Source organism: Emydura macquarii, unplaced genomic scaffold (assembly GCF_026122565.2).
Source record: "Emydura macquarii macquarii isolate MOO-44397 ecotype Brisbane River unplaced genomic scaffold, CSIRO-AGI_Emac_v2 contig_2768, whole genome shotgun sequence".
In the NCBI taxonomy this organism is placed as follows: Eukaryota; Metazoa; Chordata; order Testudines; family Chelidae; genus Emydura; species Emydura macquarii.
Window position 1 is genome coordinate 22702949 of NW_027132905.1, and position 985736 is coordinate 23688684.

At 39.1% G+C, this 985736-nt stretch overlaps 2 protein-coding genes and 1 long non-coding RNA gene across 3 annotated transcripts; all 3 read left to right on the top strand.

Moving 5' to 3' along the window:
- Positions 1-88884: 88884 nt before the first annotated feature.
- TENM2 (teneurin transmembrane protein 2) lies at positions 88885-811726 on the top strand. The gene is made up of 31 exons (XM_067566613.1): positions 88885-89389; positions 109067-109368; positions 171393-171668; positions 392695-392778; positions 522362-522571; positions 579966-580200; positions 600974-601212; positions 650198-650320; positions 662581-662786; positions 671425-671620; positions 674883-674984; positions 686445-686639; positions 693081-693281; positions 695340-695525; positions 734655-734801; positions 755183-755393; positions 761639-761758; positions 763437-763698; positions 764476-764743; positions 766141-766284; positions 769430-769679; positions 773713-773733; positions 778136-778368; positions 779837-779991; positions 780517-781391; positions 788793-788968; positions 790891-791126; positions 798640-798936; positions 801276-802890; positions 806269-806399; positions 809819-811726. Exons 2-31 carry the CDS (start codon positions 109143-109145, stop codon positions 810578-810580), a joined length of 8382 nt encoding a protein of 2793 aa, XP_067422714.1. The 5' UTR covers positions 88885-89389; positions 109067-109142; the 3' UTR covers positions 810581-811726.
- Positions 811727-817780: 6054 nt separating this feature from the next.
- Positions 817781-826266, top strand: LOC137165753 (uncharacterized). Its single transcript, XR_010923482.1, has 3 exons — positions 817781-817910; positions 824724-824818; positions 826121-826266. It is a non-coding gene; the product is annotated as an uncharacterized lncRNA (long non-coding RNA).
- A 24143-nt stretch (positions 826267-850409) lies between these two features.
- On the top strand, positions 850410-980809 carry WWC1 (WW and C2 domain containing 1). The gene is made up of 23 exons (XM_067566620.1): positions 850410-851064; positions 913497-913606; positions 926844-927047; positions 929118-929194; positions 929848-929927; positions 933575-933704; positions 934203-934349; positions 936830-936903; positions 942335-942577; positions 947975-948064; positions 950711-951243; positions 959265-959373; positions 961638-961718; positions 962818-962904; positions 963901-964093; positions 965584-965736; positions 966043-966143; positions 967082-967232; positions 969280-969444; positions 972190-972282; positions 973338-973568; positions 977953-978074; positions 978635-980809. The coding sequence occupies exons 1-23, from the start codon at positions 850946-850948 to the stop codon at positions 978699-978701; spliced, it is 3360 nt and encodes a 1119-aa protein (XP_067422721.1). The 5' UTR covers positions 850410-850945; the 3' UTR covers positions 978702-980809.
- The last annotated feature ends 4927 nt before the right edge of the window (positions 980810-985736 follow it).

The following is a 985736-nucleotide window of genomic DNA, read 5'->3' on the forward strand; positions in this document are numbered from 1 at the left end:
ACTGCTCTTGCAACACTATTTTGTGTTAAGAGGTAACAACACTATCTTTCCTCTAAATTAATGTATTTAGGACCCAATTGTGATCTCACTTGGTGTAACTCTGTAGAAGCCTGTGAAAATACACTGTTGTGAAAATACATTGCTATGGGAGAGAAATCACAGTCAGGATCATATCCATGCAAAACCTTTATTTTTTATATATATATCCCAGGCTGACTCTTAAAATTAATTGTAGTATTTTAACAAAATTATAATAAAAATATTTATCCATATAATATACTATAATATATAATATAATAAATATAATATATATAAATATAAATATAATATATAATATACTTTGTAGAATTCATTGTATTCCCAGCATAGTGAAGAGCCTGAAAAAAGTACTTTTCATCCACCAAAGGAAATACGTTTGACAACATGCATTTGTCTACAAAATGCAATGCAATATCTGATGAAATATGCTTTGTCAATAAAATAAATTGCCAAACAAAATCTAATCCTTCTTCAAAATGCATTTAGCCTACAGACTGAAATAAGCTACTTCCACAAAGTGCATTTTGTTCTTTGACTTATTTTGATTTGCTGTCTATCAAAATCTGTAGATAAAATGGTTTTTGTCAGACACTGTATATCAACGTTATTTTATTGTATATAGATAAAATACATTTAATTTGAAGGGGAGTCAGCATTTGATAGCATACCTTAGAGTAGCATTGGTTTAACTGAAGTGATAAAACGATAGATATAACTTGTTTGTGGTGAGAGAGGCTCTAATCTTGTAATTGTGCTTGTAATTCAACTCTACAAGCATTTTTTTTTCTTAAGGCCCTGATCCTTCATACACTTACCTGCTTAACTTTACTACCATGAGTAGCTCATAGTCCTATTCATAGCAGGAAAGTTAAACATGTGCATACATGTTTGCAGGACTGGAGCTAGAGTGTTCATACTTAGCCATGAACCATTCACTAATGAGAATCCCATACCAAAACAAAACAAAACAAAAAACTAGCGCAGTTAATGATGCCCACATTTATATTTTAGTTCTTTAGTAAGTCCTGTCCTTATTCAAACAATAATCTTAGTGAAGCCTACAGGAATTGTTCCTAAGTAAAGCCTGCAGGATTGAACCCTATGTGATGAATAGCTACTCAATTTTTAACTAATTGCAGATCTTTACACTATTTTAATTGTACTAGTGGATGTAATAAATCTCTCTCTGTTTAATGAAGCAGGACCTTATTGACAAGAAGTACAGCTGTAACTGCTTTTCATTATTTTAAATACATGAAGGGGACTAGGTCTTTACAAAGCTAATAATAAATGAACAATTTTTCTTTGAGAGTATGATGCCAAAAAAACTAACACCCGACCCAGGTGGGTAGGCCCCCAGAAAGCTTCAAATTGAGTAGCTTAGTATGCATTAAAGTTTGCATTGCCTTGTCTACACCAGAGTTTTTAGAAAATATTAGCTAACACATTCTAATAGCACAACTTTGAATCCTACTGAAGACAAACCCTAAAAAGTGTACAGCACTTCTGACTTCTAAGGTGTAGTACCCTTTAGCCGACATGTGGTACCTTCAGATTTTTCATTGGGCTAACTAAAAGCAAAGAAGATAAGCTGTTGAGAAACCATCTTTTCATCAGCCTGGAAGGAGCCAAGCAAGCCAGGGCTTCAGTGTTGATGAGGAAGCTGGTTGATATAGGCTTCACAATTTGGAAATACAGAAGCCAAAGGAGAACTGTGCAGGAAAATATAAAGAAAGTGGATTGGAGTCTTTCACTTAAAGATTTCTGCCTACAGTGCAGAAGGCTGTATCCATCAGAGGAGGTTCACTGTTTTATTGCCAAGGGGCATACTTTTACTTCGTCCCTCCTATCACCAGATGTTGTTTTACCAATTACCAATTATCATGGTAAGAATGAAATGTAGTTAAGGGTGGAAACCCAGTGTAGGTAATTAGCATATATGATAATGAGAGAGAGATAATTAGGTGAAGGTTGTTTATGGAAGCGTATAAGTAGTCACCACTTAGACAAAGGGGGGCGTTCCATCAACACCTGACTCCGCGGGAGGTGCTGCCGGTTGGACCAGAGGATCCGCTGACTCCCTGGCGGGGCCCCTGAAGAAAGCTGTTCCTGTATACATCCTTCTGAGTGACTGCTTAGCTCTCCAGGCTTAGTGAGTATGATATATTGTAGTTAATTTTAGGCTTTGTATCTAACTAGTATATTTATAGAAAACCTTGCACATTATACCTTATTGATCTACAAATCGGGCTTACTGTGTCTCACTGGTATTCACGCTGATCACAAAGTGTCCAGAATCAATGCCATGTACTTCCACATTAGCATTGTTTGGATGAAACAAACCTACCTGAATTAAATGATTATTATGTCTGGTTGACCAGATGTTTTTACTTGAACTTGGAGGATATTATTTCTTTGATCCTTTTCTCTTTTCACTGTCATGTTCTGAGTTGACAAGGTAATCATACATTGTAAAATGCATGTTAGGTTGGGACATTAGAATGACTGACAAGAAACTTGCTTCGCTTGGCAATGCACAGGCTAATCCATATACGACATACAATTTTTGGCAAAAACTTCATTATTGTTTCTAAAAATGAGAGATGAGCCCAAGTACCTGAAAATAACTCAGGTAAGCAGGAAATGGGTTACATTTAGTCTGCACGTTCATGAATATCAAGGTTGCACCCTCTTTTCTTCACCTGATTTAACACAGTAAATCTGTTTTGAGAGCTCAATGTGTAGATTAATAGCTCTTATACCAGAAGCTGTGTATAAAACTTCTGATTATATTTTTGGATTGTGATGTATTAAATGTTATATTATGTAATGTTGTGAAGGACAGCTAGTAAAGTACCAATAAAAAGATTGGCAAACAATTCTTGCACCTGGGGATGCTGTGTACCTAATAACTTTTTGTTTTGTTTTGCTCTTTGTTCAGCAAGAGTTGTGCAGTATAAATCTAAAAATTACAAATTTATTAAAAGGTCTCTTGAATGTTGATCCTGTGAGGGCTCCCAACTGTCATTTCCAGTGAAAATATTTCATTGAGGATAATTTAAATGTGTATCTATATCATTTTCAGTCATAGATTTATTGTAAATAGTCTAATTACTTCTAGGATAAGGCCCAGTCCTACAAGTACTTTTCAGGATTTGATTTGTCCTTGCAAAAACATCAAATTGTAGCCTGATCAGGGAAATCTTGGGTTATATGCCATCTACATGCTGCCTGCATAGGTTAGCTGTATTTAAGGGCAAGTCTGAATACTGTAGCTGAACTTTCAGAAATAGTTTTTAGTCATGAATCAGCATTGTGGTGGGCAAACAGCTGTTCATATGATTCCTCCAACACAAACACATGACTAATACAATGACATTTAAATCTGTCAGAGAGAGTGAAAAGATCAAGTTACAATGTGGCAGTACAGAGGGAAATACTGCCTCACTAAATCTCTTCACCATTCGCCTGAAGATGTTCCAAAATTTTGAACTAGAAGGAACAAGCATTAAGGCAATGTGTGTCCACTCAGATTTGCAAATACCAAGCCAGGAAGACCTGGAAGCTATGGCCAAAAATCTGAATATGAAAAATAAGGAAGTATCATGAAAAATAAAGGCTAAAGATGAATATGCATATGACCAATGTTATTATATAGTATGTTAATTTAAAAAACTGATGGGAAAATAAACATAGAAGAAATGAAATACGTAGAAAATTCTAAAGAATATGTCTACTTAAGCTACTTGACTGTGCTGTTCCAGTGCAAGATAAAGAACAACAGAGAACAATTAAAACTGAATGAAATATTTTTGCAGGAGTGAGCAACTTAATGACAAGTTAAAATTAATCCCTTCTCTGTTTAAGATAACTTCCTACATCCCACGAATTGAATTTTAATGGAGGAACTACATGTTTACATAAAACATCAAACCCAGAATTCATAAAGCCAAGAATTCAGCAAACCATCCTCACTCAGCAAAGCACTTAAACATATACTTAAGCCCCATTTGCTTTAATGCAGTTCACTTAAAGCTAAGCATGTGTTCAAATGGTTTGATGAATAGGGATGCACTTACGTACATGCTTAAGTACTTTGCTGTATTGGGGCCAAGATCTGTTTTTGTATCTTTGCATGCACATATTTTGTCTCTACAAGTCAGGGACAGATTTTAAAAATTGACCCATAATAAAGATAACTTTTCACTGGTTAGATTACAACTAGAAGTCACAATATATACCTTTTACAGATTGAATAGCCAATTCAATGTTTAGCACTAGGCTGTGGGAAAATACTAATACATAGAGTTTAGGGGTTTTTTAAAGTTATTTTGGGGGCATTTTTTGTTGGTGAGATATGGAAGTAGCAAGGTTTCCTCATTTCTGGTGTAAGTATATTTTTAAACACGTATTATTTCCTTTATAGTTTATATATTGTATTTCTGGAAACTGTAATATAAATATCTCTTTTAAAAACTGGTTATACTGTGTGTTCATGAAAAACATAAAATGAACCCAGGGTAAACTTTGTGGCAGTATATAGAAGCTGATATTGTTTGGATGAAGAGCTGGTGGAGAGAAAGTGTAATTTTAGGTAATTCTCCATAGAACTCAGACAACATTTTTCGAAGGCTATGCTACATATTAGCACTGGGTCACAAAGAAATGAAAAACTAGCCATGTCTTCCTCAACATACTATATATTTAGATTTGGCAGATCTCAGATAGATAGATAGATAGATAGATACGTTGAGCAAAAATTTAAATTTAAATTTTTAACATCATGTTAAATTGAAACTCTGTCTTAAGCATTTTTTTCAGTTTTCTTTAATTTAAATTTTACAGTTTATGGAAATTATGGGAAGTTTTCAGATAATAGGGAGGGTCAAATAACGATTTAATTGAAGTAGACATTGAGATTTAAAAAGTTAAAGCTTTAAACCGTTAAAACACAAATTGTCAATCATACGTCACAATATATAAAGTAAATATCTTTAAATCAAACTCTAGTAAATCCTCAAACAGCACTTTTCTTACTTTGCCTATCTTGTACATTTCAATTATTACAATGGAAATATTTTTGTTGTGTTGTGTGTGTAGGACGAAATCAACGTTTACAGACATTTACCGATAAAAATCTAATCCTTCTAAGCCTTAATATTTTTATCAAAGAAAAGTATTTAGCTTTGATTCATTCTAAGAATTTGAAGAGTAATAATAATTTAAAAATAAAAAGGACATAGCTTTTGAATGTAACCCTTGAAAACTCTAATTTTAGTCATTTATTGAGATGTTTTAATCTCCTTTTCCAAGCATTATTTTTATAGTTATACATCACCATTTAGTCATATAATTACTTTATAAAGCAGAATAAATAAGCATGTTTATTTAGAAATAATCATAACATAGGACAGCTGCAGAACCTTCGCTGTGTGCTCCAGACTGCTGAAGTACTGGTTATGATCCCCACAAGAGCCATGGACTCATGACCAAAGCCCTCCCTTCGACATAGCACTGTCTACATGAGGGTTATACCTACATACGTTTGTAGTATAGACCAGGACTTAGATATTTTCCTTTAAAGGAATGAAGTAGCCTGCTTCTCAGTGACAGCTAGTTATCGATCCCTGATGTACTAACTAAGCTATAACATTCAAAATTGCCAGTCCCAAAGGGTGCTGCTCAGTGTATGAGGAATAGGGCCACTCTGTGCCCTTGAATCTTGGCCCTGACCAGGAAGTTGTGTGCCTAGCTAGTCTGTTCCCAGCAAATCCAGATCCCCATCTGCTAAGAGCATGCTGCCAACACTAGCACAGGCCCAGTATATTTTGTCTACCAGGTGAACCAGGAGTTTGCATTTGTTTTCAAGGTTTAAGACCATTTTTGTTCTTTGTTTTCAGTTCAAATGTACCTTTTTCTTTCCCTTTGCAATTCAGGCTTTGTACATCCTTGTGCCTTTGCAATTGGTCGTAATCTAAAAAGCCTATTTTAAGATGCAGTAAGCCAGTTTAATGCAGCTCAGATTCTGACGAGCACTAGAATAAATGGAGCTAGACATTCTGTTTTGGCTATATGCCTCTAGTGCCCAAATACAGTAACAAATGCCTGCAAATAAATCAATTTAAAGGGCAGAGTTCTTCTTTTGATTTTTCTTGATAGGGAATTGTTATAATTAAACACAATTTTGATGTTGTTTCATAATCTTTAGTGCAATATATATGCTGAACAAGTGCACCTTAAATTCTTCTGTATTATATTGTTTGAAAAATCCATTTAAATCTAAAAAAAAAGAGAAAAAATAAAGGAAGTTCTATTTATAGTCAAAGCTGGTAACTACATCTCTCATGGCTAAATTAAACCTTTTGAATTTATTCTTTACTACATGCTAAAGTCAGGGATGTTTGGCAAACAGACACTAAGTGGAATGCTATTTGTTGAACTAGCATTCAGAATTAGCAAAAAATACGACTTTTTTTTTTAAAAAGTCATGATTTTTCAAATAATGTTTTTGTAAGAATGAATTTTGTAAGATAAAGGTAAGAGCCTAATAAAATCACAAGACAAAGTCATAGACCTGCCTGAACCCTGCAATTAGCTCCAGGCAGATCTCTGCAGACTTCAGTGGGGTCCTGTATGGATGCAGGGGTCCGCCCATGCAGAGCCAATGGCAGGATCAGAACCGTAGTTTGGAATCGCACTGTGTATACATTTTCATACAGTTCTCAATGTACCTTAGACCTGAGCTAGAGTGCTTTTGCTATTCCAATATTGGAGACATCTGTCAGTTGTACATGTGTCGTTTGATACACTCTTTACTATACACGCTGTATCACCTAGCACACCATACTGCCCCACCAAAATATGTATGTGTTTTGAATAGAGATGGGAGAGAGATCACTTAACACATATTTCATTTGTAGCTTACATTAGAAATTGAATCCAGTTCTCCACTGGTGAAAGCCTAGTATGTTAATCCACTGCTCTCTTTCATCATAGTTTCATTCTGAACACAAGAATCACACACCATAAGTTTGGTAGATGCATAATATATGCTGTCTAAACTTCACTCTCTTTACATATTTTACATATGCATTCTTCTTTAATTCGTACAATCTTTTATATTGCTCCATTACTATTATATTTTTCATACAGCTATAACATTTATCTTACCATCTTATTTTTAGTTTATAGATAAAAAGAGTGAGGCTATCACAGGGAGCCCTGAAGAGCTATATCAGACATTCATAATGTAGCCCCAATCAAGGTGAATTTCACCTGGTTGCAGATTCAGTCACAAACGCTAAACATATAGGTTTATTATGGAAAGAGCTGCCAAGATCAACATTCCTGGTCTGAGCATAAAGCAAACTCAGGTGGATTTTGAATTAAACTTTCTCTCTCTCTTTCTCTCTCCACCTTCTTTGGTAAGTTCTGTCTATCTTTGTTCTTATATCATACTCCTCACCATAAAATTTGAGTGCCTGTATTCCAGAGATTCATTTGTGTTAAAGCCATGAAAAACTCATATATCTTTTTGTTTCTTTTATATAAATATTCTTAGTGTAAAAACTGAGGGAGAGGGGGAGAAAACGTATAATATATATATATGCCAACCAAATACTCCTCAACATTTTCTAGAGGGAATCAGCAGTTCTTTACAAGGGTAACCATTGCTTAACCATAAAAATAATTTTTTTAAAAAAACAAGCCTTTGTGTGAAGGAAAGTCATAATAAGCATTCATTTAATTAGTTTTGCAAAAGAAGAAAATTATAGGAAAAAAGAGTTGAAGCTATAAAAACATTATGGTTTTAAATTAAGTTCTCAATGAGAATTAGGCTGTTGATAAATTGAACAAAAGCAACTGTCTGTTGAGGATTCAAAAAGCAATTTGTATGCAGTTTATCAGTTTATTAAATAGCTTTAGTACAAACACCATTGTGTTTTTTACCCAACATATTTTGAAAGGAGAATTATTAATGCATTTTGAATTCAGTAATTTGAGAACCCTTTAGCTAGAAGTCAATACATCATCACCTGGAAAAGGGACTTCATACTGTCCATTCATTTTCTGACAATGGAAGTGTCACTTATAAAACCATTAAAACATAACCTTAAAATTAACACGATGAACCTACAAGGAATAATTAAGCAGATAGAAAACAAATGAACTTGTAAAAGGAAAGCACTTAGAATGCAAGCTTCAAAAATACCTGCTAATGAATAACTATTTTAATGAGCATGTATGATCCCTGAGTAGATCGCGTTGACTAATATTAACATAATGTAGTTGTTGGATGCTGATGGCAAATAAGCATGGTTCACATTTTAAAGCTCTGTTGAAAGAAAGACTGAGTGCAGGTCCAGCTTCAATGCTTTTGCTTTCCTTTTCATAGTGGGAGATGCTAAACCTGAGTGTATTGGAAATGTCATGTAATCTTTCCACCATAGGTCCCTGGGAACACCGTCTTTGGGGACGCCATCTGTTGGTCTGTGTGATGGATTCAGTAGCCATTGTGCAACCAGGCCACAGCCACTGCCACAGAGTGTGTGGGCAGGTTATCAGAAGATCTGTCTTTCCACCCAGGTTTAGGCCCAAGATGGCTTGCTAGTCTTGCCCTATTGTTTTCTCTATGGTCTAGTGCAGATACCTACTATGAAGCTCTGCCATGCTGTATACATGGGATGCAGAGTCCGTCTGCAGAATCTTAATAGACGTATGCATATGATCTTTGACATAGAGTGTAACTATGTCTTTCTTCATGCCTAATTTATGTCTGTCAGTGATATCAGATGAATCACTGATGTAAAAATCTAGAAAATCCCCATGTCAATGAGTTAAAAAGGGACATTTGCATCTGCCCTGTTGGGTCAAAGTTAATTGCACTGTATGATCCAAAATCTTGAAGAGAGAAAAAAATAAAAGTCATTTGCGTGACCTAGTGAATTGATGTGATCCTTCAGGAAGGAATGAGTTTTCTTAACTGATATGGAGTTATTGGGGTCATTGTGGATAATTCTCTGAAAACATCTACTCAGTGTGCAGTGGCAGTCAAAAAAGCTAACAGAATGTTAGGAACCATTAGGAAAGGGATAGATGGTAAGACAGTAAATATCATAATGCCAGTACATAAATCCATGATGTGCCCTCACCTTAAATACTGTGTGCAGTTCTGGTTGCCTCATCTCAAAAACGGATATTTTAGAAATGGAAAAGTTACAGAGAAGGGCTACAAAAATGATTAAGTTAACAGCTTCCATATGAGTAGAGATTAAAAAGACTGGGCCTTTTCAGCTTGGAAAAGAGACAACTGAGGAGAGTAATATAACAGAAGTCTACTAAAATCAGGAATGGTGTAGAGAAAGTGAATAAAGAAGTGTTAATTACCCCTTCGCATAACATAAGGAGCAGGGGGTCACCCAACAAAATTAATAGGCAACAGGTTTAAAACAAACAAAAGGAAGTACTTTGTCACACAATGGAAGTCAAGCTGTGGAACTCTTTGCTAGGGGATGTTATGAAGTCCAAAAGTATACTGGATTAAAAAAATAATTAGATACGTTCATGGAGAATAGGTCCACCAATGGCTATTAGCCAAGATAGTCAGGGATGCAATCCCATGCGCTAAGTGTCCTGACGCCTCTGACTGCCAGATACTGGGACTGGACAAGAGGGGATGGATCAGTAAATAATTGCCCTGTTCTGTCATTCCCTTTGAAGCTTCTGGCATTGGCCACTGTTGGAAGACAGAACACTGGGCTTGCTGGACCACTGGTCTGACCTAGTATGGCTATTCTTATGTTCTTTGAGTGCTTGCTCATGTCCATTCTGATTTAGGTGTATGTGGGCCAGGGAGGAGTTAGCTGTTCACATAAACGTCAAGAAGCTCAGGGCCAGCCAGCAGGCCTGCAAGGTGTTTCTGCCGCACCGTCCAACAAGGTGATGCGGGTCCTTACGGTCAATGTACTATATCAACAAGCAAGGGGGAGCCAGATCTTCAGCACTATGTTGGGAAGCCATACATTTCTGGGACTTCTGTGTGGAGCACAACACCCTCCACGAAGTGGTCCAACTGCCAGGGCTGAAGAATATCCTAGCAGATCATTTGAAAAGGTCCTTTTGCTCTCACCACGAGTGGTCACTCCATCAGGAGGTGGCCAACGGCATCTTCCAAAGGTGGGGAGCTCCCCTGGTGGACCTGATTGCTACCAGGGAAAAGAGGAAACATGCCCTCTTCTGCTCTATCCTGGGGTCAGAGGATGGCTCCCTGACGGATGCTTTCCTCCTATCATGGTCGAAGTGTCTCCTGTACGCGTTTTCCCTAATGCCATTCGTGCATACAGTTCTGGTGAAAGTCAAGAGGGACAAAGCATTCTGATAGCCTAGAGTGGCGTCACCAGCACTGGTTCAGGATGCTGTTGGATCTCTCAGTGGCTTGTCCTTGGTCTCTGCTGCTGCATCCAGACCTCATTTCCCAGAACATGGGTCGGTTAGTTCACCTGGACCTGGAGCTGATGGGGTGGCTGCCGCATGAGTGAACAGGGAAGAGCACCACTGTTCGACCCAGGTCCAGAGAGCACTGTTAGAAAGTAGGAAGCCTTCCACCAGGGTGTCTTACCTAGCAAAATGGAAGCACTTCGCCTGCTGGGCAGCCTGTCAGAATGTATCGCTGACAAAGTCTCCTATACAGGGGATCCTGAACTATTTGCTTCATTTAAAGCAAGAATGCTTAGCCTTTTCATCGGTAAAAGTTTACCTGGCAGCAATATCGGCATTTCACCCCACCGATACAGGGCAGATTAGTTTTTTCCCCATGAAATGACAACTAGATTCCTTAAAGGGCTAGAAAGGCTCTTCCCTCAGATTAGGGAGCTAGTTCCCCAGTGGCATCTGAACCTCCTGTCTCAGCTCACTAGTCTGCCTTTTGAACCATTGGCCTCCTGCTCGCTCATGCACTTGTCCTGGAAGGTGGCTTTTCTAGTAGCAGTCACTTCTGCACACAGAGTGTCGGCGATTAAGGCCCTGACCTTGGAGCTGCCTTATACGGTGTTCTTTAAGGAAAAGGTCCAGCTCCGCCCTCATCCTGCATTCCTTCCAAAGTTCATTTCCCACTTTCATGTTAATCAGGACACCTTCCTGCCAGTATTCTGTCCTAAGCCTCACATCTCTAGCGAAGAGAGGCGCCTGTACTCGCTCAATCTAAGGAGGGCTCTATCCTTCTACATCGATAGGACAAGATCATTCCTCCACTCCACACAGTTCGTAATAGCGATTGCTGAGAGAATGAAGGGCAAACCGGTCTCCTCACAGCAAATATCATCCTGGATTGCAGCCTGCATTCGCGTCTGTTATGAACAAGCTGGAGTCATGTCTCCAGCGTCCCTGTCAGCCCATTCCACATGGGCCCAGGCATCTTCAGCAGCTTTCCTGGCACATGTGCCTATTCAGGATATTTGTCGGGTCGCTACATGGATGTCCATACATACCTTCACGTCCCACTATGCCATCATGCAGCAAGCTCGGGATGATGCGGGGTTTGGCAGAGTAGTACTGCAATCTTCATGAATTCCTGCCCACCTCCAGAGACACAGCTAAGTCAGAATGGACAGGAGCAAGCACTCGAAGAAGAAAGAATGGTTACTTACCTCGTAACTGTTGTACTTCAAGATGTGTTGCCCATGTCTATTCCACAACCCACCCTCCGTTCCCTCTATTGGAGTTCCAGCAAGAAAGAACTGGAAGGAAGGGGGGCTGGCAGCCCCTATACATGAGCGCATACGTGCACCGCTGCAGAGGTTGCTAGCGCTGGCCCTATGGGTACCACTAGGGGAAAACTTCCAACACCAGTGCATGTGGCGCCCACAGACACCTAAATCAGAATGGATATGAGCAACATATCCCAAAGAACAACAGTTACGAGGTAAGTAACCATTCTCTCTTGTAACAGTAGAAACAATTTTTGTTTAATAAAAAATACAGTTGTGGAAACAAAATATTTAATAACTTAATAACAGGTGGCAAATTTGAAATACTAACTGACCTGATTTAAGCAGTCATTGATCTGATTAATTGAGCAAGGAATAACCATGTTAATTTGAAATTGAAAAGGGACTAGGTAGTTGATGTGGTTAAACAGCCTCTAATAGTTATATAATAGTAAAAGTTCGAGCTAGCTATTAGGTGGTTAGTGGTATTTTAATATACTCAATTGAATTTCTTTCTCATTTAAACACAGTTTTTTTAAAAAAAGGTATGGTTTTATTCAACTTTGGTATATAGTTTTTAGAGAAATGAGCATTTCCCATATTATTTAGTTATGGGAGAGAGTGTGTTTATGGGTGTTGTGGCCTGGAAGCTTGTTATGTTGAACAAATGTGATTTGGAATCACTGACAGACAATAAGTGAGAGGCAATAAAAGGCACCATTTTTTCAGTCAATTTTCAGACTATGACCACTATCTCCTATGTGTGCAGTGGAAGAAAATTAGAGGAAAAACTGATGAAACTATAAAAATATGGCATTGCATATTGCGTGCATTAATTGCATGCCCAACTGATATTATTATCAGGATGATACCTATAGAATTAATCTGTTAATTATTTTAAACTCACTCTAAATTAACATGCTGTTACCTCCAAAATTTCTTTGGAGAAAATTAAGTATCTATTTTGTCTCACTTAAAATATGCCACAAAGAAGATATGTTGGATTTACAAATAATTAAATCAGGAATTTGACATATACTAACATTGTCAGTATTTCCCTTCCAGTCTTAGGCCAGTTCTACCATAGAGCCTGCTGCAACATTAGAGCCCTGTTGGTAGTTAAAGAAGAAAAAAAAATTGTTAACGTTACCCAATTAGGTATATTTCTCTCTCTACCATTTTACAGGGTTTGGTAGAATGTAAGGCACACTTTTGCTTGCAGTTACTTCTGTACAGTACTTTTGATTACAGTATGTTTAACTGTGTGTAATTACAAGAAGAATTTGGACCTGAGGATGAGATGTTCAAAAGTACCTAAGGCAGTTAGGGTCCCTACTTCCATTGAAAAATCCCTCATGCATTTTCAAAAATGCTACTGTGGATGCCTAATTAAAGGCAACATTATCCCACAAAATGTGAATTTAAGCAAAATTCAGAGTAAAGTATGATTTTTTTCTCTCTAATATAAATTATCAGTAATCTCTTCTGAATAAGCAAAAGATATTCTTCACATACAGAAGCCTAAAATAATACCATGTGGTAAATTCCCATGAATGAAGACATTTGTTAATTGACTGTAAAAGCTACCTAAATTTAAGGTAATAAATTATGACGCTAAGTAAATGTGAAGATCACCACGCCTAAGTAATTAACATGGCTTCTAATTAATATATTGATGACTGTCCAGCTGCTGGAGATACAAAGTCTAAGAATGTTTATTAAATGAGTGGGTCATGGATCAAAATGTAAGATTTTGGTAATTTAGTTTAATGCTTCAACAAAACACAAGATTTCAATTTCGTGCATCTGAAGTTATTGAATTTAGGAGACTAGTGTGCATTCCTGATAAAAAATGTGAATTGCTATAAATGCTGAGATCTTCTACATAACTTCACTAATGAACTTAAGGTAAGTCAGAAGAGAAAGCTTGTTATCAAAATGAAAAAGAACTACAGTCCTTATTAAGTCCATCCTGATTCTCTTTGGGCATAGAGCAATATTTGTTTATCTCTTGATGTAAACCATACCATCTTGCTAACTTTAATGCACAGAGCCACTGATATTAAGCTATTAACAGAAGTTAGTGTATTTTCAGTGACACTGGTGTATACTAGTGTTTCTTTAAAGTATGAGCATCCAGTTTCACATCACAGATCTTGATGCTACAGATATCATGATGTAGTAATAAACTGGCTAGAAAATTCACCTAATCCATATGCTAGGCTACAGAGATTGAGTTGAAAAAAATTGGTCTTTATTATTAATTTAAAATCTTCTAACACAGTTCAAATAGTTTTTGACATAATTGACAAGAGAAGATTATGAAGTGAAGGGTAATTTTCCCTCTAAAGATAGAGAAAAAGGGTGAGAGCAAAGTACCTTTTTCTGCATTGTAAGTATGCTGTAACCCACATTTTCAGACTGTCTTTATCACTTTAACTACTCAACACCGAGCTAAAGTTAAACAGAAATTGAAAATATACTTATACACATGGTGAACCAATTTTGTCTATGAGCAGTCAGTCAACATTCCCCTGCACTGTACTTTCTCATAATCCTTGCTTTTGGAGTTGAACGTTTTGAGTGTTTCATCAAGAGTTACTATACTGGGGTTTAATATAATTAAGAATCAAGACACAGTGATATTACAGAATGAAACAATAGCACACAGCATGAGAGTGGAGTATGTTTAAAAGTATTTAAGCTCTAACCTTATGTTCATGCCAATAAGAATAAATAACATGGAGATAGTATATCTAACTATTAGTGTCTGAGGTTTAGAAAATTAATTCATAGTCACAAAAATAATTTCTGAGGGCACAGAATGTTATTGAAGATTTTCCATTAATCAGATGAGAATATAATTTGAGATGGTCCTTTCATTTTTTCAAATTTATTTTACATTGAAATATATTTGCAAGGTTTATCCTAGAGATTACTGCTATATTGAGAAGGACTCTGACCTTACAAACACTCCCTATCCCGCAAGACTTATCCATATACTGTAAGGACCCCACTGTACTAGGTGCTATACAAATACAGAACAAAAAGACAGCCTATGCCCCCAGGAGCTTACAACTGAAGTTGTCCCAGTTAAATCAATGGGAATAATCACAATACATAATGAAAAGCATATGTGGAAGTCTTTGTGAAATTGGGACCTTAAGTATGTGCTCATATCAGTAAAATTCACACATGCTTAAGTGTTCACAGGAGAAGGGCCCAACCTGTAAAAATCAAAAGTGCTGCTATAAACTGAACAGCAATTGTTACACTATTCCATGTATACTAATTTCAATATAAATACTCAAATAAAAAAAAGGACATCAAAAAATTGGAAGACAGTGGAACTACTCAAGTAAGAAAACTTATTCACATGTTCAAATATTTTCAGGTTTAGAGCCATAGGACATTAAATGAAAAAAAAAGATGATAAATATATTTCAGAGTGACATTAAACTGTTCTATAGTAATTTGTTATGTCAATTATTCTGTGTATCAAGCATTTGTTCAGATATAATGACATCCCTTGAACCAATCATTTGCTATTGCCAGTGGCATTTAGCTCATGTTGGCATTCTGCGGAGCCATCAGATGAGATCAGATGATTCACTATTTTCATCAAGTGGATTAATCTGTGACATGCAAAAAAAACCCAACTTGCACATTTCTCAAAGCTGTTTTCTAAAAGTGAGAGTCCATTTTCATAGCAGGATTTTCCACTAAGTAAGTGACCTTGATATCCATAAACTCCCTCTTCAATCATTCCGGATGCATAGCTCTCAGGAATGTTGTAGAGAGAGGATAGAAAGACAGTACAATCATAATGCCATACCTATGGGCACACCAATCTTCTGGGAACATCTGGTTTCTGATTTAATTATGGGGTAGATCTCCTATGGAAATTTGAACTTCTGGAACTAGATGCCAGATAAGTGGGATCCCATGTAAATCAATTGCTATCTCCCAGAGCTGCAACATGATTATTAGAAGGTAGAGCATTTATTCCAGAAATAAATCAATGAACTCAGTGTCATTTTCTGTTTGGAAGCAGCAGACCCACTAGACCACCTGAAAATAATAATAAGTATTGTTTTTGTTATGCACCAGCACTATGCTCATCTTTTTTGAGATACTGGGATAAATTCTGGCCCTATTGAAGTCAATGGCAAAACTGTCATTGACTTCAGAGGAGCTGTAATTTCACCCTGTTAACTATGCCTTCCAGAGAAATCTTTGGCTCCTTATTATCAGCCTGTTAGTTTGGGGATGTAATGTGGTGGTTTTGTTTGTTTTGGGGTTTGTTTGTTTTTTGTAACTTTTGATATTAGTATAAATTTGCTTTGCTGTATTTTTCTATATATTTCTATGCTGGTGTCTCTCTCAAAAAGAAAGGCTTTATTCTTGTTTCTTCATGCATTGTTGATTTCCCTGGAATTCTGATTTATATCGGTGTACATTAGAGAAAAATCAGGCTCCCGATATTTTTGGCTTGATGATAATAAGATGGGCATTGACTAAATAGTTGCTTATAGCAGATTTTGAGTACTTTAAGTTTTAATCACAGAGCTGAAATATGATGAGTTCCTGACATTTTGAAAAGATATTAGAACAAACTGTCAGCTGATTAGTTTTCATGTAAAAGAGAAATGTATAATGTACTTGTGCAACTGAAGCAAACTCGTCAAGTGCTACATGTACAGACTGTGCCGAGAAGATTATGCTGCACTCTTTAAATTACTATTCCTTCAAGTCCCCCAGAACAGCCAGGGAACTCCAGAAGGGATTGTATATTTCACAGGCCATTGGGACAGAGAAAGAAAGAAAGAATGACCCTATAGTCTAGTGATTAGTGCACTCCTTTGGGAGGGGGGATTCCTGGGTTCCAGGTTCTGCTTCAATTAGTATTTAATTATTTATACAAAATGGAACTGCTTCAACAGGAGAGAGAGATAGCCCTGACTCAGACTAGGAAAAAGCTTGGTTGTTAGGGCACTGACTTGTGAAGAGGGACACCTGGATTTAAATCCTCGCTTGGGAGCATGGATTGAAAGCTAGTCTCCCACATCCCAGGCAAATGTGCTAACTGACCATTAAGCTAATGGTAGTAAGCATGGCAGTGCCCCCACCTCTTCTGGTTTTGTGCATGAGACCCAGTTGAGAATCTAACCCCAAAAATCAAATATTTCATTTAAATAATGTCTAAATTATGTTTTGATGTTTCCATTTTTTTCTTTTTTCCTTTTGATCAAAACAGTTAGCTGAAATGAACCCAAATTCCCAACTCTCCCTTTTTTGGAGAAAAAAGTTTTGGTCAAAAATTTTTGCCCAGTGCTAGTTAATACAATTTTTCAAAACCTCCCCCATTCATATAGCGGCAGCAAGGGGGAACTAGTCCCTTAACTAGTTCAACACAGTGAATTATGAGATTGTTTAAATGTTAATATTGTTATGCCCAAACAGCATTTCTTTTTTTTCTTTTTAAAATATTTTTAATGAGGGGAAATATAAAAAAGAAGCCTACAAAAATGTGCACAGTTACATTCCAAAAGACTAAACAAATGCAAACTATGTTCGACAGTGCAAAGCATTTGGCAATGCAACTGACAGTATAGATCCTATAAATTGTGTATTATACAAGAAGTGCAACATCAAATTGGCTATGCTAGTAATCTTGTATGGTTTATGCTATATGTTTAACAATATAAATTAAAATGTATCAGCAAAAATGTGGAAATATTATATAAGTGTATATAGCAAAATTAATGTTACTGCTGGTAGGTTTTTCATTTCTTTGTCATTTTGGGCTGCCATAATAGGAATTCTATTACAATATGTTTGACAGCCTATCTGAGCAGGTGTAATGCTTTTGCCCTCTCTGAACAAGCTCTTGGGTAGAGGGTCAATATCAGGCCCAAAGTATTTATTGTTGAACTTATTGATCTGGGATCTGATTCAGGAAGGTACTTAAATGTATGCTTAACATTAAGCATACACTTAAGTCCCATTGATTTAGTGTGTTTTCCTGAACAGTGCTGCTTTTCCTAAATTGGAGCTCTGTTGTAGGAAGTGCTTAACTTTGGCATTTCTTGATTTATAAATAAATAAGATATGCAGCTTTGATCAAGAATCAATGTAACTGATTGAATAATTTGTGAGTTTGTGAGGATAGATGTGAATCATTTGACTGATGGCTCTTCTAACCAATAAATGTATTTTATATCATTACCATATTAGTACCATTCTATTCTTATATTAGTTATATTATTTAAGATCTGTCAGTCTGATAATTTCCATTATGTAGTTAAACTTCTGGCTAACAGTGTAGTAGCCTCCAAGTGGATAGTTTCAAAGCAACAGTGTTGTAAGCAAGCAGAATGTAAAGAATACATAATAACAAAACCACAAAATGTCACCGTTTCAGCCACTCAGTCAAGGGACACTGTCAACCTGATTTAAAAAAATTGACAGTGCACCATTACATGGAATATCTTTTGTGTGTATGTTTTGTTTTGATTTCTTAATTTTTTAAAAACAATGGTTTTTCTGTTCTTAGTTGGTATTTATAAGTCTGTTCCCCAGGATTCTATAAAGCAGCTATGAAATTGACTCTGTATAAATGGAGAAATCCTGACCCCATTGAAGTCAATGGGAGTTCTCCAACTGTCTTCAATGGAACCAGGATTACACCCAAAGTGTTATCAAATGCACAAGAGAGAGGAATTGGGGGTTGGCAAGGAGATAGAGAAACATACATTTTTCGTGTTCACATTTTTCATTTATTGTCATTTTAGGCCCCAATCTGGGATTGACATCTCAATGCAGGATAATGTATGTTATTCCCATACTAGCTATTAAGCACTCAAGGCCCATTGATTTAAGTACATCCTTAAATATTGTGCTGAATAGAGTTTGGCATAAACATGTTCTAAACATGTAGCGTGTGGGAAAGCATCAGGGCCTATAGTAGAAGCAAATTTTAAAGGCAGAAATGTAATTTTCAAGTTCCTGATTTTCCTTTAAAATATATATGAGAGAGAAATATATATTTCTCGCAAATTGAGCAAACTCACTGGTAAATGCTGTCATATTTAGATTAATTTAATGAAACACCACCCATTTTGTGACACCATGGGAGTGTGGTTAGGAGGTAGAGAATATCTTCATATTTTGTCTGCCTAGCTTGACAAGCACAGTAGCTGCTGCTCCCAGACTGCTTGTGTCGGTTTGCAAGAGGGAGGTTGTAAACCTCACATTGAAACACACACAACAAAACATGTACTGTCAAAAACTAAAAAAGTGGTGTTGATGCTTTAGACAGCAGCTTGCACTTAAATACTGCGCTAGTCTGAGCTAGTGTTTAGCGGACTGCTTAGTTTATTCCTCTCAGTCTTGCTTTTGTACAACAGAGCAAATAATCCCAGTTGTCTTGTTTTGGTTTTTAATATCAGATGTATTTCTGATTTTTCTTGAATCGAGATTTCAACAATCATTGCTGCTAATCCTTCTCACTGGAGTATTGGGAGATGAAGGCTGGAGAAATCATTTTCACATTGAAGAGAGCGGGTTTGCTTATTCTCCCTGGCAGTTGGCAAGTTCCCCTGTAAGGACCTTGGATCACCTGCCTAAGCAGATCTTGCTCCTATGGTTTAATGAGAGTTTGGTATGTTAGCACAGCAGCATTTGGTCCTGCTCTGAGAGAACCTCTGAGATTTAGCACCAAGGATAGTTCTGCTTCTTAAACTGCACTTCAGATGGATCAAAGAAGAGGCTGAATGTTATACACCTCAGCAGTTATCCCCTTTTTGTTAAGCTGCTAGGAATCTAGATCATGGTACTATATTGGGGTCATTTCTGATTTACACCTCTGTAAATGAGAGGAGAATCTATCCCAGTGTGTTCTAACCAGCCAAACATAGGTTGTCAAGCTGTAAAGATGTCTCAGGTCCATAGGAAACTGTTAAGGCATTCTGTTGCTTTCAGTGCCTCTTTATAGAACCAGGTGCTCATGCTTCAATTCACAGGTCTGGCAGGCTGTCTTATAAAATAAAACAAGATTTGATGTAGTTCTGACTTTGAAAGTGTCTAAGTCGTCCATATCCTGATGAGTTCCATGAGCAACAGCTAGAGGGTTTACTACATTGTCTACTATTCAGAGTGGAAAAAGCAATCCATTTCAAATGAATGCATTTTTCTCATGAGGGCCTTCCAGATGCCATAATAAATTAACAAGGCACTCTTTGAACAGTCCATGTTCACCACCATCCTCATGTTGTTGTCAGTCAAGGTACTGGCTACAGGGGATTCTTTCCTCAGCAAGACATTTTTCAGGAGTGTAATCTAGGAAATTAGCAGACCACTGGTGACACAAGTTCAACCACTATATAAATGAATTCAGTGGTCTCACTTCATTGTTTAGCATAAGATGACTGGCCCCTGAAAATCTCTGACGTTCTTGGTCTGAGTCTAAAATATAGAGGAACTGAAAGAAATTGGGAATCATTTTGCACTGTCAGTTAGGACCCTATCTGCCCATCAAGGACTTGTATAATCTCTAGTCTTCCGTTCTTTGTGTGCCTGTTGTCAGGCCTCATTGTTCTTCTTTCATTATTTAGAGTCATATGACCAGAGCTTTGGGTTGTGTAAAGAGAACTATGCAGATTTACACCACCTGAGGCTCTGGCCCTTCCATATTAGATTTGAAAATTGATACTTCTGAGTTTACTGCAATTGCTAAGAAAAGAGGTTGCATTTAAACAACATTAGAAGATCTTGGTATTGTCTGGATGGAGAACTTTTCTGCAATTTTATTGCTAATGAGTTTTTTTATGTTTAGGTAGTTCTGATTAACATAGATATTAGAGAAGAATAACAATCTAATTGAGTAATAGTCTGTGATATCCCGAGCAGATTTTTCACTCTAAGAGGTTAACAGACCTCTGTGTATTGAAAGATATATGCTATTCCACTACGGGCTTCCAAGACTTTGAATCCAGCAGAATCTGAAATTAGAGAATTTTGACCTACTTTAATGAATGTCTTCTGGTCAGGAAAAGCTGTTTTCCTACAATAAATAGGTGAAAGTCAGTAGGTCTCAAACTGCTCCTCCATTGCAGGTCTGGAACCTCTACTTCCTAGAGCGGAAGACTGTTGGGAAAAAGCAGCTATTGATTTTAGTGTATACTCTCCCTAAAGTCTTCGACCCTCTAATTGGGAAAATTGCATTCTATCACATGTACTCTCATGCAAATATTTCAGAAAGCTTATTACCAGAGAAAAGAGTCTGCTAAATAACATATTTCTCCTTGACGTTGGAAAGGGGTGAGGCAACATATAAAAATGCTACGGAGAGCAGAAAGGAGAGGAGACTTCACAAAATCCTAAATAGGGAGAGGGGACTGAGAGATACAGTAAAAACCTTGGGTAATGGCTAATGAGCAATACAGAATACAATCAGTCTTTCTTCCTGCTATTTTATCTTTTATGTGCATTGTATCTTAACCTGTTGAAAGAAAGAAACCCTTATATCTGCTATTGCTACAGACTCGTAGAGCATTTAAATACCAAAAAAAAAAAAAAAGGGGGAGGGGAGGGGGGAACCAATCACCTTCAATTTATAAAACTGAAGGATTAGCCTCCATGAATTAATTGGAAATATGGCTATAATTTGTTGTCAATTTTAGTATTGCTGTTATGACATCACTCATATTGCCATTATGACATCACAAGTAGTGGCAGAATCATTGTTTATTGAGATAAATATTAGTGTCAGTTTTGCTGGTGTGTTTTCTGTCTTATAGGTTTAAATCACATCAAAATCATAATTTATGTATGTATCTACATATACACATACGCAGACAGAACTTTAGCTATGATGCCATTCAAGTTCAGATCAACATATTCTATTTTATTAAAGAGATGTGTTTGTCCCTTCCCTTTTTTATTTAAATTACTTTTGAAAGAGGCATCCTGTTTAAAGATTACATCTCTAAAGGAACATATGGTACCATTTTGGATTCATTTCCTAATCTTCTAAAGGAAATGAAGTATCCAAGCTTACTCATTAAGAAATAAATTAATTCATCATTTTTATATTCATCATCAATCACCACTCACTTGTGTCCAGTTTTCAGTTAAGATTCTCTTAACAAAAACTTTTTCTTCCTTTATTGAAAGGACGGGTGATGAATTTCTAGGGGGTTTCAGGTTTTGATGGTAGCTGAACTTGCCCAGCTTCCAGAGATCAAAATTCTGCTTGGATTTGACATAGGCGGGGTTGCAGGGGCAGAATTCCATGCAGGATGTCCTGTTTTGGCAGTATTAGGTATAACTGAACTATACTGCAGTGCAGATGCATGAGATAAAAATAAGAAAATGTACTTATTTTTCAAGGTGCATATTTACATAATTAGGAGAAAAAACATTTCACTTAGAATTTTCACTAATCCCCATGACTGGCTGTAAAGGTTACAATTAATTAAACGTAAGCTGAATTTTTGAATATCACATACTTTTCATTTATATAAACATTATGGCTAAGTTTTTTTTCTGAGCATCACTCTCAGTAGATATAACTACTTTACTTAGGAGCCTGCTAAACAATAATAAAGAAAATAAAACGTGTGTTTTGTCAGACAACGTACAGGCTTGTTTTCTGACTTTTTAAAGGATTTGGACTAATATGTACTCTGTAAAAGGATTGACTAATATGTTGGTGTCCATTTAAGATTTCGGTTAAGAATAAAATGAAAATGTTTTGCCCAGCCTGCCACTTGTCTCTAGATTCCTATAACATGAAGATGTTCACAGTCTGCCATCACGCTGTTAAAATGATGCATAAGCTTACCATCATTCTCAAATGATGGAGTATTATTGCAGCTTCTTAAAAGTTGGGCACTGAGATAATTTGGCTGGTGTTGGAGAAAGAATATACCATAACCCCTATGGTTCAACTTTCATTGAATAAAGATGGCATGCTGCTGTTTTTTGTTCTCCTTGTGTATGGAAGAGCAATTAATGTGTCAAAAAAGAAAAATCACGAAATTTTCTGACTCTTTTCTTCAGCAAAAATTGTAAATCTACATTGAATCTGATTTTAAAGTTATTGTACAGCACTACTGCAGGGTAATATATCCAAAACATGAGATGCAGTCTGTATCTCACACACTTTATTAAAAAGTATCATTATCTTTCTAAGAGTGTTATAACGACTAACACTGTGACTATAGTACTTCTTTATGTATATTAAATAAACAACCAGTCTTTTAGCACATTTACTCATGATATAACAAGTACATACTGTATATGCTGCAGAAATATTTTTGTAAAATGTTTTTAATGTAAAGATCAAGTAAATGTAGTTTTGGTGGGAATGTTGCAAATATTTGTTTTATTCAATATAACAAACTATAACAATAGGAGCTTACAGTGGCAGAAAGGAAGGAGGATTTAGAGATATTTGTTTCATTTTATGCCTATATTTGTTTTGTATCTGAGTATTGGGGGAATTCTAGAGGACAGGATGGCATTACAAGCTACTGAGAATGTTATCATCTCTATGTATTGGGTCGTTTTAAAAGTGCTTATATGCCATAGAGATAAGATCACTATAAATGCTTATAAATGCACTATAAATGCACTATAAATGGAAGATATACGAGATTATAGGCATAACTGTAGAGCTAGGAAAAACACTTAATTTGTTTAAAAAACTGTGCAAAGCAAAAATACAAATATTTTTGGTAAAAAATTGCAAAAAAGCCAAAATAAAACAAAATGAACTTGTATTCCCTGCAAAGTGAGAGGTACCGGTGGCTTCGATAATAATACGGTACAATACTTATAATACTTAGCTTTTATAATGCAGTTTTTCTATAGAAGTGGAATTTAAACTAACCATTCTTCCAGATACTTACAGACAGTTGAAAAATATCCCCATTGCATGTGATGTGGATACTGCACAATCCCTTAGGGTAACACTCTGAATTTCCTTCCCTGCACCCAACCAGCTTTATAGGATTGACCTGCTCCTTAGGGACACCAGAAGAGATTGGGATTTTTTGGTGGGTGTAAGATAGAGACTACTCAAACAACCAGGAGCAACCTCTCCCTTGTAAATAATTCTACTTTTTTTGTGTTAATGTATATATAGTACAGGTATAGTAGTATACTGCTTACTAGAGATAAGCAGACAAGATTTTGCTTTTTATTTCAGTACATTTGTTCGTGTCTGACAGATCCGTAGTAATATGTTATGCACAGATTTTTATTTTAGGTATGTACTGTACACTATATTATTTTCCCTACAAGATATCCAGTGTACCAGGGTGCTGGTATTTTGGCTACTCTATTTGCCCAGTATTAGATTCTCCTGAGTAAATGAACCCACTAGCATTCTGATGAGTTTTTGCAAGATGAACTACTTCTGCTTGGGCTTCCAGTACACATAGGAAGATATCTCCATTTGACCTTATGGGGGTGCTATTGTGGAAGTCTAAAGGCACGCCAGACACCGAATTCAGTGGTAGAGCTTCCATCACAATATAGACTAGAATACAGGACTTGGTTAGTTTTACAGGACATGCTGGAGATGCCACTGTAGCTCAGCACAGTGTATTTAGGCAGATGATTCTGATGCTGTAATTTTTTTCTGTCTCAAATGCGGCTGTGTCCCACGGCTCTAAGGTTATACCACCAGTGCACCTTTTCAAGAGGTCGGTCGAGGGTCAAATTCTGGATACCAATGTGCAAAGACTAACACAATGCATTTCAGTGATAAAAATATGCTGTAGAATGCAACGTGCTATCATTATATGTATTGCGCAAAAGTCCTGCGACAAAAAAACATACAGGAGATTTAGAACAAAAGCTGGTGTTATAAACTTGTACTTGAAAACTGTTAGTGGGTCTGTAAGCTGGGGGAGCCCAATTCATTTCTTCTCAGATGCCACATTCACTGTAGTGTCAAAAAGTGACTTGTCCTGGGATTTGGCTTTATTAACAAGGGGGTAATATTTGCATTTGACTGGACTTTGCTCCCACTGAAATCAATAGTAAAACTCCCCCCCAACAAGAGTATTTGAAAAAATACCATCACATCAGCTCTAGTCTAAATCATCACAGGCTTGGCTGCTTGTGGGGTTCATATTCTAACTGAAGCTTTTTCTATGGCTTGGCTACTGCTAGAGTGCCTTTCCCAAGCATCTAGACTAGGATAGCTCCACTTTCCCACGTTGACAGTGGAGTCTAATGAGCCATGTGTGTACCAGTGAATCATTGGGAATTATTTTACATCTCCCTGTAGGATTCCAGCATGCACTAACGTGGGGAACCAGAAGAAATCTGCTGTCTTGTTACAGTGAGATGCAGTAGGTTGTGTAAACTAAAGAGTTTTATTCTTTCTGTTGGCTGTAGTAAACATCCCTCATGTTACAAGCATTTTAAGATTTGATTCCTTACTGTTATGTGTTTTCAAAGTGTTGTCAATTGTAGGAATTAGTAACGATTTCATTTCAAACCAGAAATTTACCCTTTTGTTCCTTTTTTGGTGGTGGTGGTGGAGGCAGGAGGGAGAATCACAATAAACACCTTCCTGAAAGTGCCTAGCTCTATGGAAAGAAATCTCTATAGTAGAGTATATCCATTTTATATAATTTGTCTAGTAAAGTCTCTTCTTGCCACCTCAGTGTCTACACTTTGCAAGAGATAACCTGCCGTGAGCATAAATCATGGGAAAGCAGATTCGTTAGGATTTTCTAATGAGTGCATATTGCTAGTTTACATGTATGTTTTCAACTATGGCAATAATTTCTCCAGTTTATGTTTCTGACAATGATTTGGAAACTGTGACAAACTCACTCTAACATAAAATCAATACCAAGCAGCTTTCTGTATTGTGAAATACAAGGGCAAGGTTTCTTTGTGCTCTAAATGAGAATGAACAATGATTTGCTTCTTTATGTGGATGCTTGTGTTTATATTTTCTAGACCAGACTCAACTTGCCAATATCAATATGTTAACTGAAAGTTAAGTGATAATGGATGAAGAGCAAGGATATTTGTATGGGAGCACAATTTCTGCAGAAGATTAGTGCATTAGTAGTCCATTCTGTGAGATCTGAACTTAGTTAGACCAATTCACAGATCAAACACTTAGTTATATACTGCATTATTATTATTGTACATGAGTACAATATGTGATGTAAAATTGATAATTACATGTATTTATAATCTTATGCTTTATAGCGAGGTTGTATTAGGTCACAAACTGCAACTCTAAAATGTTTTCCATGTTTTAAAATGTGTGTGCAAAGCATTGAGCATATCCCATTTAGGGGAGCAAATACCCTAAAGTTCATGTGCAAACTGGGGTTTGTATACCTTAGTTGTGTGCCCACATTTTTGAAAACGTGTTCCTGCATTAAAACACAATTTCACGGCACATTACGAGCTCAAATGGAGGTATCATTTCACCTCAACCATTTTTTGTATTTGTAGGTATTTTGTATTTTATTCCTATTATTCTCAATTATAACTGTAGAAACCCCACCTTGAAAAATGATTTGTTACCCATACATGTTTAAAAAGTGTTTATTTAGTGCACTGTCAGTAGGTATATAAATCCAAATTGCATATGTTGGAAGTTGTGATATTTCCATTTAATTTATTGGTTAAGGGGGGCTGCCTTAGTGACATGCACAAAACAGTCCATCTTCATGACCATGGTTTATATTGCATTGTCACTGGACACACAAGATAAATATATCTCTTTGTACTGAATGAACATGTTTGTGTATAGCAAGTACTATATATTTAATTCAACTTCTGGTTTTAATATGTGTCCTGCACATTAGGGCTCACCCTTGATATTGCTTGAGTGCTGTTCCCACATCCATTAGTTCTGCTTAAAGTGAATTGAATATCACTGAAAATTCCCATAGAAATGCCATAGATTTGTACCTATTAAGGAATGCAGAGTATCTTTCTCTTACACTAGCCTCCGAAAGAACATCAGGCAGTGTAATCATGCTAGATAGCAATTACTTTACTTTCTTGTAGTGCTAATTTAAATTGTAACAGCCCTCTCTGTGCCAAAATTACATACAGTTCTAATCATTAAGGGGGGAGGGAGGGGGGAGAACTTGCCCCTGCCTCTGGAGCACAGAGTTCCCCACTGTGCACACAATTAGGGGTTATTATGGGATACCATGTTGACTGCCCTGTGATCCAAGGCTTCACAGATCCTCCTCCACTTCCTCGTCAAGAGTGCATTATGGCTGTTAGTACAGAGCTTTTGTACAGTCCTTCCTTGTCCTCAGTACCCAACCTACATATTCTGGCCTTGCAAAGAAAAGGATTTACTTCTCAATTCTTAGGTGAGTAACGATTTGTGGGAACAGATGCCCTGAAAAGCTGTTTCCAGTTTTGCCTCCCTGGATCTTTCTGCTTATTGGACCTTTCTGCAGAGTTTTTCATGCTTCTTTGCCTCTGCTCTCTAGAGGGCAAACCAGCTCAGAGCCTCAGATGCTGAGCTGTGTTCTGAACACAGGCAGCTCTTGCTGGGGAAAAAAAAAAAGTCATGAGCTTAATGAAAAGGGAAGAGAAAATCTTCTCATGCCTATGAACCATTGGTGGCTGTCGGTCAGAATTTTAGGTGGGGCACTGTAACTGCATATCTGCATAATTGAGGATGAAATTCACCCCTTCCTGCACAAAAACTGAGAAAACAGGCTTTGGAAGAGGAATACGACAGGAATCATGGGATTGTGGTTCATCTTCCCCACTTGTCTGTAGTGCAAAAAAGGGTAATTTAAAATTCTTGGACACCAAGACATTTTATTTTATAAAAAATTACTGAAAATATTTCTTCACAGTGCTGTAGCTGTGTGGTCCCCTCACTATAAGAGAGACAAGGTAGACGAGATAATATCTTTTATTAGACCAACTTACATTGGTGTAAAGGACAAACTTTCTAACTTCACACAGCCCTGAAGAAGAACTCTTTGAAGCTGAAAAGCTTGACCCTTCCCCTACCAAAAGTTGGTTAAAAAAAAAAAGTTGGTTAAAAAAAAACAATTACCTCACTTATCTTGTCTCTCTCTAATAATATTTAGTTCAGAGAAAGAAGAAATAGTAAGCCGGCTCTTACTCTGTTTCTCTTACTGCCACATTAGGGAAAACCAAAATCAAAAGATGGAATTACTGATACAGACTATTCCTGAGACTATCTTAAAGATGTGACTCCCATTATTTTAGGCACAGAGGTTCTTTTTATACTTTAGGGAGCTCCATGATTAAAACCAAGCAAAATAATCAATTATTCTCCATGCTGTTGTATTATTAAAGAAAAGAAAAGAAAACATACAAAATAATGCTAATGAGAGAACACAAATGATAAACTTGTTACTTCCATTACTATATCTTCTGTATGCCTCTTTTGGGAGAGCTTTTTAGCAGTGATAACATCTTGGAGAGTGTACCGTCTCTGGGGGCATTCTTTGGTCAATAAGTTAAGACCAAAGTATATTGTTTCCCAAATGTATGTGAGTGCAGCTTAGTATCTCATAGATACTTAAACTGTTTAAAATTGAACAAAAGAATTTGTTTAAGAGTGTGTTCTGCTGGTTACCGTTAATAACCAGACCTTTTATAATTGGACAAAGCAATCAATCTTAAGCAAATCTTATGAAATTGAAGAAAATACTTAAATTAGTTATTAGAATAAGCCATCTGCGTCACTGCCCTGAACTGTCTTGAGACTGGCAGTAACAAATATTAAGGACCTTAAATCCAGTTACATCTCACTGTTTATCACCGCTGAGTTCCAATCTCCTCTCCAGAAATACATGGTCTAACCATTTGGAGATGAACAGGAGAAACTCTTGTAACTTAAGATACTAACAGTGTTTCCATATCCCAGTAAAATCATTACAAGAGTTTTATATCTAATACTTCTGCATTGTTTTGGTTAACTTTCTCTCACCAGTACATTTTGAAGACTTGGAGAGGTTTTCCTTATGTTTGTTTCTTCTAGTCTTCTCTGTTCTTCTTAGCTGTCTATAATAGCTTATTTGGAGGCGTGGTCAGGATGAGTTGTGGAGCACTTGTGGTGTAAGCAGAGTAGTACTGTGTGTCTGAGGGGTGCTCTCCTCAGACTTTTTCATACCCTTCTCCTTCCCATTTTCATTAAATTATTGGAAAAAACACCTCTTCCAGACTTGTTTAGATTCAGAGATGCTTGCTGCCACCCTATCATAGGCGCAGTATCTTCAAGGGTTGTCCTTAGCAGCATCTTCATCCTATGAAAATGTAGTGTGTTTGTGCAAATATGTATTCAGGTTGTAATTCTTTCTTGACAATTATATTTCCTTTGTTTTTGTGGTGGGAGAGTCTCAGAACATCTTTACATTTAGAGATTTACCTCTTTCTTTTTATTTTGGTCCTTTTTCTGAGATATCCCTTCCATTTTATTGAGTTCAACAGGAAATGAAATTCTGTTTTCAATAAAATCCAAACACTCCAGTCTTTTATAGTTAAAAACTAGCATTTTTAAGTTTGAGTTGAAATTTAAGATGGTTGAGTTCTCAAAACAGCCTTTTAAAAATTAAATAATTGTTAGAATGGCTTTAACTTAAATAGTTATTAAATAAGCTGTTGATTCTTCATAACAATTTTTGGAAAAAAATTATTTTTCTTGTCTTCCTGAGTTAGGTGAGGGATTTGCTTGAGCATTGCTTGAGCATTGTCAGTATTTAGTTAATTCCCCATTAATATAAATATTCTATGCTTAAATGGCTTTTTACATTAGTAATTAGCATTGCAAGGTCATAAGATTCCATGTTGGTACATAAAACATTTTACCATTTACATAGCAGTGATATTAGAAATTATATTAGGAACTCTTTATTAATTGCTCTGATAACATCACCATACATTCCTTTTCACAATCAGGTTGTTTCCTAATAATGTGAATGTTTTACATGGTTTGTTTTCTTAAGAAAAGGATTACATTTGTACCAAACTCGGATCTTATACAAGTGGAAGGTATTCTGGTCTAGAGAAGACACTTTTTTGGTTTGTCTCTTGACCCAAGAATTTGAGTTAGAATTTGTTGTCTGTTACAGCAACCATACTTCTATGGAACAAATTTCAATAACAATACATCTTTTAAACATAGCATGAAAGAAAATATAAAGTTAAAACAAGGTAAATTTTAAAATGCAGCTTTTCTGTTTGTATAACAATCTTAGGGGTGATAAACAGGTTTTATGGCTAAACAGGAGTAATCTTCATGACATTTGCTTGTCTCCAAGATGACAGAAGCAGAAACTTTCTGGAATTTCTTTACTTAGCTTGAGCATTTTGTAATATAACTAGCTAAACATATTCTCCAACATCCAGATCATAACATTCTTGTAGCTATATCTTAATATTTAATAAAGATGCAGATAAATTTGTAATAATTGAATACAAAAATTAATATTTTTATTAATATCACTTTTGCATCAATATTGAAGTCTCTCCTTCACATGTAATTAAGTCACAAGGCTAAGATAAATTTCTTCTGTGAATATGATTTCCGCTATGAGCTAGCGTTGCAGCACTTCTCTGCTCTCCTTATGAGTATTGGACCTGTGTAGTTGGAGATCCTGTGGCACTACCTCCCACAGGTATGCTCTGCCCATTGACCCCTATTCTCCTTTTCCCCTCACCATGAAGTTTAAATACTGCAGAGGGCCATAGTCAGGACCTCAGCACTGGAGTAAATTTCACCTCAACTAAGGGCTCTGCCTTTACAACTCTTGTTTATGGTTGCTAGACTGAAGTCCTCTTGCTGCTTTTGGAGCTCTTTAACAAGCTTCAGTTGTTACATACCTTCTAGTCATATCTAAGATATGAGCAAGAGAGTTAATTCTCTGCTTCCTCCTGGTGATAGGCTATATCTAATCATAGCATATAAACAAAGTAGAGAATTAGGTGTTGTGATGTAAAAGGTTTTTTGGCACTCTGTTAGGATGATCTTCATTACTCAATCATGACTTTGCCACTGGTGAATAATACACCCCTCCTAAATGTATACTGGTTAATACTTTTATGCTACATGACACTATCATGTGTGTGTAATGTTATGACTTGAATTCATGTAAGTGTGATGATTTGTAATCTTCCAGCATTTTGAGTTAATGGAACTGTTTTGTACTGTGATAGTTTAAGTCTGTTACAGTAGGAAAAAACATACAGTAACCCCAGTGGCTCAATTTACCATGTACAAAAGAATGTCCTTTATACTGCTATTATTCCTTCTGTGGTTGGATTGCAACGGGCCTTGCTTTGCAGATGAGAGATACTATGTGGGTCACAGGTAGAGTAAGTCAAAGTGAAACAAGGCTAGTTTGTTTATCGATAACAAAAGCAATCAAAGTTGCTATAGACAGTTTACATCTAATCAGCTAATAATTTTTTAGATATGCGGTATCCAATTTTCTGCTTTTATTATAGAATGAAAATGTGCAAAGAATTTACACAACTAACTGAAGATAAGATGATGGAAACAATATTTGGAAATATTTAGCATAGTTCGCTAACCGTGAACTCTCGTCCCTTCTGGACTTTGAATCTATGAATCCCAATATCCCATTATGGTCAAAAGAACCTGCACATCAAGTCTTATCCTCCATATACAATCCCAAAACAAGACTATGCCCTCATCCACTACCCATCTCCTATTAGGCAGAAAGCCCAATTTTCCTCATCTGTGCTACAGAAAGTAAATTCCATGATTCCTTTACTCATCACGCCACTGGTGAGTAGTGAATCCACCTTCCACATAAAGACCACATTTACGCATTTAGCCCATCCACTGTGAATAGATCTTGAATGCCCTGGTCGTAACACCATATTACAAACTATTACTTATTTATCAAGGAAATGTGCCCCATTTCATACATATACATGTAAGACTGCAGAAATGTTGATGCTATTTTTAACCTTCCTTTGGTGTTCAATTCCTTACTTTTATGTTAGGGCAGGATGGGCAACGTGCAGGATGGATTTTGCTCCAAGCAGTGTGATGTCTAAAGGGGATAGGGGCATATTTGTAATTGATGTATCCACAGAAGTTTTAGACACTAACTAAATTTCAAGTTAGGGTACATTTTTTTAATGGTTTGTGATTCAAAAACACTTTGACCAACTCTGCAGTAAAAGTTCCCCTTCACTTTAAGAACATATCCGATAATTTTCAAGTCAAACCTATTTTCCAGGCTAAAGGTATTGGGAACTAAAAATTCAGCCTATATGGAGCTATAACAGTTTTATAATAATTCAGATTACTGTAAATGCTGTGGGGTTCATGAAAAGAAAAGACCAATCTTCTCTCTTTCAGTCTTCCCATTCCTGCCCAGTATTGAGGTGAAACTATATCTCCTATATATCTTTTCCTAAAATGCAAAATTCAACCCCAAAACTCAAGCCATATTTGCTGAAAAGTTTTCACAGTCTTGAAAATCATGGTGAGGTTCAACTGAATTAATTGCTTCTGCATGGGTATCAGGGAAGGATTTAGAAACTAGAAATGGACTTGAATCCAAAACTCAGTCTGAACACTCCAAAATTTTGGAAGTATTTGATAACGAACTTGAATGCAGGGTAAATTTTGCAAGTGGCCACTAGAGTAGTTGTATTTTATTCTATTCTATTCATCACCCTCATCACTGTAGCATTTGAGCATTTTCCAGTAATGATTTAGGGCTCATCAACATGGAGCAGCAGTATGCACTAATGGGCTGTGATTTCTAAAGGGCACTAAGGTGTTGTGCGCTAATTGGTCCGTGTGGACCCTGTTGGTGCTCATTAAAAGTTCCTAGTATGTTAAAGCACACAAGGGAACTTTTAATGGGCACAAGCAAGGTACAGATCAATTTATGCACAACATGTTAGTGTGCTTTAACACCCCCCCCCCCAGTGCACATTTCCTCATTGTGTACATGAGCCGTAAGTGATTTGATTAATACCTGTCATGTGTTATCCTTTTTTCTCTCTCTCTCTCTCTCTCTCTTTCCTCTCACTGGAGGGGAATAGTGTGTGCAATACAGTGTTTTGATAGGACTTTTTTTTTTAAGTATTCATATTGCTATGTGCATATATTAGAGAAGGCCTGTTGAAGAAGTGTGCCTTGTACTTGGAGCAAATTAAGATGGTTAAGTTCTGCACAGTTCTCCTGTGAAGTAGCTGAACCCTCTCCAATTTATCAACATTCTTCTTGAATTGTGGACTCCAGAACTGGACATAGTATTCCAGCAGTGGTTGCACCAGTGCCAAATACAGAGGTAAAAATACATATCTCCTACTACTCAGGATTCCCCTCTTTATGTATTCACTGAGTGCTTTAGCTCTTTTGGTCAAAGTGTTGCACTGGGAACTCATATTCACTGATTATCCACGGCACCATCCAAATCTTTTTTAGAGTCAATATTTCCCATGATAGAATCCCCATATTGTAAGTACTCTAAGTATATTCTTTGTTCCTAGATATATACATTTACATTTAGCCATATTAAAACACATATTGCTTGCTTGTGCCCAGCTTATCAAGTGATCCAGATTGATCTGTACAATGACCTGTCCCCTTCATTATTTACCACTTTCCCAATCTGTGTCATCTGCAAACTTTATCAGCAATGATTTTGTTTTCTTCCAGGTCATGAATAAAAATGTTAATTAGCATAGAGGCAAGAACAAATCCCTGCAGGAACCCACTAAAAAAAAACAACAACAAAAAACCCCTGAACAATGATGATTCCCCATTTACAATTACATTTTGAGATCTATGCAGTGTAGTTGTAGCTGGGTTTATCCCAGGATATTAGAGAGACAAGGCTGGTGAAGTAATATCTTTTTATTGGAACAACTTCTGTCGGTATGAAAGACAAGCTCTTCTTCAGTTCTGTATATCTCAAAACCTTGACCCTCTCACCAAGAAAAGTTGGTAAAAGATTGAGACCTGTCATTTAGCCAGCTCCTACATTTAATGTGCGCCATGTTAATTTTATATTGTTCTCGATCTTTAATCAAAAGGTCTCAAGTGCCTCACAGAACTCTATTACATCAACACTAGTACTTTTATCAACCAAACTTAAAAATAAAGATATCAAATTAGCTTGAGAGGATCTATTTTCCATAAACCCATGTTGATTGATATTAATTATATTACTTTCCTTAAATTCTTTATCAATCGAGTTCTGTATCAGCCACTCCATTATCTTGCTTGGGATTGATGTCAGACTGACAGGCCTATGATTACAGGGTCATCCCATTTATGCTTTTTAGAAATTGGCACAATATTAGTTTTCTTCCAGTCTTCTAAACTTCCCCAGTGTTCCAAGACTTATTGAAAATCAACATGGACAGTCCAGTCAGTTCTTCAGCCAGCTGTTTAAAAATTCTTGGATGCAAGTTATCCAGACTGCTGATTTTAAAATGTCTAATTTTAGTGCCTGCTGTGTAACATCCTCCTGAGATACTACTGGAATGGAAAGAGTGTTATCATATGATATGATTATATCATCTGTTTTGTCCCAAACATAGAACATAAATATTTATTGAACACTCTGATATTTCTGCATTATTATTGATGTCCATGTAGTATCTACCACTTCCATCTTGTAATGGACCAATACCATTGTTAGGATTCTTTTTGTTACTAATATACTTTAAAAATTCCTTTATATTGTCCTTAACTCATCTAGCGAAGAAGTCTCCGTGTGTCCCTTTGCTTCACTTATTAATTTTCTACAGTTCCAAGCTTCTGAATTATATTTATTATGATCAACTTCTCCTTTCTTCTATTTGTAATATTTTTTTAATAGTTGCCTTCACTTCCTCTCTAAACCAGGTAGTTTTTTACTAATATGGCCTTCTTCCTTGATTGTTGCTTTTTTGGACATTTAGTAAAGTGTTCTTAAACAATTCCCAATTATCATTCACAGTATTGATTAAATTCTTCCTCTCAGCTGATATGGCTCATCATTATTTTAATCTTTGTGAAACTGGCCCTTTTAAAACAAGAAGTATATATCTCATTAGTCTGCAATTTTTGTTGTTGGCATATTATAAATGTGAACAAAACGTTACCATTATTTTGTAGTTCTGTGGTCAGTTCCTGTTTATCTATCAAGATGAGGTCTGATATAGAATTCTCTCATGTTGGATGCAACACTTTGAGTTAGAAAATTGTCATCTATAATATTTACAAATTGCATGAATATTTTAACTCTGGCAGCATGAGACCTGCAGCATATATCACTCAGATTCATTTTCCTCCACATTATAGATAGGTGTAGAAGGAGCCAGTCATCCTGTTCCCGTGTGTGATGTGGTGGTCTGTAGAAAAAAACAGGTAATACCCTATCTTGTGCTTTATCTGTTAGGATGTTGATCCATGAGCATTCACGAGATCTGGATTTTGTTCCCTGCTTTGCCACAGACTTCCTGTATGGTCTGTAGAATGGAGATAATAATGCTTCCCATGCTCACAGATCTGGCAGTGACAGGCATAACAACTTCCAAATAAAAAAAATAGTTATTCATTATGGAGGTATTTTTTAAAAAAACTAGAAATATTTACACAAACATCTCTGGTTTTAAATTTTATATGCAGTTTATCATCTGCAAAGCTCCATTTGCATCGATGGTGCTGAATACATTATTTAATAACCGGTGTAATTTCATATGTTCATGGCATAAATCCATAAACAAGGGAAATTATAGCAAAGACAATCAAAGCATCCCAAACAAACCCAAACCCCCACCAAACAGATTCTGACTCTGAAACTTCTATTTTTCACATGGCAAGAGACTTAAGGTTAGACTTAACTTTGAATTTCTGCAGCTTCTGTTACTAGTGTAAAGGGGATGCTATTCTTGATTTGGGCAGAATTTTGATCTACTTCCTTTTTTGTATAACTCTCCTCAAAGACCATGCAATTCTTTATATATATTTTTTACCGATGGGAACAAATGTTGCAATGTTCTTTTTTCCCCCCTATTATAAAAAAGATCAATGCCACCAGCCTAACATTTATGAGCAATCCTATTATAGCAAACCACTGTTCGCATATGATTCAGGGAAACTATTTGGTAAAGAAATAGATTTAAGTTTCAAGCTTCCAACGAATTACTGCAAAGAGTAGAGAAAAATATTATTTTAAAAATAAGTATAAGTATCATGATATTATCCTTTTAACTTAATTTAGACATACCTTTGTATATTTAATAACTATATGTTTAATTTCAATTAACTTCTTACAAGTAGCCTACAAAAAGTAGACATGAGGATCAGAATTGTCCTCACTGTATGTTTGTCTATTCACATTAATTCTACATACCTTCCACCGCTGGCTTTTTTGGACAAAATAAATGACATTTAGGCACATGGCAGCAGTGGTCTTTCAAGAGGGCACGGTTTATGCAGAAGATAGTTCAAGAAGGTACACATTATATTATGAAGATGAAATTCTAAGGGATGAAATGTACATGTGTTCTCTTCCCGGCATTCACTGAAATCTGGAAAAGATCCTTCATTACACCCTTGTCCTCCTCTGAGAGCCCAACACTTCTTCTGGAGCTGCCCTTTCCCACAAGAGCATCTCTCTATCACACACATTCTGCTTCTTCAGGTCCCCAAAGGGAAATATGGTGGATAGACTGAGTTTTTCCTCTCCTACTCTTGCCGCTTTCAGACTCTTCCTTCTCCTTTGTACAACACTCCACGTGACTCTCCTTTCTGTAGCGATGTTGCTCACCAGCTATGTGAATTCCTTACTGCTTACTTGAAGTCTTCATTTGGCTGCTTGTGACATCACAGTTATGGAGACGGCTATGATATTAGAGTAGCAATTTTTCCTTCTATGGAAGAATATACTACAATAGCAGATTAACTCCTAAACAAATCATGAAACCCACCCATACAGCTGTGCTAATATATACTGTAGTACTATTAGGTTCTATCAAGTCCATGGAACTTATGTCTTTATAATCCACAGGGTACATTCAGTTGAAATGAAAATATACATTCAGACTTTTATTAACTATTGCATAAATAAGAGTTTTAATACAGATAAGAAGGAAATTACACATTGTTTTCTTTTTTTATGACCATGCCTTCTTCCTCAAGTAAGAGAAATAACTACAAAATGGTTACAGTATTCTTAAGGAGCCTATTTTAACCCACTTCTGCAAGGACATTTAGAGTCAGGGCTGGAAATCTGGACTGACATTCTCGTTTTAATCTAAACCATTGTGTCTGATGGAGGGTTTTGTGTGTGTATGTGTGTGTACAATAGCATAAGCCAATGCCAGAGTGTCAGCATGGATTTTTGTCCTGGCTTTTATGTATTTAAGGATTGAAGACAGACCATTAATGTTACTTTAATATAGTGTTTTGTGGCTGAATTTTCTGTTACAGATGCAGGTTGAAATAAGTTGAATTTAAAATGAATAGATATTACTGAGCACTCAGAGAATTCTTCTTTCACGCTGTGCTTAAAAGAAGAATGCCTTTAAATAAGGCATTCATTAGCTGATAGTTAATTTGGGACAAAATACTGCACTTAATGTTTAGTAAATGCAAATTAGAGTGTCTCATGCTGATCAGATTCCTTTTTTTTTTGCTCATAAATTTTAACCATTGCTCTAGCTGTGGCATTTTTGATACCAACTAATTAGGTTCATTCTGTGTAGATGGACAGCTAAAGTGACTCAGCAGGGCAGAGTTAAATTAGCTCCGTCCATCCGTGCTACACTTGTTAGTAAGTCATGAATATCCTGATATTGGCTTCTTATTAGTTGGTACATTGCAATATTTTCTTTAGATAACATGTGAATCATGAGCTAAAAATCTCTACAAGGTTTTTAGACACCTTGAAGGTGATTATGCTCATGCATGAAAATATTCTGTGACCTAGCACTTTGCCCAAAAATGTTCTAATACATAGATATCAGCTCATTAAAGTATCTTGGAAATGTATAACAGTCTTTTCTCTTTTGAATATGATTTCTTCACAAACATTTGCTCATGTGATAAACTGTAATGTCATTAATTTTCCTCATAAGAAATGTAGAAGTTGTTTTAATTCTTGAATTAGGTGATTTGTCAGTGTGGTTTAAATTGCATCTACAAGTAAAAAAATGTATTTTGCATAAATATTATTTTGATGCAAATAATTTTTTCCCAGTTGCTACATGTGATGGACTTGCAGCACCAGTCCAGTGCTGGATTGGCACCTCCTGCTGGTGGTCTGGGGAATAACTCAAGCAGATACCCACGTCCACGGGTGTGCTCCTTCACACTTCCTCGGGGTTCACCAGTAGACTTTCCCGCCGTCGTCAGGACCCACTGCATCTTCTTTCTGACCTGGCCCTCTGGCCAAGCCACAATACATGTCCCCCCCTTCTGGGGGATTCTGCAGTCCTCGTTCTGCCACTTACTTCAGTAGCTGCTGCAGTCTACCACTACTCGAACAGCAGTCTGGGGAAGGTGGGGAGGGACCCGGGCTTACCCACTACTCTGGGTCCCAGCTCAGGGACCCCATATATGGCCAGCTTTCACTGCCTCTCCCCCAACACCTTGATAGACTTCACTGGGTCACTTCCCTGCAGCCCCAGGACTTCTTCCGCCCTTGTATCAGGGCATCTACTCTGCTGATCTCCAGCAGTCAGCCACTGCTCTGTCCTGGGTACTGACCTCCTTCCACCTTCAGGGCAGCCAGCCTTTCCTCCCTGAATTCCTGGGAGTTACTGCCTCTGCTCTGCTTGCAACTCCCTTTTATATAAGGCCCCTGGGTCCTGATTGGTTATCCCGCTGTCCCTTCCCATTGCCTGCTTCTCCCTGACTCTCTTAACTCCTTCCTGGTGGGTGCCACACAACAGAATAAATATGTGCACCATCTCACAGCTGTGGAGTATGTAATATGTATCATGAGTGTAAACACCTGATGTTATTTTTTTCAGTATCTGCATAACATCCTTCTTTTTGGAACCAGAAGAGGTACAAATATAGAAGTACTGCTAACCTATATTTTTATATGTGCTTAGGCTCTAGAAAGCTAGAAGAAGAAAAGTGTGTATTAGGAACATTGCTGAATATCCGCATCTCAAAGGCAACTTAAACATCACTCTTTTACATTATGCACAGACATAGATGACTGAAATAATGTTCTTACAAAGTGCTGGAGGCCTGTAACATGTTCTTTGTACCTACTATGTTATCAGATCCCTCTCTAAGGCTTTGTCTACACTACAGAAATTTGTCGACATAAGATATGTCAATATTCAACCACCGGGGGCTGATGTCCACACTGCTCTCCTTGGGTCGATGGAGTGTGTCCTCACCAGGACCACTTCCACCCACCCCTTACAAGTATGACAGCCCCTCCACCGCTCTTAGGGGACAGAGTGTCTACACTGACACTGTGTCCCCCTAGCTCTGCGAACAGGGGCCCTATGCCTCTCCTGTAGGTGGTTTTATTTTGTCAACAAAACAGGGCTGTGTAGTGTAGTGTAGACAAGGCCTATTTTAACAGCATCTACTGGGAGCATCTACTGGGAGCATCTAAGACACTCATCATCTAGGTATTTAATGAAGAAAGCTTGGAAGTGCAAAAGTGTAATAATACTGAAACCACTCCAAAAAAAGTATTATTGCACCTGTACCTTTTCTAAGTGTAATTGAATAGTCATGTCATTTTCTCAACAGTCCAAAGATGAAGGAACAACATCAATTTGCCTGTGTATCACTTAATTTTTTTAATGTGATGAAAGCTTTATAGCGAGGAAGATATGTCACTATATCAGGAAGTAAGAAATTGGTTATGAGCCTCTCTAACAACAATAGGATTTTGTTCACTTTGGCCACACCCTACTCACTTAGTCATGATTCCCACTGAGGATAGTAGGAGTTTTGTGTGAATTAGGTGAGAATTAGACCTCAGTGTGTTACCCATGATCAATGCTCATATTCAGTGCTGCTGATGAAATCATGATACACAAAGGGTTCTCCCTTTGTTCCTGTAATGTGAACACTCCAATTTTTCAGAGATGATTCAAGCAGAGTTCCCATATTATACTTATGCCCTTTCATAAATGAGGTTTAACTGGAGGAAATGAGTTGGAAAGCAACAGCATACTTTACCAGTTTTATATGTGCAAGCTATGATTTTTTTAAAAGGATGTTTTTTTTAAAAGGATTTGTTTTCTTAAAATATAATTTATCAAACCAACTTAAATATAAATAGACTTGGAAGGATTAAATTTTTATCAGTAATTGTCAATTTCACCATACACAGACAAACTGACAAAAATATTTCAATGAATGATAATTGAAATTTTCAGATAGGCTAAGTAAGAAAATGCTGCTTTAGAATTTAGAGTTTGATTTAAGGATATTTACTTTGTATATTTGATATGTGATGTTGTCAGATTCTGTTTTAGAGGTTATAACTATTGACGTGTGACTCCTGACCTGATTTTAGGGAAGGTTGATATTCAAGATTAAACTATATATCATGTTCAAAGGCATGCTAAAATGCTTTAAGATTGTAAAATGGAAGCCATTACATCCATAATGCAAGTAGGGAAACATAAAATATTAATCAATATTTGAGATCAACTTTGCAATAAGTTTAGGTCTGGTTAAGTTTGTTAGTTTACATGTTGTTAGTTTAAGTAGCAGGTAGTTAACATGAGTGTTTGACCAAAGGTCAGAAGAGAGAGAAATAAGGATCTTGTGATAAACAAACAAACGGCAAAAGACAAAACAAAGGGTCTCGAGGGGATTTTGGTATATGTGTAACCATGAAATTAACAGCATTAATGTGTTGAACATGTTGGGAAATGGATTGATGTGAATATTTTATGTCACCAATTAGAACTCCAATTATGGTTTTCCAGAAAGCTACACATAGACGGGGGCCAAAGGACAATCTAAATATAGTCACCAGATGTGTGGGTATATGGAAAGGGGTACAAAAATAAGGTGCATGTTCATCCTGGTTTGGGCACATGTGGGTGACAGGATGACGGAGGCCTGGATCATCACTGAATGCTTTTGATGTTCTCCACTTATTTGCCCTTCCATTTTCTTGTCCGATAATTCTGAAGGTCTCCATAAAGTTGTGAGTATGCACTATGCAGTGGATTGTTTTGCTATACTTATATTACTTCTACTATTTCTATTTTTTAGTACTTAAACAAAATCCTGTCTGTAGTGTGATTCACCGTATGTAGCCACCTGCGTAAAAGAACCTGTTATTAATGACATGTGCAAGTTTGCACTCTAAATTAATCAAAAGCTACATGAAGCTTTAATTTTTTTGAATCTCAGTGTCTACTATCATTAAATAATGATAGTCTGACACACACACCCCCCGCCCCCCCACACCCCCCGTGCCCTGGCATTCTTTGTAATTTCCCATAACTGTGAAAAATGTGATTGATAAAAAAGTTTTAAATGCTTAAACTCATAATTTTGTTCAACTGAAAGTTTAACTAGAAAAAGATGCTTTAAAATATTGAATTCTGCCAAGCCTAAATACAATATACAATTCAAAATTAAGTGAATTGAAAATCATCAGAAAAGTAAACATTATAAACAAGCAAGGTAACATATTTACATAAGAAACTATATCAAATTTAGGGTCACATATGGATCCCAGACATTCTTAAATGTCTCTGGGTGAGCTATGAGTTAGTTTGTAATATTTTCTGAAATCAAAACTTGCTCTAGTTTGAATGCTAGCTGATATTCATAAAATAGAAATTTCCATTTACAACTTTGAAATTTAGGACTTTTTGTGTTTGCTTGAAAATGGAGCCATTTTTTGAATGACAGTTTTAAAAAGTGTAATTTTGTGGGGGATATTTTTTCAAAATTTTGCATATTCAGAAATGCTAAAATCCTTAACTTTCTGAGATTTGATAATTTTTTTAACTTATTTTGCACAACTCTAGATATTCCTTTAAACACATTCATTCCTTTAAACCTTATTTACATGGAAGGGACTGATTAATTTGTCCATTATCCCAGTATAAAATCAGTGTCATGCTACTGATAATGATTCTTCATTAAGTTTTCTTTGATATCTGTGTGGAATAAAATGGTAGTTTTCTCTGTTCTCTCTTACACATACACATACACACGTGTGTGTATAAGTACTGGTAAAATATTTCAAAAATACAGATGCAGTTACCTGTATGACATTATGCAGCTGTTCATCTTTCACTGGTTGAAAAACTCGATCTACAGCATGTGCTGAGCAGGGGAGTTGGAAAAGTATCCGTTCGAGAGCGTGAACAGCAGAGTGAAGAAACACTTGGTCCAGTTTCAACTGTCATTGGTTTGGATATTAAATACCTGAGCTGCATTTTTGGGGGTCCTGAAATAATTAGATTATCTGTGCAGAGGGTCCTTATGAGGATTGAATATTTTAACTCCTTTCCATCTTGATGTTTTAATGCCATTTTAATAATAAATAAACTTGGTTGGCTGGAGATGCCAGAGATGATTGTTATGACCAGCAGCATGTTTGAACCTTGATTTTTTTTTTTAAATATACATCGTACATGTCTGCTAAAGTTAATGAAGGAAAAGTAAAGCCTTGCTGCTTATCATTTTAATACAGTTTTGAGTTTCCCAAGAGAGAATTTTGTCTCAAGGTGATTCTTTTTTTTTTGGTTGTACTTAAGTTGTCTGAATGATAAATAGTGCCCTAGGTAAGTTGCAGGCTGTGTATATTCGGGAAAGTAATATTGCATTTGAAAGTTTTCTGATAAAGTAGAATCCAATTTTGCTTCAAAAAGCTATGATGAATGTTAACCACTTTTTTGCTGAAATTTCATTGAGACCTCTTGTGTTTATTAGGATTGAGAAGTTACTTTTTTGAAAAAAATTAAGTGGTTATGGGCTGAAGCAAGATTCTTTCATTATTACTATTTCCAAATAAGGGTAAAATTGATTCTTAATAATTATTTCTGAAACAAATATGTTCTACATTACTAACTATAAAAAACTGAAGATAAACTTTATCATGTAGTTATCAACCTAACCAGATGTATTTTACAATGCAAGCAGCTCCAATCATATGATTTTGCACTTGTAAAACAGAAGGGCAGAATTCTCTACTGACTTGTGCCCAGTGCAACCCAGTGGTTCATTGGATGTGAAATAAATGAATTTGGCTTATAAACTTTAATAGTATGCCATTTAATAGTATGCCGTGTTGGTCCCCGGATATTAGAGAGACAAGGTGGATGAAGTAATATATTTTATTGAATCAATTTCTATTGGTGAGAGAGACAAGCTTTTAGCTTTACATAGCTCTTCTTCAGGTCTGGGAAAGGTACTCCCACTGTCACAGCAAAATGCAAGGTGGAACAGATTGTTTAGCATAAGTAATTAAAGGACGATTCAAGGTAGAGTGGCCCGTTAACACCTCTGCAGTCATAGGACAAAAAGAGGGAGTTAGTGGGTTACTGATTGTTGTAATAAGCCATAAACCGAGTGTTTCTGTTCAGTCCATGATTTTAGTGTCTAGCAGAATAATGAATTTAAGCTCTCAAATTCATCTTTTGAAAGTGTGCAGATTTTCTTTGAGGATGAGGACTGATAGGTCACATATAGAATGATCACTTTGTGGAAAGTGTTCACCCACAGGTGATGAGGTGTTTTTTGTCTTTTATCATTTTTCCTGGCTGAATTCGTTCAAGAGCACAGTGATTGTCTGGTTTCACCCACATAGTTGTTATTGGGGCATTTAGTGCACTGGATGAGGTACACCACATATTGTGATAGGCATGTGTAGCATCCATGGATCTGGAAAGGTTTGTTGTGGGGGGTGTTGATCATTGTAGCCGTGGAGATAACTCTGCAGGTTTTGCATCTGTTTTTCTGTCAGAGTCTGGTGTCACTTTGAGTTGATGTGTCCTGGTCTGTAGGGAACTTGCTTCTGATGATGAGCTTGGAGAGGTTGGGGGATTGTTTGAAGACCAGAAATGGGAGTTCAGGAAAGATTCCTTTCAGGATGGGGTCCCTATTAAGTATGCTTTGTAGTTGTTTGATACCCCATATGTGTTCCAGTATGGGGTGGCAGGTGACAATGATAGGCATGTGGTTGGAGGGGGTTTTATTTCTGTATTGAAGCATGTTCTGTAAGGGTGTTTGGGTGGCCCATTCCATGATGTGATCTACTTCTCTGGTGCAATGTTTTTGTTTGGTGAAGGAGGTGTAAAGTGTTTTAAGGCATATATCCCAGACTTTCTCTTCAGAGATATTCTGTGGTATCTGAGTGCCTGCCTGTAGATAACAGATGTCTTAGTATGTTTGGGATGGTTACTGGATCTGTGTAGATAGATGTGGTGATCCAAGGGTATAGGGTTTTCTGGAGGGTTCCATTGTTGAAGCTGATGATGGTTGTCCAATAAGTTGACTAGTGGGAGAGGGAGTTTAATGGATGAGTGGTGATGGAAATCTGAGTGAGTTTAAGCCATCTGTCCAGAGAATGAAAATATCATCGATGTATCTCAGGTGTATTGTTGGTTTTGTGGTGCATATGTCCAGAAATTCTTAATCAAGAAGGCCTGTGAAGAGATTGGTATATTGAGGAGCCATCCTAATACTGCTCGCTGTTCCCATGGTTTGGACAAAATATTTTTTGTTGAATGTAAAATTGTTATGGGTGAGGATGAAATAGATGAGTTTGGTCATGTCTTTGGGGTAGATATCTGAGGGTTGATCATTGTCCTGTAAATATTTTAGGTAGGCAACTGTGCTGTCATTGTGGGGGATGTTGGTGTATAGGGAAGTGACATCTTTGAAGAGTGATGTTTTAAGGAAGGTTGTTAATATTGTGGAGTTTGTGTAGGAAGCCGACCCTTTGTTTCATGAGTGGTTTGAGAGTGATTTCTATGAGTCCAATATTCCTTCAGTAAGAGTGCCATGGGTTCCAGTGTGCATCTTGGAGAACATGTAGACAATCGCTAGGGTGGCTTTGTGGGGAATGAGTTTGTAGACTTGCTCTTGGAGTTGTTTGGGGAAGGATTTGATGATATCTTTAAATTCCTGGGTAAATTGTAGTATGGAGTCTTCTTTGAGTCCTTTATAGTAGGTGGTGTCAGAGAATGGTCGGGGGTCTCATCACAGTTGAGGATTACACTGGCACCCCTTTGTCTACTGGTTTGATCACTGGTGATTAGATTTCAGGGACTGTATGGCTGTTCTCTCAGCAGTGGAGAGATTATGGTGAATGTGATTTTCATTAAGGATTACACTGTCAATTTTTTTCCTGAAGCAATCAATGTAATGATCAAGAGTATGGTTTTTGTCTGCTAAGTGGTCCCAAGTCAAATATGCCTTTTTTCTTATGATTTCTGGTGGGGATGTGGTAATTGTGAGTGGTGTCATCACTGTTGTGAAAGAATTCTTTGAGGCAGAGATGGAGAAAGAATTCCTTTAGTTCTCCACATGTTAGTTTGGTATCAGATTCTGTGGTGAGGCAGAAGTTCAGTTCCTTAAAGAGTACAGATACTTCAGTTCCAGTGACGGGTAGTCTTGATAAATTGATGATGTTCAGGTGTTGTGTAGTGTCCATGTAGTGGATACTGGTGCCAAATACAGTGAGAGAACGTGCTTCAGGACAGAAATAACACCCCCTCTGACCACACACTGGAACCCATACAGGGTATCATCAAAACTACACAACAGGCTAGAAAGATTAAAAAAAGAATACTGACAGTATCCATTACATCACAAAGTAATTTAGACAAACATGGAAGAAGAGAAATCTAAAAGTATTTACTGCTGGGGTAAGGTAGACAAAAATAACCATCATGGCCTATGTTATTGAGTTTAATAAAGTGATGCAATATGTATAATTAATAACATTTAAAACTTCAGATTTAATTATACTTGTTTATCCTGAGTGTTTCACCCACTCATTATTCCATTTCATTATATTCATTTCATTAATCAATCTAACCTTCCAAGATCTTCCTTTCATAGTAAATATTTATAGTACAGACACCTGGTAACCAATTTTAAAGGATTGCCGAGTGCAAAAACAAATAAATAGACTGTTTTTATGATGTCTCTCATCTTTGTTTCTGGGATGACATAAAGAGACATTCATGTAGTTTGGCAGAAGCACTATGTACTGTGAAGTGGAAGGAATTTAGGTTTGGAAAAGTCTTTGGTTCAGTTTGCAACTGAATGAGTATTGTGATCACCACTGGTTCTGGAGAGTAGTTGAATTTGTTCTTTCCCAGGCAAATGTTGAGGGTTAATTCAAAATCCCATTGAAGTCAATGTAAAGACTTCTCTTCATGTCAATGGGTTTTGGACCAGGTCGTGAGCACTATAGGGGGGTGGCTCAAATGAGCAATGAGGTGTTCAACTCTCACTGACTTCCTGTGAGAGTTGGGCACCTGCTTGCCAGTTGTGCCTTTGCATATTTCCCACTCTGTTTTTTGTCTACAAAGGATGGTGTTTGGTTTAGAGTGTGAGAGGAAGAAATAATGATGTGAAGAATGGAGGTCCCCTCTGCTCATTCTTCACTGTACGTACATGAAACTGCAGATCAGACCATGCAACAAATGCCATCAGTGGCTACATCTAACTGTGGGGATCAATAAGGAATTCTATTTTAAAATTACAGTTTGGGATATTATCTGTAACATGAGAAAATGTGGCTAGCATATCCACAAGATAGGTCCCTTTGAGAAGTAAGGCTGCCTAGGAGCACTGTGAAAGTTGCTTTTTCCAGACAAGAAGGGACAGTTTGAAGATTCATACACTATTAAGATTCATGGCCTCTCAATGGAGAACATTGTTGTGTTTCTAACAGTCAGGACAGTAAGCTTAGTCAGTATCTGATAACTTTGCATATTGACTTGATGGCTCTCTTTGTAGGGAATAGTGATTTTAAGATCCTCTTAACAAAAATGAAATGAAAAAATAAATGATAATTTAGATGTAAAAATTAATAATTCTTGAGAATCGCCCTACAAAATAGATATTGTGCAGATTTTAAATTGCACTTATGGATTTCACTTTACTTATTTGGCATATGTAATCCCGTCAAGCCAAGCCACAGCATTTTTTCGATGATGTTCAAGGCCTCCAGGAAGCTGAGTCATTTTGCAGTCCTCAACAATATATGTCATGGTTTGTGGCTGCCCACATCAACATAGTGGACTGTCTCTAAAATGCCACCGAAATTCCATTTCATTAAAAATTCCATGTCTGGTACAAAACCAGTTCAGAAGACTCGATTGCCTTTGCATAAATCAAACCCGGATAGACATTGAGTGGTGTCCGAGACAAGATAATTATGTGTCACTTTCTCTGCAGACTAGGAAGCTCACCATGCACCCTCTACCATAAATCCCTCACCCAGTAAACTTTTCCACAATGTGTGCCATGAGGGAAGATGACTATGTGGTGGATTAAACAAGTCTTTAATTAACGGTAGATGTGGCAGATCACGCAGTTTCGTTATGAGCTTTGCTACGCTTTTCTCTCTATTGACCTGGGTGGAGCAATATTGCAGAGGACCAGTAACCATGGTAAAGGAATAGATTTAAGTGTTCCTGAAATAATACGTATGGTAGAATTTAGATTTACATCGAACATCTCTGTGTGAGAGGAGCGAGCCCATACTGGAGCTCAGTACTCTGCTGCTGAATATCAGAGAGCCAAGGCTGAAGTGCATAATGTTTGGGCATTGGCACCCCATGTTGTTGTGATCAGTTTTCCGAGCAGGTTATTACGTTTTGACCTTAGTCGCTGTCTTTGTAAGATGGTCACGATATGTGAGAGTTCTACCCAATGTGACGCCTAAATAAACTGGGTATGAATTATGCTTTATTCACTGACCATTGAGAAGTATATTCAATTCTGCCAACCTGTGCATGATGTAAATGGAAGACACTTGACACAGTCTTACTTCCACTTAGTATCAGGCGTCACCAACGACAATAATGAACCATAGCTGCCATATCTGCATTCCGAACACCCTCAGCTATGTCAAAAGAGTGTGACTGAGTGCAGAGGCATATGTCGTCTGCATAAACAAATTTGTGAGGCCCAGTATATGGTAGATCATTCAAATATAAATTGAATATTGTTGGAGATAACACTGATCCTTGCAGGAGGCCATTCTTCTGGTACCTCCAAGCACTTGTTTTATCACCAATATGCACATGGAAATGGCTTTCACTGTAGTAGTTAGTTAAAACTGAATACCATCTTCTGGGGATAATCTATTATTCGTTTTCCTTAAACTCATCACCCCATCCATTTGCAACTTGTCAATCTATCCAAAGAGCAACTTTGCTCATTTTAACTTCTTCAAAGCTTTCTATGAGCATAGCAATTTTTGATACCATAATGTTGGCATCCGTTTGTGGAATCTGCTATAAGAGGCCAAAGGGAAGAAAATAATCCTGTTTTATGGGAGGGGGCTCACAATTCTGAAGTCACATCTGGTGTCAGTAGGTCACTGCTATGAAAAATTTGGTAGAGATGTCCAGAGGCTGCTTTGATTATAGACTACTGTGATTTAGTATCTTGCAAATAAAGCATAGTTGGGAGAGCAGCTGAACACAGAACTAAAGGGAGCAAAATGATCCAAAAAAGGATTTGACAAATAAGTGAACTAACATGTTTAGTGTTAAGCTATTTAATGGACACATGCTATGAACCCTGGCCCAGTGCAATTAAATGTTGATGAGAGTTTCCTTGTTGTGGGTAAAGGGACAGTTTGGGTAAAAACTAATGCTCCAGATCCTCCATATTTACTTTTGCATATGGCACCATAGCCCTGCCAACAGTCTTGAAGCAAAACTAGTAAATTTTTATTTTGCATTGTGTTGCATTATTATACATTAACATATATGTTGCATGCATTTGCATACACAGAGAGAGAAAGACAAAAGTAGGAAAGGAAACACAGACAAACCAGGTGATGGGGGAGACAGAGAGGGAGTAGGAGAGAGCAAAAGGGAGAAAGGGTCATGAAGGTGCCTTTCTTCTCTGTTTGCAGGAACAACAGCTCTGTCAAACATACACCCCAACTCCCAAATTCAGTAGTATTCTGGCCTCTGCAACCACAATAGATCAGTTCGCATTCTCTACTCTGTTTTCACTCAGACAATTGGAGTTTTGTCTCCAACTCCCCCCAATACCTTCACTCTCTGTTCCCACCTTGTAGGGCGGAGAAGATTATTGTAACGCGAGAACAGCATAGGTGACAAGACAAGGCCCTAAGAGCAAGAGTAGGCCTTATGAGCAAGAGTAGGCCTCCCGAGGTAGGCTAGGCCTCATGACCTAGACATAACCTCGGGATGAAAGCAGAAGTAGGCTGACTGCAGAACCAGTTTAAACCAGCTAAGGGCTAGCTAAGCAGTAAACAAGTAACCGCAGCTTGTAGTGGATTGGTCCCTAGCTAACTTGCCAATAGGAAAGAAAATCATAAGTGTTAAGAACCAATCCCCAAGTGGATTGAGATGTAGCCAATGAACTTATTGCTAGAATTGCGGAAAGGGGTATATTGGGACCCCCCAGGTGCTGCCCTGCCACGAAGCTCTCTCTAGATCAATGGAGGAACTACATCTGCAGTCACAATTTCACATTTTTTCCATCACTCCAATATTTTATACTCTCCCCCCCAAATTACAGTCTATTATAATTTTTATATTAGTAAAATGATATAATTTTAATTTATTATAAAAATATCCTAATGCATTACTATTCATATATAATGCTCTGAGCCAAGGATTGAGTTCTGCTTCTGACTTAGGCCCAGATCCTGCAAACACCTATGCATGTGCTTAACTTTCTATCATGAATAGTCCCTTTGAAAAGTAAACTTATGCATGTGCGTAAGTGTTTGCAAGATCGGGGCCTTGCTATGTATCATTAGGCAAATCACTTAAGTTCTCGGCACCTCAAATTTACCGAAATGAAAATGAGTATAATACTTAGCTGCCCTCCAGGAGTGTTATGAGACTTAATTAATGTTTGTAAAGCACTTTGAGATACTCAGATGAAAGCTGCTATAGATGTGCAAAGGACTGTTATTATTAGATCATTCAATTACAAGAGCTGTAGAATAAACTGAGATACTTTTTAATAAAACTAAAATGATATCAATGCACAAGTTATTAAAAGGAGGGAGGGAGAAATAACTATAATAGATTAGTATTGTCCATGATGTGGCAAATGAACTACTTGATAGTATAGTCTCAATGGGTGTGTAACTCCTATTAACCTTACTGAGAGTTATGTATCCGTATCAAGGGGATAAAGGGGAAAAGTCTTTACGGTCATTCAGCTCTAAAAGCTATAATCTTTCCTAGCATGCTTAAAATGTCAGGGACATATGAATTTAATTATGTAATCTGTCTGGTCTGTCTGTCTGTCCCTGCTCAATTTGGTAAATAATATGAGCACTATTAAACAATTGTCCCTAGCCCAGAACTAAGCACATTAATGCTGTATAATATAATTTGATGATAAACGAGAAATCTATGCATGTATTTTAAATACATATTACTCTCCTGCTGCACTGATTATGTTACCCCCTTCTTTATATCCCTGCTCTGTCAGCCCCTTACCTTCTGCCTTGAGTTTAAGGTTCTTGTCTCCACCCTCAATGCTATGCACAACCTTGCTCCTAACATTTCTTCTCTAGTTTTCTGTTATTCCTCCTGTTGCTGACTTTGTTCCAGCCTCCCTTGTGTGTTCTGCCTACTCTGGTGTCTGTGACTTCATCCATGCTACCCCTTGCACCTGAAGCAGTTTTCTTCTCTTTGTGCGCCAAAATATCTCCGGTCTTTCTTCAAATCCCTCCTCACTACACAAGTAGGTACTCAACCCTTCCCCCCTTGAAGTTGGGCATTATTCTGCAAAACCTTTCATCAGTGCAGTCTACAAGATTTCTGTATCACCCCAAACTTGCACTGGCACATGTTTTACTAACTGCATCTGTCGGCAGTTTTGTCTGTGCTGAAACATGAAAACTTCATCCTTACATATGTATGCATCAAACACTGTTGTCACTCAGTAAACAATAAGTAATAATACATAAACCTTTTCTTCTTTGCAACCTCATTGCTAATATTAAAGTCACAATTTTATTGCATCTACCATGTGTGATGAAACCAGGGCTTGTGTTCCAGGGGCTTATAAGCACATATTTGTCTGAGCGATTTAAACTATGTATCTTAAGAGAGACATATTTTCTTTAGCTTCTATAAAAAGAAGCAACTGAAGAACAAGAAAAGAGAGAGGATTTTTCACACCTCTCCTCATCTTGTTAGTCCATTACTATGTTTTAGCCCACTCTCCCAGTGGGAAAGTACGGAGTGATAGCACATACAATAGTTCAGCCAGACTGTCCTGCAGACAGTCACTATCACAAAGGGTAATACTGGTTTATTGATCCCTTCTATAATGTCTCCCACAGTTGTGTTAAGCCTGTGGCAAGTACAACCTTTACAAAACATGATTAGGAGAAATGTCTTACCATTTAAGTTGAATACTGACTTTAAAAATTGAATAAAAGGATGTTTCTTAGGCATGGCACATTGTTGGCCTTTTAGTATACACATGATAAAAAATGGAAGAGAACCAAAGAGTGGAATATCATATCAATTTTAATAATTAGTCCAAAGCCTATGGGCGTATGTAATATTATTGACTCCGTTTTATGCAATAGCATAGTATTTCTGTTCCTTTTTACCTTTGGACAATCAACTGCTGTCCTTCAGCATTCCCCCTCACCATAATTCTGTGCTTGCCTTGTCCTCCATCTCTTTGACAGAGACAGTTGCTTGTGCTGTAGATGTTTAGCAGAGGTTCAGTAAGAATTAAAGAGAGACTAATAAAGTGATTTTCCCGGATGTACCTACTGTGGCACATTTACTTATCTGTTTAATAAAGAATCCCACTGCTGAAGGGTTTTAAAGATTATTTGTTTAGAATGTCACAGGAACATATCTGTAGGATAGGGGTTCCAATCCTTCCAAAGATTCTATGAAAGAAATGGTCAGGTTAGGAGTCCAGTTTATTGCTTGCACAATTTTTACTTGTATTTATTAAGGAAACCCCTTGCTGAGATGTACGTTTATTTCTGTAACAAATGCATTCTTCTTTATCATGCATGTTTTAAGGGCTTCGTATTGCAAAGTGCTGAGAACTCTGTCCTTCTGTGCTTTACTGCCATTCTCAGCACCTTGAAGACTGAGCTGTAAAGGAGGAGAGCAAGACAGAGAAAAGGGCAGAGATGCAACTTGAAGGTTGATAGTGGTTATTCCTGTCATTAGTTCCCCATCTCTCTTTCACCCAATGCTTTCAAGCAGCACGCTACTTTAAGCCTTTGTTGTGATGCATAGACTCTGTTCTGGCTCTCACCTGTGTGCTGTGTTTAGGCCTTCATACCTCTGGAGAGAGCTGCAGAATTTGGCTTAAGCCTCTTTGGCTTGGCTTTTCAAAGGAGCCTAAGGAAGTTAGGTTTCCAATTTCCACTGTCTTGACTGTATTTGGGTGCCTAATTCTCTTAATCCTCTTTTAAAATCCCACTGTATATCCCATTGCACCTTTGTCTTTCTCTTTTTTTTATTATTAATATAATAATACCTCCATCCTCAAATCTCAAAGTACTTCACAAGCATTAATAAACTGAACTTCTCTGTGCAGGAGGGAAGTAACACCAGATAGGAAAATTAGGGCACATAAAAGTGAAGTGACTTCCCCAAGGTTTCATGGGAAATATGTAGCAGACTCAGGAATGCAACACTGATCTCTTGATACAGGCTTTCAGTATCTCACCCTTCTATAAATGCTTTGTTCAGGTTGAATATTCAAGATTAAATGGGACAGGGCAATTGGTAACTAGAGATAGCTGAAGCAGAAAAGATCTGTGGAGAAATAGTATTTTAAAGATCCCCTCTGGTTTGCCTTTGAGGATATTTCAGTCTTATGCAATTCTGCATATAAGGATAGTATAATGAATAACTTGAGCAAACATTAAAAATCCCATGTATCAAATTTTAGATGTAATGAAAATAGTGAAGTACATTGGTTTTATAGCAGTGAGTACTGAACAAATTGTTTACTTAGGTAACTCTTCAATAGAACAGCTAGGACTGTAGACTGATAATTGACTGACACTGAAGTGTGACTTAACATATTGTATTCCGTTTATTTCATATGCTATAGATTTATATTTGAATATCTTTCAAGACTGAGGAAATCATAAGAAAATCACTGAGGGCAGTGGGAGGAATGTAATTGTATTTTTCCCATTACTTTGACAATGGATAGATTTAAAAGGTCTTTGGTATGTTCATTTCACATGAATGAAATGTGCAGTGCTTAGGAAATATATCTGTTATGAAGGATTATCTGATAACTATTTATTACTATGATGATGTATTATTATTAAACATTTATATAGCACCATAATTTTATGACAGTTTACTTCAAAAAAAAAAAAATCACCCCTCTCTTAAAAAATTTATAATGTAAATTAGACACACACAGAACTTGAAGGTAAAGGACAAAGAAAGCGGATGAGGAAAGGAGGGGGAAGAGTTAAAGCGATAACAAAAATAAGTCATTAAGTAATAATCAAATCCTATAAATTCTAATATATTTAATTAGGCACCAAGGTTGGGCAAGAAAGAATTGGCTAAAAGTAGAAAGGCACATCGTAGAATCATTGGTATAGACAGTGACAAGAGACACAATGGGAACAGATCAAATTAACCAGGGTTGAGCATTGAGAAAAAAGGAAGGACTTATGGGTGGACACCTGGGTAACACAAATTGGGAGGATGGAGCAGAATCCACTGAAGATAACCCTGAACAAGTTATCAGCTAGGTAAGAGGAGAACCAGGAAATCACAGTCATGAAACTCAAGAAAAAAAGGATTTTAAGTAGTGAGTAATTGATGGTGCCACAGGCCTGCATATGAAGAAGAGACTTGGAAGGACAAAGGAAATTAAAAGAGCTCAGCAAACTATTCATAATAAATACTTTATTGCATACATTTAGTTTTATAATTCTGTCCATGAATTATCCACGCATGTTTTGATTTTTTTTTTAATGAACGTATTTATAATTGTTTGCTGAACAGCTAAAAGATAAAAAATTCAGCCTGTGGATAGGTCACCTAAATAATATGGCATTTCTGCTTTCTAATTGGATAAAACTTTTTAAAAAGGAGTACAGTGAATGGCTAATATTGATGTTTGCACACAAATACCCTTGTTTGTTTGTGAATATGGGTACTCGTGAAGAGCAGCCATTCCACAAACATTTCCACAAACAAACTAATTTTCACCAACATTCGTGAATAATGATTAAAACAGAAAAAATAATTGGTCAAAGCTGATCTGAATTCAAACATCTGTTTGTGAATGCTGCTTTACACTACTCTCTGAGTGGCTTTTGTGTGAGTAGTGTCAATAGGCTGGGTGGAAAGTAGACTGGAAGGGATAAAGGTGAGGAGTTGGAAAGGAAGACAAGGCACTAGCAGAAAGTAGCCTGATTAAGGAACCTGGAGACAAATGTGGATTGGGATATGGTGATAAACACAGAAACACACAAGAATATAAATTAGTGGTTTGGCATTTTGACTTTTGTAAAAATAATTATCAGTTGTTATCTCTTTAAACTTTTGTATCTACACAAAAAATTACTGAAGAATATGAAAAAAATCTTCATATTGTAGCATGCATAGATCATTGTTATTTAGTGGTAACTGAAAGTCAGGACTCACATTCTGTTCTTGGCTCTGTTAGTGATGTCCTGTGTGATCATGGACAATTCACTTCATGTGCTTGTGCCTTATTTTAGCCATCTGTAAAATAAGTAAAATGCATTGCTTTCAAAGTTATGAGGCTTAATGTACTATTTATAAAACTGCTTTGAGATCTTTGGAAGAAGGAGCACGCCTTAAAAATGTGACTTGAACAAAAGCCCGTAAATGGAAAAGTACACCACTTTGTTAAAAATAAAATAGACCCCAACATAGGTTCACAGCGGTGTAAATCAATGATAGGGTTTCAGATTTAGGGACTAAATTGTGGCTGCCCTTGTTTGGGTGCTGTTGGTGGAAGCCAGGAGTGGAGGTGCACATTTAGAGCACTTGTGCAACAAGCAGCAACTGTTAGAGCTGAAATATGCCAATAGGGAGAGAAAAGGACATTACTTTTTTTTTTTTTAAGTTAACACTCCTTTTACTGGAAAAATATTCATCTGTGGCCGTGAAAGGCTTATTATCTATTTAAAAGTCTGTACCAAGTGTAAAAATGGGTGTTCTGGTGTCTCAGGTGTATCAAATGTTATTTCTTTAACTTGTATTATGTAAAAAAGACTCAGTCCTGTATTATTTGTTAAGTATGAAGTTATTACTTTTTGCAGCTAAATTATTTGTGGAGGAGAACAAGAAATATCTCACTAAGGCAGGCCATTCTATATGTATGTACTATACTTCTAAGTACACCTGGTATAGCAATGATAGTAATCCTTTTAAAAAAATTCTGAAAAGATGATTCTGCTTATAAATAGTAAAGTATTTCAAATTTTCTATAGTTGTTAGATTTTACCATATAGATTTCACTGTGTGCGTGTGCGTGTGTGAGAGAAAGAGAGAGAAAGCAAGAGAGAGAGAGAGAAAGAGAGTGATAAGGATTGGTAAATAAACTTTGGATAAAATAATTTACATATACTTAATAAAATTAATCCTAAAATTGTCAGTCTTCTTTTGAGATTTGAAAAAAGTTTATTCCTTTAAAAGTTATATATTATCACTTTTGTCCAGCTCTGTGATTTCTGGTTCTGTTCAGGTTCTGCTAAAATGCTATAAAAAAGGTTGTTGTCAGTCTAAATCGAAGCAAGAAATACTGGAAATCTCATTAGCCTGTCTATCAGATGACATCTAAAACTGAGGTCCTGACCACTCGTGGTCATTAAAGATCCCATGGCACTCTTCACAGGAATAGGGGTGTTAAATGTAGAGTCTTGGCCATATTCCAACTTGTGTAATTAGATTCTGCCTAAATTTCTCTTGCAGTTTAATTCTTCCCTTCTTATCCTTAGCTATTGTGTAGTATTGCTGTGTGCTGTGAAACAATTGCTCCTTTGTACCCCAAGGGTGCCTTCTCTTCATTGGTAGGAAATGTGATTTTCTATATATGTTAGCTATAACTATGATATAAAATAATAAAGTAATAAAACAAGTATATGTAATAGTTCTAGCAGCAAATATATCAATACAGTTTTAACATATAACTTATTTTTTACAATGAAAAAACACAAGTACACTGCTGTAGTTTGTTGCTGATACTACATTCAGTACCATATATTTTATACCCAGAGTTCAGTCCTGACCCAAATAGACAGGCTGGGATGAGGTAGATCCTTCTTGCTAGGCCCAGGGAGTGGCTGTAGAACCACTCTGCTTAAAATAATCCAATGTTATGGTTGGAGCAGGGTCTGCAGGCCTTTATGGGTCACACACTTATGGGAAGATCCACCTAACAGCAGATCCTCCCAACCCCTGCTCTGCTTGCCAAAACGGGCCTCACATCCTTTGTGAGGCCTCCCATTCCTAACATCCAGCATCATGCTTTAGCATGTGCAGATCCTCTGTATCCACAAAGGCTGGATCTGGATTTGCCAATTAGGGTATTTTCTCTATATATACCATGGCCAGTATGTGATCTGGGCCAAATTCTGTCTAATTCTGTTGTTCCCTTTGCATTTAAGGGGACTGCAAAAGTGGAAGAGAGCCAGACTACACCTAACCCAACATGTTGTGGAGGAATGATGGTATAGCAAGAGAGCCTTCATGTTCTGGCTATTGATGGCTGCCAACATCCCCATAGATTAGAGGAGACCCGAGGCTGCTGTAACTAATGGGAGGGGAAGCAGAGTGATGAACCAGTCAGCCCAGAGTAAGAAGGCCATCGATTTGGCCCAAGGTCACCTCTTTCCTTTCCTGCCCTCAAATTCTGCATCAAGGACAGCTGGCTGTACCTGAGAACCAGCTGCAAATTCTCAAACTGCTCAATGTGGACGGTCTCCAGTTATTTATTTTCTAAAATATAGTGGTAATTTGTTATCAATAATCTATTTTGCACTTAAATATCACATTTCATCTTGGTATCTAAAAAGGCATTGCCAGCATTAATTTATTAAGTTGTCTATTTACTTATTAATCCATTCTAATACTTTCTTCATATTAAAAGATATAATGACTACTATTCTGTTGTCCCTCAAGGGCCAAAAGAAAAAGAGAATGGTGATCTCAACCAGGTCCCATTTATGTACATCAAAAAATCAGTGCACAGTTGGGAAACACTGGAAAGCAGACTCTACTCAATGAAGGCCTATGAGTAGATATTGCCTGTCAGGACTGAGGTACTTTGGGCAAACTGTGTGAGAGGACAGATTACCTTGGAAAATTATTATAGTCCGTATAAACCACATGCATTCAAGAAAAGTGCTACATAATTTCAAATATTTGAAAACATGACCAGCATGCACGTTTAAGCTTCTCTGCAGGTAGCTCTGATATGCACACTTGACATTTAATTACGTGAGATTTTTTTTGATAGTTATTCCTCTGCTATCTTGTGAAAACGCTAAGTCATCATATTTTTCATACACTGCCCACTTCCACGTCCTTTTGAACATCCTAGCTCCATACAAGTACTTTTCAGTTTAGACTTTAGTTCGGTGCCCTCAGTATTATGCACACTCAACTTGCTATACAGTGCAGCACTTTTAACATTTTCAGTAGGAATTATACTTCTTACACCTTTTCTCAAAGGAGACATGCTTCTGGAATGCTTTGATATCTAGTCTCTGAATATGCTGTTGAACCAGGTGAGGAGGGGAAGGAAGTAATATCATTATAATCCAAATAGATAACTCTCTATTGACTATTATTATTTGTTATTATTTTATTTATTTATTTATTATCTGTATTGCAGTAGCTTCTATGGGCCCAGTCTGTTCTTTTCTGTATGCAGGCAGGATTTTCTGCATATCCTCCCCTCCTGGAAGAGATGTGCTTACATAAGAAGACACAGTTAATAAATAATGCATAAATAATTGTTTCTTTAATATGTTATTGATCCTTCATGTCCCATTGTACCTTAGTACAACAGGGCCTAGATAAAATGGAATCAGTCATATTTTGAGTTCAACATAAGTGTGAAAGGATTTATAATCAATACATTTAATAAATTATGGTATGTCCCCCAAATATCTGTTCAGCTGTCAAATGTACTCTATTAGGTTTCTATGTTTCAATGTATCTTATAAAGGTTTTGTTGACTGTTTTTACCATCTGGCCAGCATCAAGACTATTGAATGAAAAACTGCTAGAGAACATTTTTATACAACAACCATATACACAGTATGTAAAACTACAAACACAGGCCATGGCCCTGCAAACCCTTATACGTGCTTAGGCTTATTTAGCATGAGCAGTCCCAGTAAAATCAATGGGACTACTGACAATAGTAGAATTAAGCCTGTGCATAAGGGTCTTACATGCCCCTCTTCTGGCTTCCCTGCTGATAGGTGGCATTAGTTAACCAAGTGCTTTGGCTTCTTTGAAGCTTTGCAAGCCTCATCAGGGGACCAGAGTTAAGCCTTCCCTGTCTGTTTGCTATTTGCATGTGCCTTGTATGTTTTGCCTGTGTTTCATCTGCATGCTGATATGCAACTTCTTTGACCAATATTTTATTCTTACTAACACCTCCCTCTCCACTCCTAAGTCAAAATGACAGTGGCAACCTAGTGTATATATGCCAGTTTTCTTGACTTTGAATTCATTTTCCTGTAGTCATATTTCCTTATTTCATCCAGGAAAAAGGGCAAATAATAGCCCCAGAGATAGTAATGTTCAATTTGCTGCTTTTTCCTGGGCATTAGTTAGTACACTTGGCAGTCCTGAGTTCAAATCCCGGCTTAGTAAACAAGCAAAAATTAATTTAATGCTCGCATCCTAGTTCCCATCACATAAACACCTGACAGTTTGGTACATATCCGCAGACACAGTGACAAATTACTACAGTCCTCAGTCAGCCAAAACTCCCACTGAGTGCAGTGAGAATTTTGGTTTTGTGGAGTAGTACAGAATCTACATAGTTAGGGATTAGCTGGGTTTTGCAGGTCAGGCTGTAATAGATCTTTATGGGGAATCAAAATATCTCCTACAGTCAAGCCAATGTCATTACTTCTTTGTTTTCATGAGCATTAAACCTGATCCAAAATTAAATAAAAACAGATTCTCCCTATCCTTTCTTCATGTATAGCTCACAGTGAAATCATGGGAGAAGCAGATTTAATATAGAGTTTGGGAAGCTGTCCAGAAGTAAAGTAAAGCAAAGCCTTCTCTTGCTGCAATGCAGGATCGTTTAGGGCAAAACTATGGTAGTGTCTTCATTAGTGCCAAAGCTTTTCAAGAGGCATTAATGATTTTCCTCAGTTTTTCAGTTCTGAACCTGAGACACATCAGAAAGGAAAGTGATCTAGCCCTACTTTGAGCAAGCCTAGACTACACACTGGTAAAAATGTTGGCATTTCATCCATTGCTACCATAACTGAAGGTCCATCAATGAAGATAAAAAAAGAAGGTGGAGTTTAAAAGAAGAGAAAGAGAGCGAGAAAGGTGTTTTATGTAGACAATGTTTTTCTTAATCTAAGTGAAATCTCAAGGGGATTTCCATGTTTTTCATTTGAAATTTCTTCTTGGTATATCACAAAAGCATGATCTGCACCAGGCTGGGATCACTTTCCCCTCCTCAGATCTATAAATAAATCACTGATCTTCACAGGCTACCACTTTTGAATTGTGCATGCACTTAAGAACAGGTAAGTATATTTGGTTGCTTAAAGCCAGCTGTATTCTCGATGAGAAATATCTCCAAAATATAGTAGTATTGAAAGATTTTTCCCAGTTTTTCTTTGGGTATGGACATACCATGCAAAACTCATAAAGAAGATGAGAGGCAACTGTTCTATATACAGTAAAGGAAATAATTTCCAGTGTAACATGATAGAAAGAAAATGTCTTCCTTATTCATTGTAGCATTTCTTAATTAGATTCCTAAGCCTACAAACACTTGCTGTTATGTGTGCACTTAATTTTAAGTATGAGTAGTCCTAGTAATGTGAATGGGACTATTCATGTACTTAAAGTTATGCACATGTGAAAATGCTGTCAGAATCATAGCATAACGCAGAAAAAGATAGTTTGTTACAAAAAAGCAGATTGAATGGGTTGAGTTATTGTAACATACCCAAGTGAATCTAAGTCCTATCCCTTTAAGAGAGAACCTGAAGCCGGAGACAAGCTGTGTTTCCTTCTCTGGTACGTATCATGGGAGTGCATAGTTAACAAGACCAGCAACTGGATTGGAGAGAGTGTTATCCCAGACTTGGAGTTTCTATAGTCACAAAAGGAAACATAAGAAGCAGTATAGAGCAGTTGAGAGAGCTCTGTGAAATTTGGTCTTCTGACTTTGGAAGCATGGCTTCTGTGTTGAGTCTTTGTCATTTATTGCTAGCCTGAATTTTGGGTCTTTCATAAACAGGACCTGATGTATTGAAATAAGATACGTCAGTAGGACTGTAAGAAAGTTGTTATATTTTTTATATAACTGTGGCCACAGTTTGAAGAAAACTTTTTATAGATGTAATTTTTGAGACTTTGATTTTTAATTGGGTTGAGTAACATAAAAATATGTTTTGTTACAAACAAGACAGAAAAGATGTTATTTAAGTATTCTAGAAGGCAGGTATTAGCTGATTATTCAGTAATCTTGAATCTGTAAGAACTTGGCTCCAATCTTCCCTTCATCAGAATCACTCTCTTGTGTTAACTTATTCACTCTGGCTTTAAGAACCTTGTCAAATGAACTTGGTGGTCTCTGCTGAGTCCCTAATGTACTTTACACTGGATCACAGACCAAATTCACCAAATTCAGACACCAAATTCAGCATAATTGGCAGTCAGCTAACTCAAAGTAGTTAAGTCCAAAGCAGACTGAAAGAGTTACAAAGAGATCTCACAAAACTGAGTGACTGGGCAACAAAATGGCAGATGAAATTCAGTGTTGATAAATGCAAAGTAATGCACATTGGAAAACATAATCCCAACTATACATAAAAAATGATGGGATCTAAATTAGCTGTTACCACCCAAGAAAGAGATCTTGTAGTCATTGTAGATAGTTCTTTGAAAACATCCACTCAATGTGCAGCAGCAGTCAAAAAGAAAAAAGAGAAAAAAAATAAAAATAAAAAAGCTAGCAGATTGTTGGGAATCATTAGGAAAGGGATAGATAATAAGACAGAAAATATTGTACTGCCTCTTTATTAAAAGGAAGTATTTCTTCACACAACACACAGACAACCTGTGGAACTCATTGTCAGAGGATGTTGTGAAGGCCAAGACTATAACAGGATTAATAAAAGAACTAGATAATATCATAGGTGATAAGTCTATCAATTATAGGCGGGTATTGCTGTTCATCAGAAGCTGGGAGTGGGCGACGGGATGGATCCCTTGATGATTACCTGTTCAGTTCATTCCTTCTGAAGCACCTGGCATTGGACAGTGTTGGAAGATAGAATACTGGGCTAGAAAGGACCATTGGTCTTACTTAATATGGCTGTTCTTATGTCAGTGCTCAAATAGGCCTGTGGTTAAATAGGTATAGAGACTGAAATAACCTCTCGCCTACTATTAGCAGGTAGTCTCACTAGGCCAATGTTGGTCTGTGCTGTTTAGCAATGTCTGAATTTCTTTGCAGCACTCAATGTATGTAGCCCATGACTGAGGAAGATGTACTCTTAATAATTGTACTCTTAATAATTTACCTTTCAAAATATTAGTCACTTAGACAGTAAAAACTAAACAACAAAAACCCTTGTCTGAGACGTTAATTTATTTTAGTCAATGAGTACTTAAATTCCTGTAAACCCTTAACTTTTAATTTTATTATTCTGTTTCTCCATGCTATGCTTTAAGGTATTTGATACTGTGATTCTAACAGAATACAATACTAAATTTTTGCTTCAAAAGTCTGATTGTGGAGGTGAGTAACCTCAAATGCATTGAACACTTTATTACCCATATTCTATGCTGCCAATTGATGAAGACACTGCACAGCACTCTGAGGAACTGTTGATGGGATTCTGTCTAGGCCTTAAAGTGCTTTGCATTAAAAAATAACAAAAATATTTAGTACACATAATGCTTTTCAATTTTTAGATCTCACTGTGCCTTACAAAAGTAGGTAGTATTTGTTATTCATTGACATTGGTGTGGACAGGTCTTTATTCCCACAAATGGTAAAGTAATGCTGTTCTTTGTACATACATCTGGTTTTTATATTGATATTTGCCCTTGAATAAGTCCAATCACTTTCAGAAGTCCACTAATTAACCATAAGCAATACCATGGAACTTATGTTAACAATCAAACACTGCAATGGCCAAAATGCACAACTCATGAAAAGCAGTCAGCTGAAAAATGTATGTCCAAAATCTCTAAACATTTTCAGAAAACAAATACATTTCCAGAAAATAAAATGGGTTTGCACATAGAATAAAAGGCTGAAATCACATATTACTATAGTTCTCACTGAATGCTTTCTTCTTAACTCAAACATAGGACAAGAATATCCATTCTGTAATATCATTTTCTTCTGGCGTTTTAGAGTAGGAAAAGTTTAAAATGGTTTTGAACATGATGGCACTGAACAGCGTTTTGGAGTGTTTTTACTAGCTTTAGTCTTGAGTCTATTGTGGGGGAGGAGTAGGTTTTATTGTTCCACTTTCCCTCACACACACTGTCCTCTACTTTCCACATAAATAAACGTAATAGAGCGGAAATTCATTCTTCTGTAGAGAGCCTGTGCAACACTTAGTACCACTAAAGTCTTGTGGATTTAAGTTGTGCATAGGACTTTTGCTGGCCCTCTGCAGAAGGTAAACTTCACACTCTGCTAATTAAGATTGCAAATATAACCTTCTTCATTTTAAACAAACTTGCACTGGTATAATTTAATTGATTTAAAATTGATCTAGTTACATCTACTATAGATGCACAGAGACTGGTTTAAATGTGTCTCTGGCATTGGTCCAATGTAACCTAATGAAGTTTCATTATCCGACTACAAGTTTTCATCAACCATAATCTTGCTCCAACACACCTAACCACTCTATTCCTCAGGTTGTCAAGCCCTTATCATTAGACACCCAAAACTTAAGTCTGCCATGTTGAGTATGTGATTTCAATAGTTTGTTTTCTTCATGTGTGAGATAACCTACACCAACCCTTCCAACTACTACTACTATCAGAATGGGTGCAGATCCGAAGCAGATCCGGTATCTTTGGCATACAGCTCTCATGTTGGAAAGCCTCCCCATGAATTTGACAGTGAGTCTTTAATAGATGATTGGTGTTGGTCAACTTGCAGTTAAATGTGCAGAACCCAACTTGAGCAGGCAGAAGTACAAGAGATGTCATGGATGCATCTTCACCCCTCAGGTTATGCTAGGACAAACACCAGGCCATGTGAGGGAAAGGAACGGTAGGGAGGAATGGACAAGAGCTAGTAAATGCTGTTTGAGGGAGTTGCTGTGAGGAGGACTACACATTTATAGGCTATGGAGGAGAAATATAACCTCAACTCAGGGTGTGCATAAATAGAATGGAGTAAAAGCATATTCACTTTAACTGGAGTGTTGGGGCACTGGACATGAACAAGATATGTTGGGATTTCTGGGCTGTAATGGGATTGTGAAAAATCAAGGTTGTCATCTCCGGACCATATAGGAAGAGTAATAAATGAGAAGCTATATTTATTAGACCATAAGGGTGAGTGGATAATTAAGCATGCAGGGACTGTAATGACCATAATATAAATGTGGTAAGTTAACAAGGTCTGTCACTCATAGGCAGAGATTGGGCAGAGATATAAAGGCAGTGCTTACTGGCTCATTGCAAGTTGCAGGAGTTTCCAATATTTAAGAGTTTCTGAAGACTGTAAAGTTCTATTGGCAATGGGCCCTTTTTACTGAGTACCTCTTGCAAATTTTGCAATTCCATCAACTCCTACTGAATTTATTGGGAGTTAAAGTGCTCAGGTTTCACAGAAGCAGGTCTATTGTGCTTTAAAAAAGGCAACATTGGCCTGATCCAAACCTCCTGAAATTAATGGAAAGGCACTGGAACCAACAAACAAAGCTGAAAACAGGGAAATTTCAGTGAGCATTAGGGAAAGTGGGTGAGTTGTGTGTCTTTTTGTTTTGTTTTGTTTTGGTTGTTTTTTGGTTTTTTTTCATCTCAGTTTGCAGGAGCTGGTACTGGGTGGTGTACTGAGATCAGCTGATCCTAATTAGGGGGCAGGGCTTCCCTAATTAGGGGCTCTATAAAGGCAGCCACTCAATCAGGCAGCGGAACAGAAGCCAGCAAACAGCTGAAAACGGGAGTTTGAGTGGAAGTTTGGGGAGGGTGTGTGTGTGTGTGTGTGTGTGTGTGTGTGTGTGTGTGAGAGAGAGAGAGAGAGAGAGAGAGAGATATCTGGTATTGTTGGGGTGCTCGTTGGGGGTTGTTTTGGTGGGTTTTTTGTTTTTGTGTCTCACTGACAGGAAATAGGCGGAAAGGCTATGACAGATACAGAGGCGGTAATAGTAGTCACCCAAGCAATGGAAGAGACAATGAAGATGACTGCATGTGGAAGCTGCAGGATGTGCATGATCCTGGAGGGAGTACCTCAAAAGTGCTTTGTTTGTATGAAGTACCACCTCATAGAGCATGATGGAAGAGAAGATTCGAGGGTTGGAGATGCAGGTGGAAACTTTGGTTGAATTTAGAAGTGGGTTCGAGCAGATGATGGAGCAAAGGAATGGGGAGGCTGAAGGGAAAAACCCAGACCTGCAGATGGAAGCCCAACGAACTGTGAGGGAAAAATGCTGGGTGAGAAAAGTGGCCCGTGGAAGCATGTGTCTGCAAGAACCTGACAGAGGAAAAGACGGGCTAGCAAAGGAGAAATAGAGCTCAGAAACAGGTTTACAGGGTTGGCAAATGAAGAAGGGGCAGAGCAGGTGGTTGCTGAAGATGGGAGGGCAAGGAAGAAGTGAAGAGCAGCTAGTCCTATACAAAGAATGGATGAGCCAATGGAGATACCACCAAATAAGAGCACCAGGAGGATACAGGAACGGTTGCAGAGGATTGCAAAGGAGAATACTAGATGAGATGACTTGCAGCCAGAAAGAAGAGGTGATAGGCTGGAGAATCACACCATTACCAGGAAAAGGCAGGTCTACGTGATTGGGGACTCCCTGCTGAGAAGAACAGACAGGCCAGTAACCAGAACTGATCCAGAGAACAGAAGGGTGTGCTGTCTGCCGGGTGCTAAAATATGGGATGTGGACCTGAGGCTGAAGAGTATCCTAATGGGAGCAGGAAAGAGTCCACTGATTGTCTTTTATGTGGGTACAAATGATATAGCTAGATTCTTGCTGGAATATATCAAAGGAGACTATGTCAGGCTGGGGAAGACTCTTAAGGAAATTGAGGCTCAGGTGATCTTCAGTGGGATTCTGCCTACAGTGACAAGATTCTGATGATCAACAGATGACTTATGCAGTGGTGCTATAAGGAGGACTTTGGGATGTATGGTCACTGGGAGGTATTCATGAACAGAGGACTGTTCTCTTGGGATGGATTTCACCTGTGTAGGGAGTGAAATGCACTTCTAGGATGAAGGTTGGTACAACTGATTAAGAGAGCTTTAAACTAGGGAGTTGGGGGAGATGGTTGGGAGATGCCCAGGTAATCTCCACGTCTGATTTTAGCATTGAGAGAGAGGAAAATGAAGTAAAAAAGGACACAGCAGTGGGAAGCAGAATGGACAATAAGAGGAAGGGTAGGGTTGATACCAGTCTAACAGGCAATATTAACAGTAGAATGATTGTGCCAAATCAGGTAAGGAACGTGAGCAAAGCCAAACAGCAAAAATTAAGATGTTTGCATACCAATGCGAGGGGCCTGAGTAACATAATGGAGGAACTAGAGCTAATGGTTGAGGAAGTGAAACCAGATATTATAGGGATAACAGAGACATGGTGGAATAGTAGTCACGATTGATGTTCAAGTATTGAAGGCTATGTGATGTTTAGGAAAGACAGATATAAAGGCAAAGGTGGTGGAGTAGCCCTGTATATCAATGATGAGATAGAGTGTAAAGAAATTAGAAGTGATGGAATTGATAAGACAGAGTCTGTCTGGGTAAAAATCACATTGGGAAAGAAAACTACTAGAGTTTCCCCTGGAATAGTGCTTGGGGTGTGCTACAGACCACCGGGATCTGATTTGGACATACATAGAGACCTCTTTAAGGCTTTTAATGAAGTAAATACTACTGGGAAGTGTGTGATTATGGGACACTTTAACTTCCCAGATATAGACTGAAGGACAAGTGCTACCAGTAATAATAGGGCCCAGATTTTCCTGGATGTGATAGCTGACGGATTCCTTCACCAAATAGTTAATGAATGAGGATATGGAGTTAGAAATTACCACATCCAAGGTAGAAGCCAAACTTGTACAGCTTAATGGGACTAAATCAGGGGGCCGGATAATCTCCATCCAAGAATATTAAAGGAACTAGCACATGAAATTGCAAGCCCATTAGCAAGGATTTTTAATGAATCTGTAAACTCAGGGCCTGTACTGTATGATTGGAGAATTGCTAACATAGTTCCTAGTTTTAAGAAAGGGGAAAAAAATGATCCAGGTAACTACAGGCCTGTTAGTTTGACCTCAGTAGTATGCAAGGTCTTGGAAAAAATTTTGAAAGAGAAAGTAGTTAAGAACATCGAGGTTAAGGGTAATTGGGATAAAATACAACATGGCTTTACAAAAGGTAGATCATGCCAGACCAACCTGATCTCCTTATTTGAGAAGATATCAGATTATTTAGACAAAGGGAAAGTAGCAGATCTAATTTACCTAGATTTCAGTAGGGCATTTAATATAGTTCTACCTGGGGAATTATTAGTTACATTGGAAAAGATGGGGATTAATATGAAAATTGAAAGGTGGATAAGGAAGTGGTTAAAGGGGAGACTACAACAGGTCAATGTGAAAGGTGAATTGTAAGGCTGGAGTGAAGTTACTAGTGGAATTCCTCAGGGATCAGTCTTGGGACCAATCTTATTTAACCATTTTATTACTGATCTGGGCACAAAAAGTGGGAATGTGCTAATAAAGTTTGCGGATGACACAAAGTTGGACGGTATTGCCAATACAGAGAAGGATCAGGATATCATACAGGAAGATCTGGATGACCTTGTAAACTGGAGTAATACAAATAGGATTAAATAAATTTAATAGTGGAAAGTGCAAGGTCATGCATCAGTTGGAAGTGACAGAGGAGGAGACGGACCTGGGCGTATTGGTTGATCACAGGATGACTATGAGCCTCCAATGTGAGGTGGCCATAAAAAAAGCTAATGCGGTCCTTGGATGCATAAGATAAGGTATTTCCAGATAGGGAGGTGTTAGTACCATTATAGAAGGCGCTGGTGAGACCTCATCTGGAATACTGTGTGCAGGTCTGGTCCCCCCATATTTGAGAAAGATGAATTCAAACTGGAACAGGTGCAGAGAAGAGCATGGGGCACGGCTCACTTGTTGGTGGATTCTCTATACCTTAAAGTGTTTAAACTGTGTTTTGAGGACTTTAATAAATCAGTCATAGGTCAGGCGTCTATTATAGGAGTGGATGGGTGAGGTTCTATGACCTGGGTTGTTCAGGAGGTCAGATTAGATTATCATATTGGTTCCTTCTGATCTTAGAGTCTACGTGTCTATGAGTGTGGAATATCAAGAATGACTAACAGTTTCGTTTCTCACTTCAGCAAGATTTGTATTTAAATGCTGGTGCAAATTTCAACCTGTGTGGGATATTTTGGTGGAGCTCAAAATTTAACTAAAGCATCAAATCTTTTTCTTTTTTCCTCACAAATTTGTCTAATGTGGGTAAAAATATCTCTGTGTGCTAGTTTTAATTCATTCTATTTGATTCTCATTAAGCTTATTCAGTCCTATTGTTTATTTAATTTCAGTCCTATTTTTTTATTTGTAAATGAAGTACAAAAAGAGCAATTTAAAAAAGAAGTAAGAAAACAATACTTTTCACAGAACCTCATAATATTTAATGCACAATTCTTATTCTACTAATAAAAGTAATTTGTCCTTTGAGCAGAGACTACAGATAATACATTTTATATATAAAGAACTACTTCCCCTACTCTTTCCTCAAATGAAACTGGGAGTGGTCACAATTGGATTTATAATGGAAACTAATAATCTTTATCTTAAATTCTGGAATCACTACATAATAAACCAAGTATAACTTCCTTTCAAAAAAGGTCACAACAGTAAAAATTAAAATTCAATAGCTAATGCAAAATAAAGTCAACTACTGCTAATATTGTGCTGCTTTAATGTACTGTTGGATTTTGTGTTTCCTTCTCATTGTCAACATCCCTATGAAATAAAAATAAATGTTTCAGAAACTTTTAATTAGTCCTTTCTCTATATCATACTGCACGATATAAAAGCTGAATTTAGAATATTTTCCTTGAGCTGTGAATTTTAATCTGTATGATCCCATGGCAAATTTAACACAGATGACCCTTATTCAATTCTTATACTCTCTCTCCTCTCCCTCCCCCCCAAATAATCAAAGCTATAATCGTGAACTATTGGGACAACAGGGATTTTCTGTTTTGTATTTCTACACAAGATAATTCAATGCTCAGCAGAGAAATTTAGTTCTCAGTCCTTCTCCTCTTTCCATTTTGCTCAAGTATAAAATGGCACTGGTTTTTAAAGAAGCTGATTTACTGCCCCCTTGGACTGAGGCACATTGCCTAATTCTTGTAGAAGGAAAGGGAGGTGTTAATGGTTCAAGGAAGAAAACGATGATTGCTGGCGTTGGGTTGATATCAGGTGTAGCAAAGAAGAACTCATGGTTAGAGGAAAGGTTGGACAGGATAGTGCTGGCAAAACCCATAACCATTAAGTGATTGCCAGATCTTGAGACATATTTGTTTGCTAGAGTCTCTCTGTACTTCCAGTGACTTTATCTCCTTGTAACATGGCTACTTGTTTAAAAGGGATTAACTGTAAATGAGGTGAGATGAAGCAAACAGAAAATGTAAGCAATATCACTCAGCATCATTGCTGTCTTACAAACTGCATTGTCACACCCACTCTGAATTCCAAAAGAAAGAGATTCTTAGAAACCTTGCAGTCCCAGCTGGCTCATTGATCATATGCCATTGGTCTTTGTAGCTGAATTGCTTTTCCCTCAGGGAAACAATGTCTCCAGGTGTGCTAATAATAAAATTAATAGCTTAGAGAAACTGCTTGCTGCAGCAGCAATGGCTGTAGAATGAGAGGATCGATTGCAGTGTTTAACTGTCCTAATTCCATAGTGTATACCCTACTCAGCCACCGGTGAGCTACGTTCTGTCTCACAGTTAATCAATACAACTCTGATTTAAAACAAAGAACCAGTTTCAGGATTAGAAGTCTTTCTGAATAAAAAGATGTAGGGTAAAACTGTCAAAACCCTTCAACTAGCAACTTAACATCGGGGCTAGGAATGCTGAAGTACTATGATTTGAAAGGAAGTAAGTACTGAGTATACTCTCTTCCTCTTTTAAACAATATTAATGAAATAACTGTAGATGCTAATTTTGTAAAATACACCTGAATCCATTGGGTCCTATATTACTTAGAGCAGCAGGAGCGTAAAATATTCATGTAATTTAGCTTATGTGGACAGTACATCTGAACCTCTAGTCCGCTTACTACCATATCTGGAACACTATCCCAAAGTCTCAACTTCACCTACCCACAGCAAAGTGCACCCCACATTCTCATACTAGATCCAGAAAAGGAGTGAGTTAAAAGACTGCTTTCTGTTGTCTTACTTGCCTGTGTAAGGGAGACTGGGTCTGACAGCAAGTGTTTGAAAGCTGAGTAGAAGCCCTACCCTGTGATAGCCCCCATCACTGTAACAGCCAAATATTTTAAAATATATAAAAATTTAAAAATATTTTCCTTCCTTCCTTAGCTCTTTAAGATAAATGTCTTGATGAGTTTGTAGTTATTTTTGTCAGTTTGCTTGTTTATGTTTGTGAGTGGGTGTGTTGTTTGTGTGTACGTGAATAATTTACTGAGGGAATTGCATTGAATTAGTCAAATCCAGTCTTTCAACCAGGAATATAAAAAATAACTACTGAACAGTTGACTCAGTCCATGTGCACTCACCATCCTATCCAGACTATTATTAAGGTAATCTGAGGCCCTGATATGCCATGACATGAACCATCTGGTGGCTCCATCCCTATGATCATACCCTCACTTCATGGCCCCATCCTGCCACACTTGGACTGGTAATGGCAAGGGAACCTCTCCACTCCCAGAGCGGTAAGGGGTCAACAGCAGCGTCTCCCTTCAAGGGAGGAGTGATGTCAGGGTGGTCTTACTGCACTTAAACCACCAGCCAAGCTGTATCTTGTTAGGTGAGTGGGGAAAGCTGTTGACTTCTACTGAGGTGGTGGTGTGACCCTCCAGAGCAGTGAGTCTTGCAGTTGGTGCTGTCTTGAGAGGAATAATGCAGTGCACACTTCTCATGTCAATTGCTTCAGGTTGTCTATGGACTCAGGCAGACCTCTCTGCACTGGTTATTGTGGAGAACGTGAGTGATGTTTGTATAATTTTGGTGTATTATGCTTGACATTATTCTGTCAATTCCATGTAGTCAGGCAGCTCCTTTTGTTTTTCTTAGCTATTTCATAAAAATCTATTTCCAGGACATGCAACTCTAGGAATTAAGTGAAATGCTCTCTAAGGCCGTGATCCAGTAAAGCACTTAAGCATATGACTAGTCCCACTGACTTCAGCTTGTGGTTAAACATGCATTCAAGTCTTTGCTGGGTAAGGGCCTAGATAGTTGTTTGAAGAATGAATATCACTTTTTGATCATCCTATTGGGGTGCCTAATTCTAAGAATTTCAGTGGACTTTTCTTTCTGATTTTTCAGACAGTTCTTCCAAGATTTCTACAGCCCATCACACATACACACACATACACACCCATTGAACGTGTTTATTCCTTGGTCATATGTATTTTAAAATGTAGTGTGTACACATATACTTAATTGATAAAGCTAATAAAATGAGTCTGAGCTCCAGAAATATTTTCCTGTTAATGAGCAAATGCTGAGATGAAGGTGAGACTCATTTTAGAAGTGCGGGTTGATATATGGACAGTACAGAAGTATCATTCATGGTACTAGTATTGTAATAATTTTTTTTTAAAGGGAAAATGAAATGGGTTATTTTTAAAAAAAAAGTTAAACTGTGCAGAGTGTTACTTTCATATGAAGAAGAGTGCCAGTGACTGAATAATAGAAGCAGCAGACATTTAGTTCTTGTTAATATTACATTTACTAGATTAAAACAATGAATTTTTATGAAATGGACTGGAGTAAAAGTCATTTCAATTAAGACACTGTCACTTCATGTAATGGATGTTAGTGCAGCACAGAATAGTAGTAGAAAACTGACTTTATTAAAAGATCTAATATATTGATAAGATCAAAGACTGTTTATGTCAGACATAGAGAAACAAACAATTATAAAAAAAACCTACTATTCCTGATTTTTATTGAATTAACAGCTGGCTAGAAGTATCTGCTAAACCGTTTTTTACTGTTTGAATACTCAAAAACACACACCTTTTTGGGGAATATTTGTCAACTGCCCAGACAGTTGATTTGCTGTCAGAATTTTAAGTCTTGGTTTTGAAAAATGGTAGAGGTATTTCATATGAAGTGATGAGTGAAATTCCTATAGTAAGTGCTGATGACATTCAGCTCCGTACAGTAATAAACCCTTAATTTAATATGTAATGTGTGTATTTTACTATTTTTTCCTCTGACAAACATTCTGTTATGTACAGGTGCAACAAACCCCCATCATGTACTATTAGCAAGGTTTGAGCCTTGAACCTTCAGCATGGACTTCAGCTACTTGAGCTATAAGACTACAGCCTGGTCTATACTTACTGGCAAATTCGGCGGCCATTGATGAGCTTATGTATCTTACGTCGACTTCCTAAAGTCCGCTCTGCGCGCCGTCTCCACTACACTGCACCGACAGGAAATGTGTTCCCGTCGACACAGTGTTATTTTTTTTCCGTGTGTGGATTTATTACGTCGATTTCTAGATCGATTGAGCGAGTTTGCACTTCTGCTTAATCGATCCGGATGAATCGATCTGACAGCGGTGAATTTGCTGCCATCCATGTAGACATACCCTAAGTATGTAAGTATTAGTTGGCATCAGGGGATGGCTGTTATCCCAGCATGGGGCTGGACTTCTGGCATCATGTACTAGGCTCAGGATGTGTTTGTAATGAGTCTGGTTCCCCTCTTTTATCCCTTTCCTCCCACCACTAGAAAGTTGGGGTGTTCCTGATCTAAATGGTGATCCTAGAAGTATTGGGACCAGTGTGTGTGGACTCAGGGCAAATGGGTTGTATGCTCACTGCCTAGTCTGACCCTGCAGTCTCTTCTCCCCCACCACTCTCCTAGCTGCTATGGTTTCTTCAACAGCTCCCCAGTGCAGTGTCTTTTGCTATGGTGATGGTGTGGGCCCAGCTTTGGAATGTTCATGTTTGGTTATTATTTTGATGTGATGCCATTTTTTTTCCCCTGAAGAATACATGCAAGAAAAGGGAAGTGGAAATTTAATACTTTATAGCTCAGTAATGGAATTTCATGGGGTGGGGGAAGAAGATGCTTTTGTAGTCTGTCTCCATGATGAATTTCAAAGTTCTGAGGTGTTGAGGCTTCTTTTATATTGAAAATGTTTGTTAGGCAACTTAAATATAAAGGTTACTACAAGCTCTTGCTAATATAATACACCAATATAACTTTCACAAATGAAAGTAGGATCTTGATTTGCTATTGGATCAAGCATTAGTTCCATTGATCCTAGTGCAGCCACTCTGCCATTGAAACATAGCCTTCATTTGTTATACTGAAGGAATAAGAGTTTTTGTGGAAAAGAGGCAAACAGTTTTCCTTCTCTTATTTGGCAGATGACTCTAATAATAATGACCTCAGCATGAGCTATTCTAGTGAATCTTCAAGCCATCATCTTTCAAGAAATTCTCGCTGCCTTAGTTGATAGTATCTAATTAACATCATATATACTTTTCAGATAGTCATAAGATTTTTCTCATATCCATATAAAATTTAGGTATTGTGATTTCTCCAAAAACACAGTCAACATAGCTAAGCATCTGTGGGGCTTATTATCTACTGACTCAGCCTAGGAGAGGTAGTATTACCTGAATTAGTGTGAAACTTCACAAGCCTTGTGTAGTAGTGTTTCCTTTAGTGACACTACCCAATCAGTGCCCTGTTTAGTCTCATTTGACCAACTGTGTCCTTACTTCAGTGAAGTTCCATGGGTGGTAAATTTGGACCATTGTTATATGCTAAACCTGGTCTTTGACTTCTTTTGTCATCTCTCTTTCAAGTATAGACCACTACATCCTTGAAACTGCTGTTAATCCTTTTCCTGTTTGCTGTAGTTTCCACAAGAAGTGTGAGAACACACAGGTGGTATTTTGTTTTCTGTCCCTCCCCCAGCCTTGTATTCCACAGGTTTTAAAGCTTGCCCCTGTTTTTCTCCTGTGGCTAAACCTTAATCAGTTGATAATGTAGCTTTTGTCCTTCAAACATAAAAGGTATGCACTGATAAATTGTATAGTCAATTGCTTGACCACCCTTTGGTTCATTATGAAATATATTCAAGAGGCCAAATAACCAAAGTCAGTCATGTTTAAGGCTCTAAGCCAATAATAGAACCTGTGTCTGGAAAGCTGTCTCATGCAGCAATATTACACTCTCCTTACTCAGAAGGTGTGCTCCCACAATTACACACTTCTGCTAGTATTATGTATATGATGATTTTACAAGTTACTCATCTCTTCACATATCACTAAAATCCAGCCCATCAGTTTGTCCTACTTCCCTAACTTGTTATGTTCCTTCCTTAGCTTTTGTTTTAGATACTAGCATTCCATGGTACTGATCCATGAAGGTACTTCCCTAGCTTGTATTAAAATATAGAATGAATGTATCTTGATTCTTGACAAGTTTCCTATCTGATTGTGTGAAATGGTTTATGGGATACTTAGCATAAGTAACCAGGATTATGGTATAGGCCGTATCACTGTTACATTATTTTTGCTTAATGAATACTGATATACATGGTGCAATATGCAAGATGCTAGCCTGTATATATTAGTCAACATGTTGTAATGCATGCAGTTTTTATAGAAAAATTTTCACAAACATGGATGCTTAACGAATGCAGAACCAAACTGCTAAATGCTGCTACAGCAAGCTACAAAAGAAAATGTTGTGGCATTCCAATAACAGAAGATACTATCTCAAATGCCTCTATCCAATAAATGTTACTATTCATTTACATTAAATCAATATTTAACATAAAAAAGATAGGACTAGTATTTCAGTGCACAGGTCTTCATCAGAGTCCAGAACGTCCATTACCTTGAAAAGGAAAACCCCTCATTTATGCAAGAGCTTTAGTTCACGAACAGGAATTAAATCCCCTCACAAACATTAATACCAGCTGCTATCAATCACTTTCTCTTGTGAATTGCTTTATTCAAAGTGTGAGTATTACCAAATAATCAGGAAATTAAAAATCATAGCTTTTTAAAAACACCAAACATAGTCACACTGGCATGGTGTCATTGTTAGCAGGAACCTAACCCTTTTACTACAAAGCGCAGGAGGATTTAGGGTCTTCAGATTGATCATGCATTCAGTGGGTGTGGCCCAAAAGGCTGCTAAAAGGAAAAAAAAAATCTCTTCTTTTCAGCAGTGTAAAACCAGAGTAACTCCATTACATTCAGTAGATTTGCTACCTTATGTAATGGAAAGCAGAATATAGTCTTTAAAATCTTTCTAAGATTGCTTTGGACAGCTGTATTCAAATGAAGGGATACTTTGTCCTTTGTGTCAGGATGAACTCCACTTAGCTCATTGCCACTTGATGAGGAGAGAGGGAAACCTTTGGTGGAAGAGATTTTCACTGTTGCAGTTTGGTTTACCATGTATTTTTTCAGCAGGGGTACAAAACCATTATTCCAGGCAGTACAGGACTGACTCCACTCCTCTGCAGATGCAACCTTTGTTAATAAAGCATTGTGTTTGTTCCTGAGTAGTAATCCTCCTTTCCTATTCTCTCCCTAAAGGGAATGCCAGGCAGATTTTAAAAGTTCCAGACTAGTGATTCAGAGTTGCAGAAATTAGCATTTTTATCTGTAAATACAGCATTGGCATCTCTTATACAACAGACTAATATACCCTCACCATTCTAATACTTCTGTTTTTGTTATTACAGATAGATTGGGAGTTCTTATTGTTTGTGTTTCTGGTGTTACCACTGACACAGTTTGTTTTACCACACTGTAGTGTAGGAGCTTGAACTGGTTGATGATGTTTGTATTTAAGGCTCTGCCTTTGCTATTATTCTCTATTCCTGTCTGGTATGGAAGCTTCTTCTGAGGACTTCGGGAGACACAAAGCAGGATGTAGCATGCCTAGCACTGAAATGTGATGCATTTTGAAAGGTGCTCTTGTCTAATAAAAAATGATTCATAGGAGAAAATATTTTTGGGAACGCTAAGTGTTTGTAAACTAAGGTTGTGTGGGCACAAAGCTGAACATTATTACTGTATTTCACTGTCCTATGGACATACAGAAACTGAGGAATGGATGTTCAGCTGTGGCTGGGAAGCACTTTGTTCTGCAGAATGGGTGTTGTAAAGGTGTGGTGTACTTTGTTCTCCTCTAATCTTAAGGCTGCTGTACCAGGCCAGTACCCCCAGTAAAGGTTATCTGCACTGTTTGCTAATGGCTCCAAGAGACCCTTACAGCATCCAAGGATCAGCTGGGAGTAAATGAATCTTGGCTACATCCTCTTGCTGTGCCCCACAAGTAGCCAGCAAGGGAATGGTGCAAGAGTCACCATGGCCTGGATGCACAAAGGGAGTTATGTGTTGTGATGGAGCTTCACAGTGCCTAACTTTTGGATGCCTAGAAAATCACTGCAATTCACAAAGCTTGTGTTAGAAGCCCAGGCTCCCAGTACAATGAATAGGGGGAGAGAGAGAGATACTTTAGATTGCGATTCACAAAAACTAGCATGCTAGGCAGGGAGCTACCTAAGCTAGCCAATGGGAGAAGCTGATGAGAGAGGCGTGTGCTAAGCCCCACCCCGCTCAGAGGTATCAAAGTCCAGGCTGCAGGTAGATGTCAATCTTTGCTTGTGGTTCTCAACTGTGACCGTCTCCTGGAGTTAGGCACCTGTCCTGCCACCTTGGGGGTGGGGGCAAGGATCTCCCTCAAAATTTTAGTCCAGTGCTTAGAGCACTTGTTGGAGCAGGGGGAATGGATCCTGGGTCACCCATATCCTGGGCAACTGTTCTAACCACCAGGCTTTAGAGTTATTCTCATCTTTGTGGTCATGTTCTCTCTCTCTGGCTCAAGTGACTCTATAATTACTTATCCAGAGTGCAACAGTTGAGACTGAGGGAGTCCCATGTGAGAATATCCCAAAGCCCAATGGTTAGAGCACTCAGCTGAGAGATGGCAGATCCCTCTCTGCTTATGCAGGAGAAGGCTGTTGAATGGGGAACTTGAACCAGAGGTCTCCCATATCCCAGGAGAGTAAACCTAGTGGTTAGGACAAAGTTATGAAGGAGGTTGCCCTCCTCCTCCTCCTCCCACTGCTGGTGGCTGCTTTGTGCAAAATCAGCTGAGGGGCTTGATCCAGTAGGCATGCTCAGAGGGCGTCTTCTTGATTGGGCCCCACATGCAACTTAGGTGCCGAACGCCTATCGTACATGGCAGTACATCATTCACTTTTTGTGTGTATGTGCAACAAATCATACCAGTTACTCATGGCTAAGTAACTGGTATGATTACTTACCATAAGTGAATAATTATGATTACTTCCTCAGGTTTGTGAACTGCTCTGTAGCTTAGGCAGGAGATAGGTGTCTGTCTAGATGCCGAGAGGGAGGCAGCAGTGTGCATATTTAGAGGCAGAAACACAGGGGCTTAGGGAACTCTTACTGCAGACACTTTTAGGTGCCAAATGAGTTTAGATCAATGGTTCCCAACCTTTTTGGCTCGAGGGCCACAGATATCTTTTTTATAACCCTGAAGGGCCACCAGTCCCTGCCAGCAGCCCCCCCGCTGCAGCCAGATGGAAGGAGTTCAGCAAAGAGACAGACTCCTTGCTGATCTGCCCTCCCACTGGCTCAGCAGGGAAACCGCACGCATCCTGTAGCCCTGTGCTCTCCACCTGGGTCCCTAGGCAGTGGTTTCCTTCTGCAGCCACGGTGCTCTCCTCCCTCTGGCTCCAGCAGGGACCCCAGTGCCTATGGACTTAGGCGAAGCACTTTGCCGTGCTCCCTGCTACAGCCAGGGGGAGGGGAGCACTGATCTCCCATCCCCTTGTCTGCAGCAAGGAGTCTTTTAGTCCCACAGCAACATGCTCTGCCTGGGTCCTTAGGCAGCAGCTCCCTTGTGCAGTCAGCAGGAGGGGAGCCACGGGCCACTTTGAAAGCCCCTGCGGGCCACTTTTGGCCCCCGGGCCACAGGTTGGGTACCACTGGTTTAGATTCTTACAGGATTAGGTTAGAGTTTTGTGAATTGTGAGTCTTGTGGCACCTAAAACTGAGACTTAGGTGCCTAACTCTTCTTGTGCATCCAAGCCTGTTACCAGAGGATTCCACTACATAGGAATGATCCTGCAGGTGCTAGATCTGTTGGTGCAAAGCAGCCATGAATTCATCAGAATGGCAAAAGCACACCTCAGAACTGGGGGCAAAGATTGCAAAATGGAAGCTGTACGCTAGTGAGGATCTTGACATATTTTATGGCCAGAGTTTCACCCCTTGCTGATTTATTACTTAGCCATGAGTAACTGGTATGATTTGTTGTGCACACACAACAAAAAGTGAATCGTGTACTGCCATGTAAAATAAGAATATCTTGCATGAGAACAGGCAAGTGATATCTCCTCTTTAAATGACCAGCTTGAGGCTAGAGAGGGTATTGTTTGTAGTGTTGGGTACCTTGTTTGAACTGTAAATATATTTGATAAACTGTAGAAAATCAAAAGGGTAAAAAAAAGTGTTAAAAGGGCTTAGTTATGATTTATGAAGCAAGATTAGGGAAATTTAATGTACAGAGGACAGAAAAGAAAACCAAGGGGTGGGGAGGTCTGTTGGTCTGCAAATGCTTGAGAGGTGATAACTTCAGTGAATAGTGAGAAATGGACATGTATTCATTGCATCTGAAGCTGAATGTGAAGATGATGGAAAGGCTTCAGCTGGTAAGAATGTGGCTGCCGTCCTTCTCCATGGTTAGGCACCCTAAAATAGATGGATTATTGGAAGTGGTTGTGAACAGTAAAATGCACAGTGATGGCATGAAATTTAGAGAGGAAAATTTAAACTCACTAACAGAGCACTGAAACAACCCTTCTCCCTGCAAAAAATATCAGGAAGGTCAATTAGATAAGAGAATAATTTGCTAAGGGAGGTGAATGAGATAATAACATTGGAAGAGGTCTAGGAGACAAAGAACACATAGAGGACAATCCTCCTCTAGTATGGGCTATGTGTCTGCTCAACTACAATTATAAATGCTGTGATTCTGAGGCCTGCTATTTAATTGAAATGCTCTTTTTTTGTTTGTTGAGTTTGCAAACTGTAGGTCTCAGCTGATACGCTATAATTCAATAAATGTTTGTGGATCGTTAGTACAATCTGAGGGGGAGAGGTGTGATTTATACAGATGTCCAATGTTTCTCAGGTCCCTTTTATAGTGTTTGTTTTACAACGAAAACAAATGTTACTCTATGTGCTAGAATGATCATATTAAATGTTCTTCTCTACCATCATTTGTGGGTTTTTGAAAGGATGCGGGGTTGAGGGGGGGTCTCTTACAGGGCAATATAATATGTAAATAATACTATTTCCACAAATAAATCGAATATGCTATTGCATATTATTGTAATTTGCAATTCTGCCAAAGTGGTTAGCAAGCAGTATGGAATAGGTAAAAACCTAGTATACAGTTTTTCATCTTAGTGACAATATTCTGTCATTGACATTTTTCTGGATGGTTGGGGAATGGACAATGTGACCAACCTGTTAAGCCTTTTCCTTCTTTAATTTTTATGGTTCTGTGAACTACACACATTATCTTTCTAGGCTATTTAGGGCTGTGACAAGTAAACCACGTTCTGAAAATGCTTGACAAGAAATATGTGGTGTTGGTTGTCTAATCTCATTTGCCCACTTGTACCTGATACCTGTACCTAATTTAGATAATTTTTGTGTCATCCATGTAGTCTTTTACAATGTTTTTTATAACTTTTTAAATTGAATCAAACCTTGATTTAGAAATGTTATTTTAATAAATAAATCACACACTCTTTAAAACTCTGCTTCTTTCAAACAATTTATTTCTGAGAAATGTGGGATAGCCACGTCAGAACATATACAGTTTACAGAACAGAAGAATAAGGGCATGATCTTGCAGGACCCAAGCAGCCACTTCTCTCTGTGACCTCAGTGGTGGTTTTCCCCCCCTTCAGTATGTAGGGAAATAGGCCCTACGTTGAACTGAACATGTACCTTTTTCCACTGCTTCTTGTACTATTTTGCATGCAGAAAATCTAATTTTTGAAACATCTATTTAAGTAATATAGTTCTCAAGAGTTTCAAATTAAAGAAAATATGATATCTGACTGTATGTTGTTTAAATCATTACTTGGAATGTACAAGATGCTTGTTTTGAAAAGTGCCTGGAATGAATCAGAGGAGAAATCTTTTGAGTTTTAATTGCACAGTACTGCCACCTAGCATCAATTCACAAATGTGTGTACATGGCTGTAAATTTCCAGTTAGGTTGCTCTTGAATTTAGATTATATTTTTCCGTGGTACCTGGTTATGATTCTTATAGCATTTTCCCCCATGAAAAGACATAAAACATCTCTCATACAAAGTAAATTGGTTGTTTACCTGAAAAACCTTCCAATAGAAGACAGGGGAAACAGAAGCAATAAGGGAAAATCTCTTATCAGATACACTGAATAGATTCAAAAACAACGAGAGTTCTGTGGCACTTTAAAGACTAACACATTTAATTTCAGCAGTCTTTAAAGTGCCACAGAACTCTCGTTGTTTTTGCTGTATACAGACTAACACGACTACCCCTCTGGAACTCTTCTGAATAGATTCAGATGACAGATATGCATATTCATGTGTTCCAGGCATGTCTTGGAAGCTGCTTTAGTAACAACTTCTTAGTATTTTAGTATAATAAACTATATAATATACATAGCTTTTAAAAAATTAATACAAGCACAAAGTGGCAAATGGAAGATCCCACTTTTCTTTTTATTGTAGAAATCCTTCATTGACACATTACCATGCAATTCTTCTGTAGTAAATAATGAACATTTTAACTGTCGTCAGGAAATGACTGATCCCCTGTCTGACAGCAACTAAAACTTTGTCACATTCACAAATCATAAAATTAAAGGCATTTTGTGCTGACATGCAAGAAAATAAGTAAAAGGGTCTAATTACATACATGTTTTTAAATCATGTATTTTGAGTCAAGCACAATCTGAAATATTCCATTATATTACTCTGTAGTGAGTTAATGTAAAACAAACACTTCCTGTGTATCTGTATCTTTTAGTATTCTCTTCCCTTTTATTTGACCCTTTTTAACATGAAGTACAAAAAATAATTCAATAATATTCAAGAAGCAGGAAACCCTACATTTAGATTGATGCTTTATATAATGGGCCCTTTATGAGGTGTAATACCAAATGTTAATCAATAGACATGTCAGCATAGCTTCCAATACAACTTTGTAGAGTTTTTAAAAATTAATCCTTATTAAAAATATTGACTTACTGGGGTTGCAACTGGTACAATTTTTCATCCTAATTAGGAGGTTAGGCTCCACTGCTTAGACTGCAGATAATAATGTAATGATTGTTGTCTTAAAACATACAAATCAATGTGATCTACTATCAAATTGTGCAAAGTGTCACAAGTATGGAATTTAAAAACACTTTGCTAAATAGTGTTTCTTTTTATTCTTCTTAACAGATTCAAGCAGAGCTACTTGAGAGAATGTCTCAAAAAATAAAGCAAATATCAAGTGGTGCTCTGGTAGTTAAGGCCACATCTCACTGTAAATGCCATTTTCAAATATTTTAGAAGCAAAACAGAATTATTTTAATTATTTTAGTCTTTATAAAGCAAATAACTTGCTATGAATTCTTTTGTGACATTACCAATCTTTGTAGTTAGCACTGTGTTCTGCTTTCTGCTTATTTAGTTTATCTAAAAGGATTTAGGAAGTTTAATATAAATATAATGTAATGCACGTATGTATAGTTTGGGGTTCTTCTGCTGGTTGAGAGGGAATTAATCTGGCAAATTTTGGTGTGTTGAGTAGAGTCATATCTCACTTTATCTTCTGGTAACCTAGCATGGTTATGTCATATGACAAAAATCTAGTAATTTATTTAAGTGAGAGGTTACTTATAGTGAGTTATGATTTTTGAAGATGTGATTTATATCAACATTTCAATCTCAGTCTCAATCTGGTGCAAATCTAGAGTAACTCCCTTGACTTCCATGTTTTCAGGAGATGGAAGACTGAGTTGCTCCAGGTACACACTGATGCAATTGGGATTAAAACTGTTCTGTTTTTGAGGGTTTTTTTCATGAGGTACTTACTGTAGACAATTCCCAAACAACAGCCCTCTCCCAGCATCTCAAAATAAAAATCCCTTTTGTTAAAAAGTGTGTTAAAGATGAAAGTATGTTCATATGGACTCCCCCAAAACACCAAACAAACCAAAACCATTTATTACTTCAGTGTTTTCTTGTTTATTTTTATCTGGTAATGAGCAGTTAAGGAATCCAACAAGTTTCTTACTGCTGTATAATCCATTGTTACTCACTGTATAATAGCTTGCCTGATTTACACTGCCTGTCCAAATTTAACTTAGCCGTCATGTTCTGTAGTAAAAATGTACTGTTGTATTTATATCACTGATTTTTATGTCTTGCTTGTTTAATGGTTAGTGAAGACTTTTGAAAGGAAAGTATGGTACATTAAGCTAGAGCCTGATCTATAGGTCATTCACAGAGCTGGGTTAAGGAATGCTATCGCAAGTTTGCTAGCACGTTAAGGGGAGTTCGGTGAGCCTCACCTGTGATGGATTAGCTACTCCCATTTCTACCCAGTTGGGGATCAGATGGCTTGGGTCAGTTATCTGACCCACTGGCGAAGGCGTCAGGTGACTTCCTTAGAGCTTCAGGAGGGAAGGTTGTCTCCTGTGACTGGCCTTTAATATAGAGGATTCCAGAAGAGGAGGAGGGAGATGGCAGGCATTGGGAAGGCCCAAACCCAGGAAGGCAGGCAGCCTAGAGGCAGACCTGGAATAAGTATCCAGCCTGTGGAGAACTAGACTGGGGGGAAAGAAACTTGTAGTGTCAGCAGGTCTGGCAGGAGTTGGCCCACCAAGGAGAAAGCCTGGAGGATCAGCACTCTGTGAGAGAGCACTACCGAAGGGTAACCCAGGATGGATAGAAGATTCTCTTGTTTTATGTTTTCTTTGGAAGTACTGTTGGTTTATCAGTGCCCTGTCTGGAGGTGCAGAAGGAAATGGCAGGTCCCAAGCTGGGTTCTGCAGAAGCTATCCCTGCCATAGATGTGTAGAATAAACAGGAAGAATGCTCCCCAAGTGTGTCTATAACCAGCAACACTGGTTATGGGAGCTCTGTTACCTAGGGCATGTCTACACTAAACCTTAAGTCACCGCAGTAATTACTGCAGTGGTTCATGTCCATGATGCCCTTCTTCTGTCAGTGTGTGCATTCTTACTAGGAGCACGTCCACCGAGTCAAGAGGGGCAGTGTGGGGGCCTGAGAGCCCGGGCTCTCAGCTCCCCACCGGGAGTCCAGTTGCTGCCCTCTTCCCCCCCACCGGGCTCTTGGCTCCCTGCTTCCTGCTGGGCAGCTGCCATGCTCCTGGTGGCAAGTTGGAAGCCCCAGTGTGGAGCGGGGAGCTGAGAGCCTGGGGGGAGCAGGAATCTGGGTGCCTCGGTGCAGCACCTGGGTCCCTGGTGAGCAGCAGCCTGGCTGGGAGTGAGGAGCCAGGGGGCAGTTGGCTTTGGCAGCAGGCGTAAGAGGCTTGGGGAGACTAAGCCTCCCCAAACAGCCACCGTTGAAAGCTCCTGCTCTGCCTCTCTGCCCCACCCCCAAGAGGCGCAAGTGGCAGGTAGTGTGCACCTCAGGGGAGGGGGCTGAGTGGGGCCTGAGGCAGAGCATGGGCAGGGCCTCAGGGAAGGATGCAGAGCAGGGGGCGGGTCAGGAGTCACATGTTGTCCATGGCAGCCAATCTCTAGCTGGAGCCCCCACCCACCCGGCTTTCTTGTCAATGTCATGGCTCTAGCATGGAGCCGTACACACTACAGTGTATACACTGACATAATTAGGTCCAGATAGCAGCTTATGTCAACCTACTGCTGCAGTGTAGACCAAGCCTAACTCCATTATGCGGAACATTTGTGGTAGATTCTGCTGTAGGGGTCCCTGCCTTAGGGATTTCTGTTTGGCCGGGGGTGTCGTATAAAGGTCTTAAGTCTTTGGAACAGGGTCAAAGAGTCAGAGCCTGAATTTGGTGAGCTTCCACTGCCAGTGAAAGACTATTCTTTTCTGACTGAAAGTTGTTTAGTTTTGGCTATGTTGGGTTTGTTCTGTTAGGTGTTTCTGACCTAGCTATTTTATGAAGGGTGGCACATTTTCTGCTTTTAATATAACAACTGCTAGGTATTTGCATGACAGGAGCTATATAAGACACTAAATACAATGATTGTTGTGTGAAAAGAGAACAGTGTTTAGAGGTATTTTTTATGGTACTTTTCCTTACTTCACATTTCTGAGGACTGCCAGCTACTGATGATGATAGAGAAAATCAGGTAGCAGCAGAATAGGCAAGATCAGGAGTAAATCAATTTTTTCCTTGTCTAGTGCCGCATAGAATTAGCAGCTGCCCATTTTTATTTATCATTTCTGAATACTCTAACCACTTCCTGGAGTGTGACCAGTTGTGGGTAGTTTGCCAACTTATACATTGCTGATTCTAAGAGATCACCCTACCCATTCCTGTATCTTAAACATCTTCAGGTGTGCGAGATGAAAAAGCCCTCTTGGCAGCAGCAACTCAAGATTGGATTAAATTGTGAGGTGTGTGTTTCTTTCTTGAGCGTACGCATTTTCTGAGGGGCTCCCTCTCCAGTGAAGAATATTCTTGGTGGGACTTTGCAGGGTCCACTTCTAGAATTTCAAATGTACATTTAAAGCAAGAGCTGATACAGTTTGTATGTATGGTGTGGTGGTGGCTAGCATAATGTGAGCTCCAGATGTGAGACTGCATAGTGTTCTTATTTTATTATACACTTTTTCTATCATATACTCAGTCCACTAATGAAGCACTTCTGTGTAATGAGTGAGTGGATTTTAAAGGTTAATGCAAAATACTGTAACAAAAATCAGATAGATCTTGCACCAATAACTTAGCCTAGATATGTGGTTGTTTTTGGGTTTTTGTTTTTTGTTTTTTTGTCAGTTAAGAGGAAGAAAGTTTATCTTCACTCCATATCCACTCTCTTGATAGAACAGCATAAACAGTGAAAATGCTAACTACCGCCATGCTTGGTGTCAATATATTTTTCACATATCTCAGTAGGTGCAGATCATTACTGAACTCAGTGGAGCTGGGCTGAGTTACACCAGCTGAGAATATGGTAGATTCGCATTGTCTGTATTTACATTTTGGTTCTGAACACCTTAAATATAATATTGTATTACTCTTGTATTGTTAAACTGAAGTCTCTTCTGTAGCGGACAGGAAGCTGTCAAGAGGAAATTCAAGATTTACAGCACTTTTCAAAAAGAGGAAGGCATCCTCCCCATCATTACTTGTATTATAAAACATGTGATGTGCTATGCTGTGTGCTGCTATTGCAGGATGTATAGACAGCTGCTTGACTTGACTCCAAAGTCACTAGACTGCTAGTACTGACTCATGAGTTTGTAATTCTTGAAGGTACCTGGGATACGAAAGGTGCTCCATTAAAAGAAATCCACTTGTATCGGCAGAATACCAACAGTCAGTCTTTTTAGATAATATTAACATTCTGTACAAATAGATACCAAGGAAATGTGTGACTATAACAATTAAGATTACATTAGTGCACACATGCTGCTTTTTGCCTAATCCACCATGCTGTCAAATTCAACACTACACATGGAAACAAAACAAAAAATGGTTTGTACATCAATGTTTGAATAAGGAAAAATATTTTCCTTCTGTTGTCTCTTTAAAAACAATTAGGCATTAGCTTTGTCAAATACTAAATTAGGAATGAATTCAACTTAAAATATGTGAACCATACAGCCTTTGAAATTTGCCTGAAAAGACTCATTATAAAACTAATGCTGTGAAAAAGCACTCCCTTTCAAACAGGGTAAAGCACCTGAATACTTTTCATAAATGGCTGCACATCATTTGAAAGCATTCTAATAATTCTTCAAAACCTTTCAAAGTATCTTTCAGATAGTAAATTTAATATTCAGCACATCTGCAGTCCTACAAGACTTTCAATAATACTTAAATTGGTTAACTATACTTCCTTTACATCTATTTTAATGCTTTTATTGATTAGAGACAGATAAACTCTATTGTGCATGAAATTTTTTTCCCCCTGGACAAAGGGAAATTGAGTCTGTGCAAAAGAATTTAGCTTGAGTGAGAATAAGTCTCTAAACCTCACCTCTTTAACGCATGTTCATCAATTTGTGAGCTTCAAACTAACTAGCTAACACACCTACAAATGCATTTTGGATTCCAAGATAATAATATAAATATTATTAAATGGTATTGCAGATCCTATAGGTGGACTATGTATTATATTAAAATTATCAATGTATTAGTCCATGGAAAAATATAGTGACTAAAATTTCTTCAGAGGTTGCTGGTAAGTGGAGGTGGTAGCACCATCTGTTAAGATTGCCTAACACTTTCTCTTAGAAGACCCTAGTTTTGGTTGCATAAACTTTAATTATTTGGACTGAAACTTCCTTTGCTGGGTGTCTGCCTCAGTCTGAACTGTTATGGAAAAACTTCAGCCAAAATGGCTCAGCCATTTCAAAGAACCAGGATGGGGGAAATATTTGTTTTTCAGTATTTAATAAAAGAAATTCTGACCTTTTCTTTGGAGAGCCCTAGGGTAAGGATGTGCTTTTTGCCATTACTGTGAAAATTCACCCAAATTATAAGCCTTTGAAAAAACAGAGTTCACAGGCTCTGTAGAGACTTACTAGAGTTGAACAGCTAAACTCTCTGAAGATTCTGTCCTGGCTGAACATGCTCAAGCCTCTCATTACTCTGAGTGTTGACCAGACTGTACATGCATTGTCCCAGAGCACGAATGAGAAATGCTCATCCCCTCAGAGCTGTGACTGGACTGCGTATGTGTGATTCCCACAGAGCGACTGAGTACACTCCAGCATAGGCCTAAAGGTGCAAAGCCACACTTTCCCTGTAATGGCTGATCCAAGCTGCTTTGGCCAGAGTGGGACCAGGTACTGGAAATGAGAATAAGGAGCCTGTCTGCTGTTCTCTGTGACACCTCCACTGGCACCTGGACAGATAGAGGAGACAGATGTCTGAGTCAAATGCAGAGAAGACACAAGGTGGACATAGAATGTTGCAGGATAGGGTGGAGGAGTAGATTTTGGCAAGGAGCCTGAGGGTGGAGATATGGACAGGAGGCTGGTAAGATGGGACTAGGAACCAGGGTGGGACTGGGAATAGCTGAGTAAGGAGACTAGGTCTGGGAGTCAGGAATGGTAATGGGGAAGTGGGGAGGAGGAGACTGATGATGGATGTGGTGGGACTGAGAGTGGATGAGGAACCAGAGGAGTGCTAATAACTGGCAGGGCAGGAGACTGGGGATGGGAGGAGAGAATCTGATAAGGAATTAGACTGTGGAGATTGGGACTGGTTGGTCAAAGAGACCAGGACAAGAAGTCAAGGGGAGCCCAGTGCACTAAGATTGGGTGGGTAGCCTGGAGTGGGAGTCTGGGACTGGTAGCTGGTGGCACAGGAACATAAGGCTGGTGATTGGAACCTTTGTGGGGAGAGAAACAGATCATAGGGTTGGGAAAGGAACTGTAACTAGCCAGCCAAGGAGACTGGGATGGGGAATTCAGGGGTGAGGACAAGGACACATGCTTGCTAGGTGAGGAGAATGGGACTGGGATGAGGAGCTAGTGATGGGGTAGACACAGAACTGGTACAGGGACCAGTTGAAGGGGATGGGGCAGAAAAAGTCAAGCTTAGGGGAAAAGAGCAAAAGAGTCTCTGTTCGCTAGAGCACACTGCCCTCCAGCGCCTGGAATAGAACCCAAGATTCCTGAGTCTCACCATTCCTCTGCTGTCAGTGGATATCTGTGAACCCACTGGCAAAGTGTTCCATCCACATAGAGGATAACAGCCTACTACTGCCTATCAGTTACCCCATTAGCTCAAGTGGCGGAGGTTTTTGTTGGTTCTAAAAAGTTTCAACTGCTACGTAAAGAAATTTCTGTATTTTCAGTTAGGCTTTTTTTTAAAAAAAACCTGGAAATTACACATGCACGCGCACACAAAAATGGCATTACTGGAACATTATTAAGGTTGTAAAGTCAAGAACTCAAAAGTTAGGAAATATCAGAATCGAGGTTGCCTGTGTAACCTCCAACTTGGCTCTCTTGAGCATATGCATTATGCTACCATCTTCAGTTACATGATCACATTGCTCTAGGGATGATAAGGGTTTTGTATTGAAAGAGGAAGTTGTCTGGTCTTCCTTCCTGTTTTGTTGCAGTAGTTGGAAGATGTGTAATGAATGAGCCAAGGGATTTTAGGCAGAGACAGGACATTCTTAAAGTTAAGGCAGTGAAATGCCTCCCTCGAGAATTGGATTCTATCCTTGCCTTTGTCACAGAGTTCCTGTGTGATGCTAGGGAAGTAATTTAAACCAAGTTTTCCAATTATGTTTCCTCATCTTCTGGGTGCCTAACTTGAAACCCTGGGGTCTGATTTATACAAGTGCTTAGACATCAGAGCTGCAACTGAAGTCAGTAAGAGCTGTATGTTGATGACTGTATATAAAATGCTATATAATGCTAAGTACTTGGAAAAATCAGGACCAAGGTGTATCAAGGTGTATCAAATTTAGGCACCCAGAATTGGTGGATGTTTTTTAACCTTAATCTGTGTCTCAGTTCCTTATCTGTAAAACAGGGATAGCAATACCCACTCATCTCGTGGGAGTTATGAAAATAATGAATTAATGTTTATGATGGCCTCAGGTATGATAGAGATGAGTGCCATAGAAAAGCCCATGAGGATAGTAATAATTCTGTCTCCAGAGCAGGGTTTGAATAATGTGCAGTAAAGAAGGCCTGGGGCCACACATGGAGCAATGAGAAGAAAACAAAATATTGAATAGCTGTTCATTAAGTGAACACTGTGGATTCTGTGCACTAAAGAAAAAAAGATATGTGGTCATATAATTACAGACTAGATCATAATGTAAACTAACAGTTTGGCTTGACCTCTGGGCTGAAGAGCCTAGAGCTAAGCCCCTGCTAATTACAGGATGGGCCCCATCTGAGAAGAATCAGGTGATTCCTGTAGAGACTGGAGAGAGCAATAAGGTTGTTGCAGGGCCCTGTGTCAGCAGTGGAAAAGCTCAGAGCAGTAAAGGAAGCTGTAGGGAAGAGACTGAGGAAAGAAGAAAAGCTTTTGGGATACGGAGGCCTGAGAGAGAGCTTGCCTAACCAGGAAGTGACTGGGAGACCTAGATGTGGGAAGGTGCTGCAGTTTTCCCTGGGCAAGGATAAAGAAGCAAACCTAGCTGATCAGTGCTAGAACACAGTAGATGGTGGTATTGGTCTCCCCTACTGGCCCCAAGAAAGGGAATGTACAAACCCATTGTAAGGGCTGTCAAGCCAGTAAGGGGGCAGCAGGCTGAGCTGAAGACCTGCTGAGGAAGAGCCCCAGAGAGGGCAGAATGATTTTTTGTGTCAGTTAAAGCTGTTTTGGGGGCCTTAGTTTGGGACAATTGAGAGCCCAGAAGGGCTAGACTAAAGATCCCAGAGGGTTGAGTTACCAGGCAGAGAAACTGCCACAGCACTGGAGCAACTGTCTGCAGGGGGTCACCAACACACTGAGAGAGATGCGATGCCATGGGCCATAGAGAGGTGCCTAGTGGTGAGTGAACTTGGTTACACATACACACAAGGGGACCAAATTAAAGTTGCACAGGCAACCTTAATTTTAGAACTTCTTAATTTTTTGAGTGCTTGACTTTGCTACTTTAATGTTCTCGTATTTTTTTTTTTTTTTACAATGTACAATATATAAAAATATACAGTAAAACTTCACTAATTTGCACTTATAACTGAGATCCCCTTTGGGAATAACTGAATTTTGCACACCTAAGCTAACAAGTAACTGTACTAACTACTAATAAGACTGTTGTTTATTGAGATAATTATAATTTACTTCTTGCAGTGCTCCAACCGAAATGTATAGACCCCTTTTTGGTGCAAAAGTGGGTTTCCAAAAAGTGGGTTCGGAGAACTATGGAAGTTGAGACATTTGAAAGCTGTTAGGCAAAAGTGTCTCAAAAGAATATACTTGGAGCCTGATAGAATTGAGTCATGATTGGACTGTAAATGGAGAAAGAAGTCAAGCACTCAGAATTTTTTTTCTGCAAAATAAAATGTATACATAATTTAATCTGACCTCCTTGGTTTTTTCTTCTTCCCCTTTCCTTTTCTTATTTCTATCTCTTCAATCATTCAGTGTTTATTTTCATCTTAATTTTTCTCTTCTTTGCTTGCCAATCCAGAACAATTTCTCAGACTTCCTACATTCTTTCCTTGATTATTGACCTGCTATTTAATTATTATAACAGGGCTCTATTAGTGACCCACTATAGTTTAGTTTCTATGTATAACCTTCTTAAATACCTTTAGTATATTCTTAAATACTTTTTTATTACTGTGTGTATTTGCAAATACGGTATTGTATATTTTGTTGCAAGAAACATGAAGTTTTACTAATATAAAACTTTACTGCTTTTCTGTTAAATTTTTGAGAATTGGGAATAAACAATTACAAACTTTTTGGTGCAAATGATAAAATAATTTAGCAAACTAAGGATTAGCCTGTTTCTACAGTATTAGTGAAATGTATTATCAACAGATTCATCTGATTGTTAGCATGCTTTGGAAGTGTGGATGATTCAAATATAAAAAAGCATTTTCATTCTTTTTATTTTTAAAAACCAATTAACTGATAACTCTTAAATTCCATGTCAAATTACCACTTTAAAATCAATCCCATTTGTAGTATTTGGCTGACCACATCCCTTGGTGAAGCACTGCTTTATTGGAACTAATCCAGGTTCGAAAAGATTAAGTCATGGAACTTGGAACATTGGTTTTCCTTTATTCTTGTCACACACAATTCCATTTTTAAAAAGAGCCTTTCCTAGTTCTGAGGTCTTTGCTATTATGGTACTTTCTAACAGTCATATATTTATTCTGTGCTGAATAAGAAACTCCTGCATGTTTTCAACAAAGAAACGAGGACAAAAGGTGTTTTTATCCCAGTCAATACAAAACAGATGCAAAAGTTTTCATGTTCTGGTTGGAATTTCAGAAAGTTAATACCTTAGTAGACCTGGTTGAAAATTTTCCAACAGAAACATGGATTTTATTAAATCTCAATATTTAGTAGGAGCATATCAACTTAGTCAAAATTTTCAGCAGGAAATTATCAAAATGTTTTGTTTCAATTTTGATTGTACTGTAACAAAAACAAAAGAAAATGTTTCAACCTTAGCAAAATATTTTGTTTTGATAAGGTTGTGTAGAATCTTTTCTAAATGAAATATTTCAGAATTGATTTATAGTAAATTTAGATTCTGTTTCTGATTCAGGAGATTTTTTTTTTTTTTAATTTCCTACACAGTAGTCATTCCATTTACCAACCAGCTCTATAGCTTAGAGTACAATTCTCTATCTAGCTAAACATGTTAATCAAAGGATTAAATATTGTGTTCCAAGACTATGATGGGGCTAAGAAAGCCTTTGGAATATTCGACTGTCTGAAATAACTTAGTGCCTCTCAGACATAAAAGCTGAAGGTGGTTTCAGTAAGTAGGGGGAGTCAATATGTGTGTATCTACCACACCCAAATTGTAGACAGAAAGCTCTTATGTAAGAGATGTAGTTGTGCATAGTTGTGGCTACTTTGAATAATCTTTTTTCTTGTGCTTTTTCAAATTTTGTTTGGTATGCTTGATAAATTTTAATAATAAAAAATTGAAAGCTACCCCACAATAGTAGTAACTAAAAGTTATCCCTCTCCGGTTGCTTTTTGGTGTTGTCCGTCCATATTGCTGCATCTGCAGCCTTGGTCAGTGCTCTTACAAGAGACCTAGGGTGGCTGTGCTGAAATCAGTGGGAATCTTTCCATTAACTTCAATGGGACCAGGATTTAACCCCTTGTATTGAATGGACTATAGAGGCAGAACTATTCTAACCCCCTAGAAATGGCAGAAGGCCAGAGTTAAGGCATGAAGGAGGATCAGTGCAAGGAAACCTCTATTGCCTTTATCTATGCCGAACCAGATCTGTGGCTAAAAACAGGGCATTGGTCTCCAGAGCAATTAGTATGTTGCCTTTCACGTGCACTAATTCTGTTTGAAAATACAAGGATTCTTTTTCTTTAACAAAATGTGGGAGACCTACAGAGACTACTATACAATAATAGCACAGAAGCAAACTTGTATATCTCAATTAATGAAAAATATGTTGAACAGAATAGACGGGGTGGAGAACATTTTGTTAACAAGATTAAAATGTTCTGTTTTCCCCTGTCCTTAAGTACTGAAATAAAAAAATAAAAAAGGACAAGCGCTAATCCAGACTCATGTCTACTTGATACTATTTTTATTCGGAGGCAGGAAAAAGAAGTGTAAGCCAAAATTAAAAATTACTTAGAATAAATTCCCTTTGTATTCACAATGCACTGACTTGGAGATTTCCTTCAAACCTTGGCTAAAACTTTTTTTTTAATAACCAAATTCTGAGTGTTTTCTTAAAGCCACCTCTAAAAGTAATTACTAATAGGAACTTTCTACAATCCTTATTAAGTATTTACTCAGGACTTTGGACAGCCTTGGTCAGTTGTTGTGAATTTTGATTGTTTACTATGAGCTTAGTTAGAGCCACCTTGCTCAGTCATTGTGATTGTATCACCCTTTTAGCTTTCTTGTCAACAGACAGAAATTTAGCATTGAATGTCCTCTTGATAAAGGCTAGAAGTCTCTGTTTTGTACATTTGCTTGAATTAAAAGCATTAGCCATAGTTCATTTAATTACATAACCATCAGAACAAGATTTTCATTTCAGTAATAGATTCCCAGATTGATTGTTAATACATGACATGCTAGATATGTTTTTACTCTTGAATGTGGTTTAATGTTTTAGTTTATTATCTTTCTGTCTCTGAGCAAAATTCTAGTACAAGAACAAAATTCTCATTGACTTCAGTTGTATACGCATATTTGAGGGAACAGCTTTGCCCTTTGATGTAAATTATGTGATGTAGAAACAATGCACACTTTAACTCAATAAATTCAGGTATACTCTCTTTTCTGCCATGTATTATTCTGTGGTGTTGGCAAAATATTCAAAGTTTCCATTAACAAGCTATGAGGATTCAAATATTCTGTGTGGGGGGATGATCCCTAATTTTTAGGTAATTGTTTATGCACTGGCTTGGGCTCCACACACATGAAACTGGTGCTTGATATGTCATGGTTTAACAAATTCTAACACACACAGTATCTAGAATACCTAGATTGTGTAGGATTTTTGTGTTCCTCAAGTCTCTTTATCATCCCGATGAGATGTGGTCTGAAGACCTAAATGTTTAATGATGTTAAAATGTTGGTGGGTTCCTGGAAGCCTTTCCTTCTTCCTGTTGTCATTATTTCTGACTTTCCTGGATTGAATTCTAGCCAACAGCTCTTCAACATTTTTTCCCCTACCCTCTTCAACCACTGAGACGTCTTTGTCATTTCAGAGGGTTCATCAGTAGAGAAGGCAATGTATACTCTGGGTTATCCTGGAATCCCCATTTGTTGCACAGCCTGTCTCTAGGCCATCCCATTTCTGGTTTGAAGAGGGTGAAAGTGGTAGGCTTTGTGGGACATCCCATTATATGGATCTGCGGGGTGGGGGAAGAGTAGGTGTCCAGTACAGCTTGTCTGAAGTGCCTAACTAGTGCTGCTTCAGTTATTCTTGCTAGATTTTATATTTGTGCCATTATCACTATGATCAATGTGTTTATGGCTGTCGATCTCTCATAATTAAAGCAAAGATGTTCTGTCTTGTCTACAACCAAGACAAAGTCATCCAGCAGTGCAGCACATCTATGTACTATGTCCTGTTCAGATACCTGATTGTAAGGGATCTAGCAGACAAATGGCTCTGAAGCATGCATGGCACCACTATGTTCTCAGTGACTTTGCCAAGAATAGGTAGCTTGGAAGTTAGATATTTTCAAGATTATGGTGTCATGTGTAGAGGCTGTTCAATGCTGGTTGGACTGTTGCATTCTTTCGGGTGATGCAACTGCTTTTGGAAGAAGCATCAGTGATTTTTCCCCCTTTTTATTCTGATTAGTCAAGTCTCATTTTCACAGGTGATTTAGACACTTGGGATCCTAAATTCCATTGATTTTTTTTCAATAAGACTTTGCTCCTAAGTCACACTTAGATGCTTTTGAAAACTTAAGTCACAGTGATCTAGTTTGTGACTACCTGAATGAGTACTACGTCAATCAGCACATTACCACTAAGACCTTGTGGCAGTGTGGGCTCACTATTGATGCAGAGACCTACTGGGGCACCATCACTTCCTGACCCGTATATCTATATTCCTATGGCCCTCCACCAAGATATGATATTAAGTCCTACAATTTCCTAAAGAAATTGGAGTTCCAGCCCTGCCTTGGCTGATGTTTCACTGTATTACTGCATCACATACCAAAACCACTTATCAGTCTAGAACCAAAAGAGAACCTATCAAATTGGGAATGGAACAACAATACTACTATATCATGCATTCATGTGCATCCTGTTTCATTAACTTTACCTAGTAAATAATAAAATTAAACAAATCCCTGGATAACAAGGCCTCAAAAAATGAAAAGACAAAAAAAACAACACTTGTCTGCCTTTCTGCAAAACCTAGCTAATCACAACTTCTGCTATTCCTGACTGAATTCAAGTTAATGAAAGCCATTGAAACAAAGAGGAAACAAGCAGCAAGTTGAGCCTTGTTCCCATTAGGAAGCTTCCTACAAGTTGAAAATGTTTTATGGAATTAAGAGAAATACAACTCACGCAAGCATTACTTTTTATATATTAATTAAACTAGATAAAAATCAAAACTTATCTGTATTCCTTTGAACAGTTCATTAGACAAACATACACAAACCTTTTAACAAAACTAATAATTTGGGTAACTATATGGAAACTTAGCTGGTGAAGTATACAATAAGATAACATAGAATACATTTATCATAGGAGAATCAGAAAAATAATAGATAGTTAAAGATTGGAATTGGTAGGAAATAAAAGTTGCATCATACAGCAAACTCACTGACTTGGTGACTGTGTCATGTGGATGTATAACCATATCCTTGTGTACCCCCTAAAAACTTAGGGAGTGATGTGATTAGCGCAGCTTCTATGACTTTTAAAAAATATCTGTCAATACAGTAAGAGGAAAAAGCAAATGAGATTTAAGCTATGAATCTGTTGAGACCCGATTTTATATGGTGCTTGAAAAATGCCCACAAAGTCTGCAAATAAGGAAAAAACCAAAAAACACAATAACACTGAGTATTGGTTTCATCAGAAAATAGTACATGTGGTTAATGAATGCATCCCGTGTTTGCAATGGAGCAGTCCAAACTTGAACTTCATTGTGATATATTTACTAACTGTAAGTTAGTAAAACGTTTGTGTCTATTTCTCTAAAAAGACCAAGAGCTACACATGTATGAAGTGCAAGCTGGCTTCCTTTCTAGAAGAGAATGTGAAGGGGCTTGAGCAGCAATTCAGAGACCTGAGGAAATCCAATTTATATGAACATGAAAGAAGACACTGGAGACCTATCAGGTTGAGAGAACAGATAGGATAATTAAGGAAGGTGGGATAAGGCGATTAGGAAAAATAGTGGAAAGACCATAGGGTAAATGTCTGAGGAGCCATTTAACCTAGTGACCAGGTGATATGTCTAAACTCTTTCTAAGAGAAACAGTCCAAGAAAGGCCAAAGCTGAACCATAGTCTACCTAGTGATCACGAATCAATACCTAAAATAGGGTTACCAGAGAGGAAGAAGAGGCAAGTGACTACATAGTGCAGAATCTGGTCCAAAAAATTTGTAACACAGAAAAAGAAAATAGGCATATTATGCTGATTTCTGGGTTCCATTGCAAAGGATACAATAATAAAGGAAAAGGACATCCTGAGGCACACAGGGAAATTTGCACTTATGGTAGTGCTGGTGACAGGGATGGGGGAAAGACCCCTGCAGAGGGCAATTTGATACAATTAAGAATAGCATCAGAGATGTGGGCAGAGAGGTGAACATTTGATTGACACAAGTGATGTTGCAGGTCCTTCTGGTATCAAATTAAATTAGAGGAAGTATTAAGATATTGGTGATCAGCTTGCCAATGAGGTGACAATGTAAAGATAAGAGTTTAGGAGTCATAAGGCCAAATTTGCTGTTTAAGTGGAGCTGTGCCAACTTACACCAGCAGAAAATTTTGACTCAGAAATACCTTCTCTGGTGAGCTATTGTGTCTGAGCTGGGCACAATGTCTGCAGGAGGGCTGTGAGGCAGTCCACATATCCATGGCAGTTGCTATGTCTTTTTAAAAGATGATGTGAATCCCTCTAAGACCTGCACAAAGAAGCGGGGCTTTAAACAGCTTGTAAAGAGCCCTGTTTTGTTTGCTTTGCTTTGTTTTTCATTTCTTCTCTTTTCTTCCCTTGTGGTGCCCTAAGCTTCTCTGTAACTGCTCTGTTCACTTGACCTCAGTTGAACTTCTTCACATTCCTGAGCTCTGTCTGGTTGGTTTCATCTCACATAGCTCTGAGTTTCACAGAAAGCTTATGACCTTTTATCTGGTTTCATTCAGTTTCAGAGATATTAGATAGATCTTTCACCCACAGCCACAGACATTTTAAACCTAGCAATTCATTCATGGTGGGTGAACTCTTACAGTAACTGACTTTCCTCCCCCCATGAATACCTACAAGCACAAGAGGAGTGCTCAAAATCACAAGCTGCAGCAGACCTATGAAAAAGATCAAAGTGTAAGTGGTAGGGTCTACAAAGCTGCTTGACACAATCATAGTTTGATCATGCTACTGGTGAACAATCAATGTTTGATTCTGCTACTTGCACTTCTGAGCCTTCCTTAGCTAGTGAGGCTATTGACTGGTGTTTGTCAGGTTGGTTGGGTGCTGGTGTCTTTGATTCTGGCACAGAGCTTGCATGGTTGGGTCCTGGAGTCTGTGATTCTGGGACAGAAAGTTGTACTAGCATCCAATGGGTGGCTGTTACAGACATGGGCACTGAAAGCAGTTCAGTTATTGAAAGAATGGGGCAGAATTTTTCCTTTGCTAGGGCAGATCTGTCTTCTTGGCCAAAAATGATGCATTACCTGCTTTTTGTAGAAATGGTCCCATAATTAATTTAGAACAAGACTTTTCGCTTAGCAAATACAAAGAAAGGCTAATATTAAAATTGTGGTTCTTGATCAGAATTCCTAATGGGGGAATTATGCAAGCAGCCTTGTCCGATGTACAGGCTGACTTTTGCCTTCTTATTCTGTTTCACTTGAATGCTGATGTGACCGTGCCCTGCCGTGCCTGTGGGAAATGTCAGGATTGGAGGAGGCAGGTTAAAAGGGAGAAACCCAGCTCAGTTGGTGACTGACTGGCAAGGAGAGTAGATCTGTAGTTCTTAGCTCTTGGAGCAAGGACTGACTAAAGGTGATCCTTCCTTGAAGGAAAGGAGGACTTGTTGTGGATCTATTTGTGATTAGACTAATCTTTGATATTAGCTTGCGAACCTAGTTGGGGCCCATTGTGTTACAGCGGCCCTCTGAGAGCTTCTGTAGTTGTGCCCCCTCTGTGGGAGATCTCATCTGTAGTTACTTCATTTGTGTTATATTGATGAACTGTGGAAGGGGCAGATTATCCAGTGCTCAACCCAATTAAGAGCAGACTGATGCACTGAAATAACCAGATGCTGTAGAGCAGAGGCCTGGTGAGTGTTGGGACCTAGCTCAGAGCCTAGGGGCATCCTGGCACTGGAATCCCGGTGAGTTGTACAACTGACAAAAATATGCAGACTTGCTATGAGATTCAGAAGGACATTTGGCACAATATTTTTTTTCATCTCTTGGATATTTTGTTGTACTTGGGTGAGAGGTGACTAGCTTTGAGATGTTCCTTTGAGAAATTAGATAGTCCTCATAATGGTAACTTTTTAGGTTTATTTTAATTGCTTGTAAGGTATGCTGTGTTGAGATCATATGGAAGCTATTTATTCTGGAATTGCAAAGGTGATGTACTTATCAAACCAAATTCAAAATTAATTTATCACAGGATCAAGAACATACAGCAGACTATTTTCCACAAGGTTAAGAAAGCTAACTACTTTTCTGTTATGTTTGATTGCATTCCAGGTCTTTTCTAAATGGAACAGATGCCTCAGGTGTTAAGGTTGAGACTTTGAAAGATGGAATGAAGGTCACTGAGAGTTTTGTGGATTTCAGTGAAATTCACACCAAAAGGGGCAAGGTATTATGGACATTATTTTAGAGAAGCTGAAAAAAGATGGTTTTGGTATGGTTGCTAGCTCTGTTGTCATTGCAGGGAACAAAGCTAACATGGCTGCAACATACAGAGTTGTTCAAAACCTAATTTAGCAGGTTAATCGGTATGCATCTTTCATTCTAGGAGCTACCCACTCTCTGAATCTCAATGGAGAAACTCCTGCCATGGTAGTTCCCCATTTTCTTCTGTTTTTTGGAATTGTCTGTCTACTAGTAGTTGGGATGTGTTTGAAAAAAAGTATTAGCATTACGTTAAAATGGCAAAGCATACAACAAAATGGTCAGCAAGGATAGAGTCAATCGATCTTCTACAAAATCAAGTTGAGAGTGTTCTTGACTCTGTGGAAGAGATCAAGGCACCACACAATCTTAAATTGGAAACTGATAGCCTGCAAATGAACACTTCTTCTGGGTTTGTTGCATTGAGGAAACTGCTGCTTCAGAGGCTGAAATGTTAGGAATATCCACACAGTTCAAAGAAAAATGTTCTTGAAGGATGAAAGTAGTGCCAGATGAACTTCCAAAGGATGAAACATCATCCAAAACCCCCACCACCTGCCCAAAAACAGGTTTTGAGTGCACGGTTTTCACCCCATCTTAGACACACTATTAACACAATTGGATGACAGGATGCCTAAATATGATGGAGTTAGAAAAACGTTTGCTTTTTTGGTGGGTGAGAAATTGAAAAGTCTCAGCAGCAGACCTAAAACACATGCTTGAAATTTAGCAAGCAGCTATCCTGAGGATTTATCCTCAGGATTTTGGGAATGAGATTGAGCTCTCTGCCAGTTTTTGCAAGCAAACTTTTAAGGGAGACTTGGAAAAAAGGCACCCATTGATCTCCTTAGCTACATTCACAGGAGATCTTTAGATGCAAGTTTCCCTCAGACAGAAACAGCACTACATTTTTGTTGTTGCCGTTGCCTTTCTGTAACTATGGCTGCTAATGAGAGGAGTTTCAGCAAGCTAAAATTAATCCTGGGATTGAAAGGATGGGCTCCACTAATCTGGGTGCAGAGGGGACTCATGCCAGAGAGACAGGGTTTATATAACTTGCCCTGCATGCACAGGGGTCAATGGTTTACCTGATCCCCATTGGCCAGTCTATCAGCTCAGGCCACACGTTCCTCTTTTCTTCCTCAGCAGGGTGGAGTATCCTCAAAGGAGCCAGTATCCCTTTTTCCTGCTTGTCAAGTCAAAAACCCTTTCACGCCTTTGAGTTTCAGGGAGTTAATTTGCTGTTGATTTCAATGGGACCAGGATTACACACACAGCCCACTCCCAAAAAAAGGCTATACCAAATTCTGAAATGAATGGTAATAGTTAAGGGATTTGGTAGGTAAGCCAGTTTACAGTTAAAAAAATTAATGGTGCAAACTGTTAAATATATTTTTCAGTCTTAATACAGAATATTTCAATCAAAATGGTCATACGTATAGAATGAAAAACTGTTTGTTGTCCACATGCCCATAGGGAAAGAGCATAAATGAATGCTGTGCTTCAGGCCTGCTACTGTAAAGACACAAAATCCTCAGTGGAAACTGAAGAATGTGTCTGAACTGATATACGTGAAATTGGAATGCTGCAGTGATTGTTGAAAAGGTGGACTCCTGGGTATTTTGGGTTATATTTTCCCTTCATTCATTGTCTGCTGTTCTTTAGATTTATGATGGTGCCATCATGACACATGCTGCTGGGTTGTTATTTTCTTTTGGTTTTTAGTTTTTAAGAATTGTTTCGAAGTCAGCGCTATGAAATGACATGTTTGGAAAGTAGGAGCTTGTGATAGTGTCTTAGGAGCTTTGATTGCTGCTTTTGTTAACTGTGTTTCTTCTGCCTTTAGGGTCTCTTTCCTCTAGAATTCTGTTTCTGGATTTTTCCCATTCCCTGGTGGTGCTTATCATGAAAATGAAGTGACACAGTACACTTTTTTTTTTAACTGGTGTACTTGTGTGTTGCATGGTGTGCAAACAGATCAGCCACTTGCTGTGTCGTCTTTATGGCTATATGATAACAGTATCAGTTATGTTTGCTGCCACCTGCACCCTGTCTGCATGGAGTAATTGACACTGAGTCATTCTCTTCTTTTCCCATTGAATGTTTCTCCCCTGTTAGTACTGGAGAAACTTGCCATTTTACAAATGCCATCTTTTTACACTGCACATTAAATTTATTCTCAGTAACCTTTTATCATGGCTTCATTGTATAAACTTATTTTCCAGGCCTAATCTGTTATATTTGTATTACTGTAGATCTTTTTCAATGTTAATAATAATAGAAAAATCTTAAAATCATAAAAGATTTAGTGATAGACTCTTAATCAATTTTAATGTTGGAAAAAGATCTGCAATGGGTAGAAAGCATAATAGAATTCAGTATTAGAATAAGAAACATATTTTAGATTTTTGTTTAATTTTTAACCTGGTAGGTGAGATGTAAACAAATCTGGTGTTGCTGTGTGGTATTTCTTTAAATAAAATGTCTTCTCCCTTTCTGTGCAATACACATTTTGTCCCATTATTAGGGTGACCAGAATCAAAACTGAACTTCATATGCCTACTAGGGCTTATATTAAAAATATACAGCTATAAGCTTCACCAATTCCATTATCACTGAAAAGCTTTAAATCCTACATGTGGAACCCTGAAAATCCATAGATATCTGCAGATATCCTCATCCACATATCCGTGGACCATTTTGTGGATTGCGGATGGATGCGGATCCAAATTTTATGTTTAAAGCATTGCAAATCCACAGATAGCTGCTTTAAATCTGCAGATATCCACAACCGCGGATGCAGGTATCCGCGCATCATTTTTGGGATCACTGATTGGATGCAGATACAAATTTTGTGTCTGCACAGGGGTCTACTTACAAGGTTGGAATAGTAGAATAGAAAGTATATGTGGATTTGCACTTTGCAAATGTAGTTCTTGCAGGTTAAAAGTTTGTCTTTTTCAGTTTCTTAATTCTGGGTTTCCTGTTGCAAAAGGAAACATCTCTATGACATCTCTAACACTTAAGCAGAATAGTTCAAAGAATGCAATTGTTAGCACTGTTTCTAAGTGTTATTTAGGTTACCATCTAATGGGCATGTATTTAGAGGAAAATCACAGAACCCTGAACTCAGTTCTTGACAAGCTTGCCAAGTGACACAATCTTTGTAGTGTAAGATCCATCTTACTTGTTGCTTTCGAACTCTGAGGTGAAACGGAGACACTTTGTGGGGTCAACCCAAGGGTCTAGAATCCAAGTGTCTTTTGTATTAGAATCTAATGGCTTGAAGGCCAGTCTGGAGCTGCGAGCCATATAGGAAAGTTGGGCATGGTGAATCTGTTGGAATCCAAGCTGGAAACCACATCAAAAAGGGTCCTTGTTGCTTTTCCTTCTCTCAAATGGTAGAGGAGAACAAGGAGCTCTTGATGAGCCAGAATAGACGTTACATACCTTAGTTGATCTTCCTTTACAAGGGATTCAGTGGTTAGAGTTTGAAAATGTCCTTAACTGCTGCAAGCAATGATGCCTTGTGTCTGTTTCCTGTTCTTCTGACCAACCCAGGGTCAAGTATGGTGTAGGAACTTAATATGATGGAGGAGATATAGATACGGACATATGATGATGATGGTTTGTCATTGCTGATGAATTTTCCAGGCTATTGCCTGGGGAAGCAGGAAGGGTGTTTTGCATCTCCTATGCAATAGCTCACCATACTTACAGCTCTTGCAGGCCCTTAAGCACAAGGGTTGCTTGGGGCTACTGCCTGTTTGGGTACTAACATATAAAGAAGACTGAGATGGGGAGTAAAGAGGCTGATGGCCTTACTCATGGCTGCCAAGTTCTCTGCACTGGAGGAATGCACATGCAGCAGCTTTTCCCTTTAACTTCTTGTCAGACCACCTTGAACCTTTAGAACAAGGGATCCCAGTAGGAAATTCTGTTGTTTTTGATAAAGTTTGTGTGTATAAACAGCAGAGTACTCAGAGTAATGTGGCTAATGGTTTATATATTCTAAAGGAATTTTTTGTGCAGCATTTTCATTGTTTTCAAAGCCAAGTTGAGTAGGCTCCATTTATTTTTGTAAGTGGGTATTTTATTCTTTATTCTACTGAAATCTAAGGATTCCTTATCAGTATTTTTATTGCAATATTTTATTCTGATAAATTTGTGGTATTAAATAGTATCTGATAAATCCCTGCCCCAAAGAATATAGTCTAAGCTGGAAAAGGCAAACAAAAACAAAACCCAGCATGGCCATTCTGTTAATTAAGGGTTTGGACAACTTGAGGAGGAACATGAGGTAGGAAGCATTGCTGGGAGAGATGTTGGTTTAAAGGAAGTACTTAAGAGGAAAGAGAGAGAAAAATGTTATTCTCCCTAAATTATGTCCAATGAGCACACACAAGTGTAATAGGCAGCCTCAATTGTAGCATTTGGTTAAAATTTTAAGACATAGTAACTTCCCTTAGCGCTTTGTATGCTAATTACATTAGGTGAGTTTTGACATGTTGTAGCTGACAGTGTCTTCAATGAAGATCTGATGTTGCATTATAACCCTCTACTGGAATATGCCAATGAGCCCTTACAATCTGGACCATTGGAATAGCTGGCTCTTCATAGATTCTTCTTCTGGCAAAAAAAAGTTTCACTAAAACGTAAGTGAGTGGTGCTTGCAGTTGGAATGAAGTATATGCACTTTTATTTTCTCTCTCTTGCTCTTTTTTTTTTTTTCTTTTGTGCCTCTGTGCTCTGCTGGTAGAGCATTCATTAGTTGCATGAATAAAGGCACATTAACAAGAGCAAAGAAAATAGAAAGCAAGTAGCAAAATTCAAGGAGGCCATGTTGTATCTGGACTAGCAGAAGAGAATTGCGATGAGGGAAACCTGGAAGAGAGTAGGCTATATTAGTCCAAAAGAGGGTCAGTTAAAGCATGGACATGGATGGTTTTAGAAATGGGAATAAGGAGGAAAAAGTTATTTTGATATTAAAGGGGTTGATGCAACTATTGACTTGTGCATATGCCACTTGGTAATGTGCATTGTTGCACACAGGCACTAGGTATAAGTGCAAAAATGTACAGTGTGTTGGAGCATCAGGCATGGTGTGTTTGCAAGTTGGCCAAGCTGACTTTAATGTTGGAAATGTTTTTTAAAAATTTGGACTACATATCATTTGTAAAATATAAACTACTCTAAAAAATGTGACCCTGGGAGATGTGATGGTTGCACTACCCTCAGTCCTTACAGTGAGGGAACATTCTCCCTGACATCCTTAGCAAATGGTAGATACACTGCAATCCCTGAGTCCTCTGAGCATCGACCTGGAATGCCCAGCCCCTTATCCACCGGACACTCACAAAATTACCAGACCTCTATTCCCAAAGGAACAGTATACCGCTGCTTACTAGTTATATTGTAAACCCCAGCTCACACCTAGACACAAAGCACGTAAATATGTTTACAGTAAAAACAAGAAATAAGTTGATTTAATAAAACAGTGATTCAAATGATAGCAAACAGAAATACTGGAGACAAAGGTTACATCCAAAATAAAACCTGTGTGCATTCTATAGCCTAAACTTAATTAATAAGATCCCTCTTGTCTAATATGGTACTGCTTTACTCAAAGTCCTTCCCACGGTGCTTTTCAACCAGGATAGTTGAGACCACCCTCTTCCCCTCCACCTTCAACCACTTCATGAAAGCAAGACCTCTGGCAACTTTTCTCCCCAAATGAAGCATGCCTTGACATCTTTATGCATCTCTAGATATGTTAAACCAATACTTAGTTTATTCATCTGTAAAACGGTGTATTCACCTCACTATTCACCTGCTAATTTCTTCCCTTAAAGTCTCCACAATGTCTTCATTTAGCATTAGACTCCATGTGCAAATTGACTTCCATGGTAGGAAACACACTATACATTGATTAACCAGGGAGATAAGTGTCTGTTCTGGTGGATTCAGTCTCAAGGCACACTACCTCTGGGTGACCTGCTTTTAAATATAAAGTCTTACGTACATACATTAGAAGTTGTTCTTATCTCCTTCCATATTATCTGTATGTACATTTCACACAGATTATGAGGATCAGACTTTCAGTATAACATTACATGACACTCTTTAGTGAACTAGAATGTAAATATCAGACCCAAGGGATCCCTATAACCCTTAGGAACCCCTGTGCCCACTGCCATTTGTCATCAAGAGGTCCTTAGGTCACAGCTGGTATAGAGTGCAGGCAGTGGGGAGGGTTAAGGAGGGAATATAAATTCACTTTGGAGAGACTGGATCCAATTCTGTTGTAATTGCAGAGTAGTTCCATTCACTTGAATAGAGTTACTCTGGATTTACCTTGAGGTGAGTTTAGAGTCTGGTCCATGGAGCCTGAGCTGGTGGCAGGGCATTCAAGAGCTGTCTGAGAGACAGTGGGTGATATGAGACTGGGCAGAGGAAACATGTCCTGTGGGAACTGACTTCATAGAAAAGGTAGCTGAAACCATGGGATAGAGTGTCTGAGAGAACATGGAAGGGGATGAAACGGAGTTCAAAGGAGAGGGTGGGGCTTTGAAAGGTGAAGAGTTGAACAGGCATTGAAGGAACTGAAGTGCTAGTGAAAGTACATTCAGCAAGGTAGCATGATAGCTAGGAGAGCACAGAACTGTAGAAACCAGGGGTGAAATCTTGGTTCCATTGAAACAAAGGGTAAAACTCTCACTGACACAACTTGAGCCAGGATTTCACCTCAGGAACTGAAAGAAAACAATTAAATAAAGAAGAGTTCTGTTATTTATTGCACAGGCATTATGAGCCATCTGACTTTTATAGATGTTGGTTAATTTGACGAAGATCTTAATACAAAAATTAGACAATTGTTTCTTGATTCAAAAGTATTCTCTAATGATGACACAATTATACAAAAGTGTTAAAGCATGCTTAACTGTATTGGTTAATCATGCAATGATGGTTCTTTCTATCTTCATTATCAGCACCATAGCAGTCAATGTTTCTTTTTATGCAGGAAAAGTTTTTATATTCTTAAGGAAAATTTTAGGAAACTTCATGTTTTAGAATGACCAGCTTGCATTTGATCTTTAAATCCTTTTCATGGATTTATTTATTTACAGAAATTCAAATATTAAATTAAATTAATGGTTAGTTTGTTTGTATTGTGTTATGTAAATTTTCCTCCTTTTTATCATGCTACATAAAGTGATCAAAGTGTATAGATAACTATTGAGAACAGATGACTGAGAGTCAGAACCTCTGGGTTCAATTCCCAGGTATGTCACTGACTCATTTTGTAACCTTTGAGCAAGACACTTACCACTCTGCTTTAGCTGATTCATCTGTAAAATTAGGATAATACATACCTACTTCACAGGCCTATTTTAAGGCTTAATTTATATTTTATAAATAATTTTGAGTTCCTCAGATGAAAGACGACATGTAAGTGTAAGCTTCTACTGCTAAGTGCATCATCCTTCCCTCCCCCAAGTAAACAAGAAGTAAACTACTCTGAGGAGGAAAATGTGTTTTTGGCTCTCCCCCCCTTTCCCCCCCCCCCCCCCCAAAAAAAAAACAACAACAAAAAAACACAAAATGTCATAGACCTGAGAAATTTTTAGAAATACAAAGACCTGTCCCACGTGTCATTTTTTTTTCTGTTCCCCACATCTTCCGTTCCCTTCATACCTTTTATCTTTCTGTTCCCCAAAAACAAATCTAGGTTTGATGGGGAAACAAATCTCGGCATGACTACAGCCCATTTATATTAGTTTTGCTTGATAACATTGTGTAGGTTTGTCAGCCTTTATAACAAATAAGGTAGTTGGTTTGAATTCCTATGGTGCACATACCATAAATTTAATTATCAGAGTTAGTTAATACTGATTTTTCTCTTTAGTAGCACGCACCAAAAAATCACAAACGTGGAAAAATACAAAATCTCTCCTTTCCTCCCCACCCTTTTACCAAACATCCATGCTGTTGTGGGGAAAGTGGAAAAGCTATGCACTACTCAAGCCAATTTGGTAGTGAAGATAAATTCCTTTCCCATCCTAAAAAAGGCAACTAAAACCCACAGCATATCCAAAAGCTTTGTGTTGCCTCACTCTATTTAAGGGGTGAGTGGGTGATTGAATTGAGATGTGGAAGAATACAGGGTGCAGCTCAACCCCTGCCCATGCAAGGATACCCTTGTTCATTGAAACTTACTCCCTGTTATAGTGGAGAAGGCAATATACCACTTAAATGTATTAACTGAAAAATTTAGAGGCTGAAGTCATTGTGACTCTTTTGTTCAGATTTTGCTTCTCTAGTTAGCATACTAGCTAGTTTTTCACTTCATTATGCTCAGGGAATCAATTTCTTTTGGTAGTAAAACATGACCATATCAAGTTATTTATGTACCTGTTTCTCGTAAGTAGGTTTTAAGACAAAGTTGTTGGAGTTAACACTTTCCAAACTTTAATGTTTCCTTTTTTGCTTAACTTTCAACTTTTCATGGTAGTGACCTCCAGAACCATTACCACCCCCAGTCATACAAAAACAGGTAATTGAAAAACACTGCATCCCATATGGATGGTAGAGTGTATCTCTCATCATTTCCTATTATTTCCATATCCTTAGGACACCTACCTAAAACACTAAGTAACATTTTGTGTAAGAACATTTTCAGTAAGTCTTCTCTGTCTGAGAGAGCCTAAAGTTCATGAAAAAACTACCGTATCTCAGTTGCAGCACAGGGAATATTTATAAATATGTTTATAAACTGTAGTAATCAGAGAAAATATGTATTTTTTGCAAACAATTGAAACCAGATCAGAGAACTTAATGTGTATTAGAACCAGCAAAATGAGAAAACAAATTAGTCCCTCTGAACCTATAGTAGAAAAACCTTAATGTGTAACTGGTTTTCTTATGTGCTCATTGGGCTGAATGCATTCAGAAGGCACACTATCTCAATACCCTACATCTGTGGTTAAAATTGTGATACACTGATAGTGCATTTGATTTAGTTATAGTGTGTGGGGATGAATGAAGATCCTCAATCCTGCAAATACTTACATCTTAAATTAAAATTTGGAAAACGTGGTTAGACACATTGAAGTCAGAGGCTGCTCATGTGTTTAAAATTAAGCAAGTGTGTAAATGGCTTCAAGTTTGAGGACTTGCATAATGAAACTTAATGCTGCCAAGTTTTTAAAAATTCAAGATATGCAAAAGTGCACTTAGCTACACAAATAGTGCAGAGAAACAAGACAACTGTAGAACATTTTGAGTCATCTGTTTGTTGAATTTTGCAGTCTAACTTGATGCACTAACTCTAGTCCAGGTAACAGCAGTACTTAAGAAAAAAGCAGTGAGGAGGGGAATGTTTATTGGTTTTATCTATAATGTATTGTATTTATAAACAAGAAAAATATGTGGGGGGAAGAACAAGCGTGATTTTATATTTTTCAGAGCTCACAGATTGCAAAATACATGTAGGCGTCTTTTCACAGCTGGCTCTCCTGGTTACCTAACTTCCTCGTTCTGAGAACAAAATATAGAAAAGAAAACAACAAAAGTAGTATAAATGTTAGTATCTGAATGCTAGAAAGAAATTTATCTGGTTCACCAGTTCCACTGGCCAATCACATCTATTCTGTGGTGGTGATCTTATTTCAAAGTAAAGACCCAAGCTTGCAAACATGTATGCCCATACATGACCTTGGTCACATGAGTAATCACAGACTTCATTGGGCCACTGCTCATGAGTAAAGTTGTATACTTGTTTAAATGTTTACAGGATAGTGGCCTAAATCAAAAATGCAGATGGGATGTCAGTGATTAACAAATTAGCTGCTCAAGAAGTGGGACAATCAGAAAAGTGAATAGTTAAAGCTCATAGTGTTAGTTAATTACACAATGGTTTGAAAACAAGTTTTCTGTGATCTGGTAACATAAAGTGAAGGCATCCACTTCTACAAATGATGGAAAAAAGCCACATGAGCCTTTGTTAAATAAGAAAGTGTGGAATATAACAAAATTAATTCCTTTGGATAACTCAGGAGGTACAATTAGTAGACATTGGTCGGTACGTATTTTACAGCTGTATCAAGCATGGTCCGTTTTGGTAAAGTGTGCATGTATATAATATATATAAATGAATAAAATTGAATAGTGCTTCTGGGCATCCAAGGCAAATTGTTTTAGGATCAAGCAGTTGAACAATTTCAAATGAATTCCAAAAAGCCTTTTTTTCCATATGTGGTGTAAATACAGATCTGCTCAATTGCAAGGATAGATTGAGAAATTCTTCAGGTTTTTTTGTTTTTTTTTTAAAGGGATGGATGGGGGACATGGTAGGGAGGGTGGATGGGGTGTATTGATAATGAAGACACTTTTCATTATTCCTTTCTAGACCTTGCTGCGACTCATGTGGTCACGAAATATAACTTGTACCATTGTAGTTCATTAATGTTGAATATTAATGCCTCATGTCTGTAACTATCTTTGCATGTTTCAATCTTAATTGTGTATTTCACATGACACTCTCCAGATTTCAGGCCCTCCTGCGGCAAAAGGAAATAATTAGTTGTTTTGAGTCTGTTTTTCTTTGTACTGTTTCGTAGCAAGTGCTAATATCAGACTGTCAGAGTTTGTGTTATCAAAGTGCATTTCGAAATCAAAAGATTACAGTAGTTTTTATCAATTTTTAAACTCTTCAATAAAAACCTAGTTTAAATGAAATATAAATCATACAGCTGAATCAATTTCCTTTTTTTCTTTCCGCCATTGAAGTCAATTTATTTAAGTTTATAAGGAATTTAGTGTCAAGGTCTTATTTTCCATCAAGTTTGCCCACTTTGTGTTTCTGAAGAAAAGTGAAGAAAAGTAAAATGTCACAGCATCTTATATCCCCAGTTCTCACTCTTTATTATCTTTGATGTTTTTTTAGGTGGTAGAGTGACTAGCCCCAAGATTAAAGATAAACTATTCTGAAAACGTTGATTTTTTCTACCTGATTCAGAATAATGGATATAAAAGACCGAAGACACCGCTCTCTAACAAGAGGTCGGTGTGGGAAGGAATGCCGCTATACAAGTTCTTCATTGGACAGCGAGGACTGCCGAGTACCAACTCAGAAGTCCTATAGCTCAAGTGAGACATTGAAGGCCTATGATCATGACACTAGAATGCACTACGGAAATCGAGTTTCTGACCTAGTTCACAGAGAGTCAGATGAATTTCCAAGACAAGGTATGTGTAAAGCACAAATATTTTTTGGTCCCAATAAGCCATGATACAATAACCTCTGTCAGTAACGCATATGCCTCACGTCAGTGGCATTAGAAATGGTTGTGCAATGGAGAAAGGATGGTGTTTGTCATTTTACCTTTTTAAAGCAGGAACAGGGTTGCATTTTCAATTACGAAATTCATTCTCTTCCATTGTCACGTTAAATGTGACCATTTAGGCTTCCGATCCTGTCAGAAGTCACTTTCTGTAAGTGAAGCTAACTTGCATTACTGTTTTAACATATATTTTAAATAGAGAGGCACTAGTGACTCCTAACCAGCTGTCATATTTGTCATATATTGGCAAATATGATACCCTTACAATATGTCATCTGTATTGCTTTTATGTATAATAGTGACATTTTCACTTTGAAAAGTTCCAGAGGGGTAGCCGTGTTAGTCTGTATACAGCAAAAACAAAGAGAGTCCTGTAGCACCTTAAAGACTAACAAATTTCTGCAGGCATATGTTTTCGTGGGCTGCAACCCATCTGACGAAGTGGGTTGCAGCCCATGAAAGCTTATGCCTGCATAAAGTTGTTAGTCTTTAAGGTGCTACAGGACTCTTGCTATTTTCACTTTGCTTTTGTTTCTTTGATAGATTAGCTGTATTGCTAAAATAAGTAAAACATTGTGATTAGCATACGGTAATTACTAATCTGGTACCTTGGAATTTCTGCCCTGTTTCTAAATTGTATAATAGAAATGGGATGCTGTTTTTTCTGGCTTCATTTTGTCACTGCAGTGGCTTACACTTTATTTCATAATACAAATAGCAGGAAAAAACAGATAATTAATAATTGGCTATAATATATTAACAACTCACTGAGATTCTAAAACTCATATTAAATTTCAACTTTCAACCATTCACTTTGCATTAATGTGTAAGCAATTTGAATGATCTACCCCAATATAAAATTGCCTGTTTCAGATCTCTATCTCTGTTTCATTCAATAGAATCTAATCTAAACTTCTATAAGAAGTACCTTAAAAATATTTTGCTTCCAGTTCCTCACTGGACATGTTTTTGCTTTTATCTTGTCTTTCTATTTTGTGAGTTTTCTTAGTAAAGTGAAACACAGCATAATTCTGTGTGTATTGTGGTGAGAGGGAGAGACACATATAAATATTGCTTCAGATAAATAGTCTTCTGCTTAACTTCACCAAATATTAGATTGTCACTTGCCCCACAATTGCATCTAGGGGAGTTAAAAGTAACTCAGTTGCATATTAAGAATTAGATGTGGTTTATATTGCATAACTTTTGAGTGGATTTATGCACCTTTAGGTCATTAATATGTCCCCTCTACTAACAAATTTACCTCCTCCTTGGGGGAGTAAGAAAAGTATCATGCTAACATAGGAGTCCTCTAAGTCTTAGGCGTCTATAAGAGTGGATGACCTATCTCCTTAATAACATAAGATTATTCTCTACAGCACATTCTTTGTGTTCTTCTGATATTCAGCATAAACTTTCTCTTTCCTAATTTTATCTCATGCATTTAGCTGTTAACATCTTGTACCACTCTACATTTTCTCATCCTCCATGGCCTTTACACATGTCACATACCTGAAAACAGTTACTACATCCACATTTTCATCCTGTTAGAAAATCTGTTCTATCTAGCTTTTTTTAATCTCTCCTCAAAAGTCACTCTTTAAGGTTCCCTTATTTCTGTTGCTCGTCTCTGGTCTTCCTTCAATTTGTTAGTATTTTTCTGGGAACGTGATGACCAAAATGAAATGCATGTCAGAGTCTGTTGCACTTGAGTCATGTGAAGAGGAATTATTGCCTTCCTGATGTGCAATGGGAAACCTCTGCTTATGCAACCCTAAAGTGCACTGGTCTTTTATTCTTCTATACACACTCCCTCCCTCCCACCTACTCACATTTAAGTTATTGTCTATATTGTCAAACCTACATTTCTATTTTTATTTTTTACTTTTCAGGTTTCTTCATCCCAGTGAATAACTGTTTCAGATTGTGTACCCCAAGCCTTTCCAAATGTACCAATTTACATCCTTCAAAGTAACAGTTAGAGTTTGGTCCATGTTTGTAACTTTCTCTCCCTCCCTCCCATTCCCCCTTGCATTGTTAGCATTTGCAGCCCCTCTCTTTTTAATATCATTTCATGAATTTCATGAATACGCTGTCTGCTTCCAATTTGAGTTCATTAATGAAGATAGAAAATTTCCATGGTACTGCTCCAATCTAAAGGCCAAATTCTATCATCCTTACTCACATGTTGTAGTACCTTATTCTCCAAGTAGTTTTATAGGACTTCTCAAGGAGTGAGGTACTGCTTTTATATTAAGGTGGCACATTCTGTCCCTAAAGCAATCAATCCTCTTTGTTGTTGTATGGTAGGCTATAATTATTGCAACAAATATATTTATTAAATCCCACATGAGTTTGATGCTTGTGGTTTAAGAGTTGGTCTAGAAATTTAGTTCTCATCCTCCTTCAGACCTGGTGATCTTCTGTGGTGATTTTTCCTTTTTGTTCATCATTCCTTGTATACTTACCTGAAGAATTTCACCACCACACTCTTTTGTGATGGACTTCAGCTTGCTATTGCAGTAAGTGATCTTGATCTATAGCACTCTCCATCTTTCTGATCATGTGTATGTACAAACAATAGTTTTATATTATGATAATATATGTTTTAATATTCAGTTTTAGAATCATCCTGCCAAATATCAGTTTTGACCATTAGATCATGATCTCCATTAAGTAGTCTTGCATCTAATTATTTTGCTTGCATCCCATGCACCTTGCCTTAACTTCAGTATTCTAATACTGTTCTTATTCCACTTAAGATCCATTTTCAGTTCTCTTCCCCAGTCTCTGAAGTGATTCATGTTCACATCTAGTTTTCCTTTGCTTGTGTCTTAATTCCTATATGAATTATATTCTGTGGATAATCCCTATCATGTAGGCAATCCAGGCCACCCTCGTTAGTCTGTTTTGTCCTGACATATGGGAAGCAATATATTGTTTTTAGGATTATCTAGGACAGTGTTTCTCAATTGGTGTTCCGCGGAACCCTGAAAAATTGAAATCGCGCCACCGAAAGCTGCTGACAGCGCGCGCCGCCGAAAAGGGGAAGATGTCCCGGATTTTTCAGCGGAGGGTATCGCATAGCCCTGCAGAAGTTAAAAAGGGTTCCGCAGCCAAATTTAATTGAGAAACACTGATCTAGGCCAACACTTTCCAGCTCAACTGCCTCATGATGATGTTCCTGATTAGTATTTGATGTTTATGGTGGTTCCTTTTCACTCTTTTAGTCTTGGTTGGGCAACTGTCCATCTTTGCTGTATTCTAAATTTGTTCATCCTCTGATCTTCAAAAGGGAAGAGTGCCAATAGTGACAAGTAGAAAGGCTCCTTCCTTTCTTGCTGTTTTGCTACGAAATCAGTGAAGTTAGTGCATAGGTGTGACAGAGTAAACTGTCACATGGGTGGAAAGAGAAAACAAAGTCTTTTTAAAAGCAGCTGTGGGTACTGGTCAACCGCTGGAAACAAGGGGTTGGGCCAGCAGGCTCGAAGCAGCCATTAATCCTCTTGGGCTGCTGGAAGTGGGAGTGGTTTGGTACCTATATAATAATAATCTCATATTAGTAGATCTCCAAACATGTCACAATCTCTAATGTATGTAACCTCACAACACACTTGTGAGGTAGGGAAGTGCTATTATCCCAACTTTACAGATGGGAAACTGAGGCACAGAGACTAACTGACTTAAGGCCACACAGGAAGTTTGTGGTGGAACAGGGAATTGAACCCAGGTCTGCAAAATCTGAAGCCTAGGGCCCACTGGACCATCCTTCAGACCTAAACCATTCCTTGTGTGGCAGGAAGAATGCTAAACCCAAAGAAGGGTGTGCTACTAATGGAGTGTTGTGGGCACAGTTCCACAGAGGGGCACCCCAAATTATGATGCTAAATCAGTGTCAAGGAAGACACAATACCTTGGAAAAGCAGATACTGAATTTGGGAGTTTTTTGGAGCGGAGGCTGGAGTCTGCCTCCCTCTAAAGGCTTTGGACATCCCAAAAAGGAAAAAAGATTCTGAACACATTCTGGTGGCACAAAGTGTGACATTAGCAGACGAGGTGCCAGTTCTTGTCAAGACAGTAGGCGTCAGCTGAGCACTGACAGATTCCTAGCTGGAACCCAAACCATCTCACCTATATGTTAGTATTGTTCAAGATAGGTATTACACTTAAAAGAATGTGTTTAGTGTTTAGACTCTATGGAATGCTTGTAAATTGCTGCCTGCATTTATTTCACTTGTAATGTCTGTATGCCATCCTATAAGGTGATACGTTAGTTTTGCTTTATAACTGTAAAAATGCTTGCTCTAAATCTGTGAACCCAGTCAGGAGGAATGGTCCACGGCCCCTCAAGATGGACTATCAAAACTAAATGAGCCATTGTGAAATATCACGATACATAGACTTGGTTAATGGCCCCCTCACACAACATGAAAGTGTTATGTGCAAAAAACTCATCCCCACAGCTTGAATTCTGGAAGAAGGAAATATAAATAGCTGACATGAAATTTTTTCATCTCTTTTGCTGTTTGGAGTCTCTCACAGGACTGGAGCCAGGAAACAGAAGCAGAGATCCCCAGGGTCAACCTGGCTTAGCCCTAAAAGACATTCAGTGCTGACAGATTCCCACAACTGTCACGTTTTGGAACCACAGACTGTAGCTTATATATGTTGCCTCCTTTAATCTGTAAATAACTCTTTCCTAGTTTATAAATCCTTAGTTTACTATAGGATTCGCTGCAAGCATCTTTGGTATGAGATCTGAGGTATAAATTGACCTGGGGTAAGTGACTGGTCTCTTGGAACTGGAAGCAACCTGAATCTGTTGTGATCTTTGTGGTTTACTGTCACTAAATCCACAGAACATGGAGAAGTTATGGGACTAAAACTAAATGGATGTAGATGGTAAAATAAATGCTGATATGTGTTTTAAAATGCTGCTACATCTTCTGTAGCTCCCATGTTTCACCACCATCCAATTCTGTGGTGATCTGGTCATCCTCATCCATCAGGCAGTAACCTGGTGACTTGTTTGATAGGTATATAAAATAAGCTTTGTCCTTTTGGGATGAATGGATAGATATAATGTTTTTCATATTTAAAAGTTAGGTATCCATCTGTGTAAGGTCTATTACTTACTCACTGACGCTTACACACACACTGAGTGCATATGAAAGGGAGAATAGGCATAGTCTAACAATTAGCACACCATGTGTTTTCAGTATCTGCAATAACTGTGTGTGAATTAAATGCTGTGCAGTTCCAAATGTAGTCATGAAAATGTAAAGAAAAAGTATTTGCACATGCAGTTTCCAGCTGCAGATGTCTAGAAATTTATATATCCTAATTTATTCAAAGTTCGAGTGGGTGTTTTGATGGGATTTAAAGATTTAAATTTTGTAGGAAATAAACACGTGTTTCAAATGAATAGTCCTAAAAGTAATTTTTCTTTTAGCTACTGTAGGAATAGTTTGAATGATTTTTGCCTTTAAACAGCTTCAGATATTTTCCCCAATATTTTCTTCCTTCTGCCAGTAAACCCCTGTGCAGTGTGACTTGTTGACATCCATTTGTTTGATTAACCATGATATTGAGACTACATAAAGCTGCTGTTTAAGATGAGATCTTAGATGATACTTGTTTTTAACAATTGCAGTAAAATCTGTCAAGTACAAGACTGAGTTGTGCCATTTTCATTTTTGATCTGTGAAGGCTTGACATTAAAATTCTTGATATAAAAGTTATACTCAGACCTGGAAAGCTTAAAATTAGACTTTCAAGCTTTGGTTTGGTGTTCTGGTGTGTGTGTGTCGCATTGTGTTTCTGCTCTGCATGTCTGTGTCATTATTTTGTGAGCAGACAGGTCTTCGAAAGTTATAAATGCCTCTCTGAGTTAGTTGAGGTGAAGGCGCATGGATAGAAAAGGGGAATAGTGATGGGATACTGAACTTCTTACCTTTGTTGCCAGTTTAAAACAGAATTGATAATGACTGAAAATCATGACAGTCTGACAGCTAGTTCGGATCCTTCTGTGTAATGAGTTTTATGGTTTGTCCAGTTCCTAGCAAACATACCGACCAACCAAAAAAAAAAAAAAAAAAAAAAAAAAAATCCTCTGTCATAGTTGTCCCTTTTCAGCAGACTGGTGGTGTTGGTGTTGAAATGTGAAAAATGAGATGTTAGCCTATGTATGCCACCGTGCTGCAGTACTATTACATTTAGAAGGGATTCTGACTTAGGCATTCAGTCATAATCCTGTAGATCCTTCATCCCATAGGCTCCTCAGTCAAGTGCATACACCAGATATCTGAACGTGCAGTTCCTCTCGTACTGAGCAGGATTATTATCAACAGCACTTCATCAGGAGGGTAAAACTAACTTGTCTCGGAACAGTCTAAGCCCAGCTCATGTTCTATATTAGTGAATGAACAATCCAATGCTCGATGAATTCTGCATCACAAGGATAGCAAGAGCCCACATCAAAGGATCAAAAAGCGTCATCACTATGAATGCTTAGCTACCACAAACCAGTTATCCCTGTGGTAATTTTTCTGACACCCATTCTCACCATTTTGTTTATTTTAATGGGTTTTTTTTTTTAAACAGAGACACCCTATGCAGGTGTTGAATTACATGTGCATTTCTATCTTTATTGTCCAGTCAGTCTGGAAAATTCAGTCCTTCAGTTTATTGGGGGAAAAAGATTCTATCATTACAGGTTGTATAAAAGGTGAAGAGCCTTTTTAAATGTTCCATGTTAAAATTAATAGAAATTTCTTTTTATTCTGTCAAACCTTTGACACATCTCTGCAGAAAGTAGAAAACAGTAGTTCTAACACCTTTTGATTAGTGGATTACCTTAAAACCTGCTGATATGGTGTGGACTTATCTAGATGCTATGCATTTTGCTTCCAAAGAGATTCACTTATAAAACTTTTTTTGAGAGAACATTTTTCGTCCAACTTCCTGTCCTGACACAACACAAGAAAGGTAGATTAGCAATGAAGACTTTGGGTGGGGGTGAGGGAATTAGTCATGGTCTTGGTTTTGTTTTTAAAATCATGCTGTAAAGTCCCTTTGAAATAAAGATTTTATTTATGTACACTTTTGTAACCAATATATATTTAAAAGATGCTTTGTGACTTTAGAACTCTGCTTAGTTGACAGAGAACTTGAACTGGCTGGTTGCAACAGCCCAAGTAAAGTTGGGAAGGTCTAAATGCAGGCAGTGAACATTCTGTTGCACCCTGCAGAAAATAGCTGGGTTCAGATGGAGCCATAGTCATCTCTCCATGTATGAGGTAGTATTATCAGAGGAGATGTTGCATTTTAAGTTTCCATGTTTTAGGTTTAAATTTTAATTTTCAGCTCTAGCAGTTCATCTAGAGTCATCCTTGAGGAAAAGTGTGCAGAAATTGAACGGATGCACAATTCTTGAGTTCTTCACTTGACATTCTTATCTCACAAGTTCTGTCTTTCTGCCTGAGCCAAGTCTCAGGCTTTCAGCCATCAGAGAAAGTTGTTACTCGGTATTAGTATTGCACTGACTGCTTTCTCATCCACTCAACCTCAAGTCAGACCTAGTTCAGCAGTAAATCTCTGCTGGGAATGATCAGAACAAATAGTGTGCTTGAAGATATGAAAAATAAGTGGAACAAACATAAGCTTATTTAACAATGCCCAACAGCCTTTTATAATACTTGGAATATCTTGCCAAAGTGGACAATGAAATGTATTTCATTGCATTTCCTTTCAGATGGAGATAAAATATCAGTGGAGAAGAACAAGTCAGAACATTTGTACATGTCCTCTAATTATTTTTTATTCTTTTTTTTTTTTTTGCACAAACGTGTTTGGCTGGTAGCTTGTTGTAATTGACATTGATGTCCAATAGGAACATTATTATGACATTAAGCAAGTACTTTACAATGACCATAGCACATGATAATTTTATAATAAATTTGTCCCTTTTTACGTTTTTCTATTTTAGTGCTTGCTTTCACTCTCTCTGGGTAAATGGAGTCCTCGAGATTATGTATAATACAGGGGAAATTTTAAAATATTCTGGTTACAAAGGGGAATAAGATACCCAACTCCGATTCACTTTCAAGTTATGTTAATATTCTAAAATAATCCTCAGTCTTTGGGTGCTTGATTGCTTCATGTATATGTGTATATGTTAGACAAGTTCTCTCAAAAAAAGTGACAAAAGAAATCTATGAGAACAATAATTATATAGGGAACTACATGGGGCACAGAGTTAATGCACCTAAGCTTTCATCGCTTCAGACATGGGATGAACTCTTGTTTCAATAAAAAGTGAATGTTAGTTTACTGTTCTCATTCTCATTCGCCTGCTTGCACATCACAAAATTGCCACCCAATAACTGTTCAGTGGGGCCAGATTGTGACAGCCTTCTTTACATAAGATAAAAAGTGTCATGGTTACAAGATTAGCTGTAGCTCTGCCCCTGTCCTGTTCTGTCTGACAGCACTCACCTCAGATCTTGGGATTCTTACCATTTATCTAGCTCATGATTGTTCCACTCTTAGACTAGGACTGGACTACCTGTTCCTTTGTTTCTTCCCTTCAGGACCCATGGCTCATGGTCATCACCAACAGGCTTCTTAAAACACATTGTTTTTATTTAGCAGTTGGATTCAAGCTTTTTAAAGAGAATAATTTTAAAACCGCAAATAGTAGGTGCATGTTTAGTCTCATCAGGACTTAAGCTTTACTCCAAGCTAAGTTTAGTGGGCTTCCTTCTTGGGTTAGAGGAAGATATAAACCAACTGACTTGTTGTTTGAAAGCCAAGAAGCTCCTGGGACACAGTCTGATCTCAATTTCTCTCCAGGAGTCTGCCTCTCCTCTTCCAGAGAGAACTTTCATAGCCATTTCATAGCCTTCCCTTGAGCATGTCTGGACCCATTTATCATATTGCTCAATGGTGTTTCTGTTAGAGCCTAGGTGTAAAGTTGTCTTTTTTCCTCAGTTTTCCCAATTAGCCAGAGGATCCAGTAGGACCACCACCTGCTGCTCCATTGTTTGGGTAGTTGGACCTATTCAGTCTTAATGGTTGGCAGTTACTGGTCTGTGTGCTGTCTCCTCCTGTAAATGAGGGTATTGAAGCTGTATACTCCCTTCAGATTGTGTAGGAATATGTCTACAGGGGGACACTCAGGATACTTAAGGTAAATCAACTAATGGGCTGAAATCAATGCATATAAGTTTAAAGCCTATTAAACAGCATGTGGTTGCTCTCCAGGAATGAAGTGGCTTTAGTTTGCTGTAACTTCCTCTTTCTTGGAGGAGTGTGTATCAGCAAGTGCCCCCACATTCAGTCTCATTGATATGAATGGGTGAATTACTACTTACTGGAATGAAGAGACCAAAATCTGGCCCTAAGAGAAGATTGTGTCACAATGTAGTTAGAAAAAATGCTAATCTAGGAGGAATGGAGAACTAAAGATTGAATGGAGAGATCACAAAATAAAACTAAGCAACCAAGAATGGGAGGGTTCGAATTCCTCACAATATTCTTTAATAGATGAAAAATAGAATCACTAAATATAATGAAAAATATCTGGACTGTTGTGTTTTATTATAATCAGGCTTGGAAGGATTTTTTTTTTTATTGGTAAGTGTTGGTAATTATTGGCTTCACCCTTGCCACCCTCCCGCTCCTCACCACCACCACCAATGAAGAAAATATTCCCTTTGATGATGATGGAAATTTACAGATAGGCAATGTAAAAAAAATGCTGGTTGAGAACTCATTAATCAAAAATCCAACAATTTGTTACAAATGGGCTAGTAAATAAATAGTAAACAGGTAAGATTTGTTGCTTTAGAATATTCACTTGATGTTGACAATTTGTGTTTTAAGTTTATAAAGTTTTAGCTTTCTGAATCTTAATGTCAGCTATCATTAAATAAATCTCACACCCATAATTTCTCACTATTGTGAAAATTTAAATCTAAAAAATGCTTAACATATGAACATCAATATTATTTGTTCAAATTATTTTTAAAAAATCAAATTGTCAGAACTAATTATTAGTTTCCCTGCAGTACAATACTGTATATTCAATGAAATGGTGCATTAAGACCTAATACTGCGAACCTTTATTACCAGGCCCAGTGCTTGCTGTCTTGTGTGGTCCCATCGACTTCCCAATGGATGCACTCTAGCTATTGCTGGGCTTAGTGTGTGCAAGTGCCAGTAGATGTGGTCTGTTTATCACATGCAAGAAATCATCCTCTTAATTTTTAAAAATTATTTTAATAAGAGCCAGAATGTGCCATCCTTTATACCAGTGAGAACTCACTCCCCATTTCAGCATGGCACTTAAATACTTGGCTAACTTCAGACACGAGTAGTCTCATTGAATTCCGTGGGACTGCTTACATGCCTGAACATTCCTGGTCACATGTCTGGGTTCCTTACTGAATCAGGGCTTCACAGAAGTAGCCCATTGACTCCAGTACTACTGTGAGTGAATCCTTATCAGTGTGGGGTAAGGATTGCATCCCCCAGCCTTTTGTGATAAGTGTAGTAAGATTGTGAGTTGGTGCGTAGGGGTATGTGCCACTTTAGTTCATTGGAACCTTTGTGCTTCACAGAACACTTCTGCCTCAGACATACACTGTCATTACATTTGTACTGTGAAATAAGGAATAATATAAAATATGTAGTGAGTTAGAACAGTTAATTTCAAATTCCTTTTTTTAAGGCATCTGCATGCATTTAATAGCAAAGCTGGGACATAGAAGTTGGTTTGTTTTCATGAAATAAAAATTTTCTAACAATGCAAAGATACTAACAATAGATTGTGGAAGTTACTAATGTGATTTTAAAAATGTTTTTCACAGCCTTTTTTTCCCTGGAATATATCATCTGTATTAGTTGATATTTTACCATCTTCTTGAACAAGATACTTTATATTCTTGCTTTCTGGTATATTCTATTGATACGATTAATTGAGCTATGTAAGGGGATCATCTGAGCATAATAAAAAAAGAGAATCTACCTTGGGGAAATTAAATACACTTAGAAAATTAAAATTCAACTTCCAACCAGGCTTCTTTTAGTAACACTTCTAGCTTTAGTCAAGTGACCCTTAGAATTGTAACACTAAATTCAGATGATAATGGAGTCACACTAAGATTGCAGGTATTCATATTTGAATCATATTAGCGTAGGAGATTCTCCACATCCCCCTACCCATTCATTATAAGAATGGCTTCTTGAACAGGGAGTGGGAAAATCTCTTTTATGCTACGTGCGCACACACATACGGCTTTCTCTTGAGAAGCAGATGTCATAGAAATCATAGTAGTGGCTCGTTTCAATAGTTCTGAGTAGCTTTTAATATAAAGCAATGGTTATTAATCTTTTCCTCATTCTATTTAATATAAACTGTTTTCCTCTTGTGATCTTTCAAAATATCTTTGTATTCTGTAATTGTTTCCTTACATTGATTACCAGCTACACATGTTAAATTATATCCATAAGTCCTAGTGCTTGGCATTTGGTACAACTGTAAAAGGAGGAAAGGATTTAAATCAGTCAGCAGGCATAGGATGCAACATGTGATTGATCAGTTAAGTTTCAGCAACATTGATCTTCTTGGACAAGATAGTAAAAATGAAAATGGAATTAAGTGAAGTACCACAGTCAAATTAACTATACGTTGAAAATTGATGGCTTTGACAGAGGACCAGATTTGTAATTATACAGCAGGACTAAACGTATTAAAGACTGACTGACTCTAATACGTATTTGTAGCAAAAACACTAGCCTACTTAGTAATAAAGTATAATGGTCACTGTTAAAGTCAGCATTTACCCACAGCTCACATACCAGCATCTGAGGTAATTAAATTATTTACCACTGCAAGTATGCAGATGTAGGTAGATGCTGATTTCATAATGGGGCTCAGTTCATTCAGAAATCCTGCTTTCTGATTATTACAAGAATGAAACTTCAGTTGTTTCAATACATCAGAAATTCTTTATTGGCTCAGTTGTCTGCCATGTAATTAAAAACAAAAACAACCCAATGTAATGTTTCAAAAAGTCACCACAGACTGAACAGATTTTTCATGCTTTGCTTTGCGATGGTGTGTACTTGAATAAATTCTTTGATGCTTGACATTGATTTACAGTCTTTAGGAGCCATATTTGGGAGGGGGCAACGCACACCAAAAAACAGAACAAAACATGGTTTCTTCTTTAAAAAGAACTTATGAAAAACTCTCTCTCAGAAAATCTCCTCCTATTATTTAAATGTCCCTATACATTTTAGTGTGTTTGACTCATTTAAATGTTCCTCTGTTTGAATCAAGCCCCTGAAGTCCAGTTCACAAACGTGGACCTGTTTAGTCAAACAAATAGACTGTTTTGGTTGCTATGTGGAGGAACATCTTGGTTCATTGGTGCTGGGTTTCTTTTAGATATTCTTTGATTTATCTTTAAAATAAACGGGATTCAGAGTGGGCCAAAAGGGACCATTAGTTAATTTAATCTGAATTACAGGCTGTTACACTTCACCCAGTTACCTCTATATTGAGCCCAACAGCTTGTTTGGCTAAAGCTTATATTCCAGAAAGGCATCCAGTCTTGATTTGAAAATATCAAGAGATGGAGAATCCACCACTTGGCTTGGTAGTTATTCCTACAATGTAATCACCCTCACTTTTAGGAATTTGTGCCTTATTTCCCATTTGAATTTTTCTGGCATTAGTTTCTAGCCATTTATTCCTGTGATGCCTTTTTCTACTAGATTAAAGAGCCTTTTAGTGCCTGGTATTTTCTCCCTGTGAAGGTATTTACACACTATAATCAAGTCACATTTCAGTCTTATTTTTGAAAAGTCAAACAAATTGAGCGTTGCAAGTCTCTCTGCAAGTCATTTTGTCTAACCCACAAATCATTTGTGCCTCTTTTCTGCACCCTGTCTAATTTTAAACATCCTCTTTAAAATGTGGACACCAAAACTGTATGCAGTATTTTAGTATCAGTCTCACCAATGCTGTATGCAAAGGTAAAATCACCTACCTACTTCTGCTCACTACTCCCCTGTTTATAAATCTGAGTATCACATTAGCTCTTTTTGCATTGCGCTTAGAGACGATGTTAAATTACTTGCCCACTATGACCCTTAAATCCTTGTCAGTCTAGATTACTGAAACAGAGAAAAGAGCATCCAGATATTTAAATCTATGGCTACTCTTTCTTTACAAGTACTTAGCTGGAAGTGTCTTAGAATGAATACTAAAGTACATATCTGTGAATGTAGACCATATTGGAAACAGAGATTTACTGTCCCAAAGTGTAATGCTTACTCAGCCATCTGATGAGATTTGAGCACTAAACAGTTTGAGAGAGATGCATAAAGCTGTTTTATTACAAGATGCTGTTATGAATTATAGCAGCTTTCCTTATGGTATACTGCTGTTGCCAAACAAGTTACATGAATATAAGCAGCTTTATTTGTAATTTTTTTTTGCTTCCATTTCCTTAGAATATTTGAGTTATGGCTTCTTGTGATTCCAACTCATCCTCAAGTGGCAATCCTTATATATTGCTGTATTCAAAGTCAAAATGTGTCTTTTAAAGTATTTGGAGAAAAGCTTCTTTGGGGTATACAGTGTTTGTTAAATGGGGTACGGAGTCGGTCTCTAGTGTTTTTGTATTTATCTGATGTTGTTTTGTTGAGATGACTGCTGGAAACAACCAGCATTTTTAGTCTCAAGTAGGAATATGCTTTGAGCTGTAGCTTTCCCCATTCCTGTTCAGTAAAATAATAAAGGAAATAATGGATTTTGGTTGAGAAGAGTTGGATTTCTGGCACTCAGACAAAAGGAGGGTGAGTGGAATACACACACAAGGAAATGTTATGCAAATAAGTGTAGTTACGGACTGAAACTTTGTGGCTAGAGTCCAAGCATGGATTAAAATTCTCTTCAAAGCCTTTGTGTAGAATTGATTCTTCCTGGATGTTACAAAGTGAATCTGAACATCTGAATAATTATAGTTGGTATTAACAATACTGACCATCATGCCTTGTGGTCATGGTTGTCCTGTCTCAGGGCTGTGTGATGGTGGTCTGCTACACTATTTAATACAGCGTGTTTTGGGGGATACAGTTTGATGGAAACATATTACATAAAATAGATTAATGGAAAAGAGCTATTAGATCACTCACACCATCCCCTTTCTAATGAAGGGTTATTCCCTGAAGCATGCTTTGACCAATGTCATTTTAAGTCTCGAGCATGAGGGCTTCTGTCCCTTTTCATGACTGATTATTCTAGAGAATAACAAATCACTGTCAGGATGATTTGACTGATATTCAGACTAATTTTTTTCCTTTTTAAAAATGGGTTTTTATCCTATTATCCTACTGGTAGTGAACACCACAGTTATCAAATCATTCCCCTTTCTTGGCATTTAATACCCTTTAATTACATGTACATCTTTATCATAGCCCCCTTTAGTTGTTACTTAACCCAATGTAGCTCTCTGACTCTTCCCTCCTCTCCCCTCCTCCCCCCCCCCCCCCAAAAAAAATCCTGGTCACTGTGGACCCCTGATAATTTGCATTGCTATCTCTGCACTCCTTCCAGTTTATCAATACAGGTTTTAATATGTGGTACCTAGAACTGATTCCAGTGTTCTAGGCGTGATGAGATTGCCCATTGGCCAAACTCAGCAATTTTAGTTAGCCTTGTCAAATTCAAAGTTTGTCTAATTTTCTCTCCATCATCACTGCAGGTCTCTTTCAGCATACCCTATGAAAAACATTGAAGAACACTCAACCAGAGTTTTTGGCTGGCAATCAGTTAGCTATGGGCTGATTGAAATTTTGACATGTAAATTAGTGAACACAGCTGATTCAATTGCTCAGCTTTCACACATACATGCTCTGCTACACTAGTAGAATCACTTGAAGACTTAAGACTTAGAGGAAGTATTCACAGTACATTTTTGTGTTTTGGACTAAATGTGCTTAGGCAGAAGGTGGTACTATGTCTAGCAATAAAATTTGATATTAATTTGATACGGTCACAAACTTCATCCCCTAAAGCAAATAGCCAACACTGTGGCATGCTGGCCTAACAGTGTATGTTGCCTTTTTGCATTGCTTTCTGCTAAAATATTTTTACAGTTGCATTTTAAAGCGACAAATATGAATTAAAGTTGAATAGACAACATAAAATATATATGCAGTAGGAGATGACCATTATCAGCAGCACCTACAAAGTGATGCAAAGAGGATAAAAGACAAACAAAGCAAAATATTGATAGATATCATAAAATGTTTTTTTGTAACAGTTTCTAGATGTGTTGCAAACTTTCCACCTAAACATAAGGTTTCTCTAGGGAATGAACTACAATATGTGAAGAAGAACTGAAATGATGTTGAATCCCTAAGGGAAACCTTCATGTTAAGTGAAAATTAATCTCAGCATGTTCCAAAGTTTTACTGCACAAATGTGTAAAAAGGTTGGGATCAAGACTTTCTCCACTATTAAGTAATTTTTGTAAATACCTGTTTACTTTTAGTAACACCAGTCAGGTGGCTTGGTATCAAAGGGAAGCTGCTATTAGCCTGGGGGGATATATAGCTATAATTTAGCACATAAACACTTACTGAAGTTTATCCATTTGTTTTCACACTGATTTCCATGTATTCAAGAGAATCAGCAATTTCTCCGGTGTGTGGCATGCACAATTAAATGTGTGCTTTCATAAATAGCCTTATTGCTAAATTCTTGTGTGCTTAAAAAAACCCCAAACCCTTGCAAGTGCATTCATTATCACTGAGATGTGCTTGAAGCTCTGAATTCATTAAGTAGAATGTTAATAAAATGGGGACTGCTATATCACAATTATAATACTGTGTCTCCCAAAGTTAATGAAGAGTTATAATTTTCTAGACAACAAATTAAAAGGAGGTTAAAATGGTTGGTAAGACTGCCTACAGATTTAGCAGCATTCTAATTAAAAGAAAGGGCATTAAAGCGAATTAAAATCTTGAATTTTGAAGGATTAAAAATATGCTTAATATGTGATTTTTACCATAGCCAGGAGCCGGAGATTGTATATGGCCAGTAAGAATGCAATATATTGTACTGAAAAGTGAAGGATTTTAGCCTAACATAACATAGAAAAATCAAATGTTATTCTCTCACAAATGCCACTGAAATCTTTGCTGATAGAGTGGGATACACTTTCAGAATTGCATAGGACTTCAGTTGCAAGTCTCATTGCTGAATGCAATGCAAGTTTCATTGCTAAAATCCCAAATTGAAAATCTACCTCTTCCACTAAGGCTGCTTAAACGAGTTGCTGTGCTAGGTCTGCTGATGCAGAGTAGTACTGAAAGCTCCATTACAGTGCCTGGCTGTGCTGCAAGAACTGCAACAAAAGCAACATACTTTACAACAGTGTTATGCACATCTGATTGTACTGATCCTTTTCCACAAAGACCACTCCTCCAACAACTATTTTCTTTTTATCCACAATATTCACTGTTTAGAATTAGCCCGTGAAAAAAGTATTGACTTCATTGCTTTTATGACGATTTTCCACTCCAGCTGCTGTTCTGTGGCAGTCTGTAATGTGGTTCTTCTCATGTTCTGGCATTCCACTGAAATTTTAATGGATAATGTGAGGTACATGATACATTTAGAAGTACTGGAGCTTCATTTTTCTACACATGTAGTTGGCAAATGAAGTTTAAGAACCGTGGCACCTTAAATGACATCAAGGGAAAGGCTGAGAAGGCAGCAACATAGAACTTTCAAAAGCTTCTGAGTCAAACATTAAAAACATTTAAACTGCAATCTTATATCTCTTCATGTAGTCAGAATAATGTCTGTGGAACTGAATGCATTTGCAATAAACAGCTTTTGTGGTTATCAAACACCTTAGATTAGCTTCTCTTAAAACCTGTTTATTGCCTCATGTATTCCTCCATTGAACATAATGCCTGACTGTCCCCCTCCCTCATCTGTTGTATAACATAACAATTTGATACCTTTATCTATGTGTATCCACACCAAAGAATGTTGTTTCATACAGCTTTCATTGTAGATACCGCTGACTACATTCTGCCCACTAAGTCATTCGTCACCTCATGTAGGTAGAGACACAGAACAATTCAAAATAAAATGAAATAGCTGGTAATTGATATTTCAGTGTGGATTTCCTGTTCATTTACCGGTTTAGTTTTTGTTTGTTTGCTTATTAGTGTTTCTATGGTGCTCATAATCATAATATGATGGAGCTGTATAATTTTCTTTCTGCTTTTCCTTTCATTGCTGAGTGAATATGATCCGGGTAGAGAAATAAATATAAATGAACAGTATGCAAGCCTGCTCCTTTATCATATATCTGTGACTTTAAAAATCCAAACTTTTGAAAGTGAAACATAAAGTGCAGAAGTCTGTTCCTACATCTGTGAATAGAAACAAGCAGAAATTAAGAGCATGACTTGTTGGAACACACAATCAAGAATGCCTCTTTCACAGGATGACTATAGCAGATGTAGTAACATAAAATTTACAAGTGGCTATTATTCAGTAGAGTTGACTTTAAACTATGTTCTCTGAAACATCACTGTCTTAAGTCATATCCTACAGTGGCATGATGGATTCTGGTGTGTGTCACCGGACTTGAATAGGTAGAGATGTGCTCTGATTGTGTTACATTAGAGAAGTCAGAAATTGTACATTTCAAAATTGATTTTTCTTTAGATATGTGATGTGTAGTGATACTCAAATGTACAGCATTGTGAATTGTGAGCAATTCAGTTCTACCCTTGCCTGTCTATTTCCTCACCCCGCCAAATGTTCAAATTTGAAAGAGACTTTTTAGATGAAAATTTTTCATGCTTACTTGGAGGGTAAAGCTTTTTTTTTTTTTTTTTTTTTTCCTTTTTCGGGGTTTTTTTTTTTTTTGGGGGGGGGGGGGGAAAGCTCAGATCATCCAATTTCAGTTGTAACTGAGTTTTTTCAAGTATGAAGAAAAGATACAGACAATCACATGACTCATATTTTTCTCTGAAATTTGGATTTTAAAGCACTTAAGCAAACATAGATTGAGACAAAGCTACATCACATTTTACTCATATGACACAGGATAGCTTTATGCAACTTCTAAAATGCATGGCAAATTAAAAGATTATTAGTTTATCATTGGAAGAATGAACCTTATGCTACCACTAGGGTGACCAGATAGCAAGTGTGAAAAATTGAGACGGAGTGGGAGGTAATAGGTGCGTATGTAAGAAAAAGCCCTAAATACTGGGACTGTCCCTATAAAATTGAGACATCTGGTCACCTTAGCTGCCACAGACCAAAGGAAATTAGGTAAAATAGTGAATGTGAACATGTTTAGTTATATAAATCAAAATAGTGAACCTAAATCCCTCTGGGAAAGATTTTCATAGGCAGAAAGGAGAGCTAAGCTTTCAGCTACTGTAGAAAGTCTGTAGCATTTTAAAGACTAACTAATTTAATTTCAGCAGGCATAAGCTTTCGTGAGCCTCAGCTCACTTCCTCAGATGCAGTAGGTAGAAATGATACAGCAAATAGATAACATATAGGAGGCATCATATACATATACAAGCGCATAGAGAACAATGGGGTAGGTGGATAAAAACCAGGTACTTGAGGTCTAATGACAACCATTGAGTAGGAGGTGAGAATGGGTGATCAAAGCAATTTACCTCTTGTAATGAGAGAGCCATTCCAAATCTCTGTTTAAACCCAGTTTAAATGTGTCAAGTTTGCAGATAATTTCTAACTCAGCAGTTTCTCTTTGAAGTCTGTTTTTGGAGTTTTTTTTGGAGAAGTACAGCAACCTTCAGGTCAGCGACAGATCTCTATGCGCTTGTGCATGTATATGATGCCTCCTATATGTTACCTATTTGCTGTATCATTTCTACCTACTGCATCTGAGGAAGTGAGCTGAGGCTCACGAAAGCTTATGCCTGCTGAAATTAAATGTGTTAGTCTTTAAAATGCCACAGAACTCTCGTTGTTTTTGCTGTATATAGACTAACACGGCTACCCCTCTGGAACTCTTCTATAGAAAGTCTGTGGGAGTTCGGGCCTAATTCCCTTCTGTGCCTTCAAAAATTTCCACCTTATATATTTTCTATCCAGATTAAATACAAGGATGTAACATATTGTGGGATATACTCATATCATATACCTGAGAACACAAGTTGTTCACAAATAGCAGCAAAGTCTGAATTCATCCCATTATTTAGGGATAATGAGCTGTTTAAAATAAATCCTATCTTCATGAACTAATTTTCTCCATTGTTTGCTCCTTCTGGGTGAAATTGACTCTTGTACACAGGGCATGTACCAGGCTTTGCACCACTTCAGCTATCAAAATAAAGCTTCTGATGGTGTGTAGGCCTCATGCTGGCCGTCAGCATGGGGTTTCCCCTTTTTGTGGCAGTCCATGAAAAGGTATTTTACTGTTCTCGGTGAGTCCAGGCAGTGTTTCCGGTTTAATTCTCTACCAAGGTCTACATGCAAAAACAGAGGAGAGGAAGTCTTAGCACTGTGGGCAACTAAATCAGCAAGTAGAGCTTTATAACCTACAAAGGCAAGCTGTGTCTCCTGACTGAATTTCCTGGCATCCTTAATCCACCTTAAATCTTGAGGACTTCTGGTTGTAAATTACAATGTGCAACATACACTGTAATGTAAATCAGGAGAGAGAGGGCTCTTGTAGAAAGTGGCTTCTTTTGTGACTGTCAAGGAGTCTGTGGTGGTTGAATTTATATATTCTTACTAAAAGCTGTAGGTATTTTTGGATTTGCAGGTGCAGCTAGTGGTCTTTTCTCTCTCTTTGATACCAAATAGATTCTTTGCAAAATATTTTGCTTTCCTCTTCTCTCACATTTCTCCCTGCAAATTACAAAACACACTCATACTGTCTCTCTTTTCTCATGTGCATGCAAATTGTACAGAATTAAGTACTCTGAAATTCAGCTATGTGACATTCCAGAAACGTTTACTATTGAAAGCTAAATGGAATTGTAACCCTTCTGCCAGACAGAGTTGGCAGCAGCAAGGGCTGGGTTCTATATCTAGGGGTCCCTGTCAATGATACAACACCAAAGTGGCTCGAGCCCCCACCCAGTCAACTGGGAAATCACACACTATCCCCTGGGTGCCCCAAAGGGCAATACTTCCCCTCTTGTAAGCACAGAGTCTGAGTGTAGAAAGTAAACCTTTTAATAACAGAAGGGAAGTAACACAGCATTGGTTTGGGAAAAAGTGCAAACAGAATTCATGAACTCAATGAGCCAAACCCACCCCAGAGTACTGGGGCGTGTCCTTCACCTCTCCCTTCTTGCTTTCCCCTGTACTGATCATCGTAGGTGCAATGTCCACCTCTCAGTTGGGGCTCAGCCAGTCCCCCTCTGCAAGCTCCTGCCGGACACAGGCTTACCCAGGCCTCCTCCGCTGCTGCCTCCGGCCCTCAACCAAGTCCCTGCTGCTGGCTGTCACCATCTGCTGGTCCCTTCCATCTACAGATATTAACGGATCCTGGTATCTGCAGGTGCTGACCGCTCCTGGCTCCCATCTGCTGATGCCAACAGATCCCACTGTTTCAGGTGCTGCCCATTACTAGCACCTCTCTGGTGGTTGTCAGTCAAGGTTTCCCACTCTCTCTAGTGACTCAGCTCTTAGTGAATTTCAGCTCATGGGAAAACCTTCTGCTGACACAGAAGCAATGACCCTGCTTTTAACAAACAAAAGACTCCAAGAGGAATCATTAATTCTAACATTTAACAGTGGGAGGAAATCATCAACCCCTGCCTGAGGGTAGCCTTTGACAGAACTAGTGAAATCTTAATAGGAGATTTTTTACCCTTTCCTCTCCTTGCAATGCTGAAACATCCGTCCGCCACCCTTTTTGGGCTCTATTTGGGTGAGAGTGAATTTTTTATCAGCACAGGCTAAACACAGATCTGATGCCATTTGTTCATACAATTGAAGGACAACATTTCATTACCCCTGCAGTTAACACAAGAGTGACTTGTAACACAGTACCAGGCACATTGACCATTTCCCATCATGCTCAACACCTAGTGTGCTTATGCAATATGATGAGTACTTAATTGTACTCATGCAAATACAAAGTCCATGCAAATAACTTGCCCCCCTTTCAGCTGCTGAGCCGGGAGAGTGCCACTCAGACCTTGCTTACAGAATGTCAGTACCTTTTTGCACAGATATCACTAAAAGGGCAGGTTAAATTGATGGGAGAGCTGAGGATCAGCAAGGAAGCCAGCCACCAATGGAAGAAGAAGGCAAGAGAGGTGAGTCAGAGGTGCTCCTGAGGGGAGAGGCAGTGGGGAAGACAGCAGCCGCCACCTGAGGTTTGATTACACGGAATAGAGGAGGCAAGAGGGAAGGCATTGGCAGGAGGGCAGGGAATTGGCACCTATTAGGAGAGTACCAGGGAAGCCACCAGTAGAAGAGGGAGAACTGGAGAGAAGGCTCCAATGGCAGAGGCTAGTTAGTTAAAACCAGTGATTGGTGCATTGGGAGGACAGGTCTGTAAGGTCTGTGGAGTTGGCTGATCGGGAAAATGAGGGTTTAGGTTTTGTTGCCCTTATGGTAAGAAATAATATTGAAAATAGGGGAAATACAAAGCATGCAGCTTTGTTACCCCCGAAATGGGGAAGTTAATGCAGCCTAGATAAAAGGCTGAATTTCTCAGCCCAAATGCTTTTCTGTAGGAGGTAAGAGGAGTTAACTTTATAAGTTTTCTTTTGTTTTTTTCTGTATGCCTCCAACCTGACAATGCAGGCAGAGCTACATTTAATTGTATGCGGTGCATGCCCTTCTCATCTTACATAGTACTTCCTGCAGGGAAGGATGTGCTCCAGTGTCTGGATTCAGTACAGTTCTGATTTGATGTGTGTTAAACGTTGTATTGTATCAGAAAACAAGATACTGGAAAAATAAACAGTGACATTTTCTTTTTGTATAACACATCTGTTTTTCAGAGTTTTCACCTCTTTCCCTGTTGGGAAAGTTGGGGGGGGGGGTATCCATGGATTCTTTAGGTTTGTTTTTAGGGCTCTCTTAAGATGTTTTCATGCCCACAGTGGGCTCCTGACATTGAGTCTTGCACCTCCTCCAGAAGGGGAGGGCTTTGGAGGTGAGGAGGAGAAGAAAGGATATGTGGGTGTCATCAGCCAAATATTGAATGACTTGATAAACCTGCCCTGAGTAGTGAACACGGTGATAAATGGTGTGCATGGCAGCTGTGATACATAGCAATGTTCCTAGGCATAAGCAAAATCCTGCTAACACCACTGGTACGCAACAGTGCTCAGTACAGACCCAAAAGTAAACAAAAGTCAATAAATAGCTTTTGCCTCAGTGGCAGCTCTAGGGAAAGCAGCAAAGTAAAAATGGTGACAAATAGACAAGTGTGTGTTTGTTTAAGCAAAAGGCTACTGTAAACAGTAAAAGTAATTCTAGGAGAGAGAAAAGTAACTGATTGGCACAATTATTTTGTCTGTCTATGGATCAGCACTTCGGATGGCTTTGAAATATTCCTGTTAACTCGTGCTTGAGGTTTTGCAGGGGTGAGAGTTGGGACAAGCAGTTCAGTTACAGTCTACCTGAAAAACTTGCTTATTTGATACATTTGTGGCCTAACCAAACTGAGTGTTGTTCTCCCGAAAGGGCCCTTGGATCCTCTTCAGCTATGTGACTGGGTAACTCAATATAGAACTGTGGTTCCCAGCCTGTGGCCCAGGGGCTAAAAGTGGCCCGTGGGAGCTTTCAAAGTGGTCTGCCGCTCCTCTCCCACTGGCTGCAGAAGGGAGCTGTTGCTAAAGGACCCAGGTAGAATGCATTGCTGTGGTGCTAAAAGACCGGTGCAGGCTCCTTGCTGCAGCCCAGGGGATGGGAGATCAGGTGGAGTACATGGGGCTACAGGATGTGTGTGGTTTCCCTGCTGCAGCCAGAGGGACAGGAGATCAGCGAGGAGGCAGCCTCCTTGCTGAACTCCTCCTGTCTGGCTGCAGTAAGGGTATGGCAGGAGGGCTGTTGGCAGATACTGGTGGCCCTTCAGGGTTGTAACAATGATATCTGTGGCCCTTGAGCCAAAAAGGTTGGGAGCCACTGGCAGAGACCATGGGTGTGTGTGTCAGTCCCTGTGAGTAAATTAGACCGTGCGCCCTTGTGTCAGAGCAGGTGGGCCCAATTGAATCAATTAAAGGAGGCAGGGCAACACCTGTGGCTGTAAAAGTCTGTCAGAGGGTAAGATGAGGAAGAGTGAGTGGGAAAGGCTGTGCTTGGGGAAAGGCACCACCAAGAAGTGGAGCTGACCTTTGTGGTGGGGCCTTGGAGTAAGTCTCCAGGAAGGTTGTCCAGGACCTGCTGTTCCACAACAGTAACAGAGTTGGCAGAGAGCGGGGCTGGTTGAATAAGGATTGGTTGACACAGGTGAGCTGAAGAACTGTTTGTCTGGGTTTTTTTTTTCTCCTTAAGTTTGGATGGTAAACCTATTTAAAGGAAACTGGGCAGGGTAGTATATGCTTTGAAAGCTGGGGAGAAGCCCTGCTTTGTGATTGACTTTATAATGGCCCAGACTATCTCTCTTTTTAAACATAGCAGCTTCATTTTGTGTGCATGTTCACTATAACCCTGACTGAAAGACTATCCAGTGCTTAAAGTTAGGTGCATATTTAAGTACCTTGCTGAGTCAGGGCCTATAACTAGATTTGCAGTGCAATTAAGTAATTTGGGGACTTTATTCTACTTAACCATAATCAAAGGTTTGTCTACAGTATATATCTGGGTTCACTCTGCAATTCTTGTTTGAAAAATACTTCCTCCTAATGATTTTGTTATTGGTATGGGAATCACTGTTCTGATACCTTTGAATACGTTATCCATTTTATTGGTGTTCTGTTATATTATGGAAACTAACATGACTCTGTCTAATTTGTAACATTGCACTTCCTCTGGTGCTTGATGTTCTGATGTGACACACAAACATTGAGACCATATTAAATTAAATTAAATCCCCTGTTTAGAATGATGATTTCATTTTTAATAGATACAGAAAACTTAGATAGTATTTGCCTCTAAATTATAACAATTATGTGATAGGTCTAATCTTGGTTATAAAATGCTTGATACTGTCATTTTTAAAACAATGTGACTTGTGGCATAATTTTATCCTGTACATCTTTCTTGCTTTCAGGAAGCAAGTACTTAGGTGCTTTTTTGACAATAAGCAATTTTGTATTTATGAAGCAACAAAATTCATGTTCTGTGCATTGGGGAGGGGCAGGAAAGCTATATGAAAACAATGATTTAGTAGTCACTTTAGTATCCAGTAGCAAATGCAGAGCAACTGAAATAAATAAATATATATTTGGAGTGTGTGTCTCTAAATGACAAAGAGCTGGATAGACATTTATTGAATTGGTATGCATGTACATTTGTTATGAAAGAAGTAAAATAATGGAGAAATTGGAAAGCAAAATGTTCTCAGCGACTTATCAAAGAGCTAAAATGATATGAAAAATAACTTCAAGTACATTTGCTTCACCTTTTATGTAGCAAAGCATGATATAAAACATGAGGTGACAAGCAACACATTTTATATTCAATACTGAGAAAATCAAGAAGATAGTTACAGTAATTCAACACATTTACCAAAAGACAGCAAAAGCAAAGATTAGGTGTGTCAATGGGAATGTTCTGATAGCACAGTTTTCTTTAAACAAATACAAACTGGCTTTTTTTCAGCCTTACTTTAACCCTCCTAGTTGTAAGTACATTATTATGTCTCCACTTACATTTTTTCCCTCCATTCCCTATTTGCAAAGTGAGTTGCCAAAGGCCACAAAGGAAAGGAAAAAGGATTTCAATGAAAAATAAATTTTTGTTAATTTTTTTATGCTCCTTTGCACCTTAAAAAAACACCTTCAAATGAGGGAACCTGTTGTCCTGCAGAGAAAAGATAGCTAAGAAGAGTTAATTCAGTTTCTCATTCACCTACTATGATAATGGACTGGAGTGTTGATACTGGATGTTAGCGATTAGTATGAATACCAATGAGACATGGTATGCCCGATTTGCAAATTAATAAGGTTTAATATACAAGGATTTTTATAGATCTATTAGCTGAATACAAAGCCTAAAATTAACTACAATATATTATACTCACTAAGCCTGGAGAGCTAAATGGTTACTTAAAAGGTTGTGTACAAAAACAGCTTTTTTTAGGGGCCCAACCAGAGAGTTAGTGGATTTTTTGGTTCAACCGGCAGCACCTTCCGTGGAGTCAGGTGTTGATGGAGCGTGCCCCTTTGTTTAAGTGGTAACTTTTTATACCCTTTTGTAAACAGATTTTACCTGATTAGCATATATGAGAAGTAAAAAGGTAATTACCTACATGGGTTTTTACCCTTGACTACATTTTATTTTTACCATGGTAATTGGGGTTGTTAAAATAACATTTGGTGATAGGAGGGGCGGTGTAAAAATATGCCCCTTGGCAGTGAAAAAATGGACCCCCAGATGTTTAAGGATAACTTGTTTTTATTACCGTTATTTATGTGCAGCTGCAAGCATACATGTTGTGTATTTTATTTTGTTATGTTCCATGGTATGCAGAAACTGAGACATTTGCAGGGTTACTTAGTAGTCCTGTTTGTTTGTGCCAACCAGAAGATGTTATGTTACAGGGGTTAGAATAGCCAAGCAAGCAACTAAAGCTATGCTAGCCTGTAGGACAGTGGTCAGGTAACTCAAATTGCACTGGACCTCCAACATGGAGTAGTGTTTTTTTGTGATATTTAAAAAGGCAAAGGATGCTATTTAACAGTGTTAATGTAAACTTACTTTGCCTTGTTCTGTACATACTTACATTTTGAACATAAACTATATGAACCTGAGTTAAAGAGAAATTGTTTTTCACCCTTCCTCATTGTCATTTAAATATCCACCCTTAATGACATTCTTTGTTTTAGTGTCTTGTTCAACTGAAAGCTGTCACTTGCTTCTTCCAAATGACATGCTATTTGAGTTGCTACTTAAAATAGACATGCATGAGCATGTGCACACAGAAAATAATTCCAGAAAAGGCAGATAAATCAGAAAAGAATTGCATTACAGTATTTTTATACAGTTTTGCCAAAAATATTATCTTGTCGTTTCTCTTCTTTGGAATCAAAGGACTTGAGAATCAACAATTTTTTCATTTTGAAGTATTAATGGTGTCTGGCAAAAACTGGAGAAGCTATCTAAGATTCCCATACCATCTCTCAGTTTATTCCACTGTTCCTGAGCAGCATAATTTTTGCATTGACTTTGCATATAGAATACACTATTTTTCTTTTTTAAATATTTTTTAATTTTGAAATTTTACTTGAATTTTAGAGAAGTAGCTAGATCACACCTCTCTTGAAATACGACAGCCTGGTTTTCTGTGCTGCTATGCTTCAGTTCTAATTCCATTTTGGCCAGTATTCAGTCACAAAAGATTTCTGGCTTTGTTTCCTCTATCTATAGCATAGAGGTTAATAATTGTTTCTTGCACAGAGTAATGTAATGGTTAATTAAGGCTTGCAAAGCTCTCCGAAGATGAAATGTACTACAGCAACTGCTAAGTATTATAATTATCAAGGCTGTCAGAGAAAGAACTTAAACTAATTCATCTGCATTTAAACAGACCATACAAATTTACAAAAATAGACTGTCCAGTACATTATTCAAGGTTGTAACCCTTAATTTACAGTGACAAGTGGGTTTATCTTTTGTCCTGATGCTAAAATCATTAGGGTAAATGGTGTTACCCTAAAGGTAATCAGTATGACAGACAGCAGAGTATAGAGGAGATGGATACTTCTGAACACAGGTACATCCAAATTTCTATCACTTAGGAGTAAATATCATGTTTAGACAGTCACTTTTTAATGTTATGATTCTATACAGAATTAAGTGTCTGTTTCTGGCACAGTAGATGATTTGTTCTGTTTATAATAGGCCACGTCAAGGTAAACACGAAGAAACGGAATAGGTTATTATTAAAGAGCAGCAGTAAATAAACAGGGTCATTAAAGAAATTGATTAGAGTATCTAGTTAAATGCAATCAGATGATTTTGTAAGTAATTGATTATAGTTGTAGATTAGCATTTTAAAAATATTACCCTGGGAAATTATCAGATTACTTGTCAAGCTAAATCATATTGTGACTTGCTTTCAACTCCGTTCCTGATTTTGCAATCTTTTTGTTCCAGTTTGAAGCATGTCTTGATACTTGGTTACGTCAATAGTCTGACTTCCGTTTACACATATGATCCAAAAGGAATTCGTAATCTGTACTCGTTTAGAGCCCAATCCTGAATCACTTTTTTTGTTCTTACTGAGTAAAGAATATTCCCTTTGAAAACAGCTAACAGGTTCATGGCTGTTATATTGTTACTCCCCTTTTCAATCTGTCTGGTTTAAGCAAACTTTGGGGTCCTGCGGGTTGTTTTCATTGTGAGGAGAAATTGATTATAGTTATTTGATGCAATCCTGTTTTATTTACGAAGAATGTGCAAAATCCTGTTTTACAGGAGGAAGCAAACAAGGAGAGGTTCCTTGTTCACAGTTGAAGCTTCTTTCAGCTAGCACTTGATACAAAAGTGGTCTCTAGGCTTCTTTTCCAGGTCCTGCTTTTTTTTTCAGGCTGTAAACTTGTCTTACTACTCATTCACTGTGTCCTGTTTTTCTCCTGCCTCTCTCTCATACCCCTCAACTAAACCAATACCCATTCCCACTGATGTCCTTTCACCTACATAATTCCTCAGAGGCCTTGTATGTGCCTCTGTTTTGGGAAGTGATGTTCCTGTGTATTGGTTCGATGCCTGATAATATAAAGGAGCTTAATAACTTCATACAGCTAACTTAAAGGCAGTGGTTACACCCCCAGTTTCAATGAGATTTAACCCACACCATAACAGGTTTAGTCAGAATGGATGCAGGTAGCATCTGGCTTATTGAGAGAAGGAGGTGGAAATAGTTAGAATGGCCAAGAAACATGCCACAGGAAGCAGAGGAGTGTTTGAATCAGAGATGATATGGAGCTAGAAAGAAATGTGAAGCCCCTGCTGCCCTGAAAATGATGGTGTGGATGTTGGAGGGGGAAGCTCTTGACTTGATTTCTTTATTTAAAAAAAAAAAAAAAAAATCCTCAGGGCGGGCTCAGGGACACCATTTGCCTGCATGGGATGTTGTGATGATGGATGTAAAACCTACTTAGCCTTGCAGTCCTTAGTGGTTGCCATTGGCTACAGAAACTTGAACTGGGCAAATAACTGATTATATAATTTTTGAGAAGTCAAAAGGATCACTTTGGATTGGATGTTTTGTTTTGACAAAAGTGGCCATTCTGACCATTTTAAGTAAAAATAAAATGAAATTTTAAACCAAGTTGCTTCAGACCAAAAAATGGAAACACCTGGTTTTTGAAAACGTGGAAACAAAATGTTTTGATTAATTTGAGGGGGGAGGGGGGAATCTTTTGGTGCTCTGGGGTTTTCTTTTTTTAAAAAAAATGAACAATTAGATGAAATTGACATGAATTCATAAAAAATTTTGGTGTTGCCAAATCTGCTACTTTTGCCAAAAAGTTCTAGCCAAAAATTTCCCCAGTTCTATTAGAAGCAACATTGCCTTTGGAGTAAGAGGGAAGCAAAAAAGATGGAGGCTAAAGCAGTTAAAGAATGTAGAGTCTACCTTATTCCTGAGTTCCCTTTCTCTTATGGTTTAAATCAGACCCTTCATGTTTTTGAAGATAGATATGTTGCTGGTAATTATTTTGTTACCTGATGCCCTGGCTTAATGGTCTGAGATCGTTAAGTAGCTTATCTACTTTTTCTTATTCCACAATTGTAGTTAATTACTGCTGTTTAGGGCTGTCTGATGGTACAGGACTGTTGCTGTCCTAGAGGCTAACGTGATGTAGCATTTTGCTGAATTATTTTTTTGTGTGCAATATGTTTTAAAAAAATTCCTTTCATAACTGCATGTATTGCCCAGTCAGCAGTTATTACATTTGCACAACTATATTTTTTTTCAGTAACTGTTAAAACTTTGTTAAAAATATATATATATATATATATATATATATATATATATATATATATATATATATATATATATATATATATATATATATTTCTTAAATGTCTTCTGTGCAGAGATATGTTGTAGTCCCAAAAGTGAATTGAATGTTACTCAGCTGTTTTTAAAATATTCCACTAGCACAATAGCTGTTTGGAAACAAGGGAAGCTCTGACCTCTGCATGTGCCGGTGTTGCAGCTAGAATGTTCTGCCTTCATTTGTAGTATAGCATGGTTAAGATAATATTTACACAGATAAATAGGATTAAAATCCAAGAACTTTTAGAAGTTGCTTTTGATTGTTTATGTATATATACGTTAGAAAGCAGAGTCCTAGTAAAGTGCTGGATTTCATCCTTGTAGGTACAATGCACAGTTCATGACTGCATTTTTTTTTTTTTTTTTTGCACCAAGCTCCCTCTGTAATAGCAAAGGGCTGAGAAGGAAAACTAACTATGAACAAGCCTCAGCTGGCCATACTTAGAAAATGGACTGGAACAACGAAATTGACATTTCCAGCAAAGCTACTGACAGGAGTTGGTTCTGGGCCTCCAATGACAGGCAGCGGGTTTTCTGTAGTTTCTTCTTCCAGCTTATTCATCTCCCTGCTCCCCTTACCTTCCTTCTCCCTCTGTTTGTCCCAGAGGGCAAGGGTGCTACTGCCTTGAGAGAAGAATGGGGAGTCACTGAGTGACACTGCAGAGCGGAATGCAAGGGAATGTGTGGCATGAGTACACAGAGGGAACAGGGATCGAGAAGGGGGAGCAGACTGGGGCATGGAAGGAGGCATACCTTCAGTGGATCTGCACAAGTGTTACTGGGTGAAAAATTTGGCCCAGCAAATGTAATTTACTCTGTCTGCACTGCCCCACAGTTTGGACTTTGGGTGATAGGAACAGTGAGTAGTATGTGCTGTGCTGTAACTCCCTCCTGTAGTCCCTCAACAGGACTACATTAATGCAAACTAAGAACCTTTTAGTTTGCATCAGTAGTGCCACATGGGAGAGTTACAGCACATCACTGTTATGCACTGCTGTTCTCACCCCCATAGTCCAAACTGTGGAGCAGTTCAGGCATAGCCTTAGTTAACCATTCTGTTGCTGATACAAAAGGCATAATAGAACCCAACCCCGTTCTCCAAGTGTTGCATCTCCATTGCTGACAAGAACAAAAGTAAAACTTATCTACTGACCTCTGTGACAGAGACATGACTCTGCGTTCCCACAGACACACGGCCGATGTATTGTGTATGAATTTACTATTATATCACAGTGACCTTTCCGAGTAGAATCACAACTTGTGGCAGGTAACTGGCATTGTTTTACAAACAATACAGCGTTTAAGTAGCATTCTTTATCACTTTCACTGCTTATTTGACAGCAACCTGAAAAGCTTTTCTTTCCTGACTTAATTTTACTCATAAAACAAATGTAGTTAGCTTACATTTACATTCAAGTTAGTTTTAATGGAGTAAAGCCAACATAAAATTGTGTAATTTGATTATGTTGGCAGAGAAAGAACCTAAGCTCATTCTGGAAAAGACGATTAAAATCCTAAATTTCATAATGGGAGAGCTCTGTGAGGACAAATGAAGCTTGAATGGTAAACATTTAACAAGAGGGACTCCCCTACCTTCCTACCCTCACAGTAGATTTAATAAGCTAATGAATGTGTTAGTAGTGAACCTGCTTTCTTGAAATCTGCAGGTTCTGTTATCCCACAGAAATGTCAATCTGTGAGTTGAGGATTTAGTCATCCCATGGGTGTCTGCAGAATTCTCTGAATCTAATGTTTCATTCTTACTAAAGTGTATGTTCTGGTTGCCAAAAGCCATGATGCTCTAATTGATGCATTGTTTTACCTATTTAAAATAAGTAGCCATACTGACTTTAACTATATCTTGAAACAGAGAGGTGGAATTTTGCCCATTCATTTTTAGAGTCCTTTTAACATTTCTTTAACACGAGTAGGAGATATTACAGTATTTAAGGATAACTTGGTGCACACATTCTGGCCTTTTCTCTTTCTGAACATCTTTCTCTCCTCCATATTTTTTCCATATTGAAATGTGTCACTAGATTCCCACACACAAAAAAGAATGCTTTTCATACTGTTAATCAAAGCATACACCATCACTCACTAGTCCCTATAATTTTTTTTCTATCCATGTTGTGTTTTTTGGAAGACATCTGTATAAGTTTGAAGAGTCAGTCCATGAAACAAAGAAAAATTTTGTGTCAGATGTTTGGCAAGGAAAACTCAGTGACTGATGAAGGCTGTGACAGGGGTATTGGGCGGAAGCTTTTAAATACAGACCCCTTAGCCCATCAGTTTATTCATGTAGTGGACCCTGAGAGTCCAATCCACAGAAGCCCATTCTCCTCATCGAATACAACTTCAGCACTGGGTCTTTAGTGCAAGGATTAGTCCGGTAGTGAATGTGAAAGGTTTAGCAAAGCCATTAAGGCAAAAGTCCGCCAATGTCAGGGACTATTAATACATTTGGTTATGAACATGTTGTTAATAATAATAATTGAAGAATGCTTTCATATAGAGCCTTTCAATCTGAAGGATCTCAGTGCTTCGTGCATAGTGAAATACAAATTGTAAAGAGGATCACATCTTCCAACACTGAAATTTAGTCACCTCTTTTGGTGGAGGGATTTGTGGCCCTTATTGAACATTTTACAGAGGCACACAACCAACCACTTTAGGACAGTAAGGTAAAGAATTGTGTTGTCCAGATGTATAGAGAGGTGCTGGAGCGAGTGTTTTGCACATATGTGATGTTTCATAGAACGAGAATACTGGTACATCTGTTTTCAAATACTTTTCTGCTTCTTTATTTACATAATCCTGATTTTTTTTTTTTGGACTCATTTTTGTGACCAGACTTGTCCAATTAAATTGTTAGTTGCCCATAACTCTGGCTACTAAAATGCCAGTATTGTTAACTGTTTCACTGCTTGCTCATTATCAAACTAGACGCCTCCAGCTTACATGATTATCTAAAGCCACTTGCTGGCAAGAATTCTCCACACAGATAAGACTGCACATTTTGGATAGGTGACATGTTTATTATATTCTTTCTGTTTTCATATAATTGTGATGGCACTAGGTAGCTTAAACCAAAAATGGGGATGGGGAAGGTAGAAATGTTCACATTGTCATCAGCTAAGTAGTCTAGGACTCTCTCAATGCAGTTTGCCAGATCCTGAATGGTGTTACGGCTTTTTCTATACAACTTGGTGAGGCTGAAGGCAGTTCAGTTTGATAAAACCAGTAAATATAGTTTGAATGATTCTCTTGTGTTACAGTGATATCTGCAGTTAAAATGTAAGAGCAGGATTAGATAAAATTGAAATAAAAACTTCCTTTGCGCTCAGATCACAGGGGAGTGGATTTATTGCCCCCAATTATGTCCAACTACCTAAAGCATTAATTAACACAATCTCTGGTTAAAGAATTTGGCAAGACCAGATCAAAACTTATTTTTTTTAACTTGCCTGATAAAGTTGTGAATAAAAGGGCTGTCAATGTTATATTCTGAATACCAGACAATGACAACATCTGCATTGACTTGTTTTCACCACAAAGCTGTTTTTATTTGCATCTGGGGATGGCAAGATGCACTACATCTCCCAGATGTGAAGGTACAAGATAGTATTTCCCCACTCAGAAGCATTTTCAATTTATTTGGGGGAACTTCAATATTCTGAAAATTAGTCTGAGAATTGAAGCAAGCATTTCTCCTTCTGCTGTTGGGAAACGTGTTAGAATCATAGAATCATAGAATATTAGAGTTGGAAGGGACCTCAGGAGGTCATCTAGTCCAACCCCCTGCTCAAAGCAGGACTAACCTCAGCTATATCATCCCAACCAGGGCTTTGTCAAGCCTCAGCTTAAAAACCTGTAAGGATGGAGATTCCACCACCTCCCTAGGTAACCCATTCCAATGCTTCACCACCCTCCTAGTAAAAAACTTTTTCCAATGTCCAACCTAACCTCCCCCTGCAACTTGAGACCGTTGCTCCTTGTTCTGTCATCTGCCACCACCGAGAACAGCCTAGCCCCATCCTCCCTAGAACCCCCTTTCAGGTAGTTAAAAGCCGCTATCAAATCCCCCCTCACTCTTCTCTTTTGCAGACTAAACAAGCCCAGTTCCCTCAGCCTCTCCTCATAAGTCCTGTGCTCCAGCCCCCTAATCATTTTGGTTGCCCTCCGCTGCACTCTCTCCAAATTGTCCACATCTTTTTTGTAGTGGGGGGCCCAAAACTGGACACAGTATTCTAAATGCGGCCTCACCAATGCCGAATAGAGGGGAATAATCACTTCCCGTGACCTGCTGGCAATGCCCCTCCTAATGCAGCCCAATATTCCATTAGCCTTCTTGACAATTTGCTGACTCATATCCAGCTTTTTATCCACCGTTACCCCCAGGTCCTTTTCTGCAGAGCTGCTGCCCAGCTCGTCGGTCCCCAGTCTATAGCTGTGCATGGGATTCTTCCTTCCTAAGTGGAGGACTCTGCACTTGTCCTTGTTGAACCTCATTAGATTTCTTTTGGCCCAATCCTCCAGTTTGTTTAGGTCACTCTGTATCCTATCCCTACCTTGCAGTGTATCTACCACTCCCCCCAGCTTAGTGTCGTCCGCAAACTTGCTGAGGGTGCAATCTACCCCATCCTCCAGATCATTAATAAAGATGTTGAACAAAACCGGCCCCAGGACCGACCCCTTGTGATACATTGATCTTTTAGGCACTGTTAAATATTAGGTAACTCTCCAAACAATAACATTTTGCCTGATGCATATTTATCCTCTAGCATTTGTGTTACTGTGTTCTTATTTTCTTTGTTTTAAATGGTGATTATTTTAAAAAACAAAATCTGTTCTGTGAACTAGTTTAGATTGATTTCTTTTTACGTAATTGAGAAAGACCTATATTTTAGAAATAAAAAACAAGGATTCTAGATTTGCTTTTTTTATTTGATTGATAGGCCTTTTTGGTTTAAGACCATAAATGAAGACAACAATATTCAAGTGAAAATGTAAGGGAATTATGAGAAACCTAGAACATAATTCACCAAATTTGTATGCAAGGTAGATACTGGGATTAATCCTTCCAGCTCTTTGATTTTAAAAAAGAAAAACAATTGTTTTACAGATATTCCAGCAGCATGTTGCCCTTAGTTACAGTACTGACTCAAAGGGAGCAGCATTACCTACAGTACCTTAATCATCAAGGGCCAGATCCTGAAAGATGTGGATTCATTGGGTCCGTCAGAAAAAGAATGAGTGGCTCTATAGCCCAGTGGTTAGGATGCTCACCTGGGGAAGATAGAAAGCCTGGGTTCTAGTGACTACTTGAGTATTTATACAAAATGGAGTAGCTTCAACAGGACAGACTGAGACAGTCTTCCCAGCATAGCAGATAGCCTGGGACATTAGGCTGTTCACCTGAGGCAGGGGGAGACTTGGGCTTGTGTCCCTGATGTAGAGCCAGGTGATATTTTTAAATACTGTTTTTCACCAAAAAAAAAAAAAGGATTTTTCAGGGTCCAAAACTATTCACTGAAGACCTGAATTTGGTAATATTTTCAGTTGGGGGAGGAAATGAGTTTTTATGTTTTGTGCTAACCATTTTGGAATGTGTCATTTCAACTCTTATGTTTCAAAAGAGTGTTTTGATTTTCAAATTTGACAAACAGAAAAAAAAGTGGAAAAAAACCCCAGCTGAAATGGCTAAATCAACACACAACAGGGGTAGTGGAGGACTGAATTTAATTGTCTGAATGTTTCAGTCCACTCAAAATGAACCAACCCAAAAAAAAAAAAAATTCAAGTCAACTCAAAATGTTCTGATGTATCCTGAAAGAAAAGGAGGGGGAGGGAGGGGAGAAATTAAAATCAGGGTTTTTTTTAATTTGACCCCAAAAATTCAAAATTAGTTTCAAGTCTAATGTAACCAGATTTTCAGTGGGGCCCCTGAGCTAAAATATTCATTTTGTTCAGTTCAACTGAAGTTGCCACTCTGAGTGTATGAAGTTCAGCTAAATGTATTCATGTTTTGAATTGCTTAGAATATTTAAGTAGATACACAAGAAAACATTTAGTACTACCAAAATATCAGCCTTCTGCACTAAATTCAGGCTATCACAACTGCTTTTGAAAGGATTACATGGAAGTGAACTTTGTGAAATGAAACTTTAAATGAAAATATATAAAATACTTGCATAATTTTTGTCTGTAGAAAACATTAGCCTAGCCATCGCTTAGTATAAAATCAAGTATAGGAATCCAGAATTAACATGATTTGGTTTTTTTGAAAGTGCTGAAGAGATCACAAAGTACAGAGGCATTTTAGAAGGAATTGCAATTAATGGTATTTTATCTGACAAGCTAAGCCTTTTGTTATGGCCAATACCTAATATAATATAAGGGTGTAATAACATGTAACTTGTAACATTGTAATTATACAATGATGTAATAACTTGGCATTGACCATATTGGAGAAAAAGATGGCCTTTGCTAAATTAGCAATATTAACTATTATCACAGACCTCTTTAGAGATGTGTGCAGAAGGAGGATTTCTTCTATGTCTAACCATGGCTTTGTTTTCCTTGGTGATTATTACTCTGCACAATAGATGGCACAAGTCTGTGGTGTGGCCATGTGAGAGATTATAGAATTTATAAGGTTTCTTTGGCTGCTGTCTCAGTTTAACTGAGAGGTGGGTATTCTCTTCCTTGTTGTACGTTAATCCTTTTCCTCCCTCAAGATTTGCAGTAAATAACCATCATACTGATGATGATGAAGAACATAGTTTAACTTGTCTGTATCTAAGTATTTCTGTGAGCTTCCTTGTTGACATCCATACTTATGAACTGTAGTATTTTTTTCGGTAGTCTCATACATACATTTTTAATGTAATAAATCAAAATGTGCATTTGGAGAAAAATATTTTTATGCAGATAATTAACTCTTGGCACCATAAATTAAAGCTATTCAAATATTGCACTATTTGGGTGGAGGGGAACCATTATTAAGTGCTAAAAAAAGTTCTAGTTTATTACAGACAAGTAGGTAGCTTGACTGACTAATTCCTGTGGCTGTAAATCACTATACTCTGAGTAAGCTGCATTCTTAGATGTGAAGGTGTTCATTGTGATGATCTTTGTAAATAAAAGTCAATATTTCTGTGGAGAATAAATAACATTGTTATGCTATTTATGCAACTACTGACATCATGTGACCCCAAACTAAGCCCCAAAACAATTACAAGATTTCAGTGGCATTGTGCCTGCTTTATACCAGACTGAATTTGGCCTACAGTGCTGTGGCTGCAAAACTACAATACCAACGTAATCAGAGTGCCTTGCATAGAGAGGTGACCTAGCAGCAAAGACTGTATGGAGGTAATCTGGTAGTTGGTATGTTTTCAGTGTGCAGCAGGGAAGAGGAAATAGAGGATAAACAAGTATCACTCCATGCTATGAAAAGTGTCAGCTGTTAAAGCAACACACATTAAATGTAAAGACATAATTAGTGTCACTGCCAATTTAAAAATCCTACTGCTAATTTTTTAAAACCTGCTATTTTTACAAGTAGTCCTTAAATTGACTATGTGGAGCAGGATCAATCATAGTAAATCTGTTTTTTAAGGTGGTTTATTTTTGTGCATTTGAGAACACTTTGTTTCTGCTACATGATAGGCAGTGTGTGGATATTTCCCAAAGCAAAAGAGTGAGAAATTTAAATTGTAAAAATATATGATGTGATTGTAAGACCTCAAAAATGGCAAGGGACTCCGAAGGAGGAGTCGTATGTGAAATTAGTCTATAGCTTAACTTTTAAAAACTGAATATATCTTGTGGGTTGTGTAGGGCCTTTAAGGCAAGTACAAGAAATTTAAATTTTATATTTTGTGCGAAGGGGAGCCATTGGAAACATTCAAAGAAGGGGAATATTTGGTCAAGTCGATGGATCAAAAGGATACTTTTATCAGCGTATTATGGACAATGTGATGGGTGTTTGAAGGAGACGTTATTCAGCGGAACTGAGGCATTCTTGAAGAATACTGACAGAAAGAAACAGTTAAAGAAGAGGGCAGTGGCTTTTACCAGATTTGTCTTTCAGAAGCCATGTCTTAATTATTAAATAATTGCATGAATGTTTTGGAGCCTCCATGGATACTCCTAACTAGAGGTTCCAAGTGTTTAATTGAATTTCTTTAGGGAGAGTGTTAATCATTCACTTAAGCTATATATTTATATTAGTCAGTGAAGGAAGGAAGTCAAAGGGCTAATAGATGTAGTGAGCAAAGCACTTGCTTTTCAGCTGCGGGCCATGCACAGACTGATGATCTCTGAGGAGCCCTTATCCTGTAGACAGCTTGTTTTCAATATACATACTCCAGTGACTGAGGGAGCCATGGATATGACTGACAGCTGTTCTTTTTGGACCCAGACAGAATAGGCGATACTATTGTCACCCTTTTTATCACAGTATTTTATATCTGGTGGATTAAATAGCTCAGGAAGGAGGTAAAATATTTTTGGCGCAACTTGTGTTACTAGAAAAGTTCTTATTTTCTAATGTAGTTTTCAGTGGGAAATGTTTTTAATTATAGGAGTCTCTTTTCTTGAATCTGTTATTGCTACATAAACTGTTCAATGCCTAACTAATTTCATACGATTTTTTTTTCCTGAATGCTGCTTTAGTTCATGGGTCCACATGTGTATATCCCTTGCTGGCAGTTGTACATATGTGTGAATCGTGGGCACCTTCAAAGATGATTTTGGCAAGTCTGTGATTAGATCAGGTAGTTGGAATGTTCTGTCTATTTTTGAATAGTTGGCAGTCAACATTTTGGAGTCATAAGTCCTGGAAATACTAATTTAGGCTGTAATATCTCTTGTACATAAAACTGACTTTTAACAAGGATGTGTGCAGTTTTGCATGTCCAAAAGATTTGATTAAAGTGGGCAAGACATGATTGTACCCACAAAAATATGTGCATATAAATCTCTAGTTGTGTGCACACTTTGGGCTTTGTACACAAATCTTAAAAAAAAAACAAAAAAAAAAACAAACAGATTTTTACTTTAATTGATATGGAAAGGACAGTCCCTGGTACTCTGGGTGCGTTTACACTTGGGGGTGGAGGGGAAGGGAGAGGGAAACCACGGCAGATTAGTCTCAGAGCCCAGATCAACAGAATTGGGCTGGCACTTAACGGGGCAGAAAATAGCAGTTTAAACATTCCGGCACAGGCTGGCTGGAGCCCAGGCTCTGAGTCCCGTTCACAGAATCATAGAAGATTAGGGTTGGCAGAGACCTCAGGAGGTCATCTAGTCCAACCCCTGCTCAAAGTAGGATCAACTCCAACTAAATCATCCCACCCAGGGCTTTGTCAAGCCACACCTTAAAAATCTCTAAGGATGAAGATTCCATTACTTCCCTAGGTAACCCATTCCAGTGCTTCACCACCCTCCTAGTGAGAGAGTTTTTTCCTAATATCCAACATAGACCTCCCCCCTGCAACTTGAGACCATTGCTCCTAGTTCTGTCATCTACTACCACTAAGAACAGCCTAGCTTCATCCTCCCTGGAACCTCCTTTCAGGTAGTTAAAGGCTGCTATCCAATTCCTCCCCTCCCCCCCACATTCTTCTGAAGACTAAACAAGCCTATTTCCCTCAGCCTCTTCTCATAAATCATGTGCTCCAGCCCCCTAATCATTTTAGTTGCCCTTCACTGGACTCTCTCCAATTTGTCCACGTCTTTTCTGTATAGGGGAGCCCAAAACTACACACAATACTCCAAATATGGCGTCACCAATGCCGAATAGAGGAGAATAATCACTTCCCTCAGGCTGCTGGCAATGCTCCTACTAATGCAGCCCAATATGCCATTAGCCTTACATCGTTGACTCTCATCCAGTTTCTGGTCCACTGTACCCCAAAGTCCTTTTCTGCAGAGTTACTGCCTAGTCAGTCGGTCCCCAGTCTGTAGCAGTGCATGGGATTCTCCCATCCTAAATGCAGGACTCTGCACTTGTCATTGTTGAACTTCATCAGATTTTTTTTTTTTTTTTTGGCCCAATCCTCCAATTTGTCTAGATCACTCTGTATCTGATCCCTACCCTCCTGCATATCTACCACAGCCCCCAGCTTAGTGTCATCTGCAAACTTGTTGAGGATGCAATTCACCCCATCCTCATTAATGAAGTTGTTGAACAAAACCGGCCACAGCACCTACCCCTGGGGCACTGTGTGTTACCAGCTGCCAACTAGACATCGAGCTGTTGATCACTACCCTTTGAGCCTGATGATCTAGCCAGATTTCTATCCATCTTATAGTCCATTCATCCAACCCATACTTCTTTATACTTCCATACTTCATTCCCATTGCTGACATTCAGAGCCTGATCTCCAGCCAGTCCAAGTGGGAACATCCACTATACTTATCATAAAGCAAATCAGACCTGAGATCTGAGAGACACTACCATATTTTTTTCGTTTTTTGTTTTCTTATGCAGACACGCCATCTCCCTCCTCATCAGTAGCAAGGTTGGAGAATGACTGTAGGCAGTTATTTTGTTGAAGCCGTGTTGGTCCCAGGATATTAGACAATGTGGGTGAGGTAATATCTTTTATTGAACCAACTTCTGTTAGTGAGAGAGAGACAAACTTTTGAGCTTACACAGAGCTCTTAGGTAGTTTGGTATTTCAAGACATGCCCAATTTGCACAGTACTAACTGTGATTGATTTATTCATGTTTTGAAGTACAGTAAGACATGATTAGAAGATCCATGGTAAATTGTAACATTTTGCAAAGTAAATATCCTCCACAACAGAGAAGGAAGAGTGCTCCCAAAATGTAATTTAATGTATTTTGACACTTGTAGTTTTTCAGACTTTATAGTAGACTAATGTGATGGCATGTTCCTCAGGGCAAGAATCAAGCTTCTACGGATGCATACTGTTGGTCTGTCAGAAACAGTAAATAATAAAGTGCTGTACAACATTTTTTTAAATGAAATCTTAGTAATATTAGACCTTGCTAGAAGACTGTTAAATTTTTAACTTGTCAGGGGAGAGAGGAGAATTTTGTATTTGTTAGTTTAAAAAGCATGCAGATTATTGAATTGTGGTTTTAGTAATTTTCTATTATACTTCTAATTCTGTCAACTGCCTGCTTACTCCCTGCCCTTTGACTTAGATATGTTTGCATTTTTTTTTCATTTCTACTCTTTCCTTCTTTGCGTTATTTCACTGTTTATATTTCTCACAATTTAACAGAAACGTGAGAGTGAAGTCTGTTTCCTTTTAAAAAAAGGAAACCTGTATACAAAATGATCTGCAAGCATTCTGAGCACTTAAATGAAGCTAAGCTTTTCAAAAAAAGGCCTTTTAAAATTATATCAACTGTGGTTCTGTTTTGACAGCTGTAGTAGCATGAGCATCAAAAAATTAAAATGAAATTGTGAACCATAAATATTTGGCCCAGCTTGTGAAGCTTACACTCAACAGCATTTGGGTCCATCTCTCTATTTTTGTCGGCTATAATGTAACTTTTGAATGCCACATAAACATTCCCTAAAATTTTCAAATTGATGGAAGGCATCAGTGACCAGAACCCTATTGAATTTGGGGAAAATCAGAAAACAAAAAAGGAGGGTCTATGGGGGACAGATGGAGCCTCTTACGCCTACTCTGTTAACAGAGACACAGGTTCAAACCCCTCTGCAGTTGTCTATAGATCAAATAACTGGTTGATGGAACCCAGTAGCACATTTTTGTATAATGACACCTGTGCTCATTCTCCTGATAGGAGTTAAATCATTCAGGTATCAACATGTTCATTTCTCAGATAGAAAGAAGAACAATGAGTGGGGCATTGGGGGAGAGCAGAGGGAGGAGGAAGAATGGGTACTGGGGCAGAGATTGTGGGAACCCTGGTATGGGCAGATGGGGAAGGGGGCACGCAGAGTCACTAGTATGGTAGGGATGCTGTGGATGGGGGGAGAGAGGGATGAAGGCAGACAGAGTGCCTGGTACAGAAATGGGAATCAAGGGAGAAGAGGGTTCATGGAAGGAGAATAGGAATAGGGTGCGCACACAGCTGCTGGTGTGGGGATTAGAATGAGGAGAGACTGGTATGGGTGGATACAGATCCCCTGATGGGTTGAGCTTTGGTGGTGCCAGATCTAGACAAAATGTGCAACCTTCTACTATATTAAATAGACCATAGTCATTGATAATGTCGTATGAATGCAAATAAGCATATGTAAATTTAATATGCACAATGTGTCAGTTTTAAATATCAAAATAAACATGTTTTTGGTTTAGTTTCAGAAAATGCCTGTTGTAAAAATCAGACTCTACATGTCCCACTGCATCAATCCACTTTTGCACCAGTGTAACTACATTTAAATCATTACATTGAATGGAGTTATACCAGTGTAAAACCAATATAGCAGTGGTGAATCAGGACTGTAAATGTTTGTGGTGTGAGGGCTGTGAACGGGTTAGGCATCTTGGTACCTTTCTGTGCTATCAAACACTATCCTTGGTTAACAGCAGTACCTCAAAGGACATTTTAGAATCTCAGGGATACTGAACAGTGGGTTTTGTGGTGATATTCTCAATGCCACTGTCAAACTGGATATCCTACTTGTAGTGATGATGTAACATAGACTTGTAGATTTTGGTTATGTCTATGCTGTCTTGTGGATCATAAACCCTCAGTTTGCAAAGAGGCCCCGTGAGTGGGCAGACCCCTGCACTCGTGAAGCCTTACTGAAGTCAGTGTGCCGGCCTCTCTCTGGTTATGGGAATCTGCCAGCGTGGTGATTGTGGGTTTATTTGCAGGATCAAGACCTAACTTATGTCAACGATAAACATGTAGAACATATACAATAGAGTAATTTTCTGAACCTTGCCATTTGCCTCCTTTAAAAGTTGCAAATAATATTGCCTGCACATGAATATGCTATCAGTCTTTGATATATGACACATGTCAAAGTAGGTATTAATACAAAAATAAGAAATGTATAGTGTTCAACTTTTTTATAGCTGTCTGTCAGAAAGTTCCGAGGTGCAGTTCTTTAAAGTCTCTTTCTCCAGAGGAAAAGGGGATAAGGCAGTGTGTCCCTGGACAGGATCTATGACTCATTATGTCAATCAAACCACACTTCAGAGGGGAATAAAGAGATTTGTATCTCAAAGCTGTGCATAACGACTTCTCAGCTTTTCATTTCATATTTATGAGCGGTTTACTTTGAAGTGTTTATCAGGCAATACGCAGAAACATGAGAGAGCATTGCCTGAAACCATGTTCAAGTGTCTAATCTGTTAAATGCTTGCTGAGCAGGCTAGTTCATCAGTGCATGCAATGCAAAAAAGGGGGGAAAAAAATAAACTGTTTTGAGCTTTTGAAGCAGAATCTTTATATTAACAATATAAAAAGGATTAATAATGCCAAGCGTTTGAAATAATTGTAACATATCAAAATTACAAAAGTTGTCTGTGTACTGTATTAAATTGATAGTTCCTTGCTTAAACAGAAGCTAGACACAATTTAAAACTAAACTGGCCCATATAATAATTCCTTCCACACCAAAGATCTCAGTTTACAGTGACCATAGGATTCTGATTACCTAGTCTAGAAGGCTGAGGGCAATCCTAAGGGTAGAATTCTCCAGTTTTTTGGATGGAGGGGCAATTTCTGGCAGCTTATCAAAGTATAGCAGTAGCATTGGTCTTAAAAGGAGAAAAATGTTCCACAATATTACCCACTGGCACTGTTCTATGCATGCAGTGAAACTACAAGAAGGGAAGCAGGATTAAATGGGGAAGAAGCCATAATATTAAGTATGGTCAGGTGTTGCCTGCGTATGTGTTCTCCGACTGTGTATGCTGTCCCAGCTCTGCGCAGATAGCCAATACAGCAAATCATGATTGGATTATCTGAGACCAGAGATCTGTTTCAGTAATGAAGGCACCAGGCCACGTTTACTGTCGACGAAGCATGGTAAAAAAACACCCTATACGTGCTACAAGTACACTTAATACATGTATGCCGTGACAATGGACTGGTTCAGTAAACGGCAGGACTTTCCGTTCCTCACTTGGCCAGACAAAGATGCTTCCTCTGAGACAGTGTTTTATACACTGATTTAAAAAAAAGCAACTTGTTTGTATTTTTTTTCTTTATATTTTGTAGTTGCCACTCTCTGACATGGTAAGATACCACCCCTTTACCTTTGTACAGCATAGTTCGATCAAAACATCTCTATCCATCAGATTGTTATCCTGACCTTATTTTTAAGAGGGGTCAGTATGCCCTAATTATCTTTGGAGTAAGCTTGTACCATTCCTGGAATTGGGATATTCTGCTATCACTTATGTGGAATGTGCTTGTGCCTAACACTTCTTTGGAATGTGTGTGTTTGTCAGTTTGTGAGTCTGCTTGTATTCACAGCCTGACTCTTGCTAACTTTGATTTATAACAGCAGGGCTTCACTGCTACTTGAACTCAGGCTTCATTCCTGGCCTGTTATACTAGATCTCATGTCTCAGGCTCTCACTTTCTACTATGTTAGGTAAGACAGAAATGGAGCTGCCACCACTTCTCAGTTTTCCAATGTGTTCAGTGAGTGGGATAGGATGGTAGATGTAGACAATGTTTGTCATTGTAGTTCAGTGTACTCAGTGGATTATTCTCTCTCCCCTCTCCTCTGAGCTCTGCTTTTATTTATTTACATAGCTATCTCATGTGTGTGCGCACGTGAGATATTCAATTGATGTTTTTAGATAAATAGATGTTTAAGATCTATTTATCTATGCCACATCATGTACTGAGGCCATGTAAACTTTCACATTCCCCTATTTAAAAAAATAAATGAATAAAAGTGAAGCTTTCACCTTTTCAAAAATAATTCTAAATATTTTTATTAATCTGTTGTCTTTTTATTGACCCTCAATGTAATCAGTTCTGTGCCAAATACAAAATGCAGGTACTCTGCTGCCAAGAGTGTTTCTCTTTTGCTATTCTATTTAGAGAGAGAGGGCTTCATGATATATGATGACATTTCAAAAGGATCTTTTAATTCTGGATGACTTGATTTTTAGGGTGTTCCATTTAGGACTTTGGAGGATCCAATCCAAAGTGTCTCAAGCACCCAAAAATTCAAAAGTCAGTGGGAACTGTGTGCACTCAGTACTTCTAATAGCTAGACTCTAGCTGTCAGTTTGGAAACACAATATCAGAAACCCCTTCTGGAAATTTGGTCTTAGTTCTGTTTTCTTCATCTGCTAGTATGCTTGTTACATTTATGCTTACCCTCTCCCAAATCCCTTAAAAGTATCTCTAATAAATTAATTTACACCAAAAGGTGATTTATAAGAGACCCCTGTAGGGGAACTTGACACAAGAATAATTTGTCGTCAGCTCTGCCCATCAACCTCCTTGAAGCCTAATCTAACTCCTGAAGAGAGAGCAAAGGAGATAACACATCATCAAGAAACCTCTTACAGCCAATCTGAAATTTAAACAAAAGATGCTGTTCTTGTACTGGAGATACATGGTATGCAAGTCGTGAGGGAACCTAATGGACTCAGGTGCTAAAAAGCCAGCAGAGAAGCAACTTTGAGCTAATAGTCAAATCCTGCCTCTTTCCAGAGTAGAATATGAAGCAAAGGGGAACTACTATCATTTCCAAGAGTGTGCAATGGCTGAGAGACAATGGAGAAGCATGTGGAAGTAGCTTCACAGCCCTGTTGCCTGCCAAAGCGTATACAACAGGAAGAAGGAACTGAAGGCAGAGCAGCTGCTATAATAAATGATTCATTGGGCAATCCCTCAAACTTAGGTGAGATGGGGGAGAAATACAGATGCAGCCTGGGCCATAGAGCCTGGGGCAGAATGTGAAGGGAGTGGATTTTTTTTCTACCTGGCCCTTCCAAAGTTTTCCTGTGTCAATCCTGTTGTTGCATAGGGAACCATGATATGGGGCTGAAACTGCAATAGGGTTATAAAATATCTTGGGGTATCTGTTTAATTTACTATGGAAAGAGCAGAGCAGGACAGGGCAACATACGAGAGATGATCCTTTTGAGAAGAGCTGTAAGATTTCAAAAGTGGAAACTAGCATGAGGATCAGTGAATAATTTAATTTAACATTCCCTCTGCTAAACCCTAATAATTCTGTAATTAGAGTCTATGAAGTAATAAAATTAATACCATCCAGGAATACTTGACCTTTATCAGTGAAACACGAATTTATCATTTCACCTGATCTGCAAGATACTTATAAAACAATTTAAACAACTTAAAAAGTATGATGAAGTGCACAGTAAAAATAGCTGCATAGTGGCACTTTTGAAACCAAGCAGTTTTTGGTCTCTACCCATTTGTAGCATTTTCTAACAGTAGTTTCTTACTAAGAATTTATACATAGGGTTTAGGCTATCCCAGTACAAAGAATGAAGAGTGGAAAGCAATTAGAAGACAAATTGGCTTTTATTGTAACTAGTTATAGGGTCGAAATGATTTATCTTGGAATGACTAGTACTGTAGATCTTACAAAAAGGGGAAAAGGTATAGTAGAAGTGACAAGCAGAAAAAGTAACATCGTATGTGTTTAATGCTCAAGGAGGTAAATCTAGTGGTTCATTATATTTTTCAGGTGTTTAGTATTGTGGACATGGAAAGCAGAACTTCTGGATGGAAAGAACAACAAAAAGGCTCACAATTGCTGGTGTTGTGCAGCCCAGGCTTGGCGTGTTTACCTTTCTGATCTAGTAACCGTGCTAAATCAAACAGAGGGTGTTTTGTAATAATTAAGTGTCCTCTGTAAAGAACATGTCTCTCTTGGGACCTTTGGATCCCAATATAGAAACTCTACCACTTGAGCTAAAGGAGAATGTTCGATAGAATTGTAGCAGTGATTATATCCTTCCAGTCATAGAGGGTGAGACTAGTAATGAAATTGTTAAGATGTAAGTCCAAAGTCCGTGATGTGGCTGACAAAATCCAGGAAGCACGACTTGGTTGGTTTGGTTGCATAAAGAGGATGAAAGAAGGGGACCTAGTGAAGATAGTGTAGCAGGAAATGGTAAGAGGAAATGGTAATAGGAAAGAGACCCCAAGGAAAACTGAGGAAGCAATGAGTGGATAGCATCAAAGAAGATGGTGAGAAACTAGACCTTGTGCTGTCTTGGCCTGACAAAGGTGGCGGATGCTTGCATGATCACCTGACCCTAATTGATGGGGTAAGGGGATGGGGATAGAAAAGACCATTACAAGTAAACTGTTAAAGTAGGTCACCAGCTCATTCCTCTGAGGTAAAGAGAAGTTGGCCTCTCACCCATTTTATTATGTGAGTTGTGTACAACCTCCTTTCTGAGATGCTAATAAAATAGGGAGGGTTAATTTTGCAGAGGTGGAGGAAATAGTGGTACTCTCATAGACTCTGTCCAGCTGAGATGCCAAAATGTGACATCTCTCATAGTAGATTGATCAGACAATCAAAATCTGATTATGCAGGCTTTGCTGGGCTTCTCAGACTTGGCTTCCCCCTCAGTGAAGCTCTCAGTTAACCTTCGGGAAACTGGATTAAAGCAGTGGACACAAGGCCCTGACTCTCTCAATCCTGTGATGTCAGCTAAGCTTTGAATAAAAATAAAATTATTTCTAGCTTTCATGGTTGTGAAGAGAAGCATTAAAATGTGAGCCAAATACAGCTGGCATTAGCTCCTGGATATACCCCAAGGCTCTGCTCGGTCCTCTAGCTTTTTGGCTGCACAGTGCAGACTGGGAATAAGTGGTGATATCTCCTAAGCACTACATCCTCATGACACTAGAATGACACCACTCTTTGTAGACTCTGTACACTTTGATCAGCAGTGAATCAGTTAATAGTCCAATATTTCAAGTATCTTTATTGCAGAATGGTGCTAGGATCCCAGTAAGATAAATGGGGCGGTTCTCTTCTCTGAGCTATTGTTTGGGGTTCCGTGCAGATGTAAGCAGGCCTCACTGAATCAATTTACATTCATTTTTAAGTTTTCAAGTTTTTTTTTTTGTTTGTTTGGTTTTTTTTCCCCTGCAGCCATGGTGCTGGAGACAAAAGCTGGTTAGAAAATTGAAACAGTTAAAGCGAGAAATTTCAAACAATGCTTAATCTGAAATAGTTTTAGTTTAAAATAATGCTGTTTTTCTGTAAGAAATTTCTAACAATTGAATTGAAAATTTTCATTTCTAATTGATGTTCTGAAATATGAGTATTTTTGTTTTTCATCTTGACTTAAAATGTTTGGTTTGGAGGTTTTTATTTTGGGGGGGTCTTTACCTTTTTAAATTATATTTTAAGTCTAAACAAACTTTGGTTTGGCAATTCTGATTTCCCTCCCACAGGACATATCATTTTTCCACACACAAAAATGCAGTTTTTGACGCCCATATTTTATTCAAGGGAAATATTACTACATACAAAATTTCAACTAGCTATGTTGGAACCTTTAATTTTCATTTCAGGTAGATTCTGGAGAACAAAATGGTAGACGCAAAAAGACTTGGCATGCTCCAGTCCAAGATGAAAGAAGGCAATGTTCATTTAAGAGCTGGGGGGGGGGGGGGGGGGCGAAGTGACACCAAAACTTGAAGGAAAGCAAAGTTATAACAGTAAGGAACTGGGAAGCAAACTGAAATTTAAACTAAAAGCCTAAAGAACTGGTCATAATAACAAAGTAGTGCTTCTATTCAGGGGTGGAACAGAAAGATGACAATAGTACATGCCTGTGAGCCTCATAGCCAAATTACAACAGGATAAAGTGAAAAATCCAGCTCATTCTTACACAGTGAATTTTGTAACGGAACAAAAGGGAAGTGAGAGCACCAGTGGCATCTGCTTTTTGTGTGTTGAAAATGTTACTGGAGGGAAGCAGAAAAGGCAGCCATGAAAAGGGTTTGCATTTCTTCTTTCCTAAATGCTACAGAAAGCTGATAACAGTGATGTGTTCCTAACAAGGCCAATCTCACTGGCAGATCCATACTGCATTTTCCTATCAAATAGCTCCTATTCTGTGCATTTAAAAAAAAAAAACCTGTATGCTCTGTTTTTTGCGTTTATGGTTGCATATTCATTCTACAAATGATAGTCATTGGCACATATAAAGAAAAACCCTATAATAAGAGTGTATATTCCATCTGCAGGAAAATTTAGGACCAAAAATAATTGTCTGAGTTGGTGCCAACTCCTCCATTTATAATAGCACAATAGAGAATGGCCATGAAAGTAACTAATTATCTTACTAGGTTTGAAAATGAAAAGATGAAAGCAGCTTATAATATCAAGTAAATAAAGACATTTCCTGATTTCTTTGTTATGAATGAAAACAAAAAATATTGCTGCCATCTATTTGGCAATAAGTACATTATCTAATAGCAGTGAATCAGTCTCCCTTGATGTCTGATCTGGATTTCTTCTTCAGGGTTCTAGTGATCAAATATATATTTTTAAAACTAAATTACCATTTTATCACACTTTGCTGGGAAGTTTCAGGAGCTAAGAGAATACCTTTTTCCCTTTCATCTGCAGCTGCTTATAGGAGAGCTTAAACTTTTGGGAAACTCTTGTTTCCATTTCAGGTGGATGCATCTATCACTGTTCAAAGTGATTTGAGTTAGTCGTTCAGTAAATGCTTTTAGCAGCGTTGGAAATTTTGAGTTGGAGACTGGCACCTCTGGCATTGCCTATTATGAACAACATCACTCAGAACATGTACAGAACAGTACTGGGTTCAGCAGTGGCACAAGACTTTTATTCTGTTGTATAGGATACATTTTATGGTGCTACTTTTTCTAGTTGACATGTTTACTGTAGAGAAGCTCCTTATGACTAAACAGCTGGCAGCTGCTAAAACCTCTTTACATGTGCCTGGGGACCTTTGTAAAATATTGAGCATCAATGTTCTGAACATGTGAAGTACAAAAGAAAACACGTAAGGAATCCTCTAATGGTAGCATTTGCAGGTATTCAATGATTTTAAAACCATTTTATAATTGGACCTTACAGCACCATGGCAGATCTGGGAATAAACATTATCATTCCTAACACCCCAGTCCTATTCTTTAACCACTACACCAATGTTTTGCTTCCTTTACATGCTTTATTTGAGGATTAGATTGGATTTTAGTTCTCTAGTTGGCTACAGTTTGGATGGTGTGCCTGGATTATGCTTGGGGAATGGAACATTACTGGAAATTACTAAAGGAACATCACTTGCTATGTGTTTTCATGCGTGAATGTTTCTCAGCTTCGTATGCTAGCAAAATTTGGGGGTTCAAGTTTTGTCTTGACTTGTACCCCATATATGCCTGTTGGAGTGGGTGGAGATAGAATCTGCTCTAATTTATAGTCTAGTTCCAGCTGCCTCACTGACGGTCGTTGCAGAGTCAAGTTAAATCCTTCCTCCAACTGAACTCATGCAACCGCATTGACTTAATTTTGGTTGAGTTGCTACAAGTGTAACTGAGGATAGAATTTAGGCTAGTAATTTTTTCCCCCAAAGAGTAAAGTTTATGGGCTGCTTTCAGCCTTTATTGTGAGAAAGTTAAACCAGAAAATGTTGCAGCTAACAGTCAATGCCATACAATAACCCACTTGTTTATCTTCGTTCTTGAATGAATACATCTTGTCATGAATGATTGGTGCAACTAATTTCAGAGTGGCAGAAATGCATATACTATTGGAGCTGCTCCTAAATCCTGCTTGTACAGAAAAACTGATGGTTGTAGTTTTTCATCTGAAAATACTTCTCGTGTATTGTTGCCACTTTCACAACTAGTGCAGAAAATAGGATTTAGAATTGTCAGGTTACTGGTCATATCCAACATCTCTCCAGGCATTCAGCCGTCATACTTAACAGCAGCGTTTCTCTTCCCCTTCTCCCAGGAAGCCAACATTGTAATTCAAAATTCTGAATCAAATGCATGTATGTGTTGTGCACAGTCAGTGCACAAAACGAGGGAAATACGGCCTTGATTTTAATATATCATCGTAAAATGTCACTGTAACAGGTAGATAAACAGTTATTTGGTTCATTAAAGGTAGACAGATATCAACTTATTGGCACAGAGTTACTGGCAGGCAGAAGTTAGCCCTTTTTGTAGTTTGTATGCTGCTGGTAGTTAAGGTTGCCTGACACTTCACATTTTAAGACTTTGTTCTTCTTTGAGTGATGGTTCCTGTTGCATTCCAGTGAGGATTATGCATGCACACCATGTGCCTGGAGTTGGAGAACTTTGAAAGTAGTGCCCGTTACTTGGCACATGCACCCTGACTTGCCTTGTGCCTCCATCTGTGGTGATAAAGGGCGGGGGTGAATCGACCACGTCCCCAGGTCCTTCTCATGGCTGCACTGTCCAGGTTGGAACTTTGTGTCCTTGTCTGACACGGTTCTAAAAAATCATAATTGTAGATAGTTTTAAGTTTTATCTAGTTTTTTTCCGTAGTTGAGTAGTTAGTAGTTTTAACACTAGTTTTAAAGTAACTTGGGTTTTTTTCCCTCTAATCCTCCACCTGCATCCTAGGTGAGAACTGGATTATGCCCAGGACTCTGGGTTTCAAACTCTGCCTCTCCTACACATGATCCTTTTTAGTCAGTGGTGACTGTCAACACTGCCACTCCTGCCTGGGAGAAGCTCACATTGCAGTTAAGTGGAGCATTTGCCAGTCCTTCCCCAGCTAGACCTGAGAAGGCTAAGCACTTTGTCTCCACAAGTATCTCATGGAGATAGCTATGACACTGCACTCAGACGCAGCCCAGGGACTCCACCCCACATCCGAATTGGCCTGATTCAGCAAGAAGTGCGCCTCCCACTACTATATTTGACTCTGGTGCCGGCAGAACCACACCCGTTGACCTCATGGAGGAGCCTACTGGGAAGGTTAGGAAACACTCCCATAAGCATGGGGCTAAGTCTTCCTCTAAGTCCAAGAGAGTAGATGGTCAGTCCACCAGATTGGCTAAGGAGACGGAGCATGAGGAAAAAGTCCCAGAAATTATGGGATCCAACAGTTTTGAGCAATGAACCTCTAGTGATGAACTTCTGTCACTGGCACCCCACAAGACACGAGACTCCCTCATACCAGGGAAGTCCTCAGTGCCGATACTGATGACTGGGAAGGGAAGAGTGACCCTTGCACCAGGAAGAGCTGGACTCGTGGCTGAACCCCAAGAGGTCTTCGTCTTACAAGACCCAGAGTTGCTTCCTCCATTGGGCCCCTCTGCTTCCAGGAAAATCATGGGATGTGACTAGGATACGGAGTCTCTCACCCAGCTTACAAGTCCTGTGTTCAGTTCCATTGGCTCCAATGGTACTGCTGTTAGAGTTGGAGTCCGCCTTGTCCTCTTTCGAAGAATCGGAATCGGGAGAAGGATCACCTCTACCATGCTACTTCTATGTGCACATCTCCATGATGTTGCATTCTTGTAAGATGTTACCCACTCATCTGTCTTGGAACCACTGGTACCGCATGCCAGAGGGAGCCCCACAACCTCCTTGCTTCACTGGAGTCAGAATCAACATCGAGAAATCAATCCTTAACCCACGTAGTTGTTGGACTTGATCAGGGCTACCATAAGCACTATGATGGCACAGGCATACCTGTCCACAGACAGATTTCACATTGTGAACAACCCTCATTTATCAGCCAGGGCTTGTCTGTCTCTTCTTGGCCACATGGTTTTGTGCATCTTTGCAACCCTTTTTTCAAGATTTCACCTTAACTGCCTTCAGTCATGGCTCCAGTCTATGTACTCACTGAGCTGTTGTTCTATGGATCTCAGGCTGACGGTACCGGCCAGGGTAACATTCATCCCTCCAGTGGAGGACAGATCCACATCATGTATGCATGGGAGTTCCCTTGCTTTCTTCCTCCCCAAACAAAAGTATTCTCACTGATGCATCCCTGATAGACTGGGGAGTCCATATGGATGACTGTATGACACCAGGTACATGAACACTTAGAGAATCCATGATTCACATAACTATCCTGGAACTTCAAGAAGTACAAAAGGCTTGGGAATCATTTCTCCCACTCTCATCATGTCCTGATCATGTCAGACAATTTCACCAGTGTTTTCTGTATCAACAAATTGAGAGAGTGAGGTCCTCCACTCTACACACAAGTGGTCAACATCTGAAAGTGTGCATCAAACGTCAAATCACCCTATCTTCCAGGGATGCAGAACATCTCATGGACTTGCTCAGCAAGCACTTAACCAGAAGTGCGCTTATAACTGCGGATGACACCAAGTTGGGAGGTATTGCCAAACACTAGGAGGACTGGACTATCTTACAAGAAGATATTGAAAACTGCAGTCAGAGAAATGGGATGAAATTTAAAAATGCAAAGTGCAAGCTCATGTCCTTAGGGCCTAACAAGAATTTTTGCTGTAAGCTGGGGAAGTGGCAAATGAGGCGAAAGACCTAGGTGTATTGGTTGATCACAGGATGACTGAGTTACCAGTGTGGTGCAGCTGTGAAAAAGGCCAATGCAGTCCTAGGATGCATGAGGAGAGGTATTCTCCAGTAGAGAGACGGAAGTGTTAGTATCATTATACAAGGCACAGGTGAGACCTCCTCTGGAATACTGTTTGAGATTCTGATCTCCCGTGTTTAAGAAAGATGAATTCAAACTGGAAGAGGTGCAGAGAAGGACTAGTAGAGTGATCCAAGGAATGGAAAACTTACCTTTTGTGAGAGAGACTCAAAGAGCTTGGCTTGTTTAGCCTAACCAAAGGCTAAGGGGTGATATGATTGCTCTCTATAAATACATCAGAGGGATAAATACCAGGGAAGGAGAGGAGTCATTTAAGTTAAGTGCCAATGTGGACACAAGAACAAATGGATATAAACTGGTCATAAGGAAGTTTAGACTTAATTAGGTGATGATTTCTAACCATCAGAGGAGTAAAGTTCTGGAACAGCCTTCCAAGAGGAGCAGTGAGGGGGCAAACAACTATCTGGCTTCAAGACTCAGCTTGATAAATGTATGGAGGGAATAGTATGATGAGACTACAATGGCACAGCCAAGCTGTGACTGCTAGAAGCAAATATCTCCAATATCTGATTGGCAGAAACCCTGGGGAGTTTTCGTCTTCCTGTGCAGAATAGGGTGTGGGTCACTTGCAGGTTTAAACTAGTGTAAATGGTGGATTCTCTGTAACTTGGTCTTTAAATCATGATTTGAGAACTTCAGCAACGCAGCCAGTGGTTATCGGTCTGTTTCAGGAGTGGGTGGGTGAAGCTCTGTGCCCTGCAATGTGCAGGAGATCTGATGAGAGGATCATGAATGGTCCCTTCTGACCTTAAAGTCTGAGTTCCCCAACTGTAAAAGGGTGATAACACAACACCTCACCTCACTGGTGTAAAAATTGATTGATGTTTTGAAGCATTCAGTTGATATAGCGATGAGCCCCATGAGGAAATTAGTGATTTTGTATTCAGTGCATGGTTTGAATGGTGTGTGGTAAATAAGACTGGGACCACACGTTGAATGAGGATAAAAAAGAAATACTGAATACTACCCATTAACTGAATGAGGCAGGTGTCTTGTGGAAAAAAATAGTGTATGATCATGTCATTAAAGCCATAAATGGATATTCACAAGAGGGCTGAATCAAGGTTGCATGGGAAACCTTAAGTCAGGCATTTCTGAAATTTTGGGTGCGTGACTTTGCAAACGTAACATACTTCTTTTTAATGTTATATACTACGAATGTCAACAGACTAGTTATTAACCCCCACCCCAAAAAATATTCATATCCGTCATATTAGACTTGGAGGACTCTGAGCTAGCAGTGAGGAACAGGAGGATTATGAAGAAGAAAAACAGAAGGATTTTGTTGTGACTAATCAGATGCTAGAAAACATTTCAAGTTCAAAACGATGATTTTTTTTTTAATCACTTACGGCTTTTCTGTAAAGTTCCCTTTTGCTGGTTCTGTCCAGTTTCATTCAGTAAACTTTCTTAGGTTAACTGATGATCTTTTTAATTTAAAAGTTTATTACCTAGAAAACAGCATGTTCTTAACCCTCATAAAATTCCAACTTGACTGTTTATCGTCTACAAACACTTTTTATTATTATGCCACTTCTTCGTGTGCTTTTGAGGTGGCTGCACTTTATTGATGGATGTGCTGATTCCTGCAGTGTTCCTATAGAGTTTATTATGCTCAGCTAGTAAAGTCTGTAAACCACCTTATTATCTATTTGGATGAAAGGTGCTTTTTAGATGTAAGATCATTATCTTTAAGCACTTAAAGTTTTATACATTGGTTTAATTATGAAATGTTTGGCTTTGTGAGCATGCAGTAGCTAGAACCTAAAAACACTTTTAAGTGCAGAAAATAGGCAATCTGCTGACCTTTTTGCTCTGTGGTTAACCGAGAGACATAGCTACGCAGTAGAGGTCCACCTATTCATCCCTGCTATATTTCTGTATGTTACCTCCTTCAAAACCAGTTAGCATTAGAATCAGCTGTAGATCTTTCCCACTTGGAGGGTCTGCTCTTCAAATAGATCTGTTCCCTGGTGTGTTAAGGAATTTGGCCACGTGCGATTCTGCACTACAAGTACATGACACCTTTTTTTTATATTAGTACACTAGCTTTTTTTTATGGCAGCAAAAGAATATGTGGGGAGTTGACATTTTTTAAAATAGATGGATGAACAGAAGAAATGTTTAGCCCTGAACTTGGTATAGTGTAACACAGACCATTGAATTTCACCTTCTAATTCTTGCCTCGAGCTCAATAATTTATGGTTGAATGAGAGCATATTCTTTAATAGCGTGCTATATTTTGAATGGGTGTGGGCTTTTTTTTTTTTTCTTTCTGTTTTGAGTTTGTTTTTTAATGGGAGATTTCTACCCACTGTGACATCAACCATGTTAAATGGGAAAATTTTCCAGGCATATGTATTTTAATTTAATCATGCAAACACCATTAATCTCAGTCAGGTGGTTAAATTCCTTGCAGATAACAAGACAGACATTTTCTGTGTTCAGATTGAAACAATAGAAATGCAAGGTGATGTGTAAGTGCAAAGAATATAATATGAGAAGTAAGTATTAAAGGAATTTTTTTGACAATCTTAATTTGGATAAAACAATAGGAAAATAACAAATTCAGGAGAACAATAATCAGAGGCTTGTATCTTCAAACAACTGAGCAAATATCTTCAGTTTTGGAGTCTGAATCTAAAGTGCACGATTAGAGCCCATATCTAAAGCTGGGATGTGGAATGGCATGTAAACTGCATTGAAATATATAAAATATTAGGAGATTAAAAAGATTGGTATTGTTACCTTAAAAATGAATAAAAGTGGGTATGATTGACATGTATAAAATAATGAATGGTAGCGAAGTTTCTGCCAGAAGTGTCTCTTCTCCCTGTTCCATAACAAAAGAAATGGAGACTTTTAGTTAAATTAAAAGTTGTCAAATTCAAAACATTTTTTCACAGAACATAACACTTAAACTGAAGAATTTGCCATTGCCACAGGAAGTCATTGAGGCCAAGAATTTAGTAAGATTTAGAAAGAGATTGGACACTTAAATGGATATCAAGAATATTCAAAGTTGTTGTAATTAATAATTTTGTTAGGGGTATATAAACCTCGAGCTTCAAGGCCTAATCCAATCTCTAATTGTTAGAGATCAGGATCAGACCTAACTAGTGTGGGGGTTTGTTGGGGAGGCAGATTACCACACATCTACCTGTTGCTGTGTTCATACACCTTCCTCTGAGGCATCTTGCGTTGGCCACTGTCAGAGAGAGGATATTGAATTAGGAGGACCTTGAGTCTGGTCCAGTATGGCAATTCCTGTGTTCCTATAATGTGCTATTAACCAACCCAAACCTCTATCTACACATCAGGTGACAATACTACAGCTTTGTTTTCCAATCTTTGTATGCTGAGATAGTGACTAGAATTGTGCTTCATTCATTTAATCACGTCCTTTGGGAGTATTTACGTAGCCACGTAAGTTATGTAGTAGTTCACTGTAGTAAAAGTCAGTTTGAAAAATGTATTAGTATATAATAAATTGAAATAAAAATTGAGCTATGCTAGAAAACTGCTTTTGTACTCTACTGGGAAACTACATAGTGCACTTTCATCATGTACTTGATGATCCAGTATCTCTTGATATTGTGAATTTAAGATCACTTTTACTTTTTCTTGGCAGGTTATCTGTACCTTAACGAAACATACAGAATTAACTGCCTAAGTTTAATTAAAATCACAATTGAAGATGTCTTGCTGGTTAATATCTCCTATAATATTCCAAAGACTTCTAATTCCTAGATAATTTTTTTATTGCTGATGGGTTGCTTTCATCGCAACATGTTACTTTTAAAGAACCAAAGCTCTTAATTCCACTCATTTGATGAAAGTGGTGTTTGTTTCGTTGAAGTTTTTGCCTGTAGTCTGAAAGCAGAGTAAGAATGGATTCTGAATTACATTTTGGTGCTGTGGATTCCAACTCACACAGTATTTTATACTCACCTCCAAGTTTGCAAGTAAAGCTTCACTATAATATAGTTTATTCTTTGGAACTGATGTACAGTACTAGTTGAATACACTAAGTAGCACTACAATAATCCAACCATCTGTTTTACTACTAAAAGTATTAAATTATTATTAGTGAATTTCAGCTCACAGGGTCAGTTTCCCTCCTTCTCTGTGGTGCAAAACAATGCGGACTGAACTCTTTCCCCTTTGTTCTCACAAGGTCTCTGAGCTGGCAGAAGACACCAAGCAGCAGATACCAGTCTGCTCCCCTTGCCTGGATGTTCTACGAGTTGCAATTTTATTTTTTTTTCTCTTTCTCAGGCTCTAAAGGAGCCTTTTGGAGGGCTCTTCCTGAGAAATACTGAATTGGATCATCTGGCCATAATGACTCAGCAGCTTCCCAGGTCATGTCATTTACACAGCCTACGCAGTCTGGCCCACTTTGCTGCAGAGTGGAGATTGTGGGTATTTTGCACCACTTTGCCTCTACTTCTGGCAAACTATTTGCCATCATGGTCCCACGTGCTATAGGAGTCTGCTGAGTTGTCAGCACCAGTGAATTGGGTACTTGTGATTTATTCTTGACATACACATTTGACCTGCAAAATAAATACTGGATTCTTTCAATTTGCAATTTTTAAAGTTGCATCCAAACATTTGAGTATAATAATGACTTTTATTCCATGCAGGGGGAAAAGGTAGTTTATTAATATCACTGGAACCCTAGTGCACAATTATAGTTGGACAAATAATATATTCATGAACATGATCACTATATTGTTAGAGAAGATGGGGATTTCTTTAGTTTCAAGGTATGCTGGAATATAGTACAGGTATGTGAAATTAAAGAATGCTACACAGAAGATAGGGTAAATAGGAGGACTCATACCTTTCTTAAAATCCAAAAACCATGAAACTGAATGGCAACATGTAAGACTGATAACTGGAAACATTTGTATACAATGCATAATTAAACTGTGAAACTGACTTCCATAAAATATCACCAAGTTCAAAAGCTTAGCAGGATTAAAGGACTAGACATTTCTGCTGATGAGAACTTAATTATATTAGATGGTATTTAAAACAAACCTAAAGGACATACGTGTTTTTAAGGATTCAAACCAACCACTAACTGAAGAAGGAAGAAATTTCCCCTATTCTGTAACTATGCACTGTAACTATAGAGTTTCTTGCACCTTTCTATGAAACACCTGGTACTAACTTCTATTGGAGACAAGATCCTTGCCTTAGAAGGACCAGTGGTCTGGCTAAATTCCTACATCCTACTCACAATTTGCTTTGTTTGTATAGTTAGGCTATTATCTCTGGAAGCCACGTGTATTTTATCATACTCCCTCTTAACAGAAGCCAAAACAGCTGAAAAAGCGAGGTCTGGTTCTATTACCTCTCTCCAACCCACTTCCATTTATCTCAAAGAAAACAACATGAACAGTCATATTAAGTTCACTGTTTGCATCAAATTTTATAGTTTGTTTTTGATGTCAATACCGAATGTTCATTGGAGTGTAAACATCTGGGCATTTAAAGGCTATTAAAATCTACAGAGTAGTATTAAAATACTTTACTGTGCATATAAAAGCTTAATTAAGCTAATATATTCATAATAGGTTTGTGTTCATACATACTTATGTTACAAACAACCAATCTTTTTTTAAAAGCATATCTCCACTTTCATTGTAGTTGGGATGAGTAATAATTTTAGCATCACTTCAAGCTGGGGTATGTTTCATATATTTTTCAATATGTCTTGATCTTGTGTTGTGCCATTCAAAATGCACTAAACTTGTAGGATGCAGCTCACATTTTGTATGAGGCACTTCTTTAGTTCAATGTGGAATGTTTTATATCCGATCTAAGTTTCAGATCAGCTTGAATCCAGAATAGCAAAGGCAAAACTTAAATCTGACGAACTCTATTAAACTCTATGGATGTGCACAATTTGCAGGTGATCACCAAAATTCATGGGATAATGATCAACTCAGATGACCTACCATGTGAACAGTTACCAGAATTTAATTATGAAACTAAAGGGAATTAAGGATCTTTCTTAAAGAATCACTGCCAAATTAGAGATGACATAAAGCTTTGCTTTGAATTTTGAGGCCAGGGCCATGAATCACAGTACATTTCTTTCAAAATCTGGGTATTTTCTTTTTCATATGCTCAGAACTTAAAGTAGCAGAGTTTCACATGATTTGGGGTTTCTGTTGCAAAAGGTTGGCACATCTTAAGTGTCATATTCTCAACACGCATATCACAACACCCTCTAATTATTTTACCAGGCAATGAATTCAGACAGAGTAGATGCCTAACTAAAAACATTTGGGTTAATTTGCCTTAATTAAGTCTTGAGGGAAAAAAGGTGACTGTTTGTATGTTTTTTTTCTTTTTATCTTATTTTTAAACATTACAGAGAACTAATTTGCTCCCTTAGAAATGTCCCCTCTACATTTTTATTTCTCTAACTCACTGCCTCTGTATTGTAATGTGTCTTGTAGCAGAGGAAGGATGCAATCTGTTAATGGTATTGGGTGTATTGGCTAAAATAGGGTATTTCAGGAGCATGTCCAGTGTCTGCTGGTCAAGCAAACAGCTTAGGGCAAGTCACTCTGTAGCGTAATGTCTACAAAGTCGCTGCTGTCAGATCGACCTTTCTGGATCGATTGAGCGGTCAGTGAAGACCTACTCAATCAATCCAGAAGTCAATGCTGTAAAACCACCCCCTCAAGTGGCATAGCGCTGTGTCAACGGGAACGCAGTTCCCGTCAGTGCAGTGCAGTGAAGACACCACACATAAGGGAAGCACAGCAGTCAACAGGAGTTACGCAAGCTACTCCGCATAGCTTGCGTAACTCCCATCGACTGCCACCAAATCGCCAGGTAAGTTTAGACCAGGGCGAAGTCAACCTAAGTTAGGCAGACTTAGAACCACAGCAATAATTAAACTGCTTCTGCATGTCCACACTATGTTCCTTGTGTTGGTGGTATGTGTCCTCACCAAGAGCACTTGCACCAGTTTAACTGTCAGTGTAGGACCGTTTCTGAAAGGCAGCAACAGTCTGTCTGTGATGAGACTGCATCGACCTAACAACATCTACTTAAGTGCTACACCTTTTATGCTGGTGGAGTTCAGTTGCTGTAGTGGGTGAATTACATTGATGGGAGCTGTATTTTAGTGTGAACACTTAATTAGGTCAATGTATGCTGCCTTATGTCGACCTAACAGTAGTGTAGACCAGGGCATAAGCCTTCTGAAAGAGAAATCATACACTCTTCCTCTAACTGGTGGGTTTGGTGATCATAGGTTAAGTAAAATATAGCTTCCTTTTGTATAGCATTTTTCGTACAAACCAGATCTCAAAATACTTCTATGCAGTTAAATCAGTGATATTCAGACTGCAGGTCGTGAGTCGCAAGTGGCTCTTTCATGTGTCTCCTGTGGCTCTTTGCAGCACATGATATTAAAACACTGTGTTATTTAATTATTAACCAATCGGTGCTTTTACTATGTTATTAACCAATTTAAGTTATCAATTTGTGCTAAGTTATTAACTTATTTGCTGTGTGAATAATATTTATATAAACTAAAAATTTCCCCTATCATATTGTTTAAATATGAATATTACTATGGTAAATGAAACAATGAATTCACAGTTGGGTAATGTCGATTGCTAATTTGGGTCCTGAACCACTAAGGTCTGAGTATCGCTGAGTTAAATGATCTTGTGGGATTGGAAAAATTCATGTAGAGGGATAAACTAGATATTTTTAATATATGATCAGTCTTGATTAATCTGGGTGAATGGAATTGTTACTTTTTGTTTTTAAACTGGTTAATGAAGTGCATTTATTAAAACTTGTACAACAGTTTTCTGTGTTATAATCTCTTGCGTATCTTGATTTGATATACATGTACGAAAAAGGAGAAACAATAGACTGTTTACATAGGCTATAAAAACATCTTTGTGGAAGCACAGACCTCCAACTCAGTTGCACTGTGAACGATATGAATTAAATAGTCAACAGCTGTATTTTCAGTCACATGTCTTTGTTCTTCATTTCTAGTCTGGCATGGGGAACTGAAATCACCCATGCTTTTCAAAACCAGCGGAGCCAGCGAGACCAATGAATGTTTTCTTACATTTTTTTAAAGTACCTTCTCCATTCTTGTATGAAAAGATACATGGTTAGAGATGAGCCAGCAAGTTTGTACTTAGTACCTTTGGGAAAATGCAATGTGTTCTAAATGTGTCACCTATCAACTTACTGAGTCACATTATGAGCCACCATGTCTTGACATGAGTCCTAGAAGGTTTGCCTTCAGATATCATGCTGAAACCCCATCAGTGCATTTTTGATAGAATAACATAATTCATAAAATTTCTGTTGGGGGCAAAATTATGAATGGAGAAAACCCAATGATAGTGGTGATGAGACCCATCTATTTCAAGTGACGGGACCCAAAATATCTGACCTACCCACGTAACAAAGCTGTGCAATTTTTTATGGTATTACATACAGTTTTTCACTATTCTGGGTGAGTCTGCACTCTGATTTTTTGCACTAAATTACATTAAATCTTTCACATTTTCAGTTAAAAATTAACGTTTGAATTTTAAAGCTATTTCTGTCTGGAAGTGATGGTCCTCTTTCTTGCTCTGAAATGGGTTGCTTTTGTCTCCCTTACAAGTGATAAAAATGACTTTTATGTAGCAGTGGTTTTGGTGAAATAGCTCCTAACAAAGGCCCCAATCCTGCAAGTACTGTCTGTTTAATGTGAAGCATGTGAAGTGAATAGGACTGTTTATGTGCATGATACTAATCACCTACCCAAGTGTTTACAGACTTGAGACCAAATGTGGTGCAGGAAAGAATGCCTCAGATTTTGAGGAGTTTTATCTTTTGTTTTGTGTATTTCACATCTTTCTGCTACATGCTGTATGCCTCTGATGAGCCTTTCCGTGCCCTTACAAATCTGTCCACCATATACGATTCATTATGAAGGCATGGTATTCACCATATCTGAGTAATAAAATGGTTTGTTTATTTATTTTAAATATTTTAATTTTGAACTTAAAATAAATCTCCTACCTTTTGACTTATTATTTTTGTTTCTTTACTGTCCCTCCTAGGAACTAACTTCACCCTTGCAGAACTAGGAATCTGTGAGCCCTCTCCCCATAGAAGTGGCTACTGCTCAGACATAGGAATACTTCATCAAGGCTATTCCTTGAGTACCGGGTCTGATGCTGAATCAGATACAGAGGGTGGAATGTCTCCGGAGCATGCTATAAGGCTGTGGGGAAGAGGGATAAAATCCAGGCGCAGTTCCGGTCTGTCAAGTCGTGAAAACTCAGCCCTTACACTGACTGACTCTGATAATGAAAATAAGTCAGATGAGGAAAACGGTAGGCCTGTTTCTTGAATATATGTTTTAATGTCCATCTCTAGGAATATATGGTATTAGTTTTTATATCTTAATGAGTCTCTTAAAAGAAAAATTCGTTCTTTTCCTTGTCCACTTGCCTTTTAAAAAAAAAAATTACCAGAAATGACAGGGTTAACTATTTAGTATTATATAATGTAGTATATATTATAAATAAAACATTCTGTTTATTGGCAAGTAAGAGCGCCATTCAATAACTGCATAGCAAAGAAGATGATCTGAAAAACCATCACCTGTATCTAGAAATATATTCTATTTGTTTGTAGGTATTTGCAGGGTTTTTTCTCCTGAAGATATTTTCAGAATACCACCTTATTTTACACTTTAATTTCCAGACAGCAATGCTTCATGTCCATTTTGAAGATGAAACTTGGAGCAGGTTGTGGAATTTAATAATGACAAGTATGAAGAAACATGTCAAAAAAAACTTTTTTTCATATATGTAATTTTACCTACAGTGTGAAATAAGGTTAATAGTTTTCACCTTCTAAAACCACATTAACTCTCACAGGCAGTAGTGTAGACTTGACTGTTTTTCAAACTTTCATGAGAACATCTGGAACGCTTTATCTGAATCTAAGGTTTCTAATCATTCAATGGTAAGTACATGCAAAGTTTCATAATGCAAATGTATGTATCAAAGTGACTCAAAAAGATATATACATATCTATGTTTAGTATAGATTCTTACCTGTTTAATTAAAAAACATAAAAAGATAAGTTACGTAATGCACAGTCCATGTTGAATAAAATACATAGGCAATGATTTGTTACGAACAATAACTACATTAAGCTAACTGCTGCTTGAAATGTTTACAGATTAGTAAAAAAAATTCATATAAAACAATTTAAAACTTATTTCTCAGCATTCTGTACCTAGTTTTTTTAAAAATAAAAATGCATAGCTATTGAAGATGACTTGCTGTGGCTAGCAATGCAATGCCTGCCTCCAATAATTCTCCATACTGAGATGTGGATACGGCAGTAGAGAGTAAGTTGAAGTTACTCTAAAAGACCAAACACAATCAAGTTTAATTTTGAAATTTTGGGACGATAAACAGGAACTGCAAGAATAGCGTTCCATTGTGGCGTCAATAGAAACATTCAAGGCAACTGCTTGATGTCAGCTACTGCAATTGACTCCCTGCTATGTTATCAGGGGATTTTAAATTGTAGTGTTTCAGCACCTTCAGGGGGTTTATCTGAAAAGTATTTTTATTTTAAGCTTTCTTCCAGGCAAAACTGAAATTCATTCTCCTTCCCCCACATCCCCTATTTCAACAGTGGCAGTATGTTAGGACTTGTAATGTAAGCAATTGAATATTAAAGAAGATGAACAAAAAACAAGTGAAACTTCTCATAATGTTAGAAATATCACCAGGTTAGACTTACAGTCACATTTAGCTCTCAATAGATACATACAACTCTCACTGATTTCAGTGGAAATAGCAGGCATGTGTCTGAGGGCAAAAGTTAGCCCATAATCTTTGTATTTCCAGAAACATTGTAGCATGTATTTCTTAATCAAAGCACAGGAGAAGGGTGTTGTGTATTTAATAGTAATGGCAGATACCAGGAAAGCAAACAACTCTTGTGTTAAAAAATAGATGTATGTAAAAATACTTTGATTCCCTCTACTCTTTGGTAAACTGATTTGCTTTGAACTGTCATGCATAAAATGTATTCTCTTAATGGCCTGACCCAGAGTCAGTTGAAGACAATGAAAAGTTCCCATTGACTTCAGTAGGCTTTGGATAAGTCCCCAATAATTGTTTCAAATGAATGAATTGTGACTAAGGAGGTTCTCTTTCTAGTACCATTAAGCTCAGTGTTTGGGTTTGAGGCTACCCCTGTTGAGGTCAATGGCAGTTTTTATATTGACTATAGTGGAAGCAACATATTGGGTTTTTGCTTGTGAACACTTTTTTTTACCCTGGAAGTTACCTATATATATATTTATACATATAATGCATTTCAAAAAGGTAATTTTTCAAACTATGATGTTCACCAAAACAGGAAACACACTACAAAATGAAGTGCAAGACTAAGTACATTAGATTCACTTTTGAATGTACAGTACTAGCATTTTATTTAGTAAGGCTTTATAATAAATGTTTCTGTAAGGTTGTAAAATGTTCAGAGATGTGGAATGACTATTATACAAGCAGAGGTGTTAACTTCAGTAAATTTCATAGTCTCACACTCTGACAAAATCCTGTTTAGCTCAAAGAAATCAGTTCCTTTTCACACCACTGATTTTATGAAGTTTGGGGATGTATTATCATATAGATTGACGGTTGCCCCACTGGGGTTCAGCACCACTGCATGGACATTTACAAAGCCATCATTAATTTTTTTCACTTGTGCCCAGCAATAGTTTCCTACATAATAAACACTGTGTCCTTCAGAACCAAATCGATAACTTGTTAGGTATGCCTCTCTTGAAGAGGAAATAACAAGAATCTATACTTTAAGAGAAATGCATCCTCCAGTACAGTTTTAGATTTGCAGGAGTCATAGGCATAAAACAAGACATTTCTTGGTATGGAATTTTACACTTTGCCCCTAACCACATTAGTTGAACTCATGATGCATAGATTTCATTGAGTTTATTTACCCTTTTTCCTGACACGATTCAGCCGCTTTATTGCAATACACTGTTACAACTCTAAAAATGTGACGTTTTTGATACTCTGATGCTAATCACAAATTCTATCATTTCACTCCAAAATAATAAACTGTCAATTTTCTTTTAGTATTAAATCAATGTTGTTACTTCTCAGTACATTTCCAAGTAGTACAGAGGAAGCTTAATTGCTATGAGTCACACTAGTATTACTATTTTCAACACTTTTGCTAATTCAAATTCGTTAACAAGGTTTAGGACTACTTTATTTTTTTCATTTTTAGAGTTGGAATGATTGAATGTTATCTTAAATTGGAATTGTGTGAGCCTTGAATTATTTCAATTCATCAATATGCATTTCAAACTTGATGATAATTTAATGTAAATTCATTTAAATTCACTGATTTACTTAAGCTGAAATTCTTTCCTGACAAAACAGGATATTGAAGATCCAATGGGAAAAGAAATACTTTCATTTCTGCAGTTCTGATAAATACATTATCAGATACATTTCAATACATTGTCCTAGAATTTAGTTTAACGTCTTGACATGTAACTTACAATGCTATCTGTATCTGGTGTGATCCCTTTTAAGAGAGGGCATTGAACTTGAATGTATGTTTTTGCCCTTACATATTTACAAGCCATGGTCAACTGGATTCTGAGCTTCTGTTTACCTGAATCACTACAGGGATTCATCCAAAAATGTACAGCAGATATTTATAAGGAAGTTGAATTTGTCTTTCACAGGGTGTGTCTTATTCTAGATAGGTAAAGAGAGTCAGGTTTTGGGACCCACAAGTTGTGGGGTATATACACTAATTTATCATAGGGCTTTCTATTCTCTTGGTGCTCTGCTAGTTGTATCTTATCTACAGTGGGCACTGTTTAAAAAGTTAAATGTTTGCTGGCCGTGACCTCACCATTGGGTGATACTATTATCTCACATAATCCTGGATGGTTCGTGATGGTAAATGGCGGTATTTAATAGTAAGCCAGGTAAAAAAAGAGATTACCAAGAAGGGTGGGTGTTAATACAGGGATTTTGTTAATTGAGAAAGGTGAGTTTGAAGTGATGCTGTCTCCCCAAGAATAACATGGTGCTCAAATCCCAACCTATGCCCCTAGGAATTTGGTTAGGAGCAGATTCTGCCACTCTTACTGATGCTTAGTCACAATTTACTTGCTACGGTACAACTCAGCATGAATAAAAGGGTAGAATCTTCCCCTTGAAGCATATGGGTCAGATCCTCAGCTGGTATAATCAGTGTCACTCCACTGAAATCCTCTTGACATCAGTGATGCTAGTTTATACCAGCCGAAGATCTTGCTGATTTGACCCTACAATAGTGTTATGGAATTAGGCCTTTGCTCACATAAGGCCTCAGTGGGACTACTCACATGAGTTCAAGTTGCATATTCATAGCCTTACATTCTTTACATTTCATGAAAACAAAAGGCTGACTTTAGAAGTAGATTGGCTTGTAATGAAAAATAATTTAAAGCAATTTAAACTAAAAGGATCACTATCATTTGCTTGGTATATGAATATTGTAAATTGATGAATAGATCCTAAATAAACTTATAATTACCTTCTCCATCTCTTCTAAAAGTTGTTATAATTATGGCTTCTTTTTAAAAAGACGGATGACGTTTTGAAGCTGTGATCAGGCAGAGGGTAGAGGACTCTACAAAGTCACCAAACAAATGTAAGGCTGGGCTAAAACACTGAATTGCATTTGTCGGTGTGGCAGCTTATTTCTCCTGCCTTGCAGCTGTCCAATTGTGGTTCTTATCCCAGCAAGGAATTTCTGGAATAGAACAGTGCTTTGACCAGCTCCTTTACACCCAGGGCTCTAAGGGAAGAGGGGGTGGAATTTGCTACCTCTACTCTATGCCCTATGGACATATTTCCACAAAGGGGGAGTCTTCAGCTGGCTGGTTATGGCAGTGTTGTTATGATTCATTTGTATCACTGAAGCAACGTAAATTGTGTTCTATTGAGATTCTTATAGATTGCCCAGCTCTGGTATTTAGAAGCTAGGCTGTGACCCGTCATGATTACTGATTGTGTTATGGAATGTTTTATCGGTAAGCTAATGAAGAAATTAGAGGTAGGGAGCAATAGGTTTGAGAACATGGAATAACTCAAGGATTCAAACTTCAGTGTTTTGAGATAAAATGAATCTAGTCAATTAACTGCTACAACAAAATTATAGTAAGCAAAGTGGGTGAGGAAAAAGGAATTAACTAACTATCATGGTCTGTCTGCTAAGGGGTATTTTGAACCAAGTAATATTTTGTAAGGATTTTTGTCTGAGTATCAAGAAGATAGTTATTAAAAGGAAGATCAGCTGGCACTGTGAAATCAAGTCACTATTGTCTTTGGGGATGGAGTTAGAACAACCCTGTCAAAGGTATGGACTAGGAGTGCTATGCAGCCTACCGTTGGGACCACTCAGCAATCCTTCTCTCTTACTGGGATTCAGTTTATAAAATTACTAGATATCTAGTGTTGGCTGTCGTGAAGGCAACTAGACAAAACCCGCATTTAGGTGATTAAAGGGGAGAGTTAGAGACCTGAGTATTAGTATATCAAAGAAAACTTAGGCCATAATAATGAAAAATAGAAACAGGCGACAGCATGTAGATTCAAGATGCAGACTAGTAGTGCATCAATGAAAACGCTGAAAGGAACAAATATAGTGGATTTACCCAGGAGGAAAGCTTTCAGACTGGTATGAATTTAAACCAGGTTAAACGCTAATATTTTAAGGAGAGTAACCAGCTACAACATAAAAGAAGATAGCTGGATGATGCTTCCTATTGTTCTTGTGGCTTATTTCTCCCCCTCCCTCCCCCCCCCCCCCCCCAGGACTTTAGGATGATGCATCTATATCAGCAATCCTTGAGTTAGGTTGACCACATTTGGTTTTCGCTGCCACTCTTCTATATCTGCACCTTAGTTGCAGGTATCTGATAGTATTAGTGGGAAGAGCAGGACATACCAGAAAATGGTAATTTTTCATTAGTACATTGTTTTAAATGTATTGAAAGTATCTCCTGTAACATAATTGAAGATTTTGACATTGTAGTTGTTTAGCAGTCAGTTTTCTTCTCAGTTTACATTTATATGTCAGAAGTTAAAGAAATCAGTCTTGTGGGCAGAGGAGACCTCTCAGGACTCAAGTTACATTATTGAGGTAAAGAGTCAGACCATAAAATTGACAGATAAAATGTTACCTAAGTTGCAGTGGTCCTCTATTCTATATATTGAGGAATAGGGAAGAACAAGGGGGTGGGGAATAAACCTATATCAAATTTCAATAGAACAAGGAAATAATTCAAGGTTATACGGCGTTTAATCTGTGCCTAAATTTTAAATACATCTTCTATGAGGTTGATCACTAAAAATAATTACTGTATAGCTAAACAAGGACCTGCAGAGAGTAACTGTGAAAATCAGCCCATCATGACAATAAAAACCAGATTATAAGCTGGGCTACATTTTACAGGGTATGGGTTCAGAGGCTGCAGTCAAGAGACCCTGACAAAGTTCCGATGTGTCACATAGAATTCTTGCCAGTGTCTCTGAATCTGACACAATTGAGTGACAACTTTGCCACCTATTTAGAGTGCAATGTGGAGTATGAGACCATAGCTCTGACCTCTCCCAAACCCTTTAGGAATTGTATTTCCCACTCTAATGGAGGGTGACTTCTGCACAAGATCACGCACAAAATTTACATCCTTGTGGGACCAATTGTTCACTGGTTGGGAGAATCCCAAAGAGTGAACAGTTTTCAGGAACAACATCCATCAACACTAAACATACATAAACCCTTAGGATGTAGGAATGCATCAGCACATGTGGACCTACGTTTTTTTTCCTCTTCCCTTTCCCTTCATATTTTTTAAATTATAGTGTTTAAAAGTTTGGATTTTTCTTTTTCTTTCATAAACAAAAAATTACATTTATATCACTTACTGTAACATCACTATCTAAGCCTAGTAAAATGCAAGACAGATTTGGTAACAGCAATCACATTTTTGTTTTGTACTTCTGAGCGTTTATTACACAAGAACATTAGAGAGAAAATAATTTTTTAAAATCCCTTGTGTCCTTTTAAAATTCTTATAAAAGAACTCACAGTAGTAAATACTATAGCTAAGCACGTAATGCCACTATCATGTATATTCTAAATCTGTAAAGAAATTCAGCAAGGTAGCCTAAGTAGATGCTGACCTTATTTATTTATTTATTTATTTATTTTTGTTGCTGTCTCAATCAAAAATAGAATGAGTTTTACACAACACCGTAATTTGGCATTTTCCCAAGGTACCATGGAATCAGACCTCAATTTATGCTGCAAAAACAAAGATAAAATGTAATCACATGGGGAAAAGTTAGAGATAGAATGGGTCAGGATTTAGAGATGAGATGTTTAAATGATGTGTAACAACTGAGATGTTTAACTTGTTTCGTTTCTTATTTTCACTATCTTAATGTTTGGTATGTTGCTCAATATTTATTGCTTTCTCCTTGCATTTTTGTTCAACTTTGCAATTTCATAAGTTGCATGTAGAAGGCTATAGTGAAAGTGTGGCTTTTACTCTGTAAAAATGATTTTTGAGATTCCATGTTTGTGTCTGAATGGTTTGCCCACTTCGCAATTAAAGTTTTTCTCTTAACAGGCATCCCCACAAACTCTAAGATCTGAAAGTCAATTAGAATTCTCTTGGTGTTCATCAATAGTAAAGATTCTGCAACTGGAACCTAGTTAAGAATTCTGTATTGGATATACATTTGTGACTAGGACCACTGCAGATGCTGGAAAGTGAACTGGATTCTTAAGTACTAACAAAAGGAAAAAAAGTAAGGGCTGAGATGGATACTTTACTTAGTAAAGTGAGCAGATCTAAATGGGAATATACAAAGGGAGCAGATCTGTGAAGTAAGTGTGTACAATTTTTACATACGCACTTTTCTCATCATGGGTTCATTTTAAACAGGGATGAACTAGAAGAAAGATAATCTACATTTTTGCATCCAGTATGCAAGGCGCAACAAGAAAGATGTACATTTATTGTAAGATTTAAAGTGTAATATTGATTTGAATAGTGAGAAGAGTGTAAAACCAACACAAACAAACCTTGAAGTATCTGATTGACGTATAGGGCAATCCATATATGCCAAGGCAGAGAGCCTGCAGAGCTAGGCCCAGATCTTTCCTTTCGGTAGAACAGCTCGACTCCCCTTCCCACACAGAAAGAGAGAGGTTGCTGGAGAGCAATGGGAAGAGGTACCGTGGTACTAGATCTGCTTAGAACTGCGAGAGGCCATCCCAGAATGATTGGCACAGATTCACAAAATGGAGGCCAATACATAACACACAGAAGAGACATTTTTTTAAAAGATAATGCAAGAAGTGTTGATTGGTATGGGCATGGAAATACTTTAGGAAGGCTTATGAAATACTTCTTACATGACAAACTTAAAAGTTCGTCAAGTATGGTATCAAAGCTCAGCTGCTTAAGTGGATCCAATTTTGATTTGATCTCAAAATCTGAGGGCACTTCTGAGAGGAAGTAGTTTGGGAATGAGGGAATTGACTAGCAGAGGTGACTTAAGGATTTCATACTGATCAACTCCAGTTTTGTTCAGGTAAATGGCACATGCAGCTCAATGCAGAGAAAGGCCAGATAATGAAGTTAGGGACAAAAAATGATGTGATATACCAATAATGATCATAAGTTTTAAAACACTGAGCACGGAAAGAATATGACATACTGGTGTATAAAAACTAAAACAGTTTTCACCAGTTTAACAGATACCCGGTAACACGCTGATTCAGACCAGTGCTGAACAAATACAAGTGGTGGTAAATATTCAAGCATGTCAAAGGAGCTAGGTAGATGACATCTGGAATATTGTGCTCAGTTATACATAGAAAAGGAATGTTATGCATGGAGCAGTAGCAACACCTACATTTATGTTGCCTAAGACTTTACTATTATAACTCCCTCTAGGTCAATTGCTTATAACTAGAACACAATGTATTCTCTGTATCTGTTAGGAGTCTGAAATGAGCACAGTTCACAGTTGTCAGAGCTATTGTTTCAATCAGATCCCTGAAGACTCTGCAATTTATGGTATTTTCCCAAGATGCCATGGAATTCACCATTTTGCTATTGTCAGGATTGCCACATCCTCCCCCTACTCCCCACCATCTGCCTTCAGCCACCTCTTGCTCTGCAAATTTCTACACAAGAAGGAGCCATAACTGTATTTTTTGCATGGGGCAGAGCAGTGAGACTAAAGGATATTTCATGGCGCTAGAATAAATGTAAGATTGCCATGAAATGTAGAGTGTTCTGCTATAGAATTTAGGAGTTGCTACCATGAAATTTGCTCCCTTTTGGGTACTTCTACACTGCGATAAAAGGCCCATGGCACAGCTACGGCTGGCTGGGGTCAGCTGATGCAGGCTTGGCTTGTGAGGCTATAAAATTGCAGTTTTGATGTTGGGGCTTAGGCTGGAGCCTGGGCTCTGGGACCCTCCCCGCCTCACGCGGGAGGATCTGTTTATTAAAGTGTACCTTTTGTGTCCTAGAGTAAAACAAAAAATAAAATACCCTTAGTTATAGATTCATCAAACATTTTAACTGTTTGTGCTGATGTTTTTCCACGCTTGGCTCTCTGCCTTAGATTTTATTAGTTGTGATTTTTTTTCTGGATCGGGTTTGTAACAAATAATTCAAAACTGAGTGTCATGCTTGAATGACCTTTGATAAACCATTGGCTTTGCAATGAATTAGCATGTTTGTTAGTAATTTGAAAAACAAAAGCCACTACAATAGAACCTCACTAATGATCACTTCCACTATCCATCACTGCTATACTTTTTCTCCTTAAACTTTACAGTTTCACCCCACTTCTTGTCTTAGATTTGATAGTGAAGGGAAGTGATAATGAGATGCCATATCATTAATAGGATGATAATTTTACAAGATGTAACAAACGTATTCCACACTATGAGGTATTATAAATGAAAGTAAACTTTGTCAAAATATTTTCTAAAATTTCATATTTCATTATGACTGCATATAATTTTGCAGTTATGTGAAAGGAGGGAGGTTATTGAAGGTAAAACCACGGTGCTAGGAGCTATAGCTCTGAAGGGAGTGTGTGTGAGAGAATGAGAGCAATTATTAGATTTAGTAAAGTAGACTCAGATGATATGGTAGGTCAACAAAATAAACAAGCAACAATACTTCTGCTCAAAGTGAAGTTAAATTTGAATAATGCCTTTGTATATTTTGTACAACAAGTGTGTATCTGATAAGGTTAATCTAGTTTGGCAATGAATGTATTGTAAGTGGGCTCAATGATTTAAAACAAAAACTTGGATAGGTTTGGATGTTCATATTGTTTTAATTAAACTTATCACAGTTAAAGCGTGTGTGTGTGTGTGTGTGTGTGTGTGTGTGTGTGTGTAAAACTGAAGCAAACATCACAAGAATGTATTATGCATTATATTTGTTTATACTTTCTCCTTCCACAGAAATATGTAAGACTTGTCCCAAAATTTCCTCTAATTCTCTTAAAGCCAGATTGACATCTTTGCTCATGTAGAGTTGCACTTTCCACTGTCTGCCATCTTCTTGATTACAATGATTTAGATATTTCATTAATTAAATAATTGAGTCAATTTGAATATTATGTCTTTTCCAGTCATTCATTTATGCAACTAAATCTAAGTCTTATAAACTCTAGGTATGCAATATGTATGTATAGATAATATAAATACTTGTGTGTACTACTATTTCTAAGTATTTTACACAGTGTATTTCATTGTTACTTAGCTCAATGTCCATTTTTAATTGTCAACTTGCTTAAGAACATCTATTTTGATATAATTAAATACATGGAATATTACAAATAGCATTCCAGCTTCTGCTCAGAAGTAAATCAGAAAATGCATAATTTTGCATTTTTTTTTCTTGGTACTACATTTTTGTATTTAGTTTATTGGAATAAATATCTCCCTGCAAAAATAAGATTCTAAACTCACTGGGTTTTTGTTAAAAATCAGTAATTTTAAATATTTTGCATTAATCTACTCAGTAAATGCAGCTTGTTTTTGCTAAGAAGAAACCTAATTCAGGAATCAAAATTCTCTCTTGATGGTTCTGATCCTCTTACAGAGGTCATTGGAAAAAGGTCAGCCTCAAAAGGATTCAAGTCTTTCCTGTCAGTCCAAACCCAAATGTTTGTTATGGGCAGCTGTTCCTCCACCTCCAAAACCCTCACTTAATGAGTCTCTCAATGCTCCGTTCTCTCACCCATATTATTCAACATCTATATGAAGCAGTTGGTAGAGATGGTGACACACTATGGGCTAAAATGGCAACATTAGGTAAACATCCAGCTCTATATATAATTTGTCAATTGTATAAACACCTGTCTTCTCTTTATCCAATATCGGCATCTGGATAAAGAATATGAGACAAAAATGGAACACTATTTATGTACTTGGTGTGTGCTGTCCAGTCAAGCCATGCCACAGCATTCTTATCAGCATTGTTCAAGGCATGAAGATCTCCAGGAAGTTGAGTAATTTTGCCATTCTCAGCGATGTCGTGTTTTGTGGCTGTCCACAATGGAACACTGATCAGGCACAAAGACCTTAAGATGAGACAGAGATGATGCTGGAAGGAAGCTGGAAACACTTTGAAGAACTTGCCTTTAATATAAAACCACCCACTACTGAAAGCATGTTAAAGTAGTCTGCATTCTTAGGATCATTTTAGGGCTCATCAGTACTTCTGGAGACCAAATATACATGGTGGCAAAAAATGTTCACTACTATCTATGAATGGGAGGAGACCTGCGCTCCATATTTTTGGACCTAGGTACAGTGATCAGCTCATTAGTGACCTTTAAGCTTGAATGTTGCATCTCATTATATTGTTTCAGCAGGTATCACTAGTTGGTGCCGTTTCATGTTGTCTTCCAAGTTCTTTTTCTTAGTGTGCAAACAGTTTTGTGTTGGAAAGACGTGCTGTGGTATTGTTAGCATTATGCAAGGTTCTGTGTAGAGGGAGTGGTCTTTGGATACTGACCTGTAATGTGGGTGTCACCTTCAATTTAGACCTCTCTCTAGGTCCTCACATCCAGGCTCTGTTTATCTTGCATATTCTTTTTGCATAACATCTCTGAGATATGGCCTTTCCTGACCATGCACACAGCCAAAACTTTCATCCAGGTTCTCATCATCTAGCGTACTGCAACAACCTTTCTCTGGCCTTGACAAACGCGATCTTGTCACACTTGTGTCCATTCAGAATGCAGCTGCAAAAATCTTTTCCTAGCTTGTTGCTTTGACCACGTCACACCGCTCTTCTCATCTCACTACCAACTCCTTATTCGGTCATATCAGAATAACTACTTCTCTTTTTCAAGGCCATTCATGGCCTATGCAAGCATAGGGTATCATCTCTCTGATAAGAGGAGTTCAGGCAGAATTGCTTTTTAGGAACTGGTTGTTGGTTTGAGCAGAGATTACTGTGAGGGGTTTGCCTACATGCTGTTTGAATACCTGTGTTCCAAGACTTGTGAATATGTACAAATAAAACAAGTTACAGTGAGAATATACCCACACTGTTACTGATTTCTTCTCCATTAGGAAGTGGATCTTCAAGGCCCCAGACATCTTAGTGTTCAGCATGGATATCAGAACATTTCTTCTGATTCTCATGTCCCAATATTTTAGGTTACATCGACACTTGAGCAGGGAATCACACCCCTAGTTTCATGGAGACATACTTGTGTTAGTTCTCATTGAGCTAACATGGTAAATATAGTAGTGGACCCTGTGGGTATGTACAAAGGGTGGCTAGCCTTTGCCATTGCTCACCACTTCCCCTGCTACTGTGGCTACACTATTATTTCTAAGGTGCTAGATCAGATGATAGCTAATCCAAGTATGTCTACACAAGCTGGGAATCTCACCTCTAGTTCCAAGTGTAGGTATAGCCGATAACGAAGTGACAGAAAAATCTACTCGTATACAAAATACAGTACTCTAGTGAAAGTTGCCACAAACACACAACCACCATGTTCCACTGGTTCCTCACTGGATACCGAGTCCAGCTCAAGGTCTCTCTCCTTATATTCAGACCTTCATAGGATTGGCTGTAAGCTCTAACATATTGCCTATGTCTTCATGACCTTCCACAGCGGCATTCCACCAAAATGGTCAAACTTTTGATCAATGCTTAGGGGGTGGACTCATGAGTGCAGGAGACAGAACGCTTGAAAAAGCAGGACTTAGGTTATGGGACTTGTTCCAGCAATATACACTTACAATCAGACCTTCCCACATTCAGACTAAATGCAGAACTCATTCCTTTGATAAACTTCTTCCCTCTATAAATTTTTTACACACAATACATCCACTTAGACAAGCAAACAAAACATGAACTATTCAAGCTCTATTTCTCCTATAGGAAGGAAGATAAAATACATGGGAGGCATTCCAATACTATAGCACTGAGGGTCATGCAGGTACCTAGATAGCTGAACCAAAAATCATACCACAGATCAGAAATTGGCTGTTTATTTTTCTTTTTTTTAATTGTAGGTAACTGAGAAAATCTGACTTTTTTAAAGAATGCAATAGAACAATCCTTTTAGTTTCTTAGAGTAAGATTCTTGATCCTTAGCTCATCTTTACAATGGGAAACCTCCCATTTAAGTTCGTGGGAGTTTCCTGAGTGGAGACCAACTGTGATGACAAGAAAATGTAAGGTCTGTTCCTGTTTAGTTTTTCAAAATAAAAACATAATTTCAAGGCAGAAGGGCCAAATCTTGTTTACTTCAGGAGGCCTGTTTGCATGAGTAGTATGAGTGGGCTATGCACCAACAAATGTCCATGCCAAAAATCTAGAAAAAATCCACTGAATTGTGTTTTATGTAACCAACGTTTGTCCATAAAGATTCTAATATTGAAGGCTTTACTTAGGTAGAGCTCAAAGGGATTTGGCAAAGATACAAAGGTTCATTTAGCAAAAGTGAGAACAACAATATCAGGATCAAAAGGACAGGTAGAAGAAAGGTAAGAAAAGAAGAGGGAATTGTGATTAAATGGCTGTGTGAAGTTGTCTTGTTGCCCCTTTCTTCTTTAAATAAGTAAACCTTGACATGATTAGAAGTCAAAATTCTAGTCTTTGAAGTCCTCCTTCAAGAAGTATATTTTGAAGAGGGAATTGAAAGAGGAGTTGTCAGAGGCAGGAAGGACTTGCTCAAAGAGAGGGTTGCAAGAGGAATGAGTGAAAGGTACAAAGAGAAAGGTAAGCCATTGTTTTCCTTATCACCATCATTCTGGCACCTCCCAAGGACTACATCTTTCTCCTATTGCCCCAAGGTTGATGCCAGTATGTTTGATGCATATTCAGTAAGGGATTTTCCTCTTTTCCTTATTTGTATTTCCTCACCTTACTGATGTTATATTTGCCATTCTGTTTTCTTATTTGTTTCACATTTTGCAATTACGATTAATTCCAAACCCATTATTAATATGTGAGAGTAGTGCAGATAAATCATTTCAACATGCAGTGTCTTGTATTTTTTAACAGATAATTTAATCCCCCATCATACCCATCTGAATCCCATGGGTTTTCACACTGCATGGCTGAGGCACGCTGCCATGGCTTCACTATTCTTTATACTAGTGCTGGTTCTTATAGAGCTAAGGCAAGTATGTGTATGTGAGTTGGGAGTTGCACCCCTAACTCATTGTCTGTATTTAGCCAAAGTTCCTTTTGAGTCTTGACCAACCTAAATAACTTTGCCCGCTCTCGCTGTTCATCCCCTTTTCCACATAATAAATATTTTGTACACACATCCTAATACATTACTTTGAGTGAAGCACTGTTAATTTTTTTGCATTGTTTAAAACTGATTATTTATTCCCACTCTGTTTTTTCATCTTAACTAGTCTTTTATTGATGGCAGTATTTGACCTCTCCCCATGTGACTTAATTTCCTTAATAGCCCTCTACATGTTTTAGTGTAGTCATATACTCTGCTCAGTGTTGAATTTCCAGGGAGTCCAGACTGCCTTCTGCTCATTCTCTCTGGGGCTTTTCTCAGTTAGCCAGTGAGTATCCATTCTTGAGCTCTATATATACTCATATGTATCCTTTTTAATTTCTCCATTTCACGAAACCTCATGAATTTCTTGGACAGCTTTTTATAGTATTATTTTCACAACTCATCTCCAGTTTTATTTTATTAATTTGAAATAATTGGTTTTTTTTCCCCAAATATTCCATTAAAGTGAGGTGGCTTATGAAATACTCCTTCTATTGACATCATAACTGATTGAGGGGCTCTAGTATGATTCCAATTACATTTTGTATTTGACAATTTAGGGGGGAGGGAAGAGAAATTAATAGGAGACCTATATAAAATTGCTAGACACCTGGCTTAAAGTCACAGCTGTCAGGGAATTCAGAATCAAGACAATAGCTTCTTCTATCCCGAGCTCATGCTCTTCTGCCTCAAGATGGCAGGAGAACATGGAATGCATAATCACTGCTGTAGGGTAACTTTTTTTTTTTCTTGATGGTTTTTCTGCTGTAACCTTTTGGGCACCAAACCCCCGCCCCATTAATACTAATAAAATACCTACAGACAGCGACACAAGTTGGAGGCAGATTGAGAAGCCTTCACTCTGAACAATGTGTTCTCTGTGGGTTTAGGTCAAGCCACTGATGGTTTATTTTCTAATAGTTCTTCTGAGTATTTCATTTTTATTGTTTTCTTCCTTTGCTGAAGAAATAAGGCTATTTGCCAATCCTTGACCACGGAGAACTTCTTTTTTTTTCCCCTATATTTTTTACTTATTTTGTTTGACACAATGCAATACCTCAAATTCCAAAGCTGAATGTAATTCTCGATAATCTCTTCATTGCTGTTTGACACTGAAGTGATGGCTCAAGCATGCTTTTTTCCATACTGGAACACTGCAACATGAAGACAAAATGATATGTTTGCCCTTTACCATACTTTCTATTGGTGGTAAAAATGGAGACATTTTCAGCTTACACAAATAAGTCTAAAGAAATCAGTATTAATTACATTATTCCACTGTGTGCTAATATATTTGCTTTTGGCTCAAAGAATACTTCTAAATACTTGAATTGCTTCAGATCAATAGGTGGCAAATTTTGACAGTTTCAAATGATTTTTCATGTTTGCTGTTTGTTAATCTCCTTGTGGTGTGTGTATATGTAATCATGTTTTTTTAGCATGAAAATTGTTTCTTGACAAACAAACTTTTCAAACCTTTTTAAAATGTGATTTGAAGTTCCTAAAGTCTTGCTTAAGCTCTGCTGTTGATGTCTCAGAGGAGTAAAACATACGTGGCAACTCCTCCAAAAAGATTCTCTCAAAAGAATGTATTAAAGATGAAATACAAGGATTTTTAGATCAAAAGGATAATGATTCTTTAAAATCTTTACTATGTGATAAATTATTCTGAAGGTATTATGAAGATGTACAAACTTGCACAAGGGAATAGCAAAGAAAGTTGGTAGTGACTTTGAAATTATTATAGACATGGAGCTAAAGACATACTATATTTTTATAAGTTTATTATATCCAATAAACTAGAACTCTATAAATATGCACTTTAGACCTTTTTTGCTTGTCAGTCTGATGAAAAATATATAGATCGCATTTTGGGAGTCTTTCTATAGCTTAAAATATTTTGTTTTATCAGGAGATTAACATAACTGATATGACATAAAAGTAATCAGAAGTAAGAATGGAGATCAGAGGATGATAATACTGTAGTGACTTTCTTCAGAGGACAAATATTGTCCTTTAATGTCACTCAAATCTTGATATATGGTATAAACGAAGTTCCAAGCAAGGTGGTTAAAATTATATAACCATGCTGTAGTTAGCCTTTAGAAAAACAATATCAGCCAAGATGACTCTAAAAATGAAGCTAACCTAGTAACAGATGTCGTCATGGTATTAAGTGATATATTTCTAACAGTAGTTTTAACAACAACTCAATAATTTGACCATATTCTGCTGTTTGATGTAAGCACACAACTCCTGCTGAGTTCTATGGCAACCAGGCACTTGTAACCAAGGTCCATAATGTCTAATTTTATTATAATTTCCACCTCTTATTTTTATCTGAGCTGTATCTTTAACTCACCATGCTTAAAATGCATTTCTGGATGCAACATATCATTTACATTACTCAGTTATTTATTTTTATATCTTTTCTCACATTTACAGTAATGATTAGATATTTTGGAGGTTTTTTTGCAAGATGTTGTGTGTGAAACTATTTATTTCCAGGCATTATTTCTTTAAGCATATTTGTTATAGTGAACTATAAAATGGCAGGTCTTTCTGCTCACAGGTACAATTGTGACCACATGAGAGAATCAGGAAAATAATCAATGTTGTAGCAAATGTTTCCTACACTTACATACGTTACCCAAGTGTCTTGTAAAGAAGTTGTGCACGCAGTGCAGCTCTGTATTTAGTTTTAATCTCCCACTCCCTTGCCACACACAGTGATTATGGAAAAATGTTCTTACTCCACCTGTTTGTAGTTATTCCTTAATGAAAGCATAATTTAGTTAGCTGATTGTCCAAATGAAGCTTGTCTACCCACTAGGCTTTCATTATAGTACTGTAATAAGAAGCTCTGTGGAAATTGCATTGCTGTCCATTTTGGTCTGAGTCTAAATTTGCATATAGTCAAATAGTACAGCTAAATTCAAAGTAGAGCTACCTAATTCTGTGAATGAGAATGGGATTTTCAGTTACCGCATGCTAAAATAAGGATAATCATGCCTCAGGCTGCAAAAGGATTGTTGTGTGGGAGGAGAAGCATAGCACAATTGGGCACCAAGTACTACCTGCTGCCATAGTCAGGATACTGGATGTGATAGATCAGTGATCTGATCCAGTTAGTCCTAGAAATGAAGTGTGTAACCTCCACTTTCGTACTCTTTTCCTATGGCCATCTGAGTATTTCAAATTTTCTAATAAGGAAGAGGTGGCACACCAATACATGTTATTTTGTTTGATTACTGACTTGCGGTTGACATTTGAGAGACATTTACATCTGTACTATCAATGAAATGTAATCCCTGACCCATCTTACAAAGCCCAAGTGAAACTCTATCCACACCCCAAACTGCGAACTTTATTTGAGTCATCTTTGCTGCTGATCTGCAGTTGCTACCGAGAAAAACTGTGCTAGAATGGTGCTGCTATCCCTATGTGGAAATTGGTGTCATCTGATTAGGGTACTGTTGGGTATATGACCATCTTTTACACAGCCTGTCACCAGCCCCCTCTGCACTGGTTTTCCATGGCTGTGTCTTTGTATGAAATTCACCCTTAAAGAGTACTCGGGGTGTAATATTATCAGCTGTTAGATAAAGCTGTTTTAATAGTCAGTTATTAGCAAGGAGAGTGGGGTATAATCCTGGCCCCATTGAAATCAGTTGGCATTTTGCCATTGACTCCAAATGAGCCGGGATTTCACCCTATGTGGAACGTTCAACAAGATATTTTTTTCTTGGAAAAGTTATGTAACTTTTTCATAATAAATATTCTAAAGAAAGATACAAAGACACACATGCCTACAACCCAGTTGAAAGAGCACAGAATAGAAGTAAAGCGAAACCTGTCTTAACCGATCAGCCTCTGCAGAAACAAATAGCAGGAAAGAAGAGAATTTGAATTGTAAGCTAAATACCAGCTTTGTGAGGAAGGCTTATAAAACAGATGTTACATAATTAAGTTGTAGTCTATATCATAGCTTGAAAACGTAGAACTAACTGTTTCCCTTAAGTAATTATAAAAAAAAGTTGTTGGCACCACTGGACTGCACCGATTCTGACTGTGTAAACTCTGCATAAAGCAGCCACATGATAAAGTTTTGAAAATCAGGCAAAATGTGTAATTGTGTTCAGTTTTTTAAACAATTGGCCTGATATTAAAAATAAAAACCTTGACTCTGCAGGAGCAAAGAAGTTTAATTTAACACACATACTCCTTGTTTGTTTTGTTTTATTTATATACATATATACATATGTCTATTTAAAGGGTGCTACTGAGAAACATGTAGTAATGATTAAAATTGTCAAGGTAATCTATCCACAACAATTGCCACAATCCCTGGGCACCCGTGTATAAGTAATGTCTTTAAAAAGCATTCCAAATGGTAATAGTTGCTGTAGTATCTACACCGGAATGTGCAGTCCTAACTTGCATATCTAGTCCTATTGAAGTTAAGGGATCTAGTTGCATGAGCAACTAATCACCAACATGAGGAATGATTGCACAACTTGGCCCTTTATAAATAAATTCTTTCTTACATTGTTGTGCTCTAGAGACACTTGATTTCAGTTAGTTTCTGAAGTTCCATGGATTAAAATGACAAATGCTGTTTTTCTGCATGATGCTTTTTATTATGACATCATTCAAAAGTGAAGTTCTGTAAGTGACTTGTGATAGTACTGAACTAAGGTCTTTTTAGGAAAGATTGATTCAATTAAGTAGGTTCATTTCAGTTGCTATTACTTTGTGATGCCATAATGTACTTGAGAAGCAGTCCTTAGTTGTTAATGGCAAGATCATTTAGTACATTGATGATGTGCTGCTCAAGTACTCGTTCATATTGTGTATCAGGAAGCAAAGGGTATTGACTAATCCATGGGTAGTGTGTTTGACTAAAAATAAATTTCAATGTCATCCACACACTATTTATTAATTCATAATAGGTGATGTAACCTAATATGACGCCTTATAGTCACTAGAGGTCAAATTATTGCCCCAGTAAAAATTGGTTATATGGCCTAGAGCCATATAAGATGTAGAGGATGAGATCTGGTTTGTCTGTCTCTTTATCCACGCGTTGTCTTGTCATAATCCCAGACTATAAAGTTTCTAGGGCAAGTGAATAACTTTGTTCTGCTCATTTATATGGTGACTAGCGCAATGAGGCCATGAACCCTAATTGAAGTCTCTAGCTGCATCTGCAATATAAAATTTATTTAATATTATAAATAACCAACAATGTTCTCCACCTGAATCAGGGCCAGGATATGGAAAAACTGCATAGCCACTCTGTGGCTGCTATTTCTGCCTTTGTGCCCAGACCTCGACCCTCGGCTCCTCAGGGAGTGGTGGATCGGTGGCTGAGAGGTGATGAGTGGGCCGCTCAGAACAAGTCCAGCAGGCATTCTTCCTGACCTCTCGCCAGTGTAGGCGATCCGGGAAATACTTGCCACAGACAAAACTCCAGGACCTGACTGACTGTGCCCTCCCTGAAGGCACACCTAGCAGCCATATCAGCCTTCCATCAGTCGCTGGAAGTGGGATTCCCGACCCACAAGTCCCCGCCCCCGAAACCCACGGCATTATGCCCTCTACTGTGGCCTTCCTGGGGGTATTTACCTCAGCAAGGAAGGTCTCCAGGATCAGTACCTGATGCTCTTCGAGATGTGTTGCTCATGTCCATTCCACAATCCACCCCCTGCCGCCAGAGTTGGCGGAAAGAAGGGACTGAAGGGGCGTAGGGCCGGCAGTGCCTCATATACCGTGGCATGCACGCAGAACTCCAGGGGGCGCTGGAGTCAGCCCTATGGGATCTGCTAAGGGGAAAAAAGTGCCAGTAGCCATGCACGGAGGTGTACACGCACCTTGTTTTTCCAGCCAGACCTTATCCTGCAATTTGTATGAGAGAAATTCAGATTTGTCTACTTGCAATGCTTATACCTCTCACATCAATCTGTTTAAAATGTAACTAAATATAAAAGGCTGCCATTTGAATAAGATTGTGTCACCTGGCCTGCTTAAGGAAGATGCAAAAATTAATTGCCCCTGTTTTATAAGTGGTACTGTTCTTCCAGGCCACATCAAATGTTATCTGGGAGTGTGTGTGGACAATTCTTCAACACACTAATGAACAGTTCCAGGATAGGATGTCAGATCTGATAAATCAATGTATTAGAAATATTAGACCTAATCTTGATTAGTAAAATAGTAATCAAAGTCTTCAACTCCCTTTTCATTTGTGGAGACAGATGGCATATCTGTTCAACGGCAAATATCCAAAAAAACAAACAAAAAAAAAAAAACCCACCATCCTATCTTTCAAAATGTGGCAGTCAGAATAATCTTGGAAAGAAACTATTAAACCTAATAAGCCATATGTTCAGTGAATTTACTATTTTTTTTCTGAGATGTAGACATAAAATTCACCTTTCTGTCCTTTTGCAATAATTTAATAATTCCCTTATTGTCTGCTATACAAAGCATTTAACAATGCTCCAGATATGTAATATATTATCCAAATACAGCAACCAGTTTCTATATAGCCAAAATTTAAATGTATTTAGGTGAACAGTCTATAATTTACCATAGTTCCTCTCTGTGGAGTTCATGCGTTTGAAGAGCAGATCGACTGGCAGCTTCCTTGGTATACATAAAACAGATCTAAAATTATTTCAAATAGAAACTCTCTGAGGAATGTATCTCCTTTCCCATTCTGTTGTACTGATGTTGCAGATGTACCAAACTGTTCAGCAGGATTATAAATGCATTAGTGAAACACTAATGTATTCTTCAACAAATATAGCGAGTGCAGGAGGTTTTCTATACCCATCTTGCACTTACTCATTTTATTTAATTCATGTAATTGGCATGCTGTTCTGCTTTTATAACTTGTTAAAATGAGATGTGAAAATGGTTGGAGTTAATGGCTGCTGGAAAAACCATTCCCAGGGTAGGTAGGCAGGACAGCTATTGCATTGCTTGCTTAAAACATAAAACTTTCCCAGTGAACAGCTGTGATTTGAAGTGTGTGTGTATGAGAGAGAGAGAGAGAGAGTAGTTCATTTGTGTATATAGAAAAGCAGGTCTGTTGTTTGTAGATATACAGAATTCTCCTGGTGTAAAAGAACAATTCTAGATCCAGAAACTGCAAACTTTCCCTAATGTTTTCATAATACAAAGTGCAACACAAGCAGAGCCTCTTCTTCTGCTGATATAAATATTCAGTTCACCTTGCTAGCTAGGGTGCCACACTGAGTCCAGATAATGAGAGGCCGGGGAGATCCTCAAAGGTTGGGGTGGTGCTACAGGTGCTGCTCTGCCTTCCTCTTCTCCGTCCCTGCAGCATGTGGTGATGGGGGAAGGGTGCTCCTTCTTTCTTGTTCCTCGCCTCGGTGGGAAGGTAAGCTGTCCCGCCTGAGATGCCTACTCTAACTGCCATTGGACAGTGGAGCCATGAAGGACTGGCTGATTGGCTTACGCCAGCTGGGGCAGGTGGAAAAGAGTGGTTTCTGCTGACTCCCACTATTGGGAAATAGCCTTTGGCAACTCGCCACAATATGCACAAGAGCTCAAATCTGTTACAGCCACACCCTTCCCCATCCTATCTAATGAGCTAGATCTCTTACAATGCCAGGGGCTAGGCTGATCACAAAGCTTGGTCTCGAGTCTGAAAAGGATTTTTTTTTTTCCCATATGGCAAAATTGGCAAACCACTGTGGGTTTTCTCTACTTTCATCCGGTGTCTTGGATCCAGTTTTGGGTGTTAAATTACATTGTTGTTACTTTGGTGGGTTTAAAAGAGCCTCGTGTGGTTCATATAACCGCATGGCCTGTTTGGGTATGGACCCAGGGCATGATGTTGCCCACTGTTTTACATCTTTCTCACAGCATATGACTCTCTGAACTTCATTTCTACTACCTCTGGAGTGGAGGAGGGGAGCATGTTGGGACTCTGGCTCCCAGCCCAGGCCCCTGAGCAGGCATGAGAGCGTAGATGGAGCATTGCCCTCATATCTGCCCTGAGATTTTGTAGAACCTGAGGCCAAGGATGAAATCCGCACTGGAACAGCCTTGCTGGGTAGTTGGGGGAAGTGGAGAATGGTCCCTTTTGGTAAAGAGTTTCAATAAAATTGCAGCTTATGCATTTAATCATACCCTGGTGGACGTATATCACTGTATCTGCATCAAATAACTATTTAGTTGGGCTGTATCCTTTGGATGTGAAAATTGTTACAGTCCTTGTTATACTATTGTTGTAGGGTTTAGTTAGCATAAGAATTAGCTTAGTCTATGAGAACCTCTTGGGAAATGTACTTTAGCAGTAAAGTCCTTTTTTAAATTTTCAGATAATGTTATGGATCCCTACTTCACTTGTATATATTTGTGCAAATGGAAAGAGATTTTAGTACAATTACTGTATAGCATATTTTGCAACTCCCTTCCCTTTTTTCATTTCCCTTTATTTCTAGATGTATCCTATTTGCCATTGTCACAGTGTAAACTTACACCAAGAATGAGACTAATGCTAACCGTGCTCAGTTAACTACAAAACATACATGTGAATGAGTATTTCCTTCACATATTTTTGCTTAAATACTGCCAACACTTCAGTTAATGCCAGGGAGTCATATGGAGATTTTCTCTTTTGGGGCCGGTGACGGGGGGTGGGAAAGAAATCATTCTCTTTTGTATCGTTACCCACTTTAAATATATTAAAACCTTCAATTATAGTTTGTGTACAATTAATTCTTTTTAGCTATGGTTTTACAGTATCCTAGGTTTGCCTTTCATTGCTATTGAGTGTGCATCACGCTTGATAGCTTTTATTTGTTAAGAAAAAGTAGCTCGCGCACACAACCCTTTTTGAATGGATTTGTCTTATGTTATATGCAGGTGAATCCTGCTTCCAAAAGCAACTTACTCTTTTTATCCCAAGTATCAGGTGATGTATAAATGCTGGTGATAGTCTACTTGAGGAACTGCAGAAAATGAAATCCAATAAAACTATTTTATTCATTTGAAAATGTATAAGAACAGATACAGTCTTCTGGGAGTTTCATAATTGCCAGTGCACCTGTCCCTTCCCCTGGGCCTTCTAACAACACTTGTATCAGGAGAGGGATGTGGTGTATTATATCCTATTAGGTTTTATTATATATATACACACACACAATATACCTAGTTTAGACTCCTTACTTTAATAAGGCAACTTAAATAAGTCACCACATTTCTGTTTTGATACCTTCTAATACATTCAAACTAGGACTGTGCAAACCATTGTCATACAAACAAAGATGCTAGCGAAAATGTCAGCCCAAAATTCTAAGCCAAGTTGGTGCAAACTATGAGTGAGCCTTGCCAAACTAAAGCCACTGATCTGGATTCGACTAAGTCTTGCAAAACATTATGGATGTGTTTTGCTCAGCCCTAATTTAAGTGATTTTTGCCAGTATATGAGCTTCCTTTTCATTTATGGTTTGGCAAACTAGGTGTCCCTGATTATCTTGTATAATCTTGGGGTTATACTCTTGTTCAAAGTTTGGTCATGGTGTTTTGTTTTGTTTTTGTTTTTGTTTTTGTTTTTAAATGTCTATTGGGCATAACATATATGATGGAGATGTAGGTATAACATCAGATCTTCAAAACATAGGGCTAAATGACCTCACTGACAGAGTAAGCTACATGCTACTACATGGGGTCCTGAATCTGGCTTGTGGCCTCCATATATTTTTGTGCCTGCAGCTTTGTGCATCCAGTCAGTTGCATGAACACTTTTGTAGACACTTTGTGCATGCCATGCAGTTTATAGAATTTACGTGTGCAAATTCCTTTTTTCTGTATTTATTTTATCATTTCTGCATGCATATGAGTCGCACATGAACAAATATAGGCTATGATGTGAAAATGCACACTCAATTAGTGTTTAAAAATGTAATTTCCTATGTTCTAATTTTCTTAAGGCATCCTATTGTCATCTATGAACGTCTGCAGTTTTTCAACTGAGTTGTTACTGTGAAAGGCTCTTGGTGTACCTCATCGGCAGTTAAACTTGTATTGTCTTTGCTAAAGGTTGACCTTCATTGCTTAGTTCAATCATATCTATAGGCACACCGGCCTAATCCAACTATAATGTTGTCTTTCTACCTATACTCAGATATCCTCTTGCTATATCATTCTGCCCTCTTTGGGTGGAATAGAAATGAACTTGGGTACTTTTTTATTTTTATTTGGTAGCAGTATATTTTCTCTTTAATCTTTATTTCTAGAAAAATCACTTCTGTTCTAATCCCCAGTTTGCTCTGCTGCCTCTAGATGATGCATGATCATTCTCTTGGTAGTCCAAGTCACAGTTTGCTTCTGGCTAAGGTTCAGATCAGGACTGACTAATCATAGTCTGTGAAAGAGATGCATCCTACCATATTTGACTCAATAACATTTTTTTCTGTCTCCAGAGTAGGAACTGTATCATACTATCTGTCTGTAATGCCCATTTAGTATTGCTGGTGCCAGAAATCAGTTAATGCATCTGTATAGATGGTAGCTGGAAAGTAGACTAAGAAATACCTTATTTATTTTAGTCATCTTTGAGTCCTAGGCTGTACCCGAAAATCCAAGTGAAGAGGAAATCTGGAAGAGATTGTGAAAGATATAGTTTAAAATGATCGAAAGGACCTAAGTCACATTTGAAAATGGGGCTGAGGAGCTTGCCTCATTCAAAGTTGAGGGCCTAACTAATTTAGTCACTTCTGAAAAATTTATCCTTGATCTATTCAGCTATAAAAGAAAATAGTTCAATCTTCCTCCCATACAATCAGTGGATTTCAGTGTGTGCACAGCAATTTTTGTAAAGGAGTTCCTAAATGTTTTTCCTCTTGAATTTACTTCAAGTATTGTTAATTTAATCCCTGCGGTTTGAATCCCTGTCATATATAATGTGCCATCTGAGTCCTTCACCAGTTGCAAACATTTAAGAAGTATCTTCTTTATTACACGATGAATTCTTAAACCACAGTGACATAAAGTCCATTTGTGATGCCGCATACCATCATTTTGCCATTTCATAAATGGCTTTTTCTATCTTTAACTAGTATCGGACACTTGAGTACTAAGAGGTCTCAAGCTATCTGAGGCAAAGTGAGCCAAACACACAGTCTACTAAGGACCATTGCATCAACCAGAGTCACCGCAGTTGATGACTTTGCACTAGGTGTGTAGTGAAGTTCACTAATCTGTCCCAATAATCCACATATTTCTGAGGAGGGCCTCTGCTGGTGACACCAGGTAGGGTCAAGGTGTATACTACTTTGTGGATCAATGAAGAGTTTGAGAGCACGGGGCGCGGGTTGGCTTTGTCCATCCTAGGGACATGACTGAAGAGCAGGCAGCACAGCTTTTTAATATAGTGAGCTAATTGAAGGAAAGCCAGAACTTTGCAAGATTGACATTTTGCACAATGTGAAACACTTTATGCTCAGGATTTGGCACTAAGAGAACATATGGAGCACCTCTAGCTTCTCCCAGTCTGCTGGGAGGGTCCATGTGTCTGACGCGTATAGCAATACAGGTAGTACATAGGTCTGATAGATTCCTGAGGCAAAGGGAGACATTAAAGGGTTGGGGGTTTTTTGTGTGTGACCATGATGTCCCTCATTATGCCTGCTGAATCAAAGCATTTCATGATAAAATTCCTTTTTGGCCAACCTAGAACCTCCTGAAACATTCTGCTAGGTCTGTCAGTTTAGTTAGTTCAAGACTTTTCTCACCCTTTTGGGAAGATTGTGTACTCTTTGATGTGTCACTGAACTAAATAAGGTAAAGCTATGAGCCATGATGAAATATGCCAAAGAAAGAAACCATAAAGAGAGAAAATCCACTATGGAGAATGTGGTTTGGTATTTTTTCTAATAAGTAGCCACTTCAGTACAGTGGGAAAATGTTGTTTGAGATGTCAAAGGAAATGCTTCTTTAATAAAGTGAGCAAAAATCATCACATTGCTGTGTTTATTAATGTTTGCTTTTCTGCAGCATTAAATTAAAGATGGTGTTTGGAAGAAAAATGAAAGCTCCTGAATATTTTTTTTTTTTTTTAGATTAAAGTCACCTGTGTAAATAGTTTTCTAATGCTTACTACCTTCTACTTGTGCACTATAGGTTTCATTTAAGTATCTTGAAAGAGTAAACAAAATGTGGAATAAAGTTTGTCTAATTAAGATACTATTCCTAGCAAATCCCAGGAAAAGGCTCAGTCTTGCCTTCTACATATCAACATAAATCTTGTAGACAAAAATATCTACAATTCAGCATGTGATTTCTGGGACATGGGGTAATGCCTGCTTCACATGTTAGAAGGACAATCAAATGCATTAGACACATTCTAATGTAAAATCTGCCATTTGAATTATGTCAAACTTTTTTTTTTTCTTTTTTTCCCCCTGCAAATCAGTTTGCTTTGGAAAATTCTCAGTTGAACTTTCTGCAGCTGCCGCACAGAAACAGAAAACTTTGTGGATTTGTTACTGCCACATCTCCTGGAATTTATCTGAATATGCTGTAGTTTTCACTTCCACAAATGTCAAATTTAATCATCAGATTTACCCCTCTCCAAACTGGACAGTACAAATAAAGCTAGAACCTTATGCCTTATATATGGAATTGGCATGACTTACTGCAAGTCTGAGTATAAAATCATAAAACTTTCAGGACGTGGTTAATATATAACCATCAAAATCACAGAGTGCAATTCTAAATTTATGAGGCTGAACTTAACACTGAATATCAAATAAGAATCACATTGATTTCTGTAGTGGATGACTTAAAAACACATTAGGTGGCATAACTGCAAGACACTACATTGATTTAAGCATAAAATGCATAGCACTCATTACTTTACCACCTAATGTTTCTCAATAATGACCAAAGCTATTGTATGTTGGTGAAAGGAAATTACTTGTTTTGTTATATTATAGTGCTCCAGGAGATACCTTGCTTTTAGAATAACTACGCATGATTCTGAATTATGTTTAGTAGCAAATGACATTGGACACCTTAAGATTTGTGTACAGTGATTTCTTAAGATAACCATGTAATACATTTTTAGGAAGATGTATTTAGTCCACCTGAGCAACATACCCCCAGGTCAGGGTAGCCCTTAAGCATGTACTTAAGATCCATTGTAGTGCTATGGCACTTAAGCATATGCTAAATCTTAAGCACATGCTTTCCTGAATCAGAGCCATAGGACAGGTATATAAATCTGTATTATGGTTGGATAGCTAGTTTTTGTCATTAATGGAGTGTTCTCACAGAGCTAATTAATGTAGAATGCAAACATTTACATTTGGTATTAGTGTGTTAGGCACAACTCAGCAAAGTATCTTAGCGTGTACTTAAATCTCTGTGACTTCAATTCATCTTGGTAAGCAATAATTACATGTAAGATATAGATATTATGGGCCTGATTTAAGAGCTGATGACCTCTTCTTGGACAATGCTGAATGCCTTCCCTCCTATTAACTTTAACTATCTCTGCTTTAGCTCAGCATCTTTCAGGATAAGACCCATTTGACCTTGCTGCTGTGCTCGCTGAAGTCAATGGGAGCAGGATCTGCCCCTCTATTTGCCTAGTGTAAAGCTTCACTGTGTTCTACTTTTATTATCAATGTGGGGGGGGGGGGGCAGAACGTTGTGGTCCTTTCACTTCCATTTTGCATTAATTTTTGGTTTACTCGTATTAAGTTAATGTATTAGTCTTTGTGACATGCAAAATGGACTGAGATGTTAGAGAATAATGTTTTCTAATTATCATTGACATTTGCAGAGAAGATTAAAATTTAATAAAATTAATTGTCCATATTTGAATGGCTCACTTTGCAGTTAATCACACATCTCTAGTTACCACTACAGATCTTTTTTCTTTTCATGCAGTGTTCTTTCCTTGAACTGCAACTACAATAATCAAGATAACTAAATATTTATAAATATATTTTAATTAACATAATGCAAATAGAATGACACTTAGTGTGAAATAGTGCATTATTTTAAAATAAAATAATTGCATGGGAAGTCTATCTTAAAATTTTACAATAATGTTGACTGTTTTAAAGGTAAAATTCCCAACTTACCAGGAAAATATAACTTTCGGAGGTTACATTTAATGGCAAGTAGAGAATACATTGCTTTCACTGCTGTGCATCTCTAGTAATATAATTTGAAGTGCTGGGGCCCCTTGCATCCATTTCTGAATCTATTATTAGTTGATTAAATTAACTGGCTGGATCAGTACAGTGAGAAGAGACGCAGTAATGATATTACAGAATTAGTATGCTATGATGAATTGTCAAGAAAAGTAACTGTGACAGCCCTGTGGCCATATGCACTTAGCCATGCAATTTATAGTCATTTGAAAAGCCAAGGACTTTTCAGTTTTGGTTAGGAAATTTGTTCTTGCTTTTGACAGAAGTTGAGGGATATGTGTGTACTGAACAAGAGGGGGGTTACCAGTGCCAGTATGAAAAGTAATCAAAAGCTTCTCTTCAACTGCTAGCATCTGGGTGATTTGCAGTGAACAAGTCATAGAGAAGGATGCCTTTTATTGTTGCTCTGCCAATTCCTTTAAATAGATTTATATGATAGTTCAGTTCCTTTACAGTTGCAGAAGATAATGTTACTTTGGGTAAGATAAAAGTAAATGCAATCTTGTATCACAATTTTTCCTATTTATGGAGGACTGTAAATCCTGATGTAGTATATACAATGCTTTTTTAGCAGGGCTGCAAATATAGCTGGCTTTTTCGTTGTTTTTGGTACATCTGAGCTGCTTAATTACAACTAGCTTAAGCTACTTAAAATGTATTACTTTTCCTTCATGCAAATACTGGTGAGTAAAATAAACTGATTGTCAAATGGCTTCAAAAAGCTTGTGCTTATGGTAGCTACTGTGCATGCAAAAACGGACTCAGGACCACCTAAGTAGTTAGTACACACTTTTCACCTTGGCCTGTTAATTTGCTGAACATTATGGAAGCTAAATTTAAGACCTTGCTATTAGAACACTTACCTTGTTGTGGAGAGGCCCTGTGTGTACTCCTTTCTGAGCATTTAAACCAATACTTTCTTCAGGCATGTTTTCGAATAAGCAGAATATGAATACAAAAAATAGTAAGTCCTATATTTTATTCTCTTTCAGAAAGCCTGTCTATACTGACATTAACCTAAATCTGTTATACACAGGGCTAAGATTCCGTATGGGACTTCTTAGAATGGAATTTGGTTTCTAGTATTAATTTTGTTTAAATGCATTAAAAATTCTGGAGAGTGTAGTCAAATTATGGTTTTCTCTGTTGTAACTGAGTATTTGGAAAATGTTTTTTGCTATATTGTATGACTGCCCACAATAATACTTCTGCACGTCACAGATAAAGAATAACACATGGCTCCTGCCCTAAGAGCTTACAATCTAATATGTGCTATTTGGTTTTCCGGGGGCATAACACACCTCTCCTCTCCCCTCCCACCCCCCGCCCACAGACTCCTATAGCCACTCCAAACTCCTACACACCAAATCATCCTGGTTCCACCCTTTGCCCCAAAAGAGTTTATGGTTAAAATACTCTGTTGTGTGGATAATGCTTTACTTACTTGTTCATCATTAATTTTGACATACATTTATGCAGTAGGAGCAAATTCTGGTTCTTTTGAAGCCAACAACAAACTCTGTGACTTAAATGGTGCCAGGGTCTATCATTATTTAAGGATAGTGAATTTAATTAATTTTTCTTATAAACAGATGTAAACAATTTTGTTCCACTTGTCTTTAAAAACTTGTAGACTTGTATCTCCATGATAGTTGGTCATTAGAGGGGCTGTCGGTGAGTGGCCTTCTCTTGGGTGTCCCCTCTTCAGGACAGCCTTGCCAATGTCCCTTCACCTCAGTTTCCCCTCTTGGTTCCTCAGTAAATTCAAAGAAGACTTTTACGAGCCCAATAGCAGCCCCCTTATAGTCTGTTCATTAACTTAAAGTAGAGACATAAACACATGTTCCCCACCACCACAGCTTTAAGCTGGACACAGCCCCCCAGTAGGTCCCCTGCTCTCAGGGTATTTCCTGTGCAAGTCTTTCTCATTCTCTGCACACTTCACAGCTTCCAGAGTCCAGAAATATCTTACTCCATCCCAAATTTCCTTCTGCCTTTTATAGGGGGAACAGCTGATTTCTCCAGGTGTGCCTCCTCAGTAATCAGGTTTGGCTGGGCCCAGGCCTTAGCTTACAAAGGGGCAACCCACACTGTGGCTTACAGAGCTGTTGTGTTTGTGAAGGCATTTCACTTTTTATTTATTTGAATTCTTACCTGATTCACCTAATACCAATGCAGTCCTTAATTGTCACAAAAGTGTGAGGCTTCTAAACGAATCCCTGAACTTAATAAAAACAGCTGCAAAATATCCCCATGGTTGAAAAGACCTGAAGCAAGGCCCAGTTTGAGGAATTGGGTTTCTCTACTCAAAGGACCTTTGTGTCTGTTTCCATTCTAAAGTTTAACCAGAGACCTACCCAGGTTTTGCAAGATGGGGAAATGGGGTGTGGGGGGTGCATGGTGGGTCATTGGTAGTGTGTTGGAAAGTGAGCCCCGCCCTGCACTCACTCAGCAGTGCTGGTTCTTGTCTTGCAGGGCTGGGCCTGGCTCTTCACTCTGGGCATTGCAACCTTGCATGTGGGGTCGCAGTGCCATTCAGGTCTGGCCCAACCACCCGTCCAGCATGACAGAGGGGCAGCCAGGCCAGACTTGTGAGAGTGGCATAGTGACACAGTGCACTGAGTTGCAACTCCCAGAACGGGGAAGCGGATCTAGCCCCATGGGTCAAAAGACCATCCCCCCACACACACCAGAAGGCTGCTGGGGGGATGGTCAGCCTCCATTAGCTCCAACACTGGATTTAACTTTATTCATTCCCCAGTTTTATGTCTCTTCCCATTCTAATGCCTGGATTTAGGGTCAAGAATTTTCTCTGTATGTCTGTTTGGTGACGGAACATCCCAATTGGATCATCCAACCATTAAAATTGTCAACAATGATCCTCTGCCATATCCTGTAGAGAGTAACTGTATGTGCATGTTTGGGTTATTTTGTCCCCTTATTTTAGGCTTTCCTTTATTTTTTTCAGTGAAGTTATTTTTTAAATGAAACCAATTGTCCATTTATTTCTTTCAAACAATAAGGTCCGGATATTCAGCATAGTCTTTGCACCTGGAATGTTGTGGGCAATATGTTGCACCTGCAGCTATTGGTAGCACATGTAAGTTGCCCTCAAAAATGCTGCTTGAACTTCTGAATTGCACCCACTAATCACCAGGAGCACAAAATTGCACTTATTTGTGACCATAAATTGTGAGTACTTTTTTAAATGGTCCATACCAGAGTCTACAAAAAAAATTTAAAATGTATATAACGAACATGAGCATAGAATTTCTTGTGAAACCGAATGGTTCTTTTGATCGGAGTAAATCAGTTTAAATAAAAGCACCTTTGCATTACTGTATTTCATTATTACCTGAGGGAAGGCTTCTACTGAGGTGTCTGTCAAAATCTGCCCTTGCATAAGAGAAGCAAAATTTTTATTGATTTCCGTGGAGGTTGAGTGCAGGCCAAAACTTACCCTCAATGTGTAAAAAATAAATAAAAATGAAGAGACATTTGAGACTGTTATAGTTTTTGGAGCTATACCACTTTATTTCACAGTACATTATGATTTGGACTTCCATTCTGAGACGCACTACAGTTGTGTGCGTTGGAGAGGTTAAATGTAATCCCTGATCTGAGTTGTGCAGTACTTAAGAAGATAACCATTTAAGGTCTTGCTCATAGGTTCATATACAAAAATACACTGTCCCTTTTACCGTCTATAGTCAGGCTTTTGAAGATTTTTGTTTGACAGTTGCTTTATAGAGATTCGGGGAGCTCACTGTAAGATAGTGAATTAAAGATTTTTTTTCCCAAGAGGTAGACATTTAATAATACTTAAAATGCATAAGTAAGGGCTAGGGGTATAGAAAGTTGCAATTTTATAATTGTGTATCTTAGCCATATCAAATATGCAATATATCTTTTTCACCTGGAGAAATGCTGTTGCACTCCCTAGTATCTTAAATCCCTTCTAGGTTCATATGCTAAATACCACTCAGAAGTGATAGTATATCAAAATGACTTGGGAAGATGATGCACCAAACATTTTCACATCTTTATTCTCTATCTTGAGTCTAAAGAACACTCTACATTCAGCAGGGCAAAGATAGTTGGACTGAAGAAGAATCTACCTGTGATACCAGTGGAAATGAATGCCTTTGATGTCCATTCACTGTAGAGAAACACAGTAAGCAGCTAAATGCCTTAATGTGTTCTTGCCACTGAAAAATCTAAAAGCTTCCATGTGCATCATGAAGCTTGTGCAGTAAGGTTTTCCCCATCAGCAAAGGAAAATGAATGCCTTTCAGCTTTAAAGTTTAAATGCCTTGCTCAGCAGGGAGTCTAGAGAGATTTGTTCAACTGAAATGAGCTTATAATAAGGCTTTCATCCAAAGATAAGTAAGGACAACATCCAGTAGCTCTATACTCCCTTACTAGAAAACACAAATAGGTTTCTCTGTTATGTAGCTGTTATTCTCTCTTATTTGGTATGTTGCAATTCATGCTAGTTAGTTGTTTCCCATTTTACATTGTAGAAAAGCAGCATTTTAATTGTTTTTATTTAGAAAGATTGAGAAATTGAATTGGCAGTAGTCTATTTAAGATTCATTATTGATTTATTTTACAAAACTGAGCGTCGTACTATTTACAATATTTGTAATAGAAAGAAATAATTTTTATATAATTTAATAGTCCTGTACAGGCATGTCATACCCTAGCTAAATCCTCCGACTCTCTGCCATATATTCTATTTATTTTTTGCTTAAGTTGTTTTGACCAGCAGTTTTTAAAATCAGGTTGTTCTAGGTATAATTTGACTAGAGAGTTTGTCCATTCTGTTTTGTGTGTGGTGTTTGTCACAGGGTTTTCAATATTCCTAATGAGCTGTTAACAAGCTGTCAATTATAGTGCTCATGCAAATTAGTGGAATAGACACTGTGGGATTGATGTACCTAGACTTAAAATATGCTATCTCAAAATACTGTGAACTAAATCATTCCGATTTTAATCACTGTCCTTGCAACATTTTCTCCTTTTTGTTTATAAAGCATTCATCTTGATTGTTTCCTTTAAATTATGTTAACAGTACTTAAATATCAATTAGCCCAGGTCACAGGTTGTGTTAAATTCAAGGGATCAAAACCCTAATCGATGACTGTTAGATATACAGAAGGTTTACATAAGTCTAATTTGTTTTTCCTTTAAATATTATCCTCATTATTTTTTTTGGTCTGATTTTGCATCCCTTTGTGTTTCCCTCCCCTTCCTTTAGATTTCCTTCTCACATCTCCCTTTTCATCATGAATTTTTCTACCTTATTTTTTATCACCTTTTTCTTCTAGGCTCTCTTTATTAAATTTTCCTCCAGGGTGGCAAATCAGATATAAATCTCATGTGGATGGGTTTTTTTAGTAGTTGTCAGGAATGAAGCATAATAGCTCAGGCTTCTTCTGATCCTAGACGTAGTTCCCACAGGACCATGCCTCAATCATCATTTCTTTCAAATTCTAATGGTTCTCTATCAAAATATCAGCATAGGTTTGTTGTCCATCTGCCCGCTCTCACCTCTCCGTATTCATTGTCTTGTAGTACTTATCCAACGTCATTGCATCCCCAATGCACAGTTCTGGCTATGGGGACGTAGGCCATTTTTACCCCACCAGTCTCATTAAAGTTTCAAATGTCTCCCTTTTGTGCTTACCACTGCAATTATTCCCCCTCTTCATGTGGTATGGAGAAAATAGAACAAAGTAGCAGTTGCTTGACTTTGGTGTTTGACTGAAAGGGAAATTACTAATGAAATACCAATACCTAAAAGCTGACTGATGTTCAGCAGGGTTTGTATTCAGTAAAAATATCTGGGTGATTCTGAGAGAAGTCATCTAGCAGAAAAGCTTATTTTTGCATGAATTTTTTAAAAAAGGGAACAGCTGTGTAAATTTGTGAACTTAGGGTGAGATGAATTTAAAATGAGTGGACTTAACCAAAAAAACCAAACAACAACAACAAAAAACCACAAAAACCACAGTTAAAGGCAGGGGAGTTATTTCAGATTTATAACAGTAAGGAGAATTTGGTCCCTACAGGCTTGTTCCCACTCCAATAGCAAGCACAACAAGAGAAGAATATGCCTCTTTGTGGCTTGAATAAATAAAACCTAAATAAAGGAAACTATGAAATATCCAATTAGCTGTGTTTTAGTTTATAAATGTTTTATTGAGCAATCTAGTCTCCTTTGTGTTCTTACTGCAAGTCATCTAGGGTTGTTGCTTTTTGTTGTCTTGTTTGTTTTTTAAAAAGACAGTTGCTCTTCTGGGTTTGTCTCCCTTATGCATTGTCTCTCTCACACAGTTCCCAACTCTGCCAATCTTACTCGTGTTCAGTACTACTAATCTACAAACAGTTCCATTGTCTTCAGTGGCCTTCTTGCAGAATAAGATACTACTGCAGGCTGAGTAAAAGTGACAGACTCAGGCCTATGGTTAGCCGTTTGTTTGACTCAAGCATATCAACAGTCAGTAACAAGTGGATCATAATAATCATGCTGAGCGTCACCTTACCTTTCCAGCACTTTATTTAGCTCTTGCAGTTAAAACATTTTATGGCTTCAGTCCTGATAGTACTTATGCACATGCTTAACTTTCACTTCACTGGGTTATCTTTTGAAGTAAATTAAATTACTCGGGCAAGGACTGGATCTTGCTCTATTAAAATCAATAGGAGTTTTCTTGTTGACGTGAATAGGAGTAGGATTGATCCCTAAGTAAAGATGACCAAATCAGGGCTTAACTTTACATAAAGCTCAGTGGCATCATTTTCGTGGGATGTTTGTTAAGCTCATCATTTGCTAAGAGCCGTTGGATATTTTCAGACTTCTAGTGATGAGCGAGCAAACCTATCAGCTGTTTGCCTCACAGAGCACATGTGGCTATAGGAGCTTGATTGCTAATGTTTGTATGGGGCTGAAGAGTTTGCTGCAATTCTATTTTTCTGGAATGACATAGTTATGCAGTAAGCTATTTAATTGGATAGATAAATGATTAGCTCAAAAATTATCTTCACAACAAAAAGCCCCCACCAGTCACATAAATAGCTTGTCCTTTAGAGATCCTAGAATAAAAGACGTAAGGACAGATGTCTTCCAGTTGTAATTTTCCAGCTGGAACCCTGCAAGAAACATGATAGTTGAGAGAGAACATCATACTGTCAGGATGTGTTCAAATTTACATTTTTTAAATAGTCAACAACAACTGGCTGTAGCATCTGGCATTACTGTACATTTTTAGAGTTGTTAATTCTTCCAAGTTTGGTAGTATTTAATCAGTTCTTTTAGTAAGGCTTTTTTATTCTTTTTATAACTTTCTTAGAATGAATTTTTTTCCCCTCAAAATATATTTTTATATTTCCTTTCCTTTAAAACAAAACAAAAACCAGATCTGCTTAACCTTTAAAAGACAAATTAAGTTGAAGTTACTTTATCCACTTATTGGGAACTGGGTGCTGAGCTGTCTGGACAGAAAAAAGGTAGATGTTTGTAAGGTTACCAGTGAATTAAAGTATATTTTTTTCTTTTGAATAGATGCTTATTCTCCTTAGGTGTATGCACATCTAGAGCACTGGAGCTGGGGAACTTTGCCTAGCAGGACCTGTAGGAGCAGCACTCAACCCCAGTGTCCTTAGCTCTTCCCCTAGCTATATAAGGGCAGTGCCACCCCAGCCACTTTAGTTCCTTCTCACCACCTGTGACTAGAGTCAAAGCTCTGTGTGGTGTTTTCACCTCATGCTTCAGCCTGATTTCTGAGTATTTGTTCTTGTATATAGTAGTACCTTAGGTTATGTTTAGTGTTAATATAGTAATAGAGTAGTTGGCTGCCCTGTGTTATGCCCTCACCAGGGTTCAAGTATTATTTGTCATGGAAGCAGGGTGGATTCCCAACAGTGATCCCCATATGAAGTGCTTATTGTGTCTGTGTGAAGGACACATTAAAGACTGGTGCTACATCTGCAACTGGCTTACATATACAACTCAGGTGGTGAGACACTTGTGGCTGAAGCAGCATCTTCTTTAGCAGGCCATGAGGACAGCTTCGGCACAGAGGCCCTCATCTGATCGGTGGTCATTCCTATATTGGACATTTGAAGGGCTGCCACTTGGGCCTCTGTGCATACTTTTACAAACCACCAGGCCATTATTGCTGCATCCAATAAGATGCAAACCTTGGGAAGGCAATCCTGCAGTGCTGTTTTAAACAGACTGAGTCCCACTTTCTATCAGTACTGCTTTTGAATCACCTAAATAGATACCCAGCTGCATCTACTTGAAGAAAAATATCAGTTACTTCCCTGTAATTGTTGTTTTTCAAGAGGTAATGCAGATGTGTGTTCCACGACCCACCCTCCATCCCCTCTTCATTGGAGTCTGTACTTCTGATGTTCCGATTGAAGGAACTTAAGGTGTCGGAGCAGCATCTTCCTTATATGGCTAGGGAAAAGAGTGGAGATAGGGCCACGGTGTGTGAGCACCCCCACCCCCATGACTACTACTAGGCACTTCACTTGCAGCATACTGTGCATACACGCACCTAAGTAGAATACAAATCTGCATCACATCTTGAACAATAGGTAGGTAACTGTTTTCTACTCTTTTGTTGGCTTTAAAACTCCTTGGTGCCTAAAATACTAAGTGCTGAGTGTTTGATGCAACAAATGACTTTTAAGCAATTAATTCTAATTATGTAATAATACCCTCTTTGTGTGCTTCAGTTATGTCCTCAGTTTACCTTTTGCACTGCCTTGCCCCAGTTGAAGTTCAGTTTACCATCATTCTCTGTTGCTATATGTTATGTGGTAAGGCATTCAATCCCCAACTGCTTGACAACTGAATATGCGACATTTATTTACATTATATGTAGGGAAGAACGGGGGGGTGGGAAGTTATTTCAGTGTTGAACTCCCCATCCATGTGCAGAGCAGACACTGCATATAGGGGCTGTGTCTGCTTGGGGTATTCCAACCCATCCCTCAAATAGATGCAACCAGCAGACAAAGGTAGGGATGGTGAATGATAGCTCCTTATTCTCCTCTCCCCTGGCTCTAAATCCATTGTCTTCAGTAGAAATGCTCCTGATTTTTACTAGTCCTACTTAACCTTACTTAACTTTACCCAGCAGGCCCTTGGTTCACTTCCCTCCATTAGCCGTGCTTCTATAGGAGGCCCAGCAGCAATCATTCCAAGAGTCCTCTTAGGTATGTGTACAATACCTAGTATACTCGATCCATGACTGAGCAGGGTCTCAGACATGGGATCTGATCACTCTGTTGTAAATCAGAAATAACTCCAAATGAATGAGCTACATTGCTGTAAAAGCAATGCAAGTATAATCAAAATTAGGCCCTTAGAGAGTGTCTCACAAGTAGTAAGTATCAAGAATCTAATTTTCATGGTAGACAAAACAAATGCTTCAATAATAATTTGCTAATTTCTCTCTTTAATTTTACAAAATGCACTTAATTTTATGTTTTCTAAAAACAGGTTAACTTGACTACATTGTGTGTGTACATTGTTCACTTCACAGTCACAGAGTAAATCAGCTGTGCTAAACGTACTCATTAGTGTTCAATTTACTTCTCCATCTCTTTGATGGAACCATGCAAATGGTAGGGGCATATACTTTGTTTTGATTCCTTAGTGGAAAATTGTATTCACGTAAGTGAGCATGCACTGAACAGCAATAAATCATTATTTCTCAGATGACCAATATCAGCAGGAATCTTATATACTTGACTGCTGGAGTTTATTTCAAAATTCATTGAATAATTATTGGTGTTGCTTTTCATATTCATAAGAATATTTTCTCCTTCTGATTCTGTTAACTTTTAAATGCTGTTTCTGCCTCCTCCGCCCCATGTTCCCAATAGGTCTAATTTAAAAAAATGAAGAAAGGGAAAAAAATCAAATTAAATTATGGCATAGCTTTAGATAATGTGCTATGTAGTTTATCAAAAGTCTGATTTGGGATATTTTAATAACTTCTTGTTCTTGCCAAAATCCTAATATCTATTGCAGTATTAATGTTCTGCAACATTGCAAAGTTTCTTATAATAAATAAGGGCATTTTCAGTTTTTAAATTATCAGGGTGAACTGCAAGTGGATCAGAATAAACTAGCTTCATTTTACTAATGTACAAAGGGTAAAGACTATAGATTTTTTTTTAACAGGAATTTGGTATTTGAAGGTTATGTGAAATTCTTTTGGTTACTACATAAATGGCAGTGTACCACTGCATTTAGGAGGGTCACAGTTGATTTTCAATATGTAATACAGTAATGCACCAGTACTGTAAACCTTAATTCCCACAAGTATTCCATAGCCTTGCCACGTGAGTTGTCATATTGAAGTCAATGGGATTATTTACATAAAAAGAAATTCTTAGATGAGTAAATTAATAGACATTAAGGTCTGCCCTGTAACAGGTGGAATGAGAAAATAAGATGATTAGACAGTTGTCAGAGTCAAAAGGAAAACTGTTTTTGGAACTTTAAAATAAATCTGATTTATCCGTTATTTAAATCTGTTACACCTTTGCCTGCCAGAACACTACCATAATTTACTGTTTCATTTCTCAAAGGATTAATTGAATTTTTTTATAATAAAACACTAAAGAAATTCTGTATAATAATGAGCCATCAATTTGTTAAAATAAGAGATAGAAAATCCATTAACAGCAGGTAACTTATGTAGTTGGCCACCAAAGTGAATTTATGAGGTATTGATCGGCTCCCAAGTCAATTTTAATACAGACTAAATATTGTGGCTCGATTCCAAATACGCTGCCAGCTTTTCTTCATATAGAAACTTTGCTAATTGGTTCAATTAATTTTAGAAGTTTAAAGCACAAAACGATATCAGTGGTGAGAAGAGGTGGTCTGTCTCTAAAGACTTCAGGTACTTGGTTGTGAGTGATGTTTCATCTGAGCCCATAATTGATGCTTTCTAAACACAGACATCAGTTCTGCTAAGATTTCTACTTCCAAAAGCTTTAACACTCAGAGTTCAATTTTTTAAAGTTAATTTTCCACTGGAAATATATTTCTCGTATCAATGTTAAATCTCATCAAAATAAACAAAAGTGCTGATCAATATCTCATACATTCACTTTGGTGTTTCAACTTTCACAGTACACTTCAGCAAAGTGAAATGTATGGAAAAGAATAAGATTTTAAAGTGAGTACCATAAGATGAAATGTTCCGTGACCCAGTTTATCATGTATTAGTGTCACCTGATAAAATACAGAATTGAAATACAGTAGTTCAGAAATGTTGGTTCCTTGATTCCATTAGCATTAACCCATCTATAATTCTCTGTATTCCCATAAACACTAATCCACATGTAACTAGCTTGTTAAAATGCAAACACTTCATTTCTTTATTCAGATGGTCCGTTGAGTTTTTAAATATAATTTCTTAATGATTGTTTATAAATGATTTCAGTTAATGAACCAGAAACTTACTTTGACATTGCACTTCAAACTTCAGAAAAAAAGGATAAAAAGTCAAAAAGTAGGAATGAATTTCCATTTCATATTGCAAGATTGGAAAATTTAGTTTTCCCTTCAGGAATATAAAAGGCCTTATCTTGAGCTGCTACCTAATAAGAGCATATTTGTATCACCATTAACACGTTTTGACATCTAATAGTTGAAAAACTGTTAGAAACCATCTTTAACTACAAATCATGAGCTAGATTCAGATGGGATTTACACCAGCTTCTGGAAGGAGGAAACCCTGGTGCGTGATCCTGGGATAGCAAAGTTGCTAGAGTAAAAGTGGGAGAGTGTAAAAAAACTGCTGCATCTTCCTGTCCAGGGCAGGTGGCAGAATACATGTCAGCAGCCTTAGCTGGCAGGAATACTATGAAATTTCAACAGGGAATTAAGATTGCTACCCCAGAACAGAAATCCATTGGGAGCAGAGGACAGTGTTGTCAGTCTTCTTGCCTTTGGGGTTAATCCTCACCCTGGAGTTATGGGGTCTTGCTGGCAGAGAGAGGTGTACTTGAAGCTTTGCCATTGACTTCAATGGGGCCAAATTTTTACCCAATAAATCAAATACAATCTGGGCTAATTTGTAATCCAGGTTTTGTTTTAATGAATAAAATGCTAGGGTAAATCCATAATTAACTTAAATTTTTTTAGAAAACTTATGAAGAGTTTGTTCTTTAAGGTTTTTTTTTTTTTTTTTGAAGGTGTGCCGTTTATTGAAAAATAAATCTTAATTTAATACATTGTCTTGGCTGCATTGTATTTCATCAGAGAATCCAGAAGCCTGTTTGTTTTAACTATAAAGAACTGCACAGTTGTCATCTGTAAAAGCAAGATTTGTTACGGATTTTTTAAGGTAGTTTTACGTTTTTTAAAAATAGTCATTGAAGTGTATTGTTCCTGTGCTGTGAACTGTATCACAGGGTTTTCTCTTTGAAGAGCTCTGTGGAAGCTTGAAAGCTTCTCTCTTACCAACAAAAGTTGGTCCAGTAAAAAATATTACCGCACCTAGCTTGTCTCTCCAATATTTTGGGTGGATATTTACATATATTACTGGTCCAAAGGGAATGACAACACTTGCATTTAAACCCCAGGGATCATGTTAACAGTCTCTCTATAGCAGCTCGGATCGCAAGGTGCTTTTCATTAGTCGAGAGGTAGTTGACGGTTTTGATAGCGGTCAGTACATTTTCTTCCTTTTTTCGTCTTTCTTCTTCCTCTCACCTGTTTAGGGCAGGGGTGATAGTGACTTAAAATTTGTGCAGGTGCAGTTTTGAACACCTTGTTCTCCTCACCGGTAGCCCTTGACACAAGAACTTTGCTCTTCGATTACCTCAATATCTGCCACTACCTGAGTGGATAATCATTATCAACATTAGCTTGTTGAACTTGCTAAAAAGTTAAGTGAGGTGGCTAACTGTTCGCAGTTACAAGATCCTGATAAATGTCAGGTTTAATGCTCCATTGTGATGAACAGTAGTGTTTTTGCACTTTTCAGAGCTATTATTTCAGGTTAACTGCAGAATCAGGGAGGTGTTCCTGAACTCAGTTAAAATGTGGAAGGTTATACTTGCAACCAAAAGGTTTAAGACATTTTTTTTTTTTTTTTTTGAAGCTTAACTTTTGGAGGACAGTTGTGCAGCAAGCATGCTGACGTGCATGGGTTCCATCTACAGTACATTGTAGAAACTTATATCTATTTAATTTTTATTAGGTATAATTAAGATGCTTGTGATTCAAACAGCAATAATTCATGGTTTATATGAAAGCATATTACTTGATGGCATAGAAGTATTTCAATTCTTTTTCATTTAATCCTGACATGACACTTAGAAACATGCATTGGAAACAGTTGTGAGCTCAAAGGGTAGTGGATATTCCAGCATATTGCAGTGCTCTCTGAACACAGCCAACCTTCCCTCGCTAGTTACTTCCCCTGGTAGTACCTTCAAGTTATTAAATCTGGGGGGAGGGAAGGAGGGAGAGAGGAAGGTTTGAAGGAGAGGGGAAATGTATATTTATATACCCTTCTACTATATACATGTGTATAAATATTCAGATAAATGTTCTGAGTGCAGTGTCTGTTTCCCTTCACATCCAGGCTTTCTGTGTACAGGGGTGAATTGAGAGCCTGCCTGGGTGTTCAGATTTGTGGCACTTTTGGCAATAACTTTGGCAGCATTTCTTTGTGCTCCCGTTTCTTGATTCTAGCTTCTTTTGTCCAGGCTGCGGCCCAAACCTTCTGGGTCTGCTCGATCTACACTCTTTGGTGGGATGCAGCACGCTATGGGTAGGTCAGGCTAAAAGATTAGCAGTTCTGCAATGTAAGCTTCTCAGCTCAGCATGTCTGGCTGCTGCTTCGCTCTCTTCACTACTCCTGGTGTGTCTGCTAGTGCTTTGTTGAAGCTGCAGCCATTAGCAGTGCTGGCAGTGTGAGGGAAAGCTCAGGTTTTGCAGTTTAGTGTTCAAATAGATTATCATTTCATCTGTTTGATCTTTTCAGCAAGGTGGGCCCCAGAGTAGTTCTGGGCAGCAGGAATTAGTGGAGTTTTTTCCCATTTCTGTGCTCACATGGAAGCAGAGATATCGTTCTGGATTCATATTCACATAACCCTCTAATGAGTGTACAAGTCTCCCTATATCCCTGATCTGCAGAGGATCCAAGTTCTTAAAGATCCATGGACAGAGGCTTGGCTCTTCAGCTCAAACTTTAGCAGCTCAGGTTTGTTAGCTTTGGAGATCCCTGGTACAATCCCCAATGTGTCAGCCAAGATGACGATCATCTCAAAAAGATAAGCCATTATTGATAGTTGGGACATTGCTGGTCAGTCTTAAGTACTACCTAGTTTTGGGGGGGAAATGGTTAAAACCTTTTTATCTACACATGACGAACATTAAGTTGAGAACTTGAATTACATTTGCATGATTATGCAATACAATATGTAACACGTATTATTCACTGAGGTTGTAAAACCATGCTAAGAATTATATCTACAGATACTAGTTTGACTATTAGTACCAGAAATCATGATAAGCTGCCTGGTTACAGATTTTTCATTGTTTTTACATCTCAGAAATAAATTATATGCACAAAGCTTCCATCAATATGATGTGGATGTCTTGATAGTGCATTTTTATTAGGTAATTTCTATTTATTAATAAAAATTTGCCTTTCTGTGTTAGTAGTCATGACTTACACAAACCTTAAAATGCTTCTCGGATGGCAGTGGGAGAACCCCATTTTAATAACCAGGTTGTCTTTTAATTATATTCATATTTGAAATGTATTTGAAAGTACTTTAGTAATTTCTAAACTGCCTAAATCCAATATTTAAAAGTAAACTAGGCACTTAGGCTCCTAAATTTAATTGAAAGTCAATGAAAGTTAGATGTCTAAATGCTTCAGCCACTCTTTAAATTGAGACTTTGACTCCAAAGTCACTTAGATGCTTTCAAAAATTTCCCTCTTAGTCCCTCATCACTTCAACATGTGCAAATAGGGATAATACTTGCCTACCTCATAGGGTGTTGTCGGGATAAATCAGCTGGTTTGGGTTGCCCCTTCTCACAGAAAAACCCTGTGGAAGGGAAGTCTCTGGGAAATCTTGCTGAGAATCAGCTTAGCGATTCCTAGCTCCTCATTCTGTGAGAGCAGTTGTCTACTTTCCACACAGAATAGGCAGAAGGGTACATCTTTAAACTTCATGGATCATGGTGTCAAGGGCAACTACATATGTCTTGTGCTGCTTCTCTTCCCATCTTTCTGGCAGTATAACTCAGGCTGCATTATCTCTTCTACCTGAGCTCTGCTGGGTCAGAGAATGGCTAATGTGTGCACCATCCCATCACTTCATTTTCGTCTTTCCCACTGAAAGTCTCTTCTCCAGATCAGCACAGAGAGGAGGTTGATATAGATCATGCTATTTTGAAAGTGGTCAAGTACTCCAGTGATGAGTTTCGTAGAAAAGTCTCTATGTTTATGAAAGCGAATAATCAAGACCCTTTGAAATAGGAAATCCCTGTTCCCATATTAGTCTTGAAGCTTTTAGAAGTGGCTGAATTATGGTTTGTAGATTCTCTTCCCCTTCCCCCCCAATGTTTAGCTTAATGGTGGAAAATTTGTCTTCTGACTATGTGAAACATCCATCATTTTATTTCTGTAACTAAACTAATTAAATCCAAAAAGTGTTGTTTTAAATAATATTTTAAACATTAGCCTGTTCCTCTCAATGTAAATGTTTAATAATATTTTATATTTCCTGAGTTCATTACTGGTGTTACACTGCTAATTATGTCAGGTATTATCAGAAGGTTCAATTTTTACTTAATGATCAACCTTATGTTTTAGCAAGTTTTCATTGTATTTGGTGAGCCACATTCTGTCCCTGATTTACATTCTGTGTGACTACATTGATTTCTGCAGCACGATGTATATTTAATGTATAGGAATATGATTGCAAATAATACTGTAGAACTTTTAAAGGACTCTAAATTATAAGGGGTATGTGTACATTTTTATTTTACATATTCCAACCACTGAGTTTGGAATGGGATTTGACTTGGACAAAATACAGTGGCTAGACTAGATTGCCTGAAAAATGTAATATTCTGTTGTATTAAAGCTCAGTTTGCACTGAGATATGATAATATATTCACACCTTTCTCTAGAACCATTTCAACCTGGTTCTCCATGCTAGTTTATAACAGGAGTAAGGTCTGCTTACCTACCTTACCTCACCCTGTCTAAGACTAGAACACAATCCTTTAAACAATTTTATAACATAGTTGACTTATTTAGGTTAGACCATATAGTCCACCTAGGCCCTTCCTATGGGAAAACCTGTCAGGCTGGGGGCAGGAGGAAAACTCTTCCAATATCCCCTGACAATGTCTCCTACTCACTCATCCATCAGGGATGTTCTTCCCCCACATGTCCACAAGAAGCAAGTGATTCAATCCCAAACATACACCATGCCCAGAGACAGCTACTTGGAAATATGACTGCCTTGGAGCTACACTGCCAGAGACTACCTAAGTTTGCATTTGTCTCCCAGCCATCCAGAAAGGAGAGCAGGGAAAGGTTTTACATCATGGAGGGGGCTCCCCAAGGAAAGTATCATGGCCTTGGTTTGTTCTGTCTCTACCATGCTTCCTTGTGAGGTTATCTCTCTTGATCCTAATCACGACCATCTAGGCCGGTATATTCAGGGCTGACATGGAAACCTTTTCCATGTTCCCTTGCCTTGATAGCCATTCTGTACATGGCCTACACTCTTTGCAGGGTTTAATTGTTACCAAAGGGCTTAGCTCTGGCTCTCCATCCTTAGGTGAATTTCACTCCCAACTTCTATTGCTGAGAGAGACAAGCTTTCAAGCTACATGGAGCTCTTCCCCAGGTCTGGGAAAGGTACTTGGAGTGTCGCAAATAAATACAACATCAAACATTAGCTTTCCAAGACCTGAGGAAGAGCTCTGTCAACCGAACACCTTGTGAAACTGGAAGTAAGCAATCCGGCAGAGGGGAAGGAGGGAAGCAAATACTGTGTTTGTAATGCAAGGGCGGCACGCAGAGCAGAAACAGCCCAGGGTCTGTGCTGTTCCTGTAAGCCAAGGGTGCTGTTTCACCACCTTCCACCCCACCCCACTGGAAGATGGAAGCTGTTTTCATCGGCCCCTTGCCGCCCCACCCCCCCACCTCTGGAGCCCAGAAAAGAAAGCTCGCTGCTGCTGCTGCAAGGAACTGAAGATTGCAGCCAAAGCCTGGCCTGGAGCTAGAGTGGGAGTCAGTTGTGCTTCGGAGGAGTTTTAAAAGGCCACAGCCTGTGCACTGATGCAGCCCAAGCTTTGCCTGTGGATCCTGGATCCTGCCAGCACCTCGGGGAGGGAGGGGCACTGGCAGAGGGCTGACACCAACCCCCTGCCAAGTGCTGCTTCTGGAGCGTGGCAAGCAGTGCAATGAGCAGAGCAAGCCCTGGGGAGAGATGGCTGAGGGCTGGGGCTTGTAGTCCCAAGGTTATGGGGCAGGCCATCCCAGTTCAGCTCAAGGCAAGGAACAGGAATAGGGCAGGGAGCTGCTTGCAAACCAGACAGTGCTGCCAGGTGCCACCTTTGCAGAGATCTCTCCCAGCTTCAGCTGGAAGATACTGACTGCAGGGTACTGTACCATAATGTTATGAACATTTCAGAGTTCTGAACAACCTCCATTCCTGAAGTGTTTGTATCTTTGAGGTTCTATTTTGGTGATAAATTGCACGTGACTGTGCCTCTTTCTCTTAAACCTTTAAGAGATAGGATACCCAAAAAGATTGATTGATTGATGGGAAAGCTGTTTATTCTCTCATACCATCAAGCAGGTGTTTCCAGCAGAGGAGTGGAAAAAGTATTCTGGGTATGACCAGTACTATGATTGATTTATGGAATGAGACCTGGGGGCCTGGACTGAGCAGATTGGCTGCCAGTGGCAGCAATACCAGAGTAGTTATTGCCAGGTATAGTAGAGGAAATGGAGAAAAATGAGTGGGATAAAAATTTCTTTCCTAGTCTCTGCTTATCAACGTGAAACATCTGTTTCAGCTACCCTGGCTCTCACTGACAGTCAAAATTATTGATATGGTGGAATGTTGCTGCTTATGCAACACAATGAAACTGTGCCTTCCTGAGCTGCATTGTAATAATTCATTACAGTATTCATATGATGTAGCATACATTGCAGGTAAAATGTAAATGATCCCAGTGCACTTTGATGAGCATCACGTACAGAAATTTGCATCAGTACAATTAATTTTTGTATGTTTTAGATGTTGTGTTGCTAAGTTACAGAGGGAAATTGCTCATAGTGAGGAAACACAAGGTTCTAATTGTTTTCTCCAAGTTTTCTTAAATGCTATTCTTTTATGATACAGCATAACTTTTATTTAATGTAAATAAAATGGATACTTTTTAAAGTGTCCATCTCCATTTTCTGTTTTCATACGTTATGTAAGTACTTATAGCTATAAATAACAAAACAAATATGCTTAGTTCAGCATTTTTATCAAGGGAAATTTGATTAGGGATGTACAGAAGTTGATGTTGTCAGCCCCCTCACATGAGAGATAGGGAACAATACATCTATCTCCCTGTAAGAATTATATCCACTTACTAAATAAACTAGTTGCATAGAAGTAGATGGACAATATCTGATTTTAATAATATCACTTCACAAGGTAAGGTGCTTAACTTTTTCCCCTAAGAATTCCCAGTGCACTCATAGATCGAACACTGAATTAGAAAGACAAGTGCTTATGTTTCACAGGCTGCTCAAAGTGCTAGCATTAGTCAAAAGGGAAAAACCTGAACTAAAATTCAGGCAGTAGCAATCGGCTAATTCTTTCCCAAAATCTGCCATGACTCTCATGAAACTTGCTGGGGTTTTGAATCTTGCATTGTATTTTTCTTGTCTTTGTTTTTATTGCAGAAGTAGTTTATTTTGTTAAGGATGCTAGTCCCAGCTCTGTTATAATTTAATATCAAGTATGGGGGAGGGGGGGGGGGGGGCGGAGAAATAGAGTAATTCCTTCAAAAATATTTTGCTAAAGGAAATTTTCTTCTGCTGTTAGATCTATTTTTAATAGTAAAAACTTAGCAGTGCTGCTTGTGAGATTGTCTACTTTTTCAGATGACAGAAAGATAAATACCAACACCACCCTCACAATATTTAAGTGTAGTAGCAAATACGTTAATTGGGTTAAAGGTTTTTGACTGTATGCAACTGAAAACTTATAGGGCTTGACCTTGAATCCAGTAAAGTCCATAAAAAACATCAATGGAGCAGGATCAAACCTTTAGAGATTGTTTGCACTGGAAAGTCTTATTCCTTCATATTTGATAGGTCTGAGATGATATGGACATGACAATATCATGTCAGTGATTGAGCAAAACTCACTTAAGTCAATGAGGATTTTTGATTAAAAGCCAGTGGTACAATAAAAATCCCTCATGAAGGTGTTAAATATGTTGATGCTTAACTTTAGGCGAATTATGATCACTTATCTCCTCATTACAATGATTGAAGTTCACATGTCTTGTGCTATTGCTTTAGCCTTTTGGCAGACTCAAAAATATAGCAGTGTCTTTAGTTTACATTGTGAAGGTTACCTTCAGAAGGAAAAGACCTAGCAACTTTTTTTCTAAATGACATAAAATAATAAAACACAAGGTAAAGTCTGTGGGAAATCCATCACCTTAAAGTGTGTTGCAGTAGCACTATTCTTCTTTCCGAGGGAGGGAGGGAGGGAGAGAGAGAGAGAGAGAGAGAGAGAGAGAGTGTGTGTGTGTGTGTGTGTGTGTGTGTAAAATACTTTTCTGTTCTTTTGCGGTGGAAATTAGCAGATACTTAATGCTTCAGTAAAGACACCCCCCCCCCCATTGCCTGCCCATGCTTCAAGACTATCTTGCGTAATTTTAAATTATTTGTGTTTATTATTTATTTGTTTATTATGGCACTTACTTTGTGCTGAAATGGAAGCTCTCCTTTGTGCCAAAAGTTATCACTTGGAAAATAAGGATTTTTATTTTAGGATTAAATTAATTTGTATCTGTTCTATTTCTATTTTTATTCAAGCAAAATTTAACATTGTAGTTTTTCTCTTACTATCATGCTAGCTTGCTTTCACCATTTAGATTTTCTTTTTTTCCAATGTGCCACAGCATATATTGCCATACATTATATTGTATTTATACAGCAAAGGATGACTAATCACTGAGTGTGTAACATTTTGCAATTTTTAAACCTTTTATGGAACTGAGAAATTGTTATAATTATATGTATTTTAAATATTTGAAGAAACATGGCATGTGAATTTAGAAGTGTTTAAACATACACACAATATGCAGGACTGGATTCAGAATCAATTTGTGGCATTTTTATTTGTCATACTTAGTTATCTGTTGCTCCCTAGGAGGAATAAGAACCTGTATGCCCAAAAAATATTTAAGGGAAGACCTCTTGACCCCAAGTATGTTATAGAATCAGTACATGGTTAGTACATGAGATTACTCAGTCAAGGACAGTAAGGAACACACCACACACACCACATGGTTTCAGTTACAGCTTTATATGACTAGACAGCATGGTGCCAGAAAGCAACGATTGAAACAACTGAAATAATTCTCTTCTTCACAGTTCAGATACCTGAACCTCTGCTTTGTTTCCTTATTAATGCTTATTTTATTTGCTCACAGCCCAGACTTTGGAACTAGGAAGTTTGTATTTAAACATACAGAACATTTTGCTTTACGGAATGCTCTGGTGTAACCTAGTAATATCATTTCACTTAAGTCCTTTATTTAGATTATTTATTCAAAAGGTTGAGACATTTAAAACAACAGTTTCATTGTCAAAGCTGTTTTAAGGGATGCAGAAGTTCAGGGTCCAAATTTAGGTCCCAGTGCAGCAAAGCATCCCTATGGAGAACAGCACTTAAGCATGTCCTTAACTTTAAGCAAGTGACTTATTGTGACTTAATTAAGTCACAGCACTTAAGTCACAATTAATATTGTGACTTAAGTGACTTAAACATATGCTTTAGTGCTGTCCTGACATGTATCATGCCCACTTGTGAATTATGTAGGGGAGCAAGCAGATACAGGATTGTGGTATCTTAAAAAGGTTAAATGGCTAGACCCAATCAGTGAGTGCGTAGGCTGCTATTAACCAGCATTTAGCCATGCCGAAAATTAGGTGAGCACGTTGCTCTTTTGAGAAGTAATAATAAGTAACCATCACATCAGTGAGTGACAATCATCTGGATCCTAGGATTCACCCTGGCCTGATGATTAAGGCTGCAAGTCTGATCCCGTGACTTCCAGAGACCTCTGTGAAATTATGCTCTTCAGCTTCCACACCTTGCCCTGGTGCAGCAGTGCTGAAGCTGTCAGCTTCTGGGGGCTGTAGGGACTTGGGAGCTCTCAGCCACCACAGGCAGCGAGAGTCCCAGAGCTCTCAGCAGGGGAGCTCCCAGCTGCCGCTGCTGGCAGCATGTTCCCCAGCTGCCATCCATCAGTTGTGGCAGGGGTTCCATGAGTCCCCAGCTGCCCCAGGTGGTGGGACCCCACAGTCCAGGAGACCCTCCAACCTCAGCTGGTGGACACGGCAGCTTCCAACCATGGGCAGGGGTGATCCCCATAGCCCCAAGCCACCAAAAGGGAGCTCAGAGCCCCAGTGCTGGGTGTCCGGGCTGGTGGGTATTGCTGGACCCTCCACCTCCCACAATGGGGCTAGGGTTCTTATTCCCCCCACCTCGGGCTTCAGTAATGCCTTCAGCCTCTTCTCCTCTCATTATTTTTAGAAAAAGTCATGGACAGGTCACGGGCTTCCATGAATGTTTGTGCATTGCCGACCTGTCCATGAATTTTACTGAAACAATAACCGTGACAAAATCTTAGCCTTACTGATGATCACGGATCTGCCCACCAGCATGTGCACCAGTTCTACCCCTTTGAGGTCAATGGAAGCTTTGCCATTGACTTAAATGAGAGCAAGAGTAGACTGATTGCATGGTGTCTGACCTTAACTGTTGTAAGTTCTGATGTTTTCAGTTACTGAAGGAGAAGCCCAGAGTTAATAAATCTCTGCAATCACTGTAGCCTGTAGTCTTCTGTCCAGACACATCCCAACCTTCATGTGGTAGGAGAACCAGAGCAACTGCATGACAGCTGACTTCTGGACCTGTCCTATGCCGTGTGTGTGCAGCTAATGCCAACTATCTATCTCAGGAGGCAGGAGCTCCATCAAAGGACATCATGACATGCAGGCAATGAAGATCCTTTAAGCAGGCCTCTGGCATCATGTCTTTCCTGTCATTGTGCAGAGGAACCACCATAGTGCTGTGCTGTTGTGGATCCAGTACCTGCAGAGCAGGAAGAGGATTTGGGTTGTGCTGCCAAAGCCTTTTTTTTTTAGTTTTGCAACTCAGCTTCAGAGGAAACAGTCTTCTTCCAAATATCTTAAAGCTGTCTTGCTCACACAGACTACTTATTCAAAAGCACAATATCCATACCCTTATATTTGTCTTTAATTGAACCAATGAATAATTGTCATCCTTCATCTCACGTTAAGTGAAGTCTATTCCTAGCAAAAAGGCAGAGAGATTTTTAAAACCCTGAACATTTCATAGTAGTGTTCAATAGGCATGCAATATAAGAAGAACCTGATGTCTTACACAAGATTTAGGGTTATAATTTATCTTAACTTTATTTAGAAATGAAAATATTAAATGTTCCCTTTTACCCTTATGCAACAATTAATAGTATGAAGACCACAACAACCAGAATTTAACAACATTTTTGTTAATGGTTCAAGCACTCAGGGAACCACAGAAATTAAAGGAACACAATCAACTTGAGATTTAGGCAGTACGCTTAAATTATTTTTAACTTTTTTTTTTTATTACCACACCTGTATCTGAAGGCCCCTGCCATGAACTATGGTTTTATAATCACACTTTCATGTATGCGTGCGTATGAGAGAGACACACACGTATATCCACAGTTGCTGAATAAGGACACTCAACAGGGTAAAGTGACTAATTACCTTACATAAAGGAAGTGAAGTGAAGTTTGACTCCTCACAAAGTGCTATCAAATGCACAAAGTAAGCAGACAAAGAAAAAAAGGCGTGGAGGGAATCTAATATGTTCAGTTTTTCAGTTTGCAATATGCTGGAGTTATTTTTCTGCAATAACTCACAATGGGAACAGTGGGGTGGTCAGTATATTTTGAAAATGAAGTTATTTAGGACCCTAACTTCAGGTTCCTGTAGTACATAATCTTGGCCTTACTTCATGTAATGCTCTTAATTTCCACTATCAGTTAAATGAAATGCCCCAATATTTGCTTGTCTACCTTTACTGTGTGTCTTTTCTACCAGTTTGCTTTACCTTTTTCTAGTAAATAAGCAGTATTGATGATCTTAGTATTCAATAATATGTTTAAAAAAAATTAGATTGCAGTTTATTAAAGTTACTTTGCCAGTCATTTTGAATTGTTCCTATTTAATTGCCACTCCTATAAATTACTGCGTCATTAGGGTACTTTAGTCACTTTATTGGAATGACATTGACTAAGGAAATTATGTATAGAAAATAAAAACAACAAGGAACCATTATCTATTCTTGGGGTGCCAGAAAGCTAATATAGTAGGCTGCCAAGGATGATCCTATTTCCTCTATTATCATAATCTGTTTTTTTTTGTTGTTCAAATAATCTGTGAAGCAGTCCTCAAAATCAAATCATTCAGTTTATCATTTAGAATAATGTGACTTTTAATATGAAAACTAATATATCAATATATATTTATATGAAATAAAAGCTTTTTAAGATTCTATCTATACATTGATAGATTACTAACGTTTTTCATACTGAAATTCACACTATAATAAATATCAATTATTGCAATTTAGTACATGCTGGTAAAAGTCACCCTTGATTACAGCAGTATTGTTTAGATCTCTTCTACCGTCATTTTAACAATTTGGTAAAATTCATTAAATCCACTTGTTCGCTAATATCTTTACTGTTTAAGGGTGAAATTTTCAGAGAGACAAATGTTTCAGTGCTAGCTGGTTACTGAACTGCCTGTTGTGCCTTTGAATATCTAAATGTGTCATTGGGGATAGCAACATTTAAAATGAAACTTCTTCACACAGCGTCCAGTTTCTTTCAAACAAACCTCATTGTAGATATTGGTAAATTCAGTGTTGTTGTTTTTAAAGTTATTACTGTATAAGTGGGAGTTCAATGTTTGGGAACACAGCTTCTAGTATCAATTGGGCTGGCAGCAATTCCAAGTGTCTGTCACTTTCCTCCTTCCTTTTTCATCATCTGCCAAGACATGTGGCTTTTAGGTGTTGTGGTCACCTTGCTGTTTCGTAGATAACTTGGTCAGTTTTCATTCACTCCTATAATGGAATCAGTAATACCTTTCTGTGGTCACTCAATATGTTCCCAAATATTTATAGCATCCAATTTGGTAACCGTATGTCAATGTCTGTAAACTGCCATTTATATATTTTTCTTCTTTGGCAAGTTATGACACTTGTGCCATATCTAAGCAACCTAGCATACAGTATTTGCTATTTCTTTACTAGCCTTTATTAGCCAGTGCATTTCCTTACTTCACATATAGCTGCTCCTTTGTTGTTGCGAGAAATTGTATCTCTTAAGTTAAAATAAAATGTTGCTAGCACTCAAATAACAGAGTGATGACTGTGTTAGAAATGTCGGGGTACATATAGATAAGTGTTTGGAGATGCAGCCCACTACAGGACTTTTCTATGCCTTAACACTATCTAACGTTATTTCATTTCTTCTAAATCAGACTTTAAATTTATTACCTACATAAATATGGATTCCCCTCTTTAATCTTACTTTTCTTTTATAAAACTGAGCATAACCCGAAATATATACATTTCTTTTTATTTTTTTGTTATCCAATTTTAAATTATCATAATTCTTTGTGGTTGGTTGAGTTCAAGCCATACCATCCACTCATCAGATTTAGGCAGCCTGTTCCTCATATTAGTACGTATGAGTTTGAAATGTCTTAACTTCGATTTGATACATAATTTCTTGTCCCAAAATGTGGGCCCAGGTTGAGTTCTTTATCTCTTCTTGGAAAGTTTAAATTGGAATTCAGGATCAGCCTGCTCTTCTTCAATCTACTATGTTATCTTTAAAACATGTAGTTTAACTGTGTGGTTCTTTTATCTCTGGAATATTGGCTTGATTCCTACCTAAGGTCAAAGTGAAATTTAGTAGAGTGATCTCTTCTTGGATCTTGACCTTGGGATCTTTGTGCAATCTGATCGCCTACTGAAGTCCCCTTGAACTTCAGCATCAGATCTTTAATACCTAGTGTATGTTTATACCCTTCTAAAATAACCTTCCCTTCACAGTATTTGTCAAAGTCAGCAAACTTTACTGAATGAAGGAACAATACTGAAATAGCAAGGGTGTTCCTGGGTAGGTCTGAGGTACAATGGAGAACCAGTCTCATTGTCTCTTGGTGCTACAGACCCAGTTCTGCCTCTCATTTATACAAATCTGCTTTCCCCATGTAAATGCAGATGGAATTGAGCCCTTTGGCTGGTTTTCCTTGTGATAATTTTATCCCTTCGCTTTCATGAAGCGACTCCACTTACAATTTTTTCCATATTTAAAAAAAAAGTAGTTCTCAATTTTATCTTTAACTTGGGGAAAAAAATCTGTGATACTTCCAACGAGTTTCTAAAGCAGTTAAACCATTAGTTTAATTTCTACTAGAAATTTCAAATTAAGATTAAATGGATTCATCACTAGTGTCCTAAAACAAAAGAGAAGAAAATAAGAGAAATAAGCCTTTGTTCTAAGTGAGAGAGAATACTTAATCACACATCAGCAAAGAATTTAAAAACAAAAAACAAAAAACACAGCAGTACATGAAAGTATTCCCTTTTTTCCTTTACTGGACAAATTAATTGCCAGCAATGGCAAAACTACAAAGCCCTGTTTTTTATTTAAAAAGAACAAACAACAACAACAAAAACCACTAATATAACTCAGCTAAAATGCAGCACCAAGATCTGCTGGCAACTGACAATGGTTCACAGGTCTTAATTCAGATCACTTTAAGAATATGAAAATACTTTCCACTAAAACAAATGTGTGAGATGATTCTGCCTACATGCCTTCTCCAGCTGTGCTAGTGGGGAAGTATCTGTATAAATACCCAAGTGACTCTAGATTTGGGTTCTTCCCCATAATCTAAATGAAGGTGATTTCTCTCCCATCTTTCCCCATTCCTCCATGGAAAAATTGGAGACCTCATCTTTGTTAAAACAGGACAGACTCTCAGGGAAACAATGGCATTTTTCTTTCCTGACAAAGCTTATGATGTAGCAGTATTAAATAGTAAAAAAAAGACAACATGCAGGTACAGAATATGAAATGCACTGTGCACAGGAGACTTGAATAACTGACTTGAATAACTTGAATGACTTGAATAACTGAAACCCGGCCAAACTGAGGAGCATTTAAATCTCCTTTGTTTCCCCTTTTGGTATTAATTAAGGATGCATTAAAAAAGTATCAAAGAATAATATATTGATTGTACATTATGTTCACGGATTTTGTCTGATCCTAGGCTTGTGCACAAATGTGGAAAGACCACACAAGGAGCAAGTTACTACAAGGTTGGGAGGGAGGAGGCAGGTTCATAATCCAATTCCACATCTGCATTAGCCTAAAGAAGGCAGCAACAAGTTGTGCTATCCTACGGAATGTGTGTTCCTCCTGCAAGCTGGGTTGTTCCAGTGTGCCATGGCAAGGAGCGGGTTGGTTAAACCTTTTGTGATAGGCTAACTTTAAGGAGATAACGCGCAGTTGAATGGCTTGAATCAATTCCATAGTACGAATACACTCAGTGAGGGACAGCTTGCAAAACACAATCTGGCAGAGATTGTTTTACACTGTTGTCCCTTTACAATACTCAGGCAAAATAAAGGGGCAATGAATGTTGTCTGAAGTGACCCCCATGGAAAAATCTTTAGTGTAGGGTTCTCTGGCAAATGTAGAGCTGACATATAATGACTGTACACCTCCCCCTCCACACACACACTTTACAGGCTCTCAGAATAGAGAAAATAGTGGATGAGAAGGCATGGCTAGAGCACTGTGCTTTGGCTAGTCCATGCTGGTATCATGGGGGACAGCATTACAAACCAGCACATCTTCAGTAATTCTGGAGCTGGCCAAGAATTAGGGAGGTGCAAAGTGGAACAGAACACACACAATCTGGGCAGCTGTCCCTATTACTTTCTGGTTATATTGGATGTAAATACTTGGGCCAAAGTTTCTGCTGGCATAACTCCATTGACTGAGAATCTCTCCTAGAAGAAAATTTAGCCCTTTATTTTGTACATAATTTAAAGGTAAAACAAAAGATCTATTGAAGAAATGTAAGCATGAAAAGGTCTCAAGTTATCTTAGGCTGGAATTTTGGATGCTAGAGTTTTGTTTAAAAACACAGGAAATAGGAGTTCATCTTTTGGTAACGCTCTCTGGCACTTTCTGTGGATTGAATGCCCGTATCCAACATGTTACTGATACTTTTAACACTATGGTAAGGCAGATTTTTACTGTCTATTACAACAGACTCTCAGTTCATCAAATTGTAATAGATCAGCAACATAACTGGATGGCTAAAATTGTGTGCCAAGATAGCTCATCTGTGATGGGAGCTTAATTGTCCTGAACCACCTCAACTTTGGACGATAGTAGTGTATTAAAATGAATAAACATTGCAAAATTGAGTTCTGTATTTTCTTCACAAGCTGGATGAGCCACAGGGATACAGAACGGTGGCTTCTTTACTGCTGCTGCCCTGTTTCATCTTTGTTTACTGAGCGACACTTACAAGCATTAGAAGATGAGCAGTTGTGTTTCTTTGTAGCGGTAGTGGTTTGTAGCGGTTATATAGATCCAAAATACGTATCATACATCTTGATTTTCAATATCTGCCTTTGCCATCTAGTCAAGGCAGTTTTGAGTTTGACTGGTCAAGGGTGGTGAGTATTAATTGATGAGCCAGAAATTGAAGGCTAATGATTAATAGTAAAATTTCCAAAAGCCCCTAACTAGATTAGAAACCTAAATTCTGTTGAAAATTGTTGTTTAGCTCCTAAATCACTTAAGTGCTCTTGGAAACTTTACCCTAATTCCATAAATCTTCATTCTCTTGCAGTATCTCATTAAACTATAGTAGAGAGGAGACCAAAATAAAATGTCCAACACCCTTGACCATTTTGGTGGTGCCAGAAATCTGTGCATGTGGATCTGGATCTGAATTTTATAACTGTCTCCTGTTCAGTTTAAACATCCATCAAAAGCCTCTTAAATGCTGAGCAAGTTTTAATGTAATAATTAAAATAAATCAATCAGTAGAATCAAAATTTTGACTCAGTGGTTCAGGAACCAGCCAAAACAAAATAAAATAAAGGGGAAAAACATAATGGGAAATCTGGTGAAAACAGGTTCTTACAAATGGCGGAGGAAGTAGTCTTGTGAGATGTATGTTAACTCTTACATGTTATTAGTTCTAATTTTTCAGTTCTTTGTTTTGTTGGTACTGGGAGATTCAGTCTTTAGTAAGGGCATTTACTTTAGCCATGTACTTCAGTGTTAGGTGCACAACATGGAAAGGAGGCAAAATCTACCCTTCCTCCTGGCCCCAGAATGAAGGCTCCCCTCCCCTCAGCCACTGTTCCAGTTTATGGGGTGAACTAGCCCCCTCAGCTCTCTGCACCATTTATACAGCATGTTTGGGTCATTCTGTATATTCATTGTACTCTCACAGATTAGCTCCTCTCCAATGCTGTCCTCTGCACTGGCCTAGCAAGCATCAGTATGCCAGACCTTCAATACAGCAGCTTGTTGGGACTGGATTTCCCCCTGTGTTAGTTCATTTCTTTTCACTCAAAGGAAGGAATTAAGAGGGGATTACATTGTTTTGCCATGTTTAGTTTGTTAGGTGTGGAGAAAACATTCTCTAGCATGGGAAATGATTAATTTTCTAATAGATTTGTTGCTTTGATATTTGACCTTGTCTCATAGAGTTGCTCCACATGCCAGACAGTCACAAATTTCAACAGGCATCCCATGTTTGGAATATTTGCAGGATCAGGGCCACTCCTTGCACTATAATAAAGTTTTAAAATACTATTTTAATTCTCTGATGTGAATACACTCAGTGAGGACAGTTTGCAAAACACAACCTGGCACAGATTGTTTTACACTGTTTTCCCTTTACAACACTCAGGCAGCATAAAGGGGCCGTGGATGGTGAAGTGGCCCCTATTCCTACACTATGATACTCTGTCTACTTCTATCTTCCTCCTGCTGTATTTGAAAATGTTTCAGCTTGTAATAGTTTTGGTACATGCCGGGTTCCTGCCACAGCCAGGGGATGTACAGCAGCACATCAGCCATTCTGTCAGTTATTTATCTGCCGTATGGCAGTGACATCTCTGACACACTGGGGGGGTGGGGGTGAATTAGTATCAGAGAAGTGAGGGCAGAGAATCCCTTTTAAAAATGTGATTTAAAATGACAGATGACCATTTCTATTTGTTGGTAAGCACTGCAGCAGCATGACACCCAGTGGTGATGTGACGCACCATGCAGCTGCAGCATGAGGCTTTGCCTATGATGTGAGCATGGGGATCCGTATAGAGGAGACTGGAGAAATAAACATTAGGAGGCTCTGTCTGTTTCTTTCACAGCTCCACCCAAAGCTTGCATACCAAGCACCAGTGGAGTGAAAGTCCCCAAATTCCTGCAGATGGCTCCTGAGTAGAAGTGCCACTGAAGGAAGGAAGTCTAGGAGTAGGAGTCTAGCTGCAGTAGCTTAGGAGTGTGGAGGAAGGGATAAGGAGAGGATGATGATGGAGTTGATGGGTGGCTTGAGTCAGGGCAGCGCTTAATTTGTGCCAGGGCTTGCTATGGCTGAGCACCTCTGGGCTTGGCAGTTCCACTGGCACCTGCTGAATCAGTAATGAACGTTTAAAAAAAAATTGCTTGAGCCCTGGCATCATTTTCATTACCAATTAAGCACTGAGTCAGGAAATATGATAGGGTGGGTTTCTGGGAGAGCTAATTGTGGGGGAGGGATACTGGCATGTCTAGGTAACTAAGATACTATATGCAGTGCATGTGTTCTGTGTTCCTCAGGCGTCAGGCTGGTGCAGTAGGTGTGAAAGGTGCTGTCACTGAGATTGACTTAAATTATGTGATGCAATATTTTGGTGCTTTGTTTTTTTAATTGATATTTAAATGTGTTTGGTTTAATTTTCTCCCATCTCCCGGGCACAGGGATGCCTTGTGGGCAAAGGCATCTCAATCGGGTTAGATGTAAATGTACAGTATAACTACCAGGAACTCAAACCCTCTCACACTATTGTCACTGTAGCAAGCTTGCTAGGTGTTCTCATGGTCACAGCGATTCAAATAATTTGTATCTTCTGAATACCCCTGTTTGGTAGAAATACACGAGCCCTATTTTACAACAGACTAAGGTACTGGGTAGATGAGGTGACTTGAACAAGGTCACAGAAGAAGCCTCTTAATTCCCAATCCAGTGCCTGGTCCATTAGACCATCCTTCCTATGCTTAGCTTGGCCCAGCACTCTGTTTGGCGGAGACAGTTCCAATCTGAATCTTTTCTTTTTTTCTTTTTTTTTTTTTTTAATGTTTTAAGCAGCAACATGAAGCATAGTAGTTATTTACAGCTCGAGATAAAGAGTTAAAGGGCTTGAGGTGTATAACAGGAAATCTTATCTGAGATCAAAATTTGACTACATAAAGATGATGGTTAGGAACAGAGTATTAAATGTTTGTCATTGTAACTCAAAGACCTACTGTTTGGTGGATTGACTCTACTCTCTAATGTCAAGAGTTCAAGCTCAACTGCGAATTGAAACGCCTGCAAAGATTACGGTGAATTTCATCATCTTGGTTGCACTGGCATGGGAGCCATTCCACTCTATTACAAAGAGGGATGCTTTTGGTGCAGGAAGAACTGTAATTTGTCATTTTCACACTACATACCAGATCACATTGCTGACTCAGGAGCAAGTATTAGCCGTAAGAAACTTGCTGCTATTCCATGTAGCCCTTTCCATAAGGGTTTACAAGAAGACACTCACAATAAAGATATATCACAAAAGTGGACACAAATTGGAGGAAAACTGCTGTTTTTTGTGCAATGTGCTTTTTTTTTTTTTAAGCTAGAGATTTTTCTTTCTGGCTTTAATAAATTACCTTCATGTTGTTTTAAACACAAGGGGCCATGTTCATCCCTTATGTAACTCCAGTGTCTTCAGTGGAGTTAAATGATGAATAATTTGGTCGGATATTTCTTGTAGGAAATGAGGAATTCTTCTTTCAAATGAAGTATATAAAAGCTAACATTTGCTGAAATGTAATGATTCATTTGAATGGCCAGTTTTCATAGAAAGTATTTTTTATTTTATTTTTACTAAGATCACATAGTGATTAATAGTTTAATCCAGCCTGCAGTTATAGTACATCCTAATTCTGCATTATACATTCACTAATGTCCCGGAGCTGCAAGTTTTAAAATTGGACTCATTCTCATTTTCTGGCCGGGGTGGGGAAATGTAAATTATTCACCTCCAATGAGGAGGCCACAACATTTATAAATGTATTCTAAGGAAATTGAGGAAAAGCTCTTTCCCTTTACAACAGTCTTGAAAGCATTAATTTACATGGCAATTTCAGTATAGGGAGATGACAGCCAATAGGTAATTCAGGCCAAGGATTGATGTACACTTTCACCTTTCAAATTCTTTTTATTAGAATTAGCAGGCAGCCCATTTCTCTCAAAGTAAATTCTCCTAAAATATCCATAACTCTCCCTTTGTTGTAAATGTGCTAGTCAAAATTAATTTAGATAATCAGCGGGGATGCTCTGTGTGTCTGAGAATAACGTCATCCTCTAAAATTCTCCAGTATGGTCATTTTATAATACTAATGCTATGCCCACCTTGCTGTTTTTTAAAAGTGCATCTATTGCCCTAGCTGTAGGTCAGATGATAAACCACATTTTCAGAAAATACAAGAACTTCCAATGGTACCTGATATGTATTTTTGTATGTGTATATGTATAAGTGACATCACCTATTTGCAATAAATTCTAGGTTCCAAAGAAATGAACTGCAACCTTGAGCTCTCAAATATTGTTTATGGTGGTTAAAAACTAGATATTTTTAGTGAGTTAGTTGACTTTAATGGGCTACAGAAATACTGAAGAACATCTAATTAAGAGCATGACCATTTGGTCTGATGATTCTTATGGGTCCTGTGAGTTTGCACCATCATAAGGTCAGAAGTGAAAATCAGGTAGTGATTCTGGTTCTTTTTGATATGCACTTTTTGACTAGAAGTTTCAGAATGTATGGTGGAAAAAGGAGAAAAGTAGCACTCCTAGCTGCTGTAGGTTTCATGAAAATTGCCATTTTAAAACTTTTTTTGAAAGACTCCGCTTAGAAATTTACTTTTTGATTTAGAGATCCTGAGTCAATAGGTTTCTGAGCAGCATATCAGAAGATTTACTTTTCAGAACATAGGACATTATCCTTATAGAACATCCATCTTTCCTGGCCAGCTATCATAATGGCACTAATTTGTTGATTTTTTTTGGTATCCTCCCTCCCTATCCTGGCTCAAGAGTATGGTGATGCCTGTATGAAGTACAAACTGAGAATTCAAAATAACTATTTGGGAACTGGCTTTTTATTTCTATATTTGTGTATCAACCTATCAGTCCAGCTATTTTAACTCTAGTTTCTGGAGGTATCCAGAACCTTTGAATTATTTACATTCATGCTTTTCTGATGTGGTAAAAGCAATGCTGGCTTTTAAGACCTTCTAAGTAAGATGTATTAAACAGTATCTTCCTCCACATTACAAGTTACATTCAGGTTGTTGATTTAGATAAAATAATAAATAGTATGCCTGCTGTTTGGATAATAAACAGTGGGTATAATAGTATGTACACAAACAATTGATCTAAAGACAAATAAGATATTGCACCCCGTTCACCACTGTTACTCAGGTGCGCAGCTAGAGTGTCCCTTACTTGTAGTTTGTATTCAGCCCTGATTTAAAGAGGGAAGAACTCCTGTTGAAGTCAATAACCCAAATTCTGCTCTGTTATGCCAGTGTAAATCAAATCCTGATTTATACCTGTGTATCTGAAACTAAAATTTGGCCCGATGCTTTTAGGAGTGTTAGGTATGGTCTGGGCAAATATTACAACAGAGGGGCAAGCTTCTTTTAAGTTGCTTTTCCTGTTTCCATGCAAAGTGTAATTTCAACTGGTTTTTCACATCTGATGAAAATCAAATAAGAGAAACAGTGCAAGTTATTCTCTTTTGCCACACACACACACCTATTTTCTGACCAACTTACATCAACATGTACCTTAAACAACTTAATATAAGTACTGAATTGTACTGGAAGTGGATTCTGAACTCTGACCTATGTAAAGTTTGATTTATGCCATTGATTGTAATCGTTATGCTGGTGTAAATGAGAACAGAACTTGGTCAGTTTATTTTAGATCATATTTAGCATCAGATGTAACTGTAGAACTGTCCAAACCCATGCAGAGCAGCTAGTTACATAATAACTGTTTCTGGAACAAAACAGTTCACAAGGTAAGAACAACTATGGCTTTCTCCTTAGATGGTTAATATTTTAAATACCTGCATATGCAGCTTTTTGTCAGCCAACATAGCTGTTCTGTCTCAGCCTTGTGTGTTGAGGATGACATGTTTCATGAAATCTGTGGCTAAGGTGAAGATATTGTGACTGTCTCTTAACCTTCTTTTGTCAGTTTGCTGCACAGATGACTTTGTATTTATCATAGGGTTATTAGGGTATCCTCTACCCTCTGATAGAGTGCAGAATGGGTTTCCTTCTCAGTATAAGATACTTTCTGTGTTTCCTAAAATATATATATACTACTGTGATCCTAAAAAATGTCATGCTATCCCAAAATATCAAATAGCTCAAAAGAAAATATATAAAGCAGAACGTTTCCTTTGTTCCAGCAAAGACAATTGGAAAACATATTGAATTAAAATTTTTTAATACATCTATAACTATTTATGTAGTTATGAATGTACAAAAAGCTTCATAATAGTTTAAAATTTTCTTTCTTACTATAAAATTAAATGAGGTGCTCAAAAGATTTTCTTTTGGAATGTTTGCCCTTTTAACAATGTGGTATATTTAATATAGAATAGACAGTTTTCACCAAACATAGCTAAAACAAATATAAAAGAAAGCTAGTGTTGCTTTGTAGATAATCTCAACTTATTCACCCATTTATTGCTTGGATACCAAATTAATGACATTAGATGTATGTATTCCCATTGCTTGTGGCATCTTGTGGGTTATTTGGTTTAAAGTAATTATGGTTCAGCATAGATTTATGTTCCAGCCAGAGATATGAATATTATTGAGCCCTATGGTATATAAATGATTTTCAGAAGGGAAGAATTTTTGAAGGCATCAGTGTATTAAGTTAAAATTTTGAATTAATAGGAACGTCAAAGATAGATCATTTGAGTCACAGAAGGACCTCAGCAGAACTGCTGTTTAAAGTCTTTCATTGTTGACCTCCAGGATTGTAACAAACTTTTAAATAATTTCCAAGGGCACTTCAGCTGTTCTGTCAATTAAACTGCCACACAAGCCCTTTTTCTGTTGGCCTGTAGCCATTATTTAATACGGTCATTAAAATGTAGTTTTAGGAAATAGTAGTATGTGCTATATACAGGTTTTTCATTAAACTCCCATTTTCCTTCCACCTCCCCCTTCTACCCCAAAAGGCAGAACAATAATAGAGATGTAGAATGCTACTCAAAGGGTACACTGATGTACATGTTGAGAGGAACACTTTGAGAGTGTATACATCGCTGGTATCTTACAAGCCTATTCATTTTCACAATTCAAGATATTTAAGCTGCATAGGTCAGGGGTAGCCAAAGTGCAGACATGTGCCAAATGAAACCCATGCTGTTTGGTATATTAAATATTTATAAAAAAAATCTCCCTTTTACACTTGGAGATGCAGCCTGCAGAGATTACAGTTAAATGTTTAGTCATAATTTAAGAAGTTGACTCCAGAGATTCTAACTACTTGAGCTATATACCCTATGTATAAAATGGGGGATACTGATGGAACCACTAAACTCTATTAAAACAGGATGAACTTTTGCAGTGCAGTACTGCAGCTTAGAGAGAGCATTCTCTAGTGCCACAGTGCTAGAAGTACTAGAAATGAATAGATAGAGCAAAAGATTTGATTTCTGTTCCTGGCTTTTCAATTGACTTGTTCTTTAACCTTGCGCAGGTTATTTAACCTCTTCCTCATTTTCTGCGTTTGTAGAAGGGGATAATAACAATACTTCCCAATCTCCCAACGGTGATTTTAGGCTATAATTTTTTTGTTTCTGCAGTGCTTTGTTATCTTTCAATGGAAACCACTATCAATTTGCAAGGTATTATTACTGTGTGTTTACTCAAGATTTGCACAGTTTATTGCTTATGTAGGCTGAGCTGAGAGGTAGTGAGAGGGGTGAGGACACATTCTGTATCCCAGAACCTGTGGCAGTTTTACAGGATTCTGCCACTAAAGGTAAATTTGATTAAATCAAGTAATCTAAGATGTTCCTTTGCTTCATTGTTTTATCAGTTTCATAACAGTTTACCCATGACAGTGTGGTGCTGCAGAAGAAACTGAGCAACAGCATTGTGACATCAGAAGTAACGCTGTCCAGTAAACATAACCCTGACCTTGAATCCTAACCCTGCTGCCTATCTTGGTAAACTCTTCCATTGCAAATGCCCATTTGGTGTTACAGGCAGAGGAATCTCTCTGCACCAAATGGACAGTTTTTAGATTAATTAAAAGAGGGTCTTTTTGACTGGGAAAAGCTAAATGATTTTCCCTAAGACAGGCATGGTGCGGAGGGAACCACAGTACGAATCACCAGCCTCATTCCTACTCAGCCATTATAGCTCCTGATATGAAGCAGCACCCATAGACAAATAGATCTGCCATTGGTTTGGATGTTAGGCCTCACTTTACTCAGCCAATTACCTTGATCTGAGTGGAGCCCAATCTGGTAATGTTAATCATAGCACATGACTCTGTTTGAATAACATGTGTGGCACAAATCCAAGATACAGTTTTTTAGAACTGATTATTTAGCTCTTCATCTTATATGAGAACTCTAGAATTGACTAGCAGTAAGACTTCAGTCTCAACTGCTGGCAATATTTAGCTGTCTGTACTGAGACAAAATGTATAAAACATAATGTTCTGCTTTAAAAAAATCATGCAGCACTCCTCTTGGTTTCACTTGGAAATCCCTGTCTGTGTCTGAAAATTCAACTGAGGCCCCAATATCCAGCGACAAAATTATCCTCAATTGTTTTTTCTTCCTGAAGGTCTGAGAGCCATGGCTGTTTCCATGTGACCATTCCTTTGGGACTATGAAATTCATCTCCTCTGTGGAACTGGCAGAGAATTTCTCCCATAAAACCTATACAATTCTCAAACTGCTCAGGGCCCTGTGCACCTTCCCTGCTTTGTTGATAGGAGCCAGGCCTCAGGGACTTCCCCACTGGCCCCTGCCCTCACCTCATGGGTGGCTTCATAGCTTGGAGGGAGTGATGGAATATTATCATGATGACAAGGTCAGTGTTATCTCTTACTGTGAATTCTCCCAGGAGCTGATGGGATGTCCTTGAAAGGGCTTTTTCCTTCTCTTTCCCTTCTTCCCCTCTTTTCACCCGTCAAGCCAAATTCATGAGTTCACATGCATGGTCTCCTCTTCATGTGGAGGAGGGAGAGAGAAATGCAATTAACAAAGTCTTTGTTATTTGTTTCTTAATGGCTCATTTGGTTTGAATGGGCATTCTTGGTGGGCAAATCCTGACATCTTCTGTTGGAAGCTACCATTTTACATAATATTTCTTTCAGTTTTGACTTACACAATTAGAGGATTACAATGCAAACACTTAATATCACTTTATAACACGGGGCACAGATGTCATAGGTGAGATTAATACAGACAGCACCCTACACACATTTCATAAAGTCTGAACACATTTTTATAACTCTAATACCTATCTTAACAATACTAATGCACAGGTGAGCCAGACTAGTCTCCAGCTATGTATTTGTTGGTGTTCACTTGAGACCTAGGAGTCTTCGCATGAGCTGGTACCTGGTTACCAGCATCACACTGAGGTTATGGCTACACTGACGGAGGCAAAGTCTCCGCTGTCAGATCGATTTCTCTGGATCGACTGGGCGGTCAGTGGAGACCCGCTCAGTCGATCCAGAAATAGACGTACTAAGACCACCTTCACAAGTGGCATGGCGCTGCATCAATGGGAATGTGGTTCACATCAGCACAGTGCAGTGAAGATGGTGCATTGAAGAAGAGCAGAAAAGTCAACTGGAGTTACGCACATTTTTTGCGTAGTTTGCGTAACTCCTGTGGACTGCTGCCGAATCTCGGCGGTAAGTGTAGACAGGGTCTTAGATAACCCAGATCTGAATTCCCTTCACTCACAGAAGTAGAGGGGGGCAATCTGACACACCATCTTGAATTTACAATAGAGGCTTTTCATCAAATAGGAATTCAACAAACTTGAACAAAATGTGAAGCTGAGTACAAAAGAATAGCTCAAACATGTAGGGACAATCAGAACGACTAAGGCACAAAATGAGTTGCACCTAGCAATGGACATAAAAGGCAATAGGAAGAGGTTATGTAAATAGCTCCAGAATAAGGGAAAAATTAAGGAAAGTGTAGGCCCTTTACTTAGTGGGGAAGGAGAGTTAATAATGGATAACATCAAGAAGTCTGAGGTGTTTAATGCGTATTTTGCTTCAGTCTTCACTAAAATATTAATTTTGATGATGTTTCACACAATATTTACAACAAGGGGGAAGGAACAGAAGCCAGAATAGAATAAAGAACATTTAGATAAGTTAAATGTATTCAAGTTGGCAGGGCCTGATGAAATTGAGCATAAAATAATTAAGGAACTAATTCTTAGCAATTATCTTCGATAACTCCTGGAGGACAGGTGAGGTTCCAAAGGACTGGAGAAGGGCCAACATAGTACCTTTCTTTTAAAAGGGGAGCGAAGAGGACCCAAGGAATTATTAGTCCACTCAGCCTAACATCAATAACTGGAAAGATACTGGAACAAATTATTAAACAATCAGTTTGTAAGCACCTACAGGATAATAGGATGATAAATAATAGCCAACGTGGATTTGTCAAGGAAAAAATCATGCCAAACCAATCTAACTTCCTTCTTTGGCAGGTTTATTGGCCTAGTTGATGGAGGAAAGTAGTAAACATGATTTGTCTTGTTTTTAGTTAAGCTCTTGACACATTCCCACAAGACATTCTCATTAGTAAACAAGGGAAATGTGGTCTGGATGACATTACTTTAAGGTGGGTGCAAAACTGGTTTAAAGACTGTACTTAGAGTAGTTATTAATGGTTTGCTGTCAAGCTAGGAGGATGTATCTCTGGGGATCTATCCTGGGTTGAGTATTAGGCTATGTTCAGACTGACAGCGGCAAAATTGCCGCCACCAGATCTATCTTTCTTGATCGATTGAGCAGTCAGGGAGACCTGCTCAATTGATCAGGAAGTCAACTGAATAAGTCCACCCCCTCAAGTAGCGTAGTGCTGAGCCGATGGGAACGCTGTTCCTGTTGGCTCAGCACAGTGAGAACAGCACGCAGAAGGGAAACAGAGCAGTCGACGTCAGTTACACAAACTACTCTGCGTAGTTTGCGCAACTCCCGTCGACTGTCGCCTAATCATGCGGTAAGTGTGAACCAGCCATTAGTCAATGTTTTCATTAATGATTTAGATAATGGGGGAGAGTGTGCTTTAAAAATTTTCAGATAACACTAACCTGCGAGGGGGATTGCAAGTACTGAGGAAGACAGTGTTAGAATTCAACAGGACCTGGACAAATTGGAAGATTGGTCAGAAATCAACAAGATGAAATTCAATAAAGATAAGTGCAAAGTACTACAGTTAGGAATAAAAAAAATCAAATCTACAATTATGAATTTGGGAATAACTACCTAGGCAGTAATATTGCAGAAAAGGATTTGGGGGTTATAGTGGGTCACAAATTGAATATGGACCTACATTGTGATGCAGTTGCAAAAAAGCTCATATCATTCTGGGGTGTATTCAAAAGTGTGTTGTATCTAAGGCATGGGAATTAACTGTTCACCTTTACTCAATACTGGTGAGGCCTGAGCTGTAGTGTTGTGTCCAATTTGAGGTGCCACACTTTAGGGAAGATGTGTGGAAACTGGAGAGCATCCAGACCAGAGGAGAACAACGAAAATGATAAAAGTTTAGCAAACCTGACATGAGGAAATGTTAAAAACAAACTGGTATATTTTTATTCTTGAGAAAACAAGACTTATCAAGAGGCTTGATAACAGTCCTTAACGTATCTGATCAATTGTTCTCCAAATCCACTGAAGGTAGGACAGAAAGTAATGGGTTTTTTCTACAACAAGGGAGATTTAGATTACATGTTAGGAAAATCTTTTTGACTATAAGGATAGTTAAGCACTGGACTAGATTATCAATGACGGTTGTGGAATCTCGGTCATTGGAGGTTTTTAAGAATAGGATAGACAAATACCTGTCAGGAATGGTCTAGGTGTACTTGGTCCTGCCTCAATGCAGGGGGATGGACTAGCTGACCTTTTGGGATGCCTTCCAGCCGTACATTTCTGTAATTTTATAATTAGGAGGAGATCTGTTAGTGCAGGATCTGCATCTCTTAGTAAGATGCAGGCCAGAGTATTGGTGACAATATGTTTAACCCCACTTCATCACTGTGTTTTCACTACCTTATGGATACTCTAAGGTGTTTGTTTATATGAGTTGATAGTTCTATGGTAATTTACAGTTGGCCGTAACAATAGGTGACATAATGAAAGATAAAATGAACTAATTGGCTGCAAAGCTCTGTTTGGATATTGCAGCAGTTTTGATAACAGATTCAACTGTATCCATTTTCTCCTCTGCATTGCTTAGTGGCAGTCAATCTAATTTCTAATCCAGTAATTCAGCTTTTGTAACGCAAGTGGCCTTTGGTGGCCTGATGCTGGACCCATTCATGTCAACTGCAAAATTCTCCTTGTGTCCCTGGTGCAAGATCAGTTCCTAGGTGAGGCTTCTCCCAGGATACCAAGGTCAGTTGAAACAGATGAGGCCTTTCCACACCTTTGAAAAGTGGACACAGCTGTCCCCTTCTCCAACACCATCACTTTGCTAATAGTTAACTTCTGCAATTTAGCCATTCTCTCCTCCCTCCCAACCGCAAACAGTAGTTGGGTTAGCCATTTGAAAACTCCTGCTGACTTCACTGGTTCACAATTAGGCAATTAGGAGAGTTATTAAAAAGGAACATAGCAACAAATAGCTCCATTTATTAAATATAAGGAATTGTTTGTGCAGTCTGTAAATCTAGAGTACTCTAGCCTGCCACACAGTAAGTCAGCATGAGGACCATGTTACCGCACACTAAAAGTTGTATACTTCACTTTGATCTGCTTTTTCAAAGCCATGGACATGCCATGTGGAACATGGAGCTAACTGAGTAATACTAGAATCTGTCTTTATGGCCACAGACTTCCTCTGCTCCTCCTCCCTGAGGTTTGACTATTCATCCACTATCATTTGTAAAATATCCCTCTGTCCTTCCAAACAGATACGTAGCATAAATAACACTTAATTAGAACCATACTTATTTTCCTGTATTGAGATTAAATAAATGTATTTAAGGTCTGCATTTGAGCATTCTCAATTAAATTGTTCTTTGAGGTACTCTATTGAGTGTGTTTAAACCTCTACAACAGATTAAAATAAAAGTATGTTCACTTTATTTTAAACTGATATTGGCCTGATGGAAAGAGACCCAACAACCAGGGAATTAGTTCTACCATTACATAAAAAATGCACACTTATCTGTGTAATTAGATTTTAATAAACCCTTTTTGATAGTTACTTTAAAATATATATTTTTAATGCAGAAGTGGCACTGTGTGAGGACAATTCTTGAAAAACTGTTCTTAGGAAAAAACTGTTTCCTAAGTAAAGATAAAATTAATGTTATAAATCAGTTTTCTGAATTTGACACATACATGTAACATATTAGACAGAACACTGGAAGCTGGTTCTATTAAATTAGGACTGCTTGTGTTAATTCAAGGAAAATTTTTTAAATTGCAATCATAGTTGAATCTGGAGCACAGCTTATTAAGTGCTTCTTAGGCTTATAATGGTATACGTTACATTGAATGAATCATTTACCGTTCGCAAATCTTTCTTTTTGATTGTAATCCTAATTGCTGACGAGATTTATTTTGTATCATTACTTTTTATGATTTCCAAATTTGTTAAAGTTGATTAGGTGCATTTTTAATTGCTTGTATTATATAAAAATATAGAGCCCAGTGGAGGAATGATCATAATATATGAAGTTTTAGAGAGGTGTTCACTGAGATAATTTCTTCTGAGTAAGGTGCCATGTGCATGTCATGAAAGCTTGGGGCTTCATTCTATTGTAATTTCTGTGGTTTGTTGGTAAATTAATTAGTCACAATCCTGATCCCAAACCTCTGACAGGATAGAGATCTGTAAGGATGAAATCCTGGCTCCATCGATTGGAATTGTCTTGCCTGCATTTCACTCATAGTATGTAGAGATGAGCCAAGGTTAGCAAAATCAGGCCCCTAAAAGACTTTGTTTTTTGCATGTATAGGGCTAGATCCTCAGATAGGGAAGTCAAAGGAGCTATTCTGATTTACATGACCTGAGAATTTGGCCCATATAGTGTGCATATCTATGTATGCACTATTCCTTGTTTTTCTCTAGTCCAAGTGAGTCAGTTTGAATAAATTACCTCTTTTGGTAAATAAACAGTCTTAAAATGTCCACTATAAATTTTATGCTTGATCGTCAAGCTTCAAATTCAGCACTATTGGATATTATTTATGTTGGTAATTACTAAATATGGAGAGCAGAGTCTGGATTTGGCACCAAGACTGACATTTGAGCTTACTACTATAATGAGACTTTAATAAACCAGTAATAGGCAGCTTTGCAAAATAAAATGAGCCATGATTACAAACACATGAATCAGTTCCCTGGATCTTAAATACTTAAATTGTATTAATCTGTATTGATAAAAATAATTGCATATTTTATGTGGTCCAAATGTAATTATAGATCAAGATAATTCTTCTTAATATGGCAACGCAGCCTTTGAAATTTTAAATGGTGTTTGCAGATATTGCTTTGAGATGTTCAGAAACATTATGAATTTTGTAGTTGGGATTTCAGGAAAGCTAGAAATAGAAGTTCTGTTTGTTTATTTATTTTATTATTAATTTACTGTGCCTCTACCCCATTCTCCCTCCTCCCTACGTCAATCCTTGTCTTCATTTATTCTGTATTTCTGTACTTGACTGGTATATTTGGTACCATCAGGTTCTAGCTTTTATGGCTTGAAGAGTCTCATTGCATTAGTGGGAGGCAGGAGGGGAATAGGCCTATATTAAAGCAAAATTAAAAGCTCAATCCTGCAAATACTTATGTGTCTGTTTAACTTTAAGCAAGTTGAATAGTCCCATTGACTTGAATGTTAAATTTGTGCATAAGAATTTGCAGAAGAGGACCTATAGATGCAGACTCTAGGCCCTGATCCTGCAATATGATGTGAGTGGTCATAGCCTTTGTGGAAGCTCTCTAAAATCAGTGGTGTGGGGGTTCACTGCACGCATGACCTTGCAGGAACAGGGCCTTACATAGACACTAGGAAGGTAATTAGTAGGGAATATTATCAGATCCATATCACTCATCCTCAGTATGCTCCTTTGTTTGTTATTGGCTAATTTCTATTACAAGCTGTTTTTTAATGGTATTTTCTCACTATTTTTTATAATGTATAAGGAAGGGCTAAAAGTGTATTTTGTTTGTTTCCCCGGTGTTTTTTTTGAGAGTTGTCATGCATGTCAAGCTTGGTCTGTCTTGTTTTATTTGTCTGTCTATTTTTGGGTTGGTTTTGGTTTTTTCCTGGAGGACCACTGGAAGATCATGAGCTCTTAACACCTTAATTCTTGAAGGAGTGAGGTTTATGAAATGCAGTCCATAACGTTACTTGTTCATTGTAGTTAAAAAGGTGTGACCAAAACAAACAACAAACCAACCACCCTAGACAGTTTAACTAAAAATCCCTACGCTTCTCAGTTGCTCAACTTTTCCTCTCCTGGTTTCTATGATTTCATCATTTCACTAATTCTCTGGTCATTACAGTTTACCAGCCTAGTCAAGACCTGAAGTTCTATTCTAAACAACAAGTAGGGGGAAATAACACTTTGTTTATGTGGGGTTGAGGAGTGGGAAGCTTTTCAGGTCTTTATAGCTCATGAAAAGACAAGGGGACATGGGGAGACCACAGGCCATTTGTTTTTCTTTTCAGGTCTTCTTTAAACATACTCTTCATACAAACTGACACAAACAAAAATGTCTGTGCGTCTCTCTCTCTTATATGCATCGTATATATGAACTGTGACAGTGAGTTTATATTTTAACATGAAGATTTTTGTTTTGTTATGTTTTCTGGTCGAATGTATTTTATATGCATAAAAATAAATTCATAAGTACAATACCTGAAAAAATTGAAACAATAAATCTCCCATTAAAAATACTCCCAATTATGTTTTTGATTACAAGATAAGCCACATGTTTCATTGGAATGGAGTTGCTGTGCATAACAGCACCATTAAGATATCTTTATTTTCAAAGGTAAAGATAAATGGTGTAACAAAAACACTGATCTTTAATGTGACCAAGCGTAATATATTGTTAATGTTTCTGTAAACTCAATGTGTATCCAATTTTCCTTCTAACAGCTTGACACGGTTCTCCTTCTATGGTACATAAATGGAGAGATATGGATTGTGGAAGAAAAACTTATGAAAAGAGACATTATAGTGGTCAGTTTGAGACAACATTACAGTAACCATAAGTATCCAGTTCTGCTGCAGTCTCAAACAGTTTTGTCGTTGTTGTTAATGCCTCAGAGTAAGGCCATTTTCACCTGCCAACATATAGCTATTACTTCGGTGGTTGGACTAACTAGCAAACTCTAGTGCGCTGAACCTGATATCGTGGGTTAGTGATGTAAGCAGTGCCTGTAAACTGACCACTTAATGGCAAGATCTACATATTTTAATGAGGATGAGAATATAGAAAACTATATACTGATGGCTGTGGTCATAAATAAACCTCATGTTGCTATTTTTCCCTTGAAGACTGTGCATTGTTTCTCCTCATTAACATATGATAGCTGGAATAGGTTTCATATCACTGGAATAGGTTTCACCATCCACCATTCCCCCTTGGCTTGACATTTTCAGGGTTCAGATGAAGCACTAATAATCTTTCTGTGCTGTGCTCACTCTAATGATGTCCATTCAATAAATGAATGTGAGCATCACCACCATGGTAAATAGAATAACAGACTCGTATCTAATTACAAAAAAGCTGTTACAGCAATGAATAGTTAGTGTTTAAAATAAAATCATCTTGGTTCCAAATAGTTACTTTGATTTCCTGGTTGTTGGGTTTTTTTGTTTTTGTTTGACCATCCATCCCTTTCTGTCTCTGTTGGCTTTAGCAAGATTGGACCAGTGAAGTCACTTATGTGATGCCTTATTCTCAGGTTGAATTAATCTGTTCCTCCACAACATGAGAGCAATAGCAAAGTTACTTGAGAGTCTTATCCCACACTGCTTATGAGCATGCTGCAAATGTCTGAGCACACAAATAGCTGTGGCAGACTAACTTTTGATAAACAGCATTTTATCAAATACTCCAGATATTAATCCGCCATTAAGGTAAGGCACATAAAGCAAAATATGATTCTCCCCCCCCTTCCGCCTCAGGAGTTCTTAAATAAATGACTTACGAGGGTAGCGGAAAGAGAGCACAAGCATTTTTACTTTGCAGCTAAACTTTAGAAGACCATAAAACATGAAGAGCGCTCCAGATGTTAAATTAGAAATACTCACTGATGGTTGCACCATTGCAACTTTCTCATTTAGCATAACACTCACATGGGCCTGATCCTTAGCGATCCTGGGCACTTTCAAACCTATTAAAGACCATGGCAGATGCAGGTGCTCAGAACCTTTCAGATACAGGTGTATCCGGGGCTGGATATAAAAAGGCTAAGTTAGTCCTGTTTGACAAGGAGCTTCCTCAGCTCCCATTATGCTTAACAGGAGTTGAAAAAGTTTTCAATGTTACTGTATTGGGCTCCTGCTCATCTTACCCTAGCCCAATCCTGCTGCTGTTGAGGCCATTGGGAGTTTTTGCAATTGGCTTCAGCACAAGCGAAAATGAACTCTTGGAGAGAATAGTTAATTATAGGGTTTGCAACTCTTGCACATCTTATGATTTCTTGTCATTTTTTAGCAGTTGCCTGAAACTTCACCAATAGCTACTATCGAGTTCAGGGATTTCTGGCTGGGCTGATTTTGAAGCTGTTGGCAGTCCTAGAATCTGAGCCAAATGTGCAGAGAATTTGGAATTAACCATGCACTCAGGAAAGAAGATAGTAATATGAAGACATCCCACCCAGGGGAGCCCCAGGCATGAAACAGTGGAGCCTGAGCTAGGGGACACCAACCAACAGTGGCACCTCAAACCCCTTTTCTTACTGCTGCACAAAGGGAGTTAAACACATAAGGAGGGTATAGAGCAAGAAAGTCCCCTGTCTTAAGAGAAGAAACTCTCTCTGGCCCCAGCTATGCTGCCCTCCCGGATGCTAAGGTTATAAGGAAGTACCTCTTCACCAATGTCTAGACATACCCTGAATCCAGCAGGCCAGCCATTATTCTCCCTTTAATTTGCTCAGATACAATGCATGCCGTAGGAGCCCCCAACATATGGCAAGACCAGCTCTCGCCCCATTATTATTCTTTCAAGAGACAAAGTTTATTTATGTGACTCTGTTCCATCACCTTACATCTCATGTTTGCAGGAGAGACGACAGGACAGGCTGGTGACTACTCCTTATAATCTGGATAAGTTTGTTGTTTGGCCATGGCCTTAGTGAGCCTGCATAGCTCCCCGAAATGAGACAGAATTTTATTATGCCCTTATTTCCCTATAAGCCGTAAGAGAGTGAGTCCAACAACTTCCACTTACTAAATAGAACTAAAAAAACCCAAAACCTCTGCACCTTCCTGAGGTTTGGCTTTATTAACAAAAAACAGATCAATGCTAAGAACTCAGTTCAGCTCTCACCTTCTCAGGTTTAGCCTCTCAGAGGGATTTTGTGTCTCGGCTGTTCACCCCACGTTCTAGAGAGGCAGCCCCAACTTCTTTGTCTGTGTAAATAAACGAGTAGTCACTGGTAACTATCGTTTTGAGCATATGTAAGGACAGCAGGATAACCATAGTACATCGCTATGCAATTGGACTACTCTGTGGTACTTCAGCTTATGCAGATGGGTAGTATCAGATAGAAATTGTTTTATCAGTCAGTGGAGTGATAGTCTCTTTCAGCAACACAGTTGTCTACATCTTCTTGCTGGTTATGACAGCAACTTCTATTAATATTTAAACGTTAGTACAGTAATTGTTTAAGCAAAGCCAATAGTTGATTTTTTTAGAAATCAAGTAAAAACTCTTTTAGATAATATTTGTAAAGGTTAAAAGCATTTTTATCTAGCCCATCTTTAAATAGTGAAAAACATAGCAATGAAAAAAGGCTTCCTGAAATTTGTTTTACAGTAGCATGTGCTCACCTAAAAAAAAAGCACTACAATTTATTAATCTATCTCTGCTGCCAAACTGGTTGCTTTATTCAACAATAAATTGAATACAAAAGTTCCTCCAAGGCAGGAAGAGAGAATACCAACCTCTGAAAGTGTGGCAGCTTAATTGACATTTGGTGGTAGCCTGAGGCAGAAGTTAATTTGTACCCTGATGGGTTATATATACACACACACACATATACACACTTTATAAAAAGTATGCAGCTTATATTACAGATAAATTAAAACTAATTCACATTGTAGTTTTCAGGTATACATTTATTGCAGGACATAAATGTATTTCATTTTTTGAACGATTTCATCACAATTAATAAAATGTCAGCTTTCTAGAAACAATATGTTTTCAGTTAGTTACATGTTGTTTTGAAACATTATTTGTATTATATGCACGAAATGAAAATGTAACAGTTGGTAAAAGGTTTGTGATATACATTCAGATATGAAGCAGAATTAAGGGCCTGATCCTATAAACCTTTGTTCTTGCAGCTGTCCAACTGACTTTAGTGATGCTACTACTGTGAATAATGACTTACAGTAAGAGCTTGCAGGACAGAATTTTAGGAAGGCTATAAGCGTTAGTTATAAACACTTAGAAACTGATGGATATGCTTTACTTGTGCTTTCAAATATATAACTATGTTGCTTCTCTAATGATGGCTAGTACATAACACTTAAAACCAGTTCCATAGAAAATAAATTTGAGGTCAGGAGGTAAACAGATTTGTCACCTCAACACAAGGCAAAAAAGCAATCTCTTAAAATAAGTGTTTACGTCTTCAGTTGATGTAAACCAGCACAAATCCATTGAAGTAAATGAATAAAAGCCTTGCCTCATGGTAGTTGCTGGCAAAACTCCCATTGACTTCAGCAGAGCAAGGATTCACCCAATAGATAGATAAATTGGCATAGAGCTGGCCCTCTTTGTCTCATAACCATAACATCCCATCATGTGTAATAATTCAGGTGTTTCTTATTTAGGCCTATTTGTTGTTGGTATCTACATGGTATCTACAGGAACTGCAGAAATTATATTAACATTCATGACTGTTTCAGAAAAAAACTTCCCAATTTGTTATTGCATGGACACATTCTGCCTATTGGACCTCATTCATGTAGGCAGAATCAACCCAGATGGGCACTAGGCTCTGTAATTCAAAAACCTGAGTACCTTCCCAAAAGTATACTTAACTATGAATAATTGTGATGTTAATGGGGAAAAAACTCCTTCAAATACACAAACTCACTTTAACACATGTACATATATAGATGGCAAGCAAGAAAATATTGAGTCTCCCTCAGACTTAGTGACCTCAGATAAATGCTGCATGGTCTTTTGTTGTATAACTGTGGAATTTCATAAATATGATACAAAATGGAAGTGGTTGGACACCTTAGCTAAATACTTTTATGATGGCATTGACCTCATTTGTGAGGGGAAGTGGATAGGAGAGTAGTGTTGATTAATATTAGAAATCATCAACTATTTTAAGGTGCTCTAAATCGGTAATATTATGAAATCACCACATAGGTGTGGGGGTGGGGGGGGTGAGGTTGTTTTGTTTTTGGTAATATTTAAACTGAGATAGCCACATGATTAACTTAGTATAAGTCTTTATACTGGATCCAATCCTGCTTTCATTAAAACAAAGGCAAATCTCACAATAATTCAGTGGGAGCAAGCCTGAGCCCATAACATTTACCCTAATGCTACTAATTATTTGGTGACCAACGCTTGTTCAACAGAAAGGGCTGATTTCCAGCTAACTGTTTACAAGTAAGATCACTGTAAGTTAAGCATTCTCCTAACTTCTTCTTAGTAACAATATTGGCTTCAGTGCTGTCCTGAGAACTGCAGGGGCAGACCCCTCCACTCACCTGGCACCCACTAATGCCAGTGGGGCTGTACATGGTTCCAAGTGCAGGATCCGGGCTTATGGTAAGAAATATTGAGCAGTAACACTTTTTTTTTTTTTTTTTTTTTTTTTTTTTTTAAGTATTTAGCTAAAAGTTACCCTGTAGCTCTTTATGTATCCTTCAGACTCTCTGAATATCAATAGAGTGAATCAACCTGCTAAAATTGGCTATTATAATTTTCCCAAAAAATGCTGAAGAAAACTTCCAGAAAGGTAGCTGTGTTAGTCTGTATACAGCAAAAATAACGGGAGTCCTGTAGCACCATAAAGACTAACAAATTTCTGCGGGCATAAGCTTTCATGGGCTGCAACTCACTTCGTCAGATGCATGAAGTGGAAACCACAGAGAGGAAGAGTGTGAGTATGAGTGTGTGTACGTACACTCTCACCCTTGGATGTATATATATACCTCCTATCTGTGGTTTCCACTTCATGCATCTGACGAAGTGGGTTGCAGCCCATGAAAGCTTATGCCCGCAGAAAGTTGTTAGTCTTTAAGGTTCTACAGGACTCTCTCTCATTGTTTTTGCTGAAGAAAACTGTTTTTCTGGGGTGGTTGACAGCAGAGTTCATAGGCTGCACGTTGATAACTCGAGCTGTTGGATACTCTTTATGTTAAAAACACTCAGTTTTTTTATCCTTTTCTAAATATAAATAGGACAGGGCAGTGTGTGTAAATTATTCTGTTGGTTTAATGTCCTGAGTGCCGTTTATCAAGAAAATGTGTCAGCAGCACATGGTTACACATATGAGAAATGTGGAGAACAACTTGTAGGAAACCGCATGCAGGTAATCTGCAAAACACTTCCACGCTGCCAGTTTTGTACTGCTAAAATTAAACTTATGGATAATTTACCTCCTATTCATCTCATGAATAAATTGCACATAAAATCAGAGGCAGAGGGAATATAACAAATCTTGCTGTTGACCATGCAAATCTGATTGTGAAAATTTCTCATATATCTAACAGTGTTGTTAACAGGTCATGATTATTAACAGACTAAAGAGTCATGTTGCATTGTTTCTTCAATACAGATATTTAATTTATTTTATAAGAGTTAACAATATGATATATTATATTTGACATGTTATAACAAACTCAAAATTAATTTTTGAAAAAAGCGTTCTGGGTTTTATTAGTCTCAATGAAACCTCCTATAGATATGGATAAAGATGCATTTGTCAAGTTCAGAACTAATTCTGTATTTAATTCCAATCACGGGTGTTATCTATCTGTATTATCTTTAATGCACAGATTAGGGTTTGCGCACAGTTGCTATTTAAAGGAACATTATCAGAGTAAAATTATATATTTAAAAATACTTATCTATATTACAAATAACATTTATCAGACTTTAAGTAATTTTAAAAATGTGTTGAACTGTTTAAGCTATTGGTTTACTTTTTGCATTCTGTCCGCTTTGATGAGTGTAGGCAGGTTATTTCATACATTTATAGTTTGGAATTTTCCAGGTGCCTAAGGGAGTTAGGCACCGAACTCCCTTATGTGCTTTTGAGAATCCCAACTATAGGAATTTTCTTTTTAATTTCATAATCAGCTACTCATGGATTGTTGCAATGCTGCATTGTTTGGATTGCAAACACTGCAAGGAAATGCTTATTTCTTTCAAAATTACTTATGTGGATCTTGTAAAACTTTATTTTTTACAAAGCCTCATGGACTTCTGGGAACCACAAGAAGTCAGTGAGGAAGCTGCTCAGGTTCCCCAGCCAAGCACCATTTCCCATACTTAGCCCTGGTCTGCTCTTAAAAATGTAGATCAACATGGCTACTTCATTTGAAATTTTCACACTCCAGAGCTTCATAGTAAAGCCATCTTATATCCAGGTGTAGCTGTGGCTACTACTGCTTGGGAAGGTAGATTAGCTTCATCAACAGAATGCCCCCTTCCTTCAGTGTAAGAAGTATCTACCTAGGTGCGGCAACTGTGCTACTGTAGCACCTGAAGTGTAGACATGCCCTTAGTGGAGGAGGCTCTAGGAGCCTGAGACATGGGGATGAAGTTGAAAAGCAGCAAACCCACAGGCATTTTCGCCTCCCACTGCAGCATTAGGAGGAGAAGCAGTGAGCTGCACAGAGGGGATCTGCTATCCTAATAGTAGATAAATGGATCCCTTATTTTCTGAAAACCTGAGGCTAGTGATTCCAGCCACACATCAGGATTATAAAGGGGCTTTTCTGTTACCTCTTTTCTGTAACTTTGGTAGCCTTAATTGCTGACTGGTCTTCTCGTGTGTGAGAGCCTCATTGCACGTCCATTGATCTGGATCCTTTCTTTCCCTGCAGCACTGTCACAGCTGTCTTACTTAAGGTCAGCATCTTATAAGGTTCCATGAACCATTTTCTTAAAGCTGTCAGCCAAGTTAGTACACCTGCACATTACCCACCCACTCACGCACTTAATGCCAAACTGTCAAAAATCATGGGGAGCTTTAAAAAAGCAAAAAAAGGATATTGTGACTCCTGCTGTAAAACATGTATAATAAAATAACCTTAATCATTAGTTTCCACAAATAATTATACTGTTAATGAAGCAGAGCCCCCTCCCCCCCCAAGAAAAAGTTTATATAACTGGAAAAAAGGCCTTCAGTTTTAAGAAAGAGTATTTAAAAACATATAGGGGGAAAAAAAGGCAAAAATCATATTCTTTTAAAAATAATGCGCAAGACAAATCCATCTTTGTGCAGTTATAATGATCCCTTCTGTTTTATTAAATTACTTAAAATGTATTTCTTTGTCTGTCTGTTAGGTGTTTCTAAGACACTTAACATCTAGATGTCTAAAACCTATTCAATGAATTTAACTAATACATAGATTTTAAGTGATGGATTTTTTTCCAAATATTTATATTTGTTTACATTTTGCATTTTACTCAGCCTGGATAGTAATGTTAGGCTTGTCAGTTTTATGTATTTGTTTTTTTTCCCCTAGTCTCCCATTTTTATTTTCATGTACTATCACAAAGATACTATGTGGGAAGGAAGGAAATATTTTTCAAAACTCATTGCACTTACTGTAAATAAAACAAAAACACACACTTCACAAACCTTCCAAACACAATTCTTCCTAATAAGCTTAGTTTTCTAAATAGAACCCCTCCACGCCAAAAAACCAGAGATCTTAAGTTTTAGATAAAACTGTCCTGTTTTTAATAATGTGGACCAAATTTTTTCCTCATAAAAATTCTTCTGGACACTAATTGATTTATATGTAAAAGTACAGATAGTGGAATTCTAAGGGACTATGTCTCTCTCAGATCCAATTTGTTTCTGTTCAGACAATCTACACACACCTGAGTTATTAAACTAGACTGTTGGGATTAATCCACATCATAAAGCCTACTTTGTCTGGCTGTATTATAACACCCATCTTCACATCTGAGGGTTGGACAAAGTTTCAGAATCTCCGTAGAGCCTTTTAAGCAGGGGTGTGAACATAATTAAATTTAGAACTGGTCAAAAAAATTGGATGCAACAGTTAAGTATGAGGAAATGCTGTTTCATCAAAACTAAAATGTGTAAATTTCAACAATTTTAAACTGAAAAGTTTTGAAATATGAAATTGAAATGAAGTATCTTACTTTGACTCTCATTTCTTTTTTGTTTTTGTTTTATTATTGTAATATTAATTGTATTTGTGTTATAATATTTTATATTGTTTCCATATTATCAAAAAAAATTGATAAGTTCATTTAGATGGTTCTGAATCAAAAACTTGCAGAATATCCATTCAATTACTCATCTCAGTACAGGATGAAAACAAATTTTGAAATGTCAGAATTTCTCTGGGACAGAAATTCAGTTTTCCAACCAGCTCCAGTGAAAATTCCATTTGGTCCCATCTACACAGACAAGAGTAACCTGCATAACGAGGTACTGTCACTGTAGTAAACACTTCCCTGACATATTCAGTGTTGATTGGCCCTAAATGTGTACCATTTCTTTATTTTTTTAACCTCTCAAAGCTTATAATGATTCAACAATTATTTCTTTATTCATACATACTGTACTTCTAAGTTAATGATAACGAATGTGTGGGGTACAAATGAAAATTGTTAATAATGAAAAGGTTTGTATATTTTTCGCTGCAGGGGGAAGCCCAGTAGTTTTAAAAAAATCCAATTATGTTATTCCTGTGGCTGCCAACTATAACTCTGTTATGAGTAGGAGCAGCTGAGCCCATATAAGTCTGCTGGTTATAAAATATAACTGATAAATTTGTGTGAGAAAAACATTCGTATGGTTGTAGATTATACTGAGGCTAATGACCATAAAGTTTCTATTACAAAAGAGTTCAGAGTGCCAAGCTATAATGAGCAGCAGTTGGATTGTATTACACAATAGTTAGAGGAAGGGATTTGTCCGTGCTAAATCTTATGCAACTGCTTCTAAGATGTAGTTGTAGTCCCTCTCTAAATGATAATAGTACATACTTGTTAAGGAAGCACTTAGCATTTTAATAAGAAACATAAGACCAGGATTAAGTTTTATTCCGCTCCTAGAGTAATGCTTTTCCAAAATCAAGTCAAATGTAAGTAGCTGGCTGAAACACTGGTCAAATTAATAAATCATGACTACAGTCATTAAAACTGAGTGTCTCTTGATTTTTATAGAGACTTGAAGATTATGTAAAGGATTATGTAACCAGTATTCTCCCCCCTCCCCACACACACACAGGGTAAGGAGGATTACTAATTCATTGTACATGAGGAAATCAGCTTTGTTCCTAAATAAGTAGTGACTCTCCCCCCCACTAATACAAGTGCAATATGTTTTAAAATAGCTATAGACAATGTCTTCCTTTTGTCATAGAATATTAGAAATCAAATTAGGGACAACACGATTTATCCTGTGTTCTTACTGGATTTCCTCTTGTCTAATCCTTGAAATACTGGTTTGATATTTGCTCAGGAATCAATCCTGCATGGCACACAGCACCAGCGGTGAGGTGCTGAGTTAAGGGTGCTCATCCCTTGCGCCATCATTCCATTTCTCACCATTGCGCTGAAAATCAGTATATTTACCTCGTGCCAGATAAACACTAGCTATATCCAGCAAGTTAAGTCTGTACTATAGTTGTATTTCTTCCTTTCAGCCACTTACGATTTGCATGCAGTTAGACATTCAACATATCCTTAATTATAGATGGATCATAGTCATCTGAAACCCAACATCACTCGAACTGTAATCCTCCTCTGTCAGCATCAGTTGATGGCAGCCCCCCACTATAGATCTTTTTTTCCAGTGGCACTTATTTTAAAATGCAAACTTAGTTCCCAGTTTCCTAGTTTTAAAACTATAGCTATCATTTTCTAGGGTATGATGTGTAATCTAAGGTCAACATATAAATCCAGAAAGAATCCTTAGATAGCAATTCAATCTTGAGGTTCTACTCCTATTCATTAATTGCTTGAGGTGCAATGTCATGGTTTATGATGTTAGCACCAGCTCTTGATTGAGTTACATTCTTGTATTCAATTAAGGACCATGTATTATTGTACATGCTAACACTGCAAACCACAGATGCCTGCCATCTGTGGTTCCATTCCCTTCCCCCACCTCCCAAAATGAAACAATTCAGGTTGATGCTAGGAAGCAGATAAAAATAAAACAACAAACCAATTGAGGCTCTAATAAGGATTGCATCCCTCAACATGCAGATTTGAAGTTATCTGGGTTCTTAATAATGATATGAGTTTCCAGTGCATTAATAATGAGGGCCAATGATTATCTGAAAAAAAAACCCAGAATGGTTTTATAATGGTTTAATAAATAATTCATTATTAAATAAAAAAGCCAAAGATTTCCTTTCCAAATGTAGGTGAATGCTTTACTAATAACATCTGCATATGCAATGTATGCTAAAGGAGTAAAGCATGTCTCGTAATGAAAGGAGTTACCCCACAGTATGGGCCTAATTCATCATTGCCCAGTACCTTATGCAGTCATATACACAACGGTAAAGTGGATGTAAAATGCTACCATTCAGATCTGGTAACATTGTACATTTCCTTTGTACTGATATCAGTGCTTACACAAGGTTCAGGACAACACTGAATGGGCAAACCCTGTGTTTGCCAATACATTTAGTAAGGCCTGGTCTACACTGGTGGCTTAATTCGAATTAAAGTCCCTTAATTTGAATTAATTACTCACGCGTCTACACTTGTGCATTGTTAATTTGAATTAAGGAGCCTTTAAAATCTAATTAATAAAACCACCTCTGCAAGTGGATTAGCACCTGAAGCGCATCAGTTAATTCACATTAGTGTGAGTGTGGACGCAATGGGACTTAATTCGAATTAATTGGCCTCCAGACTGTATCCCATGATGCCCCATTTCAGTACCTTCCCCCAAAGCAGCCCTGGGAAGATTTAAATCTTCATTTACTGTGGTGAATGGGTTTAAAATCCAAGCTGCGATCACCCCCCCCCTTTGCAGTTTGTCTCTTTAAGGGTTTGAAAGATTTCACCACCCTCTCCCCGCCCTCTCCCCGCAGTTTGTCCCTTTGAAAGTTTAGCCCTTTAAATGCGTTTTAACTGCCAGCAGTGAGAGGAAAGTATTTGCTACATTGTTTCAGTGGCCAACCATGGAAATTGATACTTTCTTAAGAGTTTATTCACAGTGCTACATGTGGATACATTATATCATGCTTTCCATCAGTGAAATGGAAACATTTGTATCACTGTATTAATATACTAACTGACTCCGTTGTTATTTATCTTACATTCTACAGACCCGTAGAATCAAAATCAAAGGCAAGCAATATACAGGGGATGGTGGGAGGAGCATTAAAGGCAAACAGCATACAGTTCTAAAGTAATCCAGGATAAACTGCGATGTATTTGTCACGGTCAAAATGAGAGCATAGTTCAGCTGGCTCCATGTACCTGCAGCAATGGCGATCGGAGGAGTAAAAAAACAGCATGAAAATCCTTTTCCTGTTTGTTTGGGGGTGGGGGAAGAGGGTGGGGGAAGCAGCGCTGCATCCTGGGATGATGACACTCGTCACAACAGCCTCTATGGTTAGTTGCACTGTGGGATAGCTTCCTACATTGCACTGCTTTCTAATTTGAATTAAGGCTGGCTAGTGTGGACGCAAGAAACCAGCACAAACACTGTAGTGTGGACAGTCTGCAGCGCTTTCTATAAATCGCTTTCTGTAATTCGAATTAAGCTAATTCGAATTAGTGCTGCAGTGTAGACATAACCTAAGAAAATCAGGCAAAAACAAATGAACTAGTCCATAAAAATGGCCATAGAACATCAGACCCATGGTCCTTCTAGCCCAGTATCCTGTCTTCTGACAGTGGCAAGTGCCAGGTGCTTCAGAGGGAATGAACAGAACAGTCAATCATCAAGTGATCCATTCCCTGTTGTTCACTCCCAGCTTCTAGCAATCGGAGGCTAAGGACAGCCAGAGCATGTGGCTGCCTCCTTGACCACTTGGCTAATAGCCATTGATGGACCTATCCTCCATAAACTTATCTAGTTCTTTTTATCAAGGTTTACATTTAACGAAGGGGGGGGGGTGAAGGGGCAGAAAATATTGCATTGGTACTATGAATCTGCCAAATTATCATTGTGAGAGACACTTTAACTTTTTGGATTGCCTTTTGAGATTGGTCTTGATTTCTCTGCCTTAATGTTGTGATAATTAAATGACACTTCATAATTGTTTTTTAATTGTATGTATCTGACTGAATAATTATATTAATGGAGACAAAATCAACATAAACCTTTTGATTTCAATAATATTTTATTCAATGTAGGATTGTGTTTTATTTACATTCAGTAACATACATAATTTTGTAAGTATTACACTGAACATTTCAGAACAAAAACGACAATTCTGTAGCACTTTAAAGACTAACAAATTTAATTTCAGCAGGCATAAGCTTTCGTGGACTTCAGCCCACTTCCTCAGATGCAGTTGGTAGAAATAATACAGCAAATATTGGCAACATATATAGGAGGCAACATATACATATCCATATTTCAGAACAGCACATCTTGAAGCAGCTTAAGAATGCTACCAGTTTGCATCATTTGGCATATTATCCTCAACTACTCATTGTTGCTGGAAATTGAACAAGGGCTTGGCAAAGTAGAACTGTGAATTTGGTTTTGCATTTATTTTTCCAGCTTTTTTGCTTGCTTGCTTGCTTATTTTTTAAAGGAGGAAAAAAAAATACTCTGAGTAATCCTTATCTCAGGAAGCCTCAACTGAGCTGTCTTTGTAACTGAAACTCCCTGAACTGCACACATCCAGAGTTTTTCTCTGCTTCTAGTTTAAGGTCACCATAAAAAGATGAATAGAAATATTCCAATTTCCTGCACAAAATTCCACCTTTAAATGCTCATAATGTAAAAATACTGAACCATTTTTCTTCAAAAATGAATACTTATTCCCTTTCCTCCTTGAAGGTCACAAAACAAGTTGTGAAGTTCACCAGCCTTTTGGGGATTATACTCTCACAAAAAGGGAAACCAGGACACAAGGGGAAGGTTTATTTGCAGATTTTAATAATTGCACAGCTAAAGAGTAGCTAAAATACTTTTGCTTCAACTTCTCCTGTCTGCCACAAAGAAACACCCTACAATGGAATCTAGAACCCACTCTTTGAAATAGTCAGTACTATAAAGTGTCTTCCAAATTAAAAAAAAAAAAAAAAAAAAAAAAGTTTACTACTGGCATTTAACCATTTTTGTGATCATGTGTCCTTAGGGGACACTTTTTTTTTTTTTTAAATCTTCAAGATAGGGCAGAAGATGGTGTGACACCTCTATACATCTCTGGTGACTTTTTGGGCTTGATTCAAAGCCCATTGATGCTGATGGGAATTTTTTAAAGGACTTTGGCTCAAGCCATTTAAATTCTGACTTTGTACAGAATGTAGCATAATGGCATACCAATCTTGACTAGGGTCTTTGGATGCTGCTCTTGTAATATGAAAAATAAATGAGTAATAATAATACTTAATTTTTCCCCCATTGATCTTAAAGCACTCTGGAAAGATGGGTAATCATCATTCCCCCCCCCCCCATCTCATAACTGGGAAACAGAGGCAAAGGGAGTCTTAGTAATTCAGTGTAATACAGACATTAGTGGCAGCAAGGGAAATAAAACCCTAGTCAAGTAGTAGCTGTTTTTAATTGTCTCTGTCTTGTCCATCCATGGATAATCTTTTTAACCTATGATATGAATGAATCTGATGAATTATGGACATGGAGTGAGCTCTGCCCTATTCTATTCTATCAATTACAGTTACCTGTGGTTCCAGGTGCTCCTGTATCATATTAATGAACAACACACTTTTATCTGAAAGTCATGACCTCTAAATTTCTAGTGGGCTAATGCTGGATGCCAGCTGTGTAACCTTCACTGGTATCTTTTTTGTGTTTCTGTTTTCCTGTTAGAGATGCTTTCAAGATCTTCTCTGGCGCACATCATATAGTTATCTTTCTTAATTTTTACTTTTATTCTGGACTCTGTATTCCTGTCACTTGCAAATAGTGGTGCATGAAATACTTGTCAAATAGTGAGCTGGGGCATAATTTCATCTGACACTACGTAATGTGTTTGGTTGGCTCTCCCCTCCCACCTGAAGAGAATAAGATTGTAGTGAGTAAGGATACAGTGACATGAGGCTTATTCTGTCTGTTCCCCACCAAAAAAATGCTTTCTTCCCGCTGTGGAACATTACACTTCCCTCCACAAGGCACAGAATCCCTAAAGGGAGGCAGAAAAAGGACAGTGAAACCCCAAAAATTAAACACAAGAGCCCCCTACACAAAGTATAGATAGCAGTTCTCCCTTTTGAGTACCTGGCCTCCTTATATAGTCCGCCCCACTAGCTATCTTCCATTGCATTTCCCAACTGCTCCCTAGCTCCTGTACAGAACCGTCCTCTGAAGCAGAAGGCAGAGCAACGATTAATTATTTTAAATCTCACCACCATGCCTCTTATTAAATGTCATTGCTTTCACCATTTGTCACATTACAGTAGTTGGCCCGTGAAGACTCTCATCAATGAGGACTGCAATAGCTTAGTCAGTGTGTGTCCTAGATATCTCTTCTGCATTTTATATGATCATCATACACATTTCATTGCAAATTCCATAGTGACAGGCTTAAGGATCACTATCCAAAATGCTGATTAACACACTGTTTGAAATTGAATCAATTACAAATTGTGTAAGTGTCAACTGTATGTTTTGTTTTCTGCTGACACTGAGTTTATGAAAAAAGTGCATTGGAAGCACTTTCAGAGTATCCTATGCTAATGTTAATTACATTTTTACCTGTTTGGGGGTGAGGAAACAGAATCACAATGGACATTTGTGAGCTAACCTTAATATCCCTTTTTTTAGGATATGAAATGATTTGCTTACCACGGGCATTGGAAATGGAGGGTGAGGGGGTGGGGGAATGTCCTGGTAACATTTCTAGTGTTGAATGATGACAGTGATCCTGTTAAGTGTTCTTGGATCTGATGCTTTGAGGGGTTATAGCTGAGATATAATCAGAAGGGCACAGCAATGGGCAGAGGAGGTGAAAGTAGAGTGGCAAAGAGGAAGGTGAAGAATGCAAAAGGGTGGTGGGGAGAGAAGAATGACAAGGGAGATTGTGCAGGAGGGAAGGTAGGAGAAGGGAGAGAAAGCAGAAGAGAGGACAGGTCAAAACACTATGAAGGAAAGATGAACCCCATCAGCAACAGTCAGGTTGCACCCAGAAAACTAAGTCAGGTCTCAGTAAGAGATGTGGGTGGGAGCACGCAGTGATAGCAGAGATCGTTTAACTACAATCATACATCACGTTGGTTCAAACTTGCTGCTTCATCTCAGCTACTCAAAAATATAAAAGTTGTTGATCACATATTGAAATCTATTTGTATTTCTTTACTCCAGCTTTGAAAACACACATTACTTATGCTACTTATGTTTGGAATAAAAATGTTCATTTACCAGAGAGGCCGTTTTTATAAGAACATAGGTTCCTGTATATAATTAGGACAGTTAGTTGACAAAGTTGCTTATACTGCACTAGACTTAGATATCTGGAAATTGGAATGATATTTTGACTGGTTTATTGCTGTTATCTTAGTATATACTGTGTCTTGGTCCAAGTCATAAAACCTTAATAAAATAGTACAATACTGGAAGGCTAAAGATTGGAAAAGCAGGTCTGTTTCAGGACAGAGTTGAGACACGGCAGCAGGGCGATAACTTTTTGTTTCTGTGGTTTCAGTTTAAATTTGTAGGGGTTTTTTTTTCCCCCTTTTTCTTTACTCTTATGACCTTCACAATAGTGAATACTATAGATAAGGTCATGTTGGGACTTTCATTATAACCTCTTGTTTTCACTGACTTGTAGCTTTCTGATCTCCTTTGGGACAGAAACTTTCCTTCCTTGATGTCAATAGAAAAGTGGATTTTGGGAGGTAGGAAAAATCTTTCAAACTTTCTGTAAATATTGCAGAGGGAAAATGCACTGTTAAAAACATTTTAAGACTCCCAAATTCATCCATAATTATTTAAAAAAAAAAAAAAAGACTGGGGAAGAAGTCTTCCAGACTCTGCATGAAAATAAGCAATGCTTAATGAGGAGCAGGCCATTGGTTTATGAAGCTGTAACTAATTGAAGAAATGACTTTTGAATGTATTCTGTAGTACATGAATGAATGAGCATGCCCTGTGCATGAAGATGTTTGTTACTTATTGATATTTAAAAGTTGCTAAATTAATCTTATTTAGATTACTGTACACCGCCAAACATTATTACAATAATTTATTACATACTATAACTTGAGGGGTTTATTTTGTTTTAATGTAAAACTTTCAAGAGCAATATATTGCCTGTAGATTTCTCTTCCTATTCATTGTTGCTGTGACTAATTCATCATGGCTGTTTAGATATGCAAAATCTATAATACTTCACAATATTGATTTTGCTCTTTTTGTTTCCTACATCTGAAGCTTGATTTAAAACTGTACTGTGAAAAATTATATGTATCGTGTAGAGAAAAAAATTGCTTCAACCTGTTTGAGACAAATGGTGACCCATAGCTTAGCCAGCATAACAGAGGATTGTAGACATACATACATTTTGACAACTTTGCAAAAAATACATTCTGTCTTAATTAAATCCAGGTTTGGCTTTTTCTTTCTGTTAGATTTTGGTGAGAGAGAATATCCTTCGGGTCCTTTTCCTCCTTTATTTATATGTACAGAGTTAAACTGTCCTTTCAGGGATGTCTGCTCTCATCTGGGAGTGAGTTTCCCAGCCTGGGTCGGCAGATTTGTGTTTATGGGGCTCATGTTAGTGCTCTAAAAATAGCCGTGTAGACCTGCAGCTGGAACTCTGAGTCATTTCTGGTTTGCATACGTAGGACTAGATTTGCAACCTCCTTGTGATGGAGCCTGCTCAGTCCCAAAGAAGTAAATAGGTCTATTGCTTTTGAGAAACTTTTTGTTAATATGGGTATGGGTTGCTCATATTAAGCAGCATTAAGTAAGCATCTATATTTTGTATAAATTGGAGAGCTGATTTAAAAAAAAATCATTTTGCAGTATTGTTATAGTGTAGCAGGTTGCTGGTTTGAAGTTAATTTTTGTAACTATTTTTAGTAAATAAGTCAGTAATCAAATAACAGATTTGTGATGCAGATTTCATCTGCTATAACATAACGCCATACAAGCATTTTCTTGAATACATGGCTAGTTGATGGTGACCAGTCCCATTATAATGTAAGTATGGGTGTGTGAAAAGAAGGTAAGTTCTTTAAAAGCAAGTTTTGCTTCACTGAATTCTTGTTCAATTTCTAGGAGCCAAAAGAGATTGGGTTTAACTCATACACAAACCACGCGAAGTGTTTCTCTTTTAAAAAGATTTCAAGATTTTATTTTCATATGTTTCTAATTAATGTGCTGAAAATGATGCATGCTCCTGAATCTAAATTAAATAAAATCTGAATTAAATTGTTTATGTTGGTTTGAATCTCCAGATAATTATTCAATCAGCAGACATATGTCTCTTTCTAACCTTAAAATTGTAATTCAATTATTAATACACATTATTAAAACAAAACAAGTTGCTAGAGGCATTTCAAAATTTATAATTGGATCTTTTTTAAAAGGGCTCAAGTGAAAGAATTCAGAACTGTGCTCTACTAAATTCATTTTAATTTAGTGAATCCTGATACTGTTTCGAGTAGATAAATTGTTTCACATTTCTGAAAAAGTTTATAATACCATGAGGAGAACAACTTGACCTAACTTTACTATTGTGCAGTATCGCTTTTTGGGGGCATGATTTTAACTTTGCCCAAGACCAAAAGTAAGGGGCAGCACCCCAGGAACAGATCAAGGAAGGAATGGTGACTTGAAGAGTCACAATTCCTGATCTGGTTTCCATGTCCTCATGAGAAGTAATCTGCCAGTAGCTGATTAATCTCCTTTATGCCCGCTCTGCTTTGTTGGCTGATGGGCTGAGTGGGAAGCCAGAGCCAAGGCTTCACCCCTACTTCCTGCTCAGCTACACAGGTGGAATTAGCAGCCTCAGACTGTTTTCATCCAGCACTTTACCAGTGATGTGGGGCAGCCACACAGCAGGGTGATGGGACACCTTGCATGCTATTACTGCCTTGCACAGCCACATTGTGTAAGTCACAATTTTGCCCTTGGAATTTTGAGCCGCATTCACCAAACACTTAAGCATATGTTTAACTTTAATCATCTGTGTGATACCATTGACTTAATGGTAGATTTCATGTGAATTGTTAGGTGCATACAAGTTTGCTAAATCTGTGTCTTAGTCTTTATTCATAGATTTTTCTTGGTTAATTAAAACATCAAAGGTAATGGAGGAAAAACGTTTCACTGTTGGGAAAACTAGTATGTGATCATGTAATGGAAGATGAGCATAGTGCATATGCACAGGGGGCAGAATTGAGGGTCCCCGAGCAACCTTGACTCTGGAATTTCCTAACTTTTGAGTGTTTGAATTTGTAACCTTAATGTCCTTTTCATGTAATTTGTGTGTAACATAGTCACATAATGTTTTACTGTTATCTGAAATCCATGACCATTTCCAATCTAACCATTGTTAGGTTTGATGAATCTGGGTTGACATCCATATAAATCAGTCTGGCTTGCTGTACTATTTCTACAAAAAGTAAGTTTTGGTTGTAATGGCTTGTTTGGTCAACCAACCCTATCCAGATCATGAAAGTCCTATGTCATCGCCTGGGAGGAACAGAGTATCTGTGGTTCCACCCTAATCCATTTGTCTTCCAGTGCTAACAAGCTTGGACTGCTCAGAATTGAAATCAGAGTTTTTCTTCTCCTACACAGACTTGCCCAGAGAGGTTAAGAGCGCTCCTCTTTTGAAATCGGTGTCCCTTCTAGATACAGTTGGTTCATGGTATCTTATTCAAGAGTGAATAAAGGGAGGAATGGTGATGCTGTACTCCTCCCCATGTCTCTAAAGTGCTTTTGAATTAAAAGAATATATCTGTCTCTGTATCCCAAGCTATATCATTTCCTTGGGTGGGAGGAAATTGGCAATTCACTCAAACTTCTAAATGAAAATGTTTTCTGAACAGTTCCTCTGAAAAATATAGAACTATGACTTTGGATTGGTGGAATGGCGTCACTTACATTGTTTGTAATTAAGGAACTAAGGATCTACTCGGGCAATACAATTCTAGGTAAGCATAAGTAATATTCAAATACTTTTGTTAGTATCAGCTTTAATGACAGCTGATTTTCTTCAGACCTGCCAAACAATGCTATAGACTGCAGAGACTATTATGGGGTACAGGAAAATAAAAATGAGTCAAAGAACCAAAATGTTTTATCATGAATATAATGCAAAAGTGAAACACAGCAATATCACAGTTACTGGAGTTACCATAAAATTGTAGATCGCTAAATGCCACTGGTGACAGTAGAGTTGTTAGGGCTGCTTATCTGCTTTCATAAGTGTGAAGTTGGCGATATAACTGGAAAATTATAACATGCCACTTCTAAAGATAAGATTGTAAGCTCTTAGGGGCAGAGACTGTCTCACTATGTGTTTGTACAGCCCAAGTACAGTACAGCCCCAAGCCAGTTGGGGCTTCCAGGTTTTAGAGCCAAAATTTTCAAAAGTGTGTGTGTCAAAACTGTGCCCAGCTTCAGGTTCTCATTTTTCTTGAAAATTGGACCCCTCATTTAGGTGCCTAAGGATGAGCTCAAGAGCCCAAATTTAAGCATCCATTTTTGAAAATCTTGGTCCAAAGTAATACAATATCCCACTATCTAGGTTTGCAAGTACAGCTCTATGTACAAAGAAAGGACAGTAGAGGTGGTGATTTTAGTTATCTGTGTAAATTAAACTATGTGCTAGAGTCCTGTGTGTGGAACTCATTATTTTAACTTTGGTTATGAGTGTAAAATGCAGGCCAATTAAGTTATAAAACTTGTCTCGATGGATGCACTTGCAGACTTCAGGAAAACATCCGGGATAACATAGTGCTGTATATGTACAGGACCGTAGCTCAATTATCCTTTACTGCTTATCATCCAGAGCATGCTATTGTATTGAATACTATGGGAAAATATTATCATTTCACAGGGTATACTAATATGATGCAAAGAACTATCTGTTAAGAACTGTACTAGCCATTTCCTTTCCAAAAAGTTCATCTGCTTTTTATTTTCTCATGTCTTGTTATAAATCTAAGCATCATGGCTTCCAGTCCTCCTTTGGTCCAAAACTGTTATCATTTTGAAATATTTTCTAGCTCTTTTCAGGCTTCAGATTGGCCAAGATGTATTCCTTTGTAGCTAAGAAATAGTCTTTCTGACCTGGAGCCATATCACCTTGGGCTGTGATCTCATAAGTTAGTTAGCATTTGTCCTGGTCATTATTTAGGTTTTGCTCTGATAGTCCTGATCGAAGTGCTGCAGGAAGTGATGTGGTTGTTACGCAATAGATTGCCACTCTTGCCTTGGAGTCAGTATTGAACCAATGGGCCATCTTGGTTTTATGGTGCATTATGCAACTGAGGGGATGTGCGTGTTTTGGATTACACTTAAAGCAGGAAGCATGGCCATTAGGGATCCCATAGCACATGTTCATGCATATTCTCTCTCTCTCATGCTTTCAAAATCTGCTTTTAATTTCAATTTCAGTTGGCTGAGGAATTTTTCTGTCCTAAATTGCTGCTGTGCCCATCTCATCACCATTCACATCAGAGGTGGCTGAATTACTGAGATGGGTGAGGTGATTACTACATGCACTTCTGGATAAAACATGCTTGTTAATGTTATTGTCATTACTAGCTGGTTAGCCTGTGGGTGTCACTTTCTCAACAGCACGAGAGTCTTTGAAACTCCAAGATGTGCTTGGACACGTAGGTCAGTATCTTGAAAAGGAATAATATATTGACAAAATACTGGTATGTGTGTCGCACTGACTAACATATATTTTGTGTTCCATGCACACCACACACTTTCTTTCCCTACCTTTGCTGACACTAAATTTTTAGCTCTTCAGTGTTATCTTTGTCATTCAGGTTGGTGGTGCATTATTACAGAAACATTAACTGGTTTCTTAAATAAATCTGTCTCTTGCTCTCCTCCTCACTTACTGTCCCTCTCCATCCCAATACATGCACAAAACTTGCTTACGGTTGTAAACTTTTTTGAACTAGTCTAGTACCTCTCTCAAAAGTCAGATGCTGACAGGATCTGGGCACAAGTAGGGATCTGTCTGCACAGCGTTGCTTATGGGAACAGGGTCTTGATTCGTATATAACAACCACCTTTTAGCCTCAATCTTTGTGCAAACTTCCTGTTATAAGTGGGAGAGCTGCTGTTGATCAAGGAAAGTAGCAGATGACTTAATTTCTGCAGTCCTGGGGCCCATTGACCATAATTAAAAATGTAATTTAGCCTTCTCCCCTGAATAAGTTTGACACATCCAACATATGCTCTGTGAATGATTGTTTTCTGTAGTGATGTGTTAATTTGGCTTCAGTTACTTTGGGAGATAAATAACGCAAAATATAACAAATATCCAATATTTGCATTAATAAAAGTGATTTGGATGCTTAAGATACAGCAAGTATTATTTTTATGTTTTCAGATTGCAAACCTTCAAATCTTGTTTTTTTTAATAAGCAATTTACCAAGGGCTGATGAATTTTTGGAATTGTCCCCATCATCCAAAATATTTATTTATTTTATTTTTAGCAGTTTTCTTTTAAAATATGCACCCAAGATCTGGGCAGATTTACAAATACGATACACCTCATTTAAAACCGTATTCAGTCCCATCTCTAATGCACATTTTAAGGAATGAAATTCTTCTCTGTGGATTTTTCATTTAAGGTGGAGCTGGATAAATTATATGGGTGAAATCAGTGGTTCCTAGAAATGATGGAAGATTTTATAGGGCTTAATAACCTTGCATAGCTCGCTTTTACAGTTACATATTTAAGAAAACCTTCTAAGGTGACTAATCTTTTTGTAAGTGTTCTGCACATTTATGGCATTGTAGGAATAATAATAGTCCTTGTGAGAACAAATACAGGCTATCATTTGAAATAAGCCAGTTGCTAAAAAGATTGACAGTGTATTTTTTTAATCTTTGGAGACACAGCACAGTGTTACGTTTGAGTTTTAAGATCTTGTGGTACGAACTTGAGTCACCTAAAAAAACAAGATTTCAGCAAGGTTCCAAACAAACAAGGCCCTGATCCTGCAACGCTTACATATGATCTGAACTTCACTCTAGTGAGTAGTCCCATTGATTGAAGCCTTGCTCAAACCTTATTCATTATGGGCTTTGGCTCTGCCAATTACTCATAAATTTTAAGTTCAGAAAGGACCATTATGATCATCTAGTCTGACCTCCTGCACAACACAGGTCACAGAACCTCACCAACCCACTCCTGTAATAGACCCCCAATCTATGACTGAGTTATTGAAGTCCTCAAATAATGGTTTAAAGACTTCAAGGTAGAGAGAATCCACCAGCAAGTGACCTATGCCCCATGCTGCAGAGGAAGGCGAAAAACCCCTTGCACTTTCCACTGTTAAATTTCATCCTATTTCTATTACTCCAGTTTACAGGGTCATCCAGATCTTCTTGTATGATGTCCTGGTCCTTCTCTGTATTAGCAATACCTCCCAACTTTGTCATCCACAAACTTTATTAGCACATTCCCACTTTTTGTGCCAAGGTCAGTAATCAAAAGGTTAAATAAGATGGGTCCCAAGACCAATCCCTGAGGAATTCCAGTAGTATCCTCCCTCCAGCCTGACAGTTCACCTTCCAGTATTACCAATTGTAGTTTCCCCTTTAACCAGTTCCTTATCCACCTTTCATTTTTCATATTAATCCCCATCTCTCCAATTTAACTAATAATTCCTCATGTGGAACCATATCAAATGCTTTACTCAAATCTAGGTAAATTAAATCCACTGCATTTCCTTTGTCCAAAAAATCTGTTACCTTCTCAGTGAAGGAGATCAGGTTGGTCTGGCACAATCTACCTTTGTAAAACCATGCTGAGCACTCTGTTCCTGATCCAGCAAAGCACTTAAGTGTGTTCTGAACTTCAAGCACCTGTCTACTTTATTTGAAGTCAGTGTGATTATGAGCTTGCTTAATGTTATGTACACGCTTAGGGGTTTTGCTGGATATGGGCTGGCATGTTCAGTGCAGGGTCAACCCTTATTATGGTGAAAAATAAAATAAAATCCTAGACAATCTATACATTTGTCCCTGTGCAGGATATATAGGGGTCATTCTAAGAGTTGTCCAAATCATTTTTTGAATTAACAGAAATCTTCACCTTTCCAAGCCTGTAGAGCCATTCAAAAATTGACTGTGAACTTTCATAATTTAACTTATGGACACTTTATATCAATAATTACCTACCTATTTTGCTCATTTTGCCCTGGTATAATAAAAGCTGCCCAACTAACTTTCAATTAAAAATGGCAAATTCACAAACATATTCCTACACCCATTCCGCAAATGCATGCACCCGGTTCCCCCTGGTTTTTGTATATTTAGCTGCAAATGAAAAGTTGTAGCAACCATCTGATATTTAGGGAAAGTAAAGATCATCTGGATTTAGTTAAAATTTATTGGAAGGCTGTGGTGCTGATCCTACTATAACAATTATAGGAACTGCTTGGTTTGCTTTTTTGTTCTTTCTTAAATTATTTGATGAAGCTGGGCCTACAAAGTTGTGCATTTTAATGAAGTTGTTTTGAGTACAGGTGCTGTAGACTTCTATGTGGCTTTCTTAGCTGCCAAAGAAAGAACTTGAAGTTGCTGTTAGATATACAACATGCAGCACTTCATGTGTTTGTAAAGCCAGTTTCTACTCAAGAGCCAATTTTCCAAGGCAGGTGATAGTCGAGATAGGCCTTTACTATTAGTCTGTGCTCCATTACTCCGGTATTTATAGGCTGCTGAATAAAGATGATTTCTAGCTTTACACTTCTTGGGCCAGTTTCTCCACTTCTTTACATCAGTTTTACCCTATATGACTTCAGTGGAGTCATACCAGTATAAAACTGAAGTAAGAATGGAGAATCAGGCCTCACATATGTTTTGCAAACTGAGCAATTTCCTGTAATTTCCTGTCTTTCAGTGATCTTTTTTGTGGATATCTTTTTAAAAGGACTGAAATATAATGGAGTCAGTCTTCACTTTCTTACTGTCTGTCTCCTTTGTCCCTGACTACGAGGCAGGTATATCCTAACATACACTCTGAAGATGCCGAACTTTCACCTGCTCAGATGAGACTATATGTAGTTACGTGGCATCTATGTGGGATGCTTTCACGTCAAGCTGTTGCCTCATGAAGGATTTATTACACTTACAAAATATGTCCAGGCAACACATCACTAATTCATGGAGCTTCCATCTTCACTTTTGTGTAGAGTAGGGACATGTGGGAAATATCATTTGTGCTGCTGAAATGGCGCTCAGGAATAAAAAATGCAGAGATCCAAGAGGCTATATTACAACTGTTTCTTATTATACCATTTTTGATAAGGGAATCCTCTGGTAATTATTAGTGTTTCTCAAAAAAAAAAAAAAAAAAAAATTGCAGAGCTGCCTTTGGTGTTGAGATAATTCATTTACCTCCTAGCTTCTGATTTTACAGATGAATCCTGGCCCTGCAGGGCTGTTTAGTGCAGCAGTGCCTGGAGCTGAGGGGTTTGGATGCCTTCTCAGCTGCAACCTTTCCTAAGGCTGTCAGTGATTTTTTTTTTAATCGCAATTTATGGCAGTCAGGATACTGAAGGATAAAAAGACTGGAATCCAGAGAGGAATTTCCACACCACCAGGTAGTTCTGTACCTTGATCTTATGAAGTGAGCACAGATTTCCTCACTGGACTTTGCTTCCATGTAACAGAATCGGAAGTTTTAGAGTCAGTAATGTCAATGGGAGCATGACCAAGCCCTTGGCTCTTAGGGATGAGATGCTCTGTCCCATTCAAGAATTAAGCTTGTGTAGCCAGGCAGCTGCTTTGAATCAGTCTCAGAGCAACTGGAAGGTACTGGCTCCCTTATTCTACCATAGGTTAACATAGCAGGGCAACAATTATGGTCATGCTGCTGCTTTCTCACTCCCTGATTGGCTCTTTCAATCCAGACTCTGGCCTTTCCTTGGTCTCCACAACTCCAGCGAATAGACACACTATGCACAGATGAAAGACAGCTATGTGGATGACAGATAACTTCAGTAGGACCCGGATCTAAAGTAGGCTAATGAAGGTCTAATACTATTTTTGCGAGACTTGCAGTGGAGAAACCAATGCTTGAAATCAGGCTTGTAGTTGTGATTTTTTTTTTAAATCATTATCTTAGATATTATTGAGGCGGGAAAAGACCCAAACATTCCTTTGGGATAGTTAGGCAGTTTTCTTTATTTACTTGACTGAAATAAGTCTTTGAAGCAATTGATTTATAGAAATAGGCATTAATGGGATATCCCCAAAAGATTGCTTTTTGTGGAAAAATCAAAGGTATATAAGGACTTTTTTTTATTAATCTTTTACGTTTTATGGAAAATTTTATGAAAGAAAATGGAAATGCTGTAACAAGATTATTTCCTTGCAGTTCTGTACACTGCTAACTAAGTATAGAATTGGCTCCGAGTATAATCACTATTAAGCCTCAAACCTTTTGATTTTAAAGCACCATTCCACTGGGCATTGTCGCTTAATTTTGAAAACTGAACACTAAACAACACTTAAAATATCTAAAGGGTTAACTGGTTGTTAGGTATTTACAACATGAGAGCGATAACTTCTGCACAGCAATTAGAAGGGGCTATTGTTCTTCAACAGTCAATGTACGCACTTAGGTTTTATTCACTGACATTTCTTTGGCAAACTCCTACCTACTCTCTGTAGGCAAGTGATTAGTGTGCAACAGTTATAATAGTTACTTAAAAATACAATGTAACTATCTAAGACACACTAATGCTGAAACTTCAGAATGTTTACGTACTCTGGGCCTGATCCTGCACTATTGGGAATCTGTTTTCATTGAATTAAATTAGAGCAGGATCAGGCCCTTTTGAGAGGACATATTTTAATTACTCCTGTATCGTGCCAAATGTATCTGCCTGCTTTTATAAGGAAGTCATCGTCCTGTCTCCCCCTCCCCCTGGGTGATTCATCTTGCAGAAAAAAACAAAAAAACCCAGGCACTCTCAGAATAGAGTGTGTGTGTGTGTGTGTGTGTGTGTGTGTGTGTGTGTGTGTGTGTGTGTGTGTGTGTGTGTGTGTGTGTGTGTGTGTGTGTGTGTGTGTGTGTGTGTGTGTGTAAAACAATAGTGTTAAAATCAAACTGTGAACATTTCTTAATGGCAGTGATCACACACTTGAATAGATTACTGTAGAAACAAACAGAAGATCATGGACTTTGAAAGAAAGTGGAGTTAGGTTTAACAGGTTTAAAAGTGAGATCTTTATTCTTGGAAAAAATAACTAGTAAAGTCTCAATCCATATAAATCCATTTTCTTGGGATAGAAAACCATTGCCAAAATGAAGCTTACAGTCCAGGGGGAACCTGGAGAATTTGTTGAATTACTGCTAGTCTTAAAATAAATTAGGAAAAGATACTTGGTACTCGGGGATTTTTTCTTCTTCTCAGTGATCTCTGTCCTCTGATCTAATGTACAGTATCCAGGAAAAATATCTAAGAACCTCTTAAGATAACTTCCAATGGATATCCAACTGGAATACTGTTGTTTCTTGAATCCACCTCATTGACTATTTAGGGTATTCTTTAACAAACTTCTATTCAGTATATTTTTTTCATCTGACTGTAAAGTGCCTCAAGTGTCGATTTTGTGTTGAAAATATCAAATCATGAAGTACTTAAAAAAACAAAAAAACCCTGATTAATGACTCTATTCTACAAAGTGCTGGTTGACTCCTTTTGATTTGCTGTGTGAGATCCTCAGCTTGCATTGTCTCCAGTTGATTTAAAGGGAAATGGAGGGTGCCAAACACCTCTCTAGAAGAGCTCTGCAATTTGCAGGAGAGGGCAAAAAACCAGAAATTTGAAGTGCATGGGAGTTTTCTTTGGATCATTCATGAACAATTCATACAGTTTTCATTTGGAATGCAGTAAGTGTGTTCAAGTCACAAGCATAAGTCATGTGATTTGATTAGAATGTGACTGAGAAATGTGCGGTTATGGTAAATTCTGTGTGTGTTATCCCTATTTTTTGTCCTTTTAAAAAAAGAAGAAGAAAAAATATGCAACTAAGTCTATAATCACGACTTCATTTCCTACAGGTATATTCTGAACCTTTTAATAAATAGGCACGCTCAGTGGTGGAACAGATCCTCAGCTGGCATAGATCAGTTTAGCTCCATTGTAGTCTTTGAAATTGCTCCGTATATTTTAAGCATAGATCCTTACCTTGTTTACTAGTAGCACTTACAGGTTATTAAAACTAAAAGAATGTTAATAATCCACTTTTCTGTTTTTCATTTTGTTGGTTTTCTTTTTGTACTTTTTACAGCTTGGAAATCAATTTTACTTTGTTGGTAGCTGGTTTCAATTTCAGAGTCTTCATGCTGTGATGATGAGGTTGTAAACACTTCAGGGGACTGGTTTAATTGTTTAAAAACAATTAATTGGAGAAAAGAATAATCATGGAAACATTTCTGTTAAGTCCTAAAATCTTGTTTTACACAATCTTAATTTAGAGCTAAATTTGAGTTGACATTGTCCTTTTAGCAGCTTAGACTCAAGCAGAACATCAAACTCCAAAGGGAAAACTAAACCCAAAGAAAACAGTAAAACTAAGAGACAAAAATATACAGCTTGAAGGTGGGATACCTATTGAAAGGTAGTCTTCTGATGTAACCTTCTTTTTAAAAAAATAGACTTTTATTTCATGGTTTGTTTTTAAAAAACAAAACAAAAAACAATCCCCGTGCTATGTTTTATAAGCTGTACTGTCAAGAGTTTGTTGTGAATAAGACTAGCTATCCGTCTGTAACTGCTGGAAGAAATTACAGAGATTCAAGGAAGCTGAAGCCATCTCTTCTTATCCATAGTGCAAATAGAGCAAGGGCAATGGCGGAGTAAGCTTCCACACAGCTTCCTACCAGATAGGGTGACCACATGTACCTGCACACTTAGACCGTTTTGATTTTTCAAAACCTGTCCCAGCATCCTGGCTTCATAAGGCTATTTGGTTTTGCTCTTTTTGCGAAAATCTGCAGACTGGCCACCTGAAGAAGGCACTGGTCAGCTGAACTGGGTAAAATGGGTAGCAGACTGGCTGAATGCATATTTCCCTCAAGGATCTCTCCTCATAAGGTAGGATCTCTCTTTTCCCCGCTCCTTTTCTTCTCCCTAGTAGGAATGTAGGACTGGAGGAGACCTCCTGAATCAAGTCCAGTTCCCTGACAGGCAACTCTGTCATATAATCCCACTCATAAATTAATCAAGCCCCATTTTAAAGATAGTGAGGTGGTTTGCTCCTATTACTCCTATTTGTAGCTGTTCTGAAACCTCTCTTTCCTCTGATGGTTGGAACTCTTTTTGAATTTCCAGACCAAATGTATTCACAGCCAGTTTATACCCATTGTTATTTGTGCCAGCATTGTCCTTTTTCTTAAATATCTCTCTTCCCTTGCTAGTATTTATTCTCCTGATCCATTTACAGAAAGAGATCCTATCCCTCTCAGCCTCTATTTTGTTAGGCTAAGCCAAACTCTTTTAGTCTCCCCTCATAAGAGAGGCTCTGAGTTCCCCTGATCATCCTAGTAGCCCTTCTTTGTACCTGTTCCAGTTTAAATGTCTCTTTCTTGAACAAGAGTTACCAGAATTGTACAGAGCAGAGGTATCAAATTTTTGTGGTCCCCGCTATCTAAGTGCCACCAGCCCAAGTGCCCCAGCCCCCGGAGTGCTGCTGGCCCAACCTGGCCCACCCCTGGAGCACCACCAGCCCCTGGTACAGAGTATTCCAGCTGAGGTTTTACCAGTGCCTTGTACAGTGACATTCCTTTCTCTACTCTCTTTCCTCTCTCTACTGGAAACACCTCACCTGATGAATCCAAGGTTCACATTTGCCTTTTTCATGGCCACATAACATGGGTGGCCCAAGTCATCCAGTGATCAACTAATTCACCCAAGTCTTCCTCTTTCTGTGTCATTTCCAACTGACGAATATCAGAGAGATACTGAAAACTTTCTATGTACCTGGATTAGAACTAATAGATCTTGTTTGATCTGCCTGCCAAGGAAAGTCAGCAGAATAATTCTGCTTCTCTGTGCAAGATTCTAGGGCCTGACAACCTGTTACAATCTTGTGTCTTTAATTTCAGTCTAAACAAAATCACCATGTGTGACTTATTTAAAAAAAAAAAAATATATATATATATATATATATATATATATATATTTTAATAGTACCAGGTGACACACATTCCTATTTTAATGTTGTTCATGAAGTTTTAAGTTTTGGGAGTTATGATGAGCAGATTTTCTTTTCCCTTAATGCTGTGTCATCTCTTCACTAATTACCTCTCAAAGACAGAAGGCCAAATACATGTTGTCTCTAAAAGCAAGTTACAGAAACCCTCACTTATAAGTAACAAGTAATTTCTATGCTCACTTTTTAAAGTTTAAAAAATAAACAACATATGTCTGAGAGTGTGTGGGAAGTAAAAAATGGGAACACTTAACTTGTATGTTAATCAAAGCACACAATAGATATTTGCAGAAACAGTGCATTAATATTGATAGCGTATGCTTGTCTTGTAGAGAGCAAATAACCTTTGATAAATTGTGTAATTAATTAACAATCTAATAAAAGAAATTATTAAAATAGTCAATATAGATAAGGAGGAGTTGTTTTTAATTATAGGATAATATGTATGTTACACAGATGGATTTAGATACAGTAATCGTATCAGATGCAGTAGTCTCACTATAGTAAAGGTCTTTTAAAAACCAAGGTTTATACAGATGCTTAACTTTAGTCCATTGAAGAAATCGAGACTAATCAATTGCTTACAATTAACTATCCATGTCAATCTTTGTAGGATCAATGACTAAGCTACATCCTTAAGCACTGATTCTGCAAACATTTATGCACATGTGTAAATTTACTCAATCCCTTTGTAAACTCCTGTAAATAAAGATATGTAATGGTATGTTTGAAGGATCATGGCCTAGATTTCCATTTCAAGCTCAGTTTCTCTCTCAGACACACCATATTCTTTTTTAAATGTGGAATTATATTTGTTTTTTATGGAAATTTTGCTGAGAATAAGAAACCTTTTTGAGAGATGCTTACTTTTTAAAAAGATTCTTTTTTTAACGAATTCTAATTTAAAATGGCCGTGCTCAGAACTTTCAAAAACTGAGTCTTCACTGAAATTTAATACACAGAAGTGATTTGGATGGTTATATAGCCAGATTTTTTGGTGTGATGAGGCTGTTTTACATTGCAGAATTAGCATGTCTGGCTTTTGGCCGGGGGATCACTGCAGCATATGGGGATCTTATTGGGTGAATGTACAGCCTCCTACACCATCTGCTACTGATATGGGGAAGTTGGAGGAAAGTGGCTTGACCAGGATGCTTCTCCACTGTGCTCATCTGTTTTAACCCCTAATTTAGACCATAATTTAGGCTGCTCTAACATACTCCAGAGAAAGGCTGTGCACAGAATAACACAAGGATTAAGGGAGAGCAAAGGTGAGTTTTTTATGTCTCCTTTTATCCAACCCAACCCAACCCCTAAGATGTGCTGCATTCTTAATTTTTGCTGAGGATCTTGTCCTTAATGTTTAGCATGCCTATATCTATTACAGACCATACCATAATCCATTTTGGTAGTGGTGGTATGATACCTTGTTTAATGACTTCCTATGTCACATTCCCTTGGTGTATACGGATGAGGATTTTTGAATTGTTACTTGCATTTGTCTCTTTTTAAGACTACTTTCAGTGTTTTAGCATCATGTTCAAAAGGCTAGTCAGACTACTGTGCTAGCAGCTTCATTAAAATTCTGTTCTACACATCATCTGACTCACACTTTATAATCTATCAGAACACCTGTTTTCTTTACAATGGCCACAAGGCAGTTCAAAACACTGTGGTATTTAGCATTTAATAATGAGCACCAGATATGTATTTTTGACACTTCAAATTTTCTTTAGAAAAGTGCATGGGAAAAAAGCCAAGTTTGAATGAATTATCTAACCCCTCACTCCCCCCCCTCCATCTTCATTATGTGTATTTTAACAAAACTTTAAAATTCTATAACCAAATAAGAAATCCTCCACTGCCTTAGTCAGTGGACACCACCCTCCTCAGCTGGGGTGGCATCTACACAGCAATCACTCTAAAGGTCATTACACACACTAATAGCCATTTAAAAAGATTTTAGGCAGGAATTAATGGAGATTTGTATCTACATTTAAATAAGAGTTCTTCACAAGCAGTTCATTGTATCACTTTCCCTATGAGGAAGCTTAGAAGCTTTACTATGTTAACATCTGTCTCTTCATTGTTCCATTACTTAAATCAATGGTGGGCACTGCAAACAATTTTTATTTTAGTTGCAGGCTTTCTAAATTGCAGTATTTAGTCTAACGTTAGCCATTTGATACAGAAACAGTTTGAGGGATCAGCATGGGGTGAAATTATGATCTCAAAGGGGTGAAAGTCTGTCTCCATATTATGTAAGCAAAGAAACATTTCCTAGTGGATATGAAATGCTATGGCTTTAGTGCCCTAATAGAGGACATACTGCAAGTTGATTATTGTAATCCTACAGTGTTATCTCATCAGTGAGTGGATTAAGGAAGTTCTTTCTGCTGAGGGGTCTGAATAAACATTTTCATTTACTCCCTGCTGTGTCACTGACAAATAGAGGTGTTATCTAGGAACATTTTAAAGCATGATGTAAACAAAACTATAATAGTATAGTAGCCTTTTCTCTTGACTTTATACTGTCATGAAAATATACATTGAATCAAACTTCATGCAAGTGTATAACCACAAAGAAAAAACATCCACCATTTTACCTGGAGAGGAATATAAGTTTCTTCATGGTATGGTAGATCAAGTTGTTTCAGTAGAATTCAGATTGAGCTGCAGTATGTTGTATATCATTCAGCTGTTTAAGGGGGAAATCTTTTTCAGTATAGTCTGTCCAGGAAACCAGGAGCTTTAGGGAATACCTTAGAGAAGTATGATGAAATAGAGAACCTCATGGTGGGGGAAAATCTATTTTAATGGGCAATGTGTTGGAAAATGTAGTGTGAGGTTTTTTGTTTTTTGTTTTAAAAAGGATTCCTCAATTTAAGAAAAGTAGAGTGATTTTAGTTGCCTCCCTAGCACATTTGTCAAGGGGACCTTTAGAAAACATCTTCAAGTATACTTTTTTTTTCCTGTGAAAATTTATTTCTTGTGAAATGTATTGCCAGGGAGAAGCCTCCTTCCCTGAAATAAGTGATTGCAGTGCACATTTTATTACAAAACTTTTCCATGTAGTGAGCCTGCAGTTGAGTGGACGTGGGCAGAACAGGTATGGCAGCTAATTCAAAGGAGAGGAGAGCCACCATATCATCAAAGTAAAAAGACTTGAAGGTGCTACTGCAAAAAGTTCCTGAGTTTATAAAGTATTGTCAGGTCTATCCCGGTGTTGTAGTTACTCAGTAATATGCTGTAGGGATTACACAAATGGATAAACAATCCAGCTCCATGACAGCAGACCTGTGAGCCTTCATTAATTTTCAGAACTGATTTCTTTCCCTTATAGGATGAATTCCTAAAGGTTATTTAAAAAAAAGAAAAAGTGGATGGGGGTGGGTTCATTGCTAGAGAATTACTCGTGGAAAAACATGGTAAAGGTGCAAAGATACAGTAGGCTACTTTAAATATGCAGCTATTTCTCTGTCACTGTATATATACACTTGTTTGCAAAACATATGAAGAAAAATAATGGCTGGATATTATAATGCTGTGAATGCCGTATGAGGTGCAATAGTACAGGCCAAATTCTGCTCTCTGATACAAAAAGGAAACTGGTGAACTGGCATAGCTGACAATGGAAGAAGATAGCTCTGTATCTAAAGACAAATTTTTTGCATGAGTATGTACCTTCATGTAGGGGCAGATCCTCCCATCACCACCTACCTTGGGTATGTAGGACCCTATGAGTTCTACTACAGTTCTTCTGGGTAAGGCGGAAGCAGGATCTAGATTTACTGATTATGTCTCACGCTGGAGTGCAGGGGTGCAAGAACCTTTCCTCCCCCATGTTCTCAGCACACCATCGGGTTACTCAGATTGTGCTCTGGGCACTTGATTTATCCCTATAGTTCCAAGGAGATATGAATGGAGTCAGAGGATCACAGCAAAATAAGTTTCTCAAGCAGCCATGACAAAATAGATTAAAATATAGACAGAATTGAATAAAACATGAAACATTTGTATAAAAGTGAACGCGAAACAGAATAAAGCGCATAAAACACTAGACCAGTGGTTCTCAACCTATTTACCATTGTGGACTGCATCCAGTACTACCTGTACGGCCCTGAAGATGTCACATGAACCGCCACTGTGTGCTGATTGGGCTGCAGGTTGAGAACCACTGCACTAGACACAAACCATATTAAAAACCATTTGAACATGGCTTGTCACATGACAGATTTCATTATATTGATCATTTGACAAAAACAAGGAAGCCGCTCTAGAGCCTAAATGTAGCAGTAATACCAAGGTCAATGTGCCAGCCCGGTACAGAAAAGACTGCTTAGGTTGCTGTAGCTCTCGGGACCTCACACAGAAATGTTGCTGGATAGGAGGCGAGGCCCAGTGGTGACTGGCAGGAAGATTTGTTTTATAACTTGAATATCTGATGCAAAAATTAGAACCGCACCCATGCTGATCTAGCTGCCAACATTGTCTTCTCAATTCCCATCTGAGCAATGCTTTTGGAGCGCTTGTATTGGCAAAAAACAAACCTTGTCAATATCTCTCTGAGAGATTTATGCAGAGGGAAATAAAAGTGTGATTTGGACACCTGATGCCTGAGTCTTCTGTATGAAGTATGACGCTTGGCAATGGAGACAGTGCTGAGCTCTGCACACCTGCCAGTTCTCACTCATTTGGAGAGAGTGTCATTTTTTCGCTTTTAGTTGTACGCAAATATCTAGCTTGTAGCTCTTGAAGTGATGAGAGAATTTTAGGCAATGATATGCTTTTGCAAAGGTTTTTCTGTTTTAACAGGGCTTTTTAGAAATGTTTTGCTTCTCCCTCCTCATTTTCACTGTTAGCCTTTCAAAATTACATATATATATATATATATATATATATATATATATATATATATATATATATATTGTATATATATATATATATATATATATATATATATATATAATTTAAATATATTGTACACTACTCATTTTACCACCATCTCCTTCAGAAGCACTGCAGGTGGGAATCTTCTAAGACATATTTACAGCTATAGGTGAAATTCAGACCCAGGTATGGTCCCTGCATAAGGCCTTATCTGTCACTGAAGCTGTGTGTTAAAGGGCCAAATTTTGATAACACAGATGTCAGTGGAAGTTTTGCTGTTGACATCAGTGGATCATTATTTGGTCATCTGGTCATTATTTTTATTAATCATAGCCCCACTCAGACCACGATTAATAGCAATATGACTGATCTGTATATTTTTCCATAGTTCTTGCAGATAAGGAAACTTATAAATACATAGTGTATATTTGGTTTTGTTTTGGGGTTTTTGTAATGTTCATGAAACTTGTAAGTGAGGTTTGAGGTTAATGTTGTTTGGGTAATGAATATAAACACATTATGGGAAAAAATATTAGTTTAAAATTACTCAAGGGCCTTTAAAATTGCTAAAGCTCTCCAAACTTCTGTCTCATAAATTCTATTTGTAAGCTAACAAATCAAGATCACCCAGAATAAAACAGACAAACATTGTCTTCGTACGGGTAGGGTGCACTCTACTTCAATGATCACAGGTGCTAGAATAGCCCCTTTGAGGGCATTTGCATCTGGTATTGTCGGCAGGAATTCCAGGCCCCAGGGCAGAATGTCCCTACCCCCACTGTCCTGCCCCCAGTCCACTCCAGGCCCCACCCCTGCTGCACCGCAGGCCAGGCCTCCTTCACCGCTTGGCCCGCTTGCTGTCACATCCCTCCTCCCCCGCCTCATCGCATGGCCCTCCTCTCTTCTACACTCCCTTTTCCTCCAGGCAACAAGCAACAGTTGGGGGGCTGAGCGGGGAGGAGGAGGGACGTGGCACCACGTGGGGTGGGCACTGGGGTAGAGTAGGAGTGGATTGTGGGTGGGTGCCACGGGTGGAAGAGGCAGGATGGGGAGCTAGCGTCACTGACGGAAAGCTTTCACCCCACTACCCATGGCCTGATCCCCTTTTAAAATCACCTGACCCCCAGGCAAATTGCCCACCGTGCATCCTCTCCACCTCCCTGCCATCAGTGGGCCTGCGTATTGTTAAGAGCAGCCAGAATGCTGCTCTGCACTCAGGGATCAGCAAAGGTGATTTTTCTTCTTGAGCTCTGCTGGATGCCAGATGGATGGTTCCACAGAACTGGCCCAGTATCTCGGTTCCAATGCGTGGGTCAGTCAGTACAATATCTCTTTAAACAAGAGCTTGCTGTTGTAATGGCAGGGATTTGCAAACCTGTTAATTCTTCCTAAATAGAGCATTAAAAAAATCCAGCTGAACTGAGCTTTGTGTGTACTGTGCTTAGTTGCTTTTGTGAGCATCAGAAAGATTTGCCTTTTAGGGTCAATTTCGGCATTAAAGAAATACCCACTAGTGGTGATAGCAGCTACAACACTTGACAGATTTAGCTTCAATGCAATATCACAGAAAGTTCAAAGAAGAACATGATTATGTAATAACCAACCAGATGGTCAAGACAGAAATTTTGGGGTTCCAGATTGTTGTCATGGGAATTACAATACCGAGTCAGGCCAGTGGTCCAACTAACCAAGCACTCTGTTTCTACTAGCAGTTGATTCATAGAAAGGTTTAACAAACCTTGTTAAAGAATTTGTTTCCACACCCTACAAAAGGGGGAAATTTCTTCTTGACGCCAGGCACTTAGTGATTGGCTTATGCCCTAGAGCATAAAGATGTATATTATAAACAATAAAAATTGCAAGTAATATAATCCCTGTTGGTTCCCATTATCCTATCAATGTCTAATGCATTTTTGACGTCTAAGATTTGGCCTCTGCTATTTTGTAAAAATAGTTCCATTGGTTAAATATGGAGCATATTAAAACTTTTTTCAGTTGTCTTTCAATTTAGTTGAATGTCTCCTATTTCTGATATTATTAGAATGGGTAAATAGGAGCTTACGATTAACTGTCTCTGTATCTGTCTTCAAACCTCTATCATATCCACTCTAATTCAGGAAATATTATACTCTATTGTTGCCTGCATCTACATTATTCTTGAAGAGGGAACTATTGAATAGATTATGCATGGAATTTTTTCATGTTATATTATATACATACACACATGATAAAGATCAGAACCAACTAAAGCATGTATTTGCAATAACTTGAAAAGGTAAAATACAATGAAACAATTGACCTATGAAGGCTCAGTGAATTTTATGTGTGCCAAATCTGTGTGTTTAACAAAATGATTGAGTTACCTGAAAAGAATATCTATTATCTAAATAATCACATTAACATTATTTTAGTTAATAATTTTATGCTTCAAACAGTTCTTTTTACTTTATCCAGTCTAAACTATACATATGTAGTTTGGTTCTTTTTTCCTCATTTTGATTAGAATACTTTTCATAATAGAATCTTCATTAAACATTCACACTAACACAATAAGTTAGGACATTCTAACAGATCAATAGAATTAAGCTAATTGATATTTAGATTCAGAAATAGCCTTTGGTGTGATGGTAACGCACAAGTTTCATTCCCTGAGCAAGGATCTAAATTAGTATATCTGAGACAGACACTGCAAAATAGTCAGTATCCTGAACTCCCACTTAATTCACAGGGCATTCAGCATCTTCCAGGGAAAGGATGGTCTAGTAGCAAGATTATTTTCTCTTAGTCATCATAATTTACATCCTTTTTTTTTCTTCCCTCCCCTAGCTTTCTTTTCAATATTTCACGCATCAGTAAACCTTTCTGTAATTTAGGTTTTTATTAGGGCCTTTTCCTGCCATGTCACATGTATTTCAGCTGTATCCTGTGATTAAATACAGAAATAAGTACATTTTTCTTGGATAGAAACCCATTCAGTAGTGTGATACAAATCTCCTACAGCCAATTTCAAATTCACATGCAGGATGAAATTGAAATTAGTGGATAAAGTCATAGCTCTCTTTAGTTATCCCATTAGTGGGCACAAGTTACTGCAGCCATAGATTCCCTAAAAGCTCTCAAGTAGATTGCTCCTTCCAGGAGTTAAAATAATCAGAATATGGGAGGCTTGTACAATGCATTTGGAGAATGCTCTATGATCGCTTAACTTCACATCACACGTCTTGTAGCTCAACACACACAAGACCCATGGATTAGCACTTATAGGTATCCGCTCTGTGGGTTTTGGTGATGACATTAAGGCACAACAGCTTCGCCAGACCATTCCTCCATTGGCTATCTTTTTTTCCCAAATATGTCCAAAGCCAAATGGTAATTTGACCCACAAGGAGGTCCATCCAAGCAGAGTATTTGGCCCATCCACTTCAGATTAATATTATCTAAGACACCTCCTGCTCTCCCATTCCTCCCTCCATTGATCAAGTAAGAGTCTATGCAAATGGATCCTTTGCAGGATTGGGGCTTTGTGAGACAACTCTTAGGTATTCTGAAATTGCACAAGAGACAAGAGGCTATTTTATAAAACATTGTGGTTTTTCTGCCAAGAAACATTTAGGGTAGCATCTAAATGGGATTGGGTGTTTAGGCCTTCAGCCAAGATATATGAAGAATGTGAGACTATATGAATCCAAGTTCATTAAATACTTTTAATAACTCCTTATAATGTGTTCTCCATTATTCTTTGATAACTGCATGAAACCAGTCTTCTGACAAATTCCTCTTTTTTCCATTTTTTTTATTTAGATAAAAAAACTTCAATAATTAAACTTTGCCAATGAATGTCAAATCCCAGTTAGTGAGAGAGAATGTAGAAAGAATCTTGTATAACACAATGTAATACTGTTTCCTTATAATAGAAAGTGTTTCGTTATCTCAAACAATACTTAGGCCTTAACTTTTTTTCCACACATTTAAATGAGTCTTATCCATAGTCCAAACCCTGGTTTAAAATTAGGGTTTTTTTTATTTTCCTTTAAGTAAAATCAATATCTCCCTGGACAGATGAGTTTTGAATGAAAGATAGTCCTATCTTATGTTTCAGGTAATGGTATTCCGCTAGGAAGTGACAAACATCACAGAAAGCAATGATCAATTAAGAGGAAAAATTTAGTCATTAGACAGACCTCACCCTAATCATACGGATGATGGCTCAGAGAGTCTTATCAGGGTTCCATTTTAGTTAGTAGAGTTTTATTCTTAAGTCATACAGCAGAGGTTGATTAGCACCACATTAGTGATGTAATAAAAAGTGTTTGAGTTTGTGGACAGAAGAGGAATTGAAGTTAAATTAATGAAAATTAGAGGGTTTTTTAGATACTACTGAAATCTTTAACAGGTTTTGAAAGAGAGCGAGCCCACAAGAATATAAAGATTCCATATAATATTCCATATCTCATTCTCATAGGATTGGTATGAATTTTCCTATTAAGAAAACAAAACAGAACTTATTGCCTGAACTGTGTTCCAAAAATAGATACATAAAAATAAGGAAAGTTCCCTAGATATGTAAGTTAAAATTGGCCTTAGTGCAGTGCACCTTAGCCATCCCCAGTAGACATTTGTGTTATGGACTGCATCAAAAGAGTCGTCGCTGGCATTCTGTTGAAGGTAAAGTCTGTGCAAATTCTAGTAATGAACCTGTGATCACTCCTTTTAAGACCATAATTTATTTCTGTGCCAAACAGTAGCACACTCAAACTGCACACTTGCTTAACTCCTCTTCTCATTGAATCAGATGCATAATGTACATCTGAACTTTCAATACTGTGGCAAAACTTTCATAAAAATGCTGGTACAGGTCTATTTGTTCAATGCTTATGTAATACTTTATTTTTGTGGAGATGTGCCCTGTGGTTCTCTACTGTTTGGGTAAGTGACATCTTTACAGCAAGATTACTCCCTTTTATAGGAAAAGAGCTGCTTGGTTTAATTTCAAGTAGTGGTGAACTAGCTTATATGACTATTGGGTGACTCCCCCAAACGAGAACACTATTGTGATTGCACTTCATAAATTGAAGTAATATTATATGAAATAGCCCTATCTGAGGCCTACAAGCTAACCTAACTGCATTAGCCCTTCCCTTTAAATGGAGAAAGCTACACAGAGTAGAGGATTCAGATGAAATAACAGAAGACAAATAGTAGGACCAAACTAGATGATGGGAAGTATAAAGTAAACAGACAAGTTATTCCTTAAACAGGATTTTGCTTCTGCTTTGCAATAAGTGATGAAAAATCAATAAGTTATAATTCAATAAGCAGTGCATCTGTAGTTCAGAATATAGACAACTAAAAGATGTGGGGCAAAAGTTCAAGATTTATGTGACAAATGTGTGCTAGATTTTATGCCTGTCTTTGCATGAGCAACTAACTGGACATGCAGCTGTACAGATAATTAAGCAATTCTTGTCAGCAAAGCTAGTAATAATGGGAACAAACTATATGTGTGAACAGTTCTGTGTCTTTTATATAATTGACCATGTAAGTAGATGAAATTAGGGCTGATTTTTCTTGGGAGGGTTCTGTTTTGTTTTCTTACAGCCTTATTTAGCAATGAGCTATACCATTTTGCTGAATTCTCCCAGGATAGTATGAAGAGCAGCTCCACAGTGGTATCCTAGAGTTAAAAGCCAGTATTGTATGTGATCTGTGTGCTGTGGCCACTGGCCATGAAACAGATCTGTTTAATGTGATTCTCTTCTGGATTCTACTCCTGCAATTTCTTTATAAATTTTGTGTCATTTTAAATAGCATGCAATCAAGATACCACATCATCTCCCGGTTACATGGCATCAGCTTGTACTTTTCTGAGCAAAGCAACTCGTCATTTGCAGAGGGTACACTCTGTTTAAACTAGAGGTGATGTGATGTTTGGATAACATACAGCCTGAACAGTTGTGGTAAAGAGTAGCTACATGTCTAACAGCAGCATAGTCAACAAGACACATGGATGAAAACAACCTATTGGCAGCTTTAGTTCATGTCTAAATATTAGGATGTCCAGAATATTAGGAGGTACAGATCACATTTAAGTGCCCAGAATATCCTTTGGGGTAAGAACATTTCTCTGAAGCCATCACCTGTGTCATCTTTAGTCTTGATGGGAATATGATTTGAGATGTCTTTGAATAGTGCCAGAATTCATATTTAATTCATAATGTAATGTTAACTCAGTAAAACAGGTAAGAAGAAATCACCTTAATTAAAAAGAAAACTTCTAAGAATAGAAGTAAATAAAAAAATAGAGCACTATAGTAAAGTGCTTTCAAATAATGAATTGTTAATTAACTAGTATTAATAAATACATGATGCTTTTAAATTTCAGACTATTTAAATTGATTTGCCCAAGCAAATTATAAGGTAGCAAACTCACACCTGTCTGCAGGATTGATTGGTGATGTCTTGTTTTGGTTTGAATTCCCCTTGACTCATTTATTTACCTGTTGGTAATTAGAAGTTTTGTTTGTTTTAATAAGTGAATGGGTCATATCTGGTAGGTTTTAACTGTCTAGATGTTTTGTTTGTATTTTGCAGAACAGAACTTCAGGATGTTTTGGAATTTAAACAATAATTTCTGATAGCTGAGGAATTCTGATCTCACTTATGCAGATGTAAGTCAGGAGTAATGCCACTGAAGTGAATGCAGTTTCCTCCGTATGAAACAAGCACAAGTGAGATCAGAATCTGGCTATGAATAACTGTAAATAGTTTCTTGATGTTTTACTCCTGGGGTTTGGATAGAGACCTCAAACCAAACCTGAAGTATGAACTATAATGGCACAGGATAAATTGGTGCAGATGACCTTATTCTCATATCAAATGTATGAAAAACTGAAAGCACATTGAATTGGTAGAAAATACTGTATCAATTTCAGTTTACAGAGAGCCCTCTGGGACTAATAAACTGTCGGACTTAAAGCTGAAATGAAGAAGCCTTATTGAAAAAGCATGGAACAATATTGTAACTTTGCTTCCCGTATAGTCTCTCTCCTAAGTCTGTTTTGTTTGGGTTCTTCGAACTTTCCCTTTATTATTGTTTTAATCATCTTAATCAGCATTATTATAATCACAAAACATCATACTCAGAAAACAATAATCTAGTCATTGTTTCAATGTCACCTTTGTCATCTCAAGTTTAGCTATCATTTGAAATTCATTTGAATATCAGTCCTGTGATTAAATATAATTTGTGATTATCACCAGCATTCACAGGTGAGTAGTTTAAAATATAAGACCTAAATACTGCTGTATGATATTAGTTCTTTCCTCTTAAGTTATTCATATCTGTCCTCTTAATACAAATGTTCTTTGAAAAATATTCTTGGATCCAAATATTATAATTTTGATAATGAAATCTTACGGGATGATCACTAAATGATTTTTATGAACGATTAGTAATTTGGAGTCATTTTGTATGCGTCACCAACAGTAGACCAATTCTTTATAGTCATAGCTTTTTTCCCCCCTCAAAAATCAGATACATTTTGTGTGAGTGAGTAATGATTTTCAAAATATACCTTTATAACACCTCAAAAACCTTTAGAATTTACCATCCTAGGCAAATATCTGCCATTTTCTGTATTTGTGAAAAAACATTACTATATCTCTTATATTCTCTGCTACTTACATTTAAAACAAGATAAACTTAACAAGCTTGTTCAGAAATTGAAAGGATGATTCATGACTGGTTTTGCATTCTTCATTTCAGAGGAATAAAAGATAAACTGAGTTAAAAAATGGGACTAGTTAATGCAGCAAAAGTGATGCATGGAATGTGACATCTCTTAACATTGAGGGAAAACACTTCTTTTCATTGAATGCTTGCACTAAATGCAAAATATTGACACATCCCTATTATACTAAACAAAAGGATTCGTTCAGAAAGATAATCTTATAGAATGGGGAGTATCATGTGATCTTATTAATATTTATGAAATATGATAACATAGTGCCTGTGTCCCAGTTCTCCTTTACTATCTTTATAGACCCTATTCATTTCAGCTTCAAAATGTTTTTCATTTCACACATCAGACACTAATTAGCAAATATCTAATTAGTGTTAGAAGATTAATTGCTCATGGGAGATGTTGAAGCTTTGAGCTTTCATGCATGCAAAAATAGTGCTACTTTAGGTGCATTTGTTAAGGTACAGTAACTTTAAATGATATAACTTTTATTTTTATCTGAAATTGTGTAAACTACTATAAGTAAAATTCAGCTCAAATAAATGGGGAAGAAAGCTGCATTTACAAAGGGAGAAAGGCAAGATCTAGACACTGTAAAAGAATGGCTAAAATATTTAAAATCTATCAAGAAGCTGGTAAGATTTCAGGGGCAGGATGGGATTTAATGTTAACAGTATTTGTTTTGACTTATTCTGGTGACAAATTGTTTGCAATATTCCTATTTAAAATGTACTATATGAACTATCATATCTTTTACATAACTCTACCTTTTTTAAATCCACTGAAAATGTCCTACACAGTTAATGATGGAGCAACTTAAGTACTATGGAATTGACATGTTTTCAAGTACAGTGTGTTAAAGTTTTATAGTTCAAGTACATCATGTTGGCAATGTATTAATCTTGACAATTCATTATGTTTCTTTTTAATAAGAGGGACATTAAATATTATATAAACAAACTCTACTTTGTTAATAGTGTTGTGACAGAGAAGATCAGTGGATATAAGAGGAAATCTGCTTGATGCCCAATAAAAAGCTTGTTTGAGCAAAACAACTACTAACTACAAAGAACTCTTGTTAAAACAGTTGAATTAAAAAGTTTCATGTTTCAGTACTTTGCTTCATGGTTTATGGCAACATTAATCAGTTCACCCTTGAGCAATATCAACCAGAACCTAATTTTGAAAGTACATTTATTTTAGGTGTGCTGTACCTGTGAAAATAATTTTAAAGCTGAAACAATCATACAGTATAATACCTAAATCTACAGGCAGTCATGCAAAAATGCTTGAGGACAGCAGTATGGAACCATTTTAACATTATAAAGTTTGAGAAATATTCCAAAAGTAAAATGCCTGTAAGACATTAAATGCTAAATTACTTCATATTTTAAGCATATATGCCATTTAAATTTTTTTAATAATAAACAACACTGTAGGACTCATTTAGTTAAAGAGACAGTGTAAGGTCAATTTAGGTCCAAAATGTAGGTTGTGCAGAAAAAAGCAACCTGACACCAAAAGATACATTTCCGTGTGAGTGGAACCAGTTAATTTTAAAGGTATAACTTTCCTTTGCAGCATTTCAATCCCAAATGTTTCACTGTTCTGCTTAGGTATGCAAACCCACATTTTCAAGCTACCTAGAACCTGATTCTAAATAAAAGGGAAATTGACTGATCTATTTTCTTTGTCCAGGATGAATGAAATATAGAATGTAAATAAATAGCACGGAGAAAAGTACATATTTCACATTCAGGAACCCAAATTGGCCTATGAGTTTCCAATTGTGTCTTGTTTATCAGTAAACCCAGTGTTTATTAATATATTGACAAAATGTGTCATAGAACCGGATAAGCAGTTATGAAGTGCCTGCTTACTTATGGCCTTGTCTTCCAAACACTACTCACCAGAGTGCTTATTACCAGAAGTACTTCCATCAAAACCACTGGGAGTACTCACGATAGTGATTGCAGAATCCAGTCCTTGGAATACCCTTCTGCTTCAGTAATGATTAACAACTCCCTGCTCTCTGGACTACTGCATATTCTTCAGGTATGGGTCACTGGACACACCTGAAATCTTTAGATGCAAGAATGAAAATGCTAATGCAATACATGGTTGCATAATGAAGATGGTTTGGGGACCATTAATATATAAATAGATAAATTCCGTTTTCCAGCCATAGCTTCAAAAATATAGGAAGGGACATACAGAAGATGAAGATTTGTGAGCTGGATCTTTATTATTATTATTATTATTATTATATTGACAAAAAGTGGTCAAGAGAAGCATACATGCTTAGTTTAAAAGAAAAAATGTTGACAACAATAATATAGGAAAGAGTAACCAAGAGCTTTTCAACAACGTTACACCAAATTTTGCTGCTTTCTGTTATCAAAAATAGAACCACAAAATCATAGATTCTGAGGCCAGAAATGACCATTGTGATTGTCTATTCTGTACAACACAGAACATAGAACTTCCCCCAAAATAATTTTCTAAAGGAAATCTGGATTATGTACTATAGAAGCACTAACCATATACTTTATGAGCGTGTGCCACCTGAGTTTTAAGAAAATGTTCATTCAGGAATTGATACGCAATGATTGTGTTGCTTTGCAGTTCCCTTCAATATATATCCCATTGTCATAAAAATTAAGCTGCTGTTTGATTGTTCTAGTGTGAGGAGATTGATATATTAAAAAATCGGAGAGCAGGGGTAATACGTTACCTAGAAATTTAGAAGAATTTCAATATCCTGAGTAGACAATCTCTACAGAGTTTGGTTTTGTTTTTCTTTAAACATTGATATTCCCTCTATTTGTGTATATCTTAAATCCCCTCCGTCCCTACCATTTTGTCAGAGCAGGAGGTGTTATGGCAAGATTTTTTTTTCTGTTCAAGGGTGCAGCTTTAGAGTTGGAATAAGGATCAGCTGATATCAGTATTCTGTAGTATCGTCTCTTTCTTCTTTCCTCAAAGGCTGAGCTAATCTCTCTGTCAACTTGAGTGTCCTAATTTATAACTCAACACCTTTAGGCTATATTTATGCCCCCTTCCTAGTAATTGACATGTCAATGAGAATGCAAGAGCAACCCCCCATGGGTAATGGGGATACTGAGACATTGCTGTTGTTTTTCCTTTCAGAGAATCTCTAACAATGTGTTGAATTTAACCACTGCGGTATGCCAGCTCTTAGGTGCAGTGTCACTCCTAGTGGCAAGCCCACTTTTTTGGTAGACCAACATCTAGAGATGTGTGGCTAATAAGGGTATATGCTATTCTGTACCCATTATGTTATATACAGTATTCTGCAGACTAACAAAGCAAACCTAAAACGATTGGTGAGTTTGGTCAATCTTTATGCTACTGAACCATGGTGCTATCTCTAATAATAATAATAATAATAATAATAATATAATGGACAAGTATAATAAAATAACTAAGGTAGTAAAATTTTGTAACTTTTCCCATCTAATCATTTTTATGAAATTGAATATATGGGGCCAGATTTTTAAATACCAGCTTATGGCAGGCATTTGCAGGTGCCTCATATATCAGCTGTGCATGCACATGGCCAGTTAGACGTAACTTATGTTCAAGCTCATCATTCAGAGATGTGTATGATACAACTGTGACAAGAGAAGTAAAATTCCAAAGTGCATCCTGAGTATCCCATGATGATTTTATTAGCAAATGAGATGTTTTAGCCATGGGGAAGATCCATCCAGCTCAGTTGTGTCCCCTTGTTCTTTGTCAATTTGATTCTCACTATCCTGCAATATGAAAAGGAAAAACAAACAAATATTTGGTCTGTCTCTGGTATAGTCCTGTCATATATTTTATATATAATACCCTTTAGGTAAAATAGTTTGACGTGAGCTATCTATTTACTCGGTTTCCTACTTGTTAGCTTATGCCTCCTACTTCTTGAACCTTCCTCCAGTCTAAAAAATGATCCCACAGAAACTCATAGATTTTTAGTTTTCAAAATCTTTTAGGTCACCTCAGGGTATTTCTTTTCCAGGGAGAAATAGCCTAACTTCTGTAACTTTACTTCTTAACTTAGATTCTTGTGACAATTGTATCTATCTGAGTAAAATGGAGTTATTGAGAGTTTTCCCAGGGTATCTAAGTATTTATTGTATATCACCACATGAAAAAAAAAATATATATATGGAGTTCTTGGAGACCAGACCAATTTTATTTTGTTCTCCAGAGGTTCCCATGTTATCATTAAAGCTTCTTAACCATATTCTTTCAAAAAAACAAATACAGGACATTTTGTTTCAAATACCTGAAAAATAAAGCTCTGAATTAGGTAATTGAAAAGGCCTAACCACTGGTTAATGTTTTTTAAAAAGACTATTTATTAAATACGGGGTGAGAAGAAATTTAAAAAACAAAAACAAAAATATGTTAAGTAAAACTGGGTGAATTTGGTAAACGGTTTTGGGGCGTTTTTCTCATATCTGATCCCCATAATGTTGCTCTGTCAAGAAGTTTTGGGAGACTGAATGTTGTTCACAGAAAAGTATTTTTTGTTAAAAAGAACGTGCACTTGTGAAAACTCAGGTTGTTCACTTGTGCAGGTTATAAAAGCCTGCAGCCATGTGTTATTTATACAAACACCTACATCATTGGAGCAAATCAAGCCTAGCAGATTCTACACTTCACAAAAATTGTGTCCCACAACATCCCTGTGGAATAGATAAATATTATTGGCCCCCATTTTATAGCTGGGGAAACTGAGATTTGGTGACTTGCTCATTTCACACTGCATATAAAAATCAGTACCAGATTTAGAAGCCAGGTCTCCTGAATGTTAGATCCTTGACTAAACCTCTAATCTGTAGTTTCCCTAAGGCAAGTAATTTAATCTTTGTCCCATTTAATGGGAGTAATACATTTGCCAGAGATATTGAAAATATACAAGATGTCCACAGCCACATGTAGGGATCCAAGCAGATATAACTAACCACATTCTACAGATGTAGGGCCTATTTCTCCACTGCATTAAACTGGTTTTATGTAGTGTAACTTCACTGAAGTCAGTGGAGTTACACCATCTAAAACTGGCATAACAAAGTGGAGAACCTTGGAGTGTGTGTGTGTGTCTGTGTGAGCATGCACACACCCTATCATTTACCAGCTAATAGTAATGCCACTCCTCTGTGCAATCACTATGTTGCCAGCATCAAAATCTCTTTATAATAGCTCAAACATTGATGATATATCCAGACTATGAAAAATGCTATATAAAACTAGGGACCAATGTCAAAATTATCAAAAACATGAGCCAAAAATTAGACTCCTAAATCTGTATTTAGCTGCCTACAAATGGGATTTCCAAAAGTGATTTAGGAGCATAAGTCCCACTGATTTTTAGTGGGACCACTTGTGTGAAGGGTTGTACATTCTAGTCTCATATTCTGTTCCATTCCATGCTATACTTTACATACCTGAGTGCTAAATATCATCAAATTGCAGTAGTTTTAAGATATTAAGTTATAATAAAATTGATATGTTGGGAAACAGTGTGCCTCTCAAAATAATGTAGGTGTTCTGTTCTTATTTGATGTGTAAAATTGTGTAAGGATAGAAGTATATAAACTCAAACAGTTATTAAAAGAATTGCAGATAAACTGGTCTTTTTTTAATAGAAAGGTCACCTAAACAGATGTCAGTTGCATTATCTCTAAATGCATTTATTTGCTCTGCCAGAACTATAACCAGGTGTTAGCATCTTCCCACAGTAAAGTTCAGATATTTTTCTTTGAATGAAAGTTGGAAGTTTGTGAAAGGTGTTTCTGTGTGGAATTCATAGGATTTCATGTTGTAATGGAGCAGGAAGACTGGCCAGAAATTGCCTGTTTCAGGGTGATGATGCAAAATTTGACATCTGTTAAATTAACATCTACCTAACATTTTTGCCTTTCAGTCAAATGCATTAAAAAAATTTAAATCTTTTTTAGCTGTCAAAACAATCTGTCTCAAGATATTTATTTTTTGTATAATAGGTTACTTAGGAAAAGCAGCATATGGTTCAGTGAACTGCACCTACACTATAGCTTTAGTTCAGATCTGTACTGCCTGCAAACTACCGGAAAATATTCAAACTGTATGATGATTTTTATTTTAAAATAAACTAAATGCAGCCAGACATTTTCTTTGACCTCTGGATCTCTGTTTTTAATCTGTTATACAATTTATTATTCCTCTTGGTGAGACTCCTAGGTGTACAGTGCTTTCTGCCTTTTTAAACTCTTAATTTTTTGCCTAATAAAAATAAGGCCTGGTCTACACTAGAAAATTAAGTTGGCTTAACTCTCTCTCTCAGGTGTGAAAAATCCACACCCCTGAGTGACATAGTTAAGCTGACCTAAGCCCTGGTGTAGACAGCACTAGGTCAGTGGAAGAATTCTTCCATCAACCTCTCACCTCTGGGGGAAGTGGATTACCTAAACAGATGAGAGAATTCTGAAGTACAACAATGGTGCAGCGGTGTCACTGCATTTCCAGCGTAGACATGCCATAAAATAACAATATAAATACTCCATTATACCGCGTCATATGTTCTGACTAGCCATCCACTCATCTCAACTGAAAGCAATCTGAAATTAGTTTCTTTTTAGTTTATTCTGTGGTCATTCATTCCTTTTGCTCACAGAGAGAATATAATAAAAAAATCCTAATAATGACCAAAACAAAGTCTTCAAAGCAGTACGGGCTTACAAGTGGAGGTCTGACTATTTATCAAAAATGTCATCTCATTCCGGTGAAACAGTGTGTGTAGCTTTGTGGCATGTTCCATTGAACACTTTTTTTTAACATAGCCATTTCAATGGTGGCCTGATCCCTACTCAGAAAAACTAACTCTAATTCCACAGGTGGTTTTGCCTGAGTAACAACTGAAGGTGAAAACATGTCCCCACTGAAATGAATGCGACTTTTGCCATTGAATTCAATAGGGCCCAGATGTCATGCAGAGTGAAGATTCTAGGGTTAGTTCTTGAACGTGCTTGCTTTTCTGAGCTAACACTAAAATTGACATACTAAAACTGCAGTCTGAACTGTTTTGAGGAATGAATTTATTGAATACGTATGTTCTTTGTGCTCTCGGTTCTTGATTTATATGCACTTTGGGGAAAAAAAAAAAAAAGGAGGGGGAGCTGTTCTTTGGGGGAGGGTTAGACTCGTAGCACATAAGAAGCATGTGTGAATGTGAGATATCCTGCTCTGGGAATAGCTTGTAGCTTTCTAGGCTGGTGAAGATTGGAAGTACTGAGGATATGATACACTTCACCTCTGGGGAGACAAGAAAAGTGTCACCCGCAACACTGCAGCCCTTCAAGGAGCATCCCTTATTTGCTCATTCACAGAGATGCTTCGGTTTAGATTCAAAGCAGGGAGAGCAATATATAAAACTTTGCAATAAATCACTGTATTTCATTAGCTATTAGTAGAAATTTCTGAAGTGCCCCAAAAGGATTTCTAGGCCTGCATATCAGTGTGATATTTTCAGAGAGACACAGCATTTGAACATGGACAACATATGGGGACATATGCTGTATGGAAGTGTTCACTTACATGTCAGTTATCATAGATTTGTCATGTAACTTTAATAGTTTTAATGTCCTCAATATTTTTAAATGTATCTTGTTTTACAGTGCAACCAGCTTTTAAATGATATTTCTCATCTCAGTATTTGCCTGTTATTTAAAAATTAGCAGTTGCTTAATTGGCTTTTTTAAAATTGTATTTATTTGCTTTTCTAACATGTATCCCAAGAATCCCAAATATGCTACAGAAACTGTTTTACAGATCTTTGAGAGAATTAAAAAAAATGTTGCTTCTTGTATTCCTTCTGCTAGTAAAACCTCAGTTACAGTGATATAATCTGTACAGGTCTCAGAGGAAGAGAGAAATTAAAACTAATAGACCACAACCTCTTCTTTTTAAAATCAGTGTAGCTGCATTGATTTCAGTGGAGCTATGTGATTTATACCTGTTGATGATTTTGGCCCAAAAAATGTACGACACCACAGGCAAAATCCACAAAGGATCAGCGGTGCAACACCTAACTTTGTGTTGCCTGCCACCTAGTGGAATCTACAGCTCCAAGTTAGGCAGCCAGGCTAGCCATAAAATGCCTGGGGAGGGTTAGGCGCCTGAGAATAAGATTCACAAAAACAAATAAACTGAGCAGACAATGGCCTAAATTAGCCAGTAGGAAATGTCGTGGAGGGATATGGCCTAAACCCTATTCCTCAAAGGGAATTAGGCATCTAAATCTGTGTCAAAGGGAGGCACCTGTCTCCATCTGGAATTTGCAGTCCTGGAAGTAGTTACCTAAGCCCTTTCTTACAAAAAGTGATGATGGTGACCACCTTCCCCCTGCTAAACTTTAGGCCAGTGCTTAGAACATTCGCCCAGGATGTGGGAGACTAATGTTCACTTCCCCTTTTCTCTGATGTAGAGGAGGGGTTTGAACACAGACCTCAGAAGACTCCAACTATTGGACTCTGGGATATTCTGCGATGGCTTTCTCTCAATCTCTCCTGTTGAAACAGTTCCACTTGTTTAAATAATTAAATATTCATTGGGCTGGAGAAAGAGAGAGTGAGACTGACTGTTATAGCCCAGTGCTTAGGGCACTCAGTTGAGATGTGGGAGACCCAAGATCAAAGGTCTGTACCAATGACCATTTAATTACTTATGAAGTAGAATGTCCTCAGCAGGAGAGATTGAGAAAACAAGTGGTCAGGGCATTCTGTGGAGATGTGGGTTCAATTCCCTGCTTTACCTCAGGCAAAGGTCGGAATTGAACACAGGTCTCTCACATTCTCGGTGAGTGCTCTAACTGTGAGCCTAAAGGTTATAAGGAGGGCAACAGGTTCTGCTCCTCCTGAGTTTAATGCAAGACCCAGCCTTTCAGGTGGCCTCTGATAATGCCTACTGGATCAGGTGTGAGAGGCAAGGGAATGCCTATTTTGAGGATCCCACGGGGGCTTAGATGAAAGCGAAGTGCTCAGGCATCAGGAATCCGGTGGCTGTGTACATGTCCAATGGCAGATTTTCAAGTGCCTAAGGGACTTTATCAGTGGAAACTTAGATATTATACTGGTGATGTCTGATATCTTAAGCTCATCCAATGCTAGAGGCAAATACTGTCTTTACCATTGTGAAGCTGGGAATCTCTCCTTCCCAATATAATAAAATTCCTGTTTCTTGTCTTTCAGGGCTAAGAGATATTTGACTTTTAAAGCCTTGGCATTTTTAGGTATAGAAGACCTGTCACTGGGCAGAAATGAAACTTGCTTTGCAAGAAATGAAACTTGCTCCAGACAGCAATGGTGTTGGCCAAAATACCATTTAAGCTTTAGTACAGTTTCAACGGTATTTCAGGATCCCCCCCCCTTAAACATAACTGTATGTATTTTCACTTTTCTCAGCATCATTTCATAAAAGCAAATTTATGAAGTGGTAAACCATCCAGATTAATAAAAAAGAGAATATCAATGTGCTTAGTTAAAATGTGATGGAACCCATAGTCACATCCTTCCCATGTTGTAATGCTCCATGGCCCAACTCTCATTTTGTGCTGGTGTAAACTGACTGAAATAGTCAGTCCTACTGTACAGTTAGATCATAGGGAGACCATGAGAGTGTAGGGGTGCTATTCAGCTAGGGTAAAAACAATGCTGATACAAAACCCACTGTTTAAGGAGCAGAGATACTCATGCGTAGGGCAAAGATTTAAAGAAAAATCTGAAGAGGAAGAAACCAATAAACTGATATAAGATGTTGTTACTTTAAAAAGTACTTCCCCATTTTCTTCCCTTCCACCTCTTCCAATCCATCTTTCACTGTTCTGAGGAGGCAGATGCTCATGGGTATTGTGAGCTGAGCGCAGGAAGGTCCTTTCAAATAATTATTGTGTGGTTTTGTTCCCAGCGTCTCCTCTTTCAGCTTCCCTGTGAAGTGTCATGTCAATGTCTAACTCTGCCAGCATATTCATATATCTGAAATAAAACCCTACTCCAGTGTGGTCAGAGCTTTACCTACTGAGTGGGCAGGCTAGTGAATATGGCATTAATAATAAAATCAGATTGGGACAAGTGCACACAGTTGATTTATTTTTGTGATTTTTTTTAATTAGTAAGTTAAGTGACAAGTTAGCCAAATAATAATTAGTAACTTCAAAGTTCTGTGCAAATGTTACCTAATAAAATTTCACAATTAAGCTATGTCAATTAGGCTATGTCATAGCTGCTAAGATGTCGATAAGTATCATATCACAATTTTACAGATGGAGAAAATCAAGCACGTAGCACTTAACTGACTTCCCCAAATTCCTACAGTGAATCAGAGAGAGAATTAGAACTCAGAAACTCTTGCCTCCCAGTTGTGGGTTTGGTCAGCGAGAATAGATTGCCTCCTAACAACTAAATGCAGCTGGCATGAATGAAAATACTTAAAAAAAACAAAAACAAAAAACAAAAAAACAAATACATCACACTGAATTTTGAGACCCCAGCTTTCAATGTTGGTCTCTGGTTTTGTTGATACAGTTTTGTATCTGCAAACTATTGAACCTATATTTTTGCATGGAAAAATAAATTGTGTGCTCAAATAGTAGTAGTAAAGACATCTAGCCACCTCTTTCTGCCCACAAATTAACTTACAAAATCAAAACATTTACTGGAAAATGAGAAGCTGGGTTAAAGCCTAGTTGAAAATCAGATCCCAAAATGTCAGAGAAATTTAGTTCATGTTTGCTTGGGATCATACCACTATACAAAATGTTATTTTTGTGTATAACTCTGCTGTGTGCATGGTCATTAACACGGGGGTTATGTAGTCTGATTTATTTAAATTCTCAGGAAGATATCCCATCTATACATTATAATTGTTGCTTTTTTGTTTTGGGTTCTGAACAATAGTAGAGGTAGATGCAACCTCTCTTCCACTGAATGATTGTTTGATGAGGGAGTCGATAGCATCTGTCACCTGAAAGCACAGACTGAAGAGATGAAGTCAAGTCAGGGCTCTCTCATTCCCATCATCCCAAGAGGCAGCTCTTACTGCCCAGAATAATTAATCCCTCCCTGGCATGATTAAGTTCCAGTGTATCACTGCATGAGCAAACAGAGCAGACTCAGAAATTACAGTCAGAGACTACTACATAAGCATAAATGTACAGTATCTTTATAATCTGGAAGATGCCCACAATATTGTGTTCTGCAATGTGCGTACAACGGAAAAATATGAAAGACTTGATTGAAGAAATGTCTGAGAATAAATTTAAATTAAGGAAATTAGTTGAGATAGGACTCCAGTAATTGCATAAAAGTCTGACATTTAGTGAAGATATTGAAGGGGCTCCTTGTGATCAAATTGTGACAGCACGAGTGACTCAAACAATGATCTTGTATGTTTGCATGCTGTTCTTGGGAGTCAGGAACAAAGAATCTGTACAAATGTCCTTTATTGTTGAGGCTCCTAGACGTTTTTCCTTTTCGTCTGTTTCAAGAGTAGAAGACGTACAACCAATCAGATAGCAAGACAATTAGATTTCAATGAGAGATTTGATTTTCACTGTTTAATTTATTTAATTTGAAGCTTTCAGTTCTGATTGGCTTTGAGTCAGATATAAAATAAATTCCAATTCTGTGTTCAACAATGATAAATTGAAGTCAGTATAATCCCAAATATTTTAAATTAGTATTCTAAAAGAGGGGGAAAAAAAGAGAGAAACGTGATTTGTTGGTTTTGTTTAAAAGTATTTAATTTCTTTTATTCCAACATGTTTGCCATTTTGCAATATACTGTACAATCCTATTTGTGAACACATTGCTCCCTGCAGTCAGGTTGTGTAAATTTTTCTTTTTCTGCATGAGCAGAGCTCACAATCTATAAGTGATTCTTGAAGAAAAAGAACCTGTCTGTTAAGGCTTCTTGCAGTGTTATGCTGCTGACTGTAGCTACTGGATTACAGTTAGTGTTGGCCTTTGGCATCTCTTTTTGATCACTGAGCCTTGCTGAGTTCTCCCAGTTTTCCGTGCACATCAGGGAAACAATGGGTATCCAGATGATCTTCCTGCTCTCTCTTTTCTGGAGCTCTCTCTCAGTTCAGACATTGTCAATTTCTGGTTTACATCAAAGGGGCATCTTGTCAGTCAAACTGTGTTCCATAACTTTTTGGATCATGCTTCAATAGGCCTATAATATGGGCTCCGACCCGGCCTGGTCATTGTGGCCCTTCCTCCGGCCCAGGCTCTGAGGAAGACCACTGAACCATCCAAAAAGGGGAAAGTTAGCGTCCGTATAAGTCACAGTCCGGGCCCTTAGGCAGGGTGGACTGCCAGGTAGTCTGTCGCCCCAGCCCTGGGCAGGGCAGGGCGGGCAAGCAAGCGGTCTGTCGCCCTGGGCGGGGCGGGGCGGGCAGGTAGTCTGTCGCCCTGGGCGGGGCGGGGCGGGCAGGTAGTCTGTCGCCCTGGGCGGGGCGGGGCGGGCAGGCAGTCTGTCGCCCCGGCCCCGGGCGGGGCGGGATGGGGCCGGGCGGGCGGTCTGTCGGCCCGGGGTGGGGTGGGGCGGGGCCGGGCGGGCGGTCTGTCGGCCCAGGGTGGGGTGGGGCGGGGCCGGGCGGGCGGTCTGTCGGCCCAGGGTGGGGCGGGATGGGGCGGGGCCAGGCGGGTGAGCAAGCGATCAGGAGAGCAGGATACCATAATTCACTCCTAGGATGGCGAAGACAAGGGTTAGGGGAGGGGGACGCAGACCCACCCGACTCCACTGCATCCCAGCCCAGGGCCCTAGCAGTGGCAAAAGGCGTTGCCACTGAGTCGGCAGGGCTCCCGCCAGAACATGCCGATGAGACTTGCCCCTGTCTCAGCCACAGCTATGGCTGTCTCTGGGCCACTTCCTCCCCATAACCCCAGGTACCTGTGTCTGCCGGGTCCTCAGGGTCGCTGGGGTACACGGCCCGGGGTAGACCTCGCCAGTCCCTCCTCATCCACAGGCAGCAAGGCCGGGAGCACCTCGGTGAAGGGCAGCTCCTCCAGGTCACAGGGCTCGGGGGATGGCTTGGCCTCAGGCAGCTCCTCCAGGTCCTGTCCCGTCTCTGGGGGCTCAGAATCAGGCAGCTCTTCCAGGTCGAGTCCGGCTTCAGGGTGGAACTCCAAGCCCTCAGGCTCAGGGGACTTGCTCCAGTCACTGAGGTCCAGGGGCCTGGCCCAGTCCTGGGGGCCAATAGGCCTAGGCCAGTCCAAGGGGGCCGGCGACCCTATCCAACCCTTAGGGTTGGGTTGTTTGGGCTGTCCCCAGGTCCTAGGCTTCGGGAGGCGCTCACTTGGGACAGCAGCCCAGCGAAGTTCAGGTCTTGGCTGCAGCCGGCAAAATGGCACATCTGACTCCGGCGGCAGCCTGTCCCTGACTGAGCTGTGGGGCCTGCTCTTTATACTCCCAGCCCTGTCACCGGATTGGTCGGCCGGCGGGGCCTATCACTAGCCGGCTCCCCGGTTGCCGGGCAGACTGGGATGCTGGCCCTTTCAGTGTCTGCTCTGGTCATTATGGCCCTTCCTTGGGCCCAGGCTCTGAAGAAGGCCACTGCACCTTCCTACAAGGCCATATATCACATTTACCATCCTTAACTTGGAGTAGAATGAAATATTGGCTAGCCTGTCATCTGAGGAGCTCACCATGCTATTTGCTCCTTCATGGCAGGACCAATGACTATATTTGTTGTTGCTATGAACAATAGATTGCTGTTAGAAATCTTGGCCTTTAATTTGGTATAGAGAATAGAGGGACAACTCATTATGCAGAACTTGTATAGTACTGTACTCCAATTTCTTTCTTAGAGCTGTGTGAAACTGGTGTCTCAACAAATTTCATTTTAAAGGCCTCACTCTCTAGTTCAGTATGGTCTTTGGGGAAGGGAAACTCACCCTCTTATCGTCCAATGCAGCAGGCAGCATCACCGAGTCACTTCCACACTCTCTTGCGGTTGGTACTGGCTCACAGAAGGGAGGTGAGGTAGGGGGGGACATAATTTCCAATCAGATCCTGCAGCCAAAAACAGATGTTGCAGAATAATTTGTGGTATACTGCAAATCCACTTTTGTATGACCTGAAAAAGTGCACAGCCATTAGTGAAGACATGTTCCCAACCCCTTTCTTCCTTAATGTTTATTACAGCCCCAGATTTCTGATACTATCTTAGCATAACTAAATAAGTGAAAATGTTCTTTGCTGTTCTTATGTCTGCAGTTTTAATTTTGAGATCTACTGGATTAGAAATTGGGAATCTTATTTCATCCCTCATATATCCTTTCTTTGTTTTGTTTTGTTTTGTATTGTCTAGTCAGACCTAGCAGCAACATCCAATCACTTGAATTTCATAGAGTCTGCAGGAAGCAGAATGTTAACAGAGATCCTGAGTGTAACTTGGAGGGGCTATAAAACACCTTTGCAACAGCTCCAGGATATTTAGAAGGAAGCGAGATATCCAGTTCCTGATGTAAGTGAGAGCAACCGTTAGTTTCTAGTGGTCACAGTGGGCCATTGTGGCAGCTGGGGATCACCTGGGTGTAAGAGAGCTCTGGCCCACTCTTCCCTTTATCTGGCCAGGCCAGACCCACTATGCTAATACTTTGGAGATGGTGGCATAAGAGCCGACACCATTTGAACATTTCCTTAGATAGGGCAAGTCCTCTAGTGTCCAGAAAAAGAGGCTTTTAGGAAACTTTGCAGAACAAGGATGGTGCAAAACTGCTCTAATGTAGCTGAGAAGCAGACTGATTCCCCACCCCTGTTTATAGTTTAGTGGATATGATTTTTGGAGAGTCAGTCTCTCTCTCTCTCTCTTTCTTTCAGAATTTGATCTAAATTATTTTAGAGTAAGGTATGTATGTACCATACTCAATCTGCATTGAAGGAGTTTGAGACAATAGCTCTAAACACCAAGGGAAGTGTTAAATTCTGTGCAGTATCTGTGGTTCTACTGCTAAAATTAAAAAGTTGAGGATTGTATTATGCTTTATTCCTACTGTGAACAGAATTAAGTAGACACCAATTTACACCTCATTGTTAAGAGTAGCTGCTTTTTCCAAAAGTGAGATCACATTTACATCTTTTGTAATTAAGCCAAAGGAGGAAAAAATAATTTTTTTCTTCACTGTAAATCATGAAGCAAATATTTAATGTTAAATGAGTTCAGATGCGAAAACATACATCACTTCTGAGAGAGGGGAAAAAAAAACAAAATTTGATTCTATCTTCTACTGCACTGGAACATTAGTCATTTCTGTTTCCATGAAAGGTTTTGTTTCACAAAGTAGAACGACTGACTAATTGATACTGTGTGGAGGGGAGTGAAGGGGAGAAGAGGACTTTCAGAGGTTGGAATTTCAGTTTCATTTGGCCTGAATAGCCCATATCAGCAATTTACAAATTGTTCCACTGCACTACAGTAGGCCACTCAGGACCTAAACCTTCAAACCCTTATTCACATGAGGAAGATCCACGGATTTCAGAGACTGCTTGTGTGAGTAAGCACTGTTAAGTGAATAAATGTTCACAAGATAGGCCCTCAGTCTCCTGACCTTTTATGTACGTGTCACCCAGCCTCTTTTTATATCCTATTTAAATTCACTTGTAAACTTTTTTGTGGCAGAGGATTGAGTTTTATTATGCATCTCTATCGCACTTTTCAAAAAAGGGCTCCAATCCTAATTGGGGGCCTCTATCTAGTTGCTGCTGTAATACAAATAATGAATAATAGTGACAATAACATATTCCTACATATTATTAGATACTCTAAGTAATGTAGTGCTGATTTAGCCATCAAAGACTGACCATTCTAGTAACTAGAACAAGCTTTCCATTTTACCCCATCAATGTTCTTCTGTTGCTAGGGCAGAAAAGGTAGATCAGCCTCTGTTTGTTCAGGTCCCTATTCTGCAAGATTTCTAACATTATGAACATGAGCAATCCCATTAAAGTCAATAGTGCTTCAAGTCATGTGCATAAATTTAAATACATACTTAAATATGTATCATACTTAAATTGAAAGTATCATAAGTACATTAAGAATGTATCCTATTTAAATTGAATCTGGGCCTTAATCCTTGGCTTCTCCATATAGACTAGCAACTGGGTGTTGTTCTATTATATTTAACATGAACACCTGTCCACTAGAAAACACAAAACCCATTTTGTGTAAACATCATGTGGTCTGTCCCAGGTGTGTTTAGGTCTTTACTTTCTAGGTTAGAATGGAACTTGTGACTTAAAGGTGAAAGCATCTATCCTGATTTGAATTCCCGGAACTATCCTTCCTCCTTGCCTTTTATATGCTTAGAAATTTTTTATGTCATTTTTCTGTGCTTTACATGTCAGCACATGTTGGAAATAGCACAGTAGTCCACCCTCATTGCTCTTTAAGTAAAGAAGCCTCTGAGTAAACAAGCCTAAGAAAATGTCTTTTTAGTGCATACCAGAACATGTAACATAACTTAGGCCCTGGAAAATAAACAAACATTCTGAAATGAGGGTATTTTTGTGAGAATTAGATAAAACCATCATGGGCAGCGCTTTTTATTTAATTTACTGCTTTGTATGATTTATTATATTTTTCCCCATGCGCATACATCAACTGATCATTTGCTCCACAAATACATTAAAATCCAAAGGGAAGCTGGGACAGTCAGCACAGGGCAGTACAATATAATGAATAAAAGAGGAACAACAGAATACATAGATGTTAAGCTCAAATAGGCTAGTGACTTAAACACTCATGTTACTTTGGATTCATATATCTATTTCTCTTGGTATTAAAAAAAAATCATAGTTACAGTAGCATCATGTCACATGGCTTTTCTTTATTACTGTAAGCCAACTCCTGCATCCTTTACTCATGTAAGTCATCCTGTTTGTCAATGGTACAAATCACATAAGTAAGGATTGCAAGCTCAGGCCTTTACACAGCATATTTCTTTAAACAGGAGTAAGATTTAGATTGTGGAGCCGAACCTGCTCCCGCTGAGTCAGCTCCTCATACTCACATTATGAAGCAGAATTGGGCACTTCATCTGTTTTTACATTAGTTTTACTTTTATTTATTTTTATATTTTAAAAATGACAAAAACTAAAATCAAGAAGATGGAATTCATGGGAAGAAGAAAATATGGAGTTTATATGATTGGGAAAACTCTTTTCTTTCAGCAAGAAAGGGATCTTAAATGACATGCATTTGGTGTAGCACACTAAGACAATCACTTCCCAGATTAAATATTTGTTGTAACTCTGCCATATTATATACAGTGTAGTTAATATCTCTTCCTAGCAGCTTCCAGAGGTTTTTAGATATTCAGCATCTGAAATTGCACTGTTTTATCCCAGATTTCACAAATAACAGTCAGATTATTATAAAAGAGAGCACACTCATAAGTAAGGTTTTGAATTGCTTCTCTGATTGTTATAGGAAAGTGTGTCAGAAAATGGCAACTGCTGCAGCAAACTGGTTTGCAAAAATATTTGAACTAAAATCAGTAACGCTGAATTTCTTTGCTTATGAATGTCAGAATTTGTGTTTATTATAAAACTTCTGAGCTGATGCCTCCAAATTTACATTGGTGATTATTCTGAATGTTTTCTAGCAAATAGTTCACCAATGCCTGTATCCAACTGAATGTAAATAATAGCATATGCTTTGTCATCAAGTTTCAGTGGAGCCAAATCCCTCTATTCCATAGAGGAAAATCAATATTTGAAGAAGCAACACCTTTTTTTTTGATTTGATGTTGTTGTGTATCTAATTTTACACATCATGGGCTATTTCATGAGTAAACATGCTTAAAAAGTCATTTCTTACTTTTGTGATCTTAACTAGTTGTATTTCATGGCTGCAGAGCAAAAAAGCTTAACCAAACTATACTGTGCAAATAAACTTTTTTTATTTTGATTTGTTGAATCAACTTTAATGTTATAATTCTCCACTCAGTTACAAACTGTTACAAAATGTTAAACTTATTTTTTCCCCTCTTGAAATAGTCTTTCAAAAAGCACAAACAAAAATGTGCAATGGAAGATGAACATTTTGTACCACAAGCGAACTTAGGAAAAGCTTTTTTTCCCTCTTTTTATGAGCTTCTATAGTTTACCAAATATATGGTATATAGGCTAATTCTACATACATCTTTATTTTGCATTTCTGATGATCTTCCAAAGAACTCCAGTATTATCTCATAGTTGACATGTCATCAGAGACCTTAGATATGTATGAATGGCTTTAGGGCCCAGTCATGGAAAGCTCTGAGTGCCCTCAATTCCCATGAGCAGCACTTCACAGGCCCGAGTTCTAATGTAGTACTTTACATTTACTTGTGAATTATTCATTTTTTTTTCTTGGTACTATGCAATATATATCTTTCCCATATGGCAGAGATCAAGATAAAAAGGATGCCTTACTATGGATGTGTCAGGTCTCCTCAGTAGAATTATAGCTACCTGCTCTTTGGGGCCCAAACCCATGAACAAACTTAATCCGAATGCTGCCAAAGCAGAGGGCTGCCCTACTTCAGGCTTCTGGTTCAGGCCTATTATGAATATAGTGCCAAGTAGCATGTGCAAACTTCCCCAAAATTCCATGCACAAGGCAGGCATTGAATGTCTTGTAGTTTTGGGCACACATTGTCCTCACCGTTAAAAATGTTGACAATATTGCATTAGATAACAATTTATATGCCAGATATTCCCAGTAAAGCCCATTAATTTAAGAAGTAAGTGTTAATGTTTTAATGGTGACTGTTCTACACGCACACATTTTGGCTGTTCCATAAAGGCCTGATTCAAACCATTGAGGTCAGTGGAATCTTTCCGTTGACTTCAGTGGGCTTTGGATCAGGCCCTGAATGAATAGAAGAGATGCACAGAACTAGACTCCTATTTTAAAAAAAAAAAAAAAAAAAAAAAAATCTTGTGTGTTTAAATGAGGTTAATCAACATTTAACTTCAGCTTCTAACTCTACATTGAAGGGTTAATAAGAATACAAGAACTTTTTCAGTGGCATGTGGGGAACTGCAGTAATCAGAGAAGGGAGTACATTAATGGTATGTCTACACAGCAATTAAAAACTCACAGTTGGCCTATGCTAGGTCACTCAGGCTCGTGGGCCTAGGGGTAAGGGGTTGTTTAATTACAGTGCACACTTTTGGGCTTGTGCTGGAGCTTGGGCTCTAAAAACCCAGCTGCGGCTTTTGCACAGCAGTGTAGACATACCCATAATGGCTACTCTTCCGTACTTCAATTTTTCATACTTTCCTTTGTCTGATACTTCACCATAGCTCTTACGTTGCTATATGTTGCTCAGGAAGATGTAAATAAATGGTTCAAATTTGCTTATTAATTGCAAATTATAAATAAAGCTGCAATCTTTGGGCCAAATGCAGGTCCTTAGCATTTTTATCTTGGACACATACATTCAGTTATGCTGCAAAGGCCGTGTAAATCTGGGCCTGTATTCAGTCTAGCTGCCTTTCCACACATTGCCACTCTCCTTCCCCGGCTAGGGTGTAATAATATGCTGCACAAAACATGAAGCATCTGACCCAGGAGCCTGCTCCTGGTCACTGCACTTTCCTTAAGATCAGTGGATACTGAAATTCCCAGGTGTGGGGGAAGTTAGGAGTGAAATGCCCAAGTTGCACTCCACAGTACTTCTCTCATGCTTGTTTTTTAAGGCATGAACCTATGCACAGCCTGAGGCTTGACTAGGGCCCAAAAGTTTGCCATCAGTGGCTGTATGGGCGCATTAGCTTTACTGCTGTTTATCAATTCCAGCTTACGTACTGCCACATTGCATCAACACTACACTTAAATCATAATACATTGTCCTGATACCTTATATGCTAGGCAGTACTGGAAGTGCATTTTTCCCAGAAAATCATTCAGCGGCACTAAAACAGTGAAGCTGTAGTAACTGGGAGAAGATGTGGGTGAATGCGAGTGATGTTAATGCTAGTAAATCTTCCTTTACTCCTGGGAAATTAAATGTTTTGTGAGCCTAAAGCCCCCCATGGTTCAAGTAAGTTTGAGGTTGCAAATCACAGCATCAGCCCTTACTTGTTGACTGTTGAAATCCTAGAATTGGAGCAAAGAAGGAGGATGTCTGGATTTGCTAAAACAGTAGAGAGGTAAGGAAGCGGGAGGTCTTCCTCTTACTGTTAAACTTGACTTATAATTGGCTTTGCTAAGGTAAAGCTCAGAGAAAGCTTTGATTAGCTGCTTTCCCTAGAGCTAAGAAAACTTCTACAAGACTTGTGCTAGAAATCAGTTATTTACATCTCCATGTAAAATGTCAGTACTAGTAAATTTTGCTCTGCAATAGTTATTCTAATGTGGTATGGGGTGATTTCTGTATGGTACTGATTCATAATGGTTGAGAGAGTTTTTAACTAGAAGCACATTTAAGAAAGATAAAATAAACCTTTTGCATTATTGCTACTCTAAATATGTAGCCTGTCATAAACCTGTTGGGCTAATTTCAACTTGCCTTCCTTACGAGAATAGTCTACTTGCATAGTCAAAGCTTCCAGGATTTGACCCTTTCAGCAGTGTTGGAGTGACAGTGTCAAGCAACCTGATCATATACTTTGGAAAAGGCTCTGGTTTGGCAAGATACTTAAGCATGTGCCTAACTCTAAGCATGTGAGTAGCTCCATTGACTTCACATGCTTGAAGTTAAGCACATACTTGTTTAAGTATCTGGCTGAATTTGGACCCAAGAGATTTGTGAATGAAGTGTGAATGGGTAATAAAGCCCCTACAGGGGTGACAGGAGTATTTTCTCCTGGGAATGAATATAGATAGATAGATATATGACTCCTGCAAAACGCTCATTCTGATCTCAGGATAAAAGTCTTTGCTGACAGGGACAAGGTCTCTCTCATATCCTGGCAACCAATATGCTACAACACTGCAAACTTCCCTGACTGGGTCAGTTTATTAACATAACAGTGGGGTCTGGGGAGACCAAAAGTAAAAGTGGGAAATAAATATCATGGGCAGGGATATCTCTTTCCCTCATGTTCTTCATTTCAAACATATATGAGAGAGATTAGTGTGTGTTGGTGCCTTTAGACTGAGAGCCTTTCTGATAAGGACCTAGTTATTTTCTGGTACAGTTTACAGTACCCATGTACATTTATGATCCTCCTCCTTTCCCAGCAGTCTTTTTCCTTTTCTCGTTCTTTTTCCTTCCTCTCCCCTTCTTCCTTCTCACATCCCCATACATCACCTTAGTCATTCACGATCTCAGCTCCAGCCACCTTCTCATCAACTCACCAAAGCCACTCACTCCTGCAAGCTTCCCCCCACAGCAGTACAATCAGTCACTTATCCATAACATGCACAAATACTCCCAAAGCCTCTTGCCCATGTGTAGCTTGCAGCGGAGGTGGTGGGGGGTGGGGCGTTGATGCTAGGGAAGGAGCCACTCCTTAGGACAGAAAGGGAAACCAAGAAAGTACCAGGAAGCCAGAAGAGCAACCATGTATTAGATAAATTCCCTCCAATAGAGCAGAGAGAAATGTTTCTTGTAGGATACCCGAGGGAGCACAAATGTGCTGGGTAGGGCTAAGCTCACAGGCATAGAGCCAGGAAGAGACGTTAACAGAACTGCCCTGCAGGCCATGTGCATATTTTCTGGCCCACAGTGAACATGATCCTGTGTGCTGTAGTTGCAGATAGAGGTTGGTAACTGTTCAAGGGACAGTGGAATGAATGTATCTTCATTCTCTTTCTATTTTAGGTACCTGAATGCCAAGTTCTAGCATTCAAAAACAGACTGATCCACAAATCATGGGATAGTTAAAAATAACAAACTTGGAGTCTCTATCCTGTGAGTTTTTGAACCATTAGAGTTCATGTTTTCAACCTTTCCTTTGCAACTGAGGGGGCTAGAAACTTTATTATTATTACATCTGAGATTCTCATTGAGTGAGGACTCCAGGGGCTAGGGCTGTAAGAAAAACACCAAAAATTGTAAAACTCTCAATGAAATCATGAAATTGGTCAACACTGGATATTTAACTGGCTCTATCACCATGGCATCTGAGCCCCTCAGAAACATTTAATGATTTCATCTGCATCACTCCCTCAGTGGGGCCAAGAAGTAATTTATAGATGGGGAAGCTGAAGTGTGGTGAGACTAAGGGCCAGATTTTTAAAGAAATTTAGGTAATTTAAGTCCCATTGAAATCAATTGTATTTAGGCACCTAAATACCATGAAAATCTGTCTTTATGTGATTAGCCCAAGGTCACGCAAAAGTCGGTTGCATAGCTGGGAACTGGACCCAGATATCCTGAATCCCAGTCCATTGGCCCCACTCTTCCTATTCTCAGTGGAGGCAGAGGTAGCAAAGCAGCTGCAGCAGGGACAGGAATTGTTTACTTTTCCTTTGCCTCCTCAATCCTGCCTCCCTATGTAACAACATGGTCCTCCTATGACCTACTGTCCACTCTGTATGCAGGGAACATGACCACTGGCCAGTTGACCAGTTGCCCACCAGCTCCATTTGGTCCTGTCCTTAGGTTGAAAAAGGTGTAAATGAAGTATATCAAGTAAGAGGATCTAACAATATGTTTAAAAGGATATTACAACCCCATACTACATGAAATCTAATCCTACTTTATATGAGAATGTAGCTGATGAACTTCTTCTAATTAGAAGGAAAGTTCATAATCAAATCTGAAATGATAAATTTTAATTCCCTAGTCATTTCTTCAAGTGCTTGCTCATGTCCATTCCAATTAGTTGTGCATGCTGTGTGCAAAGTTGCAGGAAGGCTTTTCCCCCAGTGGTACCAGTAGGGTCGACTCTGGAGCCCCCTAGAGTCGTGCCTTCATAGTGCCCCATATAGGGTTCTGCTGACCCTCTGCCTTCTCAGTTCTTCTTTGAGTGCTTGCTCATGTCGATTCCAAGTAGGTGCGCGCGTGCCGTGTGCACAGCCCACCAGAAATTTTTTCCCTCAGAATACCCATAGAGTCAGCTGTGAAGCCCCCTGGAGTCGCACCTCCATGGCGCTCTATATAGAGCTCTGCCGACCCAACCCTCCTCAGTTCCTTCTTATTCCCCATGATGGTCACTGTAATAACTGGTTTCTCTTGCTCTGCAAGTGATTCCCCCTTGATTGTTCTTTTCTGTTACATACCTGTAAATAGTTAAAGTAGATAAGAATTAGTTGTTGTTAGTATAGATTAGGATAATACTCCCGATTGTTCCCGTTTTTTCTGACCTGGGGTCAGGGTATGCCTAGCTTCAAGCCATGCAGGTCCTGCAAGAAGCCAATGCCCAAAGACAATCCACACTCCTCCTGCCTTAAGTGCCTGGGAGAGTCACACCAGCAGGAGCATTGTAAAATTTATTGGAGCTTCCGTCCAAGGACCCAGAAGGAGAGGCGCCAAAGACTGAAATTCTTACTGACGGAAGAGGCTCTTTGACCTATGGACGCTTTGGTGGAGCTAGGTCCCAGCACATCTGCCTCAGTGCAGAATGCTCCGGTGTTGGTGAGAGAGGTACCACATAGAAAGGACTCTGCTAAGGAGCTGCGGCACCGCCATACTTCCCTGGCACCGAAGGCCCTGGCACGTGGGGCACAGCAGCACCGATCCCATTCCCCAGAGCCGCACAGGAAAAAAAGGTTGGATGGGGGTGCTCATCAAGATCGTCCATAAGGGATGTGAGCAAAGCGTGACCTTCACCAGGCCACTTAAGCTCCGACCCACAAAGCATGGCACCATTGACTCTGGCTCCGGGAAGGGGTTCATTGAATCTGGCACCTGCGATGTTGCCACAGGGAGATATGGGAGGAAGATCTGCAACTCCACTCCACTCCCCTCCTCTCCCAAAACTTTTTAGGCAGCAAGGGAGCTTATCGAAGAAACAGCCCCATCAGCCCACCCTCAGCGAGAGCACGTGCAAGCCCCAGCACTGAAGAAGACCTCAGTACCATCCAAGAGCAAACCAGTACTGATGGCCAGGTTCCATTCCCCTCGGCACTGCTCCCATCACCATCCGGCACCATGCCGCCGTAGTCTCCGTGTACTGAGAAGCTCTCCTCGGACTCTGAAGTAGTCCATTCTATCCAGGAGAAGTCAGTACCGGAGCAAGCAGAGAGAGGGTGGCCCCCCTTAAACGCAGTGGCCACCCCAATGGCAGATGTCACCACAGTGGCCATTCTGGACCCTGGGGGCATACCACCAGGTTTAAGGGTCCCAGTTGGATGGGTCATATTCCTTTACATTGGAATCCAGACCCCGACCTTCCCACTTGGCGAGCGGCCCACCAGACACAGGAGACATCTCAGACTCAGGTACCAAGCTGGATGAGCCTTGGGAACCCAGGACTGTGGAGAACGAGGTGGCACCACGTAACCTGGCCAGCGCCAAGAAGCAGGAATCTACAGTGCTCGTTAGTGTCCTCTTCCTCGTCCCCTGGTGAGGCGGTAGCGGGAGCTACTTTGGCTTCCATACCGGATGACAGTAGGGCACATCAGGAGCTACTGCGCAGGGTATCTCAGAATATGGGCTTCCAAGTGGAGGTAATGGTGGAGGGGACTGAATATTGTAGACATACTAGCCCCGGATGGCCCTTCCAGGACCATCCTCCCACTAATAACTATTTGAGAGACCACAAAGACCTTGTGGCAGACCCCTGCCTCTCTACCCCCACCACAAAGAAAGTAGAGAGGAAATACTTTCTGCCATCTAAGGGGCATGAGCATTTTTGTACCCACCGTACACCAGGGTCATTGGTGGTGGCCGCCAACAAAAGAGAGAGGCAAAGACAACAGAGGCCCTCACTGAAGGCCAAGGATGCTAAAAAGCTGGAGCTCTTCAGGTGTAAGGTGTACTCCACTGAGGGGCTCCAACTTCGGATTGCAAATCAACAAATGATCCTAAGTAAATATGCCTACAACTCCTGGTCATCAATGGACAAACTTAAAAACTCAGTACAATCAGACTCCAAGTCTGAGTTTGAGGCAATGGTCAAAGAGGGGAAGGCAGTCTCAAAGACTCTGCTCCAGTCTGCTTTGGATGCAGTGGTTGCACTATGTCGTCCAGGTTGGCCATGAGGAGAAGCTCTTGGCTACAGGCCTCGGGCCTCCCGCAGGAAGTCCAAACAACTATACAGGACCTTCCATTCGAGGGACTGGTTTATTCTTGTCCCAGATGGACTCTAAGCTTCAGAGCCTAAGGGGCTTGAGAGCCATTTAAAAATCCTAGGGGTTGCATACACCAGTAACTCAAAGGAAGCCATTTAAGCCACAGTCCATGCCCCATTTCTACCAACCAGGACTGGAGCTGTAGAAGGGGTAGAAACAACAGGAGGAATACCCCTCATTCCTCTAGCCAGAAAAAGGGCCAATCATGGCAGTCCTCAGGGCTAAAGAAAATCTTTTGAGGGTGCACCCAAGGATGGCACACCAGTTCTGGGCTCAGATCCAACAACCCTTTGTTTCCGAACCGTTTATCTCATTTTTACCGTGAGTAGTCCCAGATCACATTGGATCACTGGGTCTTGCATACGGTGAAATTGGAATAATCGCTCCAGTTTTCTTTCCCACCTCCTTCCCACCCCCCTGCATCCCGTTCCTCTTCAGAGACCCCTCATGAGCATCTGCTTCTTCAAGCGGTGCAGTCACTTCTAAGAATAGGGGCAATGGAAGAGGTCCCTCACGATCTGAAGGGAAAGTGGTTTTATTCCCATTAATTTCTAAACCTAAAGGCCAAAAGAGGGCTTCGTCCGATTCTCAGCCTGTGAAATCTCGAGATTCATGAAGAAAGTGAGGTTCCACATGGTCTCCCTGGCCTCCATCATTCCCTCACTGGGATACTGGTATGCCGACCTCAACTCGAAAGAGATGTACTTTTCATGTAGCAATTGTGCTTAGCTTAGATACAGGAGATTTCTCCGTTTTGTAGTCAATCAGATGCATCTACAGTTCACGGTCCTGTCCTTTGATCAATTGGCAGTACCCCGGGTGTTCACCAAATGCCTATTGGTGGTCACGGCCTTCTTGAGGAGACAGAGGATTCAGGTGTTTCCCTACGTCAACGATTGGCTGGTCAAGAGATGCACCAGGGCGCAGGTAGAGGCGCACCTCATCATGATAAGGGTCACCTTCGACAGGCTTGATCTTATGATCAATGAGCAAGTGTCAACGCTTCTCCCCAGACAGAAGATAGAGTTCATTGGAGCAGTGCTGGACACCGGATAGGCCAGAGTGTCCCTTCCTGAAGCTTGGTTCCTGGCCCTGCAAGGCATGATACAGGACTTAAAGCGGTATCCTCACACCACAGCTCGGAACTGCTTAAAACTGCTGGGTCATATGGCAGAGTGCACTTATGTGATCCAGCACACGAAGCGATGCCTGAGGCTACTGCAGGCCTGGTTAGCCACAGTGTATCGTCCAGCCCACGACACTACAGACAAGGTAGTGTCTCCTCCTCCTGAGGTCTTAGTATCCCTGTACTGGTGGTTCGAGCCTCAACCGGTGTGTGAGCCACACTTCCCTTCCTGTCACCCCATCAGACATGGGCAGGGGAACCCATCTAGGGGATCTCAAGTCACAGGGCCTATGGACCTAGTCAGAACTGCTGCTGCATTTCAATGTGAGAGAGCTAAGGGCTGTACGTCTGGCATGCCAAGCCTTTCAGGGCCATCTAAGGGACAAGGTGGTGTCAGTCTTAACAGACAATAAGACAGTGATGTTTTATATAAATGAACAGAGTGGAGCTTGCTTCTCTCCTCTGTGACAGGAAGCCCTCAGTCTGTGGGAATTCTGCTTCGCTTGTTTGATTTACCTTGTAGCATCATACCTATCCGGGTGCCAGAATACATTGGTAAACAACCTCAGCAGGTCCTTCCTCACTCACGAGTGGTCGATTCGCTTGGACTTGTTAAGCAGTGTTTTCCAGCGGTGGGGCATTCCCCCGATGGATCTATTGACCACAATGCTCAACAAGAAGTGCAGGAAGTTTTGCTCCTTACAGAATCACAGCCCAGGATCCATCGCAGATGCCTTTCTCATTCTGTGGACGGACCAGCTGTTCTATGCCTCTCCCCCGACCCCTCTCATCCACATGGTACTGGTGAAGATCCAGCAGGAGAGAGCCGCGGTAATTCTAATAGCCCTGGCTTTGCCCCATCAGCACTGGTTCATGATGCTGCTCGATCTTTCTGTGGAAACACCGATCACTCTGCCTCTTCTCCTGGACCTAATCACCCAGGATCACGGCACTCTGTGGCATCCCAACCTCAAGTCGCTACACCTCACGGCATGGAACCTCCATGGTTGAACTCTATGGAACTAGAGTGTTCAGAGAAGGTCAAGGAGTTCCTCCTTGGCAGTAGGAAACCTTCCACTAGGGCTACCTATCTAGCAAAGTGGAAATGGTTTTCTGTTTGGGCAGCAGAAAAGGGTATCCTACCTCTGAGGGCGTCAATCCTGTCAATCTTGGACTATTTGCTTCACCTAAAGCAACAAGGCTTATCAGGATAATCAATTAAGGTCCATTTGGCACCCATTTCGGCGTTCCACTCTGGGGTGTCGGGGCGCTCGGATTTCACTAACCCCTCGGTTACGCAATTCCTGAAAGGGTTGGACAGACTGTACCCACGAACACACTCTCCAGTGGCCCAGTGGGACCTCCGTCTTGTCCTCTCAAGGTTAATGGGCCCTCCATTTGAACCCTTTGTGTCCTGCTTGCTTCTCTCCTTGTCCTGGAGGGTGGCCTTTCTTGTCACCATAACATCAGCCAGGAGGGTATCCGAGCTCAAAGCACTGACTTTGGAGCCTCCCTACATAGTTTTCTTCAAGGATAAGGACCAGCTTCACTCTCATCCAGCTTTTCTCCCAAAGATGGTCTCATTTCCATGCGAATCAGGACATTTTCCTCCTGGTTTTCTTCCCGAAACTGCATGCTAATAGTAGGGAGTTGCACTCACTAGATGTCAGAAGGGCTTTAGCCTTCTACATTGGAGGACCAAACCATTCAGGAAAACAACACAGCTGTTGGTCATGGTAGCTAACAGAATGAAGGGGCGGCCAGTTTCATCTCAATGAATCTTGTCTTGGATCACAGGAGTGTTACAACCTGGCGAAGGTGCCCACACTGACAATAACGGCTCATTGTATGAGAGCTCAAGCATCTTCTGCAGCATTCCTGGCACAGGTGCCGAGTCAGGACATTTGTAAGGTGGCAACGTGGTCCTTCATTCACACCTTCACAGCACACTATGCTATTATTCAGTAGGCCAGGAATGATGCCACTTTTGGCAGAGCAGTTCTGCGGTCTGCGGGAGTTTGAGTTCCAACCCCTCCTCTTGTGGTATGGCTTGGGAGTCACCTACTTGGAATGGATATGAGCAAGACATCTCGAAGAACTACAGTTATGGAAGGTTAGTAACCATTTCTTCCGTCTTACCACCTGTGACGGTCAGCTGGAATCTGTTGCCTGTTGTTCTGCAAGGGTCCTTTCCTCCCAGTGTTATCCACTTTGCTTCCTGTGTAAGTAGTTAGAAGAGTGTTAATCATTAGTTAAATAATTTAGGTTTAAAATAGAATAGTTATAATAGGCAGGACCTCTTAAGGGATCATTCATTCCCCTCCAGGGGCTGGGGCATGTCTCGATGCCCTGGATTCAAAGGGTGCGCGGCATGTAAAAAGTCCAGGCCCAAGAATGACCCGTGCTCTACATGTCTCAAGTGTCTTGGTGAGGCACACGAGAGGGATCGCTGCAAAAATTGCAGAGACTTTTGTCCATGAACAATGAAGGACAGGAGTCAAAAATTAAAGTTCCTCCTAATGGAGGCAGCTCTTCATCCATCTCCGAGCCCGTTGGAACTGAGGCACAGCACATCCACCTCGGTCAGAAGCACACCAGCTTCCGTTCGTGATTCGGTGCTGACGAAGGACTCTTGGCACTGACAGGGATCTCCTGCACTGAAGGTCACCCAGAGTGCATGGCACTGCTCTCATTCCCCTGTCCCCAGAAAGAAGCAAAAGATGATAGATCGGTTGCTCGCCCACATCTAGACCATCAGGGCATAAGAGTGCTAATGGAGAGTGACCTGTGCTGGGCCACTCAGGCACTGACTGCTCCCATGGTCACAGCACTGTCAAATCTGGTCCCAGAGAGGGGCACATTGAGTCTGGTGCTGACGAGCTCCCCACCCAGGGAGTTGGAGGAGGAGGACTTATATCTGCCTTCCACCCCAGAGACTTTTGTAGGGGCCAGGGAGCTCATTGAGAGCACGTTGTGGCAGCTGCTGCAGACTCGTGAAAGGCCACTGGTGGTAGAAGCCCCAGTACCAGGAAAGCGGATGGAACCATCGAAAGGGAAGCCAGCGATGTCCCATCAACCATTGCCTCGACACTGATTGCCAGAACCGAGGGGGGCACCGCACCACCACGCTCCCCTAGGAGTGAGCGCTCTGGATCCAACTCTGAGGCGGAGCCCTACGCTTCGCACAGAAGCTGGCACCGGGACAGAGGAAGGTATCAGAGCCAGGAGATGGCTCATCCCTTCTCCATGCCATGGTCCCCATAATGGAAGGCCCTGACTCAGTGACCCTTCTGGACCCCATGGACCATTCACCAAGCCTATGGGCCCCATTCTGGATAGTCTCTGTCTCTGGCGTCAGGGAGCAGGTACGATCAGAATAGGTTGGAGACTTTCTCAACCTGATGCGGATACCAGCACCAAGCATGACCTTGAGCCTGGACACAGCACCAATCATGGTACCGGTACCGAGCCTGAGGCCGCTGGCGCCAACATGGAGCTAAACACCCGGCACCATGAGATCCCTTAGGTGGCAAGGGACAGGAACCATCCCAATAAAGGAATCGTCCTCATCACCGGATAAGGTGGTTGCTGGTGCTTCTCCAACACTGGCAATGGCAGACAGCAGGGCCCACCAGGACCTCCTTCGTAGAATTGCCCGAAACTTGGGGCTCCAGGTTGAAGAAATCTCTGAAGGCAGCAGAGTGGACCTGATGACGGATATTCTGTCACCATCAGAACCAGCCAGGGTTGCTTTGCCCCTAATAAAAACAATTGACAAAAACATGAAAGCATTGTGACAAACCCCTGCTTCGATTCCCCCAATTGCCAAGAAAGTCAAGTGGAAGTACTTTGTTCTCTCAAAAAACTGAGTACCTCTACTCTCATCCCCCTCCTGGGTCTCTGGTAATCATGGCAGCAAATGAAAGGGAGAGACACGGGATCCAAGGGCACTACACCCTACAGTTGCATTTGAACCAGGACACTTTTCTTCCAGATTTTTACCCCAAACCGCATGCTAGTGGCCATGAACAAAGGCTCCATTCCCTGGATGTTAGGATGGTGTTAGCTTTCTATATTGAAAGAACGAAACCATTTAGGAAGACGTTTCAACTTTTTGCGGCAGTGGCAGATAGAATGAAGGGCTTTCCGGTCTCCTCCCAAAGGATCTCGTCATGGATCACGTCAAGCATCAAGGCCTGTTATGATCTGGTAATGTGCCTGCCCCGGCATTGGCAGCCCACTCCACAGGGGCCCAGATGGCCTCAACAGCTTTCTTAGCCTAAGTCCTGATTCAGGACATCTGTAAGGCAGCAACGTGGTCATCCATCCACACCTTTGTGGTGCACTATGCCATTACTCATCAAGCCAGAGATGATGCAGCAATTGGTAGAGCCGTTCTGCAATCAGTGTTCTGTTGAACTCTGACCCTGCTGCCTATGGGACTGCTTGCAAGTCACCTAATTGGAATCAACATGCGCAAGCACTTGAAGAAGAAAAGACAGTTACTAACCTTCTGTAACTTCTGTTCTTTGAGATATGTTGCTCATGTCCATTCCAAGACCCACCTACCTACCCCTCTGTTGAAATCTGCCAGCAAGAAGGAACTGAGTAAGCAGAGGGTCAGCAGAGGCCTACATATAGCACCATGAAGGTGCTACTCCAAGGGGCTCCAGAGCCGACCCTATGAGTACCATTTGGGGAAAAAATCTTCTGGTAACTGTGCATGAGGCACACACACACCTAATTGTAATGGACATGAACAACACATCTCAATGAACAACAGTTACAGGACGTTATTTACCTTCATTTCCAAATTCTAAACCTGATCTAATGTCTCACTGATTTGTTTGACATTCAGTCCTAGATCCCATTCACTCCTGTCGCACCACCTTCTAACTTCATGTAAAAATAATAGTGTGAATGGGGGGGGGAAATATCTGTAATACCTGCTGTTTGACACACAAGTTCAGCAGTGCTAATTTTTTTTTGTTACTGTGTAAAACTCAATTATCAACTTTGTTTTTTTTTTCATTCTTTTGTTTACCAATGATTGTTTGTCAGCTGTTATAAGTAGAGTTCCATCTGCCAGTTCAACTATTTACAATATAGTTTTAGAAATTAGCAACTCACGTTTGTTGTCTGACCAAATGAATATGTGAACTAAATTGAACATAATGCATCCTTGGAAGAAGAAAAAAATCACAGGTATACTGCACATGCCAATCAGGCAAAAACAGGCACACATTGTGATTATCTCAGTTTTCAAACCTGGAAGAGACAAGAATGTGTTGCTAAATGAGAGAGGCAGTATGTCATGCTCAGTGAGATAAAAACAGAAGCTGCCAGACACTTTGGCTTTATTCTGAGAATCCTTTGCTTGAAAACTCCCAGTCTTTTCTTTATGCTTATTCTCCTCATATTCTCATTCTCTCTCTTGCGCTCTCTCTCTCTCTCTGTCTCATTGCTTTCTCATTCTGTCTCTTATTGTTCTCTCTTTTCCTGTCTTTGATGCACATACGTTGTCACATTTCATTGACTCTCCCCCTTCTCTGTTCTTACACTCACGCCTAGTGGTGCTTTAGCCAGAGCTTGCAGCCTCTCAGGCGAGTTTTAGTCATGTGTGAAGCTCAGTTTGATCGAGCGCTCCTTTTCTGCCTTTTCACTCTTGCAAAAGATTAAAAGGTGGCATCACATCGCTCCCCTGCTCCTTCTCGCAGGAGGGACTTAAAAGGGACAACAAAAACTAATCACTTTCAATAAGCATTTTCTTGCAAAAAAAAAAAAAAAAAAAAAGGGGGGGGGGGAGAGGGGGGCTTAGCTGTGCAATTTGAGACTGGTGGTGAGGATTGGGAAGGCTAGAGATGCTTCATACTGCTAACAAGGGAAGGAAGCCTTCAACTGAGGCAGGTAAGAAGTGTCTGAATCTGAGTGTTTTACGGAGTGGCTTAGTCAAATCGGTAGATTTTCATCATTTTGTAACTGAGGAAAGCATCTGCAGCAAAGAGCAGCAGGGATCTTGTATCAGCTTCCTTCCATTCAAGATACAAAGTACCTTTAATAATTGTGATGAATTGGAACATGCTGTAAATTCAATTTCAAATGGATTTGTATAGAAGCTGCATTTACACTGAATGTTTGTTTGTCCTATTTTATTTCAACGCACGGGAGAATAGAATAGAAAATGCAGCTTTTGTGCAAGCAGGACTTTGTATAAGGCTGAATTTGGTGCTTAAGGAAATCTCAATGTGCTGTTCAGTGTCTAATTCCAGCTCTTAGTCTTCCAACCTTGCAGGTACCTGACGTTCTGCAATTTGTTTCTAACAACTGAACACACAATTCATTATAATTATTTACCATTTGAGGTTTAGAATAAAATCTAGAGTGGAGTTTGTCACAGTGATAGTGATTTGTTTGCCTGACATTTCATCAGAAAAAAAAGCTATACTCCTTTATACGTATTGTAAAACCTAGAGCATGCTTATGTTCTGTTAATAGAGATTAAGTACCATCCTGAATGAAATATGGAACTAAAACTCATAAATTGTACTCGTGTTTAGTAAAGCAATCACCAAATTAGAATGATGAATTTATGTCAATTGTCAAACGGAGTTAACTCTGGAAGTGCTGTTCACAAGTGCACCTGGATTACTACAAAGGGCTTTCCGTATAACAACTATTGAGGTGAGCTAATTATTAGTCAAAAGGTCTGAACTTTGGGCTGTGCATCTGAAATAAAATTATAAATCTTCATGTCCCTAATTTTCAGAAACATGCCTTATGTTGCATCAATAATGTGGAGGTCGAAAGGGATTTAAAGACAAAAAGTAATTTCACAATTAAATTAAATTATGTAAAAATAGAAATATATATGTTGCCTTAAGCTTTCTCTATTCACAACGACTAAAATGTTTAGCTATTGGGGTCTTTGTTTCAAGTCCTCATTATTTTTTTGGAATCCTGTACTCCTGCATTTTATAATCATTGTCAGTGTGTGTGAACTAAGACTTTTGAATAGGAGGTATAGAATTCTATCAACAGCAGGAATGTTCTTTTTTTCTTCATGGTAATGCAAAGATTCCATGAACCTCTTTTGACAGTCAGACCTTTATTAGTTATTTAAAAAAATAAACAAACCGCATATAATGGTCAGGGCTACCTGTTTGTAAAAGTATAGTAGTAAATTAAATTACCACTGAAAAGAGAGGTATAAAAAGATAACTCTAAGTTTCTGTGGAGAAAACATTATTTGACAGCTAGATTGTAGAACTATTGACCTGTAAATAGGCAAAATGCAGAAGAAAATGAATACATTTGGTAGACAAATATTTGTCTTTTTACAAGTTTGCACTAATGCTCTGATACACGGGTCCCCATCACCACATATTTTGTAATAATCAGCGGTAACACTTTGTGCGTACGTTCACATAGCTGATTTTACAAAATAGGCAGCGACAAGCCACTATGTATCTATGAGTGAGATCGAACCCCCAGGGAAGTCTAGTCTCCCTCTTATCAATGTACAGGGATTCACATGCATTATTGCCTTTACCTTTAATGGGAATTATCTATGCAAATCACCCCATATCTGAAGGCATGCACTGGACCCCATATCATATGGTAGGAAAACTCCAAATGAGGCAAAAAACCCAAAAACTTTCTTAGGGAATTGTCAGGGATATTCCTTGACTCTCACACACAATTTTATTTAATTTAATGTAGTTTAAAACTTAGGGCCAAGACCATCGCAGTATTTTTCCCCCAAAATTTTCATTTATGTTCTTTCAACTAAAGCTATTTTCAGACTTCAAACCTGCATAACCTCATGTGTGCTTCAACCTCTGCTGTGCTTATTATTTCTAAATTAAAAGGAAGGAGAATAGTTTTTGTATCTCAAACTTGAAAGAATCTGACTATTCCATATGTAGCCTTTTAAAAGGATGCTTTCATGCTGTCTTAATGATGTTAATAATATAAATGCTAAACTTTGATAATAGGTGAGTTTTTCATATCATTTAGTCAGTTATAACATATCTTTATGAAATGGGAGATCTGGGAGGTCAAAGGCTTGGTGCATCTCTGGCAGCTTAAGCATAGGGTATAGTTGTAGTAAATCTGTTTTTAAAACTGAATTGCAGGTCATTTATCTCTCATTTTGGCAGATGCTAACTCTGCCCTGCTAAACGTTAACTGCGTGATTAATATAAATAGCAGCATTTTATTGATGGTCCAGTAGATGTTGCTGGAGAGCAAAGAAAAGATCATTTTATAGAGAAAAAGAAATGCAGTGGGATTCAAAAAGCAAAGAAAAAAATCTTAAAACAATACTGACACTGTTTATGCAGGTTACTGATTGATTAATTATAGGAGATCATTACATTAGTACATCATTCTATAGGGTGATATTAAAACTGAAGATACACAGTGAAATTATTACAGTATTCTTACATATATGATAGGTCTGTTTGCTATTTAATATAAAAAATTGAATTAACTGTATGTTGATATTTAGAATGCAAATTTTCTTAGAGAAAGAACTGAAAAAGCATACTCTTAAGAGTAATGATCAAACACATTATAAAAATTTGCACCACTTGCTAATATGTAATGAAATATTAAGAAATTAAAAGCATGCAATCGCTAAACTAATTTCAATGCACTGAGGCTGATTTCCTACTGAATATTAACTGCTTAACAGAACAACATTTAAAACAATCATAAGGTTTTAATGGCTTGCTAGTATAGGTCTATCATTCTATAAATCTGAAAAATAATACCATTGCCCTCAGAATAAAAAAGGTAACTAAAAAGAGAAATTAAGAGCAAGTTTTCCATAGCAAAAGACAATGTATAGAGTAAAATAAGTAGAAATAGGATAGGTGATAGCAAATTTGAGCACTGAAAGCTGTTGTGCCGTATGCTGAAACTACTATGTTAGTAATCACTGTGATAAAACGACCAAGCAGTCCCAGAGGAGCAGTGGATTCTAGTATACAGACATTAACTGATGCAATTTCAGGCAACCACTGACCTCTATCTGTGGGAATATTTATTTTTGGATATGATCATCAACTAATAGATTTCAAATTCAAAACAGTAATGCATTTTTAAAACCTAGGATAGATTTTTGTGTACTGCAAAAATCTTTTTGCCCGGGTAATAGTAGAGAGTTGCCATACACTTATACTATGTTGTATATCAGTCACTACCTTAGCCGAAAAGATTTATTTGGGGTGGGGTTGGAGGGGTAGAGACTTTGGGAGAGATCCCTTAGTTTTAACATCACTAATATGTTGTATTTAATACCAAATGTATTGTAGGGTGGTTTGTTTTAATACCCAGTCATTTTCTGTGTGCACTGAAGGAACTGTGCATCTAAGATAGGCCTGTGCAAAAGTGCATAGTATTTTAAAATGTGTGCCACTATATCTATGAATGCCACAAGAGTGGGTGGCCAACTCAGTTGTCATGTACTTGTTTTTGTTTTGTTTCAAATATATCAGTTCTTGAAATGGTACATAATTCATTTTAAATGACCATAATGTGTCATCAGTTAAGACAATTCTCTGTTGAAAACAATAGGGAATTCTACTCAAAAGCTGATGACATACCATAGCTCTAAGGAATAAACTTTCTTCTTATTTATATTTTTTCTGTGTTCTCAAACTCCATAAGAAAAAAAATCAATCCATTCCACAATTCTTGATTTGTAGGAAGCTGATCGACTTTAGTAAAGAATTATTTAGATTTTCATAGAGGTTTATGGCAAAAATAACATTACTCTATTAGTGGGATTCTATTTCTGAATACACTATAAAGAATTTAAAACAGTTCCCGTGTAGAAATAATTATGGATGCCATTAAAGAGTCCAGTGCCACACCTGTCAACAGTAGTCGATGCCTAGTCTGTGTGATTGTGCAGTTGTATGATACACACACACAAAAATCTAAATGTATAACACATAAATTACAGCAAATTGTAACTACTTGACATGTACGAAGACTAACCCATGTAACTTGAGAGCAGGATGAAAAAAGAAAGTTTCCTTTCCTGCACATGTTAAATTAATTCTTTCCATTTACTTGTCCAATTCTTTCCTCTGCTCACTATTGTTGTACCTTCAAAGATGGGGTCCCGCTTTTGGCAGTCATAGTTGACAACTATCAAACATTACAGCTATCACTCATCATACATGATTGCTTTCGTGGAAGCAAAATAGTAGTACTTTAGGTACGGGGAGTATTATTATGATTATGGTTTAATTCAGTTACAGTTAAATTTGGGGGTATTTATCTTTCTGTGTTTATTTGGAACAAGCTGGTTATCCATAGCTCTAATGCACACTGGAAATGTGATACTATATACAGTGCACAGAGTATTTGGGAAGCTTGGACTGAATGCTTCTATGTAACTCATACCATTCTTTCATTTGATATACTGACAAAAATCATGACTTAAATACATAAGGTAAATAACAAAAATAGAAACTAGGTTTTGAACATGAGGTTCTCTTTAGGAATTATTAGTAAAGGAAAAATGTATAGATAGAGATCTCACTTTCTCAAGATTTATATTGGGGTAACTCCACAGAATGGAGTTAGGTCTAATTCTGGCCATTGTATAAAATACATTGTAGTTACAGGGGTTTTTTATTTTTATCCTCTATGTATAATTTGTGAAGAGCTGCAAGGTCATAAAGTTCCATTTCTATTTTCAGCTTGTACTGTACTTATTAAAACTCTTACTCGAACTGCAGCTCACAACTGTTCCCAGATCATGTAAAATTTACATCAGATATTATGATGTGCAGTATGATGTAAAATTCTGTAATCACCTAATGCAAAGTAACGTTAGAAATCAAAACCTATGGTAGATCACTTTTTCTGATTGTTCACACCAAAATATCTCTCTGCTTTTCTGATACTGTGGGATAAGGTGATATGAGAGGAACCTATGAATGGCATTTTTTTGTGGCATACTACCAGTATTGGAAACAAATGTACTAAAAATGTACCCATTAATAATACTGTAGAATTTCATCTACATGCCTTAACACTGTATATTCTGCGAGGCAAAATGTGTTCCTAACAGGATGAACTTATAATCATATATTTATTTGTGATACCATTTTGATTATTTATATATGACAAACCTGTATTATCAGCTTTTTATTAATGCACCCTTTTGGTGTTAGCATAGGCATGCCGGAAAAGCAGTAATTCTTGCAGCCCGCCCCCCCCCTCCCACCCCCCCCAACCACCTTCCCCTTTATTATTGGATTAATGTCTATTTAGAATTGGTTTTGTTTGATAAAATTTAGCTCTTTACTTTAACCCTTTCTCTTTGATCTAGATGTCAAGCTCAGAATAGGCTTTTATACAAATTCTGTCTAAGCGGCACAAAGAGGCAAGCAAGCTACCACAAGATATTACCATTTCTAAAAAGTGTTGACTCCAAGTTGTGGGTGGTATTCCCCCCGTGCATTCAACAATGATCCAGTAAAGTAAGGATAATTAGAACTTTACCTTCATCATGAAATGAGCAGGTTTTCACGCTTAGCAATATTAGTGTTTTATAATGAGTCACTTAAATAGCTAACTCCCCTACATAAGGCTGAATATGAAACTATCAGTGTATATTGGGGAGGAGGCAGGTGAGGGGAAATAGGCCTAAATATATTGGGTAAAAGATTTTACACATATAGTAAATACATACAAGAAATAGTCATTCTAAACTCAATACAAAGTGGGCTAAGTAACTCATGTAGTGTGTGTGTATGTTTACACAGATTTATTATAGCATGTAGCGATAGCTAGATCTAGCACTAAAATGCACAAATATAAATGAATAGATATGTGTGTACACACACACACGGTTAGTAGAATGGGCAAATAAATGTTCAGCTCTCTGAGACCCAGAGACACACTGTATCAGTTGTCACCACCGAGAAAAGATAAATATTCTGTTAATGAAATTTTGAAGTGAAATAATTAGTCACAGTTAACAAAGAGCCAAATGAAAGAGAATCATGTCTGTCTTGTTGAAGAAATTAGTTTAATCTATTTATTTTAGGCAAATTCCTGATAAACGTTCATTTTTGTGGTGAGAACCTTGACAGAAACCAAAGCTATAATTATTGTATAATACACTGTAATGAACTATCTCCTTGCCACCTTTTTCTGAGAGAGTTTTTAGAATGACTGGAATAAAAATCAAAATAGTCTTTTGTGACATGTCTGTTGAGTACTAAGCAAAACAGGAGCACAAGGCAGACAATATAATTTCTTTTCATATTTATCCATTCATCCTCACCCATTCTTCACAAATTAATTGTTTTACCTTGTTCACCTTCTGCTAAAATTGAGTACTCTAAGTGACACAAATCTATGTTGGTTTCAGGGTGGATGGAACTGTCGTTAATATTTTCATTTTTTTCAGGAAAAAAATCCTGTTTTGACACTCTCTCTACTTTCAAAAGCTTTTTTTAACCAGTTACGATGGTTGGTTTGGTTTCATTATGTTAAGTTAAATTTCCTCTGAGAAGATTAGCAATATAGTAGTTAACACACAAGGCTTTCATCTCTGAAGGAGTTGGTTCAAATTCTAATTTGTGTCACAAGTGGAAATTTTGTCCATACCTTAAAAACATCATACAGTTCAACACAATTGTAATTCCTGGCCCAAAAGAGGTCAAGGAGTGGAATGGCTAACGGGTGGCAGTTCAAGTTTGAGTTACATTGATATGGAGCTGCAGGAGAGCTTTTGCATTCAAATTCAAAGAGGAGAAAGTAGGGTTTACAGAAGTTCTGTTTGGATGCTGACTTTAGCAATGCAAAAAAAAATTACTTTTTTCAACTGAAATTCAGCTCAGCAGAGAAAGTATATGATGCTCTGACAAGAAGGAGTAAACGTTTAAATGAAGTTTACTGAGGCTGGAAGACATAACAGTGCCATGCATTGTATTTCTATTCTGTCCAGAGGAATACCGTAGCACACCTTCTCATTAGGGAGTTGTGTTCTTATTAAGCAGCCCCACCTAGGAACAAAGGATGACTAAAGGCTAAGTTAATTATAAGAAAATGGGGAGAATTAGTTTTGTGGAATTTGGTGGCATTCTATTAGTATAGCAACAATTTAGACATCATATACTTGATGCATAAGGTGAACCTTATGCATGACCATCTGCTGGGCATTTTTGCCCCATATACCATTTATGTTGCTCAGTATTTAAGTGATCAGTTTTCAGTGCTGTTGGCTCAAAACTTCATGCTGTATTCTGTCAGACAAAGAAGCTCTTTGCATATGTAGCTACTTTTGCTACAATGGTATTGTATTTTCTTTTAATATTTTTGGGGGAAAATAGAGTTTTCTCAAGTTCTACAGTGGTTGAATTTTGAAAGTAAACTTAATCAATACCTTCTTGCATTTAGCTTGCACTGTGCTTTACTCAAAAGAGTGCTGTTTTCATAGATATTTCCTCCACCACTACCAAAGAGTCTTTTACGAGTTTTTGTTACTTTACAGAATAAATAGTGAAACTATTCAGGATACATCAGTAACATGGAAACATACAATTAAATATGAATTGATAACAGTGCTATAAAATAGTGCCTTGCATTCCTACATACGGAAATTTCCCAGCATAATTATGGGTGTAATTATACCATTATAATTATATGTGGATGCTCCCCGTAACAGCAACAGCTTAGGAGCAACATAGAGAATGAGCACTGATACGTTGCTTGTAACAAGTGTCTTCTGCAATAATTATTATTATACTACTTAATTGGGGGGTTGGGAACCCCAAGTTTGAGAGGAATGGAGTAGGGGAACCCTGGGTTTGGCGGGGAAGCCTCCAGTTGTCAAAACTGCTGAGTAAACCCAACTGCCAGGGACAGGCTGAGGATGCTCCTGCTGGCAGCTTCATGCCCCACCTTGGCGGGGTATGGATGTCTGGGGAAGGCACTGTGCACAGCCTGCAGTGGGGGAGCGGCCTCCTAGCACAGACTGTGGAAACGGGAGGGGGACAGGTCAGTGCCCTGGGGAGGACGGTCCCCGGACCCCTTCACTGCAAAACAGCACATTCGCACTCTGCTGCTGGCAACTAAGATTGAGGGGACAGCTCAGTGCACTGGAGGGGGATGTAACATGGTAATGTCACAAATGTTGCTCTTATGTGGCGGCTTTACCCGAGTGGACAATTCACAGTAGGGAAAGTGTTCCCAGGGCAAATGTTGCTTGTAAGCGGCGATTTCTCTTACAAGTGCAAACAAGTGTCTACTGTATTAGTTATGTTTGTAAATTTGGGCAAACCTTTAGAAGTAATTCACTGCTTTTTTCCTCTCCCTCTCCCCACCCCCTTTTAGTTTGTCATCCTTCTGGTGACACTTGAGACCTTTTTGCTATGCTGTGGGATGTTGTGATGGTTAAAAATGTAACTGGATTTAAAAAAACTAGATAAATTCATGGAGGATACATCATCAGTGGCTATTAGCCAAGATGGTTCGAGATCCAACCCCATGTTTTGGGCAACGCTAAACCTCTGACTTCCAGAAGCTGGGAAGGGAAGACAGGGATGGATCACTCCTGAATTGCCCTGTTCTGTACTCTCTCCCTGGAGTTCTGGTACTGGCCACTGTCAGAGACAGGATACTGGGCTATATGGATCTTTGGTCTGACCCAGTATGGCAACTCTTGTGTTCCTATTCTCATTAAAGTGCATGAGAGTTCTCCATGTACATCTCATGATAGAATCTGGACCAGATCAACTAAATATACTGAATATCGATAACATTTGCACATACACACAATCCCACAGAAGAAGGTTGGGGAACCTGTATGGATGGCAAAGGTGGCTAAATAGACTATTCTCTGATCCCCATTGCATAGCTGTTTCAATCCCCTTGCTTGATTGTCATCTCTGCTCTTTTTATCCCTGAGGGAAGCTGAGAGCTGTGGTAACAAGTGCTTTGTATGGCATGTGTTGCCCTTTCTATGCAGTTGAGCTTGCAAACAAGCTTTCACTGAGAGTCACTGCTTCCATGGGTATTAGTAACTCCTCCTCAGGGTGTCTTCGAGAGATTGGTCAGAGAGTTGGCAGGTTCCCAGCACCTGTGTGAGATGAGGACAGGGGCCAGATCTCAGTCCTGTGCCAGAAATCCTGGCCAAACTCCTTTCCTACTTCACACAGCCACTGATCCTAAGAGAAGGGTTCAGTGGACAGTTAACGCTTTGACACCTGTGTGTCTTGGGAGTCCTACACTCCCTTTCTAGGTTGTTTTAAGTATGAAGAAAAGAATATGGCTCAAATGCAGAATTTGATACACAGATACAACTCCCATTATGAAATTCAACAGGAGCCACTCCCATGCACATATGAGGCCAGAACTGGAGCCTAAGGGCTGGGTCTTACACTCAGATGTGAGCAGGTAGAGCCTTATTAATTTAAGTAACATTGTTATCTTGTACTGGCAAATGTTTCGATAAACCATGTCAAGTAGCAATATCCACTAATCAAGCATAGGATTGTTTCCCTTTGGGTGGTACATGTTGAAGGATGTTTTTAATCTCAAATATATATTTTTGCTTGCTTAGAGTTGACATGGATTTATTATATGCATATGAGTAGCCAGCCGACAAATGATTGTAATTTAACTTCCGTAGGCTGCATTTTTGTTTTAGATTTAGGCATACACAGCTCTTATTGACTTCACTGAGAATTATGGAGGGCAGAATTTAACCCCAAATATCTCAGACTGGCTTTAATAAAATCATCAGTTTTCAGTGGGTTAACTGTAATTTTTAATTTCACTATTTAAATTGTATCAGGAGAAATATTTAGTAATGAAGAGAGGTTTGTGCTCCTATCTGTATATAGAGTATACACATGTAAATCCAACATTATCTGTGCCATCATGTCTTCCATTGAGATAAGGATAGTTTGTTACAGTATTTCTAGTTAAAAAGAGAAGTGGTATATTTAGAAAATAGACAAAAGTACTTGTTTTCTGAAAAAATATCAACTCACTCACAGAATTATATCCATATTGCAGTATCCAAAATACTCTGAAATGACTCTAATAACCAATATCACTATAAAATTATATTATTTCAATTAAATGATTTCATTCTCTCTGACTCTCTATCACATACTCTCTCTCTCTCACTCACACACACACACACACACATATTAACACCCCATTCCTCACTATTGATTTGAATACATTTTGCAATCCTGATTATGGTTGTGGATTTGTTAATGTAAAATTGGTAATTTTGGGACTTTGAAGTGGGATGCAGCATCTTCAGCAAGAGCTTATTAAACTGTAAAATATGGATTGCCTTTACCCTAATGGCCTCTGAATCCTATTACCATCCCATTAGAGAGTGTGGGATTTTAGTAATTCTGTTGTTGTTTCCAGTGGGCAGTGACTATAATGGGGAAGGGCAGGGGTTAATGCAATTCATCTCTTTTAATACTTGTAACTCTGAGTCCCTTATCACTCCGTGTGGTTTCATTAGGTTTCTTTTTTTTTAAATGCCAAGAGAGTTTCTTTAAGCACCTCAACAAAAAAAAACAAACAAAAAAAAACACCCACAACAACAACTTGAGATTTTCTTAGTTAGCTCCATTTTGTAAACAGAATAGAAATGAAGAAGTTGGTATGTAAACATGTTGCGAAATAGGCTGCAGTCTAGAAGGGCTTTCAATTACTGTCATTATGCCAAGAGCTGTATTAAAATACCTCTTCAGTCAAGATCATTATTATTTATTTAGATTGCATTGGCACCCATACTGTACAAATCAGTTTCCAGATACATAGGAAGGCATCATCCCTGCCCCAAAGAGCTTAACAGTCTGAAAGAGAAAAAACCAACAAAGGGTGGGGGAAAGGGGTACAGCACATTTTATTTAGGTCTATCTGTCTTTTTTACATAAACTCTACCTGCAAATGCCCTCCTACCTTGCACTTATTAGCTAACTAATTTCTTATAGGCTTCACAGCAGAAGCACACCTTGAGGAGGAATTTGTTTGAGGATGCATTAACTCAGGAAGAGGATGCTGTGTGTAGAGGCCCTTTGCATTTTCCAGTAGAGGATGAGATAAACATACAGATTGCAACAATTGCATAGGAAGCTGGTATAATATTTCCACGTGTTTTATGGAGATTCTTTGAGAATAGATTTCCAGATGCCAGAGGGGATTGCTTCTAATGTTAGAACAGAATCAAAATTGGGACATTTCAAGCTGACGATGTTAGATCACTTAAAAGAGAGGGCTGTCAATGCAACTTCCAATATGCACTTTATCTGATACTGATGTGCATGTCAGTCAGAGTTGGCATTAGAAGTTTTATTCATGAAAAATATTTCTAGGTTGTATAAGTTTTTTCTTTTAAAAAAAAAAAATAATGATAATAATACAAACAGTCGAGATTATTTTGCAAAATAAATTCGTTTCCCATAGAGAAGCACTGAAAGGTGTAACATTTTCCTTAATTGGAAGAAAGAAAGTATTACAAAGGTTGGAAAGTTCATAATTTGGTTTTTCTCAAATGTAGTAATGGATCAAAATATTTGGGTTTGGTGCACCACAGTGTCACCTGAAGCTACAACTGCTCCTTCTGCTGTGATTAACTAAACTCTTATGCCCAAATGGTAAAAATTGGTGAGAGAGAATTGGAAAAAACGCAATTGGTGATGCTCATAGGGCTTGTTGGTCACGTATTACTATATAATTATATATTCACATGTCTGATCACAAAATATGCAAAGGCAAAACAGGGTAATTCTAAATTTAACACTTCAGCTTCAGAGCACTCTGCAAACATTAACTACTTAAACCTTACAACACCTCTGTGTGAAGGGATCCTCCATAAGCTGTTCCTCTGTGGCCATGTCCACTGCTGTCAGGCATTGTACATAGGTAGGTGTTTGCCACGCAAGTGGCAGTCTGGGCATTGAGATCTAGGGATCCCCCACCACCAGCTGCTACCGATACCATTTGGCTTTGTGAGGAAAGGAACTCAAGGGCTCCCCCTTCCCTGTAGAAGGAATCTGGAGCTCCCCTCTTCCTCATTTCCTTCCAGGCTACTATTCCAGGGCTGGGGAAAAGGGACTCAAGGACTTCTCCTTCCACATGTGCTGCGGATCTGGTAAGGGAGGAGCTCTAGAACTTTTGCTCTAGAATTTCTCTCTCCCCCCTCTGTTTCTCCTTCTCACTCTCATACATGGAAAATGAGGGAGATGGTGTTTAGGAGGGAAAGAGGAAGTGTGGGAGTCAGAGATAGAAAGGTGGAGACTAAGTGGTGTAGAGGTGGTGATAGTGAATGAGAAAGGAGAGAGGGTGAGCAGAGAGAGCAGAAAGAGAAGGAATGATTGAGTGAAAAGGTAGACAGCATGAGACGGGATAGGGTAAGGAGGAAAAGAAATATGAACTGGGGAGTCTGCACACATGGGTTTTAAAACTTGCACTTGGGAAAGTCACTTAGTTCAACATGTAGAAAAAGAGTAATATTGCCTTCAGGGTAGGTAAATTACATTTGCCTTCCTTTTCAAATATAAAAAAGAAGCCTAAGTGACTTACCAGAGGTTACATGTTGAGTAACTGTTGTAGCCAAGGCCACCTGGCAAACCAGTCCTCTGCTTAGACCACTCCTTCCTTCCAGTTATCACTTATTTACATGTATTGTGGAAGTGACCCTATGAATTAAGGACCCCATTGTGCTAAGGGTTGTGCAAACACATAGAAAGATGTGGTCTCTGTACTGAAGAGTTTGCAAGCTAATTGTAAGTCTCTCTTGATAAAGTTGTTAGCTAATTATTATAAGCTGCTTTTTTGGCATAACCAGCTGATATGAGACTGTCGTGAAAAAAGCTGACTCCTGTAACTCTGTCCCCTTAAATTGCTTGATAGCCACTTGGTTTCAATCACCAGCATCTAGATAACTATGTTAGAGTAAGATAAAGAGTATGTTGTGTTAGTTTGAATTTCATACTAATTGGAAGAGATTACTTGATGTCAGATATCAATATTGTTTCTTAGCTCAAATGTCACAGTTGCATCATTTTGCTTTATGTCTTAGGAGAGCAATTAGTAAAACTAAACTCTAGTAAAAATACTAATACCACTACTTTATTAATATGGATATTTTTCAAAGCTGATGGAAATCAATAAGCACAGTTCAGCAATGATCTTTCATTTTTATCTTGAGAAATAATAAGGAAATGAATATAACAATAGCCTGGCTTTCCTCAAAACATTATGTCAATGAAGGTGAGTATGCATGGCATCCATCACAAGGTAATTACATGTAGTTTGATCCTGTGTTATGCAGGAGGTGCAGAGTGTTGTGCATATAAATGCAAGTGACCAGCAGGAGAGTGAGAGCAACGGAACGTGACCCCGCAGAGAGACGGCACTTTTAAAGTGCTTAATGATTTATTAATGGCAGCCAATTTGAGTACTCTCAGTATTACTCTTTGGACTTTTCAGCAACATTTCACATGGATAACACTGCTCTAGTCCTGGTTAACGGAATGGGTCAAGCTATTGCATTCTCAATGGTCAGTGATGAATTGATTCAAATCAGATATGGTTTTATTTTCCTATCATGCAGGACCCCTATTCTTCAGCATCTGTCTCAGGCCCCGCTGGATATTGTTAGATTTTGCAGATGACACACTTATTTGGTTTCTTTCTTTCTTTCTTCACCATGACTTCCTGTCTGCATCAGGTCAAGATATGGATGTCATTGTTTTATGAAAATAAATCCAAATTATAGTTATTCTGCTGAGTCAGGCTCTGTGTAATTTCTTTTGTATAATGCTTGTTATACTATGCTTGAGTGTTGAGAGTCTTCGTGTTGCACTGACGTGATTTATTGCTAAATAAGCATCTTGGGATTGCTAATAGGTGCCTTTTTATCACTCCAAAATATAGCTGGACTAAGACCTCTGCTAACGATGTGTAAATTTTGGTAGAAGCCTTTATTATTTCATGGCATAGACTAGCATAGACTATCCTAGATTAGCAACTCTACATTTTTCGACTTCTAAACTGTACTATTATAGGATGTAGAATATACAGAATGCAGCTGCTCATATTCTGACAGGCATTCACTTGTCGCAGAATATTTAAAACCCTCTCTCTTCAAATCCTGTGCTGGATGGTTATGAATTGTGCCATGATCCATGATTTTAAATTTTTATTACTTTTGCTGGATAAAATTCAGCTCCATGCAGAGGCGCCTGTCAGGTCCTGTGCACCACATTAGCCTATTTTGAGGGTTGCGGTAGTAGAGAATTTCACCCTCACTGTATAAAATATAATATATTTAATAATTGTGCACCAACATATTAGTCATCTTTTCTTACCATGTCTGTAGTTGCCTCTAGTCATGAGGTCTGGATTGGGTAATCATTTTGTGTCTTAATTATAACCTTGATCCTTGTTGTAATGGGAGTAAGAACTTTGTTAGAACTATGCTCCTTAGTTGTGAAACTGGCCATCTATTAAAATACAGAGAACTCAGTCTATTGTAGCATTTGAGTTTACAGTTAGTTTTTATTAGTAAGCTCTTTGGAGCAGGGATCATCTTATCGTTGTTTGTTTGTACAGTACCTTGCACAATGAAGTCCTGCCCCATGACTGCATCTTCTAGGCACTACTGAAATACAAATTATATATAGTGGATTGGCAAGCAGACCTTGTGCATGAACTTCCAAAATTAAACCACTATCAAAATCAAATCATTTCAACATTTGCCATGTTTCAGAAAGAAGAAAAAAAAAATCTCTGATTCCAAAGAGCCACATTTCCCATTGATGAACCTCCGACCCGTACCCGAAATGTAATTATAAGAAATCTGAAATTAATAAACCACATATTTTCATTTTAATCTATAAAACAAAAATGTATAATTACAAAAATGTAATACTTAGAGAAACACTCAAGGGAGGTGGAAGTAACTAAACACGGAGGTGAAGAATTATATAGTCTGGATGGAATCTGTTATACAGATTTCAAGATTGGGTGGTCTCCCTTGAGCTGGCAGTTTAAGAATAACATTCCAGGCTGGTTCCCAGTGTGTAGTAAAGTAACATGGTCTCATTTCAGAACCTGAAGGTCTTAGTTTCATCTTAGTAACTGATGTTATGAATTAAGGAACCAGTCTTGTTTCCATTTAAATCAATGGCAAAATTCCCATTGACTTTGACTGAAGCAAAATTGGGCCCTAAATGGAAATAAAAGTAACTGTTAAGTCCAAAGAAGAATACAGGCCTTCCAGAATACACAGTTTTGAATACCAAAGAGTTATTTTATAGAGTTGTCACTAATCTTCTCTGTATATTTCTATTATTTAGCAGTAAATGATTCCAGTTTGGAAAATATGCACTATTGTGCAGTTCTGACTGGAACCTAAAATGTATGCACAATACATACAAGGGCTATGAAGTGCAGCCTCATTTACTTATAAAGATTAGATTACGCCCTTGTGTGTCTTGGTGGAACAAGGGAATTAAAGTGGGATTTCTTGCTCAGTCTGCTCGAATCGTGGGCCCAAATCTTGGGTAGAGCACAACCTCTGTTCTCTGGCTATCCCTTCCTGCGAACTACTAAAGGGTAAAGAGTGGTGAAGCCTTGGCATGAGGGGAGAAGTAACCTACAGCTCTTTCAAAGGCTGCCATTACTTACTTTCTTGAGAGTTGGGAGTCTCATTTCCTCTCAGTGCTGCTCTTGTCCGGCACAGTTACATGCCTTCCTTATGAAGGATTGAGTCTGAAGGCTCAATACACCCCAAAATGAATTAGTGTGGTACTGCAACATTGTGATTTTCATTGTTAATGCTGGGAAATCATAGGTGAAAAAATCCCAAACAGTCAACTTGAGAGACAAGGTAGGTGAGATAATATCTTTTATTAGACCAACTTTTGTTGATGAGAGAGACAAGTTTTCAAGCTTACACAAAGCTCTTCTTCAGGTCTGGGAACTTACTGATGGCATAGAAAATAAAATACTTGAAAGTTTTGTTTCATGAACAAATGATCAGAGAATTCACATATTTCTTAACATCAAACACAGCCATCACCGAATGCTGTAGATGAGAAAATTATTCCAAAACAAACACTAAGAGCCAAGCCCTTGAGATGCAGAACACCTTAAACTCCTATTGATGGTTTTGGGAATTGAGAGTGTTCATCACTTTGCAGGATCAGGCGCTTATTGTGTACATTAAAAGGAAAAAATCATTGCCATGCTTTTCATCATTCATATGTTCTTTGCTCCTGATATTGTCCGTGCTGGTGTCCAAATGTAAACATCCTTATTATAGTAGTTTACAAACTATAGTCTGTTAATTGCAACTTACCTTAGCGATATGATTGGACCTTTCAGATAATCAAGATGCTTTCTATTGTTTCACCATGTCATTCTCTATCTCTGCTTTTCTGCATCAAATACCAATACCTCATAATTCATTACAGGAGTTATAGAATTGCTGCCTTTACAACATGATTTACTTTCTAAATGTATCCCCCAAGTGCACTTTGTTATATTTTTTGCTTAAGTGTTCTCATTAGCGCACATAAACAGTGAGCCCTTTTTGACCTCTCCAGTGTTTATTGGTGTTTCTTCAGACACTGTGAATTCATTTAATGCTGTAGAATGCAGCTTCTTTTCTGCAAAATAGGCATACTGTCTGGGCAGTCCTGACACTGCATTTCAAACTTATACTAAATTGGCCAGAGATTTTGCACAAATTCTTTGTTGTGCACAGATATTAGTTTAAATCTAGACCTGTCTGGAGGACAACAATCCCATTTTGCAGCACCTGTGGAGAGTTTTTTACATTTGTTTTTGTTCCACATTGGAATAAAAACAACACCTTTCAAACATTTTGGTGAAAATGTAATTGTGCTGAAGTGTCCGTTTTGTATTGAAATCCAAGCTACCCAATTTGAAAAAGGGTGTGTGTGAGAGATCTATAGCCTGATGGTTAGGGCATTGGTACACTTAGGTTCAACTGTCTGCTTCAAAACTGAGTTTTTCATCCCAGATCTCTGAATCTGGCACAGCAGGGACTTGAATCTGGATATCCCATATCCCAGCCATAATTATGAGATTACAGGTAGGCTTGGCAGAATTCAATTTTTATTTTTGTATAATTTTATGGATAATATTGATATTTCTTTTTGAGATTTTAAAATTTTTGTCAAATAAATTTTCACAGTTGTGGGAAATTATGGGGAATCAGATAATTATTTAATGACAGTAGATGTTGAGATAGTAAAAGTTAAAGTATGATAACTATTAAAACACAAATGCCCTACATCACATATCAAAATATACACAGTAAATAACCTTAAATCAAACTCAAGTAAGTTCTGAAGCAGCATTTTTCTTATGTTGTCTATCTGTAAATTTCTATCATCATCCGTGGAAGTATTTTTTCATCACTCTGGGTGTCTACAGTAAAATCAATGTTTAGGAACATTTACTTCTAAAAATCTAGTCTTCCCAAGCCTAACTATAGAGTGTGAAGCAGAGTCTTTCTCCTTCTCCCTCTGCCCCCTTCTCTCGCAAAACAACATTCCTGACAAAAACTCTGTTAGAACCAATATTTCTCCGCAAAATGTTGTAATGAAATTTCATTCAGCTGAAAATGTTCCAACTAGCTCTATTTAAATCCTCAGCGAGAAGTGACAGCGTACGTTTATGTAAATAATCTACAAAATGACGGTGTGTGGATGTGTAAGAGAGGGGGAAGCAAAAGCAACCAAGGGCCCAGTTTCACAAGATGCAAATTGAGGGGTTCAGCATTTTTAGTTCCCATTGAACTCTAGTTATTGAGAGTGCTTAGCTCCTTACCAGGTTCAATCTCTTGCCTTGAATATTTTAATAGTGCAATTTGCAGTACAGTATTTTAATTTCTCATTGATGTTTAAGGAAAACATCTTTTGATACACAGTATAGAACTAGCTTTTCTTGTCTGTTGGTATTTGGAGTATCTATATTATTTTTCTTAATCCTTTTTCCTCCACACATGGCCTACCACAGAAGTCTTTAAAATACTGTGGATGATATAACAAGGTCAAAAATGTAACCTACAGTTCTAGAGGAAAGGCTGGGGATTTTTTGGAAAATATATCCTAAGTACTTTGTATCTTGATCTATATGGTTAACATATTCACAGACAAGTATTTTCAGTAGTTCCTCTTAGTGTACAGTACCACTTAGCTCTGTATTATACCTGGCACGCGAGCTCTCTCTCTCTCTCTCTCTCACTCAGGTGGCAGGAAGGGGCATAAAAATTCTCCTTTCTTGTGCAGCCTGCATTCAAAATCAGGCATAGTTACAATGAATAAGGATTCGATTTGGTCACAGAGATCATGGATTCTGTGACTACTTTGGCTCCAGCTTCAGCCCCGTGCATGGCAGGGCTCGAGCTTCCATGGTTTATTGTTTGTTATTTATTGCCTGCGTCCTAAAAATACCTGTGACAAAATCTTAGACTTAACAATGAGCAAAGGGACTGCTCCCTCTTATTTCTTCACAGGTATGCAGCACCCCAAAGGGGACGAGGAGGAGATTAGGCCAATGGGGCTTCCCAAGAAAGGATGTAGTTGCATGCCCAGGAGTGCTGAGAATGTTTCCTGATGCTTCCCTGAGGCATTCTGGTTCTGCACCTCCTCTAGTGTTGGCCCACGCTTTACAGGTGTGATTGACCCCTTAGCATTCAGTTGTTTCAACTTGATGGTTTTATTTTGTAGATCCTTTTCATCTTAATGTGGCGGTACTGCAGCTGTTTCTCCAGTCCCTAGGGTGGAGTAATTTCCCCTATGGGTCTATGCTACATACCTATGCCATAGCTCTATATTATGGGAAAGAACATATTTCATCTCTCCAATCCACCTATCCTGTGTTGGCAACTCACCCAATTTTTTGTGAGTTTTGCAATATTTGGAGGTTTTTTTTGTTTGTTTTTTTTTAAAAGCCCTAGGTATTTGAAGTCAAGTGATTACAATCTAATCACAGCTTTCACTGAAAAATAAAACTAAGTTTCTGGCCCTCATGGTTGTGGAGAATAGCTTGAACCATATGACTCAAGAGTAGCCTAGAAACTCAGAAACCAGAAGTCAACTAAAAAAGAACTCAATATTTTTTTTAATCTCCTTATTTTTTCTGAGGCTGATGTATGATTTTTTGAATAGTTGGGCTTAGCAGTACTACTACACACACACTTTACCATTTTAGACCCTGGCTTTTTGTGGGTGATATGAATTTCATCCTGGAACAGGAGATTGGTATAATGTTTTAATAGTGTCTATTAAGAAAGGCATATGATCCTAAGATTTGTCTATTTAGCATCTATAATATATAGTTAGTCAACATAAGGGGTGTGTGTGTGTGTGTGTGTGTGTGTGTGTGTGTGTGTGTGTGTGTGTGTGTGTAAAAGAGAGAGTTCTTGCTTTCTTACATGAGCTCAATTTTCTCCTGTGCTAGTGTCTCCTGAGATCCGTAAAGAGTCACTGCCAGGATAATGCTGGCACCATTTTCTTATTGCCATGGTGATTTTCAGCTCTCCTGAATACCCAAGGGAGGGACTATGATATTTTGAAAGCAACTAGAAATTTGGTAATTAAAAAGACTGGAATGAATAATCTTTCTAAATTTTGCCACTGTGGGTAAATATAGATAACAAACTATGTCTAAATAGGAACGTCATAATTGTTCATTATTTGGTTAGTACAGACTAGTTGTAAGCTGGAATGAACAATGAAAGTTGTGAACCAAACTGTGCCTGGCCCACAACGATGTGATAGGAGCCACAGAATCCTCCTGCCCTTTCTGTTCCTCCGTAGGGGGGCCAGTCACCGTTCATAGCCGTTGGGCTCAAGGTCTTCAGGACTAGGTACCCCAAGAAGGCTAGGGAGCAGAAGTGGCTGGCTTCAGAGGGAACCGCATGTTGCCCCCTCTTTTGGGAACTGAGTAGTAACTACTCTGCTACTTCCCTTCCTGTGCATACCGAGGTGTGGAGAGAAGCACATTCCAGGGAGCTCCCTATGAGAGGTAGTGCTAAAAAGTCATTAATCCTGCTTTGTGTATATACGTGTTATTTATGGAATTTTAATATCATGCTTGACCAAGGACATCTGAATTTTTCAGTGCTTAGATAATGGTGTAGATTATGGCTCAGATCTTGTGTTTTGTCTGCCTTACCCACACCTGCCATTACATCTACTGTATCAGGAAGCGGTTACAGCACCCTGATTCCATGTCCAGCACCAGCTGCAGACACAGGTTTGCCCACCTCAGGGACCATTTTGATGTGCTCTGGCCTCTCCCCTCACTCCCCCTTCTTGTTCTAGAAACCGCTCCCACATCCTATATATTATGTGCACTCTGATCTCCCAGGACAAGTGCAAAGAGTGTAGAGTGGAGCCTTCAATCTGCTCTACTAATAGCATAATGTTCTTTATATATTGTTACCAGTATGTATTGTATATTAATTATCCGTGTTTGAATTCCCTGTGATTTTAGGTTGCATTCAGGCTAAATTTAAGGCTGCAGGCATAGTGCATGTGCATTGTGCTTGTTTGTTCTGTTATTACATGCCTTTGCATTAATAGTATGTCTACCCTGCAGTTGCTGGGTCTGATTAAAGCTCAAATGAACTTATTCAAGCTAGCTTAAATTTAGCTAGCTCAGATACCAGAACGAGTGAAGCCAGAGCAGCATGAGCTTCAGCAGGAGCTATACAAGCCCACCTGGAACCTGAGTAGTCAGTAGCTAGCCTGCACTGAAACCTATGCTGTATCGTCACTGCCCTTAGGTAGCTAGATTTCTGTGGGCACACCCAGGGCTGAATATCTGGCCATTGCTTTTTAAAATGCAAAGCAATTGTTATGGAGGGCAGGTATAAGAAAAAAGGAAAGCAGTAAATGATGCTCTGTTTAAAAGTGCTTTTACCTACGCTTTAATCAACTCGCACACTCTAATCACATAAATAAGAATGCTCATTTATGCCTATTAATAACTAAGAATTACAGAACTGTATTGGATGCAAAATATGACTCTCAGGCCAAATGCTAAAGTCCTTACTCAGAAAAAACTGCTGTTGAACTACTGGATTTGACTCATGGAAGAGTCAGGAATATGTGTGCTGAGAAACAGAGCTTTGCAGGTTGCACTGTCTGTACTGCTGTTGCAAAACCGTTGGGCCTTTTATATTGATAGGCACTTCTGCAGTGTTAGAACTGTGTAAGGAAAATTAAACCTCAGTAAGTCATAAAAATATAATTAAAATAAACTGAAAATATTCACTGAATAAGGTAAAAATTAGAAGGAGGAAAATATCCAGCACGGAATTTTAAGAAAAAAGAAACTGTCTGAAAGAACTCTGCCAATTTTAGCTTCCATAAGCATGGTAAAGCCTTGTAGAAGGAAATAATAAATGTGTGCTAATGCACCCAAGAAGCATACCTATACCTGTCTGTACTTGCAGGGAAAGGATTGTGTAAAGCTGGTCTCCACTTGTGATGATCTGGTACTCTCTCTTGAATCTCTGAAGCAGGAGAAAGGCATACTTGTTTATTAGGAGCTTTACAAACAAATGCAGATTTCCAGTGTCTAAATGGACATTTTAAAATGGATTTTTCTCAAGCCACCTGGCACCCTGTATTTCAGTTTTTAAAAAATGTAATTTGATCGCAGTGTCATGCATTGCTCCTATTCCCGAAATACAATTATAAGATTATATGTGCACAAAAATGGATGCATTTTATCTCATTTTACACAGGAAAGTGAAATAATACTTGGAAGAGTCATTTGGTATGCACTGCGAAGGGACGAGTGAAACAATTATTGTTTTGGAGAGTAGAAGTGTTTCAAATACTTATCAGCATTTTACTTTTAAGAATATTACTGATATGACTAACCCTAAAAAATAGGAATAGTTTCAGCTTTCATCATCTTCCCCCACACCCCCATACCGAAGCTTGGTTTTTGCTGAGCTCAAGTCTCCAACAGCTGGTGGTAGTCTTGCATGACATTGATACAGTGGGGTCCTCTTGACCATGCAAGCTTAGTTTACACGCACTATACTATTTTAACCATTTAATTCCTCCACTGCATACTTTTAATAGGGAATCTTTCCACATGTGCCACTTCTCATTGTATTTACCAGGGTAGTTGATTTTAAAGATATTGGGGCAAATATTAACGGGCACAACACTAACTCCTGCAGAAGGGAGCTATATCCTGAGAATGGTCAGACATGGTAGGGGATATAGAAGACTACTCAAATTCTTCATTTTGGGACCTGTAGAGGTTCATCCACAGCCCTCTTTAAATCTTACCCCATTCCCCCCAGTTTACCTGAAGTTACTGCAGCCACGGTGGGTTGGAGAGGAGACAGATTTTCAGATTGGGCCTTAAAACAAATATTTGTTTGGTGGCAGAGGGGTGCAGGTATACTATACTGGATCCCCTGGCCCTGATTATCAATAGGGTAGGTGTCTTCAGGTATACTGGGGCCTCATTGTTCCCAACTAACAGTTAAACATTTCAGAACTGCCAGCCACTTGCAGTGCTGGGGAAACTGGGACTCAGCTACCTTGTTGTTTCTCTGGCTGTCAGTCAATGGGGAGAAACTGCCCTCCAAGCTGCGATGATGGGGAGCATTGTTTTTCATACTTTTATGTAGTGCTTTTCATCTGTAGCCCTCAAAATGCTTAACAATGTTAGATAGTTATCAATATCTCCATTTTGCAGATGGGCAAACTGAAACTCAGTGACTTTCAGACTGGCCCAAGGCTTCATAGCAAATCAATGGTGGAGCTGGGAGGTGTCCTGATTCCTTTTGGACCACCCTGCCTGACACCACTGCCATATATGTTAGCAGGGGATGGAATCTTGGACTCCATCTTGCGGGGCAGGGGGTAAGTAAATTTAGAGAGCCACTCACCGGCCATGGTTAGGGACAGGATTCACTCCCTCTTCCATGGGCATAGAGCCATGCTGTCACAAACATCTCTGGTCATGCCCTTTGAGCATGTGACTCAGGATTTGCCTAATAGTAATTATTGTACTTTGCCATGTGGGACGTGTTTGTTTTTCATTAAGCTGATTTAGTCTTTTAAGAAATATGGTTGTATCTGAAGATAATAGCTTTCAGTGAAATTCACCATTTAAAAAAATTGTTGTTGTTTGACTGAAAGTGGGTAGTTAGAGGATTTTATGATCAAGTCAAGCCCTGTAATTTTTTTTAAGAAACACAGTACAAGATATAAATATATTTACCATTCCTTGCAGCCGAGAGAACTGCTATGTACTTGGCTATGAACCAAGATTAAAATAAATAAATATTACCCTCTATCTATACAGATATTTTTAGCTTACCTCTGCTTCTTTTCTATATTATTGCAGCTCAACGTGAGACGAGACCTGCAAATAACCTAAATTAGACTGTAGCATTTATATCTTGTTAGGTTTCCTGCTTCAGAAAATATGCAGGAAAATGATTATATGTGGTATTCATCTAGGGGCTGATGAGTTTGTTATAATTATGAAGGTAGACATAATGAGATGAAAACATCTCTTTCTTTAGACTCTCTAAGGAATTCCTAGTCTCTATGCTGCCATGTTGGGTTAACTATTTTCTGCCCAAGTGAATCTCAGTAAAATGATTCTTCAGCTTTCACTTCTAATGTCTTTGAGGGTCTGTTGTGCCATTGGTGTGTAGGGCATTGACTGGCAAAACTCTTATTACTATTTATGGGAGGTAACGGCCTAAAGCTCACACACACGTAGATGGACAATTAAGACTCCCTTCTCATGTTATTTATTAAGTCTATGTTCAGTGCAATTATCTTCTTACCGTTACTTAGCATGCTGATTTTTTTCTTTTTATCTTTAATTCTTCTTTAGGATTTCCTGTTTCCCTCTGACATGTGGTTTATCCCTGAATTGGACTGAAGCATAAATATAATATAAAGTGCATATTCTTGAGTTTTTATCTTGCATAGAATATATACTATTAGTTGTTCTTATTGTTCTATTTTTAAATACATTTTAAAAGTAAATTTTTGTAGGTGCTAAGAGGTCTGAGTCCATTTTCTAATTCCTAAACTGCTTTCTAATATTTAGTGAGCAGTTTAAAGCATTTGCCAGGAAAACTCTGATGTATATAGAAGTTCAATTTATCATTTCCTGTGCAGCGAATAGTTTTAGCAAGGAATCCATAAGAGCATGACTATGAATCTTGAATATTTGATAAGGAATATTGAAACAATGTCCTTGATCTCAGTGCATGGCTAGATTATGAATCAGCCTTTGATTTTTTTGGTTTGGAGGCTAACCTTTTATAAAACCACTCTCTCATTAATTGCTTCTCAATTAATAACATTATTAATTTTTTTGTTATTGTGCACAACAATGCATCTTAAACTAGCTTTAGCAGTGCACTGTAGTTTAAAATACCAAATCATTTACTTTAATGTGTTTTACATTCAGATCTGGGGTTTTTTTGCTTTCTCATTTCTATAGGCATCTGTGTGATTCCGTATGTACATATATAATTGTGTGTGTGTGTGTCTGTATTGTGTAATTCTGTATACATCTATCTCTATATATCTCTATTTATATATAATGTGTGTATATACTCATATCATCATATCTTCATAAAACACCTGTGAAGTGAAGTGGTGGTGGTATCCTCATTTTCCAGATGGGAAACTAAGGCAGAGAATGACGAAGGCCAAAATTGCCAAAAGCGTTCATTAGTTTTGGGTGCCCAACTGGAAACGCTGAATTTTTCAGAGTACTTAGCATTTTATAGCACTTGTATATGTTCAAAGGACAGCTTTCCTTTACATTAGCTGCAGTTTTGAGTGCTCAGCACATCTTTAAATCAGGCCCCAGAGATCTTGAGTTAGGCACCCAGAAAATGAGGAAAACATAGACAGCTACCTTTGAATATTTTAAGGGACTTGTCCAGCATCATATAGAAAGCCTGCCTCAGCAGAGGGTGGTGCGCTTGAGGACTTCTTGAGATCCCTTCCAGCCCTACATGTCTCTGATTTAGTGATTCTACAGCTCTGTGGCAGAGTCAGGGATAAAATCCAGTTCTCCGTGGTGCTGTTCAGCTGCCATAACCATGAGAACCTCCTTTCTCTTCCTGGAGTCTCCTGCCTTGTTCACCATGTACCTTTCAACTGGGACCCTACGTTTAAGAGTCTCATTCACTACAGAGCCCTGATTCATTCCCAGAGCTCCATCCATCCCCTACACTGAATGAGGCAGGGGTCCTGAGGAGAAATAGTATGTGATCATGTAACTTAAAAACTGCATGACATTGCAAATACACAAGGGAATCAAATTAAGGTAGTGACCTAATTTGAGAGTTCTTGATTTTGCAATCTTAATGTTATTTTAATGTGATTTCTTTATATGTTGTTTCCCATTTGGTTTAAAAAAAAAAAAAAAAAAAAACCTGAAAAAGAAAACCAAAAATTCCATCTTCAAGAACCATATTAACCTTCATATAGGTCAGCAGCAGAGTCAGAACCTTTAGATCCACAGCACAAACTTCTACCACTTGAGCTAATGGTGTAACTGGTAGTAATAGTACGCTGTTATTTTCTGTGTGGTCTAGCCACTAGAGGGGGAAATGACCAACTTTACTGTGGCTTCATTCCCTTTTGTTTCTGTCCCACCAGACTGTCCCTGTTCCTCTCCTTCTATCCTCCTCTACTCCTGTTTTCCTCCCTCTCTAAGTATGCCCTTTGGCCTTCATCCTTGTTCTCCCTTTTCCTGTCCCTGCTGCCTTATCCCCACTCTGCTCATCATTGCTCTGTATTCCAGTGAAGTAGCTTTCTCCTTTTCCGTGCTGTCAGGGCTCAGCAGGGAGAGCATTGAGAGCACTGGAGAAACAGGCTTTCTGTGCTTTGTTCCAGTGCCTGCTGCCACAGTCACCAGCAGTTGGGAAGAGCAATTGCAGGTAAACTTTGTTTGACATGGAGCTCGGTGATGGTGAAGCATTTTCTCAGTGGAGACAGAAAATTTGGAGACTTTTGTTGCCAGCCTGTACTAAGCCTCTACTGCGCATGTGCAAACCGTCATTTTCAGAGGTTTATAATTTGACCAGTTTGGAGTTGCTTTTCACAGGGACAGCAAGAGGCCCCTCTTTGACTCTAGGGTGACTCTTCCTTTCCCAATGTCAAGCCTCTGCTTCAAAGCATCCAGGCTTTAGCGTTGTAAGAAGTGAACATTGGCAAATCAGCATATTTTCCCCTAACCTCATTCTTAGATGTGACTGAGCCAGTTTCGCTGAAACTTACCAAAAAGCTTCAGCCTGAGACAGTCAGACAGCATACAAAATGTCATGGAGTAATTGCAGTTTGGAAAAGTTATAAGCAACTTACAACGGGGTTTTACAGTGGAACTTGTTAGGGAAACCTAATTATATACGTATCCCTACCACTTCTGCCTACACATAATAAAGCCAAAACATAGAATGGAGCCGCATTTGATACAGAGTGTGTCCCCCTTTTTAGAGTAAAGCGAGAACAATGATTGACAGTGCAGTTGAACAGGCAAAATTAAAGCAGCAAATATCTAAGGAGCTGCTAACCCAATGTCTTGGTGGTTTAATGCATTGCCACATGGGACAACAGGATTTTGGACTGGCCTTGAGATTCTTGCTCGATGGACTAGAGGCATTTGGAAATGTCATAACTATTAATGATAGTAAGACATAGTCAGCATGTAATTATTTTATTATTTATCTATGTATTTATTGAATTTTTAAAATATAGCAGTAGATTCCCATCCTATGTCCTGAATCTGTCTTCCACAAGTTAAAACACACAGTAATACTGTACAAAGGAAGTATCCATAAATATAACTACACAACCCACAGCCCTCTTACTCTGCTATACCTTGAGAAACCTGAGATAAAAGATGGTTTTGCACAGTCTGGAGATAAGTCTGGGCTTTGGCGGATCAAGGAAATGTGAGGAGTGATTTCCAAAACTGGAGCCCCCTCACAGAGAACACCCTTCCAACCTCCCCTTTCTTTTATATGGAGGGGACTCTTATTTCAGAACCTCTGATTATCTAAGTATGATGGTAAGTTGGAGAGAGAGAGAAGTGATAGTTCTGCTTCAGCCCATTGTGACATAAGCTTCCAAGGTAGATTCCTACTCACCGAATAAGTGCGTGCTTGAAACTGGGATAATGAACTTGTAATGGCAGAAAAAGTAATCTAAAGGTTCAGCCACACCTCATAGCTATGAGTGTGGAATGTGGCTATGACTGTGGAGGCAGACTCCCCAAATGGTACAAAGAAGGGGGATACCAGCTCTATTGTCTTCCATGGCAACTTGAGGAATTGTGCTAGTACAAAAGGCAATGTCTGAGACACACTGTTAGAGTACTGTACCCCCTGTACTTAATGTGTTATAGTCTCCTCCACTGCCTCCGAAGAATTGGACCAGAATGCATATGGGAAAATTTCTGCTAATGCGGAGGTTTATTAATTATATCCTCCCACTCGTTTCTCTCAGGGATCACAAGAACTTGAATTCTGGCTGTTCCCAGCACAGGAGTACAAAGGTTAGGAAGTGCTTCTAGTGTACTTATGCAGGACCAGCCGAAGTCTGACTAAGGGTAGAGGGAGCCAAGAACCAAGTACAGTAGAACCTCAGAGTTACGAACACCTGGTTGTGTATACTCTTGAAATGTTCGTAACTCTGAACAAAACGTTATGGTTCTTTCAAAAGTTTACAACTGAACATTAACTACAGATTTCAAACACTACTATGAAGAAGAAAAATGCTACTTTCCCTTTATTTTTTTATTAATTTATGTTTAACACAGTACTGTATTGTATTTGCTTTTTTTTCCTCTGTGGCTGCCTGATTGTGTACTTCTGGTTCCAAATAAGGTGAGTGGTTGATTGGTCAGTTCATAACTCTGAGGTTCTATTGTAGTATGGGAAAGATTAGTGTGATTTGATTGTGTTGCTTTGTGAGATTATTGCAACATTTTGCTCTTGGTATCGGAACCTTCTCTGTCTTGAGTGATACCTACTTTACTGAAAAAGGAGGAAGCCTGTAAACGCTGAAGATCTAATCCAACTGTCCTGTGTGAATGTTTGATCTGAATTCTATTCTGTCTTGTGTATCATCAACAAAATTGTCAGCTAAGTCCTGATTGTAGAACCTTTATTATCAGTGTTGATTTAAAAGGCAGGAATAACACAATTTGCTTATCTGATCCCAGGTCAATTTTGCAATGCTGGCAGTTAGAAAATGCATCTGACTTGTAAATGGGACCGTACTTGCTCTGGAAATCATTAAGGGAGAATAAACATGTTGTGTTTATGCAATTGTTTGTGCTGTTACTTCTCTGACTCTAACTCTACTTTAAAGACACTTTTGGTCTGTTGCAAATGCTTTAATTGCTGATGGCCAGATTTGTATAGGTATTTAGGTGCCTAAAAATGCAGATGGGTTCCTAGTGGGATTTTCAAAAGCACCTAGGTGCCTGTCTTCCACTGATGTGTCCAGTTCCAACAGTGGTCAATGGAAATTGGGCAAAGGGAGGAAGAATCTATGCTTAAAAACCTCAGGTCCCTTTCTATAAAAAGTCTTGTCAATATCCTCTTGAAATAGAAGCCATCCCTAAATACAATAATCATACATCATTCTCTTTGTTTCCTTGTTTTTAGAGTCCCAAATAATTATTTGAAATTACAGAATCATATATAGTTAGGTTTCTCACTTTCAGCTTTTCATCGTCATTACATGCTAACTCTCCCTGGAGGATTTTATTATGTGTGCTGGTTATGGTGTCTGCTGGGAGCTGAGGACTAAAGGGGATTCAAGTCTTTGGAGTCTGTAAATGATTTCTAATTGAGGACTGTGTTGGTAAGCCTAACAAGTAGGGATTTTCATGGGCTTACATTTCTTGAACTCTGTGTTTGTAATTGCTGAATTTGGTGGCTATTCTGTAACACGCTTGGAACCAGGATTTGTTGGTAATCATTTTGTGATGTGACATTGAGAATAGATCACTGTAATTTTTAATAGCACTTTTAATGATTTTCTTAAATTAAAGTAACTCAAAAAATAACACACAGCAACATAAAATAATGATGGTGAGGGGTTAAAGACTAGTATCCTGATTTCCAAAGGGTCTGAGGACTTGCAGCTCATGTTAACTTCAGCTGGACTTGTTGAGAGCTCAGCACTCTTGATGAAACAGACTGCAGATTTGGCTAATTCTTAGCTGTATGCTTCTGAGGAGCGTGTACCATACAAGGGTCAGCCAGGAACGGACATTTAGAACAGCCTGGGTATAATTAAGGAGACTGGTCCATCCTCAGATTCACCTATTTATACAGGAACAGGAAGCTGAGCAGGGGACTAAAAGACATGCAGCTTGTAATGAATTGTGAGTGCTGTTCCTCCCACCTTCCCCCTCACACCCCGTGCTCCAGAAGGCTAACCTTACCAGTCTCAGGGTATTTGCTTGAGGACTTTGAGTTAAGGAGTTTGTTAACAGCAGCTCCTGAAGCAAGGATCTCTTGAACTGTTGTTTCAAGTGTTCCTTCTCTGAGACTGTATTAAAAGGGACATACTTATTTTTTATTAGTTTGTGTCTTTTGGTTCCCCTGGCCCACTGGTGACCCCACTGGTGAAAAAGTAAGAGGGCCTCATCTGCAGTGCCAACCCTGGCCACAAGGGGAGCACTGGGCTTGTACACTCTTTTACACTGCTAAGCATTAATAAAGGCTTTTTTTTTTCTTTTAGGGGAAATGGCAGCTTATGCCGTGGATTTTAATGGTTCTGCCCATGTAGTTTAATGTTTGTTTCAACCTGCATTTGGTTTTTTTGTTTGTTTTTAATTTAACATACTCCCCCTCAGAAGTTTCAAACAAGGGAAGTTTCCCAGAAACTCACAATGTAAGAAGTGTAAAAACTAGGCCATGCAGAGCACCAATAAACATGAAAATTTCATTGGAGAGCCCTCCTACCCCTGACAAAGTGACCTTGGTTGGAGGAAAGATGACAGAGTGCTTTCCTGGCTGTGCCTGACAGCAGTGCGATCGCAGCACATTTGACAAATCGCTCACATTAAATCGGGGGGCACTTTCGGCAGCATTGGCGTCCCTATCCATCAGTCCTGATTACTACACAAACGTCAGCCATGGCACAGAGCACATTTGTCAGAGGGAGTAAAAAGCAGTTGTTAGTAAGAGCACTACCTGTCATACTAATGGACTAAAGCTTGTTGCTTTGTGACTTGCAGGAGCCAGCAGATTTGCAAATAAAGAAAACATAATTTTTATGGCTTGGCTAGTGTTTCCTGAATATGCTGTTCCTGTTTCAAAGAACACTGGGACAGAGTCAGTTAAACAGGGAGAATTGTGCACCTAAGCTTTTGAGCAAGAAAACTGTGAATCTGCTGGAGCTCCTTCTCTGCCAGAAACTTATTCCAGGTATTGTACTGTGTGGTATGTTAATTGCAGTAGAAGGAATCATATCTATATTGTTAAAACTCCTTGAAGTGGCTCCCGCACATTCCCAAACTACCCGCTGATCTATATTAGAAACTCATTCAGAAGATGTAATTTTTTTAAAAAAATAAGTATTGATAACCGATGTCTTCAGACATAAGTCTGATTGATCCTTGACATTGCATCTTTCAAACAGGATATCTTCCATTCATACCTGTAGAAGGGTTGGTCACTTCCCAGCACCCCTTTGGAGTAGCCTTGCAAGTGGCTCCTCAGCTCAGTTTCCCTCTTGAGTCCCCAGTAACTCCATGGAAGCATATCCTCAAGTCCATCAACATAATTCCTTAACCAAACAGTGTAAAAGTCCCAAAGCATAGTCCATATCACCCTAGTGCAAATAGTCCTTACAAATTACAGCTTCATTCTCCCCATCTCAGTGTCTTCTGCCTTCTGGGGGCAAGTGCTGCAGTTCAACTGTTCTGCCACTTCCCCAATGGCAATGGGAGGACCCAGCCTGACCCACCACTCAGAGTCCCAGCAGAGGGACCCTGTTGATGGCAACCATGTGCTACATTCCCTTCAGTTCCTCAGTACCTTTCCTTGGGCCACATCCCTGCAGCCCCAGCACCTTCTTTGCCCTTACCTCAGGGCCTCAACCTGCCAATCTGAGCAGCCAGTCACAAGCTCACTCTAGCTCCCTCAGTCCCTGTTAGCAGCACTGTTCTGTCCAGATGCTAGCTGCTTTCTCCTGTGTGCCGGGTACCCAGTCCTTTCTCCTTGAGCTCCAGGGAGTAACTGATCCTGCTCTGCCCTGCAGTTCTTCTTATATGGGCCTGCCTGGCCCTGATTGGCTGCTCCTCTCAGCCCCTCTCTGATTGGCTGCCTCCTGTGCAGCCTCCCTGAAGCTCGATTAACCCCGTAGAGGCCAACACTCCATCACACAAACACCCTCATGTTGCTCCGACACTTTATGTACTATTTTTATGAGTAACCCCTGAAATTAGGTTAACTAAAGGAGATTGTGTGTTTTGTGCATGTTCAGTCAGTTTCATTGTTTTTGTCTTTCAGTTGGTTTACTGTTTTGCTGTGTAGTTGATTTACTCTACTTCTCTCTGGGGGTCTGTCACATACAAACAAGGGAGAAGAAAACATTTTTTAACAATAGGAGAAATTTGGATGTAAAAAAAATCAAATCCAAACACCCAACAATTGGCAAGTTAATAAAGTGCAGATGTGAAACTTGACACAATATTTAACTTACTTTTTTGAAGCCGCCTAGATATAAAGCTGATGGTGGCCCTTTAAATACTTGTAATCAAATAGAGACAAGACCAGTAGCATTGATGTAGGCAACATTTCTATGATGGGAATGAGAATTTTGCATGATTAGGAACTGCAGCTTTTGGCCAATAAACATTTTAAATGCAAAAGGAAATTTTCAGGCCTTCAGATGCAATTGTGAGATGTAAGCACCTCAGTTCAGTGAGTTCATAATGATTATTTCCAATACTTTTATTTATTTATTTATTTATTTATTTGCAGCCACATCCAGTATGTGTTGGGGGCTTTCTAAACACTTGAGAAGGATGATTCATGCTCTAAGGAGCTATTGGTCTAAGGACAAACAGGTAGATAGGTCAGAGGAAGGGGATCAGCCATAGACAATTTATATACAGTACATGTTTATATAATGTGGCAGATAGCCGAGTACACCCTAGTGGGCCTCACGCTTCCATTGCTTGTAGTGGGTCAGGGCGTCTCCAGTCACTCCAGTTTCCCCGAGGAGGGGGTAGGGACCCGGGCCCACCCACTTCTCCGGGTCCCAGCCCAGGGGCCCTATGAGAAGCAGCTATATGCTGCTGGCACCGTGTTCCCAGCTGCAAACTCTCTTCCCCTGGGCTAATTTTCCCCCTCCTTCTGGCTTCTTGAGCCTGGTACCTTCCTCCAGCCTGCTCTTCCGCAGAATCTCTGCACTCTGGTCTGTTCCTCCTCACAATCAGTACTCCTACGCACGGCACGGCACGGCACGGCACGGCACGGCACGGCACGGCACGGCACTCCTGCTCCTCCCAGCTCGTGCCCTGTCTGTTTGGGTCAGAGGGTTTTTATGGAGCACCTGGCTGGTCCCTAATTAGCCCCAGCTGCTCCTAATTGCCCCCTAACGACTCTCAGCTAAACTGCAGGGAACAGAGCCCGGAGCATTCTGAGGCTTACATATCTCCCTTCAATCACTTTTCTAGAGCCTTCTGCCTTCGCTATATCACAATAATATAATTAATTTCAAGATCTGATGGGCTCCCTCAAGTTCAAGTCTTTTTCTAAATAACACTGCTGTAGGTCGCTACATCACGTTCTACAAAATATGTCTTGCTGTATTCCACATATTATATAGAATATTTGCATTTTAGTAAATTATTATGCTCAGTTTTATGTTCTTGTTTTAAAACTAGGCTTACTTTTTTCTCCACATTTTTCTAGTTAGGCAAAGTCCTTGCATGTCAAACGTGCTTTGAAGAATACATTTTAAAGTAATTCAGAGGCAAGAGCATTTTGCAGTGAATTTAATGCTAGTGAAAGGACAAAGATATGTGGAGGCTCAAGTCCTCTGTTTGTGACAGAATATATACAGTATGAGCAGAATTCTGTGCGCTTTGCTCTTACCTGATAGGACTGCCTCTAGGGATTAGAGAGCCATTCAGTCCTTTACATATGTAGGCTCAGATTACTATTAATGGAGAAGGTTTTAGTGATGAGGACACTAGTCTACTAGGAAGTGGACTGAGGTTAAACCATTTATAAATTCCAAAAAAATAAAATTGATGTTCATCTTACACCAGTATCAAGTTTCTGCCTTTAGTAAATGGTGTTATCATGGAATCAGAAACTTGTACTTAACTGAGGTAGTATTATTATATTACTCTTTTTACAATGTAAACATACATTTTGATTAGGTTTAGAGTACTCGGATCCAAAGAATGTTAAGAAGACCCATTACAAAGAAATATACAAAAATCTTCTGCATGTGCTACAATTTGAGTTGGATTTTATTCTCTCTTATTAGCTGTTTACATAAACTATCAGTCCAAAGAAGAAATTATATATGCATAGCACAGCTCTTCTGGCAGTGCCCATGAAAATTCTAAACTAACAACTTCATCTTGTTTCCATGTGAAAATACATTTTCAACATCATAAAGATTTTTATTGTAACAATATTTCAACTGTAGGGCACGCAGTTTTCATGAATAATATTTTTGGGGAGGGGAGGGATTAGCAGCTCTCAACTATGTAATTTCACCATCTACTTCGAAAGATAGAGATAAGAAGGTGGCCAAACCACAATAAAAGCCTGCTGCAAAAATTTAATACATAGTAATTGGCTTTTGTAATACAGAATTTATTTACGAATGACGCTAACGAAGCCACAGTGCGTCGTAAAGAACTTTGTTCATGATAAGTGATACTAATTTTATTTTCTGCAGATAATCATTATTTATTCTATTTTTGTCACTGGAAAACACACTAAATGTTACATTCAGTGGTAAATATTTTAGTCTGATTTCTATTGAAGCAAGTTAAGAACAAGTATAGACACTTCATGGCAATTCAGAATCTTTTGAAAATGTCTGTGTTGGTGATGGAGGAACAAGAAAGATATTCTGCCATGTTTATGAAACATGATGCAATGATCATTTTTCTTCACAGGCTGTGTGGCATCATTTTATAGCTAAATACTTAACTTCCAAAAATAATAAGAATTATAAACTCCTGAGTAGATTATGCCTAACTAGGGCTCATTGTTTCGGTTTACTTGATAATGCCCATTGCCTTCACCATAGCAAACCCCATTTTTTCCTCAAAAGGGTGTGATTAATTTTTAAAAAGTATTTATTGAAAACAACAAAAACTTCATTTTAGCTTGAAAATGGGGAGCATATAATGGAAAATTGTTCATTTTGCAAAGAGCAAATAAATTTATATAATTTGATTAAGAACCATTAGTGGTTATTACTAAGCTTTGTGTGTTTCTTTGCCCATTTTGGTTTCCATCATTCTTACTTTCAGGGGGAGTTCCACCTCAGTGCAGAGGCCTTACTTATCATTTAAATCCCATCTTAATGGGATAATCCCTCAAGCCAAACTCCCTTTGACATTAATGAGAGTTTGGTTTGAGTGAGAACTGCAGAATTTAGTCCATAACTGGTACATAGATACAGAGACAACACACAATTGTTGATAATAGAGGTTTAACCAATTTAAAGGTTCTGGTGGTCAGTAGTGGGGTGCAGGGCAGGGTATATTAAATCCTGGCAGAAATCGGGGGGGCATGTGAATCCACGTGCACCCCCCCCAAGTGTCCCCTTTGCATAGGTGCTTTCATGGGACCCCAGCACTCAGATGAATTTTATCTTTAATGAATCACCATGATCAGTAGAATTATGTACCTTATTGGTGAAATTCACTGCATTCAGAAGATCCTACATGACTCTATGGGTCCTGATCCAAGGCCAATTGAAATCAATATAAGTACTCCTATTGACTTTGTTGAGCTTTCGATTGGGCCCATAGTTCAGACATGCCTATGCAAAGCCCTGTGAACCACTTAAAGCTTCATATTTAATGTCTTGACCGATTCAGGCCATGTGCATTGGGATTGAATGTCACCCTTACTATACAGAACCTAGTATCAATTCCTGATATTCCATAATAAATGGGGAAAAGAGCTTTCATTCTTTTTCAGATATTTTTAAAGTATTCCAAAGTGTGTCAGGGTACGTACACACTGATGGCGGCAAATTTGCCGCCGTCAGATCGATCTATACAAATTGATTGATCTGCAGTGAAAACCCGCTTAATCGATCCAGAAGTCAATTCAATTAAACCACCTCCTCAAAAGGCATGGCGCTGCGTCAACGGGAACACATTTCCCGTCAGCGCAGCACAGTGGAGGCGGCGCACTAAAGGGAAGTTAAGAAGTCAACAGGAGTTATGCAAGCTACTCCGCATAGCTTGCGTAACTCCCGTCGACTGCCATCAAATTTCCCAGTAAGTATGTAATAAGCCTCAGTGTGCTGTGCTTACTGCCAAGATGAACAGTGGAGATTATCTTGAAACATTTGTTTTTTAAAAAAAGAGAGAGCAAGAGAGAGAGAGAAAAAAGAGGTAACATACCAAAAAGAAATGCTTTTCGGTTATTAGTAAATATGTGAGGGAGAGGGATGTACCAGCCACTATATTGCTTTCTTTATTTATAAGATCCTTGCTGTTTTCAGAGGTGTCAGCATGATGCTTTTCATAGCCTTAATTAGATTAAGAATGGATTAGAGGAACCAAATCTATTATTAAAAAGGCAATTCCACTACGTGCTGCAAAATCTAACCCCAGTTTTGTTTTTAATTACTCAGATTCCATTGAACCAAAATATCATAAGCATAACTTATAGCTGTGAATATATGGCACTAATTCTCAAACGAACACCAAAATAAATAAAAGGATCCCATTAAATTATGTTTTTTATCAGCGAGAAGTGATCACTTGGTTTCAGTGACTCAAACCATCCTAGATGAGAGATCCTCCAGATATATATTAATTGCATTACTACTTCCATGTCTGGGGTGCGTAAAGATGTAGATTTCTCATATGAGCAAAATAGAAGTAGGATATGCTGAATACAAGCTCTCCTTCCATTATCATGGCATTATTGTTCTGCATGCATCTGTATCCTCTGCTATGTCTCTCCTTCTCTCTGTGCACCTTTATCAGTATAAAGTGATGGTGTGTGATCAGTTGAGACTGCATTTATATCAGCTAATATAATAGATGATGTTGAGTTAACCAAATGAGGGCATCATTATCTGAAATTTCATTTGTACGGGGTTTTTTTTTTTTTGTTTTGTTTTTTTGGGGGGGAAAGCGTGGGGGTTGTTGAGGTTTGCATGCAACAAAGTATGACCTAGGTATTACCTTAGCTCCCCACAACAACAATCTTATTTCATGCCACTGTGTATTAGAACACAATGGCATGAACATCATATATAGGGAAATATAGTCTGAGAAATAGAGGATAAGAATGAGGCCTATTTGTGCTAGGATTTCTAGACTCGGGTTTTATTTCTATAAGAATGCCTTCATTCCCATGATACTACTGTGGACCATGGCCCCATTAGGTCTCGCAAATTAACAAAAGATGGGACTGGTCAATAGGTCGTTGGAAGACTTCTAAGAAAAAGAAACCATGGTGCTGGAAGGAATAGTGATGAAGTCTACTCTCTGGGTACTCTTATCTGTATAATGTATAATCATTTGCACATGGCACTGGATAAGGGGTGACCTGTGCCATACCGTTTGCCCAGATGTGCTTACCGTCTAAAGACATGTAAAAGCAATACAATATGAAACAAAAATATCAGTCACAGGACGGTGTAAGGCTGTTATATTGGAAATGCTTTGTGAAAAAGCTGGGGAGTTGAGAACGTCTTTGAATGAGGCACAGGAGGGATTTGGCACACAATCCAGCAAAATAAGAGAAATTCTGTCTTAACTCTATCAGAACACTCCCAGCTCAATCCTGAAGTACTTTGTCTTCTTATTATAGCATGTTCTTTTGAGAGGCTTCTCCTCGCACACATCTTCTGTGCACTATCACTTGGACATTTCAGCCCACTTTTGCAAGTGTTTTATGCATTGACCTCTATATTGGTGTTCCCCACATGGAACACATGCAAGATCAGGTGCCATATTTTGGCTTGGTTTTATGTATGTAAATGATTTGTGCACACAGATTCCATCATAGGCACACCAAGTGTGCCAAAATTAAACACACACAGTTGCATTTGCACAAAGGCCACAGTTGGAGAATTTGGCTGTAGCTGATCTTGCTCTCTGATCAACACATCTGCTTTTGTATTTTTACACAGATTTTCTATTTATATTAAAATTTCTGGGAGACAGTAAGCTATTGAACTTGTCAGATTTTACTACCAGAAGATCAATATTTTATAAAGGACAAGAATTTGTTCAACACTCCGTGTTCTGAATGAGCATTATTAGAGTCTTTAAAAATTGCCCACCACTGTTTTGCACATGACAAACTGTTTCCTTCAAAAGGTTTTTTGTTTGTTCTGGTACATTCAATTGTCTTTTACCCGCTACCATAGTCATCTTCTTATAACAAGCTTCTTCAGAATAGCACAGTAATAGACTATATATAAGCCTCACCTTGTTTTTAGGTCTTGATGAAACAATACTTTTCGCTTATTTGAAGAAGTTCATATTATGTTACAAAATCTCCAAGGAAAACCTATTGAAGCTGATTGAGCTGCATATTCATGAGAGATTCTTGCTGACAGCCGCACATTGTAAACTATTTTATATACTGGATCTTAATAAGACTACATTAGTGTATCATATTTTACAACATTCCATAATTTATCTTTATTATTATAAGCAAGCTAGGTGAAATTGGGAAATTAATAATGTTTATATTTTTGTCCTATTTCAATTATCTGATGTAATGATTGTGAAAGATTTTTTTTATTCAACAAAAGAGGGCAATTCAATTTTTCTCTATATAAATTGTTAAAAATAATAAGGTATCTTGATAAAACACAAACCATAGTTCATGCTGCTCTTGTATTTCTGTTCATGCCCTAAAGTACAGTATGTTAAAAATTGGGGGGAGAAAGGGAAGATTTCCAGACATGACAGTTGTTTAAAGTAATGTTTGCAGTGATGGAAATGACAGCTGCTCCCCGGGGAGGAAAAAACAGCCGTATAATCATTCTGTTCTGTGTATATACAAATCCAAAAAACTGGAGGGAAGCACACTTGAGTTGGGATTTTGTCACTTTGTTTGTTTTTGGATTTTTTCTTGTATTTGTTTCTCTCTCTTCTTTGTTTCTTTTGAAACTGTTGCTGACTTCCCTACACGCATAGCCTGACAGTGATTGTGTCTTTTCTTGGGTTTACTATTGTGCTTTTTAATGAAGGCTTATGGAAATTATTTTTCTTTTTCTTTTTTTAAGGAAGGAGAATTAACCAGAAGGATTCTAGGCAAATGCAAATTTTAAAAATTCACTTGAATTATAGTCCCTAAAATGCACGGATTTATTTTTTATTTTTTTAAAAAACTTTCACCAAAAGTGGAATGCTTATTGTTGTGATTGAGCACTGCCAATTACTATATCCTCAACATTTGTCCTTATTGAAAAGGCCCACAGAGATGAAACCCATTTTAAAAGAAACCTACAAAATGTACTAGAGAATTATAATCCCGCTAAGGAATTGTATAGGTTAGTTTAAAAAAAAATTAGAAAGGTTGCCCTTCCCTGTTAAATTCTATGGACTTTTCTGTAAGATCCGCTTGTTTCAAGTCAGTAATAATTGGAGGGAATCTATCCCCAGATTCTAAATATCTTTATGTTAACTCTTCTGCCCATTTTTGTGTGTGTTTTGTTTTTTTGAGAGGCACTATTTATTTTTTGCTTTGCTGCTGCCACAGGTACCACTGGTTAGTAGAGAAAAAATAAGTTACCTAACATATATTTGTTCCGTTATGCCAATAGCATTGAGGACATTTTCAGTGACTCTGGGAGATGAACATGGAAGTAACAAGCACAAACCAGACCATGTTAACAGTAAAGGGGCAAATAAAAAAAAATGGAGGGCACCCTTCTGTCTGAATATTTTTTCTACTATTCCAAATAACCCGTCTGATTTACATATCAGAAGAAGATTGAAGGCTTTCTCCTCTTTTTGTTTGTCCATTTGGCAGCACTCTCTCAATTTCTGTATTTATTTTGTTAGTCATTTTCCCTTTGTGGTGGTGGGAGACTTCTACATAACCAGAGGCAAGAAGAAAACATTTTTAAAATTGGAAAAATGTGATTGTAAAACCGCAAGTGTTAGATGGGTTAGATGTGGTACCTGAAAGCTCCAGTGAAGAGACCAAAGGCAAAGGAACAATGTCCTGGGGTGAAATCTTGGCCCCACTGAACTCAATGGCAAATTCCCATCGCCTTCTGTGGGTCAGGATTTCAACCCTGATGTTTTGTATGTTTGGCTAGTTTCTACCTGATGTGACCTTTACAGATAATTACTAGGCGCTTTGAAAGAAGCCTGTGCTGCTGGCTACTCCCATATTAATCCCTATTGGGCAAATTTCCCCCCCCCCCCACTCAATGGGCATGGTGAACCTTGGCGGCAGTGGAACTAAGTGCAGTTCTGTTGTGTGGGATGCAGAAGAAGGGGAGAGACAGGATTTGGGGACATAGCCAGAGGGGGTACTCACCCTGTGCGCTGTCATACTGTAGAGATTTGAAAGTGGGGTAAGCTGCTGAATCAGCTGCCTAATATATTCACAGGCCATATGCAAAGGGAGGGTAAGCTCCACAGAAGCCAGTAAGGTGAAGTAGCAGCCACACAGTGGCTTCACTGCAACTCTGTAGCCACTTTAACTCTGCAGGGGAGGATTCTTCCCGGCCGTATGGTATTCCCACTTCACACGCCAAATCCTCAGGCTGTACTTGAGTAAAGATTTGAGTCAATATCTACTTTAATAAGGAAACCTATGTTACTTTGGACAGATTGTCCATAATGTTTTCCGCCATAAGCTCACTGCTTGCTAAGATGTTTCCCTACAGATGTCTGCTTTAGAGAATGCTGACCCAGAAATGCATTGTTCATGCTTTACAGGTAATAGCAAATTTCATTCTGAATAGAGAAGTCCCAGTTGAATGAAAGGCTTCACATACAATTGGATGAGCTTAACAATGACCTACAGGGCCACAAAAGTGAAATGTCTCAATAGATTTTTATTTCACAAATTTGGAACTCAGTAAATATAACACGGACAATATTTAAAATATCTTCCTGTGAAATTGGTTGCAACTTGCTACTTACTTTTGTTCATTTGTACAAAATTTGTACATTTTTACTTTTGTTCATTTTTACTTTTGTTCATTTGTACAAAATTTGCTAAATCTAATAAAGAAATAAAATAAGGGAATGAAATAAGTCAATGCAATTACCTTAATAAATGAGCCTTATTAAAACTGAATAATTAAAAAAAGATGAAAAATTGTGACCAATAAATTAGTACCATCTCAATATCTTGTTCTTTAAAAATCTTTGTGGAAAGCTCTGGTTCCTTTAATGATTAGATTTTTTTCCTTCTTTTATTTATAAATGATCAGTTTAGATGATACAATATTATGATGCCAGAATTTAATATAATCATCTCATAGTCAAACCTGGGCCATTGTGGGGTGTGGGGAAACTGGCTGCCAACTAGGGATGACCTGATTGAGGTTTCAGAGTGGGGCTTGCAGACCTGATGCTGACTCAGCTGAGACAAGAGCTGGTAAAGTGATGTATTCAGTCGGTCCTTAGAGATAGGGTACTGGCAGTGCAGTTTACAGATCCCCTCCTAGTTAATCTGAAGAATAGCCGTGACATTGACTCCAGAGGGAGTTGTTTGGCAGACTTCCCTGTTAGAGGGGAAAGGTGCTGTAATTAGTGCCAATGGAACATGCGGGAAATGCAGTGGAAAAGGCTGAATTTTATTAAATTAAATTAAATGTTTTCATCAATAGCTAAACAGCTAACAACATGTAACTGTATGAATTAATTATCAAAAACATTTGTGCTTCTGCACTGTACAATCTGAGTAAATGCAGTTCATGACAGAACACAGCTAGTTTGGTGATACATATATAGATTTGCTATGAAATACAGGTAAATAGACTGAAGAGTGCCATTTCTGTCCTGTTCATTTTAGCTTCCTATCAATTCCTTTTCCATTTTACAGGAAACAGAGTAAATAAATGCACTGTTAGTTCCTAGAGGGCTGTTTGTCATTTAAAGACTTGTACTGTTGTTAATAATTACATATATTAGTTTCTTACAAATATAATGGACAGTTAGATTTTTTTTTCCTTTTAGAGCAGTGGTTTTCAACCTTTTTTTCATTTGAGAACCCCTAACAAAATTTCAAATGGAAATGCGGACCCCCAGAATTCCACAGACCACAGGTTGAAAACGACTTCTTCAGACACAAACAGTAGTGCTTATAGATGTTCATCAATGGCATTCCCCTGACAGAAATCCTAAAACTATAATAATGCTAATTAACGAGGATTTACAAAACATTGGAGTTTAAACCAAATGAATTAAATGAATTTCCTACAGTTTGTCTTCTGCTTAAGACACTGCCCAGGCTGGCATAGTATAAAAATTAAGTTAGCACTGTAACATAATATCTTAGAAATTTGGGACCCCACCAAAGCTTTCTGTTCATGATGTCCAGTACACATGTACTGTGCTTAGTATATGTGCTTTTTTATTCCTAATTTTTACATACAACGTCAATTTTGTTAAAGCAACGGCTGCACTGCAGACAATGCATTTCAGGGTGATTATTGCACTTTCTGTGGCTTATAACACTACTGAAGGCATGCTGTGATCACCTGTAAATTCACTGCTTGTCTTGTTATATCTTGCTGCTTCTGAGTAGGTATCCAGACTAATAATAGACTGACAGAATATAAAAAATTGTTATTCTGAGCAAGTTGTGTTTTTTATATTTTACTTTTAAAACTTCATTCGTGCGTTTTAAAAAAAGGTAGTAGCCAGGGTATTTTTTGTGTTGTTTCAATGACTAAAACACACGTGAACCCAATAATTTTCTGTTTTAGATGAGCTCTGATTCAAATCTCATTTTGGCCTTAAAAGCTTGAAGTTTAAAATTTAGGTGCTTGTCCCATTTTTTAACTTATAGTAGCAAAAACTGGAAGGTCATTCTCGTGTTTTAGAAAAAAAATTCACCTTTTGCAAGGAGAAGGAAGCTGAGTGAAAATAGATTCTAGACTTTTAGAAAGTTTGAGAGAGCAGATACATTGTTTAGCTCACTGAAACTATACATGGTGCTAAAGATACCAGTTATCATCTCTTTGTTCTGGCCCCTTTTCTGTACGAAAGAAAGCCAGCCCTGAAACAGTTTTCTCTGCTGCCATGTGCGTGACTTTGCTTCCATTCCCAGTCCTAATATCTTTCTACTATATCTAGCAGGAATTAAATGCATTTCTGACGTGTGCGTCAAGTGTACATCACTGAGCGAGAAAGGTGATTTGCATCTGCCAAAAAATCACCCCTATATCAAAATGAGCAACAAAGTTTTTATCCTTCATAGGAAGTGCTTCCCAAATCTGCCATTGCCTGAATCACTCAGATTGTGACTGTAACCAGGGTAGGGTTAATTCGAAAATGAATATGATAAAGTACTTGGGGTATTTTATGGTTTGTATCAACTAGATTGTGCAAAATCTCTGCAGTTTTGCCACAGTGATACTGTGAATAAAGGAAACATTTCATAAGTGGAAAAGCAACAGGCTATAACATATGTTGTTAGATTAGAGATTAACAGTAAGGTTAGTCACTATATTATTGTTAGTTTATGCAGGGCCCAAGGACAATAAATGGCTAGACCTTGGGGACTATGAGATTTGACCTATATTCTCCCCCCTCATTGCTTATTTTTGTGCTAGGAATTGGACCATTTCTCAGGCAATCCATCATCAGTGCCCAAGTACAAGTACATCAGTCCCATGCTACAACTGTATATTTGAATTTGAGACGGAAGTCACAACCAGGCCCACTGTCACATTCCTACGTTACTAGCATAAGCTTAACTCCTACAATTTGTGACAAATAAGATAGAGAATCCTCTCTGCATGTACTTTCAGATCTGTAGGGAATCAGAAATGCCTTCTGAAAGATTGCATTCCCCTTCCATTGGTGGAGGGGCCAATCAACAATTAACAGAATTAAACAGAACCAGTTGTAACACATCCATATTTCTGCCCTGCTATCCCTGGGTCAGGATCCTTCTGTTGGCTTCTCTAACTTCTTCTCTACCATGTATCTTTTTCCATCTTCAAATTTTTATTTTAAAACACATTTCTCCCACAAACCCATTATACATTTTTTCCTCCATATTGTCTAGTACGTGAACTATGGACCCATACATATACTAGAGGAAAATGTCTTTGTAAGTGCCACATACATCAGAGAAGTGCTTTAATCTGTTTTTAATTTGTACAGAGCCAAAGAATAAAGGAATTATGTAAAACATTCTGCACAAATTATTCCAAAATGTAAGCATTCATGACCAAAAAATTATCTAAAAATAGTTCCTCTAATGTTCTGAACACATAAAAATCAACATACTTTTATTTTTGTTTTTTAATGGCAACTAACCTTTAATTTGCCAAATAGGCACTTTAAACTCTGAGAAATCAAACTTTACTTGAATACAGGAAATATTGTGTTACCAAAATGGTTTGTTTTTTTTTCTTTTCCTGCTCATGTAAATTACCCAGCATTTATACATGGACAGAATAGCTTTCAAGCAAAGGAATACGATCTGGAAAATGTAAAATTAAAAGGGAAATAGTACTTGCTGAGAGCAAGGCCAGTTCCAGCAACTGTCACGGGCGGAAAGAAGGAACTGAGGGGGCGTAGGGCTGACAGCGCCTCATATACCGCTGCATCTGCGCGGGACGCCAAGGGGCACCGGAGCTGGCCCTATGGGATCTGCTAAGGGGAAAAAAGTTCCGGGTAATCTTGCACAGCGCGTGCACACATCTATAGTGGAATAGACATGAGCAACACATCTCGAAGAACATCAGTTACTGGTAAGTAACCTTGTGTTTTTTTAGATCTGATGTGAGTTTAGGCCTGATCCAACAAAGCACTTGAACACATGCTTAACTTTAAACATGTGAGTATTCCTTTTGATTTTGATGGGACCAGACATGCTTAAAATTAATCATGTGCTAAATGATTTGCTGAATCAGGACCTTGCAGAAGAGGAAATATCTTTACTGATATCTAAATACTACCAGTGATTCTAGTAAAATAAATATGTATGTGGTACATATTAATTTTCACATTTATTGCTGCATTCTCCACATTTAAAAACAAGTGGGGGTGGTAGAGCAGGAGGGGAATCTGAACAAGTAAAACATAATAAAGGGAAAGAAGGATCTCACCTTAACTGACAATTCCTGTTACATATTTCAGTCCCAATAATTAAAAGCTCACATACTATGAATATTATAATTTATAGGTAGATATTTAATTTTGCATAATATTTACTTGATATAGAAGATAATTATCCAGTAGGATAATCTATAGGATATAGCGATACAAGTAAAGAATGAAAATATCATGTTTAGTCCATTGTGTCAATTACATTGTGGTATTAAGGCCTTGGCATAAACTGGCATAGACTCTCACTTTGTAATGAGCTTTGCATGTGACAGTGCTCTCTACATGGGCTCAGTGATCTGCCTGCAGAGAGCTTATTGCAAGATGGTAGGAGTACAGTCCTAACCGAAACTTATATATCCCACATAAGCTGTATTCTTTTGAAAATACTTTTGAATCCAAGTGTAGCAATAGAAATCGTTACTATGCAAATACAGTTTAGGCTGTCAGATGGTATTCCCATTACATACTGCATAAATTTATTAATATTTGCTATTATGTCTAATCAGAAGAATCTGCAGCAGTCGTGATCGTATAGAATATTTGCAATGGAAATTTAAAGTGCTGATTTGTAGCCTTACACTCATTATTGGCAATGTGTTCAGATATATTTTTTAAATCCCTTCAATGTGAAAGTTTCTGAATTAAGTTCCTAATATAGTTTTTAAAAGTCCAACAGCTGTGAGTAATTATGATACAAGAATATCAATCCATGTGCAAACAGATTTATACAGCAAGCTCCAGTCCTCTTTCTAATCCTCTGCTGCAATAATTGAATACAGTCTAATGGACTTGTTCCATGTTGTTTTTCCCCTTAATTATTATTTGGAGTTACCCACATTTACAATGATTAGTAATGGCCTTAAAGTATCAATGGCAAGAATAGTATTTGGGAGAGTTTAGTGGGCATATTATTCCATTTGCTCATATACTAATTAAACTTAAATGATAAAGATAAGTAAGAGAATGGGGTTTGTAATAAACCCGAGTTTGCAAAGGTTAATCTCATGCTCAAAATGTAGAGTTTCATAGCTTTGTATTTTTTGTATGCTAAATTGGCCCTCCTGTAAGTGCGCTAGAAAGTTGGATTGTGGGGGAGAGTCAGCGTGAGGATGTTTCCTCACCTTATACGTGTTGTCCAGGTTCATGGGTAGTCACTGCTGCTATACTCTGGAGAATTCTCTCCTCGTACACCTAGCAGACACAAATGCCAAATGAGTCAAAAGGGAGGAGGGGGTCATGGCCTCAGCCCTCACTCCGCACTGACCAGCATTACTAACGGGTTGCACAGGAAAGGAGAGCACAGGGTATTATCCTAAAGGATGGCAGGTCTGGCCCTCTCCTACCCCCTCCACCTCCAAAAACAACTTTCTGAAGCACATCCCCCCTGGAGCTTCCCTTGAGGTGGAGGCAGCTCTGTACCATTCCCCGTGCACCACTTTGTATCATTTACACCCTGTGCCCTATACACTGAGGCATTTCAATATCTGCCTGTACTTACGCTCTGACTTCAAATCAAAAATAGGGAGAGCACAATGGCCTGCAGTGAATCGAGGGATGATTGGTTTATCCACTGTGGTTACTAGCACGGAGCCTGAGAGTGTTTCCATAACAATGGTTGTCAGGGCATAACTAATTGTGAAAAGGTGATCTTTCAGTTACCATGTTCCTCCTTTCAGCTCTTTCATAAGGAATTTGTCTGAAAACTGCAGAAGAGAAAAGAGCACTTCTCTGCCTAAAACATATGTTTGCTGTTTTGCTTCCCCAGTATTTTTAGTGTCAATAATCATACAACAGAAATGCTTATCCTCTTAAATAGTAAGCAGTGGGGTGGGGTAGTAGCAGCACTTTTGCCATAATGTTTTGGTAACTCAATCTCAAATGATAAAATCTAAAAGCTTTGTAATTGATGATGATACAGCAATGACCAAAAATTGTACCGACCTGCATAAATCATTTAGGTACGAAGCAGTTTAACTCAGTATGACATAGGAACATAACTTGCCAAGCCTCCTGAATTTTATAATCACTGCCTCATTCCTTAGAGCTCAGTTGTCGTCCGTCATTGGGAAGGGGGAAGAACAGGATCGTCTACCACACAGAAGCTATATAGGATGAAAATTGACTAAGAGGATATAAATGTAATTAGGGAACCACATTTTCATGACTAGTGAAATTAGCACCCGTTTATACACGTTATACACTTGAACCCTTGTTGACATCCTGAGGATGGGAAAATGTATCCGCTAATCAAAACATGTAATTATATCCTATGAAGCTGAAGTAACACAGTGAATCCTTGCACATCGTGGTGTTAATGAACAGGGAAACTCATTTACCCAATCACCTCAAATTGTCCTTTCATGCTTTATCCCGGCCTTCCAAATGAAGAGAGATCACGAGGATGCTGAAGTGGTTAAACGTTTAATCTACAGAAAGACAGACATTGGATGGACTGTCAGTATTGACATCACTTGAAAAGAAGATGCTGTCTGTGGAGGAAGAAATCCTGAATGTAGAATAGACAAAGTAAGACAGGCTAAGTATCATCTCATTGGAGAAGTAAGATTGCTGGTCACATTTAAGCAATTGACAGCTTTTAATATCCCAATGGTATGAGCTGTAGTCTAGTAGTTATCCTTGGAAGCCATGTCTGAAGGTTTGTTTGTTTTTTTAAATAAAAGAAGCGTGCCTGATTTAAGAAAAAATAGAAATGTAAATGGATTGGACATACAGAGTTCAATAAGGGGAAATTATAGCTGAGTAATATATTTAATAATACTTGTAAGCTCAATGATGTGATAAAGGACTAATCTTCCTAGCATGATTTGATTTTGCCCTTTGTGTTCTAAAATACTGAACAGCACCTGGTGGGTGTGCTTGCAATAGAGAGAGGAGTAACTGTGATACAGAAGAACAGTTGATTCAGCCTGCAAGTAGCAAAACAAATGTCATTGTTTATCAATGAATTGCAGTGCCACTGTAATAGTGAATAAGCATAAACAGGTGGCAGTTTTTGGCTAGAGAAGCAGTTTTCACAGATAGAAACACATGGGGGGAGATGGGGCAAAAGGTTGTGCACAACAGCTTGCTCATGATTAAATTGTGTGTGGTGGGGGCAAGTAGTCTGGAACAGAAATTAACTCACTTGATATTAGTATGGTATTATAACTCTCCCAATTTTCAGTCCTCTTTTTTTCTCTCTCTCTCTCTATTTCACATCAGATCACTCTAAGATCAGGCTGGTGGTGATGATTACGATCCAGGTAGAAAACAAATGAACACTTCTGCTGTAGGACAGGTTTAATCCAGCTTCAGAGTGGAGCTTTGCCATCACCATATCTCATACAATTACTAGCAGTGAATTCTCTTTTTAAGTTCTCCCTTTATCTTCTTTTTCTTTTTAATTTAATCAACTAAACCAAAATATTGAGGTTACGACACCTCTGCTTCACCCTCTTTGCTCGCTTGCCCCCCTTTTAGCTGTGATATTTGATGCAGTTGAGGAGGGTTGTTGTTTTTTTTAGCCAAGATAATTAAAATTAAAAAGGGAGAAACATGGTGTACATAATATATTTATAAATTGAGGTCCTCCGAAGAACGTGGTGGTATAAAAATGCATTAAGTAAAGTAATGCAGTTAAATTAACATTTTTAGTAGTAAGATGATTCTTAGAACACTGGAAATGAGCAGAAGATTCATTACTTTTAATATTTGAAGGTAAATTAATTCAGTATCTCATAGTTTTGTTGATTTCATTTTCCTTCATATTCTAATTTCATGTCAGTGAGATTGCAGTAATATTTACATATTGTCTTTGCTGCATGCAATATAGTTACTGTCTTAAATTTCCCACCTGGATCCATTTAATCTCATAATAGTTTTTTGGATGTAGACTGTGGAACATCATAAATGTTCAGGGAAAAGTGTACCACTGTGGGCTTTGGAAATTACATTAAAAACATCCTGTATATGTTTTAAATAAAAATGAGGCTGTGTAAAGAATATTAACTAAACAAATTAAACTGCTATAGTAATATGCAATTTACATTGAATCCCTACATCTGTCTAGATGCACAGGCACTTGAATTTTCTGCTTGTTCTTCTTATTTATAAATAAAACTATGCTAAGTGCTCTCTTGTGCATAGACAAAATTCTGCTTCCTGTGGCAGGGTTCCGAATTCTGGGTTCAGGCTACAAGTTGTCATAAAATAGACAATCAGAAAGCGAACCACTTGGCACAACTGTTGTGTTTCCAATCCGGGTTCTTTCAAATTTTTCTTGGCCCTAGCTCTCCGCTCCATGAATTATAGTGGCGGGAAAGGATTAGGAATCATGTTTTCAGGCAAAAGTTTAAAATTGGGAGGTGCTCCAAACATTTTAGCATGTGCTCAAAGGATCTGCTTCTGGCCCTGTGCACACTCCTCCTTTGACTACTTAAACACCTATAGTCTGAGACTGAGGCTGTGCAGAAATCATGTAGGTCAGCCAAAATGCATGTGCAAATTAACACACAGTTTTGATGAAAAGTACTGGAATGTGGCTCTTTGGCTGTAGAATTTCCAGAATCATCAGAGATCATCGAATCATACATCAGTTGCTGTCCTGGGTTGAATAAATAAGACCAGATTCAGGTTTTGAGTCCCATGAGTACAGTGAGACTTGTGTCTAGCACTTACCTTTCTTTCATTTATTTTATTTTTTTATTATTATTTTGCCTCAGGAGAGCATCTGCACAGCAAATGATGTCTTTGCTGTGGGAATCAGGGATTAAAAGAAAATAGAAAATGAATCTTTTAATAACTCTTTTGCATTCTGCAGAGGCTGTCCAGTAAATAACTGTTTCACAGGGCTTTATCAGTGTCATCATGCAGAAAGAAAGGTCATAAAGTTAAACTTTGATATCTTTGTTTTTGAAAAGGTTACTGTAGCAGATGCATTTTTCCTTCTTGCACCATCCAGAGTAATAGGTTTCACCTTGTAGCTATACCTTTCTCTGAGAGGTATGTATTATTATCCTTGGGTATTATTTCCTGATGATATCTATGTACTGGGTCATTATCCAGAGGCTAGCTTGTTTCTGAAAGATATGATTAAATGTGTGGAGGTTTAAAAAAAAAAGTTTCAAGGGCTGGTTGTGGAGTAAGTAGAACAAACTGGATGATTCTAAAAGAGCAGAGACCTTTATAATAACATATTTTATTATTTATTATTTTTACTTTATTATATTATTTGTATTTTAATGAGGCTGTTCTTTTCAACTATTGAAAAACTACAAGAGTCCTGTAGCACTTTAAAGACTAACACATTTAATTTCTGCAGGCATAAGCTTTCGTGGGCTGTAACCCACGTCGTCAGATGTAAGGAATATTGATGGAATATAAGGACTATTCCTTACATCTGACGACGTGGGTTACAGCCCACGAAAGCTTATGCCTGCAGAAATTAAATGTGTTAGTCTTTAAAGTGCTACAGGACTCTCGTTGTTTTTGCTGTATACAGACTAACACGGCTACCCTTCTGAAACTATATTGAAGTTGATTTAAACACTCCCACTTCAAATTCCATGTCTCCCAACCATGTTTGCAAAGAGGGGAAAGGGTGTATGTAAGTTTATAAACCAATAAAAAGCAAGAATATAGACAGAGTTGAAGTCAAACCTCTTTCCCTATGGTGCCCCAAAATATTGCTGGCATTGCAGCAAGTGTACAATGTAAAATCAGCTCCTTTTCAAAGATGTTTGCAATAATTGTATAGAGCCACTACTTAAACATGTTTATGGGTTAGTATGAACATTACCCAGTGGTGGTAGTAATAAACAACAGTAGAAACAATTGTCCAGAGAAGCATGGCATACAGACTTTGGAAAATTAAAAATCCAATGGAAAAAAAATCCAATGGAGATATATCATAGACAACGATTCAACATGTGCTTCTTTGCAACAATCGTGATTAATATATGATATGCAAATCTAGCCATTTGATTGTATCAGAAAACCCACAAATCCAGGAGGATGCACAGAATCACCAACACTACTTCACCTCTGCTCCAAAATCATTACTACTATCTCTTTTTTGTAGCTCACTGCCTGCCCCCTCCCTCCTTTACCCTCAGCAGAACTTGGAATCTACGGCAAGTTATTTGAAAGTCTGTTTGATGTCAGTCTCTAGTGGCTAGCTGTGTGCGACTGTTCACTCACTGAAGTCAGATGGATGACTGTCCAGAAAAGAGCGGGGGGGCGGAGGGGGGCACACATCACAGGCTTTGATCTCTCCTGACTCCCCGTGGAATTCTTCCACCTTTTCATGTTGGGGATCAGTTAATTATTAGATGAAATTGGTTTGGGGACCAGAAATCATTTTGAAGACTCAGTTCTCATGCTGATGCTATATGTCCTTTGATCTGTGGAACTACAGCTTTAAAAGACAGCAATACATAGCATATCCTGTAAGTGGGTGATCCTTACTTGCAGAAGTGAATTAGAACAGTTGCAGGCTTCCCTAACTATGAATAGCCCTATTTTTAACTTAATTGTGAAAATTTGCTCCCTCCCTATTATTACAAGTTTCATTGTTACTAGATAGCAGCCTTGTAAAATGTATGAACTGTAAACATCTTACATCCTACAACCCAGATTCAGTATTAGTGTCCCTTTTTAACATGGCCCTCTAGCTTGGTTTCCAGTTTCACTAAACTTGTTGGTATTTCTCATGTAACATGGATTATTCTTGGTTCCCCAAAACCATTTTCAGTGAAGATGGAAATTTATTCCATCTTTCCTCCCAATGTTACAGATGCATTTAAACCCTAGTAGTAAAAATCATTGGTTTAACTTTCTGGCAGTGTTTGAATCATAGTATTCCAAGAAAGGGTTCATGTACTAGACATGATGATGCTGTTTTTCTCATTTCATTTTTTGTCTTTAAACAAAGCATCTGCCACCAGGCTGACGTAAGTGTAGTTCATAACATTTAACCAATGCAAAGCTTCCATAAGAGGTCATGTATGCCTTTTAATTTTATCTCATGGCACATTTTAATGTTAACCGGAGAGCTAGTGGATTCAAATAATATTATATAATATTTTATACATTAAGAATGCTCTCCATCCCAGAGTGGTTTACAATCTCCAGTGCAGTAGCCCAACAGACAGCTGATGCCCAGCAGGCTGAGCAGCTGTCCAAAGAAGTGAAATATTGGCCAAGAACATTTAAGGCAAAACTTTACTCTTCCCGAAAATGGTGCAATGGTATCTTTAGGGTCCACACAGAGCAAAGATGACCTCATTTTGTAAGGTCTTATGTAAAAGATTCAAACAAGGGGATCAGTTTCTTTATCTTAGAAGGGCTGAGTCAATTATATTGGGATTTTAACCTGATGTTCCAGGTAGTTCATTTGATGTTTTGCCCCTGGGCACTCCTCTCTAGAATATATAAGAGGAATGTGAATGGACATGGCACAAGGCAGTGCAATCTGTTTATTTTCTCCACTGCTTACGTATCTTACATCTAATCTTTACGGGTAGTTGTTGGAGGATTAATTATATGCCATATAGACTATATAGGGGACTGGCAGGCTAATTTTATAGTTTAGGAAGCTTTTCAGTTTGAAAACTAGCAGTGGAGATGACGCATAGTTGTACAAAGTAGCTAAACTTATGGTGTATTTTGGGAAAAAACAGATAATGTAGTTATAGCCTATAGTGATGATAATACTCTTTCCATTCCATTAGTATCTCATGAAGATGTGAAAGAGTAGCTATTGAAGTTAAACAGTTTTAAACCAACAGGTCCAGATAATTTACATCCAAGAGTTTTAAAAGAGATGGATAAGGAGCTTGCTGAACTGTTAAGGTTGTGTTGTCAATAAATCTTGGAACACTGGGAAAACTCCAGAAGACTAGAAGAAAGCCAATGTTGTGCCAATATTTTTAAAAATTTAAATCGAATGGCCTAGGCCTGTCAGTCTGACATCAATCCCTGGCAAGTTAATGGAGCCGCTGATATGGGAATTGATTGATACATAATTGAAGAAGTGTAATATAATTGTTACCAATCAACATGGATTTATGGAAAATAGATCCTCATGGACGTAACCTGCTGTCTCTTTTTTTCATGAGATTACAAATTTAGTTCATAAAGGTAATAGTGTTGATGTAATATAGTTAGACATCTGTAGGGTGTTTGACTTGGTACCACATGATATTTTGATTTAAAAAACGACAATAATATAAAAATTAACATAGCATACACTAAATGGATTAAAAACTGGCTAACTAATGGGTATTGAAATGCAGTTATTAATTGCGAATTATCAACAAGTGGGTATGCTGCTAAAGAAGTTGGTTTGTGACCCTACAGTATTTAACAATTTTTTCAACCACCTGGAAGAAAACATAAAATCATCGCTGATAAAATTTTCAAAAGACAAAAAGTTGGAGGAAGTGGTAAATAATGAAGAGGACATTGATACAGGGCAAGCTGGATTGCTTGTTAAGCTGGGCACAAGCAAACAGTATTTGTTTTAATATGTCTAATTGTAACGGAGTACATCTAGGAATAAAAAATATAGGCCGTACTTACAGGATGGGGGACTCTGGGAAGGGAAGCACTGACTTTGAAAAGATATGATAGTCATGGTAGATAATCAACTGAATATGAGCTTCTAGTGTAAGGCTGTGGCCGAAAGGACTAATGCGATCCTTGAATGCACAAACGTTTGGCACTGGTGCAACCACTGCTGGAATCCTGTACCCAGTTATGGTGCCCACGATTCAAGAAGCATGTGGATAAATTGGAAAGGGTTCAGAAAAGAGGCAGAAGAATCATTAAAGGATTAGAAAACATGTCGTATAGTGATAGATTCAAGTGATAATTGAATAAGAGATGGTTAAGGAGTGACTTGAGTAGACTCTGTAAGTACCATAATGGGGAACAAATACTTGGAAATGGGCTTTTCAAACTAGAAGAAGAAGGTATAACATGAACCAGTACCTGGAAGTTTAAAATAGACAAATTCAGACTGGAAACGAGGCACAAATTTTTAACAGTGAGGGTAATTAATCATTGGAATAATTTGCCAAGGGTCCTGGTTCTTCATCACTGGCAATTTTTAAATCAAGACTGGATTTTTTTCTAAAATATTTGCTTTGGGAATTATTTTGGGAAAATCTATGGGGGGCACAGGAGGACACACTAGATGATTACAATGATCCCTTCTGGCCTTGGAAACTATGAATCTATTAGTCAATTGTAAAAGATTGAATGTGGAGATGGGGAATTGCGGCTCTTAAGGATTCCTTGAACTTTTGTCAGTCACTGTAACAATTAGAGAATGAAGCTATCAGGTAACTCAAAAGAAACTCCTAAGCCTTCCTTAATATAATAAAAAATGCCAATCAGTGAGGATATATACATTGTTCTCACCTCTACATTTCTGAGCCTTCCTCCTTCGGCAAAATAAATTCTGTTCTTTCCTCAGACTTTACATTTAGTACTTCTTTCTACCATTCATTATGTGGAATTTAACATTTAATCAGGTTTGAGGAAGCTGTGGAGTATCACAGGTCTTATCTACAACATAGATTTTATTGTTTGCACTATTATTGTACCTATGTTGGTCCCAGGATATTAGAGACCCTCCGTGTCTCTCTAGGTTTTATTGTCAACCCTAACATTGACTCATTGTGTGACCTTGGGTTGCAATGTGTGCTTCAGTTTCCCCTTTATAGAATGGATATATAAGCATTTTCTCCAGAGTGGTGTAACCCTAAAAATGAATTTTGGGACATTGCTATAATAACCTGCCTATTACCACTTTAATCTGTTCTTCCCGAAGTAAAACATTTCCTGGATTGTTAAGTTAACACTAAAGGACATAGATAAAAACTTCCGATAAAGTAATTGACACAGGTAGTATTCTTTTCAAAACAAAGTATCTTTTTATTGATGTAACTAATAATCCCTACTACAATATGATTTAAAAATCCTAAACAAGGCACAAAATCCCTGAGACACATTCCCTTATTGCCAGTTAAGGAGCACTTAAATTACAATAGCATATAGTTTAAATGATTCTAAGTGAAGCAATTTCTTGCAAGTGACCAGTTTGCAACAAATTGCCGGCAGCAGATCTTAAAGAGCTTTAAAGTTTACATAGATACATTGCAATTAATAACAGAATTTTATGCATTCTTAATGCACACGCACGTACACGCACACACACACTATATCCTATCCTATCCTTCTACTAAACTGTAATTAAAAAAATATTAAGCTTACTCTATAAGTCTATTGATGTTTGTTTCCTTTAAAAAAAACACTGCTGCTGCTGATCAGTCAGCTCCACTCCAGTTTTCTTCTCTCTCTCTCTCTCTCTCTCTCTGCAGTAGCTTCTGTTTGGTCATGTTTCCGCTTTTTTCGGGCGCCATTTCCGCTTGTTTTTTCCATGGGACACGGCAACTCTTCTCTTTGTGGCTCTCCCTAAACGCCTCTCTCTTTCTCAGATGCAGACTCTGGACTCCGAAACTGTTGTTCGCAGCTGGTCTTTTATGCTACAACTCTCTCTTTATATACCTTGCTATTCTTAGAAGCGATTACCTCACTAGCACATGCTCAGCCTTAACTGTTACCTCATGCTCAGTGGCCTCTAATTTTGCACATGTTCACCGTTGTCATTTACTTCAAAGCTGTGATTCTGCCAAATCCCACACACACATACTTGGCTGTTTGCCAGGGAACCATTTTAGAAAACCTAGGTTTTCGCTGAGCATGCTCAGAGTCCGCAGTGTCTAAGTGGAGTGATTTTTGTTTATTCAGAATAGAGATCAGAAACAATGTAGATACGGGAGAATTTTCTCTAGAAATGGCAGTATTATCAGCCTTAAGTAATGAATGTTGGAAAAGTGCTTAGAGATAACCACACTGGATCAGGGAGATGTACCAGGGGGATGTAGGCTTTATGGCACCATTATGCAAGTTGCTTTCAGTTGCACGTAGATGTCCTCAGTCCCAAAGGATTCCAGCAGCTAGGATAGCTGAGCTCTGGCCTTCTTTCCCCTAGCCATGTTTCCTATTCTGGGCTGTTATTAGTGACATATAGCTAGTTATGTCAGCTGTAGAACACCTCAGGATGGATTCCCTTTATGGTGGGAGGAAGCTCAAGATATATGGTTAAGTTGGCTTTGCGGCCTTTTTGAGGTACTGCATTAAAGGATCCATAGCAGTGGATAATATATGGCCAAGTGTCTTATAAACCTGAACAGTATTATCAGTAATAATTGTTATAAACATGAATAATATATTTAATAAATATTTTATATTTTGTTTAAATGGCAACCTAAATTAAACAATAAAATGATTGCCAGTACCACACCTGGCACTTGAAATTGGAAGGAAGTGAAAACTTCAGGCTAACATTGGAAGTAAAATTTAGGATGCCTCTGCCGAGGTTCACAAAAACATAATTAGGATTCACCATGGAATGCTTAGGGTTCTGAGTAAATAAATATTAACAGTAGACTTTATTTAAACTGTGTAGTAAAAAGAGAGCCCCACAAACCATAATGGCAGACAATGGTAATGGCACATGAAATTTCCACTAAGAGAGACTTATGTTAGCCACAGATTCTGCAGCAATCAGCAAAACTGAACACCAGAGACAACACAAAAAGGAGGTAGAGGGTGAGGTTGTCCACAGACGCATGAGCATTCTGAACATATTTCATGCTGCTAGTAGCTGCAGGAGGGTGACTTAGTCTTTTGAAAAAAATGCATTGATATACATACAAATAAAGATTAGGAACAAGGGGAAGAGTGATCCTGCAAAGCTAATAAAATAGAACTAAACACAAATTGGAAATAAACTAGTTTGTCTCTGTTCAGTATATAGGCCCTTCTAAGGCTAGTTAAAATGATTCTTGTCATTTCTATCCTTTGTTTTCATTGCTTTGATTTCAATATCCTTCATGGATATTAAATAACTCAATATCTAGGTAGGTCTTTGTAGCGAGGTATCTTGGTAGCCCAGATGTTAGTTTTACTCTAGTATTCCCAGTGGTAAAGTTGCCTCCAATTTGGTTTGTATTATTAATAAAAGATGTTAAATAAATAAATAATGGAAGCAATTAAAGTAATGAAAATAAATGCTAAACAACAGAACTGGCTTAAATATCTTAACTTCATTAGGTATGAGTCTTAAAAAAATGCTAAGCAGATGTTCTACCTGTTTTGCTAGGCAGTGCAATTGAAATCTCAGTCATTTGATTCAGTTGCTTGTATGGACAAGCGTTGGTTCGTATTGATAATAGTGAGCATCACAGTAGCCCTCCACCACGACATTTACTTAAGACTTTCAAACTTCAGCAAACAAGTCACATGCATGTAACTCAAAGCACAATCTGTATTATTTTCCAAGTGTGAAATGCTTGACACACAGCTCACCATTTCAATGAAGAACACGTTATTTGGTGTGAAGAATACTGATTATTTAAAACTCTTTAAGCATATTTACAACTCTGTACCTATTCTAATCATGTCCCACTCTAACCAGTACACTGGCATAGCTAGAGTAGTCAGTGTATTTTGAAATTCTGGGCTGCACTTTAAGGATATGCCTACAGTGCGGTTGAAGATATTGTTGCAGTTCAGGTAGGCATATCTGTGCCAGCTTGAATCTAACAACTGTGTCTAAAAATAGCAGTGAAGATGTGACAGCAGAGACTTCAGTGGGGGCTGTACAAACGCACCTGGACTCTTGAGTACACGCTTGTGTTGCTAGCCGCACTGAGTTTTGTGGCACCATTTCTTCACTCCTATTTTTCGTTAAGCTAAGTAGATTCAAACTTGAGCTGCAGTCACACCTTCAGTTGAAGTGTAGATACCCTAAGAGGTTTGACACACAACTTGCAGCCTGTGGGGGGTTATAGTGGCCTTAAGCTACCTTTTGTATTCTCCCAATTCTGGGATGTTCTGGGCCCAAGGGGCCTCCAGCATAATTTAAACAGCCCTGGGGCAGCCAGTCCCCACCTGCTTATGGGCACCCAAAATCTGTACAGTGGTACATGCTGTGGCTCCTGTCCTGGCTCTCTTCTCTCTCACCTACAAGGGCTTGCACATAGGTCCTCGTAAGACAGTGAGGCTTGTCTTCCTCAGTTCCTGTATCTGTGAAATCTTCCCCTGGTCAAATCCAGGGCTTTTAGAGCGTCTTTATGTCATTTTAGTCCTTTTTTTATCTGTCGTAAAGGGGCTGGAGCAGGGGTGAGAATCTCACCCTATGTGCTTAGAAGTGGTATGATGATTGTTTGGTTATCAAACATGCTGAGCACACTCATCTCCTATTAACTTTTGTGGGAGCTGAGATTGTTCATGTCATAGTTTTTTCCCCATTCCTTATGTGTTACAGGTGGGATTTTCAAAGCACTCATCACTGTACGAAATCTGCTCTTTTTAAATCAGCAGGAGCTGAGTTAAGTCATCACTGAATACTTTTGAAAATCCCACCCATGCTGTACAATGGACCATATGTGAGTCTACATGGAAAAAAAATCATATTTTTTGACAAATAGGAAGATCTGAAGGTTGGATATGTATACCATTGTCTCACTTCCTCATGCACATGGCACTCTTCATGAATCAGAGGGGTTGGCACCTCTCTGCCCATATGCTCCAGAATTTGGCAGATATTTGCAGGTTCTTTCAGGGAATGTAGTTAGTATCAGAGACATGTTCAGTGAAGTCGATAGAACCTGAATTAAGTCAATGCTAAATGTTTTTGAAAATCCCAATCGATTTGTTTTTGTTATTGCCTTACTGTGGCCATGACTACTCCCAATTTTGCCACTACCAGTTGTTGTTTATGAAAACTGTGCAGAAAATGACGCCTGGCACAGATGTTTTCTGTTGCTGGGATTGGGATGGAAATTTTTTATCGTGCACAGATGGATGTGCACCACCTCTCCTCTTTTGTAGTATACACATGTACATTTTCAAAGCCAAAACTTGGTCTTGAATGTTTATTGTTGTGAGGGATTTGGTGATTCTGTGCAATAACCCTGTCTTCTGGCATGGAATTGGAAGGCTTATTATCCTTCCACTAGAGGCTATTTCAGGATAAGTTGACAGCCTGCACTGTATCTTTTTATTCAATCACTTCTATACACTGAGCGCCAGTAGTATTTTCACAATAGCACTTATGATAAGGGAAAAGTGAACATGAATGGGCTGCTGAGAATTTATTGATACTTCTGGTTCTGTTGATCAAGAGCCCTGCCAGCACAGGGGCTCTACCTGGCCTGTTTAGTGAACAGTCAGTGTCCCTCCACATCCTTTCTGAGCTAGCCAGAGCATTTTTTCTCCTCAGAGATAAAATGAGAGTTGGTGACTTAAGGATGGAATAAACAGGAGCTAAGATGGCTTGTCAGTGTTGAGCTTTGTCCTGACAGTTGCTGCAGCAGAATGCATTTAATAAACTGTGATTGACAAAATACTTGAAAGCTACAGCTTGAAGTTGAAATCAAGGTGTAAGGGAAAGTAAATAGTATAACATTAGAATAGCCTTATAGTACAGAGAGCTGTCTTGAATCACATATCTGTTTTTAAATTGGAAAAACTTGTAACAGTGGGAAAACCTAGATGGTCCTAGTACAGTTATCATTAAGACCATTACTGTGATTGAGCCTCCACCTTAGGGACTTTGTGCAATATTTTGTTGCTTTATCAGATTTAATATAGGAATTAATTAATTATTAAAGAGAGAATCGGAAATCCAGATCCAAATTCTGAAGTTTTGTCGATTAATTCCTAATATTAATACAATCCTTATCAATGTATCTCATTATAATAGGTTAATTCTTATCAACCATATCATCTGAGTTGCAAAACTTTCTCACTTCATCTTTCTTCTATCTCTACAGCATCCATCTCTCTCTCATACATCACATTATCTGGTCATAAGCGTCACTTAAACTCCAGCAGTTAAATTATAATCTTATAATAAATTCTTAGGCTATTTGACTTGGCACTTTACCCACTCATCATCATTTTCTATTGGGCTATGTCAAATTAGAAAAGAGATGGCAGCTCAGTCGTACAGTCTGGGAGAAGTGTCAGTGCCACTTGCATGGTGAAATAGGTCTGAGTGAGCTGATAGGTGTGTTAAATAGCTGGTTGGAAGGAGGCCTGTCCTTGTTGCTGATGGGAGTGTGGGAATAAGGGGGATAGCAGGCAGGCTACATTAAATAATTAGGAAAGGTGTTTGATAAGTTAGTAAGTTTTAAACCTCAGCCCAGTTTTCCCAGTTTTTAATCATAATTTAAATGCAGTGGCCTGAATTTTCAAAAGTGACTAGACTTTTATGTTCCCAACCTGAGACACCTTAAAGGTGCCTAATTTTCAGAAGGTGGATGCTCAGAAGTTTCTGAAAAGTTTCTTTTAAAGTCTCAACTTTGGCAGCCAAAAATAGAGGTACTCAAAGACAATTTTGAAAATTTAGGCCCATATTTTTTCCTTAATTGTGTTTAGAGAAGATATACAGTATTTACTATTCCACAAGCATGTGGGAATATATTACAATATTTTTATATAAATCCTGTGGTGATTTTCAGAGCATTTCTGTTCAAATTTGGTTGCTAAAATAACACCCACAGAATGCTGCTATAGTGTTTCCGACTGTAGAATGCTGTGACAGTAAGCAGATAGCAAATAGTCTGTTATGCTTTATAGATAGCAATCATCATACTGCAGTACCAGTTGATGCATCTGTTGGTGTTCATTCTATTTCACATTTGCATTTAAATTCCTGTGGAACAAAGATAAGATAAAGAGGAAAACAAATGATGCTTATTTGTTGTTCTATTGAACTCTGATTATAAGTATAACTTTGAGAGGGAGCGCCTCAGAGAAAAAAATCCTATGCATTCTTTACAAAACATCATATGCCCATTCAGTCATTAACAGTCTTCAAAATCCCTGAGGCTTTAGTGAAGACATAAATCAACAAGGAATAACCAAAATACACGTAACCCATGGTGAAAAAACACCCACAATATGGTTGTCGATATTTTTAGTTCACAAGGAATACATTATAGTATATTCTGCACCATACATGTATTACTGATACATGTAGAAAATATTGTCTGAATTTATTTACTTCATAATTATTACTCCTTTTTCATCTATTGTTGTTGTAGTTCTAATGTGTTTTCTCTGTAACAATGCACAGCATGAACTTGTAGTACATTTACATGTATCTGTCTTACATCCAAGGTAATTCTTCTGGCCGTTATAAACTACCTGGTTTGTGGGAAGCCTGGGAACAGTTCTTAGGGTTAGATCCTATCCACCAACAGATGTGTATGCTCTGTAAAATCTGTGATTGTGAGTGCACGTCTGTGTGTAACCAAGTGCAGCAACTGCCCTAAAAATAAAATGCCTACATGTTGCTGCATGCACACCATTTATAGGAGAGCTAGAGTGAACCATTGTTGTGAAAGAGTCCAGCCCTATAGTTGCTCATCCCTCTGCTCCCAGTCCTTGCTTCAAAGACATATTAACACATAATTGCTAACAACTTTTATTAATGAGGAAGGGTGTTCTTGGAAGAGCTGAGTCAGTTACTGGTTCCTGTCATATAAATGCTGTAGCTGGAGAGACAGAAAGCATGGCTCTTATTAAAGTCAGTGAGATTTATGTGTGCCCCCAAGAGGAAGGATGGTCTTAGTGGTTAAGGCACTAGCCAAGGATTTGGGAGATCGGGTTTCAAATCCAGACTACCTGTGTAATGTCAAGCAAGTTATTTCACTTCCCTGTCTCTGTTCCTCATCTGTAAAATGGGGATAATAGCATGGCAGGAGTGTTGTGAGAAAAAAATTAAATATGTGACATGCCCAAATATTATGAGAGTCATACAAGTACCTAAGATAGAGGGCAGGATTTAGCTCTTAAATTTTACCAAACCTAAATAAAGATGCATATTTTTGGTGGTTTTTGTTGTTGTTGTTTTTTTTTTTTTAAAGTATTGCATTTTCACTGTCATTTAGAATAGCCAGCCATTAAAGAGAGAATTAACTTCTTAGAATCTGATTCTTCCACCTTTTATTACTTGGGCATTGGTTTTTCATAACTGTGAATGTTGTATCTTTTTTTAATCCAAGATTGCATGTTTTATCAACTCCATGAGTCACAGACTAGAAACTGTAATCTAAATTCATAGATTTTAGTTGAGATGGGAAGAGTGATGGCTGAGTGGGTGGATAAGTAACAGCAGGTGTAGGGTGGGGAGAGATGATGACAATATCACAGATCTCACAAATTTTCAAAAAATCATGTTTTAATTAAAATACGCCATGAGTCATCTGTGAATTTTTTCCAAAATTTTTTGTGACAGACCCAGCAACTTATTCATTGTTTAATAAGTTACCTAAACAATTTTAAAATGAACATTAATTCTTGACTGGGAACAGTGTCACACCCTCAGAATTAGAAAGGAGATACTGAGTCATCTTGATGCACGTTAACATTTCGATAGCAGTCCTTTGTGGGGGGTTTAATGTAATTGTTTGTTAATAAAGCATCAATCTGAAAATGACCAAATCCTACAAAGGGGCAGAATGGAACTGCCTGAGCTGGTGACAGTAATAGAAAGGCCACAGGGTAATACATAATTTACGGGGAATATGAGCCTGTCAAATAGCAAGATTGCTATTAGAGAGAACCAGACAAAAGCTTTATCCAGTAATTTTGAAAGTTGAATGCCATTCAGAGTTTCAACATTTGCCCTTTTGCATTGTTTGTGGTACCTTAGTACCAAGTGTTACCACCGGCATATCAACAGTTACCAACCGTTAGTGCATGATTATGGTATTTTCTGTTGCAAATGCAGGAGGAAACAATCACCTCTCACATAACATTAGTTGGCAACATTTAATGGCTATCACTGTATTGAAGAAGTGAATGTTGAGTTTCATATGGCACCTACTGTACATATCAAATGCTTCCTTATCTCAGCACTGATAAGAGAAGTGTCTGGACATTTCATCGTGTGAGCCTGTATCTCTGAAACACGTAAGTCCACTTTTTGTGCAATTCAGATTGCAACTTTCCAGCAAACAGACAGTAAATGTAGGCTTTCAGGATCTCTGCAGGTCACTCTCATTTATTTTTTTTGTCCCTTTTTTTGGGAAAAAAAAAGTGGTATAATGGTTATAGCACTAGTAATACTGCATGTCTTGGCTGGAGAACAATCTCTCCATTTTTTCCATGAATGCCTCAGCGTTTATGTTGGGGCTGTCACAATGCTCCATTTTTGCTGACATTATCTCTTAAATTAAAACGAATGCTATCTGATCAAGAATTGCTAACATCGCTTTATTCCTATACTCACAAAGGAAGAAGCAGAATGGTACTTGGCAGATAATTTCCACTTCAGTGCCTGCTGATACCTCCTGCTTGAAATGCTCGGTAGTTCCAGCGGGATAAAGCTGGATCTATTGGTAGAAAATGGACAGTTCCCATCATTTCAGGTGGAAAATGTGTGTTTATTTTAAAGGAATCTTTCCTCCTTGTGTGTAGTGCAGTGTATTGCTTTCCATTTGTGAGTCTGTATAACTGGGTCATAAGAGGCTTAATACACTAAAACACTAGTCTACACTAATGCCAGGTCAGTATACTGGCTTGCTTCCCCTGACGCCTGTGTTTTGAGTCTGCACTATGGTAAGCTAAAACTGAAGTTGGTATGTGCTCTTAGTTTAATAAAGAGTGGACAATGATGATATTGTAACCTACATATAAGTTGGCACAGTTTTTCAATTTTTGATCACTTAGATTTCAGGGCTGTATTAAAAGGCACTGGGGAGGCACTGACTGAAGTCATCCTACACATGAAGGTAGCTTTGGAGGCATTGCATGATCCAGCGGTGCCAACAGTTGTTAGCACATAGTCACCTTTTCTTCTTGCAAAAACCTAACATCTTTGGTGTTTTGGTAACATCTTGGCTGACCCATCCCTATTCTGTACTCTCCAGATGTATAGGTGTGGAATATTACATGTATCCCAAATGAGGAAAAATGTAGATTCCTCTTCACCATGTCAGTCCAGCTCGTACTACTTCAGCCTTTTCAGCATATTCATTTAAATGTTGATAATGGTCATGGATAACTTCACTGAATTGCATCAGTGATCACATACGGTACTTACTGTAGATAATTCACTTCTAAATTTTGAGTTTGCAGATTTCCTGGGCACCTTTTTACTGCTTTTGGTAAGCTCTGTTAATGTTGATTCATCCTCTGCAGTTGGGGAGGGACATTTTGCACAGATTTTGTTTAGCAACTGGTTTAGATGAAGCAGTACAAAACTCCACTGTGGACTATTCATTTCTGCAGTCTGTGCTTCACTGATTTAAATCCTCCCCATTAACCTAACAATTAAGATATTGCTCTCTGCAGGTATAAGGGCATGTCTTGGAGCACTACTTGATGTAAAAGCATCAGTCTGATTACTATTTTAAATGGCATTTGTACAGATCGTGGGCTAACCATAAAGAAGAGTTTAGGATCAGGGATTCTGTAGCAGGGATATTAAAGAACATGCCAGTGCCCTAAGATTAGCTGTAGCTCCTACTTCAAACTCCAGTTTCTCTCTTTTAAACCTAAGTATAATTCTGTTGCCTGTAACAAAGCTGCTATTTATTTGTTTTAAGGCTGAAATGATGAAGTCTTAATACTGAACCAGTGCCAATAGTAGTGAATGGTTTGATTTCCCACTACTGTGAAATTAACTGTGGGAGTGGATCTGGGGAAGAGGAAGAATATGCAAGGTTTCCCTTGTTGTTTCCTCCAAATTCTTCTAGTGGTAGAGGGTTAAGGTCATCTCCCCTTCCTCTCTAGGAAGTATGAATAGGTCTGGTCCCACACCCTACAGTATCGGGGAGTTATTTCCTAGAAGCACAGTGTATCTGCAGAGCCCAGTTCCATTGGAACCATGCTACCAGGACCAATTGCTGCCCCAGACCCTTGTTAATGGGGGGTGTCACATTCTGGGGTGCAGTCCAGACTAGTGAGGGGTTGTGTCATTGCCTGCTTTGCAACCTTGGGTGCTAAACAATGTTTTGCTGTTGTAACTCTGAACCAGGGCTGGTCACAAACAGCCTAACAGTATGCAGGTACACCCTGAATGTCTGTGTATAACTAAAGTCCTGCCCAGCAGCTCTGATCCTAGCAGCCAATCAGCAACACTCCAATCACATTCTGGTTTCCACCAGTCTTGGTGACTATTTGCAGGGTGGCCCCAACACATCTCCAGTCCCAAGTTTTCCCCAAAACGTGCATTCGGCACTGTCCAGTCATCTCCTGGACAATTTGGATATTAGAGGTCCATTACCCCTGTAACAGGTCAATATTCAACAGTTTTGCTACTTTAACTGGAGTCACCAAAGAGATCAGTTTAAACACAACATTGGATTAGTTTTGATTGTGGTTAAATAAACTTGTTTTATTTAGTAAAGAGTGATTTTTAAGTTAGTACCAATATAAGGCATTAGAGTCAGAAATGCTTACAGGAGAAATAAAGATAAACCACATTCTAGTAGCTAAAACTGAACTAAGTAGACTTGGTTCAAGGTAAAGTCCTTATCACAGGTTCCTAGCAACATTTCTGACCAAATTCTCAGGCGAAGATTTCCCCCAAAATGAAAGGGCTGATTCCTTTGTTGTCTTAGGTGAAAGATAGGGAGAGATTCCTGGGGGTGTTTTTATCCCCTCACTTTTATAGTCCAATCACCCTTTGAAGTTGATTCATGTGAGGATTACCCCTCACAGCAAAGTTCATTCAAACAGCGAAAAAAGGAGACATGAAGTCTGTTGGTGAAGATGTCTCCATGCTCTTTCTTCTCCCCTGTGTATGCTGAAATGCGGCTTTGCCTTGTCTCCTGCCATTTCCCTCTCTTGCTGTCTCAAGGAGCCTATTTTCCATTTATATGTAAATTGAGGTAAACACAGGTTCCTTTTGCCTAGTCAGGGCTGTGTGGGTTTGAACATGTGCTAAGAACATCATACAGGAAGAATTCATAACTTTACATATAATGTTGCTACACATTTCACCATGATATTATTGATCAGCAAGTTATTAGTTTTCAAATGATACCATATAAGGCCTATTTTGTACAAAGATTATTACAATAGTGTGTAGGGTGTTGTTAGGGCACGCGAGACTTTGTGACGCGAAATCAGTATAGTTTGAGAAGAGCAAGGCCCTGAAAGCAATGCTAAGCCAGCAGCCAGAAAGGCAAGAGTTAAGACCTCTCAGGAGCAGAACCCAGACCCTGCCCTCTGCCCGACCTTAGGCCAGAGGAGGAAGTGCCTTGGGGTCTGGAGCATCCTGAGACGACCACAGACATTTGTTAATGCTTGATAAGCTAAAAGGTTCCTATTTTAGTAATAATAAAGAGGAAGTAAGGCTATGGCTAGGTTCTTTTTGAAGTAAACAACTAACGTCACCTTATTCCAGAAGGTCCCTAGCTAACTACCAATAAACTAATAGCAACTAAGTGTTAAGGCCCAATCCCTACTGGGATTGAGATATACGTCATGTATTACTGGGTAAGGCTTGCTGCAAGGTGAGGGGGGAAAAGGGGTATATCAGTCCCCCGAGAGCCTCCCCAAGTTGAGACTCTCCGTGGATCCGAGGAAGCGCTAGCGGATGCCTCGGTCAAGGCGGTTCCCGTACGCCACCCGCTTATCAGAACGAAGTATGGGTCTCCATCGTTCTTGCAGTGGTAAGCGTCCCTGCACACGTTTAGATAAGGCTAGCTCTCTTACATCGATGGGCCCCCAGGAGTATATTGCTGTAGGTATCCTCTTGGCAGGTCTCTTCCTTGCTTAAGGTTCACTTCTCTGTTCACTAATTGCAGCTGCTGCTGCGGTTGCTCAGCTCATGATAATAATAAGTCCTGTGCGTATAAGTTGCTACTTTATATCCTTGTGGTTAATTGTACTTTCATTGTACTTTCCACCTTAAGACTTGTGCCAGAGCTTCAGTTCCTGTATGGTAAAGGACTCCCGCTCCTGTCTTTCTTATAATATCTCATGTAATAAATAAGCACTTTTGACATCCTTTTGCCAGTGTGCTCCATCCCGCCACCGAGATAAAAATACCGAACACTACAGGTGTGAATACAGGTGTGCTCTCAGTCACAGGGGAGAATCCACCAGAATGTTAATATGGCCTCAAGTGGAGGGATGGTGGCCATGGAAGTTTCTCACTCCTCCTTTCACACAGGAATGGCCAGATCTGTTCTAGGAGAGTCCCTTCTTGTGACTATCTAGGGCAGCGGTTCTCAACCTTTTTTTCCTGAGTACCACTCGGGTCAGTTACAGTCAGGTCAAGTACCACTTGACCTGACTGTACCTGACCTGAGTACCACTCGGGGGAAAATGGGGGGGGGGGGACACTTTCGGCGGCGGTGGGGTTACATGGGGGGAACAATGTCCTCCGACGAAACCCTGCCGCCGTTTGCCACTTTTCGGCAGCCGGGTTTCGCGGGGGGGAGTGGGGAAGCTTTCGGTGGCGGATTCGGCAGCGCGGTATGGCTCGCATACCACCCAGCCTTCTTCGAAGTACCACCGGTGGTACACGTACCACCGGTTGAGAACCGCTGATCTAGGGGCATGATCAGTCCCAAAGTCTTTCCTTTGATGTGGCCAACATCAGTGCTGGATGGGGAGATATTTATGGATATAGCAAGGCTATTCCCTCAGTGTATGTCTTCGTTCAGAGTTTACTTAGGTGTTGCCCCTAACTCCCTTCTCTTCCACACAAAAAACCCATTTACCCAAGTTTGAGTCCTTGGTAGTAGCACGTAGCACGTCTCTATTGATTTCAGTGAGCTGCCAGTTACTTGAACTAACACTAGTGTTTCCTTGGGTGTTTTTCATAATTGCATGAATATTCTGGAAAGTGTCTTAAAATACTGAATTGTGGATTTATTTATTTTAAAAGAAAAAAGTGGGTTGTGTGGATAGCAGAAAAGAAGAGGATGCAATTCTGAGTTCTCTTTGGGACAGTAATGCTATTTGTGACTTACTAGAACAATACACAAATAAATATGAAGAAGCAAGCTTTTTTTAGTTTAATTGGCTTGGTGGATATAGTTCAGAGAAGCAGAAAAGTGAATAACTACAACTCTGGCTCCAAGGACAAAAAAAGATCAAACAACGTATCATAAAAAATATGTAAAATCAAGAATAATAGAATATAACAGCAGAATAGGTAATTCTATCACTTTAAGACAAAAAGAACAATTGCATAGGCCTTTTTGGCATAAAATCAGATTAGATCAAGTGACGTTTTCATAAAAAGCATCATATTTTGATGTTTTTGTGATTTTTTTCTACCTGTAACTGTCGGATTTTCTATCTGTAACCGTCCGATTTTCCTCTAATTTCTTTATAGACACCAATTGCGTATAGAGAGCATATGATTGCTCTAGTTAAAAGTACGAAACATTTAATTTGTATTTAATATTTTTTATCCTAAACATTCAGGCAGGATAAGACAAGGAAGTGACAGAAACAAGAAAACAACATAGAGATGGGCCCGAAGCAAAAACCCACATCCAAACTGCCTTCTTCTTTAGAGAAGTTTTGATCCAGAATCTGAATATTGTAATTTGGACCCATCTCTGCAAAAATATAAGTGATCAACAATAAAAACCAACCAAATCAAACACTGATGAAAATCCAACATTGAGCTAAGAGGAAGAGAAGGGAAAGTATAAAGATGAAAGAGTAGGGGACCAAAGCCCTTAGTGACACAAGCTGAAAGATGTTGAAAGAAAGGTTATGATTCCAGGCTATCCTGAGAAGATAAGTAAAGAAGAAAAGGAGTGCAGAGTCAGAAGCAGCCACACATGCCAGGGTGAGGAAGGAAAGGCAGTGATCCATGGTGATGAAAGCAACTAAAGTGAAAAGGATACGAATAGGCATAAGACTTTTGGAGTTAGCCGCGAGCACCGCATTAGTAACTATAGTGAGGGCTGTTTTGGCAAAGGGAGCAGAAGTGAGGTCAGGCCCATAGCTAGGAAGAGGTGTTAGAGAACACACTTCCATGCAGGCATCAGCACACTCTGCACCTGGCTGGGGCATGAGCTGGGACCACACTGTTGAGCAGCAGCTCTGTCTCTGACCTGCACCCAACCGTTCAGCAGTGCCTCCATGAGCTACTGGCCACCTTGCAAGTGGGTGAGGAGGGAGGTATAAAGGGAAGGAGAAAAGCCATTGTAGCTACTTCCTGCTTGCTTCCTACAGGGCAGTGAGATCGCAGGCAGGCTGTAAGATAAGTGTATCATTGACTCCACCTGGGCCCAATTAGAAAGGGGACTGCCCAGCACAGGTCTGGTCCCCTCTCACCAGTCAGCCAAAGAGCAGTCACAATGGTGGCTGAGAATGGGAGGTTCTGGGCAGACTCCTTGGGGAAAAAAACATACACATTACAGATAAACTGTAATAGAGGTGTGGAAAGAATGAGATCCATATTCTGGAGATGGTGGGAGAGAGGAGAAGTGGCATAGGATCAATTTGCTCAGTATGCAGGAGGATGCAGAGGCTAGACTGGAGCTAGGATAATTGATTGGAGACAGGAGACTAAAAGGAAATTTTAGGCAACAAAAAGCCAACAGAGTCTGTAAGTTTGTGTTAATTATTTAAGCAAAGGGTTGGTAGAAAACTATTGTGGAAATTCAGATTTGCAAGCTTGGAACCTTTTAATAGCTGAGGTGATAGGGACTCAGGAAACCTGGTTGGGAGCTCTTGGGACTTATATTTAGCGCTTGCTGACAGAAACTTGATTTGGGAGTATAGGATACAATCTCTAGCTCCAGCAGGCCTACTGTAGGAACAAGTAGTGTTGTGGAAGTGAATCTTCAGGGGAGAAAGGAATGAGGACAAGGTGGCTTGGCAAACTGTTACTAGAAAGTAATGTATGTGGAGGGTGTTGACATGGTGTCTAAGATCTTTGTGAATAACAGGACGATATAAAAAGAGGCATAGCAAGTTCATGTGTGGTGTATTTTACTTAGACCAGGGATGAGGCATGTGGGATAGGGATTAAAATGAAGCACAATGACTTATGGGTTTACTTACAAAAGATTTTTTTTTTATAAGACTGGTGGTTGTAGGTCATAGTCTATTCTACCCTTCCTGAAAATTGCAAAATCCATTACTGTCCCTTTGAGATTTTTTTTTATAAAAGACTGTATTAAATCTGAATAAAAGCTTAATAAGTAGATTAGTTAGAACAATAGTCCTCATGAGAATGTTTGATTCTGAGTGTAGCTGCTAGAGATAACCCTAAATGCAATTAGGTTTAACTCCCTGTGAGTGTCAAAGAAAGGTAATACCCACAGAGACTTCCCAACAGATGACGTTATTTTTAAAAAGTGTCTTAACACTTAAATTATTCTTTCCTGTGGGCATCAGCAACAAAACCTTTGTTAAGAATTGTTGGAGAAACAGAGCTTTGGATAACACATAGTGGAAAATTATTTTTGAAAAATTTGTTTTCAATGTTTCACATCAAAAAGATGGATGACTCTGCTTCTGTGTGGAAACAGTTTGTTGTCCACATCTGTAGTCTTTGTAATTGTAAGGATCAAAACTCCCAAGGTGGCCAGAGATAAAGACAAAGAGAAAATAAGATTTCACTAAACATATACAAGTTTATAAAGGGCAATGTGATCCAATGTTAATGATTTTTTCTCTACTTATATCTGAAATAAAAGCAAAAGCTTTTATTAAACTAAAAATCCCAGACATTAAACTTCACAAATCCAGTCCCTATTATAGTATATCACGTAGCAGACACTGTTAGACTACAGACCACTAAGATTGCTTAATTTTATTATCTGTACTATGGTGCCTGTGTCAGAACTACTGCATTGTAGATTTTGGTCCCTTTCACAGCAGCAAAGTTGTACAACTACTCCATTAAACAGTCCTGGGATTGGGGTGTGTGTGTGTGTATATGTGTACCTGTACATCCAGCATATGAGGAAATTAGATACATGTGATTTATCAAGAATTTTTTACTTTCCCACCTGTCCTCCATCCCCCAAATCCCACCCCCAAACAAATCAACTTGTCAGAGATGGGCATGATATTAAGTCCTGGGCGAGTGACAAGCCTAAGGTTTATTATCTTGCAGCACATTAGACTAGAAATGGCAGCCTTTTTCACTGGAAAGGGGAGACTCATGACTTTTCAGTGAGCCAACATGCACTGGTGTTTTGTCTGTCTGTATATAATAGTTTCTTAGGCCTCTTCTGACTACTCCAGTTCACTGTACAGCAAACATATATGAAATTAAACTTCGAACTGAGGTATTAATTCTGCCATGCTGATTCTCGGCCAAGAAAATTAAAAGTACAGGATCACTAAAAACAGAAAAAAAAATACACAAATATAATTAATTCTTTAAAAAGTCTGATATAAATAGGACACAGTGCCACTGGATATTTGTCTTTAGTGTGTACTTTCGATTGTCTAGATAGCCTAATGAATGCAAAGGGGGATGCCCCCACTTACATATTGCTGAGCAGTAAAAGTATGTATAGCATATCATTTGCCATCATTTTGTATATTTTATATGTATTTATAGTCATGTCTAGATTACAGAAACTACAGAACATCATGTGGGTTTACTAAACAAACCTATTTGAAATTTTTTTCCCCCCTATATTTTAATATTGCATCTTTTGGGAAATCATTAGTACCACTGAAAAGAACAAAGCTGCTATAAATTATTGGTTGTTTACCTGTTCTGTGACTGCTAAAAATCAGCTAACAGTATTAATGTTCAATAAGGACGCCGCTTTCTAGATTTCTAAATGTCTTCTTAGCTTGACTACATATTTCTTGGTATTATTCATAGCTTTTTACTTGCAATGGAGTGCTCTTGAAAAATCTACAATATTTTTCTCCCTGCTTCAAAATCAAAAGTCAATCTCATCAAAGATAAAGCTGAACTGATTAGACCTGGGCCAGAGTACCTGAAAATGACTTATTTTGCATCACTGTCACTAGGAGTTCAATTTTTACAGCACATCATACTCAACTGCATGTACATGGTGCAACAAGGGCACTTAGTGGCCAGTTTGCTAAATCACACATGCTTGTTTTTTGCTGTGTATTTCTAAAGATATGTCATGTTCTCTGGAACATTTTTCCACCCAAAACAGTCATTACTCTAAGTCGAGAGAGATTTTATTCTTTCAATCAAGCAGCAGATGTTTCAGGTTAGAAATGCACACCAAGTAAAACAGATCTTCCTCTACTGTTCCTAGAGGTATAACACATTTCTTCCAATGCCTTCAGTACAAGTGAAATACTGCTTTGTTTCGGTATAATGGCTTTGTTCAGTTATCAAACCCAATCACTGTATTTTCCTTTTCCTTTTCTTCCATTGCATAAGTGACAATGAGAAGCAGGATGGACACGTTTCCAGTGCTGATCCTGAAACTAGTGGGTGCAGGATTGTGCACTAAGAGTCTCCAAAAAACAGACCCTAAATGAATTACCAGGCTTTTGGCTTCTTCTGAACTCATGTTCTGAAACTCATGTAACTACTTCAAAATTGAGTTTTATTTCACTTTACTTTTTGTTGATTAATCACTTACCAAAACTTAGTCATAATAGTAATTGTTGTTGTTAAATCCTCTGACAACTTCTTCCAGGACTTATACATTTCTTGGGAAGACTATAATTGTTTTTATAATGTATACATTATTTTAATTCAATTTAGATTTGAGTTAGGTATACACAGTCAAATGAAAGGTTTTTGATCAGTTTCATTCTAACTGATCCATGAGCCAAAGCTGAACATTTTCTTTTCTCTTTTCCCCTCTTTAATAGAGATTCTTTTTCTGAAAATGACTAGCATAGAAACTTTTGGAGAGGCTTTAGAAACCAATTTCTCAGACCATTCAGCTAAAATACATTGCTAGAAATTGATAAACTGTGATATTTGAAATACTTTATATTTTTTTATTCTGAATCACTGGACTGCATCTAGTTCAAATTCAACAGCATGAGCCTGATTACACTGATTCTGAATTTAAATCTATTTTTGTCTCTCCAGTAAACATGTAAAAATACTCTTATCTATAACAGTGGACAGTGTTTCTTGGTGACATACATTAGAAAATGGACCATGAGTAAAAAGTTGAAATTGTGTTTCAAATAGATATAATATGTAATTTATATTATGATGCTATAGGTCATTTAGTAAAACTATTTTTCTCATGATCGTAAATGTCTCCAATATACATGTATGAATCTCACTGACTTCAGGGGAAATTGTGTGCATGTATCCAGAGGCAGACATTGCTCCAATGGGTATTCACTTAAAGTTTCAGTAAATTTAGGGGCCCATTTGGAGAGATGCTAACCTCTGTCCACTTCCACTCATGACAGTGGGAGTTGAGGGTATTCAGCACTTGCAGAAATGGGTCCTTAGCAGGGGTTACAAGTGTTATACATACCTAAGCCTCCTTACATCTGGTTTATCATGTAGTATAAATTTATGAATCCTTGTATAATTTCAATATGAATAGCATTCTATTTTGTTTTTAAAAAGATGTATTTACTGATGGTTTGAGGAGCAGATCATTCTGTGATCTTGCCCAGTTGTGTTACGTCAATAATGTATGGGGGAATATTAGGGAAAAGAAAGACCTGCCTCTAAAATGTATTTATTTTATTTTATTTAGATTTTCACACACACCTTTCTGAGACATTGAAAGACAGACAGACAGGCTGGCAGCAGCTGGCTGAGACAAAGAACTCTCTCATACGTAAGGTTTTTGTCTTGCTTAACCCATATTCCCTATAAACTAGCTAGTTTGTTTTCTGCAGTGATTAGCCTAGCTATGTTTACATTGTACTTATCAGCTATTTTATTTGTGTTTTCTACTATGCAGTAACAAAACCTGGGTTTTATTCAGATAACTACAGTCTGTGTTGGGGTGTTAACGGACTCTTAAATTGGGGTATTTGTTATTGGGACTCTTCAGAGAGCAGTGGATTGTGAACAAGCTGCAATTTCTCTGAGCCAACAGTGCTTCCAGAGAGCTGGCATAATCCAGCCATGGGCATAAGGATTACTGAACAACATGAGGGATGCCAGATCTGGTTACACACAGACCTAAGGAAAGGCACCTTAATATCTATACCAGTAGTTTATTTACAAAGGTGGTTGCATATATTTTAGCTCGTTAGTGAAAGTTTGCATGTAGTTTATACTGCTTCAGAGATTTTGCAGTCGGCTTTTTAATGAGAGATTTTGTGATAGCTCAGTTCATCTCCTGCCTTGATGGAATTTTTTGATCTAAAACAGTTTCAAATCCAGACTGTAGCTCTGAGTGCAAAACTATGGCTTTTTATCTTAGATATCTCATACAATACGATCAGAATTTTTGTAAAGAGCTACCTCAGTGACAGAAGAGTTTTGTTAAAGAATTACTGTATCATTCCTCCCTACCCCAACAGCAAAATAGATAAAATCACTTGGCAAAAGGGAGGATGTGAAAAAATCATGTGGCATTCTTCTTTTATTAAGAGAAAACTTTAATAGTTGTTTAAACAGATGAAGATCCAAGTGCTTCTTGGTATGATTTTCTATCTAAATAAAGATTCAATATCCCCTTCCTCCTGATATCTCTTAAATACAAAGCATCGTTTTCATTCATCGGATATGTCCAGTTGCATTAACCTTAGATCGTAGTCAATATGTTCTATTGTGCCCTTACTAATTTCCCAGGAGCCACTTCTGATAAGGCCTTATGCCCTCAAGGCTGCAATTTCTGTTTTTTGTTTGAGTGGCTGTTCAGATGAAAGATGCTTCCTATTACACTACTCCACTTTCCTTGTCTTACAGCCATCACCTTCTTTGTGATGTGTATTCAGTTAGGCCTTTATTCAGCAAAACATTTAAGCACGTTCCCAAGTGCATTACTGAATCAGGGCCCTAAAAGGAAATAATATCTTCAATTCTGATCTTTAAACATTTGATAGTGTTTTTCTTCTTTTTGTTTTCTTCAGCATTCGTTTGATTACTACTGGAGTCCTGCAAACCACTTCATATATGGTTAAGGTTTGCTATGCTGGCAGATCCGGAAAGAATACTAGACTGAGCTAGAACTCCAGGGGAGGGCCCGGTTTTATTTTGCCCATTTAGGGCCAGATCATGTCAAAGGCTGAATACCACTGAGTCCTACCAATTGCTGAGTGATTTCAACCTTCTTTGTAGTCAGTGGGAGTTGAGGGTGCTCCACAAATCTTGGGACACTTACAGCATCTGATAGGATCGGGCCCTTAGAAATCAGTCCAGGTTTTCAATGAAAGAGAATTTGTTAGCCACAGGAATTACATTCCCAAGATAGAGGTCTATGATATAGAAATCCGGCCAATCGAGTAGCTAGTAGCTGCTAAAAAAAGAAAAATTATATAAAGATTAGAAATGATCTGCTGTATTTCTCTACATTTCGGAAGTACCTATGACCATAGTATCTTGGCTAGTGAGCCAGCTACCAATGAAATCAATGGAGTTACACCAGCGATGAGTGTGGTTGAAATAGTATTATCACTGAATCACTCCAGTAATAATAGCAATATCTGAGTGTGTCCTCCAGAATCCCTTGATGCCTATCTTCAGGGCTCACTGCAAGACCTTTCTCTCTGGGTCACTTAATCTGTGAACACTGTCTTCTTCCTATCCTTTCCTTTTTGAATTATATCATGTTTTGTTGCCTATTTATTTTGTCTTTCCCTAAGAATCAGATCACACATCCCACTGAAAATAGTTAGATTTGTATATTATTTTATATTGTACAGCATCGCATTCATTCAATGATGTAGAAATTAATGAAATGGTATCTAATGGTAAATAGTAATATTAAATATATCGGCTGTTTTTACAGCAGTTTTAATTCTTATTTATGGTTCTGCTGTAACCATATAATTATATAATGTAATTATAAAAATGTAAACACAGCAAAGTAGTGGAAAGAAAGTAATACTCTTTTGGGACTTTTCAGCATATGGAATCATTTCTACACATAGGGTTTGATCTAGCTTTGTAGAAGAATGTACTGCATATCGTGTACTGTAATTGTTACAAGAAAAGACACAGTGAGCTTATACATACATATGTTGTCATTGTTAACAGTGCTAGCTTAATTTGTTTTAAAAAGAATAGAGATATAGATGGGTCTTGGTCCTAATTCCTTCTTGGAATTATAAATATAACAATGTCATGCGGTCCTTAACATCCCTCTGATGCTCCTAAAAATAGACAGGTGGCACCAACCTTGGTTTAAAGTCTTATCTGGATGAGGATACATCCATATAGTGCTGTAACCCGCTTAATGCACATGTTATGTTAGCACTGCAGGAGCCTTTGTTTTTGCATGAGTAGAGTCCTCATCTTTTCATTTCAGAGGTGCCCAGTTCACACTTGTGCTTGTCAAGTATGTTGATTGCTTTCAATATACTGACCAAATGTGAGATACTCTGATACATTCACTATGTGCCAAGGAGCAAGATGTCCTCCCTGTTCACCAAAACGTTCAGCAAGGGATAATGAGAGGAAGGGCAGCTAACTGCTGAGCCTAGGTACTATCACGATAGACACTTTGGAAATGCAGACAGAAAGACATCATTCGTCTGTCTTTCAGATGCGAGTGCAGTAGCATGTTTTGGACAAAACAGCCATGTTCATACTGAGCTTTATTTTATAAGATTTTAAGCACCCTTAGCTGTCAGAGTGCTTCATGGTCCATGCTCAGAATCTGGCAGGACTGCGCCCATGAAGATTAGCCAGAGTTTTTCACAATGTCTGCCAATCAAATAACAGTTTGCTTTTAAAACAAACTCACCGAGTCTTCTTTCTTGAGAATCATGGTGGTGGCTGTTTGTGCTCTTACTCCACACATGTGGCCACCAGTGTGTGGAACTTGCTCCCTGTGGACAACCTGTTTCAGCTCATCCCATCCCATTTTTAAAGAAACTAAAGAAGGCACTTCTTTTTTTAGAAGGATTGTCCACTCCTTCAATAGGACTATCCTTTCTAATGATACTTCATTGCGTTAGAATTTTAGTCCTTTTATTTTTAATTTATTCTGTTTTGTGCTGTTTTATTTAGTGTTTTGTTATATTTTAGTTATGCTTTGGTACTAAGCACCTTGACCATCTTTATTATTACATTTTTATAGTCTTAAAATGTCAGGCAGGCACTCAGATCTGATATGTGTTTGCAGGGTTATAAAACTAGCAAAACAGATTTTATTCTCCCAAGACTTCCTTCTGTTTATCTAAAGGCCAGTGGCACAGTATGGCCAAAACCATGACTTGTCTATTGGGATGATGTGCAATTTATATTTATACATTTTGAATATGGCGAAGTTGGTTAAAGCTCTCTTCAGTGTTTGAATCATGTAACCCAAGCTCTCACAATATCAGGTTAAGTTTTAGATAAGCATTATGTTCTTGATTAATTTCTCAATTGTTAGGCCAGTGCTCCTTTTCCCCCCCTCCCCCACAGAAATTCCACAAGAAAAAGAGGATACATATGGTTTTAGGGTAAAAGAACACATAGAGGTAGCCACTTAGGCCCAGTCATGCATTCAGATCTGTGCATGCTGACCCCCTACACTGATGCAGAGCCCCATTGACTTCAGTGGGACTCTGTACCAACGTAAGAGTCTAGTCATGTGGCTGAGATTACAGGATCAAGGCATTGTTGCATAATCAAACCATCAGCAAACTATCCTTATTTAACAAAACAGTTAATTATATGCTAACTTCTTGATTTGTTTTGATAAATTATAGTATTTGAATTTTAAGTGCTCTTTTGCTCTCCCTTAAAAAGCTTTCTTTAGTTTTCTGTAATGTAAAGATTATCAACAAGAATACACCAAAAGTTACAACAACCTTTAATGACCCAGCAAGTCAGCCCCTTCTGCTCTCACTTCCCTCTCTGCATAGGATCTCGCTGACTTTGGGCTGATCCACAGTGAACAGTTACATCGGCATAGCTTTGTCTCTCAGGGGTGTGAAAAATCCAACCCCCTCTCCAAGCAACGTAATGAAAACTGACCTAATTCCTGATGTAGATAGTATGAGGTCAATGGAAAAATTCTTCCATCAACCTAGCCTACTGCCTCTTGGGGAGGTAGATTAACTGCAGCAGTAAGAGAACCCCTCCTATCACACAGTAAAATGTCTACTTTGAAGCTGCGCTGCTATACCATTTTAAGTGTAGACATTGCCTCAGTCAAAAGAAAAAGTTGAAAAGATCGGGTGTGGCCTTTATTTACCATTCTCTCAGGCCTCATCACTGATGGAGAAGTTTCTCATGGGCTCTCCTCCCTCAACCCCTAATTCTTCTTCCATCATCCCATCCCATCTCCGATCTCTCTCTGCTCCCACTCTCATCTACTATCTTATCCTCAACCCCTTTCTCCCTCCTCAAGGTCCTCCTCCTCACAATACAAGTTGGTTTTAGCCTTTCGCATCCAAAACACAAAACACCACCCTTGACCACATCTGCTTCCCTATTTACAAGTCTGTTTCTCTTCAATTCATCTCTAAGGTCTTTGAATGTGCTATCTGCAGCTATTGTCTGGAGTTCCTCTCCTTCAGTTGCATTCTAGATTCTTTCCTGTTTGACTTCTGTCTCTTGCACTCCTCTGTGATGACTCACACCAAAAAATCTAATGACCTCTTCCTGGCTGAAGTTCAGAAATATCCCCATCTTTCTTGATTTGTTGGCTGCCATCGACCATGTTTTTCTCACAGTCTTGTGCTCCTTTCTCTTTTCTGTTTCTATCGTCTCCTGATTCTCCTCCAAGTTCTTTAATCACTCCTGCAATGCTTTGTTTAGAGAATCCTTTCTGTGTGTGTCCCCTACAGCTCAGGTTTGGCCCTCTCCTTTTCTCCTTCGCACCCTACACTCTGTCTGGGTAATCTCATTCACAGATACAAATTCAACTATCGTTTCCGTGTGGCTAACTCACAGATCCACCTCCAATCCTTTCTCCTTCTGTCCAAACTAAAATCCCAGCCTGTCTTTCTGATATCTCCTTGTGGTCAAAACAGAACTCTTAATCTTCCCCCAAGCTCTTCCCCAATCCCTTTTGCTAGGTGGCTGTGACCACTATTTTTCATGCTGGCCAGTGTAATCTCAGTGTTTACTTCTGCCACCTTGTCTAGCTTCAGCAAACCTCTACCGAGCTTGTGCAAACTGTGCACTATTATACAATCTTTAATTACATGATCTCATACTATTTTTTCCTCAGTGTCCTCCTCCCCCACCTGCTTCAGTTCACAGGATGGACTTGATCTCTGAATGAATCTGGGTTGTGTAGTGAAAAAGATGGTTGTGTGTAAGACCTTTGCTTCATTTTTTCAGAAATTAGGAGGTGTGTGGAGAGTGAGGTGGAAGAGAAAGGATGGTCCTTTGGTTAAGGCACTTGAATGCTGCCCTGGAGAACTGGAGCCTATGTCTGCATCTGCCACAGAGGGTATGTCTACACTGCAATTAGAAACCTATGACTGGCCTGTGCCAGCTGACTTGGGCTCATGGGGCTCGGGCTAAGGAACTGTTGAATTGTGGTATAGATGTTCATGTTTGGGCTACAGCCCAGGCCCTGTGGGGTGGGAGAGTCTCAGAGCTTGGGTTGCAGCCTGAGCTCAAATGTTTACACTGCAATTAAACAACCCCTTAGCCTGAGCCCCGTGAGCCTGATTCAGCTGATGCAAACTAGCTGTGAGTTTTTAATTGCAATGTAGACATACCCAGAGTTTCTGTGTGATGCTAAGCAAATCACTTAAATTAGACATTGTGGAGGTGGTCACTAATTGTTTCCTCATTTTCTGAGTGCCTGACTTGAGTCCTGGGGTCTGATTTGCACTCATAGCTGAAACTGAAGTCAATGAGAGCTGTGCTTTGAACATATGAAGTGCTATGTAATGCTACGTCTCAATATTCGTCTCGCTAATCCTAAATTAGTGGATGCTTTTGACTTTAATCTTGCTGTGCCTCAGTACCCAATTTACAAAATGGGGGATACTAATACCCTCTCACCCCACAGGGATGTTGTGAAAATAAATTTATTAACATTTCTGAACCGCTCAGAGACCAAAGTGATGAATGCCAGAGAAAAGCCCACAAGGATATTAATAATTTTGTCTTCAGAGCAGGACTTGAGTAGTGTGGAGTAAATAAGGTCTGAGGCATTTTTCAGTGAGGCAAAAGCAAAATATTGAATAGCTGGCCATTTAACTGAGCACCATCTTGTTCTGGGTACTGAATGTGGCCGGGGTCCATTGGACAAAACAGTATGTGATCATGTAACTGAAGATTGTAGGAAAATACATGTGCTCCAGGGGGACACGTTAAGGTTACACAGAATTATAGCATTTCCTAAAGTGCGAGCAGTTAACTATGCAACATTCATGTTTTTGTAACATGATTTTTGTGTGTGTAATACACACTCTGTATACTGCAAATATATAACGCAAGACAATGGAATGGACTCCAGAGTGTCTGTGATGTTCTGTAGCATCCTTCTAGGGCTGATAGGTTATTTTAATAGCGATGGTTAATTGAGTATGTATGTGATATATATAACTTCCCCAACAAGTTTTCTTCAATAAATATCTGTAGACTCAGTTGTAGTCTCTGATTTACCAATTAAAATTAATGTACTTAAACTAGTTTCAGTGTAATTACTTTTTGAATTGTTAATAAATAGGTCCCAGGATATACTTTCTTTTTTTCTGAGGGGGAAAAAAATAAAAGGATGGATTTTGTATGTTATTTTTGTATTCTATAACGAGGGACATAAACTACAAAATGGGGATACTGTATGTTGGGATCTGGGGAGTTGGTATGGATCTCTAATCTCTCTAGCATGAACTTTAAAATAACACTCATTTTCAGTAATCTTCAGACACAAATATGTTCCATTATTGTTATTGGAAATTATATTTACATACACTGGACACAATTCATTCCTGTTGTGACTCCATTGAAGTCTCTCTTCCACTGATGTCAATGGAGTTACACCAGGGATGAATTTGATCCACTCTATTTCACTGTGGATTTGAAGTGTTTCACTTGCATTGTCCTAGTACAGGTTTTTAAAAAATGGAAACTCTCTTATAAAAAAGATAAGCAAAAATGTGTTTATGTCCTGGGGTTTTCATATTGATTTCTATAGTAGCCAGCTTCAGATTTAACAATTACTTTTCTCACAACATGCTGTTTTGCCCAGAAATCATTCACTAGAGCATGTAAACTGCATAGCAAAATCTATATGCTTAAAAAAAAATAATTGTGAGAATGGAGGAAATTCTGGAAAACAAAATCCTTACAGATTGGGTACTAGAAACAAACAAATTGATGACAGTATCAGGCAGTGTAAATCCCAGGGGCAGACTTAATTTTTGTTACGGAATTTGTATCTTCAAAACGCCACATTCAAGCTAACAAATTTGCAAACTTTGTTTGAAAAACAAAACAGATTGCATGTTGCAAGACCAAGTTGCTGGCAAAATATTCTGTCGTGTCAGATTTATACAAACTCATCTCCTGTGTATTGCACCATGTCCTAGAAAACTGGAAACCATGAAAAGAAGTGCTCATATTTTAAGGAACTTAGTGACAGCTGATTTAAAAAAAAAAAAAAAAAAAAAAAGGCATTTTCTGTGGCACTTTTTACATAAAGCTTCCACCTTAAAGAAACTGATTTGATGGAATAGGTGGTAATTTTTAACACAAGCAGTGACAAAATAAACACCATCTGTTAGTGTTGACTTATTCCACAGTATTCTCATGCTGGGTGATTTTATTTCACTTTTTTTCAGAAATAGTTAATGACACATCTGGTATGCAGTGAAGGTGCATTTGGGGTTATTAAATGTGGACGTACGTTTAGAACAGAGTGTTTGCAGAACAGTTTTTTCAAGACATTAAGGGAAATGCTAAGCTACCAAAAGAGAGAGTTTTTTAAAAATTTCCCGTTAAATTTCCTTCTTATTATATAGCATGTGGTATGCAAACAAAGAATAAATTAAATGTTCACAGTTGATCAGGTCCTCCCCTCTTCCCCTTCTCTGTGTCCCACATTTGATGATACAATCTTATCATTGATCTTTAGAGTTGACCTCTGTGCCTGTCATTCATATGGTAAGCAATAGGATTTTTCAGGATGTATGAAGATGGCTTGTCTTTGCAGCTAAAACATCTTTTCTGTAATATAATGAAATAGTAAGCTAAACATTGTAAGGAATTCTATAGATAAATATATTCTCTGAGAAACAGAATGAAATGTACTGATCTCTCAGGCAGAAAACATTACCCTTTACTTCTGTAATCCTTGAGTTACGGTGCAGGGACTTAGTAAAACTACAGTGCTGGGACCAACCTACTTCAGAGGAAAGGCATACGTCAGAAAGGGCTACTGATAAGACAGCAAGCCACCAACTGAAGAGGGGGACAGAGATTACGGCCTTATTCAGAGAGCTTTCTTGCTGAAACTGTCTTAAAATAATGGGATGCACATTAATGACTAAATTATAGTAGAATATCTGTGGAGTTATTTAATATCCACATAATAGAGAATGAATTAATCATGATTAATACTGATGAATACCAAACACATTCATGATGTCTAATCTCTTACTTTAAATAATTATTTTGAACCTTAAAGATTTATTAAAAACAAACTAGCTTTTTTCATATGTGTTCCACCAATGAATTGTTGGGAGCTCATGTGAGCTCCTCATTTACAGAACCTGCCTTTGAGTCCTGTGAGGGAGAATCTTACCTTCCATATGGCGTGAGGTAAATCTTTAGCCCCTTTACTTCTGAAGATCCCCTAGTAAACTATGTACCAGAGTTGAAAGAAATATGCAATTAGGCTCTACTTCTGCATCAGAATCTACTGGGGGGAGGGTCCTACAGATTTCTTCCCTCCTTTCCAATAAAATACGCTCATACTCTCACATCCTACCTTTACATGTTTACTAGTTGCTTTGGGGTGTATCCTAAGTATCATCTCACTGAACCTTCCACAAGTTTTCAGGCCAGCTTTTTGCAGTAGTATGATGGTCATGGCCAGAAATCAGGTTTCATATGGGAAAACATTACTTTACACAATGTTCCACAATGCTGAAGTAAACTCTGCTTGTTAACATTTCCAGTGTGCTCTGAGTGCACCTGCTATTGCTATGACAATAGTAGCTAATGCAATAGGAGCTATCTTCTTGTTTCGCACACCATTGCCTCTAGTTGAACATAGAAAATCCACCACATGGTCTTACAACCTCACCTTCTCTGTACCACAGATTGATTTAGCATTGTGCTGGAAGGTGAGGTGGCAGAGTCAAGCTACTGCTGAACTTCATCCTGCCACTTCCCATTAGTGTCTGCCTGCCTGTCGAGAATCTGAAGAGCTGGTACTGGGAGGCAGGTTGGACTCAGCCCACTCACCAGCCTGGGAGGATGAATTCCTCTATTCTGGAAACCTTGTCATTGGAGGTTTTAAAGAACAGATTATATAGACACCTGTTAAGGATGGTCTAGTATACTTAATCCTGCCTCAGTGCAATGGGTGGACTAGATAACATCTTGAGATCCTTTCCAACCCTATGATTATATGTTTTTTCAAATTAGCTACCTGCCCACCTCAAAACCAAATAAGATCCATTATCCAGTTGACCATCAAGCCCAGCAGCCCAACCTCAACACAGCCAAACGCCACAGGATGACTTTCCTGACACCACTATGGCCAGCAAAGGTGGCAGGACCAACCCTCCACCCACCTGCTGCTGCTGTGAGGAATGGCTGCTTGGTAAGGAAGCCAACTAGAGTAGCATCAATATGATATTGAGAAGGAAGCAGTGGGCAAGTGGCATACTGGGCCAGAATATGAAGGATGGGAATTGATATTGCTTTGGGGCAGGGGGCAGTTAACAAACAGTGAAAAAATAATGTTTTACCTAGAGAATGTTGTATGGAATATAGATGGAGAATATTTGAGGGTCTCCATTTTAAAATGATCTGTTTCTTTGGATGGAGAAGGGGTGGCCTTCAAGCTTCTTCTAATCTCCTCCCACTCCCTCCACTTTTACTTAGTGCCTGGAAATCATGGAGATGGGTGATATGCCTTGGCTAGGTAAATGAATGTTTCCTCCTCCTCAAAATCATATTGCAGAATTGGGGCCTTGGATTGCAAGAACCTCAGACCAGAGGCCGTGGGTTTTTTTCCTTTGTTTTTGTGGCACCCGTATGAGCATTCAGTATACTAATACTACCGGCACCAGTGATAATGGTTCTCTAACATGGCAGAGCCTGCAGAAAAAAAGGGTTCTCGCAAAAGTGGTGCTACTGTGTATGGAAATACACAGGGAGTTGGTGTAAAATAAAATCACATCTATTAAGTATGATAGGAAGGTGGTAAAGTCCATTTATTATGGAGGGCAATATTTCATTGTAAATTGCTCTTTAAATCAGGTAATTTGATTATCTATTATATAACTTGTTTGCCCAAGTGTTGTGGGCAAGCAAAGTCTAATTCATGATGTCGTATCCTTCATTAACTAAGGTCTGGTAGCAGCGTTTGCTGAAAACTAGAAAGAGTTAGTTTCTCTCTCCCTTCTCTTTTTCTGGTAAAAGAACTTTTGAAATTCAAAATTTTGACAAGCTCCCCTTGATGTTGAATATGTCTTATGAAAGGGTTAGTTGCTTTTCATCTGTTGTGTGCAGAAACTATTGTAAATCAGATGAAATTCTGGGATTTATACTAAGGGGAATATTCCCTTTTTGATTTGCACATACAGCTCCCATGACTAATGAATATCAGGCCCTTGATGATCCTTCAAGGTGCTGAGCTACCAGGAGAACTGAAAGAACTTCACAAGATCAGGCCTTTCTGGAGTTTCTAGAAATAATTTTATATGAGACTGATTTTCAGTAAAAGATTTTTAGGTTTTTCTCAGAGAGCAGAAGTAAATGAATTGATGGACTGGAGACTGTACAAGCAGGAACGGATAAAGAATGACCGTGAATAACTCTGATGATTTTGTATCCTGACATCAGGCAGCACTGGAAGATTCCTTAATGTTGAACTTCAGTATTAAGCCCAAGTAATATAATCACTGGTTATCAAACAAAACTCTTTCTTTTCCTCAGGGGCAAACTACTTTCCAGAGTGACTCTCTCTGCCCTCTGAGTGAGCACAACTCTCATCCCATCTGCAAATCTGAGTCTGCCAAGATAGGCCCAGGATCAAATGTTGTCTATGACAACAAGAGGATGGAGATTATCTACTATGTTTTCACAACAGAAGACTATTTAAGGGAACATGTGGAAAGATGCTATCTGTTGCAAGTGCACAACAGAAGTGAGTTATAGTCTTTCTTCCAGGCCTTTACAAAGGGCCTGTGTAGGGCCATTTGATGGCTAGCGTTGCAGAGACATAAAGAACCTTCCCTCTCAGCTCCTGTATCTTTGTGCAGGAGCCACCCACAATCCCAGTCCTTACCCAGTGAAGGCAGGTGTTGGTTCCATTGCTGCAGTTCCTCAGAGACCAAGGTGTGGCATCCAGTGTTGCTGACCTAGTTCAGAGAAGGGTAAGCACTATGTCTTTTCAAAAAGTGTGGCAGTCCCCACTGAGGCACAAGCTGCCCCATGGAGACTCTGGCAGTCAGCCAGAATACCTCCTGAGAGTCTGGGTGACGTAGAGTACCCCTTCCTGCATTCCTTGAATACAATCTTTGGTTTAACAGCTGCAATATAGCAATAGTGCACAATGTAGATAACAGGAAACCATTTAGAGACTGTAAAGTGAATGGGGGCATCCACTATGCTACTCTGTATATTTAAAATTTAGACTCCGGAGGCACAGAGAATTAATTATGATACCAGTCATCTAGCAGAATAATATGAATTTGGACATCTTTAGTGCATTCCCAAATGTTGTGTGTGTCTCAGAAAAAAAGAATGAATTGATAATGAGGCTTGGTAATGGGGTTCTACAGGAGATATACCCAAATATCTTTGTAGTTGAACAGACTTTAATAAATCCAAATAACTTGGGTATCCATATTTGTGTTTTGCTTTTCATGGGCTTTTGCACTTTTGAGAGGAAAATTAAAGTCAGAACTGATTTTCGCAGGGTACTTTTATTCTCCTGTAACTGAAAATAACCTGAACTCACGTTAATTCAGTCTCACAAATTACTTCCTGAGGCATTAAAAAATTCATGGAAAACAAACTCTAATGTAAATAAATAAAAATGCAAGCCATCACCCACAACCCTAGTTAATATTAAGCCATTAACAGCTGTTCTTGTATTTATCCAAAATGATTCTCTTTCCTTTTCTTTCTAAATTTAGTCACGAGTGTCTATTCATGTGAAACAATATAAACAGAAAACCAGATAGAAAGAGGGCTATACTTCAGAATTTTTTTTTTTTAAAGTATAGGTCGCAAACATTTTCATACATATATATAAAAACCTCATATCTATCAGTCTAAGCAGTTATGCCAAACTTATTACCACAGAGTCTTAAGTACCTGGTTTCCCTTTATCTCCCCTTGCACCTTCTGTAGAAATGAATCACTCCATTCAATTTAATAGATTGTTAGTAGGTGAAGTGTAAGCTAAACCATACGTCCAAGTGCTGATGAGTAGACAAATACCTTTCCATTTGGAGTTGCAGAGGCCGCAGTGATGTTTTCTGTGCATTATGGCCTAAACCAAAGCCTGTCGGAAATCAGTTGAAGACTTTCCATTGACTTCTACAGATACTGGTTCAAGTTCCTAATTGGTAGGAGCAATACTGGTAGAATTGGTAAAAGCTTTTAAAAATAAAATCACTGTACCTTTAGCTTTGTTTGGGTTTTTAATGTCTTTATCCAATTTGGTTAGTGATGTTGTAAAAATACGGACTAAAGTTGGAGAAGAGCATAGGTCTGCTTATATAATATATTGATGGTTTCATCAAGTGCTCTTAACATGTCTTAGTTACTCAGGTAAGAAAAACATCCCAACAGTTCAGATTGACTAGGCTCACTAGATTTCTATCTTAACAGACCAAAGCATATTTTAAACAACCATTGGTGTGAAGATGAACCTCAATGTTGAGTTCATGTCCTTTAGCAATGAGCATGATATGCTGCTTTGCATAAGTTTAATAGTTGTATCAGATACCTTTTTGATTTGGCCTAGCCTGTATAAACAGTGAATTTATGAATTATCAAAACCACTCTAAAAGATAGCCTCATGTATTATGTGTATTATCATTTTTATGTTAGTTTGAAAGACTTTTCAAATTGTTCTGCATGAAATTAGGATAGAGGATCATTTATTTATTCATATCCATTATGTACCTTCTGAAACTTGAATAAGAGGATAGAAAAGAGAGAGGAACTAAGATTTTTGTCATAGTGTGCTTTATATTTGCTGTGGTGGGGTGATTATCTCCCCTAGCTTGGATTTGATCATATCTGCTAGTGGGAAATAAAAAAGAACAGAGTTTGTCAAATCATCCTAGCACCAGGAACTTTTTTTTGTAGATTTTTGCTACCTTTCCAGAATACAATTGTTCTGAGATTTGTCTTTTGCTTTGACAATCAGTTGGAAATACATTATGAACCACGTGGTCTGCAACAAACTTGACTTAAGTTTTGTGGCAAGATCTCCTGATTTCTGTGGCATTGCCAAGACAAATGAAGCAGTATTCATTACATTTTAATTTTTTTTTTAAATATGAAAAACAAATAAGAAAATAAATAAATTGGTGCAATACTTTCATTAAATTATTCGTCTTGGCAATAAGTTCTTTTCAAATGTCAGTTGTGGAGTATTTCTTTCCCAATTTATTTCTTCTGTTCCTACATTTAAAATTTTTGCATCATTTGCTGGTGCTGCCTGTCCATAGAGGCTTCTTGAAGCATATTGGTTTGAATTACTAAAGAAGGAAATGTGTATGTTTTTCCACTCTGACAAATACCCCTTTAAAAATATAATTGAAAAGATGGTAGCTCATTATTGGTTTTGTGCTGAGCTTATCTTCCTACAGGGGTGGTACTCAGCACCTCATAGGATTAGACTCTGCATTTGGATTCTGAAATTATACTTGTACCAGGACACATGTGAAAATTAAAATATCAGATCTTGCTGGGGAACAGAAATGGATGCTGGTCCCTGAGGCCAGCATTGTATAGCTGCAATGGGATCTGAGGACTGACCAGCACTGCTTCCCAGTTGGCTTGATAGCACTGACCAAACTGTGGTGTGTCCTCATTACAAAGTGCCTATCTTGGGCATTAGGACTAGCATGTTGACAACAATTCAAGTCCTTCTCCCTTTCAACAACAGACAGGACTTATTGCCTTAGGTGTTGCCTTGTTAAATTTAATTCAGTAGAGCTCCAGCCCTTTGGGCATACTTCTGTAGAAAATTATGGCTGTCTCATTGGCTCTTGCTCTTAGCAATGGATATGTTTGCTTCTTTACTTCCTTTCACATGTCTGGGTTACAGTGACAATGCTAGTGACAACACATGTAGGCTTTTTGCGAATTATGTATGTAATGTCTAACGAAAATCTTTTCCTTCACCTAAAAGTGTTTAGTTTTTGTTTCTGACCGTGTGTTTATTGGGTAGATTTGCATTCAAGGCATATTTTTCAGCATGACTTACGTTGAGAGTTTATGCAAACCATCTCCTAAATTACAGATGAAAACCAAGAATAGACCCATCATGATCCTTTAGTAAAGACCAGGAGATAAGTTTCTGCTAACAGAGAGGCAGAATTTTTCTATTTGTTTGTAGCCAAGAAATGGTATCTGAAGCACAAGGACAATGGATTCAGTTGGATTTAGCTGAGTCTAAGAAAGATAGATGGGACTGACGTGTATTGATTTTTTTTTTAGTCAGTTTTATGATACACATTATTGACATTGCTGTTGAGATGGTTTGAAGTTGGTAAAACTCAATGTCAGGAAACCGTATGCTGTCTCTCACATCCACAATGCACAAAGAGGCAAGATTGCTGCTGAAAGATTATTTCTCTTTCTAAATCAGGGATATGGAAAGTGGTGAAAAATGTAACATCACTTAAAATGAAATATTAAAAGGGTATTTGTTAATTCTGCTTTTTTTTAGAAGTATGCTTTTAAATCTGTGGTCCTGTAACAGACTAGTGGGAATCAGATTGCCTCAACACTGAATATTGCTTAATGGCAAAGAGAAGCACGCATTTGTTCAGGTGTATATAGTAAATATGTGGAGCTCAGAGCTAACAACTTCAACATAAAAATAAAGAAAGAAAAATATAAGTAATTGAGGAAGCTTGGAGAAAAAGAACATATATTTTGTTTTGTTATACTGCGTATATATACAAATGCTATTTATTCCACCTTTCATTGTGGCTGTTTTACACCATTGAAAGGGTTTTATATACAGCTACATGCTAACCTATGAAAAGTTTTATTCACACTTAGGGTTTTGAATTGACTGACCAATCAGGAAAGGGAAATAATTCTCCCACTGGAAGCAGTCTTGGGTATTCTTTGTCTGATTGGTTGTGGAGATTTTTATTTTGAATTTTGGGTGGGGAGATTTTCACTTTTGTGGAGCTTTTACTGGGAATCAGTTGTCGGGATCAGGTTGGTCTGGGGTTCAAATGGGTTTGGATTGGACCTATGATCTATATCCTGGGATCGCTGGGCTTTGCTATAGCTCAACCCTTCCTGCCATAATCATTCTGCCGTGATTTATCTTTTCTGCTAAAATAACTGGTAGTAATATAAACTGCCATATGATTTATTGAGGTTTCCAACAAACTATTCACAGATATCTTCAGAAAACACTTTTTTTTTTGTTAGCTAATCCATGTATTTAGAACTTCTTATAAGGATTCATATTTATTTTAATATTTATTTTAATAGCTACACATTACTTCTACCAAAGGTGAAAAAAGCTGCTTCTTTCCCCTGTGTCAAATTAAGATGAAAAGATCTATTTTTAAAATACTCTCTTGTCTTTAAATGTTAAACAAATTAAGTGGGCATGATACTTATGCGAGCTGGTGTTTTTTTCATTTCACCCTGGAAAATTCCAAATCTAATGCATCTGCTTAATGTTAAGACAAGTCAGTATAGTAATTTAGTAAATATTGCATAAAACAGCACAGAAGCAGTTGTAGTTTGTATATGCAGTATGAATCCAGACTTCAGTAAATTAGAACCACATTTTTCAGTGTTCTTCCTGGTAGGAGTTCAGCATGAAAAAAACTATTTACTTGCCATAAATGACACTATATTTCTTTCAACAAACATCTCTGCAAGTTCTTATATGTTTCCTTTATTAAATGATAACATCATTTCTAGCTTCAGATTTTCGTGTGTTCCTGCTGGAGGCATCTGATTGTAGAGATCAAGTTTGAGCCTTTGCTAGAGCAGAGAATTTCTCTTCCTTGGTAATTCTTGTATTCATAGGGAGAGAACAGTGACTTTTAAAATTATTATTTTAGTGGATATTTTAAAATCAAAGCACAGTGTTTCCATTCTTCAGACAAAGTGCCAGTCTTGTATTTTCAGCAGATTACACTAACCTAACAGAAAGTTATACCATGTTACATTCTCCTTTCAGATTCTCTCTTTCCCTCTTTAAAAAATGTTGCAGTGTATTTTTTTAAGTGTTTGTGAAAGCTGCTGGATTGACAGCCCTAGAAAACAAAACCTTGCATTAAGTCACTGAGCAGATGCACCATGGGCAGCAGTGCAAGCTTCCATGCTCTTCCCTGCCAATGGGGCACGGGTCACTTGCTGGTAGATTCTCTGTAACTTCAAGTCTTTAAACCATGATTTAAGGAGTTGAATAATTCAGTCATAGGTTAGAAGTTTATTACAGGAGTAGGTGGGTGAGGTTCAGTGGCCTGCATTGTGCAGGAGTTCGGACTAGATGACCATATTGGTCCCTTCTGACCTTGCAGTCTGAGTTTTTTGGAGGAGCTACTTCTGTGAGTGAGCTGATTACTAAATCTCCATGTCCATTCATTTCTGTGATCTATGCTGAGATTACCAATAAGGGTGCTAATTAGACCTACTGTGGTGGTGGTTTTGCATTGTGGACACTTGACTCCACTTATTACCAAGAGACATCAATATTTTTCACACAAGCCAACAAAGTGCTGACAGATGATTACAGCTTTTGGTCACCATCAACCAGCTAGATTTGAACTGGTGAGCTAGACATGAAAGTCTTTGGCATATCTTGACCAGCCCTCCAAACCACTAAATCCTGTTATTTTTAAGAGTTGTTGTTAATAATCTGTGTACATGATTGTCATGATAAATAAATTTATCTCTATTTAAAGAACATTGTAGAGGTCACATTATAACGCTCTTCAAATGTACACACACGCATGCACGGTTATGTTCCAAAATTTAAGGCATGGACGAATTGGAATTTATAATTAATCAAAAGTATTTCCATGCCAACTATTACAGAAATAAACACAAACCATATTCTTTTCCTAGCTATTGACATAGAGAGATTAAGTGATGAAGGTAAGTTAACCAGATCACTGTGTAAAAGTCCATGATCATTTTTTTTCACACACTATAATTGTTGCTACGTTGTAGAACACAGATACATTATGATGAGGCTAAACCTTGTAAAACCTTGTATAGAAGAAAGCATTTTTTTAAAGGTAGGGTGTGCATTCATTAGGTAATATACACATTCATTTCAGGTGCATTACATATTATACCTTCAACTCATCAAAAAAGATCATAGAATTGAAAAACATGCTCCCACGCCATTTCTGTCTCCTTTGTGGAAGTGGCTTCTATGGGGGAAGAGTGGGAATAGGCTTTCTTAAATTAATTCTTTAGATTGCCTTAATTTGGACCACCCTCTATTGATATCCTCTGCCGCACTTTCAGGACTGTTCGAGCCCATCCCCTGAGCTGTCTGATTGTTGCACTGGAGATGTTTTTGCTTCAAAGGCCATTGTCAAAGCTGGTCAGCTCTGTGTAGGGAACGGAAGATTTTGAAATTGAGGAATCTCTTCTACACAGACTGTCAGCACTAACATGCTGCTCCCCCACCTCCTATACTCTAATTAGTTTAAAACTGTGTTAAAATGGTGAGATCTGGATTGCAAAAAAAAATCCCCCAAAACATTTCTTACAAGGAATATAGGATTTGCAATGCCATATCAGATCACTGGCTCACCTAGTTCCAACACATTCAGCTGCTGAGTCACATAGATTTTAAAATACCCAGGATACTCAGAGGCAATTTCTAGACCTCTGTTTCAATGTTCTTCTAATTATGATTCCTGAAGGCAATATTTCTGAGAGTTACATTGCATCACAACTGAATTTCCATTCAGAAGTTTCATCTTGTGCTGCACAGGTGATCACTCTCCTAATACGCACTTCAGTATTTGTTTTTTCTGCTAAACTGTAGCCTGAATTTGCAATACTTACCTGAGTAGTCCTTTCTTGGGTAAGCTGTCCCTTTGAATCTAGTTGATCTACTTATTGAAGTAAAAGTTCCTGGAGTGTTCCTCATAATTAAGGGATTTTCAAAGGAGTCTAATGGAATTAGGCACTCAATTTCCAATGACTCTTTCAGATACCTTTTGAAAATTCTAGTCTCTGTTATATTTAATTTTTGACTATAACTGGATCTTGATAGTTTCTGAAATGTATCTTTCTTTTTCCTTTCACCTCAAATATTATTACATAGTTTCAACTGCTCATTTACAATAGGTTAATGTCAGTTGGGATTAGTGTTAGTCCTAGTCATATATTTTTATTGTTAATTATTTACATAATTTTAAGATTATAGCCTTTCGCCAGGTAGACAAGTGGAATGCAGAATGGGTTCAACCTCTGGAAAATCATGCTGTGTGTTTAGTTTATGTTTTTAATAAATAAAGTGAGTGCAAAACCGCTCAAAAATAAATAATTGAAAAATAAAAATAAGGCTCTGCTCTTCACAAGTGCTGTCTACATGAGTGATTATTAAGTGGCCTTGTTTAGGAGCAGTGAAAACACAGGGTTCTGAGGGAAGCTATTATTCTGTATATAACCAAAAGGTCTGAAAAAGATGTTCTATTTGTTTTCCATGTTTTAAATCCTCTGAGATTAGCTGTTTTCTTGAGTTAATCTGTATAAATCTGTCATCATTAAATCATTGGAACATTCAGGAGTGCCCTACTCAGTATATAAGGGATCTCCCAATAGGATAATACTGGTCAGACCAACTTGCTGCTTCTCTTGACTTAACAGCCTCCCTGTGTCTGCCATAAATTTATCCTGTTTAGGTTTAAACTCCACAAATTATCGGTTAAAAGCAGACTGGAAATGTGTTAAACCACCCTGAAATTACATGTATAGCTAAGATTATGTGGCTTGTACAAGATCATAAACATCATAGATGTTAGTTTTCTCTTTCCTACAGTTCACAGAACTTTTATTTGAATTGTACAAACCTCCAACACCACAGCTAATCCAGTTAACTCTTAAAATGTGCTGCTTTAAATATAATTTTCACAGATAATTTATGTAATTTGCGCATTCTTAAATTATACATTGGTAACTTAATAAAAATGAGGCTTGGATGAAACATTTCCTTGATGCCTCAGATCTTTGTTATACCTTGTATGCACCTGCTTATTGAGTGTAGCACAAAATCCTGTAAACTTCTATCTTTATACAGGTGAAATTTCTGTTGATTTCACAATTTGGCCTTGTGGAACTACATGATAGGCAAATCTCCAAAATGATGAGTTCACTTCACAGAGTATCAGACTATTGGACACTCACCTGACATTATCCAAAATTCTTTGGTCTATAAAATTGGACTGAAAATCCAGAACAAATTATTGCAAGATTTCTTGAGCTTTCTATTCTTATTTACTGTCAGGCTTTGTCTACACATAAAAGTTACACTAGTTTAATAAAACTAGTTTTTTTTTAACTGATTTAATTAAACTGCTGCAGACCTGGGTTTTAGCTAAATTACAGACACTTTTATATATAAGACAAGTCTGTAACAGTCTGTAACAGTGAATATTGTTTACCTTTTGCAGTTCTGCTGGCAAGCAGAACAAGGCAATGCAGAACCACGTAGTTAATGATACTTTTCTGAACATCACTATGGCTGAAATTGGTGGAGGTTTAGAGAGGTTTAGCTGAACCAGTTTTCCCATCTGTGTACTTTTTTCTATTTTCCCCATTGCCTTAATTAGACTTTCTGATTTTTGGGGATTTTTTTAAAAATAACTTGGCAGATATATGTAATTCTGTGTATGTTTAGATTTATGTACAGTGAGGCAAATAATATGCATTCAGGTGGTTGATGTGTGTGTATTTATATTATATAGAAAAATAGATATATAAATACACACGTCACGCACCTCAATGTATATGTGAATATATATGTATATACAATAAGTGAAATCTTGTGTCATTGAAGTCAAAGATAAAACTCCCATTCCTCCAGTGGGGGGCCAGGATTTCACCTAATGTAAACATGAGGAAAAGGATAGCGTGTATAGTATATTGCATGAATAATTGAATGCAAGGCAATAAAGGTTGAAGACAAGCCAATAATTCAGACAAAGGGTATTGACCTGACAACAGAGATTCCTAGCACAGCAAAAAGCCTCTGAAAAGAGTTGCCCAGTTTATTATTGTTTAATATATACAAAATTATTTCTGTAAGTCTTTAACTCCCTAGGTTCTTTAAATCTAAAACCCATTATGAAGTTGAAGGAGAATAACCAATATATGTTTATGCAACTGAAGGATTAAAGGTCATGTGATGACAGAAGACACAGCTTACTAAAAAGCGAAATTTATTAGGAAATAATAATTTGTGTTTAATATAATAAATCCTTGCTTAATAGCTTCTTAGTCACTTAATTTTCTGAGATATCGCATATAGCCAATCTCTTCATCCTACTTAATGTGATGTATAGGACTTTAATAGCCTTATGCTCTGATATTAGTGTCCATCAATCACCCATTAACAACAATTCTATCTATTCCTTCTGTTACGTTCCCAGGAAAGCCACATTGTAATAGCTATGTAATATATAATGAATTTCCAACTTTTACTTTGGAAAAGGCTATTTTGACCTGATTTCAAGTGCACTATGGAGAGCTAATTAATGGATCACTTCTGCCACTGTTATTCCCATTGAATAGTACATAGTCTACAAGTGGTGCCTGTGTTCACTATTGAAATTCGTGAAACTACTTAGTAGTGTAAGAGTGGCAGAATGAATTTCTCTGTATATCCAAATATATGCTTGACTGTATAATAGTGTGATTTTTGTAAAAATGATGTATATTGTGCCTTCTTATGATCATCATGTGCATAAGAAAACAGTGTATTTTTCTGTTGGTATAAGGTGAGCTAGAAAAAAAAAATACATTTTAAATAGGTTCCATACTGTACACTTCATAAAACTGAATTAACCCTTTATATAACTAGCTGATATATTCACTGTCACCTGTTCAAGTGTGAAATCACGTAATTATTTTACCTAGTCAAAAGCACATGCAAGATGCTCAGTGAATGTTTCTTTCCCAAGCACCACACATTGAACATCTATTATGGATGTATGTATGATAGTGAAATGAAATGATTTCATTTTAAAGGAGGTTTCCTAAGAGAGATCTAATGCCATAAACCTCATCTGGATAACACAAGTTGCTGAGATTCAGGATGGAATCTCTCCCATTTCACCTTGCATCTTTATATTCCCATGTGTCATTTTACAGTCCATGTGCCTCTTTTAGTGAAGCTCAGCTGTGTAATTTCTACCTTCCTCCAGGCAGTGATTCTTACAAGCAGACAATTACTGGTGTCAGCAAACATGTGGCTATGGTTCACTGCATGATTAGCTCTTAATATTTTGTTAAAGGAATAATTTGAATCCATCAGTATGATTGGAGATAAATCATTTTTCAAGCGTATCACACTACATTGTCTGAGATTAAAGAGATGCAGAAATATGTCCTTTCTAACTGTTAATTTTTAATAGAAGAAACATGGTTAAAATTTAGTAGTAGTTTTATTAGGATATAAAACCAAATTCTGCTGTTACTATGGTATAAATCCAGAGTAATGTCACAGATGTAAGAGAGGTGGAATTTGACACAAGTAATCTTTGAATGGCCAAGACTTTACACTTTTGTGCTCTGATCCTGCAAAGAATTTATATGTGTGATTTTAAGCACGTAATCCTTTAAACTGTAATTGCTCATGCTTAATTGTTTCCAGAATCAGGGCCTTAGACTGCTGGATTGTCATTTGATTTTTGTATTTTAGACTACAGTCCTGCAAAACACACTTGAGTAGCTTTACATGTGTGCATAGTTGCGTTCAACTAATAGGGATTACTTGTGTGCGTAAGTATTTGCAGGAACAGGGCCTTAGTTTCGGATAGAATTTCTGAATTTTCACTGTTGATCTTGAAAATAAAACTTTGGTTCTATAAAGTTTTATTTTCTAAAATGTGTGTTCTTAAAGCAATGAGAGAATTTTCTTGCATTGACAATCAGATGCTTCAGACAACTGAAGTTAGCATGTTTGGAACTCAAGAGATACATAAGATTTCTTTCCTGCCTTAGAGCTTAACTGAATAATCATTGTAACATTAAATACACATGAGATTTTATTTTTTGTGACTAATTTAAAACAGGTGCATTAATCATTTTTATATTGGCAAGCCTTTTAATTGTTGAGGTTTTTTTTGTGTTTTTTTTTAATAATAATGTTAGAGACCCAAACTTTGATTTCTGCTTCCTCTTGCTTAGTTCCTTCCTTGCAGTGGTAAAGAATGTTCAGTATTATTCTTAGAGTAGGGTTGACTTTCTGTACTTATAGAAAACAGACTGAATAAAATGTGTTGTAGTAGAAAGAGAGCCTAAGACATGACGCCCTGCTGATATAAAGCAAAGTCAGGCTGTGAGCAAAAGTCAGGCCCTATTACAAAACATGCCTACTTGCAAATTCACGAACCTGGCAAGAACAGGGCTGGTATTGCAAAACCACAAACATTCCTAAGAAGTGCTAGGCACAGGACACTCACATAAATGCATTCCAGAAGGGTAGTAACAGAACATCCCAATATGAAGTATGGTATAAACACACTCCCCGGAGATGATACAAAGACATACTGACCCCTCTTAAAGATAAGGTCAGGATGATGAATAGAGATGTTTTGATTGAACCAACAGGTACAAAGTAGGGGGTGGTAACTAACCACGTCAGAGGGGCAATGTGTAACTTGTTTGTATCAGTGTATAAATGGGGTCAAAAGGGAGTGTCTTTGGCCTGGCCTACAGGGAATGTAGAGTCCTGTCATTCACTGAGCTGGTCCATTGTCACGGGCATACCTGTATTAAGTGTATTTGTATCATGTATAGGGCACTAATACCATGCTTTGTCGATAATAAACCTGGCTGAGTGCCTTCGCTATTGAATCGAATCCATGGTCATTTTGGGCAGTTTGATTGAACTTGGCAGTACTGGCTACCTGGCCAGAGCCAGCGCATTACATAGAAAGGACACACACATGCAGCTAACTGACAATGTGTAAATGCCAAAGAGGATATAATACTTCTCAGGCAACTGATGACCAAATATGAAATGTTCCTAATCAGAAAGTGAAAGGAATTTCCAACACAGAGAATTCTACTAAACTTGATGTCAGCATTCTATGCTCTAGATCAGACATCTAGCCATCCACAGGCTAATCATGTTGTAGAAATGATGGATTTTCCATCATTTTTGTTCAATAATTAAACTTCAGAGACTTGCTGGGAGTTTTGGGGTTTTTTTTGTTACAACTTTATCAAAATTGCTAGCATCCCTTGGTCCACCCAGGTATAGGAGGTCAGGTTCCTGCCCTGTAGTTCTTGAATGCATTTCATGCCTTTCTGTTTGACTTGAGGAAGAGTTCTGTGAAGCTCAAAAGCTTGCCCCTTCCACTAAGAGAAGTTGATCCAATAAAATATATCATCTCACCCATCTTCTCTTTTTTTTATATCATTGCTATATTTATTCTAGTATGCACATTGTTACAGATTTCCCCATTGTACCTTCTTTGCTTGAGTGTATATCTATAATTATAGCTCTGTTTTCTTTCCAACTTTTGGACTGTTTTGTGTTGGAATGTGATGGAATTCTTGTAATTATTAAAAGAATAAATCTTCCAAGACCAATAGCATGAATAGTAGTTTGAGCCCCATGTTGCTAATTTAATTAAATTAATTTTAATTTTGCAATATAACCCACAGTATACACCTGATATGAGGACTGCCAGCCTAAATGATATGCATATCATCAACAATGTAATAATATGCATATCATATCGTATCATATATGATCAACAATGTAATACGTAGATTTTCACATTCTCTAGGTTTATGCCAGGCTTATACTTTCCATAATAAAGTAATATTTTGATAAGATAAACAGGATGATATTAAGTGAAATTGATATGAATATCTAATGTGTTTGTTCTGTGTTCCTTATATATAGTTAGAATTCAGCTGGAAGTTTTAAAAGCATTAATTTCCCTTGACAGATGTGAATTGAAATACTAAACTATGAAAAATCTGCAATGCAGTTACATGAGGCAGATTAGAGACAGATTGGCAAACATATTTCTCTCGCATTTTTACCCAACCAACCCAGACTGCCCATGCAGCTAAATCTTTCAGTCAATGGAAGTTTCCCCTGTATAAGGATAGAAGAATTTGGCCTTGGTTATGTCTTCCAGCACACAAAGGCCCTGATTCAGGAAAACCCTTAAGCATGTAGCTGATGTTAAGTATTTGCTTAAATATCCCTTTCTAACTAGGATGCTTTCCAGAGTCAGGGCCAGAGGGTGTTAAAGGGTAGAGATGATATCATTTGAGCCTAAGCCATTGGGGCATGTTTTTATTTTGTACTTCTGCTATTTAATACCTCCAGTGAATTGACATCAATAATTAAGATGGACAATTATCTTTATCTTTTCAAGTAAAGTGTTACACCCTTAATGTAGTAATGTGGCAGTAGTTAGTAATTACCTAGATGTTTTGTAATTACCTAGATTTTTTTTTTTATTCATTACCCAGATTTTTGTTAAAGCAAGTTAATGCATTCCTTTTATTACCAAGATCAGCCTTATCTGTGAATCTTGACCTAAACACTCCTGTAAACTCCTTGTTACAGGCTTGGCAATGGCTTGCTAACAGTCAAAATGAACTTTCTTCGCCCTAGGCTCAACCATGTTTAAATTAGAATCTGTTGAGTTAATTTCTTTGAATTGGCTATTGTCAGTAGTTATCTGCATGAAAAAATCTTTCATAGGTTAATATATATGTTTTATTGGAAAACAAACAAACACAAAACACCCAGCTGTATAAATGTGAACCGTCTGTCTTTTGGAAAACATTTAAATTTAAAAGTGAAGCTTCTAATCTTTCAAAATTACAGCTTGAAATGTCAGTAATGAATCCATTAATATCTGGAAATAGCTATTTAAATATCCTATTTTAGTCCCATCGCTGTTCACTTGTACTTTGCTGTGTCCAATCCTAAATCAAAGTGTGTGTTAGTTCTACTGTTTCTAGTCAATCTGCCTTGCTTTGACTCATAACCTCAGATTTATATAAAAAACCCATCTGTATATTATATGGTCCATTCATCTACACTGTGTCCTGGTGGCCCACTGAAAATCATTAGCATCAACTTCATCTCATATCCATTTAAGTCTTTGGGTGAAATTCTGATTCCACAAATATTCCAGTGAGTTCCGGGGGACAGGATTTCATCTTTTGTGCCTGAATCTGCTTTCAGTTACACTGGAGTAAATCATGAGTAACTCCTTTCAAGTCAACAGAGGTTACCCAGGTATGAAATTCCTGTTAGTGAAATCAGAATCAGGATCTTCATAGTAAAGGAAATATACTACTTTTACATTTTTAGCTAAAACCAGGCAGTTGTGCCATATGCCACATATAGACAGCTAATGCAGGGAGTATGAGAAATACTGATAGGACCTTATTCACTGAAGTAGTTATACAAAACTTTGTGGTATCAATTTTGTATTGCTTTTGGGTAAATAACTGAATGTTAAGCTTCTTTGTTCATTAAAACATCACTATCAAATTGTATAATTCAATAGAAACTTTCTAACTCTAATGACTTTCAGAACCTTTGGAATTATTGAAATTTGCAAGTTAGCAAATAAGTGAACAACCAGTAAAAAACAAGGCTAATGCATGGCAAAAGGTACTTTGTTCATTTGGTTTGTTAATTATAGTTTAGTTTTAATTATGTGTGAAAATATTGTGTAATACTTTAGAACATGTTCTGTAGCTCATTATTACAATGTTATTTATGAAAATAAGATTGCTACCTACAGCATTTGCTATTAAATTTTTGCAGAGAAGTAGGGTAAAACCATCACACATGCTGGATGCAGATTTCAAAGTTTGCAATCTAATGTAGTGCAAATCATCAAGGTTCTTAGGTACACGAATTGACATACTGGAATGTGTGAAATGTAAGGATTGGATCCTGGCACACACCTGTACTTATGGAGCTTTCAAGGAAGTCAGTGGGAGTTTCATGCTCACTTAAAGCTTACAGAGTTTGGAACCTGAGTCAGATTCTGCCTGGTCCTTGTGTGGTAGCTCAGTATGAGGGAGGGTTTAAAGATTAGGCAGGTGTGCATGAGAACCAGGCAGGGTTGCAACCACTGTGCTCTGGGGAGCGCAAGGATTTCTCCCTTTCTCCTCACCTGGATTTGGCCAGTGTCCCAGAGAAGACAGATCCAGGAATCTGTCCCTTTCCACACAGCAAGCAGAGCTGTCTATCTGCATTGGGGAGGTAAGCTGCCCAGTACAAAAGATACTAAAAGCATGCACCCTCTGCACATTCTGGAGCTCCAGAAGTCTTATTTTGCCCCCTGGTGTTCTCACTGCACCAGTTCAGCTTCACGCTGCCCCTTACTATGAGCTATGCACCCCAGTGCCACAGTCTATCCCTTAATGAGTAAAATCTTGTAAACTGGCCACATTATTAAAAGATATACAAGTAAAATGGCCTTTGAAGACTAATGAAATTGAGACAGCCTGAATACTGCAAATGCCAATTAGAGAGATAATTTTGAATAATACTTAAATTATCATTTGACTAAATTACATAGCTAAGTGGAAAGATAGGGAGAGACAATCAAGTGATGTAAAGCCATATTTTAAGCAAGGGTGGAGCCAATTTTGTTTCCAACATATCAGGGGTAGAGAAAAATTGATATGCTGCTGTTCTGTTTGGTGCCTCCTGGAACTGAAATTGCTGAGAGGCATCTATTCAGTTTCTGCAGTCCTTTGGTCTCCAGAATATGGTTCTGTTGTTGGAAGAATAGGATACACAGAAGAGTTAAATTAAGGGTCATACCAAGTCAACTACAGTGGTCAATAAAATAAAAAGATTAGAAGAGGGAAAAATATATGTCTGTCAACTCAAGGATAGCAAGAGCCCTGGTTTGGAGTGTGAAATGCCTATAAAAAGTAATTCGCTCTAGGTTTTCTATAAAGTTTAATCTGTTTTGGTGGACAGCCTAACTAATTTATGTTCATTAAACAAACCACTTTCATATCCACTTTCTGAGCAGTTTTGTACAAGACCTGTAACAGATGACAATTTATTATTTAATATTTGTAAGAAGTGTGAAGATCTTGATGGTGCATTGCATAGTGAAAAGGTATGGTGCCTACCTCACCAGAGTGGATCACCAGAAGAAAGGACTTTGGGGGAGATAAGAGACAAGGGAACTAGACAGCAAAGGTCCATTGTGACAATCCCCTGTGGCGTGTGCCATATTGGATCGTATGTTCCTAAATACTTCGCTACTTTGGGGCAGGGAGGATGGAAACACAGTAACTGAAGCCATTTTTCTAACTATTAATACTTAGCCTTCAGCTATATGGCCGCCATTGCCATCGACCTGCAGGTTCATCCTCCATGGGTGACAAAGACACTGCTGCTGCCCAGTCTTCACCAGAGTCTCATTCGCTGACTGTTTCAGGGTCCATGACAGGTCCTCATGGCTACTGTAACAGCTAAGGGGAAAAAGCCCCACCAGACTTCACCCTGTCAAGCAATCCCCTGCTTTGGTCATTGCCCACTCCCCACGAGCTATGATGTGAGGTTGGACTTTTGGGGAGTAAAGCACAGTATATGGCGTATTTGTTCCTAGGTCTTATCTTTTATATAAGTATATTTGTAAATTATGTTTGTTTAACGATAATTAATTAGATAGTAGTTGTATGAGCAGTTGTGAGGAAGGTTGGATTATGAGCAGGAATATGAAGAATGAGAGGGAGTTTGTGTGTCATGCAGGATCAGAGTGGACTTTCTAGATGTAGAGGTCAGTTTGGGAGAAGGGAACAAGAGGTATGGAGTGTGATGCAGAAGTGGTGGAACACAGGGATTCAACGGGTGAATGGTGGGAGACCAGGAAGCAGATGTTGGTGGGGCAGAACTGTGCTGAACCTTGAAAGCAAGGACAAGGAGCTTGAAAGTCTCACAGAAGGCCATGGGCTGTAAAGGAAGTTGAAGGTCATAGTGATGGGCAAGTCTAACCTACCTTTTAGCAGTTGTTAGAACAAAAGTTCCTTGATGATTTATTGTGGCAAGTGTAGCTTTTTAACTTCTCCAGTGATATAAAGCAAGTGTGAACAGCCTCCTTGGGAAAGAGGACAATGGAGCTGGGATATGGGAGCTCATTGAGGGCAACTCTAGAGATGACCAGCTCATGGGACGAATGTTTGTTGTGCTATTCTGTTTTGAATTACCAAGAAAACCAATTAGATTGGAATTTGTGAGGGTGAGGCATCATGACATCCTATGTATTTGTACAGCACTTAGCACAATGGGGACATAATCTTGATTTAGAACTGTGGGTTCTACCACATTACAAAAACAATAATAATAATTCATAATAAACACTAGGAAAGGCATGAGTTTGGACATTGATCCAGGGTGTGCATGATCTGTTGAGAATAGGATGGGGACTCAGTCTTTTCATAGCAAGGAAGATGAATTTGGCAGTGACATTTTAGATAGACTGGAGGGAATAAGTTAAATGTTAGGAATGTCAGAAAAAAGGAGGTTACAGTAGTCTGGGCTAGAGATAATGGAGGTATGGATAAGGGGTTTGGCACTAAGGATGGAAAAGATGGGATGGATTTTGAATGCTACAAAGGAAGAAAGAAGAGGATTTAGCCACAGCTTGAATATGATTAGTAAAAGGAGAGAGGAGTCAAGGATCGTACTTGACTTGTTTATAATATTAATGTTTGTGCCATTCTCATTGGATAATACTATAGCAATATACTCTTGAAATATCTTGTATTTGCTGAATAGATCTTTGTTGGAAAGGGGGAAATTTTTGATATCTTGCATGATTTGATCTGGGCAGATTGAATAGGCCTGAAGGAAACCTTTAATGGCAATTAATATCAAGGACACAATTGTGAGTGAATTTCTAGCTTTTAAAATTAAGAGAGAGAGGTGTTGAATCACTAGACTTGAAAATTGAAAGAGAACATTGAAGCTACCCCAGTCAGGCTTCGTGTAGTTTGAGATGTGTAATTGTAGGGTTCTACAGTTATATGAATTTGACAACGAGTGCCTTTAGTCCTTTTCTTATGAAGATCAGTGCATTTGCGGGGCTATTGGGGAAGGGAATCCTTTTCAAAAGGTTTCTTGTTGGTGATGTGTAAACAAAAGAAAAGGGATGTTCCTGAGGTGCTTCTGAGTTTGAGTCTGGGGAACAAAATTCACTGTATTGAACTCTGTTACAACTGTTAGAGATGGCTCAGTATAAATGCCTATTAAACAAAGACACTTATTAGTACCATGAAAATGTGGTAACCTTAATCAGCCTAATACCCAAAAGAGTGCAAGCTCTTTGTCACAAGAATTAATTAAAGTAGAAGTGTTTAAAAAAACAAACAAACAAACAAAAAAAACCAGTTTAAATAATACCCAGTTTTCACTTGTGTACACTCAAAATTGACTTGCTCTTGGTAGGTGCAGACATCTGCAAAAAAGTGGAACAGTTGCACAAACCCTAAAATGGGCATGTACAAAAGAATTAACATTTGCAGCCACAAAACCCTTGGCCCCCAAGTGTTTTTCCATTGTGAATGCTAGCACTTGCATGTGCATGTGCATGTTAGGCTATTGAAGGGCTCTTGGTGGAGTAATAAATGATGAAGAGGACAGGTCACTGATTTAGAGCAATCTGAATCCCTTGGTAAACTAGGCACAAGCAAACCATATGCATTTTAATATGGCTAAATGTAAATGTATACATCTAGGAACAAAGAATGTAGGCCATACTTACAGGCTGGGGGATTTTATCCTGGGAAGCAGTAACTCTGAAAAAGAATTGGGGAGTCGTGATCAGATAATCAGTGGAATGTGAGTTCCCATTGTGACACTGTGGCCAAAAGGGCTAATATAATCCTGGGGTATATAAACAGGGATATCTCATTTGGCACTATTTGCAACCACTGCTGGAATACTGTGTCCAGTTCTGGTGCCTGCAATTCAGGAAGGATGTTGTTAAATTGAAGAGGGTTCAGAGGACAGCCCTAAGAATGATTAAAAGATTAGAAAACATGCCTTATAGTGAGAGACTCAAAGAGCTCAATCTATTTAGTTTACCCAAAAAAAAAAAAAAAAAAGTTAAGGGGTGACTTAATTACAGGGTATAAATTCCTACATGGGGAACATATATTTAATAATGGGCTCTTCTAGCAGCAAAAGGTGTAACACGATCCAATGGTTGAAAGTTGAAATCAAACTGGAAATAAGGGGCAAATGTTTAATGGTGACAGTAATTAACCCTTGGAACAATTTTCTAAGGTTTGCAGTGATTCTGAATCAGTGACCATTTTTAAATCACGATCAGGTGATTTTTTTTTTAAATATATGCTCTAGGAATGATTTTGGGGACGTTCTATGGCCTTTGTTATACAGAAAGTCAGACTAGATGATCACTATGGTCCCTTTTGGCTTTGGAATCTCTGAGTGTTAGCATATGAACAGTGTTTGTTCTTCCAAAATGCAGATGCAACTGAAGACAAAGAACTATAAATCTGAATGAAAGCATCAGTCCTGATTTCCTGGGTGACCATGTTAAGTAGCAGATGATATAATTAATCTAAAGTAAATATATACAATATAAAATGCAGATGTGTACACTAAGCATTAAATATACTCAAGCATATGTTTCAACATAATGTCCTCATAAACTGGAGTATTTATCTAAAAGGAGTCCAATATACCCTGAGCACTGGATTCCAATCAATCAATTAAGGGACCCAACAACTACAGGACTGGGGTGAAAACTAATCAAAGGCTAACATAACTATATTGATTTTAAAGCAGCTCACACGTTACTCCCAAAGGACAATTCTAGGTTTTTACTTCTGCAGTACATACACTGCCCTTGTTGCTTTTTGCTCAATGTGGAAGCAAAGCATATTTGGCAGTGAGGTTTTAGTGGATGGACTTATCATTAGTAGAGCCCTGCGTGGATACAAAATTTGTGTCCGCATCCCATCCACAAATATGGTCCGCCAATATAAAGTGGATATCTGCAGATTTTCAAGGGTGTAGTCATTAGGATGAAATCTGCCTTTCCTGTGTGGTGCTTCCCCACATAGTTCATATGTAGTTTTTTTGTTGTTCCAGAAGCCTCTGAAGCGTATAATATTTAGTTCCCATGAGTCTGAATGATCTGCCTGAGCTCATGTTTTAGCAAGTTGTTTTGTCCTGCAACTGGGTCAGGATTTGTCTGTCTTTGACAGAATGGACAAACTGTCCACAGATTTTATATGCTACCGATGTATATTTAAGTAACTGAGTTGTCACTCAGAAACGTGTTGATGAGCAAGCTTAAGAAGCCCACAAGGCTCTAAATAACATCCATTATTGTCGTGTACTATAATTACTCCATTATTTGATACAATTATTCTGACTCAGAGACTAGGGAGTAACCCCCTTGCTAAAGAAGTGGTGGGAGATAGCGCATGTTGATACTGGACACTTATTGATCAGTACAAATACCAGTGAGACACTGTATGCCCGATTTGCAGATCAGCAAGATTTAATGTGCAAGGTTTTCTATAGATATACCAGTTGAATACAAAACCTAAAATTAACTACAATATATCATACTCACTTAGCCTGAAGAGCTAAGCAGTCACTCAGAAGGCTGTATACAGGAACTGCTTTCTTCAGGGTCCCCGCCAGGGAGTCAGTGGGCTCTTGTCGGACCGGCAGCACTTCCCGTGGAGTCAAGTGTTGATGGAGCACGCCCCATTGTCTAAGTAGTGACTTCTTATACCCTTCCATAAACAACTTTCTACTCATTATCATATATACTAATTACCTACATTGGGTTTTCACCCTTAACTACATTCCATTCTCACCATGATAATTGGGGTCATCAAAACAACATCTGGTGATAGGAGGGGCGGTGTAAAAATATGCCCCTTGGCAATGAAATGGTGTACCCCCTGATATTCAAGGATAACTTGTTGTTCCCATCACCGTTATTTATGTGCAGCTGCAAGCATACATGTTGTGTATTTTGTCTTATGTGCTGTGGTATGCAGAAACTGAGACAGCTGCAAGGTTACTCAGTAGTTCTATTCATCTCTGCCAACTGGAAGATGTCATGCTATAGGGGTCAGAATAGCCAAGCAAGCAATTGAAGGTATGCTAGGCCTGTAGGACAGTGGTCAGGAAACTCAAATTGTACTGGGCCTCCAACAGCACATAGTGTGGTTTTACTCAAAAAGCTGTATGTTTGTACAGTTGATATTAGGAGTGTTCATTCTTCTTTAGCTATTCTCTTTCTGCAAATCCCCCGTTCTTATTTACTAAGTACAAAGAGGTAATTACTTCCCCAGTATTTTAAGTGTGTGTGTGTGGGGGGGTCCCCTCTGCATGGAACCTCCTCATTCTATATTGAGGGAGCAGTTCAGATACTTCTGTAGGACCATTCCTATTTGCCTCAGCCCCATTTTGAGTTTGGAGATCCAAAGCTGCCACCACCACCCCACACACATCAGCAGAAAAGCTGGCAGAACATAGATGCAATCTGATATTGTATTAACTGTTCTGTGATCTCCTCCTTCATCTGAGGTCTTCATGCAAGGAAGCATGGGCGTGGATCCTAAAGGCAGGAGTGACTAAAGGAAGTCCTGGTAGCATATCTCCAATGGAGCCACACTGTCATGGAGCCACAGGGAGGGCAGGGGAACCCTAGAATCTGTGTAAAGTAACAGAACCTTTGTCCTGGACTTCTGTGAATCTTTTGGAATCTGTAGGGACCTTGAGGAAAAAACATGCCCGTTTAGCGACATTCAGGTTGGGTAGACCCTGATTCTTGCAGCTGGAGCCTTTTCCCCTAGGAGAAGGCCATCTGATGGCAGGGCTCTTTTTTTTTTCATTGGGATAAATGCCAATGTTGTGGATTACTGTGTGCCTAGCAGACTGGATAGAAACTAATATTAGCTTTGCATTTTAGCCAGGACTCTTTTGAGTGGTTGCCAAGCATTATTAAGGTAGATATAAATTTCTCAGAGATGTGCTTAAAAGGAGGGGAATAAACACAGAGTCAAGCTTTATTAGCTCTCAAAACCAATACTTGACAGTTGGAGACCTCTTTGAAAGAGAAGTTTTAGAACTTTATTTTAAGCCATGGAAACTGTAAACAATGTTTTAAACAAAAAAGTGTCTCATTAAAATGTGCTTATCATAATGTATGCTGTTTGTGCCATGACATAAGAAGACTTCATATGTGCTTAATCAAAAATAGCAGTTTCCTAATTTCATTTCTGGAGTGGGAAGATCATTTATTCTGTAGATGCCAAGTTTTTACTGTTTTCAGAAGTTTGATTATAGTCAGCATCTTGATAACCTCCAACAGTGTAATTTATTTTTAACAGAATAAATCTCAATTGTGCCTCAGGACCTAAAGTTGAACGAGCCTTTGGCCATTCAAGAGATTTTTGATGTCATAACTAATAAACCCAAGAGCTCATTGGCCATACAGAATTTTCTCATATTTCTACAGACACATGGATCCTTTGATACTACCTGTCTGTCTGTATCTATCTGCAAAAGAGCTTTGTGTAGCTCAAAAGATATTCTCATCCTACTTATCTCTGTAATATCTGTCTATCTAATCCACAGCATATTTTACAATTTGTGCACATTTCTGACATTGCCATTGCTGGTCTCCTGAAAAAGAACAGGGATCTTTTTGCATGATGGACACAAACCAAACTAAACTTTGAATTAGAATTACTGCCTAAAACCTTGTAGTTAACTAGGAAAGGTTCTGTGCACCTTAGTTTCTAGTGATCAAACTGTTGATTTGATACCATGTGTGAACTTCCTTCATGGGCATTCAGTCATTACTGTTCATAATTGTTGAGCATTGTATGCCAGACTTAAGACTTCATACACTTTTGATGCTGAGAGGATTTTAGCAGAATTAAAGGATGTTGCTGATTAAGGTTTTGCTTGGATTTGGCCTCAGATGAACTTTTTTCAAATGAATGCAGGTTTCATGCAGTAGATTCAATTTTTCTCTTCTTTCCCCTAAAGTTATGGATGACTTTAACTAAACAGCTGCAGCCCCCAGTTTTCAGGGGTCACAAAACAAGTACCCAGTCCCCCTTAAATTTTGCTCTGGCCATTAATAAGTTCTTGATAAATGTATTTTGCCATTCAATGTAGGTAATAGCAGGATGGAGTACTGCACGGATCCATACATTTTGCAGTTGTCTAGGAATGCGAATGGCATACATTGTAATCTGTAATGTGATAAATGACTTTGCCAGTATGATTGTGCTTTGTTAACTTTTTTCAGACAGAAAACATTTCTGTCCTAAAAAAATGTTCTCTTGTGAGTGCTACCCATTATTTAAACTTTTACATTATTCTGTGTAAATGCAAGATTTACATTTAGATTCCAGTACATACTTCTAAGAACAGGTATCAAAGGCAAACAAAATATCACAGAATATACAGCAGTTCGCAAGAGCACTTAAAATATAGAAGAGACAGCTCTTTATTTTTAAATTTGAATTTTCCAGGTATTTTTATGCTAGAATGTCAACAATTTTTAATACCTATTTCACATTATTTTTCCTTTGATGTGTCTATTGCTGTTACTGCTTTATGTCTTGACTGGGAGAGTCAGGAAAACTAGAGGATTTCTCATTAATGACATGTGGTGACACTTTACTTTATTGTTCACTGATGACTTTCTGACAGAGATAGATGGCATGCTTGGAGTTTCCAAGAAAATGTGATTCCATCATTGAACGGGGGATCTTTGAAACAATGTTTGTGATTTACAAACAGGTTATGGATGTGCCAAATCTGGCAAACAGTGTCATTTACTGTAAAATGTAGAGCACCGGCAATGGAGTCACTTGATTGTTGTTATGCTGAAATCTGTTTTCTCAAGGTTACAGTTGAGCATACGTTTTAGAGCCCCAGAAATATTCTTGATTAAACATAGCAATGCATGTGGTATACATTTTATTAACAATACAGAGTTAGTGAATACTAACTGTTTAAATCTGTATGTTTGATAGGTTGACACAATATTAAATGCAAAAATTGAGTAAACATTCTGGTTAGTTTCACTTACACCACTTGAAGTTTTTAAACAAAGGGGGAAAGATTGTGTACAAGAAACATCTTTTAAAAATAATGTTCTTCCTGTTCCAATAACATAGAATGAACTTCCTTTATAGTGGGCCAAAGTGCTCAGCAACAAGTGTCACTGAGTTGTGTGCACTCTGGAAAACATGTTTCCTCCGATTCTAATATTCTTATCACAAGCATAGACCCTCAGTCTAATGAGCTCTCTCTTCCATATGAAACTTTAAATCCAGTTCAAGAATCCCAGATACAATCCTCTGGCAGGCACTTCACCATTGCACTGCTGCTGGATATTCCAAGTATGCCCAGTTTCCAGTAGGGCAGAAGACACCCACAGTGCTGCAGAATGTACCACAGATGGTTTTACATTCCAACATCACGCAGAATTCAGATTTAGGAAGGTGAATCAAAAATACAATCTCATTCAAATAAAAAATGCTAAAGTTGCACAATTCTGAGGAAAAAAATATTTCCTTTAAACTCAGACATTAGCTTGTAGGAGCATGTCAGCTGGTGTTCTGTGTTTTCATAGATTCATAGACTTTAAGGCCAGAAGGCACCATTATGATCATCTAGTTTATCCTTCTACATAATGCAGGCCATATAATTTCAGCCAGTAGTTCCTTCATCAAGTCCATATTTTGTGCTTGAGTGTAGAAACTTTGTTTTAGAAAGATATCTAGTGTTTTAGGATTCTTACTGAGACTGTAAGATGGCCATTTTTCTTCTATCTGTTTTATCATTTTCACTATTATGTCAGTTTACTTTCCTAAATCAAATTGCTCTTAAAAGCTCCATCTAATCTGGGCTCCCTCCTGGAAAGATTTATACATATGCTTAATTTTGAGCACATGAATCATCCCCAATGGCTTCTATGACACTACTCGCATGCTTCAAGATAAGCACTGCGTAAGCGTTGGCAGGATCAAGACTAAGGTGTCAGCTGTAGTTTCCAAAGATTGTATTATTGAGAATGGTCTCTCAGGAAGTCCTGGATGTTAGAGCTGTAGTGGGGGGTCAGGATATCGCCCACGGAAACTACTTATAACCTATCAAATTTCTGCAGACATAAGCTTTCGTGGGCTATAACCCACTTCGTCGGATGCATGAAATAGAAATCAGATAGAAGGTATATAGATACATCCAAGGGTAAGAAGCAACAATGAGGAGGGTAGGTGTAAACAAAGTCCATTCAGTTAGAGTAGATGAGACCTATTCACAACCATTGATTAGAAGGTGAGAATGTGTGAACCGTGACAATTACTTCTTGTGTCAAGTTTGCATCTGAACCTGGTAGCTGAATTTTTTGACTTTGTCCTGACCCACAACTACTTCAGTTTTGGAGGCAATCTATACCTTTGAGTCAGTGGCACAGGTATGGGCACCCGCATGGCTCCACAGTATGCCAACATTGTTATGGCTGACCTAGAACACCGCTTCCTCAAAACTCGTCCCCAAGCACCTCTTTTTTACCTACACTACATTGATGACATTTTCATCATCTGGACCCACGGGAAAGAGTCCCTCGAAGAATTCCACCAGGATTTCAATAATTTCCACCCCACCATCAACCTCAGCCTGGACCAGTCCACACAAGAAATCCACTTCCTCAACACTACAGTACAAATAAAGGATGGTCACATTAATACCACCCTATACTGAAAACCAACTGACCGCAATATATATCTTCATGCCTTCAGCTTCCATCCTGGATACATTACACAATCCATTGTCTACAACCAAGCCCTAAGATACAACTGATTTGCTCCGATCCCTCAGACAGAGACAAACACCTACAGGATCTCCATAAAACATTCTTAAAACTATAATACCCACCTGGAGAGGTGAAGAAACAAATTGACAGAGCGAGACAGGTACCCAGAAGTCACCTACTACAGGACAGACCCAACAAAGAAAACAACAGAACACCACTGGCCATCACCTACAGCCCCCAGCTAAAATCTCTCCAACACATCATTAAGGATCTACAACCTATCCTAGCAGATGATCCCTCACTCGCTCAAGCCATGGAAGGCAGGCCTATCCTTGCTTACAGACAGCCCCCCAACCTGAAGCAAATACTCACCAGCAACCGTACACCATACAACAAGAACACTAACCCAGGAACCTATCCCTGCAACAAACCCCGTTGCCAACTCTGCCCGCACATCGACTCTAGTGACACCATCACAGGTCCTAACCACATAGCTACACCATCAGGAGCTCATTCATCTGCACATCTACTAATGTAATATATGCCATCATGTGCCAGCAATGCCCCTCCGCCATGTACATTGGCCAAACCGGACTGTCACTACGCAAAAGAATAAATGGACACAAATCAGACATAAAAAATGGTAACATCCATAAACCAGTCGGAGAGCACTTCAGTCTCCCAGGACACTCTGTAGCTGACTTGAAAGTTGCCATACTTCTACAAAAAAACTTCAAAAACAGACTTCAGCGAGAAACTGCAGAGATGGAACTCATATGCAAACTTGACAAAATCAAACTTGGTCTGAAGAGGGACTTGGAATGGTTATCTCATTACAAGAAATAATTGTCACTGTTCACACATTCTCACCTTCTAATCAATGGTTGTGAATAGCCCTCCTCTAACTGAATGGACTTTGTTTACACCTACCCTCCCCACTGTTGTTTCTTACCCTTGGGTGTGTATATATACCTCCTATCTGATTTCTGTTTCATGCATCTGACGAAGTGGGTTGCAGCCCACGAAAGCTTATGCCTGCAGAAACTTGTTAGTCTTTAAATTGCTACAGGACTCTCGTTGCTTTTGCTGTATACAGACTAACACAGCTACCCCTCTGGTACTTATAACCTCTTCATCTTTTCATCATAATGTTCTGTGTCAGCCCTATAGAGGTAACTAGGTATTAAAATAATATAAATTAGTCTACAATGAATAAACTAGGGAGTAAAATAATATCAATTATTCTATAATTAATAAACCATATATCTAAAAATTGAAACTGTGCCTCCGTAAGTGCCTCTGACTCAATTGACTGACCTTCCTTCACACTGCATGCATTCAGTGGATGTGCAGAGTATACACTGTGGAATGTCAGCAACAGCAATCTTTCACCAACCTAGCAGATAAAACATAGTTATTTCGGCAGCTAAAGCCCCTTTTCCTTGAGTTTCAGTCTGTGGTAGAAAACATGCTGTGCTTCTAGATTTCACATAAAACTGTCTTTTGCTCCAGTTAACAAGTTTCCTCATCTTTTTGAGTTCTAGTTTCATAGCTGAGATGTTTGTAAGAGAATGTAACAAGAGTATTTATTTTATATTTTCAACTGTGTTTTTCAGTCAACTAACAACGTATAACTAGTAACATTTTATGACTATGTATATCCTGTCTTAATCAGGTCCTGAAAAAATGCTGATATTTTAAGTTACTGGAGTTTTAATGTCAGTGTAAGTTTGTTTTATAAATGCTAGTGAATAGAATATACTATCATAATTAATGAAGCAAAAAGTTTTAGAATTTTTTATTAGTGATATGTCAAGAATGAAACGTGCCTGTTTGTCAGTTACATACACAAACCAAAACAATACTTGACTCTGTTTTACAAATGTTCTTCACAATTACATGTCCTAGCTTTTTTTGCCTAGAAGCTCTGTGACTCAGTTATGATAATTCACATGGCTCTTCCTTTATATTTTCATTATTGGATCTTTTCATTTACACAGTCACACTAGGTCAACATAACCCAATGCAGTAAAACCAGACGCGATGGCAATTACTTATTTACCTTTTCAGTTTGGATAGTGAATTCTTCAGCATTGCAGTGGAAGGCATAGGGGCATGCCCATAACTCCTTTCTTGGCAAGAGAAAAATTTGATTGCAGGATTTTAATGGGAGATCTAACCAAAATTAGATACATCCAGGCAAAGTGCTCTGTGAAAGGCAGTATCTGAGCCAGATTGAGAAGCAATCAAAAGGCAGCCATTAATCATTGTTAAGCATCTTCTCATGCTCAGTGGGCCATCTCCTAGAAAGTGGAGAATGAAACTGTCTTACCAGCCTCCATGGTGTGAATAGGTAATTGGTGAAAATTGCTTTTTTTTTTTTTTTTTAAACATTCTCTATTCTCTTTAATTGCATAGGAATTTGATTGTACAATTTTTAAACAGAAGCATCGTAACTGACTTGAAAATACTCAGTTCCCTTATTTTGTTGCACAGTACATTTCATGCCGATGAAGGTGGGACTGCACATGAATCAAACTGTTGATCTGGCTTCGGTGAACTTTTAGTTAAATAAACCTGAAGCCTTTTAGAAGGCAGGCATACTTGCCCTATATCAGGGGAGGTATGCCTGGGCATGCAAGCTGACCAACATGCAGGGACTTGATAAACAGGGTCTGGAGACAGCTAAGAAGAGTTGGTATTTGGTCAAAAGGAAGGCTGCCAATCTGACCAGAGGGGATCAGAGACGGGATTGCTTTCAAGTAAAGTAATTATTCACCTAAGCTAAGAATGTATGATTTAGTTTTGTTTATGAGAAACACAAACCTAGATATGTTAAGCAACCTATGTCATTGTTTTAATTTCATTCTCTCTATTTTTACAACATTTTGTTTAGTTAAGATTATGGCTGTCTTGGTAATTTCACACTGACATCCCCAACGGGAAGTGAGTTTTCTGTAACCTCTAAGGAGTGGTGCTGAAGGATAAGGAGCTTATGAAACCTAAAACCCCATTCAATCTCAGTCAAGGGGCCTGGACAGAGAGAGCCTCTCCCAGTGAGTTGTGATGCCATCAGGCTGCAGTAAGCAAATGCATTTGGGAGAACTCAAATGACCGAGGAAGAGATAAGAGTTGCAGGGGATATAGGTTACAAGATAACAGTAATTCATACAAGATCAGGACAGTTTTCTACTCTAATAGCAAAACTCCTTTGGGTCTAAATTATTGGGTCAGTTATTTATCCCATAAATATAAACCAAAACAATCAGGCTCGATCATGCATCCTCCCATGTAAAATCATGGGACTAGATCTGTGTGGGCTTCTATGTCCTGACATGCATATTGCTGACCAGAGTCATTAATAGTTAATTTAAAAAAATACTCTGGGCAAGATTTTCTGATCCACCAAGGTTGCTTTTCTCTTTTCTAGGGATAGAAAACAGCCTTAATCCTTTCCCATGCATAGACAAAACTCCAGTGATGTAGAGCCAACATAGCATTTCTTAGGCCACTCCCACTTCTGAACCCTGGCATAGAGTTGTGTGTCATGGGGAAAGAGGGTTGGCTGGGCATGCCTTCACCAGGGTGATTCCTGGCTGCCAGAACAACTTCTTGGAGCCATAGGAATCTAGACATAAGGTAGAGCATGAGGATGGGTCTGTGACTGTCGGGAGTCCAGTCAGGGGGGCCACAAATTAGTTGTAAAGGTGCCTCTCCTGATTTTGTGGCACCGAAAGTGTTGTGCTTTACTAAATTTTGGAGAGCAGACCAGAGTCATCAATAAGGGGACTGATCTCTGTCTAATTACACCTGTGCAAAGTGTGTGAGCTACTTAGAGAATGTTACATCCACTTTGCATAGATGTAAATGCTGCCCAAGGTTCAAGATAGTGGGAAACCAGCCCTTTGAAGTCCTAAAGCTGAAACCCATGGGCTGCGTTATCATTATCTGCCACTGAAGGATGTTCATAACAATCCATAATTCTATAGTGCAATGTATGCTACAAAGCATTGACACAAATAAGTGAGTTGAGGATGGTGTGTCAACAAAGTTCGGTGATTTTTTTATCATTGCCTTAATATTAATTAATTGTGTTGTTGCAGCAGTTTCTGCATTCAGCCTCTTGTTTCTTTGGTATCATATTATTAGATATTGTCTAGGTGTTTAAGAAACCTATTTTGTCAGGACACAGGATTTTGTTCTTAAACTTTTCATTGGTTCACAGACAAAAAGCGCACAATTCATTTACCACCAAAAAGCACAGAGTGGATGCATTTTTTTTCTTAAAATAATGAGCATGAGTTGACTTAATGGGAAACAGTAACAACAAAAGTTTAAAAGTCCTGTAATTGTTGCCTTATAGTACTTCAGTGGCAGTTCCAATACACCAGCTAATGTACGATATTTCACCGCAGGATGCCTGATCAAAACAGCTTTAAAAAAACATTAATCTCTTACAATTTGATGTAGACAAAATGAGGACAGGAGAAATGAGGGAAAAAGCGATCTAGGCATGTTGACTGGCATGGATAGATTGGGTGCATGGGGCAGGAGGGAAAGCGTGTTCAGAAATAAAACATGTTGGATTCAGAACATTGTCTCTAATGCAATAGTTAAAGCAGCTATTCAAAAGAACACAAAGCTGAGATAGGGAAAAATGAAAGAAGCTTTTTCATAATGTTTGAAAATCTTCCCATTAAGTGAACACAATATGCAACAGCAAACATATGGATCAGTCTCATTAATAAGAGAGAAAATTGTTTGAAATAAACCTCAAAGAGGAAGAAGAGAGCTTGCTTTTTACTGTGGGAAATGACTACACTCGTGTTGTCAAGACAAAAGAGTAATGGAGTTAAATTAGAGCAACTATCAGCTTGATAGGTTTAAGCAGAGATAGAGCTACAGTACAACAGCCAAACTCTTTCTGGTGTGAAAAAATAAATTAGCAGATCTGTTAAGTAACCTGGATTTAAATAATGATCTATTATCCCTATTTTTCAACAATAGGAAGCACTTTCCGGTTTTGGTGTATGTGATGGGAATCAGAGAAAAGTTGAGGTGATGCTGATTTTGCAGGTACAGCATATAGTACAGCATTCTGAAAACAAGTTGTCCAAATAAGCTATGATGTTCTTTTTATTCAAAACATGAATGCCCTCAAATTGTAACTACATTGGTTACCTACACCCTTGTCTATCCTTTGGCACGGATTCATCAGGGTATTTAAGTGCATGCCTAATTTTAAGCACATGAGTAGGCAGTGGGACTACTTAAATGCTTATTGATGGGCAAATTCTTAAGTACCTTGATGCATCAGGGTCTCTAGAATGATCTTATTTAAAAAAACATTAGACAATAGAAATGGGGAAAAGATTTATCTAGCTCATCCTCCTCCACTGGTTGTTCTCTAAAGTATATTTTCTAGTGCTTTGGGCCCTGGTCCAACAAAGCACTTACTGCTGTGCTTAACTTTAAGCACACGAGCAGTCCCATTGAAGCCCAGGCAAGAATCATGCTGAATTTCTGCTCTTAAAAAACAAAACAAAACTCTAACTGCTAGAGCCTTCATAATAAAGAGTGACTTACTGGATTTATTCAGCAGCAAACTGAGACAGATCAAATATCTTGAAAGTGGCAATCATTCATATAAAATCCTATCCGCGTTTTGGGATGGAAAAAATGTAATAATCTTAAGCACATGGGCAATTTTCCTCCTTTGTTTCCTTTTTAAAGAAGTCAGCAGACATTTTTATTTTTAGGGTAGATTGTGATATTTTATATGGTTTGCTCTGACTATTAATAGCATTGACTACCCTACGTGTTCATTTTCAGGAAGCCTAAGAGATCAAGGGCGTGTGGCACTCAGGTGCACTTTTTATCTCACTTCTTGTGACACTGTGTAGGAAATGCAAATGCTTATCTCTCTCTTTAAATAGCCTCTCTGACATAAAGCAGGAAACAGTCAACAGCCTTTTTACAAATTGGCATCTAAATTTCTCCTGATGCTAATGCTGTACTAATTGGTTACCTGGATGCTAGTCATTAATTTAAAATAAAGTAAATAAAATAAATAAATAAAATAAAGATGATAAAATGAAAATAATATAACAAAAAGGGTTCTATTTAATTTATCAAGGACAATTAACTGCTACCTAGCTTCTGCCTGCCCCAGCTACACTGATCTGAATGCTACTATGTTATTGTATGGCTTCAGTATGCAGGGACCAGGGAATTCCACAACAGTTCAGCCAAGGAATATGCCATTTATGCAAAAGGTCAGACCCTTCCTTTTTTCCCAGTTGCAGGAATTCCTGGTTGTGTGGCAACTTTATTATTCATTTTGCAGTAGGCTACCGTTTCGTGTTCTCTGGTTGCCTGTCCCTTCGCCAGGAGGGTGAGTTCTGTTGTTTTCTGTAGGTGTGCCCCATAGCAAGATAGTTTTGATGCCTGAGCCATAAGAAAGTTTCCCAGGCAGGTGAACTTCTGTCTTGCCCAGTTAGCATTGAATCCTACAAATTGACATACCCCACTTTATGAAGGTAAAATGTGATCAGACTGGACTTGCCATGAAGTATCTATTCACCCTCCATAGCACTTGTGAACTGTCTGGTACTCTTAGATAAGTGTGTTCTTTTCTGCCCTCATTTCTTTCAGCGGTATATAATGAAGTCATTTGATCAGTTTTTCTCCCTTGAATTTTTTTCACAATTGTATTCTAATGTGTCTTAATTTGTGTTGTCACATAGGACATACCAAATTTATGAATAGATTTTAATATGATCTCCCATGACACCATCCTCATTCTAATTTACTTTGATATTTAAGAGTTTAAAGCACTAAGAATGGCACCATTGTTTTTACCTTGACAACTTTATCACAAAACTAAGGAAATGCCTAGAAAAAGCCTTAAAGACATTCAAATTTGTGTCTTTTCCTCCTTAGTTGATTCTACAGTGTTTTAATAAGATGTGGCTATCTTCTTTGAAAAAATACTGTTCAGCTAGAGATATTGTAATTTTTTCTGAGAAGGAGGCAAAAATAAACTGCCACCAAACAAAAAGTCATATTTCATCATCAGAAATTTCTGGTGAAGATTTTAAAAAATGACTAGTGGTTTGGGATACCTCCATTGTTAACCTGCTGAGCATTCATCTACTCTTGGAAAATCAAGACTCTTTAAGGATTTCACATTGGGCAGCAAAAAAAGAAAAGGAAAAAATCACAAGTCACTTTTGAAACTATAAGCATCTCTTAAATGGCTATGATACCTTAGTTGTGAAGTGATACATTTCAAAAGCACTAGAAAACTGGTCACAGTCTTTGCAGTATTGTACCAATGGGTATCACAGTGACAATGTTGTTGTACTCCAGTAGTATTGGAATATGTAAATTTGGTCAAACTGACTGTATGCACTTTAATTGATTTTTTCCAGTTGTGACTCAACCATCAGTGTGATATCCCCTACCTGATTTGAAATCAAACAGTAAGAGTAGGGAAGGATGAAATCCATGTTTTCAAAGCACCTTAGGTTAATAGAAACATTCAGCATGCAAGTGAAGCTAATTAAGAGAAATGTTGTCAGAAGCTAACCTACATTACAGGTGCACTTTGTTTATCTTACTTTTCATCTGATCTGCCCCTGTAACAGGTAGGTGAAACTAAAATGCTGCTGCTTCAGGTGCAAAGCATGAGACATAAATTTTGACAGTGTAGGATGGATGCCTATAAAGGAAAAAAAAGGAGATAGTGTTGATCTTAAGATCCAATGGGCTGCATTGTCCTGATTCTAGTGCAGATGCCCGGGAAAGAAGGTGTTAGGAGACCTCTCTTACCCTGCACAAATGCCGGGGACAATCATAGTCACTCTGGCAATTGACAGACGGTCTGGTGTCTGTCAATTATTTGTATTTTGTCAGAAGGAAAAATTGCTGAGTGGTTTTTTTTAAAAACAGTAAATCCATAATATCTCTGTGAGCAACTAAAGTAAGAACAAGATATATCCACCGTGAAGGGGTAATCTTAACACCTGTAGCCAAGAGCAATTGACAGAAAATCAAAGGTTAATCACATTGACTTGTGAGGGGTGTCTAGGGAGGTGGAAATCAAAATGGAATGTGGAGTGCTGCACTTGGAGACAGAAAAGTGAAGGAAAGGAACCTCTTAGGTCATATCTTCACTGCAGAGTTAACTCAGGTGATTGGCACCTAGGTCTTGAGCACCAAGTTAGCCTCCTTCCAGTATGAGCAGCCACACTGCAGAGTCGTACCTGCGTTACTGGGTCTGAACTAGTGCCGCACTCACCTGTGTTTGCTGTTAGGACTTCTCGGTGCACATCCCATAGTTCTTAGTGTTGCAATAAGCTGAATAGCTCTATGATTCTTTCCCAGTGAATTGTGTGAGAACTTATCTGTCCTTCTGGGAACACTTAAGGAATTGTGAGGAGGTATTTAAGGACCTTCAACACTTGAGTAATTTAACCTAAGTCCTCACTGCAAAGTGCGTGAGTTACCTGACTGAGTGAAAGCAGCACCTGAGCTCTAATCTCCGCACCTCTATCTGGGCCAGGTAGCCCTCGGTTTAAAGCTTGGGTGAGAAGGTTTTGTGTGTGGAAGGGGCTGGGGCAACACCTGCTGAGATAACTCTGAAGTGAAGACATTCTCCCTCCCTCCCCCCACTGAGGCATTGATTGTTGCATGGGAGAAAAATACTGTCACATTAGCACCACAGAGGATTCCCAGTCAAACACTCTTGTGGAAATTTTTTAATTTTAATACCTCACCCTGATATAACAATACCTCTAACACTTAAGACTTGATAAGTAGGTCAGGTAAGGGATATGGGGAGAGACTGTCAGGCTGACAAGGGAATGGCCAAAGGGGGACTTGATTTCTAAAGGAAGAAAAGTTTCTCAAAGTACTGGAGACTCAGCAAACACTAGTAAGAGATGTTATGAAAAGAAACATTTGATTTGCAGGGCCCATTTTAAAAGGTGCAGTGGACAATGCGTGCTCTCCCCATGTATCCTTGAGGTTGTACCCTAAAGGAGATTAGAACAAATTTGAACCATGTCCTCCCTCTACCTTCTCCTGTAGAGTGTGCGAGGCATGTGTATAAAAGAGTCAATAATCCAAGATAAATGGTAATTTAAAGTTGTCCAAAAATAGTGAGATAAGGGAGCAACCTCATAATTGTCATCCAACTTTCTGCCTCTGGAAACTGGTTTGTGCGGTGCTCACTAACAAAGCAACCGTTTAAATGTGCAATTAGCAAGAGGTCATGTGAAGTATTCCCTTTTAAAGAGTTACTTTACATTGGGGTTATTTGATACTTATAATTTTGGTCTGTGAAAGGAAAGGAAAATCATTCCATCAAGTGATACAATTCTTTGGGAAGATTTAGAACCACTAGAAATGTTTTTCTTAATGTGGCGTCATTGTAATCCATTGTACAGTATATGGCAACTTTTAGGAATGTGACCTTGTTGTAGCCAGTAACACCAGATGAGAAAGCATCAGGCATAGCTCATGTGTTATGAATAGCATAGCATTTTGCATGTGCCACGGCATACTGTAAGACCTGAACTGGTAATTCATGTACAAATACATCACATACTGCTTCCTATCATATGTAATGTACAAGCATCCCTTCTAAAGCCACAGAGAAGGATCTCTCATGCATAAGTGCTTCTAGATTAAACCACCTCTGTCAAGCAGAATGATGATTGGAAAGGAGAGCAAATGTTGGAGAAAGAGTTCATCTTTCTTTTTCTTTCTTTCTTTTTTTTAAAAAAAGGACAGCAATGAAAATAATCAAGAATGCTAGGAAACTAGCTTAGTATTGTTCTTCAACAGTACGCGCCTTATGATCAGATTTTAGCAAATTTCTTTAAAATTGCACTCACAAAATTGGAGTGCATTTGTTTTGCTTAGTCAAACAGATGCCTTTTCAAATGCTGTTGATGCAGTTTGAGCAGACAGACGTGCTGAAAATTTGCCATAACATGTCAGTCTCCTTAGCCATATATTTTACATTTTTTTTAAATTTAACCCTAAAATGGGGAGGGAGTGGGACTCAGGAAAAGGCTCCTAACTTTCTGGAGCTACAGCCAAGGTGATTCTTCCCCCTCTATAGGAGCAGCTTCCCAGGCTGGATGCCAAGGAAAATTATACCTGTTCTAAGAAACTTAGTTTCTATAATGATCCTCTGCAGGTAGAATTCACAAGCATTCTAATAATCTGTCCTATATTTTACCTAAAAGACACAGATGTTCTGTGGCTGAGATGGAAGTGCCTTCCCCTTTTGGAATTCTACTTCTGTATATAGTGCAGTATATTACCAAGGAGCATTTGATTATTCCTTAGAAATCTTTTTCAAAAAGAACTTGTAGTAATTTATTTTTATGAATCACATTGCTAATTCATAATTTTTAATTAACATGAGTGACCTATTATTCTCATTGTGGATACCATTAATATTGAGATGTATTGTACAGTTAATGAGAAATTTGATCTTTCAAATTCCTGTTTGAAATATCTATAAATTAGATGTGTAAATCAATAAATATACATATTGGCAGTAAATTATGTCTTACCCTGGGGCATACCGCAGAGCTTTACCTTTCAGTGGGCCATTTTCAATACAATCTCTTTCCAACTTTCCCACTATGGCAGACCACGTGCCCCTGGTAATGTAGCTTTGCTGAGCTTGCATGGCTTTCCATTCTATCTAGTCTCTGCTGCACCCATCACTGTATTAGTATAGCCGGGCTTAGTTGATGCTGAATTTATTTCACCTACTGTCCAGAGCCATTTCAGAGGTCTAAGAAATATTAACACAATGTTCTCTGTGGTAACACAAGAATAGAATACCAGGTTGTAGCAAATATCAGAGCCTTGCAGTTTCCCATTGGAAGAGAAATCAGTGATGTAGAGGCATGGTGTTTTCTCTCTGTAACTTGGTTATTTACACTCTATCCACTTGTCCTTGAACAGAGGACACAAACAACATGCTGACAAAACTCTTTTTCCTAAGCAACAGTGTCTTGTCCCCACAAAACAACTCTGCACCAAGAATTAACTCTGGGTGGACGGAATAAGGTAGTGTTTTCAATAGACACCTGCATATCCCAAAAAGAACCTAACTACAATAACTAACTACAATAATTAATTAACAATAATTAATTAATTACAATAATTAACTACAATACTGCATTTCTTCAAAGAATGTACACTGTTCACACACTAAGAAAAAGAACTTATAAGACTGTGTGTTAAAATATCATCTAGTGACTGGTGCTATAACCATTCTCAGGGTGCTAACCTGGCTGCCTGGTCAATCTCAATAGCAATCCCCTGTTTTTTCCCTAATAGAATTCAGGTATCTCACTCCCATCTCTTCCCCCTTCTTTGTATAAATGGACTATGTCTAGATTCATCCATCTTGGGCAGTTTCTGCTTCCATAACCTTTCCTGTTCCTCACTGATTTATAGCTCCAATCCAGCATAGCTGCTAACCTACTGGGTACCTGAACCACCTATAAGCCCCTTCACATATGTCAAACCTTCCCACCCCTTTTGTGACCTCTGATCTGATCAGATTTTCCAGTTGCCAAATTATTCTTTCTTCCTTCCCTTATGAAAATAATATTGAAAGGTTTCTTCACTTATCACTTCAAAGATCTGATCCCCATAAGCCTTAGCAGTTATGAAAAGTTCTGGCTGATAATGGTGACATCCCTTGTGTAACTGAAAGAAGGAGTGAAAGAGAATAATACTTTACGGCTTGAAAGTTTTGTGGAATTCCCTCAACTCATCAAGTGTGAGGCAGACTAGGGGTGAAGAAATATAGAGGGTTAAAATTTAATCAAGACAGACCAAGCTGATGTCTCCATCATACTCTGTCCTTTCAGCATTTAACAATTCTGTTGTGAAAGATATTTGAACATTTTATAGCATCCATCAACTGAAATGTACCAGTTGATTTCAGAATCAGTTCTCAGAAACGACTTACATCTATTTCAATCAAAACACAGGTGATTTCATAGGTAATGTATACTTTTTTAAATCAAGCATTATAAAAATGGAGATTTGAAAGCAGCAATAAAACACACATTTAAATATATATATTTTTAAGCACTTGTCAAAAAAATGTTAACCTGGTGAGATGTGGAAATGTCAGACACATTACATGTGCAGGACGTGCAGTTGGCATTTTGCTGTCAGCAGGGGAGTTCTTCTACAACTAATTCCTCAGGAACCACATGCTGAGTTTGTCTGCAGGGAGGGAAAAGAAGGTGGGGGTATGAAAGCAGATATTGTTTATATGATGGGGGGAAGGTTTCTTCCTTTCTGCAGAAGACCTCAGTTGTGTCCGGCAGAGTGCCGATGATTTTCTAGAATTTAGAGTTTGGAGAGACAGAGACTAAAATGCATGCTTTACTGCAGGAGTGAGACAAACTGTACTGCTCATTAGCATTGCAGGCACAATTGAGTGAATAGCAGTCTGCTTCTCCTGCAAGTTTTATGTATTTAAAAATTGCTGTCTGCTGCTTTATAATGTCTGATGTACTTGGATCTGGTGAGACTCTCTTTTATTAGGTTTTCTTTCCAAATATGAAAAAAGAGAAAGAAGAAAGAAAAAAAACACCACCTTGGTAGCCTGCTTTAACCTGTGATTGCTTTCTTTTTTTTTTGGTGAGGCTTTTTGCCAGGGTATGACAAATGATTGTTAAACTGTTTGGTATAATGTTAGCTTTTAAAATGATCTTCCAATGTCTGTAGTGTACAGTGTCCATCAGTTCTACTCACATCAGCATAATTATTAATTCTAGTAATGGATATGTAACTGTGAAAAGCACTCCCAAGAAATGGCTGCAAAATAATACTATAAACCATAAATAACTGTTCACCCTAGATAATGTCATGTAAAATCAATTCACTGACTAATGTGCAAACTTCATCTGTTATGTAGATGATATTTAAGGTTAGTTCATTCACCTCTATTTGGCTCATTTTTTCTCCTGAGACCACCTTGCATTGGATATGAATACACCATCAATGAGAATGAGTTATAGGTTTTAGCCTCTTGTTAGACCCTAATATTAAAGCATTTTAAGAAAAAATTATATTGGGGGTGGGGAGAGGAGCAAGTGATTAATTCTGTGAACCTGACTTTTTTTAGAACGCTGCTCCCTTTTTAATCTTACTGTTGTGATGGGATACAATGCATCCTGCAGTGCAATGCATTCAACAGTTCCATGTTACCTTACAGCAGTACAGAATGTTCTTGTCCAGTCCACTCCTTATTCCCCCATCCCTAAGCTTTTGGGTGAATATACTGCTCTGCGCCTCCTTTTCTATCCAATGAGGCATACCAGGCTGGTATAAGTCAGGAGGTCTGGTGCATGCATTTTAAAGAATGCCTCCAATTCTGCCCTTTTGAACTATCCTGTGCTCTATGCAATGGTTGTACAGGGCTAACAGTATAAGAGTGAAAACCCACACTGTTTTTCCCAATGTTCTCTTGTGTCCATTCTTTATTATGCCCAGATAGAGCCAGGACTTTGCCCTATTAATTGCTGTAGTAATTAAGTTCAGCTTGTTGTTCTGACTCCACTCATGACAAGACAAAAATGGCATAACACCCATGACCTTTTAGTTCCTCCAAAATGTAAGTATTTAGAATGTTTCCCTCTCATTGTTCCTTTACAAAAAGGTCACAAACTGGTTTCACAGTCCTTTGCAACGGAATCTCTTTCCATAATCATTTTTCTAAATATCAGAGAAATGTGGGGTTTCTTTGTTTTTGTTTTTCAGTAACTGAAGCTCTGATCCTGCAAACCCAAAAGCTTCATTCAGGTAAAATCAAGCTTGGGCTTTACTCATGTAAAATCACTGTCTTAAATTAGGCTTATTTTGTTGCTCTTTTGATCAGGAAATCAACAATTGATGTTCGGTCACTGGTTAGTCACTGTTTCCCTCTTAACATCATGGGCTTGCATGAAGGTAGTCATCTTTCCTTCTCACCCACACCTCCACCCCTGTTCCCTGTGGGGCCTCAGAGTTTGGGCTCCAGTCCGAGCCGGCTACTGCCATGGTGCGGGTCTTTCACTTCAGTGTAGATATACCCTTAGGCACTTTTGAAAATGTTGCCTTAAGTTTATCAAACATAGGCTGTTCCCTGAACCAAGCAATATTGCATCACATAATCTTTTACATGTATAAAGCCAACCAATTTTAGATAGTGTAGTGTAGTGCACAGGGGACCTAGCTCTGCCGCTGACCTTCTGTGAGCAAGACATCTCACCTTTCTGTTGCCCCCATTTCTCCATCTGTAAAATTAAGATAATATTATTGCTCCTTCGAGTCTTTATCTGTGTGGATTGCACTTATGCACATGCAACTCATGAATGTGAGATTGGAGTCTTGACCAGCATCATCCATTGGGGCCATACCTATTACAGCATGTCCTCATGCCTTCCCATCCACCAAGCACACATAGACAGAGCAGCCCTGATCCTCCACATCAAGTTTGACACCAGCTGGAAGGATGGCGCTAAAGCTTGGTAACACCTCCACCATGTTGAGGCAGGGAAGATCTGAGCTGCGCTTGAAGAGAGACTTACAGAACTAATCCTCTTCACTGGGATAGGATGGATAACTCCGATGGCCCTTCCTCTACCAGGAACAAACAATGATCTGACAGATTACCTCAGCAAACACTACTCAGCCAGTCATGAGTGGTCACTGAAGGGCTCTGTTCTCTATATTCCATAAATGAGTGTCTCTTGTGATAGATATGTTTGCTGCAACAAAATCCTGCTCTTTTGCCCCAGAGCAGGATACCAGCCTGAAGTCTTTCCAGGATGCTTTCATCATCCCCTAGTCTCAAGATTTACAGACCTACTACATCTGGCCACATAGTTGACCCTCTCCCCAGTCTCCAGGCTTCCTTTCCCAGAATTGAAGACATATTTTCCACTTAGGCCCCTTATCTCTACACCTAAATCCTTGGATGTTGGCTGGCTGAGCACAACAGAAAGGAGATGTTTCAAAGAAGCCCAAGAGATGATGATGCAGAGTAGGAAACCCTCTAAAAATCCATCTCCAGATCAAAGTGGAAGAGATTTTCCATCTGGGCTTCACCACAAGGTCTGGACTCATTGCAGGCTTCAGTTCCTAGGATTCTGGATTACATCTTCCAGCTCAAATTATCGGCCCTCACCCACAGTTGTTCATTTAGCTGCCATTTGAGCGTGCCCCTCTCCTGTGCAAACAAATACAGTGTTCTGTCATCCCACTCTATCAAAATTGCTAAAAGAACTGGTTCATGCTGATTTCCCCTGTCCTGGGACCTTAATGTCATTCTTATGGAATGTTCCCCTCCCCTTTCTGTTGTGATCACTTCACCACCTCACACTCAAAACTTCATTCCTGGCAGCTTTCACCTCAGCAAGAGACTTAGGAAGATTCAAACACTAATGACAGACTTCCTCTTATCCTGTCATTTGCTGGGTTAAATTGGTGTGAGACCCCACCCTGAGTTTCTCACCAAGGTGGTGACTGATTTTCATTTAAACCAAAGCATCAACCTTCCCATTTTCTTCCCCAAACCAAACACAAACCCAAGAAAAACCTAGCTTCATACTCCAGATGTTTTTTTTTATTGAGCCCTTTTTTATTGAGACAGGACAGTGCCATTCAAGAAAACATCCTACTTCTTTGTGGCATTAGGGAGGAGCTGTGAAAGTACAGGTCATCTTTTCCTAGAGATTATTCAAGTGGATTACTCAGTGCATTATAATTTGCTATCAGCTTGCAGAGATGCCCCTTCCCTTCACAATCAGGGCCCACCAAACTACATCCCAGACAACATCTTCAACATTGCGAAGAAATATTCCTTTATCAGAAAGTTGCAGAGCCACCACCTGGAGCTCAGACCAGACCAAGCATGAGAGGACACAGAGTTAGGTGTGGCCCCAACTTACAAAAAGGACAAAAAAAAAAAAGTGCTGGACAAAAAGGTTCTGATCTTGTACACAAGGAGGCACATGTGCACCACAAGTGAGATCCTACAAGTAAGAAGCCCTACATAACTAAGGATTATTATTGATTGATTGATTGATTTCTGGCAGATCTCACGTGTAGTGACTCTCAGAAATAAGATTATGAAAAGGACAGAAATTCACGCAGGATCGGTCAAGTCTTTAGTATACAAATTAAATACCACTACAGCTGTGATCCTACATTGTGATTCATGCTGGCAGACCACTGTGCCCAGGCATATCCCTACTGAGATCCCTATCCAGATCACAGTGTGGGATTGGAACCTAAATTCAGTCTCAGAGGTGTCATCATGAGTTGGTGTTAATTGAATCACTAATTAATATGCATGGAACAGGAAAAATGGCTGGATGGCCTCTCCTTCGTTCTAGTTTGGGTAACATTTTGTTAAGAGATACATCAACAGCTTACCACTTGGAACTCCTAGGTAATGAAATAACACGTGATTTTTACAAACAATTTTAGTATCTGCATAAACCAGTATCTCTACAGACTTGCGAAGCAAAAAAATCAAGTTGCAATGGACTGAATGGATTAAAGGAATGACATACTGTGACATTTCGCTTTTTCAAGGAAAAGTAGCATTTTTCCTTCTCTTATAAAAGGAAATGAATATTTCTGGTGAGCATTTCTCTATTTCAATATTCTATAAAATATGTCAGTTTGTAATATTAGATACATAAGAGCCAGATTTTCTACAAACAGAAATTCAGTAGTTATCAGTAGGCCTTTGCACTAAAGTTCAAAAGTAGACGAGGAAAGATGTGGGAGTAATCTAGATTTATTCATATTTTAAAAATGGAAAACATTAACTACAAGTTAATTGTTCTTAATGAATCTGGCCCATTTTGTCATGTGATGTTTGAGTCATATTTTATTTTTCTGTAAAGTTTAAAATGCAATATTAGCAATTGTTGTTTGCTTATTTTATTACTTATTTTATTATGTGATAAAGTGATATTACCTGGCATAGTACATTGTATTGCATAATACAGTGAATTTTTTTTAATGTGGATAGATGCCATGTTGACTGAATAAAATACTTACATTGACTAATTAATAGATACCATTGGATGTGAAAAATGCCAGCATATAACTCAGAGATAATCTTCCCTTTTGAAAAAAACTTTTTTTCTTACATTATTTATTTATTTAGATTGCTAGCCCTGAAGAATGAAGCTCTCTCTTTGTCTGTAGAAATTCACTAAGGTCCTCCATTCAATGCCCATTGAATTCAGGGGGTATTAGATCAGATCTTAACGGGTAGTGGCACCGCAAGTTTCCCAAAACACTGTCCCACCAGCATGTCTGCCATGTTATGAAGAAACTTTTCAAGTGCAAGAGAATAGTTTGTTATCCATTGCCCAGTCATTCCACGTCCTCTTTGATGTAATAACCAACAAAAATGCGCCGCCTTACTATCTATAGGGATTGGGTTTTGTGGATTTAGCTACTTGTGTTAGAAACTTGATTGAGACTACCAACCCACTTCTCAGTGGCCTCTGATCAACAATCAGATGTTAACTATTTCTTGCCATATTTTATATCACTAACAATTCTTAGTATAAACCATTTTTTCTATTATATATGAATTTTAAAGGGCATAAAATCGTATCTGGAGAGTGAAAGATATATTAAATAGAATTTATTTTTAAGGTCAGTATTGAGCAGTAGCCATTTTTTATTTTATTTTATTTTTTTTAATTGTAATCACTTTTGTGTAATTTTATTTTGTGTTATATTTTTCATCAAGAAACTGAGTACAACGGTAACCAATGTGAATGCTGAGCAGGGGAATTAACAGCTGTAGTGCCTCAACGTGCTTGGGGCTAGCCTGAGGATTTTACTGTTCTTCAGAACTGTAGTTTGATTCCCATGTTGCCCATTGGGTTGGGAAATCAAAGCCACTGTGACCATCTAATTTCTGGATTCAAAAGAAAAAAACTATTCTTTGGTATCCTGAAGGGAAGTAGAAAAATGGTTGGTTTTGAGATTCTATGGACAATTGCAACAAGCTCACCAGGTCCCTTTAATTTTTTTTTTTTTGGGGGGGAAGGGGGCAGGGGTGTTGAAGTTTACTTTAGGAAGCTTACTAGTTGTTATCACACAAAGATGCTTAGAGGTTTTGTTAGATAGGGAAGACAGAATAGAGAATAAGTGGGAATGTATGTTACTGATATGTACACAGTGATCCTTTTGTGGCTGGATTTTATTGCACTGAAAGGCAGTGTCATTTTTTTTAGCAGCTGACATTCAATTGGTAGGCAAGGTAGAAGTGGAGGATGCACCATCTTGTGGACAGGGAGGCATGGGAGGTACATTTTGCCTCAGATAACTGGTGTAGTAGGTAACCACAAAGAAAACATGTACATTTGTTTGTCTGTCTTGTATTGATCTCCATTTATCAATAATATTCTGACGTGCTGGGCTCAGTTCTTGTGTGGTGCTTTTTATGGATGTGCTGTCACAAGTTATTCAATCTATTATAAAGTAGCATCTGCATTCAGTTTTCACTTTGACCTAGTTTTAAAGCATCCAACTAAAGATGCTTCATTAAGTTTACATTGAGGTTGCAGGGCAATCAAAATTCCGCTACAGTTTTACTACTCATAATTCAGCATGAAACCATTTTAAAGCCACTGCCATTCTGTTTAAAGAACTACTGTCACACCCTGGCAACTTTATAAAATCAGATATTTCATCAAAACTCAATTGAACTGTCATGCAAGTTTTCCTTTATTTCTTTTCCATTGTAGCTAATTATCAAGGTATGTTGCTTATAAAGAGAAGTTCTCTTTTCTTCTTAGTATGTTCTCCTGCCAGGTCTTTTCAGTAACATTACAGTCCAGAGTTTGTGGCATCACTTAATTACTCCTGTGGGAACTCTGTGCCAAAAAATTAAAAATTCTGCACACAATATTAGAAAATTCTGCAAAATTTTGTATATTTTATTTGTCAAAATAACACTATGTAATCATGCCAATTTCAAATATTTTGGTAATTAATTTTGAAATTATGTCTGTAACAATACAGACAACAACAAAAAGATTGCTCCAGGTATAGAAAGTTCAAGAAACTCCTATGACAACCAAGTTCCTGTTTCTCTACCTCTCCCCCCAAAGCCCAGCCATGATGTGCCCCCAGCCCAGACACCTGCCACCTTCCCACAGAGCCCAACTTCAGGGCACTTCTCCAGCTCAGACACTCATCATCCCCCTTCCCTCCCGCCCCCCTCCCGTGGGGGCCAGGGATCCAGAGGGAGAAACAGCCTGATGTTGGGTCCCTGGCTTGTATGGAGTGTCCTGCATACCACCTCTTTCCTTCAGGGCAGTGCCTCCAACTCCAGGAACTCTCCAGCTCCGTCCCCCTTTCCCTGGAGTGTCCTTTATTGGGGAGCTGTGCTCTGCTGGGTCCAGCAGTGCCTAGGGGCAGCCAGCAACTCTGCAATGCCAATTCTGCAGAGAAAAAAGGAAATTCTGTGCAGAACATTAATTCTGCATTATGCAGTGGTGCAGAATTCCCCCAGGAGTACTTAATGAATAAGGTCTGGAGCAGAGGGCTAATTAGAAATATTAAGGATATCCCAAAAACCCTCTACAACTGTTTAAACCAGTGAAATGTAGCCATAGGTGGAGAGTAGCAAATAACACAGTACATTGGACAACAATGGAGAGAGGGAAATCTTTACTAGGGACATTGAGGGAAAAACCTTCTCATATGAAGAAGTGTCATGGGTCATTTAATATCTGAACAGAGCCTCATCTGGACCACCTTCCTGGAGCTCACTCTAACTGCTTCAGAAGAATGAAGGGCTGAGTCAACCTTAATGGGTTTTTTGAAGATGTGGTTCAATAGTATTCTAATTATTTTAATCCTGATTTTCAGACCATCAATCCACTTCACTAATGACACTGGAGTGGAGTGAATTCACTGAATTGGTGTGCAAGGAAGAGAGGTCAAATTAGCAAAGAGAGAACATCCATTACATTACATTCAGACTCTGGTGGTCAGTTATAGTTGGAAAGGGGTGAAAAGTAACCATTTTTGAGGTTTTGGGGTAAAATACTGACGTTTATAACATTTTCCCCTGTGTAGCACTTGAACCCTAATCATTTACTTCTTGATTCTTCTATGTACAATTGCCTCCAGACGTTGATCAGAGTTGCATCCTGGTGAGCAAGCCCCACTATATCGACAATATTACTGCTTCTTTGTTCCCTCATTAGCTTTGTGCTTTTGAAACCACAAATTGTACCACTGAACCCACCAGATGATCAGTAAATGTCAAGTAGATCCAAATGCGGTTGCCAGCAGAGCTACTGAAATGCTGCAGTCTGAACATGATTTTTAATTGGGTGTTGTGAGGTTGGAATATATGAGAGAAACTGGATGAGCTATGACTGGAACATCAGAGTCAAAGAACAAGAATTTCAGCCTCTTGGCTCCCACTTCTTCATGTACAAAATAGTGCATGTATGTACTTGTACTTTACCTTCGGTGAGTGCAAATATCTGCATATGCTAGCACTTATACACCTGCAAATCCATTGGGTCCAGCTGGTAGCTGGGAAAGAAACTGCCTGAAAATCTAGTTTAAATGAAGAAATGGGTGATGTTACAACATATCACTTTGAAATGCCTGATTTTTGTAACAAAGCAGACAGATGGGGGCAAGAAGAGGAGTTGGCATTCGCTGTTCTTAATATAGTCCATCCCATGAATTAATGATAAATGACTTCTGGCTTTTCCTGGACTCATTTCAGAACCTAATATTTTTTCCCTTGCTGCCCTAATATTCCCTCTCTCTTAAATTTTTCTGTTTACTTTATTTAAGCTTTCCCCAGGCTCACAAACTTGTTGATCTTGGGAAGCTTTAATTTAAAGAGAGGAGATTTCCCCCCTGTTCTCACACCTCTGTTTTGTACACTTTGATGAGTTGCTGGCAAAGAAAATACTGTTAATCTCAGTTTTCTTACTAGAAAGGCAGTCCAATCAGTTGAGGTCAGATATAGGCAGAATGCAGCTCTCTCAATATTGCACTGTACTTCTTGTAACTCTAATTTATCAGACTAGGTACACTTAGACATGGACTGTCAGAGACAGACAGAATAAAATTCCAAAACCAGGCATGCTCATGTGTAAAATAATTTAGAGTATTTTCTAATCTGAGATGCATATGCCACCTGATTACTTATGCATTTGCATTGCTGGTTCTCAGTGGCATTGATATGTAAGTTGTATACTTTTAAGAAGTAAGCTGCTTGGAATTTTTTTTCTTGGCTATATGAGTATTTTTTCAGTGGTACAAGAAACAATGTTTACAAATGTACTATTTGTGTGATTCTTTACATCTAAATGGAGTAATTCTTAATTGTAAAAGGACATTTGGAAACTGGAGCTGTGAGGACTGAGTTTGACTAGTTTTAGCCATATTCAGTCTATTACCTACACACTGGGATAAGCATTGCCAGAATCCATATTTATGATCTCTAGATAAATGTTCATTCTGTTTGTGTCACTGGGGAGCTCAGTCAAGCCTACTGTGTGTGGCACTTTTTCCCCCCTATAACTGATAGATAGGCACATGCAAATAGGTATGCAGATGAACTCCTCAATGAATGTTTCTAGTGAGGTCTATCTGGTGCAGACATAGAATGATAGCACTTTGGGAGATAAATTAATCCAAAGCCTGGGGTGAACATCTTGGCACTTTCATACTAAGTCATGTTGGATGCTCAACATCGAAAGAAGATGAAAGGAGTTGGTTTTATATTTGCACTTTCAGCAGCACCGCCTCTGCGTATAGCCTAGTGAGCAGTTGGAATGTTTCTTCAGCCCTACTAGTTATTCAAATGGCTTCATTGTGGCTGGGATGCAACTGTGCTTTTTAGTAACAGCCCAAAATGAGAAGTCATTTGGAGGAAAAAGCGTAATATCTTAAAATATGCAAAGAGCATGCTGACTTTCACTGTCAGTAGGAATGTTTCTGAGAAAAACTCACATTTTGTAAACTATTGGAACCTGTTTCATTGTGAATATGCAATGCTGGTGTCCTACCTAGATGACTCTGAGACTTCCATTTTTCTTTGTATCAATAAACATTACAGGCCTAAAAAAGAAAGGGAATTTCAAATTCAATGCTGCCACCTCTAATATTAAAAAATGTGAGACTCTAAAATCATTTAAAAAATAATGAAGTGGTTTCTTTTTGTCTACCTTTCTTGTTTTTGAGCCTTGAGAGTACACTTTTCCCTTCAAACTTCCCCTGCAACTGGGAGGACTAGAAACTTTATCTCTGTCTGTCAGTCTAATGCTAAAGTTCTTAAGTAATCATTTCTGTCCCCAGGAACTAGGGCTTTAAGTAAGATATCTAATGCTGTATTGTGAGACTCTCAATGAAATCACAGTTGCTGGCTATGCTGACAGTACAAAAGTCTTGTAAAAGACCTTGTATACTGTGGGCCAAATTCCACAATGACATAAATGAGGTATGATGTATCCCTATTATCGGGGTGTCAGTTGTTCATGCTACTGCTGGACATGCTAATAGCATTACTAAGATTTTGTGCAGTCAATACTAAAAACATGATTACAAAGTCAACTTTTGCTGAACATATAGGCCCCGATCCTGCAAGCATTAATACTCATGTCTAAGTCCATGCATGGTGGTAGTCCGATAAACTCAATAGGGCTACCCATTTGAGTGTTTGCCTTAGGTGTTTGTGTTACATATGGAATTCTTAGCTATTTTTCTTGTTTTTTATATATCTCTATATCTGTATAGGTATAGAAATATATATGGTTCCTAAGAACTCTAGTACTAGTACAGTTAAAAGGTTACTGGAGTTAGTTTATTGGAAATACTTGACTCTGACCAAATAATACATATGTGAGTGAGCAGACTATTAAACAACAAAAAGATTTAGCTTCCAGTTATATATATGTGTGTTATTTTTGTTCATAAAGTCTGGTTTTATGTCTAATGGTTAATGTTCAGCTTAATCGCCCTTATTAATATTTAATTCATAATTTCATATGTGCATTTTGATTGTCCATTTACATGTGGTTTTTTTTTATTTTGTGGCTTATCCCATCTTGCTCATGTGCTTTAGGTTAAGATTTGTTTTGTTTTTGGGGGAGAGGGATTGCGGGATGTTAGCTTGACTATATTTATTAAATATCCCTTTATCTTTGCTGTGGTAGGTAATTTTCACTGAGCATTACATGTCTCCTGCATGTGTGCACATTCGCACACCCAACCCCCTTAATTTTGGAAGATTCTATTAGACATAAAATGAGTGAACTGGTTATTTAGGTACACATACTATGGGCACAGTTAAAAAGATCTCTTCTGCCTTTTTCCTTTAGGTAAGATTTTTTTCTACTTCTAATGGTCAATCCCCTCTAAAATCAGACCTACCCATAAATGTTTTTTACACTGCGCTTGTGTCTGTGACTGTTTGGATTCAGTCTGAGAATGCCATGCTGAATGACTTTGGAGTACAACAATCTGTTCATGTGCCTGCATGCATACATCCACATTTTTACGAGTGCAAAAACCTATCGATTACAAATCCATTGTCATTGGATTAGGTTTACTAACATTACCAATACAATGCAACCCTTTTTACTCAAAGTCCTATCTTACATATTGATAGAAAATACCATATAGTAGAGGAGGCTGATACTTAGGAAAATATTATGGAAAGTAGTTTCTGCACATATAGCACTTGATATTTAAAGTCAAATACAGTAAGTTAGCTGTTTAAAAGTGCATTCATGTGGGTGTATATATGTAGACAAACACATGCACTTTTAAGCGACCAATTTATTGGATTTTCATCTGTATATAATAGTAATATACTATATACAATATAATTTAATAATGCAAAAGTTGATGTTGCATTTGGTCATATTCTATCCTCAATTTCACTGGTGAAAGTGAAGTCACAAGAGATCAGAATCTGGCCCATGGTACCTAGTCTTAGAAAGTTCTGGGTGGCAAAAGGGTTTTACAAGTGTGCTGCTGCTAGTTTTGAAAGCAGTGGAAATATGCATGGATGTATTAGGACCTGGATGATTTGCATCCCAGTTGTTGTTATACACTCAGCTAATTTAGAGAAATACTTAATACCCTAGTCTTACAATGGGATCTTCGTGCATAGGCCGTACCCAATATGGAGTCCCATAGAAATCATCATAACTCTGCTCAAGGATAAGGACCATCCATACCCCTTAACAAGACTCAGGCGTTAAGTAACTAGCCATGCGATTTGTTGACTCTTTTGGAATCAATATACAAGTGATTGCTTGTTGGACTGCAGAGTTGGACTCACAAATTAATTGGTATGGAGGGCAAGGATGGGGGAACTTAATGAAATCTGTCAGGTTTCCTCCGAAAGTAAAAATACTATTTGAAATGAAAAGCAAACAATCCCACTTGTCCTCCAAGTATTGAACAACTAGCACTTTTGACTCATCCTGCTGTATTCTGTCTCGTTTTTAGGAAATGACCACTGTAGCAGCCCTAGACATATCGCTGACATTTGAAACGATCATTTATTTAAATGAGAGAGTTTATTTTTGTGTCTATTTGAACTGAGGGGAAGAAACTGCACCAGATTTACATAGAGCCACAAAGGCTCAGGTCATATAGTAGATCGTTTTTGCCCATATCCACCCTTATAGCTCTGTTAATGTTAGTTTGCCACTTTCGTAAAATCAAGCCCTAAGCATGTACAAGTGTGTGGAAGGGCACATGTGTGTGCTTGCATATCTTTCTCTCATTCCAATTCTCTATTTTCAGTCATGTTTTGTCCTAGAATTACACAAAATAAATCACATTTTAGGTTCAGTTTTATATATAACTCAAAAGTTCTATAACCAATTTGAGCCATAATTTATTTAAAAAATAATAATAATAATAATAAAAAAGTATAATTATTGTGTCATTTTGTCTGGGAACATGCATGCCAGCTGTCGACCTGCTGCCAATTAAAATGTCCCCAGAACCGTAAAAGACCTCAATACCAGGGTCTATATCAGAAACACAGACAGCACTGCATGCAGCTGCTCTGAAGCTTTTTGGAATTCTAAAGTTATATGACTTGGCACCACATTCCGAAAGTCCAAAGAAGCAGTTTAAAAATGAAATTGTATTATATTCAGAAACTGTTTCAGTGTGTTTAAAAGTTGAAAATAATCCTCCCTAGTTCAATAAAAAAGAAATATCACTGCTTTATAAACCCACTTCAGTCATTCTCTTTTTTTTAACTTTCCCTTTGAAGCTAAACACTTGATGGATTAGCCCAGTGCTAAAGAAAATGCCCTCTTTTATGTGTGAAAGCTTGGTAATTGCTGCAGAAAGATGCTTAGTGGCTCATAATATACATATAATCAGATTAGTTTGGAATCCTACCTCAGCTGAGAATGTAGGAGTAATCCAATTCGTGGCTGTTTACCTTGGCTTTTTCTGATGATTTTACCCTTTCTGCTTCCCTCAAAGGGTGCCAGGAACAAGGCCACATCAACATCTTAGTAAACAGGGCAGGTAATTGTTTAGTCATACAGTAAAGGAATAGGTTTAAGCCTCTAAGGAGGACATTTTTGAAACTATTAAAACTAATCTTGTTGTTTTCTGGATATGCCACTTACAACTGTAAGGCCTGGTTGTGGAGTTAAACTCTCAAGTCAGATACAATTCCATAGTGACAAATCCTCTCCCAGAGCTTTGAGCACATGGCTGTCTCTGATCCCTTAATTGATTCCACCATGTAGGACTTTTAACACCTCTCTTCAAGGGGGCAAATATCATGCAGTTAAATTGTGCAAAATTGGAATAAATTAAACTCAGATTAAACTGGCAAAAGTTTCAAAACACTCTGTATGTAACCTGGAAGCTTTGGGAAAGACCAAACACCTGGGTCTTGAGGTCTGTGATTAAAGCCCTTTTCTTCTTCTCTGACCTTTTATAGAACTTATTCCTTTATGGTAATAGCTAATTATGAGATGGGAGGCAGCAGAAATGTCAGTCAAAAAGTTTTAAAAGTGTACTACTTCATTCTCCTTCTGAACCAGAAATTCCTTTATATTCAAGGCAATTGAACATTCTTTCCCCTCTGGTCACTCATTCTCTCCTCTTGTCCATGCATGACTTTTTTCAGGAAATCTCCCATTACTGCACTGCTACCACTGAAGCCTCACTTATTATAGCAAAATGGGAGGGTTAGTATATTCAGATTGCTAGTGTTTTTACCACTGCTAATGTTTGTTCAGAGCCAGATCCAAGGGCTAGGCAAAAATTGGCCTTTAATATATTAGCCTATTCTTTAATTCAGATACCTGATTACACCCAAAGGCATGTCAGTTTTTAAGTATGCTTATTAATATAGTTTTCTTTAAAGATTCACTTTGTCTTTATTGTCAGACAGATGTAGATCTAGCTTTATTAACTGTATGTATCAGAACTGATGCACAGTGGCGGTTGAAGCTTATAACAAATGGATATTCCCTCTTGGTATCCCAAGGGTTATAATTCAAATCATAGCTGCTCCTCTTGTTTAGTGGTGATGCTTGGAAGTTGAATTTTCTTCTATTACCTGCCATTGTTCGTATTTCTTTGGATAAAACATTTACTAAGAATCAGACCAACTGTCTGCAGTTCTTGGTACTTAAAAGTTAATAATGGTCTTGATATAGATTGCCGCTGTATCAGACCAATACAGGTGTACACAATAGCAAGACTTGCAATGGATGGCCTAATAACAAGGTAAATTAACAGAAGTATTTTCCTTGTTCTATATGTTACACGTCTTTTTAAAGTGCTGACAGGTCTTTTATTTTGAAATCATATTTAACTATAAACTATAAAGGATTGTAATATTTCCCTCCCAAAGATAAGATCGAAACTATTTTTAACTGTTACAAGGTACTTGGAAGTGCAAAAACTGCTTTACAAATCCTGGAATTAAAATACCTTGGTAAAAATATCCTGCATTGTTTTAATGCTCATCAGGAGATGACTATAAGGATAAAGGGGATCATTATTTCAATATACACCATATGGTGGCAAGTAGAAGTCAAAAGAGACTTAAAATGATCTTCACAATGCATTGTGGTTTTTCTTTTTTGTGTATTCTGTGAACTGAGAATTCTGCTATTGAAATGTGGTTAGCCCTTTTTGACAATTTTTAACCTGCATAAATTAGATTTTTAACTATGTAGAAATAGATGTTCTGCCTACTTGGAGTATATCTTTAAGATCCTAGTACTTCAAAAACCAAAACAAAAAACACTAAAAGTATATTGGATGCAAACATTTTCTGTATCCAACCTAGCAAAATTTAGTTCAAAGTATCCTGGGGTAATGCTAAATTAGAGTGGGGTTTTGGAGTCAGGGCAGAAGAAGTGGTGTTAATCTTTTCTCTTTTATCGGAGTGGAAAATGAGGATGTGAGGGCATTTTCTGACACACAGGAAGAAAGAGTAAATGGTATCAACTTCATAGATATTTGGTTAGGATACTTTATGCAGAATCCCTCCCCTCCACCATAAGTAAGACTTGTGTCGGTTTTTAGTCTGATGGAATTTACTATGTCTGACAGATTTTTTTTTTTTTGAGTAGTCAAATATTTTTTTCTTTTCTTACTGCGGGGTAAATTAGGTCTCAGAAACAGTGATGTGTATTATAGTCTATACCAGCTCCAGAAGCTGAAAGCATTTTTTTAATGAAGCCTGTGAGATGGAGTGATCTGCTTGATAATAAAGCTTAGCTTTAATGCCAGCTCCATGCTGTTACAGCATATTACTAAACAGCAAGAAATGTGGCACAGATGTTGTGGCAGCCATATTTTACACCCTCCAAAAGGTCATGTCGCTTGTTATTACATTCAGAATCAATATTAAGTGAGTGTTCCAAATTTCAACTGTCAGTTGAATTTATTGCTGCAAACCAAGGCTGAAGGGTTTTCGACTGTGATTCAAGCAAGCTAACAAATTACTAATATAGAGGCATGCTTAGTAGAAACAGGTGACCCACATATCAGAAGAAAAGGGCAATTTCAAATATCTGCAAGACAAATGTTGTAATGGTCAATAATAGGAAAGATTCACAAATAGACCAAATAGTTCATAAAAATAAGCAATAATTTCCTTAAAAATGTCCAGTATCTATAAAATTTTCAACTTTTCAGATCGTCCTATCTGTTTGACACATGCAGAAATAATTTTCAAGTTCAGATTTTTAGCCTGTGTACGAAAGTCCTGCTTTCTGATAATGGATTTTTATGACTAGAATGGCGACACAAGAGAGCTTAATGATGCCAAGAAAGGAAATACACAAACTCACCAGTTGATAGGGTAGTTTTATGATTAATGTTCTGGATGTTGTGATTGTATTGACTTTTGTAACTTCCAAGAGCAAAGATAAATTGCGATATGAAAATAGCCAGTTTCCTTTTAAATTGAAGCAATGTGTGCTGAAAACTACTGCCATTGTATGCAAAATCACCCAAATCCGTTTTCTCCAGATCATATTGTTTATCTCTGTGTTTTAACCTTTACTACAACTAGACTGGTCTCAATTAAAAACTTTCCAGTTTTACCCGAGTCAGCCTGACCTGCAGTTTTCCCTAGGTATTCTGTATTTATACTGATTTTTTTTTTTCTTTTTAGGATTAAGAATGTCTTTTTTTTTAGCAGTTCAGGAAAAAAAAAACAGCAAAAGACGGCGTTTGATTGGCGTTTTTTATTGTTTTTTTTGCTTTTGGGTGGTACCAGAGTAACTTTCATAATTTCAAAGAGGGAATAGCCATGGGCTGCTTCTGTTACTCTCAGAGCCATGAGTATCAAGGCAATTTCTGCCTTGAGCATTGATTATTTTTTTCAAAGCCAATTTCAAAGTTCGATCAGTTCGTTCTACTGCTCCTGAACTTTGAGGATGGTATGGTATATGCCATCTTTATTTTATGCCTAAGGCTTCACAGGTGTATTTCAAAATCTCACCAATAAAGTGAGGACCATTATCACTATCAATCTCCTTTGGGAGCCCCCATCTGGAGAAGATGAGATCTATCAGTATCTTAGCTGTGGTACGAGCAGTGTTGTTTCGAGTGGGAAAGGCCTCGACCCATTTGGTAAACGGATCAATAATCACTAAACAGTAATGATGGCCTATTTTACTGGTGGGTAACTCAATATAATCCATCTGGAGGCGACTCCAGGGTTTTATCATCTGTCCTGGTGACCTATTAAGCTATGGTGGCCACCAAGGAGGGGAATGTTGGAGTCCCAGTACAATTTGAGTTGCTTGAGCACTGTCCTACAGGCCTAGCATAGCTTCAGTTGCTTGCTTGGCTATTCTGACCCCGGTAGCGTGACATCTTCCAGTTGGCAGAGATGAATAGGACTACTGAGTAACCTTGCAGATGTCTCAGTTTCTGCATACCACGGCACATCATAAAAAACGGAGTTTGATTGGAATTTTTGTTGGTTTGTTTGCTTTTGGTGGGTACCAGGATAACTTTATTCAGGCAATTGACATGTTTTTAAGTGTAGCCAGTGTATTTCACAGTTTGTCCTTTTTTGCCCCACCATCTTGCCCTTTCCCCCTTACTTTTGGGACCATTTACTTTTGTTTACAGGCTCCTTCTTAATAATCAAAATGCCTTGGTAGCAACTAGTTTCTTAAAATTTTATTCTTTTAAAGAAATGCTGGGTTCCAAGCGGGTTCCCAATAAGTCTTCGGACTATGTTGAGGCCTGTTATAAAGAAGACAATTACCAATTGTTCTCCATGTTCACTGAAGTAGGAGAAGTAGTAATGGGCTTAATCTGCAGCAAGGGAGATTTAGGTTAGATATTAAGAAAAACTTTCTAACTCAAAGGGTAGTTAAACTCTGGAATAGGCTTCCAAGGGAGGTTGTGGAATCCCCATCACTGGAGATTTTTAAGGACAGGTTGGACAAACACCTGTCAGGGACGGTTTAGGTTTACTTGATCTTGCCTCAGCACAGGGGGCTGGATTTCATGACCTCTTGAGGTCCCTTCCAGCCCTACGTTTTTATGATTCTGCGATTCCCTCATGTAGTTGTGAAGGAATTCCATGCTCTTTAAACTGACTGGAGAGAGATTATTTCAGCCAAGCTGTTCATTTATATCATTTCTTCATATTGTTTAAGTCCCAGCATTCTTCATCCTGTTTAACGTAAGTGCCATATACTGGAGTTTATGACACTTGAAGTTAAAAATGTAAAAACAAAAATACTCGGGAGTAGTCAAACAAAAATTAGAGCAATTAAAGAGACAAAAAATCCCTACTGTTGCCTTTTGGGTGCTTTTATGATCTTTTCATGAAGGAATTAGTAACTATCAGTTTCCTACATCTCAGTTTAGAGTATCTTCCTCTCCTATGCACTAATGTCAAAAGAAAAGCAAATGCTTTTTATGAGGAGGCTGCTTTTAACCAAGAAGTAAGCAGAAGTGATGGAACTTAGCCACTGTCCCATTCAAGACAACATTGAACATTGTGCTGTGTTTTTTAGCTAAAGCAGACACCTCTAGTCGAACTAAAATATAGAAAAGTATTTTTTCTAAAGAATAGGGAAAAGACCCACTAGGCTCAAGTTGTTCCATTTTTTGTACATTAGAGAGGCTAGAGTCTGACATGAATGAGGACACAACTAGGAAAGGAGAAGATGACAAGGCCTGTTCAATAAAATGTATAGGAGCAGCCACTAGATAAAAGGATGTGATAGTCAATTGGCCACTATCGTACACAGCAGTCTTGGGCAAGCACAAATTGTGTGTGTATGAAATAGATTACAAAGCTTATGAAACCATATGTTAATTGAATTCAGCCTCATTCAACTACATGACTCATTATTGGAAAATAGAGGTAGGCTCCATCTCTCCTAGTGCAAAAGGCATAATTTTCTACTGTATTTTCTGAAATATCTTTTCCCTTGTACTCAGTGCTATGGCCATTCATAGTCTTTTCCATTGTTCTGTGACCACTGTAACTGTTTCAGGTTTCAGTGGTCCTCTAAGATTACAAATCAACAAGAGATCAACCACTTGTATACAACTGGGGGGCTTTCAGGAACAGTGTAAAAATCAGGCATATTAATATTTTCTGGGACAGTGTAAAAATCAGCATATCCTGAAATAATCTGTAATATAATATCAAATATCATAATGGAAAAGAACATGACAACATTATCCTTAAACAGATCAGTGCTCTGTGTAGGAGAAGCTTAACTTGACACTTCAGTTTATATCTGTAGGGGAAATTTTCTTTTTGATGAAACAGAATGAGCAAGTACTGTCCATACACGACTTCTATCCTTTGACTGTTATACAGCACTATGGTCTGATGTCAGTGGAGACAGCACCTGTGCAAGTCTCCAAAACTCCAAGAATAGCAAGGTGAATATGTCATCCTGCCCTTTTTCCGTGTCCTCTGCACCAGTTATTTTTATGGTTCTGCCTTTGGTTTCATGGCAGCCAGAAGTTGACACATTAAAATTTGGAAATGGAAAAAGTCTATCCTTTCTTCTGCCAGTGTTGGACTTAGGTAGTAGAAGCAGATTTCAATCCATAACCTCAAGAAAGTGGGCCCAGCATTCTTCCCTGCACCACTCTGCCCCCAAAATCAGTGGGGCTACTAACATGAGCAAGGCGAGCAGGACTGGGACCTAAAAGATCAAGTGGTAGTAGTAATAATATGTAACATAGAAATCATATCATTGGAACAAATTCTGCTCTGCAATATACCCCCTGGACCTCAATAGTGGCATGGGGTGTACGATATGGCGGAATTTGTCACATTGTATTTTGAGTAGGTCAGTAGTAACTGTTTATAAATAAATTCAAAGGTTAGACTCTGATAACGTAAATTCAGTTAAAAAGACCATTACATTAAAAAAAAAGTTCTTTAATCCCAATAAAGCAATCAAACTTGGAGTAAACACTAGAACAACTTCTATCATTTGTGTATGTGCATGCACTGCATAAAAATTAATACACAGGAAACCAATCCATGTCTGGAGAAAGCTACAACATCTTTTTGTACAGGATGGCTCTGTGGGGTGAATTACATTCTTTAAACAGAAATTATTTTGCTTGATGTGAAACCTTAAGTACTATTGATAATAAATGTAGAGAGAGAGAATTTTTATGTAGAAACATAGAAGAGTGGGCACAATAGACCAAATACGCCTCCAAAGGAGTATTTGCATAAGTTTTTAACCATGTATTATTTACCTGATTGACCATAATGGATCCTTAGGACCCATAAAAGTTGTTATGTAAATCCCCCCCCCCCCCCCCCCCACTAATTTACTGCTTTAAAACTATGAGAGGCTCAGGACCAGATTTTCACACCGGATTACAATCCCTTTGCACCATTCAGGTGCTATACAAAGGTATTAATCCAGCTGCAAATATTCGAACAAGAATTCCCTTGACATAGGGAAACTCCCTGCTGGTGCATCTGTGCCTCACCCAGGCCATTGTTCCTCTGCCCAGTATGTCCTGGGGTAAGGGAGCGTGTTGGAGGTGAGAGATGGGGGGAGGGGTGGACCTCCGTTCTGCTACTCCATTGTCCAGTGATGGAGGGTCTATTAAGGATTCTGTGTCAGTAGCACAGTTTATATCCACCTAGCAGCAGCTCTACGTTGTGTTAGGGCAGGGGCTGCTCCTCAGAATTAGGGAACCAGAACTGGGTCCTGGATGCTAATCCCTCTTTCCTATGTGGTGCAGATCATTGGTGCAGGAGACAATCTCGCCATTTCTCTACCCCTATGGAACTACACCTTGCAAATTTTTATATCAAAACAGAATTAAGTAAAAAGATGGATTTGGTTTTGGTTGGTTTAAATGCTTTTAAATCTAGATTCTGTATACCAAATTCCTGCCCACAGAAAATGTTCTGAAAATGATTTGTTCAGTGGTTATTCTTATCTCTTGAGAGAATGAGTTTCCAAATCTAAGATAAGCTCTTTTAAAAGTTCTGTCTCAGAGGCCATGGGCCTTCTCCTTTTGTCAACAATTTCATTGTTCTGGTAGATTGTCATGGGAAGTAATAGTTACTCAGGTGATTTGTCATGTACCTGGGGCCAATTCCATGGACAATTTTGAATGATCAGGGCTGAGACCTTGAACTAGAATTATATTCATTGTGGAGCCACGACAGAGAGCACAGTGAAGGGCTGACGTGCTCATAGCAACCTGTATTGCTAAGCTGTGTTTGTAGCACTTACGGCTTTCTCTGGAGCATGTAGCTTTATTCTTAGATCAGTTATGTTCTCCGGTTTTCTTCCTCCTCCTCCTCCTCATTTTTTTCTGGATTTTAAAAAATATATATTCTGGGCTTTTGTCTGTTTTCACTCTTTTAATCACTTTCTGTCCCAGAAATAAGCTCTTTCTGGTGTATTGTGCCATGGTGATTGTAGACACCAGCCCAGAGTCAGTCAGTAGTTGCCTGCACATGGTGGCCATTTAGCTGAGTTGCAAGGAGGTTTACTCCTTAGCCTACCCGGAGGCTGAAGGAGATTGCATGTGGATCTGTGCCTACATACATAGGAAAGGCCAAGTGTAGTTAGTGTTTAGGGCATTCCACTAGGAGGAATTGTCGGGAACAGGGAAGAGGTAACTTGTAGTAAGCCTGGAGAGTGTATCTTTGAAAATTATATATGCTCAGCCAGCCTGTTGCTAATTTCGTTAGTTCTGCTGTCTTGTGGCTCCTTCACAGGGCCAGAATCTGGAGTTGTATATAAAATTTGGGACAAAAACAATCTGTTTTGTAAAGCCAGTCATTACTTTGAGGCAAGCTTTGTTTTTAGTAAACTATTTCTGTTTCTGCTTTGTCCCTCTGAAAAACTCCCTTGTCCAATGTATTTCAGTAGACTTTGAATGTGTCTCCCTGTTTTTAATCTCCAAATGTCCTTAATTAGAGCGGGCCTGTAGATAAACAGAGGACTCCAGAGTGGTCTATTTGAAGCTTTTTCGTGCACTAAATTCAAATATTTGTTTTAAAAGAAAAATATTGTAGTGTTAAGTCCTGAAAACACTGAGTTTGCAATGGAAGCATTTACAGACACACACTTCTGTTCCTAAATGTTACTTAAGGCATATATATCTATTTAATTTTTATTCACATATTTAACTGTCCTTTGTGTAAAAGAGCAGTTGGTGCTGGAAGTAATACAACGATCAACCTCTTTGAAGACAAATTCACACTAATATGCTTTGATGTACACATGACTATCTAAGGAAAAACCAAGGATGTAGCTATCCAATAGAAAGGTATAACCACGTTGGCCACTCAGCTGTAGATCTAAAGGTATTTATACTGTTATATTCAATATGATCACTGACCAATGGGTGAAGTTAGATAGGGAAATCTGATAGCGTGACAGTAAAAAGAATTTTTCTAAGATGGAAGTGAAGAAACTGCTACCCTCCTTAAGAAATGTTTGTTCCCGAAAAAATAAATAAATTATATGCCATAGCATATGCCTGCTTACACAGAAGGAGTTTATTTCCCCAAGTAATGTTACTATGCAAATACAGTCCAAAATTCCTTCCATTCCCAGATTACATTAGGGGCTCGTAGAAGCATGTACAATATTTTCCAAGTTAGAAGTAATATGAGCATCCACTTACCCATTATACATTATAGCTGCAAGCAGGCAGATAGGTCTCAAATCTTAATTGCCCTGAAATCATTTGGTGCTGTTCCAGAGAGAAGGGGGTCTTTGTCAGTATGCGTACATCATTGTAGCTAAAATATTTCTATTTCAAGTTACCTGGTATATTTCAGATTCAACATCAGAAGATTCAATTTTCTTTGAAGATGGTGAATTAACTCTTCTTTGAGTGCTTGCTCATGTCCGTTCCATGGAAGGTGTGTGCACGCTGCATGCACAGTTTGCCAGAGATTTCTCCCATAGTGATATCCGTAGGGCCAGCTCTAGTGCCCTCTGGAACTGTGCACGTATGCGCCAGTATAAGGGGCACTGCTGGTCCTGCACACTCTCAGTTCCTTCTTAACGGCCATGATGGTTGCTGGAATGACCCCTTTTTGCTCTGGCAAGGCTTCCTTCCCAGTGGTTTTTTGGACTCTTCTTGGTTCGTATTATGTATATAGTTAATGTATTTTGTTCCTGTTGTCAAGGGACTTCTCACCCCAGGGGACAGACATGCCCCAGTCCCTGGGCTTCAAACGCTGTGCCTCCTGTGACAAACATGCCTGTGAGTGACCTACGTGCCAATTGCTTGAAGTGCTTGGTGGAATCTCAAATAAAGGACAAATCTGCTGGGACTTAAAACCCAGCTCGAAAAAGGACCGAGACATCAGACTAAAGGCTATCCTCATGGAAGCCACCCTCAGACCTGTCTCAGAGCCAAGTCACTCCGAGTCTACGCTGAGTGTGTCAGCATCAGTGTGAAGCACGTCACTGGCATTGAGTTGTTCTCGGCACCATTCTTCATCTTCAGTGCTTATAAAGAAACACAAAAAGCAGCGCATTGATAGAGGGCGTTTGCTGGCACAGAAGAGAGACAAGCAGGGAGAGGGAGTCAGACCATGTCGGCACTGTCAACTCTGCCAAGGGCATTGAGTCTGATGTGGGACCCTCTGTCAACACTGGGAAGCCACAGTACTACCAGCGGTCTGGCGGTCTCATTGATGCCAGAGGCCTTCCAGGTGGCTAGAGACTGTCTTTCTCTGCCAATCTCCCCAATCCCAACGGGGCATCTGGCACCCATGGCCTCTAGGAGCAGGGAGCACCGAGCACCTTTCTGGCACCAGGGCCCTAGGCACCTTCCAGTGGCAAGCCCCGCCTGACTTCGGCATCCCGATCCTTGGCATGCTACCGGTTCCTGGAATCCTGGCACTGTATGAAGGCAGACGCAGGTGCCACTTTACCATGGTTGCTAGGAGAGTAATTCTCCTCAGAATCTGAAGAGGAATCATGTGCCACCAAAAGGCCACCAGAGGTACCCAGCCTATGTGTGGTTTCTAGGCTGGCCAGGACCTCCCTCGCACTGCTCCTTTTCGGTGAGACGGGGTACTGCCCCCTCCCACTCAGCTCTTAGTACTGACCCCAGTACTGAAGTCCAGGAGATGCCTCCAGGGGACATAGTCGAGGTGGAGGAAGAGAAAGGAGTTCCTCTTCTGGTGCAAGCCGCCTCCTCGTCCTTCCTAAAGGAGGACTAAGCCCTTTTGCAAGTCCACACAGCAATTCGTAGCAATAGCTGAAAGAATGAAAGGGCTACCAGTGTCATCCCAAAGAATCTCATCCTGGATAACCACCTGTATCAGGACTTGCTATAAGCATCATGCCTCAGGGCATCATGACTGCTCATTCCACAAAAACCCAAACTTCATCAGCTGCATATCTTGCACAGATACCAATCCAGGATATCTGCAGAGCTGCAGCCTGGTCATCAGTCCATACCTTCGCATCCCACCATGCCATCACTCAATGGGTCCAGGATGAGGCCAGTTTCAGGAGAGCAGTGTTGCAATCAGCATGTCCATGAACTCTGTGCCCACCTCTGAGAGCACTGCTTAAGAGTCATCTAACGTGGAATGGACCTAAGCAAGCACATGAAGAAGAAAAAATGGCTACTAACCTTTCATAACTATTGTTCTTCAAGATGTGTTGCTCATGTCCATTTCATGGCCCACCGTCCTACCCCTCAATCAGAGTTACCAGCAAGAAGGAACTGAGAGGCTGCAGGGCCCCCTGTGCCCCTTGTAATGGTGCATATGCGCATGGCTCCAGAGGGCATTAGAGCCGGCCCTATGGAAACCACTAAAGGAAAGCTGTTTTCAGATCAAATTTGAACCAAAACTACTTTTTTTGTCCATTCTTTATACGAAAATGTGATATCTCTAAAGTTTCACAATTTCTGTTTTGGGTCTAAAGAAAGAGATCTAAGATTAAGTCTGATAGCCCACTAATGATAATTTTTAATTATTAAAACCTTGTTTTAAAGAGACTTGCATCTCACGTGCTGTGTACAGAGAGCACCCTTAAAAAAGAGGCGGGATGGTGCCCTGGTTATGGCACTAATTTAAGGCTTGGAAAATTCAAGACCCTGCTCCACCACAGACTCCTTTTGTGACCTTGGACAAGTCACTTAGTCTCTGTGTGCCTCACTTTCCCATTTGCAAAATAAGAATAATAGAACTGTCATAGTTCACAGTGGTGTTGTGAGGATACACATGTTAAAGATTTTAAGGCACTCAGTTACTATGAAAATGGAAGCCGTATGAGCACCTAAAATAAATAGATTAAAAATTAAAAGATTGCCAGTTTTGTGTTAGAAAAATAGATATGATTCTTTCTGTATTTGCAGTATTGCCTAAATTTCCCTTTGTTTAGCATAGGCAACACCTAAAAATAGTGCAACTACTGGGAACACAATGGTAAAGAATTGAGATTGAATTATTTAGCTCTTAAAACAGATTCTGAAGTGTGATCACTGTACTACTCACTCCTCCAAAATGAGTGGTAATTTAAGGAAAATGTCATTATATGATTTCACATCACACAGTTGCTGATTTGTACCCATTAACTCTGTCTATATAACCATCTTGGTTATGGCTCATTTTGCAGTTTATCTTGAGTTCTCTGTCAATTTTTTTGTAACTAGCATTATTTTTTCACACCCACAGCCTTTTGCACATACTCCCAATAGTTAATAAACACATCCTGCAGCCATTATGTGCTCCTTAGGGCAGAAGGTAGCGTTGAAATCTTAAACTCAGATAATCTGGTATTTAATTTCAGTTGCATTCCAATTCAATTTGTCATTGGTACAGTACCACTTGCTGCACAGTACGTTTTGCTCAAGGCTACTACTGTCTGTTTGTTTTTCAGGGTCGCCAGTACATAGAGATAAGTGTCTTTTCCTTTCAAGTTGCTGTCTTTCTATAATTATTATATTACCTCCAGTTTGAAACATTCATATCCTAAACCTCCCTAACTAATGAGATCCCTTATAACCAGTTTACGTGTAATGGATACCTGAAACTGAGAGATTAAGTGTCTTGGGTGAGAAAAACCACTTTGTAGAAAAGAGCCACTCATCACTTTGTTGCCTCTTGAATTTGCAAGGTAGATATTAATGGATTTTAGTCTACCTTTGTTTTAGACCCAGCTAATTAGTTTGTCATGAGAAGCTACAATAAAATCTGAGTCAAGTGCAGATCACAATATTATTGATTTATTGGGGAAAAGGACTTTATTAGGAAATTAATACTCATTTTTATACAGGCATGGGAAATGTTAATTAAGGATTAAATTAATAAATTGTAAAGCCAGAAGGAACTACTATGATCAGATACTAGTTTGAGCTCCTGCAAAGTGTGGCACAGAAACTCAGTAAATTCTGCAGCAGACACTTATTATGATGGTTATTGCATAGATACCAGTTAACTATTGTAGATGTATTTGTGGAGGTGTAATAATTTCAGGACTAATGCTGGCATGTCATAGCCAGGATTGGGCCTGATATGCATTTGAAACAGAATATTGTGGATCCCAGAATTCAAACCTCAGGATACAGCAATCACACCATGGCGCTGTTTGGGGAAAAAAATATGTGCAGCAGCCAGAAGAAGTATGGGGAGACAGATGAGCAAAGTGGGGTGGAATGGTACTGAAACTGAATGTGGTCTGTGTTGCCCAAGTAAATGTGGGTCCAGTGGCCAAAAAAATCTATAGATCCTACTGAAAAGAAGCAGCACCTTTACACCATATCATTAATTGCAGTGCTAGTCTTTGGTAGGACTGTGTTTGGCCAAAAGCAGGTTTTGGATAAAAGGAATGCTGTGTCTGTTCCCAGGGCTGTGTGGTTTTACAGTGCTGCAGATTTTGTTTTTCAGCACCTCATGCCTGCTTTTTGTCCAGAAGTAGGATTAACTATTACAGTCTCTGGTGGTTGGTTTTCTATAATTATTTTTAATCATAAACTGTCATTTTGTGATATGCTACATCTGAGTAACCCTTATGGCTGCCTACAGACACACACTATAGTCATCAGTGACAATACAACCCAGGATCTTTAACCCTATCATTTAGCATTTCTGATAGGGATTTGTGCTTTCTCCAGGTTCAAACTCAGAAGACTGGTATCTGTATGCATAGAGCTATGGATTTGCTGAAACAGCACAGCTCTTCTTAGTTTGGGGTGATGGGAGGCTGCACTTATCTCACTTGGAAGTGCTAGTGCCTGCAGACCCCATGAGTCTCAGTTTGATTCAGTGATGTGCTATATAGAGCATCTCCACCAGCCAGTTATTGAAGAGGCAGTGGGAGAAGGACAGACATTTGCTGGCTGGTTTGCAATTAAGTATACAATATATGTTTTGTGATACGTTTGATTGGGTGCATGTTTGAATGCCACTGTTTTGCATTATATAGGTTTTCACTATGTGAAAACTTTCAACCCAGACTTAAATGATGTTTAATCTGGGCAAGATCCTGAATTATGGAACGGTGCCTGATCGAATGGACTTCACAGTGAGGAAAATGCACTGAAGCATAAGGAGAGGCTGGGTTGACAGAATGAATTCTTAGTCCAAACAAGTACTTCCAGGCCTTCTAATTCATTCTTCTATAGACAATCAACAGCCAGCGATTGTAGGATATGGGGAGAGGAGTAGAGGGCAAAACTGGCCTCTTCCCCTAATAGGCTTAATCCACAAGGATTTTCACTGTATACAAACACACTGACCACAATCTCTTTGTATCTGCGTGGCAGTGTGGGAAAGCACTGCAGAAGACTTTTTGCTCTGTTGTGTGCAAGAGGTTATGGACTTGTGTGGACATTCTGCTACCTGGTGAACTGCTGTGGTGGCAGTGCAGCATTTCCACTGCCTCGTCTGAGTGCTCAATCCTGTTTTAACTTTGAGAGCGCTCTTGTACCATGAATCATACTTTGAGCTAAGCTCTCTGCCTGCATTCTGTTGTTCTGTCAGTAAGCTAGTAGCAAAGTATTTCATTGCAAAGTCTGTGGGTTCCTTTGTGCCCCTGTGTGAAGTGATTGTTCACCACTATACAGTTGCAAGCTGGAGAGTATTAATGGCAGACTCCTACTCGTTAAAACGTGTCGTATCACTCCTCTGCCGAGCACATACAGAAGAGACCAAATTCCAGAGCTACCTTAAGAATTTGATTTCCTCAGCTTGTGAAGGGCAAGTGATCCCTGGATTTGGCTTGTTTGTTTCCACTGTGTAAATTGAAGGTGTGCTACTCTTGTGACACCCCTTACTTGCTGATCCAATAATGTGGGTTTGATGGCAGCTGTGGAGATTAGCATCCACCCAGGCTTTTTGCCAAGGGAAGTAAGCTATTAGAGCATAGACATTTGGGAAGAGAGAGGGAGAAGTGGAAAAAAGGATGTCAGTGAACGTAGCCAAGAAAGAGGGAGGTGAGTCCCACTCCGATTCCTGAGACACAGCAGCTAAAGAATAAAAATTAGTGTGACTATTTCTTCATATCTTTATATCATTTCTTTATATCTTTAAAGTATTACGCTTAACAGGTGTCAAGACCGAAATAGCTGCCAGCTTCAAATGCCATTTCTTATCAATTCCTTCACCTTAAAAGGAACTGAGCGCCAAGCCTATATCATACCAGTCCTCCTGACTCTTGTTTTCACCTCTTTTCCCTTGAGTTGTATTATATTATTTATTCATTATGTATACAGTGCATACGAATGCATAGTGCTTTACAGACAAGTAAATCAATGGCCAGTCCCTATCCTGGGGCTCTTGCAAACTATATGAGAGACAATTCAGCAAGCGATAAGAGACAAAGGGTAGAGGAGAGGTGAGAGTTATAACAATGGAAGACCATGAGCATCTTACAAGTACATATTGGATGCATCTATTTTTAATCTAATGAAGAAATACTTGGGGATAGTGTTTGGAAATAAGGTTGTGGTGGAACTTGCCAACGGAGGCTAAGCACAGAAGGTATGGTATGTGAAGGAGAATGATGCTGCCTGACACAGGTAGGAGCCAGATTATCCCTGACTCTTAAACTGGGGGGGGAGGGGGGGCAGGGGAGGCTCTTCTGCAGGTGAATGGGGTAGGGGAAAGGGATAAAGGAAATGTTCCCTTCCTTTTAATTGCAAAGAATGCAGAGACTGCTACCTCAGGAGCATGTTCTTGGTAGTGGCATGAGAAAAGTTATTGTGGTGTTTGTGGGAGTATAAGATGAGAAGCAGAGAGGGAAACTCAACTGCCAATGCATGCAGCAGCATAAGTGACACAGTAGCATTTGGAAAGCATCCTCATGTTTGCAAATGCTTGAGGTCCATGGAAAGAATTAGTACTCCATTCTAGGCATGTATTAATTCATTATTGAGTGCAGTAGCTGTTTTACAAATTATTGTCCCAAACCAGCAGTTTCTAAGGAGGAATAATTTCTGTTGAATTTATTGGGACTGCAGATTCTTGAATCTGCAAGATTTACATGTGCATATCTGAGATCAGAGTGGATCTCATATTGGCGACCTTTTTATTTAGCTGGATATTTGGAAAGTTCAGTCCAAATGCCGTTGATGGAATAGATATATTTTCAGATCTTCTGTTTTAATTTTATGAAAGATAATTTCCACTGATTGCTTTCATAGTCTCAGGAAAAGTTCCTAAATGTGTGAACCAAATGCCTCTGAGTTTCAGAAGTGGAGAAATGGAAAGTGGAGGTTGTTAAGAATCTGAATCTGTTTCTGTACCATGATTGGTAACAATAACTTCTTAATCAAAGGATGTAATGATAATAACAAGAGTTCCCTGCCATCTTCCAAAACTAGTCCACAGGAATATTAAAATTGTTGACAGTCACTGCTCTTTAGCCCATTATTGAGTTTGTGGATCTGGAAACAAAGCTATTGTAATGGTTCATGTTTTCAGGGCTTTGTGAGAAAAGCTGGGCATAACTGTCCATTTACAATAACAATAAGTTCAAATAGAATTTTCTCAGTACTGAACTGAAAATCCACCCCAAAACATTTCAGATATAGCTCCATCCTGATTTGATAAATGCTGTCAGAAATAAATACTGTTTTTAGTGGAATCAGACAGAGAAATCAAACTTCGGGAGTTCAAATTTTTGCCTTCGGTAATGGGATACTCATCATTTTTAGAGTGATTTTTATTTATTGCAACTTGACAAGTCTGGTAATTCTCTTTTACAAGTCTAGAAATAACCAACTGGTGGTGGTTTTCTTCCTTTGGCAAATAATCCCTACACGTAGTTGCACTAACTCCAGAGGGATCAATATGAAAGATAAAGGACTAACTAACTGTACAGAGGGGTTAATGAAACCAGCTACATACAAAGTGCTGAAAACTGCATGAAGTAAACAAACTGATTTTTTTCTTTCTCTCTTTCCATTATAGTTATTTTAAGTGTTACTTGTAACAAGGTAGTACAAAAAATCAGAGAGGAGAGTGACTGTAAGTGGGTGGTGTCCCTTTTTGAGTACAGCTGAGATGCACACTTGTTTTCTCCACTAACTAAAACATTTAGAACCTAGTTAACAAGTCTGCAGATGATGCATGAGGGAAAATAAAATCCACTACACTCTGTCATAGCTACATTTGGTGCTGCAGGGCTAACAGGAGAGGGGAAAACAGTAAAAACTTTTTTTTGGTCACTGAAGTAAGCAGTTGCAACTGAGACCCCTAGAAGGAGCAGGTCTTTTGAGTAAAGGAACATTTAACATGCTAATTTCTGACCATAACCATACTTCAGTGTGGAAATAGGTAAATCTGTTTAGTTCCTTCTTTTTAATTCTTCTGCTGCTGTATGGTTCTGTAGATGGTAGACTTTGAATGTCTGTGATGAAAATAGGACGTGTCAAACAGCTAATAGCGAAAAGGTTGAACTTTGCTGGTTAAAACCATCTAATCCAAACGCAAACATGTTTCTCGGCTTTTCTTTGCATAACAGGAGGGGTGGGGAGACTTCTACTCTTTTTTTTGTGTGTGTTTTTGACACTAATGGCACTTGAACAATATGACAGCTCCTACAGGATACACTGAAATCATTGCCTTAAAAGGGACTTTCTTACCAGGGAATACTTTCCCATAGAAATCCATTTACCTTTCACATGTTTCTAATAATTTTCCTTGCCTTTTATGCTAATTGTTGAATAGACTTATTATTCAAGACAGGATATTCTCTGTCACAGCTTATCTGCTTCTCCTTAAAATAGAAATATGTGCTGTTATATTTCTAAAAAGCGGCTGCAACAAAACTGCATCACAGAAATAAATCCAGCTTCTCAAAATCAGGTTCATTGTGTCTGAGCTGTACTGTCTTCTAGATTATGCTTGGTACTGGGAGCATGTCTTTCTCTGTTTTTACAGCATGGGTCACAGTAGTGTTTAATATATAATAATTCTGCATGCAAGTCTAATGCTGAATTTGAGACGTCATGGAAAAAGGACTCTGTTTGCACTGAATAATCAAACAAAAGATGATAGCTGGGGGAAAACTAATGTTATAGGTATCCTATAAATACCTAAGGTAGATGGACAGAGAGAGATCTGCAATAATATCAGAGGAAAACACATTTCTTTTGGGATTAATGTTCTTATTTCCTATCTTTTTTCTAATGTAAAAATCCTTTCCTTTTAAAGCAAATAAAGTCATATGACAGAAGACAACGATAAAAGAATAAAGGTGGTTCTGATGCGTGATTAGAGCAGAAGACTAGGAAGTAATGACTTGTCAGGTCCTGTTGTTCATTGTGCTACTGAGTTGCTATATGACTTTGGGCAAATCCCTTAACCTCTCTGTTTTCCCAGCTACAAAATTAGGATAATAAAACATACCTACCCACAAATCATAAAGACACCAGCATTTAAGAACGTTTAATGAGGGGCACTTTGGAATGAGAAATGCAATAGAGTAGATGCATGTTTTACCTGAACAGAAGAGAAACATTTTTTCCCTTTAAAAGGGCAATTTTTCTTCCTAGAGACAGCTGGCAAATTGTGAGGTTTAATCAATATTGTAAAGCAATTTGAATTCCTCAAATAGTAATTCCAAATTAGAACATTTAAAAAATTGTGTTCATAAACACATGTAAACATTTTATTCATTTATATGTTTTAAATATATATGTAATATAGGCCAATTCTGGATTTACTCCATTGTCTTCAAAAGCATAGCTCCAGGGATAAATATGGCTTGCCTGTGTAGCCACCTTGTATAATATAAATGGTGTGAGTATTAAATAGTTATAAGATTGTGTGTCTGTGTGCATTATTTATTTTTAATTTGATAAAATATCTAAAAATAACCTTTAAATTTTCAAAGCATTTAACCTGGTTCTATTGAGCACACTTTAGTTTCTATCAAAAGATCAGGATCTTCATCTCTGAATACTGGAATTACAAATTAAATATAGTTAGCCAGATAACATGGATGCTCCAGACAAAATAGATACTTCATAATTGAGTTCCTAAAGCATTCATTAGCTTCCACCTGCCTGCTTCATAGCACAAATCTTATAATATAAGACGTCAAAATCTGTAGGTGTTTTTAGGTCAAGGAGACTCTGGTTCTTTTCCCTGTGCTATACTTCCATGTGACAGTTTAGTGACAAGACGAAGGATACCAGGGAAAAAAAGATGATAATGCAATGTGACAGCAAGTGAGGATGATATGTACCAAAAAGAACAACAGAAAGGTTTTTAGGATAATGCACTGTCTGGAAAAGAACTGCTGACTTTTTTTTTTTTAAAGATCTATTCCACTGAGAGTTACTGTACTAAGCTAGGCATACTGCAGCCCTTCCGCCTCCCCCCTCCCCCCCCCCCAAAAAAAAAAGAAAAAGGTGAGGTAATGTGTCCCACAAGACGTCTTACAGTGGTTTCTTAAAGGATTGTCTTTAACTACTTCAGTACAGATTCTTCCTTTCCCTCTGTTCCTTACAATTTTGTGTTCCAGGCAACAGAAATTCTATCATGTTCTTGTCCTGTGTTTGGTAGCATTTCTATTACTGTGCCTTGGGCTAGCAGGCTACTGTGCCTTTGCTGTGTGGTCTTTAGGGTGTGCAGTCCTTTCCTTTGGACAGCTGCCTCAGGGTATGTCTACACTACTGGGGCTGCATGGATTGATGCAGTGGAGTCGATTGAGCGGGCTGTGGAGACCTGCGCAATCGATCCCGGAAGTGCTCTCCAGTAGACGCCATTAATCCAGCCCATCGAAAGGAAAGAGGCTGCGTCGACTAGAGGGTGTCTCCTGTCGATGTGGAGATGCCACGGTACAGTAAGTCAACGGCAGTGTAGACCAGGCCTCAGTCTAGACCCCTCTACTTTAGGCTATGTTTTGACAGCACTACACTTTCAGAATTCTTTTCTAATTTGAACCTTGTTGGCCTGTAGGACTCTCCCCCACAACGCTCCACCAAACCCAATTCCCTTCCCAGTCCCCCCTTGTTTGTTTTTCTTAGGCCTGGTCCTACACTGCCCCTGGAGTAGATGTAGCTTGTGTATCTCTCTTTGACTTACTTACACTGCCGTACCATGGTTCTCCACTGCACTGCGTCAACAGGAGACTCCCTCCAGTTGTTGTTTTTATTTATCCTATTTCTTTCTGGAGATATTTCTCTCTCTCTCTCTCTCTGTGTGTGTGTGTGTGTGTGTGTGTGTGTGTAAAATGGGTTCTATTACAATTTGTCAGTAAATATCCTATAGTTTATTTATGACCATTGTGAGAAGTACCGAACATGCATTGTGTTATTCATGAACTTCCTCTTCTTTAGCATGAAGATGGATAATTGCATATTGCATGCACTTGACCCAAAAAAGAGATTCTTCTTTTCCTTATCCGTATTTTACTTTTGAATTGCCAGACTATTCTTCATTTCATGTATTAACATGCAAACGCATGACCTACAAATCTTCCTTTCTGAATTATGCTCTCCTTATGCTTTCTGACTCATGAAAAAGAAAGCAGTTTAGTGGGGAAATGTTAAAGCATTCATGCAGTTCTTCAGGTTTTTTTTCACCGAAGAGGCAAAAAAGAAGGAAATGAATGCACAAACAACATTCTTTCCTGCTGGTGCAGTAGTGAAGTACTACCTGAGAGGGCAGAATTAGGAATCACCCAGGCAATTATGTTTAATGAATTTGTAATAGCCTGAGTATATTGCATAGTTAATACACTTGGTCTCCTGGGACAAGGGTGCTGCTTCTGCTCTCAGGCATTTATACCAACTAGTTATGCCTTAAGAAATAAGCTGACCATGAAAGGGTCAGAAAGATATTTTTCATTGTTTACAGAATTGCACAGTTGGCTAGGTGTCTTTTTTTTTTTTTTTTTTTTTTTTTTTTGCCTTTTTTGCCAAAAGGCAAAAATTGGTCACTGATCAGTCTACTAATAGGCTTGGACGAATGATATTTTTATTGGTCAATGTCTGTACATGTCAATTTCACTGAACACAGAAACTGACGGAAAAAATATTTCCATTGATGATGATCAAAATTTATAGAAAAGTAAAGTAAGAATAAACATCAATATTATCTGTCAAAATTATAAAAAATAAAAGTTGAATTCTGCCAAGCCTATCTATTAGTCACTGTTAGAATTAGGTAGATGAGGTGTTGCAGTGAGAGGAAGGAGTACCGGAGAGTATAGGATTTCATAGAAATATCACAAATTATGACAAACCTTGGCAATAGCTGTTCCTCTGAAACATACGTATATGGCCTGCATCTTTAAAGATCTCTTTGCATGTGAAATGTGCTGCCACATATATGTGCTGTGGTTGAATTTATAAAATATGCTGCAGTGCCTGTGGTGTGTTTGGAGGTGAGGATTGGACAGTAAGGAGCAACTTGATCCCTCTTCCCTCTAGTTGGATGCAGTTTTGCTGCCCAAGTAGGGAGGATTAATGTGGGTGAATGATAGAATGGATACGTACTCCTTAGGGGCATGGAGAGCTACTCCCTGTGTGGAATTTGCAGAGTGGGAGGAGGTAGGGCTGGAAACCAGTTGCTGCGTGCATCCTCCTGTCTTCCCTGCCCTTTCCTCAGTGAGGCAAATGGCCTTTGGAGGCTACTGCCACCATTTGGTTTCCTCTTCCCCTCTGGTATTGGCATGACTGTGCAGGACTAGGTGCTGGGGAAATATACATGGCTGTTGAAGTAAATCAGATTAATTTTGTATTGTTTGAAACATTTCACAGAACAAATCCATTCACAGGTATCCATTTTTGTGTTAAATTTGTGTGTGAGCGATAGAGAGAGACAGTAAATAAAGCCCTCCCATGCTAACAATATCAATAGTGAAGATATCCCTGCTTTTACTCTTTTGGCTTTCTTCTGGGGGAAAACAAAAAATATAGAGGATGAAATTGTACTGATGGAACTCCAGAGTGGGCATCGTATATCAAAGGAGAGAGGAAAAGTTTCACATTTATTAATTTTGTGCACGCCTAGAAGAAAAATGTGAAAAGTGATAATGAATTAGAATAACAAATACCATCCAGTATTTAAAAATGACTAATCATCACTTGGGCAGCAAGTAAAACAAAATTATGTTGCAATTTGATTTCACTGAATATTTTAGAACAGTTCATTTTTCTTGTTTCAACTGGAAAAATGTTTGGTGGATGATGTCAAAGTCTCTGTTTGGACTTGGGATGAAACAGCTTATAAAAATGAAAAATATTGCTTCATGATAGCCAATAGTTCGGATATATGAGGTGAGTGTGCAGATTCCGCTGTTTATGTTTCTGCCTCAAATATTTGTAATTTATTTGGTGTATTTGTTGTGATTCTGATTTTTAGACATGCTGAAAGACCACAACTACAATAGGAATTAGTGGGGCATACTGTACATGTTTTCAGCATTTCTGAAAATCAGGACCCTAGTCTTCTCGTGATATGTCACTGTCTGGCTAGTGGAAGTGCCATGAGAAGACTATATCTCATGTTTTATCAGTCCTTCTAATGGTTATCTAAGGTAAAAAAGAGTCCAGTGAAAAACACTACTATTGAGAGATGCAAATTCATACAGGTTTACTCAAATGCTCTTCAAGTGTTCTTGAAGAACCCACATGCTCAGATTCAAGTTCTAGTGCCTTGACTTAAAAAAGGGAAATGTTCCTAGAGAGTAGGACACTTCTGAGGAGAAAAGTACCTGAATGCTTTTCTGTTGAAAGTTGAGACTTTACTGAAATACCCCTGGAGTGAGAAATTCCACAATTAGAAAATGAAAGCTTGATTGTACTACTGTAAGCACAGACATTGCATTGGCCTGTTGGAAGCCATCCATGTAGAATATGACTATGATTTTCAATTGAAGATAGTTGTCATTGAAGATGAAATATGTTTAAAAAAAAAGAAAAGAAAAGAAAAGAATGCCTCCCCCCCCCCACCAAAAAAACCCCATGGTTGTTCAAGGCATTAGCAGCCTATTAAATCTCTTTGTTGTCTTAAGGGGGGAGGAGAAATGCTATTTTTAAAATTAGGCTTAGTTTATGTTCTGGATCTTAGCATGTTGCATACTGCAGGGAAATTTTGAGATGAGAATTATTACTTCAGTCAAGATATTGCCCTATATTTAGACTTTGAAGGATTAGATTTTTATCAGTAAATATGGTAAACATTGATTCCACCATACACATATAAACAGACCAAAAACAATGTCCATCAATAGCAATTAAAATTTACAGATAAGAAACATTTTTCTTATTTTCCTTCAGAACTTGTTTGATTTAAGGATATTCACTATGTATATTTTGACATGTGATGTTAACACTAACAATTATAAAGCTTTAACCTTTTCAATCCCAACATCTACTGTCACTAAATAATTGTCTACCCCTCCCCCCATTGTCTGACCCTTCCCGGAGTTTCCCACAACTGTAAAAATGTAAAATTGATTTTAAAAAAATCAAAAAGGTTAAAACTCATATTTTTGTGCAACTGTGAAAAATTTAAATGCAAGAAATTGAAAAAAAATGCTTTAAAATATACATTGATCTGTCAAAATTATGAAAAAATTGAATTCTGCCAAGCCTAACCTCCATTAGTCTGCAGAACAGGATCACTATATCTAAGCTTTGCCATACTGTCTAAAAGACCACATAGATCCCTGTGTGGAAGGGCCAGAAAATTGAGTTGAAACTCCTAGAACTTCCTCAGATCATTTGGTCAGGGAGACAGGATTTGCTTCCCACAGAACATGCAATGGCAAAATCCTTTTCCTGTTGATTTTAGGGAGCTAAACAGATCAGGGATATTTGTCCATCTGATATTCCCCAAGCCACTCCACCTCACATCCAACTCACTTATTTGCAGCATGGCTTTCTCCTAAATCATGCAGCCATGCCATCTGACCACTGCTGGTCCAAAATCCCTATCTCTTAAGAGTGTGGGAAAGTTCATTTTGCAGAGTGAGAAAAAGCAGAAGTTTAATGTTTAGAAGAGTCACCGTTAGCTTGCACAAGGTTTGAAGAGAGATGGTGTAATGTAGAGCCCACGCTATGTCTTCTACCAACCTACTATTGACCACCTCAGGGATGACATCTTTCCATAGGATTAGGTACTGTGCTATAGAATATTGGCCCATAACTGGTTTAATCCTTAACTTCTGTCTCTCTTGAAATAATACAAATGCACCTTAATATTAAGGTCATAAAACTCCACCAAGGGTATGACAAGAAATAATCATTTTAGTTTGCAACAAGGATTAGATTAGATTCTATATTAGGGAAAACTTTCTAGCTACAAGGATTAAGCATTAGAAAGGGTTACTTAGGGAGGCTGTGGGATCCCTGTTGTTGGAGGATTTTAAGAACAGGTTAGACAAACACCTGTCAGGGATGGTCTAGGTATTCTTGGTCCAACTCTTCATTTCTGTGATTAAATAGTTAACACTGTACCAGTCGCGTTTATTAGTAGACTCCAGATGTTTGAAACGTTTCAGTTAGTAGCACAAGCACAAGCTCCAAACCTTTTGAGATTTGGCCATCATTAATAACAGCTAGAGAGAGGTATGAACTGAAATGTCAAAAACAGAGAAACCTGACCCTCGTATGATTTTGGCTGCCAATTATCTCTCTAATAACCCAAACCAAAATCCACAAATTTAACTCCCTGAACTTTAGATAAGTACTGATCCAAATCTGAACTTTACTGTTTAAGCTTTTCTATAATAATAGCCATTTGCAAGCTTAAAAGTGAGATATGCCTCCTTACTGCATTATTTCCTTCCATGGCATATGCGTTTGGCTGTTGACATTGATTTATTTAAAACAAAAATACACTGAAGCATTTGTTCAAAAAATGAAAACACAGAGAATTATATGGACTTCAGTGGCTTATGGAACAAAAGGGTATGGTCATACTTTTGGTTTACTAACCTGTGTAATGTACTCTTTAACTATTTAAACCAGTGGAAACATCTACAAAGGAAGAGAATTATGATGATGCCCATGTCTTTAGAAACCTTGAATTAATAAGACAAGTTTAAGTATTATGAAGAAGTATCCAGTTTGAATACATCTGGCTGGACTGGAGGTCGATATAAACTGATTTAACACTCCCATGGCTTGTTTCAGAATGTTCTGGGTCTTACATAAAACACAGCATGGTTCCTGTGGGGGTGGATTTTACTTCGGTCTTTCTGAAAGGCTGGTGAGGAACCAAAAGGAGGCTTTCTTAGGTATCATAGTGTATTACTTTCCATTTTAATATTTGGGAAGACCAAGGTGTTCTTGAGAGATTTGCACTTAACTGGGTCTTAACAATTCCTTATGGAAATGTCCCATAGAATTTAATAGGGATTAAACCAATAGGGCTATATAGAAATATAGTACTATTTTATGGAAGTCTGAAGCCTATGTTGTTAATAGAGAATGGTGAAATTTCTATTGGATTTCTGCACAATATTATAGCAGGGATATTTTTGTCTATTAAGTATTACAGAATAGTTCAAACATTCTGTAGAAAGGGTCATAATTTTCTTTTAATTGTCATAGGACTTCTCCATACTGGATGATTTACTGCTACATCATGTTCAACATGCATCAGCTCTGTCAATAGAAGCTGAGTTCACTCAGTACCCTGCAGGAGGTTGCCCAGCATTTCATACGATTGGTCCCTATGTCATATTTTGGGTTTATATGATGTAGCCTATTGCATCAGACATTTGATGTGATGCAGTGTATCTGGCTCTATGCATTATAATGAACATATCAGAGGGAATGCAACACAACTTAAAAAGCCTGGCTACTTTTAAATGAACTTTTATCTAATTAGTTTGCTTCTAAAAATAATTGCTGCTCGTCTGCATCTATTTTTCAGTCTCTAATCATATGTCTATGAAAAATCTTTACAGGAGAACTATTGTGTGTGTTATTCACTCTAGAAATTTTGACACTAATTTTTAAAGAAATCAGTACCAACTACACATATTGGGCTGCATCAGTAGTGAATTGGGCCACAGGCCTTCCAATAGCCAAAGTCTGATGATTTTACAAATCCTTTTTGAATTTTGATTAGCCCACTAGAATGTTTCCCTTGTCAGACCCAACTTTCCTGCCTTATATTCTTCTATTAAATATTTTTTGACTGCACAACAATGCTCAAAAATGAGGGGGGAAAATAAGAATTCACAAAAAATTTTGAGTGGGTCATAGGACTATTGATTGGGACAAGCAGTTGATTGAATGACAGGCATTTGATGGGTTAAAATGGCTGGTCTCAAGTTTAGTAATTATACCTCAGGGAGGGGCACTATGTCCCTCCACCCAGCTATCACATACCTGGCATTTTATTGCTTCCAGCCTGGGTTTACAGGGCTTTGACCATGAACCAATTATGGACTTAGTTCAATTGTGAAACCTCTTCACTCAGCGCCCCCACACACACATACAGAAGGGGGGTGAAGTGACAGAGGCCACAAGACTGGGTGGCGGGAACCTCAGTCCAGAAAGGCTTCAACCTCTCCCCATGAGCTCAAGGGTCAAATGCACAGTCCCAGGTCTTGTTTAACTCTGGGAACTGGCCTTTTTAGTCTTTAATGAATGCTGGCCACTGGGAGCACCAGCAATTAGCATGGACACACCCCAAACCCACCAGGCATTGTATCTATCTTCTGCCCGAACCAATCCCGAATGTCACAGAACCAAATGTCAGCCCCAGCATTGGACGGATGTATTCTGTCCTCCCTAAAGAGCTTGGGGCCATTGTATCAGATGTAGCTATGTGTTATCACTGGCTGGCTTCCTCCCGCACTCCCACTGCCCAAAAATATTATCCTGGCTTACCAGATTAAAAAATAGTTTACATTTTTTCTTGCCCTTTCAATATGGGTTGGCTCAATGGCCCCCTGCCAGACTTGTCTGACAAGCGTCTCCATCCAAACCAGTTGAGTGTGAGAATTGCATAAACCCACTTAAATCTTTAAATTTAATCCAATGCAGTCTCCAAGATCATTTCCACCCATGTGAATAATCAGGACATCAGAGTGGCTGTAGCTTAGCCATCAAAGAGTCTGCCATATGATCAAAGGCAAATGGCTTTAGCCTTGAAGCTGCTGTTGTGCTGCCTGGCCAATGTCCAGCCACACTTGCTTAATCAACCCATTGTCCCCTCTGAATTCTATCCCTCGTGCAGGCCCTGAGATCACTTAAGGTGACCTAAGGTGGGTGCGTGTTGCTCGCCAATGAGTGCAGATGAAGTATGAGCTGATCCTGTGGTATGCATCTCTTGCTGAACCACTGAATGTGTACTGCTTTAGGCTTGAAGCCCAGCTGTAATCTACCTGCCAACTTGGCAGCCTTTTTGTTGGTCCTGATGTGCTATAGAGTGCCCACAAATCCAAACATCAGCTATGCTTTGGATACCCCTGAAATCAGAAACAAACAGGGTTAATTACATTTATTGCTAGTCCCAGCAACTTTACCCCTGGGATGAATGTGTCTTATAGCACTTCAATTTCTAGTGCCTATGGCATGAACATTCTGAGAGTCAAAATCTTCTCATGCTCCCAATGTGGCTACCCCAATCCCAAAGAATGTGTACCAAACTTAACCAGATTTATACTACAACAGGCCAAAGCATCTTTTATGACCACAGCAAACTGATGTCTTATCAGGAATCTGCCATCCCATGTATAAACAATGGGCCATCTTCTGTTTCCCTGTGACTAGGAAAGCTCTGACTGCCCTTAAGGGGCACACGTGTTCATCTGTATATTCCTGTAACACTGTGGAGATCCCATTCCAGTCTAGGTTAGAGTACCTTAAGTGCAGTGATACTGCACTGGGTGATAACCAATGTCTGATGATTCAAATGCCCACATGGATATCTTTATGAGTGCCTGGTGCACCAGCTCACTTATGGTGAAAGTGCCAAAAGGCCATAACAAATGCTGCTTTAGATAAAATGGACCCCCCCCCCCCCAATCCAAAAACTGTGTCTCCTGGATAGAGTGTTTAATAACTCTGTAAGAATTTCTATGGTTACGAGGTGCCTGTTGCCCTTCTGTGCCTGTTTCTTCTGGACCATCTCTCCAAGAGCTTCGGTACAATGAAACCTCTACATGGGTATGGGAAGTCTACTAGCTTGCACCTAAAGGACAGGCTAGCTAGTTGACCTGTACAGCAGAGGGAGATAACCCACAGTACATCAGTGACTCTGTATATCTCATCACTTGGTGCCTAAGGATGGGCCACAGATGCTGGAGCTCTTCTCAAGCTCTACATTCTGTGAACTCAGTAAAAGGCTTTGAACATTCTTTGTCAGCTGCATTCTTGACTAGCCCTGTGGTTGTCAGAAGCCAATACTCAACAGCTGGTGCGGCATCACTTCTGGATCTCTGTTGGGAAACAGGACGGATTCCGGGAATCTCTTCTCCTGAAATCAAGACGGCGCAACAGCAATGCCATTGTCTACTCCTGAACGTGTACTACACAAAAAAGAATGTTAAACAATTGAATGTTGAACAAGAGGCAGTTCAATACAAAAGCCCCACTAGCCTCATTACCCAAGCAGATTTGGGTCAACTGTCTATTCATTAGGTGAACCATGGCCTAATTGTCACACCAGAAATTAATCTTTTTATTCCTGAATTGTCCTCTCCAAATAGTGACTGCCACCAATATTGGAAAAAATTCAGGATAGGTAATGTCCTTTGCAGTACCTTGAGCCAGCTAGTCCTCTGGCCACCTCTGAGCATACCACTCCTCGCGATAGTATACCCCCAAACTTGTTCCCCTTGAGGGGTTACATTACACATGAAGCTCTGTCCTCAGTATCCAGGCTGAATTCCCACTTGTAACTATATTAAATGGCTCAAGAATGTTCTCCCATATCTCTTAATCTTCCTTTATTGCTCTGTCACTCTGACAAAAGGGTGAGGTTTGTGCACCTTCAAGGTTGCAGCCACCAGACAGGCACACAATGCCCTTCCCAGAGCCACCACCCCATATGCAATGTTTAAGTACCTCGTGACTCCCCGTTGCTGTTTGTATACTGTTTTAGTATCTTTGACTGCTGTAATTGTGCCCTAACAGTGTCTAATTTCTCTGAGAGAGAATATCCTGAAATGTGTCCAGTGTAATTCCCAAGTACATTAGCTTGTTTGCAGGCCTTCTGTTTTTCCAGTGGTGAGGGGGATCCCGAGATGCTCAACAAGTATTGGAACGCCCTCAGTACATATGCACAATTGTCGACCCTAATTTCTCTGCAAATTGGAGGTCACCGAAATAGTGCATTGCATGGTGCAGACCCCTCTCTCTTTCAGTTGCCCACTCCAACCTGGTGCTGAATCTCTCAAAACCTGTACAAAACACTGAGCAGCTGATTGGCATGGAGCTACTACTGGCAGAGTGCACTGAGATATGCAGCCAGCTCCTTCCCCTACTGTGAGCCACTGGCAAACTCTGCCTCTGGAACCAGGGGTATCAACTGGACTACTGGCAGGCTGAGAGAGAGATCAGACCAGGAAATGCTCAGACCCTCCTTATCCTTCAGTTCAACCTTAGGTTGAGATCCTCAGTTTCCCCAGATTCAAACTCCAAGTCTTACCCATGTGCTCCCTGTAAAAGGGATTCGGGGCCCCATCCAGAGGGGATATGTCCCTCCAACTCACCATCAGCAGCAAGGTGAATGGTCCCAGCTGAGGTCTTGGTTCCTGTCCACTGAGTTCTACCCATCCTAGTCTGCTCCTCAGTATGGGAATTGGGGTGGGTGTGTGTGTGGGGGGGTGTCTCCTCCAGCTCATCACCTCAGCATTGTTGCCTTGCCAATGGTCTTTGTACACTTCTTAGTTCTTGGGAGACTGAGAATCTCTCTCCCTATGGGACAGCAGTCCTAGGTCAATGATTCCCTGGTAAAGCTGTGTAAAGGAATCCACCATGCTTAATGCATCCCTCAGGGTTGGGACTCTCCAGGGTATGAGAGGGGACACCCTGTGGCCCTCCTTTCCACCACAGCACTGACCCTTGCTGTAGCTACTGAGGGATGGGCTAGTCAGCAGCCACACCTACCACCTACTCCAAATGCCCATATGTGTTATTCCAGCAGCTATGGGCTTCCCCCACTCCTGATGCTGGCCCCACAGTGGCTCCACCACCACGTGGGCCCCAGCACTCTCCTCCATGAGCCAAGGGCGTTTGGGAAAGGAGACCCAGAATCTCACACTTGGAGCATCCCACCATATCAATAGCAGCCCCATATGTTCCTCTTGTTCCTGTGACAAAGGGGGATGCAGAGGCACCATTGGCAATCCTGGCAGCAGGTCCTAGAGAGCCAGATGGTCCCGTGGCAGCAGTGGTAGCCCAGTGTAGCCCTCATTCCCACTAGAACAACATCCTGATCAGTCTTCACAGTTTGCACCCTGGTTTCAATTTTTGGTGGCTCTGGAAACAAGCTGCATCAACCCCCAGCCCAGTGGGGTTCCTGCTTCTTGAGTTGGCTTTGCCACCAGGTTGGGGAATGGATGCAACCGCCGCAGCAGGACAGAGACCCCTCTGCTGGTGTGCACTGCCACAAGTGGAGGTGGGGGGAGGAAGGGACTAGAACTCCTACCTTCCCTCTGGGCACTGCACCTCCTGGGTGTAAAAACCACTTCAAGTCTGCCTTGTCCCAGCATCCTGATGCTGAGAACCTAAAATCATCCATGTGCTGGTTTAGTTACCTTGCTTCTCCTGGCGTTGCCTCCATGTTTTCTTGCTCCAGGCATGGCTGAACAGCAACTGCTTCCTTACAGCGAACCATAAGAGTAGGAGTCTTTAGAAATGCCCTGTCTTAGCTTAAAATGGGAAGGAGGATGGGGAGTGGCACGCAGCAGACAATCAGCTGGCCCCATCTCCCTTTGCCCAGCCAATGGCTAAGCAGAGACCCAGTGGGCAGCTCCCCGACCTGCCACTCGTGGTGTTTTGGACTCCTCTTATTCCCTGCTGTCCTACCAAAGGACCTCCCCAGCTAGAGACAGTAATAGGACATTTGCACTTTCAAAACAAAATGGCAAAGAACTCTCATTTCTAATGTTTTCCATTTTGTTCCACATGCTTTGCATATCTTTACTCTCCAGTAGCTTTCCTTTGTCTCTTCTAACCTCCCACTGGCCCAGGAGTGCTGGGCATGCCACTTCAGAAGAGGTTAAATGCTGTTTGTAGCACCCTACCTACCATAAGGAAGTAAGTAGAGAGTAATCCAAAGCACTCCCTTTCCCTCCAAACCTGAGTACTCTGCTTTCGCAAGCACTCCCAGTCCTTACTGACCCAGGCATTGAAACTGATAACTAAGGGTTTGTTTACACAGGAAAATTGACTGGTATAGCTAGAGTGGAATAATTATACCATTACATTCCAGAATAAAACCATTCTTAATCTCGAATAGAGTAATCGCAGAGGGGAGTTATACTGGCATAGAGCTATAGCTATACTGGTCAACTTCCCATGTGGACAAGCCCTAAATTCACCTCTCTCTCTCTCTCTCTCTCTCTGATTTATAAAACTCAGGTCCTGTTTGTATGGAGGAAACTGGTATCCGTTGTGATGACCACTTTATTGCTAATTATTGCTAAGGACCTTTTACGTGCGTTTGAATCAGAGAGAAAGAGAGAGAGAAATAAATGGGAAGTTTTAGCTGTGCACATGAGGTTGTTGGGATGTTTGTGTGTGCATTCCAAAGCCCAAATCTGGTGTAAACGGTACCCCATGTTTTGTGTGAGCTTGCAATGGAATGTTGATTTAGAAAAAGTCAAACTTCCAAGTGAAACTGAAACTACCCACACAGGTTTTAAAACATGTTTATCAAGCAGTTCCTTTAAAATTGCAACACATTAGACATGTTCTCTTTTGTATAGAAGGGAAAATAATAGAGAAATAGCTTAAAGAGACCCACCTTGTTTGGCTAGTTCAGGTTTCCAACAAGACCATGAGAGTGACGTTCACATAACCTGGAAGGCTGTGGGGAAGAATGAGTTAATTTATTCCTGTATGCATGTCCCATAAGGAAAAGGACTGATCTATCAAGGCCCTAAAAGCCTGGATAAGCATGGAGATGTTACTAACAAGATATGACTAGCCTCTTCACAACAAAGATAAAAGCGTCTCTCTGGCCTTTTAGAGATTCCTGCCTTAATGGTGCTAGCAGAATGTGCTTTATTGTGCAGCAAACCCCCAAATGATATCCTCTAGGAGAAGCTCGTTTAAAGGATCATCTGAAATAGCCAGGAGGAGGGCCACAAGTGAGACAATTCACTCCTGGACAAGGTAGCAAATGGATCTATTTATATATAGCCTTACAGTCATGCCACCCCAGTGATATAATTTAACTGTGAATGGCATGTGCAAGATCGCAGATTAAACATTCAATGAAGCACAGCTACAGAAAGATTCAAGGATTGTACTTTTTTTTTTTTTCCCCCTCTAAGAGTGAGCTCCAGGCATTCCTTAAGAAACATAGCAATTATTATGCTTACACTTCGGTGATTTATAGAAGCATCTGGAGGAACACTTAATTCCTCTTTTGATTAAGTTTCATAAGGAATTTTGGGCCTACAGAAGGAGTTTAAAGTGGGATCTTTTTAATCTGCCTCACAGACATGTAACGGCAACGTGGTAAGTCTAAGAGAGTCATGTTAACTAACTATAAAAGGGGTGTATGTGTATAAACTATTGTACATTATTTAAAATATAATTTACAAATCAATATTTTACTAATAATGTACTAACAAATTTAAGAATAACAAGATCGTCTATGTGGAATAAGGGCCTGATTCTTATTTCTCACTAGCTGTATAGTGATGTAACGGCACTGACTTCATTTGATATACTCCTAATTTACAATAGTTAAGTGCAATCAAAATTGAGCCCCAGGAGTTCAAAGTGGAGCTCAGTAACTGTCTGCAGGTATAAGCTTAAAGTACGTGTGGCCTTTGTGTATATTTCTTTAAAGAGACTATTGTGTGAACTAGAAGAGAAGTCTGACATGCACAAGGTAACATCAAGAATAGTAAAGAGAGAACATTTCAAGATGTTTTAATCAGCAGGATCTGCATATTTATTTCGTGCACTCTCTTCGTATCAGTTCCACCCTATGAAAATATTACCACATATTAAAAATAATTTTTTTTAAAGTGTTGATCCCAAAGATGATAAATGTCAAAATATTTCTTGAGGTATTAGGAGACTTATAAAATGATGTATATGCTAGGCTATTGTGACTTTCTGGTATCTTTCTATCCCCCAGGTTTAACATAACTCATCATCTGATTGTCACGTTTACACTATTTAGTTTTAAAAAGACAGTTTTATCCAACTAAGATATTTGTTTTTGTTTGTTTTTAATAATACTTTATGTTCCTTTGTGAAGTGCTTTAAGATCCTCAGCTTATAGGTGCTATAGAAGTGAAAAGTTCTGCTATATGTTTTAGCCTGTAGAAAATAATTCCCCTAAATTTGTTTATGTACAATATTCTGAAACCACATGGCAACATTTTTATAGTAACAAAAGAGCATGATGCTCTGACTGAATGGAACTAAGTTTTCCTAACAGAAGAAGTGACCTGGAGGAATTTGAAGAGGTGATAGAAAGACATAGTTGTTGCCTGGCAAAGTCACCGCTTCATGTTTAATTTAACAAAACATTAAACATTTCATGTTTAATTTAATGAAACAGTAGAACATTAGGATTTATAACCTTAATGACACCATGTCAGTAATACAAACTATTAGCTGCATGCATGTGTACAAGATGTGGATATGTGGAAATTATCACCAAAACTGCCTTTATTTCTATCATTGCAGAAAAAACAGAGAGCAACTAAAGCAACAACAAGAACAACACATTAGGCATGCACTACTAGTCTAGCTAATTTTAGGGGTGCTATTAGCAGGCATTTAGGCAAATCTATTAACATTTAGCATCAGCATAAATGCAATTGCATTCCTACTTTTCATGTTTCTGATAAAATAAGCATGGCTGTTCAAGGGAAAAAAGGACGTTGGGACCATTTGTTAGGTGTTAAAATATAAATAGAAAAAAGTTTAGAGCACCTCAAATCGAGAGAAACTCTATTCCAAAATTTCATTTAATAAGGTGGCTAAATTCTTTGAAGAATGTTATTGATCAAGTGAGATGCTGACAGTTACAGTGTATCATCACATCTTATTTGAATCCTGAAGTCATGTTGGGTTGATGGGTATTTCTTTGCCTTTGGCACAGTATGAAAAATAGTCTCTTTTTTAATGCTGATAAACAAACATTGTGGTTTTTGTGTGTGTTCATTTGACACTTGCAACACTAGCTTCCTTCTCTTCCAATATGTAAATTACAACTTTAAAATGTAATGAATAACATTAGCAAATAACTGAATCACCATAATTTTTTTTTAAATGGCAATGTTTTTTAGAAAGGATATTTATAAAATTATTACATTATTTTTGAGAATACTGTGTTACTGCATGACTTGAAATAATACATTATTGTGGAATAATATTTGTAACAAAGAAGAGAATTCTGGTTTTTCTTTTTTGTATGGAACATATAGGATTTTCCAAAGCAGGGGAGACCAAAGGGCCATCTACAACAATTAAGTATCCTGTCACTGTGACAGGGCTAATGCCAAATGCTTCAGCAGAAGTAATAAAATATCCCTAATGAACTCATGTGGCAGTACTGTCCCATAAGTGGGAAAATTCTTCCTGACAGTCTGATGCTTTTTTGTGGCCTGACCCAAAATCTATTGGAGTCAATGGAAAGACCCCCATCAACTTCAGAGTTGGAACAAAATTTTTGGGAAAAAAAATGAAAAAATTATTCTTATTGTCAAAAATGTTCAAAAAGTCAAAAAATATTGACCAGCACTACTTTTTAGGCTTTGATCAGGTCCCTGAAGTAGGAGCCTGGATAGTTCTCATAGCTGATATAACTTCAGATGCTTCCGAATCTTTTTTTTAATTATTAAGCAATATTTCTAATAGAAGTTCTTTGACCGTGAATTCCACAAGTTAGAATGTGCTTAAAAAGGTGTTTCCTTTGATTCATTTGACATGTCATTTAATTTAACTGCAGTGTTCTTGAAGGAAAGCGCAAATGGGGTGCCCATTTAACCCTCTATGTGTCATTCATTATTATACACATCTCTTATCTTTTCTTACTCTCCTCCCCACTAACTAAAAATTACCCAAATTTTGTTAAACTCTCCTTATTAGGAAGCCTCCGTCTTCCCAGTGTCACTGATAATGTTTATTGTCTTTTCAGGACCTTTTGTATTTCAGTTGTTTTATCTCTTTCCTTCTGGAGTATCACCTTTGAGGTGATCAAAACTGAACACTGTATTTGTACTGATGACATACCACCATTTTATATAGCAACATTATAGTATAATTTCACTGCTTAGATACCAGTTTGATAACCACCTCATAAATACCTCTGATAGGTAAAATAGAGTGTAATATTTCCCATCACAATTTTTATAGTGTGTGTGTGTTTGTATATATATATATTATATACCATATATTATTCCTGATATTCTTATCATATATAACAATTACCATTATATTAATCACATATGATAGCCAAATATCTTCATATTTTTATCACCACTGAACATTGGGCCAGAAAACCTCCATTTAGCTATCCACAATGAGAGGAGGTTTTCTGAGAGTTTACAACTGATTCATAACTAATAGGGGTGCAATGAGTGTTTGAAGTATTTTTTCAAGGCACTTTACATTTTACTTGTATATGATAGATTTCAATCTGCGACCATGCTGGCCTAGTTTTGCTGTGTCCTTTTGAAATTCCTCACAATCCCCTCTAGCCTTGGAAATAAAAATGTTCAGGATTTCTGCCTACCTCATTAACCACCCTCTCCTTCTGTACTGAGCAGTATTGGTCCTTGAACTGATTGCTGGAAAAGCCCACCAGTGACTTCTGTCTATGTTGAGAGCTGGCTACTTCCACCCCCCCATCCTCCCCGACACACACACACACACTGTTTATTTCCTATGTCTTAATCTGTGTTTAATTGATAAAGAAATTATAGGTCTGATTCTGGTGTGTTATCTTGGTGTAAATCAGGAATATCTCAATTGAAGTCAGTGGAGTTATAGCAGCATAAGTCCCAAATGAGTGAGATTAAAAACCCTCTACTGCTCTCTCCATTTTTACCAATTTTCCTTAATAAATTTTTTTTTCATGGTAGACATTTGGAAAGTATAAATTTTATTATTGTAGAAAGCCAGTAGCTCAGGGAGATTGTTGTGGCTAGGGATGGGGACTTCCTGAAATGCAGATGAGAAGCATCTCCATGCCAAAGGTATGTGAGTGCAGGAGAGAGAGAGAGGCAAAGGTTCACTGCTTGGAGACATGGACAGCTGTAGCCCTTCAAATAGTGGATCTCAAATTGAATATGAGTCAACAGCGTGATGTAGTTTAAAAAAAAAAAGCCTGTATAATTCTGTAGTATATTGACAGGAGTGTCATATGTAAGGCATAGGAGGTAATTGTCCCACTCTACTTGGCAGTCATGAGGCCTCAGCTGAGGAACTATGTCCTGTTGTGGGTGCCATATTTTAAGAAAGATATGAAGAAATTGGAGACAGTCCAGAGCAGAGCAACAAAAATGATAGAAGGTTTAGAAAACCTGAGCTACACCAACAGGTTAAAAAAAAAAATGGGCATGTTTAATCCTGAGAAAAGAAGAATGGGGCAGAGATGGTGGACACCTGAAAACAGTCTTCAAGTATGTTAAGGACTATTATAAAGAAGACTGTGATCAATTGTTTTGCATGTACACTGAAGAAAGAACAAAAAGTAATGGGCTTACTCTGTAGCAAGGGAAATTTAGGTTACATATTAGAAAACACTTTTAAATTATAAGGATAGTTAAGCAGTGGAACAGGCTTCCAAGGGAGGTTGTGAAATCCCCATCATTAGACGTTTTAAAGAACAGATTAGACAAACACCTGTCAGAGATGGTCTAGGTATACTTGGTCCTGCCTCAGCACAGGGAGCTAGACTAGATGACCTTTTGAGATCTCTTACAGCCCTACATTTCTATGATTCTTTTAATTTGGTGGAAACTTGGGAAGAAAGTTGGGCAGCTGGGAGGAAGAAGTGGAGAACAAAAAGGATGGCTGGTTGAGGGTGGCAAAAAATGAAAGAAATTGAAGGGGATTGACTTTCCTTTGCTGCCATTCTCTCACCTGAGAATCCTGCAGCTATGTTGTTTGTTTCTGGGTTTCTAAGCTTTAATCGTGTTTAAAAACTTTCTCTTCCATTACCAAGCTAACGTAAAGCTCACAGATTTAAGATTCCTATAATCATCTCCAGCACAATTGTGGTTTATTACAGCTTAATATCTCAAGTTATTTCATCAGCTTGTTAATATGTATTTGTTTCTGAGGTACTTTTCCTTTACAATCTGAAAGAGCAGCCACAAGCAAGCGGAAAGCAAAAGGGGTTTTGTGGGCTTGGGACTTAAAATTTTGTTACACTAGTGCATGTTTTCTGTTTAACATTTATAGATTTAAACAACTACTTAAGACAAAGCATTTTAGAATATTTTCTTCCTTCACTTGTCTGCTGAGACTTGAGTTCAGGATTCTGAATTTCCCCTCTAGCAGCAGCTGATGACTTAACAAGCACTGTAGGGAAAGCAAAATTTTCCTCTGCTCTGTCATCAACTACCACAGGGAAAATACAAATACCTGAATTCAAGCCCCTAGTAAGTAAATTTATCTCTGCATCTGTGTTTTGTTATGGTTTTTGGACCTTATTTTTGTTTTAAAATTTTCTGCTCACCTTTAACAAATCGCATGCAGGCGTTTATATACTTAATGACAGACTGTAAATGAAATTGGAAGCTCTATTACTACATCGACATAATCCTCATGGTGAACACTCTCAACTCCTATTGAAGGCAGCAGGACTTGAAGTGCTCAGTACTTTGCAGAAATATGCTATATGTGCTGAAAGACCCGATGAGTTATCACAATAGAGGTATTGAGTGCATGATGACCTTGAAAATCACCATATATTTTTCTTCAGGGTCCATAGACATTTTCCAGTCTAGGGCTGACTTGCTTCCAAGACATTGTGATGCTCGGTATGGACCATGCTGGTAATGTCACAGATACCACAAAAGTTGAAAAACATGCCGAAGTGTGGTGCTTAGGCAATTGATAGATTTTTTTTTTTTTTTAATTTTTAAGTCCCTGGGCGAAGACTTATTTTAAACACCTATGAAAAATACCCTTTATAATGAGAACTCTTGACACATGTCCATCTTTCCTTATACCACTGAATCTTTACAACCAATAGAATTGTTGCATGTAAACTATCTGTAGAGGTAGGACAGTGTTTGACTGAGTTACCTCTAATGTCACAATGATCCTGCTTTCATTACTTGAGCCTATCTGTAGCCTTTGTAATCATAAGAATTGCATAAAACAAATATTAATAATGTAGCTTCATTACAGTCTAATTTCTTTGAATATAGCCTGCATAAGATTTCAATTAATTTTAATAGTCTGAAAAGTTTGAAGTGTCTGCATAACTCTGTTTAGATAATTTGGGACCAAGAAAAGACTGATATTTTAAAGACCCAGTTTTTAATTAATTGTAGCTCATAAACCAATTAACAGATTTACTTGTAAGTTCTCAGAGAATGCATTTTGTACTCAGAGTAAGTTTGAGGAGGCTGCACTGTATTCTTCAGATGTAACAAATAATAATTTAAGTGCAAAATCCAGTTCAACTGTAACTATGGAGTAGTGTCCAGTCTCTCCATAATAATAATTAATAACAAAAACACTTCTTCTCTGGCACACTAATCAAGTCCATGCTAGAGCCAAGTTTTATAGTTCCTGCAATGTAATCAGCATAATACATACCAGCACATCACATCGGAGTGGGGCCAGGACCCATGGCAGGCTTAGATATGTGTCCTGGAAGGAAAAATTAGATTTTTAGGTAACAATATGCTGAAAGCTCCTCTTAGCTTGACTAATAGGGTCATTCAGCACATAGTGCTGAAGTGGATGGAATTTTCATAATTTCATTTGCAACTCACCTTTCAAATGATGGGCAAAGCAATCAAATGGCAACATATCAATTTAAATTCACTCCAGACATGTATCATTGTCCATGGTAGCAGATCATTTTGAGTGTTATAAACCTCTAAGTGTGATTGCACTGGTACTTAATGTACAGCTGAGTGGCTGATCAGTGACCTTTTAATTTGAGATGGGCCAAACAGCGTTGGAATACTTCAGTTGCTTCCAAACATTACAATTGGGAGAATAGCAGCTACTGGAAACTTTCTGAACATTATTGGGGTGATCATATTTGTGACTCTCTGGTTGTAGCACTTTCTAACGTGTTATTTCAAGGTCAGGAGCAATCTTAGGAGTAGGTACATTAAACAGCTGCTTTGGGATCCATGTTTAAGGCTTGCTGCCAAGAACGGAAAACACCTATAGGAGGTTATCTTATATGTACAGATACACACATGTTCACTTTCTCACTGGGCAGACAGGGACTTTGTATTTCTGATACATGCCAGAATCCTAGGCAGCAAGTCACATGCTAGGAAGCGCTGATGTATCTTAGACAAAATACTTCAGGGTGCATCTATGAGTGGTGCTATACAGAGTGTACAGTATCAACATAAGTAGGGGACTTAACTGACTGGCAAAGACCAAAAAGGGAGTTGATAGCTAATGCATGAACCGTACTCTTTATTCATCTCTGGGGTTCCAGTGCAACTGTAGCTATCCCCGTTGCCAACACTCAGGTCCTGATTTTGTATTTGAACTTAACAACTCTATTTGGCTTTGGTTAAGATTGTGAATTTTCCCCATGTTAAAAAGTTACTGTGTTTTAAAAAATATTGCTGCATTTTCTCCAGATCCATGTTGGGTCTGCACAGTGTGAAAGCCTTGTAGGAATAAAATAAATCTGGAATTGACTCTTAGTACATTCATAAATTTGTATTGCTTTCTTCTTATTCTATCTTCATTTAAAACCTGATTTGTGTTCGTTCCTCAGTCATGTACCCTTTAACATTAAGTATAACATCATGTTAATAATGAGGAACACTTTTCTGCTAACTGATCTCTGACCTAGCTGCTGTATTAAGCAAATGGAAGTGGCAAAAGATAAATATGCACGAATAACTTGTATTAATACCAATTTTTCTGAGACAGAGAATGTTATGGATAATATAAGCATTTGCAATTGTTTTAATAAGCTCTGTAGAAAGAATCCAGCAGTTCTAGCAGTTGGTGATTAGTTTTAGGTTTTAGACTGCTCTCAGGGGGAATTGTTATTCTAACAAAATTTTAATCAACTGTTTCAGTGACAATATTGAATTTTAAAAGTTAGTAGTTACTAGTTACAGCTTGACTTCGTTAGAATACAGGAAAATCAGTCATTCTGTGGTGATTAACATCTATTCAGAGCTCAGAATGCATTATGGGTTTGAAATTATCATAGGAATTAATGCAATCTTTTTAAAGGGCTTAAAATATGGTAATAGATACAGCATACTAGCACCTGCAGCTCAAGGTACCAAAGTTATTAAAGATGGATATAATTATATTTATTATTGCAGGGATCTAGATGAAGAAAAAAAACCAAAATGTAATGAGCATGAATAAGAGAGGGACTCTTTATTTAAAGCCTATTAGTTAAAGAAACCTTTTCTGATATATGAGAAATATACTGTGGTTCCTGATATGTTTTAATGTTCTGTATGGTCTGTTGCATGCACAGCACCTCCAAGGACCCTGATGGGAGTGAGACATATTTTGAATGACCATATGGCTCTATTGAATGGTCCTTAAACTCAGGCAACTGGATACTGATCTTTCTTGCACTGGTTTTACACTGGTGCAACTCAACTGACTTCAGTGGTGCTACTCCTGATTTATACTTGAGTGATTGAGAGCAGAGTTAGGGTTATGCTTTTTAATTGTCAATAGCCTTATGGTAACTGTTCTATTTTCTGGCATTTTGAAAGGAATAGTCACCTGCAGATTAATTTGCCAATAATCCAAGATGTTGGAAGTATTAGAAAAGCTATTTATCAGTCGTTTGCCGTCCCATGACAATGAATGGTAACTTCTAGATGTGCTGAGCTCTGTCGTATGAGAAGAGATAAAAGACAAAAGAGATAGGAGAGTTTCAATAGTTCTTGAGAGGTAAGACATAGCTACAGTGATTAGTCTAAAAATGCATTTGAGTGCTTTGCTGAATCAGGGCCTGTATGTACACACAATGTGCTTTGGAGGTATAATGGAGCAAATACCTACAAATCTTCTGTATAAACCAAAGGGAACATATTGCAGGAACTGACCAATATGGTGGAGACAGGTGACATCAGAAAGTGACAAAGTGAAATGAACACAACTGACTCGTCTTACTACTTTGCTGAATCAGGCTATGGTGCTGGACAGATAAGTAACTGATCTACTGTAGGCAATTAATCCCTACCTAACTTTAAGATTGTGAGCTGATTCGTTGACCTCAGTATGACTACTCACAAACTTAAAAGTTAGGCATGTGCATAAATACCTTGTTGAATGGATAGTTGAACTGCTGGCAAAGATTTCCAGTTTGGAGATGGCAGAAAGTAACAGAAAGTGCATGTGTTACATTTGTACAGAAAACTCTTCTCTTTTTGCAGACTAAACAAGCCCAGTTCCCTCAGCCTCTCCTCATAAGTCCTGTGCTCCAGCCCCGTAATCATTTTTGTTGCCCTCCGCTGCACTCTCTCCAAATTGTCCACATCTTTTTTGTAGTGGGGGGCCCAAAACTGGACACAGTATTCTAAATGCGGCCTCACCAATGCAGAGTAGAGATGGCAGAAAGTAACAGAAAGTGCATGTGTTACATTTGTACAGAAAAAGCTGAGTTTCAAATTATGGCCAAATGAATTTTTGCCATCATTACAACATTAGTGGGCACATTCTGTCCCCCAGTTATGTGTGCACAGCACTCACTGAAGTTAATGGGAGTTGTGTCGGAGGGAAGAATTTGGCCTTAATTTTCCATTTTTGTAAGCAAAACAGTGACTATTGCCAATTGTGCAGAAAAATGTGAAGTAATGTAAAAAATCATAGCTAGTTCATGCATTAATTAATTTTTTTTGTCCATCCAGTACAGGAAATAAGAGTCCCGTGGAATAAAAGATCATCATTTGTCAGTCCTTTTGCTTCAATTTTCTGAACAGTTCTTTCAGCACTAAATGCTTTTAAACATCTGTCAGTATCATATAGTCTTAATGGAATAGAAAAACAAGTTTTTACTGCATGGGAACAAGTTTAGCAGCTATACTAAGCAGTTAAAACTACTATTTAGTCCATATGTAGATTTCCCAACTATAAAAGGTGGGGTTGATTCAGTCTGAACCTCAAGAATAAGGATCATTTTAAATTAAAGGGAAAATGGAGTGAGAGAGAGAGAGAGAGAAAAAGAGAGAGAGAGAGGGCGTTGGGGAACAGCTAAGCATCCCACAGCAGAAGCAAGTCAATAAACAGTGTAATTACTAATTCATTCAGGAACAAAAATAATGGCTTTCTAAAGTGAAACGACCAAATCCAATAACTAACAGTTTGTCAGGGCAATAATAATGGTATTTGTATCTCTTTTAATTGGCTTTAACCTTTCCCTTCATGTGCGAACTATTAAAAAATTAAAGAGGGAAGTATTTAGAGAGACAGACTTACGTCAGTGCATGGCTCACTCTCTTTTAATGAGGTCAAAGTAATAAAGAGTCTGAGCAGATCCAGCAGCCTGGTTGATGAATGGCTGTCTTCCACTGCAGGTACAGAATATTGTATTTGACTTTTTGCTGCTGCTGTTTGTGTATAAAGACATCGGTTTCTACCCATAGGGAAAAGATCTCTTGAGTCATGTGTGTACACACAAACATGGATGGATTCCACTTGCATAGTACAGCAAGGTTTTAAGGCATTAAGGAAAATAACATCTCCTTAAGATGTAATTGGTAAAATCATGTGTGGTAAGTGCAGTACTGTATCTGGCAAACTGACTCAATCACATGCAGCAGTGCTCTGACCAGAATTTATCTGCTGATATAGCATTCTCCTAATGAAGTGCCAGACACGTTGGATAGAAAAGTAGCAACTTTATTTAAACCACTAATACCGAAGGTCAGGTGGAAGGTAGTCCTTGCCAATTTTTCTTTCCCAGGTGTCTCAGTTATTTGGGCACCTAACAAAGAGTCCTGACTTTCTGGCATGGCTGAAAACATTATTATGCCACCGTCTCCTTTGCACACAATTTGCTGTTAGGGTTGCCCACATGGTATTTCAAAAATAAGGAATAGTTTTCTTAGCACCCCCACCCCACCCCATCTTCTGATTATTATTGTTATTATTTTCTTATTAATTAATAAGCAGCACTCATCTACATTCAGCAACGGTATTTCTTGCTGCTTTTTTGCAGCACTCAGCAATTCCCAGTTTTGTTCTATAGACATAAAGAAAAAAGTGACGTCCCTTGTAATAAGGGACTGTTGGCAACCCAGTGCAGCTCACCCAAACTGCTAATGTAGGAGAGGCATGATCTTCCGCTTAAGCCAAGCCAGTCACCCCCTGCCTTCCTTTTGCTGGGGCTGGTGATCACTCAGCAGAACATGCTCTGCCTCTTACCTCCTACTGCAATGTGTTAAAAGTTAATGCTAACATATATTCGTATTTGGGTGGAGTGGGGGATAAATTTACCTTGAGAGATCTGGAGAGTTGCTTGTACACTCTAGCTGCATTGTGTTGGCTCTAAAGTTGCTGCCTGTATCAGAATATTGTACCCTAATCATCCTCTGTCATAGGGTGTAGGGGGAAGCTAAGACATATTAAGGCAGATAAGGAGGGCAAATAACTAAAACATACAGACCTGTGGCCTTAAAATTCCACCTATCCTGCAGGTAATTTGCACTGAATAGCACTGAATTCCTTTAATATAGGCAACCCCTTCCTTTGGGACAGGTGGAATTTTATAGCTTAAGATTTGTAAATGAAAGAAAGATCTTTATTAGCACTTGATCCCATTTTAATTCTCATTTTACCATTCTTCAAGTCCATTTTCTTCCACTGAAAAATATCATAAGTTAAAATCTGAAGCTGGACAAACAAGAGTCCCCTGGCTCACATCACATGTGCAATGCAATTTATACAGTAAGCTGCATTGTCTAAGAATAGAATTGTAAGGACATGCATGAATGCTGACTATAGTCCTGAGGGAAATGGAAGCTGCATAAGAAAAGGAGTAAGCCTTTTCTAGAAAGTTAGGATGAAAATCAACATTAAAGGGCCTGTCAGATAACATTCCCATGTAGTCACCTTCAATTTACTAAAAATATCTTCACAATAAATTCTCTAGAGAAAATTATTTTAAAAATTAATGATGTAAGTGCTGCTTCTGTGGGAGACCGTTATATTGTTTGTACGTAAGTTTTATTAACAATTCACAATTAGGTATTTTTATGATACTTTTAAGATAGTGAATTATGATGACTGAAAATACCCTCCAGCTTAATTGAGAACCATTATGTCTAGTAATTGCCACTGATTTCTGCAAACAGTCATTTTTCTCTGGCCTATTAACATAATTTGAATTTTTAATTGCACTTCATAATTGTCTTTTGGAGTTAACAAACAAGCCCATTTGCTTAAGTGTTTAAGAACAAAACCCCCAAATGGACTGGATAGTGATGTAGTATTATTATTAACAGACCTTGTTAGAACACTTCAGTATGTCAGTTTTTGATGGGGGCATGACTTCGGATTTTCCACTCATCACGTCATTAATTATAGGTAATGCTGCATCTTGCTGAAGATTTGTGTGGCTATTTGCTATTTTTCCTGTGTTTTCATTTAGTTCTTGGTATCTACATTGAAATGATCCCTTGTGCAGTTACAGGGAATCAGCACTCCAACCTTGTACGTTTAAGGTGTTGTATCCATTAAATATATGCAAGAGTTCCAGAGGGGTAGCCATGTTAGTCTGTATACAGCAAAAACAACAAGAGTTCCGTGGCACTTTAAAGTGCCACAGAACTTTCAATATATACAGTTACCTTAATCAAGAAGAATCTTGACCCAAACGTAGGTTGTAATCTCCTGGAGGCAAGGACCGTCTTTATGTTTTGTGTTTTTCTACAGCACCTAGCACAATGGGGCCTTGGTCCATGACTAGGTCTCTTAGGTGCTATGGTAATGCAAATAATAACTTGCAATTATTATAATTTGTGCATTAAAGACCCTTTCACAATATGCTTTGGGGTTTCTACTGACTAGACCAGAAAGCTCCCAGAGAGTTGTTTTAAAATTAGGTATTGTTTTCATTCTTATTTTTCACTTCTCCTTCTGATACCACATTATCATCCAGGGTCAAAGGGGCCCATTCCCATTTGAGACGTTATTGCAAAAGCCTGGGGCCCGAATGCCACAAACCTCACATCCACAAACAGCCTTCCTTCACCACCTCCTGTCTCATTAAGGCTTTAGATGATCTTCACTTCACTGCAAATCGAGAAATATTTTGCTTAGCATGTGCATTCCATCTGAACATTCTCCTATTCCTTAACAGCATATTAAAAGCATAAAAGAGACTGGACAGTGCCAGGAAGATGATTTCAAGTGGTGGTCTTGCAAGCTTTCTGATTGGGCAGGCAGCAATAAACATCAATTCAAATTCCTTGAGTGAAATTCTGGCCCCATTGTACCAATGGCAAAACTCTCATTGACTTCAACGAGATTAAGATTTCATCGCTAAAATTTAAATATTTTTCTCTTCTCATTAGGCATCATCTTTGTGTACGCTGATATGGTCTGTACCACAATTATTATTTCTACGACAATTATTATTTTGATCTGTTTAGGAAATCCTTGCTTTACCAGATACAAACAACTCAAGATAGTAGCTGCTAAGAGATGGATCCTGAAATTCCCATTCTGACATGAATAGTCATATATGTATTTGTTTATTTACTTATATCTTACACATAAAGGTACCAGTCCTGGGCTCTTGGCACATTTACTATCAATTAAAAATACAGTTATATCAAAGGAAATGAAGAAAGTTTGAGCCAGTGGCTACTGCTTATCCCAAAACGCAGAAAACAATAACCCAAGTCAAACCAACCCAATTTATTCATGTGATAAGCTTCCTCAAAATCAATGAAACTACTCGTGCATGTAAGGACTACTGAGTTGCATAAGGGTTTGCCAGTTCTGAAATACTAAACATTTAAGATAGGTGAAAGGGTATTTTCCCTTGGCCTATTTTTAGTGTGAAAAATGTACATCAGTGCTTTGTCAGTGTTTTTATTTAATAGCTGGGATGTAGTGAGGTGACAGCAGCTTGAAAATCCTAGTTTCTGAATCAGGGATCCTATCAAATTCTCCATAGTCTTCAAAATGAAAACTCAAAGCACTATTTAAGTATCTTTAGAAAAATGTCGTGGCAGTGATCTTTACAGTATTAGCTATCGGCAAGATGTGTTAGTGGGAGGAAAGGCATTTGAGGCATTTTTCTGGATTGGAAATGTCAGTACTGTTTATATAAACGCTTTTAACCAGGTTCATGCTTCTTCATAACTTTTCAGAAGTTAGGCAGGGGATCATGCTACTGCTGTAAACTAATTCATACAGTGAAGTTGCTATTGCTTAATGCAATTTTGTGCCTGTAAGCAAGGCATATATTACACAAATGGCAGCAGTTAGCAATCTTTTCTGACACATTTATCCTTTCAGACTGAAACTCACTGTTTTATTACTGTTATTTTTTCCCATCACATCATCACATACCGACTGTCATTTAAAACTCAAAGAAATCACGTTGACAGAGAAATTTCCTATTTCTGTCACCCTTCTGTATACAACTTGTTTTGAACTAGCTTCTATTACTTGAAAATTTAGACTGAGGGCCTTCAGGTAATCTTCTCAATTAGTCTCTGGGGCTTTAGAGAGGCAGGAAAGTGCAGTTCTCTTAACAGTGGTTGAAATTATAGGTTCAGGCTAAAATTAAGATACAGGCTTTAACCAATCTGGCAAAAAAAAATTGATATATATATAGAGAAATCCTGGACCTGTTGGATTATTATATGGCTGCTAAAATATGTGATGGACTTTTGGAAGATAATTGTGTGATTTTCCTTTTTGGGAATTAAGGTAATAACTATTCCTTTTATCCATCTGGCAGGTGATGCGTCAGTCTCTGTATGTTTGCCTCTCTATATATCTTTCCTCTCCATCTTCCCATCCTCATCTGCATTCCCAATAAACTCCAAAACATTCTGTTCAATCTATGTAGAAACTTGAATGGGAAGTCATGGGAAGAGCAAAAATGTCTGAATTTTTTGCCCTAAGCCAATTGTTTATTCAGTGCATTCAGCTATCAAATAATTTCACTGAGATTTATTGTTTCCCTCTGTGAATTTCTACTTTATAGATTTATGATTTAAAAGGGTGCATGATAGTGAATTGGTGTATTGGTCATTAAAATTTTGTTAGTGATGAAAAGGAAGGAATATTCACTATGAGAAAACAATAATTAGTTTACAAAGAGCTGATGCTTATTTGATTTGTTGTATTGGTGTTTTAATTGGAGAAAACACTATTTAATCATTTAAATATTTAGCAGACATAGGTCACAGCTGCAAACTTAGGATCTGGGTCTAAACTTTCCAAAAGTTTGAGGTATTAAGATAGAAGATTTTAGTTCAGCTTGTTATGCACATAGAGGTCAGCCACAAAGTTTTTGGATTGGAATATTCTCAAAATTTTCTGGGCCTCAAAATGCAGGTGTCTCACACGAGGAAACCAAATTAATATAAAAGGTCTTAAAACCTTAGTGTTCTTTTCTCCCCTTGTTGCATAAATGTCACATAAAGCTGATTCTTCATGCTTTTATATGGGACAGAGAGGGAGCTTCTTCAAGAATAGGAAAGAAAATAATTACCTGAATTCTTTTGTCTGTATGTAAACTTAAGTTAGGTATCAAGAATTGTTATATCCAGTTTTATGATTTTTTTAAAATTATTATTATTTCATTAAGCTACCATCTAGGTGGCTTTAAATAAACAAATAGCTTCTTTGTACTTAAGTAAGTCTGCCTAACGGACTAGCTATACTACTGGTTGCCTTGCAAAGAATGTTTTTCTGTTACCTGAATCTAGTTGAAGATTCTTAAAAATGACGTAATACAAAGTAGTGGTATTCATGTCAGTCCCAGGATATTAGAAAGACAAGGTGTGTGAGGTGATATCTGTTATTGTACCATCTTCTGTTGTTGAGACAGTCAACCTTTAGAGTGCGCTGTGTTGCTCAAAAGCTTGTCTCTCTCATCAGTAGAAGTTCGTCCAGTAAAAGATATTACCTCTCCCACCTTGTCTATGTAATACAAAGTGGAACAAAGGTCTCCATTCTCATGAGTAATGATTAATTTGATGTAGCAATATCTAACTTTACAGTGCTGTAACTTGAAAACAAGAAGCCAAAGAAAGCAAGACTTAAGGTACCATATTTATATATAATTTACCGTAAGGTACTTTTACATCACTCTGGCAGTATGAAGGAGCCTTAAATTGGGGATAATCAACTATAGAATCGCTTTTTTTTTTTTAATGTTTTTGGGACCACAGTTTTCCTTAGGATCCCCCATTTCCCTTCAGCCTACAGTCTCTCCTTTCAGAACCCATGTACTGCGTCCTTTATCCAAAGGGAAATGGAAGGTAACCTTTCTGAGGTTATCCCTGCTGCCTTAGATTGGTCAGAAGAGTTGCTACAAGGTAATGTACGTACTATGTGACAAGACTCTATATTGGATGTCTTTATATGACATGAAGTATACTTTGTATATTTTTGCAGGCAGCATTTGATTCTATTACTTTTGCATGTTTGGCAGGCTTTTTACTGTATGCATTGTTAGAGAGAAAATATGAGGTTTTACATATATGAGAAAATGAGCAGAGTTCCCATGGTCATGTAATTGTTCAAGGCATTAAATATAGGCAATTATGTGATATCTACATGGGACTTCAACTTTTTAATAAAATCATGTTTTTCATTTTTACACTAGCTGTAAATTGGTAACAGGTGGATAAATCAATAATAATTTTTCTCATTCTCAAACCATTTTTATGTCTCTAACATACCAAACTACTGCACCATTTTTCTTATGCCTAAAAAACCCTTACATGTTCGGAAATAATAGAGAAGAAAAAAATAGTTTATGGGCAACAACCTCAGTAACTGAGAAAATGCCTGGCTTTTTATTTCTTTATAATAACAAATGTTTACAGAAGTTTCTATTGTATATTGAGGTTCAGTGTTTCCATATAAAAATAATGTTTACAGTATCATAGAGTTTCATTCTGACCACATTTTCTATGGTTGCCATTGTAAGCAGTTATGGTATTTATTGACGGCACAATTTTTAAAAAGTGGAATTAAGACCGGATATATTGCTGATGTGTCGATTAACTTTGCCTTTGCATGTAATGGAACTAATAACCAATGGGACTTCAGCATGCGCCTAAATTGATCATGTTCTTATAACCTCTCCCAAGTAAGAATACTTTTCTGAATTGAGGCCTTAGGCCCTAATCTTGTAAACATTTACTCATGTGCTTACTTTTATTACCATGAGTAGTTCCACTGACTCTTATATGATTACTCACCTTGGTAAAGATAAGCACGCATATAAGCATTTGCACGATCTGGGTCCTGTTGGGCAGTATCGAGTCAAAGTGAATGACAGGAAGGTTACTCACTAATGCTTAAGTCTGAAAGGCATCTTTACCCTTACCTTTTTTTAAAAAGGCACAATTTACAAAGAAAAAGTGCAAGCAGTGAGCCTGAATGAAATGATCCTAACTACACTCTTTTCCCACAGAATTCAACAAAAGTTGAGTGTTCAGCATCTCACAAGTTTTGATTCCACGGGTAAAACTGTGGCCCTACTGAAGTTAATTGCAAAACTGCCACATTTAAATGAGTGTTCAGAAGATCTGGTGTTCACATACCCAAGTTACTGGCAAAGAATCTAATAATTAACTGTAAGATAGTGATATCAACTAACAGAAGTAAAGAGACATAAAGTGAAGGCTGATGCTGTCCCTGACTTGCACACGGCAGACTGACGAAGCTCCTCATTCTGACTGTGTGGCTTCCATTTGTATGACGTTCATGAGAAGTGACGTGTTCATGTGGCCACCTGAATAACTTTATTTCATTTCAACCAAATTTTTCATATGTTGAGAGAGAGATAGAGTGTAATGTTTGGAGATAAACATTGGGATATGTAACATGGGAATAGATAATCAAGGCACCCGTAACTTTCTGAAACTCTAAAAGTTTCTACTTTGATTCAAAACTTCATATACATATAAATAAGAAAAACTAAAGGTTGTTTGAAACAAAAAGAAGCGTTTAAAGTTCTGAAATTTGATTTTTCAGGGGTGCGGGCACAGTATCAGAGTAGACACAGACTGAGCTAGCCAATATTGGAACTACAGACTTGGACCTCACTGGAGGTTTTCAAAAGGTGGCTGGATAGCCATCTGTCATGGATGGTTTAGACACAACACATTTAGCGCTTAATTTGTGCCAGGGCTAAGCCCCGGCACCTCTAGGATTAGCAGTTCATAACTCCTGCACCTCTGGGCTTGCCACATCAGTTATGAAAGTAAAAAAATTACTTGAGCTCCAGAACCTAATTACTTGAGCTCTGGCACCTTTTTCATTACAAATTAAACACTGAACAAATTCCTGCATTTTGGCAGGGGGTTAGACTAGGTGACCTTTGCAGTCCCTTCTTACCCTATGAGTCTATGATTCTACTTCCATAGCCCTAAGAGGTTTGCAGGGTGCTGGACTAAGCCCAGCCACGCCTCCTCTTGTCCTTGATCTGCCTCTTCATTTCTCCAATTCACAATCGAATGTACCCTGTGTTGTGTGGCACAGAAGAACCCGCTTCTGGTGCTCTTCATCTGCTTTCTACATATAGTATAACTGGTGCTAATGGGCTAAAAGGCAGCAGTGAACCCTGGCCTTCTTTTCCAAGTGCGTGAAGAACATAAGAACAGCCACACTGGGTCAGACCAGTGGTCAGTTTAGCTCACTATTTTGTCTCGGACAAAGTCCGCAGATGCTTCCCTCCACCCCACTTCCTCCCTATGACTGCAGGGGTCTTAACGGGCCACTTCACCTTGAATGGTCCTTTGAAATATGTGTTAACTACTTACGCTAAACAATCTGTTCCACCTTGTATTTTGCAGTGACACTCTGAGTTAGGGCATGGCTACACTAGAGAGTTTACATCGGCGCAGCTACATTGATGCAGCTGTGCTGCTGTAAGCTTTCTAATGTAGCTGCTGTAAGCCAGCGGAAGAGTGCTGTCCAATCAGCTTAACTACTGCAGCCCCTGTGAGTGGCAGAAGCTATGTCCACAGTGTCACTCATATCAGTGTTACTTATGTCACTCAGGGGGTTGATTTATTCGACATCCCTGAGCGATATGAGTTATTCAGACACAAGCTGTAGTGTAGAAATAGCTTTCGTTTCCTAGACTTCAAGAAGAGCTCTGTGTAAACTCGAAAGCTTGTCTCTCTCACCAACAGAAGTTGTCCAATAAAAATATTACCTCACTCACCTTGCCCTCCTTTTCCAGATCATTCATGAACATGTTGAACAACACGGATCCCAGTACAAGTCCTTGGAGGACCCCCCAATTTACCCCTCTCTATTGTGAAAATAGACCATTTATTCCTACCCTTTGTTTTCTATTTTTAACCGAGTACCAATCTATGAGAGTACCTTCCCTCTTATCTCATGACTGTTTTGTTTGCTTAAGAATCTTTGGTGAAGGACCTTGTCACAGGCTTTCTGAAAGTCCAAGAACACTGTATCAACTTGATCACCCTTGTCCATATGCTTCTTGACTCCCTCAAAGAATTCTAACAGATTGATGAGGCATGATTTCCCTTTACAAAAGACGTGTTGACTCTTCCTCAACATATCGTGCTTATCTGTGTTTGATAATTTTGATGAATATATGTGATCTCCTTTCATATTGCAGCTTGCACTTGTGTAGAAAAATTGAATTTAACATATATAGATAGAAAAACAGGGATCTTTAGTAATTTTGTTGGGTGGAGTGTGTTAGTTGAATGCAGACTACTCTTTATTGTGAATTGCAAGGGGAAGTGGTACTGAGTCAGCACCCTTTTCTACCTCAATGAGTAGATAATCTCAAATGTGTAGAAGGGTGTATTTTGGGGCTATGGGATATTGGGATTGGGGTTTGTATTTTGTTTTTGGACTGGGGATCAGAGAGGGAAATGTTGGTACATCTTTTTCCCAAATATTTTTAGCTAAAATAGCTGAATTCTTTGTATTTTTTTGTGTGACACATGAGCATATAACTCACTCCTGAAGCTGTGTATCACATCCAGATAGATAGATAGAATCTTAATGGAAACTTAACTCAAATAAACTATATTGAATGTATCAGGTACACAGTTTTGGGCATGCTCAGTTTTCTTCTGCCCTATCTCAAATTAAGGATAAGAAACAGTCTCATACTTTTAAGCATACGTTTTTCTGTTAGACATCTGTGTTGACTGATTGAATTTTTGACAATGAAAATGTGTACAGTTATACTCAATCCACTTTCACAGACTGGTTTTCTTCCTTAAGTCTTTGGGTGGGTTTAGTTATGACTTATAACTCGAGCATGGCATTTTGGGAGACACTGAAAAAGTAGTATAAATGTAAATGTAAAAAGATACAGCTCATTCTGTCTTTGAAATTGTTGGTGTGAAAAGAACTCAACAGTGTTTTATTTAAACAAGGTCTGCTTCAACCTTGATTGACTTGCAGTAAATTGCCTGGTATGAGAGGCAAAAGGAAGTGGATAGAAAAATGGCAATCAGCACCAAATGTTTCACATATTGATTGACAAGCACCAGAGATGTGCTAGAGTAAGATAAATTGGCCAACAGGGCCCATCTTGACAGCTTCTGAGATGGGAAAATTGTTCCTGTTAATTTGCTGCTGGGACCTTGTCATTTATTGGGATATACATTTGAGTGTCTTCTAATTGTGTAAACAAAGTTTAGATTCCTATGTAGCATATTTCAACTTCAGTTTGGTAATTTTTTTGTCTGCACCTTTTCGAGCTGTATTCTGTAAATGGCTTTAAGACTAGGGAGAAGGGAGTAACTACCAGTCATTTAAAGAGGCAGTTTTGTCTGAAACATGGTGCATTACTCTGTCATTATGGACTGAACCTTAAGGCCAGTTTGACTTCAGTGGGGGTTTTGCTTGAGTGAAAAGTGCAGAACAGGCCCCAAAATCAGGTTCATAGGACAGTCACTTGCATCCAGTTTTTTACTACTTCATCCTAGCAAATTTAATCATTACTATAATGAAAAGATTTCTTACCTTTTTAACACATCTCATTTTGTACTTGCAAATGCCTTTTAATAAGGTTACAGGTTTTTTTTATTTATGCAGGGTAAAACTCCTTTTTCTATAAAGAAGTCTTTTCATCTCTGCAATTTCTTTTCATTAAAAGGACATTTTATCTTTTTAATTTCCTGTACTGCTCTTCCAATGTCCCCATTAATTATAGTGGCACCTACTAGTGCTGAGATAGTTAATGGTCTGACAGCCTTTACATTGGAATCTTCCATTTAGAAGGGTTTTACTTGGTCTATAAAGTTTTGATGTAATGGGAAACTTGACATAAATATTCTCAGCTCAAGAGTGAAAGTTTGTTAGTTTCTTCTTGTCTTAATCCATCAGATTCCATTTTTAATTTATAGCATGTCCAAAGAGAGTGGATGCTTTTTTACATTGTTTTATCTTTAATCCTCAAACTCTCAAGTCAACATTGGCTTTAAAAAGAATGAAATGTTACAGACCATTAGACCATATTGGGAACTGGACAGAGTTTTATTTATTTTGCATTTACATTGGTCATTTGTGGCTAGACCCTGGCTTTGTTCAAACCCTGTGTATGGGGTAGTACATAGGTGTGCTATCCCAGAAGCAGCATAGTGAAGGAATTGGGTATTCTGCTCTCTCTGCAGACATAGCGCCAGATTTTTAAAGGTATTTAGGTGCTTAAAGGTACAGATTGATTCCTAGTAGGATTTTCAGAAGCACCTAAAATTAATTTCAATGGGAGTTAGGCACCTTGGCACTTCTGAAAATCCTACTAAGCACCCATCTACATCTTTAAGCACCTAAACACTTTTGAAAAATTCTGGTCCTTAGGTTTGTATTCCTTGCATATGCCAAAATTTCACTGAAGTAAATATGGACTGTATAAGGAATGCAAGATTTAGCCTTATGAAGGAAGAGAACAGATTAAACAAATATGTGAATACAAAGAGTAATGAAACTTTAGCTCCATGGTGTTTAAATATGGTAGCAGTTGCTACAAAGTGGGTGCTCTTAGCATACAGTATGAAACAATGGTCTGAGCTGAAGAACTGATTTTCAGCCTTTGTTTTGTGAATTTCTTAATAATAAATATCTAGTAGCATCTTTTATGCTGAACAATCCCAGTACTATTAACAAACTGTCTATATAATCATTTCTCTAAATTACAACCATATTTAGGGTGTATTGCAACAGTTTAACATATTTAACATGTACACAGCAGCAATTTAGGACAGGAAGCAAATGACAATACTCAAATTGCAGAAGTACCTAAAAAGGGCTGAATTTAATAATTTAAGTCCACTCAGCCAGAATACCCTGTGGCAGTATGTTGTGCTATTTATTTGCTTTTTGTAGTACTACAACATGAACTATATCTCTGGATTATAAAGCTAGTAATTGATCTGTTTAGATACTCCAGTCTTCTTGGTTACTTTAAGCAACATATTTCTCTGGATCTAGTGATCAAAATTAACCACAAGTGACTGTCTTTATCGAAAGGTCACAAAGTGTTAACACCAAGTCTGCACTACATTAGTTAGAAACTTCAAATTAGTTCTGTCTGTGACTTTGACAGAGTTTGCTAAATAATTGCAGTTCGGAGTTTTCTCATGTTCATTCAAGAAGGTGTGATAATCTCCACCTACCACTGACTTCGGGCATATGAATCACTAATTGTTCTTCTGCTCCCAGAAGATGGGTTTCTCTATAATACAGATACCAAAAGCAGTAAAAGCATAGCCAATGGAGGTTGTCATTCCTCAGCTTGAACATTATGTTGATGTATGTCAAAGCTTTCTGTGGATTGTTTATCAATAACTGGCATTTTTGTAAAATAGGGTTGGGGGAACAGGGGAGATTCTAATTATGGAAACCAGTTTTGTTTCCGGTTGTAGTCTAAACTCAGTTATGGCCTGGGTTGAAAATCAACTGGTGTACTTGTATGTACATTTACAAGATATATGGTAACTACATATCTGAGGTCCGAATGTAACCTCTTCACTGGAAGATTTCTCTAGCATGAAAATTTCAACGCATATTAGCTGATATAGGTTCACAAATAGAGAAGTTAAATTTATTTCTTCCCAACTTTTAAATTACAATCGTTTTGAAATCACACAAAGTTTGAAATTCAGTCCAAGAAAGGTCCCAAGCAAGTCTCTGGGGTGAATTTCTCCCAAATTATGTCCTGATTTTTAGGACTTTGATTTTATCCATAGCAATGGTAGAAGAAGCTCTGAGACAATGCCTTATATAGTTCAACTAGAATGATATATGAATAGCTTGCTAAAGCCTTATTTTATAGTGATCATGTTAACACTAGTTTACTTGATTTACGTACAAGTGGATTTGTCCATTTCCTCTTATTTTGATGATTGGCTAAATCAAAAGTACAGTAAATACACAGCTAAAAATTTGACTTTAGTGAATGATGAAAAAATCACTGGAACAAATTATTGTTTTCCAGCTATGAAGATATCATTAAGCATATGCCAAGTAATCAGCTTGCAAGTATAATAGGTTCATGAAGGAAAGGAGTTTTCTAATCTTATTCAGTGATGTTTTTCCCAAGACAGCAACAGCTTTTATAAAATGAGGGTTATATCTTCTCATTATAGAATCTAATCTCCCCAAAAGACATTCAACAGCTGCAAAACCCTAGCATCTTTTAGTTGTAAATTGTTTTTATTATTTATCCTCATTTAACTAAAAAAGAAAGGGCCATCAGATGATTTAACAAGACAAGAATTTAGTGACTTCAGCTTTTGACAGCAGCAGATAATTTCCTGAAATCTCTTTTGGATCAGTTTTTAGTATGAATCTCTGGTTCTCTTTAGTGTCCAAATTGTGCAAGTTTCACATAGGCCGTATGTGGATTGTGTAGGAAATGGAGAGTTTAATACTGGTTATTAAAATTCATCATCTCTCTTTAGCACACATGTGGATTGTGATATTTGACTTTCCTGTGCATTTTGAAAAAAGTTGTAAGAAAGTGTTCACTTTCCAGATAGTGGTAGATACTTTTCCACACAGATTTTACTAATAATAGTACTCTGTACTGATAAGGTGATTTTCATGTTCATAGCACTTCACAAACGTTATCATCTCAAGTAAATATTTCTATGCCTATTTTACAGATGGTAGAGAAGTTAATTCAGATTGCACAAGATCACAGAATGTGACAGCAGTCTAGCCAGGAATAGAACTCAGGACTCAGGCTGGGTCTAAGCCACTGAGCCACTTCTGTGCACTTTTCACTCTCCCTCTGAAAAAGGTCGAAGGTCTTAAAAAATACATTACATTGTATATTGTAAATGTTTTGCTTTTTTAAAAAGGAAAACATGCTCAATATTGAAATATTTTACTATTTAATTTCTAATTCTCTCAGTCTTATTTTACTTAGTTTTTCTTTAGTCCTTAAAAATGAATGACTTTTGTTTGGTGGTTGTTAGATAATTCAATGGTTCATTTGGGGAGAACTCTGTACAGAGTTTCTCCTTCACTGCAGGCAAAGTCTGTGTAGGATAATGAGCAATGCATACCCAGTTAAACTTCTTTTGTTATTTTCATGAATATTATCTTAACTTCTCTTTTACCTGTTCCTTGCCATTTGAAATGACAGATTCCTCTTTTTATTAGTTTCAGGCCTGAGGTCCTGCAAACTTAGATATTAAATTAATCTTTGGCCTTAAGAGGAAGTAGCATGACTCCAGCAGAATTGCAAATGAGAATTATCTATTTTTATTAAAACCTCTACAAAAATCCACATCCTTAACAACACTGTGTTCTATACAGTTTATAAATTGGGCAAATGTCAGACCTTTGTTGATATGATAATTGTCTAGGACCCTGTTTGACTAAAGAAATGTATATGTATTATGCTAATAATGGGCAAATTTCAGAACCAAGCAAAAAAAAATCTAAGTTACATTAAACCATATCATGTTCTAAATTATCTTGGCGAAAGATTTCCAGAAGGGGAAGTCGAAACTGTGGATGATACTCTGCCACTCTACTCATTCTGGGAAGTTTCTTATTACAAAAGTAATCCCGTTGATTTTAGTGGGACAATTAGAAGCGTAAGCACTACTCAGTGTGAGACTGGCTGAATTGGATCTTATATACACGACGTGTGTGTATGTGTGTGTGTAATTCCAGTTCAAAAAAGCAAATGATGGTTGCTCACAAAAGACACTGTATTGTACTTTCTTGTACATGACTTCATGTTTTTGCATTATCTTGACTCCATTCACTTTATAGCGATGATTGATGCTTATTTTGCATTACATAAGCAATGAAAAGGCTAATCCCCAGGGCATGTTGTTTCCTTTGTGTTGTAAATCAGGTATCCGGTCAGTTTATTTTAGAATTTAGTGGTTGACTTATTAATAATGAGGCTTACTAAAGCCATAGTAATGACTTATTTCTACTCGTTCATTGCTATTATAAATCAATTTGAATATTTTTTAATTCTCTCTAATTCTTTATTTTTGGCCACCAATGTAAGTATTAGGTTTTTACTTCTCCTCACACAATCACCTTCCAACTACGACTTCCTAGTGGGACACGGTGACCCAACCACTATTTCACCCCGCCCTGACTAGCCTTTAGGAATTTAGGACCACATTTAAAAGGGATTCAGTCGTTGGCCGAGAGGAACAACGTCTCACCCTTAGGCAGCCTGCTGCCCTGTGGAATTTTCAGACCTCAGGTGGCGCCATGCTGCCTAGGCACCTTTTAAAGTGCCTGGTGATAGTTAAAAGCCTAAGAAAGGGATTTTCAGAAGCTGACCAAATGATTGGGGAATCACCTAAGTTACCCAGGAGTGAAATGAAGAGGAGAGGGGCAAGGAAAGGAGAGAGAGGTTTACACATTTAAGTGGCTGACTCAGTGCACCTGGCTGATGTGCCAGAGGTAGGTGCCTCTCTCCACTGGGGATCCTCAGATGTGAACCCTCTCCAGGAATTAGGCACCTAAGCCAGGTCAGCTGCTTAAGTAGTTTTTGCCCTAGCATCCAAACTCTCTCTCTCTCTCTCTCTCTCCCCCTCTTGCTCATGCTTAATCCCTCTCTCACACTCATCCTACGTTTCTCTGTGCCCCTAGCTGTCTTTGTGCAGATGCAGTGCTGCCCCTCCACCTATCGATAGCCTACATCTGACCTTCCTGCTGCAGGGCTGACAAGTGTCAGGGCTTAGGGGTGATCAGATCATGCCTCCAGAATTGGGCCTTTCTGGCAGGATTGGCATCCCCCTGTGGGATGTGACAGCAGTGTTTAGGCTGCTTTGAAAATGCTGACCACCAGAAACTTAGAGGACTTAAGTGGGGGGGGGGGTGTTAGGCAGTGCCTGAGCTGCAGCTTTGAAAATGTCAGTTGGGTGTATGTGGTGGATTTAAGTGTGTATGTGTCTGTTTAGGCACCTAAAGCCCTTTAAAAACCTGCCGCTAGGGACATCAATAGATCTGGAATCTGGATAGGAATGTGTTCCACACCAGACTCTCTCCTCTTATGAAGACCTTATTTCTCCTTTCCTGTGCACAATGGTTACACTTAAAATGTTTCCCTTAGTTTGACTATTTTTGCCAGTATGCTGCTTTGAGAGGTGGGAGAGTTAGAAACATTTTAAGTAACTTTCCTCTGTCATACCTCTCAGATGCCCCTTGCTTTAGACCCTGCTTTACTATTGTCTCCTCTCTCTTATTTTCTAAATTGTTTGCATTATTAACAGTTGCATCATAAAATTTAAGTGATAAGAAATGTCACTGATGCTAATGACATGGATCTCAAATCATCACTTCAAATTTTCTTCCCTATTTTTCTTGTGTACCTCATTTTGGACATTTGTCTAGTCTTGGCAGGTTGAGGAATATGTGACAAAGAGGGCTTAATGGAGTTCTCTTTAGAGGTAAATTATTGTCACTGCTGACAAACCAACAGCTCACTGTTGAGCAGTGTCTCACCTTTCTCTTAGGAACTGAAAAGACAGGCTATTCAGCTCTGGGAGTAAATGAGAAGATGAGGATTCAAACCCAGGCGCTCTTATGTGTGAGAGCATTTATTCCCCGGATTTCCAAGCTGGCCTCTTTTGAGTACATATAAACTGCAAATGCTGGTTCAGTTATAAAAATGGAGGCTAGTGTTACTATACCAGAAAGCAGACTATTATTTTTTTCTGGTTAACCATTGTAATTTCATCATTCATGTTCTTTGTGCCAATTTTGACAGTACATATTTAATTTATTGAATCTTACTTTTCTTGAGAGTACACAGCCTGAAAGTCGCCAACCATAGACAAATCCTGCTTTTCACAAGTATTTGAAACATGGCTTATTCTTGCAAAACAGCTACTCGGTGAAAGAATGGTGGAGAGTCTGCTGAATGTACTGTACCTCAGGAAACTTTCACATTTATCTGCTGCCTGCACAACGGATATTGCTGTGCACTGCAAAAACGTTTCTTATGTTATCTAATTGTTTCCTGACACATTTAGCAACATTTCACACTTTTTAAAGTGACATTAACATTGCTGACAGTGTAGGTGTTTCAATTAGGCTGGCTTTGAATTGGAGCCAGAATGCATAGCGTGTCCCCTAACCATGCTCATAGAAGAAAAAAACACATGATTCACAAGAATGAGGACCTTTCCAATACTTTCATGTAGGTTCCTATTAATTGTGCCAACTCCATGTGTATTTTCTCAGGAAAGAATGGGGGTGAACTTACTTTGTTATCTAAGTCACCTCTAGTTGCAGGCCAACATTGTCCAACACAGATGCCCTCCGTACTACTACATGATGTCTAGCGTTCTCCTTCCATACTACTACTTGATAAACACTTGTATGCAGTAGTTGCCAATAAGAGATTGGCACTGATTGTTTGAAAGTAATTTATATTAGAATAGTATCATATGTGGTTACAAAGTATAGGGAGTATCTGTATTGCCATGGAAATACATGTTACATTCAATCAGTGAATGTCAACATGTGAATGGCCACTGCTATATTCAACGGTCTTTGTTGTTATAGTGTCAATTATAATGGAAGTACCTCCTCTCCTTTCCTCTCTGAAAACATTGTACTCTCCCTTGGAGTACCTTTTTAGCTGTCTGCGTTTACACTTGTGTTTCCCATGTGGTATTATCTAATTGACCATTTAAGAAATACTGATGTGAAAATTTCCCCTCTTATTGTCCCTCCTGTAGAGTAAAATCTGTGTAGTTTCATTTTGACCTACATATAAGAAAAGCAAATCATGTATATTTGTGCCCTGGTCCTCAGGAACAGACCCATTCAACAAAGAAATAGCTGGATTCAGTAAAAAACCATGCATTTGGTTGTATTTATGTATTATATAATATATACATTATGTGGACCATCCATGTTTATCCTGTATATGGAAAACATAGCATTCTAGATAAGTACAAATTAGGTGAATCATAACCTCTCGATTATGAAGATTATCAGTTATATAAAGCTACTGGAAATCTCATTTTCCTTATAAACGCCCTCAGCTATGGCATGCTAATTTCTGGATGTCTTTTGAAGTGTAGTTTTTCAGAGAAGATATGCTGTTTAACTACATGAAATCTTTGTAATATGTTGAAGATACATGAACAGGTGCAGCAAAAAACCTGTGAAACCAGCTCATTTGTTAACCCCATGAATGAGATTCTTCAAATGGGAAAAGCCCAAGAATGCAAAGTTATAAATAAAATGAGTTTATCACTCTGTGTTTATCACCTTTTAGGATTTAATAATAGTCTTTCTAAAAGAATTTTTTATACAAATACATAATTTATGATTCATTGTTTGTGGAATGGCAAATAGCCTCTGTTAATAGCAAAATTACAATTGACTTCAAATACAGCTGAATTGATCCCTTGGCCATCTTTAGAGCACTGTACTCTCGCTTGCTTTGTCTGTCTCTTGTGTGTGTTGAATAAACTGGTCTCTGTCTCTGTAGTAAATATAATAATTTTACATGGCACAAAAATATGAATATATTTGGCCAATTTACTGGGATTGCACCACAGATGAATGGGCCCATTACTTCTATTTCAAGAAAATGCTCTAACAAATAAATTGTAATCATCATGCCCTTTGACTGCCTCACTTAAATTCTGCCCACTAATCTATTTACCCTGGTACATATTCTAATTTGCCATCCCAGTGCTGCTTCATACAGCTGCCTTTTTTTAATTAAACAACCTGCCCCTAAATAAAATAAATCCTTCTCACCAATATGGAACTTCATGTAAAACAGTTTGATATCACCTACCTGTTTTGAGCTTCAAATGAAAATTTATTATATGAATTATATTTTTTCCTCTCTCCTTCTAAGGTCTGGCTTTCTAGGAGGAGGACTTTAAAAAAAAAAAAAAAAAAAAGTCCCAATATATTTGTTAAAAGCTCTCTAAAACATTCATAAAATATTTTTCTGTAACATATGTTTCATATACAAAGTTCATGATGAGTGTGTTGTAATATAAAGATTTAATTGGCATTCAATTAAGTTGACCCACGTAAATTTGTGGCATTCCCACTACTGAGTAAATTTGGTCACTGATACCAACAAAACATAAACACACACACTTACACCCTCACGCCCCCCAAAATAACCTTTGGTAAAATACAAGACTATATTCCCATATGGTACAGCATATGCAGATTTTGAAAATATGAGAAGTCTTCCCTCTTCCTTTCATCTCACATGTAGTGTTGAAACAGAGCCAGAATGTGTGAGAATTCGTTGCACACATTATATACAGTGTCACATTCCTGTCTGAGGTGTGTCAAATCTCAAACCAGCTGCTTGTTTACAACGGAATGTTGCAGAAAAATAATTAGAAGCCCATTTTGTTCACTCATTTTCCTGGAAAGTTTAGGATTCATGCTATATTTCATATTAATAGTTCATGAACTAGATGATGATGATGAGAATAATAATAATTTATAATAAAAGTTGAATCTTGTTATCAGTATTAAAATTATTTCCTGGATCAGGTTAGTGAAAAGGCCTACGGCTAGCAAGTTGGTGACTGGTCATTGCTGTAAAGTCAAGTTCTTTTCATGTTAACTGTGTTCATGTTTATACCCACACGACATGCTAAAGATGAAAGCAAATCACATCACAGTTTTGTATGTGTTATATTTATGAAAGAAACACAAATATGCATATAGAAACATATATGCGCTGTTAGAGCAATGTTACATTGTCATTACCTCATCTTCTGTAACTTCCAGAACTCTTTTCATAGAGAAATGCAATGTCTAATGGTTTGATAATGCTAATCCTCGTTTAGACACTGATTCAGTATTTGTCCTTAAGCACGTCACGTAATTTTTCTTTCTCAGTTTCCCCACCTATAAAAAGGGGTAATATTGACTGCCTACCTCCCAGGACTATTGTGAAGATCAATTAATTATGCAATGTTTGTAAAGAGTTATGAATGCAAAAGTTTTAAATACTGTTACATGGAAATTCATGTTTCTGGATCCATAAGAATGGGTCGGAGTCAGCTGTTAATAACCGCCATTACTTTGTCTTTGTAAGCAGAATTTTTATTTCTTTCTGATTCTCTTTTTAATTGATGTGCAGTGTATTGTTTTCTATTCACTCGTGTCTCCTTCCACCCTTTAGGGTCTGTCTTGCGCAGTTAGACTGTAAACTCTTTGGGGCAGCAACACTTTCACCATATATGTTTGTACAGTGCATAGCTCACTGGGTGTTCCAGTCTCAGTTGGGGCCTGCGGCACTCTTATAATACAAATAATATAATAATTATATTAATACACACCTTCTATAATGTAAGGTTTCTCTCTGCTCACCTCATGTAATTTATGCAGAAAAGCAGCAGTCATTTCATATGCATAAAGTTCCTTCTGCAATTTGGTGTGCACCACTGGGAGTTTACCTAGGTATTTACTGTACAGTAAATAAAGCTGGGGGATCATGATGCAAAACTGAATACATATGGTAAAAAAAAACCAACCCAAGTGCTCAAATTGTACATTTTCTTCACTGCTGTATTTTTAGAAATGTTAAAAACAAGGGTTAACACAGTTTTCTTGTCTCCTTAATGTTTGTGGCTAGCACATATGCGGCAGATCTTCCTATGCCTCACTGACCTTTGCAGCATCACAGAGGTTGCATTTCCACATGGATAAACTGTTCTTGAACAATTTCTCCAACTCACCAGATACACATACCATTTTTATTCCTTCCAAAATCAGGCGTGCAGGTCTTCTCGTCCTCTCCCACCCCCACTTTCAAACAGACATAGTCATTATGGACAATGCAAAGAATTTTCTGTCACCCATCTGTCGGTGTTTGGACGAGTAGACCAAGGCAAGACCTTGGGCATATGGATCCTGCGGTCAGAGCAGGGAGTGGCACAAGGAGTGAGGCAGCATTGCCCCATGCACCTGGTTTCAGCCAGCTGCATGTTGTGATGGGCTGAGCTGCCTCACTTGTGGGAGTCAAGTGTTGAAGAAAAGTGTCCATTGATGATTGTTGGGCTCGGAAGGAGATTCTGTACCTGGAAGATGGGACTGGGAAGAATTGAGACTGAAGGGGTGTGAAGTTGTGGTGGACCAAACCCACATTCAGCCTTCACTCATCCCTACAAATTTGAGTTGCCCATTATGTGTATCTCATAGTATTCCAGGGCAGACAAACAGAAAGGGCTCTATCTGCATTCACATAGTGGAGTGAGGTTTGTGTGGGGTTCCCTTATGATACTCCTCTGTCTCATAAATCCTAGTTATGGCTCTTTTCTCACAGTACTATAATTTCATTGAAGGGAATGAAGTTATTCACATTGATTATCCTTATCACTGTCTTATGTCTCCAGTAGTATTGATGGGCACCTATAGCAAAAACATACTAAGAGACAACCTCAGGCTGGATATATTCTGTGCTACAGTCATACATCTCTTGTCCCATGACTCCAATAAGCTCCCATGTTCGGCCATTGGAGGCAGTTATCTGTTACAAAATTCTGCATGTGCTTTTTTACTTGTGCTGATGCCTGCTATGATGGTCATAAATGGATCATGCTATGTCCATATTTGAAATTTCCATTCATTCCTACCTTTGGTTAAAACCTGTTGTGAGGACAATACATGGCTACATATGATTGCCACAACTGGATATTATCCTCTGTTACAGGGTTCTGCAAGAAATCTGTACTTCTAATTCATCATTTCCGCAGTGTAGGATCCTACAGAACAGAAAAATAGAAAGAAAGTATAAATGTCATCACTGTATTTTAGACATTATATGCAGTCCTGCTCCCATTGAAGTCAGTGGCCAAGTTCCCATTGACTTCCATGATATCAGGCCCTTTATTTGTGTTTGCTTCCAATGCTTACCGTCTAGCATGTTTCCTAGTTAGTTTCAGGAAAAAATATATGAGTAACCTAATAAAACATGCAAATTGCTTAGCAAATACAGAAAAATTTACTATACAGGAAATGTTGTAGACAGAACATCCAAAGTAACTAAACATCCTAATTACTTGTGAAATTGGGGGCTTCAGAGAGTGTACGCATCAAGAAATGTAAACAGAAAAATTACAAAGAATTTTGTTCCGATATATCATGTTTAAATTGCACTGGCATTTTGACTATGCTGCAGTTGTATTGACCATAGCCCATAGTAGTTCCTCGGAAAATGTTACTTCTAGGAATGATATTGCAGGAACTGGGAATATATACCCCTGGTCATTCCAGGATTTAGCTGCCTCTGTATGGAAGAACTATCATTCATCTCTGCTTTCTTCAGAGGTTCTGTAGGATCTGTATTTTTTCCCTTTTAGTGTGGATCCTATCCCAGTATACATGCAGCTAGAAAGGATGGCAGAAGAATGGTTAATTTTGTATTGGATGGATTGCTTTCCTATTCTCTAATGGTGGGAAGTGGGTCTGATCATTCTAAATGGCCAAGCTGGAAGTTACACGGGGTGGGGGTGGGGGAAGGTGTAAACAGTGATTATCTTCATGTAGCCTTGTGGCCACTAAGGCCCAAACCCCACTCGAGCACTTAAACACATACTTTTAAACATATGATTAGTCCCACTGGCCTGTTGATGTAAATGGAAAGACTCCCATTAACTTTAATTGGTCTTTGGATCAAACCCTAAGAGCTTTGCTGGACTGGGCCCAAGTGATCTGAGATACAGAACAGGAGAAACATAAGTACTCTGCTGAACTGAGAGTTAAGCATATGCTTAATTTTAAGCATGTGCCTAATCCCACTGTGAAAGCAACCTGAGGAGAGAGCATTACGTTGATGTAAGAGCTGGTTACTGACCTGCATTGTAATCCTGGGAATATGTTTTCTGTGGGGGTTTTTTCTGTAATGAGTTATAAAGTAATCAAGGGGTTGTTTTTTAATGAAAATTCTTTGAATCAAATGCTGAGATTGTTGTGACTAGGGTATGCAGAGGAGCTCAGAACTTTCAGGATTTGGGTCTTTGGGTTGCTTATTTGTCGACATTTCTGCAGGATAGAAATGGGACTAACCTGGCCTTTTTTCCCCACTTTTGTTTAGCTGTATCTCATTCATCCAGCATCAGCTCATCTACCCCAGTTACAGGCTGAGGCTGTGGAGACATTCCTGGAATGACTTCACAACGTAGCTGAACATTCTGAATATGATACAAAAGGGGCGAGTTGTTACCAGTGGTCAATAGGTATTTTGATTCTGCCCCAACTGTAATCATATGTACTAATAGCCAGTTTCGGTGTAACTATTTTTTGGCATATTTTTTCATTACACTCATTGCTGACCTTTGACCCCTCTGTCCTCTTTCCCAGGTCGTCCCATTCCACCTACATCCTCGTCTAGCCTTCTCCCATCTGCTCAGCTGCCCAGTTCCCATAATCCTCCACCAGTTAGCTGCCAGATGCCATTGCTAGACAGCAATACCTCCCATCAAATCATGGACACCAACCCTGATGAGGAATTCTCTCCCAATTCATATCTGCTAAGAGCATGCTCAGGGCCACAACAGGCTTCCGGCAGCGGTAAGGAAATTGCAAACATATGGAATGTGATTATGACCTTTTTTGTGTCATGTTTGCAAGTGCAAGTTTCCATCATGCAAAATGATGACTCCTAAATATGAAAATGAAGAAGAAATAGCAATCTTTCCTAATTTATTGCACTTAAGTTTTTTGGGGGAAATACTTTGCATCGTATTTATTCTTCCTTCATTTCACTGTTGAGTATTTCTTTTATATTAAGAGTTATTTAAGGAATGTAAAAACTGTTAATGCATCCATGTTGTTGAGAGAATGAATTACTCAGCTAGATGGTATGCCTTGAAGCTGTCTCTTGCAGGAGGGACATGTCTATAAGGTACTGTACACAATGGTAGTGGTTTGCTCTTTTATAGATTAATGCTGTATCTAAAACAAGTCCTGAGGCTATGTACCAGAAAGTGTGTCCTGGACCTATTGTTGTGTTTGTACTCTTGTTTCAGTATTATATCCAATCCTAGCTTGTCAGTCTATATTTAACTAAAGTATTCATGTTTTCAGAAAACTAATTTATATCTGGGAAACATTTCAGGACACAGTTTTCAAAAGAGGCTTCTGATTTTGTGTTGCCTCAATATGCGGGTACCCATCTTGGGCCATTAAGGCCCATTTTCAGAAATGCTGAGCACGCATGACTCTATCTATGAACGCTCAATCCTTTCGGAAAATGAGGCTCAAGATGTCTCAGGATAAAGGACACAAAATCACAGGCTATTTTTGGAAATATTAGGCTCGCATGTCTTCACTTATTTTTTGTATTAGTTTATTTTGTCAAGGAAATGCATCCAGTTGAAATGGACTGTATTCAGATACGTGTGTGTAATTCCTATTAACTTAAGTGGGAGCTATCAAAAGACAGAGTATGACCCTTAGTCTCTTGGCTAGGAAAGGTTTCAAATATGCTTTATAAAAATGCATTTGACCCTCCTAATTCTGCTTAATGATGCTATTCTGAACTTCTGTTTTGGCAGGTTATTTGCATACTGTTGTAGTTAATGTACATTTAAAATCCTTAACTAATAAAAATGTTATACTTACAACTTTATGGCCTTGACATTTAACCACAATGAACATATTGATCTGCAGTTGTGATATATACAATTAAAGGAATAGTGTGTAATCTGCAACAGTTGCGTTTGACAGAAAAGTAAAAGATGCAGTTACTGATCACTCATAACTTCTGCCCAGGCCCTCTGTTCTTTATAATGATGTCTGGCTGCTGGACACTAGAGATGCTGTGTGGCATGGATCTTTTGGTTTTTATGCATGTGCACAGTCAAATTTAATTGTAAAGTTTGCTAACCAAGATATATTAGTGTTAAATCAGATTACAACACATCAGTGCTCCCAAAAAAGTCATCTACTGGATGTAGTCATAGGTGGGAACCCAAACGTTTCAGACTAGAGAATGGAAAATCTGGCACTAAAAATCATCTGCAGGTTTAACAGAATGAATCTTTATATTTCATTTTAAATTATAATTTATCATTTCAAGTTTTTTGTGTCTTGGAACCTTGGGGTGGCCTGGGTCACATGTTGTGTTGCTCTCAGGTTGTGGGGCTGATACTATGTACCTTTACAGTATACTCAAAATGTTTTGAGTTGCTTTTTAAAGGTTTATGTGGCTTGGCATTTTGGCTCTGTGTCCCTCCATAACAATTTTCAAGCATGCTCCATTTTCTCCTTTAATGATGTATCGGGTATCTCAAGAGGAGGGCTTGTTATGTTTCATTTCTAATTTTGAAGGTACCCACGAACAGGCTACTACCTCATTCTGATCACAGATGTATGCAAGAATCTTTGAACGGCACTTTGCAGTTGGAGGCTCTTCAGATGTTGCCAGCTGCCTTAAGTAACTAAATAAGTATTCAAGGTATTTCTTTTGGTGTGCAAGGGAATACTGAAGATACTAATGTTTATCTTAAATAGACAAGGTGACGCTTAAGAACATACGAGCTTTACTTAAGTGCTAAGTGTGATAATTATAATAACAAAGCTGCTTTCTACCTGCAAGACTTTCAAAGTATCTTATGTCTAGACAGAGATGATCCTGAGCTGTAAAATTCAGACCTGGATCATAATCTGATTTTTTTAATGCTATGAAAATTAAGGTGGTTGGATTCAAGGGTTCAGTTCAACACATCATAGAGATGGGAGATGGATTAAAAAATTGGCTCTAGATCTGGGTTAGGATTCTAAACCCCTAGAAAGTTCAGAAAGTTTTGGGTCTAGGGCTTAGGTTCATGCCCCCCATCTCTGGCTTTTAATAAATTAATGACAAGGATATCTGTGATGCAAACATGTAAAGTAAACATAGAAGACCATATAAAATGTGAAGAATGTTCATGTTGATCCCATTATTTAATGAGGGTGTTCCTGTTTGGCTATGGTATACTCATCTTTGCCTGAACCCCTACAATTACAGGGTAACTCCTAAATGGGTTTAAGGTGAGACTTCCTGGATGTGAGGTGATAGTCATCCACATGTACTGACCTGTGCCCTTCACAATCGCCTTTCTTGATATATTAGGAAAACACATATGCTTTAAAAAAATTACCTAATCTAATCTTCCATCAAATGAGCAATCCATTGTTGATATTATGAAGGCCTTTAATCTACAATAAATCTTTATTAGAACTCATCAGAGCTTCTAGTTTGAGAGAAATGTGATTATGGCACTCTTAAAATGACATTACATCATTGGGGTGATTGGTTTATCATTTGGAGAAGCGACATCAATCATAACTAGCATAACCACACAGTAAATGAATTCAACCTTTCTACTGTGGAACAATGACACTATAATTGCTCAAAATCAGGCTTAAAATGAAATCAGAAAATGCACTTTCTTCAAATATGATGTTAACTTAATGGAATATATTATTAAAAATCATGTTTGAGGAAATTCTATGTAATTAAAAATATGTGGAAATGTATTCCTTTTTTCTCTCATTAGAACCTGATTTCAGTTGCACAACCATTTTATATGCAACAGAGATTATGCTGTGTTTAATTGAACTCTCATAATTTGTTTTTCTACTTTTATTTCTTAATGTAATATGCTGCAGAATTATATACTAAGGAGGACAAGAGGCTGTTGAAATATGGTACACCTGCTGATAATATTTCTTAGAAACACACAATATTATAGAGGAAAATGGCACCAAAAATATGTAGCATTTTATACATGTAAAGATACTGGAGGGCAGAATATTTCCATAAGAGGTCAGTTTTGTTGCTACACTATCTAGAATGTTTTCTTACATTCTAGTTAACATGGAAAACAGGCTCATTTTCTTTTGTTGTATATACACAGGATGTGGTTTGTTTGTTTTTTGTGGTTGGTGAAGAATGACACTTACCTAATGAAAATATTATTTTGATGTGTGCATTCAAAAATTGACAATTCTGGTCATCTATCCACAATCTGTACGTTTCATAGATAAACAGGATAGATTTTAAGTTATTGACACTCATTTTTTCCTGTCCATTTAAGATTTATTGCTATTTGAGCATCTACCCCAGAAACACAAGAAAAGTTTGTGTTTTATGTTTTCAGTACAACTAACAAAGCCATTAATAAAATCTATTTTCTTCTGAAATGAGTACCCTCTTGCATGACAAATTTTGTTTCAGTGGATACTTTAATTAGAGTCTTATTTAAGATCCAGCCCTATACTTTCATTTTGAATCCTCCGAGTCCTATAGATCATATGAAAGCGAATGCAATGTTAATTTTTTTCATCTGTGTAAAGTATTTTGAATTTGAGAGTAAGGTAAGCTAGACATTTTAACAAGCTCTGAGATCAGATTCTGTTCCCCATTTGCTCTGAGCTGTTTTCCATTGGATTACAGGATTCTAAATGAAAGCAGAATTTGGCTCAGTTTTTCATTGTTAATGTATCTTTTGACATGGATGAATTAATATGAGGCACTTGGTCCAATATAACAGTATACATTCACAGAGCATTTTGGACGTTGCCTAGAAGAAAGAATTTTGATTTTTCATATGTGCCAGTGTGCGTGTGGTAAGGAGAAATGTTTATGGAATGTGTAATTGTTGTTGAGTATGTTAACATACATTATTTAACTCACTGGTTTTGACCTTACTCTGAGTGTCTTGTTTCTGTGTTAAACTCAAAATAAATAGTAACAAACATCTTATTAACATGACCCAAGTTTGATAAGCTCACACATGTGGAATGTGAAACAGATACTATAATTCTGTGTGAACGCCTAGTTAAAAGGATCTCTTGTGTCCTCAGCAAGGTACTAAGAGGTACTACAAAATACAGCAGGGCTGCATATTTAGGGATTTGGGTTCAAATCCTCATAAACTACATTTTACTGCAGTCTCTTCCACCAAGTACAAAGCATTGTTCTGAAGGAACTCGGGACTTTTATTATTACACCAGCCCTGTAGGTCTTACTCCAGATTCTCTTCTAGGAATGTTCAAAGCAGTCTGTTTTCTGACCCTCTACAGTCCAGGGTTACATAAACAGATGCCTCCAGTATCCAGTGGTATGATTTAGAACCTTATGGAAGAAGTCATTTAAAAAAAAAAAAGAATCCCACAGAAAAATAATGAAGTCTCCCACAGATCGTGAAGTATCGCCCCCCACTGAATGGGAAAATGGTTTCTGTATCTGCCAGCTTACATAGGAAAAAATAAAGTAGCAAAATCCTGAATTCTTAGCTTGCTTTTTTCCACAAAGGATTGACTTCAAGTTATTTAAAAGACTAAATAAAAGGGTTTGGGTACTCAGTAGGTAGCACCTTCATCTTTTTGCCAGAAGGACATCGGTTTAAACTGTAGATAAGAAACCTAGGCATGCATATCCATCCCAGCATGGGATTTCAGTGGCTGCTGGATTGCTAGCGGAACTATTCTTCTGTATTAAACTGGACTCAGTACTGATGGTATTAAAGATCCCCTGGCACTTTTTAAACTCTAATGCATTGGTCAGTTTTTAAAAGAAAAAATATATAATCTATTTGGAAACAAACAGTGGCGCTTGAAAGTTATGGACCCAATCCAGCATAAAATCCTTACTGTCAGCCAGCTTCACAACTCATGGAAAGGATGTAAATCTTGGAGCTGTAAAAGGTCTACATACATCATTTGACACTGAGACTGGCCTTCCACAAAACCTACCTATTAGCCTAGCTCTGTGGTGGCATCTTTCAGTACCACACCCAGGCAGCGTCATGCCTGCTTCACCCCACTAGTGTCACAGGACTCCTCACTGATGACTAGCCAAACTAGCGTGATATAGTTCCACTCTAATTCAAAGTAACTTTCTTGTGAGGCCTATAGAGGGAGACACTGGGCCTCAGAACCCATCCTCAAGAAGAGTTTACTCTTCCTGAGAGCTCTGGAGGGTCTTCTCCAGTTCATGGTTGTGTTGCCTTTCATCTCTGTTCTTGTTTTTCTTTTTCCTTTTAATTTGGTCCTTCTTGAGCTCTCTTCCTGGCCACTGGAGTGGAGCAGTCAGCCCTGGAAGGATAGCTGTGGCCATGAACCCCTTCATGCTTCTGCAGCTAACTGCAGAATGTATGGATTAAAAGGTCAATGACTTTTGTTCTTAAAATCTGGGTAGTGCGGAAGGCTTCATTTTAGGCATCACTAATACAATGCCTAAGATAAATCAGCAACTAGCTTAGTCAGCTAAGGCTCCATGCAGGCAGAGAGAGATATGTCTTTTCCATGCATTTCATGCACAGTCCCATATTATATATTAGTAAAAATACCTTGAGCATTGCATGCTCTTGGGATTTCAAATTGAAATATCACAGGCAAGCATTTTCTGTCAGTATTTTACAGCAGTGCAAGGAGGGAATTGAAGACTGAATATTTTAATTTCTATTTTCAAATTAAAAAATGCTCATTTCCTCTTAATTTGTGGTCCCAAAACTACAAGTTTGTTTTTGTTTTGTTTCCTTTCCCACTGGTGCCTGCTCTGTGCTGTGCCAGAAGTAATAAAGAGCAAAACTAACTTGAAGAATTGTGCACTGAATGTTTATATGGAGAGAGTGAACCAAAAAGCATTTCCTTCTCAGGAAATAGTTGACATTATAGAGGGGATGGTATCCAGTGTTCATGTTTTCTTTCTTTAGGGAAGATGAGATGGGGTAGAAACTTAAACTTATTACATTTTTAGCTGTATATGTTTAGAAAACTGTAGGTGCTATCTAGGAGAACTCATGACCTAATGACTTTCCATGCATATTGTTGAGCTGGATTTATATATTTATCAGGTATATCCTCAAAAGGGAATTTTCTGTACTTTAGTTGTAATTTTTCTTTACTTTCCCATCTCTTTAATTCAGGGGCACTATCTAACTCCCCTGCTGCATTTCTTGAGCACTGGGGAGGTTTTTTTTCCATTTTAAAATGGTATTAGATTGGCATTAGAACTGGAGGAGCTGCACAGGGTATGTTTCTGCATTGAAATTTGAAAGTTGTTTTTTCCCCCTTTAGAATTGGCTCCTTTTTGCTGCAACTATTGCTGATACTGTTGCTGCTGCTGCTAATCTGTGTAAAATCAGTTGAGGATGCCAGCAGATCTCTGAATTTCAGCCATTAGACTTGAATCCAGACATTAGGTATTGCAGAAACAATATAGTTATTAATTATGAACTCCACAGCGAAGGAAATGGTTGAACAAGTCACAAAAGGAAGGTGGTAAGGTAACAAAAACAGCTATATTACATTTAAGAAAGAAACATAAAATTGACAAATAGGTCTTGATGATGTTACTTTCTATATTTTAACCAAACTCTGTTTTTGAGAGTTATAAAGACTTTCAAGGGTTTCTTGTTTGTGTTTTTAAATCTTTGTTTGTTTTTTTCATACTTCTAAACATTCTAGATTGGCACCTTTGGAAAACTGCAACCTCTCTTTAGCACTGGAAAAAGGTCAGCAAAGACCGTGGCAGTGGCAGCTTTCCAAGCTCATCCTTTCCATTATTGCCACACCCCTGTTTTCTAATGCGAGGCTAATAAGTGACAAAATAGTTTAGTCTCAATGGTCATTTGAGCCCTGTCAATTTTATGCTGAGAGTGCCAGTTAATGCCAATTGCAATTTTGTCCTCTTCCAACTGGTTTGAGACTACTAACTAATTTTACTTATTTGAAGCTTCAGTTAAGTACCAGGTAATTGAGATAGTCCAGCAATTGCATTGTGCAACTGTGTCAGGATATGAGTAGTGTTAATAAATGGTTAATCAGTTGTTATACATAGTTATAGAGTTAAATATGTTAATAGGCTTCTTATAACCATCTATAATACCTTTCTTTTTATGTGCTTATAAACATCTGCATCACATAGTACTCATATCTGTATAACATGCATATAAACTCTAAACATTTTATATATGTACCTTTACATAAAGTATGATCATTACATGTGTATAATTTCAGGTGTCTGCACTGCGGCACTTTGAGTAGGAAACTATGTACACTGGTGATCCTGAAGCAGTTAGGAAATGATTATAAGTTAAATTAACGTTTTCTGCTAGAGTTCTTTTTTATTAGAAAACTATTATTATTTCTAAGAAGGTATCTTGGAGTTGAACCAATTCTATCAGTTGAATGCTCAACCATGGGAACCCAACAATAAAATACAGAGATGATCAGTCAGTACTGTTTTCTGTTACTCTCTGGAGCGAATCTTTACATTAGATTTTAAAACTAAGATGACATTCTTTTTCTTTCTCTTTTTTAATGTCTCAGCAAAAAAATCACAGCTCCTTTTACAAACAGACAATTCATACTCCTGCTCTCATGCAATTGTCACAGAGAAAGCTGAGGATGTGAATGTTTGTATAAGTTGTGAATTATTGGCTTCAGCAAATACCTATTTTTCAAATAGGTTGAAGTGAAAGTGGAGGAAAAAATCCTATTTCTTTGTGCCAGCTCCCCAACTATTTCCACAATGCATTCCGTGGCATTCACACTCAGCTGAAATTGCATTTCAGTCTGTTCCATTTGATTGGATTCCATGTTTTCTTCCAGTCTGTAGTAATGGTACACTCAGTCCCAGTTCCTTAGCTTCTTTTTATTTCAGTGGCCTTTTCCGTCTACCTAGGACATCTTGCATTCAGCTCCCTCCACTCCCCTCTCCAAGCAAAGGATATTGTTTTACATGTTGCTTTCTCTTTCTGCTGCAATAGCTGTCTTTTTCTGTTTCATGAATTGTTATGAGATACCATGTTGCTATAACAGCACAGTGATCTTTACTAGCTGAGCTCTTCTCCCATTTTTTAACCAGTTCTTCTTATGCTCATGTCAGATCTAGCAATTTGGTAAATCAATAAATACACAGACCTAAAAAGGGGCAATGCCTATTTAAAATATTATGACGACTTTCCAATGAATTGTGATGGTGGTGGTTGTAACTTGTACTTACATCTCTTGTATCTGGAAAATGATTAGAATGAAAAACTTGAGGAATCAAGTGGTAAAATAATTCATAAATGAAAAAGGAAGTTGTATTATTTAGAGCAGGCTTTGAACGTGATGCCTCTGTTTTTCGTGTCGAAATTGCCAGAACAGTTTCTGCCTCCAGAAGTGCGTGATCTCTCCTCTAGATACATTGCAGCAAATTCTGGTTACTGTGAACTCTTAGGCAGTGAAACTTTGTAATAAACAGAGGGAAAGTTTCCAGTTGTTGCAGCACACTGTGGGTTGCCAAGATTTGGGCTGCTTTTTGGCGGACACCCTGCTGCCTAAGAGGGCTCTCTTGGGGGTATGTCTACATTGCACGCTACTTACGGCGGCATGTAGAGTAATACAAAACACACGCCTACCATGGGTCTAAATTGCAGTGAGATGGTGAAGCACTGCTTAGGCAAGTAGAGTGAAGATGCCTGAACCCTAGAGTATATACCCTAATGGCTCTCTACATGCCCAAGCAGTGCCTCCCCCATCTAAACTCCTATTTTTAGCAGTGTAGTGTCTCATTGCCAGTGTCTTTCCCTGCTGTAAAGAGGTGTTGTGAAGTGCCCAGATACTATGGTGATAGAGCCATATAAGCACCAGATTCCCATTCCCCTGTTCCTTTTCACAAACCACTCCTCAGTCATGGACGCATTTCTTAATGCTAAACTGATACAAAACTGGAATTCCCAGCTGTCATCTTATGTGACTTGGGACTGGTGGGAGGTTTGGGCTGAGATAATGTAGTGCACTGAATGAGTTAACTTATTAGTTCATGGTTTTGGTTGCTATATAAGTAAAGATGGGTGACAACTTTTGGTAAATTAATATTTTTCAGGTCACCAAAACTATTAATGAATTGGGATTGAATTTTGCAAAAAGTTTCAGCCAAAAATAAAAAATCTTCCACAAAAGTCTTAAACAGTTCATTTTGGCCATTTCAAAATAAAATGTTTCAACTTTTCAAAACAAAACACCTTTTCAAAATGAAATTTAGCTTTTTTTTAAAAAAGGGGGGGCACCTGAAAATGACCTCCCCCTCAAATGAATTCTCCCAAAAAAAGGTTTTGGTGAATTCTTTTTTATTTTTACATTTTGGTGAGAAAAAGCAAAAATAAAATAAAAAAGTCAGTTTTGGTTTGAACCAAAACATTTTTTTCCTGATTTTTTTGGTTCAGGCCCCAATTATTCGCTCAGCTCTGTATATAAGTGGTAAATATTGGTTACTGTTATCACTACATAGATCAATATTACTGAAGTCAGTGGGAGTTTTGGGGCATATCGCATCAACCATGGGGCAGGCCCTTAGTTAATGCACATTATTGCTATGATCAACAAAATGCAGGACTTTCTGCCTAGCAAAGCACAATTAATGCTTTTGCATGGTTATTCTTTATCCCCACAGACAACAAAAATATTGAGAAATGGGATTTCTCTTGCAGAACCAAATTGCATATTTTGGATTGGAAGATGCACATCTGAAATAGGTGTAAATGTAAAAGGTGTAAAAATTGCCAAATGGCATAACACAGTTTAATTTGATATGGAACACATCAGAAATTTAATGCCTATTCAAATGTATACAAAAGCTGCCATTTAAGTAGGGAGAGAAAGTTGGATACCAAATGCACAGGCCACCCTACATTTACTACTATTACCATGTATTATTTGCATTTAGATTTTGTTAAGTGTGTGTGTCTATCCACTTCCCTGGGTATGTACATAATTAGTATGAATCACAAAAAATCGGTTTAACTGCTCAGTACGTTTTGAGACAGCTGACTTAAAGGAGAAAGGCTCTATGGTTATGTCTACACTGCTGGTGGCACAGCTGGCAGTACAGGATGGATTTTTGTGGGTTCAGTTGAGCAGCAGCTAAAGACTTGCTCAATCAAACCCGGAAGCTGAGTCCATAAATTCACCCCAGCAAATAGCGTAGCGCTGCGTCAACAGGAGGGCATTTCCCATTGGCGCAACACAGTGGAGACGCCGCAGTAGGTAGACATTAGGTAGTTAATGGGAGATACACAAGTTACTGTACGTAGCTTGCATATCTCCCATCGACTGCTGCCAAAATCCACAGCTAGTGAAGACCAGGCCTACGTTCTATTAGATATTTTGAGATTCATCCAGAGGTTCACAAGCATGTAAGATTTATTCCCACATTTCTATTACCAACTACACACCTTTTATTTTTCTCCACCATTTTTTCTTTTCTTATTTTTTCTTTATTGTTGACAGAGCTGGGAAGATTTTACTCTTTATTCTTGAATTCCTCTGAGATCATGCCAAACAAATAAATGCATTAGAGAATCTTGTTCCACATTCCTGCTTTTTGGGAACAATTTCCATCAATAGCCCATTGTCAGAGCAACTGGTAGCACTTCACACTCCTTTTCCGCAGTGGTTCTATTTTGGGATTGTTAATTAATGAGACCTAGACCCCCAACTGTTCAGCCAATGCTGCTGGGTAACATGGAAGTTAAACTACTCTGTCATATTTAGTTAAGATGACAGAAACATTCATTTTTAACACTTGTACATATTTTTCAGGGAATTTAGTGCTCGTGATGCTGGATTAACAGCTCTGGAGACCGAAGTGTTCTTCTTTATCTATGGAATAGGTGCAGGATGGGCAGATGCATTTCAAGTTTCCCCAACTTGCCCTGCAAGAGCACCTTAATGCTGATCTGGAGGGATTGTGTCTAAGGATTAAGGATGTCTCTGGTTTCAAATTAGTTTCTTGGACAATTCTTTGGACTCCCTGACCTCTATTCAGCCAAACATTTAAGTACATGCTCAAGTCCATCCTTGCAAATCACTTAAGCACATGGTTAATTTTAAGGACATCCTTAAATCCCACTGAAGCCAAAATTAAGATCTTATTGAAACCATTGGGACTTACAAACATGCCAGAAGTTGTGTATGTGCCCAAGTGCTTGGCTGAATTGGTGACTATAAGTCTACACTGTGAAAATGGGTGTCAGATGTAATGGTATGTTTTTGGATATGGGCATATGAAATTTGGACTGACACCAACTCATTTAAAGTAGCCCATCGGAGATTCATGACTTTGAGCCTCTGCAAACTTGGACAATGCTGTGTTTTGTCAAGTGTTTCTTTTCATTTTATCAGCATAAACACTAATTGGGAATGTGGCTTTTTATGGGGAAAATACCAGATGTTAATTACTTTTACATCTGCAGTCTGGGGATCTTAATATTTAGATATTCTTTAGTTAATCCTTGTGTTAGGTTTTTCTGATTTAGGATCAAACAAATTCCTGATTGACATTGAAAACTACGCCATAGCACACATTTTTTCTTTTAATAAATGTCTGCAGACATTTCATCTGACAAAGAAATTATGAGACTTTATTGTTCCTATTTCCCATAGAGTCCTCCACTGGCAGTTTTAGGAGAGCATATCTAAATAGTTATCTCAAACACCTAGATTTTGGAGGGTGTGTGGAAGGACTGCTTTATAGAAACTAACTCACCTCAGACCTCACAGCACTTTCTTTAAGCATAATGCTTATCAAAGATCAGAACAAAAAATGTTAGGGCTTTTCTTTTTGTAGTTTTACCAGCGCCATACCCTAGTGGCATTAATCCTCTATTTGAACAATTCTTAGGCTTCTGTTCAATTTATTTAACCTTTTTATAAAAATTATGGCTTTTCAGACCTATTTTAACCAGAGATTTAAAAAACTTTGTGGTTCTCAGAAGCAGCAATTTTCATATTTAAAATAAAACAAGGTTCCCATAGATCCCGTGCTTTTGTAATGGTAGTTGTATCTCCAGCAGACTTTTTAGGTTCAGTAAGTTCAAAAGGCCATGTATTTTGAGTGAGGGGATCTCAAGAGGAAATATATACATTTTTCCATAAGCTTCTTTGTTTCAACTTCAGCTATGACACTCATTAATTAACTAGAGTCCCAAAAAATTTTTTAGCAGCTTGATAGAGTGGTTCGCCATTGCAGGAAGGCGGCATACACATAATACTGTGTGTATACATACACAACATACACAAACCTAAGCAAAAGTAGTTTTTAAGACTATGATAGAAATGAATGGAATAGAATAAAAGATCTCCAAAATGATGGCTGAACTCTTCACTAATATTCAGCCTTGATGTATGCGGGTGCAACTCCTTTGAAGCCAAGATCAAATTTGCCCCTCTCTTCTTTCATAAAGTAACTCTTTTGCGGTAGGTATTGCCTTTTATTCAGTATGCTACAGAAGATATCAATATATATTGATCAAGCAAGGCCCCTGTGATATAAATGCAAAATTATAAATGCTGAATATTATGTTTGTAACTGGATTGGCTCATGTCCTGAGTATTTGTGGAGGGAGTAATGTTAATGGTGCTGATTTTGTACAGCTGTAAATCCAAGTCCTAAAATTACTTCAGCACACACATTACATGGATTTGTGCCCTGTTTGCGTATAAAATAAAATAGATGAGTTATTGTCTTTCTGAGCTAGTAATTTGTCACTTGAGTGCACCAGACTGGTGAATATGCTGAAGTTATTCCAATAAAACAAATGTATAGGTACCTACAATACTAATGTAACAAAGTACATTTTGTTCTGTATGTGATGAATCTTCTTTCATTATGTGGACCAGCTGTTGAGAAAGTGAGAATAATCTCACTGCTCCCAGCTCTTTTATGCCAATGTGCCCTGAATTTGGGCTATTAAGCTTCGAAGATTTAATTTACATTTCTTAGTAATGTTTATTTGTTTCAGCTGGGGATGAGAGAATGCAAGAAATCTCTTGGTTCTAATTAGTACATTTCAGTAATTGGAAAACCGGGATTTGGGGGCTGACTCAAAATTATGTTCCTGATTAGAGTTGGGTGAAATTTTTTGGCCAAAAACTTTTTTGGTGAAAAATGCAGATTTGGCGACACTGACACATTTCATGAATTTATGTTGGCTTTGCTGAATTGTTCATGTTGGGGGGACCAAAACAAAAAACCCCAAAGTCCAAATAAATCAAAACATTTAATTTTGATGTTTATGAAATGTTTCAATTTTTTGTTTGAAATACATTTTTATTTTGAAATATCCTTCAAACATATTAACAAAAGAATTAAAGTTTAAAAAAAAAAAAAAAAAAGCTTGACATTTAATTTTATGTAGAAAGAAATGTTACACTTAACTGATTTATTTTAAAAAAATTAAATTCTCAGAAAATTTTGAAAAATTACATTTTTGGTTTGGTAGCAATCTATTTTGGGGGATGGTGTGTGTGTGTGGGGGGGGGGGGCGGGGGAGGTTTGCCAATGAACGAAAAGGTCCATTGTTCATGATAATGAAGACAGAGGGGCCTTATCTTTTACTTTTAAAATTAATGGAAAATTTTACCACTGACCTCCACAATAGCATTTCTGGCAAAAGTACTAATAGCATGGGGAGATAAAATGTTCTTGGAGGGGTTAGTTGGGAGTTTGGGAATAAAGCATAGACTGCTGTCTGTGTTCAGGGCATGAGGCCGGAGTTCTAAGGTGTGTCGGTTGGAATTTCCCTTTCCTCTCAGCATGGAGGGACTTCTCACAGTTGTAGTTCCAGGCCAGCTGAGACTGGGAAGGGGGCAAAATATTTAAACACTTCCTTTTCCTCAGTTCAAGAAGAGATTCACAGGAAGCTGGAAGGGCTGCAAACCCTCTGCTCAGTGAAGGGGACGGGAAAATGAAAAGAGACTTTGATTAGTTTGATTGACAGACTAATTTTGATTTTGGAGAAAGGTTTGTGCAGCAGACCTCTCTGAGAAGATGATGTGCCAACTTCAGAAGTCAGAGGCAGGGAAAATCTTCAGGTTGGTGTAGACATTGAAGCAGAGCTTCTGGGAAAGAGTAGTTCTGTCTCCAGAATTTCTGGAAGAAAAAGGCCTGATTGAGTAGCTTTTTGTTTGTCTTTTCAGAAGAGTTCTGGGGACTTCACCTTCAGTTTCCCTGCCACAAAGTTTAAACAAAAAAGCCCCTTTAAAATCTGAGTACATAATCAGCCCATTAGCAATGTCATGCCCTAGAAGGATTCCCTTTATATTATGGACCAAGATTTCAGAGCAGGCAAAGTAGAGAGAGCCCCCAAAGAAACCATGCTAAATTTTACCAAATTCCCAGTGGTAAACTCCCAGTTCCGGAGACTTAAATCTGATTTAGTCTTGTTAGTTTGGAACCATCTCTGATTATGAAGATTTCCAGCTAGAAAGGATATATCTGGAATAGCTGACTGGACTTAATACCTAGTCTTGGCATAATAATGCGAGACTAATGATAGTAATACTTTTCATTCAAGGATCTCAAAGCACTTTATAGACATTGATTGTTGAAGCCTCACACCACCCCTATGCAGTAATATGCATTGATAAACTCATCTTACAATTTGGAAAATTGAAGTCATGCCATAAAAGAGTCAGAGGTGGGAATATAACTGCATTTTTGATTCTTTGTCCCCTGCTTTAACTACTGGACTGCATTCATTCTTAGAGTCCTCAGGCATAAGAAATAACATTCCAGAGCAAAACAAGCCCCGTGGCCCATCTGTGACCTTCTGCTTACCTGAGCTTTTACACTGAGACTTCACTGAGATTTTATACGTTATATCCAGTGGGTCAGGGGCAGGGACGGTGCTGTAAAAATTCCATTCCCTTTAGGTAGTGCATTACTTTATTGATTGAAATGGTCAGCCCTTGGAAAAAAATAAATGACCTGGGTTATGGATTTAGTTGTCTATCCCTTGTTTTCCCCTTTGATAGAGGTGAATTTTTTGTCTGAAAAGCTCTTTGATGTTACATAAATGTTTAAAGTTTTCCACTTCAAAGCAGCATTAGAACAAATGTGATTAAAAGGGGAAAGGTTATTACATAAGTGCCTACAGAAAGGCATCTTTCACCTTTCTGTGAAGCATCCAGTGCTGACCACTGCCAGAGAAAGGATATTGGGCTGGATGAGCCACTGGTCTTATCCATTATGGCAATTCCTGTGTTCCTATGGAAATTGATACTTTTGCTTTCGACACAAAGATACACATGCAATTTGCAAAACTTTAATACGCTCTTCATCCTTCCATTAGCCTTCTGAAAACTGCTGAAAGCGTAAATCACTTTTACTTGAAAAATATGATCACAATATGTGAATGTTGCTAAATAATCATAACATTAATCATTATACCAATTTACACTAATGAGCATGCTTAGAAGCTGAAACAAAGAAGCCTTACAGCGAAATGTTCCATGTGTAAACATGGAAAAACCTGTAACATTAGCTTCCCTTCCCTAACAGGCTTCAAAAAATTAAAGACATTGACACATTTTCCCTAGTTGTTCTTTATTAATATATGTTGTTTGACTAAGGGCTTTCTGTTGGCTCTATTAGTCATCTTATTTTATCTTGTTTGTTGCCCCATTTATTAAGCTCCAGGTAGCTATTTCCATGCTTTCATTTTGTTCTTAAAATCTCATTTGTGTCGTTAACTGAATCTGTGGCACGGCTTTAGTACCTTTTTCTAATGCAGAGTCTCTCCTTCTTTTCCAGTTAAGTAATGCATAGCCAAAAAAAGACTAGGAAGCCTGCTATATAATTTAGTTTTCACCGCTAAAGCAATTCTAGATAGAAAGGAAGCAGTAGCATATATGCTTTACATGTCATTCATGCTTATGTTTAGTTGGCATGTGATCTTGATGTAAACCTAACAATTCTGGCTGGAATGCTCATCTAAGAGGCAGATCCTCAGCTAGTGTAAATTTCCATACTCTATTTAAGTCAATGAATCTATGCCAATTTTAGGATCTACTCCAAAGAATTTAGAAATAAAGATGTGTGAACGAGTGGATGGGGAGGCGGGGAAGAGAGAGAGAGAGAACATGTGTTTGAGAAGGGTTCCAAAGTCAAGGACGTATCCAAAAGGGCTGGTGCAGAGCCCAAGAAGATTAAGTATGGTTGGAATTACTGAAATTACAGTTCCAATACAGGACACTTTTTATATTTGTCTTTTAAGAGGTCTTGGATCCCTAGAGCTAATAGGTGCTCTTTTTCTACTTGGTATAAATCTAAATGAATAATAAAGCAGATGGGGATGCAAGGCTGTCATAAAGAGGGCTAGGAGAAACCAGGCTAGGGCCAGGAGTGCCGAGAAAGCAATGAGGAAAAGATTCTGAATTCAGAATCAAACTCCAGGTTTCAGGTCTTTCACGTTTGTTTCTCCCTGCTACAACAGACCCTTTTTCATGAGATGATTGTGAAACTTGATATTGCTGCAATGTAAGTCATCGGTAAAAAACATGTGATGTTAACAAGAACGAGCTATTAAAAGAAATGAAATGCTCCTGTTTAATACAATTTTAAAGGTAGGCTGCTTTTTTGGTAAGTAGATGTCTGAACTCCAAAATGGTCAGAGGTGCTCACTACTGTAGTGCATAAATGAGCAAAATAACTTTTTCAGTTGTTGTTGAGCAAAGCCAGTAAGTCATTGTGTACTTGAGCTAGGTATTGCTTTGTTAATCTATTCACCACAAATTTGCATACTCTGAATAGTGCACAGTTTATACTATCAGCAACCAAAATAGCATTCCAAGCTATGGAACAAATACTGCACACAGTCCTCACAAAAAAGATGACCTTTCCTAAAGTAAATCAAAATACAAGTGGATGTGCTAAATTAACTTGAAGTATTTCATTTAAAACCACAAAAGCAAAGGGTTTCAGAATTAAGGCTACCTTGTCTGCCCTTGACTATCCTCACTGTGCTTAATTACTTCAGTACCTAATATGTGACGCACTGATGGCATGTGTATGTTTCACATCTTCTGTGATCTGTTACAGCATCTCTTAAGAGACTGCAGTACCACAACTCCTACCTTTTAGTGGAAACTCTAATCCTCACAGAGAACAGTGTAATTAGCATATGTCAGTGCTGCATGCTAAATACTTCAATATCTTAGAAAAGTATATTGATGAATTGATGAGCACTGTACGTATGCAATGGACAGATGTCTGATAGAAACGTTATGCTTTCAACCTAGCATTGTTGACTTTGGGAATCTCCAGAAATTTGCAGCCCTTCATTTTTTTTTAATGTGATAATTAAATTAATTGAATGCAATTTTTATACATCTCAGCCATCATGTAAATGGGTGAAACTTCAAAAAGAATTAACAATATTTTTTCTCTTTAATGTTTGTTTTAAATGTTGTGCTACATACTGCACTCTCTAAGGACGATTGTCTTCAAAACACATTCACTGATGAAGATAACTAAGTAATTTAAATGACATTAAGACATGTTTGGGGTCCCTTTAAAAGTTATTTTATTCCCCATTATTATGGCTCTTTGTTTGTAGAATAGACCCAAAATTTTGTAATGGGTGTAAGTTAAAAAACCTTTTCACCGTAGACATTTATCTTTTTTCTCAGGGTAAAATAATTGGGCCTGTATTTTGAAACCACCAATTACCTTATTAATAACCAGGTTGTTTAATTACTTCATGGTTATTATGGTGGCAGTGATCAATTACCTTAATATTTTATTAATAATAGTCTTCAGTGGTCCTGGCTATATTCAGTCTGGATATAAAGGTTAAGAGCGACCTGGAATGTGAGGAACATACATATTGAAGTTGGCAAGATGCGTGACTATGCCAGACTCAAAGGGAAAACAAAATGTTAAGCTTCTGTCTTCTGTTGCTGGTGGACGAGGACTGAACCATCTTTTATTCCTTGCCATGTTGAGGATGGAGTTATTTATAATGTCTTTTGGAGGAAAGCAGGTTCATGTTAAAGGGTTAAATTCCCTGTTATTACTGTATGTTTTGGATGAGCCAAACAGTAATGCTGTGAATTACCACATAGGCAATCCTATTTGATTCCCTACTCAGGTCTATCATCCCCTGGACTAGTGAGTGTATTATAGAGACAGGAAGCATTGTACTTCTATGGTTTGCAAGAATGTCCTTCTGTTGCTAATTCAGCAATTCACTGGCCAATTAAAGTGAGAGACTGACAGGCTTAGAAGAGAGTTGGCTGGGAAGATGGAACTTGTAATGTGAAGTGAAAAACAGAGTTCCTCAAAAAGGGAGATAGATAAATATGTTTTCCAACAAATGCCTCTTGTAGTTTGTGGTTTTGTTACTCTGCTAGGTTTTGTAAGGGAAAGTTCTTTTCCTAGTAGAATTCATGCTATCTGAATTAGAAACCATTTAGGATGTGGTCCACCAACTAAATGCAGGTGCAGGAAGATAAGATTTATTACCTTGGTTTTGAATAGAAAAACAATTCTTAACTTTCTATGAATGATGCTAAATACCTTGGGAGGGAGAGATAGTCTTACCTAAAGGAAATAGAATTTAAAATTTTTAAATGTCATGATTTTTTAAAGTAAAACAACTTGGCAACTGCTGGAAGAGAGGTGGATATGGAGACGTTAATTTCACACATGCCAATATTCAGAAATGCTCAGCAACCATAATCAGAGTCAATTTTCAAAGGAGCTCAGCTTATAACAAAGTAAATGCCCAGAGCTTCAAATGAACTCAGTATGTTGGGTTCCTGGTACTTTTGAAAAATTGGTGTTTGTTTACTGAGTGCTGAATGCTTTTGAAAATCTGGCACCACAGTGCCCAGTCCTGTGAGACTGCCCTTATCTCATTGAAATCATATCTGGGACAGTTTTAGAATAGTTCTGCCTCTGTCCTATATAGACTCAGACTTTAAGGTCAGAAGGGACCATCATAATCATCTAGTCTGATCTCCTGCACGTTGCAGGCCACATGACCTCTCCCACCCACTCCTGTAATAGACCCATAACCTCTGAGTTACTGAAGTCCTCAAAAAAATGATTTAAAGACTTCAAGTTACAGAGAATCTGCCATGTAAACTAGTTTAAACATGCAAGTGACCCATGCCCCATGCTGCAGAGGAAGGTGAAAAAACCCATGGTCTCTCCAATCTAACCTGGGGTAAAATTCCTTCACAATGCCCAATATGGCAATCGATTAGATCCTGAGCATTTGGGCAATACTGTTACTATAGACTGTTACTGTTGTTATATACCGTTTTCCTGTCTGCAATTGTGGAAATAATTGGGTCAGAAAAACTTGTTCCTAGTGTTGTCACGAGAGGAATAATATGCTTTGTGATACATGTTCCACTTCTATCCACAATCAGGAAATGGAAGTAACCTCTTCCACACTTTGGCAATGACTATTTGAAAGTCATTAGGCTAGCAATTGGGGTGGTGAAGAGAAAAAGAGAGAGAGAAAAAGCGCTCATTGTTGGCTTAACTCTACTCCCAGTGAAGTTAATAAAAGTCTTACTACTGATTACCATGGAATCTTAGCCCTGGCCTACACTTACCTGGCAATTCAGTGGCAGTCGACAGGAATTACGCAAAGTAGCTTGTTTAACTCGCATCAACTGCTGTGCTTCCCTTCTGCGCAGCATCTTCACTGCACTGCGCCACTCGAGGGGGTGGTTTACCAGTGTCGACTTCTGGATCGATTGAGCGGGTCGTCACTGACCGCTCAATCAATCCAGATAGGTTGATCTGACGGTGGCAACTTTGCCGCTGTCAGTGTAGACATACCCTTAGTTAGGCGAACACTCAGCTGTTTGAAAATCCCATCCAAAAACTCTAAACACATTGATATATACTTATGGTTATCACAATTGGTACAGGACTAACAAAATCCTTAGCTACTGCTATTATTATCTGGCCAGTCCGTCTATGCTAGAGATTCATCTCTGATACCTCAAGAATGTGTTATAGTTTTTCACTGTGCACATTTGTGAATTATTGTCATTGCATTACCAAACTTATGAGTGGCTTAAGTATAAAGATAGTCTTTATAATCCAGGAATGAACTTCACATTTTTAAAATTAGACATATTGATCCTTTCCTAGGAAGCTTCTGCCAATGTCATTTATTAGCTGGCTGAGCATATGAAACGCTTACAAGAAGTACAATATCAGGGTTGTTAAGCTTCCTTTTTTCAACATTTTATGACTGAAAAGAGAGACAGTACTGCCTATCGCTTATAGATGAGAGCCCATAGAGTGGAACTTCACTGAGCAGGAAGGCCAACCTGTTTGATGACCAAAAATCAGTGAATGTAGTTTAGGGTAGTCGGGACCATTTGTAATGCATTTGTGTTCATTACTTAAATATTTTTATAGGAGCATTCCATGTGTAAAATCCGCATGAGCAGAAACTAAATTCAATGAGGTTCTAATGATACATCTTTAAATTTGGCACTACTAATGAGTGGGCGTGGGTGTGTATGTGGGTTCTAGATATACTATATTCCTATATATAGTGTGTATATCTATTATAGAGATACTATATATGTTATTTGTAGGAAAAGAAAAACAAAAATGGAAAAATAATTAAGATAAATTCTTAAAAATAGAAAAACTCTGGATATCTGTAGTTGAGGAATTCTTTTGGACAAAAGCAAGGAAAAGAGCATTATCTGTAATTAGAAATAATAATGTGTAATTGGTTCATTTGCCATATTTCTACAGTTCTGATTTAGCTGAACAATGTGATCATTATGCCACCAGTTTTCAATAGAGGTGTCACAATGAAAAATAATTGCAATATTCCATAATATTAACTGCACCCTAATTGCAAAAGTTTTGAAATATAATTACCATGAAAGCTAATGCGACAGGGAACATTAAGCATAATTAGTGTATTAAAAAAAAGGAAAAACTGTTAGAAGCTTGTTATTGTCTCGTAAGGTAGCTTCAAATTAGCTGGATGTAGAGCACTTTCATCTAGCTTTTCTATAATTTTCATTATTAGCACAGACTGTAATAAATTTATTTGACATAGCCCACACCTGCCAACCCTGCAGGAGAGAGCTTCTAATGTGCGTAGGTCCCAAGCTTTCCCATAGAATTTTCCAGGAGGCAGCAGTGAGTAAGGTTATTTTTAAAAAATAAACTCAGTTGCACAACACACTGCTCAGAATTAATGCTAACTGTGTGTAAGTAATTCCATAGAAAGCCAAAACACATAAAAATCCTATTGTGAACTGCTCTAAGCAATCAAATGAGTGAAGCTTTCAGAAGACTCATAGGACACAGGCATATTCTCTCCAATTCACCACTGTGTATCATGAAAAATTAGTTAGTGCACGAACTATCCAGGGTTCTCACAAGTACAGTAGCCTGTTTTCTGTTGTGTGTGACAATTCACATACCAGTTCATCCCTGGTGTGAGTAGGTGCAAATGGTGTTTCACTCACTCTTTGCAAAGGGTGCTTGTAGTTCCATGTGTTAGAGACCAGGATCCAAGTCATTAATAGTTCTGAAAGTACTTGTAAGGTCACCTTTTGTGTATGTATGGTCCTCACATATTCAAGTCTTTGGACTCTGCTTATCTCTAAATGACCATCTTTTCAGTAGGAAGTAGCAACTTCTTGCAAATACTCTTCTCTCTGATCTTCATTTCATATATCCAGTTCAACACATCATTTAAACTGTGTTCTCTACATAGGTAAACAATGTTTGGGAGGGGGGGAGGAAGGTTGTATGTGGGAAAACAACTGGAATAAATTATTTGGCTCTATTTTTGTTAAATCAGAATAAATCTCGAGAAACTTCATTGACTTAAATATTATTAGAAGTAATATTTTCAGAATGTGACTAAATCTAAATTGAGCTCTCTAGTCATTTAGAACAAAAAATGCCTAGACTGTCTAGTTGCAGTTACTCCAGATTTGCAGTGATGTCATTGAGAATAGAATTATGCTCTTTACATTGCCTGAGAATTTAAGATAGGTCAAGTTGGTAAGTTTCAACCCAAATTTTCCTATTGAAAGTCCCTCCCATTTTTATTAATATATGCCTAAACTTAAGCTTTGAGGCTATCAGCAAAAGACTGTGGTGCTTTTTGTGCTTACTCGCTGTGAGATCTTCATTCTACTGAATGTACTTCAATCAGTAAAGAGAAAGGGGTCATACACATTGGTGATTAGTCTTCATTTAAATCATGTTTATGATTCCACAACTTTTCATAGAATTTCCTTCTTTTTTTAACACCAGAATTAAACCCATTTTAATTGTCAGTGCAGAACAGAGTTTGATTTTGCAAAGGTAATGAAACAAAAGTATTAAATCAAAGGAAATGTTAAAGTATGGAAATATAAGAGACGTTTTTGCATTGTGCCCTGTCAAAGGAGGTGAAGTCAGCCTTTTGAAAGGGGAATAGAATGAATATCACAACCTGTTCTTGCTTTCAAAAGGTTAACTGGTTCATATATTCTGCATAATGTAACCACTTTTATTAAATTTCCATTCTCTAAGAGATCTGGTGGGTTTTACAAATAGTGTAATGTTGTCGAGGTAGAAATCCTCTTACATCATTTTTGTGGGTTTGATAACAGATTACATTCTTTTTAATATTTGCATGTGTTTTTTATTCATGTTTTCAAATTCTTCAGTAAATTGAAGCATGGACAGCCATATCCTATAGAACTTTTTTATGTACTTCCATTAAACTTATATTATCTCATTGAATCACCTTAATTTAGAAAACAATGCTATATAAAAGCCATCAAATTAAATTTAGGTAATATTGAAGAGTCACATTCTGCTTTTAGTTACATTAGCACAACCCCTTTGAAGCCGGTTGGATTGCTTATATATAAATAGAAAAGACTTACAATCATATTTTTAGCAACAATTTAATTTTTTTAAGCATGCTTTGCAGTAGCCTGATTTAAAACCAATAAATGATCACAAAACATTTGAAGCTAAAACTCCTGAAGATTATACTGACTTATTGCAGATGTTACCCAAAGTGCATTAACATTAACTATAGTAAGTATGTATTGATGGGGCCCCTCTGGGACCAAATTTGGTGGAAACTTTAGTTTATTGTATCATCATAAATTACCCTTCATTCCCATCCCACAACCTACATATAAACACACACAGCTAAGACTCATAGTTGAATATACAGATAGGGTGTGTCTGCACTTCAAATAAAAGGTGTACTTGAGCTCAAGTTAGCTAACACTTCATTATCTGTGAAGATATGGCAACTCTTCTTTTAACTCTGGCTAACAGCTTGAATTAAAGCCTATAGGAGAACCTGTGACTTTTCTCCAGGTGAACTGTTTCAGAACCTTCTCCTCCTTCCCACATGTGCTAGGAAATCAGAGAGCTTGTATCCTGTGTCAGCAGCTCATCTGCCTGGGCCTTAGTTGCTATGCTGTCCTCCAGGCAGCCATTGTACCATCCTACGCTGCAGGCTACACAACTCTGGCTCTAGTCTCCGGTTCCGGCTACTCGTTCTGCTTACCCTACCCACAGCAGCCTAGCTCCACAAAACAAAGCAGGGAGCATGTACTATAATAATCCAATTACCTCCTCCTTGTGGAGAGCAAGAGGCAGTTTCAAAAAGGCCCTAGCAGGGTTGGGAGGCAGGAAACAAAATTAAGGGTGCCTGACTGCAGGAAAATGAAAAATTCTGCATTAAAATTGCTGATTTTCATGAGATCTTGGAAAAATGCCAAATTTCACAGCTGCAAAATCCACACCGCTCTGATTAAGATAAATGAAGGCCGGATGGCAGTTCACACCTCTCAGAGCTATCATTTCAGGCACTTTACAAACTTACTGTGTGACCAGGAACAAGTCACGAAGAGTTTTTTTTCTATGTGGGAAAAGTGACCAACGTATCTATAGCATAATAAGATTTAGTGCTGTAGCTAGTCCAGAATAGCTCACCATGTGGGGTACTTTGTTCTGGAATAAAAGAAACTCAGAAACGAGAATCTTTATTCTGGAATAGGGTTTCCCCGTGAGCTATTTCTCTATGGCTATGCGTAGACAAGCCCTCAGGCTCAGATTTTTTAAAAGTTTGTCCTACTTTTGAGCAGGGAGCTCAGTTGATGTATGCCCAAGTTACAACAGCTTCTGTCTGATTTTCGGAAGCACTGAGTTTTTAGGGCTCAACGTGGCCTTCATTCGGAGCTGTTAGTGACCAGCACTTGTGAAAATCAGCCCCAAGGTGGCTCAGGTTGGTCACCCCAAAACCAAGTCACTCAGCATCAGTGACCACACTTTAAAATGTGGAGCTTCACCTCTCTGTGATTCTGTTTGCCCACTTAGAAAATGGGTATAAATAATATCAATCTCTCAGAGGACTTACGAGCCTGCATTAATTAATGTCTATAAAGATATCTGGAGATCCTCTGATAAAAATGATATGCAAATGCACATCATGGTTAATTATTATCATTTAGTTAAAACAAATGAGTCCCATTGAAGTGAATTGGAGTCATGTGCATCTAAATCACAGTATAACCACTGGAAAGTTTGCCTTTCATTATGAATGTCATTTAATTAAATATACCAGCATGCAAGTACAATCTAGGCCCATCCAATCATAGAAACATAGGTCTGGAAGGGACCTCAAGAGGTCATCTAGTCCTTTCCCTTTCTCTCCCCATAACCCTCACGCTAAGGGAGGATTACATATACCTAGATCAATCCTGACAGATGTTTGTATAACGTGTTCTTAAAAATGTCCAATGGAGGGATTCCTGAAGAGAGGCGTTCTAGCCCCAGGGTGGTAAATGGGCTGGATCTAGCTCTTGTCCAGTGAAGTCAATGGGAGTTGTCCTGTTTGTTTCAATGGGCTTTGGATTGACCCTAATTTAACTGCACATGGCATAAAGGCAATTCCAGTCATATGTTAGTGTGTGTGCTTTATATGAAAAACAAAAGGTGATATGTAATTCCTGTAAGAGTATTCATCCTGTAGATATTATGCATTCTAACTCTCCAACATCTGGTTTTCTAATATTAAGTAGGCATTCATCTGCAGAATGAAACCTCCTTTAATCTTAAATGAATTATATGTTTAGGATATGAATTTATAATAGGTTACTGAAAAATGAGTAAAACTATAGAAGTATGCTTTCATTTGTAGATGCTGGAACCTGTCATTATGGCTGGATTTTTGTTGAACCCCTGTTAAATGCCTCAAGGGCCATGTAATGTATGAGAACATATGCTTTAGTTATAGAAACGCAGAAAGAAATATTCATGCATCAAATCCTATTGTTAAGTGCTCTGATTGTAAACTTCTTATAAGAAAATTGCATTTCTTTTCTTAAAAGGTAGCCGTTTTTAGATTAAAGATACATGGAAGTTATTTCTGGTGGCTGGACACACCTTTATTTTATATTCATGCATTGCTTTAATTGAAGTATAATAATTCAGGAATTAATGCTTAATAGAGATGTCAAAATCAAATAATTCTTTATCTGAACTACATATATGTACTCTTAAAACTACCCACTTGTTGCAATATTCTGACCCAACTGTAGAACCATCTTTATTCTGTTTTTCCTTACTCCTCTAAGGTTTGATCCTCAGCCCATTGAAGTCCATAGAAAGACTCCCATTTACTTCAGTGGGCTTTGGTTCAAGCTCATAACCACCACATGAGGTCATGCAAAACTGTCCTCGGTTGTCTCACTACCACTTCAAACATACTATGACTATTGTTTCAGCCATTTGACACCCGCTCGCCTAGTACCTTTCTGCCTGCAGATGAGTTCTGCTTCTTATTTGTGCTTTTGCTCTTTAAGGCTAAAGTGAATAATCTTTGTTTCCTCTTTCTTTTGCTCTCCAGACCATATTATTAAATTATTTCACGTCTTGCTATATTCTAAGATAATAGAGGAGTTGTTATTATTCCAGCTAGGTTTTAATTTTTCTTTGTCTGAACTGCTTCTTTCCTTCCCTTTATTCCTCTTCCTTTTAGTTACTAAGGTCACTGGCAAACAATTCATCCCACTTGTTCCTTATAGTAGCACCAAAGGTCTTAAGCAGGATCAATGCCCTGCTGTGCTCTGAGTTGGATCCCTGTCCTGAACAGTTCACAGTCTAATCTTATTAAAATACTGGAACAATCTACTCTAATGTAATTTTTCTTTTTCCTTTGTAAATTACTTTGAGATCTACAGATGCAAAGAGCTATATAAAAGCTAGGCATTATTATTATTATTATTAAGTATCCAAAACCCTGTTAACTCTAATGCCTAATTTTTCTTCTATTTATATGGGTTATATAAGAATTTACTTCGTTGGTTGAAATAATTATATCAGATAGAAACCAGTGTGACAAGAGATTCAAGCCCTGAGGACAGCTTTTCAAACGCACCCAGCACCTAGAATTGGGACCAGTTGTTCTAAAGAGTCTACCTCCCATTTAGGTACCCGAAAAAAGCAGCCAGATTTTCGAAAGTGCTCAGCACCTAGCAGCTCCCATTGAGTACAACTTCCACATGAGAACAGTGGTAGAATCTGGATGTTTGAGCTCTTTGACAATCCTGACCTTAACATTTTGGACCTTTATTGCAGGATATTCTAGTTCTTAAGCCTCTCAGTAAAGTTTCTTACACACGTGCACAGAATGCCAATATTAAAAAAGTCCTATGCCTCTCATTACAACCAGGGCAAACTGGTTTAATAATATTTGTCTTTGTCTTTAATGATATTCAACACATCTAGAAAAGAGACTTGTGTGTTCTTTAGCTCTTTCTCTGTGTATAGCAATCCTTTAGTTTTTTTGTGTAGATTATGTTTTTAGAGGAGAATGGAAGAGGTGCCTTTCTTTTCTTCTGCAATTGCCTTTTGAAAATGAACATGTACTGATAACTGCACTTACATTTTGTATTTGCAAAAGGATTTCTGTGCTGGGGAGCATCAGTGCCTGCAAACACAGCAGAGACACTTGTAGCACCGTTATCTTTTGCATTCTGAATTGGTAGTAGTTTTTGATAAAAGTAAAATGCTCAGATTTATATTTGGTCCTGATGGATTTTTTTTAACTTCACTTTATTTTCAAGTTGTTCAGTGTATTGGAACAAAAGGACACTGAAAAAAATTCACATTAGATCGATGAGTCAGTCATCTAATCCCACTGTTCCATACAAAACCTTTGCCACTGGGTCGCTGAAATCATCAATCCTTGGGAGCAAGCACAGAGCTGTTCCTGTCACCAATTTCCTGATGAGCTGTATTTTCCAACTCTTTGCAACATACCAAAAATTATACTTATTTCCAAATGTTCTTTGATCTTTTCTCCCTGCCTGCACTGCTCACATTTACAGGGTATATCACCTTTTTGTGAAATGCACGTTTTGTTCATTTATTTCCCTTTGTTAATATGAGAATGTGTCCTTATATATCCACAGGAGAATTAGCTTATTCAAACTAATACATTTCATATGATATCTACTGATAGCCCCAATAAAATAAAATAGACTTTAGCAAAGTTAAATACTTTTTGTGAGCTGTATTCTAGGATGTGTATGAATAGACTGTTTTCCTATGTAATGAAGGTCAGTCACTTTCTCCGTAAATGTAGGCATTAGTTTGTTGTTCATGATTTACTGCAGTAAATAAGGATCCAGATCTTCCTTCTCACCAGCTGTGTGTGTGAGAAGGAGACAACAAAGTTTCACCCTGACAGTTATTAACAGTCACACAATTCCCACACATTATGCATTTATTAAGACGGAAACTCAGCTTTTTAGCTATTGGCTATTTTTCATGAAAAAATTGTAAAGAGGAAAAACCAAACATACGCCAGCAAGTGAATGGTTAATAGCGCTTAACACTCTGGCAAACTCTTGCTAAATAAGCAAACAGTGCATATATGGTGTCAAGCTATCCAATGGTAGCCAGAGCTTTAGAGTAGAGACTTCAGTTAATCAAGAGATTGAATAGGAGAGAACTGTTTAGTATGAACATTGAACTATTTTGAGCATACTGAGTTTACAACAAGAAGTTTGTCTGTAAGCTTGCACGATTTGTTTAATCTCTTTCCAACCTTTCCTGCTCATGTATTTTTATTTAATTAATAACCATTCTTTCCTGCAAATATAGAAAAAAAAAAGGCAACTAACCAAGAATCAAAAAGAGGTCTAAAGCTGTGATATTATGGTGGAGGACAGTGGAATTACATAAACCATTTTCATTCAGTAGGTATAAACGATCCTGCAGCATTTCAGGCTTAGAGTTGCCAAGTGCCACTGCTTCCCTGTCAGGGTAGAATTGAGATAGACTCTGAGTGGCTTGGCAACTCACACAGAGGACCAGGAAATTACAAAAGAAGTTTCAAAACTGCTCCTGTCATGTATAAAACAGATTAGAGAAATTATGGAATCTTGTTTTCCCATCAGTACATGTGCATAACTCCCATTAACATTAATGTGACATAAAAATGATAGGAGAGTATAACTCTCAAATACATTTATTGCTTTATGTTGTTGGGTAGCAGCTACCAACTCATTCTGATCATATGCAACTGTAGAGTTATACTTTATTTTGTCACTTTGCCCTGCTGCAAAAAAACCCCATATATTTGTTTAAAAGAGCATTATTAATGTTGCAAAGTCAAGTTAGTAACTCAGAAGTTAGTAAATGCTAGAATTAAGGTTTCCTGTGCAACCTTTTATTTGTTTCCTTCTGTGTGCATAATGTATTATAATAAAATTTTAATTACATGATCACATGCTATTGTTTCCACAGGACCCTACCTCATTCAGTGCACAGTCTCTTTGCCTAGTCAGTCCCAAATTCCCCACCCCAGGTCCTCATCCAGTTTCTCTCTTTCCCCCACCCTTCATCTCCAGTGCTCCCCCCTTCCACCCAAGTTCCTCATCTCCACTGGCTCCAAGTCTAATTTCCTTCCTTAGGTTCTGCAGCCAATCTCAGAGTCTCTCTCTCACTCTACACCCCCAGATATTTGTCCGACTCTCCTTGTCCAGCCAGACCCAGATATCTCCTGCATCACAGTTCCTCATCAGATCTTTCTCTCCTCCCCTCACTGCCTTGTCCACACCCCACTGGTTCTCAGTCCCAGTCTTCCCCATAGCACCTCATCTGATTGCAAACCCTCCCGCCCCCACAATTTCCCTGCCTGGCTCCAAGTCCCAGTCTCTTTATCCAGCCCAATCCCAGTCTCTCCACCAACTGGCACTCCCAGTTTTCCTCTCTCCACTGCTTGCGTCCAGTCCCAATTTCCACACCCCCTTCCCTCCAGGCTCCTTGTCCCAATCTACTCCCCTGTTGGTAAGGCTTTTGTCCTCTCCATATCTGAAAAAGGCAGCTTCTTGTTCCACACTTCCTAGGCCAGCAGTGGGGTCCCTGCTCTCAGTTCAGGTGTTTGGACCCTGACTCAGCAAGCCCATCAGAAGCACAGAGCTGCAGTTGCAAGAAAGCCCAGCTTAGCCCAGGGATGGAGCATGTTTAGTGTTGATGGAATTGTTGGGCAATGTAGCTGCTAAAAATCTAAGTCAAAACGGTGATTTTCTCAGAGGCTTATAACTTGGCCAAATGTGGGCGGATATTCACAGTAACAGCAAAAGGCACATTTGTTACCTTCCTGCCAAATGTCAAGTCCCTGTTCTTAAGGGAGGGTGCTAGGGCTAATCAAAGAAAATATTGCTGGAATTTTTTAACACCAGCAAAGCAACATATTGTTCATTAGCCTGTTCTCAGAAATGGCTGAACCCTTCAGCTGAAATTTTCCAAGAAGTATTCAGCCTGATGCAGACACCCCAGAACAAAAATGTCAGACTCTGGTTAAAGTTTGGCAGCGTTATAAGCAACTGTAAACAGGGTATTATAATGGGAATTGTCAGGCGCTGCCAACAGTGCTACTAGCCCTGCTTTTGTGTGTGTGTGTTGGTCAGAGAGCTGGTGATCACATTTTTCCATACTTTATCATGTGACACAGTGGTATGTCATGTGGATACCATCTCCAGACATGGGGGGATAGTTGTGCGAACACATTTAAATTTGGCTACATTTGCATAGCTTATTATGTTAGTAAAATATAATGGAATTGAATTAAACTGTTTTGGGGAGGCATATATGCACATATATGTTAGTTTTTGTGTTCTATGTATAGAAAGGCTTCAGAATAATGATAGTTCATATATATCATATACCACAAGTAGTTCAAAGTTATTAATCAGTAAACAGAGATACCCACCAGTTTATTGGTATTGAAGCGATGTTTGCTACATACAACGGTAAAATGTTTTAGAAACTGGTTACTAATATGTACCTTCTGAAGACAAATTAACTTTGCTCTCATGTGATATCTTGTATTACAATAAATCCAGGCTTCTCAAGTTACATTGTATGATGCTATCAATTCTAATAACTAAGAAATTATCTGAATTTTTGGCTCATTCTATAATACCAAATGAAATTTATCACTAATATTATTACCAAAGATGACTGTGATGGTATTTTACAGCCTGCAGATTTCCTTTCAACACTGGGTGAGCTCTTTACCAGATCAGCTAGTTTACAAGCTGTTGGATCATACTGCAGCCTCAGTTTTGATTTTTGTCTTCATAAAGCCAGGACTAGAATTGACACCAGAATAATTAGAAATGAGTTTCCAGATCTTAACTCATCAAGCAAGCTGCAGCATATATGGGCCTGCTGGGGGATGTGGTGAAGGCGGGGTGGGGGGAGAGCAGTCTAGAGGATAAAATTAGATTGACCTTGTAGCAATGCCCTTGCTCTTAGTCTTTCCACTGGATAAATAGCCAGCATTTGGCAGTGCTTCTCTGTCAAGAAGGATGCATCAGCATCACAGTCTCTCTATCCTATGGGCACTTATACCGAGACACTAATGCAGAAGTGCCAAGGAGGCGGGGGAGAGGGGCTGGGAAGATGGAGAAACTGCAGGGACTATTCAAAATTATAGCAAAATTGCCAAGAGTACAAACAAGGTTCTTCTATATCTTTAGAATCTAAACATCAAGTATTTTTGAAGATTTTTCACTATTACTGGGTTAATTTGCACCTTGGTTTTCTGAGCAATCAACTTTGTGATCTGGATTTCTCCATATGCATATTCATATGGGGGTGTGTGTATGTTTATTCATTTATTACGTTCTAGTACTTCAGCAGTGTGTAATTTCTATTTCCTGCTTTTGTCTGGAGGCCTCTCATATTACATTTAGATTGTATCCTTTATCATCTCAAATTGACATTTATGCTTTTACTTCTATTGTTTGCCTATCTTCTCTCTGGTATGGATCAACAATTTGTTTTAATCTATGTCACTTCTCTTATCTCCCTCGATACAGAGATGCAGTCATTTTGCACTAGCGTACGCCTACAGAGGTTGTGTTAGCAACAGTGTGGTGGGTTTTTTTTCGCCCCTGTCTAAAATGCTGGTGAATGTTAATTGCTTTTCCAGTTAGTTTATAAGAATGCAGAGACGACTGAATGCGCGAGACCAGTTTTGACAAAAGTAATGGAATGCTAGTGCCTATGAATAAATAAATCTGATTTAAATAGAAGAATATCGTGGCAATGGATAGGAAGTCATAGAATGCAAGCAAATTATGGTTTTGAGATGAGTAATTCCTTTTTTTATTGGAGGGCTGGGCAAAGCTAAGGAGCACTGAAATATGATTCTGGTGTTGAAGAAACCCTTCCTCTGGTTTTGTTTTTGTTTTTTTGGTATTTTGTTTCATAAATACATTTCTCTTGTGGGGCGGTTGTCTTATTTTTCTAAAATGACCTGGTCTTAAAAACTTCAATTTGTGAATGATTGATGTGGGATTAACAGGAATTGGCTGGCTTTCAAGTGTGCTGGTTATGGATTTATTTTATTTTTTTTATTTCTAGTAGTAGCTTTACTATGTTCTCTTTCTGTTTCTGGCTGGTAAACTCCTACCCTAAATGTTGCTGTTGAAAAACTACAAAACAAACCACTCTACTGCATAAGAAATTACTAACTCAGTAAGCATCTACAGTTTGAGTTGACAAATTTATTTGCAGCTCCAGAGGATTGGAGAGACCCCTGGGAAAAGTGTACCTCTCCCTTAGAAAGAAGGAAATGAGGAGTTAGAATGGTCTGGCATAGAACTCTCTTATAGTAGGAATTACTCCACTTAACTTGTTACTGCAAGTAGGCATGCTGATCAAGAGAACCCAGTAAAATGTGTATCAGAACCAGTGAGCGATTCCGTTATATCTCTCACTCTCCTTCATATATATAATAGACCTGCAAATGTTTCATTCATAGTAGAACTTTGACCAGTTTTTCCTGGAATTTCATACACCATAAGGTCACTTTGTTACAAAATATGACCAAATTATCTCTGGGATTCTCAAGGATATATATATTTCACATATACTCACACCTCTGATAATAAATATTGGCTGATATGCAGGACTAAATCGCCACCAGTTTGACAAAAAGCTCTGACAGCCAATAATGCTGTGGGGAGGGGCACATTTCTGTGCTACAGTATGACAGAAAAGTAGGAGAAATATCATAATTAAGTGGGAGCACACATTAACATTCTTTATTGAGTTATTTAATGAGAGCAGCTTAATACATAAATATGAAAAAGTATAAGGAGAAACAAACAGAACCCTAATTTTTCTTACTCAAGCCTCGAAGCCCTCTCAGGCTTCATAAAATCTCAGAGCCTCACAATACATTTGTGTATATTTGCTCCATCATCGCTGTTCTTTTCAGTGATGGTCCTCTCCCCTTATTCTTCATGTAAAGTGTATTATTAGAATTACTTTAAGCAAATTCAGTACAATTCTGAAGAGAATGCAATGTTTAGAAGGAAGCATAAAAGGGAAATACTTCCCCCCCCCCCCACAAAGGTCTTCTGTTCTGGGCTGTGGAATTGAAAGCTCCTGTGTGCGGGTGTACTGCTCAGCCAAAAGGACACAGGGACCATGAATAAAGGAAGAGATATTTCTGGCTTTTGTAAGCTGAAAGATTCTGCTGCTGCTGCTTTTTTTTTTTTTTTTTTTTTTTTTTTTTCTTTTAACTGAGGCGGACAACATGCCTGTCTCTTAGAATCTCATCAAACCTGAATAAACAACCTTACAGCACTGTAGCTCTTTAATTTATGACCAAGCAGTGCCTGATTCTGTTTTTAGCATGGAACATCTCCTTGACCAGCAAGTTTGTATATGTTTCCACTAATATATGATGTGATTAAGTTTTAATTAGTCAGAGTTAGAAAACTAGATGTGCTAGCTAATGATATCTGAAAGAGCAAATGCTTGACAATATATGGGTGACTTCAAATCTGAATTGCTTTCATATTCACCTCAGAATATGCTAGCGTATGTTTGTGAAATATCCAACTAAGAGCAATGTGTTACTGTGCTGCCATTTATTTTCACAGGATTGTGAAGTACTGTAAAATTTAAAATATGATGATATTGGACATCAATTGCAACAGTACATTTTTTGTGCCGATAGCTGATTTTAATGAGAATTTGCATATTTGTGGTTGCAGCTCTATCATCTTACTCTACATCAGAATTCTTGGATTTAAGTATCCAGTCCAGCTGGCTTGTTTCCCTTTAATAATTTATTCTAATTTATATTTAGAGCACATTCCGTTTTTTAAAAGTGCTCTATCTGTTGACATCTCAATATCTGTCATTAGCTCATCTTTGTTACCTGCAAAGAGTAGGTCCTCAGAAGTCTTCTTCCCAAACATGCTCTTGTAAGTGAAGACTGCAAAGAAATCATTTAGCTTGCCTGCAATGTCTTAATTGTTCCCTTTACTGCCTTGCAGTCCAGCAGACTTGCTGATTCTCTTTCAGACTTCCTGCTACTGATATATTGAAATGACTTCTTGTTATTTGTTTTTATATCTTTGGATAATTGCTCTTCAAATTCCCTTTTCACCATCCTAATTTCCGTCTTGCATTTTACCTGTTGGAATAACCTCTTTAGCCTTGCCATTCAGCTGTAATCTCTTCTTTTTCCCTTGCTTTCCTCTTTCCTTTTTAGTTAGGGTTGTGTGCTCCTTCTGTCTCTCTCTTATGATATTTGAATCTTAATTTTTCCTGTGCCATCCAATGTCACTTAGGGCGTGAACAAGACTCTGCCATATCTGTCTGTCCTGAATTACTTTTTACATGTCCTTTATGTTGTTAAGTCCCATACATTTTCCCTCTGTGAGTACTGTTTGAAAGGGAGATTTTTTTGCTTGGCCCCTTTTACGTGTTGCTTCAGCTATGCAATGGAATGCCAGCCATGGCAGATGCTCTGGCTTCATTCTTAACCTGTGTCCCAAATATTTCTCTTCTTTTCTGGTTAACTCTTCAAAATGTTTCAGAGTGAATTCCTATGGGGGCTGTCAGATGCTTTCTTAAAATCTATAAAGTTCTTGATCCAGACTTTTTGCCATTTATGCTTTCCTTTGATGCCATGTCTGAGGATTTTTATTTCTTTACTTTTAACTTTAGGATCTTTTTGACTAACTTCTTAATTACTTTTTAAATAGTACCCCATTTTCTTTCTGCAGAACTATGGTTGTGCCTCTTTCCATTTGCAAATATGGACAAGATTGGTGCAAGGCCCCCACATGGGGGGTGGGAAGGATACACTTTACCAGGGCCTGGAGGTCCTGGGGGGCCTGGCCCAGGCTACAACCCCCATTACCATGAGGAAAAAATGTTCATGGTTCGTAAGATTGTGTGTATGGGATGATGAATTGTGGTATGTGTGTGGGAGGGGGGCCCGTGTTACAAGTTTGTACTGGGCCCAAAATAATTATGCTTGGGCCCTAGACTGGTGTACTAGGCAGCTTGATACAGCCGAACTGGAGTGGTCCAGGAAAGAAATAACAGAACACTGTGTATAGAACTTCATATGGGGGACACTAGATAGGGAATATTTTGGGCTTAGAAGAATAAGAAAATACAGAATAAAAACCTTCCAACACCCAGACCTCTCACCTGCGTGGTGTATGTATCACAGTGCATCTTGCTTTAGAATCAGTGCCAGCTCTCTCCTGCATTTCCATTTCCTTGGGCAGGATATCTCCTCAGCTGAGCAACAGCCAGGGCAGCAGCACGTGGCTGAGGAGGACAGTGACTGTGTGTTCAGCACACCTGCTGCATATGTGTGATGTCACAATACACAGCTCACGCCCACTCTGATATTAACAGACACAGGGAGGAGCCCCTTGTTGCTGCTGCCATCTTCTGCCCAGGGAAGTCTGGAACCTATACCAATGGTACCACCATGGTCTATATCAAATGAGAGGCCTGCAAGCAAAGGGGTAAAGGTGGGAGAGGAGACAAGTGGAAGAAGAGTAAATGGGGGTTGAGAATAAAGAGAGACTCAATGGAGAGTGAAACACTGTAGTGAATTAGAATGAAAGCGCCAGATTGTTTCAATGCATTGCACTACGCGCATTGTAATTCCAGTTACAGTGACCTCAGTGAATATGGAGCATGGTTGCAGTCCTTACGCAGGGGAAATGCCCAATGAGGAAAAATGGAAAATATGTGTTTTAAAAATAAGGTTGGCAAGATACATATAACAGTGAAAGTTGAGGGTGGGGGAGATGAAGGGGAAATGAGGAAAAGGATAATGTGTATAATTCTGTGCATAATTTCCCTTAGTGGGAACACACTCTTTGAGAAGGAGGGGGGGAGGGAAGTGATTTTATTAACATTGGTCAGATATATACAGTCTAGGAGAAGTAAAAGAACTGTAGGCTTACATGGTATTCACCATCTATCATGTCAATGCTATCATTCTATGCAGTCCTGGGGAATGGTTCTTTTACTACCCAATTAGTTTTTATTTTATTTCTAGTGAAGTTCAGTAATAATAATTACCAACATAAAAGCAAAAATGCAGCATACTGAAACAAATGGATGCATTTTCATGCTTAGATTAAAACATTACTTATAATTGTGTACAGTGACATCTCTTTGCTGTGGCAGTGGTATTTGTGGGGTAATAAAAAATATTTTTGTGTAAAAAGAAACTAAAAAGTATACTGTCTTCAGCTATATTGTAATCCAACATTAGTTACTCAAAGATTACTTCATTTATACTGTATCAGTATACTTATCAAACAGTTACATGACTCTTTAACTATTGCCAAAACAAAAGTATCATCATTTACCCACTGTGAAATTAGCCTAGTCTTAGTAGCATTAGAAATCATTAGCTCTATTAAGTCAGTTATCAGCTATATTAGCAGCTGGAAATATCCTGCAACTGAGGGGGGCTCCGAAGCATTCTCCAGTCATTATAATCTAGATCACTTTGATTTCTTGTGTGGTGAAAACTGATTCTAATCAAATTCAGCCACAGACAAGAATAGAAACTGACAAAATTGGTAGAAAAAGGTTTATGAAACTTTTCTGTGTTGCTTAAGGCTGTGTTTTGTGGCAAGATAAGAGTGTTGTCCCTTAGATAGGAGCATGAGTGAACAATTCAGCTATGCCTTTCTGTCCTCTTCATGCACTGGTTTTCAAGACGATACTGTTATCTCACCAGAAAATACAGCCCAAAGCATTATAGATGTCTGGTACAAGCGGAACCCATATTAATGGTGGCAGCTTAAAGAAGGGACATGTTCAGATCTGTTTACCGTACCCTCAGGAAATAGCAATTTTTATTTTCTGAAAAGTATTGAAAACATAAAAGAATCAATTTTGTCTTGGCTTTGCTCTGAACAGGGTAGAATTTTTAAATGGTATCTTAAGTGGCTGGGTTAAAAATAATTCTTTTAACATGACATGAGAACTTCCTCCCCCATTAGAAAGTGATATCTTTTTTGCACAACTCTTTGAAAACTCCTTCTTTATAAAGAAAAATTATTTTTAATTTTTCAGAACCAGCAGTAAAACATGATGAAGTGTGTCTTTGAAACTAATTCTCTTAATTTTCTTCTCAACTATATTACCACGAGCTGCACCTTCAGTCCTTAAAAAAACAAAAAACAAAAACAAAAAACCAAAACCAAAAACACCCTGAAATTTTATTGTTTTAAAAATATACAACATATATTCAAAATAGGGGGGAGAGGGAAGATGTCACATCACATTCATTATACTGTTGTCCTCTCTTTATTCAGCACTGCTTTCTTCCTGGACAAGCAATTCTGCTTCTCCTATCTTATCCTTGATAGCTTTTCTCCTTATATTCTTCTTATACCCTTTCCCCTCACTCTTCTCCCTCTGTCCAAGATGTTACTTCCTTCTTTAAAGGCAAAATTGAAGGGATCTGCTAGGAGCTATCAACCCCTCCTCCTTTGCTTTCTCCCTTTTTAACTCTACATTCTACTTTGAGGCTGCCAAGATCCTGTCCACCTGAAGTCTATCAACTTGCAGATACCACCCATATCTAATAACCTCCCTTGCTCCCCCACACATTCCTTCATAATCATCAAGTATTCTCTTGTCTCTGGGTTTTTCCCCACTGCACTGAAGCATCTTAGTATTGTCCCTATCCCAAAGAAATCTTCACTGCGTACCTTGTTGCCCCACTTCCCTCTTCTCCTTTATTTCTAAGTATCTTTAGCATTCTCTCTATTGTGGTGTCTTGACTTCTCCTCTGTTCTGGATTCAGCTTTGCTTTCAACTCCTGTCTTCTCCCTTTTCAAGCCCCAAGTGTCTGTTTTGCTTGTTTATTCTCTTGATGCTGTTGACATCACCCACTTTCTTCTCAAGACCCTTTCCTCCATGGTCTTCCATTACCATTTATAACAGTGAGAATACAGCTTCACCCATGATAACGCAAGTCTGTTTAGAGCCAATCTATATTTTTAATGTAGTGACTATTTTGTTGGTAGGAGTCTTTTAAAGCATTGTTTGTTAATAGTTGTGAGTGGAATCTGTACTCTTTAGATTATTGGGCTCTCCCTTAGCCTATGCTAGACTTGTTACACTGTTGAAGGAGGGAGTTCACAATCTCTACAGTGGTACTCACATGGGTACCTACTTTTCATTCTGATTTCCCCCCTCCCACTACCAACCTGATCAAAGTTCAGTTTCTATATCAAGTGCTTATTTCAGTTTAACTATATCTGAGGCCCAGTTTCCATTGTCTTAAAAATAGCACATAATAGATATAGAAAGAAGAAATAGGGACCACATCAAACTGGGAATGAGGCAAAATGTCATACTCAAGTTCGAATTTGATTGGGACAAAAGGGCTAATTACCTTAATCTTTCATAAAGTGCCATGGCATCTTCACTGATCAAAAGTGGTCAGGGGGACCTTGTACATCTCAAGAAATAAACCTTTATTTGGAATGTGTATTATTGTAAAGACACGTATCTAAAATCTCAATTTATGGAGGTGTAGTTAACAATCTGACAGTTAAGATTTTTTCTTTTAATGGACTTTACTATCTTCTGTTTTTGCTCTTTTGTGCATATACATTAAAAGTTGTGAAAGTATTAAAAAAGTTGCAGAAGTATGAAGTTGTAGAAGCTCTATAAAAAATTTAAAAATCACATCTATCACAGAGCAATGCAAAATTTTGCTTTTATTTACATGGTCATTCTAAATAAAAGGTTAATCAAAAATCTGGCAGCCTCTTTTGCCCTTTCAACATTTTCATATTTTAATCAGAAAGTATGGTATATAGGTTGCAGAATAATAGCTTAAAGACTGAAGATGTGCAAGAATCTGACATATACTACAATAAGAAGCAAACATTTCAGTTACATGTTTGTTTATATGAATTCTCTAAGAATTTTTTCTAAATAGAAGGGGAAAGCCTCATGAAAATGTCATGTGCCATGCTCTCCTACTATGTAAATATTTAAATAACATCATTTCCAAAGCTGTTCTGCTTCAAAATGTAACTACTGTACTTTTAGGTGAGGTCGGTGAAGCAATTTAAAATGAAACATGTAGGCCTTAATAAATTAGATCAATTTTATCAGGCTGGATAACAATCCTAATTCTTAGCTGCAGATGGAATTAGAGTGGGTGGTATGGGGATCCCAATGTCTGGACACCAACTAACATTCTGGCTTGCAGATTTACAGGATTTATCTGAAAATAACTCAGCCTATCAGTTTGGGGCCACATAATCAGCTCTTTGATACTGCACAAAGGAAGAACAGTATCTTTTTAGGACAACAGTTGTGTTTGTTGGGAGAAGTGCTGTTAGGTGTTAACAGAGAAGTGAATGAGCTCACCCCTAAGATGTAATAGATTTTGTTGAACAATGTGCCATAGTGCTATTTTTAATAACAATCAAGGGGCCATGTTTATGTGTGTAAGGAAATAGTGTGGCACATACCACTAATTTTTTTAATAATAACTACTTTTGATTGTTGTTAGGAAGATAATACAAGGCATATTACTATAATACAGCTTGATACTTGTGCTACCTGTTCTTCTTAAGAGCTGAAATCTGCATCACTTCAGTTCCTGTCTAGAGCATCATCTGAAGTGTTTATAACTCAAACTTTACAAGTGTTCTAAATATAGCACTGTACCATTTCTATTTCAGTGAAACCCACATAGTCTGAGAGATTTAAGGCAACAGAGAAGACAAAATCTTGTTTGCTGTTTTTGCCATTGTTTATATTGAGCTGCCTAGATGAACACATGTAAGTGAAAGAATGAATGTAGTAAAACAGAGAGGGTATTGCATTTTGTACTGTTTCGTTTATTGGCTTAGCAGTTTGTTGCTGGCTTTTTATATCTGAGTGCCTAAGTCCTATATAAATTGTTTGTCAGTTGCTGTTTCATCAGGGTTAGAGGAAATTGGACTAGTCTTTGTGTAAGAAAGACAATACCAGATTCTGCATTCAATTATATGATGCATAGTACGTCTGGAGTAACTCCATTGAATTCAGTAGTTACTCCTGATGTACTCCATGTGACTGAGATTAGAATGTAGCCACAAAGGTGTTTCTTGAACAAAATGCACTGTATTGTATTAATCTAGCTCAGTGGTTCTCAAACTGTGGTCCACAGAGCCATTGCTGACAGATTGTTTTCTTCTGCAATTTGTGAACCAAGTGGTGAATGGGGAAATTGGGATGGGAGGTGGGTTTGTGAGCGAATCCTTTCTCTTACAAGGGTTCTGCAGAAAGAAAAAACTGGGGAACTTCTGATCCATCTATTATGCTTAGTCAGAATTAGATATAGGCTGGGACTGAAATCTCTCACTTGCCCTACAGCTATACAGAGATATCAAAATTTCTAACCTTGTAGTCATGCAAAAATGTTTGAATCTGATGCAAGGATCCCTAAGTATTTTCTAAAATGATTTCCTGAGATTGGAAAAGCTATTGTGGCACTTCACCTTTCAGTGGCATTGTAAGAAAACTCCAGAAACATGAAAACAGGAGATATAAGAGGATAGCAGTGAGAGAGAAAAATGTTTCTGAACTTCGTGTTCACTAAACTGGAATAAGAATCCATTGGGTGAAGATGAGGGTAACATTGGCTTCTGAAGTTTTGAACTTACCAACAAACTATGAACTTTTTATGTTGTTCCAAAAGTCGGTCAAGCACATAGAACATGAAACTCCAGCGAATCAGAGCTTCCTGTTTGAGCTGATGTCGCAGCAGTTTTCTTGCTACAGCCATTTTTAAGGATATTTCTCTTCAATGACTAAAGATCATTCATGTTGCCATTAATGTATTTCAGCATTGCTGTTATGCAAATAATATCTATTCATATACTATGTAGTAGAAAGTAAAGGAAGCTGAAATTTATGTTTTATTTGCAAATGATCTGTCACTGCACTCTCTTTCAAGACTATTACGGTGGCGTACTGTTGAGAGAGACTGTGTTAGGGAGGACGGATTCAGGGGTAAGTCTCCTAAAGTCTGTGGAGTCTATACCTTGGAGAGGACAGGGGAGAAAAAAAGGGAAAATAAAAGGAAAATTACAAAAAAAAAAGGAACATAAAAATATCAAAGCTTCTAAGAGCAGCAGGTATGGAAGAAAATGGGGGGGAAAGGGGTGTGTGCCTTTAAGGACCTCCCTTCAATATTGCTGGTAGCCAATGGGTGATCAGAGCTGCGAGAGTGCAGAGCAGACTGCTAGAGCTCTGCTAATAATACAGGATTGAAGCTCTCTCTGTATGTGTGCCAGGATACCCCTTTCCCAAAATACTTCACTGACCTGCTATGTTTTCCTCTCTTATTTCTGTTTGTCCCCTCATTCTCTTTCCATATCATTCCCTCTGTCCAGCAACATCATGCAACCTTTGAAGGGCAAGAAAGGATGGAATACGTCTCTATTCTGGATTCCTGTTATGCTCTTATGGAATACTAATGTCTTGCACTTAGCATCTTCCACTGGGGGAATCTCAAAGTGCTTCAGAAACTGTCATTAACTTAATCCTAACAACAGCCCTGTGAGGTGGGCAGTATTTGTTTTACAAATGAGAAAACTGAAACTGAGGCACACAGAGGTGTAAGGGCTCAGGTGGGAACCAGACATCCTATGAGATCTCCCATGGTAGATTAGCTGACTTGAGGGCGGAGTGGAGCAGCACAAAGCTTCTTTAATGCAAGGGAGGATCTGGACCAATATGTTTACCCCTCAAGCCATTCTTCTTACATGAAAGTCAAAGAGATACAAGTTACACCAGCCACATACATGATGTTCTTCGAGTAAATGCAGACGTTTACTCCCCTTAGGTGTGTGTGTGCCCAGTGTGCTGGAGCCAGAGCCTTTTGCCTAGCAGTACCCACAGAGGGCGGTGCTCACACCTCAGGGATGTTGCCCCTCCCCTGGCTCTCTGAGGCAGCGCCAGCCTGACCCTTCTTAGTTCCTTCTTACAGTTCATGGCTGGAGTTGGTGCTCCGTGTGATTGTAACCTCACAACCTTGCAATTAGTCTTAGGCTAGATTTTATTGTATTTAGTTAGTGTTAGTTAGCAGTTCAGTATTGGACAGGACTGAACCATTTTGTGTTTCGCCTCACCTGATCATGTCATTCACGGACCACACGAAGGGGCAAGCAGCCTCTTCGCAGACCATCTCTAGATGGATAACATCCTGTATCAAGACTGCATATGAGATAGCACTGGCTACAGCCCCTCTGCAGATATGAGCTAATTTGACAAGAGCACAAGCAACAGTGATAGCATTCCTCAGTAACATTTACATATTGGAAACTTGCAGGGCAGCGACATGGTCATCCATCCATCCATTTACGGACCCTTATGCGATAACTGCATCTTCTAGAGTGGACACAGGCCTTAGTAGGGTAGTCCTGCGATCCCTAGTTCAGTAGAGTCCGAGCCCCCACTCCTCGATGGGGTACTGCTTGAGAGTCCCCCAAGTGGTATACACATCTGCATCTATTCGAAGAAGAAACGGTTATTTACTGTAACTATGGTTCTTCAAGGTAAGATGCAGACATGTATTCCATGACCCACTCTCCAGCCCCTCTGCATCGGAGTTTCTTTTCATGGGCATTCAGTCTGAAGGAACTGAGAAGATATAGGGGAAGCTCTGCTGCCTCAAATAGCCAGGAGAGGGGGCCGCAGCCAGGAGGTGCGAATGCCGCTACTCTACAGGTACTGCTAGGCAAAAGTCGCCTGCTCCAGTATGCTGGGCACATACACATCTAAATAGAGTACATGTCTGCATCACATCTGGAAGAACCACAGTTACAGTGAGTAACCCATTCTTATAATCAACTAACCCCGTATATACACCTTACACTGCTGTGTCACTCCTGAATTTGACTCTGCCATGGTAGATGTACCCCTTACTCAGCTCTCATTTTCTGCCAACACATACTCCTTATGATTGTCTATACAGTGGGGTAATGTGGTCTAAAGAGGTGTAGCAGGGGAGATTGCTAAAGCTCACTAATGTGTTACACATCAGTTTGTCCATATGGACCCTGCTGGTGTGCTTTAATGTAGTATTTAGTTTGCTTCTTAATTGTCCTCTCGCTGATGAGTAATGTAACAACGTTTCTGTAGTGTTTCACAAAAGTTATGAATTGTGTAGAATCTCAGTAGTAACTAGACAATGTACAGCAATATAAACCATTCTCCTGTCTTCCTTTCTGTCAATAGTTTGCCATATTTCTCTGAACTTTTATCAAACAATATGTAAACATTTTTGAAATACTGAAACAATTATTGATATGCTTATAGGAATCTTATGCATATGTATAGTCTCAGTTTCATTCCAAACTGCTTTTTTATTGTGAAATGGCAAATTTGTGTGGAGCAGTCTTTTGAGTTTTGTAGTGATATACAGTCTTGTCCCATAGAGAATAGCTTTGGCTTCTGTGTCTGAATTGCCTCATCTACAAATGAGGCTCATTTTTTGTTTTGTTTCGTTTTTAATGTTAAAAAGTAGTTCTGTCCAATTACCAATACTTATTCCTTGTTGTATATAATTTTCAAAGGCTGTCATCAGCGAGAGCATTATTTTCTTTAAATAACTACCTAATATGTCCTACAGGAGTATATTATCTTTACAAATCATTGTCCATTGCACAAGATTGCACCATTTTTCTCCCCTAATGAACTACTCTGCTTAAATATTCTACCTGTAAAATTTGTCTGTTGAAAAGAAGTAAAGCATGCTTTTGTGGTGGGTTTTTTGGTTTGATTTGTTTTTTTAAAGCAGACCAGGCTGGGTTTATTTGTTGTGTTAATCACAATTACAACTGGAGAAATACATAAGCCAAGAACGGAATGTCTTGCAGTTAAGGGACCAGGGTTCTATTCCAGCCGCAGGCACATACTATATGCAGGTCTCTTAATTTCTTTGTGGTTGGGTTTATCTGTCTGTAAAATGTCAGCAATATCCCTACTTCATACATACATAGATCTTATGAAGCTTAAAAAATGTTTATGAAGCACTTTGAGAAACTTATGTGGTACACACTATAAAAATGCAAAGTTTTATCAATATTGTTATCCAGCCATTGTTGTTCAAAGAAATTGAGCATGGTATTAATTGCATGCATTTTTGAACAGACAGAAGATAATTGCACAAGTTGAGTAAGTTGAAGTAAGGGGTTAGTCATCATTAACATGCCCAGGGTCTGTCCCTATTATATTTTTCCTGATATTTTACTACTCACTTTAAAGTCTGTTGCGACTTTCTACATTGGCAAGTTTCCTACTCAGACACAATAATGTAAGAAAAAACCTTGTCCTCCAGCACACCTAACAGCCCCCATTAACGCCCCATGTCCAGTAATAATATCTGAGAATATGAGTATGGCTTCCAGATAAACAATTTGTTTCCTCTGGTCTCTTTGCCACATTTTATGTCTCTAGCAACCCTATCAAGGGGGCAATTTTTTTATTGCTTTGATGGAATTCCTTTGGTCTCAAGTTGCAGTGGAGGTCTAGGTTAGATATTAGGAAAAACTTTTTCACTAGGAGGGTGGTGAAGCCCTGGAAATGGGTTATCTAGGCAGGTGGTGGAATCTCCATAGTTAGAGCTTTTAAGGCCTGGCTTGACAAAGCCTGGCTGGGATTATTTAGTTGGGGTTAGTCCTGCTTTGAGCAGGGGGTTGGACTAGATGACCTCCCTAGCTCCCTTCCAACTCTAATCTTCTATAATTCTATGAAGGTTTCCAAGGTGGACAACTGAGTGGAAATGGCAGGTGTTCACCTTATAGAGAAAAGACTTTCAGAATAGCAAGTGAAAGTATTAAAATATTAATGGATGCCCTAATTAAATATAATTTCTTGTTGCATTTAAAGAGTAGGAAATCTCACTAAGGCAATGGGTGTTGGAATATTAGACATTGGGCCATTTTATCTGCTGGGGAGCATCTAGTTAATTCTGGTTTGCAAAATTCTTTGCAAGTGTTTGATGCTTCCACTTCAGACAGCAATACATTTTATGATACCAAATAAAGATTTTAGTATTTAAATCTATTTCCTCTCCTGGTAACATCATTGTAACATTTATACTCTCATATGATAGATAATGGATGACTCAGGGTGTCTGAATAAAAATGAAAGTATTAGTTAAAACAACAAAAATATATAAAGAATTTGCTCCTCTTGGTTTTTTTTTTTTTTTTTTTTTCTGCTTATGCCTTGTTTCCTGCCAAGACCAAGTTAATTAAAGATGAAAAGCAAAAGTGTGTGTGCATGTATGTGGTATGTGTGTGTGGATATTGTGATGCAAATGCTGTTCTTTCTTCTCAAGTAAAAAATAAGTAAGATTGCTGTGTCAAGCCATATCACAATTCTGATATTGACTCATAGGAGTCTTTACTGGATTTTTGGGAGAGCTGACTGTAATTTAATATCTATTTAATTATTTTTGGTAGTCCAATCAAGCAATGATAATTACTGTATGAGATTAATACTATAGATTGAGATTTGGATACATTTATTTTTTTCAGGATGCTTTTGAGGACTTCTCTTCCAGACAAACTGTTTTTGTCTTTGTTGATATTGAATTTTTACATTTTTGCTTTAATGTTTAGTTATGGGTTAATGTCATAATTTATTATGAGATGATAAATAAAACGAAAGAGGGAAAAGACCCATTGAATTTGAAATGTAAAGCAGTTTAGCAGCACAGTATTTTTACAACCCAAGACTATAATCCCCAATATGTTACGCTCTTTCATTACAGACCAAAGATGCCAGTAAATTTCCTATTCATTTTAAAGCAGAAATGAATCAAAATTTTATAGTCTTTCTCAGTGGGTAATAATTAGCATTCTTGTCAATATTCATTGTACTGTGAAGTGTAGTTTAAATGGAAGGTTAGTAACAAACTTCAGCACAGAGATGCACATCCGGTACCTGACAAGATTCTGAAGTAGCCTGCTTATAGAAGGTGTGGATGGGGAATTTTCTTGTCCCTAAGATTAATAATACTATATACATAAATGGTGTGCTTCTTAAAAACCCGTGTGCCATATCTTCCAGGCCCCCTTTCTCCATATTTGTTGTCAACACCACTATTTTCCTCCCTCAAGGTGCCAAAATTCAGGTAATCCTTGACTCTTCCTTGTTTCCTTTCCTCATATCCAGGCTTATGCTGTATTTTGTCACTTCTCCTTCAGCAGCACACGAATCTGCTCCTTCTAAAGCTATGCTCTGAACTCACGTCATCTCCCACCTGCACTGCACCATGTTGCACTTCCTTGGCCTCTTTGCCTTTGCTCTCTTCCCTCACCAGTCTATACAACATGCTGCAGCTAGAATCATTTTCCTTGCTTTACTGCTTAGTTTTCTGAACTACTTAAATTATATGACTTTATTGCATATTCCTACCGTTGTCTATTTTCTGGTTCAATTCAGCTTCTCTTCTAGTCAATGGGAGTTTTGCTTTAGATTTGAACAGGAGCAGGAGCGAGCAGGCCTTTGGATTGTAAAGTTCTTGGTGCAGGGATTTTTATTTATTTTTACAACATCCTATAGAGTGCTGGGGCTGGGAATAAACAGAAAAATATTATCCCTACCCTGAATGCTGACCACACCAATGTTACTTCAGAAACTATTCATCTCTTACAGGTAGGATAAAATTCTGAAGGTTATTTTAATCCACAGTGCAACAAATCCTACAAGTATTAAAAATCAAAGTAGAGACTAAATTATCTGAGCCACTATGGTACTTTCATAGTAAACATCACTTACTGATGTGTCTGATTTTTTAAAAAATGTGTAGATGCCTGAAAACTGACTCTCTGGAGTTGATGTAAATTTGTCATCTCAGCTTTCAGTGCCACTGAGCATAAAGGATTAAAAAATAAAATAGCCTGAAGGGGAAAAAAATGCTTAACTGCAATGGACTTTTCCTTTCTCTAATGGATTTAAGCAATCTATAAACACCTTTCAATGGAGATGTAAAGCTGAGGGCTTGAAAACTTGTGGTCATTAAAGATGCTGTTAGCACTTTTTGCAAGAGTGCAGATGTTAATCCAGAGGTTGTGGCCAAATTGCAATTGGATTAATTACAGTCTGCCCATCTATATTCCCTCGTGACTTTAATTGGATACGGTTCCGTAGTTGTCTTCACTTCCTGTTTCTGAATCCTTGTGTAATATTGATGCTATTATTATAATGGATCAAGCATGCCACCCTAGAACTAGCTAGATCTCAGTATTGCATGGAGTGAAATGATCCTCATATACTGATAGCTAGAGGGAAAAAACCTCTATATAATTCAATAAGTACTGCTTCTGCTGTATATTGTATAGTTTTCAGAAATGTCATTGGTTTACTAGATGGTTGTGTTAACACCAGTAATGTGCGGCTGTTATTGCTGTAGTTTTTGTATTTCCCAGTATCCCAGAAAATATTGTGCTGCATAAGAAATACCTGGCCTGGAGAAAGACAAGGACAAGGTGAAAGAAGACATTGTCTTTGCTTTTAGATAGTTTTGTATGAGAACAGCCTTCCATAAAAGTGTACTATGATTGTAATGGGTAGAATTATGGTTTTCACTCTGCCTTTGACACTTGGATCAAACAATGTTACCAACAGATGTTATGTCTTTTCATGCATTCTATTTATTCTGGTGCTTTTGGACAGTTTTGATGCTAGGTTGTCTGCCAGCATGATTGAAATAGTGTCTCTTTTGGTTTTAAATTCAAAGAGGTAAAGATAGTGCATATTGTAAGTGGCAGCACAAGGCTTATACTTACATTATAATTGTGATGGCCCAAGTAACCAGTTTGTGGCAAAGGATGTCAAATCAGATGGCAATAAGACTTTAGTGGATGAGCAATGATAGCATTTCTCTTTTTTTTTAAACTTCATGCCTGACTACATTGGCAGGTGTCTTGACAAAAAGTTTTGTTTAAAAAAACCCAGCCCAAACCTTGTTCCCAGAATTCTCTCAAAGCTCACAGAATGTAGAACTCAAGTGAAATGTAACCGCCTGATTAAGCTGAAGTTTCAGCAAGATGTTACTTCCTAGAGTTGGTTGAGGATTTCTTAGCCTCTTGCAACTAGTGAAAGTTATCTGTAGATTATTTTCTTTCCTAATTAAACTTGTAAATATATGCGTCCCCCAGCTTGTAGTCAAAATCACACTAAACTCAACAATGGTTAGGCAGCAGATATTCTGTGGCCTCCACTTTTCATACTGGCCAGTATTATCTTATTGTTTCCTTGCATGACCTGTCTCTTTGTTGTATTGACTGGTTGTCTTTTTCTTACAGTTAGATTGTAAGTTCATCAGGGATGGAACAATATTTTTGTTGTGTCTTTATAGTGGCTATCACAATGGGGACTTGATTTAGGATTGGGGCCTTAAGCTCAAATGCACTAAAAACAAACAAACAAATAAATAAATGATATAATTAATAATAAACAACCATTATGCTTGTTTTCTTTTGACAAAGTGCAGAGATCCTTATTTCTAGTAAGCAAGGAGTTATATGTCTATGTACTGACATGGTCCACATGGCCATAACATAGAGCGCCTCACTAGCATTAAGCTCCCTGATCAGTTCTGGGAAGGAGCAAGTCATAAAGCGGTAATAAGGAGGGCATGCCTAAACCAAAATTGGTTGAAGCTAAGGGAAAGGCTCCCATTAACTTTAATGGGCTTTGGATCAGGCACTGAACAGACAATCAGGTCCCAGATTTGTGCTCAAAAAGTTATATGAGATCAGCAGCATTTAGGGAACAAGCCTAGTAATTGCATATCTGGGTTGTATTGTACCCCATTATGGGCTTTCTGGTTTTCTTTGTGTGTTCTAGTTATTTAAGAGTTTTGTTCGTTTCTTTTTCTATGCATGCATGCATGTGCATGCACACATGCGTACATTCTTATGATAACAAGTGCACTAAAATCCTCCAGGTTAAAACTTAAGGAGTAAACATGCCCACTGAAGAACTGATCTTTTGTTGCTTAACTGGCTAATTCACTTCACCATTTTATTCTGCCCTTCATCAGCTGTCTTGCCTGCCTGAATAGTAATACCAGCCTTGCATGTAGAGTAGCAGCCCATATACAGCAATTTACATTAAAGTAAACTCTCTGCTAGTGTGACGGGTCAGACAACTTTTACAAGACTTCTCATACCAACAATTGGTTACCTTGTTTTGATCCAAGCAAAATAATAAAGAATTAAAAATAAACTCCACAACCTTTGGAAGAGATGCCAACCATGTAATACTTTGAGTTTGCTTCTCCCCAAGGGAAACAGCCAAATATTTGTTTCTCATGGGTAATTATTTGCTTCTTGCCTGGGTTAAAAAAGAAAGGGTATTTCTTGAAAAGCCTGATGCAACATGACATGTACATCATATTACATCAAGTATCATTTGTCACAATATGATGCAATGCAAAGCTGACATTCATCTTACTTTTGTTTGTATAGTCTAAGGAACTTTTGTTACCTGCCCTATAAGACCTGTACCATGAGAAATTTTGGGGAGAAGGTCACCCAGATTGCAAACAATTCTGACTTCTGGAGAGCTTTGAAGTGGAATTGCTCAAGGAACCTTTGTTTTGCCCTTGCTATTTGCTGGCACGCTTCAGTTATTCTTGGAATTAATGATTGGTATACATCAGTGTTTGTCTCTTGTCATTCGATTCTTGGGAGGCTCAATCTAAAATCAAAACTGTATTTCATCATTATTTCGATACTTTCCTTATGTTCATGGATTGATATTGTAAACATTTCATAAAAATCCTGTAACTCAAAGAAAAGCCAATGAAAGAGCATTGTGGTAAAACTTAACAGAAATGTGTTTTTTCTTTCTGAAAAATATTTTTTCTTTTCTCTTCAGTTGTCCTTGAAAGCTTCTCGTTTTGTTTGTAGCGTATGCTGTGACAGAGCCTCTAAATGCAATCTTATAAAATGGAATAGGAAGAGTTTAAATTTTTGATGAAACCAAATGTTGTGGGATGATGATAATGCAGAGGAATAATAGAGGAAATATTTCCTGTTAGAAAGCAACAATAAACATATCGTCTAGGTTTATTAATAATTTTACTTCTAAACTTTTCAGTGGGGGAGACTATGGGTCTTAATAGCATTGTAAAGGTCCTCAGGGCAATTGAAAGACCAAAAATCATTACTTTCCACTGATAGGCTTTCCCTTCCCAGAGGATACGGAAATACCCTAGGTAATGTTGATTTATTGAAATGCTTAGATAGCAGAGTGAGATCTGAGCAATGCCTATCTGCTATTCTGACACAGTTATTTTCAAATAGTCTATCTTGAGAGACTTTGTCTTGTATAAAAAACACTTAATGGTTTTAGATTTGATATAAAATGATAATTTTCAGATGACTTTGGACAGTGGATAATAAGCTCAGTGAAGCTCCTGAAACAATCAAAATGATGTATAGCCTTAAAGCACCTGTGACCAATATTTCTTTTACACCCATTGAATACAGCTTTGTATTCTAACTAGCTGGGTTATATAAAACTCAAAGTACTGCATCCTGGGGGGACTACATCCTGCACCTGACTCCAGAATTCCTTACGCTGGATGGCAAGTGCCTGGTTCCCCCTCTTATTTTCAGAATGAGTTGGAAAATACACTTACTCCTAATACAGTTCTTCGTACATCTCTGTGACAATTTTCAGGGTCCCACATGGACCATCCAGAGAGCAATCTGATTTTCAAACTGTGCTCAGCTAATGATCTCCCATCTGAAAAATGTCAACAAACTTAGACTTCTGGCCGAAACATTGCTGTCGAGGAGTCTCTTTATATTGTTAAAGGGAAGATATTACTTTTAATCAGTTTTAAGTATTCCCTTTATGGGATCAACTTGATAAACTTTGTCAGGATTCTGCTAAATGTATAGAGTATTTGCTGCAGGAGAGAAATAGAAAGGACTCAACACTGTATTTTCCCACTCTACAACAGAGGTGTATGGTGAAGCAAACGCCGTATACCAGTTACCAATCAGCCTTCACAAAGCAAAATATTCTTGGAGTCAAAGCATTGCATAGAAGACAGACAAACCCATTGAAAGTTATGTCCTGTCCATTTGCTGAATGAAACTGAAGGCCATGTGTTCGTTTAAACGCAGCCTTTTTATGCCAAAACCCCTTTCTGTGTTGGTCTTTTGTCTTATATTTAGACAGTGATCCTTTTGGGGTGGAACTGCAGTAATACTGATAAATAATGAATAATGGTTACCATCCACAAGTGCAAGCTGATACATTGTTGTTCTTGTTATTTATTTGTATTACCACAGTGCCTAGGAGTCCTTCTCATGGACCAGGACCCCAGAGTACTAGGCAGTGTATAAACACAGAACACAAAGAAGTTCTCAGCCCCTTGAAGCTTACAGTCTAAATAGTGACTAATAAGTTTCACCACACTTTGAGTGAATTTTCAGTGTAGAATGTTCAGGCTAGAACATGTGCCTGGTATTCCATCTTCCTGAACACTGTAAAAACAATGGAAATAAAGGAGACTACAGCTGGCAAATATTTTGGTTTTAAAACTACAAAAAATGAGAATTTGACATCTCTGGGTGTCAACCAGACATCTGCTTTTTTATAGCATGTGTTGATAACATTTTCAGAGCGTGCAGATTGTCCTCACATTGTGTTTAAACTTCAGACTTGTATCAAACAGCATGGCAAATTTTAAAAAGTAGAAAAGAAACAATAGGGTTAGCTAGAGTTTTAAATAAGAATCGAACCTGCAGTCCTAGCTAGGAAAATGTACAAAGCTATTAATGCTTATGCTTTGGGGTATAAACTGGTCATTGGGATCACTGATCCAGAGTGATAATTTGTTGCATCCTGTGAAGAATCCAGTGTTAGTACAGAATACTAATTAGATGTTTTGGTATGGCAATTCCTTTCCTTAGAGAAGTAGTATGATAAAGTTGTCCGAGTACAGAACTAGGAACTCATGAGTTGTAATCCTGACTGACCTGGGCTTGCTGTGTGGTCTTGGTCAAGTCATTTAAAATCTCTGTGCCTCCATTTTTCTATCTTACTGCACGTTCAACATTAAATATTTGTAAGAAGACAGTTATGTACTTGTTCATTTGAAGGCACTACTGTATAAGGGGACTGTTTAAACAGATTAGGTTATGTGTCTGTGTGGAAATTGTTTCCTGACTATCAAATGCTAATGTATAATCGTAGGAGTGGAGAGCAATGAAACTTGAGAGAGGTGTGCAACCCTCGTGGTTTCTCAGAGGCTCTGTTGGTATGGAACTTTGATCCAGAAAAAAGATTGCTCTGCAATTTGACTGTGTTCAGTGATATTTCTCCTGATTCTAGCAGGATTTTAAATAGAGCTTTGAGGTGGCAGATTAAGTTGGCTAGCTCTCAAATCCCTGTGTTGCATGGTTTTAGCAAATGTATACAGTTCATGGGCCAGTGTGTCTCAGTGCTTGGAAAGGAATTTGATAACGTCAGAGCAGGACTGAGTGGGTGTCTCACATTATGTGGTATACAACATTTAGGCAAGAGGTGGTGTTTGGCACCCAAAGAGTTGTGTGTGCCCATGAAAAGACACCTATCATTACCAATGTAACTGTAACACCTTGTGAAATCCAGCAGCAGGTTTCTTATCAACCAGGGCTGTCATGATTATGCTATAAGACTGCTGTTTCTCCAAGGGAGCGCTGCACTCTCTTTACCCACCACAGCAGTCCTCCTGGCCTTTGTAATTTGAGAGTGCTGAGGGAATGGCCAGTGGGTCAGCAAATTGTGGCTATGCATACAAGAGTACGGAGAGCAGTAATTGCTACTACAGTAGTGTTTGTGAGCTGTGCAGGAGCTCTACAGGTTTGAAGATGGATTCTGTATTTTAACTCAGCCATGTAGCTTCACCATAAATAGTCCAGGTTTCTAAATGTGTTATCTGATGTGGAAATAAACAAAGCAAAGTTATTCCTAAATTTCCATTTTGAGGTTCTGTTCTAAAGCCCAGTGACATCAATTGGAAGACTTCCAGTGACATCAATGGGCTTTTGGATCAGACCTTCTATGTTCATTAGCACACGAGTAAGAATGTGGTACTATTCATAAATTGAAATACAAATTCTCCCACTCCCCTCTGCCTCCAAAGGCAAAGTCAAAGATAGACGTGTATTGAATCTTGGTTTTCCAGAAGTGTTCAGTACCCACAACAGCTACTACAGTTTATGGGAATTTTGAATACTTGCCCACCTCTGAAACTCAGGTCCAAAGAGAAACCATCCTTTTTACGATTGAAAGCACCAACATTTTATTTCACATGTCCAACTCTCTACATTTAGTTGTTATTTAAAACAATATCCTCCCCCTCCCAACCTCAAAACACATGAGATTGAATAGTGCATGAACCCTCTAATTGACGTAATATTTGAAGAAGGCCATAATTCCCGCAGCTCTTCTTTTCCCAAAGCAAACCAATATACTGGTAGCTGCTATATATTTTAAAAAATAGATTAAAAAATCCCTCCCTATGTCACAAAGTTATATGTATCCCATCAAGTTGTTTATCATCTTTAGGCTTCCAACTGCTGTGGCAATAGCAAGAAACCACTGAGCATCACATATTGTAAGATACAGTGTGCCAGTCCTTCAAGCTGCTGATCCTTGATTACATGATGAGTGATACCCCTCCTTGAAGTTCCAAGAGGAAAAAAGTTACAGCTGTTGTTGCTGTGGTTACTACTAGCTTCAGCCATGTGCCAATAAAGATGGATACGTTCATATCAAACTGCAGATTTTGAATCTCTGCAAAGTTCTGGGGTGTTCAGAACCCAGGTCTAGTTTGAATCCAGCCCTGTGAAAAAGCAAGTCCCTCTTTCCAGGACATTTAAGCATATAAATACACATTTAATTTAGTTTGTTGGATTATTCTGTACTGTTACAATGTTTTTTATTAATATAAATAAATGTGTTGAGGTTGAGCAACTGCAGTATGTAATCCGTTCCTTTGCATAGCTGTAAACTACAATGTATATAGTTTTGTATTTAAATAATATACTTGAACGAAATTAAATGTATTCTTGGGAATTTCAGCTCAAACTGTTGCCCCCTTAATCTTGCATTCTTGTAGGAATGGTTTTTATTGATGTGTCGAATTTATTATTGACTCATTTAAAAAAAAATAAGTCTTAACCTTGGGGCTGCAAATTTGCAAGGTTCACACAGAGAGATTCTCTGTTGTATCTAGCAAGGTTCTATGTCTCAAAACTGAACTTTATAGTATAACACTGTACATATAATTATATAATATATCTTTTCCATGTTTATCCTCCCCTGCCAAACAAAACTAAGGGAATCGTTGACTTAAACAGATTAAGTGATTGTCCATTCCTATTCAGAAAAGCAATTATGTGTTTCAATGTAGTCAATGGGACCCAAGCAGCTGCTTAAAGTTAAACATATGTTGAAGTGCTGTCCCTACTAGACAGAGACCTGTGCATTAAGTGCTTTCATGAATTTGAGCCATTATGAAGGCACTCTGTAATAATGTATCTAAAATATATTGAGTCATTTAAAACTAGCACACAGGGAAAAGAAGTTATTAACTTTGTTTCCTTTTATAGATGTGAACTAGACCTACAGTATTATGAGATTTTGTTGCGAAAGTACATACATTAGTATACAAAAAGGAGGCACTACCTATAGGTTGATTGCCAAATACGTGAAACATTGGGTTTCCTGAAGTAACTTTTAGTACATAAATGCTCACATTTGCATTTTATCACTCACAAAAATCCATTTGTTGAAATCCAAATGAACACGTTTTGTTCAATGCCAAAATTCAGACTTCAGGGAAAATAGTTCCACTGGGCTCATCTGTACATGGATGTTATCCAAACACATTGTCTTCCTGCTGTGTCTGACTCGGTAGACTTCTTGGAAAGGGGACAAGGACCTCGAGTACTGTGTGTAGATTAAGCTTTTGATGTACAAAAGTTTGTTAGGTTAAACCACCTCCTTCAACCTAGTACAGGAAGGATGAAGCATTTTAAAAGTATGTAGGGCAGAATTAATAGGGCAGACAGCACATGTGATGAACTGCAAGGTCTATGCAAGCCTCCTTTATGTGCAAAGTAATAGACTTTCTGTTAGGATAAAAATGAGAAGATAAGCTATCAAAGCATTTCCTTTTCTTAAGAGCAGCTTACAGTACCATGTGAAGTATGAATTTCTTTTTGTTATCATTTGCCATTTAAAGAGTTTCCTCAGAGGGCAACTTTCTGCTTGCATAAGTAGTCATAATAAAACCTTCCCATTTGTTTCTGTCTCATCTGCCCCTCACTGTAGTCTCTAAAAGCCATAAAAATACTTAGGACAATCCATACGCGTGTGCAGCACATTTCATTAGGGTGTGCACCCCGGGAATTTTCATCTTCATCAGGGGTGTCAAAGTGAATTCCACCGGCAGGCCACATTTGAATTATGGTCCGCTGCAAAATCTCGCAGCTTCTTCTTTTTCGACGGCAGCTCGCTGTGTCCGTCCACCAAGAAATCGCGCGCCCTCCACTCTTTCAGTAGCGGCTCTACCCTCCAGCAAGGAATGCAGAGAGATGGCGCCGCAGGACACATCAAAAAGGTGCGCGGGACGGATAGAAAAGGTTTGTGGGCCGAATCCGGCCCGCTGGCCGTATGTTTGACACCCCTGCTTTAGGGTGTGCCTGGGTACACCCCATGCACATGCCTATGGGGCAATCGACCTTTCTCTCCGAAGGACAATATCCTTCCCCTAATTATGCTGATACCTTGAGTGATGATGGTTCTTTCTTGTTTTTCTAATATGTGGCAGTGCAGCAATAGCCAGAAATCCTGTCTGCAGAAGACAAAGCCTTGGGGAATCCAGTCAAGAGAGGTCACTTTGCACTCTATATCAGAGTGCACTCGGCAAGGTGGAGAGGAAGAAGGGAGAAGCATGATTCTACCACTTTCACTTTTGGGATGCCTAGTGCCATTGGTGGTGGTAGCATTCTATCTCACGTGCACTGACCCTGAGTTGCAGGATTCAGGATGTTTCTTGTACAAGGTGATGGTGGAGGGAGGGGCTCCTTGTACCCTCTCTCCCTTGTACAACTGCACACCACTGACTAGATTATGCCTTTGAAAAGACGATGTGTTCTGGCCATATTTTTCAAACTTAGATGCTTGCAATTAAGCACTCAAATCTATATTTTGGCTTCTGGTTATATGGCCTGATTTTCAGAGGTGCTTAGTGCCCTTTCAACAAGTGATAAGTGGCTTGTTTTCCAGAGGTTCTCTTCTAGGAGTTTAACTTTAGGCATCCATGTGTGAAAATATTGGATTTACTTAATTTACAATTAATTGAGAAGAGTATATTTGCCATACTTCATTGTTCCATGTGAAAACAGATCAATCTGGCTGTAACCATTTCCCCCAGTGATGTTTTCCTTTATTGTTTGAGTCATTGAATAGACAATGTGCTTCATAGTATCTAAAAACGAACATACATCAGTATAATTGCTAATGTTACTTTTTTCTAATTATTGTTCATTAGAAAACTACAAATTAATGTAATGAGTAAGACATGCAGTTAATCCACTTACTTGTGGATTAACTTGTATTTTTCATCTATTTCATTAGTTTTATTAAAATTTTAAAATTACCAGAACATACGGAATTTCATTAAATAAGCTTGTTTACTTAGAAAAGTGACTATATTGAAATGATACTTTCTCGGCCATTTTATTGTCTTTCTGTGTATTTTTAAAATGTATCTGCTTATTTACAGACCAAAACAAGTTTGTATTCCTGTTATTATGGCAAAGCCTTCTCAATTCTGGGAGAATAAGCAGGATTTATTTCCCCCCTCATGCATCATCAACCACATTTTTAGCCACATTCCAGTGAGAGATGCAGGAACAACAGCATAATTTTCAGCTTTCAGGCTGTGCTTGTGGTACTGCCAGTTAGAAAAATTGAGACAAAGCCTGATCCCATTGAAGTTTGTGAAGGATTTGATCCATCTTTTTCATTGTAAAGTGTACATATATCTTCTTACTGCACCAGTGTAAAACCAACATAAGTGATCCCTACTCTGGAGGTTTATAAGAGAGACTTAAGTATGGAACCTCCCAGTGTCATTTTACCATCACTGATCTGATCTGACTGCAACTATGCTGAAAGGGGTAAATTTTCAAAAGGCCTGCAGCTTGTTGAAGCTATGGGACAAAAAATCTGCCATCAACAAATGTTAATGATTATTTTTCTTTTTTCTTGCAGGCCCTTCAAATCATCACAGCCAGTCAACACTGAGACCACCTCTCCCACCTCCTCACAATCATACATTGTCTCATCATCACTCCTCTGCCAACTCCCTCAACAGGAACTCTCTCACAAATCGGCGGAACCAGATCCATGCACCAGCTCCTGCACCAAATGACTTGGCCACCACTCCTGAGTCTGTGCAACTTCAAGACAGCTGGGTACTCAATAGCAATGTGCCGCTTGAGACCAGGTAGGTCACAAGGAATTGTTTTCAGTAGGACTGAACTAAAAATACACTGTACAGTCTCAGTTGTCTGAATGTCATGGGGACATTGAATCAGCTTGGATAAATGAGATTTCATATCACTGAGGGAATTTACAATGTAACTAATAGACGTTGGAGTACATGTTTCAGAAAGGAGGGATTTTTGGTTAATTGAGACTTGGCTGCTGAAGGCTGCCTTATCCTGAAAGTACTGCAATGTGATATGAGGATGTATAAAATCAACTTCATTGAAAAAGAAAAGCTAAGAAAATACATACACATTTGGTTAAAAGAAAAGAGAGATTTTATTGACTTTATGTCAGTGCATCTTGTACCTAACACAACATAATATATATTTAGTGTCAAATACCTCTTATTCATTTGGCATTGAAAAATGGACCGTTAGACATCTCTTTGTTCAAATGCCTCTTGTTTGAATACTTGTTTATTCATTCAGACAGCTCTTGTGTACCCAACTAATAGAATTAGCATAACATATTTTTACTCCGAAGCTCAGGGGAAACTTACTTATAAGGGTATATTGACTGAGTACCACTAATAAATTATGCATTTGGCCTATCCTGAAGTAATAAATGAAGACTCATTTGAAATTAAGCGTTATGGGAGACCTTGAGAAACAATCCCTGATTCAAGATTGACAGAAGTATAATTTTAATTTATATTTCATCCAACATGCAGACTCACTTTAATCCCTCCCGTACACACTAGCAGCTTGATGCCTGTGGGGCACACTGCTATGTATAAAAAAAAAAAAAGTGCAGCACTTATGATTGCCAAAATAAATCAAAACAAAAAGAAGGTTTCTCACATGCTGCATTTCTAAATATTCAGTTTCATTGTCATTTTTGTTCCTTTTTTTCATCCTAATTCTAACTTGTGCTTTATCAAGAGACACTGGCAAAGCTGATCTCTCTGAAATTAGAACTAGCAACTGTGGTGATGCACGTGTGCCCAGGCACCAGCCCACTGCTCTTTCTGCTCATCCCTATCTTTAGAGTAGGCAGTCAGGGTATTGAAATATACAGAACTTGTCGGAGGCCTATTCTACACTTGCCACGGATATCGGTGGCAATCGATGGGAGATATGCAAGCTTACGTACAGTAACTTGCGTATCTCCCATCGACTTCCTAACATCTGCTTACCGCGGCATCTTGACTGTGCTGTGCCGATGGGAAATGCCCTCCCATCAACACAACACTACGCTTCTTGCTGGCATAGATTTACAGAGTTGACTTTTGGGTTCAACTGAGTGAGTCTTCACTGCTGCTCAATCGAACCTGCAAAATTGATCCTACACTGCCAGAGGTGCCACTGGCAGTGTAGACATAGCTTGAGTGTGTCAGAGAGTCCAAGTTTTGTATCTTCAAGTGCTCTATGCCCACAAGAATAGATTACAAAGTTATTGAACTTTACACATTTTGGTAAACGTAATGCCATGAAATAAAATAATAGAGGAGACGGGAAAGTGGATGGGTGGTGGGATGTGCTTGCATACCCATGTTTGCATAGGTTAATTGTTGGATTGTTTTCCACACTGTCACTCATTCATGGTTTTGGTTTGAGGGGCAGCCATGGCTGTTGGGATTTGATGTGAACTAGAACCTCTGTAGGATACAGGAATTGCCATATTGAATCGGGCCAAGGTCCATCTAGTCCTGTCTCTGGCTGTGGCCAGTACCAAAAGATTCAGAGGAAGGTGCAAGAATGCTGCAGTAGGCAGATGTGCGATAATCAGCCCTCATTCCTCCCTCCCCTTTGTCTTGTCTTGATCTGGGAGATAGTGTCAGTCTATTTTAGAACACTTCTGGAGTGTAGACTGTTGTTCTTTCATACACATAATACTTGGAATATCTAACAAGTTTTAAATTCTCCCGGTTTTACCAACCATTACATATCTTGGGAGAACGCCTTTGTGCATTTTCTGAATTCATATTGGTCATGACATTGGAGCCCAAGGGATATTATTCTTTGAGTGTTAAATGTCAGATATGAGTGGCAGAGCAAGAAAGACAAATTGGGTGCCTGTTCCCTCCTATAATCACTAAATCCTATTTGTTATCTAGGATACACAATCCTGCAACCTAAGCACAATTGATCCTTACCAGGGGCGTGCACAAAGGGGGCACACAGGAACATGGACCCTCCCAATCAGCAGGAGCACAGAATTCCTCCAGGGTTGGGGTGGGAAGAGCGAGGTCCTCCTGCTCTGGCCTGGGGCAGATGACGACTGCTCCACTGGCCCCAGGGCCATGGTGGGTGGGAGGGGAGAGCCAGTTCCATGTGGCAGGGGAGAGGGAGAGCCAGTTCCACTGGCCGAAGGGGCACAGAAAGTGCCGCTCCAAAAGCGGTGAAATTTATTCCTATGTACACCCCTGATCCTTACTCATGTTTTCTGAGGTCAATGGGACTACTTACATTATCAAAGGTTTTTCAGGATTGCACCTTTTGTGTACAAGATACACCTCTTAGACATAAGACAGGTACAACAGAAAAAAAAAAAGGTAGAATATATGTGTATTGGCACATGTATATTAATGTATTGATTTACATCTCTGTGATATGTGGGTTGCATTTGATTGCTAAGGAGTCTTACAGAATTGGCCAGACAAAATTTCATAGGACTAGTCATCAGCCTTATTTTCCAATTTTGTGCCTACTATCCCATGTCAGTTTAAGTAGACAATAGATCCTTGAATTTTCTTTTTTGATAATAAAATCTCAGGCAATATGAATTCACCTTGAAAACAAAAGATTGGTTGGCTAATGCCAGTATTTGTAACTGATACAGGATAATCAGTGGTTAAGAATTGAAGTAATTGATATTCAGGCTTTTCGCAACAAAGCATCAGGATTATAGAAAACATCCTCACTGTACTGTGCTCTAAGACTATTTCAAAGTTATTCCATGATTGATTTTTCTTACTTTCTAAGATTAAATAGCTGACAGATCTTGATCATAAACTCCATCGTAACAATATGAACCCAGGAAAAAGGTTTTTGTTTCTTTTTATGATTTCTAGTAAGTTTTCTTAAAATTGATACCTGCAAAACCAAATGCATCTGTAATCTCAAAATTAGTCTGTAACTCTTACCCATCTTCCAAAACTAATGTGTCCTCTAAATTCTTATTAGAGGCAATGCAGAAATGAATGAGACCTTTGTTACCCTTTCAGTTCAGTCTTTATTTTATAGCTTTACCTTGCTGCATTGCACTGATCCCACTCAGCCATTGACTCTTCACGTTGCAATGCACTTTAATTTTGCCGTTTTCTTAGTCTTCCTTGAAACTTGTCACCTTATTAATCTCAATATTGGAGCTGCTCAATAGGCAAAGCCACCATTTGCAGCCTATGCTGTGCGTTTGATAGGGAGGAGAACGTTACAACTCTTACTTTTTTAGCCTTTCAGTTATCATCAGTAAATTCTGCTCCACATCAAACTACACATTGCAAACAATCACATTACTGGCTGTGACAAGGCGTACCAGCCCCAGTCTGGCCCGGAGACGGTTAACAATGCATTGCAGGCTGAGGCGGCCACACCCCTCTGCCTCTTCTGGGCATGCTCAGCCTGGAACTCGGGTATAAAGGTAAGCACCCTTACCCAGCTGAGTCTGGGCTGGCTGCCGAAGAGGAAGGATGCAGACCGCTTGCTCTCTCCAGGGAGCTGCTGCAGACTTCAATCCCAGAACCAAGCCATGCTGAACCCCCAGCAGATTCTAGGTTGATGGATGAAGCCAGGGAAAGGACCAAGCCACCAGGAGCAGCACTGGCTGAGGAGCCTGGAGGCCCTGGAGAATTGTGGATCCTTGCCATAGGAAGCAGGGTCGGAAGTAGCCCAGGGGCTTGGGATGACACTACAGCAGGAGGATCAGAGAACCAATCAGCGTGTTTTGGGAGGATCCCCACTTACTCGGTGGTGGCCAGGGCCCCGGGCTGGGGCGTGAAGGAGCAGGGAGGGCCCGAGCCACCTTACCTAGGGTGCCGCACATCCCTAGAAGGTGCCCCACTACCCCAACGTGCCAATGGACCACCGTACACCACCGAGGTGGGCAGCTCTATTAAATCTAACTAACAGGTTGTGCTGTCCCACCTCAAGGGCCATTTTTGACTCGGGCCGCTAGGTTGTGTTACTACACAACACAGTCCAGGGTTGCAAACGGGAATGCTAGTTGGTGGCTCTATGACTTTTTCCCGCTTTCCCAACTCACGTGACTCAACGCCCGTGACGAGTTTTACCAGTCCCGCAACACTGTCTATGAAAGAGACAATTAAATAAATAGGAACATAGCTATCTAACAGGAAATATTTATGTTAGCTTCACAAAATTCAGATAACAGTTTAGATTCCAAACACCTCCTTGTTTGAGTATGGAAGCCTCACAATAAAGTTATAAATCCGAATGGAGGCTGTAGCTGAGTGTTGCAATGTAAATCTGGGGTATCGTCTGCTCCAAACAAGATGGCTCTTCTTTCTCCTTTGCTGTGGCCTTTGGAAATCTGTCTCTCCATTCCCTCGTTACAAATCCTGTGATCTACTGGAAGATGCAGCAGATAATTTTTAAATGGCAGTCTTCACTATTTGAGTCTTGCGTCAGTGTTGTGGTGGGTTTGGGGGGGGGGGGGGCGGAGGGGTTGGCTGTGTTTTGTTTTCATTTTTTAAATTTTTTTGTTGTTTTGTTGCTGTTTTGAGAATAGGTTGGGGTGGAGGTGAGTTATTTTATGTATTTATTTTTAACATACCGAATGTGATTAGGTCACATTATGGATAAATGACATGCTTCAGACTGAGTTTTCTTAATCATGGCTCTTTAACATAGACACTCACAGCCCCAAAAAATACATTGTTAAAATACATCGTTTTAAATGTACACTGAAAAATCACTCAAATTCTTCTTTTTATTTAAATAAATTTGATGCACCCTCCCCATGTACCTTTCCTCATTACAGCCACTGCATGCACACACCTTGCTCTTAGGAGGAGGTACGTGAAATTTCAGGCCAGGATAAGTTGTTACATCTTCTTTAAAGAAGTAGAGTTTTCTAATGGAAGAGCTAATATATCCTTAAATAATATGGCATGAGTGCACTACCATGGAAGGCACATCAAGATTCATTTCTAGAATACTGAACTGCTTCACCTTTAGGCTCAGAGCTGCACTTTAATACACTTTAACTTTTATTATTCTCCTGTACTCTGTTTCAGACAGTCTTCTCCTTCTTTGCAAAAGTGCTGGGATTCCACAGTTTTCAATTAAGAGATGTTAATTTATTGGTTCCCTAATCAGTGCTTTTTATGAGGTTGAATGATGAGAATGCAAACTTTGAACATTCCAATGTGGTTTTCATCATTTTGGTAGGGCCAGAGAAGCAGTTTTCAACTTTAAAGGTTGAACCGCTTTTGAGGGATTCTTTATGGGAGCACACAGTGAGAGCACTATCACTTTACAGTGAAAGTTTACATCATTGTCTGCACTGTAATAGTCGTCTTTGTTATGGAAACCTCACATGGGGCCATTTGCAGATGCCAATCAAAGGCATAATGGCTCATAAATGAGGGTAACCCAAGAGCTATTATAGATTTTCTTTGAAAGGATATTTGTCGGAGATTTCATGATGCCCTAATGCCAGTTCTTATGCCTGATGTTATTTATATTGCTATGATTTAAGCCTGCATCACTGTAATTAGCAATGCTTAGTTCAGAAAGAAAGGAAAAATTTTAAATAGCAGTAGAAATTAGGCCCATTCTTCACCATTGCAAGAATATATTTTGACTGATTCCTACAATTCTCTGGGTTGCGTATTTTTGTTAGATGTTCATTTCTGTTTACTTATATTTGGGATTGTTGGCAGGAAGCTGTCTGTGGGCTTCAGAGAACATTATAGAAGAGTGGCAGCTCTGCGAGTCACTTGCTGTGAAAAGGCAACAATTCCTTGGGCTCTAAAATCCATATTTGAACTTAGAATGTCTTGAAATCCGTCATGTTACACTGAGGTGTGGTGTAAAGTTACTGGTCCAAATTTGGGCTCATTTGAATAAAACATTCCGGAGATTCAGCCTCCCGCCCCCCAAAAAAACCAGCTGTTTACAAAATCCGCTGGTTCTTCTAACCTTTTGTGTGTGTGTGTCCCCACATTTGGGGCTTAAGGAATGATTATAACCCTCCCCAGACATATCTCAGCTAGTGCATGATGTGCACTGTCCCTTCAGGGAAGCAATATTAATAAAGTTATGGATAAAGTTTGGAACTCCAAGTCAGCATAAGCTCAACTGACACACCTCAAAGACTGAAATATGCGTGTGCAGAAAGACTAGGGTTCTGTTGAAGGCATTGGGTTTTGCAAATAGTTTCTCACAGTAAGTGGATGACTCAAGGTGATGTTCAGTGATCACTGAACTTGAGCTGCAGTGTGAGTTCAAGTCCGACCCTTAGCAGTTTTCAGAGAAAGTACATTGTGCAAATTAGCTGGTCTTCACCTGCCCAGAGACCAAGATTTCTAGTTTCAGTGATAAAGCATCCGAAAATCTACTTGCAGACTCCAGTTGTACTTCAGAAGTGTTGTTAAATAATTAGTAGTAATTAAATAGAGGAAAGTTGAAGGACTCTTGTTAGCAGTTTGGGTAATGCAATCATCACTTATACTTTCCCCCCATTTTCTAAATAATGAAACTAAGTATGATAAAAAGAAAGCACGTCATTTGGTCTAGGGTCCCTGTTATACAGCCCCCCTTACATGAGCTGTTCATAATATTTTCAGATTTTTATAACTTTTTTTGGTGCTGAGCGAGGGAGTATAAGGGAACGCTGGAGCAGTGCAGTGGTATTGAGGTTAGGTTGGTGCAGAGTGGGGGCTCAGTACCCTTGCTAACCTTTGCACCTTAGGGCTGTGCATAGGCACAGTTACCGAGGGGCCAGGATATCCTTAGACAATGATCTCTATTCGTGTAACAGTCATTCCAATGTCACCTTTTTGAAAACCCAATTCAATGACTAGAGTTTTGATGAAGAACTACATTTCCAAAAGTGTAGTTGTTTTATGATCTCTCAATGTATAAGGGATCATCTTCAAAGGGTCCTTTACTCTCTGGGAGTTCAGAAGTGCTAACAGAGAAGACCCATAATGGGGGGAAATTGTGCACCTCCCCCTGCAGTAGTATAATTGAGGGAAAGGAAAATGGAGGCCTCCCCATGGCTGCTCCACCAGGCCGAGGCAAGGAGCTGCAGGACTCCCCTTCCTTCCACTGCTCTCTGATCAGGGAAAGAAGCCCAGAACTCTCCACCTTCCCCATGGTGCCTGCAGCAGTGAGAGCAGGCTTCAGGTTCACCATTCCTCCCTGATGCTTTTAGGGGAAAAGTGGAGGTCAGAGCAGTGCAGGAGTGTGGGCATGAAAGGAGGATGTCAAGGTTGTGCAGTGCATCCTTGTGGGAGGCTTCAACTCTGCCTCCCCAAACTTCCCCAGATCCATAGCTCCATTCTGATCCTCTTCAAAACACGGTCTCACAGTGCTGTGCCCAGGATTGAGAGCTGAGCACATTCACGATCAGTGCATGACACAGGCGTACCATGCATGGTGAGCAGCTGAGAATGGGCAGGCTTGGTGTCCTGAAACCACAGGAAAGGATGAGAATGCCCACTGAGTCCCTGCTCGCCTACACATGCTCGCTCCAGCCTGATGAGAGCTAGCACGAGTATAAACAGCAGCGTAGGCACAGTAGCATAGGTAGCAACAGCAGAGGCATGGCTGAGCTGAATCCACACCTACCTGAAACTGTGCCTTCACTGCCGCTACCAGTGCTACGCTGCTATTTATATTTGCACTGAGAGCTAGTGCAAGCATGTGCATGCAAGCAAGGGAATCACACCTCTGGCTCATAATGTAGATGTTGCCTGAGATGAATGGAGCAGTTCACACCTTTCAGAGCGATTGCTTCATGCTGAGTCATTCTCCTTGGTGAGTTCTCATTCAGCCGAGAACATGTCTTTCAGATGAATGGGCCATTGCATGCCTCTCTGAGCCTCATACACTGCAGATGCAGATGCGCAGCCTCTTGCCCACGCAGTAGACTCAGATTTGGGTTAGGGACTCTTCATCTCCATTCTCCTGCCCCTTCATGCCTCCAGCTGGCACATGCAGTCCCCAGAACCCCGCACTGTTGTATGCAGTGGAAGACAGCAAATTTAGCCATCTGAAATGGAAACTCCACAACATGAAGAGAGAGGATGCAAAACTTAATGGTGACATCTACTTCCTGAGCAAATGTAAGAAACAAAACAACATTCCCAGAGTTCTTGCCTTCTATAGCACTCTGACCACCACACAGAAGTTGGTCGAATAAAAGATATTACCTCACCCACCTTGTCTTTCTCTTTCATATAGGTTTTTATACCGTGCTTGTCACTGTAGTATCTATGCACCTTCAAGTAGTGTGTTAAGTAATGTGACTACACTTCTGTCATGTGTTGTATGCTCTCTTATCCTCCACTGCCTCTGCCAAGGAAGAGCTGGACGGTGCTACATGGGGATGCTGAGCAATTATTTTAGAAAAACTATAGAAATTAAATGCCCCAAAACTTTGTTAATGCAGAGTTTAGGTTTCCTGATGGTGTCTTGTGCCCTTGTGTTCGGTTCAACTACACTCAAACCTCTGAAAAACAGGAAACATACAGTTAAGGTACATGGCACTCCTGCAATACCACCTTAACTCTGCCTTCTTGAGGGATATGCCAACACACAGTAACACACACTCTACCCTTACAGAATGCTCTGGGAACAGAATACATGAGCTCTGTAGGACAAAGTCTAACACCTTCTCTTTGCTAAGGCAAAACTTGGGTTTAGGTCAGGCAAGCAATCAGGAATCACTGGAGATACTGAGCTGATTCCCTGAAAAACATCTCAGACATGCTAAAGGTTACCATCCTCCACTCTTGCCTTGAGGCCTTCACTTACCCCTCATTGCCTCAGGATATCACTGAGGCCAAGTGTTTAGCAGGATTAAAAACAGGATTAGATATTCTTATGGATAGGAAGAATATTTCAATTTATAAAAGTCAATATTAAAAAAGAAGTTTGGAAGGATATAAATGCTCATAATCCAACCTCTACCTATTGGAGTTTAGGAAGAAATGTTCCCTGGAGGTAGAGTATCCTCCTGGAGGTAGAGTAACAATTTATGGTCTTTTGTGGTCTTTTGCACTTTTTTGTGAAGCATTTGGTGCTGGACATTGTTGGTGATGGGTGGACCACTAATCCAGTGTGGCAATTGTGGTGTCAGAAACTCTAGGGCCTTGTTTCAACATTTATTTGCACTTTGAGTTGTCTGTTGCACTCCCTTGGCCTAGATATAAATTATTACAGTAGGTGCAAGGCAGTGAAGCGTCAGAGCCCCTAAGTGAATGTCAAAAGTAACGGGCAGGTGTATTTGTGCAAGTATTTCTGTAAGCAATACATAGGTGCCATCACTGAGGGAAGCAAATCTGTAACAACCTCTGTGAGCATGGATGTGTGTGTGGTTTACAGGAGGCCAAACGGATATAAAGACAATGAGCACCATGGAAACATCTTCAGTAAAGTAGTATAATTAAGAAGTGCTCCATTTCAGTTCTTAGCCACTGGGCCATACTAAAAGCAGCATGCATCTGCACCCCTTACAAGCAGCTCCAGGAGGGATTATGTCTGAGTGAAGTCTAGACACAGGGAGAGAGCAGCTGCTGCTATGCATTCATAGGGTACAGTAAATTCCCCCTTGAATGTCTGGCTAGTTTGGGGTGGGGGCAAGGCACTGGCTCCATCACACTCTTGCCCTCTGTGGTCGCCTGTGGTCCAACAGCAATTCCTTCACTTACCTCATTGCCAGGTAGAAGCTGGGTAGACTTCTTGTGCACCAAGACAGCTGCCAGGTGCCTTCTGGGCCTATTTAAATAAGTTTAAATAAATAAATGAATGAAGCATGTTAGAGAACCTGAGGATAGTTTGAGCTTTGCCCAAAAGGTTCTTCAGGCAGTTTATGGCCGTTTGGGCCAAATACTTGGAGGAAGTGCAGAAACATTTTAGAAAGGTCAGTTTAGCAGACTAAAGTAGTTGTAGGTTAGCCTGACAAATCTAGACTCTGATCATCAGAAAATGGAGAAGGGGACAAATACTGGCAAAAGCACCTCTTTAAGAGAGAAGTTCCAAATAATGATAGGGATATTGTAGCTGTTAGAAGTCAGGACTTCTGCTTTCATCTTTTGCTCTCACTCTAGTTTGTAAAGATTGGGTCATGAAAAACAAACAGTGGAATCCACTTTAGAGCAAGAGGGAAACATGTTTAAGATTTTTTTACTAAAATTTTTTTTTTCCATCTCCTAATTCATTAGCCTGATTTAGGCTTTTATCCTTGGTACATTTAAATATAGTGTCTGATCGTAAGGTTATTTTATGTGGGTAGTCCTATTGTTGAGATTCTTTGTAATTCAAGGAAGGATCTCAGTTAAAGGGACATGAACAGTCTTGCATGTCTGCCTACCAGGGAGTGTTGAGGCTTAGTTCATTAATTAATGTGAAGAGCTTTGAGATCCCCTAAATGAAAGGAGCTATTGAAGTGCAGAATATTATTGTTATCAGCATTGTTACTGGAGTAAAATCCATGGCCAATTAGGAGTTTGATTGTCACTGTGCTGCAAACCATAGCCATTTGGAACTTGGCAGAAGATAAAACCAAACTTTCCCTCTTTAAAAGGACAGTCTCCTACAATTTGAGCTAAAGGAGAACTGCCTGTAGCTATTGGAGGTTTGGGTCTATGACACACAGTGGAGCAGTTCTGATTCTATCTAGTGCAGTGGTTTCTCAATCTATTTAACTCTGTGGGCTGCTTATGCAGCTCTCTGTTAGGTGGGCCACATACGCACAATGCATATACTACCATTACATCTACCAAAAAAATAAGGTTTAGTGTTTGTTCTATGACAGCAATACGATTCAGAAAGATATAGTACCTTTCATTTCAACACTGAAAAATGTCTACCAAGAGCATTTTAATTTAGCAAAATAAATCAAAACACTAATTGTTAAAATGAATTAATTTACTGTGAGGGTGGCATGGCATAGTGTATTGCCACCTGACTTCCGCGCTGCTGCTGACGGTGCGGCTGGGCTGAGCTCCTGGAAAGCGCAGTTGCGGGGAGCCTTCCTGCAAAGATGGTGAGTCCAGCCTGGTGGGGGTCTCCCATGCACCCAGGCCCCAGCCAGGGACTGTCTCCCGAGCATCCAAACCCTCTCTCCCCTCAAACATTGGTCTGGCACATGTGCCTGACATGCAGAGACAGAAACGCCCCCCCACAGGGATTGCCACCTCCAGCACCCAGCCCCCCACCATCTCACAGCAACTGTCCCTAGCACTCAGCCCCTCTCACCCCCCAAGGACTGTCCCCCAGACCTCAGTCTCCCTATTCAGGGGCTGCGTCCAGCCACCGGTCCCCCCACCTAGAGTTTGTCCTTATCTACCAGCTGTATCCCACGTCGCAGCCCCTGCACCTCCCTCCCGTGCCTCGGTTTGTGTAGCCCCACCTGCCACTGTGGTCCTAGTGCTGGGGAGCCTGCTCAAGCCAGGGTCACTGGACCCATGCTCCTGCGGGGTGGGGGTGGCTGAGAACCCTGTCCTGCCGGTGCTATGGGCCCAATCTTGAGCCACCCCATTTTTGCCCACACCCACTGCTGACTGTGCCCAGGGCAGGAGCTCCTTTCACCCTGCCCTAGTTACAGACCTGAGGATGTCAAATGGGCCACAGCTGTGTGCTGACTGGGCCGCAGATTGAGAACCACTGATTTAGTGCAAATACGCATGCACATTACTACCAATTTGTTGAGGTGTGTTCTCATCTGGAATTATTTTCACTGATTTTTATTTTTAACAAGGGCTTGTGTACTAGCACGCATTATTGCATGCCTTGTAAAGTCAGTGCCACTGCAATATGTGGCAATTCATGCTTGCCTTTCTGAGGACAGGATCAAGCTGTTGGTGTCTTTGAGTAGATGAAGACATGTCCAGCTGTAGACATAACACTGGTACTCTTGTGTAAGAGTCATACTAACCTCTCCCTTCCTGCACCCAATGCAACTGTTTTGCTTGAGAATGTGACCGTGTCCTTTGAAAAAAGTGCTGCCACTCATTAAACAATATGATGCTAATACAGCCATTGTATTGTACCGATGTTTTCTCTTACTCTATCTGCTTTAGTTACTTTTAACTGAAGCCTTCTCCACATCCCCTTTTATGTTCTGTTTAATGCTGTGACAGAATAAAGTGCCCTAAAGGCTGGCACCTGCCTTTTAGTGTAACACACTACCTTCCTGTCAGGCAGCTTTCAATTACTGTGCTTCTGTGTGTCCAACTGTGTCTTTGTTAAGAGTTTCAAGATGGCAGTGACAAGCTTCCTGGTACTTAAGGCAACATGCATGACAGTCTGTCTTAACACTTGCATTTTTTAAAAGCTTTGCCTCGGGGGCCTAGAGAACTCAGCATTTAAGAAACCAGGAGCCTTTCAACGACCGGTGTGCTGGTTTTAGATAATGATTCCTTGGAAACTTGGTTGATGCTGAATGGTTTCAGAATCTGCTTGAGTGGATATTAAGTGCCATAACAATATTTATGTGTTGATTCTAAATTATTGTTTCCTTGCCTAATGGCATTTTCTTGGCTACTAAACCGTGTGGTTCCTTGCATATTGATTATGTGCTGCAGGCCAAGAAATGTAGTGAAATAGCATGTTCTCACACATTTTGGTCCTGTCTGTATCTGTGGCGTGTGTTTTTATGTACAGAGGAGATAGTGCTTTGTGGGTGTTTATGCATATGGTACCTGTTTGCATAGGTATATCATATGAGTAATAGATACTGCATGCACAAACACAGTTTATATAAAACACATACTATAGGTATAGACCGAGAGAGAGATTGCATTTAAAATAGGGCTAAAATTCCTCCATCTGGCATTTTAATGATTGAATTATTCTCTTTGACAAACTAAGTCTTCATAGGACAATTAATTTCTATATGGAGGGATTTTAGTCCGATTTTAAATGCAGACATCTCTCTGTCTATACCTGGACATTTTTGGATTTGACAGATCCTGGTTGTAACCTGCTTTAAAAAATCTTCTGTGGATTTGTTTTGTTTGTAATCAGCTTCCCAAAATAATGAAGGACTGCATTGTTGCTTTAAATTGCTGAATGACTGGCAAGTACAGAATCAGAGTATTTGGTATAGTCTTCATCCCATTGCCCTGCCGGTTGTTCCTGTTTCTTGAATTCTGGCAAGCAACCTGCCTCTTAGAAAGGCAGAGCGGATGAAAAGAATGCAGTGATTGTGCATCGTGCACTTGTGAACCAAGCCACAGGTGACTGTGTGATTGTAGGGTGACCGACATTCCTAATCTACACTGTTTTTATTATAGCGATGCAGTTAGCAGGAACATAGATCTAAGCTGAGGTTTTACATTGCACCTGTGGAGGTGCTCTCAAAAGCACTAAGCTCTTTTAAAGTTATCACAATACATGTTTTTGAGATGTTCAGAGCCCGAATTACCTTCACACTGATTTTACTCTGGTGTAATTATAGTGATTTCAGTGAAATTACTCCTACTTTACATTAGTGTAAAAGAGATCTTGTTCAGACCTGACATGACCCTGATTCTGCTTTCAGTTTATCCCATGTAAATCCCAAGTAACTATTGAAGTCAGTGGAGTTTTTCCATATTTACACTGGTGGTGGTCCCTGTGAGGTTGTCATAAAGACGGTAGAGGAGTAGGGATTGCTTTTTGAAGATCCTTTGTCTTAATGAAAGGAGTAATTTAATATTTGTGGAGTAGCTCTTTATTGTGTTTCTTATCCATGTTTAAATTGGCTTTCTAGATCTTGTCCATTACAGTATCTCCACTTACAAACCATCTCTCTTAGATTGGGGAGCCTATATGGGCAATGATATGGCACAAGGCAGCTGGATCCCTCCAGAGTCCAGATCACATATCAGTTTATTAGAACTCTGGGCAGTCCTTTGAGCCTGCAATATCTTCCCCCCACTAATCTGGTCCAGACGTCCAAATAATGTTGGACACTATGACAATTGTCTTCAATATAAACAAGCAAGGGGAAACATCCTTCCCTCTTTGAATAGAGGCAATCAATCTCTGGAATTGGTTCATCACCCATCACATCACCCTTTCAGCAGTATTCTTACCAGGGGTGCAGAACTCCCAGCAGATAGTCTCAGCAGGCATTTTTCAATGAACCAGAAATGGGAGATTCATGATTCAGTTCTCGATGAGGTCTTCACCCAAAGGGGAGTGCCATCCTGCGACGTTCTCACCTCACAGGTGAACAAGAAACTTCCCCTATACTGCTCCAGAGCAGCCCTCAGCAAGAGCTCGATGGGGGGACTCCCTCCTGCTACCTTGGATCATCTGAAGTATGCCTTCCCTTCCATTCCATTAATACCACAGGTTCTACAGAAAATCCACCAAAACAGAGCTGAAGTCATCTTTATTGTGCCCAATGGGCCAAAACCATTCTGTTTTATGGATCTATTAAAGCTCCTAGGTGTCTGTGTCAACCCTAAACATCTGCTTATATCCGGACCTTCTAACACAACAAAAGGCACTTTCCTGTATCCGAATCCAGAACCACTGAAGCTCAGAGCCTGGTATTTGGATGGGTATTGGATGTAGAGAGCTCATGTTCCAAAATGGTGCAATCCATCATTAACCAAAGCAGGAAAGACTCTGCTAGAAGATGTTATTCTGCTAAATGGAGGTGTTTCTCTTTGGGCTCAGCAATGCCAGTTACCTCCAGAAGCTGCTGGGACCCTGCTGTAGTGGAAATCTACATATCCTTAAGTCTTCAGGCCTCTTTTTCAATTCTTTTAAGGTGCATTTAGCAAGAATCAATGCTTTTCATCCTTTGGTGGATAATTGCATGATCTTCACTCATCCTATCACAAGTAGACTTTTGAAAGGACTACTTAGATCCTTTCCACCACTGATGAAGTTCGTATGGCAGTGGGACCTCAATTTTGTGCTATTGTCTCTCACCAGACCTCCCTTCGATCATCTAGCCACATGCATTACAGCCCATCTGTTCATGAAAGTGACCTTTCTAATCACCATTACATTACCCAGAACAGTCAGTGAGCTGGGGATACTGATGGAGGACTCACCATATACTTCCTTCCATAAATAAAAGGACTTGTTACACTTCCACCCAAAATTTATCCCTAAAATAGTTTGTTTCATATGAGTCAACCATCCACTTACTGGTATATTTTCCTAAATCATGTACCTTGGATGAAGACAGGAGGCTGCATTCTCTGAACATCTGAAGGCACTGGCCTTTTATCTACCAAGAACAAAATACATTTGAAAGACGCCTAAACTCTTTGTTTCCATGGCAGAGAGATCAAAGGGTCAAGTTATATCTGCACAAAGACTTTCAAAATGGATCTCTGCTTGTATTATCCTTTGTTATCAAATAGCCCACATCCCGCCCGCCCCCTCCCCCTAGAGCAGGTGAGGGCTCATTCCACCAGAGTGCAAGCAGCCCTTGCTGCATATTTGAGAGATGTGCCTCTACTAGAAATATGTAAAGCAGCTACCTGAAGTTCCTTGCACACCTTCACAACACATTACCTTTGGTCCAGTCTTCTACATCAGTATTACAGTCAGCTATTACTTCTTTGGCATAGTATATAAATACTGTGCATCCATCTCCTGTTTGACCACTGCTTGTTAGTCTCCCACATGTGGAATACACATAAGGATCATCACTCGAAGAAGAAATCAAGGTTATTTAGCTGTAACAAATTCTTGAGATGTGTGGTTCCTATCTTCATTCCACTACTTGTTCTCCATCACCTCTGCTTCAGATCCTTTTGAATTCATGGTAAGAGGAACTGGAGAGGTGTTGACCCATGCTACCCCTTATGCCCTACTGTGGGAGCACAAGATCTACTGTGCATACGTGGGCTAACAAACACTGCGTGCTAGAGTTTCTGGACTTGGGTGCATGAGTACTAATGCATGGAATACAGATAGGGACCCCACATCTCAAGGAAATTCCAGTTACAGGTAAGTAACCTCCATTTATATACTATGCTGCTTTTCTCATGGCCTCAGTGACATTTTCTAATGGGGCACCCCCTGCATCACTCTGCCCGTCACTCTCAGTAGACATTGTTTAGAGAAAGGGAACTGACTGATACATTCTAATGCTCATGACTTTGAGGTGCAAATATCATTGTTTAAGGAGGTGTTAACCTAATGTATATATGCAGTATGGAGATTTACTCCCATAACTTTCCCTATATACTTCAGTTCCTGAACTGCAGTATCCTTGCTATTCTAGTCTTGGCCTGTTCCAGAGCAGAGAATGCCAACTATGCAGAATCACATAACAGTTTTGTGATATGGACAAAAATCATTTATAGATTAGGCTGACACTGTCAAACTCAATTCCCTTGTGGGCCAAACATAATTTTAGTCCCATTCTCTATCCATGGAAGGTAAATTAAATCTATTGCGCCACTTAACCCAGTGTGTATTGTTTTCATAGAGGAATTCCTGTCTTGGTACTAAGATCGCTGATGCTAATTAGGGATGGAAAATATGCTCTTCTTTGTAGCACCAGCCAGCTGCAGATAATGCTTAGGACAATTGATTATTGATTTAATTATAATTTTACACTAAAAATATGGACTCTATTTAAAGTTACTTGAATGGGCAGTGAAAGAGGTGAATTCCTTTCCATTTTATGTTGTAGGCAGTCATGGTGCAAGCACTCTCCAATCTTATCATGAATACACTATAGTTAATACTGAAAAATGATTGTGTCCTACACTTATCCTTGGTCCACAGACAACTGTTTGTACTGGAACATGTCAAATCCAATACACAGATTTTATGACTATGGGTCCTCGGTATTTAGGAACTGACCAGGGACAAGTCAATTACTTCCTTTAAAAGCTCAACCTGGACTCTCATGGAAGCTGTGAGGGTGAAAAGCCGTTTTATTAACCATTAAGTTCTTCCTTTTCTAAGTTTCCTGTGCAACTCTATCAATGCTTCTCTGTCTTGACCTCCTTTACCTCTGCTATTCTAGTCTTCATCTTTTTCTGAACAAAGTGCCAATTATGTAGAATAGCAAGGTGGTTATTGAACATATCTCTAGTTAAATGTTTTATTATAACTTTTGAAAACCTAATTACCGTAGTTTTATGTGGTACTGTACCATTTACTGGCTGCCACTTTATAAAAAGTATTGCTTTAGAGACAAGAAATTCTAATCTTTCAAAGAACATAGACAAGACCTATAAAATGTTAAAAAATCCAAAAGGTTTCCACCACCTCCCCCCACAAAATATCTCATCCATTTTTACCTTATCTTTGAGAATAGCACAGTTCCATGCATTCGTCTGAATCTCTTACTAGCATTTCATTAAGTTTCATCCTGCACATGTAATATTAAAAATCTATTAGGAATTAAGTGTGTGTGTGTGCATGTGTGACATTATACCTAAGTTCATTTGAACAATGTGTTCTATTCAAACTTTTATTGATACTATAGTTGGCCCTGTTAGCTCAACAGCACATAGAGATCCTGGGCTAAAAACCAGGACATTTCAGATCAGCACTTTTGTGCCTCTTGACTCTACTGAGATTTCTCTGAGGGATAAAAAAAGAAGCGAGCAGAAAAACTGTTTGTTAAAGCACATTAGGCTCAAAACTGGAAAGGGGTGCTGGTATAATGAGCATTTTGGGGGAGTTTAGAGTGCGGCTGATAAACCTGTCACTCAGACAAGAGGAATAGAAATCTCAAAAGCTGTGGTGTAACTCAGCCAGCCCTATTTCGCCTCTTCCCCCATTTTCATTTCAGTTAATGAAAGACACCCTTATTATGACAGTAAAAAGCATTTGAAACCATTCCTGTTATTTCTTGCATCCTTCTAGGTGGAATATAGTCTGAAAGATTTGTTTTAATTTGCAAGTGCTGAAACCTTTTAATTGCATCTTTGACCATGAACACACTTTCATAGTCCGCTTATAAAAATGTGGAAAACAAGGGTTTGTAATGTTTCTAACACTTAACCTATAGTAGTAAAGAATAGCAATGCTATTTGGCAGGAAGATTAACTAGAGAACATGCGCCATTAAATAATTGGTTGGAATTATACTGTTTCTTTAGTCATTGTTTTGCAAACAGTCTAGGATAGGGACTTTTATTTATTTTTTTTTAAAGTGAAAATGTCTGAGATACTTAGGTTTCAAAACCAGCTGCTGATTATGTAGTTTTTTCTGTGGAGCTTCTTAAGGATTTTTATACTATAAGTAAATACTAATACTGATGTGAGTGAATGCACCCCTTTCTGAAATTGACAGAAGTTGTGTCCACTTCTATCAAGGGCTGTATTTTGGCTTTAATGGTAATGTGCTGGATGAGCCTTTTGGTTCTTTAAAATCAAACAGTGAACAAGAATATCTGATTCAATGTTTATCAGATTATATAACTGTATGAGCAAGGCACATTTTCAGAGACCATCTTCAAACTCCAATATGTAGTCTTAAATTGAGAGTGTCAAAGTTGTCAGACCCACAGCATAGCCTGCCTTTTATTTTCTGATAATTATTTGTGAAGTCCATGCACTTCATTTTATTTAGAAACAAATGCTTCAGTGCTTTATACAACCCTGTATAAAGATAAATGAGTCTGTATGTGTGTAATGATGGGGGAAATGTACTTGGGAACACATTTCGCTTTCAGACTTCCAAATCATTGTTATAAAAAACAGTGACTAACTACTGATTTTAAAGCTCATAATAAGTGATTTGATAGTGACCTACTTGTTTGTTTCTTCAGACCTTTATCATTGGCCTCACATTCTTGTGTCTGACATAAAACCTAATGTTAATAAAGACTATGGGCCCAATTTTGCAAATTGCTGAGCACCCTCAACGTGTTTTGATTGCAAGAGGCACTTAGGACCTTGCAGAATTCATGCCAATTATTTTTTCTCTTTAATTGTTTGTTATTGCTCTCACAGGTGTCTCTCATATAGACTTAAAATGCTTTTCAAGCTCTGCTCTGCTACCAGTCATTGCTACCACTATTACTGAGACTAGCACAGTGTTCAATTCAGAATATTAGTTGGACTATAGATTCCACATGAAAGCCATCTAAGCCTGCAAAAGAAGAAAGAATGTTTACTAGGAAAGATAGGGGTTTAGTTAAACTAATACGCACACAGGTATTGTACATTTTGGAGCGAGTTGTGTGCCTTAAGCAAATTCAAACTGACAGAAATTTGTAGTGATATCACTTCCAAATCTGAGAATTATAGCTAAACAGATGCCATTGCTTGATGGTGCCATCTCAGGTGATACCAAAAGGCACTTAATTGGTCAGGCTGGGGTCTAAACTAACACCATGTCAAGTTGCAGCTAAACCCACAATGAATTAAGAGAAGATCCTTACAAAAGTAAAGCTATATTTTATTTATCTTATACTTTAAAGTGTAACAGTAGTTGAAGTGATCAAACAAACTTCTGTGGCAATAAGAAGTCTGTCATGAGCTCAGATTTTCAGATGTTCTTAATGTTTTTAATATAAAATTCTCCCTTCCCCTTGCAGTTGTTGGGATTTGTTGTTACGGACAGGGATAGTTTTTAAATTTAGAAACGTCAGCATCCCATGGCAGTACAATGGCTTATGTGAAATAAGTTGCTGAACTCACTCCAGGCCATAGTGGATAGATGCCCAGAAGCATCCCCATATATGCAACTAATTAGCATCTATATTGGCACACTCACAGGGAGTCCAAGGACTGAAGGGGATGATCTTGAACTATCTGCTGATCTCTAAAGGTGGTCTCCTCATGAATAGGTTTTTAAGGGACAGTGATGGGGCAGTTTGTGATAGGGTTGCACAGTTGTTGCCACATGCTCTACATGTTATATAAATAACTGAATGATTCAGGGTCCCGAATTGCCAGGCTGACCTCTTGCATTAACATTATAATTGGGTTGTTTTATTTTTAATTTAAAAATAGAAGAGAGAAGAAGAATTAAAAAATAGCTGTTCTTAGTCCTGTTTTCCTTAAGAGTCACTGATTATTTGAACCTAATCTTTATTTTTATATTAAATGGAGGAAGTCTAGATGATATTCTTACTGCTTATTTATCATTAACTTTATACAATGCCAAAAGTGTGCTAGGCATATTACAGACAGTAAAAATAGGGGACTTTATTCTACTTTCTCATCCCAGTGTAAATCAGCAGTAGCATCGCTGAAGTCAGTGGAGTTATGACAGCCTACAATTTATGGCCCAGGCCCATGCCCTGAATAGCTTACAGATGAAGTAGACAATGTGTAGACGGAGGATGGGATACAGAAAGTAAAGTGATTGAATGAGGAAGCTTAAAACACACTGTGTTAGTTCCAGGATTTTGTGCTTGGATTATTTTATCATTTTCTATTGTCAATTTTGTTAACATTTCTTTAAACAGATAGGGTAGAACAAAGGTTTGTAGGCTTCTTGGAGGTACTATTGTAAGGAGGGTCTTCCAGGGGAAGATGATGGAGGCAATGTGACAGATCAGAGAGGGTTGCACAGACATAGTGGCCAGTGTGGAAGAAGGTGCAGAGAGAAGATATTCTTCCCTAGCTATAGTACTGCAACTTTTTAACTGTCTCTTTTCTTGCATTTCAGGCATTTCTTGTTTAAGACATCTTCTGGAACCACCCCTCTGTTCAGTAGTTCTTCCCCTGGATACCCTTTGACCTCAGGAACAGTTTATACACCACCTCCCAGACTGTTGCCTCGAAATACATTCTCCAGAAATGCTTTCAAGCTGAAAAAACCCTCCAAGTATTGTAGCTGGAAATGTGCTGCTTTATCAGCCATTGCTGCTGCAGTCCTGCTTGCCATCCTGCTGGCCTACTTCATAGGTAAGTGCATCTTTCACTGCATCCTGCGCAAGCTAGCAAGAAGTTCTGTTTCCTACTACCAAACTGTGTTGCATTTTTCTTGAGTCAAGTCACTGGGATTCCTATGCCAGGGCATCCTAGCACTCACCCAGACTCGTGGTGTTTGAGTGTTTCAACACATCCGTCTAGTATCAAGAGGCTCAGCCTTCTGGCCGAGTCCTGGGTAGTCCACCCTTTCCGGGGTTTGTCAATGAACACAAGTGAAGTGGACTTTTGTAAATGAAAAATCCCATAGGTGGGATAAGAGTTCTGTCCCCTCAGCAGGCTTCTGTAAAGCAGAGGGCCCCAAGTAGGCTCGTGTCAAAAAATACTCCTATCATAAGTGAATCTACAAGAAGTCCTCCTTTTCTTCAGGGAAAGGTTGGAAGGCAGCAGTTGGCAGAGGATTCCTTGCCTTTAGCTAGGGCCTTTCTCTAGGAACTAAGGACTGGAGATTTGCTCTTCTCACTGGTCTGCCACCAACTAAGATAGGTGTCTCCCATTTAAGCTCCTCCCTCCAATTCTGGCATTTCCCACAGGTGTGGTGAAGCATGGCCAACTGAGCCCACATTAGCTCATTAACCTTGTGTTGTGCAATGTGGGGTTTGTCACAGTCATCTCACCATGTTAAAACTCAACAAACGTAAGGCTGTTATAATCCCTTCACAAATGTGCTTGCTTATAAAAGATAAAATTACTTTTTTGTAATTTTTCCAAAATTCAGAAACATATAATTTATCTTAGGCCTCTGGTTAGCTGTTTAACATCAAGGGCTGGAGAAACCGGCTTTCTTTGCTTTTACTGCTGTATACTACATTATGATTAAAAATATTTGGTATATGGTGCTACCTTATCAGGCAGGTATGCACCTCTTCCCATTCCTCCAAATGAGGCTGACGCTTTTGTGATGTGCTATCCACTGACTGGAGAATATTCTGAGAGAACTGTGTTATACGGAACACACATTGGAAGGCTTTCTGATTCTGCATTCAAACAATGCCTAGAGTCCCATTGCACTTAAAGGAAAAGACAAATTACTTGATTCCCAAGGCTCTGTCAATATACAGGCTGCCAGTGGTTGCAGTTAGCCTTGCTGAGTGTGACTAAATACTAGATGGTTCTTTTCCTTCCCTGTTATCTTGTTCTATTTCTCCATACATTCATGGGTGAGTCTCTGGCACAACCAAAATACATAAAACCTCTTTCTAACTTTTGTTTTTATCTCATTGTGTCATGAGCGGAGTTGCTGATCACATTATGTTATATCCCTTCATGTAGTCTTAACCAGTTCTTTGAATACATTCCTTGAGCTTTTTGGGGCTCTCTTGATTACTTGCTTTACTTTTAATTAGTTTGTCCCCCAACGCAATTGTCTGCAGTTGGCATCTTGTGTGTTTTTTAAAAAAGAAAAGTGCTGGCAAACATTAGTATCATTAAAACAATTTCATGATTTACTGGGGTTGCCAAGCACGCATAGCAATGCAACTATTTTCATGGCAGCCTGCACAAACTCCATAGCTTCCTTTGACTATATGTCAACAGTTTAGCAGTTCAGTCCAAAAGAAGATCATCCTCCATAGGAGAAAGTACTTGTCAGACATGTTGCACATGTTTCTGCAGTAGTCTGCAAAGTGAGTAATTTTCAGAATCTGGGGGTAGAGGAATAAAGTGCTTGAAAAAGATGCTGTGAGTCTCTCTGCCAGGGAGATTGTTTTGAAAATACTTGTCATTTAGTCCAGTCTGGTTCATGGCAAAGTGTTGGGGAAGAGGGGGCAGGGGAGAGAGTACCCTGCAGAATTATCTTAAAATTAGAGACAAAAGTGCTCCTTGATAAGGGAAGGTTTAGCATTCAGAGGGTGGGTTGATTTACATCAGAGACCGAGAAATCCACATTTGCTTTCATTTGAAAACTGACATGAGGGAAACAAACTTGTGAGCAAATACCATCTCTGTCAACGTATGAACATGATGGTGGGCAGCAAAGGTTTGTAGAAGGCCAGAGTTTCACAGGGGAATTTTTTTCTCTATCTGCAGCATAACTTTTCATCCTATGGAATCAAAATTAATGGGATGGGCAAAGGCCTTATAAATAGGTTACTCCACAATTTAGACTTTCCATAAAAGATTAATGTATAAAGAGAGAGAAGCATAGCTGCCTGGTTAACTTTCTGCTGCCATACATAGGGCAGATGGTTCATTGTCCATTATGGGGTTTTGTGCACCTTTCTCTGAAGTTCCTTATCCTGGCTGCTGTCATGGAGAAGGTACAGCAATTCAGACCACTAGCCTGATCTGGTGTGGCAATGTCCCTGTGTTTGAGTTAAAAACTTTCACTCATTTTACGCAGCCTAATAGGTAGTACAGGGGTAATTAATATGTAATTCCTGTAGTAAACCTCAAATTATCCATGGCTTAGCTTGTTATATAAAGAAAAATATTGGAAACCATGTTATTTGTTGAACGGTTAAGATACAATAGCTGTCTGTGTGAGCAATTATACAAAAAGGAAACCATATACTGCAAGTTCAGTATTTTAATCACGGATGTAACTTGGAAATGATGGGTGATTAAATATATTTATCTTTGGTATTTAGGTTGCTGTAAGATAAAACAAATCTTCAGTGGATGGTTTATTACTTTATACTCTGTCATTTCTTATTATTTATGAATGTATATTAGATAATCCCTTGACCCTTGAGAATTGAGGAATGGTTTATAACTTCAGATGAATAAAGTAAATGGTCAGTTTGCAGAGAAGCGTTGGTGGTTGCTTAACCGCTATCCTGACTGGAGAATGATAAACACAGTGCAGTTGTCCAGTAAGCAAGAGGAGGAAGTAGGTTTTAAAAAAGGAATATTGGTGGAAAGAAGAATCAATTAAGCCCCAGTTTTGTGTCATGTCCTGGTATGGTGAAGGAGAAGAATTTTTAAGAGCAAGTAACCAAAAACATAAAAATAGAGAACAAGGAATTTTTTCAGAAGCAGGAGTCCTGTGAGAAAATTTGGTGAATCCAGTAGACTAAGAGAGTAAATGGAACTCTTAATGATGACAAGAAATTGCAGAGAAGCCGAATGATTTTTCTTCCATCCGTTTTCCCTGCAAGGGATGATGGGAAGATACCATCCTCAAACCTGCTGTCCTTGTGTAAGAAAGGTGGTACTGTCAGAATTAGAGATGTCAAAAGGAAAGATGTTGGAATAAACTGAAGAACAAGTCACCAGAATCAGATGATATACAGCCAAGAGTTCTGAAGGCACTTCAGAATGAAGTAGCTGAGCTGCTAATACAAACATGCAATACCTCAAATTCAGGACTTGGACTAGTATCTTTTAATGTGTTAACTAATGATCTGGAAAAGGAAATTAACAGTGAGGAGTCAAAATTTGCACATGACACAAAAGTACGTAGGTTTGTCAAGACTAGATAAGACTGTGAAAGATTGCGAGACTTATCAAAGCTGGGAGAATAGGCATTGTAGTGATAAATGAAATGCAGAGTTGATATGTACAAAGTAAAGCACAATGGAAGGAATAACTTGGACTACTCAGACATTTTATGGGTTCTAAATTAACTGTGGCCTTTTTAGGAGAAAGACCTGGGCATCCTTGTGGGTAGCTAAATGAAAACCTCTGATATATAGCATCAAGTAGATGGAGTTCACAGACAGTTGATAACAATTATTAATGCCATGTCAGGGAAGATTGAAAAAAATGGCACTGTTTAGTTTAGAGAGTAAACAAATAAGAGGGGCAGTGATATTTGCATACAAAATAACGTGTGACATAGAGTAAATTAAGCACTCCTACTTGCTTTTTCTTACAAAACAGGAACAAAAGGAAATTGAATGAAATCAAAAGGCAACACCTTTAAAGCTCTGCAAAATAAATACATTTTACACAATGCCCAATTAACCATTGGAATTCATTGTCCCAATAGATCACTGAGGCCAGCTCAAGATCTTAGTAGGATTCAAAAAAGAATTGGGTATTTTATATGTATCATGAGAATATCCACAGATTAGACAGGACAAATATGGGATGACTTTTTCAGAAGGGATACAAATACTGATGCTTCAGGGTGTAAGCCAACTGCTAGCTGACAGGCTAGGAGAAAACTTCCTTTATCAGCAGGTGTCAATTATGGCATTTCCTGCACCTTCCTCTGAAGTTTCTTATCCTGGCTGCTGTCGGGAGAGGATATGGCAACCCATGGGCCAATTAGCCTGATCTGATATCGTAATGACCCTGTGTATGAGAGAAAATGTCACTTATTTTATTCATGTTTATGCTTGTTTTGTACACACACAGGTGTCTGCATGAACATGTTTTTCTACAGGAACTTTGGCATATGTGCTTGAAAATTTGGATCTGTACCTTAATTTTCACTTTCCCTGGAGCAGTTTTAGCCTGAACCACCCCCAGTGTCGTCGTCGTCGTGTCTCCCCCCTCCCCCCCCCCCCCCCCCAGCATTTAAGCGTGGTGAAAATAGAAGTGAGACAAACAACTTCCTTTCTATTGCTTAGGGAAAAGGCCGGGGGGGGGGGACACTTAAGCTGATAAAAATCATAAAACTGATTTTTAAAAAAGTTTCTGACTATTTTTGTTTTGTCACTCATTTAACTTACACTCTTACTCTCCCTGCTACATGGCCATAGTAAAATAAACTCACATCAGTGGCAGTTTTGCATATGGACCAAGAGACTAAATGCATCTACTTAATTAAATCCAGGCTTGCTATCTTTCAGAGTTTCTCCAGTGGGATGAACTTGTATGTCACGAAATTCATATTGCAACTTTGTGGTTTCAACATGTTTTGATAAATATCAGCACATTGTGTCTATACAAAATCACATTGTGGTGCTTTGTGTAGACAAATGCTGATACCTCACCCACCACAAATGTTATTCTGAGCCTTGCTACCCTGGAAGTGAGGCTTACAGGATGCAGGATCACCCCGTTCAAATTGGGGCATCCTGAAAATATTGGCCAGAGTGGCAAAACCGAGTTACATCGCAAACAAAGTAATTCAGGAGGTGTTAAAAAGAGAGCATATGCCGCTCATGTCATTGTTGTCAGAGCTCTTCACTGCATAATAGGGGTGGGATGAAAGCATTTGTCATGTTAAATTAGTTTTTAGCTCTTTAGAACCATGATAAACTTAAAAAAAAAATAGAAAGTCACCTTGTCTCTTTTCAGTACAGTAATTCCTGCCAAATATAAAATACCATGTTTTAAATAAGCCTCTAAACTGCTCTGACTTCTGCCAATCTGACTTTGAGCTTGAAAGAACATCTGGCCATCAACATGTCAGTATGTTAAAAGTGTGGTAATTTTGGGTACTTACCGTGTTCTCTGAAAACAATAGAAGTATTATTTTCTATGGAAACTAAAAGCCTACAATGTGTTTAAAGTTGCTCCACTTGAAAATTGATATGTTGAGACTCATACTGATGAATCTTAGAGTGCTGCTGCAATTTTGTCTACTCTCATTGTGTGAAACAGAGCAGGACTTGGGAAAATAAAAGGAAAATGACAAAAAGAAATTATGAGAATAGTACACATATAGCATCAGTAGTGTGTACACTGCATAGGAAAAATATTAGCTCTCATTCACTCTTCAGTGTAACTTGACTATAAAGGCAGATGAGATTTAAGGTAAACTTATTCTTCCTGCATAGACTTCAAATGTTGTATTCACCTTTGTATTATGTGATGGGAATCCTGTTATTTAAGGAACAGACCTACCAAAGGCTCAGGCTTATTAATTAAGCAAATATAAGATTCTTCTTCCCCCAGTACATGCTTAAACTCAGTCCAAAAGAAATAAAATAAGAGCGTTGCTACACACAAATAGGCTGTGAAAGTTCTTAATGTTAGAGAGTAGAATAGCTTGTGCAATAGGTAATGGTAGCTTTATCCATCACCTTTTCCTTATATGCAAAGACATTTATTTTTGTGAAGATCAAAGAACCAACTCTGGTGATTCAGATAAAATGGACCCTAGACTTAAAGGTCTTAAGACCTCCTGAACTTATCTTTACTAACAATGCCTTATTTATTATATATGTGCATAAACCAAAGTTGTTGTATTAATGCAAAGAAATATTAATGCATTGGATGCCACTATCAAGCTGGATTATCTCCTTTGCATCAATCAGTAAAGTGAGTGCAGACTTTTCTATTTGGAAGGAATTTCTTGTTCATTGATGTTTGCAGTTTCTTTCATTCATAAATAACACTCATGAACTGGAAAAAGTTTCAGTAAAGAGATGGTTGGAGGCAATATAAACCACACATACACCTGGTATAAGGAATTCATGGTTCCTTGGAACTTAGATAACTAGCTAAGTGAAGCTGGAAAGGAATTGTGTTTGGCTGGCTGCCATCTTTTGGCATCCACATTACAAAGAGTGTAGCTGAATTTATTTGAAGTTCAGAGTGAATGAGCCAATTAAGGTATAAATCTGAGAGACCTTTGGCTCTGTGTCTATAGATCAGGATAAGCCAAGTAAGCCTGGCACCTATGGTGACCTTATGTATCACTTTATTTTCTTCTTTTGTTTTTGGCTTGGAAAGCCAGTTCACTTTGGCTTTCTGTCTTGTCCAGATTTAGTTGAAATCAGGTACATCGAGCACTTTGGACACTGGTACTGAAAAGGGGTTGGGGGAACACCTCCATAGAATTATGCAGTTTGGAGTCTGATCTGGTGAGAGGGGCTGTGTATGTCTGGCAAGGTGCCAAGCCTTAACTCCCACTGAAGTCAATGTGAACTCAGGGTGCTCTGCACCTTGATGAATGTGCTCAGCATCTTGCAAGAATAGACCCTCATTGCAGAAGCTTCTAGTTAGCATACTAAGCAATTTTTTTCTTTGAAAGAGCTATACAGTAAACACACTGTAGAGTACTGAACAGCTACATTAGCAAGAAGACAAACAGCATTTATCTTGCTGTGGATGTCAGCTGAGGAGCACCAACATGGAGGTAAAAGGCCTGTGCAGAAGGCCCTGGACTTTGGTGCATTTCCTGACATCCGCAGAGATCTAAGATACATGATTTTTAGAGTCACTCCCCTACTTATTCTATGGGGTGGGGACCTACTTCCACACTCTTGAGAAAAAGTAGTGGATGGAAGAGCTGCAGGTCAAAATTCAGAGTTTCCAGTTCTCGTGTTTGAAAGAGCAACCTATCTAGAGGAGATTTGGGCCAGTGATACTGCAAGAAATTAAAGAAGCTTCTTAGGAAGAGCATGCTGTGCACCCCTTTGCTTCCAGTTTTTGGCATTATGCCTTCTTCTGGAGATGTTAGTGCACATCTTTCCCCTGTGACTCCTTTTTCATTGTGTTGTGTCACTGATGGGAATATATTTTGCAAACATGCTCTCCCTAGAGGTGACTGTCTTCATAAAAATGTGCATATTACCCTCCATTTGTAACTACAGTCATGATGCAATTCTCTGTTTGCTTTTTTAGATTATACCAGAAGTCTTTTTGGAGACATGTAAATGAAACTTGGGTTAGACTCAGTTCTAATTCCATGAGGAAAGCATGGTACATACTGTTCTGGCACAGTATTTTTAATATAGACCTTAAGGAAAAATAGAAAATATTTCATGTAATCTTTGTGGCCCAGATCTTGGCCCCAGCATAGCCTGTGCATCTAGGCTATACAATAGGATTGCCTCCAGAGCTGGGAGAGGAGAAGAATTCTCCTCCCCTGCTGATGCTTTACAGACACTGCTCCAGCCATGGAGCAGGAGTAGTTCTTCATAGAAGTGTGCTACCAGCCATACTCTCAAATTCCTTCATCAACAATAGTAAAAGGTGGAATTAAATAGTGATAGCCATAGTAAAAGGTAGTATGCCACCAATAATACCTGCACAGTACAGGGTAACCTGGTAGAGGGCTGGACTAAAGAAAAGTGCATTATTCAAAACAGGAGTGCATGGTGTTTGTGTGTGTGTTTAATTTAAAATAGTGGTGATATTGGAAGTCCTGAATGGTATGGTATTCTGAGATTCCTGGGGACTGACCTCCTCTGTTTGATCCCAGAAAAGGGATGCCATGAGTCACAGCAGTGCAAGCTTTCCATAATAGGGACCACCTCTGGTGAAGGATAGTTTTATCTCCCTGCCTATTCAGTTCTTGGCCTCTCTGCTGAAGGTTTTTGTGAAGCAGATACCTGTCAACTAGGAACTAATAACTCATTTCACATAGGTCACTGGGCAGCCATCTGATGCTAAATACCTCAAATTGAAAACCCTTTCCCCTCGCCATGCACTGCCCCAATCCAAACAAGCTTACTCTGACTCGGAGCAAACAGTAATGAATGCTTTTTATTCATATCAACTTGCATTTTTTTTAGCCACATACTGAAGATCGCAAACAAGGCCACCTTCCAACTCCTCCTAATCAAATCCTTTTCACTGCTTCTGGTGGTAGTGAAATATAACCTCTTGAGCTCGAGAAAGAGCCATCCTTACCCATCATGAAGCCATAGTAACACAACGTTAGTAATATTTCCCATTATGGTACTATCCAGTGGTAAACTGTTTATACATAAATATTTATATTTACTTACATTAGTTACTATGACAGTAATGTTCAATGCGATATAACAGTGTGATAATGGTTAACTATGGTTAAATGACTAATACAGTCTTATTAGGAAATAGTGGTTAATATGGTATGACAATGGCACAATTTCTTCATATTTCTGTTTTGTAGTGGCCTGTGGTCATCCCTCGTTGCCAAGCTTGGAGGGAGGCCACTCTGCCTCCCTATATCACACATCACACTGTTAATTAGTAGATTAGGGCTCTAGTCCTCTGGGCGGGGCAAAGCAGGGGCAGTCTTTAGCCCAGCCTTCTGGCTAGGGCTGACTGCAAACCACACAAAGCATAGGCCTTCACGCCTAGGGTGAGTTGGCTGCCACCCTAGGGATAGGGTCAGCGGCAGGGGGACCTGGGCCCACTTTACTTCACCAGGTCCCCGGCCAGGCCCTAACAGTGGCAGGTGGTCCCGCCACTGGGTCAGCAGGGAAGTCACCGAAATACACTGACTCATTTACTGGCAACATAACCAGACTAATATCTGGTTTCCCTGGGCTACTTCCTAACACAGTCCATTGGCAAGGCTCTGTCACCTGTGAGTCCTCAGTCTCCTCTGGATAAACTGCAATCAGCAGTCCCAGCAGTTCCTCTCCACACTTGGTCTCCTCTGAATAAGAAGTGGAGGCAGTCCCAGCAGCGCTTCTTCACACTGTCTCCTCTGGGGGCAGAGCACTCAATAACTGGTCTGGAGTCTTGCAGCGGGCTAGAGGTGTCTGACTCCAGCCCAACTGAGCTGGAGGACTGGCTTCTCATATTTCTTGTCCCTCCCCTCTGCTTCTGGCATGGAGAGCAGGGGGGAGGAGGGCTGGCTTGGCTCTGACCACTCAGGGGATTGTGGTCATCTAGGGTGACCAGATAGCAAGTGTGAAAAATCAGGACAGGAGAGAGGGGTAATAGGTGCCTATATAAGACAAAGCCCCGAATATCGGGATTGTCCCTATAAAATTGGGGCATCTGGTCATCCTATGGTCGTCGCTCGCTGTCAAGGTCAGAGGGAGGCCACTCTGCCTAACTACCCTGTTCAAATGTGCAACAGAGCTTCCACAGTGGTGCCCACTTTCTTTTTGTTACACCTACCCTATCATTGCACATAATGGAGCAAATTCAGTCTGCTACTGGAGGTGGAAGAAAGTACTTCCTTGTTTTATAGCCACTGTGGACCTGAGTCTAGTCTCATTTGCACCGGTGTTAATACAGAGCAGTTTAGCTTACTTCAGCAGTGTGAATCTAGATGTACATTGGAGTGTCAGAGATCAGAATCCTGATCAGTGATGTAACAGTGGCAGAACACTAGGTTGGTTCGTTTGTTTGTTTGTTTGTTTGTTTGGAGGAATTTCACAAGTGCAGAAGCTGATGAAAACTACCAGCTAATTAAGGGGAAGCAAAAACATTTTGAAAGCCTTAAGCCAGTTTAATATGGCATGCTTTATGTCATAGCCCAGCATTCTGGCATGAGATCACTGCTGGGGAAAGGTGAGCTTCTGGGCCATTGAACATTAAGTTTGCCTAATATAGCTCCACACCAGAAACACCTGTGTTAAATAACTTTTGTGGTAATTTACTCTGGAAAGTCTGTGTTCAGTAGCCCTCAAAATTTCTCATTTCTTGCCTGTGTAAGGGTAGTCTAGGGGTTGCACATTGGCTGCACATAAAAGTATACAGGGGGCAATGGTTTAAGACTTCTGGATTCGTTTACGCTCTATGCAAGCTCTAACTGTGCTACTTTGTTTATTTGTATAAGTTTTGCTATATATTTCTTTAGTACATTTAGGCCCCAGTTCAGCTAAGCAGTTCAGCATAGAATTAACTTTAAGCACACCTTACTTAGCAAATTTGAAAGAGGCTGAATAGATTATAAAACCTCTGCGAATGTATCCACTCTATAATACCACAAGTACACAGGGACAGAATTAGCAAAGGAGGCAAGCAGTTATGCAGGGAAATGCTGGGAAGGCAAAGCTAAGAATAAAGGTAAGAATAAAACATAAGGATGTGAAAATAATAATTAAAAAAGGTAACGGGCAACAGAAATTATGGAGTAGTGTGCATTGAACCGTGGGAATAGAAGTGACACATTAGCATATGAAATGACAGCGAACTTTATACACCTGCCTCGGTAAGACCAAATATGTCTAAACAACAGTATTAAAAACAGTAATTAGGAGTTAATTTCATTTTCTGTTTCTTCAGACTTTGTTTCAAGTCCTGTGTTGCATCGTCATATTTTCAATCACCTAATAACATCCTATTTAGGTATAAAATGGTCAGGATCATCCATCCATCCAATGTCCAGTAGTTAAGTCCCTGACTTTGGCTTTCACAGGTTGCTAGTGTGGGTACCATGTAATCTATGTAATGTGTTGTACTTTATCAATAATGCTTTATATAACAAGATTAAATTGCAGTTATAGTTTAACAAAATAGTACCTTCTATCTCAGTCTTTCTGGTTTCTGAGCCAAATTCTACAGTTCAAATTCCCACTGATTTTCAAGGGAGTTTTGCCTGAAAAATGATGGAAGGCCTATTGTATGCCAGTTTTTAAAAGATAATGGTAAATGTGTGTGCCTTTTATTGAGATAAACAGAAACTGCATGTTTGGATCCGAGAGCAGAAATTAACCTCTTGTGCCTACGAGCCAAACCTGCTTTTTTCTTCTTTTTTTTTCTTTTTTTAACCAGAGCAAGTTTTTTTCTACTTTAGCCCTGCATAACTAATACAGAGGGGGAAGAGTGAGTTGGGATTCTATGCTAATTCACACATCATTGTCATTGCTGACACCAGAATCTTTATTATTGGAGCGGCTGTAAGAAGAAAGAGCTACTTGAATTAAAGAGCCAGGACTAAGAGTGTAGAGTTAATAGTTAGAAAAATCATGTTTTCACTTATACGTTGAGCAGATTTGATAACAAGATAATAAACATTGAACCCCACAGTGTGATAATTTCATTCGCTATCCTGACTATAACCACTCTTTTAATTAGTGTGCGGGGAGGGGAATTAAGCTAATGTACTACTTGAACAGCAAAGGAACTTACACTCAATCATATGTTGATATTGCTGAACCTTACCTGAAACTTTGAATATGCTTTGTTGTTTGTTTTTGTCTTCTTTGGGGAAGCCCAGATTTATCCTGCTGTGTCAGGTTTAATTTTTTAAAGGTAATATATATACATAAAGCATAACAGTGCTGCAGTTAATTTAATTTTAAGCTTTTCTTAATTTACTGGTTGGTTGATTAGCTGCTTTCTTCCAACATTTTTTTTTCTGGGTCCTATCTGAGGAAAGTCATGGGGTGGAAAATACTTTAAAGTCCTTGTACCAGAAAAGTATAGTGGGATAGGTTTCCATTTGCCTGATGAGAACACATGCTTGCACTGTTTGCTGGATATTTTATTTGCCTCACAGACATTGACTTGGATTAAACAGTACTTTTTGAAAGGTCAGTTGGCCCATTCCTGATATACACAAAGTATTTGTGTGCTAATGGGTTGTTTTGCTGTAAATAGAATGGGCATAGCAGAAATGTTTTGCTTTAATTTAAACTTGAAGGGGGAAAAGATTATTTGTAACCAGAGGGAAGGTTATGGTGGTGTGAAAAACTTATGCAGTATGCAAAGCGAACTTTTTAAAAAAGAATGGCTTCTAACTTCACCAGAAAGACAAAAATAAAGGTCTTTTGCTCACAAATGTTAAGTTAGAATCTGAATTATTTAGTTACATGCACCTGTATACATACTTGTACTTACATTAAAACAAAAGACGGGTGATTGTCAGAGCATGGGGGTGCCCTGGCCAAACCTCCTGACACTGAGAGGCAGGTGGAATTGGACCCTTTGCTGCCAGGATACTTATCAGCTTTAGTGTAGCTTTTCACCATCAGAGAATCACAAAGCTGACCTAATGCTGCAGAAGCTCTTGCACTTCAGTTGTAATGATCATATGCCATGATACAAGCAGAAGTAAAGAGCCAGGCAAAGCTAAATTTATAACTCAGGATTGTCGAAACAGAGGCAAGCTTCGTTATTACCTCTGCTGAGTGTTGTTATGCCTTTCTTCAGTTTAATTCCAGGAGTATTTGAATGTCCACAGCCAAGGCCAGTCCTGCAGTGGACCAGCACACTTTGTTTCTTGTTGCCAGCAGCTGGAATCACCCTGGAGTTGAACGGGATTTGTGACAATAATGTGTTTCTGCTGCTGAAGAAGGAGAGGATAACATGATTATCTCACTTACAGTGTATTGTTGCTGGAGGATTTCTATTGTAATTTGAGTGATAAGTCATACAAAAGAAAGAAAGTGATTTTAAGTATGGAGCTGAGTAGACAAATAGACACCAGACAAAGAGCTTGGAAAAGCTATGGGGTAGCTTAGCTTTCTTTCCCTGAAATGGGAATTATGTGCATTTATCTGAGGGCAGAGTAGTATTTGGTCCTAAAAGTGAGAAATCTAATAAAATACACAGAGAATCCTGGTAAAGCTGTGTCACATGGTAAAGGAGAGCATAAAAGGAAAGAAAGGGGCAATTTCTGCCCATTAGCTATATTGAGCCAAGTCTTCTTGTTGTTGTTTTTATCTGAATTTGTACACTTGCCATCAGTTCATAAACCCTTTTGTAATACCTTGATACTTCAACCGGGAGCATGTAACTTGATGAAGACTAGTGGAAAAAGAGCTGTTATTGGATTCTGCCCATTCTGGAAAAAACTCAGGGACTGAGATTATTCTTAATATTGAATGGTGCATTAGTAACTTTAATTTTTTTACCCTTTTTGTCACTTTAACTCTTGACCTAATGATTTTGTCTATACAGTCTGACTTTATTTCTTTACTTAACTTAATGCACCTTAGAACTCAGTAAAGCTCTTTGACATAGATCAGATATTTGGGATCACTCCATTAAAAGTATCTGGGCCCTTGTGAAAGGATAAACTTTTACTATACCTTTGGAATCTTCCAAAAAATCCTAAAGTAAATAATAGAAAAATAGTGATTTAAAAACTAATTCCTAATACTAACTTGGCCTGGCTGTCTAGATGAAGAATAAGTTTCAATAAATTGGAGACCGGCAGAAGGCATTTCGGTATGAAGAGTAGTGAGAATGCAGAAATAGAAATGGGTTTTTCATTACATAAGTGATTGTGCTCAGGCCAGAAATCCTGAATATTCTGAGGACCACAGCTGTACTATCTGCCTGCCATTGTAGTAGCCAGTAATAGTAAAACAATGATGTGCTGCCAGAAAAAGCTATTTGTTTTCAGAAATAGATGAAATGTTTTTCTCTGCCTCAGCCAGTAAAATGCATGTTCACTCCATGGAGTATCTTAAATTTCTACCTTTTTTGCAGCAAATGAGCTGCAAATTAATATACACGCCCTCTGAGTGCTTCCTGAATGTGTACACACAATGTTATGTGGTCTCTTTGCCACTTGTTCTCCCCACCTCTATCACTTCTTTGTCAGTTCTGGGTATCAGTATTGATAGCCTGTACTGGGTCATTCCGATTGGCTAAACTCCAGCAGCCAGGGAACTTGTAGTAAAATTGAAAGCAGGGAATCTGAGAGCATTTAAGAAAATAGCAAGAGCATTGTTAGAATTTATTTTGCTGTCTGATTAGGTTCCTGTCATGTGATCAACAGTACTTACTGTCACATTAACAGAGAGATTGGAAATAGTGCTGGTGTTCCAAAAAAAGTAGTAGTTTATTTAAAGGTGTTGTTCAAACTCATGTGTGTGTACTTTTAAAGGAAAACCATTTAGAATAAAGGATCTCAAATTTGACCTACTTTTTTACATTATCCTCTGGATCCGTGACAGAAGTGTTATCTTTATTCTTTTAAAAAAAAAAAAAAAAAAAAAAAAGCTGCACCAATCTTTAGTATATATAATTCTCCCCCTTCATGAAAGAAATGTGTAAAATGCTATTTTTCCCCCCACAAAAGTCTGCATAACTTTCTTCTTCGTTACCAAAAGTATCGCCATGTGAAAACAGGTGTGACCTCTCGCCTTTTTTCTTCTGTACTTCTCACCATATTGCCTTAAAAGGTTATCTGATCATAAGGTGAATGTTTTTCAATTCATCACTCACCCTTTCTCCCTTCATTTACTGTAAAGACAATTGTAAACATCTAGAATATTAAGCTATTGATAATGGTGTCTTAAAAAGTGTGGCTTATTTACTGGTGCAGCATTTTGTACTCCATCCCTTTAGAAAGGATTTTAAATATAAAGGAATCCTCTTATAATAAAGTAGAATTAGATGAATACTGGATGAATTGCAAATATTTGGAAATTTTTACTATAACTTTGAAATCTTTCCAGAAATCCTAAAATAAATCATAGAAAAATAGTGATTTAAAAACTAATTCCTAATACTAACTAGATCTGGCTATCTAGATGAATAAATTTCAGTAAATGGGAGATAGACACAAGGCATCTATCCCGCCCATTCCAGTTCTTGGGTAGTCAGTTTTGAAGCTCAGATGCCATTCTGAATCATATGGGGAAATGGATTTTAAGCTAATTTTTATAGTGCAATAAAAAGTATGTCATTATCAACTAGAGCTTGCCTCAGCATAACCTAATGTTCTAGCACTTTAGTGAAGTGCAGAGCTGACCTCAGACATGACCGCTAGCCCTTCTTTCTGTAATGGGTCAAACCAAACCCCAAGATCCAAACATTTTGGAATTCTGCATAATTCAAATCCAGATTCAAATTTTGCAGTGCTGTCCTGTGTCTTCTGTACTCTAACCAGAAGTTCACTACATGTGTGCTTATGTGTGCTGTCCTGTAAAGTCTGTAGTATATGCTTGTATCAGTCAATGAGTTATATTAAAGTTGGCAGAACCTTTTTCAAGAGATTAGAAATTGCATGTAATGCTGCATTCCTCCCTCCAGTGTAGTCAAATTTCTATGTTCTGATGTTTCTGCTGTTTAATATCTGTCCAAAGCAGTTTTCAAAAGCCCAAGACTGAAGAGAACAAAGAAAACCTCCATGTTTTAAGAACCAGACTTCTACATTTTTCTGAAGACAAGAATGGGCTTCATGTACTTAAGGCTTTCATTTACTAAAGAGTGCTGTAGTTTCTTGGAGTTGGTAATACCTGGCTACGGGGCAAAATGCACCTTAGACCCCTTTTAGTGCCTCTCAAGTGCACCCCTTAGGTGGCAGGCCTAGCTACTTGCACGTCACTCTGAGTGGAACCATGAGGTCTAACCATTCTGATCAATCTCTAGGCGGCAGTCCCTGGTTCCTGACGGTGTTAATGACACAGGTCCAACTTGTCTTTGGCACCTATAAGAGTTCCCCTTTGGGAGTCGGTGACAGCATACATTTGCAGTGACACAGAAACTGCAGTCTTCCAAACAAAGCATTATTGATTCATTCCTCAAAGGTACAAAGCATGGAGAGCCAAGTGTAAAAACAGTAAAAGGCCGATATGCATGGATATTACTTATACCTTGTAAAGTCTCTGTAGCCCAACCAACTCCATCTCTGGCAGGGAGAAAACAGACTGTCCCTGCTGCCTTTTTATCTCTCTCCCTGTGTGCGAGTTTGCCATTCTATCAGGTTTTCATCAACAAGCTGGGCAGTCTCTCCTAACTTACCTAGCCCTTCCCTTCTCTAGGGGTTTTTGAGGTTTTAGATCTCCTTTGGCCCCATGTTCAGCCTTGGGAAAAGTAAATCATTCTGGCCTGGATGGGGCCAGTTTAGGGGGTTTTTCCTAATAAATAGCTTTTCCATGGTATCCTCCAGGACACTTATATTTGACATTGTTATGTCTCCTGTTGGTTTCTTTTCTAATAGCCTCCTTTGAATTAACTCCTGGCAGTCAGACAGGTTAATATCAAACAGATAACCTGAGGGGCATATGATATTTTCAAAAATTAATACACATAACTCCCTCATTTTCCACAGTAATACACTGGTCTTTTAATTTGATCAGTGAAGATTGCATGTGACAATCTTCAAAGAAGATATTTGCTGGTTTGGTCAGATGGCAGAAGGCGGGTTTTGAACTTATGATAATTCTTTTACATATTCACTGTATGAGCAAGTCTAAACTGTAATGTATAAGCTTGTGTGTACTTGAAGATAAAGCTGAAGGATTATAACTGTGCTGAAGATAAGGAGAGATGAGGCTTTCTTTACTTTCTTTTGTGAAAGAAGCTGGACATTTAAATGCAATCTTTTCCTCCCCTACCAAAGAAGAATGCATATCACAAGGGGTCTCTCCCCACACTGAGGCACCAATTACAGATTCTCTTTAGTTAGTCTGTGAAGGATTGCAGAGCTTTCACCCACCTCTTTCTGCTGGGACATCATTTAACCAAGATTCCCAACAGTCCCAGGTTTCACAGGACTGTCCCGCTGGAAGTGAACATTTCCTGCATTCAAGGCTCTTGGGGGGAAGAGAGAAAGGGTGTTTGCCCTGGACATGCCATTTGAGAGGGCCCCCAAATAGAGTGGAGTTGCAACCTGGAGCATGCACACCACCAATCAAATTTGGCCTATCTGCTCTTTCGTCTCCATGTACGAAGGGTGGCTGTGCCAAACTTGAGTGGTGCTGTGTCCTCCCTTAGCCATATAAAATGTTGGAAGGTATGATTTAGTAAATATAATTTGACCTTCCTAACAGCTTTGGATATGTGCTAGTCTGCCTTTGAACAGCCTGCTACAAAGAAATTACGGTACCCTATTGGTAGCGACTCTGAAGGGGATGAGCAAGCCTTTTGAAATCTACCTGTAGTGGCAAGAGTGATCTCTGTGGGGTTATCAGCTCTTTTGCTGGTTGTAGAGGTGGAATTCTCAAAGTTAGTCATCAGCCCAGGCTTGCTATAACAAATGACGTTGCTAGGCACTCTCTAGGGCAGTTGTAAATTGAAGGATTATTGCTTCTTATGAAATGACATTTAAATTGAACTTTATGATTAGGCTGGTAAGATAACTATGGTATTATCCTATAATAGCTTCACCAGTTTGAAGTCTTTCCTAAATATAAATACTGCTTTTTCTAAAGCCTGCTCTTGGATGTCAAACATTTGAAGAGAATGGGAGGTTTATAATAGTGTTTTAGCTCCAGAATATAAAAGTGGTAGATTTATGACAGAGAAATATATACTATACTTTTCAGTAAGTCATTTATTGAATGTGTAATTAATTAAAATATGCAGATGTTTCATGCATTTATTGTTTCAAATTATTTTTGTATTCATATTTATTTGAATATATGTGAGTATGTTTGAAACCCCATCCATTTAAAAATCAAATTTCCGTCTGATTCTTTGTTTTGGTTGCTTTTTTGGTTTTAAACCATTTGGTTTTAAACCGTTATTAAAAGTAGCACCTAACAATACTACAACTGACAGGCTAAAAATTTATATTTTTCTCTTTTTTTCAGTTTGTTCTCTTTGTGCATTTGGCCGCACTTTAATCAGTTTCCCCTCTTGTTTGTATGAGTCCTTCAGCAGTAAGAGATTTTTTTTGTTTTAATAGATTGTAATCCATGCTAAAGGGATGTAAATTCTAGTGTGCAGTAGGTTGTGATCCATTAAGTGGCCGTTGCACACCCTGCGCAAAAAGTGTGCGTAAAAAGTTCCCTAGTTTGCATTCAAGTCCCATTTCAAACAGTAGCACATTAATGTGCACTAAGAAACTTTTAGCTAGCGCCAGCAGTATCCAAACAGGCCAATTGGTGCATGACACCCTAGTGCACACTAGAATTTTTACCCCTGTAGTGTGGATTAATGCACGGTGTAGACAACCATGAAACTACTTTTAATTCATTCTGTGAAATTCACAGTAGTTCAAGATGATGGCATTTCTTTTAAATTATTAATTTAATAGAGTGATCTAATATAAATTTACAACTGATAATGAAACATAAAATTGTATTCTTCTAGAATAAGTACTGGTTGAATGATTCATCTAAACCATTTAGTACTATAAGATTTACTGGGGTATAGTACTGTGTACTATAAATTGCAGTATGGTACACATTAGCTACTTTTTGTCAGCCTATAGTGTGGTATAAATTCACACCCTCTCTCGTAGCGACAGATTTTCCGATTAGCAGAAAGTCTAGAAAAGAGGAGAGTCAGAATTTGTCTTCACTTCCCGTGAATTAAAAAAAAAAAAAATTTCTATCCCAAATTGGGATGAAAAGTTGAAACCTTGAAAATTTTCTGAGACCAATAATCAAAACAAAATTGGTTCTGGTCAATTGAAATATTTTGTTGCAATACTTTTTACCTTTATTTTAACCTTTTTGGAGTCAAACTTTGCTACAATTGCTAAATAAAAAGTAATTTCAACTAAAAAAAGCCTCTGAAACTTTCTGGTTTGAAAATGTCAAAATGGGATATTTTGACAGTTTCAAAACTTTTCCAAAACTGTTTTGTGTCAGGAGATTCACTGAAACTGAGCAAGTTTGGTGAATATTTTTGGTTCTGTTACATTGGCATTTTTTGGTGAAAAAATGGTTGAAAAATTCCCACCAGCTTAGTCCAAGGGAAGCTAGATGTTCTGCCTTTCCTTCTATAAGTACTAGCAAGTCTTTGAGAGCGTGCAGTAGGAAGCAATCTTAAAAGCGATGGAGCAATTTGTTCCAGAATTATGAAACTGGGGAAGATTCTTCTAACACTATTCTAAGCAGCAGAAATAAAATAAAGGACCTGCTCTTACAGTCCTTGATTGGACAATAATCCAGTTGAATGCATTAGTGGCAGCTCCAAGGCCTTGAAAGTGAAGGGAATTTTGCCTGAGTAAGGACTGTAGGATTGGGCCCACAGTTATTTACATTTTAGCATTTGCAGTCAAATGTTCAGCTTTAGCAGCAAGGGCAAAGGAGCCACATGTCTTCTCTGGTTAATGGCTAGGAGTTTGATAACCAGCTCTTTCTGATTAAACTGAAGTAAGTTGGGCCCCTGTCCTATAAAAGGAATCTGTCAGCATGGACCCTTATGGCTATGCAGAGTCCCATTGAAGCACAAGGGTCTTTGCTCAGGTGACAATATTAAGGCTGGCAGATCCCTCTGTGGTGTCAGAACCTTAATTATAGCAATTTTTTTTCTTTTGGATTGGATGTCCTTTACTTGTCCTTTTAAAAGTCTTGGGTACATGGACAGTTTCTGGCTGGCACAACTATTGATGGTGTCTTTACAATACACATTATTGTATTTACTTGCTTTGATTTATTAAAAAGGAAAGGGCCTGTGCAATAGCACTAGGTATTTCTACAGTAATTAAGCATAATGTCTCTCAAAATCCAATACTGATGTGCTGTAAACTTCCAGTACAATTTTTCTTTTTTCTAAAAAAAAAACAAAAAACCCACCGCCAGTGTACTGGGAATGATGACATTGCAGGTTAAATGTTTTTAAAAACAGTCTTGTCTTTTTCTTGGAGACGTAGCTGCTGTGATAGAAATTAAATATGGAACTACAGTGCTCATGATTATTCCTAGGGCAAAGGATCAAAACGGTGATTTGATCTTTTAAAAAATAAGCTACCATTTAACGAACATTGAAAAAATACAATTGAAGCATTTGATAAGAAAGACAGAAGTTTTATTTGCCCATATAAAATTATTCATTCAAAGTCAATGGGATTTAAGCAGAGGGTTAAAGTTAAACCTGTGGTTAAGGGTTTCCTTGAATCAGGGCCAATAATATTTAGCTCTAATTTAGCTCTTTTCTGTTGCAGCTCCCAGTCCAGTGCAGTAATCTCAAAAGTAATTTCTCAAAAAGTAGTTCTGAAAAGTATTAAGATTTCTTTTCAGGCCAAATAGCATTGACTGTTTTATGTTGCTTTTCTTGCAGCCTGTTTATTCCCGACCTTAGACATGTATCATGGTTTTCATGAGCCCAGAATTGGCTTTAGTCTCATTGCACCCATATATAGCCCAATAATATTCTAAAATCATCATTAATATATATATGATTGATTTTTGATGCTGTAATCAGTGATTTCCAATAGGTTTCTCTTTCAAAGTAATTTTAACAACACTGGTGCTGGAAGACGATTCTTTCTCAGATTACTGAACACATTTAACTTCACTTTGGCCCTAATCCTGCAAACATTTATACATGTGCTTGACTACCACGAGTTGTTAAGCATCTATGTGTTAAGCATGCTAGTGTTTTCAGAAGCAGGACCTTTGTGCTTCACCTTGCTCTGTTAGTCAAAAATCACCTCAAAACAGGCCATGCTGTGTCTTTTGTAATATGATCTGCCAGGAAATGCATGCCATACAGCAAGAGCAAATTTTGAACTCTCACATAGTTTATAATTTTAAAATATCAACTTTAATTGTAAGTCTTTTCAATGTTACATTTTTACAGTTGCTGGTAGTTGAAAATAGTCTTTCTGACATACTCCAGTCACATTATAGGCAGGTTGGCAGTGGCCTTTCCTTTGGAAATGTAGCATATGGTGAAAGAAAGGAAGGATTACTAAGGTTTTAAGACTTTTGTTTGGCTGTTCCACTGAAAAGAATATGCAGAGACTGCTTCAGATCAGCCGTAGCAACCAATGTGAATATGTAACATTTTGTTGGGAGGAATTGATATGAATAGATACTTTTCTTGGTTATTTCAGTAGAGGGGTCAAGTATTGCCATGGAGATGAAGTATCCTCCCTCACTGACCGCTTTAGCCTGGGAGCATAATGTAGTAAAATCTCATTCTGTTGTGAAGTTAGTGATAGAAAGATAAGGGAGGTGTCATGATTCATAAAGATCTGCAGAATCATAATTTCAATGGTGTTACCATCTGTAGCAAGGTGGAGAGGACCTACTCCCTTCCCCCCCCCCCCACCCTCCCACTGGCTCCCTGCTCCAGGTCTTCTGGTTGGCGGAAATTTTGATAATACCATGGTATCAGAAATTGGTCAAATGGGATATCATTTGAAAGTTAACACCATGGTACAAAACTTTACAAACTTAGAACTATGTAGATATATATTGGAGAAAATGTTCAAAAATCAATGTTTTTAAATTATACTTTAACACAGGAATGCATTGTTTACATTAAAAAAAGACATTGATCTTTGTTGATCTTGAGTCAGTTAGCCTTGATATAAAGACTGAAAACATTTATTAATCAAAGTCGTCATCAGCATCATCTCCATAGGGCACCTCATTCTCACATCTCTGTACAAGGCAGGCTGCTGGCCAAACATTTGCCAGGTGGTGAGGGTGAGCATCTGGTCTTTGCCCACAAGCATTTGATTAGCTGAAGGATTGATTTGGGAGTGCATGATATTTCTCACACAACTGCTGTGATCAGCCCAACCTCGTAGACCCATGCATGCCCAATAGGAGAAAGTACTTTTGGATGCACTCAATCATCCCAGAGCAATTCCATTGCTTGATAATTTGCCCTCTTGATAGCAAGTATAAATCCACCCCTTGTCAGTTGCAATTTTTCTGCATTTGTCTGTTTCTTAGAAAACATCCACCAACATAGCTTTGCAAGTGTTTTAAAGTTGGTCTTCAAATGGTAAAGTTGGCATATGAATGCCTCCAGTGCATTTATGACCTCATCAGTGACTATCTGTCATTCTGAACATCTTCAGAACAAAGGAAAATCTTCAGAGGCTGAATCAAATGGCTTCCAGTAAGATAATTTGGTCTTTCCAGCCAAGGTTCCAGTAGTACCAAATCTTGAATGGGCACGGAGACCCGCATCTCGTGTAGTGCTGAGATAAAGGTTGATTGCGTTGGCATGTATCTTTCTCTTAAAATGGTGTGGTATGGTATGTCCTGAATGTCTAGATCATTTGAGGATACATCAGCTATCTCCTCATCTGAAGTCATATTCAGTGATTTTTTTGGCTCTGGAGTGCCACTTTTGCATGGTAACCAAGTGAGATCAAGATTAGTGATTGTAGAAAGCTGCTTCATTGAAAACTAGACTTCTTGGCCTCAGAATTTTTGAACATTGGTAGGAAAGTAAGTGAGTCATGAAGTCAGGAAGCTCCTTCAAGGAACAGTTCTTTGTTGGTCCAGACAACACTTGAGGCTGGATATGGTCCTCATTAATACGCTCCTGATAGTGGACCATAACAATAGCTTGAAAGGTACCTGTGCCATCTGCTGTATCTTCATGGAAGTCTAAATTATCAGCAGCACAAAGTATAAACCTACCCTTGACAAAAATATGGGGGAGCGTACAACTGTTCATTCATTTCCATGCAGCAAAGAACCTTGTTTGCAATTGCCGTCTCCAGGCAAAGTACTTTGTTATAGCCAATGGAGGAGCCAATGCTGTGCATGAGCTGCATGAGGAATATTCTGCAGGTTTTGGAATAAATTGTTAAAACACAACCAACTGTAGTAGATTACACATATTGTAATTTATGTGTTGGAAATGTGTCTTTCACTTAAGCACTAGTATATGAGACTGAAATAAAATGGCAACTTTGTGCTACACTTGCATACTATCATACTTGTTGGTGCTGAAGTCACTACAATGGCCACTTAGAGAGGAAGTACAGGTCATATAGTAAGATTTTTTCAGGTTTGGCATCAGTTATGGATCACCCAAGTACTACAGGACAAAGTGCTTTTCCCTGCAAATAGTCCTCATATTACTGTTGATATCAGCACTTTCTTCTGCTTTTGATAGTGCCCCATCTTTTGCAGCTTTTAAGGATGTGTTGTGATTTATTTCTGCAAATCAGATTACTAAATGTTATGTCCATATCCCACAGTTCATCTTCAATACATACTTTGAAAGCCTTTCTGCTAAGCATTTGTTCTCCTCAGTCCCATTCAAAGCACATATTTCTCTATACTGGGCCTCTGCGTTGGCCATTGCCACCACTTTCCTATACACAAGAGCCTCTTCAAGGCAATTTATGAATTCCAGCTGATACACACAGTTTGCAGTAGTAAAATCAGTATTTTTTTCTGTTGCTTTTACTTTTTGACCCAACACATTACATGCATTATTTGTGAGGCACTCAGTGTGATACGCAGTGTAATATACTTGGGCGCCTTTTGGGTCAATGCACACCCATTTTACTTTCCATGTACTGTTCTCTCTAAGAGTAACTGTTTCATTCGGTTTCTCACCTATCCCACATTTTGAAACTGTGCTTAATGGATGCCTTTGGGCTTCAGGCTTGCCACTTAAGAAGCAGGTGTTCATCTCAAAATGCATGCCATGGGACCTAGTATAAGGTGACTGTTGCCCACAGCTGGCATTTGTCCCAGCATTTTCAAGTTTTTCCTGATGCTCAATGAATTTCCTCTCCAATCTTGCCAGATTCAGTTTATGGGTGCACTTCTTATAGCAGGTAAGTTGATGCTGAACATTGCGTTTAATTAGGTTTTCCGTGGTGGTATTTTCCAGAGATTCAGCTTCTAGTGCAAACTTTTCATCTCTCCAGTGATTCCTGCAATATAATCAAGACCAAAATAAAAATAATGATTTTGTAATAAATTGTTTTGGAATCATAATGTCTGTTATGTAACTGTGTACATACCATTTACAGATGGATTCCAGTAATTTCTGACTGGATTCTGATGTCTTAACCAGAGCCTCAATACAATTTTTCTGCTATAATAAACAAAGAAGATCATCATTACCACTGAATCACTCTTTTTTTCCAATGATGGAAAATCATCTTGACGCACTCCTTCATTTTTAGCTATCTGTAACATTAAAAAAATCAGTCTGTTGTCATATTCCGAGCATTAACTGATAACACAGGACGGTCATTCAAGGGCCACAATTTAACTTTGTGAGGGCTGCATGTTTGATGTGCCTGTGTTAAAATATTTTTAAAAAGTTGATTTCTACATATTTTCTCAAATGTATATCTACATAATTGTTCTAGGTTTGTCATGTTTGGTACCATTGTGTTCATTGGAAAAATGGCTTTCAGGTGATACCCAACCCAACCTATTCAGATGACACTGTATTATCAAAATGTTCACCAGTCAGAGGAACTGAGAGCCGGTGGCAGGGGGGTGAGGTGTTCAGTGAGTCCCCCCTCCCATGTCACAGAGGGTGACACCATTGAACTTATGATTCTGTGTATATTTACAAATAAAATGAAACTGCCCTTACCTTTTTATCATGCTCCCAGAATATTTTGTCTACACTGGAATTTCCATCTTGTTACATCATATATGTTCGTTAACTATGGTAAACACTCATCGGAGACAAGGATTAAGGGAAATATTTCTCATTTACACTAAGGCCACATTACAACTTTAAATTATGTAAATTACATTTACACTTCATTCAATACCCTTTGAAAATGCTAGAGCAGTAGAAAATGGCACTAGCATAAATGAGAATTAGCCCATCATGTTTAACATTGTGTCAGCTGGTCGTGGCTGTGATGTTAGACATGTTGGTTCTTGTCTACACTCAATGGTGAGTCATGTTTAGCATGCGGTTGCTAACATATTCTAACATGATGTAATTTTCCAGCGTAGACAAGCCATGAGAGAGCTATTCCTGCAGAGTAGGATTGAAGAATATTAACTGGAGCACATGGAGAGTCTTGCAATGTTGCCCTCTGTCCTGTGGATAAATAGAGAATTTCAGTCTCCAGGGCTATCAATCTGGTACATTTTATTAGCAGTAAATTCACTTTAAAAAGACAATGATTTGAATTAGGATCTAATGTTGTGGAAACATACTATAGCAATAATAATGTAGTGCTTCATATTAATGTTATATGCTAAAGTGAAAAAAACAACTTTCATTCTGTTTCCAATACAGATTGGGAAAGAGAATTCTGTAAAGAAATGCCAGTGTGCTACCTGGCCATTCTCAGTGATTTTCTTCTTGTGATGCAGCCTCTGCATCCTGGCAAAGCCTTTAGGAACACCTCATTTCCTAGTAATGGGCTCTTGCGAATCTCAACTCCGTCCACCCATTTCCATTTTCCTTTTCTTTTCAGTGTAGCAGAATCCAATGTTGCACTGTTTTCTTTGCTTCCTTATATATGTGGTAGCAGCATTGATGATATCATTTGAAATGTACAAAACTGTGGGAATCTTGAACCTGATTTCACTGACATCAGTGGGAGAAGTAGTTTGTTTGTTAGTTCACTGCAGAGGAAATTTGCTAGGTTCTGCAGAAGATGGACAAAAACAAAGAGAAAGTTGTATATTAGACAACATCTGTTTACTTGTAGTGAGGACGAATCTGTTTGACAAAGTCTCCAAAACAACTGCTTTTCTTGATTTTATCGAATTGCTTTCGAAAAGGCCAGTGACTTTTCAGATTTCAATTCCATGCGCATAATGTGAGATAGACAGAATAGAATTCAGTGTTGCTTTTTCTCCAAAAGTCTACCCTATCCATCTTTTCCTTCCAGAATGTGAAGTGTATTGCGATCATTACTTTATAGTTATATCTCCTAGATGAGACAGACCGTAGGCCTTCATCCAGGTTGCCCCAAGAGACCTTGCTGTGAATACATATTCCCAAGCTAGTGTGTCATATCTCACTGGTAGCTGTACATTTAATATTTCTTCCCCACGTTCTCTGCAGCTATAACAGTGTCATTTTTCTCTCCTCCCGAGTTTTCCAGCAGGCACCCTCAATAAGTCTTGATGCTAGCAAGCAGTATACCTGAAATGTTCGCAGTGCTTAAAAGTTTTGAATCATCCTTGCTGTGATGAACGATTGCATGAAAAGAATTCATTTTGTACAGTACAGTACAATCAACATTGTAATGTGTATTAATTACAAAATGAATTAAAACTGACTGACAGTAATAAAACACAGACAGTATCTGGATAGCATTTAATATAGAATACCAGACATTGTGTTTGACTTCTGTGTCCAGCACATATTAAGATACTGTTTGACTGGCTGTGTAAATTATCTCTATGTGTACTAGTCGGAAATACTGAGTTTGTGTGCTTATGTCTTGGCTTATTTCAGGGGTCTCTTACCTGTTTCTAGAAGTATGTATTAGTAAGTGCTGTCATGCCTCTTGGAAATTTAACATAGTTTCATAATGTAAAATGTCAGAAGGGACCATCAGACCATCTAGTCTGACCTTTATATCACAGGCCATTAAATTTCACCAATTGCCCTGATATTGAGTCCAATATCTTGGAGGTAGACTAAAGCATTTTGGTTCACAAGTGACTAAACTCCAGGCAAAGATCAAGAGACATCAAAATGCCACCAGTGCCCAATGCCGCTTGCAATGGCAGGGAACTGATTAGGTGGGATATACACCCAGATGATCCTAACAAGTGATCTGTACTTTATGCTGCAGAAGAAAGTGAAAAGCCTCCAAGGTCCCTGCCAATCTGACCAGGAGGAATATGCCTTCCCAATCCATATCTGACCATCAGTATGATGCTGAGCATGTGAGCAAAACTCATCAGCTAAGCACTGAAGAAAAAGGAATCTGTGTACCACCTCAAAATATTGGTCCATCCTGCCCTCTGGCCTGTGTTCAGCTGTTGCCAATCACTTCAGATAAAGGTGAGACAATGATATAACAGGGCAGTGAGGTAGGGAACCCTTCCTGACCTCTGCAAGGAACACTCTGAAGCATGTGATTTGAATATAGTCATTACCTTAATGTAGTACTGCAAATGTTATGAACATGATGAGGGCAGTGCAGAGGGAATGATTCACAGACTCGAAGGCCAGAAGGGAACACCACAACCATCCAACCTGGTTCCCCCTCACACATAGACAATAGAATTTCTCTCAGAAACTGGATAAAAACATATATATTTTAGAAAGTCATCTAATCTCATTTTAAAGACTCCAAGCAGTGGTGAATCTGCTGCCTTTTCTGATAAGCTGCGTACGATAAGAGAGAGGTTTGTGCATCACTTACACGCTAATGCAATTTGTCACATTGGCTGTAGGGATGAAGTTTAGTTTGTACCCTATGGGGTTGAAAGGATTTTGTTGAAGTTGGCCATCCCAAAGTTTAACATGCCTTCAAATATATTCATAGTCACATGCATCTCCTGTTTTCTGAAGATTTGTTCCCTAAAATGAAGGCAGAAGAACAAATATGTTTGAAAGTACAATGGTTGTCATTAAAAAGTCACACTGTACAGAAAGATACTACACAGCAGTATCTGAGAAACATCCCTATTTCACTACACTAAAAATAACTGTGGTATCTCAGTTACCAGGGTGATAACTGTGGATAAATGCTCCTGTTCTTTTTGAATATTGACTACTCTGCTCTGGGGGGAGCATTTAAAACTAGACTGGACAAAATGCTAGTAAATGTGCAGTAGGGAACAAACTTGCATTGCTAAAGAGAGGGATTTGGTGTTCTGATATAGTCTCTAGTTCTAAGTTTTTGTGGCTCACGCTGGTAAACCTAGAAGACAATGTTCCTTCTCAGTCATGTAGGCTGTACTCTGTTTTTTGTCTGTTTACTCTTCTTGTCAGCAGGATGAGTATATAAATGTGCAAAAAAACTTCATGAAGAGGAACAGTGTGCTTGCTAGTACATACAAGCCAAAATTGTACTGACCTCAAGATTGCTTGTACTCTGGCACAACAAGCATTGGTATGTACTGTATTGTGCTGCTTAAAAATACAACAAGAATAATCAAGGTCTAGAGTGCATGTGCTGCAAGCCAGCCCCTGGGAGTTTCTGATAGTAGGTTTCACTGTCAGGAGATATCCAGAGTTCCTCTCCTCCCATTCACCAGTTTGGAGACAATAGTCTCTTCCACCACACACACATTTTATCTGCAAATTATGGCTTGAGAAGCTGTCTTCCATAACATACAAAGATACAAAATTGAATTAATGAGCACCTAATGTACAGAACTATACAAAGACCTCCCCAGTTCTGGAAAGAAAAAAAAGTGATTTATTAGTAAACAACGTATCAGGTGAAATTCTGACCCCATTGAAGTTGACTGCAAAACTGCCGTTGACTTCAGTAGGGACAAGATTTCACCCATAATAGGCAACCACAAAAACATCCAACAAATACAACAACCTACAAGTAAAACAAATTCTGCTGCAGTGCAACTGGGAGATATGCAAGGAGGAAGGATAAAATGGGGACCTAGGACCATCTCTCTTTGGGCCCTGAGTGTGGCTAATTAAAAAACCGTGATCAAACTCAGATTATGTATCGAACCCTCAGAGTGCTCCCATAGCAGACATAAGAAAAGCATCCTACGTCCCACTGCAAGAAACAAGTAGGGGCTGGTCAAAGTGGAATCTCATAAATAGGTGCAGAGGAGACTGATTCTGAGAGATCTAAGCATACATTGACCACCCACAAAAGGCTATTTTTGCCTCTTTGTCATAGTAGTTTTGGTTTTATTGCAGCACTCAAGATATAGAAACAAACATTTTAATAAATATCAGTCTGCACTATTTAGCTTTCAGCAAAGAAAGAGAAAAAATATTCCTAGAATTATATTTAATCTTGCCTTATTTTTCACCAGCTTAGTCTGTTGTATAGTGTCAGTGCCTTCATTCTTCCAAAAGTAATGTTGCTGTGTCTGCCTGATAATTGTTCAGATATCTTTTCAATTACAGCATTTGACAGTGTTTGTGACAGGCACATCATATGTAAGGATACATAACAAAGGATGTGTTTAAAGTATTTTGTTACATGTCTGCTGCATCCCTATTTACATTTACTGCATCAGCAACCCACTCTCTCCCCCTCTTGCATTTATCATATGTGCTTCTGGCTCACATTATCCCAGAAATGGTCCTATTTGTGTTTTGCTTCCCGAATAGTGATAATTTGGCATTTCTTAGGAATAACTCCAGAAAGACAGCAAATTTCTAGAGAAATTAAAAGAAGAACCAAAAAAATGTAGCATGCATGAAATTGTGCTGTTTTGACAGCCCTGGTCAGTCTCAGACTGAAATGCAAAGGCTCTGGCCCTGTTTTTACCTCCATGAAGGTTCAGAAACCACAGTACTGGTTTCCCATCAGACGACTCTTTCTGCTCCCCTGTGGAAAATAAACTTTTTAAATGGAAGTTTAAATGGTGCAAAAACTGATAGAAATTTCCTGAGGGAAGGCTGAGTAAAGTCTGCAAGATTTGGCCCTACATTTCTTCCTTTAACGTAAATACACCTTATCTATCCAAGACCTTCCCCTGGTTTACACTGACCTCGTGATTCGGCGGCAATCGACGGGAGTTACGCAAGCTACACTGAGTAGCTTGCGTAACTCCCGTTGACTGCTGTGCTTCCCTTCTGCGCGGTGTCTTCTTCCCTTCTGCAGTTTCCTTCTGCACGGTGTCTTCACTGCACTGCGGTTCCCATTGACGCAGTGCTACGCCACTTGAGGGGGTGGTTTACCAGTGTCGACTTCTGGATCGATTGAGCGGATCTTCACTGACCGCTCAATCGATCCAGGTAGGTCGATCTGACAGCGGCAACTTTGCTGCCATCAGTATAGACATACCCCTTGTCTACACTGGCAATTAGTCCTAATTTCAGCCAACGTGGCCAGCAGTCAGGGTTGCTACAATGGCACAAACCCTCTCATTTAGATAATGCATCCATGGAACTACTGTGGCTGAAACTGGGGTTAAGTCCAAGTGCAGACAAGGCCCTAAGGTATTCATATAGTGCCACTCTCCATGGTATCTGGGAAGCAATGGTATTTCCTTTAGTCAGGGGACAGTAATACTACTTTTGCATTGTTTTGCATGCAACTGTTGCATTGTAGTGGAGTTCATCCTCTTGGCAATTATGCCATGGATTCACATTTAGACAGATACAATACTTTTTTTTCCCTTCTGCATTGCTGTTGTATTCTGTTGGTTTTGATTGGCAGCAGCGGGGAGTATAATTGGAGCTCTGAGAGTTGTGTGTGTGCCTAAGACATAATACTGGAGGCCAAATTCTGCCCTGTGATTTGCACAAGGGACTCCTGCTGAAGTTAATAGAAGCCCCACATGCCCTGCTCAGGGCAGAACTGGATACTATGTAGTTAAATTGTCCAGGATCAGCTCTAAGTTGTTATTCTTTTACCCAGGCCTGCTTATCACCATGGTGGATTTCTATGAGACAACTGGCGAAAGGGTCTATTGTTCAATTTGTCACCAATTGAGAGAGACTTTGATGGTCAGGCTAGAACAGAGACTGTTGCAGAATGTACATATTAATGGCCTGATCCTGAAAACCTTTCCTTGCATTAGTAGGTCCATTGATATTAGTGAGATTGCTCTTGTGAATAAGAACTACTTGTGTGAGTAAGCATTTGCAGGATCATTCTCTGCAGTCAGATTTGAAAAGCCCTGTCAATTGCTAAGATACAAACTGAAAGGCGGGTTTTATTATTATTATTTTTACATTATTGAAGTATTTTAGGTGTTTCTCAGGACCATGTAACTCAGTGGGTTATATCTGGGGCTTTTCTGAAGAATTCTTACAAAGAAATAAATCTGATCTTGACTGATGATTGCATTACTCCATTTTCACCATGGCATAACTCCACTGAGACTAATGGATTTACACTAATGTAACACTACAGTAACACAGGGATGAATCAGGCCATTTATCTTTAAATTAAATCTATTTAGTATTCTATCTGTCATGCACTGTACCTTAAGAAAAATCAAAAGACCAATTAAACTACATCAAGTCACTGCATGAAAAGAGAGGAAAATATCTGCAATGTTTTTACATGTAGTAAGACTGATCTGAAACATTTATGTGCTCAGAATTGTCTCACAAGCACATTATTTTTCCTGCTCTGTATTTAAAAATTGATAACCTGGGAAAAAAAGACTGCTGAGTTATAAAAACATTTTTTTCTTGTAATAGTGTCATCTACTGGGAAGTCATTATTAAATTTAGGATTTAAATTTGTAAGTGACCTTGACTAAAGTTTTATCATTTGAAGAATTTTTTCGAATGGTTTAGTTTGTCTGGAAGGCCAAACTCCCTGTATGTTGTGGAAGTGTTAAAACATCCCCTTTTAAACTATGCAAAAGCTAGAACGTGACTTTTTCTTCTGCTTACTTCATGACTTGATTTCCAGCTCTGTTTACAAAAGAAGGAAACAAGTGACATGTGCCCTCAATTCACATGAAAGCTGGGTAATCTTAGGACTCCTGTTCTTGCCTATAGCTCAGAGAGCCAACTTGCAAACTCTCCTGGGGAGCCTGGGCCACCAGTCTCCTGGAACCGGCAGCCGTTTATTGGCCTTAACTTTGGGAATAATCTTCACTCTGTTGATTTCCTGCACATAGAGGTTGTTTAATGTCGTCAGAATGACATTGCTTTGTTGTGCTTGCTGCATCTTGCAGTCAGACGAACTGTTCCTTACAGGGGAAAAAATGGCTGCCAGCATGCACGCTGTATGCTCTGTACATGTAACTCCCTCACTTGCACTGCGTGCAGCACACAGGCTGCATTCATGCTGTGTAAATAATATATTTCTGTAAGACATGGTCTGTCCGACCCAAAAATGATGCCCTGGGCTTAGGTTTTCTTCTTCTATTTCAGTTCTAAAACTTTATTGAATTTTACGGAATGCAAACACAAAAATGAGAAAAAAGGAAACAGACAGCTCTATTAGCTGCTTGAAGCGAAGAATTAGCAACCTGAATCTCTCATTCTTAAACTACTCATTATTTCCTATTATTTCAAAACTTTCCCAGATAGTTTTGTGAGGCAAAGGGTTGCCTATATGGGTATCTTTCTTATATAGATGCCTCAGATCTTAACAGAAGAACATTCTTATGAATGTGGACTTCAGATATTTACCCAGGTTTGTCTCACTTCTTCTTTGAGTGCTGGTCCCTAGGTGTGTTACGCTGTTGGTATGCATGCATCCCATTGGTCTGTGCCTGCATTCTGCTCCTCCCTAGAATCACAGGTTCCAGTCCACAAGTGGCTAATGTGTACATTCTTCTGAGCTAGTTCCTTGCACTTGACTCTCTCAGAGATCTTTGGGATGACACCATAAAAAAGGGGAGACTCTTTGGTCTGCTCTACACTAGGAAATTAGGTTGGTAGAACTATGTCCACACCCATGAGCAGTTAGGTTAAACTGACCTAACTTCCAGTGTAGACAGCGCTTGGTTAACAGGCAAATTCTTTCGCCTCTTGGGGAGGTGGAGTACCTATGCCGACGTGAGAACCCCTCCTGTTGACATAGGTAGTGACTTCACAGAAGCGCTACAGCAATGCCATATAGCATTTTAAGTGTGGATAAGCCCTTTGGTTTTATGGATGCCTATGTAAAATAAGAGTTGGAACTACGTCTCACGACACCCTTCCCCAGACTCTTCTTACTTGCCTGCAGCTCCCCAACCCTAAGACTGTTCACTCCCTCTGTGCCTGTTTTGAGTCTGTGCGGGCTGGTAGGGGAGATGGACGTAGAGAACATTGGAATATGAAAATCATTCATTCTCTCATTAGGTATATTGGTCCAAAGCAGGCTGGTCACTGCTGCAGTCAAGATGGGTGTATTTAAAATCCAGAGACAAGGGCAGAAATTAACTAGTTATATTGGCATATCTTTCCACTATGGTGGAGGGCTGCATATGTAATAGCAGCCAGGGAAATGAGAGAACAGAACTCTGAATCCAGCTCATTGCCTGCCTGTCTGGTGTGACGTGAATAAACTGAAGTGGGCGGTCTGGAATCAACAGCCACACAGGCACAACTGTGTAGAGGGCATTGGCTGACTTGTTTTTTTTCATCTGCCTGAGACACACTGGCTCATGGTTTGATGTTAAGCCAGCTGCATATCCCTGCAGCATTTGTGCTTGTACCTTTCAATCATTCTTGTCCTGAATGAATTTTGGGGGTGTATAAACTGGCAGATATGGAATTTAATCTCTTCAGCAGGTTGCTGGCATCAGACTTAGATGGGATCGTGAATGCTGGGCCCTCATGGTTCCCTGACTGATACATCATTTATGGATGCAGTGCATCATTTCTGGGAGGCCCAGTACAACTAAACGGATCCCTTAGGTCTCAAATTGCCAATGCTTAAAACCCTTAAATTCTACTGTCCTGTGTCAACATTAAAGATCCTATTGTCCTTTTTGTAAAACCAGGGGTTCAATCCAATGGCCTTGATCAAAATTTGCCCTCTCCTTGTTGCTGTCTTGACTGGTTGTCACCCTCTACATCAAAGGCTGCACTTCAGCTACATTGTCTGTAAATGGATTGTAGAGCACTTTGTGATCCTTTGAGGTTAAGGGTTCTATATGAATAACGTATGTACATAAAGAAAGATCTCTACTAAAAATCTTCTTCTATGGGAAGGGTAAGTAGTCCTGTCACTGTATTTGATGGGAAAGCTTTGCTATGGTGATTTCATCAGAGTTTCACAATACACTCAGGAGGCTTCCGAAAGGCTTCTGAAACTTTCAGTAAATATTGTCTGCTTGTTAAATCATCCCTTTTAAGAATTTGTATTCCTCTTGCTCTTTGTTGTTGTTTTTCTCCATTGACCTATAGAAACTCCGAGCAGATTTTGCTATCCTAACCTGGAAAAATGTACATCTTTTCATTGATTTTTTTTTAAAGTGATCTTCCTTCATCTTCAAGGCTATTGTATAATATGGGCTAAAAGTCATACAATTTCTTCTTGCCAATGCATGATTTAGTAGAGTTTGTATAGTGGACTTTTCATAAGCATCAATCTTACAATAAAATTCCCCATCCTTCAGTTGTGTTTAAAAACTCTGAATTTAGAAAGCCTGCTGCAGACAGTGTCAGGAGTTTTACTGATCTTAGGCTTTAGGCAAATTCAAATGAATTGCTTTGAAAATGCATATCCAAAATTCAATAAAATAAGATAGTCTGATGGTACTGCTGCACCATATCCCCTCCAGCGGGGGTAAACCAAGATTATTTCAAGGCCCTGGACTAGCAGAGCCTGGGTGTGATGTAGAGATTATCCAGATAGCTGCCAGAGAAGAGGTTCTGGCAGCTCTGCTGCTGCACTGCTCTCTGCCATTTGATTTGTGGAGTAACAGTGGCTTTTGTTCTAAGTGGGGTCCCTTGCTGGCTTTCCTAGACAGAGATTTGTTGGTGTAACACTGGCAGCAGGCCAGTTGGAGGGATGCCTCATTAAGATATAGGAAAAAACAATAACATCATAGTGCTCCAGTTGTTTTGAAATTGACTGGCTATCCTGAATGCCTTGATAGGGATCTAAAACGATCCAATCTGTAGGCGTGTTTAGTTAAACTGCATCCAAAAATCATAATTTACCTGTGGGCAAACACCTTTGATTTGCATATAGAAGGCAAGTCATGTGATCCCAAATGAAATTTGCATGAAACAAAAGCTAATGTCAGTCATTGTCCCTTTTGGTGCATATCAATGCCTGGGTTCTTTAAGCCCACTGAAGTACACAAGGGGAGGTGGTGTTTTTTAAAAATTATTACTTTGCCTGTACTGCAATGTTGTATATAATGTAATGTATGGCACAGTAGACCCTTCTTTACATAGCTATTCAGTATTTGATGGGATATTACAAATCTATATTAAAATATTGAAGCATAAAATACTTTGGCTGCTGGATTCTACACTTCTGCGATGTGTGCAATTGGACAGTGAAAATAATCTCTTTATGCATATACATCCTAAATTGCCAAATAACTATTTTTGCACCAGGACATTTCTTATCTCTAGGGTAGTACTGCTAGCCTTGTGGAGTGTCATAACCCTGGCACAATTAACACTGTCCCTGAAGTTAAGATAATCAGTGTACATGTAGGGACATTATTTGAGCACCACATCATTGGATTGCACGGTATGTCCTCAGCCATTGAACAGGCTAGCATGAAATTTAATTTCAAATTTTACATACACATTTTGAATTGGAAATCTCAATAATAATTTCCCCTTTGCTCAGCCTTTTTAACTGTGAAATTCAGTTGGGGAATTTTGAAGCAGCAGGTAATGTCACAGCACTCTGGGGGGATTTTACCAGAATTTCTGCTATAGTGCTTGCAAGTGTCATTTCCATATTTAACTAATTTCAGTTTTTAATTAGCTCTGTGTGAAAAATGAGAGTTCACGCTGAGCTAAGCTGTAAGCATAGACTCTTGTTTCCTTTTTAGCCTCTCAGGACAATTACAGAAAAAAAGAGGGATGCTACAATAAATGAGCTTGAGCACAGCTCTTTCAGTCCTTCACGTTGTTCGCGGGTGTAAGTGACAGAGTTGGGTTCAGTTTGCCCAAATGGGGAAGAGAGCAGTTCTGGAAACATTTCAGATACAAATTTGATTTATTAAAGATTTGAGGAAATTTTTAGACACGACTGGAAATAGGAATATACAGCAAAATATATTGTATTCTTGTCTTAAACCTCTCAGATACCATATGGTCAGTTATGCCGTTTGAAAGAATACTAAATCATTCCAACCTAATTATTTATTGCACTGAATAATAGTGAGCTACACAGCATTCCACTTTAGAAAAAACAGTGGGAAACAATTATTTCATGGCACTTTCTGTAGCCTAAGACCAAACAGTGCGGTGCCCTGAAGGCTCCTGTATGAGTCTTATGTGGTCCCCTATAAACAGATTACTGATTTTGATTTAATTCCATGATGTAGTATATGCATGGAAATTTGTTAATCCTTCATATGAATGGAAAATGTCCCATCAGGGACTTGCACACAAATGTAAACAACATATTCTTCAAAAATGTATTGAGAGCTGGAGTTATTGTAAACTCTACAAAAATATTTGATGAATGGATTTATAAACAATTTTTGGAAGCAGAACAGAGAGAGGACCTGAATTTCAATTACATAACATCTACATTAATAACATTATTTGTTTTTAAAAAGAAGGCATCCATTAAAATACCAAACCAGTATTTAAATGGAAAATTAAAACTCTGTTGCTGTTACCACAGATCTTTTAGAGATGTCCTGAAGGTTGTTATTTATAGGGATGAGTGAGTTTTATAATATCCGTATTTTCAGCTCATCCATTTGTTCCATGAAAATATTGGTACAGTGCATTTCACTTATAACTGATGTGATTAGTATGGACAGCCACTTTTACTAGACAGAAGCAGATTTCCTCTATTAGACTATAAACCACATACATCTTTCACAAATTAAAATAGATGGAAGAAACCTCAGTTACAACAGACGCTTTCTGGGCATTTGGGGGTATTAGCAATATTATGAAGGGAGAAACTAAACCCACTGAGGAAACTTGTCAGATATGGAAGTGAAATAGAGGAGCTTCCAATTATTTTCCTTCAAAACTATTGAGGATCTGCTTTGTAAACATGCTTTTGATGTTAAGCAAATACTCCAAAGAAGAATAAATCTACATTTTTTCCAGTGAACTACTCCCAGTAACAGTTGTCTGTTCTTGCTGTTTAAGAGCTTCAGAAAACAGCTACCATAGCAGATTTATGTGTTGGGGAAACTAGATTACCTTTTACTTTCAGCAGTAAACTTGCTTCACAAAAAACCATGTGTCTTGACTGTAAAGTTAATTCAGATAAATAAGAATAGAGAGAAATGCTGCATGGATTTTTACTGCTGTCTAATTTTTAAAGTATATATTATGTATATCTCCTTTGGTCACTACACAGAGCCCTACTGTACATGTTTGATCTCTGGCTACTGAATTTTATGGACAAAAGGGAGAATACAGACCTTTCATCATAAAATACCATCATGGTATACGTCTGTCTACCACATTATTTTCTGTCTCTGTGTCTCTCTCTTTCTCTGTATGTATTTGTATGAGTATGCCGTCTTTCTGCAGGAGAATTCCCAGTGACTTTAGTGGTATCAGCCATAAATGTTTGTTTTTAAGTTTTGTTACATTGTTTGACATAATTTATATATAGCACCTTAGAAATTACACGTAACTGAATTTATCGTGTGAGACAAAGGTTTTGTTGAGGATGAATTCTCTAAATTTTTTTATATTCTGTGCATGAACATAATGCATAAAGTGATATGTGAATTAATTTCTCTACTACTCGAGTTCAATTCAGGGTTCAATTTAAGATGCTAACTTTCATCTATAAAGTCTTTCATGGATTGGATTGAATTGCCTGAAGGAATATCACTCTCCCCATGAGCTGCTGTAATGTTTCAGATCACCTGAGTTGCTCAAGCTGACAGAACAGTCCTGTGGTGAAATCTGGGCCTAATTGAACTCAGGGTCAAATTTTTCAGTGGGACCTGGGTTTTACCCCTTGTATTTAAACACCTTGAGGGCTTGCAGTGAGGATTCTGCGTTGATGACCCCAGACTATGGAACTGGCTTCTTAACACACCCCAAGTCTGTTGACTTGTAGGGTTCAGCGCAAGGCTCATGTTTCTTCTTCAGCATCTTATTGGGGGAACAACGGGAAATTGCTTTGTTAGCAGGGATGTCCCATTTTCTTTGCTGCTTATAAACGATATAACAATATGCATTTCGTTATGCTTTTTATATGTCCCATGAGATGAAATTGAGCATCTTTTTGTAAAAGTTTTTTTATTAAATTAAACGAAACAATAATATATTCTGAATAAATTTAGACTCTAGTCTGTGCTTTTGAGTGGTAATGTAAAATTCTCTTATCCGAAAGCCATACAAATCAGATCTCAGCCCTAGATATTGAATAAAGAACACAATAGGCCGAAGTTTCATATTTGAGTGTTTAAAGTTAGGTGCCTACGTTTGTATTTAGGTAAGAAAATCCTTTTTAAGGGTGCCTCACATAGATATCTATGGACCAGATTTTAAAGGACACTGAATATCTGTAGTTCCTATTGATTTTAATAGGAACTGCAGTTTTCTCTGATCCTTCTTCTGTCTTGTATATTTGGATTGTAAGATCTTTGGGGCAGGGACTCTCTCTTATTAGATGCTTGTATAATTCCTAGCATAATGGTCCCCCACTACTATAACACAAATAATACTAAAATTGCTGTATGTTACTGTATTGTGGTAAATGCTAAGACACAGGTGCAGAGCAAGGAAAGAAAAATCAGCACGTTTCCATTTTGTCAGTTACCATAATGAAAAGGAAACAAACCGTAAACTTCAAAAACCTGTCAGGAGCCTGGTTGGTACAGGATTGAAAATTGAACTTGTCCTGGTAAGCCTATCACAGGAGGTGGTAGATTGGAACTCAAATAACTGAGAAAGAAAAAAAATATTTATTTAAATATATATAAACAATCATTGTGAAATGGCTCCTTTAAAAAAAGTTGGTATAAAAAACCCAACAGCACTAATAGCAGTTATATAACGCTAATGGACTGGACTTAGTTTTCTAAGGCTGTTTTTCATTTAGGGCTCTGCACCTTTGTTCCTGCTTAGATATCACATCTTTGGATCAATAGGATATCTGCCAATCTAAAACATTCATAGTAACAGGTTTACCAGGATTAGAGTGGGTTGAATTCTGCATACATACTACATATAATCTGTACTTTCTCCTTTGTTTATCATAGAACATTATTTGGGCTGTAATATATAGTTTGATATGTATCATACAAATTAATGAGCTAAAAATACATGTGCACTGTCAAATATGAATGAGAATCTTGTGGGGAGGCTGAAATGGTTTTTTCCCCCTGTGGTTCTTTTATCTTTGTGATCACAGGAGCTTTTAAATCCACAAAACTAATTCATGCCTGGAACAAAACCTTCTAATATTATCATACGCTTAAAATATTAGTCACATGACTATTTTTAAAATATATTTTTAAAGCTTTTATATGATTTCTTTCAAAGAAAAGAAAAGGGTATAACAGACTGCTCTGTGCTTTGAAAAGGTACTCAGCAAACGTAATGTTTTTGCTGCTGTGTTTATCTGCATGTGGATATTTCTGCTCTATGGAGAATGGATTAGCTGGCCATAACATGTATCCAAATACATTTTTTGGAGACTGTATGCAACAGAATTAAATGTGGAGGAGAAATATTTCATTTGCACTACGTATAAAAATCAGAAGTGGGATCAAGCTGCAAAATTTGGATCTGGCCTTTCAATCCTCAAATCTTGGATCAGTTAGAGTCTAGGGTTTGGATTCAGCCCATTTGTAGCATGGGTGCTACATTTGAAATTTGAATCTGGTATAGGAGTGGGGAGGTGGTAGTTCAGATATAGTGTTTAAATTCAGGAAAATCTCTAATAAAATATTGACATTATGCATACTTCAGTTACATTCAATATAAAACAACATATCATACACCCCGTACTGTAAGAAAAATCTATTTCCCAAAGGGAGTAATGTAGTGATCTAAAAATCAGGTTTGAAATAGCTATACTTCCTACAACCAAAATTTCAAGTCCTGATAGGATCAACACAGTCCTTCCTCCTCTTGACATGGAATGGAAATTAGATGAGTTCTATGCATTGTTATGTGAGATCTTTTAAAAATGACCTTAAAATTGAGGTCTGATTTAAAACCAAATTCTCTTTTGGTTGAACATAAAATGTCTCATAGCAAGTTTTGTAAGAGTAAGGTTTTTTCCCTAATGTATTTGTCCAGAGTGTCCCCTTACCCTACTCCTGTTCCACCCTGGAAGTGGTTGCATTTCACCTTTCAGCATGAAATGTGCAATATATGATAAATAAAAATATTTAGTCACCCAGTTCCAGCATTCAGAGGCACACAAAAGACTGCAGTCTTGAATTTTAACATTGTCATAAGAGTGAGTTCATTTTATATAGTCTCAAGAACTGATTAATCTTGTGCCAATTTTCTGCACTCTATACAATCTAGGGCCTGTCATGAAAATGAATGAATGGTGTGCCGCATTCTGTTCCTCTTGTATGGTTTTTGTCATGAGATTTCAGATTCTGAATGCAGCATGCAATGCTGTTATCCTTCTTGTGACAAAAATTGCATTTGGAAAGTGGCACAAAATCAAAACATTTCTGTGAGGAGAACTGAAAGGGGAGCAGACAAAAAGAGCATAAAACGGAAATTCAGTCTCATCGCAGTCAGAATAGCAGGCAGAGAACTAATGATGATACAAGTTGTGACTATTGTTCCAAGCTATCTTTAACTCTGCTTTCTTGTGGTGCTCCTCGGAATTTGAAGCCAGGTCTTCAGATCATTTTTTTCCCCTCCATAATGTGATTCCAAGTGTGTGTAAGCTTTTCAAGTATTTTTGAAGTAGAAAGACTGAAGCTGAACATAGAGGGCTAAATTTTCAAAGCATTGCATGGGAGATAGGCGCACAAATCCCATTACTGCTAATGGGATTTGTGGGCGTATCTTTTGTGCACTACTTTGAAAATTCATTCCATTCAATTTGTTGCAGTCCAGGAGGAGAGAAATCACTGAGTCAGTTTGAAATAAAGGTTTTGTTTTTGTTTTGTTTTGTTTTCCACTGTCTTACATATAAGTACATCAAAAATCAAATGCCTTATGGCCTTGCTTCCATCTTCTTTTTTCAGCAGTAATAAATGTATCGAAAAGAAAGTAGTTAATAATTCACGGCAGAAGCACCCCTTTTTTTCCTGCTGCTCATTATAATATTTCACTCTTTAACAGCTCTCTCTTATTATCTGTATAGCCTCAGCATAGTAGGCACTTTACAGAGAGGTTATAAAGTAAGGGCCCTGTCCCGAACAGTTAATCTAAATGTGAGTTAACATGTAAAGGCCCAGATAGTGCCAGTGAATTACAGTCCTCATGGTGTGGAACGAACCTGCCCTAGTATCATATCTCTGGAAAGCACAAGCCCTTCTGTATCTCTCTGGTGTACAGAAGGAGCATGTCTGGCATTTCCTCCCTCGGGGAGGGGAGCATTGTGCTCTCCTCTCTGCAAACAATAAGCTACACCGCTGAAAAGAATACAGAAGTAGGGACAAAGCTCTGGCCCCCTCTTTCTCATGCCCCTGACTTGTGTCATAGGGAATGAAGAAGTGACACTCAGTCGTAACTGTATTTGTGAGCCAGCTCCTGTACTGGGAGGATCGTGGGGGACTTCTGGCACCCTTGTGTCCCCCTTTCACCCTTCACATGACCACAGGTAATTTAGCCCTAAATATGTATTGGGTTCCATATTTCAGAACACATTTCTCATGACTCTCCTGTGTAGTAAGAAAATATAGTGTGTGTGTGCGTGCGCTTATCCGGTGCTTAGGTACAGTACCATGGTGATGAGTACAGAATAAAAACGTAGGTAGGTAAGTAGTATTCTGAACCTCATTCCACTAATAGGGATGTTGAGACATCCCCTGAATCTACTCCCTGTAGCACTGCAGTAACACCTTTGTATTCAGTGGAGTTCTCCAGCTTTATACCACTGTACACAGGAACAGAATATGGTTCTAGCGGGTTAAACGACTTGGCCAATGTTTCACGATGCATGAGTGTGAGAGGTGGGAATAGAAACCAAGAGACCTGGGCCTCTATCTCTTCTGTAATGGGAACACTTCTCTTTGGTTTTTTAAATACAAAAAAGTTGCATGTGCTGGTAATGTTTTAAATTAAATTCCCAAATGTACTTTGAATTTAAATATATTAAGATGGTTAGTACATGTTAAATAACTTACCAGTGCTTATGAGAAGCATATTATTGAGGTTTAACAATTGTGAAAAAGAGAAGAATTTCTTAGCTGTTAAAACAAGCATAGTTAATAAACTTATTTTATTTACATACTACAATGATCATATTAAATCTAGATCAAATAATAGATTTAGGAAATCTCGCTTTAAACTGTCCTTTAGGGACCAATCCTGTACTGACACATGAAGGACTAGGTGACATCATAAGTCTGTTCCAGTCTCTGCCTTCTCTGATTCTGTGCAAGTGCCATTCAGATGTTTCACACGAGCAAGTTCTGTAGGATTCTTATTCACCTAACCCTACAGCCTGATTGTATAGCTTCCTTAAATGACTAGCATTGTACAAGTAAAAGAATATTCCAAATAAAACTATTTATGATTGCTAAGTCTAAAATGTATCTCTTAAGAAAATGTAAAGTGTGTTAGTTGTGTCTCTGAAGTCTGCTAGCAGGTTTTTTTTAAAAAAAAAATACTTATTTACTTCTTCCACAACCAGAATTGACCCTACTCTGCTATTAATCACATAGTGTAAGTGTTTATATGTGAGTGAGAACAAATTTCGGCACTGGATTGAGGAACTTGCAATAAGTGGGGTCAGGTAGATCGCACTCCTATCCTGTAAAACGTCCTGATGCTGAGACACAAAGGTATTGAAGAATCCATCTAGCTCTGGAAAATGCTCTGTTGTATTAGGACCCATGGATTTGTTGGGAAGGATCTGTTCAAGGATTTCTCGCGGCATCTGGACTGGTGAATAGGCAGGCGAGTGTGTTGATGCTGTAGGGCACATCTAAGGGGTAAGAGAGCCTCAGGGCTCTAGAGAAGGCATCTAGACAGGTGGATGAATTGAAGTTTGTTGATGCTGCAAGGCACTGGGGCAGGTGGACGCAGCAAGGAGAGTAGATGTTATAAACAAAAGTGGTCTGGGCTGGTGGCCAGGGTAATTTAATTGGGTGTCCCCACAAAACCCTGATGACCGCTCTGAAGGCTTTATCCTACTCATCTCAGGCATCACAACTAGCAGAATAGTTTTTCCCCTGTGTTTGTATGACACAAATAAGTGTGACAAGTGACACCAACACACATGCAGTACCCCTGAACCTGTTCCCTATCATTATTATTTATATGTAAAAAGTGCTCATTAGTCTGTGATATCTTGAAAAGACCCTGATGAAACCTAATTGTCTGTTAACAAATTATTTTATTGTGATACTCTATGAAGAATAACAGGAAATCTTACTCCAGGGACCTGAAAGAAGAACAGAGAGTTATTTTATCTGGCACTGTAGTGCAGGGGATATGTAGTATACCCCTTGTTACAAAAATATTTCAATGACAGAGCACTAATTTCTCCACTTGGTTATACTGGTGCAATCCCTTTGATATACATGGATTACACTGGTGTAACTGAGGGAGAAGAATTTGGATCATAGATGCCAAACTTCCTGAGGCTGATTCTCATTTACAGTGCCACAGGGGTGTAAAAAGACCGCTGCGTAACTAAGAATCAGGGCCCCTGCATTCAACATCTGACTTCGAGACAGTTGCCTTGTCTGCCCTTTAACAAGAGAAGTCAAATATTCTGCTCCACCTCCAGTTACATATTGACAATGCTGATCCCTAAAAAATCCTCTCCTTCTCATTGCCCATTGCTCATTGTAAACACAGCTGAGGGCTGACTGCCATGTTTACACAAGCAAAAGGCAATATCACTCTCCATATAACTTCTAATAATGATCGATTGGCTTTTGTCAGGTTTATCCATTGCCAACCACTTGTGTGTGAGAAAATGTTTAGTCATGCCCCACAAAGCTGCAGTGCCCTGTATACGAAGGACACTGTATCTGCTTCCAAAGCTGCCACTGCCTTACTGAATCAACCTCCTTGGTGAGCTATTGCTCAGAGTCTGTGAGCTGCATGTCACACTAGCTAAATTTGATTCCAGTCATGTTCGTGCTCTCTTTTTTGTTACCTTTTTCATGACCATTCATGCGACCATTTTATTTTATTTAAATTTGGGGAGGGTAGAGTCTGTCTATCCATCCATTCAAGTGTCTATAAGGCAAACATCGTTGTAATATTTGAGCACTTGAATGCTCAGCTCTCTTTAAATGAATGGAAGCCTGGGCTAGAATCAAGAGCAATGTTGTCAGGCACTTGTGCAAATTTTCTCCATATAGTTCCTCCATTGCCCCTCTCTCTTGACCTTGCAAACCCTGCTATTCCAGTCTTGGGCCTCTCTTGAGGAGAGATTGTCAATTTGTGATGAATTGTGCATCCAGTGTGGGCAAGTAATCCCTGGGGATTAGGCCTATCACACTCATTTCACTTGTGACTTGCATCAAACTTGAACCTGTTTTTCCAGAGAGAAATTGCTAAAATATTAACCCACTGTATCCTCCAGTCCTCCAGCAATTGGTCACTAGTGAGCAATGTGAGTTCAGTTTGTGACAGAAATAGGTTTACGTTGTTGTGATTATTAAGTGGGAATATCTGTATTACGAGTCATGTTTCTAATCTTAGTAACTATTGTCATTTAATAGGAATTGCATTTATATTTAAATTCAATGTTTGTAAAAATCGTTCTGCCTGGATTTGGTTATCAGAATGTTTGTTTGTTAGGACAAATAGGAGTAAAATGCAAAACTTACTGTGGTCCATATGAGTGTTTCCATGAGTTGAGGCAATATGCAGATCATGTACAATTTTCAAAACAGAGACGTTTTCCTTAGTGTATGTACTGTAGAATTATATGCTACTATGGTTTATTAGAATTCTTTCCCTTCCCCAGGACAGTGGCATTCCCAGGAGTCCCTGGCAGTATGGTTTTTGCAACAGAAAAACTCAATAGGCCTTATTTTGAACTCATGTTAGTGTCAGGAGTAATTTCACTGAAGTCAATGTTAAATTGGTATGAGGTCAGAAGTGAAGCGCACAGTATTTCTGCTCTCCTTCATGAGAATAACCCACAGCGGACAATGGGGCTATGGTATTTATTCTGTAATTTTTTTGTTGATATAAAGTTGATGGACCAGCTTCTACTCTGTCACACTGGAGTGAATCTGGAATAATGCCATGGAGCTCACTAGGGTTACCTAGATTTAAACTGACATAGCTCGGAGCAGAATTTGGCTCGGTGTTTCTAAAAAGTTACCCCCACCTTAGGATGGCATTTATGCTTGGCCACTCTTGGCAAGTGTGATGATCTGGGAAATTTGCCTGTGTAAAACTTATGAATTCTGATTGATTTTATGAAATTGCTGTATCACTGAATGCCTCAGTGTACATTGAACCAGCCATTTACAGACGGGCCTGGTGGCTCCCAGATCTGAGCTAAAGAGGTGTGACAGGAACAATAAAGAGTCCTTACCCTGTGTAGTCTTCCATTAGTCACCCTAGAATGATGGGATGGGTGCAGGTTAATCAATTCAACCCGGGTTTTCTGTAGGTGGTGAGGTTGGAGCAATGGAAAATATCCAGCAGAAAAGAAGAAACAAAGAAACAAGGTGTTAGAACAAGCTTTTAAAAACACAGCCTCTGGGAGATTTAGGAAAACACAATGGTACATGCACTCTGAGCTGGGGAACCTTCTGACTGCCAGACTTGAACAAGCGAAAGAGAGCTTGGTGCATGAACATGAGGAGACTTAATGACCAGGAAGAGAAGGCTGGCTTTGAACAGACACTGACCAAATCCCAAAGGATGCACAAGAGGGGCAAGGGAACTGAGGCAGGGATGTGCATGTAGGTTTTATTTTTCCATAAAACTGTATAGCTCTTGTGGTGTCTAAAAGTAAAGTGTGGTTGGTTTAGAAATTCCTCTCCAAAGGCATCTTACATGCTTCAACTGTCACATGTCCCTGAACGATTAAACTGTAATAGAGAGTGGAGCTCTGGGGAGAGTATGCTTAAGCGACTGGGGTCTGTTGAGGGGGGAGGGGGCTCAGCAATGGTCCTAGGTGATCATGGGGTTCCACTCCCTGGAAGTTGTATTAGACAGAGTCTGTGCCTGGGAAGTGTGCCCAAGAGACCAGAGCCTGAGACACTGGTGGACCATGTCCAAGAGAGCTTAGAAGCACAGGGATCCAGTGATGGATCCAAACAACCTGGACTGTGACAGAAAGTAAGGGCATGTGGCTGGTGAGGTGAAGAGGATTAAGCCACAACAGCACAGTTCTCTCAGATGTAGTTTTTAAAGAACCAGAGTAAACTACAGGGGAAGTATAGGCATTTGTTGGGCCAAATTTCATTACTGGTATAAGTGTGCGCAACTCCTGAGTAGATCCTACTATTTCTAATTAGGAATGCATTCCTTTGCTTTAGGCATTCTTGTTTGATTAACAGTACAAAAGGTTAATCATATAAATTTACTATCTCAGAGTCTTTTGAAGCCTGAGAGTATAGACAGCTTCTTGCTGTCACTACTCAACTGCCTCTCTGAGCTCCAATATACAGTACAAATCTGTAGCCTTTCTCCCAGGTCCATACTGCATACAAATTCCCATACTGTATTCTTAGCAGAAGATGAACATGTCTTCTGTTTACAAACAGTCTTCCTTTTTTTACTGGAGGTTAACCATGGATGTAAGTGCTACATAGATGGGACATGCAGGAGATTGTCATCTTCTCCTTGTTGTCTCTACAGAGGGCTATGGTAGACATGTAAATCGCAGACCGGTTAGGAATGATTTCTAATTGCTCCTTCCTAATATGCATCTATGATTAAAACACAGAGCTGCAGAGTTTATTAATGAAATCGTGGCACACTTAGAAGCAGATGGATCAGGGTTTCTCTTAACACCAAGTTAATAAGATCTTTTTTAATTCCTTGTCTGAATTTACCTCGTAGTTATAAATTAGCAACTATAATTCTCTTGGAAGGACCAGCCATTAGTTATGTTTTCCTTATCTGTTTGTCATGGAAAAAAATGCTTCTTACCTGAAGCAATAGACTTTCATCTCTTCAAGTAAATGACCTATATTTATGATAACAATTGCAAGAGCAAATTAGGTGCCATTTTGAATGGAAACAGCTCTCCAAATGTTACTACAGCATAGATACTATGAGTCTGAAGCTCCCCTACCTAGGTTATTCCCACTTGGGGCTTGAAATTAATTGAGGTCCCACTCATTCTTCTCTATATGAACTGATCTATCCAGACCAGTGCTGAGTGTGTTGAGCCCTGAAAGCTGCACATCACCACTGGAGGCAAGGAAAAAGAGCACAAAGGTTCTGTGCTTCCTCGTTGCTGCCAGCCCTTCTCCAGGTCCTCTAACAGCAGTAGCGTGACCAGATGTCCCGATATTTGGGACTTAGTCTTATATAGGTGCCTATTACCCCCCACCCTGACTTTTGACATTTGCTATCTGGTCACAGTAGTAGCGTAGCTCTCATGGCTCACAGCTCAGAAGGGGGGAGCCCTCGTAAATTAGTGATCACTTTGTCATTATTAGCTGGCACCAGGCTGGCCCACACAGTTGGTGGAAAGATGGTGCCACGGAGAGCAGCTGTTCCCTCTCTGGCCTGTGGAGACCAAACACTGCAGAGCACTTCTGGGGAGGTTTCCATGTGGCTGTGTGGGAGGGGAAAGCATGCTGCAGAGCCTATAGCCCATTCCATAGCACCCAGTTGGGACCATTGGTTTCTTTTATCCTTCTAGGCGGGGTCACGTGTTATTTGAAAATTTTATTTTTAATCTTAATTCAGAGCAGTCATGCCTACATTGATACTCTACATTCAGAGATAACAACTGTATGAGCAATTTCCTAAGCGGCATCAATTACCTTTCCTGTGATCATTTTTTGTATTACCCATCCCTATGTCAAATCTTTGAGCACTTTATTGTGTGGCTTTCAAGTGCTGGAGATGTGCTTTATTGGACACTGGCTGCCTGCTTGTGACCGTTTTAATCCTGTTCCAGATGCTTGTAATTTGGTGCAGTCTCATTCATATCTGATGTGGCAGAACTGAGCTATTAAAAGGATACCATAACTATAGTGTGGTGTGTGCCTTCCCAAATATGGTGACCCCCTCCTGCCACTGTGCCATAGCTAGCTGAAAGCACTCTCCTTGGTGCTGTGTACGTGCTTGTGAATGTCATCCGTGATGATTGTGGACAGACAAGTAAATAAAAGCAGCTTTGTTGGCACTTCAAACACAGCGGGAAACAAAAATGAGCCACAGGGCTATTATATGCTGAAAGTATGGAAATTTATGCAGGTAACTTAAATTTATGCAAGGGGAAGACGTGTATATAAATCTCTAGTGCAGCACCTGAAGGATGTACCCCCAAGTCCTTGCCAAACAGACAAGACCAACACATAATAGAGGAGCAAAAAAGTATTTTCAAGTTTCTAAACAGATAACAAAAGAGCAAAATGAAGATAAAAGTTGCTGATGTCAGTTTAAATATATGAAAATAAACGCTAAATAATCCAGTGAGGAAATTCTGTTTGGGATCAGTTCTGTAGTAGTGTATTTTAGCCCCAATATAATGTTATGCTTCAGGACGTACCACACTTTGTATTAAACAATGCCATCTCTGTTTGACTTATTATTTAAGAAATGTGTCTAATTTGAGGGAATATTTAGAAAGAAAGAGCTTGCTGCCAATGTCTAAAAATGCACATCTGTGTGTTTTGGTTTGTTCGGGGAGGGATGATATGTTGTCCCGTCATGTTTTGTTATTTACAGTACATGGTAAATGAACAAATATAAACCGAATCAATGCGAGCCTGCTGCTTTTTCAACACACTGATTTGGGCCTGGGACACGCTGTTTTTACAATCTTCTTGAGAGGTTTAATTGAAAATGGCTGCTGCCCCTTCCCTTGACTTTTTAATTTATTATTGTTTATTTATTTTTCATTACTTTGTCTCTCTTGCAGCAATGCATCTGCTCGGACTAAACTGGCAGTTACAGCCAGCAGATGGACACACGTTTAACAATGGGATAAGAACTGGATTGCCAGGGACTGATGATGTGGCAACAATGCCATCTGGAGGCAAAGGTGAGGTTACACCTGCATCTTTTGCACTCTAAGGTCTTTGGGATTCAAGCCAAGCTTGTCTCTCAGTGCAGTTTGTAATAAATTTACTTCACTAGGAGGTATGCAAAAATATTTATTTATGACCTCTACATTCTGCTGCAATAATTCTGCACGGCACTGGCTCTTTGCTTGGGTATACCATCCAAATGCCTTCCCTACCTGTAATAATTCACAAAAAATTTTAGACCCTGGAATCCCACGTACTAAATAAAGAGAGCACCACCAAACATCCCAGGAAAAAGCAAAAGCTAGACACAATATCAAGAGAAGAAATAGACTGTACTGTCTGCAAGGAAAGTAAAGAGAGCTTCAGCCCCTCCTGGGATCACATCTCACAGTTTTGTCCTGATTTAGGCAAAACACTCATTGAAGTCACTGGGAATGCTGCCTGATTAAGGACAGCAGAATTTGACCCCTAGTGAATATGCTTCCCCTTAGTATTAGTAAAGCATAGTAGAGGAGATTATTGAAGCAGTCATGCTCCATATTCTTCCAGAGAAAAAATAGAGACAATGGGTGACGGTGGGTGGAGATGGAGTATTAGACAGAATAAAGAAAAATACAGAGTGAGAACAGCACATTGTATAGTTAGAAGAGTAAAAAATTCAAGAAATCATATTTCACCTGTTGCTTTGTAGTACCCTTCCTTTGGAAACTAAAAACACACGTCATTTTCTGTTGCTGAGTGCAAGACTTCCTTTTGCTGTATTTTCATACCCCTCTCTTTACTGATTATTATAATTGTGTTATTCGTAATTAGCACTTACTGATCATTGTTTCAAAGCATTTGAACTATTGGTCCTCAGAATGCCCTGTGAAGCAAGAAGATCAAATGGGGAAACCGAGACAGTGAGAGGAGGAATGACTTGTGCAAAGCCACAATGTTAGTCAGTGGAAGTGTTTTGGATACAGAACAGGATAGTGTGGCTCTGAGGACCTGTGGTTATAGTGTGGGAATGGACTCTGTCACTGATCACTCCGGAGGTGAATGGTCTTTCAAAAGGGGTTGCCCAGTGTTCAAGTAGAGTATTGGAATAGAAGGTATAGGAAAGATGGATCAGAAGTTAAAGTATGGGACTGGGAGGCAGGAGAGTTGAGTCCACTTCTCAGCTGTGCCACACTCTTGTGATGAGTCCTCAGGCATGCCTTTGTACCTCAGTTTCCCCATAGGTTAAACAGAGGTAATAATATTTACCTCCTAAGGGTGTTTATGAAAGTGAATGTATTAATGGTGGTAAAATACTTTTAGTTCTTCAGATGAAGGTGAATGGGCCTGACTTGCAGAGTTGCTGAGCACCATCAGCATCTGCAGACTTAATCTGAAGTTGTAAGTGCTCAGCACTTTTGAAAATTCTAAATACAATGTAGAATTATTATTATTATATCATTGTTGAATTTTTTCCAGTATGCACATGAGTGAGAGCCCCTACATTACTAAATAGGAACCTGAAAGTCTTGTTGCTTTCATACGTTTTATAGAAATTGACTGGAATGCTAATAAAACCTTTTGAAAAACACCACAATTAGGTAAGTATCCTTCCACCCTGAAATACAATGAAAAGCAGGATATCTGAATGCAATGAATGACAGAAAACAGACGCTGATAGCAAAGAGGGTGTGAAAGATGAAAACAGCCACTCATGCGCAATGCCATCTCGGCGAGCAGACCATTTAAAGGCAGTGCCGCTTGCGGGGGTGGTTGGGAGGTGAGGAGCAAGCAGATATTTCTGACTGATCTGCCTGTTTCTTATCCACGGGCTAAATTCTGCTTTGAGTTTCACCGTGTAAATCTGGAGTAACATAAATAACTTCACTATTGTACACTGGCATAACTGAGAGCAGGAACTAGCCTTATGATAATCAAATCATAATTCTTTATATTTATACACTGTAGCTCAGTGGAGGTTGATGACATCGGAAAGGGAGTAAATAAATGAGTAAGTGAGTAACAGGGTACTTAAAGCTGGGTTACAACAGCAGTTAAAGAGGCTATAGCTGATTGAAAACAGGACATGCATACTGTAGTCTTAGGGTCTCAGAGCTCATTAAAAACTGGGGGATTTGAGGAAGGGAAACTTGATTTCTTCATGCAGGTAACAATGCAGGTTTCCTCAATAATGCTGAAGCAAGCATTGGAAGATCTGGCCATCTAACTCATTTCCATGCCCACCATATTGCCAGATGGAAGCATGCTATATGGGTTATGGTCTTGTCCTTGAGCCATACACTGCAATCAGCAGCAAGTGCTAGCCATGAATGCGCGTTACACCTGCTTAAAGAATCCACAAACTGCACCCACTCCACAGTGAATGCCCCTTGCCCACTGCCAGGAATCTTGCTGTGAATGGCAAGCATCTGTTTGCAGAAGCTGAGGATATGTCCTATAACATTTTCATATACAAAAATAGTCCACAAATATTTCAAGGGGGTAAACACTGATGATGGACAGGTATCATTTAGGAGGGTAAAGGGAACTGGAATAATGGGGTGAAATTAATATAGGGAAAATATTGGCTGAATATCAGGAAAAGCTTCCTGGCATTGAAGTCTATTAGCCCTTGGAACTGTCTCATAAGGAAATTGATGGAAGCTTGGGACAGTTAAAACTAGTCTGGGCAAAACAAAACAAAAATCACTATACATTAGGGAATAACCCTGACATGGCAGAGAGGTAGACTATATGACCTAATTGATCCTTTCCATTTCTGGATTCTCAGAATCTGTGCCACAGCGTGTCTTAAGTTTTAAAAATACTTTGGATGCTAGACACACTTCATCATAAAATGGGTGACCTGCCATGTGTCATTTCCTTCATAACTGACAGAATATACTGTAAAAATCAACTTTAATCAGCCGTCTCTAAACAGGCAATGTCTTAAATAAACAAACTCCTATGTCTCAGATTTTTAAAAAACCTCTCATGTCCTCATAGCACATCTTCCCTGGTGTTACCTCAATATTTTCTTCTTTATGTTACTAAAATTTACTGATAAATGACACAGTGTCTTGACTTATAATTCTAAATGTAATTATTAATTGTATTATGTCATAATGGTCCATTGTGATAGGCACTGTACAAACACATATTAAGAGACAATCTCGACCCCAGAGATCTTACAGTCTAATAGTCACGGTAGACAAAGCATAAGAAGTAGTATGGACCCAAGAGCTTAGTCTGGCCATTGTAAAGCTGGTAGCTATCAATAAAAACTGGATTTGGATCCATGTTCTGATACTGAACAAACCCAAAGTTTAGGTATGTTTGGATCAGGTGACTAGGTCTGGGCTCATCTCTGCAAAAAAGTACATGAGATTTTCTCAGAAGTGAAACCTGACCTTCTTTTTCCAGTTCCATTGCTTGTACTGCATAAGGGATCAGGACCAGACCTAAGGAATTTACACAGATGCCACATTTAATAAGATTTACCTGACAGTGACACTTGCAAAAAAAAAAAAAAAAACCAACAAGACGAGCCAATTGATTTCTATTGACCCCTTATAGGATCATTCAAAGAGACTATCAAAATGTAAGGGTAATAAATTAATTAACCACCTCCATTTTCCCTACACTATACTGGGTGTCTTATTGGTAACAAAGCATTTGATTAAAATGAGAGACAATAGAATGTACAGGAGGTATTGTGTATTACTTTATTTTGTTAGTGGTGGCGGCAGTAGTTTGTATAATTAAAGTCTATCTTGGTTAGCTGTGTTATACCAACAGGAATGAAGGGTGCATGTAGCGCTGCAGAAATTATTCACAGCATAATGTGTATTTTTTCTTGGTTAAACATGATGAACTCATAAATCTTAATTACATCTGCAGTGAAATGATTTGCTAATAGTTCTGAAAAGGATGAGCCTTAACATACTATATTCACCAGAGCTTGGAGATGTGTTTAGTTTTTAAATGAAGCAGGAGATTGGGAGGTCCCATATACTACCTAAATTCTTAGGGCCAAATTGTGCTTTGCCACAGTCAAACCTTTGGGAGCAGCCCTGGGCAGAGATTCCCCTTTCAGAGTTCCTTTCCAAACTCATCCCTAATCTCAGTCCCCTGCCCTCGCAATGATATAAGCACGGGTGGTTAACCCACAGGCTCCATGGATCAGTCAATCTTGGGGGTCCAGTCTCTGCTTTCCGCACCTTGACAGCATGGCTCTAGAGTCTTGCCATCTCGGGAATCTGAACAAGCCACGTCCTACATTGGGCAGCTTCCCAGACCCTTGGAGGTCCAAGGATATATGGTACCTGCTGGAGAGGTGGCTGTGCAACTCATCTACCTAACCAGAAGCAGATCTAGGAGAGGTGACCCAGTTCCTCTTGCAATACAGCTCCCATGGCTTGCAAAGCTATAGGGAATAGTGAGCCTGGAAACATTTCCTCTTCTTCACTTGACAAAACAAGACTCATTACTGGAGCACCTTTCCTGTCACAGGAGTTCCATTTGTGTTGTATCAGCCTCTCCAGGCTACACCCATATTTCCTGAAGCAAATTTATTTTCTTTAGTTTGAAAAAATACAGACTTTCCAGATGGATTTTAAGACAATTTCATTTAACATTAGGAAGTGCTTTGGGGTACGGTTTGTACGGAAGATTCTACCCCTGATAAAGTTGCATTGCACTAATATTTCCATTGAAAATGTTTGTACAGAAATACATTTTTCTAAATAATATGAAAACGGATCTTTTTCTCCTTTCAAAATAGCCAGAGGGCCCAGCCCACTTGATGGACAAAAGGCCAGGATGTGTTTTAGGATGAAGTGAAGATGATATTCAAACCAGCTTACACTCAGGCATTTCAGCAAAATCTTCAGTAAAATGCATATTTAACTCAGGCAGTGTCAATCTCACAAACTGTACCCCAAAAACTTTGCAGTGCTACATAAAATAATCACACAAATTTAAACAACAACAACAACAAACAGGAATGGGAGAGGGAAAATAAATGATAAGGATAAGGAAAAAATATGTGTTTGCAGCTGAAATTTGGTAAGAGATGGGGAGATACAGAAAAACTGTTCCAAACTGCAGAAGCTGCAAAGGAGAAGGCTCTCTCACCAACAATGAAGGTATTTAATGACTGAACTTAATTCAGATCCATAGCCAATAGGTTAACAAGGTCTTTATGGGTCCTCTGGGTCTGTTGTTCTGCCAAATTAATGATATATGTTTCCCAGTTCACACAAAAACAAGAATTTACAGGGTCTCCATTAATAAAATCAACAGTTACTACACCACAGCCCCATAGTGATTTCCTCTCTAAATGTAGGAGCATGAGCTACAGAATCTCAGCAGTTGACCAAAGTTGACCTTTTAATGCAGCAGTTAACCAGAGTTGACCCTTTAATAGCAACCACTGTATGGGCTAAGAGAGAGGGAAAAAAACCTAGGTATATATAGTCTGAGTCCAGACTCAGCTCCACCTCTATAGCTGACATTAATTGACTTTAACCCCATTTCATTCTTATAAATACAAAAGATTGAATTGGCAAATCGTGTAAAACTACCAACTTGAAGGGTTTTTTCCAGTTCAGGAATAGGCACATTGACGGAATGGTGCAGAGAAGCTTGCTCTGACACTGCCATGTTGTAGTGTTCTTTGGGTAAACAGAGGCCTTCAGAACTGTCAAATTGGCATCTCCAGTGAGCACTAGAGTAGACTTTAAAAAATGCACATTGCAAAATAGTAATTTAACTGTGTAAATAATATACCTTTAAAAATGAATAAGTGTTGTTTGGTGGCTAACAAGCTTATATTTACAGGTGCTTAAATACATGTTTGACTGAGAGATTGGAATAGCTCCCCTGGGTTAGAAGAAGGAATATGCATTTAAAACTCTTATAAAGGTTTATGAAAAAGGAAAATCGCAGTAAAAATGTTTAAATAACCATGAGATAAACAAGCAAGCTTTGAGACAGCCACTCAGAGCATTGTTAATTCACACCAGGATTTATTTGTTCACAGTGGCATGAGTTCTTCCAGTTGGCCTTACTTCTTGGTTTACTCTGTGTCACATCCAGAAATGTACTTAAATGAAGTTGATGGTCTTTGAATATGATCTGCAGTGGTCCATCAAGAAGGCAAAAAGTCTAAAAATAGAGAGAAGGCGAGGAGTGAGTCAGAGGGAGGGATGCACTCTCGCTACATTAGGAGGTGAAGAAGACCAAAAGGAATTGCACTTTGAAAAAGTTATAAAGTTTACTTAGAAATTCTCTAGAGGCTGTGGGAGAGACTGAGCTTTTAAGTGGGGGCCATTAGTGAATATAAAGTGTGGGGGGAGGAGAGGCAGTGTACTGTACTTTTAGTCCTAAAAATAAGGAAAACCTGATGAATCCTTACCCAACCAACTAGTGAGAGGTTCAGTGGTCTGATCGCCATGCCCCTTCAGTGGTCCTTGCTTATGTTAGGACTAGTTATATTTTTAATGATGTTTGTAGTTTGGGGAGAAAGGGATATATAGGGGCAAAGCATTGGGAGCTCAGTTCCACCTTCAGGTATAATAATAATACTACTTCATTACATTTCTCTAGTGCCTCCATTTGAAAATCTTAAAGCACTTTTCAAAAACTAGTGAATTAAGAATCCCAGGCCTGTACCGCTGCCTACATTTTGCAGATAGGCACCAAAAACTTAAACAGCTTGACCAGGATCACACAAGAAGGTTGTTCACAGGATCACACAAGAAGGCAAAACCAGGAGTAGAACCTAGCACTTTTCACTCCCAGTGCTGTGCCTTAACCGTACGACTATTAATTTGGCATTGAAAGTAAAAAGCCATATTGCAGAGGCGTCACCTTTATGAAATTTAACATCTATTTGCATCAGTAGTAATGAAAAGATTGTGCTGCTTTTCTAGAAATAACCCATGTTTGCGTAGATATATAGGTGCAGGTATTTATCATTTACTTGCACCTGCTGTAGTTATTTTGGGGGGAACATGAATCAATAAATATCATCTCCAGGGATTTAAAAGCTTTTATGACTTAAACCTTTGTGAAAAAGCTTGTTATATTTTAAGCTTTCTTTTTAAAAAATGGACGTTATTTCAATAGTAAAAACTTAGGGCTTTGATATACGTACACCGCTGCATGAAGATGCTACCTACGCAGAGGGTAGAGCTACTTCCGTTGGCATAGATACTCCACCTTCCAAAGAGGCAGTGGCTATGTCAACGGGAGAAGCGTTCCCATCAACACAGTGCTGTCCACACCAGGAGTTAGGTCGGTATAACTGCATCACTCGAGTGTGGATTTTCTACACCCCTGAGCAACATAACTATACCGACATACGTTTGTAGCGTAGATCAGGGCTTAGAGGAAATAAAACTACAACATGCCATCAGCAGCAGTATTAATTATATTTTTAAAAATGGACATGGGATACTTTTTGCATGCTGGGGAAAGCATAACATAGGGTTCTGAGTTTAGGTCATTCAGGGATGGTCTACACTGCAGCTGTGAGCAAGCTGGCATGCTAAAAATAGCAGCCTGAATTCTGACATAAGGGGTAAGGCAGGCTTGTACTGAGCTAGCCAGCCCGTGCTTCAGTCTGTGCTGCAGCGTCTACACTACTATTTTTAGCACAGTAACTCAAGCAGAGCAATCATGCATCAGTCCACCTGGAAGGTGACAATGGGGGGATAGTAGGAGACCCTCCCTTCAACATCTCCCAAAAAAAACCTAGTGAAAGGCCACTGGGGTCTGAGCAATGTCAATGTTAACACCTGAGAACACAGATCCACAGGAAAGTTGTACTTTTGCCTCATCAGCAGAATCTGCACTAATTTTTTAAGCCAATAACCACTGAAGTCTAATTAGGAAAAAAGAAGAATATTTTATTTTAATGAGATTTTGAGGGAAGGAGCTTTATTTTTTTACAAATGACATTAATAAAGTAGACAAGATGGGTAAAATGATGTCTTTTATTGGACCAAGTTCTTTTGGTGGAAGAGATGCTTTCAAGCACCACAGAGCTCTTCTTCAGGTCTGGAGCATGAAAGCTTGTCTCCTTCAGCCGTAGAAGTTGGTCCAATAGAAGTTATTACCTCACCCACCTTGCCTCTGGAATATCCTTAGACCAGCACAGATACAAGATTGCAAACAATAAAGTAATTTACCAGTAGGGGGGGCATATCTGGAGCATTAAAGCCAAAGCTCCCATCCTATTCTCCCTTGATGGCTGAAAAATTTGCCTCTGTCCAGCTGGCTGGCTGTGTTTAGGTGCTAGTGAACTTTGAAAATGACCCACCCTCACCTGGAAACACAAAGCACCGTTCCTTGAAATAAAAATGAAAAGGTCAGGGCTAAATTCAGCCAAAAGTCTTAAAACAGGAGTCTCAGTGGGAGGTATGTTCTTTGTTAGTGGTAGTAATTAAATTTACTTCCAAAGTTACAACTTAAGGGAATATAGACTCAGCAGACTGGGAAGCAAGTGTTATTAGCAGAAGTCACTGAAGGCTCAAAACCGTAATTTTTTTCTATCATTTATGATGTAGTGTGTAAGCTGAATCTGCAGGAGAGACTGGTCTTGTAGTTCAAATGAACGCTGGGCTAACAGCACTGGTTACAAAATAAATGGGAATGAGGTGTAATGGCTTAGGCAATATACAGAATTCAGTTTTATTTGTTATAGACAAAAATATGTGATGCGGAGTAATCTCTAAAGAAGATTTATGCAGAAAAGCTTCCCAACTTGTGTTAAGTTTTAAAAGTATTCTAATATAGCTTCATTTTTATAGTTTATTTTGTGGTATAATTTTATTGTTTCCTATTTTTTGAGTTTTACGTGAAATATAGTAACACTTCAGAAGTGATTAGCAGATAATGCCTATATAGATCAGTGTCATTTTTTATCATCTTTCTTGTTTAACTAGTTCAAATATTAGATGCCTGTTATGGAAATGTACAATATCTCTAAATTTACATGAGTACTCTTCCATAAAGTTATAGCATCTGACTGTACTGGAAAATTGATCAGTAAAATATTGCCTTTAAAAACCTGCAGCTATAATCTTAGGACATGTAATGAACTGCCTGAAACGATCATTTCCTAAGTATTGACTTCACAGGGGAAATTACAGCTTCCTAATAAATAGTCTATCTGCTGCAGTTGGGAGCATCAAAGATGGGGGGGTGGGGAAATGTCAAAAATCTGAAGTGGATTCCAGCACACTGGAGTCCCTGATATTCTGAGGCTGGTCTGGGTTCCAGATCCAGCATCCATAGTACAATGTATAGCTTTCAAACAGGCTACATTGTTGTAAATAACACGACTCTTTTAGGGCCTGATTCAAAGCACACTGGAGTCAGTAAAAAATGTCCATTGGCTTTGATGGGCTTTGGCTTTGTTTCTTATGTATTCATGAAGAGTTTCAAATTGAAAAAAAAAAAAACATAATGCAAATAATGTATGATTAGTCAGGACACTTGGAAGGCATGTGGACCCCATTTGGGCCTCATTTGGGCCATTTGTGCCTCATTTGTGCTCTCTGAAACAAACAGCCTCTGGCCATAGTAGGCCCTGCCTTCCATGTCCCGCAGACCTCATCCCTTTGGTGCAGTCTAATGATAGGCACACACCAATCCCCAAGTCCTTAGAGTGCTCCCTTGCAGAGTCCAGCCCTTAACCACTGGACACACCCAAATCACCAGGTGAGCTATCTCCAAAAGCACAGTGCACACATCAGTTTGTTTCAGTTTGCTCCAATATAACATCACCACACTGAGATATATCCATAGTGAAAACAATCACAAATATATTGTTTAAGGCAAAGATTTAAGAGATAGTGAGTAACGATACTGGAAACAGAAATGGCTATATATAAAACAACAACATAAAATAGTTACACTGATTAGCAGTTACCTTTCTTACGTAATAAAGTAAATTTCCCCCAGGATTCAGTCTTTTGGCAGAACTAGCAGCTTTTCAGACAAACCAGGATCCAAGCATTCATGAACATCCCCCATCCCTACTCTTCAAAATGTTTCCTCAGTGAATGGATAACAAAATGTCCTTTTGCTTCTCCTTATATTTCCCAGAACTCATTGTTTTTGTCCCCAGCGTCAGGATGACCTCCATGATTCCCTTTCTAGTATGCTCTCTCCAAGTTGCCTTCACATCCTCCCGTTGACTCCATATGCAAAACCGGGCATCCATTGTGTTGATTTACAATGCTTAATCTGCATCTGAGCCAAAACAGACAGATGAATCTACGTCCCTTTGTCTGGCAAAACCTGTTTGTCAGCCCTGCCAGGGACACACATTATAAAATATGTTGTCAGTACATATATACAACTTCTGAATTATCATCCTGACACACATCTCATAGAATCATTCTAACATAAGCTTTTATTAGGTACCTCACGTGACCCTCTTTGGATAAATACTATAAAAGCTGTGTACTAGGTGTGGTGGATTTGTCAGGCCTGATAGAAGTTGCTCTGATAGAACAGTGAACCTTTTGTCAGCTGACACCAATAGGGCTTTGTGTCATAGTGGGCATGAGATGTCTCATCAGGATGACATGTCACTGAAGGCCAGCAACATGGGCACATTGCTGGACATCATGTTAATCCTTTTTACTCCATTTGCAGCCCACACTCTTGCAGTTTCCTCTGCTTTTTCTTTAGTGTCCTAATATTGCTGAAGACCCATTAACCTAGAAAATTCAAAAAGACATGGCCTATTAAAAACTGCAGTTCAAAGATTAATAGTTCTTAGTCAAAGCACTATTTTTACCATTTAAAGACATTGCCCATATGACATCTCTGAGAAGTTTTTCATTACATGCAAGTATAAGTAGCAGAAGCCTCAGTAATTTGGGATTTAAAACCATGGTGAAGTAGCTATTACAGTTAAAGACAATAAAGACAGAGTAGGTGTTTGTTACTTACCTGCTGGATTTACATGCAGGTCCATGCTATGCTGTTATATCCAGAGACTGGCATTGGCAAAAATGTCCATAAAGGGCTGGAAACTAATTCACTGGTATTCAGGGGTGCTTCTAGATATGACATCTTCTAAGAATAACATTATACTCTGGTAGAAAACATGCGCAAAAAGAACTAAGTTCATGATGGATATTAGTAGTAGGCATTTCCTTGCATTTCAAGTATCACTACCACTCAGCACTTGATTGTAATTAATGCCGTCAAGGAGAGGGTTTAGAAGTTTGTGAGAACAATAGATAGTCTATGTGGTTTTCTGACCTTTTATTTAATTTATTTTAATAACTTGACATTCATCCCAGGGCATCTGGGCACATCATACGCTAAAGCAAATATTAATTTCTGCCTGAAATTGGGGCATTGCTAGTCTCCCCTTTCTTCCCGTTCTCCCTCCCCCTCCCATTGACCATTCCAGCAGAAAAGTCTGAAGTGTAGGAAAATTAAACACAATGCCAGACCCATCCATCTAAGGCTTTGCTGAATGGATGAGCTTTCACTATGTTCTGAAGGCTAACAGTTTCATGGATAGGGAGCCAGAGGTGGTCTACTGGAAAGGTCCTGCCTCTTGTTTTCAATAATGCATATCTAGGGACTGTCTGCACGTGGAATTCAACTGACTGCAGCCAATAAATTGGTACACAGGGGAAAGAAATTGACTTTCATGTAGCGAGATCCCAAGCTTTACAGGGCTTTCAAAGGTTATCAGACTCTGTTCTCTACCTCCTTATTCATGTGTTTCCTTTTTTATATTATTATTAGTTTTTGGAGAGAGGTTTAATGGACTTGTTTAATATATGAAATCTTCTAATAAATTCAGCAATCAGTGAGTTTACATTGAAATTACCCCTTTATAATTATTCCTGATTATTTGTATATCATAGTCACATTAAGGATGTGGCTGAAAAGAGAACAAGGAGCTTCATATGTGCTTAGCTGTCTCTCTGCTCTTATTGATCAGTAAAAAGCAATCATAGAATTAAAATTGGTGGGGGTAAAGCTGTATGCAAGTTTTCAGATGCCCTAAAGGATGAATTTATAGCTTTCTTATTTAAAATCTAAGGGTCAGAGTCTCACAGTACAATGGTGCAAAGCAATTGAAAGCAACGGGGTTGCACAAATGTAAATGAAGGGAGAAACCAGTCTTAAAAATGTTACGCTTTGTTTTAAAGGGTAAGATTGCCACAAGGATTCATCATAAATGGCATTACTAAAAATGCCTGTATTTTAGGAAAATAATCTCACCTGGCTAACACTTGTTCCTCTCTTCTAGGACCTTGGGCCACTAGAAACAGCAGCATAGATAGTGGGGAAGCAGAAGTCGGACGCAGGGTTACCCAGGAAGTACCACCTGGAGTATTCTGGCGGTCTCAAATCCACATCAGCCAGCCGCAGTTTGTGAAGTTCAATATCTCCTTAGGAAAGGATGCTCTTTTTGGTGTTTATATAAGAAGAGGACTTCCGCCATCACATGCCCAGGTACCGTATGAATTTGCTTAATGGATTTAAAAGCCAAAAGCTAAATGTACTGATGATCTAATGACGATTAGTTTAGGTGCTAAGGACTTGTGCTTTTGAAGCTGAGGGTCTTGGGTTTTTCCTCAGTGCCTCATGGCTATGATTTAGCTCAGAACCCTGGAGTTGGTTCTTTGCAACCATGGCTTTGTTACAGATTGGCATCGTCTAACAAAAGATTACTTACAGGAGTGACCATTTTTCTGTTAGCTTGGAATAAAAATAAAGGTTGTTTTCCTGCAACCTTTGTAATAACCTTTTTTTTAAAATTCACATCTGCAGTTTGCCATTCTCAGTTTCAAATTCAGAGCATGTATCTGTACTGTTGCACTGTAACTCAGAAGTAACCACTGATATTATGGGAATTACACCAGTGAAAAAAATAGTGGGATATTAGAAACAGGCCCACTATCTCAGAGTAACATACCATAGATAATTAAATGCTCTAAAAACAGAGGCAGAGTCACCACAGGCCTGATTCTCCCCTCAAGTCAGTGAGGTTATATAGACCCTGAGCTAGTATAAGTGAGAGGATTTTCAGGCCCAGGCAATCTGCACAAGTGTCTTACTTTTGTTGCTTTGACTTGATGGAAAAAATCAGTTCGCAGTTTTCTATACCACCACCATTAGCCAATGTTGTGGGTTTTCATGGATATTTGTGTCACTGTGGGGTTAATTTTAATCTTTTTCATAGAATCATAGAAGATTAGGGAAGGAAGGGACCTCAGGAGGTCATCTAGTCCAACCCCCTGCTCAAAGCAGGACCAACTCCAACTAAATCATCCCAATGACTGTACCCAGGTTTCTTCCATCACTTGGTCACTAGGTAGTGCTTGCAGATTTGCATTTTCCCTTCCATTTATGGAGTTAAGTCTGGTGCTTTTCTTGCATTTCTTACAAGCAACTTCAGTGAAAACTCATCAGTCCCTCATTTTTATGCTGACCCCATAACACAGAGCTATGAGCACTCAATAAAAATAATTGTTAACAAACTTAGAAAAAATATAAGCGACTATTTCTTCAGAGGCTGTGTAGTGAGAATTTGGAATTCACGGCTGTAGAAATCACCGCTGAGGTTTGATTTAAATAGCTGGATAATTTTGGCCTGATCCAAGGCCCATTAAAGTCAATGGAAAGATTCCCATTTACTTTGATGAGGTTTGGCTCAGACTCGTTATGAGCAACAATATATTTTGTAGTTATGCATGCCAAGAAAAAAAAAGCTCCCATTCTTCAGGGAATGAGCGAAAGCACAAATAGCTACCAATTTCAGGAAGGGATTGTTTCACTCATGAACAGCCTGGCTCCTGAAAATTAGCTCTTAGTACAAAGATTTTTACCTTAAACTTAGAAAGCTTAACTTGACGTTTGAGCTCTGGAGAGCAAGTGCAGAGATCTAAGAATCTCTCTTGGGAATGCCCCGTTTGACATTCCTAGACTCTTAGCCCCAATTTGCAAAGAAGTTACATTTTTTCATTTGCCAAAGCAGATTGGAGTTACACAGATTTATATATGGTTACATTACATGATTTTAGTTGCAAACCCAGAGGCAGTTACAAACTGCAGACACACTCTGAAGATTATGCAGTCATTCCATGGCTATAAAACTAGGGGTCAGGAACGATGCAGGCTACTACATTCAGGGGATTACGACCACCATATTTACATAATCCAAGAGCAAATGGCCCTGTGGTTGTCTAACCACCATCCTCAACTGTGGTGGCCTATGTTGAAATGCATCCTGACTTCCCCCTATGCAGCTACTCTACATATAACAAGAAATTCTTAGATCTTCCAGAAGCAGGAAGCCTGCAAAACAATCAGCAGGTCTGTTAGACTGCCAGGAAGTAAAGCCCAGCCGACAGAAAACAAATAGTAGGGGTCAGTGGTCAGATTTCCACATGATGAAAGATGAACATCGGGGTGCCTATGAGGGCAGCTACTTTGGGAGAGTCCAGAGCATTGCTGCCCCATTCTCTCCTATTCTTGGACATCTCCTTGTAGGATGGGAAGTGACCAAGGAGAATGAGTTCCAAGACAGGGGCTCTTTTCTGAGACAGCCTTGCCATTGGCCCTGGGCAGTTCAGTCCCATGACTTGACAGCAAAAGAATCCCATTTGAAATGAACTACATCAATAGAGTAAGAATGAAATGTGGTTAGTCAAAATCATTCAGCATTTTAAGTGATTATTACCACCTCTTTTAATTCTGCCAAGAAATGAACAGGGAGTCAGTGCAGACACTAAGCTAGGGTGTCATGTGCTCACAGTGACCTGCCCTTCTCAGGAGCAATCAAAGTTCTAGGGGGATTTCAAGGGTAGCCTTAGTAAGAGTGAATTATAATTGTCTGGCTAGGAGGTGACAAAGGCATGGACGACTATTGCAATACCCTATTAGAGAGGAATTGACAGTTTATTAATTCAAGCTGAATTTTACGTGTTACTGCCTGGCAATCAAGTGCGTCTAAGGTTGTAGATTTCAATAGAGACTATGACCAGATGGAATCCCCGTCCTATTCTCTCAACACAGCACCGAAATACCAAATCCAAAACTCCTATCCTTTATTGTTATCTTAAATAATAAAAAATAGCAACCCCATAAATCTCAGCCTAAGCTTCCTTCTGAGCATGGTTTCTACCTACAGTACCTTTCTTTCCCAGTTCTCTAGTTAGCACTGCCTGAGAAGAGACTCCAGCCCTTCTTTAACCCTTGACGGAGTTAACAAAATCCACCTGCTTGATCATCAGAAATTACTTTCCATCTCCATGCAGGGCTCTAGCATCAAACAATAGGATGACTCATCCTCACATCCTTATGCAGGTTCCTAAATCCTACCAGCCTGTTACAGAGAAAAGTGATTTTAGGGAAAAGAATAGAGCCTGCTGCACATTTGAACTGTAGAAGAGTAGCCTTGTTCTGAATCCTGAAAGGAGCAAAGATTTCTGTATTAATGAAAATAATCTGAATTTGACACCAGATGATGTGCTAAAATTGTACTTTAAAATCCTTGTTACAGCAAGTTAAGGACTTGAGCAGTAAAAGCAGTGAACAAGTTCACTTGACAGTTCATCACTGATCGGTGCTGATATGTCAAGCCAAGTAAAATCCTTTGTGGGAACAAGTCAATAATCAGCAAATTAGGTACATGATTACCCTGAGACAACAAGATGCAGTTCTTGTCTGAGAGCCCTGCTGAGATTTAACCTTCTCAGTATTACTGTTTAGCAAATATTCCAAATGCCTAGTTTAGTCAGTCAAACTGATGTAGCTGTAAAGCCATCCAGAAACAGCTTGGTGTAGTACTGTGGATAGGGAATGGAGCTCTGGAGGGGGAGCACACAGGCAGAAATGCAGGTTGTGTGACAAGTGAGCTAGAAATAAAAGCACTTACTATATTTTCAAGTAAGATTTTTCCAGAATATGTAGTGATACAGCCAGCTAACAAAATGTTCACAACCCCCTGAAAAAGTGACCTTTAAATGGTGGAAAGGAAATGGATAAAAAGCTGCACAGATCATATTTAGAGAATAAATGATAAATCTCTTAGATTAAGCACGTATATGCTGGTTATATAGTGAGCCAAGCAAACACTGATACTGCTGCTCATCTGCAGACTATTCCAGATGACAGCATGAAAAAGTAAATGTATAGAAATACCATTAGGAATGCTTGTCCAAAGCAATTCACCAGAGCACATTACACCCCTTTCCAATGGAGTATCTTATTTGCAAAAATCTCTCTCCTGCCTGGGTGAGTAAACCACTCATGGTTTCCATTAGAAGTAGGACTAACTGGAAATAATTTGAATGGTGGGGCAGCCATGTTGTTCTCTTGCTTCATAAATGCCATTGATATTTTCATATTTTCGATGTTCCCAGCAGTCACAAATCAGAATATCATTTTCATCAGTTCATTCTCAGTTATATGTCAGGCATTGCTCCGCCTTATGCTGTTTACATTATGTCACACTGAATCATTTACATTCAAATGTTAAAGCACACTGTTTGATTGGCTGTCAGCTTGGATATCAGATGGCTGGTGGGTGGGTATTTTAATGCATAATCAACAAATTGGATGTTTATGAAGTACTAATTTTAAAACACTTTGCCAACAAGTTTCTTCCCCCTAACACATGGTGTTCAGAGCTTGTTTGTACTGAGTAGATATTATGAAGTTACAGCATGAGGGTGAGCTCTCATCACAATATCTAAATCTATATGTGGACTTCGAACACTTGAGATGTTCATGAGTTTTTTACTACATGTTTTGCTACAGCCCATATTAAAAGAGGGGCTATTTGAAAAATTTTGGTTTATGTCCTGATTTCAAACACCCCTGGGGTTTGGTTTGATTTGGACCCATCTGTAATTTGGAAGTGCAACCAGGTGTTAGGCTTTAGGACACTATGTGTGGAGTTGCAAAGCTGTTTTGCTGACTCACTGGCTGCCAGAGCTGCTGGGTCTCATTAGTTATTCTCAGAAGTATAAACAGGGGTGTAAGATTCGCTTAAAGGAAATGTAGGAACAACTTGCTCAGGTAGAACTCAGGCTAACAGTGAGGTTTGTCAGTACAGACATGCTTCAGGAATTTATTGCGTAGGGTAAAAAGAACAGCAAACCCAAGGAAAAGGTAAATTTGCACAATTAACCCATTGTATTGAAAGTGGGCTGAAAATCTCAGCTTTTTACAGGAGGCCTGATCTATATAAAGCACTCCTCTCAGGTCTGTAAAATCAAACCACAGATCAAGCACAGGTGCTCTCTTAGATTTTCTGGTGCTTTTTGTTTCTGAACAGTCTTTTGTCATTTCTGATTGCAAATCCATCCTAAGCCATGAATCATAGAGGAGTATAAAAAGAGAAGACAAACTTTCAAACCTCTATAAAGGTTCCATTTGAGTTGTAAGTAGTGATTTTGTTGCAATTCTTAATACATCTGAGCTAGTATCATCCCTAGCATTCTGTGTTCATTGTGTGAGTAGAAACCGGCACAGTTTCTTCCTGATGAAGAGAGGTGCATTTATTTTTCTTACTGCATGTGGCCCATGTCTCACACTTTTATCTGTCTATAGGTTGTTTTAGGGCAAGTGTAACATTTTTAACAGAACAATGTGTAAAAACAATTAGTAGATCAGAGGATCAACAGAGCAGTGAGATGCAAAATAATGACCTACCTGGGCATGTGGTGAAGCAGAGCCAAGCCTTGGGATATTCTTGATGGCCTCTTTCCTTGGCCAATCAAGACTAGACACATTGTGCTGGAATGTGTTTGTTAATGTCTGTACAGCACTTGGCAGCTGTAAAGATATACAGATATGTATTAGCTCTTGTTTTGACTTCTGTAGAGAGAGTCATGTGGAAAGTCCACACTCAGCCAGAGTAAACCCTATCCAGACCAGGTTTTTCCGTGACACACGAATAAGAGAGTACACAGAGTCCCTTCCCTCTCTTTTATGTCTGCAGGGTCGGGAAGGAGAAGGGGACATGCCCAGCATACTCTGTGTACTTCTTGGGGTTTGTGCTGGAGGTGTGCTCCACCTAGGATGTCTTCAACAGGCATTCTACCTCCCTCCTACCCCCACCTTAGTGCTGGCCATTTCCGGATGGGATTGAGACTTGCTGTGAGTGAGCTTCCACGAGTGTTACCCATGCTGTACCTGTACTGGAATTTTAATATCATGGCCGTCGACTGTGGATCTTTCCTGAGCTTTAATTTATCTTAATCAGAAATTTTAAGGCAGAATAATGCCAGTCTATTTAATGTTGTTCTGGATAAAATTGTAATGATATGGACAAGCCTGCAAAAGGATCTGCCCTCATTAGGTCACACCCATGATCACCGGAGGAGACTGGAATCCTGCGGCTAAAGTTGCTTCAAGCCCTTTTAGCTCTTGCATGCTGTTCTTCTTCGATCCCACCAACCACTGAGCCTGCCCTGCCATCTGAGGTAGAATCAGCATCAGACATTGGGGAGGCAGAGGAGCCTGCCAGCATGAGCAGAGCAGAGCAGCATGTTGCCAATGAGAAATGTCAGCTTTTATTGCTACATTCTTCCATGTCGACCGTCAGTGAGCAAACCTTCCAAAGAACAATAAATTTTTTCCAAGCTCGTTGCCCCACTAATAACATTTTCCAAGAGCGTAGCGAGTCCATCTTTAACCTCTGACTGCTGGCAGGTAGGTTTTGATAACATTTCCAAAGGTCGCTGATTTAATGGCCTGATTTACAAACAGGTTTGACACCATTTATGCTCTGAAAGTTACTGACATATCAGAATTGTCTAAATCCCTGCTATGCGTTGGCTTATCCCTAAAGCCACTAATTTAGCTGAATTATTTTTCCTAATATGTGCCATGTAAAATAGGTTTGGGTGGAAAGCAGTCAGATATTTAGTCAGTCACTTCTTGCTATTCCACTCCTCCCTCCTCCTTTCCCCCAAAAAATGCATTACAGAGAGGAAAGATGGACTACGACTCTAGAAGGCTGGGATTCAGGTCCCTGCTCTATCACAGAGTTCTTTTGAGATCATGGGCAAGTCACTTAGTCTCTCTGTGCCTATGTTTCCCATCAATACAGTGGGGATAATAGCACTTTCCTACCTAACAGGACGGTTGTGTAGATAAATACAGTAAATGTGTGAAGTACTCAGATACCTTGGCAATGGGGGTACCTTTAGACACAGAAGTTGTCAGACACTACTACCCCATCTTCAATGCACTTGAAAACAGGCATGTACATACCATGACACTACTAATCCCATAGTCTTGAAGGCTTAAATTTCTTCCTCTCTTACAGAAAGGAATATATATTATTATTATATTTTAATTTATTTTCAGTAATTCAGTATTAAGTAATGGAATTCAGTCTGCAGGGCACAAGTCCTGTGCAGGACAAGTGACATGTTTAGAGTCCAGGTCTGTAGTTATTTTTTAAACAAAAAACAAAAGCAGAGTGAGTGTTTCTTTTCTTTGAGCTATCATCAGCCTGGGCTGTATGTGCTAGTGATAACAGAGGGAAATGCAATAACACTCTTGGCAGGCAAGCAAATACTATTACTGTATTTTATTGAACACATATGTCTTGCTTTAGACACATCTATCTATCTCGATCTAGTGCTAGATAGATAAATGTGTCTAAAACAAGACATGTTTTCATAAGGGACTTGTTATATAGCTATAAAAACATTAGCTGTATTGGTTTTGGTGTATTTCTTAAGGACTTTCTCATATAGCAGTTGTGGGGGCTAGTGAGTTGAGCGGAGCATCAGCCTGGGACTTCTAGAATCACAGAAGTTAAAGATAGAAAAAGTCTATTAGGTCATCTAGTCCACCTGCCAGTCTATGCAGAATTATTCCCTGTTGGAGATTTAACTAGTGTTTCTTCCAATCTTGTTTTAAATATACCAAGCAATGGAGTTTCCCTTGTGAGATTAATACACAGCCTAATAGAAGATTTTCCTGACACTCCTGTTAAATGTTCTTATTCTTAATTTCATCTCAATACTAGTAGCACTACTCCTCTATGCAAAACAATTCCTCCCTTTGCTCAGTGTTTTTACTTTGTGGATTGTTACATGACCCACCTGTACTGGAGCTTATCTAAGCTTGACATCCTCAGTCTTTCCTCATAAATCAGTTCCACCAACCCCCTTATATCTGTTGTTCTTTTCTGAACTACTTCCAGTTTGTCAGCAATTTTCAAGTAATGAGGTCCCCAAAACTGAACACACCCTTCCAGGTATAGTTGCAACAGAGCAGACCAATACTTCCTTGTTCTGTGAGGTGATGCTTCTGCAATAAAAACTTCAATCAGATACAGAGCAAGGTACCTTACATTAGGCAAAAACAATGAGGTTTTTCCATATTCACAATGAGAAGACTTTCATTCATTAATACCCGAGATGGCATGTCTGAGATTTCTGTGTACTATGACAGTAGGAGACTGCTGTAGGTGATTGCTTTGGAATGGGTGAGTTACTTCTGAAATGAGATTTCCTGATTTTAGAATTTATATAAGAACCTAAGACTTGCTATGAAGGATCAGATCATTAATCCAGTGCATCCTGAATCTTGCCTCTAACAGTGGTGAATACCTGATGCTTCAGCAGGTAAAAAAATCTCCATAATGTGCTTGGCCATCTGAACAGTAGGGGATAGTTGGTTCCTGACCTCTTTGAACCATATTCTTACACCCTATAGCATGAGATCTTATTAAAGTTTGTCTGTGTCTGCTGTACATACTGTCATTGATCTAAAATCTATTCTGGTTTTTTGGGTTTTTTTTTTTTTTTAAATGAGAACAGACAAGGTAACTAATTTGCAACTTTCTTCAAAAGTTCAGACTTTGGAGGACTTTTACCTAAACACTTGCCAGTAGTTCAATAGAGTGCAGACGCTTAATTCTGTCTATATCACAGACAGATAGAGTCATAGTTTGCTACCAGACCTGTAATGAACAAGGAAAGGTTAGCTTAAATTGTTACACTCTCCAAAAAAGGGCTGTAGGGAAGGGCATTTGGAGAAATATTGGCAAGACATTGTGCCAGATTTTGATCTGTAACATCACTCTAAATTCAGGTCTCTCTATTTCTGTTTTACCATACAGTATGATTTCATGGAGCGTTTGGATGGGAAAGAGAAATGGAGTGTGGTGGAGTCTCCCCGGGAGCGTCGAAGTATCCAGACCCTGGTTCAGAATGAAGCTGTGTTTGTTCAATACTTGGATGTGGGTTTGTGGCACCTGGCGTTTTACAATGATGGCAAGGACAAAGAAGTGGTCTCATTTAATACAGTTATCTTGGGTAAGTATGCCTGCACGTTAAGCATTTTTCCATCTGTTTGGTTATCTTTATTAAGTATGGAGGCTTTCTATCTGCTTTCTCCTTTTGTGCATATTTTGCTATAATCCAATAATATTTGATTTGTATTGAGAGTAGGTAACAGAGAGAGGGAAATTTTTCTAGAGGTGAGTTGTGGATACTTTTGAGCTGTCTATGTTGAAGGCTGAAATCTGTGATTCTGTTAATATTTAGTTGTCTTTCAAAAAGAAAATGAATGTACCCAGAGGCTTTATGATAGACAAATCTTATAACTACAAATATGAATAATAATGGTGTCTGGCTGTTCCTGCAAAGCTGCGTTCTGATTGGCTGTTTGGAGATTTTTGATGTTGTCACCCCTAACTCCCAGCAGTGTGTAGCTGAAACTTTATCATTGAAATTCTCACTGAAACCTTACAGGGACTTAGGTGGTGTCACAGTCACAGAGTGAGCTGTGCTTTAAATTCCTGTTAGTTCCCCTTGAATGCATCCGGTCAGGTGACAGTTTTACTACCTTCCCTCCTCTCTGGGTGCGCTCACACTACTCTATCACCCTTAGACGGGATCTGTGGGCTGCATCCTCCTGTTTATCAGCCACGCAAACCTACTGGGCCCAACTGGGCTTGGCACGTATAAGCCCTTTTCCTCTGGGACCTGTGACCAGTGAACTGATTAAAGTGACTCAAAAACTGCTTCTAAAAAACAAAGCATTATGTATGCACCCAAAGTCATATAACACGCAGAACAAAGGGTAAAACCAATAAAGGCCTATACGCATATTGCCCTTAATCTAAATCTTAACCCTTCCTTTCAAACTTTGGTAAATTCCATTCAGCCCGGTTATCACCATATCTGGGGTGCAGGAGAGAGCCAGTTTTCTGCAGTTTCTGTGTCCTTCTCAGTGTCTATCTGTCAGAGACTCCCCCCTCAGCCATTGCTGAAAGCCCACTCATTCCTGCCTTGCCTATCATCTTCAAGGTGTTCATATCCTCTTTGATCATAGGGCTAGGGCTAGGCCTAGGCAAAGAAAACTGTTGCCAGCCTGGTTGAAGCCAGGCAGTTTCGTTCCCCAATTAATAGCTTCCCCCATTGTTCCGTTAACAAGCCTTATCTTTATCAGTGTTTCATTTCTGTTTGCTTCACCCATAACAGCCTCCTTGATTTAACTCCTCATAGTCCAGTAGGGTAATATCAAGCAGGTAAACTGAGAGATAAAATATGATATTTATAAAAAATAATACACATAACTCCTCTTTTTGCATAAATGGGAGCATACCTACTGATTGCTAACACCCCAAAAGAAAGAGGAGGTGAAAGTATGTTAGCCAACCATCTCCTTGCCAGCCCCTCCCCAAAACCTCGGAGAGTGGGCCAATTGAAAGATATGAGGATGGAAGGCAGAGGGCCATCACCCTATGCCCGGAGACTAAGATTATGGGAGAAGTTTGAGGCTTTATGAAGAGGGACACTCAAGGGCAGAGGGAATTCTATCTTAGACAGGCAACTGAAAACTAAAACCAGGCCAAACTCCCGAGTCTTTATCAAAGGGTGTGTTGAAGTTGGTTGAAGTGCTTGGGGAACCTTGCTGAATGTCACTGTCACAGCGACACCTGAAACCACAAGTGAGTTTCCCTGGTTTAGGGAAAGATTTTCACAGCCTACAGTTTGCTCATTTCTTCTCTGCTGACTAAGGAATTAGGAAGCAGCATTGCTGGGCTTTGTAAGTCTTGTGTAAATCCTATTCCGCTAGGAGGAGAGGGACCACGAGCCATAAACTCAAGGGTGAAGTTATAAAATGGTGAAAATAGGGGGAGACATTTTCGGTGATTGAAGGATCAACATTAAAAAGACAAGGGCACTGTGGGCCTGATTCTCCTGTCAGTTACCTTGATTTTACATTGGTATAATCCACCAAATTCACTCAGGTGAGTCCTGATTAACACTGGGATGAAAGGATAGTCCAACCTTGAATCTTTTGATTTAGAAGTAGTTCTTTTTGTTAAGCTGCAATGTGAGGTGTGAATAATGATTTTCCCTTCATAATCCACAAATGGCTTTATAAGTGTCTTTGTGGGTGTGTGTGTATGCACATGCATGCACACACCCACATACATATAGAATGTTTTCTCCAACTCCAAATGGCATGGAACCCTTCCCGCATAGCTCCCTTAGTGGTTTGGTACACTCCACCCACCCATCTTGCAAAAATGGCTCCTTGAGATGTGATAAGCTGTTTGTTTTGGAGTTGCCTGGTCTGGACTATAGCTTAGAAGAAAGTCAAAGGTAATAGGTCTAATAGTCAGGTAGACATCTTGATAGAATTATGATAGTAATCAGACTGAAATGCAGAGAAAAGTACAGTATTTTATCTAGTTCAGAGGTTCTTCCGCTTATATCTGTTATCAGAACTTTCACCATCGAGAGGCACTGAGAGAGCTGAAAGCCTCTTTGATACAAAACGAGAGAGAGAATATCAGGCAAGATGACAGCCATACACCACACTAAATATACGATACCTTTGAACACAGGGGAAGTACTTTCCTGTGCTGTGGAGCAAAAGAAAAGACTCCTTCCGTAGTCCAGTATCCTCTTTAGAAGACAATGAAATGACATTTTTTTTATGTCTCGCACATTTTGGTTTTTGTTTTCACCATTAATATGAATACTATCCAGTGGCCTTAGCTGATGGTTATTGGTTAACTTTCACTTTGTGGTCCATGTCTGTGTCTGAATTCTTTACTTTACTTCAAATTTGTTTTCTATTCAGAATCCTGCAGCATGACATTAGCCTAGAAAGCAAATGAAGTTTTTTTGTGAACTCTGACTCTCAAAGAATCAGTGTGTGACCTTGAGCAGGTTACTAGATCTCCCTGTGTCTCAGCTTCCCTATTTGTGAAATGATGTTGATACTTGCCTATGTCAGGTGAAGTCTGTTATAATCACTGTTAGGTAGTATTTTAATTCTCGTGGGTGGAAGACAAAATCAACAAAAGAAAAATAAAACCAAAATATTTTTTTAAAAAAACCCAGAACAAAACCATATTTTGAAGTAGTTTTTTTAATCCAGTAATATTGAGTAAACATAAGGTTCAGAAATATTAATATTTAGCATTGTTTTAAAAATGACCTGACGTTGTCAAGTTGAATGCAAAACATTAGTGTGCACTGAATATACATACAACAATAGCTTTTTCTGCAGCCAAGAACAGGAACAACTTATGTGTCTTTGATGCCTTTCTTTCAGATTCAGTGCAGGATTGTCCACGTAATTGTCATGGGAACGGCGAGTGTGTATCTGGAGTCTGCCACTGTTTTCCAGGATTCCATGGTGCTGATTGTGCTAAAGGTACCATTAACCCTATGTTAATAATTATTCCACAATGTGTGTTAGGCTATGACAGGGGAGCGGATCTACAGAACACGCTAGTTACATGGATCCTGGTGAGATCCAAGAAGTATATATAATATATATATATATACATACACACACATGCACACACACTCCTTTGTCTTAGATTTGTCAGAGTTATAGCAGTTGGCCAAGTGAAAATAATGCTGCATTGCTGATGAACCTGGATAAGCTAGCTAGTTTCTGTGCCAAGGCATGTATGAAAGAAGAATTTACAAAAAAAGAAATATCTTTATTTCCAGTAAAAGCAGCTGAATTACCATCAATGCTTTCCAATAATCATTGATTTACCTATAATGGAAGACTGAGCATCTTCTTTATTTGTACATTTTATATATTCTTTGTGGGCTAAACATGTTTCTAATTCATAAAGGTTTTTTATTTCTTTTTTTTTTTAAAACCTTTTTAAACTGTAATACTTACAGGACATTCAGAGAAGTATAAAAATAACCCTACCCTAGAGACTTATTTTAATGAATTAACACTAAGATGTCCAGTGTCATAATTTCCAAAGGCTAATCACAAATACAAAGCACATCCATTGGTGGATGGTATTGGGATATTATGTAATAAATGCTTCTAGCCAATTTTGCATAGGTATTTTTAAGGGATAATGTTTCTGATAAACGTATTAAGATACAAAAAGTAAATTACAAATCATCTTGAGGGTCTCACAGACACAAAAAAAGCCAGAAAATTGATGGTAAAGGAAGATACTCTTGGCTTAGGCTAGCTACTGCAATAGAGAGCAATACAACATTGTGTCTGCTGTAAATGCATATTGACACTGGTGCACATTTGTTTGTTGTCAATCTGTGGGAAAAAGCGTGTGCAGTAACTGCGTGCTTGACTGCTACTCTTTAGATATCATTATCTTGGCCATTAAACTTCTCATGTGCATTCTGCAGCAATAATGCCATATGTACAAAGCCACTTTTTGTGTAGTGTTCTTATATAATCTGCTTTAATGCTGTGCTCCAAATTTATGCCAGAAAACACAGTTTATTCAGGCTGCATCAAACTAACAGCCATATTCTGGGACACTTGTCAAACAGTTATATGGCAGTAAACCTGCTCAATCAATACATAAGGCCCTCTCCTTGTTTATTCCTTCCCTTGTCTTCCATGTAGTGTGTCTTTCCCCTTTCAAAAGCACAAGAATAATAGTAACGTCCGTGAATTCTGGGAAGCCCTTAATTTCTTTCCCTCTTTGTTAATGCTTATAGTTAAACACCATGGACTATATTTTTAGGGGCATGTAAAAGGACAAAATGTGTATGCATGCAAACTTCACATGTTCATGTGCAAATAGATAGCTGCACATCCAATTACTAGTCTGGAACAGACTAACAACTGTGGGGTTATGCATATATATGCCTTTTAATATCTCCATTTGTTTTGTGTGGATTTTTCTGTCTACTGCAGTGGATACTGTATGCGACAGCTGTTTGAGAGGGCAGAAATTAACATTAGGATTCTATGTATGGCTAATCTTAAAATAATAATCTGATGTATTTATGTAAATCAGTTTTAATGAAGGTAGCCTTAAGATATTAGTTCGGTTTGTTGATAATAAATTTTTTTCAAATGGATTTTAATTTCTGAATTCCCAAACACCATACAATTCAATGTCTCCAGTTGTCCATAGAAATCTTTAGAGTCACGGCCAATGCAGATAAAGTGTGAATTGGGGGTTCCTTGAACAGCTGTTGGAGTTTGAGTCATGCACTAATACAACAGCCTAACAGCTTTGCATAGAGTGAAACTCACCTCTCTTGCAGAGGGCCAATGCAAGGACCTTTGCACTACCTAACCCCTCTCAGGGGGAGTGCAAGTGGAGTGACTGCCAAAGAGTTCCTGAACACTCCATATGTGCCATGGAAAGGGTCATCACATCATCCACACATAGTCTGTGGTGGAAGGCCACCATGGAGTGGGTTTGAGGAGGGACTCAGACCCCCCTTTGTGTGGATTCAGTGGCCCCAGTACTGCGTGTGACTGCCATGCAAGAATCGCAACTGCCATAGCCCTAGCCCCATCTTAGCATGAAGGTGGGTTTTACCTCCCCAATACTTAGACTTTATATGAATGGACTGGATTTCACCCATAATGGATAAAATCCATTATGGGTCTAATCCTGACATTTATACTCAGTCCTCACTCAGGCAAAATTCCCTTTTTAAATCAGTGGAAGTTTAGCCTGACTAAGCCTTCATTTACCACATGAACATTTAACATTTTATATTTTAATCTCAAGTGATTTAAGCACCACAGAAAAATAAAAGTTTATGACTCAGAGGATGATTCAGTGGGTGTGTTTCTGTCTTCAAAAAATGTGTCTGCTTTAAAGCAGTGCAGAAGTGGCCATAAATTGAACAGCATTAGCAGTAACTTCATAAGTATAAATATGTCCATAGGTGTTAGCCATAAAAGTGCCCAATGACAAAGAGACAAAATAGCATTAAGGAGGAATTAGAGGTATATGCAGTTTGTCGAGCCATGATTATATTACCTTGACACTGTGTTACATTTGTTCTTTGTGTTCAGTTGTATTTTTCCAAAATTTCCATGACACCCCTTGGGAGGTACTAAACACATCTTGTTCCTCACCTTGACAACCCCTAAAGCTTTTTCTTGTTCTTGATATCTAATACTGGTGTAGCTTTCAGTTGGCCAGTATCCCTTGCTAAGTCAATAGGTAGGCATGATTGCTACTGCCCTGCTTTTTGAGATTTGCAGTATTTATTGTTAAAACACAGAACTGATCTAGGATCTTGGGAGTGGGTCAAACTAACTGTAATTTATTTTATTCTCACAATGTTTTGAAGGGCATGCAAATTCTCTCTCCTCAGGAAATAAAAGGGTAACCAAGCCGCCGTCATACTGTTTTGCAAATCTGCTGATACTCATACATCTTTGAATTGTACTTTCTAAGATGAACTTAGAGATTGCATTATAAAATTGTTTAGCTAAACTCAGAAGGTGACATTCTTACCAGACTTATACCCAATGCAACCATACACAGGTTTCAGTTACCATAGTGATGAGCATGGTATAAACATCTACATACATGTAAGGTTGCAGAATTTGACCTGAACTGTTTGAGAGGTGATGGCTGGCATTCTTGATTTGTGAAGAAAAATTAAGAGTCAACTAGTGATAACTCCTGACAGTTGCCTTTAAGTTGGCATTTAGCAGATAAATTTGATTTATTATGCAATATAATAAGCAATTTGTTTGGATTAATATCTTGATCTAAAATGCTCTTTTTAAAACCAGCAATGTATAGCATTTTCCATCAGTTGCTTCTCCTGTCTGGCTGTAATAGCTCTCAGTTATTTATTCTCAGTTTTTTCCTATTCTTCTTGTGTTGCTTCTTCATTATTTTATTTCCATTCTGTTTGTTTTTGGCTTGCTGGCAAAGGACGGCACCACTTTAATAAGTATAAATACAAGGGTAGGTTTTTTTTAATAATTTTTTTCATTTTGAGCTCTTCATTTTATTGTGTTTAAAATAATTATTAAGCCCATATAAAATTGTAGTATATCTCTTTTCTTTATTTTAAAGCATTTGGTATTTCTAATGGTTGCCTTTAATAAGATGGAAGCTCTTATCATTACCACTCATTCTATATTGCATGTGTGCTTTTGACCTGCTGTATAAACACTTAACAAGTTAGATGATAAATTACTGGGTAAACAAGTAGCTACTAACTACTGGAAATGACAACCCCTGCTGTCTACAGTTGTCATTGAAGACAAACAGTGGTAATATTACAAAACATAAACTGTTTTAATTAGAGGCTGGTGAAACCATTTTGGCATTCTCTGAACCTGGGGTTATTCAGAGACTTGTAGGCAGAGCAAGGATTCTCCTTTGTGCAAATAACAAGCCCCATGCCAACAAGTAGGTTGCCTGCCACTGTCTTCCTAATCTAACACCCAGAATGCTCCCGTTGAAAAGAAACTACATGGGAGGGATTGCAGTCTGAAATACTTGAAGGTGAAAGTGCACCTTGCTGATTTATTGATCACTCACTTCATTTCTACACTGTATGTCAGACAGGGGCCATCTCTTTTATCTATGGTGAGTGAGTGCTCTCCTGCTTGTGCTAATGAATTGCCCTTCTTAACTTTTCCTTTGTACAGGATTAATGGAAAAGATACTCATCTTCTTAATTTAGTCTGAAATTATAGGGGGTGAATATAGAACAGATGCACTAAAGACCCTAGCACATTCAAGGGACGTGGATAGGGTGTGACAGAAAAGCCCTGCCTGTCTGGCTGATGCACCTTTATTCTGTTTTCAGTCAGTGAGGGAGAAATGTTTAGTCTGTGTATAATGCTACTCCATTCACTGCATGTGGTGTGTTGTTCAGCTGAACCACTTCAAACTGGTACATTACAAAACAGGAGTCAGAGAGAAAAAGGAGGTGACCAGCAGTGAAATGCAGTTTGTGGGATCAGTGGAGCTAGAACAGGAAAGAGGCCAGACAGTAAGGAGAGCAGGAAAGATGGTGGAAGGAAAGCAAAGTGACAAGAGGGGAGAGGGAGGAAAGGGGAACAGGTCATCAACAAAAACTTGACTGCCAAATATGTTCCACAAGCTCACAGCTCAAGAAACTTTTAAACACGTGGAATGTATTTGTCAGTGGTACTATTTTCTTTTTAAATGCTGTATTCATCATTAGCAGCCCACATATATCCCACAACCAAGGTACTAGGCTGACAACATTCAGTGTATTCAACTTTCTTCCTAGCATTTCTTCTTAAGTATGCTAGTTACAACTGCAGAACAAATAAATTGACATGCAGCTCAGCTTGATGGTTACGGTGGTCACTGATGTCTGTCAGCTATTCCATCGGCTTTGTGAAATGAGTTGGTGGCCTTAATCCAGTTCCTAATGGACAGGTGTCCCCACCATGAAATCAAGCATCATAATTAGTAATCTAAACAGGCGCCAAGAACTAAACTCATTCTTAGGGGTGATCACTCCAAAACAGGGCTAAGGCACACAGCCTGTCAGTAGCAGAGCAAGGCCTAGAACCCAGAAGTTCTGATGCCCAATCCTCAGAACTCACCCCGAAACACATGGATTGTATGAAGATTAAAGGTTAAAACAGAGGACTGGAAAGTCAGGACATCTAAGTTCTATCTATAGCTCTACTGTTGACTCCTTGTGTGACTTAAGAAAAGTCACTCAGCTCTCTGCACTTCAGTTTATTACTCTTCAAGAACACACAGCTACCTCTGCCATAGCTCACAGGGCCATTGTGAGCATTTATTAATGTTTGTAAGGCATGATATATATGGGGTAAGTATTGTTATGACACATGTGAACAGATTATGCTGTAGCCCATGTAAAAAAGACCTTTTAGAAGCCTCCCATCCCTGCAGGGCTAGGAATTGTGTTTTTGGAAAGGGATGATTACCAGCTTCCAAATGGGACCCAGCAACTGCTTGTGAGGGTCTGAGATAAGACTTTAAAGTGACTATAATTTAGGCAGACAAAAACTATTTTAGATAATTTTTAAGAAGTTTCTGTGATCTTCCCTGAACTTTGAGTTTTCATATGTGAATGCTTTTTAGTTATCCATTGCTAGGGGCTGATATTAGTGATTATTAATTGTATTACTAGTCCTGTACCAGGACCCCACTGAGCTAGGTGCTGTACGAGCACAGCTCAAAAAGATAATCTCTGCTCCCAAAGAGCTTGCAATCAAAGATTTCTTATTGGTTTGTAATGATTAGTCCCTGCACACAGTGTGCAATATTCCACCCGGTAATGGATACACACTCATCTTTGTGAGATTGGTATTTACATTATATCTGTAAGCAAAGTAGCCATCTAATGGAGTTAGATAATTCATAGGGCAGTGCTGGAAGGGAAAGCAAAAGCTTTCACTCTGACACCTAAGTCACACTGACAATAATAATGAGAAAAATGATGACCTCTTTGATAAATTTTGTCTAAAGCAAAAGCTTCCTGAGCATTCAGAAGGATGTAAATATTCATTATGTAATTAATGCTGCTCAGTCACTTCTTTAAAAATCCTAGAATTTTTTTGTAGAGTAGCTTAAGTACTTATCGATTGAAAACTTTTATAACACTCAAAATGGAGGCATCCCCATATCTCTACAGGTATTTTAAATGAATTGAATTAATCATAGGCTTAAAAGTCTCTAGCGATCTTCGTTAGCTTCTCTGGGTTTAATTAAAACATCTGTGCGCTTTTAATTTATCGATTCATCCAACTCATATGTCATGTTTTTAACACACCCCAGCATGCTCTGCATCATTTTTAACCCAATTTCCACTTAACTAAAGCAATTAAATTCACCCCGGATTAATTAAAGCATCCATACTTTAGTGCTTAAGTCAGCGTGTGCTGCTTTCCCCACATGGTTTCTGAATGTCAGAGATTTGACACACCTGATGAGTTTTTTGTCCTTCTGGAAATTCTTCTGTGAATCCCTTTCTTGCTTACTAATGTGCAGTTTGACACAACTAGAATAGGGAACTTGGTAAGCCTCAAGTTTGGACCACAGAACTAAAGACTTGTAGATCAAGGTTGTTGTGCATGACCATGCATTTTGAGTCTCTGTGCATACCTTTTACCAGAGCCCTGTCTGATTCCCACATCCAGGCATCAAGCATACAGTACTATCAGAACTTCTAGTATGTTTGTGTGTGCTCCAGATTCAATCTTAGGTAACACCATGTTCATATTTGATTAACAGTGACAGTAAAGCATTTTGCCTAACAAGACCAAAGTTTGAGGTTTTGTCTATCTCCTGCAGCAGCTGATGATATTCCTACAACTAAAAGAGATGAAGCATTCCTTAAACTTCCTTAGGTGTTAGTGAGACCGGAAAGCTCTAAATCTTGAACTGGTATCTTAGTGGATAAGTACTTTTCAACTGTTATGGGCCAAATCTTGATCTGAGTGTTTATTTCAGTTCAGGATGTAGTGTACAAAAGTTGCTTAAAGTCACTTTTGCATTTCCCTGAACCTGGCTTGATCTGTGCCAATAGACTCCTAAGCATAAGTATGAGCAGCCTTGAAATAGTGCTGTTTGCCAGAAGCCCTAAGGAACCCTTACAGCAACTAGCAATTTCCAGGGCATAAGGACAACTCAGCCATTCCCCTCATTTCCTGGCCATGTATTCTTCATCACGTGGATGAAATAGCTGGGGAAGGAGGTGTCTTGGAGCCACTCTATCAAAGGCTCCACCTATGCTGTGGAGGATTCCCTAGCGGACCGTTTTAGGGCAGCTTTGTTTCGGGGGAGCAGCACAAAGATAACCTAGTACAGCCCGGGATCTGGCCTTATATCTTATTTTAAATTTTCACCTCTACACACATAGCTAAGATAAAGCTCTTGGTCTAGTTAGGTGTCAAAATGTGCACCTGGTTGATTAGAAAGGGTCTGACCAGAATTCAGGAGAGCCTGTTTTGTCAGACAAAACCGCGCGCTCCTGACGTCCCCATACCTGGAACATTGATTTCTGTGATTTTTAGCAAGAACTAGACCTAGCAAAACCACCCACCTTTGTACCACCTTTTTATCAATTTAAAATGTAAAGCCAACATTTTCAAACCTGAGTGCCTGAAGTCAGGTTCCTAAATAAAAGTGGGCTGAGGCCTTGTGAGTTTGTACTGATTTCAGTGGGATTAGTGGGTGCTGAGCCCTTTTGAAAAGGAGATTACTTATATTCAGGAGTCTAAATAAGATTTAGAAGGCTAACGTTAGGCACCCAGGTTTGGTCTAAATCGAAATTACGTAAGGCTTTTATGATTGTAGGACTAAATTTAGCCCTAGCATAAACCAAGTATAACTCCATTAGCTACATAGAAGTTTCACCTGCATATGTTAGGGCAGAATTTGCCCACTAGGATATATACAGCAATGAACTAGCATGTGCAGTTGAAATGTTGCACATGGGTCACTCAGGGAAAAACCAAGGAGGATACAGGTAGTAGGACCTTACTGTAATGTTATTTTGCAGATATGTGAAATAGGCTGTTGTAGGTGACCTATTTCACATAAATCTTTCCAGCAGTGAGACTTTATTTCCAGTTGTTTGATGCTGAGAATGAAATGGTTGATCTCAACTTAGTTTCTTTTGAACGATAATCCATCTCTCTCTCACATAATGTGCATGCACACACTAAACATGCATACTATCTCAGTAGCAGCAGCTTAATCTCTGTTAAGAGAAAGTCCTGGTTTGAGTTATTACAGAGGCTGAATTAATTATCCCCTAGAGAAAGTGTTCCCAGAAGGTCAGCTTTGAAATTATTGGTAAGAAGTTCACACTACATCTGTTTCCACTATAATTCCCAGTGGTCAGTGAAATAATAAAGAACTTCATTTCTAATTTGCCAGTTCTGTACTTTATATATCACATAAACACATAACTAGGAAATTGTGCAGGTTTGTCCAAACAGCATACAAGTATTGCCCTACTACTGGGAATGCAGAATTTTTTGAGAGAAATAAAGCACTGAGTGTTAATGAGATAATACTGAGGTTCTGAAAAAAAAATTCTGCTGTCTCTATATTCTATGTTACAGAATGACATATACTTCACATTTACATTAGCTATTTAGAGGAGCTATGAGGGAGTTAAAAAAAGAAAATCTGGGCTCCCATTAAATGTTTTTTACATTTGGAAGTTACATGGGGAAGATAATTTTCACATTAAGGACCAAGAGGAAATGGAGTTTGGGTATAGATACATAACCCTTTTGTTTGTTTGTTTGTTTGCTTTCATATTTTAACCTCCCTCCCCCAAACAAACAAACAAAAATACCTAGCTACACACTGTAATGCTAGTTTGGCTGACAAACTGCAAACGTTGTGGCAAACCTAGCCTACTACAGATGAACTCCTCCCACACTTCAGGGATGGGAGAATGATGGGGTGATGTTATGTCTGCAAGCCCAGGCACACACAACTTTTTGTTTTGTTTTGTAGACTAAAATGTGGTTGGCTCACCTGAGCTAAATTTGGATTTTGTAAATATATATTTAGTTGCTGGACCCCAGCAAAAATTAGATGCTTACGTTTTATTCAAAGTCACTAGACCAAATTTTCAACTGGCCACATGCGTTCACATTTGTGCATGCCATTCATTGTTTGATCTCCCAATCATTGTTTGATCTCCCAACTTCTCAGTCTAGGCGTACAAATACCTTAGTGCATGTACAGAACTTCTCTGCACACAGTGATGTAGGTGCACAAACTTGCATGCATATTTTTGAGGTTGTAAAATCAGAGGCTCCATCTGAGCACATTGTCCATGATATATATCCTTCTGTGACAATTTGTATGTGAACAGCTGTAATTTTTAAAAGATAGTAGACTAGATTATGTCTTGAGCTCTCTTCCAGCCTCTAGGAGAAATTCTACTGAAGTACAATTACTGAAATTCCTTTGAAGCATTTAGCATGGTCAGTTCAATAAAAATTAATAAAAAAATAAAAATTTACTTTTTGGGAGTTGGAGAAACCAGACTTACTTCCCCGCCCACATTGGGACCTTCAAAGATATAACTCCAACACTATCTTCATTGCTTTGAGACATGGACCTGTACATTTCAGGAAGATGTGAAAACATACCATTCATAAGGTTGTATAGCTGCCTTTTATATTTATGTATGTGCTACATTGTATGTCTTAAAGTTGTGGCTTGGGTTATGCGTCATTGAAACCAGTGGGTGTAACAATGGGATAAATGTTAAAAGCATTTGAGCTTCTGTATGGACCAGGTAGACACAATACCAGCCTCCAACCACAACACAGGCACATGTCATTGCCCAAAACAAATGTAGATGCAAGGCATATGTTGGCAGAGGGGGGATTCTCTGGCTATTGTTTAGTGAAGGTTTGTGTTTCTGGGGGAGAGAAGCAGAGAAGGAAGTCAGCAAGGAAGCACCAAACACAAAGACAGAAGCGTTGATAGTGTGGCCCTGAGGAATAGGTCTGAAAGAGAGCATTAGGCAGAATGCTGGTTAGAAAGGGACTTGGAGCTGTGAGCAAGAAACTGTCTCCTGATGTTTGAATCCTGCCGTGTTCAGAGACACCATGTACACTCTTTGTAAATAAATAAGACTGCATCACACACACGTGGCTCTGTCATCAAGTCTGCCTTCTAAGGGTAACAACCTACCCGGCCTGGAATATTGGCTAACTACTAGGATCAAAAGGAGTAGCATTAATAGTGGTGTGAATATATTCTTTCTAATCAATCCTTTCATTGTTAAAAAGATATAGATTATTGCAAAATAAGGGCTCAGTCCTGCCACCCTTCTTCATGGGATCAAAGGGACAATGCAAAGGAGTAACGGCTGCAGATTTAGGTACCCAATGTATAATGCAGAAATAGCTGAAGTGAACTTATTTCGTCATGCTCCATCGATATTTCAGTGCTTCCTGATGGTTCAAGTTAAGGGGAAAATAATAGTAATAACCTAATAAAAATAAAGGCCTTTTTAAAAAATAGAATGTAGCTCTTGGGCACCAGTATTTTTTACATTGTAGAACTTAGCGTTGCTGTCCAGACACAGTGAAGAGTGGGAGAAGGAGGAAACATTCTCATATCTTTCAACAGATCTACTGCCACCAAACAATATCAGGCAAAGTAATGCATCTTCTCTCCTTCTTAAGACCCTCTCTGTCTGTCATCCATGTTTTCTCCATTTCTGCGGCTGGTAATCATCCAGTCTTTGGCAGGCACTTCAGTTCATATAGTTGGCATTTGCACTGTTCATTCTTTCTCGGTCCCAGCCTTTCTCCTGGTGGCAGGATGAAGGTGCTGCAGATGAAACCCTGAATTATTGCTTTGTCCAAGATGCCCTAAGTTATGGAATAAAAATGATGAGGTTTTGGCTCATTCAGAAACATCATGTAAGAAAAAAAATTGGCCAAGCTAGTGTTGTATAGCAGCATGAAATGGGATTGACTTTGAATGCACCATTAGAGCCTTACTCTGCTCTCAGTTACATTGTAAAGCAGGAATTACTCAGGTATAAAACCAGTGTGACATCAGATTCAAATCCATTCATTTTGACTTGTTACTGATTTATAATCATTCCAGACTTCTCCATGGTTCCGAATATTAAGTCATCAATAATCTGTAATGAATAGCAGCTATATACTGAGTATGGACAGCATATGTGTGTGCTTGTATTTATTATCTACAGATAATTAATCATATCCATACTTTGAGTAATCAGAAACTGAATTACTACAGGCTGACTTAGCATTTTCCATTAAAATATCACCTTTACATTTATCAATCAGTAGCTTAGCAGTTTATTTTTAATGCACTTTTATGGACTTTCATACATGACTCAGTGTGCTCTCTCTCTATCTCATTCAATTTTCCAGCTGCCTGCCCAGTTCTGTGCAGTGGTAATGGACAATATTCCAAAGGAACCTGTTTGTGCTACAGTGGTTGGAAAGGGCCAGAATGTGATGTACCCATCAGCCAGTGTATTGATCCCTCTTGTGGAGGTCATGGTTCTTGTGTTGAAGGAAACTGTGTCTGCTCTGTCGGCTACAAAGGAGAAAACTGTGAGGAAGGTAAATGATACAGTACAAATTCTGTCTGTGCTTTGAACCTGTCTTGTGGTTTATGGGGCTAAAGGGAAGGGAGGGCAGGAAACAGGAGAAAATACTATGATAATACTGTAGTGTAAAACTGCTATAACAGAGAGCACTGAGGGGGAGGATTTCAGAAATTTGGTATCTCCAATTTCACAGGCCTGTGAAACTTATAATTACATTTTTGATCTCCCATGTAGTTAAGGTCCTTATTATTCCACATTGTGGTAGAATTGTCTGCCACAGGTAAATCTGAGTGATTCTTTTGACAAAGAGTCAAGATAATTCTTTTCTTTCTTTTTTTAATGGATTATATTTATTGAACATTTAAAAAAATGTAAAATGCTGAACCAAACAAAAGAGAAAGGTGGTCTAGAAAATGGCATAATTGAAAACCGACAAAAGGCAAACATTTTAGTCATAATTAATGCAGAAAGAGAGGAGCTGGATTTAGAAGACTGCAGGTATCCATGTCACTTGAGGCATCATGTAGGGTAAATCACTCTTGTTACAGACAATCTCATAGAATTAAAGAAAAGTAGATGGTACATAGAAAAGACACCAATTTAATGAATGCTAAAAAGCTCCTTGTATTAAAAATTTAAGTAGCCGCAGTTTCTCTAGAGACAAAAATGAGGGGGTTTAACAAAATGGCCTCACCAAATATGGTCATAGATCAAGCCCAGCAGTGTTTGTTCCTCGTCTCTTCTGTTGGAACCTACCGCAAGATACATTGGAGAACTGTCTCTTTTTAATGTTGTTTTAAAAGGGAATTTAGTGCTCCAGAGGGTTCCTAGGTAGGCATCTCCGTAGTCCTCTGCTTAGCCTCACAACAGGGCAGTGGTAGTTCCATACCATCTGGACCTGCCAGTGTTTCTCAACTCTTGGATTGCGATGGTCAGTCTGTGACCATATGGATTCAATCCTTGGATCTCTACTGATTCTATACTGATCACATTCTAACTGTGTTGTAGGAGTCTGTCCGCTCGGAACTAGTTTGAGAGCACCAGCTCATCTCATTGGCTAGTAAATAGCTCTTCTCTCATCGAAGAACATGGATGGAGAAAATACAGAGTTTCCCTGCCCAGTACCACTATGTTTCAGTCCTATTCTGGAGAGATCAGATCCTCCATTAACATAAGTGAATGGAACATTTGTCAATTACTTCGCTGGAAGCAGGTGGACGCCCCTATTGTTAGCCTCACTATTAGACTGCCAACACTGGGTTAATTACAGCCAACTACTATAGAGTGTTTTCCTGTTACCTTCTCCCAGGAATGGTTTACAGCAGTGGGTATGCAGTCAACCAAGGGTATGCATACTGCTGAAGGTACACAGGAGTCTTCCAGAGAGTACATCACCTCATCTAGATCATTATTTTTCAACCTGGGGGGTTGAGAGTCCCAGAGAGGTCATGGGATGGGTTTGGGGGGGTTGCAAGTACAGGGCCAGCATTAGAGGGTGGCAAGCAGGGCATTTGCCTAGGAACCCATGCGACAGGGGGCCATGCGAAGCTAAGTGATGTTCTTTAGCACCGGGCGGCGGGGCTTGGGCTTCAGATTCCTGAAAGAGGTACAGTAGTCTGGAAAGATTAAGAACCGCTGGTGTACAGCACCCACAGGGATTAAGGATCTAATAAAAAAAACACTGAAGTCAGTGGAGATCTTTCCATGATCTTTGGATCATGACAAAGTGCTCAATTTATTAATGTCCTTGCCAGCTCCCAAAAAGGAAAATTCACAGTTCAGCTGGCAGGAGGTGATTAGAGGGGATGCTTACAACATTGCACACTAAAATGCAAAAATATATCTAGCATTTTCATGGAATTGCATAGAAATCAGCAATGGAGAAGACTGATTAAATGGCATCCCTCTGCATCCATCCCATTCTAGGGTGCAGGGATGTTCCCTTTCTAGTTTAAAATTGGTTATGGGATTCCACCTCATCCCCTGTTAAAATGCTGTGGTAGATTCAAAATAATAACCTAAAGATGTCAGCATTAGGAGGGCTTTTAGCCTAAATTTACCTGTCTTTCATTTAACCCTATTAATTCCACTTTGTGCCACACTAAACAATTCCTCTCCTACCTTGATTTTTATAATCTTGTAGACAGTTATGCCCAATCCTATGTTCTTTAGTTATCATTTAGCCAGGTTATACATATTAATTAATTGTATCTGTCCTCATGACACTCAACTCAATTTTTGTTGCTTTTCTTCAGATTCCCTCCAATTTCTCTGCATCTTTCTGCTACGGAGGTTTCCAGAGCAGAACACAGCATTCTAGGTGCCATTTCACCCAAATACATATTGGAGTGTTCTAGGAATTCCATAAACGTTTGCCATTAATTAAATTCTATAGCAATTATAAATTGTAACCTTAAAAGTCTGCAGTATAAGAAATTATAGTAGGGTGGTAGCATCACTATAATTAAGGTGAGGATAACTTATTGTTTAGAGTACTTCAGAAAATCGGCTGTTAAAATCCACATATATACTCAGATTGCCTCATGAGGATTCAGAGTAAGGTTAGTGATCCAAATTTGAGGCCCTTTAAGCAAAAGCTGCCAGAGATACAGCTCCCCTAAAAAATCTTGTGACTTCAACATTTTATGGTACTTACAGTATTTGGATAAGGGGGCAGGAGGAGGTAGGACTGGAGCTGAGTGTACAGACCACCCCAGAATTGCCAGATGCTACCATCCCTTGACCCTTGTTCTAGGGATTCTGTATGGAACATCATCTCTACCAAGTAGAGCATTCCCATGTATGCTACTGTATTGTTACAAATCCTCAGAGCAAGAGTAGATTTATTGTGCTTCTCTGTTTGCACAAGCAACATAATATAGCACAGAAATGAGATGTTTATGATTCCTTTGGTTGAGAGACACCTTTCTCCATATCATAGTGTGATCTGTGGCGACTTGCACCGATCTGTGCAGTTATCCCTAACACAGTGAAGGCAGTTGGAGTACATGTACTTACTTTACTTACTTACTTAGTCATTCCTCTTATCTGCTTATGATAGGGCAGCCCTGGTAAACATACAGTATATTCGCAGTGGCTCTTGCCAGCTCCAAAGGGCTGAGTTAAGGACAACATTAAAGGGACAATAACATGAAAAGAAAGGTTAAAATAACCTTTTGCATACATCATTTGGCAAATAAAATAAAAATTCCATAGCAATGACGTTGCTGCTTCAAAATCCTTTCCCTTCTGTAAATATTTTACACATTAATTCAGGAACTATTGAATAAAGGATGGAATATGAAGTGGTTTCTCGACATTTTAATCACTTATCCAGTCTTATTTAAATTTTCTAAATGAATTAACTGCGCAATGGAACAAGTAAACATACTTGATTTTATATTAAAGTATGAAATCCCGTCTATTGATTTCTGTTTCTGAAAAAGAATGGGTCAGTTTGATTCATAGACCATTGTCCTACTGGGAAATGGAATTAGCAATTGTGGGTCAGCATTTTATTTATTCCAGTTAGCTTTTTATTTCTGGTATTCATCATAGTCATATCATTCAAACAATTTACCTGAAATGGCAATGGCACCAGAATCAATATTTGCAATCCACAATTTTTGCTGCATAAACACTCCTGCTCTATTAACAAATTTGCACATGAAAATGAAATGGCATATTTGTCAGCTTTCATTCAATATGGTTTGGGGAGAGACAAGTGAAATTGACAAATTAGGTTAAGTTAACAGTGTTTTTCTTGTCAGCTTCATGGTTGAGTCATTCTTCAATGACATTAACTTCATAAGTGTAATTCATGATTCTTTGGAGGTTTATAGCACATATTGTTCGGAAAACTCCTTGACCTCCTTTTTTGTCCTTAGGGATATAAATTGCATTCTCTACCCTTTTAGTCAAATCTACAGAGGGCCCAACACTAAATGAGTTCTAATGATCTAAGATGCCAAGGGGCTGTGGGTTCTAAGTCTCATGTACTTAGCTGCTAAAGCACACTGTCCTTTGTTTAAACACCACAGACTCCATTTCTAATCCTTATTAAATAAATAACCCCCTCCTGAAGATGTGGGGCCAGAACCTCAGCTGGTGTAAATCAGTTTAGCTCTGCTGAAGTGAACAAAGTTCTGCCAGTTTACACCAGCTAAGGATCTGGTCCTAGATATCAACCCTAAAAGCATTGTATAAAATTGGAACAAGATTTGAAACCAAAGTAATCGCTGCTCCTTTTAAAGTCTGAATGCTGTTACTCAGCCAGATGATGGATTTTAAATAGCTGTAAAATGTATTTATCTAGAACAATAGACAGAGAGGTTTAGCACAAGTTATTCTATAAAATAAGTATGCATGTGTGAGGAGAGGGAGTGATGACAGGCTTATTCTGAGGTAATAAATCTCAATGGCTTTTCCTCTGCCTGCGTACTATAATTCAGGAGAGTGGAAAGATGGCTAATTCATCTGTAAGAGGGATATATTTTTCATTCTTTCGGCATCGCTTTCTTATTGGTTCAATTTTAAATGGATTGTTATACGTTCCTGAAAGCTACCCCCCAACAGCATTCAACAATATTTTTAAGGCTATTTATACTTTGAGGCAGAAATTTAAAATAACATGCATATTTTACTATCTTTTTAAAAAAAAATAAACTTTGGAATTTACCCATTCCATATTTTCTTTTAAATATAATAGATAAAATTAACCAAATCTTAGTCTTTTCCCCAGAGTCAGGGTGAACTGTCTCTTCTTTGCGGGCTATTAAAAGTTAGTTTGGAGGGTTTTTTTATAATAATAAAAAATAAACAAATAAATTGTTTGCTGGATTAAGCTGAAATACCAAAATACCAGGGGAGAGACTGTTCTGACTTTTGACAATACTTTGGATCCTGGCAAAAGCAGAAAGTACTGACATCTCACCAGGAGGACTCTGTTTTTCTGAAGTATCCAGCTTGATTTACAGATCAAAAAAGTTTGGATAAACTTTTGAACTTTTGGAGGCTTATCTGAACTTAACATCCAAACCTCCTTGGTTTGCCTATAATTATTAAAATATGTTATAGTATTTCCAAAACCAATTAACTGAACTTTAAATTGTTTGCAAAAATGTGGCCAGTGCCATCATTATAGTCCATAATCTCACTAGAAATGCTTTAGTAATTTATTCCTGTAGTATTGTAATCTGAATTAAAATCAATTTTGAGAACTCCTGTTATCACGTCTTTAATTTTGTGTCTGCTTCAATCCTGTGCGTAGTACCCGATCTATATACTCATGTTTAAATGTTCTCTAACATCTTAAAATAATTTGACAAGAATTTCTGTTTATGAAAAAGACAGATTTGAAAGATCAGGTATTGTTCCTGCAGGGTTCAGTGAAAACTGTCTCTTCCTTACTTTAGAAGGATCATCTTTGGAAAAAGATGAGAGCTAAATCACTTTCATTATACAGTCAGTACTTCATATTGCCTCGAGTGAATGCCAATCATTTTTAGTTCTTGAGTTGTGAACTAATATACACTAGTCATGGGATGAATTCGTTTTACTTAGGAAATCAGTTTGACCTTGGTCCTCAGTTCCATAGAGGAAGACAGTTCATAAAGCCTTCAGATTGGCATTTACAGTAAAGTGCAGTTAACATAAACTCTTGATATAAGGTAAAAACTTTGAAAACTATAATGTCACTATAGGTTCACTTTTGATACCGCAATGGCATCTCATTGTTCAGTGAAATCCAAGATGTCACCTGTAAATGTCTTTCCACCACCTTTAAAAAAACTCCATTTTAAACCATTATCTTTTTTCAGATTGAGAAATGGGTAAGCTGTATCTATGGGGGGTTTTTAAGAGAAGGAATATGGTCTAGTGGCTTGGACAGACTTGAGGTAATTGAGACTCTGAGGTTCTAATCACAGCTCAGCCACTGACTATGAATAAAATATTCAAAAGCTCATGTGTGACTTAAGAGCCTAAGCGAACCTGAAAGTCAGTGAGATCTAGGCCCCTAGGTATTCAAGTCACTTTTGAAAATGGGACTTGAGTTCCAAAGTCACTTAGATGCTTTTGAAAATTTTATCTTCTATGATCATGGGCAATTCACTTAGCAAAACTGTGCTTCCATTTTCCATGTGTAAAGTGGCTATAATAATATGTCTCTTTTCCAGTACCTTAACATTAGTAACAATCATAACAATTCGTTAAAGGTGGTAATTCATTTTTCAACTTTTAGAGTCAGTGTCCTGGCAAGTAGAAAGGCATTTATATTCACCAGTTCTGAGAATAGAGATATAAATGGCCGAAAGAACAACTGCAAGAATTTTGTATATTCACTGCAGTAGTATAAACTTGTGGAGCACTGATCCATCTAGCAGTATCATCCAAACTATACACTGTATGAACCAACCTTTATTCACACATTATTGGTTTTCTTTTCTTTGTTCAGTTGATTGCTTGGATCCAACCTGCTCCAATCAAGGTGTCTGCGTGAATGGAGAATGTCTCTGTAGCCCAGGCTGGGGTGGCCTAAACTGTGAACTTCCCAGAGCCCAGTGTCCAGACCAATGTAGTGGGCATGGGACATACCTCTCTGACACAGGCCTATGTAGCTGTGATCCCAACTGGATGGGTCCTGATTGCTCCGTTGGTAAGAAAAATATTTCTGCTCTGCTTTACAGTAATCTTCCCATCCTGTTTACTATACTGAATAACATTCTAATATCAAATAAGAGTTTACAATATGAACTTTTTACATGAAACTTACATTATTCTTTCAGCATCTGATCAGTGACCAGTCCTTTGTTATACTCTAGCTATTATAAATGAGTAGCTATATGTTAGATACTATATTTTGTAGTGTTCTGAACACAGTACTGGAATCTAGGAAACACTGTGTTCCACCTCCGTATTCTGATGCTTTCCGTGGACTGTGGTAAGTCACTTAACCTCTTTGTGTCTGTGTCCCCATCTGTAAACAAAAGGGTTTATATTAAGAAGGAATAATTTTAAAATATTTTCAAAATTGTGATATTTATCCAGCCTTCTCTTATCCCCAGCTGGAGGTGTTGGTGCCCTGATACCCCCAACCTAGGAAGCACCCACTCTGGCCAGGGTATGAACAAAATATAGTCCTCCAGAGGCCGGTACGATACGACACAATAACCAATCAGGAGCTAGCAGGCAAGTTAAGAAAGCTTGCCTGCTTCATATTAGGGAGAGTGCTGGGTGAAACTAGGGTGGGAGAGGAGTGCTCTAGTCCTTACCCAGAATCCCAGAGCCAGGTCAGTGCCTTTGTTTAAAGCGCTGTGAACAAGCAATTACCTTTTTTGGTTAGTTATTAGTTAAAAGATGCAGATAGCCAAATTCCAAGTTTGTTGATTAACCATTTAAAAGCTGTCACCTAGCTCACTGCAGAAGTTATCCTGCTCTGATGGGCTGCCACAGAGATGAACAGCCCTTTGTCTGCTAGGTATATTTTCTGTTTTGCTTTATGTTACACATCCTAGATACTACTCAGTTATAGAAAATAACAGCAGCAAAACTGTACTAAAATGAAGATTATTTTCTCCTCTTAAGCAATTCAAATAGAAATATCCGAAAAATGATACTTTGAGGTTGCACGTTTGTTCCCCATCCATGTCTAGTTTATTTAGCTGTCTAAAGAAAAGGCCAGATTATTTTAACTGCCAGCAGTGCAAACTGCATATCTGGTAAATGCATATCAAGATGGGTCTTTCTGATTCATGTATCATCAACTGTCCTAAAAGTTCATGAATGAGATTTTAGCTGGAAATTTCAGTGATGATGCATGCAGCAGAAAACAATAGTTAGCCCTTCCACAACTGTAACTGTCACAGAGTAGTAAAAGCTAGTGGTTGGGGGTGAGACTGAATGACTCAGAGGATTGGCAATAGGATATAGAGCCTTCTCCTATTGTTACCATTTCAAACCACTCTGACTGAGTGACCCAAAATTCTTGTCATTCTTCATGGAATGAGTTTGGGTGGGTCTCCATCTAGTTATTAGCAGACAAATATCCACATTACAAACCCACCACAGCAGCCACTAATTATTTCCCTTGTTGACAGTCACAGCAGTGGGATGTGCGGGTACTTACACTGCAAAGAAAAAAAAAGAAAAGAAAAAGACTTAGGGCAGCCTGTCTCAGAGCCTGGGTGAAATGATTTGGGCTTATGCTGTAGGGCTAAAAATAGCAATTTAGCCATAAACCCCAGGAGGGAGGTTCTTGGAGCCCCGGCTCCAGCCCAAATAGGAACATCTACACTGCTATGTTTAGTACCGTAGCAGAAGCCCAAGTCAATTGATCTGGGCTCCGAGACACGCTGCTGTGGTTTTTGAGTTTTTTTGCTGTGTAGATAGAATTATCTCACCTCTAGAAAGAGCCCTTCTAGGCCTGGACTGAGGCATGTTCTTGGAGCAGCTTGAAGATGTTTATGTGCACCTGAAAAGAGGAGACACTGTCTCCAGCGCTCAGTCCTGCATTAAATTAGCAGAATTTGTTATTTTGGGGGATTTTTAACAAAAAGTAAAGTCTCATTTTGACAGGAATATGAGTGTGTCACACTCTGACTGCATATAGGTTACAAGAACGAAGTGCCAATTCTGACTATGTTTCACCACATGTTTAGTGACCCATTCCCAATGACAGTGCTCAGTTGTAATCATAATTCTACTTTTTCACCAGAAGTGTGTTCCGTAGACTGTGGCACGCATGGTGTGTGCATTGGCGGAGCATGTCGCTGTGAAGAAGGCTGGACAGGAGTGGCATGTGACCAACGTGTGTGCCATCCCCGCTGCACGGAACACGGAACCTGTAAAGATGGGAAATGTGAATGCAGAGAGGGCTGGAATGGGGAGCACTGCACCATTGGTAGGCAAACGACAGGCACCGAAACAGGCACATATTGCTTTCTTTTCATAAATCGTAGAAACATAGTTACTATTGTGTATTGTAATAGGCTGTTCCTTTAAGGACCCTAGTGCTTCTAAACATCAGCTCAGCCTCTCAAAACTCAGGGTAAAATGCAGAGGAACTTGATTTGGGGGTGGGGGGAAGCACCAAATGGACATTAACAAGTAGAGATGTAACAAATGGTCCATCAAGGTACCATCGGAGCCAAGCTGCTTAAACTTAACTAAACATTTCTTCGTGTGAATGACATCTTTTTTAATTTCCTGGTCTGGTGCATCAATGCTTCCCTGCTACTATATATCACATCCAAAACACATAACCACAATACCCACCAAGAGCAGGGGTCAAGTTGAGGGGGAATAAGTGCTCCTGTTGTTACAGAAATAGCTCCCTAACATTTTGCCTTGTTGTGCTGTGACAGAGGGCATGGTGTTTGCATATAGACAGTCACAGCATGGGAGGGCCTAGCCAGTACTCTAGCATGCTGGGGTACCCTTTCCTAATAGCATGCCGCTTAGTATAGCATTGGCATCATGCAGAGTGCTGTGACTAATACGATTGCATCTCAGCTGTGATATGTCACCCTGGGAAGTTCAAAAAGATTTTATACGTATATAATATAATTTCAAAGTCAAATGATTTAAATGTTATTTTCAACAGGATTTAATTATTATGAACTCAGTTCTTTATTTTACTCTCACAAAAATCAGATATTAGAGTGTATATTCAAATTCTCTTAAAATTGCTGAAAATGATATTTTCCCTCTGCTGTGAGCAAAACTGGGGAGAGAATATTTCTGACTGGGCGTATGTCTACTAAGAAATCTGAGCAAAACCAGTATGGAACAGAAGACTATGCAAATTGAAAGAAAGCGTCAAACCTGTCCATTTTCCATTTCCCTATGCCATTTACTTGGCTATCAATTTATTTTAAAAAGTTCAGTGAGTCAGAAACATGAAAGATGAAATTATTTTAATTAACTTTAAAAAAAGACATAGATAAATTTAGTAAGAGAGAGGCAGCATGTGAATTGAAATTTTCATGGCAATTGTGGACCCTAATGGGACAGACCTATTACTAGTGAATTGTTCTTTTTTTAAACTAAAACTGTGGTCAAAATCTTGCACCCCTTGAGCTGCTTTTCTTTTAAGTTCTCTGGATGTATAAACCTTTTGGGAAACACATACGGATTGGATACCAAAAATATACCCTAATAAATAAAATGTGCCCTACATATTTTAGGGCATATCCTTTGACATTGTGATGCTGTATGCATCAGACATGGCATGCTAATATAAATCAAAGCTTTTGTGATTCAGCAGTTTGTCACCAACCTACATGCAGAGTGTTTTTTCCACTTTTGCCCTCTGCACTTATTGCCTCATCATCACTTCCAGGATAATCAAAATATTTTATCACTGTGCTGTTTCAACTCAGACTTAAAGAAAAACCCCAAAACAACCATAGCCGTAACCTCTGCACTTTGTCTCAAAGTGTGCAGTAATTGCCTTTTCCAAAAAGGTTTACCACCTTGTGCTGAATTTGTTTTGCTTTGTAACCTTCTAAAATATATTCCTATATTTTGATGTAATTGAAATGTCTTAGATCTACATTACTGTGCACACAAAAAGATGCCTATATTGGATTGCTTGAGGAAGTTTTGGGCTATGTGTTGCATGTACTAGTTAATATCCCCAATTATAAATAGGGTAGGTTACCTGTGAAGGGAGATTTTTAATTTATTTTCACAGGTATAAAATGTATACATTTTATTAATGTTATTAGTGTACGTTAGCAGAGTTGTTCTCACAAGAGAAAGGAAAAGATGTTTCTCCTAAGGAGAATAAGATATCTTTATGCCATTTTTTCATTAGAACAGCATATTTCAAACTTTTGTCTGTGTCTGTAGCAGAGTTGGGACTTGGGCAGAAGTTCAGTTCTGTAGCTGTAATTATCCCATGTCTTAATCTCATGCCTATCTATAGTATAAATAACAAGCTATTTAGACAAATACAGATATATGCTAATTCTTGTGACTGTGGTTGGAACATAAAGGAATTTCATATATCTATCATTGGCCTAAGTTGATCTCACACCAGCACAAAAAGAGTTGTCATTGAATTCAGTGAGATAACAGTATTTTCCCACTGTTTTTATTTTTAGCATAGTGATTTCCCGCTTTTTTTAAAGGAAACTCTCATCAATATGTATAAATTAAAAGCCACGGTTTACAATTGTAGCATTTATTGTTCTCAAGGAGAGACTGAGTGTGTGTACGTTATTCAGTTCTTCGTAAATATTAGAGTTGGGAACAGATATGCACTGAGAATGGGTTTTGGGGCTAGATGAATTAGGATAAATGCTCTATTTTGTGGGAAATGGAGGTTCTGAAACGCACCCAAATATCTCTTTCTTCCTCTTGAGTTCCTCTAGGAATAGACCACTCTGTATTAATGTGGCAGTGGAAAGGTGACAGCTGTTGCAAGCTGGAAGTGTTCACACTAACTCAGAATATTTTACTTTATTTGATGCCGAATTATTCCATTCCAGAAATCAGAACATATTTTAAGCATTTCAACACAGACCATTACGAGCTAACTTTCCCTCTGGCTAAATTCTACTAAAAGTGTGGTTTCTTCCTCCATTACTGCATTCTAACAAGGGAACTATGAAAAGTCTTCAAGAATCCTAATGTTAGCATATTGGAAAATACATGTTCAATCCAAATCAACACTTTTTTACATATAGGAGTAGAGCTAAAGTATAAAAATATAAGATTAGTTCAAAAGAGAAGTTGCCCACAGACTTAAGTAAATATACATGTATCAGTGATCGATAAATAAGTGAAAAGCGAGAGGATAAGTGTCTAACCCTATCTAACAGATGTATGCATCAACGCAAAGCTCTACATGTGATCTCATATTTCACTTTCCTACTTTAGTTAGTTAGGGTGAGAAATAGCTTACTGTGAGCTGATGATAAAGAAAATGAATCTTGTACCCAAGGTAAAAACAGACATGGTCTATGATGTGCTTATTAAGTGATTGTAATCGTGGAGGAGGTTATAACCAAACAATAGGGAAAAATCTAGATAAGAGAGAAAACAAATCACTCCAAAACTAATAAACAGCAAAAGACCAGGTACAACAATAACTAAATCCTGGACTGATTTCCTGTATTAATTTTATGACAAGAGTTTTTCTTTTTTATTATTAAAGCCAAATGTCCGAAAACAGTTCAATTAGTCCCATCAGAAATGAAACTTTAATGGTTAGGACTATTGCTTATTACTAGAGTGTGGGGATCCCTTTCTCTCAGAGGGATGCATTGTGATGGTCGGCAAAGGGAAGTACAATAGGTGCAAAAACCTGAAGGAGTAGCCAGAAGCTATATCTGAACAGAACTGAGTGTGAAATCCTGACTCTGTTGAAGTTAACGGCAAAACTCCCATTGACTTCAGTGGGGCCAGGATTTCTTTCACCTTGAGCATTATGCAATCCAAGAATGAAATTTAATCAGGTTGCCATAATTTTGCTGTGAATGTTTTGTGGTATAAATAAGGTTTGCCTCATTGACCGGCAGGGGAGGCACCAATGTTTCCTTTGTGTCAGTATTTCCTATCTCCAAAGCCCCTTTCTCATTTCCCTCACCTGCTACATTATACGTAGTTTAGATTCAGTCTGGGTGGGTCAACACTTCTTTTCATTCTCTAGCAGCAGACAGCAGTGGTCAAAGATATTTGATAATATAGAAATTCTGGTGTACATAGGTCAAGTTGGCTAATGCAACTTTTGTTCCTTTGATCATTTTAATGCTGGTGAAATGTGCCACATTTGATAACCCTGCAGATTGAGGGTATGTCTACACTGCAATTAAAAACCTGTGGCTGGGTCAGGCTGTAAGGCTGTTTCATTGTGGTGTAGACAGCTGGATTTGGGCTGGAGCCTGGCTCTAGGACCCTGTGAGGTGGGAGGTCCCAGAGCTTAGGCTGCAGCCCAAGCTGGAAAGTCTACACCACAGTTAGACAGCCCTGCCCAGTGAGCCAGAGTCCACTGGCATGGACCAGCCACAGTTATCTAACTGCAGTGTAGACATACCCTGTAGGCCTCCATTAACTTACACACTGGGCATAGCACAAATAGTTCAAGCTTCCTCTCAATGCCCTGCCGATATGCCTTAATGCCATCCTGGAGAATCCACCTCCAGGAATAAGAATCAAATTCCGTCATCTTCTTCACCGAGTCCTTGGCCTCTCTGAGAGCACCAGTGAGTGTGACATGCTTTAGGGCATAAACTTATCTAAGCCCTGGTCTACACTTACCCGGCGATTCGGCAGCAGTCGATGGGAGTTACGCAAGTTACTCTGCGTAGCTTGCGTAACTCCTGTCGACTGCTGTGCTTCCCTTCTGCACGGTATCTTCACTGCACTCCGCCCACGGGAACACGGTTCCCATCGACGCAGCGCTACGCTACTTGAGGGGGTGGATTTACTCAGTCGACTTCCTGATCGATTGAGCAGGTCTACACTGACCGCTCAATCGATCCAGAAAGATCGATCTGACAGTGGCAAATTTGCCGCCATCAGTAGAGACATACCCTAAGTAACAGAGTTTGGGAAGAGACATTTCTTGTGGCCAGGTTGTTTTGTAACTGCCTGTTGCAGGGTTTCTTGTATCTCCCTCTGAAGCATCTGGTACTGGCCATAGTTGGAAATGGAATACAGGACCTAGATGGACCACTAATCTGACCCAGCATGTCAGTCTGTAAATTCCTATGCTAATTAGTGCCACGTGGTGGTTTGCTGTTGTGGACATCTGCCCACTGTGAGGTAAAATGAGATGCCACACCCCCAGTTCTTTCAATATAACCCATATGACAGCTATCAAAAGGCAGCTACTTTCAGACACTGGACTGGATTTAGACCAAGAAGGTAAGACCTGAATTCCCCTTTGAAGCATGCATACCCCAGATCTGAGTACTAGATAGGAAGTAAGCTACCTTAATTTTTGACAGAATTTGAAGAGTTCAGTTGTACAAACTGTTGAGAACACACTCTTTACAGCCCTCTGGCCATGTTCACTGGTTTCTCTGGAGATGGAAGAGTGCCACATATCATCAAGAATATTGCTTCATGGATTTTTTTCATTTTTGTATAATCCAAGTCAATAATCATCAAAACCATGCCTAGTCCAGTTTTGTGGTTGTCTTCTAACACAGCAGGATAGTTTTGTCTCATTGGAATATTCTTTGTGTCAAAGAACTTTTTCTTTTCTTTTACTGATTTTCTTAAAGTAATTACAGCAATAGTGATGCAAAAGAAAAGATAATTTACTGAAGAGATGGAAGAAAGCATAGGAGAGCAGATAGTGGAAAGGCACAGTATCTGATAAAAACAAGCAATGTTGAGGGAGGCAGCTATATGTATTAGACTTCTTCTTTTATGTGTCTCCAACCATTTAAATCTGATCTATAACAGAAAAAATGTGTAACTTATTAAGGCAGGATATAAGTGTATTTACTGCCTGGAAGTAAATCAGCCAAGTTTCTCTAACGATTATAGAGTTTTAGATTCTTTGCTCTGTGGGGTGAGGACTAGCTCTTTCTTTTTGTGTTTGGAAATCACATAGCACTTTTGGTCCACAACTGCGATTTATTATCTTAATAAAAAATAAGGAAATGTACATGAGCCAAAAGCTTGTATGCAGACATGCCAAAATGTAGAGAACATTCACATCTGGTTTAGCACTCAGAAATTCAGTCATCTGTATTTATTGTCCTACCATCTTTATATCCAGTAGCAGACTTCTTGCCTAGGTATAGTATCATAAAATTGTGATGGAGTTTTGGTTGAAGTTATGTTATACTTAATTTGTGGGTATCTCAGCATGGACTTCTCACTGCATTCTATCTCCAGCAAGGCAGAACAAATGCTGGGTACCTGATAAAGAAATATGGGGGATTTTCACAGTTCTTCTTCGAGTACCGTCCACTGTAGGTGAGGCAGCGCCCTCTGCACCTGGGATAGGAGATCTTTGGTAGTAGTGCTTGTTGGGCCACGCATGCACTCCTCTCCATCTCGGGCCATGGGCAGCATCTATATATAGTGCTGTGCAGTCCAACTGCCCTCAGTTCCTTCTCAACCACCTTTGGTCTGGGATAGAATCCGGAACAGAGCCCTTCTACCTCCTAAACCTTTAGAGATACTTACTCTTCCTTCCCCATTACCTTATGCTTCCCTGTTTCCCACCCTCCCCGATTGGGAACTCTCCCCTCAGTACTATGCCAGGATTTTCCGGGTTCAAGAGGTGCCTCTCTTGTCAGGAGGCCTTTTTTATGAGCAAAGGTCAGTAATGGTGCATCTGCTGCCTCAGTGAGCGCCATGTTGCACAGAAGTGCACCCACTGCATCAGGTTGACTGTCCGGTCATAAAAGGATCATGAACCCAGACTGGAACTTCTCCTCATGGAGAGATCTCTATGGCCAGCTTCGTATCCTGACCCTGAAACCTCTCCATTGCAGCTTTCAGCCTCAGCTCAGTCATCAGCTGACCTCCGCCCACCACAGCTATCCAAGCAGGAATCCTCTCTTTCCCACTCAGATGGGAAGAAATGGGCTACTACATTGCTTTCCAAGGAACCACCTCAGGGAAAGCCATCCCTTGCGAGATCAGTAATCTCAACATCGTTGGGGAGAAACTTAGCTCCCACAACTATCTGGGTACCTGTGGTACTGGAGCTAAACAGTCCATGGACCCTAAATGGGCAGGACCACAGGCAGACACATTGTCTCTTGGGACCAAGAAGCACAGTGCAAGAGCTTCTGCAATGATACCAAGTGCCTCATCCAAGACAACCTCTGGTGCTTCGGCCCTAATAACAATGTCAGCACCAACCAAATCCTCACCACTGAGTAAGCCCTCAGCACTGATGAGACCCTCGGTGCTGGGCAAGCTCTCTGCACTGAGCAAGCCATCTACACCATCTACAAGCTGCACAAGGGGCTATACTCTGTCCTCAGCACCGAGAGTTCCTTCATTTTTCAAACAACCACCGGTACTGATGATGCTCCTGCCTGCTCTGCAGGAGTTCAGATATCCAAGAGAGCTGGTCATCTCTGATGAGGCCATAATGCCACCACCTCCTATATTGGTGGACAATTTCAGACACTTTCAAGAACTATTCCACAGAATTTCTCCAGATACTGCTGGAGGAAGTCAAGAAGTAACAACACAAGCTGCTCAATATCCTACATGTCTCCACATCAGCTAAGATAGTCCTCCCTATTAATGAAGCCCTGTTGGACCCTGCAAAGGTGCTCTGGCAGACCCCAATGTCCATCCTGCCAACCTGCAAGCGACCGGACAAAAAATACTATGTCCCCACTAAGGACCTTGAATTTCTTTTTTCCCCATCCTACTCCAAACTCCTGGTTGTCAATGTAGTACACAAGAAGGGATACCAACACCACCCCAAGGCAACCCTCTATGACAAGGACTAAAAGCGACTAGACTTTTTCAGTCACGAAACATATTCTTCTGCAACACTCCAGTTCCATATCTCCAATTATGAGACTCTTATGACCAAATACAATCATATGAATTATTCTAAAATACAGAAAATTTGTCAACGTCTGCCAGAGGGTAAGAAGGAGCAATTCCTGGCATTCGTATCTGAAGGACACCTTGTGGCCTGCACAGCACTACAAGCTTCCCTGGATTCTGTAGATATGGCTGCCTGCTCCATAGCAATAGCTGTGGTAATGAGACAAGCATCATGGATTCACCTCTCCGGATTCCCTAAAGAGGTGCAGACCATGGTTGAGGATCTACCTTTGAGGGTTCCAAATTATTTGCTGAGAACACAGATGAATCCCTACATTTTTTAAAGGACTCTAGGGTGACTCCCTGCTTTCTTGGCATATACACATCAGTGCTGAAGAGACATCAGGGGAAATATCAGCATACCTTCTGCGACTGGGAGCCATAGAACCAGTCATATCCCAACACAGAGGGAAAGGTTTTTATTCCCACTATTTTCTGATCCAGAACAAATCTGGTGGGTGGGGACCAGTCCTAGACTTACGAAACCTCAACAAGTTCATAAAACTGCAATGTTTCAAAATGATTGCTATCATCCATTATCCCAGCACTGGAACAGGGGGACTGGTTCTCGATCCTCAACTTCCAAGATGAGTATTTTCACACCACCATATACCCTGCTCACAGACGATTCCTCAGATTCATCCTTGGGACTGATCATTACCAATACAAGGTACTACCCTTTGGACCCTCTACAACCCCCCCAAGTATTCTCCAAAGTCATCACAGTAGTGGCAGCCTACCTACACAAACAAGGCGTCATCATGTTCCCATCTGGAGTTTATTGGGGCACAACTGGATGCGACACAAGCCGAACCTTTCCTTCCAGCTCACAGATTTTCTACAATAGTCGAACTCATATCCACTGTGAGAACCAACTCGCAGATCTCCACCAGGATGAACCTCCAGCTAGTTGGCCCTATGGCAGCCTCCATTTTTGCAGTAAAATATGCCAGGTTGCACATGCACTGTCTCCAGGTGTGGCTACGCACAGTCTATGTACTTCACAAGCTTCTATCCATGCCTGTCAAGACCAAAGATTCATTACACTGGTGGACATAACCCCAAAATGTCTGTATGGGGATCCCTTTTTTTCAACCAGTATCCTCCCTGATTCTAACTACTGACCTCTCCCTAATTGGTTGGGGAACACACCTTCAGACCCCCACGGTGCAGAGCAGGTGGTCCCCTGCAGAATCCTCTATGCTTCTAGAACTGCGAGCAGTTTGCAATGCATACTGATATTTCCTACCACTGATCAGACCATAAAGTAATGACGGACAACATTGCCTTGCATCTTCTACATCAACAGACAAGGTGGAGCGAGGTTCCACTCCTTATGCTCAGAAGCACTGAAATTGAGTATCCAACACAACACTGAAACACAACACAATACTGAAATTGTGTATCCAACACAATACCAACATTTCAGTTGCATATCTGCCTGGACACCAGAACACCACAGCAGACTCACTGAGCAGACAATTCTCACAAAACCATGAGTAGGAACTAGATATAAGAGCCCTTCAGTGTATATTGAACCACTGGGCATACTTACCTCAAAAATGGGAAAGATTCTGATCCTGGTGCACAGCCAATCATGTCTCAGCAATGAATGCCCCATTACCGTTCTAGATTAATTTCTAGATTTTAAAAGATCGGGCCTATCTACAAGCTCCGTTCGTGTGCACTTGGCTGCCATCACAGCATTCCACACCAAGATAGATGGCTATTCCATATTCACCCACCCGCTCATGAAGAGATTCCTTAAAGTTCTTTTGAACCTTTACCCTCACATACGACATCCCATCCTACCCTGGGATCCCAATCTCATCTTGCGCTGTCTCACCAGTCCACCGTTTGAGCCCATGGCAAGGTGCTCCTACATTCACCTTTCCATGAAAACAGCATTTCTCGTAGCAATCATGTATGCCTGTGACAGACAGTGCTTAGGGCTCCCCCAGAAGGGGTGGTGGTGTTGGTACAACTCCCATCCCAAGCAGGCCCCTAAGAGTCATGCTTGCCCTCTGGCTGCCTATAACGCTGCCATTCAAGAGCTTAAGTGTGGTGGGGCCAAACAACCCACCCAAACTGAGCAGGAGGCGGTCCTGATACCCTCTGAGCATGGCTGGGCTCAACAAACAGCAGTGCTGAGCAGTGAAGCAGTCCTAAAGCCCTTCTGGGTGTGGGTCTGGGAGTGAGTCTCTCTCCTCTGTCCCGCCCCACTCTGAGGCTTCTGTTGGGCTGTTAAGCCCCACCTCCTGCCACAGCGTGCATGACAGGGAGGGGCCTTCTTGGCTAAAGGCTCCCCCTCTGGTGGGAGGAGCTGGTACACCCCGTCACACAGCCCAACAAGTTGGAGAAATAGGTGTTCTCATAGCATACCCCTCCATACACAATTTTTCATAAGGACAAGGTTATATTATGTATGCATCCAAAATTCCTACCTGAGGTGCCATCCTTCTCCTCTTTGAACCATCCTATCCACCCTCACTGCTTCTTCCCGAAGTCATATACCAACCAATGTGAAGTGACATTACACACCTTGGATGTTAGGCAAGCATTAGCCTTTTATCTCAATAGAACTAAATCTTTCAGACAATCGCCACACTAATTCTTCTCAACCACCAAATGATCAAAGGGAGCGATTATATCCGAACGTCTTTTCAAGTGGATCTCACAGTGCATCTGCCTCTGTTATCCACTACGCAACCAGCTACCTCTACTTGGAACTCAAGCACATTCTACTCATTCTCTGTCCACCTTGATTGCCTTTCTCAGCAATATGCTGATCACTGACAGTCACTGCAAAACAGTCACCTGGGCATCCACAGTCACTTCTAGCTAACACCATGCAATTACCCATAATGCAGTATCAACTCATCTATTAGGATACAGCATTGTCTCCCCCTTATTAGACGGCTGCTCCAAAGCCCCAGCCTTCCAGCTAAGGACACTGCTCTATAGTCACCTACAGTGCTTGAAGAAGAAGAAGAGAAGGTTATTCACCATGTGCAATAACTGAGTTTCTTCAAGATGTGTCCTTATGACATTCTTTAAAAGCCATGGTCCCCCTCCCCAAAGAGCTTAAAAATTACATCAAACAAATAGAGAAAGTGAAGATAATAGACCATGGAAGGGGTAAGAAAAGGAATTATCAGGCTTCAAACATATACAGACTAGGCATCCAATTGCATGGCCTGAAACCTCTGCTAAGTTTTTAATGATTTAAGTAAAAGATGATATACAGTAATTTCAGACACTTTTATAATCAAAATAGCTTCTTACTTTTCCAACCTAATTTCACAGAATTTCTTTTAATTAAGAACATATTTACAATGTGGGAACTATAGCTGAGACTCGCTGCTATGGAGGGAGTTACAACTATAACATATAAAATATTTTATAACCCAACCGATGTAGACATTGTCATACTGGATCAGACCACTGGTGTATCTAGAATAGTATCCAGATGCTTTAGAGAGAGGTTCAAGTAACCTGTGAGTAATTATGTACTCGTCTGCTCAGAGGGGAAGCTTCTTCCTTAATTTATGCCTTGGAGCAAGAGGTTTATATCCCTTTCAAATATATTTAAAATCTCATCAATGTGACTGTTGATGCTATCATCCCCAATCTTTTCTGCATATGCTAAGCTCTTAACTTCCATGATATCTGGTGGCCAGGAGTTCCCGAAGCTAGCTGTGCACTGTGTAAATAATATTTCCTATTTCCAATCTCACTCTACGGTCTACTTCTGCTTTGTAGTTCTTTTTACAGTTCCACATGAGGAACTGAAGTATAATTTGTTACTTTTATATCTGATATATGAGTAAACTTTTCCAAACAATTTCTGCAGGAGGAAGCTATCAGAATCTAGCATATGTATCCTATAACTCCATCCTAGCTAAATAGGACAACGTATTTGCTTTCAAATATATAATCAGCTTTATATACATTTTCACACAGGGATAGAGGTTTGAGTATCAGGGAGTTTGAGAAACACAATTACTTTTGATATGTAATCTCAAGGGGAACAGCTGGGGATATTTTTCGTCTAAAAAGCAACCTATTCTAGTAGGAAGAACTCTTCTGTTTATGTTCCTTATTGAGAGACTCCTGTTTAAAAAAAGAAAAACAAAAACCAAACCTGGAACATGCTCTTGAGCTGCATCAGGCCATTGAAACAGCTTATTTTTTCCCCCTTGTGTTGGATATAGTCACAACATGGCATTATTTCTTCTTTTTCTAAGTCAAAAAAGCTAATCGTATTTTCAACCAGGCACCCTACATTTTGCCCAGGACTTCAAATATGCTTCCAACAGATTCTTGTAAATAGCTTTCTTGTAAATAAATCATGGTATTTCTTTCCTTTGGAGGGGCTTCTGCATGGGTTATATTGATTTCCAGCCAATTCTTGAACTCTCACAAAACCAAAAAATAAATAGGGATCAATCAAGCTGCTGATCTAACTACTGAAAAGGCAAAGCTGATTTTGCTATTCTGAGGAGCATTCACAGCACCAGCCAACCCCTAATGTTCCAAAGATTTTGTTTTCTATGTTATTTTGTACCCTGTGGTGTCAAGCACAGGTTTCAGCAAGTGAGTGAATTACATGATATTCTGAATACAAAAATAACCAAGACATGAGAACAGTTGTGAGGGTCAGTAGTGGCATCAGGATAGGTGCGGTACTATGTCAAATAAGAGCTTGGAGCACATTTTTTTAACGTGCACAAAAAGTTTAACATTAAAACAATATAATCAAAGCACAAGAGGGAACCATATTTGACTGTGTTTAATTAAGGGCTGACATGGGGTGTGTCTAAAATATATACATATTTGTGAACCAGATAGAGCCCTACACCTTTGTTACCTCTAGGGCCAGATGGTTAATTAGGTGCCTAAAGATACGGATGGTTGCCAACTGGAATTTACAAACGCTCCCAGCCAGGTTAGGCATCTAGCCCCCATTGAAAGTCAATGGGAATTAGGTGCCTAACTCACTTACTTACTTGTGTAAGTCCCGCTAGATGTTTGTTTGCATCTTGAGGTTCCTAAAAATCATTGTAAATCTAGCCCTGAATCCTCATGTGGGTGGTCCAAAGAACATATGTATAATAGTTATGTCCAGTACTCTTCTATTAACTAGAACTAGTCGGAGAAATTCTACAGAACCAATAGTCTCTCAGAATATGCAGTTCCATCAAAACCAAAATACTTGGTGAAATCAGGTCTGTTTCACTGGGTTTTTGTTTCGGAAGGAAACCAAGTGAAGAAAAGTTCCAGCAATGTCACAGTCTCCTATTTTGACATTTCTGGAACAAAATGTTTCAACTTTTTATTTTGAAACTACTTTTTGTTTTGATTTTTTCCATGTTGTATTATATTATATATTATAATACTAATAACATAAAAATAAAAATGAAACAATTTTGTTTAAACAAAATGTAAAATTGACCCAAAATGGGGGGGGAAGCATTCTTGGGGTGATTAGCCTGAACTGAATGATAAAAGCTGATGAAGTTAGTTAATCTTTCACATAATTAAAAAATAACTCAAACTTTTAAGAAAGCATTTTTGTATATTTTTCCATGTTAAGGTAAAGGTCTGTCTATGTTTTATTCATTCCAGCTAGTTATAATGGTGGAAGAGATGCATGTTTATGTATATGCTAAAATAGTAAAAGGCAATAGTGAATATTACAAGTGGGTAAACTGCATGATAAATCTATAGCACATACATTTTAGTTTGCCTCCAAAGAATTAATTGTTCAGATGATTGAAAGCTGTGAGCTAGAGAATTGCAGCTGTTCAGAAAGCAGTTCCAGTGCTAATGACTTGAAGAAGAAACAGAGCACAGTTAGCACTAAAGTGATAGGGCCTTTTTATACTGGTCTTCTCACTAAAGATATAAATGGTATGGGTGTAATCGGGATCATAGTAAGCAGTATTGCTTTTGTTAAAAACAAAAATAAAAAATGAGTTGATAACAAATAGTATTTTCAGGTTGTCTTATATATTCATCCAGAAACAATGCTTTAAAAAATTAGAAGTGACTATCTTACAAGCCTAGTAATATTATTTTAATTTATTTTCTCTTACGTACTAGTGATTTATTGATCATAGAGGTATTTCTGTACCAAAACACTGTCTCCAATTGTTAGGAATCAGAGGTGATTGCTAGAGCTTTTATGGAGTGAGTCCCATAATGATATTACTTTTGTAAATTCAGTATACAGAAACACAAAAAGCCTAAATGTCAGAGATGATTGTAATTTTTACAGAGCCAAAGAGACATCACTACAGATGAGAGAACTGACTTTTTGTTTTAACCACTGGGAGTACCGGAAAGTAGAACTAGGTTCCTTTAGCATGTTGCCATCAACTTTTCAGCACATCTTGAATATAAACTGATCTGACTTCTTTTGCTTTTCATTTAATGAAGCAAGGCGAAATGTGTATCTGTTAGGTTACAGACCAGTTCCCTTTGGGAGTTGATGGGAAATTAGCATAGAGACTTACAGTGACAGGCAGTGTGTCTAGAATTAAACAGTTAGAAAACAAAAAAAAAATTACCCTGTTTTTTCTTTTGCTTTTAAATTATGTAATCATTTATTTTTAAACAAGAAAAGCAATTATTTATTATTGAGAGCAGTAACCGAGGGTGCATTCCATGATCAATATTTGCTGTTGAAAACATAAAGCACAACATGAAACAAAAAAGTTAACAGATTCTGACTAAGTATACTCCCTACAGACTTTTTGTCAGTCATCTAATAATGGTATGGGGGACCAGTAACAACATGCTTTTCTGTTCTTGTTTTCAGTGAATTCTAACAGATGCCATAGATTTCAGAGTCAGAATCACAGCATCTTTTCAGGAGTTAATTAGAAATGGGAAAAATAAATGCAGGTTGACATTGCTTCCTATGCACCATTGTTAATTGATAGTACAGTTAAAAAAAAACTATAGGGACATAGATTTTAGATCCGCAGCATCTCTTCCTGGGTTTCATTGGAAACCTGAAAAAAAAATTGCATTTGCCTTTCTTGGATCATTAGTAATTGATTCATTATGTGAAGCCAATCAGTACAGTTTTGATTGTGTCTGTTCAAGGAAGAACCTACTCTGCCAAAATAAAAGTAGACAGCAATACATCAGATCTACCAAAAAAGAAATATACTTAGGGATCTGGTTATTAGAATCAAGGACAGTTTGACTTTGTGAAGGTTGAAAGGTCAACATTTGCTGTAGGGAGATTCCAAACAAGCAGTATTTTATGGAAATCTATGAACTTGCATAAACAGATCAAGTGGTACAATCTGTGGATCACCCCACTACAGAGGGGGTTCTGGACCAGCAAATCCAGCTAATGAGTATCCTTCTGCATTATGATTGCATGTATTGCTGAAAAGCTGAAGGGGAAATGAAAACCCTATCAAAATCTATACTGATTTGTAAGCATTAGCTTGCTGTAGCAGCCTTTGCTTAATTCAAACCAAGGGCAGCTGCAGGAGTTATCAGTTTATGTTTTTTCATCAGAACCTTTTGTTGACTTATTTTACAATAATTTTACAATAATTTTGCTTGCTTACATGTTGAAGGAAAAAGATCTGAACTGAAACCTTTAACTTCAAACAGTAGTTAATATCCATTTGCTATACAATTTAATTACATAAAGATAGCAGTCAGGTACCAAACTGTATGGATACACTTAAATGACTCTCATAATTTTTAATACTTTCTACAGTAGATGAAATTTAGTTAAATCAAATGAAGATGGCAGCTCATTAAAACCTGATATTTTTCCCATTCTTTTTCATCTTTTAATTCCCTATAAAGAAAGCCACATGTTCTATTGAATAGCACTCATTAATTAAAGTCCATCTTCTTGAAGTAAGTATTTATATTTTTGGTTATTATGAAAACCTAATTATTATACTTTAATTTTAAAGGGATTACTGCTTGGACATTTCTAAGTGTGAAATACTGGCTCTTTAAAATGTTATATATGGGGAACAGGAGGGACATAACAAGTGCTCCTTTCACTTGAGACTGTTCTCTGTGCCTCCATCTTTATTATAGACTTCTGTTTGCCCACCTGTAGTTAGGTCTGTGTCAGCACATCCGTTATAAAACACTGTATTTTGGGAGTTTACAAACAAGGACTCATATCCTGCTGCTGATTTTTAAGCAAATCTCTCCATTCAGATCTCTGGGGGACACTGCTTAAAAACTGGTGTCATGATGTAGCTTAAGGTATTAAATTTTTTGCTCCATGATAAAACTCAGCATTCCAGACCTTTGCCCAGGAACAATTTAGTTTAAAAAAAAAATTGTTCAGTTGTAACTACCTTATAATAGAACAAAAGGTGAAGGTGTTTTTTTCAGGTGCTCCAGATTTTTGTACTCACTCAACTCAAAAACATTGGCTTGCTGAAGGAAACTTCATTTGGTTCCCCATGTGGACTCATTCGCTTTGCCTGATATGAGGAAATAATTAAAATGAATATCTTGTTTCATTCCAAATGAAAAGCAACTACACATGTTGAAAAATTTACTAAAGGCTCTATAGCTTATGGATTTGTACATTGACCAGAAAGACAGTCCTTGCTCATAAAACAGCTGTGATCATCTTTCCAGTTGATACACAGATTAAGAAGGATTTTTGCAAACAGACCATAACCATTCAAAGAAGCTATTACAGTTAGTTCAGTAAGTAATATGCACACACAAATATATTCCCAAATATATATTTACTTCAGAGTCTGAAACTGCTCCGAAGAAGTTCTCTTCACTTAACTAGTTAACACACACACTTTAGCACTTCCCATTTTGGACTGTGAAGATCTCTTAAAATCAATAGGATCAAACTGAATCAGCGCTCAGATGGGAGACATCCAGGTAGCATTTAGATGCTGCACAAAGTGGTCCTGGTGAGGATCTGACAGTTTACAGTCTCTAAAGACACAGTGGCACATTTTATGAGTTAATGTCAGGGTGCTGGCCAAGTTTTAGCTCAGATAATTTCCTCTACAGTTTGTGTTAGATACAGTATTCCTCACTTTCTACTCTAAACTCTGATGTGACGTTGCTGTGTGCTGTTAAACAGCTGCCACATTCTACTGTAGAGGTGGCTGCATTTCTCAGTGGTTGATAAAATAATTCTTATATAACTATATCCCTTTCCTACTTCAAAAGGAATGAGGCTTAATTAAAAAGTGTTTCTAACCTGTTTTGAAATCCATAGAATGTGGCAACTGTTTAACAATACACAAGAAATGAATATAAATACTACATCAAATTGAAATTGCTGGAGGATGTAGTAACTCAAATTACATTTTGATCAGACCCCTATTCCACAAAACAAACTTGAACCTAATTCATGTAGTTTCTCACACATTTGTAAGATAATTTATAACCTGGATAGAAGTCATGAAAGTAAAGTTTCCTCATGATCTATTCAGAATATGTGCTAAAATTCTATAAACTACTTCTATGAACTGATATGACAGAATGCTTTCAGTGTTGAAAATACAAGGCAGGTTACAGAGAATTGTGGCAAATAGTGATTCACATATGTCATGTAGAAAGGTTTGCCTTTTTATTTTATTTTTTTTTCAAAATCATATTGGAAATTCTCTTTACTGTCCAGACTGCTATGTTTCAGAATTGATAATTCATCATTAGTCCCTGACATTTTATAAACCTATTGTAAACGTCATGGTAATACACAATTCTGCACTTTCTGAAATCGAATCAGGCTGAATCAGTAAATACAATGGAATAATACAATGTATTGATCGTGTGCACATATCACAGAACAAGTGTTTAATTTGCTACAAACTCTGCTTGTTTACAGATTGTGTTTCATTCCCAGAATAGTTCCACTACATAGTTTCACTATAATTACTCTCATCCTACTCATCCCGGCATGCTTTAAAAACTGTACCAAGTACAGATACAGAGCTATACAGTTAAAAGCCCAGTGGTAAACAGCTGGTCATTTTTCATGCATAAAGCAGGGGAGTTGGGCAGAACCAGTCTGTTTGGAAGCACAAAACTGACATGTCTCATGGCTTACAATTTGATCTAGGAAATTAATGGTAATACTGCTCTGTGGGAGCTGTTGAGTGGGTGTGAGGTAAACTGTGGATTATCTGGTGGTAAACATTTTAAAAAGATAGCTAAATAGAACTTAAAGGCTTTCCCTTTTCTTGTTAGTACCAGAATCTGATTAACCATTAAACATGCTAAGTTTCATGGGTGTTCTACCCAGCAGATCAAAATCAATTTTTTAAATTTATTCTTCATTTTTTTGTATTTTTAAATATCATATCACTCTTCTTTACTGCTTTAGGAGCTAAATCACTTTTTTTTCCTTTGGCATATGGACAGCTAGAGTGGTCATGAACAGGAAAGGTAATGACATACCTTTATCCATCTATGCATGCAGAGTTAGTGAGAGTTCAGAGATTAACCTAAAACAATATATTTTTTCCCATAGTTCTTTATCAGTTACTTCTGCAGTTGTTGCATACAAATAAAAAATCATTATAAAAATAATTTCCTGAAAACATTATTCATGAGGCCAACACATACAGTAAAGAGATGCTGTGTAGTGTACTGTTCACTGTAGACTGAAATGCAGGTGTTAAGAAAAACAAATATGGTATGGTGGAATACATTTACTCTGTCTCAAAAATACATGAATACCCATAGAGTCTAGTATCACCAATACAGCCTACTGTGTCTTTATTTATTTATTTATCTATCCATTTATACAAATATTCCAAATGAAGGAGTGCCTGCATTTGGGTCAAGGCACTCTTTGACACATTTAAAAATAGTTATACTTACAGACTACTCCAGGAATTCCCCATTTGTAGAATAATTAGCATAAAACGTATTGCACGTTTGTTTCAAATTTTCAGATATTTATTTGTTGTCCATTCTTAATCTAGTTTTAACTCTCACAAAGACTCAGAATTCCCAAAATAGTGGAAGGAAGTAGAATTTGAAAAAGAATAGTGGTTTATTTTTAATGCTTCCTTCATACAAAACCATTCAAAAGGACCTCTGAAAGGCTTTTATTCTTTGGCCCTTCATTTGATTTTCCTGCAGGAGAGCTGAGATGTTTGCATACACTAGTCTGTAAAGCACACAGTGTGCAGCCAGATATTGGAATCCATATAATGAGTGTTATAATAATGTCAGCAGTAAAATATAGTACAGATATCTTATTTATGTAGTGCCTCCTGGTAAGATCCCAAAGCACGAGAAAAATTCTCACACAGCATACCAATGTGCTCAGAAATGTGTGCACATAGACAGTGGAAAAACCAAACAGTAACTGTGCTTATATTCTAGGTAGCAGCTTCCGTATTTGTCCTTTATTCTTCTGATACACACAAATAATGCACAGTCACATAGAAAGCAGGGTATGCTACATCATGGGATGTATGCATATAAGTATACAGATTTTACTCCCTGATTATTATTAGTGGTAAATATTTATATCATGATAGTGCCCAAATAAGAGTCAATCCCTGCCCTCAAAGGTTTACAATCTAAAGCTCCTTAGGCCCTCTCCCAGAACATCATTGCATGGCTCTTTTGGGGCAGATAGCCTACAGAAGACTTTCTATTTTATTCTATATAGGTTCTGATACCACACTCATCAACATAGTTTGTGGTTCCTTCCAGTAGTACATCAAGCAATGAAACTAACATCTGTTTTGTGTTGCTTGTTCTCTCATCTTTTCTCCAGGGGATGGAGCAAGTGTCGTGGAGTGTTTTATTTTGCTATGGGTTTTTGTTTTTACATATTATGATGTATTCATGTTAGAGAGGGAAAGGTCAAAGAAACGTGCCTTGTTCTTGGAGCCAAGGGTGTGAGCTTTGTGATGGTCCTTAGTTCCTGAAGAAGTTCATTCCCCAGTCCCAGGCCGGCCCCTAAGAAAGTTGTGTCTCCCACACAGATCAGCTTTACCCTTATTGTGGAGTTCCGCTGTGCCAAAGGAGCAGAGTTGTTAACCGCAGTCTTCATCCCAGAGCTTTAGATGATTTTTTTTAGAACTCATGGGCCTAGGCCATGAAATGCCTTAACACTAAGGACCAAGACCAGGAACTTAATTTGAAATCCTGTGGAAAGTCAGAGTAGAGAGTGGAGACCAGTTTAATGGGCTCACACTAGCAGGGTTGCTGCAGCGTTCTGTACTAGTTGGAGTTTCCTAAACACTGGAGTCTTCATGCCCAAGTATATTGCTGTAGCCCAGTCAAGAGGTGACGAAGGCATGAATAACTGAGCCCAGGCATTAGCTGCCAGGATGAGACTGAATTTCCCAGGTGACTGGAGATGACAGAAAGCATGGCTTGCTGATGTGGTATGTGAGAGCTTTGCATCCATGAGGAATCCAAGAATTTATCAATGGACTGAATTTACCAACTGTAGATGTTTACCTTTAACCAAAGAAGACTGCACTGTGGCTGTGAACTCTTCATAATGTTTTTCTTTGCCCACCAGTATCACCTCTGTCTTGTTCAGGTTCTGCTTCAACAAACAGTTCTTCATCCATAAACTAATCTCATCCAAGCACTTAGCCAGATTGACAGAACTGTATCCAGGGTCAGTTTCATCACCGTTGGTCAGACTATTGCATGTTTGAAGGAGGAAGAGAATATGCCTGCTCTCAGGGATGCATTGGCTCTTTCAGTCGGGAATGACACTGTTTGTTCATGGCTCTCTTTCACAAGCCAGAAAGGGCATACTGTAGCAGCACTTTAACTGGCAGTGGAAATGCAGCCACCTGTGAGGTGGAGCACTGCAGCCATTCATGGCATGTTGTACAAAAGATCAGAGGTCATAGCCAAGAAACCAGAGTAAATACCTGTTCTTATGAAAGTGACCCTGGGATTGTCTCCTTTCTTTGACAAGTACACAGGATGTTAGATTTTTAGAGTTTTATTTGAAGGACCTTATTATAGTAAATGACATAAAACCTATCCTTAAGCTGATGTAAATCCATGCAACTGTTGAACTCAGCAGAGCTTTGCAAGTTTACACCAGCTTCGGATCTGGCTCTCCGTTATCTCCTTCACAAGGATGAAGGATTGAGTCATCCCAGTCAGTTTACCGGGATGTTATCCCAGGGAATCTCAGTATTTCAGATCTGATCGTTAAATCTACTACAGAAAACTTGGCCAATTTTGCCACAGATAAATAGATATGATTACCTTACTATTTCAAGTATCCACAGAGAATACCTAAGGAATCCTGCAAATACTGAGGTAATATTATTACATAGCCTAAGCCAATTGGTAGCTTTGTACAAATTTTGCATAGTACTTTAAATTGTGTATATACATATATCCTTCCCACTGCCCTCTCGTAGAAATGCATCGCGCATCTACAGTAAGCAGAATTTGAATGCATTTGTTCACTATAGGGGCATCTAAGTATGCTGCCTGTAAGGTTTTGTCAGTATTCCCATTGCAAACCCCATTTTTAAAGGGGTAACACTTGGTAAAATCATTACAACCCTGAATCTAATTTTCCAAACTTTTTAACCTATAAATCTATTTTCACCTAAGAATTCGAGAGGCTGTGTTTGTTGCATGCTCAATTTCTCTCTTCTCACCCTCCATGTTCTTAGGATAGTTTTGCCTGTTTACTGCTGTGCTTTCCAACCTTTTACATTATTGACTTTTAGAGTACATGAAAGAATTTTTCATCCACGTCATTCAGATCATCACTAAACTGGATTGTATTTACTAGTTCTGTCCAGAATCGAATCAACTTGGTTATTTTATTATGAAATTAAGCACAGTGAAATTGAGACTCTAAGTCAAAAGAATACTGCAGGGAGATTTTGGATATAAATGTTGGCACTGCAGAGATTCTATATTTAGAACCATGGAAGTTCAGGATGGACAGCTGCCTCCCCAAGCAACCTACTCCGTATCAGTGTTCATGCAGGATTGTTCTGTTCCACACACTGTCTCATGAGATGAAGCTTTGACCCCTTCCCTTGAGAACTCAGTCTAGCAGATCCCCTCACTCGGAAGTTTTCCTGCTGTTCAGCTAAAAGTTTCTTTTTCTTGATTTCGACACATTTCTTCCAGTGATATGCCAGTGGTGTACAGAGGCCTTGAACTGACTGGAATATATTCAGATAGGTTGAGAGAAATTGGTCTTTAAGGTGGTTTGGGGAGATGAAATCCAATTCCCAGATAGGGTCAAGGTATGGGACTGAAAGACAGCCTCTTCCCATACTCCACAGCCTCTACTGCAGACTGAAGTCTGGAGCAATGACCATATCCCCTACAAGACACTTACATGTGCTCTTAGAGCCAATGAATCTCTATAAACATGGAGCCCTTGGCTCCCACCTTGCCACCTTCACTGCCCTTAACTCATTCATGCAATGCCAGACCCCAGACTTCTTTTGCAGTGTAGAAGGGGCAGGGAGGTAGCCCTTAGTGCCTGCTCTGCAACCAGCTAACCGAATGCAGGGCTTAAGAGGTGTGGCAGGCTTTGCAGTAACCCTCCACCCCATGGATGGATTTCACCCAGAAAGCTCTGGCTAGCTATTGCATAGAAATAACTGGTTGGCAGTGAGATTACAGCAAAGGTTGAGTCTTTAAAGCTCCAGAAAACAGGTTTTAATGAGTCTTAGAACTAAGGTGAGATGCTTCTCCACACATTGCCCAACTGATCCAGAATCTTGCTGTGGCCATGATAATGCCCTGCACTGCAGATATTATCAGCTCTCATACTCTGCAATAGCAAGGAAGAATTTTGTTTTCCTTTTATCTTGATTTTTCCAATTGTTTCTCTATAAACGTTGTTTATTTTAAGATATATAAAAAAATAAAGTCCTAAAAGTTATGTTATTGTTAACCAATCTATCACCTCATGTCAAGGCATTGTGGTTTACTGGATACTGGAAATACATTTGTGCCCTCAGTAAATATGACTCTTACTGTCAGCAAAACTGATTAAAAGAACAAGGCATTCAGATTTAAACATCTGGGCTCTACGGGGTACATTACAGACAGCATTTCATGCTTACTTGTGAATATCCTAGGGTTTGTAGGTTTATGTTACATTAAATATAATCAAATTAATGTATCTATGCATTTAACTTATCTGATAATGCCTGATCTAACTTAGTCTGACATTTACATTCTCTGCCTCTGCATTAAGAAAGATTGAGTTACAACAAGTAATAATGCAGCTTAAAAATATTTTCTGAGCAATAAAACTAACAATTGTGTGTCTGTAAATTGCATCGCCTTTAAACATTAAAATAGAGCTACTATTGGATGGTATTTTCTTCCTGGCAAGTAACCACCGGTCAGAAGGAAATGATAATTGAAGTCTTCCCCATCAACCCAAGAAGATATTGGGATAGGGTGGACTGCACCTGCTATCCCCTTGAGAGTGTTTCATTTGGGTGGAGAGATGAGAGTGAAGGCAAATGGCTTGATCACAACAATAATGCTGCTCTCATGTGGTCTGATCCTGTACCATTTAAGTCAATGGGATCTTAGAGCTTAAGCTGCTTAAGTCAGGGACTGTCTTTTTGTTCTGTGTTTGTACAGCACCTAGCACAATGGGGTGGTGCTGGTTCATGACGAGGGTTCCTGGGTGCTACTGCAATTAAATAATAATCTTGCCAGTCATTTCAAAGGGTGCAGGATGAGGTCTCTGACTACCTCTCTGCAATTGCTCACTTCCGTGGTAGGAACAAGGAGTAGCTGCCGTCCCAGATGATCTGTGGTAATAACACAGATGTCAGAAGGGCTACTGCACCATGGCACCCACACTGGAGTGATCAGTTGGATGAGAAGTGCACTGTAGAGTAACAGGGTCCTTTGCTTCTCGCCAGGTAGAGTTGTGTGCAACCTTCCTAATGAAACTAGATACATCTTTGAACTCATCAGGTTTCATGCTTCACCACAAAACCAGAATACAAGCCTGGATAGCTGACCCTTCAGTAAGTCTGGGCTGACTGTTGAGCCTACCTGTGGTGTTGGGTGAAAACCATGGGAAACTCAGTGGGTTTTTCTAGTTTCCCCTACCAAAACCATGTAAAACTTAGTGAAACCTAGCCTGAATAGCTAACTTCCAAGGAGTTGTATGAACCTCAGCTAGAAATCTAAATTTGGGTTGGCACAGTTTGAACCCATGGCACTAAAGCTCATTACCCCCTGATCAAAGGTCACAATAAATAAAAATTGCTGTGTGTTCTTTGATCCCTGTCTCCATCCACATTCTTTTCTCCCTACAGTGCTTCTACCCTAGCTACATAGGATGGTACAGATTGTGCCCCTGCATAGCACTGACTGTATTATATGTGCATTAGCCTTCCTTGTGTACCTTCATATGGCCTGCATGAGGTTTTTGAAGGGTTATGGTTAAAATCAGGCACATGTTTTAAAGCATGAGTTGGCCATTCTTATTTAGTTGAGTTTGAATTTTTACCAACACGTTTTGTATAAATTAATTATTCAAAACAATTCAAAGTTGCAGTTCTCACAGCAATGTAATTCTGTTACATATATATTAAGGCACAAGTTTCACATAATATTTCTATAATTAAAAAAGCCTTGCATTTGTTCAAGGAGGTTGAGTTACTGTTGCTGTAGTAACCATATCATTGACTTTCCTGACTTTTATCATTCCTAACCTTTAAATTCTCAACCATAACACTGCAATTAACATAGTTATATTGTTATTGCATTTTAATTAGATTTGTGCCTGGAGTCAGATATTCTCTGTTTTGCGCTCATGCTAAAGTTTGCCTATCATCCTTCAATTTTCTAAACCCACACACTCTCTCTGATTGTTGGGCATTGTTACAGCATGACATTGTTGCCAAAATATTTGAAATAAACTATATTTGCACAGAGAAGGTCAAAGAAATATAGTCTGAGGTGGCTTTTCCTGCTGAAAACAATGATGCAAACTATAAAAAGGCTCATGTCAGTCCTCTCACCCAAATATCAGACAGCTTAATAGGACCTATGATTCTAGTTGTGTTGTTCGTTTTATGCATGTAATTCCATCCTAGTATATCATTAAAATGAATTTTATTACTATAAAATAAATGTGAAAGACACGTCTTAAATATGAATTTTACTATGTCTTTCATGTTTACTTTTGGACATTTAAGTATGAATCTTTCTATAAAGTGCATAGTGTGTAGCTTTAATAGGCTGTATGGGCTATATTTTCATCACTTGCTTGAAGCCTACGTGAATGGGGTCCTCTGTCCATCTTACTTCCAGGACAAAGAGTAACTTTGCAGCTGCTTCATTCTTGGGACAGTGGGAATTATCCATCTGATGCAGGGGTTTTGAACAGTGAGTTTGAGTAGTTTTGTACACACTCAAATTTCCCTTTACACAGCCTTAGATAGTCACCATGGAGCACAGCTTCATGCTGCCCAGTTTGCTGTATCCCTGTTTGTCAGCTCTGTGCTAGTTTTTAACCATATGAGTACATGCAAGAGAGGAGGAGTAGGAGAATGAGGAGCAGCAGGTGATCAATATTTTGCCCCTTAGCCTTTGCATACAATATTATTCCTACAGACATACATATAGCAGTACATCATAACTAATTCAAACCCTATAAAGCAGAGCATCTTGCCAAAATCTTATACACACCAACTAACTGCATCCGGACCTATTATGCAGTCCCCTAACATCATGCTCACAGCAGAACTAGAATATAAGTAGGGCTAAATTCTTATGAGGGCTGATTAACTTGGTCTCCTTGACGATTTCCAGAAAGGCAAAAAATCTTCTTTCCTGCTTGTTATAGACTCTCTAGAGGAGACTCTCAGCTGTGAGAATGAGGTCTGAGTTTGTTAGGAATGTAGCAGTTCCATCTATAAGAATTATTGATTTTTGCAGCTTTATTGGAAAAATCAGTCATGCATTTCTTTTTTCAGGGGGTTGGCTATTTTGTGATTTGATTTGATGTTATCTCTGCAGGTTAGCAGCTGGATAGCATCTCTAGTACGGCATCCAGTTAATTGTTTAGCTCTGGCATGACCTAAAGGAACCCAACTAACATTTTTGCATTGTTCAAAATGTATTCCACTGAAGGGCTGACTGCTCCTTGGGTATGTGATGTGGAGGAGGTGACAAACCATGATCTTTACTTCCTAAGCACATCCTCATTATGAGCATGTACAAAGAATAAGAACTGTCTGATACCATGAAGATTATTTGACAGCAATTCTGCAGTCTGTGCTGGAAACAGATTTTGTGATGTTCAAGTGGTCAGTTAATCCTTAACAGAATGTAGATCTGTATTTATCCAGATTATGTATAAAACCGGTACCTAGCCTACACTGATCACATCAATATGACAGTGTTCCACTAATACAAATTGTCATGGCCAATGTTGCCCTCTTCTACACGGACAAAAAAGTAGTATCATCCCAGAGAAAACCCAGGAGCGCACTTACTAAATTTTCCCACACCAGTCCGTGTCATCTATTGGGCCAAATTCATCCTTGTTGCAGCTCCTCTGACATCAGAGGAGCTACTCCAAGATTGAATTTGGCCTATTGTCAGTCTGTATGTGTGTAATGTTGCGGTCAGAATCAGCTGTTTTTATTGGGGTAGAAAAGCAAACAGTACACCCTCAGTACATGTATTCCTCTGGCCCACTAGGCTCACAAAACACAGGTTGGTCTAGAGATTTTGATCTGGTCCAAGCCCTGGATCTGGTCTAGGTGTGAGCAGGATCTCACTGAGCATTCTGCTGTTGGCAGAACTGTAATTGGGCCCCATGTAGCAGCATGAAGTCCTTCTCTTGGCCTGAACTGGAGCCCTCTTTTCCTTGGCTTCCTCAATGCCCTCTTTCTTGATATTGGGGCTGGAAGTATGTGTACATATGAATGATGCTACCTGCTGTTTATATATAAAGGTCCCAATTCTTGGGTCTAGCTGTGCTGTGTTTAGTGCAGGACTCACACTGTATTTTGCTGTCCTTGACACTGAAACCAGATCCACACCCAGTACAACTTAGAGCAGCCTCAGTGCTGCCTCTAGCTGTGCCCAGATACCAGACAGCCCCAAAGAGCCTTTCTAAGGGTCATTGATTGCCAAAGTGCAGTGGTGCCCCAGCTCGGGAGCTATGAGGCGGATCTTTCCACAGGGATTAATAGAAGCCCACTGCTTGAATAATAAAATATGATTGAATAAAACACTTGAGAATATATTGTTAGGAACACTCCCACATTAGCAGGGAGATGAACTCTGTGTCCTACTAGATTTTTTCCATCTCTGACTTCTGTGATTTATGCTGTAATATGATCGCTCCTTCTTTCATTTTTCCTTCTCCCTTCTTGTATTCCTCCACTCCAGAAAGGTAGGTTAAGGACAAATAAAGTATTCCAACGAACGGCTGCTATGGAGACTTGCTTTCTTGTATATCAACAATTGACACCCTGCCAAGGGATTTAATATATCCCCAGTAAACAACTTCACATCTTTCCCTTTTCCATTTTTGTATTTTAATTTGGTGCCCAGATTTGGTGGCAACTGATGTCCTGTAAATATCATAGGCAAGCAGAGAGAGAGAGAGAGAGATTAGATAGATAGAGAACGAGACTGAGATTGGAAGAGAACTCTGTCATACTGTACATCCCCGGGCAATTTAGGGAAATTAGCTTAACATCATAATTGTTTGCACTATGAGTAATAGAATGGAGAGGAATCCGTAACTATTTTAAAACACTATAAGAGAGGCTCAAGCTAAATGTATACCTCAAATAAAAAAAACCCACCAGTAAGTGGACCAAAAAAATGCCATCCTGGCTAAACAACAGAGTAGAAGAGATGGTTAGAGGTAAAAATGCAGCCTTTAAAAAATTAGAAGTCAGATCCTAGTAAGGATAATAGAAAGGAGCATAAACTCTGGCACGTCAAGTGTAAAAACATAATAAGGCAGGCCAAGAAAGAATTTGAAGAGCAACTAGCTAAGCATACAAAAATTTACAGCAAAAAACCATTTAAGTACATCAGAAGCAGGAAGCCTGCCAAACACTTGGGCCACTGGATGATTGAGGTGCTAAAGGAGCGCTCAAGGAAGACAAGACTGTTGTGGAGAATCTAAATTAATGCTTTTCATTAGTCTTCATTGCAGATGATGTGAGAGAGATCCCCAACCCAAGCCATTTTTTTGAGGTGACAAATCTGAGAAACTGTCCCAGATTGAGGTTTCAGTAGAGAAGGTTTTGAGACAAATTGATAAATTAACCAGTAATAACCACGGGTTCTAAAGGAACTCAAATATAAAATTGCAGAACTACTAACTGTGGTATATAACCTATTGCTTAAATCAGCCTCTGTTCCAGATGACTGGGGGGTAGCTAATGTAAAAAGGCACCAGAGGTGATCCCGGCAACTGCAGACTGGTAAGCCTAACTTCAGTACCAGGCAAATTGGTTGAAACTGTAGTAAAGAACAAAATTATCAGACACACAAGATAAACACGGTATGTTGGGGAAGAGTCAGCATGGCTTTTATAAAGGAAAATCATGCCTCACTGATCTGTTAAAGTTTTTTTGAAAGAGTCAGCAAACGTGCACAATGTTGATACAGTTGATGTGGGATACTTAGACTTTCAGAAAGCCTTTGACAAGTTCCTTCACCAAAGGCTCTTAAGTAAATTAAGCAGTCTTGAGAAAAGAGGGAAGGTCCTCTCATAGATCTCAGTAACTGGTTAAAAGATAGGAAACAATGGGTAGGAATAAATGGTCAGTTTTCACACTAGAGAGAGGCAAATAGCATGGTTCCCCAAGGATCTGTACTGGGACCTGTGCTGTTCAACATTTTCATAAATGATCTGAAAAATGGGATGGACAGTGAGGTGGCAAAATTTGCAGATGATACAAAATTATTCAAGGTAGTTAAGTCCAAAACTGACTTTGAAGAGTTACAAAAGGAACTCCTAAACTCAGACATAAAATGGCAGTTGAAATTCAATGTTGGTAAGTGCAAAGTAAAACACATTGGATAAAAAATCTCATATGTACATACAAAATGATGGGGTCTAAATTAGCTGTTACTACTCAGAAAGAGAGCTGGGTGTCATTGTGAATAGTTCCCTGAAAACATCCACTGAACATGCAATGGAATCAATATAGCTAACCAAAAGGAACAATTAGGAAGAGGCTAGATCATAAAACAGAAAATATCATAACATAAATTATGCATAAATATAAATCCATGGGACAGCCACACCTTGAATACTGTGTGCAGTCCTCCCCATCTCAAAAAAGATATAACAGAATTGGAAAAGATGCAGAGAAGGGCAACAAAAATGCCTAAGGGTATGGAACAACTTCCACAAGAGAAGAGATTCAAAAGATGGAGACTGTTCAGCTTAGAAAAGAGATGACTAAGGAGGAGGATATGATAGAGGTCTATAAAATCATGAATGGTCTGGAGAAAGTAAATACAGATGTGTTATTTATCCCTTCACTAACACAAGAACTAGGGGGTCACCCAATGAAATTAATAGGCAGCAGTTTTAAAACAAACAAAAGGAAGTACTTTTTGATACAATGCACAGTCACTCTGTGCCATGGGTTGCTGTGAAGGTCAAAAGTATAACTGAGTTTAAAAAGAATTAGTTAAGTTCATGGAGGACAGGTCCATCAATGGCTAGCAGCCAACATGGTCTGGGACACAACCCCATGCTCTGGGTGTCCCTAAGTCCCCAACTGTGAGAAGCATCTGGCATTGGACACTTTCAGAGACAGGATACTGGGCTAGATGGACCATTAGTCTGACCCAGTATGGCCGTTTTTAAAGTATGCAAGATTGTTGATGCTTCTTGCTTGTCCTTTGCATCTCTCTCAGCTTGTGCAATTAAAGTCAACTAACCAGTTTCATGTTTGAGTCATATTCACTTTCACATCCTAACTCCCTAGCACAATGTTTGTTTATGCTTAGGTTAGCTATTTCTGTATTTGTACACTGTATGGGAGAATTGTTTAGTGACTTCCTTAGCTTTTCAATATCAGTATGGTTAAAAAAAACAAGCCTTGTTATTTATTATTACAAACTGAATTCAGTTTAGTTAAAAGATAAAACACTAACCAGGCAGTAAATAACTGGTCAGTGCCTACATCTCTACTATGTTTCATTTGTATTTTTATGCCTCTCCTGTGGCTTTAACTATGCCCAGTAGGTGTAGAAATTGAATGGTTAAAAATAACAAATAAGAAATCAAAGTCATGCTCTGATTTCCATACTCCTTGGCACCTCATTCATTATTTGCTAGACAGCACAGGGAATATCAGTAGCTCATTGAAGGAAACAGCACAAAGTACAAAAACAATCTGATTATCATCCAGAAGCCAAAAAAAAACAAGCTATTGCTCTGATTGCCTTTACGGCATTTCTATCTGTTCCTTAGGCACTGCTGTATCCTGCGCTTCTTTTCCATAGTACCCATTTTATTTATTTCAGCTGTATTGTGGTGGAGATTTTAAACATAATTTTTAGAGGGACATTTAAAGGTGGAAGTTCCTCAATTTAGGTGTGGTGGTTGTTGGGGTTTTTTGGTTTTTTCCTTCACATAAGTTGTAACTATGTTTAAATAACAGAGTTTGCACCCAATATTATAGCTCTATTAGACTGTCAATTTAAGTGCAAGAGGGATATTTTCATCCTGGAAGTGATGTAAACTCCGTCACATGAATAATTTAAAACTGGATTGTACAGCACAAAGGGGAATGATTGGGTGCCTGATCCAATGATCATTAAGTGAGCAGAAAGACTGCCATTGACTACAGTGTGCTTTAGATCAGGCCCTAGGTCATAGTTTCTCAACCTGTGGTACATGTACCCCGCGGGTATGCGAGACATAGGCAGGGGGTACGCAGCGAAAAACCCAGTGCAGGGAGGTGAGTGGCAGCCGCCGACTTCTGGGGAAGCCAGGTGGCAGCCGCCCACTTCCTGCCCAGTCCCACCTCCTAGCTGAGAGGTAGACGGCAGCCACCCCAGCTTTCCGCACCCTGGCTTGAAGATGGGTAGCAGCTGCCTGCCACCTGCCCATATCCCCGGGCCCCAGCCTGCGTGGAAGCAGGAGGCAATCGCCCACCACCCAGGCTGGCAGGCAGGCGGCAGCCACCTGCAACTTGCCCGTGTGGCAGCCCTCCTTCCCAGCTCAAAGCCTGGTGCCCAGAAAGCCAGGCGGAGAGCCCAGTGGCTTGCCCAGTCCTGGGGCCGGGCTCTACCCGCAGGTTTACTTGTCAGTTTCACTGCCCTAGCTGAGCAGTGAACTTGACAACTATGACAGCCCCAGATTTTACATGTTAAGAGGGGCCCACACAGTGTGATTTGCCCCAGGCCCACACCCCCCTAGGGATGGCCATGGGGAGTGCTGCTATCCACTCTTGGCCACTAGAGCCTGCTCATACCTCACAAGTTCCCACCTGTGTGAGGAGAACACCACGTGACCCCGCTATCAGGTCATAGTGATTGGCTGGCGTTTACTTTTGCTTCTATATGGGGGAAGAGGAAGGAGGGGAGAAACAGCAGGGGGTTTGGTGATCTGCCACAGCCACGCAGCCTTGCAGAACTCTCCTGCTTTATGAGAAATAGTCAGCCAGCGGTAAAAGGGAAAAAGATTGTATTTCTCAGAGTGGAATATTGAGTGTTGAGGTACTTATTAAATTTTAGTAAGTTAGGGGGTACTTGCTACTTAAAAGGTTGGGAAACACTGACCTAGATGACCTGGTTTCTCCCAGGTTGAAGGGATTTTATGGCCCAAATTCATGCTTTACCATCATGAGCTCACTAAGTGGAAAAGGCCAAGGGAAGCCCTTCCATCCCCTAGCAATCCCATGTCTGTTGGAGAGGGAAGCCATGATTTGATTGTTTAGTAGACTGGGCACTGGACTGGAATTCAGAAGATCTAAGTTCAGTTCCCAGCTCCATCCACAGACCCCATTGTGCACTTGGCCTCAATGCTCAGGCAGTAAAACTCCTTTATCTCATGCGGGTGCTGTGAAGATCAAATCCATTGACCATTGTGAGCACTCCAATACTGTGGTGATGAGGGCCATGTAAGTGCCTGCATGGGTAGACAGAAAGATTGCCCTGCTTGTCCCTCGCTATTTCTTTCTACATGTCATCTTCCTCATTTTCCCTGTTTAAAAAAAAAAACCTGCTTATTATTGTAATCTTTTAGAAACTTGAAAAAAGAGCAAACAGATGAGTCTTGCCCATTTGGGAAAGTTTTTCAGATTTTTATTTTCCCTGGATGCCCCACTGCCCTGCCCTCCAAGGTATCTGGCCCTGTCAGACCAGGGATTGCTACTGATTATAAATGGAATCAAGGTTCAGATCGAAAGTCCAAGTGAAGCACTCAGCATGAATTTGGACTTTGACCTTCTAGCCACAGGGTGACAAACTATTTTCAGTTTCACTAAATTTAAAAGTAGTTCATGCCATGGATAACTGTTATATTTATTTGTGTGTGTGTGTGTGCACACATATGGTATTTTTTATTATCACTCAGCTGAAAGGGTTTTGGGGATGGGGGAGGGGGCACGTTGGCAGACATTCATCTAAAACAGGGTTGAAGTTTTTCCCTAGAGTACCTATATATAACAAATAAATTTACTGAGCACCATCACTTCTTAGTTTAAATGGGCATTGAATCATATGGTTTTCACTGTAACTATAACTTAAAAATAAGCACATAAATAACAGGGATGATTTTGTTCACTGTTTACTATGATTCTGCAATGCAATCTGGATGAATTTCACCTGTCTGAAGGGACACTGCATTATTTAAATCCAGTATTAGTCTTCAAAACAAGCTTAAGTACTGCCATAGATTTTGCGCTGGCCCTCCACATGGAAGAATTTCATTAACTGTGAATATAGGAAATGTAAATTATTATATCAATGATAGTCTAATTAATTATTATATATCCCCATCTACTTTTGTCTCACCCAACATATATTAATAATGATATTTGTATTTATTATTTGTATTGCAGTAACACCTCGTAGCCCCAGTTATGGACCGGAGTCCCATTGTGGTAGGTGCTGTACAAACATATAACCAAGAGCTTACATTCGAAGTGTCTTTTGCATTGTAAGCTCTTTCGATCAGGAATTCTCATTTTCTATAGCACCTAGCACAATGAGGCCCTGATCTGATTGGCATCGAGGTGCTATTGCAATATAATTGTTCAATCATAATAGCATATAGGAAGTAAGAAGAGTTATTTGCAAATGTTAAAGTTCTGCAGCTCTTTATGTTTAGTCTTGTTTTTCTTATTACTTTATGTATCTATTATTTATATTTCTGTAGTAGCCCCTACTTTCTGCTATGTGCTTTCCAGAAAGCGAAGGAAGATCAGTTCCTGCTACATTGCTACAAGGAGCTCCCAATGAATTATTTTGATAGGAAAGCTTCTATATATTGTTTAATATTTTTTTTAAGTAATGAGTTGGTCGTGTTTTGATTCTAATTCCATGTGCAGTGTATATCAACCAGGTTATTCTTGTTTGAAGTGCCGGGGTCATGTTTGTGTTGAAACTGGCCTGGGAAGTATGACTGAAGCCATTCTGATTTAGTACCAAACATTTGGGTATCCAGGGTGTTGTTAGTTGTTGCTAATAATATAACCTTTTTTCTTAAACAGTTTTGTGTACCAGTTAAGATTTCCTTTATATCCTCTCTGTTTGCTAAAATCTCTGTTGCTGTCTGTACTTCCATGCCACTGGGGTCACCAGTGGTGTTAGTTGTTGGCTGTGTGTGTGTTCTCCCAGTGTATATGCTGTTCCAGCTCTGCGCAGATAGCCGATGCAGCAAAACATGATTGGATCACCTAATAAGACCTGAGGTCCATTTCAGTAACAAAGGCACCAGGCCAGATTTATTGCTGATGAAGCATGGTAAAAAGCTCCCTATACGTGCTACAAGTACACTTAATACATGTATTCCCGTGACAGTGGACCAGTTCAGTAAACAGTGGGACGTCCGTTCCTCACTTGGCCAGACAAAGACACTTTCTTTGAAACCCTCTTTGATACACTGATACAAACAAGTTACATATTGCCCCTCTGACATGGTAAGATACCACCCTCTGACATCCTTTACCTTGTAATGGATGGTTTGGTTAAAACATTTCTATTAGGTATATTATTGACTTTTCTATTTATTATATTGTCATCCTAAGGGATCAGTAAACTCTCATTATTTTTAAGGAACAATATTGTACCATTCCTGTTTTCAGGATGTTCTGGTACTCTCTTTTTGGAATGTGCTTGCATGCTCAGTGCCTATTACTTTTTTTTAGGAATGTGTGTTTTTGCAATACCAGCTCTGTTTTTGCCAGTTTCTGTGAATCTGCATGCAAGTTCAAAGCCTAACTTTGCTTTATAATAGCAGGGCTTGACTATTACTTTAGCTCAGGCCTCATACATGGCCTATTATACTAGGCCTTATGTCTTAGGCTTTTGCTTTCTACTACAGGGAATATAACGTCCCTGGATAATGATCTTTTGTATTTATTGAATTACTGATTGATGCAGTTAAGAGTTACAAGGTTGTCCTCAAGATACACCTGATGATTTCCATAGGATTCAGTGATCTGACACTACTTGCCAGTGTAGATATGGTACAAAAATATCTTCCCAAGAAATGGCCTTTTTGACTGTGAGCAAGCTAAGCATATCTGATCCTTGTCCAAGCAGTGAAGAGCAGAGGACTCAATGAAGTCCACTAAAGGACTTGCTGTGCCCATCTAATTGAAGCACTTTAGAGACTTTGCTGGTGAGTGCTATGGGAAGTCTTAAGATATATGGAAAGAAAGAAAATGAAACCAGACATGAACAATCAGCCTCACAATTCTGAAATGATAAAATTATACAGAAATATTTCTCATTGAGTGATTTATAAAGTGTCACAGAATCTCAGCCTTGTGGAACACATTAGTTTTTGCATCAGACTCTAATATCAAGGAGATTCATTCTGATTTTGCTTTCTCTTTTTTTTCTTTGCCTCCTTTCCCAGTGTTCTCCTTCCACTTACACATGTGTAAGGGTGTCTTGCTTTTTTAGATCATTCTCATCCTGTTCCTCTCACAACATTGATCCATTATTTTGTCAAAAATGGTGAACCGATTCCTGATATTAACTGTAAAAAGAATGAAAAACTATCTTAAATAACATTTTAATTCTCCCCACACATACACATTCACCCTTTTGCCCCTTGTAACATTCCAGCCGGCAAGCTGTGGACTGAAAGGTTCTGAGACTGAGCTCCCTTCTCAGCCTGAGAGGCACTCTCTAAAAGTCACGTCGAGGTACACTGCTGAAGAAGTATGAGAAACTTGCATTGCTGTTGCCCATGCTGTGCCTGTTCTGTGAATAAATAGGCTGTTAGATTCTGGGGCTGTCAATCTGACATTTTAAACAGGCACTATATCCTTCTGCGTTTTTTAGCTTCCTTTTGACATTTTCCATTAAACGTTATAGAAAAGATAAGAAGGAATTTTCTGCACACTAGGAATATCTCTACCCGTCTTCTCAACATGACAGGCCCTCTCTCTATACTATGACTCTGCATTCCTCTGTAGTGGTGAATTAGTTCTGAGGGGTAGATTTTAATATCCCTACTCTTGTTGAGAGGTACCTTAATCCTTCAGGAGCCTCACTAATTTCATTAGGACTACTAGGGGTGTTATGTGTTACTCAGTGTGAGTGAGAATGGCAGAATCTGGGCAAGCTTTTGGTGTCCAATCACTTAGTGCTGGGAGTAGCACTTAATTCTATGAGTGCTCACGCTGAAAAAAGTACTATGACCTGGAGTGAATATTGTAAAATCAGGACCTTGCTTTATATCAGTGTCTTAACATTACTTCATTTGGCAGGGCTTGATTTTCATTCTTAAAGGCGGTTTGTCAAAAAGCTTCAAGCCCTGCTAGCCAGATATAAACTCTGAGGGTATGGCTACACTGCAACATGCAGTGCGACGGCAGCACCCAGGGAGGTGCCCCATCTTGTTTTGATCCAGCGAGTTCAAATAACAATAGCAGGGAAGCCACATCAGTACTGTGTGTTCAGCCCTGTCTAGGAGCTTGAGTATATACTTGAGTGGCTAGCACATGCTGCCATGGCTTCACGGCTATTGTGATTGGAGCTAACTTGGGTCTGTCTACAAATGCTGCTGTCACATCTCTGATAGCAGCATAGATGTGTCCTGAGTAACAGACTGGCAGTGTGAGCTTCAATCATTATGCAAATGCACAGTTAGGAAGTTATTTTAAAACAGGTATTTTAGACCCAAGTAAAAGTTTGTCGCACAAATATAGTTTAGATTTTTTTTAGAAAGCTTATTATTTACTCTGTTGCTCATAATGGAGATATTTTGGTCTATTGTGTAAACAGGCTCTTAGAGCCACTTTTTGCCTAGCAGACCATAATGGCTCTCCTGTCTCTTAAGTATTTATTTGGAGATAATATTTTTAAGTGCCTTTTTGTACATTTTAGTAAAAATCCAAAGTAGCCACTACCTGCCTATTCACTTAAAATCATTTTTCATAGTTAAATACAGCCATCATTTTAACAGCTTTTTAAAGAAAAAAAATCATTGCCAAAAATAATTAGATCTCATTGTGGTCTAATTATGTGCTAGCTTTTTTTTCTTTTATTTAAATGGAAGCTGTTTTTTATATTACTGGAACACAAAGTCTCTCTTTGGAAGGCCACAAATTGAATGAACTCTTACAGTGGTGGCATAGTGTTTCCTAGCAACATCATGCCCACACTAGTGCTGCTTCCTTCACTCTTCAAGCTAAAAGCAAAGTCATGTCCATTAATTCCCAGCTGCACCTAAAACTTCTCAGAGATTTTGCTGGCTCCCTACTGTTCATGTTTTCGTCTTGCTCATATGTTGTGGAGCAAACCTGCTTCTGTGATCTGTTTATCTCTCTCTCCACAAAAAGCAAACCCTGAGTGTATATTCGCAATTAATGTTCATTTTACATTTAAAACAAATCATTTGTCCTACAGCATGATGCCTCCCCTGATGCATTATCATTATAGTCACTCAAACAACATGACAAGCCAAAGATAAAATAAAATGCCTTCAAAATATTTCATATAGTGCAGTATGCAGGCAACATTTTGCAGCTAAGATCAGTAATGCAAAAATCACCTTTCTTTCAAGCGAAGGGGGCATTGCGTAGTTTAAATACACAATAGCAGCAGTGGAAGAAAACTCATAGGGCTTGTTAGTATCTGCTGATAGTTTGTCTACATAGAATGAGTTTAATGGTCTTAGCACCATTCACAGAAGACAGTTAGCCACATCACAAAACCCACCACAATTTACATTCTTATTGGCAGTCTCAGCAGAGAGGCCAACCACTGAGTGGGCATGAAGACGGAATTCCCATTTAACTGCTATAAGTGATCAGGGTTCAAGCACAGTGGTGGGGACAGTGTGTAGAAACTTTGACGGCTACCATCCATAATGGGCCTGGTCTATGGATAAGCACAGGACTTTAGTGTCCAGATCTCTCAAGCCAGGACTTTCTCAAGCTCACTGTTTAAATGGGAAAAAAATGTAAAAGAAACATACAAAAATATGCAGAACTGAAGATGGATGGTGCCAAGTGCATCCCTCACTGTTTTCTGATAGAAGGAACAGTCGTGTGCTGGGATAGTTAGTCAATTTCTTTGTACTTGTGCCTTGTACTAACTTAGACATGGTAGTGGAATAATCTGTTTATTAACAGTCATAGCTCACGATCAGTGTGGTAAATACAGAGAGACCTAACACATGGTGCTCCACATGTTCTCCCAGGAAGATCCAAGAGTGCTGCTGCAGGGCAGAAGTCAAGGCTGGCTCCAGACTGAGAATACGGTTTGCCACAAGAAACAATCTAACAATAGTATCTCAGCCCACTGCTGTCCAGGATAAGGAAATCTTCCCTAATTCATCCTGAGGATCAGTCCGAAAGGTTCTTCTGAGATCACAGTGACTCCTGGGATTATTTGGATTAGGGTTATAGAGAATTAAAATTAACATAGAAGCACGATTTGCTCTGCCAGATCAAACCATTGGTCCTTTAAGTCCTTCCTCCAGTTATGACCAAGATGTTATCCTTCAGAGAGAGCCCCATGATGTATGGTCTGCAAAGCTGTGTATAGGGGAAAACTTGCTGCCTGATTCCTGCAGCAATAAGATTAAATACCAGGAGCAATTACTCAGTGTTCTATGACAATTATATAGACAACATGATTAGGAGATTGAATTTCAAACCTTAGTGAGAGGGTTTGAACCACAATGATCCTGTTTCCACAATAGATCAGATCATTTTTTCTATTTCTAGTTGTCTTCTCTCTGCTATGTATGCCACCCACCCCAGTCTGTCTGCAATGTGAGAGAGAGGTTTGTTGCCTGACTCTCCAGCCTTCTCTCCTCCACACTCAGTGAGGAGTTATTGGTATGGCTCAGGTGTGGAGTAGATAGTGTAGAGAGGAACTATTGCCAACATGTGTGTGTCAGGCTATGAAATCCGCCCCCATTCTTCCTTCCTCTCCATTCCCACCCTTTATTCTCAGCAGTGGGAATCCTGTCTGTCTGTTTTCAATGAGTATTCAAGCCCAGTACAATTCTACCCACTAAGACAATTTTACCTCTGGGAAGTAGATTGACAAATTAAGTTATCCCATTATCCATGAATATTTGGGTGGTACATACATGCAACCTCCCAGACAGAATATTTCAGTCCCAATTCAGTTGTACTGACACTAAATAAGAGCATAGCTGAAGACAATCACACTATATATAATTTGTGGGATATCCTTACTAAAATGTCTCTCAGGAAAATATAACATGCTAAATCCTGACATAAATAGACGTAGTAAAAAATGGCTGTCTTTTAAAGGAATGCATCTATGTACCTCCCTTCTAAAGAGAGGGTTTTTAAAACAGTTTTGCTGCAGGTTCTTTATATTCCAACTTCATGTAAGGAGAAGCTTTGGTGGCTTCTATAATACACTATATAAAAGGCACAGGGCATGTTGCCATCCTTGTTTAAAAATAAATTCTCCTACCTAGATATATATGGAGAAGTTATTTTATATTAAAAAAATGGGCATAAAATGATCCTGTGTCAGCAAACTGTCAATTCTGTCCACAACAATTAAAAATTAACTCAAGATCTTAAGTTATGGGGGATCCAGTTACATATCATGTGACACTTTAATGCATACTTTTTATGAAGCTGTGAGCTAAATATGAATGTCTTCCCTACCATGCCCCTCCCCACTCAGCACATGCCCAGTACCAGTGAGGGTATTTATTTATCCCACTAGCTGAAGCTGCTTTTTGTGTGCACAGTGGTATTATTTCACCTGCCTAGAGCATCAAATCTTAATGTAAATTAGTATTTCTAGTACTTATCTTCTTCATTTCTTCAACCAGATGGCTGCCCTGATTTGTGCAATGGCAATGGGAGATGCACGCTCGGTCAGAACAGCTGGCAGTGTGACTGCCAGACCGGCTGGAGAGGGCCTGGATGCAATGTTGCCATGGAAACCTCCTGTGCTGATAACAAGGATAATGAGGGAGGTGAGCAAAAGTCTTCCAGTTCCCAGTCCCTAAAGAACAGAGGGTTATATGCACTTTTGTCATGAGTCACTTTACTACAGAAAGGCCCTCTCTCATACTATTGTCAATATTGTTGTTACATTTCCTTTGAAACAAATGAGATGGAGAAAGCTGTGTCCTCGTGGAAAGATGGTATGACCTGAAAGGCCTGCTTTTGAAGACAGAGGACCAGAATCCAGCATGGTATAAACCCCATTGCAGCCATTGGAGTTTACACCAGTGATGAATATGGCTTACAGTCTTAGAACTCAATCCTGCCCTCAGATATGCAAGCTCATGCCACCTGGTGAAATGTAAAATCACTTACTATGCATATGTGCCAAAGTGTAGCAGCTGATTTAGCAGGATATTTAGCAACATTTATTCACCTTTGTACCAGAAGCCGAAGTCATGCTCTCAAATGCACACACCATATAAGTCGTCATAGCTCACTGTGTTGTATTTTCAGAGCACATGCCGAGCTGTAAAGGACTTGATCAGTTGTGCTGAACAAATCTATCTGTGTTTACATCCTGAGGTCTTTATTCAGTTTTCATTCTGTCTGTTACCGAAGCAAACTAACATGAAGTAAAAAAGGATTTGGTCCAAGATGGTTTTCAAGGAGGGCTGCAGTACATCTTGTTTTCTAGAAATTTTCATTTCAGAGTGAGCAGGCCTAGAGCACAGAAGTTCCTAAAAGCTGTCCAGTGTGGATGTCTAGTCTCCTGATAAATACATTGCCTAGTGCACTGGAAAGGGGAGAAGAGACCTCTAACATTTGTCAAATGCTGAGATTTACTAAATAAACAAGGATCCTCAGAATCTTTCATTTTTCCTGAAGTAACTATCTTGTATTATTCTTAGTGGCCTTTTCTTCTGACACTCATCAATTTCATGCAACTTCTTTTCTTCAGTTCGCTACTTTTGTTTGGATCTCATTTATTTTAAAGAGCATGTCTGTTGTGTACTGATGAAGTATTTTTTCTGGAGCAGTAGCTGCAGAGAAATGTTTTGGTTATGGTATTTCCCAAAACTTTAGGGAGACTCTTTATTCTTTGGATGATTGCTTCAGCAATGAAATTGCCTTTAAAATGAGTTTCCTATTCTTGTATAGTATTTAAGGCTTACAGAAAATGTTTAATACCCCCAAATCCAAAAAAAGGGGGTTTTCAGTTCAGTAATGTTAACCAAACATTGAACAGCATTTGTAAGCCCTTAGATCTAGATTTTCCCAAGAGCTCAGGACCAGATTTCCAAGTGCTCAGTACTGGGGAAAAGATTTTTAAAATTCCACAACTCACCCTGTGAAAGCCTCTTTTGCAAACCTGGCCACTAAGGCCAAATTCTGCACTCAGATACCCAGATATGAACACGCTCAAATGTTGTTTTCAAAGTTGGGATCTGAATCTCAGTTTGGCAGCTGTTATCTTACTCTGTAAGGGCCCAAATCAATTTTCATTAAAGTCAAAGACTATATAAAATGCATTTGCCAAATGACAGAAATATAATGTTTATCATCAATAGCAAGAAATGTGATTGTTAGTTCATCTTAACCATAGTCAAAGGGGAATGTATGTAAACTGTCTCTAAATGTGGGAACTGTGAGATTTGAGACCTGCAGACCATCCAGTCTCTGAATACTCCCAAGCACACTCAATCTATACAAATATTCTAACATTGCGTTCTCTTCATCTATTCCATTTGTTACCAGTTGTAATTGATGACAATGCTCTGTGTCATCATCTATAAAATGATGGAAATGTGCAAAGTGTTGTTTTAGGAGGGGAAGGATCTGCTTCTGTGTTCTTAAACACAACCCTTATAAAAAAAAGTCTTATAGAATATATTAAAATATTATAACCTTTCTATAAGTGTTTTTCACCATCTTATAGAATTTAATAATTATTTCCTTTACAAAGAATTGTATAGGATAGTTAAACTTATATGGATATACGTCTCTATTACATTCTGTATGTATGTAGAGTAGTCTCTGTAGAACCATATTAAACTTTTGTAGAACTCTATTATTATTATTTACTATATGTTGCAGGAATGTTGTAGAAGTTCCAGCCAAGATCAAGGCACCATTGCGCTAGGCACTGAGACAGCAAGAGTCAATCCCTGGAGCAAAGAAATTTTAGTCTAGACTATATGAACTATAGTCCATATAGAAAAGAAAGGCAGAGGGTGTGAAAAAAAATAGTAACCCCATTTTACAGATGGAAAACAAATGGCTAGAAAGATAGAGGTTATAATTATCAGAAAGACTCAGCACCCACAACTGTGGCCAGAATTTTCCAAAGAGTTTAACTAAATTTTCAAAATGGCTGCTGCCTACTGAGCAGTTTTAAAATTCTGGCCATTTCATTTAGGTGCCTATGTGGAAGCTGGATTCTTTTGAAAATCTAGCCCTGATTGCAGGTGCTGAGCACTTTGGAAAGGCTAGCTGAGTATTTTTGAAACTCTGCACCACATGACCTGTCCAAGGTCACCCAGGGAGTTGATAGCAGAGCCAGGAACTGAACCTATATTTCCTACAGCCCAGTCCAGTGCCTTAACCAATAGATCATTTTGCTCTTTATTGGTTTCATCCTTATTAAATTCTGAGGATTTTTTCTTAAGAAGGCTTGAGGAGATATTCAGAATCCATCCACTTACCCACTTCTATCTGTGTTGTTATACAGTGCTCATCATCATGCTCACTAAGCCTCCCTCACACACAGGCACCCATTCACCTTTTTTTAGCCATCTGTCAGTGTATTTATAAGGCCTATATGCAAGCTCACCCAACTTTTTTACCATCCTGCGGTACTATCCTGTACTCTCAACACAATGTGACTACAAGGCTAAAGTATTTTCACTCCTGATCACCCTTCAACTTTTTAAAAATGTGACCACACCAGTCTGAGTTCTTGCCTATTAAATAACCATAACATTTCTCTAATTCTGTGGATGGAGGCCGATTATCTTGAGGAAAAAAGCAGTCCATGTTTTTCATGCAGGCTTAGTGCTTTTAATATCACACGTTTTGTGTAATCTACAGAGTTATTTAGTAACTTTTCTGTTGATTTTTTCTATTATGTCCAATGTCTGATAATTTCTCTGTGTATGTGTTCCTTTTTCTTTGTTTTCTTATGTCTAACTTCTAAGTTAGATATACCCAGCCGCTCATAAGCAAGATATTAAACTATAATGCACCTGGCTCGCTGTACAATGGCTATTAGCTAGACCCACATCCTTACCTAGGCTGGATTTTCTTGTCATAGCTGGGCCAAATCTTCATTACACGGATGTCAGTAGGAGTTTTGTCTATGGCTTCACTGGGACTGGAATTTGTCCCTTTGTTTTATAATCTATTCAAGTCCGAACATGAGCTCTAAATTTTTTTCCAAGAAGGAAAACAATCAAACTACAAAACATTATACTTGATGTTTCTCTAAACTTTTTGAGACTAAATTCAGTTGTCCCTGAGGCCGATTATTCCCAGAAGGTATGCATTTGTCCCTGTCTCATTGGGAGTTGTGTATGATTATTGCAGGTTTACTTCCATATTTTGCAATCAGTATGGGAATTCTGTGGCCCTTAATCACAGAAGTGTGGCAGAATTCCAGGGGGGGTTTAAGTCTCTCAGCAGTCTTTCTTTTTGAGGACTCTACGTGCTTTCCTACAGACTCCAAGTTTGGCCCTGGGAAATACTCCTATTTTTATCCTGACTAGTCACGGATCAAGTCCAGACATGTGCCTACTCAGGTGTTTACTCTGATCCTGTTCAGATCTGCAGTGGTGCTCAGATTGATTTATCAACAAAAAAAACTTTAAAGGAAAGGTTTGTTTGTTTGTTTTTTAAAAAGGAAGAAGCCTGATTAAAAGATAACATTTTCCTGCGGCCAACTCCCTTTTTAAATCTTTTCAAATTGTGATTCCTTTTGGTTTCTAAAAACCAAAAGGTTTGAAGTCCATTAAAATACTCATTGTGGCCACTTTAAAGCCAATCCTAGTCTTAATCAAGCCCTCAGTATTTTAATAGTTATTAAGCATCTTTTGGGGGTATTATAAATACTTACAAATAGTTGAATCAAATAATCATATAATTGTGACTAGAATATATAATTCCCCCAAAAGCTATGTATAGCCATTTAAACCACTGTGGACTTAATTTAAGAAGGTTAGGTATTAGAAACGAGATTGCAGGGATGGCAGAAGGATACATTTATTTTTAAATTAATTTTTCTTTGGACTTCCTTTGTTCTGTGAGCAGCTGAACTGTATGTGAGACCATTCAACAGTGTCTTTCCTCTTCAATTTTTTTTAACTTCTGATAATTAGGATCCTTCTAAATCCTGAAATGGTTATAGTGTGTCAATACAGTCTACATGAACTGTGTATGACTTGCGAGAGAGCACCTAAAAGCGAAATTGTCAGTGTAGTGGAAGGCAGAACTCACACCTCTTTCTCCAAAGCAACTAGTTCCCAACATGAGACAAGCTAAGGCAGCCTTGTCAAAATGCAGGCAGATGAACTGTTGTTAACTTCCTTGACGTGCTTGACCCTTGTCACAAAATGCTACAACCTATCCTCATTTTCTAGATCAACATTTTCCAAAATAAGGCATTCTCTGAAACAAGTAGTGAAATGATTAATAAAAAACAAGTGCCCATTTTTCATCCTAGAGCCTGGCATTTCAAATATTGAGACAAAATTATTTTCGGTGTTTCTACATTTATTCATGCTGGGTGAAATTCACCTTTGCGTTAGGGGACTCAAGTGGTGCAGAGGCCACGGGTGAAGTGGGAAATTTGTCCATCATGCTGCCAAAATCAATTTTTGTTTTTTGGCATCAGTTTTCTCCAGGAATTATTCCAAGCCCACAAAACAGCCACTGAGTGCTTTCCTGGGATTTGTATGGAAGCTGCAATGAGCATTGTTTAGTGATTATATCAGGGGACTGGGAGTCAGGACTTCTGGTTTCTGTTCCCAGCTTTATTGCTCATTTGCTTTGTATATGTTAACACAGCATTTTGGAGTGAGCTCAAGCCCCAGTTGACAGACTGGGGAAGCAGGGCTCACGCTAGTGCTCTAAAAACAGCATTATAGACAAGACATTGAAGTTGCAGCTCAGGACAGAGCTCAGGCTCTGAACCCCTCCCTACTCTGTAGGCTTCAGAGCCCGAGCTCCAGCCCAACCTGCAACTTCAAAGCACTGTCTGCACTGCCATTTTTAGAGCACTAGTGTGAGCCCTGCTTGTCCAACTCTGTTGTCCCAGACTGGGAGGTTTGCTCCCGTGGACACTAAATCACTGTGCAGACATATACTTTGTGGCATCATTCAAAACAAACTGTGGCTCACTATTCCCGTCTGTTTATTTCCTTAGTGTTACCCATTGTTTAAAAATCTACAACCATTATCCATATTTTAAGTGCTGCGGGGAACGTTCTTATCAGTCTTCCATTGCCTCACGGCACTTCAAAAATTTGAATCGTCTCTGGAGAGTTTGTATTTTGTGCTCCTCGTGAACTACAGGCATTATATGAACTCCTGGGGATTTAGGCACTCAAGTTTGAAAGTGCTGGCCTTAGCTTAGTTTCCCTGTTTGTAAGAGGAGGATAATAATGTGTGTACCACACAGGCAGGCAGTGAGGATTATTTTGCTAATGTTTATAAAGTGATTGCAAAATGCAAAACTTTGTGGAAGTACAAAATACTGTAATAGCTCTTTACCCTCTGTGTTATTTTCATCACTTGTGTGCTGGTTTGTTATTTCTGGTGGGATTTTTTCATGATGATGATTTTTTCATGATTTTTCATGATGATTTTTTCATGATGATGATTTGGTGCCCATAAAATGCTGAACAAATAAATAGCAAATGTTGTCTGAAGAGTGCCCTCACCTGTTAAATACTCACTAGTGCCTGCGTGAGTGTGTGGATATGTTTTCGTTGTGCTCAGCTCTCTGTAGTCTGGAAGCATCCCAGTGCAGTTGGCAGGGATCAGTGGAGCAGTGAGGGTCAAGTTAGCCTTGAGTCCCATCATGACTGCTGACTGCCCACTAAACTCTGAAATCTTTGGTACTGCGCAGCCCAGTAAGCGAGAACTATCTCCCACTCTGAGCCAAGAACAGCTCTTACTTTTTCTCTCCCTCCCAGGGCTGCTTTTCCTGGTATCTTCTCTCCTCTCCCCTCCCGCTAAACTGCTCTAATCTGGAGCTGCATGCTGCATACTTGCCTTTAGTCTTCTTTTTTTGTCATATTGCCTGCAGATGTCTAATACTGCTTTGTATGTCTAAGCCCGCCAGAGCTTTTCTTCTGTGACACCAAATCGTAGCTGCCCCTGAGTGGGTGAGCAAGGTGGGGGAGATAATACAAGAAGCTCCTTTCCTCCTCTGCACCCGCGTAAGAGGCGGCCACAATGCTTGTCGTCCCTGAACTCTGGGCTGGGTGGGAATGTGTCTAGCACTTCTAGCTATACTGCACTTCTGGTAAGGGGGATCACCTACCACCAGGAGAGAAGAGTGCTAAGGAGTGTATACTAAACTTGGTCCACAGCTGTAGAAAGTGTTGCTTTACAGTGGGCTCCTATTTCCACTACCATCCCCAGCATCCTAGAGGCATTATGCTGGCATAAACTTCCCTCAGCCACAATTTTCATGCTACAGTCTAGGCTATAACCCCAAGGAGGTGACAGGCTCTTGTAGCCATGATTTAACTCTTAGCTTTCCATATCCCTTTATATTTATTTTACTGCTTTTTATAGCTCTGACTGCCAAGGCACGTAAGCACTGCCATTGCAGAGAGGAAAATCAAAATGGACAAAATAAAATCAATCAATCAAATGCAAAACAAAATATTATAGGAATGGGGAGAAGGGCTTACATAAAGCCTCAGAGCTGGCTAGACTCTTATCTCTGACCAGCTGGCCAGGAAGTGAGTTCCAAATGAGGGAATCATCCCAACTTGTTGCCTTCGGCTGCCCTTTTTACAGGTTAAGATTCTGCATCCTTTAGACTTTTATGCTAAATTTGTTTTGGATTGGAACAGGGGTGCAGAGAATAGGAATAATCAGATAAACCCCAAAACTGACTGTGCCCTACCAGTGGTTCTATTGCCTCACTGAACACACTTCATCCAAAAGCTTAGTTTTCCAAAGGCATTGAAAAAACCCCCAAATCACAAGAGGTGTAGTATAAATGTTAAATAGAATGAAATGGAATCCACATTGTTTGTTGGACAAATCAGGAGTTTTTTCCTCTTCTTTTCTTCTATACATTTCTTCCCAAGTTAATTCTAGTTTAGTGACTAAGGGTGAACTTCTGCCCCTGGATATGTGCATACACCATTCCAGTGGGCTTCACAGAGAGTTCTGCACATCTCAGAGGGCATATTTTGTCCCTCAGTATGTTACTGTACAGCTTTAGCACTACCATGAAATGCAGTCAATGCTAATTCTGCTTGGCACAATAGGCTAAAGATAGTGAACAAGAGAAAGTGAGCTATCTGCTCCAGTGTGAGGTTTTCTTCAGTTCAAGGATGAAATGCATTTCTGGCGCAATAAACTGTTCAGGGCAGTGTATTTGATCTATTGAAAGGTTGTGTATTTGAGTTTGCTTAGAAAACGTCATTTCTGAAATTAAAGAAAGAAAAAGAAAGAAAGAAACTTGCATGGCTGAAATAAGCATTTGGACAAGCTTTGCTTTTAGAGAACTATGAATCCTGTGATTTGATACTGCATCAGGCTCGTGACATTTAAGATAATACAAGTATTTCACAGCACAAAAGCAAATCATGTAATTTAGCTTGCCTCAACAAGCATTGCCTCAGCAGGGGTCTCTAATTCAGCACAGACAAAAGATTTTATGAGGTTCTCAATACAAATACCCACAATTCTCTGGAAGCAGAAAGACTCCCCAGAGTCAATACAATGAACATGGTGCACATAGTCATCTTTAGAATATCTGGTGTACTGAATGCTTGAAACTTGTTATTGATAGTTTTGGGAGAGAAATATTCTGCAAACCTTTAATAAACTTCAGTGTGGCATCTCTGCAAAAGCTGGCTTTTAAACAAGTTTAGCAAAAGCCAATGAATCTGCGTGCGCTTGTGTATGTGTTTAAACTTAATAAAGTTACTCGGGCATGTTGCATCTTCAACGCATCTTTCTAAATCCTCACAATAGCCCTGTGGGGTCAGTGACTATATATTATTAAACTCATGCAAGTGATGGGGGAAACCAAGGCAGGAAAATTAATGCTTACATATGACAAGCTTGCACAGGTACAGAATCCCTTTGGTACCAATGTACAAGTTGCAGTTGAGTGCACATGGTTCTTTTAAATGATTGATTTTTTTTTATAGCCAAGTTTGTGAGCTCTCTGGGTCTCCTGTGTTCCAAGGGGGTGTGAGTCTGGAGTGTGAATCTGGAGGTGAGCACTCAACCTGGCTTCCAGTGTTCTCAGAGATGCTCTGGACATAGTTGGGTCAGAAGCATGATTAAGTTAGCCTTCTCTTCCTCCTTCCACCTTTTGCTCCTTAGCACAATAGACATTGCTTCCTCTGAGTGCAAGAACCCTGTGAATCTATTGCCATCAGCAGAACTAAAATCCTCAAAGTAGGCAAAGAAGGTGTAGCTCAGTTGCCCCACCTGCTGCACACGGGCCAGTAGAGTTAGCCACCTGCTGGGGGACCTTTTCCGCACTCCAAGAGACTTTGCGCCTGGAGGGGCTCTTATAGGATCCATCCTGCTCCTTACCATAGGTTATGGCTTATACTCCATCTTCTTCGGAAATACAGCCTGTCCTCTGAATTAGGCTTGCAGTTTGCAGAGCATTCTTACTGGTCCATAGCAGGTCTTTGCCAGGGCTTAAAATGGAACCATATAAATCCATGTAATTTTATATAAACATTTCTTCAGCTTGGTTAAGCACCAGCTGGTGGGGGAAATGACAGTCTGCAAAAATTTGACACATGTGAACATCAAGGACGGTGAGGAATTATTTAGCACGATTGATGCAGGTATAATTAGTAGTAAGGGGTTCTAGTTATGAAAGTGAACTTTTAGGCTGAATCTGGAGGTAAAACGTCTTGACAGTGAAATGTATAAATCCGTGGAATAGTCTGCCTGGGGAAAGGGTCACACTATTGCATGGGATTTATGCTAGAAAATATACTGTAGGAAATAATCCAACATTGCCAAAGGAAAGGACAGTCTTTTGATAATCTGACAGGTCATTTCCATCTCTGACTATAATGTCCCTTTTCACTTTGGCATATTGATGCTTCACATGCTTAAAATCAAATAATTACAAACTACATAATTCGCTCTTACAATCCTCAAAGAGACTTCTGCCCTCAAGACTCTTAGTAGCTGCATCCGTCTCTCCCTAACCTTTTTTGGTATTTAGAAATATTGAGCAAAACACCCTGACTGAAGAAATTCACCTGGCTCTGGTGAATGCTCAGAGAACCGTCCACTGAGCATGCCCCATAAAGTTCTATTCTGGAAACAGATAATAGAAAGTATCCTGTTGATCAGAGTCGTAGCAATTGGGCATAGAGGGGTGGGGCAGTACTTCTAAATGCTGGTCCCTGCAGGTATTCACTGTGGGTGCGCATGTATTCCATGCTGCTTGGACTGGAAATTCTTCAATAGCAGTGTCCATTGATCTGCACCTGTGTGCTATACTTCCTTATGCTATGAACCAAGGGCATAAGTATTGGCGCAGACAGACCACATCTTCAGTTCCTCTTCTTCCACTCACAGTCTGGGATAGAACCCTCCTCTGTCTGTATTCTCTTCTTCCACTCACCATTTATCTGTAAATAATTGTAAATATTTATTTTTATTCTTTCTTTTAGATAGTTAGCTTTAAATCTAGTGGACTTATAGAGAGACAAGGTAGGTGAGGTAATAGCTTTTACTGGACAACTTCTGTTGGTGGACAGAGCTCTTCTTCAGATCTGGGAAACTTAGGTGTCACCATGGAATACAAGGTGGAACTGATTGTGTAGCATAAGCAGTTAACACGTATTTCAAAGGATCATTCAAGGTGAAGTGGCCCATTAACAGCACTCCAGTCACAGGGAGGAAAGTGGCAGGGGGAGCAGTTGGGGGAGTTGTTAGTGAGTTATGGTTTGTTGTAATAACCCATAAACCCAGTGTCTCTATTCAGTCCATGATTTTTGGTGTCTAGCAAAGTTATGCATTTAAGCTTCCAAGCTTATCTTTTGAAAGTGTTGTGCAGGTTTCCTTTGAGGATGAGGACTCATCGGTCAGATATAGAGTGATGGCTTTGTGAGAAGTGCTCACCCACAGGTGATGTGGTGTTTTTGTCTTACCATTTTCCTGTGTGAGTTCATTTGAGATTGTAGTGATTGTCTGGTTTCCCCCACATAGTTGCTATTTGGGCATTTATTGCACAGGATGAAGTATGCCACATTTGTGATAGGCATGTGTAGGACTCTTGGATCTTGAAAGGTGTGTTGTGCGGAATGTTGATCATTGTTGCAGTGGATATATGTCTGCAGGTTTTGAATCTGTTCTGATAGGTTTTGGTGCCTCTTTGAGTTGATGTGTCCTGGTCTGTGGGGAGCTTGCTTCTGGTGATGAGCTTGGACAGGTTGGGGGGTTGTTTGAAGAAGGGGTGCAGGAAGGATTTATTTCAAGATGGGGTCCCCATCGAGTATGGGTTGTAGTTGTTTGATGATACCCCATATGGCTTCCAGTGTGGGGTAGTAGGAGACAGTTAGAGGTGTGCGGTCAGAAGGGGTTTTATTTCTGTACTGAAGCAGGTTCTCTTGGGGCATTTGGGTGGCCCATTCTATGACGTGATCTAGTTCTCTGGTGGAGTGCCCTTGTTTGACAAAGTAGGTTTGGAATGTGTTATGGTGTGTATCCCAAACTTTCTCCTTGGAGCATAATGTTCTGTGGTATTTGGGTGCCTGGATATAGATACCAGATTTCTAGATGTGTTTGCGGTGGTTACTGGCTCTGTAAAGGTAGGTGTGATGATCTGAGGGTTTCTTGTCTATAGTTGTCTATAGGATTTCATGGTTGAAGCTGATTGTGGTGTCCTGGAAGTTGATGCTGGTATGGGAGTGTTCCAGAGAGAGTTTAATGGACAGGTGATGATTGCTGAAGTTCAACTCCCACCATCTTCCCTCCAGACTTCTCAGCCTTCTAAAAAGGCATTTTGTTGGGTCCATCAACCATTTGCTCTGTCACCACCTTCACCCATGTTTTGCAGTTGACTAGCCCATTTCTTTCTATGATGGCAGACCTTAACCTTGAACAGATGGATACTGGACATTATTTCTACTGACTATTTCATTGAGTTCCTGTCCATCCCACCTCCCAACCATCACCACCCTTCTCACAAGAGGATTCTCATACCGGACGTGAACGCCTTGATCCAGCTAGGATCCATATAGTCTGTACCGTATTGCTCTTACACTAGCCAGGGTCAGGATTCCAGAGAGGATGCATTTCTACATCCATGGTCAGAACCATTACTGTATGCCTTCCCTCCTATCCACCTCACCTAATGCCGCCAGAGCAACAGTAATTCTAATAGAACACGGTGGTCCTGTCAGTTTTGGTTCACCCTGGCCCTGAACTTGGCCCACCCACATCCAGGGATGCCATAACCATTGCCTCTCTCCAAAAGAGTTGGAACGTTACTGTATCCTGTACTACCTCCTCTCCCTAAAGGCACTGGGACTTTTGATCAGCTCACAGAGAATACATCTTGTAACTGTCAATGCTTTTCCACCCTCCTTCTGTTTTCACTCACTCTGTCATAGCCTGGTTCCTTAAAGGCATTGTCAGAACTTTTCTTCCAGTATCTCGACCTATTGCTCCTGAGAGCTTAACTTAGTACAAGCAGTGCTTCTGAGGCCACCCTTGGCTTCCTGCTCTTTCCTGTATTTACTGATGAAGGTAGCCTTCTTGACAGCAGTTACCTCAGCGAGGAGGGTAGGTGAACTTGGTGCCCTCATGGCAGACCCCTTTATACAGTCTTTCACGGAGACAAGGTCTCCCCTCAACTACATTCTAAGTTTGTTCTCAAGGTCCCATCAGAATTCCATTTGAATCAAACTGTTCATCTACCCTTAAACCTCACTACAACAGAGATGGCAGGGGATTACACTCTTTAGATGTTCAAAAGGTTTTGCTTTTCACTTGCATCAGACAAAGCCAGTTCAAACACCTCCTCAGCTGTTCATTTTTCATGCTGAGAGAATGAAAGTTGAGACCATCTCTTCTCAGAGACTGTCAAGGTGGATCTCTGGATGAACCCTCCTTTGCCATCAGCTTGCAGAAACTCCTCTGTATAGTATGAAAGCTCACTCAACTAGAACGTAAGCTGCCTCAGTGGCATCACTGCAAGGTGCCTCTCTTTCTGAAATCTTCAGAGCAGCTACTTGGAGCTCAGTCCAAACATTAACCAGGAACAATGCTCTGACTCAGGTCTCAGCAGATGATGCATCCTTTGGTTCAGCAATGCTGCAGACTGTGGTGCTTGATACATCCTCACATCGTCATCCTAAATATGAACTGCTTTGGATTTACCCATAGTGAAGTGGACACCTATAAGAAGAAAGGGAAGTTACTTACCTAATAGTAACTGGAGTTTTTCAAGATGTGTGGTCCCTATGGGGTATTCACAACCCAACATCCTTCCCCTATGCTTTGGATCCTCATGTGATTTGTGGTAGAGTAGGAAGGAGAGCCAACACGTGTGCCCTCAGTTCACAGTACAAGGAGATGTGGTGTGTGGGCATGGACCAAGGGACACTGCTATTGAGTAATTTCTGGTCCCAGGCGCGCACCACACTTGAATACCTATAAAGAATACTGATCAGGGCCACTTATCTCAATGAACTCCAGTTACTATAAGGTAAATAATTCCCTTTTCTCAAGTAGGGAGGTCCCAGCCATATACAGGTTTACTACACGTGGAAGTGAAAACTGCAAGTAGACAGTGCAGAGTGTAGAGTACAGATGTTATATGCTTATAGCAGGCCTCCACAGTTAGGAGACAGAGCAGTGTTCTACATTGATTGAAGTTTCCAAGGGAAGCCTTGGTACAATGTATTGCAGTAATCCAGCCTTTTGGTGACAAGGCATAGATGACCATAGCATAGGCTCTTGGTTAGGCATAGATGGAAAAGACCTCTAACTGAGAATCCAGGAAAAGGGGTGGAGCTAGTAAGCCTTCAGACTGCATCAAAACTATTTTGGCAAAGGGCAGACTCCCTCAAGAGAGACAGAAGACCCAGGCCCTGGTCCTTCTCTAGGTGCTTCCTCTTTTCAGCCGCTATCATTTTTGTCTTGTTCAGCTGAGTCACACCCAATATATTTCAGTGGAGTTCTGCCCATTTCCACTGGCAGAGAATTTGGCCCTAAACCTTATTCTAACTGACCGATAACTTTATATGCGTGCCATATAGACAGCATTTTAGACACACACACACACACGTTTGTTAATTATTCCTGATTCTAAGAAAGGAAAGGAGTCAGAACCATGTGTGACCTAGGAGCTCTCTTTCAAGGAGTAAATGCTATAAATTTTGTATTGACTCTTAGCAAGACATGAGCTGTCACCACCTCTAACACATTTGCCTGAACATTTAAATTACTGTATGCTCCAACTCCTAGTGCCAATGCACTAACATCAGTAGGGATCGTATCACTTTGAATTTATCTCTGTGATTTTGGCTTTGTGACAAACTGGAGAACTCTGGATAAGGAAAACCATCTTCTTGTTGTCTTCTTTCAACCTTCTGTTAACCAGCATTTTTCTTCTACTTGTTAATACAAGATTTAGTTGTTGCATATGTATTCTAGGGCAGCAAATCTTCCATGACAAAATTGTACAGTCCTTGCAGCTGTTTCCATGCCCTAAGTCATCCACTGTAGTCTCACCATGCAGGGCAAAATTCTGTGCCAACTCACATGAACCCAGAAATTGGATGACTGGTATAAGGGCAAAGTGATACAGATTCCAGTGATGTGGAATTCTGCATTAGTGCAAAAGGTAACTTCACTGATATGTCTAGTTGGCAGAAAGGGGATGTAGCAGGAGAAGGGGTCCTGCCTCGCCAAAAAAAAGGATGTGCCCCACTAAGCTTAACTTCAAGTGGTGAATGTGAAGTAAGCAATAATAAAGAGCCAATAGTCAACATGGCCAAAAAAACAATTTATCATAGAATAAGGGAAATGAGTTTTGTAGAGTGGAATATCCTGGAAAATGCATGGAAAGACTCTAGCAGACTTTACATCTAAGATGCATTGGGATTCTAACCTTTGGGGATGATTCCCCAGAGATTTTTGCTGGCCAGTAGACTCCTTCCATCATTGCTACAAACCAGATATAAGTACCTTGCAAGCATTTGTAATGTATATAATCTTTTAACCAGTCAATAACTCTCTTCTTTTCTTTTATTAATAAATCTTTAGTTAGTTTTCTAAAGCTTGGCTGACAGCATGATATTGGGTAAGATCTGAGATACATATTGACCTGGGGATAGGTGTCTGATCTGTGGGATTAGTAGAACGTCACATATGGTGAATTAGATTTTCAGTAACACCTCACTATATTAGACCTGTTTGCCTAGATTGGAGCCAAGGGCTGGAATGCCTAAAGGGGACTCTGTTTAGCTTTTTGTTAACAAGTGTGGTGCTACAGAATACTGATACTGGTTTGGTGATTCTACTTATAGAATAAACCACAAGTTTTTTGGGAGTATCTGCCCTATTTCTTGCGTTGTGCCCTGAGTGTGGTATTCTCAGTGTGGCCATTCCCAGGTATCCGGTGTGATAGAGTCAGGCCAGAGGGCTACAAAAGGGTACTTTAGGGCGAGTATGTCAGCCCTAGAATTTTAAAAGCCCTTTTCTCAGCAGGCAGGGGAGGGGGTTACTACAGGTTAATTAGAAACACCTGAGCCAAATCAAAGGCTACACGCACAAACTGCCAGAAGGCTTGTGGCAGCAGGAGGAGAGACTTCCCCAAAAATAGGAGATAGTGCTTCTCCCCAGGTGGGGAGCAGCAGAAGGGGGAGGGAGGGGAATCCAGACACCAGCTTGGGAGAAAGACTGAAATCGCTTTGGCCCCAGGGCGACACCACCAGATCTATAGCTCCAGCAGAGGAGCCGGAGAAAGGTACTCCCTGGGGTCTGGGCGATATAGATTTACTGACTCACCTCCTCCCGGTGGGATGGAGGGGCATTCCACAGGCCAAACCAAGGCCAAGGACTCGTCCAGGGTGGGGCAGAGTTACCTCAGGCCCGTTCTGCCAGAAGAGATGGCTGTTACCTGGCAAGACTGCGGGGGTGTTTTGCCATACCGGTCACAAGGAGCACCTTGTGACAGTATTGTTGGAGCATCCCTATATCTCTCAATGTTCAAGGACAGACAGGTATGTAGAAGCAATTCTTGAGGGTTATGGCTTTCCTTTACCACTTGTAATCAGAAATATCACTCAGCAGAGAAGAGAGAGGAACAGTTAGGGGTCTCAAATGTGTTGGCAGCAAAGGTGTGCGCACGGGGTGTGCCGGGTGTGCCCAGGCACACCCTAAAGCAGGGGTGTCAAACATACGGTCAGCGGGTCGGATTCAGCCCGCGAACCTTTTCTATCCATCCCACGTACCTTTTTTTATGTGTCCCGCGGTGCCATCTCGTTGTGTTCCTTGCTGGAAAGTAGAGCCACCACCAAAAGATTGGAGAGCGTGCGATTTCTCGGTGGATGGACACAGCGAGCTGCTGTCGAAAAAGAAGAAGCTGCGAGATTTGGCGGCGGACCCTAGGACACAACGAGAATTCTGCTGGCAGGTAATTCAAATGTGGCCTGCTGGTGGAATTCACTTTGACACCCCTGATGAAGATGAAAATTCACTGGGTGCACACACTAATGAAAATTTCCTGAGTGCACACCCTAATGAAATGTGCTGCGCACACCTATGGTTGGCAGCCCACCTGGAGGAAGATATCACAACCTCTTCTCTGCATTATTTAGACCTTGTAATGAGGAAACTTAAGAGGGAGAGAAAAAACTAATTGCTCCAGAAATTCAAAGTACACAAGTGCAACTTGATTATTTGTGTTTAATATTTTAAAATTCTGCTGTTGTGCAGCAGGCTTAGATCAAAGCATTTAATCTGTAAACGTGCATATGCATCATTTAACAATAGGCAAAGAAATGGGTGAATTCATTAACAAAAAGTGAAGTCTTTAAAATGAAAACTCTGTCAGTTAATCTATTGCTAAAAAGGCTTGGTAATCGGAGTATTCAAGAGTAGCAATGAAGAGCTAATCTTGTGCTGCCAGTTTAAATCAAATCAAAGTTTCCTATTTCATTCTTCTCCAGGTTAAAGCCAAGTCAAGAGTACTTTCAGTTATTTCACTCTGACTTTTAAATTATTGGAAGGGATGCAGCATCATGCTGACACCCATAGACAGTAGTTTCCCCTGGTGTTCAGGTAAGAGCGGTTCAGAACTCTGCTAACAGGCACTGCATCCACTTTAAACTCTGATATGTCTGCTGTGAAGAGGAACTCTGCCTGGGTGAAATCAATTAAAGCTTCTGTCACCGGATTAACAATATAAAAGTGCTCAGTCCTGCCTAGAAGGTCCTGAACCCATCAAAACTCTGGAGTACACATTTTAAAAACCACAAACTAATCTCTAGTAGAAACAAGGAAAATGCTCATAGCAGCGTTTTTTGTTGCAAGAGTATATGGTTATGATAGCTCTTATTTTAGGCAACTAACTCTACTATTGTTTTGTTGGTTGATTTGGTGATGTGGGTGTATTTTGGCAGAGGCAGACAAACTTTCTCATTCCAATTTAAATGTCATTAAAGACAAGAAAACCAAACAGCAATTCAATGAATTACACATTTGTCCCAGTAAAAGCTAACAGGTATGAAATGAGGTGTCTGGATGACAAGTTTTGGCATAAATAGAATAGAAATGCAAATTGTCTGGCCTTTTGCACCCAGCACAATTTATAAGGGGTGGCAAAGGTGGCTTTACACCACTTTCAATCATGCCACTGTTACATACTGGGCTGGTCCCCAGTGTAATATAGAAAGCAGCCTGAAGTCATAGCCTCAAGGGGCCATTCTAACAGCCTAGGATCAATGCATAGGGACACCATAGCCTGACACTCTGTCTCTTGATGTTGTCCTCTACTGCATGACCAGGTTTTTAGGAGGAGTTGAACAGGTGCAAATGGCAGCAGAATTTGTCCAGTTATATTTGTTGCTTTTCAAGGTGCGCATGTTTTTTCTTATCATATTTTGATACTTTTTCTATAAATTCTTCAACTTAGGCAGCTAGGTTTTTTTATATGGAGGAGTTCCTACAATATGCTAACTGTTGCTCCTCCAAATCTTTGGAAATAAGGTCATTTACACCTATTGCTTTAGGTTTATGTGGAGAAGCTGTACTCTGGGCCTGATCCAACTGCCATTGAAGTCAATGGAAAGTTGGATTAAGCCTATATGTAGATTGTGAAAAGTTCCGTTGTTCCATTCTTTTTACTTTATTAGATTTTGTATTCTCCTCCCCCCCCCCCGCTCCTTCCCCCCCCACACACAAAACAAAAGTGTATTTTGTGCACTAAGATCCACTTCGATCTAGCTCTCTTGGTAATGCAGGTTTAGAGTTACCTCTCAGTCACACAGCTTCACACTGGTCTAAAATACTCATAGACTTTAAGGTCAGATGGGACTATCATGATCATCTAATTAAATGAAGTGTCCTTGCTTCCATAGATATGGTTACTAGCATATCTGAATTAACACAACGAGCATAATAAATTAAAATGATGAGAATAGTGGGCTGTAGTTAACTTCTGGGATGTTTAGCAATGTTTACATTCCCTTTAAATTCCCATTAAAGATGATGTATATTGTGTACTGCCCTGTAATGTTGTAATTTAGCTGTGGTTTTTTAAAGGGACTTTTTATTCTCCTCAAACTTATTGTGAGGTACAGTAAATTAGGAAATGTTAGAAAGCAGTATGAGACAAGCAGATTAGATATATGTTTTACATTGAATTATTGCACACTGTTGCTATTTCTGAGGACTTAAGTGTGTAAACATGGGTGTGTATGTGTATATACACACACACACACATATATCTCTCTAGATAGAGATAGAGATATATATAAAATCATCCCTTGTCAAAGGAATGATATGCATGTTTCTCACTGGTATTGAATGGAGACGTTTCTAGCCTCCCAGGTCCTGAACTGGCAATTCAGAACAGTTTGATTGCCTGCTTGATTGTTTGCAAGATAACTGTAAGATTGGCAGTGACAGGGTAATTTACTGAAGATTGCAATGTCAGACTATATCCAAGGGGGCTTGCTGGCATAAAGATGTGATTCTCATGACTGACAGGCCACGGGGAGATTGGTGTGCCAATTTAAAGTTCACGGTGTCGTCAAAAGTGTTCAGTTGCAGCAGCCCATAATCATGCTGCATGATGAGGTCATTATAGACATAACATATGCTCACATATCATAACAGGCATAGCAAAAGTGGGCACTAGCTTGAGCAGGTAAATGTAAATTTGTTGAAAGGAGTAATTTATATCCTATGTTTTGCTTCTGCTATTTCAGATGTGTTGATAGGATTCTCTTGACTGACAGTCACCTGAATAAAAGCACTGAGCAAACTAAACAGTGGAGAATTTTAAGTTCACGGTTGTGAAGATGTCTCAAACCCAGAAAGAGCAGGATGCTGAGAAAGAAAGGCTCAAAGCTTAATAGGAAAACTGTCTTGAGTTATTACCTGAACCCAATGATGTCCTCACATTGATTATATAAAGTGGGTGGTAAATGGACTGCTGGAAAAAAATTCCCAGCTCCAGAATGGAAGGGACTCCAAGATGAATGGGGCTCCTAATGTGAACAGGCCACTGACCTTAAAGAAATCTATAGCTCTAACAACAAGGGAGTTCATCTAACTTAAGAAGTTTCCAAGGACGCTGAATGAAAACATTGCCAACATACCTCAGCAGTTTTATTTTTAAAGAAGCAGTCATTTTGATTGCAATTGCTTTCACTCAATTCAAGCACAATCCATGGGAGAGAAGATGCTAATTGCAAAATTCAGAAAGCTCTGACCCATGATACAGTCAGTCTAATTGTGTATAAAAAATTTGGTAAAAGATACAAGATTTGGGGATATTCATTCTGTCTTACCATAAGGAAATAATTATGTGGTATTAACTAACTCACTGAAATGCTTGTGAACTACATTATTCATTGTGTGTCTTGGCCATTCATTGCTTCCTACAGTGATATCCAGATTTCTAAAGTGAGGGAAAATCTCTGAAATTAAACTAGTCTATCTGAAATTTTACAAATGTAAACGTACTGGAAATTGAGTGGCTGGTTTCCATAATTTTATATCAGTAAATAACGGCAACCTTCTCATTTGTTTACTGAAAGGAAAGTAATGTTTTAAAATAATTGGACCTTAATTGCTAAATTGCACTGGAACATCAACGAAATGACACATTTCAATTAGATTAGTGATACCAAATGAAAAGGGTAATGCTTAAAAATTATGTTACAGTGTATTTTAAATGTAGGGCCAGCTTTGACTCAGCAGACTAATGTGCGTGGTTAGCAGCTATCTCCAAGTTGAAGGTTCCATTCTAGTTTCTGCTGCTGCTAAGGAGACTAGAATTTTCTTAAGGGCAAGTGAAATGGCTAACATAGTATAGAGCTTGCTTATGACTGAGCCCTTCTTATCCAAGCACATTGTTGTCTAATAGTTCAAATGTGTAGAGAAAGGGGAAGGAGAGAGCTGAATATTTGAAGGGAAGCATCCCAACAGCAGCCCCATTATCACCTTTGGCAAAATAGGTAGAAAATATAATTTTTTTTTAATCAGGTCATGAAAATATCCCCACTTTATTCTCTCCTCCAAAAAAATAAGTAAAACCCAGAGCAGATCCTCAGGAGTCCTGCAACTGTAAAATCACAAAGCAAAAGTGAAAACTTGGCAACACAAAGGATCAGGAAAGAAACTCCCTGGATCCTCCCTCCCCTATTCAGTCCTATTCAGTCCTACTGTTCCAAGCAACTTAGATTTTCTGGACCTGACTCTCCTCTCCCTTAAACTAGGGTAAGTAAGCAATTAACCCAACAAAATCAATAGATTTGATTGAGAAAAGTATCTCAGCTTCATCTTCCCCATCTATATAATCAATACAATGATTTTTACCCATCTCACTGAGTTGTTGCAAGGATTCAGCTGTTAAAATTTGTCCAGTGCTTTGAAGATGTGCACTAAGTATTATTATTTGGTAGCACAGTACAGCTGGATGAACTTTGATATTCCCCCTTTTCAGATGGCCTCACTGACTGCCTAGATCCAGACTGCTGCCTTCAATCTACATGTCAGAATAGCCTGCTGTGCCGTGGTTCACGTGATCCTCTTGACATCATACAACAGAGCCACTCTGGTTCTCCAACTGTGAAGTCATTCTATGATCGAATCAAGCTCTTAGTGGGGAAGGACAGCACTCACATAATTCCAGGAGAAAATCCCTTCAACAGCAGGTAGCAGCCATAAATATTACATTACATTGGCCAGGATGCAGTGTATGGAAACATCCCTCCTAGAGATTTTATTCATGTTTTGACGTGAAATGGTGCTTTCAGTGGCTATTTCTGTTTTTGTCTTAGGGAACAATCCTACTGAGGGCATTCTGTCACTATTCATTAATGTTGCCTTTATTTCATAACATTACACTTTGCATTCTATCACTCCGGCAGAGTCTAGCATGAAGTTCTCTATACTGAGAAGGAGTAGCCCAGATTTTTAACTCATGAGAACTCTACGATTTATAGTGAGGGGAGAAATAGACACTAGTTTTCAATTAACAAGACAATTGTATTTGTTTGGTATAAATAAGACAAATATTGAAACACAACTTTGGAATAATGAAGTATGATTTTTTTAAAGATAAATTAAATTAGGTATCTTTGTTTGGTTTATCATTTATTCATTATATAAATCCATTTTACTTTTAGCTGGCCCATTATAACACCACTATATCAGATCAGTTTTTCTCTTTTCTTTTAAGCTCTGGGCCTGCTGTGCATTTGGTTGCTAATTCTATATTTATAAATAATCTAAAAGCCAATTCATCATTAATTCATATGTGAAGCCCCAGTAAGATTAAAATAACTGTTTTCCTATGGACAGGTTTTATTCAAATGTGTCTGTATTTTAGTCCTTCATAGGGAAACACTTAGAAATTGATGAATAAATTCATTATGTTCATATCCCAGTCAAAGCTGAGGAGGGAGCTGCATCTGGTCTTGTGCCTATGCATGGCACTGGGTATCAGGGAACCTGATTCTTCCATAGACTTCCTGTGACCTTGGGCAAATCACAAAATATATCTGCACCTCAATCTCTCCATCTGTAAAGTGAAGATAATAATATTTCCCTATGTACCAAACAGGGCTTTGTTACATTCAATCCATGTGCTCTTCAGATACTACAGCAATGGGTGACATAGAAAACCCTATCAATTACTAAGTAGGCTTGTCTGAAAAATGAAAAAAATTCTGTTTTTCATGTACATTTAATGTTTGTTTGACATTTCCTGACCACCTCTGTAAATAAGACAAAAACTGCCCTTTGCTGAACTGATGCATGAGGAGAAAAACAGGCACAGAGTAGAAACAAATCAGCTAATGCACCAAGCTGTGTGACATGTCCAGAAGGGATATGATCAATTCAGTGGCTGAATTGACAAAAGAACCCAAGTGTTGTGACTCTCAGTCCCATGTCTTCCCCACTGACCTATGATGCCTCTTACAAAGTGTTAATGAAGCTTTCCTCTGCCTATACAGTTTAGAATCTCTAGTTGTATTTGGTTTCACAAATTGGAGGAGGGTTAAGTTAATGCTAAAATCTGTGCCAAAAGCTTTACCACTTTAACTCTCCTCACCCGTCATGCCTCAGTAGTGCAGGAGCCTATGGTCAATCTCCCATGTTACAAAGCATAGGTCTTGCAAAGTCTAAGTTCAGTAAGTCTGAAATTCCATTTGTGACTCACCTTCACTTTCAGTTCTTCTTTGTTCATATCAGGAAAATTAAATCTGGGCTTGTGTGCATAAATTTTTGTGGAAGGACAAATGATTAATGATAAAAACAATTCCTACTAGACAATAACAATAATAATAAATAAAAATAGGAAAAAATCACAAGCTAAAAAGCATTCAGCATATTGTTCTCCAGGCTTCTAACTTAGAAATAGCCCAATGTACATTTGTGGATATGGGTTGGGGTTTTCAAAAGTGCCCAAGGGAAATAGGCACCCAAATTCAATGGGAATTGGGCACCTAAATCAATGAGGCTCCTTTGAAAATCCCAGGCTTAGTTTAAAAAATGTTGCTAGTCACCTAGGATAAATTTTTCAAAAGCACCTGATTGATTCAGGAGCCTAAATCCCATTTTCAAAAGTGAAAATCAATGGGACTTAACTTGCTTAGGGCCAGATTTTCAAAGGATTTAGGGACCTTAAGATGAAAATAGGCATTTAGTGAGATTTTCAAACGCAGCTGAACAGGTTAGGCACTTAACTCTCATTGAAAGTCAATGGGAGTTAGGGGCCTAATCTATTTTGGTCTTTTGAAAATCCCACTAGGTAGGCGCCTATCTCTGCATTGCAGGGACCTAAGTACCTTTGAAAATCTGCCCCTAAAGGCATGTCTACACTGGAAGAAAAGACACAGGGTTTGCAGGGCTTGGGCTGCAGGGCTAAAAATTGTTGTGTAGAAAACACCTACACAGCAATTTTATAGCCTGAGTCAACTGACCCAGGCCAGCCAGAGGTGTTTAATTGCTGTGTAGTCCCTAAGTGAATAAATCTCTTTTGAAAATAGGACTTAGGTTCTTAAATCACTTAGGATCCACAAAGGCACTTGGGCAATGAGTATCATGGCATCTAAAAGTTAGCAAGAAAATCGCAGGAGCAGCACTGCAATCCACAAACCTGAGGTAGGCATGCAGGCTCTCAACACCATGAATGGGGAGAGATATATGCCTTAGAATGCAATCCACAAAAGCCAGCATACTAGGCAGCTCCCCGCCTTACATAGCCAATAGGAGATGCTGATGAGAGGATTGGTTGTTAAGCCCTGTCCCTCTCATGGAGCTGGGTGCCTAAGTTTGGGTGGTATGCAGGTGCCTCTCTCTCATAGCAATCCATTAATGGGGGAAGAAAATTGCTCCTCTGCTTAACTTGCATGTGGGGCATCATAGTAGAGGATGAGAAGCAGAATCTCCTTTATAACCTGTAATCTAATGATTAGGTTACTCCCCTGGGATGTGGGACACTCCCAGTTCAAGTCCCTCTTCTGCCTGAGGGGGAGAAGGGATTTGAACAGGGATCTGCCTTCTCTGAGGTGAGTGCCCAAACCACTGACTCTCAAGTCTTTCTGACCCAATTAATATTTAATTATTTAATTAAAGTGGAACAACTTCAATAGAAGAGATTGAGGGACATCCACATCAGAATATCCCATAGCCCTGTGGCTAGGGCTCTCAACTGAGAGGCTGCAGATCCTTGTTCACATCCCTTTCCTGCATCAGGCAGACGGAGGACCTGAACGAGTGGTCTTCCACATCCTGGGTGGGTACCCTAAAGGTTATAGGAGAGGTCGTCATCTTCCTTCTCTTCTCCTGGCTGTTTTGTGTAGATCTAAGCAACCTCTGAGCCCTCCTACTTGATCGGGCGCTGTACGCGACTCAGGCAGCTGAACGCCTGCCTTCTCCCAGTTGGTGAATCATTCTAAGGCTTAGGCAGGGGAATGGTGACCCGCTCCCTAGTAAGGCAGCAATGCACGTGCTGAGAGGCAGAAACACAGATGCCCAGGGAACTTTTACTGCAAAAACATAGGTGCCAAGTGAGTTTAGGAACCTCTGGCTGTTGGTGGCAGCTGAGCAGAGAGGTTCTGGATTGCAACAGTGCCTGAAAATGGGACAACAGTGCCAAAATCTGGGGAGTAGGTGCCTAAGTACCGTTGTGGATCTGGGCCTTAGGCACTTTTGAAAATGTTACCCCAGATATCAAATTATGGACAGAACCAAATATTTATGTGCAAGATAAAAATCCTGTAAACTGGGGGTTTAAAGTGCTGACATGGCCTTCAGAGAAATGCTGTCAAGAGGTTAGGCCCCAAATTACATATTGTCATAATCTTTGGAGGAAAGTCCCATGAATTCTAATGATCTCTCTCCTCCTGAGCAATTTCTGCCACTCCGTTGCCAAGAAATGGAGAAGAAGGGGGAGAAAATAGCCGCTACAATCCTACAAAATATCTTTTGCTCTCCCCGGGTTGACTCTGCAGGCGCAGCTAATAAAAAATAACATAATTCCCAAAATTATGCTTACCTCATTGCTCATTCTGGTGCACAGATAAAGATGTGGTGATATGAAGCTGTTGAACAAAAGCAGCCATGTTAATTTATACTGCATTCACATTTGACTCCTATTATGTGAAAAAAGGAGGAAAATCGTTTGAGGAATATAATTGTATTAATGCTTAAGAGGGAATAGCCCACAAAACAGATTTTAAAAAAACCTCAAATGGCATCAGTAGAGAACCATTATAATTTATACATTAGCTCCTATTATCTGTGGTATTATTATTGCAGATGCATAATCATAAATAGAAATGAACATATATCATACTTTGCTGATCATCTTTTTGGTTGTAAATTTACTGTACATTAAAGGTATATGGCTGAGGAATTTGAAGTAATGGACTTGTTAAAAATTACGTATGATGGAAGCTATTTTTCTACAACATTTTAAAAGCATGATTAATTAATATAGCAAATGAAATAATTTGAGAAAAACAAGTAAAGTAAAGTTATTTGGCTTGTTCCAAAATATTCCCAATTTTATGTTCTGCAACATGCACGGATTTCTATTGAAGTCAATATCATGCTATATATGCTGACTTCTAAAATTAATATTTTGCCAAGAAGGTCAAGAAATCTTAATTTAGTAATTATTAAAAAAGCAATAGAAAGGATTATTTTCATGAACTGCTAATGTTTCTCTGATATCAAGAGAGTATTACAACGTGGATGGAATAAAAGAAAAATGAGGAAACGTTTGTTTAATAGCCAATGGAGTGCACTTAGAAATTCACATTAAAGCATTTAAACATTTCATAAAAGGATCTAAAAATAATCTTTGGTATTGCTAATAAAGACGGATGTGCCCTGAGGTCTGCATCCCTTCAACAATTGATCTATAAGGGATAACAAAAAGCAGTATTCCTATCCCAAAATTCATGTGAATTTTGACAAGTTTTAGCAAAAAAGCAGGTCAGTTTAATCCCCTAGTTTTAAAACTGGGACTCAGTCCAAGAACCTTAGGTGTCAAGAATCTGTGTCTGCCAAATTACCTAAAGTCTGTTAAGGCCATTGAACAGCTGCAGACCTGCCAGTACAGGGTCAATTCAGAAATGAAGCTTTTCATTATCTGCCTTCTCTGTGTAACTGCAAATTGAAGCTGGTGGAAAATGTTGAAAACCCTTCACGGTAAAATGAAAAGTTTTTACTTTGGGCTTAATAGTGAAATCTCTGCTCAGTTTTTACTTATTCCTTTCTCAAAACAAACTCCCAGTTGTTTTCCTGTTGACTGAGTGAAAACCAGGTATTGGAGATCAGGACTCAGGACAATGTTTGCAAATGTCAGACACTTACAACTTGGATGAGGTTACACAAACCTTAATTTTGAAAATTAGTTGTGAAAACTGCAGAAATCCCATCCCCACCTCTCTTCTTTTTGGGGTGATTACAGAAGTTGACTGTGAGAGATTAGTATCCTGGGAAAGAAAAAAACTGACATTAGAGAGAGAAATATCCAAAGCAGCAGTAGTTTTACAGTGATGATCCATAGCACCCAGGGAAAGTGGAATAGCTCTTTACGATTCTGATGATCTCATAGTCACACAATATGACAAAGTTCAAAAGTTGAGAGAACATCCACCAATGGAAAAAAGTTGTCAGAAAGCAAACAGACCTTGTTAAGTTTTTACTAACACTGGTGTGAATGGTGAATAGCTCCATTGAAATCAGTGGAGTTGCACCAACATAAAATCAGTGAAACTGAGAGGTAAATCTGACACAAAAGTTGCAAAGATATCTAGGCACCTAAAGATACAGGTGGGCACGTAGTGAGAGTCTCTGAAGCACCTAAGGAAACTAAGTTAGTTTTGATTTCAATGGGAATGTAGTGCCTAATCTGCTTGGGTGCTTTTGGAAAACCCACTAGGCTCCTATCTGTACGTTTAGGTGCTGAAATACCTTTGGAAATATGGCCCTACCTGCCTAAATCTTTTTTGAAAACAGGACCTAGGCTCCTAAGTCATTTAGGCACTTTTGAAAATGTATCCAGAATCTTTTATTGCTAGAATGAACTTCCAAGCTTTTACTTCTGATGAGTCATGTGGCATTCCTTTTCTCTACAGTGAAGTGCTACCAGACCTGAAGGAATGATTCAATAATCACAGTTCACGCACCCACGTAAAGACATTAATCTCCATTCAGCAAATATAGACTTCTCTATATGGATTAAATATAAATATCTTTGAATACGAGTGGAAGACATAGAGATCTGGGCAATATTCTGATCTGAGTTCTATTGATGTAAATCCAGAGTAAAAATTGGATTTACACTAGAATAAATGAGATCAGAATAGTGTCCATAGTCTGTTTATAAACACCACAACCCTTGTTTTCATAGCTAACATTAATTGTGTTTCTTTTTCAGTCTTGTGTCTCTTATAAGAGGCCAAGTAGTGACTACAGATGGGACTCCACTTGTTGGAGTCAACGTGTCATTTGTCAAGTATCCAAAGTATGGCTACACTATCACTCGCCAGGATGGCACGTAAGTGTACTTATTTCATTCCACACCTACTTAGTATGTAATATCTGTACAGATTAACAGATGGTGCTATCTAGTGGAATCATGTGGTATCATGCATGGAATTCCTACTGGGCCAAAGAGCTATCAAGTAAATACAAAAGTAATTTTTCACATAGCATTTTGAATACTAACTGAAAGTAAATATGAAAAGGCTGACTTTTGATAATAATGTGTTAGCAGTCAGACTTCCTTTCAGATAAATTGCCCTGTATCTATGAAAACATTTGTGGACTACAGCAATATCCAGCTGAGACCAGAAATATTTCATTTTAAAATGCAAGGCAGGCCAACACGCTGCTGGAAAAAAGTATCATTATAGAACAGTATATTTTGTTAAAAGTTCCCTTCTGCCTCTATCTTTCCTTTTTGAAGATCCACTATCTTTAGAGTTTCTTCAGGGTAGAACATAATCAAAAGATTCTAATTGAATATACTTAGACAATTCCCCGCTGTGCAAAGAACTGCTTTTTCCCCTCTTGTATCATCTGATTTGAAATGCACACCAGTTCAGCTCAAACAAAAATGAAAGTGTCATGGTTTATCTAATTTATTGGACATGGCACTATAATAAAACATCTATGGCAAATGCACTGTAAATATTTGCAGTGTTATGTGTATCCACAGTCCACAAAAATTTTGAATAGATATAACTGACATAAATCAACACAGGAGATATGTGAATTTCCATACAGTCTAGTATGTTGCTCCATTATCACACCAGTGTAATGCTATTGATTTCAATAGCATTACACTTGTGTAACACGGAAGTAATTCAACTGTGAATCAGGCCCGGTTATGTTATTGTTTTACATTATTCCATGTATTGGATAATTCAGTTCAATGCATTGCCAAGGGACAATGTGACACATGAAAAATTAAACCATTCTCTAGCTTTGTTGCAAAACAAATCTGTGTTTTCATTTATTGAGGCCAGATTTCCCAGGGCTAATGGGTATGCACATTTACATGTGAAAATTATATTTGGGGTGGGAGTTAAGTGCATCTCAGAGGCAATGCGTGGTGGGGGCATGCAGGGTCATGTGTCCCCCAGATTTCTGCCAGAGTTTATATACCCTGTCCAGAACCCCACTGCATACCACCAGAACCTTTAAATTGTGCCCCCCGTCCCCCACTATCAACAGCTATGTGTCATCTCTGGTGCTTCTGAAAGGTATTAGATCAATGGTCCTGGAGGCAAAAATTCTCCATTGAGCCACAGAACAGAGACAGCACAAGTTTTCCATCACTTTTCTACCAGTGCCATATGCCACAATGCTGTTCTGTGTGGACAAACTCCAAGAGAAAAGATAATTCAGTGTCCAAGCTCAGTAAGCCCTTGTGGTCTTGGAGACTGTTTACAAGGGCGCTGATTAACATCAAACCTGGTGGTGGGTGTGGTTTTGAGATATGGACCCTTGTTCACTTAAGCAATAGACTTGTAAGAATGACTTTAAGTTACTGCTGATCTTATCTGAATTTCAACCAGCAGCTTAGAAGTTAAAGATTCCACTTCCCATTGTGAATAGGCTGAGCCAGGATATATTTTAAATCTTATCGTTAATTTCCGTTTGCTGGGAATGCTATCACTGTGGAACTATTCAATCTGGTCACCTCTTATGTTAAGACCACATTTTCCTAGGTTTGACTTGATTGCAAATGGTGGGGCTTCCCTAACTCTTCACTTTGAGCGGGCCCCATTCATGAGTCAGGAAAGGACAGTATGGCTGCCCTGGAATAGCTTCTACGCCATGGATACACTAGTGATGAAAACTGAGGAGAACTCCATTCCCAGCTGTGACTTAAGTGGCTTTGTCCGTCCTGATCCAGTCATCATTTCATCGCCACTTTCAACATTCTTCAGTGATGCTCCTGGTCGGAATCCCATAGTACCAGAAACCCAGGTATGAATTGTGGGAGTGTAAAGAATGTAGAAACAATCACTCACTGTGATAGCCACACATCAGAGATGATAAAACCAATTATCAGAGTTTCACCGTCCACTCACAGGACTTCAATGGGGACTCTTGTGTATCCATTCTAATAGATGAGATAAAAGACAGACTTCTCTAATGAAGCTTGTAGAAGCTATGCTAGGCTTATCTCACTCGGACATCTCTCTCTTGGGTACCTTACACTCTCTCCTACTGCCTCTCATTATCACATTGTATATCAAGTTCTGTGTATTTCTAGCTACAGCTGAGGCTATTTAAAGAGAATTTTGCAAAAACTTTGTGTGTGTAACTAACCACAAGCTGCTTTCTCTTATGCTAGTCATGGGGATAAATGATAAGGGGTTATTTAATGATCTACACTGGAATTATTATTATTGCTCATTTATTCCATCTTGGCATCCCTCTTGCTTTATACTGATTGTCAGTGGAAGTCGCAGGTTTGTAAAATTGCAGCCTCTTGTGGCCCCTATGTATATAACTAGCAATAAAGCCTGTTGTTTTTATTTACACTTTTTCCAAGAGCCTGTTTTCAAAAAGAAAACATAACAATGACACACAATTACTAATCCAGAAATCATAACCTAAACTGTATCACTGCAGTATGGCAAGGATATAAATTTTCAGCCGTAGAAAGTTGTTAATTCATAGTAAGATGCAGACAGATCTCTCTTCTAAATAAAGTGTAAAGTGGCAAGTTTAATATGTCTACTCTGTGTTTCCGTCTAGGTTCTTCATGAAGAAATTGAGTTCCCTGGCTCCAACATAAAGCTCTGTTATCTGAGCTCCCGTACTGCTGGATACAAATCTTTGCTTAAGATCACCATGACCCAATCTCTTGTGCCTCTGAATCTAATTAAAGTTCATCTGATGGTAGCAGTGGAAGGGCATCTGTTTCAAAAGTCATTCCAGGCATCCCCCAATTTGGCATATACATTTATCTGGGACAAAACCGATGCATATGGTCAGAAGGTTTATGGGTTGTCAGATGCTGTAGGTATGTCATGACATTCAAACTCTAATACTTACAAATGACAATGTAGAGCTTATAATGGCTGATTTAGTAGGAACACTGCAATAAATACTGTTGCAAGAATTTACATATAGACCAAATGCAGACTAAGCAAATCCTGCCTTCTTTATACTATTTTATCCTTGGATTACACCTCATCCACACATTTAGTGGAAGGAATAATTTGATCTCCATATATCCTGTTTGGTAAAAAGTGATTCTAACATTTGGAATGCCAATGCATATTCTGGTCCATTTGGAATCTAGTGCATATTGTTGTTAGGGCTTGCCTGTATTGTACACTTACAGTTAAAATGGTATTATCTAGCAGGCATCATTCCAGCAGTTTTACAGCATTTTAAAATTGCATAGTTAGAGATTTTTATTCTAGCAAGCAACAAAAGGAATGATCTTAAAAACCTTTGTAACTTTTATAGTTGTACCTGAAAATGTGAACAATTGATGTAACAGTGTCACAAATATGCATTAAAGCAATGTGAATCTTGAAAGAAAACCTTATTTGAAAGATCTGCTTGCTCTTATTCTAAAGACTTAGGCCTGGTCTCCACTGCCGCGCCGGGTCGACAGGAAATACGCAAGCTACGTACTGTAGAATGAGTATCTCCCATTGACTTACTTATACTCCATTACTGCAGCGTCTTCACTTTGATGCACCGATGGGAAATGCCCTCCGGTCAACGCAACATTACTCTTTTCTGGGGGATGGAGTTACTGCATCAAACAGAGAGCACTTCTGGGATCGACTGAGCGGGTCTCCACTGGCTGCTCAATCGATCCTGCTGTGTCGATCTCTGGAGCACGATGCATCAGAATCAGTCTAGACATACCCTTACACACTATAGCATGTCTTCTTCCAGTAATTCACAAATCCCATATAAATGTATGTAGTGTGTGTGTGTGTGTGTGTGTATATATACACACATGCAAATACAAGATGTTGCCCCTTCCATAATCCCATTTTAAATGAGCTGTTATATACCATATGAAAAAGTCCATTAAATATAATACATAAATATAGTGAATAATTAAAAGCAGAATCCTGTCCTGTCATTTAATAGCAGAATTTTTATTACATTTTTTTAATGATTTTTCCTACTCTCCCCTCATCAAGCTGGTCACTTCCCAAAGCCAATTATTCAATGAAAAGGTCATCAGGTCCCTACAGAGAACAAGGGAATCAAGTTTCAAGGTTGAATTAAGTCAAAGATCTGAGTTTAATATTGTGGAATAAAAAAGGAGAGAATAATCACTCCATCTCATTGAGAGTATTTGGGAACCAGTTGTTTCATCAGTAGTTTGAAAAGCTGTCTTGTCATTTTCATCCATTGCTTATGCAATAATTGTCACCATTTTTTCCCCAGTTTCTGTCGGGTTTGAATATGAGACTTGCCCCAGCCTGATCTTATGGGAGAAGAGGACAGCGCTGCTGCAAGGCTTTGAACTAGATCCTTCAAATCTAGGGGGCTGGTCTTTGGATAAACACCATGTACTTAATGTCAAGAGTGGTGAGTTAACTGATTTCATGAGTTTTCTGAACTACATACCGTTATACCAATTTCTGTCCATCTGTAGAAACTTGTGCGGTTTATATTTATATTCTGAAAAATCCAGTTCCACTGCTTTTCTTGATACATTTCTGAAAAGTTTTGTAAAGTCAGAAATGTTTTTTGTTTCTAAGAATTATTGTGTCATTTTACCAAGAATTGCTTCCTACCCTGTCATAGAGCAACACAGTCTTAAATTTCCAAGCTTTCCCTTCTGCTCCAGTGTTCCTTTTTCTTCTTCCCCTTATTCTGCCAATCTTCTCCATGCCTTTTCCTGACTCCTTGTGTTTGCCTTTGGCCCCTGTAATCCTCCTGAAAGATAAACTCAGGGAAAACTCTGACATAAACTGGGTAAGCTGATAGATCCCAGTCCCATGATAGTCATAATATAACACTAATTGGAAATAGGGAACAGGATTTTTAGACAAGTTAAAACAGGCCAGGGATGTGACAATCAGAGGGACCAAGTGGCATCAGAAGAGGACTCTGAAGTCCTCGCTTACCTATTGGTGATAATGCAGATCTACTACAAAAAACACTGCCAAGTGATGTAGCTAACTGTTGAATGATGTAAGATTGATTAAACAAATCCATTTACCACCCTCCCCTCCCTTAGAGGAAAGCCAACTGCCTTGGCCTAATGGGTCAACACTCCAAAAAAAAAAATCATCTCCTGCTTCCCCACTTTTTACTTTTGGAAAAATTTGCAACATTTAAATGCTCTTTAGTGTAAATGTTTTAAATTTCTTTCAAGCCATCCATTCTGCAGCCACAGCAAGCAGTCAACTACCCAAAGATGTTGCTGCATTACTAGCAACTGAAGGAAGTTCTAGTTCATTGCACAAGAACTCGATCCCAGGCAAACCTGAAAAAACACCTTCTTTGAACCTACCATGGTGTCAGGGACTTACAATATTAGGAGCTGGAAAATGTCAGGACAGTAAGCTAGTAACACAAAACCCAACGAGAAATACTTTGAGGAATTTCTTCTGACATACAGGGTCTGAGCGAGGGAGATGCACAGACAGTAAAAGCAGTTTTCAAGTATGAGACAATTTGTGGAAATGTTTTCATCAGTTTTGAAGACATCAGGAAATAGCGTAGTAGGTTTCATTTGTCACTTTAACTTTTCAGCCCTCCTCTCATTGAGTTCTAGGAGTAAATTATATATAAATAGTGTTTCCACATTTTCAGACTCTGGCTTCTGCTAGAAGCTGGATTGAGTTTTTCTGGTCCGTTTCTTTCATCAAATTTACTTGACTAGACTTTAGCCAGGGTGAAATAATTTCCAGAAAAACCGAGAACAGGGTTGAGAAAACAGTGGAGATAATGGGAACATTTTTTTTTTTTGGTACATTAAAGCAGTTACTCTAGTAAGTGCCAGTTTTGACTATGACTGTAAATGTCATTTTAATGAGCCAACTGAAGTACTGGCTCTGCCAGTTTGTGAAAACTTATTTTAAGCATTTTAAGCCATCAGTGATTCCCAAGAAGCTGGACAAAAGGAGTTTAGGTAGCATTTGGGGTTAGTAAGAGTCTTTAAATGTCAAAGATTTCAGCACACAAGCTATTTTTATTGCTGTAACTGTCCCACTTGTATGTATGACCCATGTGATTGTGTAATTTTTCTGTAATTAAATTATTAGTATTATTTATATTACAACAAGCACCTCAAATGGGCCATGTGCTTCACAGACATTTAGGGAGACATGGCCTTAGCCCTAAGAGCTCACAGTCTGCAAAGGATAAATGCCTCTACAGTCATAACATGGTTAATTGTGCATTGCAAAATAAAGCAAAGCTCCATTAACTACTTAAAATGCAGTTGCTAACTATTCTCTGTTTCTCTCCAGTTATTCCTGTTGGTCTATTCCCAATAGCTATGCAGGCAGACCTAAAATGGTTAATGTTCTTCACATTTTTTACCAATAGGACTAAGAGAGTTGGAGTGTTGGTCCCCTGCGAACCTTTTTTCAGGAACTTTTTCTGTTCTTTGCATGAGCAAATTGCAGAATAGTTAATTGCACAAGAAGCCTAGATGTAGTGTTCAAAATCAGTGAGGTCAGTTTATTTAAAACATACTTTCGTGGATGTTATGTGGCAGGTTGAGCTTTGTGGCATTGTACCAGCATGTGCATTCCACCCTTGCAGAAGGCGTGATGTTTGTTACAGCTATCAGTGGTGACAGCTGCACTCATGACCGCGCTACAAACCTCTTCACTTAAAAATATAATAATTGGATTTCCATTTGAACGTGCGGCTGATATTTTCCTCCATTATTTTTTGTACTACTTGACCACATTGTAATCAGTAGCTTTTCCATACTGTTTGGAGTTGGGGTACCCTGGCAGGCCTACAAGAAGCAGGACTCACATTACCCCTCAAGGTGGTTGGCTGGCAGTCCCAATTCAGACATTCCTCCCACCCCCAGAAATGGGGATGTGCCTCTGCCTTTCATGCTTTCCCTCTAGCCTGGGGAAGCCTCTTCAGCGATTTTGCTCTTATCTCTAATTTTTTCCTTTTTCCTCTTCTTCTCCTTCCCCTCATCTCCTTTGCTGTCCCTTGGATGAGTGAGAAGGACAGTGGAAGGGATCAGGAGAGGGAGAGGCGGAGAAGGAAGAGGACAGGAGAACCGACATACGAGCTTCCACATAGAGGAGGCAAAAGAAACTGGAGGCAGAGGGTCTGGCTGAGGCTCAGGAGCTATGCTTATCAGGGGCAAATGCTCTCAGTTCTTTGCCTCTTTGCTTTGCTTTCTAGTTGGTGACATTATAACAGTGGCCTTCCTTTAATCCGTTTCTGTAGGACGGGAGAAGAAAGAGATGTATGACAATGGTTTGATTCAAATGACAGGATATTGTCGTGTCTCCTAATAAGAGCCAACATTACACATTTAACTTTATTGCTAGCTGAGAACTCTTTTGCTCTTGCTGCCCTGAAAACAGCGACTATCCCTCTCCCCTCTATAATGTTATGAGACTGTGCAACTGAAGGCGCTTCACCTTACGTCCCTGAACCATTGTCATATCAGTTATTAAATGCAGGCCCTCCAAAGGCCAACTTTCCAAATGATCATAGTAACACTTCCATTTCCATGCACTGTTAGGTATACTGCACAAAGGCAGTGGAGAGAATCGGTTCCTAACTCAGCAGCCAGCCGTGATTACCAGTATTATGGGGAATGGGCGCCGAAGAAGCATCTCCTGCCCAAGTTGCAATGGTCTTGCAGAAGGAAACAAGCTTTTGGCCCCTGTGGCACTTGCAGTGGGAATTGATGGAAGCCTCTTTGTTGGGGATTTTAACTATATTCGGCGCATCTTCCCATCTAGGAATGTCACCAGTATTTTGGAATTAAGGTAAGGTGTCAAACTGAGCCCTTTGACTTTATGTAGCCTGTGCAGAAACCAGACTTTCCCATTCCTTTTTATAGTTTTCTAAAACATTGTCGTATGCCACCTGATAAGTTTCCAATGGAGAAATGGGGCACAGAGAAGCATGGCTCAACATCTATGGATGATAGAGCAATGAATGTTAATAGACAAAAAAAACTGAAGATGATCAATGACAAAATCAACTTGTTTTTTCTTTTTGGTAATCACTTAATACAATCTCCCTTTACTATTAGACAAAGGTTAGCTAGTTTTCAAGCCTGGGATTGACTGCCTAACATTGGTGAGCCACAGCAATACGCCAGTGCTTAAAAGCCTTATGATGAGTTCAGAAGAGTTTTTGATACCCGCGTTTTTGATGGCCATCATTCCTACTCCTTTCCCCCTCCCAGGCATTTTTAAATATCTTTCTTTAGGTCTGGCCTGTGCAGTTAAAATCAGGTTGATATCACAGAGCCATATGCATAATCAGGGTACAATTGTTCTTAAAAATTATCTCACTGTTCACAAACAATTGCTAAAGATTTTGTCACCTAAACAGAAAAGGCATCAGTGTATAGTGGACCACTTCACCTATTTCTGTTCACTGTCCTTTTTCTTCCCTCTGGGAGAGGAATGGGTGATTCCTGCAAACACTCACTTATGTGAATAGTTCTTCCTCTTACTGCTCAGTCTTTGGAGACAAATAATTACGCATGAGAGGAAAAGCTATGTGATTGGATCCTATGTGAACAGCTTCTTGGTCCTTCTGCAGCTCACTTGTTGGATATCAAGAGATGCAATGTGATCAAACTATTGCTCTTGTAAACTTCAGAGAGCTGCCAAATAGCTCAAGAGAATTCAAATAGTTAGCCTATTTCTCTGATACCACCATTAACCAACCGCTTCATTTTCAGTGCCTGAGAAAAGTAGCAAACTGATTGGTCTAGGAAGAGATGATGGGCCTTGTTGAGGTCTCACACCAGTTTTCCACTGATGTAATTCTGTTGACTTCAGTGGAGTGAGTCCTGATATATATCAGTGTGAGTGTGGTCAGAATCAGGGCCACTCTATGTTTAAGCCTATTCCCTGACACCTGTCTTTTGCATCATTGCACATCAAGCCCTGTTCACCCCTGAGCTGATTTAAAACATCATTCTAGAAAACAGACTTATTATCAACAACAGATAATTGATATATTGTGAAATACCTACAGATCATAGCTACTGGCCATGCTTCCTATTAGCAGATCAGTATATGCTCTAAGCAGGTAGTTTGTGTGGCTGTGTGATCCACCATAGACATTTGTCATTGTAGAACAGCATTGCACTCTGTGATTCTTCATTTTATATAATATATGATTAATTGATTTCATCCAATTGGAGTCTAGCCTGCTTTCAGATACATAGCTAGGCACAAACTGGGAGGGGTTGCAAGCCCTTTAGAGGACAAAGTGAGAATTCAAAAAGACCTTGACAAATTGGAGAAAGGGTCTTAAATCAGCAAGATAAAATTCCATAAAGATAAGTGCAAAGTACTTCACTTAGGAAGGAAAAAGAAATGCAGAATTACAAAATGGGGAGTAACTGACTAGGTGGTAGTACTGCTGAAAAGGATCTGGGGGTTATAGAGCAACACAAATTGAATGTAAGTCAGCAATGTGATGCAGTTACAAAAGAGGTAATATGATTCTGAGGTGTATTAACAGGAGTGTTGTAGTTAAGACACAAGAGATAACTCTGTTGCTGTACTTGGCACTGATGAGACCTCAGCTGAAATACTGTGTCCAATTCTGCGCACCGTACTTTAGCAAAGATATGAAAATGGAGAAAGTCCAGAGAAGAGCAACAAAAATGATGAAAGATTTAGAAAACCTGACCTATGAGGAAAGGTTAAAAAAAAACTGGACATGTTCAGTTTTAAGAAAAGAAAGACTGATGGGGGATGTGATAACAGTCTCCAAATATGTAAAGGGCTGTCATAAAGAGGACTGCAATCAATTATTCTTCATGCCCACTGAAGGTAGGACATGAAATAATCAGCTTAATCTACCAGGCAGATGTAGGTTATATATTAGGGAAAACTTTAACTATAAGGATCATTAAGCACTGGAATCAGCTTCCAAAGGATGTTGTGAAATCACCATCATTGGAGGTATTTAAAAGTAGTTGGATGAATACCTGTCAGGGATGGTCTAGGTTAACTTGGTCCTACCTCAGCACAGGAGACTGGACTTGATGATTTCTTGAGTCATTCCAGCCCTACAGTTCTATGATTCTATAATATTTATAAGTAAAGGCCAACATTTTCGAACTGAGGTGCCTAATATCAGGCATTTATTTCCATGTCACATCAGCATTTCTGAAAATCAGGTCACTTTTATAAGTGTCTAGCTGTAGGCTCCAAAATTTGAAAAAGTTGGCCCAAAGTTTACAAGAGTAAACTTGTTTGATCACGCTTCCCTTCTGGCTGTGCGAGTGAAGAACAAGTATCAGTCTACGCCTCTTCAGAATATGGCAAGAAAGTAAGAAAGCACATCAGCCAAGGTCACGGTGCTAATCTTTTCTTTATGCTTCTATCCGGCTGCCCTTGTCTTTTATTAAAGTATGTTTTCCATAGTATAGTTTTTTTGGCCTCTGTAACAATTACTAGTAATGAACAATGAAGCTATTTCATTTTGGGTACTGTTGAACATTTACAACAGGTTTGATACAATATTTGGACTTACATTCATAGTTTAACTCTGTGTTCTCAGAAAGGAATCTGGGTCCAGTCCTACAAATGTTACTCATAGAAAACATCCTTGCTCAGAAGAGTGGTCCCATTAAAGTCTGTGGGATTTATATGAGTAAGGGTTTGAAGAATTGGACCCTTAGGTATGAACAAGACCAGAATCCCAAACTGGCGTAGAAGCTTTAATAAAATTGCAAATAATATTTCCTTAATTAATAACAAAATATTCCTTCCTGTGTGTCAGATAATGAACACCAAGCTGGTTTTACATATGCATTATTAATCATGATGAGTAACTCCATGGAAGTCAGTGGAGTTACATCAGTGTAAAATTGTAAACGAGAACAGAATCATGCATGATATTTCACTTTCACTAAGCAGTATAAAATTTACCCGAGACATCAGCTCATCTCACTGGCTAATAAGAAGTTTGACCCAGGGCTGTCACATGGCACAATTTACTGAGTGAACCTTGCGAAGTTCCAAGCTTCCAACTGCAGCTCAGGAATTACCCACATCATCATTATTCCACTAACCATGTATTTTTAAACATAATTGTGTAAACACAATAACACACGCTATGTGAAAAAAATATATTAATTCACATCTGGGAGTGTAGAGGGCACTTGTAGAGGGCCTTTTGGCCTCGTGCCTAGACAGCACACTAGGCATCAATTGACACAACACAGTTCATGTTGCTCAGTCTCTTATTACTTAGTTATCAAATAGCACTAACCAAAGAATCACTTTGATCAGCTGAGAAACATTCTTGAAGAATGGCTGCATTTACAGTCAAACCTGCTTTAAGCAACTACCACAGGGACTGGAGGGGGGGAAATGAGTTGCTTAGTAGAAATTGGTCTAAAGATTAAAAAGAATTTCTCTTGAAAACTACTTTTGGGTAGTTTAAAGTGGTTGCTTTCAACTGTTAGAAGTGATCCTAGTGCTGGTTTCACCTCTCCACTAAGCTCACTGTTCTCTGTGCTAAACTGCCAACTTCTTCTCCTCTCCAGCACACAAGATGAACATATTTCCACATTATGATTATTTCAATGATCCAGAAAGTTTCTTGCAAAATATGCCTTGAGGGAGAGTATCGTAGAGGGAATATCTGGCAATTACAATAACCCCTTCATCCCTAAACAAACCTCAGGCTAGAGCTGAAAAGAGATTTCCTCTCCTGTGTCCTTTTGTAAAATAAAAACAAAATGCTATGTTTGCTTTACCATCTATTCTTCAGCTAACTGTTTGTTCTTTTTTTTTTCCCTTTTGTTCCCTTTCTATAAAGAAATAAAGAGTTTAAACATAGGTAAGACCAAGAGCTCTTTCCCATATAATTTGATACGATTTGTTTGCTTCATTGTGTTTGCTTTTTGTGTTGTGCTTCTCGTGTAATGTAATGTTTTTCATGTACCAAATATAGTAACATTTTATGTGCTAATTGTGTGTTATGAATATGATAAGCGTTAGCAATTATGAAATGTAGTCAAAAAGAAACCAAATAAGTTCTGACAGTAATTAGGAATTTCTAGCAGAATACACGTATAATGAACCCAAAGATATCTTTTACATAAGCATTTCTCCCTGCAGTCTGTAATTGGTCTAAATGGTTGAGGCAAACTACAGCAGTAGCTTTTGTAAATGCTGGACAGGGTTCACAAAGGCACTAATGAACTGGAAATGGGTCAAAAACTCATTTTCAACTCATTAATAATTTTTTCTTTCTTTCTTGTTGTTGCTTTAATATATTGACTGTTAAAAATGTGGTGGTCTGGTTATATCCAGCAACCAAATTGATTAGTTATTCTAAATGGAGTTTAAAATCCATTTCAAAGATCATGAAGAGAGTTCAAGTTCTTAGGAATGATGGGGAAGATTCTCTCCTTTTTGTCCCATGTGAGCACTACACCTACGAGCGGCGGTGTCCAGCTGGCATAGCCAGCACTTGGGCCTTCCTCCTCACAGTCCCCAACAGCAGGGGGTGGGGAGGAGTAGAACAAGGAGAGTGGTCAGCATGTGACATATTCTGCAATCCCCAGCTGGTGTATGGTCTCTTGGGGACCATAGTCTGATGGTTCCCCATCTCTACTGAGCCCAGGATAAGATGGATGCAGTAGAGGTTTGGGGTCTAACGGTCTGATTCCCCTCTCACAATGGAGTAAACCATGAGGGAGGCTGAGTTAACTCATTATTTATATGATTATTTGTGCTGGTGGAAGGTCATTATTTGCAGGTGTAAATCAAACTAATTGTTAGGAAGCCCAGGGCTCTGTGTATGGGAGGCTTTTCTGAGTATTTAAATCTAAAGAAATAAGTGAAGTAAATGGAGTTACTCTGGTGTAAGTGAAAGGAGAATCAGACTCTAACACTCACTTCTGCCTACGCTTACTCCCAGGCAACCAGCTTCCTGTCAGGCTGAGTCCCATTGACCTCAATGAGACTGCTCATGGAACTGTTATGTTCATGAGTGAGCGCCACGGGATGAGGTCTTACAGTCGAGTATCTCAGAGCAATTCTGATTATTTTATTAAAAATCTTTTTATACAAAGATACATTCCCTGCCTTCATGTAAATCTAATAAAGGAATGAAAGGGAATATTTTTAATAGCAAAGAGAGAGGTGAAAGCTGCTTCGCCAGTCAATGCTAGCTTGGAACATTTTTTTCTCCAGTATATGATATGTCTGTATTTGAAGAAATAAGCCATTAGGTTCTTTGTAGGAGTAATGAAAGTGAATCATAGATATGTCTCCATCTGCCAAAGTTTATTTGCCCCATTATCAAATTTGGAGAAAAAAGCCCCTCAGATCTTGTGAGCCTGTCACTGTGTTTGGTGGATAGGCTCACAGCCTCTCTCCACTTATTCGGCTCACGATGAAGAGCAAATACATATAACAGGTCTGCATCTGTGCCAATGGGTTGCTGAAACAAAAGATAGTGAATGCTCTGAATGAGATCACTGCATCGTGACCCTAGCCTAAATGAAATTCTAATGGCAGGCAAAGGTGGTGGCACTGGAGGTGAGCTTAGTGTATAAATGACTGCATAAGAAAGATAAAAAGGTCCAAAAGGAGCCCTCAGTTGGCCAGATTCTGCCACTCTTCATTGCAGTGATTAGTATGTTACTTCCCCTTGATTTCATGGTAAGACCTACTTGCAGAATGAGGTACTGCTTCAAAGTGAGTATAGTGACAGAACCTGCTCTTCAGTATTGGAGGAGAGCATGTCGAACAGCATGAAAGAAAAAGAGAGATGGAAGTCTCAAAACAACATTTAAAACCTTTTTTTTTTTTTAAACTGAAAGGCCTGGTATTTATCTGCTGGAAAGATAAGAGGTCCTGTCAGCTAAAGTCAACATTTTAGGGGCTTTTCCTCCAACCCAGGACTTATCCAAGGCAAAGATGGAAAATTCAGCTAAATATTTTTTGGTGGGGAGGAAAAAGGGAGAGGAGGTGCTGAGATGTCCTAGTGGAAAGACATTATGCTGTAGAAGACAAGACAAAGGATTGAGAAATTGAGTTCTAATCCCAACTGTTCCACCGATCTCACTGTATAATACTGCACAAGTCATTCAACTGCTCTGTGCCTCTGTTTCTTCCTCTGTGAAATGGGTATAACAGCACTTACCCATTTTTGTAAAGGTCTTTGAGATCCCTGTATGGGATAAAACTGCCAAATATTTTCTATTTATTTATTGTACTTCCCATCTCTTCATTTTTATGCTCCTATGAGTCTTCTGCAGATGGTGTTAGCTCTGCCCATTTAATTTCAGCCAAATCAATCTCCTTCTGGAATCTACCATTTTAGAGAAATGTGGTATTGACTCAGAAGCATGCCATGTTACAGTAGGCAGTGTCAGTCTGTTGCAAAAGAGGAGGATTACAATAGAGAGTGCTTTCTCTGTCCCTCCTCACTCCCCAAAATCTGGCTGTCCTCACATATGCACAGTTGTCTGTATGCTGCTGATAATCCATCTGCAGAAGGTGCCAGTTGCTATACTTCCAGTGAGAATCTAATCAAGAAATGGCTTATTTCCTCCATCATAACTTGCCTCAACATATCCTCACTCTTGGAGTTGTGCACTTTTGCCATATGAATCCAGGAATGTGGATATTTGGAGGCAAGTAACTCCACTTACTGGTAAGTTACCTGCCTTTTCTCTTGCTGTCCTTGTTTGTCCTCCACGATTTTAAAATCTCCATTGACCTTAAATAAAATCACCAGAGGCTCACAAGGCTGGCAAACATAATAGAGATCTCGTTTAAAAACATATTAAAGTGAATCCATCTTGCCAGGCAAGGTTTTGCAAATGTTCCTCTACTGTAGCTGTAGTTATACATATTAATGGTTGAGACTGAAATTTTGCAGTTTGCAAATCGTTTGTTAAAATAGTTCCAGAATTTGGTAAGATGTCAAAAATTAGAGTTTCATTAGAGGTGTAATAATGCATCTGAGCATCCACTTTTATTAAAAATCATGACTAGTTTATCAGTAGCAAAGTAGCCCAAGTTAATGCCAAATACCTGGGCTCTCTCTGATTTTAGGTACACTGCCAACTTCATTTACCATAAATGATGTTCCATATTTTATCTGGCCTAATAACAAATGAAAACAAACTTGCTTTAAAGATAAATGTATTACGCAACTACCTCCTATTTATGTAAGGCCTGATTAATCTGGTGTCAGTGTATTCATGACTCAGGGGCTAGTGCTTTGATCTCATTCCTGAGATTTCTGCTTTCAAGAGAAGTACAAGAATAACAACAGTTAGAGATGAACCAAAGAGATTTGGCCTGGAGCAGGTACCTCCAACTACTGTCTGATTCCAGATCAGAGGGTAGCAGCATCTTTTCCCATTTCAACTTATTACATGAGCGCTGAATAAAGAATCTAATGCTCTTCACTAGTTTACTTCAATAAATTAAACACTTGCTTTGTAGAAACTGTTCCTGGCAAAGGAATAATGAAGAGATGTAATAGTACATACTGGAAAAAAAAATCTCTTCTCAACATAGGTTCAACACAGTGCAGAATTCAGCCCAGTTGGTGGTGGATTTAGAGCTTCACTCTATGAGCAAGGCTCCTACATTGTCTCACTTTTTCAGTACTAATCTTTCTGAGCATGAAACCATTGATACTTAACATTTAGGAACATTAAATGCCAGATTTATCCATCTAAGTCAGAGGCTAGTCATCTTTCTGGCAAGCATACAGAGATAACAGTGGGAGGAGGGAAGGGCTTTTTGCAGTACACATTTTTGAGTACACCAGTCAGCTACTCAGCTTTCTACTCGCTTGCTGGGTTCTACTGTGTATTGTTTAGCAGGGTGGGAAGAAAGTGATTTTAAAGGAGGTGGCAGAGGACAGCTCCACACTCTTCTGAAAATACTGAGCAATCCATAATCAGAACCTAAACACATTATCCATTTTTCATTCCTTTTTCCTTTGCACACAAACCAAGCTATTTGTAGAGCTTGTAGCTACTGTAATTTTAAAAGCAATGTGCCCAAATGAAGCAGGAATATATCAGCACTGTGGGAAATAAAGGATTTCAAAAGGAAAGTAAAACGAAGTCCTTAAATAGAAGGAACTCAGACCCTTCAGAATATTAAGATGTCAAACTGTTCCTTTCGGTTCTTTAAGTGGCAGTCTAAGGCCAAGGATGTTTTTAGATTGCTCAGCCATCTCTGTTTTCTGTTTTCCCCTCCTAAAGCAACAATCCTGCCCACAAATACTACCTGGCTGTGGATCCCGTTTCGGGTTCACTGTACGTATCGGACACCAACAGCCGACGAATTTACCGAGTCAAATCCCTCACTGGTGCAAAAGACCTGGCTAGTAACTCTGAAGTGGTGGCAGGGACTGGAGAGCAGTGTCTGCCTTTTGATGAAGCGAGATGTGGAGATGGAGGGAAGGCAGTGGACGCAACCCTAATGAGCCCTCGAGGTAAAGAAAGGAAAAGAAAGCAATTGTCTGAGGCTAGGCTAGATCTGGATATAATTATCTAGTAATTAAATCACTACTTGCTTGGTAATTTTTATTCCGTGCTTTAATCACAGTGGATTGGCAAGTGATCATGCTTTGTTTAGTTAAAGCAAACTTTATTACCCCTTCGCTGTTTGCTGCAAAAGGAGAACAGAACGTGATTTAACTGAATAGTGCTTGCTCCAAAAGGAAACATGCAAACTGGAAAACACACCATTGTTTCAAACACAATTCTTTCAGGGGTGGGAGGGATGCCTGCTGTGGTATTTTTCTTAATTTCAGTCTCATGTTATTTAGCCTATTCCTACAAATGGAAAAAAATTGGATCTGTGTCTTTTTTGACTTCTTTATAATTTATAATAAGGAGCCATAAAGGATTTTATGGGTGTTTGGGGATTTTTAAGTATTTTTTTCGTCTCAGACATAATCAGGAATATAGTCTTGTTTTCCCTCTTTTGCTTGGAGCACTGAAATAGGTGGCTTGGGAGCTGTCTAATTAAAAGGGTAGGTTTGTGGAGTTTTTAGCAAAAGAGAGTTTTTCTTTCAATTATTTGAGTCAAGTAGGTGTTAATAAAACCAAACCAAAAAAAACCCCCAGAAAGGCTCCTACTCTAGAAGCATTTACATAGTTGCTTAAACTTATGATCAGGAGCCTGAGTGAATGCAGTGGGACTACTGGTATGTGTAAAGTTAAGCACATGTGTAAGGGCTTGTCTACACTTAAAACACTACAGCTGCTGTAAAGCTTCAGTGAAGATGCTACCTCAGCCAACGGGAGGGCTTCTTCCATCGGCATAGATACTCCACCTCTCCCATCAACCTAGCGCTGTCTACAGCAGGAGTTAAGTTGGTGTAATTGCGTTGCTCAGGAGTGGATTTTTCACACTCGTGAGTTTTGTAGTTATACCAACCTAATTTCCTAGTGTAGACCAGGCCTGAGTGTTGGCAGAATCAAGGTCAAAGAATTTTAAAACATCCTGAGTGAAACCCATTCCCCTCAGTCATTTTTGATAATGTCTGTGGGATCAAAACTTACAAGTTCTTGAAGTACACATAGAGTCTTCAAGGAGAAACAAACATTTGTAATGCAAGAACCAAGGAGAAAAATCTTTTTTTTTTTTTAAATAGTTTCAAGTTTCTTTATACATTATACAGAGCAGAAAAGAAAATAGATCAAAATAATAAGTTAATGCAAGAGTTAATATTAAGACTGACTTGTTAAAAAACCATGGGGTAAGTCAGCATAGTTCCATTGACTTCAATAGGTACATTGATTAAACTGGGGATCTGGACTGAAGAGTTAGGGGCTGAGCGCCTGAAAAAATGGGGATGAACAAAAAGCAGCACCTTGTAACCATCCATATTTGGAAAAAACTTGTCAAAGTATGAGACCAGAGCGCTGATTGTTGCCTGTTTTGCACACCTGTAGGAATTGCAGTGGATAAGTATGGGCTCATGTATTTTGTTGATGCCACTATGATTCGGAAAGTTGATCAGAATGGAATTATATCAACTCTGCTGGGTTCTAATGACTTAACTGCTGTTCGACCACTAAGCTGCGATTCCAGCATGGATGTCACCCAGGTAGAGTTTTACTTCCTCTTTTTGTATGTGTCATACAACAGATGGCTATTTACTTTGGATAACTTCCTGACCATTCTCCGTAGAAAATTCAGTATGTTGGACTCCTCTGAAAAAAGATTTAGAGGATATTAATGACATTATTTAGGGCAGGATAAAAGTTTATATAATTAGTTACTGAAAAGAATGAACCTACCCTCTTGTAGTGGTTAATATAAGTTATTTACACAGTTATAGAGAAATAAGTTTGAGATAATGGAAGCTTTTGTATAATTGCCTTTTATTTTTTTGTACTTACTGTAGTTTCAGTAATGTATCATTCAGTCCTTTGCAGATTAACTAAAATTTGCACTGTCCATAGCTCTAATTTGTACATACCAAGTATTAAATACAGCACTTAGTTCCATGATTTCCTCTGTTCAACCATTGACTAATTTGCTGCTGTTTCAAATATAATTATGTGTTGAAAGCAATTTACTTATATAGTATGAGTTTTACAATAATAATGAATTATTGTTTGGTTCTTAGGTGCGGCTCGAGTGGCCAACTGATCTTGCTGTCAATCCAATGGATAACTCGCTTTATGTCCTGGAAAATAATGTCATTTTACGGATCACAGAAAACCATCAGGTTAGCATCATCGCTGGACGTCCTATGCACTGTCAGGTTCCTGGGATAGACTACTCCCTTAGCAAACTGGCCATTCACTCTGCGCTGGAGTCAGCCAGTGCAATTGCCATCTCACACACAGGAGTCCTTTATATCAGTGAGACAGATGAGAAAAAAATTAATCGACTACGCCAGGTAACCACCAATGGAGAGATCTGCCTCCTAGCAGGGGCAGCTTCAGACTGTGACTGCAAAAATGACGTCAACTGTAATTGCTATTCTGGGGATGATGCTTATGCCACTGATGCCATCTTAAACTCCCCATCTTCCTTAGCTGTGGCACCCGATGGCACTATCTACATAGCTGACCTTGGAAATATCCGTATTAGGGCTGTTAGTAAAAACAGGCCCATTCTTAACTCTGTCAACCAGTATGAAGCAGCTTCTCCAGGAGAACAGGAGCTGTATGTCTTCAATGCTGATGGGATCCACCAGTACACCCTCAGCCTTGTTACTGGAGAGTATCTGTATAATTTCACCTACAACGCCGATAATGATGTCACAGAGGTGATCGATAACAATGGTAACTCCTTAAAAATTCGCCGGGATAACAATGGAACGCCACGCCATTTACTGATGCCCGACAATCAGATTGTCACACTGGCTGTCGGCACTAATGGTGGACTCAAGGTAGTGTCTACCCAGACCCTGGAACTTGGATTAATGACTTACAATGGAAATAGTGGGCTTTTGGCAACAAAGAGTGATGAAACAGGGTGGACGACCTTTTATGAGTAAGAAAGTTTTTTAAATCTATTGAATATGCATTTATCTTTCAAGTGAGAGTGGGTAGGGCCTAATATAATGCCCATTGACATCAATGGTAGTCTTTCTATTGGAGTTAATGAACATTGGATCAGGCCTTTAAATCTTGATGTAATAGGGTACTGGAGCCATGCAAGTGATTTTGTTAACTATAACAGTCATGCAGTGTCTTGCATAAGGGGCTAATACTGACACTTCCTGTGAGCTGCTGAGCACCCTAAAATCCCACTGTAGCGTATGGGTGGTGAGGGAGCTCCCTCACCTCACAGGAAATTGCTAGCAGCTTGCAGGATCAGTAACTTGCATTTACACTGCTGTTTGCAGGATTGAGCCCAAGGTTCTTCGCCAAAAATGGGAGTGAAAACAATTCAAGACCCCTTCTCCAAGACAGACTACCCAGATCATAACACAGTAATTTGTGGTTACACCGCACAGGGCTTCCTCTGTCAAGAGATTTCAATATTAGTTTCTTTTGGAACTCAAATTACAAGTCTTGCTGTCAAATGTCAGGATATTGGACCCATATTACATATGGTAGATAAAGTGTTGATTAACTTTACTGATTGCTTATTCTTGAGATAGGTGAGGAAATTAGATCCCAAGGTATCTCTAAGACCCCAGTGTGACTTATATAATTTGTAGATAGCCAAAAAGCACCCTGGTTTTCATGAGCAGATAGATTAAAAAAAGACAGAATTTCCTCTTTAACTGAAATGGATCAGAGATAACTTGCCTAGGTATATTAAAAAGCTGGAAAAGCAAACCAGATTTTTTCTAACAATTATCCTGTTCTTAATAGCCCTTTTGGAATTTACTTGGCAATAAGAGGGTTTCCTAAAATAAGTGGCACTATATATACTGAATATGTAAAAGTGAACATTTTGGTTTTTAGCATTACAGTTAATATCTATCTGTTTATCTAAATTGTGAGAATTTTTATAAAACAGTTAATTAATGATACATTTATTAGAAAGTTTTTCCAAGTTAGTACTTAGAAAGTATTTGTCAAGCTTTATTCACAAATGACTGGGTCTAGATTTGTTTTTCTAAGATTGTCTTCTAAAGGGTTTGTACCTCTAACATGTGCCAAAATATCATATCTTCGCTTACTACTTAAACTCTGCTGACTTTTTTAAGACAACAAAACAAAAATAATACATGAACATCAACATTTAGTTGATCTAGCTGAGAATATAACTGAATTATCAATGCGTATCAGCATTTTCTCTGGTTTGTGTTTGGTTTATAGAAAACAAAAACAGTGCCATCTGGTGGTCACTGTGTAATTTGACCACTACATTGAACATCTGTTCATTTTCATATATCTTATTGATAAAGCTGCATAATTGTTCTCTTTTAACATGTGATGCCTGTTTCTTTAACATGTCAGTTATTTAATTATTTTAATATTATTATTATTAACTGTATCTGACTTTTGTGAAACACTCTTGATGATGAGATGTGGATGGGATTTTAGATACGTTTTTACTTAGTTGTTATTGATCATCTGTACTTCAAAGCTCACTAGATCACAGGCAATATCAACTAGTTTCTTCCCTAGAAACTAAACTTTAAACCAAACAGCGCATGTTTTAATGCATGAACATTAAATAATGGCAAGTGCCCAGATTTAAATAAATAAAATGGCAATATTACAATAATTAGAATAATTACAAAAATAAAAAAACTTTTTAAAATTAATTGATAATTAAGCAATATTTTTTTTAATTACAAAAAATCCAAAATTACAATACTGGTTTACCAAATCATGGTAAAAATCATGATTGAGACAATACGTTGGCATGATTTTATAAGAAAACTTCTGATGTTTGCTCAGACTACTAAAGTGGAAATATGACATGCATATTTTGTGATGTGCTGACATGCATCTTGAAAGTATTATATATTATTTTTACAGTGTTCATATAATTGCTAGGTGCTTTCAGTTACTATTCCTGGTGCTAAGCGCCATATACTATTATGCTTGGTACTAAGTAGTACAGGATTAGGCACTAGATTAGTAAATTAGTATGTTTGAGAAAGGATAGGTAGTAGCTAATTATCTCCTCTGTTTTGCAAGTGTGTATTGTAGCTGGGCTAAGTACTATGTACAATAATGTATAGCCAATAGACAAAAAAGGTTATGCTTTCTGTTTATCTAGAATGTCACCAGGTGTGTATGCATTATAGCACCATGATCATTTTCTATACCCTTGCAGCCCACGTATCTTTCATGTAATTAAAGAACAGAGACATATGATCAGCTCTATCTAGGTTACAAAACATCTGTAGTATCCCTTCTATAAAGTTGTTTGTGTCTCTGGGACAGTTTTAGTTACAAGAAGAATGTGCATTACACCAAGTGTATGGAAAACACTGTGTAAAGGGTGAAATTTAACCCAGTGTGTAAGATGCAAATTCTCCATACGGAAAAGTGTGACGAAGGATAAATAGAGGCACCTAGTTGGAGCTGACCCTGAGTAGCCAATTTACTGTGACTCTTTCACGTGCTCAGTCCATCCCAGCACAAAACTGTTTTGTTAATGAGACAGTAAGAAATATAAATAAAATATAGGAGAATCTGTGTCGACATAGCACACCATATTACTTTTCATTTTAGATTGAATATATGAACTATTTCCAAAGAGATAATTCTATCTCTATAATTGCTGCATTTGTTTTGGTAAATATAAGATCATAGCAATTACAGATGGAAAAATGTATTGGACCATCAAGTCTGCCCTCTGCAAAGGCAGTATGTGTTACTTCCAACACCATTACCTCCTCACATTCAAATACAGATAATCAGTCTCCCTTATCACAATAGCGCAGTTGTGAAATGACCAAAAAAAATTTTTCTAAAAAGTAACATAACAATATGTATATTAAAGTTTAGAAATAAATGTGAATTTATGTCAATGTATATATAACAATTGCCCTGTTGAAATACAGTGCTACCTCATTTGAAAACATTGTCTTTTGTGCAACCTATAACCACAAAGAGCTTTGCAGAATTTTTTTTAAATGCACTTAATTCACAGTATGAATAGTCAAGACTCATGAGTAATATAACAACTAACAGCAGGTTCGCATAACATAACTTAAGTTTGATTTTTGGGCATGAGAAACAGATCTTTGAAGTGGTCCCTGATGATATCCCACTTGGCCGTTGGAACATCCGAAGAAAGTGTTGCAGTTTTCCCTTGAATCAGATTTGTTTTTATAAGGCACAGAATAAGGACATATTTAAATGTATGTGGAAATGCAACTTGCCTATCTCCACATTTGGTCAAAAGCTGCTGTTACACCTTTACTGTGTTTCATACATGAAACCAACCTAGCTAAATCCTTTATACAGGCTGTCATGCAATTGCGTATTTTAAACTTCTAAAGGTCAGAATGCAGGCCAGAAAGAGTGCACAGGGCATTTAGGTGCTCAGATGCTAAAGCAGTGGACACATTATAAGAACTCTGTATAGAATACAGAATAGAATATTGGAACAAACTTGCAGAAGGAATACACAGTATAATCAATGATGCCTGGGACAATCTGAGAGGTCTGCAAACAACGTGCCAAAAATGGTGAAAGGACCAGTTAAAGCCTTCTATCAGAATATTATTTATAATCAGAATGTGTATACTGAGAGATGATTGAGTCTATATGCTTGGATAATCGCAATGCATTAAATCTTTGGAAAACCCTGTACATGCCAACTGAAACTACTTCACCCATTAACCAAAAAAAAAAAAAAAAAAAGGATCCATTCACCTTTCCCTTCCTGTCATGTTGCAATGGTAATAACAACTCTGGGTCAGAGCATTTCCTGAAGATTAATAGCTCCCAGCTGAGTCTTAGGCACTAACTTCTCCCAGGCACTCATCATTTCCCAAGAAATCCTGCTCCATCATAGTCATTGCTTAATAAATGCAGTTATATCTGTCTGCTGCCCAACTCCAGGAAATATTTAAGTCAGTTTATGAGCCACCAACATCGCCCATTAAGGAAGCTTTTATTAATTGCCCTATGCAAAAGCAATGATGTCCCTATTTCCAGGGTAGCTCTTGGCCTCACCTGCACCCCATTAACTCTGCTACTTACTTTCACTCCTGGGCAATGTTGTAGGTACAACATGGGGCAAAGTCCTGACCCCATTGACATCAGTGGCAAAATATCCATCAACTTCAGTGAAGCCAGGATTTCACCCTGGCACTTAATTTTAAGAACATCGGAATTGCCATGCCATATCAGAGCAGTCCAGAATCCTGTTTCAGACAGTGGCCTCTACTAGATGTTTATAAGTGCAAGGAGTTCCAGAGGGTAATTACACAATGTGGTTTTAAAAAAAAAGTATTTCCTTTTATCAGTTCTAAATGTGCTGCCTTGGAGTTTCATTAAAATTCTGTTTTTCTATTGGATAGGAGTAAGTAAAATTGTCTTATTTAACTTCTCTGTACATTGATGATACAATTTATATGTATCATTTATACAAAGATTTTGTATACCTCTAGCATATTCCCCCCTTAAATTAAACAGCCCCAATCTCTTCAGTCACTCTTTTATTGATTCTTGTTTCATGTTTCTAGTAATTTTCATCACTTGTCTCTGAATTCCTTCCATTTTTGCTACATCCTTTATGAGATAGGGTGATCCGAACTGAACAGTGTGTCCTAGGCAAGAGCATACCTCTGATTTATATAAATAGCATTAGAATATTTTCCATATTTTCTATTCCATTCCTTATGCATACTAATATTTTGTTTGCCTTTTGACTGCCCCTGCACTTTGAGCAGAGATGTTCCATGAGCTAGCCACAGCAATGCCCAGTTCTTTTTCTTGCATTAATTTAAAACCCAACGATGTGTATGAGCTGTTCAGATTATTCTTTCCAATTTGCATTACCTTGTATTTGTTAACAGTAAATCTCACCTGCCGCTGTGCATTCACCTAGCGCTCTGAGGTCACTTTAAAATTCCTCACAGACATTTCTAGTCTTAATCTAAATAATTCTGTCTTCTGCAGATTTCGCCACCTCATTGTTCTGTCCCTTTTTGATTATTAGTAAACATATTAGACCACACTGGTGCAGGTACAGGCCTCTGGGCGTGCCCTATTATTAACCTTTCACCAAGCTGAAGATTGCCCATTTATTCTCTTTCTTTTCTTTTCTTTTCTTTTCTTTTCTTAGCTGATTTGTGGCAGAATTTTCTGAGTACTTCTTTTTCTTAATAGCGTCTTCTGAAGGACTTTTTCTGAACTTTCAAAAAGCCTTTCACAAATTACGTCAACTAATTCTTATCCACTATCTTGTCGACAAAGAATTCCAATGAATTACAGAGGCATGATTTTTCCTTTACAAAAGACATACTGGTTAATCATTATGTCAAGAATTGCTGACAGGAATGTAATGCAGGTCAGACTAGAGCAGGGGTAATCAATAGGCGGACCACAGGCCAAATCTGGATCATCAGATGCTTTTGAATGGACCCTAAAATCTTTTTATTGACTTAATTTTATTATCTTTTTTTTATTATTATTATTCTTTTCTATGGAGTCTGGATCTTCACTATACCTTGACCTTGACAAAAATAATTGATTATCCTTGGACTAGAGGATCACAATGGACCTCACTGGCCTTAGAATCCGCAAATAATTCTATATTAACTTATTGTTTCAGTTAGTTTACCTGTTACTTCAGTAGGTTCCAGTAAGGCTCACTAGTCCATAAAGTGCCTTTTTTAAAAGATCCATACAAAATTTGTACCCTCCTATAGCTGACTTTGATGAAAGATTTCATATTTTTGTTATCAGATTGGCCACTGTGTTCATCATACACTCCTGATGATTTGTTGCTCTTTTAGTCCCCAATACAGCAAAACACTTTAAGCATGTAAGTAGTCACTTTAAAATCAATGGAGTAAATCACATGCTTAAAGTTAATTCTATGCTTAAGTGCAAAGACATTATTTAGTTTCTGTGCACTACCTTTATCCTCCTTAATTGCTCCCTTTTATACTTTTGGCTGTTTGTTCTTCATATTTCTTCTTTACCCATTTAATTATTATCTTACATTCTAGCTGCTATAGTTTATGCTCCCTTCATTAGGGTTGGATTTTCAGTTTCTGGAAACAGCTGTTTGGTTCCATTATTCTCTTGTGCTTTGCCATTTGTCTATAACTTTTTCTTGCCTTCCTGCTTCCTTCTTTGTTTAGAGTGGATGGAATATACACCTTGGTTATGGGTGGATGGAAAATTATTGCTGGAAATAAGGAACTGTAAAAAACAAGGTGTCACCACTGTGTATTTAATTTTGTGGCTACCATCTCATTTTTACCTGTTTGCCCCTAAAATCCTAGTGAATGTTTCTTCATGGTATTCACACATAAATTCAAAATATTAAAAAGAAGTTGCGGGGGAGAGAATTATTTAGCTTCAGTCTATTTGAACTTTTTATTTCCTCCAGACTTAACATTTAAATGTATGTAATCAAAAGGACGCAATGATTCAGTTGGCTCATGGACTAACCTTTGTAGGGTTTTTTTCTGCCTCTGGAGACCTGAATTCAAATGCTACCATAAGGTACAAAAGCATCATTGAACTTGCGTGGTGGTTTTAAAAACAAGATCAGAGTAAGATGACTCCCCCACCAATCTGCTATGGTTGTCAGCCTCTGCTCAGATAAAGCTCACTACTGGAACAAAAGGACAGTTGGGAGTTCACAATGGAGGTGTATTGTCAGTGTGGAAAGGCACCTTTTGCTAAACACCTGCTTGCAATATGACTTGTCAGCATTATTAATGCCCCATCTTCGTGAGCACAGAATTGACCCAAAATGCAATGTAAAAGTATAGCTAGGACCAAAAAGAAACTGTCCTGTTCCCAAGTGGATTTCTTTCTTTTAATCTCTAAAAGCAGGCTTATCTCCATGTCCCCTGAAACCATACTCATTAGTTCTCACTGACTATGGTGATACCTCTTGGTGGAACTGTACTGTGCGCACTATATGATTCTACTCAGCTAATCCAGTTGTAGTGGCTTGAAGATATTAAAATATGTATTGGTTCATTAAAGGTAATTCTCTTGGGCAAATACTGTTCTCCGTGTCAACACTGTACATCCAGAATAACTCAGTTGGAGTTTGTCTGGATTTACATTGCTGCAATAGAGATCAGAATGTGTCTAGAAAAACATTACTTCACAACCACAGACTGTTTTCAAATACAGCATTTAGAGCAACTCAAAATGTTCTAGAAGATCAAGAGATCTATTTCATGCCATATTTTAGCAAGAATCTGCTGCATTAATAATGTTGATTAAAGGAAGGCTATAAATATACTCATGCTTATTTTGCTTTCATTCATTTATCTATTAGCTATGACCATGAAGGACGCCTGACTAATGTAACACGTCCCACTGGAGTGGTGACCAGCCTTCACCGGGAAATGGAAAAATCTATTACCATCGATATAGAAAATTCCAACCGGGATGATGATGTAACAGTCATTACCAATCTCTCCTCTGTGGAGGCTTCCTACACAGTGGTTCAAGGTACAAGAGTGTACTTTTCAGCACATTAGACACAAACACCAATATCTCCTTAGTACTTTAAGGCAGCCATTCTCAAAAGACTCATATCACAAGTGCCCTTTTGAGCAGGAAAAAAATAACAAGGTTCTTGAGGGAAACTCCCATACATACTCTGTGAAAATGGCAGGACCTCAGGGCGGGCAGGAGAAGTTTTGTCTACCCTAGCTGAATCAAATACAATATGATCATTATCTGTTTTCAATTGGCTCTGCTGATGCCTTTCATATCAGGTTTACTTTATCCACAGCCAGAGTGTATTGCACTCCAATGCAACATTGGCTATGACTTCAGTGACAAAAAAGTGAATTTTTTAAAAATCATTTTTGACGTAATGAACGTGTATAAACTATCTCACTGTAAAATCCTGGCTGAGTCAAGGTGCAGGCAGATTTTATCTTAGGCCTGGTCTATACTGCCGGCAAAATTTGGCAGCAGTCTACGGGAGTTACACAAGCTACGCAAAATAGCTTGCATAACCCGTCGACTTCGTAACTTTCGTTTAGCCCTCTGTCTCAGCTGCGCCAATGGGAAATACATACCCATCAATGCAGCGCTATGCTTTTTGGGGAGGTGGTTTTGTTAAATCGATTTCCGGATCGAGTGAGCATGTATTCACTGCTGCTCAGTCAAACCGGATAAATTGATCTGACGGCGGCAAATTTGCTGCTGTCAGTGTAGACATAGCCTTAGTGTAAGTAGATGAGGTCAGCCCCCAGACCTGTCACCCTTATTTATCCAAGTTATTTTTTTTCCAGTTAACGGAACTGCTCATTTGAGTAAAATGCAGGATCAAGCCCTTTTCTGATACCATGACAAAAAAAAAAATAGTGTGCCAGGTGATTTCAATGGAACATCACCATGTCAGAGAATGCGGCCACAGCTGGCATGCCACAGAAGAGATCAGCCACACAGTGGTTAAATGTTCCCTGTGTGAAACTTTCTGACATGGATCAAATATTATATATGACACAGTGTAAACAGTAACTGTTACCAAAGATAGATTGAAAGGAATTTAGTGGATGATGTTTTTTTAATTAAGAGATAATGTCACTGGAGTAAGAACATTGTCACAGGACAATAGTCTCCTTCTGACATATAAATGTCAACATTTATAGACTATTATGCTCTGACACCTCCTGTTCCAATGACTTTATTTCTGTTATACCAAATGATTAATTATGTAGATGCTGTCCTTTTGTCAGATGGATATTGGTGCTTAGGTGGCAGCTGCACACTATTGAAGTATTGAAACGCTCCATTCTGATTGTCTTACAGAATGGAGCTGGTTGTGTCAACCAGTCAGAGAATAACATGGCTATAAAAGTACAGTTTTATTTTTATAACTTTTATCAGTAAGTGAAAAAGGCCAGACATCTGATTGCACAGCTTCTTTATGGTGGGATGAAGAATCATACACACACAGGATTGTGGCTGCCAGGTCATATTGTTGGAATATCACACCTTTAGGATTTAAAGCTAATCTATAACACTGTGCTGTGTATCTGCTGGGAGGGCAGTTTTTAAAAGAGAGGAAAAAGAAGACGGGATTACTTGTTCACTTCTGACAAAAGATTCCAGTGGTCTCTTTTTACATCACAGAGTTTAATAGACTAGTTGTTCATCCAGCAGTTGAGTTAAAAATAATTTTCCCCTGAGCTTTGCTCATATTAGAAAAGCATCCACATAAATTATGTGGCTGAAAGACATCCGTATATGTTTTGAGTTACAATTAAGAGTAAATACATAATGGTATAAACTATAATATCTGTGCAGGCTCTCAACATTAATACCATTGTTCTTTACATAAATCGGTAACGTTGGTAATATCCATCATAGCACCATGTAAGTAAGTAGCTAAATATTATTTTCCATTATTTTACTAGATCAAGTGAGGAATAGCTACCAGCTCTGTAATAATGGCACTTTGAGAGTGATGTATGCCAATGGAATGAGCATTAGCTTTCACAGTGAACCTCACGTCTTGGCTGGTACGGTGACCCCTACCATAGGACGATGTAATATTTCCCTGCCAATGGAAAATGGCTTAAACTCAATTGAATGGCGCCTGAGAAAAGAACAGATAAAAGGCAAAGTGACTGTGTTTGGAAGAAAGCTCAGGGTAAGTGGAACTCACCATTACAATCACAATCTTTTGTCCTCTATATAGACTGTTTTCTACTCTGAATATTTTATTCATCATAAAAATTATTAAGACAATTAAGTGGACAGCAGTGGTGACATTTTATGTATTTGAGAGGCCAAATAAACAAATGAGGTCATCTGCTGTTACCATCTATCAGAAGCTCCATTAACTCGAAGATTCAAAAGGAGGCTGGTAAAAACACCCAGTATGGGGGTAGGGGTCACTATGTTGTGGAATTATTATCTTTCTAGTGAGATGCAATACCAACATCCTGACCACTTGTTGTCTATCAAGATACTATGGTACTCTTCACAAGAATTCAGCTGTTTCTCCCAGTAAAATTCTAGTTCATGTAATTACATTCTACTAACCTAAATTCCCCCTGCAATTTCACTGAGAAGTATTTGTCTTTATGTACTTTCGGAAATTGCATGGCTGTGTTCAACAGCCACTATCTTCCCTCACCCCTGCCCCTCCCCAAGGTGACTAGAATTTCACTTGTGGATGAAGTGGTGCCGGTATGTAGAGATTGGAAGGCATGTTGGGAAACTGGGATGAAAAGTGCGATGTATCTCATCCAAAGCCCATTCAAGTCAGTCAAAGACTTCTGTTGGCTTCATTGGGCATTGGATCAGGCTCTATATAGAATCATAGAAATACAGAGCTGGAAGGGACTTAGGAGGTCATCTAGTTCAGCCCCCTGCATGAGACAGGACCAAGTGAACCTAGACCATCCCTGACAGGTGTTTGTCTAACCTGTTCTTAAAAACCTCCAGTTATGGGGTTTCCACAACCTCCCTTGAAAGCCTGTTCCAGAGTTTAACTATCCTTATAGTCAGAAAGTTTTTCCTAGTATCTAACCTAAATCTGCTTTGTTGTAGATTCAGCTGATTACTTCTTGTCCTACTTTTAGTGATATGGAGAATAATTGACCATAGTCCTCTTTATAATACCCCTTAACATATTTGAAGATGGTTATCAGGTCCCCCTTCAGGCTTTTTTTTCCCAGGACTAAACATGCCCAGTTTTTAACCTTTCCTCATAGCTCAGGTTTTCTAAACCTATTATCATTTTTATTGCTCTCCTCTGGACTCTCTCCAATTTCTCCAAATCTTTCCCAAAGTGTGGTGCCCAAAATTGGAGACAGTATTCCAGCTCAGGCTTCACGAGGGCTGAGTAGAGCAGTGGTTCTCAAACTTTTTAAATGGAGCCCCCCTCTAACTCCATGGACTTTGTATTATAATTGTGCCCTCCTTGCCCCCAAGCCGCCCCCCCACCCTTTCCATTTTCAGAAAAAAAAAAAAAAAAACCAGTGCAGCAGGCAGGGGAATAGGGATCAGAGGTGGCAGCAGCATGGAAAGTGAGTGGGGAGTGTGACAGTAGCGGAGGGGGGAGGCTGCTGCTGCTGTGGGAGGCGGGCAGGAGGGGAGGCAGCTGCTGGGAGCAAGGGTAGCATGGTGGGGGGCTGCTGCTGCAGGAGGCAGGCGGCGGCAGCTGCGCAAAGTGCCAATCTGGACTGACTCTGTCCCCCACTCTGCCAGCAGGGCAGCCCGGGTAGGTGTTGGGGGTGGGGGACGCTTAGGAGGGGAGCGGAGGTGGGGGGACGCTGCTGTGGGCGGCGAGCCTGGCACTGCTGGTAGTGGCAGGGGAGCAGGAAGCTGGGGTGGCAGCAGATGGTGGAGCTTGGGATAGAGCCGATCCAGCTCCTCACCCACCATGCCCCCCAAAGTCTGCCCAGGGCACCTCCCACACAATCCATCTCATGTCCACTTTGAAAACTGCTGGAGTAGAGCAGGACATTTACTTCCCGTATCTTACATACAACTCTCCTGTTAATACACGTCAGAACCATATTAGCTTTTTTTTTTTTTTTTTTGCAACTTCATCACATTGCTGACTTATATTCAATGTGTGTTGCTCTATAACTCCCACATCCTTTTCAGCAGTACTACCAGCTAGCCAATTATTCCCCATTTTGTAGTTGTGCATTTGATTTTTTCCATCTGAAATATTTTGCACTTTTCTTTATTTAATTTAATCTTGTTGATTTCAGACCAATTCTCCAATTTATTAAAATTGTTTTGAATCTTGTCCTCCAAAGAGCTGGCAATCCCTCCCAACGTGGTGTCATCCATAATTTTTATAAGCATATTCTCTACTCTGTTATCCAAATCATTAATGAAAATATAAAATAGTGCCAGGCCCTATACTGACCCAGTGGGACTACCTAGATACACCTCCCAATTTGACAGTGAACCATTGATAACTACTCTTTGAGTATGGTTTTTCAAACAGTTGTGCCCCCCCTTATAGTCATTTCATCAAGGCGATATTTCCCTAGTTTGCTTATGAGACTGTCATGTGAGATAGTGTGAAAAGCCTTACTAAAATTAAAATTAAGCCTTACTTCCCTCATCCATTAGGCTAGTAACCCTGTCAAAGAAAGAGGTTAACTTGGTTTGGCATGATTTGTTTTTGACAAATCCATGCTGGCTATTCTTTATAATGCTATTATCCATTCAGTGCTTATAAATTGATTGTTTAACAATTTGTTCTAGTATCTTTTGAGGTATCAAAGTTAGGCTGACTGGTATATAATTCTCCAGGTTCTCTTTGTTCCCCATCTTAAAGATAAGTACTATGTTTGCCCTTGTCCAGTCCTCTAGAATCTCACCTGTCTTCTCTGAGTCATTGAAGATAATTGCTAACAGTTTCAAGATTGTTTCACCTAGTTCCTTAAGGAATTGTTTAAGGTGTTCTTATCATTAGATATTATACATTGAATCAACTGCTTAGTTATTTGGAGAGGCAAATAAGACAGGGGATGTTACATTTAGCATTCTCCTGGTGTCTAGTGGTTAGCAAATTTTCAGCACTGAGTTATCAGTAGCCTTCCCTGTTTTCTTTATGCTGTCTGTATCTGCAAAGTTGCATGCTCCTGTATTTTTTTAAAAAAGACAAAAAATGGAATGAGATTAGCAGCTAAATCCTTAATGACTGGATTTCAGGACTGTGTAATTGATTTTTGATATGCTGTTCTGTAGAAGTTGATTATAAGTAGTAATCACTCGTTTTCTAAGATAAATCAGCTCTGCATTTTGACTAGGTCTTCAAAACAAAAATAAATGAGATCCTAAAATAAAATGGCTATAATCCTTACTCTAAATATTAATAGAGGTACTTGTTGTAATTAGCTGAAGTTAAATGCACAAATCTTAGAGCTGAATCCTTGCCAAAGTTAGATTTTCTTGCATCATGTTTATGCAAATCAAAACACAGCTTTATCTAGCAACACCTCAACATTTAATTGTCTGGTGTTAGTTCCTGTAACAATAATCACATATCCATTTAGCTCTTTTAAATGGAAATTACTATGAGATTATAACAGGTTGAGTGGACTGAAAATGCAATTTGAAAATGAGGGAGAAAGCATAGAATTTATTTGCATCTCATTTATTTTAATTCATCTTTGTAAACTGTTTAGTGAATGAAATAAAAGCAACTGTATTGGAAAATTGTGAGGGAGCAGGTGGGACACAAGATAGACTGTGAGGTGCAGCAATGTGGGATAGATCAGCATGAATGGAGGGCACAACAGATAAGTTGTAGCTTCCGGTGAGTATTTAAGAACACTCACATATCTCTCAGTTAAGGTCCAGATTTGGGACAGAAACACAGAACCAGAGGCATTAGTGTGGGAGTCTGTCCTGGTATGAGATTAATTTCTTAAGGCAAATACCATTTTCAATATTAAATCTCCCTCTTGAAATTACTCATGTAAACATTAGTAATGATTGAAGTGAGATAACATCAGCTTTGTTTATGGGACACAAGTACATTTCAGTCTCAAATTCAAGGACCTTCTTCTTGAGGACTCACTGATGCAGTCATTCCCTGATGGTGCTCAGATACTATGGTGATGGGTGCCAATACAAAAACCTACCTCAGAACTGCATTGGCATGTTGAGTGCTATCAACATTTTGATAACCTCACACATCCACGTTTTTCTGGGAAGAAAACTCCTGCTGCTCAACATACAAATAGCCACTTGCAATTTACCACATCAGTATTTTGGTTGCACAATGTTAGTAATTCTGTAGTTTATCCCAGCCAGGATCATGGGGTGTTGTTGAGTGTAACATTGCACCATTAGATATATGAGGTTTTTCTTTGTAGTTTATCCCAGTATTCACATGACTTGTGACTTTTTGAGCACTTAACATCACCTAACCCTCCTACTTGTGAGGCAACTGTATGGAATTCAGCTGCCTGCACTCCCTGAGTGGAAAAGAGAAGGGGCTACTAGTTCTGAGAGCAGGGAAAATGTCCAGGTTAGGCTAGGGAGTAGCTCTCCCTGAAGCACCAGCTCATAGTTGGAGCAAGAGCATGCTACACCTTCTCTAACAAGGACCGCAGTGAGCATACTCCCCACAATAGCTGTGGAGGCATTATCCCTGCTCTTACCTATGCCAGCATAAAGCTCCACTGCTTGTGGGGAAACCTCTCCCGTAATATGGGATCAGGATCAAAGAGCTATAGTTAAGCCTACATAAGACAGTGTATCCTGTTTCTTTATATTGACCAATTCATGTCAGGTATTATTGACTACTGGTCATTATCAGTAGTGTGCTGAATGTTGTGCAGGCAATTTAATACAGAACTGAGAGTAAATTATGCTCTCAGGTTTGTTTGTTGTTTTTTTTGTTTTTGTTTTTGTTTTTGTTTTTTTGTTTTGTTTTTGTATACATTGTAATATCACTCAAATGAATTTTGCTGGAAATGCCATTAACCAGCTTCTAGAAGAACTCTTCCCTATTGTGACTTGCACAGTGACAGCAAAAAGAAGCAGCAGATGTGTGTGTAGGTAGTAGAACAAAAGCAAAATAGTTTGCTAGATAATCTTCAGTCATGATAGTCGTATTAGTGTTCCCAAAAGAAGTGGGAGTTAGTCATTTTGTTTGGGTTTCTATATAATTAATATGACATTGCAATTATACTCTGTGGTGTTACTTATTTTACAAATGAAAACGAAGTTCCTGTATTATCAAACAGGTGCTTCTTTATTCTCTGAGTAATGTTTTTGTATAGCTATTCTTGTATATAATTGTTCAGAAAGCTAGTACTTCAACTCCCTGTGACAAAAACCTAGTAACCTTTGCAAAGAAGATGCAACTTTCTTCTGAGCAAAAGGAGAGACCACAAACTCCGGTTTACTGGCAAAGCCTGAGTGCAGGATACAGCTGCTGTGATGAGGCAAAAACTTCAAGCTGTTCATAAAAATGCAAAACTCTTAAAAGAGCTGAATTTTCAAACCATTTGTTCCCCCTCACTCCCTCCAGGCAAAAAAATATCCAAGAAGGTAAAGACAACAGAGGAGCTAAAGCTAGTTATGCGGTGTGGTGCTTAGTGTGGCCCTCCATAGGTTCAGGCAACGACTTTGTTGTTCTCCCACCACTGGCTTTATAGGATCATAAACCGTAGTTTTGACAACGAGATTTTATTGCTCCTGTATGTTTGACAACTGTGGGTGTAGCAACATCACATGCTGATGGAAAGCCACAATGCAACATATAGTAGTAGAGAATTTGTGATCTAATAATTTTATGTCTAGAAGGAAAGGAAACTTTTAAAGTCCTGTGATTAGGATAATTATATTAAAAATAATTTATAATTCCTCCTCATCCTCACAGACACATCTGACTGATAGGAACTTATTAGCCCAATTTATTTGAGGAATTCACCACGAAAATCTTTTCATAATTTAGCTACTCTAAAAAGAATTGAGATTTCAAAGCAATGCTAGAATTTCCTTTAATTGCACAGACAGATGTCTTTAATATAATAATTAGCTATTCTCTATCTCCCCCAGTATATCTTAAAGTGCAGAGTTTCCATGGACAATTGACACGTACGCAGATTTTGCCACACAAAAACAGCAGAAACTTCTGAAAGTTTGCCCTGAACAGCTGAGTTCTGTTTCCAAGACTTCGTTTCTATTAAAACCTGGAATAAGATAGAAGAGCATTTCCTTTTGCAAGATTTTTTTTAACTGCTCTTAATGTCTTCAGGTCAGAACTAGTCTATTTGTCAATACCAAAACCTTCTGTGGGAAATCCCACATGCAGAACAATTTCTAAGAGTTACTGACTGAGGAAATGAAAACCGTTAAAGAGCTGAATTTTATTAACTGGAAAAAATCAGACTGAGGAAAAAGAATGATAATTAAAAAGAATTATTTTCTTATGAGCACAAAAATGTATTAATTTTAAAATTGCTTTTCATAGAACTGAATTCCTACAGAGTGGGTTGGGATGGGAATTGGGTTTACCCTGCCTGTGAAAATAATTCAGAATAACTTTTATGTCCTCTAGGAAGGCTCAGGATTAATTTACATATTGTTTGATGTGCAGTTTAAATTTGGATAAGAGAAAATGTTGCTTAATCAAAGCTACTGTAAAATATAAGCTGAAGAACAAATGAATGATGAATACTTCTTAAGTAGTCATTGCTGTCAAAAGATATCTAATTTAAAGACTTCTACTTTATTAATGGTGCATTCACAATTAAATTACTTAAGAAGCTTTATTAGATTACAGTGCTGGCCTGGATTTTCTGGGGCTTGGCCTCCAGTGAGTATACTTATTTATCTTTCTTAGAGCATTTGCAGTAGTGAACACTATAGTTAAGTTAACGCTATAGTTACATATTCAATTCCTAAAATCCTTTGTTTATTTGCTCACAACTTTCCAAAAGCATTTCCTGTGGGACTGAAACTTTTCATGCTGTGTTGTTTTTGTTTTTTGAAAGTCTTACTGAAGAAAGTGAGAAAGTGAAATATATTTACTCAGCTTAAATAAATTTATGGTGTGTTTTTTTTTTTTGTTTGGTTTTTTTTATTGCTTGCTAGGGACCTTAGCTTGCCAGATGCTGGGAGTTCAGCTTGCTCAGCAAACACCTTGTGGGATCAAAGCCCTAAGCCTCAAAAAGGACTGAACAAAAAACATTCTATGTGCCTGGACCTCTGAGGAAAAAAAGCCTCTGTGTTAAAAGTGGGGAAAGTAAAATGAGAAAATGTAGTAGGCGTTGTGTTCTCAACTTGGGGGTTGTGATTTCAGGAAGGGTCATGGCATCCCTCCTTTTTATATGGCTAGATTGAAGGGAGTGGCCTCAAAACTCTTTCCTGTTGTACCTTGGGGTCATGGTATGAAAAAAATGTTGAGAACTACTAGTGTGAGCAGTTGAAAAATTACTTCTGGGCATACTCTGTGGATATCTACTAAATGTTAACAGCCTATAACAAGACCAGAGGCCAGGTTGCAGGAAGGAGATTGTAAATTGTAAAATGTATCAGCAAAACACTCCTGCATTTTTTTAGTAAATTCTGGGAAATTTAATTGTTCTTTCTACTTATTAGAATTTTCACAGTAGCGGTTAGTATGGGCTAGGATTTACTGATTCACTGAACACAGCCTTCTTCCATTTGTATAGGTCCATGGAAGGAACTTATTGTCCATCGATTATGACCGAAACATACGCACAGAGAAAATATATGATGATCACCGGAAGTTTACATTGAGAATAATTTATGATCAGCTAGGACGTCCTTTTCTTTGGCTACCCAGCAGTGGGCTTGCTGCTGTCAACGTTTCTTATTTCTTCAATGGACGACTGGCTGGACTTCAACGCGGTGCCATGAGTGAAAGAACAGATATAGATAAACAAGGCAGGATCATATCCCGCATGTTTGCTGATGGGAAAGTGTGGAGTTACACATACCTGGAAAAGGTAAGTGACTTAATTGAAACTACAGCATTAGTTACAAAGGCCTGGATACACAAAAGATGTTAGGCATTATGATGCTGAGCATCACAGTGCCTAACTTTTAGACAGCTAGAAAAAGATCACTGGATTCACAAAGCCTATGTTAGGTGCCTATGCTCCCTATACAGTGAATGGGGAGAGATAGGCAATTTAGACTGTGGTTCACAAAAGCCAGTCTGCTACAAGTGAAGTCCAGCCTAAACTAGCTAATGGGACATACCAGTGGCGTACCATGATTTTCTGGTGCCTGGGGGCCAATACATGTATTTGTGTCCCTGCCCTGGCAGTGGCACTGCCCCCGGGGGAGGTCTGCGGACTTGTTTCCCACTCTCCCCCACCCCCCATGGTGATGGTGGGGGCGGCAGCAGTGGCGTACCAAGGGGGTCTTGCACCCGGGTGCCAGCCTAAGGGTGGGGGGATGCTGGCTGGGCCCTCCTCCTCGGAGCCACCCCCCCACTGACATCCCTGGCAGCTGTGCCAACTCAACCCGCGGCTCCCTTGTTGTGCCCAGTGAGGGGGCGGAGGGGACCGGAGGCGGTCAGCAGAGGAGCCAGTCACAAACTTGGCCAGTCAGAGTTTTTGGCACTATATCTGGTCGGCACGGCTGCCAGGGATGTGAGGGGGGGGAGACAGCGGGAGGGGGCCATGCCTCCAGGCACCGGCTGGGCCCTCCTTGGAGGAACTGCCCCCCTCCCGCTCTCTCTCCCCCCCTTTGATACGCCACTGGGACATACCAACCAGAGGAATGTGTGCCCCTCTTACGGAGATAGGCACTTAAGTCTGGGGTGCAGGGAGGGGCCTGTCTCTGTTAGCAATTCACAGCCCTCTTTGGACTTAGACACTTGTTTTGTTTTTGCAAGAAGCTGGAGGTGGAGAGAAATCTCCCTCATAACTTTAGCCCAGGTGAGTACCCTAATAACTGGGCTCATGGGATACCCCTTGTTTATCCCCCCTCCACCTGAGGGGGAGAAAGGATTTGCCATCTCCCAGATGAGTACTCTAACCAGCTGGCTATAAGATATTCTGATGGGGGGCTCCCTAAGTCTCTCCAGAGTGCAGCAGCTTCAACAGGAGAGACTGGTGGAGACCCACATTAGAAGGCACTAACCACTGGGCTAAATGTTATGAGGGAGCTCTTCTTCCTCCCCTTGTCCCCCCAGCCCCAGCTGTTTTGTCAATTTGCCTGAGATGTGCTCAGACAGCGCCCACCAGATTGGGCCCCCATGAGACTTAGGCGACAGATTGCCTCTCTGCCCCTGGTTTAAGAATAGCTATGGGGCTAAGGTGGGAGATAGGTGCTTGGATGCCTAGAGGAAGACAACAATGCACACAGGCAAAGAGGCAGAGGTATAGGGTTCTAATGAGCTTTTCTTGCAAAAACTTAGGGATCAGATGATTTTAGGCACCTACAGGGTTAGGTAGGAGTTTTGGGCATTGCAGTGGTGCCAAAACAGGGACTTAGGCACTTAGCGTCTTTTATGCATTCAGCACAGAGATTCTGCTATTACATGTTCATTCTGACCTTCATATATACATACATATAAATGACCTAGGATTCTTAGTGTTCAGGCGGTTAAAAAGCCTTTTGTGCCGGATCTATGAATTTTTTAGTTTTTCATTTAATCAAAGGAAATACTTTGTTCATGGTTCAGCTCTTCTGATATTTCCATAGAATAGGTCACCATATAATAGCATGAACTAACAGGATGAATTTTACTATTTTAAAATGCATGACTAAACCTGACAGAATACCCAGTAGCTGCAGATATCACATCTTTAATCATTATTTATTAAATGAAAATATGGTGATTCATTTCTATTTAGCCTAATTTAAGACACTTTGATCTTGAAATTTTATCTAATCCTTAAAAACACTGCACGCTGTGTTCTCTACTCCCCGCCCAACCCCCCACCCCCAGTCTATTGTTTTAGGTATGCTAGAACCATTCTCTCTGCTAACTTCTACACACATATTTTACAGTTCTCATTGTAAATTACAACTGCCAGAGGAGATATAAATTAAGGCATTAAGTTTATTTCCCCAAAACAGTATAGAAAGAAGGTGGAAGAAGTTGATACAAATGTTCCTTCCATTTCCTTCTCAGGATTGATCTTTTTTTCAAAGAGGAAAACTTACATATCATAGATATATTAGGATCTTATTTATGTTTTTATTATTGTAAAAGTGAAACCTATTCAATAAATTTCTTGATTTAAAAATTTGCTTTATCCCCCATAAGTTCAGGAAGTGAAAGAAACTGAAAGACAGTAAAAATATATAATTTGTCTTTTCTCTTTAACAGTCCATGGTACTACTGCTTCAGAGTCAACGGCAGTACATCTTTGAGTACGATTCCTCTGACCGCCTCCACGCTGTCACCATGCCTAGTGTTGCTCGGCACAGCATGTCCACTCACACATCTATTGGCTACATTAGGAATATTTATAACCCTCCTGAAAGCAATGCTTCAGTGATTTTTGATTACAGCGATGATGGGAGGATTTTGAAAACATCTTTTTTAGGAACTGGTCGACAAGTCTTCTACAAATATGGGAAACTATCCAAGTTGTCTGAAATTGTTTATGATAGTACTGCAGTTACTTTTGGATATGATGAAACTACCGGAGTCCTGAAAATGGTTAATTTACAGAGTGGCGGCTTTTCTTGTACAATCCGCTACCGTAAAATTGGCCCACTGGTTGACAAACAAATCTACAGGTTTTCTGAAGAAGGCATGGTCAATGCAAGGTTTGATTACACCTATCATGATAATAGTTTTCGGATTGCTAGTATCAAGCCTATAATAAGTGAGACACCTCTTCCAGTTGATCTATATCGGTATGATGAGATCTCTGGCAAAGTAGAGCATTTTGGCAAATTTGGAGTAATCTATTATGATATAAATCAAATAATTACTACGGCGGTGATGACACTGAGTAAACACTTTGATACCCATGGGCGCATTAAAGAAGTTCAGTATGAAATGTTCAGATCACTCATGTATTGGATGACAGTCCAATATGACAGCATGGGAAGAGTAACAAAGAGAGAACTGAAGCTTGGACCTTATGCCAACACAACCAAATATACCTATGATTATGATGGAGATGGGCAGCTCCAAAGTGTGGCAGTAAATGACAGACCAACTTGGCGTTATAGTTATGATCTCAATGGGAATCTTCATCTCTTGAATCCAGGGAACAGTGTACGATTGATGCCACTACGCTATGATCTAAGAGACAGGATTACACGTCTGGGTGACATGCAATACAAAATTGATGATGATGGGTTCCTGTGTCAACGAGGCGCAGATATATTTGAGTACAACTCCAAAGGTCTGTTAACAAGAGCTTACAACAAAGCAAGTGGATGGAGTATTCAGTACCGTTATGATGGAGTAGGGCGAAGGGCTTCTTGTAAGACTAACTTAGGGCACCATCTTCAGTACTTTTACGCTGACCTTCACAACCCAACAAGAATGACACATGTTTATAATCATTCCAATTCAGAAATTACCTCTCTATATTATGATCTACAAGGCCATCTCTTTGCAATGGAAAGCAGCAGTGGAGAAGAATACTATGTTGCCTCTGACAACACTGGTACACCACTGGCAGTATTCAGTATTAACGGCCTCATGATCAAGCAACTTCAGTACACCGCATATGGAGAGATATATTATGATTCCAACCCTGATTTTCAATTGGTCATTGGATTTCATGGAGGGCTGTATGATCCTCTGACCAAACTGGTTCATTTTACTCAGAGAGACTATGACGTTCTCGCTGGGCGTTGGACATCACCCGATTACACAATGTGGAAAAATATTGGTAAGGAGCCTGCTCCATTCAACTTATACATGTTCAAGAGCAACAACCCTCTCAGCAATGAACTTGATTTAAAGAATTACGTAACAGGTGAGAACTCATTAGCGGTGGTTTGCTAAAAAGTTTTAGTGCAAATTTCTGAAGTTTAGAATTTTGTGTTGGAAAAAGAAATAAATCAAACTTCTCTATTCCAGGACTTTCCTTCCCCTGTCTCCTCATCCACTTCCAGAACCCTTCTCCCATCAAGCTAGGACCACCTTCCCATTTGATAGTATGAAAAGGACAGCATAGTCTTGACCCCGACACTGGGTTGTGACCCCCCAGATTCAGAACCTATGAAAGAGAGGCACACGTGGTATTAAATAAAAGGAAATTACTTTCAACTAATAATAAATGCTTAGTTTTTATGTAGCACTTTTCATGTAGATTTAAAAATGCTTTACAAAGGATGGTACCATTATCCCCACTTTGCAAAGGGAAAGACGAAGACAGATGAAACGGCTTTCCCAAAGAAGTCACCCAGTGGCAGAGTCAGAAATTAGAACTCAGGACACAGGACTGGGGGTCAGGAGACCTCTCTCTTCAATAATATTCTCAGAATTACTTACTGACTTTGCCCATACACACAACATCAATTACTACTAGGAGTGGCACTGATTAAATATTAACTTCCTCCATTCTGCCTTTAAATTTAAAACTGTTTTAGCTCTTGCTTTAAAAAAAAAAAAAAAAAAAAAGAACCTTAAGCAATGTTCTATTTGGAAGACCGAGGAACATCTGTAGTGTTAAGATGTGGAGATAATAAATCAGTTTAGATTGCATATATGGGTTTGGGTGAAACATCTAACTTCCTCTCATTTACTACTAATTTGCCACTTAGTAGGATCACATAGTACTGAGCTAGCTGCAAACAATTTTTTAAAAAGAAAGATAATTAAGATGTATTCAGGAGAAACTCTTTGAGAAGCGAGTCTGCAGCATGCTGTAATTATAGCAGCAGTAAAATTTAAAAAAAAACAAAAAACAAAAACAAAAAACTACCACAATTTTAGAGGCAAAATTTTAAGAAAAATGTGACTTTTCTTCATGGGAAGTTATGACTGTTAATTCTTTGTGACTGTGACTATATTGAATGCGTGTAATTCCTCAGGTTGCCCTTCAGCCGTTTTGCATTCTAAAGACACTGGTATTTGCTCTTGATAGGGGGGAAAGAATTTATCAGTGATCACAAATACCTTAAATTCTTGGGGTCAAATTTCTGTTGTCCTTAATTGAACAAAACTATCAATATCAGTCAGCGTTTGGCTTAGTTAATAACTGCACACTTTGGCCTCTAGTGATTAACTTTAGAAGCCTCTAAATTCAGTGGGTCCTGTCTCACTTTAAGAGATTTCATTGCACTTAGAAGATGTTATATTCATTTTCATTCATGCACCCACAGAAGAAATTCAGAAAAGATACACTAATTGCTTGTACAGTATGAAATTTTAATTCCACAAAAAATGATTTATTGCTAATGCACATACTTCCGACTATCATAGGATCCCCTGGGCTAAAAGAATGTTCTTGGACAAGAAGTTGTTATATATGGAGTTAATTTTCATAAGTGAGAAATAAATACAACCTTCATACACAGCCTTCTAGACCCATTTACTGTTAACACTGATGCTGATTTGCTGACAGCTTTTTGCTGAGGGAGAGAATTTCTCCAGCTGTGTAACGACAGCCTGTGAAGAACATTAGAAATGGAAAATAATTAACTATTAGAATGAGAGTGCGCCGCCTCTTTATTGCTAAATGAGAACAACTAAAGTAAATTGTTTGGGAGATAATGTTGTACCATATGATATAACAAATTGAAGCCATTAGAAAAAGAAGTCATAGTACTATGCAGTACATAGCTGAAGGGAAAATGTATAATATAATGGAAAATCTGTACAAAATTATTTAATGTAACACAGATGAGATACACAATTTCAGATTCTATTATTTATTTCAATATCTAGGAGAAAAATTTACACATTCAAAACTTCCCAACCTACCAAAATTAGTTTTTTAATGGCTCACCTCACCCTATCCCACCCCTAAAAGTCGCTGGGAAAACAAGCTTGAAACATGCCATGGATGTCAACAGATTCAAGCTCTGGCGGATGAAGTGAGGGGTTGAGTTTGACACTCACTGACCTTTTTACCAAGAATGCCCTGTCATCAGTTCCCTTTCCTTTAAATCTGGGGTTTATTATTGTCATTCCAATCAGTTTATCTCAGCAGCCACAATAGTACCCAGAGAGAGGAAGTATCTAAATCAGGCAGGAAAGATGCTCAACATTTTTCAAAACAATTTTAAAAAAAAAACAAAACTAATTTTTTTTCAATGAAACTCCAGAAAGTTTTCATTCTCCCTCCCCATTTTCAGTGGCAAGAGAGAAAGAAAAAAGGGAGATGAAAAAAAAACATTTTCAATAAAAATAATCCAAAAGTCGTTCCTTTTCATAACTTGCAGACTGAATATTTTGAATGCTTCTGGAAAAATCCTTTCAACCACTTTAATCATGTTGCTTAATGCACTGCTGGAAGATGTGCAGATACCACAGTAATAAGTGCAGAATAAGAACCTATATAGAATAGAACAGAACCATCTGGTAGTCACGATCCAAACCAGGTAGAGCTTCTTAGGGAAAAACCAATACCTTGGATTTTGCAAAAAACTGATATTGGAGCACAGGAGGAATGCTCGCTGTGAAACATCACTATGTAAGGCCTTGAGCCTGCAAAGAATTATGCATATGTTTAACTTTATAAACTTGACTTGAATGGAACTAGTCACCTGCTTAAATCTTTGCCAGAGTAGGGCCAAAGAAGGGAACCACATTTTGTGCCAGAGGAAGTTTCCAAGTGTTCTCACAAGCATTAATCCAGTAAATTAGAGTATAGCTCCGTTGCAGTAATCCAGTTAGGAGGTGACAGAGCTATGGATATCTATGATGAGCTGTAGCAAATGTTTAGATCACTCATATACTGGATGTCAGTTCCATATGACAGTATGGAAAGAGTAACCAGAGAGTGGATATAGAATCAGAAATGGAGGGCTGGAAGGGTCCTCAAGAGGTCACCTAATGCATCCACTGAGATAGGATTAAATATACCTAGACCATCCCTGACAGATTTTTGTCTTAAAAACTTCCCTTGACAAAGATTCCACAACCTCTCTAGGTAATCTTTTCCAGTATTTAACTATCCTTATAATTATATGTCACTGATTGGCTATTTATAATGTATCTAAAATAGTCATTCTTGCATCAGTTCACCCTGACAGAGTACGACTATGAGAGCTGCCAAGCAATAACAGGTTAGAAATTCTGAGGTCAAACTCTGCTCAAAATCCAGAGTTTAGGCCATATGTTCCCTGAGATACACATTTACCACACATCTTCATTTCTCACTCATTTATTTACTTTTGATTTTTAGATGTGAAGAGTTGGTTGGTGATGTTTGGATTTCAGCTCAGCAACATCATTCCAGGTTTCCCTAGAGCAAAAATGTACTTTGTGCCACCTCCATATGAGTTGTCAGAGAGTCAAGCCTGTGAAAATGGACAGGTATCCTGAAGTTCTTTATGTCTTAAAGTGATTTTATTGGTCTTGTATTGTATTTGGGTATCATTTTATGACTATAGACATAGGGTCCACAATAAGTAGAGTGTACAATATGTGTTTAACTGAAATTCACATTACTAGGATAGTCAGCTTTTGTAGTACTGAACATGCCATCTTTCTTGTCAACCTAGATTATTACCATAATTGCAGTATCTTTAGTTCTTCATATATATATACACCCTTGAGTTGTTACTTGATTAACAATGGCAAAGGGAAATTTAAAGGTACATCTTACCATCTGTTCTATCTATATCATTATAATTCTTATGCATTTTAGGTATGATTTGTAATTACTATACTGCTAAAGAACAGTTTTACTCGATATTGTATAGGGAAGATTTGATATTTTTTAGTTGTTTAATTAATTTGTTTAATTTTTGGTGGGTTTGGGTTGTCAATTTGGGTGTTTCAATTAAAATATTATACACTGATGTTTACTTCTTTGTCAGATTAGGAAAGTCATATGCTTTCACAAAAAAATATACTTGAAATTACTTATTCAATACTGGACCAATTTCTGGTCTCAGAAGTCAGTAGAGTTACTCCACATTTATAGGAACGTAAACAGTCTTGTCTTATACATTTTTTAGACGCATCTAAGTCATTTAGGAACCCAAGTCCTATTTTCAAAAGTAATTAATTTTGGGCCTGGTCTACACCTAAAACTTTTATCACTCAGGGAGGTGAAAAATATTCACCCCCTTGAAAGACATAGTTAAATTGACCTAATCCACGATGTAGACATCTCTAGATCAATGGAAGAATTCTTCCAGTCCACCTCAGTACTGCCGGCTGGTTCACACTGTGGACTTATGTCAATTTAAAGTCACCTATATCAATTTAAGTACTCCGACATTCACACTGTCACCACTGTTAAGTCGACTTAAGGTGTCAGTAAAATCGATTTAATAAGACCACCTCTGCAAGTGGCGTAGCACCTAAATCAACTTTGTAAATTCGAATTAATGTTTGTGTGAACGTAATGGAGCTTAATTCAAATTAATTAACCTCCGGAATGTATCCCATTATGCTCCATTTTCACCTCTCTGGCCAATCAATCTGTGATGGTTTGTGGTCACAATAGCAGGTAAAGTCCTCTCCCCTCAAGCCCTGGGAAGATTTTATTTTCCTCTTTGTTTGGGAGGGGAAAAGGCATGCTGGGGAAGGGACATCTGGTGGGTTCTCTTTCTTCAGTTCCAGTCTCTGTGTGTGTGTTGAATGCAAGCAGAGAAATCCAACACACCCACAACCCCCGTCTTTCTATCTGTGAGAGTTTGGAATGCACCTAGAGAAAGCAACCCCCTCCCACACCCCCCACTCCGATCCTGTCTGTGTGTGTGTTGAATGCAAATAGAGAAAGCAACCCCCCCACGCCCTCCATCCCTATCCTGTCTGTGTGTGTGTTGAATGCAAGACAACAAATCCAACTATCTGTGTGTGTTTGGAATGCAAGCTGAGAAATCAGAACCCCCACCCCACCCCATCCTAATCAGTTCCCAATAGCTCCCCATTTTTCTTTGGACTGCAGGCAGAGAAATCCCCCCTTCCCCCCACCCCCCAAAAAAACCAAACCCATCCTGTCTCTGTGTTTGTGATGCCAGCTGATTACCCCCCAGCCCTCCATGCTCTCTGCATTAGAAAGTCACTTGCCACATTGTATAAAATCATAATTATGACAACTGAAACATATGTCTCTTCTTACTCTTCAGTACACAAACTTGAGGCAACACTGTGTCACACCATCATTGCTGAAATTGATCAATAGGTACATTCTTCCTAACTTTAAAAACTGTGTCTACATTGTATCCAAGCATCATTAGTTCAAAAATCTTACATATGTATATTGTTCTTCACTAATTTGGCTGTGGCTATCTTATTTTTTTTTTCATTCTGAAGACACCTCGCCAGCGGCCCAACCATTAGTCAGTGCTGCACACAGATTGTCTCAGATTAGGAAAAGGAAGATACTAAACACCCTACCCTATCCCACCCCTGGAGAGAGTGAAGGAACCCTTCCCCCAACCCCTTCACCCAAGAGATGACTGTTCAAAAATAAAATTTTGCATCTTTTCAAAACATTTCTTTATTAAAGAAAATCTGGTTCATGAGTGATTTGCCAGGCACAGATCTGGCAAGCAACAAATGGGAGGAGGGGTGCTGGGTGGTTGAGAACAGGCAAGCAATGGGGGGGGGGTGCATGAAAAAAGGCAAGCAACGTACGGGGGGGGGGGTGGATGAGATAAAGCAAGCAAAATACGGAGGGGGGTGCATGAGAAAAGGCTAGCATCACACGGGGACAGAAATTACTAATGCATCACTCATTCATTGCCTGCAGCAATTGGGAATTGGTCTGCTGGATGTCTTGAAGCAGGGCAGCCGCGGCTGCTTCGCCTTCTTGCTCTTTTTCTCAAGTACCCTATGCTAAGCCGCGAAAGGCAATGGCAAAATCAGGGAGCAAAAAAACCGGCTCAAAAATCCTTTTCCTGTTTGTTTGGGAGGGGGAAAAGGTGGGGGAAGCAGCGATGCATCCTGGGATAATGCCACAGCCTCCATCAGTAGTTGCACTGTGGAATAGCTACCCCGATTGCACTGCTTTCTAATTCGAATTAAGGCTGGAATGTGTGAATGCAAGAGACCAGCTCAAATAGCATAGTGAGAACAGTCTGCTGCTATTTCTTTAAATCGGCTGCTGAACGTCGATTTAAACTAATGCGAATTAGCGCTACAATGTGAACATAGCCTCAGAGAAGTGGGTTTACTACAGTGATAGAAGAGCCTGCAGATGTGCTGCTATAACATTCTAGTGTAGACATGTCCTAAATTCTTAGGAACCTATGTCTCATTGAAAGGCTCCTAAGTCACTTTTGAAAAGGGGACAAGTTCCTAAGGCACTATGGCACATTTTACCCTTATATCTTCTGCGCAGGAATGTTCAGAAATCATATGCAATCTGTTAATACAGTAGTTCCATTGGTTCCACTGACCCTCTTTAAAAGTGTTAGCTGATTGGCTCCTGAATATTCTTGTGATGGGCATGCTGTAGATACTCAGGATAGATAAATCTTTATGCATATACTATACAAATATTGGATCTGAAAAGTCAAATGCACAAAGTATTTTTACCTGCCATTAATCAGTTCTACAATACTTTGAAAAGTGAGTTCTTTATGTTGGTATGTACTGTTCTCTTTAGTTGGTTACTGCATAACGCTGTACAGTATATAGGCAGGCTACAGTTTGAGTGATACCTTATAATTATTTACAGCACCATTTCTCATTGTTCTTTTTGATAAGATTTAAAATGGATCTCTGAAGTCAGCATTTTCAAGCTGTCTAGATATATGATTTGTTTATTTTTGCAGCTAATTACTGGAGTCCAACAGACAACAGAACGACACAATCAAGCATTCATGGCCCTCGAGGGACAGGTCATCTCTAAAAGATTACATGCCAATATTAGAGAGAAAGCTGGACACTGGTTTGCAACAACTATTCCCATAATTGGGAAAGGGATCATGTTTGCTGTGAAGGAAGGCCGCGTAACCACTGGCATTTCCAGCATAGCCACAGAAGACAGCAGAAAAATTGCCTCTGTGCTTAACAGTGCTTACTACCTGGAAAAGATGCACTATAGCATTGAGGGAAAGGATACCCATTACTTTGTCAAGATTGGCTCGTCCGACAGTGACCTTGTCACCCTGGCGATGACCAGTGGGCGGAAGGTACTGGACAGTGGAGTAAACGTTACAGTTTCCCAACCAACCCTCCTTATCAATGGAAGGACTCGAAGGTTTACTAATGTTGAATTCCAGTATTCTACCCTGCTACTTAACATACGGTATGGACTGACCCCCGACACGCTGGACGAAGAAAAGGCACGAGTGTTAGACCAAGCTCGACAGCGAGCCTTAGGATCCGCATGGGCCAAAGAGCAGCAGAAGGCGCGGGATAGCAAAGAGGGCAGCCGCTTATGGACTGATGGAGAAAAGCAACAGCTTTTGAGCACAGGAAGGGTTCAAGGTTACGAGGGATACTATGTACTTCCAGTGGAGCAGTACCCAGAGCTAGCAGACAGTAGCAGCAACATCCAGTTTTTAAGACAGAATGAAATGGGAAAGAGGTAACAAATTAACCTGCTGTCATCCTCTGCTGGATGAATCAGTAGTCATAACTGTTATCTCCTCTCCTAAGGAGATGAAGACCTAACTGGGGGCACTAGGCTGAGCTACTTTGGGATAGTAAGTGGCAAGAAAGCTCACATTTTTTGAGTTAAATGCTACTGTTCAAGTGATTAAAAACCACATCCTGAAGTGGACTAAAGCCAGACTGATAACTTTAACCATACAAATTAAAAAGTACCCCTAAAAATATTACCCACTTGTTCTGGGTCTAACGAAAAAAAAAAAAAGATAAAAATAGAAAAAAGAAGGCCTCATATTATATTACCTCACTCCATTCACACGTGAGCAAACTTTAAGAAATCCAAGAGGGCCACCTTCACTAGACCAGCTGATGAAACAAAAATGATTCAGACTGCTTGTTTGATAAATTTTCAAGAGGTTTTCGTTTAAAGCAAAATACAGGTGCATTTAAAACATGACTTTGGGGTGATTTGTGTGTAGTAGCTGGAGGAAAATGAGAACACGAGAGAGCGCGCACTGGAAATACTAAATTTAAAAATGTATTTAAAAAAAAACAAACCTGCACTTGCACTCAGACCCTGCATTTGTCTGGCCTGAAGTTTAATTTATTCAAAGAGGGCAGAGTGTAAAGTTAAATTCAAAATGGTGGCTATAATTACTACAAATAAATTTCATACTCTGTTTGTCTTTGAAGATTCCATTGTGGACAGTATAACACAGTTACAGGGTGTAGTCTGTTTAGATTCAGTAGTTTGTTGGTATCAGTTCCAGTAGAGCTGTGGGCATTGTGTTACACTATTGCAAATGGGCACCACTTCAGATCACCCTGTACATACATCAGCCAGAAGGCACAATCACTGTTTCAGATTTTAAAATTATTAGTGTGTTTGTTTGGTCAAGAAACTGAGACAATCACATTACGGTCACCACAAAAAAACAAAAACAAAAAAAAAAAAAACCTAATAAGAACTTTGGTACAAGAACTTTTTTGTAATATACATGTATGAATTGTTCATTGAGTTTTTATATTAATTTTAATTTGCTGCTAAGCAAGGAATAGAGACAGGCAAAGATAATTTATGGCAAAGTGTTTAAATTGTTTATACGTAATAAAGTCTCTAAAACTCCCGTGAATTATTTGTCTCTATTGTGGAAATGTTTTGAGAGAGAAAATTGTGCAGCTGTAGTTCTACCCTCACTGACTCAATTGTAGGAGCAGGACCATAATCACTTTATTGCATCCTACCTTTACCAAGTATGCAGCTGTTTGAATCTATCATTGTACAGACAGCAGGCCTACAACTTTTCCCATTTACGTTGGTGTACATTGATTTAGTGGAGGTTTCACTGGACTCATACTAGTGTACTCTGAGCAGACTTTCCCCCTAGTGACATGCCATTCCTTTGGGTTTGTCCTGACTTGCAATGGATGGCTGCACTTATCCTGCACACACAAGACGACAGTGGTAACGCATTCAAAGTTGTTGGCCCCATTAGTGAGACATGTGGAATCAGATATCAATGCCAGCCTTTTAGAACCTTTATTTAGTTCTAGTGACTACCACTTTGGGGTTCTTAATTCAAGTTCGAACACCTACTCTTTATTCAATAAATAGTTCCAGATGGCTTGTCACTGACCAGATTTTGTATGGCTGAAGGAACGTTGATATGTATTTGAGCAATTCTGAAGTAGAACCTTTACTGAGTTTTATTGTAAATGTGTCTCTTTTCCCTGAACTAAGACAGTTTATTCATGTTATGTAGAAGTTTAACTTTACTTTTGTGACAGGCTGCAGAGAATATATTGCCATTGCCACTGATATCAATGAATTCAATATGTCCACTAAAGAACTAAGCTTATTAGGTCACATTTTAAGAAGTGACCCCTTGACTTCAGTTGCATTTTTTTAAACACACCCACACACACTTTTGTCAACTGCCTAACTGCATCCCCTATGACTGGTGAACATGTAATTGCCATTATTTCCGTGTGCAATTAATAAATTTCTTGAATTTTGATTTTATTTTTTAATACATTTCAAAAGTCAAGTGATTATCAATAGCCATACAAAACAGATTCATTCTGTTAATGAAAAAGGATGAGAAACAGCCAGCCATGAAAATAAAGTTCAATATTTCTGCTACATGCAAAACTGGAAGCAAGTCTGAAGCCCCTCTAACACTTCACTCCTGGCAATAAAAGAAGGAAGTCTGACATTTTCCAGTGTCCTCCTGCTTTTAGTTTATTTATGTGATTAGTCAGGAATCATCATAGGATGAATTTAGTGATCAGTTCTACATTTGGGATTTTGGCCCTCTTTATAACCCAATAGTTATTATGGCAGCAGAGACCCTGAGTTAATTGCAGGCATGAATTCATTGTGTTCAGTTGTGTTGCAATCAAAATAATATTGTACCTTCAGCACTTGGCAAGTGCAGCAATTTATTATCATATAGACATAACTAGCATAGCAGTTGCTCCATCTAAAATATGTTTTATACAATAGAATCAAAAGCTGTTTGTTCCTCTCTGCTGAATGACTTAGTACATATTTACTATCCACATGTGGACTATTTTGTTGATGTCACACTAACTGTTTTCATATGATGTTGGACTTGATGCTTCATTTTATTGGCTGACTCTTGACTACAAGTGGAACCTGCTCATGGACTAAACAGGTGAGTTTAGCAGTTGTCAAAGCTTACTTTGCTTTCAATGTAGGTGTAAGGAAAGAGATCTTGAAGTGCAAAAATAGCTTAGAACATTCACACCTTTGTTATTTCTGGCCTTCACCAATTCCTTTACTCCTGTATTGAGATCCTATGCATTTAAATTCCTAAAACTCAGTCAGTGCTGCGTCACATTACCCCTCTGCATTCTGATAAAGCAAAAAGGGTCCTGCTTATGGACAAGTAGGAGGATACATTTTATATTTTACTTCTACTTAGTGGGGATGAGGGGACTGTCATGTGCTGTCAAGGATAGGACTCAGACTCAATAGCTCTAACTTCTTTGTGCCTAAGCTTTATGTCACCAGTATGAGCTGATTAGTATGAAGCACTGGCATTCCATTGTTGATAAACAGTTACGTGATTGCCTGAGAAATACTTCTGGGTAACAAGAGGTTCCCTAATAAATGCCTCAGACAGGAATCAAGGAAGGTGACGGACTGAAGACAGCATTCTCTGAATTGCTTCTAAGCTGCTGTAGACTCCCCCATAATAGGAGGTACTTGGGATTATTTTCATATAAAACATCAGCCACAGAGCTCTAGCTAAGTAACCACCATTTGAGGAGAGCAAATATTAATAGCCACTAGGTATGTGGGATCTAGGCATCAAAATAGATTTGGCCCACACTGTTGATTAACTAAAGTTTTTACTGACAATATATGAGTTGGAGTTACACAGAGTAATGAGTGCAGTGTGAGTGTTCTAATCAGCATTGTTGACTTTACAAAGTTATGAAAGTACCTTATTGTGCACAATGGCTACTTGCTAGCTCTTTCCCATGTAATTGCAATAGGGTAGATCTTCTAGCATATTTTACTTTCCCATCAAGAAACTTACTCAGCATAAGTAGGATTTTGCAGGCTTCACTCACAAGCGACAGAGACTGCATCTGCAAGGAGATTCCAAATCACTGTAAGTGTGTTGCCTTAAGAGGACCTTCATGGCCTATGCTAAAATGTTAACATAGCTGCAGCTGGCCCCCAACTCCCTCCTTCTCCACCTACTGATTTGTAAGTAGAGCTAATTGGAAAATGTTTAAAAAAAACCTCACTATTTAAATATTAGCCAAATTAATATTTATCAGTTACTATTCACCTGTTTCTACTTAGACGTTCTGTGCGACAGCAGGGGGATTCAAATGCATTTGCATGCCTTAACACAAATGCCAAACAAGATTTGTGCTTTTCCTAAGTCATTTGGGTATTTTGAGAACACCATCCTTCAATAGTACCTAGTCTACTGGAACCCATTCAGCCTCCCAATGAAGTCTCTGAAGTGGGCTCATGGGAACCTCAGGCTCTTCTTTCCTTCCCTGAATGCCACTCAAAGGCATACACCAGGTTACAAATATGCCTGCATTCTTAGATCAACTCTTATCCATTGACTATTCTGCTAACGGCCACTTACAGTCCATTTATAAGCATCTCTCTCATCCCACCCACCCACCCCATCAAGCTTCTTCTCATGTTTCCTTGGAACCCTCTACCCAGGTCTAAGAATGTATCGTAAGTCTGCATGATGCCCTCCAAGACTGCTTGCCAAAACCTCTGCAAGTTATACAATTGCTTACAGAAATCTAATGCCCTTAGGAATGCTAACATACAAATAAATAGTACTCCCCATGCCAATGACTGTTTTGTAGGGAAGGCCGAAATCAAGCCCTTAGAATCTTAGCCCAGAAAAAAATGCTGTGCCCTTCACACAATAAAGAGCCCTAAACTTCCACTCGTGGTGCTTATTGCTGAGCCTTGGCCGTACCATTTTTAGACACTTTATCCTAGAAACCAGGGCAAAGAAGCAGTTTTCATTCCTCTTCCAGCACTTCTACAAATCAGGTATCTCCTACAGTTTCAACAGTCACAAAGATATATTGAAAATGAGTAGTGGAAGAACCCCAAGACTGGAACTCTGGTTTGGTTTGAATAGGCCCCCTAATACTCAGGTGCTTTTCCAAACTTTACAATATAGTCACCCTCTGCTCAAGCTAAACATGAAAGGGAACTGGCTGGTTATCGTCTTGGGTAGGATCAGTCAGAAAACTGTCTCTCCTGCAGTGGTCTGTCTGGTCTCTCCCACTTCCCTTTGCAGAGTCTCCTTGTTCTAGTCTCCCTTCTAATCTTCTACAATCCATTTACTTTCCCCTTTGTCTCTCACCACCACCACTCCTGCTATACGTCCATCCCCTCATACTTCTTTTGAGGGTTCTCGTTTCTGCATTTTTTGATCTCTCCCTACTTTTAGGCTTACTTATGGTTTGAGTGACCAAATATCCCGATATTTGGGGCTTTTTCTTATATACATGTGTATTACCCCCCACCACAATTTTTCACACCTGCTATCTGGGCACCCTACTTATGGGGTTGTGATTAACCTAACACCAAGACTGGAGTGGAGCAAATCCTGTTCCTACTGTGGGAGAAAGATTTATGTGATCACATTGCACTCTCCCAGCTGGGGACAATGTAACTGAGGCAACTAGACAAACCTGCCTTTGCATTTCTTCCCACTTAAAATGCATTTGGTCATGTACCAGATTAAGGATACTTGCTTCACAGAAGTCTTTACTCCCAAGCCTGCTCTCTCAAAAATCAACGCACTGCTGGGTGCCACATTCACGCTCTTGATCTAGGCACAGGCTGGCCTCACTCTTCAATACATGTGAATAGTAGTTAGCTTCTGTCTGATATATCTGCAGACAGGTATGAAATGGTTCCCCAAAATGAAATGCACTCTAGCAGCACATTGTGGCTCAGTGATTCCCAGTGTCCCAGACATGCTGGGCCAAAGTTTGCTTGTATTGCGTGGTACCTTACTCTTCAACTAGCCCCACAGAAATCAGTGGGACTACTTCTGAAGAACGGTACTCCTCAATGTGAGTTAGAGGATGAGATACTGGCCTGTTGAGAACAAACAACACACATGCTGCAAATACACAACTGTGTGGCACACAAATCTGCTTTCACTTTTCCAATCCAAAACTCAAAGGGTCATAAGTCAAAGCTCTGCTGCACTGTACACTTTAAAGCCCAAGAATGTGATTCTGGTTTGTGCTACTGGTGCAGTAAGGTGGAGAGTATTTAAGAACATGTTTCCTTAACTGCTATAGTAATAGATTAGATTTTTATAATAAAAAGAATTCTACAGGTGTAATTTTGCATTTTAGCTTGAAAAAAATCAGAAGTCAGTTTTGCTTTACCTGTTGTCATGTATTAGCACAATGAATAGGCTGGGCGATGGTTGTGAATGTTTGATTTTAAAAGCCATCTGCTAGCATTACTTTTTACAAAGTAATGAAAATATTTAAACCTTGGTTTTGTGAAATCAAAATTGTGTGTGTCAACTTCAATGTGACAGTGTGCCTTTAGAACGTACAGCTTTTTTTCTTGAAACTGTATCACCATCCTTAAGCCACATGGTGGCAGTTTTGTCTGCAAGATGTTCAGAAAGTCACTGCTCTATGTTTTTTGATGGAATGAAAAAGATGCATTTTAAGCTTCTGCATTTGTTTTACTCAGAGTGTTGCAGCCTATAACAAGACAGCCCAAAGCCAGTGGATCCAAATACCCCTGAAATTTGAGAGAAAGGAGTGTAAAGAAGGAAGCATTTAGAGCCAGGATCCTATTTTTTTCAGGCCCCTTTTTCTCTAATGGCTGAACCAATACACTAGACCAAACCTCAGATCAGAACTTTGCAGGTGAGTCCAGGTCTAGCACCAACCTAGCTTCCTATCCATCAGTTAGTTTCAAGAGCAAGGTGAAAAGGATACACCCTTAACAACAGAATCCCGTGTACCTGAAAATGTTAACCAGTCTGGATACTGTAGGACTGTTTCTATAGTATACTTTAACAATACATTAGAAGCACTCTGCTCTCTGTCGAATCTTCAGGAACTCTACTTCCTGTAAATAAATACTACCCTTGGGTGAAGCGTGATACTGTTTCCCTGCCCAAGAGACCAAACTAGTGACCTCCTCTCAACTCTTTCTGGGTTTGTTAGTCAAGTGTGCTTAAGTGCATCGCACCTGACCTATAAGGCCATGGGAAGAAAGAGGTAATTTACAATTCAGAGCTCTATGCATGTCTTTTGCCCACAGGTTGATTCTCTTGTTAATAGTTTAGCAAGCATATCTAGTGGATATATTAAATGTAGATCAAACATACAAGAGTGTTCAACACTGGTTTGAGATTTCCAAGTTAGGAAATTCAGAGGATAAGGTCCTAGCTATTTTCCACTTCATCGCCTTGCCCATCTGAGGGTCTTTTACTATCTGATCACAGCAGGCGGCTCAGTCACATTGTGCATGGATATGCCCTCACACTGGCAGCGAGGAGACTAAGGAGCTCCTCTGGGCCTGTTCAACACCAACGAGACACACCTGCAAGGCTTGTTCTGCTGTGGGGGAGAGGAGGGTTAAAAAGGGAAAGCCTGCCACAGGAAAGGGTGGTGACCAAAAAGAGGGCTGCTCTGCTTCTGACAACTGATACAAGCTCCCCAAGACGGAGACAGCAACAAGCCCCACTGCTCCCAAAGCTGCAAGACATGCCTCAGAGCGGTATGCCCTACAAGGAAAGGCTGGAGGTAGGCGTCCTTTGACCAAGCCCAAAGGGCTAACCCAGAAAGACTGCCTGAGTTAAGGTCACCCTTACCTCTCTTTATTTTCCTATAGACTTCTCTCTCCCATAAGGGAAGAAAGAAGGGAGAGACTTTTCTTTTGTTTGCTCCAAGATCCCCCTGGGGCATCCTGCCTCCTCTCCCTGGTTTCTAGGATAGAGAATTGTCTAAAATGGTAGGGCCAGAAATAAGTCTCTGGAATGGAAGTTTAGGGGGGTTTGTGTGAAGGGCACAAATTTTTTTCTTGGCTAAGATTCCCAGAGCCTGATTTAGGCCTTCCTTACAGAAGACAATGTAAGGTCTTAAAGTGAGGTCTGGAGGGGACAAGGAGGGGGATGGACCCTGCCTCACACACGCATACTAAAGTAGTATTTATTTTAACTATGTGAAACTGTGCAAAGGGGTTTGGATCCCTGCCTACATGAGCACATTAATCTGAGCTCAGTGAGCAAAGATTTTTTTTCTTGAGGCCAAAATCCTTTTAACAATTAACTTTCTCCTCTTCAAAAGAAGAATTAAGAGTAGAGGTCCCAACTGAGTTCAACAGGAAATTTGGACTATAGGAACATAGTGGCTTGGACCAGGGACCATTTAATACAGTAGCATCTTTGACAGCTGGTATTACTGTACTGTACTAGGCAGCAATAGAATAATTTGCCCACAAGGAGGGTTTCTTCCTAATCCCATTAATTATGTTCTGAAGCAGGAGGGTTTCTCTTTTTCACAATTTAGTCATTTTAATCCTTACTACTATATATAACCACCCCATCCTTTGTGAATCATACTAAACTCTGCCTCAATGATACCTTGTGGCATTAAGTTCCGTAGTCCAATTGTACAGTGTGGTATTTAAAAAATTAATTGTTCAATATAGTAGTGTTGTTCAGGCTGTTTATACATCACTGCCCCCTAAACCTCTGAGCTGTTGGATCTATAGCTTTGCTGTTGGTTTTTCAAAGCATTGTCCCTCAAAAGCATGCCAGAAATTACTTCAGTACATCAGAGAGTTCCAATTGGTGGCATGATGTCAGTGAGAAATACATAACTGCACCTATTCCAGTAGGGTGTATGTCCACGTGTGCTCAAAAGGGGGGTAGATATTCTTCCTACAGAACATCTCTCCCCTCCACACACACCCACACAGAACATGTAGTGATAAGAATAGAACTTTATAGTTATCTGGGCCAGTAAACCATTGTTTATGATCACAGAGGTAAAGGATGAATGAGAACCATTAGATAACCAAATCGCTCCCCCTACCAATATAGAATATCATCTCCAAGACAGGATGTGTTAGACAAAGTTTATATGACACTTATCTTAATCAAAAGTCCTAGAAAAGTACCTTTAGCCACCAGTCTCTCAGTGAAGAGAATCCTCATTGCTTTGGAGTAACCACACAGAACTCTATCCTGACAGTTTCATCTCAGAGCATTTGTTATGATTTTCAAAATTCTATCAGAGCATCTCTAGGGGGCCTGCTTTACGTAAGATCACTGCACTTAGCAGGCTTAGAGATGTGGTTCTGAGCTTTGTGTTTGGAATACCCTAAGGAAATGATTATTACTCCAAGCAACAGAGACCTTCGCTAGTATTTAACTGACATCCATGAATTGATCATATAACACCATTTGCAATAAGTTTCATTAGAATTGACAGATAAATCCATTACACTAACCTGGCTAGTCTGGTAGAATTCATTTAAGTTTATATGGTTCACATGGGATTTGATATATGGTATATAGAAAAGGACCTACAGTGCTTTGGTCCAGTCAGATCCTACAAAAAGTCAATTACCCAGTCAACTAGCACCAAAAGGCCCAGAAGAACAAACAGCTTACATTACAAACGGGTCAAAATAAACCAGACTCATCTACCACTGCCCCCAAAAGGCACATGGGGACACACATCAACATAAAACAATAGTTTTTTGCTGCTTCAGGGACCCTACCAGTATCCCACACTGGTGGGGCATTGTATTTTCAGTTAGTTTATAGTAATTTCTCAATGTAATTAGAGTCCTGGCCCAAACCTTCAAGATTTCACTGCACTCCCTTTTGAGTTCTTCCCCCCCCAGGACTGGATGATCAGTTTGCCGTCTGATTCCTATAAAAGTCTGCTCTTACTATCATGCAAGACTTGCCAGTCAGTGACTCAAGCCATGTTAGTTTTTTTAAGCCACTTTAGTCAGGGAGCAAGCACAAAAGCCTGGGGCCCATCAGTTATTGCCATTAGCAAAAAGCCCCAACAACTGGAGACAGGACACTAGATGGGGGAGGACTGAGTTACTACAAATAATTCTTTTCTAGGTAACTTGCCCAGTGGGTCTTACCCACATGCTCAAGGTCTAGCTGATCACCATATTTTCCACAATTCAGATTGGCAGAGATTTGGGGGGGGAGGGTGGTTGCCTTCCTCAGCAACATAGGGCATGGGTCACTTGCAGGTCTAAACTAGTTTACATGGTAAATTCTTTGTAACTTAGTCTTTAAATCATGATCTGAGGACTTCATTACCTCAGCCTGAGGTTAAGGGTCTATTACAGGAGTGGGTGGGTAAGGTTCTGTGGCCTGCGATGTGCAGAAGGTCAGACTACGTGATCACAATGGTCCTTTCTGACCTTAAAGTCAATGAATCTAAAAGAGGCCAGTGGTTCCCTCTGTGCAGATGGGACTTCCTGCCTGCCACTGTCCCTCCCCTGAGGAAGAAGGGCTGACATACCTGGACAGCACTCTGTCAGGCCTGGGATCCACAGGAGGGAGCAGGAATGTGTCATCCCCTACAGACCATAGGGTTGGGTACTTAATAGAGCAACTGGTAGTATTACTTTTCTGTGGCTTGCCCTTCTCATGGTCTTTGTAGGCTGGTCCACAAAGGTACTTAGGCGGCTGTCTCTATAGGTGCCTAAAATCCCACTCATTCTCAAAACCAAACACTTAGCTGCCACCTAGGATACCCTAGACACCTATGCTCCCACTAGTAGACATAAACAAAGCTGCTTAAGCACTGATGCCACTCCACAGCTAATGACCTGCTTGGAGCCCTTGCTGAAGCCAAAACCCTGGAGCAGTCTCAAACTAGGCATTCCCTCACATCTTGCCAGCAGGACCAATCCTGTATAGACACCCTCAGAGGACATGTGCACAAAGACAGATAGAGCAAGCAGGTCAGGACATGTGCATGCCTGCGCACTAAGCATTGAAATACCTAAGTACCTTTGTGGATTTAGCCCTTTGCCACAAAGTCAGCAGCTAGGACTCCGCTACACAGTAGAAACAGACCTGTCAAGTAAGAAGGTGCCATTTTTACCTAGTCACTTCTCTGATCATTACAGCACAGGTTTGCAGACGTGGTTCTAGCTAGCTGCAGTGAGCAGGAGTCTTTCACAAGCCATGAAAGCTTTGGAGGGGAAATAGAAGATTAAGATTTGTTGGCATCTTGCAGCCCTGATCCCAGTGCAAAATACAGCAGGGCTGGTTTACTAAGTATAAGATTGCTCTTGAAAGAGCACAAGTTTTTTTTACACACTATTAAATCAATAGCAAACAAAAGCCTTGATCAAAGTCTGTGGTCCCATGGAGTCTCACCATTGATGCATTTACTGGTAAGCATCTTTCCTACTGAAAGAAGGACAATAAGCTACCCTACAACTAAGACAAAGCTGCCTAAACAAGTCTGACTTAGTGGCAGCAAAGACCTGTTCCTCTTTGAGGTTTACACGCCATCTGTTGCATGCCATCAGTTGCATTTGACTGTTTCAGAGCTAACAGAGACAGGATCTTCCACATTAGAGATAAGGCAAGATCTCACATGCTGCTCTCATCTACAAACTCTATAATGAAATGCCCAACCCTGTCCTTAAAGTGACAGCATCGATCATCAAAATGAAATATATACATATCTCTAAGTTCACTTCTAAATACAATATAAAATTAATTCAACAATGCTAATTACTCCAGTGATCAAATACATCATCTCAGGGAGGTTTGACTTTTTTTTGTGTCAGCCCTCTCTACACTATGCTTCTGCCATTACTATCACCAGACTTATTGAATAGGTGGTAGCAGCAGTGGGAAGTGTCTCAGAAATAATCCTAGTATAGATGTGATACTTACCAGGGGCATCCAGGGTTGTGAGGCACCTTGCTACCACCTGCCCTTCCCATGAGGAAGTCTTATCTGTATCTGCTGAGGATCTGCTCTCTGACTCCATCAACTACAGGCAATACGGACATTTCCCTTGAGGCCCACACAGGCCCTGCCCCCCCCCTTCCAGATTAGCAATAGGCACACACCAACCCTTAGTTTTCTGAGTGCCCCTCTGCAGTGCTCAGCCCCATTTCACTGAACATGCTCAAACCTCTCAAACTCTACTCCCAAAGGAATAGTACATTCCTGCTTACAAGGTCCAACTTAGGATCACCACTCCATTTAATATACAGCATTTAAAGAGAGTGTGTGCAGTTTATCATCAAAGAATAGCAGTTCAAAAGATAGTAAGTAAGAATATTGGAAACAAATAGTTACAAAAATCATAACTTGCTTTCTAGAGCCCATATTTAACACACACAACATTCCCTGTCACCTACAGGATAGCTTAACCCAAGCCCTTTTCACAGCCAAGATGGCTGAGATAGCCCTTTCATAATAAGGTCAAGCCCGATGGCAGCTTGACCTCACAGACTGAAAGATGCCAGAGTGTCTCTCTGCACCCCTAAATATACCAGAACAGACCTTTGAACTTCACCTGGAAATAAGATTCTCTCTCCCCCGCTGTTTACCTATTCCTGTTAATTTCCTTCTGAAGTCTCCGCAAGCTCTTCATTTGATTTTGTATGCTGATAGACTTCTATTGTGAGACACACAATAGTCCATCAGGAGATGTGTGTCTCCCACCTGTCTGGAGAAGTTTGTCTAAAGGCACACTGCTTTGTGTGATCTGCCTTTAACTGCAAGAACATACTTTTTAGTGTGTTATGCGCGCACGCACACACACCTCTTTAAATAGATAAATTATACATCTCACAGTGATTATGATGACCAGCCTGACACAGGCTTTCATTAGAGACCTTACCTTACACTCTTCTGGTGAATACCAGAGCTACCCGTACCCTATGTATCCTTGTGCCCACCGCTAGTTGGCATCACGAGGGAGGTCACTGGGCCACAACAGACACCTCCAGATTCCCATACATTATCTTTTTCAGTGGCAGTAAGGCATGAATTATGCTTCCATTGACACCATGAGGTGGTTCAATCCAATACTCAGTCAACTCAATGGAAAGTCTCCCAACTCTCAGCCAAAGGTTCACGTGGTGGGCCCTATGTGGGACTAACTCCACAGACTTCAGGAGGGTTACCCTGCAGCCACATTGGTACAAGCAGCAGAATTTGTCACCAGGCATGTAGGCCTATACCATGCCATTTAGAGAGAATAATTTTATGGAAATATGAAAGATTCAATTTAAACTTGCTCCTTTTATAGTTAGTACATTATATGCCAACTTTTAGACTGATGCAAGTGAATACAGCCAAGTTTTAAATCTTTAGAAAATAAGATTTGCAATGGAAGTGGCAGCTAAGCCATTATGAGCAGAGGAGGCTGCTGATATGGTAACGTATCTACATGACATTGTTACAGCTCAGAAGTATGGTTACTGTAGAAATTACATTTACAGACGTTTTTCACTCTTTGGAAGAGAGCTTCTGGTGGTATTAATGTAATTGCAGATAACAAAAAATTCTGCCAAAACAATTGTTTGTTATAATTGTGTCATTCGGTCAAATTACAGCCTGTATGTCCCATATACAAAATACATTAACTCCCACAATCATACAAACTAAAGAAAAACATTAGGCCTGGTACCATCTTCCACTCCAGATATGTGACTGTTTATTGTAATTAACTGGCTAGCATTTATCACTGCCCTCTTCTGATAAAATCAAATTGTTCTGTGTGTCAAACCCTATAGGGCTGACAGGTAATTGAGATTTCCCTCTGTCTCTAATGGCAGTAACCTGTGCCAAGCAGCATTGGCATTCTATACCCCCAAGCACAAAATGCCAATGAAGTGACAAATTATATGGTTCTTGAGAGGTAGAATGGTCTAGTGGTAAGGGCACAAGCCTACTGCTGACAGATTAGGATTTGTGAAACTACAGCGAGCAGAGGGATGAGAAGAACTGAATCTCAGAACTGAATCTCAGCTCCTGGCTGGTATTCCTGAGGGCACATTGTTGAAGATTGTGACCCTCAGCCCTTTATTTGAGCTAGTAAAAGCTACAGTGACATGCAGTATTGCCAACCCCACACATTCAAAACTCAAGAGTCAGACCTCAAGATTATGAGATTGGCTTGAAAATCTTGATTTTCCAAAACAGCACATTTGGGGGTGGGAGTGAGGGCTGTTCGCCTGCTGTTTGTGAAGCTCGGGGAGCCAAGGGAGCAGAACTATGGGGTGAGGCCTGGGTGGGGCAGGCAGATGTGTGGGTGAGAGCTCCTTCCAGCAGGGAGCCAAGTCACCTTACCCAATACATTTGAGGAAGTTGGTAACACTAATTGTCACCCATACACAAACTCTGGGCATGGCCGGGGTGGGGGGGGGGTGGAAAAATCCAACATGGACCAAAAAACAGATTGGCCCAAAACCCCACAAAATTTCTTAAAGCACTAGTGATTTTTTTTGCATCTGACTCGTGATCTTTGATCTCTTGAGATTGAGAATACTGCAAATGTGCATCAAAGACTTCAATACAGATAAATTCTGGTATCACTACACAGATGCCAAGAGACCAAGAACCAGAGAAGGGCATAAAAATCAGACTTTAAAGATATGAGAATTGTAAAAGGCCTGAATCAAACCCCTCGATCTTTGGGTAAGTAGAAATATGGATCCAGCTTTGCTTCCAGTACTCATGTTCACCGTGACTATTGTGTCAAATAATGAAAAATAACTTTCAATCTTCAGGTTGGGGGTAAGTGGAAGCTAGAGCTGAATTCCAGCCTGGTTGTGGCAAACTTGGTCAGAATTTTGCAATTAGTAACTTGCCTTGTCTCTATTTGAAACAGTGAGAGTTCAAACTGAGAACTATTTATGCAAATCAGCCACATTATTTCCCACCCTCTTCTCTCAAATTTGAAAGGCTTTTAGATGAATGAGACCCAAATCCAAATCACTTCTAGTCTTGGCTTTGTATAACTAAACTCCACGTACTAAGGCGTGGCACAGCCACCACCCACTTTTGGCAAACACTATTGAATAATTAGAGCTAATAATGAGAGAGTGGAGCATCAAAGATGCACCAAAGTTTCCCAGGGTTGTTGCATACTTATTCTATTATATAGATTCATGTTCACACAGGACAGTGAATTAGATTCTGTTCTGACTTATGCTGGTGTAACTCTAGGGTAATTCCACTGATTTCATGTCACTCAGATACAAAACCAATCAGCACAGTTTAAATACCTAACTAAAATCAGGCCTATTATGGGATACAATCATAAGCAGAGGTTTTACCAAGATATAGTAAGGTACTATTAATGTACAAAATATTAGAAAAACCTTTATCATTAGTATTTAAAAGAATCACCCCTCAAAATGAACCACTTTGATTACTTTTCCACAGAAGGCACATCCTCTCCATTCTGCTAAGTGGAGTGTTACCAAGCAGGGAAATACCTAGATCATGCAAAAGAGGCTCAAGATGATAAGATGCTTAATTTTCAAGTAAGCCTGCTGTATAAAGGTGTGAAAAAAGTATGGGTTTTCCTGGTAGTCTCAGTGGAGGTATTACATACGACTATAGACCTCTGTCTTTAAGTGTGAGTGATTAGTCTTTAGACAGCTCTTCTCCTGACCATTTATTCAGGCATTTGAGTTACAATATTAAAAATTTCCAACAGCCTAAATAAAAATCTTTGCCCTGCAATCAAATTTCAGTTGCATGTCATCACTTGATGTCATGGTCTTAGCAGTGCTCTACTCATCTAGAGTTTCCTTCCGGAAAAACAGGGTAGACATGACCTGAATTTCTAATGTAAAAAACTACACCCCTTTCAGGCTTTTTAATAAGTCACAAAGAAGCAAGTCAGAACACAAAACTTAATCATTTTTCCTTTATGCTACAGTGGGGAATTAAGCAGCCTGAGATTTTTCTCTCATCTTTATTATTATTTAGCCTGAAGAGCAAGGAAATTTGTGAAGGGGGGAGAAGGAAGATTGAAAACTCAGAACAACAATTACAAAAGGCATGTGTCATCAACCAGATTAAAAAAGATAATGATTTGTTAATTGTCACTAGAGCTGGGCAAAATTTTGGACCAAAACATGCAGGTTTAGAGACAATAAAAAGTTTTGAGTTGTATTGGTTTTGCCAATTTTTTTTTTTTTTACTGAAACAATGTAAAAAAAATTCAAAACAACAAACACTGCATTTTGAATGTTGTGAAGTGTTTCAATTTTTCAGTTGGAAATTACTTTTTCAAAATTTCCCCTCTCTTTATTTTTAAAAGTCAAACATTTTAAGATGGTCCAAATAAAAATAAAATGTTCTGATTGTTCAAACAAAACTATTTTCAAGTTTTTGGAATTGCCAGCAAACTGAAAAATCCATTATTCAGACTGCACTGATCTCCACACATTCTTCACTAATAGCCCATCTAGGCACAGCATGTACTCCTCACAGAACTAGAACAGGTATCTCACCAGGAGCATAGTTCTGTTTCCAGTGGGTTCAGTGAAGCCTGGGCAGGCACAAATAGCAATTTGGGCTTCATTCTCAGTAGGAGCTGGGAGTTCAAATGGAAGTTGGGTAGCCAAGGGGAGTTTCAAAGCTGTGTACTGCTGCACCAAAGCAGTCAGATGCTATGGCTAACCCATAGAGTTGGAGAACTCCAAGGAGATCCCCTAAAGATCATTTTCAGAAGCACCCAGGGATAACCAAAAGTTAGACACAAGATAGGCACAATTAGTCCAGAATGTACAACATTAGGTGCTCAGGCAGAAGGTCTCCATTGGCTAGATATTTAAACTACCAGTCAGCACACAGACTAAGGGCACACATCCTTGACATAATTATTTTACTGAGGGTTTATAGGATTAATACAGGGAAGGAGGAGAAGAGTCAAGATTAAGACAGTAATTAGGAGGATGTGGAAAGCCCCAGACCAGTGAGTGCTTAGGGTGTGAGTTACTGTGACTGCCTCCATCTTGGCTCACATCACTTCACTGAATCCAAAGCATGAATCTCTACAGCTCAAGTGGCAGGCTACATTGAGGAGTGTTGCAGTAGATTCACATTGGGCACAGAGGAGGACACCTAAAACACAGTGACCACAGGGTTACATAATGCAGAGAGTTTTGGAAAAAACACTGAATTTGGGGAATCAGGCTGAGTACAGCTTATGACTTTGACACTGGGGACTCTGTGTCAGACTGCAAACTCCATTTTGAATGTGAGGCTTGTCTGCCTTCTCTGTCTTTTTACCTCCATGTGGAACTGAAATTCCAAAGGATAGGGACACAGGGCTAACAATGGAGGGCTGTTAAGCTTTCACGGTTCTCTATTCACATAGAAAACCCCCTTGGACAAGGAGATGGCTTCTGTCCAGCAAAACCAGACTGTGAATTGCGCTGGTAACTAATTAAGATCATCTTGTGAGGGACTTGGATCACCTGACAGACCCTTGACTAGAGGTTATAAAAGAAAATATTTTTCACAGGCAACTTTAGAAAGAGGGAGAGGGGAAGAACTAGAAGAGCTTAGAAGCAGAAGGCTGGCTGCAGGAACAAATAGAGACTCCATCTTCTAAAGGAGAAGCCACATGGGGAGAGGAAGGATCATGGACTCCTTAAAAGAATCTGACCAAAGCCCGAGAACACTCAGGAGCGGTAAGAAAGCTGAGGCAGGGAAATGTGTATAGGTGTTTTATTGTTCCGTCTAGATTTATATATTTCTCATGCTATTTAAAATAACGGGTAATAGTGTTAGAAGCCTTTGCCCAATCTCTGTATTCTTTGCTTAACTATCATGTGTCCCTCGAGAGATAAAAGGTAAACCAGAATGCCACACAAGGTTGAAGCTCTGGGAAACATATGCTTAAGCGACTGGTGTACCTTGGGAGACCAGAACTGTTCCTGGGGCCTAAGGCAGCTGGACTACGCTGCCGTGGAAATGGGACATTGTAACAGATGCTGCATCCAGGAAACCTGCCAAAAAAGCTGCTGAAAGAGAAATTGTGGGAGCCTACCCAGATTAAGGGAAATTTAAAAGCACATAGTTGCAGAGTATGGGCCCTTTACAGAATAGCCTGAGGAGTGGCCAGCAGGCAGAGCTTGACCAGAGCTGTGATAAGCACCAAAAAGTCAGGCTGCAGTAAAGCCCTGGGACTGTACTTCACAAAGAAGCTCAGAGAAAGGAGGAAGTGGGCAATGGTGGCCAAAGTGCCCTTATCCTTTTATGAAGGATTATGACCATTGTAGATGACTCTAGGAGTTGATGTCAGAGGGAGCACCTCAAATGATTGTGCAAATTTGTTTAATCTGGGGATAGCTATCAAAAGCTACATGAGAGTTGTTTTTTTCCCAAAAAAAGATTGAAAAAGCTTTTGGAAGATCATGTAACTTGCTCAGGTGGGCACTACCTAGGAACATACCTGACAAGTCTCCCCGCGATATTACTGGCAAGACATATCACACATCATTTTAAAGAGAAGCCAAGCCACCTACTATAATTGCCAAGATACATGTTATCACTCAGAGTGGAGCCAAACATATGACCTGTCTGCTTTGATGGTTCACTGTGATTCACAGGTTAATGCCATGGGGATTTTAAGTTGCCAGCCTCACAAATAATGGTAGAAATAATAATTACATCTGAGATTCTCAAAGTCCCGAGTCACTTTTTATCCTAGGAAAAAAGTTCAAAGGAAAGGCTGCAGCTCATTTAATCAGAGACTGTCTGTAGTTACAGATATGCCACAGGGAAAGCTGTAATAGCACATCACAAAAGCCCTGGCTATTAGAGGGTGAAACCCAAAAGTAGGCAAGCCTGATGACACATCAACTGGTCACACCAAAATTACTCATGATATTTAAAGATAACTGATGTATTGTCTTTCTGAGACATGAACGGAGTTTGGGCTAGTCTTTAAAGGTTCAAAGAGTTAATTTCAATAGCACAAAAAACAATGGCCAAAGCAATTCCTTTGATCACTCTGAATCCTAATTTGTCATTTTATATCATAAGTTATATTAAGGCCCCAATTCTGCAAGAATTTTAGTCACATACATAACTTCATTCATATCAATAGTCCCATTGATTTCAGTGAGCCTACTCACAGGCGTAGAGTAATATATGCATAAGTGTTTGCAGGACTAAATAGATTTAATTTTATTATAAAATCCATATGACACCACTCAGTCGCTTATCACTGTATGAAAGATTGCAGACAACAAGCAATAAGACAGAGCTGTAAGACAGACATTCAACTATGGGAAGATTTAAAGGAGGGGGGGGGAACACTATGCCAAATTCATCCCTGCAGTAATTCCACTGCACCCAAGGATTGAGGCAGTCCACTGAGTTTAAACCATCTTGGACTGGAGTTTCATAATGAATCCACAGAATACAGAGAGCCCTGGACACTTAAGAAACTAGCTTGTGTTCACCACTTGTTTTGTATGGGTATTTTTCAACTGCATAGCTGGATTCTTATGAAGCACTAGGAGCTAGTATGGATTTCCTTACTGGATAACCCCATTCTCCATTGTAAATTATTTGCTAATATTTTCCATTGCTCCTTTAAACAGTGGCTGCTATTAAGGATGGTATAGCTACGGAAAGGTGGGGCACGGACACACCATTAGCATTGTCCTGCCACAAAGCCATCTGTTCTAGCATAAACGTTGATAAGAACTGTTGCAACATGCTTTCCCCAATTCACACTGATTTTAAAGGTGAATTCACCTTTTGCATTCATGTTCTATGAACATTTGAGGGATTCATTTTTACTAGCACAAATATGAGTGTAAGGCAAGTTCTAGAGCACACATACTTCAGTACTTGTGGAAATCAAATGTAAGATCTGTGTGCATCAGTGTACACGCTAATATTCAGAAGCTATATTTTAATATATAACAGCACAAAGATCTGATTCCCTGGTAAATTCTAGCAGCAACCATTACCACAAGAAAGCTTTTCTAATCTGCATTCAGCAACAACCCCAGTTCAACGATAAGCAGATCCGAGACAGTATGATTAACTATACAAGAGTGAGACTACTTTAGTCATCACTGTAGGCTCCTTTTAAAGTTATAAGTAAGCAGTCCCATTACAGGCCACCCATAGACTATGTTGCAAGGGGTCTGGTAACTGCAAAAGTCCTACTAAATCACAGAAGAGCTCAGAGCTAAAATGTAGACTTGTCTCTTACCTCTATGCTAATTTCTCCTCACAATTGAATACCTTATCAAATGGTCTTTAAGGAACATGTCACGTGGAGTCAGGAGAAAGAATGTTCTGCCAGGTTATAACTTCGCACTTGCTCATCTATGGTAAAGATAGGAAGTTGGTTTCCAGTTTTAAAAGCTTTTTCCATCTAAAAATTCAAAGTCTCCATGAAAGGGAATCTGCGTATGCCTGTATCTCCTCTAATAGGCTGCACTAAGATGAAGACAAACTAGCTGCCTGCCTGTGCAGATAGCAAAGTCCCTGGAGATTTAATGTCCATACACAAAATAAGGCATAACTCAACTTCCCACAGAATCTCTTGTTTTGCAAAACATTAGCAATTTACTGGAACATTTCTCTATCAGCACACACTTTCTAATGACTGCAGCAATGTCTAGTTACTAATTCTCCACTTTCCCTCATTTTGTTTAAAGTATGGGGTACTAACAGTTTGTTGCCTTTTGCCCTCAGCACAGTTTGAACAGATGGCTCACTGTCCCCTCCCTGCACACATAAAGTGTTTATTACTACCATCCATGAATAGTCAGATGAGCATTACCTGGCAATATGAGACACTTGTGAAGGCTACTGCTTCCTTCTTTAACCCCTGCCTGTCCTTTTTATAAGCTAGGGCGCTTGTCTTTAAATAACACATAGGTCTAGAGTTGGAACTAGATTAAATAAAATGATTGACACACATACATAAAATTTGGGTAATATTATGGGATGTCTCTTCCCCACCCAAGGCTTGCAAGGGCTAAGATGACTACATGGGCCAATTAACAACCCTGGCTGCACCTGGAGGAGGAGGGGCTGAGGGGCGGGAGTTGAGGGGGGGTCTGTACCTGTGAGGGGACACTGCTTTCCTTCTCCTGTGCCCTGGGGACTTTCTGGAACTCATGGAGGTTGTGGAGTTCCCTCCTTGCTCCCCACCCCTGCACTTAGCCATGGCATGGCACCTGCCTCTCCAGCTCCACAGTGCAATAAGTCTGGCACCAGCTCCCCCAACCGGGCGGTGGGGCAACCTCACTTCCCCCAGCCAGAGGGTAGAGGGGCAGGGAGGTCCTCCTCCTGGTCACCTACAGCTCTCTGCCCCCCACCTGTCCTTGGGCTCTGTCCAGCTGCCTGTCAGAACCTCCAGTGCTCCCCACTCCCTGCGTGTTGTGAAGGGCCCAGGCAATGCCCCACTCTGCCCCCTGTCAGTATGCCACTGACTGCCTGGGATAACTTGTTACCTCTCTCTCCCATTGCCCCACCCTCAACAGGGGAAACCCTCATAGTGACCTGGCCAGGGGCCAAATCACACAGAAGAGGCTGTAGTCCCTAGAGTGGGGGGAAGGGGTGTGTGGTCCACAGAGCAAGAGGATGATGGGGAAGAGAGCCAGAGGATGCTGCAATGCCTGACCAGAGCTACCACACTAATCCCCAGAACACTCAGGAGGCAGCACCACTAGCAGTGAGTGCACCCCATGACAGGCAAACAAACTGAAATCAAGAACTGATAGCAAACTAAGCATGTACGGAACATGGTTCAGCGACTTGTTTTCCCTGCCACATGTTTTGAGTGTGAAATTTTCATCCCCCACACAAAGCCTGAACAAAGGGATATGTGTGTGAGGGACCAAATCCTCACTTAAGGTATAACCAGGGCATGAGCACTTCACAGCTATCCCGTGACAGCTGTAGAATTCATGGACTGCAGTAGAAAATGATGCAGACTCTTTCAAATTCATCCATGCAGTGTTTGTGGCCAATGGGGCTGCACAGTAAATGGATTCAGCTCATTTCCTGTGCCCTCATACACGCTGTGGAGCTCAGCTGTGATGTTCCCTGTTCCCTGTTCCACTTCCCTTCAACCTGTACTCCTGCTTGGGTTGGGGTCTTCTGCAGCTGGATGGAATCTGCCACATGTCCCTGTCTTCTACCCAAGGGCATGTAAGAAAACCAGGCAATAGGCCAGATATTTAAAAGTATTTAAAAGTATTTGGATCCCTAGAGATGCAGATAGGCGCTAAATTGGATTTAAGGGATCCAGGGAAACTGATTTCAGTGGGAACTAGGGACCTTATTACGTTTGAGGCTATGGGCCTGTTTACTGGCCACTTCGCCCTGTTTTCATATTTTTTATACTTATGTGCTATACTTAGATACTGTGACAAAGGGTGCTTTAGAAATGCAACTATAACACTAAATTCTCTCAAAGAGTTGATTAGTGAGCGTAGATGAATATAACTCTGGGAATACCAGCTGTCACTCTGGCTGGATGGGAGAGGGGGATTTATTATATTATTTAACCTCAGTATGTCACAATCATAATAATTCATATGAGATATGCCGTGTCAGGTACTGTTAGAAAGGCTATAATGTGCTAAGTAAGAAGATAATGTTTATGTGTTATATATGTAATGGAAGTTATGGATATGGTTGATATATCTGTATTTCAAATTGTACTGTGTCTGGGCAACACCCCAGACAGGATGACTGCAGCACTAGCCTGCTTAATGGCCCATTAAGGAAATTCACAGGTACAATGGGCCCATGGGGAGAAGCCAGGGATATACCTGATGAGTCACCAGGACTTACTCATGTGACTCTGGACTCCATCAAATTCCACAAGCAGAATGGCAAAGGCCAAAGGACATAAAAGGCAGCTGCCCCACATCCATTTTGTTTTCAGTCTTCCTCTGGATCAACTCATCTGCAACTGAACTGAAGCTGTGAAACAAAGGACTGAGACCCATCCAGGTACTGGATGTATACCAGAAGGACTATACAAGCCTTCAAACTCCACAATTCTACTAGAAACCTGATATATATGGACTTTCAAATCAACTGTATTTGTCTGATTGCTTTAATCCTTTAACATTTCTCTTATAGTTTTTGTTTCTTTTTATAATAAACCTTTAGTTTTATTTACTAAAGGATTGGCTGGCAGTGTGGTATTTTGGGTAAGAGCTAAACTTATATTGATCTGGTACTGTGGCTGACCCTTTGGGGTCAAAGCGCATAGAGTTTTAAATAACCGATCTCTTTACTGGACCTAGTGGCTAACTGGGAGCCAGAGACTGAAATACAGTAGCAGGGGCTGTGTGTATTTTTATTTTGGTTTCTTGATAACCAGTGTAGGGAATCAGCAGCACTGTTTGTGGCTGGTTGGGAAGTCTGACTTCAGTGTCACCCACCAGTGCTGGGAGAATCTGCTCTCCTTTTACAGCCTGCCCTGACCGTGGCATTTTCAGGCGGCCACACTAGGCACGGATGGACCACATCAGCCATTTTTTTTTTTTTAAAAGATTCTCCCACCTTTCAGTATCTCACTAACATTTGCGAGGTGATTAGGTTCTATTGTCAACTTTGACCATTGTATTTTGATATAGAGGGAGGATTTAGGATTATATTTTCACTGTTATTCATTATGAATCTTTGATTGGTATTATAATTACTTAGAGTAAAGATACACCTATCAGTTCAGGTTATACTTTTCTTTTTAATACCAAATTTAGCCTGCTAGCTGGTTCATTGGTTAGGTACTGTGTTTGTCTGAAACAGCTCCAAAATATTAAAATATAGACTTTGGTTTGGTGCTCCTAATACAATATGCATACTCAGAAGGGAGTCTCGGTTGTGCATGACACCCTCTTGCTCAGGTGTGCCATCTAAATTCCTTGCTTATACTAGTTTGAAGCATGTTCATTTTGTTTCCTAAAAAATGAGTGAATTTTGTGTTTGCAAAATTGAATGACTAACAGTGCTGAATAGAACCAGGCACAGTACAGGCAAGCATTCTGCCAGTGCACCTCCTTTCTCACCAGCAATGTCTAGTCCAGTAAATCCAGGTCCAGTTTACCACTGAACAGACTGTTGAGCATGCCAAAGTGTATGGTAGTGATTACAATATGCACAAATGCGATTGGTTAATAATAGGTGGTGGTTGGGTTTTTGATTTTAAGGGAGTTAAATTCCTTGATTGCTTGAATTTCATAATGTATGATTTTTTTTTTAATAAAAACTATTGCAAACCCAACATCTCCTGCTGCTAACTATAGATTACTGCAGTCCAAGATAGGTCATCTAGATGTGGTATATCTTGACTTCAGTAAGGATTTGATACTGTCCCACATGACCTTCTCTTAAACAAACTAGGGAAATACAACCTCGATGGAGCTACTGGAAGGTAGATGCAAAACTGGTTAGAAAACCATTCCCAGAGAGTAGTTATCAATGGTTCACAGTCATAACTGGAAGGGCATAACGAGTGGGGTTCCACAGGGATCAGTTCTGGGTCCGGTTCTGTTCAATATTTTCATCAATGATTTAGATATTGGCATAGAGAGTACACTTATTAAGTTTGCGGACGATACCAAGCTGGGAGGGGTTGCAAGTGCTTTGGAGGATAGGATTATAATTCAGAATGATCTGGACAAACTGGAGAATCGGTCTGAGGTAAATAGGATGACATTCAATAAGGACAAATGCAAAGTACTCCACTTGGGAAGGAACAATCAGTTGCGCACGTACAAACTGGGAAATGACTGCCTCGGAAGGAGTACTGTGGAAAGAGCTCCGGGCCATAGTGGACCACAAGCTAAATATGAGTCAACAGTGTAATGCTGTTGCAAAAAAAGCTAACATGATTCTGGGATGTATTAGCAGGAGTGTTGTAAGTAAGACACGAGTAGTAATTCTTCCGCTCTACTCTGTGCTGATTAGGCCTCAACTGGAGTATTGTGTCCAGTTCTGAGCACCACATTTCAGGAAAGATGTGGAGAAGTTGGAGAAAGTCCAGAGAAGAACAACAAAAATGATTAAAGGTCTAGAAAACATGACCTATGAGGCAAGACTGAAAAAACTGGGTTTGTTTAGCCTGGAGAAGACTGAGAGGGGACATAACAGCATTCAAGTACATAAAAGGTTGTTACAAGGAGGAGGGAGAAAAATTGTTCTTCTTAACCTCTGATGACAGGACAAGAAGCAATGGGCTTAAACTGCAGCAAGGGAGATTTAGGTTGGACATTAGGAAAAACTTCCTAACTGTCAGGATGGTTAATCACTGGAATAAATTGCCTAAGGAGGCTGTGGAATCTCTATCATTGGAGCTTTTTAAGAGCAGGTTAGACAAACACTTGAAAGGGATGGTCTAGATATTACTTAGTCCTGCCATGAGTTGAGGGGACTGGACTAGATGATCTCTTGAAGTCCCTTCCAGCCCTTTGATTCTATGATCTTCACTGTTCTTTCTGTAAAAAAAGCAGCCTGAGGACAACTGATTCAGACTTTGGCTCTCCAAGTCAAGTAGCTGGATGGCATTTATGATTATCTCTCATCTCTGACCTGCAGAGTGGACTCTTTCAGTAAATATGTAGGGTATATATGTATTTATATTTAATCTGAAGACTTCTGCCTAGTAATAGAAAGCCACAAATAACCAATAGTACATGGTTATGAGTATGTCTTCCTCTAATGACTAGTCACAGTAGCTCTAAAATCTGTTATCTGTCAGCGATTCAGCTAAAGGAGAGCTTTAGCTCATATAGTAGAGGCCTGTGGTTTTGGTGCTGACATGCTGGGTTGGAGTTTCACTGAGCACTCTATGTATATACTGCTACAGTTACTTACATCGGTCAGTGCTGATTAATGGGATGAAAGAACTGAAAAATCTGCATGTGACTGATGTTCCTGAGGGAGCTAGAAGAACAGAATGACCCTGAACTGTTCTGTACTTTTTTGGCTGTTTAAAGTCTTTGATCCACCTGTGTACATACACTTTGAAACAAGTTTTGCCCTCAGATTGATTTCACTGGGGGTGCATGTGTTTACCTGAGAGCACAATTTGGCCCCTCAATTTCAGTGTACTAGCAACTAAGGAGAGTGCAATTCCTGCACCATTCTGATGATGTGTGTGACAAACAAAAAGGGCATGCAGAGGCTGCTCTACGACCTATATAAAACCTTGCTAGCAAGACTCCCAGGCAAACTCTCAGTCGGGGATGTCATCTAGGGTGATTAGATGGCCTGATTTTATAGGGACAGTCCCGATATTCTTATATAGGTGCCTTATTATCCCCCTCCCCCTCCTCCACTGTCCCTGTTTTTCACACTTGCTATCTGGTCATCCTTGTGTCACTTGACTATGGCCTGCAGGCTTAGGCACATTGTTGTTTGCTATGCAGCCAGCGGCAGAGAACAAACTATTGCTTATTTTGTAGGGTTTTCTTGCTCTCTCTCTTTATCTGTGTGTGTGTGTCTCTGTACATAAGAGCAGGACAAAGCACTGGCTACATCTTGTTGCAAGGCCCAATCTCGCAAAGTGCCCAGTCTTTTGTGTGTTGTGTCCCCTAACTTCCACTGGAGACCATGGAACTAGAGGTGCTCAGCACCTCATAGGAAAGGAAGTGCTCAAACCACCATGTCCCATATGTGGCCAGATGCTACACAGGCTTGTACACAGAGTTCTTCAACTGTATCTCAGTCCCGACTTGCAACTCATTTTTATTCCAGTCTGTGGCCTCTTTAGAACAAAGAAAACCAATTTGTGCTATGCAATAATGCACCATAACTAACAAAACTAGATTGGCACATCACATTCACCTTGGCTTGTGAACTATACTTGACTTTGAATCCCACTAGCCATAGCTAGATGACTAAAGCAGTAACCTCCTGTGCGGCCTATTGATTGGTTATGGCACCAGCAGAGTGTGCTAGACACTTCTCAGCTACATATGAAGATATGGCCCTTGTCCCAAATAACTTACAAGCTAAATAAAAAGCATTAGCACTCAGCAAGGAAGTAGCATGTTAAACAGATGTTTAGAATCTAAATGTCTCCCATCTTAACTGCTATGACATTGCCTGGTGAGCTTTGCATTAACTAGGAGAGCTCCCGCACGTGTTCTGCATACTCTTGGAGAATTTAATCAGCGCCGAGTCACTGGTACAATACACACTTGTGGTGTTTTAATTCATCTGGGTTTAGCAGTTTCTTGCCATCTTTCTGATTGTATGCTTGTCTTAAAGCTGCTCTAAGAGCCACTAACATCATTATTCTAAGTACATTAGAAATATTGCTGTCAGAGCTTCTGGGAGACTGTTTACTATTGATGCATGATATCTAATCAGAGAATTCATAGGTTGATCTGCACTGGCTAATAATGTTGCACAATAATTATATGCAGGTTGGTTTGTAAATTTGATATAAAATACAGAAAAGGCCTAATTTTCATCATTGCCTAACTAGTACATAGCAAAGGGAATTCTTAGGCTTACTCCTTTAAGGACAAATTCTACCCTTGGATATGTGCATATTGTTCCCATTGAAATCAACAAGTATTCTATATATATATCTGAGTGCACTGCTTACGATCATACTATATGGCTGGATCTCATCTATACAGGAGAAGCCAATTCAGATTGTCGTTGCTTTTCTGCACTAAGGGAAAGTGAGGCATGATGGTAGCTGGAGTTTAGCAGCAGGCCATAGTGGGGGAAGGAATATGCCCACCAGTGTAAGTAAATGTATAACTGACATAAGCAGGAACATTCCTTGTGGCTTTGTGCCATTTGCATTGGAGAGGCAGTGTTATGCCTATGTCTCTTCTTGGGCAATGAATGCTGCCAGAAGTGCTAACATACCCCTGTCTTGTGCTCATTGCGAACTGGCTTCTCTGTTCATCTCCTCCCCAGGTCACCTGTCCACAAAGACACTTTTAAGTTGGCCTACAACTTGTAAGCCTTAGGGGATCCTTGAAATGAAAGATGCTATAGCCAGCATCTTTAATCCTGGATGATAGTTATATACCAAAATCCGTATTTAAAAACATAAAGGTCTCCAGTTTTTCACAACTTGCACCAACTTCAGAGATTTGCCTGATCCATCTCTAAGTACATCTCAAATGTACATGTAGTTCTGCTTCATCCTCTTACACTTCCCGTGAGACACATTAGGTATATAAACTTGCCCTTTTATTGCTCCATCTGGGAAATAAGTGTTTATGTTCATGTGCTGATGATCTTCATTTAGTTGAATAAGAAACAAGTTTCTTGTTCAATTCTATGGGCTCTCTGGAGTTCAAAGGTATAATGATGGTAGAATTTACTACCACATCACAATTCAGGATTGGGGCATAAAGTAGAAGTCATAAAATAGCATCTGGATTATTTAATCAAGTAATAAGAGTTCCTTAAAGAAAGTCCCAGTCAGATGGGTAGATGTCTCCCTAGGGAAATGATACTCCTTTAAATAAACATTGTTTCTTTCTTCAGTCTAATTTGCATAAGAAACTAATTGTCTTGGTGGGATCACACCTAATTAACAAAGACCTTTTTAAATTATTTATCTACAATGGAACAGCTTCAATAGGAGAGACTGAGGGAACCACTTCTCCCACCCATCAGAATATGGCATAGCCTGCCTGGTAGGGAGAGCACCTCCCTCAGGTGGAGGCAGTGCTAGCCCAAGCCATTCTTGTACCCCGGGCAGACATTTGAATTTCCCGCCGCGTCTTACCCTCTGCAGAAAAACCACGCTGATTCGTCATTTTTGGCGGCAGCTTGCGAGATTTTTCCCCTATGGGTAAGTGGCCATGGGAAAAGCGAAATTGACAAGCTGTCGCCAAAATTGATGCGATTTATTATTGCTAAATAGATATCAAATTTTGGCGCCCCTTCCAATCAGGCGCCCCGGGCTATTGCCCGGTCACACCATAGCTCGGGCCAGCCCTGGGTGGAGGGGGGACTTCAACTGGGCTCTCCCACATCTCACCTGAGTGCCATAACCATTGGGCTACAAGGTATGAGGGAGGGCCACCATCACTATCATTTTGTGTAAGCTTAGTTAGCAGGGCCTGATCTGGTAGGCAGTGTCTGGGAACACTTATCAAATCAGGCCCTGCAGGAGAGTGAGATGGAGGAATACCTCTCTTTCCCTGGTTTGTGCATCACTGTCTGGGACCTAAGCATCTTGAGACGTGGCAGAGGGCAGCAGTGCACCTGCTCAGAGTCAGAACCATAGGTGCCTAGGGAAATTTTACTGCAAAAATGTAGGCACTGAGCAATTGTACATGCCCATAGGATTTGGAGGCCACTGAGCAGAGGTTTTGTGAATCCCAGTCATGCCTGATTCTGGGATTTAGTCACCTAAAGTGGCAGTTAGGGGCCTAAGTCCTTTTGTGAATCCAGCCTTTCAATGCTCTGTGCCTCAGTTTCCCCATTTGTAAAATGGGGATAGTGACATCTCCTTTGTATTTAGAGATCTACTTAGATTTTAAGCTCTTTGGGGCAGGGAATGTCCTTTTGTTCAGCAACTAGCACAATGGGGCCTTGGTCCATTGCAGGGTCTCCTGTGTGCTGTGGTAATACACATACCAAAAACACTATTCTACTGATTAAATGTACTAGATAAAAATGAGGTGGTGGTGGTATTATTATTTTATTAATGGATGCCCAAAAGCCACGGTGGCAAAAGTATTCACTCTTATCTGTGATCAGCTAGAAACTGGCAAAAGACTGGCTTCCAGACTCAGACATTGCCACTGCACTCTATAAAACTGCACTCCTGAGGGTTAATTATTGCAACTCTGATCTAGGAATGAAGCCACACACCATGAAAAAGCTGCATCTATACAAAATGCATCTGCTTGGCAACACAGGTTGCCACGAACCCATTACCCAAGTGCGCTAGTCACTACATTGACTCCTCACTGAACAAAGAGCAGAGTTCAAGTCTCAGTCCTGACATTCACAATTCTCTATGAGATTAGCCGTAGATAGGTGAGATTCTTACCTCTTTTTCTAGGACCAGGATTACCCACAACTCCTATGCTCCTCCACAACAGAGAAATTGTTAACCAATAGTGGGAGGCATAGGAGGCTGAACTACAAAGTAATGCACAACGAAAAAATAATCCCAACTATACATATACATTGATAGGTTCCAACGTAGCTGTTACCACCCAAGAAAGAGATCTTGGAGTCACTGTGGATAGTTCTCTGAAAGCTTCTATGAATGTGCAGCAGTGGTCAAACAGGCTATCAGTTTATTAGGAACTATTAGGAAAGAGATAGAAAATAAGACAAAGTATCATAATGTCACTATATAAATCCATGGTGTGCCTATACCTTAACTACTGTGTCCAGTTCTGGTAGCCCCATCTCTAAAAAATTCAATGGAATTGGAGAAAGCTCAGAGAAGGCAACAAGGCTGAACAAGGATATGAAATGGTTTCCATATGGGAAGTGACCAAATAGATTAGGGCTATTCATCTTAGAAAAGTTGACTAGGGGGAAATTTGATAGAAGTTTATAAAATCATGAATGGTGTGGGGAAAAAAGTAAATAGAGAAGTTTTAGTTACCCTTTCACACAATACAAAAAGCAGGGATCACCTGATGAAATCCACAGGTAGCAGGTTTAATACAAAAAAGCAAGTACTTTTTCACACAACTAACGTGTAGAACTCATTGCTATGGGATGTGATGGCCAAACATATAACTGGGTTAAAAAAAGGACTAGATAATAGATATGAGTCAAGATGTCAGAGATGCAACCCCGTGTTTAGGGGGACCATAAACTTCTGACTACCAAAATCTGGGAGTGGAAGAGGGGGTGATTCATTTCATGATTACCCTGTTTTCTACACTCTCCTGGTATGAGCCACTGTTGGAGAAAGGATACTAGCAAGATGTACCATGGTCTGACCCAGTATGCCAGCTTCTGTGTTCTTAACTTTCACAGCGTTTAGTCTGAACCTAGACTCTGGAATCCACTCCTGCAACAAAAGTTCTGTTACTAGAAAAGTAGTGTGAGCAACAGCAGCACATTTGTATCTCGCTAAGAGAATAGAAGTGTAAGATAAATTTGTTAAACAACATCTATTTTGTTTAATGCTCTGTTTGTTCAGAATGAAGCATATGTTGTTGTCATACTAACTTTGACAATGCTTGGATAACGTGTGTCAATAAAGATATCTTAATGATTCATTTTGAAGTGGTATGCCAATAAAATCTGTTTCAGTTACAAGAATCAGGTATGTGTCTAATTTTATCAAGTCCTATGAACAAGCTTCTCAGTTATACCATTCTACATCTAAATCCACAGGCCTGCTCCTTATAAAGATGAGAACTTTTCTCTCTTGTTTCACATAAATCACTTAAGATCTGTGCTACTCAATAATATGAACTGTATTTTCCATATTACTTACTCATAAGTTTTTTTTGTATTTTGTTTTCTTTCAAAATCATTCCAACGATATAGTGGATAATAATTTTAAGATTAGGTTGTTTTCTGATTTGATTTGATTTAGTTGTGGACCATTTTCACTACATAATGCAAAAATTAAAGGACATGCTAAAGAGTATCAGAAGTGCTCAGTGTTCTTGTGACTATTTTGAAAGTGCACAGGCATGTGATAAGGAAAGACACTTCCTATTAGCAAGTTTCTCATCTTCTGGGCAAATACAGTGAGCCAGAAATGAAGTCATTACAAATGAAATCAAATTGATTGACACTCCTGCAGTATCTTTATGTTTGGTTTGAGTTTTTTTGCAGGTTTTTGGGTTTTTTTGTTTGTTTGGGGGGGAGGGGGAGCAGCGCTGGTTTTGTTTCACCTCTGCTTTTTTAATTGAAAGGAAATGGCAGTATGGACCAAATCCTAATCCCACTGCAGCCAGTAGCATAACTACTAATGGCTTCAGTGGGTGGAGATCTAGCCCTATATCACATGAATCTAATTTAAATAGGGGTGAATTAGCAACAGATCCTTAGGCTCCCACAGTCTGATGGGGCACAGATCCTGTCTTGAATTATAGACTACGCACCAGGCAATAGCAGGGTGTGTTTGAGCTTTCTAGGAGGTCATATGTGGCAAGGAAATGAAGCACATTAGGCTAGGAGACTCGGATTTGGGTTAGTGGTAGCTGCAATTTCATTGGACCCGCTCTCCTGTATAGTTTTAATCCAATGTGTATTTAAATGGTATTAAATGAGCACACTGTTCAATCTCCTATCCTCTTGGTTTAAGAGGACATCAGTGCAGACAAGGCAGAGAGCAGACCCAATTTTCCCACCAATCAAGAGTGAGAAGAGCACAGCTCCATTATTTTATGTGAATGGGGGTGTGATGCTGGCAGACCAGGTGCCAGCTCTTGCCAAGGCTTTAGGACTCAGCCAAGCACTGACAAATTCATTGGTAGAAACCAGTCCAGGTCACTGGACTGTTAGTGTGTTAGTATGGTTAAGATGGGGACTGCACTTATAACAATGTATAGTGTTAAGACTTTATGAAATGCTTATAAATTGTTATATGTATTAATCCTACTTATAATGGCTGTAGCTCCTGCTATAAGGCATAATACATAAGTGTTTGCTACATAGTTCAGAAGAAACATTTTACAGCTATATAACTCACCAAACAAGAAAAAACTTTACCTAGTGCAAAATATTTAATCCCTATGAAAGGTATTAACTCTTGCCCATCTGAAAGGACTATTAAACTAAATGGGCCTTGTGGGACATCACAATAAAATACTTTAATTGTCCCTTCACACCCATGAAGAGGCTATGTGCAGAAGGACTCATCCCATCAACTTGAATTCTGTTAGAAGGAAAAAGAGATAGTGACTAAGAAAATTTTTCTTCTCTTTTGATGTTTGGACTCAGACAGGGCTGAGCTACGAAACAGAAGCAGAGATTCCCAAGGTTATTCTTGGTTAGCCCTAAAAGATATTCAGTGCTGACAGATTACTACAACTGCCATCTTTTGGAACCACTGACTGTAACTCAACTGTACACAGTTGAGTGTACATATGTTTGCCTGCTTTAACCTCTAAATAACTCTCTCATTTTGTTTTCCTAGTTAATAAATCCTCAGTTAGTTTGCTATAGGTTTGGCTACAAGCACCGTTTTTGATGTGAGATCCTAAGTAAAAAATTGACCTGGGGGAAGTGACTGGTCTCTTGGAACTGGAAGCAACCTGTATCTTTTGTGATCTTTGTATATAGCAACCAACTGTCACTAAGTCCAGCTTGCCTGGGTGGCAGGATACACTGGAATTCCCAAGGGGACTATCTGTGATTCCATGGTACAATTGTTATAGTGCTTCAGGAGTTACTGAGTTGGTGAAATGTAATTATAGAACACACAACCAGTTTAGGGTCTCTGCCCTGTTTTTTGACAGTCTGCCGTGAGGCTGGCACTCATAGTCTGAACCACTCCAAACAGCATGACAGGGAGGGTCTAACAAAATATTTAAGATAAAGGGCAGTTTGTAAAAGGTAATTTGTTTTAAGTGAAGAAAACAGGTGTGTGACCTTACACCACCTGGAGGTCACCAGAAGGAATTTATTCCCCCTCTGCAGACCTGTTTGCTGAGAGATGAATATCTTTAATGCAGGTGTACAAAGTGCCAAAGATTGCAAAGGTGACATGTAGCAAACAGACAGCTGAATAACTTATAATCACCAGTCCTGATAGTGAAATTCCACATGACTCATGCTTTTATAGCAGGTGTCCTCTTGAGAGTCACATTCCACTGGGACAGAGCTCATTTTAAAGAATGTTTACATTGGATTTAAGAGATACGCCATCCCAAACTTACCATATTGTAGAAATGGCCGTTAAAAAAGCCCTCAAGTGTTTGCCCTTCTTGTAAATATTTACTTAATGTCTCGTAGAACCGCCTGTTGGGAAAGTCCTGAGGCACTGTACCATAATTATGAATGTAAAGGCATCTAATTATTCTGCTCTTGCTTACATAACTAAACCTATGTGACTATGGGCACAATCATGTACTTGTCGTTCAGGATTCTTAACTAGGCAAAATGCCCACTGAATTGGGTGTCAAAATATTTCCCATTTCAAAACATTGATCAATGTAAAAGTCAATGCATTTCCCTATAATACATATTTCTTTATTGGATAAAGGCTACAGCCTCTAATAGAGTTTGCAAACACGAGGAGGGAAGGGGGGAGAAATCTCTGCTAACGTGGAATTGGACTCACATGAAATGCTGAGAGAGAAGCAGCAGGTTTAGAGAAAAACATTATTATTCCAAACCTGACTTGTTGTATTTCTTTAAGTTTGCAGCTGACAGAAACTCTTATTCATGATTTAGTATTTGACATGTTTGATTCCTTATTTACCCTCTCACCACAGTCTTACGTTGAAGAAGTTGAAATACATAGCTCCATAAATTTTGTGAAACTTCTTAAGGAATCCTTTGGTTTCTTTGCATTACTATGACTGTTCAGATTTCTTTAGTAACTGGATGCTGTTACACTGCATGCATTTGGCCATTCCATACTTCCACTGCTTTAGGTGATATCTATTGGATAAAATTCATGTTTGCTGTAAAGCTACTGATATCAATAGAGCTGTGCCTGTGGTGGCTCAGAATATGTAGAGTGAGGCCCTGATCCTCAAAAGTATTTAGGAACTAACTCCCATTGATTTCAATGGGATTTAGGCACCTAAATACTCTAAAGACTTGGGACTAAGGCCCCAATCCTGGAAAGGGATCCTACACCAAGTCCTATTGATTAAGCCTTACCAACATGATCCTATCACAAGTCTTGAGATATTTGCTGTTTCTTAAGTTCCCCAGCTCCCAGATTCATGTGATTACATGAGAATCTCAGCTTTCACTTAAAAAATAAAACATTTTTAGCTTTCAGGGTTGTAGTGAAAAACTTCAAGACATGGCCCAAGTGTACCCTACAGCCTCAAAAAGTGGAAGGCAATTAACAGAGCACCTCCATTTTATAAATTTTGAAAAAATCTCGTGATTTTTGGAGTAAATTCATGATTTCTGAATGCTTAAGCCTGGCAATACTCCTGACTTTGGTTTGATTTGCAGAATTAGGATCTATATTACTAATTCTTCTGATGACAATCAGCATTCCCACTGCTCACTTTAAATGCACAATTTTAAGTCTATCCAAAAATAACTACCATGAAACTAGTATGGAAGCAGGCTGAATTAATTTCCTTTCATTCTCAAAATCCTTCATTGATTTGTTTGATGAACAGGCACAATAAGCCAAGCATCTGGTTAGTGTTTACTTTTGTATTTCCTTCTTTCCCCCATCTACATTTTACCAATTGCTTTGAAACATTTACCATTATATATTAGCTTTCCACACTGAGATCTCAAAGCATTTTGTAATTACTTCTCACAGCTCCCACTGTCATATAGTGAAGCACTGATTAAAATCCCCACTTTAAAGATGTGCCAATAGAGTCATACTAGAGCTTCCTCTACACAAGAGAATTTTGCAAAAGTTGCAGAACCTCAGCTTTTATTAAAAATTTTGAGTTCTCATGGTTGCAGAGGAAAAAAAATTAAAACATGAAACTGAAAGGGTCCAACATTAGAAAACAGGCAAAGAGAACAAATTTTTTTTTTAACATTGTGGTTTTGGGTGGGCCCTATCAGCTCATTATTTGAGACTGGCAAAACTGAAATTCCCTATTAATATCAATGGCATCCATGGGAGCTGTGGTATTGTGTCAGGTTATCTGGGGTGGAAATGGAAAGCCCCAAAATAAAGACACAAATGCTGTAAAGAAAACTAGAGTTCCAGGCTGTGGCCTACTCCTGAGGGAAAAAGTCCAAGACTTCCTGGTCTGTACAGCAAACCCTGTCAACATCTTTCACTCTTTACAACAAAGAAAACAAATAAGGAATTGAGCAGTGTTATATGCAGGCCTTTTCGGAAAGAGTTCAGTCACTAAGGGCTTGTCTCCCCATGTGAGCACTCTATTTCAGAACAAAAGTAACTTTAGGCTAGAATAATTAGTGCACTTCCACATCAGAGTAATTCTGGAATAAAATAATTTTTATTCCAGAATATCATCTGTTTGGGAGCTGTTCCAGAATAGCTAATATGGTCAATTTTGCCATGTGAACAAGTCCTACTGATCAAAAAAAAACCAGCTCACTCCTGAGGTTCTCTTAGCTCCAGCAGGCTCCAAGCCAGACTAGCTGTAATTGAAGCCCATTCTCTCTTCCCTCTGAAAAGCCACTTCTCTACTTCCAGTTCCTGTTTAAATAGTTGCCTTTCTAGGCTCAAGTGAAAGATTCCATGCCATAATTGGCAGGTAACATAGGCTCATTGGACTCCCTGGCCTCACTGCCTGCCTCTTGTCTACCAGCTGCAGTGTGGGGTATGCACCTCTAGGACAGGTAGATTATGGTGTTTTCATCACCATGTTAATTACATCCCAGTGTATGCACAACCTCAGTGACTTTAAGTTTTAAGATTGGAACATAAGTAGATTCTTAAATAAAACACACCAGGCTTTGGCAAGAAACTCACTATTTTATTTACAGAGATTGCAGCAATAAAATGGCTGCTGCTATCTAATAATTTATAAGATAGTCTATTAAAATGGACTATACAAAGGCTTGGCATAATTGGGTTCCTAGGATCTTTGGTAATACAAATAATAATAGATGGATGGCAGTGGACAGTAGCAAGATCATGCACTGAGACAGGGAGCCAGGAATAGAAATAAAGACTTCTGAATGCCTTGTTCCCTGCTATGTCCTACATACACCAGTTCCGTTTACATATGTAAGAACTTACCTATGAATCATCTCTTCTTTTTGTTTGCTTGTATGGCAAGAGTCACCTGTTTATTTATTACTTCATAATTCAAACAGATTGTGATAACACTGAATTCCTTTGCTGTGAGTAAAAGTGGTAAAAGGGGATAAGTTACAATGCAATAAATTCCTGCTTACGTACATGCATACATTTTAATGAGCAGACATTTTTAAGAGTTTTTTTTAAAAGAGCAAAAGAAAACAATGGACTAATAAAGGGCTTTCACTTGAAGTTGAATATGTTTGAAAACATTTTCCTGAATATTAAAAAAAATCCTTTTTAAAACAATACACCAAAGACATAAATACAACTGATGATAACTGGAAAGGAATAGGCATTTCATCAGCATTTCTACATTTCATATATATTTAGGGTATTTTCTGAGCAACTGAAAACAGATTTAAAATGGAAGTGCCTTTGTAAACTTAACTACAGTATGCAGTACCATAGAAGCCTATAATATATGAATACACACATGTATTTTGCTCTCGCTGTTCTCCTTGTTCTTTCTTTTTTCCTCACCCTTCTCATATGTAATATAAAATTTTAATTGAGGCTGATCTTTGTCTGCTATAATATTACCTACCTCTCTTATAGCACTTTTCATCTGTAGACCTCAAAGTGCTTTACAAAAAAAGATAAGTACCATTAAACCCAATATAAAGATGATTAACTGAGGCACTTGCCCATAACAAATCCTTGGCAGGATGGAGCCCACAGGTCCTGACGTTCACTCCAGGACCCTTTAGTGGACTGCACCGCCATAAACAGGTTTGATTATGTGCTAATGGACTGACCTGCTCCCACTAACGTCAACAATAATTTTAACATAGGGACACAGGAATTCCTATACTGGATCAAGTCCGGGGACCATCCAGTCCAATATCTTGTCTCTGGCAGTGGCCTGTCCTAGATGCTTCAGAGGAAGCTGCAAGAAACTCCACAGTGAACAATTATGGAATATCCAATTATGAAATATTATGGAAGCTTCAGCCTAACTCATCTTAATCAGTGGCTGGTTTTTGCCCTGGAGTTATGCCTTTCTATCCCATCTAAAATTCATTCTTAATTAATTCTTTTCTAACAATGATGATATCCCATTTTCTACAAATATGATACCTTTTTAAAAAAATCTACTAAGCCCTTGGCCTCAATGATATCCAGTGGCAATGAGTTCTTCACATTAATCAAATTTTGTGTATTTAAAAAAAGGGGATTTCCTTTTATCAGTTTTAAAATGTGTTGTTTTTCAGTTATATTGACTGTCCCCTTGTTTTCCTATTATCAGAAAAATAAATGAGGGCCTTAGTATCCTTCTTTTATAGGCAATATGAACCTTTCAAGACCCAAAAGTGGTTAATGTTTCCCCATGACCCTGTTTTTGCTCACCAAAGAGGTTCTGTCTAATAAATGAGGGGGAGTAGATAGGACCCAGAGGATGTTTCCCCTCAGCAGCTCATGATAGCTGCAGCCAATCAAGGGAGCATATATAAACAGGCAAGCATGGTGTATTGGGTATGCACATACTCACCCTCACTCACTTTGTAATCAGCAGGTTTTCAAGATGTATGTATTTTATTTGTGGCTTAATTGCTGCTCTGAACATTATTTTTTCAGTAGGTAGGTTAATGAGCTGAAGATTTTATGAGGGGAGTTCACTATATGGTTTAGCCCTTTTAAAATAAATAACTCTTTCCAAAAAAAAGCTTCTCTTTTCTCTCTTTCCCTATTCATGAGAAGGGTTCTGCACCTTGTTCTATCACATCTTTATACCATTTGTACATCTTATTATATATTCCCTCAGTTTTCTTCAAAACCAAAAGTTCTGACCTTTTCAGTTAGTTTCTGTGTAAACTTTCCTGTGCCTCTGGGATTCCTAATGCTTGTGCCTGAATTTGCCTCTACTTTTGCTGTTTTCTTTTTTGAGGTATGTTATTTTTTTCCTCCCATACCTTATGAAAGTTTGTTTGCTTTTTGACCACTCTTCTACACTGGCCAGAGGCTTTTGTTATACTATCTACCATAATTCCCTAACTTCTCCATGAGCGGTTGTTACTTTGGAACCCAGCAAAGTGTGTTGTTAGTTCGAGCGTTTCCTTATCATGAAACTATTAACAAATTTTGCCACCTCACTGCCCTTCTCAGGTCACTAACAAACTGGTCAAATGCTAGTCCCCACACAGAAGCTGTGGAACCTCACAATTAACATCTGCCATGTTGAGAATTCCCTATTTATTCCTATTGTTTTCTTAACCAGTTTCTCATCCATGACAGAACACTTACCTATCAACACGTGTGAGGACTCTATTAAAGACTCTGTGAATGTCCAATAAATTATTAGTGGATATTTGGCTGATATGCTCAAATACGTAGTTCTATTAGAGGCACAGGTTGCTTCATGTATCAAGCTGAGCTCCTTGCAGATCCCTTTGGAATCAGCTAGGTTCGGCATTAGGCCCTGGAACATATTTTCTATGGGAAGCAGGAAAAAAACTTTCTACTTGAGATTATCAGTGAAAGGGTTTAGTACCTTTGTGGTTCTGCACCCTAGTTTCTCCTTTAGATTCTCCTTTGAACGCACTGGCTCACTCTACCAGCTTTAATCTGTAACCCAAAGCTTTGTTTCTGAAATAAAGAAGTGGGGTGGGATGGAACCACAACTAAAAATGCCACCCCAAAACAGCCACAAGCTGTCCTGTTGTGAGGTATTCATTTTGTGATTAACTGTGACTTTCTGGATTGGAATGATATGGTTTGTAGATTGTAAACTCATTGGGATAAGGGCTATGGCTACCTTACACTGTGTACAGAGCAGCGCACACTGGGCTTGGCAAATAACAAATCTATGCATGTATACTACACTCACACAACCAGGTTAACCTGGGCACATGTGAAGGTCAGTATTTTACAAGGGGGAAAGCTAAGGCCAAGGTTATATAGTAGGGGAGGGAGCAGAGCAGGGAATCCTGCCACACAGTCTCCTGTTCTAACCACTAGCCTAATCTGCCGGGGGGGGGGGGGGAACGGTTAAAGGCTAGCTTGAAATGCCCCAGCCCATACTGCCTTGGAGCCCACCCCACCATCCTCTTGTGCCCTGGACAGAAGGGAGGTGCTGCTGAGTGACCCTACTCGGGGTTCGGGACAGGGGAGGTGGTGCCGAGGGCCCGGGCCCGGCCCAGCAGAGGAGGATACTGAGGGCGCCCAGCCGGTGCCTAAGGCGGGCAGGGGTTGCTGAGGGCCCCCAGCCGGTGCCTGGTGAGGCTGGTGCAGCTCTGTGCCCATCCCCCAGCGCCTCCCCTCTCCTGGGCAGGGGGAGGTGCCGTGCAGTGCCCACCCCCGTGCCCTGAGTAGGGGGAGGCGCCTGCCGCCGCCGGTGTTTACAGTAGCAGCGGCAGCAGATCTACGGCGGCAGCGCTATCTATTACCTGCGTTCCCGTAGCACCTGGAGGCGTGAGGCGAGCCCAACGCTCCGGCAGACGGGGCGGGCCGCATCGAGCGAGGGCGGAGGTGCCGGTGCCAGGCTGGGCCGGGAGCGGGAGGAGGGAAGCCACCCCCCAGGGCCCGTGCATTCGCCGGGCTGCAGGAGCCGCGCGGAAAATGGAGGCGTGAGGGGAGCCGCTGCCTGAGGGGCGCTGGACAGCGCCGGGGAGCCCGAGCCGGCTGATCGCCCAGCTCCCGGCACCTGGCATTGCCCGGCACCGCCTCCGGTCCAGCGCCTTGCATCGCCCGTTTGCCACCCGAGCGGACAGCGGAGGATGTGACTTCCGCCCGCTCCTGTCCTCCTTGCAGTGGCCGGGCTGGTCGGTGCTGCCCTCAGGGCTCTGGGCCTTGTAAGGAGGGGGGTCCTCGCCCACCACACCAGCTCCCCTCCCCCCGACGCTCCAGCTTCTTCTGCTCTTGCGAGGACCAGAGGCTGAGCTCTTTATGGGGCAGTTCAACCCGGCCTGGAGAAGATGCCAAGGAAGGAGCTACCTTTGCCAGAGGGCTGGGAAGAAGCCTGGGACTTCGATGGGAAAGTGTATTATATCGACCACACCAACAAAACCACCAGCTGGATCGACCCGAGAGACAGGTATGAGGCCAGACCGGTTTGACGTGCCCTAGGAAGCCAGGCAGGTGCATGGAGAGAGGTCTGCTCCCTAGCCAGAGCCTGCCCTGGCCCGTAGAGACGGAGCGGTGCAGGAGCACAAAGAGCCTAATGCTAAAGGGACAGCTTCTTGTTGAGACCTTAAACTGGGGCTCATTGGACTTGCCCCGACAGCTGGCCCAGGAGATAGCTCTGTTTGTTTGTTCAGCGTGTGTTGTTTCAGTTGCCAGTGGTGCAGACCAAAGAGTCTTTATTACCAAGATGTGTAAAGCACCCAGCAGTGAGTGCACGTTTACGTGGCTTGGATTAGTTTTACTTACCCAAACCACTTCTCTTCTCTGTGGAGGGAGCTCTCACCACTTTATAGGACATACCGGCAAACCTTGGTAATAAACCCAGGGTTAGGGGTACCAGCGCAAAGAGGCTGGACAAAGTGATGTAGTTCCCTTGAATTTTGCTTGATCCCCACAATCTTTTGTCAGAGCACTGCTAAGTTAGAGCTTGACACTTAATAGTTTTCATGTTGGAGGAATTGCATGTTGTGTTATATACCAAACATATTTTCAGGGACTCCTTGTGCTAAGGTGCTACTGCTGGATACGGTTGTTGGTAAACAAGTGATTAGATTTTGGATTGGTTATGATTAATAAATGTATTGATCAACCTTATGTATGTATTGATTCTGACTGGAACTTCTAAGTACTACTATAATACAAATTAAGAATTCTTCTGGTTAGGATTAAATTCTCTGCACTGCCCTCAGTGTGGGGTGGGATTTTAAACTCAGGTGTGAGTGTTGCCACTTCTGCTGTGGAAAGACTAATACACACAGCTGAGATTTAAATTGTGCTTTGAAAAATTCATCATCTCCCCAGTTCAGTGACAATGTGTGCAGTAGAAGGACAACCAAGGCGTTGTCCTTTCCTATAAATTTACTTAAATTACAGTAAAGAATGGCAGTAGTTCAAATACAAATTGAGGTTCTGTAATATTAAACTGATCTCAAAGACCTAAGAAACGTTGACTCAATTAACTATTTGTTAGGTTGAATTGTACAGTATAGTATTAACCCCTTACATTCGATTGAGTAATGTATCGAGGAAGGGGGACCATTACTGTTTCAAATGTTTTCATGCTGCCACTCTACTTAAAAGAAGCTCACTCCTCCCCTCCTGCACAGCTGCCATCCCCCCTTCGTCCCCCCAGGTCTGCAGCTTCAGTCCATTGAGATGATTTAGTTTATTGTCTTTGCTGTAAGAGGGGATTTCCACTTCTGTAACTTTGGCTTCTAAGAGCTATAATGTTCTTGTCCTCTGATCATAGAAAAATGATGTAAAGTTTTGATAAGTTTAACTGCACCATGATAATATCTGACTATATAAAATGTTTCAAATTGTGACCTGGGGAGTTTATCTTTGAGTTTATCTTGGTTGCTTTAAGTTTGTCAGACTATTAACATTCTTCTTTGGGCCACATTTTTCCCCTAGTCAGACAGGTGCAACCTGATGATTTTCTTTTTATTATTTTTGCACTGCTGATACTCAGAGGTGACTTAAGCCTTTGTTTAAGTTTGTTAAACAGTGGAGAGGTAAGTGGCAGTCTAACAGCTACTTGGTAGCCATTAGAATGTTAATGAAAGTGAGAGACATCCCTTGGCTGATGTCATGACCTTCTAATTGTTTTGCACGCTATTCTGAACCTCTTGCTCTGCTCCAAAACACCCATTGCTTGAAAAGTTTACAAAGATCTATGTTTTGGTTTGCTAGTAATCATCCTCTTACGTATGTCTCTATCTTCCCTATTACCCTTCTAACTAATTTAAAAAGCCACTATCTCATTCTCTCTTTGCAACCTGCCTCTGCAATGATGTATGGAAATCACTTCTCTCTGGCATTGGTAGGGAAAGTGGTCAGCTGAACTGTTTTGTTTTGCTCAGCCTTCCTCCCAATCCCTCAAACTTAGTCGGTGCCACAGAGAATTTACAGTCTATCGTTGTTACTTGATGTCCAATGCCTAGCACAATGGGGCCTTGATTGGGATTTCTAAGTGGTATTACAAATATTTCGGGGAAGAATCCTTCTTGACCCTCTTTCCTTGAAGTGTGCACTATTCTTGTATTGACCATTATTATAAATTACACTCAATGTATTAAAAACACCTGCTGCATGCACCATACCAGTTACTTGTCAAATGTTTTTCAGTCTGTAAATCTCTCTTAAAATTTTACAGCTAACATTAACTGCAAGTGATCAATTCAGTTTTCTTGATAAACTGTGGAAAAGTCACGGAAACTGTCAGTTGTACTATTTCTTTAAGAGGAGATGGCTTAGGGGAGAAAAAATTTAAGTCATTTTAGTAAAATCTCTATTTACCTCTATGTTTACTGCAACTGAAGATGGGAACTGTGCCTCAAATACAATGTTAAAATTTCTAAATGCAATAGTGATCTAAATTTATAAATTTTCACATTTTGTACTTTGTCTGCTGAAGTTTCAGGATTCTTGAACTTAATTAAACTAATTTTTTTAGAAGTTCATAGTACAAAACAATTGTAATGAGCACAAGGTGTTACGGAATGCTACTGTAATAATTTTAAATAGAGTAAGTCTCTTAAGACAGTCTTTCCTGTTGTATGATAATTACTGGTCTAGTTCTAGTTAACTTTTTTAATTGATTATTTTTTTCTCTCAGCAATAGATTCTTTTAATCAGTTTTCCATTATATTTGTCAGGATGTCAGTGCCCACACATTCGTTTGATTTTAGTTCAGTTATTCATCTGACAGCCAAATGTTTGTTAACCACGAGAATGAATGATTTGTCCAGTTCCTAACTTTACAGGATTTCAGGGAGCATCTGCAGTCCAGGAGTAATCTTTTGTGTGCATACTGTACTGAATTCATTTTAAGATTTCCCCTTTCAGTAACATGGTTGAGGAGCTGCCAATAATACAGTTCTTGCCAGTTTTTGCCCATTTACAGTAAGAGGGAGACCATAGAAGTTTAAATTAATCCCAACAGTTTCCTGTACGCCCTTATTCTTCTAATGAAACTAAAAACAAACAAAAAATCTGTTAGCACTATTGAGGACTAATAGTGGCTTCTAAAAATCCTGGGCTTTTTCCACATAAGTAATCACAATAAGATATTTACAATTAAAATATACAAATATGCCCCTTATTTTAGTGTGTGTGTTGTACAACTGCAATAAGATGGACTGGGTGTTTACTGCTCATAACTAGGTTTTCACTGTTTTGTAGGAAACTATCAGATATATGACATTTTTCAATAGTATTATGCTAGAAATACATAGGGTACTGACAAACCTTGAGTTTGAATCTGTTTTTTCACTGGTATGAATCAAGAGTAATTACTGAAGTCACTGGAGTAACTACAGTGTGAAACTGGTGTGAAGAGACACAGGCTCAACATATTGCAATAGCAGTCTAAATAGTCAGCTTCACTATTTTTTGTGCGGGTTTTTCATGGATCAAAAAGGCAGAGATATAAAAAAAAGTGGTTGTAAAACCACAGATTGTGGGGGATATGGAGGCAGATATGACTTAAAACTCCTTTTGAGCTCACTTCCTTCAAATTGGCTAGATTTCAAGTTGACATGACCATATAATATCTGGTCAATTCATTCAGTGAGCCACAACTGGTAACTAAAGGTAAGAGACTCAACTTTTAAAGCTTCTCTAAATCTCTCTTTCCAGTTTAATTTAGTGTAAAGAAATATGATTAGGAATACTGTATAGGTGCAGTGCTTAAGTTTCTGTTTAGTTTTTGTTGTAGTAGTTGATGTTGGATTTGTAATTAGAAATGCGTTGTGTTAACTGAAGCTTGTTAAATGAATTAGTGAAGAAGCTATCTGGATGCAGACATAATGGAACACAAGGGGAAACATTAGACACTAAAGAGAAGTGATGGGCAGAAAGAGGTTTCTATAATCCATCTAAGAATCAGCTGAACTACTAAAGTTGATTGTATGAACTGAAATTATTCAATTTCACTGTAGAACAGAATCTTTGGCAAATTTTTTCAACAGCCTATTATTCTTTTGTCAATAAGAAACATGGTGTCACTGCATCTTCTTGTTTATATGTATAAACAAACATAAGTGATGTATGACAGCATGAGAAGGATTCAGAAGTTGACTTTCATGTTGGATAGAATGAGCCAAAAATTGTCTGATGTGCTGCAAAAAACCTGCCTTCAAATTTCAAAGCCCTGAAGGCTTCTATAACCTTTAAAGTGATGAGGAAGGATGGTCTAACTAATAGCTAATGCAGGTGACTTGGAAGGTAATTGTTCTGAGCCTCAGTTTTCCTGTCTCTGTTTAAGGGGAAGGATACTTGCTTAACAGGGATGTTATGTGTCTTAATTGCTAATTCTATAGATTTCTGATGTCCTTGGATGGACAACAAGGGAAGTGCAAAATATTATAATTGTTTGCTACTCTGAGGAAGTTGCCCAATACAGCTTCACAGCAATACCTGCTAAGCGATCTTTTCCTAAAAGACCTGCTCTAGGAATTATTTTAGGGAAGTTCTTCTGTCTGACCTGTATAACACAGGCCATAGATCACAGAAGAGGGTCCCTTCTGCCTTGAATCCATAGCTTTGGTCAGAACAGAAACAAATGTGAGGGATACATTTCTGCTTTCTCAATTGGTCTCAATGTCTTGCAGAAAGAGAAGGGTATAATAAGGAGTGGAAGAACTTTTGAAAATGTCTATTGTAAGATAATAGGACAAAGATTAAAAATAAGCAACTGTAATACATTGCTAGTAATTTGCATGTATGGTGTCATTTTAGTAGCATATAAATATTGTTGTAATTCATCATTCCATTAATGCAAATAAGTTGAGTATATAAAAATGAATGTTCACATGATGGTAAATCTATTTTTCCCCAGTCAACATAAGTTTTAGGCCTTGTCTACACTAGAAAGTTTTGTTGATGCTTCAAGTTACAGTAATGATCAAAAAATGCTGTAATTAAAATGCTTGTCTGTCCACACAGCATTCATTGTGTCGCCGAAGTGTGTCCACAGTTGTTGGGTTTAGCATTGACATTCAGAGCAATGCACTGTGGATAGCTATCCCACTGTGCAACTTGCTACCTTGTGCTGTGAGGGAATTGTGGGAAGGCAAAGAGGAGCGCAGTGCATCATGGATGCGGGCTCAATGTCCCATAATGCAGTGATTTTTGTTCTGTCATTTCATGGATTTCCGACTGCATTTCGCAGCATTTTTCAATAGCCCCAGTTTCCTGAGTGCCCGCCATCTCTGTCTGAAAAGATGGATCCTGCACTGCTCTCCACGGTTGTTGTCAGTGTTCTGAACACATCATGACTGGTCATGCAGTATATCATGAGCTCCCAATTGTAACTCGAATCCAAGACACCTGATCAGCTGTGTGCTATGCAAACAAACAGTACTGGATCACTGTTTCCATTCATGGAGCATCTGCATACAATGCACCGCTGCTTTTGGGCATGTGAAACAAGCACTGAGTGGTGAGATTGCATTGTTATGCAGGTCTGGGATGACTAGCAGTGGATGCAGAACTTTGGAATGTGTAAAGCCATCTTCATGGAACTTTGTGTGGAGCTTGCTCCTGCCCTGCGGTGCAAGGACACTAGAATGAGAGCTTCCCTCTTGGTGGTGAAGTGTGTAGCGATAGCTCCAGACTGCTACCAGTTGGTCACTAATCAGTTTGGAGTTGGGAAGTCCACCAATGGAGCTGTGTTCTCACAAGTGTGCAGGGCTATAAATCTGATGGCCAGAGCAGTCAGGATGGGCATTGTGGAACAGTTCCTGGAGGCCATTTACTGCGCCATAGCCAAGTGCAGTGTTGACACTGATGTTTTGTCGCTAAATGTTTGGTGCAAAAAGCTTTACTCCTTTCATCAGGGTGGTTTTATTTTGTTGCAAAATCAGGAGAGTTGGGTTGGCCGGGGGTGGGTGGGGGAGGATTGCAGTATGTATGCCACCACTGTTTTGGTGCAAAAAGCTGACTTTTGGTCCACAAAAGTCTCTAGTGTAGACCAGGCCTTAGACTAGAAAGCTATCAGGCATTGCTAATGGCCTGCTAAATTACTTCACCTAGTCAAGTGGCTTAGTCACAGTGTGTTTCTGCAACATAAAGCTGAAGTAGCTACTTATTTATGAAACTATGAATGATGAATTCTGTCCTTAGGGCTAATTCAGGATTAGCATTCTACAGACTACTGTGCAGGTTCCTGAAACGATCACATTCTTTGAGTAACAGCTTCCTTTGTGCTGATGCAGACCACTCAGCACACATATGATACAATGGAGCTAGAATTTTCATTTTCTAATGCAGAGGACACGCCTGCATAGTAATTTAGGACCTAGGTTTTTAATCTGTTTTTATGATTACCAATTGGCTTTTATATAAGATAAAAGCAAAATTCTAGAAACATGATAGTTCAGGCTGGCATCTGATCTCAAACTTAGCTGTAAATCAGGAATTGCACCAGTATAAAATTAGCTTGATTTGAGACAAGAATCTCATTCCTTCTTCTAGGACAGAGAAGTGTGCTTTGATTCCAACAAGGGTATTGTCGTTGGATCCTGCAAGGGAAATGGGGGCACTGGAGTCTGATCAGTCTGAAACCCCATGTCCCTCTGGAATGGAAAAGGAGCACGTCCCCACTGCCTCCTCCTATTTTAGATCCTCACCACAGTAAATAGTTCCATGCTTTCGTGCCATGGTATGGCTCACAGTTTTCCACGGCTGCCTCAGAATTAAATCAGCTGGACTCTGATCAATTCACCTCTGATCACTGGGCTCACAGTAGCTGTGAAAACTGGCAAGATTCTGGCAGTTCTCTCACTCTTCTGCAGCTTGGTAAAGCTGCAAGAAGCATCAGAAGCACTAGAAATGTCTGTGGACTCTAGAATACAACAAACATCAGTTAGCCTTCCAAACGTGAAGGAGTGTAATCTCTGCAAATCCTAAAGGCTAGAAGCCCTTATAAAATGAGAATTTAGATTTTGCAAAAATTAACCCTTGCCTGGGTTAGCTTTCTATTCCAAATTCAAATGGATTTCCAAGCCCTGGCTGTATAACCATTCTGTAGGCTCATAAGTCTTCTGAAAGGGAACAGACCTTCCAGGAGTACGTGATTAATAGAAGAAAGATGCCATTTAGTGAAAATGTAGAGCTTTTGCTAGGTTGATTTTCCTTGTACAGGGATTAAGATTGAACCAAATCCTTAGAATTTAGGAGTTACTTAGTTTTGAAAATTATAGCTAGAGAAGGGTTAGACCCAATATGTATCTATGTATTGCAATAGCCAGGTTTGATGTGATACTTCAATGCGTCTTGAGTCCTCTGCTTGGTTTTTACTTCTGAAACAAAATTTCACAGACATAAGTATAGTTCTATGAATCACTGTCCATCTCTGCTATTGGCAGCTCAGTGCATTAATCTGCTTCAGTGGAATGCAATTAAATTTAGCTAACTAAAATGTGAAAGCTCTCCAAATGCCTCCAAATAAAAGGGCAATGAGAAGCACAAACAACAAATAATGGTGCAGTGCTGATTTGCAAATGAAAACCAACAGTGTAAGAAGGAAAAATCTCAAAGATGTGGGGTATCTCTCCTCTGCTTTTGTTCGCTGTCCAGACTATTTTCATCATGCATACTGGAAGAAAGAAATGTGGTTTATGCAGCTTCAGGCTTTCCTAACTTGATGCCTGCTGTTACCCTTTTTTATTGGTAGCCAGCCAAATACCCGGTTGTAGTTACGTGAATCTGTTTCCTTCTCACATATACACTCTCCAGAGATAGTTGTTTAATTCTTTATAAAGAGCAGTCTGTTTAAGTTACTGCTTAGAGCCAGAGTACAGATTTCACAGGACTGCATGAATCTAGTCTTGACTGTGGGTGATAAAGGGAACTGAAGTCCCTTCTCTCTGACAGTTTTGAGTGCCGGGAAGAGTTGTGTTCAATTACTGTGCTTGAATACATTGTGTTGTTTTTTTTCAGAGCAGTAGAGTTGAGTGGGTTTGTACATGTGTTGAAGGGGGTGGATGGGGAGCAGAATTATTGAGGCATTCAAGACTCCATTTAAACTAAAAACATGGAATCTGCCAAGATGAACTGAATGTAACTGGTCAAGAGGTGCTTCTAATTGAAGCAAGTGAATCAGAGCTTGAATGGGGAGCTAAAAATCAATTTAACCTCTTCAATCATGTAAATCAAACTTTGTTTTGCTTATCTAAGACTAATAAGACAAACCCCACATTGGAATTTGTGATAATTGTATGTGCATTGCAAAGACTACCTTTAGTACAGTATTGTTCTGGCTTTAGTTGAGTGTTAACACTGTCACCTATGGGCTGGGGGAGAGCATTGCTGTTAAGCAGGTATCTCACAATTTACCCTCTGAAGTATACTGCTATGGCTTTCATCTTAACTATAGTAGTCTTCGCCTGTCACTAGTTTTGTTTCTGCATGAAAGAAGCCATGTTTTCCTCCTGTTAGATTCATATTAAATAGGCTGCATTTCTTGCCTGTTCCCTCACTGATCTCCCTGCATGGCCAACTGACTAGGTATATCCACTTTATTTTATAAATATTAGTATTAAACGAGAGTGTGAGCTGAAATACCAAACAATATTTCGCTTCTGTGAGAGCTTGACACTCCACCGAAAGTGGATAGGTAAAAGGACAAATCCTTCCTTGCCCCTACTAGGAAGAATATGTGTAATTCAGATGAAAGCTGCTGAAACTTGATTCTTTTCCAGACCTGGTCCTTGCTTGTTCTTAAATCCTTAGTTAAGAAATTAATGGCAATGTGCACCATGGTCATGTGGTGAATTGCAGAGAAGGCATAACCATTTGCCTCTGTATAGAAACTTAGCCCTGATGTACACTACAAACTTACGTTGGTATAACTATCCATACCCCTGAGCGACATAGTTATACCAACCTAACCCCCAGTGTAGACAGCACTATGTCAACAGGAGGGCTTCTGTCGGCATAGCTACTGCCTCTTAGGAAGGTGGAGTACTTATGCTGATGGAAGAAGCTCTCCCATTGGTGTAGGTAGCATCTTCACTAAGCGCTACAGTGGCTGCACTGCTGTAAGTGTACACAAGCCCGTAGTAGTAGTCTAGAGGGGAAAAAAACTACTTAATTTGTCATCAATGACATTACTCTCAAACACCCCATCCAAGAGAACATTTCTCTTCCTTGCCTGCTTATCGCCAGGAGATGATGCCTAAAAACTCTTTGTTAAATCTCTAATCAGGTATTATGCCATATCTTATTAGTCATCACTTTGGTTAAAACATGGGGTGACAATTGAAAACTTTTTGATATATCTCCTTTTCAAAAACTTCACTGCTATGAAAGCATTAATATATTTTTGGGACCTTTTACATCAGCCAACTTCAAGACTCGGCTAAAAGAGTTACTTTATCTGGTATCCTCAAGGAGAATTCAAACTTGCTCCTCAGTAGTCAACTCAAATGTGGTTGAAGGTCTAGATATGGCTGTCTTGTATCCAGACTTCACAATTTGACTCGTAAATGTTGAAAATACAGAATCTTTATATTAGTTACATTACTTTTAGTATGATTTCAAATCAGGACCAGAGAACAACTGTCCAAATTGAATAATCTCAGCTCTTACTCACAATGAATAGTCACTTTGATGTTTCCTATGGGTAAATTCCTGTTTATTAATAAAAGTAGCTAAGGCCTCAGTGATAGGAATTTAAAAATTTGTCCAAAACTACCAAGGTGGCCTGGATACATGGGTGATTTTTTTTTTTAATGTTTGGTGACCTAACTTAATTTTAATCAAACAGTTACTATGACTGGCTGTATTTGGGTTCCAGTTTTTGTTTGTTTTACCAAGTGTTTGGATGGCCTATTGGTAACCCAACTGATCTCAGCTTTTAATTGTGATACATAATAATAATAATAATAATAAGCTAAATTACGGCAAGTTAGTCCACTTTAGAATTTACCCTTTGTCTTTTATGTTTCCATATGAATTCTAATTGTGCTTCCTGCCATGTTTTTAAAGTCATGTCAGGGATAGCGTCAGGGATGCACTGAAACAAATATAATAATTTCAGAGGACATTCATCTTTACCAAGGCTGCCCTGTCAAGCCAAGAAATCTCATATTTGTTCCATTCCTCCACTTCTCTTATTATTTTATTCCATGGTACACGGTAATTTGTCTTAAAAAGATTTGTTTTTGTCCAGAATATTTATTCCTAAATATTTTAAAGATTCCTTTATTCATTTAAATGTTTGTTGTTGACAATAGTTTGTTTTGACCTTCAGGGGAATATTCATTCCTAAAATTTCAAATTTACCATAGTTTATTTTGAAGCCTTGTACCAGCCGAAATTCCAAAGTCAATTGATCAATAGTTTTTAAGGATAATGGTTCCTGCAACTATAACAAGACATTGTCAGCATACCCATCTTTTTTGTGTTCTAATCCAGATGTTTTATTGTCCTTTACCAAGAGGCTGTTTCTCACATTTCCTGTAAATGGCTTCCTTGCCAAAGCAAACAATAGGGGGGGATAAGTGGCAACCCTGTCTCATACCTCCAGACAAATTAAAAGGAGGGGATTAATGACCATTAATCAAAGCAGATACTCAAGGAGGAGCATACAAGGCGCATATGCTTGTAGAAAACTGATGTCTAAGCCCAAACCTTATCAAAATGTGCCTGGATTACTCCCACCCCAGCTGGTCAAACGTTTTTCTCAGCATCCAAAGGAAGTAGCGTACATGAAAAATTGCAACAATTAACATTGTAACTCAAATTCAGAGTTATTCTGATATTATCAGATAAATGCCTGTCAGCAAGAAACCCAGATTGGTCAGGGTGAACATATCTGGGCAAGATGACCCTTTAGTATATTTGCAGCACCTTGGCAAAAATTGTTAATTATACAGACCTATTTCTGTAATAAACAGTTGTTAAGCTATTTTCCTTCTTTAGAAATTACCACAATTTTTGCCTATTTCCATGACTCTGAAATCTTATTCCCTTGCAATATACTACTAAACAATTCATTTGAAATAAGGATCACCACTCGCTTTAGCGTTCCATACTCCCCAAAAAACTCTTGGAGCTTTGTTGGGTTTTAAATTCTTAATTACAGCTTCCTCCAGATCAATTTGCCCATCAAGAACTGCCACATCATCCTCTGAGAGCTGATGATGTTTCATGCTTCTCAGATGTCTGTAAGTTCATGATTTGGATGTTCTGAAGTATACAAAGTATGGAAAAAGTTAGCAAATGTTTCAGAGATCTGTTTGATGCCAGTTACTAAATCTCGCTTTTTATTTCCAATCAGAGGGATGACTGATTTATCCTGTTTCTTTATTAACTTTCTAGCTAGGAGGCTGTTAGTTTTATTGCCCTTTTCATAATATTTTTGTGTAAGTGTTTGCTTAGCCCTCCCTGTTTGTAACAGGTTAATCTTCATTCTTATCTTTGTTTTCTTATAACTTATTTGCAATTCTTGTTCTAGCACCAATTAGAGCTTGAGCAGATTTAAGGAACCATTTCTAGATCTATTTTATTTGTTTTATTGTGGTGTCTATACTTAACATGGCACCAAAATTACTAATGGTCTGAATGTTTGGGAAATTAACTGTTAACATGCAATTACCTTGAACTGCATAACTGCCTTCAGTAAGGCACTGTCTCAAAGAGAGCATTTAGTGTGTTATGCTTATTTTATTGAACAGTCAGTAGTGCAACTATACTAATTTGCTTAAATCCATCTTTTGTAAAGTTTTCCAAGGTTCTTTTTTTCTCTTCTGTGTGTTGCCTTTTGGATGATCTTATATTAAAGTGGCCTTTCCTATTGTATGCATTCTGATAACACTCAAATGCTTGTGCATAGTCTTCGTACTTTTGACTTCTCCTAATTGTTGTCTACATTCAAGTAGAAATGTCTAGAAATACTAAAGTTGAGTAAAACTTCTCTGCTTTTTCTACTCTTTAGGGCAGTCAATCCAACTGCATTTTGCTTAAATTGCCTTGAGTTTGTTCAAGTTTCTGAGGCAGGACTCTACACTTGCATCTCATGTCACTAACCTGTAAGATGATCTGACAATGTTATCTTTTCAATGCATCCAGGATAGTAAGGTCCATGCTTAATCAAAGAGATGCTGCTTCATTCTTTAACAACAATGAGATTAGAATGTTGTAAAGCTCTTTAATCAGGCTTTTCAGTCAGGCTTCATTCAGAATGTTGCCACCTATTTTTTTTTCTAATCTGATCATATGACTCTGGCTTTCAAAGCTTTTAACTTGTGTATTATAATTTAGTGCTGCTTCTGGATCTAGGCAGCTAGTGTTTTTGACTCATGATTGTTCTGTCTTCTAAGTCAGTGTTTACCAACCAGTGGGTTGTGGCGGTGTGCCGTTAGGCCTGAGCAGGTGTGCCATGGAATTTTTTTAAAAACTACTTGAAGAGTTCTGGATTGGCTCATGAATATTCATGAGTTTATTTGGCCACTATGTGGTGGTATGCCTCAAAATAATGAAAGATATCAAGGTGTGCCACTGCAGAGAAAAGGCGGGGAACCATTGTTCTAAGTACCCTTTTTTTTTCCTTTTTGAATATATTCACAACAGTATCTTCTGATGCTGCTTTTTATTATCCCAAATTTTCACACATGACCCTTCAGTGTAATAAGGGACACATTAGAAATTGGCTACATAGGTGTAATGTTGCTTTGAACATGCCCTGTGTGGCAGAGACCAGAATCTCTCTAAATAGAATTGGGTATAAGTATGGTATAGCTTTAAGGTGAATCAGATTTGTCATGAATTCACTTTGAGTGAAAAGTCCTTGGACCATACCTTGAGTTGACTTATTTTAAAGTTATTTGTAGCCATATTCATATAGACTGAAATCAGTGGGTCCACTCAGAGTATTGTCCTACTCAGAAGAATTACCATACTGGATCAAAACAAAGATCTGTCTGGTCCAGTGTCCTGTTTCTGACAGTTACCAGCACTAATATCTTAGAGGAAGATGTAAGAACCCAGCAGTAGGCAAATGTGGGGTAATTAACCCTTCCACCCCTCCCCCCATATAAGGTCTGCTCTTGATCTGTGATAGAGATTGGTTTAAGCCTTGAAGCATGAGGCTAAATATCCATTCCACAAAACTTGTTAGAATTGAGGGTATGGGGGTGTGGATGTGAATGTGAGAGATATGCTTGGCCTCACTAGCTTCTTGTGGTAGTGAGTTTCACAAATTCCTTACACATTGTGTGAAAAAAATAATCCTTTTATTGTGTTGCATTTCCCACCTTTTAATTTCACTGAATGTCCTCCTGTTCTTTTGAGACAGGGAAAACAGAAGCTCCCAATCTATCTTCTCTAGGCCATTTTTTTATTTTATGTACTTTTGTCATGTCCTCTTTTCATCTCCTTTCTATGGTGAGCAATTCTAGTCTTCTTAATCTCTTCATATGACAGTTCTTCCAACCTCTGATCATGCTTGTTGCCTTTGATCTGATCCCATCCTGTTCATCAATTTCCTTTTTGAGATGTATTGCACGCAATATTCCCATTGAGGCCAAAGCATTGATTTATATAAAGGTAACTATAACCTATGTATCGCTGATTATCCCATTCCTTATGCAACCTATCATCCTGTTTGTTACTTTGATCACAGGTGCATGTTGAGGAGTTCTCATCAAGATGTCTGTAATGACACTTGGGTCCCTTTCTTGAGTTGATACAGTTAATTTAGAATCCAGTAAGATGTTAGGGTAGTTTACGTTTTTCCCTTCAGTGTGCATTATTTTGTATTTATTGATGTTGAATTTACTTTGCCAATGTGTTGCCATTCACGTAGGTTGTTTGATCCTGAGTAACCTAAATAATTTAGCCATCTGCAAAATTTTGCTGCCTCAGTTCATGCCCCTTTTTGATATAATTAATAAATATATCAAGCAACACAGAACATTGTATGGAACCTTGAGGCACCTGCTCCTAGCCTTTTCCTTTCTCTCTTTCCCCCAGTGACTGTTCCACTGTGGATAAATACTTATGTAGTCATTGGGTCAGGGAGGGAGTGGGGAATGACTCTGTAGCCTTCTGGTTATGGCACCCACCTGGGAGGTGGGAAATCCGGGATCCAGTCTCCCTGCTCCAATCACTCTTTCATTATTAATCCACACTTCAGACAGAATCAACAAGAGACTGAGGAAGGCCCACCTCAGAATATTCCATTTCTAAATGGTTAGAGCATGTCTCCTGTGAGGTGGAAGACCCCTGCTCAAATCCTTTCTGTCCCTCTGGCAGAGAAGGAGAAACTGAACCTTGGTCTCCTTCATTGCAGGCAAGTCCTCTGACCACTGATCTAAAAGTTCTAAGGGGGGGGAGCCACCTGTGGGTCTTCCCTTTGAGAGTCTGTGACTAGTGGCTTAGTGACTCAGCAAAGGTTTCTTAACACAAACTATTAGGAGCAAATCATAACAGAAGCAATTTTTAAAACAAAAAGATTTACACAGCGTCTCCTCCTCTGGCTAGATTTTGAATGGAACCTGATTTGGTAGGTGGCACATGATAATACCTACGCAATGCACAATTTGGGTGGCTGAATGCCTACCTTTCCTGGCTTGTAAATCGCTCTGGGGCTGAGGTGGAAGGTAGGCCTCTGGACTAGAGGGAGGCAGGAGTTTGCATGCCAGAGACACAAATGTGGTCACTTGAAAACTTTGGCACTGAGTGAAGTTTAGGTGCCTACAAGGTTCAGCAGCAGCTTTGTGGATCACAGTGGAGCCAAAACTGGGACTTAGGTACCTACACTTGGGATGTAGGTGCCTCCTAAGTACCTTTGTGGATCACCTCCCTTGTCTATTTTTGACTAGATTTTTATTTAATTCCTTCATCTGACACCCTACTATACAGAATTTACCTCGGTTCTTATCCTTACCCTGTTCTAGTTCATTTGCAATTTGCACCCTAGCCTTCATTGGATACACCAATAGCATTCTGTTACTCAGTCCTTTAACAGATGTCTGTCTGACTTAAGTGTTCTTCCACTCCTACTGGCTTCTCCCCTTCTTTTTAAAATGGCGACCACCCCTTTGTACATGCTCCACCTTCTCCCAAATGTACCACAGTACCTATTAAATCCTCTTCTTTCTACCATCTTCAACCAAGCAATAAGAGGCTGAAGTTCCCTTTGCCTAGTGGGACCTGTGCATGGAACTGGAAATACTTCAAGGAAGCTACTTCTGGGGCCCTGGACCTAAATCTTCCACAAGTAGCCTATATTTAGCTTCCAGGAACTCTCTCCTACATTTCCTGTATATTATTGGTACCAACATACAAAATGACAACCAGCTCCTCTCCAGCACTCTTTAAGACTGTGTAAGTGTTTTGTGATGCCTGTTGGGAGCAAAGGTAAGGTAAATCAGCAAGTAGTTGTTACAATAATCACTGTTATGGTTGCTGGGCAAGCCGCACCCGTGAGTCCTCTCTGGTCTCTGAGGTCACTCACTTCAGATCCCAAGCTGCATGCCTTTGGGTGGAATCCTGTGATTCTCCCATACTTAGACTGGATTTGTCATCTGTTCTGAAGTGGACCCACTGAACAATATCCCTAAATCATATATTTAAACAGATCTGTCCCACTTCTTTCAGCTCAGCAACTCTGGTCTCTCTGGACAATGAGCTGTTTGCACGGGGTGTAAAAATATAAACCACTTGGCCACAAAGGAAGTACTCTGACATCCTGCATTCTGTGCAATAAATTGGGTAGCACCCATCCTGATAAGTTTGTTGCTGGTCTCCTGTAAAGTAAGATTGTTATTTTTAACTCTGAGTAGAGATGGATTTAACTTTTGTCGTCTGTTAATTATTCAGGGGAAAGGTCTTAGTTTAAAGGCTTTTAATTTCTCAGTCTACCAACCCTATTAATCATTAAATTTAGAGCCTGCTTCACCTTAACTCCTAACTCCCACTTAATCCAAGCTCCTTTGTGCTCCTCCATCTGTTGCCTATTCACTCTGTGTGGGGCCTCTCTTCATTCAAGGTGAGAGGAGGCAGAATCTGGCCCTAAAGACTGTTGGATGATGTCTCAGGTGGAGTGCCCAAAAACTGCTCTTCTGTTTCTTTATGTAGCTCCCTCCTTGGTGTAGGCTTACACTTATTTTAATGCACAACATTTGGGGATCATCTAGGTATCCTTTTCTAATTAAGAGTACAATATTAAGATAGGGAACTTCTTAATCAGAAATGTGTTCACAAACAGACTTGCAATGAAATGCCTAAATTATATTTCTGTTCCAGCATAGACAAACACTTCAGTATATCTTCGTTTTCTGTGGTGTTCTTAGAATATTTAAGCAGACTGGCATTTCAACCTGAAGCAACATTTCAAAAAATTAATGAGGGTCTGTCTGATGGCTACAAAAGAATATTGGTTAAATGAGTTCTCCATGAATGACATAGCAATACAGATGCTTATATAAATGCACTGTGGTGACACAAAAACTTTAAGTAGGACTCTAGTCCTGTTCAAGAACACTTTAAGGTTTTGCCATGACCATAAAAATCTGATTCTAGGGCCCAATCCTCCTCTTATGCTGGCATAAATCAGAACAAACTCCACTGAAATAATACTGTTACACTAGCGTATGGTCAGAATTGAGCCCCATGAACCTAAATACAGCCATAATTACAAAATTCTGATCACACTTAAGGCTTTTTGTCTCCTCTAAATTATACAGGCTAGATACATTTTATTGTCTTAAGACCACAGACCCACTTGTCATTCCACATCTTCATACCCCCTGCTTTGCTGAAGTCTTTCTCATTCAGTGTTCATTGCTCATAGCTTTCTCTCACATGAGATGTCCTTGCTCACTACTCTTAATACTACATGTAAAACGTATTTCAAGTCTCTGAGGAAACTCCCTGATATGGCTACATTAAATGCACTATCCAAATACAAGCCTGTTCTTGCACAGTTCATAAACTTGTTTCTTGTATTTGGAATCATATTTTAAAGCATAATTTTAAAAGCAGGAAATTAAAGATCAAAATAGATTTGTGCATAGCATACATAGGCTAAAGAGGATAAACAGTCTATTTGGTGAAATGTTATAGGATTTATGTTGTAATGATAAATGGGATGTGAATGTGTATGTGTAATTAACAAACCCTTTTAAAGATTAAACCTCTCCATTCAAACTCTACAAATAAATGGCCTTCTTGTTGAAGATGATGGCATACTAAAGGGACCCAACCCTTCACTGGCAGGGGGAAGGACTGGATAACCTGATAGGCCTCTTCCATTTCTAACTTCTGTAAACTTTATTAACACAGGGGCTGCTCGTTTTGAAAAGCAAACCATTTTCACAAAAATAACCAGTAGCTCTTCAATGGGCTATCTGAAGCAGAGACTTACAGAAAGTGTTTACTATTATATGTGTGTGTGCAGCACATAGTTGGGGGATTATTAATCAATATAGTAAAATTCTACTTACTTGGAACTCCTGTTATGGATTCTGTTAAGCAAGTCTCCCCATCTAAGGTACTCGCAAATCTGATGAGTGACACATCACATGCTTCCCATGAAACACATGAATGTCTAATTACTGAAGGAATTGAATCAGTAATACAGAGTGTATGTACATTTTAAGTGGTGAAGAATGGTACAATGGACCTATTCAGAGGTTCACTACAAAACTCAGTGCAAAAGGTTTATATTTTTTCCTAAAAAATGAGTTTCAACAATGTGTAATTTACTAAAATATTGACATTCAGACAAGTAAGAGCTGAAGGAAAATACATGCAAGGTGTAGCCCAGATGTCTTCAAAGTGTGGGGCATGCTCCCCAAGGGAGCATGGAGGAATGTTGTGCGGGACACGGAGAAGCCCCTGCTGCCCCAGGGCTCCGAATGGGGAAGCCCCACCAGTCTGCTGCAGTCCTCAGCCCTGACTGTGGCCCCACTCCCAGCCCACCTGTGGGGGACATGGACAGGAGTAAGGGGGGGTGTGGGGTGAAAAGTTTGGGGACCACTGGTGTAGACTGTCCATTGTGGGTGAAACTTACCCATGGTGTGGAAGGTCAGCAAAGCCTTCTGCACCTCTTGAACCCTGTGTGGTGAGTGTTCATGCACAGGCACAGTGTTCATGCAGAGGTGAATCTGGTGGGCAAAGATCAGTCTGGATATCTTTATTGTTTTACACCTGTCTTTAAAAACATTGTACACTACACTCTGTTGCATGGCTTAAACTACAGTTGATGTATCCAAGGGCTCTGTGAGACAGTTAAAGGATTTTTCTTTACTCTGAAGAATGTCAGTTACTAGCTTTTACAACCAGGAGAAATCTGCTTGCTTGCAGTGTAAATGAAAGCATTGTTACTAACTTCTGAGTAGAGATCTTAGAGAATTCGCAGTCTGAACAATTGCATCCACGGTGTCTTTGCATGGGTAATTGGAAGGGGACAAAAACTTCATTTGGCTTGTCTGACAAGGCAGCTTAACTGGTGAAAACATGCAGGCTTCAAGTGTAGATGCTTTCTCAAATTAGTTTCTTGTGCAAAACATTTTGCTAGATATGATTCCAATACTTGGTTTTCTAAAAACAGAAAAATTGTAAATATAAATGCTTCAGAAATTCTTCTAACTAAAAATCTAGAGTAACAACCAAGTTCTCACCATAAGTACTACCATATCAAGCATGCAAACACAGAATAATATTAACTCTTGATGCAACACTGTAGCAAAATTTAATTCCAGTGTGCATAGGAATAGATGAGCCTCTATGGGTAGGGGAATTCTGAAGCTAAGAAATAGGGAGGAAGAAAAGATGAAGTGGGTTGGAGGACAGGCTGTTTCAGGGGTTGGTAATCCAATAGGACAAATAACTGAACCTTAGGTAATCAATGGCTCTGACCTAGCAGGGGAAAATCCACAACTGTGAATACCTCGTAGAGTTCTGCTACCTTCCAGACTGTAAACTGACCGACTCTGAGGATTTTAGGCCAGGTTTCCAGTAGGAATTTTTACCTGTATAATAATGCTGGTTAGGGTTGTCAATCGTTTTACTACATTTTGTATATTAGCAAAAATCACAGGGTGGATGCAGTTATAATGGCAGAAAAGCTAAATGGAGGAAAAAAGGCTTGTCTTATTCAAAATAAGTGTGTCCACGCAGAATTATAGTGATATGGCTCTGTTTGTACAGTGCCTAGCATGATGGGGTTCTGGTCCATGACTAGGGCTCCTATGTGCTACAGTAACACAAATAATAAAATACCTCAGTACATTTATCTATTTTGTAGACAAGCCCAAGTCAGAAGGGGTGTGTCAGTGTTTGTCTGTGTAAAAGGTGGCTTATTTTGTTGTGATGGAGCTTTGAATGTTCATTGGCCAGTTGGAACATCTTATTTGTATGCTGGTTTTTATAACCAGCATGGAGAATTGGAATCTCATCCTGACTTGTCAGAGCACCTGCTCAGGAGTGTTGGTGCCATTAACATTTGCTTCTTTGTGGGGACTTAAGATTGTTTTTTGATACTTGAAGGCGAGTCAGAGGAGAATAGAAATAAAACCCCGTCTTCTTGGATTGAAATCTAAATTCAGAAATTCTTGACCTATAGGTAGACTTCTGTTAGCCTTTTTTTTTTTTTTTTTTGGTGTGAGGTAGCCTTGATACCCTAGCAATTCTGGGTTTATAGGTATCAGCATTGTGACTTCCTCATGGTTGCACACTGCTTCAGAAGCCAATCTCCAACCTTTCTCCAAGCTTTTTTTAAAGCAATAGTATTTGATAGTGACTCCTCTTGCAGTGTGTTCAGAGATATGAATGATGAAATGTAGATTGGGGTTAGTTTAGAATCAAACACTTCTAATTAGCATCCATTTTATATGAGCTGCCTCTTCTCCCTTCTTTCTACCCTTACACCAACACCTTGTCTATGCTAGCAAAAATGAGATCTGTAATGCTCCATCAGTGCAACCACCAATATTAGGAATGATAGACGCTATAAGGTAAAGTGTCTAAATCAGTGGTTCTTAACCTGAGTTCGATCGAACCCCAGGGGTTCGGTGAGTCAGTCTCAGGGGTTCGGCGGAGGTGTGTGTGTGTCCATTCCGTTCACCAGGGTTGCCAGGTGCATTAATATACTTTTGGCATTCACACAATACTTTTATGGCATTTTCAATGTTTCACCATAAGAAACTGAAGGATATTGACGAATATTTATGGCAAATTCTAAAATTTGTTGCATAATTTATGGCAAAAAATGCCATACATGGCATGACCTGGCAGCCCTGCCGTTCACCCCACTCGTATGATTCGTGACGTCACGCTCCGCACGGCCATCATTGGCTGCTCGCTTGGCCTTGATATCTGTGCTGCAGAGAACTTGGTCGCTCAGTAGTCGACTTGTGACTGTCGTGATTGTACATCATTTGTGATTTCCTTTTTAATATTCCAATCCCTTCGTACTATGTCGAGCAAAAAAAGAAAGTGGTCGGACGAATACGTACAATATGGATTCACGTGTATAACGGAATGTGATGGGAGTCAGCGTCCTCAATGCATGATTTGCAATGCCAAGTTGAGCAATTCTAGTCTAGCACCGGCAAAACTAAGGGAACACTTCCTAAAGCTGCATGGAGATGGGAAATACAAGAACACAACGCTTGCTGAATTCAAGGTGAAGAGAGCCAGATTCGATGAAAGGGCTACTCTGCCTGTTCTCGGCTTTGTACCCATCGACAAACCGATCTTAACAGCATCATACAAAGTTGCGTACCTGATCGCAAAGCAGGGAAAACCACACACCATTGGTGAAATACTCGTAAAACCAGCTGCGTTGAAGATGGCGAATATCATGCTGGGAAAAGCTGCTGAAAATAAGTTGTCCCAAATTCCTCTTTCAAATGACACCATCAGCAGCAGAATAGATGACATGAGCAATGACATCTTGGCTCAAGTAGTTGCAGATCTGATATCAAGCCCAGCAAAATTCAGCCTCCAACTCGACGAGACCACCGATGTTTCCAATCTAAGCCAGTTTGTTGTATTTGTGCGCTATGTGAAAGACGACATGATAAAGGAAGATTTTTTATTTTGTAAGCCTCTTACAACAACAACTAAGAAACTTGTGGATGACTTCTTCAGAGCAATGATCTTTCGTGGGATATGGTTTCTGCAATTTGTTCGGACGGAGCTCCAGCCATGCTGGGACGAAACTCTGGTTTTGGTGCGCTGGTGAAAGTCGATGCTCCACACATCATTGTTACGCACTGTGTTCTGCACAGGCATGCGTTGGCAACAAAAACCTTGCCTCCAAAACTGGCAGAAGTATTAAAAATTGTAGTGGAATGTGTGAACTATGTGCGAAATAGTGCTCTGAAGCACCCCATCTTCAAAGAGCTGTATAATGAAATGGGCTCTGAATTCGAGGTACTTCTGTACCATTCTAACATTCGGTGGTTATCCCAGGGAAAGGTGCTGAATCGTGTTTTTGCCATGCGTGTGGAATTAGCCCTGTTTTTGCGAGAGCACCAACATTGTCATGCAGATTGCTTCGAAAATTCTGAGTTCATTCTCATATTGGCGTACATGGCCGATATCTTCGATGCTCTCAATCATCTCAATCAACAGATGCAGGGGGTGGAGTCAACATCATCGAAGCGGAAGAAAACCTGAAGGCTTTTCAAAAAAAGCTACCGTTATGGAAACAACGAACAGAGAATGATAACTTCGCAAACTTTCCCCTGCTGGACGACTGTGTAAGTAAGATCGAAGACATGTCTGGAATCGGAGACATTTCTGTACCCGGGGAACAGAAGCAAGCAATTGCCATGCACTTAGATGAGCTCGCAAAGTCTCTCGACGGATACTTCCCCATCAGAGAGTCATAACCAGCATGGGTGAGACAGTCGTTCACGTTTAGTGTTGCGACAGCAGATGTCAATGATGAGTACCTCGACGAAATCATTGAACTTCAGCAGAGCCAGGTTCAAGAGCAGCTCTTCAGAACAACAACGCTCTCAACGTTTTGGTGTCACCAAATCATACCGTACCCTCTTATTGCTAAGAAAGCCCTTGAGATACTCATACCGTTTGTTACAACATATCTTTGTGAGCAATCCTTTTCGAGGATGGTAGACATAAAAACGAAGAAAAGGAACAGACTTTGTTGCGAAAATGATATGAGAGTGGCACTTGCCAAGGTGAAGCTGCGCATTTCTGAACTTGTCTCTGAAAGGCAACAGCAAAAGTCACATTGATTTGCAGTAAATATTCATTGAGTTATGTTTTTGTTTTTGTGTGACATTCATGTTTTGTTGGTTTTGTTCTTTGAACACAGTGATTTTATGTGCAACTGATGCATGGTTCATTTTGTGCACTAATAAAATATATATATCTATGTTTTGAATTTGGAAAAAAAAAACATTTTATTTTTCCAACTATGAAGGGTTCGGTGAATGCACATATGAAACTTGCGGGGTTCAGTACCTCCAACAAGGTTAAGAACCACTGCTCTAAACAGTCACAGGTGGTGTTTTTACACTAACCACCATAGAAATAATAGAATGAGAAAAATGTTTGCACTACTGTTGGGTACTGCTTCATTTAACCCCTGTGTACCAAACTGATTCTTCATGGTATCTGGTTTTGATAGTTTAATGGATTTACTGTGGCAGACCCATATGAAAGTGCTTATGGCGTGATGGGGCTAATTATATTTGCGGTGGGTAGTTTAGTGCTTTGAAAGGTGTGTGGGCTTGATTGCCATGCAGTAATTATGAATGACATGATGATTAATGAATTTGTGGAGGGAGACATAGATTTATATATGGAATTTATTTAAATGTGAATTGCTGTACCTTGCTAATGTATAATTGCCCCGATCATGTTTTTAGCTTAATTAACTGAACTTATGATTGCATCATGGGATGCAGTGATAGCAGTAAACTTTCTTGAAGACATAAAAAGCTTTATTTGTTACCAGATAATAAAACAGTCACCCAGTGCTGAACGGGCTGGCTGCCATTACACCACCTCAAAATATGTACCAGAAAAATATTTTTTTAAAAAAGGGCTGGAAACAGCACAGGTATGACCCAAACCTCCTACCACTACATGCTCCCTGACCATGTGTTCTTTTTTTCCCTTCCTTCTCCATTTTCTATGCACTTTGGTGTTGGGGAAGGGGCTGGAGGTATCCACAGGAGAGAGGTTGAAGAAAGTAGGCTGTATGACATTTGACTATCTTGCCCATCTGCTCATGAGGCTTGAGTGCATGGGCCACCCTGACATGGAGTTGTCCAGGTTACTGCGTGCCTGAGGGTACGTTGCAAGGGGAACAAGCCGTGGTGAGGAGGAAAAAGCAAGAGAGAATCAGAGAGTGCTCTTGCAGTCATGATGAAAATGAGTTGCTGAAACAGTTCTCTCTGTTGGGCTCTGTGCTCCTCCCTTAGCCACCATTCCTGTTCCGGGAACTGCTTTGCAAGTGCTTGTTCCCCCACTGAACTGCAAACCTCTATCTTGGTGGCGAGCATCAGCCTTTCCTCCTGCCTGTCAGCATGCCGTTGCTTCAGTCTTGCATCCCTCTGCTTCTGGTATAGGACCTGCTGGTCTGCCCTCTTAAGAACATCGATCTTAACAAAACTTAATCATGAAAACACTTTCTTTTGGAACGGTCTGTGAAGGCACTTAGGGCCAGGGAACGAGTTCTTGATGAACAGTGGGCAGTAAAGGAAGAGGGGCCTGAAACAGAACCAGAAACAGACTGTTATTGCCTAAAGTAGCTCAGTGGAGGAGCACAGAATTAATTCTTGTGGAATCTCAAGGACATAAAATGTTACATTTCTAAACTGAACCAAAGGGGATGCTTCAGTCCACATACTCTTTCTGGACGCATCCTTGTTAATGGCAGTTACAGAGTGGCGGGACAATAGTAAGGTTAAAATTACAATCTTTTTTTCTGTTTTATAAAAAAATTTATAAATAATTAGCATATGAATTGTGTGTGGGGAGTGTGGGTAGTGTCCTTGCTGCAAAAGGCTTCTATCATTTCACGCGTTTCATACTTTGTAGGCCATAACTATTCTTGTGTGCTTTATTGGCAAAGGGAAATGTTGTTCCAAGCTGCTGGTGAGAAACTTGCAGTGTTTGCAACAGAAGTATTCAACATACTGCATATCTGTGAATGGAGTGGGCTAGTCATCTATTGAGGGGGGCCTGGAAAATACACTCTTCCCCGTAATGTGAAAAACTGTCTGGAGTTCCTGCTTCAGGAAAGGTTTGCAGTTAGCAGCAGCCAGAATGGGTCAGAATCCATGAGGGAATTAACGGGATGCTTATCCTGTGAATGCTGCATGCAAATACACACAACTCTATAGTGTTCCTCTTTCCAGCACAGTTCTGGGCAAAAACTGACAACCTACTCGTACTTGGGAGAAATGATTTTGTGATCTGCAGACTGCATGGACTACTTCTAACTGAAATGGTCTAGATTTGGAAATAGAAGACCGTTTCCCAAACACACACACCGAGTTCGCTGTTTCCAGGCAGCTCCATAGACTAAGGAGAAGTGATTACAGAGTGGCAAATTTCAAACCCTTACTACTGAAAGGAAAACATGAATGACCCTAGCAAACATCTGTGACCTTACACTGAAAATACCCCTGACAGCTTTTTATGAATTTCCCAGTCTGAAATTCCCAGTTGCCATTTTGAACTCCCTGTGGTGCTGAGGGGCAGGAGAGGGGGTGCAAAAGTGCGGTGATAGAATCTGTCATTGGTGGACACATGCTGGTAGCCAGGGCTTATCATAACTTTTGCATTGCTTCTTAGAGCAGAAATCCCTCCCATTACTGTAATAATAAACTGTAAATTGGAGTCAAAACTTACTGGGCTCTGGGGAGGCTTCTGTCTCCATTGGATTTGTTCAGGGCTTAGCAGTCAGCTGTTCCTTGAGATGGGGTGGGGGGTGAAGATCAAACAGCTCTTCTGAATAGGGACCTAGAATTTACTGTTGATCATGATCCACAGCCTGCTCTGGGACTGGTTACATAAACAAAGTCACTTCATTCAGCCTCATTCAGCAGCAAGCCTGCTGCTTGCTCCCATCAATCCCCGTGCTGGATTCAGAGACCAGCAGGGTACCATCCCAGCTGACCAGGTCGTCATGAAGCGTGGTTGGCTCTGTGCTGGACGTGGTGCCCAGCATCCCGTCAAACTCCTCAGAAAAGAGACATGTTGTTGCAAGTTGTCCGAGATGCAGCTCTTGTCCCTGGTCTTTTGATACTTGATTTTCAGCCTCTTAATACACTCCCTGCGCTGATCACCTGTCAGTTAAACTGGTAGCTTTGCAGATTTTCTGCTGGTACAAGTGGTTATTCCTGGTGCTTTTGCTGTAGTCCACTTTTACTGGGCTTGCACCAGAGATTCACCAAAATGTGGCTGTGTTCCAATGACCATGAAGCAGCACGCTTCGCAAAAGCCTTGCTCTGCTCAGTCTCCATTGCAAACCCAGGAGGCGCTCCAGTAGTGTGCTTGCCACTTGATAATCAGACCTGAGATGCTGCTTTACTCCAAAAGGGTGTGACTTTCGTTTTCAATAGTCAACCGGAGATTGTTGGGATAGAGAAGACGAAGGAAGTTGGCCAGTGCAATTGTGGGATACTTCTCATCTGGCAGACTCCCAGGACACAAGTCAAGCAAGTCTGTGCCTACACTGCAAAGCAATAGGGCTCGAACACTTGGTCCTTTGCTGTGTGTTTGTTACGTTAAATGGCCTCCGGAAATGTCCCACAATGCCAATCCTGACCACTCTGCACATCCGTTTGCATTCGGCTGCTCTGCAGCCACCTGCCCCTCCCTCTTTGCAATCGCAGGAAGTGCTGAAATTTTTGTTCCACTTCCTGCTTGATTGGCGTGGAGAACTTGCATCTCACCTTCTCAGGTGACTGACAGCTCCATGCAGCAAATGCTCTCCCGCTTGGAGCACACCAGAGCTGCTGGACCTGATCAGTATTTGTGGGGAGTCTGCCTTGCAGTCCCAGCTCCACTCTAGCTGAAGGAACTTTGATATCTATGGCCAATTTCTCATGCCATGGCAGAGAAGGGTTATGAATGAGACACACTGCAGTGCCGAGCTAAAATCAAGGAGCTGCAGCAGAGCTACCAGAAGGCCAAGGAGGCAAACTGTCGCTCTGGTGTGGAGCCAATAAGCTGCCGATTCTACAAAGAACTGGAAGCCATCCTCAGCGGGGACCCCACATTCACCCCCAAGACACTCGTAGACACCTCTGCAGCCTCGGGATCACAGGATAGTGAACTACACCCCAACGAAGAGGTAATCGACAAGAGAGTGGAGCTGGAGGATGACCCAGAGCCGGGAAGCAGCTGATGTTGGAAGTCAGGAGTTGTTCTCCATCCCAGAAGGATACAGTCAGTCCCAGCCCTTCAGCTCAGGTGGTCAGGAGGCAGGAACGGGGAGCTCTGGTAAGTATTTGGAGGCTGATGCTGCTCGTGTATTGGAGGCATGGGGTCCTTAGGTTAGCTAAAACATAGAAGTCTTGGAAGCGATAGAAATGTACAGGAGTAGGTGTGTTTGCATGTGCTTTCCCGTTCCCTTGCGCATCTAGGCAGTGGGCAGCGCATCTACACATCTACTGGGGGATGTAAGTATCAAAGCTTGCTGCATTTTTAACGTTGTCCTGTAGGCTTTAATTTTAATCTACTCCGGCCAGATTGCACAGATGAGACCCACAAGAGTGTCTGTTCCTTTTTGGAAATCCCACCTGAGGTTCACACATGCAGGGTTGAATGGTGCCATTTTGTCCAAGTATTCATTGTTGTGGTCTCTTGCATAACTGTATACTCAAACCATTTTTAAAGGTTATATTGCTTATCCATTTGTATACATTTAAAGTACATTAACAAAAATACAGCTTAATCCCACTCCCACTGAAGTCAATGGGAGCAGGATTAGGTGTTTAGAAATAAGCATAAAGACAATTTACAATCTGTCTGGTAAATCTATGACAAGTACCTCCATCTGGCATCCTCTCAACTGTTCTTCTTAACAGTCTAGGAGTGGCTGCTGTCATAGCGACCCAAGGATTCCCTCTGTGCCAGAGCAGAGTCGGACGGGACCTTAGTTTGGGATTAAACCCTTGATTAATTGCATGATAGCGAGTGATGCTACAGGCTTAATAGCTGAGCTACTTCTGCCATTAAAGTAATGCAAATTACCAATTTCAGTCTCTCAACCTTTTCTACACTTTAAAAGTGGGCCTGGCTTGATTTTGGGGGGTGAATTTCTAGACTAAAATCTGTGCAGTCTCAGGTTGATGCAAATATTTCTTTATGTTGCAAGTGTCAGAAAATTTTGAGGGTTAAAATCAAACACTGACCAAACTTTAAATTAGTGATGTTGTGCATGCAACTATGGGTCACATAATTGGTTTACTTCTTGGAAATCTGTGGCTTTAACAGATATTCAAATATACTGAGCACAAATACCTTGAATATTTGCATTGGACTTGCTACTTCTTGCTATGTCTATGCACACAGTTTCAAATAGTGAGGTGCATGAAAGCATAAATCCGAATGTTTTGGCAGCTGAATAGCAATATACTGCTGGCCTGCATACTTAAAGTATTGTACAGTTATCCTGTGTTGTAAATATGCAACAAATATTATTGAATAATTATCTCTAAGTTATAATATACGCTGATTTTTCTCTGGTATCTCTCCCTAGTTCATGCCTGTCCTTGAACTCCCAACACAAGCACATGTGCAGGCACCCAAACACACAAGAATGGGCCACAATTAAAGTAATTCCTGTGTTTTCTAAGGCCCTTTAGGGTGTAAATTCCCTCAGAAAGGAAGAGGAAGGAGGTGGGGCTGTGGTCCACTGCTCTTCCGACACTGGCCAGCAGATCTGGTTTCATAAGGGACCATATACTGCATTCCATAAAGGGAAGTAACAGCAGGGGTCTATGGGGAGCACAATGGCTCTGGGAAACCCCACTGGAGCAGGGTGGCTCCAGTCACAGCCCCCAATCCAGGGCTTTGACTGTCTCATATAAAGCTCTAGGTTTGTTAAACACCTTAAATGATGCACACCACTGGGCTGTGACTGAAATGAGTTTTCTGGGCATCAAGCTGTCAGAACTATTGCCTTTCCTGTCTGACCAAGCTAATGGAGCAGTGGAGGCAAAAAACCCAACTAGCTTCAAGACTCGATACATTTATGGAGGGAATGGTACGAGGAAACTGTCTACAATGGCATGAAGCTAATCTGCAACTGCTAGCAGCAAGTATCTCCAGTGGCCAGCGATGAGACATTAGCTGAGGAGGGCTCTGAGTCACTACAGAGAATTCTTTCCCAGGTGTCTGGGTGGTGGGTCTTGCCCACATGCTCAGGATCCAACTGATTGCCATATTTGGGGTTGGGAAAGAATTTTCCCCCAGATCAGATTAGAAGAGACCATGGGGTTTTTTCACCTTCCTCTGCAGAATGGGGCATGGGTTGCTTGCAGGTTTAAACTAGTGTAAATAGCAGATTCTCTGTAACCTGAAATCTTTAAATCATGATTTGAGAACTTCAGTAACTCAGCCAGAGATTAGAGCCAGGAGGGGTGGATGAGGTTCTGTTGCCTGCAGTGTGCAGGAGGTCAGACTAAGGTCAGAAGGGACTATCATGTCATCTAAAGTCTATGAGTCTATCTTGTCCTGCTGATGGGTGGGTCAGCCTGTTAGTTGTCTGCTTTGGGGTTGTATGTTAGGGAAGCCCCGAACAGCTGCAATGCTTAAAGATAGGCCTGATCAGTTCTCTGTAGAAATGTGCTATTAAGCGCACAGTGGGAATTGTGACTGCAGGCCTTTTGTACAGTCACAATATCATGATCAGTTTTTTCCTCCTACTATGCCACCTTCCTGTTAGCTCCTACAGATAAGTATTTTGTTAACTTTAAAGTGCACTGTAGATATATTAAAGGGCTTGTCCTCATCCTCTATTCAGCAGAGCCATGGTACTATTTGGATTCTGGCCCATGGGTAAAAGCCCCATCCCCAGCCTAAGGGGAGGAGCTACTGAGCCCGACACTCAACTGATTGCAGGGGACAACAAATGGAAAAAAGAGGAACAGGCATTAAGGTCAAAGGGCTAAACGGAGGGAACCTGAAGGGGACACCAAGCAGAGAACCCCAGACAGCACCCACTGCTCCTCAAAAGTAGCTAAGGAGTCAGCGGACGCAGCCCAGAGGAACTCTGCCCGGATACGTGATTGGACGGAGGAATGGAAATAGGCCCCACAGTGGCAGAGCACCTCCTCAGCCAACATCCTCTCCCTGACGTTATAGATGGCCACCTTGGTCAAAGCGAGGAGGAGGTTGACGAGGAGGTCCCGCAACTTTGTGAGGCCACGAATTGGGTGTGCATATATCAGAAGGTGTGAGAAGTGCAGCCAGAACCTCAGGAGGAGGTTCTGGAGGAGCTGGAATAGGGGCTACACCATGGTGCGCTCCAGATATACGTGCGCCAGGGTCTGCCTCACACTGCAAAAGGGACAGGTATTGGGATGAAGGGTGAACTGTGCCAGGTACACGCCTGTGCTCACAGCTCCATGAAGGAGCCGCCAGCTAATATCCATGACAGGTGGTGGAACCAAGGTGGAATACAGACTAGCCCACCAGAGTTCTTTACCCTCTACGGTTGGTAATTGGGAAGTTATGCTTAACTATTGGAATAACTCCTTGGTCTTCCTAGAGGCAGGTAATATTCATCAGCTCTGAAGAGGAAGGTGTTTACCAGCCTAGGTAGCCAATTCAAAGCAAATAACAAAGCTTAGCTTTACTGGCTCAATGGAATGTGACAGGTTGATCTTGTATCCAGGATACATAGAGGGCGGGAATATAAACAAGGGCCTATTGCTACATTCTTGGAATTTCACTTCAGCTGGGGAGACAGGAGGGAAGTGAACATAACCTTGAACTACTTGCAAATTCTTATTGAGATAAAAAGGTGCAATCAGTGAGCACATTCTTCCTAAAGAAATGCACTTTACACTACCTAACTATACTATCAGTGACTGCTATATCTGTAACAAACTGCTTCTTATTAGAGGTCCTGTAACCTTCGTAGGGAGTTATTTTCTTCTGTAGCTCGTGGAAGGTGGTTATAAGCATTCCCGTTACTTTAAAGTGCATTTTGCCAGTAGGAATGGATCCAAGTGACTGTCTCTTAAACATTTTTAAATGAAGTACAGTAATCTGATAACAAAGTGTACTATGGGGGGACATGGCATCTGGGCAAGGTCAGAATGCTAGAGGAGATAGCAGTCAAGATAGAAGGAGTGTGTTCATTGTATTGTAGACTAGCTATGGAAAACCCAGTGCACATCCCAGCTGTGGTACGTAGCTTCATAAGAGAAAATATAGGACCTGCACTGAGCAGTGGGAGAAAGCCCCTTCTCTATCAATACATCCAAAAATGATCAAACTTGTACCACTGATCCTTAAGTATGTACTTATCTTCTAAGATCTAGCTCTGCTGGTTATCTCAACCAGTATGGGGAGAATCGTCGTACTAATCCCTTCCTAAAAATGCTTTCTACTCAATGTTTGAAGAGCCACTAATGTTCTCTTTAAGTTCCTCCCATTCCCACTATTGTATTTATCAACTTGCTTTCAGCAGTGGTGACTTATTGCTTACTAATTTACCACAAAATTGCTTGTGATAATCTCCCAGAACTATGCAATGTGTGCGCACATGACAATCCTGTTTGAATAGCAGTAACTTGGGCAATGTCACTACCAGGACAACTCATGACCAATAACTTGTCACTACTGTGTGCATATGGGTAATACAAAATCACATAGCTTTCCAGCTTGCAGGTGATGATATGGTAGTCTTAGCATTTAGCTTAGAACTAGGAGTATGCCTCTGATGTAAACTGCTTAAATCTATTTAATTTTTATTATCTTTCTGGAGGAGAAAAGGAGAGATTTCTCTGTACAGTATGGGCTCTTTCCTGCTCCTGATTAAGTCAATAGTAATGTTCCCATCCTGATCCCAGTAAAGTCTACATTTATTTGTGCCAGAACAGTAGAAGAAATAAGTTGCTTGTTTATTTAGAAACACCATAATATCTGTGGAAGAACGAAGGGCATACTTACGTCTATGTGAACTTAAGTTCATTTTTCAATTATAAGTTGTAGGCAGTTGATGCCAAGAATATCAGGACAGCTGTATAGTCTCTTCAGACAGAAAATGATCTGAACCCCATGAAGAGAACGTAGATTTATGTGCCACTCTCAAAACTTTGTTAATCAACTATGGAAATTCATTTTCTCCCAATATTCAGTAGCATGTTATCTACTTAACTTCCCCAAAGTTATGCGGGACCCATTGTGAAGGCAATGTCGAACAACGTTACACTCCACTATATAAAAGGCAGGAGGAGAGAGAGAGAGAGAGAGAGAAACAAACACTGCTTCTCCTGAAATTACTACTAACCTCCTTCCTACTCTCAGCTAATGTCCAAAGCCACAAACCTGATGTACTGGTACCTTTGATCTGAGATGAATATTTTTGCTTTGGCCTTCTGCAATCTTAAACCAAAGATTATATGCAAATATCCTATCTGTTGACGTGGTTTCTCTTGAATGTAATCTTTTAGTAATGTCCTGTATTTCTCATTTAAACAAGTGGAGTTATTTTAACTTAAATCTATACCAGATTTCTATCTAGAAGCTTGAGTGAAAAGCAGAATCTTCTGTTTCTCAAAGCTTGTTTTTGGTAGGTTATAATTATATAATCCCTCAAACTATTAATAATAAAAACAAAACAATAACCAGGCATCCTACTGTGATAAGAACAAATCACTGGAAGAAGAGCATCATTAAACACTGACTCATCCACATCTTCCCCCCCTAGAGTTCTGAATAAACAATTCATGTGGTCATCCATATACTGTTGCACAAGTTTCTACTGTGATTTATGGACTATTTGCTTCTGCTGAATTCAGTGCTCTGAGCTTGTATCTTCATGGTGCTGATTAAGGTCTAATTAAAACCTGTGCACTTGTAGTTCAAACTTTCATACTAACTTCAAGGAATTATGTACTGTCCCCATTCTTATTAAACTTCCCCAGGGAAATGGCAAAGTATATCTAGGGTGCAATTCTTACTCTGGTCCACCCTCTCTTCATCTCAGTAGAGTTGCATTGTTGTGACTGAAAGAAGAATTTTGATTCTCAGGCCCGTGATCGGTGCTGAAACTGCACAGTTCCCATTGACACCTGGAGGTGGGTAGTGCCCAACACTATTGAAAATCAGAAAACTCAAGGAAGAATATTATTACAATTTGCTTTTGTGGTGTTTGGAGATGCTCCTCTTTCTTGCTGGAGTCTTGTGATAATTTCAGGAGTGACATGACATCCATTTGAAGAGCAACAGGCTCATAGGGCGAGATGTTATTTGAGAATGATAGGGAGAGCTTTTGTGCTATAGTTTCAGTAAACAGATTGTAAAGGAGTGGAGAAATTATATAAAGAAACTTTTGATGTAAGCGGGTCTCTTTTGTCTAGAATTTCTGGGGGAGTGTCAAAGTGTGGCAGGATTTATGGTTTGCATAGAGATTCAGGGGTCTTCTACTATAGGATGAATCAGTAGGAGTTTAAGAAGAATTTAACCTGCAGACCTATTGTGGCAGGGGAAATCTCATCCCACAGTATGAGAGGTGAGCAGGAAGGAGCTAGGTTAGACTGGGAGATCCTATAGGAACAGCGAGGGAGTTTGGGGCTGAGGTTTATGTTCTGTCTTGCCTGCATTTGGTTTCATTAATCAGTTTGACCTTATGCTATGTTCATAGACTTCATATGGAGTAAGTTAGCAAGATGCTTTTGCTTCCCATGTGTCCTCTAACAAGAATGAATTTGTGTTGTGTGTGTAGAGATTTCTAACACCAAACTGTGTAAAATGTAACAGGTGATGGTAAGATTTGTGCAGCACTCTCATATGGCTTTATTGCATAGTCATTAGTTATTTAATGGTATATAACACTGTTAAATGGTCAGGGATCAAATCATTGTAATAAGCAGCTTACATCATGCAACACTTAAAAAAAGAAAGCCTTTGCAATTGGGCTTTACATTTAAGAAATGCAAATAGGAAAGTAGTATGGCTTAGTGGAGAGAGCACTGGACTGGGACTCAGAAGCCTGGTTTCTACTTCTGGCTTTGCCACTGAGTTGCTTGCTAACTTTGGGCAAGTCACTTCACTGCTTTGTGCCTCAGTGTTCCTATCTGTAAAATGGGAATAATGACTTGACTCCTTTTGTAAAGTGATTTGAGATCTACACTAATGCAGAGCTTGGTCCTTAGTAGTGTCTGTCTGACTTGCTCTCTTCCTCTATTGGAGCAAAGATTAGCGCTAGAAAGCCCTCTTTGTACTTGGCAAAGGTTGCATAGAGGAACGGTATGTAAATAGGCAACTAGCTAAATAAACATTCAATAAAACGTTTTTGACTGAGATAAACTGGTAAACTGAGATATTTGTCAGTGTCTAGAGATACTGTGGGAGCGCAGTGTGTGTATAGGCATCTTATAAGAGTTTGGACCCCTGAGGCCTAGTGAGGCTGGATCCCTGAGGCATAGTGTTGTTTTCCTGTCTTGCTGGAGGATTTCTATAGAACTCCATAGGCTTTTTGCAGAGCCTTCTGGGTTAAAGCATATTCGTTAGACTCTTGGACTAATGATAGTGTAGATATTAAGGGTCAAATCCTTCTCTTCAATGCATACGTGTGACTTATTTAACCTCAAGTGGGGCCCCACATGTATATCCAATATCATTTAAAATGTGTCCTCAGAAATGGATCAGGAAGGCTGTAGAAAAGGAAATGGTAAGAGGAGCAGATGGTTAAGAAAGGGGCAGTGCTGGGGCTGCCTGTGTGCCTATCTTTCAGCCAGAAATCAAAGGTGGGAAATCCATGATATAAGTTGAAAGGACAAATTTGTGTCTAAAGTGCATATGTGAGATATAAAGATCATGAGCAGTGATCAGGCAGAAGAATTGAAGGGGAGTTGCTGCTTACATTTAGGACAGACCAATATCTTAACTCTAAATTTAGTCTCAATGCTTCTGTCAAAATATATTTTTCTCTTGTTGAGTGTCTGGGAGATAAAAACCTATGCCATTACCTTAAAAAAAATTGCTGATGTCTGGGTAGCCACATGTCCAATTTATCAAATGTAAATAGCAGTGTCCAAATCACTTGGGCTTTGTCTTTACCACAAAAAGATAGGGATGTGTGTGTTTGTGTGTGAGAGAGATCACAGGATAACAGGTATCCCTCTGAAGGATCCTAGTGGAGACAAAGCACCTGTACTTTTTACCACAAGGTTAACTAGGAGAGTCAGCATTGTACCTAAGCCTGTAATTAACTTCACCTACCTGTCTCACAGGAAAAACAAAAGATGTCTTATCTCCACTAGGATTTTACGGTAGGATAGTTCATGCATGTTCGTTATCTCACTGGAAAAAAACTACCTTTTTTGAAGTGAAGACAAGATCTGTTTCTTCCAGCACTCTTGGTTTTGGTGTCCATTTATGATTTTTGATCACAGACTGATTTATTACTAGTACTTATCTGTCATGGTTTGAATTTTTGTTTTTCTATTAGGTTGGACAATGAAAACCAATGAAATCAGTAATGCTTGTTCACAGACAGTTTCACTTTCAGGTTCTTAGTGCTACATTATTGGGGATATATTTGTTTTTAAGTAATTGTTTCTACTAGAATTCTAAAAATATGGGAGGTTATTTTCATGGTATCTGTTTAAAATATTTAATTTTTGGTTCAAATTTGAGTTGAGTATCCCTTCAGAAGGACACTGGCAACTCAAAATCTGACCAAAGAAAAAACCACTCCCAAACAAAACCCCTAAGTTTCAGGTATGACCTTTCCTGGAGTCTGCATGCCAATTTTTGTGGTTTTACTAGCCCATTTGTTCTATTTCTTAAATATTTTTCTCTTCCTTGTGACTGAATTGTCCACAAACAAGGACAATTCAATACTTATACTGCTAGTGTGTTAATGAAGGATTATTCAAAATAATTACAATTAAACAATGCTTGTCCAAGTAAATGCATAAAACTGACATTGTGATGCAAATCTCTTATTTTGGTGCTTACTTGCTGGTTTGCAAGTTTTACTAATTGCTAATTTGCACTGAAATTCTTTTGCATCAGAACCTGTATGCAGCTTCCCTTCTCTGTATCAGTCAAATTATAGATGCACTTCAAAAGCTTTTAATTATCAGATAGACTTTATAATACATATAACCTTGGATAAAATCCAGGTGGCAAGATTGTATGGATAAACTTCACTCTTTGCCCCCTGTTTCTCATGACATTTTTGCGCAGTTTCTATCCATACACTCTTATTTGCTGCTGGTTTTGACTTTCTCAGAAGTTTATCTGAATTTCTATTTTTCCTGATTTAGGCACTCAAAGAAAACCATTCAATCAAAACCAATATCAATACCAAAGATTATAGGGCTATGCCACTTAGTAGCAATGCTGATATTAACTTCTGGTGAACTGCAGCATTTTGGTGGGAACCAGTCCCATCACGTTGACTTAAATCAGGGGTTCTCAATTTTTTTTTTTTTTTTTTTTTTTGCTGGGACCCCCTTTGAAAATATTTCAGGCTATTACAACCCCTGAACCCCCGAAAAAAGTGATGACCCTCCCCATGCCATGCCACCCTTACTGGAATACATGGGGACTGACAGCTGGTGACCCCTCCATAATAACCTCGCGATCCCCAGTTTGAGAACCCCTGACTTAAATGTTAGTGGGATTTGGATATTGGTAACAGCATGCTGCTTACTGACAACTTTTTGCTTTGCATTCCCTGGCTGCAGCCCCACAAACCTACCTGTGTCAAGGAGGGGCGGCTGGGACTGGGTCAACGACTGGGTGGGGGACTGCAGCCCAGATGTCTGGCTTTCCACAGCATGCAAGGTATCTCTCTGTACTCTTTGGGTTCTGCCTTACCCCTAGCACCAGAGGCCTCTGGGCTTGGCACATCTCAGCGCTTCTTTCACAGGTTTGTGGGAATGCAGCTGGGGAAGGAAGCTCTGCAATCATGCTTTCCACTTATTGGCAACCTTTGGATAATAGCAAGTTATTGGGTTTTTTTTGAGTACTAGGAAGTTGCTAATAAGCAGCATCTACTGTTTGTGGAGTTGGAATCTTACACATTAACAGTTTTTGGACCAATTAACTAAGTGGCATAACTTTTTTAAAACTTTGCTTATTCATTAAAATAGCTACTAAAGTCTCTTACCACACCTTTACAATGAAATCTCTTTAATTTGGAATAGAAAAGCCAGAGAAATTCCTTGCCCAGGTTAAGGTGATGAATACTTTTAGGCACATGGCGTATCTTAGCTTTTTCCTGGAAGCCTTGGGGTCCTCACACATTTTTTTATTTTATAACAGATAACCTTAAGAATGGCCATGCAAAGGTTTGATACCATTATCTGATTCCTCCACTGCACATTACATTAGTGTTAGCTCAGTATGATGTGGGGGATAGGGCTGATGTGCTTTGCAAGGTTTCATTTCATTTGAGCCTATGTGTTTTTTGTGATAGGATCTGAAGGGACTGGGTTGTGTACTGAAGATAAGCAGATGCCAGTTGATGAGCTTGATGCTGCTCTAAGGCTTGTTTACATTAGGCTTTTTTTTACTTATACCTGTATATCTCCTTTGTAGGGATCCTCTTTCTTATTCCAGAATAAAATGGGCCTTTTTTTGGCTTCACTTAACCTGCTTCCAACACAACATAAGATAAACCAGGAATAAGAGTTGCCACCAGCTGTCTAAATTCACACTATACCTTTATTAGTACTAGTATGATTTTCCCATGTAGACAAACCCTGCCTGAAAGGATTGGGAACTAAAGCCTGAAGTAATGGAAAAGACATATAAACCATCTCTAAGATAAGGAAGGACATTTTGGGAGATGTTATTTGAAGATAAGCAAAAATCAAACATTTCCAGATCTGTAGTTTGTTCCTCTCTTCTCTGTGGCCTGGTCATCTGTCATGGCTAAAAATATTAAACATTAGAGGAAGATGCAAGAAACCCATTGGTTGATAAAAAATAATCTGCCCATAGCAGAAATTTCTTCTTAGCCCTTATTGGTCAGTAGTTGGAATATGTCCTGAAGCATGGGGTTCATATTTCTGATAAAAGTTTTAGCCTCCATCTAATGTTACTCTGGATGATCTTATCCATAAAAAGGCTCCATGCATATAAATGCCTAATCTGCTTTAAGCTTTTGGGCTTTGTCATGTGGAATAAATTCCACATGCTAACTAATTACTGAATTTTTAAAAATCTCTTAGTTTTTAAGGGTACTGCTTTTCACTGACTGCTTCCTTGTTGCTGTGTCATGAGGATAAATAGAAGCCTTGACATTATTTGTCTGTATCATGTCTATGATTTTCCATTGTAATATTTTCAAAATCTCAGTGCCCATATCTTCATTGCGGGTCTCCAGACAGACCCCTTCTATTTCTGCCATACCTGCTTAGGTACAGAAGGTACAGAAGTGCACAGTACTCCAGGTGACTGTTCATCATTGATGGCACTAAATTTTCACTATTTACTATCTGTCATCTTCACTTGTGGCAGCTGCTGCACACTGAGTGTTTACGTTACTCAGCCTGTATTAAGATACAGGCTTTTCCTATGTGACTACTTCATTTAGAATCCAGCAGCGTGTTTCAGCAGGTGATTCTTAAGCTATATCCATCAAAGAGAATAATAAAATAAAATGAGATTCTAAAATATAAAATGTCTCCACACTCAGTTTGTGTGTGGTAGGATCCAATAAGGGCCAAATTGTAGCATTTAGCCACTATCCTGGAGGGGGTGAGAGCAGGTGCAGTGCAAAGCTTTACCACCTGTGGGGAGAAACTTTGTCCCTGAGGGATGCTATCTCTCGCTGAGTGTCCTGGTGCACATTAGGACTGGGCTTGCTGCACTGTCTTTAGGATGATATAGCTTGCTTCCTCTGATGCAACTGGCCTGGATATTTGGGCCAGTGCCCCCTTTTGGACCAACTCTGGGAGCACTCTGTGAAACTGCATGTATGACTGGCCCTTGCATGGGCCTTATGAAGAGAATCAGAGGCTCCTTGCATGCTCCCCCTGTGTATCTATTTAAGGGGCTGTCACAATCTCTGCCTCTTAACTTGAATTTAGCATGATTTGGGCCTAATTCTGTGGATATGTACACATTGACAGGGGCAAATTTGCCACTATCAGATCAGTCTATCCAAATCGATTGAGTGGCAGTGAAGATCCGCTCAATTGATCTGAAAGTCAATTCAATTAAACCACCTCCTCAAAAGGCGTAGCGCCGCATCAACAGGAACGCATTTCCTGTCGGCACAGTGCACTGGAGACAGCGCACTAAAGGGAAGTTAGGAAGTCGACAGGAGTTACACAAGCTTACCCTGCGTAGCTTGCATAACTCCCGTCGACTTCTGCCAAATTTTCCAGTACTTGAAACACACTATGACAGTAATGTCCTTATTTCATGGAAGTTCTTGACTACTTATTGAATCTAATTTTTTGGGACACTCCAGTCATTTTTCAGGAAATATATATCCTCTTTGCATTTTGCTGGACCATGCACCTTGATCCATGGAGTCAGTTCTGATTGCTAATGTTGGAAAAGAACCTGAACAAATCAATGATACCATTCGAACTTGGTCATCTTATGACATGCCCTCTTATATTTTTTCCTGAATAAGGTAAAGCATTCTACACTGACACTTTTCAATGTCAGAATCTCCTGCTCTTGCAATATTTTCAGATTTTCTCCTCTGTGATGATGCAATCTGAGCTTTTCTCTGGTGCAGCTGGAAAATCTGTTCTGTAGGTTTCTTTAACCTTGGGGAATTTTGCCAACATGAACTCTAGCCATCCATACTTCAGAGGCAGCAGTTCAGAAAAGTAAAAGTGAAGTCTTGCAAAACCAAAAAGCTCGTGGCTTTTCAAAACCTCTAGTTTCCTCCAGGCTCTGCTCTTCCACACTGACCAGGAACGTGTGGATGGCGGGCACAGGTTTTGTCCCTAAATGTTGAGTGAAGGCTAAACCCTGCTCCCTTACTTCTCAGCAGTCCAACTGGCTACTCAGGTGAGTAAGAACAGGATCTGGACTAACTGATGAGTAGATCAGTTTCAGTTATGCCCTATGCAAGCCCTGCTGCTTAGCCCAGAAGAAGCTGAGATGATTAAAAAACAAACCCTTCAATTTAAGCTGTTTGAATGCAACTTCAAGCTTTGGACAGTTGAATTTCCTGGTTGTTGGACACTTCATTACCTTGGCCATGTTGTATTTTCTCTCCCTGACTTGTGTTAAATGTGTAGCTTAATGATTGTAAAGGGCTGCATCGGCTATTTATACCATAAAACATACAAGATGTGCAAGATTTGCAGAATTTCCTCCCACTATGTTAATGTGGCTGTTTCCTGACTGTGGGTGACTTCCAACACTGGGCTGGCTATTGGGGATTTTTGCATTTAAGTGATTAGGAGGACATGACTTACCACTTGCCCTTATCCTGTTAACTGGACCAGTTCATCTGTGGGCATGATCTAAAAGATCCCAAAGTGACTTTCTGACAATCTTTTGTGGGAAGTAACTGAGCAGCCCTTTGCTTCCTAGTGGAAATTTACTTTTAATTAAAAGATAACATCTATTTATCCATCCAAGTGTGTGTCCTAGTGCATTGTGTACTAAGCCAAATAGGGGTTGTAGTGGAGATGCTCAGGTTTTTGTTTTTTTTTTTTTTAAATTAAAAAGAAGTGGAGTGGAAAAAACAAGCCACTCCTAATAATAGAAACACTTCTGGCTACAATTAGCATGCCTTGTAGGATGCTGTAGTATGCAAACTACATATAGTAATGGCTGAGTGTGAATTCCTGTAATCAGGATATATTTACCACATTTTCTAGAAGGTAGGTGTGTGTGTGTGTGTGTGTGTGTGTGTGTGTATTTCTAATGATATGCAAGACAGAAATTACTTGAAGGATGGAAATGTTTATATGTGCTTCAGAAGCATGAAACAATAAAAGAGGTTTTGCAGCTGGACTCCTCGTGGGGGTAAAGTTGTTCATGTGACAACGATTGTGGGTTATATTATTAGTGGCATGAATGGGTAAAGAGCAAGGTGGGTACAAATATGTTGCAAACCTAGGGCCTACTCCCATTCATTAATAGCTTTGTGAATGAGGACTGGGCTATGTGGTCTTGAGAGCCAATGTGTTTTGTGGACCAAGATGTTCTGAGGCTTTCTGAAGGAGCAAGGGAAGGGTACTTTGCTCACTTTAATTGAGAGCTGGTCCAGACACAAAGAACAGAATGAAGAGGATAAATCAGGAGTGAACAAAGGGAGCAGTTGAAGGCTTGAGTGCGTATTCGTATCTGTGTGTGACTCTAACAGCATTTATACTGAGTGCTTCACAGTAGTTGAAGCAGAAGAAGTGCCTGGATTTTGAATGTCCTGCTTATGTTTTGTGACTTTGTGCTTCAAATATGAAGGCTACACAACTTGCCAAAACTGAACAATTCACATAGGCTGCTCCCTGTAAATCATTGCTGGAGGGTTATGTATGTCATCATCAAGACATTATTATTTTCAAACCTAATGACACTATTTCATAAGTATATTTTGAACATGCCTATGCTAGACTTGAACTTAAGATTTCCTGCCATTGCTTCAGTGGTAGGAGAGCTAGTGTAGGCCAGCTGCCAACCTCTTAACCACTGTATGGGAGCACTGATCAGAGCAGGGATAGATATGGTGAAAACACTGGTGGCTGCTTGTGTTCAGTCTACACTAGTGCATCTAGCAGTGGCAACAGCATGGGGATACTTGAAGGAAGTGTTTTTGCCTTATCTGTGCTGAAAGGCAATCCTTCATCAATGCCTTAAAACAATTAGCCCAGTTGCATGTTAGTCTCCCTTGAAGCTATAGCATTAGCATTTCCCCATTTTGTAATATAGAACAGTAAAACATTTTAGGTAATTGCATAAAATTAGCCAATGCTGACTGGATTTTCTGTTGTGCTTTTTAGTGCTTCAACTGAAGAGGTAAAGCTCTAGTGTTGTAGTTCATGTTGACATACCGTGACAAATTCCAAAACAGTTTCTTGAACTGGAATTTAGACTACCAGCTAGAATGGAAGGCACTGAATTATGATTACTGTAAAACAAGTGTGGGATTCCTAAAACTGTTCCATAATTCTATTATTGATAACCCTAAAATGTGGGTTCAGGTTTATGTTGTGACTTGAGACCACCTGTCTGTATTACATTATGATTTTGTATAAATGCTGGCTCTTATATTCATGACAGTGAGTTTTATATAATAGAGCAGGACTTGAAAATTCTCCACTCACCTCAATGGTGAGGGATTAGAAAATTATGAAGAATTTAAGGTCATTTAGCTTTTTTAGTTGTAAAAGGAACCTCCCAAAATTCTTGAGTCTATGCAAAGATGGCTCCAGCCCATTTGCTGCTCATAGCTTTGCCAATAGGCAGCAGAGTGAAATTTAAGAATAGTCTTATTTCTTTCCTGCTTCTGGGAACCCTGAGGGCACCAATGAAACTGTCAGGAATCAAGTCAGTTTCATTCTGCTACTCCTTGGAAAATATATGAAGAGCTATTGACCAGAGAGGAGGGCCCAAAGAAAGGAACCTGCAGGAGGGATAAAGGAAGAATTCTTCTCTCTGCTATATTCAGGAGGCTGGGGAATGGGTAATGTTAACATCAGTGGCAATAAAGGGAACCAGTCCTAAGGAATACCCCTGTCTGCATCCCTTTGTGACACTTGTAATGGCTTTTTTATTCTGGTTTTGGTGTACGCTCAGTTAATGACTGTAGGACATCATTCTTAGATTTGTTTAACTCAAACTGAAGTTTTAAAATGAGCTGCAAAATTTGCCAGAGTACTGACTGCAGCCTTAAAGTAAATAAAGGGCATGATCCTGCTCCCCCTTGCCAATCATCTTAGTGACACCAGGATCAGGCCTGCAATTCACAAGCATCCAAGTTGTTTTTATGTTAGGTAGCCAGAAATTCAGGGAGAATGTAAAGCAGGAGTGGCTACACGCAAGACTTAGAACAAAGTCCAAGTTAGTCTTTGAAATCTTATGCCATTTGATCTCTCATTCAGTTTCCTATATGGTTATATAATAAGCTGTGTGTAGCATTTTTAACTAAGCAAAACTACTGAGAGCATGACTGTAAAATTCCACAGGGTGTAGATAACAAGTATAAATTTCTTACAGTTTGAGTCCTTTCTTCCTGTAGCATTCTCCCTGCTTACCTGGAAAGAACTTTGTGAGTCACAGTTTCTGTCTGCAAGCATTCATCTATTTTAAGGCTCTTTAACATTTCACAGTGATGTTGCTAGTGCTCATATTTTATTGAGACTATTCCCAAGTATTACACCTTTTTTATGAAATAGCTTGGGTGAAAGTTGTGATGGGAATGGGTAAAGAGGTTGCCCACTTGCAATGAATGCATAAACTGGATTAGAAAGGTATCCCGCATCAAACAATTCTGTTTCATCATACCATCAGAATAAATTAATATACATTATTTAGGTTTAGAAAAATCAAATTATTTTAATGTAACTTCTTGTATGGAATATCTTTAAAGTTGCTGTTCCATTTGATTAGCTCAAAGGGGTGAGCTAGAGTTACCACAGGCACCAAAATTCATCTGATCCCTGAGCTGGGTGGGAGAAGATGACATTGCTGTGTTTTTGGTTTTTTTACATAAGTTCCTCTTGCACTGTATGTACTTCAAAGCCCTTTACAGAATCACCAGTCATATCCTAGAGGGGCAGATACCATGTAAGTAAATGAACTTGCCATCTCATGACTAATGGCAGCTTGGGGTTATTAACCTGTTTAAATTAGAGTATTGACTTGGACACGAGGATTACCATACAGGGATTTTCAAACTGAGGGTCGTGGCCCCTCAGGGGGTCGCAAGTTATTATGGGGGTGAGAGGGGGTCGTAAGCTATCAGCCCCCGTGCATGCCAGTAAGGACGGCATGGCATGGGGGGGAGTTATCACTTTTGTGGGGGGGTCGTCACAACCTGAAATATTTTCAAACGGGGTCCCAGCAAAAAAAGTTTGAGAACCCCGTTAGCATATGTCTGCACCCACAGCTGGCCCATGCCTGCTGACTCGGGCTGTGGGGCTGTTTCATTGCTGTGTAGACTTCCGGCTGGAACCTGAGCTCTGGGATCCTCCCACCTCACAGGGTCATTGATCCTGGGCTCCAGCCCGAGTCTGAAAGTCTATGCAGCAATAAAACAGCCCTGCAGCCTGAGCCCACTGGCACAAGCCAGCTGCGGGTTTTTATTTGCTGTGTAAGCATACCCTTCGTCTCTTCATAAAGTGCAAAGGCAGCTTAAACTTGCACCTGGACAACTACCGGAAATGGTTATTAGGGTCTCCAGTTTCAGGGCTTATTGGAAGGATGTTCCTCTCAATCACTGATGCTGCAGAATACTGCACTGCAGGTTGGTTATTGAGTATGAACCACAGCCTAGAAACATTTAAAATAACTCTTCCCTTCTCTCAGCCTCCTACAAAACAATAGCATTAGGCAATTCCTATGCTAATCTTTTACCAAAGAAGATTGTAAAACCTTGCTACATACTGGAATTGATGTAACTGAGGGCACAATTTGGCCACATGCATGGCTGTTGCTTCACTTCTGTGGATACTGATCATGGGGCTTGAGCTCTGTTCTCATTACCTTTTTCTTAAACTGTTGGAGTTGGAACCAAGGAAGTGCTGTGTAGTCTTAGGTTCATGGTGACTGGGTGAAGAAAGACCTGGCAATGATATAATCAAAAAGAGCCTCTTTGCTGCCACCCGTCTGTCCTCCAAAGGTAATTCTATCTATTCTGGGAAGGCACTCTGAAGGAAAATCAAGTGACTAATTGCTCTGATGTGTTTGAAGATTAAAGCAGAAAATTGAATAATAAATGTGTAGGTGTATATACTTCACAATTGCTCTTGTAAAGAGTGGATTTCTATAGTTTTAGGAAACTACTTACTGAGATAACAGTGCTGCGGAGTTTAGACCAAACTCACCATAAGTCTGAGAATAAGCAGCATTGCTTTTATTTTATAAGGATTGAGACCCATAAAATAAAAATTATTTGTACTTTGATATTGCCTTTCATCAGACATTGTTAACTCTCTTTACAAATAGTATGCCTCCTACCACCCATGTGATGTATAGTAGTTGTTATACCCCCATTGCTGATTGCCAGACTAAAAAAAGGAGACTAAATAGCCTGCCTGAGGTCATCATGCAGTAGTTCACTGGCAAAATTAGAACCCAGGCAGCCTCAGCGGGTCTCCTACTCTAACCACTAGATAATAAACCTTATGAGATTACATAAATTGAGTTGTATTTGGATTTTGTTATTTGATAGGGATAAGCCCTTCTAGAAATTTGAGGCTATAAATTGACTTTTTTTTTCTGCCCTTACCCCCAAAAAACCAAACTCTCGTTCCTACTTTCCTCCTACTAACCCAGGGTCCAAAAAAATTTCCAATTTTGCAAGAAAAGTGGCGCAAGGACTGGCAGACATTTCACCTTGCAAGCATGACATAGTCATGTTTGAATTGTTGCCCATGAAACCCACAAGCTTTGTAAGAAACTCATCTGGTGGAGGAGGAAATTAAAACAAGCAAACAAACAAAAAAGTTGTTTAAGCTATTAACTTCTGATGCTAATCCATAGCTTTAAGTAGAATCTGATACAATGTATCCGGGTGATCCAAAGGTTATATTTGTGAATTATTCATGAGGCTGTAGCTATCAGTCCAAGCAGCTGTAGGAAATTCCCTAGTCTGGAGGTCCACCACTTATCAGTATCCTAAAAGGGTTTTATGTGAGGTCATGTGATTTACTCAAGAAACAATTCTGAATTCATTAAATAAGACTACAAATTTAAACTCACCCTTCATTTCTTTGAAGGTATAAGAGGAGCCACGTGGCATGGGGATAAAGAGGATTTCAGTGAAATGTAGAAATTTGAAGACCCATTGTTATCTGAGGGATGCTCGGCACTGGAGAGCTACACAGATTGTACAGTACATAGACGCATCACAGTACACAAAACCAATGTGTGTGGCTTTGGCTATGACTATTGGGCACCACCAGCAAGATGTACTTGAAACCAAAACGTTATAAAGACGACTTTGTGTCTTAAAATCTAAATGAGCTTCAAATGCCAAGTTGATACATTATCTCTGTATTATTAGTAAACTATTCTGATATATAGAGGTACAATTCCACTATTCTGTAGCTTTTCCACTATTCTGTATTCAGCCAAAATCCTGATTGTATATGGATATGATGTTACAGTCGTGTGTAACAAACAGCTTGTCAATCAAAAGTCTAGTTATACATGTATTTCCCTTCAGCTTTATATCTAATGAGGTTTTTGATTGATAGCTGAGGAGTTGGAAGGAATATATAGAAACTTTCCGAATTTGGAACGAATGGCTCTCTGACCTAATAGTGTTTACACATGATTGTGTATCAGCTTATATAATATCTGAGTTAATAAAAATTAATCAACTGACTTTAGCTTCCTTGGTAAATGCAAACATACAGAAAAAGCACTGAAATGTTAAAAACCAGCATAACTTGAATTGAACCAAGGAGACTATCTGTATGCCCTCCTTATTTATAAAGCATTATTTATTTATGAAGCATTTGATACATAAATGTTCAAGAATTATATGGAGTCTTAAAATCTTTCACAAATTAAGGAGATGATTAATTCTTAACTTTCTAGTTCCTGCAGTAAAACATGCGGAATAGCACTAACTTAAATTTTGTTTTCTTTGTTTTTTTACTACATGTTAGTCTGAAGATCCTAAAGTAGCTATTAAACATAAGTGTATTTTTTTTGCAGCAGAGGAGCCTTTCTCTTATGCTAACAAGACTGGTCTCTGTAACAGGATATTATATCCTGTACTCACGATGTGCAATTCAACAGCACGGTTACCAAGTGAGAAATGTAAAAAGGTAGAAGCTTTTCTGAACAAGTAATTGTGAGTCTTCTAAAAGCCTACTAACATCAGCTTTGAAAATATTTCATTGATCGATTCCATTTACAGTATGAACTGTATCAATATAAGACATAATTGCATCAAAATTGGGGTTGATTATAGAGCAAACTAGGGAAAAAGAAACAACCAACACACATCTTGTGTGCCAAGAAAATTAGTCTTGAAATTCCAACTGAATTCCAACTGAAACTATTATGATGATGATTTTTCTCTCTCAAGCAGAAGTAAGGCACCTAGGGAGGAGATGAACATAGGTGTTTTCTCAGTAGATGCTCGTGAATGACTTCTGGTGGTCTGGAAGCACTGAGTTAGGCTATAATTTACAGGAATATCATTCTTGTCAGGCGCTGTCTGGCTGAGATTACTTGTGCCCTCTGGGTTATTGGTAGTGAATCTTAACTCAATGACAAATGTAGGTGATGACCAGAGCTAATGGCTTATGGTAGTAGAGAAAGTCATGGAGTAGATTAATCCAGAAAATGAAGGAAAATGTTCCTGTGCCTTTATGTCAAATAAAATATAATTGTAGGTTTATTACAGTCTTAAACTCCTTATAAACTTTATAAACTCTGTATAAGACATTACTTAGTTAATGGATGCCTAGGACTGATCTGACACCAGTGTATTTTCTATCCTGCATTTGAGACCATTGCTCCCTTCTTCTGCCCCCAAGTGCCACTAACTAACTTAACTTGGGTGCCCAGGTTTCATCAGAAGTCATGGCCATGTTACTTTAGGATCAGACCCCTTGGGATGAGTCTGGCATAGCTATGTATGAGCACTCTATGAACTAGGTGTGTGATGTGCATTTGACTAGATTTCTGGTGTGAAACCATTAATGGACAAGTTCACCAAATGGTGCTGGGCATGACCGATCACTTGGTGTGCACAATTGATCATATGTGAATCAGATGTTGGCTGTTGCTCCATATTTCATTTAACTCAGCTACCAGAACAAAGCAGAGAGATTCTTGCAATATCTCTCAACTTCCAAAACTCTGGATTACAAAAACATTTTGCTGTGCATAAAACGGTATTTATGTATTACAGAATACATGCATATGCTTATGTACACACTATCTCCTAAAGGGAGAAGAGTAGAAGACTCCATGACATCTACCATGGACCTTGCCATATATAATAATTAACCCGTGAATCATTTGGATACTACGCCAATGGACACTATAAAAAAAAAAAATAAAAAAAAGCCTAAGATCTCTAGCATATCTTTCTGCGTGTGCCTTATTCTTAAGCATGGAACTGAAGTCTTCATTTTTCTGGGCTGGCTAAACTAGACTTGGAGTGGTACCGAAATTCATCCTCTAATGGGTTTTTGGCTGTCTTTCTGGTATTGGCTCCTGATGAGTTAAATTTTCAAATACCTGTTTGGAGCTCATTCATTAGGGAGAGGTGATCTTCCCTGTCCATGTTGGTTGCAACGTAGTTGGCTAAACTGCTTGGTGTATCTTCATGGACAATTCAAAGAGAAGGAAAGGTTGAAATTATTCCTTTCTGGCTCCCTTCCTGATCAGCACCTGTCAGACTCTCCCACTTCTGTTCTGCTGCTTCCTCCTCTTGTACTTGTCTGATATAAGGGAGTGAGAACAAGTAGGCTCCAGGTCTGAGTTGTGCCTGTATCCTCTGCACGGGGAACTTAATGTTTCATTCCTCACTTAAAAACTATTGTCCCATCACTTGGAAAGGAAGGAATGGCCATGTGGTTAAGGCATTGGACTGAGACTTATGAGATCTGTGTTCAAAATTCCCTCATGTGACCATAGGTAATTCCTGTGCAAAAGCATTTCCAAGAGGTCCCACTACAGAGGATTTAGACACTTGGTAAAGGTGAATCTTCCATGCAGAATGTGGGCGCTGTGCTCTCTGGTTTCTCAGCAAATTGCCCATCTCTTCGTATTTTCAAACCCACAGTGCTATTATGCTGTTTCTCTCCCTGTTTCTAAATAAACTATGCTCTCCCTGTTTCTAAATAAATATCCCACCTGTGTCTCCAAGGTCATATAATTTATGACACTGGATTTATGGTTTATGATTACAACAATCTGTAGCCCATTAACCCCCTCTTTCTGTCCTATGACTGCAGAGGTGTTAACTGGCCACTCTAAATTTAATGCTCCCTTACGATATGTGCTAATGACTGTTATACTAAACAGTCTGTTCCACCTTGTATTTTGCTGTGAGGCTAGGAGTACCTTTCCTGGACCTGAAGAAGAGCTTTCTGTGGCTCGAGAACTGGTCTCTCTCACCAACAGAATTCAGTCCAATAAAAGATATTACTTCAACTACAGGGGCATGTGCAGCAATTTAAATTCCCACGCTTTTGGAGGGGCATGTTCCTTGCCCCCACCGGGGCCTCTGGGGCCTGGAGGAGCACGTGCCCTCCCTGCTGGAGCCTCCGGACACCGGAGGAGCTCTGTGACTTCCCACTGATTATTGGGGGGGCCTGTGCCCCTTTTTTCTTCCCCTTCTGAATGCCCCTGTTCACCCACCTTATCTCCAACGTCACTTAAAGCATTTCCATCTTCTCATGGGACATCTGTGGTCTGCTGGAAGAGTATCCTTCTCAGCACCCTCTAAATCAATAACATAAACAAAAACATTCTGAGTAAAGTCTTTCACCTTTCCAATGAATTGGTTTAGTTCTTCTTAGGAAAAAAAAAATTAGTCCTTCTTTTTTAAAATGGAAAAAAAATCTTTTCAGGTGGGCTTTTCTGAGAACTCTCCTTAGAAAACTGGACTGATACATTCATTATTAGTGATGTGGTAAATTCTGCTGTGCTCCTTTAATCAAAGGTAGAGTCTTCTATTTGCCATGGTGCTTTCATTATGAAGATGACGTCAGCAAGTTAGCAAAAGAGAATGGGAAAAGTAATAACTAAATTTTTGTTGCAGTTGACTGACTTTTGGTGATTTTTCATTACTAGTACTCTGCTATGGTAAATCAAAATATATATGTGACCTACATATCACTTGTATTCAATGCTTTGGCTTGTCATTGGACTCTGGCTGACTACCGTTTCCAATTATTTAGTATTGGGACAAATGCTACAAAAACAGTTGAAACATCTGAGTAATTTAATTGTTTTTGAGGGGTAGCCGTGTTAGTCTGACGAAGTGGGTTACAGCCCACAAAAGCTTATGCCCGCAGAAATTTGTTAGTCTTTAAGGTGCTACAGGACTCTCGTTTTTAATTGTTTTTGTTTCTCTAAAAAAGAACACTCCTCTCTAAAGTTAGCCCAAAAATATATTTTATGACACAAGTTTTTAACAACCCTAAAATCAATAGAAATTACTCAATTTTAAAAACATTCTTATGACAGATTTTTAAAGAGAATCATTCCCTTGCTGTTGAAACGCCAAACTCTTTAGTACTAAAGACCTCAGTGTGAACAGGACTATAAATGAAAGTGCAACCTTCATAGATTTTAATTTTTCAGTGTAAAAAACTCAAATAAAAGGGTATAATAATGACAAAGGAGACTTAAAGAAACAAAAACAAAACACCTTCCTATTTAAGAATTCCAAGGCCATGATTGCAAATGTGGGTTTACAACATGCAACTCTTTAGTTGAAAGTATCCCTTTAAAACTGTTTTAGGATCCAACACTTAGATGATGAGTGCTCTCAAAGTCTGACTTCAGTGTGCGTGGAGTGTGCTTGGTCATTGCAGGATTGAGCCCTACAGACCTGGGATGAAATCCTGCCCACATTGAAGTCAATAGGAGGGAGTCCTGTCATTAACTTCAGTGGAACTAGGATTTCAACTTGGGGTGTGACTTTGGAGCCCAAGTCCCATTGACTTCAAAATTAAGACATGAAGGTCAGTAAGATTTATGTTCCTACATCACTTGGGTGCTTTTAGATGATACAATATGATCTAGTATCATTAAAGCCAACATACATGGATCGCTCACATGGAGTAGATACTCGAACAGGGCCTTCGCTTGGAACACCCAACTATTTTTACTTAACTACCATTGATGGCTACACTTTGCCCTTCTGTTTTAATCATGCCCTTAGTCTTAACTGTCTCTTGCATAGGGACCGCTTTCTGTAGCATGAATCTGATTAAATGTGAAACTTTTTTCAAGCGAGTAGGAATCTGAGGACTAAAAAGTGGCAACACCTACATCTCCCCAGGCAGATCGTTCTCTGAATGGAAGCTTTTTCTTAACCGAGAAACTTTCATTTTAAAAAGTGCTTTATGCAGCGTCTGAGTGCAGGACTGGAGCTCAGGATCTCTAAAGTTTAAATTTATTAATGAGATGTGACTTTGGACAAATCCTGTGAACTATGGTTCTGCATTGAGAATTGACTACAAAAATGGCATCTCAGGGTTCCATGTTCACTTCTATCAGGGTCTGATCTGGCATGGTGCTAAGCACCTTCCATGAGATGCTAGGGTGCCTCAACTTCCAAGGATTACAGGGGAGTTGATGTTGCTCAGCACTTTGCAGGATGTGTCACTGAGGGTTTGTCTAAACTAGGAGGAGATAGGTCAGGGTCAGTGAATCCTTAACCTCAAAGTCCCTTCCTCATCTAGGCAAACCTTCAGCATCTTCCTTATCACCTCTGAACAGTTCAATCAATAGCTTTTCCTTTTTAATTCAATTTAAAATCTGAGGCAGCTCAGTCATTTACTTTTTCATTCATTGTCACCAGTAAAATTCTATTTACATCTATTATCTTTGTAGAGCCAACATAGCTAAGATTGAGCAGGATTCTGTTTCTTTCTTTTATGCATCAATAAGGATTGTTCATCAAGTTCCAGTTGGTTACACTTGCTCAAACACCTTGAAGGCTGATGGAGTTGCACAGATGTTGCTGAGCCAATAGTCTGGCGACAAGTGTAACCCAGGGCATGGCTTGGCCTGCAGGTCTTTAGTCACCAAAATTAGCCAGGGACTGATTCACCAGTGCTCCCTGGGCACTTTACATTGGCTACTCTAGGACAATGTTGGCAGCACAGCTTTGGTAAGACACCTCATGAGGATGGACCTTGTTGTCTGTGGAACAGCTGGCTACTCTGCATCTGCATGCCTCTGGTGTAGCGTTTCCTTGGATGTGGAAGAGGCGTGAGTGGATTATTTCTGTGTTCTGACTATTTTGTGGCTGCTGTGATGCCCATAGGGCCCACATTGGGACCAAACCAGCTCACATACAGAGGAGGCAGGCACAGCTTTCTGTCAGTTCCTAGGTCATGCTCCGTCCTGGTGCTGGAATGAATTGGATCCATAGGAGTAGGCCTGTTTATGCTCTCAGGTGCTAGTTTTACAAAGAGACATTTTTCCATAGTAAAACCTCATTTTAGCCTCTGTCTCAGTTTCTCATGTCACAGTGGTGTTCTATTAAATTGGTGCTTATTCAGCTCTCTCAAGATGAATAGCATTTCTCATGTGCCATGTCATAGTGGGATATATTAGGAACACTTAGTTGCATCCATTACTTGGAGCTCTGTGATTGACCCTTATGTAACTGACAATCTAAGAAAGCTTCCTAATAACTCAGTGATTTGGGCAGGAGAAACAAGACTAGCTCAGCTTCCCCATTTTATAAGGCTATTTCACCAGTAAGCAAACCTTTCACGGCAGTGCTTGATTTTAAATTGAAAGAGGTGCCGGGGCTCAAGCAATATTTTTACATTCATAACTAATGCAGCAAGCCCTAGAAGTGCTGGGGCTATGAACTGCCAAGCCTAGAGGTGCCAGTACTCAGCCCTGGAACAAATTAAGCACAGCTTCATTGTAAGTCTGGAAGAACATATGATGCTTATGCTTCCTTCCAGCCACATACAATTTTGTAGAAGGTAAATCATTTTTGAGGGTGCTGGCTTATGTACACTCTATGGAATGAGTTTAATATCTGGCTGTGGACTTGTAGGGGCACAGAGAAACTAAAGGAAGGTGTGAGGAATAGGGGATAAGAGCAGGCAAAGGGAGAGGTTTTAAGATCTATCTCAAAGGAGCATCCATGAGTGCATGGCAGTATGCTCATTCAGCCTTAATCACAGAACAGGGGGAAAGTGTTGACCAAAGTAACTACATGAGTATAACTTCATTAGTCATGCAGACCCTGCCAACAGTAAGGACCTAATCTTGTAGTGCAGAGGTTCTCAAACTGGGGATTGGAACCCCTCAAGGGCTAATATGGGAGGGGGGATCATGAGCTGGGGCTATGCCTGTCAGTCCTGCGCATGGCTAATAGCTAGAGCCCTTTAGAGCTGGGTGGCCAGAGAACAGCGGCTGCAGGCTGGGTGCTCTGAAGGCAGTGCCACCCCCAGCAGCAGTGCAGAAGTAAGGATGGCATGACATCACAGCCTGAAATATTTTCCAAAGGGGTCCCAGCAAAAAAAAGTTTGAGAACCCCTGTTCTAGTGCTATCTCCCACAGGACTGTTCTGAGAGAACAACAGAACTGGGCCTTTAATAGAAATGCTATTTTGCTATACCCAAAAAGAATCTAAGTTACTAACTTTCTCAGTTGCTTCTGGGTCTATGCTTTAAAGCCAGAAGCCTGGCTTAAAATCTTTAGTTTGCTTTACAGGTGGAATTTCTTTAGAGAGAAACTTATAGTAATATATGCACTAACAGTATGAAAGGTAGATGGACAGATGGGAAGGACACACTCTCCAAGTGGAATAAAACTTATGTGAGTCAGTTGGTAGACGCCTTTAAGAGCCTCTGTGTAGGGTGGGAAGGAATGGAATCTTCAGTATTGTTCTTGCTGTAGAAACAGTTACCACAGGGACTTTTCAGATAATGAGACAAGGATTTGACTCTGATTTTGAGAGCTTCAGAGATTTCCTAAGGCTACTAGTAACTGCCAGGGTGATCGCTGTATGCAAATCAAATAGTAAGTTTCCAAAAAGGAGAATTCTGCAGTTTTACCTTGACGGGCTGTCCAAATATTGTGCAAAAAGGACATGTCAGTAACTGAAAAGAGCCTCACCTTGTAAATGCCTCATCAAATTCCCATTGCATAATGACTATGCTTAAGGAGGGAGACACCATCAACTTAAAAGTACACTTGTCTGAAAGCTTATCTGTCACGCTATACATACAAATAACCCCAAATATCTCTATATCTGAAAGATGAAAGAATATTCTTTTTCTTTTTTCTGTTTCATTTATTTCATTAATCTGGCTACACAAAATACTGTCAAGTTCAGTTTTCATTATACGGATAGCTTCCCCTCTCTGCCAGTCTTGCAAACAGTAACAAGGAAGAGGAAAAACTTATGAAAATTAGGAAACTCATAAGTCTCATTAAAGTCACAAATATGCGGGGGGAGTAATAGCAGGCAGTTGCAGTGCCTGAAACTAAACTTGGTTTATTTTTTCAGCTTTATACTGATCACTTTCTGTCTCTTCACCATCTTAATGAGGTATCTGTATTTGTGTCTGAATCTATTTTATGCCTTATAACAAATATGTCCTTGTCTTAATACATCTCTTCAGATGAACAGGATGTATCCCCTCCCTTGGGAGCAGCTGCACCAAAACAAGAATATGGGGAGAGGGGAACTGGTACCTTTACATCTATCTTGCCTGGGGACAGTAGCTGCAAACTCTCTGGTGACATATGCGTAAGAGCCTTGTCAGTGGATGCTGCCTGAATCCATGCACCTTGCAGATGCTCTAAGCCACGGGTCCCCAAATTACAGCCTATGGGCTGCATCTGGTCCACCGACACATTTTGACCAACCCACTGAGTCCACTCCCCCCCTCCTGGCTCCGCCCCTCTCCCATATGATGTGGGCCCAGTGTCCTGGCCAGGAGGAGCTGCTCCGGCCCACCATAAGAGCAAGACTGAGTGATGTGACCCTGGCAGCTGAAAGTTTGGGGATCCCTGCTCTAAGCTTGCGTAGTTTGTGGGCTGTGCTGGACATCTCCCAGCAGAACTGGGATTGTAGATGGCTTGTACTGCTGCAAATAGATTTTCTGTGGCTGAGTGATTGAGCCTGGGTTTCGAGGACAGAAGTCAAGGCATGAAGCACATCCACTATCTTTAATATAAAAACAGGGATATTTTGTAGTTTCTTGATACTGGGCTTCCCACTGTTGTAGGTGTGATATTTTGCTATCTGCCATATTGTCTTGTCTCAATCTCCTGTTTACACACATTTTCAAATGATTGATTGTATTGATCAGTATCGTATATGTAAGCCTTGTTTGTTAGACTTTAGGTCTGAACAAAAATCCCAATCCAAACATCCTGCATTCTGGGAAGGTATGAACTGTAGCTAACCCCTGTTTTAAAAATAGGTTGACCCAAAACCTCAGATCCAATCACCCCCTGAATTTTGGAGGAGTACAATTCAGATTTTTGCTGCTGAGGCAAAGCGTACATAGTAAAACTTAATGTGTAAGCTATGCTTTGCACTTGCAGGGCACATTCCTTTGGAGAATATAAAGCACTTTACAAGCATTAATTAAGCCTGGTAGCACCCTTGTGTGGTAAGTATAGCAATTAGTATTATACCCATTTCACAGATGAGGAAACTGAGAATTACAAATTCAGGTCACTTGCCCTGAGGTAATATAACAAAAAAATGGCAGTCATTGGAACAAGAGACAGGGAGTCAGCGTTCTAACCTTCTAATTAAACACATCCTTATGTTCGATGGAAAATAGTGCATGCAGGTCTCTAGAACAGTATATGAGCATTGTGAGATCATGTTTAGATTCTGAGCTTGATCTGCACGATGTAAACAAGTTGCTAAATAATCATTGCTTTAAAACCTATTTGTTACGTTAAGCCTGTATTACTAATCAAGTAAACCACTAAAAAAACTATTTTGAGGTTGATGATAGCCCTCTAGTAGTATGCAGAGTGACTCTTTTTTGTGGTTGCTAAACATGGCTTTCACAAATAATTGAGGTTTATTGACAGAATGATTTGACTTCCTCCGGGTTCTGAATTGTAACTAAGCAAGTGTTTCACTTATCATCCAGACTGAATCTAATTCCAATGGTGAAAAATTGCCTTTTGCACTGGGCTTGGCGTGAGGAGAGGAAAACCAACCTCCCAGGAGGAACAAAGAAATACAATGATACACAGTGGCCCTAATAAAGCATCCAGAAATATCATTCTTCCATTTGTTTCCTAAACCTGTATGGAGATGGGAGCCCATCCACCAGAGGCTTTCATATTCAGCCATTATGGGGTAAATTCCCAGAAAATAAGTGTGCAGTGAACCATCTAGGAAATGGGTCACCTTCCAAACTTATTATTTCAGCCATAAATAAATGCAGGGAAACTTTTTAATACTTGATCAGCCGGAATAGGAGTGCAGCCTCTTAGGGCATCATTCTTTTTAAGGAACACCTACCTGGGTTGTTGCTATTTAAAGGGGGAATTGTGTCTGCTGAATAACAATATGAACACTCTCGCAGAGCCTGGAGGTAAAGGAGTGCCATTCTGAGACTTGTTGTGCAATCTGAATTACGGCAAGCATGCATGTGAATTACCCAAGGCAATAAGGAAAAGCCAACTCTGTTTCTTGTTTAAGTTTGAATGAGAAGAATAATTAAGGTTGTAGCTTATGTTTTAAAATGTGACTTTTAGGATCCTATGCTGCCCTTTTGCTCTTCTCTGTGCTGTTGTGGAGGAAGCAAAGAGCCCTAAACCTATGAGAACAGAGAAGAGCCAACAGGCCATGCTGACCTGTTCTTTCACAGGAAATTCTTCATATCTGTTCTGCACAGGTGAGGCTATGAAGGAGGGTATGCCAAACCAAGAAGAGGGTGAGGGTGGGGAGTAGCCTCTGTTTTTCTGATGATTATAAAGCTTTCTAAAATGTGAAGAGAATATTAAATGCTTTCACAATTATTTTACAGGATTTTTATTTGAGAGAAGAGAGTACTATCTTCTGTTGAGATGATTTTTCCTGGGTTAATTTGGGTGTCATAAATGTTTAAGTAAAATGTAATTTCATACTGGGGACTGGCACTGGAGGACCCTGACAAATGTCTTAGTGCAGTGTTTCTCAACCTTTTAAGTGGCAAGTACCCCCCTAACTTCTGAAAATTTTAATAAGTACCTCAACACTCAATTTTCCACTCTGAGAAATACAATCTTTTCCCCTTTTACCACTGGACGACTGTATTTCTTGTAAAGCAGGAGAGTTCTGAATTCTGCAATTCTGTGTGGCTGTGGCAGATCACAAAACCCGCTGCTGTTTCTCGCCTCCTACCTTCTCCCATTCCTTCATATAGGAGCAAAGGTCAACGCCACCAATCACTATGGCCTGATGGCAGAGTCACGTGGTGTTCTCCTCACACAAGTGAGAATTTGTGAGGTATGAGCAGGCACTAGCAGCCCACCAGAGTGGATAGCAGTGCTCCCCATGGCCGTCCCTGGGGAGGTGCAAGCCTGGGGCAAATCACACTGTGTGGGCCCCTCTTAAGATTTTTATATTGGTAAAATCTGGGGCTGTCATAGTTGTCAATTGACAAGTAAGCCTGCGGGTAGAGCCCAGCTCCCGGACCGGGCAAGCCATTGGGCTCTAAGCACGGCTTTCTGGGCACCAGGCTTTGAGCTGGGGGGGCGGGAGCTGCCACCTGGGCAAGTTGCAGGTGGCTGCTGCCTGGCTGCCAGCCCAGAAGGTGAACGACTGCTGCCTGCTCTGAGCTGGGGCGGAGGAGGCTTCTGTCCAGGCTGGAACCCGGGGATGTGGGCAGGCAGCAGGCAGCTGTTGCCCATCTTCAAGCCAGGGCATAGGAGGCTGTCTCTCGGCTCAGAGCCAGGGCATGGGTGGCAGCCACCCAGCTGTGAGCCCAGCTCACAGAGTGCAGGAGGCTGCTGCTGGGCTCCCACCTGGGAGCTGGGATTGAGCAGGACGCGGGCGGCTGCTGCCCACCTTCCCAAAAAGCCAGCGGCTACTGCCCAAGCCAGCGGCTGCCGCCCGGCATCCCAAGAAACCAGCAGCTGCCACCCAGCTTCCCAGGATTGAGGCGACTGCCGTCTACCTCCCAGCTAAGAGGTGGGACCGGGCAGGAAGCCAGCGGCTGCCGCCCACCATCCCCAGAAGCTGGTGGCTGCCGCCTGCCTCCCTTCACTGGGTTTTTCACCGCATACCCCCTGCCTGTGTCTCGCATATCCCCAGGGGTACGTGTACCACAGGTTGAGATACTATTCCTTAGCATATCTAAAGTGGGGTTCACAGAGTAGCATATGAACATCTCTATTGCTACATTGCTCTAACCTTTGATTGTATTATACTTTATTAACTCTCTTCAGAGAAGCTCTTCATCATTAGAAGTCTGTATTTTGGTTAATAGCAACTTTGTCTTCAGTGGGAGTTTTGCCCCAGTGAGAGGCTGCAAGACTTGATCTTTGGGGCCAGATTAATCGCTGTGTTGGGAGAGAGGGAAGGCTGGTTGCACCTCCCAGTATTGTCTGCTGCAGAGCTCCAATGCAAGGCTAGGGAAGCTCTGGGGCTGCTCTAATTTGGACCTTCTACAATAACCTGTGTTGATTTTGCAACAGGAAGTAATTGCCAGGGCTCAGCCATGCTCCCTCCTGTTCACCTTGCAGGGGACTTTGGAACAAAGTGTTTTCAGAGGTTAGCTACACTAAACTCATCCCATTGTAAGGAACTGTACATGACCCAAAGTTCAGGGCTTAAATGGAGTCATGGGCCTTGAGTAAATTGTAGGGAATATTGCTTAAATCTGCTGGCTGTTAGGGTGAGTTTGTGTGCATATATGCATTAAATTTTGCAGTGTTGTGATTCATTTAATGAAAAATTGATATTCAAATCTAATATACTGACTTCATTGAATTTTTGGTGCACAAGGAATGCAAGATTGGATCCGTGCTGTGGAAAGAAAACATACACAAAGCAAATGAGCCATGAAGTGCAGAGTAGTGTAATATTGTAAAGCAAAACACATAATGAAAATGAACACGAAAACTGTTGTATAGAAACATCACAGCAATCAAACAGGTTAATTTAAAGGAAAAAAATAGTTTTGTTTCAGCAAAACATTTGTGATGTGTTGTTGTTTTTTTTTTAATTAAATGATCTTTACCAACTTGCAACATGAATCAAAAAAGGCTTGTTTGTTAAACATTGCAAAGTTTATTGAGGAAACCAATAAAGCAAAACAAAAAAAAAATTCTAGATTTATTCTGAATGTGCTGCTGGAAGGTCAACTCAGTGACTGAATTCAGATAGTCTGAAACCTTTGTTTTTTAAATGTTTCATAGGGCCATGCCACCACCTGCATGTGCTGTTTCTGCTTAGGAAACAGGGAAGCTTCCTTTACACTCTCTCCTCTGGGGGTGGACAGATCTCGTTGGCAGCAGTAATAGGGTTTGTCACCATGGAGGCCAGAACCACCTTTGTGCAGGCCTTGTTTCCCTACTGGCTCTCAACTTCCTCCAAGCCTAAGTGCATGGTTCCTGTGGGAATCATATCTCCAGATGGTTTAACCCATTGGCTTAGAACCCACCCAGTAATGTAAATTCTGTAGCCTGGAGTGGGATGGCAAGTGTAGTGAGCTGCAATGGAGGTGGAATAGCAGTGGAGAGGGCAAATAATGGTGCAGAGCAGTTGGCCCCCTGGCCAAACCCTGTGTGTGTGGGAGGGCACCGTGCCACAGAATTTGGTGCTTTTTCTCCTCAGTGGCCCTTAGTTTTGGCTGCTTTTTGTCTCCTCTGGCCATGCTCAGTGGGGCTGCAGTGTCTTAAAGTGATTAACTTCCAAAAATCTGACTTAGAAAGTAGGTCTTGTGACTTCTCAAAACATTTTTGAAGTCCAATTTAATGTAATTATACATAGGGCCAGTTTATTTTGGAAAGAATATGTCTATTCTATCCCCCCTCGCATTTTGGATCAGAAATGACAGTGACATGCTAATTATGACTGTGGAGTTACAACTTGGTGAGGTACTCCAGTTGCTGAAACACCATAACATCTTCTGAGTAAACGTATAGGTTTCAGAAATAAAATAACTGAACCAAAAGTAAAACATAGGACACAGCGTTGTGGCTAGAAGGTTAGGAGAATAAAACCCTGTATTGATAAGCCCATAAAGAGGTTCTTGGGACATATTTCTTTGTTTTAAAAATTTGTAATATAATTTTACAGCTATTTACCTGGTGATTTTATAGCAATCCTTTACTGCTGTGAATACTTGAAATCTATTTGCACACTCTGAGTTCTGCTAGGGATACATATTTAACATTTGCTATAGCAGACTGACCGCTTCAAGGTCTACATAAAATAAGGTTAAACTAAAATGCAACAGAGGTTAGGATTGGAGACATTCTTATTCTTTTACATAGTTTTTATAGGGGAGAGTAGGGTTTGGGATCTTGAAACCTGCAAGACCCAGACAGTGACAAACTGTAATTTTTTCCCCTTGTCAAATGTGTTTTAAATGTTGGTTTTACCAGGCACATAAAAATGCCTATTTGCTCTAAAGTGCTGCTCTATTCTGAAAAGTAAAGATATCAGGAATGGGAAAAGTGACGTTCCTTGTTTGTCACTCAGAGACTCTAAATTAAATTTGCTCAGTTTACAAGTTAAGATGTTATCTAGCTGCCAGCCTTGTAAACTTGCCCTTGAATCTGAAAGCCATGCTGGGTTCATCCAGGCTAGTCTTCTACCAGTAATAAAAGTTCTATAATAAGAATGTAGTTAACATATCTGTTCATGTGTGAGCCAGAATAGAATCCAGTTCACTCTCCCTGATAGTTTTGCAGAACAACAGGTGTAAAATGCAGTACAAATGACTAGTGACTAAAATCAGCAGAACTAACTCTAAATGTTCTCGGGAGGGATGGAGTGGGGTGGGGGGGCAGAAGGCATGTTGGGTGTGTTCCTTATATGGCTGATTTTCTGACCATAACTGCACTTGAGGATAGATGACAGGTAGATTCTACTAGAAAAGCTAGTCAGAATATTTCTTATTGCAATACATAAGAATAGCTTTACTGGATCAGACCAGTGGTCCATCTAGCCCAGTATCCTGCTACTGATGGTGGCCAGTGTCAGATGCTTCACAGGGAATGAAGAGAACAGGGCAATTTGAGTGATCCACCCTGGGTTATCCAGTCCTAGCTTTTGGCAGTTGGAAGTTAGGGACACTCATCATAGGAAGTTGTCCCAGATCATTTTTCCTAATAGTCATTGATAGACCTATCCTCCATTAAATTCTCTAATTCTTTTTTGAACCCAGTTATACTTTTGGCCTTTTCAACTTCCCATGGCAATGTGTTCCACAGGTTGCATATGCATTGTGTGAAGAAATACTTCCTTTTGTTTGTTTTAAATCTGCTGCCTATTAATGTCATTGGGTGACCCTTGGTTCTTGTGTTATGTGAAGGACTAAATAACACTTCCCTGTTCACTTTCTCCATACCATTCATGATTTTATAGACCTCTATCTTATCCCCCCTTAGCTGTCTGTTTTCTAAATTGAACAGTCCCAGTCTTTTTAATTTCTTCTCATGCAGAAGCTGTTTTGTACCCTTAATCATTTTTGTTGCTCTTCTCTCTACTTTTTCCAGTTCTAATATATAATTTTTGAGAGAGGGAGACAAGAACTGCACGCAGTATTCAAGGTGTGGGCGTACCATGAATTTATATTGTCTGTCTTATTGTCTATCTTTTTCCTGATGGTTCCTAACATTCTATTAGCTTTTTTTAACTTCTGCTGCACATTGAGCAGATGTTTTCAAAGAATTACTCAAAATCACTCTGTCTCTTTTTTGAGGGGTAACAGCTAACTTAGACCCCATCATTTTGTATGTATAGTTGAGATTATGTTTTCCAATGTTGCATTTATCAACACTGAATTTCATCTGCCATTTTGTTGCCCACTCACCCAGTTTAATGGAGTCCCTTCATAACTCTTCGCAGTCTGCTTTGGACTTAATTGTCTTGAATAATTTGTGTCATCTGCAAATTTTGCCACGTCATTGTTCACCCCTTTTTCCAGATAGTTTATGAATATGTTGAACAGCACAGGTCCCCGTACAGATACTTGGAGGACTCTGTTATTTACTTTTCTGCACTGTGAAAACTGACCATTTATTCCTACCCTTTGTTTCCTATCTTTTAACCAGTTACTAATCGATGAGTACTTTCCTTTTTATCTCATGACTCCTTACTCTGATTAAGAACCTTTGGTGAAGGACCTTGTTTGAGGTTTTCTGAAGGTCCAAGTACACTATATCACTGGATCACCCTTGTCCACATGCTTGTGGACTCCCTAAAGAAGTCTAATATATTGGTGATTCCCTTTACAAAAGCCATGTTGATTCTTCCCCAACATATTATGTTTATTTCTGTGTCTGATTATTCTGTTCTTTACTGTAGTTTCAGACAACTGGTATTGAAGTTAGGCTTATCAGTCTATAATTGCCAGGATTGCCTTTGGAGCAGTTTAAAAATCAGCATTACATTAGCTAACCTCCAATCATCTGGTACAGAGGCTGATTTAAGTGACAGGTTACATACTACAGTTAGTAGTTCTGCTGTTTTATATTTGAGTTCCTTAGAACTCTTGGTTGAATACCATCTAATCCTGGTGACTTACTACTGTTCAATTTATAAATTTGTTCCAAAACCTCTGACATCTCAGTCTGACAGTTCCTCAGATTTGTCACCCTAAAAGAATAAACCTTTTAATTGGTTGTATTACACATTTTTGTAAAACTAATCTATTTTAATGTCATTCATAAAATAGAATGTATTGCCATGCAATGACTGAAGTCATATGGCAAATGGTCACTCATTCCTTTCCTTCTTACTGTTGAGTGTGCAGCTTTAACTATTCACACTTTGTAAATCATATTTCTCATCTTGCTCCTACTTGTCTACATTTTTTTTATACATGACTTGCCCGCAAAGAGTTTTCTTTCTTTCAATTCTGGGAGCAGAACAGTTTCTGGCAAAGTTCTTAATGTTCTCCTGTTGAATGAGTACTGGCTGAACCAGATTAGGGCTGGGAATTTTGTCAGAAAGTGAATTAATCTTGCTATTAATTTAGACAGAAAGAACAACTTGTGGAGGATCACTTAAAAAAATTGAAACCTTTAAAATGTAGGCTTCCATTATTTTTCTATTGAATCTCTTCAAAGAAAGGCTAATATACTTTTAAAGCACTTAGCTGGAAATTTAGTGTGTGAAATCAATTTTATTTTACATTTCAGGTATACTAAACCACTAACCTTTGCCGACTGCATTAGTGATGAATTGCCATTAGGATGGGAAGAGGCTTATGACCCTCAAGTTGGCGTTTATTACATAGACCACAACACCAGTAAGTGATATATGTTCTGCAATGTTATTGTATGTAGCTCACTTATTTACTGATTTATTATGCACACATTAATATAGCATATTAGAAATAAGCTCCAATAGCCAAAGAACATGATCACCACAAATAGACCGCTCCCTGCACCTTAACTCTACCTATAAGCCATAAATCTCCAGGAGCTGGATTCTCTCACTCGCAAGATGCAATTGTCTCCTTAGGAGTTGCATTTATACTGTGAAAGGGAGAATTGGGCCTCTGCCGTTCATTGTCTTCTGTCTGCTACTAATGGGATAGCACTCTCCAGCTGATGAAAAGGCCAAGTTCCTAACGGTCGGCGTGCTGAGGACTGGGGTTCACTCTCTTGGTGAAATTCACCCCTGTGCAGAGGGTCAGCACAAAGCACTAAAATGGTGCAAAGAGCTGGTGCTGGCCACCGCACCTGGCCGAATTTCACCCATTGTCTCTAAATACCTCTATGAGCTCTTTAAGTGTAAGGGGAAGGTATTTGCTTAATACAGTTATTTGTTCTCTCTTCTGAAGCAAAACTTTCAGTATAGTAGATTTGGAGTATAATATCTGGTACACAGGCTTGAGATTGTTAATATTTGTAAGTTTTCAGGCAGTTTCATTCTCTTTACTAAGAGCCTATGCTACTAGATGCCCTCTTGGTAAGGCTGCTCCATGGGCCCAAAGCATTGAGCATTACAAGAAGCTTTGATGGATTTTGAGAAATTGAGTGCAAATGTGCAAATTTATTTCAAAGTGTAGTAGCTGGATACATATTACAAAAGCTACTGATAGGAAATGTCATTGTAAGTGTGTTTTGAGCTGCATTAGAACCAGCCCCCTGAAAGGAACAGCTCTTGCAAAGAAATAAACTTCATTTGCTGCATACTGTTATTATTTTGAGTACAGTAAGAAGACAAGCCATTTTTCTAGTCACCTAATTATCTCTTTTACAAGAGTGTAAATAAACTCAATCTTAATAGGGTATGGTCATCTTATTCTCTGCATGTGTTTTGAGTAACAATGTTATAATGGAAATGGTGACGGGTGATTGTTGACATCTCTGTGTCCTGCTACTGATACGATATAGGATTTCAGTGCACTTGTTTAATTTTTTTTGTATGGTAGCAGCTCTTAGAGACCTAGCTCAGACTTCCCGTTTAAAATATAGTTCATTCTGGTGTTGGGTACAGCAGGGAATATTTGAGATTCAGCTACTGTGTATGATCAAATGTTCCTACAAGAAGTGATATGAGTTCAGGTGGCTGTCATTGGAATGACGACTGAAGTGAATGGTAGGGTTAAGGAGATGCTCTAACTCTGGTGATACGGTAGTGCAGGGGGAGACTCCTATAGAATTCATCAAACAAACAGATGTGACTTGACAGATTCTCTTTTGGAGAAGATTGTTCCAATCACCTGTCCAAAAACCCATCACAGAGAAATGCCCAGATCCTTTCATAGTTAAATTTCTACGATTCACATCAAAAGAGAGATTGTTCTAAAAGGCAATAGTGAGGAAAAGAACTACACTGAAGCCTGTAAAGGGAAAGAAAAGGTTTTTTTCCAGGACTTCAGCAGAGAACTTGAAAACAATTTAATTTCTGGTGCTCATTGAAGTAGAACAGAAGGTTAGTTTTGTGTTTTGAGATGTATGTAAGCAGCTGATAAATTGCTCAGCTGTTTTTTGGATTAGGAGGCACAAATTTTTAGCTGGCTTGAAAATATGGTTGCAAAGCATGTGAATGGTTTTTTGGTCAAATATATGGATAATTCTAGATGGGTAACATGCCTGCAATTACCTGACTTGCATGTGTATATTTTCAGTGTTGCATTTTTCCTGTGAAAATTGAGTATGTTTACTTGCTGCCTTCCATCAGAGTAACCTTGAGACAAATTGCAAGTAAATACTTATGATTATATTCTTGTGTATTAAAAATAAAAAAAGTATAGATACTTTTTATTTCTGCCAAAAACAATAATTACCCAAACAAAGCCTGCATAAGATTCAGATATAAAATAAATAAAATTCAATACAAATGTCCGGTACCCCTCCTCACTTGTGAAAGTGACCTGAATATTTTATCTAGTACTTGTATGGACCCCCTCATTACAGTATCTGAGGGCCCCACAAACACTGTTCATTTTAGCACCACCCTGTGAGCCAGGGAGTATTAGTATTGCCATTCTGTAGCTGAGGATACTGAGGTGCAGAGGTCTTAAAGTCTTGCCTAAAACCTGATAAAAAGAGTGGCAGAGTAGGGAATTGAGTGGAACTCCCATGAGTCAATCCTGAATCACAAGATGACATCTGAAATTCAGTATCCATAAGCTAATTGTTTCCCAGTACATTCTCCAAGACTTTGAACGCTAACATTCATGCTCCCCCAAGGTAAGAGCTGAATCCTCAAGTCCTCACTCAGTTTTATTTAGGTCTGGCTTGCTCTCTCTGCTGCCCATATCCACAAATGGAACAAACTCTCTGTGCTTGGGAATGCTTGTTGGGGAGAAAATAACTCTGCAGCGCTTCCTCCACCCCCCCCCCCCCCCCCGCTCCCCCCCCAACCCGCACTTTCCCTCCCATTCCAAACACGGCTGATCACTGGGTGCTCAGGAGGAGGGGAAGGAGACTGCACAGGCCAGCAGGTTGAGTGCATGGGAAGGGGTGGGGAGTGTTGGCCTGCAGGTCAACATATTCTGTTCCTTGCTCCAGTCCTACAGAGACTTACTAGAAAATAGCCCGTGACTTACCTTTTCAGAAGTCCTTGTTTCCAGGGTACTGGGGGGCCAAAGGCAATACTGAGCCATGAATGGCCCAGACTTCCATGGATTCCTGAGGATTTGCCAGGTTTGGGAGCTAAGTGGACCCCACATGCTCTTTTAGTGATAAGGAAACCGTGTCCTGATGAATTATCAGAGGACCTCCACGAGGGGAGCCTCTGGCATGTTCCCTTTGAGCCAGCTCCCATGGGTTTTTCCCATAGAGAGGGGTTGACCAGCATTTTTGTTTTTACTTTGTCATAAACTCCAGTTGAAGCCAGAGGACCAAATTGACTTGATGGGATTCTGCCTGAATAAGAATAATTAGATTTGGCCCCAGAGAAATGAAATTAGTTTACTCTAGTATATATAGAGAAAAGTAGGCCTTGCTTTGTGGAATAGACTAACTAACTTTGACTCATTCAGACTGCCACAGCTAACAAATGCTTGGAGAAATACTTTGAACAGGATAGTAGAAGCAGAGGTATTGAAGGCAATTCTATCATTAAACTACAAGAAGACTCTCAGTTTGGCTTCCCAGCAGGATTCTGGAAGAAATACAAATCAGCTTTGGCTAGCTATTTCTTACCACTGGCTCTTAAGAAAAGAACTCATCACAGCAATTCTTCACACAGGGCAAATGCCAAAAAATGTTTGCAGTGACTGTCAAATCTTGCTAATTAGCATGGTGTTTAAGGCACTATAAAGGAATTTAAAAATAGCCTGCAAGTTCTTGCTGACTCCATTCACCCTAACCAGGTTTGGTTTTTATAAAATAGCCTGTCTTGCAATAATATCAGACAGCTATTAAATTAATAAACTGGTATAAAGGAGAAAAAAAATAGTATGGTGGCCATTTTTACTCAGCACAGAGATGACATTCAGGGAAGTTTGTTGGAAATACTTTTTCTGCTTGCTCCGTAAATCTGGAGTAGACAGTGCTTTCTGTAGCTGCATTAGGCTCCTGCTACCGTAGTTTGGTTCACATTGGTATACCCTCATTGAAGTCAATGCAGCTCTGCTTGTGCAAATCTAATTGACAAATTGAGGCCTGAATGACTACTGTTACTCTTAAAAGCTTTGGTTTCTCCTGCATGGCAAACCTCACAGATACTGGGCACCAGACAGTTTAAAGAATATTGCAGTTATGTTCGTATCCTCTTCTTACTCAGAACTAGAACTGGATGAAACTTTACCAACAAATTTTGATTGGGGAGGGAGAAAATATCAATACTCCCATTTTCCAAACCAGCTGTATTCATAACCATAATAAATCAAATCATGTTCAGTATCCTCCAGCTGATCAACAGACTCATTTTTTTGCCTGTTACAGAATCGTTTGGAGAAGGGACTATTTCATATTGCACTGTAGGGGAAGGAGTTTTCAGTGTGGCAGCAGGTTTAAAATATTTCAGTTTAATTATAAGTAATAGGCCCAAGGACAGAGCTAAATTAAATCTGAAGCCAGCAACCGTTGCTGCAACCATCAAATGAAATGAGCTGAGAACATTTTAACTTACTCTCTGAGATAAAGTAAACATAATTAAATTGAATTGAGTACCCTATATATCCACAGTACATTATTAATGAACTTCGCTAATAAGTACTTCTCAGATTGCAATACAACTTCTTTCAGAATTTCATTTGAGATAAGAAGCCAAAATTCTCTTGCCAAACAGTGATGCAAACAAAGTGAGACTTTATTCACCAAACATGAAACCATACTGTGATTCACTGCATCAAATTATAGACACAACAAATTACACAATAACACAATACAAATTACACAATAACTTGTGCTTGTATAGTCTCTTCATTTGACAATCTCAAGGCACCTCATTGTAGCAGCTGGGATGAATTGAGTCCTGTGCCTGAATGTTATTGATCGTGATAACATATTTGAAAATTGGAATTCAATTAGTGCTTCAACTGAGGAAATGTAGTTCAATGCTTTAATTGCTAGTTGTGATGAGTTAAATGTTTTTGATGCAAGAGAGACATCAGAGGCTTTTCAGGCAGCAAGAGCCTTGTTGGCTTTGCCTATGCCATCTATGCCCTGGCCTCGACCGAGGGAGAAGGGGCCGATGTCATATGGAAAGCCTGCATTGGGACCCCCTGAATGGTGCAGGAGATCCCCAGTGTGGGGAGGAAAATCTCTGGCTGGCCAGTCGCCTAAGGTGGAGCAGCGCCACTCCACTAGAAGTCGTTCCAGGTTGTGGTCGTCGGGCTGACCTGCATCGAGACAGGAAATGGAGTTGACCTCTCGATCCCCGGCACCGGGACAAGTCCACTCCAGGAGACGGCACCGGTCGCAGTCGCCCACTGACTGCCGCTCCCCAGATGGATCCTGCCGTTCCCGCTGTCTGGTACCAAAGAGTTTGCACGCACCAAGGCAGCGCAGAACCCAGTCTCCAAGATTCGGCACCAAGAGGCAAGTGGTGCTGCAAATCCTCGGTACCAAGATGATGCTCCTCGGAGCATGGTTCCGTGCACCGGTCGCAGCGTTGACATCGTACCTCGTCGGCGTCGAGGTCGATGACATCGAGAGGACACGCTCTCTGGAGTGATGGAACACCCATGGATCGGGGCACCGCTCCCCCCAGGCTCGGTACCGCACAGCGGGAGCCTCTGAGGCAGATCCACCGTGGTCTTCGGATGCTGCCTCAGTGTCCTCTCAGGGGGGTAGTCACAAGGTGAGTCACTGTTGACAAAAGGTGCCAGAGTCCCAGGTGCAGGTAGCCCCTAGTTGGCTTCAAGGGCAGTGGCCACCCCAATGGCCATATTGGGGCCCCTGGGGGTTCCCAGTGGGACCAGGACCATAGAATCATAGAGTTGGAAGGGACCTCAGGAGGTCATATAGTCCAACCCCCTGCTCAAAGCAGGACTAACCTCAGCTAAATAATCCCAACGAGGGTTTTGTCAAGCTGCAGCTTAAAAATCTCTAAGGATGGAGATTCCACCACCTCCCTAGGTAACCCATTCCAGTGCTTCACCACCCTCCCAGTGAAATTTTTTTTCCTAATGTCCAACCTAGACCTCCCCCACTGCAACTTGAGACCGTTGCTCCTTGTTCTGTCATCTGCCACCACTGAGAACAGCCTAGCTCCATCCTCCCTGGAACCACCTTTCAGTAGTTAAAGGCTGCTATCAAATCCCCCCCTCATTCTTCTCTTCTGCAAACTAAACAAGTCTAGTTCCCTCAGCTTCTCCTCATAAGTCTTGTGCTCCAGCTCCCTAATCATTTTTGTTGCTCTCCACTTGACTCTCTCCAATTTCTCCACATCCTTTTCGTAGTGGGGGGCCCAAAACTCGACACAATACTCCAAATGCGGCCTCACCAATGCCGAATAGAGGGGAATAATCACTTTCCTCGATCTGCTGACAATGCTCCTACTAATGCAGCCCAATATGCTATTAGCCTTTTTGGCAACCAGGGCACACTGCTGACTCATATCCAGCTTCTTATCCACTATTACCCCAGGTCCTTTTCTGCAGATCTGCTGCCTAACTCGTCGGTCCCCAGTCTGTAGCTGTGCATGGGATTCTTCCGTCCTAAGTGCAGGACTCTGCACCTGTCCGTGTTGAACCTCATCAGATTTCTTTTGGCCCAATCCTCCAGTTTGTTTAGGTCCTTCTGTATCCTATCCCTACCTTCTAGGGTATCTACCACTCCCCCCAGCTTAGTGTCATCTGCAAATTTGCTGAGGGTGCAATCTACCCCATTCTGCAGATCATTAATGAAGATGTTGAACAAAACTGGCCCCAGGACCAGCCCCTGGAGCACTCTGCTTGTGACCGGTTGCCAGCTAGACATAGAACCATTGATCACTACTTGTTGAGCCCTATGCTCTAGCCAGTTCTCTATCCATTTTATAGTCCATTCATCCAACCCATACTTCTTTAACGTGCTGATAAAAATACTGTGAGAGACCATATCAAAAACTTTGCTAAAGTCAAGGTATGTCACGTCCACCGCTTTCCCCACATCCACTGAGCCAGTCACCTCTTCATAGAAAGCAATCAAGTTGGTCAGACATGACTTTCCCTTGGTGAATCCATGTTGACTGTTCCTGATCACCTTCCTCTCTTCCAAGTGCCTTAAAATGGATTCCTTGAGGACCTGCTCCATGATTTTTCCAGGGATTGAGGTGAGGCTGACTGGTCTGTAGTTTCCTGGATCCTCTTTCCTCCCTTTCTTGAAGATGGGCACTATATTTGCTTTTTTCCAGTCATCAGGGACCTCCCCCAATTGCCACGAGCTTTCAAAGATAATAGCCAATGGCTCTGAAATCACATCAGCCAACTCCCTCAGCACCCTCGGGTGCATTGCATCTGGCCGCATGGATTTGTGTATGTCCAATCTTTCTAAGTAGTCTTGGACCTGTTCCTTCAGCACTGCGGGATGTTCACCTCCTTCCCATTCTGTGCCACCCAGTGCAGTAGTCTGGGAGCTGACCTTGTCTGTGAAGACAGAGGCAAAAAAGGCATTGAGTACCACAGTCCATCAAGTCCTCAGGTGTGCAGTCAGTGCCACCGGTACCGGGGAAGGTCCACCACTCGCCCTCAGAGGACGATTCGGACCCACAGGAAGGGACCTCTGTGGGGACCGCTTGTTGGTGGGAAGGGGTGCTGCTTCCTGCTGTGCCCCTATAATCCTCCTCACCAGTTGAAACAGTGTCCCAGTGTCACTCAGCACCCCTGCATGATTTCAGAGCGCACCAGGAGCTGCTTAAGAGTGTGGCCTCCAACTTGGGGCTGGAGGTAGAGGAGCTAAAAGAGGCGTCGGACAGCCTTTTTAATGTCCTAGCAGTGGCTGCCCCAGCTCAAGTAGCCTCCCTGTCCATGAAGGGGTACTCAAAATAGTGAAGGCCCTGTGGCAAACTCCCTCTTCCGTAGCCCCGACATCTAAAAGGGCAAGAAGAAATATTACATCCCAGCCAAGGGGTTTGAGTACCCGTTCATCCACCCGTTCCCTGGAAGTCTTGTGGTGGATGCTGCCAACCAGAGGGATAGACAGGGGCAGTCAGGATCTACTCCAAAAAACAAGAACAAGAAAAAGCTGGACTTGTTTGGGAGAAAGATTTATTCCACAGCAAGCCTACAGTTTAGGATTGCCAATCAGCAGGCTCCCCTGGGCAGGTATAATTTTAACCTTTTGGGACTCGCTGAGACGCTTTGTTGACGTTCTGCCCCAGAACCAGGCGCTAGATTTTAATACTATTGTGGAAGACGGTACCACAGTGGCTAGAGCAGTGCTCCAGGCGTCCTCAGATGCAGCTGACTCGGCGGACGGAGCCATAGCCTCCACCATCTGCATGCACAGATGCTCATGGCTCCAATCCTCTGGGCTGTCCCAAGAGGTCCAGCAGTCCATCCAGGACCTTCCCTTTGACAGATCAACCTTGTTCTCGGACCAGACTGATGCTAAGTTGCATTGTCTGAAGGACTTGAGGGCCACGCTCCACTCCCTGGGCCTTTACACGCTGCAGTCCTCTAGGCATCAGTCAAGTTCCCAGGCACAGCAGCAATGGAGGTATCAATCTTGGCTGTTCACGAACTATAGACATAGGAATAGGGGCTCTAGGAGATGCCATCTGCCCCCAAGTTCCTCCTCAGCCCCTCAGCAGGGGTCATTTAAGCGGTCGGGCAATCAAAGGAGGCACTTTTGATGGTGTGCTCGAGGGCGGCATCTCAGCCTGATTCCTGCCCCTTTTTAAACCACCTAGTTCCCTTCCGATCCAAGTGGGCCAAAATTACTTCGGACTGCTGAGTCCTTGGCATAGTTTCGACAGGCTATGCCCCTCAGTTTTTCCCAGCAAGTCCTGTTGGGTAGCAGAAAGCCTTCTACGCAGGTCGTATATCGGGCTAAGTGGAGGTGGTTTACCTGCTGGGCGGAGTCCCGGGGTATCCCAATATAGGCAATCCTGGAGTACTTGCTTCAGCTAAAGCTCCAGGGACTGTGTGTGGTCTCCCTGAAGGTCCACCTAACAGCTATATCGGCCTTCCATCAGCTGATGGAGGGGAGATCGCTTTTCTCCTACCTGATGACAATTAGGTTCCTGAAAGGGGTTGAGAGGCTCTATCTGCAGGTCCGTGACCTGGCGCGTCCCTGGGATCTCAACCTGGTCCTCTCACAACTCGTGGCTCCCCTTCGAACTCATGGCTTCATGCCCTCTGCTCCTGCTTTCCTGGAAGGTAGCCTTCCTGGTGGCCATTACCTCTGCAAGGAGAGTCTCTGAGATTAGGGCACTGATCTTGGAGCCCCCCTATACGGTGTTCTATAAAGATAAGGTTCAGTTGAGGCTGCACCCACCTTCCTGCCCAAGGTGGTTTCCCAATTTCATTATAGCCAAGATATTTTTCTCCCCATGTTTTTTTCCCCAAACCTCACGATTCAGAGGAGGAGGGAAGTTGGCACTCGCTGGATGTAAGATTGGCCCTAGCTTTCTACATCGAGTGCACGAAACCATTCTGAATATCGATGCAGCTCTTCATTGCAATGGCCGACTGGATGAGAGGCTCACCTGTCTCCACTCAGCGCATCTCCTCATGGATAACTTCCTGCAGCAAGTTCTGCTATGAGTAGGCAAAGGTGCCGCTGCCGGAAACCATCACAGCGCACTTAACCAGAGCTCAAGCCTCGTCTACAGTCTTCCTAGAGAGAGTGCCTGTGCAAGACATCTGCAGAGCCGCCACCTGGTCATCAGTACATACCTTCACATCCCACTATGCTATTGTCCAGAAGGTGCAGGAAGATGCGGGCTCCGGTAACTCTGACTCACCTCCAAGGTATCGCTTGTTTGTCACCTATAATGGAATGGACATGAGCAAGCACTCGAAGAGGAAAACAGGGTTTTGCTCATGTCCATTCCATGACCCAGATTCCGGAGTTGGCGGAAAGACGGGACTGAGGGGGCATAGGGCAGGAAGCGCCTCATATACTGCGGCATGTGTGCGGGGCTCCAGGGGGTGCTGGAGCCGGTCCTACAGGATCTGCTAAGGGGAAAAAAGTTCCGGTAACCGTGAATGGAGGCGTGCACACACCTGTAGTGGAATGGACATGAGCAACACATCTTGAAGAACAGCAGTTCTTAAGTAAGTAAGTAAGTAAGTAAGTAACCCTTTTTTCAGGCCTTCCTCCAGCAACTCGATATTGTCAGGGCTTCCTCCCCTTTTTCTTCTGCAGGTTACCTCACCCCTGCCAGGCTTCTTAGTGCAGCACATTGGTACAGCAAGTGGAGAAGTATTGGTGGCCAGAATAGCTGTTTGGCCTTGAGCGTTCATAGGTCCCACCATGGGCAGAGACCAGATGGTTTTAAAAAAATCAGTGAGAGAAGACTGAGAAGTAGGGAGTGTGAGACTCCACCACTGCAATAAGTGGAGAGGATAAGGTAGTGGGCAAGAGACCATGGTGAAGGGAAGGGTGAGCATATGTGATCAGAATATGTGGCTAATGCACTGGATTGCACATCAGAACTTATCATTTTTCAATTTCCAGCTTTTCCATGATCACACAACAAATTAATGGCAAAGTCACATTGCCTGTGCGTCAGTTTACCAGTCTGTAAAAAGGTGATAAGAACACTGATCACCTTACGGATAGGTGAAATCATTTTGCGATACTTGGCAGTATTAACACTCTTTATGAGAAAGCTAACTTTCTAATTCAGCCTCCTTCACATGTTCACATCTGCAAAAATGTAGCATCAACTACTTACAACTTGTCATCAGTAGATCAGAACATAAAACTGCATTGAAAAATGCAGTGTTGATATGTTAAAGAGGGCTGAGAGAGAACCAAAACTGGTTTTTAAACAGCAGCAAGGGAATACCTGTCAGCTGTCACTTTAAAATAAATATATATATATATTTTTGCCTATTTTTTACAAGTTTATAATGTGTTTCATGAAACTTTGAACAAACATAATTCTGGTGTTTGAAAAAACAGCAGCTTTATCCCAAATTCACACTTCTGAATTGTGGTGGTATCAGCTCCCCAAATGCAAAATGGGGGCATTATGTTTAGTACAAGTAGTCTCTGAAAATATACAGGTTTTAAGAGGTTGTAGCTATGGATAGGCAATTTACTGACTTGGATTCCAAGAGTCTAAAGTTAAATAATATTCCTCAGAGGCATTCTGACTTAATGTATTAAGCATGGATCAGGAGACTGTGGTTACTAATCCTGGTTCCAAGGCTGACCTGCTGCAGGATCTTGCGCAAGTCACATGCTTAGGAAGTTTCACAGGCTTTCCTTGGTTTGTTCTACTGAAGATTTGGCCCATCTGGCTTTGGACACAAAGCAAAGTGAATTTTCCAAGTAGGAAGTGCTTAGCAGTTCATTGAGAATCAAAGTGTTTTGGATGCTAAGATTTAGCTGGGAACCCCACCACTGGGATTTTCAAATTCTCACTGCTGTATGATGCTGAGCATTCCAGATACTGCTGCTTTCTCTGCCCCTACTCTAAGATTACCTAGTACACTTCAGAAGTTCTCATGTTCAGCTGGAACAGTAGTATGGCCTCATCGGCACCTTGAATGGATGACAGACCTCAAATAGCGGAAACTAGCCACCGGTTTTAGAAGTAATTTTAAAACAGCTTTTCAGACCCACAGCAGCTGACATCTTGCCTACACTAAACTTTTGTGGGAAAAGGCTGTGTCTAAACTAGACTGCTGTGATCTCTTGGGATTTCATTTTGTATTGTTTTTGCAACCTGTATGTTCAGGCTATGCCAGTTATGGCATTACTTTCACTTCTTTAAACTGCCATGTGTACGCTGCATGTCTCCAGCTACAGGTGCACAGCAAGCACTTGTTTCAAAACACATTACTGGTGGAATATTCTGTGTTGAGAGGCTTTACCCCAGCATAATTATGTCCCCCTTGTAGTATAATGCCAACAGCTTCGAGGCCTTGGTTAAATTGCTATAAGTATTTAGAATTATGTCTAGGGATTTCATCAAAATGTGTGTGCTTCCCTTGATCCTGTATCTTCCAACCATGAAGATAATCCTCTGGCTCACTTTAGACCTCTCCAGAGCTTCTAGCTGTGGCAGTTTCTACTGAATATTTAAAGAAACTCTTTAATCTGCATATTTTGAGTTCCACAGATGGTTTCAGCCAGGCCCTTTATTTATTAATTATTCAATACATGGTAAGTAGGCATTCTCATTCAAGCATGATCAGTTCAGGCATCCTACAGCATTTAAAATCAGCTGAATAATGGGAGCTCCTGGTTTTGTTTCAAATTGGCACATATAATAGGACTGAGAGAAAAGTGAGGAATTTTTCAAACACTTGCTCACACTACCAGAATGAAATAGAAGTTAAAATATAAGTTGTATTAAGAGTGGCAACTTGTGACCCTGTGCATTTTTCTTCATAGAAACCCTGAGGGCTATGAATTCATTGTATTGGAATAATGGAGGTCACAGAGTCCATTAAATTGTCCATTATAGTGACAGTTCCATTATGTAAAAATGATCTTCCTTATAACACTTCTCCCCCTTGCTCCTTTGTCTTAAAATGAGTACAGTGATACTGCTGTTTTTTAATGGGGAAAATAGAAATTTACTCCTGTCTCAAGGCACTAATCATATAACATATTTAGACCATGTTTACAGTATGGGCACTTCTGCAGCATTGCTATAATGCTATAGTGTAGACATAGGATTACAGCAATGGAGGGCTTTTTTTCCATTGCGGTAGGAACTACACCTCCTTGAACAACGGTAGCTCAGTTGATGGAAGTAACCTGTGTGGTGCTCAAGCGTTTTTCGCACCCCTGAATATTTGTAGCTAAATTGACCTAAGTTTGACATGTGGACCAGGCCTTAAAGGGATGCACTTGGCTATATTAAATTACTTAATTCTCCCGTATTTGTAAATTTCTCTTAGAATCTGATGAAAATATTGATTGTCCCTCTCTTCCCCCCCTTACAGATTTAGGTCTCCTTCACTGCCAAACGTTTTATTTTGCAGTCTTTGTTGCTGTGACTCTAGGGAAGTCACATGGGTAGTGTTGTATCTGTAACAATGTTTTTCTTAATGTTTTTCTTAAAATTCTTGGCATTTATAAATTACATATTTAGAACAGATGATGCCCTGATAGAACACACTAGTAAAAGGTCTTAAGCCCGCAATATTTTTTCTATGGCTTTCTTTAAAAAAATTATTAATGAGAATAGAAATCATTCCACAATAACGTTTTATATAACTAGAATCTGTTGCTGAAATTAGCACTTATTTTACCATTTATCATTTTTATACAGTAATTCAACACAACCAATTTAATTTCAGATCAGCAGATTACTGGGCACTTAAGTTACATTCTAAATACTGCCATAAGTGAGGGGAGGTGAAATGACCCAAGTAGTGATGCTAGGCACACCTTTTTTGGTGGTGTCTTTGTTCTCTCTTGAGTGATATTATCTTTTCCATCATCTGAGTAAGAACTTTTGTCTCTGTTAAGAAACAACTCAGATAGAGGACCCTCGTGTGCAATGGCGGCGGGAGCAGGAACATATGCTGAAGGACTACCTGATACTGGCCCAAGAGGCAATCGCTGCTCAGAAAGAGATCTACCATGTGAAACAGCAGAGACTTGAATTAGCCCAGCAGGAATACAGGCAACTGCATGATGTTTGGGAGCACAAACTAGGCTCTCAAATCAGCTGTAAGTATTAGCCAACTGACTAGCAAGTGGGAAACAGTATCATGATAAAACCAGGAAAACAATTTGTACTAAAACTCTGTTTTTGTAACTTGTTTTGGAGTAAAATTAACTCTGCAGCTCTGTTATCTCTCTCTTCAGCTGAGCAGTCAACTTTATGAAGTTTGCCTGCCCTCACTTTCTATATAACTAGTCTTCCAGCTACCTCTTCCTGTCCACTTCACTCTTCCTATTTTCTCTTTTTCTTTCATCCCACTCCCTATTGCTCTCTGGGTCCATCAGTGGTGAGTGCTCAGCCTGACTGCTGGATGCTGACTTATTCTAACCTCAGCAAATTCCCACTTTACATGTTATTTCAGAAAATATATAGTACATCATGTACGTTTCTATGTAAAACATCAGACATTAGCACAGTTTTGGAAATATTCAGGTAGCACACAGCTTTGACATTCCAAACGACTCATGCTTATGTCATCAGAACACCACTGATTTGTCATTGTATCCAGATATGTCTGTAGTACCATCTATGCATTTAAGAATATAATTGCCATACTAGAACATACTAGTAACTACTTAGTTCATTATTCTGTCTGACAGGGGTCTTGTACTAGCTGCTTTAGAAGAATGTGCATTGAGCCCCACGAAAGGCAAATATTCTTCCTAACCCATATCAGTTAGAGGTTGGCTAATGCACTGAAAAAGTGATGATTTATATCCCTTCCAAAACTTTGGGCTTTTTTAATCCTTATATTGTAAACTGTAGATGTTCTCATCATCCACTTAAATGACCAAACCTTTTTGAATCCTGCTGAGCTCTTTTCCACAATTATATCTTGTCAATGAGTTGCACATGCTAATTCTGGGTTACATTAAAAAGTGTTTAAGCAATTTTAATTTTGCTGCCTTTCAATTTCATTGAATGTTCATCTCCACTGAGAAGATAAATAGAAGTGCCCAATCTAACTTTGCTATACCAATATTTCAATTTGTATGACATTGTGTCCTCTGTCTCATCTCTAAAGTAAACAGTCCCACACATCTTAGTCTCTTCTTGAAGTTTTCCCCTGTCTCTGAGTCCCATTCACTTCTGTTGTATATTGCTTGGGACTCTGTGAACTATAAACTGTATGCTCACACTAGAGGGTTCTGATAGCATCCTGCCAACATCTATGAAAACAGAAATATAGTTCTGAACTACAGGGCATAAATAGATCATTGCAAGTTCAAAAAACAATTTTCTTGTCCCTAACCACCCCTTACAGTATTGCACAACTGGGAGCTATTTCGCCTTCTGAACCATAAAGGTTTTGTCCACTGATGAAGACAGAAGGCTGCACTTAACGGAACTTTGGTCTAATTTGCAGCGGCACATCCTATGGTCTGCTGTGTCTTCTGGCACTTCAGAATGCTGTTTTGCATTCTTCAGTTTTCTTGTTATGTTATATATTTGATGAATTAGTTTACAAGAAACACCTGTTTTAAAATTGAAAGCCTACCTACAGTCTCTCTCTCTCTCTCTCTCAATCCTCATGTGGTGGTGTGATGTGTTTTGTTAATGGATTTTGTATTGCAGGAAACCAAGCAACTGGGCATGAACCTAGTGTTTGGGCACTGTGCCAAGTAGAAGGGAGGAATTTTGACTGCTGGGAACTGGTGCTAGGTCAGGACTTACAGAGGGAACATATCCTGCATCTCCAACCTTCTCAGGCATTCACTCCCAGTGTGATTATTTGACCATGCTGCTGACTGCTGTCACACTGGAAGAAGTGCAGAACTAGCAAAGGGGAGAGATGAGAAAAAGGGAGCTTGAGGTGTGGGAAAGCTGAGGGGGAGGGCTTGTTTTGCTCAGGGTGTGGGGAGAGTGTTAGAGCATGAAGTGAAGCAGAGAAGATGAAGACGAATAAATTGGTCTCCTCAGGAAAGAGCATTAGGGTTCAGAGAATAAATATTGTATCTTCAGGTTATGTATACAATATTGGAGTTCTCCTTTCAGGTTTGTGTGATGTGCTGTGTTGTGAAACTCATGCTACCATAGAATAGAATTCTTATTTCAACATATTCTCTTCATTCTAGTGCTCTCTGGCTCATCATCTAGTTCTAAATATGACCCGGAGATTCTTAAAGCTGAAATTGCTACTACAAAATCCAGGGTAAGAAGTACAAATGGACCTTTGCTTTCCGCTAATAATCTTAAGCTTCAAAACCTCATGACAAATATTAAAGGAGATGCCAAGGCAGCTTGTTCACAGTCTAAAGTAGGTGAGTCAGGCTTCTATGGAGGAGCATAATAGAGAAAACTACAGGGTCCAGGTATTTACAATTTGCATGATCTTCCCACTGTGTTAGTTGTACAATGAAATCTCTTAATTGGGACAACCCAGTAAGTTGATTTTATCATGCAGATAAGCAGCTAATTATTTAACCCATTTTAAAAAGTCTGTAAAGACTTTAAACATTATTGAATAAAAATGACAGTCATTGCATACCATCCGTCTCCTTTAAATCTTTATGTCAACTTCTATATTTAAGAGTTTAGAATTTCACATCTCTTGCGCCTAACTTGATACCACATAACATCTAGGAACTGGATGTATATCTTTCCAGTAAAGGATGATGATATAACACTGTCCAGATGAAGTAGTAATTATGGCTATTCACTATTGTTGTGCTAAATTGATTTTCTAGGACAGTGAAGTCCCCCTCCTGATTAAGCTTGTTCTGATTGTGTGGATAATATGGTATTAGAAAATTAATGGAAGTATCGGTCTCAAAATGTAACACTTTTCTCTTCAAATTACTACAGGTTAATAAATTGAAGAGAGAGGTAGCTCACATGAGGCAGGAACTGCAGTACAAAGAGCATGGCTTCCAGACACTAAAGAAGTAAGTTCAATGCACACTACATCTTATTTTCTGATGAGAAGTTGTCTTTCCTTTCTCACCCCCATTCCCTGGTTCTTTAGCTGCTTGAATAATACAAGCCGATTCTCTGCTTGGGTGTGCTTCTGGTATGCTAACATCTGAGCACACAATTGAAAGACTCGAAAAGCAGCACACATAGCACATATTAGAATTTGCCACTTGTGCACGTAAGTGCTAGTGTAGCAAATGGGAGCAAGTAGAAACTGACGTATTGTTGGAAGAGCTCTTTGGAATTAGCATGAGGCCACGTTATGTCATCATTTAAACAGTGCTACCTACTGCATCCAGTATTATTTAACACTGATGGCATGATAGGGCCCATGGTCTTGATTCAAGGGATCATTGTTTTTAAGAGCATTGAGGGAAAAGCTGTAAAAAGACAAGGACCCAGATGCTTACCTATGTAGGAATAGCAGTTGGCATTGCTTAAATAATGAGGCATATAGTGTAGCTGGTTAATTTTTACCACTTACAATTCATGGATGTGCCAGCTCCTTTCAGTAGAATTCCTTTGGGAGGAGGGAAAGACCAGCTGTCAAGTTGTTCAGCCTACTTCTGTTGAAGAGAAAACACCACTTCACATGATGTCTGTGCCTTATTTAATATGCAGAACATGTAGAAACTGGTTTCCACACAAATTTGTAGGAAGTCTTTCCTCTGTAGTTTACAAACCACTTGCCTACCATCTACTATATTGGTTTCAGACATATGTCAGGTCTCTGAGGATTATTTATTTTTATTACCATACGTCCTAGAACCCCTGATGATGGACAAGGACCCTGTTGTATTAGGTGCTGCAGCTTCTGTCAACTGCATCTTAAATCTAAGCCTGTCAAACTTTCTTCTACTGTGATGTAGACACGTAACTTTCCTCCTTGAGTTCAAGAAGGAAGATCTCCAGTATGGAAGCAGGGAAAATGTGCAGTGATTAACTTTACCTTCTCATTAACTAAGAGGATTTGATTAATGACACTTTGAAGGAAGGAATATATATTAACTTCATGGAGTCTGATTTCTGTCTTCTGGGTTTATTCTAACTTTAATTCTAACTTTTATTCTAACTTTAATTAAAATGCTGGTGTATACAAAGATTCCTCGGTGTGTCACACTTCGTGGTTTTCAAGGGAGGGCAGTATCAAGAGAAAAGTCTTTGCTAGGGCACCATTAAGGAGGAAAGGATTTGACTGCCTTTTGCATATGTCAAAGACCTCTGGGCATAACTTTCAGATCTCAGTCTTGGCTTATACTTGTTCACACCTTGTTGCACTAGCACCCAGGCCCATCGACAGGAATTCTGAGCCCCAGGGCAGAACAGTCCTGCCTGGCCCTGCCCCTTCTGCCTGTGGCCCCACCTCCACCCCAAATTCTGCCCTTCTCCTTTCTCAGCCCATTTGCCACTGCATCTTCTCCCCTCCCCCATCGCTCAGTCCCCCTCCTCTCTTCTACACTTCCCCTTCCCCCAGGCAGCGAGTGACAGATGGAGAGGCTGAGCGGGGAAGGGAGGAGGAGGGACACAATGAGCAGTGGTGGCAAAGGGGAGGAGGAAGGATGTGCTGAGCAATGGCAGGGGAGGAGAGGAGCGATGCAGGGGAGCGAGTGGGGGAGGGAGAAGAGGGACACATGTGGCAAGCAGCGGGGGAGGGGGGGGGGAGCTGAGCAGAGAGAAGGGATGTGGCTGCGGGGAGGCCAAGTGAGGGAAAGGAGTGTGGAAGAGAGGAGAGGAGGCCAAGCTAGGAAGGTGGGCTGGTGGGGAGGATGCAGCAAGTGGGGTGGGGCCTGGGGTGGCCTGGGGGTGGACTATGGGCAAATCGCTGGGCAGTTGCCCCCTTTGTCCACCCATCAATGGGCCTGCTAGCACGTACAGATTACAAATTCTAACAATCATGACAATTTAACAATTTGTGTATGCAAATCCCATTTTTCACGTGTGCACATGGGTGCTACTGTGCCAAAAGTGCCATGACTAGTAGAAACCATGCTAAACCCCTACTGAAATTCAGACCCTATATCATCCAGGAACCTAAAATGGATGATAGCTTTCGATGGATTGTGGAATCTGTAATTGTCACTCTGGGCTGAGAGGTGGAGTGTGTACAGTTGTAGCTTGAAGATCTCAGTATACAATATTGTTTGTGTATTAATGGCTAAGTGGTACTTCCATCCTAACGTGTTTAAAAATGTTGGCGTAGCGCCTGTACTAATGTATTAAGTATAACTTGCTGTATGGTAGATCTGTGCAGATGTCTCACAACCTCCCTGCAGACTGCAGATCTCTACCTGCTGCTGTTTGAAGCAGTAATAGCAGCCATAATTCTAAGCAAATGCTTCCTCTCACTCTCCCCCTATCTGTGGTGCTCCTACTTAGTCTTTGGAAATAATGAGTCTCTTGCAAGAATTGAAGAGAGAGTACTATGAGGAGTTGCTTATGTTTTGATTTTGTACTCACCTGGAAGTGACGCTAGCTTCACTTAGCTGCTAAAATGTGTCTGATATTCTAACTTTGGAGCACTGAGCTGACACTTTGTGTTGCCATTTTCAGATTTATTTGGCATTCCTCAGCAATACCATAGTCCTTGGATTACACAAGTTTACTTACATGTTTTCTTAATGCACATTGTAAAATCCACTATTTTATATTCTACTAACATAAGTTATATAGAAAATAACAGGAGCTCCCTCATCCTGAAGAGATTGAAGCTGCAACATGCCCAGTACCTGGAGACTAATTAAGGGCATATTCTATAAAACTCATGCCAAAAGTGTCTCCCTTGCATCATTCTGAATACAAGTTTAGTCTGATCCTGCAATTGTCCAAGTGCAGAACTCCTTGTAATGTTCTAAAATTTGGAGGGCATCTTGCCAAGACATCTGAAAAGACCAGCCCTGAAGATTCCTCTTAAGTTTTCAGCTAGGCCAGGTGCTTTCTGAAACATGACGTTAGGGCCTCAAATTCTGAAAACGCTTATTACATTGTGAATGCGACCGTTTGGTATGGTGAACATCGCAAACAGTAGTGTTTGCAGGGTCAGGCTGTAAGTTATTACTTACAGGGTAGATATATTCAATAAGTTGGTTCTTTTGACACTTCCAAACACATGAAGGAACACAAGTAAAAGTGTGTATGGTCCAAATTCTGTGCTTGATTTATGGGCATCAGGCTGGAGTAATTCCATTGGAATTTGACCCCAAACATAAAACGTTGGCAATAGTAGGAATTGTATTTCAATGCACTTGTTTTATATTGTGGGCATGACAAAAACTAAAGGAATGGCATTAAAGTAGCCCTTCTTGGTTAGCTTCAGAATAGTGGAATTCTCAAGGTTAATGTACTTGCCTATCATGAAGTAACTTATTCAAAAGGGGAAAAGCACCAGGATCATTCACTAACTCTGTTCTCTCCTTTTATGATTGAGGACAGCCCATATTTAAGAATGTTTACATGCTTGGTGGCAGGCACAGAAAGTTGCACGTGTTCTGGCATTTGAATGTGTTCACCTAAAATTTCTTTAATAAATTTGAACTACAGAGTCACATATCTTAATTATTTTGGACATATCTTGAGTATTTTAAGTTTCTTTCCTCTTTTTATTTTGTAACTCTTCATGCAGAATTGATATGAAAATGTCTGATACTCAAGGTGGATACAAACTTGATGAAGCACAAGCCATATTAAGTGAAATGAAAGCTATCAAGAAAGCAATCACTTCAGGAGAGAAGGAAAAACAAGATCTCATTCAGGTACCGAAACAATTTTAAATGATGAGCCACTGATGAAATAAATAAGGCATGGCCTTCAAACACTCTTGAAAAGTTGAGCTGATGTAACTGGAAATGTTCACAATATCTAAGGCAGACTATCTCTCTTTTATTTCAAAGAATATTAATGCTAGTTCAGGAATGAACATTAAATGACCCAACATCATGTTTGGAGTGGAGCTGTCATCCTTTTGGTTTTATTTACTGATCACAAACCATGGTATGAGACGATATTTGCTGCAATTAAATCACTTTATCATCCCCAGATCTCTAAAATGAGGACAAGAACATCAAAGACACCCCCTGATGATTAAAAAAACTTGCTCTGAGATAAATGTCCCTAGTAAGGAACTATTTATCAAGGAAGGGTCACTGTGATTTTTATTCAAACTAAAATATCTCATTCAATGTAATAATGTTGTGCAGCTGGTGATGTTTTTCTGGCAAGAAAAGAGATGACTTTGTGAATTCTTGTTTTAGAGCTTAGCCAGGCTAAAGGATGGCTTCGTGACTGACAGAGGTTCTCAGTCAGACCTATGGACCAGCAGTACATCCTCAGAAAACTCCAGCCTTTTGTTACCTGCACAGTATCTGGATGTTAGCTCCCAAACAGATGTTTCAGGAAATGTGAGTAAAACATGAGTCAAACACATGCAAAAATGTTCCTCTGCACTGGAGATCAATGATGCCATATTGCAAGTCTTCAAGCTAGGACAAATAACTATTAATTGATGAGCCTTCAGAGTTTTAACATCAATGTGGTTTTCATTGAAGTTTCATTTGATCTGTTAACGTAACTCTACCAGTAACTCCATTCAAAATGGAGGAGGAGATGGCGGTGGTGTCCAGCCACCTTCTAAATTTTAGCCTAGCGGTTAGAGCACTTGCCTGGAAGGTATGATACCCAGGTTCAATTTCCCCCTCTCTGCCAGTAGGGGAGAGAGAATTTGAGCAGGAATCTCCCAACCTCCAAGTTGGGTTCCCTAACCACTGGACTGCAGAGCTCTTTCTCTCTTTCTCTCTCCCTCCCTTCAGCCTCCCCACCACGATAGTTATTGGGCCAGAGTGCGGGAGAATCACTCTATAATTCAGTGGTTAGGACACCCACCTGGGAGGTGAGAAACCCTGGGCTCGGTCCCCCTGCTCCAGTCAATCTTTCATTATTCATCCACAATTGAACAGCTTTAGTAGGAGAGACTGAGGGAACCCCACATCAGAATATCCCATGGCTCAGGCATTAGAGCACCCTCCTGAGAGGATGTGAGCAAGGCTCTCCCACCTCCTTCCTTGCTGACAGAATGGGGGGATTTGAACCTGGGTATCTCGTATCCCACATGAGTGCTCTAACCACTGGGCTAAAAGTTATAGGGTGGGTGGCAGCACCACCTCTTCCTCCTCAGCCATTTTGCATGCAGCAAGCTAGGCGCCTAACTCATTCCCACAAGAAGTGGCTGAAGGGTCTGCCCTGGTCTACAGTTACCTGGAAATTCGGCAGCAGTTGACGGGAGTTACGCAAGCAATGCAGAGTAGCTTGCGTAACTCCCATCAACTCTATGCTTCCCTTCTGCGCAGCGTCTTCACTGCACTGCGCCAACGGGAACCGCGTTCCCATTGACGCAACACTATGCCACTTGAGGGGGTGGATTTACTGTGTCGACTTCCTGATCAATTGAGTGAGTCTACACTGACCGCTCAATCAATCCAGAAAGATCGATCTGACGGTGGTGACTTTGCCGCCGTCAGTATAGACATACCCTAAGCCACATGACTCGCTGGTAGTGGATTCTGATTTGTGGATCTCAAGTGGAGATAACTGCCTCCCTGCAACCTAGACTTAGGTGCCTATTTCTGTGAGTGGGGTGGGACTTAGCATATACTCCTTTGGTTGGCATCTCCCTTTGGCTAGCTTTGATGGCTCCCTGGCTGGCTTGCTGGCTTTTGTGGATCACATGCTAAGGCCTCTATCTCTCCCCATGCATTGTATAGGCACCTAACTCAGCTTTGGGAATTCCAGGATTATTCCTGTGATTTTTTTTCTAGGTGCCTTAAAGTTAGGTGCTGTGATGCTCAGCATTGCAATGCCCAGCCTTTTCCCCCACTAAATATTTTTTCCATGAGATATGGAATATTCCCTTATAAGGCAAGCATTATAATGTAGGGAATGTTTTGAGGCTACCTATGGATTTAGCTTTAAGGAAGGTCAAAAACTTGCAGGGCTAGGTCATTTATGAAATTAGTTGCTACTAGCTGAGAATTTGAATTGTAAATGAGTAATGTTACCATTTAAAAAAAATATTTCAACTCTTGTTACAATTTCAGAGCTTGGAAGGCTTACACAAATAGGGGTACAATGCAACTCTGTGTAAAGGACGATCACAGGCTCATTTACCCCTTAAAATATAGGTGGCACTTACGTGATGCATAACTCTTGTATTGGCCCTTTCCACAGGAGTATATTTTATCCTTGGATCCTATTATTGTAAATGGGAATTATGGAATAGGTGCAAATCCTTAGGGCTTTAAAATGAGTGATTCCTTGTGGTGAGTTCTTCCAGTGTCTGGCAATATATAGAGGCCTGCAAATCCACACATCTTGCCTTTTGCACATAAAAAAGTTGGCTTCTTGCTGCTTCTCAGTAAAGATTTAATAGCATGTTGCTGTAGTAAGGTCTCGTATTAAAATTGTAGCCATTACGTTCCTTGTCCTAAAGATTTTTCAATCTAGATAAGACAGACCAACACAAGACATATTGTAACATTTCAGAAGAGGGAGGTGATAAAAAATACCTTGCAAAAAGTCCCCTACTGTGGTTTTCAAATGCCAGGAGGGGAAATCTGGACCCCAATCATAAATGTGATTTAGTCAGAATCTCTTGTACTCCATAACTGGAGAGCAAATTAACTCTTGCATTTTATATCAGTTTTTAAAAATGTGAAGCACATAATCATAAAAAATCAACCAGAGGAAACAATTTTCAGTTTGATCATCTCTTGAATCTATTAATTTAATTCAGTTGACAAGTTAGCAGCATTATAATTTCAATACAGAATGTCACAAGGCACAGTAGCTATTTATTAATTCACTGCTTTTATACTTTATTTTCTAGTTTATCACAAGCACTAATAATCAGTTGGCTGAGAAGGTCAGATTACGTCTCCAATATGAAGAAGCAAAGAGAAGGTAGTTGGTGTTTTGTATGTTGTTGCTTGCCATCGGGACTGTACAGTTCAAAATGTAAACAGATATCTGTGATTGAGGGGAAAATCCATTAAGAGCACAATTAGAATTTCAGTGGTGGTGATGGGGCATTCATTGAAACTCTGAAAGATCTTTTGTACTCGGGGGCCAGCGTGCAGCAACTGTTTCTTTGAGAGACTCCAGCTTTTAATGACAATGAAGACTGTATGGAATTGCAAATGCAAATCAAATGTTAGGATTGCATCCTAGAAATTAACCAGAACACTCAATAGAGTAAATACACATTTTAAAATCATCACAATGCAGAAAATAAACACATATTCTACCCTTCTCCTTGCTTAACATTTAAAATGCCCTATAAAATAAAAATGAAATTTAAAAAGGTAAGAATAATCCGTTTAGGCTAAAGAGGCTATAAAGAAAATTAATTTCACATAAGTCTTTTCTTGTTTTTGCCAACAATCAGGCAAATAAAGCAATTGTATGTATAACTGAAACTTTATTGCTACATAACCGATATTCTAATTGTTGAGCTAGTGAGACAAAAGGTTCCTGAGTCAAGATTGGGGAAAGCCATATAGTTCTCAAATGACAAAAATATCAAAATAGTAAGTAATGTGGCAAGTCTTCAACGTTGGGGAGACCTGGATGGCGCATACAGTTTTGCCTCTGTGTCTGTAGACCACCCCTCCAAATAAGCCAACCGTGTTGGAAAACAGAGCTGTTAAGTGCCCTCTTTAGCTTACTATTCAAAACTTCCAAAATATTTCTGAGATCTATGGATGACTTTTAAATCTGCTGACAAAAAAATGCTAAAATCCTGTAATGGACGTTTCAGATCCAAAGGTGTTTGGGACAACAAAACCATACCTGCATATAGCAAGACACTGGTCAATTCAGAATTTTAGGGGCAAAATTCTGTTTCCTCTCTAATGGGGCCAGTACCTGTTTAATATAAAAATTAAAAAGAAAGGGGGACAATAAACCATGACACGCCCTTTATAATGGATGTAGGATCTGTTAGCTCATCCTTCCACCCTATCCTAACCCTAGCTATTGTTTGGCCATGAAGGGCTCTCAAAAGATGGTAAGGTCTCAGGTTAACTAAGCCCTTACAAGTTTCTCCCTAAAATGGCTTCTCCCTAAAATGGCTTCTCTCAACAGATTCAAAAGCAAATTTCAAATCCATAAAGGCCACATAAAATTTTCCCCCATTGGGGGAACAGTATTTGTAGATCAAATGTGAGATCACAAAACAATTAACTATAGCTGAGTGGCTATATTCCTAAAGCTGGCTTGTTCTGTGCAAAAAGGTTACAGCTCTCAGCCCAATCCTCTTATTTCCCTAAAAGGTATCTGGAATAGATTTTAAAGACCACATCTAAAAGGCTAATTGGATGATAATTCCCAGGTTAATTTCTATACTCTTATTGTCCTGCTTTGAAAGAGGGAAACTAACCTGCAGGGAAGTATCTATATTGTTGGGACCGACTTTCAAAATCTATTTAAAATTACAGAAAATTTGCAACCCAAGGTGTTTCTCACCTTCTCCATAAATTAGCAAAGTGGAATTAAAAGAGAGGCTCCTTATGCTGAGTCTGTAGGACGAATAAGAATTTCCCTGTACCCAGGATCTGTTACTCTCCCAAATGAACCAAGTAAGCTAATGGGTACTTTTCCATAAGTGAGTCAGGGATTCAAGCTCTGTAAAGAGACTCTTTGTAAAAAGGAGAGTCCCACTGGGAAAAGTGAACATTCAGGGCTAATAAAACAGATTTATCTGGAAAGAGAAAATGGAAGGCCTGGAAATAGGAGTTACCTAAGGTTAACTTACTTATAACATTTAATTTAATGGAAACACAGAGGGCCAGACTACTTGTAGGTCTCCTCCTGTTATCCATGCGTAACATCCCTTTTGGAAAAGATTCAAGGGCCTGATGATAGTCTGATCCTTAGCTAGCCAAGCTTCTTGAAGGGGAAAGGCCAATGCAAAGCGACTTATGCCAGACTAATTTTGTAGTGCAGACTAGGCCAAAGGGTATGTCTACACTATGGGGACTGTAGTGTCATAATGACAGTGCTGTAGCTTTGCCAGCATAACCCCATAGTGTAGACCAGCCTATACCATGGAAGGGGGTTTTCCATCGCTGTAGGACTATCACTTCCCCCACGCAGTGGTTGCTAGGTTGATGGAATAATGCTTCCATCATCCTAGCCGAATCTACACTGGGAGTTAGGTTGGCATGGCAGTGTTGCTCAGGGGTGTGGAATTTTAACACCCTGAGCAACAAAGCTATGTTTACCTGAATTTAAAGTGTAGACCAGGCCTTAAACAAATTGGGATAAACAAGGATGGAACTAGACAGCAGATACTAGCCATGGTGACTGAACCCTTGACCAAGTCGCATCTTTTAAAGTACACTTGTCTTATAAGGTCTTAAATTGATGTTTTAGTGACTTGATGACATATTTGACACCATTGCTGCAGCAACGAGCATTAAAAAACTTTTAGATATGTTCTTGCAATTATACTTAAGAACACACTTCCTAAAGATCCACCTCCATTTTGGTGGGTGCAATTTGCATCAACCATTGAAGTGCAGAAGCATATCTGACTACTTGAATTTGTAATTGACTGTGGGTCCACATAGTTATAGAAGTGCACATGCTCTGATTTGTTCCTGAAAAGAGGGAGCCACTTGTTTGGGGCAACAAAGGAGTCAGATTGAATATCAGGACTGCAAATGAACAATCCAGAGTAATTGTTTTATTTAAAAAGACTATAGTTAAGAATAAAACTAAGTGTCCTTTTCTCCACTTCCTTCAGCAATCAGGAGGGATAGGTGCTCAGAAACACTCTGTGCCTGGCAGTCAGAACCCACTATCACTGATTTCTTTGTAATGCAAATCTGGACATGAGCATGAATGTTCAGTCTGTGAATGCTGAATGCTGAAGGGCTGGAGTTTTCAGCTAAATGCCAAGTCGTTTGCAAAGCATTTATTCTATAACAATGAAAGAATTTTTTTGGACTTTAAAGGTGGGTTTATTTTTTTAATCCAAAAAGCAAAGAATGGTTACTTGTAAAGCAGGGGAAAATTCAGGATTAGTTTTTTAAAAAGTGTAAGAATGTGTGCAGAACACTGAGAGCAAATTCCACTGAAAAGCCATATCCATGCAAATGTATGCCAGGAGTGATCAGATTAATACCAAGCAATCCTCTTATAAAATTCATATTCCTTCAAAATGCACTGAGGAATTCTTGGATTATAAATTAATGCCACTGTGAATTCTTCATTGGAGCACACTGTTGCCTTAATCAGGCAGTCAGAAACAAAATAGCTTTAAGAAGGCCTAAAAATAGTCAGGATGAATTTCTAATAATTATAGAATTTAAATTAATTAAGAAGCAACCCTGCTGTGGGAACTGGCTCTGCAGTAAGAATGGGCCCCCAAAATGTGGCTTCTGTGCAGAAAACTGACAGAAAAAGCATTTACATCCATTCTAGTGTCATCACAATAAATTAGCTAGGCTTAGTCCTGCCCAGGTTGCCTCCCTTTCATGGAGTCTTATGGACTTCTGGTCTTCCTGGCCTTTGGAGCTGGAGGGCTGAAGCTGAGTCTTGAGAGCCTTTGACAACCATATATCAGTAGCTGCCCCCTATAATTCCACCCACTTTGCTGTAATCTTGCTAACTCTGACAAACCAATCAGGGTTTGGATTTAGTCTATACCTGAGGGTGTATCTACACTACACACTCCAGTTAGTTCGCTGCCTCTTTACCTGACTTAATAAATACATTTGTACATGCTCATCCTGAAATTTCTGTTCTGGAACAAATTAGTGTATCCAGACTAGTGTGTACAAAAGTGTTGGCAAACTCAGATTGTTAACCAATTGACTTGAGTTTAACTCCAGTCTTAACACACCCTGAATGAGATATGTAACTAATACCCAATGAGGGAAATTTACATGCCAAACTTAATCTGCCCAATCTCCAGCCTTTTCTGCTGTAGAGCCGTTAAAAAAGAGTCCCCCCAAACAAACAAAAACCAACCTCTTGCCAAATATCTTTCATATTTTGTATCAAAACTTCTGAACCTTTCTTTTGTATAAGTTCACATTTGGCCAGAGACAAAGCATGGAAAACTTCATCCTTAAAGGGAGAAGCTTCAAAAATCTAAGTGACTAGAGTCCAGGTAGCTAGAATGGAAACTTATGCAATCTGATATGCTATATAGCTACCCACTAAAACTCCAGCTGTGACTCTATTTAAATCATCATAGTTACAAATATACCAGCTATTGCTGTTGAGTCCCTTCTTTTGATTATTCAGTTCCCATCTCTCCTCTCTTGGGTTCTTGAACATGATGTGGTACAGCCCTGAATACCAGTGACTATAAAGTTTAATGTTGGGCTTTGGAATAATGCCTGTGATCAAAACTTCTATGCAGCCTCCAAATAAGTGACTAGTGATTCAGAGTGATATTTTGTCACCCCTTTGACTGTTCGTGTACACATACATTGATTACTACTGTCTGTGGTTAAATTTTTATTGCTTTGATATTTGCAAATCTGGACTTACATTTTGAACAAGGTAGTTCAGTGCAAGAATTCTGAAACCCAGAGCTGAGGTTTTAGGAATAAGCTCAGTCCCACGGCAACCATATGCATTAGTTAGGGTTATAAATGTTAGTATAACCACTCATATTGTTACACTTTTGACTAGCAATATATGATCTTGCTATACTTTAATGTGGCAGCAAATGTGCTTTACTAAAACTGTTCAACATTCAATATTTAAATTCCTTTAGAACTATCTAGCATCATTTTAGCTCTGTCAGTACAAGATCAGTTTTTTCATTTGAAATGTAAGTAACTTTTCGAGAGCACTTCACAGCCCTGAAGTACAAAGTTCTCTCCATCCCCAAAACAGGTAAAAGCACTGATAGTAGCAGTGCACATCAGTATTCCCCACACTGCCTGTGTGTATCAACTCTGATTTGGATGGAGTATCTCTAGCATCAATACCAAGATGTTTTCATTCCCCTAACTTCCACTGGGTACAGCACCAACTGGTGGAAGCAGTAGTTCAGGCAATGTTCAGATGGGTCTGGTGTCTACCACTGTTAGAAGATGTCGAGGTTAAAAACTTCTGGGTCTTACATACATACATTACAGCTTCTTCTGGTGCTACCACCTGTTGTGCTGCATCTGTTGATAATCATGGATCTGAAAAATCATAGTGTAAACAAAGCCAGCAGGTGAAGGTAGTTCAGTCTCCAGGCTGAGATGTTGAGTCAGGATGTTATTGTCATGGTGGTTCATTATGTGGACATGTGTCCTGTATCAGCTGGGCTCAGGTCACTAAACACAAACATTGTATGTGAAGTGGACTTTATTTTTTTCTATAGAATAGCGAACTTAAAAATACAGCTGGCTAAACTGGATAGTGAAGCCTGGCCAGGTGTGCTGGATTCAGAACGGGACCGACTAATATTAATCAATGAGAAGGAGGAGCTCTTAAAGGAAATGCGGTTCATTAGCCCCCGGAAGTGGACTCGGGGTGAAGTGGAAAGATTGGAGATAGAGAGAAAACGTCTAGAGGAAGACCTTCAAGCTGCAAGAGATACTCAAAGCAAAGCCTTAACAGAGCGGTATGTAACCAGATGCAGAGGAAAGTTTAAATTACTGGCTGAGAGAGAGAATAAGAATAAATGATCAAATTTTATTATGGCAAAATAGCAGGGTGCCCCAAGGTTCTGGGAATGTCCATGCGGAGCTAAGAAACCTTCTGCTTTTAAGCTTTTATTTGAAAGAACCTCAATTAACTCCCCCTTCCCCCAGAGTAAAACTCAAGTGCTTAGGAAGGCTGTATATCGACCCTGCTTTCAAACCTGTTGTTCCAGGGAATGTAAGAAATGCCCTTGAGTATTCTGGGACCATCCAGGAGGATCCTTTGCTCTGAGCGATGTCTCCATAGGAAGACTGCTGCATGCAGTAGCCCCCTCAGTTGTTATGCAGGATGGAGCCTGGCAGTTGCAAACAAAGTGAATTGTATTCTTAAATCAGTTCTTAAATCATATTTTTCATTCCAATGCCTTTTAAAAATGTTGTTCCCAATGACCTGATGCTTTGCAGGATTATAGATGGACAAGTGGACGATCCAAGTCTGATAAATGTGTTAATTAAAAGAAATGTAACCTACAATCTGCCCCAGTGATTACTTCAACTGCAATATGAGATGCTCAGGGAAAGTACAGTAGTAACAGGGAGTAAAATAATCTAGGCTATGTCTCAATGCAGTTGTCAACCTGCAGACAAACTAATGTGGGTGGATATTGCTAAGAGTCTGGTGTAATGTTACTCATAGCCATCTTCTCATGACTGTTCATGTGCATGAAACATGTTGTCTACATTTTCGGGGTGGTGTTATAGTCTCATTTATTCTTTGGAATTAGTTGCTGTCCTATGCAAGTATGCTAAAAATATATTCATACAAATTCCAGGCACCTTAGAGATCTCTGATCACATGAGTTTTTACTATTGTGAAACACTTCGAGCTAAATGAATGGTTCCTACTACTATTCTGAAATTAACACCTTCACTTGAAGCTCATGGAAACACTCATTTTGGGATGTCTCAAAAGAATTGAGAGTGGGAGCAGGGAGGAAAAGCTTCTGTTTTAGACACATTGTTCTGTAGTGCCATCCTCCTTTGTTAATGATACCACTGAGACTCCCATTTGACTTCTGCATCAAATTTCCATCCTATGAAGAACAGTGAATTCAGATATATGTATACACTTTGAAGTTTGTACAGCTATGAACTTAATTAATATTTCAGAAGTTCTCTGAAGTGAGATGAAAGACTAAAATTTCTAGCTGAAATTAATCTAGTAATAAATTTAAAAAAGCTACCCTCTGCCCAAAAATATAAATCAAGAATAGTCTAGAATGCAACAGCTGTCAGGGTAGGGCTTCTATTTTTCAAAAGAAATTATGCCTTATGGAGTTGAAGATACTTTCATATCATTAGAATAGGAAACATGTAATCTAAATGTGAGAGTTCATTAAAATTTCCATCTGGTTTCCACACTGCAAAACTCTTATAAACCCTGAAAGCTTGCTTTTCAGTGCTTGTGCAGATTTTTCTTTACGTGAAAGGGCTGGATTCAATGAGAACTTCACATAGCTAAATTATCATATTTTACTTTCTAATCTCTAGCTAACACCTGCTGCTTCAATTGCACGGGTTATCCCAGATTTCCCTCTACTACAGAAAATGTTTTAAAAATATGATTGTGATGTATCATACAAGTATAGAACTGAAAGGGACCTCAATAGGTCATCTAGTCTAGTCCCCTGGACTCAAAGCAGGACTAAGTAATAACTAGACCATTCCCGACAGATTTTTGTCTAACCTGTTCTTGAAAATCTCCAGTGACGGAGATTCTACAACCTCCCCAAGCAGTTTGTTCCAGTGCTTAACCACCCTACTAGGACATTTTTCCTAATATCTAACCTATAACCTTCCTTGCTGCAATTTAAGCCCATTGCTTCTTGTTCTATCCTATGCAGAGGTTAAGGAGAACAATTTTTACCCTCCTCCTTGTAACAACCTTTTATGTACTTGAAAACTCTTATTATTCCCCCCTCGGTCTTCTCTTCTCCAGACTAAACCAACTATATTTTTTCAGTCTTTCCTCATAGGTCATGTTTTCTAGCGCTTTAATAATTTTTTTTGCTCTCTTCTGGATAGCTCTAATTTGTCCACATCTTTCCTGAAATGTGGTGCCCAGAACTGGACACAATACTCCAGCTGAGGCCTTATCAGCTCAGAGTAGAGTGGAAGAATTACTTCTTGTGTTTTGTTTACATCACTCCTGCTAACACATCCTAGAATGATGTTCAGTTTTTTTTTTTGTTTTTTTTTTGCAACAGCGTTACATTGTTGACTCATATTTAGCTTGTGATCTACTATAACCCTCAGATCCCTTTACACAGTACTCCTTGCTAGGCAGTCATTTCCCATTTTATATGTGTGCAATTGATTGTTCTTTTATACGTGGAGTACTTGCATTTATCCTTATTAAATTTCTTCCTGTTTACTTCAAACCATTTCTCCAGTTTGTCCAGAATATTTTGAATTTTAATCCTATCCTCCAAAGCACCTGCAACCCTCCCATCTTGGTATTATCCATAAAATTTATAAGTGAAAATATTCACTTCCATGTGCCCTAAATAAGCTGGACTTGGCTATCTGATTTTTATTGGTGTTATAGTAGTAGTTAGAGGCCCCAAAAGAGGGTGAAATCAAATTGCACTAGGGTACTGTGCAAATGTATAGTGAGACTGCCCCAGAGACCTCATCTAAATAGACAATGGACAGAGGATGGGAAAGGAAATTGAGGCATTGAGAGAAATGACTTGCTTCGTGTCAAACAGATGGTCCATGGCAGTGCCGGGAATAGAACTAAGCACTCCTGATTACTTGCCCAGTGCCATATCCAGTGGACCATGTTGCCCCTTTCTGCTCCTACCCTTTATGCTTTACAGTGTAAATAAGTATTGATTGTTCCTGCTCCTGCTATTTATCTCTAAGTTGAAATCTTCAGGCTTGATGGCAAGAATTTCCCAGTGGAAGGTTCTTTGGTCTGGAACTTGTTTTTTAGGAGGTCCAACACATCCCATGTCTTGGCCATTTTACACAGGTAGCTCTTCTGACTGTCTTTTCACTGACTCTTGGGGATTGTCTACACAGTAAGTGTGCAGCAAGGCAGGATGTGCAACAAACATGGTTCACATGGCGAGCTGGTACGTGACAAGCTGGTGCACCATACATTCACACTTTCTAGCTTGCCGTATCCTAACTGGCTGCGTAGACAAGCTTGATTTTAGTTAAACTGGATTTAATCTATTAATGGTGCAGGAAGCCACAGGCAGTGTCTACAATACCTAACATTCATTTGGTTTCTATTTACATAAACTAGATCCTAGGTATTATGGTGATGAGTTTCTAGCAAAGCTTCTTCAGTGGGAGGAGAGCTGTAGAAGGGAAGTGCCTGTAAAACCCACTTTTCCCATCAGGGGTGTGTATGGAGAATCTCCCACTGAAAACACAATCACAAATATATCATGCTTCATTACAAATTACAGAGGCAGATTTTGTGATCTCCTCCAGCTACTTAGCACTGCTCTGGAGACATTAAGCAGCTGAAGGAAAACAATGGAGCTGCGTGCACTCATTAGAGTTTGGATGCTTAGACATATGCTATGTAACTCCAGAAATTACACTGGATCATAAATGTCTGTGGTGGTGTGATTTTTTTTTAAGCTATTTTACTTGAAGAAATATTTGACATGAAAAATGCATTCCCTGTTCTTTTCTTTACAAGTATTCTACATCAAACTTCTACTATCTCCTTTGTTAACTTTCTAAACCAGACTTATTGGAGTAGGAACCAAAATGGTTTTCAAATGCCTTCCATCTGTCACTTCCCATCTGCACTAAATATTAGTCTTTCATATCTAAAAGACCTATTGGTCCCTGGGTTTTCACATAGTATATATAGGTAAAATTACAGAGAAGACAATGGTTTTTGGTAACCAAAAACTAACAGACTCAGATAATTTTGAATCTATTAGACTTACTCTGTTCTATGACTCTAGTATTAATTTCTGCCTATTGAAGTACAATTTACATCCTAGTCAGATACCATAGTCTAGCAATTAAAATAAAAGTTTCTTTAACAAATAGCTTAGAAGGTACAAGAGAAAATGCCTGGAATATTAAAAACAAGATTCTTTTTTTTGGTGATATGAATTTACTTTTTACTTTGCAGCAATATGATATACCACTAAAGGTGTTTCAGTTTTAAAATATTAGCGTAAGGAACTTTTGAAGCCAGCACTTTTCTGTGGTAACTTGAATATTCTTTGCTTTGAAAGAACTGTACAAGTTATTTAGCTTGTAAACTCTTTGGTGGTAGAGACAGTCTTCCATTGTTCTGTGTTTGTACAGCACCAAGTGCTACCACAGTACAAGTAATAAATAGTATGTAGGTCGTACATCAAATCTCTGTTCATAAGTGTTGAGATGATTATACAGAGTCCACTCCTTGTCCCATTGAAGTCAATGATCCTGTTCACTTCAGTGGTCCTAGACCTGCAGGGCCCTTAAACTGTAGTTCTGAGTAGGATGCTTTTAAAATGTTTAGCTACACATTCAAGTTAATCTCTAAATACGACACATTCATTATCTCTATGTTCAGCCTGTGTTCTTTTAAAATTAGAAATGACATAAATATAAAACTAGGGAAAAAAGTAATCAGATTTTCAGAACTGGGATTCTAAATGTCTCTAAAGCATAAATTGCTGCTTGTGTGTGTGGAAATATGTTTCAGAACATTAAAGCTGGTATAATAGTACCATATTCAACACTTAATTGGCAGGGAAATGTCCATTCTCCAAATCAACAGTTAGTCTTGTAAACTTCATCTTGTGATGTCTTAAAATATAATCTGTGTCACATTGTTGGATTGATTTATTTAAATTATCTAAGAATTCAGTTAAAACATCAGCACATGAATATTATAGCTAAATTGTTAAACCTTGGCTATGGACCCTATTAAAAAAATTGAGTGAAAGGATAATTCACAAACACATTTCTGGTGCATTAATTGTGAGAATCTGACTCTGACTGGCAAAATGCCTCCTGAGTTATCCAAAAACTACTGCTTTAAAAATGTCTATGGACTGATCTTAGAAACACAGCCAGGCATAGTGCTTGCTACAGTATTCCATGCAGAAGTAAGCCTTTACAGGACTCGGCCTCAGATTTTAGTGTTCCTTGAAGCTGTTTTGAAAAACAAACCAACCAAAAACACACACAAAAAGTATAGAACTGTGTTACATAGGGCTGATTACTGTCCTAATTTAGTCCCATTTAGTTTCAGAGGGATTGCATAGTAAGGGCACAATTTGCCCTTTGGTCTTTATTTTAATTTATAAATGTCATTTTAACTTATTTTCCACCTTTGCTGTCTTCTCTAGATTGAAATTGAATAGCAAAAGAAATCAGTTGGTCCGTGAACTGGAGGAAACAACGCGATTAGTTATTATGTTACACGCCCAGCTGAAAAAGTGAGTTTTCAGTCTTTCAGAGATTTACACATGCTCTAAATGGGCATTATGTGACAGCCTTTTCTCCTTTATCATGGTGCTCAAATTTTGTACAATAAGAGTTGAAATAATAAAATGCTTGGATTTGGGTTGGGATGGGAGTAATAAGATAACTCATCGCAGAAGTTCACATTGCTAAAGGCCTGATCTTAGACAAATAAATATGCATTATCATACTTGATAATTAAGCCTCTCATAGCGCAAGTATCTCTGAAAATGGACTTCACATTTATACTCCTGCTTGTAAAGATATCCATTGTATTTATGGTGTTCTAATGAAATATTATATACTCAGTTTGCTCAGACCATCTTTTTGGAAAAGGATAAGGTTGATAGCTTTGGAGACAAGTTCATCTATTCAGGCACTAAAATCGTCCTCAGACGGTGAAAAGACTTGGCCCATCCATTAGAGAAATAAGGTTTCTATCAACTGGGAAAACTGAGCTGATTCAATTCTTCGCTGTTTTTCCTCTTGGATTCTGTTCCGGGGCCTGTCCCGTCTCATTAAGGCAAGTGAAAAGACTGAAAAGAAATTTTAGTGCAAAGTTGATATCTGAGTCTTAGAGAGGCCACTTAGGGAAATAACAGATGAGGTGCTATTCCCATGTGGTGGAGTAGGCATTATTTCTAGCGCATGGAGATGCAACATGGAGTAATTTTCCAGTTCACTGTGTGGGCTGGATAACTCTTTTTTCCTTACTCTGTGCACCATACTTTCTGTTTTTGACACATTCACTCAATGACTAGAGTAAACACACATTATAAGCAATATGTGGAAATGCTTGTGAACATGTATCTGCAAGTGCAATATAATGAAGTTCAGCCAAACTTTCTATCATGTAAAGAAAAAGAAGCTCGCTTTTTAAAAATAAAATTACAATATTTTTATATTAAAGTGTATTTACTAGCTCTCAGTAGTCTTACAAACATTACCAAGGTTCATACTCATATGCTGGTGGCCTCTTTCAAGTCATGCTTCACACAACAGCTGTTTTTCATAAGACTGGGGTGATATACATCTGCCATCCTAGTACAGAAGGCAATCTGTGCTAAAACTGTGCTGAACTCTGCATGCTTTTCTTAAATGAACAAGGATATGGTGCATGATTTATTGAGCACCACTCCCAGATAGCGAAGCAATTACATGATCCCATAAATCACACATAAGTAACTTTATGCTTATTAATTGGCATTCCCCCAGCTGTTTCAGTATTAGGATTTTTTTTTAAAATCACGTTAAAAATAACCCACGTGTGAGTTTTTAAACAATACCAAATCTAGATCAGAAGTGAGGACTAAAAGCTTTAAGCCTACTAGTGTTTGTAGTATAGTATTTACTATGTCGAGCAGTTCCATCAAATTAAATGGGATTGCTCAGGGTAGTAAGTACTGCACTTGGTAATTAAGTGTTTGTAGAATCATGCACCAAGGAATTCCTCACTAGTAAGATATGTGAGTTATTGTTGGTCCTGAGGGGTTCTGTTTTAGTTTTGGAATAATATTTTATTTTACTCTTGCTGATCTCATAACTTACACAGAAATACAAATTGTTCATCATCTCTGATCTTATTAAACCAAATCTTCAAGTTCAGCATTCTTACGTCAACAAAACTCACTTACATACTTTACTCCCCTGCATTCTGCTTATCTTACATAAAAGTTGGTGTGAATTTCTCACTCACTCATGAAAGCCAAATAAGGATGGCTTAAAACAGTCCTAGTACAGACTCCCTCCTTCCCCTCCCCTCCCCACACACACACACCTGCTAATGTATTGCTGCTTGATTTATAACATCCCCTGCTATGTTGGTTCTGAGTTTCTTCTGAGCAGAAACACTTGTGCTGAATTGTCTGGGTCTTTTTATGTAAACAAGCATACTCTAAGGACTCAGCTAAAATTTTCTTCACTTAAGATTAATTCTGCTTTGAGCAGATCTCCAGAGGTAAATGGCTAGTGAGAGTTGTGTTTAGTTCCGCAGTATTGTGGCACTGAAATAACTGAGTCTGATTCTGCTTGGCAGTCCTAATTTTTAAATAGATGAATCTTGTGAGTCAGCTCAGAAGAACTGGCTACTAGGCCCATCCAGACAGTTGCAGGCTAAATTTCATAGCTGGCCACATACCGGGTTGGGGTTTGAGGTTAGATAACTGGAAACTATTCCTGTGACATGAACAGATCGTCATCTCCTCACTGTGACATTAAGCTCATCTTTCCTGTATGGGGCAAAGGACCTTTCATGCTCCACCTTGAAGGTTAAGAAGAACCAGAGGGCTTCTGCATAATTGAACAGAGAATGCTGTTACTCTAATCCTTTGTTGCTTTGAGTTGATGTTTATTTGTGCGTGAGGGCTCATAGAATGATGAGTACAGCTGGTTGAAAAAAGCAAATTACGTCACCTGTTTTCATTGAAGCATCAGCAATTGAATTTTGGAAATGTTCAATCAACTCTACTGCTGGGTGACAACTCCATGTGGATTGTAATTGTAAATTGTCAGGGCACCTAGAGCTATGGACTGGTGTCTTGTTAAAGTGTCTCAGAATCTTTCCCAGAACACATGTAATGTAAAAGTCAAGCTTTCGCTGACATGTTTGTGTTTCTCTACAGCCTGTCTACCAGCATGCTTTCGCTCTCTTCGGGCAGCAGCCCTGGCTCTCTCGCATCGAGCAGAGGATCTCTTGCCACCTCTAGCCAGGATTCTTCCACCTCTGCCAGTTTTACTGATCTCTATTATGATCAGTTGGAACAGTTGGACTCGGATTATCAAAACAAAGTCGACTTCTTACTCTTGGAGGGAGCTGCTGGATTTAGGCCTTCAGGCTATATTACCACTATTCATGAGAATGAGGTGGCAAAAACTCACAAAACAGATGCCACCAGTCGTATACAGGCTCTGAGATCTTTGTCTGGGACCCCCAAATCAATGACCTCCTTATCGCCGAGGTCATCTCTGTCATCTCCCTCTCCACCATGCTCTCCACTAGTGACAGACCCTCTCTTAACTGGAGATGCCTTTTTGAGCCACATGGACTTTGAATATACAGAAATAAATACGAGTCTTTCTGAACTCATTCTAAGCACTGGAAGTGGCAGCGACGGACTGGAAGAGCCTAGGGCTGGGGACAAACGTCTAGGCCAAGGTACAGTAACAGCTCAACCTAAAAGTAACTTTAAAATCCTCTTTTAAAAAAAATATATTTTGTTAGACAGCAAAGCAATAAGCTTAAATTCATACATTACAAACATTGCTCAACAGCCTTCAGTACAAGGACTGCTGGCAGCCTCCATCCAATAATGCATCTGTGACAGCTATTGATATATTTTACCTCAGTTGGAAAAGGAGTTGGTGACTTAATTCAGATCCAGAAATGCATTGCTTTCCCTAATCTCTTCAGTCCTTAACTAGGCTTAGCAGAATTTGATTTTTATTATTTTCCTAACAATTAATAATCAATTTTTAAAAGATGTTTTATTTTTAACAGTTTTTTATTTTTGCAGATATGGGAAATTAAAGGGGTTTGGGGTTGGAGGTGGGGTTGGGGCAGCGCTGACACTGGGGCTGCAGTGGTCTCCCAGCACTGAAAGCAAGGTTTCAGAGGGTTCTTTGCATGGCTAAGAGGCCGAAGTCATGAGGACACAAGGTGTGAGGGAGGCTGCAGTCCTGACCCGGCAAAGAAAAGACTTCTGGTCAGAACTGCAAGGAGGAGGGCGAGCCCCTAGCCATGGGGTGCTGCTAAACAGTTCCTGCTGAGGGTTGGCTCCCACTCTCCTGGCTGGGAAGTGACAGAATGAGGCTGGGACAGCACAGCTGCAGAGGGCTCTTTGCTCAACTGCAAGGCTAGTGACACCCAGTCCTTGCAGGCACAAGATGTGAGGAAGGTTGCAGATTGGGCGGGACAGAGCAGAGCCCTCCCAGCTTCGGGGAAGGTCTCCCTGATGCTGAGTGGCTGCTGCCCAGGGATGGAGCCATTCAGTAGCGGGGTGGCCTCTCCTGTGTCTGGATTTCATCTTCAGCCTCCTTGCAGTCCTGGCCAGTTGTCTCTGCAGTTGACTGCAGTCAGCAGTTGTCTCTGCTTTGCCCTGCTAGGACCACAGCTTTCCTCACACCTTGCACCTGCAGGGATTAGATCTTAACAGGCCCTGTGGCAGCACAGGAAGCCCTCTGCAGCCTTGCTGTCAGAGGAGTGAGTGGGACTTTGCACTCCTGCAGGGCCAGTGACACCCGATCCCTGCAGGCACAAGGCCAGGAGGCTGCACTCCTGTTGAGGGTTATGATCAATTTTTTTTGTCCATTTCAGTGTCAGCTGAAATTGACGTTTACTGACCAATATCAATATAATTCGAATGCTACCAAGCCTGCCTATAAATGTTTCTGTGTATGTGCATATATACGCACCCCCACAAGTAGTGTGGAACTAATTTTCAAACTTGACTGCCTAAATTAGGGTGTGCAAATCTCCATCACTTCAGAACCCAGATAGCTATTGTAACTGCTTAGTGCCCAAGCATGGAATTGAGTGCCTTGGAATGAACTCCCTATAAGGACACAGTGAAAAAGCTCACTGGCTAAAATCTGCACAGTGGCTGGGGAGGTCAATTACTCAACAATTAAAGAGAGAACCAAAAAAATCCCACCCGGAGCATGTTGGGCCTAACTTTACTCCCAGTAAATTCAATGGTTAGCGTGTCCATGGACTTCAGCAGAGCAGAGATAGTATGTTATGTTTTGGGAATTCACTGTTGCAAAGGTGAAGTCTCTTAGCAACAATAACTTCTTTGGATAATAAGTGTGATAAAAATGACACTTAAGAATATTGGATGTTTTGCTAAAAGGGTTCAATATAGGAGTAAACACTTTCCTTTGTGAGGCTACGGCCCTGTGCAAAGAGATTAAAAGCATCGGATACCAATTAGTACAATTGATCCACACATTCAGACACTAGTACCTGTCAGATTTCAGTGAAGCTGGAGCCTATGTGAATGAAATGGTATTACTTTCTACTTCAGTGGAGGAAAAAAAGTAGAAAGTCAACACTAATGCTGTAGGGAGGTACAAAAGCTTGCAAAATGCAGCAATGGCAAATGGGTTTTAAACCCATCTAGTACTTCATTCTATGGGTATATTAAAAACCCTACATGAATGTAGGGGAGCTAGTGAAATGAAACTATCATCTGGTACCATTTTGTATCTGAACAGTTGTCATTTGAAGGCTTCATTTGATAATTAAAATTCCTTAAAGTGACAGGATGAGATCTCCCCATTTCTCTGCATTACCCTCACCCTATGCGATAGATACATTTATATCTGAGTGTGAAACTGTGTTTTTTCCTGTTAGAACTGGATGGTGATGGTTTGAACCTTTTTAGCTCTTCAAGATTGTCAAGGCTGTTAGAGTGAAAGCTAAGGTGTTAAGCAGATTAAGCGATTAGTGCTGTTATTCAGTCAGCAGACAAAATAATTGCCATAAGTAGTTTATTTCAGGGCAATAAGGAAGAGAAATTTCATGCTCTAGGCATTACTTATACAATTCAACATAACACTAAAATTGTGTGGCTGAATGTTATGGTCAGTTAGTATTTGGGCTCATGGGGCAAAATGTGCTCATGTTCTTGTAAGCAGAATTAAGTAGTAAGTATATCCCTTAAGGACTTTTTTTTTTTTAAACAAAAAACCTGACCAAGTCCTTGCTGCTTTGAGATATGCTTCCTTCTCTATCTTAAATGTGTGGTGGTTTAAAATCTAGTAATTTATCACTGATAAATATCAAATGTGTACACAACAAGTATATTTTGGGCCAAATTCTGATGTATATGCAGAGTAATTCCATTGAAGTCAAGGCTGAAACTGAACAGAATCTGCTCTATAGAGAATTCAAAAAGAATCATATACTCTGCCTTCAGAAGTTTGTGTGGCCCACAGTTGCTTTTCTGAAAGCAACTGAAATTGCATTTGTGTGAGATTAAGAAAAATCCTACTGCGAACTGAAATAAAATCCATGTTAATGGTGTGACCAAATTTATTAATCGTCAGATGTATGTTGAGGTTTCATTTATAACTCATGTGAATGTATGCAGTGGACCCTGCACAGTCCTCTGTCAGGGCAGAATATAGCACTGTAATAGGAAAAGTTCTATCAGCCAGGGTTATAGCAAGGGATTGAGAGACAGTTGTTTGGTTCTTGACTCTGGGGGCGATTCTATAATCGGTATAAAATAGGGATTTTGTGCTTAAACTGTATTGAAGTGTCTAGCGCATAGCTGGTGTCACCTAGTAATTCTGCAAAAGAGACATATTGGTGTCATATACAAGTTTTTGTACCTGGTAATAAATGGAATTTGAAGCCATCAGAAACCATACAGATTATCAGGTAACCCATTTAAGACCATCAAGGGCTGGTTTTAAATTAAAAATAATCAAATTAACTAATCACTATCTCTACATTATTCTCTTAATGTCCTGACCAAATTCCATATGGAATTTCATATAGTATCTTGGCTAAATCTCAGAAAAATTATATTTTATATCTTATTCTGGGTTTTACACCTAAATTATAGGAATGGCACCACTATGCCAATAAGATGTGCCGTTCATAGAAAGAATAGAGTGAGATAACAAATGAGCAGAAGCTTTAATTATTGATGTCTTTCTGCTCATGCATTTGTAAGAGCCTCTCATGTATTGATGTTTTCTTCTCACATGTTTAAATTTCCTGGTTTGAACATAATGTTATCAGATGGAAAAATGATGGCTACTGTATGTTACCAGATGAACACCATGGCCGTAAGATTTTAGTTTTTAAACAGAACTCCTCAGTGAATTCAATTGATGGCATCATGTGGCCCTTAAAAACCCCCTCAAAGCAGTAATTCTGTCTTTAGAGATCCTGCAGCTCCTTGCTCATGTGACTAAGGCATGGTCAGGTTACTGCAAGGTCAGAGTCCAAGACAGGTCAGAGGGCAAACCAAGAGTCAGGTGGCAGGTAGGGTCAGGTTACCAGGAGATTCGCATTGGCTGCCAGGTTACAGATAGCAATCGAATAGCAAAGTCAAGAACAAACCATGCTCAGAAGCTGGAATCTAGGGTCTATTGCAAGCAGAATCTGGAGCAGAGATAGACAGGCATGCAGTCTGTGGTGTTGCTCAGACACCTCCCATCATGGCTTCTTGGTACTAGCCAGTCAGTGGGCTGTTTGGGGCTGCCACTCACATCCTGCTGTGCAGTACTTCCTGCAGAGCCCAGCCTAACAGGGTCCTCCCATGGATACACAGCCTAAGCCTCCAGTGTGATGCAGAGGTGCCAGCAGCCCATGGTCCCAGACCCCTTTCAGTCCTGGAGATTCTTACGAAGGGTTTGCCGGACTGGGCCCTAATTCCTTTAACTAAAAAAAAAATAAAAGAAAAAATTAAATGAACATGTATCAGAACTTCTTAACAAAAATCCTTCTGCTAACTAGTTGGGATGAGTGCCTCTGTGAATAATCCACAGCTGCTAAAGAAGGGATTTTCCTCCCCAAATCTGTCTTGGCTTCGATGACTGTGGAGCATGCATAGGCTGGCATTCCCAGACAATCCCTGGCTCTATCAGCCCCATTATGCTTGCTCTGAATGTAAAGCCTTTACTCTGGAAGTGCCTCCCTCCAGTTGTGTGACAATACCCACCAGCGGCTTCTACTGTGTCTCTTGCCTATTCAGGATGCCTATGGTTTGTTAGCTCTGATTAGCTTCTGTTATGTCTATTTTCCATAGCAGCCACACCAAATATCTAAGCACTGTGGCTGTAATATCTAAATGCTTGTTGGTTTAGTATTTGTATATGATAGCACCCTAATTGTGCTAGGTGTTCCCCAGAGAGAGCATGATCTTTGCCCTGAAGAATGTGAGGATTTTTACCCTTAACATCTGCGTAACTTGATGGTGGTTTGGGATGGTTTGTTTTCCTTCCCTGTATTTCAGCCCCATTTTTCTGGCTTTTTTTTTTTTTTTTTTTTTTTTTTTTTTTTTTTTGGAGTTCCAGTTTACCAGTTTTTCTCTTGTAGAAGCACGAAAGGAAAGGTTCCATGTGGGCACCAAGAGCTGGCATGGAGCTCTTGTAATAATGGCTGACCCGGGCTTGTATCCATGCAGGGAAATTTGCATTGGTGACATAGGGGTGTAATACCTGCCACCTGAATGGCACCTAAAATGTGTAAGTGGGAGAAAGCAAAACAAATTACAATTTTAATAAAACTAAGAGTCTCCCTTAATCTCAGAGATGGATGGGTGAGTGAGCTGGCCGGGCGGAGGAGGGGAAGAAGGCTGGAAAAGAATAGTAATGGAAGTAGTTAGGGAGAGGATACTATCGATCCATTGTAGCAATATCCTGAAGAGTGTTTCTGAATAGGAGGACTTTGTTCTTCTGGGCCACAAGTTACTCAGGTGAAGTGATCAAAACCTAGAGGCTTTCTGGTTGAAGTGTTTAAATCACATTGGTAAACAAAAAGGAGAAAAGGAGTTCAAATGTGTGAGGACTAACTTGCAGTGTTTTCTTGCCTAGCCTAGGAAAAGAATGAATACAAATACAAAATATACCTTCTAGCTTTGTATTTTTGGGGACAGTGCATAAGTCTCAACTGACTGGCTATAAAGCAAGCTACCAGGAAAGTTTAAGGTTCATATTAAAGGCTGGGAAGTAAGGACTATCCACAGTAATAAGGAAAGGAACAGAGTTTAATCATGCCACCCCTATTTCTGACCAATGAGTATAGGGTTTGCTTCCATATCTACAGTAGTCCCAGGGATTTCAATGGAAATACAGCAGGAGTAAAGCTCCTAAGACAGCACAAGAAAAAATAAATGGGGTTGCGAATGTAACTTTTAGAACTGTATTAATCATCTGTTTTATTTAATGACTGATCTACTATGCCATGAATGCTTGCTAGCCTGTTTTTACATTCTAAAGGGACAGATTCAGTTACTTCTCTTACTGACAGTACTGTACAAGGATGCAAGGGAAAATAGTCTCCAGCAGCACCTTATAAAAATAACATTGGTACTAGTTCACACTGTCACCCCTGAGCTGTGTCTTTGCAAAATTAATCAGTAATTACAGAAGTTGCCTGTAGCACCATCTGCAGTTAACTGTAAAACAGTTCCTTTATATTTGTAATATTCACCTTGTGAACTGAATTTTTTCAAGATTGGTCCCTATTTAAAAGTGACTTTTTGGTGAGTGTGCAGAAGTTTGAACAAAATCCTTTCAACTGTTTGATTTTAAACAGGACTACAGCCAAAATGGCTAATGTCAAACATGAAATGTGGCAAGTATATAGTCCTTAATGGAGTACGTGCTTTGCTAGGTTTGAGAAAGGGGGGTTGGACTGTTTTTTTAAAAAAAAAAAAAAAAAAAAAAAGTAAATCTGACTTTTTGCGTGGTGGTCATAGAATCCCCAGTGTGACATCACTGCACTTTTTCCCTGTCAAGGCTGGTGCTCTGAAGCTGCCACTGGTATAATGTGCACGCAGAAGATTTTCACTGAAATCTACACAGCAAAACCTTTCCCCTTCCCTTCCAAAAATAGCCTTGAGTACAGTTTGGATAACTAAAGTTAACAGAAAGATTTAAATCTAATGTACAGCCATTGCAGATAAAATTCGTATCCTACCATATATCTCAACCATCCTTTCTAGTTTCTGTATTAATAGGTTCTGGGGGTTTGAGTTGAGGCTATACGGAGAGGCTTGACCTGCTGCTTTCTGTGCAGTGTCTGCCATGAGCTCATACACCCACAGACAGAAATAAAGATGCTACTCTCCTTGTGCTGTCTGTGCTGTGTCTGCTCTTTGGTTAAAGAGAAGCTTTTCAGTCATCAAGGTCATCAGGGTATGTCTACACTAGAAATGTAAGTTGACCTATATAAGGTCAACTTACAGTCCCCGCAATCCACACTACCCTCCTTGGTTGGTGGTGTACATCCTCACCAGGAGTGCTTCCACTGACCTAACAGGGGCATTGTGGGGAGCTGACAGCCTGGCCTCGGCCACTGGCAGCTCCCTGCCAGGAATCCATCTGCCCTACAGGTTCCCAAACTCCTGGAAGGCTGCTCCCCTCCCCGCTGCTATCCCTTCCCCTCTGGGAGTGGGAAAAGCTGCCTGGCCCTTCTCACACCCAGAAAGTGCGGTCCAGCTGCCCTGGCTTCTCGACCTCCCTGCTCCCCACCGGAGCTGGACAGCCTTGTCAATTTCATGGCAGCCCGGGAAGAGATGGAGACACCTGGGCTTCTAACCCCGGCTCCCACCTGGGATCGGGGACTGGCCACCCAGCTGTCCCAGAGAGTGGGGGACAGCTGGGCTCTAGCTGCCCAGCTTTCTTGTCAGTTTCACAGATCCTGCCATGAAATTGACAAGACAGCCAACAGCTGATGTAAGGGACAGGGTGTCTACCCAGACACTGCATTGCCCTAACTACACCAACATACGTCTTACGCCTCTCGTGGAGGTAGATTTATGTTGGTGTAGTAGGGCACTTACATCTGTGGGAGGAAGGCTATAATGTAGACAATGACACAATTAGGTAGACATAAGCTACCTTATGTCGACCTCGCTTTGTAGTGTAGACCAGTTGTCCTCAACCAGGGGTATGTAGAGGTCTTCCAGGTGTATATTGATCATCTAGATATTTGCCTAGTTTTACAACAGGCTATGTAAAAAGCACTAGCGAAGTGAGTACAAACTAAAATTTCATTCAGACGATTCATTTATTCTGCTCTATACACCGAAATGTAAGTACAATATTTATATTCCAATCTGTTTATTTTATAGGAATATGGTAAAAATGAGAAAGTAAGCAACTTTTCAGTAATCATGTGCTGTGATACTTTTGTATTTTTATGTCTGATTTTGCAAGCAAGTAGTTTTTAAGTGAGGTGAAACTTGGGGTTCGCAAGACAAATCAGACTCCTGAAGTGGGCACAGTAGTCTGGAAAGGTTGAGAGCCATCGGTGTAGCCCTGTCCACCACCACTAATTTAACACAGCTAAAGGGTTGTTCCATCCAGATTCAGAAGCCTATTACCGCTTTCCACATGAGTGGAAGAAAGCCACTTGCCTTGAAAACTACAGGTGCTAATGCACCCAGCTCTTTTTCATTAACACCTTTGTTTTTCCTCCCTTTATTTTTATCATAGGTGTAAATACAGCTGGAGGGGCTGCACTGAAGGTGGCATGTGTGTCAGCTGCAGTGTCAGATGAATCTGTTGCTGGAGACAGCGGGGTGTATGAGGCAGCTGTACAAAGGTATAATCCAGATTTGTTTAGTAAGAAGCTCATGATTCAGATATCAAGCCAACATCACCAGAAGTGATTGTAATCCTTTTTGCAATTTGGTTAAAATTCTGAATCGGGGGTGATTCTACAGAATTTCTGTACAAATTATAGATAGGACTCGAAACACTGCCTGTTAAAATTACCTGACACTTTCCATTATATAAGCAACTGAAAACAGGGTTGTAATTTTGCCAAACAATTGTTTGGGCTGAAATATTTCATTCCAGGTGTCTGCCTGAGGCTAACTGATCTGAAAAACTTCAGCCAAAAAGGTGCAGCCATTTCTGAGAATAAGGCCAAGGAAAAGTATTTTCTATTTAATAAAAAAAAGCTGGTGAGCTTTGCTTTGAAAAGCATTAGAGCCTCCATGTTTTAGAGCTGGGACTTGAAATATTTTTGTGGGTTGGTCTTTGTGTCCTGGATGTGACTTTTTCCATCTACATAAAAATTGGCCCAAATATGGCCAATAATAAGCCTTTGAATAATTGTTTTTCCTACATGCTCAGTAGAGATGTCAGATTTTAGCAGCTAAATTCCCTGCAGGATCTGTCAGCACTGAGCGTGCTCCAGCTTTAGGCTGAGCAGGACTTTCCCTGGAATGATGGGCTGTGTTGGGGCTGGGCACCTGAACTGAAAGCAGGGAGAGTATCTATCCTGTGCTCTCAATGACTCCCCTGTTAGGGTCAAAGCAGTGTGGAGTAGGAAGCTCTCTGATTGAAATAAGGAGACGAGCAGGCCCTTCGGGGGTTGGAGATTAAATTGTGACAAGGAGCCTTGAGGGCAGATGGGTGGGGTGAGAGGCACACACTGGATGGAGTCTGGGAGGGGAAGAGAAACTGGAGCTAGGACTTGAGATAAGGGGTACCTGGGAGCATCTGTGCAAGGAGACAGGGAGTGAGAACCTGAGGGGAAGGGAAATGTTAATTTGTAGTAGATTTGACAAAACATTTCATTGCAGAGAATTGGCATTTTCTGATTAAGCATAATTTCATCAGAAAATTTCCAACCAGGTCTAGTTCCTAAAGACAACAGCTTCCTTCGTTCTGTGACCCTGATTCATCCCCAGAGCAGGTCCATCCTGTGCACTGAATGAGGCAGAAGTCCTATGGAATAAATACTATGTGACCATGTAATTAAACACTGCATCATAATGCATAAGCACAGGAAGGCTGAATTATTGTCACACAGGCAGCCTTAATCCTGGCATTTCTTAACTTTGGAGTGCTTGGCTTTGTAATGTTAATGTTCATAGTCATAACATAGTTTGAGGGTATGTGTGTGTGTAATCCAAACAGAATGCAACATATCTTGGCCATTATATCGAAATATGCAGAGAATTTCAGCATAGTGCTAAGTAATTCATGCCCTTTAAAAGACAGAGTTGTTGATCTCAGCACAGACTTCATTAACATGCATAACGCTTAGTGGTGGATTTCTTAGAAAACGCTCACCTCTATTCAGTCTTGGGTGTGTTGCAACAACAGAGGTTTAATCCTGCTGACTTTAATGTTTTAGTGTTGGCAGTGCACTATACCTTTAAAGAGTGAGAGAAGGTCAGCATAGTCGGTGTCACTTCATTTTTAACTTAGTTTTGTGCATACAATTTGCATGTTTGGAAGAAAAGACACAGGTAACTGTTTTATAAAGGACCAATCAAACACCACTGTTAAGATCTCTAGGATCTTCTAGTTGGGTGCACTGAAAAACTGGCTTTGTTAAAATATCCTGTTCTTTTTAAAGACAGACATATAAACGCTGCATTGATGCCTGCAGTGCAAGGCAGCAAAAATGATCAGGCTTCCTACTGGTCTCAGTAAATTAGGGAGTTAGGTATCTGAATACTGCATTTGTACCCTATTTGGAACCCATTTAAAAATGTCACTCCGCTTTATGGGGCCATATCTAAATCTTGAGTAGACTCTCCTCCATACATTGTGGAGAGTCGCCCCTACTGTCTTGGGGGAATTTGCAATGTAGCTTTCACTCTTCAGTTTGTGGTGCCTCCTATATCACATTTTTGCTGGCAGCAGAGGGGAGGCATGTAACTCACTGTTAATATGTATCTCTTGTAGGCACACTTAAAGAAATCCTAAGAGAAAGCAAAGCCCTTTAACAGACCTGTACGCCCAATTCCCGCCAAAATTTGTGCAGAGAGGAGAAAAGCCTGTGGCACCTAAATTAACTGTGTCTTACTGAAGTTTCACGGGCCCTTAATTGTCCTTGATTTCTTTCAGACCCTGTGTGTCAGAAATGATCATGTTTGACAGTGATGATACAGAAGCAGCTGGGACTGCCAAAGTGCAAATTGCTATGAAGTAAGCTGCGTGGCTTCTGTTATTTTTAAGATTTTGATCTTAATAGTTCTTGATGTATCTTGTTGTTATAAGACTTGCATACTCTTTATCTCCCTCTATTTCTGATATCTTTTTTCCTATCTTATTGGACTAATCTTGCTTACTGTACTCTATATAGTGTGATTATCACCTTATTATCTGGACACTTTGGGCCTGGTTTTGCTCTCCCTAACACCAGTGGAAATCCATTGGTGTCATGGTCACCAGAGTAAATCAGCAATGAGAGAAATGAGTATTTGTTCGTGGCCTCAGTATCTAGATGCATCATAGAAAACACAGGATTTGGTCTCTGGAAATCGTTTTGCTGGCTTTCTCCATCCCTTACTGACCAACTAACAGGGTGGCTATTAGTAACCCTAAAAATAAATAGCAGGCTAAGCTGGCTATCCCATCTGAATGATAAGAATGCAGCAATAGGGGTTGGCAACATGATGAGCATAAGGAAGTAGATATAGAGGGCCTTACTCAAATGACTGGGGACTGCACTAGAAACAGCTCTGAAAAAATAACTAGCACAAGGCCATTTGATTTTGTTTTGTTACTGATGTTATGGGTTGTTTACTCCTAAATCTTCAGCATTAAAATGCCTGATCCACTGGGCATTCTTAAATATAATTTGTTTTCTTTTTTATGATGCTGTTTTTACCTAAATATGATTCTATATATCAAAATCTTATTTGAAATTCATCAGTTTACCTGAATAACATGGTAAAATACTCTCTAATGCCTTGGTTCAATTTTATAGTACACCTTATCTGAATGCCTTAAACCTGTATATGTCCACTGGTTGCAAAAATGTTATACAAAACTAGAATGTGATTGACCTGAATTATATGTAACAAGCTATCAGAAAATAATTTTTAGACTCCCCATAGGAGTCGTTCCCAGAAAATAATTTTAGACTTCCCATTCTCCCGTTCATGTCAGATTTTAAATATCTTAGTGCAGGAAATCTTAAGTCAGCAAATCTGAAGGTGTCTTAAAAACAGAATCGTATTTCATTGCGTCTAAGGCAGTTTTGTTATTGCTAATGTATCTTCTTACATTTTTTCTAATTCAGGTATGACGACAAAAATAAACAATTTGCAATATTAGTCATGCATGTGAATAACGTTCCTGCTCTAATGTTACAGCAAGATCAGAAAGTGTAAGTAGATAAAATATACTAGACTAGAATATACTAGACTATACGTATGAGAAATGGTTGTAATAGACTTCATCCGGGATCTCACACATCTTGTTTTATTTTTCCAGTTTATATAATGCATGAGGCCTCTAAGCACATCCCTATTTTTATCCCACGTTTACCATCAGTTGTGATCTCATACATCCATGTATGGAAATTAAGATGAACTTCTCCCTGCAATAATCTTCAGATTCATTTTTTTTTCTTTGTTAGGAAAAACTTTTATGGAATTAACATTTAACAGGCAAGATTCTCAGCTATGGCTGAGTGCTCGGTGCAGCTGAGCAAAGGGTGTGCATAGTCCAGATACATGGACTTTCATGGATTGCCAGTCCCATTCAAACCAAAAATTAAGCATTAACTCAGTAGATCACATTCACTGCTGCCAACAAAATAAATGGGAGATGTTGCTTTCGCATCAAAAGTGCTATGAATGCCATGTATGTTTAGCCAGCAGCTTCTTGGCAGTGTTTCCAGTCCTTGCAGTCCCACATTTTTAGTGCAGTTTTTTCCCCCATTTGCAACTAATTTTTTGAGCATTGTAAGTACAGCATTACAAAACTCAAACACTTCAGAAGTTCTCTGCATGGCATTTAAGCTTCCTGGCTATGTCTATTTTGACTCCATCTCATAAGGTATTTCTTTCTTATCTAAATGTCAGTGACTAGTCTGTGATTTTAAGAAGGCTCTAGTTCCTATTTTTAGGTACATAACTAGAACTAATTTTGTTCCCCACTTGTCCTAGAATTATAATACATTTCATGTTTGTTTTTAACAACTTATGTGCCCTGAAAATTATTCACTATTCTAATTGAGATTAGTATTCCAAAGAGGAAAGTCTGACTATGGTAGATGCTCTCATAATGGATTGGGTAAATAATAGTGTTTTGTGATTTATGGTAATCTCAGAAGTTTACAGCACGTTAATACAGCACTAATTAAAATATTTTTCAATAGGAACATTCGTGTGGCTGTTCTTCCTTGCTCTGAAAGCACAAGCTGTTTGTTCCGCACAAGACCCATGGAAGCTTCAGACAGTCTTGTATACAATGAAATATTTTGGGTTTCAATCTCTTACCCTGCTTTACGCCAGAAGACTTTAAGAGTTGATGTTTGCACTGTAGATAAGTCTCACCACGAGGAGTGCCTGGTTAGCATTCATTTCTGTTTGAATTGTTTTTTCTGTCCTTTCTGTTAAATTTAACAAATACCTAGTGTTCACAAAACTTAGATTTGGCCAGTTATGCAAGCTTTTCTTATAGTCCTTAGCTATAGGACCCTGCAGAGATGGACTTTCACCATTTCGGAGAATCCCACTTATGCCAATATATACAGTGGATTAAGGCCTGCATAACAAACCTGCTATGGATACTTCCTCAATCCATTAGACTCCTCTTCCCTTGTGACTTAAGGATGTGAACCAGGATTTGCACCTACTCCTTATGGAAATGTTTTGTAGTATGTAATATAGAATGATCTCCTTTGTAGAGGATTTTTAAACAAATCTGTAGAATTCTATAATGGGGACAATTTTATTAAATTCTTTAGTATTTTGTAAAAATTGTATAGAAATGTGATCATTCTCTTAAGCTCTGTGATGAGTGTAATTTGTAAAGAACTCTATAACTTTCATAGAGCTCTGTTGGTTTGTGTTCAGCCAGCCTTTTTAATGTTCATTATTCATTTAGTAAGGGAGTTGATTTTAATGGAATTGCTTCTGGAGTAAGTTACTTAATCTTGTAGGGTTGGGCCCTTAGCAACTGTAAAGCAACAGAAAGTTAATTCTGTTTGTACCTTTCACATCTCCCTTGGTACATGCTATTGTCTATATAAACTGGTTGGGATTCCTAGCACATTTTTATGGTATTTCTGCTTTGCTGCCTTCACCTGCAAGTATCTGGCTTAAGAAACTGCAGCTGTATTCTAAACCGATTTCCCATTTGGTTGTCCACATGCTTCTACTGTGTGCACCTTGGTAAACTCCAGATTGGGTTTAATTTAATTGCTGGAAATCTGTGCAATGTAAAATAAACTGTACTAAGCTAATGAATGGAATAGTGTCCGCTCAAGCACAGGCCATATACATTGCAATTTGGTTACAATTTATCATGCATATGTCATAATGTAGAAAAATGAGACAAAATGAAGGTTCACAATGGATCTAGTCTGAGTGGACACAAAAAACAAGTGGAACTCTTTTAAATGATCGATCGCAAACATCTAGATTCAAAAGAGTCATTTGATGAGCCCTTGAGGTTTCCTAAATTAGAAAAGAATCTATTTCTTTTTAATTGTTGTCTTTTATTCTTGCTGATTGAAAGAGATTGCAAGTTACCATGGCCACAATATAATTGTTCATCATTCTTGACACCTATCTGCACACAAGCAGCTGAAATGAATCTTTCTTGTATACTGACCCTTGCAAGCCCCCAACAATATGGTTCAATTTAATATCATTCAGTCATCACCAAGATGATGCATGAAATAGTAAAGATTGGTGGTGGTGGTTTTTCCCACGGACAACTAAACCTTCAGTTCCCAAAGCCTTGGTTTTGCTGTTATGTATTTCTGCTGGCCTTTTATTGCTGCAGTCGCTTTCCTCTAATATTGCACTCATAACTCTCTTCTTGGTTCCAATAGGGTGGAGCACAAATTAGTCTCGCTGAGATCAGTAGATCTGGAGAGAAGTCAACACGTTGGTACAACCTTCTTAGTTATAAATATCTTCAGAAGCAAAACAGAAAAAACAAACAAGAGGACATTTGTTGTGAAGTATCCTGTGCTGAAAAAACAGTAAGGACAAATGCTAAAAGGAAGCTTGCATAAACCTTTCCTATTATATACTTACATTAAATTGCTGAAAAGAAATCAGGAGTTGTGTGCTGGTACAGTATTCTTAAATGTAAAAAATGTCATTATGATAATAAACGGCAATAAAACTAAAAGTTTGATTCAGGATGTAATCTTTTACTGGACTGATGGAAGACATTTTCCTATTTTTCTCAGGTTTACTGTGAGTAATATGGATCACTCACTCTGATATTTGATGGCGTTTAGGAATGAATACTGTCTTTAAATAAAGCCCTTTCCTCTATACAGGACTCTGTATCTGCACTCCTGGAACAGACTGCTGTTGAACTGGAAGCAGTAGAGAAGAAGCTGGAAGAAAGCAGAAGCACTTTAACTAGTGGAGAGAATTGGTAAATGGCATCCTACTCCTTTATCATAGTGTGAGAATCTGTGGATCTGAAATAGTGTTTCAGATGAGGATGTCAGTGAGTCAAAGTTTAATGTGATAATATGCAGAAAAAAGTGCAATCATGTAATATTGGAATGTGTCTAGTAGCTGAGCAAAGGTATTGAGCTTTGCAGAAGATCATGTCTGGCTTCTTTTTCTACATCAATAAAAACATCATGTAGCCACTAAAGCTGAAGAGCATATGCCTGAGAAGTGAGATTAGAGCTAGTAAAAGTTAAAATTGGAAGAGATCAAATATATTAATCTATGGTACATAGTGCTTTAGGGACCTGTGAAATACTATACCTTCACTTCCCAGGGATTTGCATGAGCTCTTTAATTGGCTGTGGATTACATGGTCAGCCCCACATTTCACTTAGTGTTGGGTTCCAACCAACCCCAACATTGAAAGCAAAACTTAGCATGAACCCTGGTGGGTTCTACCAGAGTGCATAATTGAGCTCAGGTTTGCCAACAGGTTTTCAGAACCATCTTGTTTAACATAGTTCGAGCTTTCAGACTGTGAGAGTACCTGAGTTTTAGGGAATCCTCAAGTCAGCCTCCTAAGCCTCCCTTACACTTGGACCCAGCTGCACCAGACTCAGTATACAGCTTGTGGCAGAAACTGATACAAATGTATTCAACCATAGTGATCACCTAACCTTAGAATGAAAGATGAGAAAATTCCCTTTAACTGTTTCACTGCTGGTTCTTCACTCCAATCGATGAGCTTTTGTTATTCCCATGTTCCATGGGACATCATAATGTATTTGGTACAACTGGCAGCACTAGAGGTACTTTTGGATCAACATACTTAGGACACAAACCAGCATCAAGGATGCTATGGGAGTATTGTCTCAAGTGGGTCTAGCTCAGTAACAGAAGCAATTTATATGACAGGCAAGATGAGGAGGTTGCTGAGCAAGAAGAGCAGGATGGGAACAGTGACAATGAAGCAAAAGAGGAGGAAAAATTCTGTGATGGAAAAACAGTCTGGGAAGCAGAAGAGAATCCAGAATCGCAAGTGCATGCTGAGTCGGCAACAGTAAAGGTAAAGCCCAGAATAAATGTATCTTCCAAGAGGCTGGTATTTAGTAAGATGTGTTTAGTAAGATTGTTCACTGTTATTGGATCATCCCTAATTGCTGGACATGATGCAATTCAACATGCCTTATGCTTTCTGGTTTCTTGAAAAATTATATGGAGTGTTTTTCTGTTTCTTATAGCAACACAGTGAGCAGCATTTCAGGGGAAATAGGAGGCTTGGTTGAATGAAGGTTGTGGGGAAGGTGTTCCACTTCAGTTTGGAAACATTTCCTTTTATTTGATTTTTTTTGTTCGAATCACTGAAGTATAGACCTATCAGATGAAAAGCAGACTTACAACACTAATGTTAACGTGTTCATCTGCAAAAGTGCATGTACATATATTGTGGCAGTCCAATCTTGCATTGGCTAAAAATCTCCAGCATGCGCATAAGCAAATCAGGTCATTCAGATGCTTCCATGTTCAGTTAACTGAATTGCTCATATAAATACAGGAGGCTTTTGGTGCAACAGGGTTTTATATTTGCATCAAATTCATTTTGTGGAGAAAGCTCATTAATTTGCATGATGAGGGTTTTTTTTTTTTGTGTGGACCCTATATTAATTGCTGCTGCAAAGCTGACTAGATCAGTATTGAATTAAGTAGAACTACAGCAGTAACATGAATTTTAAGATAGGTAACTATCTCTCACATTACAGTCAAACCTCAATTTTAAATAATGCTACATTTATGAAATACCATTTAATCCAAAATGCCTGTGTCCCCTGGTCTTGGAAAGCATTCTTCACTGAAACTGTTCATCACCCAACACTGTCAGACAAGGTGATTAACACATGGGATCTCGTAATATAATCCTGAATATTATCTAATCACTACCTATTTACTTAATCAAGGGCCTGTTTTAGTGCTGAAATTGTCTTGTGTCTGTCAGTTGTGGGTGTGCAATAACAAAAAAAGGTGGTCTTTAATGGATAATCTAGCACACAAATTTAAAGGCTTAATTTTTAATCTGTTACATTGGTGTAAATCTGAAAATTTAGTGGAGTCACTCAGGATTTATACAGGTCACTTGCAACTCAGTCCATGGGAAATGATACAGTTGAAATTGCTCACGTTTGGAGAGGGCAGTGCAGCATTGTGTTGTACAAGGAGAGCCGAGAGAGAGACACCATTTTTCCGCTCAAGGTTGTAGTATAGTTCTTGAAAAACTGCCCTTCTGAGTGTGAAAGCAGAAGTGGGATTTCAGTCTGAAACACAGAAACAGTTTTAGGTAATGGCATGTTGGGGAGAGGAAGTTACAGGAATGATAACAAGAGAGTAAATATCATAATACCGTTATATGAATCCATGGCATGCCCACATCTTAAATACTGCATGCAGTTCTGATCACCCCATCTCAAAAAAGATACATTAGAAATGGAAAAGGTACATAAGAACATAACTTAAAATGATTAAGGGTCTGGAACGGCTTCCATATGAGCAGAGATTATAGAGAATGGGACTGGTCAGCTTGGAAAAGAGACAACTAAGGGGGGATGTGAGAGAGAGAACTATAAAATCATGAATGGTGTGGACAAAATTAATAAGGAAGTGTTATTCATCCCTTCACATAACACAAGAACCAGGGGTCACCCAATTAAATTAATAGGCAGCAGGTTTAAATCAAACAAAAGGATGCATTTCCTCACAAAACATACAGGCCACCTGTGGAACTCATTGCCAGGGGATGTAGTGAAGGCCTGTAATGATTCAAAAAAGAATTAGATAAATTCATGAAGGATAGGTCCATCAGTGGCTATTAGTCAAGATAGTCAGGGATGCAACTCCATGCTCTGGGTGTCCCTAAGCCTTTGATTGCCAGATGCTGGGACTGGACAACAGGCAATAGATCACTTGATGATTACCTGTTCTGTTCATTCCCTTTGAAGCATCTGGCGTTGCCACTGTCGGAACACAGGATACTGGGTTAGAAGGACCATTGGTCTGATCCAGTATGGTCATTCTTATGTTCATTAAAGTGTGTTCATTAAACATTCTTATGTTTCATTCAGGTGGATAAAGAGACAAACACAGAGAGTCTTGCACAATCTTCTACTGTAGTTCGTCCAAAAGAGAAGAAAGCCGCTAACCCACTGCAAACTCAGTTTGTCAGAGGCAGCACCATAATCCGCTCCAAAACTTTTTCGCCAGGACCACAAAGTCAGTATGTGTGCCGGGTAAGGAAACAACAGCCCCACGCTTTGTTGAAAATGTTTTTCCTTTACTGTCACAAAGTATCAATCTTTAGTTTCATCTGATAATACGCTGCACTGATGGTCTGAGCGGGGTGGGCGCTCAGCATCCTCAGCGACTTTTGACTTCAGTGGGAGTTGAGGGTGCAGCACCCTTACTTGGCATCGTACATCGGAGGATCATCAAGCCCTTCACACATGTTAAGTAAACCTCACGATGGGTAAGTGATAGGGTGATCACTACACACTCCTGAAATGCAGCCATTTTAGCAGTTGTACATAGCAGCACAATACTGTGGTTTAGGGCAGGAAGTGTAGAGAGAATTAATATAATTAAAACTCTAGTGTGAATTTAGGTAGGATTAAGATAATTACTCAGATTAGAACTTGGCCATAACAACACCTGTTAACACCTGTCTATCACTTCAGTTACACGATACTCCCGACATCATGCTAGAGCATTGATGACTGACATTACAGAAATTGCAGTTGACTTGTCACCACCAAGCTGATTAGCCACCAATCTGCAACAGTCTGGGGTTGGCAACTTCCAGGGGGTAAGAGCAACACACTTCTGGATGGTATGGCCTCATATCCTGGCACTGTGAAGGCTCATGCAGCTCCAGAAATGAGACGTTCCTAATACCAAAGTTCTGAGCCCCACTGCAGATTATCCCATGTCTCTGTGATGTAGTCCCACTGCTCTGTGCTCATGGTCCTGGTCTAGAACTGTCACTCAGCACGGAGATTCCTCTGTCATTAGAAACTGAATCAGCTATCTCCCCTCCTCCAGCTCTGCATACTGCTTGCACGTCTTGCTTGAAGCACACTGCTGCATTCTTGTGGCAACCAAGCCCCTGCCAAACTACCTGCCACCACATCTCATGCCCTGGTTCTTCCTTCTCTGGCCAAAATGAATTGCATTAGTGTCAACATTTGGTACGGGGTCATTGCTCTGACATCGACCATGACTTGCCACTGGTTGAAATGAAGGCTGCAGACAGAAATCTGGTGCATGCCAAGCCAGAACTGAGTCAATTTGAGTCAGTAAAATTAAATAACAATTGCTAATTAAAATGTAGTGCATATGTCAGCCAAGAATCTTAATGTCTTACTGAGGTAGGGAATTAATTTTATAAGTGAGGAATATGAGGCATAGACAGGTTAAGTAGCTTGCCTTAAATCACAGAGTGAGGTGGTGACAGTTTGGAATAGAACCTGGTCTCACCCTCAGTCCCTTTCTAACCAGAGGCAGCATTGCTACACTTGGTGCTGCTTCTTGGTGGGTATTAGGGTTATCATTAGACAGAGATGCTGGAAGTGTCTGGCTAGTGTTTATCTCTTTTAAAATCAAAGGTCATGATGGAAATCAGAAAGCTGAGAATGACTAACTTCAATTAGCAGCATTGAGGGAGCATGAAAGACTCCACTGCACTGTGTGTGACACTAATAGAAATGATCTGTGTACTGAGTGAGCATGTCAGTGCCACCTCTTTGATTAAAAGTTTATTCATAATTAATTCAGTCCAGGACTGAGGATCAGGATAGCCTATAAATAACTCTTTTAGCTTCAACCAGTGTAGAAAACTAGTAAACACTGTCAGGAAATTGCTTTTATGAAGTATGTGCTGCTTTAACTGAGGATTGAGATGTTCTCGTAGAACATCAAGGGCTGCCTAGCAATGAGTGCAGCAGAACAGTACTTAGAAAAACCTGCATGTCAAGTTCAGACAAAATCAGGCTCACAAGTGAACTGTTTTGCCTTTTCTTTAGCTGTGAGCTTAACTCTCTTCATGACCATCTAGACCTTTTGAATTATACCTGTCTGTCTGTCAAGACTGGCCTGTGAGCATTGAGCCATATAATAAATAACTCTCAACGGGGCTTTCAGGCATAGCAAGGAATATCCATGTTTTAGGGCATTGAAAAATATGTGACCCAGGACTCAGTGGTTTCCGCATCTAAGGGGTGCCTAATCCTTATTACAGATGCATACCCTGGAGTACAGTAAGTTAATGCTCATATCAAATGGAACATTTCACATCACAGTTGTGCATAATAGATTTAAGCTTGTGATGCCAAGCTACACCTTCCAAGTGGAAGCATCACATCCTGGAGCTCCCTAGCATGCAGGAGGCACATGCCTGCTCCTCCATCCCTTGGATTTCTGCTTGTGCTCTCCTGAATGCCTGGCCCAAAGGTACATAGGGAGGGAATTGTCCCTAAACTTGGATTATGATTGTGTCCAACTGCTATGAAAGTGGCGCAAAGGAAAGTGGTTTCTTGCTCTGCGCTGTCAGGAACAATATTGAAAAGGTAAACAAATATTTAATCCTTCTCCAAAATTATGCTGTGCTAATTCATAGAAGGATAGAAATGACTTAATCCCCAGCCAATGCAAGATAGTTCATTACAGTTTATTGCTCTAATCTTGTCTGACTTAGTTATTGCTGTTGAGTGGGTAAGGGGATTGTTTTGTGATTTGTGGAGTCCTTAACCGAAAGTGATGGTATCTTTCAACCAGCAGAGGGGAGGAGGCCAGGGAAGGACAGCAAAGACAAAATAGCCAAATTTGGGCATTGGGTGGGTTTCATTGCACTATTATATGTGACTTTGTCAGATAATTCTCAGTCCATAGCATTCTATAAATGTCTGCAGCTCTGCGCGCTCATTCATAGTAGCCTTCCCTGCATGCTTGTTTCATAACAATTACTTCTCTCTCTCTTTCAGCTGAATCGAAGTGATAGTGACAGTTCAACGTTGTCCAAGAAACCACCCTTCGTTCGGAATGCTATGGAGAGGAGAAGTGTCAGAATGAAGCGGGTAAAAACTTAATCTACACATTTTTCCCTTAGTTGGCATTCAAGAAAACAAGCAGGTTCTTAAAGCACTGGTTTGTGAGTTACCAATAGATAATTCTATTAAAAAAGGGGTTAGCAAAGGTAATTCAGGTTGCAAAACACTTTCTGATATAAACTGCCTGTCTTCATGTGCTCATAGCTTTAAAAAAAATTCTCCATTTGGGCTAAAATGTCCTTACTGGTCAGTCAAAAGGTGACAAATGTCTATTCCCTTGAGTTACTAGAAAGCTATGATTAACCACTTTGAAATATTATTTCTCACAATTTTCCTTCCAAACAGAACTCAAAAATAGCTAATTTTGTAGATGTGACATGTAGATTGTGCTCTCATTGGCTCATGTCCATGCCAAAGGAATTTGTAGGATAACTGATTTGCAAGCAATTGAAAAATCACTTTTTCAGATGCTCATTAAAATTTACCAGTGCTTAATGAAACTCCACCCCCTTTAGTGACATCATTGTGCATGTTCTTCCATGATGTGAATGGGGTGGAACTGGGCTGCTGTCCTTAGAAGGCCACTGAAACAATATGCATGAAGCAGATTGTAATTGTCTGATTGAAATACATCTTGTGCAATCCTCAACACTAATGTCCCTGATACGGGGGACAGAAGAAAATCTGAAACAAATGCTAATACGTTGTCTTGCTGCATGCTGCAATATTCTGATGATTGAGGTGTAGGTATTAAAGTAAAATTATATTCTGAGTAATGGGTGTAAGGAAGCCACTCCTCATTTCAGACCATTGTCAGCTAAGTACAGAAGCTTGGCTTGCCTCAGGTATCACTAATGTTGATGGAAGCTGCAGCACGGGCAAGCTTACATACAAGATTTTGCTAGATTATGGAACTACAAATTCAGGTGAGCAGCCACTTTGCAAAAGCAGTATTACCAGAGATGTTGCCTTTCATTTTTAGAACATTGTGCATTTGAGAAGGAGGTGGTTATTGCACATATTCTGAACAGATGGCGACGATTTGACACGTTCTGTTACATTCCCAATCTCTTCTGTTCCAGTCTTCGGTTAAGTCTTTCGGTGCAGAGCGTCTAATCCGAACTTCGCTAGACCTGGAGTTAGACCTGCAGGCTTCAAGGACCTGGCACAATCAGCTAGTGCAAGAGATCTCTGTACTGAAAGAACTGAAGGAACAGTTAGAACAAGCTCAAAGTCAAGGTGAAAAAGAGCTGCCACAATGGATGAAGGATGATGAGAGATTCCGGCTTTGGCTGAGACAGGTGGAAAAACGGGTAAGTGATTCTGACTGGGTTTTTGGTAATGTGTTTAATCAAACATGTTTTCCCAATCCTCTGGAGACCAGAAAGTTCAAATCTTAACTTTTTTATTGAAGCTACTGTTTTATTAACTTTCCATAGTGACAAATGATTAGAATTGTAGCCCTTGCAACTGCAGGAGTCCTTTCCTCCCATCAAAGGGACTTGCATTACCCTGGGCAGCAGGATAGCACAATTTGAATTCTGCTGTCACTTGGAGGCAAGGCCAGGCACAGGAGGAGTCATTGGCCCCAAGTGGTTCCTGCAGGTAGAAGGATAGCACCTATGGGATACTCCTTTCTTTTGGCTAGCTCCGTTCTTTTCAAAGCCCAGTGGCAGGCTTGGAAAGTGGTGATAAAAGAGAATCTGTAACTTAATGTACCCACTGAATATTTCCTAAACGATCTTTATCATGCACACACAAGAGTTGCATCCTGTGGGGAGAGTCTGTTTCCCTACACCAAGAAGGGGTGTGTTGGGGTCACATCTCTGGGGGCTGTGACCTTTGTTAGTGGGGCAGTGAGTGGCCAGACAATTACGGGGGGGGGGTCACACCAGAATGTCTCAAGAAAAACTGGGCCTTCTAAATTATCTGTATATTGGTTAATAAAATTATATTCTGTTTTGCCATTTCTGAATCTGCGTGTATTGAGGGATTATAAAATGCTGTAATATGTTTAAAATATTGTAACCTGCCTTTTAGAAAAATCTGAGGGTTCTTGAAGCCCATGTTTACAAGATGCTGCAGGATTTAATCCACAAGCTCTGCTGACTGTGGTGGGCCCAGTTCTTCTGCACTTATTTATGCCATCATTGGAACTCCTTGCAGAACATGTTCTGTTTGGTGAAAGGGCTTGTTTACACACAAGCTTTACTGCTTTAATGATACCAATAGAAAATTGTACTCCTAACCAAAATAGTTTCAGTAAAAAAACCTGTGTGTTGACTAGGGCTAAGTGCTTTAGAATAAAGTCCTCTGCTATTAAACATGCATAATTAATGCAAAAGTCAGAACTCTTACCTACCTGGATTTCAGTAAGGCATTTGATACAGTTCCACGTAGGAAATTATTAGTTAAATTGGAGAAGATGGGTATTAATATGAGAATTGAAAGGTGGATAAGCAGCTGGTTAAAGGGAGACTACAGCAGGTCATATTGAAAGGAGAACTGTCAGGCTGGAGGGAGGTCACTAGTGGAGTTCCTCAGGTATCGGTCTTGGGACCAATCTTATTTAACATTTTTATCACTGACCTTGGCACAAAAAGTGGGAGTGTGCTAATAATATTTGCGGTTGACACAAAGTTAGAAGGTATTGTCAATCCGGCAGAGGACTGGAATATCATACAAGAAGATCTGGACGCCTTGTAAACTGGAGTAATAGAAATGGGATGAAATTTAATAGTGCAAGGTCATGCATGTGGGGACTAACAACAAGAATTTTTGCTATAAGCTGGAGATGTATTTGTTGGAAGTGACAGAGGAGGAGGAAGACTTGGATGCATTGGTTGATCATAGGATGACTATGAGCTACCGACGCGATGCGGCCGTGAAAAAGGCTAATTCAGTTCTAGGATACATCAGGCAAGGTATTTCCAGTAGAGACAAGGAAGTGTTAGTATCATTATGTAAGACACTGGTGAGATCTCATCTGGAATACAGTGTGCAATTCTGGTCTCCCATGTTAAAGAAAGATTAATTCAAACTGGAACAGGTACAGGGAAGTGCTACTAGGATGATCTGAGGAATGGAAAACCTACCTTATGAGAGGAAACTCAAAGAGCTTGACTTATTTAGCCTAACCAAAAGAAGGCTGAGAGAAGATATGATTGTTTTTTAGAAATTATCAGAGGGATCAATACCAGGGAGGGAGAGGAGTCATGTAAGTTAAGTGCCAATGTGGACACAAGAACAAATGGATATAATTTGGCCATCAACAAGTTTATGCTTGAAATTAGATGAAAGTTTCTAACCATCAGAGGAGTGAAGTTCTGGAACAGCCTTCCAAGGGTTCTAACTGACTTCAAGACTGAGCTTGCTAAGTTTATGGCAGGGATGGTATGACAAGACTGCCTACAATCATAGAATCATAGAATATTAGAGTTGGAAGGGACCTCAGGAGGTCATCTAGTCCAACCCCCTGCTCAAAGCAGGACTAACCTCTGCTATATCATCCCAACCAGGGCTTTGTCATGTAGCCAATCTGACCGCTGGCAGCAAATATCTCCAGTGGCTGGTGATAGGATACTAGCTGGGGGGGGGCTCTGAGAATTCTTTTCTAGGTGTCCAGTCGGAAGGTCTTGCCCATATGCTCAGGGTCTATCTGATTGTCATATTTGTGGTCAGGAAGGAATTTTCCCTCGGGTCAGATTGGCAGAGACCCTTGGTGTTTTTTGTTTTCCTCTGCAGCGTGGGGCACAGGTCACTTGCAGGTTTAAACTAGTGTAAATGTTGGATTCTCTGTAACTTGAAGTCTTTAAATCATGATTTGAAGACCTCAGTAACTCAGCCAGAGGTTATGGTCTATTACAGTAGTGGGTGCGTGAGGGTCTGTGGCCTGCAATGTGCAGGAGGTTAGACTAAATGGTCATGATGGTCCCTTCTGACCTTAAAGTCTAAGTGTAACTCCTAACAAAAGGGGCAACTTGTTTTAGTTTTCCAGCATAACCCTACAGTTGCAGATCTCTATTATAAGCAAAAGTAAATAGAGTGCTAGTCCCTTTGGTTTTCAGATATCTAGTGAAACTTAATAAGCTTACACTATAATACAAGTTGCTCTGTCACTTGGCATCTGTCTTTGAAATACACAAATAAATGGGTCTTGTGATTCAAGCTTGGGAATGATATAACCTCCTTTAAGAGAAATCAGTAGCAACATTTGCTCTTAAACTGGTAGAAAAAGGCACCCTCACATTCTTCAATCTTAGCCACAGCTTCTGTCATATTTTGGCTGGCTGTAGAAAACCAAACAAGGAGGACAGTGAAAGATGACAGACAATTTGACTGATGTTTATGTAGTTTCAATATTCATTTTATAGCAATTTTGCTTTCAGCAAACATTGGGTATAACAGAAACATAAGGCACTAACTAAAACTTTTCAGCAAGTATTTGTTTCAATTTTGGGTCTCTAGAATGGAAATCCCATGTGTCCTACCTTATGTCAAAAGAAAATGATTTGGGAATATTAATGCAGGAGGCGCAGGATAGGTGGATGGATAGGCCATAACAGAAAAGGTCTTTTTTCCAGATTATTACAATTGCATTAATTCTAACAGTTCTAAAACCAACTACCATCAAGGGGTGGGTGAAAGAGCAGTGATGGAAAGGATGCTAATGAAAACTGGAAACACTGAAGACTATTGCACAAAAACAATTTTTTCCTTTCTCTGACAGCTGCTTTTCTGTTAGAAATGCATTCTCTTTCTCTCTGGAGAGTCTAAAAATAAAATTCAGTGCTTCAAAAAGAATGGGATTTATAGATATGGTGGGGGAAGCTTCAGAAATGACTGAATAGCCCTGAGTAGAGGATAATAGTAAAGCGGGCAGCTTTCTGTCACATTTCACAAAAATAGGATTGTTCTTTATTTGATTATGGTAATCCCTTCGATGATAGACTTCTAATTGTTAGCTAAACTTTCAACTTTTTCCCCTCAGTTTAACTCTCTCTCAACTGTTTCCCAGGTTAATCCAGAGAGAGCGCATTTGGAGGCACGGTGCCTTCATCCCTTTTCATCTGAAAGGCACAAACATCATCCCTCTTATACTTCAACTTCCTAATCTTGTAAATGGCACACACAGCACACACATACATTGTGCCATTGACTATTCTTATTTCTTTTGCATGAAATTCACCCAGGTGCCCAGGACTCTCTCTACACCACTCAGACTTTGCAGGTGCCCCTCTGCTGGAACTGAGGCAGACAGGATTGCTGAGCAGGAGAGCCTTTGCACCTGCTTGTGTCAGGGTCTTGTTCTGGCTCTGAACAGGCTGGCATGGAGGGGGTTGCTGGGGTTAAGCTGATATGAGTGCTGCTGGATGCTCAATGAAGCTGATCTACTGGCCTCAAACCCCAGGCGTAGGGGTTGCCTAGGGGTCAGCAGCAACAATTCCAGCCAATAGACTTCGCAGAAGGGCTGCATTGTATTCACAATGAATGGTCATATTATAGGTGGAAAACTCCTATTATATCTTATTCCAGTTTCTATGGTTTATGGCCCATGTAGTTGATCTGAGCAGAATGCCTTTATTTTTCTCCTTCAACATACAAATGAAATAACCTTTTTACCATGACATGATCTTGTTGTTGGAGGGAAGACTCTATATTGTACATAAGGTTTCATTCTCTTCATCACTCAATTAGGCTGAGAAAACAGAACACAAGTGCGAGCTGAAAGCCGATAAAATGATGAGAGCAGCTGCCAAGGATGTACACAGGCTACGAGGACAGAGTTGTAAAGAGCCCTTGGAGGTACAGTCATTCAGGTAGGAATGTCTCTGAAGGGGAGAAGGTTATTTCTGCAAAAAAATCTATTTTTTTTTTCTTCACTTCACTTCACTTCACCACAAATTGGAGTCTTTTAGAAAAGACAGTTACTGTGCTGTTTGAGTTAGAGAGATTTGCATTTTCTTATTCAAAAATAATATCCTACATTCATTGAAATCCACAGAATTCACATTAATTTCAATGAGAACAGGATTGGACCCCGATGTTTTCCTTATCAGGCAGTAGCACAATACTGCCTAATTTGTTTAATAAATGAATCGCCTACTGCTGCCTTAATTGTAACACACTTATCAGACTAAAACGATATGGGAGTTGCAAAGTGACACTCTTTTTGTAACAGGAGTTTTGTAAGTTTTACTGTAGCCACTTACAATGCTTGTCTCTCAAACGTAAGTAAGAGGAGTGTTTTGTGTGTGATGAAGCATGGTGCTTTTATTTTTGTGTATAAGTTGCCGGGCAGTCTTTCTTCTCTTAGAATGTCCAAATCTCGGGTGGATTTTTTTATTGTATTAACAATGTATGGTGCTCTTCTTTTTAGAGAGAAGATGGCATTTTTCACACGGCCGAGGATAAACGTTCCAACCCTCTCTGCAGATGACGTTTAATCACCATAAAGTATTTGTTTCCCCTGACCATTCCATAAATACTGTTTGGTTTTGCTGAAGTTAATTTATTTGGTATTATGAAGGTACCAAGTCATTTGTACATTAGAGCTTTCGCCAGTTTTTTAATGTCTAAAGACTTTTTTAGTTTTGTTCTATCATTATAAACAGCAGCATTAAAGTGACAAGATTGTATAGTTTGTATATTTAGGAATGTATTTTTGGGAAAGAATTTTAAATAAGAACAAATGCAGCCTGGAGTGCTGTTCTTAAATAATATTCTGTTTAGACTTATTTTGTACAGCTCTACATTTTAGAAGTTTTACTGCAATAAAATAAATCTGAAGGAACCTCACTGCTACGTTCTATGGCTATAACACATCAAACTCTTCCTGATTAATATTTTGTACAATATAGAAAATGCAGGGAACCATTTTTTTTATTCTAAAGTGCTGTGAACGAATACTCTGAGTTGTGAAGCGTTTGCATTTCCTGCTAGGTCATAAAAATGGGTGTGGAGCTGAAATACTTGCACTTTTTTGAGATTTGTACTTTCAGCTCATGTTTATAATGAATCTATTTAACAAGTTCCAAAAGCCCATTGAAACCACTGCTATAAGAGGAGGTTCTGCAGGGAGCATAAGTCAATTTTAGGTTTTTTTAATAAAGTGAACTTTCTGGATGAACCTACCATTTTTTTCTTTTTTGTTTTTGTTTAATACAAATATTCCCATCAAGTGGGACCAACTAACTCATTCCTTTTCTAATGCACTAACCTAGAATAGCTCTTCTTCCATTTTTAAACTCTTATTTTCAGGGTAGCTTTTAGCGAGTGAGTTAATGGGACTTGGGCTCCAAAGTCATTACGGTGCTTTTAAAGATTTTTTTCCCTTACATATAAAGAAGAGAAGTCACTAAAGTTACTTAAGGAATATTTTATTGCTTATTTTTATAGAACGTAAAATAATAATGCAGAAAAAGCAACTAATATATACAAAATACACACACACACAAATATACAAAGCAAACGTGCAAAAGCACCAGTGTTTAACCATCCTTTCTTCTTTCTAGCACATCCCAAACTGAACCATATGATACAAAAAAGACGTAAGAGAGTAAACTTACATCCTCTGTTCTACAAAAATGGACAGTTCAAAGTAAATAAGACTACGCACTATACACCCGTAGAGATGAAGGGCCACAGTTAACCCCGGTATAAGAAGGTGTAACTCTGCTGAAGTCATACTGCTGCACACCAGTGCTGAGTTTGACCTAGTATTGTATGCCAAGAATTTAATTCAAATTTTTAGCCATGCAAGTTGCACTGTTTTACAAGGGTAGGAATGGGAAAACCCGACTGATCATTTTAGGGCCAGATCAAATCCTATTAAATTCAATAAAGTCTTTCCATTAATTTTAATGGGGTTTAGATCAGGCCCTCAGCCAGGTCAGTACAATGCATTTCACTTCTCACACTTGCTATTGGCTGTTTGTAAAAGATTATTTTATGTCAGATAATGGATTTCCAGTCAGTAAAAGTAAACTATGAAACTTGATGTATTGCTGCTAAAATCAAAATACTCTTAAAATATTATAATTTGGTAGTAAATTACCTAGCGGTGAGTACTTGAATTATGCTGCTTTAAAAATATCTATTATATTACCATATTCTACAAAATTTATCAAAAAGAGATGTGACTTTTGTCCAGAATGACTGTAATTGATAGCTAAGTTTTATCAGACTACTAGTTGTTTTGTTATATAGTATTTGGGAAATTTAACTTGAAAATGCTGATTTGATTGGGTTTTGTTGTGCAAAGTTTTTATTTTTCAAAAACGTCTAACCTTTGCAAACCACCTTTATAATAATGACTCTACTATGGTGGGGTGGAATAGGGGAGAGAATTCAATTAACTCTAGAATAAAGACTAAATTATGTTAGTCTCTGTCCATTAAAGCTGACAAATACTTTTAAAATGTAGGTCTCTTGATGTATATACTATTTTTCTATGTATTAAATATTTTAATAGGCAACAGCTATACATTTTTATTCTATATATACTGTAATGGTTTTGTCAGAATTAATGGTAATTAAAAATACTACAAAATTCTGTAGTTGGTCTAAACACTTGTATGTTTGGGGTGGGAATAGGGGATGTTTCAGAACTCTCTTTAAGTGGTCATAATAAAATAAACATGCCCTAAGTTTTAAAAACCCGATTACTCCTAAGAAATTGTACTTAACTGTAATGTAAAATAGGAGATTTGACCTTTATGTTGACACTTAACATACAAATCTGATATATTAGAGGAGGCAACAATAATGGACCTAGATGTCTGGGCATAGTTCCCCATAGACTTCTAGGCACAGGGTTTTAACACTCTCTCTGCCAAACATTCAGTGGAGTCTGTACATCCCCTCACAATGGGAAACAATAGTAAGGGATCTTTCAAAGAAAAATATGACGAGTGGGCCTGCTCAGTGAGGATTGGACCTGGACAGCAGTTTGCTCATTAGGTCATAGATATCTTACAATTGTATTTAGCTTCCACAATTTGCCAGATGCATTCCAAAGCTTGGAGGTGCTCAGTTTAATAGTCTTATTCATGAACAGCTCCACCCTGTAGCTTTCATTTAAAACCAGCATCCACAGGGGTTCGTGTACTCAATAGTACAGTGTTGAGAACTATAGAAAAATCTTACAGATAGATTAGATGAGTGAGTTAGGCAGAGTTAACAGACTTTATACTGTGACAGGAGAGATCTTAAAACACTTTCCCACTGCTTGATAATGCAGTGATATGTAAAAAGAATGAACTTTTGTATAGAGATTTGATATGTTTTACTTCTCTTGTAGTGACCGGTGGTAACAAGACCATGTATGCCAGTTTATGCATTGATTTTTGTGTGACCTTCAAAACTGATTGCAGTAAAGTGGTGGAATTAAACTATCACTTTGTAATATGAGCACTATAATTAGGTACTTATGCCTTTTGATATCTCTGTACTCAACACTGATTCATATGTAGGGATCTTCCCAGTTACAATTTAGAACAATTAGAGTGATTACACTATAGTTACTATACATGCCTTCCAATATTACATATATTGATAAGCACCTCAAAGGGGGAATATGTAAATCAGTAATGTAAGTAACCTTCTGGATATCTGATTTAATGGTAATTGCATATTGAAAAGGCAGTGTGATTACTCAGTAATTGTAATGTAACTATTTTGTAATTATAGTACCCTTAAAATGCCAAAAGTTAGCTAAAATGTTAACCCTTTGATACATAGCCTCCTAACTATATTAGCTAAACAAAAGCTTAAATTTTAGATCTCTACTTTGTCTTCTTTAAGTGTGTTTTAGCAGATGGTCCCAATCCAGTACTTCTAGGGAGATGGACTCAATACAAGGTCTTTGCCATCTCTAGCTATCTTTTGAATTTGAAAATTAGACATGTTGGGACCCCTTGAATAGAAGTTTCTAACTAGTATATAAGGAGTACTGGACTGAACAGTGAATTATATGTACAGTCCATGGAGAGAAAGACATCATGAATTACCTTAAAGATGGCTGAGTTCTAATCATGTCATTCTAGCATCAGCTGGCATGGAAGTAACAAGCTTCAAAAAACTTAGGCCTAGTTTACACTACAAAGTTAAGTTGATGTAAGTTGCCTTGCGTTGACCTACTTGTACGTGTCTACACTCAAATTTGTCCTTCATCGAAGTAAGTGCCCCACATTACGGCGATACAGTAAAATCACCTTCCCAAACAGCATTGAGCTATGGTTGACCTATTGAGGTTGATGCAGTATGAGAATGGACATTGCATGACCTTTGTGGACCCTAACAGTCATCCAGCAGCTGTCCCACAATGCCCCTTGCTGCTCTCATCACGATGTAAACTCCAATGCACAGGGGTCACAGAGACCAGAAGCCAATCATCCCTTTAAATCCTCTGTAGTTTTTTTTTAAATACCTTTTCCTAATTGCCCACCTTGGCAAGCAAACCTACGAGCTTGACCTTTGTTGTGTGCAACTGCCCACCAGACCAGGCCAGCTCCATGCATTGAATGTGTTCCTGCCTGGAGCAGACAGGAGGCATTCGTGAGGCCTGTGGTGAGGCCCACACTTTCTATGCACCAGCTGTAGAAATGTGGACAAAATTGCATAGGGGATGCAAGCAGGGTACAACAGGGATCAGTAGCAGTGCAGCATGAAAGCGAAGGCACTTCAGGCATGCCATAAGGCCAGGGAGGTAAACTGAGCACTGAGCCTGCAGACCTGCTTTTACAAGATGTGTGCCATACTTGGCGGAGATCCATGGATATCTTGGAGGAGCCAGAGACCCGTGCTGTGAGAGGCAAGGTGGAAGAGGAGGAGGACGGGGAAGATGTAGCAGGGGATTTGAGCTAGGACATGTTTGAGCCTCCATCAATCTAACGAGTTCCACCAGGTGAGCTCAGATGAGCCCAAAGAAGGGGAAAGGATCTTGGATAAGTGTCTTAATGCATATTTTCTTAGTGTTTAAATTAAAAGATAGCATCTGGTCCATCCCCCACAAACACATTGATTTCTCATTGTTCTACTTGTATGCAAAAAGGTAGAAGTACAACACACAGAAGTGGAGTTGGCATCTACTTTTCATTCTGCTGTTGGCTTAGGCTGTGAGGAAGGGGGAAGCAGCCCCTTGTTTTTATATGTAGGGATGTCCCTTGTATCCTAAAATATCTCAATGAAATTTCATAGAGATACTCCGCAATCCTCTCCTAGAGGCTTCTCGGGATGGCTGCTTTATTTCTTCCTTCATGGTAGGACACTACCCCCTGCGACTCCATGGTTAGTCTGGCTGGCATCATTGCAACAGGCTAGAAGCATATGAGCCCAGATGGCTTCATGGTGCCAGTAGCAGCTGTGCCCTTTGTTACCCTCAGGACTGAGATGTGAGCTAAAACCACCACTGTCTGCAGCAGTATAGTGCCAATATTCAGTGCCATTGCCCTATATTCTTACCCATGATATAGGGATCAAAATTAATACGTATTGTTTCATGCAACCAAAAATCAATCCCGTTCCTTGCCATTACCATGGGTGGGGCTGGAGAGAGGCTGGTGCAGGGCAGAGATGCTCCAATGCTGAAGTGTCAATAAGCATGTCTTATTAAAAGCATTTATGGAAATAAGAGAAGGGAGTTCCAAAACTTGTTCCTTTTTTATTCCAATAAAACATCTGTCTTTAACAGAAACTTCTACTGTTGCTGCTTGGAAGAGTGTCCCTTTCATTTCTGCAGAATACCTGATCCTGATAAGGAGAGGACGTGTTCAGTGAGGTCTTACATCAACCATGACCTAGGGATCTGGAGGGCCAATATGGTAGACAGGAGAGAGGCCCAAGAATCCCAGCAGTAAAAGGAGAGGGTAAGGGAGATGAACCAGGACATAATGGGTCTTCTCAGGTAGTAAAGCAAATGCTGAAGACCCTGGCTAACGTACAGGTCCTAAAATTCCAGACTCTCTACCCTTTGCAGTCCTCTGAGAACTCCCTGGTAGCAGCTCCCTATACCCCCAACTCACCACCGAGCATCCTTACATCTACCATGCCATTCTAGTGGACAACAAGAAAAACCACAGCACTGTAGAAAATGACCACTGAGAACCACATTTCGTCTATATGTAGCCACTACAGACTACATTTGTGCACCGAAGTGGGTTGTTTGCTGCCTTTCCAATTTTGAAGTTCCATTCTGTTAATTTAGGTCAAATGTTTGTACTACAGTAACTGTTTAGGCACTTGGGGTTTTCTTTTACTAGTTTTGCCCCTCAAATTTCTATTTTTAGGAGAATAAAATTGTCTTTATTACATATGTATTACTGAATGCATAGCAGTACTCAAGGCACACTGTCCCTGTAAATGTACAGCAAATACCACATAACATACAGCTTCAGGAAAAGTCATATCTATAAATGTACTGCAAGCATACTATTCCTAGCAGAAACCAAAGCTCTAGGCCCCCCAGAACAGTTCAGCACATTATGCTATTGTACAAACTGTGACTCATATGCTGCATGTGGCTCTTTTACAGTTAAGGTGTGGCTCGTGAAACCCCTTATGTTCCCCCACATCTTCTTTGCCTACCACACTAGGGTGGAAAGCTTGGAGCTTCTGCCCCTGCCCTGGGGCTAAAGGATTCTGCTCAGCAGGGAAGGGAGTTTCAGCAGGGTAAGTTTTGCCACCACTGTTATTGTACAACAGTGAGGTAGCTGCCAATGGGCTATCAAAGAACATCCAGGACCCTATTAACGATGAGTGACTAGGCTTGGGAGTCCCAAAGTAGCTTTGAAAAAAATCTGTTGCAGATGGGGCAAAGATAACCTGGTGGGATAGCGAGGATGACATCTCAAGCCAATACTACACAATGCATGTCAACTATTGCTGCTATTGAGCAGAGCTGCTTTCTTAAACTTGGAACAACTGTAGGGAATTTTTGAAATGGCAGTAATCATTAATCTCCAGCTGCAGCCTCAATGGCAGAAGTTCCCCTATGTTCTGTAAATTCTTCCTCCTTGGCTCTGCTGTAACTGCTCACCTGTCCCACCCCCGTGTTTACTTATCTCCTCTATACTATAATCATTTCAGTGCTACCCACGTAGTACTTCCAACGAAGTGGGTTACAGTCCACAAACGCTTATGCCTGCAGAAATTAAATTTGTTAGCCTTTAAAGTGCTACAAGACTCTTTTGCTGTATACAAACTAACACGGCTACCCCTCTGGAACTTTTCACCACTTAGTTGTGTGAGTCCTTGTTGGTCCAAGGAAGGAGGATGGTGACTGGCACAGCAGTGCATTCACATGCAGCTATTGTAGGTCCAGCCCACCTGCCTAGATTCAAAGTGACAGAGTGAGTGAGGCAGTATCTCTTATTGGACCAACTTTTGTTGGTGACAGAGACCAACTCTCCAGCTGCATAGAGCTCTTCTGGCCCCAGGAAGAGCTCAGTGTAGCTCGGCAGCTTGGCTCTCACCGCCAGAAG

Bases quoted from the DNA above. Each gene is read 5' to 3' on its own strand.
- TENM2 (XM_067566613.1), top strand. From the start codon at position 109,143: ATGGATATAAAAGACCGAAGACACCGCTCTCTAACAAGAGGTCGGTGT. The intron at 693,282-695,339 runs GTAAGAAAAATA...CTTTTTCACCAG, and splicing joins GGGTCCTGATTGCTCCGTTG to AAGTGTGTTCCGTAGACTGT. The intron at 761,759-763,436 runs GTAAGTGTACTT...ACATTTTCCTAG, and splicing joins ATCACTCGCCAGGATGGCAC to GTTTGACTTGATTGCAAATG.
- WWC1 (XM_067566620.1), top strand. From the start codon at position 850,946: ATGCCAAGGAAGGAGCTACCTTTGCCAGAGGGCTGGGAAGAAGCCTGG. The intron at 929,195-929,847 runs GTAAGAAGTACA...AAATTACTACAG, and splicing joins TTGCTACTACAAAATCCAGG to GTTAATAAATTGAAGAGAGA. The intron at 967,233-969,279 runs GTAAAGCCCAGA...TGTTTCATTCAG, and splicing joins CTGAGTCGGCAACAGTAAAG to GTGGATAAAGAGACAAACAC.